Source organism: Lasioglossum baleicum, chromosome 12 (genome assembly GCF_051020765.1).
Source record: "Lasioglossum baleicum chromosome 12, iyLasBale1, whole genome shotgun sequence".
Classification (NCBI taxonomy): domain Eukaryota; kingdom Metazoa; phylum Arthropoda; class Insecta; order Hymenoptera; family Halictidae; genus Lasioglossum; species Lasioglossum baleicum.
This window is the reverse complement of record NC_134940.1, coordinates 9,147,514-10,238,228: the sequence shown is the minus strand read 5'-3', so window position 1 is coordinate 10,238,228 and position 1,090,715 is coordinate 9,147,514. Positions and strand designations below refer to the sequence as shown.

The 1,090,715-nt window shown below is 43.1% G+C and overlaps 65 protein-coding genes, 2 long non-coding RNA genes and 2 other non-coding genes across 169 annotated transcripts; 34 read left to right on the top strand and 35 right to left on the bottom strand.

The window, feature by feature from the left end:
• Nucleotides 1-3,190: 3,190 nt before the first annotated feature.
• Nucleotides 3,191-15,022, top strand: Ms (neuropeptide receptor myosuppressin). The gene is made up of 3 exons (XM_076434143.1): nucleotides 3,191-3,644; nucleotides 13,867-14,090; nucleotides 14,161-15,022. Exons 1-3 carry the CDS (start codon nucleotides 3,391-3,393, stop codon nucleotides 14,247-14,249), a joined length of 567 nt encoding a protein of 188 aa, XP_076290258.1. The 5' UTR covers nucleotides 3,191-3,390; the 3' UTR covers nucleotides 14,250-15,022.
• Nucleotides 15,023-15,056: 34 nt separating this feature from the next.
• Nucleotides 15,057-24,824, bottom strand: LOC143213850 (C2 domain-containing protein 5). Of its 2 annotated transcripts, XM_076434133.1 has the most exons (16): nucleotides 24,598-24,824; nucleotides 24,198-24,510; nucleotides 23,643-24,039; nucleotides 23,412-23,552; nucleotides 23,125-23,341; nucleotides 22,777-22,896; nucleotides 19,801-22,298; nucleotides 19,092-19,241; nucleotides 18,804-18,972; nucleotides 17,935-18,721; nucleotides 17,531-17,848; nucleotides 17,264-17,462; nucleotides 17,021-17,193; nucleotides 16,834-16,959; nucleotides 16,586-16,732; nucleotides 15,057-16,510 (listed from the first exon to the last, which is right to left on the bottom strand). In XM_076434133.1, exons 3-16 carry the CDS (start codon nucleotides 24,010-24,012, stop codon nucleotides 16,424-16,426), a joined length of 5,502 nt encoding a protein of 1,833 aa, XP_076290248.1. In that variant the 5' UTR covers nucleotides 24,013-24,039; nucleotides 24,198-24,510; nucleotides 24,598-24,824; the 3' UTR covers nucleotides 15,057-16,423. The 2 variants fall into 2 exon arrangements, with proteins under 2 accessions (XP_076290248.1, XP_076290249.1); XM_076434134.1 differs by lacking the exons at nucleotides 23,125-23,341; nucleotides 23,412-23,552; nucleotides 23,643-24,039; nucleotides 24,198-24,510; nucleotides 24,598-24,824 and adding an exon at nucleotides 22,413-22,552.
• A 373-nt stretch (nucleotides 24,825-25,197) lies between these two features.
• On the top strand, nucleotides 25,198-30,041 carry LOC143213852 (NCK-interacting protein with SH3 domain). Of its 4 annotated transcripts, none has more exons than XM_076434142.1 (10): nucleotides 25,198-25,360; nucleotides 25,902-26,279; nucleotides 26,379-26,563; nucleotides 26,687-27,511; nucleotides 27,589-27,791; nucleotides 27,864-27,967; nucleotides 28,075-28,293; nucleotides 28,350-28,522; nucleotides 28,760-28,857; nucleotides 28,943-30,041. In XM_076434142.1, the coding sequence occupies exons 2-10, from the start codon at nucleotides 26,255-26,257 to the stop codon at nucleotides 29,031-29,033; spliced, it is 1,923 nt and encodes a 640-aa protein (XP_076290257.1). In that variant the 5' UTR covers nucleotides 25,198-25,360; nucleotides 25,902-26,254; the 3' UTR covers nucleotides 29,034-30,041. The 4 variants fall into 4 exon arrangements, with proteins under 4 accessions (XP_076290257.1, XP_076290255.1, XP_076290254.1 ...); XM_076434140.1 differs by having other exon boundaries at nucleotides 25,345-25,818; XM_076434139.1 differs by having other exon boundaries at nucleotides 25,345-25,822.
• Nucleotides 30,042-30,114: 73 nt separating this feature from the next.
• On the bottom strand, nucleotides 30,115-37,748 carry Tpnci (troponin C type I). 2 transcript variants are annotated; one of them, XM_076434145.1, is made up of 6 exons: nucleotides 37,407-37,748; nucleotides 36,109-36,139; nucleotides 32,934-33,077; nucleotides 32,604-32,723; nucleotides 31,891-32,022; nucleotides 30,115-30,576 (listed from the first exon to the last, which is right to left on the bottom strand). In XM_076434145.1, the coding sequence occupies exons 1-6, from the start codon at nucleotides 37,428-37,430 to the stop codon at nucleotides 30,548-30,550; spliced, it is 480 nt and encodes a 159-aa protein (XP_076290260.1). In that variant the 5' UTR covers nucleotides 37,431-37,748; the 3' UTR covers nucleotides 30,115-30,547. The 2 variants fall into 2 exon arrangements, with proteins under 2 accessions (XP_076290260.1, XP_076290261.1); XM_076434146.1 differs by having other exon boundaries at nucleotides 37,428-37,742.
• A 4,833-nt stretch (nucleotides 37,749-42,581) lies between these two features.
• On the bottom strand, nucleotides 42,582-43,582 carry LOC143213854 (translocon-associated protein subunit gamma). Its single transcript, XM_076434144.1, has 4 exons — nucleotides 43,448-43,582; nucleotides 43,156-43,283; nucleotides 42,992-43,083; nucleotides 42,582-42,907 (listed from the first exon to the last, which is right to left on the bottom strand). Exons 1-4 carry the CDS (start codon nucleotides 43,575-43,577, stop codon nucleotides 42,709-42,711), a joined length of 549 nt encoding a protein of 182 aa, XP_076290259.1. The 5' UTR covers nucleotides 43,578-43,582; the 3' UTR covers nucleotides 42,582-42,708.
• A 162-nt stretch (nucleotides 43,583-43,744) lies between these two features.
• LOC143213851 (uncharacterized) lies at nucleotides 43,745-48,518 on the top strand. 3 transcript variants are annotated; one of them, XM_076434137.1, is made up of 6 exons: nucleotides 43,745-45,664; nucleotides 45,731-46,003; nucleotides 46,599-46,751; nucleotides 46,819-46,983; nucleotides 47,053-47,475; nucleotides 48,019-48,518. In XM_076434137.1, the coding sequence occupies exons 1-6, from the start codon at nucleotides 44,996-44,998 to the stop codon at nucleotides 48,391-48,393; spliced, it is 2,058 nt and encodes a 685-aa protein (XP_076290252.1). In that variant the 5' UTR covers nucleotides 43,745-44,995; the 3' UTR covers nucleotides 48,394-48,518. The 3 variants fall into 3 exon arrangements, with proteins under 3 accessions (XP_076290252.1, XP_076290251.1, XP_076290250.1); XM_076434136.1 differs by having other exon boundaries at nucleotides 43,745-46,003; nucleotides 47,053-47,442; XM_076434135.1 differs by having other exon boundaries at nucleotides 43,745-46,003.
• Nucleotides 48,519-49,420: 902 nt separating this feature from the next.
• Nucleotides 49,421-50,186, top strand: Pdf (Pigment-dispersing factor). 2 transcript variants are annotated; one of them, XM_076434349.1, is made up of 3 exons: nucleotides 49,421-49,579; nucleotides 49,692-49,846; nucleotides 49,918-50,186. In XM_076434349.1, the coding sequence occupies exons 2-3, from the start codon at nucleotides 49,715-49,717 to the stop codon at nucleotides 50,038-50,040; spliced, it is 255 nt and encodes an 84-aa protein (XP_076290464.1). In that variant the 5' UTR covers nucleotides 49,421-49,579; nucleotides 49,692-49,714; the 3' UTR covers nucleotides 50,041-50,186. The 2 variants fall into 2 exon arrangements, with proteins under 2 accessions (XP_076290464.1, XP_076290462.1); XM_076434347.1 differs by having other exon boundaries at nucleotides 49,431-49,579; nucleotides 49,686-49,846.
• Nucleotides 50,140-54,534, bottom strand: Pitslre (cyclin dependent kinase 11B pitslre). Of its 2 annotated transcripts, none has more exons than XM_076434346.1 (8): nucleotides 54,402-54,534; nucleotides 54,051-54,314; nucleotides 53,399-53,762; nucleotides 52,228-52,914; nucleotides 51,479-52,122; nucleotides 51,131-51,395; nucleotides 50,830-51,060; nucleotides 50,140-50,748 (listed from the first exon to the last, which is right to left on the bottom strand). In XM_076434346.1, exons 2-8 carry the CDS (start codon nucleotides 54,058-54,060, stop codon nucleotides 50,454-50,456), a joined length of 2,496 nt encoding a protein of 831 aa, XP_076290461.1. In that variant the 5' UTR covers nucleotides 54,061-54,314; nucleotides 54,402-54,534; the 3' UTR covers nucleotides 50,140-50,453. The 2 variants fall into 2 exon arrangements, with proteins under 2 accessions (XP_076290461.1, XP_076290460.1); XM_076434345.1 differs by having other exon boundaries at nucleotides 50,172-50,748; nucleotides 53,399-53,770.
• Nucleotides 54,535-55,105: 571 nt separating this feature from the next.
• On the bottom strand, nucleotides 55,106-117,630 carry Lapsyn (Leucine-rich repeat activity-regulated protein at synapses). Of its 2 annotated transcripts, XM_076435912.1 has the most exons (5): nucleotides 117,488-117,627; nucleotides 61,521-61,707; nucleotides 58,159-58,373; nucleotides 57,204-58,081; nucleotides 55,106-56,879 (listed from the first exon to the last, which is right to left on the bottom strand). In XM_076435912.1, exons 3-4 carry the CDS (start codon nucleotides 58,369-58,371, stop codon nucleotides 57,242-57,244), a joined length of 1,053 nt encoding a protein of 350 aa, XP_076292027.1. In that variant the 5' UTR covers nucleotides 58,372-58,373; nucleotides 61,521-61,707; nucleotides 117,488-117,627; the 3' UTR covers nucleotides 55,106-56,879; nucleotides 57,204-57,241. The 2 variants fall into 2 exon arrangements, with proteins under 2 accessions (XP_076292027.1, XP_076292026.1); XM_076435911.1 differs by lacking the exon at nucleotides 61,521-61,707 and having other exon boundaries at nucleotides 117,488-117,630.
• Nucleotides 117,631-118,389: 759 nt separating this feature from the next.
• Nucleotides 118,390-124,836, top strand: LOC143214632 (short-chain dehydrogenase/reductase family 16C member 6). Of its 3 annotated transcripts, XM_076435914.1 has the most exons (8): nucleotides 122,083-122,348; nucleotides 122,435-122,709; nucleotides 122,878-123,054; nucleotides 123,121-123,297; nucleotides 123,370-123,519; nucleotides 123,586-123,836; nucleotides 123,900-124,025; nucleotides 124,088-124,836. In XM_076435914.1, the coding sequence occupies exons 2-8, from the start codon at nucleotides 122,707-122,709 to the stop codon at nucleotides 124,152-124,154; spliced, it is 951 nt and encodes a 316-aa protein (XP_076292029.1). In that variant the 5' UTR covers nucleotides 122,083-122,348; nucleotides 122,435-122,706; the 3' UTR covers nucleotides 124,155-124,836. The 3 variants fall into 3 exon arrangements, with proteins under 3 accessions (XP_076292030.1, XP_076292029.1, XP_076292028.1); XM_076435915.1 differs by lacking the exons at nucleotides 122,083-122,348; nucleotides 122,435-122,709 and adding an exon at nucleotides 118,390-118,589 and having other exon boundaries at nucleotides 124,088-124,835; XM_076435913.1 differs by having other exon boundaries at nucleotides 122,083-122,709.
• LOC143214633 (NADH dehydrogenase [ubiquinone] 1 alpha subcomplex subunit 1-like) lies at nucleotides 121,487-122,099 on the bottom strand. Its single transcript, XM_076435917.1, has 3 exons — nucleotides 121,957-122,099; nucleotides 121,714-121,800; nucleotides 121,487-121,594 (listed from the first exon to the last, which is right to left on the bottom strand). The coding sequence occupies exons 1-3, from the start codon at nucleotides 122,056-122,058 to the stop codon at nucleotides 121,568-121,570; spliced, it is 216 nt and encodes a 71-aa protein (XP_076292032.1). The 5' UTR covers nucleotides 122,059-122,099; the 3' UTR covers nucleotides 121,487-121,567.
• A 143-nt stretch (nucleotides 124,837-124,979) lies between the features above and the next one.
• Nucleotides 124,980-130,200, bottom strand: Sym (symplekin scaffold protein). Of its 2 annotated transcripts, none has more exons than XM_076435905.1 (16): nucleotides 129,816-130,200; nucleotides 129,409-129,605; nucleotides 129,105-129,338; nucleotides 128,746-129,032; nucleotides 128,447-128,676; nucleotides 128,190-128,375; nucleotides 127,677-128,119; nucleotides 127,341-127,613; nucleotides 127,084-127,267; nucleotides 126,776-127,017; nucleotides 126,530-126,708; nucleotides 126,300-126,460; nucleotides 126,081-126,216; nucleotides 125,638-126,002; nucleotides 125,473-125,550; nucleotides 124,980-125,368 (listed from the first exon to the last, which is right to left on the bottom strand). In XM_076435905.1, the coding sequence occupies exons 1-16, from the start codon at nucleotides 129,867-129,869 to the stop codon at nucleotides 125,282-125,284; spliced, it is 3,336 nt and encodes a 1,111-aa protein (XP_076292020.1). In that variant the 5' UTR covers nucleotides 129,870-130,200; the 3' UTR covers nucleotides 124,980-125,281. The 2 variants fall into 2 exon arrangements, 1 of the variants encoding a protein (XP_076292020.1); XR_013010186.1 differs by lacking the exon at nucleotides 124,980-125,368 and having other exon boundaries at nucleotides 125,638-125,730; nucleotides 125,855-126,002.
• Nucleotides 130,201-130,881: 681 nt separating this feature from the next.
• Nucleotides 130,882-135,680, top strand: LOC143214629 (ketohexokinase). The gene is made up of 3 exons (XM_076435906.1): nucleotides 130,882-131,376; nucleotides 132,094-132,690; nucleotides 132,766-135,680. The coding sequence occupies exons 1-3, from the start codon at nucleotides 131,234-131,236 to the stop codon at nucleotides 133,190-133,192; spliced, it is 1,167 nt and encodes a 388-aa protein (XP_076292021.1). The 5' UTR covers nucleotides 130,882-131,233; the 3' UTR covers nucleotides 133,193-135,680.
• On the bottom strand, nucleotides 133,444-139,438 carry LOC143214630 (short-chain dehydrogenase/reductase family 16C member 6-like). 4 transcript variants are annotated; one of them, XM_076435907.1, is made up of 8 exons: nucleotides 139,282-139,438; nucleotides 136,093-136,252; nucleotides 135,525-135,679; nucleotides 135,116-135,293; nucleotides 134,921-135,050; nucleotides 134,723-134,849; nucleotides 133,993-134,118; nucleotides 133,444-133,927 (listed from the first exon to the last, which is right to left on the bottom strand). In XM_076435907.1, the coding sequence occupies exons 1-8, from the start codon at nucleotides 139,284-139,286 to the stop codon at nucleotides 133,858-133,860; spliced, it is 951 nt and encodes a 316-aa protein (XP_076292022.1). In that variant the 5' UTR covers nucleotides 139,287-139,438; the 3' UTR covers nucleotides 133,444-133,857. The 4 variants fall into 4 exon arrangements, with proteins under 4 accessions (XP_076292022.1, XP_076292024.1, XP_076292023.1 ...); XM_076435909.1 differs by lacking the exon at nucleotides 139,282-139,438 and adding an exon at nucleotides 138,918-139,075; XM_076435908.1 differs by lacking the exon at nucleotides 139,282-139,438 and adding an exon at nucleotides 137,547-137,849.
• A 6,451-nt stretch (nucleotides 139,439-145,889) lies between these two features.
• Trnai-aau (transfer RNA isoleucine (anticodon AAU)) lies at nucleotides 145,890-145,963 on the top strand. The gene has a single exon. It is a non-coding gene; the product is annotated as a tRNA-Ile (tRNA).
• Nucleotides 145,964-149,700: 3,737 nt separating this feature from the next.
• Nucleotides 149,701-153,866, top strand: LOC143214280 (uncharacterized). 2 transcript variants are annotated; one of them, XM_076435102.1, is made up of 6 exons: nucleotides 149,701-149,853; nucleotides 151,237-151,435; nucleotides 151,537-151,782; nucleotides 151,862-151,993; nucleotides 152,472-152,623; nucleotides 152,760-153,866. In XM_076435102.1, exons 2-6 carry the CDS (start codon nucleotides 151,238-151,240, stop codon nucleotides 152,884-152,886), a joined length of 855 nt encoding a protein of 284 aa, XP_076291217.1. In that variant the 5' UTR covers nucleotides 149,701-149,853; nucleotide 151,237; the 3' UTR covers nucleotides 152,887-153,866. The 2 variants fall into 2 exon arrangements, with proteins under 2 accessions (XP_076291217.1, XP_076291218.1); XM_076435103.1 differs by having other exon boundaries at nucleotides 149,714-149,857.
• Nucleotides 153,867-154,227: 361 nt separating this feature from the next.
• On the top strand, nucleotides 154,228-162,149 carry LOC143214276 (uncharacterized). 5 transcript variants are annotated; one of them, XM_076435091.1, is made up of 7 exons: nucleotides 154,228-154,386; nucleotides 156,784-156,988; nucleotides 158,033-158,272; nucleotides 159,432-159,518; nucleotides 160,005-160,136; nucleotides 160,388-160,539; nucleotides 160,611-162,149. In XM_076435091.1, the coding sequence occupies exons 2-7, from the start codon at nucleotides 156,785-156,787 to the stop codon at nucleotides 160,735-160,737; spliced, it is 942 nt and encodes a 313-aa protein (XP_076291206.1). In that variant the 5' UTR covers nucleotides 154,228-154,386; nucleotide 156,784; the 3' UTR covers nucleotides 160,738-162,149. The 5 variants fall into 5 exon arrangements, with proteins under 5 accessions (XP_076291206.1, XP_076291211.1, XP_076291209.1 ...); XM_076435094.1 differs by having other exon boundaries at nucleotides 154,331-154,479; XM_076435095.1 differs by lacking the exon at nucleotides 154,228-154,386 and adding an exon at nucleotides 154,535-154,682.
• A 111-nt stretch (nucleotides 162,150-162,260) lies between these two features.
• LOC143214283 (uncharacterized) lies at nucleotides 162,261-165,454 on the top strand. Its single transcript, XM_076435107.1, has 3 exons — nucleotides 162,261-163,224; nucleotides 163,536-163,620; nucleotides 163,774-165,454. The coding sequence occupies exons 1-3, from the start codon at nucleotides 163,097-163,099 to the stop codon at nucleotides 163,957-163,959; spliced, it is 399 nt and encodes a 132-aa protein (XP_076291222.1). The 5' UTR covers nucleotides 162,261-163,096; the 3' UTR covers nucleotides 163,960-165,454.
• On the bottom strand, nucleotides 163,928-203,169 carry LOC143214261 (uncharacterized). 6 transcript variants are annotated; one of them, XM_076435056.1, is made up of 10 exons: nucleotides 202,671-203,169; nucleotides 178,972-179,090; nucleotides 178,437-178,611; nucleotides 173,713-174,040; nucleotides 173,261-173,564; nucleotides 172,759-173,046; nucleotides 171,029-172,290; nucleotides 170,083-170,481; nucleotides 169,528-169,683; nucleotides 163,928-169,425 (listed from the first exon to the last, which is right to left on the bottom strand). In XM_076435056.1, the coding sequence occupies exons 2-10, from the start codon at nucleotides 179,059-179,061 to the stop codon at nucleotides 169,266-169,268; spliced, it is 3,162 nt and encodes a 1,053-aa protein (XP_076291171.1). In that variant the 5' UTR covers nucleotides 179,062-179,090; nucleotides 202,671-203,169; the 3' UTR covers nucleotides 163,928-169,265. The 6 variants fall into 6 exon arrangements, with proteins under 6 accessions (XP_076291171.1, XP_076291167.1, XP_076291168.1 ...); XM_076435052.1 differs by lacking the exon at nucleotides 202,671-203,169 and adding an exon at nucleotides 193,878-202,664; XM_076435053.1 differs by lacking the exon at nucleotides 202,671-203,169 and adding an exon at nucleotides 179,481-184,399.
• Nucleotides 203,170-206,839: 3,670 nt separating this feature from the next.
• Mlt (tubulin folding cofactor E like protein mlt) lies at nucleotides 206,840-228,227 on the bottom strand. Of its 3 annotated transcripts, none has more exons than XM_076435074.1 (7): nucleotides 225,628-228,227; nucleotides 225,112-225,274; nucleotides 211,597-212,619; nucleotides 211,347-211,516; nucleotides 210,562-210,670; nucleotides 210,196-210,300; nucleotides 206,840-209,717 (listed from the first exon to the last, which is right to left on the bottom strand). In XM_076435074.1, the coding sequence occupies exons 3-7, from the start codon at nucleotides 212,605-212,607 to the stop codon at nucleotides 209,565-209,567; spliced, it is 1,548 nt and encodes a 515-aa protein (XP_076291189.1). In that variant the 5' UTR covers nucleotides 212,608-212,619; nucleotides 225,112-225,274; nucleotides 225,628-228,227; the 3' UTR covers nucleotides 206,840-209,564. The 3 variants fall into 3 exon arrangements, with proteins under 3 accessions (XP_076291189.1, XP_076291190.1, XP_076291188.1); XM_076435075.1 differs by lacking the exons at nucleotides 225,112-225,274; nucleotides 225,628-228,227 and adding exons at nucleotides 214,958-215,193; nucleotides 224,287-224,392; XM_076435073.1 differs by lacking the exons at nucleotides 225,112-225,274; nucleotides 225,628-228,227 and adding an exon at nucleotides 224,287-224,422.
• Nucleotides 215,200-224,280, bottom strand: LOC143214286 (uncharacterized). The gene is made up of 2 exons (XR_013010123.1): nucleotides 216,204-224,280; nucleotides 215,200-216,115 (listed from the first exon to the last, which is right to left on the bottom strand). It is a non-coding gene; the product is annotated as an uncharacterized LOC143214286 (long non-coding RNA).
• Nucleotides 228,228-230,514: 2,287 nt separating the features above from the next.
• On the bottom strand, nucleotides 230,515-248,403 carry LOC143214562 (uncharacterized). The gene is made up of 13 exons (XM_076435776.1): nucleotides 247,941-248,403; nucleotides 237,426-240,167; nucleotides 236,787-237,326; nucleotides 235,706-236,696; nucleotides 235,399-235,567; nucleotides 235,106-235,307; nucleotides 234,465-234,959; nucleotides 234,074-234,308; nucleotides 233,792-233,960; nucleotides 233,215-233,329; nucleotides 232,719-233,037; nucleotides 232,402-232,612; nucleotides 230,515-231,558 (listed from the first exon to the last, which is right to left on the bottom strand). The coding sequence occupies exons 2-13, from the start codon at nucleotides 240,132-240,134 to the stop codon at nucleotides 231,411-231,413; spliced, it is 6,303 nt and encodes a 2,100-aa protein (XP_076291891.1). The 5' UTR covers nucleotides 240,135-240,167; nucleotides 247,941-248,403; the 3' UTR covers nucleotides 230,515-231,410.
• Nucleotides 248,404-255,469: 7,066 nt separating this feature from the next.
• On the bottom strand, nucleotides 255,470-347,823 carry LOC143214257 (uncharacterized). 5 transcript variants are annotated; one of them, XM_076435036.1, is made up of 18 exons: nucleotides 346,008-347,823; nucleotides 344,254-344,363; nucleotides 343,565-343,622; nucleotides 320,238-320,295; nucleotides 319,235-319,316; nucleotides 317,775-317,860; nucleotides 316,045-316,177; nucleotides 314,491-314,681; nucleotides 270,590-272,414; nucleotides 268,135-268,308; nucleotides 262,055-262,274; nucleotides 260,756-260,991; nucleotides 260,227-260,560; nucleotides 259,795-260,009; nucleotides 259,476-259,678; nucleotides 259,224-259,396; nucleotides 258,972-259,136; nucleotides 255,470-258,792 (listed from the first exon to the last, which is right to left on the bottom strand). In XM_076435036.1, exons 1-18 carry the CDS (start codon nucleotides 346,069-346,071, stop codon nucleotides 258,302-258,304), a joined length of 4,818 nt encoding a protein of 1,605 aa, XP_076291151.1. In that variant the 5' UTR covers nucleotides 346,072-347,823; the 3' UTR covers nucleotides 255,470-258,301. The 5 variants fall into 5 exon arrangements, with proteins under 5 accessions (XP_076291151.1, XP_076291152.1, XP_076291150.1 ...); XM_076435037.1 differs by lacking the exons at nucleotides 343,565-343,622; nucleotides 344,254-344,363; nucleotides 346,008-347,823 and adding an exon at nucleotides 341,986-342,186; XM_076435035.1 differs by lacking the exons at nucleotides 343,565-343,622; nucleotides 344,254-344,363; nucleotides 346,008-347,823 and adding an exon at nucleotides 321,011-324,502.
• A 277-nt stretch (nucleotides 347,824-348,100) lies between these two features.
• Nucleotides 348,101-351,467, bottom strand: LOC143214282 (uncharacterized). Of its 3 annotated transcripts, none has more exons than XM_076435106.1 (3): nucleotides 350,923-351,467; nucleotides 348,330-348,390; nucleotides 348,101-348,239 (listed from the first exon to the last, which is right to left on the bottom strand). In XM_076435106.1, exons 1-3 carry the CDS (start codon nucleotides 351,465-351,467, stop codon nucleotides 348,186-348,188), a joined length of 660 nt encoding a protein of 219 aa, XP_076291221.1. In that variant the 3' UTR covers nucleotides 348,101-348,185. The 3 variants fall into 3 exon arrangements, 1 of the variants encoding a protein (XP_076291221.1); XR_013010121.1 differs by having other exon boundaries at nucleotides 348,178-348,239; nucleotides 350,798-351,467; XR_013010120.1 differs by having other exon boundaries at nucleotides 348,208-348,239; nucleotides 348,583-351,467.
• LOC143214272 (acid phosphatase type 7) lies at nucleotides 351,105-353,663 on the top strand. The gene is made up of 7 exons (XM_076435081.1): nucleotides 351,105-351,672; nucleotides 351,938-352,132; nucleotides 352,205-352,532; nucleotides 352,589-352,771; nucleotides 352,833-353,052; nucleotides 353,143-353,337; nucleotides 353,419-353,663. The coding sequence occupies exons 1-7, from the start codon at nucleotides 351,570-351,572 to the stop codon at nucleotides 353,518-353,520; spliced, it is 1,326 nt and encodes a 441-aa protein (XP_076291196.1). The 5' UTR covers nucleotides 351,105-351,569; the 3' UTR covers nucleotides 353,521-353,663.
• A 1,171-nt stretch (nucleotides 353,664-354,834) lies between these two features.
• On the bottom strand, nucleotides 354,835-358,487 carry Akt (AKT serine/threonine protein kinase). 3 transcript variants are annotated; one of them, XM_076435070.1, is made up of 8 exons: nucleotides 357,896-358,487; nucleotides 357,677-357,818; nucleotides 356,929-357,196; nucleotides 356,611-356,848; nucleotides 356,332-356,529; nucleotides 355,883-356,153; nucleotides 355,562-355,798; nucleotides 354,835-355,283 (listed from the first exon to the last, which is right to left on the bottom strand). In XM_076435070.1, the coding sequence occupies exons 2-8, from the start codon at nucleotides 357,756-357,758 to the stop codon at nucleotides 354,943-354,945; spliced, it is 1,635 nt and encodes a 544-aa protein (XP_076291185.1). In that variant the 5' UTR covers nucleotides 357,759-357,818; nucleotides 357,896-358,487; the 3' UTR covers nucleotides 354,835-354,942. The 3 variants fall into 3 exon arrangements, with proteins under 3 accessions (XP_076291185.1, XP_076291184.1, XP_076291183.1); XM_076435069.1 differs by having other exon boundaries at nucleotides 357,677-358,232; nucleotides 358,302-358,487; XM_076435068.1 differs by having other exon boundaries at nucleotides 357,677-358,487.
• Nucleotides 358,488-365,769: 7,282 nt separating this feature from the next.
• Nucleotides 365,770-367,414, top strand: LOC143214281 (uncharacterized). The gene is made up of 2 exons (XM_076435104.1): nucleotides 365,770-366,378; nucleotides 366,449-367,414. The coding sequence occupies exons 1-2, from the start codon at nucleotides 365,770-365,772 to the stop codon at nucleotides 366,539-366,541; spliced, it is 702 nt and encodes a 233-aa protein (XP_076291219.1). The 3' UTR covers nucleotides 366,542-367,414.
• On the top strand, nucleotides 366,786-369,069 carry LOC143214271 (uncharacterized). 3 transcript variants are annotated; one of them, XM_076435080.1, is made up of 3 exons: nucleotides 366,786-367,997; nucleotides 368,106-368,189; nucleotides 368,296-369,069. In XM_076435080.1, the coding sequence occupies exons 1-2, from the start codon at nucleotides 366,786-366,788 to the stop codon at nucleotides 368,172-368,174; spliced, it is 1,281 nt and encodes a 426-aa protein (XP_076291195.1). In that variant the 3' UTR covers nucleotides 368,175-368,189; nucleotides 368,296-369,069. The 3 variants fall into 3 exon arrangements, with proteins under 3 accessions (XP_076291195.1, XP_076291193.1, XP_076291194.1); XM_076435078.1 differs by lacking the exon at nucleotides 368,106-368,189 and having other exon boundaries at nucleotides 368,199-369,069; XM_076435079.1 differs by having other exon boundaries at nucleotides 368,106-369,069.
• Nucleotides 368,655-373,212, top strand: Sec5 (exocyst complex component secretory 5). Its single transcript, XM_076435062.1, has 11 exons — nucleotides 368,655-369,409; nucleotides 369,493-369,793; nucleotides 369,851-370,046; nucleotides 370,103-370,604; nucleotides 370,669-370,958; nucleotides 371,034-371,218; nucleotides 371,288-371,402; nucleotides 371,476-371,754; nucleotides 371,811-372,137; nucleotides 372,575-372,759; nucleotides 372,828-373,212. Exons 1-11 carry the CDS (start codon nucleotides 369,301-369,303, stop codon nucleotides 373,012-373,014), a joined length of 2,676 nt encoding a protein of 891 aa, XP_076291177.1. The 5' UTR covers nucleotides 368,655-369,300; the 3' UTR covers nucleotides 373,015-373,212.
• Nucleotides 372,830-379,721, bottom strand: LOC143214259 (rifampicin phosphotransferase-like). 4 transcript variants are annotated; one of them, XM_076435047.1, is made up of 20 exons: nucleotides 379,328-379,721; nucleotides 379,031-379,245; nucleotides 378,831-378,955; nucleotides 378,616-378,754; nucleotides 378,364-378,544; nucleotides 378,176-378,286; nucleotides 377,881-378,105; nucleotides 377,693-377,820; nucleotides 377,494-377,616; nucleotides 377,229-377,431; nucleotides 377,027-377,172; nucleotides 376,689-376,955; nucleotides 376,359-376,509; nucleotides 375,708-376,247; nucleotides 374,861-375,163; nucleotides 374,411-374,800; nucleotides 374,018-374,343; nucleotides 373,854-373,938; nucleotides 373,466-373,775; nucleotides 372,830-373,321 (listed from the first exon to the last, which is right to left on the bottom strand). In XM_076435047.1, exons 2-20 carry the CDS (start codon nucleotides 379,173-379,175, stop codon nucleotides 373,233-373,235), a joined length of 3,987 nt encoding a protein of 1,328 aa, XP_076291162.1. In that variant the 5' UTR covers nucleotides 379,176-379,245; nucleotides 379,328-379,721; the 3' UTR covers nucleotides 372,830-373,232. The 4 variants fall into 4 exon arrangements, with proteins under 4 accessions (XP_076291162.1, XP_076291163.1, XP_076291161.1 ...); XM_076435048.1 differs by having other exon boundaries at nucleotides 379,481-379,721; XM_076435046.1 differs by having other exon boundaries at nucleotides 379,031-379,721.
• A 146-nt stretch (nucleotides 379,722-379,867) lies between these two features.
• On the bottom strand, nucleotides 379,868-383,052 carry LOC143214268 (lipid scramblase CLPTM1L). Its single transcript, XM_076435071.1, has 8 exons — nucleotides 381,984-383,052; nucleotides 381,640-381,760; nucleotides 381,336-381,556; nucleotides 380,973-381,258; nucleotides 380,670-380,858; nucleotides 380,437-380,609; nucleotides 380,104-380,355; nucleotides 379,868-380,031 (listed from the first exon to the last, which is right to left on the bottom strand). The coding sequence occupies exons 1-8, from the start codon at nucleotides 382,235-382,237 to the stop codon at nucleotides 379,941-379,943; spliced, it is 1,587 nt and encodes a 528-aa protein (XP_076291186.1). The 5' UTR covers nucleotides 382,238-383,052; the 3' UTR covers nucleotides 379,868-379,940.
• Nucleotides 383,053-383,194: 142 nt separating this feature from the next.
• LOC143214273 (uncharacterized) lies at nucleotides 383,195-417,700 on the bottom strand. 3 transcript variants are annotated; one of them, XM_076435083.1, is made up of 6 exons: nucleotides 417,391-417,700; nucleotides 387,257-387,326; nucleotides 386,053-386,742; nucleotides 385,526-385,754; nucleotides 385,372-385,462; nucleotides 383,195-385,283 (listed from the first exon to the last, which is right to left on the bottom strand). In XM_076435083.1, exons 1-6 carry the CDS (start codon nucleotides 417,409-417,411, stop codon nucleotides 385,173-385,175), a joined length of 1,212 nt encoding a protein of 403 aa, XP_076291198.1. In that variant the 5' UTR covers nucleotides 417,412-417,700; the 3' UTR covers nucleotides 383,195-385,172. The 3 variants fall into 3 exon arrangements, with proteins under 3 accessions (XP_076291198.1, XP_076291199.1, XP_076291200.1); XM_076435084.1 differs by lacking the exon at nucleotides 417,391-417,700 and adding an exon at nucleotides 409,533-409,667; XM_076435085.1 differs by lacking the exons at nucleotides 387,257-387,326; nucleotides 417,391-417,700 and adding an exon at nucleotides 409,533-409,647.
• Nucleotides 407,215-407,287, bottom strand: Trnar-acg (transfer RNA arginine (anticodon ACG)). The gene has a single exon. It is a non-coding gene; the product is annotated as a tRNA-Arg (tRNA).
• Mus81 (mus81 structure-specific endonuclease subunit) lies at nucleotides 410,753-413,613 on the top strand. 5 transcript variants are annotated; one of them, XR_013010119.1, is made up of 8 exons: nucleotides 410,753-411,487; nucleotides 411,590-411,695; nucleotides 411,769-411,889; nucleotides 411,968-412,465; nucleotides 412,533-412,746; nucleotides 412,825-412,964; nucleotides 413,128-413,241; nucleotides 413,315-413,456. XR_013010119.1 is itself a non-coding variant. In XM_076435065.1 (8 exons), the coding sequence occupies exons 1-8, from the start codon at nucleotides 411,122-411,124 to the stop codon at nucleotides 413,558-413,560; spliced, it is 1,800 nt and encodes a 599-aa protein (XP_076291180.1). In that variant the 5' UTR covers nucleotides 410,753-411,121; the 3' UTR covers nucleotides 413,561-413,613. The 5 variants fall into 5 exon arrangements, 4 of the variants coding, with proteins under 4 accessions (XP_076291180.1, XP_076291179.1, XP_076291181.1 ...); XM_076435065.1 differs by having other exon boundaries at nucleotides 412,825-412,959; nucleotides 413,315-413,613; XM_076435064.1 differs by having other exon boundaries at nucleotides 412,825-413,037; nucleotides 413,315-413,613.
• Tfiis (RNA polymerase II elongation factor) lies at nucleotides 413,959-417,088 on the top strand. Of its 3 annotated transcripts, none has more exons than XM_076435097.1 (4): nucleotides 413,959-414,835; nucleotides 415,525-415,702; nucleotides 415,776-416,128; nucleotides 416,205-417,087. In XM_076435097.1, exons 1-4 carry the CDS (start codon nucleotides 414,767-414,769, stop codon nucleotides 416,538-416,540), a joined length of 936 nt encoding a protein of 311 aa, XP_076291212.1. In that variant the 5' UTR covers nucleotides 413,959-414,766; the 3' UTR covers nucleotides 416,541-417,087. The 3 variants fall into 3 exon arrangements, with proteins under 3 accessions (XP_076291212.1, XP_076291213.1, XP_076291214.1); XM_076435098.1 differs by having other exon boundaries at nucleotides 414,689-414,843; nucleotides 416,205-417,088; XM_076435099.1 differs by lacking the exon at nucleotides 413,959-414,835 and adding an exon at nucleotides 414,904-415,012 and having other exon boundaries at nucleotides 416,205-417,088.
• Nucleotides 417,701-418,412: 712 nt separating the features above from the next.
• Nucleotides 418,413-420,661, top strand: LOC143214278 (endoribonuclease LACTB2). Of its 2 annotated transcripts, none has more exons than XM_076435101.1 (4): nucleotides 418,413-418,880; nucleotides 419,332-419,478; nucleotides 419,560-420,199; nucleotides 420,430-420,661. In XM_076435101.1, exons 2-4 carry the CDS (start codon nucleotides 419,351-419,353, stop codon nucleotides 420,538-420,540), a joined length of 879 nt encoding a protein of 292 aa, XP_076291216.1. In that variant the 5' UTR covers nucleotides 418,413-418,880; nucleotides 419,332-419,350; the 3' UTR covers nucleotides 420,541-420,661. The 2 variants fall into 2 exon arrangements, with proteins under 2 accessions (XP_076291216.1, XP_076291215.1); XM_076435100.1 differs by lacking the exon at nucleotides 418,413-418,880 and adding an exon at nucleotides 418,903-419,202.
• Nucleotides 420,662-421,032: 371 nt separating this feature from the next.
• Nfat (nuclear factor of activated T cells 3) lies at nucleotides 421,033-476,228 on the bottom strand. Of its 5 annotated transcripts, XM_076435045.1 has the most exons (7): nucleotides 446,028-446,644; nucleotides 431,744-432,021; nucleotides 429,178-429,475; nucleotides 426,889-427,407; nucleotides 425,859-426,323; nucleotides 424,858-425,418; nucleotides 421,033-424,779 (listed from the first exon to the last, which is right to left on the bottom strand). In XM_076435045.1, the coding sequence occupies exons 1-7, from the start codon at nucleotides 446,167-446,169 to the stop codon at nucleotides 423,116-423,118; spliced, it is 3,927 nt and encodes a 1,308-aa protein (XP_076291160.1). In that variant the 5' UTR covers nucleotides 446,170-446,644; the 3' UTR covers nucleotides 421,033-423,115. The 5 variants fall into 5 exon arrangements, with proteins under 5 accessions (XP_076291160.1, XP_076291158.1, XP_076291159.1 ...); XM_076435043.1 differs by lacking the exon at nucleotides 446,028-446,644 and adding an exon at nucleotides 475,660-476,228 and having other exon boundaries at nucleotides 421,033-425,418; XM_076435044.1 differs by lacking the exon at nucleotides 446,028-446,644 and adding an exon at nucleotides 453,751-457,100 and having other exon boundaries at nucleotides 421,033-425,418.
• Nucleotides 457,158-478,278, top strand: LOC143214285 (uncharacterized). 2 transcript variants are annotated; one of them, XM_076435111.1, is made up of 3 exons: nucleotides 457,158-464,451; nucleotides 464,541-464,693; nucleotides 466,005-478,278. In XM_076435111.1, exons 1-3 carry the CDS (start codon nucleotides 464,369-464,371, stop codon nucleotides 466,039-466,041), a joined length of 273 nt encoding a protein of 90 aa, XP_076291226.1. In that variant the 5' UTR covers nucleotides 457,158-464,368; the 3' UTR covers nucleotides 466,042-478,278. The 2 variants fall into 2 exon arrangements, 1 of the variants encoding a protein (XP_076291226.1); XR_013010122.1 differs by having other exon boundaries at nucleotides 464,541-476,889.
• Nucleotides 476,367-492,075, bottom strand: Stai (stathmin). Of its 4 annotated transcripts, none has more exons than XM_076435088.1 (7): nucleotides 491,914-492,075; nucleotides 491,017-491,077; nucleotides 480,726-481,081; nucleotides 480,500-480,640; nucleotides 480,284-480,424; nucleotides 479,821-479,976; nucleotides 476,367-479,160 (listed from the first exon to the last, which is right to left on the bottom strand). In XM_076435088.1, exons 2-7 carry the CDS (start codon nucleotides 491,051-491,053, stop codon nucleotides 479,068-479,070), a joined length of 924 nt encoding a protein of 307 aa, XP_076291203.1. In that variant the 5' UTR covers nucleotides 491,054-491,077; nucleotides 491,914-492,075; the 3' UTR covers nucleotides 476,367-479,067. The 4 variants fall into 4 exon arrangements, with proteins under 4 accessions (XP_076291203.1, XP_076291202.1, XP_076291201.1 ...); XM_076435087.1 differs by having other exon boundaries at nucleotides 491,017-491,063; XM_076435086.1 differs by lacking the exons at nucleotides 491,017-491,077; nucleotides 491,914-492,075 and adding exons at nucleotides 482,406-482,495; nucleotides 483,530-483,871.
• Nucleotides 492,076-492,568: 493 nt separating this feature from the next.
• Nucleotides 492,569-500,143, bottom strand: LOC143214256 (transcription elongation factor SPT6). Of its 2 annotated transcripts, XR_013010118.1 has the most exons (10): nucleotides 499,782-500,143; nucleotides 499,616-499,706; nucleotides 499,090-499,265; nucleotides 498,894-499,016; nucleotides 495,393-498,829; nucleotides 494,800-495,316; nucleotides 494,455-494,689; nucleotides 493,991-494,384; nucleotides 493,633-493,899; nucleotides 492,569-493,519 (listed from the first exon to the last, which is right to left on the bottom strand). XR_013010118.1 is itself a non-coding variant. In XM_076435034.1 (9 exons), exons 1-9 carry the CDS (start codon nucleotides 499,818-499,820, stop codon nucleotides 493,695-493,697), a joined length of 5,217 nt encoding a protein of 1,738 aa, XP_076291149.1. In that variant the 5' UTR covers nucleotides 499,821-500,143; the 3' UTR covers nucleotides 492,569-493,694. The 2 variants fall into 2 exon arrangements, 1 of the variants encoding a protein (XP_076291149.1); XM_076435034.1 differs by having other exon boundaries at nucleotides 492,569-493,899.
• LOC143214260 (endothelin-converting enzyme 1) lies at nucleotides 499,843-509,375 on the bottom strand. The gene is made up of 15 exons (XM_076435051.1): nucleotides 509,190-509,375; nucleotides 507,680-509,030; nucleotides 507,372-507,479; nucleotides 507,171-507,279; nucleotides 506,902-507,100; nucleotides 505,824-505,985; nucleotides 505,650-505,742; nucleotides 504,910-505,095; nucleotides 504,719-504,850; nucleotides 504,412-504,591; nucleotides 504,112-504,212; nucleotides 503,848-504,035; nucleotides 503,557-503,714; nucleotides 503,304-503,456; nucleotides 499,843-503,199 (listed from the first exon to the last, which is right to left on the bottom strand). Exons 1-15 carry the CDS (start codon nucleotides 509,373-509,375, stop codon nucleotides 502,978-502,980), a joined length of 3,528 nt encoding a protein of 1,175 aa, XP_076291166.1. The 3' UTR covers nucleotides 499,843-502,977.
• L(3)77cdf (phosphatidylserine synthase 1 homolog l(3)77CDf) lies at nucleotides 500,233-502,972 on the top strand. Its single transcript, XM_076435076.1, has 5 exons — nucleotides 500,233-500,701; nucleotides 500,776-501,600; nucleotides 501,721-501,943; nucleotides 502,065-502,140; nucleotides 502,624-502,972. The coding sequence occupies exons 1-5, from the start codon at nucleotides 500,445-500,447 to the stop codon at nucleotides 502,677-502,679; spliced, it is 1,437 nt and encodes a 478-aa protein (XP_076291191.1). The 5' UTR covers nucleotides 500,233-500,444; the 3' UTR covers nucleotides 502,680-502,972.
• Nucleotides 509,376-509,713: 338 nt separating the features above from the next.
• LOC143214264 (uncharacterized) lies at nucleotides 509,714-513,014 on the bottom strand. Its single transcript, XM_076435063.1, has 9 exons — nucleotides 512,752-513,014; nucleotides 512,552-512,626; nucleotides 512,168-512,441; nucleotides 511,814-512,090; nucleotides 511,536-511,730; nucleotides 510,884-511,447; nucleotides 510,526-510,795; nucleotides 510,240-510,452; nucleotides 509,714-510,158 (listed from the first exon to the last, which is right to left on the bottom strand). The coding sequence occupies exons 1-9, from the start codon at nucleotides 512,780-512,782 to the stop codon at nucleotides 509,976-509,978; spliced, it is 2,082 nt and encodes a 693-aa protein (XP_076291178.1). The 5' UTR covers nucleotides 512,783-513,014; the 3' UTR covers nucleotides 509,714-509,975.
• Fs(2)ltopp43 (female sterile (2) ltoPP43) lies at nucleotides 512,650-514,589 on the top strand. The gene is made up of 3 exons (XM_076435090.1): nucleotides 512,650-513,506; nucleotides 513,573-513,836; nucleotides 513,904-514,589. The coding sequence occupies exons 1-3, from the start codon at nucleotides 513,339-513,341 to the stop codon at nucleotides 514,414-514,416; spliced, it is 945 nt and encodes a 314-aa protein (XP_076291205.1). The 5' UTR covers nucleotides 512,650-513,338; the 3' UTR covers nucleotides 514,417-514,589.
• A 41-nt stretch (nucleotides 514,590-514,630) lies between these two features.
• Ush (Zinc finger protein ush) lies at nucleotides 514,631-733,408 on the bottom strand. 3 transcript variants are annotated; one of them, XM_076435059.1, is made up of 8 exons: nucleotides 732,755-733,408; nucleotides 519,809-520,062; nucleotides 519,329-519,722; nucleotides 518,351-519,067; nucleotides 517,586-517,991; nucleotides 517,248-517,506; nucleotides 516,927-517,160; nucleotides 514,631-516,727 (listed from the first exon to the last, which is right to left on the bottom strand). In XM_076435059.1, the coding sequence occupies exons 1-8, from the start codon at nucleotides 732,792-732,794 to the stop codon at nucleotides 516,299-516,301; spliced, it is 2,733 nt and encodes a 910-aa protein (XP_076291174.1). In that variant the 5' UTR covers nucleotides 732,795-733,408; the 3' UTR covers nucleotides 514,631-516,298. The 3 variants fall into 3 exon arrangements, with proteins under 3 accessions (XP_076291174.1, XP_076291173.1, XP_076291176.1); XM_076435058.1 differs by lacking the exon at nucleotides 732,755-733,408 and adding an exon at nucleotides 577,594-578,099; XM_076435061.1 differs by lacking the exon at nucleotides 732,755-733,408 and adding an exon at nucleotides 520,187-520,419.
• Nucleotides 616,387-654,599, top strand: LOC143214284 (uncharacterized). 3 transcript variants are annotated; one of them, XM_076435110.1, is made up of 3 exons: nucleotides 616,387-616,544; nucleotides 650,297-650,474; nucleotides 652,949-654,599. In XM_076435110.1, the coding sequence occupies exons 1-3, from the start codon at nucleotides 616,529-616,531 to the stop codon at nucleotides 652,995-652,997; spliced, it is 243 nt and encodes an 80-aa protein (XP_076291225.1). In that variant the 5' UTR covers nucleotides 616,387-616,528; the 3' UTR covers nucleotides 652,998-654,599. The 3 variants fall into 3 exon arrangements, with proteins under 3 accessions (XP_076291225.1, XP_076291223.1, XP_076291224.1); XM_076435108.1 differs by lacking the exon at nucleotides 652,949-654,599 and having other exon boundaries at nucleotides 650,297-650,672; XM_076435109.1 differs by lacking the exon at nucleotides 616,387-616,544 and having other exon boundaries at nucleotides 650,242-650,474.
• A 1,968-nt stretch (nucleotides 733,409-735,376) lies between the features above and the next one.
• Nucleotides 735,377-739,223, bottom strand: LOC143213879 (uncharacterized). The gene is made up of 2 exons (XR_013010054.1): nucleotides 736,373-739,223; nucleotides 735,377-735,848 (listed from the first exon to the last, which is right to left on the bottom strand). It is a non-coding gene; the product is annotated as an uncharacterized LOC143213879 (long non-coding RNA).
• Nucleotides 739,224-739,360: 137 nt separating this feature from the next.
• LOC143213878 (uncharacterized) lies at nucleotides 739,361-743,169 on the top strand. The gene is made up of 3 exons (XM_076434181.1): nucleotides 739,361-740,590; nucleotides 740,918-741,124; nucleotides 741,614-743,169. Exons 1-3 carry the CDS (start codon nucleotides 740,537-740,539, stop codon nucleotides 742,469-742,471), a joined length of 1,119 nt encoding a protein of 372 aa, XP_076290296.1. The 5' UTR covers nucleotides 739,361-740,536; the 3' UTR covers nucleotides 742,472-743,169.
• Nucleotides 743,170-745,848: 2,679 nt separating this feature from the next.
• On the bottom strand, nucleotides 745,849-749,951 carry Mtpalpha (monolysocardiolipin acyltransferase Mtpalpha). Its single transcript, XM_076434178.1, has 11 exons — nucleotides 749,754-749,951; nucleotides 749,350-749,459; nucleotides 749,002-749,274; nucleotides 748,665-748,915; nucleotides 748,200-748,583; nucleotides 747,956-748,126; nucleotides 747,518-747,740; nucleotides 747,150-747,359; nucleotides 746,849-747,044; nucleotides 746,546-746,748; nucleotides 745,849-746,462 (listed from the first exon to the last, which is right to left on the bottom strand). The coding sequence occupies exons 1-11, from the start codon at nucleotides 749,824-749,826 to the stop codon at nucleotides 746,259-746,261; spliced, it is 2,298 nt and encodes a 765-aa protein (XP_076290293.1). The 5' UTR covers nucleotides 749,827-749,951; the 3' UTR covers nucleotides 745,849-746,258.
• Nucleotides 749,952-750,435: 484 nt separating this feature from the next.
• Nucleotides 750,436-753,157, top strand: Pgap5 (Per1-like protein PGAP5). The gene is made up of 9 exons (XM_076434180.1): nucleotides 750,436-750,704; nucleotides 750,784-750,929; nucleotides 750,994-751,064; nucleotides 751,317-751,457; nucleotides 751,547-751,714; nucleotides 751,865-751,950; nucleotides 752,015-752,137; nucleotides 752,209-752,349; nucleotides 752,431-753,157. The coding sequence occupies exons 1-9, from the start codon at nucleotides 750,591-750,593 to the stop codon at nucleotides 752,590-752,592; spliced, it is 1,152 nt and encodes a 383-aa protein (XP_076290295.1). The 5' UTR covers nucleotides 750,436-750,590; the 3' UTR covers nucleotides 752,593-753,157.
• On the bottom strand, nucleotides 752,181-756,783 carry Tm9sf4 (transmembrane 9 superfamily protein member 4). Its single transcript, XM_076434179.1, has 10 exons — nucleotides 756,633-756,783; nucleotides 755,987-756,231; nucleotides 755,783-755,929; nucleotides 755,555-755,710; nucleotides 755,209-755,483; nucleotides 754,910-755,128; nucleotides 754,677-754,834; nucleotides 754,349-754,608; nucleotides 754,092-754,275; nucleotides 752,181-754,013 (listed from the first exon to the last, which is right to left on the bottom strand). The coding sequence occupies exons 1-10, from the start codon at nucleotides 756,633-756,635 to the stop codon at nucleotides 753,774-753,776; spliced, it is 1,887 nt and encodes a 628-aa protein (XP_076290294.1). The 5' UTR covers nucleotides 756,636-756,783; the 3' UTR covers nucleotides 752,181-753,773.
• A 1,104-nt stretch (nucleotides 756,784-757,887) lies between these two features.
• On the top strand, nucleotides 757,888-762,661 carry LOC143214545 (neuroguidin). Of its 2 annotated transcripts, none has more exons than XM_076435749.1 (4): nucleotides 757,888-758,028; nucleotides 758,655-759,192; nucleotides 759,254-759,604; nucleotides 759,695-762,661. In XM_076435749.1, exons 1-4 carry the CDS (start codon nucleotides 758,020-758,022, stop codon nucleotides 759,718-759,720), a joined length of 924 nt encoding a protein of 307 aa, XP_076291864.1. In that variant the 5' UTR covers nucleotides 757,888-758,019; the 3' UTR covers nucleotides 759,721-762,661. The 2 variants fall into 2 exon arrangements, with proteins under 2 accessions (XP_076291864.1, XP_076291865.1); XM_076435750.1 differs by lacking the exon at nucleotides 757,888-758,028 and adding an exon at nucleotides 758,068-758,556.
• A 691-nt stretch (nucleotides 762,662-763,352) lies between these two features.
• Mxt (Eukaryotic translation initiation factor mextil) lies at nucleotides 763,353-781,290 on the top strand. Of its 6 annotated transcripts, XM_076435746.1 has the most exons (12): nucleotides 763,353-763,507; nucleotides 764,745-764,854; nucleotides 764,928-765,068; nucleotides 765,431-765,600; nucleotides 765,673-765,865; nucleotides 766,118-766,189; nucleotides 766,982-767,042; nucleotides 767,442-767,724; nucleotides 767,843-768,095; nucleotides 768,166-768,287; nucleotides 770,239-770,264; nucleotides 770,342-781,290. In XM_076435746.1, the coding sequence occupies exons 2-12, from the start codon at nucleotides 764,755-764,757 to the stop codon at nucleotides 770,385-770,387; spliced, it is 1,467 nt and encodes a 488-aa protein (XP_076291861.1). In that variant the 5' UTR covers nucleotides 763,353-763,507; nucleotides 764,745-764,754; the 3' UTR covers nucleotides 770,388-781,290. The 6 variants fall into 6 exon arrangements, with proteins under 6 accessions (XP_076291861.1, XP_076291857.1, XP_076291862.1 ...); XM_076435742.1 differs by lacking the exon at nucleotides 770,239-770,264; XM_076435745.1 differs by lacking the exons at nucleotides 763,353-763,507; nucleotides 770,239-770,264 and adding an exon at nucleotides 763,538-763,743.
• Top1 (DNA topoisomerase 1) lies at nucleotides 772,319-779,938 on the bottom strand. 2 transcript variants are annotated; one of them, XM_076435729.1, is made up of 12 exons: nucleotides 779,798-779,938; nucleotides 779,480-779,525; nucleotides 778,525-778,918; nucleotides 778,093-778,424; nucleotides 777,863-778,020; nucleotides 777,586-777,792; nucleotides 777,346-777,510; nucleotides 777,186-777,277; nucleotides 775,777-776,750; nucleotides 775,238-775,688; nucleotides 775,010-775,159; nucleotides 772,319-774,930 (listed from the first exon to the last, which is right to left on the bottom strand). In XM_076435729.1, the coding sequence occupies exons 1-12, from the start codon at nucleotides 779,837-779,839 to the stop codon at nucleotides 774,828-774,830; spliced, it is 3,114 nt and encodes a 1,037-aa protein (XP_076291844.1). In that variant the 5' UTR covers nucleotides 779,840-779,938; the 3' UTR covers nucleotides 772,319-774,827. The 2 variants fall into 2 exon arrangements, with proteins under 2 accessions (XP_076291844.1, XP_076291845.1); XM_076435730.1 differs by lacking the exons at nucleotides 777,186-777,277; nucleotides 777,346-777,510; nucleotides 777,586-777,792; ... (3 more) ...; nucleotides 779,480-779,525; nucleotides 779,798-779,938 and adding an exon at nucleotides 776,851-777,098.
• Rnmt (RNA guanine-7 methyltransferase) lies at nucleotides 780,969-783,594 on the bottom strand. Its single transcript, XM_076435748.1, has 7 exons — nucleotides 783,229-783,594; nucleotides 782,535-782,700; nucleotides 782,205-782,455; nucleotides 781,941-782,122; nucleotides 781,651-781,860; nucleotides 781,375-781,580; nucleotides 780,969-781,290 (listed from the first exon to the last, which is right to left on the bottom strand). Exons 1-7 carry the CDS (start codon nucleotides 783,373-783,375, stop codon nucleotides 781,211-781,213), a joined length of 1,242 nt encoding a protein of 413 aa, XP_076291863.1. The 5' UTR covers nucleotides 783,376-783,594; the 3' UTR covers nucleotides 780,969-781,210.
• Nucleotides 783,595-783,731: 137 nt separating this feature from the next.
• LOC143214548 (uncharacterized) lies at nucleotides 783,732-786,156 on the top strand. Its single transcript, XM_076435753.1, has 5 exons — nucleotides 783,732-784,262; nucleotides 784,350-784,542; nucleotides 784,726-785,236; nucleotides 785,313-785,453; nucleotides 785,524-786,156. The coding sequence occupies exons 3-5, from the start codon at nucleotides 784,829-784,831 to the stop codon at nucleotides 785,812-785,814; spliced, it is 840 nt and encodes a 279-aa protein (XP_076291868.1). The 5' UTR covers nucleotides 783,732-784,262; nucleotides 784,350-784,542; nucleotides 784,726-784,828; the 3' UTR covers nucleotides 785,815-786,156.
• LOC143214542 (uncharacterized) lies at nucleotides 785,902-789,755 on the bottom strand. 3 transcript variants are annotated; one of them, XM_076435740.1, is made up of 6 exons: nucleotides 789,332-789,754; nucleotides 788,796-789,253; nucleotides 788,403-788,605; nucleotides 788,176-788,315; nucleotides 787,678-788,081; nucleotides 785,902-787,160 (listed from the first exon to the last, which is right to left on the bottom strand). In XM_076435740.1, the coding sequence occupies exons 2-6, from the start codon at nucleotides 789,158-789,160 to the stop codon at nucleotides 787,076-787,078; spliced, it is 1,197 nt and encodes a 398-aa protein (XP_076291855.1). In that variant the 5' UTR covers nucleotides 789,161-789,253; nucleotides 789,332-789,754; the 3' UTR covers nucleotides 785,902-787,075. The 3 variants fall into 3 exon arrangements, with proteins under 3 accessions (XP_076291855.1, XP_076291853.1, XP_076291854.1); XM_076435738.1 differs by having other exon boundaries at nucleotides 785,902-788,081; nucleotides 789,332-789,755; XM_076435739.1 differs by having other exon boundaries at nucleotides 785,902-788,081; nucleotides 789,337-789,755.
• Nucleotides 789,756-790,037: 282 nt separating this feature from the next.
• Nucleotides 790,038-792,148, bottom strand: Rsfs312 (ribosomal silencing factor RsfS-like protein, 312). Of its 2 annotated transcripts, none has more exons than XM_076435756.1 (5): nucleotides 792,007-792,148; nucleotides 791,596-791,681; nucleotides 790,695-791,427; nucleotides 790,368-790,628; nucleotides 790,038-790,287 (listed from the first exon to the last, which is right to left on the bottom strand). In XM_076435756.1, the coding sequence occupies exons 3-5, from the start codon at nucleotides 791,023-791,025 to the stop codon at nucleotides 790,091-790,093; spliced, it is 789 nt and encodes a 262-aa protein (XP_076291871.1). In that variant the 5' UTR covers nucleotides 791,026-791,427; nucleotides 791,596-791,681; nucleotides 792,007-792,148; the 3' UTR covers nucleotides 790,038-790,090. The 2 variants fall into 2 exon arrangements, with proteins under 2 accessions (XP_076291871.1, XP_076291872.1); XM_076435757.1 differs by having other exon boundaries at nucleotides 790,038-790,259.
• Cdc6 (Cell division cycle 6) lies at nucleotides 792,148-795,325 on the top strand. Its single transcript, XM_076435737.1, has 4 exons — nucleotides 792,148-793,020; nucleotides 793,128-794,066; nucleotides 794,139-794,350; nucleotides 794,432-795,325. Exons 1-4 carry the CDS (start codon nucleotides 792,738-792,740, stop codon nucleotides 794,663-794,665), a joined length of 1,668 nt encoding a protein of 555 aa, XP_076291852.1. The 5' UTR covers nucleotides 792,148-792,737; the 3' UTR covers nucleotides 794,666-795,325.
• Nucleotides 795,167-796,616, top strand: Prosbeta2 (Proteasome beta2 subunit). Its single transcript, XM_076435755.1, has 4 exons — nucleotides 795,167-795,325; nucleotides 795,566-795,745; nucleotides 795,811-796,126; nucleotides 796,208-796,616. Exons 1-4 carry the CDS (start codon nucleotides 795,264-795,266, stop codon nucleotides 796,481-796,483), a joined length of 834 nt encoding a protein of 277 aa, XP_076291870.1. The 5' UTR covers nucleotides 795,167-795,263; the 3' UTR covers nucleotides 796,484-796,616.
• Qua (villin like protein quail) lies at nucleotides 796,537-809,747 on the bottom strand. 6 transcript variants are annotated; one of them, XM_076435736.1, is made up of 9 exons: nucleotides 809,368-809,747; nucleotides 800,483-800,575; nucleotides 799,930-800,046; nucleotides 799,021-799,361; nucleotides 798,059-798,827; nucleotides 797,808-797,994; nucleotides 797,482-797,730; nucleotides 797,111-797,407; nucleotides 796,537-797,040 (listed from the first exon to the last, which is right to left on the bottom strand). In XM_076435736.1, the coding sequence occupies exons 3-9, from the start codon at nucleotides 800,011-800,013 to the stop codon at nucleotides 796,691-796,693; spliced, it is 2,277 nt and encodes a 758-aa protein (XP_076291851.1). In that variant the 5' UTR covers nucleotides 800,014-800,046; nucleotides 800,483-800,575; nucleotides 809,368-809,747; the 3' UTR covers nucleotides 796,537-796,690. The 6 variants fall into 6 exon arrangements, with proteins under 6 accessions (XP_076291851.1, XP_076291850.1, XP_076291847.1 ...); XM_076435735.1 differs by lacking the exon at nucleotides 809,368-809,747 and adding an exon at nucleotides 805,660-805,821; XM_076435732.1 differs by lacking the exon at nucleotides 809,368-809,747 and adding an exon at nucleotides 801,125-804,095.
• On the top strand, nucleotides 803,044-810,887 carry LOC143214551 (uncharacterized). 2 transcript variants are annotated; one of them, XM_076435759.1, is made up of 5 exons: nucleotides 803,044-804,939; nucleotides 805,027-807,326; nucleotides 807,407-807,510; nucleotides 809,389-809,613; nucleotides 809,670-810,887. In XM_076435759.1, exons 2-5 carry the CDS (start codon nucleotides 807,290-807,292, stop codon nucleotides 809,820-809,822), a joined length of 519 nt encoding a protein of 172 aa, XP_076291874.1. In that variant the 5' UTR covers nucleotides 803,044-804,939; nucleotides 805,027-807,289; the 3' UTR covers nucleotides 809,823-810,887. The 2 variants fall into 2 exon arrangements, with proteins under 2 accessions (XP_076291874.1, XP_076291873.1); XM_076435758.1 differs by having other exon boundaries at nucleotides 803,044-807,326.
• On the bottom strand, nucleotides 809,987-811,960 carry Mefts (elongation factor Ts, mitochondrial). 2 transcript variants are annotated; one of them, XM_076435752.1, is made up of 4 exons: nucleotides 811,708-811,960; nucleotides 811,125-811,280; nucleotides 810,526-811,054; nucleotides 809,987-810,454 (listed from the first exon to the last, which is right to left on the bottom strand). In XM_076435752.1, exons 2-4 carry the CDS (start codon nucleotides 811,278-811,280, stop codon nucleotides 810,222-810,224), a joined length of 918 nt encoding a protein of 305 aa, XP_076291867.1. In that variant the 5' UTR covers nucleotides 811,708-811,960; the 3' UTR covers nucleotides 809,987-810,221. The 2 variants fall into 2 exon arrangements, with proteins under 2 accessions (XP_076291867.1, XP_076291866.1); XM_076435751.1 differs by having other exon boundaries at nucleotides 811,659-811,959.
• LOC143214537 (dynein axonemal heavy chain 7-like) lies at nucleotides 811,400-830,151 on the top strand. The gene is made up of 38 exons (XM_076435728.1): nucleotides 811,400-811,792; nucleotides 811,931-812,204; nucleotides 812,442-812,745; nucleotides 812,861-812,991; nucleotides 813,051-813,204; nucleotides 813,273-813,422; nucleotides 813,487-813,675; nucleotides 813,751-813,854; nucleotides 813,950-814,219; nucleotides 814,303-814,607; nucleotides 814,754-815,108; nucleotides 815,189-815,662; nucleotides 815,864-816,244; nucleotides 816,476-816,915; nucleotides 817,136-817,251; nucleotides 817,330-818,715; nucleotides 818,910-819,107; nucleotides 819,181-819,312; nucleotides 819,425-820,480; nucleotides 820,692-820,865; nucleotides 820,973-821,145; nucleotides 821,383-822,388; nucleotides 822,801-822,989; nucleotides 823,064-824,142; nucleotides 824,276-824,467; nucleotides 824,530-824,756; nucleotides 825,172-825,542; nucleotides 825,721-825,901; nucleotides 826,061-826,359; nucleotides 826,539-826,703; nucleotides 826,771-827,011; nucleotides 827,458-827,747; nucleotides 827,816-827,833; nucleotides 827,904-827,930; nucleotides 828,635-828,872; nucleotides 828,950-829,101; nucleotides 829,360-829,641; nucleotides 829,932-830,151. The coding sequence occupies exons 2-38, from the start codon at nucleotides 811,939-811,941 to the stop codon at nucleotides 830,136-830,138; spliced, it is 11,922 nt and encodes a 3,973-aa protein (XP_076291843.1). The 5' UTR covers nucleotides 811,400-811,792; nucleotides 811,931-811,938; the 3' UTR covers nucleotides 830,139-830,151.
• Nucleotides 830,152-871,411: 41,260 nt separating this feature from the next.
• Nucleotides 871,412-875,299, top strand: Oli (basic helix-loop-helix family member olig). Its single transcript, XM_076434510.1, has 5 exons — nucleotides 871,412-871,948; nucleotides 872,045-872,292; nucleotides 872,751-872,989; nucleotides 873,097-873,320; nucleotides 873,707-875,299. Exons 2-5 carry the CDS (start codon nucleotides 872,155-872,157, stop codon nucleotides 873,934-873,936), a joined length of 831 nt encoding a protein of 276 aa, XP_076290625.1. The 5' UTR covers nucleotides 871,412-871,948; nucleotides 872,045-872,154; the 3' UTR covers nucleotides 873,937-875,299.
• Nucleotides 875,300-876,624: 1,325 nt separating this feature from the next.
• Nucleotides 876,625-910,639, top strand: Axud1 (AXIN1 up-regulated 1). 4 transcript variants are annotated; one of them, XM_076434486.1, is made up of 6 exons: nucleotides 876,628-876,766; nucleotides 877,796-877,892; nucleotides 904,529-906,472; nucleotides 906,931-907,181; nucleotides 907,355-907,771; nucleotides 908,039-910,639. In XM_076434486.1, the coding sequence occupies exons 3-6, from the start codon at nucleotides 904,543-904,545 to the stop codon at nucleotides 909,029-909,031; spliced, it is 3,591 nt and encodes a 1,196-aa protein (XP_076290601.1). In that variant the 5' UTR covers nucleotides 876,628-876,766; nucleotides 877,796-877,892; nucleotides 904,529-904,542; the 3' UTR covers nucleotides 909,032-910,639. The 4 variants fall into 4 exon arrangements, with proteins under 4 accessions (XP_076290599.1, XP_076290601.1, XP_076290600.1 ...); XM_076434484.1 differs by lacking the exon at nucleotides 877,796-877,892 and having other exon boundaries at nucleotides 876,625-876,766; XM_076434485.1 differs by lacking the exons at nucleotides 876,628-876,766; nucleotides 877,796-877,892 and adding an exon at nucleotides 901,488-903,927.
• A 397-nt stretch (nucleotides 910,640-911,036) lies between these two features.
• On the top strand, nucleotides 911,037-958,068 carry Rgl (Ral guanine nucleotide dissociation stimulator-like). 10 transcript variants are annotated; one of them, XM_076434505.1, is made up of 7 exons: nucleotides 911,037-913,648; nucleotides 937,781-937,997; nucleotides 952,049-952,153; nucleotides 953,398-953,827; nucleotides 954,160-954,782; nucleotides 955,303-955,617; nucleotides 955,735-958,068. In XM_076434505.1, the coding sequence occupies exons 1-7, from the start codon at nucleotides 913,632-913,634 to the stop codon at nucleotides 956,380-956,382; spliced, it is 2,355 nt and encodes a 784-aa protein (XP_076290620.1). In that variant the 5' UTR covers nucleotides 911,037-913,631; the 3' UTR covers nucleotides 956,383-958,068. The 10 variants fall into 10 exon arrangements, with proteins under 10 accessions (XP_076290620.1, XP_076290618.1, XP_076290624.1 ...); XM_076434503.1 differs by having other exon boundaries at nucleotides 937,733-937,997; XM_076434506.1 differs by lacking the exon at nucleotides 911,037-913,648 and adding an exon at nucleotides 929,454-929,587.
• Nucleotides 958,069-958,218: 150 nt separating this feature from the next.
• On the top strand, nucleotides 958,219-1,090,457 carry Dysc (whirlin protein dyschronic). Of its 9 annotated transcripts, none has more exons than XM_076434494.1 (16): nucleotides 958,219-959,025; nucleotides 998,233-998,580; nucleotides 999,422-999,774; nucleotides 1,005,634-1,005,645; nucleotides 1,012,471-1,012,601; nucleotides 1,033,809-1,034,132; nucleotides 1,035,217-1,035,449; nucleotides 1,035,759-1,036,053; nucleotides 1,036,706-1,036,765; nucleotides 1,041,445-1,041,599; nucleotides 1,049,273-1,049,354; nucleotides 1,049,576-1,049,686; nucleotides 1,075,383-1,075,607; nucleotides 1,081,920-1,082,225; nucleotides 1,082,380-1,082,458; nucleotides 1,082,903-1,090,457. In XM_076434494.1, the coding sequence occupies exons 2-16, from the start codon at nucleotides 998,258-998,260 to the stop codon at nucleotides 1,083,043-1,083,045; spliced, it is 2,832 nt and encodes a 943-aa protein (XP_076290609.1). In that variant the 5' UTR covers nucleotides 958,219-959,025; nucleotides 998,233-998,257; the 3' UTR covers nucleotides 1,083,046-1,090,457. The 9 variants fall into 9 exon arrangements, with proteins under 9 accessions (XP_076290609.1, XP_076290608.1, XP_076290606.1 ...); XM_076434493.1 differs by lacking the exon at nucleotides 958,219-959,025 and adding an exon at nucleotides 959,051-961,026; XM_076434491.1 differs by lacking the exon at nucleotides 958,219-959,025 and adding an exon at nucleotides 988,746-988,976 and having other exon boundaries at nucleotides 999,422-999,714.
• Nucleotides 1,048,934-1,065,489, bottom strand: LOC143214019 (uncharacterized). The gene is made up of 2 exons (XM_076434512.1): nucleotides 1,065,331-1,065,489; nucleotides 1,048,934-1,052,937 (listed from the first exon to the last, which is right to left on the bottom strand). The coding sequence occupies exon 2, from the start codon at nucleotides 1,052,915-1,052,917 to the stop codon at nucleotides 1,052,732-1,052,734; it is 186 nt and encodes a 61-aa protein (XP_076290627.1). The 5' UTR covers nucleotides 1,052,918-1,052,937; nucleotides 1,065,331-1,065,489; the 3' UTR covers nucleotides 1,048,934-1,052,731.
• Nucleotides 1,090,458-1,090,715: the final 258 nt, after the last annotated feature.

Sequence of the window (1,090,715 nt, the reverse complement as noted above, 5' to 3'; positions counted from 1 at the left end):
ACCATCGTATACTAATAAGACAGGACGATCAGTGCCAATTGTTGTCAAGAAACTTTTTTCAAAATAATTTTCAAATACTTCTGCCTCCATCCAACCATTTGTAGTTGCCGCATATGTGGTTCCAGGGTAACCAGTGTGCTCTGGAGCATGCCATTGATCCCAGATATTTTCGCCTTTAAAAATTATCAGTGGAGGAACCTTATCTCCAGAAGCAGAAGCAGCCATTAACACTGTTATGTTTGCCCTAACAGGAGCACTGACAATGCGAGTGCATGGCAAGTTTTTACCGCCAACTACTTTTGTCTTAGAAGGATCTCTACAGAAACTAGTTTCATCCAGGTTCCAAATTCTTGTTGGTTTATTTTCCAATTCCAGATCATAAATGGTATTGTACAACAATGAGAAATATTCCTCAATTTTAAAAGAATTGCAACTATTTTTACGAGCAACCTCTACACTTTGTGGTTTCTTTAAAGACAAGCTATTCCTCTTTGAAAATCCAAGAAACCAATCTTCACCGGGAACACCGTCTTTGAATGGAGTTTTAATTTTCTCATTCTTTACGAACTGTCCAACTAGCTCTAACACCTCCTTTCTGGATAAACCAAATCCGTACTTCTCCATTTTCAATAAAGCATCAGCAATCCGTTTTTCATATTGAACTGGAATAACAGTGCTTCTACCCAATGATTTAGATTTTGCCCCATGTATTCCCCTTAAATGATCCTTTATTGTGCTTAGTGGTATACCGTATCTTATGCTAGCATTGTTAGTCTTTATGAGTCCTGCTTTAATCTCTTTAATAGCTTCTTCAAGTGTATGTTTTGAATAATTGCCTTTGGCAGATTTTCTTACGTAGTTGCGGACCATGTTATGGCTAAAAAAAAGTAATAAGGAAACAAATTATCTACTTACCTTTCATTAAGAATTATAGTACTTACTTACAAAAAATAAACCGTAATAGTGAACATGAACTGCCTATATAGTACAGGTTATCCTGGGTTCGTCGACAACTCATTTCACGGACACTCTGTTTTCATTAATACCATTTGACCGACATTAACTTTTGTTGACACCATGTTTTCATTGACACGATCAAATCGTCAACAAATGTCTTCATTGACATGATTTGACCGACACTATGTTTTCATCGACATGATTTGACCGACACTATGTTTTCATCGACATGATTTGACCAATACTATGTTTTCATCGACACAGTCAAATCGTCGACAAATGTCTTCATTGACATGATTTGACCGACACTATGTTTTCATCGACACATTATTACATCATTATTACCCATTATTACATTACATCGAAACACTATAATTTTTGTTCATTTGTGTGCACCTATTGATAAAGTATATCTATTTGAAGAAATTCTGAGTAATAAAGTAGCAATAAAAAATTTGATCTAAATAACAATGTGCTTTGTAATTCTCTTTATTATTTATTATACAAGCAACTAAATAAATGTGTCGAGAACATATATTTAAGTGGAAACCAGTGGAAACGAATGAACTCAAACCTGTCGCTAAACACATGTGTCGATGAAAACATAGTGGCGGTCAAATCATGTCGATGAAAACATGGTGTCGACGAAAGTTAATTAATTAAATCGTGTCGATGAAAACGGTATCGGTGAAATGAGTTGTCGACGAACCCAGGTTAACCTATACAGTACGGACTTACCCCACCGTGATAGTACGGACTTGCCCTGTGTTTTAGTAATATTTACGGGGCAAGTACATCTTAGTGTTTTCTCAATAAATTTAAAAAATACAATAAAAACGGTTTATTTAATGAAAACCTACATCAATATTTGTTGTACTTACCTAAAATGACAACACAGAATATATTAATAGCTATTTAGTATACTATTGCACATTCAAGTGATTCAAGGTAACCTCGAAGTTGTATTTAAATACGTGTAAATTGTAAATACCTCGCACACGTGACCGCCAGGCAGTGGTTGACACGAGGGAAACACCATTATTCTTGGGCGACACTATACAATTTGAACTTTTTTGAGAAGCTACAGCAATTAGTTTAATCCAGGATGTGAAAAGAAATTTTTTCGAAAATTGCAATTGGTCGGAATTGTAGAGAAAATACTAAAAGTTGCATTTTACAATTTTTTTATGTGGGCCTATATTGAAAATTTTAAAAATACGTTTTGTATATCTGTGTCAATTATATGCATTGTGCAATTTTTATCGAAATCGGTTCATGTAGAAAAACGACAGACATTGAAAGATGTAAGAATTCGTCAATTTACTGCCGTTGTATAGGCCGAAAATCGTGAAAATCTGCAATTTTTACCATCTTTAAACGTTTGTAGCTCATTGCAACGTCGACCGATTTTGACGAAATTTTCAGGATATGTTTAATTGACACAGATCTACAAAACGTATTTTTTAAATTTTCAATATAAGCCCACATAAAAAAGTTGTAAAATGCAATTCCGACCAATTGCAATTTTCGAAAAAATGTCTTTTCACATCCTGTAGTAAACTAATTGCTCTAGCTCCCTAAAAAAGTTTGAATCGTATAGTCCAATATTTAAAAAGTTATCGCTTTTTTTAGAGCGTCCGAATATTAATGGGAGTCATTGCATGTAGAAAAGTTAATTCGTACTAACTTATACCACATTAATATTAATAAATGCAAGCTAGAGGAAATTGTTCATATTATAATAATAATAACCAATAAACGGACTTGCCCCATAGACGGATTTAGATTATTTTACAACTCCATTAATGGTATAACATCATTGGACATTGGTATAATATCAATAGGAGTTTTTTTTACATGAGAACGGATTAATCATTTTTACATTACTTCTTATAGGAAAGGTTGATTTGGTATACGTCCTATTCGGTATAAGTCCAGACATCAGGAACGGATTAAGGTCGTATACCGAGGTACAGCTTGTCAAATCTAGCTGTGCGGCTGAATGTCCCCCGCAAGGGGAAATCTTTGTATTTGTTTGCTCATTCCTATGTTTTGGTCAGCCGCACAGCTAGATTTGACAAGCTGTACCACTGTATCATTTTATCGAAATGTTAACACGTTTCAGAAACGTTAAAAAACCGAGGAAAAATTGCGAAGAGATGGGGTTTCGCTAAGTAGCAGTTAAAAATCAGATTGGTGGGCGTCGCGACGCGTCGAGGAGAGAAGCGTCGTGGTTTGCGAGGCCAAGGGGGGTTGCGCAACGGTCCACGGTGCCCCATGAAATTTTCATCGTATGTGTCACGATGAAATTGAAAACGTGCGTCAACCGGGTTCGCGACGAGGGTGTGATATGCGTGCGATTTCGCCTGGCCGGCCGGGCCGGCGAAACGCGCATGGCCGGCCCGCGAACCGCTCGTATTTAAGGGCTGAACGATGGCGAATCTCGCCACTATCAGCCGTACCCTTGGATCTTATCGACGCCCCCGCAAACCAAAGCCAACACTGTCAACGCACGCTCCCTTTGTCAACGCAACACAACACAAAACGCGTTTCGAATCGAGTGTGCAACGCGCGGTGACGAAAAAGTCGAACATTGGAGACAAACGCCGGAGGACCACCGCCGACGTTACCAACGCTATTCAAGGACACCTCCTTTCAAGGCCACTGCGTCCAGGATCGGGCAACAGGTTAGCGGTATCTCTCGTTATTTCCGACGCACAACGACGCGCTCAACGAGGGGGTTGGAAATCGCAATCGCACGGCTGTGAATTATTTAGGGGACCGTTTGTCCCGGCGATGGAATTTTCGAGTAGATCATTTTTGCTGTTTGGAAACGTCCACAGAGAGGGATGTTTGTTGAAATTTTTCAAATATGGGATGTTTTTTGCTGTTGGGCTGTGGGTGGTACATGGCGACATTTGTTAGAATCTTGAAGTAAAGGATGATTTTTATTGATAGAGGAGTATTCAAGATTCTGGGGGACATTATAGTGTGACTAGGGTGACAGATGTGTGCTGTAGTTTCATTCAATTTTTAAATATCCTAGGTTCCAAGTCGTGTGACGTATCAGCCTGGTCATAGTTAGCAATTTGTGATTCAAAGAAAAATGTATTATTATTAGATGAGATGTTTTGATTCAAGCATCAATTACGTGCACATTGAAAGAAAAAATGTGGCCAAGTACGTAAGATGGACAAGTTTTAATATTTCCTAAGAAAATTCTTAAAGAAAATTGTACTGTCTATTTCCATAACCGAAATTGATTATTGAGATTGTTCGAAGAAGTTCTAATTCTTTAAACTTGTTTCCAGTGTTTACATTTTTGCATTTGTAAGAAATGGTCCAGTTTCGTATTAAATTTCGCTTACGAATTCTGCGAAGGGTAGTCCGCGATCAAGCCGCCGTTGAAGTCCCCCGATTATTCTTTAATCAAAGTTTTAAATCACCCTGTTATTAGTATTCATTTAATTACTTTGAACAAGTTTTCCACCCAACTTTTTTTATCAGCTCTTTATGTAGCATCGCAAAGTTTTGTACTACGTACTTTCTTATTCAATCTTCTTTTTATGGGGGTTCAAGCGCACTTATTATGTACCTGTTGCCGAGAAAATGTAGCAACAACTGTTTAACATTAATAACGCCAACAGGTGCGCGAGATAATTAGTCATTCTAACTAATGTTCGCGCGGCAGTAAACGCAGTTAGAAAAATCAATTAATCTTAACACGCAGAGCGTGTAACAAACTTTCTCCGCCATCTTGCATGTCAATTCATTTTATCACGGGAACATTAGTTTCATTAGAGTTTTATTGACGAATCAACGCTAAATAATCCACGTTTTCCACAGAAAACGCGTTACATTGAATAATTGAGTTATAGCAAATGCGTCAAGATGGCTGATTTGAATCCACTTTCTTCCAACTCCTTCTGAAAAAATCTTTTTCTCTTAATCTCTCTTCTAAACCTTTTTGTAACCTTCCAAGTAAAAAAATCCACTCAACTAACTTCTTAATGGTACGTTACTCTTATTTATATACTTTCTTTTGAACGAGACTTCGCGAGTCAGAGATTTAAATAATAATTCCTCGGAAAGCGTTACGTGAGAAACCTCCCACAGTGATTAAAAAACACATCAACACGGTCTGTGCCAGCGTTATGCATGTATAAAGGCCGTGATTTTTCGTTTCATATAAAGGGAATCAAATTAACAGGTATATAATGGGTGCCGAGTTACAGACGAATTCTCGTTTCTTCGCAACTTTCCTTCGAATCCATTAAAATTCATTAAAAAATTTTTTAAAAAGTTCATAACATCTCCGTGGCAATTCTCAATGATTCATAATATTATTATATATTTTAACTATGTAGGCTGTTGCCGAAACAAATTCTTGTAGCCTTGGAAAAAATCCTGCAGGTACCATTTTGCTCTTAGAGATGAAAATATTGCAACAGATAGCAAGAACAAAGTGGAAAGGTGAAAAGTGGGCGAGATAAAATCTCGAGAAGCTGCTCGGCCAAAACAAATGATCTCGTTGACACCTGGACAACCGGTAGCGGTCGTAAATTCCCATTATCTTCGTATGAAGTAGCGAGCGGCCGAAACGGAGGCGCTCGCGGAAATTGTGAAATGCGAGCTCGCGAATGCAAAAGATTGGCGGAGGATGCGTGCAAGATGTCGCCGCACGACGGGAGACATTAATTCTGTCGGGGACACCTGCGGAATGTCTCGTTCTCCGGGGAAAACCTCTGGGACGATTCCGGGACGCGCGTTGTCTCCGAGACGGTTTCCCGGTTGCGAACCAAATTCCAATATATCTCGGCGACGTATCCTGACATCCCAGATCGGGATAACAGTGTCCCTGGACGAGGATTCGTGACAGGACACGTATTTAATCAAAAGTTTTTAAACCACCGCTCTTCTCGGAGAGAGAGGGATAGAGAGAACTCGACTCTTCGATGGCTATAAAATGCCAGCCTCGCATTCTTTTTATAGTCGTAAATAATTACGCGGGATTCTTTGTTTTATTATGTGGGCGAGAAGCTGGTTCGATGACGGTTCTTCATTTGCTTAATTAACTTCCATTCCCGCGAGCCGCGAATTTATTCAAGTTTACCGCGACTCTATGATTAAATTTTCCGAGAAATCTTTTTGTGAGGATGCACGAAGATCCACCCGCATGGGACAAGCATGCGACGAGCATGTAGGCGGATCTTTTAGAATTCGAAGGATTCAAGATAGTAACATACAAATTTCTTTATTTAGTTGAGTTTGAACAATACATATTCACGTTTTGCCAATATAGGCCACAATTTAATCCGATTTTCGCCTTTGTTAATCCTGGGTGACCTAAAATATTGAATGACTCAATTACAATGAACTGTAATTAAGAATCGCAGATAGTAATTTGTAAACGTGTACCGAACAGCTGCATTTCAATCGTCGTTATTAATGTTTAATCAACACAAATTTATCCGGCTCTGAATTTTATCAATGCAGAACGATAATCTATAAACGAAATATGCAGTGGACCAGTCGATCAACGAAGCATTCATGTGCACTCCTTCCTAAAAACAATTTCACTTTCGGTAATCATATTTTTTAATCCTTTGTCTCCAAATACTTTCACATCCTTTATTTGAATCCTCACACGTTCCACACGTTTTCTTTTAGCCATTGCAAAATTCGTTATTCTATATTGTCGTGTTGCAGTTTCTTGTATTTGTTTAAAACATGATTAACAAATACACGCAGCAGAATAATGCAAAACAAGCTTCAAAAGTATTGTCTTTCTCTCTTTATCTCGATATATTATACCACAACATTTACAGTATTCAACTGCAAGAACAGAGTTGTTTCAGAAAGTATAATTAATTTCCAAGATGGGAACATGCAAACGGATGTCGTCATAGCAGACAACCATCTCGGCGAGTTCCCAGATTCCATCATGCAGTATTCCAGCATAATATTCCTCGCACCAGTCGCTTTTCTTTTTCGCGAGCAAGAATGAAATCGACGCGTGATGTTACCGGAATACAATCGTGCGTCGCATTCGCTTGGAATAAATCCCGGCCGACATTCCATTGCACTCGCATTATCTACGGCTCACACTTCTCATCCTTCTCACCCTTTTGCAACCCAGAAAGGGTTGAAACACCCCTTTTCCACGCTTTACACCTTTTTGGAATCCACTCGATCGCGATCCTATGAATTCTCGCATTGCCGAGCTCAGGAATTATTAACAGCCCCATGACGTGTCTAATTGTAAGTATTCTGGTTTTCGAGGTCGTTCTTACAATTTTCTCAGAAAAACTATTGAACCCTTTGCATTGGTATTTTGCACACATATTTACTGGCACTTGAAGTATATGTGCGTTTTTTATTAAATGAAAATAATCAAAATTACATGACTTGTATATTTCTTTTACACACTATGTTCTGTGAGTATCTACTTGTGCTCAAAGAAAATGCTCAATAATCGATTTTTTGAAAATGAGGAATCAGAACACTTCCGCGAGAGCGTGACCGGAAGCCGCACAAGAAGCATACTTTCTCGTTGAAGTAATCTCGTTACGATTGAGTGGAGACTCTTGTTCTCTAATTGATCGAGTACGAATTTCTAGATAATGGAGACGCGATACTGATCATTCGCGCTGGGTTCTGCAGGGTTAGAAAATATTGCTTCTTCATTTTATCGGATTTTCATGCGTTGAGGATTTAGAAAGTCAGTGCTTCGAAACTTTCTGGATAGTTGAAGATTTATTACGGAGGTCTTACAATGCTTTGAAACTTCGTTCTAATTTATTGTTATTTCTCGAAGTCGAGATCATTCTGGACAGTTGAAGATTTTTATGAAACACATTCTCTACTCGTGCATGCAATTGTTTAGACACTCATGAAACAGTTACATAATTTCTGAATTATATGAAAATGTATTTTGAAATCGATTAATTTGAAACAGCTGAGAATTTTTCAGACAACGTTCATCCGTAAATGCTCGAATATTCAAAGATCGATTGTTTAGGTACCTAGAAAGTTGCTCGACCGTTTTCCTCAGGCACTCGTTGCGCATTAGTTGTTCAAACATTGAATCGTTCCTCTAAGTATTCAAGCACAGAAATTCTGAACTACTTGAATTTCAGTTTCGAAAATATTTATACTGCGGTCTGTAATGATTCAACCACTTGTTCGAGTGCCTTGGGACACACGCTGGAGCTCGCAAGTACTTGGACGCTTATGGCCTCTCCGAAGAACATACAATACCTCCCCATTCCAATGAGAACTTGCTGATGTTCAAAGAAAGAACTTTTTGTTAATATTATTCTACCAAATTATTCTAGGAAGAACCTTGTGTTGTACTGTGCTTAAAAATACCATTTCAATCGACTCATAAAAACAATTATTTTGCAAATCATTCATTCCTTTTAAAACTGATCGAAGTATTCCATTAAAAGCTACTTCCTTCTGTTGAATTCTTTCAGCAATTGAAAGACCGCTTGTTCGCAAGAGATCTTTTTTTAAGCGTCTCGAATAAAACAATACAAGAACAATTTTATGGATGCCACAGGTGTGCCAGAGTTAATTAAATCAAATCATTAAATACTCGAACATTTTGCCAAGAAAACAGCCGGGCTACGAGTTGCTAAGTACACGAAGAGTTGCAAGTTCTTAAGTACACGAAACACTCGAGCACACAATTATGAAGATCGTGATATCGTGACCTATATTCGCGGTTTGTCGTCGTCACGCGAGCCTAAGCTATCTTCATGGGTTTCCCGCGAACTGTTTGGGTGGACAGTTCCCAAGAAGAGTGTTACTTTTGTATCAAGACACCCCCGCGATCGTTCCACCGCCTCCGACCATGTTCAACAATAGCAAGACCGTAAATTCATCGGCCGGTAGTTCAGGCACGCAAACTCGATTAAGAACTGACATTCATTTCCGGCGACAATCCCGCGAGCGATATCTTTATTGGCCTCTTGATCGATTCGTCGACCGTCTCTCTCTCTCTCTCTCTGCTCTCTGATCCACTCGTCAAGTGCCCTGAATTGTCGAGATTTGCGTGGAGACCTTCGGACGAAGGACTGTGTACGTAACCGGAGGAATTTTCGCAACTCCGCCCTCAGGAATTTAATCGTTGCCGGCTACAAACTGTTTGACGGACAAACACCCGTTGTTTTCCTCCATTCATTGAAATTTAAAACTTCCCGGAACGAGCGGAAACGGGAACCCGCGTTTCAGCGGCTCTAATCCGCCACCTACTCCCACGACCGGCGAATAACTCTCGAGACACTGTTATCCCAATCTGAAAATTTTTGTTTTCCAATTCGAGTCTGTTTCTCGGAAATCTTCTACTCGTTCATTCTGTTTCTCCTAGTAAGATTTGCAATCGTGATCCACTTAAAATTTTATTGTGCATTTATAGATTCTCTGTACACTTAACGATTATCTGACGCGTATAACAATTTATTTCGAACATTCTTCCACATTCGCTAAATTTTGATTAAAAATTTATTTGCACATAGTTTGGAACACTCGAAGACCTTTTGTACATTTTTTGTTCACATTCAGAGCCTCTACCGCTGCATTTTTCTCCACATTTAAAGCCTTTGTATATGTTCAATGCTTCTTTTATACAGTTTCTTCCACTCTTATATTTTTAAAGTGCTCTGTATGCTCTTTGTACATTTCTGGCACATTAAAAACTCCTTTCGCACAATTTTTTCATCCATCCAAGGTATCCCTTGCTGTATGTTTCACGCATTTAACGCGTTTGTATGTTCTTCAATCTCCTCGGTACATTTGCACATTTTATTAAAAATCGTTCTTCCAATTCCAAACCACTTGTCCGTTTTACCTTCAGCATAAACAATCCAAGACATCAGAAACCATTAAAGAACATTCTCAAAACGAAAGTAAATTTTCTTCAAAACATTAAAACTTTTCCCTGTTACAAACTCTAATCATTTTCCAATTGGTTATGCAAACTCGCTCCTGCAATTTACGTTCATTACAAAACCACCCAAACAAATACAAGGCGACACGAGAGAAAATGACTTCAGAACGAACCAATCTCCTCCTGTTATACCCAGAAACCCGCAATCATGTTTGTAGAAGCTAGCAAAACGGATTACACTAGCAAACAGACGACGTTATAATATAGTTGTAACAGCGTACTCCTAATAAATTCGTTCTCAGAACTTCTTAAACCGACTTGTGAAACCATTACTCGGCTGGTGAGACACGGAGGTATTAAGATGTTCGATAGTAGCAATAAATAATCGTACGTCCTCGCTAAATCAAATTTGTCGAGGCAAACATCGTTCGGGTGATCATGCGTCGGGTGCTTCCACTGCGCCAGTGATATAAGAGTGGAAGAGGTCAGCCCGAGGTATTCTTCTTCGTCGGGTCGTAACTTAAAAAGCAAACTCGAGGTGTTTCCAGGTCGGAGACGGTCTTGCTCCTGATGCTCCACAGATTGGTCACCGGTGCTATTAAACAAGATTAGTGTACCTGGAAACAAACGAGGGCTATTATTTGTCGAAAGAATTTCGCTTCTGCTCGCGAACTGCACTGTTCTCTGGCGTTCGTCTCGTGATCCGGGAATTAAATTACAGAGTGCAGTTTCTAACGTGACAGTGGACTTAACACAGATCTAATCCAGAACTATAACAGAAAAATGCCGCGATGTAATTACTTTTTTACTTATGTGAAACGAATTAAAGTTGTTCGCGCTGGTAGTTTATGGGACAGAATCGCTCCACGTTAATTGAAACTTGTAAAAACCACGGGTCTGATACACGGGGTCTCCATCAGGGAATTACGATTAGGCCACCTGCAGTGTCGACCCACGTTTGCGGGAATTGCTGTCGTTGTGCAATTGCGTTTGTCATAATTATTCACTGAACGTTCGCGGTGCTACCTGTTGTTTGTGAACGGGACTTCGATTGCTGCTCTGTTAGGCCAACTTGCCGACGCTGATTCAAAGAAGTCTATAACTAATCATATTTATCCTTGCCTTAATTAACCCCTTGCCGTACCTTTTTCTTTACAGTTACAGTGATTAAAACGTCTTTATGCATAAAAATGTCGTAGAAGGGAAAAGAAAATGTATATTTTTTGAATGGTTACATTTAGTTTAATGCTTAAATATTCATTACAAACTAATCAAATTTTATTTCATCTAAATTATTTGTTAGACTTTGTTAAAAACCTTAATCGCGAGTCTGGCTGGTCAAAATACGGCAAGGGGTTAATTAACAGCGAAATATATTGATGATTTACAATGAAGAAGAGTATATTGCGACGATCGGTGAATTGGGTGAAAGCTTCTACGTTTATCGCCATAATCTTTTTTTATGCGATTGATTTATGACCCATCAATCGCCGAAATTAATGGTCAGAACAGCCCAAAACAAACCACTTAACCATTAACACCGCAGGGTCTTAATTAAGAGTCGGGAAACAAGGAAAAATTCCAAGTATCGCAGCGGGGAGTCGGAGAACACACCCAGCAGTTAAATATTGATACATTGCCGAATTATTTACGCGCTGCGTCATTCCTTTATTACGAAAGGTTACTTAAGCTCGAAATTGTTGCTTCCGACCTTCCATTCTTCATGTCATCATCCTTTATTGCCGCGTTACATAACCGGATAGATCGGAACAGCATTAAGTTACAGCTTACAGCAATCCTACGATTCGCAGCTTATTAAAATTATGAAAACAAGAGAGACATTTCTATTTTGCTCCTGGCTCTTGTAATGGAAAAAGGAAGTTTTATATTATATTTAGACTGCGGACTTTGTACATTTACGACAATAATTACTTTCTCATCCTGATTTGTATAAAGCTATCCATAAAAGATGGAATTTGCATAAAGATCCGCACAGTCTACTAATTATATTAAATTATTCTAGGAAGAACCTTGTTACGCTGTACTTGAAATGACCATTTTAACCGAATCGTAAAATCATTCACATGCAATTCATGCATTTAAAAATGATCAAGGTGTTTCATTAAAAGTTACTTACTCTTCTTGAATTCTTTTTAGCACAAATTCTTTTTAGAAACCTATGCGAAAATGTGAGAAGCAGGTCATTTTTATTTTGCACAAAAATCCGCAGTTTATGACAGTTTCCATGAACATAACATAAACCGGTGTACGACACGGCGATTTCTTCAGGATTCTAATTGATGAGAGTAATAAGGGTAGGATGTAGCAGCCGGACGTGCCAAAAATACGGATTTCAACGTTGTTTACCCTAGCGCTTGTAGTCGAGTCGGATTTATTGGTTATTTAATATAATTCCAGGTCCGTCCGTCCGTTTCTCTTTTTTTTTTGTCTTGAGACAAAGAATCGGACTCCCGCGACGTCCGATATACAGGAGCACAGCGAGAACTATTAAAGAGTCCGAGCACGTAAGGTCGGTAATGTGATTTCCCCGACTTTGAGCTCACTTGTGAGATCACATTCGGATCAACGAGACTTATTTACTCGATATTCCGTGACCGTCTTGTGTAACACAATACCCTCTTTCGTTTTCCGTAGCATCGACAAACAGTGGACCCTGTTTCGTAACTGATCGCACCCCCTGCGTTCTTTCTGCCGATGGCATTTCCTCGATCAACACCTGACACCTGTTTCTTCCTGCAGTTCGAACTTCGAGAACATCGCACAGTGATCCTTTTCATTGATTTAGCTGGCCAAAATTATGTATAATATTTAATGGGGTCTCGGAACGTTTTCAAATCGCATATAATATCAGTTTTTATTTGTTTAAGTATTAAATATTGTAATTTGTGCGCGCCGTGCACGGTAAAGAAAATGTTGCGAAAAGAAAGTGGGCAAATTCGTGCAGCTAATTTCTGTTTTATTGTAAGCACAAACCTTTGCCAATTACAACAATGCTTAAAAAAATGTCCGTACTCACCCGGAAGGACAACAGAATTATTCATAAAGTGTTACAATCGTTACAAACATTATTTATATACTAATTGTGTTGAAATGCAAATAATTACCGAAAGATATATGATAAAAAGATACAAAATTGTTGAAAGTATAGTCCGTACTTACTTAAAAAACTTTCATATTGGAAAGAAATGTGTACGACTTAATTGAAACATAAACAAGTTATTCGACTAACTGGTATATTGTTGGATAATTGTGCTCGATGTTAGTGCATTAGTGGAGCTAATCTTCAATTTTTCTTCATTGGTTTGTTAATATGAGAGACTGAAACTGTACAGCTTGATAACGAAGAGAAAATCGTTGTTTCAGCCACCTCTAGTAAAATGAGGGCGCAATAATGTCGGATAAATAAAAATGTGGACCGAATATCTTAAATTCTTCCGCATTGTCCTGTCAATATAAAAGACTCCTTGAAATTCTCCTATGCATCCGTGGACACAGCTATAAATGTTAATGCTTTTTATGATAATACCAGAATCCTGGTAGGCAACCCGCGGCGCGCGATTTAATGGAAAACCTGTTGCTGGGAAATTGATTTCCCTTCGGACTCCCGCGTATCCATACGCAACGAGCTAATGTTTTTGTCGTCAGGAGATCGTAGTTTTTATTTTTAATCGGTCGCACTCTCTGTGTACTTCTAGCCTGATGCTTGATTAACTTGTAAATTGTTGAGCAGTTATGGCTGTGTACCCATATTGTTACCGAGGGAATGAAATTACTGTAGAGGAAGCTGAAGGAACTCGGAACAACTAAAAAATGACACAAACTCGAAATCGTTTAACAAAAATTTAGATGAGAAATCCCAAAAGAAATTGCTATTCGACTATATGCTACTCGAAAGATCTTGTTGATTTATAATTGCTCTTGATTGTGAATCGTTTTAGAAGGATTTCTGAGAAATTTCCCAGTGAGAATTAGTTTGGGATTCGGTGTTTTTCCAGAAGGAGGAGAATGATGGGCTCAACGGTGGTAATCCTCGTTTCGATGACGACCATGGTGATTCTCTGCAACAATGTCTCAGCAGCTTTGCCGTCCCAGTGTAATCCTGGATTCCGGGACGATCTTCCCCCAAGGATCCGCAAAGTCTGCGCTGCCCTTTCCAGGATATACGAGCTGGGCTCAGAGATGGAGAACTACATCGACGAGAAAGAAAGTCATATAACAGGTAACGAATGATTTCGAGGGACAAAGGATGAAAACCGGATGTACAATGCTTCATTTTCGACTATTTTCAGGTTTCCACGAAACCATCCCGTTATTGGACAGCGGCGTGAAAAGACAGGACGTCGATCACGTTTTCCTCCGTTTCGGAAGGCGTCGTTAGACCGACTCGAATTATGCTTTACACTAAGAAGACACTGAACAATTTACCTCTCATCAATTGATCGTCTCATCGTCCAGCTGCGGAAACGATATTTTCTGACTTATTTTCGACTTAAGCGAGCGAAACTATTTAACGAGAATGACTCGCTGTTTCTGTATCGAGCGTGCTACATTTGGCCGAGCCACGAAGGGGTTCGTCTCTTCTTGCAAATAAATTCTTTAGCCAAAGCAGAAGCAACTTGGAACCGACGTCGACTAATTCATTTAGCTGGAACTCGATTATACTTCGCAAGATAAACAACGGGGCTGATGCATAGTTATCTCTGATAATATTTTCTCTGATCGGGGACCCTCTCGTTCCAATGTAACTTCGAATATCCGGAAGACCTTATCTTTCCTATAATATATTAACGCGAGGATGGTTTGCATTAGAATAAATATTAATAGAAGGAAACCTTATTAAAATATTATATAATTGTTATTTATTTTCAATGTTTAAACGGGACAAAGTAGCTTTCTTCCGAGGAAGATCTAGTGCTTCTCGAGTCCAGCACGGCGGCCATTTAAGAAGTTGATATGTAATTTATGCAAGAAAATTTATCTTTGCTATAATATTAACGCGAGAATGATTTAAAGTAAAAAAGAATAAATATTAATGGAAAGAAACATTAAAATATATAAAATATTGTTGTTCCTTTCCGATGTTCTACAACAATGACGCTCCTTATGACTCCTTAGATTCAACACAGTAACCATTCAACAGGCTTAAATAATTAAAAAGAAAAGAAGAGAACACACAAACAAATAGTTCACTTCGACGACAATTTTATTTGATTGCGTTGCAACAGAGACAGAGTAATTAACGACTGTGTAAAAATAAAACGCAAAACTTTGTTTCACAATGCACGTCCACAGGGTGACAGCTATGTTTTGTTAACGACAAACAACAACCGAGTGTAAAAGGTTCAAGACACATGCATAACAATCCAATGTACAAGGTATATTTCGTAACCCTATATCCGATAATCTAATTTGCCACGATTCGTACAGCTTCAATAAAACACACTCAAGACTCTTTTGTTCCCTCCATCGAAGGTGGAAAATAGTTTCACGGATTTTTATCGTTCTACTATCTACAAAATTCTGACTTTGTACAGGCCATTCGCATTTCTCAAACACGTCAATGAGAACTGACGTCCCTCGCGCCGATCACGATCGTTAACAATTCAAAATATTGCAAGTAATCGAGTATAATAAACGTATACTCCTACGCCATTTTCGTTTTTACACTTGGAACACATTCTATGGCAATCAAAGAAACAAATTCGTCAATTTAACCGATTTCTAAGATTGTAGAGGGCCAAGCTGGCCGTCGCCAGCCACTAAAATTTTTCTTGTTAACAATGTTAATTAACATCTATCAGAGAACATTTATAAATAAGTATAATGTATCTTGGCTTCGTCTCGTGAAATCAAACTTATTTTACCAATACTATAGCTTTTGATACTCTTACAATTTTAAAAACTGAAGTTGATCATGCTTCGATAAAATTGTACTACCTCCTAGGCACCACGCAACTGTTATTTAAAATGGTTTATTTTTTAGTCGATCAATTTGGAAACCCGTCCCAAGATTTGGATAAAATGAAAATTGTAGTTTCAATGGAAGAAATGCCGGCCCTCTAAAGATTAAAAGATAATCGGATCATATCCTACAGTAACCTGCGAAAACGGGAAAAATTGAGCTCCTCTCAGATGCCCGAATCATACAGTTTGCCTGTAAAGGTCACTACAACAATGTTGGGGTGGCGAGAACGATCCCCCGCAAACTTTTATGTACAATTCTGAAGGCACCTAATGATCATCAAAGCTTTACGTATGTCTAGAATCGCAGGGTCGCGCGTGTGCGTCGTCAGATTGCTTGGTATTTACGCTAGAATCGCTGGACTCGGCTAAAAATTACACGTGTGAGCATTATCTACCGTCGACCCGATTGCCGCGACTCGAGGAGTTACGTGCTTATGCTACAATCTCGAATATTTACAAGCCCTATCCTATCACAGGATAATGAGTCGCGGCGTGTCCCGGTCGACCAACATCGTTCGCCGAAAAATCGAACTTCCGGCGTTGGTTCTCGTAGTGCAGCTATGGTGGCGCCGAATGGGGAGGTTGGGGTCAGCAGTTTGAAGTTCCACAGTGCTTATCATTCGCGAAGTACGACACCGATACCACGTCCCCACCAACATTTATTAGGCACTGCCCCTAAAACGCATAAAAAGCAGGTTAAAAGGATCCAGACCCATTCAGAGTCGCATACTCCATTATTATTGATCCTACTTGATTCTTATGGGGACTGTGGAGGAGCACACATTTGGTCATAAAAAACGCTACCATGGCATTGCCTCCCAAGGCCGTTATATGTGCTCGAACGATCGCCAGTACCTCCATTATGAAACTGTGCGTGAATCCGCTCAAACCACCGTTCTAAAACAGTTATTATGAAACATATTTTATATAACCCTTAACACTTTTTAACAGAAGAATAAGAGATTAAGCCTCAACATAATCCTCAGGATTGAACGAACCTCTCTAATTGACGTGCTCTCACGGATAAAGAAAAAGTTCAGATTCCCTAGATACCTCTCTATCCGACCACCGGGTAGATACGAAAGGGGGGTTATATCTACACCATACCTCCCTTTTAAAGGCACCTGAAAATTTATTATTAATTGTCATATTTTCGTACATTTCCCCCGAAAGACGGACACTCACATGTTTATGTTTATGCGTTGTGTGTAGCTTTGTTCGCAATGGTGAACGGGTCCTGGACTTGAACCCTAAAGCGTTGACTAGGTGGGAAGAGTTTACTGTGACAATGCTGGACGCATTGTCGGATGAAATTTCGGCGTGGTCCACGTCCAAATTGAATATCATGTCAGTGTCATCTAAAAGAACAAAATAGTTCAATAAATATTCAGATCCTAATAGCAAAACTAGCATTATTAAATCACTTACCAGATTTTTTAACCTGATCCTTGCTAACAGAATGAGTCATCAGCTTCTTTTTGCACTTGCTCATTTTAACTGGATCGCCTAAACCAAGAGCCATGCCTATGACCGTGAACTGTATCTCGTCTGGTTCAGGGAGGGCCAACTTAAACTGCATGTCGCAAAGGGCACACGGGATCATTTTCCTCAGCTTGAAGTACACAGACTGCAAAAATAAATTATTGTAATAATACTATTTTAAAACAGAGTATCTTCAGTTGCAAAAAAAAGTACCTGTAGCAATTTAGCGAAACATTTCGATGGCATGGACGCGAACTGTCCCGCCGGAATCTTCGTCCTAGAGATCTGAGTGAACATCTGCAAGTTTCTAACGATCTCCAACTCATCGAGACCCGGGATCGTTTGAGTATTTACTACATGGAAGTCTTCGGGAGGTCTATCATCCATTAACAACGATATCCTATCCATATCCTCTATATCGTCGACTTCTAGCACACAAGTATCCCTGGTGCCAACGCTGAAGTCTATATCAGGCAGTTCTTCGTCGGACTCGTCGGTGTCCGAAGTTGGAACCCGACCATTTTCAACATCCTGTAACGAATAAATTATTAACTCTTTCCTGTCGAAGTCCGGAAAATCAACATTTCTCAATCTTTTTACCATGCATGGACACCTACCGCAACAGGTTTGAGTCGATAGAACTCTCTATTTTTCTTGACAGTCTCCAACAAAGTTTTTTGGATTTCCGCTAGCTGTTCCTCCTTGTGCCAAGAGTTTCCAGAAGCAATTTGCGGCACCGACGGAGTCGGCAAAGCACCCAAAAAGACAGCGCTTCCTACAGCCATGCCAATGATCAGCCTCTCTCCGACAGAGACTTGCAGTTTCAAGCCAAAAATGGCGTTCATACCCTTCACCTTTAATTTATTTAGAAGCAAACTATGTAGCTCGTATTCTAGAAATGGCAAGCAGTCTGATATCTCCTTTGCGTTCAGCTCGGCCCTGAGATCTTTCTTCGTTTTGCACACGGTGGCTTGTATTATACATCCCCTCCCCGTCATCGCCAGATTCTCCGGAAGTTCTATGGTGGTGAACATCACGTCCGGTACTCTCGCACGCTTGCATATTGCACATTTGGACACGCTCACGCGGAAAGGCACGCTAGCCTCATTGTAGGGCAAGTGACAGAGGCTACATTTACTTTGAAATTGAGCGTCGTGGTCTTTGCTCTCTGACGTATGCCTTACTTTACCACTTGGATGAACAGAAGTCGTCACTGACGAATCTGTCTCGCTTTTCTCCGCTTTTACAGGCACTGGTTTCTGTTGGGACTTTTCTACTTCTGTGGGGTTTATCACCGAGCCTGATTGTACTTTGCTAACAAATACGTTGTCGACGTCCTGAGTCGAGCTGTGCAGATTGATGACGGCTGCGGTACCATAAGCGTTCAACACGCAGACATCGTCACTGTAAAACAAATCATGGTTCCGTATTCAAAAAACTTTTTGGTGTATATAGTCGTTTAAGGTTGATTGATAGAATTACTTACCAAATGCTAGTCTCTTCCCTGTAACCAATAACAACGTTGCACGCCAATGCTCTCGCATGAGAGCGAACCTCCATTCGAACTTCTTTCCACCAGCTATCGCGACTCTCAGGCTCCTCTAAGTTACTGATCCTCTCCAGTAGCTTGACTGACCTTGAGCTTACAAGACCACCTATCTCAATATACATACAATATTAGTAAATATAGTAACAGAAGGATGTAACATCTTCAGGGAAAAATCAACCTCCACCCTGTACTCTAAGAAATTTAGTTCAGACGATCAAATCTTACCGATATGAAGAATAAATCCAGGCGGGTATTGCTGCATAGTGATAAATGGGTACTCTAACATTTCAAAAGCATCCTGGTTCATGGTTCTTATCACAGCCGTGGGTGTCTTCAGGAACCCAGTCATGGATCTATCAGTCCCAAGAGAATTGCCTACAACACACGATACAATTTGTTATTAATTAAACAATCGACTTTCTGCTTGATCTTGTGTACGTAATTATGTCTCTTTGCGAAAGGAATGTCTCATAAAGTGATGGGATTACTTATTGATAGTACATCGGTACCGTTACCCTAAGCAAACTATAGGCAAAGAAGTAAGTATGTAATGTAAAAAAATGATTACCTATAACCGTGTGGGTTCATCGTGATTAATGAGAGTTTTTGGTACAGGAATGTTCTTCTTTGCCGGGTATAACTCACTTTATGAGGCAACCTGTGATTCGAATCTGGGCCCGCAATGAACTACCTGAGGGGCAATGCATCGATGAATATAGTGATTCGAGATTCGAGAACAGATCGAACAACAACGCTGCTAATAAGGAGACCGCACGGTTCCGATCTCCGGAATTCATATGGTCTCGTCCAAAAAGCGATTTCCAGAACAGTGCAGTCTCCTTATAAGATGCATAATCAGCGAGACGCAGACTTTACGCAAGACCTGACAAGGTAAACATAATTTCGTGATTATTCTGACATGGTCGAGACTCACCTTTCGGGGTGATGCTCAGGTCAGAGTCACTGGATCTTCGGTGCAATGACACTGCGGGCTGTGCCTTGGTCGTTGGCACCTGACAAACTTTTGAGACCATGGAGGGAACAGCCGGAAGTGGACAAGGTGGACTTACAGATGCCTCGTCCTGTTGCCTGTGATCGGGAGAAGGACGGGACACACACGAGTTGTCAGTGATATTAGCAGTGTTAGTAATATTAGTGAATTCGTCGTTGTCCGATACTTCGCTTATATTACAAATGCTATTACTGTTGTGTACCGCGCGATCAATGGATGGAAGTGAAGACGACTGTTTGTTAGTATCAATCGGTTTTAATTCCTTTAATTCTATGGCGCCGCTACTATACCTAAGCGAGTCGCTGCTCTGCGTATCTACGATGAACTCTTTGACAGCGAGTTCGTGCGATCGCGGATCGATCACGGATCTTTCTGCGGTGAAACTTTGTCTCGAGCTGAACGACTCAGTTCTATGTGAGTGCGACTTCGTTACAGTGTCGCTAATGATTATGCTCTCGAGAGAGGAGTTGTAGGAGGAGGAGTCGGGCGTGAGTGGTGGTAGGATGGATTCATTCAGAGGATATATGATGTCTGAGGACTTGTAGACCTGGAGACGTCTCTTCAGACACTTGTTGTGCAAACTTTTCCGGAGATTCGTCAGATGGATGTTTCTGTACAGTCTGTCTCTCTTCTTTCTCTTCAATTTATAATGATCGTTATTGTTGTAGCCGTCGGGATGATCCATCATCTTTGTGTCAATTATTTTAATTAGGTCCAGCATCCTGCGTTGCCTGTTTTTATACTCTGTGTTATGCATATCGTTGCAGGAAGAATGTATCAGACTTTCAATGCTGGACGAGGTCTTCGAAACAGAGTCTACGGTCGCTTTGCTAGCCATGTTTTCTCTGATTTGAGACTCTGCGATGGTAGGAGTCTGGAACTGATGCAGCGACGGTAGCGACTGCGACAGCGTCGAAAACTTCAGCACATTATGCTCCTCCATCTTATCAAAGCGTTCCATGTCTTTGAACGAACCTCTGCGGGGACCATTGTCAATTTCCTCGATCTGTAACCTTTCTTCTTGATTCACTTGACCGAACTCTACTTTGTCTTTTCTTTCCGTATCGCTATTTTGCAGCAAAGAGTATGCAGACGCGGATAGCTCAGAGTCGTCGGCGTACGATAGTTCATCGTTCGTGTTGTCAGTCTCTACGGGAGTGGGCTGGCGAATGATAATTGTCGGTTCTGCGATAATTAATGTAGGTCTTTCGCTCTGAGTTTCCGGGAAGAACGGGGGTCGAATTTCTACGGGTGTGCTGGTCGCTAGAGGGCAACATGAGTCTTGCGAATCTGCTTTTTGCTGATGCTGCATATCATCCCCAACATTCTGACTCGATTCTGCATTACCATTTCCATCGGTATCATCAATCTGTAGTTTTGCCGAGAGCAAATTAAGCGGTATTTGATTCGTAGATATGCACTTGACCAAAACCAATGCATCGTCCTCGTGAAGAGGACAAGTTTCACTATCTGCTCTCTGTAATCTGATTTTCGACGATCTCGATCGCAACGGAGGGAAAGTATCGGACCTGGTGAGTGCTCTGATAAATTTGTAACCTGGCCCTCGTTCTTCGACAGTCGACATCTTAGAGTCTTGTAAAATATCATAATTAGCGCTGTCCAGCGAAGACTCGTCCGAGAAATCGTTGGAGCTAGGTGTATTCTCTTCGAACGACGAATCGAATTGCATCTTCTCCTGCGCTTTCAACAACAGACCGTCAACTTTCTCTCTGTAATCTTCCATTTCTCTCTCTTCCTGTTCGCGTTTCTCAGCTGCGTTTCGTTGCTGTAAATATTTAGCCTCTTCTTGGATATTATTCGATAGTGTCAGTGGCGATTCATGGCCTTCGTTGACATCTTCCAGAGGCACGCTGTGTATAGATTTGATCAGAAGAGAAGCGATGCCTTCCTTGCTCTTGTTGTCTTTGAATAGTTTGTGTCTTCTCGGATTGTGTATACTCGCTAGCGAAGATCTAGCCGAGCTAGTTACGCGCGGGTTCGTTTTACCGTCCCCGTCGCTTGAGCCAAACAATTTCTTTAAGTTCTTCATACGCACATCCAAGATACTTTTGTTGCCCTCACCTCTTTCGTCCTCCTGAGCTAACATGATTCTTATGGAAGCGTCCTGGACCACGGATTCGCTTAGACTCGAATAAGAGACTGCGGATTTCTTCATACCGCTTATTCTTTGTGGCCTCTCGTACGATCTCGTATCTTCCAACTCATCACACGGGTACTCCAACGGTTTCACTGTTCGTCTCGATCCCCTGAACGTCTTTGCATGGTGCGAGAAGTTATCCTTTATACGCATGTTTGCAATACAGGGATCAGGGACACATGTAGGGGTGGCGGGATATAGCGGCATACTCTCATCGAGTCCTGTATGTTCCTTTTGTGCTTTGTGTTGTGAAAAGAATGCCCTATATGAACACATGCAAGTGAATTAAAAAGAAAAAATACCTATTAGTTTATACATTCATATTTTCGTAGTCAAAAGTATAAAGCATAATTGTTCTAACAACTAGAAGGTTTACCGATATAATCGCATCTAATTCTATCATTTTTGTTTTCTTCTACAGCTGGTTTCATTATTTTTCGCTAAGAAACATGGTTCCATTTAGAAAAAACTCTTCCATGCATTTAGTTAGTAGTAAGCAGTGTCACAGATTCATTTCTACAAAGAAATTTCATATTTGATTAACTAGTCATTAATATTTAATCGACTAATCAGCATACCACTCACAACACAGAACACTGTAAGGCAATATCGGCATTAGACGTTCCGCTAAGTGGAAGGCAGATCAACGGTTATTGGGATTATAGAGCATAATTAAACAACCACTTGTTCGCGAGACATTAGATTGAACACGAGTAGTCGAAAGCATTGAGGACACTTACTCTTCGATATTGTCGGCTGGCAAGTTCAAGGTATCCTGCAGCTTCACAAGAGTAACAGCAGTACCTATGCCTCTGGCCACAATGCCAGATTCACCTTCCAGATCAAAATTTTGTAAATATCTGTGTATAAATAAATGATTATGTATTGCGTGAATTTTTTCGTGTGTGGGATGTCCCAATGGAAACATCTCAAATATATCTTGTGAAGAAATGAACTGTATTCGTGTTTATTTTTGTTACTCAAGGTCACCGAAAGGTCATGATATCGTAATTAATATTCTTTTTCCAATTCCTTTTCAAATTAGTTGAGACACCCTGTATAATAATCATTCAAAAATACAAGCGTACCCAATGACAGCATTTCCACCAAGGTCCAAAGCCTTCAGTCCAATTTTTCTCTGCACTTCTCCACTAAGTTTAAAAAATAATGTTTGGCGTGCTTCATTGGAGGCTCTAGGTGTTCTTATCTTGTCAATCCACTTGTATTCTGGGTCATCGCTAACAACTAACTCCTCTACAAAGCCATGAATGCTCTGTGTATGGTATCCGTGTGGTATATTTGGTGCTGAAATAATATTCAATATGTTTATCATGGAATATTATCTTTGTGGAGCAAGAATCTTTTGAGTATTTACAATAAAAAAATTGTACACCGCAGGAGGATTGTCTGAACTTGTTAAAATCAGAGAATAGTTCTACTTTGACTATGATGTTGACTTCTCCACGAATACCATGCATTGTGTCATATACAGGGATCCATCCAGTCATCACTGAACCTAGAATAAGTAATCGTTATCGTTAACTTACAAAACAGAATATAGTAGCAGTAATCTAGTAGCAAGAATCTACAGTAATCAAGTGCTCACCACTCTGAGAGCCGGTGTTAGTATTCATCGCAGCCTCCAGTGTCCAAATATTCTTAACGGTTGGAGGAACTCCAGGCAATAATAATGGATTTAGATTTACATAAACTTTGCCTATAGCGTCGTTCGCGGAATATGTGTCGTGGTCCATTAATCTAATCTGCAAGGGTTCGTCTTGCAGTTCGGAATCGTCAACCTCGAATCTATACCACTCAGAGTTCCACTGAGGATTCAAAGACTTTCTGCACACATCTGTCTTGTATGTTATATTGCCAAATTTCAATTCTACATAAGCGTCTGTCGTGTCTCCTGACCGATCCATCACTGGCAAGTTACGGCCTGCCAGTACTTTGACTTTTATTTTGCCTGGCATCTTGGCAGCTAAGGCTCTACCGAAAGTCTGTAACAATGTAAATAGATCGTGATTGTTATGACTAGATTGACTAGAACGAAGAAGGTTATGTTTAAATACAAATCGCCTGTCAATGAGATGCTGTACCTTTTATGATATAAAACATAGGATTAGGTGAAATTCTAATCGTGTGTAGAGATACTCACTTTCAGAACACTCAGAACGCTGTAAACGTTAGCAATCGTTTGCGATTCATTTGACGAACCAGTGGATTATTTATTGCACTAGCACGCGAAACCTTTATCTCGGTGAGCATCTATGAAAACATCGTGGGCTAATCATTTTAGCGGATGGTGCGATTAAAATTTCGTTTGGCGTTAAGCTGATATTTGTTTATAGTCACATTGTCAAAGTAACGCATCGTGTCCTTTCTCACAGACGATCCCACGGGATTGAATTCGTTTTTTTCACGTTGCACGCGAAACGATCACCGCGAGAAACGTTTTTGCGACGGACCAGCTAAAAACGTAACGTAAATCTCTGAACAACGATGCTCGCTGCTAATTTTATCGATTACTTTATTGCTGTCAGTATCCTTTCGCTTACCACTAACGTTTCACCAACAACGTACGAAATCCGTATATTCGGTGCATTATAATTGGAATTGGAGTGTGCCCAGATTATTGCTCTTTAGGGAATTTCTACGTTTTATTTATTGGTTCAAACACGGAGCATCGTGGTGATTTTGATATGTCCTCTATATTACATACTTCTATTTTAGGTTACAGCAGGTTACAGGACCGAGAAGTGTGCTCGATTTGAAAATTTATAAACTTATTACCGACCGAGGCATAGTTATCGATTGCAACGTGTATGTAGTTCAAGGAAAAACAAACAGGCGGTGATTTGTAGCTAAAAAACTTTTTTTTTATTATTATCATTATTATAGAGAAGCTTTACATAAGATTTGATTTTCCTTCCTCTAATTCTTATCCGAGAACAATCGTTCCTTGCTATCACAGTTTTCGCAGTCGAGGCTTGTCAGCTAAAAACCTATATATATGATCACAATGCATACAATTGTTACATGGGGTACTTTTAATTTGATAAGGAATGCTACGTATGTATTTGCATTTTGCAAAATCAGGGCACACGATTAAAGAAGTAAGCTGTTACGGTAAGAGAATTGCTGCATTTTTGACCTTGCTCCAGCGACCTTCGCCGTGATAGCGACTGCAAACTGCAGTATGCAACGAGTCCGCATGCGTTCGATTGAAATTATACATATAGCTAGAGTGGGAAGATGCCTTTGTATTTATACGGGAAGCAGAGGGTTTCCGTAGCATTCTGCTTTGCGCAACCGTACGAGGTGAGATGATATTGTCTTTTGCGTTTATAGCCAATCTTCCTCATTTTACCACCTTTATTTACATGCGTTACCATTACCCCTTTAAGCGACCGTAAATGTTCTATTTTCGCTCCCACTTTGTTCTAATTCTTTTGTGATGCGATCACCCCGTTGACTATCATTGACATCCAGTTCATGAACTATACTAGAAGGAATTGAATTCGAATAAAATATGGTATCCGGGTGTTTATGCGATGCAATGCATGTGTATATGATTCGTGCTGATAAGTTATTATGCTAAATTGTGGTTTATTGTGGGCATTATATATATAATAGCCATAGTTCCTCTGTCCTCTGTAACGATAAAATAATCTCGAAACTTATAGAAGACAAGAAAGCTGAAATTTAGTACAGACAGCCGAAAAGGATGCACGAATCTGTTTTTATCGCGGACGTCCTTCAGGATTAACGGGAATTATGCTAGTATAATATAATTTCAAACTGCGTTATTCGAGATCGAATATAAACATGAAAACTCTATTGCTCTATCGTTCGTGTGCAGGTGAGGGTCGAATGCGTTATGCGTGAGCGACTATAGATTATAGATGCGACCGTAATCTGCCCATGCGTTGGGTATTGTATCCGCTGATGCAGTTGCAGTATTGCAACCAATTGCAACTGCAAACTGCAATCCGGTGTCATTTGGCCTACGCCAATCTTGCGTTATAGAGGGCCTCTCGAATCTATATACATATATAGTCGGCGGGCAAAAAAGGACACCGTGGAAAAAGTAATGTCGAGCACGAATGAAAGTGAAATTAGTGAGCGGCGGTAGGCAGTCCACTTCCCGTTTACTTTTCATCTGGGCGTTGTCCCTTCGTGAACGGAAATCGCTCTCCGTTTCGATCCGCGACCATGGGTGACAATACCGTGAGGTTAGGTGAGTCGGTAAATCAATCAATGATCACCTGTCATATTCTGCCGATGCGTCCTAACAATAATTTTAAATTTGTCTAACGTCGTTGTTTCACGCACCCAGAGAATTATGAAATGCTTAAGGCTCTCTACGATTTCAAGGCCACATTCGCAAAGACCCTCACGTTCCAGGAGGGCGATTATTTCATTCTATACCAGACCAACACCAAGCAGAGAAATTGGTGGCAGGTGGTCAACAGAAACGGGCTTATCGGATACATACCGTCGAACTACGTCTCTACCATCAAGGTATGATTGCGAAATCATTGTAACATGTGTTAGCTCTACGTTTTATAAACTTCAAAAACCTTCCAGGCAGAAAAAGACAAAAATTCATCACTAGAATAACGAATAACGAATCTCTGCTTTCAGGTTCCTGCTCAAACGTTGCTAGAATTTTTGGAGGATTGCATTGAAAATGTGAAAACAGAGACCAAGCAGCAAACTGGATCCTTGTATGTGGAGAAGCAGGATCTTCTCTTAAAGTTGATAGAGAAGAAGAGACAGGCAGAGTCTAATAAGAAGACTAAGAAGCAAGCTCCGATGCCTCCTGATTTTGGGAATGGCACGCCTAGCAAAGAAATATGTTCGCCTCTTTATAATACCAAAGAGGGTGACGTTAACACGGCTCCTAGCAATACTTCTTACGCAACAGCACAAACTACATTGCACACTAATGCTAGCGAAGACAAAGAGGAGGAAGCACCTGTTGTACCGCAGTGTCAGCAGAGGAGACAGTCCTTGCCAAGGCAGTCTTCTTCGGAGACTCAGAAGATTCAGTCTGAGATACGGAAGAGTCCATCGCATGGCAGCAACAGGCAGACTCCCACTAGTTCGCCTATGAAAACTAAATGTGATATTAATTCTCATACAGCTTACCAATTACTCGACCAAGTTCGTAGGAATACTCAGTTAAGCTACGAGATGTCCAAGGTGGCAGTCACTGTGGTGGTTACTGGTCTCCAACAATTGTTGCCCAAGAATGTAGGCCACTACTTTGATGCGCTAGTGCATCAATTGGAGACACCGTTTACCGTGTCGCAATTGAGCATGGAGGAGACCTACGACGCCAATAGATTGAAAGTAATATTTACAGAGCTTACTTCCTGCAAGGAAGATTCGCAACAGAGAAACTGGATGCTATACGAAGATGAATGTGTTATTGTTGATTATATCAAAGAACTTACCTCAATATTGGTACATTGAAATACATTAGAAAGTCGAATTATATAGTGTTTAAGCAGATTACATGTATACATGATTCAATTTTGCAGACAAACGCAGATGCGAACGTGTCTAGATATATTTTGCAGCAGGATCAGTATAATGGAGTTACCGTACTGATACAGTATTATCAGATGGAACCCAGATGGACTATTAGGCAATTGTTGTTACAGTCGTTTGGAGTAATGTGTAGTTTGGATTCTGTGATCTTAACTATAATGTTGAATAGCGTGCTGCCTATGGAACTGGCAAGGTACCGTTTATTGTATTCTAAATAATTTTATGTAATAGTTCCACTAACAATTTAAAATGTATCTCTGAACAGGGACATGCAGAGTAATCCTAGAAACGTAACAAAGTTAAATTATTCTTCGTTATTGCTTACTATGATTTTCTCAATGGGTGAACCCATGCCAGTTACACACTTGGGTGAGTAAAGTAGGTAGTGTTACATTAGATTTAGATGAATTGTATGTGTGTAATGGTAGTATACCCTTATCCTAATTAAAAATCTCTAATGATAAATTCTATTGCAGAGCAATTGGGTCCAGATTTCATATCCTTTGTTCTGGATTTAATTGAAAATCCCCCAGACATGGACCTGGAAGACCAGATCTCGGATTTATTTGTGAATTTGATATTGTCCTACAATTTACAATTCACAAATTCGGAGAACATAGTCTTGAGCACGTTGAAGGAACGAACAATAGCAAAAATTTTCACCGAGAAAATTTTGCTCCTGTTTAATAGAGAAGGTATGTTAAAATAATGTAAAAATTTGAACTAGATTTTAAGAAAACATCGATTTCAGAGGATCCAGTGCGAATATTTGACCACGAACCGCCCCCACCTCATTCTATACTCAAATTATTTATTGATCTCTTCAATAACGATATTACTGCGGGACTTTTTTACACCAATGATGTAAAGGTTCTAATTGATATTATTCTGCGGCAGCTGTACGATATGTTTCCCGGGGATAAGGTACTAAATCTAATCAAAAATATTTTCGTCTTTCAATTCTGTAAAAAGAGTCGTGTGAAAGCGCTCTCTGTAATTAATTGCGGTGGTATTTGAAACTTTTAGTTATAATTTTTTTCGTTTCTAAATAGAAGGTGGCGCCACGATATCGTGAATATTTGTGGAAGACGAAAATTTCGCAATTTACATGATAATTTCTCACGAAAAGTAAAAAATGCAATTTAATAATTATTTTTACAGCGTAGACAGTATTTAGAATTATGCAGACGAGTACTACGGACCTCCAGCTACAACGAGCATAAATATCGCTCTGAAGACCTACTGAAATGCTTCACAAGGTTCGCATATAGTCCTTTATGTAAAATAAAAATTATCTGTAAAAAATTGTACAAAACCATTCTTTGAGATAAAATTGTTCTACAGAATATTCTGCGAGGAAACCGGAGAGAGCCAAGAGGATCAACAGTCGGTACGCGAAATCAGCAATGAATTTCCGCATTTATTCAAGATGTGACATTTATTTGAATCCTCCGACAAGACCGACTTGGACGAGGATGATTTGCAAACTCTAGTATAAATGTGACTCTGGTATGTATCGAATACATCGGAGCAGAAAACGGAGTACGAATCAACAGGTTACCGATCAGAAATGTTCTTTATTTTTCTAACTTCGATTTTTGCATATATTTTGCTCAGCCGATTGTAATTATTACTGAGTACGCACACTGTTCGCAGAACCTTCGATCGCATGAAGATGATATTTTTTTCCAATTTTAATCTTTGTAGTAAACTACAAAATCTAGATGACAAAAAAAAAGACAGAAGTTAGATCAGCATTTAGTGAAGAAATCGTTGTATATATTATAAGCGAGAAACTTTTTCTCATTCTAAGCATGAGGACCATCGAAGTACGGTAGAATTATTTGAATTCTCCTGATAAACGAGCTGAAATTAGTCATGTAATGAGATAAAGTAGACTGCACGAATAAAAATCACAGATTAAAATATTATTCTATTATGCTATTAACAAATTTTGAATCTGTAAAAGTTCTATATTGCGAGAGAAAACGGAAAAGCAAGATGTTCATTGGAACAAAAACAAGGAATTTAATCTCGAACAAACAACAGTTGTGGTCTCTTGTTCCCTGTAAACGATAGTCTAGTCCGTGTATGGGCGTGTCCGTATAGTGTTCTAAGTCATTCGCTATTTACTAATTTATGCTCGACACACTTTCTTCTAAACAATATATATATATATATACATATATATTTAGCGTATCTATGATTCAGAGTATTGCAAACGATACGTTCCGCGATTGTTCGCGTCGAAAATTTTAAAGTTGATTAGTGCCACTATTATGATATAGTTATCGAACTTTCTAGTCTATTGCTAGTGACTCTATTTTTTTAAAAGTATTGTACCACGTTACGTTTGCGACTATTGTCATGTCAATTACAAAGAAGTCTCGAATTATTGTGATTATAAATCAAATGTTAATGAAATAAAAGGGAGTCTAGGCGATTCAGGGGTTTTAATTACCTGTAGCTGTATATGTTTTAGGTGTAATTACGTTTAGAAAGGAACAACGGCGAAGTCGTTTTTAATGGTATTTTATTAACAACAATAAATACTGTCCATGAAAAAACTTAGCAGGCTTGATGCAAGTGTATGAGACCTGTGATTTCGTTACGTTATAATTAATTATCATTTGCGTACGAAACGGTTAATTATGCGGCACTCGTTAAACAGAAGGAGAATAGGCGTGAGACCGCCATTTCTTGATAAAAATTAAGTCTCGAGATCCGACGAACTTGCCCCTGTAGAACCGGAGACGCGTCATGACGTTAGGAGGAGACCTTTTGTACGATTTTTTACATTTTGTTCAGACATTGTTCTCGTGCAATGCATTATTTTTTTGTTTTCCTTTTTTAGAAACACGCAGATATAATTAGTTTTTGAAGTAACGCGAACGTCGCACATTTATCGTCTTCGAGTTGGATTGTGCTTCTCCATCAGTCAGAGTCCGTTTATTCTCCGGTCATCATCTCCATGAATTCTGGAACAGCAACCATAAATAATAGAGATTAGCGGAAGGAATTCAATTCTATTTTGAATATAGATAAAAGGATGCATTTGTTGACAGTCAATGCAACAATCTAATAAAAGGAATCATTAGGTTTACATTACTTGAGTGTAACTTGTTAAAATTGCTATTAAGGAGTCCACAGCTATAAATAATTCCCGGCAAACAATGTGTAAACAAATAAATTCTAGGTCGGCGGCAAATGTATATTTGAATAAGATATAATTATTGTTTGTTCTATAAATAAATAGGAACGTCCAAAGAATAAACAAGAACGGTTGCCTACAAAAGGGGCAATCATGAAATTCTGTAGAAGTTGAATGTCAAATTCCATTGGAAATTTATACGAAAGCACATTGTAAAACGTTTGGCCCTGGAGTCGGGCGATAAATCACAAGGACTTAGAAGACAATCCGCCTAAAATACGACGCGTTGAGGAAGTATTAACAAGTAGCTGTCACAACTGTCCAAGACAAACAAAAGGGAACAGTCGTATCGATGGCACGGCGAGACGCGGCTAACTTACTATTTACCGGGGCCGTCTATCCCGCTGGTATTGGCAACACTACGTGCCGGATAAATTATTGCTAATATGCGAAGCAGTTTGCAGGTTGTTCGAAAAGGAGAAATGCCAAGTGTCGTGTATCGTAGTCAGTAGTTGGACCGAGCCACCGGTGTCATCTTGCATAACTCAGAATCGTCGGCGAGCTGGACAGTACCCGCGGACACAGGAAACTTGGATTCCAACGTGATGTAATACCGAGGCGATCTTGAAAATAATCGCTACCCTGTTGCTACTTCATAAATTGGAAACAATGATCGCGACGATCCCTGTAAACTCTCGCGTTAACAGACGGTGACATGGCTACTCTATTTTTATCCAGCGAGATAAGTTTTTCATTTTACAAAATACTTTCTGAATTTATGAATTCCGCAGTCTAATTATAAGTATTAATATAATCCTGTTTATAAAATCATTCTAAACCATCGAAAAACGTTAGTCTTGGAGTCAGCGTGCGTAACTAGCAGGAAGCCACGAAAAGGCGGTCCCGATTCATCGATAACGTATAAATAAACCGAATGTATGCCGAAGGAGCACGTGCTGGCTCTCAAAAGCGATAACAAATGCTGGCGTTATTTATTACGCGACCAATGCACGAACATTGTAGTAAGAGGAGCAGCACTACTAACACATTCAAAGCCTCTCAGTGTAAATCTAGAAATTCTGCTGTTTGGGAAGATTGTTGTTTAGAGAACGCTAGCATGCAGATCAAAGGAAAAATTTACCATCAAAATCTACGGTGCCGGATCCATCGGAGTCGATCTCCTCGATCATGATGTCGAGTTCCTCGTCCGTGAGCTGGTCATCGAGTTCTCTCAGGATCTCACGCAAACACGTAGTCGGGATGTAGCCGTTTCCTGTGGAGAAAATCCGGTCGCCGTCTTGCATTATCTCGGCCCATAAATTCAATCAAAATTTCATACTAAAACTATCTAGCGCTATTTTAATATCTGTTTTTAATTGGACGTGGTGGTTCTGACGACTGAAAGTATTGTGAAAAAATCGCGTTATTCGTGGGACGCGCGTGGATGATCAATTAGCGTTCGATCGCACAACAGGATTTATAGATCCAGGAAGATTTCTGAGCGAGCGGAACCGCCGGCATTAATTCACGTCCGAAACTCTTTGGCTTAATCGTAATTCATAGAGGATTCGTGACGAAACGCGGCCGATTTTTGGCCGGCGGCCCGTCAGCCTGCTCGAATTCGGTCAGCTTTCATTCCCATGCGAGACGAGACGTCAACAACGTTTTTACTACGTGTTCCGAGAACAGTGGGCTATTTCGGTGGACCAGATATATATCATTCTCCATTCTTCTTTCGCTTTGATCTCGTCTCCCGTTCTCCAGTTGCGCGACAATAACCGTGGGACGTTTGCACGTCCCACGTAACCATTTATATAAATTCTGCTAACTTCACCGAGCCTTAGATGAGCCTACCTTCTTTGTCATAGAGCCTGAAGGCTTCCCGAAGTTCTTTCTCGAGGGCTTCAGCATCCTCCTCAACAATGAACTTTGCGGCTAGCGTAACGAATTCTTCGAATTCGAGGCGTCCCGATTCTGTAAATTACCAACAATTCTATAATCTCGGTTCACTCTACTGCAAGTTACAGGCGGGATTAATCTTTAATTTGCTTTTCTCTGGGGCTGATCGGTAGACCGTGGATTTTTATGTAAAATAAATATTGTGTAAATTGTATAACCGCCGGAAGACAATGTGTTAGAAGCGTTTCTGCGGCGTCTGACCAATGGCCGACACATACTACTTACTGTCAGCGTCGACTTCCTCGATCAGCTCGTCGAGGGTCTTCTTGTTGAAGGGCTGGCCCATCAATCTGAGGATGTCGGCGACCATGTCGGTGGGTATGCTCCCGCTCTTTTCCCTGTCGAAGCTGTCAAAAGCTTTGCGCAGAACTGCGGGGGGAAAAAATCGGATACGGTTCTGCCCGTGAAAGAATGCACGCGGATTTATAATTAGACGATCGCATCGAACCGGTCGCAGCCGAGGATTAAATATCGCGCCGGAAGGATTTTAGGCCTCACTTTCGTCGGTGCGTCGGGTTAAGAGCACTCGACGATACGGTTCAGATTTAGAATCCGATGTTAATGCCCTTCCGTACCCCCGCGATTCTGGCTCGATGCTTATTTGGCCTGGTGCACCATCGTTCATACTAGTTAGAACGTTTATTTATCGATGTCGACTGGCGGCGATCCGTGCCGTGAAATTTTACGGCAATTTACAGGCGAACAAATTCGTTATCATGCCGAAAAACAACGAACAAGGGCCAGCTGAGTTAGGGGCAAGGAGCCTAACCTTTTTCAGCAAGTGTATTACGGTTTCTCCAATCACTTTCTAGTTTAAAAACGGTTTATTGTACGACAGAGGAGTAGGATTGCTTTGAAAGCAAAGATAACAAACTGTGAATCGTGTAATTATTTAATTTGCACTATTCTGATGCTTTTATTGGGTAGACTGATGGTTGAAGAATTGAATCGAATGGTAACGTGAAAAGAAAATGAGGAGAAATGTAAGGATGATAACTATTATCAACGATCATGTAACTCTTCGTAGTTGGAAAAGAATATGTGGCTCATGTAATGTTTTCATTATAATTATTGTACAAAATACGGAAAATACTCTAGAACTACATCGAATTCTACGAAAGCTTCAGATCGGTGACGGAAGAGTTTATCAATTATTCGTTAAATAATTGCTTGAATGTGTGGTAAATGTCAGAGGTTGGTCGAGAATTTTTTTGTAAAGATGAAAGGAGGTTGCCAGAAGGATCATCCGGGATCCTCGGGTCGGAACGAAAGTCGGTGATTTTTCGGAGGCGGATTTCTATTTTTCGATGGCCGGAGAACGCTTCCCTCTGGAGAAACCTTCCTCTATTTTTACCGATCCGATTCCCGCGATCGAATCGTCACGCGATATGCGCTAACTCGGTTCCGCAGCTATACATAGGCACCCGCTGGCTGCCCTCGATCGAATCGAAGCACAAATAAACTCTGGGAACGCGGCTTGTAGAAGCGGAGATAACTTATCCGGCCCGCTCGTTCTTCGCTCTATTTTCAATTTTTTTTTTAAGCTGGGCTTTCCTCGTTCCATCCTCGAAAGAAGATCGGCTGGCTGTTGCTGAAGCCGCAACGCTTCCGGTCGCGAACTTCCAGGTCCAATCATCAATTTTCATAATAGTCGAGGGGTTTAAACAGAAATTAAACATCGAATTCTCCGATCGTTCCTGTTAAACAAATTTAATGCCATGGTAGAGCGACACATCAAGATTGAAGGAACAGAATCAACCTTTCATGTCTTTTCCGTAAACCTATCAGAACGATAGACAAATTAGAGAAGGGAAATTCGAGGAATCAGGAAAATGAAGGATGAGCTTTGATTGAAGATGTAACATCAACCCTCTGTATGCGGGAAGTTTGAACCGCTCTCATGGAACTATCAGAACTATAGAATAAAAGAAAATCTGACTATGAAGAAATTGTAAAAGCGAAGAAAAAAATGAAGAATAGAGAGAAGTGAAGGAGAGTAGCAAGATTAAAGAAGTAGAATCAACCCCTGCGTCCATATGTAACAAGCGAAGATTGAACTCCCCTTGGTAGACTATCAAAAACCAGGAGAATCCCGGAAGAAATGAAACAGAGGAGCCGAAGGGAGTCAACATAAAGTGGACGAAAGATTGGCAAGAATCTTCAGCGACCACTGGCCGAAAATCGCAGAAAATTGTTCGAGGGTCGAAACCGAAGACGGAGCACCTGGCGTAGCGAGCTTTCAGCAGGAAGCATAAATCAGCGGCGCGAGTCAACAAATAAATGTAAAACAAGCTGCATTGTTTTCGCAAAGCCGCTGCCGGGCGGCTGACAGCGTGCGTATCGCGAAAACAGCGTTTTCGAGTCGGGCCAGAGCGTGTTCCCCGCTTGCGTAAACCGGGCCGCGCGGGTTTTGAAACCGACGACAGGCTTTCTTTGTCCCGGGGATCGTGGCCTGGCACCCGAACAGAGAGCAACCCTATTCTTTTGGTCCGCGGGTTTCAGAGAGACGACGCGACGAAGGGACTAAAGATAGTCGGACGCGGCCGCGAGATCTTCCGGAACGATTGAACGGGGCTTAGCGCTGACGAAAGGGTCAGGGAGCCGTAAGGGAAACGTTCTCGTCGACGAACGCCCGACAGAAACAGAGAAAGAGAGAGAGATGATGGCTAAATTTAGTTTGCGTCCAGTAAACACGATACCGTTTCGCTTTCGACGAGTGTCGGGAGGATTGAAATACCGGAAAGCCAAGAATGGCGCGACATGTTCGACGAACATTCAATTTACGGGAGACCCGCAACTCCTTTGAATCTTTCAGTCGTTCATCTAGCTGAACATCCGCAGGGGAGCTCATGACATTCTTAAGATGGTGTTCAGTTGTCTAGATTTGTTGTAAATCGAATTTTAATGGCGCTGTTTGAGTAGTTTGTCTTGGAGACAACCCCTTGAATAGATATATATTCAATTTTTTAATACTAGTTTTTATACTGTTAACGATAAGGAACGTCGTAATGGTAGCTGTTTCGAATCTAATGTCAAATTACTTATTAGATTATTTACTCCAATAGGAAAAAAGTTTCTCATTATATTTGTTTCAGCATATCACAGCTTTTAATTATTAAAATTAATTTTTAGCCCAATCGAGGAACGTATTTTTAATTAGTATAAGAATGCAGTCACTTGAGAGAGAGAGAGAGAACCACATTTCCGTGGTCCCTCTTAATTAACCGTTAACGCTAATTTCGTTGCAATATCTAAATATAGTCGCGATCGGTAAATACGATACTTCCTTCTTCGACATCCGATCTTGTCGACCAGCGTTCTTATTTAACCTCTCGCGATGAACCGATTCGATCGACAATCGATATTAACGTCGATAATTAATGAACTGATTGTTACATACCAGCAATTTGTTCGGGGGGAAGTTCATCGGCCTGTGAACACAAAAATAATGAAACTGGAGACGTCTGTTCCGCACTCGGTGTCACTGACGGAGATACTCGTTGCAAAGATTAATTCATTAATTATTCCCATGTGAATAGAGACGTTCGAGAATATTATTTCAGAGAAGTGAGAGACTTTGTTATTCTAATTGCACAGAGTCTGCGAGCTGTTACGAATAGAGCGTCATGTCGAATTAATTTGGAGGAAATTTCGAAATGTTCGTGCAATGTTAACATCGATCCGATGGAACTCGTGCAGATTCAATTAATTAATGTTCACTGTTCGATGGCTTGCAAGTTTTATTATACGGAAAGAACACCGGAGATCGTCGATTATAGTTTTTAAAAAATAGGACTGATTCTTGCGGCGCTCGCTACTCGTTTAAGTAGAAAGAGCCGCAAGTGGTCGGACACACAGTCGCAGTCTTTCTTCCATACATTCTCTAACATTTGTAAACGAAATTTATCAACTAATCAATTGGATAATTTTTTAATGTTATATGTAAGATATATTTAGTGAAATTTCATGTCTTTTTTAATCAGGCAGGAAGGAAGACGTCTCGACAACAGAAATTCGCCATGTAAGAAACAATCACGTTTCCAGGACTTCGGCCTCTGGGACAACAGTAACCACGATTAATTTCGACCGTCGTGCACTACGTAAATAAGAAAGTGAAACAAAAAGATCACAGGCCAGAGACTAGTATGAAAAATAGTAAAATAAATGTGTGAGAGACAGAGAGTGCAGTGGATGCAGGCATTCCGTGTCAGGCAGTGTAAACGATCGCTTCTACCGTCTGGAACTAACAGTTCTCGTGCGTTAACTGTTGTCGTTATCACTGGTTCGTCCACTGTCGAGTACAGTTTGTTGAAACATACACAAAACATTGTTAAACTAAAACCGAAAGCATTCGAGTAGAACTATCAACTCAAACAAAACTTCGAACCGAAAACCAAAGTTCCTTCACTCAAAAATTTGATTACACTCCGGAGAACATGAAAACCTTTTTCTTTAGAGACATAGTCTCGAAAAATCGTAAAAATCAGAAACGAAGGGAACTCCTTTAGAAAAATTGGTCTTTAAACAGTTCAAGAAACAGTCGTTCACACTGACGCCGGAAGGATCGAATAGACAGATAGTAGAGAGACAGGCGATAAGAGAGGCGCGGTCATCAACAACGTGTATTAAGTAGAAAAAAAATACGATAAATAAATAAACAGTAGGAAAACGTGTATGTTTACCAGGGCGACGACTTACGATATCATCAATAGAACATACCATGGTGGCGCGGTCTTTTTTTCTTACTTAAAACGTTTAGAGGTTTAAAACACTGGTTATACTACTGTGCAACTGGCCTCAGGCCGGTGGGCGTTTTAGGTTTATTTCGCGAGTTACGGGTCTTTGCTTTTTAACTCGGACAGAGGATCGGTGGTTGTATATGGTTGTGGTGTTGCTGACTGTCGAGTACTGTCACGAAGAACGGCCACCGTCGCGGTAATATTTGAATTGGAGGATATAGCGGTTGCGTGGCAGACCCGGACCGCACCCCGCCCTACCTCCAGCTACCAATCCTTAGCTCTCTTCTCCTCTCTCTCCTCTCCTCACTCGGTTTCGTCCGGTCTTGTTCTAGCCGCCTCGGTTCGCTTCTCGTAGCGGGCCTTAAAGCTTTTGGAAAGGCGCTTGCGCTATTTCTGGGATGCAGACGGTGCCGCGAGAGGCTCGAAATCAGGGCCGTCTTCGAGGCTTTCAGCCTCCAGGCCATTTCCTCGTCCTCACTCTTTCACCAGGGACACGCATTCTTCGGGCGAACCCCATTGTTCATCCTCCGGAACACCCTCGGTCTCCTGAAACGATGGTAACAGGTTTTCGGCAACCGATTTGCCCACCACGACTCGATTCGAACTCCCTCTTTCACTACGATCACATTCTTCCGGCAATGTCGCAATTGTTTATGCGTTGTAACACTCCCATTCTTCTGTAACAAGAATAAAGAAAAACACGAACGTAGGCCTGTGATTCTATGATAGAAAACCGATTTTGGTCAACACGTTGACTACCGAACAATCATCCCCCAAAAAATCAAAATTGCAGAGCTTATCGAAGGGCAGAATCGACAAGATTTTCCAGTAATTTGCAAATACTTAATTTTAACAACTAACCACCTGTTTGCTTGCTGCTAAAATCCCCTGGGGATCTCACGGAAATTTACTAAACGCTCCGGATATTAAACGATCGAGAGATAATTGCTGGTCTGACGGTATCAAGTTGATGCACCCTACATCTTCACTGGGATCCAAAGTAAGAATTTTAATGGCTTCTAAGAAACCACTGCCGTCGGTAGCAGGCTGTAAAGAAGCTGGAGATATTTTTGTGAAACCAGTGGGCACCGGACGTTTGGAGAAGACAGTGCAGTTCCTTGAGCCTACGGGAAACGTTTCATCATCCACAGACTACTTTGTACTCGAACCCCAAACGAACAGGATAATGAGAACCATTGAGGACCATTAAAAAGTTGCATTGATCGCGAGAATAATGCGGAGAAAACAGATTTCGCAATTCTTGAATTAGAACAGCGAGAGAAACAAAACGAGGTAGCATAACGACTGCCGCAAGAAGTAAATATCTCCGGGCGAAAGTGTTTCTTTTTAATTTTAGATGTCCGCGGCGCGGCGGGGCTGTCCCGTTGACTCGCGGATTTCTTGAATCGTTCATTGAATCAGCGGTGTCGCGTACGTCTTCTCGGGAACGATATCCCCCGAGACGGTTACGAAAATAGAGAATGAAAATTGTACAATCCGCGTAAGCGACAGTAAAGCGGAGAAACGATCGGGACTGTAGCTGGGGCAAGAGGTGGCGGTGCCAGGAACAAAAGAAACAATTTATGTCTATGCGCCGACTGGTCACTGGCCAGTGCCAGTAATTTAGGCGCACGCCTGATCTAGAACAGAATAAGTGGGTCTATAGCGGATCCTCGAGGGACGACCTCTTACGTCGATGATGATTAAATTCTAAGCTGTTCCAGCGCGTTCTCACTCTTCAAGAGACATTTTCTCATTTTACTTGAATTGTTCCTCATTGTCCCTCGGTGGCAAATTGGGATAGTGCTAAAAGATCGATGAAATAATAAGGAAAACAGTTATTTTTGATGTTTTTTTTTATTCAAATTGATGAGTTAACAATTTACATCTTACGTTTTTCAGTTATGTGTTTCGCATTAACGAAAAAAAGATCACAAAGTTTCGGACAATTCGACCTACAAACAGCAGAACAGTATAACTTATTTCGGGAAAACTGTCACATTGACACGAGGGACGGGGATTAAATTTATTCTTTAGAGGTGTAGTCTCTTTTTGTGGCGAGGCATTGAATTTCTTCGGAGGTACTGCAATTTATATAGGGTCTCAGCGCTGACTCCAAAGTACCATGTATTGGGTAAAGCCACACAGTCTTCTTTAAATTCTTTTTGTTCTTTAAATTGACCCTGATGAGACGTTGAAAAATCTTAGCCACTCTTTTCAGGGGCGCAACCCTTTTTTCAGAGGTTCTAAGATTTTTATAGGGAATGAGCACCGAGTCCAAGGTACCATTTATTGCATCAGACATTCCTGTTTTTAGTTTGTTCCTTAAATTAATACTGACGATGCACTAAACTGTCCTATCTTCACAAGGATTTCAACCCTCTCTTCGAAGATCCTGCAATTTTTGTAGACTCCGGACAGCGAGCGCAAACTGTCATCTATTGCATAAAACATGTTTGTTTAGATTGCTCCACAGATCAAGCCTGACGGATTAGATCTAAATGGTTGTTTCACATTTCAAACCCGAGAACCCCTAATTTCGAGTAGTTTACAAGATCACTTTCAAACTCCCCAATTGATGACAGGGATCAGACAGTCTGAGGGACCGAGTAATATTACTCAACCTACTTCATCAGCACTAATGTGTGACGTTCCTTTCAACGGTAGTCAAAACAGGTGAAAAGAATAATGGGGAATATGGATCTGCATCGATGGGCCCCGCCCGTCCTTTTCAATGTTCCTATCAGAAAACTCGTCAACACAGACAAATTGCCAAGATGACGAATCCTAACAAAGAATTGTAGGTGTCGGAGTGGATTGGTGCCAAAGTGTCAATAGTGTCTTTTCCGCAGTGAATAGTCGTCGTCTCGAACAACAGTAAACAAACATTTGCGATCACACCAATTATTCTCGCTTTTCATTGCCTACCGCAACCGAGGATTCCAAAAGTGAAATCGTTATTTATAAGATAATGGTCTAATTTAAGCATGCACATTTTCGGATTCTCATAGACGCATTTTATTTGCTATATCCTCTGGCTAAATTTGTTATGCTTGAAATGTTATGGGTAATATTATTTCACGGGTTGTTTCGCGAATATTAAAACGAGGGAATAATAAATTCTGCGAACTGGAACATTTCTTACAATAAAAATAGAAGAAGCAATCTTCATTTTTCTTGATGTACAGGATTACTTGTATTTTATATGTTCACTGACCTCGCAGATGCATAAAGATCTGTCTAGATCATCGGTATAAGATCAGAAATAGGGGATCGTATAATTGTTACGACTGTATAAATCGATGCTGAACCAACGGGAGACGAGAAACAGAGGGGCCAGATCACACGTTCGTGATATGTGATCCAGGATTACCGATGGTGCGAGTAACACGGTTATTATTGATGGAACACTGCCGGATAATAAAGTGGGTCGGCAACGCGAGAATCATCGTAGCTGTTCCGTCTGGAGAATGCGGATTAACACTTTTGGAGAAGTTCCAAAACGCACCGAGCCTAAGTGCCACGGTGTACGTCGAACGTTGTAAATTATTATTTATCGGCCATCTCGATCGTCCAGCCGGACATAAGATCCTCCGAACAGTTCTAAGAGATCGCCGGCCTCCAATTCGGAATCGGCTGAATATCTGCGTAATAATCGAAGAAATTCGTCAACATCACGAGGGCTAGATAAATCAAACCAGGAAGCTGATACGCCTCTGCCAAATGCACACTTATGATTGTGCCAATGCAAATTCCTTATAATATGGAAACTCGCGACACGGTTTTCCCTAACGCAGCTGTCCCGCCCCTTTCGTTGGTGATACTTGCAAAACTCGGCGACATCGCACGCGATCAAAATACAAGAGCGAATACCGAAATGATCGAATTTAATTGCATTTGAATCGGCGCAACACGTTTCCAGAAGATAGAGAATCTTTATACCAACATTTTCTTATAAACTTCAACATTTTGCGGATATAGTTTCGCATCTAATTTCTAAACTTGCAAGTATATGATTTAGTTATTCAACACTAGGTTTGCGAGACAGTGGTCTAACATTTTTAATTTACGATTATTGAGACTGATGAATTATTCAACAAAATTTGCTCGAGCATATATTATTCATCTTCTACTCCCGTTATAAACCCGGCGCTAAATAAGTCAGTAGTAAACAAAAAGTTACTATATATATATATATGTATATGTTCCTTCTTCGCCGAAACGAGGAATTTCATAAGGAATGAAGTTACTTTCGCCGAGGTATTTCGAACACAGTAAACAAGTTAGAGTGATTAATTATTGTTTATTGTAGTCCAAATGTAATCTAATTATATGTAGTTGCGATTCAACTAACATTTGTGATACAGACTATAATGCCCGAACATCGTATAAGTAAATGTTTGTAGTTTCACTGCCGCACAGGAATAGAATATACGATTTGGCGAGGGATTTTCCTTCGGCGGGCTATATGCTGGCAGGCCTCCAATTCAAACAAACAAATAAAGCATTAGAATGACCCACGTTGCGACGCTTATAATGGATTACAATCTATGATCCGTTATAACCCGTCATCCGCGGCAGGATCGCGCCTAATTGATTCATAGTAGAATCATCGGCTGCCCGATAAAGCGTAACTCACTGACGAAAACGGATGCAGGATGTCGCTAATGCAGCCGGTCGCCGATTGCCAGGAACATGGGTTTTCTGAACGCGGAATATTTGATAATAAGCGCGGCCCGTTAATTTCCCGCCGGATCTCGCTGGGCACCGTGACAGAACCGGTAAGTGTAACACGATTAATCATTTGTCGCTCGTTTATACAGAAAACAAGCACAATCGTGACTCAAATACAACACAAATTTCTTTTCCGACTCCTATTCAACTCTAAAACCACTGATCACCAAAACTGACCAATCTACGTTGCTATACAAAGACAAAATCCGGTAGTCCTAGTGTAACAGCGTTTCAAATACAACAAGGAATCGGGACCTAATGCATTCTTCAGGACAGGGTGACTAACTAGAAAGAAGCCAGAAACGATCTGCATTGCCGTTTAAGAATCTGGGACACGTATGTAAACGTTTGAATAAAAGTGCGAGTCCAAATTTTTGAGCGGCAACGATGTCGACCGAGATTACTATAAATAGAGAAAATTTTATTACTTGTAGGCATTCATTCATATCAAAAGATCAATTACAGAATCTCGCAAAACCACCTTACACAACAAATGATTGCAGTCACATATTCTCATATCGCGTGCATTACTGGGTACCAGTCGATAATAGCGCGAGCAACGCGCTCGTCGCGCCAACGGAGAATATGTAATTAACAGCTGGAGTGAATGTCTTCAGAACGTAAAATGAGGACACGATTACTAGGGCCAGGAACAGGGCATTATTGTAGAAGATTGAGAAAGTGGTTGCCTCGTAATCTGCCACTTCGTTCTTCTTCCACAGAATTCTGCAAAAATTGTTACTTGTTAGTATTCACTGAGAATACATAGTTCAAAAGTAATTTATACAGTTACTTAGAGAAACTGTGTACCTCTCATCCTTTTCTTTCTTGCTCATCTTCTTGTCTTCAGCCAATTTCCTGCTCATCTCCTTGGTCACGGCATCTTGTCTCTTCACTGCAATCTGTGAATCAAAGGCAATTCATTTCATGAATGATCGAAACCTGGTGCTAAAATCTAACCCCAATAATCTTACCTTATGTTTAAGAATGAATTTTGTATTTTTGTATGCAAGTGCGAGTGCATATGTGCTCGTTAACGTGACTAAAACGAAGGAAATTAGATTTGCGTAAATATCAATCAAATGGATCCTCCAGAACAGCCCTGAAACAAACAGAGAGGTTATCTTCAAAGAAACTGAATTCTTCTTGCAATAATTTGCTCGTCCGTCAAGTCATGATATAAACATGGACTGAATTTCATTGAAGATTTCGTTCAAATTATTTGAGCAACGGCAAATGTATATGTGTAAAGTTTTGTGTACTCACAGATGGGTATTGCGGAAACGATGAGTGCGTTGCCATAGAAAAGCGCCGACGATTTAGTGGAAACATTGCGAGAGAAGTCTTGAAGAAGCAGCTCCTCTTCTTTGGTAAATGCTTTCGATTTTCCCGACATTGTCCGCGCCGTTTTCACAGATATTTCGAGTCCTCTCTAAACAACAAGTTGTCACAAATCGTCCACGCGAATTGTAAACCTCGCTACTGATTTAGTACGCATGCGCAGCGATGGATAGTGTGGAGGCGCGTGTGGCGACGTGTCCGTAGAAACGTCACTTCGACGGTGTGTCGCCGTGTCGCCACAGATCAGGAAATCGCAGCGACGTCTATGTACTTGAAATACAACCAAGTCGCTACGTTTTCACTAATTTATTAATAAAATAATAACATTTCTATCAAACTTGTTCAATAATTATTATACCCCCAATTTATCATGCCACGAAAGTCTCTTTTCTCATGAAACAATTACAATATTCGTATTGAGAAGCTGCTAAGGATAGCGCAAATGGTTCTTGACGCTATGCCCATAAGAAATAATGCAAATAGCGGCAAGAATCATTTGCTCCTTCCAAACTCATCAATAGAACAGAAGATTCATGCCGCTTTTGCAATGAGATGTAATGCAAATTCCGGTATGAATCATTTGCTCCTTTCAAACGTCCGTACAGCGCCATTTCCCGTAGCGGTGAAACGCTCAAACTGTTAGCCAAATGTTAGCGACAGAGCTGTCAACGTGGTACCGCCACAGATAAGGCATGTTGATAGACTAATCACTAATCACTCGATGTATTTTTCTATCGCATTCGACGTTGTGTCACAAATATATTGCTAAAATTTCATTAAAAATAAGTAAAAAATAAAGATGTTTCATTATTGCACTGGTATTGTCTCACCGATACGCTATTTTTTGTCGCGCCTTCGGCCGCGTGATCCGTGTTTACATGCTGTCTTTTTCTACGTCGGGCGCGGTCGATGCGGCCACAAAAAATAGTATCCCTTCACTATAATAAATAATAATCCCTTATAAATAATCCCTTCACTATGGTTCATGGCTAAATACTTCTTAATGGAACCTTCAACAGAAGAAAATTTCTATGTTTTCTTTCGGTACAGCACAATTACTGAAAATCCTATTAATAGGCTTTCGGTAGGTAAAGTGTTAATATTCGAGACCCTTGCAATTCTCGTATACGTTGTACACACCGACATAGCGACGTTGCGTGTGCCACACATTCTCACTCGAGCGGAGTCTACTCCTTTCAACTGAAACAAGTCTGTCGGTGTCAAAACAAACACCTAAACGTTCGAACGATAGTTCTTCCGTGCAATGTCAACTGTATGTACATGTATATAGGAACGACAACCGTTCCTCACGGTAGTTTAAACGAGGAGTAACGGCAGTGGCGTGCGTTCTTCAGACTAAAGCGATTCGTTTATTTAAGAAGTGTTGCTCCGGAAAATGCTTTGCTCTTAAGTTGTGTTAACCGGCACTATGTTGTCAACTGCAGGCGCAATGTATACGAAAACCGAATTCGCATGGTAGCGTCGTGCTTCAAGAAAATCATGCCGAAACGGAAAAGTTATGGAAAATCTGGCCGGAGGCAAGGCCACCACAAAACACCACAGGAGACGTTGCTGCAGAGATCGTGTCCAACCGATGCGATCGATAGTAATGAAAATAACAGCACCCTGTTAACAAAGAGTGGGTCGCTCGAGCAATTTTTGGAGCAACGTTCCCCGGAATCGGTGCTCTTCGAATCTCAGGAGCTGGAACTGTTGTGCTACGATCAGCTGAGCACGGAGGTTACACCTAAGCGACGGCGGAAGACATCAGAATCATCGGACGAGGATGACGACCACCGTGACGATTCATCGAAGAAAAAAGTTGTCATACCCACGGAGACTAGCGACTGTCCATTGGACAGAACTTTGTCGTTGAACCAGGAGATAAAACTGGAGATGAACAAATGCGAGTCCTTGCAGGATGGTAAGTCCTTTCCGAACTTCTTTCTTGCGAATCAATTCGAAAACGAAACGAAGAGCGCCGAACACTTTGAAAAGTGGAGCAGTCAAGGGAGCTATAGCGCAAAGTACGAGATAGTAGACGAGAAGACTTCGCAGGATTCTAGCGGCAGTTTTTTCGTTGGCAATTGGAGCGAGTGCACCAGGATTCTTTCCAAGCTGAGAAAATTCAACAGCTTCAAGGTATGGACAAGCCAGGAATACATTGCAAGCTTTTTGACAGGACACACGCATATTTTAACATCACAGAGGAACTCTGAACGCACCAATAAGCGTCCTTTCGAAGATGTTGGCAAGGTAGATGACAAGGCGGCTGGAGTTAGGCTTCCTTCTCCTACGCCGTGCAATGTTTCGCCGCCTCCTGCCAAAAGATGTAGGACTATTTTACAGTTTGACAACGAGGATGAAGCTGAAGAAGAACAGAAAACGGTTGCCACTAGCACACCCGAATCCCTCGCGGCTTCTATCGTAGATTTACCTGTTGTGTCGGACTGCGGTAGCTGTAGTAGAAGTCTGCGCGATGTAAGTCCTTACACTTACACCGTGCGGGATGCGTCTTCTCCTATTCGATAGTCAAAAGCGCTAGATAAAACATCAATCTAGGCCGTAATCGCCTTGAAAAGTCCTATTTTCACGTTTACGAGGCGTAATTTGCATTATTCGGAAGCATAAAGCTGCGACAACTACTATCGCGAGATTACAAGAAGATTCCCGGGGCAAGACTTCTGTCCCCACTACGACTTCTTCCCCTTCTACGACGCTATGCCCCACGTTTCCGCCGCGGCCGGTCACGTGATGCGCTTCGTCTCTGTCTTTCATGTGTCGATACAGACGTAGAGAGGGTACTTTCCCCTCAATTCGTGCTCCCTCCCCTTATCAAGCACTGCTGCCAGTTTGCATTGACTAATGCAAATTACGCGTCGTCAACGTAAAAATAAGACTTCTGAAAGCGACTGCGGCCTAGTTTGATCTTTTCTGAAAAACCCCATCTTTGCATTATCGAGAAATGAGAAGACGAATCCCGCGTCTTTGCAACCCTGGAGACGAGACTACCCCCTTAAACTGGCGTGCTCTTTAATTGATAGATTTTTATTGAACAAACACGTTCCGCTTTCAGGCTGAAGCGGGCCTCGGGTACTGTCAGAAATGTACTCGTTCTAGCTGGAAAGAGAGTCGTCATCAATCGTTTATGTTCTCCAGTAACATTCTAGATAAGATTATAACCTTCTGCAACTGGTTGATGAAGACGCTAGCGAATGCTTTACAAAAAGTGAGTAACCTTGCTTAGGTTTCCTACATAGCTCAGCGCAATGGTAACTATCGGATAATCGTTCTAGAACTACGTTCGGTTCAAGCAAACGATCCTAAGGTCGTCTGTAAAGGAGAACGCGAAGGAACTCAAAGAGCTCGGTGAAGCTGTTGCTAATCTGCGCTCCGAGAACGGTCGAATAATTGATAAATTCTTGGAGAAGGTGCAGTACTTGACCGAAGAAATTAATCGCGTGAGTAAATAGTTTTATACGTGTGTATGTCAAAGATCTTCCAGGACGATTAAGGTAATCCGATTGCAGATGCGCGCGGCCAACGATGCTGCGTCCGCTGCCATGACTAAAGAGATTCGAAGAATCTTGGCTGATAACAACGAGACAATGATGCAGGAGCTGAAGACACTGCATGATACATTAGAGGATAAGAAGACACATTCTCCAAAAATGTCACCACCACTGGCATCGATTCTGATTCCATCTATGTCGTGTCCTCCTCCTCCACCGCCACCGCCTCCGCCTCCTCCACCACCTCCTCCTCCACCTCCGCCTCCTCCTCCAGTTCCATTATTCCAATCGTCGATATTACCGATCACACCGACCACTCCGATGAGAAGCATCAGTAGTACACCCTCGAGAAAGTGCTCGACGCCGTTGCGTAATAGGCCAGCTATAACCGTCGAGGATTTGCTGAAGGTGACCCTGAAAAAAGCACCGCAGAATATTAAGGTAAACCGCGAGGATCGGACCCACAGTACATAATTGGTCAATAAACTCAGCGTTTTCTCTTCAAGCTTCTGGGTCTCTTCTATCGCGATAGGGTACTTATACACTCCCGTCCATAAATCACCGGACACTTACTTATCTTCAACACAATGGTAATTAGAGAATACAAGCTTCCAGCATAATTTTATTGTTTTATAAACTAAATTTGAATGCAAAATTAAATCTTATACTATTTGGGATGATTATGCGGGATGATTATGGACACCTCCAGAAGCCAAATTGGAAAACAATGACCCCACTTGAATTTTAAAATTTAGAAAATATAGGATATTTTGGTAAGATTTTTGATTTACATGTTCTGTACATTAGAAACAATTAGTAAGCACCATTTGTACTTCATAATATAGGTTCTTTAATAACAAAAAACGTCTGCATCCAAATTTCAATAAGTGTCCCGTATGACTAATGGATGGGAGGTCTTCTAGCGTGTTGTTTCAACCTGTAACTATGTTGAAGAATGAGTAAAGGGAGACGTCTGTATTTCAGGAGAATAGAAAGAATACTGTAGCTGGACCAAGGGGACCAGTGATCTCGCTAGACATGTTACGAAGCGTTAAATTAAAATCTGCCAGGCGCAGAACAACCGAAATAACAAGATCCCCAAAAAGCCCTCGCATGAAGAGGACACGCACAGCATCAAGCTTGACCTTATCTCCAATCATGGCTGAAGCGGACCACAAACTGCATCGAATCCTGAAACAGGTGGATCTTAATAGACGGCCAAGGCGTTTGATGGGCACGGCAAATTTTCGCGAGACCAGTATCAGGAGGGAGAATTATTCGCTGAATTCGGACGCGAGAGATAACAGCTCTCAGGCTTTAACTTTGGATGATTTACTCTACACACAGCACAGTACGTGATACAAAGAAAACGCTTTGATCACGCGCAACTGTCTTTTTTACAGTCTGATTAATATTATTTTAGGATATAATGTATATGATATGTACTGATTATTGGAGACAATACAATAAAGATTTTAATAAAGTGACGTATAAAGAAAGAAAATAAGTCTTGAATCTAGTTGTTGATTTCATTGTAAACCTTGTATTACTTTATTTTAAATAAATGATTCAATTAAAAATAGTAATCGCTGCACGCATTATTAGAACAGATGATTCGTGCCGCTTTTGCCGTAAGATACAATGCAAATTCCGGCAAGAATCATTTGCTCCTTTCAAACGTCCGTACAGCGCCATTTCACATAGCGGCAAAACGCTCAAACTGGTAGCCAAACGTTATCAACAGAGCGGTGAATATCTTCAACAGTCGGTAACGTACCTATCGATAACATTTTGAACGTTTTGCCGCTACGTGAAATGGCGTTGTACGGACGTTTGAAATGAGCAAATGATTCTTGCCGGAATTTACATTGTGTCTTATAGGAAAAGCGGTAAAGATCATTCACAATGAAGGAATGTGATAAATAAACAACTAGAAATGTGAAACAATTAAGTTTATTCATTAACCGACTATTTGATTCAATGGTTTATTAAAAAATTGGTTTTTCCTGTCTACTTTAGAATGATTTCACTTCCTATCAAGATAAAAAACATTGTACAAATACTTTTTTCTACTGTCTACAGTCTCCTGTAATATATCAATAATAATGATATAATTTATGTTTAGCTACAGTAAATATACTGTTCTAATAATATTTTTTCATACAGTATATTATGAATACCATAATATGAATCTAATTCAAGGAATTCCTAAATGACTGAAGGTACTGAAGACGAAGATGTCTAACGAATGTCATATGAAAAAAGAATAAGGAAAAGTTACAAAGAAATCATGGGGAGTCTGTCATTCGCACAACGTGCATTTACGTAATTTAAGAAACAAGAAGGATCTAAGAGATGATTTTCTCCGAATTTTCCCGAAGGGAGAACTAAATCTGTCGCAAACAGATACATCTGTCACCGACAGATTTCATCCCCCACGGGCTCGGCTGCATATAAAAGTATCGCGTCTTGGATGCAGTTAGCACACAGTGAGTTAAGCGTCCAACAGAAGCATTCGCAGTAGTTCTTTGGCTGAGAACAACAGGTAATTACATTACTTTTTGTCTGTAAACGGCTGCAAAACTTCAAACATTTTATTGTCCACGATTATAACTTGAAACGATTCAATTATTCATCGTTACGATTAAAAGTTGTAGGCACGGTGTATTAAGATACCACAATGGCTTCAATGAAAGGCATAATCATCCTGTTCGTTATGTTGGGAGTGTTACACGAGACGATGGGGATTGGATCACTCGAGGACACGGAGAAAAATTTTTTCGGGCTGAATTATCCATACGGCGGAGGACTGGTAAAAATGAATATAAAATGGTATAACATATCCGTAAAATGAAACAACTTTCTGTACAATGATATTCGCAGGACGATTTTCAACTCATGAGGCTTCAACTGGTTCCCCAACGTTTCTTTCACCCTAAACGCAACTCCGAACTGATTAACTCATTGCTGGCTCTACCGAAAAATGTGAACAACGCTGGAAAATGAGATACCGCGGAACCATCCCGGAAATCGTATTACGATCGCTTAGTATTATGTTGTACCAACCCATAGTTCATGAAACTTTATCTTGTACATTCTAAAGAAATTTCTGAACCTGCTAATGTATTAGACTTAATAAATGTAAAAATATACATGGCTGTTTATTTCTCCTCGATCTTCCTATATACCGATCACGACACTCAAACAAAAGGAAACATTTTTCAATAGTGATATCTGGTGATGCTTGGAAGAATTTCAACACACAATTTTAGCGTATGTTCTTTAATACTTTGTATGTACCTATTTTCGTTCAATATTTATAGCTAGTATGTGAAACTGCACGTTTCCATTTTAGTATACAATACTTAATTTATAGTAAAAAAGTTTCTTGGAGTTTCCCTCGCAGAAATTGTGGAGAATTAAAACTTTAAATGGAAACCGCCGCCGACGGGCGGTTGTCGTCCACCTTCTGTCAAACCCATGTGGAAACCGGAATTACTTAGATCAGCTTCATCGCCGTCGCCTAGTTGTTTATACTCTTTACCACCGCTTGGTGGTTTGGGGGAGGCATTCGCTGTCCTGATACCAAGTTCTGACTTGGCTGGCCACGTGGGGAACATTTGTGGGTCAATTGGTAGAGGAGCTTCTGTAAAATAGCCATGTTTCAACGCGTCCTCCGCTGTTATTCGTTGCTGAGGATCGTACGTCAAAAACCTGAAAATATATTTTCAATTTGTAAGTATTGCGGAACGGATATATTCAAACTTAAACCATAAATGATTTAAAAAGACTCACTTATTTAAGAGCTCGATACCCAAATCCGACAAAGACAAACTAAAACGCTGTCTCAAATTGTTTACAGGATAATGAGCGAATGGAATCTTCTGCACCATTGGCAGTTTACTGTATCCTGGCCATATTCGATCATTCGGCGTGCCTAGCTCCTTAAATATCCTATTTAACTGATCGACCTCCGATTTGCCTGGAAATAGTGCTTCCATTCTTAGTAATTCCGCAAAGATGCAACTGGAAAGAAAATATTATTTTTTATCGATACGATATAAAAATTCATACTGGTCGGTTTCTGTATACTTACCCCACAGACCACATATCCACAGGTGTACTATACTCTTTCCCGCTCAATAGTAGCTCAGGAGCTCTATACCAAAGCGTTACAACAATCGGAGTGTATTGTCTCAATGGTGAACCGTATTCTCGGGCTAAGCCAAAATCGCCAACCTTCAAGATACCTCGATGACTCAATAATAAATTCGACGTCTTCAGATCTCTGTGGAGGATCCAATTGTCGTGCAAGTGCGCGACTGCTCTTAGTAATTGTTGCATAAGGCACTTGACTTCACCTAGAAATAATGGAAAATATTTTCAATGTTCTATTCCCAACGTAAAATGTTTTAATACTAATACATTATTAAATCAGACAAACCTGGTATGAACACCTGTTTCTTCTGCTTCATCGTTTCCATCAGCGATTTGAGATCATGCTCCACATAATCCATTACTATAAAGATTTTATCCATGTTGCTGCCGACGACTATTTCCCGAACAGTTACTATATTCGGATGCTGCGCTTTCAACAGAGTATTAATCTCCCTAAGACTTGTGATTGGGAAACCTTCCTTCTCTTTCTCCATCTTCAATCGCTTCAGAGCAACGATTTCATCTGTACGCTTGTCACGAGCTCTGTAAACCACACCATAGGTGCCTTCTTCGATACGATTTAGACATTGGAACTCTTCTACGCTTCTGCAACCTTGAATCGCTGGCAAGTATGGAGGCAACTCGGGTTCCTCTTCTTTCTTTTCCTCTTCCTCCACGTTCTTGGGTGCACCGTTTGAATCGACATGTCCTGGCGATTCTCCATCGGAATGATCAGACTTGGCTAATCGATCTACGGACAACGGACTCGGATTATTGTAGTCAGAACCATCATTCGAGTCCGCGTTCGAGCCCTTATTCGAATCGTTGGATTCATCGTCGTCCTCGCTGCTAGACTCGGATGAATCGGATGAATGTCTATCCGATGACCTCTCACGTATACTCCTTTGACCGTCGGACGAATGTCTGGATCTGCAATAGAAATATCTCAATTAGATGCTACGTTTGGCGTAATTAAAAAAACAAAAACCGCCTGGGTCGCGGATGAAGGATTAATTTACGAAATAAATAACTTACTCCACCGACTTAGAACGAACTTCGTCGGAATGAATGGGACTAGCGCTCTCGTCAGACAATTCAACGATGGAGGGATCCTGATTGTTGTCGGGACTCAGAGGTCGTTTCTCTCCTCTCTTCATTCGTCGCGCTTCCAGCTCCATCCTAGAGACCTCCTTTCTCCTAGCCATTTCCCTATCGGCTTCCAAGAGTCTCTCCTTTCTGAGCTCTTGCTCGGTCATCTCCTTAGGATCTTTAGGCGGTATTGGCATCTCGTTCATCTCCATCTCGTCGGGCTCCTCGGAAACGATCTCCATCGCCTCGCGCAGCTGTTTCTCTCTGTGCTCTTTCTCCCGTTCCGCTTTCTCTCTGTCTCTGTCTCGAAGACGGTCGTGTTTGTGGGACCTCTTGTGACGTTTCTCACTTCTCTCCGCCCGCTCGATCAGCTCCGTTTCCGAATATTGTTCTTCCATCACTCTCATATGTCTGTGGTCCTCCATGCGGATTTCACGACGCTCCCTAACATCGTCCGTGATAGAACGAATGTCGCGACGTGTATCTCTTATGTCTTCTATTCGTATCTCCCTTCGTTCGCGAGAATCACGCAATTCGCGGGAGTCGTCTATGCGAATTTCGCGGCGAGTGTCTCCTTTGTAGTCACGAATGTCTCTGGAATCCTCTCGCCTCTCTCTTCTTTTGTCCAGCAATCTGTAAATTGTGTTGATAAATATGTAGGGTCTAGTCGAGGAAATTCGAAATCCTTACAAGGTAACTAAGCGTGCAAACGACTTGACATGATTTATGGTGTACGTGACTAGAGAAAGCTATTTTTCAGAGAATTGTTTAGTTTTGGGGTCTGGCATGATTTTAGTTTTCGTTAGTCACAGTCTCTGGTAAGTAAGGTCTAGAGGAAACCAGCGTTATTTGGTAGGAATTTTCCCTTACATTAAAAAGGACAAGGACAAAGTAGAGGAAAACGATGACGGGTCAGTTCAGAGTTAGTCGAGTCCAAGTTCAGTACGCATAGTCCGTAGTCCATAGTCTGGTATGCTAGTTAAGGTCGGTTGAAAATAAAGTCCTTACACAACCAAATACTTATGTGGTTTGTGAAAAGGCTTATGATGTTTCAGTTAAGTTTAAATTCATCGACTCAAGATTATTTCCAAGATAAAGAAAGGAAGAAAGTTTATACCTTTCTCGTAAATCCTCTAACACACGATCGCCTGTGCTCCTCTCTTTCCTGTCGTGTCTTGATTCCCTTTCCCTATGACTCTCTAATCTCTCGAGCCTATCTATACGTTCCCTGTCTCTCTTGGAACCATCAGAGCGATCCGATCTCTCTAACAGGTCTACACCGTGCCTACGATGTCTATGTTTGTCTCTATGTCTATCTTCCCCACGATCATGGTGTCTAGATTTTCGTTCTTTCTCTTCTCTACGATCCCTTCTATCCCCGTGTTTGTCTCTCCTCCTGGAGGAGTTAGATTTGTGATGCCGGACAATAGCCTGCGGCGGTTTTATATCCAAAGAATCTGCTGTGTCCCCACCATCCTCCTCTGAAAAACTTCAAGTATACTTTTCTCAAAATCACAGAGATCACACGCACAATAGAAATAACATAGTTACAAGCGAAAATAAACGTAAACAATTCACAACACAGCTGGTGCCAAACAAAGATGTAATAAAAACATTACGATCATAACATTGCAGAAATGATATAAGGGTATATACAATAAGATCACGAACGGTAATATATACTAAAAGCTTCGTTAGAGTTAGAAATCGTATGACAGTTTGTTAATTCAACATCAAGATGCAGATTAGGTGAGAAAATCGAGCATTACCTAAAGTCATCCATGTCTTTCGAAGGACTTTTCTTTATCTCTCCATCTTCACTTTGGTTATCCAGATCCATGTTGAGGAGCTGAGCAGACTTGACCTTGACGGAGTTGATCGTCACGTTGTAGTTGTGCGAACGGTCAGTAGACGAAGCTGATTAGTAAGATTTTCGACAGATAGGTGGTGTGGACCTAATTTTTTTGTGACGAGTTATCTTCTTACATCCTCGAAAATAAATTACACATTTGTAATCCGATCGAATTCGATCACTGTAATCGTAAGAGTGTTATCATTAATAAACGTTTTCGCTAAGATTATATCTATATTTTTAATCGTTAATCTACGAGATAACAAACCAAAAAAATTAATTCAAAGCATCACGTTTCACTCATTCTTCAATAACTTTTCCTTTCGCAGACTGAGAACAGCCATTGGTAAACTCAGTTGTCCAATCATCACTATCTAGTTACTATCTCGATCAATCTGGAGAGTTGCGATCTCAATTTATCACTCTAAATATATTCTAAATATATTTAGGAATACATTCTAAAATTGGCTCAAATTTGTATCCCCAAAATTATAGAAATATTCAAATATCACTCTTTATTCTTGCGCAAATAATCCTTGCCGTTTTTGCCATAAGGTACAATGCTAATTCCGGCAAGAATTATTTGCTCTTTGCAAACGTCTGTACAGCGCCACTTCACGTAGCGGCAAACCGCGCAATCTGGTAGTCAAATGTTACCGACAGATAACAATTACCGACTCCTGAATAGAACTTCGAGATTTTGCCACATGAGGCGCCACTGTCATACCATGTTGATTGCTCTGTCGGTAACGTTTGGTTAACAGTTTGAGCGTTTTGCCGCTACATGAAATGGCGCTGTACGGACGTTTAAAAGGAGAAAATAATTCTTGCCGGAATTAGCATTGTATCTTACACCAAAAGCGGCACGAATCATCTGTTCTAGTAATGCGTGTGCAGCGATTACTATTTTTAATTTAATTATCTATTTAAAATAAAGTAGTACAAGGTTTTCAATGAAATCAACAACTACTAGATTTAAGATTTATTTCATGGAATCCATCAAACTTTCGGTAACATCTTTTGTACAATGCATATAGGTCCGTTTCGTAAACCCTACGAGAGGAAAATTAATTAAATACGTGCTACAACACAGCTTTAAGTACAATCGCGGGCACTTGCATACGAAGAAACTTTATTCGAACGTTTATTCTATTCAATACCACGTACATATATTCTTGCTCCTGCCTCATGCGACGAACCTGCTTACTTATTAATTTTAAAAATGGTAACGATGGAATGTTCGTGTATAAGTCGCTACGTTAAATTACAATGAAATGCGATAGTATTAAAAACTATTGTCTGGATGGTTATCTTTATAAATTTTAAGTTCCATCGAGACATTAAAGTGTTTCAAAAGACGACAGCGATTGGCAGTACTGGAGGAGAATCGAAGGCGCAGGGAGCATTCGATTATACCTGGTTTCAAATGTAGATTTCTTCGTACGGTGCGCGCACTTAACAAAAATTCACAGAACCTCACTGCAAAATATGATGTAAGCGAGTAGCTCGGTTTAGAACGATACAAATAATTTACCTCAAACACAAAGAATATACATATATTCATTTTTTGTTTCGTTGAAAAATACATGGTAGAAATGAATATAATCGTTCATGTAGGGCCTCAATTTTATTCATTAGCCCTCAATTTTTACCAAGAACAAACAAACAATTAGTGTCGTTTAGCTATTGCTTAGCTAATAATTTTGTCTCTTGACGCGAAATAAAAATGGATCTACGAAGTTGCTATACCGAGCTGCCCCCTCAAACAAAATTAATCTTATTTGGCACCTTAGTAGAGAAAAGTAGACCGTAGAACCCCGGCCTTGTAAAAACATCTCGATAAATTCGGTTCGGACAAAGGTGTCGCGTAAAAAACGAACCAAGAGTTACAACAATGCAGAGCTCTCCGACGTTCAATATAAATAAATAGTATATAATAATACATACATATAGATATATACGTATACATTCATACACATATAAGAGTATATATCTACAACACGGTTCCGTTACGGTAAAAAGAGTGGAATATGAAACCCGTTTCGCTCGCGATGAAAATTAGATTGGATCGAAATTCGCGGGGACTCGGCGGCTGCTCGATCGAATGTCATTTATCGTTTCCGGTTTCGCAGATTCGCGCGCAAAAAAAAATACGCGCTCGCCGAGTGAACGTGCGAAACGCGACGCTAATACTCGCCGATCTGACGACTCTAATTGCAATTAAACGCGGCCGCGTTACAATTTCCCAGCGGTAAACTCGCGTGTAATTGCAATTGCAGGGCCCGACTGACTCCGTCGAACGAGATTTTTTCTATGACACGAGGAAAAAATGGTGATTTTTTATATTTTTTGTTCGCGTTCACCCTGTGAGGATACGTCGAGCGTGTCGAGGCACGTAGAAACGGCGATCGAATCGATATTAAACGGTACAATTTTCGAGTAACCATTCAAAAGAATCTGAGGACCACGACCGACGATGTCCGAGCGAGTATCGACCACCGGAAAGAGCTGCTTACGGCCAGGACCAACGATTGAGTCCACGAAATCGCCGCTTAAGCTGCCCCGCAATCGCAATCCACGGGCACGATAGTCATTTTCAATTTATCTCAAAGCTTAACCGCATCTCTATTTTCTTCATTTCGCCCCTCCACTGCCATCCACCCTCTTCTTTCTCGTAAATGCATTCGGATGTCTTCAGGAAACTCCCTGGAAACAAACTCGCTGGAAAAGGGCCCTCTCTTTGCACCTGCAATAAAAGAAATACCAGATCTTATACCATAGGTTCTTAAACTGTGATCCGCGGAACCCTGGAGATCTGCGTAGCCTTTACCGGGGGTCCGCGAAACAATTTTGACATTAACAATATTTATTATAACGTAGTGCCTATGAGGTTATTGGGCCAGAAATTAAGTCTCAAGAACGACGTAAAATGCCTAGGGTTGGGATGGGGTCCGCAAAAAAATGTTGTTCAAGAGGTGGGCCTCGGACTACATAAGTTTAAGAACCCCTGTCTTATTGTTAGACCTTTGCAATTTCTGTAGTTTCGATATAACAGGACGAAGGCTGGTACCTGACGATTCTCAGTGGCTCGCTGGATCCTGTCGCCGCTCAGGTGTTCTCCGGCTGGTTCAGGTTGCTGTTCAATAGCTCGGTGTTCGCGTTGTTCGCGTTCAGTCTCTGTTGCTCCTTCAGCTTCTTCTTCCTGCGCTTGTTCCGCTTGTGGACGCACGTGAGCCCGACGAAGAGGCTAAGAAGAAAGCCTCCGATGCAACAGGCGACGAGGATCCAAATATTCCTGACCTTCTCCGTTTGGATTCGGAGCCGCTCGATCTCCGTGCACCGATCGTACAGCTCGATGGTCCTGTTGCTGAAGACTGGGTCAGGAGGGCAGTCTCGTTTCAGCTCTTCGGAGCAGTTGAAAGCCGGTTTCACGTAGATGTTGCGCGCTTTGAACCAGTGGTTCAGCGTCTGGCATTGGCAAGCTGTCGCGTTGAACTTGATCGGGTTCTTGGTTAAATCGAGGGTCTTCAGGAAGCAAAACGGAGCCAGGTCTTCGGGCGTGACCGATTGGATCGAGTTGGAAGAGACGTTCAGTGTGTCCAAGGTAGGCACCAGGCCCAGCTGCGGAATCCTCGTCAGTCTGTTGACCGACAGCTGCAGATAGCTCAACGGGGATATCACCTTTATGTGTGTGAACTTGTCGTCCTGCAGGTCGTTCTTGCCCAAGTACATCCTCCGCAGGTAGGGGAGCTGGAACATGTTGCGCGGCAGGTTGTCACAGCCGTTCTGAGTCAGATCCAGCACCTCCAGGTAGTGCAGGTTGTTGAACGCGTCCTCGTGAATGGACCGGATGAAGTTGTCGCCTAGGTAGACGAACACTAGGTTCTTGTACGGGGCCAGGCTGTCGTTCGTCAGTTCTCGGATCCTGTTCCCCGATATGTCCAGTATCTAGAATTTAGAAATTTTTTAGAAAAAAGGGGCGCTTATCGAGGGCTGGCTTTAGAAGGCTAGTTTTAGCAGCGTACCTGAATGTCAGTCTTCAAGTTCCCAGGCACATGCGGCAAGCTGAGGTTGGCGCATCGCGCCTGGAACATTGTGTAGGTCCTGCCGTATCTGCAGGTCTTGGAGGGTATGTCCTGCTGCAGGACAAGGGTGGAAGCGGCTGAGCCCAGCAGGAAGGTGCCGAGCATGGTGGTGACCACGAATCCCATGAACGCGTTGACCAATCCCAGACCCATGTCTGTAACAGAGATGAGCAGATTTCCAGTTGAAATCGACGGTCAGGACGCGTTTCGGGCGGTTTACGATGGCATCTCGGGAATCGGCGAGTTCTCGAAGCCCACGGGCAACGTCACGGCGATCTATCGATCGTTGAGGAGCTGTCGGAAGCTTCCGTTCGGAACCGAAACGCGAACATTCTCTCGTGAGAGTTTTCATGATCGTTCACTGTTACACGATCTTCGGGGTGAGAAAAAGAGAGGGGGAGAGAGAGCGGATTGTTCGTAAAAGAAATCGTGAAAGTTGAAGATGGCCAGCGGGTCTTCGATGCATTATTTCGCGTTAGCCCCGGTTCCCGACCTTGTTCCGAACGGGAACAATGACGGGAGAATTTCTGAGAGGCATTCTCGATGCAGTCTCCGAGGGAGGAACGCGAGCGGATACCTCGCGTGAATTTTTTAACGGCTTGGAATACCTATCGCTCGTCCATGGGACTTGGGTTACCGCTATTCCCGGCGAAACTGCGATCCTATAACACCGGCGCCGATGAAATATTAGGAAGTTTGTTTTAATACGGAACGAGCACGCCCCCCCCCCGCCTTCCACCTCGATCGCTTCTCGTTCGAATCTCACGTTCGCACAATTTTATCTTGCCAACAAATTTGATTATCAGGCGCCCGCGGGAAAAATTTCCAATGAAAATCGTTAGCGTAACCGCCCGGGGAAATATTTGCGCCGATATTAAAAACGGAACATGTCGTTGAACGTGCGGGAACCAGATGGAATGGAATAGCTGACTGCATCTGAAAGGAGAATTAATAAAATCGAAAATTCTTCTTCATTTACGAGGTATCTGAATTCTATCGTGTTGTTGGTGCAGTTCAACGCTTTGATTTAATTTAGGCCCTCGGGAGCTTGAAAATTCCTGCTGGAACAGAATCTAATATCGGTGCCAATAATATCGAACAGGTTAACAATAACCCGATAACATTGGGTTCAGCTACCTTTAGGATTTGCCGTTTTTTCCTTCAAACGCAAATACATTTATCATAAAGCACGATCTTCCACCTTCAATTTGAGCCATGAAAGATCGTAGAAGAAAACATTGAATTCCTACAAAAATTCGAGAAATCGGAACAGTTTGTGACGTATTCAAAAAATATATACTGACGTTTCAGCGAGAATGTGGAGATAATGTAGCCACAGTCTAAGCTCCGCTCGCGGTTCAGGCAATAATTGGGTTCGGTTGGCGTTTGTTTGATCAACACTTCAATCCGCGCAGACTGGCGTGTTCCAGCTTGGTCCACGAAGTATTCGTTCGCGCGAAGAAATTAGTTTACCAGACACCGGTGGGACCACGGCGAGACCACGGTGTTCCTCGAGTCAGCAAGTTTCGAAAGAAGACACCAAGACCCCGGTGTTTATTGTGCCAAGCCTCTGATGAACTGCAGAGGCAGCGGCGCAGAATTTCGAGCTAACTTTATTCCCACGACCAGGCTCGGTTCGATAAATTTTCGTTCGGACACTGTGTTTTCCCAATTAACTCGGTTCCTGCGAGCCTCCGCTGATAAATAATACCGTTAAAATAATAACACAGGTTCGATAACATTTGCTTCCGACCGATTTGCTCAGCATGCAAGTTCCACAGGCACGCTGCTCTTTTGACCAGGACCTTTGTAACAGGGTTCAACGTTCGAGGAAAAAATCAAACGGAACCGAGCTCAGGGAATACAGTTGCGAAGAGATCTCTCGTCAAGTTAGTTATTAAAAGGACTGCACTGTTGCTGCAGGATTTCATCCCCTTCGGCGACGCACCGGGTTGATTCGGGCCGGGTTGAGTCCGCCGAACTTTTCCAATGAGGAAAATATTCGAAAATTGATACTGTTACTAAAATCTATATAAAATACTCGCTATTTATACGAAATATCCCTGCGTATATAGTTTTGCAGACTGGTCTACCGTGCACGTTAACCCCCAGCACTGGTCATCTAAATTTTAATCCGCGCGCTCGTCCACCAAAAATAGTTGTTCGTGACGTGGCAATCAACGTGTTACTAAAACGTTTAAAAAACCAGCCAGAATTTCTACGGTTGCCAAACTGCGAACTTTTAATAGACCGAAGGAACCTCTCGCGTTTCCAATTTCCACAAACCGTCCTATAAAAATGTTAAAGTCGCCGGTGCTCGATAAAATAAATACAAACACGAACACAACAACGGGCACGAGCAACGAAAAAATTCCAGCGAATTTGATGCGGGTGAATGGCATACAATTAGCGTACCATTCACCGCGGAAATTGTGCCACCTCTCCCGTTATGTCGCGCGCCCGTATCGAGAGCAGGGACACCGTCTCCTTGCATTTTTAATGGTAACAGGTGCCGTTTCCGAAAAGGTGCGTCCGGGATCGAACGAAAGCGATCGATTCGTCAGCTCCTGGAGCTGGCCAGGGTCCGCTTTCACGCTCGTCACGTTTTTCGGTTTCAATTTGCAGGGAGCGCACGCGCGCGTACGCGCGATCCCGTTTTATGGGAACGGTCAGCCGCAATCATTCGTAATTGTTGCCCGGAAAAAAATAACCACCGCGACACCAACCAATTCGAGGCTATTCGAGGCTACAATTGGAAATCTCTAATCTACAGTTCTCGGATCTTAGCTCTTCGGTGACGACGTACCGCGGCCCTGAATCGCATGAAGGTAGACGAAATTGGATTTTCGCGATACAGTAGCTTTTTACTATTACACTGCAAATTTATTCTATCAAATTTAGTTGCTTATTTTTAACGGTCGCATCGATATCAAAGCGACGAATGGAAATGTAATTAAATCGCCAGCGGAATTCTGAAACGAGTTCAAACATCCCGCCTTTCCGCAGATGTGTCCCGGTTTGTAGACGGCTCTATGGGGTTCGCAAAGGGTTGTAACGCCGTCCTCGAGCGGTTTTTTCCTCTCGCCGACGATGGTCTCGAAAGCACATTTAACCGGATCGTTTACCAGCCGCGTAAATATTTTCCCCGGATTCAGATGTTTTTGCTTCCCGGTTTCTCGCGACGAGTAACTCGTTAAACCTGCGTAAGAAACGGTGCGGGCGCTTCATCTCGCGCTGAAGGGGATCTAAATTGCATTCACCCCCCTGGGGAAAAAAGATTTTTGTAGCAATTATTTATACACCTCGATTACTCTCGCTCCGAGATTGAGTCCGGCGTCTTCTTGTGTTGCTCCTTTTCGAAACCGTATGCTCGGGATCTAAGCTTGCCGAAATAAATGGTTCTTGAGATGAATTTATCGTCCTCGCTTTCTTTTTTAAACCGATGGAATTAATTAAGGGATAGCTGAACGCAAGCTCTCGGCTTTAAGCCTGCAACAGAACATGCAGCCTATCATTAGGTACAGTGGTAAATGGTTCTTCGAATGAATTTATTGTCTTCACTAAATTTTTTTTTTTTTTCTTTCCAGAGTGCTGGGATTAATTAAAGGATAGGTGAACGGAATTTCTCTCGCGGCTTTGAGAGTCTGGAATAGCTTATCATCTGATAACGCTGCGTGAAACCGATAACGCATCAATTATGAGTAATACCGAATGTTTCATGAAATAGAGGATGTTCTGTCTAATCGAGGTAACCCGTGAACTTAGAACATTAATAATAGAACTGGAATTAAGTGGTTTCCAATGGTGCACTGCGCACTGCGTTCCCGTGCAGCGAAAATTGAGGTGGTTCGACGATTTTGGCCCATCCCCGACGTTTTAATTGAAAATACATACTTTAAACGTGGTTCTAGATTTATTATAGAAAAATATTTCTATCAAAAATTGATTGTTCGACGATTTGAGACTATCGGATCATCAACACTGGGAACACCGATCAAAGTGGTTTAATTTTCTAAAAATACACATTTTACTGAAAGATTGAATTACGATGATTTATAAAACCACGTGACGCAAAAATCTGTTCCCTAACAGCAGGTTTACGGAGCACTAAAACGACTATTCTAGATTGCTTTATGAAAATAACGAGAACGGGTCTATCCAAATTTTTAAACATTTTATAAACTAACCCTTCGCAGTCGGAGCTATTTTAACTCGAAAATTAAACTAATCTAACATAGACTATAGACAATAAGGCATTTGATGTGGCATGGTATATGGATGGATGGATAGAGGGATGAGTGACTTAGAGAACTGTAATCCAAGACCAATTTCTTGGCCGCGAGGCCGAAATAAATACATACTACTACTACTACTTAAACTAATCTCCCGACCTAGAATAACTCATACAATATTTAAAGGGTCATCTCTCTGACAGATGTAAATCCAAAGAAATAAGTTTGCGAAATAATTTCTCGTTGATGCATCTACAGTCCGAATAATCGTAAAATAACCGTAAACTTATGCACATAGTATTAAAAATAGAATAGCGGACATCTGAGGACCATGCACTTAAAGATTGCACATCGGCGAGTGCAGGATGAAAAAACAATGACGCTGCACTACACGATGCGCGCGATACAACGATCGTTATCTCGTTATGACAACAAGAGAGTCGAAGTCGAACGGGAGACACTGTGTTTCCTGAGTAGTCGACAAGATTACGCAGCTTTTGTGACGCGCGGTTTATCGCGTCAACGGCTCGATTCTTTCCTCGGGGAAACGCGTTATCGACTGTTTGCCCCCGGCTTCGAAACAATCCTGGCATGCTGTAAACAGTCCTGCTATCTCGACGTTTTACATTCTAGTTGATTCGTCACGGTTCACCATCCACCAAAAGACGCGAACCGATATAATACCGCACGCAATCTGTTCACCCTCGCTCGCGCCAAAGGTCGACAGACGGGGACGTTAGACTCGCGTAATATCGATGTTTGCCCGGGATCTACGTTGACTGTCGTCGCGGAAATCAAGTTTGCTACCGCGAGCAATCAATCGATCTAGTTTCACCAAGTTCGATCTCTGTTCCTGTTCCCCGGATGGAACTTTCAACGTCGGGGAGAACGTCGTTAGACCGGGAACGGAACGGGTAACGCTCGTCTTCGCGATCTCAGACCATCGTTCACATCGTTTGTTTGCAGTAGGAACGTGTATTGCACATAATTATCAGCATGACAAGACTTATGTGATTATCGCGTCGTAGTTTATCGGGAACTGTTCTTTCCGGATGGTCGCCGATCGATTATCGTCTGGTATCGCTTCTCTTCTCTTACAGCGAATTTCTTTTAGCTTCAAGTTTCGGGGAATGTTCTTTTTTTCATTACTTTAATCTGCAGAATTCAAGTATCATTCTAGCTAGACTGCGAATTTTTGTGCAAATTCGAGAGCTATAACATTTCTCATTTCCTTAATGATTTAATTTGTTAAACGTTTTTAATTCATCGTTTAGTTCATTCTTTTCATAAGCTTCCGCGCGTTACGGGGTGAAATTAAAAAAGTTTTTAAAAAGTGCCTTTTTTATTTTATCATGTAGTTCCGACCACTTGGAATTTTTTTCGAAATCTTCTTTGCACATTATTTAGTAATCGTATGCTTCTAATGAATAAAAAGAAGTTCTTACTGAATTTTGCACTTTGCTGAAAACAATCAAATTCATAAGAGGTTCAAGATACTTTGATTCTCGATGAGGTTCAGCAATAACAGAGCAATTTCAAGGATCACACACATTCTCGTGGATTTCAATTCCAATTCCCAATACCGTTCTACTCGGATGTCTCCGCTAAAAACAATAAAATTCATAATCGTCTTAAGATCCCTCGATTCCTAACGTTAAAAAGACCCTTTCAGTTGATAGCCGATTCGTATGCGGGAGATTCAGCAATAACCGAGCTACCACAAAGTTCCCATATTCTTCCGGATTTGAATTTCAACTCGCCCATATCGTCTCACTCAAATCCACCCGCTTTAAACAATCTTAATAGACTTGAGAGACTTCGATTCTTAACGTTGGTAATCTAGAAATTCGCGTTCGATTTGCGTCGGTTGACCAAATATTCGAGAACTTCGCTAATAAGGGAGCAACCCGAAAGTTCTCGTACTGTTCTAGATTCAAATACCAACTTCGGTTCAATTTCGTCGGGAAAAATAAATATGGAAAAGGAAGAAATTCGCGCATTTCATTTACACCGTTCGAAACCATGATCTCCAGCTAATGGCGATGAATGTTTCCCAATTGGCCAGCGATTAGCCGAATATTCTGCAAATCCTGGAAAAGGAGAGGCACCATGAAGCGAGTAATTCCTCGCAGAGCCGCAATCGGAATGATTTTAATCTAGAGATATTAAAAGTTCGCGCTGCGAAGCCCTTAATTCTCTGCTTATTTTTCTGGAGGAGAGTTAGCGCCATTTCCGCCGGCAGAAAAGTACAAATTAATACAAATAATAATCCCCGGGTCCGTCGAGTCCCAGTCGATATTAATTCCGAGCTTATCAAAGGCCTCGATACCTGTCCGGGTCCGCTTGAAAGGCGGAAGACTTCCGGTTATTACGGATTACCGAACGGTATATAATCGAGCGAAGTATTACGCCGCGGTGCCTGGGGCTGCGCGAAATCAAATGCACGAAGGTTCGTTATCGATCATGGGACCTGGTCTGGGTATCGAGTCTTCACAGGTACAATGAAATAATAACGATAACCCGATAGTTGCGAAACTGGAACCCTTTTCGATAAGAGAGAGGGAGCGAGATGGAGAAGGGAGAGCGTGCTCCGGCGTCTTCCGCGATCCGACAATGATCGAGCCTCGGCGAGAGGATTTCCTGGGACCAGGGTCCTCCTCATCGATCCTGTAAGCCTGAATCATTGCTGTTCCACGACAGACGGGACCCGAGATATATCCCAGTTATCCCGCATTATTGATTCGCGACGCGGAACATGCGAAAATACCGCGGCTGATAAACATTATTGCGAATCGTCGCTGCAGGCACCGTAAACAGAATTAATCCCCGACGATGGATCCAATACGGAAATGGGCGGATTGCTAGAGGACACGATCCATTATCCAGATAACTGATGGGTCGTAACCCCCACGCACGATACCTGGCAAATAATCACAAACAAATGACTAGATGAAGCTCCACGATGATTGCTGCTCGAGCTTTCACCATTCGGTATGTAGATTTTCTCTCGATGCTTTTTGTCCGGAAAAATATTTTGGTTAAAATGTATAAATTGTCAAAGCTGTTGAGGAATTTTAAGGCAGCGAACGTGGAGGTAAACGATATATTTGTTCGTAGGGTTTCAGGATGCTTTGATAGTGATCTTCGTGGATGATACGGATAGATGTTTCTATGTGCCACTATGTGTAGTTGTGCAGAGCGTTCGATTATGTGCAGTAAACGCTTCAGGGGAGGATTGTACAGGTTGGTGTTACATTAAATTCACAGCGAAATTGCAGAGTAGAGCTCGTTTTTTTCCCCACGGTTTTATTAGCTCGCTTTCTTGTCTGTCTGTTTGTCTGTTCGGTACAAATTTTGCAATTGATTTTAAACTAACTTCCCAATGAGCTAGAGACTTGGAATTTTAAACATAGCTCAGAACTGGATGACAAGGCAATATTTTAAAAAAATTTTAAAAAAGCCTATGCGTTTAGGAGATATAAACTATTAAATTTAAACGTTACACCTCCCCGCGCTTTAAATCTTATTTACAAGTATTTTCATAGCTATTCAAAATTCACAACCACAAATTTTCAGGACTGTCTGTATGGGGTTAGTAAAAAATTTATTTTTATTTAAATTATTTTATACTTTTTAGTCTGTTTTAAAAACGGGGTATTTAAAAAAAATTAATTTTTTTAATTATGAAAGAGTGAATGTCTTTCCGGGAAACCGATACATAATACCGAATGGATTTAGATTCATAAAATTAATCCCTTTTCCGGACCGTTCTAAGATGATTAAGACCGGAGAATTCTCGTGGCCCATCGATAGCAAGTTCGTTTTTAGTCATTCTCAGCCACTGATAGTTTTGAGATGATTAAGAATGAAAAATTCACTTATCCAACGCTATCGAGAGTTCACTTTTAGTTATAGTTATGAATTCGTTATTTGAATCCAGTCAATCCACTTAAATGTATCAAATTCATCTCTACCTCATGAACATTTGAAGATGGTTAAGAAGGTAACGACGAGTGTGTCAATTTAATTTAGTGTCATCAACCCTTATCCGCTAATCGTTTTAAGATGATCAAGAATTAATAATTTTCCTGAAGCATCGCTAGTGACGAATTATTGCTACTAATTCTACCATGTAGATTTTGTCAATTAATCTTGGTTTACCGAATTAACCCTTAAAATATTTGCCACGCACAGTCGAACACCCCCGCGCGCCTACAGTTTCTGCGCCGAGATAATCTAGGGCAAAAGTTATTTGCATTCCGCGTTGGCTTTAATTAATTAAACGTTGTAGTTATGTAGTCGCATGGAACTATACAGGGGAACGTAAAATAATATTTCTCCGGCGAGTCTGTCTCTCGGAGAGGGGCGCAATTTAAACTGATTACACATCGACGATGACTAGTCCGCGAATCCTTCTGCAAACTCGGAATTTTCCGAAGCAATTTAAAAAAGCAGAATTTAAACCGCAGCTTCTTCTGAAGTTTTTCACAGACTCTCCATCCCACGCGTTTTCTCCGCAAATTAATATTTCTCCAACTCACTTCCGTAACGACATACACTATACACGATGTTTTCATTATTCCTCCATTTCGAAAGAAATTGCAGACATATTACGAATTCAATTAAACGTCCAACACGGGGTTTGTCTTTCAAATGCACGAAATCCACTCTATCCGGAGAGTTACATTAAGTAATTAACAGTTAGTGTAAGTAACTTGCAACAGAAATAACAATTAAATTGCAATTATCATTTAACGTGCGACCAAATTACCTACCCGGCCAAATTCGCCATTCCTTGCTGTCCGTTCGATCCAACGGTGTGATTAACAATTAAATTCCGAATATTTATCCGTTCATAATATTCGCGAAATTTTTTGATCCTGGTGTTTATGAACAAAGGAATTCGCATTGAAAGGCGTCAATAAAATTGCCAATGGAAAACAAAGTTATCGGAACACGAAGGCCCGAATACAATGGAATTAATTAACACTAAAAACGTACATAATAATTCGAATGCTTTAAATGTTTATCGCAGGTTCGACTGCAGTTGTTTCAATATTCTTTTCACCCGTGCAGCTTTATTCGGCTTTTCAGAAAGGCTCTGAGCGCTGCGTCGAATTTTCCAGAAATGATATTGCATTAAAGGGCGGTTGATTCATTATGCAAATCACGGTGCCTCTATCCGACAGTGAAAACAAACTACCTTGAAAATCTCTTGCACCAGAGACGACGCGAGGAAGTAATGCGGTACGTTGCAAACACGCCAGAGCAGTGTTGTGCGAATTTCACGGGCGGAGTCTCGCGGAAATTGCGGGGACGACAACAGTAACATTTGCGGATCATTCGAATACACAGTGACCGTACCGTATCTCGTGCCGTTTGTTTAATAATCGGATGAAAACCCCATTGCGCCGGTCAACAACGCGTTGCGATGCTAAAACTGTTCATTTTGCTAAAAAATCAATTGATTCACATCGATATTTACCGAATTTCTACTGCTTTCGCAATACCCGTCAGTTCAAACACGATAAAAATAATCAAAATCAGGTGAAACATTTCCGAACGAACATGTCGACACCACTTTTCAAACATACAAATTCTTGTAAAATTAAAAAAAGTAATATTTGGCCAAGGGTTGTTTTGGCAGTGAAGGTATCAGAGAGTTTAAGGATACTGTCACGTTATTTTGAATTTATTAAAAGAAGAAATATATTTTTATTGTGCCTAGAGATACTTTAATTAAATGAATTAATAATCACCGTTCGGAAAATAGTAAATTTTCATATTTCATCAATTGGTTCATTAATTGGTTATTTTTATTATAATGTGAATGAAATTTCTCTAGCTTCTATTTATTAATGTAGTTAATATGAACTATTCGACATAGATGTTGTCCAAGAATAAAGGTGTTTTCCTCGCTTAAATCAACCAATGCCAAACAGTCACGCGCGCGGTACATGTACAACTTTGAGGTTACCCTGAACGTGCAATAGGTTACAAGTTATTAATATATTCAGTGTTTTCGCACAAAAAAATCGCATAAAAAAAGACCTCACAAAAACAGGTTTGATTGTAGTTCAAGAATCACGCATTTTCGATGCTCGATCAACTATAAAACAATAGAGAACTCGCTGGTTAAAGAGGCCACGGATATTTAATCAATCGTGAAATAATGGAATTCATTACCCGACACGGACCTCGCTGTTTGTAGACAAGCTTGAAAAGCAAGGTTTTAGTTCCAGATCACTGTGCAGCGGTTTCGTTCGGCGAACAGAGATCCGACAAATGTCGCGCTTTTTCCCGGGAGCATCCTCGGGTAAAACGCTCGCGAGAGTTTATTAACGATAGCCACGGACACCTGTTCATCGCGTGTGTCATCGATACCTCGTTTCCCGACCGATCGACCATTCAATCACCCGTGAAATTTACTTAAACGCTCGTTGATTCGTTCAATTCGCCCCGCGGTCGCGCTTAATCAACTTTACGCTCTCGCGCTTTTTGCCTCGGACCCGAAATGGAACCTCGTTCTCTGCATTTTGAATCATTTCTATGTTATTTCTGCTTGAAATTTCATTACACCGACGTTCATTTTGTTGTAACTCGGTGAGAAGTTAATTGTGTGCCTCCGAGAATTGTTTCGTATAACGTCGCTGATGTTCTTTCTGCTTTTTAAGTTTGACTTTTATTATTCCGGTAGAGCCATTAAATTTAAGAATTCTCTGAAAATGTTAATTATCTAGTAGGAATGTCTAGAAGTATAAAAGAAGACACGAAGAGTGTTCCTCGCATAAATACAAAAGTCTGTAGAACTCGATAATAAAATCCACCCAGAGAGAGAGACAGAAAGTAACAGAGTCCGTAAAAGTTCGAAATCATCCATCCGGAAAGGTCGTCAAAGAATCCGAAAAATTAGTTGGCAGCGGTAAAAGCGGGCCAGAAAGCGAAAGAAATTAATCTCTGGCATCCAGGAGAGTTCGAACACCTAGAAAAGGAATAAAAGTTCGGACAGTTCGTGCGGAAAATTGCGAAAGACCCCGAAAAGTTCGGGGCGATAAAAGCGGCCAGGGAAACGAAGAAAGATGGCGGACACCGGAGGACCGTTCGTGCCGCGGGAAAATTCGAATCGTTCTCCGGTAGCGGAAAAGTTTGTTCCCGGTTCTCTATCTCTGGTGGCTCGTGGCGCAGGCATCGGGAACAGATATTTTCCGAGCAAACAGCCGTAGTTCTCGCGGCGACCATTAACGGTCGGGCTCTTCACCGTGGCAGCAGTTTAAAGAGAAAATAAATTAAACGAGTGCCGGCGTGTTGGCTGTCGCGCGACGTTGACATTCGCCGTAGGAGAGCCGATCCTCTCTGGCTCTCCCGAAAGTTTTCTCGCCGGGTTCTCTTCCCTGAAATGCGAGCGATCCTATCCTCGGCCCACGTAACTCGCATATTTCCGTCGTGTCCCGGCGTTTCACCGTTTCCCTGCTCGTTTATTGCGCGCCGCGAGCGTCCCATCGCAATCCGTGGCTCCTCGTCACCCGTTCATCCCGTGGAAAACCCGGGGAATGCTCCCGGCAGACCTTTTTTACAAGCTCGGCCATCGATTTCCGTTAACGAACGGTCACTTTCTTGTCCGAGAAGCCTCCGAGACGGCCGCCTGTCCAGAAACGCGACGATCCGGACCGATCGCGCGCCTATAACGAGCGGCAGTCGCGATTCCATCGGTGACGTACACGCTGCGACACGCGGTCCCCAGATTTTCGACCTCGGAGAACACCCAACTATTATTGGCTTTCCAACTGGAAACTCTGGAATTGTATTAACGATAATTACATATCTTTGATCCCTGATCTTTGGGAAGTGTCCTGTGTGCATAGACCAAATGCGACTACGTGAATGAGGAGGAATATTCTAGTCACGGAACCCAATTTCTTGGTTATTCTTCCAAATTCAACAATTGTTTCTAATTACGTTGACCGCTTGTGGCGTGAAACGCGTAAAATTCTCGAGGCGTTCAATGTTCTAAAAACTTTTCAATCCCCTTGGACAAAACCGCGAAGAGAATTTTATTCTGAACACTCCTCGCTAAAAAGGTAGAACGTGTCACGTGTTTTTTGCCGGCCTATACAAGTGCAAAGTTTCATCAAGATTGATTGACATTCGATCGTTCTCGACGAATGTTCTACATTGGTAACAAAGACGTTCACCGCCCCGGTAAACAGCCTTTACGATCATTTTGTGGAGCAGAATCGCGACACGTGAACTTTTCCAGGAGCCAATTAGGCGTCGCTGATCACATTATCGGGATCTTCAACACCGTCGACGAAAATAAACCGAGTTTATAGATTGAACTTTCGCAATGGCCTGATCTCGCGGGAACACCGGCCGCGCCGATGAAGAATTAAAGTTTAAACGCGATGCCGCGGATAGTAACTAGAGAGCCAGCCACTAACCGAGCAGATTGAACCTCGTTCTCAATGGGCCAAAACTTTCTCGGCGAATCAGCTTCCGAAAGAGACGCTCCTCTTATTTTGTAACCTCGTGAAAGAATCATTAATCGCCGAACTGGGAGCCTTCGACCATTCTGGATCCCCTAAATGGCGCTGTTAGGTGTTCAGCCGAAAAATTGGCCGCGATAATTCGTTGATAATCTGCCCGAGTGTGATTAGACATTGGTTAGAGAAGAAGTACGCTTTCAGTTAGAAAACGTGTATTTTGTATAAAGGTCCATTGATGGGATAATCAATCAGGGATGATCAGAGTGAAGTGAACAGCTACTGCGAGCATCGGAGGATCACGGATGGTTTTTGAAAGAGTAAATTATTAACGATGCATTCGAGGACGCTGCAGACGATGCACTCTTATGTCCGAAGCCTCCTGATTGGGCGAAAGCGCTGCGAACGGATGAGGGTAGCAAGTTCTAACAAGCTGCAGCGGTGGGGCTAAACGAACTGCTAAATTTAGCTGACTTGAGAGAAGGAATCGGAAGTTCCGTCTGGCGTTCGTCGATCGATCCGTTTTGAAAATCCCGGCGAAGAAAGAGTGGCGCGCGAGACAAACTCGCAGGCATTCCGAGTTTGTGTGTGTGTGTGTGTACCGAACACGTTAACACGGTGCGCGGATCAACGGCGCGAGGCGTCGAAAAAGCCCGCTGGAGGCGAAAATGAGATCTAACCAGACGGGGACGTGATTAACACCCGAGGCAATGGCATTAGCCGGCTTTTCTAACTAGCTCTGTTGCGTATCCTCGTTTACGAGAACTCCGCGACTCTCTGCCGTCTGACGCGGATAATTTAATTTGACCGAGGTGAATAGGTCGAGCGGAACAATACGCGCCGCGAACCTTCAAATCCCTCGGCGCGTCGCGACGCTTTTCCATCACTTTGTCCGCGGAGTCTCGTCGAGAGGAGGAGCATCGACAAAAAGAAACTCGCAGACGAACCAGTCGTCGCTTCTCGACTTCCTGGGTGGTCCTCGTTCATCACCGGACATCGGGACACGTCCGGATCCACAGTCCCGGAAACACACACCTTCTGCCCAGCACGTTCTCGAGCGGACCCGACATGATGAACAACCAGAAAACGTCCTCTAATAAGATGTATGTACGCGCCGACTGTCACCGACCGATTTAACGCCCTCGCACGGATAGTTTTTACCGGAACTCCATTCGAGTAGGCGAAAGACCAGAGACACCAGAATCCGAAAAACACTACCTCTGTTCCTTGTTCTTCTGCGTTGCTTGATGAAAAATTCTGAAGTCGTGTTTCAAGGAATAAGAAGAAACATAGGGCAAAAAAGATGACGGAGGTGTAAGGCGCAACCCTGCGGGAAATTTGAGCCGGAAGCCCTCAGAAGTTCATCCCCTATCTCCGTTCTATCTCAGAAACGATGGGCGACACGGAACACAGTTCTTCCACCCTAATTTGCATTTCCGACATAATCGCAAATATCTAACGTGTCTACAAGAAATAGAAACGGTGAGTCACGAGCAGACACGTCAGCCTTGTTCATTAGCACTCGTGTTGAATAAATCTTCCAGTTCGATTATTTCGCGAACAAAGCACCGAGCGAACTATTCCACGTCCTTCGCTTATTTTTCACACTGAAGCACCGCCGTGCAACATTTTGTCGCTTCTTGTTGTCGCCTTCTTTCATTACAGAATTTAAAAAAGGAGACAACAAGAGGCGACAAAAAGTTGCTCGGTGTTGCTGCGGTGTGGACATAGCTTAACTCACCGCGCGGAATTTAACGATCTGAATACTTGATGGCCGACAAATTCGGTGATTATAAAGCTGAAAAATGTTGAAAGTTCGAAAGTTCGCGGGATTGGCGACTTAAAAAAAACCGAATTTGAATATTTGAACGCCCGGCAGCCGTCGAGTTTGAGGAATTGAAATTTGAATATTTAAACGTTCGAGCGCCGGAGAGAGAACGCGCAGAATTGAAACTTGAATGTTTAAACATTCGAAAGTTTGCTAGCTTGCAGATTCGCGGCTGCTCTAAACTTCACCGGCACCTGAAATCCTGAACTTTTTTCATTCGGATCAATTGCTCCCGAAAACTTTCCAACAGCCGATCTCGCGTAGATCGAAAATTTGCGAAATTACCAATCAATGTACGTTTTATTCGTCGTTTGAACGAAATTCCATCTCCGACCGACCAATTCCGCGATGGAAGATGAGGACGGCCGAGATCGATCCATCAAATTTCCTCTTTCGTGTGGCCGTTTCAGAAACTTTAATTACCCGGAAGTCGCCGGCGATCAAGAGGAAGTCGGTATCGATCTTCGGGAAGTTCTACAGCGATCGCACAATGGACAACAATTGTTCTGTTCTAATAGAAGCGATTTTCACAGGCTGCGACCGAGTCGGACGCATCAGAGGCAATCCGGGCAATCTCAGCGTTTTCAACGTTGGTCGCATCTTGTATAAAAATGTCTGAGAGAGTTTACATTTACCTCTGAAGCAGGACGGAAATTTAAGAGAAAATTTATAAAATTTCCACGTGTCAACTTTCGCACAGATTTTTCACTCGGACTGTTCTTTCTCTCCCGAAAACCGCTAAAAATATATCCTCGTCTTTCTCTTCGTTTGACAGTGGCGAAAGTGGGGTTCATTTTAAAAAGCGATTCGACCGGTTTTTTTTGCACGCGGGCTCTCCTTTTGTTTATTTTTCTTTCGAAGAACGGACTCGCGCGAAAACGCTCGAGGTCGGATCAGTGAAATCGTGAGCAGATTAACGCGGCCGCAGCCTCGAGAAGAGGCTCGTCAGCTCTCGTCCCGGTTTGCGATCTATCGCGCGTCGATCGCGATTGCGCGATCCCGTGAATATTTATGAGCAGCGATCGCCTTGTCCGCGTATCGCACTGCCCACGCGGCTTCCACGCGCCTCGACGTTTTTTCCTGTCCGGTGATGATCTCGGTGCTCGATTGTCTCCCGCGCATCACCGACTCGGATGCAAAAATGGAGAACGTCCGCAGAGGAGGCGAAACTTTCCAGACACCTGGGACCGAGGCTCCGTACTTCGCTCTCGGCTCTGTGTCGACGCTGCACAAAGTGTTCCCCGTTATTAATCTTCCGTAGGAATTTTCGTGTTCCGAACATCCGACGTGTTTTCCCGTTTGACGTAACTGAATTATCGATGGCGAATTAGTTAACGAGACAATTTACGTCGCGCTGTATCGCTGTCGGAAGCCAGAAATGTTTTATAGTCGATCGATCGATTTTGGAATTACTGTAATCTCTGAATGGGCGTGTGAACGCGTGTGGATTACCGTATGACGCGTAATGGACATATCGGCGAGATACTAATTCAGTGACAAAAAATTTTTCATTTTTTTGGTGATATTTTCGTAAATGTATTTGTGGAATTTGTCTGATTAAAATGAGCCCAAACACGATGTAATTTCAATGATATTTAGTAATTTAGAACTAATCAGTGAACCGTTCAACTAATCGAAATTCAGTGTAACGTGGATTAAACAAGTAAATATAATTCGAACTGTGTCGTGTTTGGTATCATTTGAATCAGAAAAATACCGACAATGCGTTCGTAAAGGTACCATGATTAAAAAATTTAAAAAAAATTTCTGTGCTGTAAAATAATTTATTTTATATTATTATTAAAATAATAAAACTACACTCGATTGACTTAACACTGAATTTTCAACTCCTGAATCACCGTCACAATCGAAGTGGGACTTACCAACATTTCAAGAATGTCTATTGAGAAATTGCATTTTGCTTTCCCAGAGATTGTTTCGTTCGTCTCGCGCGCCAATAGATTTGCTGTTTTTCCGTGATGCGGCGCGTTAAGGACACAGCTTTGTGTCTGGCTGCATGAAAGGAAAGCTTTAAACTTCGGTGAAGTTTGACCCAAAACAGGACAAATATTGGAATGAGAAAGTCTGTTCGATGTTGTAGTACAGGCTAGTGGTTCCGGGAAGTTTCCGAAGAATATGCAGATCCTGTCGGGGCAGAATATTTTCTGGAAAAAATTAACAACTTCGTTCTACCGCTATCGCGTAGTCAATTTACGAATCCATTTTCGAGAAGATCCTGGTATGTACTTAGTAAATTTGTAAATAACCTATTTTCATGAAATTCCCCGTGAATCTCGGGAAAATGTTCATCGAAACATCACCGGATTGTTTGATTTGAGAGTAGTAATTGTTAATGCACCGTTTCATTACAGAATATTGTACCGCTGTTGCGGTGTTTGATGGATGAGCCAATTAACGGATCAATACACAACCGTAAATCATAATTGCAGCGCTGGGAGAGACTCGATTGAATTAAATAAGTCTCTGTCATGTTCGATACCGAGCAGCGATGTAACGCGAGTCGTGGTTAGCGGCAATATCAAAGGGGGCAGAGGAATTCTATCCAAAATTTCGATTCGGTAATTCCTGGACGTTCTCTGACGAGCACAATCGCATAAAGACCCGCGCGACCGCTGTCGAAACGAGCCCTTTGCGCCGGCTATTTAATAAATATTTAATACGGATGCGCCTCTGCGAGAGCCGAGGCAGGAGTCGTGCTCATTATTTTCTATTTTTCTCGGTGTTGCAATTTTCATGGTATGCGGCGTGTATTCCGGGGAGGGGAGGGAGCTCGTAAAGAACAGTCGGGAAAAATCGATCGGGCTGGATGTAGCCATCGACGATCGAGTTATTAGAGTTAAAAATCAGATGAAAAGAGAGAAAAGGCGGGCGGGGCTCGCGCAGGGCTTCGCAATCGAGTTGCCTCGCAGGAGTTTCGGTAATTTCCTCTCGCCGAGGGAAAGTGAGCAAGAGAAAGAGAGGATGAACCCTCGACGTCACGCCGCGCGTTCAGACGACTCGAATCAAATAAATAAAATCGCTCGGAGAGCGCGCGAGTCGGTGCCGCAAGAGCCCGGCTCCCGGAGAAGTGGTTGTTATTTTTAGTAAGATACACGGCTGGTACACGTTCCACGAGCGTGCGTGGTTATTCCTTTTTTCCTGGGGCCGAGGGGCGGATTGTTGCGCGGATAAGTGCAACGTCGAGAAAAGTGGCCGAGGAGCGAACGCCCGTCGACGAGGCCGACGGAATGAAAGCTACTTCCGCCGGAGGACGATCGGGCTTCCCTTTCGTCGACCGAGTTCGATTTCCTACCGCAGAAAATCGGCGGACGTTGCGATGAGCTACAAACGTTTTAAGATCACGAAAATTGCAGGTTTTCGATGGCTGTCGTTTTTTTTCCAATGAAATTCTAAAAATCTACTTTAAGTATTTTCTCTGAGATTCCGACCGATCAGTCATGTGGTAATATTGAAAAAGTTGTCTTTTTAAGAGTGCCCGAATATCAATGCGAGTGACTGTACCTCCAGGAAAATCGAGGGCTAACGTTAGGTTAAAGAAGGCTGCTAAGGGCTCATAAATACAGAGCGACCAAAAAGAGGACTCCAGGGACCGCGATCAAGACGGCCGAATGGAGTTTCAGCGAAATGGCGGGAAGAAGCTACACGGTCATCGGTGCAGTCTCCGGGGGAGTAGAAAGTTAATTTTCATCGGGAATCGAGAGCGCAGGACACGGCCATTATCGGGGACGACTCAAGATGTTACGCTGATGGTCCGAACGACTCGCAGGGGAAGCAATTTCAAACCCGTTCAGCCCTGGTCCCCGTTATTCCCGGAAGTTACGCCGACTAATAACCGTTGTTCGCTCTGGCGCGCTCGCTAGTTCACTCGCTCGCACGCGGATTTCATATTGTAGATCGGCGAAACACATTCTTCCGTTAGCAATTTTTCGCGCGGCTCGCTGAGTATTTAATATCGCGAGCACGACCGGCGAATAAATCATGCTCGATTCACCGGAAGTGGGCGACACGGGGGTTGGCGAGCGCGGAGGGGGGTTGAAAACCGGGCCGCTTCGCGCGGAGGGAAGCGTTTATCGAAGCAATTGCACGCGACAGGATTTCGAGGCGGCGCATAATGGCCTCGCGACGACAAAAGCAAAGGGCCAGCCAGCACTTTTCTTTTTCCAACCGGTGGAAAACTGCTAGAAAACCACCGGCTGCTGCCGGCGACGCGACGGTCACACGGTCGCCAGTCGACGTTGCAGACGCGCGACGCGAGGGGCTTGAAAACGCCGGCCGCTCCTTGCGCAGCCGGGGCAAACGAGTTAATGGCTAGTTATGAACTTTCTTCATCTAAGTTTCGAGCACTTTTTTGCGTATAAATTGAAATTTTTATCGGACATTCCGCACCCGTAACGAGCGCGCGCGGGCGCGCGAACCCGCCCGACGTTCTCCGCGCGGGAGTTCGGGGGATACATACGTGCGCACACACGATCGGCCAAACCCCCTTCGCAGAACCGGAAATTTTACGTCGCGACGACGGGGCCTTCGCAAATCGTCGCGGCCGTTCCGTTCGGGGAATAAAAACGTCCGCAGCTTACGCCAGCGGGATTTCGATCGTTCCGCAGCTTTACTGTCACCCACACCCCTGCTCTCGCCCCTTGCAAATTTTAGGAACTCTAAATGGTTAACCGTGACCGCAGTGCTTCGCGTTCATAATTTAATGGCTTCGTACGTCATCTTGTTAACCTGTGTGCGCGACGAGTGCACTCGTCACGAAGGAATGGCAGCTCTGGGAAAATGCTGTTTGCATTTCTATTACTGTTTTTGCGAGGGCATACCCCACAAGTTTATTTACACGAGATTTTAGGGTACATATTTCGGGATGAGAAGCACGAACGAGATATGAATATATTTATTTCGAGAAGACAGAACTCTGTTGTAGAGGAGCACGCATAAATCGTGATTTTAGATTTCTCATCCGGTATAATTTTTCAGATTTAAGATCCGCGACCGACCACACAACCTTATTTCCCGCATATACCGTAAAGGACACAACACACCGTAAAAAAGTCAATACCATCAATACTTGTACACAACTCGATATTTCAATTTCTCAGTTTATGGAACGTGGGTCGCAGACGTAAACAGGATAGAACGAAGATGGCGACGCGATCAGGGGATCGATAAGCCTCGCGTAGAAAGAGCGTGCTGTGTTTTATTAGGAGCAACGTGGTCCCTATTCCATTCGCTTTGGTTCTCGGTGACTTTTTCACCTATATGTTATTCGCGTTGCCTAAATTGTCGGCGACCGGAAGAGCTCGCATACCTTGTCGTCCTGCGGCCGGACAAAGGCCGGACCCTCCGGGCGAAACCGCGTGAAAACGAAACAACGTAAAAACCCGAGCGGTTTGGAGCGGTTTGGAGCGGTTTGGAGCGGTCGGATCCGAAGGACACCGGGGCCCGGCAAGAATTACGCGCGATTAATCACGCCCTGCGAAACAGATGGACGCGCGCGAGTCCCGAGCGAAAAAATCCATCCGTGCGAAAAAAGAGGATTCGCGAGCGGAAAAAGGAGGTTCGCGTACCGGGGGAAAAAAAAAACGCTGGCGGCCGTCCTCCGCGATTTTACCAGAAGCTGCAGCCTCGACCTGTCCGGGAATCGTTAGGCAAAATTTATGGACCACCTAGTCCCCGGAACCGGGTAACAACGAGGCGCGAAAATAGCGTGGCGAGAACCAGCCGGCTCGAACAGTGTGTCTTCTTTCTCCTTCTCCTTTTTCCGGTATCGTCCCGGTAATTTCGTAAGACGGAAATCTCACCGCTTCGTATTTATTACAGCCGCCCAGGAGACGGTATTTCAAGAATGGGTCAAGTTTACCGGTTCGCACGCTGCCCGACTACATAAATCCAATGTGTCCTCCCGCTGCCGTCGTGATGACAGCCGGTTCAGGGATTAAGAACTTCAGGGTTGAGAGCGCGGCCCTCGATCTTCGCAATTAGCGCCACGGAGACGCTTATGCTTTGCCACGATCTGCTCGGTTACCCGCTAAGCTGCGATACCTTCGTTGGGAATCTAGTTGGATTTTGTTTTGGAGGGCTTCGGATTTCGGGTGGTGATTGCGGTGGAGAGGGTTCAAGAAATTGGAAACGGTGTGAGTGCTAGTTGACGCACTCAACTGTTGGAGTTTTGGAAATTTCACTAGTGGAACACTCGATCGATGCACGATTCTCATCACACAGGATTCGCCTTCAAAGAATTGAAAACGTATCGATCGGGCACCAAATACGAACGAAGAAATGTTGCACATGAGAGAACGAAAGAGTCGCTTGCGTGGATATTCTAGCACCGAGCGGACACCCTATACCTACGCTGCAGAGCTAGATCCTAGGGATAAGTCTCGGATATCTTTTCGTAAACCAATAAGCATTAGTTTCTCGTAATCCTCGTCGTGCAGGACGCGTGAAGAATAAGCAATGCAATCCTGCATCGAGGAGCAGGTGTGCGCAACCAAAAATAAATGGTAGAAAAGAGAGCTGGCTCTCGACCTCTTTCCCAAGAAAACCGTTTTCGAAAACGTGGTGTACAGATCCCGCGAGGCAAAAAGTGAACTGGACTTTCGAATAAAGTATAGAGAATAAAGGTTCATTCCTACTCTACTCGTCTACAGTCTGTTTCTCATGAACTTTTCTAGTTCCACTCATTTAATTGGTTCCTCTTTCTACTGATCTATTTTTCGTATTTAACTCATCCACACTGTTCCTCTTTCTACTGGACCGACGATGTCCGATCAAATTTAGGGGATCAGGGTTTATTGCATCTGTTGATTACATTGAACGCGTTCAGTGGCCGAGATGAGGTCCGTGTGTAATCGACGTTTCGACGGAGGCACGGAAAAAGAAACAATCGGTGGAAAATACATATATACCCGAGGCCGAAATCTTCCGTTGGCTGGAGGCTGGCCACCGTTGGATCGACCCACGCCTAATCCAGATTTAGGCCGGTAGGACACTGTCCGACGTCATCGGTTCGATCAGGGACAGAAGTCGCGCGCTCGGATTACGCGCTTTCCAGCGGCCGTCATCCGGGGAGGCGTAATCCGGAGAGAAAAATCGCGTATACCCGCGGTTCAAAGGTTCGTTCACGGTAGATAGAAGGTTCGCCGAGGCAAGGACTCTAAGTACGGATTGGTTGAAAGGTAGCGCACGCTCCTCTACCCTCCGGGATCGATGCGATACGAAGAGAGAGAGAGAGAGAGAGAGAGAGAGAGACCCGCCGGTAAGGATTTAATTCTGTCGACGAGCCGGTGATTCCACCGGCTACGGAATCCTTTGCATTCGAAAAGCGTCCGCGCGCTACCTGGCTGCCGCGTGCGACCAAGATTTACGCTGCTCAAAGACGGCCAGGTGAGCTGAACGAGGACGAAGGACGCTCTCGCTAGCTGCCTTCCTTTGCCGTGGGTCCTTTACTTCCGGCTTGGATTGTTACCGGCGATTTATACACGGTGACGCACAAAAGATTCTGCCCTGCTCTGGGCAGATTAGCCGAACGCGTTGGTTAATCGTTTCCTGTATTCTCTTACGATTAATCATTCAGCGACTGTTTGAATCACGACACGTATTGGTATATGCGAAAGAGGGTGCAAGATACCTGCTCATCATCTCAATGCATCGAAAAAACGGTGTGTACGTGCTGAATATACATAATTAGTAGAAACGGTAAGTAACGATCAGATGCATCCCTGAAGCCTCGTTTACCAAACACTCGAACGTGCAGCAGCATTTATAAAGATATCGTGCACGTTCGTTCGATCACCATAAAAAGAAATGCTACAATTTCGTTCCTCTTGTTTTTTTATATATATAAATTTACCGTACATTGTTCAAGATTATTCATTCGTGCAGCTCGTTGTGGAGCGCGACGCACAGGTCGATGAAGTTCGATACGCATTCCATATCGAGTGTACAAACTGCAATTAACGGAATAAATCGAAAAGTAAAAATCAGTCGAATAAACGAGACCATTCGGCGGATTGTTTCGCACGGTTGTTTGTTTAATAGACAGATACGCGTTGAATTTATTGAAAGTTCGCGTGATATTACATGCAGTATTTTCCGGGATAACAAACCGTTTCTGAATGAGAAAAGAATGTTATCCCTGGTTGCGCAACAAATTCGAGCGTCGCGGACAGGTTGCGAAATGTACCGAACGCGCGATGCATGAATGCATAATACATGGTGAACACGGCCGATGCAACTATGTTCGAAATATTGTATCCGTGCGGTGGTAAGCGGGGGCAAACGATCGAAAGAATCGCGAAAATTGCGGGAATCGTCCTCGACCTATTTTTCGTCCTTCGCCCACATTTTCCGGCCGATACATTCTTCTTCTTCGTTCCACGCGTCCACGTTCTCCATTCGTCCTGAATTACTCGCCGGGTAAATCACTCTTCTATTTGTCTATGGCCTCCTTATTTCTACCGATCTATTTTTACTGGTTCTACTTGGCTAGACTACTCCATTAATCTATTTTTCTACTTCCACTCATTTACAAATCCCCACTCCCCTCTTCATGCTGATCTACTACTCTTGTTCTACTCATCTATATTTTCGCACTTTCTACCGACCTACTTTTCTTCTTCTGTTCATCTACATTTTCGCAGTTTCTGCTAATCTATTTTTCTACTTCCGCTCAATTACACTCCCCCAGCTTCCCTTTCCCTCTGCTAATTTAGTTTTCTTCTTCTACTCATCTATAATACATTTTCCCTATTTCTACAAATCTATTTTTCTCCTTCTATTCGTATACACTCTACATCTATCTGCTGCTCTGCTTTCCTTCCTCTGCACACCTACTCTCCTCTGTCTCCAGCTGCATGCTTTCCCCCTTCCTAAATTTTTCAACCACCGCTTACGATTTATTTTTCTTCCACCACTCCTCCACTCTCCCATCTCTACTAATCCACTCCTCTATCCACTAGTATATTTTTATCACACTCTTAATCTACCTTCCCATCTTCTACACCCACGCAGCAATTCTACCTCGCCAACCCCTATTCCCGGTAACATCATTGCTAGGTCTTCCCACCCGTATTCGACCCTTCCATCCCCATCTACCCAACGCCAGACAACGTCGCAATGTACACAATCACCGTAGATCCAGCGGATTTCCGGTGACCCAGTATCTGCAGGGGGTTGGACGAAGAACAACATCCTCCGGCAGATCGCCTAGAACTCGTCCCAACCTGACGCGAGCAAAGAAACACCGTCTCGAAAAGCTCAAGAATTTCCCAATCCAATACCCGGGTCCGCGTAATATACAATACACGTACGTACACACCGCCATAGCGGAGACGCGCATTGTGCGTGTGCGTCGCACGCAATATTCGCAAATCGGATCGAATTTCGGGATACACAGCTCGGCGTGGCGTGGCGACTAGATCTCGCGCGCTATCGGCCCCGGAATTCGCGTGTTCGTATCGCGCCCTCGGAATTCGAGTGTGCGTATTCACGCGGAATGCGAAACGGAATCCCCTAATAGCAGTTGTCCTCTGTGTTCCGCCAACGACGAGAGCCGCTGCTCGCAATTTTTCGACGCGAGCGCCGACAAGCTGCTCCTGGTTTCGCGACCGGCGATGCGCGTCCAAGACGACGCCGTTTCTCGCTCCAATTATGGAGAACTTAGGGCGCCTTTTATCGGCGAGCACGAGCTGCTTCCACGTCTTTCGCGAACCACGAGATTCCACCCAGCTCGGCCAGTCGCGACGCTGAACGAATTTTCTACGCTCCCGACAAGATGCTCGCGACACGACGAGGATTTTGCTTCACATTATTTGTCATTTTGCAGAGGATAGCCGTGTAACGATAAGCCTAGGTTCGTTTTAAAGCTCGGAGCCTCCATTTTCACATTTATTAGGTGCGCAAATAAGTTCCTTCCCCCTTTTTTCTACGATCATAACTTCTGACTGAATTCGAATTACTTCCAGATTTTCGCTCCAAGAGTTTCCAGCCCTGTGCAACAATTTCAAGCAATATGGCGTGCGAGAAGCATCATTTGCGTCACTGCTTACTCTTTGCATTCCAGCTCAGGAAATCAGCTGTTGAAGCTACTAAAATGGTTTGTGCGGCACTGGGAGAGAACGTTGTATGTTACAGAACATGCAAAAAGTGGTACCAAAGTTTTAAAACCGGACATTTTAAGACAGATTTAAGCCAGAAAAGAGACGATCGTTTAGGTGCCCCGAGAAAGTTTGATGACGATCTGTTAGAGGAATTGCTCAACGAAAATCCGACCCAGACGCAAGAAGAAATTGGCAGAAAGATTGAGAGTCACCAGACAAGATTTTATTACATTTTACGTAGATAAAATGTAAAAAAATCTTGAATTTGGAAAAACAGGGAAAGACCTTATTTGCACACCTAATATTTGCAAGTGGACAGGGTTCGTCGAGGTGGCACGTGATTGTTGACTTTTACTTGTATGAAAGCTTTCATTAATATAAATTTTCTTCTTCTTCTATAAAATTAAGAAGGTAAATCACGTAACCGTAGAATAAATCATAGTGCGAGGGGCTATAGAGACAAATGTAATTTTCGATGTCCACCAATAGGATCATGTTTGCTGAATCTGTCTAATAGGGAGAGACGTGACTATATTAGAAAATGGACGAGGGTTTTGATAATGACAAGTGTTCGCGGGCGAAGACTTTCCCCGCGCGCGTCATCGGAACGTTGTTTATGTGGCGGGCGTAGTATTACGTGCCTCACAAATACTCATTAACAGGTAGCGGGAGATATAGTGTACAGGTGTGTTCGAGTAACGACGAAGACGCGTACAAACTACGATCGCCGATGGCAATAAATCAATGGAAAGCATCGTCGTCCGCGACGCTCTTCCCCGGAGCACAGAGCACTCGTGAGTGAATAAAGTGCACGGTGTCGAGTCGACGTTGATCCTTGCCCCGGCGATTTATCGCAACGATAGCGAGAGATCGTCGATCCGACGAGCCTCCTCCGGGGTATTGTTCCGTTAAGGGAGGAGGGCTGAGAACTCGCGCCCCTGTTGCAAACCGGTAACAGGCATCGTTATCCGGGAACGATGGAGCCGACCCCGACATGTAATCCATCGACGGCGGGAAAAAATCGTTAACCCGAGGCCTAGCTCTCTAGCTCCTAGTTCAATCGGTGGATTTCATACAAATCGATTAGTGTATCGATGTCTCCGAGAGTCCAAGGAAGAATCATTTGTCCCATTTTGTGTTCATAAAACCCTTCTTGCTTTCTAAAAACGATGGGTTCGAAGTAAACTGATAAGTGCATCAGTGTCTCCAAGTATCTGAACGACCCTTTAAAAAATTATTTGTACTATTTTAGTCACAGTCCTGAACGAATTAAAAAAATTCGATTTTTAAATTTGGAATACATCTTTCTGCACTGACAAAACAAAAATACCGCTGAAAATTGTACTTCCAGTGGTAAAATAGGGAAACTAAAAACACCGTTGCGCGGTCTGTACGCATTTGATGGAAAGTTGGACGGATGTTGAAGATTTAAGTCAAGTAATAGTTGGCTAAATTTAAATTACGTTACGGATTACAGGAATTAAATATTTGCGGAGATGAACTTTTGCACAGACACAGCAGAGCTGCAGAATCCTTCGGCGAAAGTTTTGATAAATTTTTAATTGAACATCTGGATGTGCCATCTATCTATCAAATGTATTATAACATTCGCTATAAAGAGAATCTACGATCAGAGTGTTAAAAAATAAAACACATTGCTTTCTGACATCTTCGAAAAACATTTTAGACAAAATCCTCAGGAGTTTATGAACGTGTCAAACCGCCCTGACGACTTTTTCCCTTAAACCCCACAAAAGTTTCCGCTCGCGGACGACCTGCGAAAAGAACGAGCATCGAAATAAATTACAAACTTTCTGATATCTCAATACATAAAGCGTTAATACCTTTAAATGAACCTGCTATCCGTCCAGTGGCGAAACTTTCCGAGAAACTATTGGCCGTGAGCGTCGAAACGATCGTCAAACGCGACGGTACTGGCCGGTCTCGATCGCGGACGTCCAACGAGGACGTTCGCCCCGCCCACTCGCCTCTTGACCCCGCCCTAGAGCCCCGAGTCCGTTCGATAAAAGCTACATCATGGAAAACGTGGTTTGGACGTGAGTCGATGGAAATTCCAGGGAAATTCTCTGGGAAGGGTTCGATTTCGGAGAGAATATCAAGGATCGAGGATCGTTTCGAAGGGAACCGCACCCAGAGACAACGTGCTCGTTTATCCAGACGAGCGATGGAGATCGAGAGAGGCGATCGACGGCTCCGCACGGGGAAAACAGATCGGGCTATTTACTCTGCTGGCGAGTTATTGCGCGATCGGTATCTCGATTCTCGATGCATCGACCGGGAAACGTTATCCTTGGTACGAGGAAGTAGGCAATCCGTAACAAGATCGTTCGCGAGCCTCGAGGCCTCTGCGGTCGGAAGGGCGTGTAACGTTACTGTGACACTGACTTTCATATCGGTTACGTAACAATTAGTTCGCGATTCCGGGGAAACTAGTTTCCTGGCCCAGAAACGGGTACGGGACGTCCTCGAGCAAGAAATCTAAGACGTTCGATAACATCGTAGCCGCAACCGCGTCCGTGGCCCCACCCCGCACCGCACCGCCCCGCCCACACTTCGCTAACCGCCCGACTTCATCGAATCCGCGCTCCATTCGAACGAGGGCTTAACATCGGCTTAATCAAAATTATATTAACCGTAGAACTTTGAAAGGGGCTCTCGCGAACCCGAAGGCGCGCAACTTCGAGGTGTTTGTGTAATCGCGGAACCGAACCCGCGACGAAAACGAACTGCACACCACCGAGAACGAAAGCGAGAAACGAGCTTATTGTTAACTTTGTTCGATAAATAGATTTTCAATCGTTTGGAAGACAGAGAAAGTGGAGGACTGGCTTCTTTTTCACGAAGCGAAATTAATTGTTCAATCCCCTTGGAATAATTCATCGATATATATGTATGAAGCACTTCGTTTCAGCGGATTTCATTTCAATGGCAGCGCAGACAGTGACAAAAGAGTTATTGCAGATATAAGCGGCTTAAATTCGGAATAAATTCTATAAAAAATTTTAAAACGACATTGATTGTACTACTCGCTGTTAAATGAAGTTTTACGGTAAATCAACTGCTCCATTCATAAACGCTTCTGTTTCTTTTTAAGCTGGAATTTACGATCCTCCGCTTAATTTTAGATGGCAAAGGCCTGGTAGAACAACTTTCTGCATAACTTGGCTCAATTAATACTTTGTTTGATGTTAACATATTGCAGGGGTCTACACGAGCGATGTAGTTAAATATAGTAGGCGATTTCTAGGTGAATTCACACCCGCGAAAAGCATGTTCAGACGATCGTTAATTTTCAGAAAATCTACTATATTTTTATAATATTCTGCAGTGCTACGCTACCGGAAAAAAACTGTATTCGACGCTGTTTTCGCGTCGAGTTATCTTCAGAATTGCTGAAGAAGGGATACGTTGGATCCCGAAGTCAGTGAATTTTAAATAAAGGTTGTTGTTCTTGTAAAAATTGTTGACGGTTCCACGTATCCCCAAACGCGATGTATAAACTAAAATACATAATTGTAGTCCTCTGTAGCCAAGCTTACTTAGTCGAGTGCCATTTACTGTCGAGCAGACAAGCGTTCTCTCACAAGTATTAACTCTGGAACTCCTAAAGCAGAGCTCGTCGAACTTCAAAGTCAGTGAACTTTAACCCTTTCACCCCTCTAATGGAACATATGTGTCCCGCGCAAATTCTAAAAAAAAATATAGAAAATCGTTCTGAGAATAAAATCTCGTAAAAGACAGTCTTGCGGTTCGTGTTGCAAAGAAAATTCATGCGTATCGAATAAAATGGTGGTATCTTCGGTGATTTAAATGGGGGCTCAATTAAAAATGCTTTTGCTCACAACTCAAGGGTAGAACAAGAGGTTCTTCCATGGGCGAACTTTTTTACTATCGCGACTATCTTTGAGCGGTGGTGTGCCGGCCGAGTGATTAGCATGAGAATCGAAAACTTTGTCTCGGTCGTATCGAGTAGAATCCGTCGCCATGGATAAATCGTATTGGACGGCGAACAGAAGAAACGGTCTCGCGATCAAGTCCCCGGGGGTTTTCCTTCGGTCGTTCCCGATTCCACCGTCGACGTTCGGATCGGGGTTCATTTCCGGCGATTTTCCAGCCAGTTTTCACCGGTCGGAACACCTTCGACAGCCGTTCGCTCCCGTGAGATTCCCCTTATCGCGGCCGGGATAGCGAAATCCCATTATCAAAAAGAGTTTCTCGTGACGAAAGTGAGTGAAGGGAAAAGAGGAAAGAGAGAGAGAAGGAAACGCGTGTGGCGGGATCGGAGCGCAATATCCCGAGCTACTTCGACGGAAATAATGTGGAAACGGCAAATATTATTTTAACCGTCGATTTATAGAGTGGGCCCGTCACTCTGACGAGAACCAAGCATTGTTGTTGCCGGGTGTTTCACGCGCTCCGACCGCACACAAGCCTCCTCCTCTACTCTTCTCTCCTTCTATGCTCCCTCCACGTTCCCTTTTCGAAGCCGCTAATTATAAACGGCCCCGCGATTCTGCTTTCCCTTGCAGCTACGTTTCCTTACCGGGGATCTCTGTTCGCCGATTGACCGACTCCTTCTCTCTCGAAACAAGACGAAAAAGGGCGCAAAATCAGACCAAATGTTTCCAGAGCCCGCACGTCAAGACGCGTCTTCACTGGAACGATATTCGCTGTATACTCATTTAGTACAGTATTAAACATAATAGCCAGTAGAAAATTTTATTGAAATTCAGCGGAAGATGATTTGTGGAGTGAAATCCAGGCTGAATTTCGGGGCTGGAGCACTTTTATAAGTGAATATTGCCAGTAATATTAACATTATGGAATAATTCACAATTACCGCTCGTTTGTTGCAGCCGCTTTAATCCCTTCGCACGGAAACTGCCGGTCACTAATGACCCCCATGGCGCCACTGGCAGGCCGAGTGCCGGTCATTGATCACCCCCGACCTGCTAACAGGTTAACCCACAAACGACCGGGTGCTCTGCAGATTTTCTGCTTCGCCCTCAGCATTTTATAAATACAGACACTCGTCACTAAACCCTTGTCTCCGACCAAAAAACGAGTACACTCTGTCCGTCTAAAAATTGTTCAGCTTTCCTCGCGTCTTCAAATAAAACAACATCCTACACGATTATTACCGTAATGGTGAAATGCTTCTGAAAATCGTTTCCTGAGTGGCGTAGGGAGAATAAAAATATTGGCTGAAGAGAGTGCAGACGAAGACCTTAGTGTTTGGTCACCGATCTTCGACTTCCATTTTGCCGAAGAAAGCGTCCGGTTCGAATTGACGAAGGTTGGAATGGAAACAGTGCATCGGCCGGTGGATGCACTTAATAATTCAATGAGATAGAGAGAGAGCAGAATGGACGCCGAGCTCTCGTACAAAATTCCACCGAAATCGAATCGAAGATTAAAGCCGACTCCGACGAAGATCGGACTGGTTATCAGAGGTTCGCCGCCGTGGCCAAAATTTATGTAAAAGAATGAATTATTCGTTGTCCATGCTCGCGCGATGAATTACACCCGGCTACAAATTGCTCGCGTTTCATGCAGATTTTATGCAGGCCATTTCGTTAAAGGTTTTCGGACCGGGAGAGAGGGAGCAGCCCGGGCCGCATTATTTTTATGCGCGATAAAATTTTCTTCCCTTTCCTGCGCGCTCTCGTTGGGTTGTCGTCCACCCCTTGAAAAATAACAACCGTGTTTCTTGCTCGCGGAGCCGAAATTGTCGATGCTGCGGCTTGAGAGACCGCGGGACGCGTTTTAATGCCGCGTTCACACTGTGCCGACACCAATCCACGACTTATCAGTCGAAAATTCCGCGGAACAATCATTACGGATGCCCTACATCCGATGTACGTGAAGTATAAATCATTAGATTTTAATGCAAGTAGCTTACAAACTACCGGTACCTACGGCCAGAATATTGGCGAACAGAGATTAACATGAACTTTTAAACGTGTGAATTATTTAAGCGCCCACGAGATTTAAATAGATGAATTATTCCATGTAATGCTACCAAAATAGACACGTATTCCTAAGAGAATTGAATAATAAATGTCATTAAATAATGTTCATTTATATCATGAATTCAAGAAAAACTGTTCCAACAAAGCTGGCCTTAAAATCACATCTACCACAGAAAGTGAAAAATCAAATCATAACAGTGTTCAATAATTTAGCGGAGTTTATTAATTTAGATTCGACGTTGTGCAACTAATGCATGCAATTCCCATTTCGCATAAAAATCCGCTAACGACCAGCATTCGCCGTAGAACATTATTTCTAACATTATCCCCGCATCGAAAATCGATTTACGAGAGGTTCCGACGTATTCGTACCGATTATTGCCTTCCACAGGAACAAATACGGGATCAGACGAAGCTAATGGGTTAAAGCGCAGTCGACACGCGATATTATTTCCGTTTCCGGTTGCAGGGGGTGAGGGGGCTCGGCGTGTAAACAGGAATGCAAATGAGACGGAACCAAGGTAGGTTCCGCGGGACTCCGATATAAATCGTATTGAATTCGAGTGAGGGCGGATTTCCAATGAGGCGGAGCCGCTGCTTCTCAACGCCGGAATCCGACCGAGAAACTTGTACGATTTGGAATTTCATTGATACGGTATACCGTATATTCTCGCTCTCTACAGCCAGCACCGCAGATGGATCTCCTCACCTCGACATCTGAACCGCTACTCTGATCTTTATACGGGACCGGTCGACGCCATCTTGATACGATCATCCGAGAGAGCATGACATCCAACCACCGGTCCCCTTTCTGATCCGGCCAAATCGACGTATTCCATTTTTCTGATTGCCTGGCCATTATCGTCCCGTTCAATCCTTTTAGTCTTTGCTTTCTGTCAGATTGAATTAGCAAAGTAAATTAGCTCGAATCGTTTGCAGAATTAACTTCCGCGACAGACACTGTGAACTTCGCTCTTATGGAATCAAGTCTCCCGGACCATGAATTTCATTCTGGCCCTGTTCGTAATTCTTTCTTTGGTGCTCTTACGCTGCTGGTGGAATTGGCTTTAGTTAAATAAACGCTGTTTGCTGTTGCTGTTACAATTGTATTATTGTAGCTACGATTATTGCAAACCTACGAAGAGCAATGCTTGTTGGTTCAGTTCTCAATTTCGTAAAGAGCAGCTGTGTATCGAGCGCTGAAGTTTCTTTCGAACCAACAATAATTCTTTGCAGCTATCACGGGATTGGCAAACAACAAACAATAACTGCGAAGAAACAACTATTTCTCCGGCGATTCCATTTCGGCTTTTCAGCACAAGTTGGTCCAGTTATTAAGAGGGCAGGGGGCTGGAAGAGCCCGGGTAAACATACGAATGGCGCAAAATGGATCTCGGCAGTCTTCGATTACAAGAAAGTCCGAACGAAACTGTTCCTCCGGATGCTTCAGCAAAAAGAGGATCGCGGGTGGCGGGAATTAATAAGAATCACCGGGGCTGAATGGCGCTACAAAGTTCGATCCTCGAAAGTTTAAAAGCCACGCTGAAGAAGAAGAAGAAGAAGCGGGTCGAAGTAGCACGAGGGTAGGGGGTGCAAACTTGTTCAGGCCGAGTCCATGCGGCTCTGGTGGGAGTATATCGAGGGAAACACATCGAATCATCGTCCCGGGCTAATAAGCCGGCCGAGTGAAAGGGAATAACGAGCAATTAGACCGTATCCGCGTGCCTGTTGTTCGACAAATCGTCCGTGGAACGAAGAATCCAAGAAACTGGCCAATTATTCCCTCGATCGCGACGGGAGCCTTTTAACTATGCATTAGGAACGCATTACGCTAACAACTCTCCAAACGAGCGATAAGATTCAGCTTGGCTCCGCCCACTGGAGTGGTTAGCGCCAGAGAACACGCGTCATTGGTCACTCGACAGCGCTCGAGCCCCGTGATCGAGCGTTTATCGAGAAACCACTATTTATCGGTTGTTAAGGAACGCTGAGCGTTGACGCAAAGAGGAATTCTCGTGGTAGTAAGTTCGCAGGTCTGGCAGGCTCCGTATTAACGTCTCGAGACACGCAGTACAAAATTTGAACGCAGTTATGGGAAATATCAAAAAGTCAGTTGTCCTCGGAAGGTGTAGCTAACAACTCTTTAAACGGGCGCTTAGCTCCGCCCACTAAACCACCAAGGACCGGAGAACGCGCGTGATTAGTCGCTCGATAGTCCCAAAATCGAGAGCATATCGAGAAACCATTATTTGTCGGTTGTTGCCGAGCGTTGAGCGTTGACGCGAAGAGAAATTCGCGTGATACTAAGTTTCTCGGACTAGCAGGCTCCATTTGAACGTTTCTCGAGGCGCGCGGCCCGTCGAGTGTCTAATAACGCCTACTTTACTGCTTTCATTTCAGTTCGCTGGAAATTGCCCGGCGCGACGTTGTCCGACACGAACGATTTGATTTTTCTTACACGTTCTCCGACGCCCCCGCGGGAAAAACTGCGACACGCTCTCCCTGCCGGTAATAATTGCGATATTACGGCGACGGAGATGAACGATCGCGAGGAGAAACCTTTCTCTCGAGGATCTCGTAATCTGTGATCGACGAGGTGAACGTCTTGTCGCGCGCGCGGGCCGGGATCCGATCGATCCCGTCCTTCTCCACCCTGTTTAGGGATAGTAAAAGTTTTATTCCTCCACCTTGGCGAAAAAGCGTACGAGCTGTTACTGCGGGCGTATTTCGTCGCTTTAATGAACAATGAAATCGCGCGCGGTGACTTATTGCGGTTATAAGGCTGACCCGCTATTATCCACCATTCGCTATTCTTTTCTGTTTTTCGTGGTCTGCTGATACATATAGTAGTTTTGTGGAACTGGAGATCAAGCCTGGTATAGCTATCTCGTTAGACTCCGGCTAGTGTATCTGTCATTTGTGGAGGGCGGATTTTATGTATTCATCAAAAAATAGGTCGCCGCAATTTCAAACAGTAGAGAGACTAAACAAATGTACGAATATCGACAGCCTTTTTACAACTGAATGCAACTGCAAAAAAGAGACATAAACTTCTATATGGCTCCTGTGTCCTACAATTTATGCAGACCATTGTTATTTTTCATAGAGATTTTAAAAAATTATTAAAACTAATTTTGAAACATTATTAGAAGAAGTTCTTAAGAGTATCGCATCTTCCTTGAACGGAACATTCGGACGTTGATTAAACGCGAATGGTAATTGTTTGTTTGTATCGATGTCTGGTATTTATAATACGGTCGATATCGGTGGTAACGGACACCGGAAGCGAGACCGCGGACTACTCAATGGAATCCGATGAGATTCCTCGAGGTACGAGTGCATTGTACGTGTTCGTGTACTGTGCAAAGGGACTCGGCCGTCGAAACGACGGAGCTGAGGACGCATTCTTCGACGGGCTCCTTTTTGCGTTCGTTACCGCGATCCTCTCGGGCTGTAACTGCGCTTTCTTATGAATATTAAGGCGGGGCCCAGTCTCTGTTATCGTTACCATCGTTATTAACGTTAGCCGATCGAAGACTCGATTATACTGCCATTCCCGTTCGGCACCAAGGCCCTCGGGTTAATCGATATTCCTCCCTGCATATTGGAAAGAATGCTCTAGCGGGCCGATCTTCTTGCATCTTTAATTAGAACGATTATTCCCGTGGATCGTGTGTACCGTTTTCTCTCCTACCTTCTTCTTCTTCCTCCGTGAGAGCGGCAGGAAATTCCTGTTTCTCTCGACGTTCACGGCTAACAGCCACGGTGGGAGCCGGCGATAGCTTATCTATAATTTAACGTAATTAGAAGCAGACACTCTAAATCTCCGGCCGTCACTGCCAATCCCACGGTCCCATCTTCGCGGATCCATTTTCGCGCGTTTACTCTTTCACGGGCCAACGGCTCCTCCGAGCGGGCACTTCCGGTACCCTCTCATCACATGAATCTGGCGAAACTATACTTGCTCGCGAGATTGTTGGGATAGTCAGGCAGTTTCACTTTTCGACGGTGTAATTGTTCATCGCGATCAACGTTTTTCTCTCGTGAAGCTGCGTTAAAAAAATGATTGTTGATTGATTCTCTGCGATGCGTTTGCTGTCTCCATCGTTTTATTCGTAAACCGTCGGAGCAGATTGAGGAATATTATCTGTTAATTTCTTTCGACATTATAAATTATGCAGGAAAAATATTAAACAAAGTTTCGCTAGAAGTGAATATTAAACGGATTGTTGGAATATCTGGAAAACTAAGTCGAGTGTTGAAGGATACTAATTGTAAGAATGTCCCGGAATATTTTAACGGTCCTCGGGTCTTTGTCATTGACTTCGGTCAGAAGTGGAAGGCCTGCAACCTTCAAATACAAAGAGGCCCTGAGTAATAAATTAAGGGACCTCCCACATCTGTTTTTCCCGAGTGGACCCAACAGGGGTTTTCCTTTCCCTTAAAACTTTCTCTGTAGCTTCACTTCAGTTTCGGCTCGCTAACGATACAGACTTCTTCTGACCAGTTCTTCTTCGGTTAAATAAAGAACAGACAGTTTGAATTCTTGTGCGTTATTTCTGTATTATAAATACCCATTTCCATTACGGATCCTCTCGCAATTAGGCAAAAAGTTAGGTGTAGTCGATCCAAATATTTTTGAAAGTAACCATGGTTGCTAACCGAACCGGCTACTTCAAATTCCTGATTGCTGAATCGTCGACTGTGAGATACGTAAGGATTCCGCCTTCCACCTTTCAACCGGAAGCGAAGCCTTGGAACTGTTGGCTTCATTGTTACCGGAAGAGTTCACTGCGGACGCTGATAATTAGCAAATGAAAGCGTTCGCTCGCTTTTCCGACGAATAATCTCAATTTAATTGTGTGCCAACAATTATGCTGCCCTTGCGAATAACAAAACTATGTCCCATCTTTTTTCCATTTGCGTCGGATGTAAAGCAGCAGTTGCATCGTTAGTGAACTGACGCTATGAAGATTTCAGTAAAATAACAGTGTCTCACGTCGACTGCGACGAAACGAGACATTAATAGAACTTACTTTAAACCTTCCATTTCTTTCTGTATATTGTCTTGTGGAGGACAGAATAAATGAAAAAAATTTTACGATTCCTTAAGGTTAAAATAAAATAAAAATTTCTGCGAGCTGCAAATACAGAAAAATCCGCAGCCTGCTGTAGAATCACCAGGTACAGCAACGTTTAAACGTCATTAAAAAAACAAACGAGATAGAAGCGAGCATTTACACATTCGGTGGTGAAAAGTACCGAGTACATTTTTATTTCGAAGTCAATTTTTTGTTTCGTTCTTTTTCGAGCGTTTCGAGGATTTGTCGGGTCGGGATCAACAATGGCGACCAGGTGCACGTGATCCAGCTCATTCGTCCAGAGGCCACCAGATCCCACCGCAGATTTCAACAAGGTAGAAAGAGAAGGAGAGCGGAAAAAGGAAGAGGGGAAAAAACTAACGCAACAGTTGCGAGTCTGTGGAGGCAGGCGGTTTTAAAATATTCACGCTTTCGAAATCTCGACTGAATCTCGAAAAGGTAGTGCGCCTCGCATAGGTCTATCCGTTTCTATCCGCTGGTGGATGCGTACGAGGTTGTTGCAATTCCGCGGGTTCATTTGTCCAAGTCGGACGAGCCCCTGGTAATGGATACGTCGCGCGCAATATCCACCGAGCTCGCGAATATTTATGAAGCATCGTCGAAGATGAACGAGAAACCGCTCGCGGAAACCTTTGTGATCTCGTCTGTGGAGCCAACAGCGCAGCCGGGGCTCTGCTCATCGGGGACGCGTCAAACTCGGGGACGTTGTTTCGTCAGGTCGCGATGATGTATCTTGCCAGCGGCGACGTCCTCCGTGACGTCGGGTCCAACAGGATCCCGACCAAACCCACGGCCAAAAGAAAAACTGAAATCCCTGGATTGGGTTGCGGGATCTCGGGAAATTAGATACCTTGCCAAATTCGACGTGGAAGCCTGAAAGAATCTGTTGCTTCGTCTTTGTTTTAGTCGAATCGAGGCACTGGACCCAAATTGAAGAGAATGCTGAAGCAGGGACTTTTAGAAATAGACTGCAAAGTATACTGGTTTTTACGAAAATGTGAGAGATGGGTCTTATAAAAATATCCCTTATCGACCACCGTCTACGTTGAAGGGGTAAAAACTACCCTTTAAATTGACCGCTAAAAATACATTTGATCCACTTCAGTTGTTTCATCCTGTGAGGACATTACGAAAGTAGGGGTCCGGCGAGTTTAGAGAATGAACCAAAACTCCACGGATTTCATTTTATTGATTGTAAAGTTTTCATTGCCCCAAAGTGGAAGATAATCGAATAGAAGAACAGTGCCAGTTTGATAGCTAGCTCGAAGTCCATCTCTAATTCGATTAAAAACATCCTGGCTGCTAACTTCGAATCTTTATGCAATCATAATAAAAATAAATTAATGTAAAAGAAAATTGTGCAGACATTAGAAGAACTTGAGAATATTGTTGCCTTCTTCCCAACTTACCATAATCACTAAAAGAAGAAATACATTTGCGTTCGTCTTCCATTTCTTACGATCCACTTGGAAAATATTTACTTTGCATAAAGACTCGCAGTCCATTACGTCCTCATTAGAAGACAACTACGTAGCAGACCAAAGACAGCGCAGAGGAACAAAAGGATCAAATCGGAAGAAGAAGAGAGGGCAACGGTTGATCCCCATCAAAGTCTGCGACCCAACATCACGAGGGTCACTCGTGGCGTCCAAATTGTCAGCGAACATGGGGTCCCCAGGTGGGAAGAAGGAGCAATCTCCCCAAAAAATGTCACGGGGCCCCATAACTTTCTCATCTGGCCGTTGATGTCGGATCAGCCGACCTCGATAGACTCGTCAGCGTCGAGCCAGCAATTCCGAACTTCGAGGGAAGTTCGGAACAAGTTGGAAGCATAGCCAGGCGAGACTCGTTCCTGGCGGACAGGAAGAAACGCCACGCGATGAGAACGTCCCGTGGCGAGACGTGCCTCTGGATTATGGTTTGACGTCTCTATTTATGTACTCTGCCCGAGCCTGCCCTCGGAACCGGAGAGAGCTGTTAAGGGTCCGCCAGGATAACAGATACCGGGCCACTGTCTTACACCGTCTGAACTCGTTCGAACTGTCTCATCGTTGGCCTGGCTAAGCAAACAGGAAGAACCTCTCTCTCTCTCTCTCTCGATATGCTGCCAGCCTACGGCTTGAGGTAGTCTTCTGGTTAAAACCTTGGAAAAAATCGAATTCTCTCTTTTTTTCCATTTTCTTAACCCTTCAGTAAATAACCAAATTTTCTACGATATTCAATGATGATGCACTAAGTCTACAATAATGTTACGTAATTCCGCCAATAAGGCAGAGCCGATAAGGAACTATGACTTCTACAATGTTAAGTATTTTCGACTTCAGAAAATTACATTGTTCAGTCCGAACGATAGAATATATGTATGAAAGGCTCGATATAAACTGGCAGTCTCATTTCTCTACGAAAATATCGAAACAAGGCCTAAGAAATGACGCTCTAGACCAGGAGGCCCCCTTAAGCCGGATGATCTTCGAGCAGCCACTCAGCTCTCGGCGAAGTTTCGCTGTGCCGCCCCCCGGGGGACACTTTAAAAATTAATTCCAAGTTCGAGCCAAGGTATCTAATGATAAGGGGCCGAGCCTCGTCGCGTCTCGCCCCCGTTTCTTCGAACTTTCGCCCTTCTTATTCGATACCCTATTTTAATTTCGAGCGAATGCCGAGCCATCGCGGTTAATTAAAGTTTCGCCCTGGTGCCCCTCCACCTTTCCTTCATGTACCCCATCGAGCAAAAGTTTTCCGGTTCGCATCGTTCCGGAGACCTCTTCCGAGAGATCCTCACGCAACGAGACGGCGACGACGAAGCAGCACGTTTCGACGTTCAAGACGAGAAAAAGCCGCGATATCCAACGCGCGCGGGAACGGTCCGCAACGCGTTTCTGCCTAGGTAGCGACGAGCAGAAACAGCGGAAGAGATAAATAGCCTCCCGGTTACGAACTTCTTTAAGATACATGGCGGTGTCGGCGCAACTTCGCAACTTGGACCGCACGCGGAGCTATTTGTAATAGTGTTCCTTCCGTCATCGTTTTTTTAACCCTGTTTGCCTCGTCGCTGCTGTAAAAGTAAGTTACGCCACTCGAAAAGACGCGACAGTTTTCGTCGCTAATGAAATTCGCAGCTTCCAGGGAGATTGACGAACTTTTAGATAATAAATGAACTTACTGTCTCGGCATCTGCAATAACTCAACCCGGGAATATCTACTTTAAGACCTGTCCATCTCTGTATTAATTTAAACAAGTACAGCAAATGGAAATGGAAGGGAGGAGCTTATTGGCGCCGCCCACTGGTCACGTGACCTGTAATTAAATACAATCTAAACAGTGTCGTGTTTGCTATCAAATGAATCGGAAAAGTATCGCGTTTCGTAAATAAATATTCAAAAACAAAGAAGTTGTAACACTATTTATGTACGTTCAACTCTGGCGTCGAGGGGTCGAGAAACGTTTGTACGCGATGCAAGTAACATTTCGAATATTTCACATAAATGAAGACCTTACTGTATATCGATTCTGAATAGGTAAATCTTGATTTGAGGCCACTGTGTACAGCGTAAAGCGACGAAACGAGGGGAAACTTGGCCGATGCTCGTTTCGGTCCGAGATGATTGCCGGAGGATCGTGTACCTGGCTTCAGTGAGCCTCCTTGTGTCGACTTTGTTAATGCCCGGCCGCAAATTTTGGAAGCCAGGGGATCAGGTATCGGGACTTTAGGTGCGCCCGGATGGGCGACGGAACGGAAACTGGCTCGAGCGTGCACTTCGGCAATATTGCGCGCTTTCGGCTATGCGCTCCGGGGTCTCCATCGTATTGGAAATTAATTTTCCTCCGGGAATGCATTCGATAGCTACCGGTGCTGCATGTTGTTCTAAAATATCTTTCCATCGGGCGCGTCCATATCCCTCTCTGTTTGGCCGCGGACGATACTCGAACCCATTTCATGGCTGGTGGAGCTTCCATTAGCGGCACAGTTTCCGATAGAAATCTTATTATTAATATTTCACGTGTCACGGTGACCTACCTCATCCCCACACACCCTCTGGCCACCGAAAAACAGACTTTAAACGTCCCTCTCGATGGATTTTCCGCTTTCCTAAATCGCAATCAACTTGACCGTGCAGCCGCCAACCTTTCTCGCGCCGAAAGTCGATTTTATTTAAATCGCGCACAAAAGCCGGGAAAACGGTCGACGATAATTTCGTTTATATAATGACTCTGCTTTCTTGATTAAGGAAAATTGGAAACACTATGTCGCTTCCGGCCCGAAGAATTAGTTCCATGTGCAGAATGCGCTTCGTTTCGTTCTCTCGCGATTTTTCGACGACCCGAGATAACCGAGCTATCTGCGGACGTCGTTACCAAACAGTCGCGAAAATTACGCGAATTGGAAACACGAGTTCGATCGAATTTATTTTCGAACAACAGTAGACCAACAATATTTATAGTAATATAATATGGCCGAGTTGAAAATAAAATTCAATGGTTAGATTTTAAAGATTTGGTTAACGATTGGTTAAATTTTCTACAATTGGAAAAGAATGGTGGCTATATGTATAATTGATTAATAAAGTTGTATTCTCTAAACTTTAACCATTGAATTTTATTTTCAAATCGGGCACAAACTTACACAATCATCTAATATCTAAATATTTTAAATATTTTCAGCTCGTACATATCGTTTACCAAAGAACAAGCATTTATGTTTCTTGAAGAGATTAGATGACCGTTGCTTGAAACAGGAAGATTGAGAGAATTTCAAGGGACAAGGTGTTTCCGGTATCTCGTAGTACGCATGAGACGTCCTCGTGTCCTAGAATAAGAAAAATCGTCGAGGAGATCGCGAACCCGTCGACCTTCCATTCGCGCGTTCCGAGAGATACTCGACACCGCGGAGCTTCTGTTGCACCGACATCCGATATTAATAATGTATTTCATATTGGATTGGTAATCAATCGGATCAGGTGGACCGCGATAGAATGCGAGGCGTTCCTGCGCTGTGCCGAGCGACACGTCGAACAAAACGTGCCATCGATCCCCCAACGAAGTTGCGTGACCCTGATCTGTCGTCCCGCATCCTTGCAATAGTAATGACGACGCGTCTCCGCGGACCGATCAGTTAGAAAATTAAGGGAACGAATGACGAAGCTCCGTCACGCCAAACCGCGAATAAATAATAACCGGTGCTTCGCGATTCTATACATTTTGATTGCGCGCTGATGATTCGCGGCGTTATCGGCGAACGTCCCTCCACTACATCAGACCTACCTACATTTTATACAATGGTACTCTGTAAACAAGTAATCTCTGAATTAGAAAAATTGATTATAGATTATTGTTCCCTCGTCAACGTATCTAGTGCTATATACCACGTTTCTGGGCTTCTGAGGTCCTCGAGAAGTGAACTCCGCGGTATTGAGGATGAGTTTGAGCAAAGTCGATGACCTGAGAAAAGTTTCCAACTGCGAAGAATTAATGGATATTCGTACTTCGTCGAGCAAGTTCGAATGCATTTATAGAGTCGCGTTTTATCGGCGGACAAGTTGATTTCCTGGCATTTGTGGATCGATTGTCGTGCCTCGGGGCCCATTAATAATCGCTTTCCTGTCCGAGATTTGAGCGAGGGATAGGAAATCCCGGTTTTGGGTCAAGAAGAACGAATTAAATTGAAGGACGCGCCAGCTGGCTAAATTTAGGCAAGCCCGAGGAACAGATCGAGCCGGCCCAGGCTTGTAACTTCCGCTTACACGACTAGCCCGAGCCTCGCAAAGCCTGGATTCCTTTCGATTTGATTTACAACCGATCCCGAACGTTACGAGCGGTCTCCAGGGGGCTGCAGGACACTTCCGCCGGAAGAAACCATCGTTGCGTACACGCTAAGCTGTTTGTACGGTTCAGTCGAAGGACTCTGGTAAGCCTGGGCCTCGGTGACAGCCTTCAGTTTATGGATTCTTACTCGAAACCGAAATTTTTATTTCGCCGTCAAGCAAGAATTGTAGAAGATCAGAGATAAAATCACGCAGTTGTGTCATAACAAAAATTAATTTTGAAAGCAGAAATTGTGTATTATACGAGAAAAACGTTTTTCCTCGTCGCTTTTTCCGCTTGAATAATCATAATTATATGTGGTAATCACTATTATTAATTATTATTATTGTTATTATAATGGATGTTTGAGTATGTGTACGCAGAGTTATTCAGATAAAATGTAATATATGAGCGTGATTCGTATGCGGAAAAACGTGCCAAAACTACAGTGGTCTGTTTTTTGTGTTCCGTGAGCGACGAGGAGATTGATTTTACAATGCAAATATTTGCCCGCACACAGACACATATACAGTACAAAAGCATGCATGGCTACTACAATGTTTATATCATAAAATTACTGCCACGCATTACGAAACGGGACGTGCCTGCCGAAGAATTAAACCAAAATTGATGAATTTTTATCGAAAATTCGAACACAAGAGGAGCAATCTACCAAAATCGTTATCAACAATCCTATAAACAATAGAGCATCAGTTAAACATTTTCTCCCAATAATTCGGAGCAAAACACAGAATAATCGCAGGCAGTAAAAGAACCTCCCAGGGAAGCTGTGCATATGAAACTTTATATCGAATCGGTTTCCGGGAGTGTATTTCGATTCGCGAATGGACAAACATCGAGTCAAACAAATGGCTAAAAATGCCTCTAAAAATATTTCTTGTCCATTCCATTTCACTCGCATTATTCGCGTAAAATCCATTCCCGGGGAAGTTTAATTGCCGGAGCGACTAGCGCCTGGCGATATTCGAGTCGAGTAAAGACGCGGGTGCGCAGCTGTTTATTTACTGGGGAAAATCAAACGAAAGCTTGGTGTAACAAACGCGTTCGGGCGAGACTCTCGGGCCGGGGTCGGGCCGACAGGGTTCGCGTAACCTGGCTTCTTTCTTTCGATTTGATTTACGCTCGCGATCCGCCTGTTCTGAGTTCTGAAACCCCCCGGGACACTTCCGGCACGAGTAACCCCCTGGCTACACCCTGGCGCCGCCATTCAAATTCGAAAGTTAATCCCGAACAGCGTAACAGAACGATCTCTACCTCGCGGAACAGGCCCGCCGCTAGTAAGATTACTTGCGCCGTTGTTACTCGATATACAAAAGCCCCATCGTCTGCGTGTATTCTGAAGTTTGCATTATTACTCTCCCGGAATCGCGAAGTTCACATTCGACGGGCGCACGCACCTGCCGCGGCGGATTTCGTTGCTATTCTTCTGTTGCAATTTTTTTCATAAAGTTATCTTTCTCTAAGAAATCAATATGTCTTATTGCATGGTGTTTGAGTAATATTTGCTGAAACATTCGGCTAAATATCTCGAACAGGAAGAACATGATTTTTATCCAATGCAAAAATTGATGTTTTAATTTTAGACTACGTTAGTCAGAAAACCAGCTAGACCTCGCCATAATCTGCATAATTCTCTGCTATTCCGCATCGAAGATTGCACCCGCCGCAGCAAATAATTTTTCTCCGCCGGTTCCGTGAAACATTGCGCGTCCGTATCGCGCAAGAATCTATTGAGAATCGCGCGGTGTAAAGTTTCATAGAATTTGATACCGCCCTCGCGAGGAAAACGTTCGCTCGGATCACGGTTTCTTTATATCTACCTAGGAAAATGTTTCTCCGCGAACCTTCGCGGGTGTGCATCGAACACGCTTTAAAAATTTCCGAGGCGCGTGCCCCTCGATTTCATGTTGTTCTCGTCTTCAATGAATAATTACTGCGACGGCTCCCATAAATGCGTGTTTCTTCAAGCTGCAGAGCTATACAAAATTTTGTTCCCGTTTAATAGTTTCGTTCGAAGGATAACTGCGCGAAACTTGAATGTCGCATGTTCTTAACGGAGCAATTACATACATATATATTTGCGATCTCGCGTCGACACATTTCCTCGTTTCTTGGAGGAAACATAATCTTTATCCTCATCGTCGAAGTCGACGATCAAGTCAGGTTAAGGCGGATTTTTATTCTATTTCGACTACAGCGTATCTTGAAAACATAGTTGATGTTGCCATTAAGACTTTGAGCGGAGCACCTGCCAGGAATTGAAGGCGGAATTAATTATTCTCGTTTACATAAATTATTGAATGAATTTTCCACGAGAATATATTCACTATCGGGTTCAACTGGAGTCTGCAAAATGCAAGAGAGTTGGAGAGCATTTTAATCCAATAAATAAATTACATACTTCGATCGCAAGGGGTGTTTAAAGATGCTTGGTTTACACACAGGATGTTTCGTTAACAAGTAATTGCTCCTTAAAAATATGAAAATAGTGGAAATACTGATACTATCTGAATATATCGTACTATGGATTAGAATATTACAGAAGTACATACATGCATAAAATTCATTACATATTCATTACAGTAAAATACAAAACGGTGTCAGTCAGACACGTGTGCACATGGTTCAAGAAGAGATTTCTCGATTCTGCCCACAAGAGGTACAACTAAAAATACGATCATCCATAATTCTTAAGATAGAAAGGACCTCTGAACCAGAGACAGACCAGAATCGATTCGAATTATCCCGGAGCGGTGTCAACAGCCGTTTCAGTGAAGTGTCCTCGTCTTAATCGAACCCGTCCTCGAATCGATAAAAATATCGTCGGATTGAATCACGAGGGTCTTCTTAGGATCGCTAATTACACAGCTGGAGGCAAGGTGTCTAGCAGGTGTGTTCGTCGTCGTCTAATAACGATCGATCAATCGACCAGAGCACTGCCTGTGGATATACAATCTGGATCGCGATTCATTCGAAATGTGCACCAAGCTTGAAACCGGCGATTGCGCGTTCATCCGACTATCGCAAACAGATTCCCCCTCTACGGTAGCGCCGTTTGCATATCTCTTTATAAGCGCGTCGTCATCCCCGCGTAATCTTTTTTGGAACGAATCAAGATGTCTCTCTCTCTCTATTTCGAATCAAGGAAATCTCCCTTCGTGTTCTAAGCCAGTCTCTGATTGGTAATCGCATTTCTGTTGGTACCCAAGGTACGTTTACTCGACGAAAACCGAGGAAAAATCTGTTTCCTTTGGATCCGAGCTGAAATAATATCACTCGCCGGCCCGAGACTCGTGCCCCGCATCCGTGAAGCCCAGCCACTCAGCCTTTCTTTGTAGAGAAACTCGAAGACCGGATTGATTAGAGGTTCTTCCAGCAACACTGAAATTGTATCACCCGTAATTTAACCCTTTGCGAGCTGGCGTTCCCAGAAACGATGGACGTTTGCGTCGCGATCTAAATATTCCTAACAAGTTCACGAAGTAATTGCTTCGAAGAATCTCTGAAATAATTGCGGGTGTGGAGAATTTTCTTGTATTCCGTTAATAAGTATTTTTTGTTAGTAAGATACACAACGGAACTTAATCGAGTACACGTTGACAATAATATTGTAAGACGGTCGAACGAAATGAGTATGTACTTCGGAGAACAGAGAATCTGCCCTGTTGAGGGAAAACGGGGAATTCTAACTAGAATGGTGGGGGTTAAGGAATTGTAAGGACTAGAATGGTAAGGTCAGAGTTTGGAAAATGACGTGGCCAGGCAAAGGTTCGAATATGATGCGGCAAGGACAGAGGACTAGGATGCGACAGGGTTTGAGGATGAGTCAAGAATGAAATCATGAGTTGGTATAGTATTTTGGGTAAAAAACAATAAGCCGGATATCGATGTACAAGGAAATGACGTTGGTACACAACTATTTTTTTACTGCAATATATTGTAGTTTCCTCGACTTCAATTCAAGTTGTATATTGCCGAGTATACCCTGTTAAAAACAATGCGACGACATTTAATGGAAAATAATTCTTCATTCAAAACAACATCGCTGAATCGCTCTCTAATTTCGTTGGGGGTCTCCACAAATTAATTTTCCGCTGGCAGCAGTTTTTTGCAACGACGAACCCCATCCACAATAAGCGGAAACAAGATACATAGTACAGCGATGCTAAAAATTACATCGATGCAGATCAAATAACATTCGGGAAGACGATGCTATGTGGAACGAGATACAATTTCGTTGTCCAACAGGAAAAAGCAGAATTTATAAACGGATTCAATTCTAAATAGAATCGCAGCCCGTCCTAAATGGAGTTCAATAAAACAGGGTTTTCTTTTGTTGCCTCCCGCGAATTTATATTTCCCGAGCGTTTCCGTGAAACATTTTCGGATTTGTTCTCTGTATTGCTGGGAACGGGGACCGAAGTTTTCGGGATGCTTTCCCAAAAGGACAATTTCCTGGGATGGGAGTAATCGAGAGATTATTCGATTCTATCTGCCGATGCAAGACAGAATAAGGCTGCGGTCTCGCTGGATTCAGTGGGTTTGTAATACATTTGAATCGTTCGTGCAACAATGAATGAGGTCGCACGGTTGGATCGCATTCGGACGAATGAAATGAACGCGTTGTCGCGCGAAAATACCCAAATGAATTGAAAGAACTGCGCGTGCGAACGAAAACGGACGATACATATCTCATTTTTCTGAATGCGGTAGAGCCATTTGGCTGAATGCGTTTTCGCGAGGACGGTCCGAACGTATTAAAAACGCGAAAAACACTGCGAATTGTTGTTGAGCTATGTCCGCTGTGTTCCATCGAATAGTTCGGATAATCGAGGTTCCATTCTATCGTGGATTACACAAGTAAACACGATGCAAACTGTATCGTGTTTGGTATCGTTTCAATCAGAAAAGTGCCACGAATGTGCTGCTAAAAGTTTCATAGAAAAGTAATTAAAAAGAAAACAATTGTAATGTAAAAATTGCCTCAATTCTTCACAGATCTCGAGGCGTCACTGTAACAATACTACAGTTTTAAAAAAATGGAATGTAGTTGATCGCTCTCGCTGATAAACGAGCCATAAGACCTACGGTACGAGGTCAAAGGTGGCCCGCGCGTCGAGAGGTTTAATCAAACATCGCTACATTTCGCGCGGCGTTTCCCAAACGCATTATTCGAGCTGGTAAAAGGGCGAGCACACGGGTTTTGCTCGATCGAATCGCGACCAGCCGGAGAGTATCGCGTATTGCGATCCCAGTACACACTCGGCCCGGATCGGCCCGGCCCGGCCCGCTTCGGCTCGGTTCGAACCGATAAAACCTGTTCCCAGTTCGACACGAATTTCGAGTGGCACGATATTTCCAGCGCTCGTGAGAGCGCATCTGGGGAACATATCGTCGAGGCTCTTCTGTACGACCGGGTGTCCCGTTCCCTCGATACGGGAATAAAAATCGCAATTCCGCGGGAACGGTGCCGATGGAAGGAAATCGGTAACGATTCGCGAGGGCCATCCCACTTTTCCCCGGGAGCAAACTCGATACACACACAACTCGTTATCTACCCCGGATCGCGAATTCTACTTCCGCGATGAAATTCACCGCTAATTTCAGAAAGAAGCCCGATGTCCTCGAAAATTGCGGTTTGAATTGAATCCTGAATAATGGTAAGAGGTACTTACATGAATAACACAACCCCTAAATAGTAATTAGTCCAGTGCAAATTCTAATATGATAGAATAATCTGACAAATATTAATTACAGCAAAAGGCGACAGAAATTTATCTCGAACTTCTTCCTACAACAAATTACAAAAACAATCCACTCCCGGTACCTAAGGTGAAGACATTGCAGACGTGCAAATAATATATTAATTTCAATTTCCCGAGCGAATATTTAACAACTAAGTACTTCGTTGAGGAATTATAAATATTTATAAACGAGACCGAGATGAAATGGCAGTTCCAACGAGTAAGGTATGTAGAGCACGGTCGCAGCGGTTGGAAAATACGAAACGCATTTTTATTTGCGGTAAAAATTGGAACATTGAGAGGCGAAAAAGTTAGCAGACCTCGGTTTCTTGAATGTTATAACGATCGCTCGTAAACATTAGCACCGTAAACCGGGCAAGAACTTATATACACGACTCATCCTCGGCAGGTTTCCTCCCTTTTCGCCGTTTTCGCTCCTCCCTTTCACCGTCACTCTTTCATTAACGCTCGTTAACGTGTCGTGCACGCAGCTTTAACTAGACCATCGATTTGCGAGAACCCGCGGTTTCGAGACAGCTCTGTACCTAGAAATTTCCGAACGAAATAACGAATTTCGTTCCGTCGAAGGGCGGACCTTTTCGAGGACCCTTCATCCGTGAGCTCGACTATCCTCGACTCTTGGTGTCGGGGCTCGCGGTAACATACAATGGAGAGCACTCGGCGAAAAACTTTTCTGATTGTACTTCTTTTTTTCGACGAGTTAAAAAAATATCCCGAATAGGTTTTACAACAGCAGCCCGCACTCTCGTTCGCCTCGACTCTCGCTCTCGCAATTATTTTGCTTCTACTGTCGGTCCCCGATTTCCTGTTATCTCGCATATTATTCTGATTTTTTAGAACCTCTTATTTTCGACGTGCTGTTCCTTTTGTTTCTGTTTGTTAATAGACACCGTCAATCAGGTGATTCTAGAACTTCAGATCTTGAGGAATGGTAATTTATAATTTTACATTATTATTAGACTGCGGATCTTTATGCAAATTATGGCTTTTGAAAATTCTCAATAAATGCTAGGATATAATATATGACAGAATTTAGTACGATTTTAACTTATTTCAGATCTAAACAGATTACTACCACGGAAAATGAGATTCTATTTTATTCCACTTTCTTAAAATCCGTCTACAAAAATTGAAAATTTCATAAACATCCGCAGTCGGATTATTACATTTATTTTGACGAACTGTTTTACTTGAAAGTACCAATTTTATTAGAATTTATTCATTAAGCCAAACTGTTCTGATTTTGTCTGAAAGAAGCAAGTTCCTATACCACATCTAATAAATGACAAGAGATTCATTGAGCAGCGCTGGTCGCAAACTTCGATGAACTTTTCCACAAAAATGGACTACCGAAAGCCATTACACCGGTGCACTTTTTATCACTTGAGGTTAACGTAGTAGCGACGAAAACAGGCTTCGAAAGTTAGTGGTGTAAAGCCTGTATTCTCGAATGGCTGGGAAATGATTAATCGTGGTGAAACGAAATACTGAAGACAATGTTGAGCGAGGGGGTGAGATTCAGGGAACGAGCTCTGTGATCACACTTTGCTAAGGTGTTACCAAAGAGGACGACGACGGGAGTAGCGAAAGAAAGGAAAAAGTGTAATAGTTTATCTCAACTATCCTGACTTTGGTTGTAACCAGGGCGCCGGAGAATATTCGAGGGTGGTTCGTGGATTGCAAAGTTATAGAATTCTATCTCTCGTTAAAAATAATAAATTATATGAAAATATTACTAATTTTAGATTTTCCACTTTATCCATGAAATAAATCTACCAGTACATACCTTCAACATTACCTGCAATAAATAGCGAGCAACCTTCTCGCTGCAGGATTTATTTTACATAAATCCACCTAATATCGGCTTCAAACGAACGTAGAGATCGAACCATAACTGACGATAGAGATTGAATTAAACGTTAAATGGCAGCGCGACATTTCCGCTTTCAAACGTTATATTGACAATAAATTAAAAAATATCTGGCGTACCAACGGTCGCGTACAATAAATTACAAAACTGCAATTTATTTTAACATGAGTGTGTTACGGATGTAGCCGGTTTCGAAACTAGCCCTGCAGCGCGCGGATTGGGTCTTTGAGGTCCACGAATTCAATTAATAGATGCTGTGACAATGTTCTCTAAATTAGACTGACATTCGTCAACGAATTCTTGCTTAACTAGGAGTGACATCAGACAATATAACAACAATAGCATTATGCAGGGTATTTCACCTAACTTTACCACTGTGAATATCTTTGTTGTTTTTAAAGTTACGTCAAATGTCTGAAGGACAAAGTTGAATGGTAAAATGGAGCTCATACAATACCAAAAAATTACATAAAAACAAAAATTTTTGGTATAGTATGAGCCCTATTTTACCATTCAACTTTGTCCTTCAGACATTTGACGTAACTTTAAAAACAACAAAGATATTCAAAGTGGTAAAGTTAGGTGAAATACCCTGTATAAGAACTTAAATTGATAGTGTTGACCCGTGCACTGGAGGGTTAACTAACCCATATAAAATGCGATGTTTTTGATGGAAAATGTTTTTGGCGAACGCAAAGGTACCAAGAGACGCCGCGCGGGACGTCAAAGAGAAATGTTTTGGTTAAGACGGGAAAATGCGGCGGATGGAATCAGTGGTTCGAAACTGGAAAACTGTGTCATCGCGGGGCCGGTAAAGGGTTGTGAGGGATTTCTGGCAGCCGCGAAAGGCTCTTGGCAACGATAAACGCGGTGCATCTGTGCAACAAGCCAGCAACAGCTTAATTCTCGCCGGTTCGGGCCATTCGGGTTGCAAGTGAATTTACGGCTCATCGAAAATCCTCGCGCGCAACCCTCATTACAGGGTTCCCCGGTTTAACGACATGGTCCCCCGGTTATAATGGCGGTGGACTCGTTTATCGGCCGAATATATACGAACCTACACCAGACCAGCTCCCACGGAATTAACGTCGGCGGCTAACGTTCTGGCAATAAGTGGATCTCTCGCCGTTTTCACCGCTGTCGATCGCGCCCTGAGAAACCGGCCGCGCACGATTATAAAATAATAACGCGGAACGATTTCAATTCCAGGCACCCCGGTAATAACCGTGATTAATCAAGCGGCCGCGACCGTACCGCTGCGAAATTAATATCCAGTAATTAACAAACGAATGGATCCATCCCCGCCCAACGCACCCGCGGCTCGAGTGACACCGAAATCGGTTGAAATCTGCTCGACCGTGGACAAATCCGTGGTTCAAAACGATTTATGGGCCGCCCACGCGGTTCCTGCTTTATTCCAATCCGTGCTGGGTCTGTGCCGACCCGGGATATGATGGCAATTTAATTTGGTTGTGATTAGATTAAGGAGTTTCAGGCGAAGTTCGAATTTGATACATTGGGTGAGTGAAACTAGGATTCATTCGATACTTGCTTCATCCCTTAGTATTTTACAGCCGACATTTTTTTCTGCTCTTTATTTTATTGTTTAATTACGGCTCCCTCTTTCGTTAATATTCGTACTTAAACTTCAGTCTGTAGTGTATGCTACTTGAAATTACGAAATGCTTAATACTGTAATTAAAAGGTACAATAGAAACATACGGATTTGCCCCAGTCGTTAGCAGGACCGTCACTATTACGACTGTAAAATGCGTAAAATGAGAGAGTAAATAACTCATTTATTTTCCCCGAGTCTTGAGAAAGTTCGTCCGGAATGATTACGCTAAGTAGCTGCAAATAATTGCACTCGTTACCGGAAGTTAAGAGCTAAGAGGTTCGGTGATAGGCGTTAACCCTCAACCAGCGAGATAGGTAGTCCCGAGGCTCCATAGAACTTTTTAAATGAATGGTATACGGCTTCGTTTGTTACAAATGAAATTTTAACGGCGTTGCTTGTTTCGTTGCATAAAATCAACGAAAAATATCGCGCCGCAAACATAACGAACGAAAGAAACTCGTTATATTGTTCAGAACTACTTACTGTACATTGTTAAACTGATTACGTGTTGTTTATTGTGTACGCTGGTTATGTTTCACTTTATGGCTTTGGTAGAGGATTAAAAAATATTTGCTGTAATTAGAACGTGCACTTTTATTTAAACTTTTATAATTCCCACCGCGAACCACTCTCAGTTTAATACCGTACTATGTATAAAAAAATATTCTTTTGTAAGTTACTGTCTGTGTTAATTTTATTATGAGTTTATTTTCGGATCGTCTTACTTAATCGTAATTGTATTTGCAATGACAATACTTTCTTGATATATTAAGAAAGAAATGTGATTTGTAGATATGTATTCGTTTCTGGAAAAAGTAATGGCGTGTTGATCAGTGTAAAATCGTCTTTGCGTTGAACGAGTGACATTTAGTCAAAAATAAGTTCTTTTAAAAGTTCATTGACAGAATCTTCGTGACCTTTTTACTACAGTTAATCCAGCCCCGAGAACTCATGCTCGGAGTGCAACGTCTTTAGGAAAACAGCTTCCAAGAGTAGCTGTTTTTAAGATGCTTATAATTTAAGCGTTTTTAAATACAACTAATGTACCTTCAAAGATATTTTATTTAAAAGGAAGTCCATTCAATTTCCCAGAAAAATTCCTAAAAATTTCTTTCAGGCAGGTTGCTTTCAGCGTTCGGCTCTGTTCCACTACGTCACTTTCTAAGACATATACTTACCTTATCGCCTAAGCAGAAAATCACGACTAGCAGAAAAACCAGGCGAAAGTTAGAGCTGGAAAGCGTCGTCTCCGGAATCGGAACTTAATTACGGTCACATTATCGGCTTAGCCGGGGAACTAAGTTGAACTAATAAATCATGGATCCGTAAATAGACTTTGAAACGGGGACAGAAAAGTTTCCGTAGTTGCGCGTTATCCAGGAAGGGTTCACGTTCGAAAATTAGCGGAAGTGGATCGGTCCTGTTTGACGAGCCGGAAGCGATCCAATTTCGGGTTGGAATGAAATCTTTCCGGGCCGTTGATCGAATTTTAATGGAACGAACATATTGTTGATAATTAAACGGCATATTTCAAAACCCCTGCCGTCGGCTGGAGGATGCGGCGACGCGCGAATATATGTACCTATGTATATGGGGTGGTCCACCGTAAACCTCCGATTGTTCGTAATTCGCTTTCTTCCCGCAACGATTTTTCCGCGCGCGCAGCGATGCTCCACTGGAAATTTCGCCTCCGCAACCGAAAATGACGGAGGGAAGCCCGTCATTCAACATGGAGAACCGATGACGCGCGATCGTTATGAATTATTGAAAAATCGAGCGCGTAACCATTAATTGGCACGCAGTTTGCAATACGTGTGGTGAACGAAATATTCTTTCATATTGTTTATATTGAATATCTTCAAAGGATCTCATAAAATCAGGAATCACCTATTTTAACCGCAGAGAAGCGAGATTTTACGCACAGCCATAATCGCTGGCAAATAAATCGCAGCGCGAGGGGTCAGGCGAAAAACGGTGGCCGTTGGAGAGTCGAAAAAGAGATTCGAACCGGTGGAAACGCTCGCCGGTATTTGAACGAGGGCCGTTCACGGCGTTCGCCCATTGCTCCCATTCAATATTTAAATGTTAAATATCCCGGATAAGAGGAGCACGGGCGCAGTGCGATTAAAGACAGCTTTTTATGGGGTATCAATTACCGTGGAACGCAGGGGAAACTGCGCTTCGGTTCTGTATCGATTGTCCGATTGCCGAGCGCGCAAAACGACGGGAGCCCGTCGACGACGACAACGACAACGACAACGACAACGGCAATGGCGCCGAGGCGAATGCACCGGGGCCACACCGATATGCAATTATCAAAAATATCGCTAACAACCGTGAAACGGAGCGAACGGAGCTACCGGCCGGAATTCCATTTCCGCGCTACGGGGGAAAGTTTCCTCCACCCCCGTTATGTTCGCCCAGTTTCGATACAGAATTTAACGACACGCCACGCCGCGCCGCCGGCACACCGCCGAGGACAACTTGCCTGCACGCGACACAAAAGGATTCATTTATCGTTACGCTCGCCGTGACACGCCCTCTCGTTAGAAGGGATGCGATCTATTCTTTCCTCGAACGGGGTGCTGCACGCCGCTATCCAAAGACGCGGTTAACGGAGACATGAAAAGTCCCATCTTCACCCTCGGGGCAATGATTCATCGCTTGCTGCCCTGTAGAAGCGCGCCTCGGGTTGATGCGTTCGATGGCTGAAACGATCAACCCCGGCTTGGGTACATTCTCGATGGACGTTCCGTTGAAATTCTAATTTTCTAATGGCCAGCTCGAATCCTCAGCTGTCTGTATTAGATCCACTAAGATCGACGCTGACCACTAGACTGCGGATTCTATGCATTTGCGGATCAAATGAGTAGGTGAAATTGAACCCCTTGCTAACTGGAGAGAATTGGAAGACACAGATTTTCTTCAAGAAACATATATACATATGTACAGGGTGACTCACCTAACGTTGCCACCTCAAATATCTTTGTTGTTTTGAAAGCCTAAGTATGAAGTCTACAGATAAGGGGCTTCGAAAATTAGTGAGTGATTAACGAGTAGACTGCGAATATTTTTGTCAATACAAAATAATAATTTTCTGTGTCTGTTATATGGACTAGGAGCTACTTAGAAAGTTTATACGTGCATGGGTAATTATAGTCACTGAATTTCTAATGAAAGGGACTATCATTGTAGGTGTTTAAAAAAGGGTGCTTCCACTTAAAGAAATGAAGGTGACCTTGATATCTCTAAAAAAAATCACATAAAAACAAAAATATTTTTTGTATCGTGTGAGCCCCACTGAACCATTCAACTTTGTCTTTCAGACATTTGACGTATCTTTAAAAACAACAAAGATATTTGAGGTGGCAACGTTAGGTGACTCACCCTGTATGTATATGAATATTTATCCCCTTCGATCAAGGAGAAGAGAAGGATTAGGACAGACACAAAAAAGACCTAATTCTAAATTGGTAGCATTGTAACGATCAATTTCTCCGACTTCCAACTCCTCTATTTTACGAACATCCCAACAGCCACCGAGAAATGTAGCACACATTTTCACAGTCTCCGGAGTCCTTGCCGTTGCAGAAGCACGGTGACCTAAAATTTCCGTTCTTTTGTCACCGTCTGCCTGAGCACGTGTACACCAGATCCCTGTTTGGTCCGTGCAATTATTGAATTCATTCATAAATCGTGTCTCCCCGGAACAATCCTCGATAACGAATATAAAACTCCCTTTTCGTTCTCCCATTGCCGGAGACCGTGCTAAATTCTTGCTCCAGATCTCCCGTCATCGCCAACATCCATATCCATCCTCTCTCTAAGATTACGTAGAAGTGGAAAAGAGCATAATTGTATCTGGAAGAAAATCGTGGAGGAAAAAGTATCTTTGGTGCTACAGCCCTTTGGGCCACAGGAGCTTTTGAAGCTCCTTAGCTTCGAAAATCGAGTCTCGAGGTTCGCGTGGCCCATTGGCCGGAATCAGATTTTAATAAAAATGTCTTGCGTCTTGTCCTTTTATCAGCGCTGTGTTCGCTCGCAACCCGATTCGTCATTGAAATTTCCATAAGACGAAACACGCTGCACACGTCACAGAGCTTTTCCTCGGTGAAAGGGCTTCCGCGGCTCGTCAAAGGACGTAATAATACGTCGAGCTTCACGGTTCGGCTCGAACCCGGAGAGTCGAACGCGGCTCCCGGCTGGAAATAAGGAACGGCCTCGAAGAAAAGCACGGCTTCCGGTGGTGACAGCGACGAAACAAAGATGACAGTCGCGAGAGAAAGATGACAACGGTGGAACGAGAAAGATGGATAGCAACAAAACAAAGATGTCTCCAGCTACAAGCTGAAACGCGTGCCGACGCTCACGCGTTACACAATGAAGCAAAAGCAATTATTCTCTTGTACTGTCCCTACCCCGCGAATGGGGACGCGGCGAATGCACAAGGATTATTGCAATTTACCCATGATGCAACTCGGTTTAATTATGCGTTTAAATACGCGGACAAGCGGTGCGTGCCTATATACGCGCCGTCCCTTTTCCGTTCTCGCGAACCCTCGCGCGGCGAACGCTGGGTCCGCACGGACCCGTGTCGTACTACGAAACAACGGATGCTTATAAATCATGCGTTTTGGCCCGAGGAGTGTGCAGGGTGATTTTAGCAACTGGCCCGGGCTATAACTCTGTTTTTATTGCAGATAGGAGAAGAATTGCCGAGCACATTTTGCGTTGTTTATCAAACTCTATCGTCGAACTGTTCGATTTTTTTGCTGAAGCAGTATTGTGGTAGTGGTACAGCGAACTCTGCGTAGCAGGTATGGAATTGTGTATTCATTTGTCAATGCGCGAGCAAGATTTTGAAATCTAAATTTTTCGAAAATGCAGCTTCTCTTGCCTTGAAACAACATTCTATCTAAAAGATCAGTTTCAATAATATGGATTGCAACTTGTCCATGTTGGGTCACAATGGACCCAGCAACCACCGGGGAGAGTTTGAGAGTTAATCAAAGGGGCACCGACCACGTGGATTCGACAGATAAGCAAAACAAACTGGCGTCGAGGATGATGTCCGCGCCACAATGGTTTCAACTTTATATCGGTTTATTTTGCCGTTTCACTGCGAAATATCGACGAGCATATCGTCTAACGCTCGAGTCTAACTATACTTGAAATAAATCGATGGCACGTGATTGGTTTATCGAATTTCGTTTGGACACGGCGCGCCCACTGCGGAGAAAGGTGTCCAGCTAAAAGTAACGGTCGTGATTCGTTAAAAAAAAAGACTGAAAACGAAGACGAAGAATGAAGGAAACCAAAAAATATGTATACAGTATACATATCGGGAATAAAATCCTCCAAACCCCGCTCGAAGTACATAATATTTACAGGAAATTCATGAATATATTCCGGCCAACGAAACCGAAAACCGAGCGCGGCAGAAAGGAAGAACGCGGAAAAATTCCGTGCGCGGGTTCTCGTTTTTCAACAGCGGAATAGCGAGGCAGAGAGATGGCGGATAAAAGTTAACGAATCCCTCCTGCGCCCGCGAATGCGTGCCGGGACTATAATATTTAATACGCGAAAAGGGGCGAGCCGTTCGGACTGAATTCAAAGCGATGGAAATTTTAATTACGCGCGCGAATATTCGGCCCCGTGGAGCCGCGCCGCGCGAACCGACCGAAAGAACGCATCGCTCGCGATTTTCGCAGCGAAGTATTATTTTAATTAAACGCTGCTTTGCTCGCATTCTTTCCGGGTCTTCGCACGGCGAAAGCTGCCGCCCCGATTTCCCGAAGTGCCGATTACTCAAGGCGGTCGCGGCCGACAAGCCCTGCGAAGCCTTGCGATGCTCCGGGAATGCCCCCGATTGCCCCTCGGAGCCACGCCCGGGCCAACTCAGAAAAGAATCTCCTTCGTACCACTACCAATCAAATAAACATAAACTTTCAAGAAAAAATTCAATATGCTTGGTTAAAATTTTGTACGTTTCAGTAGATTAAAAATGAAACCTATGGATAGTGGGCGTGGTTTTGGTGCTCCCGATTTGAACATACTCATCCTAGTGCTCCACGGAGCAATCTGCATATGGCCTACGCTCCACACTCCCCAAAAATCCACAGGCTCTAAAGATTATAATTACTCCCCGTTCTAAATTCTCTGCTCATTATAAAAGAGAAAGAGTCGGTGTCTCGGATGACGAGACCACTATAATAACAGCCAGCGACGAGCCTTCAAGATGTATCGCTTTCAAGATGGCTGACGACAATTTTTATCGTGGCAGTATTTGTGTCTGTCCACGAAATAACCGTGTGTTTACATAACAAACGGCTCCGTTCCCGAAGACAACCGTTGTCTCGTCTGGGTCGTACACGTACGGAAAAACTGTCGTCGGAGAACGATTTATCAACGTGCTCGAAAGAAGATTAGCTCTCCCGAGACGATAAGGACGCCCGTTTGTCCCTCGCTCAAGGAAATGTAATTCTACTCGCTCTTAATACGATCTTCTCTGTTCCGTTCACACAAAAATCCCCTAAGGGACCGCCATTTTCCTGGCCCTGGATGACGCAACCCGAAGGGTTAGAGCAATGATGGCGAATACATTGCAGAAACGAGCAAACACTGATGCTCTCCTGGCAACGGACCTCTCCGAACAAACAAGTCCTGGTCGCAACAATTATTCAAGTGAAAGTCTCTACGGTTTCATTGACTATTTAGTTGTTCCATTATTTGACCATTTAAGGCCAGTAGTCCGCCATCTTAAACGATGTTACATATTATGAATATGCTCTTTTCTAAATATTTTATAATATACATAGTTCGTTATTCTTAAGGATTTCGTTTTCAGAAAGATTGACTACTGGATTGGTGCTGAAATAAAGCACGTTCTCCCTATGTCTCAAAAATGAACTTTAGCAGCCAGGACGACGCGAGACATAAATATTTAAACACACTGTCAGTCTTCATGACGTAGTCCGTTAGACTACACTAAACGTCATTCCGTTCCGTCCCGAAAATGTCATTCTTTCAATTTCACTCGTCTTGTTAAAATGTTTTATATATTCTCTTGTAAAACACGGTACAAAAGTTCTTCGAAATGACGAATAAATCCAAGATGTCGGCCACCGTGTCGAAACGTGATGAATCGACGGACTCGACTGTTTCAAAATTATTCAGGTCGCGACATTCGAGATATGAAATTGAAACGAGACGTTACGCGAAAATTCTTATTCATAGGTGACACTTGTTTTTTCCCGGTACAACGAACAGTATATTGAATGGCGATGTTTACAACGTTCGATCGCATGACTCACTCGGTTAGAATCGATATTGTAACGCGTCGAGCGTCTAAGCATAATACATACATACAATGATCGTAGAATCCTTTCACGATCAAGCTTTCTAGAAGGAATCGATATTTCCCAGGACGAAAGGAGAGTCTAGCGGTACGGGTAATCGGTAATTGCGCGTCGATGCAAGGGGAAAACCGCCGAGCCGAATCGTTTAAGAACCAGGTGTCCTTGGACCGAAAATATCGGCCGAAATCCGCCGGGCTGGGTCCCTACTAAGCGGATTTGCAAGAACAAAATCGCTAAGATAAACGAGCGTTGCTGAGAGAGAAAACGACCGTGAACGATTACGAAACGCGACGCGCGATCAATTTTTCAGGAAACGAAGTCGCAATTCCGTTCGCGTCGAAACTCGTTCGTTTGAAACGTCACGGGACGTCATGGATCTCGTTCGTGTAATACCGAAATATTCGGGGAATAACGCGGAGACACACGGATCTCCATAGAAATAGAACGTGTCGATGGGGATTTCGAATAGTTGAAATCCAATTATCGAAACATTATTTCACGCCACTGTCGAGGTAATGAAACGGACATAAACATTGGGGACAATAGAGTGGGTCAGAAAAGAATTTGCACGTCTATGGATTTGTATGCGAGATGAAAATTGTCGGAATCGGTTACAAGAAATTTCTCTCTTTATTGATTTTAATAAGCTGAAACGAATATATACATTGGTTTCTTTTCATCGACAAATTAATTTTATACACTTCGTCGTTCTAAGTCATATTATTCGGAGAATTCATAATTCCCTTTTACTAAATTGTTTTATTTCGCAAAGGTGGTGTGTACATGTCTTTTAAAAAACATTTTAATCTATATCTACTCATTAAAAGAAGCAGTTTTGAATACCTCATCGAACACAGAATTATGACACGCAAATACTTCTCTGGACTATGTACTATACAGTAGACACCGATGGATGTGGCAGTAAGTGTACCACAAATGTATGAAAAAAAAATGTACGGCTTTGAAATAAGTTTTCGATCGCGGGAGTCTATTTTGCCTGGCTAGAATGGCTAGATCAATGGGGCGATATCGATTACCTCTTCGAGCGAATAATAATCTGTAACGATTCTGGCAACAGACTTACCCATCTTCTTAGCGCGCGGTCCCGGCGAAAAACACCGCATGATCCGGCTTGGTGGTGGATTCCCGTGTCTCGAATTAGGCGAATTCCTATCTTGCGAAGTCCCCAGAGAAAAGTTTCACAGTGTATCGTTCGTAGAGTCGTTCGAGCGACGCGTTTTCGAGCACAGTGTGGTCATGTTGCACCGTTCGCGGAACCAAGCAGTAAACATCGCACAAACCACAACATAGGAAAGAGAGAGCCCAAGGGACGAGACAGGCCCGTCAGAGCATCGTGCGTTATATCCTTGCCCGGAACGAGGAGCAGGTTCCACACTATATCATGATTATACCATTCCCGAGAAAACTGCTCTTCCAGAGTTCCTGAGCACGAGTGGTTTTTACCGTTCCCACATGACTAACAGGTTGACCGTGAACGCCGAGAGACCGAAACTTTCGTCGATACACTATACAACAACACTGCGAAACGCTTGTGAACGCTCGCTCAGCTATAACGGAACAGCTAATTGCACCGTGAAAGGGTAACGCGGGTGAAACAATGGCTAAGTGTCCGAGGACTTGTTGCGGAATGCGTCCGGTTTGAGGATTCGAAGAAATCCTGCGTTGCACGCCGTTCCTTGTATCTCGGAGAGCCTGCTCTGACAAACGTGCCCGCCGGTCCTTTGGAGAAGGAACAAATGCTGGACAGATGCGCGCTTGCAACGCTTGCAACGCTACCCCGGTTTATGGCCAATTCCCGCGCAAATTCGGCTCGACGGGTTTTCGCACGAGTTTCCCCTCGTCCAACGAGAAGCGGCCCCTTGTGCGTGGTTTTTCGGAAACGCTTCGAACGTGCGATCGATCGGAACGAATCGGGAGATCGTAGAAGATCGTGACGTGTCGGACACGATGCTACTTCCGCGACGTCTCGCGCTAGACTGCAGCCCGCTCGCCGAGTCCCAAGTCCCAAGACCGATTTAAAGCACCGCCATAGGCTGCTGAGCGTATCTCGAGCAACGGTGATTTTCCTGCCACTTTTCACTGTGATTGGACCTCAAATCGAACCACGCTATCTGATATTGAGTGATACACGATGACGAACATTATTGTCCACGTTTTTTCACAATGTAAGTTACCACGTTACTGTTTTAATGGTCCTTGTTAATTCGAACATTCAGCGTCTCTTGAGAAATTGACAATAGCAATTTCATTCATTACTGATTCATTACGATCTTTATAACCTATGAAATTTTTGTAAGGTTATTATCTATGTAAAGACAGTTGTCAAGCTTCCTTTCATTCGGGAAGTTGTCGGGCTTCTTTTCATTAAAAAATTTATTGATACTGATTAGACTCCGAATTATTAATGAAAAATATATTTAGCTCTTGTGTCTTGCAATTGATGCACAAAATTTTTATTTTGCATGAAGATCCGGAATCTATTAATGACTAACGACCTGCTTGATAATTTATGTACACGTGTACTTATTAGTGATTTCGCATTATAACACAGCTACTGATTTGCGTAGTAACTGCACATCAAATTGTAGCGCGAAAATTTTTTCAATTAAATGGGGTCAAAATTAACATCTTATTCAGATGAATATTTGATTACATTTTCAATGCCAACTGTCTGCTAGATGTTAAATGGAAGTCGCTTGCCTTATCTGGAGATTATTTCAGCGGAAGCTTGAATTAATTAACGATAAAGTTGTGAAATATTAATGTCTTTGGTTATACTTTATTTATAAGTACCTCTTTTGAGACAAAAGACTTGATAGTGAAATCTTCTTTTAATGCTCGAATTAATTATCTACGAAGTTGCGAAATATTAATGTCTTCATTAATGTTTTATTGTGGGTGAAGTTTTATTTGTTTTCTTCACCCTTAGGGGTTTGAGTCAATTTTGATGATTAAATTAAGCGAGCTGCTATTAAATTAGGAACAACTAAAAGATTAACGCGTCTACAACAAAAAATTGATAAATCAAGCAGTGAATAGTTCTAAACACCCAAAATTATATAGTTGCTAGAATTGTCCGCCGTCTGTGGGTTAAAAGGGGGAACAAGGGTAACGGGAAATGATTTTGTCCACCATATTCTCATAGGCCCCGCGTGGCGGTTAAATTTTGAAAACCTCGAACGTCACGATTGGACGAAAGGGGTCTCGGGTATCGCTGAGCAGAGATGAATAGCAGAATCGATAAATTCTGCTCTCGTTCGACCGAATCTGGCATACCGGCTCAGGAAACGTTTTAAGTTCCGTTAAATCGCTGGAAGTATCTTGGCCACTAAGTGCTTTTATCTGAGAAACAGAGATTATATCCTGCAACGAACAGTAATCGATGAATCAGTATTTAGAGTGATATCTTCTTTATTTTATATCTCGCAAGATCATACGACCTTCGAGTAGAACCATATGTTTCCTATCGAACGTGCAATAATGCACTGACACATATTTCTTGCGGAATATTGCCAATCATTTTATCTAAGAAGTACGATTACTTACAATACACTATCTAGCTCTTTAAAAATTAGTTCCAACACGCAAGAATTAATTGCAACACGTCGATTAGTGCCTTTTTTAAAACAAAGCCTTACATAAACGATATCTCGTATCAGTGGATCATGCTATTATAGTGATGTCATATGATATAATATGTACAGACTATTAACCTGAACAGGAAATTTTCGAGTCGTCATTAGCTACATACAATTTTTTAGAGAGCTATTGAAAATATAAACAAAATCCTTCACATGTGACCTGGTAGAACCTCCTTTGTAGAACGTAATTAAAACCGAAAAAATTGTTTGAGGCTCGTCAGCGAAATTTGGTCACGCGCCTGTTGAATTAACATTGTTTTCTATTCAAACGTCCCAGTGTTCCACTTGAGGCCACGTATTCCGGACGAATAGAGACGAAACAAATTTTTTTGCAATTTTCACATGGCGGTTTAATTAGTCCCGTGATAATCGCTATTAACTCCGCCTGCTTCTCTATTTTCTTCTTTTTTTTATCATCGTTCCCAGTGAAAAATGCACGTACATGTATACCTGTAACGCCCTTTGTATTCCCAGTTCAAAGGCCCGTCCCCTCGGCTGCCTATTGTTCGTTATCTCTGTCTGCTACGCATAGGGGGCGATCTTATATATTTTCGAGGGGTTCAGAACTATAATGGCGTGAAAACAAAGGACATCGACGTCCGGAACACCTGGAGCCTTTTTTCCCTTTAAAAGACTTTCGCGTGCCGCTTCCGAGTTTACCTGAGATGGTGAGAATTTTGGTGCTGCGTGGGTGTGCGGCGCGCGCGTTATATTGGAAAACGGGGCTGAGGAAAATGATTAACGGAAATATCCTTTCCTTTTCTCTCTCTCTCTCTCTTTCTTGCACGGAAATACGAATTCCCGCGAATATTTCTTTTCTTCCCGTACCGTGCCCATGCCCCGTCTGACAACGTGCCGGACGCTCGCTTTGTCCGGCTACCGACACGAAATAACATTCCTTCTGACAGAACTACTTTGCAGTTATTAATTTTTCATTCACAGAGGAGTTCTGTTCCCAATATCCGCGACCGGAACTGCGCGAACCCGCTCCTTGCTTAGACGCAACCCTCAAAGGACAATCTCATCGCAATAAGAGATTATGAGATACACGAAACACCCTTTGAAACGTCTGCGTTACTGTTCTGGCCAATTTATTTCTCCTAACAGGAAAATGTAACGTTGGTGTTTACTCGGACAGGAAATGGTATTCATAGAACGTGGATGGATTTTTCTGAGACTACCTTATATTACTTGGGAATCGCGTTTTTAAATATTCAAGAATTCATGAGGCACATCTTTTTCAGCCAATGTAATTTATATATTACAAATGATTATAAGTATAGATATAATCATTTAGAATGAGATAATGTATCTACACAATTTTGTTACAAAATAATAAAAAAGATACAGAATAAACCTTAGAAAATGTATACATATAACATAATATACAACAGGGTAGACTGAAAGATCGTAACCAGGAGAACATTTTATAAATATGTATTTTATAAATTATTTACATTCGTTATAATAATAATGCTAATACATCATTCGCTGAATTATGTCTATTTATCTGGGATTGTTTCCAGGCCCTGCAAAATACCAATGAATGCATTAGACAAACTCTTTCGATAAAGACTAATCAACAATTTAATGTCATGAGAGCTCAAACAAATTTATCGTTACTGAATGCTGTACTAAAATCACTTACTGATCTTATCCAAGAAGCCCCATTTATATTACCATCTCTCTCATTCATGTTGATATCCCATTCGGTTTCCATATATCTACGCATTGGCTGCAATGCAAAAATAAAGTTTAACTATTACGTGAAATACGAGAAAAAACAATTTATCAGTTAGAGGAGAAACATAAATGAAACATTTTGAGGATTATTTGTTACGTGAAATGTTAGGAGGTTATGTTGCGCACAGTTCGTGTATTTAGTACTCACGTTCCCAAATTGCCATTTTGATATGTAATAAGCAGCTTGTTGTGGAACTGACAATGCAACTCCTATTATAGCTACACTTGGAAGTATTTCGAGCCACCACATTTTAAAGAACTATTTTTTAACTTAAACCTGTCGATTGCAGCTCCAAAATGTCCTCTGTCCGAGTGTACTGTGGGTACACTAAAAGCGTAAACGCGCGCTTGCGTTTACCATCTTTTAAATTACAATGTATTTCTTTTAGCAATTTTGAAATTGAACGATAACGCTGGGATTACAGCATACAAATTTACGATGTAATAAAACGATGGCACGTTGGTTTCAAATGTGTACATGTATACAACTGAAATTAAACAATTTGTAATGCCATTTATTCGTCAGCTGCGAATTAAACGGTACCCTCTTTTCGAAATTTCAATCTTCCGTTTCAATGACCTTCAACTTAACCGGATTTATAACGAATGTTTGTGTCCCATAACAGACATTCAGTTAAAGGTTTGCGAACGGTACGCGTGACAGCGCGCATGGTTTTAGATTTTTGTGAAATCCTCATTTATACATTTCGATTCTCGTTATGAAACATTGGACTGACAATTTGATGAAAATCTTGGATAAATTATCCTCATAACGACACGATACATTATCTTAAAGCTCAAGACGATAATTAATGCAAGATATACATAGACTCCCTTCTTCCGATTGATTAATTCAAATTATTTCCTGATACATTTGAGCTTGCATATTTTCAAGAAAATGGTATGTATATCGCGACAAGTGTTTGTATTCCATAGAAAAAGCGGCATTCAGTGATTATGAATGCTTGAAGTTAATGTGTTATCAGATCCACATCATAATATCAGAAATCAGAGAGAGATCTCATCTAGATTATTATATTTTTTAATGAAATGTACATTCATTTTTCAGGAGGGTCTATGGGAAAGTTTTAGACTACCAAACATACTACTCAGAACATATTCTCTCTCTATCCTTATGATGGATATAATAGAATTTTTTTTTAAGATCTATTTTGAAATTTTAATGTCAATATACAGAACATTCAATCCTGCACCACTGAAAAGTCTACATGGAGAAGTTGCAATGGTAATAGACCCATTCAAACTATTTGAAAATTATATGCATGTATTTTAAATCATTTATTTATCCTAGGTTGTTGGTGCTGGACGTGGGGTAGGCAAAGAACTGGCGATTCATTTATCTAAATTGGGTGCTAGCGTTGCTTGTGTAGACATTGATATAATAAATTGTAATCTCACAGCACAACATGCTTACAGAGCATCAGGTGTAGCAAAACCATATTGTTGTAATATCACTGACAAGGAAGATGCAAGTTCATTATAAATAACATTGTAATATGAGGTAAATTATTATAATAATGAAATTACAAATCAATTACAGGTGGCTCGCATTGCACTTGATATTCAAGACGAATTAGGTAGTGTTACAATGCTCTTTCATTGTTGTGGTGTACCAAGTCCTAGATTGTTGCTTGATGACCAACCTGACCCAGAGGAGATAATTAAAGTGACAGTTCTCAGCCACTTTTGGGTAACTATATCTTACTGTACAATGAACATGTAATAATTTGTAAATTTAAACCATGCATATTTGTAGTTATCGGAATATATTTTACCTCAAATGAAACAAGCCGGCAAGGGTCACATAGTACTTCTGTCTTCTGTGGCTGGTTTATCGGTTGCTGCTACTGGAGTTCCAACATCTACTGCACAGTTTGCTGTTCAAGGATTCGCTGAATCACTTCGTACTAAATTAAGATATACTCAAAGCAACAACATTGCAGTTACCTTAGTCCATATTTACCCATTTATTATAGGTGTAGAAGCAGCTAGCGATATTCGTTTTAGGTATGACTTTGTATTGATAAAAACAGCGATCAAAACAATAATACCTTTTTACTTTTCGTATAGAATACCGAGCTTTTTCGGCACGATACCTGCCGTGGAAGCAGCTAAGAAAATTGTGGACGGAGTTCGTCGAAATTATATGGAGTTCAGCATACCTGCGTATTTGCTGTTTATGGGACACGTCTTGAGGTAAGAATACACTTGATATATAATCAATTATCTTGCATGCATCTAACATTTCTTATTTTCAGAATTCTTCCGAAAAAGGCATCGTTCATGTTGCGTGAATTACTAGATACTGGAGTTGATTTTGTATAATGTTTTATCGATTTTGCATTGTAAGGAAATGTAGGCAAGAAATTTCAGATTTGTATAACAAAGAAAATTTTATTTGTTTTTTTTTACATCGTTCGATTTCTGAAGTGCCTTCCAGTAATGTAATGTTTAAAAATTTCTGTTTCGTAATTCAGTATCGTATACGAGAGTATTTACAGAAGACACACATGTGGAGTAATTACGAGTCGATAGAATAGCTCACTAATTAATGCAGGAACAAACAAACACACACACACACAATGTATAAAACATGATAAACGCATTGATGGCACTTCATATTTTGGTATAAATCAGAAACTAAAAGATAGTCGTCATACTTACTGTTTGAGACTGACATCTGTAAAATCGAATGTAGCTCTAAGTTAATAGTAAGCAATTTGGGTATGTACACAACGTAAATCACATATATTTTGTGCAATAGATAGAAAATTTTATCACACTTTGTATCGAAAGAATGGTCTATGTACATGATATTACGACAATTCAACGTGACAAAATATTTATTGTTTTTTGTTCGATATATAGTGTACGATACTTTTAACTGTGTATCCAGTGCTGTGTACAAAATATGTACAAATTTGTAATTTCTTAATAACATCTGCATTTGTTCTAACAATATTTATATATATTTCATGAAAGTATTAATAAATATATTTTTACAAATATAAATTTTCGATTATTAGCAATCCTGTATGATCCCTGTTGAAATGAAAAAAAAACAAATTATGTTTGTACAAATATTGATTGTGGCGCTCGCAAAGCCAAAAAATGATCTTCGATACAATTACTTTTTATATGTAATGAAGAATGTACTATACCGTGAGATTATAATTATAATTATAGGTGTGTTATAACACACCTATATATGAACATTGACTCATGATGATCTATTTACAAAACCAACTTAAATCAACTCGATTCTCAAGAAAAGAACTGTAAATCCGAGAGTTATGTACATTCTGCGAGCGAGCCCAAGAATACGTGAATCTAATGTTTTAGATATACCACGGTCTATAAACAAAAATATTTATGATTTACAGTGTGAATTCGTTAAAGTTGGGGCAATCTGTCGATGATGATTCAGATCCCAACACTGGAATAAGTTTATGCTAATCTAAACCAGGTGGTGCTGGTTCTGAAACATCAGTTTCCATCGATTCTGGTTTTTGTTCGATCGGATAATCACCGGGTGGTGCCTGCAAGAAATTCGAGGAAAGCTGTTTGGATCAGTTCATATATTTATTTTGTTTTTACGATAATATAAAGATTTAATTCTTTATATACAAGCATTTTTACTCACAATATCAAATTCATCATGCATGTCGCAAGGCGATTTACCCTGAATAACGTCCATAATCGATTGTGGAATGTGCGCTTTCTATAAAACAATTCAATTTTTTTTACATATATACACAGGTCAACTTTCATGATTGATAAAATATTGAAAACGTAAAAATAAAATTACCTGATTCTCGGCAAAGGCTTCAACGTGCGCTAACAACGGAGCGCGCAAATTACTGGCCATCTTTAACGCTTCAGCCAACTGCGTTGGAGGAAGCTGTAAAATGACAGCGAAACTTTGTGGTTGCGTTCGTTCACAGCACTTGACAAAACCTTCCCAAACTTTTGGCTGCTTCCAAACTTGTTTGAGAATCAATCGCTGAAGTATGTTCATAACGAACCCGCTTAATCTTGGGTACAATGCTAAACTTTGTATCACTGTGCGCATTAACAATGTTGGTAGCGGTGTCATCTCCATCAAATGTTGCATGACAACGGCCACTGTTTCTTGCGTGTACACTTGCTTCTCTGCGAAGCAGAGCGATGTTGCTGGAAAACAATATCGTCAAAAAAATGTTGCACCGAAAACCGTTGTTTTCTAGCAATCAACAGTGAACATTATCACACCTTTTATAATTGTTTTTAATTCTGCTTTACTTGAATCTATATTATGCAGGGCAATTAATAATTCAGCGGGTGTAATGGGGGACGTATGAGGTACACCACTGTCATTATTATGCGTTCCCAGTAACCTGTTGAACACCTGTGAAAGGATCACCAAACCATTAGCATTCGATCTTGAGTTAAATTTGCATATGCAAGTTCCACCATGAACGAAACGGTTACCTCTTTCACAACAATGGGATTTAATTTTATTAGTTTTGGGAGGGCGGCTATAACTTCTTTCTTTGTCAAACCGTTTAAGACCGGTATCAGGAATCGAACATCGGACACCCTGGTCTGATAAAGCTCTCGCACCCTTGCGACCAACTCTGCGCTTGGTGCAGCTAAATGTAAAATAATACGGTAAAATATCGCAAGACTGACGCATTACGTGAAATTATAAAGTTACATACACTTCTCTGTAAGTATATGGATAATCCTCGTAACCAGCGTCTCTGCTCCTTTCGGACAATTCTCAACTAACGCCAGTAACTGTGGACTGCCCATTCCTAGAGACCTCACTGGTCCTTCGACTAATCGCAGAACTATGCGCTTCACATCTGCGCTCATCGACGTGTAAACTCTCGCCAACCTAAAAGGGTTAAAAGAGTTGTTAACAAAAATTCACTGTTATGTTCAATATATTATTTACCACTCACTCATGGATCAAATCTTGATGTTCGCTCAGTAATGCGAGATACAATCCCAGACAAGCTCTTGTAGTCGACTCTGTCCACAGTGTTTCTACTTGCGGTCTACCTCGATCCTGCCCAAACACTATTTCCGGTGGGGTGTGAAGTCGTAAGAAACCCAAATACAGAACTGCATACTCCTCTATAAGTTTGCTCAACTCAGGACGGCTGTATAGCTCGCAAACTAATTGTATTGCAGCTTCCCTTATCTAAATGTAAACAGAAGATTAAGAGCTGGAAACTGTTTCAAACAGTGTTCTCTAAAGATTGCTTACAGTGTTGTTTTCGTGTCCAGTATGGCACAATAGGACATTCAAGAAGACTAATTGCTTCGTAGGTCTACGAATAACCATTTCCTTCAGCAACTGCAACGGCGCCAGTCCTCTGGTCTCATCGGAAGACACCATTTTTAAGGCCTCTACGGCGTCTTCCGTAATTAGGGGAGCTTCCAGATATAGCCTACTCTCAAACACGCAAACAATCAATATTTACTGATAAATATATACCAAATAATGATCAATGCATCTGTTACCTGTTTAACAACGTATCCCGATCTTTCCCTTGAACCAAATCAATCGCCGACACCAAAGTGCACAACAGGAAGTTGTACGCTTGATGCGGCGCTTCTTGAGGCTTCGTGCATAGTGTGGTCCTTCTCTGGAAACCTTGAAGTAACGCATACTCTTCGTACAACCAGCCTAAAGCTAAATCTAAACGATTTCTCATGTCGTCGGTGATGTATCGTAGCACAGCCTCCTTAATATAGGGGTTAAACGTTGCGGCTAAAGTTGTTAAAATCTTGGACCTATCACGAAATAATAGTAATTAAATTCCAGTTTATAAATATTTTTTAACAAAATTGATTTACCGTATGGCTGCGACACCACCAAATACAGCTGTTTTCTCGGACGAGAGGATTCTGTTAACCGCCATTAGTAACATTTTCTCTTTCACTTCTTTCGACAATGGTTTCGTAATTTCGGATAACTTCAAAGCTTTTAGACGGTTTCTCGCTTTAGCCAGCGACTTTTCGTGAGCCTCCAGAGAAGCTTTTGCTTCTTTCTCTTTCTCCCTGTCTTTCTCGCGCTTTCTTTCACGCTTCGCCTCTGCTACGCTGATAGTAGGATTCTTTATCAAATCCTCCATAACCGCATCTTCGTCCTTAGCTTCTTTCTTCTTTTTCGCTTTCGCTTGCTTGATCTGTGCGGATAACAATTTAGCGATTGTTTGCCGCTGAATGCTGATGTCGGTTGTCGAGGTCGGTTGATATTCTCTTTGGAAGATCGTTGTCATCGAGTCTGGCACCCAGGCCTGCAAATAAAATATATTTTAACAGGAACGACTCTAAGCTAATGATCTTCGTAAGAGAAACGTTCTTTACCATGCTATCCATTACTAAATCTGTAGCGATCTCTACACTTAATCTGTCAGAAATAAAACTCTCTGATAGTTCTAACAACTCCGGTAATTTCGGGGGTGGTACAGGGGTGGGAACAACTTCCGGTTCATCCGGTATTAAGGGAGCTTCAACTTTAAGGCGTTTCGCAGCAGAAGCAGCAGCCGCTTCCTAAAAATGATATGCGTTACTACCGAAGATTCTTGATTGTCACTCCTGATTCGTGTTAATAACGAATTTACTTGTTGCCGCTTTTTCATGCGCCGGATGTCCTCCGGTTTCGGATAGGACTTGATTATCTCTTGTTCTTTCGCTCCCAGTTGAGTCAATTGTTTAGCTATAGTAGACGCGAATTCTATACTAGCGGGGTGCTTCATTAGACCTAATAAAGTTAATTTTAGTTGCTTCTGTACACTAGTTACTTGAGAGTCGGACAACGTCGGAGGTAAGTCATTTTGCAGTCTTTGCAGAGCTGTAAATTGAACGTGTGAGTCACCAGATCTATACAAGAAAATAACTATTGCCTATGTCGTATAGGTACCTTGTATTACTCCCGGCATAAATTGGGGCCTTGTTTTAGCAATGAATGCCAGGGAGCCCATACATGTCATTAAATTAACGCTGCTAACGTGAGGAGATCCGTGAAATTTAATTAACAAATCCATCACGTCGTTAGCTTCCTCTTCTAGCTTTCGTCTACGGGCTATCTTTAAAGTTAATGGAATATCTTCTAAAGAAAAATCGTCTGGCTTCTTCTGCGAATCTGGATCCGGGTATGTTTGTATTAAAACAACACCCTCGAGAAACTTGACAGCTTGCGTCCTAATACTGAAATATAAAACAAGTTAATAATTGAAACTGACAGAGTCGATCGAAATAACAATAAGAAAATCGTTTTACCCATCATTGTCACTATCTATCATATTTATAATTTGTATTTTGAGTGCACTGAGTTGACCCCAAGCTACTTCCATTTCTGGAGTAACTGTAGTGGCAACAGATATCCATTTCAACGCCGATCTCAGTATTCTACCACTGGCTCTCAGAGCTCGTTTAGCCACAGCCGACGAATCGTCAGAAACTAGTCTTAAAAGTATTTGAACTACACGCGGAATTATTTCTGGTTGTTTTACTCTGCAAATTAAACAATCACACAGTCAATAAATCCCACATGTTATAATGATTACATTTAATAAAAAATTACCCTGCTTCTTCTATGAAGCCTGTCACTGTTTTTCTAACTTCCGCATTTCTATCTAAGGAGAATTGCAAGGCCTCGTCCAAGTATAAAGGAAGTAACTGCGGTTCCTTGTTTATTAAGATCTCTTGGACTTTACATAAATTTGAGACTTTCACGTCCTCCGCTGGACTCAAGGAAGCCTCGTTTAACCATTCGACTATCTGCAATTGTTAATGCAAAATAAAATAAACAATTTTGATATTTCAGAGTAACTGTTCGTAAACAGCTTGTCGTGTAGAGGAACTCAAAGATTCTTTCCAATAAGTAAGTCGAACATTTTGAAGGCGATCGTTACAAATGCATAAAATATATGAATTGATTGTTTGTGTATTCATAAGAAAAAAACATCTCTTAGAGGTTATGACACTAACCAAATCACCCGGTCCCTTTTCCGACTCTGATCTTCTATGTAATCGAGGATCCATATTATATTTCTATATGAACACGTCAAAATGAAACGTGTACAAAGATTATCGTAAAAAAAAGCTGTCAGGCGATTCGTGTGCCGCAGCTCCGGTACGCTATGGCTATATGGCTTACGCGTATGTATCGCATATGTTAGGCCTATTTCGGAGACTAAGAATTTTCCCTATAATGAAACAAAAGCCTGCGTTGTCTTTACGAGAGTTTTACCGATATCCTGTTCGGAATTCTAAGTCAACAAACTATAAAAGTTGTCTCGACATCCGACAAAATCGTTTCCGTTGCCGTCTTGACATTTTTAGTTTTTACCATAGAGTATAGCTGAGTATAGCAGAGTAAATATATAGTTTGGTTTTAGTAGTCTAATAATAGTCTACACTGTAGGCTCTACAGTTTATCGGCGAGCGCTACAGAGTGGCTCAAAAATGTTGTACTTCTTTGAAAGGGATGATTCCTGAGATCATTTGTATATAAATATTAATTTTTTCCTTTACGAAAATGTTTTCCGCGGTTTTTGAGGGTCCTGTTGAGCGTTGCGTTGCCATTGGCTGGGCCAGAATCTGCCCGCTGCAGCCACGCTCTGATTGGTCCGTGTTTTTCTTAAATAACCCTGAATAACCCCTACAATATATAACTTCAGGAATCAGTCCTTCCAAAGTAGTACGACATTTCTAAGACACCCTGTATAATCTTTTTGCGTCTGAGAAGTGGGAAATTGAATTTCGTATTGCTAATTTCGAGTCCCTTCAATGACTTCAGAAATTAGCACCTCCAAAGCAGTATGACATTTTTGGGACGCCCTGTATAATCTTTTCGCGTCCGAGAAGCGGGAAATTGAATTTCGTATCGTCAATTTCGAGTTTTAGATCGTAAAAACACGAAATAACTTCGTCGCAAACGGTTTTACGTAACGCTGCTTTTGCAATAATGGCAGATAAAAACTTGTACTGGAATCAAGAATTTTTATTTATCGTATAATTTGAGTTTGTTGATGTCGCACAAGGTACACTATATTGTTTAAGCTATAAAGTAGTGGTGTTGATGCTTCGCGATGTCACCTGTATGTCAGCTGTCATCCTATTTTTAATGAGATTCATTATCGTTATTTTTGGCATAAAAGCTGCATCGAGTTAAGAAGTTATCGATGTTGCTCTATGCGATGTGTTAAAGGTCGAGTGGATCCAATCATCTCTTACGCGTAATCTGACCGATAACGGGGGAATGTTGTATAAACGAAACGAAAGTACAGGGTACGCATTATCAGTACATAAAATTTTGTTTTGTGTGTGTACGGTGATTAGTCAGGATCCGTCGCCTGCCTGGCAGAAATTTGATGCGATTTTAGTGCTTTTGGACAGCAGTTGACATGATTTCAAGTTTCTATCAGAAAATTGTTGCAATGTCCTCTGCTGCGGTGCCGAGCCAACAAAAGATTGTCTGCATCGGGTTAACTTGTTTAGACATCGTCCAAACCTGCAAGCACTACCCCGCGGAGGATTCTGATCAAAGGTGAGATTTTTCTTTCGCGTGCGATTGCGCAATGTCATCTTTCGCCTCTCATTTCCGTTCATCAGCTGATATTTGAAGATAACATTTCGGATGATCTGAATTCATGAATGTGTTAGAAAATCATGGTTGACTGATAGTCGTGACAAATTTAGAGAGAATTACCGTTCCAATAAATACAATTTAACAACTGAAATTTAACAACTCTCCTTTCTGAGCCAAAATAGAACAAAAATTGTAAGTATACCCATTAACCCCTTGCCACACAATATGGAGTCAGACTCGTGCAATTCTATGTCTTTGTTATCAATATTTAATCATTGACACGTTCGCTACCATCATTTTATCGTTACCTACCTCCACTATGAAAATGTTTTATTGAATATAGTGCATCTATATAGTCATAAAGTCTTTGTATGTAAATAGCAATGTGTATAAAATTAATCTAATCGAAATTATGAGAGGAGTAGAGAATGTGTTAATGTAGACATACATTGTATACAAATGTTCTGTTTCTTCTAGAGGATTAATAGAGACAAATATGACCTAATTGTTGTAGCCGTGAACAAAATCATACAGCAAGGGGTTAAAGAGATTTAGAGTACATTTTACTGTAATCGTTACCATCATGCATAATGTATGTAGAATAATAGTCAAGAATACTGTACCATTGGAGAACTTTCTAGTTTTATCTTATTGTTCTTATTTCCCATGTTTCAGATCTGTGGAATACAGATGGCAAAGAGGAGGCAACGCGTCCAACACCTGCACAGTCCTTTCTTTGTTGGGAACCTCGTGCGAGTTCTTTGGTACTTTGAGCATGGATGAGCACATCAATTTCCTACAGAACGATATGAAAAAGTACAACATTGACTTCTCTCACTGTCCCATGGTACAAGGAATAGGCTGTCCAACGTCTACGGTTATTCTGAGCCAGAGTACCGGTTCACGCACAATATTACATCACAATCCCTGCATGCCTGAATTGACGCTGAAGAATTTCGAGCAACTGCATCTGCAAGACTACAGTTGGATTCATTTCGAAGGCAGAAACTTGGCTGAAGTATTGTCCATGTTGCAGTGTATAGAAAATTATAATGATATGTTGAGTTGCTTTCAAGATTCCACAGATAAGGAAAAGGATTGGAACCTAGTGCCGATCACAGTTAGCGTGGAGCTAGAACGTCCCAGGCAGGAATTGTTAGATTTACTACCGTACGTCGACGTGGCATTTATATCTAAGGATTTTGCTCAAAGTAGGGGCTACGATAATATGAGTGAAACGCTGAAGAACATTAGCGACGATGCTAAGTCTGGGTAAGTGGTAAAGATCAAGGGTTCTTATAAATTATATACAATGTAGAAATATTTGATTGATTTTATATTTTCCAGGGCAACTTTGATCTGTGCTTGGGGAGATCGAGGTGCTATGGCAAGAACTCCTGATAACATCACAGTACAATCTCCTGCTTTCTCGCCACACAAAGTTGTGGACACTTTGGGTGCCGGCGATACGTTCAATGCAGCTGTGCTGCACTATTTAAACAAAGCGAAATTAAATTATGTTAAAAAGAGAATGTCCGAGTCGATTGAATCGAATAACGAGGACTACCAACGGAACATCAAAAGGAATTATAACATAGAAAGCACAGAATGGAGCCATACCGAATTTATTACGCAAAGTGTTTTACAAGCAGCTGTGAGCTTCGGTTGTCGAGTGGCCGGCGCTAAGGTTGGCTTGAAGGGTTATAGCAAACTGGAAGAGATGTTGAAAAACACGTTGGACAGTAGTCAGAACAATATACCGAGTGATATGTAAATATTTTAAGACTCAATTTGTATCTATTTTAACGGCATTTTATACAATTGTTACCTGTTTTCCAATGTTTATCGACCTTATCTAAAAATATGCTTCGATAATCTTTGATATTTATCTTAGGAAGAAAAATCCGCTGTGTGTCTCGATTAGATTAAGATAAAATAAATTATATTGATGTTATTACACATGTTTGCACGTTAATCGATCGTTCGGAGGATACGGATTACAATCAAAAGAAAAACAGAGACAGGTATCAGGCAACATTCATTTAATATGAATCGTTAGAAAATGATAAAAGAAAAGAACTTCAGTAAATACAAGTTTCTTTCTTGCACATCAAGGAATACTTTCTTCAGTTTTACACACATTATGCATAACTCCTTATGAAATACCGACAACAAGTAAGAGAGAAAATTAGAAATGTGTTCGAAGATAATGGTGAATGGTGAACGGAATATTCCAAGGAGTTCCATTCCCTAATCGATAACTTATCCGCAAGTTTATGAACAGAATTATTGTGCACACAATAATACTAGAAAACCGCTCAGATATGTAAATAGCCCGCTTTTTTCGTTTTGTGTTTAATAGTTCATAAGCGTTGGCGTGGATCGTCGACAAGACTTCTTCTTTGTCGTTTGTTAGGATAGGTGTCCCAGGAACATTAGTTAACTGTCCGCCTCGACGCCCGAAGCGAGGAAGTCTATCACGCCAACCAAGCCCGTTTCAGGGAGGCATCTGGAAGAAACAGACCGTGTCGATTCATCGAAGATCACTATCGAACTGCCGCCGTCGACGCTTACCTTAAGAAAGAGTTGACATAGATCCAGATCGCGGGAATGGACAATTCTCGGATGTTCCGCCTCTGCGCCTTAACTATTTCAACAACTGCCTCTTTCGGTGAAACCAGTGCCATGATGCTCGGGAACCTGAATAAAAAACAAAATCATGTGTGTTAAATGGAAATCATTTCACGCAAATTCTATCCGGACCAGAACTCTAATTCGAACTCAGATACTCAATTTCAGTATACTTGGTGAACATTTACACAGAAACTTCATCTTTCAGTAATCGCGAAAGGAAGCTCTGGTAACGAGTCGAATATGCGAGTAGCAAGAGCTCTAATTGGGACGGCATACAGGCCACTCGATTCCCAAAATTATAATCATTATCTCGTTGCGCAATGTTCTTCATTTTAATCGCGTCGTTTTTTAAAATACAAAATCAATGTTATTCCTGATCTCGAGACTGATTTATTGACTTTTTAGGACCTTTTGGTTGCTTTATCGCGTCCGTACGCTAGCTTTACTTTTTCACACAATTTCATTTTGTACGCTGTTTGGGAATAGAGCAGCTTGTAGCCTCGCTACATTTAATAGTTGATTGGTTCGTTTTAAAAAGTGTGCCCACCTCTGGTCCAATAATCGAGCCTGCATGCGAACACACGTTATGCGATTAACTTTAAGCAATTGTTTGAACATTAGGCACAGTTACGTGAGATCAAAGAAACTAAACCAGCTCAGAGAGTCCTACCTGATCTTTGGGTTCTTGCAGAGTCCTGTGTCCACCATGTACGGATAGATGGTGGTGAATTTGATTTGGGAAGGGTTGTCCTTAGGGCTCGCGGTTCGAAGCTCCTCCTGCAGACTCTCCATCAACCCTGCGTTTATTAGAAGAAACAGACTCGGATGATGAAAGATATTCGGTGGAAGATAAACGAAAATTTCTCACCTCTCACAGCGAATTTCGAGGCACAGTATGGCACCAGGTTCGCCAGACCGACGATTCCGGCCATCGACGACAGGGCAACGACGTGCCCATGGTTCTTCTGGATCATGGAAGGCAGGAAAGCTTGCAGAGTCTGTGGAGAATTAAGGAGATACGAACAAATTTACCCAGAGGTGTACTATTGTTTTACAAGTTTACCCAGAGGTGTGCTAACACGTTGATGTTGAATATTCGCTCGATTTCTTCCTGCGAGTGGTCCATGAACGTACGGCAAGGCATGATGCCGGCGTTATTGACTAGGATCGTGACATCGCCAACTTCCTCCTTGACCTTCTGCGCCACTTTGAACACCTCATCTCTTTTCGATACGTCGCATCTGACACAGAAAAATATTTGTACATTAGGTTTGTAACACACGCAAGCTCGCCGAAAAGTATAAACACATGTTATTCGAACATTTAAATTATAGCTCATTACAGATTAACAGAATGTCATGGTAAAATCGGTGCATATGAAATGTCATGTATGGGATTAGTACTACACGTGTTATTAGCTTTTTTAGACTTAGTTTTAGAATTAATTTACATATGTCGATTCGAATACGAACTTGTAGCCGTAGGCCTTAACCCCGCCCAGTTGCTTAATTTCCTCTACAGTCTCATCGTTTCCTTGTTGATTCAGATCCCAGCAAACAACTGTTGCTCCCAGCGATGCGTATTTCAGCGCTAATTCCTTGCCAATTCCGTGTCCTGCGCCCGTCACCTATGCAGTGGGCATACAGACATTTGATTAGCATGTGGTCGCATCAGTCAATCTCAGGACCGCTTATGTAAATGAGGTAAGCAAAAAGTATTACAAGAAATATAGGATACTTCATTAGAATGAATATGCAGTTACTTTGCTGGATGATTCAACAGCATTTAAAAACTGGCTATCTACATGTGGCGTGGAAACAAAGAAATTTATATGCAATTTCGATAGACGAATACGCACATTTAAAATTCTGCAAAATGTAAATGAAAAAATTCGATCTTCTGGACGTAGATTTAACGTTAAAAGATGCAAAATACGTTGTGTATTATTATAATTAGACTGCGGATCTTTATGCAAAATAAAAACGGGCTGCATCATTTTTAAGAAACAGGTGCCACACGAAAATGTCATGGCTAAAATACCAAAACAGTCTCTCCAGCGACGCTCTTCTCCTCAACAGGCACGAATAGCCTGTAGATCCCTTCTCCGATGTAGTAGAAGATCTTCAGGAGTATCATAAAGATGTCGACGGCGATTAACGCCCCTCCGTACGCCTTCACCATGTTTTCTCGGAGCGTTCCCCTGTAAAACGAAAATCCCAGGCTCGCTGATGAAAAGGACCAGTCACTCTGTCTCGTTCACCAATTAACTCGGTTTGTCAAAGCAAAGTACGAACTTCATGACTCGCGGCTACCCGAATTGGTTCCCCTCGGAATCTTCCGGTGTATTGGAGTTGGCAAACACGGCACACCAGTCGAACGCGATTATGTAAAATCCCCAGTGCACCGAGCCAACCTTCAATTTCACCGTTTGCGAAATGCGTCGCACGGGGATGGACGTGGAAGCACACAGCTATGTAATTCTGCCTTTTGGAGGCGCGTTTACGTCGTATTCGCGGCAAACCGGTATTTCAAAGACGATCGAACGGATCCCAAACACACCGTATCGTTTATACAAGAAATAACGCTATTAACGATTTATCGTTTGCCGAGATTGCAATCTAAAAATAAATTTCGCTAATAAAAGTCTCGTTTACGGTCTTGTTTACCATCCTTTATGTAAGACGAGATAAGACAATGCGTTTGCGAAATTGAAACGAGCTTCGACAAACGATTATTTTTATTCTATCTTGATCGGGCGGGAGTTCAAACGAGAACGATATAACTAATCGCGATTGTTGATACAGGTCTCGAAGAATGAGGCACTTCGGGAGTTTCGGAGAATCTGGAGCGACTGGTGCTGCAGCGATTGACACAACAACGATTCGATTGATCCCTGGCTGCGTCATCGACTAAAATTTGCGAGCGATCCTTTTGTTTGCGTGATGAGTCGAAAACGATGTCAAGCCGGCAAACACACAGCTCTCCCGGCGTTACATAAAAATAGCTTTCGAACACCCCCTCGGTCAGAAGTTGTCGTCATCGAAGAAAGCGTCAACTTGTCGCGCGCATTAACGAGCCTAATTACAAACATTTACTGCCAATTCGGCCGATGCGTGAAAAGCACTCGAGCTAAATCAGCTTCAAGGCGATGCCAATTAAGAACTGTCACGGGGAATGCCGAAGAAGAAATCGGGATCACGGTGCATGGAAATCGCCTGCCGCAAAAACTGACTGCGAGGAAGCAAAAAGACGATTAAAATCTAATTGGAGAGCATTGTGCAAAAGTTTTTGCTAGTTAAGTCAGGAAACATCTGCAGGGTATTCTCGCGGTTCGCAAATAGACTATGCACTGTGCTCGATGATTAACGGCCACATGTATCAAACAACATATACGTAATTGTGTCATACGCCGCAGATGAACGTTTTCCTAAGGAGAACGTTGAAAGGCACTAAATCCTGTCGAGGATGACGGCGATACTGAAAGGAAGCCTCACCGAGTCAGCGTGGATCGATCAGGTACAAAATCGGCGAGAACTGACGAACCGGTTCCGTTCGTCTTCGACTCGCGACTGAACCGAGCGCTTGTAATGCCACTCTGACCAGCACGGACGGGAATGTTCATGCCACTAGACTATAGGATGATTCAGAATATCGGCTGGAATAGTAACAGGGTGGGTGGTAGTTGCTGCGTGTCGATTTTGCCGGGAAATTGTCGCTGGGGTGCAGGCCACCGTTGAGAAAATTGTATACTTTGCCGGCATTGGTTCAGTGGCCGAAGACACTAGAAACCAGACTTCAAAACACGCTTCAGAACTGGTTCAGGTATTCGCACTGCAGTAAACACCGTCTAAGCTAACCAACATGGTTCCAAACAACCAGATCGCCATAGGTATTTATCTTGGTAAATATATAAATAGGTAAATCTATACTGATTTACATATTGTAATTGGACATTACTTGATACTGTCACTTTGATGTAAGTCTTAAAACATCAGGATTTAGATAGTACGTTCCTAACTCTGAGTGGAAATGGACCCAAGTCAACATCTCCGCATTCGTCCGCAAAGGGTTAGACTCGTCACGCAAATAGAACGGAGTACTCCTTCAAGACCGATCCGGACGATCTGAATTTTCTCTAGTACCTAAATGGATTAGATCACTATACGATGCGTAAGCGATAGTTTTTACAATTATAAAAAAAACACGATTTGTATGCACGTACATATACTACGTCGATCCTGCTTCTAAGAAAAGCTAACTCCGTTCTGTTCAATTTCAAAGCAAACCGAAAGCATGTTATTTATCTCCCCTCTTCGTCACCGACAACACGCAATATCAAATGGAAACATCGTAACATCATTATCATCCAAACGATGGGATAGGACGAGTCATTCTCGACCTCCAGCACATCTCAGTCACGAAATCATGGTTTCCTCGAATAATTCGAGCAGATCTGGTCACGGATTCACTCGGAGTTTATCAGCGTGTGTATTCAGTTATCACGAGAAAGGCTTGGAGAGCGCGCGACGCAGTTTTGTTGTCTCGAGAATATTCGACGAACCAATTTCTACCTGCGATCGTGCTGATTTCGCGATCATTTCGAGGAAGTTAAGAGAGAGAGAGAGAGAGAGAGAGAGAGAGAGAGAGAGAGAGAGAGAGAGAGAGAGAGAGAGAGAGAGAGAGAGAGAGAGAGAGAGAGAAAGACTTTTGTCCCCGACCTTCGTGTTTCTTCCTACAGCTACGAATGTTCTATAGGAAGAAAATACCGCTAACCACCGGATGAGGAGAGAGAGAGAGAGAGATAACGTTACGACTGTGTAGAAAGAGTAAGAACTTTTCGTTTCGAGAATATATGAGGCACGCACGCTCTCTTCACTTTCGCTGTTCGCTGTCCTGGCAACAGCATCTCTCGCGCGAAACTGCGGGCACTTCTGCCTTTATTGCACGAACGAACTTCTCGCGACGATATATTCCGGCTTTTATACGTGGCTTACACAATCACTTTCGTTTCACGATACACGTCTCGTACACGGCCCGGCCGAGTTTTACCCGTAAAACGGGTCCACGGCCGGTTCTCCTTCGAATATGGGTCATCCGCGGTCGTAAACTCTCGATATTGCGACATTTTCTCGGACCCCCTTTCCCAAAAATTGGTAAAATTTCATCGGTATTCGCTTCGATAACTGTCGCTAATTTCGCAGAAACAGTCTCCCCTCACATTGTACTTACGCCATTTTTACCGCGATATCGTTACTCGGTATCAGCTGCGAAGTCGTGTCGGGCCGCCGCAGTGAGACGATCACGACTAAGCCATCATGTGCCCGGCGATAATATAAATATGCTCGTAGAGGGAGAGCATACCGGTGATAAAAAGTACGTGGAAACCGAGGCGACTCGAATGGGATTTTCGTTGGACACATGACCGCGACCCGATCTCTTTCGATCGGATTCGATCCAAACAATCAATCACTCGTGTTAATCCGACGCGGCCAGCAACATCTGTAGATCTCAAGCGTGCGAGAGGATCGTTTTCGATTTTTCACGATGAAAATGGAGTTCGCGCGACTATAGCCGCCCATGGGTCAATGCACCAATTCATCGATCCCCCCATACGTACGCCTTCGGGTGAAATTTTAATTTCACGTAGCTACGATCGTTGTGTGAGAGACACGGGTGCAATCCGCGTTGGAGAACCTCTGGAGCGTATTTTAAGAAACACAACACACGCGCGCGCGTACACTACGCGAACTGAAAAGTCGCCGTTCTTGGGAAGCGTTAAAGGTCGATTTATACTATCCGCACAGTTTCGTTTCCGTATCGTCACCCTTCCGACACAGACAGACAGACAGTAGTATTCGTCAAATGGTCCGCATCCGATCGGTCAGGTTAAGACCAATTATGCCTTTCGAAAATTTTCAAAAATGTTAGGATATAAAATACAACAGAACTTAGTATGATTTTAATTGATTTCAGATCTAAAACGGCTACTACCACGGACAATAAGATTTTATTTTATTCCACTTTCTTAAAGTTCGTCTACAAAAATTGCAAACTGCATAAACATCCGCATTCTAATTATTAGATATTAATATTTGTCTGGTCGGAAACGTTCCGTGTCTGTGCGGATAGTGTAAATCGACCTCAACGCGTTTTGCTTTATAGTCTTCGCTACCGTTCTCTTGTACAAGTTGGACCGATTAGAACCTCTTTCGCGAGTAATTGGTCCGTGGAATGGAGACACGGTTCCTTTGTGATCCACGACGATTCGCGGTGACGTTAATTGCAACCTCGGTGGACGACTTAGAGCGACAAATGTGCACAGAAATCGAAAGAATCGCGGTTTCACCCTTGCAAGGAGGACGCTGCTGACGATTGAAATCCTTATGCACTCATTTTCGTGTCTAATTCTTTGAGATCAACATTAATTTATTATTAAATTAATTTATTATTAAATTAATTTATTTATTACAAAATACAATTTGTACGCATCAAAATTGGAAGCTAAGAAAAAATTGATTTCCCTAATTAATAATTTTATCGTGTCGACGATAGTATATCGATTTTCTTAAATTCTTGTTATCTCTTTGCTATCCTAGATTGCGCCTATTCATGTTTGTTATGAATGCATGATATCCGCAGTGTAGTAATCAGTCCAACTGGGAGAATCTAGGTCTGGGTTATGTTTGAATGATCTTGTAACCTCGGAGTGATTATATTTGAATATATAGCATTATATAAAATCATTCAGTTGGAGATCAGCTATGAACGTAATCCGCGGACATTCTATAGACATAAGAACCTACTATAAGTATACCAGTTTGAGTTTTATTAGCATGGTTGAGGTCCATAGAAGGTTTACGAAAGACCTTTCGATTCGGAGTCAATGTACATCTTACGAGTCACATGGTACTGATCGATGTGTGTTCACTTTCCTCGCGTTTAGACTTTAAAAGAACGGTTCAAAATGTCGTGACATATTGTTCCATTGTTGTAATATTCTTTTTGTTCTGCTACGAGCAGCAACAATAGAAGTTGTTGGCGTCAAATAGCACCGGAAACGCAGGGCGTAGAAAAATCATATGTCGTGGCTTCAGGGGGCGAAGCTACCTCGTTGAATCGTTAGACATTCGTAGAAAGAACTGTCCCGAAGACCCGTTTATAATAACGAATATTTCTAATAAATTTTTGCACCGCAGTATTAAAAGTAATTAATTTTATATGCAAGAATCAGCCCCATGGCTGAGGTATCAACGATATAATGATGTGGTTCGAGACCATTGGCAGTTGAAAGGACAAAAGACATTGTATTTTTATAACGTTCCTTGTACTTTTTTTATTTTATGCAATTTCTATGTGTATAATTATATTTTGGCAACGAACAACATTTTACTATATATAAAGATATTAAAATTCTGTCATTTTTCACAGTTTCTAAATATAGTTGATCAAGGTTCTATCATATCTTTCGAACGTGCAATTGTTCTCTGCAATTCCTCCGATAAACAATTTTTATGTATTTTCTTGCACAGAGCCTGTGCAAATCGTCGAACTCATTATTCCGCGATGACCGTGAACGGCAACTTAAATGAATGAGCAAAAAGTTGATGCCGGAAGAACTTCCGCGTCGGTTGAACTTTTTCCTCGATGCATTCTTCATCGTTCGAATCGTTCCGCGCTCTAAAGGAGGTTCGTGAACCCAAGATATCGATCTCACTATTCCTAGAGACGACGAGGAACGGTCAATGGACTGTCTTTTGCATGCAACAGTCGGTCTAACAATAGTTCGTGGCTCGAAACGTTCTTGCTGGCAGCCTGGCATCTCGGAAGCATTTCGCAGACTTCCGTTCTTCAGTTCCACGTCCGCGGTACATTGCCTGCAATCGTGATTTCCTAATCGGGAAAACGTGCTAATCGTTGCGTATACTGCTCGCACGTCACCCGTTTGTGTAAACCCCGACAACTTTGAATAAATCCTCGGTGAGCTTTACTGCGAGCCTGGAATGCAAAGGGCTTTGATTATCACGAGAAACTCGTTCGACCCCTTTAATGCAACGCGGAACAATTTCGCGTGAACGTAGGGCAATTAACGCTCCGTTCGCTGACATTTTGCGCGCTTCGATTACGCGATTAGGCGCGAGGATGTTGCCCGAGGAGCTAAACGCTTCAACCGTTGTAGATCATGCGAGCGATCCGCGTGGGTGGCAATAAACGCTCCCGGTCGCTCCAAATACAACACAGACTCACTCGCGAATTATTACGCGTCTGTTTACGGATCTATTGCGCAGCTTCGCGAACTGCACATACTGGTTGGCCTTAGTTGGTTAGTCATAGCAAAATAGTCATTAGTCAAAACTTTTTGATTAATTAGTGAAAACTAATTAATAATATTAATGTACATGTGTTAATCGCACAATAGTGACTGATGACTAAAGAATGATGACTGATCATCTACTACTAATTCACTAATAAGCAATAGCTAACGATTACATAGAGCTGTGACTACCTATTGGCCATTTAGTTATCACTAACTCATCAAAAAGTTTTGACTAATGACTATTTTGCTATGATCAACATTCAAGAAGACTATTACATAGTCATTTTTAAATATTAGTTGATTATTGCCCTACTCTGATTTCAGCCCACTCTTGACATAGCCGAAAACCAGATGTCCTCGCCAGTGACCATCGTTTCATTACCAACTTTCACTTTCCCTCCCCAACAATTCCCCTACTCCAGGCCTGGGCGACGTTGGCTCAAAGAACACATGTTGCTGCTACTCCTCTGTCGGAGTGGACGTGATGGGGACTGTCTTACCGAGTAAGAAAATGAGAGCTTACCGAGCAAGAGAAGGAGAGATGCAGCAACATGTGTTTTTCGAGCCAGCGTCGTCCATGCCTGCCCTACCAGTCCCTTCCAATTTTCCTGATCATCCTAGCACCATTCCTCTGGTACAAAATAAAGACTTTCCACCAAATTTCCGGGATTACGACTGTTTAGATATGTATATTGTATAAGCGTTCGGTTAGAACAAGGAACCCCTGTTTGGTCGTGTCTGGATTTTCCAGATTTCGGCCAGGCGCCGAAATTCTACCCGTAGTCAGTGTTGGGCAATAAATAAATAAAGTTATTTGTGTGGTGTATGTATGATTGAGTGAGTGAGTGAGAAAGGAAGTTGAGTGAGGAAAGACGAGAGAATGTGTGAGAGAATGAGAGAGAGAGAGTTCGCGAAGCGAATTCGGCGACAGCCGCGTCGAGACAGATTCAGGCAGATTGGGAACAACAGTCAAAGTAGGCAGATGTACTATTGGTTGTGTGGCAAATCGTGAGGATTGTTTAAATGTATCGAGCTGTTCAATAAAAGTTACAAGATTTGTTATTTGGATATTCAAATAAAAAGTAAAAATAATTATTTATTATTTGAGCAAGTCTAAATAGAATTAAAATAGAACTAAATAAAATTATTCCTTTCAAATAATATTAATCCTATATAAATTTACTTAAATTTTATTAGTAATATTATTCCTCTCAAATAATATTAATCCTATATAAATTTACTTAAATTTTATTAGTAATATTATTCCTCTCAAATAATATTTAATTATTTATTATTTACAATAAAATTTGCTCAACACTGCCCGTAGTTTATTCCCTGGGACACCACGTGCTACATATCCTCGACTGTATATGTCATGTCTTCGAGTGTCGTCTTGTCGTCGCCCCAGCGCCGAAATTCGAACCCTATTTATTTTCTGGGGTCCACTCGTTGGCCAGTTACTCGAAGATATTTTTGTGGTTGTCAGGAAGAACGCCGCATGTCACACACTTTCACTTTCGAGATATAGCCGTTTAAAGTTTCGATCACTAATGCTTCGACATAGGACATCGGTTAAATTGTATTATTTTATCGAGCCTTTCGAATTTGTTTTCATGACTTTTTTCTGGTAAATACGTCAATTCTATACTACGAAGCTCAATGAATGCATAAACTCAATTTTTTTTAAATTGGGACATGCGGCGTTTTTTCTTGCAACCACAGATTCATCTTGCGACTCGCCCCTCTTCTCCATCGATACCCCCACGCGTTGAAAATTGTAAAGGAGAGGGAAGGATTATGTTTTCCTTATCCTGGTCCTGTGTGCCCCACATCAGATTCTTTCCGACTGTCGGCTTAGTAACTTCAAAACCTAGACATCTTGTACCGACAGTCGAGTCTCTCGTAGACATTAGTTTTGAATAAAGTATTGTTTGAAAATCTTGCAATGTTGTTCTTCTCATTGAGGGAAGTGGTCCTTCGAGAACTTAGTCACAGACATGTTAGCGTCAACGTGTTTTAAGATTGCAAGGATTATGTGTACCTGGGTGTACGTGACATCCTGAATAGTGATGCATGAGATAAACAGAACCGTCGTCGGACGATGGCGAGTGGGCACTGGGCCATTCAGCTATCGTTCAGGAAGGTCATGTTTATGAGGATGTGACAAGTGAAACTTGCCGAGGGTATGCAACCCAAGGCCACACTGCCCTAAAGAATTGGGACTTTGTTCCAAGAGGATCTGACCACGGAGTGGCGAAGGGAAGAGTGCCTTTTGGTGAGAGGACTGTGTCACGGCACTTACTGGCACTTACCCCAGAACCTTCGAAGGGCAGACATATAGTTAGTCGGCACACCACGTGCAAGTTTACGAGTAGTGCGAACAATTATATTATTGGTCCAACCAAGAAACTACTCAACAACGACACTTGGTTCCAAAGGAAATTTTTGCAAAGAAAAGAACATTGGTAAGTGCGTAAGAATCCATCCGGCAGTCAAGACAGCATGAATGTGGATAATGTCCACATAGCATCGGTATATACATAGATAACTTCAGAGTTATCACTGCAGCAAATAGACTACAGATTTGATGCATCTATAGCAGACATGGATGAGTGCGAAACGAAAGTGTAGAGACATTATTGTTTCGGTAGTCATTAAGGGTTGAAATGTCACGTGACGCTACGGTGGGGTCAACGGATATTCGACCGTTAATATCAATGCTCTGACGAGGCAGTTTACATGCAGATGATACGCTTGTTTGTGCGGAGTTAAAAATAATTTATGATAATCCTTGACTTCTGGCACTTATATAAGTTTATTTGGTCATTAACTATGCTAACAACCTCAGCCAAATGAAGTTTTTCTGTTACCAGTCGCAGACTTTTGTGTTCATTACGCTTCGCTGTCGATATTAACTCAATTACAGTAAAATATATTTCAATACGCTTAAAGTTTACAGTATTCTATTAGGTCGGAAAGAAACTTCTTGCGGTTTTTATTATAGAATCAAAATAACAAAAACCGTAAGAACTTTCTTTCCGACCTAATGTTTGCATTTCAAGAGTTGCTTACGAATAAAGCATGTGTTCGAAGAAACATTCGGTAGCAGTTTTGTTTTTTGACGATTAACAATCGTTGGAGTTGATCAATCCGATTGATTGTGCCTGCTTTTGACGGATAAAGAGATCTTTATCGTCGATAAAGATCGAAAACAAACCTGAAATAATATCTTTTTAATTATCTGTGGTCGACACCCTGCATAAAAAACTGACAATGCATTATCATACTCATTATCAAGAGTCGTTCTTAATAATGAAAAATACTTTGAACTTTGACAATACTCACCAACGAAACAAAAACGATTCAGTCATGTTAGTCATAAGTTAATGAGCATGGACGTCGTAAACTGTAAACGTCTTACTTAACGATACATATTTTAAAAGATAATGAAGGTCAGATAAAATACGACTTTGATTTCGAAAAAGAATTGACAACAACAGTATAATAAACCTACAAGTAACAAGGCCCATTAGCTCAGTTGGTTAGAGCGTCGTGCTAATAACGCGAAGGTCGTGGGTTCGATCCCCCCATGGGCCAAATTTTTTCTTTTTAATCATCATACATCCATTTTTTAAATAAAACATCAGCACCATCCTTTCCAATTATTTTTGCAGCATCGCTTATAGCATAAGCATAAAACTGTCATTAAAATGGATTGAGTTGACTTCAGTTGTGTAATAATCCGTAATAGTTGTGCATAATGTACGATTATGTATTACGGAGGCATCTGATGGATATCGAACCACGTCTGTATGTCAGACGAATCAAGCCAGGTTCGCGTGCTTTAGTATATGCAGGAAGTAGAATTGGTTGATCGTGATCAGACGTGGTCAGACGATCCCTATGCAATAGCACGTGTATTCGTTGCATTTCCAAACTCGATTTTCTCGAAAATGAAGATCCGGATAAAAAAATGTTACTTGTACCGAATTTTCTTCTTACTTTTTTATATAGAATCACCCCCTGCCCGACTGTACTACGATTTCCGGCCCTCCCTGTATTTTATAAGATTCTACGATTGCAATCAATTATTGCAACGGGGGTACCACCGTTGGTAATCGAGATCTCGTCGGTGCCTCGTCTCTGCTGGTACTGCTGACAGACAAATGTTACCGACAGATAGGTTACAGAAATAGTTAGTGGCGCCATCGTGTAGCGAATCACTTTTACCACCTGTCGGTAATTGTGTCTACCAGTTTCGTCGTTTTACTGCTACGTGAAGTGGCCCTAAATTTTGCTTTTCGGAGCAGATGATTCATGTCGCTGTCAGCTTTGCTCCTTATGGGCAGAGTGGTAAGAATCGTCTGTTCCTATAAATAGTGTTCATCAGTGACTAAAGATTATGATTTTCGGGATCGGAAATGTACCTACTCGCATTTCTATAGAAGTTAAACTATTCCTCCCAATTTTTAAGTGTATTGAGGGCTTCGGGAACTCTAGAAAAATTGATCTAGAGATCCTTGAAATCTTCAGAATACCTTAGAAGGACTTTCATTATTAGAAAACTTCCAGCATCTGAGGAAATCCAATATTGAAAGATCTGTACGAGTCCTTCCCATCTTGTAAATAAAAACAATTGTTCGCTACTTCATTGAGGCATGTTCTTTAAGAGAAAGAAAACAGCCTGTTCGTTTCATTTCCTGTTGGACGTACCTGTCCGCGGGATAATATGCGTGGATCACGCGAGAACAGGGCGGCTGCATACAAATCATCAAACGCGAGTGCAGCGCGTTCGGATGTTCCGCTATGTTAACGCTTTGTGTGTCAAGTAGCTGTAATGGATATTCTAATCAAGAAGGTTACACGGTTAGAAGATTCTTCGACAGGTCATAATCGAAATTTATTAGTAAAGGGCTGCCTCAAGTCTAGACAACTGACACATGCATCCTATCTCTCGAAGTTCACAAACAAATCGTTACATAAATGTTCGTTTTCATGAATGTATTATTTTCTATACATTCATTTAATTTTTTGCTAACATTTATTTAATGTTTAACTACACATCTACGTGAAAATTTAGCTGAACTTTCATTATTTTACTGTTTCAGATGCGATCATGTGGAATTTATTGCCACTTCTGTCTTCCAGAGTCTTGTAGTCAGCATCCAACGGTGCTTATGGTTTTCTTCGTAGTTTATCCTGCATTATCATCGTTGACTCACCCAACCAGGGCTGTAGTAAGATAAAAGATAACAATCTCCGGTCAGAAATAAGTAGAAGGAGCGGCACAGAACAGAAAATGACGGGTTCACGCTCGTTGGTATGTCGATGCATTTCTGTGTCAGTGGTAAAGGTCTAATAGCGGTCCCGATGCTATCTATTCCTTTCGGCTTTATTATAGACGGAAGAGCATTGATTATTTCTTCGGGATCGGTCGCAAGGAACGAGTCTGGCGTTCCTCGGCGTTCTTCCTAAGTTCATAGAACAGTGCTTAACCTAGAAACTCGTCAAACGGAGGGACCTCCTTCTATGGTAGCCGAGTTGCTAGACCCATTTCGTTGCCGTAAAATATTCGACAATTTCGTCCATACATTCTTCTTCATCTGCAGCCCTGTCCGCTCTGGATGACATTGATGAAAACGCTTTTCTTACGACTTTCTGTTCGACGTTGGAGAACTATCCTAATTAGAGGATCAGGCAGAGGATCAAAGATGATACATTTTGAAGATTCATATCTTGAATCGTGAAATATACGCTTACCATTCGATGAGCAATGTAAATTATGTGTTCAGAACGTCACATACTTTTAACATCTAATGCTTCCAGCCTCGTGTCAATGATCGGATAACAACCTACTCACTTCGAACCGGCATTCAAGTATTCGTGCCTGTAAGAAAATCCTCGTTTTAGAAGAGAATTACACCGTTCCCCATTCGTAGAGTAAGAGTACGTTCTAGTAGATCTGCATAGGAGACTTCGAACCCGTTCAGTACCGTAACTAACTTTCATTATTGACATAACGGTGATCCTCGGACTTCGCAGACTCACGGGACATTTCGACAAGTCTATCTGTACCGATTGCAAAAATGCAAGCGGCTCGTTCCGGCATGCTTACGTGAGCCGATCGTTCTTCACCCGTTAGTTTTCGACGCCGGCTGTACTTTTATTTTCGATGACCCGAAATTTTCGAGGATGCTCTCGGAACCGTCGTAAACCGAGGAAATGCACCATGTAGGGCGCACTCCTTTAATTATAAGCAACCGGTCTCCAACGTTACGACGGGCTAACGCGGCAATTCGACTCCGCAAGTGTGTCAAGCTTGGTCAACGGCATTCGTGCCTTCCTTTTTGATTTTTTCTTCCACCGTGGTCACCGTCGTTCCCGATCGATCCTTTATTTTTCGACAGGATGCTTCTGACTGACGCGGAAAGGAGAATTAGATCGGCAAATACGTTGAACGGAGGTTCGGCCGACGATCTCCTGGGATCCCAGGTCGTTTCAGGCACGCGGCGATTAGCGAGATCCTCCTAATAAGAAGACACACCACACCAGCGTCCCGCTACTGAAACAGTTATGATGGATCGTGATCGCCTGGACTGCATCGATCGGCTGAACCTTCAAGAAGAAAAGGAAAGCCTCGATAGATCCCCCGATCGAACCTTCGCGATCTCTGCTGATCGAGCTCGCTGTTTTGCCAAATTTTTCCTTCAAGGTGAAGGGGATAGTCTGGCGCTAGTGTTGCAGAAAATCGTTTTTATCAGCTATTGGCAGATTGCAGATTTTATACATTTATGGGAAGATGAGTAGGAAGAAATTTAAAACGGTAGAAAGATTAAAAAACTGTTAAACAACATTTTATGCATTTTACGCATTTATGACAGACATGAGTAGATCAAATTCAGAACAGTGAATATATCCCAAGGATTTAGAAATATTTATTATTGTTGACTTATCAAAACGGTTAGGAAATAAATGCATATTTTGTAGACGATTTGTAGACTAGCTCCATCCTCTGGGAGCCTTCCGGGTCAAAATACTCAAAGTTTGTTGATTCTCAAAATTATTTGTCTCACCTCTATGTACCTTAAACCCATTTCTAATGGAGAGCGGCCATCATTTTTTGAGTAGAGGATCAAAAGCACGTACGTAGATGACTTGCTCGAAGCCTCGAGAGTTTTGTACCCAGAAAACGAACGAGAAACGTGACTTTTTGCGAAAGACTTTTGGCACAAGAATTCGGTCGCAACTCGACCGCGAGAACGGGGGACATAAAGAAACTCTGTTTCAAAACTGGATCTTCGGGGTCCGTGGCGGCCAGTGGCGGAAGATTGGTCAGTGCCATTGAAAATAGTGCCAAAGGCGTGTGGTCATTGGCCGCGCGGTCTGCCCCCCACGTAAGTGCGCAAGCTATATAGAAGGCCTCGCGAGGAATTTCATCTTCAGAGTCGAGAGTCAGTGTCAAGGAAGTCCAGCTGAAAGTAACCGAAGTGAGTAAGTCCACAAGGTGTTAGCCGCAAGAGCCTCTAGACTATCCTCGCAAACCAATCTCACCCTCGCTGTGTTTCCTCTTGTAGATATACGATCTACACCGAGCTACTGATCTACTCTTCTTCGGGAACCTTTCACGAAGATCCTCGATCTTCTCCCGATTTCATTCTCTTCGTTTGACCTTGTATTCACTTGAAGCAGTTCTCTTCACAGACGATTTAATAAATACTGGGATTAGACTTTATAATATTGACGGGCTAGAAACGTTGATGACACCGATCTCTTCGACGTCCAGAACCTTTCACGAAGAAACTCTTCGTCCCCTTCACGTCTTTCTGCCTTCTATTTGTTTCCATTGAAACAGTCTTTTGTACAGAGCATTTAATAAATGCTGGGATTAGACTTTGTAATATTGGCGGGCTAGAAACGTTGATGACACCGATCACTTCGATGTCGAGAGCTTTTCGAGAATTGCTTCATGAATACTAGGATTAGGGTTTATAAAATTGGCGGGCTGGAAACATTACTAATATTGTTCAACACTGCATCCATTTCTAAAGAAACAATGTATTCTGTGTCGAATCCCAGGACATTGTCCTAACCTTTTCTGTTCTGTCGATTGTTTGACATTATCAGTGAATTCTCAGCAAGTTCGTTGTAGAATTGAGAGAATTTTCGAAGCTTACAAGAGGCAGAATTGATTTACTGTGATCGAAGGTGTATCCACGTGCTATGAACTGGTCGCCACTACCATTTTTCCTCAGTTGATCGGTCCGAGCAAGGGCGACAGTACATCGCGGCCGCGTTTCCCTGTAACGGTACCGTTCGAGTTCAACAAACTGGCAGCATCTACCAAGAAGTGGGCTAGCTGGTGCTGCCAAGGCGACCTTAGCCGTTCTGACACACTTTTCGCCAGCTGCGCGAGTCGCGTCCACTGTTTACCGTTCTCGGTTTTACTTTTTCTCGGTTTTCGTATGGGGGTCAAGGTCCAGCCGCAGGAAACCCCTAGAGACCGGACGAATCGGAAGAGCCATCATCTTCCGACGTTTGCGGTCTCGTTGTTACGTAGATCTTGATGCCTTATCACAGAACACGGTGCAAACAATATCATAACAATAACAGCCGATGCCAACGAAATAACAAATGAGACACTTCATCTCATCTTAACTTCTTCAGCTTCCTACAAAAATTCTCCTGAAATTCTGTTACCATTACGCAGCTCGTTATGAGCATGATAAACTGTAAATTCTATTTCAATTTTATATTTTTATTTTGCATATAAAGACCCGTAGTCCACTAATAACATTTGACTCCAACTCCTAAAACCTTCAGAGTAAAATAAATTTGTTTGGAAGACTGATCTTGCTGATCTATTCTTGCAGAATGTATTCCAAACAGTACGTGGCGTTGTGCATGGTGGCTCTGGTGCTGGGACAGGTGGCAGCGCTGCCACAGAGTCCTCAGTACCCTCAGCAGAGCCAGCAACGGGTCAGGGACGACCGGAAGTTCGCGGAGAAACCGAACGCCATGAAGAAGGTCGGCATCGACGACTTGAACGAAGTGAACACCAATCAGATTCAGGTGAGAGGAAAGGAACAATGTACACTCAGCTACAATTAGTTGAATAATTAGCTTGATTTTATTCTAAAGAATGAGACACTCAATTGTTTAATTCATTTCAGGAGACTACCAGCAACACCAGCTTCTCCTGGTCGAACATGCTGGGAGTGCTGATGAGACTATTGTTGGGGCGCGTAGCCGGTGATAACGAGGCCAGTAAAAATGAAATTGAAGATGGCGCACCTGCTAGTCCCTGGGCAAATGCAGTCGCAGTGGGTCTGAGAGTGATCACTGCTTTCCTTGGTGGTCCTCAGCATGGCGACATCGAGGGCGTTGACAAGGTCAACAACGACGGAAGTCCTATGCAGGTAACTTACACGATCCAAATGTTCAACAATGTATATTGTCATGTATAATGTACAAAAGTGACTCAATTCATTCGAGCAGTTCATCAACATCGTGGTGAACCTACTGGACGCCTTGAAGACCTCTTTCTCCCATCGATCGTTCACTGCTAGGTCCGCAGGAAGACGAGACACTATTTCGGAGGCGGCTGTCGCGTCCATCACTATGTTGAAGGTACAATTTACAAAATACAAAGTATACAGTATTCCAGTATTTACAATTCTAATTAGCTGGAAACAACATAACAGTACATACTGCTAAGTAATACTTCCGACGTTCTCGTCGTGTTATACTTTATCCACTCAAGTTGGTTTCAAAAGCGTATACATAAGAAATATCCTCGGTAATTGCAGCTCACTTCGCTAATTGAGCTAATTTCTCAAACATTCGAACATCACTGCTGCTTCAACAAACACATTTAATTTCGAAAATAACACCACGAGTTACACTAAATTTTCACGCACCGCGAGTTCCACACGGCTTTCGCAAAAAGAGCAACACCTGTTCGCAAACTAACGCTTCACGCTTCCGTGACTCCGGCCGATAACTGCCGGCAGAACGAGGTTACGCACGCGTGATACCGGCCGTTAGGAATGAACGCGCGAACACAGCTGTTCGCTATTATTTTTCGTAATTAAATATTCGGTTACAGGGCTACATGAGGTCCTTGAAGAGCTTCAATCATGTTGGCCGAGCGGAGGACGAGGGCCAGCAAGGTTGTGCTGAGAGAGCTCTTTGCGAGGCTAGCGCTGAGTGTGTCGCGGATGCTCAGGGGACTTCGTCCATCTTCTGTCAACTTGGATCGTAAGTGTCTAGATTATTACTACCCAATTTAATTGAGAACCTCCTTTACTTTTTCTCAAATGGACAACGTGATAATTTCTACTGCTAAGCCAATTCTTATGGGCCATTCGTTTAATTGATCGCCATCTTCTTCAAGGTACACGACCAGCTACATCCTCCAAAGGCAAAGCGGAGTCGGTCTCGAGGCTCTTTACGAAGCAGGACGACGAGGACGCGCTGGACAGGACTGCAGGACCCTCTTCATGGACTGCAACGCAGTCTGAAAGGTCCCAGTTCGATGATCGATGGATTCACAGACTGACTCGGTCGCCTAAAACAAACGAAGACCCTAGGAAAGAATCGGGTTCACGCCAACTAGTTACAGTTTTCCCTTTTTAGCACGGTTTGGAGGGTACAGCGAGCCTCTATCGAATAGAGGACGCTGTTTCCTATTGGCTGGCTTGTTCGGTTAGGCCTCCCGCCCGAAATAATTTTGTAGGAGTGGGGATAAAAGCGAGACGCTAACGAGGGAAAGCTGCAACTGCGGCTCGCTGCGATTATTGGTTGACGATAAGTTAGGTAACCAAGAAAGATCATCTTCTAAATCAGCGGAAACGAATGGTCTCGTCGGTTTTGAAATTGTCAATTTTGTGAATGACCATTTAGTTAATTAAGTTAGTCAAGTTCCCCGTCAAATAAGCTTTCACTCAACATACTTGACATCGTACTGTGTTCACGCTGACACACTTCAAATTAACAATTTACGCAGGTTCAGACTTTACACAGTGTGATCACAGCAAAGTATAGAAGTACGAACTTTCTTGGTTACCGGTGAAAATCGCTGAAGTTTAGAAGACCTCTCGGTGTCCACGGGACCTGCAAGATGTCCCGTGGACACTGACAGTCATCGAACAAGTGGCAAACACTTGTCCAAGTAGACTGAAGAAGATTCGAGGCCCGAACGAACGGCGCCTCGGGGATCGTCACGATACTATATCTATCTTTGTTAACTATATCGACGGTAGAGTTAGTGCGGACTTCGTTAGCAATGTCCGTTGCATTGTACCCTCGCGCTTTTTATTATATCGCAGTTTTATTCAGACAGATCGGTGCAAGTAGCGTATCGAGCGGGAGAACAGTAGGCGAAAATGGAAAAATTAGCAGCAGTCGCCGTTATGTGCATTCGAGAACGCTTGGTGGTTGTTGCTATTTATGACTGTAAATAATGACTGTATGCGTTTGTAAATAAATGTAAATGAAACTAGCCCTGGGAGAAATGGTACTGTTCACCTTCCAGCCCTTCCTTCTGTGAAAAGAACTATGAAACGTTGATTGCCCTCGAGTTCTTCTTCACTTGAGCAGTATTAATTAATGAGCAGAAGATTATATTTTTGTTGCTGGCTCGCAATCAGAAGAAAGTCTTCAGTCTCTATCGAAATAGAAGTGACGCTGCAAGATCGACAGCGGGTCGAATATGAACAGGATCTTCAGCACTCTCGTCAGCTTTCTAAGCAGCCACAGAAGTATGATCTAGACGGAGAAAAATACGTCGCAACCATCAGGGACCGTAAAGCTCCCGATGAAAAGTGTTTTAAAAGTAGACCTTCAACCGATCGGTGACACAGGATTGGTCAGTTCCATTGAAAATAGTGCCAAAGCCGCGTAGTCATTGGCTGCGAGGCCTACCCCCACGTGGCACCGCAAGCTATATAGCAGGCCCCGCGAGGAATTTCATCTTCAGAGCTGAGAGTCAGTGTCAAGGAAGTCTACCTGGAAGTGAGCAAGTGAGTACTCCGCCAGGCGAACCGGAAGTCCTCGTTTTCATTCAGAACTGTCGTGACACCCCTTCCCTAATTTCTTCCCTTGGATTTGGGCACGTAAGTAGAGCGAAAGTCAACGAAAACTTTTCCTTTCCAGTGGCTCTAGCTTCGGTAGAGCATTTTGCTTTCGTACTTCATTCGATTAGCCTCTTCGCAAGAGGAACGTGTGCGGAAAACGCAAATTTTACGTGAACTGTAGAAAATTTTAACGATTCGGTCCTGAAACGACGAGGACATTTTATTTGGATAGTTTAGAAGAGGTAATGATACCTTGTTAATTAATTGTTTGCAAGTGTTTTATAGTGAGTAGCACACTCTGGTGATAATTTCAGAGTGCAAAGATTTGAAAGTTTTAGTCGTTTGCTTTTAAAGTTTTGGTGGTACGAGGGAAGTGTGTAGAATTACTGTTGTTAGAGAACGTGCGATCTTCCCAGCTCGCCAATTGCGTCGAGAGCAACGTTCACAAAAGGCCAAGCCGGGGAACGAGCCCGGAACAGCTAGAAAATACCTTTCGCAGGTGTCAGGGTACAGTTAGAAATCGTTCGTGATTTTTCCGGCACGCGTGTACCGTTTTCGAGAGGCGCGTCGCTCTTTGAGCTACGCCTCCAGTCTTCTAATACGGTTCTAATAACGTTCCATTACAGTCGCAGGCAAAAACTTCAAAGCGATATTAACTGTTTCACTTTTGAACACCTCAGTCTATCCATAAAAATTATTTCGTGGCCGTATCACCATTATTAAGTCATCAGGGGCTCGCCGAACTCCAAATTTTCTATTATTCGTAGAAAAATTACACTGAAATTGGTTCATCAATATTTGTTGGCTATAGGTACTTCAAAATTCAATTTCCCTTCGAATCTTTTTGCTCTTGCAAATTTTAATAGCTATGTATAGCAATTTCGAAATAAAATACTTCAATCTCGAGTCTTTCTACAAAAATGATTCTAGAATTGTGTGTTACCATTAATAATTCACTACCAGCAATCTTGAAAGGATTAGACTGAAACACTTCAATTTCTAACGTTTTGATCTCTTGGCAAAAATTTTTAAAAAATTCTGTCGCCATTGTCAACTCATTACAGGCTCGTCAAATTAATTGGGCTCGTTCCGGGAAATCTGGGCGATTACCAAAGCCGAATACTTAGTCCTCAAAGCGGAACGTTTTCGCCGACTAACAATGCAGCAATTCCATTATCTTCGAAGCGTGAAGCCTTTTTCATCCGTTTTCCCGGAACAGTCTTCTTCCAGTGAGTGGACTTTTTCGGTCCGAAATCGTTTCCTCACGAGGTTCCATCGAAGTCTGGAAGATTTCCAGAATCTTCGTTGGTTCTCGATGCTTTCTTTCCCCGCCGGTCGTCCATCGTCGTCTCTCAGCGATCGCAGACGAAGAAGACGCTGACGACAGTAGGTCGCGACCGCGTTTTCAGGTAACGGTACCTGTCGGGTTCAACAAACCGGTAGCTACGACCGAGAAGTGGGCTACCTGGTGCTGGCAGGGTGACCTTAACCGCTCTGACACACTTTCCAGCCTTTCCAGCCGTTCCTCCGGTTCAAGCGACTCATTCGTTCGGCTTTATTCGTTCCGTGCTAGGTCGCTCGCATTTTCCGGACTGCCAAGGCCAGGCTCTACGACGATCAAGGTCAGAAATTACCAAGTCCTTCCTCTTCCACGAAATTAGTACCTCTGGTACATTTATCTGGCTCCAGGAAGCCGCTCGAAGTCAAGATCGCGACATTCAAATGTCAAATCTAACACTTCTTCGCTCTAATCTCACACTAAGACTGACAGGACCATTTTTGACATTGGGTCTGTGTCTTCAACGATCAAGATCAGATTGTAAATTCATTGTAAAATCAAACACCCGACGTCATTATCGTTATAATCGTTATAAAACAAGGTTCAGTTTTCCTTAAAAAATGATTATACAATCGTGTTACCATTATTCGCTCTTTACGAGCTCGTCGTGTTCGATAAGATTTGAACATTTTAAGACAACAAACATCAAAATACTTCAATCTTCGAAAGATTTTTTGATAATGCTAGTGAGAAAATGTCGTCGAGTGTGCTCCTAGTAGAAAGGATTGCTCATAAATGCGTGGTTTAGTATAGTCGACATCGAATCGCATGAATTCCGCGCGTGACACATTCGAGACCAGATTTTCTCCCGGACAAGTCCTCGATCCTCCACTCTTGTTTTCTCTTTTGACTCATTGTCGTCGCGAGGGGAGAGAAAGATAGAGAGAGCAACCATAAAGCTTGCTTTTCACGCGTCCACGGTTGAGATAGCATCCGAGGCGCGGACACCTTCTCTTTTCGCGAATCTTCCTCGGTTTCCGGCAGCTTGCGATTTTTGTTTTCAGGATGTTGAAGTATAATCAATACGTGTCGCTGTTCTTCGTGGCGCTTGTTCTTGGACAAGCTGCCGCCTTGCCACAGCATCCGGTGTACTCGCAGCAGGTCCAGCCTCAGCAGGTCAGGGAGGACAGGAAGTTCGCTGAGAAACCGAACGCTATGAAGAAGGTCGCTCTGGATGACTTGGATGACGTCAGTACCAACCAGATTCAAGTGAGTCGAGCAACAAGATTTGTATTGGCTTGTAACTAGGTTTTTATGCAAAATAATCTTGAAAATAATACATTGGTTTTCTTCCATCATTTTAATCAGGGATCACAAATAACAGTTATTCTAAAATTTTCTACGATAAAAATCATTAATAAAAAGTTGATTATTATTGAAATTTAAGATAATGTACGCAAAATATAAAGAAAAAAATTCGAAGAACAAAATCGTCAAAAAATATCGATTTTTATATTTTTGGTTACAAATAACAGTTATTATACCATAAGAACAACACAAAATCTGTTTGTTTGTCACATTAAATTGATTTTCTACCATTTGAAAGTTGACTATTACAAATTTCCTTCATCAATAACTGTAATGAGCGATCGAAATCAACTTCTCTAATTGATAACTGATATAAGTGATCGAAATGAATTTCTCTCAACGATAACATTTACTAACAAGAGAAACAATTTTCGGTTACTTATAATTCTTATTTGTAACCAATACGATTTTAGTCGATGAAATGATTATGATTCTATGACTTTTTTTTTGGTTATAACGGTTATGGTCTCTGATTTTAATCTTTCATGTAATCATTTAACCACTTGCCGTGAAATTTTCTTTACGGTTACGGTGAGTTAAAACGTCTTTGTCCCCAAAAATGTCGTAGAAGAGAAAATACAATTTATATTTAATGCTTAAAAAGAAAAGCATAACATTCATATTTGTTAGACTTTGTTGAAAACTTCATCTCGAGTCTGAGTCTACATAACTGGTTACTCAGACATTTGGGGGTATATTCTAAGTAACTTGCAGTCGAATTTTATTTAGAACGAGACTCTGAATTCAGATTAGTCGAAACAGTAACAACTTTCAGGGACATCTTGCTACCTTGATGTTCTGGCATGTTTCTATGGCACATTTTTTAGTCAAACTCATTAGACAGCACAGCTCCTCAATTTTTTCGGAAATTCAAAATAGCAAAATACACTTTTAGAAAAATGTCAAAAGTTTTGTTTCGAGCCGTGGATCGTTTTGTTCCGTCAGGAAGGTAGCAGTAGCGGTTTCTCCTGGTCGAACATGTTGAGCATGGTGATGCAAATGTTGTTGGGTCAAACTGGTGGCATAGCTGGGCCCAGTAAAAATGATATCGATGATGGAGCACCTGCCAGTCCATGGGCCAACCTGTTATCTGTGGGTTTGAGACTGCTCACCGCTTTGCTCGGTGGACCTCAACAACCCGTCGACGGCATCGACAAGGTTGACAATCAGAGCAGCACGATGCAGGTAGGTCAACGCGCGACTTGATCATACGATCCACTCGATTGACATTGTCTCAGATGTCAGAATCCGGAGAAATCCATGATTCCAACGGAATCGTTCCATAGCAAATTCACTGACATTTTCTGATGTTTGTCTTCATCAAACGAAATCGTCCTCATCAAATATTTGTATTCAGCAAACGAATACTATGGAATTGTTCTGCAAACTGCTTAGAGTACACAAGACACGCTGTACAGATTGTCCCCGTTTAATTGACACCAACTGTATTAACAGTGAATGAGCGTGTCAATTAAACGGGGACTGCTGCAATTAATAGATTGCGGATTCATTAAGGTCTTCAAGAATTGCTGAGAATTGCTTTGTCAAGAATTTGGGAATTGTACATTTCGATAAATTAATTCACGATTGTGAGAAAATTGTAAATTGGTCATTTTACGAAGAAGTTGAACATGAAGTTGAAGAAGCGGTTTGAAAACTGCAAGAAATTGTTCGGCAACGGAAATTCCCTGAAACTGCAGATCCGCATTTTATTAATTTCGATCGGTAGCACTCGCAGTAGATTGTACATGGCTGAGCATGAAGTAGTCAGTTCAAGGATCACTTCTCGTCGGTTGTCTCGTTGCCGATTGTATTCGCGTATACGAGAGAAGATGTAAAAATGTAATGACGTCGTTAAAGAAGTCACAACGGTGTACGAAATCGGTTCTCGTCGCGAACGGTTGCCCACCTTAACGACGACGTCGCGCGAGCAATTACGGTGGCCATCATTATTCTCGCACGGGGCGTGGTTACGTTAACGATCGTCACGTTTTCTAAACGATATAATTCGTCGCTGCGAGATTCGATCTGTCATTTGAAAGTCGAGAAGCGTTGTATAATTAGAGAATCGAAAGTGCATCGTTGTGGCTGCTCGTTTCGCGACACAGGCATGCAAACTTTGCTCTGCGCGGTGTGGAATTGGGGGCCAATAGGCCACGCCTGCTCATGCCCACTCGGAGCCACGCCTACTCAGAGCACTCAAGAGCAAGCTCAGTGGCTGTCAGGGTAAATTCGATCATGCCTATGTCGTAGACTTTCTTTGCTTGGGATTCGAGCTCCACCTCCCTTGTAAATAATCGTAAGAACTTTAACTTAGAGCACACGGCTGGTGTCGGTTGTTTAGGATATTTTGGCTGCGATGCTGGGCGCGTTTCTAGGACAAGGCAGAGATCCTAGTCAGATAAATTCCATGGCTAAGAACGCTTCCGAGGTTAGTACGCAAACGAACCAAATTGTAAAAAGACAAATCCAGACTGGCTCTGGACGCTTTGCTGGGCGGACTGTATGCTCGAAAAAACAAATGAAAAAAATAATTTTTTTGTTCACCGAACAAAATTTTACACGGTGATTGCAGTATGATTATTATTATCATTATTGATAAATGACTGTAAAGATCGCGCGGAGATGATTTTTTCCGAGAAAGCAGGCTACAGCGGCCGCAGCGTCGACCATCTTGTCGACCCGGATAATTCGATCTGTTCCAAAGTAACCCAGTAAAGCGTCCAGGACCATAGTAATAGAAACTTACGCTTTCCTCGTGTAGAATGCTTTTACTGTGTTGACACTGCACTCTTAGCTCTCGGGGCGAGGACCCTTTCATCTCGAATTAAAACAATTGTACAGAGTGTTCGGCGATCAAAGGGTCCATGGGCGGAGGTCCTCAGATCCTCGTACTAATTCGATTCCTCTTAAATAGTTCATTAACATAGTGGTGAACCTTCTGGATGCCTTGAAGACTTCGTTCTCTCACCGTTCGCTCACCGCCAGATCCATGGGGAAACGTGACACCATTTCCGAAGCTGCGGTCACCACTCTCACCATGCTCAAGGTAAACGTTAAAACGTGTGCATAATTTCTTTACTCGTTCAGTTTTATCACAAATTGCTTGGAACAATTCTCCACATGGTACGTTATTAGATCCATAGACAGTTTTTACTAATTTTATGAAACAGAAGACATATTCCCTTCGATAGTCGAATGATCGTAATAAATTGAAAATAATATTTGTTTGAATTTCTTCATACTTTTACGTCGCACCAATTCTCGTTTTAAATCAATGCATAAAAATCTTGTCGCCAGGGCTACGTAAGATCTCTGAAGTCCTTCAACAACGTGGGTCGCTCCGAGGACGAAGGACACCGAGGCTGCGCAGAGCGAGCACTCTGCGAGGCAAGCGCCGAGTGTGTCGCAAAATCCCAGGGCACCTCTTCCGTCTTCTGTCAATTCGGATCGTAAGTGACCTGCCAATTAGTCTAATTAGAAGACTCCAAAAACCGCGAGCTAATGTTCTTTATTCTTGAAGGTACGCGACGAGCTATCTTCTGCAGAGGCAGAGCGGCGTGGCGTTCGATGCACTTTACGAGGCGAGTCGACGTGGTCGCAGCGGCGAGGACTGCAGGACCGTTTTCCTGAACTGCAACGCCGTCTGAGGGGTCCTAATCCCAATTCGCTGAGTACGATTTAGGCTGTGAGGGACCTGAACAGCTCCGGGACTCGATCGCTCGGACCCTCGAACGAATCCAACAAAAAATCACCCGTCTCGACGCTTCGCTACCCTTTGACAAGTTCGAAACCCTTCGTGACCGGGTTCTTCAGGGTCCCGAAGCTTAGATCGCACTCAGAACGGCGAAGTAGCTTTATACGCGACGTGGAACATGCGGAAAATCGTGTAGAAATCGCCGGACTCGGCTGATTCCCTCGACTGATTTGATAATTACTTTGGCGATCTAATTTATCTGAAATTGTTCAACGGGTTCGTCCCGGCCGGGAAAAATAATGCTCACGCGAATAGGCTGAGTTCCGAGTCTCGGCATAGCGAGTCCTTGTTTTTCTTCGTTCATTTTGGAGAAAACCGGAGAGGACGTTCAGAGAACACGCCGAAGACCTGAACGAACACGAGGAACGTTCGCACGGGTCTATCACCCACGATATTTATTTCTATTTATTGATTCTAACTAAACATAGAGGTAGACACCACTCGAAACTCGACCGGCTACGATGCGAGATGGGAGACGGAGCTCTTGTGCGCTTGGAAGGGTTATGGTTGTCGACGATGAAGATTGAGCGTCGATCTGTACAGCTAATTTGTTTGCTGATGGCTGGTGAAACTGTTGGCTTGAATTTTGTTAATGTACGCATTGTAACGCAGAGATTATGATCACAATTCTTGGCTCTTATTTCTTACAATAATGACTGATCACTCGACTCTTAGAAAAGAATTGGAAACGATTATTTAAAAATTAATATCTTAACTAAGACACTCTCTTCTCATTCGAGTTTTGTAAAAGGGCCTACAAAAATGCATTAAAAAATCCCAATTGTGCCTTAGGAATTATCTCGAGACAAGCATGATCGCAGTCTCCCTGAATCGACGAAAGCGTCGCGTCGCGACAGCTCGAGTTATCCTTTCGTATTTAATCTTTAGTTAGTTCGCGGTTTGCGAGAGAGAAATTCACTTTCGGGGAGGAAGACGAGCTTAGGGCAGCTGGATAATTGAGGATCGGTATTGTTAGTGCGCTCGGTGGATCTCTGGTTCGATTCTTTTCGACTTCCTCTGAGTGGGAAGATGTTGAAGAGGTTGATCGAAACGAGATTCGTCGTTTGAATGACCCTCCCTCGGATTCGAACGAGTTAGCGTCTCAGGATACTATATTCGTTTCCCGCCACCCGTTGTGAAACGATCGATTGTATATAGGCAATTATATACGCAGAGACGGGTGGACCCTTATCGCAATAGCCCACGTTCTATTTAGCTCAGTTAGCGTTATCATTTAGATCGTAAGCTGTATTTATGCGCGGATTGTACTTCAATCAAGCTAATAAAAACGGTCTCGTTCGCAGACGATGTTGATCCTCTTCTCTGATCCTCTTTCCTGAAATTATTTAACCAATTATGGGTGGAGCACACTTTAATTTTCCACCAATGGATTAGCTTTTAAGCACCTGTGGTCTTATGGGAGTTTTTAGTAAAACGTGCATATTGACGATAATTATTCGCGTTATTATTCTGGAATTATCACTAGCAATTTTCTGACTGGTGTAATACATTTTCTCCTTTTTTAAGGATGGAATTATTGTATACAAATCAAAAAAGATTAGTATGAATGTAAATAAAAACAGAGCAGAAAAATAAATACAGGACCGACGTATTGTTAAGATAAAATATAATGTTCATTATCATTAAATAATCGAATTGGTAACACGTTCACTAAGAAATCTTCGCCTTCAAAATCACGATTATAATTCTCTCATTAAGACGAAAATTATGAACAACAATTTACCACATTTTCTAACCCTTTCGAAACACAGTTTATTTAAAATTGTTCTGTAGAAAGCCATTTTTAGCCGCACGCAAGAGTCTCGACATCCTCTCGTGCAATAAACCAGCAGTTTCGTTTGCTCTGAGGCTTCAGCTAATGTCTGTAACTGTCGCACACAATTAAAAACAGATTAGTTTAGCCGGACACCTGGGGAAACAATGGAACAACCACCATTGACCAAAATTCGCGGCGACCTCGTTGATCGTCAGCATTAAGTAAGCCAACGAGGACAACGAGTGTTTAAACGGTGCAAACAGCGTAAAGGTGAACAAAGTGGCAGTAGGAAACGACAAGGGAGCTACGGGCTGTAACAGAGAGCAGAAGGAACTGGCAGTTTGTTGAGAACAGTCCAGGAAAACGCGTTCCGAGGACGGGTGTCGAAAAGTTTGCGAAATAGTTTGTATTTATCGCGGCCGAGGCGAGACAACGACCGTGACCCTTTTGTATCAAGCAAAGTTTCGTTATCGAGATGACGTTCAAGTCCTTGATGAATTTTGGGAACTTGGCTAAGGATTACTATACTCCAGTCGATCGGTACCACAGTGCTTCCAGGGGATATCATCATAGTGGATCGGGAGGGTGGCATGGCTCCCGAGGGTAATTATGGCTGCAGTTCTCTGCTGTAATTTCTAATGCTTCTTAATCCTTCATTTTATGCATCCTGTCTTGTATTTGTTGGTAATGAATAGACAGCGGATTTTGTCGCTAATTTAAAACAATAGAGACATTAGAAGAATTTAAAGAGACTGTTATATTATTTTCAACCAATTCAACATATTAAGAAAGAAAATGAATTTCTATTTCCCTCCAGTTTGTTGCAATGTAGGCAGAAAATTTTTATTTTGACAAATAATAAAATAGTAGATTTCTTAGTGAGAAAACTAATAAAATCAACAAAATTTTTACAGAAGTTCCAAGGGTAAAGATGGAACCGGAGCTGCACTGAGCGCGTTGACCTTGCTTGCTTTTTTATTCCTGATAAACGTCATGCAGGTAACTCCAACAATCAACTAACATCAATAAATTCAACAGTGTAATTATCTCAAATTGCGATATATTGATTTTTAGTGGTCCCTTGAGGGGTTGAAAATTGCACAGAAAGAAAAATCGCGCAAGCAAACGATACTTACGCATAATTTTTTTCAGCAATCACTGCAAGATACTAACTCAACGATGCCAACGTCGCCAACAACAGTGTTTCTTCGCGACGGTGAACTTCCGGTGGTGCTCGACACGAAAGAAGAAAAGGAGGTGAAGAAGCAGGACGAGGCTAGGCAGAGGACGCCAGCGAAATCCAAGATTCAAAGGCTTAACAATCAGTATATTAAATAAAACGAATCGGTACATAATGATTGATACACGATAGTAGTCGAAAAAGGATGGAGAAAATCAACACGGATCGATCGGATTGGAAGCTGCTTCGCGCTCGTTAACAATCCATCCTTGACGCCGCCCTTTTACATCTGTACTTCTTAAGATAATATTTATTTGAATCATTCTGTAACAATTCCTTAAACGAATGTGCTTTCTCGAAATACCGTATAGAATTACCGTACCGCTTTTTTATTCTTTCATAATGCACTCTCTCTTTCTCTCTCTCTCTTTCTGTGTACTCGCCTCTTCGCCATTTATTCGTCCACTTTTCTATGCTTTTTGCCCTTCGTCAACGGTGAATTCGTAGTCTCTATATTTATATATACATATATAATTTGTATTTTTGTTCTGTTCTCAATGGAATCAATATAATTAGCCGTATTATTTCTTTTAAGAATAAACAGACATATATACAGCGAAAAATCTTGATCTCTCTCTCTTCGTTCACTCGTTCATTTTCATCATCTTTCATTGTTTGTTCACGATTTTTTTTTTGTTTCACAGCGCGCTCGAACCTCGGGCGCGTGATCGAACGGACACTTCCGGTGGTCGACGCGGGAACTCAGTCGAAAGATTATTTATAAGAATAGACTCTATAGGAATAATTAATGCTGTTCCTCAGAAAATAACAGGCTATTAGAGCCGTCCACGACGAAGCTTCTCGCTTTGTTTCTACGCGACGCACTTCTTTTAAACCGCCTCGCTCTCTTTCTTTTTTACTTTTGTCTCCCGTATCTTCTTTTTACCTTTTTTGTGGTGTTTCTCGTTTCGCCCCGGTCGGTTGCAGTGTTTTAATTAATAATACACCGCGACCTCGTGTTTTTCCCGTAAATCCTCCGACCGTAAACATGGCGCCGCTCGTAGCGACGAACAACAAAATGGCGTGCGAGACTTCCGGCTCTGACGAGGACTCGATCGAACCTCGTGTCGAGAACTTCTCCATAACAATCTTCCCCTTTTATATTCCCGTACGATTTGGAAATCTTCTTTATCTATTGTGGATTTTTGAGAGACGAAAGATACAATTGTCGCCATCGGAGTTCTCGACCCGTGGCCGATCACCAGCCTCGAATTTGTACGTAACGTTACCAGCTAAGCTTCTGCGCTAATTAATTAGCTCTTTACAATTTTTCCGAAGGCGAGAGAGCATTCTAGAGTCTAGAGGAACGCGATTTGAAATGATTGAGCCACCCGTCGGTATACGCAAACATTTATTCTCTTTCTCTGGTTGTTTTGTTTCTCGCTCTTTCTCTCCGACTCTCTCATTCACACATACTCATTCTTTCTTGTTCTTCCGTTCTTTCCCTCCCTCTCACACCTCGTCTCACACCGTTCTCACGATATGCGCTCTCCGATGCTTTATTTACACAACGGTAGAAACATTTAAACACTCTTTTAGACATCGTCGAGTAGTCGAGTCCCTTAAAAGTAATCGTGAATGCTAAGGGGAGGGCTGGATCGTGTTTACGAGGGTGAATCCCCCAACAAGGTACTCCTCGTTCTCCCCTTTCTTTCCTAAACGAAGGCCGGAAAGGGGTCATCTCCTGTTACCTGTGCGACACGGGGTCGTGGAGTGACGAGAACTCGAAGATAAAACGCGGTGGAACAACGATGTGATGATTCTTGCGTGGAAGATTCTAAGTGGCTTAGATGCCCCCAAGGGCAATCCGAGCCCCTCATGAAAATTGCAGGAATTGTTTAGTTGACCCAATCGCTGGTTGCACAGTGTTCACCTTCGATCGAGAAAGATCTTGGAGAATAATAAGGGTTCGTCTGCCAAACAGACGATCTCCAGAAGACTTGTCGAGTTCATCATTCCAAGCCGCGCGTCGCAAAGATGGCGGCGATGAGTGTGGTTCCCGGATGAACAATCGACAAAGAGATGAAGCTACGCACACCGATATTCAAGGAAAAAACACTACTAATTACGCGCGGCTAACGATCGAAGGTCCCTCGGTCCACCACCCGTTTCTAGCTATTATTCTCTTTGTCCGAGGGCCAAGATAAAAAGTAGAACAATTACTCAATTCCTAGCACGCGGGAGAGCTCGAGAGGAATCCTGTGAATTTTGAAGAAGACTGCAACAGAAACAGCCTTGAGGAAGATCTGATTAAGCTCCGTCTGCAATGACTTTGTTAAATAGCATCCTCAGATCTTGAATACAATAACGAAAAGAAGATTTTGAACGTCACAAACCCGAGAAGATAAGTGAACAATATCGATTAAATCCACGAAATTCGAGTGGAGATTCCTCGAGAGATTCCCGACAAAATGGAGCCGTTTCCGGCGTCGACGTGCGCCGACTTCCGGTGCGTCAGGACGACACGCGTTTCCCCTGCGGTTTAATTCCATTTTGAACACAGTATTTTTGTTGTACACAGAGCTAACGTAGTCGAAGAAACGCAATTGTTGAGCAGAAATTGTTAAACACGACGGTCCTCGTTACTTTCTCGCGATCGAGCGGGGCGCGCAGATCCCTTCATCGAGGAGAGTTCGCCTAAACGCGAGAAGGACACCCTCTAGGGTAGCCCCGCCGACTTTCGACCTCTACTGGATCCTCCTACTGCGATCGGCAAACGGAAAAAGCACGGAACAGCGATCCGCCGGAAACATTCACCGTTTTACGATGATCATCATTTCTCGCGATGATCGCTGATTCTTTTCGCTCCTGGGACGCCGCGAGATTCGCATTTATCCTCGTCGCCTAATTTACCCTAAACCGTACAGCGGATACACCGTAGCTCGCTCGCGCAGCTAAATTAACAAGATCCCTATCGACCATACGATCTCCATTAAACTTTACAATTACCGCTACTACCTTGTACTCTTTAGGTCAACTTCCACCGAGCGGAGTCGATCTCTCCCGAAAGAACACGACCGACACTGTCAACCTGTTAACAAGTGATTCCTTGAAAACAAAACTTTCACAGGAAAATGTAACAGTTTCATGTCAACAGACATTTAATGTCCAGACCCGAGGTGTAATTTATAGTTAACGAATACCACGGTTAATACTAAAATTGCTTGTCTTTTCAAGATCTTTGGCTAGGTTCGAACTATTTCATAGTTCTCATTTCATACAAATAACACTAAAAATGTTTGTCGTTTGCAAGATTTTTGGCTGGCTTTGGCCTGGTCCATCACACAGGTATGACGTCCACGATTTGGCAGTTTACGTAAAGTTAATCGATCAAGTAAAATTAATTTTGTTGCTTAAAGACACCGTACACACAGCATAGCGTTCAAGAAATCCACTATGTTGCTAAATTATTCTAGTAAATAGTCAAAGAGGTACATTTCAACAGCGAAGACATCAAGAGATAGGGCAAAATAAATGGTTCGATGTAAAAGCTGATTTAAGTTCGACAATCTTTTTCAACTTTCTTAATTAATCAAGATTCTTTCATGAGAAGGATTAACAGAATCAAATGCCAGTTTGCTCCTTCTTCTGGAAGCAGGATCGATCGACTCCGACCGTTCGTGGTTGTTTGATTCTGTCTTGCGCCTAAGCTCGCTAACTAATCGCTGCCTTCGAGTTCCGTTCTCGTGGCAAACCGTTCCTGATCGCTCGCTATCGGCGAACGGTGGCTCGCGACCGACAAAATGGCGATACCTAGAGAAAAAACACTCGAATTCGAAGGATATGACGTGCACACGATTCCTCGGTCACCCGCGATACTCTTAAGTAATACTGGTAGAACGAGCTATCGATCGCGCGCGACCATCGACTGCGGAACGCGTGCGGAATTCCTCGACCTCCGCAAGCCTGACACATTTTGCAAAAATCAGCAATTTTCCTCGTACCTTTCCTTTAATTCTGAATTTTCAAACAAAATTTTAGTGTGTGGTAAAATGACATGTTTCAAATGTTTGATATTGTTGTGGTATGTTCGAGATAAAGTATTAAATAAAGTTCAGAAAGTTAGTGAAATTAAGGACGAATTACTTTTACAGCAGGATATTTCCAGAGTCGAATGTTGCAATGAACCACCGGCGGCAATATTGGAAAGTCGTCGAAAAGCGACCAAGTTGAGAATTCAATTGCTTCTCGAAGATCAATGAATTATTCACGGTGATCTTTAGGAAATTAATTTCGAAGGAACTTGTATGATTTAGTAAACGCTGGAGTACGTTCCGAATTTTTAAGACCGGAAGTCGAGTTTGGCTGGAAGTCGCTGGAACGATTCCAAGCGACATGGCGCCGATAACGATCGTATATATACATACTTTCAACATTCGATAAATTTTACAGCTCGACGGAAAAAACACTTACAGAGCTAAGTTCTACCTACATGATATGAAGCTGGTCGATGATAGAGAGTCGATCCATCGCGAGCCACCGTACGCTGCCATTTGCGGATGTCGCTTGTGTACACTGCCTTTTCTACCGTAAGGAAGCATTTTTGGTCATCACGCGCGCGCGCGCGCTCATACACACACACACGAGCAAGCATGCTTCTGTCCGTAAAAGGTAACGTGGAATCTAGATAACGAGGAAACGAACGAGTTCTCGTGGAAGGTACGCTCTTAGACTAAAAATGTCGCGAGTATGGCCACGTTCTGCTATTACAACGTATTTACAACTGTTCAATCGCGCGAGAGATAGCAAAAGAGACGTCGGAACGAACAGTCCGGCAGGAATTCCCTTGAAATCGACTGATTGCACACGTTGTTAAAGTTTTTAAACGTGGGCGTCGGTCGTTTGCAAGGAAACAGACAGGATCGTTGATCGTTGCGGTCAACGATGTAAGAAATCGGAGAGAAGTGATAACACCGCCTCGAGACGTCGAACGACTCTGTACTGTGTTTGATTGGATACGCCAGGCATGGACAGGAAACGTAATATTAAGTTGTTCTATCTCTGGAGCTAATGTAAAACGAGCAGGAGCGTCAGACTCGAGTCAGAGTCACTCAGACTCGAGCGTCGCGACCCCACCACTGTACCCTCGCGATGCCACGCCTATAACCCCGCCCTAAAAGACTTTAAGTGACGAAGAGAAGTTAACCCTCCTATGTCGATCTGCTTCTGCGACAAAGTTTCCGACCATGCCTGAAGTATACTGATCAAAGGGCAGCCGGAATGGTTCGGTCCAGGTGACCAGAACGCCGCCGAAACGGAAATCGAATGATGGGGAGAGCGAGACAGGGAGAGGAGTGCGAAGAGCTTGACGAGAACTCGGCCGAAGGAGTCTCAACGAGGAGGAGAGAAAAATCTGTTGAACAGGGGAAAGAAGTAAGGCGTGGGAGGCGTGCCGTGAAATGAATTATTGGTGCTGGATCTCGTCAGTCTCGTCCTGGGACACGATGCTGGACCTATTCGACCGTACGTCGAGGTCCATGCCGAAAGGTCTCGACGAGGAGTCCGCCGCGAGAAGGGTTTGCGTGCCCTCCTCGATGCTCAGGCTACACTCCAGCGAGCTGTCACTGAAAGTACAGAAACAGACTTCTACTCATCACTAGCGTCTTCGACGTGTGTCCTACGGAACGGTGCCGTTGTGATCGACGATCGTACCCGGGCGCGTTTACCTGACGATGCTGGCACGATCCACCGATCCGGACGCCGGCATCGTGCAGTTGTCGCCGTTGCACGATCGTTCGCCGTTGCTGCTGCACGAGGACGATGTCCTGGTCGGCGCGGCTTCCCTCAGCGACGCTCGACGAGATTCTTTGTGACACTCGCACCTGCCGATCGATTTTGCACCTGGTCAGTTAGCTGTTCACATGACACGGTCGGTGAGAATCATTAGGCTCTTGCATACATGAAATGTTACAGTACTCTCTCCGTAACTGTCGAGAAGATCTCTACCGTAACTGTTACAATTTCATCCCCACCAGTAGTGGAGCCAAGTGGTACACTGTCTCCAGTGGTGGAGATAACATTTTCACAGTTGCGGTGGAAAACTCCGCGACAGTTACAGAGAGAGTACTGCAATTATAAGAATAGTCCGCTGTCCGAGGGTTGAGGACCGAAAAGTTTCGTGATGGAAGTACTAGAATCAAGATTTGGTAGACTCGACATGAGTAAATGGAAGTAGCGTCATGAGTCCATTCGGACAGCTAATGAATTCGTATAAATCGTACCTGCACTCTTCTGGCTGCACGTAGCTGTACCCGCCGGATTTCGGCTCGTCCTCAGTCCGCGGGACCGTTTGGATCCTCTTCGGCGCTTTCCTCTTCTCCGGTATCTCCTCGAAGTTGATCCAATTGCTTGGTCTAGCTGGTGCTCTCGGTGGCAGTGGCGGTGGACTCGGTGACTTGCCCGCAGCCTTCCGACTCGCGTCGGTCACTTTACCCGCGAACTCAGAAAAAGTATTCGCGGCATGCTTCCGCGGGCTCTTCAACTTGCGACTGTCCTCCCGCGGAAGCGAGATCTTCATCTTCTCGATGCGGCGCTCGTCGAGCGACGTCTGCATCACGAACTCGTCGAGCAGCGTCGGGTTTATGGGCGTCGTGGATCGCGGCCTCTCGATTGGTATCGTTCTAAACATCGTTCACAAACCATTGTTGCTATCATGATTACCGCATAATGGCTAGACTGCGGATCTTTATGCAAAATAAAAATGGTGAAATGAAAATGTGTCTTCGCTTTTCTTAATCTTAATGCCACATGTTTATCGTTGACGCATAAAATCCGCAGACTAGTAATGGCTACTGCCACAAGTTACTTTCTATTGCACGAACTGGGCAGTTACACTGTCTAACATCAATTTTGGGGTTGTTAGACAGTGAAATAAAAGTGAAGTGAACATTTTTTGAAATATGTTCTCAAGGTCAAAGTTATGCTACTATTCAGTCTGAACGACGTAGGAGGGTTAAGTGTACCGACTGTGCAGAAGTTGAGTCACCTAACATTTTGTCACTCCACGGTCTCGTTTCAAAAAGATCACGACCCTAGGAAAGTTAGGCGACTCATTCGCACCAGTCGGACTCAAGTCAATAAACCCAAATAAAACAGTTAGTGAAACTCCGAAAAAAACTCCGAATCCCCACCGTCCAGTGGTCGACGTTCTTCGTCATTGGGACCTACCTAATTTCTTGAAGTCGTTGTTTGACAGGCAGGATCGGCACAGCCACGCTTTTCTCTAAAGGTAGGGTGGTCGGTACGTAGGGTAGATCCTCCTCGAAGCTCTCCTCGTAAAACAATCCTTTCCTCTCGTCGGGCAGCTCCTGCACGATCTTCTCGGCTTTGTTCCTGATGAACTCGATCTCGGAGTCCCGTTCCGATTCGGAGCTGTTGTGATCGAGATCGGAGATAACGCTGGGCGCTTTCACGAGGCCATCTTCAGGTTTGAGTCCGTCGTCTAGGGTCTCTGTCCTCTTGGTCTCCTTGGCCTGCTCCTTGGGCTGTTCCTTCGCACGTTCCTTGGAGGGTTCTTTAGGATATTCCTTGGGGAGTTCTTTGGGATGTTCTTTGGGGTGTTCTTTGGGGTGTTCCTTGGGCTGTTGCTTCTGTCGGGGCACGTTCTCGTCGATCCTCTCCGGTGGCTCTATCGGATGGACCTCTTTGCTCTTTCTCTTCGGTTTGGTGATCTCCTTCTTCCCAACAGAGTCTCTGGATGAGCTGCTGGACACTCTGTGCTCCGAGGGAGGCCTGCTATCCGACGATTTAACCTCCACAATCTTGCTCTGGGAGCTAAGCTTGGAGTCCTTCGAAGAGCTCCTCGAGATCTCCGAGTCCTTCGAGACGCTTTTAGGCAGCTGCACGCTGTCCCGCGAGTACCTCGAGGTGGTCTCGATTTGGGCCTCTGTCTTGATCTTCATAGGCACAGGATGATGCTCGATGGACACCTGGGTCACTATGCTACCCGTTCGAGGCTCAGATTCATACTCGTCCAACAACTTCGTCGGCGTTTCCAGAGGAATCGAGACGCTTTCCGACGGCAATGCTTCCTCGTAGTTCCTGTCGTCCGCGTGCAGGCTAATGAAGATCGAGTCGTCCTTTCTGCTCTCTCTTTCCGTGTTGAACCGGAACTCTAAGTTCCCTATGCTCTCCAACGAAGGATGACCACCGCTGTCGTCCAATTCCGTTCCGCAGGCGGCTGCAATCGCCTCGTCGTAACTCTTCTTCCTCTCGCGTTTCTTGAACAGGCTCAACGTCGACGAGAACACGCCCTTGTTCTTCGAGTCTTTCTTCAGGCTCGAGCCTTTCTCCGCCGACACGCGCTCGCGCGATTTCGATCTGCTGCGCAGACTCTCCGTGGTGTCCTTTATCTTCGAGGTCAGACTACGTCGCGGTTTCGTGCTCGGCGATGGTGAATCTGGGCTCAACACACTGCTGTCTGTTCGGCCCTTAAAAGTTGAACACGCGGATCGTCAAGAACATGCAGTGTTATGCGACACACTCTTCTCGAAAAAGCTAGCGGGTCTTCTACAAAGACAAAGCAAGGAATCCATGTGCGGGTGAATCAAGCGGGCCAAGCGTCAAGCGGGACGCAGTGCGAGCCTCCTTCGAGCTGATCCATCGATCGCGATCAATGCAATAAGTAGCCTAGGAGGACTGAGGATCGATAGCATTAAACTACACATAATGTTCGAGCGCTATCTGATAATTAATCAACGCTCTATTCGACGATGGTGAAAAAACCACAAAATGGAAATAAAATCCTCCAACAAAACATTCTAACTTTGATGGACCATCAATCCTCCTAGCATTAAGATCCAGCGAACGATAAATGTCTACGATGACGTTGGAAAAGCGACCTAGAGGCTCGCGAACCTGCGCCGAACACTACAGCAGTCGCGGACGACGAACAGTACCTTGAAGAGGGAGGCGAAGCTGCTTTTCCTGGATACGGATGAGGGGCTTGGTGTCCGGGAGCCCTCGAGCTCCCGAACTTTCTGATGCCTCGGCAATTTCGGGCTGCCGGTTACGCTACTCGTTGTTGGAGTCGTTTGCACGATTTCCTTGAAGTTCTGCGATTTCTTCCTCTTGTCGTTGAAGTCGAGGCTAACCGGTTTCTGGAGCTCTGAAGGCAGACTCCGGCTAGAAGATTGCTGCGGTGTCGTTGTACTCTGCGGGTCCGCTGGCTTCTTCACGATCGGCACCTGAAGAGTTAAACTGATGAAGAGGATGCCGAAGAAAGTCTTCTTATTGTGTACATTGAGGTGTTTTTACGAAAATGACTAGCTTTCCTATGATAATAGTTTCGTTTGTATAGTCGTGCATACGTGACGATAATAATTCCACAATTTACGTGATCACGTGAATCCAAACACAGTGAAAATTAACCTCGGTTAAACATGTACTGTAATCACGAACCTCTATGTTGACCCTCTCCAGATATCTCTTGGTGATTTCCACTTCCCTCTTGAAGATCTCCTTCCGCTCCTCGCGTCCTCTTCTTCGCGGCTTGTCGAGAGGATCCGGCTTCAGGTTCCCATCGATCATGGACACCTTTATGCTCTCCGGTATCAACGCTTTCGTGGTGTCCGCTTCACGTTTCAACAGGATCTTCTCCAAGTCGTCGGTCTCTGGCTTCGACGGTTCTATCAGGTTGTCAGCCAGCGTCGGCTTGCTTCCGCAGAACGAGGTCTCCAGCAGGCATTTGTGCGGACTCGGTGACCTAACAGGGAGCCCGATTCATCGTCAAATTAACTCTTCATCCATTATTCAAGTGGTTGCCGCGATTAACTCGAATTTGTAACATTCACAACAGGCCTCTGAAATTTAAATCTGAATCGTTCCCTGCGTAATTCAAGATAGAATCCTACCTCGACGAAGTGGCCGAGACGACAGACAGCTTGCCAGAGGCTCCTGACCCCTGGCTGCCAACCGACGACAGCCTGGACGTCCTGCCACTGATGTTCAACAGCACGATCTCGGAGCAGTTGCTGTCCTTGCGTTCCCTCTCGAGCTTGCTGCTGTAATCGGATAACGAGCCATCTTCTTTCTTCCTTTTGGCTAACTTCTTCGACTCTCTTCTCAGATCCTGCTCGTGTATAGGATCCTGCAGGTCCAGCTCCTCCGTGGACGATCTCAAGTCTTGAGCGTCCTCTTTGTAACCCAGCGTCAGCTTGCATCCAGGTGGAGGCTCTCCACCTGAAACGTTCACCGGAAACACACCTGAACCCGATCGAGAAGACGATGAAAACTTGTCTGATCTACAGGTAACAAGTGTCTAGACGCAACTGCGGCTACTTTCTGTGTTCCCGGTTCTCCAACCTACTTCTACGGCCGACTATTATAGTCTACAATCGATACAAAACACTCTTTGATACACCGTGCTTGGATGGAACCTTAGGCATCATGCACCGCGCACTCTCGTCGCTTCATAAGAAAAGAGATACACCTCGCAGGTATAGATCGCGACCTCAAACGAGCGAATCAATTCCCCGCTAATGATTACCGCGTTTACCCTTCGCGTTCGTCGCAGCACACAAAGTGGGGAAATTTGTCGACTAGCTACGCCTAATGACTCTGGTAAACAACTTCTTTTTAGATAGTTTGCCGAGGTGTCACGTGAACAATGTTGCTCCTCGTTGAGTAGCAAATGCTGTTAACCCCTTGCCGTATTTTAACGAGTCACACTCGTCATGAAGAATTTGAACAAAGTGTAAGAAATATGAATGTTACGCGTTTCTTTTTAGATGAATTAAAATTTGACTCGCTTGTAATCAATATTTAAGTATTAAAATAAATGTAGCCATACAAAAAATATAAATTTTCTATTCCCTTCTAATCACTGTGAAGAAAATGGTACGGCAAGGGGTTAAAGAGAATAATCGAATGTTTTCGCCCGTGAAGTTTAAATAGAAAAAATACTCTTCTATTTAAGGGGGTAACCTTGTGTAAATGGCCTGTTTTCAAGAATTTTTTTTGAAAAATGTAATGCGTAGTTTGATTTAAAATTTGAGGTATCATTTATTGATGTTATAATGTAACAAAAAATATTTTTTATAAATTTTAATTGGTCAGTATCAATGGTGCAATGGCGGCTTAAAAATGGCATTCTGTAAATGCGCCGTGCAGCGCATAATGCACAAAAATGATAAGAAACAAAAAAATCGAAATGGAATTGTTAGTTTATGCGAAAACGCTCAGCATGACGTAACAACGCTTAGAAAGAAATCGGATGCTGAGGCCAATTATTTATAGAATATTGTATATACCAAGTTTCATGTAGATCGAGTAATCAGTTTTTGAGCTACGTTGCACAGCATGCGAAATGTGTTGCATTTCGAGAAAAATGCGTTTAAAGTTCGAGCATCCGACAAGCGTCCAACTTAAACCGCTCCGCTCAATACAACCGTTTACTTTATTTTGAACATAACGTACAAGAACGCCTCTGATCACTTTCTCACTTTTTTTATCGATTTAAGCAAAAAAAGATGCTCAAAAATTTCATTTTACACAAGGTCCCCCCTTTAAATCGACAGAGTATGGTTGCAACATTGTTCATGCAACCACCCGAAAAGAGTATACTTGCACCACAGTTACAGAATAGGATTACAGAGTAGAATTACAGAGTAGCTAAGCCTAAGATTCAACAGACAGCGATCTACGGAAGTCGAACGAGGACCTGATCTACTTCCCTCGTGATCAACTGACAGATTGTCAGCACCTGACGTCACAATGTGAACATCAGGAAAATTGTCCACTGTTAAACAAGGGCCAGTTGACACGAGTGACAGAGGAACGTGTTGCTTCTTCCTGCAGGACCGTGTTTGTGTGTCAGCGCGTGACAATGGCGAATATAGGACGGAACTTCCGTTAAACTCGCTTCGCGACCTGTATTAATTCGTGGTCGAGTATGCAGAAACGGGAATCGAGGCTCGCGTTATCTCCGGAGACCATTTAAACGGCACCGTCTCGATCGATTCTAGTCCGCTCGTTCTTCGACGCGAACTCGCGGTTTGTGCACGAGGCGATATGGAAGCGAGATCAACGGGAAAAATACTAGGGTTTGCTGGAGGGTTGTTTTGTCCGGATTGTGGTTGTTATACCTGTAGAACGGTGACGCGGAATACAGCAGATTCTGCGTGACAAGGTCGAAGCGAAGTGGGAAATGCAATTTTTTAAATAAGATTTCTGTTTCCGGAGAATTGAATCGGAGAATTTTGCATAGGGGAGATAGACAATGGCCATTTCTCAACTTTTCCGCAGTGTTTTCATCTGTATTGTCCATTTCGTTCAATTTGTCTATACAAAGTGGAGGATTTCAAAGATTTTTTTTCGTAAAAATTAACAGCCTTAAATGTATTTATTCAGAATTTCATGCAAAAACTTTCAAAATTCTGTAATTGTTAATGGCATAAAGACTAGAGTGCTTCACTGTCAACGAAACGATCAGTGGTTCGAATCCAGGTGAGGGGTGCTTTCATATAAAATCATTTTTCATCAATTTCTTCATTGCTATTCGAAAGTGTCCAGTCTGCCCACTAACTCTATCCAGGATCACGAAGCTCAAGTATCCCCCCAAGGGTTCGTAAAAATGCAAATGATCAATTTTCCCTAGGGGTGTCAGCCAAAGGGTTAAAAAATTTCAAGGGCCCACGTGTCAGTATTCCCAAAGGGCAATTCATTAGAATGTAAAAGGTGCTTTGGTATTCCTAAAGGGTTCTCTTAGGAATGTAAGGGCCAGTATTCCTAAGGTTCTTAGGAATGTCAAGACCTAGCAGCGCCCGCTCTAGCGGTTACGTCGCCCCGGACAAAAAGACAAATTGCCGCCCCTTAAGAATATATATATATATATTTTTCAAATAAAGGTACATATTTTTTATTTTTATTTTATTTATAAAAGCATTTATTTTAATAAAAGCAAATTTTCTATTAATTTGGTATTTAACACATCAATATTTTTCTCACACTTACAGCCAAAATGGCGCCCCGGACAAATGTCCGGGTTGCCCGCCCCTACAGCGGGCCCTGGGCCCAGTATTTTACCTACAACTTCTGCGAATTGAAAGAACATCAGTTCAAAGGGTCGCGAAGATGAAACGTGCTGCCTGATAAAAAATGAAAAAGTAAACCATCAAAAATATTGATCCAAATGATTTAATACGTCGGGATAGAAAAAACCAGTACGAGCCCATTGTTGTCGCAACGCTTGTTAAAAGTAACAAGCGGCTCTTTAGAAGTAAAAAAGCATTGTGTTACATATATCGAATGCATAGCTGCTACGCCGCTGTACGGATTAAACTACGTATTGTGTATCTCGTGACATTCAAACAACATTGTAAAATGTACAAGTGCATTCAATTCTTTATACATGATGCACGACGTTCGGGGTGGTTTGAGGTCGACGAGGCAGCAAGAAGGTATAATAAACCCAATGGGACCATAAACAGGAGCATAACTCTCCCGTCGGACATATTTCGAAAAATTTCTAGAACTGGTCTGCGAAGCGGAGAATAATTTCGCTTTGCATCTTCCGCTGTCTGCCGCGGTTGAACCTCTTTTTACAGCTTCGCGTTTACTATCTCCACTGTGCAGTTACCTCTCAGTTTTCCTCGTTTTACAATCCTATCGCGGTAAACTTTCCCGTCACTTTTTCTACAATGGACAGTCGACATTATTGAAAGTGACCAAGGTAGGCTTACCCCGACAATCACGCCGATATATAGTCATTTTCTGCTACGAGCAAAATGGGAAATGGGAGAAACCCGGGAAGTGGATCGTTATTTTCGAAATTGGAAAAGGCAACGCGAGCAACGGATATTTTTCAAGAAACCCTCGGGGAGACCGAGCCACGGAAACAAAGGCTCGCAGCTTCTAGCATCAAGCTGTCGTTGTTTGATTGCCACGTCCGACTCGGAAATTTCCAGACGACTTGGGCAAACCGCCGAGAGACGGACGTGAACCGTCTAGCGCGCTATAATTGAATTTTGTCACACGCCCGACGCGTCGGCAATTCAATTTTCTCGCGGGAACGGCGCTATCTACGTGAAAACCTCTCCGGCGGGCCGGCAACTTGCTTCTTTCCAACCTGTACAAATATATTAGACGCCGGAGTGGCGTTCTACGCGGATACACTGGCCATCGAGACGGGAACTCTTGGCGAGTTGATTCGAAACAACAGCTTAGGAGGTTTTGGAAAGGTTTTGGATGAGTTGTAAAAATTTGTGCTGCTACTTCTACGATATTGTAGATTGCAGGGTTGAATTATTTTCTTGAAGTAAACTGAATATTGTTAGACTAGTCTCGCAGAACTTCCCAATACCTCCTCTAGCTAGCTGTTCATGTCGATACGGAATGATCTGGATACAAAGCTTCAGTAGATCCTCTAGGAAAGACGGGAGTACAGACGTCCCCGTAGGGTTGGCTCTGTGGGATTCGGGAGCAGTTGTCCACGTCTGTTGTTCGCTTAGAGGAAAAGACAGACGGTCTATCTTTTTTTTCCCGTGGAGTTGGAGATCCTCGGGGGGCAATGCAGGACCAGATTGCCGGACAGGCTAGTCGGGAAAGGTAAAGGTGTTCCATGGTTGAGAGATGTTACCTGCGAGAAGCTCCCTCTCGGGCGTCGAGTCCCTGGAGTTACTGTCCTCATGGTGGGAGGAACTGCTAGCCCTGCTGATGTCAATTCGCGGTGTGCTGGGTGTCTTTAGCGAACTGCCAGGCGTAGCCGGCGTGGTGACCTCGACGATGCCTGGCATTCGCGCAGCCGGTTCCCCCTGCATTCAAATTCGTAACGCTGGTTTTTCGCTTCGGGTCACAGTCACTGAGGGTGTGGTTGTGGTGGTGGTTGGTGGTTGGTGGTTGGTGGTTGGTGGTGGTGGTGGTGGTGGTGGTTGGTTGGTGGTTGGTTGGTTGATTGGTTGGTTGGTGGACGCAGGTCAGCCTGCTCCGGGGACGCGGAGAGCTTCGAGACTTTTTCGATAGACGGGGGAAGCGAGCGGTCCGCACGCATATATGTGTACGCACGCACGTAACGCACGGCAACAGAGATCGCAGAAATCGCCGAGATCCTCGACGAAGGACGAGGCGGCCGATTTTTAGAGAGGAACTCAGGGAGGACACAGGGAAGGACTCACGTTTTCCACCTCGTCGGACAGGTCTTCGAAGGATGCTATCGGCGCTGGTCCAAGCTTCCTCTGATGGGCGCCCGGTATCCCTGACGCCATATTTTCCGATAGCTCAGCCCTCGATGATGCTGCAAAACACCCTTCATTTTAATCATTTGAACGACATCGTGGCTACTGGTGCTGGCACCTCACGACGTGCAACTGGAAATTAACTCCAGACAATAGTCAACTATTCCGTCGCATTGTTCTACAGAATTTATTGGGCGAGCTCCACCTGCCAAACATTGTTCGTATCAGAGTTTACGACCTGGGATTTATGTTAGTGTGGAGTTACGGTGCTAGAATTTAGTTCAGACGTTGGTTAATTATTTGTCCGGGCTGCTTAATAGAATTTATCGGACGAACTCTAGCTGCATAAAATTGTTTGAATCAAACTTTACGACCTGCTGCAGGGTTCATGTTGCGGTGCATAAACATTGTGCAAGCATCGAACTTGTTCCGAACGTTCGTTAACTCACCCTGTCTAGTCGAATTTATTAATCGACCTCCACCCATGGATAATTATATGAATTACGCTCTTACAATCCTATCGTCGACTTTGTTAGTGGGCGTCCATCTACGAGCGATTATTTAAATCAGCGTTTTAAACGAAGGTTTTAAGGTCAACGAGGATCGAGTCAATGTCACTCACGTTTAGCTCACGAGTTTCACGAAATTGCAACGTGGTATCAAGTCAGAGAACGTATGTGATCACCATTGTCACTGCTTTTTAGTATGCGAAGGCTACTTCTGCTGGGTAACTAGTGCCATCCGCGATCGAGGACCGGTCACCGGAGCAAAGAAGCTAATCAGAGCCGAAGTTAGAACATTTAACCGAAGGACGAACTGATTAACTCGCGCCACGTCGCGTCGCTCAGAATGAGGGATATTGAGAGCCTCTCGTCATCCGTCGCTGCTGATCGAGCACCTCACCTCCAATTTACCGACAAACCATCTCTGAATACCGGGTGACCGAAATCTTCGGACCTGTCGCGTCCTAATTCGACCGAGATCTGAAAAATCATATCTAGACCATCAATTCTATGCATTTATAGCGACACGATTTTTACAAGGACTTTCACAAGGAACCGCAGTGGATTGATCGTGTTTTTAAACGTTCGCGAAGTATGAAGAGCCAGTATTAAATTTCCTGAAGGTAGTTTCGATATTTCCGAGCGGTCTTTTTACAGAATCTTCAACCAGGGTCCTTGAACTCGGCTCGAGGAAACTTCTGGATGGGAACGTTCGGGATTTCCGCGGAGCTCGGGCCGAGGATTTTTAACGAAGACCGTTGCGGAAAGCCCGCAACTTTTCCCACCGCTGGCGACGCACAGCCGTTCCATTTCTCGAAAGTCTGGCGAAATTTTGTAATTTCAGAGCTGCAAAATTAAGAATAGAAGAAGCTATTTTCTGTCAGAATGTAGGGCTTAATATGTATACATATACTCATCGTGAAATATTACATGGTATGGAATGACAAAACATTCTTGTTTCTAATTAGTTTTTTTGTGAAACTTCTACCAACATTTTGAAATGAGTCCTGACACGACACAGATTGGATTATTTCGATATGTTTAATCCACGACTAAGTGGATTATTTTAATCAGCACTCATTTTAATCAGTAAAATATGAGGAATATGTTGGTCAGAGTTTCATAGAAAAATAATTAAAAACAATATGCTGCAGTCGATGTTGTTCCCGACGCCACTGGTAAGAGATGAGGAAATACTGTCTGTATAAATTACATTAGACAGAATATCAAGGCATTACAGTATACAAAAAGTCTACTATGGTAAACCTACTCTATTTTTCAATAAATGGCACCTCCGTGCGACGTTGACTCTCGTCGAGCAGCCGACGCCGCGGCTGAAACCGTAGGAAACCGTGGCTCTCCTGTGAGCTAAAGCAAACATTCCGACAAGTTGACGGTGCAAACAAGCCTGGCCTGGCAAGATTTATGCATTATAATTGGACGCAACAGCGGCCGAGTGAACTACGCTTCAGGATTTTCTTGTTGTTCTTGTACGCCTCGATAACGGGGATCGAAACACACTGTTGTTTCTAATTTTTAAATAAGTTCACTTCCCAGAATTGTGTTACCTTTGTTCCTATTCGAACTTATAAACTGAAGACGTATTCCAAAAAATTCTGCAGTCTACGTCTGATATAGAACCCATCAGAATGTTCTCCTACTTTTCAATTCCTGGAGAAAAATGCAAGTCAGGAACGTCTTCGATCGTGCTTCCGAGTAGAATCGTAGCCATTCCATTCGATGAGACCGAAGCTCGACCCTGTTTCAAGTTAGGGATTCGTATTGTGTTACCAACGCGCGGCTCGAGGAAGTTGACAATATTCGAAGTTTACGGAGACGATGGCAAGGACGACGCTGGGAAAACGCGAACGGCGATCGTTTTCGGGTCGCCATGCAATTCCTTTCCCGTTGTTCCGTTTGAAAATGGAATGCGCGGACAATCGGACGACCGGCTTTCCCGTCGCCGCGCCGGCCCTGGGAATGCAGTTTGCTCGAGAAAGCTAAAAAAGTATATCTGGAGCAGAAAAGAGGAGAAAATATTGCGCGAGTAGAAAACGCGCCGCACGGTTCTCCGATTAATGAGAGCCGGCGCTGGATCTTGCGGAACTTTTACTGTCGATGGCTCTCGAAACCTTCGATCGGTCGCTATTGACCAACTGTAGTTGCTTTTCACTGAATTTAGACGAACATGTCAGCCAAACATCTTCTCAGACATGTGAGTCAAACATGTTCTTGGATATGTAAGTCCAATATGTTCTGAAGAACGTGAGTCAAACATGTTTTCTAATATGTCAGTAAAACATGTTCTCAAGCATGTGTGTCAAATATGCTCTAAAGCATATGAGTTAAACATGTTCTCAAACATGTGAGTTACACATGTGAGCCAAACATGTTCTTTAAAGTTTGAGTCAACCATGTTCTTGGACATGTGAGTCCAACTTGTTCTCAAGCCTGTGAGACAAACATGTTCTCTAATATGTCAGTCAAACATGTTTTCAAGCATGTGCATCAAACATGCTCTAAAGCATATGAGTTACACATGCTAGTCAAACATGTTCTCAAACATGTCCCCAAACATGTGAGACTGGTTTCCGAGAAGCCAAACAATGGTATAATAAAACCATTTTATAACAATACGATATATGACCAGGCATACCATCTCTGTCAAAAAATGAGAGAGGAATTTCTGCCGGACCATATGCTGTTTTTCACTGAATTCCATCAAACAATTTAATAAAAATACTATATACGACCTCGTCAAAATTATTTTAAATTGGATACTGCGCTTAATCTGTACCAAAAAACGTGACAGCAATTTCTAATGGACCACGGTTGTTTTCCAATGAATTTAGTTAATCCATTCCATAAAAATACCACGCCTGTAGCATTGTTAAAATTGTTTCAAAGTGGACCATGCATTTAATCTCTGCCAACAAGAATTTCTGATGAGTACAATTGGACCACTGTCCAAAACCAACAAGTTTAACTTCGTTGAATTAGCAGTGTCAGAATGAATGATAATTTTGGAGACATAAGTGAAATACGAGAGCGTGACGAGTACGTTGGAGCAGAAATAGTAGTAACGTCTAAATGGGTACCGTGGCTTATGGGTTAATTATAAAGACGAGCAGAGGGAACGGCGATTTCGCGGAGCGCGGTCGCGTTAAGAAGAAGCTTCGCATGGAAAAAGGAAACTCCCGATGTAAGAAAGGTCGTTGATACGCTGAGTCAATTAGCAACGAAGTCTCGAGGGGCTCAGACGGAATCTCGTGCTTCAACGTGTTAAACACACCGTGCCTCAGCCAGTCGCTTCTTCGACGAAAGAACGGCGACGCCTCTTGCTGCGAGGCAACGACCGATCGAACTTGATAGAGAGCGGCTATCGGGACAGGAAGACAGAGATAAACGACAATATTCCTTGCACAACATTTTAACCGAACACATGAGACCGTCAGTCAAAAGACTAGGCCTTCACGTCGACTGTAATCGATGAATCAATATGAATAATAATCCATTTTCGACATCATCAAAATAGTCTTCAAGTATACAATGCTTTAAACTTTGAAACATATCATAGATAGCATTCCTAGATGGTCTTTGGAAATTTTCTAGGTATTATTTTAGGAGTTTTTATTATATTATATTTATTATAATATATTATTAATTTAGATATTTATTACATTATATTATTATATTAGCCTGCGGTGAATTTATACTGTGTACACAGAGAGTAGGTTAACACTAAACCTACCGTGCACTAAAAGCGATTAACGTGTTTTAGTTTGCAAAAATGACAAGGCTCTATCTATTTAGATTTTCTGCAAATTTTACAAGAATATGTGCTTGGACACAGAATCTTGTCGAATCAATTTCCACGTAAGCAACTCCATAATTTTGATAATTATGAAATTAAATTTATAAAGTCGGTCATTTGACCGGCAGTGGTAGCGGTTTAGTGTTAAATGATCTTCGGAGAATCGTGTGGGTATAGTCTACTGAAGATTCACCGAAAGCTTTCCAGATAGAAGATTATTTTCAAAACTTCCCAGAACTTCATTTAAAACAGCCAGAGAGATTTCCTCGCTCTCCATTCTCCTATTTTAAGCGAGCACATCGCCTAACAAAAGCAGCATACGCAAGAAGAACACGCTGTCTGTCAAGCATCCGATCGATCCCAAATAAACCGGCCCGGTAGAATTGCTATTCCACGCTCGGTAAAACACTAAATACCATCAGGCTTCAATTTCTGTTCATTGGTAGATGATCGAGCATTTCCGCGCAGCAGTGCATCAACTTCGGACATCAAATAGAAACGCGGTGTTGAAACGAACGTGAAGAATGTCTTCTTTCCCCGACACAGAAAATCGTAGTTTCCTCTCTACAGAATCCTGCAGTTCAATTCTTTGGAAATGTCTCTGTAAAATTTTAAGTCGGAACTCCCATTTCCGGAATTGTGGATCGCTGAGTTGCACGTGGCTCGGTATTTCGAGCTTCAACTTCAAACTTTAGACGCCATTGGACGTGATTAAGAAGAAACTGGCTCAGCAATCGACTTAGAATTTTAACTGCAACTCAGGAAAGAGCTGCGCTATTATTTAATGAACTATTAAAGCGTGATGTAGATTTTTTTACATTATAACATGGACAATTTTTGTTATCATTTTACCACGCTTATATTAACTTGCCGTGTTGTTGTTGTATGCGTTACATCTTGTAATCGAATTTTAAACCTCTTCTCATAGTTCAATCTTGCTGAAATTTTGTATTCAGACTTGCTTCCGATGACAATAAAAGTAGAAAATATAATATGTAAAAAATTTTTTTGAAAACCACGCCTATATTAAAATGCACTAGAAAGGAGAAAATAATATTTTTCCCCAAAATTTTAAGCAATTAGTTCAAATAGATAGAAAAATTTAATATAAATTTAAATAAAATCATGACATTAGTGATTATAAAAAATGTGTATAATAAAAGTGCTCCACGCTTTTATTTTTATAATCACTAATGTCATGATTTTATTTAAATTTATATTAAATTTTTCTATCTATTCCGACACTGATTTTATAACAGAAGAAATTTTGAACTAATTGCTTAAAATTTTGGGGAAAAATATTATTAATCATTTAACTGGATTCGGTATTTCATGGAGAACCAGAAAAAAAATTATTTTCTCTTTTTTAGTGCATTTTAATATAAAGGTGGTTTTTGAACAGTATTTTAAATATATTTTTAGGTGGAATTGAACAGGTTGCAAATACGAGTATGGTTCCAGGCCAACATTTTAGTTGAGAGTAGTAGGTCAGACGATAATTGTAATTGTACAAAAGTTAACATAATTGAAATTGTTGTACATTACAAATTGTAGACGACTGTATTTATGAACAAAGCGACCCAGAAAAAATTGTACAACTCAACGAATGTAACAAGAACGTATGCAGAGTTTCGGATGAGTTGTATCTGAGAGTTTTGAAAAAAAGAATGCAGATATCGGTATTTTTCGCCGGGAAAAAAGTAATTTCGTTCGAGTAGACAAACAAGCACGAAGGCCGACCGAAACTTTGCGAAAGGTGATCCATCCATCGGGCTGGTAATATCCTTAAAGTTGGAGAATTTGGCTGAAAGCCGAGCGAGACTAGTATAGATTTAGAATAGATTCGCTGGAAAGTGGCACCGTCCTCGAAGTTTCTATCCGATTCGGCTAGCAACTCGCGAATGATTTACGTTCCACGGCCTCGGGCTCTCTCGGATAGCGATCATTGACTCGATTAACCGATCCGGCGAATGAATCATTAATTAACTGCGATCACCGGGATCGTTATAAACGATGAAAACTGCTCGTGGAAAACCGCTCCAGACTCGTTAACGCGTTTTTCTGACCAGAAAACGATGCGTCCGATTAAAACGCTCGTCCAAATGCTTTTCTCTTTTTTTTTTTTTTGTTTTATCTGCCTAAAAGCAATTGGCGGAAAGCTCGCGGATTTATTTAATAATTAACAACGGGATTCTCCAGCAATCCCTCTCTATTGGTTTTTCAGTTATTAGAGATTTTATTTGGGAATTTGTAATAACGGAACGTAATAAAGGGTGGGAACGATGTTTGTCGGCGGTATACATGCATTGTTTTCCTTTTAATCGATGGGGAAAAATTTACTCTGCAGCTTAATTTCCGGGATGGGCTCGAGACCGTTCGACGTTTACCGATAACAGGCTCGCGGAATGATAAAATTCATGTTTGCGCGGAATCGGGTCGATGTTAACTGAATTAATGAAGTGTGATCGGCCGTACGTGAAATGTGGAGGATTCGTAACGAAGTATTCAATCGAAAAATTGAGTGACGTTCGCGTCCGATGAAAGAGGCAACAAAAAATTGCACTTGTTGTCAAGAGGAAGCTTCAAATCCGTGGTAGATTCGATCTCAAAGAAATTTCCGAACGGTTCTACAAACGTGTGAATTAATACGTTCTCGAAGCAGAACATAAAATATTGGGTTAGCAAGAAAGTAATTTCAGTATTTTGTGCTGAAATTTTTAAAAACCACGCTTATATTAAAATGCACTGAAAAGGAGGAAAAATAATTTTTTCAGACATTAGTGACTATAAAAATAAATGCGTGGAGCACCTACGAAGATTACGTCAATATAGTTCAGCGCTCCACGCTTTCAAATATAGTCACTAATGTCTAAAAAAATTATTTTCTCCTTTTTAGTGCATTTCAATATAAGCGTGGTTTTTAAAAAGTTTTTTTTATATATTGTTTTTACAGGTTAAAGTTCATTGCTTGAATAAAAACATTGGCTTTCACTTCACCTTAAAATACCAAAATTACTTTCGTGCCAACTCAATATTAATCAACTGAGGAACGATCACATAATTTTCCACGGGAAGTTCCAGCTAAATTTTTGAAAGAGCACCGACGTCATCGTGAGAACGTGGTAAACGATTCGGAACTCACGTGTGTCGCTCGATAAATTCGCGTCTTCCGGCGGGGTCGCCTAGCCACCGACGGACTTATACTACTTGACCGGTTCTTGGCGAAGGGGATCGGTCCTTTGGCCGCTGGGAACGCAATTTCGTGGTCCGTTTGACTCGTCGACGAGCGTTTGCACATCGTGCGACGCAGGATCGGCTCTTCGGCCGTTGAAAAATGCTGGAAACCCGGGGCCCCGGGTGTTTGCGGACTCCGTTCTTCCGGCCGACAGGCTCAAAGAGATTAGCTCACGGTCTGCGGCCCCTGTTTTCGGTTACATTTGTCTAGACCCGTTAAAACGGTCTTTGTATCGCTCCCACCGGCTTTGTACAGCTGACAGCCCCGTGCCCGCCACCTGGCTCAACCCTTTCTGCACCCTTTTCCTTGTTTTCGATAAAACGCGCGACGGCGCGAGTCCATCCGGTTCCCATCCGCCCCCTCGCCGCTTTATGGTTTCTAAAGTGATCCTGATCTCTCACCGGAACCTGCATTAACATCGTTTTGACGCACATGCACTTTAATCTGCTCCCCTTTGTCGAATATCTTGCTCAGGGGCGATCGAATGTTAGTTAACGCTGGAACTATCGAGCATTAAATGCTCAGATTGATTATAATGATTTGTAATCAATTCTTATCGTTTACATTGGAATGTGAAAAAGTTTTGGAAAAATTTCTCATGAAGATATTTTTAATAATAAATAAATGGGGAGGAAGAAACCAGAAGAATATCATTTCGATCCGTAGAGTAGTTCTAGTTTTAAATGTTTCCATCTAAAAGGAAAAAATCGATTTCCTTTATTGGATGTTCTTAAAGAGTAATGCTTCAAGAACGTGCTCCTTCAATTTTATGCTTCGGTTCAGAGAAATGGCGAAGTTACACTGATTTTATCAATGCCATGCACTCTTGGAAATGTTATAGATCCTGAAAGTTTTACGGCGCTTTTCTTGAGAGTGTAGCTTGACAATTTAAAGCAGCTTTAAACGAAAATTTTACGCATGAGATGTATGTACATGAACCTAACAATGTTTTAGAAATCATCGCGCGACAATGCCCCCAAAGCACAAGCTGGTTAATTAAATATCTTGTGGTCAGCGTAAATGGAATACCTTGTGAATGAAGAATAAAATTGATTTTCTTTGAGGTGCGTGGGGGCGTTCAAGAAACGCTGTTTATAAAATAACAGGTAAAATATAAATATATAAATATTTCCATGAATATTTATAGCCTCCGTGCCAGACTCCTTTGAAACTCGTTCGACCAGTGTTGCGTTGACGAAGACACTTCAGTCTCTTCTTCGCGGGTGAAAAATTCGCGAAACTATCTGAAAAGCCTGGGAGGGTTCTAGAATCGTTAGCAACAGTGGCGGAGTAGTTAACAAACCGCTGAAGTTCGCCGGGAATTTACATTTTTCTAATGAAATTCGGGGAGTCGGATGCAAAGTAGAATTCTACGATCCGCAATGGAAGTTTTAATGGACTGGAAGTGGAAGACAGGCGTATGGAAACACCTAAATGTGACATTTTTCAAGACTTGAAGCGCACCCTTTAAGAACGAGCGTTCATTTTGTTATAGCATTCATCATGTTCCTAAAGTTATACGTTCAATAAGAAAATTAACGTCAGTTTCAATTCAAGAAGTGAGTTGAAAAATATTTAAACTGAAATTGTGCGAGCTGTTAAAGAATTGATCCTATTGTTCGACAAATTGACTAGAAAATTGATGATTCTTCCGAGATCGGTCGTTCGTATCGACAAGAAATCCTCGATTTTTCAATCGACAACGTGATTTAACGACTCCTGCGGGCGAGATAGACAGTGGTTAATGCATGGGAGTGGCTGCAGGAGCATGGAATCCTGCCAATATCTGCGAAATGTCTATTCCGGGAGGGTTGTACGAGGTGCACGCAGGAAAGAGAGTAAGAAAGCGAGGTAAAAATATAACACGATAGAAAATATGGTCGTCGAGACAGAATTTACATTTTTCTAATCAAATTCAGAGTGCCTGGCGCAAAATAAAATTCCGGAACACCCATTATCAATTTTAATGAACCTAAATGAAAAGAGAAGCAGACAGATACTTGAATTCGACATTTTCGGGAAATTGAACGATTAACATCCTCGAAGAACAATCATTTCAAGAGGACTATCAACTTTCTTGTTATTTGAGGAACGTACCAGAAAGACAAGAAGAAGGAGAAGTGGATAGAATTTACATTTCTGTAATAAAAATTCCGGAACCTCCATTACCAATTTTAATGAACCTACAAGAAAAGAGAAGCAGACAGATGCTTGAATTCGACATTTTTCAGGATTCGAGTCGACATGTTCGGGAAAGGAAGCTCGAAGAAGAAGATTCGATTATGGTTGCAGGAACGTGCCTGAAGGTTCGTTGCTGATTCTGCGGGGATTGCTCGCGCGTTTCGAAAAGCTGCCGGGCATCGATTAAGAAATCCTTGATTTTTCACTCGGCGGGGAGGTTTAACGACTCCTGCAGGCAGGGTAGACGGTGGTTAATGCGTGGAAGTGGCTGCAGGAGCATGGAATCCTGCCAATATCTGCGAAGTGTCTATTCCCGAAGGATTGTACGTGGCACACGCAGAGAGGAGAACGAGCGAGACAGAGGGATGAGAAAGGAAAACAGGAAGAGAAATAGGGTCGTTGAGATAGAGGAGAGCAGCCAAGAGAAACTAATAGTGCCCCGGAAAAGCTTCTAGACGGCCGCGATTCACGCTGCGTTCCCTGATAACGGCGAAACGGCACAATCACTCGCGCGCGGCTTATCGGCCGGATCTGCTCTTAACGCGGCCTCCAATTTCACCGGGAAGACAATCGATGATGGGACACCGAGTGCACTTTCCCTCTTTCGTGGGGAGAGACTGGTCAATCTGGAGAATCTCCAGTTTTACAATTCACCGGTTTGTTAACCCTCGAACGTTCAGACACTTTCTTTCTTCGGATACTGTGAGATATTCGATCTTGACCTGTTTGTGCGTAAGAATATGTTTTTATTGGCCCTTTATTGTTGAAATTATGTGAACAACAACTGAATCAAGTTCCTTATTGGAACATATTGTAACAATCTGTTTGTATTGTACAAACAAATCAATTTTTTGTTACTATAAATCAAATTAAAAAGAAACTGTACATCGAGTTGGATTTGATTTTGCCATTTCTACAAGCTAACAACAATGTCCCTCACCCTTCAGCGAAAACATGTGCCACCGTTAGATGCACGAACAAGACAGATGTAAAGAATTCGACTTTGCCATTTCCACAAGCCAACAACAATGTCACTTTTGTGATCCTTAAAAAGAATGACCCACCGTTAGATGCACGAACAAGACAGATGTAAAGAATTCAACGTTTCAACGAGTGTTGGAGAAGAACGCGTGACGAGGGTGAGATCGTTGTCGGTGTCGTGATCGATGAAAAATGTAAACGGGACCCGTGGGTCAGCGAGGGGATGAAAGTTGAGCAGGTTAACGGGCTTATAAATCGCGGCGAGGCGCGGGGCCGGTGTCGTTTAATTATCCGCCACGCTCGCGGCTGTTTATTTGCTCGTGGAAAACGATTATCGGCCGGCCAGAGCTCCTTCTCCGGTTAAAAAAAGATGGGAATTGTGTGTCCGCCTTGTCTACCCGCGTCTACCGCGTCTACCGTCGCTGTACCTACGTGCGAGAGCTCGACGTCTAACCGCTAACAAGGCTCCTCTATTTATAGCACGCAGCGTTGTATCGTACAACGCTTCGAGAACAAGCTCGCTCCGAAGCCTCGGCAATTTTCCCATTTTGATTAAAAACTATCGAAATTACATGGGTTACATATTTTCCCGGTTTGGAAATCGTGGGTTGCGTCTTTCACTGGTCCGGAACAAAAAATTATTTATTATATTAACACTGCTACCGAGCTCTAAAAATGGCTCTCATGTGTTGCATGCCATTGTGTATAATCATTTCCAGTATAGGACATGCATAGCATAGCTACATGCTGCCGAATAATGCAAAATAGGACTTTTGAGGGCGATAGCGCCCCAGATCGATCTTTTATCTAGTGTTTTTGACTACTGAAAACCGCCATTTTTGTATTATCGAGAAATGAGAAGGCGAATCCCGCACCCTTGCAATCCTGAAAACGAGTCTCCCGTGTTGACCCCTTGCGATTGTGATTTCAATCAGAATTTAAATAAAATAATCACTCCGTAAATCTTCCTTTGTCTTCTTCTAAAGAATTATGAACGTTAAAGAAGTTCTAATCACTGCAACCATAAAGCCAATCGTAGGGCCAGGGGTTAATCAGTATGAATGCACTTTTATGTGGATCAAACGGTCCTCGGTGTTTTAGTAGACGTCAGTTGCCGTTTGGCAGCTCATCGTTGTGTCTCAACACTCTCAACAGGTCACCGCACACGTTCGTCGCACAGGTATACATAGTTTGTTCCGATCATCGAACATCTTCACAGTTGAGTCACAGCACATGTGTAGTTATAGTATTAGCAACGGCTGCGGATCATCTCGATGGACGTGTTTGCGTCAGTGTTCGCGGGAGCCAGAACCATTTTCGAAGCGTGACTGACACACTTATGCACTCGACGCCACTGGAAATATTCGTTGCGTCACCCTCGAATTTACGCGCGAGATCATTGATAAAATAAAATCATGCGATTCGGTTACGACGCCAAGTATGACCACTGAATTCTTCGCATACAGTCACGCGATATTTTCCTTAGATCTGTCAACGTGCGCGATTATGGCTTATCCGGGGAACCCGCGGCACGCTGAAGAAAACTGACCTTGGCATTCACTGTCATTCAATTTCAAGATGGTTTCTGGGAGTTTCAAATCGTTACGTGCACGAGATAATGTGATTGTCAGTATACGAATTAATTCCAAGAAAAAATTCTTATGTATTTTATATACACCCTCTGTCTCGTAATAATAGTAGCGGTTGATGAATTTAATTTGTCTCAAAATAGTAGTAGCAAAAGAAAATAAATATAGAACGCAACATTTATTATCAAAAAACTAGATTACATTAAACAATAAATTAAAAATATTACTCCTAATTTTTATTTTGAGTGTTCAGATAGTTTCTGAATTTTTCAATAATTTCGTTACTGCATTTTAAACTTGTAGGTAGGATCCCTTATCTGCGAAGCTTTGCTTTCCCGATTCCCTATTCCCTATACCAGCTTAAAATTATTGGAGCCATCGTTCTTCATTGCTTTCAGCATAACTTATTTTTTTTTCATCTTACTTTTACAATGGGTTGATATCGGACTGAAATAAAACAGTTGATTTCGATCAGCGGATGAAATTAGAAGACTAGTTATAATTTGTAATAATTAGGTTAACCTAAAAATTGAGAGATGTGTTAAAACAAATGACAGATGTCATGAAACATTGATTTTGACTGAAGGCTTCGCAATTTTGCGCTACAACATAACTTGCAGCTGCATTCGCCAATAATTCCCGTTTAAATATTCACTTGGTACTATTATTATGGGACAGAGTGAGTATATTTAATTAAAAATATATAATATTCCTGTTACATTTCAATTTTATTAAAAATTGTTGTGCATAAAAATCGGGCACGAACTTTTGCACTGATTTTTGAACTTTGGCTAGTATTCTCAATGTTCATTAACGTGCAAATTGTTTGTACACAAATTGCTTAAGCACAATTAATTGTTCACATATGAGTACAACATATTGTAAACACTTGAATAATTGCTCGAAGCGAAGGATTTGGTGTCGAATCAATAATTAAACAAATAGCACAGCCAGACAAATTATGTTACAATTATTAGCGTTCATTTACAACATGCGCCCGGGTATTCGATAACGGAACGAACGCGTTCAATGTAAATTAGCCTATAATTATTGTATTTGATGAATGAGGGATGCACTGCGCTCTTTACCGTGTCCAAATGAATTATTTTGTTGTGCTTCGACCGAATGAATAACTTTGCTTTACCGGGTCGTGATTATTGGATTTTATACGTTTATGACAATTTCAGTGGATATTGTTTAAAACAAAAGAAAGATTAACCCTTAAGTGAACTGTTAAGGCTGATGAAATTAATGAAATTCTGTCTGAAACATTCTCTATCATTTTTTGAAAATTTTCGGAAACCATAAACGCGTAAAGATCCGCAGCATAGTGATCATCGTGGGTTAGCGGAGGCCAACAATTCCTGCGGACTGTTTCGAGTTTAATTAGACCAGAGAGAAAATTTCTTTGCTAATTCCAGCTGCTCTGAAGCGGTAAGCTTCGGTGTTTGGAATTTGAATGTTTCAGCGAACAAATATTCCCAGTACCGTACATAGCGACGATTTCGTGAAACTTACGGATCGATGGGTCCCGTGGAATCCGACGAGGATGTCGTTCCCACAGGGGAGGCACGTCGAGAGAGAAAATTCAAGTTTTTCTCCGGGATATTAGAGCACGCAGCGACGATTTAGCTATCCAGAACGTCCCGTGTATTTATAAACGTCCTTTTCATCGGACGACTTTCCGAAATTCCGATCCCGTCTGGATATTTGCTATCGCGACCGCGAAAATCAATATTGGCCGCCGGCTTTCCTAAAACTTCGTCGAAACATCTATCGCATTTTCCTTTTAAGCGTATTTCAAACACACGACTGCAAACGGACACACGTGTAAAATTAAAGGGCACTCAATTTTCGGTGAAAGTTGCCATAGCTGCGTAACGAATGGTCATACTGCAATCATTCTTGGCTCGTTCTGAGGCCTGAAGCCTCTGCTTTCGAATCACTCAGTCAGTTTTTCAAAAATGTTTCTATATTCCATGAAATAATGGAAAAACAAGTTTTGTCACTTCAAAATTCAATAAAACGGAATCAAAAAATCGTACAATAATTTTTCTCAGCTCCATTTATGTCCTGAAGTACAATGATAAAAAAGCGGAGGTACCCTCCCCGTCCGAACAATGCTTGCCACCAGCAGATTATTCAATAAAACGGAAACAAAAAATCGTACAATAATTTTTTCTAGCTCCATTTATGTTCTGAAGTACAATGATAATAAAGCGGAGGTACCGTCTCCGTCCGAACAATGTCTGCCACGTTTGATTATTCAGTAAAACGGAAACAAAAACTGACACATCAAAATTTTAAGGATTGTTGCAAAGAGGAGACTCTAATGTTTAAAGTCGCGGTGGTTTTAGTCCCCAAGAAAATTTTTTAATGCCGCTAGACTCCTTCGAACTTTATAATTGCCGAGCATTAAGTCCTAGAAGAAGCGAACTCCGAGAGTAAACAAAGCGTGGAGGCGTGCAATTGTTTGTAACACGATTCGCAAGTTCTCGGAGTCCAATTAAATCTTTAGGTAATTAAGCGGACCGGTAACGAACCAGTGCGACGTCGGGAGACGAGGCGGAACAGCAGGAACGACGCAGGAGACTGAAAAGATGGATACCCGGCTCGAGGACACGCTGTTCGCGAGGATGATAGATGGCGATCGATTGTTTGCAAATTCCCGTGGCTTCCCATCAGACGCGATCACGAGGAAACGCGGCTTTCGACTGGTTACCTCGAGATGCTAGCGAATCGTCGAAGCGACGGAACGTCGACGACTTACAAATGAGTCATGGCAGCGCGGAAAATTTTGAAATTCCGCAGGCACTTGCAATTTTCTCGTGGTTCTTATATTGGAGGTCTCATTATAATTCCGAGGTCATTCTAATTGTCAGTTCCTGCTTTAAAAAGATGTCATGTCAATTCTGATATATTTTTTTTGCTGTGTAAACAGCGAATTTTCTGTGAAGTTATGAGAATTGTTATAAACTTTACGAGCACAATATGTTACGTAACTTGATAAAGGCTGGTTTTTATTTTCTTCTCTTCTTTCATTCCATACTTCTGGAAAATGTTACGTATTTTTGAACATCATACGCGAAAACCTTGTTGTTATTGTATAAAAAAACGCTAGAAAAATATCAAAACATGAGAATGACGTCAGTGTTCTCCCTCTTTTTATTTTCGTTTTCAGACGTTGTAAGTTGTTTTTGTTAACCGACTTCGAAAAAGGAGGAGGTTACTGAATTCGATCTGAATGTGCCTTTTTTTCGCTTTTTCTTCTATGTATGTTCACCGATTACGCCGAGATGGATGGACCAATCAGGACGAAACCTTCAGCATTTTGTAGGGTATGTCTCCCGATTGGTCCCTTGAATACAATTTTTGCATTTTTTCATTCTTTGCGGTTTTTATTGAAAATAACCAATAAGACCGAAAAACTATCCTACGGTGTTCTACAACTTCTGCTCGTTCCACTAAAAAGATTTCATAAAAAAAAATTAAACCAACCGAAAAAAAGGCACTAAAGAAATGCACTAAAAAGTATGAAATAATTTTCATTTAATTTATGTGAATACACACGAACTTGAATACAATAGAATCTTTTCGGAGGCGGCGCAAAATTGAAAATTGTCAAATGTGAAAAATGTGCAAAATTGAATATGGTGGACTTGGAAATCAGTAGATGGGAAGAGAAGATTATTAATATGTGAAAGCATGTAGAAGAATTTAAGGATTTTCGTAATTTCCAGTGTCGAAAAATTTTCAGTTTTGCGCCGCCTCCGAAAAGATTGTATTGTATTTAAGTTCGTGTGTATTCACATAAATTAAATGGAAATTATTTCATACTTTTTAGTGCATTTTTTCGAAGTCGGTTTAATTATTTTTTATATTTTCGCGTGGCATAAACTTTCGCGAGAAATGGTAAAATAGATGAATGTGGGGGTTGAACGTATCAGTTTCTCGGATCCAAGTCTGGATGCCAGATTTCTTGCTGATACCCCCCTTTTGAGATGCTTAATTAATAAGGTCTGAGATAGCTAATGGATCGAGAGCTGTGTCCTCAGGTAAGCCTTTGAGTGGCTTCCGTTCGGAACTTCGGCAAACAATAGGTACAATCTACTGTCTCCTAACCTCTTGCGTACATACACACTGTTCTCCTCTGTTGACACAAGCCCTCTAACACAATCTACACGGCGAAATAACGAGACGAAAATTACAAGGAGAGTTTTGTATAACGATGCTTTGAACGTTCAAATATCGAATTACAAGTGGTTCGAGGGATTTTTATCCCGCTGCTAAAATCACAAAACGAACTCCGCCAGAACTTGCAAAGTTATAACGAGAGCTCCTTCGCCAATTATAAAGCTGACCTCACTCCGTTCATCGAGCAAACAGTCCAATCGGTTACACACCCCTCGGGGAAATCGATATTCCAAATTTACAAAGATTCTCGAACACCCCGTCGAAATTGCAACAAAATGAGCAGCATCGATTCCAGAGATAAATGCATTATAGGAAAATTATTTCCATTAGGAGATCTTAAAATACTCTACCGTAAATCGATAATCCAAATCCACGAAGGTGAAAACTGGTTCAGCTGAAATAGCATCCCCCAAACATTGTAACGAGAGACTAAAGCGATCAAAGAAATTAAACGTTTCTTTGATTATTAAAAGGCATCTAGAAAAAAAGGCAAACTAGAAAAATTCCACCAAGTCCTAAAAGAACTTCTACCAAATCAATCTTCTAACTTCGCAAAAATTGTCAAGTTCATTTTTAAATCATCCCTCAGGAATCGCATCGAAACAAATTCGATTACACTCGAGCGAAACCGAATGACCCACAAATCCTTTGATTAGAAATTCAGAAACACCCCTTAAATCAATATTTCAAATACTCGAGCGATTCTCAATGCGCTATTTAAAACCAACCCTTAAAACCGCAATAAAACTACCGATATCATTCGCACGTGCAAAATGATAAATCCTTTGATTACAGGTCGGAAAGAAATATCCAGTGAACCGTTCACGAACAAAAATCGTGGTCGACCATCGACTCCGCGCCCCTTCGGGTAAAAATCCGCGGGGTTGCTGAAGTATTTCAATTTCAACCCTGAGGGAGTGCATTTCGTGTCGCGGAATTCCCCCCGGAAAGCGAAAGTATTCGTGGAAAGACAGGGGGTTGGATTCTTTCAGTGGTTCGCAGCTTAATCGATCCACACCCTTTAAAAGATCTCTCGGTATCGTGCTTTAAACCACCCCCGCGCCCCTTTACGCTCCTGCAACCAGCCCCTTTCGCCCCTACAACCGCTTTTCTCCCACTATGCACCGCGTGCACCGAAACCCATGCACTCTCGATCCATATTCAGCTGTGTCCACATGTTTCGTTCTATCGTCACGGCCTGGTCCGGAAGAGCAGGGGATTGGAGGGGGTCCGAGGGGGTGGAGCAGCGAAAATAGGAGGAGAAAGCTGCCGGTGGTGGGGGAAAAAGAGAGTAACAGACCTGGAGAGAAAGAGACCAGATTCGCCGGCCCGTTCCGCGCAATTGATCGGGTATATTTATCGCACGGTGGGAAAATTAGCTTTGTTATTTTTACGAGAGCGGAGCCCTAATTTCCCGTCACCCCCGCCACGTTTACCACCCTCGCGCTCCACCCAGTCCCGTCATCCTGAAAATGAACGCGGTTAGCCGGCGCTAATTAATCGAGTTCAAGGCAGCGATACGACCTGGAGTTACCGTAACCGCGCCTAGTTCCAGAAAACCGGACTGTTCATTCTTTAAATGGATTTCATTATGCTCAGGGAGATCGATGCCGATGGGGCGCTACCACTTTCGGCAGTGATATCGATTCCATTTTCTCTGGAACTGCGATTGGTTCGCGGATTTTGTTATTCCCTTGACACTTGCTCGCCGGAGCCGGTCGCGTGACTATAGCGAGCCGGGGGGCCGCGATTTTCAGGTTGATCACTGGCTCGTGCTTCTATTTGCCATGCATCTGTTGGCGATCGTATTTTTGATTTTATGAGGACGATCGCCAAGGATTTTATGGATTTTTAATAAAAACGGGCTGGCGCGATTTAATTGGATTTTTGATTAAAGTGTGTTGATTAAAGTGGTTGAATTAAAAATTTTGTCTTTGTTTTAGTGAAATTCTTCAGACGAAATGTAGACTTCTATTTAATTCCTGGTTCTATTTTAACAACCGAAAACAGTAAATTAAGATGTTCATTGGGTACATCGCCTGACATTTGGTCTTTCTCGTCGTCGAGTCCTTTGGGTTTCGGTGTGTACACAGCTCAGCGATTTAGTTGATTATCCCTATTTCTCGCCAGCGATACCGAACACTCTAACACCAACACTCTCGAAACTGGTCCCTAAACTGAGCTCAAACTTTCTGCGCCCGGAAGTCATAGTGTACACAGATAGATTTGGGATCCTTAACCCCTTCTGACACGTTTGCAGGATCGTTCCTCTAGTGGGAACGTTCTGTCTCCCGATCGATCCGGATGATCCGAGCGTTAAGTGGGTCAAAGTACGTCGGGCGATAGGTATTCTTACAAATACTGGCTGGCTTTAAGTTTGTGCTTCACCCATTGACGCATTTGGACCAAAGGACACTGACCCAGACCGAAAACTGTTTATTTAAAAGCCTGGACATATATAACAGAGTTGGGCATTAATCGATTAATATTTTAATCAAGATTGATTGATTAATGTGTACGATTAAAAAAGGTAATCATTGAAAAATCGACGATTGATTCAATCGATTGATGATGATAATCGTCTCAACTCAGTTTACATTTTTTTCAGCATTCATATAGTTTTGATTTCGTATTTCATTTCGAAATTTCAACAGTTAATCATTAATCAATTATCCGATTGACGATCACAATTGAAAGGAGTGTAATCGTTAATCGCAATTAACGACTAAACTAGGAGATTAATTGTTAACTACGATTAACGATTGAAGTAGATATTTATTCGTCAATCGATGATTAAATTTTTGCCCAATTCTGATGTATAATACAATATTGGGTTGGAACGAAAGTTCGTAGCGTTTGTAAAATAAAATTGAAAGCTAACATTCAGATATTTATTCATAGATTTATTCAATAACATGTTTTCCATTTTATTCTATTACTTTTTGCCATTTTCGAGGTACCTTCTCGTGTTATTGCATAAACTTATGAATAAATACCTTACATTATCTTCGATTCTTAATTTGAAAACGCTACGAACTTTCTTTCCAACCCAATACATATTCAGATTAAACGAATTTCAGAATATTGTCACGCAATGGCCCAATTCAAATTCCCGAAGGAAGACATTTTTATTTTGCATAAAGATCTGCATTCTTTTTATGACAAGAAACATCAAAGGCAATTTAATTCTGTATCCCCAGTCAACAGATAAAATGCTTATTCCAATTTCAATTTTTATGTCCTATTTTTATCGCTCTCAAAACTGATGGACGTTTATACATATAAATTGAATAAATATTTTTCCTTCTCGATTTTCCAGCAAACGACCAGCTAAATCCCAGTGCCAGCTCAAGCCCATCAACCCTCTCGGTCGATTCCGTGCGCTTTCGACATAGAGAAAAGTCTTCAGACAAGTCAAGAGACTCGTTTCGTTTTTCCACCCGAATCTGGAACGACGTCGACAGCATTGAGCAGCGCAGATATGAGGAACACCGGACAGTTAACGAGAAAGCTTTCCTCATGACACTGTTCCCTAAAATAGAGGACGCGCAAAATCGCGAGTGTAGATTATTCCCCCTTTTCCTGTCGATGTGTCTCAGCTCTAAATCGGTCGGAAAATATTTTTCTTCGATCCTCCGACACCCTATGACCTCTCACCTATAACGATCAAGTTAAATTGACCTCCATTTTGTTCAGGAAACAACACTCTGCGGATACCGGAGAACAATGATGTTTTACACTTCCCAGAAATATTACGTTGCTGCCAAAATAAATTGCACATGCTTAACGAACATTAAAAAATTATTTTAACAATCGCATACTTAACCCCTTGCCTTACAATATCGTGTCCGACTCGTGATGAAGATTCTGAACAGAGTCTAATAAATATATGTATGTTATTAATTCCCTTTAAACCGAGATGAAATTCTATTTTGGTTTCGTTAATGTATAGTTATCGGAGAACATATGTAAACGTACAATAGATATAAATTTTCTCCTTTTTTAGAAAATTACTATGGGCTTGAAGTACGGATGATGTATGTATGTGTGTGTGTGTGTGTGTGTATTAACAGGCAACCCTATATATAACTAAATTCATAAAAACAGAGAATCATAAATAATAGAAAAATTGTAAAATTACGATCGCCAACGAATTACAAAAAGAAGAGAGATAGAAACGGGCGCGCCCGCGACAAACACGTCTGTCGTTAACATTTGGTTATCCGTGTGCCCGAATACATTAATAACCCCGCTTTTCCTTACATTACGAATTACAAAGAAAGTTGTAATCACTGAAACTTATCTTAATCGTTAAAATTAAACTCGCCTGCTATAACATTACTGTGAACAATCCCAAGCGTAATCAACAATTCTAAAAGAAGCTCGAGGGTCGAAGAATATCTTGCAGATCCCAGACTCAAACATCGAAGAACAGCAGAAGCTAAAAAAATCGCCAGGCCAGTTGCTATCTACGACCATTACGAGCATTAGACTCGACTCTGTGTGCTACAAAAAGTTCCATAAACCGGGGACGATTATTTATGCAGGCCAGATAAGAAAGAGCGTGCAACTTCTGAAACGAGTTGGTATCTTTCTGGCGGCGAGCAGGGTTGTAGGTTGCAATCGACGTTCCCCGTCGCTTTTGGAGCTACCCCCGGGGTCGCCGGTGACCCCGAAACGCAACGTCTCAGTCAACTTTCTTCGGAGAGACGGTTCGCAGAGACGATCGGAGACCGTTCACCGCAGACGTTCTTTGGTTGGAAGCATTCCAACGTTAATAGAGTCGCACCTTCCTACCCCGGAGCGCGAAAAAGTTGTTAGGAGCCATTTACCTGAGGGCTCTAACCGACCCCTACAGTTTTCGAGCTCGTGGAAAGCTTGAACACGGACGCCGAGCCGCTTTCTGACGTTCGCCGAGGCCTACGTGTTCTCGTTTAGACCCTCGTGCTGTCTAATTCGCCCATAGGGCCCCGGATAAAGAATCGTTAAAACGGAGAGGCCTTCACTCCTCGGATCATTTTGGGGCCACTCGCTTTTAATGGCGACGTTAGTATGTTGCAGATTTTATGCGTAAATGACGAAAATGACTTGGTGCAATTCAATGCCCAAAATGGAGACAACAATCCTGTACGCGAAAAATGTCAACGACCAGAAATTCAATTTTTACCGTAATACAACGTTGATTACAATGGCGCTTACTTTAGTCGATACCTAATAGACGCAACAGAGAGTCGACGATGTGAGCACGATAATCGTAATAAAATATTAAACAGATAATTATACACCCTAGTTCGTAACTCGTTTTTAAAATGACAGCGAAGGGAAACGACTATCTACGAACGCACGAGATTCGCATAAATTTTGTCCTGAACGCTATTAAGTTTTAATATAGAAGCAACATTTATTCAAGCACCACGCTAATAACGATATTGTGATCGTTCGATAATAACGATATTATCATTGGATCGCGAGAGTCTCTTCAATCGAATTTAAAATAGCTTCTATCAAACATGTTCCTTACTTCGAATATTCGAAGAAGGTAAAGTGGAAGAAGCACTTCTTTTACGGAGAAACAATAAATTTTACAGAGAAATAGCAACTTTTGCACAGTGTGTAAAGCAGAGCATGGGTGTAGTCGAGCTCGCGGAACTTGCGGGAGTTAAATCTTTTGAAAGAGAGAAGACACCGCGAAAGGGTGAACGATAACAGTTTCCCGTGGAAATAGTGGACGCGCGACGCTTGAAAAATCCACCCCCTGATTTCCCAGTGTTTCCTCATTCAATAAGCGTCCTGATAACGATGCACGGAAGCTCCCCGTTTATCTCGTTCGCGGTTCTCCGCGATTTACATTTAGATTTTCCGTGGAGCGAGCGACGCGACGTTCTCTTCACGGGGAGACTCTATGGAGGTGGGTTTCGCGACGAGACGGCCAACCCCCTCCGTGGTAGCTTCTTCAACGGGGTTCGCTGCACAACCACTCTGCCATGAATAGTTCACTTCAAACAATTTCCATATCTGATTAAAAATTCATCCCGCGTATTGGTAATCCAAAGGGGAACCCCCCATTCGAGTCCCGTTTCGCACTGAGTTTACACTGGGAATTTTGAAAAAGAAAAATTGTTACAAAATATTGTACTTGTATAATAATCAAACTACCCTTGGTTCAACTCGCTGTATATATATATATATATATATATATATATATATATATATATATATAAGCAGGGAAAATAGAAGAAAATTATTTTCGATGAAGGGTTGACTATTTCCAAATAATACACTAACCCAGAAAATAAGAAAAAATCATTTTCATACCTAAAAAAGCAGCATGACTCAACACGGTATCGCATTTACTGACAACATCTCTGCACCCCCTTCGTTTTTCCGTAACAACTTTCCCATTACTACCCGCAAATCGAAACCTCTGTGACTAAATAATCTTCTGTAGAAAATTCTAAACTACAAACTTCTGTACTGACCCTAACAATTTTCACGTGATCCTACTTGAAAGTCGAACGATTTCACTTTCCACCCCAACACCAAGCAGTTCGCACCAGCTTCTATCAATAGCTCCTAGCACGACTGTTAAGATTGTTCACAGATAACCCTCACCGAGAGCCCTCGCGACACGCGAAACCACCTCTAACAATCGTTCGTCTGAATGGATTCCAGGTGAGCGTGTTCGGTTAAGAGAAAAGCCATCGAAGCATTAAGCAAGCGGCGAATACAACGGGGTTCGAACAAAGGGTCGAACAAGACAATGGGGGTCAGTGGCGTGGGCACGGGGGTTGCTGAATCTCTCGCACAGCGACTCCACTCTCTTTCCAGGTTCGTAGAGATCCGCGGAAACGAGGCCACAGGGGCATATCTCCATCGGTGATTGGGGGTGAGAGTGATTTCGCACGCGGAATCACATCGACTGGAATAAGGGACGCATGGGCTTTCGCAACTGGCCGACGATCGATACGTTATCGATTGAGAAACACTTCCCGCTTTATCCGCCACATTCGTCACGGAGTGGATAGATCACGCGGATCAGGTAGATCGGACAGATATCGGACAGATAGATCGACCCTCGAATCCTAGTTACGGAACGCACCCCTTTAAAGCGGACCATGGCAGGCCCCCGGTGTCTCACTTACCCCAGTGCCGTGTCCTCCATGCCAACTATCGGGAAGCAATCGATCCCCCAGGTTCCCGCTACACCATCCTCCCTGATCGGCCCAGTTTGATCGCCCCTAGTCGTCACCACTTTCCCCTTGAAGCGAGCTCCACTCCTTCTTCTTCTTCCTCTTCAGCTTCTTCTTCAGCTTCTTCTTCGTCGTCTGCTTCTCCTTCTAGGTCGCCCAGGTACCTATTACTCCGTTCTTGTTCGTTCTTCTTTCTATTTTCTGGGCTCTTCCTGCTTTCTGAACTCTTTCTTCTCGTTCTGCTCTCTTGCTCTCTCTCTCTCTCCCTCTCTCGTGCACGTTCTCTCGGCCTGGGCCAGCGGCTACCGTGGACACGTCTCTCTGCCGACAGCTTACATCTTGACGGTCCGTGCCAGCTGTGTTCCGCAGGAGACACGCTCTCTCGGCCCTCTGCACCGACGCACGGCGACCCACGTCCTACTCATGCTCGCTGTCTCTCGAACGCGCACTCGCCACCCTTACCAACGAACCAATGAACACCAGGGGTGCACGATCGCGTCCGAGGGCCACGGGACTACCCTTGCCCGCCATCTTTCAAATTGGTTCAACCAATGCGACGGCGAAGTTTCAGGTTTGAATCGACCCACAGTGGAGATTAAACGCAATATTTCTGAAATTTTTATTGCATATCATCTAAGAAAGAGTAATCCATCCAGTTTGGCAGAATAATTGAAATTTTTTGGCTCATTCGTTAAAAAGTTATTGCGATTTTAAGCGCGTGCCATCAATTATAAGACTAACAGTATATCTGGATTGCACCAAATTTAATTTTTTGTATTATTTGTGATTTGGAGACTGAGGGATAATTACTAGAATTGGGTTATAGGTTTTTCGAGGGAGAAAGTTCTGGGGTGTGGAGAGGTTGTAGGTGAGTGGGCTGAAATTTGATTTGGCGAATTTGAGGGAGGTTGGGAAAGTTTTGGTGGGTTTGTAATTGTATTTGTGAAGGAAATGGTTAAATTGATTTGTGTGCTTGCGGGGATGTTGGGATCGGAGGATTTTTTGTGATATCGAAAGGGTTGCTTTTGGTCGTAATTGTTGAGTTAGTATTTCTGAAGAAAATTATTGAATAAATTAGCGCGTTCTCGAGCAAATTTTTATTCATTGTTATTCATAATTGTGAAAATTATTAAATGCATTCAAGCATTCATGGATTCATCAGCATTGAAAAATGGGATTATAATTTAAACCATTAATCCTCATTTCGCTGCACACTCTTTGTCTTTATAAATATATTCCTGTGGGAAATTATTAAGTAAATTGATGCATTGGTGAATATATTAAAATTGTAGTGAATTAAGGTTTTGATAAATGCGGTATGCAATTTTATCTGTCTAATTGGATCAAAGCCATTCAGAATTTTGATTTAAAAATTGCTGGGAATTGGAAGGTGACTTTGTAGAAGGTATTAATGCTCTCCAGCGATTTAATAAACATTCAGACTGCCGGAGGCACATGTTGCTGAACAACGTGAGCATTTTATAATTATTGAGAATGTCAAAGTTCTGGGGCAAATACATAAATCCATGCATTTACGATTATATTTAATTCGAAGAATCTTAAATTGTGACGTAAATTCGCGTATTAATAAATCCATTGAAATTGAAGGACCTTATTAAAAGTATAAAAAATCACTAATTTTCTTTAAATTGTATAAATGATTTTGTTATAAAATAATGACGATGCTACACGAAAACGATATCGCATAAAATTGTTAAATAAAATAAGTTACTGTTGTCAAAATGAACGAAACCTCGATAAGCACGCTGCATCAATATCTCAAGGATTAAAACTGTCAGAAAGATAACAAATGTCCACTTCTTTAGACAAATTGTCAATCAATATCTCGATAAATGCACTGGTAATTTGTTGTTCTAAAAAAGTTTCTGTTGCAGAATTATTCAGCACATGTTGATGCTACAGCGTAAAATTATTAAACATATCGATTGATTCGTGCGTGTGCAGCAGTGAGAATCAATCGAAGCCTCAATAAATGCACTTTAAAAATTTGCATAAAGAAATTGCTGCATACGATTACTTGAACCGCTCTGTTCGAGCATTCACGATATTCAAAAGAATTTCTAAGTACTACATATTTTAATAACACGCTTGCACAAACTTAATGAAAAGATTTAAATCTCTCGAGGGCATTGTTATTAAATCATTATTCCCTGTTCATAAGCTGTAATACTAAACAGTATGTCTTCCGCTTAATGAAAACGGTATTGTCGCCTTAATCATGCTGGGTTCGCACGTTCGGTAAACTGTACTAAGGTGAATGACCCTGTTACCGACGACACGAGAACGCTATTGTTTCATAATGCATACTTTTCGAGTCAAGATTAAACCGCGTTGGCTATATATAATATTTTGCCGTGAAAGCCTGGATTGTTTATTTTCTTAATTGCGTTCTGAGTATGACACGGTATTTTTATTAGAAGTTTATAACGAAGAACACATTCGATCCAATGTCCCCTTTATTGACCCACTTGTGCCTGCCACGAGAATTTCCAAGCAAATGAATGCAAAATACTGTCCCCTTTCTATTCAACTGCTAATCGAATCTTTCTCGCTAATCGTTGCATAATCCTCCAGGTATGGAAAACCCCTTCCACGAAGTTTGCTACCCTTACGGAAACAACTATATTCACTTCCTTCTCTTGGTTGATGCAATTTTTATAGCCAATCAAATATTAAATTCTCTTTTTATTGAACACTGTTCTACCTTTCTACCATTCATTCACTTACAGTTGCTCATCATCTTTCCAGTCCAAAATCTTCATTTCTCCTTAAAAATATGTCCAGGACCATTTCATACAAATACCAAGAAGCCTTAACAATTAGACTTACCACATCTAGTCTAGAATACATGGTTAACAAATAGGGGTTGTTTATTTCTTAGAAAATCGCTTCCAATTGGCCGCTAAAACTCTCACCATTATTCCAAAATGTCTGCTTGTCCGGTCAAATATCTCTGAATGCTTGTCAATGGTAAATGCATGAATGAAATGAAGTAACGCCAAGGAAAATTCGCAAACGGCTTAAGACACGGGGTTCCCCGACCACAGTGTTCGCCTCTGCGGACTTAGCGTGGTAGTAGGGGCGCACGCTCCCCCAGGGTGGGATTAGTCACGATCCCACTCGGTCGTAAAGTTTCAAAGGTAAAAGGAAAAAGGTGGCGGCCCGTAACGAGCTGTCACCTCGCGCCGCTCTATTATTCCGGGTCGGATGATGTGCCATGTAATTGAACAGAATTTCGCGGCACTTGTTAATTGTTTACCCGGACGACGACGTGGACGTGGCGTCACGCCGATCGATCCCTCGTTGCTGCTACCACTGAAAAAAAAAAAAATGAAAACAGAGAACGGACATTGACGATGAGGATCCAGGGGGTAGGTCGGGGATGGGTTTGCAATTAGAAAGATTGACTGTTGGTGACTTGCAGTGCGGAGGTTCGAGATCGATTCGAATGGGATTGGAGGCCTGTTTGCTCTTTGATTTGCGAGAGAGCCTAACGAACCTACACGAACTATACATAGATATTCTTCGGGGTCGGGAGAAAGAACAGTCTTCCTCATTGAAGAGATCTTCTGTGATCGTTTTCCCTACTTTGCGCTTTGGGCTGCAAAAGAAAATCGTGTTGTAAGCAAATGTGTAATAGGGGGAGCCTTGATGCACGGGGCGATGGGCGTCAGGTGTTCGCCTCTGTTTCAGGGGTGGAGCTAGTTCTCCGAGCACCCTGTGCTATTTTAGAGACACGAATCGGGGAATAAAAACGCGGCTGTCGTTTGTAGGAAATTTAAATTTGCTTGTTCCTTTACGGTCTACGGTAGATTCATGATTTAGCTCGGAGATTTCGTTGTCGACCTGAATAATAAAAAGCCCACGGCCTCGGCCAATCAGAGAGACGACTCCCTTAGGGCCGTCGCGACGCTAGTCGTCGCGATCGATGCTCGCTCGGTCATTCTCGCGGAAAAGCCAGCCCCATTCAACCAGTTGCGAAATAATATGCATCCAACAAAGGGCGACTAATCGCTTGACCTTTATTATTTAAGCTTGGTCGACGTTGATTCGTTTTGGTGTACCGGAGGGAGCTTGCAACACACGCACACACGCACAAGCAGTGTCATATAAAGATTTTATTTCGTTAGTACGTACACGTTTGCGCCAGCACAAAAAAGGATCGTTATTATATAAAATCAGAATGATGCAGAGGTCCTTTTCCGAGACTAGACACATATAGACACCGGTCGAGGGATCTCACGGTTGTTTAGGGGATGCATCGATCAAACAGACCTTGAGATCCGACGCCAACAACGGTCGCGATGCAGCGTGCGATTTTTTTGAGGAACACGTCTCGGCCGACTCTTCCAACCCTTGAACAACCAATCGTTTTATTCTGGAATCTTGTGATGGAATATTCGAAATTTTAGGCTGCTTTATTCTCGTATGTTCCTCGGAGTACAAATTTATTCTTGTTTTTTGTTTTGATACTGCGACACATTGGTCTCTTTGTTTGTTTTGGAGGGTGTATTTTTTAACCCTCGTTCAGGGATGTTTCTTACGATTTTTTAATGACCTACATACATTAAGATTCTGACGATTGAATCTGTAGGTTAAAAAATATTTAAAGAATACTTCTTTGAGATCAAAGTTGATTTTGTCATTCTGACAGTCGTAGCAATATATTAAAGAAAGAATGTATACGTAGCCCCTGCATCTTGCAATCAATACAGACAATTTTTAGTTTGCACAAAAACTCACAGTCTGGGTAGAACATTTAACCAGAAGCAATGTATTCTCTTGTAGAACATAAAGAACAATATATTCACTGAAAACATACAAATTCTCTGCCTAGCATGTTACCCTTTTCAATTTTAAATAACGACGTACGTAATAACAATTTCATTTTCTTTATATGAAGTATCAAGTCTGAGGATCGTACGAGAACAAATATTTCCACAAATCGTAACAATTATTTGAGATCCATGATCAATGAATATTCCAAGGTCAGATCCGACGCACTTGAAGAGTCGACAAAGCTGCGTCGCATTACGGAACCTTTCGGTTCCGTGTCAATGGTATTTACAAGGGCAGTGTTAGAAGTATCCGAGTTTATGCTAGTAAAAGGCAGGCACTAAGTGACTCTTCAAGGTCCCCCGTTTGTTTGTCGTCTCGCGGAACACGCGACAACACGTTGCCGTTCTTCGTCCCTAGTGTCTTCGCTAACGACCGGCCATGGCATCGTCGAGAAACTGATTCTGCACACTCTCCGAATCCCAAAGAAAAACAACATATACACCACGAAGTGAAAGACGGCTGTAAATTATTGGCTAAAAGTATAGAAAGTTGGCGGTACACCGTGTCGTCGGCAACCGATTCATCGTCACCGATTGTCTCGGAGCTTAAGTACACACCGAAAATGCATGAGACTGCGACCGAAACTGTTTGATGGTACCGGGACTCGTCTCACGCTGGGTATCAATGTTTAAAAAAATTCTATCATTCTCGCTTGTTCAGCAATTTCACCCAGCGCGAGAGCAGTCCTCGGAGATAAACGAAAGATTCGGTGTATTCGCGTGTGAACGATACAAAGCGGTATACCGTGTACACTTTTTATCAACGCCCAGCCATAGTTTTCGGGAAACTGTCCCGAACGACGGCTGCGGTCTACAAAAATAGTTCACTCTCTCTCTCTCTCTCTTCTCTTTTGCTTTCTCTTTTTCTTAAAAATCCGCAACTCGCTCGCATTTCGACCAAGTCCTCTTAATCGTTACAGAACATCAACAAACTGGAGTCAACATCTCACTACTCAACATCCACCACGTAACACTAGAAGTCCGCCCACATGTCGGTGATTCGATGGTCTAATTTTTGACCAACTCGCACACTCACTGTTCATTCGTCTCTAGGTCGACAAGGTCTACGATGATTTTTGATATCTCTCTTCCATCGAGACGCTTATCAACGGCTAAGGTTCCTTGCTTCACTGTATAGTAGCAAAGTATTAACTGTGGCGGCCCAGAGGGTGCCGGCTAACCCGGTGGACGCTCGATAAGCACGCGAGCTGGCGCTGCGTCGAGACAGCCACGTTTGTTAATGTTTTAAAACAGAATAGTTTTATTAAACTAGAACAAGATGGTTTGAAGATTTGATCTTCAACCTTGACCTTCAAATCTCTGAAGATCCTCTTCCAACAATAAAATAATCACTGTGAAATCGTCCTCTAGATAACATAAGACCCTTCTCTTCACCCAGATATTTTCATCAAAAAATTATAAGCAATGTTTCAGCGTTTCAGCAGAAAATCACGTGACACCAACGCAGTGGGCGTTCCCAACGGCTACTTATCGAGTTTCCACGGCACTCGGAAAGGAAACCGCGAGCGGAGTACTACTTCAACTAAGTACTTTACTGATTTTTTTTCTCTCATAGGCTGCTGTAATCTACTCTAACGATTATTGCGAAGCTTCGCGGCAGGGTCGCTGATCCGTCAGCAAGTCTCGTGTAAAAATGAAAATTTTCTTAGCGCCCCCCGCGAAAGATCTACATCAAGTATCAAACGTGGGTCAAACGATCTACCTAAGTTCAATCGATCGGTTCCTTTCGACCTCTCCAAATTCTGAAGAATCGACGATGAATACACAAGTGTCGCTAGAAAAACAACTTTACTCGGAGAATGTATATATAAAAAGGATCGTCGCCGATCGAGGCGGCTTCTCTCTCTCTTCGGTTTCTTTCTCTTCTACTCTCTTTCTTCGGGTCGTCAGCTCTTTACTGGAGATCAGACCCTGACGATCGTCAGGTGAGTTTAGCGTCGTCCGACGACTCGCTGGTGAACCTTCTTCAGGAACGTATCGTCGGAGTGCCTGAAGATGCCGAAACGCAGCGGTTCAGCTTGCTGTCGATGATGATCTCGTCACCGTTCCGGATGTTGTATCGGTACAGCTGCTTGTTTGGGTAGAGCATCTCTTCAGGGCCGTACTGCGCCTTCATCACCTAGACGCAGCGATCAGAGTCGTTAAAAAAGCAATGAAGATGCCTATAATCGCAGGGTATCCGGCGTGAGTGCACACTATTCGAGAGATACAAGAAAGATTTTTTTCTGGGGCTCTCTGACAACTTAATTTTTCACCTGCATTCTTGTATCTCGAACAATTTCAAAGACTGCGTACACATACACGGGACACCCCGTGCACACGCACACACGCACAAAAGAGAAGAGGAAAAAAGAATTTGTTACGCCAGCCGAAGCGTCGCAGAAACTTCATTGTATAATTTACCTCGTGGCTCTCGTGTTCGCTAATCGTGCAAAATTTTCGCCGAGATTCGTGAGAATGCGATGGGAGGGGTGTGTGTGTGGTCGGGTTTTTTCTATATCGTGATTTCGTGCTTTTTAAGGGGACTCTCGAGGAACCAAACGTTCTGTAAAACAGAAGAAACAAAAGATAAAGTAACGTCGCACGGGGTCGCTCACCTGGTCCACGTAGAATAGACGCATCCGGTTCGCTGGAATTTTCACCATCGTCTCCAGCTTGGTTTTCAGCTCGAAAACCGTCCTGTACACGTCCACGGACCGTACCTACAATTTCCCATCGATATTTAACATGTATGTACTAGCATGTCGGGCCTATGGGGAGCCGTGAATCTCCTACGAGCTTTTTTGCGGTAGCAATGGTTTGGGTCAGCTAGGGCGTCAAAGTTAAATTTAACATGTTCATTGCTATTTTGGATTTTACGCAGTTATGACAAAAATGGGCAGCTGTTTGAGACAGTAGGAAGTTCGACAATGAACGTGTCAGCTACGGTGGACTATTGTCGGTTTCGGAGAAGATGGAATTACCTCGACTAGATCGCCGTATGTGAACGTGACCTTGACCCTCTTCTCTGGCGTCAGGTCAACGTGTACCAGCGGATCCAGCTTGCCATGAATAGCCACCAGCTCCGAGTACCTGAAAACGGAAAAACAGGGTCAAGTTAGGGTTCGGACGTAGCGGCGACAACGCCGCCCGTGAAACTAGAATAGCTTTATGGTTTCTGGTTCGACTAGAATAGAAACGATGAATGCGGAGACCAAGAGGAACACGGTAGTTAATTCCCGACCAAATTAGCCTCTGTACTTTGGCCAAATTCGACGTGCACAAACGCGCCATTCAAGGATTTCAACTCGCACACGCCGGAACAATGGCAACCGTTTCTACCTAGGTGCCAGTAACTCTAGACAGGTGAATGAGTATAATATGCTAGAAGCCTGCAATTGTTAGAGATATTGTTCTGGGCAGTTGCTAAGATTAATCTTTCTGTAACGAACACTGGTCCTGGGCTTGGAAAAATATCTTCTATTTTTTAAAAATTGCTAGTTGAGAAATTTGTTGTTCATTTTTGAAACATTGAGCAATATATTTGCGGCATTCCTAATACATCCAAGAATCCTTGAAGAGCGTACACGTGGCGGCCGATCCTCGAGATGGCTTGCGAAAGATGCTGATACGATCAAGAACAGAGCTACTACGAATTAGTAGGCCAGCGTGTTGATTAAAAACGGAGAGACAGGAACCAGACGCGAACGGATCTAAATCGAGGGACGAACGATTGAAAAGCGAGCTGCGAAACCGAGTTTTGCCGCACCTTTCAGGCCTGTCCGCTTCCGGTTTGTCCATGTAGTAGCGGATGAAGGCCCTCTCGGCGTCCTCGCGTTCCTGAGACGATATTACACCGCCGCCGTTCAATGTCTCGACGTTCGGCAGTCTCGCAATCAGCAGCTGCCGCCTCTCGTGCTCCGTGTACTCTCGAGGACTCTGAAAAATCAATCGTTAACTTCTTATTGTTCTTACATTCACCTTCGACCTGTAGGTCTTCAAAGGGAGAACTGTTTCACCTCGAATAGCGGGCATCCCTGGATCCTCAGCGACTTTAGGACAGGGAATCTGGCGAGCCTCTCGACGTCATCCCAGGTGGACAGCAAGGTACCATTCACATTTAAGAATCGTAGCTTCCTGAAGGGATCGTGGGAGGATTTGATGGTAGTCCCGCTGGATTCCGACTCAGACTCGGACCTGTCATAATTCGCCTTGCCCTCCGCGTATATTCTGTTCCCTTTTCCATCAACAGACCCATTCTCATCCACCTCCAGATTGTTCATATTCTCGTTATCCTGGCAGAGACTCTCCTGCTCCTTTTTCTGGCAATTAGTGGTCTCCTCATCGTTCGAGTTCCTATTGTCAGTCAAAGCTAGCGATCTGAGAGGACACTCTGCAAGGACCAAGCTCTCCAAATTGGGGAAGATGTGTCCCAGCTTGGAAATCTCGTTCCAGACCTCTATGGGGTTCCCGGTGAAGTGTAGCTTCTTCACCGAAGCATTCCCGTTTTCCGGCTTCTGGTACTCGATGTCCACGGTCTTGTACTCGTTCAGGGAGAGGTGCAGCTCCTCCAGGTTCCGTAGGAGACGTATGAGACCTTGAACCGTGGACCAGGACACCCTGGTGCCATTGAGGACCAGGTTCTTCAGCAGGTCGTAGCTGCCGTGCTTGACTTCGAGCACCTCTGCTAGACAGTTGAAGCTCAGATTGACGAACTTGATCTTAGGCATGTGCTGCAGGATCCCGAACACCTCCGTCCATTGCGAGAGCTTGTTCTGCGCCAGGTCGAGCTCCTCGACATTCTTGCACTTGCTGCGCAGCTTCTCGTCGTCGTTACCGGCCGATTCGATGTCGCAGTCCTGAAGGACCAACAACGCGGGTACCGTGTGCCGCGGAGACTTCTTCGGGATGAAGATGCTGACAGAGAGGGCGGCCTTCGGGGAGCTGGACTCTGTCTCCTCGTCGGTCAGCGAACAGTCGGTCGTTGAACTACCGTACTTCAGCTCCAGCGCTTCCAGCAACGACGGCATGATTACTGCATTCTGAAAGGAGACAGAGGACGCCATTGTAGTCGCTTGGTGATTCGCGCTCGAAAAATGGATTTCTACGGGGATAATGCAAAAAATTACGTTTAACACGTTCGCTATCAGCACTTGCTTCGCTGCTTTTCTTTGTTAAAATTTTGCATTAAATGCTACGCTACTACATTGTGAAATATTAGGACATTTTAGCAGAAGAAAGGCGTGGATTATTAATTTTTGGCATAAAAGCATAAGACACGCTAGTGGTAAGAAAAGCAGGGTAGAAACGTCTCGGAAGAAGCTCGCAAGGTAGGCCAGAGCACATGTTTCAGAATGAGAGACAAAGGGCTGAAGAACACGGCGCAAAGTGGCTTTCGACGCCGGAAAAAGAAAGACAGGGGCATCATCGAGGAAAGAGCCGCGTGACCGGGCATCCTCGAGGAATACCTGGTCTGACCATATCCGCTAAGGTCGCAGCATTGTCTTTTTGCGCGACGGAAAACCGGTACCGGTTCTCTTCTCGTCGCTGGAAAACGATTCCTACGATCGAGCAAGTATTCGCCCACGCAATTCAACTACTTCGCGTTACCAACGCGATATCTTCTTACATTTCACTCTCTGCGTATACGCAAAAGACTACGACACATCGTTATCTTCAATGACTTTTTCATGAAACCTTTAGCAACGTGTTCCTGACATTTTTCTTATTATACTGAGTCCAAATATGGCACAATTCGGGGCAGATTTGAATGTGTGCAGATTAAAATGTGAGTATGCTTGGATTAAACGAGCAAATACGATCAGTATCGTTCTCGGACTCGTTTTAATCAGAAAAATGTTTCAAGTCTGTTGGCAAAAGTTCTATAAATAAATAATTATAAGAGTTAAATTTCTGATCCCTTCAAGAGGTACGCATATACTCTTTCCCGTGTATCGAGACGCTACTGCAGCAACTAGAGCACTATCAAAGGAAGGGTTAGACAGTATGTACGAGAATATAGTGGAGCGCCGAGGTGAGCGTAGCGTAGAGGAGAGCGGTAGTTTTTGTTTCTACGTGCACCGCTATTCTCTCGTCACCGCTGCATTTAATTACATTGATTTGATTTTGCCGTGATGTTCACTATATGTACCCTTAGAATGGGCAGTCGCGCGTTTCTCGAGGACATCGCTAGTCGCCTAACGCTCGAGCGTGCCGCTCGCTTCTAGCAGGCTTCTCGTTGCCAGACCCGCACCGGAGAAAGTTAATTTCGCATGGCCGTTGAACCGATATCGCGATTACGTAGGGGAAGCCAGGGAATAATGCAATGACTATTATGCCGGCCCCGTCCACTCCTCTCGCCGTGTCGTCCGGAGCGTGTCGCCCGTTTTTTCTCGGGCCCGTGCACAATTTCCCCGTACGTACGGTCAGGGGGATGAAAACACCCTTCATGCGAAGATCGGCAGCCTTTTTCTCTTTTTATTTCCGCCCGGCGGCACGGTCTCTCCGTTTTCTTCTATCGTCGTATACATATAACCCGAACGATACCGAGACAGAGAGACCACCGCGGTAACCGAATTAGAAAGCGGGAGACGGAAAGGAGGAGCGGTGTCGCGTCAAAGTTTCGCGTAAATGGAAACGACACAGTTTGGACGGTTTCCAAGGCTTGCGGCCGCGTTCCTACGCCACCTCGGGATCTTCGCCAAATTGACGTAACGCTCCTCCGCCGCATAGTGCGACGAGTAATCGGCAAATGTCAGAAAACGAAAGTCTAAAGTTGCCTGTTTAACCCCTTTCCACCGCGAGGAAAATTAAAGACCTCTTTATAAATCGTCGTTTTGCAATGGCTCACCCTCGTTCCACCCACTTGATTCAAGCCTCAAGGTCACATTGACTTCGTGATAAATAAACGCGATCGACAGATAAATAAATTGACTCTGTAAATTCATTCATCGGCCGAGCAGTCAGGACTGTTCCGTAACAGCGTTCACCGCGATTTTCATTTTCAGTCGAATTCTGTTCGAACGCGAAATTTCCGATCGGATTTGCTGCCGCATTCCATTCGTCGGCCTGCTCGAGACTCGAACACCGAGCGCCAGCCTAATCGGTTTAGGATGATACGGTAGAGAGCACCGATCGCCGAGAAACGGCCGAACTGTGCTATCTTGGACCGAATCTTAACATTTTTCTGCACGGAAGGAAAACGTTTCAACACTCTGCCGGAGGAGTCAGGGAAGAATTTGCTACATTGCTGCGAGAACACGAAAAACATTCGAAATGGAAGCATCGATTTTTGGTAGAGAAATGCAGCGAAACTCTCGGAAGGTGGTCGATCAAAATGGTTGTTGAAGGTCTGAACTGGGACTGAGAAGGAAGAGTAACTGTTTTGGTAGATCTTGAAGCGTCCAATGGTCTGCGATCATGAATCAGGTTCTGGAAAGCTTGATTCTTGTATAGGAGGCCATCTCAGGCGGGTGTTCGCGACAACAGGTCGTCGGGGTATTAGTCACGGAATACACTGGGTGGCATGGAAACACGGAAGGTCCTTTCGATTCCTTTCCGGTCGAGGACGGAGATGGGAAGGTATTCCAGGGACAAAGAGAACTGTCGCCTGAAAACTGGAAAAATCGATCGGTTAAACAATGAAAGAGCGCCGCGGAATCGTAAAACTCGCTTCTGTGACGCGGTCCGCGATGATAATGAGCATGCAAAACGATCCTAATGAAATTACACAACGTGTGGAGTTGCATCACGCGATGTTTGCTGCTCGATCCAATGCTGGACAACGGTGCAACCGGCAAGCCGAGTTAGACTGCCACGCTACTTTCTCCTCGGGCAATGATTTTCCGCGCGCACAATGCTCGCGGCCGTAAATCAAACCGAGCAAATTGGAATGGCGATCGAGGCGGAAACCGGCACGCCGAGGAAACGATTAATAGGAGCAACGGATGCCTTCAACTCCGTGCGTTGCGTTCAACGGACGGCTATTCATGCTACCGTCGCATGAGAACTTCATTCGAGCTGCGCTAATGTCCCGATGTATGAGAAAGAGATGTCCATGAACAATTTATCCTCGTCAACTTAGATGATCGATCGCCGAGAAGGGTAACATCATAGGAGAAATAATTGTTATCATTGGAAACACTCGAATGGACTTCGTTGCTCCACCGATAGGATTTCCATTAAGGTAATAACGCAACGTCTTCGCACTGGATGATTCAGATCACTGTGGATCGTTTCTATCCGCTCTCTTTAACATATTCTCACAGTTCTGTTAATAAACTTTGCGGTTGGGTGAAAGTTTTATCAAACTGTCTATGACTGCGACTGCACTGTTAATCGCGTGCGTGCTCGTTTCAGATGTTCTAAACGTTCCAAGATTTATGCTAATCGTTGCTTTCCTTCTGTTTATAGGATTGTAACGTTAGATCTAGAAATAAACTTCGAATGACCCATTTCAGGATTCTTAGCCCATATGTTCCTCAAGATTAACATTCACGCATCCTCTACTTTGCTGCTCTTCATTCCTTTCTCTTGATGCTGCAAGATGTGCTCGATTAAAATGTGAAACTGCAGATAAAATATTGTGTTGAATTATTTTTGAGGAACATATGCTAGTTCGAAATACCTGTGAAAATTCTGCGAGGATCCATTCAGTAGATTCAGTCATCCATACGAAGACCACCATAAAAATACAATTTCTACAATAAAATGGAGACAGTTTGACTGTAGTCATGGAGGTTGGAATATTTACGAAGACGCAGCAAGTAGCCATAGAACAGCTGACTACCAGCCAGGCTACGAATTCGTCGTTAGGGTGCTTTTGCAACACGCTCCCGAGCCTCGAAATTCGTCGGGGACTGTGTTTCCTCAAGGAAATAAGTAAAAGCGTTCCCGTTTTGATGCGGCTATACAGATAGGGCTTTCCGATGAATAGCCCGGTCCTCTGAATGTCTAATAATTCTGAAAGAGCGCCGCGGTGGCGCGGTGCAAAATCACCATAAAAGCTCGCTTTTGTTCGAATCGTAGCGTCGCTCCCGCGAGCAACAGCGCGGAGCTAAATATAAGTCGTCGGTGGCTGTTACGAAATGTCAAGCCGAAGCTGCCGAGTACTGGGTCAGTCGGAGACGACTGCTCTAGAGATAGTGCTGATTCTGATCGGACCTCGCGGAAACATCCTGTTAAAACCGCTACACTAGGTCCGGGGCTAAAGGATGATCAGTTCGATCTTCGAGATATTGGAAACGCTGGGAAGTTATGCAATGACTGCAATGTGGATCATCATGTACAAAACTATCCCCGAAATCTTTTCAAACATTGAACACTAGCATTCGTGTTAAAGCTTTTCAAAGGAAGCATCCTGTACACAACCAAAGTGAAATTCGACGATAACATATTATGCCTTTGAAGAATTGCAAAAGTTAGATGTTTATAGTTCTCCAGCAAGTGAACCGTGCCGGCCAAAGGAGTCTTAGGATCCTCCAGGTACCAGGACACGATCGCATTGCGGAGCCCAAGGCCTTAGAAAGCTGCAGAAAAGAGCGCGGACCGTTCCCCCGTAGCGGAGCTACCATTTTCTACTATAATTTTCCCGTAATGCTTTTGGTCCAGGTCCGCGGAGAGCAACAAAAACTGATAGACGATACTTTCTAACCGTCGACTCGATGGAGCAGCGAGGCTGCACAATTTCCTTTGCGATGCACAGGACTATCTGAATCCACAAAGCAGTACAAAATACTTTCCGACTGAATACATGCATTCATACATACATATGTTCGTCATGTTTTCATTGGGAGATACATTTATTATATTCCCTTTATCTCTTCATCTACATACACAATATCACGTTCTGTACGATCAAATTCTGAATTTTTTAACATTTCAATGGTAAAAATTCTTAACAATTGCCTTTAGAAGGTTCTTCCTTGTTATATCTAAGAAAGGCGCTTCTCAAGAAATGCACTTCTTCTGTTTCACTTTTTTTTTTATTTAAGTGAATTATACCAGTAAAACGTTAATAATTCAGAGGCACGCATAGAGCAAGGTTTGCACATCATAAAATTGCTATAGTTGGAAGAGAGGACTATCTCCAGAAACGATTCGAATACGTTCGCTTCCAGCGTCATACACGTGTGGCGACCACAATCTTCTATATCGCGTAAAGAACATACAGTTAGGAGCATAACTCATCACACACACTTTAAATCAGAATACTTTCTTATAAATCTACCGAACGACTTCAATTTCACTGTACGGCTAGAACAATTAGTTTAGTAAATGACGTCTAAAAGATATGTTGAAAAAATGCATTTGGTCGGAATTGTGAAAAACAATAATAAAAATGGATTTTTACAACTTTTTTACCTGGGCCAATAACAAAAATTTAAGAGATGTGTGTGGTCAACTCGTATAAACTATATATGTACGTTCTGAAAAATTCATTGAAATTGGTTAACTGGTTTACGAGTTATAAACGATGAAACGTGGTAAAAACGCCGAAAATCATGAAAAACTGCAATTTTTACCACTTTCGATCGTTTATAACTCGTAAATCAATTAACTAATTCCAATGAAATTTTCAGAACGTATACAATTTATACGAGTCGACCAAACACATCGGTTAAATTTTCTTTATTGGCCCAGGTAAAAAAGTTGTAAAAATTGTGTTTCACAATTCCGACCAAATGCATTTTTTCAACATTTTTGTTTTACACGTCATTTACTAAATTAATTGTCGTTTGGTCCAGTCATGTAAAAGTTATTCTGATTTAAACTATGCTCCTAAGTGTACATTAGGAGAACTTCTCTACAACAATATTTTCGTTTGTATTTCACAAGAGGCTATTGCATTTGATAGAATATTGTAACAACTAAATTCTAGCCCTTAAAATGGAACAAATACAATGGAATTATTCTAGGTCGGAAGAGATGTTTAATTATCCAAGTTAGAATAGCTTCGACTGTAAAGGGTTAATATTGAACATGTTAATCCAGAGAGCTCGTCAAATGTTTCGTACGGCGTTCTGCGGGTACGAGGAGCGAGGAATTGTTCGGAGGTTTCGAGAGAAAAATTTAAGGGGGAAAAAATTGTTTTGATGGCAACGGCACGGTCGATGCGAGAAGGAACTATCGACGAAGGTCCGGCTGCTCGTGGTGTGCTGCGCAAATGCTCTCCCGTCTCGGAATATTACTCGGTTAGCCAAGGTTGCCGTTCGCTGAGCTCACGACCCGAGCATTATACACGTGTGCAGATATATCTGCCACGCAGTTACAAAGAGACACACACCTCTACAGGGACACCTATTTACGATACACGCGAGGATCCGCGCCTCTAACAGCCGCGCGCACAGCTCTCTCGCTCGCGAGCCGTGTGTCGAACGCGACGGGGATCAGCGTCTCCCAGCCTTTTGTCTCTATTCTTAAACCGATTACCGGCGAATACGCGTCCTTCCTCGTTTCGTTAGGCTAATCGCGAACACCCTCCGCCACCCCTTTCAGCGTAATGCATCGGATGATTTCGCGCGGTTCAAGGTCGATCCACCGCGCCCCCATTTTCCGCCGGTAATTTCGGATCCGGCGCGAGGAACGAGCCTGGGAGATTCAATTTACTGTTGCGATTGCACATGATCGTTTCCAATGATAGCTAACACAACGTTGTACTACAATCCTGAAAAATCTCGCGAGATCCAACTAATTCAGCCAATTCCTTGACGAACGAATTTATTCACGACTGCAACCATCGCAATTCATCGCCATCACCGGTCAAATGAACGGTTTGAAATAATAGAAATGATTTCATAAGAAATGATTGTATAGATATCTTTAGTAGAGCGCGTATCACCGTAGGAACCGCACAAAGTCTAAATAAAATCAATCTTGTCGTTTTCATAAGGGAACATGTACCAGTTACTTTTAATGGTCGATAGGTTTAGTATTAAGTAATAACTATTGGGTTGGTAAGAAAGTAATTTCGATATTTTAAGGTGAAGTAAAACCTAATTTTTTTATTTATTTTATTTAAGCGATGAACAATAGTGTAATGTAATGATGTAATCAATAAAATATTTTCTTATTTATTCTTTTTGACAAACGATCATCGATCAAAATGGAAAATATCTTATTTATTAAAGTTCATTGCTTGAATAAAAAAATTAGGCTTTATTTCTCCTTATAATCCGAAATTACTTTCTTGCCAACCCAATTAAATAACAAAATCTAAATATAAATTGACTCTTATTTCAATTCTCATAATGCAGTACGTGACCGTCGCTTTTAGTGTTCGGTAGGATTAATATATTACCTATTCATTACAAAAGAGAAGAAATATATAATATTCGAATTTAGTAGAGAGAGTGAGAGCCTGCTTGAAAGACGAAGAATTGTGTCACTCACGTATCGACGTGGCAGTCAACGTGTTAAAGAAGATTATGATGAGAGAAGATAGCTATGTATCCTCCGAGTGCATCGGAAATTGCGTGGGACTCTTGGAATATTTAATGTAATGAGTCTCTTGTACTGAAAGATCAATGGTAATCGATTATGTTAATTGTTTGCTTCATGGAAAGCAACAATTAGGGACTTCGACTGATTCGATGGGCCTGATATGAAAAACAAAGCTGGAGTTCAGATCTTGATGCTATATCAACCCTCTAGCACCCTGAAAGTCCTGATAAAATTCTATACTATTGGGTTGGCAAAAAAGTAATTTCGGTATTTTAAGGTGAAACAGAGCCTAATTTTTTTTATTCAAGCAATGAACTTTAATGAACAAGATATTTTCTCTTTTGTTCGATGATCTTTTCCCAAGAAGAATAAATAAGAAAATATTTTATTGATTAAAGTTCATCGCTTGAATAAAGAAATTCGGTTTAATATCACCTTGAAATACCGAAATTACTTTCTTGCCAACCCGATATACAATTCTACACTACAGCACTGTTTTATTTCCGAGCCGAATAAACAGCAATTTCGATCGCAAAGTCGTTCGCCAACGACCGGAGCGACGGAAAAGTCGAGGGAAGGCGTTCTCGCGGCAAAAATACCAGAAGTGCAACGGGTTCAAATGACTCGCGGAGCATTGCGGTATCGATAGTGGATCGGTTGAATGATTTTCGCGAGCCTCGGACAGAATAGAAACCGCGCCGACCGATCGAAAGTAAAGGACAAGAGATTGGGAAACGCTGTGTGCGCGCCACTGCGCGCTTCTACACGTACATACATGTACGCTTTGTTCGTTTCTCGGCTTTTAAGAGCGTGTCTCGCATCGGTGCACGGCAATTATATCGACGTGTGTGTGAAAGCCGACAAGAGAGATACATCGGGCACCGTTCGCTGTGCATGTCTCCCGATTGGTACCGAGCCTGTAGCCTGGCTTACAAAGGTTTCCTAGTGTGTCGCGCGAGGCGAGACGAAATTTTCTTTTGAGAAAACTGAGACACGCAGACCGAAACTGAGAAACAGAGACAAGAACCGAGACACACAGACGAAGATTTCTGTGGGAAGATTGACCACTTTGGCTGTTTAACGTTCCTGCATTCTGCCAAGGACAAAAGCATTCTTCTAGTTTTTGCGAGGAGTCTGGAGTCGACAATATGTGGATCAGTAGAATTGGTGGTGTCATGATCAGACTGTGAGCTAGAAGCTGAGGCGTTGTTAGTGAGAAATATGAAAAACTCTGTATATTTTTAAATATTAGAAACAGATTCGTTCAGTCGCAGAAAATCCCCAAGTTCTTAATCCTCAATGGAACAAAGCAGGAAGTAATTAACAAGGTCCGAGAGCCACGTTAACGTAAACGTTACGGACAGTTTGATCGTCACTTCTTATCGACGGATCTTCTGAAGCAACCGACAACTTCCTGCGATCATCTCCGATCTTTCTCTCTCTTATTCTCTCGAGTCGCGAGGAAAGTAGTTTCTTGGAACGAGGCTCTCCTCTCGCGTGATCTATGAGGTTCGTCGCGGTAATCGAGAGAAACCGTTCTCCTCGTACAGATCTATGGATCACGGATTCTAGAGTCGGTCCGATTGATGTTCTCCGGTCGTTCGATTCTCCTGTTAGTGAAATTGTGGAATGAAAGAGATAAAACGAGAATGTTGGTGCTCGGAGCGGATTTTGGAACGTACTCTGTGGGGCAATGTGTTCGCCCCAGTCGAGAACGCATTCACTGCTAGATTGAAGGTAGCAATGGCAATTGATTTTTCTTTTGAACGAAAACTGAGGCTTTGTTCTGTCCAACAAGACCGAAACGAACCCGGAATCCCACCGTGCAACTGTTAAAATAAACAAGCTGTAATTCCAAAAATATCAGAGGCACTAAAACGGAGTTACTAAAATCAATGTATGGTAACCTACAATCGTGATTGTACACGTGTCCAGATTCTGTTATCGGCTTGAACTTATCTGTTCGATACATTTTGCTCGGTGGAAAATGAAGGTGGCTAAAAAGTTGCTCGTCGTTGCTCCAGTGTGGACGTAGCTTTACGCGCAACTACAGAGAAAGTCTGGAATGTTGGAATTTTGAGAATTTGTGTGAACTCTCCGACGACGATCAACCGCAACGTGCAAAGTAGGAATTTGCGAGATAAAAATTTGCAGATGGTTAAAGATATCGGCCGAATTGATTGACGCGATTCGAGTCAGCGGAATCGTGATTACAGCCAGCGTCCGATTCCGCATAAATTTCGCGCTTCCTTATGTCCGAGCGAACGTGTCGGAGTACAGTTTCTCTTCTGAATTGCATCGGCCTTGAGGTAGACAAGGAACGGCGCAGTTCTCACGAACCGGAGGCTCTTTGTTCGAGCCTCCTTCATCGACCATTATCGTCGCAAAACGAAGACGGTTCAACTTTTCGTCGTACGAAATGCAACAATGACTCCGATTAACCTCTCGACTCTTTACTATGCTGTTTTGATGCGTAACGCCGCGTCTTATCAGGTGATGATGAATGAATCGCTATGTTTACAGTCGAGAGTTTTATCAAAATAATTGACGCCGTAAACGATTAGTCGACTTTTCCGCCTGTGACAAACTCTCTTTGTATGAACCTTTGAATACCATCAACTTCGCTTTAGACTTTAGTGTTCGGCATAATTTTATTATCTATATACTTGCAGATTCCTGCTTCGAATGGTATCTTAATGTCTGCAAAGTAAACTGTAATTATATTTGTCGTGCGACAAAAGTTAATTATACCTTTTACCGTAGGATATACCTAATTATACCTCATTAGACTCCTGACAACATGGATTTATCAAGTGAAAGAAACTTGGAGAATATAAACTCTACTACAACCTGTTATACTAATTTTCAGATAAGTTAAAATATAATGGCTAATTAAAATTTGTGTATACGATAATTCTACCAACCGATCTGAAAATAATAAATCGACATTATCAGTCTCCATATGGGTGTCAACGATGTAGAAATTTCTCGATTAATAGATTAAAGCCACTGATTCGAACAGACGTTCATTAAACATCGAGATCGTGTGGGATAATTGACTCGTCAGTTCGAATCACCGAGCCCAGCTCGTTATTTTGGCCAAATGGCTGAACCGCGACATCAATCATCGATTCTCTTTAATTACCCGCCGATAGATCCTCGTTTTAAATGACCTAAGTCGGTGAGTCGCTAGCCGCAATCCAGTTAAAACGAGATTTCTCAATGAAATTCACGATCGCGATAAGAGGCACGATTGCAACAGAGGATACTGGTTCGAGGAAACGACGTCGCGATGAAAATACGACGCAGAGCAGCTGTCAAAGCGTGCCTGCCGCCTAAGCGCGCACAGCTGATTGCGATTACGTAAGTCCTCGAACGCTTAGCTCAACGCACTGCGTCGCAGACCGTCGATAATGGACAACCGGACACCTGAACAACGTCCGTTCGTGAAAACATCGAAAATACTCTACCCTACAACGCATTAAAACCTGTCTCAGAACAGCTTCTAGCAATTTTACAGTTAGCATCATGCTTTCAGCATCGACTCTCAGAGATCAAAGCTCAGAGCCATTGCTATTCAATCTACAGTCATGGTACGAGCAAACGATGATTTTACATGTAAAAGTAAGAGGACTTTTATGCAAATTAAAAACTCAACTCATCAAATTAAAAACATTTTCCAAAATAAGATAAACAGTCTCCCACTCCTCTCCATCAAACCAGACTTAAACAACACAGTGAACAGAGTCCTAACCCGCTCCAAATACAACCCCATCTACAACCCCTGCTAGATTCAAGTAGCCGCAACACCCACCCACCGAATGAGCCAGACCCATCTCATGATTTACTCTAGCAAGATGTTAGCAGCATCAGCAGGGTCGGGAGGCTGTATTCGGGAAGGAGTCGAAGTTGGCCTGGCGAGCGGTGGGCCGATTCCAAAACAAACAGACGGCAGCGAGGTGGCTAGCGGCAATCTGCGCAAGCTGAGGGGTCAGAGAAGTAGAAACACGACTCTGTTCCGCGTTCAGGTTCGCTAGACCGTGCTGGAGCATCGCGTAGCATAGCATCGCAAGGATAGAAGGGAAAACGCGACTACGTTCTGGCCGGTGGATCGATCGAGCACGGAAAGCCGTCTCGGAAAGAACGGATTGAACGGGAACAGACTTAAGACGGGTACAAGAATATCGCTGGGGTAATCGGGTCAAGGATTCGCGTTGGACCACAGAGAGCAGACAGACGGTGTATATCGGGGTGGAGATGTTACTCACTGTTTTCCTCGTCCTATATACCCGTTCCCCGAGATCTCTGCAGACCGGATCTATCCCTGGATACGGCCGATCGACCTGGCTGCTCTCGCAGACCACACACCGATTGCTATCTCTCCGTCCTCTAGCCTCTCCCTCTTTCTCTCTCGAGTCGCACACTCGCGCGATTTCTATCCGCGCGATATCATCAAGCCAGATGGGACCGACTCGGACTCGACTCGGGGTTAGAGTGTGTAAAAAAAAAAGGAACCAGTGGTGTGCCACGCGCACCCGACACACAAACGTGCCGCCTCGCCGTCCACCGTTGAACTGATTTCTGGCTCCTTTGTTTAGTAAACAGAAACAGCTGAGCCGCGCTACTGGTTACGCTGCTCGCGGAGGTGGCGGGAGCCAGGGCCTCTCTTCGACCACTGCACCGCGCAAGCACGCCTCTTGACAGATCACGTGGCCTACGAACACCAGCCAATCGGATCTGATCAAGCCCCAGGAACGTATCTTCCAGCGCCCCGCGATTGTTCGATCGGAGAAGCGAAAGCGTCTCGAGCCCTGCAACTTTTCATTCAACGATTGTGCTGCACCTTGCGGTTCGCGATTGACAATATCATGCTGTTTTCCTTTTTTCCTCCAATGGATGTACCAATCGGATTCTTTCGCATGTTGTGGAGAATGTTTTCTCTTTAGTGTGAAATAGAACCTACTGGCTTGAGCGATTGTAACTCCAATTATAAAATGAGGCGAGTATGAAAAAGAGAAATGTATGATTTAGCTTCGTATAATTTGGCGAAAGGAAAGAATTAATATCGAGAATAAAGCAAATAGTATACTCACATCAGCCTGGGTTCTTGTCCATGCTAACGAGATATAAGTTGAGCTCTCGTCCGTTCGATGCAGCACTGTTGTTTAAACAAAAGTTGTGGTCACAGGAACCCCAAGGTGCCGACATTTTTATTTTCTCCCTGACTTAATTTTTTTCGCGGAACCAAAGAACTTTCTATTTGAAATAAAATAACAGATGATTAGCCAGTTGTGTATACCTCGCTCAGAGGTTTGAGTAAACTTAAACAAAAATAATGGGTTAGAATCATGAATTGTTTCAATTTATGATTTTTATTTAATATTCAGAATCCTTTTGAAACGCTGTCCTGTTCGATGCTAAACATTAAACATTTTATACCTAACAAGAATTTCTTGAATGCTTCCTCTTTCAACAGTTCCTTGTACTAATTTTTTGGTATTACATATTGTTATCTAACAGAAGAGTTTGAAGATTTTCATTGATACAAGACAGTCACTCAGAAGCCTGTTATTACCTTCCGGCAATTAAAATGATATTAAAGTTGTTACCTTGCATTTTACAAGTCTGCACACGCCATGCCTGCATAAAGATTCGCAATCTACTGATAAGGATGACCGTTCACTAACCTATGCACTCCTCAGTTCCTCGTTGCCTAGATTGAGAGTCCCTGCCACTTTAATGACTCCTGGAGATGACGACATTCTACGAAATTGCATGATCTAGCCCGACAGATAACAAACTAGACTTTAGAATGAACCTTTCATCAACATTGTCTCTGACTAGCCAAGATAAACAAGCTAGAAAATTCGATTCCTGCTTTGATGTCCTATCAACTAGTCCAGTGGTTCTCCAGGGCGTTCCACGCATTTCTGATCGAGTGATGGAATTAGAACGCAGCAGGAATTTCAGTGTCACGGAGAAAGAAGTCGCAGATTTCATGAATACGATTGCAAAACCGCGAATCTGTAATTCATCGATGGCGCATAACAGAAATTATGTAACCTGACCAAGGAATGCCGTTAGACACGGTGTTAGGCGCGAAAACGCTCGATGACGCTGCATTGCTGCAACCTGTTTTACCGTTACGAAACTTACCGAATCGTCAAATGACTTCCACGGTCCGCTAGCGTGTTTTCATTTTCACAGGAATTACGGATGATTTCTGGTGGATGGCATACCTGATGCTTCGATATTTCGTGAGCCTAAAAACATCGACGTGGTCAACCCGATTTCGTCCCTTAAACAATGTTATATTATTTATTGATACATAGAATTGATCAATAATACCATTCGCTAACAGTATTACACTTGTTCCTGTCTCGTTCCCCGAAGGTTCTCGTTTTTCTCGTTTGCGAAATTATAATACATATACATGTGTCGGGTGGCTCGCCCCCTCAATCTACGCTCCTTTCTCTCTTGCTTTCTTTCTCACTCTCTCGCTCTCTGTTTCATCGTTCCTTGTATACATCGCGCTGATTACTATTAGATCACAATTACAGACCATACATACATGTATAATTACACAATACGACGTTACATACACGTGTTGATGTATATGTATATATATATTTTTATATGTATTAGGTAAATGGAAAAAGTTCGTGCCCGATTTCGTATTAAAATTCAACAAGAAATCGGGCACGAACTTTTACACAGACCTAATACATATATAGATTTATGTTCTTGTATTTATATATTTATATATTTATAAATTACAGATCGGAGATTACAGGTGCTCTATCTCGATTCTCCGGGGAATGTATCCTTTATTTCGGTCATCCTCTTCCTCGCCACAGCTTCGAGGCTCGATGCCGTCCGAAAACGGTGAAATCATCGTCCAATAATTGTTGTCAATAAAAACGATTTCAACTATCTCCTAATTATACGCGCAACCGAGTAAAACCGATTCAGAAAGGAATTCGCGGCACAGGAAACCAAAGCCTATACTTTCGCTAGCCCCTAACGGTGTTCCTCGAACCACCTACTTAGTTCGTTGATAAGTCAGGCAATCTGCTTTGCCAGCAGACACTAGAATTTCGCACGGTTTGGTCGGCTAACGGTCGTTAGAAGTAATATTTGTTAAAGGAACGTTTGTTTTCCACTTTGTCAATCAGCTCGAGAACCATTTATCTTTTTCCCCCGTGTAGAAAATTCACATTTGTTTGTCGATAAAAAGCTGCCGGACGAAATTATCGGCTGATCTGCGACTGCGCGCGAGAAGCTCGCGCGGGAAAGACAATGAAGGCGCGTTCTTTTCAAAGGGGTTCTCGATCTTTCATTGCTCGATTCGTGCTCGGACACGCTCTAAATCTCTTAATATTCACCTGTACAGAATCCTAATCGCTCTTTCTCTCCCTCTCATACACTCCCTCCCACGCATCCCTTTCTTTTTTTTCCTTTTTGCTTTTAGCGTTAATGATACAACAACGACACTACTAGTTTTTTTTTCTTTCACAATTAATCGTTTACAGCGACTCGAGATAACAGGGTTTAGAACTATTAGCCTACGCAGTTTAATATTTAGACGCACGTGAACGGATAGTTTGTTTGGAGATGGGCTGACGGATCTAGGAGCGGCAACAAACGGAGGTCGTAATGATTCATGATGATACTGTCTCAGCAGTACAGCGTCCTGATAGTAATTGTAAGCGTTTAGGTCAAGGTAGTAAGAAGTCCAGTTGGATCGGCTTAAAGACAATATCCACTTTCTTGTGTTTTCTTTTTGTCCCACCGAGATCAAACTGATCGAGTCCATCTACTTTTTAATTGAATTCATTGCACGCACGCTCGTCTACTTTTGGCTAAAATGGCGGCAGTCTACGAGGAACACACCAATGCTTCTCCTGCTAATCCTTGCGATCTTTCAGACACTCTAAACATTCTACAATCTAACCACTCGTTAATAAATATTGTTCTAACCCCCAAACAATCGATGCATTTCAACCCCTTGCACTCCTGCAGCTTTCGATGCCACAAGCTTAAACGTTAAAGCGAAGCTGTCTAAAAAATTTGATTCTCACAACATAATGTATTTCTTCCATCGGTTTTCTTTATCCTAATGCAAATAAACATTGTCTGCAGCTGCGGATTATATTTGCCTCTTCAACGGAGTACAAAGAGTTAATCTCTAGACAACAATAGCCACGAAGTTTGACTTTATGCTTCGTTTTACAGAAACTCGACCGGTTGAGGGTTAAAGACCAAGGTCGGCGCCAGCGATTCACCGCGAAAATTAGGACTCTATTGGAAGATACAAAGGCGAATGCGTTCGAAATCTAGACGTTAGGCATTTGCGAGAAACGGACTCGATCAGCTTGCTTTCCAGGAGAGACGGATCATTTACAAATTCGGAATGAACTCAGGCAGAACCTTTAACCCGCGACGATCGCAACTCTTCGAGATGATCGGTCATTGATTCTTTGATTATTGTTCGACGGATTAGGATTAAGCTCTGCGCGATTGTGCGGCTGATCGCGCGACGCGATCTCCAATAAATTGAATCGTCAGAAGAAAATCAATCGTAGATTACGACCTCCTCGCATGGACAACAGATTTTCACGTTCTCCTTTCGCGTTCATACGTTCCTCGATTATTCTCGCGCACGCAGATAGACACACTCGTACAACACACATCGGAGAAACACGATCCGTAGGCATGACGGTATATCACACATAAATCGCTACATTTGAGTACCATTCCTAAAGATATTTATCTATATACGCATCGTGTGTTTAATCGGATTTCTCTCTCTCTCTCTCTCTCTCTCTCTCTCTCTCGCCCCCTTTTAGATACACAAACGCCGTTCGGGATCCATCGCACGACGCGGTGCGATATTACGCTTAGGTGAGATCACGAGCTGGAAACGTTTTGTCCCGAGTGGAGACACTCCCTGGAAAAGGGCGTGCACCCTCAGGATCCGTTTAATGTATCGAACGCAAACAGACCGGCACGACGACGCGGACGGAAAAGCTTTGGCGCTGCTTCTCAAAGAACGGAATCCAATTTTACCTAAGATCCACCCTAACCCCGCCAAGAACCGTTGACTTTCGACCATAAGCCCCCGAAACCCTCCACGATCCTTGTAATCCTCTCCAACAGTTGATCCTCGTTCATTCATCTAATCCTCTAGGGTTGAGATGGAGTCTACGCTACAGAATTTTTTAAGATAGCATCTCAACAGCTGAATAGACTTGGTTTCTTTAATTTCTTTAGCCTCGAAGAGCAAAACGAAGTCTGGGACATCTCATGGAATCTTTTAAAGAGTATTCAGATAGCGTTTATCGAGAATGAAATGTTTGTGGTGGCACTTTCTCTAAAGACAGCTGAAAGAATTTGGTTTTGAAAGTGGTGGAGCCGTGTGAGGACTTATGGCGACCATCTTGGTTCCTCGACAAAGTCAACGAGGACATAGTGACTAGCAAACCGCGATTCGATGCATGTTCTCGCGCTGACACGGATCAGAGCGACAATCTATAACCGACACGACCGCTTGATTAACTCTAAAGTACGACTAATTTCAGTTGGCATATCGGCCGACATCCCTAAACGTCGTTGGATCGATATAATTACAGCCATAACCGCGACGGAAACCGCGTGACTAGCGCCGTCTTAGGCGTCTGACGTGTCACGACGATCATACTTACGAGCTAAGGACTAGAATAGACTCTTCCGATTCACCTTTGCAGGATGAAAAAACGTTGAACGAAAAACTTGAAAATCCCTGAACTGAAACTTACGTGTCTAGGTCTTCGTTCTCCGATATTAATCGCTACACCCTTCGACTCCCTTACCCTAATGGATATATGTGTGCTTCGCCCTTTTATACACGGAATTCTTCTCATCGGAGATCCATCGATCTCGCCCGGCGATCGACGAAACGAAAGTCGGAAACGGAAACTTACGTATAATTCTTACGGATTAATTTGCGAAGCTTTCGAACCTTTCAGCAACGAAACCACGCTACGAGGACTAGATCTCGATCGATCATTCACGCTTTTCTTCATTCGCTCGATCCTCTTTCGCTCCGACTCATTCTCCCACGCGAAATTATAGACATTTCTTCTCATTGACCGCGATAATTTCTTATTTGTCTAGTAACCGACTCGGTTAGTCTCGATAAACTACGCTCTACGACTGGATAACATTCGATATAGATCATCTGCAAGCTCAAACGAATAAGATATGCGCGCACGATCCTCCGAATTGCAACGATTTACTCTTAATTAACAACTATTGTCCTCTGATCGACGTGCTCGTGTGTTTATGTATTCGTGTACGTGTGTATAGTTGCCTCGATCGGCTGGGAGCAACGTGTTCCGCGTTCTGTCCGAAGACGAAAGAACCGAGAAAAATAGAAAGAAACTCCTGAACGACTAGTTAACAGGTGGCGATCGATTCACGATCGATTCACGTCTCTAGATCTCTCTCTCTCTCTCTCTCTTTCTCTCTCTCGATTCGCTCTTTGACGAACAGCGTCGGCAAAGCCTTTTTCGCCGCGAGTCCGTGATTACTACTTAGCAAGCTAAACTGAACGTAAAATCGGTATTGTCCTCCCTTACAAATTACATTGTTTCGTACGTACATTTTTTCGTTAACTGCTACGCATTCAGCCGGGTCCACACTGCGATCAAAACATCGGATCGGTGTCGATCCCGTTCCTTCGACAATTTTATTCGGCCTCAGTCAACATCCGTCGCTATACACGATAATTATTGTATGATTAAAGGTCCGCCTGTTCATTAGCATAATCATAGGTGCTCCGCCGCATCTTCGATATTTAACCGGAAATGGATTCTTGGATGAAGCGGTCGTTCGTTGTGGCTGGTTTGTTAACTGTTATCAGACTGCGGATTCGATCGATGAACGCGAATATTTATTTCTGCAGCCATTCTGCGGACAAACTGCAGTGGATGTTGCAGCGATTTTATGCACGGCGGAGCACGGTTTCTAATTTGAGCAGATGTAATATTGTCGTTCGATAAATGATTCCTAACGATTCTTACACTACGCAGACCCGCCCTGGACCGATCTCAGAACATCAGAACCGGTTTCGATCGAGTGGGAACGCGGCTTAATCGGAAACACGCGGCGAGGTGAGTTCCACGTGGTTCGAGACGATCGAGACGCCGTAATTGGATAATACTGATGCGCGTTCGATGCTCGACGATCGTTTTCACTGGTTCCGTGTCCGAAACTTTTTTGGATTTGCGCCACGGGAGAACCGCTCGCCGCGCGTCGAGTCACAGGCATCGTTTTCTCTATGTTCGTCCCCGTTTCAACGCCGAATTAATTGGTTCGTCACATCTGGAATGTTACCTGGCACGAATCACGTTTACTCCGAGTCGGAATCGAAATCGGAATCCTGCGGAGCTTCCGGTACTTCGCTTGGGACTTCCGGCGTTGTCTCCGGTATCTTCTTCGCGATCGTTGCCGACACGTACGCGCCTGGCCCTTCGCCTTGCGTGTGCTCGATCTCGACCCTAAACAAAATTATCCAAATGTTGCGATCATTAACAATGAATAAAAAAGAACTTTTTAAAAACCACGCTTATATTAAAATGCACTGAAAAGGAGAAAATAATTTTTTTAGGCATTAGTGACTATAAATAAAAGCGTGGAGCGCTAAATTATATTGACGTAATCTTCGTGGGCGCTCCACGCTTTTATTTATAGTCACTAATGCCTAAAAAAATTATTTTCTCCTTTTTAGCACATTTTAATATAAGCGTGGTTTTTAAAAAGTTTTCTTTATATATTTTTTTATTTTCTACTTTTTAGTCTTTTTCCATGGAACGCAAGAAATACGCGAGATAGAATGGGGGGATGACTCCGAGAGGCGACGTCTCTTGGAGTCCGAAATTGTCCAAAATGGAACTGAATGAACGGAACACCACACTGACTGAGCTCCTTCGTTGCGAAGTGGGTCAGTGGAGTGGAGATGAGTCGGAGTGGAGTAGGGAACGCTGGCGCGTGGAGTGGGGTTCGCTGAACGTAATGACGTACTACCGAGCGTCGCGCAGCGCGTGTGATGGTTAATATTTAATCCGTAATCTGTGTGGTAATTAAAATCTGTTTTTAACATTGCATCGTCATCCAGTTCTGAGCTATGTTTAAAGTTTCAAGTCTCTAGCTCTTCGGGAAGTGATTTAAAAGTCGATTACAAGATTTGACGCATACAACGACAACTCGGCAAGCTAATATAAGCGTGGTAATAAAAAATTAACTGTTAAACTAATCCTTCTAATATCTCAAAAAGAAACTCAAGCTGTTGGGTACAATGTTGTAAAAGTTCTCTCTTGAGGATTGTAATCTTCCTGTCTCACCTGTATTCGTGTCGCGACAGGTTCCTAACACATTTCTCAGGTGGGGCGTCGCTGTCGCTGTTCTGAAAGCTGACGCTCCTCGCTGTCGTGTGGGACACCTGTGTAGCCGGCATAGTGAACTCCACGTAACAGTACTCGGAGAGATTCTCTGGTATCTGGTCGTAGGAAGTCAGAGCCATTCGACAGACCAGTTGATGTGTCGTGTACGCCCCTGAAGAACACATTAAATGCACAAGGGTTGAAGTAACAAATTCTATTTTGTGGCAGTTCTAAATGTCGTTGCGGACAATGCATAGGCGGTTGAAGCAAGAAGTTACCTTGGCCCTCCTTCGGCAACCTAGGCATCCTCCAAACGATAGCGCGATGCTGATGCTCGTATTTTGCCTGGCCCGAGGTGACCTCCATCAATTGTGGCTCCAGAGTGTCCACAGCACCAAGGAATCGTTCTATACCCTTGATCTTGCCGGTTCTTCTATGGGCAGACTTCACCGAGCCGTACCTGAAGTGTTTCTCCACCCTGAAGAGATAGATCCAGCACTCGGGAATGGGGAACCGGACCATCACGTCCTCGCAGGGCACTTGGCCCAGCTTCCTGGAGGCGAATCCTGGGACCAGGATGTCGGCCCTCAGCTCCACCTGATAATCGCATGGCTTCAATTATCTGTCATCGATTAGAACCCCTGGGTTCGTTAGTTGAATCATGCGTCGAAAGCTGAAGGCTCCAAGATTAATACGAATTCTGGATAAACTTCCGGATTCTGGATAAACTTGGTTTTTCAACTAGGTTTCGTGCAATGTTAATTGGACCATTACCTTGTTACCGGTAACGCACATTACGGCTTTAAGTTGAAGGGGAAGCTCTCTGTTCTTAGGCGGTCTCACGCGGAATCGCATGAGCTCGATATAGCATGCATCGGGTGGCTTGAACCTTCAAACGGGTTAGTCAATGTTAATGATCGACACATTCACTCACTGCAGGCTCCACGGAAAACTTAAGCGTCCTTTTACAATATAAATTAACTCCCCTCTCAGAGATTAGACAGATTGAATCAATAAATTCAAATCCGAGAAAAGAAGACGGTACTTTCCGCGAAACCTAACATTTAACATGTTCGCTACCACCGTCACAAATATGTGACATCCATAATCTGACAGTTCACTTAAAAACAGTCAAATTAATTTTATGCACTTCGTTGTTTAAAGTCATAGCAGAATGCATAATTTTCAGAGAATCTGTGACTTTCTTTTGCGAACCTGTTTTCATAATTGGGTACGTTGCATTTAATAAAACTTTCGAACAAGGAAGGTAAGCAACGAAACAAATGCTGGTGGCGAACGTGTTAAGGTAACTGTTAGTTAAAAGAGTTCCTGGGCGGCTCAAAAAACATACTTTATGATTCTAGATCTCTCGTACTCGTCCTGCTGTACACAGGCGTGGAACTCCACGTTCTCCAATCGAATCCATTCTTCTGTCACCACTGGAATGATGTCGTGTCTGCCCACAACTTCCTTTCCTTGCCTCCACATGTCGTTTATTCCCAGTTCAACGTCAGGCATCCCTGCAATAATAATAACAATATTTTTCAACACTGTAATTTCTAGAAAAACTCGCATCTTGTATCTGATCATTTTTAAATCAAGTGTTAATAGAGTTTTCGATGGAGCCCCTCACCGGAAAGGAAACCCAAGAAGAACAGTCGAACACGTGCGATCTGCTTGTCCACGTGACCCTCAGCGCTCTGCTCAACGTAGACCTCATCAACCACAGTGATCTGCACCTCCTCCATTTTGTAAGTTAGCGCACGATCTCTGTGAGCAGACAGTCTGAACAGAGCCTCGTCGATCGCGACGGAGAATAGCTTCATGTCCTCATAATTCTGGGAACCGAGCTTGAAGAGCTGGGAGATCTGCAACGTTACAATCCCCTCTTAGTTAACTGGTATTTCCAAATCAACAGCAATCTTCAATAAATCCACAACCTCCCAATAAATTAATTAAAAATCACAAAACGTTCCAACTCTTTTCTTCACTTACTTCAACTATTTAAAATAAATGAAAAGTACCTGAGGCGCATGTTCAACAGGAAGTCCCAACTTCTTCAAATCACTGCCGAACTCCTTCACCCCTTGATAGTCGCCCTGAATAGCATAAGCAGCAAACTGGCTGAGCTTGTTCGTCAATCTCTCAGCTTTCGTCACCTGGCCAGGCCTAACTCCAGGTCGCTCCTTGTAGAAGATGTACTGCAGCTTCACCGTGAAGATCTTACCATACTGATCAAACTGCTGCGCTCCGATATCAGAGACCGAATAACAAGGTAGCAGCGGCAGCTCCTGGAAGGGGTCTTTCTCGTCCTTGTTGTTGAACAATTGGAGAACCGGATTGTCGGCTTGGTAGACGAGTTTCAAGAAGATCTTCTTCCAGAAACGCTGCCCGGTGATCTTCTTCTTGTTCGGTTGTCTCAGCTGCATCTCCCAACCGTCCCCAGTATATGTTACCCTGGGGAAGTCCTCCAAGGGTTGACTGACGTCTTCGTCGAACAAGGGCGTGGGTGGAGTTTCCTGAAAGTTTACTTTTCAGTATGGGGCTTCGCTATGGAGAGTTGAGAGAAGACGGTCAAACGTGGAATAACGTTTTGTCTACCCAAATGTTGTTCTTACGAAATGGTTGGATGAAAACAGTATTTATTTGCAATAATTATGTGTACCTGGGAGTCACTCCTGGTCATTTCAGCTGTGGGTACAGCTTCCGGAGGAATGACAGCCTCCTGACCGAAGCCAGACTTGTCGAAGGGGTTGAATCTAGGCGAAGAATCAGCATAGGCAGAGTTCTGAGGACTCTTAGGGGGTGGAGCTAACACTGGGACAGCTCCGCCCTCGCCTTCGACGACATCGTCTCCCTTTTTAGGTCTGTATAAACACAATAATCATCCTCGTGATATTCTGCGTTGTTTAAATCACCTGCTAGAAGCTGTTAAAATTTGAAATCGTGGATATTCACTTGATGAAGACGCTGAAATCCGGCCCCTCGTCAGACTCCGCAGACTCGGACCTCTTCATCTTCGCTTCTTGAGGTGGCGCAGTCATGCTGAGGAACGAATCGAACCCTGCAGGCTCCCCGAAACCGGACACTGCTGTTTCTGATCCGGTTGCTGAAGAGTCGCCCCATACTAAAGCAAAAATGTACATTCTTCATAAAACGCCAATAAAGGACATAAACCAATTAAAAATATGAAAAAATGCTACAAAAATTCGAAACATTGCTTGTAAATTTTTGGAAAATAATTTATAATGGAAAACCAGCTCACCATCGCTGGAGGTGTCCATAGCAGTCGGTCCCCCGCCAAAAGCGTCCATGAACGGATCAGCATTGGAATCAGGCTCGGCAGCCTTATCAAACTTAGATGCAAAGATGTCAAACGCGTCGCCAGTGCTATCGAGAGCCTTGGTGGTTGCAGCGAAGGAATCCAGTTGCTCTTCGGGTCTGTAAGGCTCGCTTGCGGGGAACTCTGAAGCCGGAAGTGGACTGGCAACAGCTGCGGGAGTGGCATCTTTGCTGGGTTCGCCAAAATCGCCAAGGAGATCCGAAGCGAAGGGTCCTGAGGGTGCGGTGGTCTCAGCGAAAAGAGGTTGCGTCGGCGAAGGCATGGGCGCAGAGGTAGCAAAAGGTGAGCTGCAGGTGCTGTCAGCCATGCCGAACGGCGCTGTGGTGGTAGTGTCAGTGACAGAGAAGAACGTAGACTCTGCCGTGGCTGTTGCCAGCTGATCGGTAACTGTCGAAAACAGTTCAGCAGCCGAGATGGTCGGCTGAGGTTCTGGGACAGCTGGAGAGTCTGCTGAGAAGTCCAAACTTATGCCACCCCTGTCCTCAACATCGCTGCCAACCACGCCAGTCGTGGAAACGATAGACGGCCTCTTCTCGCTGGTGATAGACGCTGTTTCAGCGTAGTCCCCTGCGAAAGCGTCCTCCGCAGGAGCTGTGGACCCTTCCTGATCCGCCATGTTGGCGAACGGGTTGTCCTGAGCCGTGGTCGTGATCATGGCTACTCCGGAGACCACTCCGGTTGTGTCTCCTGCGGTCATCGGAGTCGAGAAGATCGTGGTGGTCGTGGTATCCGTGTTAGGAGCTTCGAACAGGTCTAAGATGTCCTGGTTCTGAGGCGCCTCCATGGTTGTGGGCTTGCCATCGTCAGACATCAAGTCTGGGACATTCGAGTCCACGTCCAGAAGATCGGCAAAGCTGTGTTCTGGTGTTGGGGATGGAGAGTGCATCAAGGTTGGACTTGGTGTTCTTGTTGCCTGAAGAAGAATGATAAAATTATTGATGTGCAATCGTAAAAAAGGTAAAGTAAATCAATGACGCCCTCAAAGAAGAATATTCAATCTAACCTGTAACCGATCCAACAGATGGTTCGATGTGGCATCCATAGCTCCCGTGACAGATAAGATAAGGTCCTTGGTGTGCTTCGGCGGCGCCGGAGGCACCGGCCTTGGCGGTGGTGGCCTTGAAGGCGCTGGTCTGCCATTTTTAGGCTGAGCAGGCGGCTGCGGGGCCACGGGTTGTTCGAAGATCTCCTTGGAGGGTGGTGCTGCGTCGAAGAGGTTCTCGGGCGACTCGGTCGCCTCGAAAATATTACTAGGTTGGCTAGTGAATATATTGGTTGCTGGTGTATTATCGGTGGTGGTCGGCGCGGTCGTATCCACGCCGAAAGAAGCAAACGGGTTCGTCGAGTCAACGGTGACAGCTGGCTCGTAGGCAGGCTGCTCTGCGCCGAAATTCAGAAAAGGATTCTCTCCAGCCCCGCTGCTTCCCGTGTCTCCAAAATCCTGAAGAAACGGGTTCGAAGCCTGGGCTCTGCTATCCTCCTCCGCCCCGTAATCGTCCATCAAGAACGGGTTGCTCCCTTTGGAATCCATGATGATGATCGATCAACTACTACTTTCAAGAAATCACCCAAAACGCGTGGGTAGCAAAGTGTTCGCTTGAGAAAGGTTAGCGAAGAGGCTGTAGCTGAGGCAACAGACTTATTTGTCCATCAGCTCGGATTCTAGCAGCTTCAGTTCGGTCTTGCCATGTCCAATGTTCGCGAAACTGGTGTCGAATGGGTCCACGTCCTCGGCGAATGCTTGGTTATCTGTCTGCAAAGGAGTCAGGACCTTAGCACCTGTATCTTGATCGTCGATACACAGGAAGTCCTGTGCCTCCTTCTTCTCCTCTGCTCGCGGATCAAAATCGTCGATCTCCGGGACCGTGGTGGCGATGATCGCGGTCAGGCTAACAGTGGTTGGTCTCACCGGGAGCTCCTCTTTGATCTGCTGCAGCTCGCTCTCTAGGACCTTCAGCTCAGCCTTACCGGGCAGAATATTAGTAGCGATGGATGTGTCGAACGGATCCTCGTACGAGATCTCCTCCTCCTCGATCTTGGATTCAATAGTAGGCGTTAGAGCCTTCGCATCCACATCCACGTCAGCGTCCAACAAGCTCTCCTGTCTCTTGGGCAGATGCTTCACCCGTGGTTCGTCGAACTTCTTCAGCACAGACTCCTGCGCCTCCTGGAACTTAAGGTGTTCAGGCCTGATAGAGGCGGCCGTGAAGTCGCTCTGCCTCCTGCTGGTCTCGGTGTGCGCCTTTTGGCTGAAGTCGTGGTCGCTGATGCTGTGCGGCAACTTGGACTCCTGCTTCAACAGTTCGGACTCGATCAGCTTCAGTTCCGTCTTCCCGGGAGCGACCTTGGCGACGAAGCTGGTGTCGAACGGGTCGACATCGACCTCCTCCTCCTCGATCGGTAACGACTCCTCGATCGACTTCTGCGAATAATACGGCGTAAGCGGCTTCGAGGGGAGAGCCTTCTCTTCTTCAGTGGATGCTAGAAGATCTGGTCTCTTAGACGGGGTCGGCAACTCGAATGCTACCGCTTTCGCGGGCGCTAATTCGAGGACTTCCGGTCTAGAAGTTCTTCGTCCACTAAACTGAACCCCGGTAGACTCCTCCTTCGGATCCTCTTCAAACTCAACTTTAAAAACCGGTTGAACAGGTGCAACAGGGATCGGTGGTCTAGGCGGAGCCTTCGAAATCACAGCCGGCTGTTCCTCTTTCCTAGGATCAAAGTCGTCGTCGTCGTCGTCGTCGTCCTCTAAAACACTCGGCGGTTTCGCCTGTTCTCCCAGCAACTCCTTCTCGAGGAACTTCAGCTCAGTCTGGCCCGGCGGTAGTTCCTGGACAGATGAAGTGTCGAACGGGTCCACGTAGGAGATCTCCTCAACGGGAGCAATCGGTTGATCGACTAGCTGAGTTAAATCGGTGGTAGATCCTCCTAGCAGATCCCTCTTCGCCAGGAGATTCTTCGCGGCATGATCGTCAGATAACAGTCCAGTCTCGTAGTCCCTGTTCAAGCCAGCAGGATCGGTCAAGGATATCGTCACCTCCGCGACTGGTAGTTCTTCTAGTTCTTTTTCGATGAACTTCAGCTCAGTTTTACCCGGCAGGATATTTTCAGCGAAGGTGGTGTCAAATGGATCCTCTTCGTCGACGAAGGTGGCAGCCTCGAAGCTGGCCTCTACGATCTCGGTCTGGAAGACTAGGCTCTCCGGTTCCTTGGTTCCGAAGGGATCGTCCGCTTCCTCGAGCTTCGCCGGCTCTTCCGGCGCGGTTGTAAGGTCGAATTCAGCGTCGTCTAGGTCGGGTATCTCTTCTAGGATGTTCTTCTCTTTGAGGAGCTCGAACTCTGAGATGTCAAGAGGCTCGTTGGCCGGTTTTACGTCTGGTACACTTTCTTGAGTAACTGACGGGCTGGCCGGTCTAGGTAGAACTGGAGGAAGCTTGGTTAGATCGACCGGGATGTCAGGAAGATCGCTATCATCGTCCAGTAAGGTCTTCGCTGTAGCTACTGGCTCTGCGGCTACGTTCTCTGTGGGCAGTTCAGCTTCGTCAAAGTCGTCTAACAGAAGATCCTGTTGAAGCCTGGGCCGCCTGCCCCTCGAGATCTTGCAGGAGCTGACGTAATCGACTCGGCCAGAGAGAACCTCGACCGCGTTCCCTAGGCTGACTAGCTTGTTACCTTTTTTGTCAACTGTTTTGAGAACCTTGTCAGCGCTGGTAGTGTCGAAAGGATCGTCGCCAGTCTCCTCCTCGGTAGGACTGTCCGGGATGTAGGCTAATTTTACGTCGATGTTCTGGAGAACGTCCACATAAGTGGTATCGAAGATGTCCTCGTCGACGGAGTCCTCCTGCTCATCGTTGTCCTCCGGGATTTCGACGAACCCGTCCTCGCTCACCAGAGGCTTCTCCTCTTTACCCTTGAGCTTGCCCTCGAAATCTGGTGGTTCACCTTCGATAGGGTTCCCTTCCTCGTCGAAACCAACCCACCGTTTCGAACCCTTCTTGCTCGACTCTTCTTGACTGTCTTCGTCTTCCTCTCCTTCTTTTTTCTTCTTCCTCTTGTCGTCCTCTAGCGGCGGCTTCCGCTGGAAGAACGAGGTGGACTTGATGCGGTCGAGATCGCCCTGGGTCTTTTTGAGGATCGAATCGACCCCGGCGGTTAATGCCTGGAATTTTTTCCACTCGTCGGAGCCGGCGTTGCTGGCCTGCTCGCCGGATTCCTCGGCCTTCTGCTGGGCCTCCGCCCGCTCGCGTCTATAACGCTCGAGCTCCTCCGGGTCGAACTCTTCTTCCTCGGCGCCCTTCTTGCCCTTCTTCTGCTTTTTCTTCTTCTTCAGGCCCTTGGCTAGCTTGTGCATCCTCTAACAGCTACAGTGGGTCGCACGAGGCCTCTGCGAACAACGAATCACAAAAGTTAGCAACATCCTCGAGAAGAGAACGTACTCGATACGTGTGCAAACTTCGGGACATGACACAACTTGTGACTAGAATAATTAATAAATAGACGAGACTGATTTTGTTAACAAAAGTCGACTGTTCAACCTGAACAATCTTTTGGATTTCAACTGGGAAAACCATATTTTATCTAACAGTCGAATTCTACAGTACGATTTTCAAAGTTAGTTAGACGTATAAACTATTAACTACCATACTTGATCCACTCGTGCTGATTCTGTGTGGGTGCTCATGATACCTACTAGGTTCTATTAGTCGTGTTCAAAGCTGGTCGACAGTTCAGTTACTCGTGTTTCATGAATACGCATATTTCTACAAGAAGATGGCGCGTACGCCATCTTGACGCTCCCGCTAACCAATTTCGCACATACCGAAACTCTCGACCAGCTCGACGCGACACTACACGATGTCTAGATACCACAGCCCAGGGGACACAATCGTGGGATTTCTACGTGATTAGGGTGATTAGACAGGCAGGTTCCGCTTGGACCCGGTGCGTGCGAAACGTGCGGCTCGCTGAAGGCCAACTCCCACGCCGAGAATCCTCGAATACTTGTTGCACACTGCCGATCTTTATTTAGAGCCGGTTACACTTCGGCGTGCTATAATTGGGCCGGTGTTTTTTCGACGCGTGCACGCCGAGATGCGAGCGAGCGAGACGAGTCTTCACGTTTCCAGACTCGAGACCTCAGCCAACGTCGACGAAACGTTCAATCGATCCGAACAAGGAGCTACAGAACTAGAAGCTGAAGGAGCCACAGCTCTCCGAAGAAGCGTTCTTCCAGCCTGGCGCAACGAACTGCTCGTTGTCCAAGATTTCCGTGTTGTACCGATACAAATCCTCGCCACGAATTTGTTCTCGGGATCGCTGCCAGAACAGCCCGATCGATCCCAGTGCTGTATCCTGTTTTTCACCCGCCCTCTCCTTTTTCCAAGACAATCGAGCCTCCCGGACATCGTTGGCGAACAAGATGCAACTGAGAAACGTTCAGCTCGATGTATCGTCGGTCTCGGTCCCCTCCATCCGCGTGATAAGGAGCTTAAAGGCTTACGCCATGCGATATTTAACGTATCAGCCCGACTAATCTCCATCCGATGGGGAATTTAATTAACACTATCCTGTCGGATGACGTCGCTCGATATCCTGCGAGACTATTCTCGGATCGTCGAGACCGGGAATTGTTCAACTGCTGCGCAGATGCTTGGTGGACGCGTTTTCAGCGAACAAGTTTTTACCTGAGAAATAGGTTTTCATGTTCTAGGTGAATTTTTCAGTTCGTACATATTGACGAGGTTACGTTGAAACGATCAATTTTTCAGCGGAAGACTCGCTACATTGAGTTATTGTTAATTTTTAATGGAGTATCGACGTCTCGAAGTTGCAAATGTGGATTTGGGTAGACTGTAGGAGTGTGCGGCGTATAGATAAAAAGTATGTTCTTCGTGTCTATATTACTGTGATTGATTTCAGTAATTGGTTTGCGTGCATTTTTTGTGCAATTGCAGCGATCATCATCGGGAGTCTACAAAGTATAGAGTTTAATTAATAGACTGCGGATCTTTATAAAAAATTCGCGAGGTACTAGAAACAGATAAAAATTTGTTTCTTCGTTTTAATGAGATACAACAAATTACGATTCTGAATTTTTCATAGGCGACTTTAAAATGTTGTGTCATCTCGAAGAGCTGACTCGAATCTCCTTTTCATAGAAACTGCTGACATCTGAATACGCATTGCTGTATTTAAACAATTATCCACAAGCTGATAACTAGACTGCGGATTTTATGCATTTATGACAAAAATCGGTGGATGCAATTTAAAACAGTAAAAACAATAAAACGATTTAAAGACGCCCATACGTGGTTCTCCATTTATTAAAATTGTTGAAAATAGAAAGAAAGTTTTATATGACTTCTGTGTCTTGCAATTGATGAAGACAATTTCTAGTTTGCATAAAGATCCGCAGTCTACTGATAACAGTCTAATAAGAAAGTCGATCAAGAGAGCAGGGGAACATATAAATTTTTCGTGGCCGCTGTAAGATATCGCGAGCCCTTTCGTGACCAGTAGCCCTTTCCATAGAACCAGCCAGCCCTTTTTATCAAAACCATCAGCTACCGGATCGAACAGACAGTCTACGGGGTCTGAGATTGACCAGCGGCATCGTCGGTCGACCAGAGCAACGTGTACGAAACAGAATTCCGTCGATAATTGGAGGGGTGCACGTGCTCCAGATTGCTGGTCAGGGTGGCCGTCGCGTTAACAAACTCACACCGACTATCACAGCCCACCCTTGGCTCTACTAAAACCGATATAAACGACTACACCTGCACGTAGAGCACACACCGGGAACAACCCGGTGTTCGGATCGATAACGGAACAGGAATCCTCGAAGCGTTCCCGTTCCCTCTTTCCCAGAACTCCGGAAACGCGATCGACAACCGATCCTTTGGCTCGCGCGATCAAGCACAAGATGTCCGACCACTGATACAACGTAATGTTGTCTGAGCAACTCAGAGATTCGCGTCGCTCCTGCTTCGATGCACTTCCCCATTGTTTGCTTCGGTAGAACAATCGGCAAAGATGTATCAATATACAGCTGAAGCGGAAGGTTACTCGATTGCATGACATGGAAACCATTTTTGCAGAGCTTCAGGATGATCGTACGACATTTAAACTGCGGATGTTTATGGAATTTCTAGTTTTTACAGGCAAATTTCAAGAACATGGGAACAAATAAAATCTTGCTTTCAGTGGTAGTAGCCTTTATATAAATCTGAAATAAATAAAAATCGTACACAATTCTGTGGAATTTTATATTCTAGCATATTTTGAAAATTTTTAGAACCCATAGATGCATAAAGATCCGCAGTCTATTGATAAAGAACATAGAATTATGTATAACAAATCAGCGAAGATGAAGCGGGAGGTTACTCGATTGCGTGACATGGAAACCATTTTTACACAGCTTTAGGATGATCGTACGTCGTCTGGAATAGTTGATAAAGAAAATGGAATTACGTTTAACCAATCGGCAAAGATGTTCCAATTTGCAGCTGAAGCGGAAGGTAACTCGATTGCATGACATGGAAACCGTTTTTAAAAAGCTTTAGGATGATCGACCGTCGTTTGGAATATCTAATAAAGAACGTAGAATAATGTTTAACAAATATTTAAACGTGTAAATGATTTTATTTATTCGATTGTGGAATTCGTTTTATTTATTCATTTATAGAATTTATATTAAATTTTTAGTAGAATTTGGTTCATGTTTCTATTGGAGCGTGTCTGTACGCTCGATCTGAATTCTCCACCGACCCATAAAAATCAATAAAAAAATAATGGACGCATCCGAACGTACCACCGACCGATCCTAGCGAATCTTTTGATAACAACAATTTAGAAATTCAGGCTACACCTCGAACAAAATGAGAAGGCAAAATAGGGCGTTATAAGGGCAAAGTTTATAGAGTATCGAGCGCCATAGCTCAAGCTATCCCTTATCTGCGTCTTCCTAACCTCCCCGCAGCTAAAAATGGCGGAGAAGTTGAAGAAAACCGAAGAATGTTATTAGACCAGTCACCTGCTCTTCCAGGAGAATAAATATTGAGCTAGTCGAAGATCGATGGCTGACATATTGACACGACAAACCTGGCTCTAGATAAACTCATTGAATCGTCGATTGATCGACGGATGAATGAATCCTTGAGCTCCCAGAAGGTTCTCCTGATTCCAAGAAACTTGTTAAAACAAATTCGCGAAATTTGTAAACGGGTTAACGAGTTGCGAAGTAACAATTCCCTGAACAAGCTTCTACGTCTTGGATACTGAAATAACGCTTGTGTAACACTAAATCTGCTAAAATGAATTTATGTTGACATTATTAAAGTTATAAATAGCGGATTTGACACATTTACAAATACAATAAGAAAGATTCAACGAATTTAGGAATTTTCATCGTGTTAAAATTATTGAAAAAAGAGTGACGACTTTATTTGCTTTCTGTTTCTCACAATCGATGTAGACAATGTTTATTTTACTTAAAAATCCACAGTCTAGCTGTAAAAATCTTTCTATAGGAATGATAAAAATCTAAATAAATTTGCCCTTGTCATTTTTATAAGGCCTGACAACTTGAAATCAATAACTCGCTAAAATGATTATTTAGGAGAGCCTTGGCGGCCGGTTGTAAAAATCTTTAAGTCTAGTTGTAAAAATCTTTCCACAGGAACGATAAAAATCCAAATAAATTTGCCCTTGTCATTTTTATAAGGCCTGACAACTTGAAATCAATAACTCGCTAAAATGATTATTTAGGAAAGGCTTGGCGCTCGGTTGGTGGGAACAGTCGAACAAGAAGTGACGTTTAGATATCGATAAGGGGGTACGATGCGATAAGGTGTATTCTTATCTCCGGCAGCCAGATAATTAAATTTGGCTCGTGCCGCGTCACCGAGTTGAATAGAGATTATCGACCGGCACGGTTCGAGACCCTGCGGACCGAGAATCGAGACCGACACTTGTTACGAGTTAATTATCAGCGCCCGGTGAACGTTAATTCATCGAGGAACTGAAGCAGACGAGCCTCGGACGTCCGTTTTGGGACCTAATCCCCGCCGCCATCTTTGTATCCCACATCTGGACGTACATTTCCTAAGAACGATTTCTAGAGACTCACTTATAAAAAATTAACTCCTATATAATTCAAACAATGTTTTATTAAAACATGCGATTGTTAATTCAGTACTGATGATCGCGAAATCTACAGGACACATTAGAAAAGCAATTGCAATTAGAAAGTTCCCGGTACTACGTTCACAAAGCTCCGTCAAACGTAATCGTGACGCGTAATTGCTCCGTGTAAAGAATCTAGAGTGCGCTAACCCGCACACGCTTCGAATTCCCAGCAACCATAACGCACAACCGTGGACAGTGACACACTATCCCACTTCTGCCGACAATGACACAAACTATCGACTGCCACTGGCCGCGGTGAAGTGAAATTTAGAAGCTCGACGAAAGAATCGTTGTCGTTAGACGGTGTTCGAAAAGTTCAAGGAGAGGTCGTAACCAGGTCGCGGAACCGAAGGAGGGTAAAAATGGAGTTGGCACGGGCTTATATTTAGTTCACCCAAGCCCCCATACAGAGTCTACATCACTCGAAAGTCCCCATAAGCTTGAGACTCCTCTAAAATTACTGATAAAGCCAGGGGAAACACGAATCTCACGAATGAACCGTTTTATCCATCAGAAATGAAAACCCCCATACAGAGTCGAATCCATTCTAAAGTCACCACAAGCTTGTGGCTCCTAAAATTATTTTAAACGCTCAGAATTTGAAGAAAATTAAAAAAAGAAGTCGTGGATTCAATGAAGGGTAAAAACGGGGGTAGCGCATACAGAGACCCCATAAACCTGTGGCTCCTCTAGATCAACTGGTAGAGCCAGACGAAGCAAGAAATCACAAACGAATTTTTGAAATCAGTCAGACCGCGAAAAAAAAAATTAGAAAAAAACACCAGTAAACGAAAAGATTAAGGAGAGGATGAAAATGGGTTAGCGGGGCTTATATTTAGAAAGCCCCAGGTCCCATGCAGAGTCTACACCATTTCCGAATGTCCAAAAGCTTGTGATTCCTCTAGAACAACGGACGAAGGCAGACGAAGCACAGAAATCACAAACGAATTTTAGAAATCAATCAGAACCCGAAAAAAAAAATTGGGAAAAATCACCAGTACCCGAAAAGTTCAAGGAGAGGTTGAAAATGGGTTAGCGGGGCTTATATTTAGAAAGCCCCAGGCCCCGTGCAGAGTCTACACCATTTCCGAATGTCCAAAAGCTTGTGATTCCTCTAGAACAACGGACAAAGCCAGACGAAGCACAAAGATCACAAACAATTTTTTCAGCTTGTAAAAAATTGTAAAAACCACCTGTACCCGAGGCACCGGGTCGCCATCGCGATTCCTGTAGGACGACAAGTCATCGACGATCGGTCTCGAGGAGGAAAGCTTCGCAAAGCACGGGATCTCGGGCCGGACTGGAATATCTGATGTAATTGAGAGAAACTTTCCAGGAGAATATCGGTCTCTGATATCTGGTACAGTTGTTCCAGCGGACTTCCGGCGAAGGCGCACGCGTAATACCGGTGCTCCGGTGATGCTCGAGCTGAAGCTTCTCACCTGTCACAACCTTTGCGATTGAAGACCCGTCCAGCAGCGTCGCGATTCCGCTCTAGTTACCGCGAGAAATTCCCTGGTCGCGACCTGAAACCGTGAGTCCCTTTGAAAATCGACGCGGAAAGAGACGATGATGATAGGAAAGACGAGAGAACCAGCTACGCGTTGGCGACCAAGAGCAAAAAAGAAAACGGACAGTATCGACCAAGCTCAGTCTAGTCCTCAATGGGCAGCTTCATTATCGTCTTAGCAACGATCATCGCTGCGTCAGCTATGTTCACGAAGCCGCAGTCGGACTAACTTACAGTTTTTCTCGGTAGCCTATTTGTCAACGCGGTTCAGGAGAGATTGCATGAGATTTCGCCATTATTAATGGGACCTCGTGATTGCAACACTGTTGGAGAACATTTAGGTCCTGCGACGTCGGGGTTCAAAGGCATCTAGTTCCGAGAAAAGGGGATGGCAATTTTTGTCAGGGAACGTTTAGATCCTAGAGGATTCAAAGTATCTGGGCTCTAAAAGAAGTCAGCAATGATTTTCTGGTCACAGAAGATTGGGACTCTAGAAATTGGGGAGGTCTCCTAGTCCTGATTACCCTTTTTTAAATTGTGAACACATCTTCAAATCATTTAAAGAACCCCTAGGCTCTATAAACTGGAGGTTCAACGTCTCCTAGTCGGGGAAAGCTGAGAAAAGGAACTAGCAAGAATTTTCAAAAAGAGTTGCTCGAAGTCTACAATCTCCTAGAAAACAGACTATGAATCTTTATCTTATCCTTTCCTCAAATATAGAGCATCCTCCAAGAGACAAAGACCAGTGTGATTTCCTCCTTGAAAAACTAGGTTAAGATAACAAATTTCATCATTTGGATGAACTAGAACATTTAACCTCGTACCTATAACCTCGAAAACTAGTAATAATTTCTTCATCCACTTCCAAACATGAACAACCATCTTCAATAAAACCAGACCACCATAGACTGTTTAGCTCGCTCTAAGACCTCTTACAAAGCCTCTCGAAGAGCCCAGCAACAGAATTCCTTCACCCCAATCCCCAAGGATCTCCTCAAAGAGACTAAAACCCTGAAGACTAGGTCGAGAGATGTTACACAATCCAACGTAGCGAGGGTCTGTACCCATGACTGGGTCGGCGAAGACCCCGAGAGTCGGCTAGGGTCAGATCAACCCTCCGGGGTAGCAATCGACCAGGAAAATCGCGGAAGACCGACCGTGAACCGAATCACCCTCGAATTCGGCGATTCTCTCTCGAGAAAGTTAGGCAACCGGAATCATGTTCTGGAGTCGGATCGAAGCGTGCGGAATTAGGGTGGCGGATCGACACGCGGCCGAGTCGACTCTCCTGTATCTGGAGCGGATCAATCGCTGGTGGTAGAAGCGTAGGTGTCGTAGGCCTCTAGGCTAGACCGTGGTTCGCCGTTGCATTCCGGGAAAGAAGCCCGTGCGACTTGCACAAACGGGGGTTGATATCTTTGTAACAGGCTCGCGTAATCGTCGTCGGATAACTGTACTTACGATTCCAGCCTCGTCAGCCACATCGGTACGACGCACATTTTTTTCGAGTCATCCCGATCGAGACTCCACTCTGTTGAGACTCTCTCTCTCTTCAGCGAGGCCCAAGGACGATGATGGCACACACTTTTTTGGGGAGTTGCGGGGAAGGGTCACACCGAAAAGAAGAACAAGTAGAAGAATGGTAGAGACCGAGGGACGACAGTGACTCTCTTCTTCTTCTCTCTCTCTCTCTCTCCCACTCACTCGTTCTGAAGCTCGTTCGTTCGTTCGTTCGTTCGTTCGTTCTCTCTCACTCTCAAGAGGATTCTAGGGGTTAGGGAAAACCGACGCGACCGGAATCGAACTTCCGGAAGTCGGGCAGAGTTTGGTCCCCAGGTGAGAGAGGACCGTTCTCTCCTGGCCTGGAAAACACGGAAACTACCGGGCGTAGAGAGCCGCGAAGGCCCTGCCGAAAGCGAAGCCGACTCACCTCGTACTCTCCTGCGGCTCGAGCTATTTCCAGCATCGATCCATCCGCCTCGCGGAGAAGAAACATGCGCGTACAACTTGGACGCCCACCGACGTCCCCGACGCCCCTGCCTCGAACCCCCCACCATCGAGCACTCACCCTCCAGCTAGCGACGGCCTGAAAACGCGACGATACGCGCGCGCCTACATTTCGGGATCGATTTCTTCCTACGAAATTACCGAGCCCTTTGTCGAACTATCATCGGGAATTTTTCGTGGTCTTCTACGTCTACTTCAACATTTTAAACCGTGTCCGATATCCGTAGCTTCTGGTGGCTGTAGCAATTTGTATGTAGCGGAGGATTGAGGCGATGTGTTGGTTCGCTAGGTACTCTCCTGCTAGACTGCTTGGCCTTCATTGAATTTTTAGTCTATGATTCTGCAGCTCTATGGCAAGCTGGCATTGCACATTTTCTTTGATCTTCCTCGTCTACTTCAACATTTTAAACCGTGTCCAATATCCGAAGCTTCTAGGATTCGGCCGACGTGTTATTTCGGTAGGTACTTCCTGCTAGATTGCTCTGGCCTTCGTTGAATGTTTAGTACATGAATCTGCTGCACTATGGCGAGCTAGTATTCGACATTTTCTGTGGTCTTCTACGTCTACTTTAACGTTTGAAACCGTGTGCAATATCTAAAGCTTCTAGGAGTCGTAGGAATTCGAATGTAGTGGATGATTGAGGCGTCGTGTTGGTTCGGTAGGTACTCTCCTGCTAGATTGCTCTGGCCTTCGTTGAATGTTCAGTACATGAATCTGCAGCACTATGGCGAGCTAGTATTCGACATTTTCTGTGGTCTTTTTCGTCTACTTCAATATTTGAAATTGTCTTGGTAGAGGAATTCGTGGTAGAGGAATGAGTTCTCGTGTTCTTCTATTATGTACCCTGTTGTTAGACTGCTGTAGGCTTCCAATTTGCAGACGTCGAATTTGTATTTAAACATTTCTGAAACCATTCGTTAAATTACTATTTGTTTTCTATGGTTATCTTTGTCTGCTTGACGCTTTTAATTAGCGTGCGATGGCTGAGGCTTGTGGAATTACTCTTCATGTTGTTTTTAGTACGTACTCTTCTGCTAGACTGCCTTACACTCAAGCTATTATTGGAAATTTCTGTTGTCATGTTTATAGGAAGTGGTGCAGTCTGCAGGAATGAGTCATCGTGTCGTTTTACTATGTACTCTTCTTGTGCTGCACTACTTTATGCCCCCCTACACAATTTTAGACCTCTTTGAAAGAGAAAGAGTAATTGACAATCTTAGTAGCTATGTAGTCTATTCTGTATTAAAGTTTTTAAACATAATTTTGGGTCTACGAATTACCATTTGTTACCTAATTTTGTGAAAGGGTGGCTTTTGATGTCACTCAACCGCCCCCTGCCTTACGATCCATCTACGTCGCAATTCTTTCTACAAAATTGTAAAGCCCTTTATGAAACAGTAATTGGAAATTTCAGTGCTCATATTTTTATACAGGTTCAAGAAAATTTTTTGAAAGCATCTGCTTTCTTCTACTTTATCAGCTACCTTCACAGAAAAGTGTCTTTTTTAAAATTCTGGAGTCTATTACGAAACAGTAATTGAAAATTTCAGAGCTCATCTTTTTGTAAGGATTAAAGAAGATTTTTGAAAAGAATTTACTTTCCATGCTGGAGAGGTGAGACAGTAATTGGCAATTAAGTGTCCATTTTCCTCCCACAGAGTGAAAGCTTTGAAAATAATCTGCCTCTATCTTTCTAAATAAATTTTCCTAAGGGGATCTCATAAATAAAATTCTGAAGCCCCAATGTGAAACAGTAATAGATAATTGAAATGTCTATTTTCCCCCATAGAGTGAAAGCTTCGAAAATAATCTATCTCCATTTTTTTTAAATTGTGTAGGGTCTTCCACATTGGGAGATTCAATGTTTTTCCTGAGAGGGGACCATAAATAAAATTCTGGAGCCCCGCGCGAAGCAATGATTCATAATTTGAGTGTCTCTCCCGCAGAGTAAAAGTTTTCCAGCCAGCTCTGTGCTTTTAAAATATCTAGGGTCTCGCAGAGATAGGGAGTTTTAAAGTTTTTCCCCGCGAGGCGAGGGTGACTTCCGCTGTTATTTAAGCGCATCGTTTTGTCCCGGAATGACTCGGAGGGTTGATGGGTCGCAGTCTTTGTTAAGGGTTCAAGATTTCCGAGGTTTGCTTCGAAAGGATTTTCCGGATCGTTGAACGCTTTCATGCGCGTTCGTGCCGTCTTATATCCATCGCTAGCCGGCGTTTCCGCTGCGCGTCGCCGCGTTGCCCTTTCGACAATGCCACTTCGTCGGGGTGATTCTCCTTCGGCGAACGTTTCGGGGGCGAATCGAGTACATGGAAGAGCGTATACTCGTGGTAATAAATAACTGTGAATGAAACCGTCGGGGTTGCCTGCGGCAAGTGTTTCGACACCGCAATGCAATTAGGAGTTCACCGACAAACAATTTAACGACGAACATTCTGCTAAGAGTCTCCCCGAAGCTCCTCAAAATTTTCAAAAGTTCAAACCCAACTTACAACAACGATACAACAATCAGTTCATAACTGATTAGTAGAATGCGGATCTTTATGCAAAATAAAAAATGTTCGTATCGATTGCAGGACACAGGAGCCAAATAAAAATTGTATTCTTCTTTTCATTAGCCTATTAAGCTGAAACTAATATGTTCATTGAAGTTCTTAAATATTTTTAACATGTCCACTGCTTGAAACTATACGTGCCCATTTTTGTTATAAATGCATAAAATCCGCAGTCTACTGATTAGTTACAATTTTACCAGAAATATTAGCTGTATAATTCCTTTACAAACAGCTGAAATTCATAAAAGATATAATTGGAGAGCGGATCTTTATGCAAATTAAAAATGTTCAACTTGAATTGCAATAATCTGGCGTGCAATAGAAATTTATCTTCTTTCTTAATCTGTTTAATAGGTGGAAAATAATACAACAGTATTATTAAGTTCTTCTAATGTTTTCACTGTTTTAAATTACACCTACTCATTTTTGTCATAAATGCATAAAATCCGCTGTGTAAAATTTAAGGTTGTTCTCCACATGTGTCGCAATTTCTATTGCAGCGATATAAAACACAAGAAAATGACTGAAAAATGTGAGCAAAGATTCAAGTAAAAACTAAAATAAAAATCAAAGTAAAATAAATATTTGAAGATTTTGTAAATATCTCAAAAAGTCTCACATGTGTATTATAAGAAACGGATACAATATTCTAGGATGACCGAGGAGAAAGAACGACAGACTTGCTCGAGATTTTTATGTTAACAGAAGGGTAGGAGGGTGACGTAATCGAGATAGGAGGGTGCTATGACAAAGAATACATACTATACTGGAGGGGCATCGCACATTTTTACAGGGGCATCGTATCTCGCCAGAGGGAAATGGATAGGTCGTACGATTTCGTTCATTGCTGCCATCGAATTCATTTCGTAAGGGGTTGCAACGTTCCCGATATAGATACAGGGTGTCCAACTTACACCTAGCAAGCCTGCAAAACTCTTACATCAAAAATCACAATTGTCAATAAAATTATGTCATAAGTATCATTGTTGTAATTGATTTCGAGAAAGGGAGTTTCGAAGGAACAAATGTCATTTCACATTTGTTCCACCCCTTTTCCGGTTGTCCTGCGTTCCTCGCGCACTGCATATCTCTATGTACATCTCCCCTTGCGTCAGGAATGACGAATAACAGGCAATTAATTACCTGCAGTAAATGCAGCAAGTTGCAACCCATTGTACATAAAATCGCAATTTGCCTGGTGGATTGTATTCTGAATTATTCGATTCTGCATGAAGAATCTTGAACAATGAGATTGTTAGCTTAAAACCTATTGTGCATCAAGTCGCGACTCGCAAAAAATAAATTCTTTGGCGAATTACCTGATGCTGTACGACGAAATACTCTTCAATGCTGGAAAAATGATTTTTAAGTACTATTAAGAATTTACAACCCTTACTTAATCGAGTTACCTAATTCTTTAGACTCTTGCACTGGATAAAAAGGATTGTTGAGGGGGGAATAGGGTTTCTGAATCTTCTACTAAATCTCATTATCCAACGATCTGTAAAAAAATAAAATTTTAACTATAAACTCCTACTATTCCCAACTCGATGATCGATTCCCGAATAGATTGATTTCGGGCCGTGACGTGAAGTGGGGAAGCGACCTTAGAAATATTACAGTAACTTTTATTTAACGAAATATATAACAGAATATGGATGAAACTGGAGGGAGTGGAACGGCGACGCTCACGCGAGATCGGGATATCTCGCTGGCCCTCGGGATCGAAGTCTCGCGCTCATATACATACATATGTATACATATTCATGTGTCCGCGTGTCAGTGTCTCAGTGTACAGTGTACATGTATATACGTTACGAATCTTCGTCTCCTATTTACAGCGCCCACTCTCCCCGTGTCGGAACAACGATCGAAACGTCCGAGTTCGATCCCGAGGGAGATCTTTCGCTTCGAAAAAACGAATCTTCTTCCCGTCTTCCATCTTCTTTCTTTCGAACGCCGCATAGCTGCCTCCCGGAAAAAGAAGGAGAAAATCACCCATGTTCCCGCGAGCATCACGCGAGCCGATGATCGAGGCGATCGATGATCCTCCAATGCGGATCGCCGACGATCGGAAGTGGCCATCGACGATCCTAATGGCGGAGGAACAATCGATTTTTTCGCTTTTTAGAATGTTTCGCCGCGCGGTCGTGCGCTCTACCCTCGCGTTATTGCTAATTATACTGCTCGTCGAACGGTCATGCTGCCGGAAACCACCGCCGCGCCGGAGGTGCACCTCGAAGTCAACGTTCACTGGATGATCTATTAACACTAAACCTACCAAACGCCGGTCAAAATCACCGGTTACAGGTTTTTTATTTTACAATTAGAAAAATAATAAAACTGATTTCATAAGAAACAATTGTATACAGTGGGTGTACAAAGTATTTCGTACACCTTTTAAAAACTAATAACTTTATTATAATTGTACCAAACGACCTGATTTTTTACAATCAATTAGAAGCATTGGTTTACGAAATGATATGCAAAAAAGATTTCTCAGAAATTATAATTTACAAGGTTACATGCAAACATAAAAACGGCATTTTTTAAAACTTTTTTATTTGGGCCCTCAATGAAAAATTAAAATATGTTTTGTAGATCTAGGTTAGTTATACACATGCTGAAAATTTCATCGAAATCGGTTGACGCAGGAAATAACAACACGCATCGAAAGATGTATGATTCTGTGGATTTGTAAAACTACGATTTCTACCATTTTTAACCGCTTGTAGCTCGTGTATGTATGTTAATCGATTTCGATGAAATTTTCAGCATGTGGATAACTAACATAGATCTATAAAACATATATTTTAAATTTTCATTGAGGTCCCAAATAAAAAGGTTTTAAAAAATGCCTTTTTTATTTTTGTATGTAACCTTGTAAATTATAATTTTTGGAAAATCTGTTTTGCATATCATTTCGTAAGTCAATGCTTCTAATTGATTATAAAAAGGTCAGGTAGTTTGGTACAATTATAAAAAAGTTATTAGTTTTTAAAAGGTGTACGAATACTTTGTACACCCACTGTAGATATCTTTAGTAGTGCACGTGTTACAATAGGAGCCGCACAAAGTCTAAATAAAATCAACCCTTTTAAGGGAAGGTGTGTACCAGTTACTTTTAAGGCTCGGTAGGTTTAGTGTTAACCTGTGGTCGATATTTTTTATTACGAGGGCGGGGAGAAAAAAGTTTGCTTCAACTTTGTCGCTTTATAATGTAAAATCTTTTGTGCTGCAGGGTTGTGGAAAAGACATTGTTATTCTTAGACTTGAAGTTTGAATTCCTTGGAAGTTGTTAATGAATGTTTACTTCTATTTTTACTTCTAGTTTGCTTGAATCGATTCTCCGCGCGGCGAAATACTACTTTTCTTCTAAACAAAGATAACAAGTGCCAGACCACTGCCCTCTGTTCTCCAATTTTCAATCTCAAACTTTTCAGTGCACTCCCAGAGGCCCCTTTGGCATCGCAATTCCTCTTCCCTTGTCTAAGGACACGGCAGAACGATTCGTAACTCGTATGACCTTGAAAAATAGGGATTGCCCCGCGGGCTGTCTGGCTGCGACGCCCTCGGGAGCTTCTAAACACGTATAGGATTGAAAATGAGGAACCACGAAGCCAATTTTGGATTTTCAATTCGACGCGTGACGATCGACGAGCGTTCGTTTGGTTTTTAACCTTTCAACCGAGTGTCTCTTCAATTATACTCATTCGGGAAGACTGTAAACCAATATACATAAAATGGACATGTCAACAATTTCGCATGAAGATCCGTAGTCTAAATATAATGGAAGAATTGATATAATTCAGTTAAGGAGAAAGTTATTAATTTTTGGAAGGTGATGGCTGACAAGAACGTCGACTAAACTCGTCATCCCCGGTTGAAAGGTTAAAAGGAAGCGGAAACCGAAACCTTTTTTTACTGTTGTTGTTTTAAACACTAACACACCACCGATTTTCTAAGACGACCTTACACGACTCTCTACCGCATCTTATTGAATACAGTCGAACGAGGACATCCGTGGTTTCCGCGGTTTGTCTGGGGGATGGTTCAACCCCCATGAAGATGGTTGACCCCTTGCTCTGTAACATCCGATTTCAAACCGAGGGTTCAAACTACTCAAATGTTCACTTTCTCGCAAGAAAAGCGACAGGAATTTAAATTAAATTTAAAAAAGGGTTTTATAATAATTAACCCTTTCCCTGCAACCTAATTTTGCAGGTCCCGAAAGAGATCACAGGGCAAGGGGTTGAACAGGGAAAATTTGGGGATGGTGGTGAAACAATGACGTCGATGGACGAACACGAAAGAAGAGCTGGAAAAAACGAGCATCGCGAAATCATCCTGGCCTGGACGGATGGGGGCTTGGGGGAGAGGCTGACAGGGGAGGATTCAACAACGAGAGTCGATCTTAACAAAATACACGCTGAATTTTGATATTCCTGTATCGTATCTTTCTCGCTTTCGCAGTATACACGTGTGTACTTGTGTCTGTGTACGCGAGTGTCTGTATGCAGGTGTATCTTCTTGTGTCTATGTTCACGTGTGTGTTTTCGTGTGCGTATATACCGTACGTATATACAAAACGTATATGCACCTATACATAGATAACGTCTCTCTTTCCAAGTTGTACGTTTATTTTACACATAAAGTCGGCTGTTCGTCGGATTAACGGAATCATGCTGCTTTTCATTCAATGTACAGAGAATGCCGACGGGCGCCGGTCAACGTTACACTCGTTCGTGGTGTCTTCATCATCTGGCTGTAGATTGTAGATCTTTATGCGAATTTATCAGTTTTGTTAAGTTATTCTATAAAAGTTAGGACGAGAGAAAGATTCGCCTCGGTGGCTGCGGAAATTCGGTATTTCCGTTACTGTACGCGTTCAATTGTGTTTTAGATAATTATTGTGATTGCAAATGTATGCAAATTTCCATCGCAATAGAAAAATTTTAAAAAACCGAGCTGAAACAAAAATTGGAGAAATGGAGAAGTGGAGAAATGTTAAAAACATTCCTAGAGACGCATAAAGTTCCACAGCCTAATCACAATAAAGAGCATGCCCTTCAAAGGACTCTGTGAACCGGAAGTAGTCCTCCGACGCCCGGCGGCCGCGCTCGAGGAAAAGAGTACGGGTCGCAGTTAGCGAATAGAATAATCAGAATAACCAGAATAATAATAATAATAATTAGAATAATGAATAATAATAATACTAAGGACAATAATAACGATAAAACCTCTTATTCGTGATCTCTGTTTCTATACAAGTGCACAAATATTTACAGAAACAATGTTAACGACGGACACGAAGGGAGTTGGGTGTCGTTGAGCGTGTTCCGTAGACTTCCACACACACACACATACACCACGTTTACTTTTTTTATCTAGCCAAATCCCGTTCTCGTTTTCGTCTCACAACGAATCGGAGAGCTCGGCCGGTCTCTTCTGGACAAGAGGACACGCCCGGGACGCTATTTTGGCACATCGTTACCATGTTCAATTGGCACAACGTCCCGGGGCGTCGTCAAACGACCAATCTCGAGACGAGAGGAGCTTCTTCTTTTCTGTTCAACTGGACTCTGAGCGACACCGAGATCAAGCTGCGCGACACTTTTCATTTTACATCGCGTCGCCGGACTGTCTTCTCGCATTTTCGCGCCGGGAACATCTGATACTGACACTGATCCAATCGAAGTTTAAGTAAACAAGGAAAAGAACGGTCCTCCAAGTACGTTGCTGCTCGCGACAATGTTCAGGCGTTGTAATAATGTATTGAATAAACTATAACAAAATAAAAATATGATAATTGTAGACAGAATTCATTGAAGAAAGAATTTTGTGTTTGGAATTTCTATTTCGCATGAAGACTTACGGTCTAGTATTGAATAATGGAAAAAAGGACATTTTCACGAGCAACAGCGATCGAGAAGGACCTGACGAAGATCGGAAAGTCCTCCCGGAGTAGGTCAGCAATTCCTGGAGCCACGAAACCGCGTCTCGCAGCGGAGTTCGATCCGCTAAACACCGTTGATTATTGCTAGTCGTAAACAAGTGGAAAAAGGAACGGACAGGATCGTCCGTTCCGGGTTTTGGCCGAGGAAGTGTACACCGGGTTCGGCCGGTTCTTCTTCGCCGTTTTTTTCTCTCGGAAGATCGGTTCTCACGCAGATTCGCACACGAGCCTAAGTCTATCGTATTTAACGAGGTCTACGAGGGGAGGTTAGAGGGTACGACTCACTTGTCTAAACAAATACGATAGAGAAAGAGACAGAGATAGAGAGGGTAGATAGAGAGAGAGAGAGGAGGAGGAGGAGGAGGAGGAGGAGGAGTCTACGACGAACGATGATGGAGGTTTCAATGTGGATTCCATGTTCACGAGGACCGCGGAATCATCGGGAACGCGGTTCACGTTCTTTGTCATTTGTGAACGTGCACGCCGAGTTTCCGCGAGACAATTCCGGCTTGAAACGCGACAACAGGAGCTTGTACCGTGTCCCCGGGTTCCTAGACGACCGAGGACGCTCCTGGTTACCCTAGGTGGCTCGTGGTTTCAGTATCGTTCGCGGCTGTGTCCAGCAGGAAGTCGGTGAGCGGCTGAAAGAAGGCCGATCTCTTTCAGGCTTCATCTTTGGGAAACGTGTGTTTTTTGTTCGCATCGTACGCGGAGTTGCGGCGGTTTTCCCCTTGGGATCGGATATCGTCCGCGAGTTAAAACTACGGTGCCGAGCCAGCCTCAACCAGGAAGATCTGGACGATCAGGGTCCTGAAGATTGAGGATGACTCGCGGGAGGGAAATCCTGAAGGTCGCGAATAGCGCAGCAATCGTCCTCAGGATTCGTCTCCAAGGTTGACGCTCGTGTTTTCCGAGGCCCAGTCGAGGAACACGAAGTGTCGCGACACGACGGGACGACAAGTTTGTTCTACTCGTGGACGCTGAAACGCCGGGGCGACGATCCTCGAAGAACATCTGATGGCACCGACGAATGCAACACGGAAGACTACGCCAAAACCAGCGGTACTTGGAGTACGATAGTCTGGCAAGAAGTTTGATACGCGCGCGAGTACGAAACGTAATATTGTATAACAGGCACCAGATAGAAGAACGAGTCCTTTGGGGAGCCTCGGGTCAGACTTTGGAGCTTGCTCTTTCCTATTTCGCTGTGCTACTGGCCCTCGCAGCTATTCCGGATCCGTTCGGTTCGGACCCGGTTCGACAGGATCATTCGATCATTTTCATTCCGGTTCTCTTCGCTTTTTGTTTATTGTATCCAGGACGCCGGGACCCATTGCGGTTCCCTTTCCAGGGAGTTGATCTCCGTCAGGAGATCGTTGTACGCTCGATCTGTGTCGGTATTTATGATGATCATGTCGAACAGGTGGCCGTACTTGTCCTCCATCTCCCGCGCTTTCTCAATTATGTCCTTCAGTTCTTCCTCTTTAAAACTCTCGTTGTTCTTGATCCTCTTCTGTCGCAGCTTCTCCAAGCTGGGCGGCGCGACGAACACCACGTAAGGTTTCAGGTCCGAGTTACGCAGGATCTTCAGGCTCTGAGGGTGCAGGTTCAGTACACAGATTTTCCCAGAGTTCACCACGGTCCGTATCGCCTCCACAGACGTGCCGTAGTACGCCTTCTCGTATTCACCGTGCTCCACAAACTTACGACCGAGGATGTCCGACTCGAACTGAGAGCGAGAGATGAAGTGGTAATCCTGTCCATCTACTTCGGAGTCCTTCCGGGGACGACTCGTGTCTGGAAGGAACAATTTTTGATAGTTGATCAGGGTTCGAGAGGGACACTGGCGAAAATTGATTAACTTTTGTACCACTATACACAGTCTCGTAACATGGCGACTTCAAATATTCAACTATATAATTCAACCAAATCGCAAGTAAACCTTCCAAATCAATTAAAGGATTTGATCATCTTACGAGGAATTGCCGCTGCAAAACGCTCGCTGTCCTGCATCAGTCTCTGCCTCAGCTCGTGTCTGCCGATGTTCGGTGGCCCGATTAGAACGATGGGTCTCTTGTGATTCGCTCTAGGATAGTACAACGCGACTTCCTCGTACGTTAGCACCTCCTCGCTGTCGTAATCTACGAGTAACACATAGACGAACCATTAGTAAACGGAAACATTAGTCACCCGGCTAGCTAGCTTATGTTATCGTTCCCGATATCTACCGTCGATGGCAGTCGTTGCGTAATGCGGATAACCGTCGTCGTTGTAATTCGCTCCGAACTTGTTTCGCTTCTTCTTCTTCGGGTTCTTACGGGTGCAGAGCAGCGTGCTGGACTTCTTCGAGCTGCGCACGGTCGATTTATCGCCGGCGATCGTCTGCTTCATCGACTCCCGTCTGAGGAAATGAGTTAAGGTTCAATCGAAAGGTCGAGGACAGCTAAAATAGAATAACGCGCGAGGATCGATTGTCTTACTGATTCTGGAAGGCTTTGCTGGGGATCAGACCAGCCAGGGTTTGGTCCTCCTCGCCTTCTCGGTAAGCTTGCCACCAGTTCGGATCCTCCTGAGAAATCACGTGTAGAACATCGCCCTTCTGAAAGCTGACACCCAGCTCTCGACAGGGAATATAAGGGTCCTCTTCGGGGTCGTAGTCGAAGTGTGCTCGTATGTGCTGTATCTGGTGATAAGACAGTCACGGTTAGCTAAAGGTCGTCTACACGAATGATTAACAGCAGTGGTCTTCAAAGAAAATTAATGTTGAAGACTGATTTAGGTATGAGGACTCTTTGCTACCTGGTTGGTGTCGTCTCTTCGATTCGACAAGTTGTTCCAGTGACTCGTGGGTGCTGGCAACACCAGGAAAGTCAGACTGCCCTGCATGCCAGCTAGTATGTCGCAGACCTCGTTCACACTCTTCCCACGCATTTCGACGCCGTTCACTTCAAGGACCTCGTCGCCCTCGTGCAGCAGGCCTGACTTGTCTGCTGCGCCGCCACGTACCACGCGACCTTTAATGTCATTTAATTGGAAGCTTAATTAGAGCTTGGGCAAGATCATAAGCACTGTCTTTTAAATAAGATTCCTGCAGTTTAAGGAGGAATAACAAGTGACGGTAGCCCAGAACTAATTTTTAATACACATGGAGTTCCATTCACTGTGAATGTTCCAGCCTTGGATCAAAAGTGTAAAGATGAAGTTAGAGTAGAAAGTAAGCACGCGACGTACCTATAATGACGGCGTCGCCCTCGTTCCTCACGGTAGCACCCAAGGGTTCGTTCGTCTTCTCGATCCTGATGATCTTAATGTTGTCCACCGCCCGGGATCCTCCTCTCCAACTGGACGTCGGGCTAGGAGGTCCGCTAGGTGAAGAGGACGACGGACTCTGTTTCCTCTGTTGTCCGTCCACATACGAAACGATCGAATCGTGCGCCAGAAGCAGAGCCTCCATGTCGTAGCCCGTCAGGAGACCGTTCAGCTCCTCGACGGCTGTTATCGTTTCCGCTCCGCCGACACCTGTTGCCGTCGACGACGATTGCCACTTCTCCAGAATCTCCACGCACTAAAACAACAATTCACCGTAACGACCTCGTTACTTTAAGACCGCGGTCTAGCTAGAGGAGGAACGAATGGCCGCGAGGAAACACGCTTCCCCGCAGTCGTATCAAACTCGGGAGTAATTGTTCTGCGGCTTTTAAGAGGATCGCGGAACAGCCGTACGTCTTCCATCGCGGTTGGGATAATGGGCTTTACGTACATCCCGGGCCAGCGTGCATGCGTCCTCCGTGTGATGCTTCAGAACTTTGTTCGATCTCAGCTTGCTCTTCAGGGCGTGATGGGTGGCCAGGGCGGAGGCAAAACGGTTCTGGACCAGCAACGTCCTGACCGCTTCGAGTTCCGCTTCTACACCGGGTCCAGAGATGCCGAGGGCACCGGAAATGCTGCGCAGCTGGAGCTGTAGCCTCTCCAGGGTCGCCACCACCTCTCCGTACGCTGGAACGAGTGAAAAATGGTTATATCATTTTTTTGGATGTTGTTCAACACCTGACAGAGAGTACAATCTTGTTTCTAGTCGATAGAACCCCTAACAGACTGTATTTGCATCTTCTCTAGAGGATCGTGCCTGGGAAACCTAATTAACTGAAAGTGACGGCTCAAGCACGTGTATTCCATGAGCTAATTCAACAAATTTACATTATTAACGATATTATCTGCCCCCGCCATAACGCATATTTATTATTCATGTTTATTTATGATCATTTATGTGCATTTGTTATTTCATAGCATCTTTCATAGTAATTTATTGATTGCCCGGTAAAATTGGATAAGATTTCGGAGTCGCTAGCGGCCGAGCAAGATGGCGTCTTATTAGGCTCCCAGCGCAACGATCCCATGCATCTCAAGTGTAAGACGTGAAAAAAGGCCGACAATCGAGTTATGGAGATACAAGCAGGGTCTTATAGTTGCCCTAATAGGGCAACGAGTGTCGTTAGCCCGCCATCGAGTCAAGAGGCTCCGTCGACGAGGGTGGCGTACACACTGTCTCAGAAAAGGATGACCTTCTTGAGAGACGCGCGGTGGACGAGATAAAATTCAGTGAAAAATGTCCCAGAAACAGCCGCACTCGAACAGACAGACATTTCATCGTTCGTATTCCAACGGAACCCTACTTCCTATCTTCAGAGAGCAACGGAGCGACATAGCCGCTCCTAGAGCCGCAAAGATGGCGGCCGTCTTGAGATTGTGGCGCCCTTTAATACCTTCTGGGACAATTTCACTAATTTGCTATTGTGGATTTCTAAGCTATTTTACTCCGGAATATAATTGAATGATATGATGTTAAAACAAGTTCTTAAATAAAAGAGCTAAGTGAGACCAAGCTCAGACACATCTCACGGGCTCACGGGTCCTGCAACAATTTTTGAGATGGATAAGAGCATCGTCAGTGCTAACTTCGTAAGGTATCTTTGATGTCCTTCAACTTCTCCGCTAACTAAGTAAGAAAGGTGAAGTTTGTCAAATGTTTGGCTAAGTTTGAGTGATAATGATGACTTACTGAGGGGCCTGGGAGGCTCCTCGACGTCCTGCACCGTGTTCGCGAAGACATGGCTGGGTCTAGCAACGATCGTCACCTCGTCCTGAGCGTAGGCAGGATTTTCTTGTCCTGCGAGGCTGGTCGCGTGGCTCTCCAACGCCTGGAGCTTCGTTGATCCTCGCAGCGATCGATTAAGTATCTCCTGCCTTTCCTCCTCATCCTTCCGTTTCCGCAGCTGCTCCTATAATCAGATAATCGATTTACGGTCTTCTGGCGACCTCGGGCCAGATCCGACAATTTCCTGGGACAGCGGACTTCTTAATTCGATCTTCCTCGGGCTGCGACGCGGAACCTCGTCGCTGTTCCAATCCTCGATCAGAAACGAGTGATACAGAGACAGACACAGAAAAGTAACGAGGATAGAGACACCGGTGGGGAACATTTAATTACCTTACCTCGTAACCAACGATTTACGTAATTTCACGGAGATAATCGTGGCGGACATCGATCGGACATAAACAATGAACACGTTCACGCGGAAACTGAGATCGGCCGTGGGTGAATATGTTTATTTCGGGAATGACGAGGTTGGGGAACCCGGAAAATTATGAAACTTTCTATCCCAGTAGTCGTCTGGAATGCGATGCTATTTTTAGATTAGTCTGTTCTGCGGTTTTAGGGGATGAGAGACCACCACCCTTTGAAGAGGTCGCAGAATTTTTCCCCCTCACGCGGTTGTTCTTCCGTGGGTTAAAAAGGTGGTGTGAAAATAATTGTCGGGGAACGTGCACTTTTTAAATTAATCCCGCCTCTAGGCGTCTTCTCTTGCGTGTAAATAATTCACGTGTTGCGTTGTTTTCTTTTAGACATAAATTCGAGCTTTATTGTAGAACTTGTACAGCAATGTTTCCTTTATTTCAGTTCTCGTGAAATGAAGTACGAAAATAAAAGGAAAGAGCAAGTGAAGTACATTTCCCGGGGAAAAAATTCTGCATTTTCATCAAGGGGAAATTGTATACAGCCTAAGATAATCCAACAAAATAACAGAACGCTCGATGTGCATTCCCAGAAAGAAAATTCTGCATTTTTTCCAAAAGTCGAACAATTCTCGGTGTTTCCGGGTTCCCGAGCCTTGCGAGATCGCTATCGCGGATCGGATCGATCTGGATCCGCTGAACAATTCGGCAGTTTTCAGCTCGGTTTGCCTCGCACAACGAAAAGCCATGAGAAACGAGCGTAGCCGATCGCGTCCTTGGACCTTGGCGCGTTTACCTACCTCCTTTCCCACGCATCTCGTGGCCTCAAGAAACGCTGGGCAAGCAGGCAGAGAGAACAAGGCAGAGAACAGACACACCGGCAACAACGTCGAGGAACCGTAAAGAGCATAAACAAAATGGGGGGAATCGGCGGTGAACATCTATGGCAGAGCCGTGACGCTATCTAACATCAAGCAAGCAAACAATCGCGCAATGAACGATCGGCCGGAACAGAATTCGTCGGCGATCGGCAGCGAAGCGGAATGTGTGCGTTACTAAAATTAAATCGATCCTCCTATCGCTCCATTCGCAGTAAATTCACCGGGGAATCGGCGCGATATCGGCTCTCGTTCTCGACAAGCACGAGAGGCTCGAGATCGACGCCCACCAGGCGGCCGATAAAAGCAAGCGGAAAAATGCTATGCGAAACGTCGGCCTCGCCGATTTATGTAACACGCCCGGGCTGAAATACTTCGACGAAGCCCCGGTCACTCTCGCTACAGACCTGGTACGGCTTCCACAAGCGTCACCTCATACCGATTCGATGGATTTCCTTGCGACTACGGCTGTGAGAGCTGCCGCGTCGCCCGAAATCACGGGTTTCTGCTCGATTCCCATGTCTCCGGGAACTCGAACAGAACGGAGGACGAAAGACTGGTCAGAGACCTTGCGTGACACCCTACCTAGACGAGTAATTAAGTGTCCTCACCCGCCGGCTTCGATGTTCTTAATGACAATCGAGGGACCGAACCACTGCCGGTCACGTACTTTGGAATTTTTTTTGGAGGACCTGCACGAGGGATCTTTATGAAACTTGGTGGACTTATTTAGATATATCTAGAGCATGTCCACGAATTTCTGTAAGTTTCTACGATTGAATTTGTGCAAGTTATTTATCGAAGATAGGAGAGGAACTTCGGTAGTAACTTTAGATCTGCTTCCAAGTCGAATAGTTACTGGAGTTCTTGGGATAACGATGTATAAAAATTCGTGAATGTAGGTCAGACATGTAGAAACCCACCTGGGAAGTTTCATTAAGATACGACGTTTGCTTCGCCCAAGAAAAATTCCCGAACTTCACCCTTCCTGGTAAAGCGAATATGAGAACAGCTGTTGAGCTGTTTGAACAGCATACTGCAAACACTGAATGAAAGTATACGAACAGGTAGAACATCTAATATGCAGAACAGAGCACTTCGTGATACTTCAAGACACTTCAAGACACATCAAGAATACTGGAAACAACAATCAGAATGAGGATGGAGGATTCAACGAAGCCTGTTGGCGATAAAACCCTCAAACTTCGATCTCTTGGCGCAAGAAAATCTTGCATTCGATCATTCCTGCTATTCTACCTAGAAAGAAACACTGCTGTCCACAAACCATCAACTACCCTGTAAAACGAACTATCCGGAATCGTAAGAAATTGTTTGAATATGCCATCTGCAGCAATGCCTCGAGTACTTCCTCGTTCCCGAGGACTCAGCAGAAGAAAATCTGTTTACAAAGAGGGAGAGCTCGAAGAAGCGCGTTCATCGTTCAGAGAATCGTCGGGACACCCTGTAGAGCAAGGTGGCAAGAAGAGAGGCTCTGTCGACGTTAACAGAACAGTCCGAGACATTAACAGGTTGCGTTCCACGCCAGTGATGTGAGCAATATCACCGGAACGACGGGAAGATGACTCGTTATCGTTCACGGGAGATGATTCCGGGCTTGTCGAGTGGCCGGGTCTGGTTATGGGGCCCACGAAAAAAAATGCGGTTTCCCGGTAAAGGGGGCAGGGAAAAGCGAGGTCATGGTTGTGGGGGTCGGTAAGGGGGGGGAAGAACCAGACCTGCCTGAGTCAGACTACGTTCCACACCTATCGAAAAACATCCGTAACGCTACACTCGAGCCTTGTAATCTTAGACCATTGTGCACGGGGGGTTCTTACATTCCAGACCACACTTGACTTAAGGTGGCTGGCGCGAAGGATTTTCTGAGATGGCTGTGTGCGCGCGGGTTCCTCAGCTTCTGGCATTTCTCACGGGACCCCTTCCTACGAGGCCACTTTTCGACGCGATAGCATGATGCCCCATGAAATTTACCATTAGAGGAGAAACGGCTGGTCCTACGGGGGTGGGTCCCCTAATTGTCTCTTTGCAGGTTCTGCGGAATTTCCTTCTTCCATAGAAGTGTAATTTTTCAACTTTTATTACATTGAATCAATTAACTTTATTCAGCTTGTATTAGAGTAATTAAAATGAAATTATATTTGCCGAGTTCTTTCAGTCAAATACTGGTATAGAGGTAGAAGTGAATTAATCTGGTTGGCTCGCGCTGTATTAGGTTAATCGGGTTCTGCACCTTTGTGAGACCGGCTTTGTTAGCTTAAATTATTTAGGAACTCTTTGTTACGTGCGAGAACGAAGTACCGAAAAAGCAAAATGATACTTTTACGAGATGTTTTGTCGCGAAGGTCCATTTTTCTTGAAAAATTCTCTAACGAATGCTCCGCGACGTGCACGAATACGTCTAGGAAAAAACTGGTCGTGCACAAAGGGGTTGGAGAGCGCGTCGCCATCATTATTCCCCTCGGGACGGCATAAAAAATTCATTTTCCGCGTGTTACTCTCGCGCGGTTGGTTCTCCGGGTCGAGATTTCCCTACGAAACGATTTTCCAAGCTGCGAACGAAGTCGGCCGGCGATTAGAAAATTGCCTAACGATCCGCGGTTGCATACCACCGAGTCCGTGAGAGAGCTGCATCCCACGGTTGTCCTACGCTTGCATCGCTCGGTGCATCGTTTGCATACGCCTTTACACGCGCGCGTGCAACAGCTGCGCCGCCGGGTTGGTTGTCGCCAGCCATCGGCGATTAATTTCCCGGCACCGCCGCCGCTCCGCGCCGTTCAAATAGGAAATTCGAAATCTATAGAAACGGCCGCGCCGACACCGATACGGTCCTTCGGCATACGGACCATTGTACGAACCGGGACCCGTAATTTCCTGTTCGAACGCGCGGGGACACCCCGTCCGTGTCCCTTTAAACAACAGACCCGTCGATTCCGCCGCCTTTACAACCTTACGCAACGCTAAATTATTCATGCGGAATGCCAGAGCCGTGTTCCGCGTTGCATACTTCTCGCGATCCTGTCCCGAAATGCTCGACAACAGCCTGACCATTATTCCGAGGACGGGCGACGGTCCAACCCCGCGACCGAGGACGATCCTCATCAAGGACATGCGGAAATCACTATACCGCAACTAGTGTTCCTGATTTCTCAACATTTCTCATTTCTCGAGAAATGAGAAATAAGACTATATTTCTCGAGAATTCTCTAGAATTTTTGGTAATTATACAGACAAGTACTGCCCACTCCGATTTTGATAAAATTTAAATATGTTATAGATATTGACATTTTGAACAACTTTTCCCTTTTCCAATATAGGGGGGTCGCTTTTAGTTTTCGAGATATTTGCAAAAAACTATCGCGAATACTGTATTGAATTTTTCGTATTCCTGCACGCTCCGCTGCAACGTAAACCAGTTTCGGTGCGGCGTTTGTTTACATTTTGACTCTGTAGAGATGAGGTAGAAAACGGGAGGGCGGAAAGGGCCGGCCTGACACCACACACACCCACCCAGTGCTTAACACGCACCCAGTGTTTTTCATTTTCAGCATGACCTCTTAGATCGCGTCGGAGAAAAAAGTGTCAAATATGAAAGTTGTAGAGAATTAAATTTCCAATCGCCAAAGTGATCTAAGATTTTTCGTGAAACCTACCGTTGAAAAGCTACAGCTGTTTAAAAAGTCAGTAAACCAAAAAGTTTAAGAAAAACGCACACTTTCGGTGTTACAACTCCTAAACTATGCAACCTATAGAATCGGATCAGTGGCCATTTGAAAGAACTCGGCGAGCTGAATCCAATGAGTACCTCAAATTGAATAGTGGTGCTACTGGTCAAAAGTTATAAGCAAAAACGTGCCCAAAAGAGGGCGAAAAAGTCGTCTCTGGTCACTAATGACGTCACAACTTCTGAGCGAATGGACTTCTTCGAATGCGGATTGTCCTAGAACCTTGCCGAAGAAATGCTGCGTCTAATGGCTAAACCCCCAGCTTTCTACGCGTTCAGCCGTTTCGGAGATCTTAGATTATGAACAAACAAACATTTACATTTTTACAATTTATACAGATTTTCTCATGGTAGGATATTCTGGACAATTTCTCCCACAAAATATACGTAGATTTTTGATCGACAGGTTCAACGACCGGGGTTCTCGAGCTAGAAAATCGACGAGCCAGAAGCCAGAGGCAAAAACGCAGTTAACGATTCCCGGTCTGGAATTACGTAGTGCACACGTCGTTCCTTATCTTTGCCAGAACTGGCAACGACGTGGCATGCAAGTGTTATTTCACTTAGCAACAGATCAGTTAACAATCGACATCACCGTGCTCGGCTGGAATGTGAACGCGAACATGGCTGGCTAGCAGCGCGTCTTCGCAGCGAAATCGTATATTATTATCTTTCTACATAATCGCCGGCGGTGGTTGACTCTTTTGTTGAAGGTTTGCGTTTTGCTTACGCGAAAATTGTACAAACAATTGTTATGCGCGCAGATTGCGCTGGTAACCGATTGCGCAACCGACTATGATCCTACCTCTGAAAAGACGAGAATTTCGAAATGATACCTGCCCTCGGAGAACCTGATGAGGGAGTAATTAACGAGTTAAATAACCGGTAAATATCTTGTTGACTGTGGTATCAAATATTTAAGAGACGGGTGCGGAAAAATTTGCGAAGACGATCGTTCCCAGCGAATTTCGTGGATGCTGGCGAACCGGAAGTGATCGGTAGGCGTACCTGGTATTTTCTGATGGAGTGCAGCTGCTGCTGGGTGGGCTCGGCATTGGCGTAATCGGTGGTCTCCACATTATTGTTCTGCGTGGACAGACGCAGGTTATCTTTCGGTGGTCTGGCTGGCGCCCTCTTTTGATCTCTCGGCGGTATGGCAGGTTTCAGCCCGTTCAGACCGGCCTAAAAATCCGTTCCGAAAAGAAACAGGCTCGCATTAATCCAGCCGTGGTCAGGTGGCCGCCGCGCGATCGCGACTACACAATCGTCTTTTAACTAAAAAAAACACTTCTCGAGGAACATCTTTCGTTCTTCTGCGAGAAATCGTTCGTGGTTCTCTTCCGACGACGACGAAGACGACGAAGACTCTCGTGTGGATGTCCTCCGACGCGTCCGCTTCCGGTCTCGACCAAACGGAAGCGAACGACATGGGAGAAAAAATAGTGAAAAGAGCAGAGATGAAGAAGAAGAAGATAGTGGGATGCGAAAGAGGAGCCTGGCGTTTTGCGCTACAAGAGAGAGAAACAGTTTTTCTACGAATACGCAGACAGTGTTCGCAATGGGCTCTGTGACTACTTTACCATGCTTTCCAAGTCTACTAGTGTGTCCGTTCCGCATGCGTTCTCTATCGCACCGTATACCCCGTGAGAAACCGAGCCCGAGTTCTTGCTCTCAGACTCGCAGACCATCGGAGAATCAACTCACGGCAACTTTGCACAACAGGCTGACGAAGCTCCGCCGAATTCGCAACTTTCTAGACTAATTCCGTTTGTACGTTGTGCTTGTACTAATTGCTGCGTTTACTGTAATGTTTTGTTACGCGCGCGAACTTCCAGTCCGAAAAGTTACATACATCTAACCTGCGTATCTTCGTGCAAGATGAATTACGTTCGAATTGCAATGGACTGGAGGAAACTAAAATTTATTTTCGTTCTTAATATGTTTGATAGAATGAGTGCATCAAATCTGCAGTCAGTTCAGATAGACTATGGTTAATCATCGACAAACTTTGTTAATTCTAATGATTTTTCTTGTGAAACGTTGACTAACATTTTCGTGACACTTTTCTGGTTAAAATGATTCCAAACACCATGCTATTTGCTCGCTTAATCCACGATACAGTTGAGCAGTGTTTCTCAACCTTTTTTGCTTGACGACACACTAAAGATATCTGGAATTATTTGCAGCTCACCTGAATATATTTGAAATGTAAAAGTTGTATGATAACAAAATAACAAAAACTATTTATTTAGAAAATTTATTCGATGAGAGGTCTGAGCCTGTTCTTTTTTAACAAATTGAATCAAAACGTGGTTGCTAAGTTGAGGTAATTACAAATACGATTTCAAAGTTACAAGACTCCTGCAAGTTTAATTGTTTGTCAAAAACCCTTGCGGCATATTTGACAATCTCTCGTGGCACACAAGTTGAGGAACACTGCAGTAGAGCCTCGATTATCTTTCAATCAAGATTTTCAATTTCTTTTCACAGTTCTACTCTATCGTGGATTGAACAAGCACGATCCAGATTCTGTCATGTTCGTACTCATTTTACTCCGAAAAGTGTCTCGAGCACGCGGATGAGCCTGTCGGATCGTCTCCGAGCATCTGTTCGAGTCGCAAGAACCGATCAGCTCGTTTCCCTAGACGCACCGAGCGCAGAAAGTCGAAGCAAAGTTTACCTGTAGTGTTTCGAGTTGATCTAGACCCTGGTACGAAGCGTACATACGTGTCCTGGCAGAGTCATCGAGGATTGTGGTGTCCAGAAAGCGTCGGCTCAAACCGCTGGCAGATGTTCGCCAGGTGGGCGTGGCGACCCGATTGAGATTTGAATCCGAGAGGCAGGATTGGTGCGTTCCGGAGCGGGAGTGCACAAGGCGGGAACAGGAGAGCTTTGGTTCGCTCCGGGACACCTCCCGGCTTGCCATTAGTGGCCCGCCGGGGCATCTCGAGAGCATATCACGTTTATACTCGAGAGACAGCCTCGAATTTTTCTGATTCTGCGTGTTCGGCGACTCGTCGAGACCATTCTGCGTGTTCCATGGTTCCGCGAATTTAACGCTCGCCATCTCTCTCAACGAATTCCGTGAATTTTGATTGGTCTCTTGGACGAACGACAACCGTTTATGTTTCTCCCCGACGAAAGAGGAATCACAGGGTGGGCTGTCTCTCATCTGGAAGACGACGCTGCAGGAACTGTCCAATTGATCGGAGGACAGGCCTCGCGAGAATCGGACTTGCAGGTGTTTGTGAGGAGGATTCGATCCGTCGTCCACGGACAGATCGTGGATGCTCGGTTCGAGCCGGGGGCTGGAGCGTGTATAGATCAGCGAGTTGATAGAGGACGAGCGGTGCGTGCTCGCGGAAGAAGCGTGTCGGGGCGAAAGCGATTTGCGGTGGCGAGGCTCGTAGTGCACGAAAGATAGGAAGCTGTCGAGAAGCAAACTCTTGACTTTGGACCTTACCTTCTTCGAGGAGGAGTCGCGCTTTCTGTCGAGCGTGCGCGCCGCTACGGGGTGCGGCTCGCTAGTGGCGCGCTGCTCGTCACTGTTACTAGCCAGCTGCGCGAGCTCGTTCGGGGGGAGACGTGACGTCGGTGACGACGACGACGACGGTACAGAGGTAACTACCGGCAAGGTGGCCGCGATTGTACACGGTGTCGTACATGTTGTCCCGTCATCCCCCGTTAACGGACCGCTGTCCCGACCAGCGATCGTCCCGTTACGCTCCCGTTTCGGCTCGAGCGTGTTCTGCTTGCTGTTCCCGGGGGTCTTGTTCGGCGGGGGATAGACGGGATGGCACTTGGTGACCGGCACGAAGTCCGGCGGACAGTCGACGGCCACCTCGCGAAACGGTCTCGACCCGACCACGAGGAAACTACGCTCTACGTGCTCGTGGTCGGTGGACGCGTCGCTCCTCAGTGTCGAATAGCCGCTGGAGATTTGTTGGTGACGTTTCTTCTTCGGCCGCTGCCTCGAGGACGAGGATAGACTGCTACCCGACTCGATGCCCACTAGATCCTCGCTGGACCCCGACCTGATCAACTCCTCCACGTCCAGACTCCTCGTCTTAGCCTTGATCTTGCTACGATCTTCGGTCTGCCTTCTGTTCTTAATACTCTTCGCAGTCTTGACGGGGCTTGACTCGGTCTGCAGCTCTCGGGGTTCCTTGTTGCGAGCTGGAGATGATCTGTCCTGGTCCCTAGGTAGTCTAGGAACGGTACATTGCTCGTCGATGAGTCGAGTTAAATCGGACACCTCGTCGGATCTCATCAAGAGACCCTGGAGGTCCTGTAGATCGGCTAGACCGTAAGCTGGGTTGTCGAAAGACGTCGCGTCCCTGGTTCTTCCGAATCTTGGGGCTACCTTGATCTCAGGGACGACCGGTCTGCAAGGAGATCCTAGATCTATCCTCCTAGCATCGTAGGTAGGAGAATCTTTGCCTCTGTTCTTGGCGTGTCGCAGCACCAAGCTACTGTCCAGGGGAGCGGTGCTGTCCGACCTGCCCGAGGAGCTTCTTGGACTGGCGGAGTCGTCGCTGCAGGTCTTCAGCATGGTCGGGTAATCCTCTTTGGCGAACGGGTAGTCTTCTTCAACGTCCACGTCGACGCTGGATTCTTTCTGGCCGTTCGTGTCCTCGTTGACTCCTTCGTCCTCCTCGTCGTCGAAGTCCTTGAAAGGATTCTTCAAGTCTGGTGAACCCAGAGTCGAAGGACTACGACGGTACTTGTCGGTGTCGGTGTCGGTCTCTTTCGCGTCTTTTCTTGACCTGTCGCACTCGTCCTCGTCCTCGAGGTTCTCCGATTCGATCTTCAGCTCGATCTTGAGCATATGCGGCTGATGATGACCGTTCCTGGTGGCGCAGGATCGCACGCTGGCGTCCGTCTCGTCCGTTTTCTCTAGGCTAGTCAGTGTTTTACCGTCCGCGTTGCTTATGCGAGGCGGTGGAGGCGGCGGAGGAGCAGGCGGCGACTTAAGGGTCTCGTTTTTAAGGTTTAGGGAGAGGTCACTAGCTAGCTCGCTACGGGGGCCACGAAGCTCGTTCCTATAGTCGGAAGAGCAGTTCTTTACCTTGTTGGGGTAGGCCTTCTGGAGAAGGGCGTCGGGCACGTCGACTGGTAGCTCCCGGTGAGGCCCTAGGCCGCCAGGGGCCCACATCTCATCGGGACCCAGTCCCTCCTGCGGCTTCTTCGCGTTGTTGTTCTCCTGCAGCTGTTGCTGCTGCTGTTGCTGCTGCTGCTGTTGCTGCGAGTGTATGTCCGTCACGCCACTGCCGGTACGAATTCGGGACCTGTCGGACAAAACGGAGAAGGTGACCGTTTTAACGATTTTCGATGCGTCCAGTGCTACCTACATCCTGCATCCCCCACACATACATACATGCCCTAACCCTCTCTTCACTCACTCTCTCACTCCCTCTCTCTCTCGCTCTGTCTTTCGTTCGCATTCTCGATTACTCTCTCTTTCTCTCTCTCTAGCATTGGCTCTCTCGCGCGTCCCATCTCTTTTCTTTACAGAGATCTCCGGCCACGCGGCTCACCTCTATTCAACGACGACCCACTCACGCTATTTACAGAACGAAGTGGCCGCGCGACCCGATGCTGCCTCGAAACTCGCCTCGAACGCGGATTTTTTTCGAACCGTTCTCATGTGATAGCTGGTTCTCGCGATTTCAACGATCGAGGAGATCCACATTCATATTTATACACTCTTATAGTGGAATAACATTTTTAACCCCTTGTAGTGCAAAGGTCGAACGAGCGGAGCATTTTTAATCTGCTAAGTGGGGATGATGAGCCCACTCGTCGTTCGTTGTTGCCATTCAGAAGCCATTCTCTGTCGTCGTTCGACTGGTAAAGTATAAAAAAAAGAAGATGATGAAAAATCCGATGATTCGAGGCAGAGTTTCGAAGCATTCCAGCTCACAATGATCAACAAATGAGGACAAACGCAAGACATTATACAGGCGGAAGATAAAAAGTGCTGCAATGGGGGTAATTACCACAATTTCGTTACCAAAAGTATCAACAGAAGGACATACCATGGTGTCGTTACCAAAAGCGCTGCAAAAGGAGTGGATACAACGGTTTCGTTATCGAACGTGACACAAAGGGGGTAAACATCATAGTTTCATTACCAAACATATCGTAAACGGGGTAAACACCACAGTTTCATTACCAAATGTGCCGCAAAGGGGGTAAATACGGCGGGTCCGTTTTCAAAAATGGCGCAAGGGGAGAGATACCACAAAAGAAACAATGACGGAGGATACAAGGTAGTTGCTCTGTGTACCAGGTTATCAAAAGTTGGATTGCTTGAACAAACTATGCTCCGCACACACAAACGAAAAAGCAGTGCAACGTTGTATACTGAGCTCAACAAGAACGCATCGACACACACGGGGAGAGTAGTGCACAGTGTGTACGCTAACTACAGTGGAGCGGAATTAACCAGGGGGAAGTTAACGAGTTTTCTAAACGCGTTTCTTACGCGCAATCGAGGCCAATCTAGGTTACAGCCACTTACCGACGTCAAATCATAGTTTGAAACTGCGAGTCGCGGTTGGGGCTGACTTCGCTCGCAAAATTTCCTTCGGGTGAAGTTATTTTTTACGGGAATCACACGAGAATTGGGTCTCGAGCAGCGACATTAATCTACGTCAACGATTCTTTGGCTGGATCAATTCTTACCGAGAAGAACAAGTTTGAAACAAACTTGGTACATCTTGTTTAAATTGTTACCAGTTTCGTTCAATCCTATTTGGAACATTTAAAGTTTATTTAACTAGGATAATCGCTCCACTTACACTTGTTTCACATTTTCAGTTAATAAATTGTACATCATTTGTACAAAATGTTTTGCAGTTTCTAAGAAAATGAGTGACTTTTCTCCTTTTCATTTTAAATGAATGAAGTTAATAAATTATACATCGTTTGTGTCAAATGCTTTGCAGTTTCTAAGAAAATGAGTGAATTTTCTCCTCGGGGATGAGAGTGTACCAGAACAATACTTCATTAAGTTTTGCTTTTCATTTTAAATGGATTAGTTGTGCGTTTTCCGAAAGCATTTATTGCGGAAAGTCGAAATCCGTTAAGTGCTCAGGGCCTTTAAAGGTCTTAATCCGGCGCTGGTTCTAGCAGGAGAATTTTCCCGTTGAAGTTTTATACAATCGACGCGTGAATGAGCTATTATCGGAAAGCCGGTGACCTTAAAAGTCGAGCAAGGGACGCATGAACCTCCGACCGAGAAAGGATCCTGCGTAAAAGTGGATTTATACGCGACGCTGAGTATCGGTGGTAAGCTACGCGCGTGTCCGCCCTTTCCGCTGTGTCATCCTCCGCGACGACCCACGTGCGACATAATAATTACAACATCTCCGGAGAGGAAGATAATAAACCGGCCCGTGGAAGCTAGATTTCCCTGGCTGCTCCAGAAAAAGAGGGACTTCTCCGCGAATTTCCAGCGAGTCCTTTATCGAGGTTCCGACTGTTAAGAAGAGACCCGAGAGCTTCGGTTAGGCCACTGACAAGCTGGGACGTGAGATGATTCCTGGAGATTATGCGAAAGAGGATTTATCAAATCCGCGGAGAAGCGACAAAAAATTGATGGATCGGTTAAGTCGGAATTAAAATGACTGTGTGATGTATTAGGTCAAAGACATAATTTAGTTTGGTTGTACGAAACACTTTTATTTATTTGTTGAAGAAAATATTCTTCAATGCATGCCTTTTTGATTTTCGTTTTTATGGTTGATATGAGGATAAAGTAAATTGTTAGAATTACCAACCATTGTGTAATATAAAAGCTTTTTTTATTATTAATGCAATTAGAATCTTAAGGATGAGATTATTTTGACGCAGACATTTTGATAAGTAGACTGCGGATTTTATGCATTTATGACAAAAGTGAGTAGATGTAATTGAAAACAGGGAAAAGATTAAAAGTGTTTAACAATGCCGATATACTATTTTTAACATATAAAAATCATTAATCAGGAAAATAAATTTTTACTTGGCTCCTATGTAGCTTGAAATCGATGTATATAAATTTTATTTTGCATCAAGATCCGCGGTCTATTGATGAGCAACAGTAATGCATTGGAGGATCGTCCGATGGTCAGAAAATTCTTTAACGATGTTGTCGATCCGAAAGGGCGTCGGTCCATTGCATCATTGATCGGTACTAAGAGATTAATGAAGGAAATTGCGCAGCGTTGCACCGAAAGGGCGAGGAGAAAGAGCCGAGGTGAATAACGCGATAGAAATTTCAATCGAAAGTCACGCGGCTGTTCGATCTGCGGGGCCTGGATTGTCCGGCAGCCGCGATCACAAGGGAATTTTATCGATTCGACAATTAGCACGTGCCTGGTAGCCCAACGGGGGCTGCCATACCATACACACACATAATATATGTATATATGTATACAGGGTGTCTCAGCTGAAGGAGGCCACCTAAATATCTCCTTTATTTTAATGGCACAAAAAATATTTATGTCATCATTTTAATGGTATCGAAGGAGGAATGTCATAGAAGAACAATTTCTTTTGTCCGGTTATTTTTTCAAAGTTCTTTCAAGGACATCGTTATTTTTTCATCGGGAAAACTTTTTTTTATTCCATCCTATAGCGGCTGAAAAAATACATTTGAATATGCTTAATAAGATGGAATAAAAAAAAAGTTTTCTCGATAAAAAAATAACGATGTCCTTGAAAAAACTATGAAAAAATAACCGAACAAAAGAAATTGTTCTTCTATGATATTCCTCCTTCGATACCGTTTAAATTGTGCCATAAATATTTTTTTGTGGCATTAAAAATAAAGGAGAAATTTAGGTGGCCTCCTCCAGCTGAAACACCCTGTATATATGTATATATACACATATATGTATACGTATATGTACACATATATGTATAATACATACAACACAGCCGGTTTTTCTTTTCTCTTTGTTTCACGGTCCGGGGACGGAGCGAAACCGATGAAATTCCGCGTCGCTCGAAGAACTTCGCTCGTTAATACGAGCGTTCAAGAAAAATGAGAAGCCCACGGACGGTTTCCCGAGCCAAGGACGTCTACAGAAATTGGAAAAGTCGTATCGGCTGTGATAGATTATTAACGACATCCATCCAAATATCCGATTTTGTTCGTTCAACACTACAACTAGCGAGCGAACCTATGGATTTCAGATTTTTCTCTTTTACAATTGCTGAAGTTACAGAAATATTTTCTTGAAAAATTTTTTACTACACTCTCTGTGGCTGAATGAGTTGAAACGAGTTAAACGGTTGCTTATCTTTCTTCTTTACGTTAATTATGGAGGCAAATACTAATGAACGATTTTCGACACAAAGTCATCACGAACAGAATTTTTCCAGTCGTTTGCCTTCCGTTGTATAGTCACCGAAATGTGCTCGTTAACTTATCTATGTTTCGGAACAGTTCGTAGTATCTTTTAAATGAGTCTGCATGGACGTAAAATATTGTGAAACCTGCTGTCCGCTCGAATTATCCTCTAATTGCAAGACAGTCTACTGGTTTAATTAATTATTCAGGTATCTGTGTCACGAACCGATCAAGACCGACTACATGTTGCTGCAGAAAGTCTCACAACCGTAGAAAGTTATCTAAAAATGTTTGCTCTAATTACTCTGTGAAAATCTCAAAACCGCTCACGATAAAATTTCTAAAATATTGTTTAGCTCCTTCATCTTTCCACTTATCCTTCAAAAAATCATTATCAGGATAATCTAGACGCCCAGACATTTTTGCGGAGATAATAACAGAGAAGAATTCAGCAATCCGATCAAAAAATTGACGAGAACAGTGACAATTATGAAAACAGTGCCAATTTACCGTGTCCTCTATCTCTCGCTCCAGTTCGTTGCCCCTTTCGAATAATCGCGGCTGGATCTTCGGTGGATCCCATAGGAGGACAATAGATCGTCCGTGGATCGTTCACCGTGACCGAAAACCCGAGCAGAGAACCGCAGACGAATTCTCCGAACGCGATTGGGCGAGTGGTGGGGGGTATCCCGGGGTTTGAACGCGATTTTTCCCGTGGATCCAGTTACAAGGGCAACAACGGATAAAAGGGGGAGAGGAAGAACAAGAGAGCCCACGACGGCATTACGGTTGTGGGTAAGTGGCCACGTGAATTCACCGGCCGGAGGAACAGGAGGAAAGAGAGAGAGAGAGAGAAAGCGGGAGGGAGAGAGTGAGTGAGAGAGGAAAGGCAGAGAGAGAGAGAGAGGGAGAAAGAAAAAGGAAAGGACAGAGACAATACCGCATACCGGCTGGCCGGACAAAAGCGACAGAAAACGCGCGCGGGACGCAATGGCGCGCGATGCAACGTAAACGAGTTCACGTGCGTTCGTCGTGGATCTTTTCAAAGGATCGTTTCCAAGGAACACGCCCGCACGTTCTTCTTTCACGATTTTTTTTTCCATTTGTTTCGCGCTTTTATACCGACGTACTCGTCTACGAATCGAACAGAACCAAGGAGATCCGAAAGATTTGCTTGTGGCGCCCAATATGGCCGACACGTTAGGCGATCACTCTGTCTTTCGAGTTTCCTGTGGGAGACTCCCTGCTTCCTGCCGATTATTCTTCAGGGATATTATATACATATATTGGATTATAATATTCATCCTTTTCAGACGAAGAATCGCGTATGTCCTGTTTCTAAATTAGGTTGCGGCGACCAATATGGCTGACATTCCATTGACGTCATTTCACCTACGCCGATTCTATCTTTATTATTATCCGTTCCTAATGTGACGTACGATTCAACGAATGAATAAATTAGCTGAAAAATAACCAGCAGGTTTAAAGAGCAATGTGCATAATGTTCGTCCTTTAATATACGAGGCTTATTGTTATACCAACGTTCACAGTCTCCTCAGGCGAAAATTCAACCTCATTTCTATCTGTAGACACCGTAAAACATTCTGATTACGAGTGATTATGAGTAAACATCAAATTACATATAAAAAATATATAGAGTTCAGCAGCCACCAACGCGAAAATGATCAAAATAAAGAAGAATCAACATACGCTAACGATCCAGCACCGCCCCGCTAATTATCAGGCGAATAATCACCGGTTACATTAGCCGGGTCTCTGAAATAGTCCGCAGCGGACAATCCTCGGTCGTAAATCCCGCAATCGCATAAACGCGAGAGGCCACAGTCCCCGGTAATAATTCTCGCGCTCGATTCTCACGCGAAAGAACGCGCGGAATGAATCCGGTCTTGGGCGGGATTTTCGCAACGGAAATCTGCGAACCGGCAAGGATCGAGGCTCGTCGGAGTCAACGTTTCGACGAGTTGACTAGCAAAGAGTTCCGATAATTGTCGATCGCGATTCATCGGTGCCGCTATCGGCAATCGTGTTGTCAACGATCAAGGCCGTCCTGAGTAGTGACTGTCGACGGAAGGCTGCATTCGTACGTGCTCCAGCAGGGAGATAAAGCGGATAGGGTGACACATCGTTGCGGAGTGCATCCAACTGCTACGTGGATACTGCTACATACTGCGATACAGGGAAACTTTAAACCGGATCGTTCTCTCTTTCTCGCTTTGTCCAGCAGAGAACTGGACAGGGAACACCGGTGGCCTGGCTAGACGTTCGCCACGGACTTAACACGTTGCCTACTGGCGGCTATTTCACCAGTAGTGGCTAGCATGTGACTGTCGATTTTATTTTATAAAATTTCATAAAGACACAATTCAAATTGATAAAGATTTAGTCACTGAATTAGCATCGCCTCGCTAATGCATGTTATAAATTAATTCCAAAAGGGATTTGAGAGCCTTAAGTTTTTAAATGGTTAAATATCATTGGATTTTGGAAGGTGTCCAACAGTCAGTCAGTTAGTTATGCTAACCAATAGTGTCTAGCATGACTGTCGATTTTATTTTATAAAATTTCATAAACACATACTTAAAATGGATAAAGATTTAGTCACTGAATTAGCTAATGCATGTTATAAATTAATTCCAAAAGGGATTTGGAAGCCTTAAATTTGTAAAATGGTTGAATATCATTGGATTTTTTAAGGGGTCCGGCAGTCAACGTGTTCACAAGGGTTACTGTTGGAGGGAGCAGGGCAACAAGGCTCGATTTCGACGGGGCACTTCGAGAAAAGCGGTCGAGAGGCCAACCTCAGGCTTCCCCGACTTTTCCACGGTATTTTCTTCGTCTTTCTTTCTTCCTCCACGTGTGTCGGTACCGTTTGCCTAACCGAGGCTCATGGTAAAACATCTGTGGCTCCCGGGGCTAGACCACCGTCCATGTTATTTGGACGCTTGCCGGAAGCGCCGGGGTCAAGTGCTCTCTGTCTTCGTTCTAACGCGAACGCATTAAAGATACATTATCTGTCGTGCTTTCGACCCCTATTCGCTATCCCTGGAACCATTTTCGCTTGTATTCAATCCGTGTTTTGCTCGTAATTCTCATAGTTTGAACGAATCTGCAAAGTTATGGGGCGATTAGGGGAAAATTTAGAGGACCGGAGCGGACGCTGTAATGGCCCCGGGGCAAGTAACTATTTAATGAGTATATGGGCTTTTGGAAATTTTATGCATTGTGGCCTGGAATTGGGCACAGTACATTATAGAAGCCTCATAAGTATTGACGAGTCGTGTGTTGTAAATTAAACTGGGGCAAATTGAAAAATGTTATGTCTCAACTGCCACAAACATGAGCAGGGTAGAAGTTGATTTCTTCTGTTATAACAAGGACTTTTTGTTCGAAGAAAGCACAGGGATCAACAACATGAGTCATAGCGAAGCGTGTCCCTATAATTCAAGAGACATTCAACTACGATAGCAATACTCACAGCGATTGTCTGCAAAACGACAGCAACAATGGGAAGGCAATAAATACCGAGAAAAACGCTACAGTGTCCGAAACACTTGCTCTAAATATTTCAAATATGAAATGTGAACTATGTAATTGCTTCTTTCCCACTATCAAACCATTTATTTACTATGTCGTGACGAGCAGGATGAAATATCGTTATATATCTTTTAAAATATTATTTCTCACAGTTGAGTCACCAATCGTTGAGCATTTTTGGCATTTTTAATCAGAATTTTTTTAGGGGAGTTTCGCAATGCTCGAGGATTTAGTGACGGGAAAACACGGGATATTGAAAGGACGGGTAGCCTTTCACGATCAGAGGGCCCGTTGATCCGACGATTCTGGAAAGGTCCGTTTCTGTTTTACAGAACAAGCCTGCCCTTTCGGGGCGAGAGGATCTGGTTTTTGTCTAGAACCGTTCCACGAAGTACCCCGTCGCTGTAACCGGGCTCGAAGCTCGACAGACCTAATGGCATTGCGCCTCTTCAGCACCCGAACCCTCTTCGGCGGTCCTCTTCTTGCAAGGAATCCGCTAAAACCAGCCCATGCTCCTTCGCGACGACGCTGCGGCTGCTCGGTGGCGCCCACCGGAGCGTTTCGCGACAATTCGCTGGGAAAACACCATTCAGTATCACGATAACCTCCGACAAACCTAATTGGAGTCGTACCGAACGGAGATGGGCAAAACTGTCAGCAACATCTCGAAACAGATTCTTATTCGTCGATGTAATCGATATTCGTTTCATGAGTTTGATGGTACGTCTACAAAACACGTATTGCCTCGTAAACACGACAATGAATTTCTCTAGATTCTACGCGATTTACGATGCTCACAATGTGAACGCCTTTATGACCCCAATAATTGTGAAACAGAACATAAAATCAGTCGACTGATGAACGATGGTATTGTTGAAACGTCCCGAATCGTGCACTGCTCAGAAAATGCTAGTAACGTCTCGGTACATTGAATAGAAATGTTTATCGTGCCAGAAGATTTTGATGAAAGCAGCACCCCGCAAAATTTGGCTCGTGCCGGCCATTTTGCCGGGACAGAATCGTAAATCCCTTATGTCTCTGGCCGGCAGCGCACAGTCAACAGGTTCATCGTTATCAGAACAGTGTATTTGCCCATCTCCGGATCAATGCGAGGGAGCAACGGTATTTAACGATGGATCCAAGGTCCTAGCGATTCTCCGGACAATCTGCTGTGAAATCTTCTGGCGTTCGCGTAACGCGATACGCTATCATTTTCGCAGCGGTGTCTTCTCGTACGCATTCGAATCCGTTCTCACGGGGGTGATTCGTCGAATGGGCCGAGGTGTTCTCGAAACAGTCCCGAACAGTCCCGAAGACCGCGTCTAAACGGTTTCGGTCGGTGGTCTTTGTGCAAGAGAAAAATGCGAAGAAACGAGTCGACGAAGCCATTCACCGCGCAAAGGTTTCCGGAAAGAGGAAAATTTCCGTGGAAAATATACAAACAGCGGTTAGGGATGGGTGAAACGCGGCCCCGGCATGATACCTGCGCAGGTAAGCAGGACTGCAGAAACGGAAACACGAGATCCCCCTGTTCCCCCTGGCGCACAATGTGAGAACAAGTGTCTAATGGCTTTCCTGGGCGAGCCGCGATTATGTAAGCCACGGATCTCGGAACGAATCATTCTCGACGAGCGTGCCGTGACAACGACTGTGCTGGAAAAAATCGCGGACTGTTATTTTCTCGATTAGAGGTCGATCTGACCTCGTGACCGTCCGCTAATGCACGGGGCTGCCTGTTTCAATCGTTGCGAATCTTTTTTTTCCCCGAGGGCCAAATGCAGCGGAAATTTTTAATTGCGGCAGCGATTACCAGACTACCAATTGTATTCGTACAAATTTTCCGGGAATTATTTTTGAAATAGATGAAGCAGAATTGATTTCGACGTAGGAATCGTTATTCTAGATTCGACGATATTTGTTTGCGTATGTTTTCATGTAAATGTTTCCTCAGTTTACGAATCTACGAGTATTTGGAATTTGTACAGATCAGCAGCGATTACTACGACATTTTACTCCGAACGGTCAGCTAATGAATGCAATTAGTGGACTTTTGGTGATGTTACTCTGTTTGTCTGACTCATTCGGTATGAACGGTTACGTCGAACTGGGTGAATAATCTCCTGCAGCCACTGCATATTTTCTGACAGGATTATCGAGTTCAAACAACGCTAACGAACGTACGAATCTGTGCGACAAACATTTGTGCATGTCTGGCTCGAGTTCGTAAACGTACTCTTCCGCGCTATTACTAAATTCAGCAAAGTCTGATTTGGTCGTTAGGGTATTTCTTATCAACGTTGGAATGTGGCCAACCTGACACAATGCTCGTAATAATTCAATTTTGAAAATTCGGGGAAGTCTTCTACGCCCCCAGCTCGACCTCCGGTGGCACGCCAGCCACTAACTAAGATAGGACAACCAGACGTTCCAATTTCTCGGGACGTCAAGAAGTCGATTTCCATTTTCATCTGCTCAGTCACAACTTGCGTCCGGAGTTTAAATTGAATGCATCAGGTAATTCTACGAGGGAACGAGACTCTAACCGAGAAAATCCTGGGTAAAACGTCGAGGAAGGTGTCGAAATCAAACGGAACCTGGAGGTTCGAAGTCCTGGCGAGCAGAAAGTTCGACGCGAGGCTTTTAGAGTACCGTTGCCTGCCCATTCATGCTCGTTAGCCGAGTGCCTGGCAAATACTTGGTGCACGTACGATTAAATACCTGTACCTTGCGCAGGCTGGCAGGCGTGTCAGGTCGGTGTACGTCCGGAGGAATGCACATTTGATCGATCAACGAGTCAGCAAACGTTTTAAGTTTCGCGGGGACGCGACAATCTACCATCAGTCGACTGTGTGCCCCGCCTAACAGTCAAGGTTCCAAGATTTTGCGCCGCGACGCTTCCTAGGGGAACGACCTGACGTTCCTCGCAAACATCCCGCTAAACCATTCTTATCTATATTCTGGGCTTTTTCTTTCTCTAGAGAAGCAAGTCTAGGAAGTGCAATCCTACTCTATACACTCTTAATTATACAAGAACACTCTTACTTCTCAGCTTCCCCTCCTTCCGAAGAAGCAAATCTACTCTCAGAAGCGACCAGTCGTGCTCTATATTCTCACAACAATCCTACTCCAATTCGCTAGCTGGTCATCTCAACTTTATAATTCTCATCAAGTTCTCTTAGCTTCCTCTATCTCCAAAGAAGCCTACTCTCCGAACTGACCAGTCATCCTCCGTACTCGTATAGCGAACCTACTCCAATTTCACGACCTACTCATCAAAACTCTGAATTTTCCTCGAGATCTCTTCGTCGCCAGGTTCCTCTCCCTCTCTATTTCGGAAGTGGCAAGCCTGAAGCGACCAGGGCCGGAATTCTCGGGCGATCGCGCGTTCCCCGAATCGATTTCCATACAAAGAACAACCCCGGATTAGCGAGCAACAAAACCGGAAGAGAGCGACGCGACGCGTTGCGGACCGGGCTCGTAGCGTCGTCAACGGTTGGGACCTACCAGTGGAGCGTTTTGAGGATTCTCATGGCGTGGCTTCTCTCAACAATTCGTCCTTCGTTCAAACCTCATGGACGGACCCTCTCTCGCGTGCAGCGCGGCCGACCAGCGAACGGTCGAGGAATCTCAATCGGCCGGCTATCTCGAGACACCTTCCATCATACCCTCAGACTCTTCTTCTCCTCTTCTCTCCGAGTTCTTCGTAGTCCTCCTCTCTCTTCTCATCCGTCGCCCTTTCCTCTCCCGCAGAAACCCCTCTCCTCAAATCCACCGAATCCTCCTTCTTCGTCGACGTTCTTCCAGAATTCCACAAGCTGTTCCACAAGATGTTCTTCCGGCTCCCTCGACGCACTATCACGTTTTATTCAAGGATTCGTACACCAACACACCAATCGACACGTATAAATCTCTACGATACAGGTGTATTCGAAGAGTAACCGATCACATGGCAAACACCGTGAATCACTCCGCGGTAAGATAGCACTGTTGGGGGTAAACCGTCGATCAGGACCGGAACTAGTTCGGGCCTGGTGTATAGTTCCTCGGGCCCGACGTGGAGCTCGCGAACGAAAGAGAGACGCGGTGAGGCGCGCTGGCGCGCAGCACTAAGAAACGCAGACTCGCTGGCAAAGCGAAGGTGTATGCACCTTTTGAAGGCTGCATGCGGCACACACCAGAAGAAGGAGAAGAAGGAGGAGGAGGAGTAGAACGAAGGAGGAGGAAGAAGAAGAGGAACGCGCGCCAGCCAGCCAGCCAGCAAGCGCGTTCTCGCTATATCGCGTGGAGAACGCTCGTACCGGTTTTGGCCCGCCGCCGGACAGGTATTCCCGACTCCGTTAACCGCCTTAATTGCGCCCGGCTCATATCACCCGAGGGGGGAAACCGCTTTTCGCCACCCTATCTTCGCCAGCCACCCTTCAACGAAGCCTATCGGCGAACACTATCACCAGACACACTGCGTAATCGCTCTCTAACGGAGTATCTCGACGATGCCACGAGTTTCGCGTGAATCTCTAGATCCTCCGAGTCCGGATTCAACGGGGACGCGCAGTTTGAATTCGCGGGGAACGGTTAGGTTCACCGACACCGCGGGTTTCACTTTCAAGGTCGCCACCGGTGTCCACGGTATTCGGCTCTGTGCGTGGATCGTGTCGCGGGTAGATCGAGGAACGCACGAGGATCGCTGGCATCCCTCCAGCTTCGAACTGACGTGAGTTTGTTGGCTTCGGTTCGAGGCGAGCCGGTGTCCCCTTCTCTACCTCTCTTCGTCGCTCTCCAGCGACTCTGTCCTCTTCCAGCTCGTTCCTTTCCCTCCGCATACCTTGCCCCTTCCATCCGGACACAAGTCCTCCTCCACCTTTCAGCTGCGCGTTCCTTCCTAACCTCCCCTCTACCGAGCTCTCTGTGCCCCTCCAACGCTGCGGCGACGACTCGCCGGCGACGTCCCTGTTCTCTTACCTTTGCTACCTCTACCTCTACCTCTTTTTCTGTCTCGCTCTTTCTCTCCCTCCATATGCTGCTCTCTCTCTCTCTCTCTCTCTCCCTCTTTCTCACCTGTTCGCTCTTTACACAGAGAGTCCTCTCTCGGTGCGCACACACCTCTTTCCATCCGATTCCTCCAGCCTCGCCGGTCTCACCGTCTTCTTCTTCTTCTACTTCTTCTGTTGCTGCTGCTGCTGCTTCTGGTTCCTCGTCTCTTTCCCGTGCAGATGCGTCGCCTTCTTTGTTCGTCGCGAGAGATTCCGGCCGGCTTTTGTTTTTCAACGACCACCTTTTCACTACGAGGAAAGACCGACTCCGGGGAACCCGGTTTCGAGCACCCTCCGACACACGAAATCGCCGATGACGGCTTGGAAAACCAGTAGCCGCTGCGAGGAGGTCTTGTTTGGCAGTTTTGCCCAGTCCCCCCTTAGCGTCGCGTGCGCCGGAGATGGTCGAGAGACGATGGCGTGTGCTGCACGGTGTCGCTTGGGTTAGATTGTATTGATGGTAGCGATTGAAAGGGTACCACTATTTGCACCAATTTGGGGACGCCGTGGAGTAGGGAAAGCTATTTTGTATTCGTCGATAATTTATCAAATATTCCTCGTTTCACAATTCTCGAAGTGGTGACATTAATTACTCTATACACACGACAGAAAGGAGTGTAAGAATTATTCCCCCGTAGAGGAGCATCATTTGGGAACCACTGTAGAATAATGATCTGTTTCTACAGACTCGAGCATTACGGTTTTGTTGGAGATTTCCTGCTCTCTCGACTGGCAATAGTTAAATTTAAAATGTAATAACAGACCAGATGTTATTTATTGGTTTTACCAAGATTCTCATTTCCTACGTTTGACGTATACTGCTCGTAAAGTAGAATGCCGTGTTTGCCTAATACGGGAGAGCATATTACATTTATGTATATCGAATATACTCTTTCGGAGAGAAGAAACTGTAGACCGACGAGCCTGACACGTTCCAGGAAATGAAATCAATGATTCATACATCATGTTATTTCATTTCCAGTCCGCACTGGCCGCTACGGAAGCCCTCACGCCACAATTTCTGTTGCCAAATCGATTAACTTCGCTCTGTAGAAAAGCTAAAAAAAATCTAGCCATTTCTCATCCGTATTAACATTTAGAATCCTTCGAATCGTGCAGAATCTACATTCTCACGCCGAAAGTACTACTGCTGAATTTTCTGTGGTTGTAACTCGGCGGTCAACGCGTTAACGCCGATCAAACCGCGAAGATAAATAAAAGATAAGTTTCATAACATGTCAGGAATGTCTCCGTCATAATCGGAAGCTCGCATTCACCAGGATCCTTTTTACCATACACTCTATTTCTTTCCGGAGTTCCCTTTTTCCTGGCAATCCTGCTTGTTATCAGTTTTTGCCTCCTCTCAACGTTTCAAACGAGCCTCTCTCGTTCGTCGACTCGCGGATGGCTTTCTCTTCTCTCTCGTTCTCTCCGCCGACAGTCTAGCTTCTCTCTTTCTCTCTCTCTCTCTCTCTGTGTCTCTCTTTCTTGTTCAGAGAGTGTCGTCGCTCCTGCGTTCCGGGGATCACGTAGCCAGGCATTGAAGTCTCTCGGCCACGCACGGCCTGCAGGAACGCGCCCGAGAGAAGCTGATTCCGCCTCGCCTCAACGTTTCGCTCTCTTCTCTCCCTTCTCCCTCTTCTTTCGTCTCTCAGCTGATTCCCCGCGTTTCCACAGAGATTCCTACTCGTCCTTTTCCTACCGACGAACGGGGATCGACGTGGAACGCGATCGAGCCTTGAGGTTAGATCGAAAACAGCTCCTAGCTGTACTTTGCCTTTCTGTGGCTGTGCAGTTACTCTGCTTTTCTTCCTGCTTTATTTCACTGCATTCACGTGGCCAACAGTCCATTTAAATCATTTATTGCACTCTCTGTTTCAATGGGAACGCCGAATACATAGTTAATCGTTGCTCGATTATTTAATATTCGAGATGTTCGTGTACAAACTAATTCATGGCCGTCACTCAGTGACTTTCCTTTACATCCGAATATTCGTAGGTATTTATAGAATTTTTATAGAATTGTTTAGAGAGTGAAGTAAGTACACAAACATATCGACGAAGATGAAATGCTCATCTTTGTAACGAATTAATTTGTGCACCTAATTAAAACAGCTAATGACGTTCACATTTACCGAAGTTTGCCTCAAATCTTCATCGCGAAGTTCTCACACGATGTCATACCTAGATGCTAACAAGAGACTGCACTACAAGAGGAAACAACAAAACCACGAACAAAATGAAATCGATGAAATCGATATTTGTAGAATTTTTATAGAATTGTTTAGGGAATGAAGTAAGTACACGAACATATATATATATATGATCACCTAATAAAAACAGCTAATGATGTTCACATTTACCGAAGGTTGTCTCAAATCTTCATCGCAAAGTTCTCACACGATATCATACCTAGATGCTAACAAGAGACTGCACTACAAGAGGAAACAACAAAACCACGAACAAAATGAAATCGATGAAATCCATATTTGTAGAATTTTTATAGAATTGTTTAGGGAATGAAGTAAGTACACGAACATATATATATGATCACCTAATAAAAACAGCTAATGATGTTCACATTTACCGAAGGTTGTCTCAAATCTTCATCGCGAAGTTCTCACACGATATCATACCTAGATGCTAACAAGAGACTGCACTACAAGAGGAAACAACAAAACCACGAACAAAATGAAATTGATGAAATCGCAAACTGACGAGAAATCGCTCAGAGATTTTCCTTAGATTTCCGTCGATCGTATAAGGTCTTCGCGCGTCGGACGTTAGAAAACATGGAAAGGAGGCTCTCTCGTTTTCGGTATCGATCTAGTTTTTCAGCAGCCAGCAGCTTTCTATCATTCTATCAGAGACCGGTCCGAGGCGTGTCCGCGCCGACAGCCCGAGCGGAAACCGCGTTAAGCGAGGCGGAAGAGGAAAGAAGTCAAGTTTTCCCGGAACGTCGCAGTCCTCGAGGGTCTAATATCGCGACCTACTGTCCTACTCTTTAAACGAGGATCGACTGCTCCGGATCGTCGTTTCTCCTCTCTATCATTCAACATTGTCGATCCCGAGCGGAACGCATAACGTACGCACCGTACCCGTAAACCTCCCGGAAATTGCACGCGACTTACGGGAAAATTGCAGCAGGTGTCTCGCTTGAACCACTTCGGACGACCATCTTTGTCTTTTGCTCGTTGACAGTCACTCGAAAAAATTTCGACCCGGTAATAAAATGTTCAAGTCGCTCTTCCGGTCGGAATACCAGCCGGAAGTGGACGTAACTGCAGTCTTGTGTGTACGAACGCGTGAAACTCGGTGAAATTGGGTCTCGGAGTTTGAATTTATTCGGTATTTACTTCGTTCGCAGACTTCTGGACTTCTGGAACGTAGATTATTTCGTAAAATATCGTTGACCAAGTGCGAAAATATGACTTCGTAATAAAATACGACTCATTTTATACATTAATCGAAGAGGAAACAGTGTTTTTCCTTCTTTTATAAAATATTGTAGAAAGGGTAGGAGCTCGTTTTAACATCTGAATTTATTTACATGGTCTTTTGAAAAAAGGAAATAGTTGGACGTAGACATTTTTATTAATTTTATTACGAATTCATCGATATACGGACGTTCGTCGGAATTTATAAAACACGAGGTTTAAAAAACTTTATTGTACGGGACGTGCGCGTTCGACACAGTGATTTACGAATCGGAGGAACACGCGATACGCTCGCAGAAAACGAGGAAGTGGTCTTCGGACACGATTTTAATTGCGCTCGTGCCGCGATTATGCAACGTTCGCGACGATCTTTCGTCGTTCATGTAATGCGCGTGTTATCGAGCGAACACGTTGATTTTCGCGTTCCTCTCCTGTCGTTTCGCGGATTTTCGACGATCCCGGGTCTCGCCGGCCGCGGCGAAATTTCCCTCGGCGCCGAGTGTATTCGACCGCGACATTACGAAACGACCGCAGAACAATAATGAAAAGAGGGACGGGGGGAAGAAAAGCGAGACTGAATTCGGCTGCGGACGAAACGCCGGTAATTATTTGCGGGAATTAATGCGAAATTTCTGGCCGATCGACACCGTCGTCACGCCTCGGGAAGTCGATGGCTCACGATTAAAACCGAGCACGGCCGCACGCGTTGAAAACTATGTGAACCGTTTGACCAATTTTTTTCGTTCCGTTTTCTCTGTCGAGGATGGTTTTTTTAACTGTTCAGCGAATTTTGACGCAGGAAATAATTAAATGATTCGTGTAGATTTTCAGAGGTTTTCCTTGGTAAAGATTCATTGTTAATCCATTAATTGTTTAGAAGTCAAAATGGAAAGAATTATTCCGCAGGTTTTTACCTCCATTTTTGTGAACCGTTCGGAAACGCGAATGGCGAAGATAATGGTGTTGCTGATTGAAAACGTTAAGCTATGAATTTTTATATAAGATCACGATTTTTCCAGTTTACTTGGAAATCAGACAGAATGTGGTAGAAACTTATTCCGGCCGATGAAAATAGAGCGGAAACCTCATTAACGTTCGTTAACGTAGACGTTTTCTTGCGTTTTGCGAATGCGCAAATGCGATAAATGCGCGGCGAGTCCATGAATTACGACGGAAGGCGGCGCAAAATTATTCGCGAGATTAAATCGCGGATTAGTCGAAGACATTATTATCTTAGAAAACGAAATATTCAGCTTTTCCTTTCCATCCTATTCCTCGTTTCATCTACTGAATAATTCATGAGCAATCGCAACTTGTAAAATGGAAAGGACGAGGGTAACCCATTCTTTTTTCTCTCTCTCTCTCCTCTATCGTATTTCTGTATTTTTATTTTATGATATCATGTATGAGCTGTGTAATACGCGGCAGAAAATTTCAAAGATAATTAACGAAGTCCCTGTCACGTTCGCGAACACTTCCGAGAGCAGATGATCCCGTTCGGAAACCAGTGGTCGTGCGATTCGGTGAACTTTCTCATTATTCTCCGTGTGTACTTATGAAAGATCGATACTTTTAATCTATCTTTCACCAACCGACCCTCACACCCTCTCTCTCTCCCTCTCCGGGAAAGCAAACTAAATTAATTACAGTTTACAGCGTTTGCCGACGTGTTCTGCACTGGATTCACCGTTCCTTTCCATTAAAAAATGCAATCTCGTGTTTTTCACTTATCTCGATTGTCGTTTGACATTCTACTTCTGCTTTTGACCTCATATTTACTTTACAGGGCAATTACAGTCAAACCTGTTTTTGTGCGGCCTCTTTTTACGCGATTTGTTTTGTGCGATTTTTTTTTGTTTTTTTTTTTTTATTCGGTATATGAATATCAAGATTCTGTTCGCCATATGTAAGTACGCCGCGAGGTTAGGTCAATCTCAACGGTGTTGGCATCACTTATTTTCTATCAGTGTGTATGTACCACGGACCTAAGGACTTATATTAAGAATTATTAAGAACTATTACTTAATAGTTAATATCATTTAATATTATCTGGTCGGTGGTTGAAGCTAGTTCTGATCCATGCCATAGATTTAATGACAGTAAAATGGGTTCTGTTTCTCAACTCTAATATCTTCAAGTGACGATAGCGATTTCGAAACAGTTCGTCACAAGAATATGCGCGTTTTGAACTACGACGAGTAGTATTGAATTATGTACATTTTGAAAATTTCTCTATGCTGAAAATGAGAAATTAAAATTTTTTTAAATGTTTCCATGTGTAATTTAATTTTTATTATTTGGAAAGCACATTCTCGCTATTTCGTCTAGCTTTGACATATTTTCTAAGTGAGAGTTTTTATGCGCTCCCTCTCCACCGCATAAAAAAAATTTCTTTAATACGTTGTGAAAGATTATTTGTTATAGCTATTTATGAAGTTTGTGAATATTTTTTTTGTGCGGTTTCTTTTCTGCGGTACCTAGCTACCGCACAAAAACAGGTTTGACTGTATTCTATTCGACATTGTTCGAAGAACTACAGAAAATTTATACGTTGTACTTATATGTATAGTTACTGTACGTGGGAACGCGGGCTTTAAAATTTCATTACTAAAAACACTTAAACGATTAAAATATTTTAGCTTACAAAAATGATAAGGCTCTATTTATTTATTTTTTGTGTAATTATTGTTACAATATGTGCTTGGATAAAGAAATTTAGCGAATCAATTTCCATGTACGCTACTTCATGATTTCGATCATTGTAAAATGAGAAATATAAAACCGGTCTTATTTAATCTTATCACTTAACTCAAAATTTCTCAGAACACAGAGCTATTACGAAAAACGTTCGCAAGCAGGAAGCATCATGAAGAACCATGAAGAAGGGCTGTTTCCAAGGCCAACAAAAGAAAGTACCCTGTCCAGCGGAAACGTCGAGGGTTCCCCGATGAAAACAGGAAGTGTCGTAGGGTAAAACGACTGTCGCGGAACTAATAGAAACGGTCCGCGCGACAAATCGCCGGCCCCCAACAGAGAGATCCTCGAATTTTCGTGTCGCGACGACACGTGTACCCGAGCACCATGAGGACCATCGGGCGCGCCCTGGAGAGGAGAGATCCAGCATGGTATTTTATGGAGAACCGCTCGGAGAGAACAATGCCTCTCCCTCTGCGTCCCACGAAGAAGTCTCGAGAGAAACCAGATTCGCGGCGCGGAAATTGCCGAGCAAAAGTCTCCGAAGGGCCACGGAATTCTGCCTTATTTTCTCGTTCTCGAGTGGGCCCCGGGCCCCGGACAGGACGCGACTGTCTGTCGCCACTGGTCGCCACGCTTGGCCCGAATCAGTATTAAATCCTGAGACCCATCATGCGGCAGTTTTATGCATGTTTCATGCAATGACGTTTTATGCCCTCTTTTGAAGGCGATAATTTTTCAAAAATTATTTTAATCATTAACCCCTTGCCGTATTTTAACGAGTCAGACTCTTGATGAAGATTTTCACAGAGTCTAACAAATATGAATGTTACGCGTTTCTTTCTGGATGAAATAAATTTTGATTCGTTTGTAATCGATATTTAAGCATTAAAATAAATGTAAATGTAAATTCTACAACATTTCTGGGAATAAAAACGTTTTAATCACTGTAACTGTAAAGAAAATGTTGCGGCAAGGGGTTAAAAGCGAATGACTTGGACTGTTCTTGAAACGTTAGCTGCATTAACCGTCAGCAGCCACTAATAATAATTTCTGTACCATTATTCACAATATTAGCTCCGACAGCAAAGGATTAAATTTATTGGGAACGTTGTGTACCTGCAAAACAGAGTTGAGAGCCTGAACCTGTTCAGGACGCAAAGCCAGCAGGCCCTGCAGGGCCCGCAAGCAACCGAATCCACGTCGATCATGCTGGTTCGGAGGACATCACCGGGAGAGCATGGAGAAGGGATCTGCACCCCTGATAAGAGGATCGCAGGTGAACGAACCACGAACGAAAACACACACACGGGGTGTAGAGAGACCAGACGGTACGAAAACTGTTGACACGGTCCGCGCGCACCATGAGAACTGGGGCCTGGAATGTAGTTTATCGGTCTCGGCACCTGATATCGAAAGCTTATCTCCCGCGTCTCGTTTCTCCTGTGTGCACACGCCTATCTTTCCCAAAGCTGGCGTGCGTGTGTACACGAGCCACTTTGGAATCGTCTCCGAGTGGAATTGATTTCCACTCGCGATCGAGAGTGCGCTCGAGAACCGCGGATTTAGGTCCTGGAGATAGTTTCGAGCGAAATTTCGTGTAGGAAACGATGTCGTGGTCCTGTGATTAATTTCTGGAGGCAAGAGCCTTGGGTACCACAACCATTTTCTTCTCAATCGAACAGATAATTCCCCCACTTTATTATATCAAGATATCTATATCAGTATAATCTACGTCATGTTTACTTCATTTTATTGAAGTAGAAAAATGAAGAATATTAGGATAAAAATTATATAAAATCTGGATAAATGCATCTGGAAGGAAACGTTTGCGCAATTGAGTTCTGTGAATGCGTTGTATTGGAGTGTATGACAGATAACGAGTGGCGTTTGTGTGCGACTACAGATAAAATTTGTTATCGTCGGAGGTTCATGTACGTAGGTGCATTTTGGGTGCGTGAAATATTACTTCTGAATTGAATAACCTGATTAAATTAGACGCACCTTTTTTAGACTTATTTAGATTTGAGATTTTTAATAATGATTTTAGTGGCAATTGAGATCGTAAATGTTTATTTTGCATAAAAATCCGGAGTGAAACGAAGGAGAATTTTATATGGGAAGACTGCGAATGCAGTGCTAAAAATATGGTAAAACATTCACCGATCGTGTTACATTTCAAAGCGCAGTCCACAAAAAACAGTGTACATGAATCCGGCAAATTCCCATCGTCATACATCATCCATTCAACCCGAAGAAAAATTGCACCTACAAAACCAAGAGCTTCGCAACAGGGAAAAACAAACTAAACCCTCACAGATCGCCGACGCTAATACCGGAGTTCCCTCCACTTTACACGTCCGCACACACAACAAGTACACAAAGATCCACGTGCGATCAATGCGATTATTCTGCTCCGCTGGAAAAAGAGGCCGCGCCTCGGGCGCAGACTCTTCGCCAAAGGAATTTCTTTCTGCTCGCAGTAATAATACATACAAATTAACAGATGAGCCATCCGGCTAATTAATCCATGAATTCGGCTCGTGCGAGATCTCGCGCGTATCTGACAAATGGATCGTGCGATCTCGTTACGACTCGCAGTTTGCTAGTTGCGAACTGACTAGATGCACGCTGGGAACTTGTGGTTTCGAACGAAAAGATAAAAGTGAAGATTGAGAGTAAACGGGTTTCACGACTGGTTTGACGATAAGGAGATCCATCGATTTGCCGGCGCCATGCTCCACGCTCACGCACGTGGCCGATCGAATTCTCCGGTGTTTGCAGGGAACACACGGTGTGCGTGTGCACCGAGTGCACACAATGCACACCTGACGGGGGCAAACAGCGTGCCCGATCGGTCGTGCACGCGATAGACGCAACCCCATCGATGAGTCAGCCGGTCTGACCAATAAAACGAACCATCATCGTCATGGCATCATGGAAACCGTCCGGCCTTCGCGCGATCGCCGCTGGAAACGGAGCATCGCGAAACGGGAACGCGCCATGCTGCCATTTCTTGAAGAGTCGCCATGCAATTCTGTGGTATTCGATCATTCGATGTTCTTTTGCTTTCAGGATTCGTCGATCATCTCATGGATAGGGAGAACGTGAACTTTTCTGCGCGATAAAAATTGTCTGTATCGCAAAGATACTTGAAATTTTTTATCAAATGTTTCTACGTCCTCAAGTTAATTTTTGCAAAACTTGATTACATTCTAATAGTGGTGTAAAAAATATTAAGAATTTTCACTGACACATTAAAAATGTACTAGTTCTCAAGGCATAGAAGAGCATGAAACATAATCAACTTTTTGATGGGCTATGCCCCGCTGGTTCATCAATATTAATTCAACAAATTCGAACTGCATCGAACGCACGTCTGTAACAATGCACGCATACGATAATATTTATACAATAAACATGTGTAGACATGTATGCCCAACTTGCTGTGCTAACAAAAACAGTTACACGTTCCGAAAATTGAATTTTGACCAGCTTTTCGCGAAATGGCACCGCTGCGAGACGGCTGCTCGTGCTGTTACGCGAATTCTCGCAACCATGACGTCAACAATCTCTCTCTCTCTCTCTTTTTCTCTCTCTCTACTAGTCGTCACGTGACCCAGAATCTAATGAAGTTTTCGTGTTCCCGGAGCGATCGGCGTGTTTACCTTTGCGCAGGCTGGTTGTCAATTAAAAAGGCTCTATCAAGGTGTAACCCAGAAAAGGTTACGCAGTCGAGATTACGCGTTTACGGTGTTTAGGTAATCATGGCGGATCACTAGACCCGTACAAAAAAACTCTTAATTGACGATGCTCTCGTTACGTTCGTTTAATTGTGAAATATTGTTGGAGGTGGTTTCTGGCTGCGGATTTTTATAGAAAAAGGAAACTTTTCAAGTCAATCATGAAAAACAGAAATTGAATAAAAATGAATTTATGTTATAGAATCCAATATTTGCCAACAATATAGCAGTGAAACAATTTTTATTTTCTAGATCAAAATTAACTGCCTCCACCACCCTCATTTAAGATAAAGGGCGAATCAAATTCGTGACTCGACAATCCACGAAAACTCGAGCGTCCCTCATTGTCAGCGAAGCATAATCGAATGGATAAGCCTAAGAATGTTGACTTGGGAAAGTCCCGTTTCACTTTCGTCGGAGGATCGCGTCTGAATTCCGAGTTCGGTTTTAGGGTCTTCCAGGCTTCCGGGCGTCAGGTGCTCGCCCCTGCGATTCGGTGGGCAGGAAACGCAGGTGTACAGCCGGTGGACTCACCTACCTGGAGGTCGGGACTGAAGCCCGAAGCCTGTGACCGATTGCTAAAGCGTGATCCACACTTGACACACCTAATAGCGCACGGCGTCGGAACGATAAAGGTGTCCTTTCTCAAGCCTGGCGACTCCAGGTGTATAATAGGACAGGTATGTGCCAGGAAAAATACAAATTGACGCTGAAAAGTATCAGGGAATGGTAGAATCGATGGGTTTCGGGCTAGTTGGCGCTTGGTATTGGTGTGGAGGGGGCTTAATCGTGGCCCCTGGGTCACGAGACGACAGCCTGGTTGAGGGGGACGGGGCACCGCGATCACAATGGCGTCAGGTACGAGTAAACAGTCACAGGTAAGCCCCGGACGACGGCTTTTCCCGTAACGATTCCATTGAAATGGCCCTGGCACCATGGATGGTAATGGGCTCGGCGCGGCGGACGCTTTGAATCACTCGAATATACCGGGTGGTTCACAAATCACCGCAGAAACGAGCATAGGGCGATTCTACCAGGAAAATTCTTTGAGAAAGAAGAATACGATTTTTTCATTCGACGCTTCGTTTCTGCGAGAATTGACTCTGAAGTGAACACTGCTTGCCTTTTGAACATTTATAAAGTAACAACATTTCGTCAGTTGAAGTATAATTGAGTTGAGTTTAACAAAGCTGTAACAAGCCGAGAACGAAGAGAAAATATGAGCGGGATTTCGTGGTGTCTCGAGGTGCGATCGCGCGTAATGGAAATCGCACAATTGCCAAAAGTTGCACGTGAAACAATTTCACCTTGGCGGTTCGACGACGTCTCGTGTTCAAGGAGTTCGAACGCTCCAAGGCCCTCGAGACCCTCGAAACGACCGAGAGTCCTTCCAGAGACCGATCAAGAATTTTCGAGATGGCGGGGCGCGGCACGCCTTTCAAGAATTTTTGAGCGATTCGAATCGTCGCGTGACCGAACTGCTTGAAAACTTGCGCGGAGACACTGGGAGAACGGTCTTCTCGTAGCCGCAAGCATTTTCGAGAAACGCCACCCTCCCCGACCGTATTCGACGACCCTTAATCCCAATCTTTGACAAAGAATTTGTTCATTAACAAGTCTGTCCGCGTGTTTCAAGTCTCGGCAGTCAACGTGTTCAAAATGAATGCATTCGAATCATTTATCGACAGAATTAAAATATTAGGTGCACGTACACACGGTAAAATCCCGAACAAAAGGACCTTCCCCAGCTCGAATACGCTCCACACGAAAAGTCCTCGCATGATTTCTCTTTGTGTCCCGAAAGAATCAAGCCTATTTCGATTATGACACTTGTCGGCGGCACGCGATTGGTTGGCGCGCTGATCCTTTTGTTCAAGGAAAACTGTGGTCATTGTCCTAGCTCGGAAGCGAGACAGACAGGAGATAGTTCTCTACCTGAGTGAAAAGTTAAAGGAAGAAAGCGAGCAGACGACGACGTCGAATATTACCGATTTGTACAGCCTACGGGGCCCTGGTCAGTCCATGTTACGTCAGCCATAATGAACTTTCAATTAGCGTGGTCGGTTGGGCCTTGACAATGGGTCAGTGGCTCTCATGGGGAGGGACAGGTATCCAATCATCCCTCGATATTCATTTCAATACTTTATCACTTCTACTATGGGTTGTACCTACAGTTACTGGAATTAATATATTCGGATGCTCTAAAACAGACGATAACTATTTTAATATTGTACTATACTATTTGAACTTTCTTGGGAAGCTAGAGCAATTAGTTTACTACAGGATGTGAAAAAAATTTGTTTCAAAAATAGCAGTTGATCGGAATTGTAGAAAAAATGAGTACTAAAAGTTGCATTTTACAACTTTTTTATTATATGCATATTTATTATATGCACTGTGAAAGTTTCATCAAATTCGTTTGATGCGGGAGAAAACGACAGGCATTGAAAGATGTAAGAATTCTTAGATGTAGTCCAAAAATCGTGAAAATCTGCAATTTTTACCATCTTTAAACGTTTGTAGCTTATTGCAACGTCGACCGATTTTGACGAAATTTTTAGTATATGTTTAATTGACACAAAAGGTATTTTTTAAATTTTCAATATAGGCCCACATAAAAAAGTTGTAAAATGCAAGTTTTCGTATTTTTTATAGAATTCCGATCAATTGCAATTTTTGAAAAAATTTCTTTTCACATTTTGTAGTAAACTAATTGCTCTAGCTTTTCAAAAAACTTCTAATCGTATAATACAGTATTGATAAAGTTATCGTCTGTTTTACAGCGTCCGAATATTAATTCGAGTAACTGTAATAATTAATAATAAACCTCTTTCGTATTTAATTATTTTTTTTATCCTTTTACCATCACATTTGTCACATTTTTCTGATTAAAATGAGTCCAAGCAAGGTATAGTTTGGGTTGTAATTAGTTGTTTAATCCACGATTTAGTGGAATCTCGATTATCCGAATCATATCTAAATCTTTAAATAGTTGTTCCCACAAAGAGACTCGTATAGTAAAGATTTAATCTAGTAATGTGGGTAACTAATTGCTGTACTATTGAAACACTCGTGACTCACTTATTAATCGGATAATAGAGGTTCTATTATATTGTGGATTAGACGGGTAAGCACAGTCCAAGTTGTATTGTGTTTGGGCTCATTTTAATCAGAGAAGCGTCGCTAATATGTTGATAAACGTTCAATAAAAATATGATTGAAAACAAATTTTTATCTTTTTCTACGTCTGACATCATGGTGAGAGACTGGTGTAAGTGACATTTCGGTTCCGAAATTTTCATCGAGACATTATTGTAGACCGCTCATGAATTACGCCCGCTGTCGCACGAATTCGATGGGAGAGGAGAGCCTCGCAGACCGCTCGACCTATTTCCACCGGTAAGATTTCGTTCGAGGGGGTTGATGGAACGATTCAGTGGATGGAATTGAAATCGATGGGCCTCGAGGTGGAATTCGAATCGATTCCGCCCTTTTCTTTCGACTAATCCTGGGTGTCGCGAGCCTCGTTAACTCTCGTACATTGTTCGGCTTGATTTGACCCGAAACTAAAGCGCCGTCCCCTCACCCCTCAAGTCTGTCGTAGAATATCTTAGGCTTGCAAATTTATTTCAACAGGGGCATTTGTTGCTAGACGCTGAATATTCGCCTCGAGGAAGAAAGTTAAATGTTTGTTTCGTTTGGGACGGGAGAAACAACCTGTTTTAAATTAAAATGGCGTCGTGGAGTTTAGCTTTCCTCTGTGACGTCGCCATTGATCCCAACCTATGCAAATAAAGGTAGGGAATAAATTTATTTAGTGAAAGAAAATGGAGAATTTGTGAAGTGTCTGAAACAATAAACTGAAACTACTTGAACAAGTAAAATAAAGTGGTAATAGTAGCTTATCCGAAGTAGAACAAATAACAACTCCAGGCTAAAAATCGAACTAGAAATATATAGGAATAAGAACTATGAAAATTAGATGATCGGTAGGATGTTTGCAATCGTATCCACAGCTCTCTCGTCACGCAAAGTCCCACCCTTATCCCCGCATCAATGGAACAAGTTCCTTCTAACGACTCCGAGTATCAAAGCTACCAATCAGTCTCCTTTTCTCGAGAAACCCGAAGACCGTAGAGTGATCGAGAAAAATAGATTCCGCCGGGAGCGATCACTCGAGAGCGATTGTCCTCGAAATGAATAATTACCGAGCCTATTCGCCTCTTTTCCGCCGCGCGTATTAATACGAACACGGTCATCGGTACGTTAATAGAACTCCGATCGACTTTCCACGGAAACAGAATTGCTTCTTTTTCAATCGATACGCACCAACCTTGAGCGGACTTGATCGTCTACGACGGCTCCAAGGAGAGGAATAGAGAGCACGGACGCGCAACCGGAGGGGAAAAACAGGTGGGAAACGCCGATAAAATGCTCCATTTCCCAGGTGCGCGCTCATTATGGCGCCGACATGACATAGCGATTCGAAAGTGTTGCGCGCTGGCCGTTTAAACACGCTGCGAACAGGATGTCTCGTCACACTGTTCGATTAATCGCGGCAATTAACACCTTCGCTACCCTGTCATAAACACCACAACAACGCAATTATTCGCACAGATTGGACAATTTTCACACGATATTGTCAATCTTCGACATCGTTGAAGTCCTGTAACTTTTTATTAAAAAAAATCTTACGACGTTGTATCTTTGCTCGTTTGAAAGAGCGAAGTCACTACTTTCACGATGATTTTTTCAATTGTCAAATGGAGCGGGACGCTTCTGTTGTATTACGTCATACGAAATTTTGCAACTTCCAACGAATCTGGGTCGAATGAAATATTTTTGTTCATATTCACATCAATTGGATCTTGTAAAAAAAACACTAAAAAGGAGAAAATAATGTTTTAGGCATTAGTGACTGTAAATAAAAGCGTGGAGCGCTAAACTATATTGACGTAATCTTCGTTGGTGCTCCACGCTTTTATTTATAGTCATTACTGTCTAAAAATTATTTTCTCCTTTTTAGTGCATTTTAATATAAGCGTGGTTTTTAAAGTGTTTTTTAATATATTTTTTCATTTTCTACTTTTTAGTCTTTTTTAAATGGAACGCAAGATATAGTAATACAGGTATGAAAGAAGTCTCCTCTTTCGAACAAGCTTTTAAAAATTCATCTAGTATTTTTTCCCACGGTTTTATTGCATTTCGAACGCAGAATGTGAGACGTCGATATTCGCGTCACCCTCTAATCTCGAATAAAAGATTCTTCCTCGTTGTCTTCGGCTTTAGATATGCAGCGGGACTTCCCGATGCATCGGACAATTAACGATTCGCCAGCATGGAACTCGAGGAATGCCCATCCAGTCAGCGACCCGGTGCACCGGGTGGATGCATCGCGTGCCTCGATCACTCGAATGCAAGTCGGTGAACTTCGGCTGGCCGGAATCGACCAAGTTTCGACGTTCTTGGGGCATATTGCTCTCCGTTATACAGTAGTGGCCCGCTTAATCACCCTCGGCGCAATGACGCACTGTGTGCACCAATTGTTGACTGTCCTCAATGCTGACGGACCTCCGGTTCGATCTTCGATTAGTATGAGAGGGACTTTGCTACGAGATTGCAATAACCTCGGATTTCGGATAGCGAAATGGTAACCTGTCGAGCTGCGGACAAGCCTGTCCCTTTGATCGAAGTGGCAATAACCTTCAACCCTTCAACCGAGCCCTTTGGTTCAGAACTTGATTGTTATGGAACGAGCATGTTCACTAAATTAATATTTTTGTGGGTTCCCACTGTATTTTATCTAATGAATCTTGCCTACGACGTCACATATTTATAAGGACCATAACCTACTATGTTTGTAAAGAAAATAATACAGTGAGTGTAAAAAGTATTCGCACGCCCTTTAAAATAGGATAACTTTTTTATAATTGTACCAAACGACCTGATTTTTTATAATCAATTAGAAGCATTGGTTTACGAAATCATATGCGAAAAGGATTTTCTAAAAATTATAATTTACAAGGTTACATGCAAAAGTAAAAAAGGGATTTTTTAAAACTCTTTTATTTGGGTTCCTTAATGAAAATTTAAAATATTTGTTTTGTAGATCTATGTTAGTTATACACATGGCGATAATTTCATCGTAATCGATTAAAAAAATGGTGGAAATCGTAGTTTTACACGACTTTTGATCAGTTTCTGCTTAAAATCCACAGAATCGTACATCTTTCTATGCGTGTCGGTTTTTCGTGCGTCAACCGAATTCGACGAAATTTCCAGTATGTGTATAACTAACATAGATCTACAAAACATATTTTAAATTTTCATTAAGGGCCCAAATAAAAAAGTTTTAAAAAATACCTTTTTTTACTTTTGCATGTAACCTTGTAAATTATAATTTTCGGAAAATCATTTTTGCATATCATTTCGTAATCTAATGCTTCCTATTGATCATAAAAAATCAGGTCTTTTGGTACAATTATAACAAAGTTATTCCGTTTTAAAGGGCGTTTTAAAGGTATATAAATGCGTGAAGGAAATACACATGAAAGATCGCCGGAATTTCTCTGGCATATTTTTCAACGTTTCTCGAATAAAATATCCTAACGTGTCACCTAACTCGTCGAACGTCAGCATTTCGAACTGCTGAGCACGATTTCCGGCCGAAAGTCGGATCGAAGCAGCGGATGGATACCGCGAATTTCTAATCGACCATCGACGTGCAGAGAGCGAAGGAGAGATCGACGAGAGGTGAAACATCGAGAGAGGAGAACCGGTGCTCTCCTCGCGAGCGCGATTAACTTTTCGCGGAAGAAACACGGGGGCCGCAAAACCACTCGATTTCGTAGTTTCAAAGCCCGTTGCGAACGAAAGCGCCGCTTTAACGGTTCCGAACCACTTTACTGGAGGCCGCGAGTGCTCGGTGAACGAGCACTCGAGCCCCGCGGTGCACTCTCGAGTGCATTCTGCCGGTGCACTCTCGATGCACTAGCGCGTATCGGCTCGCGTGCGCATCAAAACACAAGGAGAACCACCGACGAGATCGCTGTGCTTCGAATATTCCGCGTTCGCCGATACACCGTCTCGAATTTCACGATAGTTTCGAGTTGCCGGACTAATGGGGGATGGGGGGCAGCTCGATCGCACGAGTTCGATTATGATATGCTCGACGGGGATGCTACCCCACGCTAACATGATCGCGTGGGATCGATATTCGGCGCCTGTGCTGGATTCTTTCGAAAATATCCGATGAAATTGTTCGGTCTTCGGCTGAATTTTCGTGGTCTGTTTATAGTATCATAGATGGATAGAGTGGCTCTAATAACGTTGATAGGTTCATTTCGGGATAGATGCACCACTGGGCGAGATGCCCCAGTGGGCAAGATACACCAGTTTTTATTGTGGCAATACGGGACGATTTTAAACTGTTTATCGCGTGTCATTTACATCGTTTTCACCTATGCAAATAACCTCGTTTCGAAGAACACGTGTATCACATCATTTACGTGTAACAGAAGCATAAATACTTCTTACAAGGGAAGGACCCCAAGTGTCCGACTTCGATTTTGATAATTTTTTATGAGACGATGATATATGGATCCCTAATGATGTCTGCAAAATATTAGGTGTAGTTACTCAATAGTTTTAAAGATATGAACAATGAAACTTTCATATCTTGTTGATATACCATGATTTGCAGCTCAAGTTTTCGAAGTTGCATTAGCCGTGTAAGCAGGTTGCGTGGAAGTTCAGTTGTTTATATCTTTAAAACTATTGAGTAACTACACCTAATATTTTGCAGACATCATTAGGGATCCATATACCATCGTTTCACAAAAGATTATCAAAATCGAAGACGGACACTTGGGGTCCTTCCCTTGTTAGTGCTCCAAACTCCTGACGAAATATTTTTGTAAGTGGTAAGTACAAATGTTTTGACAAATTTTTTTGTACTGGTTCTTGTTTTTGTATAGGTGCGTCTCTTCCTCAAGTTAGGGATAGACACCAGTAATTTATGTAAGTATACTCTAGGCAAACGTTTTTGTCAGGAGCATTCCTTTTTCAATTAATCACAAAGCGCTAAATTAAAACTGAGATCATAAACAGTCCTGAAGATTCTGATAATCATTGCATCGAATGTTTAGAAGCTTATTATTCAACCACATTATTCCGAATGCCTCAAATGGCTCCATGAAACATGTAAAATTAATACTAATTTATGTAACATGTGTGGTAGAGAAAAAAAAGAATAGAAGTAGGGAGAAGAGGCTATAAATAAAGGAGTGCGTCTATCCCCAATTAGGTGTGCATCTAACCCCAGGCCCTAGGAAGAGATGCACTTTCTCGACCTTTTTTACACAGTATATTAATATAATATTAATATAAAAATTGTACTCATTTAACGTTACATTTTATTAAAGATATTTAAATAAACAAATCAACTATAGCTGTCTACACTGTCTACACGTACGCGCTGCAATTCATGATTTTATGAATGGTTTTAGAAGTTTGGCTAAGAGAAGTGAGAAACTGAAATTGTTTACGGAGTAGCTGGGTGTTAACGCCCTCTTTGGAGGATGTTATGGTATGTACAACCATAATAGTTTCATACATTCCCGTGGGAAACTAAACTTAGCTTTGTGTGCGTCGTTATTCAAAGCCACGACGCGAATACCTTGATAATTAGGAAAATAATGACAATGACTTGATCGTCATGAACACTACACAGGTATGTAGTTAATAGAGAGTCTATCGATTGGATCGATCTGTCTTTTTCATGTTTCTTGAATATTTCAACAAAAAATTGCTTGACTACGATACACAAAAGTGAATCAGTTAGGTAGTCAGGGGTTGAGATCGACGATTAGAGATGGATTCCCTGCTAAAGGCAGAGATTCCTGACACAAGGAAGATAATAGAACGTTAATTATACTTCCTTGAATGCACTCCTTGCATCATTAAGGCCGCAATAAGCAGCCCCTAGACTACGATACACTATTATACTTCTGAGGAACCCTAGTTTCTATCAAAAGCCACAAAATACCCTTGCGAATAGATCATTTCCATCACGTTTGTTCTTCAACATTTCGCCAAGTCTATCTCGACTACAAAAACAACGAAGATGTCGAAGAACAACGGAGAGCAGAAGGCTAATTATCGCTTCTTGAACGCATTGCTTAGCTCATTGAGGTCAGAATAAGTCGCTTCGAGGCTGTGGTACACTCATATACATCTGAGGAATCTGGGTTTCCATTGAATATTCGAAAAAATTCTCTACACATCATTTTCATCATATTCCTCAAATATTTCGCTAAAATTATCTCGAACACAAAAATAAAATACCAGGGGAGGATTGCCCAGAAAAAACATAAATTGAACAATGATCGTAGAGAACCATATGAAACGTGACCAGCCTGACGCTGATCGAGAGCGTGTTATCATTTTCGAACATTATTCTCGTCGCATATCGGTGTCAATGGCGTATAAATCGGCTCTCGTTCGACGCCTTTAAATGTTGTAGTCGTCGCGAGAGTACGGTGAGTCAACTATATGTATACTATATGTATATACAGTGTGTGTATATAGATGTTTCTTTATTTCGACGTGTACGCGATAACACGCCTTATCGTCGTTACGTAAATAATGCCAGAGCTTGTTCACGGAACGGAACGCAGCTCGTCAGCCGAGTCAATCGTTCGATTACTCTGAAAATACGAGCGGAACACACCGCCCCTGGGAGTTCCTCCGTTTTCTGTTCGCAAGCACAGACGGACCAGTATGTTCGACGATCTTCCTTTGTGGAAAACCCTTTGATCGCGGAGCAGGTCGCTGGGGAAATTATGTATTGTCGAACGTGGTTGTGTATTGTTGGGATGGAACGACGTGAGCACTTTTCACTCGCGTTATGCGTTATGCGACCGCCTCGTGCGACGACACTCCCACTTTCGAATACGGTCAGCCTTTCATTTGTTTCCAATTTTAAGAAACATTCACCAGTTCATTGGATCTTCTTATTATTTTACATTTTCTCAGCGCAACGATTTTTAAAAATATTTGCCGAACAATGTACCTTCAATTTTTAAACAAATTTGCCTCCAGTACGTCGACAATTTTCTAAGATATTTGGCATTCCTGTACCATCTTCAATTTTTTGAAACATATTCTAAGACATACATAGATAGCGGGATCCATAAGAGCTCATGAAAACGAAAAAATATTGGAGCCAATGAATCAAGCCTAAAATTCAATCGAACAGAAAGTCGATCACAAGACTTGGCTAGAATCGATGAAGATAGATAAAGATGCCTAAAAACATTTTCGTTAGTTGCTTTGAGAATATGAATTGATCCCATTTCACCAAGTCTGAGAAAATTGACTGAGTCGATCATGAAAAGAGGAACGAGCCGATTACGATCGAACGCCTCGAATCGCGAGCAGATTTCGCTGAACACCGAATAAAAGGCATCGAATGACGCGCATAATGCAACCGGTCGAACAATAGGCGAGACGTGCATGCATTGGCGTCGAATCGACGATGCCGTCATCCTCGTTACTTGCCCTTCCCCTCTCTTTCAATGTTTCGCTCCGTCTCTCTCTTTCTTTCTCCCTGCTCGTTCGTTCTCTTGTCTTCGCCTTCTACGTGTTTTTTATTTTGAAAGCGGGATACGTGGTCGGAACAGGAAACGCCATGGGAAAGTGAGCAATCGGTATTCCATGGCTGTGTCGCGGAGAACTTCCATGGGACGCCATAGCGCGCGAGGAACAGGGCCTAAAAGTGCATTCATGCATACATTGTACAGCGAGTGCAACTTCCATTGATTTTTCCCCTGATTTAATCCCTTTGGACCAATCAATTTGAAGGTGTAGACTCCTTTTTCCAGGATTGCAAGGGTGCGGGATTCGCCTTCCCATTTCTCGATAATACAAAAATGGGGGTTTTCAGTAGTAAAAACGCTAGGTGAAAGATCGATCTAGGACGATCTAGCTATTTTCATAAAGCTGTGACTGCGAATAATGCAAATTGCATCACGTAAACGTAAAAATAGGACTTCCGAGAGAGGCAGCGCCCTAGATCGATCTTTTATCTAGCGTTTTTGACTGCTGAAAACCACCGTGATCGTATTATCAAGAAATGAGAAGGCGAATCCCGCACCCTTGCAATCCTGGAAACGAGTCTACCGCCTTAAAAAATATTTAACTTTAGCGTTCTTCTAATGCAAAAGAGTAGAATAAAAATTTCAAATGGCGAAACGAAAGTGTATCTCAACGAAGTGTAACAGGCTTGGCTCTACTAATTAAGCTCCAATCTTAGAAAATGATCTAAAATTGAAACTCGTGGTTACAGAGGAGACTTTGAAGATGGAAAAACTTTTTTGGTTGTTTTTTTTCAAATGCGTTTAAAAAACCGTACAAAATCTGAAATTCACGAGTAGGAAGAAACATGGTCCAGAGGAACGTATCCGACATTGACAAACGCGTTCCTCACTCTTGGAACGATTCGCTTCGCGGCCGGACTTCCGTCGAAGGCGAGCTCATGCGAGCGAGTAGGATGATCGATCTATTTCGTGGGGAGGCGCGAGGACAAGAATATTGATGGCTCTCCGTCTCGAAGGCTTTTTAAGGCGACGCGGGACACGCGAATAGTCCTCGAGCTGGTTGGTTCGGCCCGATGCAAATCCGCTCGCAGGCCGCTACGTGAAAAAATGTCTGTTCCCTCTGTACAAGCGCACGGGAGCAGCCGGAGCGTGAACGTGGACGGATCGCGCGCGCGGATATCGATTTCGTGAGTGCAAATCGATATCCGTGGCTCGGATAACGGACACCAGAACCGCGAATCTCACTGACTCGGTCACGGTGCGCTCGCGCCTCGCCGTGAAAGTCTTTCTTTTCACGATCCGGATAAAATTGCGGCCCGTCCCCCCCCCCCCCTTTGCGTTCTCACCCGGCCGCTCGAGACGCGCGTTATCGATCAACCTTTCGTAATTCGTTTCTCAGGCGCAATATCCCAGGAATTGCGCAATTTGCTGTGTATCGATCGATCACGGATTTATCGATTTGCTACGCGAAAGACAAGTTGTTCTGACCTCTATACGGTTCTCGAGGATCTGTACGCAACGTAAGTGACATTCAGCGAATTCTGCAACAATTGTCAACCACCCATGTAAGTTTATTGGTGAAATTAAACATTTCTTTTCAGTAATTTTTAAACAAAGCGAAGATATCTTTTTAGGGGATGTATTTAGCAGCATCTCGATTTTACTTGCATCTGTTTTTTTGATAAACGAGCACATTTAAAAATCGCGTAGTTTTCTGAAAATTGCTCGGTCAGAGTTTCGAAGAGATAGGTAAGTCAGGATTTTCTTAACTCTGAAAAATATATTGGGTTATCCGGAAAGTTCGTGCCGATTTTCGGTAGGTGGAATAAGGGCAGGTCTGAATATATCAGAATGATTGAAAACAAATGACATGCGTACATATTCTGAAAGACGTTACTTCAGGCATATTTGTCAGTTTGATACGCCTTTGAATATGGAAGCAAACAAAGTGCATTATAGGAATTTAATGCTTTTCTTTTACCGGAAAGGCAAAAATGCCGCACGAGCGCCACACAAGATATGCGCTGTTTATGGCGAAGGTGCTGCAGCTGAAAGAACTGTGCGGAAGTCGTTTGCTGGGTTTAAAGCTAGTGATTTCAACCTCGAAGATCAAGAGCGCCCGGGTAGGCCTTCCATCACAGATGAAGAAGGATTAAAACCCGTCAAGACCCGTGAATTAGTAGAAATGGTAAGAATATCGAAGTCCACCATCCACGAGCATTTTGTGAAGCTTGGCTACACAACCTTTAATTTTACCAATAACTATACACGATGGTGTACCCTATTCCGAGATTTCGTAGCGTGGACGTAGGAGGATTCTATCGGAGACACGGGATCCCCAGGGTGAAGGAAATTACCTTCAAGTTATTCATGGCAGGGGAGGTGTTCAGGTGCGAATGAATGCGCCCATTGACACCGGGCCACTTTCGCACGCGGGGACTACACCGGTGAATGCATCGGGAAAGTGCTTTCCCGGGTGAAACGTGGTTGTAGAACGGCTGTTTCGGGATCGTTCCCTGTCTCCGAAACTAGGCTACCGCGCCGGGATCCCGGTATGGATCGGGATCGAGACCGGCTCTGCCCCAGTTCTTTTCGCGTTTCGCAGTTCAAGCCCGGAACGCGTTTTCTCGGTTAAACCCCCGTGAAAGCCCTCCAGATTGCGGACCTCGTTTCCGCGAAACGAATTTCCTGTTTCGAGAGTCCCCGTTTAACCGCCGCGCCGGGCGGATGTTGACGCCTCGATGATCGAACAAGCGCTGTTTTCCCTCCCAACGACAATCACCGAGACCGAGCCGCGCTTCCGTGTCTTCGTTTTCAATAGGAAATTAACAGGGAAACGGTAAACACCGGCCCGAAATTGTTTATTCCACTTCGAGCCAGCTGAGGACTTATGGGACGTCGAGCTTCGCCACCGGAGACGTTTGTTATGCTTTTGTCCGCCATTCTGTGAATCCGTGATCTAGATTCCACAAACATTGCTGCAAATTCATCACATTTTTATGGGACATTTTATAGAAATGAGTAGAGGAATTTCAGGAGGTTAGCAGAAAGAAATTATTCAACAGGTATGAATCTGTTGTTTAAAGGATGTCTGACATTCTGATGGCGTTCGAAATAGAAAATTGTTTTTTGTTAGACAGTTTATTTACCTCTAAGTGTAGCAAAAATGTTCATTGCTTCTCCAGGTTCATGTTAATTAATGTTTATTTCGTAAACCTGTAATGTACAGGTAAATGAATCTCTCACACGAGATTCAGAATGCATAATAATCATTAAATTATCTGTAGACAGTTTATTAAACTTTAGACAATCTCCATCTATCTTGTGGTCAAATAAAATTCTCAACGTCAGCCCGACGTTCTAACATTGAAATACGGACTATAAAAATTTCAATCGCACAAAGTTCTGCAGACAGACTATTAAAAAGCAGTAAATTCTGTTGGACGTAATCCTGGTTTTCGAAAGCGCTTCTATGATGGCGGATAGCTGCAATGGAATCGCAGCGGTTCATGAAAAATGAATTCACCGTTGGTCTTCGGTGACCAGTTTCGCCGGTGAAGAATCTAATAAAACCGGGATCGGCGAGTACGTGGCAATTTACCGAGGCGAGGAGGCGTTTCGTTAAAAATTGAAGATCCCGGGGTCCTCCGGCTAACAGAAAACAGTACACTTTTCTCGGCGTGCTCGCGAGAGAAGTGGCTCCTCGTCTGCTCGTGTTCGCGCGAGCCTCGCCTCGGCTTGCCTCGCCATTCGTCTCTGTCGTTTATTCGCTGTGTAGAAGACAGCCAAAGGGAACAGAAGGCGAGAGAACGGACCTGAAGAGAGCGAAAGCAGCGAGAAAAGGAACGCTGAAGGGAGGAATCCGAAGCCGACGCGACAGCGTTTCCCAATCCCGCATGTTTCGACACCCACACCTCGCGAATATCATCCTACCTTCTCGCTTTCAGAGGGACATGAATGAACTCTCGTGAATAACGACACGTTCGCTCGAATCTTGACCCTTTCAAACGTCTCCGCTCCCTTCTGGACAATACTGCTTTTATTTTAATCAGCTTTGCTTCTATTTTTACGCTGGAGGTGCCGAACTGCCATTTATTCTCATCTTTCATGCAAAATAAAAATTGTCTGTATTTATTCCAAGCTACATAAACATGTATTTCTTTTCTTAATAATTTTGCCGAAAAAACAATACAACGGCGTTCTTAAATTCTTCAAACTGCTTTACATTTTACATTAATGTTTGTCATAAATGCATAAAGTACACAGCCATACATAATTCATTTTTTTTTTTTGCAAGGGAGTCAGAAAACAGAAAGAGTGCGAACAACCAGAATTATGAAATGATAATTGTCACGCGCACGTGATCGCAGTCGACAACGTGAAATCGCATTGGAATGCACTCCGCGATCGCGTTCAAGGAATGGACTTTCTAGGAGATGCACAGAAACTGCACAGCACGGTCGAGTAGCTGAAAAATGAATTTCAAACCGAGATCTGTAAAACTCCTTTCGAAACTTCGGTGCAGACTAGCACCGATCTTACCGTCGTGTTTAATGAGAACTTTCACTCTGAAGCTGAAAAATGGAACCTCGGATAGCGTGCGGACTTTTACCATTTTCTGTAGAACGAATAATAGAAGTTTCACTAAATCGTGTATTAAACAAGTGAACAGAATCTGAATCGTATCGAGTTTGGACTCAATTTAATCAGAGTAATGCCCCAAACGTGCTTGTAAAAGTTTCATGAAAAAACAATTAAAAACATAAAAGTTCTATCAACAAAACGAAAAACTGCGATCCATATCTCAAACAGCACCTGTCGGAACTTCTTGGATTTTGATGATATCAGGTGTTCGAACGCTAATTTACGACTCGCATGACTACGCGTGTACATAGCTGACTAGCTATGCACATCCGGGAGAAAGAGACGGAAGCTGCGGCGGTTCCCACGCGAATTAGAGCAGGCGTCGATGATAATCTAGTCGCAAATTAATCCCGAAATATTTATCGTGTTGCATCACGGATCGGTCCGGCAGGAGCCGTAAATTCCCAGGCGTTCCAAAATACCGGGTAAATTAGCCCGCGAACGAGTGTTTTAATCTCGTTGAAACTTTAATGGATATCGACCTGGTCCGCCTCGCGAGTTACAATGGCGACGACTGGTCCGTGCCGAATAAATTCTCCGCGAGAAGAGAACGATGGGAAACGCCAGAGGGGGGCAGCGCGCGAGGCGGTGCATCGCCACGTCTGGAAAACGCATTGTTTAGGCTGCACTTATACACATAGGCTGTACTTAACGCGGGCCTGGTGGGTGTGTCACGAGCGTGAAATACCGGCGAACCCACAGCAGAGGATGCACTCCGTCGCCATTCCTCGGAAAGTCCGACGAAATTCAATCTTTCAAGTATCCAGCTTTTTGCTGCTATTACAGGTTTCTTTTAGAAGTATCTGTGCATCGAATGCTGCTGGAATTGTTAGGGTGCATGCGTCCCTTGCTGCGATATAGTTTGACGAAGTTCATTAGGTTTCGTGCTTCTTGATGGCTTGGAGATTAAAGTGTGTTTGACAGGGAAAGATATACTAGAATCGTTTGTCATTAAATTGTAGATGTCGTAGACATCATTTTTCCATGTAAAACAAAAAAGAATATCCACCAATTTATCTTTGTAATTAAATTTTTGATCAGAAATGAGTACTTAAGAAAGAATTTACGAATCTGAATGAAAGAATGCATAACAATATGATATTATAACATAGAACATAATAAACTCTGTTTGACAGGGAAAGATATACTAGAATCGTTTGTCATTAAAGTAGATGTCGTGGACATCATTTTGCCACTAAAACAAGAAAAAAATATCCACCAATTTATCTTTGTAATTTTGTTGATCTGTCGTGCATAGACTCAGGATTGCATTTATGACAAAAGTGAGTATTTAAGAAAGAATTTACGAATCTGAATGAAAGAATGCATAACAATCCGAGAAACATAAGAACATATTCATAAAGCTTGTACGAAACGATGAGTTTTGGCCACCGACCGAAGAAACGGCGCCACACAGACGATTCCAGTGAACGTTATGGGTCTCCGTAGCTATAGTGCTCGGCCCCAAGACCTCTCCCCCGAGAAATTAATTATCGGACCCGGCGAGTAAACCGAGCCCTGGCGACACGCCTTTAATTAAAAGTTCAAAGCTAGTTTTCGGAAAAGAACCGGCGCGAGACCGCCTCCAGACGCCGCGCCGTTGGTCGCCATATTCTTCCTCTGGCTAGCCTCCTTGGATAATAATCGTAAAGACAATGCCGGTACCACTGGGAAAGTTCGTAGTGTTCCTTCGGCGCTGCGAAACGAGGACTTTCGAATTCGTAACCCGTTATTTCTCGGTTTTATCTTCAGGGGTGGTTGCGACAGGTTAAAGATATTTAATAACGAGAGCAAAGCTATGCTCGGAGACATGAAGAATTCCCGATGGTATTTTGCGGAAGGAAGATGTTTATCAATACTCGATATCGAATTCTTAGGGGGCCTATGACTAAATTCTTTCGTTTACCAATCTGTTAGAAAAGAATTATTAGAGCAAGCTGAAGGAACCAGATTTGTCCAAAAACAAAGCGACACTGTTGCCTGGCCAGGCATCCCAGAAATGAAAAGCCGAATCGGTAGCGTTTCGAATCGGCCAATCAATAGCACGGTGACGCGAAGAATCAAACATTAAACCGCATCGCCTTGCGAAAGCAGCTCTCAAGGAAACTTTCAAGGGCGGAACTGCGAAAGTGGAGGAGACGGGGTTAGCAAAGTGCCCGATACAATGCTAGAACAAGTCACCGGAGATTGATCAGCGGAGCTCGAGGAAGCTCTCGAAAATCTGGTGAAACTCGAAGGGACCATCCCCCTCGATCCGAAATAAAAGCTTCGGGATCCTCGAATAAAAGGGAACAACCACCGCCGCCGTGCTTTTGATCCGGGTTCGGCTCGATGAACGCGCACTTTGCGGAGAGCCGGTCGGCCGCGATTGCATTACGCTATTCCATTAGCACTATTATCCTTATTGCGTTATAATTGCGGAGCCGGCGACGTCGCCGCAGATTAATCCGCGACGGATTCGTCTCGGGGATGGCTCAGAAATTCCATTAAAGCGGTCCAGGAAACCAAGGTTCCGTGGACTTGCTCTGTATCGGGGCTGCTTCCACGGTAACGGAGGGTTCCGGTGCATGCAGGCGAACAACACGGTCACCGCGACATCTAACAGTCACCTGCAGAGGCCCCTATGCACCGACCGGCCAAGAAGTGCATAGGCGCGGCCCGGTTGCAGCGCGCAGGCAACTGAGAGATCTGCAGTTAGCTTACCTGAACGCTGCGAGTGCACTTCCTGATGCAGTCGCGGGTGCCTTGTTGCAGTTTTTGATGCACCCCAGTTTTTATTTTTCATTTAGAATTGAAGTTGGTGTCGTGTATATTAGATCGCGATTTTATGAGTGTTCTTAAATTAATCAGACAATTTTTACTGACCTAATGAAGTGTATGATTGCATTTGCGTTTAAATGCGATCTCCTACACGGGCAGTTTTTGATGTACCACGTCTGGTTCTTTAATTACTACGATTTTTGTATTTTCTTTTTCTAGGTCGATTTCCGACTCTTTCAAAATTGATATATTGGAGAAATATCGGCCACTGATCAGTGTGCAGCGTCGTAAATTAACGTAATGCCATCAGAGTTCGTAATAAATGTTCCACGGGCTATCGCGGAAACCTACCCCCGCGTCGATGATCGATTGCCATTAAAGATAATAGCGGATGCGGTAGAAAATAGTGGATTATTAATCGGTAAACCAGGCAACAGGCTCTTCGGGAGCGACGGATAATACTTGGGACTCGATTGCTAAATTATTCAGGCACGCCTAGCGAACTACAAACGTGTATCAATTACGCTGGCCGAGTATCGTAACCTAATAATTTTTGTTCAACCCTCAACTCGTAAAACATACCCGGTAAAACTGGGTCAAACTCTGTTGTTGCTTGAACGAGACATAGTAAACATTTTCATCTAAATATTGTATCTTCTCTATCATTCATAAACTTTATATTTTCATTCAAACTTTCCTCGAGCTTCCCTCTCGGCTCGAGATATCAAAGAACGTTTAAATGAATAATCACCGCGCGTTTAAAAAATGGATAAGAACGTGCATGGAAAATTCTCTGGTCTCCGCGAGCATGTTCCGTCCAACATTTCCGAGTACCAGCGCTAAATCATTCACACTTGCAACGTCGGCTAAAAAATCAACAGAAAGACAAAGCGGAAGAGCCACGTTAAGTGACAACGAGTAGATAAACGATGCAACAACGTGATTCTCGAGCGGGTTAAAGTCTACCTGCGGGTCAAAGGTGCATGCAGAATCTACTGGAGAAGAGTAGAGGAACATGAAAAACGAGACATACGGTCAACCCCCGTGCACTGTTCAGAAAAATGGAAGAATTATATTTGGAGTATAATTCAACTTGCTAGATTCCAAGAAGGTTTACAATGCGGTATCACTAAATTTTTTACAGTGTCTCTTGGATAACTTTGAACGACCTCGAACACCTTCACAATATAGGTCACCATATTTTTCTCAAAACGTCGGATCAGAATATAAATGAAAAAATCCTTCAATTCAATTAAGAGCGCAAGGGTGACCTTGCTATCTCCTCTGCATCGCCGACCATGAAAGGATTCAAGAGACCCGCTTATAGACAGCTGGAATCAAGCAAGTTCTATCGAATGCACTTTGTTCCATTATCAATGGCAAGAGAGATATACAGTTGACCTGTTTTAAACGCTTCACGCGCCGTACGTTCGAGCAAGAAGAACGACAATTGAAAGGAAAGGGGCTTTGGTATCGGGGGGTGAAATCGAGCCGAACACTGTGCACGAGGGTCGAAGAAGACAGTAAACGAGGATCGATCGCCGGTGAAATTCGGGTACTCGCCTGCGAATGGGTTTCTGGTCGTCACGTTCGTCCGGTTGGTTCGGGAAATTGGCGTCGTTCACCGCCGAAGACGTGGATCCTCGCGGCGACCTTGGCCCGCCTTCTGGCTCCCCGATCAGCACCTCCGTCTGGCCATTTTGGAAGGGGCTGCTCGATCTTCGTTCCGCGGCCCTTCCGCCTGGCGCCGGTGTCTGCAACGAATCACGGGTTTCTCGATCATAAGCTAAATCGATTGTCAAACGTACCTCCCGCACACACAGCTACATACAGTGGGTGTACAAAGTATTCGTACACCTTTTAAAACTAATAGCTTTTTTATAATTGTACCAGACGACCTGATTTTTTATAATCAATTAGAAGCATTGGTTTACGAAATGATATGCAAAAAAAGATTGTCCAAAAATTATAATTTACAAGGTTACATGCAACAATAAAAAAGGCATTTTTTAAAACTCTTTTATTTGGGTCCTTAATGAAAATTTAAAATATATGTTTCGTAGATCTATGTTAGTTATACACATGGTGAAACTTTCATCGTAATCGATTAACATACAGCCGTGCTACAAGAGGTTAAAAATGGTAGAAATCGTAGTTTTACAAATCCACAGAATCGTACATCTTTCGTCAATCGATTTCGATGAAATTTTCAACATGTGTATAAATCACATAGATCTACAAAACATATATTTTAAATTTTCATTAACGACCCAAAAAAAGTTTTAGAAAATGCCTTTTTTATTTTTGCATGTAATCTTGCAAATTATAATTTTTGGAAAATCTTTCTTGCATATCATTTCGTAAGCCAATACTTCTAATTGATTATAAAAAAAAATCAGGTCGCTTGGTACAATTATAAAAAAGTTATTAGCTTTTAAAAGGTGTACGAATACTTTGCACACCCACTGTAAACTATCTCCCAAACGAACGTTTTTTCGGTATGAATAGGTTAATCATTTTTTATATGGAACGACGAACTGCTTTGATCAATGCATTAAAAAATATATGGTTCTATTTAAAAACCTACAAGACCTACAAGAAAACTATTGTTTGAAACATTTTCCAGTATCATAACTAATTTCAGAGATATTCGAGAGAATCGATTTAAATGGGACATCCGGTATAATTGCAAACCTTGCACTTTGTACGATTTACACGTGGACCGAGCAAGGTATGTTTGCAAACTAATCAAACACCTTAACACGTTGGTTTCATGCGTTCATTTGGTTTATTTCATTGATTTCAGTGCTGCAGTTTTTTCTCGTTCGATCTTTCGCATTTTTATTCTAATAATGTTCTTCGGCGCGCAGCCTCGCGGATTTAATTATGCGGGAATGAAGCACGGACAACGAATCGCGGTTCCGGGAAATGCTTGCTTTACGCTCGACCAATCGCGCGCCGCCACGGTGAGTCCGCGTTTACATAAGCGACGCGAAGGAGAAATCATTTTTACGCGGAAGGTGTAAAGACACGGGAGGCGGCCAGTCGCTTTCAAGGATATTAAAAACCACATGGACGTTCCCCGGAGGAAGATTGTCTGACGGATTTGACACTGACCAAAAGTTTCGTCTCCTCGGGGTGGCTCTGCTGCTTCTCGAGCGCGTCCTTCACCTCGCTCGAGTCCTTCCCAGGCCCCTTCGGGATCGTACCGTTGCTCAGCTTCAGGGCAAAGATGGTCGAGCTTGATTCCCTATGACAGAATTCATAGTTGACTAAGAATGTCTTCGTGACCAGAGGGCAAGTCGAATCGTGGTGCAATTGGGCGCAGCAATTGGTCTCTTGGAAAGGAGGTTTGCGTTTTAATGTTAGGGTAGTTGAAGAGGTTCTGCAGTTAGAAATTAGACTTTTCGGCATGAATCTAAAGTTGTGACGTTAACAATTTATTTCTTGGAAAAGAAGAGTGCTATTTGGGGTGGTTGAAGAATCTTCTCACTGTCTCTAAAAATTAATTCTTCTGAGTATCATATAGTTGGCTATATTTTTTAGAAATTAGACTCTTCAGCACGTATTTCAATTTGTGACGTTAACAATTCATCTCTCGGGAAAGCAGAGTTAACACGAGTTTAATATTTTTATTTATTTTCAAGATGAAAAATGAAGGGAATTGATGACAGGTTATTGGAGAGCTGGTAATGCGTCAATGAAAAAATTGATTGCGGGTACATGTGTCCCGAATTATCGACTGTTCGGAATGCATGGATGTCCGATGATGTCAGCTGTCAATGGAGGGACGAAAATAGCGGAGATGAATGATTGGCGAACTCTGTATAAGACACGCGGCGTCAAATCGCTAGGAACACCGTGAACCGGTATTGACTTCTGACACGGTGATGCTACCACCGGAACAAAAACAACAACGGTATGCGCGGTTGCGCCGGGATGGGGTATCAATCACGCCAATCGCAATTCCTCGCATCCGGTCTGTAATTGCACTTCCCATCGGTTACGCGGCGAGTTTTCACGTTTCGCAGTGCGCTGCGCTCGGCGCACACTATGCCGGTTCCTGGCACCGTTAAGATCTCCTCGCAAAACACGTAATAAAAACGACCAGCACAACCACCTGAACAATAAGACTGAATCTATAAATTAGCACACTTCCACAATTTTTCCACAATCGTTTTGCGATCAGGAAATTCATTCAACGAGCCCTGGGATTTCAGAATTCATAAAATTTTAGAGGTCATTCGGGTTATGTCAGTATGAGACATTAACCAAAGCTTACTCAGCAGACGTAAAAACTGAAACGGAATGTTAACACTGATCGCTTCCGATTATGCAGCGTTTTATGGGTTCATAAGGTGCAGAGCTGTACAAAAAAGCACAGAATTCGATACAGTCTCATTGGACTTTACTCGAACCATCAATGCAGAAAGTATCCAATCCAATTCCAATTTCCTCGAACAGTATCGTGTGCAGCATCGCACAAACGCCACCGAAATTCCCCAGACCGGAAATACCGATATAAAGATCAATTTTCAAAATGATCCGAACAATCGCCGCGCTTAGGTGTCACAGAGAACGTTGGTCCAGGCAGTCTAGAACATAACGGGCCGTGGACGCTCCACAAGTGTGTCCTATAAAATTTAACAGTCTGTCAATACCGGTTTACGAGCGGGGCGCAATCTCCCAGCGGAGCGAGCGGCGAAAAACCAACAAAGCTTGAAATAAAACAAGAGAGGAAGAGGTGGGAGGGGAAGGAGATGGAGAAGAGGGGGGAAACGAGCGTGTCGCGCGTAGGGGGAAGGGCGCCAAAAGCAAAGAACCGTCAAGAATGAAATGGCACTTACTTCTCGGCAACCGTCACGGTAATTTGGTTGCCCGTCACATTTTTGCTCGCGCTGTCCTCGCTGGTGGACGCGGCCGACTCGTTGAACTGCACAGAACCGAGCATAAACGATCAGAAAGGGAGAGAGAGAAAGAGAGTTGTGTGTGTGTGTTAGTTGGCAAACAGTTGTGCTTTGACAAAGAGAAAGAACGAGAGAGAGAGAGAGACAAAGGGATCCAGTAGCCGGGAAAAGCTTTCCCGATCGATGCTCTTTCGCGGCGCGACAAGCAATGCGAAAAGAAATGCGAGAAGGCTGGCAAAGTCAGAGAGAAAAGCCCGGCAAAACGTTTTTCGAGGCGCAACCTGTGGAATACGCCGGCGGAGCTGCGCTTCGACCAAGGCCGCGCATGATCGGCCCGGCTACCACTCACTCACTCGGGCCTCATTTACTTTGCATTCCGCGTGTCATAAGCAGCCTCCGTAACCGATTCCGATTCCACTCGCTGTCGCTGATCCGCCGAGGCTTCTGATCAGAATGTCCGATAGATCCCTTGTCGACGCGCGCCCATGGAATAGAAACTAATTGTATTGAATACAATGCCGCGATGATCGCGGCCTACCTCGCGCGCTCTTCTGCGTATTGTGCTGCGATCGATCGCTTACGGTGTTCACTACAACCATTTGCGAGAAGACTTTGATTGCGGGTGGACGAGCTGAAGGCTCTGGGAAAATGTCCTGTGGTCGAAATCGTCAGGAACGAGGAATATGATGTCGAAAAGAATGAATCATTCTTAAATAGGAACGTGAAGCATGTCTCTAAATGTACAGCTTCTGTGAAACTCGATACTTGTCTCCGAGTGGAAACACAGTGGTTACAAAAGTGTAGCTAAACCACGAAACTTACAAGAATGTACATGGGAGCCCGTCTCTATACAGAAGTACAGAATAAACCTCGAAACTTGTCTCTAAGTATACAGCTGAAGCATCTAAACTTGCTCAGAAGCGATCATGTGAACACCGAAGCTTACACTCCAGAAGAGAATACACCGCAGAAACTCACTCCCAAATGGGACCACAGTAAAGACCTCGATACTTGTCTTTGTGCAAAGACACATCTTGAATCCATTTTGTTACAAGGAGACGTGGCATGGACCTCGAAATTTGCCTCCCACGGAATGCACACTATAATCTGGCCCCCAACTGGGACCACAGTACAGACCTCGAAATTCGTCCCTAAGTGAAGACGTAGCAGAAGAACACGCATATTGACAAATATCCGACGGACTCCTCCCCGGCACGATCATCTCCGCCGGCGACTGGTTTCACTATACTATTCGCGTATTTCTACGGGATTACGTAACGCGTTGTTGATCCTAGTCGGTGAAAGGCCAGCGAGATCTTCTTCCCGCGAGCCGATCGAGAGACGACCTGGCCCGACACTGGAAAAGTGTTCCCGCGATTGCTCGTTACACCGGCGCTTACCTCTCGCTGTAGGACCGCTTCAATATCGCAGATCTGAATCTTCCAATGGGACGCTAGCCTCTTTAATCTTTCCTCTGCGCGCCTGTAACACAGAAACACCGTCTGATCTTACCAAGACACCTCTAACTCAACACTTCAGTCGACAGTATTTAACAGGCTTTCTAAATCCAAAGATTTACAGCTAGGAACTGATTAGCTTTTCGATCTTGATCGCGATTTACAATGGGAACCTAGTAAAACCAGCTGGCGAGCCTAATTAATTCTTTTCTTCTGGTACTCGCCGATCAGCTCGGTCATTAAAAAGCCTGTTATTTCTCTCCGGCTACCAATTTATTCACTTTCTTCTGCCGATCCAAGGCGATCCTCTATTTCCGCGTTCGAACGAACCGGCATCGATCTGACGCGTGATAAGATTGATCCCGCTTGTCAGATTTTTGTCGACGCTGTACCGTTAGCTCATTGTGAAGCTAATGAATGACTCTATGTATTTATTAATCGATTACTTGTTATTTCAGTGTGACGTGACATTCGGTGAATTCAATCTTGCATTCGTCTTGTCAATCCCGGGTATGAAATTAAGTACGAACGTGGCAAGAAAATTATGTAACAATGTAACAGTAGAATAGTCGTGGTGCTATTTGTGTGAGATTCATTAAGAGCTAGAATTTAACACCTAGTCACGTGCTGCGTGCAAGGCCATTTCATTTGCAAGTTTTGTAGTGATTTAACAAGTTTTCAATAACGAACATTCTTTTTTTTACACGTTCCTAATAGAGTACAAAATTTTTTGGAGATGCACTTAATTAATGTTGAAACCGGCACTTGAAAATGCCAAAAATACACGGGATTCAATTCTACACTTAATAATCGAGTGTAGAACTGCAAACACAATGTCCTCGGTGTCCGGAAACAAATGAAACCCGTATTTCACTGATCGCTGCACCAAAAAACCGACAGAGCCTCCGCTCGGCTGCAACGCTTGAACCCCGAGTGCATTCATTACCTTTCGACGGCGATGACCCAAGCCTTCCGCAACCGGGCAGGGTTGAAGCCGTCCAACTCTGCACAAAAACAATATCAATCGGATTAATCGCACAGAATCACGGTTAAGTGCAGACACGTATACTCTCGCGATTCTCTGTAATATCGTGTCGGATATTACGGAGGTCTCGAGAGCAGGATTTATTGAAATGAATCAAACGCTCAAAGTATCTGGTAAATGATCATAAACAAAGACTCTCCGCGGTTTTTTATACGAGATAAAAATGGTGTGGATTAATTGCAAGACGCCGGAGCTACACAGACATTTGAAGCGGTGGATGGATAAAGGTGTCAAGCAACAAATTGTTTGTTATCTGTAAAAGAGTTTTTAGCGAAGTATGTTGTCCTGTTTTTATGAATGAAGATAATAACAAAAATCAATTACAAATATATGTATTTATATTGTTATGGTTAACCTCTAATACAAAAAAAAAGATAATAATTATCTTCATTCATCAAAAATGGACAACATATTTTGTTAAAAACTCTTTCACAGAAAACAAACTTGACACCTTTATCCATCCACCCCTTCATTTACTTCTCGTCTTAAAAATTGTTGAAAAAAATATTGCTTTGAAATTCTCTAAATGGTCAGGCTGTCTCGCATTTGATGAACTCGTTTCTGTCTAAAATTCACATTTCCTCAAGAGATCAGGGGTTCGAACAAAGCCATCGAACGTAAGAGAAAGAGAGGGAGCAGACGATAGCACACGGATCGATCTGTATGTGTCGGACCTCCTCCGATCGAGCTTCCACCAGCGTCCTCATCCGGCTCCTCGTCGTCTATGAACCTAATGGCGGACAGATCGAAGTGTTTCGCAAAATTCTCGCCGCTCCTCTCCACGGGTGGAAATTCACTGGACTTGGACGCGTCGTCATCGACGGACTCGTCAACAACAAAGGTCCTGGAGTCCATTCCCGGTCCGCGGGGCGAGCACCCGCAAAGAAGCATCTTGCGGAAGAACCTCGACATCCTCCTCTCGTCTGATCCACCTTATCCGCGAGTCTACCTATCGTTTTATCGAGCCAGGGAAACCGTCGAGTCAGTGTTTTGCCGAGGACCGGTTGTTTTCCTCGATCGTTCTCATGTTCCGCGACCAAGTTTCGCGTCGTTCGCGGACACGTCTTTTTGTCGGACCACACACTCTCGCGAGAGGACAACAACGACGAAAACGCGAGGCGACGGCACAACCTTCGAAGATCGCAAAAACGGGACACCCGGGGTCGAGAAGTTCGTCGGAATTTCGAAAAGTTCTCTCTCGAACCGAGAGAAGAGGAGACGATGCGGCGACGATGCTCGCGCGCGCACGTGTCGCCGGACCATAGAAAATAAACTCTCGAACGGGGCCGGGAATGGATGGCACGGCAAGCACCGACCAAGGGGTTTATATTTGGAACCGCTCGACGCCATCGCACAGAAAAATTCGGCAGGAGAAACCGAGAGCGCCGACGTTTACACAGAAGAGGATCGCGAACGCGAATCTCCCATCCGGAAAACCGTCTGCGCCGGAAGTCTGGCTAAAGTTGGCCTAAACCACTGTCTTGCCCAAATTGCGAGAACAGTACTGCTAATCTGGAATGATAATTACCTGCTGCGAGACCTGACTAATTAGTTGTAAATTGATTTTTAGGAGGCTGTGCTGTTTTAAGGAATTGAATGTCTGCTGTGAATGTCTTCGATTTCGTTTTGAATATACAAATGTCCCGAACAGCGTGCAAAATTAGAGGAAGCTTTAAAACCGCAACGACTCGACCCATTTAGTTTTAATGATGGTTCTGTCTCTCGGAGTTGGTAGAAATACATTAATTTCACTTTGAGGTATATGTAGGGAGGTAATAGATTGAGTCTTAAGGATCAAAAGGGTGCATCAGTCATTGCGGATCCACAGACAGCCACGCTTAAGTCGCGTAAAACGAGGTGTCATTTGTTCCTTTCAGACAACTCGAGCGGATGGAATCGCTGCGCTAGAGGACATTAATTGTTAATAACTTCCACAATTTTTAATGGAATATCTTAGGCAAAATTTGGTATAAAACAGTGGTAGAATATTAAAAGAATTTGAATCTACGAATGAATTTAAAGTGATTACATGAAGAAATTAATATTTATTCTACTATCTTTCAACTGATGCAATAAATTTGTATTTTGCTCGACAAGTATTGCAAAAGAATACTGAACGGGACTAGTGGGAAACAAGCCAATAGACATGACACAACAGTTTTTTCGCCAAATTGTTGTTTAGAAAGCATGTTCAACTGCGAAAGCTATTGCAACGAATTTCAACGAAACAGTGTGGATACAATTACAAAAGAAACCTCAAACTTCCCCACAATTTATCCAGCAAGATGAGTTATAATTTACCGTGTACACACATACATACATACTCGTTTTCACGCACCATAAATCCTCCAAAAATTTAAGCATTCCGTGAACAACATCCATAGTCAGGAAACAGTATAAACAACAGACGCAGCGTATCCACGGCGAATCTAAGGAACTTATGTTCCACTTTCTAACTGCGAGTGATTTATTATTTAGGGGAACGCGAGAAATGCGATGAACGAAAGACTCGAGCACGGAGTCGAGCATAATGAACGCTCGATGCAGGCGAAATTACTGATCTATAGAGATGGTTCAATTTCGCACAAACATACGCGCGGCGAGTCGGTCCACGAATTCGCTAAGACCTAAATTCCCTGTTTACCGTATTAACAATTTCACAGTAAGCTCATATCGGTCGTGTACATTCGGAAAATTTCATCGAAATGGATCGATGCATCATAACATGAATTATAAGTAGACTGCGGATTTAATGCATTTATAACAAAAATCGATAAGTCCAATTTGAAAAAGATTAGAGGCGAACATAATTTAGAAAAACCAATGTATTATTTTCGGCTCATATTATTAAATAGGCAAAGGACTTTTTTTCCTTGGCCTATGTTTATTAAAATTGATGCAGAAAATGTTTATTCTGGATAAAGATCCGCAGTCTAATTATAAGTATAGATAAATTATAAATAAGTTATAATTGTAATTAAACGAAATTATATTGCGATCCATCAGAAATTACGATTACGACAAGACCAATTTTTCATCAAAATAATAGTCGATGTTATAATACTAAAAAATTGACCAACGTCTTCCAGAAGACACACGACCAATTAAGGGTTCAATTAAATGAAGTTACACTGTGAGGACAAAAGAGGGACTAGTATTAATGTGGTACAGTTAAATAAAATGTACGGTTTTTATATTGAGGACAAAAGGGGAACTAATAGATTCGCACGAAGAAGTTTCGAAACTGCATTTGAAAAATTGCTAAATGAATCCGGAAGCTGCTCTAACCATTTCGAGTTGTACAGTTGTGGAAAAAGGCTCGGCGGACGAGGGTTAATAATTAGAGTGGCGTAACTTCGGCAAAAGTCCCGGGAGTGGTTTCCGCGACTTGGAAAATAGTCCAGCAACGGGTACGAACGTCACGGTCTCGCGCTTGGCAATAATCTTATCGTGCCAGAGACACTCGAGTTTCTGGAAAACAGCCACTGACCCGGAAGCGGCAACGAGTCAGCAGGATTTTCATTATTTTTCAGCCGAGACGGGTCGGGCCGGGCCGGGCTGATCGCGGGAGCCAGCGAACCGGTCCTCGAATAATAGGATCCAGTATTAAATTCGGGACGCGGGACTGCCGCGTAAATTGCACGCGATTTTATCTCCGAAATAATCGAGTAAACAGTCGACGGGTCGCCGTACCCGCCCACACGAGGCTCGATGCCAGCCCGCCCGACCCGCTGTTTCAGTTTCTCTCCTCGTCAACTGAGATTTTTATTGTCTTCGATGAATCTCTCGTTCTACTCTCTCTCCCTCCTTCTTTTTTCTCACCGAGGATCGAATGGACTTTTGCTTTCGATGAAATCGACGGAACACGACCGGTAATGGCTTCCTGGATCGATAAGACGATGATGCGATCGAGAGTAATCGACGGGCTCCGAGGGTACAACAAATTGGAGCGATGGTGCGAAATGTTTCTATCGAGATGAAGGTGTCAAGAATTTTTGTTTGGTCGTGGAAGTCTATTCATAACTATCACAACCGGAAGTACTATATTGTCAATAGTGTTTTATATGAAAATAATTTTTACATTGTCTGGAAAGAGACCAGGGGTACGTATAGTTTGTGTGATGACTGGGTAGCAATGAATATTGTGGGTTTCACTTTTATGCGTTTATTATTGTTCTCATTATATGTATGTGCCCTTCAGTGGCCCAACCATAACTAACTTCCCTTTCCTTCCATTCCCTACATCCTCACCCGGGAAGGTTCGTTAGACCCCTCTGCTGTCGGTCTCCAGAGTTTGTTATCAAATTTGCGTACTAAATTGGAAAAAATGAAGCCTATTTGTTGCCACAGGCTTTATAAATTATACGAGGAAGATTTTCTTCCATATAGGCACCCTCTCAGTCCATTTATATACTACCACTAAAACGTTCTGCCCACGAGTTTCTGCGACACAGGTAATCCATTTATTGCTACCACCAATAGTTGATAAAAGCTCGGAAATTTCGCGTAATAGTGCGCAGCATCGTAAAACACTCTGCATATGATTTCCTGCGACCGTATCGCGTTAAAAGGGAAGAAATCAAGTTTCTCTCTAATGTTGTTCCAAACAGGCATCTTTAATCCATTTATTGCTACCACTAAAGATGACTAAAAGCTCGAAAACTGTCTAATACTGTCCAAATGTATATCGTGTAAAAAAGTGTATCGCGTTAAAAGGGAAAAAATCAAGTTTCCCTTTAATTTTCTTTCTCATGGAGTTCCTCGGCTGATTCGCTGCCGTCGCTACGGCGCGGCGTACTAAAAGCTCTAAAAAATTCAGCCGCAGCGTGCGCAACAACCTAAAACGTTATCGTGTCGGCGGACAGCGTCGAAAGGGAGAAGAGGTTTCGTTCTAAGCTGACATTAGCGCATCAATGGCGACGTGGGCGTCAGGTCTCGCCCTTGAAAAATTGTCTTGGCAAGCGGAGAGGCGCTTTCTCCGAATCGTCGGGCGATATTTGAACACGTTCTGGCCCCGAGCCAAGTTTTCCCTCCGAAACGGAGCAGATCGCGTTCCATTGTTACGGATTTTCTTTTTCGGGCTTGTCTCGCCGCTTCCGAAAGCGAGAAGAACCGATCCTGAGCGGGAGAACAACGGCCTAGGTAAATTTGCGCGTTAACAGGGACTTGATCCGAGCCTCCGGTTGAACGATGTTTGCGCAAATCGGGTTACGTGCTCGAAATAATGGCTGGAGAAACCGCGGAGGCCTTATTCACCTTCCTCCCGTCGTCGCGAGCTATGCCGTTAAACGCGTCGAACAATGATCATCAGTCGATCCTCAAAGGCTTTCATCCCTCCCGGGAAAAAGGGGGGAACTTCGTGCGCCATTATCGAGTCGCGGATGTGTTTATGTAGATCCACGGTTTTATGGGCTATTTAACATGTTCCCCCGACGAACCCATAAAAATTCCACGAGACGACGCGTTTATACGCGCGTCTTCATACATAGATATTTTATGCTTATACCCCCTCTGTACCACAGCCCAGGGTAATTCATACTTTGACAGCGGGAACTGATAGAGACGTATACGTCCTCATACTGCTGTTACCGGACTGCGAATTTATGCGAAATCCAAATTTCCTAGCAGAATTGCCAGAAACGGGTAAGTGGAAATGTGGGTTCTTTTTTTAATGATTTTTGTAGATCAAAGAGAATGAGGCGAAGCTTTCGAGCTTCTTTACCTTTTAACGGTAGGAATAAATAGACCGAAGATGTCTACATGAAAGAAAATCTTCCTTGTGTAATTTACAAATGTAAATTGCCCGTACAAATTAAATGAACTCGCAGGAACTTCTGGATTTACTTAAATAGAATAAGAAAATATTAATGGAAATGGTACTGAAATATTGTTACACGGGTGCGGAAACGATCGGAGTAACGAAGATGGAAAAACCCGTCGAGTAAACACGTGACGTACGGATTTCGAAGCGAACACCGGGAAAATTAATCGAACTGCCAAGCCCATCCACTGCCTGTCCGAATTGATTTTAAACAATCTTCAACTAATTTCATTGTCAAACAAATAGTGCCTCGTAAACAATACGATGTGCACGGTTTCATTCGACGCACGCGAACAATGACTCCCGATGATCGAACCGGTTTCGAAAAAGTTCCATCGGGGACTGTTCTATACTTATTCGCGAAATCGGTTTCTTCGGAACCATTCGACCCAGAGACAATTAAACGATGAATCATCGAAACACTGGGACGCACACACCACGGTAATGTAGATTAACGCTCATTAAAATTTCATTAACAATGGCTTAATCAGACAATGGATATCAACCGACAATATTGGTCCTGCTGCATGGATTTGTTGGTCGCTGGATTAACGACCTGAGTTTCGGTAAAATCAAAATTTTATAATGTGCGATTCCAAGAAACCTTAAAAATTCAATGAAATCGGGATAATGTATTTAACGAAGTAGAAATTGCAAAAATTAGTTTCCAATACTGAAAATTGACTAAAAATCTCTCATACCGACAATTTTCCAAAAATCGGAAATTCAGTGCCCAAACACATTCAGAATCCACTGTAAATTGAAGCTTCTGAAAGCAACAGCGATCCATTCATCGACGTGTCTAATAACAATGACAGTATTCAGAGAAGAGCGGACAAAGTTCAAACTTTGCACTAATTCGTTTCGGTGCAGCTAGGGAGGCAGGAAGGAAGGAAGGAAAAAAGAGGCGCAGGGGTGGCCATTTATTCCGTGACGTTTAAGAAGCCGCGGTCGTAATCAAAAATTTCGCGGGATCTGGGTCAAACAACTCGTAACCTTCGCGTCGCGCTTTCCCGCTTGACAAAGCTCGGTCGAGGGAAAACTGTGCGCGCCCTGATGGAAACCAGACGAGCAGCAAATTCCACGAGAAATTGCTTACGAAAAAAAAAATAGGGGAAGGGAATCGTGAGACAAGGGGCTCGGCGATTGCGTTCGGACATTCTGAAAGCCGAGTCGACGCGCTCAACATTTTTGCGGAGCTGTCAATCGCGCTCAAAATTTTGAACGTGCCGATTCTGTACGCTCTGAATTTGTCCGAATATTTCGCGCAATCAAATTTTACGCGCTCAAATTCCACGTGAACATGGGCTGAGGCGTCTCTAAATTTTCACGAGCCAAATCGTCACGTCCCCCACTTCTACACGGGCCAAATTAGTGTTGTATAAAGCTCGAGTCTTCGTAGCTCCAGAGCTAAGTCTTAAAGACTAGATTTCTAAGGCCACAATTATATAAAGCTTAAGCTTTCAAAGCTTTAAGACTCAAAGCTTCAACGCTCAGCTCTCAGCTGTTATGTTATGATATTTGTCACAGTGGGCACAGCCGCATCTAGGCTGTGTATACATATTATATTACGTCGGAATATTCAAACACATCCAGGCAATACAGAAGACTCGAGTCTTTGAGTTTCAAGCTCAAGCGTTGAGGACTCCAGTTCTCACAGCTCAAGGTTCAAACCTGGAAGGCTCCAGCGTTTACGACTGAAGTCGCGACTCGAGCCTTCACAGCTCAGGAACTAACAACACTAGGCCAAATAGTCACACCCCCACATCTTGCACGAGTCAAATAGTCACGCCCCAAATTTTGTACGACCCGAATGAATACGTTCCCTTTGTTCACGCCGAGCAATCGCGTTTGAATATTGCGCGGGCCGATTCGACGCGCCCAAATATTTGCGGGCCGAGCAATCAATCGCGTTCGAAATTTTTGCGGGCCATGCAGAATTGCACCTGAGGCCTCTAATGAACGGGCACCGATTAGCATTTTCTCCGGCGAGGGACGTGGCACTCTCTAAACTAAATCTCGCGTAAAATTGCGACCGGTCACGGTCGAACGTGCCGCGAGCTCGCGTAGATTCGACGAATTCGGGTCGAGGGAAACGGTGCCGTGACGACGACGTTCCAGGGAATCCTTTCTCGGTCGGAACACATTGTTATACAGCCGGCCGACGAGATATAACAGCCGGAATTCTTCAGACGACCTCGGCAGACTTTCTCGCACCCCGCGATTATGCATTTTTCTTCTGGAGACCGATTTTTGTCTGCCAACCCTCCGTTCGTGCCTCGAACTTGGTTTTGTTTAATGTATGAGCCTTGCAAAAACATATGTCTTTGATTTTGAATGGATCTAATGCATTCATGGAATTGTCAATGATTTTTACTGACGCGCTGAATAAATTCTCTTTCTATGAACCAAGGTGTAGACAATCGAAATGTAGACAAAAGATTGAGAGAGAAGTCTTTTATTTCCCTTTGTGTATCATATTTAAAGAAATATTTCTTCGTGTTTTCGGCTCAGTAAAGTCTTTTGGGTGAATGAAAATGTGGAGAGAAATAATAAAGCTGATAGCGAAAAGGTAGTTAAAAGATTTGATGTTAGACAAATGTTAATAATTCTGCGATTGAAACGCGTAAATCCGCCCAACCGTTTCCCCGAACAATTCCCGCATTTATAGTTTATATTGCCGCCAATAAAGCTTCTCGGATTTCGCGATAAACTTCCAGCACGCCATTGCGGGGAGCGAAGTTGTCAAACTTTTCAAATAATCGTGTTACAGCCCGCGAGAACAAAATTTTTAGGTGCTTCCAGCAAATCTCAAACGCGCGAGTGACCTAACACCGCCAAAGTCCAGGAACTCTTCGAGTTTATCGTCACGTATCTTCTGAACTATTAATCGTTCTCTCGTCAATATTAGCGTCATTAGCCTGAGAAACCAGGGTAACACCTTTGGAACTGTGAACGAGCTCGAGGCTTGCTTAGCTTTTGCAGTATTCATAAACGTCTCGGTCCTCGGGAGAACAATTTTACGAGTTTGCTCGGTCCTGTCTAGGGACCATAATACAATAATTCCGCGCTTGGTAATGTCTTGTTCGGCAAGTATGCGAGCAAGACAGGATCTGCTAGAGCAGGGATCTTGCGAAAACTAACGAGCACGACCGAGAGTCGACGCGCTCTTAACGAGTCACGTTTCGAACTCCTGGAGTTCGCTCGAAAAACGCCCCAATTTTTGGGGGTAAATGGTCCTTCGGGATCAAACTATGCTGCTGCGGAGCCACTTCTAACGACGGAATCGTGTAATCATTACGAACCGAAATTTCGAAGCTGCAGATCAACTATCGTCTGAAAATAAAGGTATCCATTTTTTAATGTTTTCTTTCTGATGTGTTTGTACTAACTTTTAAATGTTAAGACACGACACGTGTATATTACTGTTCAAAGATGTACATTCTTTTCGTTCTTGTATCTGTTAGATTTTCAATGTAGAGAAGCAAAATTAATCTTCATTTGCCAATCCAATACAACGAATATTAAATAGACTGATTCAGTTGTTGCATTTTTGAAGCTCACTTAGGGGTTGAATGATGTATAGAAATTGATTTTCACTGGTACAGTTTGATACAATTAATTATCGAAGGAAACGATGGAGAATTACCGAGGTACAAAAATGGCCATCTGTAGAAAATAAGATAAAATAAGAATACATTTTTGCGAGGATCTTTTATTAGTCTTGCATCATCCAGCACTTTATTGGACTTCGTATCGTGTGAAAAATTGAGTACAATTATCAGTGTCTCTCTTTCCAAAATATGGTACCATTTTTCATCCCCCAACTGTTTTTATATGAGCTCATACTATTAACTTGCAAGCTAAAAATTGTAGAAAAATTCTCTATCATTATCACAAGCCTCTTTCGAAGAGTGCCATTTTCAACCCTCAACCATCAGTGCTTCAAAAAATTATCCAAATTCTGGCAGCGTAAGAAAAATCGAAGAGAAAAAGATTCTGTGCTATTATCCGCTAAAAGGTGCAATTTTCATCCCCTAAAATAATTAACATCTAAATTAAATTCCCCAAAAGTCCCATATAATTTATATCCAGCTAAAAACCGACTGTTCTCCGTGCGATCTCTTTGCAGCAACCGTCGACCAAAAAACCGAAGAAAAAGGCAACAACATAATAGCACCTCGAGTGCAGAGGATGCTGAGGCTCTCTCGTACGGTACACTCGAGCGGGAATACTCGGAACCATAGCTTCGGGTATACAGCTTGACGCGCGACCAGGCGAAAACCAGTTTCCTAACTGTATAGGCGGATCTCCGGTGTACGTTTTACAACCATGCGGTGGAAGAAGTCAGTCATCGGCGGTGCGCGTAAAAATGAAAGTCGGTTCCCGACAACAACCGAGTCACTAATAAATTCGAAACGGGCGTCGCGCGGCACGGCACGGCACGGTGGTCCCGAAAGTTCTTCTAGTTCCCCAGGGTGTGACGAGGAGGATTCGTCGCATGCAAATTTGCGGCTAGGCAGCCCGCAACCAGCCTCGGGAACTCCGTGAACGCGTTATCCACTGTCTTCGCGGCGCAAATTGCGCGGAATACTCGGGGCTATTTAGCAATCTAAATGCCGGTACGTCTGGAACGCGAGGAACAATCGCGGCTCCGCGCAGCTCTGCTCCCTGAATCGGGATTTAACCGTTCAGAGCCAGACTAAGTAGCTTCTTTGAAAGTTTAACCCCTTAGCTGGCTACGGAGTGCGCACTTATCGCGAGCAATATGAAAATTTCCGGCGGGGTGTTGTCGCATCATCCTGGAAATTCGCGAATACAAAACACAAGCGATATACGGGGTGTTCCCGAAATCGCGGTACGAGCTGACAGATGGTGATTCTGCAGAAACTATTAGGAATCGTCTGATGCGTCTGATCATGACCAACCAATTCTACTTTCTGCACATAATACTGAAGCACGCGAACACAACAAATCTTTAAAAAAATGTTTAATCACCCTGTATGAAGACTGAGAATTACACAGCGGATCCTTACGAAAAATGAAAATATTCTACTTCAATCGCAACCAACTATAGTGATATAGAAATTGATTTTCATTTGAAGTTATTAAGATTATTAACTAGTTGCTAAATATTCGAATTTACGCGGGGTGTGTTCGTAACATTGGATTGAAAGCGGACTATCAAATTTCTCACGAATATGGGGCACATCTTTTTACATTCATCGGGACACTACTGTACTCGGCGTGCACGCGCGCGAAAGTTCACATACGTACGTGTAGGTGTAGGTTACGAGGCGTGAAAACGAAGGGTGAAAGGGAAGAGAAAAATAGATTGTTGGAAAATATTTATACACGGGACTGGTCGGTGAGCTACGCCTGTCCCGATTATCGGCTCTGCTCTGCTCTGCTCCAGGAGCGAATTGAACAAGCCGCAATAAGGATATCAGCTCAGTTTTCGGGTAATTTTAGAAAATCGGTGAGAAGTAGACCACCTTTTTCCGCTCAAAGCTGCTCTAACTTGAAAACATAAAAGTTTCTAGAAGCTAGAAGCTTACGTTCGTTTTAACCCTGTAACGGTTAAGGAAATTCGATAATTTCCATCGATTTGCTTGTTTAAATGGGAAAAGTTAAACATGAACCAAGTGCTCAGCTAGTAAACTGTAAGAAAACTCTGTAGGTAGTTAATTCAGCCTGTGGACGGTTCATGTACCAGAAAAAAACACGTAAACCTCGGAGCTACCAAAAAAATTGCTGCAGCCCCTTCAATTCTTTCCTCCCATATTTTTAAAAAACCTCCCCTGTTTTTCACTGCGTATTTTTCCAACGATCGCAACAGAATGAAACAAAACGAGAAGGGTAGTTACTAGTTAATTTAGCCTTTGCCTTTCTCGTACACAACAAAAACCGTGTAGAAATCAGAGCTGCCTTTGTACTGCCAATCCTTCAATTTTCCCCTCTTGCATTTTCAAAATATCTCCACTGCTCTTCATCGGGCATTTTATAACGTGTAGGACACAGTAAAGCCCTCGACCATCTCATACAACAAACAATCTGCAAAATCCAGAGCTGTCTCCTTATTCTAGCAAGCCCTTCAACTCTTTTCTCTTATATTTAATTTTAGAAAACCTCACTTACTTTTCATCAGGCATTTTATAACGTGTGGGCCGCGGTGAAATGCAAGAAAATTACAACAACAATTAATTAAATTAGCCGTCAACCATCTCGTACAACAAAGAATCCGTAAAAATCAGAGCTGCCTCCTTATTCTAGCAAGCCCTCCAATTCCTCTCTTTCTCATAACTTTAGAAAACCTCTCCTATTTTTCACCAGGTATTTTACAACGTGTGGGCTACGGTGAAATTCAAGAAAATTCGGAGAACAATTAATTAAAATAGCCCTCGATCATCTCGTACAACAATCCGTAAAAATCAGAGCTGCCTCCTTAACGCAGCAGAACTTGATCGATTCCCTTCCACATTTTCAAAAAAGAGAGAGAGAATCACTCGCGTTCCCTGTCGTTGACTCGAGAATCGATCTCGACAGGCGCTCGGCTCGTCGAGATCGTTTTTCAGCAGGTATTTTCCAACGGGTAGATCGAGGGCTGGCGAGATTCATGGTATGGTTTGGACGTGGATTGCCCGTCGTGTTCCCGTCGAGCCCGAACGATCCGTCCCGTCCCGTTTCGACGTGTCCTCCCCTCTCTGTCTCTCTTTCTCTCTGCCTGTGTGCCGAGTGCTCTAGATTACGCGGCAGCCAATTTAGACAACGCGTTTCACGCTGCTAATGGTTCGATCTTATCGCGGCGTCAATCGAATTTACCCCCGCAGAGAGTGGAAAGTGGCCGGTGCTAATCGAATTTACTTTCCCGCCGGGGGTTCATGCGGAACGATGGGGCTGTGACGCGGGGGTGTGCGAAAAGACAGCACTCTCTCTCTCTCTCTCTTCGCACTCTCAAAACGCGAAACCATCCCCGGAATTTTACGGGAAACGCCCCGGGAATTTCATGATGGCGCGATCGTCGAACCAGCTTTTTAAACGGAATACCGATCTCGCGCGATAAAACCCCGATAGATTGCGTTCTTGTTAGCGGACCCGGCAATTGGCACGTTCCACAGTGGCCAATTTTATAAATCTTCTGGACAAAATCAAGAAATTTCGGGAACCACCCCAAATCTTTAACATTTTTAAAATGGGCACATATTTTACAGAAGGAACTCCATTAAAATTGTATGTATAAATGATATGTAAATTTATGTGGCGATACGCTGTTCCGGTAGTATGCTATTATAGTGTTAATCAAATATTAACCCTTTGCAGTCGGAAATATGTTAACATGAAAATTAAACATTTCTTCCGACCTAGACTAATTCCATTGTACATGATTTTTTCATTTTGTGGGTATGAAATTGATGTAATAATTGATATAATATTTGTATCTTGCGATAACTACGAATTTCATACATATTTAACAAAAATAGGTGCAATTAATGCAACAAAGAGATCAAAAGAATTTATGAATAATGTACCATTTTCAAGACAAGGTCCAAGTAATAAAGGGTTATCCAAAATGGACTATAGGAAGTTTTTCTTAAATAAAAAACATACTATTTTTAATTTTATTGGTTTTTTTATTTAATTATCAGGTATCATCTATGACAATTATGTGTGAAAGACGATATCTGTCAAATAACCACCACGACCACGTTTACAGACATCAACTCGAAAAAATGCTCAACTCTTGAGAACGACGTGGAATTTATGTTGATGAATCATTAGCAACACTTTCACGAACAGCAGCAATGTTTTCATTCGAACGAGCTGTCTTTGGTCTGCCAGACTTTGGTTTAGCACGGACCGATTCAGTTTCATCAAAGTTAACCAAATTTCGAGTTGTTTGCTCTGATGGACGAGTATGTAGGCCAAAAAATTTTATTTGCAAAATAAATGTTAATAACTTTAACACGCTCTTCAATCGTATACGACTGCAATTGTTAAAATTGTCTATCATTGTAGGTTAGAAATACATGAAAGTGACAAGAAACAAACATGGCGTTTGACAGATATTCTCATTCAACATCCTATAGGTACTGTTGGTTAACCCTATATGTATATTCGAGATTTTCACATGTATCGAGGTACTACTGTATCCTCCTCTCGACCGGTACACATCGGTGCCACTCTTTTTTCCCATACTTCCTTCTCCACCTCCTGTTCATCCTTCCTCCACGCTTTCCTCCCCCGCGTGTTCGAAACGCTCACAACGGCATCCAGTAATTGTCCCGTGCTCGCGGTGCGTGCAACTCGCTTCCCTATTTTCCGCGCGGAACCGCTCGCTCGAGACTGAACCGTAGCAAATGATAGCCTCGAATTCGCAATCGGGACTCTCGATTAACCGTTCGACGACCGTTTCTTTCCGCCATCGGCTGGACTAATGAGAAAACGAGGAAATCGAAGGAAATGGTGCTCGCTGTCGAGGGTTGATGCGGATACTTAAGTACGATTGGAATGATGTTGGAGCTTTGAGAAGCTTGTTTAGAGTTTAAAGAGTTGTAGGACTCGATGGCTGTGGTGCTTGAAGCGTGGGAAATGAATCGGAGGTCGCTGGTTCGTGCTTAGCTCCACCCCATTACCATTTTTCAGGAGAAATGACTGATTTATGAGCACTCATTGCGTTTGGATAAAATTAAAAGATTGAAAACGGGATTTATAAAAAATTGAATTTAACCCTGTAAAAAACCCACGAGACAAAACAGCCATTGGTTGAAAGAAGTGGAAAACGTACAGTAAAAATATGTAGGTTGATAAAATGAGATTAGTAATTAGAAATAAAAAATAAAATTGAATGACATGTAGACGTCATCTGTCCATAAAATGGGACAGTCAATCCGGTATCAATGATAATATAAAAACTATGGATTAACTACGAAAGGCACGTGACAGGATGACACCCTGAGGGAAAGCGTATATTGCAACGTCATCAATTGATAAGATCATCGGGAAACGAAAAAATCTGCCACTCGCAGAGCATAAAGTTGTTGACAAGAAAATGGCATGGTCGGTGAAGAGTAGAAGGGGTGCAAGCGCCCCCAGAGTAATACCAGCGTTATCGTTTAATAAAATGGAGAATTAAAAAGGAAAGCGGGAAAGAAAAACAATGGCTGCTCGTTGCAAGGGGGGTTAACGGGACGGGACACGGTTGGTTGAGAAAGGGTTGCGTTGTATGCTGCACCCCAGGTGCAGTCTATGGAGGTCATCGGTTGATAAAACGAAAAAAAGAAGTAAGGAAAATAGAAAAGAAAAATGTTACCCATTGTAAGGGGATAAAAAGGGGTTAGAACATATACGAACTCGGTCGAGAGGAGGAATTGTGCATGCAGCCCCCTGATGCAACGCGAACGTCATCAGTTGATGAAACGAAAAGCAGAAGAAAAATGCAAGGAAAAAATTGCGTTCGCTCCAAAGAATCAGGAGGGAGATGTGATAAATGGTTATATGCAGGAGTATCAATGCCTAGTACAGAGTTGGCAAGATTCAGATTATGAAGAAGGAAGGGAAAAAATTGCTCTCGTTACATAAAAAGTCAGGAGAGAACATAGTTGGTAAAGAAGGTTTGTATGTACTTGTAGCTTGGCCATCAGTGCCATTAGAGTTGATAAAATGCAGATAGAGAAGAGGGAAAAAGTTGCACTCGTTGCACATGGCCAATAGGACGGAACATAGTTGGTATAGAAGGTTTGTACGCATTTCTAGTACGATTATGAGTGCCATTAGAGAGCTGATAAGATGAAGGTACAAAAGAAAGGGAAAAAATTGCTCTCGTTGCGCGGGGTCAATAGCGTTCGGGAGCGGTTAAGTAGATAAAATGGAATAAAGGCGAAAGAAAAATGGAATGAAGGGTAGATAGGAGAGAGGAGAGAGGAGACAGGGTCGTATGCAGCGGTAGCATGCATCAGGAGCACCTGGAGTAACAATTTCGCAGGATCGAAGGGCTGGGTGAGTCGCATCGATCTCTGACGCCACAAAGGGTGCTCCGGATCACTGGTCTTTCGCGATGCCGAGGTCAAACTGCACAGTCTATAAACACCGCAGCGGACTATGTGTTCTTGGCCATTTTTACACCAGGAAAGGTGGGCTCCTCGGTCCCTGGCGACGTTGATCGCGCTATATTGGGCGACGGACCAAGATTCTTTGGAGAATGTGGATTCGAAATTGATATCGCTTCCCCGTGATCGAACTCTCGTACACCTCCGGGACGCAGCTCCACGGTGCGCCGCGCGCCGGCTTGTAGTTGTACAACTACACTTGACAAACTATCGCTGAAACCACGGTCCAGACAATCACGGAATCTTGCGATCATCGCATTCCAACGATTGTTCCGAGAAAAACCGTATACAAGCCAGCAATTCTATTAGAATGGCGATAACGATTCGTATATTTCGGAATAATCCTCTCGGACTCGCAAACAATCTTTGAATAAATGATTAACCCCGCCCCTGCCGTCTCCTTCGATCCATTCGTGTTTCCTTTTGTCTGACACAGTTACACAGTTACGATTGTGTAATATTTTTCGACCCAGTTGCGACATCGTGTTTTCAAAGATGGATTCATGTCTGCTCCTCCTCTGTTGCTATTATTTCAACTGTACAGCTGCACCGGGTACTGCGACGAGGTTATAGGAAAATATGAAAATTCATTACCAGAGGATCTTTACGCAAAACAAGAATGTTCTCCGTCCATCGCTCGGCTTAGGAATTGCATAAAAGTAACGCGATCGTATTCTTATATCCTTCTGGTGTTTGACTGGTTTGTGTTTCGCGTACTCATGTTTCACGTACACGCGTAAAATCTTCAGTCTACTCATCACTTTATACAAGGCTTTATACGATCTAAAAATAATTCAAATAATGCCAACGATAATCACCAGCATGATTAAACAGGTTTCCCGGGTTTTTCAAATATTTCTTCGATTGGCTAAGATGTACATTGAGAAAATAAACGCGATGAGGCCTGCGATAATTTTGAGCATGATCTAACCGATGGTTGGAAACAGCCACGTCCCACGATATCGACTTTCCTAGCTTAGAAGAGACGGAGAGCAGCCTCGTGGCGCAATTAATGGGCGTGGAAACGAACAATTTCGAAATCCCGTGCGACTCGGCGATTTCCTATGCAGCCGATCCATCGATCCGTCGCACGTCGGAACCGTAACTCGTTAGCGGTTGCATCGCGAAAGTGTCTCCGGAAGAAAGCGGATTCGTGGAAACCGCGAGCGGCGCGCGCGTTGCGCAGCGGTTCGGAAACAACGTCGAAGCGTGCACGCACGTCGATACGCGTTGTGCACCGACCGATTGTTGCCCCTTCGTCGGCAAAACATTCGCACACGTTGCATCCCGCGCACGATACGCAAATACTAGCACGCACGCACACGTTTATCGGGCCGGCGGCCTGCGACCGTAGTTACCGGTGCGCGAATCGCGATTTCCACCGTGAAACCTGCTCTAAATCAGTCATAGTTGCGGGAATATGTTCCGCCATAGGGCAATGGTTCGGCTTCTATTCGAAGAGCTGAGAAGCCACGCCCACTCGGAACAATCTGAGTGGAAAGAGCACGTTTTTAGGGAGTATAAATAATATGTGGTGAGAATAAATTTAGATTGCCTTTCTGTTAAAATCGGGAGAGCAAGGAGGCCTCGCCCACTCAGAAGAATGTACTTACAAGAAGATAGAAGAACAAAGCTATAATCTTCAGAGCTGTTAACATTAAGAGCAACGAAACCACGCCCACTCGGAACATTCCACAGAGAAGAAGATCAAAGTAGCTAGTCCACTATCTTTTCAATCTAACATTTGCCTAGTATTTGTCTGATTTGTCTATGCGCGTATTGCCCCGTGGGGCACTGTCCCGGTTTCCCCAGAGCGTTGAGCATCGAGACCACGCCCACTCGATCCGTTCTTCGCTCGTTTCTGTCCCGAAACGAGCTCGTCGGAGTCGAATGGGAGCGACTATTTAAAATAGTCTCATTCAAGTTCGAAGGGCCGGGGCAATTGAAACGATCTATCGGCTCCCGATGATCCCGGCGCTAATGGCGCGTCTCTGGCAGAGCTCTTTGTGAAGGCAGCCGATCGTTAAAGGTAACTCGCCCGCGGAAAAGGTACCCGGTTAATTATCGAGTCCATCGAAAAAGCAATCGCCATTTGTCGCTCGTAAACCTAATTACGCGATAATGTCTGTCGACGCTAGCAATTATGAACGCATTATGCACTCGCTAATGCTCCGAAGGCCCGAGACTGGCTCGAGCAAGTCGCGATACCGTCCCCCTGAGACGATCTATCTATTTTCCCCAGGAGCGCGATCGCGAAATTATTAATATCGAATGTCGGTAAGTAACTAGAACGGGGCCCTCCGGTGCGACTAGACTAATAAACGCGAACAACAATTACCGTGTCCGATGATACATGCGCGCGACTCGGGCGACGATAGAACGCGTGTCGATGAAAGAGAACCGTTCCGCGCAGCTTCTTCTCAAACAAATCCGTTTCGACTGTCACCGGACAAGAAATACAAGCGGAAAACAAGGAGCGCCGAGCGATTCCTCATCGGACGTGACACGGGTCGCCGTTCGATATTCGGCTAGCTCCGAAATTTCGCCGTTTACGATCTCCCATTATTCCGTTTGTTCCCGTTCATACCATTTATTCCGTTTATTCCATTTATTCCATTTTCGAGGGAAATTCAATCAACGACTCGACCGGCCCGGCCGCCCGCCGCGACTGAAACCCCGTCTGCGAAAAACGGAATTTGCATAATCGTCAACAGTCTCTGTTTATACACTGGTTGATAGCTACGGGTCACTTTGCGAGCCGGAATCGCGATAACGCGTTAACAGCGACATGACACTCCCCGCTCGAGAACATGAAAAATTACTCGGCCCGTCAATTAATTAATCTACCGCTTGTTGCGACGCGGATCGACTTCTGACTTTTGCGAAAATGTTTCGCCGGATAGATTTAAAAGTTTACTGGCTTTCCGCGGTCGCCTCGTTAAGTCAGTAATGTGTGAAACATGATGGGATTTCCGGTCCCGAATAATCTGCATATGCTTCTGTGTTAGATCACTTATTATTCAACGGATTTATGCGGCTCTAAAAATGAGCACGCGAAACGGAATAGTAGAAATGTTAGAGGCACTGTCTGAAAGAAACGTTAATAGATTCATTTTTAAAAATCATATTCTTTTCAGATTGTTGGCTAAGTAAGTTGAATCTCTCGGTAAAAGAATAGAGCATCACTTGCTAAAATTATTAAACAGAGAAAGTGGCTCCTACTTGCAAAGAGAGGCAGACAATTTTTATCTTTCATAAATTCGCAGTGCAATAACCATAAACAGCTGCGTTTAGCTTGAAAGGTGAAATGTGAAAGTTTCAGCGGCTGTGCTCCTAATAAATTGTTCCAGGCCTAAAGAAAATTGATTGTAATTTGACTGGAGATCGTTAAACTATTGGAAACTGCAGGAGTACGAATGTGCTTCGTAATTTTCGCTCGGGAATTTCTATATCAAACGTGTCAAAGAAGAATCTAAAAATCCTTTTCTCGAAAATCATCTCTAAAGAAATGATTGAACTATCTTTCTGAAAGTGGCTTATTCGATTTACTGAAACGACTCTACTTCTATTTAAACACCGGTTTAACATTGCAGTTTCAGTCAGTCTTCCACCGAGTTAAACAATTTTTTGCGAAGTTCTGGGCAGCGAATCGTAACGTTTCGAATGCAATAAACAGCAGGCAGTAAGTAACGCGTCAAGGGGGCGAATGTGATTCGATTAAATCGAGATTTGCATTGGAAGCCCACTCGATCTGGCAGCAATAGTGCAACCGCATCGTCGTGCACCCACGCATCGGCTCTCTAACCCAGAAACTGCAACCATGACGGATTCCTTGTCTCCGTTTTCGCCTATTAACGTGTCGCGTAAAACGATGACACATTGCTCGGTCGTGCTTTGCGGATCCTTGTCGTTCGTCGGCGACGTGCGCTCACGAAAACTCATTTTCTGTGGCAGTGGTCGTCCGAGATACGGCCCGTATAATCTACTGTAGTAGAACGCGGCGATTGCGTGTGTGCACGAACGACCAAACGGGGCCTTAAAACGTGCCCTTAAAAACGTGAAAGCTGCCTCTCGGAAAAACCAATCGCGCATCACCGACACGTAAAATCCTTCGATTAAATCCGACACTCTCGCCTGACGATAACGAACGTTAAGCAACGTCCTCCAATTTTTATGGAACCCACACGTAGAACGGAAAGATCGACACGTCTCGTTTCTGTGGAAAATCGCCCCTTTCAAATACAATTAGTTCAAGAGTCAGTTAAATGAATATACAAGTCTCATAAAAATACATAGAGGGAACATACTAGGACAACAGCTCTAATGATCAACAATTCGAACAATCGAGCACGTTCCAGAATCGAGGACATAAACGTCTTGGTTCCCGTCGACAGCAGGAAAGACATGGTCATTGAATGAGTACACAAATTCCATCAAAATTGGAGGAACGTACTAGGACAACAGACTTGACGATCAACGATTTGTCAAACGATCGAGCACGTTCCGGAATCGAGGACATAATCATCGCTTACGCGGTGCTTGTTATTCGCAGTCCTAAACGTCGTGGTTCCTGTAGACAGTCAAGCTATTTGCTCATAATTCAACAGGAAAGACATGGTCATTGAGCGAATGCACAAATTCCATAAAAATTGCAGGAATGTACTCGTACGACAGCCTTAATGATCGACGATTTGTCAAACGATCGAGCACGTTCAAACGATTAAAAATGATGTGACCAAAGAATGACTATGCTAGGAAGAACATACTAGGACAATAGCCGTGTTGATCTAACAATTCGCAGTTAGTTTCTTGTAATTTATAAACGATCCGACTCCTGTAGACAATCAGCTAATATTTCGCTAAGAATTCAACAAGATAGTCGTGGTCATAGAATAATGAATATGCAAGAAAGAACATAGTAGGACAACATCGTCAATGAACAAACGGTTCGTCGAACAATCGTACGCATTCTGTAATCGCGGAGGAAAAATCAGTCGCGCGCCTGCAGTTGCGTACAATTTATAAACGAGTTGGCAGGCAATCGTCATATAATTTGCTTGTAATTCGCTAAAAAAAGAGCTGTGGTCACAGAGTGAATACGCGACAAAGAGTATACTAGGACACCGGTGGAAACGGTTCGCCAGACAATCGCCGCCGTGTGTCCCAGTAATGGAGTAAAGAAAGATCGGTCACCTTTCGCCGGTGATCCAACGAGCGTCGATCGGCGATTAACGGTAACGCCGGTCAGAAATCGTGGAAAGATTCCGTGGCTGGTCTGTGGTCTGTCCACGGTCTCCTGGAACGCTCGTCCACGTATCCAGCTGCCATCTGGCTCTTTGTCCCGGTTTCCCTCGACCGGTAAGGTGACCGGCGAGCGAACGGCGAGGAACACAGAGCGAAGACACACGGTTCACGGAATACACGCGCACAGAACAGCGAGGGAACACGGTATAACCTCGTGGAAAACCAACGTAGAACCAGGGAAAAATCGAAATTGACTGGAACCAAACAGAAGAGAGCCCGAGGAAACCTGGGGGACCACGGGAGGGCCTCTGTCGAAGCACCAGCACAGCACTGTCGGAGCACGAACGTGTCCGCTTCCTTCCTTCCTTCCTGGTTCCACGCGAGCGGAAAACAACTCTCTCTCTCTCTCTCTTTCTTTCTCTACCTCTCTCTTTCTATGGGTACAGCAGCCTGGTAGCAGGCCGCGAGCGAAACGTACCCGCTCGGCTACCCGACCTCCGGTACACACGAGAAACTGCCAGGAAGACGATGGAGCCGCGCAGAATTGCCGCGGAACCGCTGGCACGTATGGACGGTTCCGTACTAGCGGGGACCGAGCGTGACAGCGGATACATTCGAAGGTTAGATCCACTCGGTTCCTCCGCGGACCTCTCTCTCTCTACACGTTCTCTACGCTGAAACACTCAGGGCCCCTCTTCCCCCCTCCCACTCTCCCTCCGCCGGTCTAACCCCCTCTATTCAACGGGCCCCGTCTCTCTGACCCCCTCTCGTCCTTCTCCTCTGCTACCGACGTTCCCGCGCGTCACGATCACGAGCCGCGACCTGAACGTTTACCTGGCGAACGCCGGAATCGCACGAGGAGACACGAAATCGGCCGACGATTTACCTGAGCTGCGCCGGTAACGGAGGACACGGTGACACACGATGTACCCGGTACACGGACTTCGAAGATTGATGGGTGTACTTTGAAAATTTGTAAATTTTTAACGTTTTCCCTATCACCGTCGAACCCCAAATTTTTATGGTAACATGTAATTGAATAAAGTATGATTAAAAAATTTCTATAACTTTCTAGTTCTAGTGTATAATATTTGCAAATTTCTGCGACACGAAATGCACACCGTGCAAATCAGACTGCACAGTGGTTAAGCATTCTTTTGTCCCAATGCGTTCGACGCTGGTTTAATGGTTTTGCCGGAACAATTTTTTGAATTGTTTGTTTGTTTGTTGAACGGTGAAGGGCGTTCGGGTCAATGGTTTTTATAAGGATCGTTTGATGTTGTCGGGGGATAATCGGATTGTTGACGCCATTTTCGGAACGGGGCAAGGTTTTCGGTTTTAGTTGTTGATTCGGTTCATGCGAGACCGAGCATTACGAAACGGCGATTTTTAACCTTTTTCTTGTGTAACACGACACGGTAAAGCTGTTAAGCCGAGTCATGAATAATTTCTGTTTCCGCGAATAAATTACGATGTTGCATTTATTAACAACTCGTCGAACTTGAGCTATCTGATGAATGATAGAAAGTCGTTGCAAGTAATGGTGAATTGATTAAGATGCAGTTTCTGTTTATTCTTCGCTCAAAATGACACAAGAACGTGTTTCGAATTCGCCCTGCACTGAAATTCGCAATTGCTGCATAATGTCGAGGGTCACGAGAATTTCCATTTAGCGAAAGTGTTAGGCTAATGGATACCGCGCGATTAAAGATGGAGGCACGCGATCCCACCGAGTAGTCTTCAGCAAAATGATGGCAGCGTCCGTATGTTTAATCGTACCCTGTCGCGTTGTATTAACGGAACTATCGGTTGCAGCCGCGATCGAGCTAGCTAGTGAAAATCGATATACACCTCTCGGTACTTCTAATCGTTCTACGTGACACGTTTATCCTCTTTAACGGTCCATTTTGCACATCGATTTTTCCCTCGTTTCGCGCCGCTCCTAATGAGAAGTCATTCGAGACGTTTGCTCGGCTAACTACATACTGCGATACTATTCCTGTGTCTTGCCGCCGTGGAATTATGCTAATGAAAATGCTTTCGGAATGGACACTCACCCCTGTTGCTTCCGCTTTTTCTTCGTACCCGCAGACATACTGTTCGGGATTTGATGCACTGCGAATAGAAAACGATTCTGTTAATCGACATGATTAATATTCGACCCCTGGCAAATATTCGATCGTGGGAATTAAGCTTTAATCGCTATAACTATCATGATTATCGTACCATTATCGTCACGATTATTAATTCCTATAATTCGTGTACTTGACCTTGGAAATATATCAGTCGACGATAAAAATATTTGTTGGAAACATTTTTTGGCGATATTATACAATAAATCATCATATAGTAAACATTTCTATGATACTGTTTTAGAATAAAGGGTGGAGATATTTTTTAAAAATGTACGAAATGTAAAAGAACAATAGTATTGAAATTTTTTTGTCTGAACAACGATCAACTTTTCTGTCATATTTGTTTAACGAAGAGGCAATTTTTCTTTTTTAATGCTTGTGCAAATAACTCTCTTGGCTCTTGGATTTTGATCGAATATTTGCTGGCAGGATGAGCAATTGAGACGGAAAAAAAGTAAATCGTCTCTAACCAGAGCGAGGAGGCGTCGACGACTCTTTCTCTCGAAAATGGAAACTTTTTGGCACTTTAGCGCCGGTTTTCGCGCTTTAATAGACTCGCACGGGGGACGAGGCGTGAACTGGAATTTCGGTAATAAATAAACGTTAAGTACCTCGCATATATATTGAATCACTTCGTGCTGGCTGACGTTCTCCAACTTGCTGCCATTAATTTCCAAAATTTCATCTGCCACCTCCAGCGCGTCCACGTAGCCCGGCGAACCTGCGATCCGTTCGAAAATTGTTTCAATTACTAACAAGTTTCGATTCAACACACCGCGAACATGTGGGGAAAGGAATTGTCTGTAGATCCGTTCAAATCTTCAATTACCATTTTACATATTTTTTAATCTACTTCTTTGAGATCAACGATCATCTTACTGAACTGCACATTTTATGCTAATGAGAAACATGAATATAAACATTTCTGCTTTCAATGATTTTAGCACGTAAAAGATAACGTAACACCGTTTCTACATTCGTCGAACAATTTAACCATTTTGTATTTCATCTGTTCATTTTTTAAATAAACGCATGAAATAGTCTGTCAAATGGTTAAAATCATTAGAAGAAGAAACACGATTGTATGCGATTCTAGTAGCTCGTAATTGTTGCACAAAGATCCGCAGTCTACAAACAGCTAACGCTACGAATTGTCTACTAAGTAATTAGAAATGAGGTGCAACGTTTGCAAATCTCGGTCTGAATGGTCTATTCGAAGTTCATTCGCGACAAGGGAAGATTCTAGCGTAACAGTGGTACGAGCAATCTCCACTGAGACAGTAGAAAAGGACGGTGTCCGGTCAGACAAGCAATCCGATTATTTTCAGCAGGACGACGAATTTTCCACGAGATTCGTGGCTTTAATGAAAGAAGCTTCAAAGCGAAGGTGTAGCTAAACCCCTGCGTGCTTGGCGACCACCTTCGCGGCTACTCATTAAACGGCAAACACCGCTGCTAATTAAAGACGGGAAAGAAGCTTCTTTCGTGGCGGCCAACGAAAATTTTTTTTCTTTTTAGGTGACTGACACGTCGCGCACGTATGGCGGCACGTGTGCTAGGTCAATTTCAAATTTAAACGTAAATTTGACCTGTATTCGTGGAACAAGTCACTAATTAGAGAGGACAGCATGTTTTCCCGGGTGATAATTTTTGAAAGTTCGCTCGACCTCGATCGAGGGGAAATAGAATAGGAAGCGAAAACTCGGATAGAAAATAAATCGTTCCTTCCTGTGTTTTAACCTTTTGCACTCGGAACTATTTAAAAAATATTTCCATTCTATATGATTCTTTAAACAAATTTAATAAGGTAGAAGATATCTGTAATAATAACAGTAATTTTAATGGAGAGTCGCTACTCGAGTGCTCAGGGTTAATGAAGAACATGAATTATTTCTTGAAATATAGAGTCATTATTTAGACGTCGTCCCCGAAGGATTAATCTCGTCTGATCTCGTATCACATTACTCTTTCACAAACAATTAGTGACATCACAGTACATGAATTATTTTCTACAGTTCAACACGTTGAACGCCATGCTGCTCAGCGGTGTGGAATTACTTGTACATTATCACTAGATATCGGTTTATGAATGTATAAATTAACTAGATGATGACTAACAATATTTATCGATAGCGCTGATCGCTTCTACGATCGAAATAGGCGAAACTTGTGCAAAGCATATATAATTCGCGTGGCAGTCAACGTGTTAAATAAAGGATTCGGGATGTAGAGGGTTAAAGACACCGAGTAACGTGGCACGGCCAAGTCGGATGCAGCGTACCCGAATCCCAACGGGTCGGGTACTCGTGCACCCGCCTCGGCCTTGTGTCTATAGCGGGCAAGTGGAGGGGCAATCGATGCTCACCGTACAGTTTGATCTTGTCATTCTGGTTGATCAGTATGATAATGTATCCCCCGAGATCGACCATTTTCGCTGTGTTCGAGCGGGTAGACGGTCGGTCTACTCGGTCAGAGATGCGTAGAGCGGTAGGTGGTGTTCGGCAGGAGAAAGAGAGAGAGAGAGCGTTGACACCGGGCGAGCACACGGTATCACAGGCCCGTCATCGTCGAGAAAACGAATCGCTGATGTTAACGTCGTCGTAGCCGCGTGCGATTCCTTCCGTTTCCTCTCGCATCTTCGCTTAACGTTCGATGGTACTATCGACCTCGCGCGACCTACTTTTCACCGACAATATCTACGCTTCCTATAAACGTAAACGCACATCTTCTCCTCGGCCCCGTGCACTGCTCTGTCCGTGTCTCGTGTGCCGCACACAGTTTTCCTCCGATCGGTAAAACCACGAGGGGTAAAGCGAGCCGCGGGTGTATCCCCCACCGACAAAAAAAATGCCCCGACTCCGCCGGCAACTCCTTCGAAACAGGTTCGAAGAAGAGTGTAAGACAGACAAGGGGACAGGCGATCTATTCGTTCTAGGACACGGTCGCCGTACACCAATATACTACAAGACTAAACAAACACGAACAGACAGATCTACACACGACGAGTACCTATCTTTTTCCCTTATCCCGTTCTAAGATACGCGACTCTGGCCCGACGCTCATCCCCAAAGGCGGATAGCATTCGCAACCGTAAGGAACTTCTTCCTGGTACCCACGGACTCTTCGAACTTGAAGCGGAGGAGTGTAGAATGTATCTCGGTGGAACAGCGGACAAGTCCACCTGTCGAGATCACCGTGTGTCCCGCGAGAAACTGTCCCGAGGAAACCCTCGTCGGGGCCCCGATCGTGGGCCCCCCCTACATCCTCGCAACGGTCTCCTCTTCCTTGAACGATCCACCGAGAACTCTCAGAACTCCCGATGTCCTGGCTTATTGATCAGAGGCCTCGCCGGACTCGGCTCCTCGCACGCTTCCAGCATCCTGTCCCGTTGCATCCTCGAGCAGCGTCGCGCGGCTCTCAGCCCTCCTGTCGTCCCGTGGCATTCGCGAGGATAGGAACCAGCTTAGACAACACCGGACCGCCGACAGCAATCCTCATGCTATCTCTCTGCTAGACTCGTGCTAGACTCCAGCTTCCACTTAGCCAAGCATCCCGAGCGACTCCTCATAACATGGGGCAAGCAAGTTCTCTCTCTCTCTCTCTCTCTCTCTCCCTCTTATGCAATTCCTCGACTCCTCTTTGCCTTCGGGTGTCCTTCTCGCGCCCTCCCTCGAAGGACACTCTCGATGTCCTGGTTAACACTGGATGACGACGTCTGCCACTCACATCTCCGTGTCAAAGGATATCGTGTCCTCTCCTGCACGCAGGCTACCCCAAAGCGAGACAACGGTTACGCAAAAGGATCCTGCGGACATCCCTCGCGATCAGCCGACGAGGACTCTTTCTCTGTCTCTCTCTCTCTCTCCCTCTCTCTCTCTCTCTTTCTCTCGCTCTTTCCCTCTCTCCCTCTCTCTCTTTCTCAATCCGCCCCCGGTGCGAGGATTTTACTTTCGCTACCCTAGAATCACAATCATTTCTCCCACTAGGAGACGTCCACGACCCGATCACCACGATTCACCGACACTGACCGACTCGTTTTCTGATCGACGATCGAGGACAGACCGAACCGAACGGCCACCGCGACGTCGCTACGGCTCTGCCGAAGTTTCGAAGGCGAGGATGGGTGTGAACCTGTGCGTGTTAACCGACGGCGGCTGCAGCCCTGACATCGCTCGTCGCCCGCTGATCTTCAACCCTCGACAGCGGCGGCCGCGCCGCGGCGCCCTCGTCGATTTAGCGCGCCCCCACTCGCGCAGAACAGAGAAGAGAATAGAGTCGCACGCAACCCCTACGTGTGTGCCAAACCTTCCGGATACGGACTTGGTTTCATCCCCCTCTCGATACCTTCCACCCCGTTTCTTTTTTTTCTTTCGGGGATATTTTGTAATCGGTATGGATAGCCGAAGATAGGCGAGTCTAGGTTGATACGGTGCAACATCCTCTGTTTCCGATGACTTGGTCTGTTCACCCCGAGGTGGAGTCCCGGATGTTTCTCAGATCAATGAGGGATTTCGTACGTTCTGCCGCGGGATTTTACGTCCAATTATGTCCAATTATGTCCTAGAACGCATCGGTGTCCTGCTGGATCAACCCCTGGCTGACAAGGAGCAATTTCATGGATTAATTACAGATTTTGTAGGCTTTTGATGAGGGATTTTAATGTGCTAGATTTGGTGGTCAATTATACCTGATGATACGGAGCCTGTTTAAATAACTTGATAAATTCTTCCCCGAACGACGAGGAGTTTCTGAAATTAATGATAAAATTCATTACTTTTTAATGGGGGAGTTTTGCGTACAACATCACGAATTATTCACAATATCACGAAGCAACCCCTATAGAGATATTCTGCTATATTAACCCCCGCCTGCAAAAGTGGAGCTCCTTAAATCAATGATAAATTTCGTAGGTTCTTAATGGGGGATTTTGGCGTACTAACCTCGATGCTCAATTATGCCTGATGATAGCATGAAGCATCCCCCATGCGAATAACTTGGCATATTCACCCCTGATCGACGGAGTGGAGTCTCAGAGAGAGACTTCTCAGGTCAATGATAGATTTCGTAGATTTTCACTGTAAGATTTTAATCTACTTCGACTAAATAATTTATTATTGTTCATACTGACGAACATCCCCTATTTGGCTGACTTAACACGATCATCCCTGATCAACAAGATGGATAGTTGGAGTGCATCTTAAATCAATGATAAACTTCGTGGGTTTTTAATGAGGGCTTTTGGCGTACTAGATTGGATGCTCAATTATGCTTGATAATGTCATGGAGCATTCTCTATTTAGCTACCCTGCTATATTAATCCTCGGCTGCCAAGGTAGCTTCTTAGATCAATGATAAATTTCGTGGGCTTTTAATGAGGGATTTTAACGTACCAGATTGGATGCTCAATTATGCTTGATGATACGGTGTAGCATCCCCTATTCGAACAACTTGATATGTTTACCCCTGATCGCCGAGGCGAAGTCTAACCGTGGAGTTTCCTGGATCAGTGATAAACGAATGTTTAACTAACTTAATCTCACATCTTCTCACATTTAATTCGTAAATGAGAAGATGTCCCGTAGATTTTCTTTCGTGTTGGATGAAACAAACGGTACCCGTCAACCGAACGTGTCTTCTCAATGGCCCGTTTTATCGATCTATCCCCGTAATAACGTATTATAAATAAAAACGGTTTTTTTAACCTTGTTTTGAACGATTTTACTCTCGACAGAATGTATATTTACGGGACTCTCGCCGGTATTAATAATCGTAGTAGTAATCGGGCCGTAGTCAAAACAAAATGGTAGTATTACCGATGGTACACGCTCAGAGCCACTGGAATCGTTCCAAAGCAAACACACGATACTCTCGCGGTCCTTGGCCTTGATCGAAATACGGATGCGATACTACGAAAGTAATTGTTATCATCTCTTGCTCTCGATTATCGGGTCGATCCCTTGATATGCAATAAACGAAAGGAAAAGTTCATTCAATTTACGCGGTGGTGTGCTATTGAACCTGAGTATATTCCAGTCTCATTTTACACTGGATATTTTTACTAATTTCTTTTAGACTTCCCGGGGTGCGTAACCAGTAACCACACCCCTAGAATCATTCCTGAAGCATGGACCAATGTGGCGACGTTCAACGAAGTTCAAGGCCCATCGAATCATCCAAGAAATGAATTTGGAAATGATTGGATGGCCGGTGAAGAAGTCAGGCGGTAGCGAACGTGTTAAGGAGAAAGAATTGAGTGTGCCAACCATGTTGTGTATACTGAGCGACAAAAGGAGGCTCGGATAATGGGCGACTGTGAACAGTCCCCCGAAAAGAGAGCATCCTAACATTAGAACTAGGAAGATGGAAGAAGAATGAAGGGGCAAGCCCGTTGGTGGTGTCACGGGTGACGGTGTGCGTTCACATTCGTCGGGATGCATCCTGTGTGTAAATACATGTTCGCGCACGTGCGCCGTAAAAGCGGAACGGCAATCGCTGCGACAAAGAGGGAGGAAGAACTGGCAGAGCGCGTGATCAATATAGGGCATAGGGGATGATGCTAGCTCTGCAATTGCCTGCTTAGTTCTCCGCTCGCGCTATATTCCGACCCAGCATCCCAACTTATTACAAATAACATCCTCGGATCCCACTCGGCAATCCCCTCGATCGATATCCCAGGCCGCTGCGAACAAAATCGAACGAAAAATTCCTGTTCCGAACCTGTTCGCATCGTTCACGAGCACGGAGTAGCTCTGATATCATCCTATAAACGGCCAAGTGGTCCTATCGCTTTATGTACCGGAAGTCTATTAACAGGATTTTATCCTGCAATTGTTAGATTATATTGCTGTTGGAAGATCTATTAAAAAATTGAGAAGATTAAAAATAGACTTTCAAACATTGTGGAATGATTAACTAAAAGAAATTCATTTGAAAAAACTTTATACAATAAATGCAAGTAAATATACAAAACTTTGTTTATATGTACTGCCACAGAAAATGCATGTATAAAGTTGCTTTTTAAATTAACTTCTTTCAATTAATTACTTCGCAATGTACAATGTGCAATATATGCGTATTACAATGTACAACGCATATATAATATGTATTTGTTCAGACTTTTAGCGACTATCATTATAAACGAAAAGAAAATCATACGGTAAGGGGTTAAGGGCTCGGACCTCCGGCATTTTGTTTCCAAGAGTTAAAACTAGCGTTTCAGACGAATTCTTCGATTTTTCGAAATCAACAGTGCTTTAACCCTTTGAACACTGAAATCTCACTCGACAGTACGTAGCAGTCCAACAGAATATCCAGCTTGATCCAGCTGCATCTGTTTCTTCTTGTGCATCATGCCAGAAGGACACTCGAAGTGACTCGAAGTGCGTTTGTGCATCAGACCAATTGACCAATCAGACTGCGAACAGTGCGAACTGCAATCAATTACGGTCAAGATGGCGCTATTATGTGATCGCAGAAGTACAAGCACGAAGCAATGCTTTATTCGAGTGAGTTTCAACGTTTCAACTTTGATCTCGGCCAGAATGACAATGGCAGTGCTCGGGTCCAAGATCATGTAAAGTATTGTAAAGTAAATTGTAGTGAGTGGAAACGATAGATGCTGTGTCTGCAAACAGTCTAATAAATAACTGCCATGCACGTACGGTGTTAAACAGCTGATAGGAGCTGTTCCTGCGAAAACATCTGACTCATTGTTTTTGACATGCGATTTTAAGCAATACCGATATCTATGCATTACGCACAGCTCCAGTACCGTCCAGTACTCTTTGTGCATCCGAGCGCAGCGATGCATCGACTCTTTCCGCATTTTTGCGTCGAGGTCAACGATATCTGAAAATTCGTAAATTTGTTTACCACTATTTAGTGCATTTTTTGCCTATTTACGTCGCTGTGATTTATAAAAATCGCGATGGCTGCACTCATCTTCGCACTTGCAATTTTGTCAACGACTTCTAGTGTATTCTGTAATGTTATTTATTATCAACCGGAAGCTGTGCATATCGCTTATGGAGGTAAGAATATTTATTTTTTATAATATATACATAAATTTGTTGAATGATACGTCATGGATGCATCTTTTCAATCTCGATAATTGCAAATTAAAAATAATATAACTCATTTCGACAAGACCCGTAAGTCTCAAATTAAATTGCATTATAATGTCTGGCTCAATTTTTTTTATTTCGGTGCAGTATAAAATAAATTCAAGTTTCAATTCCTCACCTGATGTTAATGTAAATCACAGTAGCAATTGTTTTACCTTGGTACGGTTTGCAGATAACATTCATGACATTGTTGTCACATGGAGCACTAAAAGCGACACGGGAGAATCTATAGTGGAGTACGGAATAGGTGGATATATTCTGACTGCCAGTGGAAATGCTACACTGTTCATAGATGGTGGGAAACAAAAACAGAAGCAATATATCCATAGAGTATGGCTGAAGAATTTGACACCGAATAGCAAATACAGTAAGTTGAATAATTAAAAAGAATAATGTCTATTTTCCATGGAGATCGTATCGAAAAAATATTTTTCCACAGTGTACCACTGCGGCAGCAAGTATGGGTGGTCGAATGCTTTCTACATGAGAACCGCTCCAGAGGATTCTGCAGAGTGGTCACCACAGATTGTTATTTTCGGTGATATGGGTAACGAGAATGCTCAAAGCTTAGGAAGGCTACAGGAAGAAGCACAACGTGGGCTATACGATACAGCAATTCATGTTGGAGATTTTGCGTATGATATGGACACTGAAAATGCACGTGTTGGCGATGAATTTATGAAACAAATAGAAGGGGTTGCTGCTTATTTACCTTATATGACAGTAGCTGGAAATCATGAAGAGAAATATAATTTTAGCAATTACAGGTCAGTTACTAATTACCCTGTTCATGTTTCATTGTTACTAATACAAATTCTTCTAGGTCCCGTTTTTCAATGCCAGGAGACAGCCAAGGTTTATGGTATAGTTTCAATGTAGGACCTGTTCATTTCATTGCCATTGAGACAGAAGCATATTACTTTCTGAATTATGGCTTGAAACAACTGGTTAAACAGTATCAATGGCTAGAAAAGGATTTAGAAGAAGCCAACAAACCTATTAATAGGTGAAAGAAAATGTTCGCTTATTCCAATTCAGAGAAATAATTAAACAAATGTATTTTTCAGAGTAAAGCGACCATGGATAGTAACGTATGGTCACAGGCCAATGTATTGCAGTAATGCGAACGCAGATGATTGTACGAATCATCAAAGTCTAGTTAGGGTCGGATTGCCATTTTTTAATTGGTTCGCACTCGAGGATCTGTTTTATAAGCACAGAGTAGATTTAGAACTGTGGGCTCATGAGCACAGCTACGAGCGTACGTGGCCCATGTACAATTTCAAGGTATATTTTATTGTTTCATAAACTGAAGATTATTTCGAGTATGTTTTTTTTCAAATAGATTTAATCAATAATAAAAAGAACTAATCGTAGGTACAAAATGGTAGTTACGAAGAACCGTATAAGAATTACAAGGCACCTGTACACATAGTAACTGGATCGGCCGGATGCAAAGAAGGTAGAGAAAAGTTCGTCCCGCATAAACCAGAATGGTCTGCATATCGTAGCTCAGATTATGGTTACACAAGGATGAAGGCATATAATCGGACTCATCTATATCTTGAACAGGTACTGGATTATAGTTCGGAATAACAGGCACAAGGAATGTTCGTTATTATTCATTTTACAATGTGTTTCTGACGACAACAGGTGTCTGATGATAAGGATGGTGCCGTATTGGATCAAGTTTGGCTCATAAAGGACGAGATTTTCCCGGCGTACAATATAGATCACCTTGCAAACAAACTATAGTAGACCACATTTCAGGAGAAAAAGTAATTGGAAATAATTACATACACGTATCTTTTTAGTTATCATTGTTTCTCGTTCGACAAAATGTACCATGTTGTTTTATGGTAAATAGCAAAAATTCTAAAGCTATAAACTTCAAACAATCGACTCTTTTTTTTAAATTCTATCTTTAAACATTCTCCCTGTTCCCTTTCTCGCAGTTGAAACGAATAAACTACAAGTATTTGCTAATTACAAATGAGATGGAAATTAATAATGCATACGTACAATATAATAATCCTTTAATTGTTAAAATATAAATATATGTGTGTGTGTGTATATATATATGTATGTATATATATACACACATGTATATACATGTATATGTATATATATATATATATAATCATTGTAGCATATAATATTAATAATATAATATTAGAGTAGCATTTTATATTTCCATCTGATTCTCACAGTAAATTATTAATTATATCAATGATACATAATGAAAGCGCGGACCGTAGTAAAGGAAAACAAAAATTTCCTAGTTCTTCAATAGTACTAGTCATTTATCAAAGGAAACGCTCCTTTTTTTTAGTGCTAAAAATCTTGATCTCAAAATTTACACGGTAGTTCAATTAAAGCTGTAAATGTTTCTCTATGCTCCTACTTTTAAAATGGATAAACACCACTCGCCCCGGGGCTGGCTCATTGCCAAATGTAATTTGCTATTTTGGCTTCTGCTATAACAATTGACTAATGAATTTCAAAAAATAACCAGGAACTGCCCTTCCATAAATTATTATAATAAAGTTGACGATGAAGCTAAAAAGTGTTGAATCACCACTTTCGTCGAACAAAGGACTGTAACTACGATTATCAAATATCGTTCTTCCACATGGAAGAAGCGTGCCATACTTTACAACGTAACACAGCATCGGGGATGAAGTTTTACCTTTAGCGTTAATTCTCTCTTTTTTCTCTTTCTCTCTCTCTCGCTCTCTTCTGCTTCGTTCTTTTCTTTTAAGACAAAAATTTATCCCCATCATCATGTTATTGTAGACCTACTCAGCAGGTATAAATAGTTATTAGCTCAATCGGATAGTATAGTACACAATCGTTTTTCATGTACAATTTCAACGGATGTGCGTGTAGTTGCACACATGCAGCGCACACGTGCATACAGACACACACACACGCACGCACGAACATGATCTGCCATTGGAGATATGTGTTAAAATTTATTCGAAGATGCGTAAAAAAAGCATCATAAATTAGCAAAAAACGTTACTCGAATGAATCTGCTTTAAAAAAAGACGTTTTTCCAAATCGACCGACAATACTTCTTATTGTATTCAAGTCATTTCAAGTGTCTTTGTTTGACCGTGCCCATGCATTTCGCCACATATCTCAGTATACAAACAACGGAAACTCTTGATACTGTCAGTGATTAATAGAAACGATGGAAGAGGTTGCTGCTGAATGACTCTCTTGATACGAGAACTGGGGAAAATGTTCTTGTTCTTCAGCTATCGAGTTCAAACCACCCCCGCTACCTAAAAAGCTTTGATCGGGAGGAGTAAGCTCGACACTTTCACCCGTGAATTCGCTATCAAAGTATCGGGTGTCCGTGTCGGAAGTTACTTGAGGTTTAAAAGGAGGAGGAATCTTCTTTAGCACCAAATCCGCCCAATCGATCGATGAAAAGAATGCATGATCCATGATCTCCTTCGCGTCGTTAATTCCGCCTCCCAATCTTTTGCCAGGATCTTTTATAAGTAATCCTGCAAAGAGAAGTTGAACGATATAAGCTTGTCATTTTGATAAACAAATCACTTGCAAATCATCGGTGAACCTGCAGAACAGAGTTGTGCACGGGACCTTTAAGTTCGCTGTATATTTGTGTCTGAAATGTCACAGACGTACAAGTATAGTCAGAATTCACTGTAGTGGTACCGATCGTTCCTCGCGAATACCTCGAATACTAAGAGACACTACTGCTCATGTACAAGCAAAAAGTTGTAGGTAGCTGTTGTATAGGTTCACCAAAACTTTTACTGACCACCAAGCATGTCTTTCGCCTCGTTGCCGAGCGTCCTAGGAAATTTGACTTCCTCCATCACGATAAGTGTGAAAAGTTTCTCGTGGTCCTTGTTATAAAAAGGTAGTCGACCACAGATCATTTCATACATAACAACGCCAACTCCCCACCAGTCCACCGCTCGACCATAGTCGTTATCTTCGAGCACTTCTGGTGCCAGATACTCGGGAGTCCCGCAGAATGTTTTCGTTGTTCTTCCTACACGATTGAAACGTAACCAGTATTTGTCGGTACTTGGAAAAATTGAAGAACGCGTTGTTGATTCTGCGCGCTACACCTTACCATACGTTATGTCTTCCTTACATAACCCGAAATCAGCGATTTTAATGTGTCCGTCTTTGTCTAAGAGAAGATTCTCTAGTTTGAGATCGCGGTAAATGATACCCTGCGAATGCAGGTAGCCTAAAGCCGAGATAATCTCAGCCCCGTAAAATCGTGTACGGTCCTCGGTGAATCTGCGGGAGCGTCTTAAATGAAAGAATAACTCCCCGCCGTTTACGTACTCCATTACAAAACACAGTCTGTCCGCCGTTTGAAAACTATACTTTAAAGACTGGAAAATTAAAACGTTAATTAGAGTCACAAGCATTTAGCTGTAAAACGGAGTAATGGCTAGGGGTGTGTGGGTACCCGCAAAATTTATATTGTTCGAAAACCCGAATGTCATAGATTTTCGGGTTCCTGAAATTTCCGGGTACCCGCCCACCCCTAGTAATGTCTACGGAACATACAATTAGGAACGGATGATGGGTAGTTCGCAATACTCTATTCTCTGTAAGTGCATGCGCGACCTCATGTTTACGAATGATCACCTCCTTTCGTAAAATTTTTATAGCATACAAGTGCCCTGTCGCCTTCTCTCTGCAAAGGATCACCTTCCCAAACGTACCCTTTCCCAGAACTTTTAAAAATTCGAAATTCTCGAGGGTCTGGAATGCAAAAATCAGAGTTAAAAACTGTGACTATGCTAGTGGGGAAAAAACTAATGCATTAGCATCGTAAGTACATACTACTTTTTTCTTCCCTGTACTTTTACTACTCGAAGTTCCTTGTACACTAAATTTTGCAGACAATTCGTCGATACTACCACCGTCTATGTCTGTAGAGGACACTCCGACAGATCCACTCGAGTCCGACCTACCACCTCCAGAAGATTCCATTTCAACATCTTCCGACGAGGACGAGTGTTGAATTGCAGGCGGTTGGTTCTGTTGGACCTTTTCGGTTTCTAATCGTTCAGCTACGTAGCTGTTTACAAAAAAAGAGAAACAATATTTTAAGAACTTTCTATAAGGAACACGCATAACAGATAAGAAAACAAAGCGAACCTGATTGCTGCCACCCAATCTTCTCTCTCTTGCTCTGTTTCTACATGAAAAGTCCTTTCTATTACAGCTGCCCATTGCAAACCTCTTATAACAAAAGTATAAGGCTTAGGTCTATCCACAGACATAATCTGGCATCCTCGAACCGTAAAATTATTTAAAGGCTGTGCGGCTGCTGCCATTTGTTGATCGGGTTTCGCTTTGAAGCCTACCAGTGTACCGTCGTCCCGGAGTACAAAATACCTTGACCTCCAGTTTTTAATGTGCTCCCCTACGTACAAACAATAAACCTTCAAATAATGTCACCGGGTCATTAACGGAGGTAGCTAGCATAATTCTGCGAGAGTTTCATAGTTCGATAGGTCCTGCGACTGATTGCGTTACTCGGGTATTCCGATAATTTTTTCAAATTTTTTCAGCCAGCAAAAACGTACGAACAATCTCGAGACGGAAGCAGTCCCGATAGTTTGGCTCGGTGCTATCGGACGATTTATCAAAGGGAAAAAATCGGAGAGGCGGCGGAGACACGGACCTCTCACGTGAAATAAGCTGGGACTTTCTAAAAATTTTCACGGGAAGACACGTCGGTCAACGTATTCTTGACATTTTGCCGAACAGACATCAGCGGAGATTCGAGGGGATACACAGCGAGAACGGGGAGTAGCAAGTTTGAAACTCATGTCGCAGCATTCGCTCGGAGCGAGACGAACGGGTAAACAAAAATATTATGAAACTGTTCTATGGTGTGTACCGCGTTTTTGGAGCCATCCTTCTTTAACGACACGCTGTCCGCCGCCACCGGACGCTGCGACGTTCATCGCTGCGTCCTCCATAACTCCTTCCTCGGTCTGAACTCGTATACAGTCTCCTGATACTTCTTATTTCCGTTCGGGCTGAATATTCCAGGGAAATTAGTAAAACACAACAGCGAGAATGGCACGAGTATACAAACTTGAGCAATCATAGATACACGTTTGGCAGGTAAACTCGAGTATACTCTGATCGACGGACGCACTAATGCGCACTAACTAGCATTGCCTGCTTGTATTCCGGAGATGGCGCGTCGATCAATCATGATTAAGGAAGAATTCTCATGGAACAACGTCCTTCTGCTCCCGGCCACCGTCGCACGACCGGCACACACGTTTCTTTTCCTCAGTCCCCTCTAGATAGCCCACTTTTTCAGAGCAACCGTACGCATCATCTTTTGTCACAATTACTCTGTGCTTTTGTTTATATGGTTTATTGTTGCATGTAATTGCGCACCGATCGGATAGCTTCGATTCAAAGACGATGGCACTCGATTGCTAGCGAAGGCAAATCTTATTACTTACTGTTTACGTTTGGTAAAAGTGGCTAGAAGATAATTTACTAACAAATTAGAGTCCAGAGTCTGATGGTTACTTATTATGGGGTTTTCTGTTTATAGTTGAGAGATTCTCAGGAACACTGTCGGATTTTAATGTCACATTTGATGCTACCCGGTTGTCTATAACTTCACGTTTTTACGAGGAACAAAATGTCTTGTGTACTTCGTTTATACTACGGGCATAAACGAACCGTGAGAATAGACTTTCAACTTCGTGTATTTTCATGGTCCGAAGTTCACTGCTTTACCGATGTAGAAATTGGAGGTTGATCGGTGCGACCTCTTCTCATAGCATATATAGACATGATAGACAGAAATCGTGAAATTCATATCTCACTGCTCACACGTACGTACACACACTACACACTATAATAAATCCACATCCCATCGTTTACCCTAAACTACACTTTCTATATCCGTACTCTTTCCTTCCTTCGCTTTGAAATTAATATTATTACTGTTACAATAAAATCAATTACTATTAAATGTGACTGAATATAATTGAAATCAGAAATAAACATTATTCATTCCTCCGTCGGTAACGTTGCGGATAATTCGAAATTTTCAATCCTCACACACGTTCCACAAATCAATCGCATTTTAAATCAACAAATTACATATGTTCTGTTTATAATGCTATATTTCAAAGAAATACATCGTACAATACAAACAGAAAAACCAACCGTTTTACACAATCTAAAAAGAGATAAACCTGGATAAACGGTAAATGATCGCCCTGGGCCCTGAGCGCTGAGAAACCATGAGAAACGCATGAAGATCAATGAAGCACTAATGGTCCAAAAATTGAGCTATAAAAATGCATTGAATGTTAGCTGTATTATTCTTAATATTTATCTCGAAACAATGAAAAACCTGGTTTGAGTTCGTTGCAAGTTGCAACTATTTATTTATAATCCGCGACGTCAATGGCCGCTACTGTCATTGGCTTTGGGTAATGGGTTGTCAGCAGTGATGCCAGAATCGGGGACGCGAGGACGCTTCCCCTCCAGCACAGGTTCCCCCTCTCTGACGGATCGTCCTCGCCGTAGCTTCTGCTGCGCACGCGCTACACACGAACGTACTTCTACTCTGCCCGTGTGAGTGCATGCTCGATTGCACGCGCGCTACACAAACAAGCGTACCTCTACCATGTCCGTGTGACTACCTGCTCGACCGAACGCGTCGGCGACGCGTTCCTTCGATTTTCACCAATTTTCATGTTGCCGAAGTTTCGGAAGCACGAGTCGGAAAGTCGGGATCTGGAGACGGCGCGCATTTGAATCCCGGGACGGCGCGGCGCGGCGCGGTGCACATTTTGCTATAACTTTTGATCTAAAAAAGATATCGAAGCGAAATTTGGACTAAATTTTTTTTTTAAAAACCGGGTTTAATGGTTCATCCTAAAATATGTTTTGTATTTCTTAAAAAATTTTTCTCGTTGATTTTTAAAGTTAAGGTAGTCCAGAAGGCCCCCAACACAAATTGATTTTTAGTCGAACCATGCTCAATAAACAATTACGAAAAAATTTATAAATATTCCACTTAATAGCACACATGATTGAGATTTTTTTCAGATTTTTCAGATTATGCAGACATGTTTAAAAAAATTGAAAATCTCGAAACATTCGAAGAAAATGCATATTTCGTATTGAACTTTTCGAGATACCAGTTTTATAAAAATTCATTAGTCCGATATTATTGAAACAATTGTCCTTAATTTTTCTCAGAATTTTTTATAAATTGTATCGTTGTTAAAAAATCAAAATCAATTTTTTCGATACTTCTTTGTTGATGTATTATGTAATACTGAATATTTTTATAATCAGAAAAATAATGTACAGACTTGATAATGCAATATAAAATATTTTATTTACGTTATATTTCAATATACATATGTGCATCACTCCTAACAATTTTGGTAATCACATAATTATTGTAACGACATTTTACATATATCAGGTCGTTAAGTATGAAACTAGACAAATAAAACACAAATTTCAAACACATTTGTCAAGTTTCATACATCTCCGGTTACGAAAATCGATTTTAAATGGTCCCTGCCTTTCTACAACATAAAAAAACACATAGTCAAAGGTATAATTACAAAGTACTTACAGAATGAAATATTAATGTAACGATACACTTCTCTTTTCTTTGAAGTCATTCTTGAATCTGCTAATATTGATTTTACGTTACCGCGATTTTAAATGGTCCTTCGTCTTTCTACAACATAAAAAAAACACATAGTTAAAGTTATAAGTACAAAGTACTTACAGAATGAAATATTAATGTAACGATACACTTCGCTTTTCTTTGAAGTCATTCTTGAATCTGCTATTTCATTACCGCTGACACCCAAGCGTTGCTATATTCAAAGAAAAAGTAGACATAATTAAAATCGTAATTCTAATTGCAATCTTGTAGGACTCAATATAAATAGTAACGTATACTTATCCTTTTTTATCGATGAATATGGTCACTCACTAAAATAAATTCCTAATAAGATAAAAAAATGTTAAAAACCCATTAAAAAGTATTAAAAACGCGACAAAGAAACTGTAGGCTGTTTACTATAATAATAATAATAATAATAATAGTATTTTATTTCCCATTTCGGGGTACAAACGCGGACCTCCGCTCCGCTTACAAACTTCACCTTCCTTATCTCTTCATTCTTAACTTAAATTTACACTTAAACACGAGAGAGAGAGAGAGAGAGAGCACACCGTTCACTCATTCCTCACACATTCTTCTTCACTCATTCACACACTCTGGACCCCCGGTTCCGCTGCTCATCCTTTCTCTCATCTCTTCCACTCTCTTCATCCATACTGTTGGCTGTTTACTATATGAACTAAACTATCGAACGATTAACGAAGAAAACACGACCTCATTAGTTCGAAAACGAGTGCAAAGTTAATTGATTATAACTTTGCGAGGGCGATGAATTTTCATATAAATGCTTTCCCGACATAAGGGATAAATGTCTGTCATCGACAGACATGGTGCGACTAGACTCCTGTCTAGCTTTCAAGGATGTGCGCACCACACACATGGAATTTAATAGGCCAGCGCCTATTTTATTCCTTCTTCGAGATTTTATGTCGGGAAGCAAAGAGAAAATTCGCTCGGCCTCGGCATTCGAGTGCGGAAGACATCTGACCGTGTTTATTAGAGAAGTTAAAAGGGGGAAACGAAGAACATGATTCGGGTCTGTTTGGTTACAGATGTCTATCCACATATCGTCAAAAGACAGATTCGACCATTGGTCCCTCTGCGACCGGGAAGTGCCGTAGTACAAGAAGTCCCACTTTTTTTGTAGATCTACGGCACTCCAATTCCCTAATTTATTAGCGACAGCTACGAGATTTTGAAAAGTTAAATCTCTGTCGCTGTTAAATAGGGAATCGGGCGATTTGAAGACCGTCAATTGTCTGAGGAAAATATCGTCATGAGGAAGACGATTTCTCAATTCATTGCATAAGGTCACATAAAACCTTAAGCAATTTTTCTTTAAGGTGAACACCTCAACTTCCGCCATTCCATCCCTAACTGCCTCTTCCAAATAATCGTGGCATCTGGAACCAAGCTCCACTTGATCTAGTGGAACTTGATTTGATTCCAACGAGAAATCTATCGCCCTCACCTCGCTAAGCCAATCCAAAAGCGCTGGTTTTAAAATCAATATTAGCAGATTCAAGAGAATGACTTCAAAGAAAAGATAAGTATAAACTATACTATAAAGTTATACATTAATATTTTATTCTATACTTTGCAATCATGACTTTAACTAATTTCTTTTTTTGTTATGTTGTAGAAAGGCAGGGACCATTTAAAATCGATTTTCGTAACCGGAGATGTATGAAACTTGACAAATGTGTTTGAAATTTGTGTTTTATTTGTCTAGTTTCATACTTAACGACCTGATATATGTAAAATGTCGTTACAATAATTATGTGATTACCAAAATTGTTAGGAGTGATGCACATATGTATATTGAAATATAACGTAAATAAAATATTTTATATTGCATTATCAAGTCTGTACATTATTTTTCTGATTATAAAAATATTCAGTATTACATAATACATCAACAAAGAAGTATCGAAAAAATTGATTTTGATTTTTTAACAACGATACAATTTATAAAAAATTCTGAGAAAAATTAAGGACAATTGTTTCAATAATATCGGACTAATGAATTTTTATAAAACTGGTATCTCGAAAAGTTCAATACGAAATATGCATTTTCTTCGAATGTTTCGAGATTTTCAATTTTTTTAAACATGTCTGCATAATCTGAAAAATCTGAAAAAAATCTCAATCATGTGTGCTATTAAGTGGAATATTTATAAATTTTTTCGTAATTGTTTATTGAGCATGGTTCGACTAAAAATCAATTTGTGTTGGGGGCCTTCTGGACTACCTTAACTTTAAAAATCAACGAGAAAAATTTTTTAAGAAATACAAAACATATTTTAGGATGAACCATTAAACCCGGTTTTTAAAAAAAAAATTTAGTCCAAATTTCGCTTCGATATCTTTTTTAGATCAAAAGTTATAGCAAAATGTGCACCGCGCCGCGCCGCGCCGTCCCGGGATTCAAATGCGCGCCGTCTCCAGATCCCGACTTTCCGACTCGTGCTTCCGAAACTTCGGCAACATGAAAATTGGTGAAAATCGAAGGAACGCGTCGCCGACGCGTTCGGTCGAGCAGGTAGTCACACGGACATGGTAGAGGTACGCTTGTTTGTGTAGCGCGCGTGCAATCGAGCATGCACTCACACGGGCAGAGTAGAAGTACGTTCGTGTGTAGCGCGTGCGCAGCAGAAGCTACGGCGAGGACGGTCCGTCAGAGAGGGGGAACCTGTGCTGGAGGGGAAGCGTCCTCGCGTCCCCGATTCTGGCATCACTGGGTGCAGCCCTGGTTGTCTGGGACTATTTCCAAGTTCTAACTTTATTTCAGGTAACTTTTGTTGCACAAGTTCTGGATTTTGATTTGCAAGAGTAACAAGCAACTCCTTCCTTTCTTTTAGCGGAATAGAGAATCTATTAATTAGTAATTTAATATAACCTACAGATTCAGGTATGGTAACTTTTGCTTCATCTCTTGTGTAATCATATTGTAGTGGTGCTCTAGACATTTCTTTAATATATTCACCTTCTTGATCTTTGTCTAAGTATTCTTGCTTCAACACCCTATCGACTTTGGTTGAGACTATTTCAATAAATTCTTTATCACCTGGTACAACTCCGCCTTCAGGTAATGTCTTCTTCATTACACTTCCTTTTTCATCTTCGGTAAGACTGAGTAACCTTACTTTCATCTGGTTGTCTTGATATTGTTTAAGCAGTTTAGGTATATTTTCCATATAAGAAGTTGCTGCTTGTTTTAACTCATCCTTATTAGCTTTTACATCTTCTACTAGTTTATTAGTAATAAAATTTGTTTGATTCACTGCTACTTTTTCATGGGTAGATTGCTTACCATTAACAACTTTTTGTAATGCATTATCTTGCTCTTCTTGTTCTTTCTCAGGAATTAAGCCATGCTTAAATAAAAATTCTTGCATTTCAGGAGAGTGGTAGAAATGAGATAACCCGTACCCTTCTTCATCTTTTTGTAAGTTAATTAAAAAAGGGTATTTGTCGGATTGTTCTAGTATATGTTTAACTAAAATTCCATTATTGTCTATTGTTCTTACATCAAAGATTATCTTTTTTACACTGTCTTCATCTAGGTTAATAGATTGATTTTTGAAATATGCTTCTATTAATTGGTCATACAACTTGTCGCATATATCGTTTATAGCGAAATTACGTTCAGGTTTTCCTACTTGCAGAGTTTGACACCTTGAATATTGAGATTGAGCAAGAACCTCCACATCTTTACTATTAATACTGTCAGTACTCAAATTAATGTATGCTTTTTGGAGAGTTGGAGACTCAATCAGAGCCTTTATACCCTCAAAACCAATATTGTTACCACTCAAGTCAAGCAATTCAAGTTTTTGTGGAATTTGAGATTGAGCCAAAGCTCTTGCACCATTACAGCCAATATCGTTACCATTTAAATAAAGAACTTCAATATTCTCTAAAAAAAGGACTAGAGCTTCTATACTTTGGTCATTAATTTTTTTAAATGACCAATCAAGGTTTGTAATACTTGGGTCATTTTGTAAAGAGCCTACTAATTCTTCTATATTGACATTAACTGAGCTAAACATTGTTACACCACATTACATAACATATTTAAGTATATAGCTTATTTCATAATTGTCAACCTCACCACTCAACAATAAAAACTTTACAGGGCTCAAACAATAAGGTTTGTTTCTTCTTCAGTAGTTCTTGTCCATTTTTAACTAAGTTTTATAATGCATGTATTACTTTGTAAGAAGTGTACTAATTTGTTTGTATTTATTGTGGTAATACGGAAGATAAAACGTGACCATCTCTGACATATTCCTCAAAACCCATCTTTTTTGCCTTCTAAGTATTAACCTGTATTTCAGCATCGTTGATTGCTAATAAATTATGTAAAAACCTATAGAGAATATTAGATTCCTTAGCGTCATAAAAATTTTAATCATTTACTTTCTTCAAAAACAGTACGTATATTTGCGAGAACTTTTTACATAAAAACGGCGTTGTGAAAATAAAAACATAAAATTGTTGCAACGAAGCTAAGCAAGCTAGTTCATATGTAAATTTGGTAAAAATAGGCTAATATAGCTGATTTTGTGATATAGTAGAATTATTATATAGAAAAGTTCGCACAGAACAAGCGGTAGACCAACGCATTCCAAAAAAACTTCTTCTCAAGGTCCTTGATTTTGACCACTCGAAATAGTTATTTTACTTAAGTTGTTAATAATTAATATTTAAAGAGTGAACATTAGTTTATTTAAAAATAATAGGAAAACTTATTGAAGTTCTGTGTTTAAAAAGATTCAACCACTATGGATTGAAATCCATAGATTGAGAGAGAGCATGGAACGCTAATTTTCGACGTGAAAGTCACCAAATTTGTCTTCTCTTTTAGAGTGATTCTCAATGTAGTCCTTTATCATTTGATCAGTCACATTTCCGGTAGTCCTGACAAAATAGCCAACTGCCCACAAATGATTCCCCCAATATTTTTTCTTCAATTCTGGAAAACTCTGCTGTATTTTCCTCGAGCACCTTCCTTTTATCAGTTGTACTAATTTGCTGATACTCAAATATGGTGGTACTGAAACATATATGTGGACATGGCTTGATGCTACTTTACCTCTGATAATTTCTACTTGGTTATCTCTACATACTGCTTGAATTATCTCTCTTGCTTTTAGCCCTATGTCTCCAACAAGAACTGGGTATCTGTATTTAGTAATCCATACTATATGATAAGTGCAATCGTATACCGAATGACTACTCTTTCTATAATATTTCACATTCCTCTAAATTTTTCACCTTTCAAATTATGTTCTTGAATGGATGGATGGACTTCAAGTCCAGGGTTTTTCTCCCAAATTTGGGACAATAAAACTAATGTAGATCAATTTGCAGCCAAAGAGATTGTCGAAGCTAAGGTTAGCTCTGAAAAATTAGCTGAATATTTGTTTAACGCAAGTGGTTTAGGTGATAGTATAGATGTGTCAAGGACGGTAGTCAATAACATAACTCAGCACATTTTGAATACTAAGATAGATGAAATAGGGAGAGCGGTTGTGAAAGATAATGAAAATAGAGAAATCTTAGCAAGTAGTAGTGCTTTGCAGGAAGGAGTGGCAGAAAAATTAAGAGAGAACCCAGGAAATACAAAGGGACCAAAAGGAGATCCTGGTCAAAGGGAAGAAGTAGGTCAAGACGGGAAAGGACCAGCACCTGATGTAGTAGCTCAAGAATTAATTAGTAGCAACGTAACTAAATTGGGGCAAGCTATTCTGAATGTGAAAAACAAATTTGGTAATGATGAAAAACCTGCCCTGGAAACTCATCTTGCGAATAACAGCAGCTTTCAGGAATCTGTAGCAGGGAATCAAGATTTAAGAACCGCAGTAACAACTAATCTGAGCAGTGATAGGGATTTTTACAATATTGTAAGAAGAGGTCTTAGTAAAGATGGAGAAAGTCTGTTAATTGATGATGAGAGTTTTTTTGAAATTCCAGATGATCCTAATGGTCCACTTTCTTGGGATTGGTAGATTAATCTATTATGAGACAGGTGCTTCTCACGACCTTTTTTTTGGGAGCTGGAAATAGTTATTTTATTTAAGTTATTAGAGAAATATATTGCTAGATTAATATAGATTAATCTAAAAATAATTTAGGTAAATTTATAATGAAAAGAGATCTTAATTTAACAAAAGATCACAAAATGAGCCTGTCAAGAGGCTTTTCTTAAAAGTTATTTTAGGTTAGAAAATTTTTTTAAAACAGTAATTGACAAAGTTTTAAAAGTAGAGCAGCATGTCTAAAATATATTAAATCTTGTTAGGGGGTAAGTATGGATTACGAAGATGTACAAAAGATATTACTAACGTCTATTAAAGAAGATGATCCTCATAAAGGGTTTAAAGAGTTGGCGATTAAGAGATATTGTATTGCATATCAGGCACTATTTAATAGATGGAATAGCGTAATACTACCGCCTTTTTTAAAGAAAATTCTAGAAGGAGGAAACTGTTGGGAAATTGGTGATAGCTCAGATCATGCTAAGCTTAATAGATATTCACTAGGGAAAAAATTATTAACCTTAAAAACCGAAGATGGAAAGAGATCTCTTCTTGATTCCTTTGATCGCTACAGGATTGCATGCTGGTGTTGTTTCGAGGACGAAATAAGAACTATTTTTGAGAAATTTAAATCAGATCATGATGATGAACCAATAGAGAAAGTGGTTAAAAGGCTTAATAGTGGAGCTTTAATGATTTATTGGTCACACGCTATGAGTAATCAGGAACATCGATTAAAGTTAAATGATGAGCATCCATACATTTATGCCTTTAAATGTGCAATGCTAGAAAAGCATGTTGAAGCTTTAGAATTCTTTTGGAGTAAGTTACAGTCGATTGATTGTGTATCTCCAAAAAGGAAAGAAGATTTATTAATGGAAGTAGCCTATAATAAAGGACGTTTTTCTACTGATGATGTTGGTATGGTTGATTTTTGCCTACGTCATCTTGATCCTAACAGATATCATGAATTATTAAAAAGAGATTTTAAACAAAATAAGTATCATTATACGTTAAGTACGCTCACAGGAAGTTACTCCTTTGAAAGTGCCAAAAGCTTGTTTGAGCATTTGGAGCCAGAATGTTTATCTCCTGAAAAATATTCTGTACTAATTTTTACAGTGTTAGATTCAATTACCTCTGCACCAGGTGATAGTTTTATCAAATCTGGTAGTGATATGCTTACCTCTATGTGGAATCGTCCTGGCTTTGAGTCTCATAAACAACACTATTTAAATAAGCTAAGCGAACAACTCTCATCAACCAGAGATTTGGTTGCTTCTCTTATTAAGGAAAATAAAGCTGTTAAAATATTATCTGAAATTGTTAACTCCCTTAGCCAAGAGCAAATGTACTCTATTATGGAAGAAGATAAATCAGAATATGAGCTGTTTATGAGAGTTAGAAACACGCAATTGCATCGTGGGGCAGGTGATAGTCAGTTGCCAACTTCATCATTAGATGTAGAAACTATACAGCAAAAGGTGACTGATGTTAGAAGCAAAGTATAGTGTTTCTGTTTTTGGAAATTCAATTACTTAGACTTAAACGAAAGCATGCAAAGAGTTTAATAAGAGTAAAAATTGTAAAAGGTTAAAATCAGGAGGAGGTTATGGTTGATAACAATCAACAACAAGAAAGACCACAAGATTTTGAGCTAATGGAGTTACTTTTTGGTAAGGTAGATTCTTCAACTTCTGATTCAGTGGATCTACTCGATAAATCTTTTGAAGCAAGATATCAGTCATTGGTTGATCAAATACAATCTTATTTGCATTCCAGTGAAAAGCCTGGTTTTTTTCCTCATAGGTTTTTAGGTTGGTTTTTCAGTGTGTTAGATACTAAGCTTAACGATAAGCTAAGCATAAGGAAGTTATATTTTCGTTTTGAAGGGGCAAGAACTTTAAAGGTTGTAGCAGAAACAGAATCCAAAACGCATGTTTTTATTTTTACTGAAGATATAGAAGCTCAATGTTCTAATTCTCCACAAACACGTACTAAGAATTTTGAATTCACCACAGGTGAGTGGAAGAATGTGATGGGTAGAGATTACACTCCATTAGACGAACGTAAGCTTCAAATTGATGTGATAAAAATTTTGAAAGATAAGTATGAGTTAGTAAAAAGCAAGCCAAAGTCAGACAAGGAATATATATATATTATTTATATCTGAAGAACAACGTATTGGAGTGTAAAGCTAAGGATATATTTAGAATTAGTGTTCAAATAAATTGTAATAGAACTTTATTATTATAATAACAGATGTTGACAAGATTAAAGTCAGTAATTGAATGAATAAATGAACGGAAAAACATACAATATTATAAATAAAAGAACATTAATACCTAGCAACATAAAATCAATAAAAAAGAAAGATATAAACAACAAAGATCAAAGTTAATAAATTCAAAATATCGGTCGTGGACAAAGAATTTGTTTCCTCCTTCTCGAAGCGCCGGAAGCGCCCAGGCGGTGCGCGGGAGAAACATCATGTCGCTGAGACGCCAGTTGTCAGCAGTTGTCAGCCGTCATTATTTTGACAGAAGTCCAAGTTACCTTCTAACCTGTACCTCGATGTCTAGATCTTGCAATCGATATTGACATTTTCGATTCATGCTGCGTCCTAGAAAGCTCTCGCATGAAATATGTACTTGAGGCATCTTTAAAGTAAATAGAATCGCAGACTTGATCATAAAAGAGCGATGATCGAGGTTAGAATTATGAGTAGCCGATACCCGTTCGCACAGAAGTAGGAAGAATTTTGTATTGAATTGAAATCGAGAAAAAATGGGTCCTCCACCGGTGGTAACGGGGATATCGCCCAAGGAAGGACCGCCAGGAACCCGCGTGATCGTTCGGGGCGAATTCCTGGGAAACAAAGTTCAAGATCTTGTAGGTTAGTATCCACAGATGAAACCACTTAAATCCCTCTTTCTAACAAAAATGATGTAGTACTCTAACAATATCCAATGTTCGTAGGCTTAACAATATGCGGGTGCGATTGCCTTTTGTCTGCCGAATGGAAATCCAGTAACAAGATTATAGCTCGGTCGGGACCTTGCAAAGGTCGTGGGGACATCATAGTTACGACTAGAGCCGGTGGGCAAGGGACATCGACAGTACAATTTCGTGGTTACCACGAAACCATAGGACCTATGAAAGAGTCAGCAGTGTGGGTGGAAGAAGCTCCGTTGCAAAGTTTTGTCTGGGGGAGGAGAACTCTCTCCCCCACAAACTATCAGCAAGAAGACCCTCTAGGTCTGAGCGTAGAGGGCAATGAGTATGTTCGCTTAACAACTATTAATCGACGCAAATGTTTTAACGTGTTCCCTTGCAGCAAAAAGTTTCCTGAAGACGAGCTCATAGAACTTTTCGGTGAAGGTAGCGGCGATCTTACCAATGAGAAGTTCCATCCTGGTTGGTTTCTATTGCAACACCATCATGCTACCACTTTTGAAGATTTAAAAGCTGGTTTAGCATATCTTAAACGAAAAGTCAATTCCCAGAAGGAGGGTCAATTATCATTTTTGAAGGTGATCGAATTGTAATTTTCGTCTTTGCTTGCTTATTGTGGTTTGTTATATTTCAGGCTAATGTAGGATCTGTAATGGAACAGTTAGACACGATAATGTTGTTGAAAGAACAATTCGAAACAGATATAAAAACTTATGGTAACGACCCCACCGAGAAATTAGAAAAAGCTATTCAACAATCTATGTCCGAAGCTAACAAACTATTCGACGATGTGTTGGCAAGAAGAGATAGAGCAGACGCAACACGAAATGCTCTGGCCGTAATGCAACGATATAAGTTCCTTTTTTGTATGCCAATTAATATAGAGAAGAATATTAAACGAGGGAATTACGATCTCGTAATTAACGATTACGCTAGAGTAAAGAATTTATTCAAGACCACGGAAGTGGAGGTTTTTAAACAAGTGTTACAAGAAATTGATAATAGAATCGAAAATCTCAAGGTATTTCTAAGAAACAAGTTGGAGGAGATGCCATTGAGTTTGGAGGAACATAAAAAGATAATTAGAAATCTTGTTAATTTGGAGGCTGATGGAGATCCAGCTTGGGATGCAATAGGTATTTACATCGTATCCAATGATAACGTCCTAGTAAATAAAAATATTAATCATTAATTTTTCAGTTTCACACGCAAATTACTTGAAGAAAAGTATTACGGGCTATGTACAGGAAAATTTAGAATCAGAGAATTCGAATGGGGAAGATTCGAATAAATCAAAATCTGCACAGAACAACAAACAATTAAGATCGAATAAATATGAGGACAATAATATGTTTCCGCAAATAATGTGCATCGAAGCGATTTGCGATATCATAGTTGAACAGTTACCAGATCTTTGGAGATTAGGTCAGAGTTATTTTACTGGGCAGCTGCATGTCGCGGTGGACGTAGAGAAACAAACACCTTTCAAAGTAAATTAGTGTTGATACATTAACATTACCGAATGTTGCAACATTTATCTGATTCAATGAACTGTCTTGACACAGAATCTCGTGCTGTCTAGCATGCAACACGCGATGGAAGCTCTGAGAAACATGTGCAGCAACGAACAGGATGCAGTTTGGCTTTTGCATACCTTGCGCAGGATTCGACAAATGTATGCTTCATTGATTCACTTGGATTTGCCAAGCGACGCTCTGGATATTTTTGGGAAACTCATACTGGATCTGAGGTACAAAATACTCATTAAAAATATATTCTGCTATTTTGTTGTATTATAAATTGAATATTTTTTTCACAGATTACAGTGCTTTGCTAGTCTTTTCAAACAAACCGCAGAAAAGATTGGAGCTTTGAACAAAAAAGAAACTTGGCAGATTGAATACGTGAACGAAGACGGCGGTGTCACAAGATTGGTGATTACATTTGTACATCGAAACTTTGTATTTCTTTCTTGATTGAATATGCATTTTTTTTAACTTTGAACAGCCGTATCTATTCGAGGAAATGGTCCTGGATGTCTCGAAACGGGCGCGAGACACCGTTGTCGCTTGTGGTCCTCGCGAAGGTGCATTGTTCGCTAATTCGGCACATCAACAATTGTATTATAACTCTATCAAAGCGTTGTTCACGTCGTTCGCACGATGTTCACAACAGTTAGCGTTCAGTTTTTGCGATGACGCTTTAGAAGATGACGAATCTTCCGTTTCTCAATTAGTTGGCTCTCCTTCCGGCTATAAGAGCAAGGGCAACAAACATCAAGGTCCGGTAAGTCCTTTGATGTCAGTGTTATATGTTTGCCACTACTTCTAGCTTTTCTTCAGACATGGGAACAATGCCTTTTGATTTCGTTGAGTAACATTCGTTACACGTTGAACACGATTCTACCGAAAATTGGAGATGCATTGAAGGAAATGGATTACCCGAGCTTATCGAACGCGGTTGGATGGAACTCTGATTGGACGCAACTGGAGACGTTGGACACCGCCGTTTTGGACGCGTATTTGGAACGCCGTTGTGACCCATTGGTGGGTACAATTGAGCCCAGCATGTATCTGGGTGGCCTGGAATGGGACTTCGAAACTGAACCGACTCACGTGAGGCCGTACGCTCAAGAGATCCTGGCGAATTTAATTGCAGTACACGCAGAAGTATTTGTCGTTTAATCATTCATTTGCTGAACCTGCAGAACAGCTACCTACTCTCCGATTTCGATGACTTTTGGATATATTATAGAAATCGATATTTTGAACAACCTTTCTCTTTCCACAACTACTCACACGCAGAATTCATTGTAGTGGTACCCATCGCTATTATGCAAAATAAAAAATTGTTCCAAAATGTTAAGATTCATAATTAGACTGCGGATCTTTATGCATTTATAGCAAAATTGAGTAGACGAAATTCAAAATTGTTGAAAAATTTTCAAAATTGAAGCTGTCAATATATTATTTCTCCTCTCTTAAAATCATTAAGGGAATAAATAACAATCAATTTAGTTTCTATTCCTTTTGCATAAAGATTCGCAGTCTATTCATAATATATACAAAAATTTGTTTCCGTTATTATTCATTGCATTTTTTCGCAGGTGCGTCGTGTCGCGCCAGTTTTGTTACAACGAGTGTTGTCTCACATTGTCGAGACTGTGGCAGAGGAACTGGCAAGACTGATGTCGTGTGTTACTCAATTTCGACCTGCAGGTATTGTTCAAGCACGAACCGACATCATACTTCTGCGGAATGCCTTGCAATGTTACAGTACAACCAGAGCAAAGTTTGTATCGCTTGTTCGAAATGATGTGTAGCGGTCGAAGTATTTTTTAATGCAACGTTCATTGACAGAAACTTCTTCGAGGAGGCCCTAGACGCTATACCCCAACCGGCCAGCAAAGACGACAGCATGCGCATCGACATGCTGCTGTTGAAAGTGACAACCTCCATGCAACTGCAGTTATCGTGTCTTGCCAGTAATACCACAAATAATAATTCGCAACTGGTAGCCGATCCTAATCGCATTACCACTGTATAGTTACACTAGATACCTTAAGGACCTAATTTATTACACTCGTTATATTTTTATACCGTTACAACGGGACTCTATATACATTATAGTATCTATACTCACTGCTATTGTCATGGATGAACGAGAAATATCACCAGATGTAAAACTGTATAGAACAATACGCGCGATTCTTGCGAAAAAAATAAAACTTGTTTATTACAGAAATTACAAAAATTACAGAAATGTTACTTTGCCGTCTCCGTTTCTTCCTTTTCTTCGGGTCTTTCCACTAATTGTAATACTCCTGTGTCTGCGACTAGCAACACTTTGTCACCTAAAATCCGTAAAAGTTCCAATATATTATTTAGCTTCAAAGGGCTACACACAACTTGATGGGACAAAAACATTAATATTTCGTGCTTCAAGGTGCGTATGCAGCCCCTTAAATAAATTTTCTAGACCCGGACGTTGTATTAACCTGTTTTGAACAGATGTGTGGCATGAGTGGCCGCGATTATACAAGGCAAACCATATTCTCTAGCTATAACAGCTCCATGGCTTATGATCCCACCCAACTCCGTGACTACCCCGCTCAATAGGGTAAAGAATGGACTCCAAGCGATATCGGTGGTGCGTGTGATTAAAATGTCACCGTTTTGTATTTTGTGCGTATCCGAAAAATTTGTTATAACACATGCTCTGTTAAGTACAGAGCCGCCACATACCGGTGTTCCTTGGATCTTTATGGAACCATCGGTAGCTAGCAACCTCTCAATTTGTGAGTCATCCTGTAACATGGCATTGTTAGAGTCTCTGTTGTTAATTAAAACAAAATTGATTCTTTTCACTAAAATAAATGTGACTACCTTTATTGGAATCGGCATACCGGTGTTGAGTTCCGAATACCGAAGTTCTTCCAGGTAGGGATACAGTCTGCGTCTTCGGATGGCTCTAACAAAATGTACAAATGTTTACAAATAAATCACGGAATGACCGTATTTTATAGAATTAGGAGCAGTTTGTCAATTACTTCTGAACAAGCGATGTGTTACGATGGTTTAGTATCTCTCCTATTTCCTCGTTCGTGAAAAAGAAAATTAGGTTCTCGCTGGGTAGGTACTCTTCCAGGATCATCAGTTTCTCCAATCTCCTGTAAGCTAATCTAATCTTATGGACAATGTACACAAATGCCGCTTTTGTCAGCTCTCTGCGTACAACAGCGTTTCTACAAAGGGGCACGATTTTGTTTAAAATCGACCTAATAATCCACGATTTTGGTGTCTTAAGCAAGGCTATCGTTTCCTTCGTGGTCAGCTGTTGTTTCATCTTGTCCAATTCATCCGCTGACGTCATAGTCTGGCGATGATATTGTCATTTAGCGATCTACTAGAAATGATTTACTGTTTCAAGCTCGTCGTTTTACCTGCAGCGTTACGATAAGATCCTCTGGTCGAAGAGACCAAGGCTCCGTCATAAAATCCAATTCTTGAATGCTTCTGTATCCATGCTCTCTAAGAACATTCTCGAATTCCTTTGCAGCTGGCGGACAGTTAATTTTCAACCAATCGATAGCTTTCGTAGGGTTTAGTTTCTGAAATTCCTCGTGAACCTCACACTTCTTAAGGTACTTCACTATTTTCTGAAGTCGTTTTACTACCTGACCACTGATCACATCATTAGCAGAGCCCAGCAAGAGAGCGATATCCGAGAAATGATCAGGCACGAAATCAACGTAGCCACTGGTTAAGAACGACATCGCGAGAATTTGATAAGTGACGCAGGCTCTCGACGATGTTAAGTGATGCAAAAGTATCTAAAAATTATATGTGTTTTAATGCCCACTTACAATGCCCAGCAACAGCTGACAACTTACATCGTAGTATTCGGAAAAATGTTTACTAATTTCATTATATAAACTGTAGGCGGTGTCAAAGTCCTCAGGGTTTAAAACAATACTTTCGCGGATTCGTATGGCAGCCTTTGCTGAAGCATCACTCTTGAGAGCTTCTATAAACATATCGTAGAGTTTACGAAATCGTAAGTAAGTAGAGATATCACCGTTTCTTTCAAGTCCGATTTTATGTATTTCCGGCGTTATCACTAAGTGTCCAGACACAGCCATGTCGGCTACTTTAGATATAAGTGAAATGTTCTTGCCGACTTTTTGTACGAACATCTGCAATGATAAGCAACTATTGTTTCTCTATCTTAAGGGGGTAGACTCGTTTCTCCAAGGTTGCAAGGGTGCGGGGTGCGCCTTCTCATTTCTCGATAATGCAAAGGTGGGGGTTTTTCAGTAGTCAAAAGAACTAGATAAAAGATCAATTGAGGCTGCGTTCGCTCTCAAACGTTCTATTTTTACGTTTACTAGCCATAATTTGCATTAATCGGCAGCATGTAAATAGCTGTCGCAGCTTTATGAAAATAGCTAACAATTAGATAATGCAAATTACGCCTCGTAAACGTAAAAATAGGACTTTTGAGAGCGATCGCGACCTAGATGGATCTTTTATCTAGCACTTTTGACTACTGAAAAACCCCATCTTTGCATTATTGAGAAATGAGAAGGCGCATCACGCAACCTTGCAATCGCTCCGTCTGGTCGTCCCTTTTGCACACACATTACGACTCATTACTGGATAAGCAAACGGGACAACAGGACGGAGCGTGGTCGGCGGCCTTCATGAAAATATTGTGAGCTGCTCCGTAGAATAACTTACATTGTAATAGTTTAACATGCATCTAGATGTTACGATGGTTATCATGTTTCGGTCAAAAACTCCACAGGCAAGATTGCATACATCATTGAAACGAGATGTGTATAAAGACATTGACAATGGCGACAGTGGATACGGTAGTACCTCGCTTATATTTGCAGTTGTTAGTATATCGATATCGCTGGGCACTTCTGTGTCTAATTCGTGAATCAACTCGAAATCTGTCCAGGTGTACAAAGTAGTGATCGGTCTTGCTTGGAGTAAATAAATCTGCTCGCCAACTACTGCCCATTCTATGTCTCGAGCGCTACCAAACAGATTTTCTAAGTAGACTCCAATAGCTGCCAGTCGCAAGGAAATTTCTTTGGAGATGCAGACTTCTTTGCTTTCCTGCTCGGTCAAATCAACTGTAATCAAGCCGTCGTCGCTCGTCACCATCTTCTGCTGTTTATTTCCTGGCGTCGAACTCTCTACAGTCAGTTTATCATCCAAACTCTTGCGAACTATTATCGTATCTGGTTCAACTGCGGCTGACACCACCGTCTAGACAAAGACAGCTCAGTATTGACTAATATTATACTGTCAAGGTCATCGTTTAGGTTGGTCAATACATTAGGTTGGCATATACAACAACCTAATACATTATTACTGTACCTCTCCTAAACCATAATTGGCAGTGATAACAATATTTGAAGGATCTCCGGTTGTCGGATGTCTGGTGAACATCACACCAGCAGCTTCGGCCTCAACCATCTGCTGCACGCAGACTCCCATGGATGATTTAATAAACATGCTATGCTGTTTTCTGGTTCATGTGTTATTCCAAATTAGATTTTAGCGTTTTATATGCAAATAGATAGTCTACAGAGGTGTGCGAGAATTCGAAAATGTCGGATACCCGATGCTCGAGCACAATCCCAAAAATTCTCGACGCGACATTTTCGGGTTCTCGCACACCTCTATTAATTACCGCTAAAATCCCACCTGTATTTGACGCTTTGATAAGAGAATAAGCTTGCCCAACATTTAGCTACGCTTTGAACTATGTTATCAACACCTTGAACACCCAAGTATGTTGAATTCTGGCCAGCTGCTGAAGTTTCATCGTTATCTTCGCCGATAGCGCTTGACCTTATCGCGTATTTATGTGGCTTATTACTACCCTCTTCTGCTTCCAAATTGTGTATTGCTTTCAGAATGGATTCCCTTACTTCACCCACCACGGGAGTCGATTGGATAATTTGGACAGCTCTGTAAAAGGCATACAGTGGACATTGTGTATATGTGCATCCATTGAACGTCGAAGTAAAGAACTAATTTACCTATCGCAGCATTCTTGCAAATCACCATCCTTTCTGCCAACGCTAACATGTTCAATATCTTCGATCGCCTTTTGCAATGATTTATGTGCACGCAGTTGTAATTCCAATCCGAAGACAGTGATGCAAAATCCTTTTGCCACTACAAACTGTAAACCATCCATGTGATTCGCGATTTTTGAAATCAACATAAGACACTACTTACGTCTGCGTCTTTAATCGAAGTTGAGATCGCGAGCGAGAAGGCCTTCCCGCCGACGATGTTTTCTCTTTGGCATTTTTCGTCGTCGAAGCGCAACACATAATCACTCATTACCACGTGAACGGAGAGCTGTTTTAAATACTGCAACTTTCTAGGTGGCTGACTCGGCCCATTGTACGAATTACATAGCTGCAGCAGTCCAAAGCCTATTACGAAATGTTACATTACAATCTTAATTTGTAACCACACATGCTTTCGGTAAAAATACCTGGTCTTCCGTTGAGTTCCAATTTCACAGAAATAATCTTGTTTTCCCAGTCCCATGGCTGACCATAGTAAAACATCACCGACTCGTTAAACTTCATAAGAAGATTATAATCTTTACCACGAGCTGGAGAGAAAATTTATAAATTAAATTTTACAATTTAAGTATGCAAACTTTCATACTGAATTAAAACGTGACCAACCTGTGAACCAAATTCTATGCTCAGAAGGGCTCATCAACTCCTTTTGCGCGAAGTCAGACAAATTGAATTCCATTTTGTCTATCTCGAGAGTCTCTTCGTTGTTATCTCGAAATTGGCCACATTGTATTCTGTAATTATATAAAGAAACATCAACAGTTTGGTCGGAAATTATGCATTGTTCAACTTACGTCGGGAAACAGTGTTTTGTGCTGCTCGTATCCAGATAAAACAAGGCGCCATACATCATAGAGCCAAACAAGGTAGCAGATTTGTTGAACTCATAAGATTCATGGTTTCCCCAACGATGCTGATGGAGCCCTCGCAAAAATAATGTAGAATTGGTTCCGTCGTTGTACCCTACCTCGCCTATCATAGAACCAATGTAATCGGTACCTGTGTAATCCAGTTGTTTTCTGAAAAGGTTGAATAATCAGCTATAGAATAGTCAGGTGACTACGGAATAATTTATAGAAATAGAGGTACATCTTGTTCATCCACTCGGGACTTCTCCATGGTTCACGAGCTAGCACATTCGCGTGTAGTTTCGGACTCCAGTCTTCTGGCCATCTCTGTGGTATGGCATGTACAATAAATCTAAATGAAAAATAGAATATTTAATATTTCGATATTAAATAGACATATAGAGATCTATAATAGATCTACATATTTACAGGCAGTTCAAGCGAACGTGTTGAACATTTTCATTGTTGCATTCGTCGCCTTGATTCAGATTCCTCAGCATGCCATTGTAAACTATTCTCCAACGTTGATGCGCTTGCAGCAATTCAATTTTAAGACCCGCTGTCGCCCATTCCTGATTGAAACTGCTGACCATCGTAGTGTCAGGGTTGCCTGAAAAATGTTTAAAATTATTTGGTATTTTATGTTTAGCATTAGGGGAGTTATTGTCTATATTATCGCACCGGGTAGCACGTAGAGACGACCATCGCTTGTTGCAAGATGCAACGTCACTTCCACAGTCTTGAATCCTCTATGGGCAAATTTAATTAATAACGAGTTCCCTTTCTGATCGGCACCGTAGAAAAGCATGCTGTTGCTGCTCTAGAAAATAATAAAAATGACTGTCAAACGAATTAAAAAATTACAAATACGAATAATACAAACTATTCTTGCTTACATTTTTGTTCTTTATTCTTGGAGTCTCTAGTTTGTTGTTTCTACAATTGGTCGACGTCACTACCTTCTTTTTTCTCATTCTGAGGAAAAATTCAGCTAGCCAGCGTTTTAGTAAAAAGTGTATACCTAAAATTATTTTCAATTGTTTCAGTCTCCTGCTATTCGAAAGTCTGTTTTGTTATTACAGGATAATGTACTTACTTGGAAGTTCGTGCATTGAACTCGAACATGACGCCTTCCTTCGCACAGTTTTGTTCAACCAAAGGTACAACAATAATGGAGTGGCGACGGAAAGTGCAATTTTAATAATAAACCAAACGTTGTCCATGTTAATTTTGTATTTCATTCAAAAATAATCACGTATCAAATATCAGTAACGATTGAATTAGCGTCCTATGAAAACGAAGCACGTCCCACTGTGTATAAGACCAAAATGAGTTAATTCTACCTTAGCAATTATATACTGACCCCTGTCAAATAAATACTGTGTTACTTAACTATTGCGTTACAACAGAATAGATAAAAATAATTAATTATCAATACTAATTCTTTATGAATATGCATGGAACACCGAAATGTATGATTTCAAATGCCGGTTAAGCAAATCGGCTTGTAGAATGTCCAACGGTATACTTGCGACGTATGTTGTACCTGCAATTCTCGTTGAAGATTATGTAACAAACTCGTGTACACTTGAGCGATTGACGATCGAGCGTCAAGCAGAAATTTTTATATTTCACAACGCCAATATTCACGAGATTAAATGAAGTTATATACAATTCTATACAATGTCTTATCTTATAAAAGTGTTATCTCAGAATCCGTAATTCGTTATCTTAAGTCATCTAATAAAACACCAATTTGCAAGCCACGCAACGATATGGTTAGTTTCAATTATCGCGTACGGATTCTGTGCGAAGAAACAGTGATGACTGTGCGGATCTTTCCGTGTCGAGTGTTCCTTTTTTTAATTAATGGAGTAAGCCTCGTTGAGATACGCTTGCTTTGTTGGATTCAGGCATCTATAACTCGTTGGTATCTCACTATATCACAAACAGTGGAAAATATATTTTTATTTCTATAGAACAGTTTTATCTTTATCCCGCGTCTCTCAATTTGTCTTTTTATCCGAGTTTCCGAAGTTCACCGATTCCTCGCCAATTGTGTCAGCGTCTGGACGAGATTTATCCACGGGGTACAGCCTGTAGAGTGATATACAATATGAAACTGTAACTCTCTACCTCCCCGCGCAATTAATTAAAAAGATGACTCACCATCTTTGATACAGATAAACGAGGAACACTGCGTCGTCACGGAAGCAAGCGATTCTGTGCGCGGTTGGTGTAACAATAATAAATGCGAACACGTCATCGATGAACGTGTTAACTGCTTTATACATAAAAGCCCTCCATGGTAAATGCGACACAGATTTCAGTTTGTAATTTACGAACAGCTGCGGCAACATGAATAAAAATCCGAACACATAAACACCGTTCACCAATGAGTTTATGCTCCAGGAGTACCAGCTGAAATGACCAATGCTTATGGTATATATCTATGTGCATTCATTAAATATTTACGTCACAATCAGCGTACGTGTCGGTTACCTTCTATGTGGTTGATAAAGCAAAGAATATACTGCTCCGCTGATAACGAGCGGATACAATAAGTAACTTAAATATCGCATGCTTTCCGCGTCAAACTCTCTTGTCTTTATCTCGGCCGCGTTTTTGCTGCTTGTGCTCTGCCTGAGTTTGAATACCTTCTTCAGCTTCCACATCTGTTGAGAAAATATACAAGTGTGCATGTCGTACGCTAGAAAACGCGTTTGATTCGTTACCTCGATGATGGATGCTATTCCTGCAGGAATAAGAACAAGCGAGGAGGAACCCTGATCCAGTAAATAGAGAAATATGACAGTCTGGCTAAATCCTCTCCAAATAACAGTCCACTTGCTAAGGCCAATCAAATCATTCCTCTGTCTCCAGTAACTGACGTCGTTTTTAAACGCGAGGAAGTCGAACAGCAACTGCAAACGATGTAGAAAAGTAATGTAAAACAGTCAGTTTTAGCGCTCGGTAAACCTAGCATTATGTAGATTCAAATTTTATGTGATTTGTTATTAGCATAAGTGACTACATACGTGAATAGCTGCAATGAAGAACGTCCCTCCCAGAATATATATATTAGTATCAGCAAAAATTTCTTTCACCGAATCTATATCCTTTTCTGAGAATCCGAGATTCTTCATAGCATGCATTGTGGGCTCAATTTGCAACAGTAGCCTCAACTTTCCAAGAGACATCGGCGAATATTGCAATGTAATATTAACCATGTCATTCTGGGGTGTAATTCTCACTAAATCTTTGTGTCTGCTTTGCAGAAAGTCATTGTTAATGATCGGCAAGAATGTCCTGCCATGTACAATCCTGAAAAAGCAGAAGATCGTGAAGGATTTGTCTGGAAACAGCTGCTAAGCCGAACGATATAATTATTAATTGTATACTTTAAATGATTCACCAGCTCCATGGGTAGACCTTGTACAGGAAGCTTCACGTCGTCAGTCATTATTGTAAACATTACCCGGCTCTTTATATGGGTCACCGGGCGTATAAATTCTTTCTTTTTCTGCAAGTTCGAGTCTTTCTCCCCTAATAAATTAAAAGCCTTTGCTTCGGGAACTGTGTACTGTGTCATCTTAATAATAGTGAACGATGTATATGGATCCTAAAACATGTCGTATGTTTCATCATTTAGATGAATTACATGAAATGTACTTGCTAGTATGATTTACATTTAATAACACTTACCTTTCGCATATCATTAATAGCAATGTTCTTGCTGTATTTCCTAGAGCTAGGTGCAACGACAACGTAGAAGTATAACGTGCCATTATTCCTTGTTCTGCGTGGCACATTTAATGTCAATGGGCTGGAAGGAACGTTCATAAATTTTACTGAAAGATTAAACTATAGAATTTCAAGGAAATTCACTATTTTATAAATCCAACGAAATCGAGATGGATTGAAATTTTATTTTCTTCTTCGCGAAGTGCTTCAGGGAAAATCGGAAATGAAATAAGGCAGTGTTCAAGTTTACGAAATTTTTCATTGTACAATTTCTCAATATCAAGAAAACATTTGCGTGCACTCACAAATTATTTGGATGCGTGTAATTAAAATCCTCTATGCCATAAACAAACTCGTGGAGACTGTTATTCGGGTATTTGTCGACGGAACTGTAAACCTGCAACTGCAAACGTGGCTTATTGCTCAAGTAGGTTGTCAAACACGGTTTCCCCTCTTCGCAAATCGGTGCCACAAATAACAGCGATAAACTATAAATTATGTAGGCGATGTAAGCTAAAAATATCTCCGTCAAGATCAGGTTCAGCGACGGCCACTGCATTTTTCTTGTTTTCTCTTCTAATGCTTACAACATGGTACGTCACCGTTTACAGTTAAATAACATATAAATATATTTAGTAGCTCGGTTGCTAGACGCACAATTGTGAAAGCGCGATTCCGTTCAAGCGACGCGCAATGTCTTACGCGAACGACTTCATTGACATTTGACCCACGCAACCACGTGCAAATTGTTCACAGAATTTTGCCGGTCGAGAAACATAACCGATAAGGCAATTCGCAATTCGCAATCGTGGCACGACCACTGACATATGACAATGTGATGACAATATGACATATGACCACTTATGACGTCGACACCATCGCGACGCTCGCGGAATGCGACTGAACTATAAGGACAATATGAAAATCAAGCAGAAAAAATTCGAAATTAGTACACGATTAATTAATCGGATTAATTTCAAGCGAATTTATTGTATTAACACTGTACGTTTCCTTGTATTTCTAAGCTTCGATAAAGCGAGCTTGAAAAAAAGTTCTCTGGCGATTGAGGACGTAAATCTTGAAAGCTTTAGTATTTACGATTTTTTTCATGAATTTTCATTGTGAAATTGTAAATTATAACATCTGAAGAACGAATGTTCAATAATACATTCAATGTTCGGTTTACTTTTAAGAATACGCAGAATTATTAAAGGAAGTATAATGAATGCGCGCCTGTATACCGGGTTGCCTATTCAACGGCTGCACTTGAGTCTTACAATTTTTTTTCTTATCAAATAATAAAGTTCAAGGAAACTTTGAAAGCGATTATATTTTTTTATAGAAATATTGCTTAAGATTTCTATAAGAAATATTGTAAAATATTATTATGAATTTAACAGTAACCCATTGACTCGTTTATTTTAGAGCTTTATATATTTATATTTGTAAAGTCTATTAATGAAGCAATGAATTTCGCAAATGGGGAGCAGATGGAAGGGGGTTGACAGCCGATCGATTAATAATAATACGAGTGGTTTATTCACAACCGTTACCATAAGATGAATCAGTGATAATTTTACATTTATTAAACGCTACGATCTATCACAATAAACTCTGTTTTTCCTCGATAGCGCGAGGCTCGGTATAGAAATATATTTGAAACAACACGCGCTAACCTTCTACTAGAACGTAAATCGTGTTTTCGAGGACGACGGTTCGAGCGCCGCCGCAGAAATTTGCACACCTAGTAGATACATTCGTAATTATTGTACACACGTACATACATACATATATACAAGCTAGAAGTCGTTAGTGGAAAAAGACGAATCGAATATCTCCGCCTCGCGAACGGTTTTGCTGGATATGTTGTAAAGGCATGAAGCTACGAACTACGTAATGTATTTGGTCCGATCCTTTCGTTAGCCCGGTTTCGTTTGTTCTCTCTTTTTGTTTCTCGAAAATAGTCTGTGTTCATTGAAGCCGACAGAAACGTGTGCAAGCGAGTTACAATATTCTGTTTCTTCCGTTATCCTATTAGAACCGTATGTATAACTCTCTTTCAGGTTCGAAGACCGTAAGAAACGTTTTTGAAGCTTGATCACAAAATTAAGAGGAGATACCTAAACGTGGTCGTATAAATGGAAATTCATAATACATATATACAGGATGTCCTTTTTTACTTTACCGCGTAGAAATATTTCTTTCGCTCGGAGTTCTCTTACAGGTAACAACGGTTCAACCTGTCTCTTTTGCATCATAAAATAGAAAGCCACTACGTACGTTGCAGCCTTTAACGATAGTTCAGTGCCTTATGGCACAGGGTCACGAAAGGCCACCGAAGATCGCCGTCTAAATCATAAAACAATACAGACATAGGTCTATTCAAACACTATAAGCAAAAGAAACTCACAAGGAGCGTCACCCGAATGAAACTTTGTACACACCGACATGAAAAAATATTCGACGCACACTGTTTTAGCGGGCATTACTAGATCGCGGGAAAATTGATAAACTTTTATCGAACTCCAGCCGCTTGGAATTGACAATTCTCATGTTGCACAAAAGGTCCGCAGTCTAGTCATTATTTACATTCAAGGAGTGAAAACAGTCCTCGAGATCGGGGCTATGTATAATACATTTTTGAAGAGTTAGTCGGACATTTAAACTTCTCGGAGTCTAATCTAATCGACCGAATATGGCTTTCAACCCTGACTGGGGCTATTCCCGTCTCTTGAATGCTAACGCGAGTTTAGTTGAGTCGTTCGGATAACGCCGCTTGTTCGGTTCAATGATAAAGTTTGGTGGCTACCCTCGTAGTTTTGGAAGTATTCTCTGACGACTTTAGTATTCTCGTAGGAGTTCGTTCATATCAAATCACCGCTCGCTCCCTCTCATCCCTATTTATATATCTAGCTAGAAATTAACGGTTTTATTTGTACTTAATGTTCTAATGATTTATCGTTAACCGCGCATCGATAAAGTACATCCTATTGCACCAACCGATTTCACTGCAGCCCGAGGCGACGATGCTCGCCGCTGCGAAATAGTAACGGTAGAAAAATATATATACGGAACGGTGCTAGTGACGAAATCAAAATCCAGGCGTGTGTAAGAATATCCCCGATCGTGTGTCTGAACGATACGGGAATATAGGAATGCGTGCGCGTCCTGTAATTTTGATGAGTCGTCAACGATTCTCTCCCCCTATCGAGTAGGCTAGAGTTCAACTATCGAGTCCTGCGGGAACGGATAAAAACGCTTTGTTCGCTTCAGCGAGAGAGGAGGGACGTAAAAAGTACAGAAGAAAGTAAACGCTATCGGTATTCACTTCCGTCCATCCGTTAAAAAGTGAAAACAAGAAAAAAGAAAATGAAAACGCACGGCACGCGTCGCGTTAAGTACTATTGCTCCAACAATGAAATTTGTTCGTGAGCTTCACCGTCGGAAATACTGAACGTTTCCATCCTCTTCCCCGGCTGGATTATCTTCTTTTGTCATAGCTTCGTGTGCTTCACGCTGTCCGTCCAGTAGTTCTGTATTGTCATCGCCTCCAACGAGTTTAGGAACGAGTCGTTGTCCAGGCTGTACATCTCCTCCGAGTTATCCTGCAGGAAAAGGAAGAAATCAGTCAAGGACCAAGACATTCCTGCCGCTACTGTACGTTTTCGTAGAATCCACGTTGCTAATACTCACACGAATAGTGGAATCGTCGATGTAACCGGAACTATCGGGATTACTGCACTTATCGCTATTCAAGGTCTGCGGCGGATTCAGGTACCTACGCCTGCAACGCAAACTCGTTAGAACCTCTTCCGAGCGGCTTGGCTCTCTGCACCGAGATAATTACCTGTACATAATGAATCCGAGGCTACCCATTGTGCTGAGTATGACAACAGTCGCGAGACAGCTTCCGGTGATGGCGGCGATGTCTACTGTGGACCTCGAGGAGTTTTCTTGCTGCGAGTTCTCGCCATCGATGTAGTCAGGCAGATGGTTCGCTTGGACCTGATCCCTTTGGAAATCTTTGGGAAACGCGCTCCTGGCTCGGCTCAGACGTGTTGACTCGCTCACGCCAACTGAAATGTCCAGCACAATTATTGAAAATCCTATTACAATAGGCTTCTTAATTTTTGTTAATGGAAAAAATGATTTTTCATTTAGTTGACTGCCACGTTACTAAATCAGAAAAATATAAAAATGGGAGTTGAGATTGATGTCGCCTAGGGTCTACATAATTAGACACAAGGTCAAGGAAGAAGGTTCTAAATAAAAATGCGGGTTGGAGGGACGGCGAAGGCTCTATGGATCGATGGCACGGAGAAGGCTCCGAGGATTGGCGACACTGAGGTGCAAGACGAGGATTTGCTAGATCACCTTCGAGGATCGACGCAGCGGTGGCAAATAGCTGCGGCTTGACTAGCTCCTCATCGATTTCAAAATCATCATCGGACCGATTGAACGTTCTAATGCCCGATGCACCAGCCGACGAAGCCAGGGACGAAGAGGATGCAGACAACAGCGTCGAGGATTTGGTCTTGTTCAGTACCAGCCTGATTCTAGACACCTCTTCCTGAAGAGGCAACACCGTGAGGTCCTCGACGAAGTCCACGCTGCTGTTCCGGTTCCCATTCTCCTCCAACCTCTCTTCTTGTTCATACTTCGACCTAGCCGTCTTGTTCGATGTTAGGATCCAAGTAATCTTGCTATCCTTCTTCGTCAGAGGTCCCCGAACCCTTTCCGAATTACTGGGCCGACCAACCGGCTCGAGATTCGTTCCGTTTCCAAAACTTCGCCGGAAGTCCTCCGCAACGGGGTCCAATGACGTTACTACGACGTTTCCTCTGGCCTCTACGGGGATTGAAACCGTTGTGGACGGCAGCCTGTCCAGGACCATGGCTGTGTTCGTTCCTGGATTGAAGCCGATCGCCTTTGCTACTCGGAAACCCGGTCGAGCCTCTACCATTTCCGCGTCTACTGATGACACTTCCGGTGTTGGCTCTGAGCTGGGACGACTCTGCACGCGAGGTTCTGCCGTGCTGGACGGCACTGGGTTCCCTAGAATCACTGAACGTGAAATTTGTTTGTTAGAAACTTGGTTTGAATCCGGTTTTGCTGATACAGGCGGTCCTCGAATTTTTATCGAGCTGATTTGATTAGATTGTTTGGTAGATTTGTTAAAATCGTTAGGTGTGTACACTTTTTTAACAATTTCGAGGTCCAAGCTTTTGTGTTGCGTAACTAGATCGAGCGGATTGCGAAAAGATTTTTCGGCACAAGCTAATAAATCGCAAACTTTCGACTGACGAGAGCGTTCGCGGGGGGTGTACAGGAGCCGTTGGGGGTTGAAGCTCGGCCATTGCGCAGGAATCAAGGTCTCCAGCTGCGGATCTAGGGAAACCGTGTCGAGGATCGCGGATCCTCGCCGCAGAGACCTTGATCCCTGGCTCGCGGAGACGCCCGGTCTGCGAATTCGCGAACGTTTCGAATTGCATCTGGACCGTGAACAATGCACGCTGTTCGCGAACGGCGAATAAAATCAAGTCGTCCTTGATTCCCCCGAGGATCGTTTCGAACGCACCGAGAAATTGAGCGGTAACCCAGAACCAGTGCATCCACCAGTGCAGCGTCATCGCGTCATCTGCGTGTACCTGAAACAGAAACGAGCGCTGTTAGCCGACGTCGTTGAATGATCGATTGCGCAACGGCCCTCGAGGCATCTGAATGATCGCGAACGTGCTACGCGTGATCCGATGATTCACGGCGGACGTATACAGGGTGTCGCACCTGAACACGTACACCCGAGTTTCTACGTCTTCGACCAGACAGGAAATTATGTCGCGACGTAATTGGACCGCGGAAGTTCGCGCGGTTGCCTTTAGATGAATTTTTACGCGGTCGCTGGGACTTCGGCTTTCTAACGTCTTTCTTTCTGTGGGGCGTAGCTCAACACATTATTTATTTACTTTATTTTTAACCTCGGAGCTATTTGAACTTGGAAACATTTCTACCGACCAAAAATTTTTTCACTTTTATTCAAACGAACTGCACTCCATTTTTGTAACTCCTTATTTTCCTACGTCAGTGTACAATGATTTGGAATCAAGTTCATAGTTGTACATAGCAGGAGGATCGATAGGGAGTTGGTTCTGGATTTGAGGTCAGTTCCGCGATCCGGTTAGGTGTACCGAAATTTTAAACTGTAACTTATATTCAGCACGGCCTTTAACAGAAAAAGACCGAAGGAGACCACAGTGACACACAGGTGGTGCAGTCACCAGTACGGTTTTAGACGATACGTGTTCAAGATATCCCGTTACGCGGACTCTTTTCCACGCGAGTTCGCTCCGAAACGAATAGCGAAACCGAGATGGAAATCGTGGGAGAGCAACACGCGAGCATCTTGATCAACGTACAAATTATAAAATCAAAATATCGGGGAGCATCGCTTTAACGCAAGAAATACGTTAATCGTCCATCGTCGCGCTAAAAATGTTAGCAGAACAATAGACACTTATTTATTCTTTCCGTCGAAGATTTCTCTTTGGTGAAATTCAGGTCAGTCATAAAATATTTTTTATATTAGCCTCCGGAATTTTCACTTTGGAAAAGCTGTTTTCGCAACACGAACCCCTCGCGAGATCGAAACGGGCTGATAGCTGTTTCAAATTAAATGTAACGATCGTAAATGTCGTTGACTTGATTGTTCCGAGCTGTCGGAAAATTCCAGAAAGCTGTTAACAATAGGAATAGCTCTAACGATCGCAGTTGCGAAAGAAGTTGTTACTAGGGATGTGATCAAGTACCTCGCAAACAGGTTCGAACTTTGGTTGATTGAATTCGGACTCTCTATAAGTACTTAGAAAAACAGAAATAATACTCGTAAGTATACTCGAACCTATGCCAGACAGTTTCGAACCTTTTACAAGTATGTACTTTGATAAACGGAAATAATACTTGCAAGTATATTCGAATCTTGGTCGAACAGATTAATGAATATCGTACCGGAAATTTCTCTGATTTTTTCTAATCATTATTTTTTCATCGTTCGCTGTGTTAGAAGTGGAAAATTATCTAAAGTCACAATATTTAAAACGCAAAGAATGTATAATGAATTTGTATAATGGCCACTTCTGTATCTTCAGAAATAGTGTTTTCAAAAGCAGGAAATATCATGGATAAAAAAAGAAATAGGATAAAACCAAGTACTGTAAATAAAATATTATTCTTAAATAGGTACGAATTTGTGCTTAAAACCTATTATGCGGTACTGATTTCCAAGATTCGAGTACTATTTGTGAAAGATTCGATACCTTTCAGCATCGAAGTACTTATAGGTAAACTTGTAAGTACTCATTACGAGGTTCGATGTTAGTTTATATAAAATGAATACTTCTCAAATATAATCATTGGAACATTATTGCTTTTAAGTAGTAATCGAAACCCATGAAATGAAACTTGGTTATTGAAATTGACTCGGATTCGTGAGTACATATTGAACTTGATCCCATCCCTAGTTGTTACCCAACTTCTGTGAATTACAATTTTTACAATGAAGATATATGTAAATTTTTAATGATTCGGAATAGCTTATGATCCTCTTGTGTGAGAGAAGATATTTTTCCCACAGACTACATATACCCTTTACCCTGAATTTCCAGCAAACGTCTCCGCTGACGGGGAATCGTTTCAATGGAGTCTCCCGACCTTTCACCTTCGGTAAGAATAGAAATTTCTGGGTCGAAGGGATCGAGATATCGCGCGTTCCCTTGGTCCACGGATCGCGGCCCAGAATCTGATATCGGCGGCCTTCGAGGGCCGCGATGTCGAGGTCGAATTTCAGCCGGTCGAGTAAAGTCCAGTCGAAGGTCAGCCTTCCAAGAGGATTAATATGGAAAGTGAATGATGCACGAGCGAAGGAAACAAGTCGCCGAGATGCGCTTACGCAACGGCCCCCGCGTGACCGTCTCGACTGCCTCGTGCCTTTCAGGGAACAAGTTTTCCTTCTCCTCTCGGCTCCCGGGCTTTATGGGACATCACCGATTCCTTCTCGTTCTTCTACATATAGCCGCTTTGGGATACCCTCCGACCCTCTAGCCAACTCGTTGCACCTTAATAAAAGGGATCACTGTCGCAACTGTCCCTTCTCCCCATCTGGAACCTAACTTCTAGGTCTTCTAGAACTGTTGCCACTGTTTCTTGCTATGGAATGGTGTTGAGGGACAGAATGAATGAACTTTGACCGTGAACTTCGTTGTACAAGCTTTTAAAAATATTTGTGGATTTTTGGTTCTTTTTTTAGGGTATGGTGGGACTGGGAACTTCTTAATATATTGTCTACTTTCATAATTTTCTAAGATTAGTGGTCCTTGGACTTTTTAATACATCACAGATCATACATAATATTGTAAATTTTTTGTGGGACTATAGTCGATGTCTGCTCGAAGAGTGTTGTAGAAGAAAAATACGTAAATACTCTTTAACACCTACGCAATATACATATATCATATCCCAAATCTTCCTTTAATTTCACTCTCCCATAGGAAAAAAATACGGAAGATGAATTTAAGAGACCCTGAAGTGGCCTAATCCCTTGTGCACCATAAACTGGGTTCCGGCTCAAAGTGGAACGAATCGTCTTCGAGTTCGGAGGAACAATCGGGCGAGCGAATGAGACTAGAACGGTATCCGGACCAGCTTTTTGGTCTGAAAACGATGTGGCACGAGAAAAGAACGAGCCGGACACTGTGCAGGATGCTAACCCGCGAATTATCCTTGATGACGACGTCGTCGAAGCTCTCCCAGCTCTCGCACTCTTTTTATTGTCCCCGTGATTCATCGAGCTGTTTTATGTAACTCGCTCGGGATCGATAAGGAAAATGGGAACGACGAGCACAACAGATAAAATAATCTCGTGGACGGATTATGGGTTGTGGTACAACGATAACGCTTGCATTTTAATGCTGCTTTATCGATCCTGCGGGCTGGGAATAATTAATTACTCAATTATCGTTATTGGCGAAATTAATGGCCCCTATAAATATCATTCGGGAAAGAACCTCTGAATGAAACAAACGCACGCTGAGTTTTCGTTTTCGTTTCATTCACCTACGTTCTGCAACTATAGTGCAAGCAATTTTTACTTCGTATGAGATACGTAGTCTAATTATTATTGCTGTTGATAAATACTCCTTATAAATTTGATTCGCCGATGAAGTGAAATACATTATTCTTTAGTATTCCAGATGTTATTTGAGATTTTTCATCGTTTCAGTAAGATGTTGCATCGTTTGATGCGCCCGGGAAAATCCTCATGAATTTTCATAGACGGGTCCGAGGCTTAGGCTTTGCTAGATAGAATTCGTCCTCGATCAACGTGTATCGCGGACACGACAAGAGCGGAGAACGAAGCGTTTACCAAGCGGAAAGGGAGCGGCGCGACGCTGTTCCGGCATCTCCGTCGAGGCCGGACCAACATCAACAGCGCTGGGAAAATTGCGAAATCGCGTCCCGTCGCGTCGCACACCGTCCAGGTGCGCAGTTGGTCACAGTCAAGGGAGCATGACCGACCCGCGAATAACTGTAACAGATTTTTTCGCGTCCCTGGCTCTGCCGCTTCTTTTCTTTCCTTCGGTGACTTTTCATTCGAAGACGACACGCTCTCCACACTGCGTTCTTCACACGCTCCGTCATTTTGTCGCCTAGACGCCATTTTGTCGCTATTCGATATTAGCTAGAGCCCGTTGGACACTTGTCCTGAACGAATTTGTCACTGCGTATTGTTAGATGGAAGTCGCTGACGAGATGCGTAGAACGTTGCCTTCTTAATAACGAATTACTGTTTATCTATAAATGTTTTTAGAAGAAGAAATGCCTTTTTATCTTACTATTAATGCAAAGAATTTTTTAGCAGGCGGAACAACGTTTTCTCTTGTAACGAGTTTTGGAGAATATTCCGTGAAAATGCGGAAATTGCACTGCAATATTCACTTATTGGTGGAAGTAATGTGTGATATGTAGACAATCGAAGTTAAAGCGATTAATAATTGCCATCAGGTGCTCCATGGAACAGAGGCCGTAGCTCGGAGAGAGAGGTTCCGTTCCAAAAATTCCTTCTCGCGATGAGTCACGTTGAAACCACGATTGAGCAACCGATTACTCACTTAAATATCCGATTTTCTGGATGACGAACGAGCCGTGGTTGTTCAATCGAGAATAGCTATGTTTCTAAATACAGATATCGAAGCAGATAAACATCGAGGACGATAGGACTTGATAACGTTGTTACAACTAACGTCAATACACTTTTATCTAAATTATTTACAGTATTTATGTTTTTGATAACGTTGTTACAACTAACGTCTATAGTTAACTCTATTTACATATGTATCGACGTTAGTTGTAAATGAATACAGTATTTACGTTTTTAGAATATTTTGAAAATGTTTGCAAGAAGATACATTTCAATCAGCCGCTTTATTCGAAAATTATACCGAGAACATTTCAATTTTAAAACACTGTCAAATATGTATGGCTACAACAATGCTGGACGCTAATGATTTTCGCCACGAATATTTCACTTTCGACAGGAACATTACGCAAATAACAAGCAACGTAACTAACTAGTCGGCGGATGTTTACGCAAATTCAACTTTCCAAACGACGCTTTATGAAAGCATGCATCCAATAGAAATTTCTTCCTGAAGCAATTCCGACCAATAAAGAATAACACAAGCACGTCGAGGTGAACGTCAACTCTCCTTTCTACTCGTAAAAACCTGCACGTCATTCCGCATGCTCTAAATGTGTATTATACAAATAATTTACGTAAAACAATGACAATTTTAACCTTCGCATTTCGCATTACAATAATTAAAACCACATAGCCTTCAGGACTCTCGTCGTTGATATCGATATGCGGTTTTATCAGACCATTACGATGGTATTTTACATCACATTTTACTGTATCAGCTTTTCATGCTTAAATTCAGATATCCTTATCTCGAGTGTATAAAATTTGCAAGCGAAAAAAAGTAGCAGCGTGGTTGAATAAATTATTTCCTAGTTTGTATTCCAGAGGAGCGTTTAGAGGAAAATGTTTTCAGTCGTTGGATGACTTCGATCGCGTGTCAGTCGGCGAAGAATTGGCCGGAATTTTCCGGGGCCGAGTAGAAAAGCTTCATTGTGGTCGGGAAAGCAGACGGGTTTCGTTCTGGTCCCAGGTTTGAATCGATCTGGCCAGTCTCGAGCACTCTGTCGACGTCCAGTGCCGATATTCCTGCGTGTCCACGTGACTAATGGACCATTGTCCTGGCACGGACACCGAGAGGCCGGAGAGACGACATCCACAAGGATCGGTCACTTGCAGAATTTCATGCGAGTTCCTGCTTTTTTCCCTATTTTCTGCGATTTTTCTGGGGTCAAAGAACCAGCCACTTTCCTCTTGGAAGCTCAGTAATTATTTAAAAAAGAATTTTACTGTACTCTCTATCGTCTAAAATGCATCAAACAGCGTACTCATCTGTTTCGTAGAATATTATTATAGTTAAAGACGCAGATTTGGATTCTAGCATCAACAACCAAAATATTCAGCAACGCTGCACATTGATTTGATGACAAAGTGTAACTCGATTCACGACAGGCAACCTTTACCACGCTGTTCGGCGAGGTTAAAATCGAATTTATGAAGGTAAATTTGTTAATTTAACTTCGTGAAAGCTGCTGGGATGGTTTACTCTATCCCCGATTGTTCGAACTCGTACGAAAGTAATTAAAACGCTGTGAAGAAGTTGATGGGAAGGAGGCAATGGAAGAGAGAAGGGAACGTAACGAAATAAGTCAAGAAAGATCAAAGAATTGGAGCAGAAATGCTGCGTCTGGAAAACTAGTCTACTAATTAACAACACCAAGAAGATAATAAACACAAAGAAAGATAATGAAAGAGAGAATATATAACGCAAGAAATAGACCTGCAGAAGTTGGAGAACTGGAGCAGTCAATGAAAGCGCAATCACCGAAGCTCGCGACGCCCAGTCTAGAGAACTGGACTAGCAATCGACGATACTAAGAACACGATGGACAGATTGATGGTTGCGGCAAGGATGGAGGGATAGAATCAGAAAATGGTCATATTAGTCAACCGTGACAATTCCACGAAGCAAGGAAACGCTTCTCTCGCGGTTCGGCCGATCGACCGGGCAACTTTCCTCAAGCGGTTTCCGGCACGAGTTTCGCGATTAGCTCGAGCCACGAGCAAACGGAACTGCCTCTTGCGAAGCGATTCTGACCTAGATCCACGTAGAAGCGGTTCCACTGTGATCCAGATGATCGCGAGCGTGTTAACGATCACTTGTTGCGAGACATGGTCTCCTCTTTCTCCGGAAGCGGAAGCAAGGAACCGGAGATAACCGATCGGTGCTGTACGGGCGACGATAATGCCATCCCACGATTCGATCGAGAGGAATGCGTGAAAACGACTTCGCCATTGTTCCTCCTACGGGCTTTGTCTTCGCCGTTTCCAGCCGGAAGAGCGGCTTCGTAGAAATATGTACATGTCCCGCGACCTTATAGAATTTTTATGCGAAGGAATGTTGCGCTTAGCCGAAAGCGTTCTTTAACACCGAACCTACCATCGCCGGTCAAATAACCGGTTTTAGATCTTTTTTTCTTACAATTATTGAAGTTCTAAAAGTGGTTGAAAATATAAGTAAATTTAATCTTATTATCTTTATATAGTAAATTCTCTATAAACGCAAAAAGACCGTACACGATAAACGCAAAAAATATCCCCTCCACTGTAGTAATCTAATCTCGGCTCGAATATATCGGTGTCGGCACAGTTCAGTTGTGCGTCCTCAGATACCGATATAAAATCTTTTTTATTATTACTTATTTTTTTATGAAACTTTCATCAATATATTTGTGCCATTTTTCTGATTAAAATAAGACCAAACACGATATAATTTCAATTGTATTTAGTGGTTTCATTGACGACGAACGTTTCGAGCGCAAGGAAGGACAACGTATGGGAAAGAAAGAGACGCGAAGAGTCGCAGTCGCTTCGGCCGTGCGCGGTCTCTTTCTACACGCGCTGTCCTTCTTTACGTTCAGCTCGGTCTTTGAAGCTCAAAAGAATAGTGTCCGTCTACGGAAAATGCAAACGAACCTCCCCGAGGCTTTTGCGTTTACAGAGGATTTACTGTAATACAATACGCATCAGTCGCTTTTGATGGTGGGTAGGTTCAAAATAATACAACAGTATTTGGTCTACTCCTTTTTATCATAATTGCATCGACGAGCAATCGGTTGTAAATTGTATACACCGCATCACAAATAAGCGACATTTTCGTGACATCAGTTGAATCATGTCGATGTAACTTCTAAACCGACAAAGTCACGAATTTGCTAGTCTAATGGAGGCTTTGATTGGAAAGTCTCGAGTTAGCAGAGGTTGCAGCCTCCGGACGAGGCAAGGGCAGAGGTTCAGAGGAAGGTTGAACGAGGGCAGCTGCCTGATTGGGAAACGTGATTAACGAGCAATTAGAGGCCGTGGTGTCAATCGCTAAAATTAACCTATGCCTCGCGCGGACCGGATTGCCTGTTCACAAACGGCAGAAAGAGGCTCGGGGGCTAATCGGTTCATGGCCGTTTGCCTCTTGGAGGCGGCTGAGACGGAATACAAGCCTGCTCGAAAGCGCACCGTTCCTCTTCCATGGGAAATAGAGATTTTCCACGATTTTACATCGGTCTCACATTCCCCAAAATTATTTTACACTTTGGATGTGTGAGGTCTGGACTGAATACGACTGAGGAGGGAAAAACGTAAAATATTTTGATTTTCGAATGGAATTTCGAAGCAGATCCGACATTTTCCAGGACTCGCAGGATCAAGATGCAAGAACGGGATCAATTTCTAGGAACGAGCGAATCGAATCGAACAAACGTAATTCTGTTTGAAAATCCGAGTTCTTATCAACATCCCCGAGTATCGGCTCATCTTCTCCTAGGGAGAGTTCAACGACCGTGTTCCCGTTGAAATCGTGCTCCGTTCGACACCGTCGTCTTCTCTTATCTTCCTCCATGGGACCTCGATTATTTTCCGAGCAGCACACGGTGAGAAAAGTGACGACCGCCACTTGTTTTCGATTACTCGATTGCATAATACTGCACAACCTTGCTATAGACAGCTCGTCGATCGAGCAGAACTGGTTTCGCGTCATCGAGCCCCTCGATCAATTCGAGTGTGTTAGGCCGCGAGAAAAACACGCCCGGTTTTCAGCGAGCATTGTTGCGGAGGTTTTATTTGCGTTATTTCACCGTGAAAAAGAAATTCGACGGCGCGTAGTAGCTCGAACATCATCCTGTAACGAGCGAACGATAAGCATCTTGCAGCTAGAACTGGAAGAACCGTGAGAATCTCGGTCACGGAAGCTTCGAAACTGGGTGAATCGTGATGGGAGGCTTCGGGGCACCCGTGGATTTTCGTCCCGCAATTATTTAATCGTTCGGTAACTCGTTTTTGCATCGTGGGGACGAGAAAAAATCAAATAAAATTATATTAACACTGGTTTTAGGCAACACTAAAAGTGACTACATTACTTTTTAAAAGGAAAAGAAAATGTTTTGGAAGACATTATCGCAATAAATCGCAAATTAGAAATATTGAAACTCATTTTGACAAGACCCATAAGCCACGAGTTAAATTACATTCTAATATCTGGCTCGATTTTTTCGATTTCGCCGCAGTGTAAAGTAAATTCAATTTTCACAATTCCTCCCTAGAAAATTCATTTCACTTTCGCGGCGTTTAAAAATCGTCCTGGTTCACTAACTGACCGATTTCTTTCCTGGATCCGCGCTTCATGCTTTCACTCGGGAAGCGATCGCATTTTTTATTTCTTCCTTTCCCCGAGACGACCCAAGCAAATTTCGGACTTTTTTTTTCCAAACAACTTGTTCTCGTCGATGTATTATATTATACAGATTCGAAAAATCGCATCAGTGCCAAAACCAAAAGATACCTTATCTCGATTCCTATCAAAAACGTTAAACCTAAGTACTTAAACAATTCCAAAAACTCGCGAAATTCGCGGAACTGTTTCGTTACAAATCGTCACGATGAAACAGGTGTTTTATCACTCAGCAGATAAAACTGAACACGTGTGTGTCGTCAATAGATAATGAAAAACAGGAAGCTCAAGTCGAATTCAATGTACCCGGGCCAGAGACAAAGACCGGGCATCGATCGCGTCGATTGAAAGTCTTCATCGGAGAGCGATCGGGCCATCTGCGCGCTGCTAACTCGATCAATCGTAATTCCGAATTGGAGCGGCGTTCCCGAATTAATCTAATTTCCCTGGTACCGTCTGTAACGAGATTCGTGCCGCCGACAGAGACGCGATCAACGCGAAACTCGCGATCGTTCGCACGGAATCCAGCGAATCGAGGTCCGAAATCGCGTGAAAATTCATACCGCCGCGCCGTGCTCTCCAAAACTCGGTTCAACGACCTCCGCAAATTAAAAAAACAGTGTGCCGCATTTTATTTATCGAGGTGCTCGCGGCTCGTATACGTTCTGGCATTTTTTCAATCTTCATCAATTCTTTCTTATATTATTTTATAATTTATCATTTCGTTCTTCTGTTCCTTCTTACATTTTCTATTACATTATCATTTCATCTGTCTGTTTTTTCTAACATTTTCATTATGATTTCAGCTTCCTGTTCTTGCTTATGCTTCCGAGCAAATTATGATTTTAGCTTCCGTTAATGTTTACGGAGTATTTTATTGGAACGTAGCACAGATACCTCTGGTTATCCGTATCAATATCTTTTTTCCCTTCACTATAGATAAGTACAGATTTATAAAACCATTGACCACGAGTGGTTTCTATTTGATCACCATTAAATGCACATATTTGCAAAAATAATGATTATGTGAAATAAAGCCTCTAGCACCGAGTCAAAACAAAATGATTAAAATTTGAGTCACGGAAGCCAAATACCAATAATTTCGTTTCTTTGCTTTAATCAAGCAGAACAAAATATATTTAAATCCTTAAACTGGATTATTCTCTCGACTGTTTTAAATTGCACCTACCAATTTGTTCCATAAATGCATAAAATCCGAAAGTACCTATTTCTGTTACAACCTAATATTTTGCGGAAGATCTTCGGAAAGATCATTTTAATTGTCCGAGCTATCGATATTTTGTTCGCGGAATGAGCAAGTGAAATCCAGCGTAGAGAATTGCCAGGAAACAGCAATCCTGCAATAACTCGTCAACACCGACGTAACATCGACGCTGTAATTAGAATCGCCGTTAACAATTACGCCGCAACAGAGGTCCGTGGCAAGCGTTCCGCTCGGCCCCAGAGGAGCAGATTCGCAGATTTCGGTGCGCAGATTATCCAACAGACACTCATTTGCGCTCCGAAGCCAGACGGCATGTTGCAGACACTACAGTCGAAAAGTTCCCGGACTGAAACACAGCCAGCCGCGATACACTCGAGGCTTCCACGTAAATCAAATTTGATCATTCTGCGCTCGGCGTGCAATTCTCTCTCTCGTGGATCTCTCGGTGCACTCGTAGATACACTTGTGCAGTCTTCGGAACACGCGCAAATACTCTTTCGTGGAATTACTCTTGTTTAACGCGTTAAGTGGCGAGAACGAAACCCAGCATATTCCCATAAGATCGGAGCGTTAATTGCATTAACCTCTTGCCGCGCAATGACGAGGCGGATTCGAGAAGCAAATTTCGAACGGAATTCGTTCTCCTGAAATCGAAATTAAATTTTTATGCAAAATGAGAATTGTCTACATTCATTGCAAGACGTTGAGACTACATAGACATTTATTTCTTCTCTTAATAATTATATGAAGATAACACAAGAGCATTTTTAAATTCATTAAATGTTAAATTTTTATGCAAAATGAGAATTGTCTACATTCATTGCAAGACGTTGAGAGGCTATATAGACATTTATTTCTTTCCTTAGTAATTAAAAGATGATCACAGAAGAGCATTTTTAAATTCATTAAATTGTACCCGATGTGAACAAAGCTTTACAATGGCGACCTAAATGAACTTACGGAAATCGATACAATTAATGTGGAGAGTGCGAATAGCCGCCCTCCAACTGTTTAAAATGACGATGCTGGCGAAGATCGCGGAGCTGCGCCAGGAAAAAATCGATTTCGGGCTTTTAGAATGCAGTGGGTGGATTGACAGTGAGCCCAGTCGGGCTCGAAGAGCGAAGCTCGGCTCGTTGAAAGTCAGCCAACGATCGAAGGGTGGATAACAGCGTTTCGTCGGCGGTGTACGCGCGATGGGCAACAAACAGCGCAAAAAGCCACGGACAACGGACGCGCCGAGGAAACAATTAACGCTGCGCGAGTCTCGTTAGCGAGCGGCCAGACGATTCGTTATTACGGCGACCAATTATCACCGGCGCGGCCAGGAGCGTCCTCGACGTCACCTCGCGTCCACTTCAATGGGCAAAAGTTACGTTTGCTTTTTAATTGCGGCGCGTTATCGCCAGATTTTCGATTATTTTCGCCGCCGCGCAATTTCCGCAAAACGCGCGGGGCGTTCCTCGAGCGGAAACGCAAATTAAGGGATGCAATTCGGTGGAGAGGACTGTACGCTATTAACGGAACTCCAAATCGTTCGAAATATGTACAGAGAACAGTTTCGATATATGTGTTAGAGATGTGCAGGGATGATGCAGAATTAGTAGTATCAGTGAAACTATTGTAATTAATTGACAAAGTTTTCTTGTTCTTCATTACTTCTTTATAAAACTTTTACCAGTATGTTCGTGACATTTTCCTGATTAAAATGAGCACCAACATGATATACTTCAGAGCTTATTTGCTCGTTTAATTCACAATTTAGTAGAATTTCGATTATGCGAATCGTGCTCGATGATGTATCTGAATCCTTCATTATTCTGAATGAAGGATAATTATTCTTTACTCTAGATATTCTAAGAATAAATCTTCGAATTTAGCAAAGATTTATTCTTATTACATTCCATTCGCATAATCGAGGTTCTATAATATCGTGGATTAAACAACCAAATATGCTCCGAAGTGTGTCGTGTTTGGGCTCATTTTAATCAGCAAAATGTCAGAAATACGCGTCATGATATGATTATTTATTTCACTACTGCCACACTTCTGGACTCGAATTTTTCAAAGTCTATTCATGATGCTTTTTTCCCGAAGCTCCGCCCGCGAAAGACAAGGCAAACGCGTGATAGGAATTTCGATCGAAATTTAATCCTGTAATTGTTGACCCAAATTGCTCTCGGCCGACTCTGATTTCATTTGTTCCTACTTTTGAGATTAGGAGCACCGAAGCTGCTACGTAACTCGATTTTAATACCTCGCAAAGACTACGAGACCGTATTCATTGTAGCCCGCGAAACACTATTATACCCTGAATGCTTCTCGAATGAACAATCAAAAAAGAAACATCGTTTTACATTAGGCATTATTTCATCCACGCCTCGTAGTTTGATTATTCAGTAACAAAATCGATGAGACGGCAGGAATAATACTGATAATGAATTTTCACGGCTGGCCGATATCTGAAAGCAGATAATTAATGCTCGTTTTGGAAATTAGTAACGATAGATTAAGTTTAACGAAGAAAACGAGTAATCGAGAAAAGAAATCGAAAGAAGATCGAGTCTGTTCTTTGATTCCGCTCGCAATAAATACAACGATACCGCAGCGTTCAACGGTTTTCACTAATTATTTATTTGAAGATCTACGCAATCCGCTTATTAAATTCTATATGTCCGAGACTGTTTAATTTATTTCAACGGCCGATATCGATCTGCGCGATCGCGATACGGGGCGTTCCGCCGGAGTTAATGAAAAACCGCGATGATCAGATTTCACTTTCGAAGAAAAATATGTATACAGGGAGATCACGAGAACGGCCGGCAACGGTGCATCGTGGGAGAAAACGCAAATGGCGCATCCGTAATTCATCGCGGGACAACGCGGAGCTACGTTGTGGCGGTCCGCGACCGGCTAATAAGTTACAGCGTGTGTGTTTCTGAAAGCGAAAGCTTCTAACGCAACTAGTAGTCACGCTCGCGATCATGCAAAACCAGCGAGAAAGCAGTCGCGTCGCTTTCCTTGCCGATTAGCAAAGTCTCGCCATGCTCGATAAACCCGTCATTTTTGCAAGTTCGCCGCGCGATTAACCATTCGAGCTTAGTCAGCCATGGATTCTAGCCTTTAGCACGTGAACAACCCCTCTGATAAAAATTGTGCAAGTACTCGAAATCACGGGGACACCTGTTCGAGACTGGGAGTGATCGATTTAGTTCGAATCTGTTTCCAGTTTAAAAATGATCATTTCGGGTCGAACAAGATTGGTTCGAGTCTAAAAATGATCATTTCGAGTCGAACAGGATTGATTCCAGTCTAAAAATAATCGCTTTGAATTGAGTCGGGTTGGTCCGAGTCTAAAATTAGCAGGGTTGGATGAATCGAACTGGTTCAACACTATAAATGATCAATTAAAGTCGCAGCATGTTGGTTCGGGTCCAAAAATGATCCATTCAGGTCTAATCGTATTGGTCCAACTCTAAAACGATCAATTGAAGTCGCAGCATGTTGGTTAGGGTCCAAAAATGATCCATTCAGGTCTAATCGAATTGGTCCAACTCTACAAACGATCAATTGAAGTCGCAGCGTATTGGTTCGGGTCCAAAAATGATCCATTCAGGTCTAATCGTATTGGTCCAACTCTACAAAAGATCAATTGAAGTCGCAGCGTATTGGTTCGGGTCCAAAAATGATCCATTCAGGTCTAATCGTATTGATCCAACTCTACAAACGATGAATTGAAGTCGCAGCGTATTGGTTTGGGTCCAAAAATGATCCATTCAGGTCTAATCGTATTGGTCCAACTCTACAAACGATCAATTGAAGTCGCAGCGTATTGGTTCGGGTCCAAAAATGATCCATTCAGGTCTAATCGTATTGATCCAACTCTACAAACGATCGATTGAGAAGTCACAGCGTATTGATTCGGGACCAAAACTGTTCCATTCAGGTCGAAACTTCTCAATTCAGGCCTAATCTTGCTGCTTCTTCTTAAAGAATTGGATCTAATGCTTACGGACGAGGGTGTATTGTCGATCATTTCAGGTATTCCAAGATTTTCCAAGTGATCGATTGGACTCGTGTCAGGTCAGTTCGACCGGAGAGAGTGGTTCGATTTGATCACGGGTACAGTGATTGCGTGCAGCAATCGGATCAGGTACGTGCCAAAAAAACCTCGAGAAGATTGCGGAGCGACTTCCGGTGGAAGACACGCGACTCGACCCACCTGCGGCCTCTCTCGCTAACCAATTAGCGTTCTTCAGTCGTGTACAGTCGACACGTCACGCTTCTGAAAAGAAGCAGACCGGTTGGCAGCGTATTTTTAGCAGTGCGCGTTTTTACAGTTCACAGAAATTCTAGATCGGAACCGTCGACCGCACACCGGAAAAATCCGGAACGAGCGCGCTTAATTCGCATCCGCGGGATCGACGTAGCGATCAAGGACTCTCCCAGCTGGTAATCACCATTATCCTGTTTTCACCGACTGTGTTTTCTGTACCCACCCAGCAATTCCATCCGGCCATCCTTCGTTTTGTTTTCCGTTGGATTGGTGCCATTCGCCGCGGTTAATCGTCGGGCTAATCATCTGCTCGATATTAAACGATGCGCTCGCTGCGCTTGCATCACTAACGACTGCTGATACAATCGTTGTTAGACTGCGGATTTTTTACGCGCTTATGACGGAAATGAGTGGTCGAAATTTAGAACAGCAGAAAGATTTCCATTCGACAAGTAAAGAAAGTGAACAGTTTTAAATAAAAAGATTTTGAGAACATCGATATTCCATTTTGATCGCATCGGCATGTGATTAAAGAAAGAAAGGGAATTGGCTCTTGTTCCTTGCAATTGATGCAGCGAATTTTACAATTTTACAATTTCGCACTCGACGGGTAAAGAACACGACTGTAAATGGTCATAAGCATCGTCAATATTATAACTGCGAGAAAGGTCCGCCGTTCGAGGATAAGAAGAATTTAAGAACATCGATATTCCATTTTGATCGCAGTGATTAAAGACAGAAAGGGAATTGGCTCTTTTACATAAAGATCCGTAGTCAAATCATTGCAGACGTGAACTCGGATACGTGAACTGGGACAACCCATTTCCAAAGAAAGCGCAATTAAATGAACCGTGGTCTATTGCAAATTCGTTCGATTGATCGCTGTCGTCCTCTTTCCGCCGATACAAAAGAAATCAATTTTTCCAATCGGCTGGTTTATCAATCATTCTTCGGTATGACAGCCATTATATGGAACAGTGTAAAAGTCAACTCGACGATCAACGAAGGATTGCCTCAGCTCTCGGACTCGGTGGAACACTGCAGGGTTAATCGAATGTCCGCATGCGAATTTCCACGGGGAATCAGTGAGAGAAAGAGAAAGAGAGGAATATAGGCCGGTTCGTTAAAACTCGTCGGAGGACCCGGCGAAACGAAATTAAAAATGGGAATTGGAAAGAATAACTGGATGGAGCCTAAAAAACTGGGATCGGGGATAATCTGGTCGAAGTGGAGTGGAAGAAGCAAAAACTGTGGAAAGGCGAAACAGCGTGGAAGACGATGGGAAAAACGATGTTTGCGGTCCGAGGAGAGCTCACTGGCGAGAAGTCAAGATACACGCTTTGCTTTCACTTGCTGAGCGAATAACGAAGATAGATTCACCGTAGAGAACAAGGAATTGGAGGCCGCGGTGTTAAAACCTGGCTAGATCTGTTGGAATTCTACATATTTTTCTATATTGGTGATTATTTGGAGCAAGCTAATCCTGATTGGTTAGCGATTCGATACTAGGCACGGCTACGGACTAGACCGCCCTTAGTGGGCGTGGCTTCGTTGCTCTCGGGTCGGATGGAGCCAGAACAGTGACCAGGGAGCAATTGTTCTTCTCTACATGAAAACGATATCTAATCTACGCTGCAGGGACCGTGATTTCATGCCCCGTCCTTTAAAAATCTAGTTTCGACGGCGCCAAACTTGCCTGAAAAGTGAAAATTGAAGGCAAAGAGAAGCAGCACGGGGCCAGGTGCCGTGATACAGGTGAGAGATAGTTCCTACCAGGTAATCATCGGTTGATAAATCGGGACACCATGGAAACGAAAAGGAGGAGGAAGAAGAACCGTGAAAAATAGTTTCACGATGTTCGCCATTGTCTATTGTCCGCGTGCAGCGCGAGATAGCCAAGGCAAAGTTCCCTTTCACTTGCACGCTCGCGTCCTGGATAAGGATTTCGAGGACCGAGAACAATGGAGAAGAGGCTTCTCCGCGTGCTGGGAGAGCACAGCGTCTGTGCCGAGAGCGTTAGGAAACGTTTGAAAACGGCGCGAGAGAAATAGCGGGACGCCAAGCCGCGGCGCGGCGCGTATTCGTCGATTTTCTCCGGTCCGTGGACTTTCCTCCTCGTATCTAACGGGTTACGAAAACGAAACCGCACTGCCAGATAACTGTGCCGGTGTAATTTATACGCGAGTGTCGAATTACCGAAAGCAACGAGGGGAAAAGTGAACGCGCACCGAGAAAACGGTGTTGCGCTCGAGAGCGCCGCTGCGGAGGATCCTCGGTGATCCTTGAAGATCCGCTCCGGATGAAGTTCTCTCGCAACATGAATCTTCTTCGAAATTTCAGCGATTGCGGTAACTTTTTATCTGGCCGTTGCAAGCTGACATTTCATGTCACGTTGATTGCATCATGTACAATTGACATTGCCAGATTTCGAAGGTTCATCGGTGATCCTTGAAGATTCTCTCGGGATCAAGCTCTCTCGCAGCATGATTCTTTTTTTAAATTTCAATGATCGTGGTATGTAACAAGTATTTCATTGATCTGTGGGTACCATTTGTGGCACGTTGTTCCTTTCACACGCAATTGCAATTGCACTAATCGTCAAAACGAATGCAAACGAATAACAATCGCGAAACGAATGAACGATTGGATGCACGCGTACCAAACAAATCTCCACGAACGATCGTATCACGAACAAAAGATCGTTGGTTCATGTGTTCCATTGATTTCGCACACGGGATTTAACTCGCGCTGGTTCGAGCGTTTATGAATTTTGAAAACGTATTCGATCGTGCGGGATATTTTATTAAAGAGTGGAAGGAGAGAAAAGAGGATTGCTACAGCCACTTGTATGAAACGTAAAGCTTTTGTTTTTGCGAAGTGATCAACTAGAAATGTTGAAATAAAAATGATGCAGAGTTGTACGAATGTATGTTCTAAAATATTCGGGAGGATTTTAATGTTGGATGGATGCAGTTGGGTTACTGTCGGCAGGCGACATTTTCGACTGTCAACAATGACAAGTGAGTAGCTGCGCGGAGTAAACCATTTTCGACGTGTTGAGCGTTGTCGGATTGAATGCATCCTGTGGAAATTCGCGTCCCCGACCGGAAGTCGAGGGAGACCACATCGAGATACCAGGTCCCGGCAACTGTTCCGATTACCCGGCATGCCCACGACCTACCGAATCACTTGGCAGAGGAAAACACCAAGAAAAATGTCATCCATGATAACGAATCAACGGGGTTTCTAGCACAAATCAGCAATCAATTTTTACCTCTTTGGTAGCCCCTAGACGACATCAGTTTCAAATTTCATTACTGTTTCAAAAAATCCCGCATACTGTAGTAAACTAATTGCTCTACTTCCCAAAAAAGTTCAAGTCGTATAGTACAATATTAAAAAAGTTATCGTTTTTATTAGAGTATACATATATGTAGAAGAAATACATATATGTAGAAGTATGTATATAAAAAGTAGAAGAAGAGGAAGACGAAGAAGATAGAAAATAGAAGATAGGAAATAGAAGATAGGAAATAGAAGATAGAAGATAGATAGATAGGGTAAATTACTTAAACAGGGGAACCATCGTTTTAATCGTATCAAAATTCGCAAGGTCGTCCGATTATTCGCGGGAAGCACGAACGAGCCGAAAAATAAAACAACAAGCTCATTAAACTCTCGCAAACTCGTTCTCCCGCAGAGCTCCAGCGAAAATGCCTGCGAAGCCTGCACAACCCGATGATCATTGTCATCGCGTGGGCTTAAGCAGATAGAAGAAATCACGTCCGTGTATAATTTATTGCTGCAGAGCTGGCGAGGCAGTCGCCGATAAGCTCGTTCCAATTCTCCTCTAATTAAATCGAACGACGCTTAAACGTGTTGATTAGTGACCGTTGGAATTAATTCCATGAGAAATGCTGTGCTGGCATCAGGAAATAACTAGGTTTCTGCTGATGCCGAGGTTGGATGGCGAAAGCCCTACAATGGCGAGTGAACAAATCTGAAGATAGTTTTCGTTTTATTTGTTTTTAATTCAATGGATTGTTCGAGCAGATTAAATGACAACCTGTAGAGGATCTGAGCCTATTGTGCTCGCTTCTATTAGAAAAGTTGGATGGTGAAAGCCCTATCAAAGGTGAGCAATCTAAATGGGACTGAAGAAGATTTACTCTTGGTTATCTGTTAATCAAACGAATTGCTCGACGTCTGAGCACTTAAAATTAATGTTATTTTATTACGACGTGCTCGTTGAGCGAAACTGTAAATCAAATTTAAACCGATTCGCAACAATACTTTATCCCATGCCTCGTGTCACCGCGAGCCGAATTCACCTGGCGGTCCCGTCTCGAGTTCACGATGGAATGGCTGCGAATCCCGATGGGGTATTCAGCGGAGGAACCCCTGGCCCTCTGTTTATCTTCCGGGTGAAGTTTCTGCGTCGTCGAAGAACGCAAAATGAGAAACAAAACTGGCGAAGGGGCATCGTCTCCCGTCCCGACCGGAATGCGCACTATTCCTGGAGATTCTTCGGCGGCACGTTGCCTCGTTGCTCGCGCTTGCGAAAAAGTTCTTCCTGGTCGCGCTCCGTTTACACGAGCATTCCCGTACACACCTGCCGAGTTAGAAAGTATCGACCCCCGCGATCGATTTGCAATTTTATGTATAATTCATTACTGCGGCCGTTGCCTTAGCTGGCGGTTCGATAGGAATTATCTTCGATCATTTCGTGGCGAAAAATCGCTGATACTCAAGAGATTAACACTCTACGCTGAGGAGAACCAGTTTTTCTTATCTTCGAACAAGTGTAGACTAAATGAAGCTAAATTTTGCAGAAAACGACCCTTATCTTCACGTGTAATCGTTGAAACTATCGAGAGTTGATTGAACTGTGAGCTGTTTGAATATTTAACACGTTTAATGTAGCTGCACGTATAGATTTAATATAGTTTGTATCTTTTTTCCGAGTGAACAGTGATGCCGAGTGAATGAACAATCGTTTGCCGAAGAGCTTTCAAGCGAATTAATTCGATACGACTGAAGACCATTTTGTAAAAAGATTTGTTTAAGCGGTTAAGATGAATGGAGTGGGATTGTGAGCATAGGTTGTTTAAAATGTGAAAAAAATAATCCGATCCTGCCAGGATTCGAACCTGGAATCTTCTGATCCGTAGTCAGACGCGTTATCCGTTGCGCCACAGGACCGCCCTGCTACAACCCCTCTAATTTTAGCATGAATTCCAACACCTAAATCCACGTCATAATACCTCGAACTCGATGAACGATATTTATTTGTCGATCGATTAACGCCTACGGCACGAGTAAATTCGTTCCTCTCGCACCTGACGTATTCGATATGACATTTAGAACTTTCCTGGCCTTTTTATCGAACTGCCCCTGGCGGCGGATCAGAAAAGAGTTCATGTGTCCCATTTAACTTCGTACTCTAGATATCGCCGTAATCGCAGCTCGGTAATTGTTTGTACATTCGCGGAGAAAAGTTCTAAGCGAAAGTATTTATTAATTCCTAGATCGGGGACACCCGGTATATTTAGAAAAGAATAAACCCAGTAAACCCAGACTGTATATCTGCTAAGAGTGCGATGTAAACAATTTTTTCTCTCGATAGAGAATATATTTAAGAGGGCGGAATCAACCCCTAAGGTTTTAGTAATTTTTATTAATCCCGGAATAACGTATAACTATAAATTAATAAATTTACCGTAAAAGGTATCTCACCCCTCGGTATTTCAAGACAGTGTAACTTCGTTTTATAATTATCGGTGTTGACATTGCATAGTAAATGATATATGCAAGTAATCATTGTGTAATGACGGATTTTTAAGGTGCCAATTAATTTTAAAATATCAAATTGTTATATATAATCACAGGAACGGAAGAACGAACAAATTTTACCGAGCAACCAATTGAATTCCGGTTAATTACTCGGGTATAAGAAGCCCAGGCGACGCTGGCTAGTTTAAGCTAGTTTCCAATAAAGGTAATCAGTTGCACACAGCGAGAGTACAAAGATGGATGCAACTCGGGAACAAGGTCGCGCAGGGCACATTTTTATAGCGACTTTTTTTGTCATATGGTGCCCCACGTTCACCGTTGAACTGGGTCCCCCAACAGTTTAAACGGAACTATCTGACGCGCCGGATGTCTAGTAGACATTTATATGCGAGTCTATTGTCTGCATCGGTAACAAATGCTATAGTTGAACAGTGCAAGTAGAATGTACTGTTTTTACACAGACAAGGTCCTCGACACTTAACTGAATCTTTGCCGCATCAAATACAGAGTGGCCCAAAAATCTTTAAACTATTTCCAAATATAACCCTTAATTATTTAAATATTCACATTTATTTCTCTATAAATAAATTCGAATTTTAAATGTTCCGATGACTTTTGAGTCACCCTGTATGTATGGAAACTAAATGACCCTGAACTCCCCTCCCCCACATATTCTTGGTTATATTAATCCCTGCAGACCAATTTTTCCCCCCATTCGACATTATGGAGTGAATTTATTTTACCCCCTCATTGTTATATTTAAACCCTCTTTTTCCATTCTATACTATAATATTAATTTAACCCTAAAACATAGTACAAAGACGACAAGACTTAATTCCAACATTATTAAATTATATTTAACCTTCATCCCTATATTTACACCCCTTTCCTCATTCAACACTGTCCACTTAATCCCTCATCCCTATATTCAAACCCTTTTCCCATTCAACGTAATTAGCCAAGGGTGGAATAGATTAAAAACCACCTTGTATCTCTAAACAGACGGTTAATAAAATAACCACAAGGGCCCATTCATGCCGCTATTTTTACAACGTTGTAACGATCCTACGTCACTGGCACCCCATGTGTACCAATGAACCATAAGGGGTTGAAACGAGGTGGATCAATTCGCGGACTAATAAAAATACATCCATTGAATTCTCAGCAGCCCACGTCATTTTTAGCGTAAATATACGCGACACGGTTAACCTATTCCGCGCATAATCGTTCTTTGTATACGAATGTGTCTTACAAAGTAACAAAAGCTATTGTTAACGCTCGAACTACCGAACGAGCCAAGACAACAAATCCTTATTCTTATTCAAATTATGAAAATGTATTCACAAGATATTGTTGAGTAAATTGCTACGTCCAAACCCATTATACATAGAACGATACATATTGTTTTACTGTATTGACAACAACATAACATTACGATTTATAGTACATTCGTCAATAACGCTACAATTACATGACATGCAAGAACGGTGGTATTTCTCAGCTGTTCTACATAGGCTCTACATGTGGGAATATAATTGAATTGCGTAGAAGCGAGTGAAATGAAAGAGAGAAAAAATACTTCGGACGGCAGAGTAAAAAGAAAAGTAGGTTCCACGCGTTGATCGTCACCCCGATAAAACAACGGAGAACTTACCGTGGTCGATGGAACTGCGGCCGCGGAACGATGAATCAGAAAAATCACGCAATATCGCAACGCGCGACAGTCCCAGCTATCGAGAACTAGGAGCGTAATCGGTGCACGTTCGAACGCGCACACGATCGCACACGGGCCCCGATACTTTCGAAACAATACGCGCACACCTCGTGACACTTCCGCGAAACAACAATAATCGAGAACACTTATCGAACGATCTCTCTTTCTATCGTCGACGACACACACCCACGGGAGCCGATGGTCCCAGCGTTGTTTACACGGGAAGGAAGACGCGTGAAATGCTCAGGTGTGTTTCCGCGTAACGGACACGGGGCACTTTAAATCGACGAGGAACGTCAATGTCACCCCGTCACTGTGTATCGGGAACATGAAGGGTGCCGATCCGATGTGCACAGGGATGATTACTGATCGGCAGTGCTTGCCACCGATCAATTGATGATATCCATTCACCGTTCGCACTCGGATCGGTCACGTGTGCCACATAGTACCGCGCGACCCGTTCAGGAAACCGTCGACACGAGCGAACAGCGGCGAGAGCTGTCACGAACCGTCCTCACACTCGCCATTTTGGTTTACACTGACACTCGGGGAACGGGCAGCGAGGTGTTCCGAACTCATGCGCATGCGCGCGACAGGTGGCTGCCCGGGAGTTAAACCGCCATCCGCAATGCCGAAATTTTGAATTTCGTGAAACTCGCAACATTCCCGCTTTCAATTTGCAACCCTTCCATTCTGAACTCCTTCCAAAACTCTACGATGTTCGATTCTCGATAAATAATTTTTAAACGAATTCAACCCCCCGCCGCTACTTTACTGACTGTCGAACAGTTACCAGTCGACCTGTTACCACACGAGTTTAGCAATAAACTTACCAACACCGGTTACATAGAAAGTTTCAGATTTATTATACTATAATTATTGTAATAATAAAGATTCTTTCATATGAAGTTATTCGACAGATTTCATAATTCATATATACATGTGTGGTGAATACCGCAGAACTTCTAATTTGACTAAACCTCATCCACAGTTCAGATTTATTATTCCGTAATTATTGAAATTATAAAGATTCTTTCATGTGAAGTTATTCAATAGATTTCATAATTGAGAGATATACATGTTATACTAAATATTTATTGTAAATACATAACAACAATAACCCAGTTTTGAACTTTCTTTTGCATCATGGCGCATGAGTTATTGAGTTGATGGCGCCAGCAGGCGCCAGCGAGGTGCAGCGAGGCAAGTCTCTCGTGCACACGATTATTTATGTATAATTATAAATAAAGTTCTTAAATAGTAGTACCCGGTAGTACATACAGTTTGTAAGTGAAATATTTATAATGCACTACAAAGATTTTTACAAGTGAGGGGAACAAAGTTGTTTCAAAATATGTGCTGCGCAATGACACCGTGGTGTTTACCGGTCCCTCAAACGAATAGCATAATTCAATCATGTGAAACGTCAGTTCTGAAAAATGCAGTACCATTCGTATGATGATTAATTTACAAGAAAGTGCATGAAGAAGTTATTGTATAAAGCTAATATAAATAAAGAGGAATGAAAGATGAAACGAGTGAAGATGAAAGTGAAGAGGCCGAATCCACTGTTTGAACTTTGGTTAGAAGAATGGCGGCAAAAAGCTTCGTCCCAAAATTCGGATATGCAATACCATTTTTCCAAAGCGCTTGCCTCATTGAAGAAATATCCGTTACCATTAAAGTCTGGGAAAGATTGCTTGATTCTACAACATTTTGGTACAAAATTATGCTCGTTGCTAGATAAGAAGCTTGAAAAATATAAAGCCGAGAATGGAGGTTTGATAAGTACCGATGATATTATTTGCATACATTGTAATAACATTAAAGAGCCTAAAAGAAAACACAAATCGCAACCAGTTTCAATAACTGCAGAAAATCCAACACCCAAAAAGGTAAGGATATATAAACTCTACCACAAAACAATTTTTAAGAAATTGATCAATTTGAAGGAAAAAGTATACAATAAACAAAATTTCAATTTTTTTCATTTCAAGACAGAACTTGCAGAACTCAGCAAATGTAATTTACCATCGTGGAACTTGGAAAATTATGCAGTTTTAATGATTTTATACAAGAAAACACAAGAAATTTATTCTTCAGGTATTCTTTATTTCATTTTGTATGTTATTCTGTTCTATGTTGTTAAATTATTGTGTGATTATTATTGTCTTAGGGTTTGTTGTTGAGGAGGATTTATTGCTCGAAGTAAAAAATTTATGTGGTAATGCGTCGAAGAATTCGATTATGAGTTTCTTTGATAATGGCTTGGTATTTAGGCTAAGCACACCAATAAGGTAATGAATGAATTTATGTTATTTTACTACAGTATTGTACTACAGTTACAGTATTAATATCATAATAATTTCTGGTAGGTATACTCTTACCGAAGCAGGTATAAATATTTCAAAGAAAATCTGTGAAATCACTGCCACAGATGCAAACCTAGTTATCTCTTCTGATGTTCTAAACAACATTCAAGCACGTCTAGTGGCATTGTTTCCACAAAAATCAGAAAAAGCAGATGCGAAAAGCTGTGATAATTCAGGCTTAAATACGCAACCATCCGGAGAACATCGGAAGAATATTCCAAATAGTTTAACTAAATCTTCTCAAGTTGAGAATTGTCGATCGCCAGAGAAACTTACTAGAAACAAAAGAAATGTGCAACAATCTAGTCAGTGTTCTACGCAGAAGAAATCCAAGGGAAATGATGTTATAGAAATTCCTGACAGGTTAAATGATGTAAACTCAGATGCATCTAATAAAGAAAATGGTAGAATTCTTTCCGTTGATCATGTGCAAAAAAGAATATATTTAAAATCTAGCAAATTCGATATAATATTATTAGTGGATACACAAGAAACTTGTGGGTATGTGTCATCTTACTTATTATTTCTGTTGGTATATGAAAAATATTTTTTAAATATTTCCTTTCAGTGGAAAAACAAAACCTCAACATGACGTTACACTGTCAGAGTTATCACAATTTGGTGTATTATTTGAAGTGCGTCATTTAAAAGTTGGGGACTTTGCATGGATTGCCAGGTGTAGGAATACAAGCAACGAATTGATCCTGCCATATATAGTAGAAAGGAAAAGAATAGATGATTTAAGTGCTAGTATTACAGATGGAAGATTCCACGAACAAAAGGTGATAGAATACTAAAATTTTAAAATCGTTCTATCAATTTGTTTCTAATTAATTTTAAAACAATCCTGTTTTACGTAGTTCCGATTGAAACAATGCGGAATTGAAAATCTCATGTACATAATTGAAGAATACGATAAGGGCAACAGATTGGCAATACCACGATCATCGCTAATGCAAGCTTCTATAAATACTTTGATACAAGACGGATTTTCAGTAAAGTATACTAAGAACCATAAAGACTCAATGTTTTATTTGTCGTCGTTAACAAAAATTTTAAACAACGTTTTTAGTGTGTGTAATTTTCTTTTTTAAATTGTTACTTGTACGAATCAATAATTAGATTTAAGAACATTATTTACTTATTGTGTATACTTATTACAGAAAAAGAATTTGGTAGGATGCAAAAAGGAAACTCTTCCACAAGCAGATATTTTAGTCGATACCGTTAATCTAATGGAATTCGAAGAATTTAATAAAGCAGCATCAAAGCAAAAAGTATAAAAATTATATTACTTTAACAAACGTAAATGTATTTATATTTAACAACATTTTTTACATGATATTTTAGGTATTCAAAGTAACTCAAATGTTCGTTCGTCAATTACTACAGTTAAAAGGTGTATCTGTAGAGAAAGCGTTTGCGATTGTGGAACGTTATCCAACACCGAAAGTACTGGTTAATGCTTTTCAACAATCTGATTGCAATGGAGAGTTATTGTTATCTAATGTACAAGCTGAAAATAAGAAGCAGGTTCTTGGTCCAGTAATTAGTAAAACGATTTGTCAGTTATACACGAACAAAACGCTGAGTTAATAAACTAAATTTTACATATGTACATATAAAATGAATAAATTTTATTACAATAACGTTTAATACTTTAATCATTATATGTATTCACCTTTACATTATTATATATTTATGTCTAGTTTAATATATTATAAGCTAATAATAAATCAACATACTTTGTTGCACATGCATGATGAACCATACAGTAAATCTAAAACTCTGGTGATTTAAAGCGTACATAGAGTTTCTTATCAAATACATTGTGACATTGTAATCTATATTATTCTATATATATATACTAAACTCCATATAAGAATAGTCTTACTAGCGGGACTCTACTGCACATCTCTCTAATGGACTCTAATAGAACTCGTTCATTGGCTAATCCCCTACCCGTACTCCGCCGTCCACGTGACCATTGAGACAATACCGAGTGTTCGTAGTATTTATATAGAGAAATATTGAGAGATTAATACTATTGTTTATATTGTGCAATATAGTTTAATTAAAAGAAAGCGGAAAGATACAAGAGTAGGTATATTTTTATACGTCGAACCGCCACAGGTAATGAGGTTACGTTGACGTATAAACGCCAACCGGTTTGAGAGGTTAAGACGATACAATTACAAATTTTTTGTCACCTGGTATATGAATATTCATGACATAAATAGTGGGTGATCTATATCTATATAGAGACTTTACAACAAGGCTGACGCGCAACGACATGCGCGAAACAGGACCGTTCTTATATGGAGTTTAGTATATATAGTTGCAGTATTTTATATGTAATTTAAAAAAATGAGTAGGTGTAATTTGAAACAGTGAAAGCATTAGAAGAATTTAAAAACACTGTTATATTATTTTCAACCTATTAAACATATTAAGTAAAAAAACAATTTCCTATTTCACTCGGGTTTGTTGAAAATCAAGTAGAATATTTTTATTTTGCATAAAGACCTGCTGTCTAGTAATTACTAATTTTATATCACTAAAGAATTTGCGAAAAGTATTCTAGATTTCTCACCCTCTTGCGGCAAATATAGAAAGCATTGCGACATGAGAATGAGACTAGCAAAACTTGAACGCGCTACGAGTTGCCAATCCAGTATCGAGCTCCGCATCGTATCGTAAGTCACGGTTACAAACGTATCTCGGGAAGTTTGTTGTTCGCTTCCTTAGTGTATTGTATGTATTTATATTGGTTTTTTGTGTAAAACCTGCCGAATTTTTACAATGAGCGCCGAGGAGGAAGTTCTACGGATTCAAAAGAAATTGAACAAGATGTCGAGCGGTGACGGGACGGTGAGTAAGTGAGTAAAATAAAGATAGTTGTGTTTCGCTTTGCAGATTCAGCCTCGCTCACCGAGAATCAAGTTATAGTTTTCAAACTAAAATACGATTACCAAGATATCATTCGATCGTGCAACGTGTACGAACCTATTACCCTTGGAAATAATACTTCGGAATGATAATATTCATGTACGCGCTAATTTCAGTGAACTCTGAATGTTTGTATTACCTAAGGCGGTCAACGTATTGTGGTGCTTGAATATCTAGTATTCTAATTTTAACATAATAAAGCGTTGGTAAAGGTTAAATCGTGTTCTAGGTGTAAAATTGATTAGAGTACGCGTACGTTCTGTTACATAGTTTCATGTTAAGTTCATTGTGGAAATAATGATTGTGCAGATCTAGTACTTGGCAGTGTCTAAAGTGTGTACAACTATTAGTTGTGTTATGTGTTATCTAACAAAAACTTACTGTCATCAATTTAAATTATATTATTGAGCTATACGAGTTTAAGCTATAAACATTTATGTGGACAGTGTATCGAAATAAATAATGATAAAATAATATTTTTAAGTTTAAACTAATCGATCAGTTAACTATTAATATTATATTGTACCAAGCGTGCTATGAAATACCGATGTTTTACATATATTTGCAATTGATATCTTTGTACACCAAAAAAGTAATAACTCTTGTTTCAGGGTCAAGAACAAGCTTTGGACTTACTTAAAGTATTGCAGAAACTACCAGTTGATTTAGAACTTTTGACCAAAACTCGCATCGGAATGACAGTGAACGCATTGAGAAAATCGAGTAGAGATGAAGAAGTAATATCACTGTCGAAGACTTTGATAAAGAATTGGAAAAAATTCTTATCTGGTAAGAGATTACATTTTATTGAAATGAATATTGCAAGAGAATTAGCAGATTTAAATTATATATTAATATTTAGGATCGAATAAAGAAAAGGATTCTACGTCTTCGAGCAGTTCAAAGAAGAGAGATGATAAATCAGAGAAAAATAAAGATGACGGAGATCAGAAAAAAGATAAAGACAACACTGATGGTGATGTCAAAATGAAAGAAGAGAAACATCATAAAGATATGCAAAGGAAACAGTCAACATTTCCTGCTCCTACCACAACAGATGCTGTTAGGCTTAAATGTAGAGAACTACTGGCAGCAGCTTTGCGAGTAGATGGAAAAGCGATCGAGGGCTGTGCTTCGCCAGAAGAACTGGCAGAGGAACTGGAGGAAGCAATTTATGCTGAATTCAAAAATACTGACAACAGATATAAGAATAGGGTTCGTTTAAATCTTCAACGTTTACATATTTGTATCTCTATATTAGCCAGTCTGAAACGTATAATTGATTTTTCAGGTGCGAAGCAGAGTTGCAAATTTACGTGATGCAAAGAATCCTAATCTTCGAACCAATTTCATCGCCGGTGCTATAACGCCTGCTCGACTTGCTGTCATGACTGCCGAAGAAATGGCAAGCGATGAAATAAAGCAATTGCGAGAACAGTTCAAGAAGGAAGCAATCAACGACGCGCAACTTGCCACTGTACAAGGCACGAAAACCGATTTACTGAAGTGCGGTAAATGCAAGAAGCGCAACTGTACATACAACCAAGTACAAACACGTTCAGCCGACGAACCTATGACTACTTTTGTACTATGCAACGAATGCGGTAATCGATGGAAGTTCTGTTAAATAGCCCTGGCTCTTCAAGATTCTATCCGGGAAGGAAATGTATTTCGTTCAAGACCTGCCTATTAACACTTGCCAGAGTTAACAAGACCTCATTGAAGATATACTGCATAAAATTTACGAGACACGGACTGTACAGTGACAAATTTTTAATCCCTTCACAAGTTTCAAACTACACAACTTGTTGTATATATTGAAATTATAATCTGATAGGCCTCAACTTGAAGACGTCGCATCAAACTTGAAGAGAAATTAAATCTTGAATCATTGCTCGAAACTTCGGAAGACGCGCGCGCGAATTATATTAAGGTGAAAGTAAAACTATTCATTTCACATCGTACACGTTCTCACAATGTTTTATCTATGAAAAAGTTCTGAATTGTGAATACAGTTCTGAAATACATGTATGTGACACTATAATACAGTATATTTGCAACTCTACCTATGGTACTAAGGAAAACTCCGGTATTAGTACAAAAATCGAGTGAACCAGCTTGAATAATATATTTTGTTCCGAGGGAAGGTGACGGATAGATGGATATATCAATTTAAAAGATCTTTATTGAAAATCTTTTAACACATTTGTTCTTACATCTAGCAAATCTACAAAATGTACAATACAATGCTATCGCAAATTATAAATGTACAGCTATTAGCTTGATATTATCCTCTATTCGTAAGATGCTAGAAGTTCTTACAAATAGAGGATAATACCTCTGCACAAACCCGGAAGGGGAGCCAGGATGCTATGTCGAATAATTATTGAGGAGCAAAAGGCGTGAATCGGAGAGGAAGACTGCCGTTGGCCCACCTCGTGCTACAAAGCAGATTATCCTTTAAAAAAATGATCTACCTTAAGATAGTAGACCAGCATTGACGGACCCTTGGTCAACCATCAGGTGAGTCCCTGGTCAGCCTCTGGACCTTTTGGCACTTGGCGGCCCCGCATATAGCATCACTGCTTGGCGCCAGATCCGACCACTCTTGCCTCTTGCTCCTGCCGCCTCCTCGCTCCTCCCTCGGTCCGAGTCGGGTCGCCCGACACTGACTCTACTGATTACTGAGCGCTCCATGGCTCCTCCGCACTCCACTCCTCCATCAACCATCCACCGCACCAGCCACTCTTTCGTACAGCGCGCACCGGCGCACGCGCACCTTTGCTGCGTAGCGGGTGCTTCGAAGTCCGGAGTTGCTCGTATTTATATAGTTGGTTTGTTGGTTATCATAGTTACCATTGATTACGAAGGGACGTATTTACGAGGGGGAAACGAAAACACGAGCAGGCACGAGGCACGAAGTACTCTGCTACAGAGTTGTTACAAAGTAACGATATCTGATACAGAGTCTGTTACTGGCAGTACAGTAACTTACTGTACTGCTGACAGAAATCGTGGCAGAAAACTCCCCGAACGTGAGCTCGTGAGCTCTCACTCTCATGTCCTCTCTACATTCAAATCGAAATTTTGCAATTTTTGAAGACTCAAATTTGAGTCGATTTTAGAATGCATTCCTGTAGAAAATCTCAGTCATTTGAGAGCTGAAGTTAACGACCCAGACAGCACAGTCTGCCGCCGGACCCAACTAGCCGAGCCCCAGCCCGACACGTTACGGGCTAACGCATGCCTCAGCGTTGAGACCAAATCAGGACGATTTAGCCTGGCCCCTGTGCACAAAAGGGCGCGATTTTCACCTGCCGGGGGCTCGAGCCCAGAGCCTGACGGCCGGGCTGGGATTCAGCCTGTTTTTGAGAGGGCAGCACGGTATCACACTAATGTGGCCAATCAGTGCTTCGATTGGGCCCAACTTTTCTCGCGCATGCGCGACACAGGGCGGGTCGCATCAATATGACAGTACTTTGCAAATGCGTAGCAGTCTCCCTTGTTACCGACAAAAGTATAATAAGTTAATAAATAAGACCTTTGAGGGCGATTGCTGCCTAGATTGACCTTTATGTGGCGTTTTTGATTACTGAAAAAACCCGTGTTTGTATTATCACACAATGAGAACGCGAATCCCGCACCCTTGCAATCTTGCAAATCGGCTGAATCCTAGCCCGGCCGGCAGGCCCTGGGCTCGGAGCTGCTCGGAGCCCTCGGCAGGTGAAAATCGCGCCCTTTTGTGCACAGGTGCCAGGCTGAAACCGAGCCGGTGTGCCGTCGGGGGAAATAAGATATCTCGAAAAATTGAGGAAACCCGTCCGTCTTGAGCAAAATTGATTGGATTTTGCAGGGATTCTCCGAGTCAATTTTAAAATGTATAAAATTGTGCTCCCATTTGTTTAATGAAATAAAGTTTAAACTGATCCCTTTTACCCACTGTTTAGCACCTGTTGAATACTCCAAGGTAACCTAAAAATACAGGTGTAACCTGTGAATATTCGATATAAATACATACAATATGTATATCTGTAGAAGTGAGGCACGGATAGATCAAACATTTATATATGCTGCAATTTGCAGTATTCATGATGCAATACAATTCATTATTCAGTATGTCAATCATTTCCTTTAGCAGTTCCTCTAATTGGGAGCTGTAAACTGTAAACGTATAAATAAACTGCCAACGCATAACTATCATGAAATCATGACGCGTTGTCAAGTGTTACCACCTAAATGGGTTTCAATGTTCAATGTTCAATTGTACATAGAAGTTGTAGATAAACATTGTAAGACACATATCTTCCGCTAATTTTAAAAAGTCATGTTACACTTGTAGACCAACTCACGCGTCATTGCGCGTCATTGTGCACGTGTGTATCGAGTAAATATATATAAAGCATCACAATCTCTTCCAGTTTCGATCAAATTGTCACGATGAAACCACTCGTTAATTTGCCCGTAATCGCAAGATTATCGAAGAAAGTGATACGAATTTTAGGATGTAATCCGGGATCGATGACGTTACAAGGTACGAACACGTACCTTGTGGGCACTGGATCCAAGTGAGTACCTATTTAAAATGCATCTCTTAGTGTAATGAATTAAATATTTATAGTATGACGCAATAACACGTTTTCTCGTAGACGTATATTAATTGACACAGGAGAAACAAAAACTGCTGGTGAATACATAAAAGTATTATCTCAGGTTTTGAAAGATGAACAAGCTATAATAGAACATGTAATAATAACGCACTGGCATCACGATCATATTGGTGGAGCGAATGCAGTACAGGACATGCTGAACGCTATAAATCCTCCAGTACACAGTATTATATGGAAATTACCCAGGTCTTCCGAAGATACAGAAGAGCCAAGCAAAATGGAAAAAGCAACTAATTGGCAACCATTAAAGGATAAACAAATAGTGGAAGTAGAAGGCGCCAAGCTTTCGATTGAACATACTCCTGGACACACTACAGACCACGCTTCCCTATTCCTCCAGGATGACGGAGTATTGTTCAGTGGAGATTGCATTCTTGGGGAGAGAACAGCTATTTTTGAGGATCTATATACTTACTTACAATCGTTGAAGAAGTTGTTGACATTGAAACCTCAACAGATTTACCCTGGGCATGGGTCGGTCATAACAGACGCCGAAGCCACTATTAAGTTTTATATTCAACATAGAGAGAAAAGGGAAGCAGAGATTTTAGGTGTTTTAGAGAAGAATTCCAAGACCAGTACTTTGTCAGAGATGGACATTGTAAAGCATATATACGCGGTAATAACTATTACAGTATTTCTAATCTTCATTGGATATCTTGGAAGCTTATCCTTAGATAAAGCCAATCCTCCAATTCTTCGCCAGTTTTGTAACAAAACTACAAGAGTATATATTCCCACTAAATAGTTTCAGCGTTGATGTCTCAATACCTTGAACAGATCTTTTTTAATGAAATATTGAATTATCTACTTCTTTTACTAGTATATTAAATATTTGAATGTTTCCAGGATACCTCGCAGATCATGTGGGAAGCAGCAGCTTACAATGTGTTCCACCATTTGAATAAATTGCTGAAAGAAGGAAAAGTGAAGGGTGAGAAAGGAAAGTGGCAATGTTAACGATGTCACGAACTTAGGCAAATAATTATATCTAATTAAAAATTAAAAATTTCGTTAACAATTATAGTGACTATTATAAAATTTTATTTATTAACGTGAAATAAATGGAATCGGTAATTTATTCTTTCATAGCTTTATTAAGCCTATACTAATTCCATACCCAAGTAGACTGAAGAAAATTATTGGAAAAGCAATGCTGTGAAACATTTATTCAACTTACAGGAGAATAAAATGATAGTTATACATGCTTGTAATTTTTCGTTCTCGATGTAATAAGCTGACGACGCTACAAATGTGCGTACGGTACAGTGTATAGTAAATGTTTATAATTTCACGAAAGTACATACCACATAGTACAATGATCGGTTTGTTTAAATGCATGCTCAGTGTTCATGCTCTTGTTTTGTCTTTAAAATGACCCTCTAAAACACGTGACACGCAAATAGATGATCGATGTAAAATTATATATGTACATATATATGCATATATATACGTTTCATATATATATATTTTTTTTCTTTGCTACAAAGACATATCACAACAATAAATGTTTCAATATCTTTCATTATAAAATCTGTCTCTTACTAGATTAATGTTGGCGAGTATTCGTACACACGGTACATATATATAGCACCCCTCTTCTTGAACAAAAGGGAGAAACCCTCGCGTAACTTGATGTTACAATATATAATATATAATATTCTCATTATATTCTTAATAAGCTCACTTTGTCCGATTACCTGCTTCTTTCTTTGGGTAAACGTAAAATATATATATATATAATTTATATATATAATTTACATATCTCAATGATATAGAAGTTAATCGTTTATTTGGATTTAGCCTTTATAAGTTCATAGAACGTTACAGCTTGGACAAACTGCACGATTTCATCTGCCAGCCTGTCTACGAGCTTATTGGTTCCAAGCCTGGATCACAGGTTTCACACCTGACGACCTTCATCACCAAGCACACAGGGCTTGACCTCAATTGTCAAAATCTCCAAATAGGATTCAAGAGGCACTGTGTTGACTACGTTCATGAATTGACCCTTCGCAAAAGATCATTTAGCTCTGGAACTTGCTTCCAAGATAGTCTATAATGTAGAATCCGATTTTAGGAAAGTAAAGAGAGGTACGGGGGAGTTAAGGTATGCAAATTTCCATTTCCATTAATGAACACTAAACACACTGTATTCGTGGCATCGTTCATCTAGGAAAGTGCTGAGTTTAAGCAAGGTAATAAAGATAAGTCTATGACGTCAACTGTAAAATAGGCAGCTCTAAGATTGAATGGTGTCGAACCAGAACTAAACATGAGAGACAGACTTTTAGTTACTATTGATAAAAACGTTCAAGGTGAACGAAGACTTTGGATAACACGTTTTGTTAACGTGGTAAAGCAGCTCACGATTGTATACTCGATAGAACAGGGATTGTTGTGAAATATACAACTGGAGGCGTGCCTAGTGAGTATGCATGAGTAGAAGAAACATAGTGACTTTGAAATTAGCCAATGCTATCGGAGAATAGGTAGTACTCTCAGAAATGAGAAGATGAGCCTAGGTTTGAAAAACACCTAACACAGTACTGACCAGCACTTCCACCAGTTTTTAAAACTGCCCTTCTTGATAATCAATGATATATATTTCTATATTAATTATTCCTCGTGTACTGACATATAATATAATCTCTCTCTCTCTCTCTCTCTCTCTCTGTCATTTTGATATACACCTATTTAGTATATCGATAACCATCAACGCAATCACATGATATTGTATTATTGGTATTAATTATCAACAAAAATATTCAATTATTAAACAACATACGAAATATATGTATATATATATATATATTATTACTTAAAAATATAATAGAAACGACGTCAAACAACAAGATGATCCATTCTTTCGTAATGAAATCAAGTCAAGACAATTGGAGAGGAGAAGAATGCATTTATGAATTCTATGACTCAAGTATAACCGTTTCAGGGTACAGGGAAACTTAAGTTTTTCTTGAACGCTACACTCAATTCCGTAGCTCCACTTAGAGTTGCGTGGGGTCAGTACGTTGTCGATTACTAAGCACGGTAACGCAACTCATTTTCTGTAAGAAAATAAAAGGGAAGTACCAATTCTGAGTTATACATTTATAATGGGGTATGGGGAAGAAAGGCACCTGGATTCGCAAGAGGCGTCGATAAAGATAAATAAAATGAATTATCACGTCGGACAACTCGTAGAAAAAAGGAAGAATAAAGGAGGAGAAACCCTAATTGTCGCGCTCTCGTGCGCCCGTCTTACTTAACAATGATAATAGTTTCGTCGATTCGATTACAAAGGTGGTGGCAAACTTCGTCCATTCTTTCATAGTACAAAAGCGGATTTGTTTTGTTTTTTGTTTTTATCACATACAAAGTCTGAAACGACAATGTGGCACAGATATATAGAGCTTGTACCGAGCCGAATGGATAACTACGTTATCCGATTGGCTGGGATTAGTCACTCGTTACGTATTCGAAGGACCTCGAATACCGTATATAAAATTCCATGTTCAAAGAAAAGAATACAACAACACTACATAAGAAAACCGTTCTGCGGGTCAAAACAGCTTGGGTTGATGTAGCTCAGAAGATCGTGATCCGACATCGACGTCAGTTCTTGCGGTAGCATGCCGTCCTCCTGTTTTCTGATAGTGGTCCCGGCTGCGTTTCCAGCGGCGTTCGTTATAGGCGGGTTCACATTTTGTCTGCTGGGCGTGACAGGCATGGCGACCGGTGGCGACTTACTTGTAACTTGTTCGACGATGTTGTTTTGGCTGGAAGGGGATTTCGGCAGAATCCCTTCCATGGCACAGTTCATCAGTTGGGCACTTTGAGTGGCAACGCTATTCAGGATATTCTTGGTCGCAATGATGGCGTGCGCGGTGGTCGTGGTAATGGGTATAGATCTATCGTTAACGATGGTGTTGATGATGTCCTGAGTAGCGTTAGTGATTACGTTATTAATCGCCTGTTCAGCAGCGGTGGTCAGTCTCTGTTGAGACGGCTCCTGAGCTGCCCCACTGGCGAGAGCGGAGCTAGCTTCAGCGACAAAGCCAGCTGGTTGGTTCAGCATGGAACCGATGTCCTGTTGAACTGCCTGCTGCATTGCTTGGGCAGCCTGTGCCTGTTGCACCGCCTGTTGAACAGCTTGAACCTGTTGTACCACTTCCTGCGTCGCCTGCTGAACCGCTTGCTGAACCACTTCCTGAGTAGCCTGCTGTACAGCCTGCTGTACCGCCGGCACAGCCTGAACCTGCTGAACAGCTTGCACTTGTTGCACAGCCTGCTGGACAACTTGTGCGTGTTGCACCACGTGCTGAACGACCTGCTGTTGCGCTTGCTGCACCGCCTGCACCGCTTGCTGCTGCGCCTGGGCGACTACTTGCTCGACCTGTTGCTGCGCCTGTGCCACAACTTGCTCCACCTGTTGCACTTGCTGCATCGCTACAACATCCGGCTGAATCAAACCTTGCATCTGGGGTATGTGATCAGCCGCTGCCGACATAGTCTCGTTTGTGACTTGCAATTGATTGTGGGGTGGTACGCTAGCGGAGGATGTACCGTTGGCTGACACTGGCTGCTCTTGCATCGACGGTAGCAACGCAGCGTTGATGCTGGTCAATAAACTATCCCCGTTAGTCTGTTCTTGCACTGCTGGAGGTGAACCTGACGGAGCACCGTTTGCTAGGGGTTGAACAGTCTGCGGTGGCATGAGCGCTTCCAAGAGTACCGGCATCGGCGGGCTGGTTCTGGTCTGTTGGGGGCTCGGTATCGTTTCATGGTCGTTCACAGCGACATGGCTCATCAGAGTGTTGCTGCTGGGGTTGACAGTTCGTAGCGGCGATACCAGCTGATGCGCCTCCGCGGTGGTGTTCACCAGATTGTCCAACTTGACGCCTTGATTGGAGGAGGCTAGCATGTTGGAAGTTTGAGCCTGTTGCGGTTGTCGACCAGAGGCGATTATGGAAGCACGTTGCTGCATGTTAGCTACGTAGTCGTTCTCCTGACTCTCAGCCTCCTTCGCGTTCGATTCGATGTGGTTCAGATACTTCTCCACGCTGTGGCCACTCTGCGCAGGTAGTGGCTGCCCGTTAGAAGTGACGGTGAAATTCGAGAGGGCTGTGAACTCCGACTGGTGGTGTTTCATTCGAAGGTCTACGACTCCTCCTCCCTGGAGGGTTCCGTTGGGACTGCCGTCTGTCGTCAACATTGTATTAGTATCTTTGTTGATATGATTGGGACTTAGGACTTTGACTTGAGACGATTCGTGCATACCTCCGTAGTTGTTCTGGTGGGACGTCACCATCGACAGTGAGTGCTGGTTCCGCATCAAATCGACTACGCCCAGGATATTCACTGCTTCTTGCACCGGCGAGCTGTTCGACGCGACAGGCACCGATCTGATCATGTTGGTCTGCGACGTTTCTATGGAGTTCTCGTTGACGAGCTGCTGCAGAGGGCTGGTCCCCGACGAGCCATTCGCCGTCGGTGTACTTTGCATGCTGTTCTCGCTGATCATACTGTTCTCGCTGTTCTCGTCCAGCACCTCCGTCTTCAAGTTATCTGGCAGGATCAACTGAAGGTTCGAGGACGATCGACGGTTTAGAAGCGTGTTCGCGACCATAGCCGGGGGTGGCATCATCACGTCCGGCGGTGAATTCTGGCAACTGGTACTCTGCGTCGCCCACATCATCACCGGCGTCACCTGCGAAGAGGCTGTGACCGGCGGCGGACTCGGGTCGCTCTTCAAAGATTCGCTCGACTGAGACGACGGCTGCTGCGGCTGCATCGTGGACAAGAAGTTCGGCGTTCCTGCGGTTGCTTGGCTGATCAGAGCTGGAACATCGAAATCTTATTTAGAGGAAGTTGGGGGGACAAGGTGAGATTATCTCGAAACAGAGTTCAGGATTCAAGATTAACCCTTATGTAGTCAACCGAAATGTATAGAATATTTAAAACCTTTCTGTATTTAACATGTTTGCAGAAATTCTCATGATAAGACTATAAATTAATATATTATTAATTAATTAATTTTACTTTAGTTAAGACTTAGGTTAAGATTTTATGTCAAGATTTTTGTCATATCAGTTATACTGTCAAAACTGTACACATCTGTATAAAAGGACCTCGGTCCGTATATAATATAATAATAATAATAATAATAATAATAATAATATACTTTTAGAATAATACTTTTTAGAGGAACATTAACAAATTATTGAAAGAAATACAGTAAATGGGTACCCGGTTGACACACGAGTGAAAAATCTACTCACTGTTAGCTGCTACACCTGTTGTGAGGGGCACTGTCGTGGGGGATGTCGCGAGGTTGCTGTCTCCGTTCGCTGTAGACAGAGGCGGCGTTAGGGGTTCGACTTTGCCCACCGATGGCTCCGGTGGCGTGGACGTGGCGGTGTAGAGGAAAGTATGGGGTTCGCTGGTCTTTCCAGAAGACACCGCGTACAGTTTCACACTGACCGTTTCCGACGGCGCTAGATCCTGACGTCTGTAGGCAGGAACGACGCAAACAAGGTGCGTCTGTTGCAGGAACTCCTTATCAGGTAGGACCGCGCACTCCCAGTGCTGCTCCATGCTACTCGATAGATCGTCGTTGTCTAGTTGGAACACCACACGAGTGTCCTTCAGGAAGTTCTTCCCTAAGATAAAGAGCTCCAGCCCGCCGGTGCAGGGACAGGAGGTGAGGGACTTCTTGCAGATCTCTGGGATGCCGGGAGGTTGAGCTGAAAGGGACCAGATAGATTGAAGATACTCGATAGAACCCCGCGCAAAATATCTACTAAATTGCTCATACACTTCCCCGACATACAATCAATCTAATAATATTGATGGCACACACATTAAATCAGAATAACTCTTTACCCTTTAAATCAGCAACTTCCAGTCTGGGAGGCGTCAAGATTTTTTAACAAAACTTTCGTTTTCTTTTTGTAATAATCTATGAAAAATCATCTATGAAATATAAGCATCTATGAAAAAAATGAAAGGTGAGGCGTAGCAGCATTAAGGTTGGAAACCGCTGCTTTAAATCAATGAGCAACAATCGAAAAGACGTTAGATTCCCTAATGACTAGACTGCGGATCATTATGCCAAATAGAAATGTTCTGCATTGATCGTAGAAAGCAAGAGTAACTACTTTATTATATTAAAAATAATAATATAATGTTCTTAAATTTTTCTACTCTTTTACTGTTGCATATTTCACCCAAGCAATTTCTTCATAAATGCATAAAGATCCGCAGTCTACTAATGACCATTGGCATTCGCATGAGTTTCGCGATACGTACTGCAGACTATCGGCTGCGAGCAGACTTGCAACGTCTCCGAGGTGCCGTCGGGGTGTGTGATCGTCGTGCGGAAGACCATGCGACAGCGGGTCGACTTCTTCTTGCTGCGACCTTGACGGATGCTGGCCTCCTGGGGGAATCTGTGCTCCACGTCAACGTTTCGCTCCTTCAGAATCCCGACGCAGTCGCAGGTGACCATCATGTCCTTCGTGGGATCCATGTCAACCTCGATCACTATCGTTCCATCGATTTTACGCTCGACGCAGGGCGTCGAATTCTTGCCACTGACGCGGCAGGCTTGGTAGAACATGTGCGGCGCGACTCTACCGAGATCCGTGCCGATGAACACTTGAAGAATCGCCGGTTTGTCGTAACCGACTAGACGCACGATTGGAAATCCGTTTCCGGTGCGGTCCTTCACCGCTCCTCTCGAACCCTCCGTTTGGTAGCGAGCCCGGTGCTGTTGCTCCGGCTGGCAGATGATCTGCAGTTGCACTTTTCCATCTGAGGAAGCGCTGCCTGCACATTGCAGAAAATCAATTTGATTAAAATGCTGCACTTTCGCATCGAAACTTTTTAGTGGCTCATGAGATCGGCTCTACAACGACTGTACAAAAATGCAGAACATCTAATCTTAAGATGGGCTTTTTTAGTAGTCAAAAGCGCTAGATGAAAGATCAATCTAGGCCGCAGTCGCCCTCAAAAATCCTATTTTTACGTTTACGAGGCGTAATTTGCATTATTCGGAAGTATGTAGCTGTCGCAGCTTTACGAGTAACGCAATTATTAATGCAAAGTCCTAAAAATAGGACTTTTGCGGGCGACTGCGGCCTAGATTGATCTTTCATCTAGCGCTTTTGACTGCTGAAAAACCTCATCTTTGCATTATCGAGAAATGAGAATCCTTGCAATGCTGGAAACGAGTCTACCCCTTAACATATGGTGAGATACCTTCCCAGTCGCTCGTGAGTTGGGTCCTATGCTGAACATTTAGAGAAGCGAAACACCTAATTGTAACGTCTCGTGAGACAAAAGAAGTCTTACATGTCGGACTGATTTTACGAAATTCAAGAACTGTTGGAGTATAATTTGTCAACTGAGCGATCCTCCGACATCAATATCCATTTAAATGCAATTGACGATGACCTAGTTTATGCTACCAGAGCTATCGCGATAGCATTCGATTAAAGAGAGAAATAAGTTCGAGAAACGAAGGGAATATCGACGCTCTTCAAGTTAGATACTGTTCGTTGTTGAATTGGACCAATTAAATGTTCTTTGACCTACATTCGATATCGCGTTCGATATCATGGGAACGATATCGACGAAGTAGGATAGTCTTCGAGGGACCGCGATAACGTATTTTCATGGTAAAAGCGACGAGGTGAATAATTTCGCCGGAAACGGATTTATCTCTCGGCTGGCGTTACGATTCATGTGAAAATGTGAGCGCGGAGAAGTCGCGTGAGCCGAAGGTTATCAGTTCGCATGATCCTAAGAGCAGTCAGTGAAAATCTGTAGCCCCGATCCGGATGCAAACAAGCGAATCTCCATGTAAATTCCCCGGTGCCGCTATATCTAACGACGCAATAAGCACCTCTTTACGGGAAAATGTGCAATGTTCCAAAGAAACGACTTACTGAGTTTCACATAAGATTGGTTTTGAACACTTTAACCCCAAAATATTGTACAGATTATTAAATATGTTGGTGTTGGTATCTAATCGATTACTAAACATTTAAGTATTGCACGAGATGTTACATCAATTTCATATCCATAAAATGAGAAAAATTATATAGAATGGAAATATTCTAGGTAGGACGAAATGTTTAATGTTCGAGTTAAAATAGCTCCGACTGCAAAGGGTTAACAGTGACGTTCAACAAGCATGACTTTTTCTTTAAAACCAAGAATTCGAGCCAACATGTATTGGGTTGGCAAATAAGTTCGTTCGGTTTTTTTTTACATTGGAATAAATCACAAAAACCGAACGAACTTAGTTGCCAACCCAATACATTATATGTATATGGAAGCATCAGCAAAAATGATTAGGAAATATATTCATAGTACATACATAGCACACGTATACAACTGACAGGCGAGAGTGAGTAGATGATAGTAAGCAGGGGGTTAATAAACAACAGTGTGACAGATATTACAGAAGCTAGGGTACCAGAACAACACCTTCATTCATGCTAGGATCAATATGATCAAATCCTTTTTGCGAGGAAGATACATTGAAGCATCAACGAAGGTGGTTAGCAAACATATTCATAGTACCACACGTACACAACTGAGAAGTGAGGGAGAGTGGACCTTGGTGAGCAGGGGGTGTCCTCTTGGCGAGTACTCCTATGGCGGGTCTGGTCCTGGGTACGTCGACGACTCGTCCGGACCCGGTCCCGTTTCTGTTGGTGGAGATGGTGGCCAATCCTATGCTCCCGTTCGCGGTGGTCCTGTTCCCAGTCTTGGCCTCAGGGCTGGTGGCGTGTGCCACCTCGGGGAACGCGAAATTCGCGTCCTCGGACTCGAGCTTGATGTCCATCTTCCTCCTCTTCGAGTCCTCCTCGCCGACGCCGTTCCAAGCCTGTTAAGCAACACCAGAGGAGATTGATAGCGTGTAGAGTTTGTGCGCGCGCGTGCATGCCCGTTGGTGGTTGCCGGCTTAATTTAACGAATCAGAACACCCGTCGTCGTCGGCCGGGTTCAACTACCGTTAGAGACCGGTCGTCGGTGTCGTCGACGTCGACGTCGACGACGCCGGCAAATCAACAACGGGCACGACAAGTGATCGCATTAGAATACACACTTGCACATGCACGCACGCCGCAATGGCGTAACCTAACCGGGGATGGAAGCTTCTGGGGCTTCGGGAAGGCTCTCTTGGGAAACATTTTCGGGGATGGAGGCTCGACCCCGTTTGCTACGCGACCATTCGAGAAAATCGAGACTCCGATGGACTTTTTCGGGGTTCGTCTGTAAAGGGAACCGCGAGATCGTGAGTTAGGGTGATGGTATCGGGGAACATTGGCATTGTGTGCACGCCCTTCTTCGTGATGCACATCCCCAGTTCGACACTTTTTTCTCTGATTCTAGATAATATGTTCGCCGAGGGAAGTGAATGATCATTAGACAGCGGATTTTATGCATTTATTACAAAAATGAGTAGGCGTAATTTAAAACAGTGAAAACATCAGATGCATTTAAAAATACTGTGTTACATTATTTTCAACGTATTAAACATGTTCAGACTCGAAATAAATCTCCATTTCATTCCAGTATGTTGCAATTCAGGTCGACAATTTTTATTTTGCATAAAGATCCGCTGTCTGATGATCATCTTAGTCTTTCATTTTCAAAGAAGAAATTTACAGAGTGTTCTACTTTATCCATCGTATTGATTTTTCACCACTGTGTCAATTTAGTATCGAGGGGAGGTAAATCCAATTGGGAAAATGGGGGTTGAATGCGAGCTAATTATGCTTTTATGTTATCGAGTGGGTCAACCGAGCGAGGGTTTTTCTTTAGGGGTTGGTTAATTATACATAATTCCGGAGAAAAGCGCGAGGATACATTCCCGAAGAGCGAACTCGAAAATCGCGATCGATGTATTGAAAGTTTGCCACTGTTAACGAGACTATTTGTCGCAGAGCTCGAGCCAACGAACAGCGGACAGAAGACACGAGAATACTTTGGGCCAATACCAAGTATTTAAATAGCTCCCGAATTATCGTCAATATATCGCGGATACAGCGAATATCGATTGTTAAAATGCAATCCAGGCTGCGTAACACGTAGTCGTCCAGCCAGTGAGTTATCCAGTTAGCCAGTGAATTATCGCATCGACATCGATCGAAGCCACGATAAAAAGCGTTTCCAATAGTTTCGATGCTCTTTTGGCGGGTAGTTGACTTGCCAACAGGAATTTCGAATGTTAAAAAATGATACGGAGATGGATAGAACGGAGTGACGATTTATTCTTCATTGTGCATGGGGTTGTTGAGATTGCTGACGTTGTAAAAATACAGGTAGATTCACCAGGAGTGTCAATGGCGCCAGATAACGCGAAGAATGCAATGCAGTTTCACAACGATAGAGGTTGATAATACTCTTGGCGCATCTGCAGTGACGATCACTGATGTTTATACATAAATAATGACGGAATAGTCATTGCATCGATTTATTTCGAGCTTTTTATTTCCTCAGTCGAGGGAAGACGGATGAAAAGAAGGTTAAAGAGAACTTAACTAACTTACCTACTTCTTGGTAGGTAGGAGGTTGAATTATCTAATTTTTAAGGGGACAAAATTGATAATATTTGGAGGTTTCAACCTTTCTAACCCCTTGCCGTAACATTTTCTTTACAGTTACAATGATTAAAACGTCTTTATTCCCAAAAATGTCGTAGAATAGAAAAGAAGATTTATATTTTTTGCATTTTAAATATTGATCACCGGACTGCGGATCTTTATGCAAATTGAAAATTGTCTGCATCGATTGCACGAAATAGAAACCAAATTGCATGTTATTTCTTGCCTCAATAATTTCAATAGAGGAGAAATCATATATGGACATCTTGAATTTTAAAAAATTTCCAACAACTTTGAATTTCATCTACTCAATTTTGCTATAAATGCATAAAGATCTATTGATTACAAACGAATCAAAAATTTTATTCATCGTAGACTTTGTTAAACTTTGTAAAAATCGTTATGACGAGTCTGATGACTAGTTAAAATACAGCAAGGGGTTCAAGGATCGCAATCGATGCACCGACCAAGTGGTGGAGTGTAATCTATACAGTGTAGACAAGATAGTGAGACGAGAGGTCTGGGATCGATTAAAAGTTACGAACGTTTGCAGTGGTGAGATGTTGCTGACGTTCCTCGAAGCCAAGCCCGGAATCGTTCGAGTTATCGCAAACGTCCTGTGCCGAGCTGGCTCTTGGCACGTGGTCATCCGAGTTTCGTAAGGATCCCAAGGGTATTCTGGCCGGCTGCTGCTGTTGCTGTTGCTGCTGACGTTGCTGATGGGTGATCCTTCGGCTGGCGGAGTGCGCGCGGTTGCTCGACGTGACGGTGCTCCTTTGAACCGATCCTGTCACCGATGATGATCTACCGCCTGCATTGTTACCTGAAACAACAAATTTCATCTACAATCAGTCTATCGTTCTGCACTTATGGCAGCCAAATTTAAACAGAAATTGCTTTTCTTAGACCAAGAATACATTCTTTGGTCTTTCGCGTAAAAGAAATTCAAGGAGGTTCTTCACCGAGTCAATTGGCGAATAGAAATATTCATCTTCCTATAGATCCGGAATGATTCAAGCTGTTACATACTCCATCGCGATGATCACATAATCTCCCCCTGAAATCTCGTTGAAGTAGGCTGCGTTAATGGCCCTAACAAGGGGGCGCCCAATACAAATCGGTGGACCACCAGGACCATTCATGGGTCAAGTGATCTCAACAACAATAGTTCAGAACGCGGTTCGATATTATTTGCAACGGAGAACAACGGGGCATGAAGAAGTTAATTGGGACAATGGCTGATCCCTTGCCGAAGTTCAAGGCTAATGGGAAGAAAGAATCGCACATTGGTCTGCGAACACTGCAAGGTACATCAAGGTTAATCATTTTATAGTTTACATACCAAATGTAAAGGGGATTGAGAATAACACCATTTCAAATTGAACAATGCCTCGTTAGTTACTCTTGATTCGGGGCTTATAGTGAACATCAAGAGAAGCAGTGCATTAATATTAAATTTAATTCGTGATCACTAGATTGTGGATCTTTATGCACTTATAGCAAAATTGAGGAGATAAAATACAAAATTGTTGAAAAATTTTTTAAATTGAAGATGTCAAAGTATGTTCTCTCCTATATTAAAATCATTAAGGGAAGGAACAACATTCTATTTAGTTTCTATTTCGTGCAATCGATGCAGACAATTTTTATTTTGCATAAAATATAAAATTAATTAATTATTAAGAATTATTGATCAAAGATTGGTACTAACAACACGTTTACCAGAAAACTGCATTCACGATCACGGTCGAACAAATAACAATACGGAGAATGGCGCGTCTCGAGTCGCAGTTCAAAGCCGAAGCGGGACCCGAAACATTTCGCATAACCGCGAGCCGGGTCGTGGTTCATCGGTGGAGAACTAGTATACATATACCATTACCACGCCTATATTAACTTGCCGTGTTGTTGTTGTATGCCTCAAATCTTGTAATCGAATTTTAAACCTCTTCCCATAGTCCAATCTTGCTGAAATTTTGTATACATACACACTTGCTTCCGATAAAAAATAAAAGTAGAAAATAAAATATATAAAAAAAACTTTTTAAAAACCACGCTTATATTAAAATGCACTAAAAAGGAGAAAATAATTTTTTCCTGGTTCTCCATAAAATACCGAGTACAGTTGAATGATTAATAATATGTTTCCCCAAAATTTTAAGCAATTAGTTCAAAATTTCTCCTGTTATAAAATTAGTGTCGGAATAGATAGAAAAATTTAATATAAATTTAAATGAAATCATGACATTAGTGACTATAAAATTAAAAGCGTGGAGCGCTAAACTTTGACGTTGTCTTTTTTTTTTTAAATGATTGACGTAATCTTCGTGGACGCTCCACGCTTTTACTTATAGTCACTAATGTCACGATTTTATTTAAATTTGTACTAAATTTTTCTACCTATTCCGACACTAATTTTATAACAGAAGAAATTTTGAACTAATTGCTTAAAATTTTGGGGACAAATATTATTAATCATTCAACTGGACTCGATATTTTATGGAGAACCTGGAAAAAAATTATTTTCTCCCTTTTAGTGCATTTTAATATAAGCGAGATTTTTAAAAACTTCTTTTATATATTTTATTATAAAATAATGTAAAAATGAAGGTGGTTCGGACCCCACCGCGATAAACAGTAGGTCCCGCTGAAATTAGTCATTAGTAAGAGTGGAAGAGGGGGAGAGTTGGTAAATGGATTTTTGAAACCCTGAGGGGACCAAATATCATGATTAAATAAAAATGTCAAAATGGTGGTCGATTGTCACCGTTCGTTCGAGATCCTCCGATTTCGCGGCGAGGAAAACCTATTTAAGTAACCGGAGCTCGGCGTCGCTGGTGATTTTTAGTCGGCCGCTCGTGATTTTCGTTTTTCCGCCGGGTATATCGAGCGGTCGAGACATCGAACCCGTACAAAGTCCGATCGACGATCGACGGTCGCTACGCAGCCGGAATAAAAAGCGGCCGGTTTATCTCGCGGCGATTAATGAGGCGCCAAATGGACAAATGGAGCGGACAGTTAAGACCTCCTCGTTTCCACAGTTTTTCGCTGCAGTAATGCCTAAATCTCAATTATATCGTACATATACAAACGCTACTCATCTTGATGCAAAGTAAAGATATACGTTCGTTTCTCTTGCAGATCGGTGAGACTGATGTACGAAAAATCGAAAGGATTTTCAGCGAATTTTCTGCGGTAATTTTGCAAGAAGAATCATGTTTGTAAACGTTCGGTGCGTTTATTGACTCTTTCTGAAATTCTCGGTAGAGCTGCGCACGTGAACATTTTAGAAGTCGATGGTTAAACTGATTTCTCAATACGCGGCCTTCCCTGGAACGCTTTGAGGTGTGCCTTGCGAATTAGTGTTGCACGTTGCATCGAATGCATTTCGGTACTTCGACTGGTGGGAAACTCGGCCGGAACAACCTGCGAATTAACAGGCTGCCGATAACCGTAATCTTCGAGTTCGTATATCGATTACGTAATCCGACATTGCCGGCCTTTGTCTTCGAGAGACACGTCTCTGAAAAGGGTTGAATAGAAACAACACCGTCGGAATGTCGCACCTGGCGACGTTAAAAAAATTCATCCGCCACGGGGTAATTAAATTCTGCGTCAACGATCGAGGACAGAAAGAAGCGGGATAACGAGACGAGGTAACCACGAGGTGACGACAGACGAGGTCGGAAACGATGAAGATCGTCGCAAACATGGGTCGTTGACATCGTCCCGTGATTTTCCTCGACGATCACATAGATGCACCCTGCACGTGTGTGCACCAGCCCATTACGTCGGCCTGCCCAACCCCCTATTGCTCGCGCAGCGAGGGGCGAAGGGGCTGAATTCCCCCGCCCACCTCCCACGCACCACCAGTTGCATTCGCGATTGCAACTTCAACCCCACGCAATTATCCCATCCAGTAGTCGAGCTTCTATAGATAGATCGATATTGCTCTCTCTCTCTCTCTCTCTTTCGTCTCCCTCCCCGCTCTCTTTCTCACTTTCATCCCCTCCTCCACGGTTGTTCTTCCATCGTGCACCACGATCATTTCGCGTCACTATATTCTAGCTTCTGCATTTTGCATTGCGCGCCACGAATTCCTCCGCAACAACCTTCTGCTTATTTTTCAACCCTCTGCGGACGAACACTTTGAAATTGGTAAAAATATCTCCCTCGGAAAACGGAATACACAATCGTTCGCTGTTTCGATCAATTATTTGTTCGACGCGTTGACTTTCATCCACGTGTCTACAACGTCGAATCAGTGATTAATTGGTTTACGATCACAGTCTGACAACTATCTTTATCAAATGTGAAAGGAAACAGGTAATTTGAGACAACGGAATCGTTATTTTTAACACGCCAAAAATATAAATCGAGATTGGGATTGCTACCCTTCTGCGACGAGATAGTAAACGAAGAATCCTTAACAATATCAGACTTGTTTCTAGGGATGCACAGGGAAATTAGACGAGAGACATGGTTCATATCGTTTGCAAGAATAACAACCCTTAGCGAGAATACTGCGTACAAAAGGAGACGAGACGGACACGTTGGAAACCAGCCCCAAGGGGATCGAGAGAACGCGATGCCAGACGGTGAGGTACGAAACGTCGCCGACAATAAAGATAATGAGCACGAGATAATGATCGGCTCGGAAAATCGCGACGGCGCGGCGCTTCTGTCGAAATAAATTTCGCTGGAGTCGCTGCTAGCCGGGTTTATAATTTTATAGCAGGAAAAATCACACCATCGAAAATTTCCGTCCGATTGCATATCGCAAGAGTAGTACGTAGTGAACGTAAATCAATTCTAAATGGATCAAAAGAATTTCCGAAAATAATATTTTTTGTAATATTTTGAAATAGTATTATTTTCGAAAGAGTTCGAGGCATCGGAGGGTTAAATTGTACTAGCCAGAGGGATTCGAAGGGCGAGACATTTTGAAAACTTCGATGACTTCGTGTGAAGCGAAAAAACTTTTGTGACGGACTGTAAAACAGCTCTTCGTCCTTTCTTCTGAAATTAGGGCCTCCCTCGGTCTCTCCTACGCTGTGTATTTACGTCTCCTCGGTTCGTCCTCGAACTGGTGGAGGCTCCGTGCATTTGCGAGTGTACTCCCGATAACAGGATCGATAAACATCGTTACTATTACACTGTAAACAGAGCGTCGGGCCGCGCGCTAACTACGACGCCTCTCGAGTCTCAAGGATATTGTTACCTGCGCCGGCGATCGATTCTCTCGATCCTTATCGTGTACGATCGGCGCCGGAAGTAAGGCACACTGCCAGGCTTCCTCTCTTTTTGCTATCACCAAGAAATTGTCAGTGCCACTGTTCATTCAATGCAAAACTAATCCAAAACGCAATGGAACAAGGGTTGAATGTTTAAGGGTGGAAATTTTCAATCGTCATATTCTGCCTACCTTCTACTCAAAAAGTTAATAATTTATGGAAAACAGCAATATTAACTAACCCAAACACACAAGAAAACGATTTATCATCCAGAAAATGTTGAAATAAGTGTTGCAACCAGGGGATGGAATCTTTCAATCGTCATATTCCGCCTACCTTCTACTCGAAAAGTTAATAATTTATGAAAAACACCAATATTAATTAACCCAAAACACAAGGAAACGGTTTATCATCCAGAGAATGTAAAAATAGGGGTTGCAACCAGGGGATGGAAATTTTCAATTGCGATATTTTCTCTAGCTTGTACCTGCCGTTAGAATATTATGCATACGTACACGGTGTCCATCATTACTGAACCTACATAATTACCAGAAAAGAACAACTTTCAGCTGATAATACATCGTTTTCTATCTACTCGTGATACCTAACGAAAGATTTATAGGCTTGAGTGGTCTCTGAACTGACCAAATCTTATCTGGTTCGGTTTCGACGATCATCGGAGATCAGCTGCTATTAATCTGACCGAATACTCAGCACTTTCTGTTGCTTCACTGACTGAATTCGAAGGGCCGAGTATCCTATGGAGCCACAAGACTCCGGAGAAGTCGAAAACGAATGCTTATCAAGCCTTTGCTGATTAGGTGGCAACAGAACCTTTGACCCAGCAGAGACCTCTATGTTCTATTATCTGAATCAAAATTTAAATGCTAGACGCTCTTCGAGGTCGAGGAGGTTCTGAATAAGTACCGAATCAAAAACATTTAATTCTTGATCCGGCTGGATTTCACCAAATTTCCTGAAACAGGACCTAAAATAGAAGTAAAGCTCCTACACTAGGAAATATAAAATTGTCTGGTACACTCTGGACTCCTATGGCATCTTCTATCTATGCAAAAATGTAAATAGCAATCGGTTTAGACGAATACTCGATGAACCATAGGCCACATCGAGTTTATTTGAACTGCACTAGATGCGCTAACACAAAAGTACAAAACTGATCATAGCTTGTACGCCGGAAGGCAGTGATGTTGTTTCTGGACTCAGCTTAGATAGTCGACCTAATTCCAAGTTAAATAACTTACCATTAGGGTATTGCTTCAGGCCCATCCGATAGAAAGATAACAGTAGGAACCTCGTTAGTTTCCGTAGGTGTCCAAAATTCGGTATCTCCGTGGCGATAGACAGGTCCGGTAGCATAGTCAGTTAATCTATCGTCTAGGCGAAAACGTCCTAACTCCTTACCATTACTATACAGTAGTTTCTTATCGTCGGTATTCCCCTACTTTCACTGGAGTCTTCGAAAACTCGATTTTACCGTGGCCAGTCGTTCCCTTCTCTGTCGTTACCACTGCCATCTAGACGCTGTCATTTCCCTTCGGGCGGCGAGCAACACTGACAAAAACAGCTTCTCGAGAAATTTTTGGTCATCGTCTCGCGGGACGAGAAACGACACGTGGACACTCCGCCAACTTAATGGCGATAGCCTTCTCCGGAGGCCGTGATAAGACCGTGAAATCCGCGGGATACGTTTCCAGACAGCAAGGGTACAGGAAAGAAAAACGCGACTAGAAAGCGCGGACAGATAAACGTTGGTATCGCCGACACTCGAGGCATCGATAAGGGGTGGAGAAGTGATTTCGATAACGCGGAGGACGCTTCTTCGGATCCAAATTTTAATACCGCGACAATCCGTGCCTCGAATTGTACCATACTGCCACGAAAATGGAGATACTAGAACGATTTTTGGACAGGAAAGCCTCTAACAGTTGTAGAACACGATGTTTCTATCCTCCATTTTGTTCCTTCGACATTGTTTGAATTTTTTAAATCCGGTTCTAACAGAATGTGTTTGTAGTCTAAGATTTAATTCGGTAAAAGCCAAGCTTCTTGAACCGGCTGCTGCGATGAAGATGAATTTTCACATCACGTTGTAAAAATATTGAACCCCGTTCATTGCGTTTGATTAACGAGGAATGATAGTGTCGGATGTAGCCTTTTAAAAATTAATATTCACATGTCCACGTTTAATCATTGTTGCATGGCAACTACATTACCATTCAGGCTGTGTCGGTCTTGAACGTTTTAACACTCTTCAATCACTTATCAGTTAATCGCTTGACGTGTGATATTGAGTCAGACTCGAAGATTTCAAACAGAATCTACATAAAATATGAATGTTATTCGCTTCTTCTGAACCGAAAAAAAATTCTATTTTCTGCTATGAATACTTAGTTACTATAATAAATGTATGTACACAATAAAGATTAATTCCTTGTGTCGCACGGAGGATGACTAATGATTTAGAAATTCTAATTCTCAAAGGTGTAAAAGAAATCGTGCATCATGAAGTTCCGAGAAAGCACCACTTTTACAGAATCCTGGCAAAGTAGAGAATGTGGGCAATCAATCTCTGTCCCTCATGGCTAACGAAAAAGAAAAATTCTAGTTATTATAATTGCGAAAGAAAGCGTATATGAAATAATTAAGAAAAAGGCCTTCTTTTCACAAAATTCCTCTGCTTCAAACAAAAACAGAATCTACCCCAACAAAATAGGGGATGCAATTATACAATGAATGTAAATTTCTCCCATATCTTAAAGAAATTCTAGTTACCGAAGTTGCAAGAAGGCCTCATTTTTACAAAATTCCTCTGTCTCAAACAAAAACAGATTCTACCCTAGGGGTAGAATAAACTTAAAGAAATATTTAATTACCAAAGCTGCAACGCTTTATTTTTACAAAATTCCTCTGTCTCAACCAAAAACAGATTCTTCCTATCAAAATTGCAAAAAAATGGTACCTAAAAGAATGAAGGAAAAATGCCTATTTTCACAAACTCCAACAAAATAGGGGACGCAATCATACAATGACTGTAAATTTCTCTCACCTCTTAAAGAAATACGTGAAAGCAATTCTAGTTACCGAAGGTTGCAAGAGAAATGTGTACCATTTCGGAGTAATCAAGAAAAGCGCTGCTTTCTCGCAGAATCCGGCGAAACGGAGCACGATCATCGCCACCAAAGCTGTAACCCAGTAACAGTGTAGAGGCCAGAGGAAAAAAGGAAGCTGCACGACCTCGTTGAGCGGCTGTAGAAGAGATCTAGGCGACAGAAGGCGTTCAGACGGATAAAAACCGACGTCCAGTCCAGTTCCTCTCCGAGTTACGAAACCGTTGCGCCGTTTTTCCCGAGTTTTTGCTGAGATCCCAGGCCCGAGATAGATTTCGCGTCGATTCAGGTATCGATATCGTTGTGTACACAGTGACGGATAATATTAACGGTGAGATAAACGATCGATAATGATAACCTCCGACCTTGGTAACCGTGGATCACGGACATTGGGAGAGAAAAGAAACGAACATTTCGGTAAATAAATATTAACTCTTTATCAGAAGAACTCGCTGTTATCAGGGCTGATTCTGATTCTACAACAGGCGGTTGTAGAATCTAACGTACGGTAGCGGTTCTACCAATTATTATCGGCGGTCTACGCACAGAATGAGTCAACTCTCGGTTTTTAATCAGATCCATTACGCTCATCGCCGAGTGTAGAATGCTCGTCGACGAGTCGATTGTTGTTTACGTAATCGCAGTAGAAACAAACTGGCTGTGCCTCGTTATCGGCGATTCCGATTCGTTCGTTGTCGGGAAGACTCGTTACGAAAACGAGTCTGATAAACCAGCACAGAATTTCGTAGAGACGTGAAATTTTTATAAAACTCGTCGCTCGGGCTCGGAACAACCTTTTCTTCAAATTTTGAAAGGGACCTTGGGAATTTTCATACAGTGGGTGTACAAAGTATTCCCGCGTCAACCGCGATTTCGATGAAATTTTCACCGTGTGTGCAACTGCTATAGATCTACAAAATATATATTTTAAATTTTCTATGGGCCCAAATAAAATAGTTTTAAAAAATGCCTTTTTATTTTTGCATGTAACCTAGTAAATTATAACTTTTGGAAAATCTTTTTCGCATATCATTTCGTAAACTTGTAATTGATTATAAAAAACAGGTCGTTTGGTACAATTCTATAAAGTGATTAGTTTTTAAAAGGTGTACGAATACTTTGTACACCCACTGTATCTTCCATCTGCACCATCCCTTATCAATATTTAATCGTGGAGTATACAGTGAATACAGAATTGCTGGGAAATTGGGAACTTCAATACGAATCCCAGAATGTTTGTTTAGACTGTTTTAAAACCTAGAACAGTAAAAATATTAATTGCAAATGCAGTAACAAAAGCACTAAAATCGATGAAAATGTTTTACCTTACAAAAATGACAAGACTGTATGTACTTGGATCGTGTACAATTTTTATTTCCCATGGAAACATTTCCCATAGAAGTAGCTGTATAATTTTAATAGTTGTAAAATAAGAAGTATGAGACCGGTCATTCGATCAGTAGTGGTAGGTTAATCCACCTGGTAAATTAATGTGACAAAGTTTCAGAGTCCATGAAGAATTTCGCAAATTTTCGGAGAACCGTTTGGAACGATTAGATCGTGGAATCTCGGGTTCCATTCAGGCACATCCGACTGTTTGCAAATGGAGAAATGTGTTGCCGCTATCTGGAGGATCTTTCGGCAGTGTCTTTCATAAGTTAAGCAGAGCTGATTCGATAGAATCTCGCGGCACGGTAGTGAACGCGCGCGCACGTGTTCGAACATGTGCTCCCGGCGCGCTCGCGCGAACTCGACGCGTGAACCGGCGCTCATTAAGAATGCACATGTACACATAGTTGAGTAATATACGGCTCGCTAGTACGCTCGGCTAACAGTACAGTTGATTCAACTGGCGACGCGACCGGAATCCGATTAGAGTAGAGAGCTGGCTTGAACGAGCGGCGATACTCACGGGAAGAGGGGACACACGTTGAAACTGTACGCCATCTTTGTCCCATTCATATGAAACCACGGTGATCTTGTTTTCCTGGGACGTTTGCAGAAGCCAGGAACAATTAGACAATGAAAACATAGAGTGCTAACATGGAGACATTAATTAGAAGCTGGGGAAAGATCTGCTCGGGAGAGAGGACGCTGGACGCCATTTTGGTTCCTCTCGTGAAGAATGGTATGAGATGATGCTTCCCAAGATGTTTGAAGGGATCAAGAAAAATTACTGGACTGGCAAGAAAGTAATTTCGGTATTTCAAGGTGAAATAAAACCGAATTTCTTTATTCAAGCGATGAACCTTAATCAATAAAATATTTTCTTATTTATTCTTTTTGGCAAAAGATCATCGAACAAAAGGGAAAATATTTTATTCATTAAAGTTCATTGCTTGGATAAAAAATTCGGATCTGTTTCACCTTAAAATACCGAAATTACTTTCTTGCCAACACAATAAATAATTTTATATAAAAATGTTATCGAAGGGAATAATATTAAAATTATGAAAATTAATTTTACAGAGAATTTAATATTATTTAAAAATAACATTAATATTGAAAATTAATTTTATAGAACAGAAGTATAGAAATATTAACAGAGAGGAATCGACGCGTGGTTCACACCGAAGCAGAGACTTCAATGCCTCCTGAGGAGATTGAGGTCATTTGGGTTAACTGAAGTGGTCGTGGAGTTTGCAATAGAAATTGATTTAAAAGTTTGCTTGCAGTGGGACATGACGCTTACAACGAATACATGAATAAATGAATTGTAAACTGTGTGATAGAAAGTTAACAATCTACTTCTTCGAAAGCGAAAGAGTAAACCTAACTTCTGAACCCTCCACTAATAAAATTTTTTTAACAAAGATGAATGTACCCAAGAATTGATGAACATTATTTTCGGAATGGAGCACAGGGGCCCAGTAAATTTTTGCAACAATGTTTATTACATACCATGTAAAGTCTCTGTTTTAAAGTACGCTTCGGCGACTTGATCGCAAGCGAAGCCTGCACAAAGTGTCTTTGTGGAAGACGGTCACGATTCTAGGCAATCTCGCGAGGAATGCAAGCAATGCGTGAGAAGCCCATCTGCGACGCTTCATCATGCTCAGTTTCCCCAGCAAAACAGTAGCTCACCTACATTCCCGGAAGCGTTTAACCGTCGAAGAAGATCACGGAAACGTGGAAACTCGAGCGATCGTGTTTTCCATATCAGCTCTCGCTCAAATGCATCGAACTGCTGTTTTCATGGTCTGCATTGTTCCGCTTAGGCACGTGAAAAAAATTACTAATTTTCAAATGCTTCTAGGAACGACTTCACGGCTGCATAATTGCACTCTTGATATCGATCAGGCGGTTAATTCTGCCCGTTTTAGCTCATTTGAGGAGTGACAGCCTGTTTCCTACACGAACATCTTTTCCACAATATGCAATATTCTTCGAACAACCTTCGTTTCGTTCTCGATAAATATTTATTATGAAAATTTAAGCTTAGAAATATTTTTGAAGCAATTTCTTAGTCTAAGTACTTGAAAAATTTCTTTGCTAACTGGTTGTAGAAAAATAGAATTATTTACTTGGTTTTTTGGAGTTTATGAGCTAATATACTGTTCTATTTTAGTAGTAAATGATAAAAATAGTTACAAATGGTCGGGCTTGGTAGAAGGATCGATGAAACGGTTTCCGACCTGCACAACACTTTCTGGAGCGTCCTCAGGGCCTCCGGGACCGTAAATGACGAACTGTCGGCGCCGATGGGTGTTAATTTGTGACAATTTGCCGTCGAATCGATTCACAACAACGAAAAGGACCGAAGGTTCTATGGTCGAGATAATAATTGAGAAACGGGGAGCGTTATCAATCTAAAGGTCAGCCTCTCGAATCATTGTTCCACGGCGTATGTAAATGAACCGACAACACAAAGATCGGTCTAAAGAGAAAGAAACACTGGTCGACGAAAAAAGAAGTTTCACAAGCGAAGCGCGTTTTATTTTAACAGAGGAGTGTTAATAGTCTGAGAACGGCGGAGAGAACCCTGCAATTTAACAGAGAAAATATGAGGACTCTGATTGTTTCCGTTGGAGATGTACGATTGTAAAAAAACTTCGATGGTGGCGTCACTGCTAGCATAATCGTCGAGGAATTGAATTCTAAAAGCTGCATCAGCTGTCTAGAATTTAAAAGACGCGATAAATAACGATGCTACCAGTAAATAACAAATAAAGAAATGTTGAGTAAAGGTTTTAAGTAAATTGACCTGGATAAAGATCCACCAAAAAATTGCAACAAAAATGACTCTTGCGCAACGTCTTCCCGCCAAAACGTCTCGAAACCAGCATAAACTCGATGTTGCGCAATCGAACATGGCGGCGCGTTCGCGCAGTCGCGTGAACTTCGAGCACATGTCTAGGAAGAACTTTCTCTATAAAATTCGAGCTGAATTAGGCCACAAAGCTGAAAAATGGCCAACCTCCTTTTTCAGTCGTAAAAAATTCATTTTATTATCGTGTTCTATTCAAGTATGCAAAACGAACGGCGGCTATCGGGAATGGGCTTCGCGATTACTCCGTTGTCGAGCATCGATATCTCTACTATTTTCACAGTGTTACCTTTATTTTGACTGTGACAAAGCAGATATGAATATTCAATAAAAGATAATAATTGGTTTCCAGTTTTTAATCGATCTGAGGTACTATAATTCATAGACTGAGCAACTGATGTGAAATTCTTCTAATCTGACTAACATAATTCCTTTTAAATATAACGTGGCCATTAAAAACCTATTAGGAGACCTCTGATCATTAACTTTCTGACTGTTCGAACGTTTTGAATAAATCCAAGAGGTTCCTTCTAAGAAGACTGTTCTATTTTAACGATGAACGTCACTCGGTCAGTAATAGATCTTGTGTAACTCATTAAAACCATTGTCAGGGAAGGGTCTGGCATTCGAAGCCGAGGTAAGATGGCTCCTGGCCCTCAGTGGCCAACAACTAGGGCACCGGTGTTGATTTTTCGTCCCGAAGGTCTCGTAACGAGGAATAAACGGGAGAATGCAGAAAAATGCACACGTCCAGGGGTGAACCGTGATTTATTGTGACGTCGGGGTGAGAGGGGTTGGAACAGGGAGTGTGACGTGTCCCCGAAGGTTATCGCGAAATGAGTGCATCAATTTCCCCGAGCGTTGGACGTCGGCAACACGCGAGGATATTTCTAACAATAATATCGAACCGGGGAAATAACGTGAAAATGAATTGACCGCGTTCAGGATCTTCGGGGGGGGGGGGGGGGGAATGATGATCGATCGATATCACATATGACAGAAACTTCCGAGCCGTGAAAGAAGAGATAACATTGTGCACCGATGGAAAGAACTGTGGCGACACCTCCACGTCGATGTTGGCCACCTTACGTCTGATGATTAATGAAGACAAATTGCGTTTCGGGGGTCGGAACGCGTGGAGTAAAGGGCTAGTAAAAATCTCTTCGTGGTGGACGTACTTTTTTATTCTTGGCGTTTGCTCTCTGAATAAACTATTCATTGACAACAGCACTGGAAGCGGTGTACTTCAAAGGTTCCTATTATTAACACTTTATCTACCGGAAGCCTATCAACCCTGCATTGCGAGAACTATTTATGATAGTTCCTAAGATCCTTGAAATTTCCAAATTTGATAATCAGATTAATAATGCAGGTTTGATAGGATTTTCAATAATTGTGCTGTACCAAAAGGAAGCTTAAAAATCGTCTTTTGTATAATAATTCCGAATGCGATTATTGGATTACGTTGCTAGAGATGTGTTGACGGTTCACGATTCGAACGATCCTTCGCCATAAATCGCAGACTTTCGAAAATGACGAAATGATCGCCGGTATATGTATAGCGTGCTAAAATAGCTAGAGAATTTATCAGCAGGTTTTTTTCGGGCGGGTCGTTTTATATTTGCACTGTTAGAAGTGGGAGATGTAATCTAATACTTTCAAATCGGAGAACTTTGAATACCGATGTAAGATACTCCCCGAATAGCTAATCGCAGCTCACCACAGAATATCATTCATCTAATCAACTAATTTCTAAATCAAACACCGCCTCGCTTTCTATCGAGATCCTTATCTTAATTCGACCAATCGCAGGTCCTCGACAACCGCTTCGCACAGGTTTATCAATCATCTCCGCGATAGGCAGAGTGTGCTGTTGGTAGCATTACATAATAATATTGGAAAACGTACACGTATAAAAACCAGTATAAATAAGATCGAATAAAACCAAAACAGGATGGAGTCCCCGTTCGCTGGATCAATTCGCAGAGACTGCTGAATCGACTAAAAATGTGTTTACAATATTATCTTATCGACCGTGTTCCGAATGAAAAACATTGTCGAACATCGTGAAACTGTGCATGATGGAGTCTCATACGCGGAGTCCAGCGAGAGGAATGAATATTACTGAAATCACCAGTCACTAAATCTTCATTGAAGAGGAACAAAATCGGTAACATCGAATCGGTTGGTGCAAGATTACCGTGTCGATAGGGCTCGCTCAATGCGTGTCCATTGCACCGGAGCTGCAGCAGCATGTGAAAGTGATCATGCCCGGAGTGGTCCAAGGTGCCGCTGCTGGTCCTCCTGAGTTCCTGCCGCTTCTTTTCAAGGTCGGGTGCCATTAGGTCTCCGAGGACCAATGGGCCCGGCGCGTTCGCTCGGTGTGCCTCGTGTTCCGGAACTATCAGAAGTTGTAGTCGCGAGGCGGGCTTTCACTTTGTCCCTTACTTTGACGGAGTCCACCGAAAGATAATCCCATGTCAGTCCCCGATGGTCCACGTGTTCACCACGAACGTGTCACATCGGCCAACCTAAATCGGTTAAGGCCTATTCCCCCACCGAAGAACACACGAGGTCCTCAAACTTTAGGAACCTTGTCTAGGAAGAGTCAAGGTGGAAAATGGTACCCGGATCACTGGAAACGGTCCACGATAGACACAATCGAGTCTCCGGCGCAACACTGACCACTGATCAGCACCGGCAGCACCAGATCTCCTTGTTTGAAGATTCCCGCGATGATGAACCAAGCTGACACACCGTCGGGATACCACGTCACGCGATCTCAGCGAGTGTCAGCCGCGGACTGCCGTTCCTCGATCCGTCGTCGATCGGCCAACCCGGCATTGCTCTGAACACCGAGTAAATAAGCCCCCACCACGAAGCCACGCGACACGTTTATACGCTACTTCATCCCCGACCGGCTCGGTTATGTCGAGGAAGAAGGTGACCAATCAGCTGCCGCTAATTACCGACCAGCTATCTGCCCTATCTACTCTGCTACTGTTCCCGTCGACGGACCGCGGCATGGATCCACTGATCGTCGACACATGCTTTCCGGGGGAATTTCAAGCGCCTCGATCGTCAGACCACAACCTCTGATTTTTCATTTTTACTTGTGCATGGTTACCAGAGTCCATTTCATTTGACGATAATTGCCTCCAACCCTTGCGTTAGCAACCGGTACACATTTACTAACAACTGTTAGAGTAGAAAACAATTTTCATAATGTCGCGGAGTTTAGAACAACTCTTCTGTACCGTTAATATGTATTTCACTTATCGCCGATGAGTACTAATCAGTGTTAACTCGATTCCTCGTTAATTGTTCGCATTAACAGATTCTCTGATTGTTGTAGCCACCGAAAGATCGCTGATAGTATCAGCCTGATACACGTGATATAACAGTAATATTCATAACACTGAGAAAAAAAAGTAGTTACTTCAATAACACGCGTGTTATTGTAATTTTTTTACTTCGATGAATATCTGTATTCTTTTCAATAGTATGAAATTTAGAAGCAAATCGTGATGTATTTGAATTGTCTATCATGAAATGATTGAAAATATTATTCGATTCAATACCGTACATTATTATTCGTAATGTTTCTCTTTTTCCTTCAATCAGATATGTTGTTAAAAAAATTTGAGAAATGTATTGATTTATACTGGAATTGGTTTGAGGCCATATCTTATTTTTTTTGAAAACATTGATGTCAAGCTATTCGCTTATATGATTGGCGGAAATGAGTTTTGCTATTGAAATTCAATAGTATTAAATGTTAAAATAAGTTCATATGATTTTGGCACTATTCAATAGTACATCTTATTGAATCAACATATATTTTTTTTGTTTCGGCAGGATTTTTTTCTCAGTGTAGAGTCGATTAATCGTTAGCCCGACTCTCAACCGACAATATGTTCAGTAGAAAACAATCTGTTCGTATCTCAACAATTATAACCTATAAAAAGAAATTATTTTAGCACAGCAGATTAAACCTAAGTAAATCGGTTGTATTTTTACTCTTCGACGCAGTGTATCACGAAACGACGAAGTCACTATAGTGCGTCACGTGATGAACGCGATAATTCTAAGTATTAATAAAATTGTAACGTTGTATTATTATTGGACTCCGGATTTGATGCAGTTATGACGCGCCAGTTTATAAATCGCAGAAAAGAAATGAACAATTTTAATTTGATCTTTTTGCAAATTCTCTCAATTCGATCTCTCGAAAATCACCTATGAAAATCGCATAAATTTTTCAAGTCTAAAGTATAGACTTATAGTAATACATTTCCATAATTTGTATTTTAATTGTTGACATTCCTATGTAATCTGTATATTGAATAAACAGCGTTCAAGTTATTTTAATTCAATTTATCTTACAGGAGTGTGCCGCAGGACAAAGTTTCTTCTCGCAGTAATTATTCATTAAAAAGATCTTTAAAGCGGTAAGTTTCCGAAGCAAGTCAGAACAAGAAAAATTCCCTAACGCTCGCTTACGATAATTTCCTGAAAACCGAAAACCCCTCAGGGAAATAATTTTTCTGTTTCCGATGAAGGCGTTCCGCTTCATTTACGAGCAAGGCCGAACGCACTGCCATTCAGAGCCCAATTCCAGCGTTATTAACCGGGGGGTGATCTCCATTTTGCACCGTTCATTCAGAAATAACGATCACCCACACCCAGAGCTCTCGAAAAAAGGGAGAAGTGCTGGAATATCCGAAGGAACTAGATTTACTGGTGGCTTCGGGGTCCCGTGTAGACGATAAAGCAGTGCGTTGACGTTGTTTCCACGTTCGCTACACGTAGAATGGCTTCGTTGTTCTTTTTCGCAACGTTATACCGTTCGTATCGACCTTTCTCGAATCACGGACAGACGATTCGCGAGACATTGGCACTCACGATGCGAACGCACCGATCCGAGCCGCTGTTATCCGATTCGAGGCTTTGTTAAATGGGACAAGAGTGATTCGTCGATTTCATCATCACCATCGACTAAATCGGTGTTACCGAATTGATAGGCCAGGAGGCATTCCAGCAATTAGAATTCCACTTTTGATCGTTTATCGCCAGCTACGTCGAACATAAGGAAAACACGTCGCGGACAGTCTTCGTCATTAGATCGTTAATGACTCGGTCCCTCGTTACCGACTGACGTCAAGCGGACTAGAAAGCTCGAGATCGCGATGATAGCGGCGAGTGCATCGCTTCTTCGTATTCCGACGTAAACGGCGGACATTACGCGAGGTCAGGACCGACCGGTCTTATCTATTTGCTTAATTGCAAATGCGATTTGGTTTTGCAGATTAAATAAAATTAAAACCGGAGTGCATGAGCTCTTACGCAACCGCGATAAGCGAAACGGTCGAGGAGAAACCGAGAGAGACCGGGAGAGAGAGAGAGGCAGGTGTCTCGAACGAGAAGGGATCGATGAAAAATCGATCTCGCTCCTGATCGAGCGTTTCGCGATATCGCGAACGATCGGGGGAATGTCATGCTGGTGACGAAGTCGAGCGATTAACAACGATCTTCGACTTTATCGCACTCGTTATACATCGATAGTTACGATAATGTCGCGAATTTAAAGACCAGCAGCTCTTCGATTTGTTCTCGATTAATTAGCGTCGAAGGCTAACACTTGCGCACACCTCTTACATAAATTAACAATCGCGTACTTTCGGATATTTACATTCCGTGTTCCCACGGCCGTGATTGCTCCCGTTGGAAAACAAAATTGGATTGCGGGTAATTCGATGACGATAAAGGCCAAGAACAGGAGTGGCGCTAGCCCGAACTATAGCATGATTTTAGTAATGCAAAAAACGGGTCCCTAAATTATGCTCTCTCGGGCACGATAGGACAGAGAGGAAAGTGCCAAGGTCCTAGACGCGGGGTTTTTTTAGTGGGTATTTGGAACACCGATCACCTGTGTCCCCCGAGTCCCACACTACCCCTTCTGGGTGTACTTAAATGTATTTTACCCACGTCCTAAAAGAAAAAAAAAGGTAATTCGATGACGATGTAACTCGCGGCGAGAATGCAAATACACCGCATTATTTTTTTATTTCTGTAATTGTTCTGTTCCTTTATAGCCTGCGATACCCTGGAAAGTATAAGTGATTGATAAAAATGAACGTAATTCAGTCGGAGCGTAAACGACCTTTTGTTCTTCGCATTTGTTCCCAAGAGCATATTCTATTTAAATATTTTCCATAAAAACGAAGACCGTCTTTTTTTAGACAGCGGTGAGTCAGAGTAACTGCAATAGTTTCGTTTACTTGGGATATTGTATAAGCTGATTAGTTCGAGTATACGTAGCAGTATCTTTGGCAGAACTTACAATTTTCTGCAATTGGAGCTACGGAATAATAGGTTGAAAATTTTAGGTTTGCAGCTATTGATTGCAACGAGGTAAGACGATGCTCATCGGGGTAAAAATAGAAAAAATTGTTGGCCGACGATATTTGCTACTTCCCGCGCTATATTTCCACTTAATTTGACACGTTAACGACGGCCATGATAACTGTAATACAGGGTGGATCGATCGGGCATCGTGGAACCCTTTCAGCGACACCCCGGTAATTGCTACATGTTTGTAGACATGGTCACTGACCCCCCGGGGCCAATCATAGTGGCTTCTATGACTAATGATCCCCTATCAACTGGTTATCCAAATTTCCGAGCGATTTATAATCGCTCCATTCTATTTTTGATTAAAGAATTTCACATTTTCCATTCTCAATGGTAGTTTTAATCGCTCTGTTCCATTTATGTATTACTAGACTGCGGATCTTTACGCATTTATAGCAAAATTGAGTAGATGAAATACAAAGTTGTTAAAAAATTTTGTTAATTGAACATGTCAATATTAGGGGTGTGCGAATACCCGAAATTTCGGGTTCGGATTGGGTCGGGATCCCGAAAGTTTGCAATATCCGGGTAGTCGAAGTTAAAGTTGGGGCAAGTCTGTGATTAAAGCAGCGATAAATAACTCTGTGCATATTGACTCTTTGCACTCCGTTTTCGCCGATAATGTGATATTTGAAATATGAACTTTAAAACCACAGTCGCTGCTACGGCGACACGACTGTTTTGCTTACTAATATCTGTATTACCGGTCGCAAGGAAAAACGCCGCATGTCTCAGTTTCAAAAAATTCGAGTTTACGCATTAATTCTGTGGTTGCAAGGAAAAACGCCGCATGTCACAATTTAACAAATTCGAGTTTACGCATTAATTCTGTGGTTGCAAGGAAAAAAGCCGCATGTCACAATTTCAAAAAATTCGAGTTTACGCATTAATTCTGTGGTTGCAAAGAAAAATGCCGCATGTCACAATTTAAAAAATTTGAATTTATGCATTCATTGAGCTTCGTAGTATAGGATTGACGTATTTACCAGAAAAAAGTCATGAAAACAAATTCGGAAGGTTCGAAAAAATAATACAATTTAACCGATGTTCTATGTCGAAGCATTAGTGATGATAACTTTAAACGGCATTTCGATATGTAGTAAACACAGTTTACTAAACGCTGATGTGACCGCAGACTTGCCCCAACTTCAACTTCGGGTACCCGAATATTGCAAACTTTCGGGACCCGACCAGACTGCCATTTCGGGATCCCGACTCGACCTGATCCGATCATTGGCCGACTCGACCCGAGGCTCAATACCCGAAATTTCGGGTACCCGCACACTCCTAGTCAATGTACGATTTTTCCTCTATGAAAATCATTAAGGGAAGAAATAACATTCAATTTAGTTGACTCAACAATTTCTTTCAATCTTATAAAATAGGAGAAGTGAAATTGTAGAGTACTGCTTAACCGATCGAAAATGAAACTCTCCGCCTATGCAGAAAGCCACGTGACTGAATCAACAGTCCAATAAACTGCGTTCTCCAGACACTATTGTTGACCATTGGCTTTTCTAAAAATAATTTCCAAAAAATTAACAACCATATATATTTCTATAGAAAAACAAGTGTGTGACTAAATTGTTGCGATATTCCTATCTGCTACTCCATTATCTGAAAGGAGGGGGTACAATTTCGGGATTAATGATATACGCTCATGTGTCGACGTGTTTAAGATCCGACGTGTAAGATCCAAAGTATCTGAAGCTCATCTTCAGAAGCTTTATCTTCGGAGATCGCGAAGGGCGAGGCGCCGGGGCTCGCGCACGCAATAGACGTCGGCGGTTGCATCAGAATCTCGCCGAATTCAGATTATTGATGAAAAATTCGAAAATATATCATCCGCGGTTGGAGGGAGACCGCGTCGATAGGACCCGTTCGGCATGGGACACGATTGTTAGCGTGGTCTGGTAAACAAATCTAAAGGCGATGCCGATCGGGAGAGGCAGAGCGAGCGGCAACGCTCCCGAGCTCGTGACCCTCGACACTAAGGTCGACCTAATCGAGTGAGCACACACTACACACAATCCGCTCGCGCCAGCCGATTCGCGCATATCGCGCACGTGTAGGTATGTAGGATTTTTTCTTTTCAAACAACCGCCAATCGTCGCGCGCGTGTACTTCCGACGAACCCGACAGAGCCGGTTTCGTTATCAGCGCCGCGCCGGTCCGGCTAAAGGCGGATACACAAGCAATTCGCGCGCCGAAACTAAACGAACGAGCCCTCTCGTCGCAGTGCTGCCAGATCGGGGAAATCGAGGGGAATACATTTTACCCCCTGTCTGATGGCCATACTAATACGCGACCAGTCTACGGTCTTAGTGTGGGATGTTGGAGTATTGCTCATGGTGCTAGAATGGGATAGTGGAAGGGGAAAAGCAGGAGAGGAAATATAGACCAGTTTCGGTCGATTCTGGCGGCACTCTCGCGTCGCGACTATTGCTGAAACACTTGATGAACCGAACCCTGTGACTCAGCTCACGTGCGCTCGAAACGTGTCACGAGCATAAGCCTCGAACGAAATGGGACACGGACGAGTGTGGACGGAGCCGGTAAATTGTGCTCCACTGGCTCTCGGCGATCGCGCATGTTTAACTCCGGGGACTCGGGATCTTCGACTACTTGAAATCATGCTGGTCGAATATGGTTTTCTGTTTTAAATATATTGAGAATCCTTCTTTTTTGGTACTCTGTCGAGAAACAGGTTATCCTTTGTTTTAGTAAAATGGGATTCGGATTTGTTGAATATCTCCATTTTATGTTATAATTACACTGAGGATCTTTATGCAAAATAAAAAATGTTTGCATTGATTGCAGGACACAGGAGCCAAATAAAAATTTGTATTTTTGTTTTAATTATTCTATGAAGCTGAAATTATATTGATGTCCTTATTAAATGCGTAAAATCCGCAGTCTGGTTATAATAATAAATGTTTTTCAATGAATTTTTGAAATGAAATGAATTTTTAGTGTGAACGATGTCTTTCATTCTTTGGTATTCTTGGAACAATTACATTTCATCCAGTGTTGGGCAATAAATAAATTTATTTAAATAAAGAATTATTTAAATAAAAATTTAAATAACAAATTATTTGTTATTTGGATATTCAAATAAAAGTAAAAATAATTATTTATTATTTGAGAAAACTATTTATTTGATTTCCACCTCAATCCACAAATAATAAATTATCTTTTATTTGCAACTAAAAAATAATAAATAGATCACTTTTGGAATTATTTAAATTACTTTTATTTAAATAAAAAGTTTAGTTATTATTTGTAATTAAAATCACACGTTTATTTATTATTTAAAATAAAATTTGCCCAACACTGATTTCATCCACGTAATGACCTTCTCCATGAAGGTCGTAATGAGTTAAATATTTTTTATTCAAGCATTAAGTGCAAGATAATCGAAATGGCCACGCGGAGACTGTGAATATCAATGCTGGTAAGTATGTCCACCAGTCTTTTTATATTTCTTTGTATGCGTACTGTCTATTTACCTGTCATCTGCGAACAACGCTCGCGTTTGAAGCGCAAAGCCGGAATAAAATCGTATCGTAGTCCTTCTGCCATCGCCGAGCACTGTTCTTTTTTTTCGCCCGCGTGTATACACGATCGAACGCGTACAATACGTGTATCTGTTCCTTTTAATCGAGCACAATCCCGATTCAGTTTCGATGCATTTGCGGCACGGCGAATGAATTGATTTGCATTAATCCCGGACGACGGCGTCGACACTCTCCGGAATTAATCGTAACTCCGTGCGTAAAAATTATAAATCGCGGACAGAAAACTAGAGAGAACGAGACAGACTGTGTCACGCTGTATGAGAGAAAGAGGGGGAGAGAAGTGGGGGTGGATGAGAGAGAGAGAGGGAGAGAGAACGTTATTGCGGTATCTGGTCGTCGTCACGGTCACTCGATTATTACAGATCACACGATAGATCCCCGTTCTGCGCGAACAACAACGAGAGCAAATTAATTCGGAGAAGATAAAGACCGCGACACGTGTGATAGAGCGATTTCGGGCGGCAAGCTTCGAGTGTTAACGAGCGCGAAGGCTACTCACGAAATATTATTTCGCTCGGCGCCGCATTAATATGAATAAAACAATTCGTTGTCGGCGCGCAACTCCCGCGACAATGACGAAAATAGAAAAGGATATATTTATCCCAATTTTGCTAGTAAAATTGCAACTTCAATTGCAGACTCTCCGGGAATAATATATTTACCGCCGCAGAGCAACAATCGCAAGAACGATCGGAATAAGAACAGCTCTTAAAGAAAATCGTGCAAATTCAGACTAATACTGCTAATCAGATTGTAATTAAAATCGTAGACTGGCTGAGAAAATAATTTGCTACCGGGAAGCAGTAATCGCGATAAGGATCGGTATAAGAACAGGAATGAAAATCGTGTTACCGCCTTCTTGCAGAAGGAAATCATGCAAATTCAGGCTAATTTTGCCACTGAAATTGTAGCTAAAATGGTAGACTGAGAATAAAATAAATAAACGATCCTTATTAAGATGAAATTGAGGTATCGAGCAAGAGAGCATCACGGAGAGCAAAAGTTCACATGAGACTACAAAGTCGCTAAGATTAAAATGATTACAGATATACTAAAAAAAGATTACGTGAACTCCGAGGAACTCTCAAATTACGGCGGCAGCCATAAGGTCGCGAGGAATAAAGTAATTGGTTATCGGGGTGCCATAATCGCGATAACGACGAGGATAAGAGGGAGAAATAAGATATTGCGAAACCAGAATAATTTGACAGCTAAAATTATAGCCGATGATACGGTGTAACTAAGAATAAAATAATTTGTTATCGGTACGCAATAATCGTGATCAACACAAAAAATACGACCACGAAAGAACACGTCGCCCGGACGGTATACACGAAAAAAAAGAAAGGAAATCGTGTAAATTCAGACTAATTTTATCGCGGAGATTGCAGCGGAGACTACAGAGAAACTGTGTACGAATGTGTATCGGCTTGTTAACACGGGTTCCGTTCGCAAACGCAGAGATGAACGTATTGAGAATGAGTAAACACTGCTCGACGCAAAATTTATGCCGCAAAAAAGCATTAACGAGGCACATTATGAAGTAGAAAAAATGTTACGATGCGGTACTGATCGCCGGAAACCTTAGGCGGGCAATTAAAAACGCAGTAAAAGTTATCGGATAGATACAGTTGCACGCAAATCGACGTGTTATCTAGGCTTTTCTTGCTCGCCTGGCGAACATGAAAGTAACAGTGCACATTTAATAGGCTAAAAACAGCACGTGTTGATCCTGACAGAGCTGCAGGAAATGAATTTCCGCGAACGAAATGCGTTCGAAGTATCGGTCCTCTCGATCACGCTCGCAGATTACCGAAATGCTGTAACCGTTCACCTTTGGAACAGTGTCTGAGATACACTAGATTATCAGAACACTTCAAAGTGAACATCTCGAACCAGTCCGATCGCCACTTAAACTTGCAATCTCGTAATCAGAGAACTAAATATGATATAAAATTTGTATAAAATTACTAACAGGTTTTAATGCGCGCAAACTAAACGTCAAAATTGTGCAGGTAAATATTGAATAATTCAAGTTAATCCCGTATCTAGAAATACAATTTTTTAGAAAATTCTGTTTAAAGCCACGTATTACCCTACGGATATTATAGCATATTAAATATGTACACGGCTTTTGATTTGTATCTGGCGTATGTTTGAAGCAAACATGGTATATCATTAGCAGCTTATTAGGCAGCTGCTCATTTGTAGAGATCGGTAACCTGCTAATCGGCTTTTCTTACTTAGTCGAAATAGCAATTGGGAACATCATGCAGCGCAGGGCAATTGGAAAACGCTATTCGACGGGTATGAATTAAAATATAAATTGACAACTGTTTAGGGCTATTGTTTCTGTGGTTATGGATCTTCAAGATCCAACTCTTTGAATTTTCAAAATTATTTAATAGTTACTTTTCCTAGACATGAACAAAATAATTTCTTTACTCACTAAACATCATTCCGAGATTCATTACAAACAAACCCTCGTTTTTTAATTGAATGGTGATTGGATAATGAACAGTACACCTATGATTCCAAGATGGCGCAAGACGCTAGAGCAAGAAGAGGATCGTCTAATTTAAGGAAGCACGGCCATTAAATAATCGCGACTGTCACGACCAATTAGCGCGCAGACATAAACCAAGCGTAATTTCTGTCATCGATCGCTAGTTTATTAATGACGGTGAACGCACGGGATCGCGGACATAATCGGTTTATTAACTTGTCTGAAGAAAACTCCGAGGGATCAAGAGTTCAATTTTAATAGCGCTGATACCGTGTTTGTCGAGGGAATAGTTGCAATTATTCTGTAGTCGAGCGTTCAAAGGCGTCGCTAAAATACTAAACGAAAAAGAATGGTTTGTTCAAGATTTTCAGCACATTTAAATATACAGGGTGTCCATTTTATCTGAGGTCATTGAAATATCTCGAGAACTATGCATCGGATCAAAGCAAGTGGGTAATGAAAGTTGTTCGTTGCGAAGGGGGACATCCAATGATACCAATTCCCCCACCCCCAGGGGGTGGGGGTGGGGGAAGATAAAAAACTTAAATGGGAACCCCCATTTTTCATTGCAGATTTGGATTCTCCAGAAAAAAATTCACAAATTTGATCTAGGAGTTTTTGCATTTTGGTTCACAGATGGCGCTGTAATGGACAAAAATCAAAATGGAAAAAGTCGTTGAAAATTGGGCATATCTCGAGAAATACACATCAGATCAGAAAAGTAAAAGTAGACGTATTTGATATTTTTAAGAATGCTATTCAATAACACCATAATTGACCCCCCCCCCACCCCCACCTAGTTCTCGAGATATTTCAATGTCCTCAGATAAAATGGACACCCTGTATATAATTTAAATCGTATCTTTAAAATCAAATTAGAAACACCAGTAATTTTTGTAGTAATAACATTTTAAATTGGAAATGAAATCGGCTGCAATTATTCCGAAGTTGAGAATGTAAACATGAATATAACAGCTTTTTCACACACGTTTCCCTAAGTATCCAATTCCGAAGCTTCGGTAACGTCAATGGCAGGGAAGATGGCGGACCGGTTCTTGAAAATTAATCGTAATTTCATTCGCAATGCAGAACGATCTCCAATCCGAGGAATCTGCTATATTTCGTTTGACGTTCACGTCGGACACACCCACCGATTTACAATTGAAATCGGTGTCGAAGCGAACGCGCAGCGGCGCGGCGAAGAGTATGGTTGTTTTGATCGCCGATATCAGTTCACGTGAATCGAAGATCACGTACGCAAGACCCGGAAGGCTTCCGAACCGCGTCAAAAATCTGCAAAATAGTCAATATTTACCCGGCGGACTATTTTCGACGATCGTCGCGGCGTTATTCCGCGAACGCAACATCGCTGCGAGCGATACCGTCGCAATTACGCTGAAATCCACTGATTAATCTCATAATCCGATCGTTACGACCGATTAGACCGGCTATACTAAAACGCAGCGAGCCCCAGACCACTCGTAAACCGTCTCGTTTTTCACCGGCGCTTATATTTGCCTTTTGCGAAACCACGGTCCGCGAATTCCTACAATTTTTGCCCAGTCACCTTTCGGTTGCAACTTGTTGCGCGAAATAGATTAATCCGACACGCTCAATAATTGAAGTGATACAGATCGCGTGACATCCCACGCCGTTGGGGAGGATGATTCAACGAGACAATTCCGAGGAAACGTTACGTTCCCCTGTTTCCCGGACCGAGGAAAAACGTCCAGCCGGGAACCGTGTATGCACAAAATATTCGTGCCGCAATGATGTTTGCGAAAGTAATTCGGAATTATGGTAAACTAACCGTTTGCGAAGAATTGATTCTATATTTGTATTTGTTCTAGTCATTCCGCCAGCGAAGATTAAACAGTTGAACGGGGACAAATACTGCAGCGCGAAACAATTTCAGAGCGTTTTTATTCGGGATTTAATTTCGCAGACGTCGTCGGAGCAACGTATTGTCTTTGTTCTAAATTTGGGTGTGATTGTTGGGTTATTATTGACGTGTTTCTCGTTTCAACCCAAATATTATGTTACTTTATCTTCGTCGTTCCCTCGTTCAATGATAATTTCTGTAGTCCCAAAGTTTTAAAGGCCACAGCAGACTTTTTCAGACACGTGAATCATCCTCTACGACACGACAAACTTCCTCCATATTTTATACATTTTTCAAAACATATTTATACATAGGAAAAGTGCAATGTTTGACGGTACAATGTTGGATCGCCGTTTGACGCTAAACGTGATTGAAGATCGCTCGCGGCGTTCCCTGTAACCAGATGCACAGAAAAAATGTATTAATGTTGGCTCGCTGGGTATCGTAGCAGTGCAACTATTAACATAAAGCGTGAGTCAGCGATGCAATAAAGTCCAACGTGCACGGGACGACGACTACGACAACGACGACGACGAAGATGCCGACGTTGCAACGTGTTTGCTGGACGACGACGCGTACGCGCGATCGTTCGTGCCTCCGTCGATAATCGTAAATAATTGTTCTCAGATAGGACGGTATTTGCGGCGCAACACTCGCGCCTCGGCGAAACCGCAATTGCCCCCACTGAACTGCAATTAAACCATAGAGACGAGGACGTCAGTCGCGAGCGGCATCGCTATGCCTTTAGTTCTTCGCTCTGCCGATCGTTGGACTATTCAACCCCTCTTCCTAGCACAATATTTTATCATCGGTTCATCCCTTATACAGCTGCAGTAATTAGAAAGCTTATTAGAAACCAACCTTATGGGGAAAGGTTGGTTTGGTATGCGTTCTATTCGGTATAAGTTCAAACTTCAAACATCAGGAACGTATTAAGGTTACGTATACCGAGGTACCGCTGTATATCAATCACATATCCACCAAACTTAAAATCTCATAAAAAATGGAAATATTTTAGGTCGGAAGAAATGTTTAATCTTCGAGTTAAAATAGCTCCGAGTGCGAAGGGTTAATAATCAACAAATTGTAATTGAAGGGGTGGATGGATAAGTAACAATTATAAAAATAAGTAACAGTTGGTGTCAAGTAACAAATTGTTTGTTTTCTGTAAAAGATTTCTTAGCGAGATGTGTTGTCCTTTTTTGATGAATGAAGATAATAATCGACTCCTTCTCAATTGTCTTTTATACACACTCCTTCGAAATATTACAAAATTGTGTACAAGTGTTCGCTCCGGCTTCATTTTCCAGATACCACCCTCCCGGGACGAAAATAAGGACGCCACCCCTTCGGATCCACCCGCGAGACAGAGATCATCCCCCCGACACCCCCGAAACGTTGGAGCGTGTACACACGCGCCCAACAGTCGCATGCAAATCCCGTATAAAAGTCGCGTGCACTCGTGTAAAAGCGTGACGCAAGCACGTAATGGTGTCGAAAGTAATCGCCAGATGCACTGTCTTGTAACAAAATGGCGGGGCTGGTGTATAAAAGGTTCGTGCCACTGGCTGCTGCCCGCGGCACGTGCGGATTACACGTTCCGCATATCGAAATGAAGATTAACAATCGATGGCCGACGAAGAAAAGCTGTCTCCGATCTGGGGACGAAGATTAAGGATTAAAGAAGACGAAACCAGACATAACAGCATATTTCTTTAAAATTAATTCTGAGATCACCAGCAGACTTATTGTTAGAAGCATAACTTTGAAAAAGTTGAAAATGGAAAACATTGTGGAAGAATAATATATTTAAGGAGTACACGTAAAAATTGCGTATTATATCAACTTGATGCTCGAGGATTCGTCTTCTATCAGGAACAAGTGTAGGAAGACGAAGGCAGCGAGACCACGCCTCTTCAGTCCACAGGGGGCGTGGTCTCCTTATACAAGCAGTACAATATATGTATAAGATGGATAGTCCGCTATCTTTATTCTTTGACGTTAAAAACCCGTTGTGTCTTGCCTGAATGAGTATTCATCTTGTATCAAGGCAGATATTGTGGAGCAACGAGACCACGCCTACTCAGGTTATTATGGGCGTGGTTTTCTATTATACAAGAAGAAGTTTTTGTTAGAAAGCGTTGCGCGTTCCTGAAGAAACTAGAGTCTAACGAATAGGGGAGAACAACCTGAACTCGGAAACTGATTGCAATCCATTAGGAGCCTCAGAAGTATAAATCTGGTCCGCAACGAAGATAACCAATGCCGACGGGAGCAATTTCGCAATCCGGTGTCAACGAAACGCAGCAGCGAGAGATGAAACGTCCAGATAGACCGAGTAGCTACCGGGTGTATCGCCGCGTTATACGCCGCAAAAAAAATAAGTCCAATCTATAATGGCACGGGGGATGCGAAAGGGGTTGTTGCGTCGACGCCAGGAACACGCTCACATCGGCGCGAGATTTCGCGCGTGAGTGTGCCCGAAGAGGAACGATCGGCAGTCTCGTTCGGCTCGTTGAACATAAATCTCGTCTCCCGGCTGGACGATGACCCGTCGCGCTTATTTATCATCGCTGTCTCCTCTGTGTTACGGTTTAACTGTTACATTCAATGCACCATCGACACGATGATGATCGCGCCGTAACCCAATAGACAATCGAGTCATCTTCGAGACCAGCAGCAGAATCTTATCTCCCAGCAATCTCCTTTCAATCTTATCCCTCACCGATAGCGTGAATCTTATCTCGGGCCAGGATAAATTGTGTCCGATTAGTCGAATTCGTCATACACTCCTCTACGTCATTCCTAGAGACTGGATTCGCGATAGGGTAGCACACGATGGTTCGAACGACGAACTATCGTTATCGACGGGCTCAACTGGGAATTGTTTTTAACGATATCAGAGACGCAGTCTTTTGAAATATTATAATCGCTGTCCATACAATTCAGATGATTATACCGGGACTGCGGATTTGATGCATTTATCACAAACGTGGCTGTCCCGAATACAAAATTGAAGAAAATTTGGTGAAACTTCAGTTCCTCGCATTGCACAATTTTTATTTTGCATAAAGATCAGCAGTCTAAATGTTATGCATATATGACAAACATGACTAGCCAGCATACAAAATGGATGAAAATTTTGTAAAACTTCATTGCACAATTTTTATTTTGCATAAAGGTCAGTAGTCTAAATGTTATGCATGTATGACAAACATTACTAGCCGGAATACAAAATGGACGAAAATTTCGCGAAACTTCAGTTGCTTGCAATTGGACAATTTTTATTTTGCATGAAAATCCGCAGCGTGAATTCTTGATCGGAAAAACAGATCCAACATTGCTGTACGGTTCAAAATTTCAAAAATACAATAGCGAAGGAACTTTTTCCGTAAAAGTATCGAAACATTCCCAGCGCAATGATTAAAATACCCGATGATCCCCATTGTGCTCCGGAGATATTTAGTCAATGCAACTATCCGTAAAATGACGTTTCGGGGGATTGGGCCGAGCGTGACACACGCTCGGGGCGCGGATCATTGTCGAAAATCTGTGACCCACCCCCGGGTTTTGTGGAACCCTGGGAGAGCTGTTCCGGCGCTCATTGTTCGCCGAATATTGTCCCTGAACGAATCGACCGGAGTCGCGTGGAGTCAGTCAGCCCGTTATCTCTCGCAAACAACAATAGCGATTACCTGAGCTTATGAATCGAGCAACGATGACTTCGGACATACGACGGATGACAAATCCCAGAGGTGCTCGATCGGACTTGAGACCTGGGAGTACCCAAACAGATCACATAGCTCGGTTTTCGTTGTGTGCGGTATACACGCTGTTAGCCACCGTGAATCACACGATAAACATTGCTGCGCTAATTCTCCGGGCAAAGAGATAGACGATGATTTCGCCGGGCGACTTCTTTCGGAATTAATGTTCTCTAATTTAATTGAGACAGTTACGCAGACTAATATGGCAAACGGCGGACAATTAATCATCGAGATTGGGATGCCGGCCGATTGAGCATCGTCTAATATTCTAATCTCTGGTAAATATGTCAGTCTCTCGAACTGATTACGCTCGCTGCGTTAGAGATGTTTGGGAACGCTGATTAGTTGTTTACTGGGGCCGTAGCGTTCGTTGTTTAACTATGACTCGAGGAAACTGGAATGTTCTAGAGGAAAATCGCAGTTTCTGGTTTTATACACGAAGAGGTTGGTTTAGAGCGATTTTTTTGGTTGTCTAACGTTTGTTCAGATTTAGCATGCTCTGCGGATGAATCAAGTTAGCTTGTATACAAATATTTCGACCGTCGTTTTTACGGATGTGGTAGTGTTAGTTATCCATTGTTGAACCACAGTTTTTCCTGGTAGGCTACGTGTGATTCACAGGATATTGCGATACACAATCAAGTAGTAGACGGTATCGTCTATTGGCCAACGACTCGATAACGTCTCGTGGCGAGAGACAAAGAGGAGTGCGTAAAACTGGGACTTTTCTAATGTATGTATTGTAATTGAAACTCCGATTGAAAAACTGATTAAACGTCTGAGGACTTTGGTGCACGCTGACGAGAGATCGAAAAGAATCGGATCGAAGGCACCAGCGAGTGATCGAACTCGATCGCGCATGCACCGTGCGCGGGAACAATAATCGAGGCAGAATTATTACGGGTCATTCGCACAGCCTTCGACGATTGGGGTAAACATAGTCGCGGTTTTCTCGGGCCGGGTCTGGGCCGATTATCAATAGGTGGACGGCCTGTTATCAGACGGCGGTTCTCATTGTCCCGCGCTGGCCGCAACGCAGATAAACCGGGAACAATGCGGGCCCCATGAAACGGAGAACCTTCGAATCGTTTGTCACTCCCGGTCGTATCGGATTCTTCGCGAGTTCTAAAATTACGCGCTGCTCGAATCGAAGTGACCCGAAAGGTCGATCGGCCGCTCTGGTCGCGCGCCTTTTCTTTCATTCCCCCCCTGTACGGACCCCCCTTTAGTCTCACGCGGCCGTCGCGTCGCCACGCTTTTCCCTCGTTCCTTTTTCCATCGAGACAACGATGGCCATGCGGTGAGCGAATGATCGAGGAATATGGAACGAGCGCCGGTTAACGGGCCTCGATCATCAACATGTTGACCACATCTGATCGCGAATTATGCTGCGGTTGCTCCGATGCATTTGTTTTTGTCAGAATCAGAATTTTTCGAATTCTGGAACGAATAATCCGCCAGACTGTTTGTTGCCAAAAAAAAACGCTGTTTGTTTTTAAGAAGTTAATATTTTGTTGTTCGAGGAAAACGCCGAGATGACCGGAGAGCCGCTAAGTAATATTTTCCTCATGCTGTTTATTCCGGCGGTTCATCGGATTCCCGTGTTTCTTTGCGAACCCACCGACCAAAGGCTGCACGCTCGGGTTTGCGATTCGTCGTGTGAAACGAACTCGACGCGTTTGCATAACTTATCGGCGAAACGAGACGGTGTAAATAGGGATTAACGGTCGCGAACAGAAGTCACGTGTGACGCTAGAAAAGCAACAGTATCATCGTTAGTAGTAGTCATTATCTGGCGACCTTCTTTCGGTACAGTGTTCCGCAGCGGCGTTCGATACTCGCTTGATTCGATTCGAGTCTGCACGAATTCGAAATGTACATACATAATCGTGTTTGTTACAATGAACGACACGAATTAAAGACAATGTGGTGCTATGTAAACAAAAGAAGCAAAGTCTACTTGGCTCGCCAGAGGCGTTATGAAATCTAAATCGTTAAGAGGCTTATCAGTTTTCTAATACTCTGATGTTTCTCGAGTAGGATTTTACAGAGTTATGTAACAAAAGGTATATAAAAGTTACGTAAGGTATACGAAAGATTTATATACCGTTTCTGTTAATTTTATCCTCATTGTTGCATATTTCTTTTGCTGTTTGAGTACGTCAGGAAACTATTCTTCGCAATGGTACCGTCTTCTACTAAAAATACAAGAATTCAGGGGACCCAGAAATAAATGAAAGGAAATTATAATATTAGTAAATTCAGGATATTAGAGCCCGTCATTTTGACGTAAATCTTCAGGAGGAGAAATGGCTTGATTCGTAGTGATTCCTTTTGGCACCGCAATTACTACACACAGCAGTCGTGTAACCACCACCGACTTAATACTGATTTATGCACTGGCACGAAAACAGCAAGTCGGAAGCGCTAACGAATGCTAAGAGAAATCAAAGGCGAGAAGCAAATATCGATGAACCGTAAGAACGCTAGAAATTCAATTCAACCTAGAATTAAAACGAGCACACCGAATGTAAATCGGCTAATGTATCTACAATCTACGTTGCAGGTCGATTCAATGCCCGAAGAATTCGGTTAGCCCCGTCCCGCCATTAAACGCACGGACACCGTTTCGAAAAACACGACGGTCGAACATAGTGTATCACGTCGTGTCCTGGTGGACGACACGGTGTCTCGTCGTCTCTCTCGATCATTCGAACAGGTAAAAAGTCGTCTAGTAAAATCTGGAGTTAAATGAACTTGTTAGCACCGTTCAATCAAGCATGCTTGCAAGGAGCACAGTTTCGTGAATGAAAAGATACGTCGGGCAAAACCAAGCGTGAATCATGAGGAACTTAATGGCTACTCTTGGGACCATTAATGCTGGGTTTATGGTTGCGCGTCGAATTTCCGCAACTCTATTAGCACGCGACCGTTCATTCGATTCATTAAACTTTTCTTTCAATTCTGCAACAAAAGGCTGTCAAATTTGGATATTCTCTTGCGAACTCCTTGACGCAGGAATTTGATGAATGCCGTAATTGACCCTCTGCACTCTGGCGTAACAACAATCATTTTCTCCGAATCTCTTGAGTCATCCTTGACGTATTCGACCGTCTGCTACGGAATTAAAGTAAGAATAGATGAAAATTATCCGAGAGAGTAGTTTGAGGAATAATTTCAATATGGAAGATTAATGCTCGCACGTGGCGAGCATTTATTAAAGCCTCTGGCATTTTGAATTTCTGGAAGCATGATTTGCTGCTTTTGGGACGACGCTAGGATATTCTTTTTTTTCTTCGGAGCGTAGGGGACAGCTTTGAAAACCTGATATCAATGTCGAAACACCCCTCGGACCGTGAATTAAGACACACGCACGAGACGGCCACACATTCGAGTGCGTTTCGTAATGCTACTCGGCCGGCTACAGACTCATCGTATCGGTCTGTTACGACACGCTTAACGGACACAATGTTATGTAAAATGTTAATTAATACACGTGGTTCACGAGCGGACACGACGGCGGTCGCACGTGTTTCCGATTCGGTCTTGAAATTCGAACGGGTGAGTGATATACACTTCCTCGATCCCCCAACATGTTGGATCCTCGAAGATGCATCATGTTCTCCGTGGCGAACGCGATTCTAATCGACGGAACCGGACCCTTGATTGCCAGAGACGAGTTATCTCGTCCTTCGCAGCGTCGCAAATATTTGCAGAGCAAACCGAGCAACTTTACGCCGAAAGCGTGCCGTGCGTAATGCGACGCCCACTTTCCAATTTTTCGCGCGCGCGAAGCTCAAGGCTCTGATAATAATTGGATCCGAGATGAGATTGAGCGTGTGCGAGGGCAAGGCATGATTCAGATCTAATGAATAGACAGATTCTCTAAATTTCATCACATCTTTTAGTGGGAGTTAGTTAAGATACCTTTCAAGCTTGAGCATTTCGTAAATTCATTCACTCGCCTCAGGTAACCAAGAACATTCGTGTGGCATTGTTTCCCCGGAAAAGTGAATTTTCAAATGCACAGGGACCTTCTATCGGAGAGATATCGCCAGCGTCCTTGAGACCGATGTGCTCGCACGGTTTACTGCTTGTTTCGACGTCAGCCGTGCATAGGAGTGTCGGTGACCCGGGTCTATCGGAGTCGACGGTAAGCGTCGTCTCGTCAGCCGCCTTATCGCACCTGGTAGATGATTGCTTCGCCTGTGTGGCAAGGACACGTCAACGACCCTGACGATCAATTAGGAACGAATTTCTATTAACGGGGAACGTAGTTCGTTCCCGTTATCGCCGTTTACCGACTGGCCGCCATCGCCTACCTCGCTGGGCCAGTCGAGTGCACGCAAACAAGCTATAATCGGTAAAAAATTTAATAATCAGTTGAGTAATAATCAGTCTGCTACTGTGTGTGTGCAGAAAGTGCAGTAAAATATTTATAAAATACAATGCAAAGTTGTGTCGTGTGTTTAAGGTTTGCCATTCGATAACTCTTCCGGTTGGGGCTGCAGGTACAGACTGCGGTCCCTTTATTGGCTATCAGATCGCTCCTCCCAGATTAACGGCAGCCAATGAATAATCCTGTGCCACGCCCACCATTCTCCGCCTCCAGCTAGCTTCTCAGACTTAAACCGTAGCAAAGATGAGTAATAGTCTAATTTTGTAATCCATGAAGATTTGCCGTGTCCTAGAATAGAAGTTATTCTCTCCTATTATAGCGTGAATCTTTTTCTCCGTTTTATTGCCAAGTCCAGTTAGAAAATATTATTGTGTGTGCGCTATCAGCGACTATAGTTGAAGCTATTTCCTTGTCTTGGTTTCTTGAGGTATTCTGCGTCGCGGCGGCAATAACGATAATGTTAATGAGGTTGCGTGGCGCGCGAGGGTGGAGTAGGGGGGATCCCGCAGAGGAAAAAAAAGGATAACGAGCTATCCACGATTTCCTTCGTCTCCTCGCATGTCACCCTTTTTGCAGCCCGTAAACAGAGAAATCGTTCCAAAGTTCACCGTTTGCGGCTGCCCGTCGATCCGTCGAATTAATTAAAGCTTCGCAAACTATCACGTCAATTAGCGATGCAATGCCCCCGAAGAAATTTTCCGCTTTCCCGTCGTGTTCTAGCTTCTTTGTTACGATCCACCAGCTCTCGATGATGAGTCTGTCTGGCTGCTCTTCATTCTTTTCCCTTTTTCCTTGCGTTTTTCCATCGCAGGAGCCAACAACGACCGGCGTTGTCTTTCGCGCGTGAAACGGTACGAGACCGATTTTCATGTAATTCAATGTAATTCTTTACTATCGTCCCGGATTACGTGCGTTTCCAATCTCTGCTCACGTTTTTTTTACGATAAGTCGATGGTCTCCGCGCTTCTCCGCTTCCTATTTTTATTTAATCTTCGGCTAAAATAGCCCTGGCCGCACTTATTTTTGTAACGACGTGCTATTACGTCGACGTAATCGAACCCCCGGCTTCTCTACTGCGCTTTAATTTCTTAATTTCACTCGAGATTCCGACCGTGCGGCGCGTCTTGAACGTTAAAGTCGAATTTGTTGATTCACTGAGGCTATCACACCTGCTTTAGAGGGTAGCGAACGATCGTTCCACTTTCTCGAGACATGCTATCATCCTAAAAATTCATACCACATAGATTTAGAAACGGTAAACTGAACTTCAATTACTACATCTCTTACTTCAAATATCAATAGAATAATTGAAAATTAATAATGACTGCAGACGTCCAAATAAGAAAACAGAATAATTTAGCCGACGACCAGCAACCCTCTCGCATTCTAATGAAACCGACCTAATATTCGTCAATGAGAATTACTGTCGGACATTGTACACGATGAAGCGCGATCAAGAGGAGCCGACAAGTGCGAGAAGAGAACCAACGGAGAGATTATGGCGGAATGAATGCGTGCAATTAATGAAATCTATGCTTCAACTTCAATTATCGCAGATTAATTTCGACGGTACTTCAAATATCAATCCGCGATTATCGGGCGCAACCGGCGACCGTCTAATTAGCATCAAAGGGGCGCCGACCACCGCCGAATAACGAGCGTATTCTCTTTCGTTAAACAGACGGAACGCCTGACCGTACCAACGACTGCAATTGGCCTTATTAAACCGAGTCAAGCACAGTTCGGTCAACGAGGCGTTATCGAGGCTCGGCCTCCAGACGAAAACACCCAGCTATCTTCGCGCGACAGCTGGTGCAGATCAAATTTTCATACAGAAAAAATCCCGTGTTGAAAAATTCATTCTCAAAACATTGAAATTTAGCTGAATAGAAGGGTTGAGATTCATTAAAATATAGGACTCTAGTTCTACTGCAAGCGAGAGCTATTAAGCCACACCCTTCAGCCCGAAGTACCGCCCCCGAGCATTGGAATTCAACAATATATTGGGTTGTCGAGAAAGTCATGACGTATTTTTGGGTAATTTTCAATCAATAATGTATTGGCCAATCCGTCATGACTTTTCCGACGACCCAATAGAAGGTTCAAAGTTTACTAAAATGCATCCAATACACAGATTGCTCCATAGAGCAATAGCTCTGATTCCGCAGGAAGGAAGAGCCAGTAAGCCACGCCCTCTCCGCCCGAAGCACCGCCCTATAGAGCAATCTACAGAGAGTCCCCAAACCCTATTTTAACCTAAGTTATCAATATCAATGGATAAATTCGTTACAAAAAAACTTCCCGAATGCATATGCAGCTTCTTCCACGGATCTCGCAAGAATCAAGCCTATCAGGTGCTGCGAACAGACTGGCCCACGCAGGGTAACCAAAAATAGGTTCGGAAGCCCCTGATACGCAAAGCTATCTAAATACGGTGGACGAAGGCCTTCTCCGCTAAGATTTCATTCGTAGAAAAGAGAAAGAGACCGGGTCGCTTTTCGGGACAACAGAAGAAGTTATGATCGGTCATAATTTTTTTCTTCGCTCAGAGCATGAATCCTAAAGAAGCAGCGACAAGGCCAATCGAATAATGCTGAGGGAATACGAAAGAGGGCGGAGCCTGCGTAGAAAACAGTAATGTGGAACTGGTTTGAGTGAATAAATTTATCTAACACTTTTCTAACAAAAGAAGCACTTTAACGATTCCAATAATTGTGAAATCGAAAAGCGGAAGTGTTTCGCTAGTTCGTAACGTTAAGGTATCGGAAACCGCATCAAACGCGATTCTATTTCCAGTCGCAAGTATAATAACTACACGACGCTAGTTAGACAGAGATTAATTTTGCATTCGACGTCGGTGTGAGAAAAAAAACAGTAATCTATCTACGAACGCGTCATGTAAACAATCGCAAAAACCGCTCCGCTTTGAGAGACGAGAACTCCCGAGCGCCGGTCGTGACGCAAATCTATCCCAGCGGGGACCATGCGACGATTTCATGCGCATTTGCGATTCATTTCGCGATGCATTTGCATCGGTTGAATCGGTCACCGGAGACGGTGGCCCACGCTCGCATAATCGCGCACACTTTCCTCGGGCAACGTACGGGAAAAACGAAAGTGTTCGGGGCCAGGGCCGATATAATCGGTTCAATGCACTCTCTAACGTGCTGAAAAATTCGAGTTGCATAAACGTGGCGATTACTCCATTGTGCACGGACGATGTAAACAAAGACAATTTTAACGCAGTCGTTCGCTGTGAGCGCCACTTCACCGAATTTATCAACAGTCAACATTTTTCTTGCTTGAGCTAATTTACATCTAATTATTTTCGGAGAATGTTTTCCTTTATTACGAGATACAATTGTGACACTAGACGATTTACTAGGTACAATTGAGAATATTTTACCGCTTACATCTGCATGAATCATAGTGAACAAGTTATGAAAAAGACACGTTTATTGTTTCGATCAACCACGATGACGATCCTCGCCTGGAAAGTTATTAAAGCAAAATGTGTTGTGTCCGTAGATAAGGAATTACGGATCGGCAAACGAAAGGTCAGCAAAAAATAGGTAGTCTATACGAGCCTCGTTTGAAGATTATTCTAATTTCGTCGTCGAAGTGCCGGAAGCAAACGAACGATGAATAAACAGATTTCATTTAGCGAATGTTCCAGGACCGGTTTATGGTTGAATACAAACGGTCTTGTTCGCTGAAGGAACAACTGGATTGTCTTAATAAACTGTACAGAGGCGCTTCAAATGTATCGCCATTAACAACCGCATTTCTGACAGTGATAACATAACACTGGTTACGTAACACTCTGCAATGTTTGCGAATCATTCGCGGGAAGTCGCGTTTTAAATAGACTCGCGCGACTCCGCCGCGCTTAGAAATTATTAAGTAACGGACAACGTTTTTTTCAAAAGTTCCCGTAAGTTATTGGTGACCATCGAATGACTTGACACCATAGCCATTAGCTCCGCGAATAAACGGTGAATTTCAAAAATTGGAACCCGTCATTGTGACGGAGCTCTAGCCGTTAATGACACGCGAAATGTTCCGTTACCGTTTCGCGAGCCGAGCGGACGGATAAAATTCACGATTAATCGACGCGTCGAATGTTTCTGTCAACTGCAATAAACCACTGCCGGGGGCGATAGGATCTAAAGAGACGGTGTCGGGCGCCGCGGCGCCAGTCGTCTCTCCTGTGGTCACGCAGAAATTGTAGACCGAGAGAAATGCAGTGGACAGCCGTTGGGAGAAAAAGGGAGTGTGCCGGCGTCCTTTCGCGCAAAAACGAACCGTTTCAGTGTTTGATTAAAATCGCACGGCCATTTCGTACTTCGGCACGTATGCTGGACTACTTTCCCTATGTTGCTTCAGATTAGCCATTTTCAGACTGCAATCTCCAGCCGTTTCCAATGCTACAAAATAAAATTGGCTTTCATTTATCAATCCGCTAAAAATAAACATCAAACACATTGATTAAATGTTGCAGTTTCGGAATCCATTTTGAAAGACCACTTAAAAGTTGGAAAATACGGACAGGTCCCCAGTTGGAAAAATGTTGAATTTTTTAGTTAAAATTCTAGCAGTATCTTTTTTACCGTTGCAATAAAACGCCGACATCACCTCGTCCCCGAAGGGTTGCGATTCCCGACTCTTATCGATCAGCCAGACTAAACGAACCGCAGAGAGGAAGTAGATGACGAAGAAAAGGAAGAGTAGAAGAAGAAAAAGCCATGGGGAGGACCATGGTTCGGATCAAGGATGGCAAAAGCTGCATCTCGTCGTGGGAAGGTGGCTCGCCACAAATTGTTAAGATCAGAGTAGATTGACGGTGATTGAGACTATATTGCAAAGGCCTTGGGTCGCTCGACACCCGTCGCCGGAATCATCGACCGTCATTCCTTCGTGAAATTCTTCGGGCCGACCGAAAAACCATAGCATGAACGCGACAGGACACGACGGGTCCTTGACAACTTTTCGCCGGTTGTAATTTACATGCGCGTGCATCTCGCATCTAAATAACCCGCATTAAGCTGCTGCGCATCCGTCGGAAATATGGAAATCTCGCACAACGATAAAGTAGTTCGCCGCAGGGGCGTATACATTTTCGAAAAACATATTTTGTAACCTGTGCAAGTATAAATTACGGAGCTCTCGATAGTATAAGCGTGTTTCTATGCGTGTACGCGTGTGTCCGTGAACGGCTGATGGCTATGTGGAAAGTATGCGAGTCGCAGGCGTCAATATAAATCGATAAAACGATTATTATTCAAATGGCTCTGCATTGATATTAAAACGCTCGTTTGGATTCTCTGCCATGGCATTCCCGGTTCGTTACCATCAATTAACCGTGCGCGCTAAACTAATGCATTCGCGGAACCTTGAGCAATTTTTCTCTGTCGGCGATTGATTTCCGAATGACTCGAATCGTTTATCTTGTCCAGTCTGTGATCGCTACAAATTCGTTTTTTTTTTCCTTAAGAAAACAGTATATGTATACAGTCTGCAAATGTATTCGGAGGGGTTAAAAGTGAAGTCAACGCTTCGCTGTGTTCTACATATACAATGTAGTTGCATTCCTCACATACTGGCCGTAGTCTAATGAGTTCTGAATCGAATGAAAGTGCTCGAATGCTTTATGAATAAATTGTTGAATAACAGTGCGTTTACCCGGACGCGAACTGTTTGTCTGTCTAAACCCGTCCGCACCCCCTAACGCAACTCACGGATGAATGGTGCAAAACATCCTCGTTTGGGTCATCAACCCACCTCTCTATCTTCAGTGAAACATAGTTCTATGCAAGATGAATTATGTATTGTATATTAGTTGAAACGTCGTCTTCTATCTTTTTATCCTGCAGTTACCCTCCACCATTTCTTCTAGCTCCGTTCTAAATTTTTAAATATATCTTAGAAATGATTGAACAAATATCTTCATGAAAATGCTGCTAAGCGGTATGATCAGATCTTTGTCTGCAAAGTACGATTGCCAAGTAGATTGCAGATCTTTTGACCTCTCTAATCTCCTGCAAAAATTTAAATTCTACTAAAGATCACTGTCTTCAAAGTCGAGGACAACGGCAATTATCACAGCATGAGCGCGTGTAGCAATCGTTAATTTCAATAAATCTGTACGCTCGGAGACACGTAAGAATTAATATTTAATAGAATCGGAACCGACGCTCATTAACGTAGCCGGATCGTATTTATTGGTAAACATGAGATCAGAGATTCTCGCTGCCACGGGGAACTAGTTCCACTTAATTTGAGCATTCGGGTACCGTTATCCGATGCGAGGATACCGGTCTGTTACGTGGGCAAGTTTGGTGGCTTTGGTTTATTCGGTTGCGCGACGCGTAGACTTTACGCAGAACAAAGTTTATATAACTCCGCGTCGTCGCGAGAGATATCGGCGTCTACGCTATCGTATCGGGACAAGGAAAAAGTCCCACAACTAGACCATGAATATGGTCACTGACCAACCGATCCGGACGAATAAGTCATCGACGCCGGCAAACATTATCTTGAGAATTGATGCTTTCAAGGACAAGATTATCTTGGCGCAATGTGTCTTAGGATCCCGAGGACGGTCGTCGGAAGGTCAACTTCAATCGATAATTACTATCAACTCTAACAATTTATTTATTAAAGTTTATATTATAATTAAAATGCAACCTCGTTGTTTTTATAATGTAATAGATACTGCTCACCTTCAGCACCCAGTAGTTCTGGTGTGAATTATGAATAAAAATTTCTCGCTTCCCATTTTCATGTAAAATTAAATATGTGAAAAATGTCCTGATTATAAAAATCTAAGAAACATCTTGTTACTATCTTATTATTCCATTTTAAAATAATTTTGAAAATACGAGTTGTCTCCGTACCATTTCAAATTTCAATATGGCCGATGCTCAAGATCGATCGCGATCTCATGACTTCGAGAATTTCAAGCGGTCGTAATCCATCGTTACGACCGCTTTTATTATAAAAGCCTGATGCCGTGAGTCCGATCGATCAAGATGCAAGCATATGGCACGGTAAGGAACGGAAAAGCGCAATACGAAGACAGAAATATCGCAAGGTATCGAACACGAAATCAACGCGATGCATTCCGCCGGGTTAAAAACATCGATCGGCGTCTTTATCGTCATGGTAACGTGTGCACTTGTACAACTACGGATGTGTGCGTCGCATCGACGTATTTCTCTGTACGAGACACAAACACACAGACGTACATCATCGGTATGCGCGCCTCCTTAACGCGCGTATACTCACACCCAGAACCTCTCTTCGACGTCGATTACGTATGTACATATGTACCAGTGCATATCTCCTCTTTATTTGTTATCTTACTCTATCTTCTTCGCTCTATTCTTATCGCAGCACGCTAAGAATGCATTTTCACGGTTTCACCAACACGCACTTTCCGTGTGACGCGCAAGGCGGAACAGAACTGTCGAAAATAGTTTTTCCTCTAGCCACTCGATTAATTTCCGGTCCGGAATCGATCGATTGCGCGTCCGAGAAATCATCGATCGCTCCTAGTACCGCTTGACGTACGAAATTTTCAAATATCCCTATTATATACACGTAGTTTATAATGTTACTAGCAATTTTGAAAGAATAAACTTATTGGTCAAATTATAGATAACGTAATGTATTTTTCGGGATATTCGAATTTACAGTATAAAAATGCAGAAAGGAAATGTTAAATTTAGCGAAGCACGGTACAAAGATAGAAACCCATTTGATACTAGACAAAGGAAATTATGCAGAATCATCAGACAAAAATGCAGACACGTGTTTTGAGGTTGTTTCTGACTTAGCAAAGTGGATAAATATAAGTTACTTCGTGTGATATTACGTAACACTTCGATCATTATAGATACAAAATATACAATTTTGTACACGTGTGTTGTAGTTGTATTTTTTGTACCCACGAACGTAGAACGACTACAGGCCGAGCAACGTGAACTGCACTTGGGAAAACTCGTTCGCGCGTTTCGACCAAAAGTGAAAGCAATGTCGTATAAAGGTGAGCAAAAACGATGTAATTAATGTTAAGAATGCGATAAATGTTTCATACTTGTCGCGCGGTACACATCGATGCGGCATTGTGTGCGTGCGCTAGTAGTTCGATCGGCTAACGTTGCGTTTCTATAGAATAGTTGGTTTATGCTCGAAGCCTTCCCGAAGAATCATGTAATGATGACGGAACAGTAATAAACAGATCACAGAATGCAATACATTTATATGGTACAAAAACTTGGCACGATTCTGGAATCGATAAGATTATCCGAGGGAAGAAATCGATTCGAATGTAAAATTGGCGGAACGGAATCTACGCAGTTGATGTGCGAAGACTAACGCCTGACAACCAGCGCGATAACGTCGCGCAAAGGGTTTCTGTTTTCCTCAAGCGCGTAGTAAATAAAAACAATAATTTTAACATCAACAATAACATCTGTCAAAGGGCGGGACATAGTTCAGATTCATTGATAATAGCTGGGCACGGTTCATACGCGAGTATGTTGGCTGGCATATTACGGCTTCGACGGAAATTTAAACTAGACTCGTTATCGCGTTCATTTAATTGATACGGGTCAGGTAACTGGGAAGCAACTGGTATCTATGAGGCGCCAGAAAAAAATTATGAATCATGTGTACCGAGCCATGTGCATGAAATGCACTTGTGTATGCGAGCCCATACGGCGTCCATATTGAAAACAGCATAACCTCAATATTTGCATGTTTGCAGCGCGTTACGTTCGCGGCAATAATACGCGAAATGCGATGACACAATTCTACCAATGACCATAAAAAACTGGCGGTCGTGTTTCATCGATAAATCCTAAGAGAAAGTTTAAAAGAGGGTGCACGCTGTCGCGCATAACCTTGATACGTAACGTCACCGTAATCGCGCATTCTTACGAGCGAATTCTAAAAACAAAGCGCGACTTCGATTGCTCTCACATCGAAACCGCGTTTATCTTGTCGCTCGTCTGTTTTGATAACGTTCGACGAAGCTTCTCGTCGATCGTAAAGGCTGCAACGGAACAACGTTGCGACTCGCGTATACACTTTTTATTTTGGTCTAGTGTTTACGATGGCTAATTGTGTGGTAATTAATTTGAGTACACAGGTCCCGGTCGCCGAATGTATCGATACCATGGAAAACCTTTAGGGGGGACACCGTGAACGCAGCAGGGCTCTCCCGTCGACTGGCAGGCGAACCATTTCGTAAATTTCCTGGCGTACCAATCTATCCACTTACCGGCCGTGGCTTTGGTGTTTTTCCCATGATGCCTCCTGTTCTTCTTCTCCAGTAATCGGCCCTTCAGTAACATCGTACACGCACTTTATCACGATTTTCCTCACTCGTACCGCACTGGCTACGCATTATTATTCGGCCGCACGGTAGCCATTTGCCCTCTACCTACTCGGCTATAAAGCCAATCTCGTCGTTTCGTTTAGCCTTTGGCTTTCGGCCATTCAACAGCCTTTGACGTCACCGTTGATCCCGGTGCCGTATCTAGACTGTTTCACAGCTTGTACCGGTCCGTTTCAAAATGACGACCACGTAACCTATATATCGCCGACCAGTTTCTCCCCGCAACCCCTTACAATAGCATAATACACGTTCAACCTACCCTTCCTAAGCGGCGATACGTCGAGCGTTTATTATACATATTTATACGGTCCCTCGTAATGGACAGGGTTCTGCGGTTTATAAAAAAACCGAGGGCACTGGTAGATCTCGAAACAATCTGTTTTACCGACGCACGATCACCGCTGTCGGTCGAGAATTGTAAATATTTAGTACAATAGTAGCGCCAAATTCGTGGCCATAAAATTCCGAATTGATAAACATCGTACGAGTGGTTGGAGCCGAATTTTGTACGGTATTCGCGAACTATGGTTTCTAGGACAGATGAAAAAGGAATAAAGAGAGAGAAAAGAGAGAAAAAGAACAGCTGTAGATGCGTGTAGGTACGGCCTTTTACTTCACACAATCATGTTCTCGGTCGAACACACAATATTCCAACCGAAAAGATGTAAACAAAGAATATCGAAGGCAGCCAATGTATCGTTGAGAATGTCGGTTTCTCGCGATTCTCTCCATCGTACGAATACATTTTGCGATAAGTTCCCTTGCGTGTCGATTTTGCTTCCGTCGCTTTTTACGATAAGACAATACCAAAGCTCACAAGAAACCATACGTACATTGTAATAACCATATCATATCTATATATATGTATATATATATACCATCGCGTATAAATCTATATATATATATTTATATATATATAAATATATAATAACGTAGGTCGAAAAGGACAATCGTATCAACATACATACGTCGGGCATCTATATAGTAATCGTGCGAGTTACATTTTGCAAAAAGATCACAACAATTATGCAAAAATAGACGTTACTTCGCCGCCTGTCGTAATCGCGCGCGTTGGAAAAAAAGAAACTGAATTCTTCTTTCCTTTTTTTTTTTCTATCTCGACATTGCGACAGGTGACGAATTAACCGCAACACTCGGCAATATAGGTTACAGTTGCATACTCGTCGACGTAAGTGTTCTAATGTTCTCCACGTTCGATCTCCTTTTCGATTAATTAATTTGTTACATTTCTTTTTCCCCCGTCGTTGATTTCTCTTCGTCTTTCTTTTTTTTTCTTTTTAAATCTCGCGTTAGCACTTCTGCGAATAGCCCTTTGTAAAAATTGTTCTTTGTATAGTTTATTCGATATCTAGATCGTAGTGTATCGGTTGCAATATCACTGCGGCAAGTTGTTCTCCCTATGCGCCATTATTTATTTTTCGTTTTCGTGACGATACCGTGACTAGAGCGAAAATTTTCCTCCGAGTTAATGGTATCCCCTCGATATACATATTGTACATATACGATGCATATATACGCGTACATATATTTACGAAATACATATCTATGAAGGCCGAGGAATCATCAGCTGCCTATATATATATATATATATATCGTTATAAAAAGGGGAATCTGATGAAAACTTTGCTCCAGTACGGCGCGCGATTCAACTACTTCGCTTCATTCGTCCATTTTTCTCGTTTCTCTTCCCTCCCTATCCTTTTACTTTTCAATATATGTACTTCCAGCGATGATATATAGTACGAATGTAATTAAGGCCCCTAGCCACGGTATCCATACGTGCGTAGAGGAATCATATGTCTCTCTTTCTCTCTCTCACACTCTCACTTAAACACTACACATTTTGACAAATAATTAAGTCATCACAGAAGCATCATATTATCATATTCAATTAGACTACATATTCTTGTGAATGTTCTTGTTTCAGTTAGCGCAGTAATATTACAATGATCGAGTACAAAATGGTTTTAAAGTTTTCAAGCCTAGTATAAAGCACTATCATATATATTATAGAGTGTGCTTACATGTCGGGCACATACCACACACACACACACACACATACGTACGCTGTTTCTTTTCTTTCTTTTATTTACGCATGGTATGTGTACACACATATGGTCGCAATTACCACTTAAGATCTAATTGTAGCGGTAGTATTCTATTTTATTACTCTATGAATGAAAGCAAATAACGTTTCAACGAACGGAAACATCGACAAAGCTTGATTTCGAAAACGAACGTCGAAAGTCGAAGTGAAAAACGCGGATGTATGGTAAAAAAAAAGAGAAAAATATAGAAAACGGATAATACAAAACGTTGTAAAAGGCTTTAACACGTTCTCCGACCCCGATTGATCTCCATGATCCATTTAACGATTCCGTCGCGACCGGGTTGCTTAAAAGTCAACAACAACCACCATAGCCATCGTAAAAAAATGATTTATATATATATATATATATATCCATATATATTTATGTATATTGAAACAAGCGAATTATAAAAATGAAGAGATCTTAAAATATCAGTGACTCCAACGGTACACAATCAATCACAAAACACAGAGAAATTATATCCGTTTCATAATAATGCCATCTCGTAGAGGATCTACAATCATGTAAATGGTAGGCACGTTAGAACTGAAAAATGAATATTTTACACGTCGTATCCAAAACTTCCGGTTAGTACGTGTACAATATATCTGTGTACTCCCTATCTCCCTCCCTCCCCACCCAATTAAAAACAAACGAGTTTTCTCTTTCAGACGAAGGCAGTAATTTTCTTTGCACGAGTATAAAACAGGAGACAGTTGAGAAAATGAAAGAAGAGGAACTGTGTTCCCTGTTATCTAATCGAACCGTTTTTAGTCTCCCGATCGTCGTGATTAAATAATGGTCTTTAAAATTGCAAATCCTTTCGGCTACAACATAACTGCTTGCTTGCGAGTTTCCTTCAAAATGTGATCTCGTTTCTTTTCTCCCTCCTTTTAGTTTGTTTGTTCTTTAGTTTGTTTCATCCAGCGAACGAAAATGGCACAAAGCGTAACGGAGGCCTCGCCAAGCGCACAACGAGCAAACTGCTCCTTAGGTTTTATTCCGAATTTGAAACACGTAATTCCGATGACCTATTCAGAGAGTTGACGCTGCAAGCGCGCCCCTGTTAGTCGAATCTCTCGTTCTTTTTCCCCTCTTCTTATCCTTCCCTTTCCTCGATTTGTTTGCCACGATGAAAAAAGTACTTTAACGAGGACTGTGATCGCAAACGGTCTCCAGTTTATCCAGAGCTGGCGGTCTCGTTCTCAGCGGGCAGGTTGGTCTGCTCGGACAGAGCGGCTTTGTTCTGTCTCACCAACTCGGCGCGCCTTTCCTTTGGAACAACAGAAACGAACGGTACTTTAAACTGCCAACCACCGGACGGTTTAAAACTATTCTATGGAAACGGGAGGAAAAACAGTCCCATGCCAACTGATATTAAGCTAACATACATCTAGGGTACACCGTAAATGCAGGGTCATGCTGAAAAGAACATGAAGGGGTACAGGGTGTAAATCATTTAATGGATTCTACGTTCTGAAATGATTAAAAAATCAGAAGGGACGATGTGTCGCAAACGAATCGTTCTCTGGCAAAAGGACTTTGAAGTTGCGTCCAATGGCGTAGTGCCACACCGCCCCTCTGCGTCGCGAGTGGGGGTAAGCGCGGCGGCACGCGATTGGTCGAACTTTAATCGGGTTTTGCGAGAAGACGGTTTCTTTGAGGCACATGGTTCTTTTTGCGTTTTCATCGGCAAGATGAATGGAATAGGTTGCAGTCAAATTTGCATCCTATACGTAACGCGTAACTCAATTCAACCTAGATCCTCTGCAAATCAATGGGGGGAAGCACGGCAACATTCGATAATCACGTGACTCCTACGGAAACGACTGAGCGAAACAGATACCATAAGAAGCGAGCTACCACGAGGGCAAAAATGGGACGGTAATAAAACAACCAGAATATCGAGTCAACAGAAAGAGAGCGGAATTACATGCTGGCGAATAGTCTGCACACGGCGTTGAATCTCTCGGATCCGGTTCTTCTCCGCCGTATAAATCCTACTGGTATAAATGCACCTCAGCTTCTCATTCTCTGTGATGTAGCTGTCTTCCGCCATCTCGCGTACTTTCGCTATCTTCACGGTGTTCTAAACGACCATTTCAAAGTCCCTTATTGGGGGGTGAATTCATATTGTGCGCGAGGGAAGAAAGGATTTCCACTGAAACAACTGAACCTCGCAAAAAGAGACACCGTATACCGTCGAACGCAACGCTCTCTATAGACATGACCAAAGGGATAACCAAGTGAGTGTATGTGTGTGACCAAAACGAGCTACAATAAGCGAGAAATCCTTCCTGGATACTGCCCCAAAGAAACCAAACCAGTGGAACCAAACCATAAAACTAGTTTCGAACGAATGTAGGCGTTATGTAGGGCAATCCTGTGGGACTTACGTAGTTGCGCAGCTTCTCCTTCTGTTCACGTTCGAGGTTTTCGCGACGTTCACGGGCCTGGTCCAGTTTTCCCTGGATCTGAGTCTCCAGCTGCTGAACGCGTTCGGATATTGCTTGGCGAACGCGAGCTGCTTGTTCCTCCTGTACATTTGTTAAAACGATCTCTAATTTTCTATCGAGCAGAGGAGACAATTACACTTTGTTGATTCTACTAACGTGTTCCTTGAAGCGTTCCAGCATCCTCTTGATGTTCTCATCGCGCTGAGCAGCGGCGGTCTTCAGCTTCTCTTCGACGGCGAGGCGGACCTCCTCGGTTTGCTGTTCGAGGCTCAAACGGCTCTTCTCGACACTCTCAAACTGAAAACGAAACAGAGATAAGTTCTAATGATCCTGTCGGATGTTGGAGTAGTTTGAGAGGTATCTAGCTTGCTGGCTAACTAACGTGTTCTTTCAGCTTGTTCTTCAGCTCGGCGATGTGCGCCTCTCGTTTTTCCACTGTGTGGTTCATCTTGGCGTCCAGCGACTCGCGGGTCGCGGCGATGAAAGCCGCGCTAAGTTCATCTTTCTTGCGAGCTGCCTCCTCAATTTTGCTGAGCTTAGCGGCAAGGGCGGCGAGCTTATGAGCTTCCAGCGAGAGTCTTCTCTCCTCCGCCGCTCGAAGCTTGTCCTCAATGGCGACTTGTTGAGTCGGACTCGTCTGTGGCGGCGACGGGGCTCGCTTCGGCACCGTTGGCTCTGCCAAGATCACCTCGTAGCGTAGCCCACCCTTCGACTTCTCTTGGCATCGGATCTCGGTCGCTATGGAACACCGACGTCAAATCAATCGAATTCTAACGACACCCCTACTCGATGTCTAATTAAATCAACCTGCTAATCCCTACGACACCACTGATAACTTAATTTATTCCCCGGATCGATTTCTCCGACGTTCTATTTCTCGGGATTTAAAATCAAATTGCTACTACTTCTTGAAGAATTGATTTCTCAGTTGCGAAAGGAAATGTGCTTTCCGCTTGGACTATATTGGGTAAGTGTTTCAGTAGTCAGCCATGTTCTGACCGAATATAATAATTTGTTAGAAGATATTTATTGTTAAACAATTTGGATAAGTGGACTGCGAATTTTATGCATTTGCGGCAAGAATAAAAGAATTTAAATATTGCATCTAAATTTCAATTCCTTAGTCGACAAAGCATGAACGGATCTAAAATCGTTAATAGTGTCCACACTCGAAAGGTTAAACTATGAATACCAAGTCCCTCTGTCTCCATTATCTTTCAATTAACGCTGAGAATTCGTATTTAGCGTAAAGGTCCGCAGTCCAGACAATAATTAATTTCTCGGAGATGGAACGTCGCTCGAGCGAGCAACGGCTATTACCGAGGCGCCGAGACAGAGTCTCCCCGATAAATCAGCGGGGCAATTACAGGCGGTGATTAAAAAGCATCATCGGGACAATCTATTTCCTTGATCCCCGTTTTATCCCGGCGAGTCTAGCCGAGTCGGTTACGGAAGTATGACTCAGAGAGACGCGAGAAGGAAGGATCGATCAGCCCTCGGGACGATTGTCTCTAGGCGCCACGACGTCTAGCGTCTGCACACGCACCTTTCAGCTCGGCCACCCCACACGAGCAACGCCGTGGCGAGAGAGAAGGAGCATGTTCTCCGACATATTCGCGCGGTGTCTGTCGATTTATAATTCACCCGGCGACATATTGGCGACTGTTCGCGCGGCGGCCAGAGTTCGTTGCACCTTGCGGGCCACGAGCGTACGCTCGATTCTCGGAAAATCGAGGGTCGATTCGATCGGTCGGCAACCCCCCGATTGCGCCCGTTTCTCCCGTCGTCGATCGATTTTTCCGAAAAAGGCAGACGGCGAGGCTACCTGTTCCAGCGGCGCCGTTTACCTTGACTTTGCCCGATCCGGCGGCTTTCGGATCATCAACTTTAACATCATTGACGGGGAGAAAAGGCTCGTAGCGACGAGGCGTATAAACTCTCGAGGGCGATTAAGCGCGCGCGGCTCGATCACGGCCGCGTAATGAGAACGCAAGTGCAGGGGCTCGTTAATTACAAGGGCGGATGGAAAAATAGCGGCGGGGCGCTCCGTGTGTGTACTCACTGATGAACTTCACTTTCTTCGGCTGCTTGGTCCGCGGTTTTCCTTTGCCGCTCGGCTTCTTGAAGGGCGCGTTGCCCCTTCTATCACCCGCTTCAGAAAAATTTAGAATCGATCAGAGAGAAAGAGAGAAAAAGAGGGGAGGGGTTCGTGTATTACCGTTGGGGCCACAGGGAATACAAGGATCGTGCTTTAATTATCGGGAAATCGATGCAACCGTCTACTCGCTATCGGCCGGCTACGGTGGCCATCTTGGAGGCCGCACCCTGATCGTTTTGCGGAGGTTTTCCGTGGATCACGTGCGTGACAACCACCCTCGCGATCCTCGCAGTCGACCAGATTTAAAGAGATTCATGAATCAGAAGCCCCGGGAATTATGTTACCGTTTCTAGTTTCTTTGATCTCGTTGGCTCTTAAGTTTTACGATCGAGTGGAAATAAGACATTCGTCCGTGCCTGCCGGCTCGGCGAACGATCCGCACACATGGCGGTGGCACCGCGGAGGCACAAGTGCACCATGAGTACCGATTGGTGGACGGCCGAGAAATTGATCGAACTGCAGGTGTCTAGGATAATACGATACCAGCGTGGTATCGACCACCGTCGACTGCGGTGAAAATACGGCTGCCATCAAGTTCGGGGAGCGTAATGCATAGGCTGCATGGCCTTAGAACGAACATAAAACACTAAGAAATAATCCTCTCATCAATACAAAAATTACTTGAATCATATCATTCAAAATCTACGAATTCTCTCTTTTCGAGGAGAACTTAACTAGATAGAATTACGACTCTTTCATGCACGAAAATTAAATCAACCGCGGTGCCGGTATTCATTAACAGACTAAGTAATTCAAGACCAACCTGGGTACTTTAAAAATCGCAACCACCGATCGCAGCCAAAACTGAGCAGTAACCGAAATTAGAACTCAAGTTCTATTGTATAAGGAGCCCATACCGACCGAAGCCGTCTCAAAAGTTGATCTAGCAGGATCACCTGGAGTGATTTACTGCGGCTCCTCCCTTTGGAACCACGTACTCGGTTTTGCCTGGATCGTGTTGAAGGCCGATCGCGGAGAACGGTTGCATCTCGTGTAGGATGGTGGAAACGTCGTGTTGGAGGACTCACCTACGAGGCCCAAGGGTGCCTTGCAGCTGTGACAGAAGCACTGCAGCACTGAGTCGCGCACGAGACCGATCAGCATGTTTCTGGCGTGTTGGGTCGGACCGTTTTCTCTCCGTTGGCCGAAACCGAAAAACCGAAAACGAAAGGAGCTCCGCGCGAAGAAGCGGCCGGGGCGCGACTACGACGGGGGGAGGAAAGGAACGAAAAGGAAAAAGCGGTGAGATGTCGGGCGAGAGGACACGTCCGACTGGCGATCAGGAGGGCCGGAAGTGGCTGAACTCGTATCTGGGGCGGTGGCTGGAGGGCGACTGATCCGCACAGTGCGCCACGACGCCCGGCGTCGCTCAATATCCACCCACCGGCGCCTCTTGCGCCCCGTAGCCGCGGCGGACACCACCCCTTCACCGTTTCGAGCAGCCTACCCGACGACAAGCCACCCTTCCACCTTCCTCTGCTAACCTCCAACCTCCAACCTCCACCTCGGAGCAGGCTTAACATGCCTATATCGTGGACCCGGCTGCCGGTCTCTAGGCACGTGTGGAAGCCTACGCGGAGGCGTAAAATACCATCTGTCCCACCCCGAACACCCCGCCGAGCCTCTTACACTTTCGGCTCCTTTCTCTACCTACCCCCCCACAGCAATCCTCTGGCCCCCTGATCAATGGACGCCCCGCTTCTTCGGCGGAAGCCTCGCGAAGTACCGCAGCACCAAGACGTTCCGGCGCCGCACACTGGGGCATTTCGCCCGAAGAAACTTAATTTTATAAACTTTACATAAGGCGAATCATAGCGGCCCGCTTCTATGAAATGTTTGGCCTTTTGGAAAATAATGGCTCTCTAACGCGATTGTTTGCCACGGGATGAAGCATCGCCTGGTCTGCAATTACGCCGTAAATGGCTCCAACTTTGCTTTGTGGCAGCGAATTGAAATGAATAATTTACCCGGGTGTCGGGTACTTAAGAACCGCCCAGGGGGTTCAAGTATCTGCTCAATCTGAACCACCCTTTGGTCTATTATATTCGAATTTCTGTTTTTAACGGGGCGAATGTAATTGTGTGCACGTTTGAGCAGTCGCTCCAGTGAAAAGGGGCCAATTTAAAACACGAAAATAGAGGTATCGTTGATACATCCTGCCCTAGAGGGGCGCGCGAACACTCGTATCTGCTCGATCAGAACTACCCTTGAGTCCACTACACCCCCGCTGAATAATTGATGATATCACCGGTCGAAGATCCACGCGAGAAACTTTTGCCTTTTCTTTTTGGATGCTTGTGGAATCTGTAACGCCACGTGTGCCGATTATACTCCAATTCCGCGTGAAACTATCATCTGTTCGAGGGCGACTGCGCTCGGTTGTATAAGAGACCAGGTTCTCGGCCAAGTGGCTGATGAATGAGCTCCTTTACGAATTTCACAGTTTAACGAACATATTTACATATGTTAAGTCAGCCGGCCGAATGGAGATGTAATGGGAAATTATTTATTGTTGCCGATTCAGGTGGTCTCCCAAGAAGCTGTGAAACACTAAACTGTGAAAACAGCGGAATTGAAGATTTTTAAATACTTAGAAGAAGAAATACCTTGCGTCTCAACTTCCGTGTCTTAGAATCGACTTAGAAAATTGGTGTTCCGGGTAAAGATCCGCAGTCTATTAGGTTTCCGGTGAGCGTGAAGTAGCGCGGATAGATTTCAATGGAAGTTCACGGAAAGGAGACGTTAAAGCGGATGAGTCAAGCAAGGATCGTAATATTTTATATAGAGCAATCGGGGCCTAATTATACGTTGGCAGTTCGGAAGCTACGGATGCCATCTGTCCGACCCCTGCCACCATGGAACCACTTATACTTTTGGCTCGGCTACCCTAGCCAGATCAATGGACGATATCTTCTTAGAGCGATTTTCCGTGGAATTCCGCAGTTCGGAGACGTTCGCAGTTCGCTGAGTCACGCGAAAGAATGGCAGCGAAATCGGGGATCATCGATCGCCATTCTACACACGGAATTGAAATCGTACCTCGTGTCTCGACAACGTTTTAACTATTTGAAAAATACGTCTTTCGGGGGTGCTATTTACCGAAAACTATCGTCCAATTCCGACTGCTCCGATTCGGGCTGGCAGCCAACTTTCTGATCAATGGACGCCTATCTCTGCGGAACTCCGTCGAGTTTAGCGCGACTCGCTTTTGTTCGACGTTCTTAGACGCTACTAGAAATAAGAAAGTATAATGGAAGATTATAGTATCAGTGTGTAGCCTAGTCCGAGTCCTAATAGCACGTTCCAACTACTCGATGGACGATTGTTGCTGTCGGCTTATTGATTTTCGAGTTTGCGAAGATTTTACGTAACCGTGGCCTATTTTGCGAGGCACGTTTTCTGCAAATCCAACCCTTCTTCTCAATCCCGAATCTTCTACTCCGTCTGCTTACGTCACCCAAAGACGCAATGTACGAAATGTCAACTTCGCAGTTGACATGCCGGAGGCCTACCGAAATCCTCGAAGCATTGCATCCGCTGTGCCAATATCTGCGCTAAGCACGTGCACATGGACCTAGTGGCGATAACCGGGTCCAGCTTGCCTTCTTTAGCAACCCTCTAATCTTTCTCTCAAGGACAGATACCTTCACCTACCTACCAGACGCCAGATGTTGAACCTTTAACCGGGTACGACCGGTTAATTAGTTCGTGTCCGGAGTCCTTCCATTTCCTTCTTGATCCAATAAATAATTCTTTAGGCTCATTTCATTTTAAATACAACGCAACATCAAAACAATATTGATGTTCGTCTCCTAATTGAAAAGTAACCCGGTTAAAAGGATAAACGATCATGTCTTTTGCGTGTTTCTGGCCAATTTCGGAAATGCTCCCGAGGCGAAAGCGCGTTCATATTTCCCCGAGCAGAAACGATTGCCAAATTGGTACCAAGGTCCGAAGTCCAGACTGCATTATCGAAAATGCAGAAGAGTGAATTACCAACAAATTTCCGGACGCCAGAATCACCCTGCATTGTCCGTGAGCGTGTTCCTCTAATTGTTTCGCGGCTCGAGCCACCCTCCGGAGGTCGGACCGGGCACAATTCAGCCATTGTCGCTCCCCGATTTCCTCCGAAATGGTTCATCAATATTTTTTCTTCCTGCCCTCCGCGTCTATATTTGCTCTAGATTGCTCTCCGCCGGAAAACTCCCGTGCTCTCTCCGGCACGGGGTTCATCCCCCTTGTCCTCGGATCTCTGACCTCCCCCATTTGTTTCCTTCGTCCTTTTTGGGGCGAATATTTGTACTCGCGGGGTTTTAATATATCGCGACATAGGGTCTGGATATGGGCAATCGCACCATCTCTGGTGGTTTTGTTTGGTTTGCTTGTAACAGTGTTTCGAGAAGTTTCGAATCTCTTTGCCGTTCCGTAAGAGATATGTAGGGGTGAAAGGCCCTAACTTCGTGAGTGCTCTTCTCGATTGCTGCTCATTAACCTTTATACATTTATACCAAAAATTTAAGAATAAACATAATGTTGTCCACTTATTCAAATCATTACGAGTCGAAATCAATTTTTATTTAACTCCTGTTCGTTGAAATCGACGAACATAATCGTTGTTATGTGACAATAAGAGATCACCGTCAATATTGACAGTGAAACGAGTGTCGAGGGAAACATTGTCGGTGATTTGAAAGTTTCGGCGACAAAACCGGTGTCGCGGAAGGGGTGTCGATGTAAACATTGTCGGTGATCACACACCAACGAGCCTGACTCGGTACGACAAGGGCTCGAAGATAAATAATTGAGGATCCTTTAATACAAGCGGTAATGTAGTGAGCCAATAAACGTCCCTCTAAATCTTCGAATAGTTACATCAAAGCGCATTAAATAATAATCAGTATAAATTTAAGTAGGGTCGCGACAGCCCCATTAGTTCAATTAACGATTAATATACAGAGTGCGACAGGATAGGGGTAGTACACAGCTAAGAACTGAAGGACACTCTTTATACAAAAGCGAAAGACATAATTTCCATTCGAGGCTTCCGTTAATCCTAAAATTTCCGATACGCTCGAAGGACTTCTAAACACCACCCTCCAAGAAACAATTCTATTCCACCCGTAATAAACGGCCCTATGGTTCAGAGAACTATAGGAACTACGCCTCAATTTTTCGAATATCTTACTCGGTAGTCGAGGGGAGCCACTTATGAAATTAGGGGTATCTACCCCGGTGGCGGGCTTGTAACTGTGCGCATGACGGTCTGAAAGTTCCGAAAATGGTATTTCAGGCTCCATAAATATGATCGCTAAAAATAGTTGCCGAGGCCGATTGCCCTTATCCGGTGGAACCCTTTCGACCCTGTTATTAAACGTCGACCGCTAGACGTTCACGGAAATGTCGAACGCCGCGAATACGCGAGAGAGAAAGAGAGCTTGCGATAGGGAGGGTGAGGTGTAGTGGAGAGAGAGCCGAGGGAATTCCGTCCTGTGTTTTCCGTTCCCGCGGATCGAAGAATCGCAGTGCCGGTACCGGCGTGACGCATTACGGGCGAAGGATACGTCCGCAAAGTGAATGAATCTTCCAACCTTCGGATCGATATCCGTGGAATATTTTCAGAAGCCGGCACACCGACCGGGGGAAACAGGAGGCGACGTTAATAATGCATTCGCCCCCTTTTTCCACTGGTCACGAACCGCGGCAAATTGCGCAGAAATCGGAACCACGGCGCCCGTTATGGTACCCGTCGCTCGAAACCCGACCGCATTGTTTGGCAACGGTTCCGGAGAACTTTTTCGGTAGCCCTATCACCTAGCCGTGCGCGAGGACAGTTTCCCTACCGGACAGGATCGTCCACTGAACTTATGGGAATCGGCTCGAAACCTAAGCTAGAACGCTCGAACACTCGACATTTGAGCCGGCTGCCGCCCAATCAAGCACGCTGAACGACAAACTAGGAGATCGATGATATTACGGACGTCGCGCTACTTTATATTTAACTGGGAACACAACGGTAAATGTTGCGTAGTGAATTATTTAAGACGTATGCGAAATTGCCAGCACCGTGCACAGAAGGGTTCGTTAGAATTTCAACTGTGAGAACAGTACAGCTGGTTGATCATCCTCTGAATTTGCGAGTAGCCCCATGACAAGGGTCAGAGTTTAAGGCGAGCTGATCCTAATTTGATCCCTGATCAGTATACCGTTGGTAGGCGACAAGCTGTCTGCTAGTCACAATTGGAGATTGGGAGATAATGGAAACTAGTCGTTCGTGAGCCGCTAGCTAACACAAATCTTCGTTATTCAAATATTATCAAGTCCGTTTTTTGTAATCTAACAAAAAGTAAAGGAAGTCAGCGGAAGAAAAGAAATCAGCCGGTCGGAAGGAAAAATATTTGCGGAACTCGATCCGGCAAGACGTTTAATGAGCTTCGCCAGCTCGTTAGATCTAATTGGATCTAAAGAAGCGTCAACGAAAAAAAAGAAAATAGAAAAGCCGTTGAGAGAGGTGGTCTCGTTCGACCAGGTAAAAATGCATCGTTTGAAAACGTGCTTTATCGATGTATACCCTTTAAGGCGGGAAGAAGAAGTTCAACCGAACGAGGGGAGAGGAGTGAAAGAGAGAGAGATTGAGTTTCTCTCTCTATGGAAAAACGGTGGCAGCGGCTCGATGGTATATCTTGCAGGCCGCTGGACAATCGGATTAACCTACGCACTTCAATGTCAACGTGCACAGAGGCCGTGTGCTGTTTGTTGGCAAACGGATAGGCGGTTTTTAGCGTTCTGTACACACGGTCGATTCTCGAACGACCGGTCCGTCGGGCTGAAAGGCCGACGCATAATGGACCGAGTAAGAAAAATGGACGTGACAATTCTGTACATTGTTTTCAATTTTATGAGAAGATTGTTTGGTTGCTTTAGCGCAAAATTAAAGCATTTTTTGTCAACATTTATGGTATTAATTAAAAATAGACGAAAAATTGTGTCACCCACATATGACCAACATTATTTTCTATGAGATTTTAAGGTGGTTCGTATGTATGTTAAATGAAATATCTGATTGTTCGAGAAAATAGGCGTTTCGTGGCAGTATGCGACGAGGCTTTAGTCGCGTGCTAGTGGTCGGCGCCGCGTTGAATTGTGAAATAGCATTATTTATCGATACGCGACACCCATGCGGGGCCCCGTTAGACCGGCCGCCGGCCACGGTAATGGGAGATCGATACAATTGTTTCGCATTGCGAAATTCCCGATCGCCGCGAAACCGTGCCCGATCGACGCGAGCTTCGATCAATCAAGACAGATCAATCGCTCGGATCTGTCCACTTTCTCGACCTTGGACAAAGGGTTTATCGTGTTACAGTCGGTATACTACCAGTCATTACTTCACGGTCTTTGTAAGTTTGTTATACATGTGGAGCGACAATTCGCCCTCTGTAATGTAATATAATAATTTCTTCTGGAGTTTTTATATGGAAAACGATTTTCAATTATCTTTTTTATTGGTATATAGTGTTAAAATACGGGAGAATATTTAAAAAGATTTTTATATTCACATCTCTACTGTCATGAACCACTTGGAGTGGCAGTACTCTCAAAAATTAAATTTTATTATTGCAATTGTTTGTTAAAAATCAATATCAACAGAATGGCTTATCGATTTCTCCAATCAAATGTAAAAATGACATTTTTTGAAATTGGGTCATTCCGCGAAAAGTTAGAAAACTTTTGAAATACAAATCTAAATATATTGTAGCCTTTACTAATATATCAGCATATCTCAAAGTATTTTTCTGAATTTAAAAACTGTTGATTATGAAATTAATTATGAAATTATAATTGTTTGATCAACAAGCCGATGAAACAAGCGTTCAAATGGTCGCAGTAGAAGCAGAAAAGTATGTAATCAAAATTATTTTAATTGTGATTAGATGGAACTGCGACTTATTTCCGGGGGTTGAGAACCACTGAAAGGCGTTCAAGCACTGCAGTCAAGTCAGGCTGCAGTTGCCACGGCGAAGTGCAGGCTGCACTTCTCCGAGGACGCCAATGGAGGGCTCTGACCTCTTCTCAGCAACTACTTTCTGCAGCCTTAGGGTGTGTTCCTACTGTCACCTAAATTGCCTTACTAATTAAGGATCCTTTGTCGCGGTGACTGCGCATCGGGATTGCCCAAAATCGCAATACGCGCGATCCTGCTCGCAATTCCTTTGTCCGATGCTATTTCGATACATTACTGATGACGACTTGGTATCCTGTCGCGAACAGCGAATCAATTCTTCAAGAAAGTGAACCGTTACGAACACGGCAATGGAAAATATCGTAGTATATACAAATAAATCAATCTATATATATGGTGGGGATAAATTAAATCAGACGAACCGAAAATTTGATAACTAATTTAAGATTAACGGAACCATCATTCACGTAACATCGGTAGCTTTTATTCATCAGAGCATATAGATATAGTATATGTATAGTTGTTTTATCCGTGTACATAAATGTCATCACTTACGTTCATTGCTGACAGGCGATTCCGTTGCAGTAGCCATTGCAGGGTCACTGGAAAAGAATACCTTTATCTCATGAAAGCCATACACGGACCGATCAGACGATTTTCATAAATTCTCGTTATCTTAAGTCTTATTTTCTACTCTATCTACTTGAAAATTTTTGTCTCGATACGTGAGTCCGCGACATTTGCGTTCTTCGAACAAAGAAGCCGGACAAAGAAACAATATTTACCTAGCTGTGTGGTTTCTCGAAAATCTTAACAATCTAATCAGCTAGTTATTGGAACACCTCGTTGCTCGTGCGAGAACGTACAAATGCGTTTTTTCTATTGTTTTTATCTTATCTCTAGGTAGCTGGAAGGTGAATAACGAATTACAATTAAATATGGCGCGCGGTTGTTGTTCTTATGTAAGGGGAGTGCAGCTGCAAGGAAGGAAAAAGGGACACGAAACTGACGCGAACGCTAGTTCGATGTGTAATGACACAGAGCCACGAAGGACACTGCACTGTTTGTAAGAACGGTCGTTTACCCGGCGAACGGGAATTCACGATGGTTTTTTCTATAGTTAACAAAACAGCGTTCAAGAAACTCGTTTGAACCGTGCTCTGGGAAAGCCAATGGCTGCGATTGACTTCTACGCATGATCACGTTCAAGAAAACATACCGCAGTCACGCCGTAAATCGAATTGCGGAAAACGCTGCGCGTTGATGCTAAAAGAAAAGGGGGAAATTGAGACACCGTTCTTTGTCTCGAGTGTCAACCGTAGAGATTAAGAATTTCGATACGAGACAGATGCATAAACGAGCAACCGGCACGGCGTCTCTTTGTTCGAATCGGTAGCGTCCCTATGTGCGATGCATGTCACCACCGAGTCCGGAGTAAATGCTCCGACTTACCTGTTTTTTCACCTCGGAAGAACAAAGAAACGATGCGTTCGGGATTACACGGTGCGTGTAGAAATGCTGCGGCAGGATGGATCACGTATACACTCGACAATAATGCAAGGAGATCTGAACGGTTGCTGGACTCGCTAGCTGCTTTTATTGCGACATACAAGTATCCCTGTGTATTCCAGCGATTCACACCAGTTACCGTTTGGCTACACGCATGACGCACACAAACACATTGAAACGACAGGGACCACCGCGCCTTTCGATTGGCCGACACCGACGAGCGGCGCGCTCCGATTCGTCCGTTTGAATTCGGAACGTTGTGTTGAACCGTAACAGGACGTGTCACGCGGATCCTTCACCACGCACTCGCAGTACCGTTTCATTGTTTAAAAGTATGGTGATTGTAAATAGGACAGGTTTGGAGAAGGTAGCCGTAGCTTTTTGCGTTTGCTTTGTTTATCGCGCGATTATATCTATTCGATCTGCGTCGTAGAAGATCGAGGGACGGACCGACGGCTACAAAGCCGTTTGTTATTATTCGAGATGAAATTTAAAAATTGGTACACACGAGATAATAAATTCCTTAATTTTGAATGCAAAGCAGACCGTTTGGATCGTTAATGTTTCATTAGTTTCGGTTCAGTTTGACTCATGGGTTATTAATAAGTACGATTTATTTATTGAATATAATTTTGTTTATTTATTTACTGTTTACCGTCTATTATGGAGGCGACAACGGTTCGTGCATATGTATACACATATGCGCGTCTACATTTTCGAGCGCGAGACGGTCGCACCGTTTAAAAAAGATTCATTCTGGATGAATCATATGTCTCTACATCTCCAGCAACGTGCGACCAATATGTGTGGGAAGCTGTGACCGTTGTGCGACCATACGAACGTAAAAATCCGTTCCAAATATGGTCGAGTCGTTATAACTGGTTCTGATGATTTTACGAGAAGACGCCATACATTCGTTAAGGTTTTAGCTAAACCTTTCGAGTTTCACTTTCAATAATTCAACTTAGAATTACCTTTTCGCTAATAATGACTCGTTCCAATCAGCAGGTTTCAGTTTTAATTAGATCCTAACTTAATGAAAGATTTATAAATAAAACGAGGTATGTTCCAATCAAGGATATATATCTATATATATATATATTTTTTTTTTCAAATTACTTGTCTTCTCCATAGTAAAATATATATGTTAAGGTTGCATATGGTAATACATTTGTATCAAACTGTTTCTTATACAAATAAAAACTTATGCTTATTTCTTGGTTGCGGCAGTATCTTTGTAATTAAATATCATGATTTACGAAATGATCTGTTAAATAAATCTTGAGCAAACGTGTGGCAGGCGTATTGTTCACAGTTGTTTAAGAATGTAATTACACTGAGGTAGAACACGTTAATTATTACAAAGATACGGAACACAGAATAATTCATACTTGACGTCACAAGAGGGGCTGTTACATTTAACTGAGATAGATGTTCTATTATATAAAAAGGATTGTCGCTTGACTTCACTTACGTTAGTTAGCGCAACTAAAATATCTTTTTATGCTGACATCGTTGAATATTTGCAATACAAAGTCTGGCAAAAGTTCTAGAAAAAGAATGTATAATTTGTACTCGCAATAAATACTTCCCAGCAGAAAAAAATCTGATCCATGCCACTGGGACGAAGACAAAGATCATTCATCTTATAGTTTAACTTACTCATTCTTTTGTTCATAACACAGTGTATAGTTTCGCGTTGTCAATTGTCCTAGCTATCCTAGTTACCAATTTTCGTCATACAAGGGGGTACCATCTCCGCTGAGGGACATACTCTGGGGGCTAGAGTTCGTAAATGGAGTTCCTCTGGGAGATTTGTATGACGGTGTGCGACCAGACGGTGTTCTGTTCCGTGGAGTTGATCTATCATTTTGGAATTCTTGGTTTCGCGGTGTCTTTCTGCTGTCGTCGTATCTTGGAGTAATATTTCTAAAACAAAAATACAATGGTAGATATAATCATTTCTGATGATCATAATTAGACTCCAGGCTGTAATCATAATAGTTCATGTTTCACTTACGATTCTTTGGAAGTGGTTTGCTTCGCACGCGCCCAAGCTTCGGCGGCTTTCGACCAATTAGTTGTATCAAACGCATCGGAGCTGGCTCTCTGAGATTTCACAGGTCTATGAGAATTAGTGTTTATTGCAGGAGGAATCGGTTGCAAAAATGGCCCTTTAGCATTGCTAGGCGTCTGAGGATAGTGAGGCGTGTGATGCGGAGTATGATATGGAGTCATGAATGGCGTCTGGCCCGAAGGAGTGTATGGCGTGAACATTCCATAGTTATTGACGCTCGCGGCTCCTGGAGTATGCGGCGGATAATGCGGGGTTTGACTTGCGACCTTAGAGAGGTTGTGCAGCATGTGATGCGGCATACTCTGAGCTACTCTCTGTACAGCATCCGGATTCACTCCTGGAAAAAATGATTTTATTAGAGCATGAAAATGATACGATGTTTTAGTAGAATAAAAATCAAAATTTACCGCTAATTGCTGGTGTACTAGTGTACGGTGTTCTAGAAGCCATAGCATGGGGTGTACCAGGTGTAACCTGACCTGGTATGGGATCTCTGAAGTGTTCCTTAAACCAGCGGAACAAATCACTCACTCTGCTGAACATATGTCCTCTGAATTTAAATCCATCAGGTGATACAGACACATATTCATGACGGCAACGGGATCGTGGAAGATATGAGAGCAGGAACTTTCCAGGGTAGCTCTGAAATGAAAGATCAATTATCGATTTTTAGAAAATTCCAGAAACTTAAAATTCCTGATTTTTTGTTGAATCGGGGTCTAGCCAACTATACCCTTTGGACCAAATTTTACCTTTGCTGCGGAAATAATGTACGGTATTCCACCAGGATTCTGTTTCTTCTGCTCCTTTATAATTTCCTCTGCCTTATCTTTGATGCCTTCTAGTGTTGGTTTGAAGTACTTGAAGTCCAAGAGTTCAGAGGCATATGCCGCCATCGGATTAACGTGTCTTGCAATAATTTCATCGAGATCTTCAAACTCCTCATTACCAATCCACAGACTGCGACCCAAAGAGAATGTATTCTCTTTGCCCTCTTCCCTCACATCTATGTGCTGATAAATCTTTTCTGTGACTTTCCACGTCACAGTCAAATGATCCGATCCTTTGCTACTTGGCCGTATTATGGCTTCTCCTTGTTTCATTGCTTGCATCAATCTTTCGGCTTCCGCAAAGCTTACATTATGGAAGCTGGGGTGAATTATAACGCGTTTCACGTAAGTTTGCCTCTGTTGTACTTTCTTAGCATCCTCCTCAGTCTTCTTGTCTTTTTCTTCTGCATCCGCGTCGTAGTAAACGTCTTTCTGAGGTCTAAAAACAATATACATAGTTTATTATTTAGATTAATGATCGAATTTCAAAAGAAAAGTGTTATTTGATACATTACCTCCACTCGCGATTTTGATCTATAAGGTCGCTAGTTTTACTTGTACATTCTACGCTGAATCGTTCCACCTCAATTTTTATTATGCGACAATGGATCACTTGGCCCACATGTACCCTTTCTTCTGGATTGCCAACGTGCTTGTCAGACAAATTCTTTATATGAATGTAACCGGATATATCATTATCGAGCTTCAAACGCACTCCAGTTGCTTTTCCAGGACAAGCGCCTGCATCAAAGTGATTCCATACTTCAGAAAGTTCTGGGAAATCATTTTTTAAACAGAACGGACACTGCCACAGGCCGGTCTCGTCGTTTCTAACCGGATTCGCCTGGTCTAGTTGTTCTCCTTGCGGTTTTCTATGACTGATTCCAATTACCTTCGCCAGAACTAATTTACCAACGAAAAATGTTTCAGGGGTTTCTTTGGTTAAGATATCAAACAAGTTCTCTGTGTTCGGAGACTGATAGGGTACGCGGAGGTCTTTGTACCTAGAATTCAGTTCAGCCCTTATGTCGTAAAGAGTTATGCATTTATTCCCAAAGCCCTGTCTTTCCAATTCCTCTGCGAATGCGTCTAAGTCTAGATCCTTCAATCTTTCTGGCGATTCAAGAATTTCCTCCAAGGCACCGGCAGGATTCGCGTCCTCGTCGTCGTACTCTAAAGCATCTACCGCCATTTTTCTAGCCCACTCATACGTCTCTGGGTGCACACGTGAACCATCCAAGACTTCCACATACGCCTCGGTGCTGTCACCCAAGCTGTTCGTGTCTATCTTAATGAACCCAGCGCAATTAACGAATACCTTGGGACCCATGTGACAGGCTGTTATAAGCTGCGTTCTGTTCTCTAATCTCTGATTGGTCTGTTTCAGGATCTTCATCAGAGACTGTGCCTTTCTAGGCCCTAAGCCACATACAAATTGTACTAAGTTCGAGGTGTAAGGCTCCTGAACAGCTCTGTTCAAATCTACTCCCACTTCGTTCACGCAGTTTATAAACTCTAAATATAAATTCTCGATAAGATCCTCTTTAGGCAATTGATCTTGCAAAGGATGGTACTTAAGGCACAGAATTTCTTCGTCTATGGTACACAATTGCGAGAACTCCAACAGCGGATCTTGTAGTCTTCTAGCCAAGGATATAGCTTCTCTCAACAGATCTGGATAGTCTCTGAATTCTGCAACGCCTCGATTGCTGTTCGAATAAACTTTACTCAATTCATTGTCGCATATCTCCACTTGGATCTGAGGGAATTGTTCTTCCTCCATTAGAGTAGTGATACATTCTTTTATGTCTGCCACTATCATTAATGCATCTCTGGATTCACCGCCTACGACCACAACGTGTGGTTTTTTCGTGGCAATGAAATTCTTAACTGCTAATAAATCAGCCTCCTTCAATACCTTGTCGTTCTCTCTAAAACCGTTCTTCCGTTTCATCAAATGCGGTAACCTCAAGTAGTCGGTGCATTCTCCGTCTGGAGCGATCAAGCAGGTGAACGCGGATTGAGATTGATCAGGTACATACGCCACACCCATTACACGGATTCCTTTGCTTGTATCCCAATCGTCATCCTCTTCATCAAGGAATTGGCAAGAGTACGGAGCGATTTTTATCCAGTTGTACATTTTACGGCAACAGGCTTTCATGACGCAATCTTTTGCTTCTGTTAAGAGATTGGACCGCAGCTCCTTTTTCAATTGCGGTATTATAATTCGGTTCAAAGCCATCTCGACGCTTCCGGTTCGCAGAGCATTCCAGTCCTGTACGCTTTTACTAAATTCATCCCTGTAGTACAGCTGCTTCACTTCGTCAACATAATTACTACTAGTGTTTCCATCTATCACGTCGCTAAACGACACCGTGACAAGCTTATCCTCATGTCCCATCATTAATTTCAGGAACTGATCTCCGACGAGGTCTGGTACAGGCTTATCTTTAACGTACTTCAGCGTGTAAAGTGGATGATTTTCATCGATCTCCTTCATTCCCTTTTTGGTAGGTTTCACGGATATCTTTGCTCTCTCCATGTACATCTCTCTAACACATTTACGGACTAATGGTTCGTGCGCTAATTGGATCGCAACCATTAATTCCACACCCTTGAGAACTTCGTCGGTCGTTTTAAAAACAGCTGAGCAGAATTCCTCAGCCACTACAGCAGGCTCTGAAGGTTCCTGCTCCACTTCGTGACGTTGATAATTATCTCTGAGATTCTCGGCGAAATGCTCAGGAGGGAGACCAAATTTTTTAGCAAGACCGTCTAAACCAGCCTTTCTGCAAATAGCATACGGGCCCTTTCGAACAGGTTGCTTCAACGTGTCCTCAGCTTCTTCTTCTATTTCTTCTATTTCCGGTAATTCTTCTGGAGGATCTTCTCCGTTTTCTTCGGCTTGTGCAATTTCCTGCCTCCTCTTCTCGATTCTAGATTTCCTGCGTGCTTCCTTCTCCTTTCTGCGCAAGTCCTCCTGCATAGCAGGAAGATCTTGACTATAGTAAAGCATGAAATGCCGATAAATATCATTAAATTCTTCAGAGGTCTGGGCACTTTTGAGTCGCTCGATGTCATCATCTTTAATTATTCGTATATTATCTGGCAGTGGAGCATCAGGATTTTTCATGATCTCATCCAATTGGTAGTTTCTCATTTTATCGAACAACTTCAACAAGTTCTCCTTTCTTTGTTTCAATTGACACCATTTCCCGTCATATTTATATATCTTCCATAAATCATTGATATTTAGTTCCGGCAGGACATATTCTTTTCTATAAAATGAAATGAAAGGAACCTCGAAGTTCTGATTACGCATAAAATCGATAGCCTTCTTGATCTTGGCAATCGTCTGCGGACCCTTCTTTGCTCTTTCCTTGGCCTCTTCGTTCAGGTGAGCATCTTGCACCGAAATTGTCGGTTGACAGAACGCTTGCTTATAGATCCAATCTGCTTCGAGATCTAATTCATCCGAACCTTCTGCTGTCGGTGTAAGTGGAATAGTTCGTAATTGCATACGTTCGGGAATGTCTGTAGTTCGAATCTCGTTATCCACATCGGTAAAATGACCGCGTATAAGTTCGCTGGGTTCATAGATTTCAAAGATACTTTTCTTTGTACTTTTCTTCTTTAAATGCTTCTTCGACCGTCTCGGACGATCTCCTTCCTCTTGAAGATACTCATCTTCTTCGTCTTCCTCTTCCTCTTCAAATCCATCCTCTCCATATTTTCCAAACTCGTCGTAATCGAAATCAATGCCAAAAATATCTTGAGCCTCTTGCAAAGCAGCATCAGAGAAAATAGGTCTCCTCTTCTTCTTCTTCTCGGTTATTGGCACTCCATCACCATCCACAATAAAATCATCTTCATCTTCACTCTCTTCTTCATCGAAGGCATCCACATCTGCCCTCTGGCTGTGACTAATTTCACTTCTTTCTTCATCCTCCTAGAAAGAAAAATACATACATAAAGGATAAATTTTTACTTTAAAAGGCTTATTAAATACTTACATCTCCAGAGCCTCCTTGGAATAATTCATTAGCAATTGCATCTCTTTCGTCGTCTCCTTCTCCCTCTTGTTCACCTTCAGATTCTTCATCTTGTATTCTACGAAGGCGTTTAAACCGATGTTTCTACAAAAATAAATAATGTAAGAGGCTTCTATGATCGTAATTTAAATTGTTCTTTTAATTATTCTTTATATACCCTTTCAACTTTAACTCCTAAATTTTCTTCTAATAGGTCATAGTCTTCATCTTCTAAACGGTCATCAAACTCTTCGTCGTCACTCTTTTTACGTTTTCTAGAATCATCCGATGCATCACTGTCCTCACCATCATTTTCTTCGATCGGATTGTCATCGATGAGCCCATCAATTTGCCCTGCAAAGAATACGCAAAAATTTAATGATAAAATCTCGGTGAAAAGAAAGTAGCATATTTTAACCATTGTGTAATCAACCGGGTACCCATTTACTGTATTTCTTTCAACAATTTGTTAATGTTCCTTTAGAAAATATTATAAAATTTCTCAGAATGTCCATTCTTTACTGGCTAATATATTAATCTATAGTCTTATAATGAGAATTTGTGCAGACATGTTAAATACAGAAAGGTTTTAAATAATTTATACATTTTGGTTGACTACATAAGGGTTACGTAAAAAAAGGAGTAAATTTCGAAAAATATTAATAAAAATTTTCGAAGAAATAATATGTAAAGTTTGTTCGTGCCTTCATCATCATCGTCTTCATCGTCGCTATCTTGCATAGCCTTCAGCCTCTTTAGCTTCTTTCTTTCATTTACATTAAGCTCTTCCTCCTCCTACAACACCAGAGGATTCTAGGTTATCTGAGTTCATCCAATTAGTATTCTCGTATTAAACGTTTCAATGCCTACCTCACTTTCCTCAGCCTCGGCGTCCAAGTAATCAGCCATTATTCTGTAATGAATATACGCTGCCTGCGGTAGAAATATACACAAAGAACAATAACAAAGCGAACAAGCTAATTCGAACGATAACTATTTCGGGAGAGGAAGTAACCGTGACATCTGCACAGCTGTTTAATATATATAAAGGCTTGCTTGCAAAAGAATATATCTAATCAGCTGACAAGGTTGGTAGCCGATTGGGCGGGTCTTTTGTCGCTTTTCTTTTTAATAATAAAAAATATGTATAAAATTGTATCAACTAAGACGCTTGTGTAATTAAATACGAAGCTACATTTACAAGATGGATTTATGTACGCGTCGAGTGCAAAGTTCTGAAGCCGTATTCGTAATGAACTTACTTACAGACGCGTGCGTAATGACACAGTGGCACAGCTGGGCACAGCGCTGTGGTACTCAGTGGTACTGGAAATTAGTTCTTGAAGACACCGCAGAGTTTAGACTCTGATGTGTTCTATGATCAAGTGGCCAACTAAATTCCTCGATAGCGTGGTAGCATAAAGTACATAAATATCGCGGGGTGGAAACGTGGTGAGATAACGCGTGAAATGATCAGGATACAAATTTAAAATCTGCCAGCTATTGAAACTGTTAGTTGACTATTTCGCGAACATGTTAACTAAACAGGAGTCTGGTAGTGATAGCCTGTTGGAGAAGCTTGTCAAGAGTGATGGAGACAAGGTTAAGAATTGCCGGAGAATTAGCGCGGACAATATCGAAGGGCATAAATTGCGACATGGCACGGACAGTTTTCCAAACATCAATGAGAGACCGGTTGAAGACATTTCGATCGAATTCTTTTACAAACCACACAGCATTACGTTGCTTCTGATCGCAATTGGCGCTGTAATATACTCAGCATTCACTAGGTAATTGAATACTTAATTTCTCTCGTGTGAATTATGCAAATGAAAATTTCAATATCGATCGTTATTTAACACAGGGACACAAAAAATGTCGAGGATAACATTTGGGCTGGCGTACTTTGCATCATATTCTTTTTTCTCATTATATCTATACTTACATTTCCAAATGGACCATTTACAAGGCCTCATCCAGTTGTTTGGAAACTTGTATTTGGTTGTAGCGTGCTGTATCTGATGGGACTGCTGTTTCTGTTGTTCCAAGACTACGATACAGTTAGAAAAATTTTTGTATGGATAGATCCTGCCTTGGCGTCGTTTCATATCGACATGGACAAGGAATACGGTGTTAATTGTTCAGACATTACATTAGAGAAGATATGGAACCATCTAGACATATTTGCAGTAGCCCATTTCCTGGGTTGGACGTTCAAAGCTATCTTAATTAGGCACCTTGGTATTTTATGGGCCATCAGTGTTATGTGGGAAGTAACGGAAATAGCATTTGCCCACTTGTTACCAAACTTTGTGGAATGTTGGTGGGATGCTTTTATACTTGACGTTCTAGTCTGTAACGGTTTGGGTATATGGGTGGGGTTAAAGATATGCTCCCTCTTGGAAATGCGTGAGTACAAGTGGGTAAGCATCAGAGACATCGAGAGCACCACTGGAAAGTTGAAGAGAGCCATGTTACAGTTCACTCCTGGCAGCTGGACTGCTGTTAGATGGCTAGATCCAACTTGTACATATATGCGATTTGTTGCTCTCTGTCAGTTGGTTATTTTTTGGCAGGTGTCGGAGCTCAATACGTTCTTTTTGAAGCACGTATATGAGTTCCCACCCTCTCATCCATTCGTTGTGGTGAGATTGGTACTAGTTGGAGTAATAGTTGCACCGTCAGTTAGGTAGGCAAGAGTCATTACACAGAGTTAGTATCAAGTATGCAAATACTAGTAAAATGGCCATTAAAAGAATTTTTCTTATCAAGCTGTGCATTATTTTGAATGTTATTATGTAAATTGTAGGCAATACTACATGTATGTAACAGATCCAACGTGCAGTAGAGTAGGCACGCAGTGTTGGGTGTATGGTGCAATTATGGTTACAGAAGCATTACTGTGTATAAGGCATGGTGCCTCGTTATTCGAGCGCACGCAAGCACTAAACATACTGTTATGGCTACTTTGCCAATCTCTAGTCTCTGTTCTCTGTGTCTATGGCTGTGTTCTTTGGCATCAATACTTTGAGGTATGTGTTTCTGCTTCCCTTGGTTCTTTTTTAGAGTGGGAGCACCAGCAGTTTACGTTGTAACTAACTGTATGATTTATTTGCGTTTTTTATGCCTTTTGCATGGCTCTCGTCTTTCCAGACTGAAAAGAAAGCTACTACAAAACAGTCAGTTACCCAGCTAGGCAACAACCATGTGGACGTAATTCATAGCACTGGTATGTGTTGATGTCTATCACAGTCTTTTGAAGTGTGCATAACATTTCATGCTAAGCCGATAGTGTACTGAGCTATTGATTTATAATTAACAACTACTAAATATAAAACAAGAGTGCCACCCAAACATTCTAAAGTCTATTACATAATCGGCGTGAACGGTATCAAAGCAGAAGGAATTGTGTCATGGATGTATTTGTTTCATGTACTCAACATTGAAAAAATTTGACAAATTTTCTTAATACGTGTCCGCATAGCGTTCTATTCGCAACGTTCGAAAAGAACATATTAGTAAGTGTAACAATAAAATATCCGTACAAATGCAAGTGCATGCACAAAGATATATTTGAGCTCAATGTTCGTACGTGTATCGCTGACCAAAAAAATATATATATAAATAATATACAGTCACAGCTCAGTTCATCATTGGTCTAACAAACTCCAATTACAACGTTCAATCTCAGCAACCGTGATCTGTGTTTTAGGGTGTATGGTTCTTTCTGCAGAGCCTGTGGATGTACTGGAAAAGAAGCAATTGTGAACAAGTTCACAGCAAGAAACGAACGACTTAGAGTGAAGTGGTGACACTCACGAACATTCTAGTCGCATTATAAGGAAAGAACGCATGACAAAAGAATATTATAAAGTCTCGCTAGGTTACTGCTGTATGTATGATCGGGTATTCGCATATTGCGTTTTGTTTGCCTGTGTGAATGTTGACGAAAACGAAAAAAAGAAAAAAACAAATGTTGTTACCACTTAATATATCAGGCTTCCTTATATACATAAAGTGAAAGAAAGAAAAGATAAAAAGAACAAAAAAAGTATGTAAACAGTCGCTATGACATTGGCACACTATCCGGGTTCTCTTCGGTGTGAAGATACGGGAATACGTCGCAGCTATAGCTTGGAATTAGCCCCGAGCCGTATGGACATTCCCAAGCCTCGCCTAGGAGTTTATTGTTTGACGCGGTCGCAAAGATGCGTATGCGACTCGGTAAATGCTCGTCCTCGTGCAATGACACATACGACGACGTAAGTGGTAGCTTCGTACAGTGCATCTGAAACAGATCGGGAAGAAATCGAGAAACAATTCTGTCTAATGGTAATCGTCTTAATAATTGTAGATATAAACCGTAAATGCCATCGCTTGTAATAAGAGTACCTGAGCATATGTGAGATAGAATAACTGATTCGAGTCAAGGTCAAGCCACGGAAGATGAACTTCCTTACGAGATCTCAATCGATCCAAAGTGTCATAGGCTAATCTGAGTCCCATCGTCTCGGATAACCGTTCGTTCAGCGTCAATTGCGAAATCTGAAAGGGTATACCGAGAGGAATACGTTTCGTTAGTCTCGAAAGGATAATTTTTTTCAATAGCGAGAAAGAGAGAGGCAGACAGGCATGTGGTCCTCACCCTGTAAGACACGGTCTGCCCTGTAGACGGCAACGTCATTATCAAAGGGTCATCGTAAACAGTTTGCTGGCAGTGTGTGTAACTCACGAAAGTCGAGTTCGCAACGTTGCCGTCGAATATCACAGTGTGGTGTCGCGATCCAGACCGGTAGAATATACCTGGTGTGCAGAGAACAGTTATTTGGACAATTAGACGACGCCATCCTTTACAATTTACAAGTTCCTCGACGAAATCCACCGTTATGGATTTAGGATATTTTAGCGGCGTTATATTGTTACGTATTATAATTACCGTTTGCGTCGAAGTGATGAGCTATCTGGTGCGCTATCGTGCTGCCGATCGTCGCCAATGTGATGTAATCGAACGACGAATTGTCATACTTAATGGACCAGTCGATCGCGCCGAATGGTATCACGACGAGACTCAATTCGTAAACCACAAGCCCCTTAGATTCAAACGGCGTCGTGTAGTATGTCCAACTGTGCAATGATAGAACCGCAGGATAAAGAATAACTCTAGGACGTTTTGTACGCGTCTGTGAAACGAGCACCTTACATTTGTTCAGGATCGCCTGGGTGGTAACGAAATTGCATGTACATCCGCTTCCGGTACCTCTTCATCAAAGTGATAGAGTTGTTGAAATAATTGTCCGTTAACTGCAATCGAATCAAATTAGGAGCCAGGCATGGGCACAGATTGCCTTGCGGGGCCACAGAGCTCTGTCGAAACCAAGAGCAACGAATTCACGCCCACTCAGGGTCTGCTACACAGCCTGCCGCCACCATTTGCCCCGAAGAGTTGCCCCCAGGGGCAAACCAGGGCATAAGCGTCGCCCATGCCTGTTTTTCCACGTACCTTGTCAGTTTTCATCGAACCGTAAACCGATTCATTGTGACCGAAATAAGATATATCGGGTGTGACGACTTTCAGATTATCTATCTTAGCGACCAGCCTTCCGCGGTCTTCTTTAGTCCATTCTGACTCTTCTACTTTTAATTTCAGCGTTTTCTTTAGTTCCTTGAACAACCTGTGTATCTGATATTTTTTTTTACGGTATTGAATACTCTATGAATATCGAATCTAATAGAGATGTTCATCTGTATAGTTTCAGGTTGAATATCTCTGATTTAAATGATACTGGCGCACGTAGGCGAATTCTTACGGTTTTATTCATGTACACAAGCTCATCCTTCGAGAAAGTGGAGATGTATAAATTCGATGCTTCGGGGGTCAGCAGTTTGGTAGCTACGCGAAGACAGTAGTCTTTCGGATCCACGTGTTTCGGTAGAATCAACTGCAAGAAAGCGATCGCTCAAAAATACAAAATTAATTGCAGAAGAACGCGTGACGTACCTGCTGATAAAGTGTTTGCGCGTACAGTCCGAGCAAGGCGTTGTTTAACTCCTTCGGTCTTTTGGACCCGAACTCCTCGAGGTTTTTCAAACCTTTGTTCAGAGCTTTGTGAAAGTAAACCTGTACGGACACTTCTGGTGCAATGTCGGCACCCGTTAGCAATTTGATCAGTTGCAGCCAGTTTATCTATAAATGATGTCTGTACATAATGAATAATGTTTGCCGAGAGGCTTGTAGCCCGACTAAATTTAATTGACCGCTCAAAACACACCGCCGTCTTTCTCGAAGCGGAGACCGATTTGAGCGGTCAATTAACACTAGAACTACCGAGCAATAAGAGTTTTATGGAAATCGTGAGATTCCGGAAATTGAGGCTTTAGTTGACTATTGTTATAATCTTTATAGTTTCAATAATTGTAAATTTGAAAACGGGTCATTCCGACTTCTCTGGTAGCTCTAGTGTTAATTTCGATCCGTCTAGAATTAACATTTTGCCTGCCGGGAAAATTCTGTTGATAAGATTCTCAGTGATTATGCTATATCAAAAAGAAGCTTAAAAATCTATATTTAAATAATAATCCCAAAAGATTTTATTAGATTACGTTACTAGGCATTTGCTACTGCTGTTAAAGAATTTTATATATAAAGTCCGCGTCTATAAAATATATAGCAGTTTTATGAATTATGGAATAGTGGCCGGCAGGCAATGTGCTAATTACAGCCGTTGAGCTTTGTCTTACGATTTTCCAGTTCGTTTGCAGTTCGGTGATCGAAACGTTGGTATAATCTTTCATTAGATACGCCTTGCGAATTTGGTCCTTGGACGGAAAATTCTGGAATGCGAGAATCTCGTGTTTACCTTGTTATTAAGCCGTTTTTTGAGATTAGTTAAGAGAATTATCGTCTCGACTCACCGCGAAGAACTTCTGCACGATTTCGATATCGATGTTGATGACCGTGGTTTCCACGTACTGGGAGATGTTGGACAGGGACGTGTTTTGCAACCCGTCGAACACATCGAGTACCGAGAAGGCTTCCCTGATGGAACTTAGCAACTCTTTTGTATTGTTCTGTCGCTAATAAGAAAGAGAGAGAACGCGTTGACGGACAATGTTAAGTGCTCCAAAAATCGCGATTATAGTACGACTTAACATTGTCCCTTCTTGATTAGCAGACTTTTTTAGCGATAGCGATTGCGAGAACTTCGAGAAAAAAAAATCAAACCTGTACTATCGAGTACACTCAAAGCCTGATAGAGTATATTCGAACCTTGTACAAGTACTTCGCTGTTTTTTGTATATATACACGTGCATATAATGTATAGACACTATATTTACGTTCGTACCTGTACGTCCGCGCAGGGCCGAGCCGAAAAAATCTGTGGCCTAAAAAGGACCACACTATTAGGAAACTTCTATTGTATAGTACTAAAACTCAAGATATTTCGAGGCTTTTTTCATTTCGGTGCCTTTCGAATCTATCACTCTGGAGCGACGTTTTTCTCGGCTTTACATATCTGCCGGCCCTGCCCGTGTATAAAATAGCGTTCGAATAAACTCGGAGAGTATATCCGATATACTTGTCGAGTTATGTAGATTATAGTACTTATAAGCAGAGATGGGCGGATCGTTGGATTAACCCTTAGAAGACGATTTCGTGGTAGCCATGTCTGATTCGTTCAAATCCTACGTATAGTTAACTTTTTAGAAAATATTTTTAAGCATTTTCTTCCGTGATCTACATGAATCTTATTAGACCTAACAAAGCAGATTTTAAACTGGACCAAAGTCCCGTCATCCGAGGGTTAAGCAAAACTCGATCGATCGGTTCGTTTCGTTCGTTGTTCGATATGCTGCGTGTCTGGGTGATGAATATGGTCGATTCTGCTTATAAGTGTCGAGTTGTCGAACCCAATAAAACGACAGATACTTAAATTCGTGAGCACATATTGGACTTGGTCCCATGGCTACCGATCCGTATACATATCCGTACTTTGCACGATTTGTATTCTTTGTACAGTTTCTCTAGATCCACCGTCTTTTGGTCCCTCTCGAACTGACTCGCGTAACAAGGATCATCCTCGGTCCCATCGACCTCGAAGGGACTCTTGTACCTCGTAGGGCCTATCTTCAGGGTGAATATTCTCGGGTCAGTCTCGTTAAGCTCCGGGGATACGTCGAACAATAACGCGCTGAAGAAAAGAAAAGAATAGGCGAACGTGCGATATTTTTGTACAGTCGTTGCTGTCCGAAATCTCATACCTGTTATGTAACAATAGCTGACCAACCAGGGTGGTGAAGTTCCCGTAATCCTTATCGGATAAGTCGTCGGTAGTGCGAAACTTTCCAACATTGTTCAACGCTTGTTTCGCTGTAAAAAGGAAAAAAATATGTTGTATTATTCATTATTATACAAGTAAATCTATATTCAAGTTAGAGAGTGGTCGGATACCCTTCACGTACCCGCACGTATCTTGTCCTTCAGGTTCAGTGTCTCGTAATGCATGCAACTGTTGTAATATTTGGCGAACAGGGACGAACTGCTCTCGCGAATCTCCTCTCGCAATTGCCCTAATGAGAACACAAAGCTTGTGCATGAGTAGTCCACAGAAACCATATTCACTTTTCATTTTAAAGAATCACGCACGCTGAATTCCGTCTCTCCAAACTCGAAGCGCTTATTTCTTACAATTGAAAATATTTGAGTTTTACGTTCACTTCGAGTTTAAAAATCAATTTTCGCTTTTTATTAACCCGAGAAAAATACATACTCATTATGCGATTGTAGGCTACGCTCTCGGAATCCACTTCTCCAATTCGAGGATCTGCTTCGAAACCACCGCAAGCGTATTCGTAGAAGTCATCGCACGGATCGACCGAGTGGTTCATGTAAAACAACATTTTGCTAGCCAGGTTTTTGCATTCGCCTAGTGTACACACTGTTGTTTTCTGTTCATTACCGGATGTAGTAGTTAAAATTTCACTTTGCACTGTACTTTGAGGACTGTCGGTCGTACTTAAAACAGTCGTTTCTTCCTCACTTCCGGATGTGGAAAGAATCGTTTCTGTGGAAAACTCCGCATCCGTCGTACTCGAAAACATTGAGGTAGAAGTTTCTACTTCTGTAACATCTTCGGATTTTTCTGTAGTCACGGTTGAAATTTCTGTGGCACTTTCTGTAGACGTAGTCGAAGCCTCGACAGTTGACTCCTCGTCACTATCAGTCGTTAATTCGGTAGTAATTGTTGAGGATGTTGACGTTTCTTCATCTTTAGTGACTGATTCCGTAGTTATTGGGGATGTTAACATTTCTTCTTCCTCAGTTACGAACTCAGTAGTAGTAGATATTGACGTTTCTTCAACATCAGTGACTGATTCTGTAGTTATTGGGGATGTTAATATTTCTTTTTCTTCAGTTACGAATTCGGTAGTAATAGATGTTGACATTTCTTCAACATCAGTGACTAATTCCATAGTTATTGGGGATGTTAATATTTCTTCTTCCTCAGTTACGAATTCGGTAGTAGTAGATGTTATCGTTTCTTCATCTTCAGTGACTGATTCTGTAGTTACTGGGGATGTTAATATTTCTTCTTCCTCAGTTACGAATTCAGTAGTAGTAGATGTTATCGTTTCTTCATCTTCAGTGACTGATTCCGTAGTTATTGGGGATGTTAATATTTCTTCTGTCTGAGTTACGAACTCCGTAGTAGTAGATGTTCTCGTTTCTTCAACATCAGTGACTGATTCAGTTATTGGAGATGTATCATCTTCGAATTCAGTAGTAGTAGATGTTGATGTTTCTTCAACATCATTGACTGATTCAGTAGATATTGGGGATGTATTTTCTGCAGTTACGAGTTTAGTAGTAGTTGTCGAGAACGGTGATGTTTTAGTAGCTACCGAAAATGATGTTTCTGTTTCTGCAGTGGTTGTTGCATTTTCAAGTCTTTCGAAAATGTGCGACGTATTAGTCCAGCTTGTAATAACATCTATTGTAGTCGTAGTTGTTTTTAAAGTTGCCTGTATTTCGTTCGTTCCATTCGAAACAGTAGAATATCGTAATGATTCCGTTGTGCTTGTCGTTCCCTTTGTGCGATCTTCGTGATGATTATGATAGCCCTATGCATTTATACATTTAATTATATTAGATCATCTTATCAAGTAGAATTGAAATCTTTTATTTAATTTTGATTTTCGTTAGTTTGGTAAATGAAAATTAAATTTGTGTTTTTACCAATCCAACGATTAAGAACGAGTTAATTATAAAAGAGAGCTTACCTCTACAGATCTCAAGTCTTCGTCTTCGTTGTAACTCTTTCTTGATAGTAGACCAACGACAATGAGTGCGATGCACAGAAACAAGAATATTATTAACGTTAGGACGCAGCTTCTGTAAGACTGATCTCGTTGAATTACTTTGCCCTCCTCTATGTTAGCGACTTGATAGATTCCCCGCGATGGCATTTTTTAGATTATATTTTTCACGTTTTTTTTGTATTTTACATTAATCGAATTTTTGTTTTCATGGGAACTATAAAAGCGCAACTGGTAAGTCCGAGTGAACAGGGCTACCGTACATTTTCGACTATAATAGAGAATAAAATAAGTTACAAAGGAGGTGGTGATAGCAGTTCAACTAACCACTTCCTTCTCAGCTATCTTATAATTAGGATACCACACCTTTTAAATACGATATTCGTATCGTACTAGGAAGTGAGTCGGGTAGAAATATTACGGATGTCGCGCGGGTTCTAGGAATTGGTATGTAAATTAAAAATTCAATGCTTATATTGATACAAACACCATTTCTTTTATATACAACCATAAATTCCAAACGACCTAAGGAAGGCGACATTAAAAATACTTAAGATAGATATAAGTTACTTATATTAATATATTTTATAATACAATTATCACAGATATGTAAACTACAAAATATTATATGCTATTATAAAATGCAACTTGCAGTTTGCCAATGATCCCATTGCACGTACTATGACAACTTACCTACAATCTAGACTATTGTTATAATTTAAATACAATTAAAAAATATATTTAAAAACTCTATTCGCCTATCTGTTGTACCGAATATGTATCAATGTTGCATTTGATTTCATTGTCCCCTGCATCAGATCTCATGAATGCCTCGATCGCCGAACCGATATCTCTCGATACAGAATTACTCTCTACATTTTTGGTACATGCTTCGTCTTTGTAGTCTTCAGACTTTATCGTTTCGGAGGTAAACTAAACATACAGAGAAAAAATTAATTAAATAAGACTTATCGAAGACCATTTAATCAATGAGCGCAAGTTTCGAGCCATTACTTTTCTTTGTATATCGTCAGCCTTAAATTTCTCGAATTTCTCTTTGTCAGCGAGTCCAATTGCAGTCTTTGATGATGTTTGTCTCTTTGGAGTAGGTTTCCTTGGTTTGAATGATCCAGAAGCTTTTTTAGGTAACTGTGAACTCGTGTGCTTCTTGGATTCACTCGATTGATCGCAATTGTGTGTCAGTAACTGCTCTTTAGTTTTAAATGCCTGCAAAATCAAATTATAGTTTAACAAACTTTTCTATCGTTATATTAGCTGCTCTTCCAACAAGGATACTCACGTGCGAACAAGCTTCGCATTTCAAACCATGCTTATTCATCTCGTGATGCTTGAGAGCTTGTGCCCGATGGAAATTGCGACTGCAGTGACTACAACTAAATCTTTTGATATTGCTATGCGTCAACAAGTGGCGCTTCAATTTGTCAGGTCGCGAGAACTCGCTCATACAACCTAAGTATCCTCTGAACGGGCATTTTAACCTCTTGGTGAGATCATGGATCAGCATGTGACGACCTAGACGATCCTTTCGTTTGAATCTGGCTGGACAATGCTAATTAGAAAAATAAGAAATTATTCATCTGTAGTCTAATCATTAAAGTAGTTTCCACTGAGAAAGTCATGACTGTATGGGGACTTACTGGACACAAAAACGGTGTCTCCTCGCTATGTATTAACTTATGATTGGCTAAGTATTGCTCAGTTTTGAAGGCCTTTCCGCAATCCTCGCAGGCGAACCGTGCGGACGAGGCGTGCGTTTTCAGGTGACGCCGCAGAAATCGTTCGATCAAGAAACTTTTACCGCAGTGTAGACAAGCATAATTGTGCGTTGTTGTTTCCGTGTGATGCTGCAGAGCCTCCAGATTCGAGAATGAGGACTTGCAGACAGAGCAGCAGTAATACTTCTCTGTCGTCTTCTGCTTTCGGACGGAGTGGACATACTGATGGAGTCCAAGATCAGAGAGAGTATTGAAAACCTCGCCGCAGACGTGACAACGGTATTCTGATCTCTTATGACTACGCGTATGCTCCAGGAAATCTTCCAATTCGGAGAACATCATGCAACAACTACTCTGCACGCATTTGTACACTTTCAGTGTTAAATGAGAGACAATAAGGTGGCCCTTTAGAGCTTTGTACGAGTCGAATATTTCTTTACAAAACTGACAGTGATAGGTACGATCTATGCTTCCATCTGGTGGTGCCTAACAATAGTTATAGACTAATATAAGAAAGAAAAAAAGATACGTGTAACTTGTAGATTGTTAAATTCGGCTACCGTGTTGACAATACCTCGGGGGGTAGGGAGTGTATAGCAGTGCCAGGCCACACTTTGTGGGATGACATGTGCTTCTTCACGTTGGATTTTTGTGCGAACGCACGTCCGCATACAACGCATTGATATGGTTTCTCCCCCGTGTGAGACCGCTCATGTTGCTGCCAATAAAATTTTTTTGCAAACTGCTTGTTACAGTAACTACACTTGTACTGCAACAAAACGTTTATAATGAAAAGAAAATAAACGGCTGTACATTCTCAACGACATCTTATAAATTTGCTGAAGAACATACTTTCAAATTTTGTGTTAGATTATTAGAGGTATCTAATTCCGATGATGGAGTATCACTAGCTACCGATATATCGACTGTCTCTAAAGAATCATTAGCCGGATCCTGAGAGATATCACTTGGTAAAACTTGAGGTACTTCGTTTGAATCATCTTTCATAGGCTCATTGTCTGTTGGAATAGTCGAGTTTGCAAAAGTATCCAAACTTTCCGAACTCAATATAATTGGAACACTAAACGTGGAATCTGTTGTAAAGTAACTAGCACCCTCTTGCTCCATGCTGGAAATCATAGAATATATATTGTACATTTGTATAATTACTGTTCTAGATTAACCGACGAATCATTCGTAGCTAACCTAAAAAGCATGTCCGATTCTTCGAGTATGATTGGCTCGCTAAGTTGATCATTTTGAACAAATGTTTCTTGCGGATTATATTGTGATGCGTCTTGGTCATTGTTTTCCGGATGTACAGTCTGATTTTCATCGTTTACCAAAAACTGGCTTAAATCTATAGTTTCCTCTTGCGATTTCTGATGAGTCCTTTTGTGCAATACGAACATGTGCAGGGATGTGAACTGACTTTTGCATTTTCCACACTGAAAGATATCTTCTTCGTCCTGATCGATCGCTGTAGAAAAAGTGCAATGAGATCACGTTACGAGTATATTGTTGAGAAAACTACGATGAGGTAATAAATCCTCCATTAATAGGTTATCAAAACTGCTCGAAAAAATCTACCTGACTGTTCCATTTCAGTTATTAGAGTCTGCGACTCCAATAATGATTGTACAGAAGGACTGTCCAGCGACACGCCTGTGGAATACGAAAATCAACAAAGTTAAGCGGTTCGGGTGCTATCTTCATTTTCACTCAGAAAGAAAGATAAATAGGATACTTGTTGGTTAACCCCACCTATTTCTACGACAGACGAGTATTACCTGTTAGAGCGTCGAAAATCGATTGCGCCATGGTATTCGATGATTTTAACGACTCATTTTAAACGAAATCAACGATCAGGCCTCTCACGAGTTGTTCAACGGGAAGAAAACGAGGAAATACCAAGTCGAAAACATACCGAGAATTTCTACGCCCTGGCAGCGTTGTTGCTGACCAGACCAGCGAATGATAATCGATATGTCGACTGCTGAGAACGATTCTAACCTAAGATTGGCACCAGTTCCACCGCAGCGCCATCACAGAACAAGTCGGTCAAATAGGTTATGTTAAAATACCCTACGTGCTTCACAACAGGTCCCCTGTCAAAGTGCGGTTGTGAGCCATCCGATTGGTTCAATCCCCACGCATTATCGGTTCTAGCCGATTATTGGCTAAAGTGTATGACGTCAAAGCCTAACCATTGGCTGCGAGCGAGGACTCCCTTTGCCTCTGTGCTGTCACGCGAGCGCACGCGAGACTTCTTGCCAGGTCAGGCCGTCAGGCACGAGAGTATTTACTGGTATTTACGTTTCGTGTGTCGAATTGTGCGTATATTTCAAAGTGTTTTCTTGGTAAAAAAATTGAAAAAATGGCAGCGGTGTTACGTGTGAAACGCAGACACGATGCCGAACCGTTAAATGCACTGTTAATTGCGTGCAAACGCACTAAAACTTCAGAAAATGAGGAAACCGAAGATCCAACGACCAACGATCCCCTAACCACAGTTTTTAAGTTCGCGGGAACTGTTAACAATCAGGTAATTCTTCAAAATAATTCATCAATACTTTATTTATAATTATCTGAAAACAATTTGTTTATACAGGAAAAGACTGCTGTCGAGAATTTAATTCGAACTTTGAGTAAAGACGAGTTAAAAGCAACTTTCAAGCAACGTCCAGTGGATATTTTGCAGAAAGTGCGAGAGAAGACGAAACAAGCGTCGGCGGAGAGTCGTTATAAAGTAATTAATTGTTTTCGGTCTTTGGACAGTGATGTACTAAAAGACAATGAAAACAAGGTAATGACTGTGATAGACGTAGAGGATTCAATTTCGTGTGCCAATGAAAAGCAGCAAGCTATAGAGAAGGTAAGCATTAGATAATTAATTTCATTATTGTAATTGATTCTTATCTGATATTAATAATGTGCCACAGGATGATAAATATGTATATGATTTATACTATGGGCAAACTGAGGATCAAGTATTTACAGACGACAAGGTATCCATACATCCATTTGATCAGGAACTGGTATTTGATAATTATAGGGATAATTATCCCGAGGCTGAATGCGAATCAGATGATTCTAACTCCGAGTCAAACTGGAGGAATGATTATCCTGATTCTGATCACTCTGAAAGATCGATCGATGATGATGATATGAGGGAGGCTGTTAGTAATATGATGTTGGAGGACGGTTCTGATTTGTCTACCGAAGATGATTTTGTCTATGCTGTCAATGAGGCTGATGTAGAAATTCATGGTTACAAATATGCAAAGTATAAAGCAAAAGTAAAGGAAGAATTAGATGAGGATGATTCTAATTCTAGCAATAGCAGTGGACAGTCTGAATTTTCTAAACCATCTGAATATTTTGTACTGACCCGGATGAAACATGGTAAACTAGATTATACATCTGATGATACATCCGATTCTGATAGGGACTAATGATTAATTAGGGATTAATGAAATTCAAATTAGGAAGATACAAGGCATAGATCTACTTCATCAGCATGAGCAGCGGAGCTCTCATTTCAGTGTAATTATACCTTATAGTTATTTTTGTAAATTTCACATAATTTAAGACTTGTTTTGTAATTAAAGTAGGTCTCGAAATAGAATCCGTTGAATTTAAAATTATTTCCCCATCGCGTAGAAATAAGTGTCACAAAGGTCTCAGAATTTTATTTAGATCTATATATTTCTTACATATTGTAGGTATATCTGGCGTGTAAAATTCGTCTATCAAAATAAAAATAATAAAAGTAATTAGTCAGAGTTAGACAAAGAAGAGTGTGTATAGGTGTTTAGAAAAAGAGAGAAATCGTGGGTTTCTTTCATCGACGATATATCTATGGCATATAATAATACACCAAGAATTTATAATGTGTAACAAATCGATTGGAAATATCGGATAGAGATTTACACGACTGTTCGGCTGAATGAAAGGATAGGTTCTTCGTGATGCGTTATCAAATCATTTGTATTTATTTTTAAATGGAATATCGTGAGTCCCGCGTTTCTGGAGACAGAACGATCGGCGAGAATACAGGGGACCGGTGAATAACATAACAGTTATTTTTATAAAAGTATCCGCGAACGGTATACGCGTTTTATCTGGCTACGCTAGTCGTCGAAATACGAGAAACAATTTTACATGTAACTGAGATTTTTGGAGATGTCGTCGTGGCTCGAGAACGACGACGACGACGCTCGCATCAAAGTCTTCTTCTTTTTTCTTGATCATTTTTGTTTGCATTTTTCGATCATCGTCGTGTGATCTCGCGCGAGGAAGAAACATCGATGCCATCAACGAACTCGTTTATATATGATATGAATAGTACGCTGCGTATACGTGTAACACTGGCCTTAATTCTAATTTTTACATTTTCGCGCTCGGCAACGAGTCGTGTCCGCTTGTTCACCACAAGTAAGTGCACGCGATGCATCGTTTTTTTGATTGTGTTTGCAGAAAAGTAAATGCGTTGGCAGAAGAAATCCAATTGTACAGCAAGAATCCCGAATCTTTCGCGGGTAGATAGTTTTCATTCTTCGAAACGATTATGGCAGTCTATGGATACATTTGTCAACGTACTTACTCCCCTCGGGTGTGTGTGTGTGTGTGTGTGTGAGCGCGATTCACAGACATTTAAGTCGCTTTTATCCGTATTTATAGATTTATATATATAATATATATCTATATATATTAAATGTCATATTGCAACTTAGCGTTTTCACAAGCTTGAGATTGGTATCATTCGGGATAATTACTATCGTTCCGGTAATACTCTACTCATCTACTGTACAACATTTTACACTCATCTTTATTATCCGTAATTCCCTAGGTATGTCGGTTAATTAGTTACAGCTACGAGATTATTGAAGAGTCATGAGATTGCACACCTTTTGTAACAGCCGGCCGTGGTGTTCGAGGCCGATTACATCCACGCAGAATCGCACACAGGTCGTATCTAATTCTCGGCAGTCTCACTTTTTGGTATACTTCGAATTACCCCTCGTTCCCGATTCTTGCTCTCGTTCCCAGTCGTGTCCCAAATCGTACTACCAAAACAACAAAATCCACGACCACGACCGGCTGACTGAAGCTGCCAAGGATCCCGCTGATCCTTATGCAGCCTCGTGTCCACGCACGCGTATGTACACGTCGGATGAATCAACTTATAAGTACAAACAATTCCCTGGATCAACAGAAATCACACAACGGTAGTCAACTAAAACGGATAGTCGATAATTCTATTATATATATGAACTGGCAACAATTAACAGTCCCGACAGGCGGTCCCACGGACGCCTTGGATCACGAGAGTCCTTAAAGTACAGATGCTTCAGTCCTGCCACTTGGGGGTGGCGTGGCGTGGCTGTTCGAGTTGTTGTTGTTATTGTTGTTGTTGTTGTTGTTGCTCGCCTCGCCGGCATGACTCGAGCAGTAGAACTTCTTGTGCGCTATGAACGTGCTCAGATAGTTGAAGCTGATGTCGCACGACCGACAGTAACGGGGCCCGCTCTTGTTGGGGTCCAGACTTTCCTCTGGAGGCGGCGTGTCCTCCCGTTCTTGCTTCACTTTGTTCGTCACCGTCGGAGGTGGCGGGGGCGGCGGAGGCTGAGGACTCTTCCGGACCTCCGTCTTGCCGTTCACCTGCACCTCCGCAGGAATTTCTTTAGGGGTTGTGGCTGGAGCCGGCTCTGGATTTGGAAGGACCGTGTCATCGTCCAGCACACACGTTATGTAGTTTTCCTCCTGATAAGACAACTTTACATTAGATAAACGTCTATAGTTTCATCTTGATGGATTTACAAGAGAGGATCCTTAATATGGAGCTTACTTAATAATCAGAAGGCGGATGGTTCTAGCCTAACTAATTTTTAAACATCAATTTTGAAATATGGTTGAGGATCTTCCCGTGTCAGTTTAGTATTCAAGGTGGTTGCTGTCTTACTTGTAGGTCGGTTCCCCGCTTTTCAAAGTGCATTTTGATATGCGTCCTCATGCCGCGCAACGTGTTACCCTTGTAGTGACAAATCGTACATCTAAAAGCCTTGACACCCTGATGAGCGTCCATGTGACGTTGCGCAGCCCCTGCCGTGGGACTCACAGCACCGCAAACAGGACATCTCCAACCTCCAGTCGTCCCACTGGTACACGTGTGGGTGGAGCCAGGCTCAATTATGGCCTACACAAAGATAAATTTTAATAGAACCGCGGTTTAGGACTCGGTAGTTCTAGTCTTAAAGGCTGAATAGAATATCAAGCTATTAACCTTGCACTTGGTGCATCTCGAGTGATGTTCCTGCGGCTCCGGCCTCTTGGGACAGTAGAACGCCTGATGGGCCACCAAATTGTCCATGGATGCGAACTTGATACCGCACGCAGCGCATATCAACTGCACCAACGGCGGCGATGGTGTGCCCGGTGGGGGTGGACTGTTGCTAACGCTGGTTTCCCTTGCTTGGCAATAATGTTTCTTATGCGCAACGAAGTTCTCGTGGCGGCAGAAGACGATATTGCACTCTTTGCACCTGGAGATTCAAGTTTTACCAGTTAGAGTAACAGTTCGCCTTTCTATCGTCGCGTTTCGAGACCATTGTATGCACTCGCCTCGAGACACCTTGTTTGACAAGGACCCCAGGAACAGGGGGTGGAGGTAGCTCTGCTAGTCTCAGAGCAAGCTCTGTTGGTGGGGGTGGTGGAACAGTACCAACTGTTGTTGGAGCTGAAGCAATCGACCTGGCTCTAGGACTGCCACTTCCTCTGGATCTCGGGCTGCCAGGTGGTGGAGGCAGAGAAGAGGGTGCAGGCGATACCCTGTTCTCTTTCTCGTCTTGATGCGCCGGCGACTTCCGGACACTTAGATCCAGTGGAACGGAGCCAGGTGGCGACGTGGACGACGCCACAACCGATGCTGGGGTTGTTGGCTTGTTTGCTGCTCGTAGGACAGGCGGAGGTTCGACCACGGTGTTTGGAGCTGAAGTGGCGAGACCTCTCGTCATTGGCTGGAGGTGACCTGTAGACAGGAGAAGAGTTTAGTCATTATTCGTTCAGAAAGAACCCAGGAATCAGACGTCATCCTTTAACCCTTGTGTAGTGAATCAAGTACGCGGGTACCCATTTACTGTATTTCTTTCAGCAATTTGTTAATGTTCTCCTAAAAAATATTACAAAATTTCTCTGAATCTCCATTCTGTACTCGCTAATATATTAGTTTATAATCTTATAATGAGAATTTGTTGTAAACACGTTAAATACAGAACGGTTTTAAATAATCTATACATTTAGGTTGATTACATAAGGGTTAAGGGTGACTTCTCGATTGGAATATGGAAACCGGGTTTCCTCTTAGTATACAGCGAGAATGCAACAAACCATTTGGCAGGAGGAAACACGCAGTGTCGGGAGCAGGCAGAGTCGGCGCTGCCAGCACACTAGCTCCCCGGAAAAGCGAGTAGGGTACGATGAGAATGGGGTTGGTGGGTAGTGCGAGACAGGGTTGCGGTGGCGGAGAGTCCCCAGGACTCGCGCTCGTCGGCGGCGACGCTTTCACCGATGAGGACGCAGCGCTGGCTGGCGGCGTATCCTTCACCACGTGCCTGGTACTGCAATAGTGAGTTTTGTGCGCTCTGTAGGTCTTCAGCGAGCTGAACTTGATGTCGCAATTTCTACAATATCTCTCCGCCTCTTCGTTCAACGACCCGTTCGAAGGTGTCGCGGCGCTGCCGGTCGCTGGCGTTGCAGGGACAGCTGGAGCTGGTGGTATCGTGGGTGGCGCCGGGGATGCAGCATGCATTCTCATGTGTCTGTTCAGGGACACCTTCTTGTCCGCGCTGTACGAGCAATGCGGGCACGCGTACGCTTTCCTGACCTCGAATTTGTTTGACTTCTCCTCGTCCTCGTCGTTCGTGGTCTCCTCTTCTAGCCGAGGACGATGCGCGCAGTAGAACGTGCGGTGGGCCTCGAGGGTGCTCGCTGAGCTGAAACGGATGCCGCAAGGCGGACAGATCAGGAGCGTGGGCCTTGCTGGCTCCACCGTGATCGTCTCCTTGCCGTCCGTTGGCAGCACAAACAGCCGGCCTGATGCGATTGCTGAAATAGATGTTAGGCGATGTTGAAAGTCTGGCACGTTCGACTTTTCTATGGAATGGAGCCTATTTTAAATAGTTCAGATAGGTTACAGTTAGTCTAGATAGCCCCGAAAAAATGAGCAGTCTAGTTAGAATCACCCTCGTATCGAGGATCTAAAAAATACGACTGGACATTGGCTGACTCTGCAGCGAGTTCGTGATGGTTATCGCGCTAACTAAGATAAGCCTATCAGGCTATCAAGAGGGGTCGATGTACAATTACCATTTTTCAAGCCAGCAGGCAAAGGCGGAACAGGGTTTGGCGGCGAGGTATTTTCCGGTTTGACGGTGAGCGCGGCCACGGTGGCGGGTCGAAGGGCTGGATCCGTCGCCAGACTAGCGTTGAGTCTCAGTCTTGGTGCTGCTTCGTCATCGAGCTTCAGTTTCTTCTCTGAAGGTGGATCGTCGGCGTTCGACCGCCTCGAGGAGTCCTCGGAGTCTCTCCTGCAGACGGAATCTCGCCTTCGGATCGAGGAGGACGAAGATGACGAGGACCTCGGCTGGCAGTCCTCCTCTTTGACAACGGGCATCGCATCCTCGTCCGTGTCTTTGGGACTCGACTCTCGGGTCTGATTGGGCTTCGAGGTAGCATGTCGGTCTCTCAGGCTCCTGGTAACCTGAAAACAATGGAAAATTAATATTTTCGTAACCTGGGAAACTGAGTCCTGGAGCTGTTCCGTGGTAGTTTGTGATCGTCGTTCACCTCGATATCTTCGGTAAGACTAGCCAGCCGTTTTCGAGCGTCTTCAGAGAGCACGCTGAACTTCAATCTGATATCGTCCACGGTCGAATTCGCGATCGAGACCGAGGAAGGGGGATTCAGTCTGGGCGGTGGAGGAAGGCTCGATTCCTCCTCGACGACCGGCGCGACCGGGCTGGAAACCGCAGATCCACCGCCGTCCACGCCACTGCTCACCGATGGTGTCTTCTCCGAGTCGCTCCATTCCTCATCCTCCCCTGAAAAGAGCAAACAGAATTAGTGTACCGGGCAACGAACCTCATTCGCAAGATCCTGAACCGAGCCGATCAACAATTCCCGAAAGAATAAAATTACAGTAGCCGTTTTTAATGTTCCCCGTACATTTCTTTACTGATCCCCAACGATGATCCAGGGACTCTCGCGAAACGACCATGCCGGATCCACGTGGGGCTCGGCTCGGCTTTACGAAGCCGGAAGTCGAGGCGGGCGCGGAAGAAAGTACAAGAAAAAAGCTGGCACGCACGATCAACGATGCGTCCCTATGGCCGTTCGGCTCCCTAATGGTCGCTCGCCACGCCAGCCTTTGCGTACCCTCTGTTCCCTTCTCTTTGCCCTTCCTTCCCACCTATCTCTCTCTATTCATCTATCTATCCCCCTACCATACCACCCCACTCGCTGCTGCACCCTTCGCACGCCTCTCTCGGGGTCCCCACCATTCGGCCGAGAGCGTCGCGTCGCTTTTGCGTCGCGCGGTGTCCGCTCGACGCCGAAGGGGCTGCTCTTGCGTCGAAATCTCGGCTAAGCCGGTAGGGTTGTTTGGGTTATTGGCCGGTGTCCCGTGAAACGGAATCGTCTTTCTCAGAACCTGGCCTGAACACGTCCGACAATCTCTGTTTCATCTCCAGGATAGATCCTGCCGACAGATAGCCCCGCAAGATCTTCCATCTCCATCCCCTATCTTCGTTCATCTACTCTCGGCTCCGAGGCGCTAACGATCGAGACGATGGGGATTTTAAAGCACCTATAACGTAGTTGAGGTTTCAAGGTGGCGGTTATTCCGATGTTAGCAACTAAATTCGCAACATTCTTTTTTTATTTATTATTTGTTTTACGTCGCATCAACTGCTTATGGTCATTAGCGGCGGGACCTACAGCTTATTAAGGTGGGTTCCGAACCACCATTCGCGACATTCTGTTTGTGCGTTTGGTGGTGTAATTCACTGGGAGCTTTTATTTATCGTGGTGGTAATCACTAATTACGGATCCCCCAGCAAGGGAAAACCGTGGTAGCACGAGCGTCTTCAGGCTAAAGCAAGGTACCGTGGGCATCGAGTATCGCACGGAGCCACTAGACCATCGTCTCCGAGTGGTTCTCGAGGCGGGCGCTATCGTCGGATCTCTCGGTTCGAAAATATCCTGTTGCCAGGAGGTGTAACACCATCCCGACACCTCCTTGAGCAGCATCGAATCCTCTCCCCGCCGATCCCGGAGGATATATCCAAGAGCGGCGGGATACAGCGAGAGACAGCCATCCAGGTGGGTTGCCCTCGAAATCGAGACGACACGCGTATCGTCCGTCGAATTACCCGGATGCTTTAATTGCCTCCTTGGGCGAGGCTCGAAGAGGTAGACAGAGTCTATCCGATCGGGAACCAACGGGTGGACACAGCAACGAGGAGGGAGGGAGAGGCGAAAGATGCCGAAGGAGATTGGGCAAAGGGTTGCAGCGCACTTCTGGGCTATCCGGAGCTCGCATCTACAGCTCAGTCGTGTTCCTTCTGCCTCTCTGTAAATAAGCGGTCATCGATGGATCGGCACCGGGCCTCGGCCAGCCACCGCATGGTTTTCTCTTCCTCTTGTCTCCATCCTCCAGCTCGTTCTTTCCTTCTTTCTTTCTTTCATTTTTATTTCGACTTCCACGACGTTCTCGCTTTTCTAATGCTATCGCGCGCTCGCCGTCTATTTCTTCGTTTGCTTGTTGCTCCCTAGGTACGAACCCTCCGAGCATTCTTAATTGCACGCGCGTACAAGCTACCTGGGATACGTCCGATCCAAGACTCGTCCTCCTAAGTGGCGATAATGGGGATCGAAGTGGCTAGACAATTGGGCCGGTGCTCTGGGATCGTGGCTGGAAGGCTTCATCGATTTTCAACCCTTATCTCCAGGTTTTCGTGAGTCTATTAGCACTAGCTCTTAAGCCTCATAAATAGACTGCGAATTTTATGCATTTATGATAAAAATGGATCGCCACCTCCGCTCTCAATAATCGCAACATCTAGTCTGAACAGAGACAATCTGGCAGACACATTGTTCCGGATAAGATGGTCACCCGAGAGCTCGCGGTTCAAACAGGTTACCCAGTGGAACGAGAGCGTTTTTATTTTTATTACAAAGCGACCCGAGAATTTGGCCGGGAAACAACCGGAACAAGCTCGGCGACAAAGCGAAACAAAGCCGTAAGTGGCGAAAGAGCGACGCTTCCGAAGCCCGTTTCTCACGTGGTCGCGGCTGTTCGTTTCTCGCATAAAGCGGGGCCGAAGGTGTACACGGGCGCGGTATCGGTTCTGAGAAAGGCTTATCAGCCGGTGGATATGTTAATGGCGGCCGTGTTTCCCCCTGCCCCCTCTTCTTTTCGAGATATATTACACCCTCAGCACCCGGAGGTGGTTGGTGGCAGTTGTAGGTGGTTGTAGGCGAGTAAGGTGCAGCCCTCTCTCGATCGGGAACGCTTGCATGCACGCGCAATTAAGAACGCTCCGACGCTGCTGGCGACAATAAAAGGCTGCGAGTCCGAACGACCGGCTAACTTTGTTACCATAATCGTTGGACATTTTTCGGAGAATCCACGGGGACAAGACGGACGATGTCTCTTTGGACACGAAGCAAAGATACTTTATCTGATAAAGAAACAGGATACACGAAAAGAACAAGCAATGCTCGGTACCGAATATATTAATTGAAACATTTGATGCACGATCATCAGATATCACGACGATCATCATCTTGACAGAAGGTTAATTACCCGGGGTAAAAAAGGAAATTCATCTTGTAGATCTGGAGATTGACAATCCCCTAAAGTGCACATCTATCAAATTTTATTGTGCCCGGACCAGGATGCTAAGAGGTCAAAGTCCTCCAAAGACGAAACTTCATCTCGACCACCGAGTCGACGGATAATCCACCAACTGGAGAGTATCAGGGTACTGTCTTTGCAAATGAATTCTGCAGCCTATGCTCTCAGGACGTACCGGCGGAGCATTAACGCTCCCGCTGATGGCGGAGTGTCTATCTAGATCGATCGCAGCATTCCAGGAGTGGGTATATTCTCCATTTTCACCTTGCCGGATCTATCGGGGCCCATCAGTGTCAAGCCACTGTCCAAACAAGTCTCTGGCGGGGTTCATCGTTCGAAGCTGGTCGGTTGGAGAGGCGGGGGTGTACCGTCAACGTTGCTGGAAGATTCCAGGGCGCGTTCGAGTGGCGGAACACCGGCCGAGAGCCGAGATCACTGAGCACGAGGAAGCCGAGGAGGCTCGCGCGCGCGGCGTAGGAGCCGATGAGAAGGTTGCGACTTGAGCTCTCACTTAGCAGCCGCAGTGTCACGATCGGGACGGCTGCATTAGCATATCTCCACGATGCAGCGTGTAGAGCAGAGGGAAAAAGACCGGGGGCTGCCGGTGGAAGAGCGACGAGGAGAGAGGACGGAGGCGTGGCGAGACAAAGAGGAGCGGTGAGGACAGAAAGAGAAAAGCAAAGTGTTCATGGATGCATCGGTACGAGTGGCATGCATCTCTGGCATGGGTCGTGGCCCCGTGAAAAGAGGGCGCACACTACCATAATACGACTCCGCTCCGAAGAACAAGACGACGGAGAAGAAGAAGAAGAAGAAGAGGAGAGGACTCACTCAGGCCTCCTCACCAGCCCTGCTTGCTTGCTTGCTTGCTTGCTTGCCTGCCTGACTGCCTGACTGCCTGCTTGCCTGCTTGCCTGCCTGTTACCTGTACGTCGCGTGTTTGCCTACCCGCGTCACGATCAGGATCCTATTTGCATAGCGCCGATGAAGCTGCTACCGTTGCGCTCGTTTTCCTGCCACCGGTGTACACTCGACTTCTGATCGCTACGCGCCCGGATGATGGCCGCAGGAAGCAGCTGAGCTCTTGCCACTGGCGCAGAACCGTCCCGGAGGCCGAAGGATTTCTGCGGGCTCCGGGATCGATGCTGATCTTTGTTGGAAACACAAGGTGGCTTGCAGCACGGGTGCTGTTGGGTGTTCTTTGTTGGCGAGCTGGATCGATCTTTGTTTCAAGTCGTTCGGCATTTTATTTCGATAGTTTGACTCGATGTTATAGGATTTAACGATGAACACGTATCGAGATCTGTGAAGATACAGATCCCGTAAGTTAGAGTCCCTAAAAATCAAACGAATTGTCAACTACGATGCAGTAGAAGGACTTGAATTTCCTTCGGTTCAGAGCGTTTCGCTCGATAGCACTAGTTCCCCGGGGGAGCGCTGTGGGACAATGGAGTTGACGGACGTGGATCGCGCGATGTAGTACACATTGCCCACAATTTACCTAACGTCGCTCGTCCATGTCCCGATTCAATTAAACGTCGATGCAATCGATCAATTCAATTCGTCCCGTTACACTTAACTCTTCAAGATTCAGCGGGCATCGCGCAAGCACACCTCATTAAAACGCAAATCTACCCGATCGATACGATATCTGCGATCTGCCTTTATTCCGGACCTGCTCTCCGCGTCGTTTTCTTCGTTGTATCGGGCGGGGGCGAAGAGAGGGAGGAGATGAAGAGGAGGTAGAGGAGGAGGAGCAGGAGGAGGCGAAGGGAGAATCTTGTACAGACCGTCCACGTTCGTCCATCCCTTCCAAGAAGTTCAGATCACGTCGTGGAGCACATTATTCATGCAAAGCTCTTACTACGTCCACCTTCGTCTCTATCTGCGTATCAACACGCATGCCGGCTATACGTGGCCGTCATACGTGTAGTGACGCCGCCACGGACGATTCGTGTCGCCTCCGATCTATGGCCAGGAATCCGCTGTTCAACGTCATTCACATGGCAGGGCCATTCATGCTGGTTTTCGGGAACGGCCGCGTAGGTTCCTTCGTCGGCTACCTTCGGCCTTTTGGGACAGATCAGATAGATTTTTGGCGATTAGGATGAGTCTCCTGATGACCAGGAATGGAGCTAATTGCTTCTTCATGTTCGATTACTATTGAGTGTTCTATTGAATGGCGATGACAATGAAGAAGGTAAAACATTGTGGAGAAGGTAAGGAAGTCAATGATCATCGTGATTAGTTGATCTTCAGAATGGAGGTTATTGTTTCTTTGTAAAGTAGAAGATAAAGAAGTTACCGATCATCGTGATCAGATAGATCCTGAAGGATTAAAAGCCTAGAAAATGGAGCTAATTGTTTGTTCATGTTCAAATATGGAATGTCGTTGAATATTCAGTTACGCGATGAAGATGCTGAAGAAGACCATGAAGAATAATGAATGAGTTGCTGAGAAGTCACCAATCTTCATGGCGAAAGGGATGATGAAGGAGTACGAAGAAGATGAAGTCGCAGATCTTCACGACGAAGAAGATGATGAAGAAGGTGATGAAGAATTACAAAGAAGATGAAGAATTCACGGATCAGTCCACCGTACAGATGAACTGCGGATTACTTTTACACTTCTTGAGGGATTTAGCGGATGGTAATAATCCTGCCACGAGATTTCTGCGTCTTCTGCAATTAATGGTGTTCGAATCACGTCGCCAACGCGGGAAATTATAAATAGCAGCGTGACTCACTGGTGACCCACGCCGGATTGAACGTGTCACGCGGGTTACATCATGGTTGCTAGTGAACTGATCGATCTGTAGATTAAATTGATCCACAAAGCAGGCCGAGCATCGATCAGATCGCCTAACAAAGTCATAGTAGCGTCAGAGAATTATATCTCGAAATTAAATGACAGCACTAACGAATTAATCTTATCAGTACAAAGCCATTTCTATGTATTTTCTTCCACTTCGTGTGTTGTTCGTCTGAAAATAACTTTTTAACAGCTGCTTCAGTGATAATTGTGCAATTGAAATTCGATGCTGCTGAAGGTTAATAAATTCTCTAAATGTCGAACGTAGCGACTGGTTGGATCGTGCATAATTGGCTGGGAAATTTAATTACACTGGTTGGCGGTTCGATCGAAGATCGGCCGATGACCGTGGTTTTCGTTGAACGCGTCCAAAGGATCGGCAAGCATCGTTGTGTCGCGTGTTGGCGCGTTCATGCGAGAGCATTTACGGTCGACGTGCGCGTGCACACACGTACCCCAATAATGATAGTAATTATGCTAAAGGGCGACGATAAATCCTAGCGGCGATATCGTGACGAGATACCGAAACATTTCGACTTTCAGCCATTACCACTTAATTACTCGATCGGCCGCGACTAGATCCGCACGAAATACATGCCAATTACTTACTAGGAATATTAAGAGCGCGTTGTCTATACAAATACTCGTACCTCATTAATTTCTCTGCAAACCACAGCCTCCATCTTTAACAATGGCCCCGAAGAGACCAAGAATCAAACTACCAAAAACAACAAAACCAAACACGCGACTAAGTTTTTAATAATAAATATATTGAAATAAGCAGTTGTTATGCAATTAAAGCAGAGTGCTCTTTTAAATCATTGATCACCGGATGAAACAAAGAAATTGTTTTAAAAAAGAGAAAGTGAGTGCAGAATTATTCGAGATGATTAATGCAAGGTTTTTCGTTGGATCGCGATATCATGATCGGAGTTTATCGAGGCCGTCGATGCATCGTCATTAAAACGATTTCGCTGGTAGCGAACCAGTGTCTCGGTCATTGTCTATTACGGCCGCGAATAAATAGATAAACAAATGATCCCCATAAATTTCCATACGATTGTCCTACGTCGAAAGCATTCTGGTACGGGGAACGATCTCCGATCAGCGCCGGGACGCAGCTGTTTCTTCTTTTATCGGGCGACAGGAACAGGATCCGTGCAGGTCGTTTCGCTTGCTAGCAGGACCTTCGAGAGACGTTATCAGTACTCGCCATCTGTCACCGACTTGGTTTTCACTGCTTTTGCTGGCGATTTTGTTTCTGTTGCCCGGCGAAAACCAGAAACCCGAACCCTGCTGGAAACATCACTGCGCTCACGATTTTTGGTCGGTCAAGAATCTTGGAGAACAATTATCTAATCTTTCGACGACAATCTTCACACGTCCAGCTACGACGTTCAGCCAGACACTGGATGTGTTTTTATGATAGAAAATGATCTACTAAAATTTCTTAATTTACAACACGATCAAAAAAAAAAAAAAATTGCCTTGTTCAAAGTTCTTCATCATTTCCAACACAAGAAGGTGAACCAAAGCAAGGAAACAATTTTTCCCAAGTTCGTTCGAAGCTCCTTAAAGTACTTGTAGTTTTATTCATAGTTTTTATTCACAATTATCTAATCTTTCTACGACAATCTTCAGAAGTCCAGCTGCGACACTCAGCCAGACACTGGATGTGTTTTTATGATAGAAAATGATCTTCTAAAATTTCTTAATTTACAATACGATCAAAACTGCGCTGATTGAGTTATTTTAAAATCGCCTTGTTCGAAGTTCCCCATCGTTCCCAACGCAAGAAGGTGAACCAAAGCACGGAAACAATTTTTCCCAAGTTCGTTTGAGACTCCTTAAAAGGAAGGACTACGGTGTGGCAAGGAGGACGTTTTATTCGTCGCTGAATACGTGAATTCGGAATTTTAATCGAAGGAGGAGGCGGCCCGGAGATAATTTTGAACGCGTGTACGCAGCACGAGCCCGTGTACCACGCGCATTGAATATGCAGGGGACAGGATATGGTTTATACGTGTCGACGATTAAGCCTTAAAAGATGGGGCAGTCATTAAGAGATACCAGCCGTTGACACCGCGGAGACACTCGCGCCGATAAACCTTCTCCTTTTTCGTTCGCGCTCACGCCTCCCGGCGTGCTTTGGCCTTTGGGCTTCAACCCTTTGCGGCTCCGCCGATTTTTTCGCCTATTTGCCATCGGGTAATTTAAATCGGCGATGGGAGCGCTCGGACGTTGTACGGGTAATTATGGCGAATCACGGATCGGAGTCGGAACGCCAGACGGAAGTCAGCGGCACGGCTTTACGGAGAACGTCGAATTAACCACATTTTTGGTACTTAGTGATTCAATAATCGGACGCTTAAGAATGTCATATTAAATGCTTAACAGTCGTCTTTTTATCCATTCATATACTAGAAATATTTTTTATGTTATTATGGTAGAGAACATTGTGGTGTGCTTAAGGAGAAGCAACATTAATTCTCAACGTTGTTCCGTTGAGAGATGCCTGCATAAATTCTGTTATCCAAGCGCGCATTACAATAAAAATGTGCGCGAGGTCTAAACGAATACAATCTAGCCATTTTCACAAGGCAACACGTCCTAATCATTCCGAGCGGTCGGTTCAGCGTTAAACAATTCAGAAAATCCTCTTAAACCCTGCCGCGGCGTTAATTCCTCAACCGCAGAAGACAAACGAGTCTAGAACAAATAGCTCGCAGTAAATTATTCATAATTTTCTCGCGAGAGAACAGCGGGTGCGGAGCCGATACGATCAGCGTTCCGGTGATTTCAATGCCCGGCGAGCGCTGTCGAGCGGTCCGGAGATTCAGCGGCGCCGAAACTGTCCGTTTCCTTTAGTTTTTAATTAGGCGACGGCTAACCGTAGGATGAAACCGCATAGATGGCCGAGAAGATCGCCGCGTAAGGAAGCGACCGGCACGGTCCGGCGAACAAGTTATTGTTAAACAAACAAACGGTGTCCGCGTATCAAGTCCGCGGTTTCTCCGTCCGCTTTTTTGCCGCTGGGCACCGAGGCGAGATAAACCTATTCAGCGGAGAGCAACAAAGGCGAGGGCGTCCCGGTGGATCCTGACGACGAACGAAATAAAACAAATCCAGGCAATTATATTCACAAAATATTCCGGGGCGAGCGGTGGCGATACCATCGAACGGTCTTTCTTCATTCTTTCGATACAATCAACGAAAATGGATCTGGATCGAGTCTCATTGTGGCAGGAGAGGATACTGCGACGTGTAGCCCCGAAAGATCTCCGGTGGACCGGAGAGCAGAGGGAACCGAGAGAAAAAAAAAACGAAGCCGGTGGAACAGAGAAAAAGAGAGGGATCGGAGGGAGACAGCCCGGGAGAGAAACAAGAGAGAGGAGAGACGAGAGAAGATGGCCAGAACCGCTTCTCGTCTAGCTGTAGATCTAATCTCTCGTTCCCGCGCTGCGTGCCTAATTAAAGATCGATATCTCTCGATATTATTGCACCCCCTCCCGCCGCCACCTTCCAGCCACCCCATCGCTTTGCCAACCACCCTACCATACCCTCCCATGCTTCCCCTAACCCCTCCCGACGCCGCCACGTAGCAGGTTATTAAATTCTCCTATCTCGAGGATCTGGACTGGCCGGTCCTACCCGACCGTATCTGATCCGGTCAATCTTTAGTCTCGTTACCTTTCGGCCCTCCGTTCGGCCAGGATCCAGTCGATTCGACTCTTTACAAATTTCCTCGGGGACCACGCCATGAGAAACGGCCCGCGTATGGACGCCATCCTCGGTACCGACGCTGAGGAATCGTTGCTCATGCTGTTAGCGCCCCATCAAATTTTCTTTCTGTTAATATATCATCTACGATTATTTCATAATTTTTGATGATACATGATCCATGGCTAAGGACTTTTTAATAGCACCTTATATTTCCCTTTTGTGCAACAAAATTATTTAAATCCTTCTAATCTCACAACACAAATAGACATTCTACACTGTTTAGGAATAGACGAGGGGTGAAACAAGGGCTATGCGTTGAATTGTGTTTTGTTGTGATCATTATTTCACTTCGGAACCAGGCAATTAATGTTACAGCAGAAGCTTTAGGCTATTGGCATGTTTGCGATGGACGATAAGATGATTGGCTCCTGAATAGAACCCATCATTCACCAGCTTAGAAGAACAACTGTTCCCATACGCGTGCTAATTATCATCCCCGGATCTTTTCCAATCTTCTTTGTCTAGATCGCTTGGGTCGCCTTCATTTTTCTTTGTATCCAATGAAATGAAACAATTTCAAGTCACCAATCTTCTTGGATCAAAGCACACGAGAAGAAAAATTAGAAAGTGATCCAACTCGAACAATTTAATACAATAACTGTGTAATCAACATGAAATTTCATTGAAAAACGGAAAGAATCAGGCAAATGAAGTGAGTGAAACAATTTAACATACTTATTGAGCTTATCAGTCTCCAATTAGACAATCTACACGCAATCAAGTGCTCCTGCGAGTCTCAACAGAAAATCTCCATAGCCCTGCTATCCGTACCAGTTTACACAGGCCCGCTAGAAACACTAAAAGAGTCAGTCGAATGAAGTGAATGAAATAATTTAATACGCTAATTGAGCTTATCAGCCTCCAATTAGAAAATCGCTTGAAATTCTCGCCCAGTGACACAAAAGATCTCTTAATACGTCGCAGTGGATGGGACGCTGCCGAGTCGGACGTCGATGAAGAAACATCTTCGCGTCGATCAGCGATCGGTAGCGCTGTGAATGGGGCTTAAACATTGAGACGTGACCAATGCTCGTTGCCACGAAGGCAATGCCACATCGGGCAATTATCGCTCGGCAGGACCTCGCCGTGCATATATTAAGTCCGACTCTGTTTCTCTCTTTCTTCTTCGTCTTCTTCTTCGAACTTTTCTGTCGTACACGTGCGAGGGATCGACGAGGACGACCAGGACGACGACGACGACGATGAGGAGGACGATGAGGAGGACAACGAAGACGACGACGACCACGTTGAACCGACACACCAAGATTTCGTATCTGACCAGGACACTTCTCGCCTACCTTCTGGACAACGTTTTAAGATCGATATCGAACCGCTCTGGAAGTCGACCGAATGAATAATTATCAATGGGAGGACCCGCTATATCTCGCCACCTTGCCCCTCCCCCTTTCCCTCCTCTCTCCCCCTCCATGGGACCTATAAAGTCCTCTTTTTCGATTTTACTTTCTCATCGACGAGGAACTCGACTCGTGTCGCGATCGTCTAGCCCCGTGAAAACGGATTCCAGAGCGAAACTGGGATCCTGCTGGATCCTTGATGATCCTGATAGTGTCTTCCGATGGTCCGCTAAATATTTGGGACACTCAAGAAATTGTACAGCTTCGTCGACTCACTGGAAGTGAATTTTTAATGGTCGGGACAGGAATATTTCGATGAAGAGGTTCAAGAAGTTGTAGACGCTGTTTTAGGTTTGGTTCGATTAATGATAGGGGTGAGTGTTGCTTCAGTGAAGTTCCTTACAGAACCCAACTATAGTTTGACAACTTGTTTATGAGAGCCTGTAGAATAACTAAGTGAATTTTCGAGTAATAGGTGGTTGCGACGAAACGGTTGCAAAATATCGTTTTACAAAGCGGTACTGGAAAATACAGCGGAATGTCGTCGTAAGGGGTTGTTTACGACCACGTCCAAGAACAATCCCCCGTGTCTCGAACTCTCACGTACCAGTATACGTGCTCTGAAATAAGCGCCCCGTTATATCTCGGTATAACCAGTCTGTACATCTAGTAGTTCCCGGTAAAATGTATTAACAGCGTTGTACACAGACCATAAACATCGGGAAAGCGAAAGAAAGAGATGGAGACACATAAACGCCCATGAAAGTACAGTATAAAGACTCTCCAGAGAGAAATGAAATCTCCGAGACCCCTTGGAAATATCAAAAATTGGATTCTCACCTCGAAAGGAAGGCGATGAAAATACCTATGCCTATTGAAAATACTTCGACCCCCTTTCAAAATTCTGGTGGAGGAAGAAAAATTATAAATTGTCCCTTGAACTACTTTTTCAGATTCCTAAAAGCGGTGAAAAGATAGGGGGTGAAAATTGCTATAATTATTAAAAGATCTTTCAACCACCTTCCACAAAATTCTAGTGGAGAAAGAAATATATTAAATTCTTCCTACTACTTTTACAGATTCTTTAAAACGGTGAAAGATAGGGGATGAAAATTGTTATGAACACCCATAACAATCTTCATTCCCCTTTGCATCTCGTTAACACTTCCCCCACTCTAAACAAACTCTCCCCGCGACCTAATCACTCGGTTCCGAGAGCACCGGGCGTAAATTCACGAACGGAGCATCGGCTCTGGAGGCGTTTACGAGGGGTCGTCGGGTGCGTGGCTCGTTAAAATTATATTCCTGTTGCAGGTCGCATTATGCATGCAGATGCACCGTCCCGGGAACCGGCACGTACGTTCGTTTGCCACCAGGGGTGCAAACTAGCGAAGACGGACGGGGCTGGAAGTTGCCACTTCGCTGTTTAGGGGGTGGGCCGCCGGTGGTGGAATCGCTCAATTCCGATAATATTGGGACGGGGGTGTGCTGCCTCTCGCGCAGTTCAGAAAAGGGGGCGAGAAAGCCGTAAATCGCTACGCGCGGAGAGAGATACGTGAAAATGGATTTTTATCGGCCGACTGAGGAAGTCGGCGCCGGGGGGTGGCGAGAGTGGAAGTTAATTTTGCGCCCGTTTATCGGTTTCCCTCAGACTCCGCCGTATTTCATTTTATTTTCGCGATTTTCCCCATATATTTGCACAATCAACCAGCCAGCTTCAGGTCGGAAAAGATCCAAACGCAACCTTACAAAACTGTACAACAATTTTAGTAGCACTATTTTAGTTGCTTCAACACATTGGTATTCGAGCAATTAACGCGTTCAAACCTAGAGAATTCATTTGTTGGGTTAATAGACTTCGATCTGGACACTATCAACTGAGGGCTTCCCTTTTTAAGATTAAACTTGCTGATGACACAAGTTGTCCATGTGGTTGTCTGGTACAGGATCATAATCATGTGTTATGGCAATGCCTGATCTATGATAATAATAGAGATGCTCTGATTCGCAAACTTTGCAACAAGGGTTTCTTTCCACCCTATACAATAAATTCCTTTTTGTGCGGACCCTCTCTTTGTCCTATATTTTATATTCATTCATTTCTTAAGTCTCACTGTTTATATCTTTAATGTTAGTGCTGTATTCGAAAATGTTCATTGTATTATCTCAATCTAGTTTATAAGTTATCTATGTAATGTTAGCATGCACAGCCATGTGTATGTTGCTAATAATCCCATGTGGGGTTTTATAGTTTAATAAAAATAAAAAAAAACGCGTTCAAACCTGAAGCAAAAAATTCGCAGACTTATCCAGCAGTATCGAGGAGTTAAGAGGAAAGGTTTGAAGGCTGTAAAAAAATGTTTTCCGAGCCTTGGACCTCGGAATTTTTCGAGTGGTGCACCTTTCGCGACTCGCCCCGCCGGCGCACAATAAAACCCCCGTGCCCCCCTTCAGCCACCTACCTATCCGCAGCTTCTTTCTTTCTCGCGATCTCCGTCTATCCGGGTCGGTTCAGAGTTTCGCGATAAAATCCGCGATAGCACGTCAGGGGGCGATAGATGAGCAAAAGGGGGAGATAGCCTTTGGTGCACCGGCGAGGCGGCCCCGAGAGAAAGAACAAGAGAGGGAAAGAGTGCGAGAGTGAGAGAGAGAGAAGGGGAGACAGCCAGAAACAGAGGGTGAGGTACACCGAGAGGGGTGGGACGGGGAACAGAGATAAGCTCGATTATGATCCCCGGTGGTTAAAGTCGAAGTTTTTACGGTAGATAAGGTCGCCGGAATGGGTTGCACAAAGATAACGCCGTGTCCGCTCTCTGTTTTCTCCCGGCCCCGGTGTTGCTTCTTCTCGGAGCCACGCCGTTTTTCTTAATAAGGCCCTGCGCAACCCCTTCTGCACCCTGCTACCCTCGCCATCCCCTATCCGAACGTGACGTGGACGCTTAACCCGATTTTCCCGACGCGCTGATAAAGCCCTCGGGCATAGTTACGTGAAAAAGATGGGGCTCGCATAATTTGTCGATGAGGGACACTGTGGATCACGAAACAGCTACACCTTTATTTTCTTGCGCATATTTTTATTTTATTGTCGAATCAAAACGAATAAAAATTTTTTAAATGCAAGGAGTTGTCAAGGTATTATTCGCGACTGCGGATTTTATGTATTTATTGTTATGTGTTCTCGAATTTTTTAAGGTCATTAAACATTTTAGATTGAGTTCCGGAGAGGATCCTTTTTGGAGAACGTTATTCCAGGGGTGTGTATATCTTCATCCCCCGTTTGTCAGGGGTCTCAGGCATAGTTAACGATTGAGAAACACAGCTATAAATTTGTAACGCGATAAAATTGGTGCGCGATGTGGATTTACACGCGTTCCACCGTTGCCTGCTTACTTTTCGAGGCGTTGGGACGATAAAATAGTTATGTATCTGTCGGTCGCATCGGACCCGTGATATATTGCAGGATTGTGGGCTGACCCCTTTATCTGGCGGGTTCTTTTTTAATTGTTCGACGATTTGCGAAACTCGCAATCGGCCGATGCTGCAATCGGATGCGTTTTTTCTCGTCGATCGTACAGCGTGTTTTTGTCCCCCCGACACGGTGTTTATGCGCCGGTATTAATGGCGGGCGCCCGTTGTTTAGTATTACTGCTTTCAGATTTTAGTTACCGACTTCGAAGGTATCAACTTCGTCTATTTTACGAGGCGGCTACTTCATTTTATTTCATGAAGTTGCACATTTCATTTAAATATGTTTAATGTAGAAAAACCACCTCTGTTCACTCTTTTTAGTATACTGAATAAATTAAATTTCATATTCTCTGCGAAATGTAAATATATTATTTGCATTTACAAAAATTATAATATCACTTCTTTATAAAGACGGTGTAAATTAATTTTAATGGAGCGAAAAATAGATAAAACTTGCTTTTCTTAAAATACTAATATTTTTATTTCACTACCTTTCTGTGCATAAATTCATTCAAAACGAATTTGCAGGTGTCCACTGCAGTTCAGAGGAAGAAACAGGCACCGATGGAAAATTTGTCGAGCACGCGACATCGTATCTGGAAACGCCCGCACCTCGTGGGAAAATTGCGGCCACCCTGGGGTGAGTCGACAGACGGAGAGGAAAGTCGTAAACGTAATCGTGCTTTTTCAGGCGCCGCCACTAAACCACCCCCGGCCGGTGCACCTGTGCACCGTGCCTTCGGGAGCCGCTTAAAATATTTTTACACCATACAACCACTACGATGTCGCGATATTTCGCGCTTACGTGCAGATGATAGCGCGCCGTCTCTCTATCCTTATCATAATCCATTCCTCTATCAGGCGGGAGGGACAACTGCGCTTCGCGAGCTCTAAAATTGTCCCCTAAACCCACCAAGCAGACCTCATAACAAAACTCACCGTAATCTGTTAATTCCAAACGTTTTTGTTTGACAATCTGTAATGTTTTAGAGTTTGCTAAAATTCGCCTTCTGGTTTCAAAAATCTTTTTAATTGGCAGAAACAATGTTCCTTAAAAATCTCGAAGAAACTCCTTTGTGATTTAAAATCTCCAATATTAATCAGGGAGAAATCATTTCCTGTGGAAGTACATATGGTGCACGAATCTACATTGAAGACAGAATCCAAGATTAATTTTCCCTCTCCAAAAATCGTCCCTCGACAATCTCCGAGCCTCGAGGCAGCGATACTCGCGAGTAAACCACGGTCGAACAATTAACGAGAGGCGGTGGAGTGAAGTCACCCCCATCGACTCTCCATTAAACTGACGGATGGCCTCCGATTAGGCTTCCCCGGATAAACGGAGGAGGCACGGCGAAAAAGGAAACGCAAAAGAGCGATCCCGACTACGAAACCGAGACAACCCGACACGGTGGACAAGAAGAAGAAAAGAAGAGGAAGAACGGTGAACAGGGTAGAGACCTTAAAGAAGGAGAAGGGAAGAAAAGAGGCGAACTCTCTCGATGAACTCCGAGGAAGGACCATCGAAGAGGGACGAAGAGGGATGGCGCATAAAGCATAAGCAATAACGAGGGCCGGGGTACTATCGTCGACCTATCGGAAATAATTATTTTCGTTCTATCGAGTGAGCTCGATGGCGAAGTATACAAGGAGGAAGGAAGGGTGTCGAAGGGGGATGACGATGGTTGGTAGAGGGTAAGGAGTAGGGGAGCAGAAAGTGGGGAGTATAAGTAAGTATAAGTGACTTTGCCACACGGTCCTCAGATAATGCCAAGGGCCACCTTCCAGGAATTAGTATTTATTGTGACGCGATTCAGATAGCGGTCACGGTACGCCCCTGCCTCGACTGGCTGCGGCCGCTGCGTACCTGGGGCCCCCAGTCCCACGAATTATGGTTTTCAATATGATGACGGTTTCGTATCTGCCGACCTCGCTCGCTCCGGCTCTCTCTTCGTCTTCGTCTTCGTCGCCTCTTCCCGCCGTAAGTCCGCCTTTCTCTTCGGCAGCCTTCGAGATATGCCCTCGTCCGCGGGCTCGTAAACCGTCTAAAAGGCTTCGACGATTTTTACCTCAGCACGCCTCGCGTGCAACAGAGATTGCCGCTTTCTTTCCTCCTCCTCGAAACCCCCTTCCATCTTTTTTCCACCCTGTTTCTCCGATTCAGCCAGATTTTAACCTGACTCCCCGACGCACTTAAGGGATGCTGTGTGACTTCGACGGATTCACTGTTTAATACCTTTTCGCATCACTAAAATAGGGGTTGTTTGTTTGAAATTCATCCTAGTAAAATATTAAAAAATGCAGAGGGTCTATTTTTGACTTATTTCGCTTTATTCGATTAATTCACGGTAAATATTCTGCTTCCAGGGAACGTCTCTATCTTCATTCAGTGGCTCGACTGGGAGCGTATCCCTCAACAAAATGGAGGTTCTAGGGATCAAGATAAAATTCTTTTCCTCGAAGCTCCGATGGCCGAGCGCTCCGACATTTCTCGGTCTTATCCGACGACGATGCAAGAGACAAAAAAGACCAGGGAAGACGAGGAGGATAGAACGAGAACGGAAGAAAAAGAGAAGAAGAAGGATGACCGTCGCAAACAGAAATCGGGATTCGTCGGGCCGCGCGTCCCGCGATAAACTTTTATCAATCTGATGGAAAACGAGAGTGTGCGAGACGAGGCGAGAGAGGTCGCATGCGTCCAACAAAGAAAATCGGCTACGGTTTCGTGGAATTCCGTGGGATACCATGAAGTATCCGCGGCGGAGGTAGCAATTGCCGGCCGATTACGGTATCTCCGAGCGAGGGAAATAAAATTTCATTCCCCCGACGGGATGCATTATCGTCGGGGAACTGATGGAAGGAACTTCTCTCCCCGGCGAGAATGATTCATCGGCCGACTATTTCTTCGGGTCTTCTAGCAAACGGTCCGACGTGACCTGCGCGCACACGATATTTCAGATGTTCGCGCGCGAAAAACGATTATGTGTGCGACTGCCCCCGCATTTTTCTCTTTCGCCCGCCGAGAGACGAGAATATCCTGTTTGGCGAGCGAGCCACGCGCAAGCAAAAGCCGGCCAAGATATCGCGCCGATTTATCGCTCTATTTTTGCTAGACCGACCTTCGATCATCGGTATGTTCCGTATTGCGATCCCCGCTGCACTTCGAGGCGCAATCTACCGACTTTGATAGTCGAGACTATCGGGCGATCCGAGGTCGACCCGTCTAGAGAATCTGCTGGAATCTGAATTTTAATTCGATTGTTCTCTGTGGGAGTCTGCTTTGCAAACGATATCCATCTTCATTGGAATATTTGGAACATGTTGCCGAAGACTGCATTTTATGCAAAAATTTCTCATCTCGTTTCCGTTGCTTGCAGAAGATATTTTCAGCGATTGGATTCGTAAGGCATTTGTTTTAAATGATTGGTTTAAAATTTGTTGGGGAATTAATTTAATCAGTGCGTCAAGTCGTTGAGAAGGATTCGATAAAAATGAGGATTGGCGGTCGTCGAAGATATTAAGAATTATAAATGAATTCCTTTTGGATTAAATTATTTCTAGAATTAAATTAAAGTTGCAGCTATTTAGCATAGTCGCTTCATCTGACACGGTTACGTAACCCAAGATGACACAACAACATAATCTTCATTATAAACTAATCTGACGAATCCCGTTCCGATATTAAACCCAAAGATACGCGATTAACTTAACATAAACAATCTACAACCAGCTGATAAAATTATTTACCAATCTGCTGGTGTTTCTCATCTGGTCTTATATTTTATTATTGATTAAATTACGCTGAGTAACCAAAACAAAAAAATTGTTTGTCTCCGCTTGGCGGGTGATTACGTTATTGTGTATTTTATCATTTACTGAATTTCGTGAAGTAAATGATAGAACAACAAACAGTCTCGCAATTCGCTATTTGTTCCGTTTCGTTAAGGAAACGGCAGAAAAAGATTGCGCGGTGCGAATTTCGCAGAAAGCCCTGTGATCACGTGAGACGGTTTTTGTCGCGGCGGGAAAAGGTGAAAGGAGCAAGGAACGAGCAAATAATAAGATAAAGCGTTAATACTTTCGAGGGGAACGGTTACAACTTCCGCGTACAGTGGTATTAACTCCGACATCCGGCGTCCCGTCGCCGAGAGTGGGAGACCACCGGCCGAAATAATCCGCGAGAAGCCGGCGAGTCACGCGAAATTCTTATCCGTCGATTAGAAAACTTTTTCCGCCGCGTCTAATCGCCGACTTTATCTTCCGCCGCGGCGAGACTGCTTCCTCGGCCAGAATAAAAAGAGAGAAAGAGAGAGAGAGAGAGAGAGGACGTAGTCGACGAATCGAGGAAAGACGAGCGTCTGGACGCTCGCCGTCGACGACGATAAGAAAACGCGTTGATATCCGGGCACAATGGTGCCGTTGTGCGAAATTTTGAATAAACTCGCAAATGATCTCTAACGATCTAGAAAAAGACCAGACATTCCGAGAAATCGTTCCGCCGGCTGGAAATCTTTGTTGAGATCCGCATACAATGTGTTTTACTCCGGTTTACCAAATGCATTTAATACTTTTTATTAGTAATAGTTGTACTATTGCTGAGGGGTCGTTTGCTTTGAAGAAATCGATTGAGTAAGCACCCTTAGGGGTAACGCGTTATAAACCGGCAACCAATAACTGCAATTCTTCGCAACCCTGAAGATTTCGTCCTGGAGCGTTCAACTTCGAGGAACAACTCCATCGAAGTCCCGTGACGGGTACACCCATTGGCCGAGATGGAAGAATCTCTTGGTGAAGGCGATCCTCCTCGCGGAAGTTTCGCAAGAGAGGAGCCGAAGAAGAAGCCGTGAGAGGCTCGCAGGGAATTCGCGACGTCGTAGAAACACAGCGAGCTGGTACGGGGTAGGTTGGGGGTAGCGTCTTGAGGGGGTTGGAGTGTACGTAGGACGAGAGCCTGGCCGGCTCGTTATCAGTCCGGGAGGTGTTATCAGCTGGATGCAGCTCCCTTCCAGGCCCCCAACCCCTTTGGCAACTCGGCGGAAGGAGGAGAGGGTGCAAAAGGGAGGGTGTGAAGGAGCGACGAAGACAGGGGGCGAGGGGCGGGAACGCGAGGGGGTGGTTGGCGGGACGGCGTTCGAAGGTGCACGCTATCTTCCACCCCTGGAGAGATGGCTATAGAGTGCATCTAGCGATAACGAGGCAAGTTAAACAATATCGAGCTATATGAGGGCCACGACTCCCGACCGAAGATTAACCGCGTCTCTGGCAAGAAGATACTTTGGTATCTGCGAAGAATCGGCTCTCCCCTAGGTCTTGGACGTATTCCGAGGAAGCTGCCGGTTGGTTGGCCGTCGGCGAGCCAGTCGGCAAGGGAAACGCGCCACCGTGATTAAGGAGTATCGGTACTTCGGGGAGAAACTTGATGAAACTTGCTCTCTGTCCGCTGCGTTCCTTCTTTTTTCTTTTCTCCGGGACATTCCAACCTCTGGCTGACCTGCTCCTGATCAATTGATGACCCAGATCCACTTTCGAATCAATCGAGGATTTTTCGTCGCTTTTTCGTCACCAAATTTCGTGGAACTTTTAATCCGTGATGATCGACCGAGATTATTTCAAGTACCTCGAGCTATTCTGGTTCGATCAATTGGCTTTTTATTGTACATAGTTTTACGAGGTTCCAGGGTTGTTCTAATACCTCCCCGTTGCAAGGGGATATTCAGGGTAGCTTCTGTTCGGTTCAGAACAAATGACAATGGCGTGGTGGTGGAGGGATCGACGGGGTCGATCTCAGACGAAGACGAATTTCGTCGCGGTCCTGGGACCTGGAGCTACCAAAGCGGTACGAGCCGCCTCGGTTCTCCTCTCACGTCGATATCTCGATCGATCTCTCGTCGGAGAGGGGTGTAGGGAAGGAAGCAAGACGTCGGAATGGTCCGTCGATCGAATCTGGGGCTGGGGAAGGGACAGGTCCCGCGATCCACGGTCCAAATATTGGGACACCGGATCTCTTTTCGTAGGGATCCAACCTCCGCGAACATAAGGAGGGAGAACAGAGGTGGAGGACGATGTGGAGGGGCGAGGTGGGACAGGCGAGATCGAACCGGGGCGAAACAAGAAGAAGAGGAGAAGGAGGCGGACGAGGAAAGCCGGACAAAGAGGAGCGGAGAAAAAGAGGACGTTCGAAGATCGAGAAAGAGAAAGAGGGTTTACACTTTGGTGTACGTTGGCCGGCTTACATACGAAACAGACGTCCTCCTTCCTCCCTCCCTCCCTCCCTTCTCTCTCCTCTCCTCTCATCTCCACTCTCTCCACTCTGTTCTTCCTCCCTCTCTTTTTCTACCGTAGCCGGTGAGATAGCTCTCGAACCAGGGTACCCAGGTTGCGCCGATATGGGGGCCGAGACTTTACGAGACGGTGGTCGTGGACGAGTGATTGATGAGCGGCCAAGCTAATGAGGAGCTGAGCTGCAGGACGGGGATCACGATAAAGAGGTCCCACCACCGTATAGACCTTCTCGCGAGGCATACGTAGCTGCAACACCTCCTTCTTTCTCCTCCTCCTTCGCCTCTCTTCCTCCTCTTCGTCTTACACTACTACTATTTCACTTCTGCCGTATCTCTTTTCTTCCACTTTTCTCTTCGCCTTTTAGCGGACGACCTTTCTCGCTCTCCTTCTCTCTCTCTTTCCATCTCTTATTCCTTCGGATGTTCCTTGCTCTTCGCTGTTCTTACAAATCTTCGGTCTTCCCTGTGTCTTCTGTCTTCTGCTCTTCGCGCTGCGCTGATACGCTAGCTGCTTCTCCGAGCTTCTTCGGGTTTCTTCGCTGATAAGCGCGAGTTCGTTCTTTTACTGATTGTTCATTATTTTGACGTGTGTTTACGGATAGTTCGAGTTATAGAAAGTTGAACAGACAGAACAGATTCTAAATCGTCGATGAAAACACTAGGAAGCTAGAAACTCGATCAAAGACCAAAGATGAAGGAGCATAGACAATCAAGAACTAATCGACGAGCAGAAATGGAAAGGGAGAATCGTTTTGGAGCGAGCTGGCGAGTGCTCGTGCTCGAAAAAGGCTCCGGGGTAAAATTCCCTGACATCATCATCGTTTCCGTCGTCGTGGCCGATTTAAGCGGTCGTTAAAAGCATTTGCCTACCTTATCTTGTTTTCTATTTACAGGATTATGCTCGTAATTCGAGGCGGAAGCGAGCCGGTGCGGCAGGAGGCGCAGCGGGGTGAGCAGCCGCCGCCGCCGCGCGGTTGAAGAAGGAGGAAAAGGGGGTTGCCGGAGCCGGTGAAGGAGGAGGTTTATAATAAAGCCTGCAGGGTCCAAGATACGTGGCTGGCAGCCGTTATCAAACGGGTCCAGCGTTCGAGTCTCTCCGCAAAAGCCCTCTCTCCCCGGAATCTCGTGGTAACCTGGCCTCTGGTGTGCTCGTTCAGAGGCGCGAGAGGATTCCTCGCGCGACGCGAGAATCACCGTTTCGCGGCATTTCGTTCTCGGAGATCGGGAATACCCTTCGTTCTCAGATTCTCCTTAGAATCTGCTCCTGTTCCAACCCTTATCTGGGGGCGCAAAGCGAATCGATGCACTTCTTGTTCGCTTACCCTTGAAGCAGGGGAAACCGGAGTCAAACAATTCGACTTTGGGCTACGATCACGCAGAAACATTTACAACAAAAATTTGTACGCCATTGTGTACGAAAGGAACGATGTATTTCTTTATGTGCGAGCATTCTGAATGACCACAGATCAATTACTCGGCGACTATAATGACGTCGAACAATGCTCGGAGCAAAAGGGGGCAACGGATCTCAGGCTGCGGGCTGAACAAGACCAATCGGGACACGATAAAACAGGCAAAAAGAGGGGCCCGGCCGGGTATACGAGGTTCCTAGATGACCTCGGCGCGGATCGAGCTCGATCTCCGAAAGATCTCTCTCTCTCTCTCATCTCTTTCTTTCTCTCTTTCTCTCCCGGCCGCGGTTCTCCGCGACTAACGAGACGTTTTCCCTGCGGTGGATTTATCGCCGAGTTCGTCGAGACATCGGTCGAGGAGGCGCACCACCACGTGAGGCCGATTCGCACGTCGCGGACCCGTTTCTCGCGCTAATCGTTGCCTGGTCGACACCGATCCCGCGATCGGCATCCACACATTCCCTTCAAAGGGTTGCTGTACCCTTGACGTGGCCACGTCACGTCCGACCGGACGTCAGCACGCGGACGGAATCTCTCTCCCTGGTCCGTCTTCTCCGAGAGTTCTTCTCTCCGCTAACCGCCTGCTAACTGGAGAGCTTTTTAATCCGCCTCGGGTTAGGCTACAGGCCTGTTTATTCGAGAGGGCTTATCGGCCACTCGGATTTTACTCCGCTAGAATGCTCTAATGATTCTTTGCTGGACCGACCGAACGAGCTGCTTCGTCCTCTTGGATTCCGGGTTCAAGTTGTCGAACACAAGTTAATATATAATAATTGCGGTTTATTCGAGATCGACTTTCTCCGTTTCACAATTTAGTTTGAATGTCAATTCAAATCATTTCAATCGTCATTGAAATGGTAGCAACGCTTCTCCAAATAGCATCGAATCGAATCACTGATGCTTCAGAAAATTGATAAAACATCGGTCCTGAATATGTAACAGTTCAGCGACAATTTATCAAATTCGTCTTGCCGTTCGTGAGTAAAATTCGTGCATTTAATCGCGCGATGATACATCTGGTTATCAGCCGCGACACGACATGGTGCTATCAATCGCGAAACCTGCGGCGGATCACATTCCTCGATCCTGGATCGCCGTGATTCTACCGTGTTGCCGAAGCAGTCATAAATCTCGTTAAATTAAACCAGATTTCCGTGATCGGGTGGAAGAAAACAGTGGTCGATGAACGGCCAAAATGGTCCGTAGATTTCATCGGTAATTAATATTCACCGACTCGTAGGAAAAACAGCCTTGCCGGCCGCCCTTTTATTCTCTACCGGTGCATGGGCCTTCGAGTCACGGCATCCATCGGAGAAGAAACAAACGCGCATACTTTCTAATCACCCTATAGAACTCACCCCATTCATCCCTACCGCGAAAGCTATCAGCAGCAGCAGCACCACCACCACCACCAACAACAACAGCACCAGCAGCAGCAGCAGCAGCAGTAACAGCAACAACGGAAGCCTGCGAGCCTGCTCTGGGTGCTGTGCATTATAATGTAGAGTGTGAGTTATCAGACATCGGACCGTTATCGGGGTCTGGGATCGCCTGGTCCGCTGCTAAGCTCCCGACCGCCCCCTATTCAACCCCCGATAACGAAAGGGTTATCACGCCACGCTCCCCAACTGCCATTCCTCGCCTCTAGAAAACCCAGCCGGCTCGGCTCGGCTCGGAAGGTCCGCCTTTCCAACGGGAGATTATTATTCTTTTTACTTGCAGCCGCTTTTTCGCGCCGGCCGATTACGATCCCTTTGACTCGGCCACTTTACTGCTCGCCCACCACCTTCAACCACCGACCCGTGCATTCCCCGGGCACAAAGCGAGCATTGTTTCGCCGCGATCCGCATTCGTCTTCGTTTTTCTGCGACGGCCACCGGGAATTTTCATGCGGACCCCGCCGTACACAAGGAATCGGCCGCGATCACCGGGAACGACTATCGCAGATACTCCGGTTATCCGCGACTATCCGATGAAACGGCCGATTTAGAATGCTTCGCAGTCTGTATGTAACAAACTAATTTCGGATGCACTTCCCCAACTGCAAATTAGGGTAATAGTTACACCTAGATACTATACACCGAAGGATGCGAAAGTAGATTACAGAAAGGATTTTAGAAAATTATCGTGAACGTATGTATTAAGAAATGCGGAGCACGTGTGTGGAGTATGGAGATTTTGATGGTTTCTTTGTAGATCATGAGACAAATTATTTAAATTACAAAAATGGTTAATATACCACGTTTTTAAGACGGACTAAAAAGTATAAAATAATTTTTCCTAGCCCCATACAGATGGTCCTGAAAATTTGTGATTGTGAATTTTGAATACCTATGAAAATACTTGTTCGGATCATAAATTTGAAGTTGCAAAATATGAAAGAATACCTTATATCGATTGTTATAAGAATATTAATCCTGTATTATAAAATGTTACCTCACCTCACCTCCTCCAGCGGTGTAGGCGATATACATATAGGGTTATCCAAAAGTACCTTTAGAATGTTGAATGAGAATATCTGTCAAACGCCATATTTGTTTCTTGTTACTTTCTTGTATTTCTAACCTACAATGATAGACAATTTTAATAATGGAGTCGTATACGATTGAAGAGCGTGATAAAGTTATTAAAATTTATTTTGCAACTCAGTGTTCAACGTAAATTACGTGATTTTTTCAAACAATTCGAAATTTGGTTAAAAAATTTGATGAAACTGTATCTGTTCATGATAAACCAAAGTCTGGCAGACCAAAAACAGTTCGTTCGAATGAAAACATTGTTCGTGAAAGTGTTGCTAATGATTCATCAACATCAATTCCACGTCGTTCTGAAGAATTGAGCATTCCTTCGAATTGATGTCTGTAAACGTGGTCGTGGTGGTCATTTGATAGATATCGTCTTTCACACATAATTGTCATAGATGATACCTGATAATTAATAGAGGAGAAGTCATATATTGACATCTTCAAATTTAAAATTTTTCAACAATTTTGAATTTCAGCTACTCAATTTTGTTATAAATGCATGATGTATGATCAATGGAAAATGGTGAAAGAGGTATGCGTAATTTTATTGTCATAGTACGAACGAAATGATTTCAATATTAAGAATAACACATAAAATACTGTATTCCTCAAAAACCCGTAAGAAATCCAAATTGAACACATCCGCGGGTATGCACATCGACATTCCTCAATCACAGGCTCAGAAAGACTAGCTCCCAGCACGTTGCAGTTCCCGAACAATCAAAGGGCCATTTCCAGATGATTTCTTTCGCGCTCCGTGCGACCGATGGTCAATTTCGCGAGGAATCGTCGAAATGATAGTCGCGCGAGTAGATTATACGCTGTGCTGGCCGCAGAACAAACAGACTAGGGGGCCTTAATTTCGAAGGGGCACGGCGAAGACACGCGATGCATGGAACAGACGAGCCGCTAATTTAATATCTCCCTCGTCCTTTATTTTCGCGCGGCTAATGGCAGCAAATTTACTCGTCGACTCGTTATCGAGGCTCGGCCCGCGAACGGAGGGGGAGAAGAACGGTGAAAAGGGCCTCCTGTTGCCGTGAGCCCAGAACGAACTCGGGGACCGAAGAAAAGGTCCTCCGGGTTTGACGTGGGTGAAGGGAACCCGCGACACGCGGAACACTACACGGCATCCGCCACTCCTTCTCTCGATGCCGAAGACTCCTACGTTGCTGAAGAAGCGTGTGAAAGCGGCTGACTTGAGCCATTGTTACGCTAGAGGAACGTTCGAATAAATTCAATTAGCGAAATCGCCGGTTTAATTCTGTATCGAGCCGTGTGCTCGAGATCGCAAAATCTATCGACTCTTAATTGATTTTCGTTTAATGCGCATCGCATGGTATTTACTGGCTAAAAGTTTCTACGTGGAAATTATGCAACGTTTAGTTAGGTAAGATTCTAATTGACAAATCGATTCGGAATTATACCTAGTGCTCTAACAGCGATTGTTGGGTGAATGTACTTTATTGTTTTGTGTGAAATTGTTTCTTTGAGTTTGCTCGGAGATTAATTTGCGATGCTATGTTTTGCTGGATTTCCCGGCGATAATGAATCAAAAGACGGCCATCTTCGTCGAGCCTGGTTCCCCACGGCCACCCCCTCGTTCGCATGATGCAGCTCTTCTCCCTCGAAGATGATGCGAGAGAGTCCCTCGGCCGGCTTCGCGTGAGCATTGTTTGGAAATACGCGGCTGATCAGCGGCGATATACGAGCGGTTTCGCCAAACCTCCCCCCGGCCCCGATTTTTGCTCGTTCGTCGTCCCTTTTACGTTTGCGTGCCTCGATCTCCGGCCGGATCGTATCCGTAACGCGTGCACACGCCTCGTCTTGTACGCAATTTGTTCCCTTCGACGGTGAAACGCCGCGTTCCACGCCGGGCGGTGGATTTCGTTTTTCTTCGTCTTTTTTTTGCGTGGTCTTGGGAATCGCGATGGAATCGCCGGCGTAACACAAATACCCAGGCCGCTCGGAAATTTCTTCGGGTGCTTTATCCCCCGTTCGCCTCGATAGCCGATCCGAGCCTTGGTCCGCCGTGTAACGATGCCCGATCGACGGGGTGCACTCTCCTCCGAACAGCAAGCCCATAATTTTTCGAAGTTCTCGTGAAGTACGCTCTCTTGCAACGCTGCCGCGCAAAAATTGCGACCGCAACAGCGGTTACCGATAATGAATTCTCGCTCTCGGTTCTTCGTGATAATGCTGGTCGCAAAAGGTATCATATTGACGCAGTTTAATTTTTCTGATCCCTTAAGTAGACTGCCGAAACATAATCAGAAAAAATCGAACAACAGCCGAATTCTCAGGGGTCAATTTCACTCCCTCTGCACTATGAATACCTACGTACCACCAAAATTTTATAAGTTTTTGGATTTCCAGATTCAGGATTATTCGTTAGACTTGATGTCAGACGGTGGAACCCTGAAATCTGTGAAGATGCGTGAAGTATTGCAGGATGTTACGTCCAACTATGTCCGCGACAGGGCATGGGGGTTAATAAAATGGCCGAGGACGTCGGCAATTTCTCACGGTGTGCCGGCCACCCCGTAACTCGTCGGCGATCGCGGATGATAGCGATCTACGGCGATGCTGCGGCGACGTTTCTCTATTTCGATCGCGTGGAGAGATCCCTGGGGATGCAAAGCGCGTGCTCGCGTCGGGTAATAACTCGTCGATAACTAATGGCCGGGGAATCCGAGGAAAGAAAGAGGCCCCGAGGAAAGAAACCGTCGCGTACGAGGGGACGAGGGAAAACGGGGGAGTCGCCGATGGGGGGCTCTCCTCCGCCAAACATGGCAAGTTGCTCCATCCTGATCTCCGGGGCCTCGCGAGCAAGGCGAAACTGTCCCGGGACTCTTCCTTTCGCCGCGGGAAGCGCGACAGATGCAGGAACTCTGATATACAAGCGCGACGCACCGCTTCGTTCAGCTCGGCACAGCTTAGCTCCGCTCGTAGTTACGAATTGGCATGAGAAAAATATATATCAGAGCTCTATTTATCTGTTGATACTAAACCTACCACCACCAGTCAAAATGACCGGTGCCACATTTATTATTTAACAATTATTGAAATAATAAAATTGATTTTATAAGAATTAATAAAATAATAAGCACAAAGTCTAAATAAATTCAATCTTGTCATTTTTATAAGGAAACATGTTGTATATCAACGATAAGACTTTTTCTAGCATTAGTAATCACTAGGCTGCGGATTTTATGCATTTATAACGAATATGAATAGGTGTAATTTAAAGTAGAAAAAATATTAGAAAAATTTAAACATACTCAACTTACTAATCATAATAGGAAAGAAAATAAATTTCTATTTCTCTCCAGTTTGTTGCAATCCAGGTAAGAAATTTTTATTTTGCATATGGATCCACATTCTAGTAATCACTCGTGTAATCTACATAAGCGTTTCAGTTCGTGTTTCTATCTTCAGTTCGTCATTGTATCTACTATTACTGATCCTTGGAACTTCATTCCTCCATTCCCTTACTGATCCTGAGACCTAAGCAACCCCCACCTTACAGGACTAGAAAACCTATATCTTCTGCTGAATTCGGTTCCTCGCGAGCATTCTTATTCTCATTCTCATTCGCTTCTCACGGAGTGTTGTCTATAATCTATACGACTAACATCTTTCGTATTTCGTCTGTAGTTTGTATTTCATTCAGAAATTGTACCTAATAAAATATATTAAGTATCTGGAATACAACAATACATATACCAGTTACTTTTAAGGCTCGGTAGAGTCTGAAAGCAGATGAAAGAGAGATATCTGCAGAAATTCTTGAAGAAACATCTCCCAGCATAAATATTTCTACACACATAAATCATAAAAATAAAACAATTCACTTCCTCGACCATCAGCCAGAGTTGGGCAAAAATTTAATCAACGGTTGGCGAATAAATTTCTACTTCAATCGTTAATCGCAATTAACAATTAATCTCATAGTTTAGTCGTTAATGGCGATTAACGATTACATATTTATCAATCGTTAATTGGGAATAACAGTTAAATTTCTATTTTAGTCGTTAATTGCGATTAACGATTACAATTCTTTCAATCGTAATCGTCAATCGGATAATTGATTAATGATTAACTGCTGAAATTTCGAAATGAAATACGGAATCAAAACTATATGAATACTGAAAAAAATGTAAACTGAGTTTAGGTGTACATATTGTCATTTGGTCTACATATAATACAAACACTGTTTACGTGCTTTTATGTTTTGTTTCCGATGATTTCTTTTTTTAATCAACGATTGACGATTAACTTCATCAATCGTTTGAATCAATCGTCGATTTTTCAATGATTACCCTTTTTAATCGTACACATTAATTAATCAATCAATCCTGATTAAAATTTTAATCGATTAATGCCCAACTCTGCATTCAGCTGTCGAAACAAGCATTTCGTACGTAATCTATTAGCGTAAGTTGAAACATCATGAACGGTGGGTGTCGCGAAAAAAAAGGCGTAGGGTTAAGTGAAAGAGGGCCGGGATTAGGGTCTGGTCGCTCGAGGACACGTTCCTCCAGGTGGTGCATGGATAATTGGCGGATCGCTGGCCGAGTCTGGTTGTGTCCGCCATGCACGGTGTACCTCGGTGGACGAGGAAGGAGAAAGGCGAGAAGCGCAGGTCGAAGGAGAAGAGAGAACAGGATCGACAAGGATCTTCCGATCCTGGCGACCGTTCGAAGGCCTCCTCTTGGCCAGGCTGATCTATGAATGGGACCAGGCATCGGAGGAGGTCGACGGTGCCGATTGGTCGGGACCGGTACCACTCTGGTACCACATCGACCAATCGTTCGTTGGTCTCTCTCCTCTCCCTGGGCTCCCTTCGTATCAAGATACAGCCGGGCCACCTCCTCTTCTTCTTCCGTCTCCTTTTTCTTCGTTGCCCTTCCCTCCCCCGTGTTTCGCCTTTTCTTTCCTCGCCCTTTCCTCCTCGTTTTTATCCTGATGTGCCCTCCTCTCTTCTTCGTATACTCTCCCCTCCGCCTTTCCCCGGTGATGATTGTTGATGGAACGATTAGGGGTTGAAGAAGAGTATGAGTGTACTTTGCGGTTAAATAAATTGGGGACGGACTGCGGTCGGATCGTTTCATCTGATCCTGACGGTCTGACCCGCTGATACTTCCTCGTCCTTACTGGAACCAGCGGAATTATAATTACTACGGAATGATGCTCCTGCCTTCTCGATGACTCTCGCTCCGTAACAGTTTCCCTATCTGCTCCGGAATCTCTAATTGTTCTCGCGAGATCTCGGAAAGTTTCGATCTTGCGCTGGGCTTTGAGATGAAGGTGAATTGTAAGGCATTGTTTCTTGCTTTTGAGGATGTTAATGGATTTTATTATACATTTATGGGCGTAGTAACGTTTCGTGTGAAACATGTCTGGAGACTAAAAAATCAGACTCACTCGTTCCGTAATTACTAATCGTTTGCTGCATGCAAAGTGCTCCCAATTAGTAGCATTATGCACACCTGCTCGAAGGCGGTAATTTTACGGGTGCAAACAGTACTTTCTCGTGGGGAAAATTACACATAGAAACACTGTCCATAATAATTCACCCTGAACAAGACCGTAATCAGTAGTGTCTTTCTCGTCAAGAATTAATTATCAATAGCCGATGCCACAAGACGGCAATTTCGAAGCCTGGAAAATAATTCTCTACAGTACGGAATAGTGTGAGTCATTCTGGACACTTTGTAGGGTATCAATTACAAGCGACTATCTCGTCCAGCGATTCCAATTATCAGTCTACTCTGCATAACGAGCGAACAGCAAGAATTCCAAATACTTCGAGACATTCTGTATAATGTTCTGTATGCCACCAGACCTAATCACCAGTGTCTGTCTCGTCATCCACGATCAAAATTACTATAGGAAATAATTCTTTTAATGATACCGTAAGCGAGCAAAAGGTGGCTCTCTCGTGGAGAAAATTCCACGTACGTTACGATACTTTGTATAATGCTTCACACGGTTCAGAGACTCAATTACAAGTGTCCACTTCGTCCACCGCCATCTCAATTATCGTTTTACTCAATTCTTGTAATATCAGGAGATAGTATTTAATTTCGAGATCGCAAAAAGTCGCTCTCTCGTCGAGGAAATTCCGCGTACTTTAATCCTTATACGGATCCTCAGGGTGAAAATTCACCCATTTACTATTTTCACATACTGTACAATCATTGATCACTTTATGTCTATGTCGTGAGACTCAATTAAAAGTGTCCACCTCGTCCACCGCCATCTCAATTATCATTTTACTCAATACTTGTAATATCCAGAGACAGCAATTTCGAGATCGCAAAAAGTCGCTCTCTCGCGAAGGAAATTCCGCATACTTTAAGTCACTTTGTATAATGCTTCACACGGTTCAGAGACTCAATTACAAGTGTCCACCTCGTCCACCGCCATCTCATCCTTGCACTATCACGATCAATTTGAGTTCGCAAAAAGTCGCTTTCTCGTGGAGAAAATGCCAAGTACAAGCCGGATGCTCTAGACCACCCTATATCATTCTCCGGACGACGAACCTCAATTAAAATCGTCAGTCCCGTTCGCCGAGCTCTCAATTACTATCGCAGAATGCTAATTCTCGCAAACCCCAAAAAATTTCCCATGAAACCTCCTGCAGACCACCTCTCAGGCTTCGGTACATCGATTACAAATCTCCGTGGGCCGCGATCTCAATTACTCGCGGCGGTAATTGTAATATCGGAGGACAGCAATTTCTCGGTGGTAAAAAAAGCGGCTTTCGGTCGGAGGAAAGTGTTGAGTCGACACGGTAAAACAGGAAAGTGCGTCTGGCTGTGGCGAGGCTTGAACAGGCTCTGCAGGTGCAGTTAGAGTAGTCGGTCCACCATAAATCTCGACGGTGGCCTCACTACCGTATTACTCTCGGTCCCGGGTTCCCTGAATGCTCTTCTAATAACACACCGGTGGGTTGGCAGCTCTTCGCTCCGGGGGGTGGCCAGCCTGTCGGAGGAAGCATAGCCAGCCACGGTTGAGGCGAGGCGGTGCGAGCCGCTTGATTACAGGATATGCCACAGATGACGTGATATTAACGTAATGAATACCGATCGGTGTGCTCGTCGCGCGCGAGCTCGGCCACGCACGCGATGAAACTGGACGCTGCCTGCCCGGACCTGGTCTTTAGCCATCACCTCGGCCCGAGCACGAATTTATTAGCGGCGGATTGTCACGCCTGATCGGTGATTACGCAATCGCTCCGCTAACCGTAACGACGCGAAAGAAAAGGGCGCTGGTCCCGGCAGAAGCGATCGTAATGGGAGCTAATTGAACGTATCGCGCGAAAGCCGACGGAATTTCGTTCGAATTAATTGTGCACGACCACTGAAACTGCGCTAATATCATAGCGCGCTTTATTTATGGCGTCGAGATGCTACGTTCCTACCGGAATTCCTCGAAGCCGAGCTGATTTTAAACAGCAGCTCCAGAAACGCGTAAAGAACCCCAAGACTCCCGTCATCTGCTCCTGTGGTTAGGATACGATCTTCTAGGAGACTCGCTGATAAGATCAGTGTATAGTAATTATTAACCTCTTGCCGTATTTTAACGAGTCAGACTCCGTCATGAAGATTTCAACGAAGTCTAACAAATATGAATGTCATGCGTTTCTTTCGAGATGAAATAATATTTGATTCTCGTTCATAATGAATATTTAAGTATAGTTATGAATTTTCTTTCACCTTCTACGACATTTTTGCGGATAAAGACGTTTTAATCACTGTAACTGTAAAGAAAATGGCACGGCAATGGGTTAGGACTGCGGATCTTTATGTAAAATAAAAATTGTCTAGATCAATTGCAAAAGGCTGGAGCCTGAAAGACATTTCATTCTTACTTTAATCTGTTTAACGAGCTGAAAATAATAGATTGGTATTCTTAAATCATTTCGACCTTACCGCTGTTTAGAATTGCATACGCTCATTTTCCCCGTAAACGCATAAAATCGGCAGTCTAGTCATGATAAATGTATGTTCCAGATGCTGGATTCTCGTGGGAGATTTTCGAACGCCTCAGGAGCGTGTAAAGAACGAGGGCCGAGCGTGCACGGATCGTAATTTTTGCGCGTTGCATGCCGCGCGATCTCGCCCCGATAAGTTCGATAAACTAGGCGGATTTTAATGCGGCTGATTGCGGCCGCAATCAGTGCGTAGTCGTGGAGCACGGTTCAAACGAGCCGATCACGTGCCGCCGCAGAAAAGGGCTATTTGCAGTCACTCGAGTCACCTCGATCCGCGAGATATTTCCCTTTATTGTTTGGTCTAGATTCTTGCGGATTCTAATTTAGACTGCTCGCTTTTTGGAGTTCGTTTCGGTTCTGGTTAACCCCTTACGGGAGACCGACAACCCTTTCCGAGAAGATTGGGAGGGACATGATGAGGGTGTTATCGGACCGAAATCTACAGAAAGAATTGCCTTAAAAGGTTCATGATAATCCAGTTTCGAACGTATTCCGGGAAACAATTTCGTGATCCCGCGAGGTGCAAAGAATTTCGGGAAAATCGCGATCGTGCGATATCCGAGGATCTTCGCACCCGGTGATCTCAGAGCTGGCGGTTCCGGGATTGTCGCAACCGTGTATTAACCGGAACCAACTCGCCCGAGTAAATGAACACCTTGCCGAAACCGCCGGTCACCTGTGTTTGAAGCGAAGCGACGCTTCCGGGCCGGATCGGGCCGGGCGAAAAGTGGCGTTTAACTGGCGCGACCCGCCCCGGCTTCGATATTCAATTACGGATTTGCATACGAGCATGCATCTCCATTAAACCGGGGGCCCATCGCGCTAAACGTCGTCCGCTCGCCGAAACTCAGCTCTGTAAATTTGCTCGGCCAATAAACCTAACCGGCGATCGCCGCGGAACGAAATATTTAAGAGAGGGAGCGGACGGAGAACGGAACGCGAGAAGCGGCAGGCGCACGAAACGATTAAGTCGCGAATAAATTATCCCCGGGATCGAACGAATTAATAATCACCCGGGGAAAATAGGTTCCTGGAAGATGCCCGCCGTGCGCGTGGAATATGTGTCCGTCGGCGGACTTTCGCGAAAGAACGTTTTTCTTTTCTTTCTTTTTTTCCTTTCTCTCACGGATGATTACAACCCAGTGAAACTCGCGGGCCGAGGATGAGAGGCCTGTCATCGACACGTTCGGCTCGTGGAAGCACAGGCATTAATTGCATGCCCGGAGAGGATCGTGCACGGAATTCGCGTGAAAACGTGATGGATCGTCGTCCTGCTGGAAGTCGTCGCGACGTCGTGACCGAGACACGAGCCGTCCCTGGAATATAATGAGCCGGACGGCGTCGGCGATCCCTATCTGATCCTGCTTCCTTCTACTTTGACCGCTGGATAGATCTAACGATCGCTTTTTAGATTAGACCACTGGTTTTTCTAACAAACACAAGCGGAACCCCTTCAATTTCAACGAACAGCTGTGTCCGACGATGGAACTCGCAAAAATATATGCACAAAAAATTCTAGCGGTCACTTATCCGGAATAGAAATAATTCGCAAAGTTACAGCTGCGAAGAAAATGTTCATGAACGTTCGTTTCATTTTACAGCATCAAAAAACGTTATGACGATAAGAACACTAGATTTTCATTCATTGACTTGTTACATTTTTTAAGACCGTTTTCAAGTTCAGGAGATCAAAAAGCCTGCTCTGCTCTTCGCTTCGATTCAGCCGAGTCTGCCTCGATTAAGCCGGAAGATTGTCCGAATTAGATATAGGTTAATCAGTGTTAAATTTACTTAGAATGTGGGTCAAACGTAAGCTAGAATTATACTTGGCTTACGTCGGGCTATATCATAGAGATAAAGCGGTAGGGGCTCCTTATTCGATATTTAACGATGCAAATGTTAGAATTGCTAGGTATCTCTTAGGCTGCCAATCTACGATTCAGTGAATTGTGTCCACCTTTAACGTAGAAAAAAAGGAGCCCGATAATATCCTTTTATAAATTTATTGAATTTTGAATGAAATTTATTGAGAAATTCTCTGTTGATCTTTAGTTTTAAAAGGATTATTAGGACATTCCTGACAAGATACTCACAGCCATAAGCAGGCATAATTTAACAGACGCCACTTCAGCAGTCCGATTCGAAAAGATACAAATTTTCCTTATACGTCTGGCGACAATGTCGCCAACTGACATAATAAAAACCGCCGCGAACTGGTTCTGAAAGTGCAGAGCGCGACACGAGGGCACACGAGAAAAAGGGCCAGCAGCACGGTGGATCGCGATGAAACAAGTCCCATTGGTGGAACCCTTCAAAATGATTCCTCTGACGGCGTACAAAGTGGTCATTCGGCTGAAGCTAAGTAGTCGGCTGAACCCCGGGGGATTCCACCCTCGAGCCTCGACAAATTGCCGCCAATTAAAATTCTCTTCTTCCGAGCCGCATGCCCGGGGATCGTTCGTTCCTTTCGCCCACCGTTGGGACCAGTTTCTGCGTCCAATTAAGTTGTACCTGGCCCGCGTTGGAACCGGACAGGCCCTCGGTCCTCCAGTCCCAAATTAATTTAAACCTCGTCCCCCGGTACGTTCCAATGAAACTCTTTGTCACGAGATTACGGCGATCCCCGATTGCGATAACAATTGCCCACACTCTTCCACGTTTCAGCCTTGCTAGTTCTCCTTTTCCTACCCACCACCTTTGCTTTTGACAGTCAACATTGAAATTGTATAACAAGGATGCTTCCGTAACGTTCAGCACAAGCTTTCGTCTCTGAGCATTAGAATGAAATATCTAATTATCGCGATGGGTTCATTAAAAGAAGATCTGACACGTGCTGCGACCCAGTTCGCAGGTAGGGTCCGCTTTAAATTGTCGTCGGATGTTGATTCTTCGCGGAAGTCGGCTCTGGGAAGGGTGTCGGGGGTTCTGGTGCAGCGCGGGGGGTGCAAGTAACCGTAGGGGCGGCTCGACAGCCGAAGCTATGCGGATCGGGCTTATCTCGAACTCGCAGACGCGTCGCAATCGATATATCTCGCGGAGGCTCTCCTCGATAGGTGACTACCATCCCCGGGGGTGTCGCACGTAGAACGCCCACGGTTTCTCGCTCTTTGCTCTTTGCGGGTGCGAGCGAGAACGTCTTCCGGTGATGTGTGCGCGGACGCAGACACGGTCGTCCTACTCGCTGCAGAAAAGATCAATTTTAGATTCGCAGCGATTTATAACTTCCTCTAATATGGCACCGATATGATCTCTCTTCCTAGCTTCCCCCTCCCTCTCTCTCTCTCTTTCGCTCTGTATATATATCAGTCCCTCTCTCCCCTTCCTCCTCGTCTCTCTCTTTCTCTCCGATACGCAAACCCAGCAGCTCGTGGATCTTCGAGGACCGCTTTCCGCGCGAGCGGATCCCCTCCGTTGGATTATTTGTTTCCATATTCCGGAGGCGTTAGGCTGAACGCCGGCGGATTCACCAGCTGAAAATGGCTTTCATTCGCCGGATGAACCCAACCCCCACCGTCCGATTCCTTCGACCGGAATCCTTGGACCAGCTGACTGCGGAAATAGATCCCGGAATCGAATATACTCTCTGGAACCGGGGGATGAAGGCGCCATCCAGAACGCGGATTTAGATCTTAACCCCTCCCGCGCGACTGTTCGCACCCTCTTTGAACCGCGCAGAGGCCTCCCTTTCCCGAAAATTGATTGCGGAGGTGCCTCGAGTCATTTCCCATGATTGTCAAATGCTCGTCTTAATACCAATTCATTAATCATTCAATAACTAGATTATACATAGTGTGTAAATACAAGTAGCTAACAATTGTTGTCAATAACGCTGATCGTTTCTACGAACACAACACTCGTTAACCCCTTGCCATATTTTAACGAGTCAGACTCGTGATGAAGACTTTAACAAGGTATAAAATAAAATTTGATTTGATTCGTTTGTTATCAATATTTCTGTGGTTTGTCAGGAAAAACGCCGCATGTCACAATTCCAAAAAAATTGGAGATCGTGCATTAATTAAGGTTTATAGTATAGGATTTACGTATTTACCAGGAAAAAGTCATGAAAATAAATTCGGAAGGCTCAGAAAAATAATGCAATTTAACCGACGTTCTATGTCAACCCATTAGTGATCAAAACTTCAAACGGCGATATCTCGAAAGCGAAAGTATGTGACATGCGACGTTCTTCCAGACAACCACATTTAAGATTTAAGCATTAAAATGAATATTTGCGAATAAAGACGTTTTAAGCACTGTAACTGTAAAGAAAATTTTACGACAAGAGGATAAGGGTGAACACCCTCTACCTAATCTCAAAAAACGCGGAACCTTTTGGATCTCCGGCCGACCCTGAGTCGGACCCGCAAAAATCCTCATCGCCAATTTCAGAAGCTCGAGGACAGTATCGGAATCCTCTCGGCCGTAACTCCCGAAGTTGCGTATCGCGGCCTAATTGGCGAATCGGCGTGTGTATAGGCGTGTGCACGCGGTTGTTCGCGTCCGCGAGTTGCGCTCGCGCCGAAAGGCCTCTCCCGAGTGCTCGGAGACAGTGGCATTAGCATAAGGGAGGCTGATTTATAATTATAGTCGTGGAACTTCGGGATGCCGGGCACGCAACTATCGTCCACTCCTTTGGATCGCTTTGCACCACCGTTGGCTGATTAACATATCTACGGCCGGACACCGAGCGCCGGATAAGTTCAACACGTTCGAGCCACGGACTTTATTCCCGTGGCTGGTGCGCGACGTTTTGCTGCACGTGGGTGTGCACGGAGGCTTAATCCGGCCCGGAGAGAGAAAGACGGAGACACGGAGATGAAGAGAAAGAGAGAGAGAGAGACATAGAGATGAAGAGAAGAGAGAGAGTCCTTTGTCGAGGACTCTCGATCCTGCGCGTCCGGTTTGCACGTGACTCGTGACTCGGATAGTTGTTGGTAACTGGATCGCGGGTGGACGATCGCTATTGGTAATCAGAGACGCCTGCAACCTCTCCCCGACCGATAACACCGCGATTTCTTCGCACCACCACAGATAAGCGACACCAAAATGGCGGGAAAGTCGAGCATCCAGCCAACCCCGCCGCAGACTCACGATCGTTATCGCGCGAGAAGGTTGCTCGCGATCCTCGGATCGGTATCGTCGGATGCAGCCTCGCCAGAGATTCCAGATTACTATCTGAACGCGGTCGGAGACGGGGTTAATGAATTTTTAAGCGCTCGTAAACGAGTGAGCCTCCGCGCGCGTTCAGCCCCGCGCGTTCGTCGCGATCGCGCTAAGTGCAGGATAATGGGAACGGCCCCGCGATAAACGTGCGATCTTGTTTCGAAGTTAATGATCCTTTTAATAGAGCCCGTAAATTATTCTTTGATTTTTGGCTTTGCGTAATGACCCGCGGGAATGGAATTCCGGTTCGGTGTTGAGAATCTCCCGGCTTTATCCGCCGCGATGGAAATTGGCAATGTTGCGTCTCGGGACAGGTGGGGGCACTTGCGCGAATGGCAGCAGAGAACATGGTAAGCAGGAGCAGAGATATCATTTAATATATAATGTTCATCATGTTAGAATGGTGTGAGACGGGGTTGATGCCTGCATTCCATTTTGTTCGTCAAATGGTTCATTATTATGTTGTGTATTATGACTGTGGATTTTTATGCTGAATACATGGTAGACTGAAGTAAATCTGGGTGGAATCTTGTGTTCCACTTTGTTCGTTAAACAATTCTTTACGCAATCTTGTCTTTCATTCCGTTCATTATTATGTTGTGTATTACGACTGTGGATTTTTATGCAAAATATGTTAGAATCAAGTAAGACTGGGTGGAATATTGTGTTCCACTTTGTTCGTTAAACAATTCTTTATGCAATCTTGTCTTTCATTCCGTTCATTATTATGTTGTGTATTACGACTGTGGATTTTTATGCAAAATATGTTAGAATCAAGTACGAGTGGGTGGAATATTGTGTTCCACTTTGTTCGTTAAACAATTCTTTATGCAATCTTGTCTTTCATTCCGTTCATTATTATGTTGTATACCATGACTGTGGATTCTTATGCAAAATAAAAATTGTCTGCGTCCTGGCGTTGCTAATTGGGTTAGAGCGAGCTGATAATCGAGGCGGAAAAAACGGGAACGATCGATCGAAAATCGCTGCCAAGAGGCGTTTCGAACACGGCTTGTTAGCTCTCACCCCTTAGAGACGTCGGCGGGGAGATTCGGACGCGCGGGGGTGGTATTTAGATATTCTAATGGCCGCCTGATAACAAGACGCCACGGCGCGCGAGATAAAGACGACGCTCCCGTCGAGGACGCGACGCTGCGCGTCGCTGATAACGCGCCACCCCCCGCACCCGTTGTTTACGTATACGACGGTACATGCACGTTTAGCTGCTATAGTGTGTATCCAGATGCGAGACGGTGTGCGCGTCGCACACACGTGTACTCAGCCGAACCGCAGAGCTCCGCACCACGCGGCCACGATTATTGGTGCAGCGAATATTAATGAAATGATTATGGCGAGAGGCCACCCCCGCCGAAAAAGCCGTCGCGAGACGCTTAATCGACTTCCGGTGGCGTCTTTATCTTGGCAATGGCTGCCACAGCCAACCAATCTGCACGGGAATTGTGGAAAGATCACGTTTTAATCCCCACGGTGAATTACCGGGCGCGAACCAATAAGCTCGAAACAAATCTCGCTTTTTTATCTGGAAAAATATTTGTTTGCTACCTATCGATGGGATGCTTACTTATTTATCGGAGAAGACTTGGTTAGTGACTTAATCGCTCGTGATTGGCGTGTTAATAGCGGTGACAGCTTCATGAGACTGTTAACTTGTTCGCTGCGAACGTTGCACAGCTTGTTTGTTGCATAAAGAAGGCCAAATGCATTTTTATGCACGTTACTTTGCTCCGATTATATCTGGAAAAATATTTGCTTGCTTCCTAAGGGTGGAGCACGCAAATTCAGGTATCGGAAAAATTCTTAGATAATGTCTTATTAAACACATAATTTGTGATGTTAATAGAAGCAATAGCTTCATGAGACTATCAACTTATGTGAAAGTATTATGTACGATTATTTTCAAGACTGGATAAAATCTGTAAAAAAAATCTTGGATACTTCTTTCTGTCTATTCTACTAATTGAAAATGGAGAAAGTTCACCCCCATCGTACAGTCCGCTTACCCTCTTCGAAACTTTCTCCAACAACTCCCGTTTCCTCCTCACGGTTTCCGTTAAAGGACAAGAATTGTGCTCCCGATGAAAAAAGCGGCGCACTGCATTGTCGCAGATAACTGTTGCATTTCGTGGCTGACTTTCCTTTGCGCAAGGGGTGGGTAAGATCCGAGAGATCCTTCCACCCCATTTTCATATTCATATTCGCCGACGTTCGCTTATCCTGCTGCTTATCGGACCGAGGCAGCTCCTTGTCACCGCGGCTCCTTTTCAATCATGCACGCACCGCCCCCGTTCCCAGGATGCGAGAGAAATATGTTTGCCCGATCAGGGTGGCATCGCACCGCGCACCGAACTCTATTCCCGATGCTTATCAAGCGTCCTCTCTCGCGCTCGATATCTTGCTCCGGGAAATATATATTCATTTTTCGGTGGAGCGGCTCCTCTCCACCTATCCATGAATAAATCAAATTATGTTTGCGCACGGCATTCCCCTCGTGGGAATATTTCTGTCGCGCGAGCGTGCGCGGCTGTTTCTTAAATTGGGGCGCGGGATGTCGTTGGAAACATAGAAAGTCTCTTCGGAATAATTAAAACGGATTATGACATTTTCCATTCGAGAGAGAAAGGAGTCAATGAAATATCTTGCACTATTTTAATCAAATATTTTTTAGACTTCCAAATTTTCTCCAGGATCTTGCTGAAAGGTAGAACGGTTGGCAAATTTTCTTGCAATTCTTTTTCCCGAATCAATTTCTTCCAACGTAGAACCCAAATTTACTGGGAGTGCTGAACGGGAGCCTGGAGGATCTCTGAGAATCTTTAAGGAACGAGAAAAATCGACGGATTGAAATATTTTCTTAGAATTTTCCCCAAAACCTCTTTAACTTGGAATCGTAATCTTCGGGAAGAAGCAATTTTTTTCTCAATTAATTTCTTTTATAACAAAATACAATCTTACGGGAAAGGACCATTAGGAGTTTGTCAAAATTTCCAGGACCTGTCAGAATTGATGAAAATGGACAAAGTGCAATTTTTGAAACATTTTACTGAATCTGCCGGAACTAAGAGCTTCGCGAAATTATAACATCATCTTGGGATCTCCTGGTCCGAATCAATTTCGCCCGGAGAACCGAAATTTGCCGACGACAGTTACAGGAGATCCTCCGAAAATGGAGAACGGTCGAAAGAGTGTAACGTGCCCGAGAGGGTGCAGACGGGGGTGGATTCCCGGGCAGGAAAGAGCGGTAAAGCGGACGACGGGGGTTGCAAAGGTAATCTCTGCACCGTGTTGCCTTGGAAGGGTTAAGTTGTAGAACCACGGCTGGTCGCCGATGATAAGGACAGCCCGAATCGCTCTCGCAGAGCCGCAGAATCCGCAGGACTTCTCAGCCTGCCGTACCGATTACCCTCGAGGATCGTCGCGACGTCGACGCGACGCCTCGCGTCGGTCACCCCCCGCTCTGTGCATGCTTCGAAAAATCTCTGATAAAATCCAGCGAAATTGCCTGGCAATATAGCACCGGCGACTATTCGCTCGAGTATATCGGATACACCCGAATCTACGATACTTTCCGATCTCTCGGACATTTAGATACACGGGAAATTGTTGATCTGGATGAGCCGCTTACGATTACGGCGAGGATATTCTCGATGGCTGCAAACTTACCTGCAACAGAAACAGAAATTTATAGAATTAATATTTACGAGAATTAAGCTCATCTTATCATTTAATAAGAACACTTATATAATAAGTTTACATAAACCTAACCAATACAACTCTATCTTAACCTATTCATCCATTATCTAAGTATGTATACAGTTAGGAGCAAAACTGATCACACACACTTTAAATCAGAATAACTTTTTTATGAATGGACCAAACGACTTGAATTTCTCTGTAAGGCTAGATGAATTAGTTTAGTAAATGACGTCCCAGACATATGTTGAAAAATTGCATTTGGTCGGCATTGTGAAAAACAATAGTAAAAATTGATTTTTACGACTTTTTTAGCTGGGCCAATAACGAAAATTTAAAACATGTGTTTGGTCAACTTGTATGAATTACATACGCTCCGATAATTTCAGTGAAATTGGTTAGTTGGTTTACGAGTTATAATCGATCAAAAGTGGTAAAAATTGCAATTTTTCCAGATTTTTAGCCTTTAACCATTTTCGATCGATTATAACTCGTAAACCAATTAACCAATTTCAATAAAATTATCGGAGCGTATATAATTTATACAAGTTGACCAAACACATGTTTTAAATTTTCGTTATTGGCCCAGCTAATTCGTCAAAATCAATTTTTTAAAAATTTATATTTAGTCATTTACTAAACTAATTCATCTAGCTTTACAGATAAATTGAAATCGTTTGGTCCATTCATAAAAAAGTTATTCTGATTAAAGTGTGTGTGATCAGTTTTGCTGCTAATTGTATGTACTAAGTATCTGCATAACTACTTATTGCACCTCTTTATTCTTTGGTTTTCCTATTCCCCTGTCCCTTCATTGCGACACCCTTTCCTCCTTTTTATTTCTTCTTTCCCTATCCAGATTCCTTAACAAGCTCATCTTATTTAAAATTGAGCTAACAATAATTTATTTGTCACGTACTACAATTATCAGTAAGAAATTACACTGATAACATACTATCCCAGCATTCTAACCAAGAATCAGCATTATAATCATTCCTTTTGGGATTATTATTTAGAAGAACATTTTGTAGTTCCTTCTTGAAGAAACACAACTGGCCAGTAGCTGAATCAGGCAAAGCGTTAAGTCCATTACTTTATAAATCCGCGATAATAACACGGAAAGACCTACTTAAGTTTGACATTGCTGGAAACTATTTTTGTTTTAATAAAACATCGCAGAAAAGCTCTCTTGCGAGTGCAATCCTCCGGTATTCAGCTCGGAGGATCCCGCCCGACGACCTCGCCGCGTCCGCCGATAATCGACGCCGAAGTCGATATTAGATTTGCTTTGAATCGCATTCAGGCCCACCCCCGCAGTCAGCCGCCTCCTATCGGCTGGCATAAATCAGCCTCGCGATCTTAATAAATGCGCGAGGACGACGTAGCCGACGGTGAGCGTCGGTTGGGGGGGTTCGCGGAAGCTCGAGGGGGTATGAAGAGCAAGAGAGGAGACGAAGGGGATGAAGGAGGGATGGGGGGTTGAAACGCGGCGCGAAAGGGGGAGGACGGATCGTATGAAACGTCGGGGCGGTTGGTAGGCAGCTAATATCCTCCTGGCCGCGCTATCCCTAGGCTCATCTCAATAAATTCAATATACTTGTGTAAATCGGAACCCGCGAACGTCCCCCGTCGAACAGGAGAGAACCCACCCCCTACGTCCCCCGGCGTTCGGAGATGAGCTGCTCTCGCCATCCCTTCACAGATGGCTCCCAACCGACTTCTACGTCGATAATGTATCGGTTATTGATTACCCGTAATGAGCCGCTCGCTTCAATTTTTCCGATGGGGTTGCTCCCGTCGTCTGACTTCGAGGGGTTGGGAAACACCAGGGCCCGATGAGGGGCGAGTTATGTTACTAGAGGGTGGTTTCGGATGTCCTGAGTGCGTTGATGGTTTGCGATCTTTGATGGGGTTCGAGGGACACGGGGGTTAATGGGGCAGAGGTCGCGGAAGGGTGGTTTTCGTAACAGAAATAAGATAGAAATCCTAACAAAAATCTGTTCTTCAAAAATGTCTTGCTTTAAGCTACACTTATTAATCGCCAATTAATTTTCTAACCCCCATCGCCCGCGAATCACATTTTCTCGCCCGATGACGTTTTCAGTGTAGATCACTTGCAGAATCATTTTCATAAAACAGCAAGCCAGTGTGGGCATTCGATAAGATTACCGGAGCCCCAATTCTCCCGAAATCAGTACTCCAACCCTTAAATCACCGGATTTCCTCGATTTACTCCGCGAAAAATCGCGGCGGGGAGATTCGCTGGCGAACGCGACGACGCGGGGGGTGGGTCGTACGTTTCGGGGGTAATTTCTTAGCAATCAAGGGAAGAATTTAGCGGCTGCCACGCGTACCCGGGCTAATATCTATCTGAGTCGCTATCGTTCGGTAGCTGGTCGGCAACGAGGTTTTCATCGAGTCGTTAGTTAGCGACTTCTTCCACCGGCGGTTATCGAGGACTTATCGGCGGGCAACGGGGCCCGTGGATCGTATTTAACCGGCGATATTAATCGATTATTGATACCGTAGCCACATAATTCCACGGATCTGGCCGGTTATCCGGAATCGTTCCACTTAACTCGCAGGGCTCGGCGATTTTAATAAATGAGGCTTAACAAAGGGTATTTCGCGGTAAATCGGCGTTATCGTATATTTGAACCGGCGTTGGCGGTTTCTTCCTGCGACGGGCACACGCTCCGGAAATCCTCGAGGACGACGAGCTTTTCATCGAGCCGTTAGTTAGCGGGCAACTGCAACCACGTCTGAAGATAACCGAGCTACCTAAACCCTGCCTACCCTCTCGCCGTCGAATCGACGACCGTCGACGACGACTTATCGGCCAGTTTCGCACGCCATCGTACGTTTTACTCCGTCAGGGGCTAATGCGACGCGCGATCGCGTTAAAACCACCCCCGCGCAAGGCGACACACACGATCACCACCGATTACAGCTTCCGCGAATCGCCCCGTATTTCCTGCCGACTACTAACACCCCTACACCCCGTGGTTCTTTCTTCGTTAACCGGTTGGAAACCTACCGAGCCTAATTGCTTCCTTCGCGACCACTGCAAGTGGGAACTTTGTCGGGCTGCGATAAGCTTTCCCGACGATTGAAACACCTTATTTAGGCGTTTAGCGACTGTTGGTCTGTTCAATCTTTAAGTAAGTATTCATTCCTTTCAATAGGTGATCGATTTTTGTATTTACTCTCTGTGAAAATGTTACGAGAATTTCCTCGACGGTCTCATTAGAAGATTTCGATTCAAATCCTGTTCGTGAAAGATGTTATAAAAATGTGTGGTTCTATTTTTAAACTCGGCTAAAAGGAATACAAATTCCTCGACCGCTTTCGAATTTCATTGAACGCAATGATTCTCCCCCCGATCAGGACATCTTCATGCGATCCCAACCTCACCCCCTGACACCTCCTTCGTGGTAGCCCAGGCGAGGAACCGAGACGAGATAAAAATAATAAATCAAGCTGTGTACGAGAAGCGAGACGCACATGCATTGCCGATTTCTCCGGTATCGCGACTCGATACGGAAATGGCGGTGCTAGGGGTTGGAGGGTGGCAGAACGACAGAAAGAAAGCGGAGAGTCGGAAAATGCGGAAAGAAAACTTAATTTTAGTTTTCGTAAACAGACCCGCTTGATCTCTATGCAAATCGAAAAAACATTTCTGAATATTTTACAGAAATCGAAATATTTCCAATCTAGAGAAGAGCATTGCCATTAAAAATCCTGCTAAAACTTACTCTGGCCAAAAATGTCCAGTACTTTCCACGCTTCGAAGTCGAATTTCTTCTTCAGCAATCCAGAGCCACCCCCCCAAAGAAAAATTGCTGTTTCCATCCCCGAAAAAATGTTTCCTCATCAGCAAACAAGGTCTGCCGCATGTTCGGTGCACACGGACGAACAGGAAACACTGACTAGTGGAAATTGCACGGGGTTCGACGGAGGCAGGACGGACCAATGAGGGGTGCGGGGGTGGCGGTAGGGAACGGTATCTCGAACAGCGCGCGCCGATTAATAACGAGCAGTCGTTACGGGAGATAAGGAAGCGCTGCGTCTCCCCCTCTCTTATTTCTCCGGTTTCGCGAGAGGGAGAGAGAGAGAGAGAGGGAGCCGGGAAAGAACCGGGTCGCGAGAGAAGAGATACGCTGTGTGCCGATACCCGGCGATTCCGCGCGGCTCCAACACAGAAGCGGGGCCAGGCTCTCGTGCCCGTACGGGCGAAAGCGTAGATCGACGATAAGACCGCGTAAATTTTGACGTTCGTTAAGTAGGGAAAGTATCCTGTTCCCCCTCCGGAGCCAATTTATTTTTTTAGATCGCGCCGCGAAGAACGTCGCGCGGTTGTATTCGCAGATTTATTGCGGCTCGTCGAGATCATGCTGCATCTCGTACTTTCCTTTTTGTTTGTTAGCATTATACATCCGCAAAGTCGACGACAAGATTTCCTAAAGTTATGGGTTGCTTCGATATTCTAAGGCTGATATTTTCAATAATGAAAGGGACCTTATTACACGACAGCCAATAGTCGCAACCCCTATCGAGTCGACAGCGATGCTCGGTTCCCACCCGCAAAGAAATTCATCGCAATCAGAAAAGCTGGTTCTGTTAAACGACGGTGTACATCCCACCCCTTCCTGGCCCCCATTGGAGAGTGTCGGGGCTCGGAGGCACCCTTTCTCACCCCCTCGAATTCCTCGGAATTCCGCGGCTGGTGACTGGCGGTGGCGACCGCGTGCGCTTCGCGATAAGCTCCTCCAGCCGGCACCAACAGCCCCTCCCGTTGCCCCAAACCACCCCTAAAACCACCACCAGGCCGACAGCAGGCATCACAAGCTCTCTCTTCCTCTCCCTCTCTCTCTCTACCACCAGCCACACACAAATACCAGCGCGAACCACCTTGATCACGAACCATCCACTTGCTCACCGTCATCCTGGAAACACTCTCTCTCGCCTCGCGAAAGTTTTCGGGGGTGTGCATCGGTTAGGCTCGGCACCCAGGGCCGATCGATCTCTGCGCATCGCGGATCCACCCGTTATCTTTATCCCGGGCCTCGCGTCGCGATATATCTGATCGGAGTTCTCCTTCTGCTTTTAGGCTAACTGCCGGGGTAATTTTAAAACGATCCGGAGGATTTCGGTGCGGGCTTATTTATGGTCCCTGCCGACGAGGGTGGCCCCCCTCTCCCGGCCCTGTGGCCTGTGTCTTATCTCAAACATAGCCCCACCCCCCTCCCTCCATCCCTCCTTCCATCGCAGACCCCCACCGATAATTGCCCGGTTTTTGCGGAACAGGAAACGTCAGGCTCGGTTTCGTGCGCGAACGAGTTCGAACCGCACACGGCCACAGCGTAACCGTTTTCAAAACGCACGGGACCCGACGCCACGGCACGCCGAGTTTTATCGTTCGCCGATAATTGCTCCGTTTTTGGCCGACGGAGAACTTTACGCTCGTTCAAACAATCCCTCTACAACGCCATACCGATCTGCAACCTGTGCATCGAACGCGTTCTGCTTTCGATGAACGGGCGAGACGATCAAGTTGCGGTCGAGAGGTCGAGTGGATTTTCGAGGGGCTTTTGGTTGATGGAGCTGCCGAAATCGGTATGTATTTTTATAGAATTTACTCTTCGCAGAACTAATTTTGCCACGGAGTTTATAATGTATAATTTTTTAAATAATTTTTATCACGTTCAGTTTTAGTGCCAGGTTCGGCCTGATTCTTTTAATCAGTTTGAATGAAAGACTCAATGTCAGTGTCACGCTCAGCCTGATTCTTTTAATCAATTTTAATGGAAGACTCAATTGTAGTGTCAGGTCTAGCCTGATTTTTTAAATCCATTTTAATAGAAGACTCAATGTTAGTATCAGGTTCAGCCTACTTTTTCTAATCAATTTTTAATGGAAGAATCAATTTCAGTGTCAGGCTCAGCCTGATTTTTTAAATCCATCTTAATGGAAGAATCAATTTCAGTGTCTGGCTCAGCCTGATTCACTTTCTAATTTATTGCACAATAATTGTGGAAACAGAATGTTCAAAAATATTAGACAGGGTCGGACGTTCGAGTACAGTGTACGAGTACACCACAGTGAATTTTCACGAAGGACTCGTGGGATGAAGCGATTTTTAAAAATGTTCGAAGCTGATTAAAAGTGGAAACTCACGAAAGTTTCAATGGGAAAAACAAAATCGAGGAGGATATCGGCAAGCACACGAGACCTGGCCCCGAGTTTATCTCCGCGCTCGGCTCATCGGCTGCTCTGCTTCATGCATCGATGTCCTTTATCGACTGTTCGCCATGTCCCGGGAGCATTACCGGGGCCCCGGTTGATTGATATACAAAGTTGACAAAGTGCGCGACGTCGGTTGTCTACGTCGTGTTCCTCGTCGCTCGGCGTCGGGGTAATGACGCGGCAACCGTATCTCACTATTGTACCCCCGATGTGTACCTCTCTGTTCCGTATCTTTTCTGGAAGACGATTCCAGTGGCTCAGCCTCCACCGAAACGAGTCTCGTGATTTATCGTGAACTATGGCGGCTTCAAGTTCGATGGCAAAGAAACGCGCGAAACGATTTTAAACGCGACCACAAACGGAAAATGTATAAGTCGCAAGAACACCTGAAGACGAGGGCATAATGTTGCTCTAATTCTTTAAAATTGCATTTCCTTGTATTTGTATAGCATTGAACACAAAATTATGAAAATTATTTAGACATCTCTACAAACAGAAAATGTATAAATTGCACGGGGGCACAAAAGCTGCTCAAATTCTTTAAAATTTGTATTTGTACAAATTCTTTAAAATTTGTATTTGTACAAATTCTTTAAAATTTGTATTTGTACAGACGTAATATGATGTACAAAAAATGGAAAATTATGAAAATTATTTACACATCTGTACAAACGGAGACTGTATAAATTGTACGAGGACTTAAAAACGCGAGCATAAAGTTGTTAGAATTCCTTAAAAGTGTATACAAGTAATGTGATGTGCAAAAATATTTAAAATTATGTAGACACCTCTACTGATAGTTTTGTTAATCTGTTTGAGATTGTGAATTGATTTTGGACTGCGAAATCCTGATTCGGGACCACCGTGCGACGCTCGATGGCGTCTCGGCGCCGCGTTGCAGCCGGCGGCTCTCGCGAGAGTGCATCAGGCTGCAGCGGGCTGCATCAGGCTTTTCATAATGCACCGGGGTTTCGTGGCGGCATGCAGGCCGCTTATCGCCGGTGGATCAGGACCCGGAGATCGATCCTCGAACGGTTCACAGTGGATTTTCAGGGCGTTTCGAGTCCGCTCGCCACACGGGATCGACGCTTACGAGGGTAGCGGTGGTTATGGGCGATTCTGAAGATGAACGGACCATAGGGAGGGGGGTACAGGGGGAGTCGGGCCCCGGGGGGCGGAATCGAGATCGAGACGATGCGCACCAGGTGCATCGAGACTGGACCACGAACACCGTGCAACCTCGATGCAATGCAGATACCGGCGGATGCATCCCTCTCTGCCCTCCCTTCCTATCCTTCTCTCGTTCTATCGTTTTCTTCTTCTCTCTTCGACGAGGATCGTGTTCCTCGCCCGGAACTTCATGGCGGAATTTTATGGGATTCGTTTTTTTCAACGGTTCATCATCGTATTATGGAAATCTAGATTTTTACACAGCCGATTTATTTTAATTATGAAGGAATTTGTGCACAGTGTTGCTACTTGGTGTTTTGGTCAATTTGTTCTAACGTAGAGCAAAATATAATAGTGGTGATATTATGATGTGTATAACTTGTCAAACACATTTTAATTATTTTTATTATTATATTATACCTTTTGTACGTATCAAAAAATGAGACACCTAATTAGCTGAACAGAACAAGTTAATTGCGAAATGAGGAAATAAGAATTCGTGCGTCTGCGAATGAGAACCATAGCGGTCGGAGCCATTTGGAAAATAAAAGGAAAAAAGGAAGTGGAAGGCAGATACCGTCGAAAACATTCGGAAACACTGTTCAGACGTTCGAAATCGAAGCAAGAGGGGGTTAGGGGAGACGATCGGGAGGGTCGGTGTGTATTCCAATTTACCGTCGCGATACCAGCCCACGAAGGAGAAGAAGCGCACGCGGAACGATCGATAAATCGGTTTCCACGGCGCGTATCCGATATCCTGCTCGCGATGCGGGGGGGGGGGGGGAGGCTCGTACGCGGCGCGGCCAGGGTGCGGGCCCGATTAACACGTTGTTTGTATAGGGGAATGTATAATAACAGGTTGCGCCGTTGGCATAGGTACCCATTTGTATCTGTAGGAGGGCATCTCGGGTTCTCGTCCCGCGGAAGGATAAGAGGTGGACCGAACATGGAGAACACGCCGCAACAGAGAAAAACAGAGAGCGCAAGAGGGGACGAGAGAGGGAGAGAGAGGATCGAGCAAGGTGGAATTCGGTGAGGAAAGACGATACGTTCCGCGAATAAAAACGGATTGACCAGAAACCAAAAAATGTACATGTAGATATACAATCAATTCAAATTTTCTTCTTCCTCTATAAAATTATTAAAAACGTATTAATCGTTTTAGCCATAAAGAAAATCGTGTACCAAAGGCTTACTAGAATAGAATATTTTTTGAAATTGCAATTTGCAATTATTGTAGATAAATTTTAAGACAGTGGAATAATAAAAATAAAATTGTAATAAATTTTGTCGAATTTTATATTCTACCGTTTTTGGAACATTTTCAGAAGCCGTAAATGCATAAAGATCCGCAGTGCATTTATGAAGAAATCGGTTAGGTGAAATATAAAACAGTAAAAGATTTAAGAAATTCAAAAATGTTGTAATGTTGCTTTTCATGTAACAAACTCTTTAAGTAGTGAAATCTATTTTTATGTTATTCCTGCTTCCCACAATTAATGCAAAACATTTTTATTTTGCATGAAGATCCGCAGTCTACGAATTACATATAACATAATAAATAGTATCGTATTTTCATTCTACGTTCGCTGGATTGCTCTACAAGAAGGCAAATTTATACAAAATTTAATGTTCATTAATCAAGAAATAAAAGAAGCAGCGATTTTTAGACGGCATTACATCTATTCTTTGTGTATCGATCTCTTTGGGAAACAGTGAAATAGATCGTTATTTTTCCAACGCATTCAGACCACGCCAAGCACGATCAACATGCAACAGTCGCCGCAGCCATAAATTCTTTGGTACACGTTGCTTCGCTACGATCGCTCACGCAAAAGCGTATGGCGATCAGGTCGGAACAGGGGGAACAGGTTCGCAGGAGAAGGAGATCGTTCGCGAGAATATGCCTTCCACGTCGGCCGTTTATGATTTGTTTACTCGGATCGCCCTCGATGCGATGCAAACCCGCCCATCGTGGCAGCCACAAGCACCGAGCTACGAACTCTGACCCCCCGGCTAATTGTTGTTGGCTCTAGATCCGCGATACAGTGGTTTACGGGACTTTGATGGGGCTAGCGACAATTGCTGTTTCATCGGCTCTTCGAATTTTCCCGCGCATCGTCCCGTGATCAATACAAAATCAGACACACATCATACACTTACACAATCCTCCTTTTGGAGTCCCTTAAACAATCTCTTTCGTTTTTTAGTGAGGTTCGAGTCACGTTCATCTTTTATGATTTTTAATGTCGCGGATAAAAATATCTCTTTTCTATGATGTTTATATAAATTCTAGAATACAATCATTTTCTACGATCTTCACATGACATCAAGAATTAATACGTCGTTTCTGATTCGATTTTGGTTTAAGAATGAATTTTTTTAACGCTCCATTACAAACAATACTCACCCTGCTAAGTTCATTCCCAGAAGATCATGATTTTAATGTCGCGCATAAAACCATCTCTATTTTATGATTTTTGTATAAATTCTGGAATACAATCATTCTCTACGATCTTCACATGACATCGAGAATGAATACGTCGTTCCTGATTCGATTTTGATTCAAGAATGAATTTTTTTAACGCTCCATCACAAACAATGTTCATCCTCTAACTTCATCTCCAGAAGATCATGATTTTTAATGTCGTGGATAAAACCATCTCTATTTTATGATTTTTATATAAATCACAGAATACAATAATTTTCTACGATCTTTGCATAACATCAAGAATGAAAACGTCGTTCCTGATTCGATTTTGGTTAAAGAATGAATTTTTTAACGCTCCATCACAAACAATGTTCATCCTCTAACTTCATCTCCAGAAGATCATGATTTTTAATGTCGTGGATAAAACCATCTCTATTTTATGATTTTTATATAAATCACAGAATACAATAATTTTCTACGATCTTTGCATAACATCAAGAATGAAAACGTCGTTCCTGATTCGATTTTGGTTAAAGAATTAATTTTTTTAACGCTCCATCACAAACAATGTTCATCCTCTAACTTCATCTCCAGAAGATCATGATTTTTAATGTCGTGGATAAAACCATCTCTATTTTATGATTTTTGTATAAATTCTAGAATACAATAATTTTCTACGATCTTCACATGACATCGAGAATGAATACGTCGTTCCCGATTCGATTTTGGTTAAAGAATAAATTTTTTTAACGCTCCATCCCAAACAATGTTCACTCTGCTAACTTCATCCCCAGAAGATCCCCATCGGTAAACCCCAGAGTCCGGGATCTCGACGATCAGCGTTCCGACCGAAACAGGAAAAATGATCGTGACGTAGCAGGCCGTCAGCATGATCAAGCCCGTTGATCCCCGAGATCGTGATCTCGCGAGAAAAACCGGGGACCCAGCAGTGGAAGTCAGGGCGAAGGCAACCGATAGATGGTCGAGGGAAAAATGGATGGAAAAGAGATAGACACCGTCCATGGATCCGACCCGCTATCGCTGGCTCTCCGACCGAGAGAGAGACTTATCTGCGAGCCTCTCTTCTCCGCCACCCCATCTGGCCGTTTCCGATATTAAAAATATCAGCCGGCAGATAGGCGGTCGGCTATCGGCACTCGAGCACTCGAAGGAACTTCCATTAAAAATAGCTATCTCTATCTGAAGCCGGTACTACAGCAACACCGTGGGCCCATGCCAGACGTAGTTCCCTACTTCTACTCTCTCACTCTCTCTGGTTTTCTCTCTTTCTCTCGTTGGTAAATCGTTAAGGTGGTCTCTCTCGCACACCGTCGCGTCGGTGGTAGGTGCTTTCGCGGAGAAACGGACACGGAGAACGTGCTCGGGCATAAAAACCCTGCTTTCTCAGGAGATACGGGATCTTATCGCGAGGCAAATGTTTGGTGCGACGATATCGGGTCGGTTTATCGGACTTCTTTCGCGGCCCTAGACTCTTCTGGCTGTCCTTCCCTCCTTTCGTTATTAATTATTGATCGAACTTTGGCGAGCATTTCGTTGAATTCATTTTACCGTTTACTGTGCAGAGATTTTATACGGAAAACGTTCCCCGAAAGGAGAATGAAGGGAGTCTCCACGTAAAGGAATGGTACAGGCAATCATCCGCAAAAGCTACGGAGATAATTGTGTGTGTGTGTTATAGCGACGTATTCATACGGTCGTATTCATAGTTTTACATTAAATGGCGTTTTAAGCGTTATTACCGAACGCGCTAGCGAATAGCCGATCTATGTAAAAGCGGTACGACACCGGGATTCCAGAGAGATCGCTCTTTTATTGTACGGATCTTTGACACAAACTGTGAACTGCGTAGTTAAACCAATGTGACGAACATTCATATGTTAAATATATCCGTCTCTTATAAAACATACAAGTGTCTTATTCATACACAACAGTATGAACTATTGTTCTGTATTATTTTTTACTGTCGTTCGTTCAACGATCACGGAGTGAATTCACCCCGGTGCCCCGATCCCCTAGAAAAATGAAAAAAACGAAAGTCCATTGAACGGGGCACAGTGACCCGGGTCGAATCAGTCTACGAAAACAAAAGTGGACTCCGAGGATCCCGCCGGTGTTCATCAGCGTCGACGAGGCTCATTATCCATCGGGAACTTCGTCGCTCTGCCCCCTCCGTCACCGGTATAATTAATTTCATAGCCCGAACGAGAGCACTACAGTCTAAGAAAGAGAATAAGAGAGAGAGAGAAGGACAAAGTGGTGCGCACGTCGGCCGTACCACCGGCCAGGATTTCATAAATAAAGATACGAACAGCCGGATCGCAAATAAACTTACAAAGTATTGGAAGCCCGTGGCTGTCGGTGCTCACCTATAATCTCAATGGCAACGAGGTGCACGAAGGACGGTGGAGCGGGTAAAGAGGGGTCTCCTGCGAGTGTGCGGGGATCGATAGATCGATCCATCGATGGGTCCATCCATCGGTAACACGCCTCTCTCTCCCGATCGTCTCGTGGATGGCGAACCTCATGCGAGGAGATGAACGAAGAGCAGCGAATCGTCCTGGAACGATCGGACGTGCAAAGGAGAGGGTGGACGTTGTGTGTATGTATGTACGAGAGAGAGAGAGAGAGATAGAGGTTGCGAGAGAGAAAGGAGAAAGCCCCCAGGGGCCCCTCGTTGCACAATTATCTCATTTGCCGATCGGACCCTCCCACGTGTTAATTTGCTTGTTGGTTAACCCGGCGTCCCTCTTATCGTTTATTTCGTTCTTGCCTTTCGTGGAACCATCCGCGCCACCTCCTCCTTCTTCGTCTCCTTCTCGTTCTTCCCTCCTTCTGACCTCATTCTTCCTTCCTCGGCCTTCTCTTCCCTTGTCCTCGAAATCGCAGCAACCATCGGCTTCGAGTACCACGGCTCGAACCGGGACCATCGGCCATGGAACTCGCGAGCCCGACCGCCATTGCTCGATTTTTAACGGGGTAGACTCTCGTTTTCAGGATTGCAAGGGTGCGAGATGCGCTTTCTCATTTCTCGATAATACAAAGATTGGGTTTTTCAGTAATCGAAAGGGCTAGATAAAAGATCAATCTAGGCCACAATCGCCCCCAAAGTTGTTATTTTTACGTTTACGTGGCGTAATTTGGAACGCATAAATTATTCGGAAGCATAAAGCTGCGCATGCAGCTATTTTCATACAGCTGCGACTGTTACATGCTGTTGAATAATGCAAATTACGCCTCGTAAACGTAAAAATAGGGATTTTTGAGGGCGATTGCGGCCTAGATTGATCTTTCATCTAGCGCTTTTCCGCACCCTTGCAATCCTACAAATGAGACAACCCCCTTAACCTTCTGTTTGTGTATGGGGTGCGAATTCACCCCAGAAAATTTCTATTAATTATCTAGGAATGCTATTTGTGATGTGTTTCAAATTTTTTAAGTATCGTCTACTTATCTTTTAAAAATCAGACGAATTTTTTCTTTCATTTTGCTCCAAGAATGTACTGGGTCCAATTACCCCTCTGTACACGGTCAACATTAGAATAGCAGTGCACAGGGAGAAGGTTCATCTCTTTCGGGACTCTGATCTTTGGTTCAACTACGTTTCGAAAATTCTGTGACTGCAAGGCCGTTCGAAAAATGTTCTCTGCTTCTCTGGCAGTTCACTATCAAACCACGTTTTCTCTCCGCATCGAGTGTTTGTATTTTTTAATTCTTTCGTAATCTACAGACGATAAAAGCACAGCACTTTCAACCCTTATGTTTTGCCGAACACTTTGATTTAAGCACCGCGGATTTATCTTCTCGCAATCACTCGAGTATTGTAGATATAAAACAGAGACGCCAAGCCTCGATACGAGTCTTACAACGTTTTTTTTTTTACAATCATTGAGCCTGTTATCGCGATGCCATCAGAAAAAAGAATGATCTCTCGAAGAACGATAAAGCTCGATAAGTCGCGCGTACACCGCCGATTAGATGTACGAGTAGGTTAGATGTCATCGATCTGGTCATTGATCGATATCGTGGCCTCATCGCGGGTTATCATCTTTTGGACTTTGCCTCGTCTTCTGTTTATTCGTCTCGTCGATCTTTGATTTCGAATGATCTCTATTTCGTCTCAACAGAAATTCGAATATTCTATTCCCTTCGCGACGATGCAATCATACATACATTTTACAGTACGGTCAGCCTTTTGTTAATATTTTATTGGAGACTCGTACAATATTGTTCATTCTTCCCAATATTTAAGATTTAAGATAACATGCAGTAAAAAATCCAGCAGAGGTTTCACCGCGCCATTTTCTCGAGGAACAATTTCCAATTCATCGCGTCTCATAATTGAAAGCAAAAACAACCTTTCGAGGCAACCTAACAATTTCTTTTTTGATAAATTAGAATCTAAAATAATTTTCTCTGTCGACGTTAATTGCAAGACTGGGTGCCACGCTTTCGATCAGCTTGCGAGACAATTTCTTTCGGAGGATCGGCGATGATCTACGAACAACGGCGAGCAAATAGCGATAGGAATAGTGCAAGCACGAATTCGAGGAACAAAAGAGGCGGGCAGAAAGCTGGAAGCACGGACGGAAAGAGGCAACGCACGACGACGCCGGCGACACAGGGAGGAAGTGACGTCACGGCAAAGTAACGAGGCTCGCTTAGCCGCGATAAGCCGGTAATCGCGCGATCTTAATGAACTCCTCCCATTAACGCTCCGAGGCCGCGACCGGCTAACGTTCGACGAAACCCGCTCTTTTTCTCTCTGTTTGCCTGCTTTCGATCACCCTCGTCGAATCGGGGAACGAGCGTAGCAAAATCTCGCTAGCGGCGATCGATCACGCGAGAATGATCCGAACTGGATCCTCTCTTCACCGATTCCCAGCTACACAGTCCCTTTACTGTGCCCTTTGCCCTCGATCTTCGCGTTTCTTTCATTATTCACGCAATGAATAATTTAAAACGAGAAAAGCTTTCAATCATTTAAATACTTGGTTCGCGTTTATTATTTGCACAGAGTGTTTGTGATCTAGAGAAAGAGAATGAATACTTTAAAAAAACATGATTAATCATTTAGATTGTCTACGAAAAATATACTTTATTTCGTGAATAGTTTGAAATAATTTCGAGAAGATTTTAATCATTTCTACACCAAAGATTGGATACGCGTAATGTTTAATTTCGGACAGGTGTGAAGCAAGTCGAAGCAGCTGTGTCTTCCCTTCCTCCGTTGTTGTTGTATGCGTTAAATCTTGTAATCGAATTTTAAACCACTTCCCGATGAGCTAGAGACTTGAAACTTTAAACATTGCTCAGAACTGGATGACAATGCAATATTAAAAAAACGAATTTAAAAAAAAACTGTGCGTTCAGGAGAAACAAAAATTTTAATATTAACCGTCACACCTCGGTAGTACGTAATCGCGTTCAGCGATCCCCACTCCGCGCGCCAGCGCTCCCTACTCCACTACGCGTTCCCACTCCACTGACCCACTTCGCACCGAAGGAGCTCAGTATGGTTTTCCGTTTATTCAATTCCATTTCGGACAATTTCGGACTCCATCAAGAGACGTCGTCTCTCGAAGTCATCCCCTCATTCTTTCTCGCATGTTTCCATATCTTGCATTTCTATATCTTACTATTTCATACCATCATTACTATATCTTGCGTTCCATGTAAAAAAAGATTAAAAAGTAGGAAATAAAAGAATATATTAATAAAAACTTTTTAAAAACCACGCTTATATTAAAATGCATTGAAAAGGAGAAAATAATTTTGTTAGACATTAGTGACAATAAATAAAAGCGTGGAGAGCCCACGAAGATCACGTCAATATAGTTTAGCGCTCCACGCTTTTATTTGTAGTCACTGATGCCTGAAAAAATTATTTTCTCCTTTTTAGTGCATTTGAACATAAGCGTGATTTTTCAAAAGTTTTCTTTTATATATATTTTTTCACACTCTTAATTTTTGATTACGTACTATCGTACGCAAGTGGGAAATTTCGAAGTTTACACGAGATAGTGGCATGGACGATACGGCGATAATCAATCGACAACGCAATCGAAAGGAACTTCTTGTTTTGAACTGGCAATTTGTTTGTCGATTGACGTAAACTAAACACGTAGGCGTTTATGAATAACACAGACCAGTGTTTACTACGATGCAATATAAATGTACACTTATATTTTTGCACCCTATGAAACACGTATCACTTGCCCCTTAAAAAATTCAACACTCTCCGCAAACGTATTTTTGCCCGAAATACAAGCAAAATTAATTTAGAAATTTTTTATCAATTTCAAAAATGTCTCCGAACGAAATGCACTTACTTGTCAGTGCGAGGGTGGTTTCCGCCCTGAGCTGGCTGGCTCTGCGCTGCCTCCATAGCAGTATGCTCATCGCTGGTGATTACTATTCGCAATTCCAACTCAGTCGGCGGATCCGGTGGCTTCCGCGAATGGCTCGGCTCGCATGAATTCGCAACACGCGACAAGCAACATCGTATTTTCTTCTTGACTGTCCACCGTGCTCTGTCCCGTTTTAATTTACCGGCGTGCGTCCGCGGGTACGCACGCGATTTCGGGTGAGTCAATCTCGACACGCTCTCGGTTCTCAAGGTGGCCCGATCCGACGTCGATCAGATTGATCACGTTCCAGCCGCATTAGCCTTGTCACGTTATCGTCACGAGCTCGTCGCAGGCTGTATCGTCGATCGCGATCGCGGGCCCCGATTGCGATCCTGGATCGTTGCACTGCCGTAGCATCGATCTTCCAACCGATCGATCCCGATTCCACAGGTTTCCTGGATATATCCCGAGACTCGTCTCCGATTCGTCTGCGAACGATCGATAACGATCTCGATTAATCAGCCGATCTTCCTCAATCGAACCGCCGCTGTAATCAGCCGCTTCTTTTGTCCCGATCGATCAAAGATACCCCGCGATTTTCTTATCTCCCTATCTTTTCAGCTTTGTTCCCTTTACTCCGATCGGCTCCTATGTTTCCATGCTCATTAGGATCCGACAAATTACGCGTTACTCCCGTGGATTTCCATCACGCGTTATCCTTATCTCGATCGGATCGATCAATATTCATTAAGTATCGCTACGTGACGTGATCTATCGCGAGCCAATTCTAATTGGTGGAAGCACGACCGGCTGGAATGCAATTTCTTCTTACCGTTGTTGCGCGAGTGTAACGTGTTAAAACGATAGTGGTCTATCTTCGGATCGATTGCGTCAGTGCTGATCGATTTTTCGGATGACGGCGGATCTTGATACCGATTTGTTTTCTATGATTTCTTATTTTGTAGATCAAAAAATAAGTCTGATCCATTCATGAATCACCTTCGATCTTAATTCAAAAGGCATAATCCATTCTCCAATTTCTACAATATTCCCTTCAGTTCGTCGGACACCAGTGGTAAAGAAATTCAACCCTCTTTTACCTTCCACAAGGTTAAAAAACTAAACGCGAGTTCCACATATGCAAATAAATTGCTTCCTACGTTTCTGGATCTATAAATTCAAGCATTCGCGTTTTCAAGGTTTCTTCAAGGCATCGTCACAGCATCACTGAATCAAGGGGTGAGTTTCACACACAAATAAAATGTCTTCGACAAACTAAATTAGTAAGATCCTTGCACTCTTCAGCACCTTTATAGTTTAAGGGATGAATTCAGCACTCATAAGCCAATTGTCTTCGGGATCCTCAAACCGAAGGTCCAAGAAGTTGCTAATGTTCTGCAATCGATGCTGTCCACCCGCTTCTTGCAGCTCCGAAGGGTGTGTCTACCAGCTCCGACTAAAATCCAGAGTACTCCGACACTATCTGGACCGGTGAAGCCCCCGGTCCTGGTGGTGGGGATCAGAGCAACGATCCTAATTTCGACCGGGAAGCAGCTACTAGGGGCGACGAAGCGGCTCGATAGGCCGATTGTCGTCGTTGCAACGGCGAACGCGGGAATAAACGAGCCGTGCGGATAATCCGCGTATCGCGGCCGACCCGCGCTCGCTCCGACAGCTCCGGGGTCCGACTCTTATCGGCCGCTTGCCCGATAAGCCGGCACGATCGGCATCTTATCGATCGTGCACACGCGCGACGCCCGGAAAACCCGCGTCTAATTGCGAGACCGCTATTAGCAGCTACGAGACCGCTAATTTTTCTCGCCACCCCAGGACACAATTGAGATCTCCTCAGAAAGCTCTTCCGAATGATCTTCTACCCCTTATGCATCGGCTGATGAGGGCTTACTGCAACTACCTTCACTTTAGAGGGTGGCCTTGCTGGCAAGTCTGAACCTTGAGTTGTTGATTAGACAGTCGAGCGTGGAGGAAGAAGTGATGAAGTGAGATCTTCTCTAAAAACCTGAAGATCCTTCTGATCCTGAATGATGTCCCGTCTTTTATGCAACAGCTGATCAGAATTCATTATAATATTGAGGGTGAAGGAAGAAGTGGTTTTTGAAGAGATTTTTTTGTACTGGTATTCTTGGAGCCTGAAGGTCGCCGGCGCAGATTTTCCAGTGAAAGTTTAATAAAGTCCCCTGTGACCATAACGTGTATATAAAAATGTTCGTACAAGATAAGGAACACACGCTGACTTCAACGCCCAGAATAGGCGAAACCTTGGTTCTCAGCGGCCCGCAAACCATAACAGAGAAGCCGTCCGTGCTCTATCGTCCGCTGCCAATGTAAATCGCGCTCCATTTCAGAAAATAACAGAGAGCGATCATGCTTTTCTTTCGTGCTATGAATATTGCAATGAATTCACTGGAATAAGTTCGTGTGTACCCGAACCGTAGGCCGTCTTACTTTACCATCGGCGTGATCTCCATTCCGCGGGGCGAACTTTCTTTATTTTACAAAATAAAACGATCCCCGCCGCTGTCTTCCGTGATACGACCGTACAACTTTCCGACGAGACGAATCGCCTCTGTTCTATCGCACACGGTGGTGCACCTTGCTGCACCGTTCACCTAATACACACACTATACACTTTCAACCACTGTTACTTGTGATATAAAAAATTCAGCTGAATATAAATTCATTCGGCAACTACTATTCAATTGTAAGCTCCTGACGCCTAGATCCACTGTGACCAACGCTTGGCAGAGTCCGATTGAAAGTCCCACGAGTTCTACTTAACGTTTCTCACCTGTATTTATATTTCGCGACTTTCTTCAAACACCTGTGTTTGATTTCATTAGAATTTGATATAGATATCGAGCTTATCAGTTCCAGGACCTTCGTAGATCCTCTATCTACCTAGCAGTCGTAGTTCACACTTCAATGCTGAATACTGCAGACTATCCTACACACAGGTTTCGTTGTAATTCAAGATCAAATTCGTCATTCCCAGGTTTTCAATAGCTCCTCAACCACTTGGACCAAGAGACGCAAGAGTCCCTAGACAACTGTCTAGTCTGCAAATGAGCATCTACATCCTGAATCAGAATTGCTAGGTTACAACGAAGTCCTCAAATCATTTTTAAACGTACGATCCGCGTTCATCCAAGAATTATCACCTTGGAGTTCTTCGCGGAAGTCCGAGTGGCGCTGTGATCCAGCTAGATCCCCGGCCGTCCTTTTAGATCCCAGTTGGCAATTCGCGTAGGCCGGTGCACGGTCGTCGAGTCGGAAAGCGCCTTCCGACAGACTGTTTAAGAGCCGAGGGTAAGACGAAACCGCAGCGAGATGCTCGCTCCTGCGGGGAAGCGCTATCACTGGTTTCCAAGCGGCACGGAGACCCATAGCAATGGCTACCTGTTATCACTCTCCTCTCTCGCTCTCTCTTTCTCTCTTCTCTGCCGGTTCCCGTCCCGGAGCCCCGCTTTTCTGATCCTCTCGTTCTCTCTTTCTCCGCTCTTCATGTTCTGCTACCTCACGATAATGCCGGGCAAACATTCCGCTTTTCCCTTTCGCGTCTAATTGTAAGCGGCCAGCCCGACTCGGCCCGAGCGGATTCGACCCGGACAGATGCCGTATTTCGGGACAGAATGCGAACCGACCATTCACTCCTGACAACTATCGTGGTTTAGCGCGTTCATCCGCCCCTCCTTTTATTCTAGGATACCGTCCGTTTTTCGGACTTTGTTTCGCTGGCCTGCAATCCACTTCCTTCGCGGTGCAACCATCATTTGCAGTTTTTAAGTACAGTGGTACCTCGGTATACGTCTGCTTTGGAGTGCGTCCAATTCGGAATACGTTTTGTTTGGACGTGACAAATTTTGCGTTATACTCAATTAACATCATTAAGGGAAGAAATGACATTCAATTTGGTTTCTACTTCTTGCAATCGACGCAGACAATTTTTATTTTGCATAAAGATCCGCAGTCTACTGATAATACAAGTAAGGACAGTCAAACCAGCTGAGCCTAGTGAAAAGCGACAGAAGACGAAAAAGGAAAAGTACACCAGAATGTCAGGTTTTATTGCAAGGGGACTTTTCTTCCACAGAATAGAATATCGTTTGTTTCTTTTTGTATTTTAGCAGTAAGCAGAGTTTCTAAAAATCTGTAATAGAATATCATTTTTTATTTATGTTTAAACAGTGTTTAAATTATTTTATAACCCCATTAATGTAAGTATAATATTAATAGGAGTTTTTTTTTTACATCAGAACGGATTAATCAATTTTACATTACTTTTTATGGGAAAAGTTGGTTTGGTATACGTCCCATTCGTTATAAGTCCATACATCAGGAACGGATTACGAGATACCACTGTATTGCCATGATTTATGATTTGCTCTGACTTTTATTTTGTTGTTGTTGATCTAGCGCGATGTAGAACGTCATGAAGTCCCGAGTCAACTGTAAGGCATCTTAGAGATTACCATTTGCAATACTCCGCAATGAAATTGAACGAGCTCAAACATGAAATATTAGACTACCGTAAAAATCGCAAAGCTTGTTGATGTCAATTAAGACTACATTGGCAATACAACTTTCGAACGGTATTTTTAATGCGCCGCAACTCTTTAGTCGCACTTTTATCTCTTTAGCTCTTTTATCGCTTTACAACACCAGCTGACCATGTTACACCGTAAATTATTTACAGAAAGCACTAACGACCGCATTAGGAATGTATCGGCGTTATTATATTCACAGATACCAGCCTATGGACGCACTCGCGATAATTAATTCACTACCGGCTGTTCGTTAGGACGCACAACAGTGAAAGCAAAAAACACGTAACAATGATTTGAAAGACTTTCAATCAATTTTCAACAAGATCTACTTGCAACGGTGTTTGCAGTACGTAGAAATAAAAAGTTGCAGGATCTTCCATTAAGAAATGTCATTTTAAACTGTCAGAAAACAACGTACAATTTTACAATTTAAACCATTTCACTAATCAAATAGAAAATATTGTAGGAAGACTCTTTATAAAACTACACACTCCGGTTACGATGTATTCGTTTAAAGTCGTCTGTGCGTTGATGGTAAAATATAATTAGAGTTTGATAGCAGCAGCGGATAAGATTTGTTTCGAATTAATTGTATTTTATTATAGCAAAACAGATGGTCCAACGTTCTTTCAATTAAAAAAATTTTTAAACAATTTCACTAACCAAATAGAAAATATTGTAGGAAGACTCTTTATAAAACTACACACTCCGGTTACGATATATTCGTTTAAAGTCGTCTGTGCGTTGATGGTAAAATATAATTAGAGTTTGGTAGCACCAGCGGATAAGTTTTGTTTCGAATTAATTGTATTTTATTTTAGCAAAACAGATGGTCCAACGTTCTTTCAATTAAAAAAATTTTTAAACAATTTCACTAACCAAATAGAAAATATTGTCGGAAGGCTCTTTATAAAACTACACACTCCGGTTACGATGTATTCGTTTAAAGTTGTCTGTGCGTTGATGGTAAAATATAATTAGAGTTTGGTAGCACCAGCGGATAAGTTTTGTTTCGAATTAATTGTATTTTATTTTAGCAAAACAGATGGTCCAACGTTCTTTCAATTAAAAAAATTTTTAAACAATTTCACTAACCAAATAGAAAATATTGTCGGAAGGCTCTTTATAAAACTACACACTCCGGTTACGATGTATTCGTTGAAAGTCGTCTGTGCGTTGATGGTAAAATATAATTAGAGTTTGGTAGCAGCAGCGGATAAGTTTTGTTTCGAATTAATTGTATTTTATTATAGCAAAACAGATGGTCCAACGTTCTTTCAATTAAAAAAATTTTTAAACAATTTCACTAACCAAATAGAAAATATTGTAGGAAGACTCTTTATAAAACTACACACTCCGGTTACGATGTATTCGTTTAAAGTTGTCTGTGCGTTGATGGTAAAATATAATTGGAGTTTGGTAGCAGCAGCGGATAAGTTTTGTTTCGAATTAATTGTACTTTATTATAGCAAAACAGATGGTCCAACGTTCTTTCAATTAAAAAAATTTTTAAACAATTTCACTAACCAAATAGAAAATATTGTAGGAAGACTCTTTATAAAACTACACACTCCGGTTACGATATATTCGTTGAAAGTCGTCTGTGCGTTGATGGTAAAATATAATTAGAGTTTGGTAGCACCAGCGGATAAGTTTTGTTTCGAATTAATTGTATTTTATTTTAGCAAAACAGATGGTCCAACGTTCTTTCAATTAAAAAAATTTTTAAACAATTTCACTAACCAAATAGAAAATATTGTCGGAAGGCTCTTTATAAAACTACACACTCCGGTTACGATGTATTCGTTGAAAGTCGTCTGTGCGTTGATGGTAAAATATAATTAGAGTTTGGTAGCAGCAGCGGATAAGTTTTGTTTCGAATTAATTGTATTTTATTATAGCAAAACAGATGGTCCAACGTTCTTTCAATTAAAAAAATTTTTAAACAATTTCACTAACCAAATAGAAAATATTGTAGGAAGACTCTTTATAAAACTACACACTCCGGTTACGATGTATTCGTTTAAAGTTGTCTGTGCGTTGATGGTAAAATATAATTAGAGTTTGGTAGCACCAGCGGATAAGTTTTGTTTCGAATTAATTGTATTTTATTTTAGCAAAATAGATGGTCCAACGTTCTTTCAATTAAAAAAATTTTTAAACAATTTCACTAACCAAATAGAAAATATTGTCGGAAGGCTCTTTATAAAACTACACACTCCGGTTACGATATATTCGTTTAAAGTCGTCTGTGCGTTGATGGTAAAATATAATTAGAGTTTGGTAGCAGCAGCGGATAAGTTTTGTTTCGAATTAATTGTATTTTATTTTAGCAAAACAGATGGTCCAACGTTCTTTCAATTAAAAAAATTTTTAAACAATTTCACTAACCGAATAGAAAATATTGTAGGAAGACTCTTTATAAAACTACACACTCCGGTTACGATGTATTCGTTTAAAGTTGTCTGTGCGTTGATGGTAAAATATAATTGGAGTTTGGTAGCAGCAGCGGATAAGTTTTGTTTCGAATTAATTGTACTTTATTATAGCAAAACAGATGGTCCAACGTTCTTTCAATTAAAAAAATTTTTAAACAATTTCACTAACCAAATAGAAAATATTGTAGGAAGACTCTTTATAAAACTACACACTCCGGTTACGATATATTCGTTGAAAGTCGTCTGTGCGTTGATGGTAAAATATAATTAGAGTTTGGTAGCACCAGCGGATAAGTTTTGTTTCGAATTAATTGTATTTTATTTTAGCAAAACAGATGGTCCAATGTTCTTTCAATTAAAAAAATTTTTAAACAATTTCACTAACCAAATAGAAAATATTGTCGGAAGGCTCTTTATAAAACTACACACTCCGGTTACGATGTATTCGTTGAAAGTCGTCTGTGCGTTGATGGTAAAATATAATTAGAGTTTGGTAGCAGCAGCGGATAAGTTTTGTTTCGAATTAATTGTATTTTATTTTAGCAAAACAGATGGTCCAACGTTCTTTCAATTAAAAAAATTTTTAAACAATTTCACTAACCAAATAGAAAATATTGTCGGAAGGCTCTTTATAAAACTACACACTCCGGTTACGATGTATTCGTTGAAAGTCGTCTGTGCGTTGATGGTAAAATATAATTAGAGTTTGGTAGCAGCAGCGGATAAGTTTTGTTTCGAATTAATTGTATTTTATTTTAGCAAAACAGATGGTCCAACGTTCTTTCAATTAAAAAAATTTTTAAACAATTTCACTAACCAAATAGAAAATATTGTCGGAAGGCTCTTTATAAAACTACACACTCCGGTTACGATATATTCGTTTAAAGTCGTCTGTGCGTTGATGGTAAAATATAATTATAGTTTGGTAGCAGCAGCGGATAAGTTTTGAGTTGGAAACAGGTCTGAGCTGACGGTGCGAGTCAGAGCGGATTGGCAAAGCTGCAGCACGTCGCGTCGGGAATATTGTAAAATCTAATCGGCGAGAGCGGCGAAACGGGCCGTCGGCGATAGCCGAATCGCGAGACAAAGAGTACGGTTATTAGATACACGGCCGTTCCCTACGTGTCTTACGATCGTCCTTATCGTTATCGCCATTAGTCACGGAGCCCGTTGTGCCGCGTTACGAGTATCGCCCCGGCCACCCCGTTATCGTTATCCGTTATCGCGGCGCGCTATCGGCGAAGTTCAAGCTTCGTGACGGCAGTGACAGGAGGTGGCTTTGGTGCCCCGAAGTCTGCCAATGACGCCGATATACGTGTTCATAGTGCCTCGCCTCTTCTTATACATATATACTGTATATATTTTTCCTTCTTTCTTCTTCTTCTTTTGCTTCTTCTTCTTCTTCGTCTACTTGTTCCTTCGTTCTTCTTCTTCGTCGTGTTCTTTTCCCTTCTTTCGTGGACGACGTGTAATTCGTGCAATCGAGAAGCCGGATACGCTGATAGCAGAGCAACGCGAGCACAATGGGAACGTTGTTTACCGGCGTGACTCGCCGATGGACTGTTTCAATTGCCGGCTGTCCGACCGACGCGACGCGCTCTTTTCGACGCTGATCGCACGATTGTTCGACAATTTTATCGACGGAGACGAGACCCAGCCCACACTTTTTCCCCAACGGCTCTTTATCGCCGGGAAACGGAAATCGGCCCTTCGATGGCGGTTTGTTTCCTGACGATTCTATCGTCTGCTCCCGCTGCTGCGCGAATTTTAACGACCAAGATGAACTCCGACTTTCTTCTAGCTTTATTTCTCTTTCAGATCATGCCAGTTACTCAGACGGGGCCAGATTTTTCTTCTACTGTGCGTTTATAATGCGTTTGGATCTTAGCTACATTCAATTCTTCTTTATTTGTCTTTGGTAAAACACTGGTAATAATTGGTTCGAATTAATGATTGTATTTTAACGGTGGAGATGGTTCCAATTACTTTCAATTTTTTGAATTCATCTTCATTAAAATGCTACTTCTAAGACGTGAGAAAAGATTTGTTCTACTCTCTAGTCTGTAATAGTTGTTTCGAATTAACTGTATTTTAGCAATGGAGATGGTTCAACGTTCGTTTATGTTTTTGAATTCATCTTCATGAAAATGCTAGTTCGAAGACGTGATAAAAGATTTGTTCTACTCTACTCTGTAATAATTGGTTCTCATTAATGCTTGTACTTTAGCAACATAGATGGTTCAACGTTCTTTCAATTATTTAAATTCACCTTCATTAAAATGCTGCTTCTAAGACGTGATAAAAGATTTGTTCTAATCTCTCTAGTCTGTAATATATAGTTGTTTCGAATTAACTGTATTTTAGCAATGGAGATGGTTCAACGTTCGTTTAATTTTTTGAATTCATCTTCATGAAAATGCTAGTTCTAAGACGTGATAAAAGATTTGTTCTAATCTCTCCAGTCTGTAATATATAGTTGTTTCGAATTAACTGTATTTTAGCAATGGAGATGGTTCAACGTTCGTTTAATTTTTTCAATTCATCTTCATTAAAATGCTAGTTCTAAGACGTGATAAAAGATTTGTTCTACCTACTCTGTAATAATTGGTTCGCATTATTGCTTGTATTTTAGCAACATAGATGGTTGAACGTTCTTTCCAATTTTTTAAATTCATCTTCATGAATTCATCCGGTGCAGGGATTGATTTATTCAACGGGAGACGAATCGGAACTAGCCGCGCCGGGAATTATAATTTCAATTGCGCGCGGTGATTGACAGAGACGTTTAATTGCATTCCCATTTGTTCCTCCTGCAGGCTGGCCAATAGGCGTATCTCTCGGCACTTTCTCCCACCGACGCAATTTTCTGTATCGGCCGTCGGGCATTTATCATTTCGATTTTCGCATGGATCGACTGGCATAGAGTTACGTAACGTCGCCGCGAGCACGGCCGATTATTATTCCGGGACGATTGCGAAAGCGGACAATTATCGTTCGCGCGATCGCTAATTACCTGCCAATAAATTATCGGCGACAGCCACCTCGCGCAGGTTCGTCGCGGAGAACCAGTCGAACTTGCGCCTGTTGAACTCCTTTTTAATTAGACCGGCCACGAATGATTTATGATCGCGCGGACTGCCGCGGTCACTTCGGACTACCGGTTAATTAGTTTCTTACTGATTCTGATAATATACGGCGCGCCGAACTTGTACAGTGTAATTGTCGTCGAGTCTCCGAGTCTCTGTGATTTTACCGATTTAACCGGCATGTTTCAGTAATAAATCATTTTTTGAGGGATCTACTTTGTCAATCAAATCATTAATGAACTGCTGATCTTTATGGAAAATAAACACTGTCTGTACAAGTTACAAGGAGTTACATAAAAATTGATTTTTTCTCTTAATAATTTTAATAGGCCGTAAGTAATGTACCAATAATATTATATTTATGTAAGATCTACAATTGTTTAACGTCAATAGACGAACCAAGAGAATGAATAATGAACTTATCTTTGGCTATCATAATTTCTGTGATCTAGGAGCCGGTGTCTACGAGAGTTTAGTCTGAGATGAAGTTTGGTGCCGAGAGTTTAGTCTAATCTAGATCTGGGATCTAGAGTCAGTAGAGTGTGGGTCTGAAGTCTAGAGAACGAGTGTACAGCCTGAAATCTAGAGCTGATGAAAATCCAATCTAAATTCTGGAACTTAGAGTTTCAAGAGTTTAGAAGAATTTAGTCTAACCTAAAGTCTGGAGCCTAGAGTTCAGAAGAGGTCAATAGTCTAGGCTGTTTTCTGTCTCTAGAGCCTAGAGACTGGTCCTAAAGTCCAGTTGTAGCGAGGCGTCTTCCTCAAGAAAGTACGCTGCCAATTACCCGCACCGAGTCCAGAAGCAGCTGTCACCAGGCCGTTTCAGCCCGAAGGGGCAGCAATGATTTGCAAGCGGTGGCAGTCTGACAACCCTCAGCCACCCACTTAGTCGCCAGCAATTAATACATCATAAAGATCAAGCTGTTCTCGATAACGCGGTAGTCCGTCGACGAGTCACGGTGGACGGGTCCACGGCGCAGTGTGGTGAAGTCAGCATCGCTGAACACGGTTGTTCAACGTCGACCAGTTCAGGGCTGGAAGCGTGAAGAAGAAGAAGAAGTAGAAGAAGAAGAAGCGTTGAGGGGACAAGAGATTCCGCGTAATCGCGGCAAGAGAGACGTCTGAACAGGCCCAGGATGGATCATCGACGCGGTGTCGGTGACCGTTTCTTCTTCGAGTACCTCGAACACCCGAGTCCGAACGAGAGCAGTGCTGAAGAAGTGAGCAACGCTGAAAGCAAAGGAATGGAAGAGAGAGAGAGAGAGGAATCGGGGATAGCTCCCTGGCGCCGTGTTATCTTATTCGTTAAGATCCTCCGGGCTAACTGGTGGGGAGAAACAGATCCAACAGTGGTCTCACTGTCTCGCAAGATTCTCTCTTGTTCCTCTGCTCCCCTCTTCGGCAAGGGTCCCGGGGGAGCAAATCCAGGAACGGCTCTTCGAGTCTAGACGACGCGAGAGATAGCTCTCCCTAGCTCTCTCTTTCTTCGAGTACTGCCTGCTCTCTCTCTCTCCTTCTCTGTCTCCCTTGGTTCTACACTTCTCGTATTCTCCTTTTATCTTGCTGCTGCTCTCATCTGTCCGAAGAGATGGACGGGGATATCGTGGCTGACCGCTCGTGTCCGAGTCACGGCCACTGATTCGTGAAAATGTAGATGATTCCAGCCCGAACACGAACCTGGTCTCCATCTTTTCGGGGAGGCTGCGTTGTGCATCTCCGAGGTTATGATCCGGACAGATCCTCCGGAGATCCGGAAGTGCGATATTGTTTTGCTCTTAGAACGTTGAATTACTTTCAATAAAATTTAGCGATTTTTAATAGGCGCAGCTAGAAAGAGTGCTGCATCGTCGTGCATAGATTTCATCTATGATTTAATAATACAACAGCGTTGAACATCAGGTGGCTGTTCTGGGTGACTTCGAGCGGAGGTGTCCAAGCCAGAAGTTTCAACGTGGCGTTTCCATAAAATCGTGACGTCAGGAGTCGGAGCTTAAATCCTCTAAGATAAGGCGCGGGGGAGTACGGGCGGCATCGGCGCGGCATAATTCTTCTTCATCGGGGTCATAACGCGGTCGGACACCGCCGCAGCGGCAGCGGTAACATCGGTATCAAAATGTCCCCAGACGTTGCGTGGCGTCCAGGTGCGCGAGCCGCTTCTTTCCGCATTAAAAACGCCGCAGCCTCCGCTGGCTGCGATAGTCGTCCCGGTGCGCACATCCCCCGCTCGCAGATGTCGCAAAACCCGGCTAGCAGCCGGCACCGAAGTTCTCCGATAGCCTGATGGTCATTTCTCATTTGTGTAATCTCCACGCTCGCTACCCTCCTCGTCGTGCTCCAGATAGAACGGAGAAAAGGAGGGGAGAGCCCGAGAGAAAGAGAGACAAAGGGAGAACACATACATACTCAGAGAGAAAGAGAGAGGGGGAGAGAGAGAGAGAGAGAGTGAGAGGAAGGGGCAGCTCTTCCGCGAGCTGCTCACCACTCGGGGGATGGCGTAAAGCGACCATTTGTTCCGCGGGGCGGTTTTGACGAGGCGAACTCTGCCCTAATCGGCGTCGCGACGCGTCTCCCGCCGCGCGTGGTAGCTAATCATAATTGCGAGCCACGATAAAAAGTGTCCGGCTCTTTTTCACCGCACCCGGCTCCGGGCTACGGCCCGACGATGACGAAGTGCACGCTGCAACCCTGGCTCTCTACCTTGTCCTACGCGACTGATGCGCTCCTCGACTAATCGACCTCGAAACGCTGTTACAGTAGCCGAAGGGAGTCGAGCGGAAAGAGATCGGTCTTGGAGATTTTTAATACGTGCTTGCATGGTGAAGCTCTGACACTCGGAAATGTCGATTTGTATTGAGAAGATTGAGAGAATTGCATTCCACCCATTTCAATTCACTGTGACGAACCAGAAGCCTGACTACACATCTATGCAGAGAGTGTGAGTCCATTGTTGTAAATTAAGTTTAGTGTGTAGAAAATAATTTTCCAGTTCACTGGGTACGTTTCCTCGAACAGGACCATCAATGAATAATATTTAGGAATGGGAATGGTAGCCACGTAGAAAAAATATACAAGGATAGATGCACAAAAAGATCGATCGGATAGGAGGATCGATTTTTTGCAGGCCCCATTGAAGGCAGGAGCCGAGGCGAGCTTTTTGCGGTGCAGCGTTAAATATCGAGCCCAAGGAGAGGCATTGTCGTCCAGGCTGTCTTCTCCGTACGTCACGCGGAAAGACTTTGACAAATCGTCGATCAACCCCTAAGAATCGCTTCCTATCTCGAGGACTCTTCAGTCCTGCTGAACTGGCCAGTGATCGGGATCTGGCAATCCATCCTCTCTTGACTTCTGCTTCTTGCTGGCTACCGAAGAATGTGACCTCCAGCGAAAATTCGAAACGAACAATTGTATTCCACCGTTTTAGACTCTATAATATTCGTGCGAAACATTCCAGAAAATATCTTGTAGCCTACGTTTAAAAAATTATTAACACTACGATTTTTACTTTGTCTTTTTCGTGCCGATACTGTACATATTCGTCTTAAGAGGATATTCCAATTTTAAGGACCTGTTTTCAACGTCCTCTTCGTAACTTCCGGTCTCTAGTAAATTCCACCGATAATATTCTAAAGTCTATACTATTCGCAAAGTTTGCTCGCATATCTAAATAGAAAACGGTTCAATCGAATTTTCTAAGTGGTAGGGGCAAGTTTTCACCGTTTGTCCGCGACTTCCGATTGTAGGGTTCCCATAGTCGACCATTTTCGCCACGCATTCTGTGGTTAATGGCTTAATGGCGAGTCGATGTTCAAGCGACGGGAGCAACATTTCACGCCACTACACAGAACAATTACACGGTCTTCGGAGCTCCTTCTGCAATCGGTTCCGCGGTAAGCGCGACCGGTATCGCGAAACAACCGCTGATAACGGGCCCTGTTTATCTTATCACGACGGGGACCCTCGTTCCGTTGTCGCGTCGCGTAGCGTCGCCTCGCGTTAGTTTCTTCTTCGACCGACCTCTTTCGTCAAGTCCTTCCACACCGCGTGGCGGACAGTGGATCCATTTATTCGCAAATGCCAAGGCCGAGGGAAAGATCGACGATCGGCCGGCCGGAGGTCGCCGGGATCTAACGACCGCCTGGATCTCGTATAAACGCGATTTCGGACCGAATTGCTGCGATACGAAACCATCAAAATTTTCCATTATTCTTCCTTCACAAATTATACGAAATTATTTATTTGTTCTCCCTTTCTTGAAAGATCATTCTAGATTTTATATTCGTTTTATGTATCTGTAATGTACGGATGGGATCAAGTTCAATATGTACTCACGAATCCGAGTCAATTTCAATAACCAAGTTTCATTTCATGGGTTTCGATTACTACTCAAAAGCAATAATGTTTCAATGACTATATTTGAAAAGTATTCATTTTATACACACTGATATCGAACCTCGGAATGAGTACTCACAAGTTTCGAAAAGATACTTATAAGTACTTCGAGGTTGATAGGAATCGAATCTTTCACAAGTAGTACACAATTCTTGGAAATCAAAACTGCATAGTAGGTTTTATAAGCACTTTCTTTATTAAATTCGTAACTATTTAAGAATAATTCTTTTTTATCCATGATATTTCCTGCTTTTGAAGACACTCTTTCTGAAGATACGGAAGTGGCCATTATACAATCACGTGCAATGTTTGATAAAATGGGGTTTCATGCCAAAATAATAACGGGTCTTCTTTGCGTTCTAAATATTGTGATTTTGGATAATTTTCCACTTCTAACACAGCAGACGATGAAAATATAATGATTAGAAAAATCAGAGAATTTTCGGTACGATATTCTCATAAAAGTTTCGAATCCGTTCGACCAAGATCCGAATATACTTGCAAGTATTATTTCCGTTTACCAAAGTACTTGTAAAAGGTTCGAAACTGTCTGGCATAGGTTCGAGTATATTTACGAGTACTATGTTTTTCGAAGTACTTATAGAGAGTTCGAATTCAATCACTCAAAGTTCGAACCTGTTTGCGAGGTACTTGATCCCATCCCTACTCTAATGCAATGTCTTTATACCGAATAATCATTTTCGGAAATTCATTAATAAAAATGTTAAAATATGTAATGCTGCTTTTGTTTGGAGTACAACATTGAGTATATTAGTAAAAATTTGATAAAATAAATGGTTAACTGGTCCGTAAATATGTATTTAGTCCAGTGCCACGTAAAGCACAGATGTTCATCAAAATACGACAGGGTGCATTATTTCGCAGAGCTGATACTGTCACGGCGGAAGATTTTTCTGGATTTTCCACGCAGAAGAGCTACGCGTCGCTCGCAAAACAACCGGAAATCCCGTCAGGAGTGATCTAACACCCCCGATGGATCGTGTCAGGAGGTCGACGAGGCGCGGTTCATCCCTCACGCCTGTTAATACCACAGTTTTCGACCCCCGGACACATGTCCACCCTTTTGTGACGACAGGTGGGCATCGATCCTCTCCAAAATCGATTCGCGTGCACGAAACGCTTTTGTGTCGATTATAAACATCTTACCGGATGATTAACCCCAAAACGTAACACATAGATAAAATAGTCCCCTCAAATCAACTTGAAAATTATAATTTTCGTATAATAACACAGTATGGTAACCATGAATTTTCGCTTGCACGATCCGTCAATTAAAAAATCAAGGGTTAAACTAATCAGATACCCAGATGATTGTATAATTAGATGTACATACTGTCTCATGAAAACGCAATGTAAACGCGAAGAGCTTTAATCATTTGACTCGGATGGCCCCGCGTCACATAATTAATAAAGATAATTGCAGGAGTTTTTCCTTCGGAGAGGAAACGTTAATGGTTACGTGGTAGCAATTACATCGAACGAACCGCGAAATTTCCCACCCTGTCACGGCGACCACGTGGCGAACCGACAGTAACCCTAACCCAACAGTCAGGTGAGAATCGTGGCCTCTTACGCAACGAGCGGTTAAGTGCCATACGCGAAGAATCCATTAAGTCTGCACGTGCTGCTTCCGGTTCTCGATCGCGAGTCGTTCCTGTTTCCTTAAGCGGCCCCGGAAAGGATATATGCTACCTCCTCGAACACGTGGCAGGACGTCTTCACTTTGAACGAGCACACGGCCACTCTCGGGGATACCTTTTCCTTCGCGGAGATAACGCTTCCCGGCAGAGATATATGAATACGCCTATCGATACGTTCGTTCGAGACGAGACAAGATAAATCAACTCTCGGCGATCAGCTTTTGCGGCCCCGCCGATCCTGGAAATCCTTTTGCAACTTCGTGCGAGATTAATATTGCCGCCTGTACGTTTAACGGGTTATTTCACTGCAATTAATTCTCCAACTTTCAGATGCCTTTTTGCACACCAACCGATTTCTCCAGATTTCTTTCTAACGTTTTTATAACATTATGGCGTGGGTAATTATTTAGATTTTTGTTTCAGTTCATTTCAGTGATATCATTTCTTCGGGGGTTACGTGTTTGAGAAGGTAGAGCGATTGGAATATTTATTTCAATATTTCGCGTGACACTGTGCTATTTCTTCCAGCATTGCGTCTTTGGAAACTGTACACTAGCTAATTGTTTATTACGACACTCTATAATTTCTTCAAGCATCACAACTTTGCAAATGTCACGAGATCCTAATTTTAATATTTCACGTGATACTGTACGCTGTAATTTCACCCAGCATTACGGCTTCGGAAATTCCACAGCACTTAAATATTTATTACGACACTGTACAATTTCTTCAAGAAATACGTTCTTAGAAAAGAGATTATAAAAAAATTCAAGAGACACTGTACGGTATCCGCAAACTGACTCGCAGGGGACGACTCACTTAAAAATTCTCCAGTCTGTTTTAGACATCTCTTCCGAGTAAAATCTCCTGGAGATTCATCGGCAACTTGAAGACGTATCACGTCAGAGACTAATCATCGCTTCACCGTCGAAATCCAGCAATCACGGATCGAAAGGAGTTCACACGGTGGCCCGTCATCGAAATCCGCAGGATTTCCCTGACGGACGTAATAATTTCGTGTCCCTCAACCGTTCCTTCATCCCTCGGAGGAGAAGTTTCGCATTAGCGGATGGGATTGTCCTTCTCCGGATGGACAAGAGAGGATCGAGAGCCGAGGATCTCTCTCTCCTCCTTCGAACAAACTGTCGAACTCGTGCCTGGCTGCAGCCCCTAGCTTTAGGGGGTGTGCGCGGGGGTTTAATCGCAAATTGACTCGTCGTCGCCAATAAAAATTCAATAACCGCCTGCCCGCCGCCGGTTATTGTCGAAAAGTTCGGACCAGGCCTTTTAGTGTCCTCCACCCACGCCCCCTCTATTCACTCCACCCTCTTCCCGCCCCTTCCCCTCTCTCTCTCTCTCTCTCTTCTTCCTTTTTTCCGTTTGTTTTTCGTTAACATTCGCTCGAAAAATATTCGATGTTATCTGCCACCGTGAATTGGCTGCTGACGCTCGTACCGAGACTCTGTTTCGTTTCCACTCGACGTTCCCCAACCCCCGTGCCACTCCCATAACACACCCCCGCCTCGACAACCCCATCCCCTGTCTCTCCTCTCGCTTGGACATTGCTCCCACACCCTCTGGCAAAACGGATGCACCGTGTAAGCCAGCACGCGTGAACGGATAACATGATTTTTTTTATGAGCCGATATTAGCTGCCGCCAAACGGGGGTGGGCCCCCGGTCGATCTCGATTAGTGTTGTTCGACAACACGCAGCGATAATTAGGGGTATCGGGGGAGAAGTCGCGTGGACGTTAGAAATGAACTTTCGGAGTTAATGTACCCAGCAGTGTTGTGCAAATTTTATTTTAAATAATAAATAAACGTGTGATTTAAAATTGCAAATAATAACTATACTTTTTATTTAAATAAAAGTAATTTAAATAATTCCAAAAGTGATCTATTTATTAATTTTTATTTGCAAATAAAAGATCATTTATTATTTGGATTGAGGTGGAAATCAAATAAATAGTTTTCGGTCTCCTCTTATGTCTTGTATTTTGTTATTTGTCAATACAAATAATAATTGAAATTGTATTTGTAAATAACAATTAACTTTATTATTTTAAATCATTCTATTTAGACACGTCCTCTCAAATAATAAATAATTATTTTTGCTTTGTATTTAAATATCCAAATAACAAATAACTTGTTATTTAAATTTTTATTTAAATAATTGTTTATTGAAATAGATTTATTTATTGCCCAACACTGGTACCCAGTTCTGGGATTGTAGATGGTATAATTGAGCAACCTAGCATTCTTTAAGTCCTAAAATAACATCTTTTCATAACTTCAACGTTTTTTGTACAATAGTGCAATCATACTTGGAAAGTTCATTCCGTACTTGTGTGATACTTCTAAAATAATCACAGGTGCAACCGTTTTAATTCAACCGCTAATTGTACGATTAACACTGCAGCAGTGTAAAAAAAGATTATGAAAAGATTCTCTGTCTGTCTTTTTTACCATCCAATAATATTCGCAAAGTACTCTACACATGATCTAGTATATCAGCCTATAAAAATATGCATAAAACTCTTTTAGTAATTCCTGTTTGCATAGAGTTTATAACGATGGAAGCAGCTAACGAATCAGAGTAGAACGAATGGAGGCGAACGTGATTTCGTCGCATATTGGAAAGGGCGACCCGACGATCGGCCATTTCAGTAAAAAAAAAAGGAAGAAGTGTAATTTCGCAAGCGCATGTGTGCTCCCTCGGGTCGATCCTAATTGCAAGCGCGATAGGCGTGCGATCGCGCGCGTGCACGCGGCGCTATTTATCGGCGAAAAGTGCAGGACCGTAAATCGGAGGTTAACGTTTGTCTCGACGTTAACCTTTTCCGCGTGAGGCGTCGACACCTGAGATAAGGAACGTCTGTTAAGGTACATGGATCCGAGTCTAATAAGCTTCTCCTCGGTTTCTACGAGATAAATATCGGCGAGCAAGCCGGTATGTATCCCGTGCAACCGCGCGCCGGGTGATTTACAAGTCTTCTGCATCGGCAGATCGTTGGGAAAATTATCCCCCGTAAAAATCGCAAGCCGGCAGAAACTGTTCGGGATCGATCGCGGATAACCTTCTCCTGAAAACGGCGGAAATTTGCGAAACAACGCCGGGAAGTTCTTAAAAACTGTTCTCAACGCAGACCATATTTATCATGCTTTTTAACGAGCGATTTTCTTTCTTCTCTGCAATCAATTTTTATTTTATTTTCATACCGTACTTCTCTTGGTTGAGCTAAGCAGTTTTCTCACATTTTTTTGGAAATGCAAAATAATATTAATGGACACTATTGATATTTGAAAAAGTATTCTTAAAATATTTAAAAATTTTCACTGTTGCTAGTCATCAAATATGTCACGATTAGACTGAGGAGTTTTACTAGTTGTAAGACGCAGAAGTTAATTGAAAATGTACGTCCTCTCTTAATTAAATTCTTTTACTTTGTAGAATTTTGTTTTGTTTTACGGAAGATTTTTAGAGAGTATCGTATTTGATTATCGTACCACACTTCTTGGTTGAGCTAAGCAGTTTTCTCACATATTTTTGAAACGCAAAATAATATTAATGGACACTATTGATATTTGAAAAAGTATTCTTAAAATATTTAAAAATTTTCACTGTTGCTAGTCATAAAATATGTCACGATTAGACTGAGGATATTTACTAGTTGTAACACGCAGAAGTTAATTGAAAATGTACGTCCTCTCTTAATTAAATTCTTTTATTTCTACAATTTTGTTTTGTTTTACGGAAGATTTTTAGAGAGTATCGTTCGTTCGAACATTTTTTCGTTCGGCGAAGCGGGGGATTAAAGCCGACTAGTTTCGCGTGCACGTGAAACGCGAAAAGAATTGTTTACCGGAAAATTGATCGACGCGGTCCGCCGACGATTGATTGGGAAATACAAAGTACAAAGATATCGAACGTTCCGCGATAATGCCCGGTCCCGAAGTTTGTAATGCTATAAAACATAGTGCAGACAGCGGGAGTGGATAACGATTCGCTGAAAGCGTCGTTAATTTCTGTGCACGTTATGCGGAACGATTTACAGGCCGGCCGGCGAACGCGGACATCTTGCCGCGACGTGATATTTCCAACATTTCGACTACGTAACAGCCACCAATAATTAGACCGATGGTATTTACGCAAATCCGTGATTCCCCCGGTGCCGTAGAAAAAGAAACAGAAACTCGATGAAGTTGCATGCTGCACGCTTCTTACTCGGGGACTGATTAAACCACACGGTATTCAAATGTCGTTGATCTTTTCGTTTACGTTGCATTTCAGCCGATTCATACAGAATTGCAGAAAAGAATTTTTCCAGCAATTACACAAAGCTAAAGCTAGAATAGACTGCAATATTATCAGTAAACTGCGGATCTTTATACAAAATAAAAATTGTCTGCATCGATTGCAAGAAATAAAAACTAAATTGAATGTTATAATGATTTTAATATTGATATCTCCCATTTTTTAATTTTTCAACAATTTTAAATTTCTTCTTATCAATTTTGCTGTAAATGCATAAAGATCCGCAGTCTACTTATTGGTGTCGTTTCTCCATGCAAATCCGATTCAGTTATTCGATTATAAATGCAACTTGTCATTGGTTTAATCGATCATGCAAATTTACGTGATAATGTGCATGTACATATTTGCGAAATGGGATCATATGGCAGGTGTAGCAATTAGACTGCAGATGTTAATGCAAATTCGAATTTTTACAGACTAGCTTCAAGGAAGTTCAATAGATTGATCTCTTTCAATTTTCTTTTTTTTTTAATTATTAGGGTCACAAATTAATTAATGTGATTACCATATTTTATCAATTTTCTGTACTTCTCAGAGGTTCGGGGACAAGATTCGAAATTTTTAAGCAATCTCAGCGGGCGCGCTAACACAGCTGATTCTCTCGCGAACCGTCCAAAAACGGTGCAGCTCTCTCGACCAGGAAGACCGCGGCTGGGATCCCGAAAGAAAAGAGACTGTCTAAAAATACACGGTCGACTCTAGGTGGGAATGATTCGGTATCTCGTAGGACGTCACGGGGGTCTGAAATATGAGAGATACGACGGACCTCGCCCCCGTACCATCCCATTCCCTCGATGGTGCATTAGCGCTAATCTCCGCTCTTTAGTCCTCTCTTTATCTTTTCTGGCCTCGTCCTCCTCCGCCTCCTCGTCCGCCTCTTTTCCGTCGGTCACCTCTCGGTGTGTGCCTCTCCTCCTCGTCCCTCGCTTTGCTCCCCCACCCTGTTATAGGGTTCCAGGGGAACGGGTTCGAGGAGAAACGACGACGAGGAGGAGGGGGGACGCAGGTTATACCTGTTCCCTGGGCAGGCCACCTCGGGACACCTTTATCAGCGCCATCTAATCGCCACGATCCGTTATTTGGTGGGCACATTGTACGTGTGCGCGAGCGGACCTGTGCTCCTCCGAAGAAAAGGGGGGCAGACGGGGGGCCCGCCGGAGTTTTGACACTCGGAATCTCATTAGCGATCGTGAAATCTTCAAGCTCCCCGACTCCCCCCTCTCTACTCTGCTTCCCGTCAGACAACCGAGGATTAAGGCCCCGGGGCACTGTGGCCGGAGCCTCGAAAGGTGGGGGCCCGCGGTGAAACCGGGGCCCCGTGAACGAATTCCTCCGGATTTCTCGACTCCCCTCCTCATACCCCTTTCCACCGGCTAATTATATAATACGACTCGATGGGACCTGACTGGGTGGGGCTCGCCAGCTCGTTCCAGGACCCCTCGCGGACCCTACGGTCTTTAATGAAGTGTTTGGGGGAGTTTATGTGCCCCCCTCGACTCCGCTTCCAATTTGTTTTCTTGTTTAACGCGGTGGGTCGGGGTCGTTTCGGAGACTTTGTTGCCGTTCCCGGGGATTGGTAGCGCTGATGGATACGCTTCTTTGCGAGCCTGGGATGGGGGACACGCTGTTATTAACTGGTCATGTGGCTAACGACCCGTTTATGGTCTAGGGAAATTTCGGCATTTAAATGGTTTCGCGAGTGTGTCGAGCGTCGTGTATCAACAACAATTTTATATGTTGTTTGGCATGGACGTTCCTATACGTTGCTTTCACTTTTTAAACAATGATAGTTTGTATTATTTGTTATAAATGAATTATCCTTTATCATTTCCACCATTTAAAAAGTTCAAGCCAACTTTTAACATTGAACCTACCACCGACGGTCAAAACAACCGATTCCAGAATTTTTATTTTACAATTATTGAAATAATAAAAATGATTTCATAAGGAATGGTTGTATAGATATCTTTAGTAGAGCACAAAGTCTAAATAAAATCAATCTTATCATTCTTATAAGAGAACATGTACCAGTTACTTTTAAGGCTCGCATGTTTACGATTAACCCCTTGCCGTATTTTAACGACTCACACTCGCGATGAAGATCTTAAACGAAGTCTAACAAATATGAATGTCACGCCTCTCTTTTTAAACGAAGTAAACTTCGATTCGTTTTTAATCAAAGTTTGAGCATTAAAATATAAATTTTCTTCTCTCTTCTACGACAATTTTGGGGATAAAAACATTTTAATCACTGTAACTGTAAAGAAAACGTTACGGCACGGGGTTAATTCACTCTTTCACAATAATGTAAGTTCTCCGAAAACGGTCGCAAACTGTCGAAGTCCAAATCGCTAATAAATTCCAACAAGAAATTTCGCCAGGAGCTCGTGTAAATAATTTGTGGCGCGTCATCAAAGAGGGTAACTTGGTATCGGGATCGAATCTCGGGCATCAGCCGCGGCGAATTACCCGCGGAGAAGCTATCGGTAACTAGCTGAAAGTAGAGTGTCGATATCACACGTCGTAGGACATCGGCAGTCTCATTCAAATGCTCAGATAACGGGGTCCGTAATGGCGGCAAGTTCTGTGTCTCCGGCACCCCATCCGCGCGACGCTCCCTGGAATCAATGAATCCGAACACGATAATGCGAACTTCTGCCAAGAACCGAGTCCCCAAGTCGTCGCCTAATCTGCCGATATATACCCCTTTCGAACGGGGGTGGTAGAAGATTCCGCTCCCCCCCCCCCCCCTCCCCGACCTATCCGCAAAGAACGCGTCATCCTCCTTTCGACTGTAAGGGTTGCCACCACCGTCACTATACACCGACGGCAGATCGGCGAACGATAACGGTTTCCTGTTTGCGCTCTGTTCGAGCCGAGCAGAATCTTTCGACCGGATTATGACGCCGGCAAGTGTTGGAGGAACGTCGAATGACTGATGGGCGAACCCTCTGAGCGATGGTTTTGACGACACCATTTCGGGGTCGCCTAAATGTTTCAGGGGTGGCTTGACACCGGGCTGTTACGGCTTTGTCGAGTGTTTTGGGGACTGCGAGAAAGACACCCTTCGAGCTTTGGGTTCAGATAAGGGTGGATTTCAGAGCGGTTTGAATATTTCGGATTAAGTGGTTTCCTTTTCTCTGGCTCTTCCGGGATTAACCTTGTTATGTTCCCTCCTGTCTCTGCTGGTTTTGGGATGTGGTTTCTTCCGTTTTTACTTACCTAGAAGTTTGAAACAACTTTTTGTGGTTAACTCGAGGGCCAGGGTCGGGGAAACCCAAAATTGGTGATGAGGGCTTTGAGACAAACCGCGAAAAAGCTTCGCGGCAGATAAGTGAAAGGAGCAGAGGAGAGAAGAGGGGGTCAGAGAAACGGCGTTTGGCTTCGACGTGCGCTAGATACGCGATACGTCATTACACCTAGGTCCGCAATACCCGCGAGAGAGAAGGAGGGAGAGAGCAAAAGAGAGAGGGAGGAGAATAGCGTTGGTGGCGCGGTGGTCGGAAGGCGTAAGAGAGACGAAGCGCGAAGGGGTGCCCGTTGGCACGAGGGAGAGGGAGAGTTTGACAGATCTTCATAAAGGCACACACAACTGTGCCGCGGCGATAAGGGAATCGGGAGCAGGCATCTCGTCTCCCCTTCACCCCCCTCGGTTCCCGTTCCCCCGCGTTTCTCCACCCACGCCAGCCCTGCAGTCCACCCTCAGCCACCCCCGTAGGGGCTTGGAAAGGGGTGTGGAGCAGGGGGTGGCAAGGGGGATAGAAGCACGGGCACTCAGTCAGTACGCTGCTATCATTTTTCCACACGAGTGGGCGGCGGCGTCGGTGGTTCCTGGGTGGTACTACGTTTCTACTCCTCTTTCGCCCATCGTTCCCTCTCTCTTCAACCCCCGGCCGCAGCCTGGCCGTCTCCCGACGATTCAGACGCCGCGCCGCGACGCTCTGCGGTCCTCCAGAGCATCCTCGAGGATCGACACTGATTTTCGGGTCCGTCACCAGGACCCTTCGGCTTTTGACCTGATAGGGTGGTGAGCGCGAGGGGCTGTTTGATGGGAAACGTCTGACAGCGCGGAATTCGTCGGCACACACACCGTGGACTTCTGGTGAAGTACGCTGGAATTTAGGGGCTGTTTTTCTAGGATTTTTGTTACTCAAGTTGGGGTTTTTTAATCTAAACTTTCGTCCACAATGAATTACACCGTAATTATAATATTTTTCTGCAAAAAAGGCGAATTGACCGAAAAGAGTGAAGTCAAAGAAGTCCCAGCGATTTTTCAGCATACTCGCGCTGTAAGTCGCGATCAGACGCGAAGACGAGAGATAGATCATCGGAATCAATTCCAGCGGGGTTCTTCATTTTTCTATTTTCCGTCACTTATATTTCGCTATTATTTTCACGACGCCGTGATAAATCGAGCATCGTCGCCTGTAACAAACCCCCAACGTCCACCCATGCGCGACCAAACCCCCCGTTACATTCTATGGCGTTACAAATCGCTCGAACTGTCTGGCCCGGTGTTCTCTCCAGGCGATGATCGAGCGCGGCTGCACCAGAAGGATTCCTGCTCTATGGTGATAAGGGACGGAACGATTTCTTAAGGCGGATTCCCCTGAAACCCGGTGAAGAACGAGCCGATGTCCTGTCCGATGCTTTTTCGATCCTGCCGGCCACTTTCTCATTTTCACCGGGCGATCCCTTTTGTTTTTTTTCTCTTAGCGCTGGGGTAGATCGTGACTTATCGGAAGCGATCGCGATTTATTCACTGACCCCTACAGCTAATTGTCAGATTTAGGGGAAAAGTCGTACTCACGCGGACCTCTCGAATCGATACCGAATCGTCGCAGAAAATGTGAGGGCTGATCATCGCAACTTACCTGAAACAAAAGGTAAGAAATCGTTAGTACTTTAAAACGTCTCTGAAAAATTATGGGAGGAACGGATGGCGGTTAAATGAGTCTAGCTGAAGGTAAGTTCACAGTTGCTGTTGGAAACTGCCCGTTATTTTTACACCGACCTAGCATATGAGATAGTAGAATGATCTAATATAAAGAAGGCCATAAAAGACAGCGAACGCCAGCAAATTTCCTAGCCAGGGATTCTCGGGGATGAAAGGGGTTAAATTCCGAAGAGAAATATTGAAATAAGAAGCAGTACATACTCGCGCGCGCGGCGGAAAAAGTCGAACCCGCAACAGCCCGGTGATCGATAAAACGTTTCCCCGGAGGAAGATTTACAGGAAGCGGTCTAGAGGGATGGAGCCCTCTTCGAGGTCCCGGAGAGGGTTCATTCAGTAAGCGCAAGACGGCCCGGCCCGAGAAAACCGATCTGGATCGTATAACCGGCGCGGAAGAGGTGTTCACGTCTCTCCGACCAAGTGGTCGTTCGCAACCCCGTAACTTCGGAGTCAGTTCAGGGGTGGCGTGCAGGGGGTTGGGAACCCGGGCTCGCTCGACTTGACGCGGCTCTAATTTCCGATAGGACACGTGACTGGGATCCACAATGCGAGACGCGCGCGCCCGGCCGCGTCTAGAGGACACTTTATTCTTATTCGAACCTCCTTATCCACGTCCGGGCTCGGGTGACGCGGTGATTTATCAAGGACGCCCGGTGGGTGGTCCCTAAAAATCCTTCTCGGATAATTAGCCCCGAGGATCCTTTCGCTCGCCCATTATTACCATCATTTCCTAATTAAAGCGGCTCCTCTTGTGTGGCCGGCGATTGGACCTCGTCTAATATTCCACATGCTGAAGAACTCTATACTTTGGCCTGCAAAAGTGCACACTTTGTCTTGAAACCTCCGATCATATTTCTATATTTCGAAAGTGACTATTTTACGTTATAAAAATAATTGTCAATCCGTTTAGTATTACGCTTATTGGATTTCCCATTCCGGACTCCCGTCTATGTTCGCACCCGATACTTCCATTAAATTCCCATAGAACACTCCCAAAACCACCTTCGTTCCGGGATCCCGAACACAATCGATGCAGAAAATTTTTATTTCGTATAAAGATTCGTAGTGTAATCACACAGCCATGTGTCTTTCTAGCCAGAGGATCAGGGGTAGCTGTCTTAGTTAAATAATTCAAACAACTGAACGAAGATGATCGCACTAGTTTCACCAAAACCAATCAATAAAGAATCCACTCTCTCCACCGAAGAAATCAGAAGCAGCCCCTACTAGCAAATCAGAGCGCGCGAAGTCGGTATGCGATAACTCGAAAAACGTCACCGCGTCGTCGTTGTGTTGGAAAAAGGAAGGAGGTAGAGCCGGTTGGGAGGGTGTCGGAGGGGTTGGTCGTTTGAAGGGGATGAAGATCAAGCCCGTCGGTCGGCTCCACGAGAGTGAAAAAGCTGCTGGCGTCGGCTGGATGGATTTCCAAGCGCGAATCGACAATAATTGTCTGAATCAGGCGTGCTCGTCGAGCCGGGCCCCCTTCTGTCCACCCGTCCGCCTCCTGGGGGTTGGCCGGAGCCCCCGCTTCAACCCCCTGCAACCCTCTCTGCCTACCACACCGGTGTAAACCGCGGCACCGACTTTGCCCAGGCGCCGCGGCGCGCTGCGATTCTAGTCAGCCAGCCTCTCAAAAGAGAGTCTCTACGGCTCTGTGCGCGCGCGAGAGAGGGTGGTTACCGGTTCGCTTCGAAACGAAACGAGCCGAAAGACAAAGGAGCATCCCGTTCGTCGAATCGCACGCCCCGGCGTCGTCGAGCATGGCGTATCTACATCCCCCCGGCACGCTCTCGTCTATTCACAAAGTCCCTTGTACGCTCTCGCTCTCTTGCCGTCGGCCACTTGAGAGAGAAAGAGAGCCAACGCGAGAGAGGCCCGGCCAACGATTATTGCCGATACATCCACTCTCGGCATGCCTACTACTCTCTCTCCTTTTCATTCCGTTACTTCAGCTCTGCTAGCTCCGGCCAGAGATTAGCTCCGCGCCAGTCGTGCAACCACCTCATCCTCCTCTTCATCGTTTCTCCTCATACCTGCCGCTACTCGTACTCTCCTACCGTACCACCCGCGCACACCCTAACCAACCATCCCTCCCGTTTCTCACACGAGCGACACCGCTAACCAAGAAGAGAACGTGTGCGCCGAGAAAAATGTACACGCCGGAAGATCGATCGGCTACGAGAAACCTGACGATTGTCTTCAGCCAACGGAGACAACCCCAACCTCATCCCCGACTGTTCGAAAGCGCGATGGATTGAATTACACCTTTTTTTAGCTGATGCGCTCGATGATGGGGCTGGCTTGATGAATTGGCACGTTCGCCGTGATGAGGATTCTGCTCGATTTCAGTGGCAAGTAGGCTTTGTAATTGTCAAGTCGTAAGGTAAATTGGGGAGGTGCGGTCCGCGCTTTTTTACTAGATAGATGAAAGTGAATTTGTTTGCGATAATAAATTAATACAAAGTACAATATATAATATCATGAAAATATCTTTTGCGATTACAGTAAATCCTCTATCGACGCAAATAGGTGCTACACGATGGACGCAAGAAAAATATCCCCTCCACTCTAGTAATCTGATCTCGGTTCGGATATATCGGTGTGAACCACTACTAATGCGACGCGGAGAGTTGCAGTTGTCGGCACAGTTGAAAGGCCCATGCGACTAATTGACGATGAACGTTTCGGGCGCATGGAAGGACAGCATATGGGAAAGAAAGAGACGCGGAGACGCGCTGTCCTTCTCTACGCTCGACCTTTGAGGCTCATAAAAATAGTGTCCCTCTACGATCGATGCAAACGAACCTCCCCGTGGCTTTTGCGTCGATGAAGGATTTACTGCGTTCACATTGTCGCACTCACAGGTACTCAATGACTCTGCACCAAGAGTTTATCATTTGGGTGTTTCATCAGAATCGACTTGAGCTCATGCCAATGAAACACGGTTGTTTGGACGCCCGTTAGAACGATCGCGGACGACGATGAGTTTCTTGCGCGTAGTGGTCGTGGAAAACGGAAAACAGTGAATAGAACGAGGAAGAATTTCCCGGCGGCGCGAGGGGAACCGGCCATTACCGCTGCCGCCGCGGAAACGAGATTTACGATTTCACCAGGAAGGCTTTCCCTACGGTGCACGCCACCTATCCGTTTTTGGTGGCACGTTGGATGCCCTTAAATGGTCTCACCCCGTCTCCCTATCTCTATCGTGATACGCGACGCGCACCCACGCACGCACGAGCGTGCGAGAGCGAGCGAATAAAGCGTGTGTATACATACAGAAGCGAGCAAAACGAGCGAGCGAATAAGCGGGTTTCTGCGGGCCGCGGATGTTGCACTCGGCCGGCCTTAATGTCTCACGATTGTATTCAGATCCCGGGTTCTTTTTTTCCACGGACTCTGTTCCAGAGCGGTGCGCCCGCTGGATACCTCTACCGTTTCCTTGTCCTCTTTCTTTTTTCTGTCTCTTTTCCCTGCCGCTGAACGTACGACGATGGAAATGACGCACGAGAGACGCACGATCATAGATTTTCCGCGATTCTACAGATTAAGAGGAACTGCGAGTTTCTTTTTACCTTTACCGGGAGGCTTTCTAGCTGATCCCTGTCTGAGACGCGTTCGGAAGATCGATATTGAAGATCGAACATTCCCCGTGTACATTTTACTCACTCTTCTTTTGGTATGTTTCAGTACCGATATTTTCATTATTTTAATTCATCTAGTAGTTCACGTGAAGGCCCACACGACTTTCCTTTATTAAATTCTTTTTATAATTTGGGGAACGTTGCTTCCGATGAAACATTTTAATGATGAGGAAAGCAGTGCAACAAATGGTGGCAATAATTAGGGTTGCCAGAAACGTTTTATCCAAATATAGAAGAAGTAGTGAAAACTGCAATTATGTATATATGAGATAGGCTCAAAATATAGGAGTTCAAGTAAAAGAGGTACACAGCACATTGTTTGAATAAAAAAGTTTAAAATGTGATTTTTGAAAATTCCTATAGGTACGTAAAGATCAAGTTCAAATATAGAAGATCTGGCAACCCTAGCAATAATGGTGCAATAAATGCTGCCATACAAAAAATATAAATCTTCTTTTCTCTTCTACGACATTTTTGGGAATAGAGACGTTTTAATCACTGCAAAATAATGTAAACAATATCATGAATAATGGTACAGCAATTTTTAGTGGTGACTTTTCTAAGCTATGGGATAATCATATCGGGTTGGCAAGAAAGTAATTTCGGTATTTTAAGGTGAAATGTAAGCCAATTTTTTTTATTCAAGCAATGAACTTTAATCAATAAAATATTTTCCATTTTGTTCGATGGTCTTTTGCCATCTTTCTGGTAGCTTCATAATTCCGCGCTCATAAAACTTCTGGTCCTTATCGGCAAGAAATTGATGCAAGTGCCATTCACAGGTCATCATCATTAGCGAATGTTTTACCATTCAAAGGCTTTTGTAAACTTCGGAATAAATGGTAATCTGGTGGTGCAATGTCCGGGTTATATGGTTGGTGTAGCATCACTTCCCAACCACAAGCTCCAATAATTTTTTACGTATTATCAAAGATGTGTGTGGCAAAACGCAATGGTAAAACATTCACGGATGACGACGACCTGAAATTGCACTTAGATCAGTTTTTCGCCGATAAGGACCAGAAGTTCTATGAGCGCGTAATTATGAAGCTACCAGAAAGGTGGCAAAAGATCATCGAACAAAATAGAAAACATTTTAGCGATTAAAGTTCATTGCTTGAGTAAAAAAATTCGCTTTCATTTCACTTTAAAAAATACCGAAATTACTTTCTTGCCAATCCAACACTACCCCTATTTATCTTGGTTAAAATTAAAGAAATGAACGAGTTTAAAAAAGTTCGAATTAAAATCTAAGAAAATGAACAACGAAGCTCAAACGTGACAATTCGTCAAATTGCGTGAAACCAAACGAACTGGCTACTTCACTGCGATTCACGGGCGGTGAAAAAAATAAAACAAAGGAACGAGTGGTTTGAGAGTTACGGGGCGTAGCAGGGGGTTGAAATAAATCTTGTAACGCCGGTTATTATCGTGGTGGTACACAGAGAGTAGGCAGTTTCGTAGTCGGGGCACCAGCAGCAGCAGCAGCAGCGGGTTCGCAGTGAAAGAGCCTTACGCTCGACCAGGAATGGAAATCGCCGAGAGATCGTCCTGTGGCGGGTCGTGTTGCTTTTTGTTCGAAAGATACGGCCGCTCGTTTGTCGGGGAATAAAATGCTAGATCCGTCGGTGTTAATCCCCTCCGTACACCGGCGCAAACCGGCCGACGTGCGTGATTGTTTCGTTTCGTTTCGTTTCGGCGGCTCGCGATCCCGGGTGCTGCCTATTGATTCATGAGCGATTAGTTGTGAATAATGGATTGAGTTTGGTTGAAAATGTTCCAGTTACGTTGGATCGCGATACGTTGCACCCGCTGAAGGCCGGAATGGATCGTGTAATTGAATATTTCCGGCGACCAGGAATTTATTAGGCCGGCTCGTATCGTCGTTTGTAGGGGCTATTTTCCTCGTGAATCATTATACCTCGCGGCCGAGATCGTTGTTCAATCGGTCCCGGTATATTAATATTAAATAATTGTCGAGTAACTGTCAAGGACTCAATCCTTCAGAAACGAACATTTTATCTTTCGACGTACGGAAGGATGTTTAGTAAATTGCCATGGCGAGATCGTACAATTTTATTTATGACTACAATAATTTACTTAATTCTTTTCCAATGTATTCTTTGATGAGAACAGAAAAAATTCACAAGAAAATATCTCTATGTCTAATTGCTTTTCACCGTAAAATAAAATTTGTTACCTGATAAAATGTGGAGCCTCCGTTTCCGGAGTCCATTTTCACCGGGAAAAATTGATTTCAGACGCATTTAATCTCCACAGGCAATTACCAGCAATTTCGCAGCACATTATTCTCAATATAGATATTTCTCCGAAGGCAAACGAACGTGTCGAGCAAGGCGTGTCCCAGCAATATTATAAACAACCGCCGACACACATAAATATCTATCGCGCCGTGAATCAGCTTTCCGTCGAACACCTCGGCCCTCGATTATTAAACTCGCCCGACGGCCGTCTCTAAATCATTTCCTCGCTGGTAACACGCCCGGAGACATCCTACACGGAGGATCGAGGGATCGATACTCTTCTCTGTTCATCGTCTCGGGACTTCTTCCACGCGGGATCCAATCGATTCATCTCGATAGAAACGGAATAGAGATCAAAAATCCTAGAACAAACGGTGAACGATCGAAACGCAGATCGTTTGCTGATTAAACTGTTCGCGTAGGAGTCGATATCGAAAGAGTACGCCGGTCCCGTGGAAAAGTGCTCGTTCGAAATTATCATTTACAGTTAACCGGGGCCTCGATCGGATCTTCGCGATGACTCGGATCTTCGGGAGAGAAGATCGGCGAATGGAGAAAGCCGCGATTCAGGGGGAGCGAGATGGATCGGCCCGATTTCGCGGATCACGATCCCGCGAACAATCATTTCGCGCGCCGCTGGCCCGTGAACGGCTAAATTCGAGTGACGCGACCCTCGCATATGGAACGGGCGATAGGTTTGCGGGTTTTTCGATTTACTCGAGACCCTTTTTTCATCCTTGAGGGTACTAGTCAGTTTGCTGCATACATCGCAGGACAAAAAGTAAAGTAAAAGTCGTATTGACACATCTTGGCAGCTAATTCTTTTTGTGCGTTGTGATCAGAAACCTTTACGGTTCTCAATGCCGCAAAGAAGAACATCGGTACTCACTCGTAAGCCTAGAAATTTCGTTCGTGGAAATTTTACAAGTGCGAAATATCGCAGTAAGTAATAGGTCATCTTCAAACTTGAATATTGCTGAAAACTGTAATGTATACCTGTGTAAAAAGTGTTTGTAAAGAAAAAATTGACACGACATCTTCGTCACGTATAAATAGGGTTGCCAGGTCTTCTATATTTGAACTTGATCTTTACGTACCTATAGGAATTTTCAAAAATCGTTGTTTGAATAAAAAAAGTGTAAAATGTGCTGTGTACCTCTTTTACTTGAACTCCTATATTTTACAAAATTATAATTACAAAATTCCTTCAACAGCCGGAAATGGGAGGTTCCTGAGATCATTTGAAGCAATATTTTCCTTTGCAAAAATGTTATACGCGGCTTTGTTTAGGAGTTATTAACGAAAAACACGGACCGATCAGAGCGCGACCTAGACCCGAGTTGGCACAGTAGTCATGGCGCGCCAACTGTCTATTGGCCGACTGTGCCAACTCGCGTCTAGGTCGCACTGTGATTGGTCCGTGTTTTTCGTTAATAACTCCTAAACAAAGCAACGGATAACATTTTTGCAAAGGAAAATATTACTTCAAATGATCTCAGGAACCTCCCGTTTCCGGCTGTTGAAGGAATTTTGGGACACCATGTATACATAATTGCAGTTTTCACTACTTCTTCTATATTTGGATAAAACATTTCTGGCAACCCTAAGTGTAAACGATCCTAATATGTAGCCGAGCGATATTTTAGAAACGGGCGAAGAGAAAAATGATACACGAGTACATAAATAAAAACAATAAAGCTGGTACACTGTCGTTCATATATGCCAATAGCTCAGACAACCAAAATGTTTCATGTGACGCAAGATTTGAAAAATCGTATTTTGGCCAACTTTTCGAGGCAAATACTCCACTGTGCTTCGTCCAGGATAAAAAGTTTCCACACAATGTACCGGGGCTTGTACGAAATTACAAATTGCTCTGTGACGGGCAACGATTTTCCACGGGCGGGCCACGAGCGACAGGGCGAGGGCAAGAAGAAGAACTTAAACGAGCGTTAAGAAGCGTGACAGCGTCACCGGTGACGGTCCACGAGAGAGGTTAGGGGAGCGGATAAGAAGGGCGGAGGGAGGTCAGAAAGGACCGGAGGACGATTAAACGGCAGGACGTGGCCCGGGGGCCTGGAGGCGAACTTTTTAAATACTTTCGAACTTCCTAAGGATGACAAATTGGCCGAAACTCCGTCGTGGTTCTAAAGGTATCGCGAAGAGTCTTCTTTCTCTGGCGACCGATTAATTCGAGTCTCTTCTCTTGTCTACATTAACCCTCCGATCCACCCCCGCAGCAACCACCCCATGGTTCTCTTCTTTGCTGCCTGCCATTTTGTCACGGGCCGCAATTTAGGTCACCGGGGACGATAAGAGGTTTAATTTCTTCGTTTGACACTTTTTCGGCCCAGGTGAGTCTGGGTGGTAACTGAGGATACGCATTGTCCTCTTTGTATTTTTAAATTATTTGTATTTTAAATTATTGTACCAAACAATCGGCAACAGATTTTACCCTCACACGTTCCTCAGGGTGAGAATTCACCCGTTTACTATTCTTATACATATACTGTAAAATAATTAATCCCTTTCTGTCGGTTGTTGGTTCAAAGTGATAAGCAAAAATGATTGAAAACAATGAAGGACCATTTTTATCAAGTATGTAAAGATTCACTGATTATTTCGAGATAATTTCCTCAATAAAAATTGAAGAGAATGATCGAGAACAATTTTTATTCTTTATTGAATAAAAAGTACCATTTTTATTCAAGACATGGAAAGATTCACCGTATTATTTCAAAATAATTTCGTCAATAAAATTCGAAGAAAATTAATGAGAAGAATGAAGTACCATTCTCGCAAAGAAAATGGAATCTGCAATAAATTCTGAAACTTCATCCAGAGTTTAACTATGGTGGTTTGAGGGGGTTTCCACGCGGACGGCGAAAACAGGTGTATTTCGTGGTTCAATTTCCGTCGGCCACGCTGTCGCGATCCGCCTTGAATTGAAAGAAGAGGGAAAAGAATCAGCTCGACGAAAACCTTAATCGAGAATCCGTATATGTAGTACGAGGCGAAGCCGGCAGGCAACGAGGCAGGCAGGCAGGCAGGCAGGCAGACGTTCATTTAATTATTATCGCCCCTAATGAATCTCTCGTTCTGCCCCACCCTTCCTCCATTTTCTCTTCGCCAGCTCATAATGGATTTCTGCGGCAAGTTCGGAGCCGCCTCTTCCCTCTGCCATGCGGAGGTTTGTCGTCTTCGGGAAACGTTTTCGCGATATGGGTCTATACTTTCCGTTGGCAGACGGTCGCGCGAGCGGAACCGAGCGAAATGGAGCGACGGGGAACTTCGTTCAACGCTCTCCAGATCTTGGATCCCTCTTAACGAAGAGCCGAATTCCACCGCGATTCTCAAACTTCAATTCGACTACTGTCTCTCCGAAAATTATTCCGAAAATAATTTTCAAGAAGGAGTCTTTGCCAATCCTGCATCAATCTTTCGAAGGATCATCCTTACTGTCTAATAGTCTGACGTAAAACACATCCTCGACGTCGAGAGGCTTCCAATCCTCAATAGTTAGCTGTCGCAATTTCACGAAAGAGTCCTCGGGAAAGAGGACACTTGCAACCAGGAGGCTCGGAATCTTCTTGGACAGAGTTTGGTTTCCTCTCCAATAATTCTGGCTCTTTGACCGATTCCGACGGCTACAGCCTCGTTCTGACAAGTCCCGAGAGCAGAGACAAAAATCCAGCTAGGTTCCCTCGCTCTGCTCCTCGCCGTCCTCTCGTTCTCCAGAGGTGCGCTATCTCCATGGAGATAGGGGAGGGAAAAACACTCATTTTTATACCGTCAAAATGTGTTATCTTGCCGGTGCGGCTCGTCTCCCACCCCTCGCGGCCGTCGCTCTGCCTTTTTACCTCTTTTTTTCCTCCTCCTTTCGGATCCGTGTCCTCTCCTCGACGTGCACACGCACGCACCCACACACGCGCAAACCCTGGGGGCGGAATTAACTCGCTAGCAGATATCCACCCTCGAAGCCAGCCACTCACCTCCGCCAGACCACCCCAGACCAGCCACCCCTTTTCTGCCTGTCCTCCACCCTCCCGACATTTATATTGTCTGCTGGTCGTCTGGAGGGGGCAGCAGGGGGACCACCCGTGGAAAAAAGTGGCCCGTCCTGCCTGGAACGGCCCGAGGATTCCTTTTTCCAGTTCGACACCTTTGCCAACCCTCAACCCACCCCTCCTTTAGCGACACACGCTCAATCCGAAGGGCGTCCGAGCAAATTCTCGGGCTAATGCACCCACGCCTACGGAACACCGTGATCCTGTCGCTTGATACACACCGGACTACTCGGAATTGAATCCTGAAGATGTAACAACCTACTAGGAGATCAAAACTTTCACCCTTCTGGCGCTAGAAACAATTCTAATCTATCTTTGTTGAACAATATATCACACCCCGCAAGAAAAGTGACACAACTCAAAAATGCAGCATTTGAGAAAAATCAACTCAAAGAATGCTATAAAACTTATACGTATTCTTCGATGACATAACCTCAAAATTGCCATTATTTGGCTTGTGTCACTTTTCTTGCGGGGGTGCGATATATGTATACATACTTTCACTTCCGAGATATTACCGTTTACAGTTTTTGTTGGATATGTCTTATAAAGTTAGTATTATAATGGTGTTTCTCTAAATAACGACACAGTGTTTCCACGTATCCTGTATTTAATCTTTATGTGAATACATAGTATGATATAAGTGAAAGCTCTGGGCTCTGGCTCCTTCTAAATACCAGACTGACTATGGTCTTGACTTTCTGCCCCCGCCGGGGCTATTCTGTCCTTGGGAAAAACCACCCCTTACGCCTAAACCCTTATACATACTTAAGTCGTTATGGTATCGTTGAATTCCAACAGTTTTGATCACTAATGCTTTCACATAGGACACCGGTTAAATTGCATGATTTTTTTCAGCCTTTCAAATTTATTTTCATGACTTTTTTTCTGGTAAATACGTAAATCCTATAATATGGAGCTCAATTAATGCATAAACTCAAATTTCTTGAAATTGTGACATGCGGCAATTTTATTTATTAAAATAAAATTAGTGTAATTGAAGCACGAAACAGAAATGCCAGAATCTTTTGTGTGTAATTATTTTTCAGGAGTACACGAGCGGTGCTAAGCGACGCAGCTAGTTTCACAGAACGGAATATTGTTATCCGCGGCTCGCGCCAGTGAAATTTGAAATGCTAAATTATCTAGAATTCAATCCCTGCGGTGTCGATCGACAGATCGCGGGAATACAAAGTGTAGCGTGAGGCGGGCCCGACGTTAAAAGCGTATGGAAATTTCAGCGCGTCGAGCGTTCTTAGAGCAGCAGCGACGTTCGTGAGGATAGAGCTCGGCCGTTCCACAGCCAGGATGTGTATCGACAGGAGTCGAGCCGATAGAAACAAACCGCAACGGCTGGCTGTCTCTTCTTCCGACGAATCGATGCCAGCTCGATACAGATGTCTGGCTATCGATCGCCGTTAGGTGCAGCCGCGATATCTCGATCCTTCAATCCCGCTGATAATTGCGCCCGGTTACCGGAATCCTTTCTACGCGATTTTACTCGCTTCCCCTCCTACCATCCTCGCCGGAAGCGTGGTACAATTTATGCTAATGCAACTTTGATGCTGGTCGAGTCGTTAACACTAGTCTTACTTTTATTTTATTTCTACTGGAATTTTAAATAATAAACGTGGGACAAACGGCATGATTATGATTAATTGCAAAAGTGCGTTTAGTATTGGTGACATTATATACATTGGCTTAGCGTAGACTTTACATTTTTAGACTGAATAATTTTTGCACCGGATTAAAAACTTCAACCTTTATAGTTTTTGCTAATACATTTATTTTTGTAATTTTATTAATAAAATGCATATGTACACTGGTGGACAAAACGATAAGGCACTGTTGCACACACACAAAATTTCATATACTATGTATATGTCGTGAAATCTCAGTGGAAACGAATGTATTCATGGATGAAAAGATACTTTGGATGGTCCAGATGGATACAAGTACTATTTCCATGATTTAAGAAAGGAACAAAGGGTTTTAAGCCGTCGACAATGTGGTGGCGGTACAGTAATGATATGAGGAAGAATCGGTTATAGAGGAAAAATAGAAATAAAATTTGTACAAGGCCGTATAAATAGTGCTGGCTACTTAAATTTAATTAAAGAGCATATTGGAACATATGCTCGCAGAATTGCTGATAGAAAATATATATTTCGGCAAGATAATGCAGCTGCGCATACTGCTCGCATAGTAAACAATTATGTTGAAGCGGAAAATATAAAGGTTTTGAATTGGCCTACACGGTCTGCTGACCTAAACATTATCGAGAACGTTTGGGGAAGACTGTCAAGAATATTATACGAAGGTGGAAAGCAGTACAGGACAGTATCCGAATTGAAATCAGCAACTATACATATATAAGTTTACCAAGAAGAATGATTGAAGTGGTGCCAACGTAAAGGGCAGTCCACGCTTTCATTATTATTACTTACTTATTATTACTTAACACTTTACCTACCGGAAGCCTGTTAATAGGATTTTCAATAATTGTGCTGTACCAAAAGAAAGCATAGAAATTTTCTTTTACATTGCAATGTTAAATAAAACTATTCGATGACGTTATTGAGGGTGACTTGTTAGTTCATAATGAAGATTACTGTTGCTATTGAAGGTTCCATTAAAAAGTGTTTAATAATGTAACATAGATTTTTCAAAATTATACAATAATCACCGGTCGGTAATGTGTTAAACTGCCAAAAATCGTGTAATTTCGTTGAAATTTGAATTCAATTATTACATTCAAAGTTGAATTACATCCAAAGTGCCTTATCATTTTGCCCACACTAAAAGTCAATTTTTGTAGAAATAATAAATGGTTTGAACGAGTTATTTAATTTTTAGTATACTATATAAAAGTTAGTACTTTATTTTGTTGTATATCCACTTTCTACGTGTATACATATATGTATGTACAGATGAATGTTCATTGTTAAAAACGTAGAGGTGTCTTATCATTTTGACCACCAGTGTATATGTAGATCCTGCACATTCGGATTAATTCAGACAATTTTTATGTTGCACAAAAATCCGAATTATAATTGTTTGAAAGCAAATCGATCGGTTTTCCAATTTTCCGTTCGATTGAAACGTTCACCGGCCGCTTTATGCAACTCCCGGGCAGAGAGACATTAACATTCTTACATCGTTAATCTATTAGATCGTTCCTACAAGAGGAAGGTGATACGGGGCACCGCGTGTTGTGTACACATACAAGCACATCGTGGGTGCATGCACGCGGCAGTCAAGGATTATCGGTCAGATATGTTAATTTCCACGGCGCCCAGGCGAGACTTGTTCTCTTTCTAACGCGCGGGAGTGCACTCTATTTAAATTAGATCGCCAGTCACCGGGGTCCAGTTTCTCGTTCTAATAGCTTCACTTCATCCGTGAGTTACGAGTCCGACATCGGCCTAACAAGGTGACCGGCAGCGCGATTTTTCCCGTGGCGATGGTGATCGATTATAGGAAATTTCTGGTGAAAGGGATCTGGTCGATTGCGATCTCGATCGACGCGATACAGGATGGAAATAATTAACGGTACGTAGATGGTTGGCCGTAATTCATTGCGAGGTAATTATAAAGCCTTTCGTACAAAGAGTCGACACTGAGAAGTCCGAAGAAATGCTGGTTCTTTTGTTCTGCGTCTGGAGTGTTCGATGTTTCTCTACTTAATGTTACGGGCGCCATTAAAATACGATTTTGAGGAATTGTTGAAGTTTTTGTGGAATTTTTTTGTTGAATTGTGATTATGAAAATCTGTTTTAGAATACACATTTTTCAGCGTCGACTGAATTTTTCATTGAAATACGGTTTTGAAAAATTGTTGAATTTTTTCGGGAATTTCGTTGTTGAATTGTGATTTGAAAAATGTGTTTTAGAATACACATTTTTTCAGCGTCGACTGAATTTATCATTAATCATATTGTACGAGGCAGATGAATTTAAACTAGAATGAAATTTGCGTATTTGACGATTAAACTGTGATGTGTACTTTATGTTTTTGGAAGTTCATCTACTAAAATAAGAATTTTGGTGACTCAGAGTCACAACTAGAAATTTTTGCACCATTATTTACAATATTGTTTACATTATTAAATAAGTAGGTGTGTAATCAATTACTATACATTTAAGTATTGTATGAGGTATTATATTAATTTCATCTCCCTAAAATGAGAGAAATCATATATAAAATAGTACCATTTTCGAATCAATGTTTCTTCGAACATATCCCAGAAAATGAATAAAAATTCGTAGTCTGTTAATTCCCCGCTTCAACGATACAAGATCTGCAGGAAAATTAAACGCGATCTTCAGACACAAAGATAAAGAAAGGAGAGTGTCGCGACACTTTCGAAAAGGTGTAAAAACGTGAAGGAAACGCGAGCGAATGGAAAGTCGAACGAACGGCGCGGCGCTATGGGATAATTATATCCCACACAAATTGCCAGCACTCTAATTACCAATTACTCGCCTCGAGCCGCGTCGTTTCCATCGGAGGCCCTCCCCGGCAAAATAAACAGGGCCGACAGCACTTTGAGCTCGCATTAAATCCGTCAATTAAACGGGGGCCCGACAAATGATCGTTCGGTCCGAAGAAGCGACGATACGAAACGTTTTCTGGACGCGTTCCCTCGAAATCGCAGCGCGGCTTCCTGCGTGTTCCGCGAAGCTAAAAGATGTCCGTGTATTAACCATAAAGGCTTCATTTTCCTATCGGGACATTCCCAGAATTCTCAGATCCGAGAGGGCGATACGAGGCCTCGGGATTAATGCGCGCGGCATCGAACCGCGCGGCAACGAAACCGTGAAAAAGAGCTCTCTTCGGATGGTTTCCGGCCGCGATGAGTGCAACAAAGATGGCGGATGGGACAGAGAGGAGAACGTTCCTGGGGAGGATGAACAGAGACAAGAAGACACACACGAAGAAGAAGAGAGACGCAACACGCCGTGACTAAGTCTTACGGAGCCGTGTCGTCCGCACCGCGTCGCTCGGCAGAAACTGCAGAAACGCATTTCGCGGGATAGCTTATCGCCGGCACGGTGTGCTAATAAAAGAAATGACACTATAAGATCAACCGTGCCGCGCGCCACGCAACCTGTAAAACCACCATCGCCCCTCGTAACACCGGGACCGACTACTCTCTCAGACCGACGACTATTAGCGGATGAAGACGTTGCCAGCCGACGCCGCGCGCCAGGTGTTCCTCGCGCAGCTTTACAGTCGTACCTGGATGCTAACTAGACGCGTCGTAAAAGGATCCCTCTCTTCCCGACCAATTGATAACTGGACGCCTCCTCCTTTTCGGAAACCGCTGGCTTCCAGGAACATCGTTTTTTACGCTCTCGAGCTGCACCGAAAGGTCTGAGTTAAGTCTGTGATCCTTTTGTTGACTTCACGACGTACAGAGTTGGGCAAAAATGTAATCAACGATTGGCGACTAAATTTCTACTTCAATCGGTTATCGCAATTAACCATTAATCTCATAGTTTAGTCGTTAATTGCGGTTGAAGATTATTAATCGTCAATCGAATAATTGATTAATGATTAACTGTTGAAATTACGAAATGAAATACGGGATCAAAACTGTATGAATACTGAAAAAAATGTAAACTGAGTGTATTGTCATTTGGTCTATATATGTATAATACAAACTCTGTTTACGTGCTTTTATTTATTTTTTTTAATCAACGATTAACCGACGATTAACTTCATCAATCGATTGAATCAATCGTCGATTTTTCGACGATCTCTTTTTTAATCTCAATTAATGTCCAACTCTAACGACGTACAGAAATGTACACTTTATATTTGTATATTGACAAGTGCAGAATTGTTCCTTATGGGAAACCATAAAGATCGGTATGAGGTTGAAATACAATAGAACTTCGATTAATTATCCGTGTTAATTAGTGGAACACGATTGTTCGGATAATACAACAATTACACAGTTTCAGTGCTCAACTGAATCCTTATTGAAATGTGCAGTAAATCGCGTAGCGTAGGGGTTGGTTTAACGCATAAGACAAGAACAGTGGTGGGAGAGATCCAAAGCTATGTGAACCAGTAGAAGATGGATTGGGTCTCAATTTTGAGTCTTGAACCGTCAGGTTTTTCTAGTGAGTATGGGCCCGGTATATTCGAGAGTACCGTGTCGAGCCGCACACTTTCCCCCGACCGTCATCTTTAGGGTGTGCGTAAATGCATGTTTCCCTAACAGTCCTTAAATTGTAAAAAAGAAAGAAAAAAAGAGGTTGGTTTAACGCAAAGTAATTCTTTGTGGAAAGTATTCAGACGATAAAGAATTCGAACATCAGAAGCCGATAAAGACTGACATAACAACTAATTAAATAAACGCTATATCTTGGTGGAGAATAAACTAATAGAAGATCGGAAACAGGCAATTACAGCTTGCTTATAAAATGCACCAACGCTGGTTTCTCCCATCTCTGCCAACAATGCCACTGCCAGTCCCACGATGTTCCCGCAAGTGACAATACGCGAACGGACCAACAAAGAAAATTTATATAAAGAGGGATGCCGTACTCGATATAAAAATCTAGACTCGCGTAAATTTAATGAGCGCTAGTTTCACCGCGGACAGGGAACGTCCCAGTACGTAGATCCTAGATCAAGGGTGTAGATAGTCCTGTAATTAGCACAACCGAAGAGTGCAAGTACGTACTCTCTTTTCCGCGGCGTTCGCACGGAATGGTGAGTTTGAAACCCGATTATATGAAATCGCGTAATGGTACGTTTTGTAATGTTCTGTCCGTTTGACGATCGCGATCGCTATCTAGAGAAGACAAGCATGCCGGGGCCCGGTCGATTTTATAATCGAGCCAACGCAGCGTGGCGACGCTGGGGATCGTTAACCTGACAAGTCCACTTTGGTCTTGCCTCGGGAGAAACGGGCCCGTGGCGGCCCGATCATTTCGAGTGGAACGGACACCGCATTGATAACGCTGAATTTCAGCCCTGAAATGAGTTCTGGGAAGATCCGACGGTTTTAATTGAGTAATAATTGCTGTTCAGATAGTTCCGTGCACTGTTTTGCATAAAATAGTCCAGCTGATTTCTATCAACCCCGCTAGCTGCTCCAGATGCTATCGGCGAGTTCTGTCAGAAATTCGAACCTCCGTTTTCTGGATAATGGGAGTTTGAAGTTCCAGGCCGAGGACTCGAAGAGTTTCTTAAAATACATACCAGACAAAGTTGTACGTACATGTCCTAATTTCCTCAATCCTTACACCTTTCTAATCTTTTAACTACAATAAATTCTCTTGTCAGAGACATTCTAAAAGACACATAAAACGAGGTTATAAAATATGATCCTTATCTAACAACTCAACCGTTCGACACCAGACACACATTAGACTCCAATCTCCGGGTAGCAAAAACCTGGAAAAAATTGCTCTTTCTGCTCCAGTTTCAGAAACCTCCCTAAAAGACAAATACGAGAAGATTACAAAATAGAATGCTCATCCAACAACTGGGCTATTCGACACTGGATACACGATACACTCAAATTCTTCTTTCAGCTGGAAAAAAGAGGATGAAACAAAATTCTCAAAATCCGATAGTCTTGTATTTGAAGTGGACCAAGGTCCTCAGGATCGAGGATTCTCAGGAGCCCCGCTTCGGTATCGATCGGATCCTCGAGGATCCAAGTGGTGGGAAACGGATAGCCGTCTCGCCGATAAAGACGTCGCGGATCGGGCGCCAGATTTTCGTGCGACGTCCCTGGTCTCGGTTGGCGGCCCTGCTGGGTGGGTACGCGAGATAGAATCAGTAGCTGGAGCTAGTTAGATGATAGCATCGCTGAGCCGCGAACCGAGGCTATACGAGGGGAGCGGGGGTGCGAGCGAGATAGATAGAGAAACAGAGAGAGAGGGGGCGAACAACGATGGGGCAGGGAGAGGGGGGTGGGTGGGAGAGGCAAACGGAGAGCGCGATCGCTGATAAAAGCCACCGCGCAGCCGATAACGCTCCCTTATCTCCATCCAGTGGCGCCGCAACTCTCAAGGCTTTCCAGCCTCGACACCACTCGTATATATTCGCCTCTCTTTCTATCCTACCCGCCTCTCTCTCTCTCTCCCTCTCGCGCCGGTCTCGTTTTCTGCGAAATGTTCCGCGATCTTTTTACCCCCTTCCCACCCCCACCAGGCATTCTATTTCCTTTCGAGGCCTGTGTTTTCGAGCGAAGTTCGCTCACGGACCCGGCCCCCTCGATTCGAATCGCGAGCGACTCGCATCGTGCATTGTAAGCGGATTCGATTTTCGAGGGAGAATTTTTTCGGCCTTTTTGCGAACCCCGTGCCGGCTGGTTCTGGTTCCGCGAAGCGGTCGGGCTGAAAATCGAAGATTTCTGTGACTCGGGTTATTTTCAAAGATGAGTCGCAGCCCTCCGTTAGTTTCGCTTTCAATCGGCAGGGCGGATTTCACCCTTTGCTGCTGTTTCTAAATGCTGAATTGAAATTCCACAATCGACGCAACCCTAACTCTTCAGAAGGATGCAGAGGGTGGACTGCACCCCTGCTGTTGTTTCTAAACGCACGATTCTCCTTGAACAAATCAGTGCCGAATTATTACCACACATTTTTTTACATTTAAACGAAAAATCTGATTCTATAACTGATGTAACCCGTCGCAAAGAGAGGCAGAGGGTAGAGGCAGCCCCATTTTCTTGATCGATCGAATCGAACGGAAGCATTTCCGGAGTGTGCTCGCGCGATCGGGGCTTTTACGAGCAGCCTGATTACAATAAAGATAAGCAGGCTTTAATCAGACGCGGCGAGACGCGCCGCGTGCCGACCTGGAAAATATGTTTCGTATCGACGTATGTATATCCAGCGGAGAGATCATCGATAGTTCCGTCCCGTTATCTGTGTCGAAAGATCACGAACGTTTCCTTATCTGCCTCGCGTCGCTGCCTCGGTGAATATTCAACTTGATGCCGATGCGGCGAGCGCGTTATTTCAAGCTGGCTTGTTTGTTCAACGTGTGCCCCGTCCGCCCACCCTTATTTGCCTTCGCGTTTTCCTTTAGCGTCCACGGGGGTGGGAGGGCTGGCTCAATAAATTACCGTTCATTCTCGCGTTCTAAATTTACAGTGACAGACTGTTGACTTCACCACGCCGATCGATATTGTCTTGTGCGACGATGAAGGAAAAATTGGGACGCCGTTGCTGTCAAGCCTTCCTTCGTCACATTCTTTATTAATTCCCTCGTACACGGCAGTTAAACACTTGTGTGCTTCGATTTTTTATGTAAACACCAGAGCAAGGAATGAGCAGGAGTGATATAAACCCTATTTATTCCGTAGAAAAGAATAATGTGTATAAATTATAAGAAATACAAACATATCTCTCGAAAAGAGAGTTTTCGACCATCCACCAACCTCAAAAAATTAACGATCGACCAACGCATACCCAGCAACCCCTATCAGAATCAGCCCCCGATCGACCCCCGAAGTCTGCAGCGCGTAATCGTGCGGATCTCCGATCCTATCGGTGGCCGGCGATCGCGGGATCTTCGTCGAGGATCGATAGCCGTGCACGAAACATTTTTATCTGTCAACAGTATCGGCTGGCGAGGGTGGTCGGGGGGCGGAGAGGACCATTCGAGAAATTGCGAGCGTCTGTGAGCCCGACGTTAGCACCGTAGACGACGGGGGAAAGAGGGGTGGAACGGAGAAGGGGGGGAGAAACGGGCGTTATCACAAGGATATCGAAGTGTGTATAAACTAGGACATAGTCAGCGCTGAGATACGTGGGGGTGACCGGGGGAGGAAGAAGAAGTGGGAGGCGGAGGAGGAGAGATTCCCTGAACGATACCGGTATAGGATGCCAGATTCCCGAGGGAGATTAGATCGCAACAGTGGATAGAGGCTACCTCGACTGCGTACAACTCCTCTATCTCTCTCTTCCTCTTTCATTCTCTATCTGTTTCGGTCGCGCCAGTTGGCTCGCTCTTTCTCTGTCCCTTTTATCATTCACTCCCGATGCTTTCTCTCTGTTTACCGTACCTCCTCCTCTGTCTAATCTCTCTTTCTCTCTTTCACTCTCGCTCTGCTTCTCTCTCTCGCTCTCTCGCTCTCTCTCTCTCTCTGTTGCGCGTCGGGTCGCCTTCTCTCTCCGCAACAAATTGCCGAACGTCTCGCGAGCTGCGTCATTGTTCTCTTCTTTTGAAGGCTGAAGAAGATAAATAGATAGATAGAATTATTGTGCGCTCGGGCTTAGCTACTCCCGACAGCAGCGACGTAAATGAGAGGCGAGGCAGACAAGCGATAGACCGGCCCGCCGCGCTGCTTCTATTCGTTTAACGCGTTTAGGCGGCGGTTTATTGAGAACTCGAAGAACACTGCCGCGGGAACGGGGGTGCGGGCCACTTCTACTGCAAACTTATCTCTGCGGGGATGAAACGATACTCTGACTCGGTTCGAGCATAACCACACACACCCCTGTTAATGTTCTAGAACTCGCGATGATCGGTATCTCCTGAGAACGCGATTCTGTCGACCGGACTTCTGTCGATTCTGATGCCAAGGGGCTGAAATAATTATATTCGAAATAGTGGTACCATAACCTTCATCCGTCCCTCGTGTCAATTTGACACAGTTTTCCCGAAATAAGTTACACTGTTCTGCTGTTTGTAGGTAAATTTTTTCGAAACTTCGTCTCTTTTATTTTAACGCGAAACACAACCGAATAACCTGAGATAAGTAAATGTTAACTCATCGATTTGAATAAAAGAACCTCGAAAAATAACTGTTTACCTTGTTATTTCATCGATCTTTTATCACTGTGTCAATTTGACACCGAAGGACAGATTCAGTTCGAGAAATGAGGGATGGATGCAGTGATATTGTTGAGATTCTTTAGAATAAAATGATTCCAGTACACGAGATACACCTGTCACCATGTTCTGGAGGTGGTCGAGGTTCTCAGAAAAAATAATACTCAAATAGTGGGACCTTCGATCAACGTTATTTTCTTGCAAAATAATATTCTACTTCATAAGAAATTGTCCAAACTTAGCCTATTAACCCTTATACGTTCCTCAGGATGAAAATTCACACATTTACTTATTTCACAAGTATGTATTCGCCATGTATTTCTTTAAAATGTGACGTTACAAATAAAACATAATTCGCCAATTTATCCTGTAAAAAAAATGGGTGAATTATTATCCGAATCTCTTTCATGCAACTATTTTTGAGGATTAAATCTGTGGTTCTAAGGAAGAAGCCCGCGTAAATACGTAAATCCTATGCGCTTTTTGTTTTACCTCACAACCACAGAAATAAGCGACAGCTACCGGATAGAAACAATTAAACAACATGGAGCCGAAATTGAAAAGTAACGATTTAGAACAGATGTATTTGGTCGTAGAACAAGTGTCCAATGAAAAGAGCGAAGGGGAGGGAGTCTCGCCTATGGCAACCGGTGAAAATTAAGAACAACAGAACGGCCGACGCTGGTAATCTCGTTAGCGATCTATCAGATGGTTGAATGACCAGGAGTATCGTAGCCCGCTGACGTGTATCGGGTATCAGGCTGGTTGATCGACCGGAGGGGGACACTTTCTTCTCATTACAATGTTGTCTTGCGAAAGAAGTCGGCATTTGCACCGGGGGCCACGGACTATAAAGAGATCCAAGATCGGTGGGGAACGAGTTTAGACAATGACCGGGCCCGGTATCTTGTTCGATCGACCACTTCTTCTTCGGTAAATAGTGGCAGATAACGGGCGGACAATACCGTCTAGGCAAACGCGAAGATAAAGCCCGAGGAGACCCGGGTGAGTCAGTCGTCCGCGAGATAAATGTCTGTGCGCGCCGGGGACGACTGGTTTCGCGAATTAACGTACTTTTTGGCAAAGAATCGGAATCTTGCTCACTCTCTCCCTCTCTCGCCTGGTTGTCCCGTTATCCGGACCTCGATACCGAGGTCCGATGTATCGCTTTCGCTTCTTTGGTTCTGATATCCTCGGGAAATCCTGCGCCGAGGCGTCTAGCAAAAACCTGGCCGGAAGAACGGGACACCGGTACCCGGAGCGTTGGTTAACGAGACGAAATGAAATAGATTAGGGTCTAACCAGCGATCGTGGTAGAGGATAGCGGCCGTAAAAAGCGGCCGGCCACGGAGGACGAACGAAAAAGGAACGACCACGGAGATGTTCTACGTTCATGCACCGCGTAACGACGACGACAAAACCGTCCTGCTGCTGTTACTCTACTGGGCGGTTCGCAAAAATCCGTCCGACACCGGCTGGGACCTTCTTCTTCCTTCATCGTGGCGAAAGAGGGACAACAAACCCTTAATCTCTGCCCTAAAACACGACTTTTTGCCCTCGACCGCAGTGTCGTTTCGAAATAATTCTTTCCATTTATTTTTTTTAATTAATTTTAAAGGCTTCTAATTTGTTTCTTCGATTGTTTTCATTTTGGAAGCTGACGGATGCTAATTCTGGTGTCCAATTAATAGTAATATGGATTTTTAGAGGTTTCTAATTTATTTCTTCGATTGTTTTTATTTTTTAAGCTGATGGATGCTAATTCTAGTGTCCAATTAATACTAATATGAACACCAAATATAAAAACACAAAAGAGGAATGCCGTATAAAAGAACAATGAAAAGAACATGTATTCATTTCTCATGGTTCCCGTTTTTGAAGCTGATGGATGCTAATTCTAGTGTCCAATCAATAGTAATAATTAGACTGCGGATCTTTATGCATTTATGGCAAAATTGAGTAGGTAAAATTCAAAATGGTTGGAAAATTTAAAAATTTTAAGATGTCAATGTATGATTTCTCCTCTATTAAAATCATTAAGGGAAGAAACAACATTCAATTTGGTTTCTATTTCTTGCAATCGATGCAGACAATTTTTATTTTGCATAAAGATACGCAGTCTAGTAATAATATTTCACTACAATAAAAGAACAATAAAAAGAACATGTGTTTATTTCTCATGGTTTTCATTTTTGAAGTTGATGGATACTTATCCTAGTGTCCAATCAATAGTAATAATATTTTAGTACAAGTCTGCATTAACACAAAATATAGAAACACACAAGAAGAATGCAGTATCAGAGAACATGTATTCCTTTTATTTGTTAAAAAATGCCACCGACTGTAATCGCTATAGTTATCCATCGACAGCGGATTTTATGCATTTATGGCAAAAATGGGTACATACAATTTAAAACAGTGAGGGTATTAAAAAGATTTAAGGCGCGCAGTGTATTAGTTTCACCTTAACAAGATAAATCGAAAGAAGAATTAAATTTTTATTTGGCTCCTGTGTCTTCAAATCAAACCAAACATGTTTTATTTTGTATAAAGATCCGCAGTCTAGTTATGTATCGACTGCTAAGCGTTGAATGTGCCTATCACCGAGCTATGAATTTTGAATTTCATGTAGCATAATCCGCCACGGATTATGGGTGGGATTAAGATAAACCCGAACAAGGATAAAAATGGAAAGACCTGAGTCGATTTTCATCGAGCCACACGGTATGTACAGAGAGTACGCGCAGAAACGCGCGAGCGTAATACACGCGAGAGCAGGAAGAGGAAAAAAGGGGGCACCCAAAGGAGGACAGGGGGGAGGAACGGTACACACGCGTGTCCCCCGTGAACCCACGCACACGCAAAACGCACACGGTGTGTACACGATCGAAACGGCGAGATAATCGTGTCGCGTACTTTGCCTATCGCGCACGTATGATTTTCGTACGGATAAACGACGGCGCACGTTCCTTCGAAGAAGCAAAAACATTCGGCGAGCGTGGTTTCCGGTGGAACGGGAAAGAATTTCGACCCTCATGGTCCTACCAATTAATTACACCTAAGGAGAGAATTGAATTGTACAGCCAAGAAAAATGCTGGCGAACAACGTAGTCGCTTTGTTGCAATTCCTGCTTTAATCAAGTGAACATAAATCCATGATTCTATTGTTCTCCGACAGAGGACGAATATCAAGTTGATGTTCAAAAGCGGCGATGATTCATCAATATTTTATTAACTGAATTGCATTTATCCTTTTCATTTATTGTAACATTTCAAAAGAATCTCGTACTCACGAATATCGATCAGGAATCGCTACCAGATATTTCATCAACTTACCTAAAACAGAAAAGAAACACTCGGTTAGTATCGTCAGGAATAATAAATACCTTCTCATTAGTAAATTTCATCATCGTTTATTGGAATAATCTAGACTCACGATCAAGACTAAATTCCGAATAAATGGAATCAGAAACCTATCGGGTCGGTTTCTAGACGTGACCACACACATTCCATCTGCCCCATTAATTTACAATTCAAAAGATAAAGAACCTGTTACCGATCTATCATTATCAATCTAATTGCGCGTTTCAACATTCAAAACATGTAAATACAGGCTATTAACCTCAATAAGCCACGTGACTGTCCAACCATGGACGACAAAAAATCGTTGACAAAAAAATTAATCTGTATTGACCAGATTGGTAATCGTTCAGACGACATTGTGGTCCTGGTGCGGAGAACAGTAATTCTTTATAATATTATTGACTCGGACGAAATTTCAATCTACATAATTTTGCATTATTCATTATGAATTTGCATTATTCACGGACGAAGAGTTCTCGAAACATTAAAATCGTGTTTCTTAAATAACTAGATCAAGTATCAAAGTCTTCCATACTAGCGCCTTATAAAGTAGGGAATAACACCTTGACGCCAGGGTGGCGTCATCGGTACTGAACGTGGCCGACACAGTGGCGTCGATGATGTTGATGACATTTCCTAATTCGTCAGGTGTTTTGCATGCTGGCTGCAAAGGCATTTGTGACTTTTACGTCCGCGCATTCGATGCAATGAATAATGCGTGAACAAATTTAAAAGGATTTATCGCATGAATAATTGCGGTCAGATATCGATCTTGCTGACGGTGTGAAGAAGTGTTGAATAAAAATCGATCATCTCGACGTGGCAGCGTCTCGCGCAGCGGAGCGCGATCGCGTCGGGGCGCGGGCGTCAAGCCCGGAAGCTCGGTAGCCGGAAGTGCGCTCTGGACTGGTATCTGTCGGAGGATCGGTAGATCGGTGGGATCGGTCGATTTTCGGGATCCGGTGGCGTAGAGGCTAGTCTAAGGGGGGAAAGAATGAGCGTCGATGTAGGACACGGAGCGGAGAGCGTGACAGCCGAGAGCGCGACGCGACGCGGCGCGATGCCTGACACAACGGGAATGACGCGCGGAGGATACGGATTCATGGACGTGGAGAGAGGGAGCGCTCCGGTGACTTTATCTGACGCACTGACGCATCGTGACGAGCCATCCGCCGTGCTCGATAGCGCGAGTCGACTCACAACTCGGCTCGACTCGGATCCGACGGAGATGAGCCCGGGTCGCGAGCGACGAGGACAGATCGTTAAGAGGAAGACAGAAAGAGAGACTCTGGTCTCTCTCTATCCCTTGCTATCTTGCTCTCCGTCTCTCCTGAGCTGTCTCTCTCTCTCTCTCTCTCTCTCGAATTCTCCCGGCTGGAGGAAGCTCGAGAGAGCCAAGAGAGCCGCGAGAGAAGGCGAGGAGCGAACCAGCGGGGCCACGGGGGACGGAGCGATCGTTATCGTCGCTTTCCTGTGTCCTGCCACGTTCTCAGAAGAGCATTCGAGCTGTATGAGGAAACGCCGTCCATGAATTATTCATAGCCGTCGTCAAACGACTGCCAGCGCATCGCTTTATACCTGCGCTACCTGGAGTTTCTCAGGCCGGCTGCCCCCACGCGGACTCCAGAAAATCGCGGATAACCAAGACCCCGTGGAAACCGAGCGACCCGATATCATCCCGCCACTGCTACCGTCACGACGGGAACGTCAACCTCCGCTTGGCAAATTGCGCACTACCACGGCGACGTAATCGATGACGATAACCGGGATCATTGTTCCGGACGGTGGCCGTCGTTCGCCGAGGTGAACGCTTGATGGTCCCTAAAGGCGGCCTTGCTGCTGCTCCCTCGTGGCGACGCTTGATACCGTCTGGGGCGCTTCTTCGAGCAAGAGATATAGAGCAAGATCGCTTATTTCGTAAAAGTTTAAAATCATCCCTGACTCTCCTCTAAACCCCACCTTGAAACCCCCGTGATCTTCTGATTTAAAGATGAGATCGCATTTCTTATAAAAAATTGAGTGAGAAGTATTTCGAACAACTATTCAAACGATTAGTTTGATCGGAGATCACTCAAGATCGAAGGTGCAGAGGTTGCTTTCAAGTCTCGGTAGCGGCGACAAATGGAAAACCGTGTCATCAGGTGCCAAGAATGTTAATTGATTGCGGTGACTCGATTTTGATTCCAAGGCCGCATAATCTCGTCGGAAAGATCGGGGATCGGCGATCGATGGTACAGGTAGCCGACTCTTTCCTCGCAAGGTAGACAAAGAAACTTGTTTGCGAGATCGAGCTGCCCTGTCGACAGACGATCCGAGAGTCATTGTGGCCGGTCTGAAAGACCCGAGTCCAACTGTTTTGACACTCGTCTGTCTTGAGCGCGGACCCCTTCTCTCTCCTCCACAGTCTTTCTTCTTCTTCTCTGGCCTCCGAATTCCATGCCGGGCTATATCAGAATATCTATGGACTCGTCTGGACCACTTTTCGCCTAATCGTCTCCTACTCCTCTGCCACTGAAGTCTAGCATATTCAAACGTATTCCAGTGAATTCAATTCTCTCTGCTCTTTCTCCCACAATTTTCCTCTTTCTAAATGTACTTCAAAAGGGCTGTTATGCTTTCCAACACGATTTTAATAAGTACGTTTCTTCAAGGTTGTTCAAGGTCAGCGATATAGAAGATTGTTAACGCCACTGCAGCTGTCATGCGAAGTACCTGAAGAATTTATAAATGTTATCACCCTCATCGACGGTACTATGTAATTCACGGTCAGTACCGTTGACGCCACCCTCACGTCAAATGTCGTTTCCCACGTATCGACACTTTAAAATTAGATTCACCGCTACATTCTTTCACATACTATTACAATTCTCTGTCCACTGGTTTTTTATAGTCTGCAGACGACGTTTAGCGGGCAGGAAAGGACGAAATCGCGCAACCTACATTCGGTCGAGTTTCGTCGGCTATAAATAGCGGAACTTCCGCGCGGCGAAATTATCAGCGGACGATAAAAACGTTCTGATTCGAGAGGTACGAAATTCTGCGGGGAAGTTCGAAAATCGGAGCACGTCGGAGCGAAGGCAGCAAGAAAATCGAGCCGCGGGTGTCGGAGCCGATAGAACGCGATCGAGGTTACCAAGATGACCCGAGGAGACGTCCACACGGAGGTCCGCGGAGGTGCAACGACGTGTACAGAGTCAAAGGCGCACAGTAGTCATTCCCGGTGACGGGTGCTCGCGGAGAGTCCTCAGACTGCTATCTTCTGACATTGAGGCGGCGGTATCTGTGCCACCAAGTCTCTCAGCGTACAACCTGCTGCGACCGAGATACGCCTCTCTCGGCCGGAACAACTTTGCGCCGTTTTGACGTGCGCCAGATAACCAACGTCCTCGTGCCTCTCCTTCTCGTGCCCGCCATCTTTGCCCCCCTTCCCTTTCTGACACCGTCGAAAGTGCAGACCGCGGAACTGCGTCCCTGTGTGTGTGTGTGTGTATCTTGAAACGGGAATCGCTCTGTTTCAAACTATCCCAGGGTGTCCTTGCCGGCCGAAGGAATTTTTCGCTCGACGTCGCGCCGTCCGCGTCCGCCCGGCAAGACACGCGCCATTCTAGGCCTAATTGTCTCTCGCAAATCGTCCCGTCAGTTCACTATGCGCCACGCAAACTTCCAGCAGCCTTTCCAGACCGTTCAGTTCATCATTAGACGCGCTCGTGGTTTTAGTAATTTTTCTCCTATTTGTTTTAAGGGTTGGAAGACTAAAAATGTTTTGCAGACTTTGATCTTGGCAGATGTTGGATTTTGGTAAGCAGAATGCTGTTCTAAAAGGGCGATTTGTAGTTTGACATTCGTACGTGTGTAACGCAATGACCTTGAAATGACCTTCATGCTTTGCGAAGACACATTTTTGTCCCGAATGATATCATTCTGCATTCTCTATGAATGTAAAAATTGTAAAGCATGAAGGGGGAAGTTATTAGGCCATTGTATCTTGTCCCTTCGACGACAACGATTGAAAATCATGCACTCTCAACGCCGAACGCGTAAACGCCAACTCTTCGACATCGCGACTATCGCTGAAATCGATCGTGTGTCGCCAGTTTTTCCCTAGATCCCGTTTCCCCGTGGCTTTATCTAATCCTTTAGGCGTCGATCTCGTTAATTAAATCGTCGCGGATCGTCCGGCTGGCCGTGAAATTTCGCGTGTTCATAGACGATGCGTCAACCGGGGACCCCGGCCGACGCGGCGGGAAGGGACGACGGCGAATTCCGTCGCGGCCGTTGCGATCCCGCCTTAATGTAATATTAAAAACGTTCCAGCGCCGGCGAGCCGGCGGCTTTATCAGTCATTTCCATTCCTTGATAACTGTTTCTGCTTATCGGGTCTCCGTGCGAGCACCGAGAACTCTTCCAACCGCCCGTCCACCCCATCTATCCGTCTCTATCAGTCCCGTAACTCGAACGCATCGTTTTTCTTTCTCTGTCACCGAGAGTTCTCCCCTCGTCTTCGTCCCACAATCGGTTTCTCTCTCTCTCTCTCTTTCCCCAGGGTTTCGTGATGGCTCGCTCTTCGTCCGTTCCACGTCCAACTGGTCGGTCTGTTTCTCTTTTTCGTCCGTTTCCGTCTTCGTCCCGGCCCGCTTCCTCTATCCGGTAATAACTTCAACTATCGCCTTCATTGATCTCCCTATCGCTGTTTTATCTCGCTGCAATGGCGTCGCCGCTCGTGGACTATCTCCCGCTTCGTTTCCTGTCGGCTTAGTAGCTCGTCGACACAGCAGAGAAAAAAATCGAGCCCACCCTCCCTCCCCCCTCTCTCTCACTCTGTCTCTCTCTCTCTCACTCTCTCTCTCTCTCTCGTACCTCCCTTGTTTTACTCTTCGTCCCCGGCCTTTCGCCCTACGCCTAGGGAAAATTATTCGCAATCGAGAGGGCCGCGTGTACTGCGCGTTATACTCGTCGCTAGCGAATCCATTCGTGTGCGTACATGTGCCTCTGCACACCTTTTTTATCGAGCCGAGCCATCTCCGGCCGCGGAGGAATTTATGATAGCTCGATCCTGCGATATCGCTTATTACGCCGATGCTAATTCCGCGCTCGCAATAAGAGACTCTCAAGTTTTTGCTCCTCGAAATCGGAGACGGGGTTGGAACGCGTTCCTTCGATTCAAGTCGCGCATCGAGCTGGCTGTATTTCGAGACGTTTTATTTAACAATGTCTGCTTAAAATATTTCTCCAGTCTCTCAAATGTGTAAACAAAATTTCTTGGTTTATCGAAGTCGTAGGAGCGAAAGATCGGTCTCCAGGACAAAGGAAATCCACGGGATCGGGAAACCGATGGAGAGCACGCTGTCCGCCGGATAAATCGTCGACGAGCTCTAGACCGATGGACGAATCGAACATAGAAGAAGAAGAGAGAGAGAGAGAATTTGCGGCGAACCAAGCGGCGATCCGATAAGTCGAACGGGGACGAGGATATATACCTAATCTTTCGGTGATCTTCCGCGAATGAGCCAAGTATCTGCGAGCTCCTCGGGCCCGGCCGCCACTCGTTCGAGGTTATGCTGATAAAGGTTGGCTACATTATTCAGGAGAAACGCACGCATATACGCAACGAAGCTACCCCGGCAGCCAGAGAGTCATGCGAAAGGCAATCTCGGAGACCGATTTACTCGTTCTTTCATCGCGATACGCTTTTTCTGTCCTTCCCTGCGAGCACCTGGTGCTGGGATGCGTCTTGCAAACAGAGGATACCTTCGCCGAAGTTTTTGGAATTGTAGCATAATGTCCCATCGGCCTTGAGAATCCTTTAGTTGGCGCCATTTTTGAAGGGTAGCTTTGGTGGAGATTGGGGAGAGACACATTATTCAGTGTTCAAGTTGCAAGGTGTGATACGATGTCATTTATCTTGCAAAATGGTGAACACTTAGACAATGTACACACACAAAACGATATAATTTTCTTTAGCATCGACTTCATCCACTCCATTTTTTGAATTGTAGCATAACCATCGACCTCCTATCGACCTTGAGAATCTTTTAGTTGGATCGAATTGTTCCGATTATGCGAGGAGCCATTTTAAGGGGTAGCTTTGGTGAAGATTGGGGAGAGACACGTTATTCAGTGTTCAAGTTGTAAGGTGTGATACGATGTCATTTATCTTGCAAAATGGTGAACACTTAGACAATGTACACACACAAAACAATATCATTTTCTTTAGCATCGACTTCATCCACTCCATTTTTTGAATTGTAGCATAACCATCGACCTCCTATCGACCTTGAGAATCTTTTAGTTGGATCGAATTGTTCCGATTATGCGAGGAGCCATTTTAAGGGGTAGCTTTGGTGAAGATTGGGGAGAGACACGTTATTCAGTGTTCAAGTTGCAAGGTGTGATACGATGTCATTTATCTTGCAAACTGGTGAACACTTAGACAATATGTATACCTACACAAAAGACTAGCATTTTCTGTTAACATCAATTTCATCAACTTCGTTTTTGAAATTGTAGCATAATGTCCCATCGACCTTGAGAATCTTTTAGTTGGATCGAATCGTTCCGATTATGCGAGGAGCCATTTTAAGGGGTAGCTTTGGTGAAGATTGGTGGGAGACACATTATTCAGTGTTCAAGTTGTAAGGTGTGATACAATGTCACTTATCTTGCAAAATGGTGAGCACTTAGATGCACATTATTGCACATACAGCATAAAACATCATTTTCTTTATCATCAACTTCGCCAACTTCGTTTCAAGCTAAGAATGATGTCTTAAATTCGAAAATAAAAGTCCACGATCTGTGGAAATGATTGACTTTCCTGTTCTGCATTTGACAATAAAAATTCCTCAATTAACAACACATGGGTGAGACAACCAAGGCCTGGAGAATCGATCGGAGAGCTATGAAGATCGGTAACCCTGTTGACCAGCGAATAAGAGACAACTGCACGGAGGCAATGGTGGCCATTGCACGTCCATCCGAGACGAAACGATACGTTAATTGAATAGTTACTCGACAAACAGCCCGGGGGTGAAAAAACCAGGTTCCCATCGATAACCGGAGTCATCGAGAGCCAACCACTCGCAGCCAATTACCAGTTAAATCACCTTACCCTCGGTATCAATTTATTAACTCCCCGGATCTTAACGTCCGAGCGACGACCTCGCCGCGTGAGATACGCTCCTCTGCGAAAACCTCGATGGAACGAATTGAATCAATTCGAATGAAGCCGCCAGGTTGGCTGTGTTTATTATTATCCAGGGGATTCCTGTTCGTTTCAGTAAAATCAATTTGTAAATGTGTTTTCTCTTTGAAACACGCAAGTCAGAAAAACCAGAACCGGAAGTCAGAGTAGGGCGATAGTCAACTAATATTTAAAAATTACTAATAGTCTTTCTGAATGTTAGTCATAGCAAAATAGTCATTAGTCAAAACTTTTTGATTAGTTAGTGATAACTAAATGGAAAATAGTTAGTCACAGCTCTCAGTAATCGTTAGCTATTGCTTATTAGTGAATTAGTAGTTGACGATCAGTCATCAATATTTAGTCATCAGTCACTATTGTGCGATTAACATACATTAATATTATTAATTAGTTATCACTAACTAATCAAGAAGTTTTGACTAATGACTATTTTGCTACGACTAACATTCAAAAAGACTATTAGTCATTTTTAAATATTAGTTGATTATTGCCCTACTCTGCCGGAAGTTTAAGTGGCCAGATAAAAAATATTGTATTTGAGAAAGAAACATAAGTGAATTTGGTTGAACGAAATAATGAAATAACTGTGCACGAGGGAGCGTTTTGTATGGAAAATTTGTCAGTCGTTGATTGAACATCGTTCGAGTTACACGTAAATATGTTTTGTTAAATATATCGTTAAATATGTTCGTTTATAAACATTGATAATTCCATCCACTGCTTGAACGGTATTTCGTTGTAAATGATTTCCAGAAATTATTGGACATGTCCAGGATTTATGACGGCAAGTACATACATCATCTTATGATTTCGTTTTATCGTTTTATGATTTTACACATTGTAAAACTGGATAAAATAATTTATAGTGATCAAAGACTTTGTACCAGAATTTTATCAAGCGAGAGATCCATAAAATATATCCTCCTGATCGCCCAAAAAGTGTACACCGTACCAAATCGAGGCACACAAAGCTCGAAAAATAAAGGAAAAAATCACAGGCCCTTCCCAGCTCTCGATTCAATTAACCATCTCTCGCGTGGCTACTTGAAACCGTCGGAACCTCTAATTTTCCGACATTTATCTCGCCACGAGCCGTAGAGGATTGAATTACGTTGTCCGGCGATCGAATCGGCCGGAATCGTTCGATCCGCTGCGAATTTGCATAACGATATTATTAGCGTGGTTAAATAAGCAGGGTGCAGGGTGGCAGCTGTGGTCGTCTTCGATCCCTCGGTCGTCCTGGATCATCCTGGATCGCGAAAATAGCCTTCGACACCGTACAAAGATACGATTCGGTCGCGCGAATGGCCGCCATATTCCGGACCCGTTTCCTCGTTATTATTAATATTTCACAATTATCGCGAGGCACCGCGATCAGCCGGCGAGATAAACGTGTCCCGGACTCTCGAAACGCTCCCGGGGATCGAGGGATCGAGAGCAGAGCTCGCCGGAATGGATGATCGGGGAGCGAGCGAAGCCTCGAGAACGACAGATACGAACGAGAGAAAAAAATGATCCAGAAGGAGGTGGAGGGTAATAAAACATTGGAGAGCAGGAAGAGGCATTAAGAGGAGATGCTCGTTAACGATAGACCCTGTATCGGCTGAAAAATCGCGAGATCCTTGCGCCTGGATCCGCGATCTTAGACCCGGCGCTGGTCGTCGATCTTCGAAGTTCATTATTCGACTGCGGATGTTTTATGCAAAATAAAAATCGTCTGAATTGATTGTGAGGATTACGTTGTTATAAAAAATGCATCAGATCTGCAAGTCTAATTATTAATGGCTCTGTGGATTTTCTTGGTCTACTTGGACGTGGTCGTGTTCAATTTATGATAAAATGTACACATTACAGGTAGATAAACTCTCTTACCAATTATTTCTTCCTCCAAACCGGAGTTGTGCTAATTCAATTACATTGCAATTCAATTACACAATTGAATTGCATTGTATTTCAATTATACGAGTACTAAGTATTTTAATCAGATGTGTAATTGAAATACAATACAGGGTGTCTCAGTTGAAGAAGGCCACCTAAATATCTCCTTTATTTTGACTGGCACACAAAGAATATTTATGGCATAATTTAAATGGTATCGGAGGAGGAATATCATAGAAAAACAATTTTTTGTCCACTTATTTTTTCATAGTTTTTTCAAGGTCGTCGTTATTTTTTATCGGGAGAACTTATTTTGTTTTATCCCATCTTGTTAATGACTTAAGCATATTCAATTGTATTTCTTGTGAGAAAAACTTGAAAAGACTATGAAAAAATAACCGGACGAAAGAAATTGTTTTTCTATGATATTCCTCCTTCGATACCATTTAAATTATGCCATAAATATCTTTTTTGGAATTAAAAACAAAGGAGAAATTTAGGTGGCCTCCTTCAGCTGAGACGCCCTTATAATTAAAATACAGCTCTCCAAATTATAGCCCAGAACTTTGAAAAAGTGCGGTATATTTTTATGTTTTTCTTTCATATATTATACTTGTTTGCTGTCTATGCGGCGTAGTTTCAATGTATGCATTTCACGTCCTCCTTCATAATACGTAACGCTATTTTATAATTGTACTCCAATTGCAATTACAAATTACATTGTAATTTAATTACAAAGTATTTTATAATTGTACTCCAATTGCAATTACAAATTACATTGTAATTTAATTACAAAGTATTTTATAATTGTACTCCAATTGTAATTACGAATTACATTGTAATTTAATTGAACGAAGATCTGAATTATAAATTACAATATGACTGAATTACAATGTAATTCAATTACTTTGTAATTATAATTCCTGAAGTAATACAATTGTAATTCTGCACAACTCTGCTCCGAACACAATTTCAAAACAGTTAAATACAACAGAGAGCAATGGAAGGCAGCGCGTAGATGATAAATAAAGTGTTCAATTACCACGCGATCGCCACACAATAAAAATCTCAGTTTATCCGCGATTACGAACAAATTAAAATATTTTTAGAGCCGTCGTCGATTATCCCAGCTGAGCAACGATTGCGCGCGTAGATACATTGTAGAATTATACGATTCAAGGAAAACCAATTTACGCGGCGCATCAGATCATGCGATTAAATAATCGAGCTCGATCTCGCAGGATCTTGTTCGATCGTCGACCCCTATCATTTGCTCGAATATTGTCTACCGAGGAAGGACGAAGAAGCCGGTCGAGCCGAGATCACGATGAACGCGCGCGCCGTCTCCTTGGAATAATTAACGACAAATTAAGATCGGTTTCGGGATGGAGGGAGACGAAAGAGGATCTCGGATCGATCGTTCTCGTTTTGTTCGTAGAAAAACCGTCGCGAGAGCTGGCTGCGTCGTAATTACGTTGATGCTCGGTCGCGATAGCGATCGTTCGATTTAAAATCGCGTATTACGGAGCGGTTTCCAGCGCTAATCGGGAGTAACTCGGCCGACGCGACGAACAAGTTGCGCAACGCATCGTCGCAATTTTTCAACGATGACCTGCACGGGAAGTCGGGTCACGTCGTTTCGTTACGGATAGCGTAGATCCGCGGAAAATGCCGGGCCGATTTCCAGAATCGATATCGATTTCTCGCGACTCAACGCTCGCGAAACGTCCGAACGGGCGGTCGCGCAATTATTTTCGATTTTTCCTAGCGATTCTTTGGCCCGTGATTTACGAGATCGACGCGGCTCGTATCAGATCGGTAGGAACGCGCGGACGTAACGCCGCGGTGGTTACAAGCGCGATACGCCTCGATATCTCGCGCGATACACGCGCCGCCGCAGTTTGTAACGCGATATTACGAGCGGCGATTTCATTTGCTTTTTCGAAACGGTCGTTTCAAGAAAGCGCTTCGAGGCTGCTGATCGCCGCAGCTGACAGCAAGGCGGAGAGAGAGCTGCCCCGATACCGATCCTAAACGTGTGCCACAAGTATTTGCGAAGATCGCGATCGAATGCACATCCTGAAGGCAGGCTACAACTGACACCTACTTTTAGAACTGTTCCTTTATTTTTAACAAAACAAACGATCGAAGGTGAAACTTTTTAGTTGGATCTGTTGCGCCGATCTCGAGGAGTATGAAATTATTTTTCTCGTCTTTTCCCTTCACAAAATGGCGATGCAATAGCCGATTTGACAGATAGATCAGTGCAGTGCGTTCTATAGATCGTAGCGTATGAAAACATTTTTAGAAAATTTTTTCTTTGTAAAATGACGGCGTTGCGTTTGTCGCTTCGACAGATGTCTTCAAAATGGCCGGCTGAAGACGCGTCTGTACACCACCATTTTGTAAAAAACATTTTAGCGTTCATTAATGTCCGTATACTAAATCCTACTAAAAAGAAAAGGTCTCTATGAAGAATGTACCGACTTGTTTTTCAATCGCTTCGTGAAAATACAACTACGGCGCAGAATAAGATATGTTTGAAATATTACGGCGATTGGCTGGCGAAATGCGAATTGAATTTGCATAAACATGCTTGCGCGATGAGACTTAATGAAACGATAATCGACCAAGATACGGCGAATGAAGTAACCCGGTAACGCTCTAGTATATATGTATATGTATACATATAATATGTTGTAAAAGTAGAATGCAATCGGCGGGTTGATCGAATGCATGCGAGACAACCGGGAAGATCGATTAATTATCGTACGGACAAGTGCTTTGATCGCGCGAACGAAAAGTGTTTCTCGATCGTATTTTGTTTCCGGTCGTCGGACGATAGAGCCGCGCTGGTTTGATACCATCGATAGAAGATATATCGGGGACGCCTCTGCAACGTCAATCGAGATCTGGAAGATAACAGGCCGTTCGATATCTACGGTCCGCCGGCATTAACCGGCATAAAATTAACTGGTACAATTAAAAACATGATGCAGGCAGAGATGGAGGTCGTCGCAACGCGCTCTGGCCTGCATAGATATTCCATCGTTCCGAACGATTCTGAATACATTAAATCCAAACGTATATCTTAACTACCCTGAATTTAATCCTTGCCAAGCATTTCATTAAATTGGCAACGGCCTGGTCGAAGGAAACGAGATTATCCATTCTTCTTAGCCATTTTTACAGATTTTTTGCGGGAATCAGTAGTTAAATAAAACTTCATTTCATCCCTTAACCCTCATCCGTCACTCATTTCACGAACTGAAATTGACACAGCGGTAGAAGATCGATGAAATAACAAGGTGAACAGTTATTTTTCGGTTTTCTTATCCAAATCGATGAGCTAAATTTACCTACAAACAACAGAACAGTTTAACTTACTTCGAGAGGGTTAATAATCATTTTGAGTTGAAAACAGCAATATTCCTAGATTTTAAATATTTTTCTGTCTTATATTTCACCCAGTTAACTTCTTCGTAAATGCATGAAAATCCGCAGTCTATTAACCCCTTGCACTCGGACCTATTTTAACTTGAAAATTAATAATTTCTTCAACCTAAAATATTTCCATTCTCTATGATCGTTTAAATTCCATGGCTATGAAATTGATATAATAACTCATACAATACTTAAATGTTTAGTCATTGATTGGATACCGACATATCTGATAATGTAAACAATATGATAAATAATGGTACAGCAATTTTTAGTGGCGCCTCAGAGGCACCCCTCTAGTGCTAAGGGTTAATCACACTTGCAAAAATCGTTCTTTCCGGTTGTAGAGGAATAAAAATAATGAGAGTTAAGGGGAGGAGAAGAAGAAGAGGATGGAGGATCGATGGGGGCGGGCAGGAAAAGGATGGCCGTGTAGGTCCGAAAAATCGGCGGAACTCTCAGTAACAATGGTGGCCGGTTATCGAGAACAAACTGGTCTCGATCATTGGTCCGGCGGGTCTCACGCTTCCCGCATCATCGTCGTGGATCGAAGGCTTGGACGGGGCCTACGATTGGGTAGCCGGGCAGCAGCCGGGCCAGAGCTCCGCTTCGAACGGTAACGCTTCAGGCTGTGTGCGTTGCGATCCCGTATCTCTCGTTACACTTATGCAACCCGAGATTTATTGCCGATGATTATGCGCGGATGGAAGTACGCGGCGGAGGAGGTGGGGTCTCGCCCTCGGGTGCTCGCCCGGTTCGAGATATCGAACGGCCGCTATCGATTGACGTGGCCACGCCGTCCTCGATATATCCTCTATCGATGGCAAACGCCGGGGCTTTCTCTCTCCGCTTCGTACAGCCCCCTTCTCTCTCTCGCTTCCTCTCTCTCCCTCTCTCTCTCCAGTCACTTTATCTCTCTCTGTCGCGTCAGAGAGACAGAATATGATTTCATATCCATTTCTCCTAGCCCACCGACACGTTAATCAGATCTATTGGTCACGAGGACGATCGCTCGCTCCTCGATCCCGAGTTTTATTTAATTTTCACCCGGATGATCGTGATCGCCCCGCTGAACTGGGTGTTAGAGTCATTCGGCGCTGGTAGTTTGGAATTTCTACAGGGAGATTCATAATGTGCGGAATTAATTTCAGGAATCATAATAGAGGGATGAAAATTTTCATTTTGCATGAAGATCCGCAGTTATTCACTATGTACACTATTTAACCCTTCCTCTGTGTACTGCTATTCCAATATTAACCGTGCACAGGTATGTAATTGAACCACATACATTCCTAGAGCAATGTACAGAATAAAGTCTGCTAAGTATTTGTTAAATTCTATTGATTTTTAAAAGATAAGCGTAGAACACTTAAAAAATTTGAAACGTATCTCAGGCAGCACTCGTAGAAAATTTTTGGAGCTTTTCCATTTGTCAACTTTTTAATTCCGTTTTTATCAGACTGGGGTGCATTTGCACCTCGTACACAGGGAAATGCTTGAAATAGAAATAAAGGTAGCTCCTGCAGGATAAAGTATTGAACGCGAACGGAGTAGACGTTCGAAGGAGCGATGAAAGTCATGGGAACGAGAGAAAAGCGTTCCGCAGCATCAAGCGTGCGGGGATCGAATCGCGAGGGATCCGAGCGAGCGCATCGATAGCGGTGCAGCAAGCGGTGCAATTAGGAAAACGTTGCACCGAGGAAGAGTCAGGATACGCACCGTTAACGGGAACCTGAATAGAAACAATCGACCCGTCGTACAATGGAAGCGACAACGGACCCGCCACTTAGACGAGCGAACCGCGCTTGCATTTCAAGCGGCGGTTATCTACGAGATCGGACATATTGTGAAGCGCGAGCACACGAACGCGCGCGCGCGCACACACACAGACACACCATCCAGAAAGAGAGATAGATACACACGCGGAAACTGCCGATATCACAAAGTATATTATTATTACGTAATGTTGAATAAGAGTGTAAACGCAACGAGTATCTTGGTAAACGCGGCACGATAACGATTCCGACCGGTTCCGCAAGAGAATAAATATTATTCCCGGAACCGTTCGCAGTTCACGAATCGATTGTTAACTCATTTCGAGCGATTCTCAGATCGCGTTGCTCTTGTTCCCGATCTCTATCTGCGACGAGATAATGAGTGCCTCGCGTCCGGTGCTGACGGGATTGACTGAGTAAGTTAGAATAAAATAATTGGACACGTTAATAAACCAAGCTTCTACACGCTAGAGTTTATTTCCATTCTTATCGGATAATCGGACGGGAAGGCTTCTACGTAAGGTCCCACATTTATGAATTAAAATTTGCATAAAGGTCTTTTGATACGAGAAACGCGCATTCCTTTCTTCGATGAAGTTTATCGTTACCGAGAAGCGAAAGCATATCGATGACTCATTAAACATGCTTGTCGTTCACAGTTGGCGGTCAAAGATGTTCGTGATCGTTCATTTCTCAGGAATTGTTTGCAGAAACGACGCCTCGAGAACGTGAATGATAGAGTTCGTTGGTTCCGCCGCGCTCCTGAAGTTTCATTGAACTTCATTTTTATTTATTGTGGAAAGTGGAAAGAGTTACCATTCTATTATTACAGAATTATTAACTAGAAGTGGCAGTTAAGAAACGCTCAATTTTCACATTAATTTTCCAAGCTGTTATTATAGTCTAAGAGGGTAGTTTGCACCCGTAGGAGATCGATACGCTGAAAATCGCAAGTTTCTCGAACCAGAGCTAATAATGTTGGACACAGTTTCGAGATCGAGGATTAACGTGGCTGGATCGTCAAAATCCAGGACGCAGGATCTAGAAACAATGGCGGCCGCCCTTCGATCACAGACCGGACACTCGGTTCCGCGTGGCGGCGAATGTTTTATGCGCTTCGAATCGGGCCGATATCGCCGGGCAACATAAAGTTTATCGCGAGGCTAACGACAAATCGTAATCTGCGCTGCATACCGAGGACTCCGCGGCGATAGAAGCGGTTCGCGAGGCGTGGAAAGCCGGCTGTCTATACGTTGTCCGGACGTAAACGCATGTAGGTAGACGATAAACTTAGGCGTAGCGCATACGATACGGTGCGTGCACACCTTGGCGACGAGATATCGGGGCCTGGAAACGCGGCCGAAGGATACCGACGAAGCCCGTTGAAAAATCGACTGGGAGCCAGGCGCGCGATACGGCTCGATAATAAAGCGGATAAAATATGACGAAACGCTTTCCGAGAAACAGAAGACGCGACCGCGGCCGGCCTGCAAGATATCGATAACGGACCGTCGATTTCTCATATTAATGAGACATTAATTACGAGCCGCGAGATAATCGATAACAGCCAAGACGAGACTCGCCGACTCTCCCTCCTCCTCCCCTCTCCCGTTCGCTCTTTCTTTCGTTTATCGTGCAAGAACGATCCGCGATCAACGTGTTTTACATCGACTTGGCACTTTGAACGTCCGATCTCCTCTTAATCAATGTCAATCGACGCGACGGTGGATCGAAACGATCGACTTCCGCAGGAAATCGTGAAATGATCGGCGAAGGTAAACGAGCTCATTGTCTTGATGGCCCGAGCGCGTGCATGAATTATACATCACACCTCTGATTACGAAATACAATTTTACGTTTTAAATGTGGACGGTCGAGAAATTCTGATTCTCCACTGTCTTCGGAATCAAACTGCTAGGTTTATCAAAATGTTGTAATTAGACTGCGGATGTTTATGCAATTTCCAATTTTTGTAGACGAATTTGAATCGGGTGCAATGAAATAAAATCCTACTTTTTAATGGGGACACTCTTTGTAGATCGAAAAGAAATAATAATAGTACCAAATTCTATCGAATTTTATATTCTGGCATTTTTTGAAAATTTCCCTGAGCCATAAATGCACAAAGATCCGCAGTCTAGTTATAATATATTCTATTAAAAATCAAAAGCATAAACCCCAAAATGGATGAAGCATTACCCGAGGATCTTTCGTCTAACGATGTGTAGGAATCGTTAAAAGATCGAACGTCTTTACATTCCCGATCTCAACGTTGTCTAGAAAAATTCACAATAAACACTGTCAATCGAATCACGCAATACCGCGACAGCAATAAGCAATCTGCCATCGACACGAAGCGCGGATCGGGTCGGATCGATCGTAGGCTGTTTACGTTTCAGCGTAGTCGCGATCGAATCGGATAAGCTTTGGCCGAGGGAAATTTTGCCGTAGAAACTCGAAACTGGGACTCTTATCGCGGGGATTTCGTCGGCGACCCGGTTCTCGACGGAACGGGGTCGAATTTCGTTAACGAGCGATCCGCGAACATATTTATAACGGAGGCCGCGTGCGATTCATTACGCGCGACCGAGACCCACACCGAGATTCATCGCGCGTTTCATAAAACCATCAAGGCGGCGGTTGGCGCTATTAATTCTTGTGATGTGTTTATCATACCCTTATTGTATCATAATATATTGCACTATCATAAAATCCTATTAACCTCTTGCCGTATTTTGACGAGCCAGACTCGTGGTGAAAGTTCTTAACAAACTCTAACAAATATGGATGTTACGCCTTTCATTTTACATGAAATAAAATTTGATTCGTTTGTAATCAATAGAATTTAAAGCAGTGGACGAATTACGAAGATTTAAGGACATCAGTGTATTAATTTCAGTTTAATAGGACAATTGAAAGAAAAAAGAATTTTATGTTTGGCTCCTGTGTCTTGCAATCAATGCAAACACAGCTTTTTATTTTGCATAAAGATCCGCAGTCTAGTAATCAATATTTAACACTAAACCCACCACTGACGGTTAAATAACCTGTTTCATATTTTCCCTTTTACAATTTTTGAAATTATGAAGTTGTCCACATGGAAGTTGATTCCATAAATTTTGTTTATCCAACCACAAGTTGGGTTAAAAATTGCACGAAATCTAAATAAGTAGAATCTTGTCCTTCTTATAAGCTGAAATATTTTAATCGCTTTTAGTGCACGGTAGATTTAGTGTTAAGCATTGAAATAAATGTAGCCGTACAAAAAATATAAATTTTCTCTTCTCTTCTACGAGATTTTTCGGGATGAAGAAGTTCTAATCACTGTAACTGTAAAAGAAAAGGTACGGCAAGGGGTTAACATGACTTTATATTGTGGTGCAATTGATTTTACACGATATCCAATTATTTTGCTGTTACACTGGTTTACTATGATACTATCATATTATAATATCATTATACAGGATGACATGGCAAAGTGCGTGCATATTTTATACATTTTATGCATAATTTTATTTTATGCATTTATGACAAAAATGGTTACGTACAACTTAAAGCAGTGGACATGTTAAAAATATTTAAGGAGATCAATGTATCAGTTTCAGCTTAATAGGATAATTAAAAGAAGAATGCAATTTTTATTCGGCTCCTGTGTCCAGCAATCAATGCAAATATGTTTTATTTTGCATAAAGATCCGCACTCTAATTACGACGATATGATAATGCGATAGTATATGGTAGTACAACTGTATGATGGGCGGCAGCACGTTGATGTGACAGCATAAGAAGAAGCACAATGACGTTTCATAGTAACGTAAAATGATTGTGTGGCAATATAATGGATGATAGTAAAACTATGTAGTATGATAATGAAATAATGTGATAATTTGATGATGGTAAAGTAGTGTGAGACGAGATAGTGCCACGCTGGGCCGAGAAAGTACTACGATAACGTGGCGTTATGGCGATAGTAAAGTAGTATGATAATGAGATAGTGCAACGGTGCGATTAATTACGCGCGACCGAGGCCCGCGGGCCGAGATTCATTGCGCGTTTCATAAAACCATCAAGGCGGTGGCCGGCGCTATAAATTCCGGCGCCGCGGCGTTCTGAAGACTATCAGATACAACTGCGCCGCGCCGGTAACATATTTCCTCGAGCGGGTGTCCCGTGCGACGCTCTTTTTCGTTGTTCGGCTCCGGTTCGGATCGATCCGCCGATCTAAAGTCGGATTTTTTTCGCGGGCCCGGTCGTTAAATTCGATTTCGAGCGAAATGATCGAGGGATCACCGCTATAGAAAAAAGAACACAGTCGGCGGAGAGAAAGAGAGAGGGGAGGGGGGGGGGGGATTTGGAGTCAGTCGTTGCCGCGATTAATAAATCCCGCGAGCGGCCCGTAACTCTCTCGCCGAGCTATAACTCGAAATAGTTGCCGCGGCTTATCCAGCGTCGATCGGGCCCCCGTCACACGATGCGTCGGGACGCCGATTACACCGCTCGTCGGATAGACTCTCCTTCTCTTTCCCTCTGTCGGTGAAATTTTTTCGTGCTTTTTTTTTAACCCGCCGCGTATTTGCATCCGTTCCGCAGTCGGAGATAAAGGTCGTTCGAATTGAATCGACGCGCGCGACTGATGGATCCGAAAACGCTTCTCGTTTCGGAGGCTTTTCCGGATTTATGGCTGCGCACGCGAGATCCACCGACGTACCAAGCACGGCATCGGTTCGCACCGCGACCCGCGTTTCAAGACCGTTTTCCTTGAACGATCCACTGCACTGGATCGCGCGCGCGTGGGCTTTCGCCTCGGCTCTAGATCGCGGCGCGCGATCGTGTGGGACACTCCGCGAGCATAAAACGGGAGGATGATAAGAGCTATCGTTGTTAGAAGCATTATACAGTTGATCGTGATGCTATTCGCTGTTTAGGATACGCTTTGATGCTATCGTAAAATACATCCTCCGCGATAATAACGGCGCGCAGTATTCGTAGATTTAGAACCGGTGTGCGGTGATAAATTATCGGTCTGGTCATTGCTTTTTATAACGTTGATTTGGTCTGGCGTGATGGGATTATCATACCGTCATTGTGTCGTGTATCGTAGTGCACTGTTGTACTATGTATCCTGTTGTAATGATAACGTGTTTGCATGATAGTTAGGAAACATGAGAGTAACATAGAATGATACTATGTCACACATAGTGATGAATATAACATATTAGTGTTGTACATCAGCCGATTGATGATTATTTCTCAGCTTCAGAGGTATCATAAGAGGTCGAATGCTGCGAATTTTTATGATCAATGGAAAGTTACGAATCTCCGGTGTTCGGAAACGGAGAGTAAGGGGTCCGCGTCGTGTAACATCGGCGGTGCGACTCACACCTGTTGCCGCACGCCAACGCCACAGCAAAGCGGCACGGAGTTCGGTACGCGGCAATCGATTATTTAGCAACAAGCCGCAGAAATTGGAAGGTTAATTTCGCCCGCTTGTTTACGCTCGTCCGCAATTTGATTGCCCCCTTCTGCGCCCCCCGATGGTGTCTGCCTTTCTCCCTCTTTCCCTTTCTATTCGCACACGGCTCTTCCCATCGGGCCAGCAGGCTAACAGAGATCAGACAACACGTAACACCGTTCGCGATCTTTCGAACGCGAGGACTCTATCAGGCGCCGAGCGGTGGCTTCTTTCTCTCTTTTTCGTTCGCTCAACTTCGAGCTCAATCGCGGAGTTCCGAACAGAAATGCTCGTATTCAAGTTTGTTTCATAGGACTTGGAATTCTTCGAATCATTTCGGGAAATAATCTCACCGCGAAACCGGCTTTCAATCTTCTCATACGACTGCTTTATCGATTCTTTATCTCAACAATGAAAATTACACCTGCGGTAGTTTAATCGGTTGCGATATGAACGGAGATTGTAAACGCGAAAGTTGAAATGATCGCTCGATCAGTATCTTTTTTATACTTGTCTGAAATTATAATAAATATTCCATAAAGAATTTCTAGTGTATATATTCTCAAAATTTATATAGCCAATGATTTACTTCTACTGAGAAAAGTGGGTGATTATTATTTTCCAACCACGCAATATCGAACAAACTTTGTTTCGCTCACAGGCACGCGATTTATAGCGCCGACGAAAGACCCAGTTACCCAGTCGCCAATTCGTAAAAATCATTCCCCGAGCCTTGTAAAATTCGAGCGGACTGTCCTCGCATGATTACGGGTGGGCAATGTGGGTTTACAGGTTGTAGTCGTCGTCCTTCTCGCAGATTAACTCGCGTCCGGTAGACCGGTTGATCGATCATAAGCCGGTTAATCGATCCCGGACAGGTGCGGGTCCGCTAAACGGCCCAAATATTTGCACAGCTAACGACCAAATCGAATAGTTTTCTCTTGGATTCGAACCTCTACACTTTCTCTACACTTTTTCCTTTTTTCTCTCGTTTCAAGAAGATCGTGGCGACAGATACGTGGCACAATGCGATCTTACCGGCACCATAATTGAATAACGAGGAACAACGGGGCACAGTGAACGTTAATGAAGTTCGACACTCCGATTTAAATTGTCGACAGACAGCCGATTGATCGATTATGCGGTCGATGGAAACGAGCGGGTCAACGAACGCAAGCGCGCACAGTTTCCGGCCGCTTTTCACCGCGGAATGCGCCTGGGAAATCGAATAGTAATGGGACATCGAGTCGAGCGAGGAATCGAACGTATATTCCGCTCTGAGGTATCGCTTTTTGGGATTTTTCTAAAGAAATTGGAATTATATTATAATTGTGTGCAATGCACTTTTTCCAAATCGCAGATTTTTAGAGAAAGATTATCAATCAATTGATAAAAAAGCATGGTACACGGGTAAAATCGTTTGGAGTAACATTTAACATTATTCGAAGAGTGCAATATATTTTTCAAGTCACAGATCCCTAGAGAAAGATTATTATCAATTTATCGATAAAAAGACATGGTAGCGGGTAAGATTTTTTGGAATAACATTTAGCATTATTCGAAGAGTGCAATATATTCTTTTCAAGTCGCAGATCTCTGGATCAACAATTTATTAATAAAAAAGACATGGTACAGCGTAAAATTTTTTGGAATAACATTTAGTATTATTCGAAGAGTGCAATATACTTTTTCCAAATCGCAGATCTCTAAAGAAAGTTTACCAATTTATTGATAAAATAACATGATATGTACCAGGTAAAGCTTTTTGAAATAACATTTAGCATTATTCGAAGAGTGCAATGTATGTACTCGCAGATCTCTTGATTATCAATTTATTGATAAAAGAACGTGAAACCGGGAGAAAAAAGGTTGCGGTGATCCTAGCAGATCCTAAGATAACATTCTTCACGATGGGAACACCCTGTACAAGCAATGGAAAAAGAGAGATCGAAACGATGCTGGGGCAAGCAACACTTCTGGTGACGCAAGTGACGATGCCTTCGGAGATTAGCGTACCGTGCGCTATCGTACAAACTGCACTCGCAGTTAGAAGGTGGTACAACTCAATGCCTCGCTCTTCATTTGCACACAATAAATTGCACTCTTTGACATTTTGGTTCGAGAAGACGGTACGAGCGTCGACGGCCTCGGATGTGCCCCCGTGAAACTTTCATGGGGTCAAGATCCTTCAAGTTGGATCGATATAATCAACCATTCTTTAGCACAAAACAGTAAAAATATCAGACGATTATTATATTGCCTGTGACTTGACAGAATTATTATAAAATGTCGCTCCAGTTTCTTGCAACGAATACAGTCTACTAATGATCCTGGGAGGATCAAGCTCGCCACGTCGATTTTAAATAACCGAATATTAAATTGTGTGATTATTTAGCAGGGATTGCAATCCCGCGTCATTAGTCCAGTCAACGAAAAGTCGTAGAGGGAAATGGAAGGAACACAATTTTCAACTTTGGGACTTTGTTTGGACTAGTTAGGAGGTAAACATACTAAAAGTCTCCACTCCTAGAAGGTGAGCGGAGTGCAGGGGGCACGTAGAAGATCCCTTTTTCGATTTTCCGCTTATATCTCGGAAACTATGCGTCCTAGCGATAAGACCATTCCATACAAAATTAAAGCTGACAAAATGTGCCACAGGATTGATTGGATTCAGTTTTTCGCTATCTCGCATAGTTTCCGAGATATCCGCGCTCAAAGTTCACTTCACAAATAACATTTCTTTTTCACAATTAGTGAACTTTGAGCGCGGATATCTCGGAAACTATGCGAGATAGCGAAAAACTGAATCCAATCAATCCTGTGGCACATTTTGTCAGTTTTAATTTTGTATGCAATAGTCTTATCGCTAGGACGCATAGTTTCCGAGACATAAGCGGAAAACCGAAAAAGGGGATCTTCTACGTGCCCCCTGCACCCCGCTCACCTCCTAGGAGTGGGGACTTTTAGTATGTTTACCTCCTAACTAGTCCAAACAAAGTCTCAAAATTAAAAATTGTGTTCCTTCCATTTCCCTCTACGACTTTTCGTTGACTGGACTAATGACGCGGGATCCCGCATCGCGGGTATTATTATTTAGCAAGTTCTCGGCTCGCAGGTGTGAAAAAGCGGTCGCCGAGTCTCAGAAACGGTGCGATTAGTATCGCGCGTTCTGATCGGCAGGCCCGCGGGCGGGATTAGCCCGCGATCACGCCGCGGCCCGTTCGGTCCGGGTGTGTTTTTCGCTGTTCTTTTTCGGCTTGCTCTTTTTTCAATTAAGCACGTTCGACTTTCGAGAGGCGAGGAACGCGCACGATTCGCTTTCTCCTCTCTCGATCGATCGGCCCGGGTACACCGATCCCCGGCAGTATATTTCTCTTTTCTCAGGCCCCGGAGGAGCAACGCTTGGCCAGTCGCGGGGGCCCGAGCAGGCCCGACCAGGCCCGGGAGGATTCGAGGCGGATAAAAGGCGGATAAAGGCGGGCTTGGAGGAGGTGGGAGCCGGCGGAGATGGTGTTCGTCCAGGCCGGAGATCCTCGCGGATCCTCGCCCGTACCGAAAACTGGTTCGTGCGGCATCAGATTGCGAAGATAGCCGAGTTTTATGCGAGGCCCGCGATATCGGACGGTCCCATCGCGCCGGATGACTTTCCTGCGGATTCTTTCTTTCCCATGGCTTTCCGATACGAACGGGGCCCCGCCACGGGGGAATGCCAGGGCCGTAGTCATCCTTTTTCTACCGTTTCTGTCTGACGGGCGCTTTCGCCGCGGAAAAACAGCCGGACACGAGCCTCTTGTCCTCGAACGGCTACCGGGCCCGCAACATTTATCTCGGCAACCATTCATGCGATCTAACCACCGCCGCTTATGATAATCGGCGCCGGGATTCTTAATTTGGACACGACACTGTAATTGCTGTTTCGTTTTTTACGTACACGTTTGGTCCCCTCTTCGTCCGGTTTATTTATTCTGGTCGTTCTATGCGATTCGATCCTTTGTGATTCTCTGTGTTTGTTTGTTTGTTGCTTAGACGCACCGGGATTCTCTTCAGAATTTCTGTATATTTTCTCCACCACACAAATAATTGATGTATCGAAAATAACGCGTGTCTATATTTTAGTAATAAAAGATATAGCTTATTTTCCGCTTTACAAAAAATGTATATGTATAAGAAGACGACGCGTCAAGTCGTTTGCCTGATCAGAGCTCAAACTGAATATCGGTGGCGTCGCAAAACGAAACTGCGACGAAGAGGGCACAGCCGATTTTGCAAATCGATGGGCGCCTTCTCATTGGCCGTTGTCGTGGCATAGAGTATGAAAAAGCTTACATTACAACGTTATGAATCTCCAACACCGTGGTTGAAAGATTTTACTTGAAAATAAAGTTGCGATTGGATAACAACGAGAGCCACAAATTAATTTGTTCGTCTAGTATAAAGATGCTTTCGCTCGTTCATAGAAATGATTCGAACGCAGGATACGTGGAAGGGCGTCACAGTGGAAAAGCATAACCGCGTCCCCCACCCCGAAGGAAACAGGAAAACGGCTCGGTGGCTCCGTGTTCGGCAACTTTCCCCGGCGAAACAGTTTCGTTAATTTACAGCCGGCATTAATTGCAACCGGCGTTTATCTGGGCGGGCAGAAAGCTCTGGTAATCGTCAGCAGTTGCGGCGGCTACTTTAAAAAGATAAATCCCGCGGCGGGTGAATGTGTTCCTCGTTGCTTCGGTGTTCCCGGGCTCCCCGGGTAAACATCCGCACGCTCGTGCACGTTGCTCGTGCCTGTGCTCGCGTATACGCTCTCTCTCGCGTGCGAGAGCGCGAGCGCGCTTTCTCGATTTATTACTGGAAATATCGTAATGGAACTATTTATACCGAGGCGAGCCGCCGATAAAGCCGGTCCCGTATCGCGATCCTGTGATGTGGCTCGCGCAACGATTTCGAAGAATCGAGCCGGGAGATCGCGATGATGCAAATTTCGCTGAGATCGATGATGAAACCGATATTTATACCGTTATCGTATGCGAATTCGGAATAATACGGGCTCCGACTATTTTTCAAGAAAGATCAATGCTCCAAGGTCCTGCTTTAATCGTTCGTGTTAATCAATTTTGGTTCGCTGGTTTTTGGACCTGGCTCTTCGAGATCGACGTTCAGCTTCGTTCACAGACAAATACAAATACTTCCATCAACTCTAAGTCACCGTTCGTGCATATTATCATAAATTATTGGGATCGAAACTGTCTTCTTGATATTACAACACCGTAAACGGAGTGCCCGATAATTCTCCTGGTCCAATAATTTGTCGAACAAGCAATTAAAATTATATATAAAGCTGCGTCATTTCAATTTCGTCAGTATTGTACCGATTACTCTAAATATAATCGAAATATCAATCTTCATCACGAACATGGTGCGTGATGGACCACAGAAATTCTTATAGATGTACACTCTTTCATAATAACATCAGTATTGAATTGATTCACAAAATATTTGCAAGTGAACATTCTCTACAGTTCCGATGATTCTAAACGAACAAGAAGTTTAACGGAAAAACTAAAGTCATTTCGTTTTCGTAAGAGAAAATGAACCACTTAGAGTAGGTTTTGTGACACCCTGTTCCATGATCTTTTGCGATTTCTCAGGCAACTTAGAGATCCCATTTTGCATATTTGATGCGATGATAAAAAAATACTTGAAAGTTTAGAAAGATTTTGCGATTTGAAATAAGTTTAAGCAATAACTAGACTGCGGATTGTTATGCAATTACAGCTTCTGAAAATTTTCAAAAAATTCTGCAGTCTGAAAACGGTACCGGCACAGAAAATAAGATTTCATTTAATTCGACATTCTTAAAACTCGTCTACGAAAATTGCAAATTGCATAAACATCCGCAGTCTAGTAATAACAAATGGAAGCTATGCCATCTCTACACAAAAAACGAAATTATTTTCCGAGCGACCTAGTATTATTTTCACTCTTGTGGTTCACGTGGGAGCACAGTTGGCCCGGTTGAGTCACAAGTTTTCAACTTTCCAGGCACGTTTTTTGGCCGGCGCGGCAGTTCGGCGACAAACAGGAGCAATAAATGGGTGTATGGTTGCACGCCCCCGTGCAGGGTTCGGCACGATAATCGTTGCCAGAGGAACGTAGGAAAGAGGACCTGGTCTTTTTCCATCAGGCTCGCAGTCAGTGATGACCGATGGACGAGGCCGATGTCGATAACGTGGTTATCGAGTGATCTGGGGGCGTCCAAGTGTTATCACGCGGCGCGATAAGCTTCGGAAACGAACGATACACACGCGGGCGCAATCTCATCTGACCCAGGCCCTCGACCACATCTCCATCGTTTATCTGGCGACCGGGCCGGGGATGTGTCTTCGCCGATGCATTTTCTCGACTTATTTATATCGTCGCGAGAGCTTGTTTGCTCGCCGGCACGGACAATGCGTGTGATAAGATCGATTGTAATTAAGAGCGACCGGCTCTCGCTCGGTGCTCGGGAAACCTCGATGGATCGAACCGAGTCAGCCCCAGTCTTTCGAGATTACTGCGCCGCGAGAGATCGCTCGATCGGAAATATTCCGATCGCCAGAAAATTTCCGGCACCGCTGAACAGGCTTTTAATTTAAAGAAGTACATATTAACCTTGGAACTTTGTGCAAGATGTCCAATGTCCCCCTCGACCATTCTCCGAAACATTTTATACAGCAATATCAAATTTCTCTGTCGAACAATAAAATTTCCATTACTGAAGTTTCAAACTGGTACATCGGTTCAACTCCATTATTCTTTCTATTTTATTTAAATTTATCTTGCACCCATCAACCTGTGCCTTCACCGAGAGGATCTTCTCCTCTACTTCTGATCAAAGTGCAGTTTGTATTCCACGATTCAAACCACATCGAATTAATAATACATCCTCACCAAAAGTCATTTTATTAATCGATGTGAAATTTTTGTTTCGGAACACGTCTATTTAATATAGATCAATATTAACACTAGAAGAGTCATTTTATTAATCAATATATTGACAATTTCCACTTCAAACCACGACTACCTGGCACAGATGAAGAAATAAAAAGGTAAATAAATATGCAGAAAATTGAATTCATCTCGAACCTACATACCTTGAGCTGATTTAACAGGACACTCCTTAATCCTTCGCTATCCCGCATTACCTAATCAAGTTGCATCTATGAATATTTCCAATGAATATTCATAGAGTTCCTCTCGCAAGCGTCAAGGGATGTCACAATAAAAATGCCCAAGAGTAGAGTTGTAAAAGAAGAATGTCTATGTTGTGTGAGGAAAGAAAGGCTCGTAGTAATTTTATAGTAAAAAAAATATTTATGTGCCGGCAACGATCGGAACCAGAACGGAGTTCGCGGAAACGTCGTTAGTGTATCGCGGGCAAACGATTCCTTCCTGGGTGACACGGTGTAGGAAGCCGTCGCGGAAAAAATCGCTGCTGACGAAACAGCTCGTTTCCAAGCGCCGTTCGCGACGGTGCCGATAAGCTTTACGAGAGTGAGGCGCTCGTTCTCTCCTTCCTCTCTCTCCCGGCTCCCTCCGCTCGCTTTCCACGGCGATACATTTCTTCGGAAAACCGAAAAGACATACATTTTTTGCATTATCCACCGTTTTAAAAATCACTTTTGCGTTAATTAACAATGCTATTACCACTAAACCTAACACCGCCGGTCAAATGACCGGTTTCTGGTTTTTTATTTTGCAATTATTGAAATTATAATGATGCTTTATAATCTATCTAATTAATTCTATGTAATCTATCTAAATCTATATAAATTCTATACATGAGTGTAAAAAGTATTCATACGTCCTTTAAAAATAGTATAACTTTTTTATTGTTGTACCAAACGTCCTGATTTTTTATAATCAATTAGAAGCATTGGTTTACGAAACGATATGCAAAAAAGATTTTCCAAAAATTATAATTTACAAGGTTACATGCAAAAATAAGAAAGGCGTTTTTTCAAACCTTTTTTATTTGGGCCCTTAATGAAAATTTAAAATATATGTTTTGTAGATCTATGTTAGTTATACACATGCTGAAAATTTCATGCCTTTTTTTATTTTTGTATGTAACCTCGTAAATTATAACTTTTGGAAAATCTTTTTCCCATATCATTTCGTAAACCAATGCTTCTAATTGATTATAAAAAATCAGGTTGTTTGGTACAATTATAAAAAAGTTATTCTATTTTAAAGGGCGACTTTAAAAGCGAAAGAAATACTTTCTACACTCACTGTAGAGATTTAGGGCGTGTTTTCGTTTCCAAAAATCAATTTTATTTCATTAAGCGTTCTCAGCGAGGAGCAAAATGGAACCTATGAAATTACCTAACATTGGTAAATGTTTAAGGCGAGTGGAGTAGAAATTCGCAAGAAACGATACGGCGTTATACAATAAGAATTTCGAGGGACAAGAAAAATCCGGGAGGGGGGCTCGGAGGGGGCGGTGGATCGAGATTAAATCGGGATTTAAGCGGCGGCGGGGCGAGGCTGGGTCCCCGCGACGCGAAACTCGATAGGAATTGCAAAAAGGCCCCGATGCACGATCGGGATCGAATTTCTCATCGGACGAGGGAAAAAAAGTGTTTTTTATCGCGAGCCAGTTGCCCGGAATCCGGGGCCGCTCCGTTTCAATGAGCCCGGGACGGATCTTCCTCTCGATCTTTTCCCTTTTCGTTCTCGATCTCGCCGGATCTACGAGGGAGAGGCTTGCGTGCATTCATGCGTGCTTGTTGCACACGTCCGACTGACTTTTCGTCCGACCAACGATCTCTCTCTCTCTCTCTCTCTCTCTCTCTCTTTCTATCATTCTCCTTTTCTCTCTCTTCTTGAATACAACAGAGTTTGACAATGTGTCGTGTCGGAATGCAATTTCGTAAGCGCGAACACGCCCAAAGAATCGGCTGTTTATTTTCGACGCCGATAAGCCGACGGTATCGAGCTCACGAAAAGTATGTGCTACAACGATCGGAGATAAGATTCCCGGGAATTTAAATGAGCAAATTATCGTGGACGACGTCCACTGTCCGCTAGCGAAATTGCTATATGTACTCGGAGCCCGCTATGCTGCGATTCGCAGGTGGATCTTTACGGTTCGTAAAAGTGAGACCTGCAATCGCCAAAGATTGTGGAAATTATTTTTTTCTTCTACTATTTTTGCACGGGTAAAATGATTATTTGTCCTCGTGCACGATGAATGATTACGCGAACGCCTTTTTTACAAACTCTGCTGTACTTTATGCATTTATATTTATAACCACTTAGTTACATGAAAGATGAGTAGGTTCTGCTTGAAGCAGTGGATAGACTAAAAAAATTTAGAACCATCAGTGTTTCAGCCGATTGAAATGATTAACCCTCATGTCAATAACCGGGAAGGTACTTTCAATCTCTGTTTAAAATTTCTGTAATATTTTTTAGTAGGTATAATTTAAAACATTAAGAACATTAGACGAATTTAAAAATACTGTCGTATTATTTTCAACCCATTAAATAATAAATAAATAATAAATAAACGTGTGAGTTTAATAGCAAATAATAACTAAACTTTTTATTTAAATAAATTATTATTTCTTATTTGCAAATAAAAGATTATTTATTATTTGGATTGAGGTGGAAATCACATAAATAGTTTTTGGTCTTCTCTTATTTCTTGTATTTTGTATATACAATGAACACGTGCGCAATTAACTTTATTATTTTAAATAATTCATTTAGACTTGCTCAAATAATAAATAACTTGTTATTTAAATTTTTATTTAAATAATTATTTATTTATTACCCAACACTGGTTGCAAATCAGGTAGAAAATTTTGATTTTGCATAAAGATCCGCTATCTAATCACAGATTCATTTACGAGACTTCAAATTGCAACGTCAATGAATATCGTAGAAAATATTGGCGACCGACGTAAGAGGTAGAAAGGGGACGAAATTCGACTCCCGATTTGTGCGATTTGTGCCGACAATTTTTACATCGCATAAAGACAGCCGGTTTATTTATAAAAAACCGGAACGAGCGGGAACAGCAAGAATATCGAAGTGAAAATCAACCGGTCCCGGGGAAAAGCGTCGCTCCTGAAAGCGAGCGGCGTGTTTTCGGTGGGTTTTATCGTGCTGTTATCACTCCGTTCTCGGCGTAGTGAAAATATGTTTCGAAAATAGGAAAGAACGCGTCCGGGTCGGTGCGAGCGATTGATTCAGCGGGTCCATCGGGTAGAGGCGATCCCGGTGTCTGCGGTTCGGATCGGTCGCTCGCTCGCGCGCGCCGCGCCAGTTGTCTTCTTTTTCGTTTTGGGGCACAGCGTGGCGGCCGTATATTCGCGTTATTGCGGTAAACACGGTCGAGCTGGTTTTTAGACGTCAGAGCGTGGCGATCGGAGCGCGTTCGTTCCCAATTAATCGATTTGCTTCGATGGCCAGCGCTGTCGAGATCGTATCTCCGGCAACACAACCTACTGCCTACTGCCTACACCGCCAGCTGAAACTCCACGACCTGGAGATTCACGAGACAGTGAGAAAGAGTGAGAGAATCAAAGGGGAGAAAGAGAGACGTAAAGTTTAGAGATCCTCGAGAATCGTTTCCTCGTCGAGATGATGTTCATTAGCTTCCTCTGAATGCAGATGTGAAGAGTGTTATTCGAATGTAGATATATTTTGGGCACGTAATTCCCAGTGTTAATGGGAATATCAATGCTTGTAGCTGCAGCTACATTTCCATTTACTTCATTATTACTTCGTTAACACGTTGACTGTTCAGCTATCTTCTGAAAAAATCGCACAGAGTTGAAGTCATTTAATTAAATTGACGAGCTTTAAAAGTAGCCGGTACGTATTGCCTTATAAAGATGTCAAGACTAAATTGATTTCAGCTTTGTGCGGTTCGTATTATAATATCTGCGCTATTAAATATATTTATTTAATCATTTACCACCATCTTTAAAATTTCAATAATGATTGGGAAATAAAAAATCTGGAACCGGTCACTTGACCGGTGGTGGCAGGTTTAGTGTGAACACGTTCTTGAACCCTTCTTTATCGTTGGGGTTAATCGTTGCATCGTGAACTAGATATTATTTTCCCTGTCTCAAAAATTCGAAGTTGCACAGGTTTGCAGTCCACTTCGCCGCTTTACTTCGCAATCAACCGTATGCAAACGCACACCGAGCCAGCATCGACACGTAATACCGTGAACACCAGCGTCCAACTATTTCGTAACAGCGAGAGAAAGTAGCAGGATCTGTCAAACGAACGCCTCCGCACGCGAACTTTCCTCTCAGCGATCGCTCGAAAAATCCCTGCCGAGGATAAACCCGAGGAACACTAAGCCTCGGCATTAAGCAACGTAATCGTTTATCTCTGACGCTTTGCTCAGAAACAAATCCCTCACGAACGTAACAAAGCGACCCTTGAAATTGAATCTCGACGGCATGCACAGTAATAATCCTTTCCGTTCAATTATCCTAAGTAATCTACGACAAAAAGACTACTATATGTATATTAACACGTTAGCTACCAGCATTTGTTTCGTTACTTACCTTCGAAAGTTTTGTTAAATGCAACGTACCCAATTTTGAATTATCAAAACAGTTTAGCAGAAGAAAGTCACGGATTCTTTGAAAATTATGCATTCTACTATGACCTTAAACAACGAAGAGTGTACAAAATTAGTTTGACTGTTTTTAAGTGAACTGTCAGACTATGGAGGTCACATATTTGTGACGGTGGTAGCGAACATGTTAATGGCGGCAAGGCTGACACTTGGGCTAAGCAATTGACGTCTGTAAATGTATTCCACCTTCTTCTTGGAGATATACGTAATTCTGAATTTTAAATAAGACAATTAATTATTTGGCTAAAGTTGTCGATGCTGGAAACCACCCCATTCGTTTTAGTGACCTCTTTGTAGGATTGACCATCGTCTACGTGGAGTATTTGTGGTACCATGAATGTCTTTTCAACCTTCAGACATTTTTTGCATGAAAATTGATTTCTCCGTCTCTGTCGCTGTTCAAAATACAATATTAAAAATGTGTACAATTAAAGTACACACGATAAATGTCTGCGAGAGCATAAAGGCGTCACCAGAGAAATAAATTACAGGTCGTAAACCATCGTGCACTTAGGGGTAAACTCAGCTTTCGACCACCAGCTGCGAAAAAGGCCGTTTTCATTCGACTCGGCTCTGATCACGCATGATTAACGCGTGTATGACTGGAAATGGGTCGAACAGAAATGAATATTATCGCGTTGCATTTTTACACGCGCCGTTATTGCCTGACTTATATTAATATGTTAATGGGAGGCCCTCGTGCCACGATTATCATAATACAATTCATCGAGAGGAGGCCGGGGTGAGCGACTTTGCTTATCGCACGATGTATTCCTGCGAGATTATCGAGCGTGTTTCGCCCCTTATCTCGGCTAGGTGTTAATCGATCGGAGATCGATATCTCTCGACCTATCCAGTGAGATCTACCGATGATTATAGCCGCGAGATAGGATCGAGGAAACGACGCTACGGGGAACGGGACACGATCATCGTAAGTTTCCTTTCTACTCTTATTCCTTCTTCGGGGTTAATTACAGACTCGGGCGCAAATGTGCTGTAAGTGTATCCTGCGTGCTACGTGACCGGACTGCCGATGAATTTCTTCGCGATGAATGAATGGAACAGCATGGCCGCGAGCCGCTCCGGCTAAATTGGTGTTCCGTGTTCGGGGAATTGTTAATTGATACCGGCAGACACTCGTTGATTGAGCACCGGAGACGTCTGCCTTGTTGCTCGAGAAATTCGGTGGCTGCGAATTCGTTGCGAAGGAATCTTTGCACGCTGTTCCCGAATTGTTCGCTGGAAATCGGATAGGAATTCTTAACATTATAAATGAATTAACTAACGGACCAAATTCGTGTCTTTCTATCATGATTTTTTACTATATTTATTTATCATTACACTGTAGATTTCAAATTAAATTCTTGAAAGTATTTTGAACCTTATCAGTAGACTGCGAATCTTTATGCATTTATAGCTCGTGAAAATTTTCAAAAAGTGGTAGAACATAAAATTTGACCGAGTTTAGTACGATTTGTATTTCTTTCAAATCTACAAAGGCTACTAACATTGAAAACAAGATTTTATTTGATTTCACATCCTTCAAATTCGTCTACGAAAATTGCAAATTGCATGAACATCCGCAGTCTACTTATCAGTGAACAGCCATTCAAATTCTCTGCTCGAAAGAGCATAGACTCTACATCCTTACACAAATTCGTGTTCTCATCGACTGCTTCACAAAAATTAAAATCCAAGGAAAAATATTTATCGTCCATCAAAAGATCCCTACTATAAAGATCGAACTTAAACGCATGAAGATCCTGATTGCACTAATCACTGATTAGAGGTGGCTCGTTTAAAAACCCACCCCTCCAGAGATGCCTTTTATCGACCTCGCGCAACCTCCTGCACACCGACCAGTTAATCCTCGATTTTGGAAATCGAGCGGCCATAAATAACAAAGTAAAAAGAGGAGGAAAAGAGTGGATTGGCACGGTGCAAGGGTTGTTCGGTTTCGTGGCGGCATTCGCGCCGGTGATTTGGCGGGATCGCAGATCGCGATAGCTCGGCTAAGTAAGATCGAGGTGTCGGCGAAGGAGGGTAGACCGCCACGAGCATAAACTCACCCCTAACCTCGTCCCACCCCCCTCCCGTGGAAGTCACGTCGATCCACGGTTTAGGGGATGCGAGGCACGCGACTGCCGCCCCATTGCGCCGCGTTAGTTTTGCAACCCTCTGGTTTTTCGGGCCGCGGCCGAGTCCTTGGCTGCTCGCCATCCTGAACAAAGACGGATCCCTTTTCTGCCTACCCCTGGCTACCTTGGCGCATGACCTACCCCTTGCAAATCCGCCTTGAGCCCGCGGTCTCTCGCCCCGCTGATCGAATCGGACCGCGTTTCCGTTTCAGAAGTTTCCATCGGCACCGGTCGCCATAACTGCACCTGGCACACGCGTTGCTCCGTGTCGAAACTGCTACGAAGATGGATCGCGAATTTTACGGAAACAGATTTCGCTGTGAACATTCCTGCTGTGACTAAATTTTACTGTTTTTTACGGAATTCCGATCTTCGTTCCGTTTGTAAGGGATGATCCGAAGATGATTTAATCGTGGTTCAATTTACTACTCAAATGATAAATGTCTAAATTTCCTGAACAGCACACAAGGCTTTGTGACAATCGCTATATTTGTTCCTGTATTTCCTTCAATAAAGATGGAGTCTCGGAGTCTGGAATTTCCTAATTATATTCTTTACAATTATTTATTTCATTGCAGTCGGAGCTATTTTAACTTGAAAATTAAACATTTCCTCCGACCTAGAATAATTCTATTGTATATGATTTTGTTCATCTTGTGGATATGAAATTGCTGTTATACCTCGCACAATACTTAACCCTTATACGATCCTCAGGATGAAACTTCACCCATTTACTATTTCCACATACTGTAAAATCATTGATCCCTTTATGTCAATGCTGTGAGATGTATTTTTTAAAAATGTGACGTTACAAATTGAACATAATTTGTAGATTTCACGTGTAGAGCAAACATGGGTGAATTATTATCCTGGTCTCTTTTTTATGCAACAATTCTCGAGGTTCGTATGAGGGTTAAATGTCTAGTAATTGATTAGATACGAACATATTTAACGATGTAAGGGTTAATACATTGCCAGATATCCTCGATGATCGAGGCTAGCTTATAGCCTTGGTGTTGAATAATTTTGCAACAAGTTCGCAACGGCGTATCATAAAATCCATTACACTGAGTGTGTTAACATTACAAACGTTCCGTGGAGACCGCGAACCCCGACACGATAGAAACGGAAAGCGGCGCGCCGATATTTCGTATCTCCTTCGATCGTTTCGCAAAACAATCTAGCAGAGTGGGAATCCACAGTGCATCTGCCTAGCATCTGCAGTCTAATTACGCTCTCGTCGAAAGAGCATTAATAGCCGGGCCGGGTAAGTGCGGCCATAAAAAGCATTTAAAGAGCGCGGTAAAAGCGAGTCCGCTGGTTTCCGAAGGGGCGGTTTTCATTTTCATTCCGCTCGCGGGACGATGACAAATGTCGTTCGGCCCCGATACGAATCTCGCCGTTCGTTATCAATTCCGCGTGAAGTTTGCGCAATTTCTCCGGTCGCGAGAACGCCGCTTTTTCCAGGGCAATTCCATTCTAATTACGAGACGAGAGAGTCTCGGGAGCCGCGCGAGTCGCGTTTCATCGAACCAGATACGGTCGGTAGATAGGTATCGATCGTATTACAGATAGTTCTCTCTTATACATATATATGTGTGTATATATACTATTTTTTTTTTCTGTCGGTCGGCTGGAATAAGGATAAGCGATAACGAGTGGGCGACTTTCTTATCGTCGCGTCCATTCCAGCCCGCTCCACTTCGCCTGACCGACTCGTATTTTCGCGCCACTTCACGAGACGGTCAAACGATGCTTGTGCAATGAAAAACGAATAAAGAGGGGGGGGGTAGAACGAAGAAGAAGAGGAAGAAGAAGACGACGGAGGGAGGTACAGAGAAGCAAAAGAGAGAAAGATGTTGAGCACGGCGCGGCGTGGATCACGCTTCCCGATCGTAGGGATCGATGGAGTAAATTATGCGAGCATTTTTCCACGTACGGGCCTCCTGTTTTGCATAGCGATTAAGACGGTTCTTTATCGGTCCTCCTACTCGAAACGAACCCACGGCAAAGGTACACGGCAGGGCGGTCCGCTTGTAAAACGTATCGAGACAAATAATCTGCGGCCGATTAGAAATTTGTGAGATAATTATAATGACCCCGCTCCGGGACTCGAGTATTCGCGCGATTATTTCGCCGAGTTCGAAGCACGGACGGTTCCGTTTTAAATAATCGCTCACCGCAGTTGATAAACCGAGCCCTGCCTTTGTCGCAGTCAACGGAACTTTCAGATTGATAGCCAGTGCCGATTACGAATTATTGTAATTCTCAAGGTAATTGGATTATCGAGTTCGAATGTAACGCGGGGGAAGCATGGTCGCGGGTTCTTGGAATTTATAGACCGCGAGATTAGGGTTACGAGGATTTGAACTTCCCGCGGGTACTTGTAAATGGGAGAATGTTGCGGGGCGAATTTGCATCTTTATCCGGGAGTGTTGCATGAATGAAAGACGGGGTTGGGGGTTGTGGAGGGTGAATTTTCAATCCTTTCTGGGTCTATGAATTTTCAATCTCTGGGGTTCATGATCCCCGGATTTTACAGCTCCCGAGATTGGAATCTCAAATATTCGTTCTTCGAGGTTTCGAATCGGCTAATTTCGACCTTCACTCTACGTTCATATATTCTAATGTTAAGTAGGTATGAGAAGATTAAAAAATTTGATTGAATATATAAAGGTTCTCTATAGATAAAAATAATAATAATTCTCATTTCTTTAATCATGTGTGAAATATGTCACAGATACTGTCCTAAGAGAACTTTGGAAATTTTCCATGCTGCAACTTTTCATGTACGTTTTTATTAGTCTGGGGTGTGTTTACACCCCCTCCCCCCTATACGCAGAGTGAAGGTTAATCTTCTCATGGTCGAAATCTGCAAATTTTCAACCCTTTGAACTAGAATCCCTAGATCTCCAAATATTTATAATAATAATCTCATTTTTAATTTTCGCAATCAGAATTCACATACTTCCAATTTTCACGATCACGACACTCTGTTATGTACAGTTACTCGAATTAATATTCGGACGCTGTAAAAAAAGACGATAACTTTTTAAATATTGTACTATACGATTTGAACTTTTTTGGGAAGCTGGAGCAATTAGTTTACTACAGGATGTGAAAACTTCTACATTTCATACAACTGTATAAAATAAAAATTATGGACACTTCATCTTCATTTTCACTATACGGAGTCTCTCACTAGCGAACCAATTTTCCACCAAAATCCACTTAGTCACAACATATTCTGCAACGCACCATCGCATCGTGAACGTTTAACTACTATCACCTAAAACGTACACCCATTTCATCGACTGAATCCGCTGTAGCGATCGAACTCGTCGATCGCACTGTTCGAACAGCTCTGGATCTCCGAAGCTTTTGGATCTCCGAAGCGCGAAAAAAAATCGGTCAGTGCCGAAAATTCCGTTGTTCACGGCGAAGTCCGTGAAGTGGCGCGAAAATACGAGTCGTCCGGGGCGAAGTGGAGCGAGCTGGAATGGATGCGACGGAATATACGTACGGGGCGAAGCAAACCGGCGCGGCGATAAGAGCGGTGGCGAGCCGTTATCACGATCGCCGCGCGGCCACGTCGCGCGATAACGATAACAAACTCTCTCCCTCCCGTTCTCGCCGCCGGCCCCCTTTCTCTCTCTCTCTCCCTCTCTCTCTCTCTCTATCGCGGACCGGTTACACGTACGTAGAACAGCGTACGTGTATATTATGCGCTCGTCGAGGGCGAGAGGTGACTCGTCGTTACCCGCGTTCACTGCCTTCTCCCGGAGAACCCCACGTACGCGCCGGTGAAATTCGCGCGAAGACGAACGAACCGAACCGAATCGCGATTTGAATAACTTTCCGCGAGGGTGAACCGAGGGGGATGAAAGCGAGAGGGAGAGCATTACTGCGGAAGCCTGTCTGTGCTACACTGGGACTGGAATTATTTCGTTCGGGCTCTGACACCTGGGAATTTGCGAGGGTTGTTTTACCTGGATCCGATCCTGGTTCTGTCAGAATTTTACGGAATTTTTGGCAAAAATATTATTAAGCCTACCCGGGCAATCCAGAGCGAAATTTCACTCTTGAATTTTTCTCTGTCCGATATGTATTTTTCCCCATTAATACCTCAAACATTTGACGTTCCAACGATTATATGTTAAAATAGAGTATAAAATAGAATTCTTTTAGATTTTTTGCAAGTACCTGCGACGGTAAAGAGATTAGATATTATTGGTTCGCAACTTTAATAAAACTAGTTAACACATTCGGTAAACTTGTTTCGAAGACGCGAAAGCGACTCGCCGGTAGGAGTGACGGCGCGAATATTTTATTTACGAAAAAAGGTGAAAGAGGAGGAACAATTGAAACGCTTTCGACGAGCATCACCGACGTCCAAGGAGAGAGAGCTGGTCCGATAAGGGAGTGCGGGAGGGTGGGCGTTATCGTCGCTTGGGCAGCACCGCGACGCGAGATGAATATTCAGCCGATGGCGTCGGATCAGGGTGGTTGGTGTTCTGGTCGTCTTCTCGCCTATTTCCACGGTGTACAATGTAAAATACATCTAGTGGACGGGGGCGATCTTCTTCTTTTTCCCTCCTGCGGGAAAAGGTCTTTGGCGTGGTCGGAGAGGGCGAAGGAGAGCGAGAGGAGCTGCAAGGGAGTAGAAAGAGGGGGTGAGGGGGTGGGCAGAGGGGTGGTTGGCTATCGGAAACCCTCGGCCCGACCAATGCCACGCCGCCTTTATCGTTTTACAACAGAAAGGCGCACATCAGTCAACCGGTATCTCCTCACGGTTGATTTCCCGTGGCCGCGGCGGAACCAACCTAACTCTCTTTCCATCTCGCTCTCTCGCTCTCTCTCTCCCTCTCTCTCTCTCTCTCTTGCACACCTCGTTCTTCACCCCCTGCAACTCTCTCCGGTGGCTCCCTCAACCCTCTCTTTCCCTCGCTCTTTCTCTCTTCTATCTTCACGCCTTTTCCACCGGCGCTCTTTCATCCTCCCTCTTTTCTCCGCTTTTCACCCCCGGCGCGGCCACCCACCCCCATCGGTGAACGCGTCTCTCGCCCCATCCTCACCCCATCTCACCCCGTCGCGGAGGCGACTCCAGCGGCAGAGGAGGTGTAGGTTGGCTGTAGGTGGAAGCAGATAGCGGGACGGTAGCGGCCCGGCTGCGGTAGTTATGAAAACATATGAAATATATTCAATCTGGGCCGACGCGATAACACCGCCGCCGACCACCGACCAACCAACCCCCTCCTGCAACCCTCGTTGGACCCTTGCCGCCTCTCTCTCTCTCTCTCTCTCTCTCTCTCTCTCTCTCTCTCTCTCTCTCTCTCTCTCTCTCTCTCTCTCTCTCCCTCTCTCTATCTATCTACCTATGTACCTCGCAGACAGGTGTGCGAGTGTGCAACTCCCGATGTCTGTGCGTGTGTATGTTTGTGTACGTGTTTGTAGGTGTCTGCATAACCAGACGCATATAGGTCGGCTCTCTCACTGCCCGGCCTCCGGAGACCCTGCGCAACCCCCTTTACACCCCCGTTTTCGCTCTTCGAACCCGCTGGAAATTTCAATAGCGGAGATTGCCACCACCGACACGGCGAAATCGTTCGGGGGCTGGTTTCTTGCTATCGGATGGATTAGAACGACCCCGTGGACCCGAAACGGCCGAATGATAGCCAACCCTGGTTCCTCCACACCCTCCCGCCCGTGGGCCGAGTTCTTCCACCCCTGCGAATATGCCTGACGTCTTCCGGACGATTGCTGTTAATTAACCCCTCGAGGAGCACGCACGATGGGACTATTCAAACCGTATGATTATGCGGATCTTCGTGCGAAATAAAAATTGTCATTCTGTTTTTAATGACCTGAATCAGCTCTTAATTTTAATCTGTCTGCTTTAAATCGAACTTACTAATTTTTGTCGGGATGGATTTTTATGTTGTATGAAATCGGCGGACTCTCCTTTAAAAGCGTCATTTCGAATCGCGATTGCCGGGAACGTCTATCGAGAAGCAAGCGATAAGAGGTCGTGGAGGTCGAGATTCGATAAGGTTGCCCGCATTGTTCCTTTACCTCCCCTTTCTTCCCCAGCAGTCTTCCATAAAGAGCAATCAATCCGATGACTTAACTCGCATTATCGTTCGGCCGGCATAAAAATAACGCGGATGATCGAACGTGTCTCTACCACTTTTCGTTATCCGCTCCGACTATCTCGCGTGTAGGAAATAATACCAGGCTCGGTTACCACAGCGTACAGCAGTAGTTCCCCCGCGAACATCATCCGCCGAATTTATGGTCGAAGTTAGCCGCTGCCGAGGGAACCGCGAAAATTTGCGTCATTCGTTCATTCCGATTCATTTCGTTCGAACCGTGAAATTATCTTTCCGCAATTGAAAAATTGTTGCGAAGGTATCGCCTTCATTTGGCACATTCATTATCAATTTAACATGGCGAGTACATTACTTACAACCTATTCAAATTATTGGAAGAAACTAATTTTTATGCGGGTCCTCTTTCTTGTAATTGATATATTTTTAAGTTTGAATAGGCAGCTGTATTTTACAATTATTAAGGGAAGAAATTACTTGATACGGACAATTTTTATTTTGTATAGAGATCTGATAATTAGACAATATGTTCAATACGTCGAAAATAATGTAATCGTATTTTTAATTCTTCTAATGTCCTTACTGTTTTAAATGATATCTACTCATGTTTGTTTTGCCATAATTAGACTGCGGATTTTATGGATTTATGACAAAAATGGGCACGTTCAATTTAAAACATGGGACGTATTAAAAATATTTAAGGACATCAATGTATTAGTTTCAGCTGAATAGGATAATTAAAAGAAGAATACAATTTTTATTTGGCTCCTGTGTCCTGCAATCAATGCGAACATTTTTTATTTTGCATAATGATCCGCAGTCTAGTCATAATCTACGAACTTTTGAGAATTCTCGTTTGAACAAATCGAAGTACAACAAATTTTAAGTTTGAATGGACAGGTGTACATCAATTTAGACTCATTGTTTGCGGTACCATAAGGCTGACCACGAGTCGATCACCGATAGAGCCCGATAACGAGCGTTTGCTTCTTCTTGCTCAGCTCCCCGTCGGTTGTAAAAAATGCCGATGGAGAGCGTGTTCTAGCGCCAATTTCCCCCTTTATCCAATCGATGTTATCTGCTCCGTAAATATGTACGCTGACCGTCCGCAGCATCCCTTATAGAAAATCGCCGCTCCGTCTCCCGTAACCGGGTTGTTGTCGGACAAAAGCCGTGGCAAGAATGGCCGGCCTATGCTCACCTATTCTTGTTATCATCCTACGGAGCTATTGCTCCGATATCGAATGAATGGCCGGGTTTATGGCCCGATCTCGCAGCCGATACATTGGCCGCGTGCAACGCGACCGGATTGCCATGCGATGACTACCAATCGGTGTCCATCTACGGAATTTTCTACCCCGTGTAAAACCAAAAAATTCTCTGTGCTACAGAATCCCTAAACCACACACTCTAGCATGAACACAGTAAGCGTCAAATTTAACTCTGAAAATTGCAACGAAAGTTTGTATTTGTTGGGATAGAATATTAATTTTTACCGAATCGATTAACTTTTCTTATTAATGCAGATTTTATGAGATAAAAATGCCGGTTCTAATGAAAATAAAGTTCCATAATAAATTGCTCTAATTTCGTAGAGTTTCAATTTTCCGACCAGTGACTAACTTTCATTCGATTAAACGTTTCGTTATGGCACCGTGCGCTGGTCTTCGTTTATTCGTCTTCAGCGAACCGAGGATTATGCTCGATCACTCAACTCGTTCCACGCGGCTCGAAACTCCGCGGCTTGCCGGGAGCAATTTAAGAAGCAATTAAAAGTTGACTTGCAACGTTTGATTGTAGATACAGGATACATTGAAAAATGCCCGTCGTGGCGTGCTCGGTGGATTGGAATGAGAGTTTCCAAGAATTTCGAAGCTAAAAATTGAAACGGAGTTGAAAGTACCACTGGAGACTAGTAGCACCCCTGATAAGCAAAGTATCTCTTGTAGCCATCAAATCTTGTGTGAACCTCCTCTAAAATGATCCTACTCTTCAAACACAAAATATCTCTATCTCGGATTTCTGCGAGCATCTCCTTTTTAATTGAAGCTGCGGCATAAAAATCGTTATCTTCACTTATCCAGAAAGCCAAGAATGTTCCGAGGGCAACAGTACACCGTAGTTTTCCCCTAAATAAGATTAGGCGACTCGGAAAGAGGGTACGTAACGACACTAATAGCCGCATTTCTTCAGCGAACGTAACGACCAGGCGAGAGAGCAAGTTAACAAAACTTCCTCGAAGTTTCGCGTGTTCCCGTGAGAAGTACATAATGGTTGGTCGCCGTCTTTGGTGCAATTAATTAGCGTCATTAGTGCCATTGGCTGAGCGCCTGCCTCGTTAAACCCTCTCCCGCTCTTCACCTGCTTCTGCCGTCCTTGTCTTCCCTGTCTGTTAGGTGAACGACCGTTTTTGTGCGCGCCGGTTTCACAACTTTCGAACCCCCTTCTAGGTCGAAACCGTCGAAAGTGAAATGGCGAAAAACCTCGTTGTTTTCATCGCCACTGAGAAAGAATCGTCTCATTACCAGCCACCAAATTGCTCGCACAAAATGGCATAAAACGGCACAATGGCACAGTTGACGGTTCTTGGAAAAGGAAATTGCGAACACTTTCCTCCTTAGGAAATTAAAGACATTTCTCACTGGACAATCTACATGAAATTTAGAAACATTTTTCACCGAACAATCTCTCCTTTAGAAAACGGAGAGTGCGCGCGACAGTGAACGCTGGAATGTCTGGTATTTGCTAACCGTTTCTACTGGGAGCAGGAAGTTGTAAGTTTCTTGTACTGAGAATGTTTTTATCCATCATTTTTTTTTTTTTTTGGCGATGTGTTTGAAGAAGTATTTAGTTTACTTGGAACCTGAGAACCTAATTTGTTAACTATTTTGTCGTCTCCTTAACGTTGCCTGTATGAATTCGATCAAGATTGTGCGATATTGGATCAAGTTTGACGAAGTTTGGAAAAGTGTCCAGTTTATTTATTAGAATATAAGAGAACTATAAGAACAGTATACAACTTTCTATTTTGTTGTTTCCTTTTCTATAGGCATTCTAGAATTAATAGTTTGACGAAGTTTGAAGAAGTACCGAGTCCATTCGCAGCTAGAAAGAACCACGTGCAAAAAGTACACAACTTTCTATCAGGTTCTTTATTGCCTGCTTACATTTACCACAAAAATTCGACCAGAGGTAAACAATAAGAGCCCCTGTTGTGTTGAATGATGTTTGTCAAAGTTTGACGAGTTCCTAGTTTCATTTAAAGTCCAGAAATCCTATACCCGAGCAATACACAAATTTCCATCGACTAAAAATTGCCGTTTCCGCAAACATCTGTCATCTTCGATCCCAGGCCCGAAGGAATCGGTCGCGGCGCCGTAAAAGAATTCGACCCAGCGTCGGCCGGCGGAAAAGAGGTTCCCTGTTCGAAAACAAACTCGTTTTCTCCGTCAAGAATTCATTTGCTCGCGTTATCGCGGGATTCGTTCCCGTCCGTTCGAAAGTTCGACGAAACGGGACCGAAGAGGAATGTCTCGTTCCAGACACAAAGGTTTCCAGCGGTCAGCCGTTCCAGATACCGTGGAAGAAGGGGGGAGACCCTTTCAACGGTGGACAGAGAGATTAAGAAATCTAAGATTTACAGGTCAGATAATTATTTAAGCCCGGAGTGGACCGGGGCCGCATCTTCGCAGCCGGTGAAATATAAAATCCCGGGGCCCGGTTCCACCCGGGCGTATCACCGTTAAATACGGTTTGAAACGCATCTCGACAGAAGTTTATTTGGAGTAATCCCCCACGGGATCATCGTTCTTTTCGTTTTTCTCGCCGGCTCCTCTCCTCTCGTCTGTTTTTGTTTCGTACGTGGCCGCGGAGATAAAGCACCTGCATTCTCCCGGACCAGAAGACGGCACTCCGAAACCCACGCTTCGTCGATAAACCAACGGTTGCATTCCTACCCTATCGTCCTCGAACCACCTCCACGGTACAAAGATAACTAATGTAACTCTTACACGCCGGACACGCAGATGCCCCGACACGGTGTGCACGCATTCTCACGCGAGCGCACCGATCCGCCGCAGTTTCTGTATCGACGTTTTCACGGGTCCCCGTGGGTTCAAAGAATAGCCCTTATCACAGCCACACCCCCCACCTCGTTCGCAATGCTCGCTTTGGATAAGTGCACGACGCCGCCAGGAAATTGCCGAGCATTTCCTTTGAGGCGGAAAATTTTGCGGTCTCTTCATTCGACGTTTATGCAGTCGCTCCATTTTTAATAGCTCCGCGGAGGGATGGAAATGCGAACTTCCGTCAATCTTGGATTGACGAATTTTTTTTATGTTCTTCTGTTCTACAGAATTAATTCTTGTTATTCATCCCCTCGTAACATTGTTTCATTGATCAAAAGATTGCCTGTAAATTGCGTTCCTGTTACTCGTCCCTCACCTCGGTGTTCCGCTAATTTCTTTCTAAGAAAGAGTTTTTAAAAGCAGCGGGCTTCGTGCATCCGGAACGTTAGCGTAATATAATCTTTCAACTAATTGACGAATCGCTGCTGAGATTACAAAGTAGAGATTCGTAATTCGGCCTTTTAGATGCAACGTCTCCCGACCCAGAACTTTTTCCCCGGCGGGGAACGAGCCGTGTCAATTAACGGTGGCTGGATTTACATAATCGTACACATAAAAAATGGCTAATTAGAATGGGGACGGTTAATTACAGGCGGGCATAGCGCCTAAATACGCGCGACAGTCACGAGAGATCGTGAAGGAGAGCGTTACAGATTCGTCGGATCGACCGAGGATAGATCCGTCCGCGGATCGAGAGAGGGGTCAGGGTTCGATCAAACTTTCTCGAAGGTCACGACGAAGGGGGAGGTCGATTCCAGCCGGCCTTACCTTCCAGTCGGGCACCCAACAGGTAGGTTTCTGTATACAGGGTGTCCCAAAACGATCCTTGTTTCTCCAAAAATTCGGCAAAGATTTCAACCATCCACGATTAACAGGTTGCATTAATTATGGTTTTCAATTTTCTAAAACTTCGAGATGTCAGATTACGTAATTTGGAAGGTTATCAGCGTCTCAGATGCAGCGTGAAGCGTATCAATCATTGTTGCACGCCGTGATTTATCGAACACTCGGGAAACTGGACACGTTTCGTTGGCTAGCGTCCCCTGCAATTATTCTAAGCTGGCACGGATTATTAATCTGCGCGGAAATAAATAAAAATCTCTCACAAAATAATGGTCTACACACCGGCGGGGCTGATATATCACAGCACACGCCAATTCGGCCGCAACATTCGTCACGCGAGTCAAGTGCAGGCGTGACTCACCCCCCTTTCGAACTCGATTTTCTCCCCAAACAAAGACTAAAAAAGTTCCGCGTTTTCACTGTGTTTCCGCGATAAACATCGACCCGTGGAAACGTGCCGCATTTCCGAAGGTCTTCGGTTAACGGTAGAAGTACCTGACACAAAACAAGGCTCGCATTGTACTGTAGGAGTAACGAGACCGCATTCCCTCTGATTTTATACGATTTTTATTGTGCGTATCTGAGTAAATGAATTTATTCTATCATTTGCAAAAAAGAGTCATAGTTTCAATTAATTCGTGTTTAACCCTTACGACAATTATCAAAATTTTCTACAATATTTAATGATGTTGAACCTTATTGTTTCAATGCATATTTTTATGTAACTGTAACTGTATTGTAACCGTAACTGTATTCTCGCCAATGTAATTGCAGTTCTGGGATACTGCGTGAGATGTAACGCCACGATATCAGGACTGTCGGAGGGGATGAGGGCAGTTAGGGGTTGGGCAAGAGAATTCGAAGGGTAGGAGATCTTCGAGAGCATCCCCCTTGCTACCACCCCTCTCTTTAAATCGTTATCTTTACGAGAAACGTCGCGGTTTACGTCGAGGCTTTAACCTTCGCTCCGGTGCGTTCTGAATCTCCGAGTCTCACGTCTCGGAAAAGTATTTCTTTCAGCTCATCTTCAACCTCCATATTAAAAATTTTTATGAGCCAATTTTGTAACATTTTTACACATTGGATATCTGTCTACTCGTCTTTTGAAATTCTTCCACAGGAATGTAGAAGCATTTGTAATCATGCTTAACTCGATAAGATGAAAGGATAGACTTTCCTCGTGCATTTATAATGCATAAAAAGAATAGACATTTTAATAACGATTGGCTAATACAGGAAATTCGTAGTCTATTTTATCTGGAATTCCCGATTCCCGATTAATAAGACTGAAATTTGCATATCCGTAATCTAGTGATCGAACCCGCTACTTTTATTGAATTTAAGTTGAACCTGTTTCTGAGGAAATTAAACGTCTAGTGGAATGAATGTCTCTATTTGCGGCCAGACGAATTTCTTGTTTTCTATGTATATTACGGAGAACAGAAAATGAATATCGTGACGACGGATGTCTCGATGTTGCCTCGCGTCGAAGATTATCTTCCGTATCTCACTAAGCGGATATCGATGTACATATGTATAATGAAAATGGTACACTTTATCGGAAAGCATGAGGTCCATAAAATTATAAACTTTATTTAGCTCATATGAACTACTAAAAACAAAACTGTGGAGCTTTAGAAACGTCATCTCTCCACGAAGTCAAAATATTCAGAAGAACACACGGAAAGTTACAATGATCCCATAAGGATGATACGAAGATCAGTGTGCAGAAAATTGTATTGAGATCACGAGAGATCGTGGGTGGGTCTTCTGGAAGGAGAGGGATGATTTCAAATTTACAAATTAATTATTTGGCAAAATGGAACAGTGTCATTCGACCAGTGCATTGTATTTTCATAGAAATTGCATAAAAATCCGCAGTCCGGCGATCAATAATGAAACTTCACACTTACAATGATCCCATCAGGATGATACGAAGATCAGTGTACAGAAAATTGTATTGGGATCACGAGAGATCCCGGGTGGATCTCCTGGATGATTTCAAAAATACAAGTTCTACATTTATTGGCAAAAGTGAACAGTGTTATTCGGTCAGTGCGTTCATCACGAATTCATGGAATTCGCATAAAGCTCCGCAGTCCGGCGATCAATAGTGAAGAATTCGGACATCTTTAAAGCCGGATATCTTCGCGGACCAAGCCCGAATGCGAATCGAGCACCGAAATCCACGGTATCAGGTTTATATGCGCATTGGTCGGGTACGTACACAGGTAAACGCGTGTTGGCTTGTTACAGTGTTCGCAATGTACACGGGGATCTCTGTGCGGAACGCACACGAACACGATCGCTTGTACGCTGTTACACGTGGAGAGTGGGACGGGGCAATCGGTGGGAGCGCCGTGGTCGAATCTAATTAAATATAATTAGCTGCGATTTGCATAGATAGCCGATAGAGACCGGACGCGGTGATAACCGCGATAACGGGCGTGCACCGCCGATACGAGGGACGATTATTGTTGCCGGCCCTGGGTCTCGCTGCTGGAACAGACATCGCCACGATCATCGCGAATTCTCTCTGTCCTGCCCCCACCCCTCTTTTTCTATCCGACACCACCCTTCACCCCCTACACACCCCCTGATATCAGACATTTTTGCCTGTTCCTCTTCCGTCCGACTCGGTTCGATCAAGCACACGAGCTTGTCGAAGGGTGGTTCTCGTGTCGAACAGCATTTCATCATGAATACGGAGAGCGCACGACGGCGCTCACCTAATTGCTGCATTTATGTCTCGATACCGTATTCGACGCGAAATATCGTTAGAAAATTTATTAGTCTGGGAAAAAGGGTCGTACGAAATTTTACTCGGAATTCATTTTGCAGAAAAACCGGAAAATTAAACGTCCCCCGGGGTGTGTTCATTCACCGGAACATAATATTCATGTTGAACGTGTATATATTATAGATTGCGAATACTTGTAATTATTAGGCTGCATGCAAAATTTGAGCTTATCAGACTTATTCTAATTGTTAAGAATCGTGGTCAGCTGAAAATAAAATGCAGGTTTTGCAAACCAAATTCACCCTTTTTACCAAGCGCAAAACATATAAAAATGAAACGCTTTATAGAAGTGAGTAGATTTCAATGATTGTGAAATAGAAAACGGGTCATTTCAGCGTGGTAGATTAGCCTAGACTCCAGAAATGAAGGACGCAGTGCAGCCTCGCTACAAGTCCGCGCGCGGACCCAATTCGGTGTCGCGTAACGAGGTGCTTGTTAAGCGACTGCGTCACAGTTAGCCATCCAGTGGTGTTTTTACGACGCGGCCAGTGCGTGCGTGCGCGTGAAATCATGCGTGCAAAGCCTGTTAAAGCAGGAACAGGAGGCGGAGGCGGTTGGCGGAGGTGTAGACGGAGGTTGGTGGAGGGCCGAGGACACGATAGCGAGCAAGGGATCCGATATCTGTTCGCACGTCATTACCCCAGACTGCAGCAGCAGCAGGATCCAACGTAGGATCGTTCTGGAGGCACGGGGAAGCGCCTTCGTCGCCGCGCTCGATCTCCCATGATCTATGGATCATAGTCCGTTTAATTCCGGCCCCCGTCGCGAGAATCTATCGCCGCCCGAGCGATGGAAGACGCGTCGCGTATTAGATCAATGACGCGGCGTATCTGCGGTGATCTTCGCGTTATAGAAAATCGAATGCGCTTAAAAGTGATACATGGCCGACCAACCTGTCCAGATTTACCTACCGGGAGGCAGGATACCCTTCCATCGCTGAGACCGTGAATACGATTATTGTTGTAGTAGCAAAATGCAGAGTGTCTCTGAAATTATTTATGATACCACAAACGGGTTGATCGAATAAAAAAATGATCAACCTATTTATCCCAGTGTGGATATTTATTTAGACGATTAAATCGAAATATTTCCGATTCCGCTACATTTTTATCTCTCTCTCTCATTTACCTCCGCATCTAGTTCTGCTGATGATTAGTCGTTTCCGCGTAATTCGTTAGTCATCGAGCGTGTCAGATGTCAGATCCAGTCACTTTTAATCTCGCGTGTTTACCGAATGTGTTAGATCCAGAATCTCGGCGTGTCGGACAATGTGCTAAACAGCTTGATTACGATTTAATCTGAATCGGTTTGAAAACATTCCATTAACCGATGGAAAATGGGGAGATAGAATTGTACCAAAAAGTTTGTTCAGTCGGCAGCCCTGCTAATAATATCGCCGAGCGTTTTCGGCGAAAGCAACGAGGACACCCAGTAGAATCGCGCAAATCCGCGACAGTAGCTGGTCTGTATGTCTGCGGGACGATTATACCTCCGCCGACTGCTCCCATGGATGTCTCGATCGCGTCTGGTACTTGTACCACTCCCTGTAGGTACGTTGTAGTAGGCCTAGTAGGTAGTACCTACTTTAGTTGTAGGTCGTACACTCGGTATAGCCGTAGCCGGGCGAACGGCGTCGCTTGATATCTGCTACATATCTAGCAACGTGTGCCATGCCTTATCTCCGCTGCCGTTCGGAGCCGTATTCCCGTGTTTGTGTGCGTGTGCCTGCCCCTCTGCCACCTTTATCTGTGCGCGAGGACGTGTGCTAGCGAGAGCCAGTACCTGCGCACAAACACCACGAAAACCTCCCATCGGCGAATAAGAACCGAGACACACCGGTCCTCTCTCTCTCTCCCTCTCTCCCTCTGTGTGTGCTCGAACGCGGGACCCGTTCGTATTTCGCGGGCTTTCGCATTGTATGGATATCAAATGATTGTGCATGGCCCGTGCGAGCGAATGACGTTTACCTTCGTACAACCGAGATTCCCAACGCGGACAAGTGACTTACCCCCGTTTTACGAGCAGCTAACTCTCCTTCTCCAGCTCACACATGCTACGAGGATCGGAGCGAGGTTTCGGAGACACTCTCACGAGGCTCTTACGGTATGTTGCCTGTGAAGGTGTCTCCGGATACGTGCTTGTGGATATTCAATGAATCCTTGGATTCTTCTTCTACCATCTCCTCGCTGGCGCCTTGATCTTCTCGCTGATACTCGCTTTACAGCCGAGACCGATTTTCTTGCTGGATGTTTCGCTGGTTTTCACACGATACTGCTTTTCCAATGGATGGATCGCTGCTCTTTCGGAGATTTTTCTTTGAAATTTTCGTTTGCATGGTGTTTCCTTTCGTATCGTAAGACTTTCCTGTAGGCGAAAACTATTCTTTCGGATAGGATCGGAACGTGAACCTTTTCTTTTGCATAACAGTTTTCCGTTCAACTTGAGTATTCCTCACGAATCTAATCTCCCCTGCGTAATACTTTTATTCCAAATCCCATTCCTCAAGTACACCGATGTTATCGCACGAATGTGTCTCTTCGAACGCCAGGTTCCCGGCCATTTCCGTGGGCATAGGTTTCCCCGGTACATTTCTCCGAGCGTTTCTTTTCCTTTCGTAATTTCCCTGAACGTATCGGTGCCGCTCTTAAATATTAATTTGCTTCGCGTCCCAATTTCGTCATGCAAACCGAACAATTGCGACAGAGAACGATTTCACGGAACGCAACAACGGCAAAGAGGTTCAAGAACTCGGAGATTAACTATCGCGACGGAGCGTGCATAAATTGAAATCTATAGAGCCAGACGCTCGATATCAGGAACGAATAGGGGTGGGGTGGGGGAGGCGCTCGGAAAAAAAGAAGAAAAGAAAGAAATACAAGAGGAACACGCCAACGCTTCCCCCACCAGATTATTATTTTCCCATCGTCGTTATTGTGTTTGCGGTCAAGTACGCCAGGCAGCAGTGTTTAATTAATAGTCAGCGGCCACGTACTCATTATCGGGAAACGATTATTCTCGTATATTTTGAATGCGTATCGAGCATCGGTATCGCCGACTAAAGATACGGAAATGCGCCGAAAACAAATAAGTTTCCCCGCTCCTTCGTATCGGAGGATTGGCAACGAGCATTCCCCGAGAAATCGTATCGCGTGTGACCTTCTCTCGTCGAAACTCATTTGTAAAAATGATTTTCTTCAATGCTAATCTGTCTCGCGCCAACGCCGACCCGAAGATCCGCGTTCCATTGAAAAATTAATTTACACTCTCAGACTCGACATACTGCGAGGCCTAAAAATATATTTTTAGAGACGAGATAATTACTCTAAATTTTACATTCTCCCACACGTTATTTCAGCATCGTGTTCTCATCAATATTCATGAGTCATTTAAGATATACATATTCAAAAAAATAAGTATATGTATATTCAATGTTTCCAGAAGCATATTTAGCAACACATAGTGGTATCGAGATTCTGATAAGAAAATTGAGGGATAGCCACCTTTATTTTTGTATATGGTAATGCGCCACATGTTCTATTTTTATTGTACTCGTGTCACTCGCGTTAACTCAAAAAATAGCAATAAAAATGATTTTCTCTCGACATTAATATTTCACAAGAACGCAACGGTCGGGATAGTGATCTCTTTTGTACAGAGTGAAATGCAGTACACATTTTTTCATTCGCACAGTTCGCATGTCATTTGCACTCCATTACAAAAAAAAAAAGAACTGCATTCGACGTACGAAGAAGGTAAGGCTACAACGACCGAGCCCAGCGATAAAAATAATTTTCCTTCGGCATCAAGATTTCATAAGAAAAAGGAAGGGCGAGATATGGATCTTGAATTTTTTACAGAGCCATGCACCGCACAAGCTTTCCACTCCCACAGCTCGCGTGTCACAGTTGTAATCCATTAAAAATTGAATATGCAATCGGGGATTCGAGAAAGGTAGATTAGAACGACCGAAAAAGGTAGCTCTGCCTCCCGATACGGAGACTTTACGAGGAAATTAATGGGTGAGATGTCGACCTTAGAGTTTTTCCATACGGGCATACATACACGGGCTCGACTTTCCATTCTCACTTCGCTGTCAACGAGATCGCTGTGAAACCGCGCGTTTACCGTGCGTTCCCAGCATTTCCCATATTCCTCGCGTGGCCACGATACAAATCTAAAAAGGCGGCATTCTTCTCGTGTCCTGGCAAGCAACGGCGCGATGGCGGGAATACGAGATCGAGACAAAATCTAGGTCATAATTGCTTAGGACCGTCGCGACGTCATGAATTAAGATTTTTGCGTAAAGAGCCCGCATAGTTATACCTTGGCACACGGCCACCGGTAGATTATCGGCCGGCAGATCGGCTAATATCCATACAATGTCACGCACTCCCATACACGGGTCAGTATTAACATCGTTTTCCCTCCGAAATGTACAATATCCACCCAGACGACGACGACGACAAGCAACTTCGCCTAATGTCCGATTACAAAACCTGGCCGATTCGAAATCGTCGCATAGACGCGCCGTTTTCGCGTTCTAGAGATCTCACTCTCTCTCTCTCTCTATCTCTCCGAGAGAGCCGACGACCTCGACGAGACGGCCCGCGGTATCTCGTTAATCTTATTAGCAATTGAAACAAGCCCCCCGCGCGCGCTAACGCATTTCGACGTGCTCATTTCTTCTTTTTTTTTCTGTTTGTATACCAACAATATTTTCAGTTTCCAGCTATCCCGCGCGAAAACGCAACCGCCAGAGACCGGCGCTCGAGCCCGCGGCTCGATTTACATTTAATAATCGTTTGACCGCGCCAACATGGCGGAACTAAGCAACTAATTACTCGGCCTAAGCTGTTGTAACGCTCGTGTTAACGCCGCAATCCGATTAACTTCCTGACTAATTACTTCGTTTTCGTCGGATACCGAACCGCGATGCCGATTCGGCCATCGTTGAAAACGACGTCACTTCAGGGTTGAACGCTTCCCTGAGGCTGGTTGACTCGCAATAATGACTCCGTAAATTAATTACTGAGAAACCTGTTACAGATAGTTGAGCAGCTTTCGTGCTATTTTTTAACAAGGAGCTTTGAATTCTCGAGCAAACATTTTAGGCCCACGTGTTTCTTTCGCAGTGTGTTGATATTGTTAAATAACACGATCGTTGACGTTCTGTTGTATGTATAGAAAAAAAAGTTACTAAAGATGTCGAGATCTATAAGATTAAATTTAATCAAAATCTGGAGAAACGCGACCACTTCTACTTCAGTATTCAACGTCTGTTTAAAATTTCATTGCTTGCCGTAAAAAATTCTATAAAATCTCTAATAATCTCCATAATGGTCTGGTAAGAATTGTACTGACCATGTTCACACACAGACAATTAGACTCTCTAAGAGGCAAGAGATAAGCGAGTCCTCATCAGATGAATTACAACAAGCTTCCAACTTCAATTCTGATCTGGAGCTTCTTCGAGACCAACCTCGCGTCGAATCGCATTATCTCTAATTAATCCGCACAACGCAACCGGTTAATCAACAGAACGATCTCCGTCCGACTATCGTTTAAAATCAAAAAGAGCAAGGTACGTGTTCCACTATACAAACAAAAAAAAAGAAAGAAACATTCGAGATCTCGGGATCCGCGTGTCTCGAAAATCCGGGGCTCGCGCGATCGCTATAAATTTAATTAGATTCTCGACAAAGGAGGCGAAATATTAGATCCCGCGGGGTAGATTAGAGCACGTTGCTCGGAACACGTAGTATTTCACGGAAGGAAAGAAAAGAACAACGAGCTGCGGGGGTGGAGAGACGGGGTCGACGAATCGGAAAAAAGCGAATAATCGCGGCGAAGGTTTTCGTGCGAGCCTACCCAACATTCCTACCATCGGCTACGAATGTTGCGGGCTCGTACGAAAAAAAGGGTAGCAGATACGGACGGGACAATCTGATTAGCGCAATCTAATTAACGCTGCTTTTAATGGCGTTCATTAGCACATGCGTCCCCACCTCGCCCCCCTCGGCTCGTCCACCTACGGTCTCTAAGCCTCGATCTCCTCCCCATGTGTCCCCCCACCCCTACCCATGCCCCCTGCGGACCCCCTTTTCTGCCACATTGACACTACACCCTCTCCTCTTCCGCCATCTTTAAGTTTCCGCCTTTCCGTGCCAGAAAATTCCCCATGATTTCATCCCAATTATTCAAAACTCTGTACCCGACATTTTGTTACAATTTACCTGAACGAATGAAAAAAAAGAGTCATTACTAAACATTACACGCGCATTCCACTTGCATATTAAATATGCCTAGAAAAAGTCAAATATCATCCACATAAAATCTTTTTCTCGACCTCACAATTCCCAGTGGAATTAAAAACGAACTCACCCCCTATGGAAAAATAATTCGTGCCGCTTTCCCCAGCATTCTATGCGAGTCCAGCGGCACGATTAAATTGCTGCTGAAAAAGAATTCCTATAGCAGAATCGACGCGTGTCGCTCGTAATTTTAACCGGACGAAAATGAAAGGTCAGACGTCGGTGTTAGGGTGTGGATTGCCTTTGAAAATCGAAGGGGGTGTCGCGTGACTATCGATGGGGATAGGCCTGTGCCCCCGCGCGCGTTTTTCTTCGATTACACGGCTATTCGATAAATAGTGGTTTACCGGGCCGGCTGCATAAATCGACGACCGAATGGCGCTCTGGTTCGCGAATCCATATTCATCGCGCCCAAGTGCATAAAATTACGATATAGACAGAGCACACCGGTCCCGCGGCGCGTATGTACGCACCGTGTTGCGGTGCCGGCTTACGTTCACGTGTCAACGTGGACGGACTGAATTATGGGCTCCTCGATAAATCTGATAGCGATTAATACCTGCGCGAAGTGAACCGAAGGAGAAACCGAAATACACAGTCCCTGGAAAAAGACGATCTTGATCCCTTCGCCGCATCTCGCGGCAATTTAATACAATTTTCTATGAAAAGTAAGATAATTAAAAAATATATAAAAAAAGCTTTTTAAAAATTCAAAAGGAGAAAATAATTTTTTTAGACATTGGCGACTATAAATAGAAGCGTGGAGCGGTAAACTATATTGACGTAATCTTTGTGGGCGCTCCACGCTTCGATTACAAGATTTGACGCATACAACAACAACAACTCGGCAAGCTAATATAAACGTGGTGATAACAAGGCTGATTTTATTTAGACTTTATGCGGTTCCTATTGTAATAAGTGCTCTACTAAAAATATCTATACAACCATTTCTTACGAAATCTTTTTTATAATTTCAATAATTGTAAAATAAAAAATCTGGGACCGGTCACTGTGACCGGTGGTGGTAGGTTTAGTGTTAAAGGTAGTACCCAGTATTGTGTAACAGACTGTACACGGAAACGCGCACACTCGTATTTTAATTCGTCGCGTTTCGAAATTGCCGCTTCTCCGCACGAACAAAATCGATCGAGTTTCGATGTTAATGAATATAGGCTCTCTACCGACTATTTGAAATTATTCCAGCGCGGGAAACTGTCTGATCTACGAGGACTGTTTTAGATAATGCGTTCAAGTCTAGTCGGACTGTAATGAGTGCATGAGTGCCGCATAAATGGCCCCTTGTTTGGCCGATGCTAATGGTGTGGGAAGTATAATCGTTTGTGCAATCGTTTCGGTCACGATCGCTGATTTCAGAGTTTTAATGAAAGATATGCTTATCGCTCTGCATTTCATGCCGTTTTTCCCTCGTTCTTTCAGTATCGCGTTTCCTTGGTTTGGATTTCGCGAACTGTCGCTCCTTTCCTTGTATTTATTCCAACGTTCTCCATTTTCTTGTTATAATTCGACACCTGTATTCATTTCAATATTTATGATTCTAGTAGAAATTCTAGTACCAATTTATTGAACAACTTTATATCAATCTGGAAATTTTTATTATTCTTCTGTAATATTTCGACAAACGCACGGACGCACGATTAGTTGTTTATTAAAGTTTATTAAAGGAGTCACGTAGGCCGTTCGTCAAACATTTTCGGGGCCGGTTGGACCAATTTAAAGAATCATTTTCTATAAGTGCTATCAGGGTATCGCAAGCTCGTTCGAAGTAAAACAAGATAGCGAATCGGGCCGAAAGGGAAAGGGCTCCTCGCAGCATTGTCGGATGAGGTTTGGAAAAAAAATTCCGCGAAAAGTTTTTACGTCCGATCGCGCATCTACGGAATGCCGAGTCGATAAAGGCAGCGATTGCAACATTATCGTCGCGTACATTACAAAATTATTTACGATCAATAATTCCTTATCTTGTACTGCGGCGGCCATTAACGGGGCCCACTTACGACTTTACTGGCTGGCGCGGCGTATTACGGACTGCTCCCAAGTATAATAAGTGTTTCTGTAGGTACGAATACACGCGCAAGACATTCGGAGATCAGACCCGAGTGAGAGACAGAGAGAAACCGGCAAAAATGACAATCACCTGAAAAATCGCCAGCAGATCGAGCTCGATCGTTAAACGGAATTACCCCGCGTCCTCGAGACGTTCCGCGTACGTACGATCAATCTGTCTCGGAAGAAACTGCCGCAGATTCGAGTAGATTAAGCCGGCGATTATTTGCTCCTCTTTCTGTCGCTTTTATTAAATCGGAACGGCTGCTCGCCGAGGTTCATAACGCCGCAAACGGTTCCGGTTAAAGAAACCTACAGGACGTTCAACAAACCGCGCAACGAATTCTAGAATCTGCTACTTGAAAATATAACATCATTGCAAATTCCTTTTTTAACACACACGCTATAGAATATAAAATAAAATTATGTAACTGGAGTGTGTAGCAAGAGGAAATAATTGAAAGAGGGACGTTGTTTTCGAGGCTCGTCGCTTATGGTCGAAGGCGATTAGGCCGATCGAAGGCTGAAGAGTTACAGGTCTCTAACAGCGACTTTCGTTTTAGAACCGATTGCTAAAGACCAATCGGCACTGACTCACAAATTATTTATCGTTGACATAAACTAGCACTTATTCGTCGTCAATAATGAAACGAGTTCCACGCAGCGATATCATACACCAGAGGAGAGGATTTCAATCTGTCATAAAACTCAACTTTCCCCATCGGAATTCCTGAAAAGTATTGGAACGATCGGCCCATCTGCCCTTTAGGATTCTTTACGACGTTACACTTGTGATAATAAAACTGTTTACTTTGAACCGCCGACTGTGTCTTCGAAAGAAAATCTCAGACTGTTTGTCTATACCGGAGACACACTATTCTTGAATCGATGCCAACAAAAACTTAGAAGTACTTATAAAATTAATCTACAGCGAGTGTATACGGTATTCGTACGCCCTTTAAAACATACGTAACAACATTTTTATAATCGTACCAAACGACCTGATTTTGTATAGTCAATTAGAAGCATTGGTTTACGAAATGATATGCAAAAAAAATTTTCCAAAAATTATAATTTACAAGGATACATGCAAAAAAAAGAGGCATTTTTTAAAACTTTTTAATTTGGGCCTTTAAAGAAAATTTAAAATATATGTTTTGTAGATAAAATGTTTTAAAAAATGCCTTTGCTATTTTTGCATGTAACCTTGTAAATTATCATTTTTGGAACATCTTTTTTGCATATCATTTCGTAAAGCAATGCTTCTAATTGATTATACAAAATCAGGTCGTTCGGTACAATTGTAAAAAAAGTTATTCTATTTTAAAGGGCGTACGAATACTTTTTACACACACTGTATAATGTTCCTACTTTTTAAATGCTATATATATATTATACATTGTGTTTCTGAACATCACTCACACATCTTTCTATATTCTATAAAAATATTTGAAATTTATTTCCGACTGTTTCTGATGAAGAAGAGTTGTGCAACAGTTCCGAATAATTTTTTGGAGGATCGATGGCCGGCAGTTCCGAGGTCGAAAATTTTCGGATCGCTCCGGAAAGAACGTCATGACACTATCGAGACTGGAAGCCAGAAAATGGAGGCTCGGTGTGCGCGAGTCGTGTGCCACATAGAATGCCGCGTTATTGGCAAGAAGCATGCGATACCCGCAAAACATGCATAAATGCATAGCCGTCTCCCAGATGCGCGGGGATACCGACGAAGATCCCCCGGTCCGACAAGACCAGCCACCCCTTTTTGCTCCCTTTGCGCAATCCCTAGTCCATCCCGCACCCTTCTCCCACCCCCGAACCAACCGGTATTCCTAGGCGGTCTTGCTCTGCCACCCCCGCAGCCAAACCGATTGCTTCGCTCGCGGGAGAAAAGCTGTCTTTTCCAATATTCCTGGTCATCCTGCTGCTGCCAGTCCCTCAACCACGTCTTGCGACGTGTCAATATCGATCGAAGAGGGCCAGCAAAATTATTGCCCTCCGAGCTACTCGAATTTGCCATTTTTCTAACACACACTTTAAGCAGCGTCTTAAGACCTCTAAAAATCAATGTATACTATTTCATCAATTTTCTCTACATCTTCTGATTCAATTTCAGCTTCTGATCAATTCATTCTAATTCAAGTATATTGAATGAAACATCGTCTTAAGGCTTCTAAAAAATCAATGTATACTATTTCATGAAAAAAGGGTCTTCGCGAATTGTTTTGTTGATTATTGGTACCCGGAAAACATTTCGATTTTAAGAAGATTTCAAGCGAGGATTCGGAAATGATCGAGCGTCGCTCGTCATTCGGCAAATTCTACTGCTTGCACCGAACAAGCTTATCTGCACAGTATAGGCAGCATACTCAAGAGCAACAGCAACGATTCTACGCTCCGAATGCACACCACGTAGAAGGTTCACCGCAAACGCGATCAGAAACAACCGACAGTAACGCTAATCGTCGATTCCTCGCGGGTATCTGCTAAGCAATTCGCGCAACAATTATCCTTGCCGGCAAGGACCAATGAAATCCGTGTGGAATATCGTTAGATCATCCCCGCCGCCGCCGCTCCCGTGATTTGTAGTGATAATAAACATGAATTGTTCTGATAATCGTTCGATAAAATTGACACTGTTCTCGTTAATATATTAGATACACCGATAAATAATCCGGTCCCGGTTATATTAATCCTCGTTTTCGGATTTAGATTACCCAGAAATTCACTCAAAAATCTAGTTACCCTTTGATTTATAAAAATGGCGTTTAGCAGAGGAAAAATAGTGGGCCATTAAAATTAATTTTCAGAAGGTGCATCCAAAATATTGAATAAACCTTCCAGTTAACTATGTTAATAAATTCAATCGTCAAAATTAAATATAGTATACATTCTACCTCGTAACAAAATTAAAATAAAGAAAAGTCTTCCTACAGATCGGGAACAATTGTCCCAAAATCTTCAGCAACCAAGATAATAATCGTTAAAAGTGATTGACCCTTCAACGAACCTAATCTTAAGACACTTTCTCCATGTGAGATACCGTAACAGAGTGAAAAATCGTTCATCTACCTGCAGACTGTTATCAGAGAACGCAGTTAAACGAAACGGACGAGTTAACTCGTCGTTTCCAGTTAACAGTCACGCATAATCCTATCGGCGAAGGATTAATCGCTGTCTCTCCTCGAACCGACAGTGAACCGTTAGCTTCGAGCAGCAGGAAATCATTGTGCAGAATCCTTGAAGAACCCCGACATCGCGAAGGAGAGAACACCAAACCAGAAGGAGATGGAGAAAGACGAAGGCAATTAGCACACGCTTGCTATGCGAGCCGCGAACAGGTGGCTCGCGATCGCGAAATTCCTGACGCTTAGGCGCCTCCCTTGATTGGCAGTTGATGCTCCTACGGCTCGAGTTTTCTCAAGGCGGTGAGCATCAAACGATCCTCTGTAACGACCGCCACGTGAAGACACTGCCTAACATCGAAAGCTTTCGGTTGTGCCTGGCACTTTCCCACGCGCGAACCGCATTGCATTGCGGGGACAAGATCGATTCGTCGAATCGAATCGCCGATTCTTCAAATGCCTCTACCCTGGCGCCAGCGCTTTAATTATGGCGATTCTTCGTACGCAATTCGATTCTTTGAGCAATCTCTGCGAAACACGTGTCGTAGAGTTGCAATAATCATTTAAACGCAAAAACGATGGCCGATAATTATCATTCAACTAAAAAGGTCTTTCACTATTAAATAAAAGAGCGAATGGTTCGAAAAGAAGCACGTTTTAAAATCTAAATTTCTTAACTATCATGTATGTTCAATTTGCCGTTCTAATTTGTTATAGGTAGTGTTCGACGGTAATGATCCAATCCAATTATAATTCAACAGAAGAGGGTTTAAGGGGCCATACTCAATAAATTCCAGAGGGTGGTTACACCTCAATTTGATAGTCTCGAGAAGAGACGCTCTCAGAATTGATGTTACAAATTTTTAATGAATTCCGCCGGTCCATACTTGAGCGTTCGTAATTATGATGCTGCACATACATTCGCAGCAATTAGCCGGGGCGAGTTCAGGCTGTCGCTAATGAAACGTCGTTATAGTTGTCACGGGGACTGTGCGAAGACTAACAAGAGCCGCGCACGCTGGAAATGTTTATCTTGTCACAAATCGATTGGAGCGGTTCTCCGCGCGGCTTAATTAAATTTACCTCTTATCTCCGATCGAGACTATACTCCCGCTGCCGGTGTACGCAGCGTTGCGTACGTCTCGCGTAATATCGTTGGGCGAACACCCGCGACGTTCCTACCCGCGGCTCGTCAGACCTCATTAATTGAGAAATTAATCCTCGATAATTGTCCTTTTTGCGCCAACCCTTCCAATCGTTCTCGCTGTCCTCGGCTTGTTCCTCGTTCGCCCCTTATCCTCCGCGGATCTTCCTGCATATTTTTAAGTTTCTCGTCGGTGCTTCTTAACGCCTTCACTCGAGTACAAGCTCTGAGAGTCCTATCAGCAAATTGCAATTTTTCTGCACTTTGTAATATTATTTTTTACTTTTCTTATTTACAAATTCTGTAATTATTGCTCTCCACTTATTTCAGCGTTGTCCTATATTCGCCTTTCCGAATTTCAGCTCTTACTCTATTCTAATAAAATGCTTCTCTATTTCATCCCTGACTCGCTTTCACTAAAAATATTCTCGCTATTTCGTCCATTAGCTTTTTTCTAATAAAAATGCTTTTTGTATCTCCCATCCCTTACCCTTTTCCAATAAAAATAATTTTCTCTATTTCATCCGTCATTCTCTCCCCATGAATACCTTTTGTATTTTAGCCCTGACGCTGTTTTGACAAAGTATTTTCTTTATTTCATCCCTCAGTCTTTCCTAATGAAAATAATTCTTCTATTTCATCCCTCACCATCTTTCAACAAAAATGTTTTCTCTATTTCTTCCCTTGTCTTTTCTGATAAACATGCTTTTTCTATTTCATCCCTTGCTCGTTTCCAATAAAATATTGTCTCTAGTACACAATAGTTGTGAACAAGTGTAAAATCATTGCAATATTCTTGAAATTGAAAAATCAGCGAGGAAGCATGAAGACAATCGAGGAGCTTCGATACAAGCTATGAGTAAGGCCAGCGCAATGCGGTCCGACAGGAACGAGAGGAAGAAGGATTCCGTCGGTTCGGTTGATACTCGTTTTTCGCGCTTATCTTTCCCGCCGGCTCGAGTGCTATCGCGAGGTATCTGTCTTGCCATTCGATCACCGGCGAATACTTTCTCGCGAGCTCGCAATTTTCACGACGATTACGCGGCTCTCAGGCTCGGTGTATGTACCCGATTCGCAGAAACGAGGCTTCCCTTCGTCATTGTCAGATATAATAGAGGATTATTTCTCGATATTATTAATGGCGGAGCGGGCGACCAGCGGCCTCTGTTCGCGGCTAGATAGGCGTACAAGGCGTCGTGTATCGATATCACAGGCCGATAACTATTGCGACGAATGAGGGAGTACAGACACGGCTCGTCCATTACACCACTTAAGAAAGTCGCCGGATCGACGGGCTCGTGAAACAACTCATGGCGAACCATGAACGCGTTGACTCATCGTGTCATGTCGCTGCCGGATGCTACATGGAAAACCGGTATCCGCTTCGTTCTTTCTGCCGTTCCGATGTTTCGTGGAAATCCACCATTTCTGTCGATGTTCGTTCATTTCTCTTCCCCCACGACCACTTTATCGTAATCATCAATTAGCTGAAGCTAACGCATTGGTATTTCTACATACATTTAATCTGTGCGCTGCTTTTAATTGCACTTATCCATATTTCTCAAAAATACATAAAATCCACAGCCCAGTAATCATTAATATGCGCAAGTAATTCTGATTTTGTACGAAATCATGGCGGCCCCGGAGGATAAAAAAAAATCGCTCGCTCGATCATAGCAAGTCGAAGGGGATCGTTCCAGTAATAACAGCGGGGTTCTCTCGATCCTTTATTCCCCGGCGGCGCGCAGACCTACGCCAAACATTTGTACCGTCATTTGTGGTTAATGGCCGCTACTTTCGTCGGGTCAGGTGACGTCATTAATCATCGCGATCGTCGGCGTCATCGCGAGAAGGCGGACAGCTCGTATAAGGTGTTTCAAGTTAAGGAGTGCCTGTGGATCGCGTCCCGTACACGCGTCCGTTTGTGCGCGACCGGCCAGATATCGATCTCGATAATTGAATCGAGCGATCGGGGTGCCCCGCAGTGCACGATACGTCCCTGCACCCTCCTCACCTTCCCGTTTTTAATCGCGAACCCTGTGAGAACGCTGGAACGCCTTGCGATCGTGATCGAACTCATCCATTTCTACCCTTGTTAAGGTTCGAGTGAAAAACTTAGTTCGTGAAATTCTGCAAAAATCCTTCAAAGGATTTTATAACATTCTCCAAGCTTTTGATCTCTACAGCATTTTGTATAATTTGTACGTTTACCTGTCGAACAGCAATTGTAAAAAGCACCCCCAGAGACCCAAGAAATAACACGGTGGCGAGCCGTAAAACAATTGGCGCGATTTTGGTTCCGCGACTTCCGATACAGGCGATAAACTACAGAAGAAAGGGGGTGCACAGTGGGCATTGGGGTTGCCCACCCTGTTCTGATATTTACGGGCTACAGCCTGCCGTTCTCGCCACCCTTATCGGCCTCCGCTGGAATAGCTGTAGGTGCATCGTACACAACTGCACCCTTGCTGAACGGCCATCCGACTCGCCAGCATTCCTCTACATCCGCAGGACACGCTGATGCTTCTTGGACCTACGTGGAGGCTATCCCTCTTGGCAGACGATAAAAATGCATTCCTTATTCTACAAACTCGATATACATAGCCACTTATAATTAAACAGTAAATCATGTGGCTGCGCAGTTGTCGTAGATACTCTGTGTCCTAAATGTAAGGAGACAACAATAGAACAAGAATACAAAAAGGGATGAACATTTTTGTAAATTGTAGAGAAGCGATTCAATGCAGCAGAGTATATTAATAAAACGCGCGAACCGCGCGAGGAAGTTATAGAATGGGATAGATAATATACTAGGAACAATCGAAAGCAAAAGCCGGGGCCGGGCAAAGAGCGCGAGGATGAAAAAGAAAACAATTTTATTAGGACATTTACATCGCTCACGGCTAGACAGTTTGTACCAGACGGGGATAAAAATAAAAGAAGACCGAGCAGCAGTAGCATTGGTAGCGTTCGCCGTTTAATTGGGGAAAGGCGACGCTCCACCGGTCCCCGTTATCGCGTTATCAGTCCGCCCGGGGAAAAAAGCCTTCAATGTCTACGTCCGAACAATTCTTCTTCATATCGGGAACGTGTGGCCGGACGCGGGCCCCGTGCACGTACACGTTGCATACAAATGTGTCTATGTGCGCTCGCGCGCGATAGAAAGAGAGAAGAGAGAGAGAGAGAGGGAGAGAGCAACCCCCGCCTCGGCCATCGTCAATCCGATAAATTCGCCCTTTCTCCGCGACCGCCCTCGCAGTCGTTATCGTAGCGGCAATGCTTTTCCAGACACCGGAGAAATAGTTCTCCAGATAGTGGAGGAAAGTGCGCTTTTTTCTGCGGGCGCGCTGATATCGCCGACGATTCCGTATCGACCGAATGATTTCTGGCTCGAAACAAACGATGCTTTCGGGTGTAAATGAACGCACGATAACTTTCGCTATTTATCAAGACCCTCCTGCGCAAACCCACCACCAACTTCACCCCCCAACCCTCGAGAACCATCACGACCCGTTTGCTTGAGGATCCTGCTCATTGACGAGATTATCGCGTCACCGGATCCAGTCTGACTTTTGGATCCATCATGGAAAACCAAATTCGATTTTAAACATCATTTTCTTGTTGCCTCGATCCCTTCTTTCGTCTACTTCATCGACGATCTAACTATACTTTAAACAGCACTTTCCAACCCCCTCCGCTTCAAATCCCACAAACCGCATCAAATCGTAGGATCAGATTCCCAGTAAAAATTCCAGCGACTTATCAGTAGTAAAAAATTAGTTGTGAACCCCGAGCCTTTCCGGGGAGTTAATCACCAAGCCCTTCGCTCGACCCGCAGCAGATTAGGCGGGCCGGTAGCGGCGCGACGCCGAGGCGGGAAGCTTGAAATTTCAATTCTCCGGGCTCGATTAACATAATTTTCCCGTTAATGTCGAGTCAGGTTTTCCTTGTCGCGTGTGGCTCAATGCAGGTGCATCGTGTAGCGTCGCGGCGGCGATAAGAGGCGGCGGCGCTCGGTACGGTAACATTTAACAAAACGGTAAAAAGTGGTCGGCGGAACAACGATGCTCGCAGGAAACGCAGCCGACGGTGGCGGGGAGAAGAGAAAGGCCGTTTTGATTCGCAAATGAATATCGCGAAGGTAGCCACCGCCGGCGAACAAGGCAGCAGAGAAAACAGAGAAAGAGAGGAGGAGAGAAAGAGAGTGAAACAGAGGAGGACATCATCTCGAGAGAGAGCAGATAGAGGGAAGAGACCTGCTTCCGATCCCTTGGCGTTTTTCAATCGGCCTCGCTCAGCCGCTTTTATCCGAGCTATAGGCGCAAAAGTAGGAAGCTTGCCTGTCGTCCCTATTGTCCCGGCGAAACACCACCCCCCTGTTTCCCTCGATATACGCTCGCAAACCCTCCCACTCACCCCGTTCGACAGACGACAGACCGTTTTATCGGGGACGTTTCGCGTGGTCAGCGCGCGAACAAGCCTAACTAGGATGACGCCTCGGACGATCATGCTTGGAGACACGTTCTGTGCAATTCGGTTTAGCGATTGCTTAATAGAGCAAGGAAATGCAACCGAGCCGAAGGGGATGTTCGAGAGCGATGGGGTTGCTTGATCGATTGCCGGCAACCATTAAGTCCTGACATTCCGCTTGCTCCCCTGCTGCTGTCGGTGGTAGCGAGACGCTTCGGTGGACATAGCCAGTGACGCTGCCAGGGGTGGCAGCGGTTTTGAGATTCGGGAAGGGGTGGCTATGCTCGCGGCTTTTCTCGTGGGAAAAATTAAGAGTTCGTAAGGGGGCACATATATCATCACATAAGTTAAAACATTTTTTTTGTTCAGCGATTGTTGTACAAAATGAAAATATCTGTTTACGGGATGTTTAGCAACACTTTGACTTTAGTTTCATATTTTATCATTTAAAATTGAAAAATGACGAAGTTGTACAATATTGTCCATCATCCTGTTTGTTATTGGAATACACAAGGCAAACAATTTTGATGTTAGACAATATTGTGTTAAAAAATATATCTGAATACGGACCAACGAACTGTTTATTACTGAGTCTCGTGCTCGAGGGTTGAAACCACCCCCGTGAAAGCGGAGAGCCCACGGAGGAACCCTCGAATTTTTTCCTCGGCAGCCTCGCCGGTCAGATTGCGCAATCTTTTCGATGTATAATTGGATGAAACTGTCGCAAAATAAATTTTATCTCATTTACGGACGCGCGTGCATATCCTCGTGCCAGGGGTACGAGTTGCATCTCCCGTACGGCAACGAACGACAGTGTACGTGTGTGTGCGACACGACGTACGTGTAAACAGTGCATCCACCAATGCCGAGGAAGAAAGTTGGAATATGCAGGTGCCGGACAAAAACTAAAACAGCAGAGTGGCGTGATAAGGTGCGCGCCGCGCAAACCACCCCCGTTCCTCGCTCTCCTGGATCCAACCCCTATCAAACTCTATCCCGTACAACAACCCCCTAGGCCGAGCGTCCAGGGTCGGCCATTGCGAAATTCAGCCGGAAATTTTCATCGATGCGACCGTCTTGAAATTTGCATTATATTAACATACATACAATTACAGGTCGCGCCGCGCATAATTATGCGCTGATGAATACCGGCTGGATAAAGTCGTGCGTCCCGGGATGTTTTGAGACTGTGACGTTCTCCGCTGTCGTAAAAACGAGTTTCTACTAAAATTTTTACCGAATCTGTCCTGTTTGTTAGACGATTCTTGTTAATCTTTATCTAGTTCTTTTTTAACCCCTAATAAGCGTCCATATACAGGGTGTCTCAGCTGAAGGAGGCCACCTAAATATCTCCTTTATTTTTAATGGCACAAAAAGAATATTTATGGCATAATTTAAATGGTATCGAACGAGGAATATTATAGAAGAACAATTTCTTTCGTCCAGTTATATTTTCATAGTTTTTTCAAGGTCATCGTTATTTTTTTGTCGGGAAAACTTATTTTTTTTATTCTATTTTTTGTAGCGGCTGAAAAAATACATTTGAATATGCTTAAGTCATTAACGAGATGGAATAAAAAATGAAGTTTTCCCGATAAAAAAATAACGATGACCTTAAAAAAACTATGAAAAAATAACCGGACGAAAGAAATTGTTCTTCTATGATATTCCTTCTTCGATACGATTTAAGTTATGCCATAAATATTCCTTTTGCGCCATTAAAAATAAAGGAGATATTTAGGTGGCCTCCTTCAGCTGAGACACCCTGTATATCATTTCTTCCAGAAATAAGTAAGGTTGTGTCACGATTTATCATTATTAGGGTTTAATGTTTAAATTGGCTAGAATTTCTTACCGTTTCAGTTGAAACGTAGGCGGGCCAGACGAAATAGAGAAAGGGCAACAGGACGCAAGTTGCGTCCCTGACTTCGTTACCGTATAATCACGTCCGGATAGCGCAACTTTTTTCAAACTGGAGCAGTGCTACTTTTGAGGCTTTCATCTGATTAGCCCTCTCTCCATCGCATCGCGGCGAATGCAGAGAAGCACCCTCCTATGATAACGTTCTATCCCCTTCTCTTTTCAGGTCCCTCCTTCGTCTCCACCCCTACCGCAGTACCCTTTTTGGCATGGAACCAGTTAACGTTGGCAATTAGATGCTACAATTCCGAACAGGTAAAAATAAATCGTGCCTATTGGCACGTGGAATCGAGAAACACTGGAGCGATGGAATACCATCTAGAACGACAAAGAACATCGATAGTAATCCGCAATCATCTCCTAATGATCCCAGCGCATGCTCGTCTCGATTTCCATATGAAAAGCACGCGGGGACCGTTCTAATTTCGCCTGGGTTCCGATCGGATCTTCCGATCGCGATCTAGCCGGATCGTCCACGGATTCCGCTGTTGAATAATAGTCGAGCGGAACGATGTAAATTCCCGGGGTCGCGATGAATCATCGAAACGAGCGATGACGTGTATCGCTTTGGTCCGGCTGGCAGTCGGTGCCGATTCCGACGTCAAACACGTCGATGTTCGAGAGCGTGACGCGTTTTACGGCCGACAAACTGTCCTCCGCCGCGTAAATGGCGGCCCCATCGATCCCGAGCCACGGTTTCGTCGATTTCGCCGAATCTCCTCGACGAGGAACGACCCGCTCTCAGATCATTTATCTGGCGGGCAAGAAGGCGCGGAGCATTATCATCGACACGATACATCATCCGCGCGCAGGCAAACTTTTGCCAATCTCCTTCCTCTCTCTCGCTCTCTCTCTCTCTCTCTTTCTGGAGTAAGAGAACGACACCGTTGCCAAAAGGGAAGAAGTGAGAGAGAGAGAGGCAAAGGACGATCCGTAGTCGTCCTGCATGAAAGCGGGGCGCGACTACGTGCTCTGTGTCTCTGATTTCATAATTTCCGTAGGCGGGACGTGAGGCCGGCGCGGATCCGAGCTCTGGAGCACACCGGAATTTAATGCGGAGCATCGACGAGCTGCTGCTTCTGCTTCTGCCTTCCACTGAACGGGCTGGAACAGCTTGGATAAACGAGAACGCTCTCGGCTCAAGGAGATGGATGAACTTTCGACCGTTTCGGGAGAGCTGCCTCCTCGCTCCCACAGGATGCGCCAACAAATAAGCTCGGTCGTGCCATCCTTTTTATCCTGCCGCCGTGCTGCGGGGTTTTTGACGGACTGGAAGAGCTTTCGCCGGGGTCTACGGGGTGGTTCACAACTGGGGTGCTGAATTGGAGACGTTGCCCAAGCGAAGTTCTCTTGCTCGAACATTATAAGTGACATAGCAAAATAATTCAGATGAAAGTTGTAGAAGACTTCAACACTAAAAAATATTTTTTAAATCGGCATTCGACAGAATTTCTGGTATAAGTACTCTGTGCGACGATTTATCTGGCAACGATCGCCGCAACGATCATTCAACAACGCGATCTGTATCATTAATCACTGGAACCATCCTCGAATATCCAAGCGAAACGAGACCACCAGAAGCAGAGAGTGCTCGGGGGGTAGGTCCGGACGTGGAAGCGAATCAAGCGAACCAATCGCGGCGGGCGGCGTATAAAGGAGCGGCGCTAAGCGAAATTAATAAGAACATTCATAAGGAGCGCAATTCCATTGCGGATATAAGTTCCCCCGGCCCCTGAAGAGGGGAGGCAGGATAGGGAAATGCTCGAACCATGGAAACCGTAGTCGGCCATAGAGTCCGCCGCCGGATAAGAGGGTTCGGGGGTGCGACGTGGAGAGAGAGAGGACGGTCGGCCGCTTTTAGAGGCGCTTAAGTAATATAAATGCGAGTTAAGAGACGCAGCTCGACGAGCATAGGTAACGGATGACCGCTGTATCTCATTGTTTTCATTTCCTTCGGCGTGCCGGCTAGCTGTAAGACGCGGAAATGAAGTGCGCCGGCTTGCCATCTGGAAGGGAACAGGCGGCAACGGGGATGGTCGAGGGGGCGGACACCGTTCATCCCCCTTTGCATCCTGCATGACAACGAACCTGGTATCCTGCCTCTTCATCTCTTCCTCTCCCTCGCCTCTATCCCCTTTCCCCACACCCCTTCATCGCCCGCTCTCTCTCTCTCTCTCTCTCTCTCTCTTTGCTTCAGTTTTCGTGGACGGGTGCGTGCACGCGACTACTCCGCTCTGCTCTGCTCCGGTCGTTTCTGCTCGCCTCTACTCGCCTCTGCTCAGGGTGTTTATAACGCGGATATAACCACGCACGCGTGCCTCCTCGTGCCTCACACCCGTTCCGCTCCAGAGTAAATGGCTTCCACGAGGAGCCAACGTTGTTTTTAAAGAGGAAAACCTTCCGCGCAGAAAAGACTGCCGCGGATTCCGCTCGCCGCCTCGGCCCGAGGCAGCTCCAGATAAACGGGAAATGGCCACGCGGTTTCTCCCTTTCACACCACCCCGCCTACGCTAACTACTTCCTTAATCCGGCTCGTCCGCCTTTCAGCCGAGTGTCCTGCACGCCCCGCCGGAGGAATTACGGAGTGTTGACTCCGGGAATTCTATTTCGGTGATTTTTGGATACTTTTATATACAGGGTGTGGTCGGACGGGTGGTACAACCCAGCAGGGGGTGATACTACATGTAAAAATAATTCGAAAAAAAAAACTTTTTGAAAAAAAATTAAACCGACTTCGAAAAAACGCACTAAAAAGTATAAAATAATTTCCATTTAATATATGTGAATATACACATGAACTTAAATGCAATACAATCTTTTCGAAGGCGGCGCAAAATTGAAAATTTTCGACACTGGAAATTACGAAAATCCTTAAATTGTTCTAAATACTAATATATTTATATTTAAATAATAATATATTTGTGCGCCGCCTCCGAAAAGATTGTAATGTATTTAAGTTCGTGTGTATTCACATATATTAAATGGAAATTATTTTATACTTTTTAAGGCGTTTTTTCGAAGTCGGTTTAATTTTTTTTTTAAGTTTTTTTTTTATTTCACACTTTTTTTATCTCTGTTATTATCTCTGTCAGCCGTCACATTCCAAATCGTAATTCATAAATATTTGAAAGCGGCAATCGATAGCGGTAACAACGTCGCGTCGTTACTGTTCCTAATGTCTAACATTCAGCGGAGTTCACTACGGTATCACCACCCTACATTTTCGCAAATAAAATCGTAATTAATAAAGAAATGTAAAATTTTTTTGCACGCGGGACCATCCCGGGAACATACTCTACAAGATGCAAAAGGTTTCGTTCCGATTGGTCCATCCATCTCGACGTAATCGGTGAACATACATAGAAAAAAAAAGCGAAAAAAAAGGCACATACAGATCGAATTGAGTAACCTTCTCCTTTTTCGAAGTCGGTTAAAAAGGAATAACATTTCTTCGTTTGACGTTTCGTTTTCGAGAAAATCGAGTTTAAGGTTTCGCCAGGTTCGCGTGCTTTAATATATGCGCAAAGTAGAATTGGCTGGTCATGGTCAGACGCGTCAGACGATTCATTTTCAAACTCGATTTTCTCGAAAACGAAGCGTCAAACAAAAAAATGTTATTCCTCCTCTTCGACTTATTTTTACATCTATTGTGTTGACAAATAAGTTCGTTCGGTTTTTTACATTGGAATAAATTACAAAAACCGAACGAACTTAGTTGGCCAACCCAATAGATTCGTGGAAAATTCCAAGTTTCATTTCCTGTAGCAAAACCGATAATGACGACCAATGAGAAATTGGGGAATCGGTGGTGGAGGATGAGCATAATATTTAAAGGAGAATGACGAACAGAGTCGAGACGGCAGTGACAAACGGGGACCCGTGAAACTGGTCATTGGCCTTCGAGCTTTTCCAACTGACACGTCCCGTCTTATCCTAACTGTCGATCGGGCACGGGTATATAGCAGACACCGAGATCCCCCGGCACGTGACGACGATGCAAACGACTTATTACAGCCGGGCTCGAGGTGATAATATTATAATATTGAGGTCGAGTGTGCGGGTGTGGTGCAGCTTTATTCAGACGTCGATGTTAATTCCCGGCGTCGCAATCGTTTTATACGACCTCATGCTTTCACCTCGTTATCGTGCGTGACGTTACGTCACACATCGTATAACACCGAGCGACCGTCGTAATAAAATATGTGCGGCGATACCGATCTGCGAGGAGTCTTCATAAATTGTTAATCCCCGAATAATCGAACCGACTCGTACTTTGCCAAATCGTAGACCGCTATCGAGAATTGATGATTCTTGTAAAATTGCATATCCCGGAGTGAAATGGTCCCAAGATCATAAATAAACTGAAACGCGTTAGCTAAGTGACAGTAATCGGATCCGAGAGCCGATAGTCTGTCTGTACGGTCGTTTGGGACTATCAAAGAGCTTACAGCGAGCGGTGGTCGCGCTTTTTACGATTATTTTACTGGCTGATAGCTCTTTCTCGCGAGTGCGATGCAAAGTGACCAGGGAAATGCAGAGAATCGAATCAATTTTATGGAAAGATGTCCTCGGTACCATCTTACAACGGTCGTCGTCGCTGTTAACAAAAATTTCTTTTTCGATTTCTCTCTCGTCTTTTTCGTCCGCGTAAGACGCACCCGAACGAAACCGGCACGTTAATTATAAACATGGAAATGATTCATTGTAACCGATGAACGCAGCGACGAAGAAGAAGGCACCACCGGTGCACGTGTGTGCCCTCACAACCACGGGAAATTATCTGATATGGTCGTTAAGTTGGTACACTGGACAGACACACGAGATCGTCGCTGATTGCCCACCCCCGTTCCACGTGCAGGTATACCGGGTGACTTCGTTAGTAGAGGCCGATCGTATCGATGCATCCGGAGTGAAGCGCCGGGTCTAATCTTCGAAAGCGAGAGAGAGAGAGAGAGAGAGAGAGAGAGAGAGAGAGAGAGAGAGAAAGCTGGGAAGGGTCTCCTTCCGCTCCGAGGACTCTCTCGGAATGATTTCATTCCTGCCGATGTAATATTTGTCACGGGACACGGTACGACGACTTGATCACGAATCGTTGACCGTGCCTGCTGCCCCTTTTTCCACGAATATTCCTCGCACTCGTCCCTCCCACTCCAATGCGTTGCTTTTCAAAGGCACGCATGTACAATTGCAATTTTATTATTTTCTTACAATTTAAGAAACACACAAGCATCGTCCCTTAATACATTTTATTCTGATTATTTCGTCTCCATACAAAAATAAAAATCATCCCCTATCCCGTTTTATCTCTATTCTCTTCTGTTTATACTTTACTTTCTGTCTTCTCTCTCTAGAAAAATGTAGAAATCATCCCCTGCTTTATTTTATATTTATTGTTCTCCCACTGTTCCCATAAATCCAACGAGATCATGAAAAGATCATAGTCGCCATGGAACACGACGTAGAGCCCGAAGAACAGTGTCGTTTATTGTTCTAATCACAGTTGGGCAATTACTCTCGCGGGTTTTGCAGGCGCGCGAACGAAGAAATAAAAGTATGTATATCGAACGCGCGCGATGATGGCGCGATAATTAATACGAGATCGCGATTAAGCGACGCGTACAAGCGCGGCCCTATGCAAATCGTTGGAAATAATTAATTTACGCGGCCGGTTTGGTAACGAAGGCTACACGAATTCATTCAATTACGGGCGCAAGCCCGCGGAACTCCGTCGACGTATTCTTTCGACGATAATTAAGCAACGCATATATGAAATACTCCGAGGCCCAGCGCGGCGCGGCGCAGCGCGGCGTCTGCCGTAATAAATTGTTTCGACCCGTCGTATTTGGCGTAGGAGCATGGCGTGGAAATTTATTATAGCGTGAAGAGTAGATGGCCTTCCAGGCGTTCGCTCGTGATCCCGACAATTATCGCGGGAACAAACGGTGCGCTCGTACATGGAGAGAAATCGAGCGAAATACCAACGGGGCCTGTCTTTAATTGTTCGAGCAATCCTTCGGGTTCGTCGCCGTGCAGTTTCTTCTGGGCAAACGGAAATTTCTGGTATGCGAGTAAGTCGCTGGTTTGCGTGTTAATCGCCAGTAAACTTCAATACGAAGTCCGTGGATCGATGCCGGAGATCGGGCTTATCTTCGATGGATTATCGAACCACATATTTTGTAACGAAATTCTCGTTTTACTTAGAATCTTATTGCGGGTGAAGAGGAGGAACACTGTAATCGAATAAGCGAACGAGTAGGTTCTGCGGCGAGCGAAAGTTTCCGCGTAAAAATTGCCCACGAACAATTTTCTAGACAGCGTAACGTTTCCCCGCGATTAACCTGTTGAGCGTTACGAACGCGAGAGCTCAAGTCGCGGCGCAGAAATCGGTCTCGGTAATCTGACCGATCAACAGGTTACATTTTCCTCGGTCGTGGCCGATGATACGATCCCCGGTGTTTACGAATCGTCCCCATGGAAAATTATGTCGCGAACTACCGCGACAGTCGAGTGACGCTCTTCGAGCAATTGAATCATCCAAAATCATCGAAGAAATGATCAGAGAACCCTATACTTCAAGCTCATACTTGATGTTTTGGACACAATTGTATATCGCTGTTAATAATTGTGCATTTGTGTAAATAAGGTTCTGTAATAAAATATTCCGAACCACCCTCTGAAATTGCATTGATATGCAGGAAAGGAGATAAAAATCCTGCGAGGAGCATACACGAAAAAGTATCCAGGAACCAAACCCGTGGCCGCAGGTTGGTGAAGCCTCGAGACCGAAACACGTTAACGCGATCCGCAGAAAAATTCGCCACAGGCCCCGCCTCCTCAAAGATTCCTAGAAGCGGCGAGTCTGTCCGCGGGCCGGGTGGGTGAAACTAAAAATCGAGCAGCGAAAGGTCGTCCCATTCAAGCCCTCCGCCAAGTAGTAACGGCCACTTAACGACTTAACAAGTGGACGGGGCATGCGCGCGCGAAAAGGGCCGAGCAGAAAGAGGAAAAATAGTGCTGCGGCGAAGCGTGAACGCGCGGGAGAGACGATGGAAAGAGAGAGAGGGAAAGAGAGAAAGAAAATGATAGAGACAAAAAGAGAGAGAGAGAGAGAGAGAGAGAGAGAGGGCGAGAGTATCCTGGTGTAGTGAGCGCGCGTACGGCTCAGAGAGGCGCGCGTGTAAGAGAATCGCCGGGGTAACAAATCTCTTCGTCGCCTCTTCTTTTTCTCATCTTTCCTCCGGCCTTCTGCCGTGCCTTGGTTCGCGGCGAGAAGGCCTCCGGCTTGCATACGCACGCCGCCAATTATAAACTCCCTTTCCCCGCGCTTACCGATCCACCCCCACCCCTTTAACAGCGCCCACCCTCCCCCTGGAACGCGGCGGTGAAAGGGGAGAGAGGGGAGAAGCATCGCCACCGAGGGTGAGGGGAGTTGCCGGCGCTATCTGATGCCGCGGTAGAGGTGTTAATTCACGCTCTGCCTCTCCCCTCCCCGCTCGACATCCCCCACCCACTTCACCGGCTCGCCCTCCCCACCAACCTCCCCTTCGCTACGCTCGTCCCTCTCCCCTCTTCCGTACGGCAAGCTACACCCCACTCCAGGCCACAGACAACCTCCACCTATCTACAGAGACGCGAGAGAAACACTTCTTACCGCGAGAGTGTACACTAGTATGTACACGCACACGCGTAACCGGACCAGACTATACTCTCTCTCGCCCGCGACTTTCGCGGAAAGGCACCACCATCGCACGTGCACACGGCCACTTAAGGTGGGCGTGAAGCTGTAATTGAACCCCTCGCGCTCGGGTTTCGGCTACTCTGCAGCCCTCGAGGCGGATTGAGATGTTCCTGCGATGCAGAACAAGGGTTTCCTGAGATGGAGATGATTTCGGAATCGTTCAAGGGTGGTGGACTACATGCGAGGGTGGACCAACTGCTCCGGGGTTTGGTACGTGGAGACTGCGGATTTTATGCATTTGTGACGGAAATGAATAGGTGCAATTTAGACCTGATATTAATCCCTGTAAATGAGATCGGATATCGGAGTGGCAGCACAAATTCCAAAAATAACTACGAAGGTGGAAGAACGTGTGACAGACGTCGGGTAAAAAAGGCATCGAATATATCGGCCGCCATTTTTCCGGGGCGAGATTAGCAGCGTCGGAAGACGGATGCACCGGACGAAGACAAATTCGGGCTCGGTGGACGCGTAAGGGCGGACGCCTCGATCACGTCTCTTATCAAGCGCCGCCCAGGAAACTTCCAATTCCGATTCGGCGAATACAAGATAAGCGGCAGATAAATCCGCCCCGTAACTCTCGATAAGGCTCGGATCCTCGTGTAGCCACCCCCGCGACCAACTTTATCTCCTGGGCAGGTTCGACGGTGGTCATCGGTGCGAACGGAAACGGACGCGAAAGAAAAAGAGAGAAAGATGAGTGAACGAAAAAAAAAAACTGGAAAAACGTCGAAACACGGGAGGATGGGAGAAGTATCGCGATGGTAATTACAGGCGAAATATTCGTCGGCGAGACGAGGGAACCGTTTGCAGGTGCGGCCCGGTTTTAACGCACAGGCCGCTTGTTATCGGCCGCCGGTATCAGGAAGCGCGGAAACAGAAACGAGAAACTAGAAAGTCTTTGTCCCACGACGGTGATAGCAAGCAACGGTGACGTTAGAGCTGGGTATAGGTAAGTGGTGCTGGTAGCTGAAAATCCAATGGTACCGGCGTGTACGTGTACGGGACGGGGGCGCCGGGGGGGAGAGGGCCCAGGGAATAGGTAGGTACCTTTGATAAGGAGACATTAGCGACCCGTATGTGATACCGCGGTGTCTGATAAGCGACACACGACCGACAACGGTTCTGTGTCTTGCCCGGCGCGCTCCCAACGTTTTTGACGATCGCAACGGGACTGGCCTTACAACGTCTGTTATGTCTTCTTCAGGGCTCCTGAATTGAAAGAAATTACGCTGATCCGAACTGTCAAGGAATTTGGAGGAACTTCGCCGTCGTCTCTCTCTCTTTGCAGCAGAAAATTGTGAAACTCTTCTTTCTATTTTATCCACAGATTAGCGTAAAGCCATTTAATTCCAAGTAGAAACAGCCCTCCTAATCAGACACATGGTCTAATACCTAAGTGCGAATTTTTCGCAAATTAAACGTCGCATAAGAAACTTTGATCTGAAATGTTCGCCATAATTTGACTCGGAAAATCGCACATGCTGTTTGATTTTCGTCACGTGTTTCCTTGGAAGGAATAGGATATGCAAATAAAAATGGAAACCTGGCGGGTGCACCTCGGATACGTCTGATACGTCCTCTGCAGGACTCCTGCATTGAAAGAAAGTACGCTGATCCGAACTGTCAAGGAATTTGGAGGAACTTCACCGTCGTCTGTTTGCAGCAGAAAGTTCATCAGTTGCGGAACATTGCGAAACTCTTTTTTCTGTTTTATTTACAGATCAGCGTAAAACCATTTAATTCCAAGTAGAAACGACCCTCTTAATCAGACACATGGTCTAATGCCTAAGTACAAATTTTTCACAATTTAGACATCGCATAGAAATGTTCGTCATAATTTGACTCGGAGGATTGTTTGATTTTAGTCAAGGGGTTCTTTGGAAGGAAGAAAGAGGATATGCAAATAAAAATGGAAATCTGGCGGGTGTATCTCGGATACGTTGTCAACGCCAGGTTCGTAATTCGAATTCAATAAACCGTGGGGCCGCAACCCCTTCGTTACGTCCGCAACAAAGAAAAACTACGTGGGACGTAATCGCTTCTCGGTAAGCAGGTGTGAGAGCGTTCGCAATGGAAACATATATCGCCGTCCTCTAGACGCTATCGCCGGGTCTGACCACGACGGTAACGTTCTCCTATCGCACCCCTATGTCGTCGCGAGTTCTCACCGAGGGTGGTTGACGTCCGTCTTTCGCAGGCCGGTACACGCTCCGATAATTTCACTAATCTAGTCAAAGGGGAACAATTAAAGCTCTTACGGCGAACCGGGACGATCAACTCGTTCTCCTCGGAGGTTGTCGAGTTGACGACGCGGCGGAAAAGTGTACGGGGACGGCGAAAATCTGAACATTTTGATAATCATGCGGGGAGCAAGCACTAACTTCTCTACCTGTCCGCTTAATCTCCGCGATAACCCAATAGTCTCGTTTGTTCTCGGAATCTTGCAACTTTGTTTCGCACGTGGAACACAAATACTAATTTTCAGAACTTTTTTAATTCTTACCTGTCAAAGGGATTTCTGGACTGTTAATTTTGCGTTGATGGTAATTCAATTTAAAATTGTTCAGTGTAATTCTATTGGTTTAGAAATTGTTTCTGGAATCTCTTCACTTCATTTCGCATATGGGATATAATACAAAAATACGAATTCTGAGATTTCTGGTCCGTTAATTTTTGATAATGATAATTGAAGACAATTGAACAAATTCGATGAGATGAACGGGTAGTCGTATCGGTTCAGAAATATTGAGAGATCTAGTTCCGTACAGATTATAGGTATCGCTCTGCATTATCGATGTTCGCTATTGAACAATTCCGTGCATGTAAAAGAATCCCAATCGCGCACTAGTAACCATCGATGGTTTACCGCAACTAATTTCGAAACTCTAGACCTCGATATCCTCTAATCCAATCGATTTCCCGATATCGTAAGTAGCCAATAACAGGGGTGGGTGGCCACATTCCTGTCATATCTCCTTGTTTTATTATCCTAAGCGGGGGAACCACAAATCAGCCAACGTTGGAGGAACTACTAACCCCTAATAAACTGATGCTGGTGATCTTGAAATCCTAGACTAGGCGTCTTCGGTTCAATGAGTAGTTCGATAACATAAGTAGCTAGTGAGGAGCAGCGTATCCTCTAGGATCAACAAAGTCCTTCCTGAGTCTTGAACCAACAGACAATTCATAAAAAACAGAACATGAGAATGTAGGAGAAACAGCAGACTTCCATACAGATACTATAAAAAGGCTTCAAAAATGTTCCAACTTTTCAATTCAGATCAACGAAACTCTTGAAAATAATAAAACTATGAAGACTCGCTAGACTCACAGCAATATTTTTATAAGAATCACACTACAGGTCTTTTGAACTTATAAAGATCATTTAATCCTTTGCACTCCTTTGTGGAGGAGAGGAACATCAGAGAAAGAATTTGTCCTTTATTTATTTAATTGTCTTATTTTTTAGTTAAAAACAAATATATATTACAACAAAGGTTCTTTAAAATAAGTAGCAGTGAAAGGACTGTCCTTTCAGGTAAATTTCAAATAAAAATAAAATAAAATGAAAATAAAATTTTCTTGTTGACAAGAAAATTGAAAAATAATTCGGAGTGCAAAGGATTAAGGTGAATCGATGATCTAGAACAAATCTGACAAAACGCGTCCACGAAGCAGGTGTCGCATTCGAACAAATCAAAGTCCTTCTCGAGAGGACGTCACCTTGTCCGAGCGACAGGTGCGACGAAGGCAGAAAGCAACACCCACGCGTCGGGTTTGAAGCTGCGATACCCGCGCGTATCCGCGGGCCCATCGAGGCGTTCTCGCCTATAATGGCTAGGTGTCCGTTACATCTATCCGTCCGCGGCGAAATAATAAAACCGGCCACGGTTAAGAGAGTAGTCGAGCCTCCGGGATACGGATCGCGCGCCGCCGGCCTTGTGTAATTGAATCAATCGGCGATTTACTACCGACAAACCGCTGCCCCGAGTGACGATTAATCTCGCGGCTCGCGCCAGCCACCAGCGAGCCCCGGAATATGCTGTTATTTTCGCCTGCTCGTCGGTATTTACGAAGATACCGATCAACCATCGTAATTGCGCCAACAGGACATCGATATTAATATCCTAGTTTTCCGGTTTGTACTACCGGGACTAGTTTATGGTGTTCACCGTGACGATCTATATGAAATCGATACCGGCAGTTTCAATCGTCCGTTTTGGATAACTGTACTCCGTCAAAGAGTGGGTCCGGATGCGACCCTGATGAAATAAAAATAAATTGTGTGTGGTACACGACTGGCAATCTAGAACTTGATACTGAAACAAACTGAAATGTAAAAATGAAGAAGATATCGTACAAAGAAACTTTTGTAGTCTCTGTAAGGGATGCACTCACCCCTACACATCAAGTCGAAATAAATACAGCCTATAAAAAATACTTGCTTGTTGTAAAAATAAAAAATTAATGCCTGCAGATTGTGCATCTTGCGTAAGAATAAAAATGGAATACAATTTGTATGGAGCGAGTCTCATTCCCCTTCGCAAACATAAACGCGGCCGATTAAATGGCCGCCGAGCATCCGCGATATACTACAGCGGAACGACGATCGATATTTCGCGCAACAGGGAGGAAAAAAGTCGGACGCCGAAGAGAGAAAGAAGCGGAAAGGGGAGAGAACGCGAAAGATTCCCTCGGAAGCTTCGATGAGCGACGCGTTATCAATCCAGCCGGCTGATAACGCGCTCATCCTTAACAGACGTCGACACGGTTCGGAACGACGTTTCGTCATCCGTATCTCCTCCGCCCACCCCCTTTCTTCCCTTTAGAAGATCTCGACGAGACCGCGATAACGAAGATCGTCAACAAATTCACGGCTAGACGGGAAACGAGCTTTTAATCGACGATTTTGCACCCTCCTACTCCGATCTCCCCCACGCTTTACCCAGATTTTAATTTTAAACCGGATTGTGTGTACATACGTAATTGTTTGTTAATCGTGAATCTTGTTTGCGGTGCAATCGGTTACGATTAGTATTAAGTAAATATTAATTGGCGGGTTATTGAACTCCTGTTTATCAATTATATGCAGTTTTCTTCCACGATTAACTTCGGGGAATGTTGCTTGATTTTTGCTGCTCCACGGTTTGCTCGTATCTTTCATGCTCTGTATCATTTCTTCTTTAAATGTACCTCAAACTTTATATTGTACCCACTAATGAAAAATCTAGATTATCAATAGAAGGTATTATCGCTAAGAAATTATCCTAAAGTAAAATTTTGGAGAATCAGGGGTTGAAAGCGATCGAAGCGGGGAGGGGGACGAAGTTACTCTAGGACTTTCATTGGCCAAATTCATCCGGGACATTGAATGCAGAAGAAACTTTTGAGACTACGGGGCTTATCGAGTCGCAGGCGTTTCTCTCGGCCGGCAATCTGCGCGCGATAAATCGGTATCTTTTTCGGTAGCGAGCTCCTCGACGGCCTTTATACCGGAAGGTGGCCTTCGAGCGTAATTGCGGCCATTCTTTCGGTCGGAATCGACGCTCCCCGTATCTGGCTTTTATTTGCGTTCGGCGCAATTACACCCGTGCACCAAGAACTGCATGCGAGAGAGATATGCCGAAAAAGACGAAGCATCCGCGATAACGGTTATTTACTCGATTCCTGCGAAATCCAGATGACAATTATGGCTCCGCTGAAGCCACTCGCGTCGTTTAAATACGCCGATACCGTCGCTGCAACCTCCTCTTTGCCGATTTCGCAGCTTCTACTATTAACGTAACATCTAAACGCCACGGGATTCGCGAAAGAAGTTTCGTAATTACCATCTGGGAATTGAAGATCCTATTCCTCAGTATCTTCGAAGAAAATTAAGAAATATCCAGTTTTCTGTATCAGGAGAGAGATTATTTAATTTATATTTTTCGTAAAAATATTTTACAGCTCTTGCGGGGTTCGTGATACTGACTAATAACAGTTTTCTCGATGGCGTGCGATACCTGTGGTAAACGTTGCTGAGGGGCTGGTTCTTAACTCTGCCGTCCTCCTCAATTATGTTGCATCTTTGTTCCGCATCACTGTGGCGTGACGTGCGAAGATATGGAGTTTTAGCTTTCCAATGGAGTTTGTATTGTTAATATTCTGTACTCATATACCGTATAAGTATCAGATAATATTTCAATTAAAAACATTGAAACCCGTCGTTCAAACAAGCCTTCCGCAGACTCTTCAGGAACAGATGTCCTCTGCGAGACCTACAGCACTTCTTGTGCAAGTTTCGACCCCTCTACCGTCGCGTTGGCTGCGTAGAACGCAGCCGGTATCGCACGGGACGAGACGGGTGTCAACAGCCCCGGCGGAGAGAAGGTCGTGGCCGATCGAATCGACAGGCCAGGTTCGTTGGTTAGGTCGCATCCGCGTGCCCACCTGTTGACATCGTGGCCGAGGTGAATCGAGGGTGGCCGCAGGGACGGACGGGGACGAAGGGGGCGGTAGAGAAGTAACGGTTGTGTGTGGCAGCGGCCCACCGAGTGCCGAGGGAGAAAGACAGAGAGCCGGCGTTGGCGGCGCACAGGGGTGCTCGTTCATTATCTGCCGCGCTGCGAAAGCCACCGGGCTGAAAGCCCAAAAAGGCGCATCCCGCCATTGCAAAAAATACAGCTTCCTGCCGCCGATATTGGCGCCGGCGTCCAGGCGATCCTCCCCATACGAATTCGCGCGGATCGTCTTTGCGAATCGCTTTCGCACCCTTCACTTTCACTTTGCTCCCCTTTCACCCCCATTTAATTATTTTTGTTTTGTTTTGTTAAAATTATTTGGTCCCCTCAGGGTTTCAACCCTATGTATTTACCAACACACCTTGGGTCACCACAGTTTTTAAAAGGCACAAGGAATATTTCCAGAGGTGCCGGCATCGAGGATTGTACCTGCGACCACGGAGTCCGCAGGCGCGCGCTTCACCCACTGAGCCACTGCGAGCCCCCCTTTTAATTATTTACTGGTTGTCATTGCTCCAGGTACTGCAATTTAATGTGTTGCTACTTTAATGTCGTAGATATTGACTCTGTTATTAGATGTACATAAATTCTTGGATGATAATCATTGATTTTTATGCAGACGATAGGGCTGGACAGCCGTCAGAACATATACTAACGTCTACCATGTTTCTTATTGGCTCATTTGTTTCGATGCTTGTCGTCACTGTTATATGCCACAAAGTATTAAAACAAATATGAACAGGAAAGTGATAGACTGTCTAGACTTTAGATGATGTGTCCAGACGCATCATTCGCATACTTCATCCCCTACGGCGGAAGATTCCAACCAATAAATAACAATTCACAGTGATAAAGCTTCAACAAAGAGCTTCGATACCTTCCCCGACGATCTTTCCCTGCGAATCGAGGAAGGATCTATCGTTATCGCGAGGATCGAGCCGGATCGACGGGACTTATCGGTGGTGCGCAGACAGATGGGAGAGCCCGGTGTCTCCCGGGTATCGCGGATGAACGATAAGGTGTTTTTCAGAGCGAATCAGTGTTAATGGATGTTTTCACGCGGGTTCGCGCGACCGGCTGCATCGCAGCTACAGATAAGCTGCATCGCGGAATATTGACAGACATCGCATCTCTTCAATTTTTTAATCCCTCCCCCCTCGGGTACCCTATCGGTTAGACCGTTTGCGACGCCTCCTCCGCCTGCTTTCTCTGTCCGTGCTGGAAAGCTTTCACCCGCGGTTGGAGCGGGCTGTTCGTCTTCCTTCGACTTTCTGCCAACGATATCGGGGGAAGACCGATACCCTCGACGGTGATCTCTGGGACAAGACAACAATGCAATCTGCGCGCCGAACGGTCGTCCGATCAGTGGAAAACAGTCGTTATCGAATTGCGTTGTTGCGAGGGCAGACTCGAAAATCGACCGAAAAATCGCTATTTTGGGATCTGCGTCCGACCAAGTCGATGCGAGAACCTTGATCTGATCGATCGATCGAAAATATAGAGGGTGGATGCACCACATCTTTATGCGAAATAAAAATTGTCTGCATCGACTTGCAGGAAAGGGGAGTCACATATAAATGTATTACTTCCCTTAATAATTTCAATGGCTAACGTACCAAAAATATTAAATGCATCTGTGCTTTTGCCATAAATTGCGGATAATAATGGAATAATGTATAAAACACTTTACAAAATGGTCCAGCGATGAAGGATATCTGTATATGTACAACGAAAAATGAGTCGAGAATGAAGAGTCGCGGTTAAACACTAGAATGTTCACAAAAAAACTGGAATAAAATTATGTGATGATGGTGTTATCGCAGCCATAAGACCGATGACAGCCACATTTGTAGTCAGCCTAGAACGCGTCGATTTCCCGATTCAATTTCACGACTCGTAAGCGACGATAATACCAGAATCGTACAGACAACGATTTAATAACTTTCCCGGTATACTCTTCGTCTGCATAGAAAGTATACCGATCTTATCTGGGAACACGTGTTTCCTCGCACGGAGATCGTTTAGCCCCGACTAAGTAAGAAATCGCTGCCCCAGGGTTTTTACTGAACTGATAAGTAGCTGATCAATAGATGAGACTGCTGGGCAAGATCGTGCGTGTTATTCTGATTATGCAATGTACCGGATCTCGCATAATAAACAGTGTCAACAACTGGAGAGGATGTATACTATTTTCCTGGCTGCAAAATCCAGTTTGAACACTGCAAAGAATATTCATAGCGTCTACACTATTCAAATCCGGTATATCAATTTTTCTATCGGCACATAAACATTATACCTCACTGCTACATCTTCCCTGTTACACATCTCTGCAAATCCATGAACTATTAGTAGACAAAAAAATCAGCACTCATCAGTTAAAACAGCAAGAACAGTCCAGAAACGAGGCGTCGCGTCGGCGGTTGCAAAAACATTCGGAAAATATTCCCAAGGATTCCGGGAGACATCCGGTTCCCTATATTCCCGAAAATTCAAGGGATCGACGTGGTTTTGAAAAGTCGAGCCGCGAGGCCTCGTTTCGAGTGCACACGGCCGTGCGCCCGGTGATTTCGTAAAAAAAGCGAAGGAGAGAAAAAAAGAGACGGAGAAGAAGGAAAGAAAGAAAGACACGAATGGCCTACGAGTTGTTAGTCGTCGATAGGATATCAGTTGATGGTCAGCCGGACGGAGATAGCGGTAATGAGCGACGAGAGGAAAGTTTCCATCGGGCGAATAACCAGTAAAAGGAGTCGCGGCAGAGAAAGGGGACGGGGGAGAGAGACCGGATGATGGACTGATTACGCTCGACGGCCGAGATAGCAGTCTGATACCGGCAGAACTTCTACGAATTCCAAATTCACTTCCCGAACGTTCGTCGGCGACGCGACGCTGGTTCCGACCGAGCGATACGCCGAAAAAAACCGGGAAACCAGACGAGACGGATGGAATAATTACCGTATCTGCGTCTGGCTTCGCGTCGTGATGCTCTAGTATGCAACGTCTGCACTGTACTGTGGCATAGAAACGCTTTAGAGAGGCTGGACCCGATGTGGTTGCGACTTCAAGGTCGGTCGAGGTAGCGAAATTGTTTCGGAGCGATCCTCTGTTGATTTAGTGAGATTTTCTGACGTTCTTTGCAGAGAGAGAGAGAGAGAGAGTCTGGAGAATATAATCTACTGTAGAAATGATTTTAATGGAATAACCTTGATGGAGATTGAGTATCAAAGTTGAAGAAGGTATATACGTAATAGCTCAACTATTGGGGACTCAAATAAATGTTTTGTTGATGATTGGATGCGCATTGTGTGGCGTTGGATACAGGGATGTCTCTCCTTTTCTCCTTGAGGCTAGCGGTAAGCTAGAGTTTCTGGAAGGAACAAGATTGGTCTTGTTTGGGCTAGCGAGAAGTATCGCCAGATCGAGATTACGTCTACCGGAGCAAAGTTCGTAGATAGAACCCATCAAAGGAGAATTGTCTTCGGGAAGAAACGTTCTTTCAAAAAAGCTCGCTGGATATTAGAGAGTATCAGCTTCCTCTAATCTGCGGAGGATATCTACAGCAATGCGTTTAATCTTGAGGTCTTGAGTATTCCGAGTTGAGTGTATCGGCCGGATGGTTTCAGATCTCTGCGAGATCACGGCTCGGGGTCATTGGGAGGAATGTGGTAACGATGAAGACGCTTAGGTGACGATGATTGAAACGTTGGTTTGGATCGTTGAAGACGTACTTCTGGCTATGGTGTTTTACTGGCTACCTAGAAACTGATCAAATACCAAGTACTTGAAACCAGAATAAAGAAAAAAACAACAACGAGACACACAGTTAATTAATACGTGAACCTTGCAAATGGTCCTAAAGCTTCATTCGGGGGGTTAACAGTCTCCATGGCTAACCCACCCACCAGGTTCGTCCCGATAGAGCCCGAAGAATCGTCGGGACCGCTTATCGTGACGAAAAAGCGTGGTTTGAAAAACAAGTTACCAAAAATGGGCCGAATCGCTGCGTAACCAATAATCATTTCCATCCCACGGTATCGCGTGCAACATCGTGCGTCGGAGAGAGAGCACACCCTCCGATATCCTGAATCCGATTATGCTGCGACACCGTACGCTCCGAGTATCGTTACTTTGTTGCGCGCAAAGAAAGAGAAAGAGAAGGAGAGGGCGGGTTATATCGAGCCTCGTCATTCCCCCTTCGTTTAATCGAAGCTTTGCCGAATGTTGCACCGAAACGAGGGACGTGTACACGACAGCAGGTCCTTTAAGAGGCTCGGCCATGAAGCGACGCGGAACAAGCCGAGGGAGGAGTGAACGAGCTACAACTTCGATATGCACGGATAGATGGAAGAACGAACGAACGAACGAACGTTCGGTCGGCCGGTCCTCTCTCGGTGCACCGATGCAATATGCACGCGATCCGGGTTTTGATAATAAAGGGAGCCTTATGCAGGCGCGGCAAGTGTGTGTTTATGCGGACCAGGGTGAGGGGCGATAGGCAAAGAGCCGAAGAGTCCGGGGGAGGGATCGAGAGAGAGAGAGGGGGGGAGAGACGAACGAACACGCGGGAACACCGCGTGCACGCGTTACAGAGAGAGATAGTGAATATAGAAAGAGAGACCGTTATCGGTAAGCACAGACTCGAACGAAGAACAAGGAGCAAAAGAAACGAGGAGACCACGGAAAGACCACGACGACCGACGACGACGACGACGACGAAGAAGAAGAAGAAGAGTGGCCGCAAGAAGAATGCTCACAATGCTGTAATTTCAGTGTTTGATCTTCCCATCTCTCTATGGGGGTATTATATGGGTTCTGCACAGGTTACACGTACGGAGAACGGTTGACGCGTGTTCGACCCTGTGCGTAAGCGTGTCTGAGTGTTCGAGGGGGAGGCCGGTTTTATTTTACCCGCATTATTATTCCGTTGGAGATCGCGCGCTGATCCGTGGCCCGTTCCACGGCTCGCCAAGGCAAACCCCGTAGAGAGCCGCGCTTATTTATGGATGGATTCCCTTTTAACTTTCGGCAGGATCTCTCTCTCTCTCTCTCTTTTCCTCTCTTGATCTGTCTACCTATGCTCCATCCTCCTTTATCTTCCTCTACGCGGCGAGACCTTTTGTCGTAGCCTAAGCTGCAAGTCTGTCCACGCGAACAACCCTAAACGGGACACCCCCGCAACCCTTCAGTTTGATACGGTTTCGAGTCTTTGCGAGAGCTAGAAGCGATACGAGCATCGCTACCTGCCACGCTAATAATATGCATCCACCCCTGGACCAGGACTCAGGACGCCTTTGAAGTCTTTGTTCCGTGAGCCGAGATCCTCGCGAGATTTCGAAAGATTGCTCGCGTTATTGAGTATTTATTAGACTTGAGGTCCCGGGGCTGGAACTGGAGGTTAACGGAGGGTCAGTTTAGATTTCGATGGTCTCGAGTATGTACTGTGGTTTCAACCCCTTGTTCTGTGATCCGTTTAACTGCTACGGTGATTAGAACTGCAAGAACGAGAGCCAAATTGCAATATGTTCCTTCTTCAACAATTTACTTGTGAAAATATTAATTAATATTTCACCTACTCATTGCTGTCGCGAATGCATAAAATCCGCAATCTCCAGACTAACCAAAATTCATTTTATTCGTATTTGGGTCACCCCGTGATACACAGAATCCCACTCCCATGGTACGCGGAAGCGGAGAATAAATTCTGAGTCTGGTAAAAAAAAAGTTGCACACCTGGAAGAAAGGCGCAGAAATAATCAGTGCGCGAGGGAAAGATCAAACGGCCGGTTAATTTCCAAACACAGCGAGGGGAACAAGCCTGTCGATGGCCCGAGGCATTCCTTGCCTTATCCTGACGCGAGCGTTTCTTTCCAGGCCGATCACTTATGGCAATTTAACGGATTTAACGACCACACCTGTACCACGGTCTGTCCCGGTCCCCTTTTCCGTGTAGCGACGCCGGTTCGATAAGAATCGGGCCGAACTGTGAGAATCGACGACGACGAGGAACAACGCTCGGCAGATCGATCGGTCCTCGTCCTCGTCGTGGTCGTTGTCGTCGTTGTGGTCTTCGTGGTCGTCGCCACACTGCCGACGACGACGACGAAGACGAACACACGGGGAGGAAGACGAAGGCGCGCGTTTCCATCTCGCGGAATGCATTAAGCCGGACGTCGTCCTCGCGAATGGAACCAAGTGAGCGGCACGCAGACGATTTTTAACCAGATAGGATTCTGCCTCCACCTCCTCATCTCTTTCTCTCCTCTCTTCCTCCTTTGCCTCTCTTCTGTCCTCCTTCTTCCTCCTGTAACGCGCTCCTTCTCGGACCACCGAGACTCCCGCACATGCGAACCGGACACGTAAAAGCGAATGCATACGGTCGAACGTCCGCAGAAAGAATAAACCGTCCGGCCCAGGGTCGGATCCAACGAAAAAAATTGCTACTCCATTTTTTCCAACATCTCCAAATCTTCCGAAACATCATCGACGTACTCTACGGCGTATTTACCGTCTGCAACGACCTGTACTAGGAACGAGGATTTTTTCAAATGATTAATTTCAAGATCAGAAATATACACAAATTTTTGGACAAAATTACATACAATTTAATCACCTGTTTGCAACATTAAGAGATACGCGAACCTGCAATTTAAAATTCTACGTACCTGAGAAGCAACCCTGAAGACATTATTAAAAAACATTTTACAGGATGATTTAACATTCTTTTTAAAAGTCTCATTCAAGATGTCAGTGGACTGAAATTTTTGAACGGCCCTGTAGAAGGCCGGGAAAACAATAAGAGCGGGGTCAGTCCCCAAAGGGCTCGGTAACCCATAATCCCCTTTGTCACAGCGAATTAGTTGTGGCGCGAGCCCTAACGAAACCAGAAAGGCGTCCGACTAATATCACCTGTTCGATATGGCAGCCGGAGTCACTCCCGATTAATCCACCCCTGGTTGACAAACGTCCCCGGGACGTATAACAGGGATATCCCGTAGCCGCGTCGGAAAAGAACATGTGGACCGAGTTTGCCTCGAGGGGGCTGAGAGAGCACAAGGGGATTGGCCCGTCGAAGAGGAAGGAACGAAAGAAAGAGAGAGAGCAGGCAACCCCAGACGATGCGGAGACTGATAAAACTACGAATGATAACGCTGTCCCCCGGCCACCCCCGCGACTGCCACCCCCTTGCGCCGGTTTGCGCCCACAGTCCGTCTGTTTCTGACTATCCGCGATAATCTCGTGCTTCCGCATGCGGCGGAACGAACAGTTTTGCCCCCGGAGCTCTGATCCTCTCGCGGAAACCGCTTCTGACTGCCGGTGTTTGCGCTCGGCCGCGATAACAATCGAATTCGAATTCTTCCTGAACACCCTGGGCGATCGCGCGAACCCCTTCCAAAGATTCCTGATACCGAAATATCGATCTGGGAATATTTCGCATGGAAAAGATAGAAGACCTGTGTCAGTTCACTTTTCAGATACCACTATCTCCATCTGCTCTGTCTATTGTCTTTGCGCGGAGCGCTTAAAGGTTGGTGGAACGGAATGAGGATCCCCAAGGAAAGAAAATAGTGATCTGAAGTGAAGGATCTCCTAGAGTTTAAGTTAAGCAGCGGAGGCGCAAGAAAAGAGTACAGTGATGTAAACCGTAGGATCTCTTAGAGTTTAAGCTTCAGGTTAGGTCCCCGCGAGAGGATAGCTTTCAAAACTCATTGCCAGACTAGGTATCAGCCATCGTCGAATGTACTTAACATTAAAGCCCACGCGACTCGTATAAGAGTCATTAATAAGAGTAGATCCTAGCAGCCATAGCTGGCTAAAAGCTTGCTCCTGCTCTCGGCAGCGTTAGAATCTACCAACTACCGTAAGACCAGCTGCGGCGCAATTAGGCCAACGTCCACTAAAAAGTTTTCGTTCAAGCAAGTCACCCTCTAAGTAGACCGGGCGAGCAACCGCGCCTAATTGGCCACGACTCGCTCGGTTCCCCGGGTTAACAATTACCCGGGACTCCCACGCTGTCGCCGATCAACACCATAACCGTCAACACCAATAAACTCTCATCGGCATCACGAAGAGAGGACGCAGAAAGAGAGAGAGAGAGAGGTAGTCCATCAATATCCATCCGGGAGCGGCGAACGATTTCCCCGGAACCAACGCTCGAAACCAGCCGAGGTAAGACGAAGAAGATGGTTATCGATCCGCAGGCGAGATCGTAGTCTCGGAATCAAAGCGGTTAGCAGTGGGTACAAGTACGTACGGCAGGGAGCAGCGTGTAAAGGTGAGCGGTTGCACACGGGGACGTGCATCTTCTTATGGCCGACGAGAAGACAGTAGTCCTTTCTCGTGAGAGATTCGCGGCCGATAACCACCATCCCCGTACCGTATATCGGCGACCACGCTCAAAACCCTTTGGCTACCTGGTGCCCGATCTTCTGCGACTCGGGGACATTGGTCGGGAACAGAGGAAACCATCAGCAAACTGCCAAATATCCTCGGAGGATTCGGCGATGTTAACTTTCTCTCTCTGTGTGTGGGGTGAAAATGCACCCCAGGCTGACAAAAACGGAGATAAAAAGTTGACGAATGAAAAATTTCTAAAAATTTTCTAGGAATGCTCTCTATCTGCGATATATTTCAAATTCTTTTTAAATATCGTATACCTATCTTTCAAAAAATCAATAAAATGTCAGCAAATACTTATGCAGACAAATTATTTCTTTCATTTTGCTCCAAACATTTATGGCGTCCAACTTACCCCCTGCACACGGTTAACATTGGAATAGCAGTACACAGAGAGAAGATGAATAATTTTGATCAATACTGAAGAGCAGAGCCTTGTGTCCAAGCAGCTAGGTATCCAATCATTCCATCATCAAAACATTCCACGGCGACCTAAACGAGCAGCGATTATAAATGCGCAGGCACGTTGGCCTAAACACCTCATTTATCTGTCGGGTAGAAAAAACTATAGTCATCGTCGCATTAACATATAGAATTCCCTGCAGCCCCTCCGGGGTTTCGCAAGCAAACGGTGTTAACGGGGCAGAGTGTCTAATCGATCTATCCCCGATAGGGAGAGTTAATGGTACGTGTCAGTGTCGATCGGCAAGACCGATCGCCGTGTTATTTTGACAACGGCGTTGCACGCGGTTACGGCGTTAATTAGGTGGAACGTTGCCGCTTGTACCGAGGTGTCAGCGTCCTCGTCGTCCTCGCCGTCGTCGCGTTCGTCCTGGATCGCGCGACCGTGTTACCTGGTCCCGGGATCGCAACCGTGCGACGCCGCCGCCAACAGCTTAGCTCTGCAACAGCCGAGCTGCATCCAGCAGCCGCGAGCGTATCCGAGCTTCTTTCGCCGGCATCGACATGCAGGCTCGATCTTATCGACGATATTAGCGAGCGTGTCGAGAGCGTAGGTAACACCGTTCCTCGCGCGGTATTCTCGTATTGCTCGACGTTTCTCTGCGATCTCTTTCTTCCCTTTTCCGTACCGGCCCCCGTTTCTGCCGCCTACCACTCGCAACACGCTTTGTGCGATCACCGAACGGTAGCCCCGACGAACCCGAGAAGTCTTTTAGCGAAAAACGATGGAAATCATTATCGTCCCTTCCTAGAACAGCCGCTTTTTACGGCCTGTCGACTATAAGATCATTAGCGATGGAAGAACTGGCGTGCTGCACTTTAGGGTGCACGCAGTCGAGTCGGAGAACGAGTTAACGATTGGTGAACCAAATAAAAAGATGTGTTGAATTGACCTTGCTCATTTTTGCGTCATACGCGTAAAATCTAACGATAAGGTATCCATCGGATCCGAAACGCAGCTGGATCGAGAAATCCAGGAACTCGGAGACGAGACCCGTCGAATTTCCATCTCGAAGGGGGCGCCGATATCAATTTCTCAGCGGGCTGACTGATTACGTGTAACCCACGCGATCTGTTCCTCGTTCCCGACGCGACACGTCATTCCTCTCGTCGAGGAGAACGGCGTTTAAAGTGCGAGCACGTGGGTGGCTCGGAATAGAAGGGGACAAAAGACGTCGGCTCCAGGAGCAAGGGGGACTATAAGGGGAACCACGAGGGAACCACGAGGGGAACCAGAAGGGGGCTCAAGAAGGGAACTCTCTCTCTCTCTCTCTCTCTTTCTCTGATCGGCGGTAAAGACGAACAGAGAAGGAGGACATTTAAGAAAGACTGAGGAGCGGCATCACCTCATTCCGCTCTCTTATCTATGCATCTCTCGGCAGGAGTGCACGTGTGCGCGCGCGATCACGTCTCCAAGAGCAAATACAAAAGCAAGAGACGCGTCGGTGTCCCGGGCTGATAGAATACATCCTCACGAAAAACGAAGGAAACAGGGCCCCGACGTTTCGTGACGCCCTTATGCGTCCGACATAAGGCGAACGAGCAGACGATTTCACGGCCGATATCGAGCCCGAGCCCGGATACCGCGAGCATTTTTCGGCACGATCACCTGTTCCACGGAGTTTTTCGCCTCGGCAATTTGCTGCTCGGAATTAGCCTCTTCCCGAGAACCCTAACACCCCATTCGATCGCCCGAAACTTTTTCTGAAACAATTTTCTACGTCGCTCCTGGGGTAGCAACCCCCTACGTTGGCGACATTCGGATTGTGATCCTCAAGCTGGCGCATTAAAACAACATTGTTAGATCATCAGTTGCCTCGCTATGAATAGTCAGCGGATTTTATGCATTTATAACAAAAATGAGCAAGTCCAATTTAAAACGGTAAAAACATTAGAAGGATTTAAAAATGATGTTATATTATTTTCAACCTATTAAACATATTAAGAAACAAGATACTTTTCCAAACATATTCATAACATTGTTAATTCCGCATCAAGAACACTCGGGTTTATACTACGTTTTTCTACTGATTTTCACTCAATACGCACAATTAAATTGCTATATATTGCCCTTGTCCGTCCCCGGTTGGAATATGCTTCAGTTATATGGTCTCCGAATAGCTTAAATTATGAAATCATGCTAGAGAGAGTGCAGCATAAATTTCTCAGATTTTATTCTCATAAGATTAATAATCCTATGTCAATCTTTGATCACGATTACTCCACAATATTAACCATAGTCAACCTGGAAACATTGTCTGCTCGCCGAAGAGTATCCGACCAGAGCTTTATTTTTAATTTAATTAATAACCATATAGATTGTACCTCTCCCCTTATGCAAATCAATTTTTACGCACCTGAACGTGCTTTGAGATCTCGAGCAGGTTTTCAAACACGTAAATGCAAATCCACATATGGATTAACAAATCCTATAAATCGAATTATTGCGAATTCCAACACTCTATACAATAGTATTGACTATTTTAATGGGTCGTTACAAACTTTCAAAAAAAAATTACGCAGGATTAACTCATAATATCAGTACCTTTTTATACCAATAGTTTTTTTTTTTCTTTTATGTATGTCGTTTCTTAGTAATTTATGTTAAGTCTTTATTCTATTGTAAGTCTTTATTCTATTGTAAATGGACCTCGGTCCGTGCATAATAAATAATAATAATAAAATAAATTTCTATTTCACTCCAGTTTGTTGCAAATCAGGTAAAAAATGTTTACTGTGGGTGATGGACTTTGGTAAGACAACATCAAAAATTGTGTTATCTAATTTCAATGAAGAACTTCCCAAGAAGGTATCGACACGTCGTCTAACGAGATCGCAGGTCTGCAAGCGTGCAACAGCTGATAAAGTTCATCGAATGACCTAACGAGCTTCTTCCGAAATTGAAAGCCTGGGTCGGAGGCGAAAGGGCCGCACGGTAAAGGCTTTACGGTGAAGGATATTGTTCGGAACCTGGCGAAATTCCCGTTAGGTCGTCGCCCCATAAATACTTTATCGCGAAACCGCACGGAGTTTCGCGCCGCGCGCGCGGTTCATAGCGCTTTTGCCCGCCGCGTAAACTTTACGAGCATCGTGACCACCGTAACACGGCCGGGTCTGGTTATTTGTTTCTCGAAGCGATACAGAAAGCCGGTGAGAACGAGATCCGTGGCTCGTGTCTCGTCTCGAGTGCACGCCGCTCCGTAATAATATCTTGTTTAGCCGGACAAACAACGGCACGCGCGCCGCCGTGTCTGAACAGACCTAATTGCCCGGCTCGTATTTGCTCGGCAAACACCTACAAGCGCTCCGTACAAACCGTCTTCTTCCTTGTCTCGCACCTAGACAGGCGAGAGGTGAGTCACTATTGTCGCCTAACCGCTACCTCGACACCGTGATTCGATGATTAAGCTTATCGCCACTGTCAATTCGTTCTCGATCCTCTCTTTTACCGACGCCAGTGTTTGCTCCGTGGCGCGATACGAGAATACGTTCGACTGACTATGGTTGTTATGTAAACAAATTTTTAAAAAAACTTTAAAAAAAAAAATTAAACCGACTTCGAAAAAACGCACTAAAGTCGGTTAAAAAATCATATCCTATGCGTTTAAGAACCTGTGAAAAATATTTCATGAGACACAGTCTCGTCAAATTGGAATCTTTTTCTGACATTCTTTCGAAAATATCCAATTGAAAATTCAAATGAAAAAGGCTCTGGTTCGCGCAGCCGGATCAGCTGGCGACAGATGTGTTGAAAACTTTTCTCCCGAATTCTGAGGACAGCGAGTTATGCGAGAAAAGGCTCTCGCGGCGCATTGTATCCGAGCCGCGTCCGTGGAACGTGTTTATTCGTCCGGACAGCCTTCGGTCGTGGTTTAATTGCCATCGAAAGGTCGTCCTTAATTTTACGTTATCTCGATCGGGAGAATTTCGAGGCCGGTACTGCCACAAAATGACCGAGGCGCCACTCTTATCTCAAGAGGCACGGATAAGCCCGATGATTGAGGAGAAAAGGAGCACTCGAGATACCTCGGCGTCGGGCCCGAGGTTTCCAACGGAGTCGAGCAGCGGGAGAGGGACGAGCCAGAAATTGTTCAGAAATGACACACGCACCGATACGTAAGCGTACACACGTTTCCACGTTGGCGAATCTGATGCACTTTAATCGATGATTTCCCATCGGTTTGATTTGCCAATCAACGTGTTCGTCACTGCGACTGCGAGTCACCCGACCGATTACAATATTGAATTCAGCATGCTAATGTAACGCATTTGCATCATAGATGTTGTGTTTCTTTACCTCGGCCAAATTAAGTGGCAATTTAATGATTAATTAGCCGACAAGTCGTAACACCGGTTGCAGTCTACGTGTAGGTACCGCCGAAGTCTTCGAGGACGGCGTGAACGTGTTAACGGCCGTCAAGTGGGATCGTTGACGAAGAGATCAATAAAATTTATAGGTAAAAAAATTTAAATCGCAGTCAATCACGTGAAATAGTATCTTAAATGGAAATTAAAATGTCGACTACTTCTTTTTTTTATTTGATCCTTGTGTTTTAAATATGAATTTTAAATTCTTGAAGAGAATTTAGAATTGAAATTATTTAAAATCCTAACAACTCTCCAATGGAGAAGAAACTAGGAGAGCGTTACTAAAACTGGCGATAATGTCCGGATAAACGCGACCACGTTCGCTGATCACAGTCCGATGTCATCGGTGCACTTTTGTCATCGATGTGCGTGGTTTTCGTGCATACCGTGCGTTTGACTCCGTCCGATTTCACTTCGAAACTCGTTTGGAAACGAGACCCTTTGACACGTTCCCTCTGCTCACTCTGCTCCTCGTCCCGCGCGTATCTCATCTCGTGGATCGGCCGTGGAATAAAAGGAGCTGAATGCCACCTATCGTTAAGAATCGTTCGCGGAATACTCCACTTGCGAAAGCGAGACAATTATCTGATTCGGCCGCGGAACGAAACAACGGCCAAATCGTTCTGACCGAGATCAGATGCGATCTACACAGACCTCCACCTCATCCTCCTCCTCTTCTCGTGGCCCTCCCCCACGACACGAGAAGAAGAAACTCCCGTTGTTCCGATCAGTTAACGCTAATGAGCGATATATTTGGAAGACTCGCAAAACTGGCCGCAGCCGTTGCAGTTCTTTCATATGTGTGCAATAGTCCGCTCTGACGCGTCGCCGATTAGCATCTGCGATTCTGCAACGCCTCTCCGTTGCAACATGCCCTCCCTGAATTACTGATAAATTAGCTGGATCGATCGTATCAAGAGAAATTGCTGGGACATCTTGGCTACGGCGAATCGATAGGATTTTTAACTAATTTGAATATTAAACATTTCTTCCGACCCACAAAATAATTCCATTGTATATGATTTTTTTCTCTTTATGGATATGAAATCGAGATATAATACCTCGTACAACACTTAAATTTGTAGTAATTGATCAGTATACAGCGGATTTTATACGTTTATGACTGAAAAACAATTATTTATGAACAAGATTAATTTCTATTTGTCTCCGGATTGTTGCAATTCAGGTAGAAAATCTTTATTATGCTTAAAGATCCGCTGTCTATTGATTAGATACCAATATTTAATAATGTAAACAATATTGTAAATTATGGTACAGCAATTTTTAGTGGTAGCTCTGAGTCACCCCTCGACTGCTGTGGTAAATGGAGCGAAGGTGCATTTGTTAATTGTTCATTTGACACTCTACAGAGTGTCCAAAAAATGTTTTACGTAATAATGTTGAAAGCTTAGAAGTGACAACGTAGATCCTCAGTTCACAATCTGTGTATTTCTACGTTGCTACGTTGGACGAGAGGGACGGTGGTTTTTCAGCACGTAGAATTCCGATCGACACGCAAATACAGCGAAGCGTTGCCCGCATTAGTTCACATACGTCAATATATCGAGAACGGAGTCGATATCGCGATCCTACTGGACGAACCGAGCAACCACCCTTGCTGTCCGGCTTATCTCGAGACTTGAGAAAACGCAGACGCTATACGCGTCCTGGGCTAATCTGGCTGGTATCTGGGCCCTAAAAACCACCAGAGCCCAGAGACAACGGTATAATAGGATAGAGAAGCGAGAAAGAGAGACTGTTCTCCACCTACGGAATAGCAAACGCGAACTTCGTACGCACTATCGGCGCGTCCTTGCCTCCCGCAAATCGCGATCGGATCGAATGACTTAGCACGCCGAGGAACGCTGAGCCAACAAATTCTGCAACGCGCGTGAGGCAATGAATATTAAATGATGGCGATACCGATTGACGACTCTGACGCTACCTTAGGATCTGACAGACTGCTGGCAACGCTGGGAATCGCGAAATTGGCGAATCTGACGAAAATGTAGTTGCTCTGCTGCGCATGGAAATAATTGGTGAGAGTATTATCAAATTTCTAGTATTTATTATTGGACTGTAGATTTTATATCTTGGGCAAGGTCCGTGAAAATTGCTGGAAATGGCGAATTCGGTGAAAATGTAACTAGACTGTTACAAATGGATACATCAGGTGACAATCTGGACTGTGGATTTCATATCTTCGACAATGTGCGTCAAAAAATATTTGTTACTGAATTGTGGATTTTATTCGTTCGTAGATGTTGCTTCAGACCGATCGCATAGCAGCAGCGTTCTACCAAGAGATCATTCCAATGACTCGCGAACGTTGTGCGTCATCGACGACTCGTCGAGCTCGGTGAATTTTAACGAGTCCCCTAAACTCACGAAATTCTGTCTGGGACAGGGCGAGCCAGTAATTAGAGCACGGTACGTAGACCATCAGATTCGGTGAAACTACGAGGATCACGACAAAAGAACCCGGTTCGATAAGGGGAGCGGCGCAAACGCAGATACGGCGTATTGTTTCGAGAGCGCTATGGCTCGCGGTGGCAGGGCCGAGATTATTCATATCCACGTGCGTCCGTCGCGCTGTATTGTCGATTAGTCGTCGCGATGCTTTTGATCGGCGGATCGTACGAACGTGACGGTCGGCAGGTTAAAATCTGCTATCGGTGGGTATCAGCTCATTACGCTAATATTCACTCGGAATGCCGGCCCGATACGGTATCTCGATCGTGCCTCTCGCGTTTCGCGAATGCCTTTTTGCGCTCTGTGTGTCTCCGCCGCGATCTCCAGCGCTCGCGCGCGCGCACACGTGCAGAGGTCGCGCCATTTTTGGAGCTGCAAACCTTGCCACTGTGTGTATGTGTATGTGTGTGTGTTTCGCCCATTCCCAATAACCGCGCTACCGCGAAATCGTATCCGCGATTCCGATCGGGCTCCGTTTGTCCCCGTTGATTTTATGCAGCAGCTGCGTAACACACGGCTCGTTTCATTCGTTTCGCGAGAGAGATCCATGCTGCACCGTGGACACTGTCGACATTACATTCGACCGGCAGCACGCCGCGTGTCCTGTCAATTGACCTGATGCGTCTGTTTATCTACAGTCTTATCAGTCACGTGATCTGGTCGATGGTCCAGGCTAAAACAAAGGCTTCGTAGATGCACCCTAGTAACAGCTGTGGACAGTAACTACACATTTAAGTCTAGAATCTGAGGTTTGACTTCCTTAAATTTGTAAATATTGATCAATTTAGCTGATCGTCGTGACTGCAGAGATTGTGGTTTGCTTAATTTCGCAAATAGTATATTGACCAATTAAAGTTTGCGGCTGGTGACTGATCCGGAACGCAAGGGACACTGTGAAAGTGTCAATATGACAAATGCAACAGTGTCACTCGATATCCTAGTAGAGGTAGCTGCAATGTTGGCAGAAAGGTTGAGATTATTGCGAAATCCAAAGGTCTGTGATCGACTGGAATAGAGTTCCTTATAGGATCGAAAGAGGTCAAGTATCATGGGGCGAGCGATTATATTTCTTAGCACACTTTGGACCTGGTGTTGAATACATGTACTTGACTACCAAAGCTATTCAACTGTCATAGGTATCAAACTCCTGACACTCGGAGCTAGTTCCTCAAAAATCAATGTTGCAAAGCAACGGGTGTATGCAATAAAGTAGGAGACACTAAGCTTCGAAGCGATACTAATCGTTGCGTTACGAACTGTGGGGATCAGTTACAGAACTAGTACAGTGATAATGCCTAAGCTAGCTACGACATTATTGGAGTTTAGTGACTCTACCTAAAGAGTGGATAGTTTCCAACCCTTGAGTCGCAGATAGCCAGCTGATCCGAAGAACCACAGAGACCTAGCCGAGAAGGGGCACATCAAAGATCCCCAAAACACCGACCCCAATCCCGGAGGTCTAAGTGCACTTCACCACAGCATTCCTCATTTAACGATCCCCAAAATCCACGGGAAGACCCTGGAGTCCCTAGATACGCATGGAACAGATGTCCACTCGGATGATCCGCTAATCTATTAACAGTGTAATCGCCGTGGGCCTATCAACAAAATTCCGGGAACAAATGTGGTCGGCGGGCCCCGGCGCTAGAAGAGGAGGAGGAAGAATAAAAGGGTAGATAGAGTGAGAATGAAATGGAAGAGGATCGTCGAGGCGGGCCGGCAGAAAGGAACGGTTCCAGTTGTGTCCAGCATCGTGGGTACATCGCGGTTATCGGCGTAAAGCCGCGTTTACACGCGTGTAAAGCTGGTACGAGGTCTGGTTGACACCGCGGCGCGGCTATGGAGCGCGCGAGAGAGCGGAGCGGAAGAGAAGTCCATGGGGACACGTAGGACGACGATGGTTTAGGCGGGGAGCGAGGGGGTCGAACGCACACCATGGCTAGTAGGAAGAAGAAGGAGAAGAACTCCGCGGACACCATTCCAGCGATGCCAGGGCCGTGTCGTAACAGGCTGGAGTGACACCACAATGCGGTGTAGCAATTTGTAGGCTCGCCCTTCGTCCTTCCTCCCCGCGTGTGTCTCCCTCTCGGGAGAGAGCCAGCCAGCCTCCAGCAGCAGCCGCCGCCTCCTCTTCCTCCGCTTGTATTTATGAGCCGAGTCCGGAGAACGCCTGTATCGGTTCCTCCTCGCGCTGGCTAAAGGCAGGAAGGACGCGTTCGCTCGCCTGCCCGTGCTCGCTCGTACTCCGTCCCGTGCGAGCAAGAGCGAGCAAGAGCGAGCGAGCACGAAAACGAGTACGAGGCGGTGTGCGCTCCTCACCGAACAACGCCGATCGACGACGAACAAGAAGAAGAGGAGGCACACACGGAGGAGGACGGAAAGGAATCGGTGGGTAGCTGGAAGAGGAACGGAGAAAAGGCACCAAGGGGGCTAACTAGACGAGATCAACGCCGCGATAGTTGTCTCTCCTGCGTTTCTTCGCCGAAGAAGACGCAAGACGAAGAAAGAGAGAAAGAAAGATTCGGAGAAGGTGGAACAAGGTGGATAGACGTGCCTCTCTCGAAGGGGAGAGGGGAACAAGAGGGATAGAGAACATCGGGGGAGAGACATCTGCGGCGGTTGGATTCATGCGTTTGCGCGGAATAAGGGACCCGGCCGAGGAAGATAAGGGACGCTGATGGACCTTCCTTCCACGTTTCTTCTTCTTTCTTCCTCCTCTTCTTCTTCGTGATTCTTTCCTTCTCTTTCTCCCTTCGCCCTGTCCTTTCCTCGCTTTCGTCTTCTTCTTCTTCTTATTCTTGCCTACCCTCTTCCCTCCCTGCTCGTCCCTTTCACGTCACCCGCTCATTGCACACACCGCCGGCCGATCGACACTGATAGCCGCAACGACTCTTCGCGGGTAACCGGCCACGACGGAATTTGCGACTTCGCTTTTGTGCCTTTCGCTCTGGGGAACCACAGAGGGGGCCATCGGAGGAAGCGTGCCCCTTTGTACCCGATAGATTCGAGAGGCAGATTTCGGGAATCTACACCCCGACGAATCGAATTCCACAGGGTAGAACCGATACTCCAGGAACGTAATTAGACGGCGGCGGGACGAGCGACTTCGCGGGTACGTCGGGTACAATATAGAGAAATTGTACCAAATAGGGAAAAGAATTTTTATCAGTCGTATGTCGTATGTTGCTTCTTTTTACGTCTGTCCAGCGATTAATCGAAACGCAACCTCTTGCAACTTGTAGAGGACGCTTCCCCGGTGGTCCTACCAGGGCTTCGGAGTCGGAGTCGGAGTTTGGGAGTAATTGCTGGAGTCGGAGCCGGAGTAAGAAAAAGCTATATATCGACACCCGGAGTCGGAGTCAGAGTCGGAAAAAATATATCGTCTCCGACTCCAACTCTGGCTCTTTTGTTTATAAATCATGAATAGATTTATGTATACATAAATAACTTGCTAATATTCGATCTACAGTATAGACGTATTGTATATGTATATACCTCGGCACTATGTAGAGGAGAAACAGTTAAAGTTATGGTAGTAGTATTTTTTTTCTAACTATTTCCTGAAAGTGAGAAAGTAACAGTCGTGTTGTGTTGTATCAGAGTTGTCTGTTCCATATTCTTAGACTTTAATACAATATTTCAACTATTTATTCAGTTTTATTAAAACTCTTAATTATTTTGAGTACATATTTTTTCAATTTGGAGAGTCGTAGTCGGATTCGGAGTCGGAGGTAAAAAAAAAGAGGAGTTGGAGTCGGAGTTGGAGTTAAGAATTTTGTCTACCGACTCCGAAGCCCTCGGTCCTACCATGCACGCTATAAAAATCATCAGAAGCACTAAAACAACGTCACAAGCGAGTAAAGACAATTTTCACACGATCATTTCCGAGAAAGCGCTCCACCCACCACCAACAAGAAAACATCGAGGTTGTGTAGTATTTGGTGGAAAGAATGTCGCTGTCAGGACAACCGATCAGGAAAAAAAAGGATAAAGTGCTGAACGAACCGGATAAAGGATAGGCGAGGTTTAAGGCGTCGCTATTAGCGCGTCGGCGAACGATTACAACGGGAACGGGCCGCGAAACGATCCTCCCCCGGGTTTCGTTCTCTCACCATCTCGCCGAAACAAGCCGATGGCGCGCGGAGATATTATTTACGGTGGAACACGATTCAATAAAACATTCTATAAAGTCATTGGTTATTAATTTGACGGGTGAACGCGGCGGGGGGTGATTGCTGCCTCTCCGCGGGATACCTTTTATCCCTGGCATCGACGATTACCGGCACGATACAAGGGAACCCAGCACTCCACCTCCTCGTCCTCCTTCTTCTTGTACGCGGATCCACGACCCTAGTCCCGAGACTCGAGGAACGGCCAGTTTTCAACGGAAAATAATCAAGATCGAGGGGGTGTTTCTCGTTATTGACGCGACCCTCGATCGTGCGTTTCGAAGGGATCACGCCGAGAGGACGAATTGTACTTCGAATTGGCAGTAACAACTTGGTACAGGCCTCGTACTCTTCAATTTGTTTCGGGAAGCGGAGAAAAATGCTTGGATCTAATCTAATCAATTAAGGGTCTGCACCACGAGTCGGTGCTCGAGACAAAATTGTCAGAATCCTTTAAGGTATACAAAAATAATTTCGGGACTACACAAGGTAGCCAGGTGTACATACACCATTACAGAAATTGTTCCGCTGCATTCTCAAAGATCAACGTTGCTGCGCGAATAAGTTAAAACAGCGAATCCCTTATCAGCAGATCGATCGCGTAAAGAATTCGTTATCGATCCAAGCTCCAATGAACCAGTCTTGCGGATCAGAAAAGTGCATGCGATCACGAAGCATCCCGCGGTCAACTCCATTCAATTCAAATTCCAGCGCGGGTATCTTTTTCATAACCCCATTACGAATTCTCGCCAACCGCGTGGCCAGAATCGTCCCGCGAAACTCGAACCAGCTTTCGATAAACCCGGTTGCGATTCGAGTTCCGTCAAGCTTCCCCGGTTCTTCCATGTCGGTATCAGTAGGCGAGGAACCGGAGGGGGGAAAAAAGAACCAGAAGAGGAATTAATGGTACCCTAAGCCTTGAGAAGATCGACACACTCCGCGTATCGGTGTCCGCCGAATGGAAACGGACGCAATAAGGAACTAGCCGGTAATAAGGAGGACTCGCCGATCACGGGGACCGATATCCAAAATGGTAAAACAGTTTTCGCCGCGAAGACCACGGAGATGCGATAAACGCGACCCGCCTCGGACTCGCCGCTTCGCCGGCCGCTCGGATGAAAAATTACCGGTTTTTATTGTCGCACATCTGATAGCATACGCTTTTAATAACCTGGTCAATTCTGAATACTATAAATTTTGATTTCCACTGTTCAGTGTCGCTCTCATACATGAAGAACCGCTTCTGTGAATAAAGTACGCGTAGAAATACACGGAAGAGGTTTGAAAAATTTTTAGATGGTTCTCATTCTAATATTAAATGATATGTGATTAAGACTTTTAATTTGTTTCTGAATGCATCACAATTCCAGAGAATCCAAGGCAAGCAAAGTGTAATAAAAGAATTTTGGGAGACCGTCGAACGACGATCCAAATAATTTTATTTCTGACGGTTCCACCGTGTAGTAACCCGAAAATGCAACTGCGTCTCGTTTGGAGTTCGAAACGCGACAGATGGAGAGAGAAAGAGGGGACGCCACTGACGTAAATTATTTTTAATCGGTACAGCGCGAGCGCTTATCGCGAATTCTTCGAGAGGACCGTGCCTCTTCCGCGGAGGACGTATCTGCGAGCGTGAAACGTAATCGCGAAGCCGAGGAAACGTCCTTTGCCCGAAATCGTCCAAAACTTTTGTTGCACAACCGTTCGCTCGGTTGCTCACTCGTTCGTTCGCGCGCTTTAGAATCCTACACGGCGATAACGCGGAGATAGCGTAATCTTTAAGGCGATCGCGTTATTCCGTCGCGGATTTCAGGCACGTATCGCCGTCGGGGCGTAAATTTTAACGATTTCTTTCGAGTTACGATCCTCGTTGTATAGCTTTCCACGGGGATTCTGACGCGCTCGCCGAATGGAAATAATCGGACAATTCCTGGTAGCTCGATAATCGGAAGGTGTTTCTTTTGGCGACGTTCATTATTTCGCTGCAACCTGTGGACTTTGGTTGTAGCGGAGCTGCGTTTACTGAAGTCAATGCGAACGGTCTGAAAAAGTACAAGATTCGAACGAAAACTAGATTGTTGAAAGAGAATTTTCATTCATAAATCTAATATATTAATTTCTCTTCTCTTACATTTCTCCATTCTTTTCTTTGAAATTCTTATTTCCTTTCTTGCAGAAGTCACAAATTACCCGACTTTGTGCCACCAGATCTCATCCAAGGAAACCACTGAAAAATTACAACTAGATTCGTGGATATTGTAAGAAGAACTGCAAGTATTAGGAACACGTCCGAAGCATCTGACTGAGAGCACATCGCTTCATTCCAGCGGAACAATTATGTATTTGAAACGGCGATTTTCGCGTTTGTTCTTATCCTGTAGCCGTCCCACGAGACTCCTTTCCCGAGATAACGAATTTACCTGTATCTGGTCGGAACGGTAAAGAACCGGACGTTTACGACTCGACGAAAGAACTGCTCGTATATTTTCGAGGCTCCGATTCTAACATAAATCCTTGAGCAGTGTCGAGCGACACGCGTTATCGTGGCCGCCAATTAAAGCCATTGACTTCCACGACTCGGATCGATACGATCGCGGCGGTGCACGTTGAACGGAGGGGGAGGAGGAATCGTTGCACAAATTCGTATCAGCCTGTCTTTTTTTCGCCGATCTCAGCGTAAAACGATCGAGGCCAGACGAGATCGCGGGTGCCGATTTCGCGGGATCGTTCGTCCCTCGCCGCCCTTCTGTCGCGGCCCGGGATCGCGTGGCCCGCGATCACGAAAGTCGCTGGCTACTTTCACGTACCCGGCCACCCGACGAACCGGGTGTCTCTCCTTTCTTCCATCGCGACGTTTCTTATTCGGCTTCTTTCCTTCTGCTACCTCCGCCGAAATTTGCTCTCCGATTTTCTACGGTCGAATTAACGCGGGCACTTCAACAGTTAGTTCGTGGACCCGCAAAGCAACGACGAAATGTATTGTCCTATTTTCAACACCTATGTATGCCAGGACTCTAAAGCCTATCAACACTAAACTTTTCTTTTATTTTACAATTATTGAAATAATAAAAATAATTTCGTAAGAAATGATTGTATAGATTTCTTTAGTAGAGCGCGTTAGAATAGGAACCGCACAAAGTCTAAATAAAATCAATCTTGTCTGTTACTTTCAAGGTTCGGTAGGTTTAATATTAAAGTCAGTGTTGAAACGCTCGAGAGAACATGTTACGAATATGTCGGTAGAAAATTCATAAAAGAATCATCAAGAATAAAAAAGTTTTGCCATGGGATAATTATAAATTCTCCAAAAATAAAATAGTAAAAGCCTAAAGTATAGTGATAAAGTAGGGGTCTACTTTGTTGAACAGAACTTTCCGAGAGACATGGTATTTCATGGCTTCGTCCCTCCCTTTCCGTTCTACTTAGAAGCGATTTTTTGGTAAACTTGTTTCCCTCCCGTCAGTCCACCCTGTTACCGGTACGTTAATGTCTCCGGTAATTATTGGGAACGACGGGACGAGCGCGTTGCCGCTAATTGGGAGCACCTGTAATTGAGTTAATAACGAGCAAAAGCAAAGAGAGCCGGGTCTACCGGCTTTCGTTTATGTCGCTCGCCTCTTACTCAACACTCGGAAGACCAAACGGACATCTTCGGAAGATTCTAATTAGCGGCGATATCCTGTTGCACGCGATTGGATAATATCAACGAGTCTCATATTCGACCACCGTTAAGGACATTTCAGTTCAATCTTTCTTCGATTTAATTTGAACGCAACGAACGGTAATTAGAATTCATGGAAATATTTTGGAACCACACACAGGACTCGTCACGACAATAAAAAACAACTTTTTTTGAGAAAATAATCACTTTAGTAATCAGCGATAATGCTTCAGTAACCTTATGGCATTACTATTATTTATTAAACACATTTTCTCCAGACATCATTAATTAATAAACTAGTATGTTAAAAAATGAAATCGTCAGATTCATACCGATATAAGATACATGAATTACTTAAGCGTAATATATTACTTCATGACAGTTGCTACTCGATAACAAAGATAAGAAAATTAAATATCCATTATTAACGAACTCCTACCAAGAAATCACAGCCTGATAAAAAGTAAACAGTCTAAATACACATATTGGCACATGTTTACAAAGAATCAGACACGCTCCCAGTCAATCAATGACGGGATGAGCCAGAAATTATCTAGAGGATTAATTTGCCACTCTCGAGATTTAAATATTCGCGCCTGAAACGCGAAGCAATTTCAGTCAGCCCAGTAACATAATCTCCGCGATCCATTAAGAGATGAAAAAATTGGGTGTTCCGATAAGGAGTGGAAAAAAGCATCAAGGACGCGATTAATTATAATAATCTCCGTCCGACAGATTCGATCTCGATCGGGTAGGAACGCGACTGTTTCGGTATCAGCAGCGTGTACACGCGGTCAAGCGGTGCATGCGTGGTCGACCACGTGACCCGCGAGGAACTGTGATAGGTCAGCTGACAAGTTGGTACCTGTCGCGTGTCAACGTTCCTGTCTATCGCAGGGAACCTTGCACGTTACACGTTACACGAAAATCACGGCTACATATACGGATCACAACAGTCGGTAGAATTAAAAAAATCATCGACCTCCGTTTGTGTCGAAGAGGTGAGTAAAAATTCCCGCCAAATCGGGTACAAACACTGTTGACTAGGGGCGACGATTGGCAAACACGTTCGGGAGGATAAAACCGAGCAGATAAGAATGGTACGCGTTGGTAGAAAATCACGGGCGACGCGAATTGCTCGAGACAGTACGCATGGCAGGCGAGCGGTAAGTGGAAACGCGGCCTGACAGCGAACGACGCCCAATCACCTGTCAAGCAACGTGGCGACCGGCTAAAAGCACGCCCGCGAGAAACCCGTTTTCCCGGCGCACGACAAACACGATTCAACACGCGGCACACAGTTCGATCTCCGTGCCGGCCGATACACATACGATACGGGAGAAGCAACGTATAGGAGACAAAAATCACATTGGGCTACGACTCACGTTTCAGCGGTTTCGGGTTGCTCTGCTTGCGGCGTGACATCCTCTGCGTTCGGCCATCACCAAATCAGCAGCATCGACATGCTTGACGTCGCTCGAGGCATGGGACCAGAGAAGACGAAGATCGGCCGTCCCAGATCGGCGTGACTTCGTCGACATATAACAAACGAGACACAGCACACGGGAACGAAAAGAGCGTTTAGACGAAACAATGGTTGTATAGGACGACAATGCGGGCAGGGATCAAAAGCTGGCGAAAAACAGCGACGGAAAAAACACTTCGAGGCACAAAATAACGTTTCCCGAATTCACCCGGACGAACAACGATTCTCTCTTTCTCTCTCTCTCTCTCTCTCCGTTCGTTGCACGGTTTTTCAGACCGTTCTCAACGTTCGCCTTCTTTCCGTTTCGTGTCTTGTCCGCGGTTTACGGCCGGTTATCGCGTTTTTCACGCACAAGTGCCGACGGAGAACGCATACACACACCACGACAGCTCGTACCGCGGCCGCTGTCAGCGAGCAACTAAACAAACGCGATACCAAACAACCCCCACTCCCGCGTACGCGGCGTGACTACGAGGATACAGTGGGGAGGACAGAGTGGGGTCTGGCTCCGCCTACTACGCGCGTTCCCTTTCCCGGAGCGGGAAATTTTAAATGACTCACTTACCGGCCGAGAGCTGCGTCGGGACTCCAGATGGCGACAGCGAACCTGGATAGAAATTGTTTGAAATGTGAAAGGGAAAACGCGATTTCAAATAACGCAATACATATTGCGAATGACCCTTCACAACCGAACATGTTCCAATGAACTAATAACTTTTTCCTCAGAGAATGATATCGTGGAATAAAGTCTTAAATATTGGGAAAAGAAAAACATGGACTGATTTTTTCAATTATTTGTTTACAGCTTCACAAATTAGGTGGATAGCCATTGGCGACATTCGTTTTACGTATATTTAATTACGTATAATAATTATTGAAACAGTGCTAGGTTATTTTATATTATGACTTTTATAGGCACAATTGTGTAAAGAGTCATTTAATTCGTTCATTCATGTTCTTTAAATAGCATTTGCAATACTTGTAGACAACATACGTACGTAGAATATACTGAGTTCATTGATTTTTAACGCCATAATGATGTATTACTTGATATTCACTAATTTGTTACACATAATGATTCACAGTAGACACTCGCTTTGCACCGTTCCGGCATCTTTAAAAGTAGACGATCCTGGCGCCCTCTACAAAACAAAAGAAGTTGTAAGGTACGCTAATCTTTTCCTGTTTTTCCCGGATTTTCACAGAAACGAATCCTTAAAAAACCACTTGTATTCAGCTTAATACCTCTGTATGTTTGCAGATACGCATTCGAAAGTTAATGACAGACTTCTAATTTATTTTAATCACGTTCGAAGTGGAGTGATCACAGTCATTCTCAACAATTTTGACCGTTATCTAGCGACATCTGTACTGCAAGACATAATTTCTAATACTCATGAGAAAACAAAGATGGCAGTTTATAGAAATTAGCAGCAGTAGATACGGATGGCATCGGTCAGACCGACCATAAACGAGGTCCTTCTCTCCGGTACCAACGAATGTTCATTTCACCAAAAATATCTTAATGTAAATTAGTCTTAATTTTACAGTAATATAACAGTAACACTGTTATTACGTAATCGTACATAAAAATAAAACCACATTAGAATTGAATGTTCATAATAGTTCATTCGTCGCCACCAAAGTCCAGAAACATAAACCCTATGAGCTTTAATAACCATTTAAATTGCTAATGACTTATTAATTGTCAGCGATATAAACATGTTAGTCTAAGAATTCTTTATTTCGTCGTCAACGGACAGACTTCTCCAACGCGTAGTTGCCCAGCCTCGACGACGCATTCTTTCGTATTTATTTTGACGAAACTTATAGTAACTGTATTTCTCAGTTGATTTTAGAGCACTCGTAAAAGAAGACAACAATGGTCCGCGTTCTTTGGATGCAATTTTCAGTGTCATTGTTTCTCGGAATGTAAACACGTCGGAATGTAATTATTCTTGCGCTGCAACTATCGAGACGTTCTATTTCCGTGCGAGACGCACAATGAAGTTCGGACGGACCGTCGCAAGGAACAACAAACGTTTCGACAAGTGTCGAATCTCATCCATTGCACGTATTTTTAACCGCAAGATGCCGTGCTTACGTGATACTTTCCGTGAAGGGCTCTGACCCGTTTAACTGATCAGACACGCCCCACGCTTTCAGAACAACGAGTACCGTGCCACGCGGCTGCCACAACAGTCCGAGGTACACATGTTCCAATGATTCTTGTCACTTAGTACTTGACGGCTTATGCATACAACGCATTTACATTTTCCTCGACTAGAAAACTCGGCTCGCGCCTCAGGGTAATCCTCTCTCGAGAATCCGAGACAAAACACCTCAAACTAGTCGTGAAATGCGGAAAGGCATGATACGTATAACATTCAAACTTGGATTTTCTTCAATCTGCAACTAAATTTTTCTTCGAGATACTGGTCAAAACATATTTTCCCACGATAACATACGATTTTATGCATTTATAACAAAAACGAGTAGGTGTAATTTAAAACAGCAAAAACATTAGAAGAATTTAATATTACTGATATATTATTTTCAACCTGTTAAACATATTAAAAATGAAAATCAATTTCTATTTCACTCCAGTTTGTCGCAATTCAGGTTGAAAATTTTTATCTTGCATCAAGATCTGCTGTAACTTCATTATACAATTATTAGTAAAATCAATCGACGTTATACATAACAAGCAGAAAGACCAATTCGTTTGGAATTTTGCCTTACACCACTTTTATAATCACCGACACAAATATGTAATATATTTCGGAAAAATACTGCGTTAATAATAATCAGAGCACCTAGAATTCTACACCAAGCCTAAGCTGCAGCTGGATTCTGGAGCTAGGTCGTATCTCGCCTCCTCACCGACGCCGCGCCGGTCCTCAGGGGGCTAATTTTACGAGATCTCTGTTTTCCAAGTGTAAACAGGAATCATTGCACATCCAATGTTTTCGCGATTCTCGCGCCTGCAGCATCTGCGAACAACACATCACAGTTTATATCCATCATGAATCACAAGTTCGCACCGACACGACGCGACGCCAGTTTCGAGTCAAACGCTCGAATGACGCGTGAAGGCGAAGGCCGCTCTGAAAGTGGCAAAGCCAAAAATGATGCGATAAAATTGTTAATGATAGTCCTTGCACGAAAACAATCTACAACGACGCTTTGCATACGGCGCTAGAGACGATTTGTCATTCAGTCGCGCGTTTCTTCGAAGGCCGCCAGCAGGAGGACGATCTTAAAAAAAATTGGAAATCAAGACGGCGGGAGGAAGGATGAGGAATTATTTATGACGGCGTAACGCGACAGAAATGCGTCAAATCTAATCGTATTCGAGCGTAGACGGTTTTTTTATTTTCAAGTAATTTCGCGGTGAACAGTTGCGTGCACAAGAAATAACCGATGACGTAGTTTGTCCGGGCTTTTAAAGTCGATCGAATGCACGTGTCCCTGCCTGCGAGCCTACCCGATGACGCTAACCGAGGTGGAAACTCACCTGTGGACTTCTATACGAGGAGTTCCGCATGTGGGTGAATCCTCGATATTTCTCGATACAGTACGTACAGATAGACATCGGCTCTTCGAAAACATCGGATAGCGTATCACCGACGCAACGCTATAAATAACCGAATAATAGAGACACGTCTATTTCCAAGTTCATGAAACGGTGGGTACGCGTGGCCGTGGCTCGCAATCACATCGCGTCCACGTGAAACTCCGATGCGTGTGCAGCAAACAGTGGTCCAGCCAATCTATGAACTCGTTACGGATGCAGAAGAGGCTGAAACGGGAACGATAACGCCGCCTATTTTAATACGAAAGTATTTTAAAAACCGTATCTAATGCGTTTTATTGAAGCCTGAAACTGGACGGCGAACACGAAATCTCGGTGTTGATTAAACACTTTACGATCCGTTCCTTCGCATTAATTATATTAACAGGCGACGGTCATGTCTCGATCGTGCCTCTTCGGCATGTTTTCCGTTTCTGTTCCTACGGAGACAGTTTGATAATGCGCCTCGCGTTCAGCGATCATATTATTAATTCGGATTGCAGAATGCCGGCACGGAGGCACGTTCCGTGGATCGGGGAAGGTCGGCCGATCAACCTTGAGGTCCGCCACGGAAAAAGGAAAGATGGCGATTATATTCGTGCGGATGTTTTGCACGAGTGGTACGATACACTTTCCTCCGTCTGGCAGCGATTTCGAGGAATTTTTTGGTAATCGTGTGCTCGTTCGTCGTACGCCCGACGAGACGCGTTCGCAAGATATACTCTCGGCCTGTTAAAAACAAAGTCAGCGACATTTTCGCGGTGTTAACTCGTGGCCGGGCGATTGTGCGTGAACGGCGTAGCGGCGCGCACACACCACCGTACCGCGTTCGCTGATCACGAGTCCATCGAATGATTCCCTTGTTGTCTATCGTGCGCATTGGTAGCCGTTGAATTCGTGAAATCGTCAGACGCGTGCTGCTCACGGGAATCAATACGGACTAATTAAAGACTGCGAGGAATTAGAAGACTCCCCTCGATAAACGAACATGATGAAACTGTGGACAGATCAGTTTACCCTGATTTCGACGAATAGCGAAACTCCGAATTGTCACGTCTCGCGTCGCGTCGGTTCGAACGGGTTATGTATACGCATTGCAACCGGGAGCGATAGTGCAACGGGAACGGAAGATACTGTGCGATAACATCGGAGCAGCTAGAAACGCGAAAGCATCGGAGGAAAAGAATTTACATAGGAGTAATATTCCATGAGATTGCTTGCCGCGTGATAACAGGCACGTTCGAAAAAGAGACCGACGATAAAAACGCTCCGCGGATACGTGTGGATAGGCGCATGGATGTCGGATGTAGCGATTCGCCGATCTCTCTTCGCGCGTCCACCTGCGAAACACGAAACCGTGCCTCGACGATATTTTATCGCGTCGGCGTTGTTTATGTTCGTGCCACGTCGCGGGAACCGGTCGCTTCTGAATGAATCGTCGCGAAACCGTTCCGGTCACACCGATAAGACGGTGCAATTATAAATTGCCCTGCACCGAACGTGATTAGGTAACCGCGTGCAGCCGAGATGCTCCATTTTCAAAGCCGATTATGACGCGGAACGTTGATTTTTTTCTTTCCCCTCCGAAAGGTTTCGAGAGTTCGGCCCGCGGGAAAATCCTTGGATCCTGGTCCGAGGCGTCGTTAAGAAGAAAAGCTTCTTAAGATGCTACGCTTCGACGTGTCTGCCGTCTCTTTCGTTCGTCCGGTGCAGACAAACAAAGTCGACGAGGAAATCCCCGTGGCCCGCGCGTATCGAGTTTATCGAGCATTCGAACTTAGGGTTTTCCGCCGCGAGCGTGGATGCGGCACGGCCGAACGGCATTATCTTGGTGGACCGGACACAGTCGCAATTGGAGAAAATTGATAATTACATTCTGAAGCTGTGCGACACGCGTTCGGTAACCGGGTCACGTCATCGTACGAGCCGTGTTAACGACGAAAATCAATGGACATTTCACGCGCCCCTAATGTCGTTAGGACTAAGGTTGGGGCAGACGGTGGACGGCGACGCGAAACACTCGTGGAAAGAGCATCGTCGCTCAAGGCGGTCGGAATAGAAAATAGCGATTCTCGGGATGGGTGCGTCTTCAAGGTAAACACTAGACCGAAGACAATATACAACAGGTGATTAGATTAACGAGAAGCAATAAACATCAGTTGCCGAGGCCGTCTACCACATGCCGACTATTGGTTTATCGCTCCGCGGCTCCATCTTATTTTAGCGGCCTGGCACGAGATGTGGAGCATTCGAGGGAATTCCCTGATCTCTATTGCGAATTCTATTCTAAGTTCAACACGGCGGAATCTCCATTAACCAAACCAATATTTTCTTGCACTTTGCCCTTCGTTCTCGACACCATTCTCGCGGAGAACATTTCCGAATTTAATGTTCGGAGATCTGGCGATCAGCAATGGCGCCCGACGCGGTCGGCATCAATCGTGCATACATGCACAGCGTATCGGCTGTCAAGCATACATTAACGAGACAGAAAGGAAATTATGGTATTCATGTAGCTCCGGTTAATCTTTGAACTCCCCGTCATCTTTTCGGGTGATCGCGCTTTAAATAAACGGAGCGTCGAGGTTCCGATGCAGACGTTCGATCGGCAACCAATTTGTTCGAACGGAGAGGGCACCGCTGAAAAATCCAAGAGACAACGGAACGACCGAGGAGGAGGAGGAGAAGATAGGAGGGGCGAAGACGAGTCAAAGACCAGCACCGTCCGAGCTGGATTCGAATTAACCAGTCACAAAGTGGGCGGCCGGTATATTTAACGGCAGACTGCGCCAGAATGCTTCCTCATTGAAACCCGACCTCCCGGCGACCTCGGTTCCCCAGATTTTTCAGTTGCCTGTGCGCGATACCCTCCGTCGCGCTACTCGGCACGTGTTCGACGGGGGAAGCCTCGCCGAGGGCCAGGATGCGATAAACTGACAAATATCAGATCGGTTTAACACGCACAACCGCCAAGCACGAGGAGACGTATCGTAATCAAACAGCGGATGTCTAACTTCTGAGTATTGTCAGCAAATCTGACAGGTACATAGACGGCTGAACACAGACAGCAGAAAGTGGCACCTTTCGCAGTGCTCCGCGGAGAAATCCACTCTTAAATTAACACCCGTAGATCTAGATCAGCTCTACAAATGTTCGAGACATCGAAGACGATCCGTAAATCCAGAACACTAGCTGGACCAAGAGAAGTGCATAACACAACACGCATAACTTCAACTCATAAAAGAAAAAAAATAGATTTTACGAGGAGAATAGTCGTTGTTTCATCGGCTCAGATTTCGACAGGGCAATTAGTAGGGCAATTTCATTCCTGAAGACATGGATAAGTAGTTGAAAAGAGACGAAGTTTCTAACGGCGTGGAATGAGCAGTCGAGTGAAATCGCGATGCCGGCGAGTAACGAGCGTTTCTACGAGGAACTTACGAAACACGTGTTCCGCGCATGGAACGATACAAAGAGGGGAAAGAAAGGTGATCATGGCGAAAGGACAATTCGGGGGCTCGCCGTGGTCTCCCGGAACATCGTATTCCGTTCTTCTACGGTCGCTGGACCGTAATACGAGGGAACACAGTGTTTCTGTTCGGTACGAGCGAAGGCGGAGAAACGGAGACATCGAATCGGATAGGTTCGGATGTGTAAAGTGTAGGAGGGTTGGTTGTGGCTGGTTGCATGACGCTTGGAAGCGCGGCGATACCATGACGTATCGACCGAGCGCGCCACGCGGACTGACGTCACGATCACGGCCTCAGTCAGACCGCGAGCACGTGAACAGCACGCCGGTGATCACGCGGTCGTCGGCTGATTGCGCGGCTCCCATTGGTCGGGCACGGCGAGCCCCTCAACGGGATTGGCCGCGGCGGTGCGCGCCGCATGATCACGCACACAACGGGCACAGCGTGTCGGGCCAGCCGACCTGAGAAAGCTTCATTGCGTTACCAGACGTTCAACGGTTACCTCCCTTGCGGGTTTTTTCGCGAGACCAGTAATACCGTACACACGAGAGACTGAGTTTAACCCGTCGCTTGGGCCGTGCCTCTTTGAACGCGATTCCCTCGCAATACGCCACGCTTCTTTCTCATTGAAAAAAAAATGGATACGAATCAAACACCTCTATCGCCACCGGCCTCACCCCAATTCAAACATGTAAGTGAATTAAAAGTACCGCCAGCGTAGAGCGGCTGGCTGCCCGCGAAATACAAACGCAGCTGGCCCGACGACCCAACTACGCCTTGTTCCTCGACACGATTATCCTGTTGTCTTCAAATTGTTGAGCCGTGCTCGTTCGGTTTTCATTGTTTTTGTTCTAGTTTCTCTTTTTCTGTTCGCGCTCTCGCGTTTCGTACGGTTTGTTTTGGTGAAACTTTCGTCGGTACGATCGGCATCTAGCTTTCCAGTGATCGTTCTGTTGATTTTGTGATCCTGTTGACGAAAAATTCGGTGGTTTTACGGAGAAATTTGTTTGTGTTACAGGTTGAACCTTTGCAATCGTCGTTCAGCGTCGCGGCGCTCCTGGGGGACAAGGTTTTGACGAAAACGAAGACCACCGGGATAAATGCAAAGAAAGACGACGATGCTGGTTCGCGACCTGGTTTGCCACCAACACCCCAGCCGTCGGATTCCGAGGAGGACGAGCCTCTGCGAAAACGACGGTGCACGGAGCAATGCGAATTGGTGAAGGTAAATACCGTCTTATCTGAAAACCGTTTTCTGCGCATCTTAAATACGGCCGAGTCTATCTCTTTTTCATTTTTTTCTCCGCGCGCAATCGGTGCGCCGCTCCAATATACGTTCACGCATGCGCGCGCGTCTGCACAGTTGTTTTGCAAGATGACCCCGTTTGCAGCGTGCATTCACTCTTACACCATTTTTGTCGCTTATCCTTCGAGCGGTCACTTTGTACCTTCTGACGGTATCAGTACGTGGAACGCTTGACGGGTAGCTTTTTCTTTAAATAGATGTCTCTTCAATTATTTTTCGATTATCAATCAAGTAGTGCCTCGATGTGCCCGGGAATTGTGAATATTCTCGGGAAAGTTCTGGGGTCTCGGAATTGTCGGGAGTCCGTCCGACTCCGCCCCGATCCCGAATGAAATTCTTGTCCCTGGCACAACTCTGGCAAATAGATGTTAAAAATGAAGCTCAAAGGCATCGTTTCTCTTGTGTTAGCTGTTGCTGGACGGTACACCGCCTCCGAGTCCCGAGCCTGCCCGAGTGTCGGTCATAATGCGTGCGAATCGGGACGGCACCTACAGTCCAGCCAACTTGACGCCGAAAACGACTGTGCCGACTCCGCAACTGATTCCACGTGAGGCGCAGACCAGTCCACAGTCGGAACCAATCGCTCGCCAGAGCACCGTGGAGCCGGAGAATGTTTTGAAGAGCCTCAAGTTCAAAATGAGCTTGCGGAAGGAGGAGATCATTGTGAACAACAAAAACACGGACCGAGAGATCACCCAGCCAAAATTACACCTTTTGGCACCAAAACCAGCACCGATCATGGTAACCGGGCTCCTGGGATCCCCCTTGGTACTACCCCGAGCACCGCTACTATTAGTTACCGCTTCTCCAACCGCCGCTGCAAATATCTCAACTCCGGAATCAACTGCGAGACGCCGTGTTTACGAATGCGAGCATCCGGGCTGTCGCAAGAATTATTTCAAATCATCCCATTTGAAGGCTCACACAAGGACTCACACAGGAGAACGGCCGTTTTCCTGCCCCTATGAAGACTGCAACCGTCGGTTCTCCAGAAGCGACGAACTGTCGAGACACAAGCGGACCCACACCGGCGAGAAGAAGTTCGCCTGTACAGTTTGCCAGAGAAGATTCATGAGGAGCGATCATCTGGCGAAACACGTGAAAAGACACGCCAGGGACAGGTCGTCGTCGGTGGGATCGAACGGTGTTCAAACATCAATCGCGCAAGTGACGTCCGCGCCGTTGCGGGTCAGCCTGTTGCCCGTTTTGGCGCCGCGACTGACGCAACCCGCTCAACAAATCATACCGCCGCAATTGGCTGCTTAAAAACCATGAGTTACGGTGACGTGAAGTCACCGGGGGTTTGCTTGAACTGCGTCGAAAACTGCGGATGGAGCTTTAACTATCGCATTATCGAGAACCATTCCAAAGTCGTCGTAATTGGAGGATGAATTTGGCTGAATGGCGACAGATGTTCTCCGTAAACGGGGCAATCACCGTAAGATCTCGAACTCGTCGGGATAAAGTCGGAGGATTGATGCTCGCTTCGAGATACCAAGGATTCAACAACTTGCCTCTGTAACACATGTGTAATCGTGATGATTCGCTGGGAAAAAATGTTAACATGAGGCGTACTTACGAGAATGAGACCTAATGGCACGAGGAGCGGTGATAAAGTCATGAAAACGAGGCTTCTTTGCCGTCCGTGAACCAAGTACCTAAGCGTGTCTGTGATCTGTGATGCATAAGCGCGTTGACCGAGAAAAAGAGTATTTATTTAAGAATTCAAAGACAGTCTTTATGAATTATGTACGTAACGGCTATGCTAAAGAAACACGCTGGAATCGGTGCTGTTTTGATTATTGCCGACTAGTTCTACATGTTAATTATGAATCACATAAATGTATATAATGTCCGCACGAGGAAGTTCTTCCGGACAGCATAAGACTTACTGTAAGGATAAGATTTAATGATTTTTCTACAAGAACAAAGATTGATTAAATGACTTCTATACTTTCGTAAAATTATTGTAGCTGTTTATCACACACCCTGACCAGTTTCGCAATGTCCTTCCTATATACGCGTTCCTAAACGGTCGACCTTCTAAATACTTTTAACGACTCGGTTGCAATGGACTGTTTAATTACACCCCATATACGACACGCGCGTTCTGCAATTGCAGCGGTTAGTATCATAATGTTTCAAAAACTGTGATTAGATTAGTTTTGTTTGCATATATATACCACTCAGTGAAGGAAAATTGTTGCACTTTGTATTATTTTATTCGTTGCAGTTGCGTAAGCATGACGAGAAGCAAAATCGGAATAAACATCGTCAGATGTCAGGTTTTTCTCGCGTGCGGTAAATAGTTTAAGACTAATACGGAAGGTCATACATCGAGATGACCGAAGACGAGGAAAAAGACTATAGTTCCATTTACGTAGAACTGATGGATGCGTGCTACGATTGAACGATAGCGAACCGTTTGTACGTGACGTAGCGTCTGCAGCGGTTTAGATAAATACGGTAAAAGATAATTAAACAGTAAATAAGCGTGAAACGCTGTATTACATTTTTATTATTTTGAATTTTAAAATCCACTATATTCCTCGGGAACGATTAACCAAAGCAAGATATATCCCAGTACGAATATTTCGCAATTGAACGTATATCTTCGTCGGAACAACGGTGTAATGAGTATACACTTCACTTATCTGTCCACGAGGGTTTCGATCAGTTTCGATCGAACCGAGCAAAACAATATCCACACGTGTTCACAAACTTCGTAGAACAATTTATACCTAGTCACTCGTTCAAGGAAGTAAACAATTTTGAAACAGATTTAATTATTAAGTCGTTAGCGTAGGATTCTCTTCGAATGCGAGCACAGGAACAAGCAATGTAAGCAAATATTCTATCGCAGCAAAAAGTTTCCATCACGCATCGTGTGAGAAGAGCTGCGGCGAGCCGCGTGGATATAATCTTTTCCTCTTGATTAAGATCCACAATGATACTTTCTATTGAAGATGGCCGATTCTTTTTCTTCGAAGCGGTTTCCCTTATCTTTCAAATATCTGTGATAAAAATTGTAAATCGTGTCACATATTTTTATATGTACAATGGCGTCTTACATAACACTCGTGTTTGGACAATATTTCGTTTGAAAACTTCCTGATAATCTTGTTTGGAAACATTTTCTTCCGATGCATGATTTTCTATCTGCTTCATCTCTGTGATTACTGCAAGTGCTTGGAATTAGTTTAGAAGCACACAGAAGAACATGATTATATTATAGTTGATAGTACGAGGACACTATTAGGATATATAGGGGTGCAAATATAATATTCCGTTGCAGACTATCGCGTGGTTTGTGGTGCGAAAAAAAGGATTATGTTAACGTCGCATACAATTCGCGAGGTCGTAGATTAAGATAAGTTTTTTTTTATCGATCGTTTACATCCGCACGAGGAGTCAGATGCCCAAAAGTATGCGATTTTGCTTGCGAGAACGAATGCTTTAATGTATATATTTTCGTACTCGGCAATCTCTTCAAACAAAAGTTCCTGATAAGTACATAGTATACTGACATGAGTTTGGTTTCTCCAGTATGTATCGTAGAGACAATAATCAATGGAAGTTTTTGTCCCTTTGGCCTTTTGTGTGAAACTCTTCTGTCTTTTTACTCGAGGTGAAAATAAAACCTAAATTTTCGTCATTGTTTCGAGTAGCAGCTACCCATTATAATGATTGTTTTGATTGCTAGGCCAATGAGCTTCGCGTTGAGAAAACGTTCGATTGTTTATTTGCAAGATCAAAAAGTTCGTCTTTTATGTTTTTTCAGTCGTTGTCTGTATTTTTTAACGTTTTTGCAACGTACTGGACAACTTAAAATTATGATCCTCGGCAATGGTCTCTCACGAAATGCCGTAAGTTTCTTGCATCAGCCAAGGACTCGGCTCTTTTAATATTGTAAATGTCACAAACAGGTGTGGGACCGGTAGATGACGCAAAATGTCCTCTTGATTACCCTCATTTGCTTTGATTAAAATTTGTGTTTTCTGTGGAAAGCGTGGCAAATAATAAATTATTGTCTTTGCATTTCACGGATAGATCAACATTAATTCACGGAACAAAAGAAACTCGCAATAAGTCTATAGGCAATATTGAATTCGCAATATTTTTTGTATTAAAGTGTGCGTTTCATTTTTTTTTAATTTTTCCTTAATTTCTTAATTATTACTTATCGTAGTCCTCTGACAACTTTATTTAAATAAACCGCCGGAGAAGTATTTTCAGATGCTAATACATAAATTTTAATCATTATGATTATAAATATTTCAAAGCACCTCTTTCTTCGAGATTCCGTAATCCGGAAAATTTCCCTTACTCGTGAATGTTGCTAGACAGGCAGTGATTTCCTCGCTCATAAATAAGCATGCACCTGAAAGTGCAATACCTCTTGGACATTGCATCAAGTACAAGAATTCCACACCTATGTCTTTCATAATTCAACACAGGGAAAAAAATTTAATTAAGCGACAAGCGTATTCGTCTATACATATCAGTCATGATTCAGTACTAACTATTTCCGAACATCTTGATGATGTGTTTCAAACATATATGCTCATACACCTTTTCTGCCGTTATTCTTGCAGAAAAGGAAGCTTACGTCGTTTGCTTACATAAAAGAAAGTAGGACGCCATTTAAAAAAGAAATGCCATTTATTTCATTCAGCAACAATGAAACGTATACATATTTACGTATACATATATCTGTAAAACAACGTACATACATATGTACATAAGTCTTCGTATTACTTTGAAGAAATAGACCCTAATACTATAGCATTGACGACGTAGAAATAGTTGCGATATCTTGCGATATAAATCTTATAAAAATGTTCTAATAAATATAGAGTACATTTGCATTGATAATTGTGAAAGTACAAACCACCGTTTGAACAATCTCGGTATATATATATATATTTATCAAAAAATATAGTAGTTTTAACATTAGGGCAACATTCTTATCTTCATTAGAAACGTATAAAAATTAAAAATCTAGTTATAGTTTTTAACTGATTTCCGACCTTTGGACATTATATTCTATTTCTCATTGTTTATGGAACTTCTTGTTTGAGTCGGACGCCATATCGTACAGAGTCTGGGCTGGTTTGAAAGCATCGCCGTAATGACTCCGGAATTCTTCCATTTTTCTCACTAAATTACCGGCTCCGTAGTAGTCTACCCAGCGGAAAGGTCCACCGGTGAATGGAGGGAAGCCTAATCCAAACACTGCTCCTACATCACCCTCCAACTATAAAAATAATCATTTGAATTTTGATAAAAAGAATATTAAGCAGTATGTGTTAAACGGAATATATTTCGAATTTTACTTACCGGATTGGCCAATATGTTTTCTTCTAAACAAAGTACCGCCTCATTGACAAACCGAGATACCATTCGCATTTGACGATCTTCGTCGGTTGTGCTTCCTTTTGGTTCAAGCTTGTATTTCTTCAATATATCCACCGCTTTTAAGTTAAGAGGTCTGTCCTTAACATTGGCTTCGTACACATATATACCTTTACCAGATTTTCGGCCTAAAAAGTATTCACACAAATGCGATTACACTTACATGCAAAATGAAAATTGTCTGTTGATACTCGTCTAAGTGCGATAATAGAGAAATTAAATAAATACCAAGGAAACCAGCTTTGACCATATCACCAAGTATGTTTTCGTCTCCCCCTTTGAAACGTTCACCTAAAGCCTTTACTAGATACGGACTTATATGAGATCCAACGTCAAGACCAACTTCGTCCGATAATGTCGCTGCCCCGACAGGAAATCCGAATTTCTTAGTCAACCTGTCCAAAGCCATCGGATCCACACCTTCCTATTTTCGAAACACATAACATTCTCGTTATTTTTATAAAGTAATGTAAAATAGTCACTTTCAGTGCTCCGTAAACCTAGTGTTGATAATCACTGCGAATATTACCTGCATTAATCTCATGGATTCGGATAACATGGCTGATAAAATTCTCGTGGTATAAAATCCAGGGCCATCGCCCACAGTAATCACTGTTTTACCCTGTTTCAAACCTACATCGACCGCAGTCTGAATAGTTTCAGTCGACGTTCCCTTGTGCGTTATTATTTCTAACAATTGCATTTTGTCTACCGGAGAGAAGTAGTGCATTCCAATCACCTGTGAAATCGATACCTTGTCAAATCAAGTATTCGCATATAACTAGACTGTGGATTTTATCCATTTATGGAATAATAAGTACTGTGACTTAGAATTGACGAGGTAGATTTTTATTTTGCATAAAGATCCACAGTCTACATAGATCAATCTATACTTGCCTTATCCGGGCGTTTACTTCCAGCTGCAATATCAGTGATATTAATGGCAGATGTATTTGTTGCGATTATGCAGTGCGGCGATGTACACGATTCAATTTCTTTGATGACTTTGTGCTTGATCGCAAGGTCTTCGAATACAGCTTCAATCACAATGTCCGCGTTCTTGAATGAGTTATAGTCTAAAGTGGCATCCAGCTTGGAAAGGTATTTGTCTTTTTGAACACTGAAAATATACCCAATAAATGATTTTGCAATGCAAAATAATTTCAAAATTTCTTAGCCCTTTACACTCGGAGCTATTTTAACTCGAAAATTGAACATTTCTTCCGACCTAGAATATTTTTCCATTATTAAATAATGGTACAGCAATTTTTAGTGGCGTCTCAGAGTCACCACCCGAGTGCTAAGGGTTAATAGTCACACGTATTTGTGACTCACCTAGAGAATCTTTTTCTTTTCACAGCATTATCCAAACCTTTTTGTATTTGGCCAACACCTCTATATAGACCTGCTTCATTCGTGTCTTTCATGACTACATCGAAGCTTTTGTCTATGGTCACTTGGACAATTCCTGCTCCCATTAGACCAGCTCCGACAACTGCAACTTTTCTAAAATTGAATATAAAATTAATTCTTTTGTCATTCAATCACTTTTATCATAGCATGTTATACATCTACTTACTTCACAGCATTCTTCGGCGCGCCAAAACGATTCTTTTTGCATGCATTCTGTCCAAAGAATAAACTTACAAGTCCCCTGGACTGAGGTGTAACTGCTAGCTCACCGAAAGCTTTGGCTTCTGCCTCGTAACCAGCAGCTGATCCCTTATCCAAACCAGTGCGTACTACCTCCAGAATCTTAAGCGGAGCAGGGTACAAGCCACCAGACATTTTCATCACTTGACCTTTTGCTTTATTAAACACTTGGTCTTTAACGAAATTATATGATAAAGCATAATTCATAAGTTTGTGGACCAGAGATTTAGGACTACGATCAATCTTCAATGTTCCATTTGCAATATCTTTCGCAGCTTGGACAGCTGTTTCTTCTAAGTATCTCATAGTGCTGTGAATATTATAAACGTATATTTATTAATTCTATATATTACCCAAGTATCAATATAAAATTAATTGTCGCATCCCTTACTTCTCTTCCGCTGGTGCAATTCCAGGGCCAAGACGATTCACTAACATGTCTACAATTCCAAACTTTTTAGCTTTATCCGCCTTAACATTTTTTCCAGTCAGTGCCATGTCTAATGCATTGGGAAGCGCAGTTAATTTTGGTAATCTTTGTGTACCACCTGCACCAGGTAATAATCCTAACATTACTTCCGGTAAGCCTAAAGTTGTTTTTGGATCGTTCACAGCCAATCGATAATGACAAGCCAGTGCAACCTGCAGCAATTAAATCAGTCTTTAAACAGTTTGTAAGGGGAAAACGTGGGCATCGATACACATTAGGAATTCTTTAATTTATGCACCTCGAGGCCTCCTCCCAAACAGCTTCCCTGAATCGCAGCCACAACTGGTTTTGTACTCTTCTCTATGTTGTTCAAAATTTGTTGACCTTGGGTAGATACTTTATAACCATCGTCCGAAGTCTTAAATCCCTGTATCATAGTAATATCTGCACCAGCAATAAAACAGCCAGGCTTCCCACTTATTAAGACTACAGAATTCACGGAAGAATCTTGTTCCACATTTCTTAATGCTGTTACCATTTCATTCATTACTTCGTCATTCAAGCTATTCACCTATGTACAAGTGAATATATAAGTATATATTAATATAATGAAATTGTTCAAACAATATACATATATAACACCTACCTTGACTCCCGGTGAGTCTAAAGTCACTACGGCTACATTATCTACAACTTTGTATTTTAAATGTTTCATATTTGTTGCACTTGCAAATGTCCTCATTGTTTGACATAATGCTGAAAGAAACATTGATAATATGATATGGAATAATGTAGTATGTGTTCATAATGGATAGTGCTATTCATTTGTAAAAACAACTGTCGAAATAATATGGAATTGTAGACTTTTATAAAAGTTGCGACTATACAGCATACGATGCTCAGTTGATTTATATTTTCATTATTGTTTCATATACAAACTTGCGAGAAATTCGCCCATTCGGTATGTGGGAGCAAGGTTCAAGACACGTACTTAAGTTATTTACATATGTAGATATTGTTATTAGAGTGTAGTTTTCTGATTGTAATTACCTGTTCGTGTGACATAATTTTTATTTATAGCAGATAAACGTGCAACGGCACCTAACAATCTGTATTGCGACATTTTTAATGCATTACCCGTAAACGCCCGACAAGACAATATTAAATCGTACACATGGAATCAGCAGCACACAAACTGGAATTGGAATCACGATCACGGTCGAATACGCATGCGTGGATGAAAACCTAAAGAGACCCAACCAACAGAATTGGCCATACTCCTCAAGGACTTTGACCTCAAATCGATGCAGTTACTGTGTTCGAAAATAATTTTAGTACATATTTCGCACAATCAGTGCCTGATAATAAATGATAGCAGCGTGTGGAAATTTTTTCACATGAAGAAACCTTGAGTCCCCAATACAGAGTAAATAATCAGCCTTAAAAAATAATAAAAATTTAACGAAGCACATGTAAATACATGAATGATAGATTATTGCAATGTGCAAGTGCAGAAGGGACATAAAGATAATCTAGAAATATAGATCCAAACTTGATTGATCTAAAGATCTAAATCAGAGGTCGGCAAGAAGTGCTCAAAGTGCTCATTTCGGCCGATCCTCCACGATCCTCTCCTTCTCTGCCCTTTCCCCTCCTTTTCTTCCCCTCTTTCTCATCTTTATCAACAAACGGTTACACACGGACTCCTAGCTTACCGACGCGTATCTGAGCTTGCGAATATTTACAGGTGTCGCTAATGCTACTAAGTTCTGAATGTTGTCATGAAACATTATTCAAACATGTTGTGCATTTATCTATAAAAAATATTTATCTATGATAGATTATTGTATACATAATCTATGAAACACTATTTAAACATTACGTAAAATGTTGGACGGTAAAATGGTTTCATATAAAAAATTATTCGCCGAAGTTGCAATAGCTCTGTTATGTTTATTTTTTTTCTGTGAATATATACTTTATTACGTCGTACTTATTCAGGTAAGTTATTAATATTATTTGTGTAAACGTCGTAAATGTATAAGCATATGTTATGTGTATTATATGTTCTTGTTATTAGTGTTCGTGGCCTGTTTTGGATCCACACAAGCTTGATGTGACAATACCTAAACCGAGTGCAACAGAACTACCTGTGCATGCAATGTTCATAGCAGACACTCATCTGTTAGGTTCCAAAAAGGGACACTGGTTTGACAAATTAAAAAGGTTCATAGTATACCTCTTTCCAATACTATCTTACAAATTTGTATTAATTCAATTTCTTGTTTAGGGAATGGCAAATGTATAGAGCATTTCAGACTATGGTCGCACTTCATAAACCGGACATAATCTTTGTGCTAGGTAAATGATTACTAGACTACGGATCTTTATACATTTGTAGGAAAATTGAATAGATAAAATTCAAAATTGTTGGAAAATTTTTAAAATTCAAGATGTTATTAAGAAAGAAGTAACATTCGATTTAGTTTCTATTTCTTGCAATCGATGCAGACAATTTTTATTTTATATAGAGACCTGCAGTCTAATGATTACATACCACAGAGAAATACCCAAAAATAATTCATCATACTAATATAGTACATTTGTCAACAGGTGATTTATTCGATGAAGGTCAATGGAGTAGCTCTTCTGAGTTTGAGCAATATATTCAAAGATTTCACTCATTGTTTTCTGTACCTAAAAACACTCATCTTTATGTTGTTGCTGGAAATCATGACATCGGATTTCATTATGGTACTATAAAATATTTTTAATTCTTATTTGGAAATCTGCAATCCACTTGTAACTATTCAGTATTGTTAATACAACAAATTCTTGTTCAGTTATTACGCCGTTCTTAAATCAACGATTCATGAATGGTCTGAAGGCACCAAGCGTGAAGAGAGTTACAATAAGGGGAAATCATTTTATTTTAATCAATAGCATGGCTCTAGAAGGAGATGGTTGCTTTTTATGCCGACCAACAGAGATAGCATTAAATAAAATTGCAAGTATGTCCATTTCTTTACTTCATTTTAATTCGATAATTTATTTTTTTTTTTTATTGGCAAAATCTTCAAAGCATGATGGATCTTCCCTGTAATCCAAAAGATAACTGTCTATCAAGAATAAAATTTGCAATCAGAGGGATTTTATTACAGCACATTTAAATTGTGCAAAAGGTACAGGAAATCACTGTGACAAAACTAATGCTATTTCAAAATACAGCAGACCGATCATTTTACAGGTCAGTAAATGATTTCATTCGAAAAACTAAGAATTCTTATGTAATCTTTCAATTTTTATCATAGCATTTTCCACTGTATCGCGAATCCGATGAAATTTGCAATGAACTTGATCAAGCACCAGATGATATAAAAGATATAAAGTTTAGAGAAAGATGGGAATGTTTATCGAAGGAAGCATCCGAACAGGTGTACAGAATAATTCATATCAATTGTTATAATCGATAGTATAAACATTTATAAAAATTATTTATTTACAGCTTTTAGATATCTTGAAACCAAGATTGATCGTTAACGGCCATACTCATCACGGTTGTAGAAGAATACACAGAAAAGATATATGGGAATTTACAATACCATCATTCAGTTGGCGCAACAAAGATAATCCTTCACTCTTACTGGTAAATTGAAAACGTGAAAACACTATCGATTTCGAAAATTTCATTGTATATTACTTTCTTAAAATAACACTTGTATTTCAGGGGGTATTTACTTCAAATAATTATTCTGTATCAAAATGTTACATGCCTGTGGAGTCTACAGAGATCAAAATTTATGTTATTAGTATAATTGTCATTTTTATATACTTCATCGTAAAGTGCAGACTAAAACAACATCGCTACTATCTCTTGAAGTTTCATTGAAATTTATTTCTACAACAGCTCTCTATGTTGAAAAAAATTGAATCTTATAAGAATCTTTAAATGTAAATTAACATATGATCTGTATATATTTACAGTATTCAGGGTACAAAATATTTATATACCCATTATGTATTACGATCAGATCTATTTTCCACTTTTCTCAAATTTTGAAAATGTGAAAAATCTTTTTTTTTTTTTGTAAGACATGTACATATATTCGAAATTATGAAAATATAGAAATATCGCAAATTTAATGACATACATTTCCGTGGTAACATGTATAAAAGTTGCTTATTTATTGTACATTTTATTTAATGCTGACGGATCAATAAGCCATACATATGCCAAAATATAATTTATGCATAACGAATAAGTTGTATGACCCAAGTATTGAGGAATTAAGTTCACACACAACACGTACAAAGTAAATACATAAATTTTATATTATTAATCTTACAATGTAATGCATTTAATGCATGTATGTGTATTAACAACTTTTTGCACATACGTCTTGTAAAATCTTGTCATTTTATTGTAATAAAACAAGAACTAATAATAACTAATATTGTAAGCTATAATACTGACATTGACTATAATTAATATTACATTTATTAATATCTTTACATATTTCTTTATACTGTCTGAAACGGTAATATTAATATAGTCGATGCAGCTCATATCTTTTTATATGTGTGTATATGGATTCGCATGTGTGTGTGTGTGTATATATACATTCTTAATACATAGGCTTTTACTGAATTGTGTGAGTAGTAGAACTCCATTCCATGAATTTATGAATTATAAGTACTTTTTATAACAGCGAAATATTTTTTAAAAATCTAGTATTCAATCGGAAATAGAAACAGTATTTGAATAAGACATTATTGTACATTTTTTATTTAAAATTATAATTTACCCCTACTCATTCCTTAATACAGGATTTTTTAATATACGAGATTTGTACAGCCGAAAATAACTTTACAATATTCGAGAATTACTGTTTGGTAGATGTACTACTCGTAAGTAAACAAAAAAAAAATAGATCGGCTAATAGAAACTGAAGAAAATTATTTTACAGGTTTGGTATTATATATTTAATTGAAAAATAATTAAATATTCTTTGTAAATTGAAAATATTATACTCCTCTTATATCATTGACATTATCAACGATATTTTTTGACTAGTCTATTTTTACAGCGGCATATATTTTACGAATGAACGCGTAAGCCGCGAAGAAACCTATTGTACCTGTTAATAACCAGAATGTTAGCACCATTAATGTTGTGTAGCCAAAATATAAAAGTATTGGAACCAATTCTGTTATTTCTAATTTTGTCATAAAATAGAAGACTGAATAAGCTAACACATATACAGCTGATCCTCCACTAACAATGAAGCTCCTCCACCACCATCTATAATCCTGATAACGGAAAAATAACAATGTATACACATATTGGAAAAATACTTTCAAATGCAGCTACTTCAATTGATTTCTTACCTCTCCGCATAACTGGAAATACACCATAACTATAGATATCTGGGAGCACGAAATGACAAGAATGCAGAACACAAGGAACAGAAATCCAAAAAGATAGTAGAACTGATTCTCCCATAGCGCAGTCAGAATGAAAAATAATTCTATAAAAACTGCTCCAAATGGAAGAATTCCTGCCATCAATGTACTGTAAAATTGTTAATGTATTTTTATTCCAATCCAGAGTTGGGACTTTAGGTCTATGAACTTTATAAACTTACCATAATACTGGATTCATGTACCACAATTGATCGGGAACTTGTCTAGCAATTTGATTTGTTCTAACGGGATGTGTGAAGGGCTGTTTACGGTATCCGAAATAGTATCCAAGATATACCAGAGGAAGTGATATGCCAAACCACAGACACAACAATGCTAACATTGTTGTGAATGGTACCGCGCCGGAACTGTGTTTTCCCCATATGAAGAAATTCAAAAAGAAACATGTGGTGAATACAATTCCGGGGTACAGAGTTGCTGTCTGTAAAAGTAAAATCATGATTTAATAGTGTTCCATTTCAATAGTAGTTAACCATGTTTTATTCTCACCAATAATGCTGTCCTCCTCCATTTCCTCCCACGCATCGTTTTATAAAGTCGCGCAGAGAAATATCCAGCAATTAAACCGGAACATACATATAAAAATATCGCGTTAGTTCCAAGTGCGCCCCTACTAGCCGGCGATAGCATACCCAACATAGCAAAGACTAAAAATCACGCATAAATAAAATATAAAATATCGAAAATGTGAGCTACATCTCATGTAGAAATATAAATCTTACATATTGTTATCAAAGCCATAAAAAATATTTGAATTCCACTGCCTATCACAGCAGCAAATAATCGAGGATACGGTGGAGGTCGAAATACATCTCCGTGGACTAGTTTCCAGCCAGTTTCTTCGATTGTCTCATCCAAACCTGCCAAGCTATCGCTTTCACCGGCATTATAACGCGCAATATCCCTTCTCAGAGTTCGAACTATGATCATTGTTAAAATTCCTGCAGAATTTTATCAAAAAATGTTTGTATGAATTCATAAAAAGAATAGGAATTAAATATGAACAATTTAATATATTTACCAGAAAGGAAAAGTACTACAATAAGAGAATTGATGATCGAAAACCAATGAATCTCAACGTCACTCATTCCTAGGTATACATCCCACCTACTAGCCCAACTTACAGCAGATTGCTTCCACTTAACAGAATATAAGAACCACAGTTTGGTTCCTTTAGGATTCACAAATTGATGACTGTCACCCGGAGGCAATATACAAGTATTTCCATTGAACGTCAATTGACTCGCATCAATACTCTGAGCTTTCACATCAAACCCGACTACCCTATACGCATTTCTACAACACAAAAATAAATTTGAATAATCCAATACATTCTCCGCTTCCGCAATAACGTGATCAATACTAACTTTCCATATTCGTGATAGCTTAATTCTAGCTTTAGATAATTGTTGATATAGATCTGATTGTTCACTACACCACCCAAACGGTACCCTTGATATACGATCACATTGTTTGTGTTTTTATCAGTCATTTTCGTAGCTGCTGGTAAATTATCTATTAATCTGATAAAAGTAATGAAATTAGTTTTTTAGCAATTCGTTTTTGAAGGAGAATGTAGCTTCATGTTTTCTTACAAATGCACTGTGTAGTCGTGTTGAATACGCTCTATTACTTGCTGCGATTCCTCCTCAGTCCATGTCATACTGCTGTTTGGTTCATGACATAACAATTTGCAGTTTACGTCTTCCGCCATGGTAACCTCGTACGGAGTATTTACAATTCTGTGTATATATAAAACAACTTAGATTCTATAAAAAGGGATAATCTGTGCATCTTACCTATCACCACGTAATACTTCTCCTAAATTCTCCGATTTATAAACAAAAACACTTTTTGGTCTGCATAATGGAATAGAATAATATTCGTATGGCAACTGTGTATGGGTGCTAGTCATTTTAACCGCTTTGACATCAATCTTTTGCCCCTTTGTAAACTCCACGGGTGCAACACCAGGCACATAGAAGCCATTTGTTTCGATTAACAAGGATATTATTACAAATATAGCGCTACACCTTAACCTTCCCTGTTAACAGAAAGAAAACGGTTCTCGTAATCAAATTAAATAACACTTTCCGTCACGTCAACCGGTATACATTAAAAAATTATTCATAAACACGTAAAAGTACACACACAACAATGCGATACAGACACGGAAGCTGTACGATTATATAAAATATAAGGATATTTCATAAGTTTCGATCAGTTAAAGAGCGTAACGTTGCCCATATTCAGAGAAATTTCACGGTTACCGCGATAAACAATGTTATTACATTCTGTCAAGAGCTAATGAAGTTGTACTTTACGAAAACTGCCGATGTGGACTTAGAAAATATGAAACGCCACGTCGATTCATTGATAGTTTTAATAATATGTTACTCTATTTTCAATAGTTTTTTGAAACGTACGACTTACAATAATACGTACCATTCTATAATATTATTTTCGTCAAAGGCGCGCCACGCCGTGCTGAAATCTTTCAGATTACAATTCACAGAGTTCCCACTCTGTTCACGTCAAAAATGAAATTTACTTCAACACGAAGTTCGCTTAGAAACATTTGCCAGTCAGGAAACATTTTCTCATGAAATTCCCTAGAATGTTTATTCATTCTCGGAACGTTATGCCGGGTTCATACTGGCTAAAGTTATTCGCATTCGCATTCGCTGTCGCCAACGTCGCCAACTGTTCAAAGTGTTGGATACTCACATTTCGCAAACAGTTACAGAATAAAACATTTCATTAAATCGGGATATCGAATCTTCATTAAACAATTTTACATTAAAGAGCTCGCGAAAGTGTCCACATTGCTAGCGAATGTGATTCGCGAACTGTTTGCAAACGGCAATGTGAATCCAGCATAACTTCGCGATGTTTGCGGAACTCTAATTTATAAATAATTTAATATTTGCAGGATACGTATAATCAGATAATACAATATTAGAATACTACACGCAAATTAAGTTTATGTTTATACGTTTAAGCTTTGTTCGAATAGTAATGTAGGAGTACATAACTTGATCTGTTCAATCATCTAATTCAAAATTGAATGCATTTGCTAAATGTATTAGAATAATCTTAAAACATATTTGAAATGAAGTCCTTTAAATTTACCCTTTCATCGAAGGTTTTATCGTTAGCTAAAACTTTATATAACTGTCCAGAAATTGCATAAGGTAGATTAAGACAATTTTAAGTTTATATAAACTGAATCATGCGCTGCATACAATGTTATGTATTATTATGTTGAGAACAAGTGCAAAGACAAATATATAATATGAAACACATTTTTAAATGTGAATTATTATATTCATTTAGGTTTTATTAGATAGTTACTACATTTCTATCACTTTTGAACTATTATTTATGCGCCGACTGTAAACTATAATTGTTTGAATTATAATGGAATGAAATACTAATTAATTAATATCTTGTTCGAGACATTAATCAACAAATAAAAAATACTCGCCATTACTTTTATTCTTAAAATTCCCGCAATTTTTTATTCCGTAAATGAAAAGGAAGTGGGACTTTTATAATAGCGGATTGTTATTAAATTGTCAGTTTATCCGCTTGAAAAGTGCTTTAGAAATTCGTAATGTATTAAAACGTTTGTTATTAACGATTCGCGAACGTTTTCGTTATAGAAAATAGTAACATTTTTGCCGCATAATAGTCGGTGTTTTGATCAGGCTTTTCCGAGCGAAAAAATATACCCCCGAAAAGGAAAATATCGTCCCACGTGGGGACTCGTTTAATTACAAGTTACGTTATTTAGATATGCATCTGTTCCGTTAATTTTTATTTCAGAACAATGGTGCAGGTGAGTAGAAACTTTTGAGCATATTATATATACGGATTTCCGTGGGAATCAGCGAAATCAGTGCATTTTTCTATCGGGTCTATTGGGAATTTTTGATTGTTTTTTTTCCGCTGTCATCCATTAGTAAATAGGAAAGATGGCAGCAGATTATTGCGCTTTTTTCCAGTGCATTCGCGGATCCGACATTTTTCTTAAAATTAAGCCTTTCCGTGAATTTTCATACGAAACTAGTACGAAAACATTGGTTACGATCCAGTTTTACGAACGGAATTCAACGCGTGCTTCATTTTTCTCAATGAAACGCAGTTAAGGCCGACATAAATAAAATATCAAAGAATTTTTATGTGCCGGACTTGTGTCAAATACGGTGTACGAGTGCACGGAAATATCGAGTGACTTTTGTTAAACGTTACTCCCGGTCCCACGCGATGCGAAAGTTTTTAATGTTTTGTGAATAAAGAGTCGACCGCGAACACATTATTTTTAAATGTTTCATTGTGTTTAATTGAAGTATGACAAAAGATGAGGGTATAAAATATTTTTTCATTATTATAAATATACATTGTTGCGAACGTTGTAGAATGACGTTAAATATATTTTCATACGAAAATAACGAATGTTTACAGGCAATTGATGAGATGGAACAAAGGGATCTCCCACAGGCATTCCGCCTACTCGGAGAAATGAATGCCAATGTACTACAAGTGAACCAACTTGTAGATAATATGCTGGTTCGTGTGAAAAACGGAGAGATTTCCACAGACAAGGGTCTTAGTTTCTTAGAAATGAAATATCACATGTTACTTTCCTATTTGATTAATTTGACTTACATAGTTTTAAGAAAATGTTCAGGGGAACGTATAGAAGGAGATCCATCGATCGATCGTTTAATTGAAATCAGAACTGTCCTAGAGAAAATCCGACCAATAGATCACAAACTTAAATATCAAATAGATAAGCTTGTTAAGACTGCTGTAACCGGTACTACTAACAGTGATGACCCAAGTAATTTTAAAGCAAATCCTGATGCACTTATCGGCACGATTGAGAGCAACGATGAAGAATCTGATAGCGATCAGGATGGAGAAATGGATGGTTTTAAATCAACACAGTCAAGGAAGTCTAATATTTATGTACCGCCGAAACTTGCTGCAGTACACTATGGTTAGTATCTGTGTTTCTTATTCAATGTACTCTGACAAGCTAAAGAAAAATATTATTGTAGATGGAGATGAGACAGTTGCAGAGAAAATGCGTAAAGCAGGTGAAAGAGCTCGCAGACGTGCAGTCTCAGGTGCTGTTTTGAGAGAATTGAAAGAGGAATATTTAGATGCACCTATCGAAGATTCTCATGGTCTGAGCGAGAAACAAATCAGTTTGGGTCGTGAGAATAAGCGGAAGGTAGAATACGAAGAAACATACATGACACGTTTGCCAGTTACTAAACAAGAAAAACACAGGCGTCGCATGATGACTACAGTTGGAACACTTGGAGAAGAAATTACATCTTTCGGAGAGCCATCTGCTGTGTCTGCTAAGAAGAGGAAAACTCAGAAAAAGGGTAAAGCTAAAAGAAGTAAGTTTTATTCTATTGAAAAATTCAATCGATTATATAAGTTTTCAAAATATAGTATATTTATATAACATAATCAAAACTACTGTTTAGGTTTCAAGAAAAAACGGCATCACTAAATATCAGCTTTATAACAGTTCGAAAAGCTGAATTTCGTACAGCATTAATAATTAAGGTAAAATGCAAAAAAAAATTTACTTCGATTCTTCTTGACAAAAGCAGATGCCATTAATACTCGTTAATAAGTTAAGCTAAATAACTCATAACATCTAGTAACTAAAAATAAAAAGCAACCGTCGACGGTGAAGTAAAATAGCACGATGGTAATTTATTACTGCATAAGACATACTAATGGTCGTGTAATTGATAATTATAGTTAATAATGATTTTAACCTTTAATTGTTGTCTGAAAATCAATTTTTATCTATGGAGTTGAAATATTCCATGAATCGCAAGAAAAAATATTCCAATATATGAGAAAATAATGTCAAGGTACATACGAGCTTAACTTATAAAAAAAAAAAGAAAATTACGTGTAACCGTGACACAATTAATCAAATAATGGATTTCGGCTCCAAGATTTAAAATTGTAAGTTAAACGTAAAAGTTGAAGGCAGAAGATTTTTCTGCTTTATTTTGAGATATTCTCCAGCTATAGAAGAGAGAAAAAAAAGAACCGGTAACATAGCAGGAGGGATGATATTGAATTAATTGTTACAGAAGCGTAAAAATCACAAGACATTCAGTGCAAGCATTAGAAAAATTCAAACTTTAATAAGGGACAAGTGGCTCTAGAAATTGCAAAGCGTTCTGCAACTTCTAAGAATAATGTTCATCGTGCGATATCGCATGTCTTAGGATTTTCTCGCTATTTTAGAGTAGTGAAGTAGTTAATAGTTTTACTATTATATGTATATTTCGTTTGTGTTTTCCCCTGGTGAACTGTTGAGGCTATTATATCTCGATGTGAGTCATATTTTATGTTAAGTTTCACTTTTTTTTACGAGGAGAAGGAACAATGTGTTCGTGCATTGCATTTGTTGTTTTCACTTTGAGAATTAATTTCACCTAAGTCGTTAACTTATATTAAAGGTAATATAAGGATAACACGAATGTGTCAAAATTCAAAATTGATGTCGTCAATTTCTCGAATACTATTTTTATGTTTACTGCGTTTAGTTTCTTAGGGAGGGGGTATGTGTGATATTGTAAGAAAAACTAATATACGAAGACTAGAGCGATCATCACTTCTGCAATAGCATTAAAGGTGTTTGTACAATCAAATTGCAGGAAGGTATCCGTCTCTTGCGCTTAAATAGGTTCCATTTTTTAAATGTTAGATATAAAGATTGGGTACCCGTTTACTTGGATACCCAAAGAAGCAATGTTTCCTTTTAAAGTGAAGGGAAGGGTAATGTTAAATGCACTTTAAACACAGATCGTATATGGATATTTATATCCGTTGCTGGTTCCTGCAGAAGTGATCCGCATTACCTTTAAAAAAAAGTACTAATTCGCTATATGCTAACCAAGGGCTCAACCATCCATAGATGTTATATTTTTTACAAAAGTGTTCATAGATTGAGCCAACTTGGTAATGCATGATGTTACATGTGCCCTCTCTTTTTCAATCTGTGAAGATGATTAAAATGTGATAAATTATTCATGAAATAATAGTTAATGAAACTAACAAAATAGCACAATTGCTGGGCATTATTTACAAGTGCTAGCAAGCCTAATGTCAGCAGCCTTGTCGTATTTGGTAAATGAAGTTGGAATACTGAATAGCGGGAAGATTTTGACACGATTAATGTCAAGGTAACTCTTTTTTAAATGGATGCTTCATGCACGTTTAACATATACGGCATGCTCCGAGAAAGAAAAGTAATAATTACAGAGGTATCAGAAAACAAAGCAGGTTTCAAAATTTGCCCGACATTTGGTTTTCTCATACTTTATAAATAGATGATAATTTTTGAAAACACACTTACAACTGGTGTAACTGTAAGTCCAAAATACTGATCTACGTGTGTGTATATTTATATATATATACATATATACATAGACACGTATTTCTTCGTTTGTATACATTACGAACTGTTTATAAATAGCGATGAGACGAGGATATCATGTTGTTTGCAACAAAATAGAATTATTACAAAGACTAACGAACAGGAAGAATTATGGTTGTATATGTTTATTGAGTACAAAGTTTCCTAACACACACATGTATATATACATGTATATAACGTGTATACATGTATATATATGCTTTACATATTTTGGACTTGTAGTGAAAGTGTATGGGTGTGATAATATTCATACGAGACACATATCCGCACACAACATATAGCAGCAAAGTAATAGGATTACATTGAAAACACTACCTCAAATCAATAGAAATATGGATTTACAATAATAGAACTGCATCAGTTACGTTTACAATGTTGGTGTTGACGTTTATTTATACATTTCACTGAACAACAGCCTTTCTGTTGCGAGATATAATATCGGACATATATATTATGCCTTATGGAGAGACGCGTCTAGGATTTGTTATCTCTGAACCTGCTTAGCAGGAGTGAATCTTTTAATAATGTACAAAGAAAAGCACAAAGCATGTAAACGTCACTGTGGGCAGTGAAGTTTTAAAGTAGTCCTTCAAATCCAACAACGCTGCCGAATACAAAAAAAAACTAAAAAGAAGTAACAAGATATCTTTGCAGCAAGAATAAATAAAAAGAACGAGATAAGGATGGTTTATTGACTACATTCATAGTCTGAAGAATGTAATATTTCATTTATATCGGTAAATTTTCTATAATTTGTGTACTATGACAATTCAATGTGTGTGAACGAGCGAGAGAGACAGAGCGAAAATGAGAAAAAAAGAGAGAATTTACCTGTATATTACAAATGGTTATTATAAACGAATTATTATTATTATTATTATTATTAATTATTATTATGATTATTATTACATTATCATTATGATCATCATCATCATCATCATCATCATGTAGAATGCTTCTTACTGACTGAATAAAATGTTTTCAATGTCGATTATTGATTTACTCTTGGGGTTCTTCTGGTGCGAACTTAAAAAAACAATAAAACCTTTAAAATACCAATACATATCTGAAAATACGAGTCTTAATAAATTCTAAAATTGAGAAGTTTTAAATTTCTCATAATCATCAAGTAACAATTTATTAAAATATAATAAAAATAATTTTTCTGATTTCCCATAAAACTCCTACCCTCCATTTTAATAAGGGTGGACCCGGTCGGTGTACCATTGCTTTGAGACAGTGCAGCATTTTTGTGCCAAAGAAGTGAAACGCTTTTTAATGAGTCTTCTCGATTAGAAGTCTTTCTTAAATAAATATATTATAATAATTTATTCTCGACATTCGTTCGAGAAATACAGGTAAAATTTTAAAATACAGCTTTCATATGAAAACTGTCTATACAATATAAGCGTATACATTTTTTATGAAGATTGGGTTTTCAGCTTCGCCTTGTTAGGTACTTCAATTTCTACGGTTTGAGAGTAATTTTTTTGATAACTGCTTTAATTAGTGTCTAAATATAAACATAGTTTGAAAAAATTTCCGTGTAAAGCAAAATAGATTTTTTTCACCTCTTGTAAAATTTACTTTTTTGGACTTAGGCAATTTTCATACGAGGTCGACGATATTTCAATTCGCGGTTCTTTTTTTAATTTCGATCGCTAGCAATCGCTAGCAATCGCTAGTAATTTTTAAAGACCACATTGGCAGTGATTGGCAGCACCGTTCGAGTATACCTTCGCAACGTATGTCAACGACCAACGACACATCTCATACCGATTTCTTTCGGACGGTCTGCCTGTTGTTGATCCGTGGTGGCACGGCCGACGTGCTGGTAAGTTATTTTCCAACGATAAAAATCAGAGTGTCAACAATCGACGTCGTGTAAGGTTAATATGTGAAATACCAGGTGTCAAGTGTTTGATTGGCATGACATATATCGTTTAGCTCCCACGATCTGGATTTTATGTTAATGCTAGACGTGCTAATTGTTTAAACTCGCTCAATTCACGCTTACGACAGTTCGTCTGTGTCATTATCCTAATGACCTGTAAATCATCCAAGTTCGAGGTATTCGTCGTCGTAATTACATTCTTTTCGTTCACACTTTTCGGTCTTCCGCCCTTCTTCCCCCTCCCCCCACTCCAGTTTTCTCCTTTCTTTTGCTTGTTACCTGTCTTTGTCCCTCGCGAGTTTTCCCTCCTCTTCTAACGTTCCGTACAAGATGTCGAAAGTGCCAGGGGCGCTCACATGGGTACCGTATAAATTATTTTTATCACTTTGGGACTACGGTAAAATGATCTGTCATTGTTAAGACATTAATGTTCGCACAATCACAGTCAGATATACCGAACATTGTTCGAATTATACAGTTTTACACGAAATTCTTGGGTATTACCGTCTTTGTTGGTCGTGGGTTATTATTTCCTTCGCAAACCACCCTCTTTTCTGTAGTTATTTTTAAATCACCCGCGGCGCAGAACTATATATCGAAACTTTCGGAGATTGCTCTTTTCAAAGTGATCGAAGCATTTTTAAATTGAATAGGAAGAAATTACTTTGATTAAGCAAACGAACCTGCGGATTATTCTAATTTCAATCTACACCGGTAAAACAAATTTGTGTAACAACAAAACCGCGCATTCTTGAAATATCTATATCGATGGCGAACATATCGTATATTGTTTCAATATTTTTGAAAAACTCTAGTGAACGAAAACGTTCTTCGGAAGAATATTAATTACGGAATTACTGAAAGTTATCGAGAATGTAAACAATGTCTCTGTAAATATTAGCTCAGCAAACAGCAACACGTCTGCTTCATTGTTGAATATCTTTAGTAAAAAGTTTTCGTAACGTTCAAAGAGAAATCGGTTATAAAAACGCTTATTTATCATTTTATTGCTCGTAATGCATCCGCAAACGGCACGTTTAGAGCGTGGACTTTCTAACCGCGTGAAAGTAGATTCATTTTAAATTTACGATTCTCAAATGTAGTACAAACTTTGATAGTGTCGCGTTCAATTTTTATGGAGTTAATAACGATAATTTATGAATGTTTTTTTTTCAAGATTATACACAATGGCCAATACTCAGGTAAACAGGGCGCGAACCATAAAAAAAATCGAAAAACCTCGACCGCTTAAGCTCAATCAACGCCACTCGACCGTCTGTCTGAATAGTAAGTTTTACTTCATATTTCTAATGTATATTTATATAGTGATTCTATTAAATTGAACAATTCTATTTAACAGTGGAGGACATAGTGTCCTTAATCGACAACGTAGCAATGCGACTAACCAATGTCTTCCATGACCAAACGCTGCAAATGAGTGTGGTTAGAATGTGTAATCACCTGAAACTTTATGCCCATCAATTAGAAGCTATTTACAAAGGTATTAACTTTATAATAGAAGTGCAAGTGCAAGTTAACACGTTGACTGTCGATACCAAAAATAAAAATATTAACATGTTCGTATGTACACTTATCAGTAGACTGCCGGTATATAACACCGGTATGTTTATTTTACCGGTATTAGTCTCTGGTTCTAATATATTAATTGTAGTTACAAAATTATGAACTTTCTTGTTTTCGAAATTTATTGAGCTCGGTTGAGCCGGTCAGTAGTGACTGCTATGGGAGTCAATGTGTTAATCGAATTATGGATACTTTAGAAAATCTATGATGTTCGGATCTCCGAATTTCCGGGCACCTGCCCACCCCTATTTTTTCTAACAATACCGAGTTGATACACAGATCAGCTGGACAGAGCTTTTGTGGCAATTAGAAATGGAAGTCAGGACGAAAAATTAGATCTGACGACTAGGGTTCACCTGCTGGAACTTATAGAATTAAGAGCTAAGCAGTGGCGTCACACTGATTCTATGGATGAGTATTATACTCAGAAACTATCACATCTGGATAATGTATGTTTCTTACTTTTCTTTTTTGAAATATAAGATAACTGTGTCTTAAAAGTATTCGTTTAATGTTAACAGGCAGAAACAATTCCCGACACACCTACAAACGTGCTATCATCACCTCTGGCAATGTCTTCACCCACTGCAGCACCTATCTTGGGTCCTGGTGAAGTTATAAAGAATAGTGGGAAATTTGTTAAACCGACACGTATTCCTGGGAAAAACTACTGCAAAGATGAAGTTGTTATACGTAACAGTGATTCCGGCAAAGGTAAAGAAAATTTAATGTTTCCGCGATTGGATACGAATATTCCTATTAATGTAGTAGAAAGTACATATAAATATTTGTAAATTGTAGTACGTAGCATATTTTCTTGGTGTTTTAAAAATTTAATTTAATTTCAAGTTATCACGCACTATATCGTTAGCGCCAATATTTCTATGTTTCACGTTTTTTCGTATCTATTATAAGTATATAGTAAGTATTATTTTCCACTTCTAAATTATTTGCACAAAAATATAGTGATGGGAATAAAAGGGCGGCGAGTTCACATGATCGAAGAGCTCAGCCAGACAATCATCTCCTTCCAGCGAGGTAAACAAATAATTTGCAGATGGCTTGATAGCATTATGCTCATGCATTTCGGAAATAACTAATTGTTTACTTTTTTAATGTCTGTTACATATCCTAATATTCTCATTACAACCAAAAATTACATTTTACAAATAATAAAATACAAAATTGTTTGTTTCTATAGTTGAATCACATATAGAATTCAATAAACAAAGTGAAGATGTACTTCGTTGAACAGTACACACATATAATATTTATATTTAATTTGTGTTTTAACATGTATTTTTACTTTTATCTGCATGAAACATATGTTCTTTATTAATTTGTAAAGAAAATTCATATACAAAAGTGATTGGAAACTGTCCTGCTTGAGCTTCGGAAGTTTAATCGCTCACATCATATTTTTATTGTGCAATTTTTAATTATTATCATGTGATTATCATCGAATATATCATGCATTGTGTTCGCAGCTTATTAAAAAAAGACGAATAAAATACAAATAAATTGTTATGAGCAGCATTTTACATTTTTAATACAAATAATGTTATTGCTTACAATCGCTTATGGTTCCCAATGCACATGAATATTAAATTGTTCTTCTTTCACAGAATATCTCGTCTACAATTAATACCGATCTTATTAATGTTTTAATCCACCAATAATTTGTCTTGACATGTTTGGAAAGTGTCTATATTTATACATGATACATTAACCATAATACAGATCGCTTTTACGAAACGAACTTTGGTAATAACAAAGTTTCACGTGCAATATGAAAACAAACATCGGTCTAATATTTTCCTTTTCTTGTAGTAAACCCTGGAGCCAAAGAACGACTTGTCCAAATCACGGGTACTTCCGAGGACAAGATACAGTAAGTTTAATTGTTTTTAATGTTGATATTCAACACTAAACCTACCGAGCCTCAAAAGTAACTGGAACATGCTCCCTTATAAAATGGCAAGATTAATTTGATTTAGATTTCGTGCGGCTCCTATTGTTATACGTGCTCTGTTAAAGACATCTATACAATAATTTCTTATTAAATAAAAAATTGTTATTACCGTAGAACCTCGATTATCCGGGCCTCTGATCAAGGGCCTTAATAAGGATTAAGTTCAGTATTGAAACTATGTAATTGTTAGGATAATCGAAGTTCTACTGTATTTCAATAAGTGTAAAATAAAAGATCTGGAACCGGTCATTTTGACCGGTGGTGGTAGGTTTAGTGTTAAACTATGCAATGTTCATACCTGTTATATTATTGCAACAGTTACGCGAAGGACTTGATAAAAGATACGATTCAACGAAATGCATCACCGGTGAGATTGGAGCAAGGTGGAGGAGAAAAAGGAGCAATGGGAGGTTCTAGTTCTTCGTTAAATAGCAGTGCATCGGATGAAAGCAACCGATTGCAACAGCAACAAAACTCCCGCGCACGTTCGCTCCTCCATAGCTTCTCCACCAACGACGCCAGTATAGGCGAATACAAATACACGGTTACGGTTGGTAACCAATCCTTGAAGATCACAGGATGCAATCTGGATCTTGTTAGGGTAATCATATTTTTCAATTGTTTATTTCTACGTACAAGTCTACGATCGACACATTTTATTTCACTGAATAACGGCATTATGGAATATATTTTAATGGAAATTACTGGGTATGTATCAGACTGCGAAGCTGGTTTTGGATGAATATTTCTTAGGAGATTCGGAAAACTTTACGAGCGGTATAGAATACTTTAATTTCGAGGAAGAGTCCGCTTATTCTCTATCGTCTTCCAACTCGCAAAAAACACCGTTGACATCGAGTACTACCAATGAGATGAGCCGAGAATTGATTGTGGACAGTTCAGCCACATCGGAAAGCGAAGAAACATATAAACCACATATCATTTCTGAAGCAAATCCTTCGACTCATAAAGGTAAACGAGTACAATCGAATGTCTGACTTACTTTCTACGAGACCTGATATTTAATCGAACATTTATTCAGTTCCAGAAATCAGGGAACTCACGTACGAGTTTTTGTTACTGTGTTCAACAGGTCCTTATGCTAAACAACCGCCTGTGGACTGGGCTCGAATTCAAAAGGAGTGTCCCAACATTGTTCGCAAGGTATATCGACGTGATACGAATGCTAAACAACTGATGTGCAACAGTATAACTTACTAATATTTTTTTTACGTTGATACTCTTTAAGGAGAAAGCTTTGTGTAACATACTGAAAAAATTAAGCGATCTTTCGAAATTTTTGACAAACAAAATATTCAGTTCCTAAAGAAAAATAATATTTGCTGGACATTGTTAGCGTGCTAACGGATATTATTTCTTTTTATATATACGTATATATATATATATATATATTATGTTTCATTCTATACTTCATTATACAATTGAAATCGCGTGATTAAATAGCGTTACCAAAAAGATTCAATTTATAAGAAAAGTATTTACGCGTTTCAAATTTTAAAAGCTGATATAAGTACTGCGGGTATCGGTGTTTATTGGAAGCGTGTAGTCAATTTTATAAATATCCAAATGAAATTTTCAGGGTATGTAGTTTAAAGATAATATTATCGAACTAAAGTATTTTCGATTTGTTACACAGGGTTATTCTCTAAATGGCTAGAAATTAATAATACTCGTCCAAAAGTTAACTATGTTTTCAAGTTATAATTTGTTCTTGACACTGAAATGTGCTAATTCCAAAGAGACTGTCATATTTATATTATGGCCGTTTAAATACTCTCATTGCAATATTTACGTCTATTGAAGACAAAGTATAAGACGATGATATAAGATTTGGCAGAAACGAATCTCTTACGTTAATATGGGAAGGTTGTGATAAAGATATGGAAATGAGCTATATTATCTTTCTCAATTAACATCGAGCTACAAAGTCGACTTTTTTAAATGACAAATTCATAAAAGCATACGCTAATGGATTTGTGCCAAGTCATATATGTACTTAAACCAAAGATTACATGTTACTACCATAGTTTACTTTATATACTTACACTTACCAAAAAAGTCTTTGTGTTATCAGTATTACACGATGAATCTGTTATATATTTATAAGATATACACCTCTGATTACGTTATTTAATAATTTTATATTCTAAAGTAAAATACCTTGGACTCGTACTAATACATGTCAATATTTATATTAATATAAGATGTATATTAATATATATCAGTACATTGTATTAGTATAATCCGTTCGTTTTTCTGTAGCTACGCCGTAATATCGTATTGCATACCATGATTTCATTCACATACGAAAAGCTATCTTTGAGTACATATTTCCATTTTATATCGTTAAAATAGTAAAGATCTCAACTTTTCCTTTTTTTAACTAAATAGAAATATGGCTAATTTTATAGACTGAAAAAATTAAAGTGGATAAGAAGTATTACGCTACGAGACTGTTCGACTCTTTAAGGTCTTTGCCCACTAGACTCCTCTTCTGCCTATCTGCGCCATCGCTCCGTCCCCGTTTTGGGTTTCTTCTGTGTATTTCAATGGGACTGCGCCTACTATACCTGCAATGGTGCCATATACCTGCAGGCGCAGGTATAGCAGGCGCAGTCCCATTGAAATACACAGAAGAAACCCAAAACGGGGAAAGAGCGATGGCGCAGGTAGGCAGAGGAGGCGTCTAGTGGGCAAAGACCCTTATGTTCTTAGATTATATACTTCGTCTTTTTTTTATTGTTCGTATGTATTATTAATTGTTTTAATCGTTATAGTTTATTATTACATGAAGTTAAACAAGGTATTCCTATTCTTATGTTTTTTGTTTTTACTTCTTAAGTATTACAAGAAAAGTATTAAATTTTGTACACGATGTAACGAAAATATTGTAAAACATCTTGAGATTTCAAAGATAATAAAGCGTTTTAATTTGTTGTATTTTGAAATATATCGTGTAGCACCAGTGTTTAAACGAAACCGCGGCGAATTCCTCTCTTAAAACGAACCGATGTATATAAAGCTTTATGACAGTATGTTAAGAAGGCATGCACGTTACTGTAAATCATTTAACACTTGCTTTATAAATCAAAAGCATGCTGCTTGTAACATCACGTCAAGGTAAAGTAAATCTATTGATACGTTTTTTTGATATTGTTGTCAATTATTGTACAAATATATATAATTTTATTTGACAGACACCGATTCGCTGGTTCGAACCGGAAGCATACAAAGCTAAGGTAGCAGCTGCTGGTCTTGTTACGGTATTGCCAATTGGAGAAGGGGAAACAGATCCGGAATGAGATTGAAAAAGTTACACTTGTCCACTTCATGAAATCGTATGTATTAATAATATTCTTTACATCGATTTTTCTGTCGATGTATTGTGATAAATTGAAAAAAAGAAGTTCAGTATAATATTTGTTTGTCGGTAAACAAATATGCAAACGCTAACAAACATTCATAATGAATATGAGCGAGACAATCGGTATTGCTCCATTCAAGTAGAGCAATATAAAATAACTAGCAGATATATATTGCTATAGATGTTTGTAAATCTATGCGTGTTTTTATCTAAATTTTCTTTTAACGATGATCACACTTTCTAAGCATTTATGCTTTTGTATTATACATTTGTACGCTTTCAAATTCAGAATATTTCATTGTTAATTTATTTGTATTGAACACGTGAGCTGCAGTAATTATTTTTACCGTATAACTCGGTATCCGGCATACCAAATATACGTATCGCTTTGCGTCTCGTTAACAACATTGCTACTCAGATATTTCAAAGAATTATTGAAATACTTATGAAAGACAATAAGCACTTTGTACGATGTTAGCATAATAGATCAAATCAATGGATTCATAAAACCTGTGAAAACGAAATACGTTTAGAATATGTTCAGAAATATTGTAACAGCATTTTTATTGACAAATATTATTGTTAATTAAATGTGTTAGATATAAATTCTGAATAAGAGAAGAAAAATGAAAGGAAGAAAAGATAACAAGAATTACACTAACAAAAAAAAATGGACACTGGTCCTCTAGTAGAATTAAAGTTGACCATGTTAGAATGTAATTTACATAAACATTCAACAAAAATTTTTCTGTGTAACACTCTCTTGTTACACTGTAACAAAAATAACAAATACTGAAACAAACAGTGATTTAGCCTAATCTAGTCTACCTATTTAAAAGTAGGAACTACCAAATTTGGTAATTATATTCTGCTGTGACGTAACAACCAAAAAAAAAGATTTTATTCAATCTCAAGATTTTATATTTTATATACTAAAACGGTAATGCTATGTGCAGTATGATGCATTAATGCTGCGAAAAGATGAAAACAATAATATTTTCCATCTTTAGACATTTCTATTTCGCAATTGTGTGGATTACGTGTTTTTACTGTGCTGATTTTTTTTTAAGAAATTGATTTATATAGCACTGCAATTGATCCACCGTTGTGACTTTACCGCCCTTTTAGCAAGCATAAAATGTTATTTCTATATTGTATATTATAATGTACTGCGATGACCCCTCTTTTTTAATTAAGCTTGTAATATTTATTGAAAATGTTTCATTAGCCAGAACACAGTAACTTAAAAATGTATTTCTACATTTTTGATATTGTTCTACAATGATATCATTCTTCTCGCCCTATTTAAATCACTTATTTATTGTTTGTACTTTTTAAACGACTTTTTGTTGTTTTCTCTGCGTTTCACATGAACATTTAGTGGGTTTTCTGGCTTGAAATATCAATAAGAGGGAAAATTTTCATCTATTTATTTAATATGAAATGGAATCGTACTGCACGCACATGGGACGTTATGTTTGTAAGTTTTTACATCGTTTAATATTTATTACAAATTTTCACGATTATTTGAATTAAATTATTAGTAATTTATTTCTATTACCACTAACTACAGTAATAAATTATATTATTGTACTTTGCTCTTTAGTAATAAATCAATAAAAATCAGAATGTCTTTTTGATTATGTTTCTTGCACCTTAAGGTACTACAAACATTAAGTTTATTTTCAATTCCGTACACAATATGATATGAAATATATATATATGTATATATATATTATATACTGATAACTCAGAGTTCGGTCGTAGTTAGTAAGAGAACGTGTAACATATTTAAAAAAAAACGAACCAATCTGTCGACATCATAAGTTTTATTATTCTAGCATCGTATAGAAATGGTAATGTCCGAAATATACATATACGTTCAATTTGTGCACAGATCACATTGTACTAGATATATCGATTGCGTTTCCTTGCCATTCACAGTTTGTAAAAGTTAAAAATGTTATATCATCTGACGTTACGTGCATAAAACATTCGATATCAAAGGCCTACTCTCTGATTGCATGTTTCGTTTTAATAATCTATAAGATTAAGTAATTGCTAACCCCTATATTGCAAATAATTTCAATATGTAAGTTAAGAATGCGATATACATATGCATATATGTGTATCTTAAATTCAGTCTACTTATGTCATTATATAAATTAACATTCAGTCTATCACACAGTACCAGTTTTGCCCACAAAAAGTTTTTCTTTGCTGTTAATAAAAAAAAAAGAAATATAAAGTTAGAGATAGTATATTAAACATATGAATTAACACAGATTAATTAAATATCTTCAAATTTCGAAGCAGTATAGTATATGGTGTATTTCATATAAATGAAATTTCTTTAGCTGCTATGAATTTTAGCTGGAACTTTCAAAGGTAGTACAAAACTTATATCTAATCTGAGAAACTGGTTCTGTAACATGTCAGACTATTAAATTATACAATTAATAGTACAATGATTGGCAGTTTCGTGAGAATAGTGGTCTTTAGTAATATTGGTGAAAGTGATAATCGTAATGATTGATGACGATGATGATTATAATAATAATAGTGAAATGCGTAAATTCATGCCAAATTCTCTCAAGTAAGTCAACTTTCAATCAACACAGGGATTTTGAAAAAACCACCATTCTGATTATACATCCGTATAATTTTGTTATTGTAATTTTCTTAAATATACTTATATATATGTATATATATTCATATATATATATACCTATATATAATTATGGATGTAAATAATCGAGTATATTTATATGTATACAACATAGTCATAGGAATAGTTTTATCAGTGACGAGCAATCGATAAATACGAACAAATACGATACATGAGAAATCTAAGTGAATATCTATTATCGATATTTACGATATATTTAAACTTAGTAGTATTTTAAGTTACTTTAATTGAAAAAATTACTCGTCCCTGTTTCACATTCCAAGATAAATATATAGACAATAGCACGATTTATTCTAAGTATGATTTACTTATGCTTGTAACAAATTAATGTGAAATACTTCATATTCTTAAACATTCATATGTAACTTGAGTCTCATTAGTTACATAAACAAAGATATTCTTTTTTCTCCCTTAGAAGTAAGAATTACGGAAACTATTGCAACTGATTTACATATTTTGTTACTAAAAACGTATCAGTGTCTACCAAAAGTCGCATCGATCGATCGTCGAATACAATTTTCAAACAAAACTAATTTCGCATGAGGATGTCTTATTGCTAAGTGAGCGTGATAAGTGAGGTTTTAAATTATTTAAAACCAACAGCTTTCTTTCAAGAAGCTTATCATGGCGATTACAAGGTTCGTATGTGTACAAATATTAAAAAAAAGTTACAGATACACTGTGTTCACATTTATTATAATCTAAACATTGTTTTATAAAACATAAATCGCTAGAAGCGATGATCTACTTTTTAAATACATTACTATATCATAATTATTTCCTGGGACATTATATATTCCAATTCAGTTTACTAACTAAAATTTCGTTTTCAATAAACTTGATACTAAAAAAATTCACGTAGAGCACATGTCTCTAATAATCTAAACATTCGAGACTTTCTAGAATGTTGTAATGCACGGTGTAAATGACTTTCCACTGATGATATTATACATTTACGAGAAAAGTCAGATTAAACGAATGTAAAATTATCTACTCGTTTGGCAGACGCGTTAAGGTATTTTTTATCGATCTAATACACGTACACAATTCTTCTCTCCTTCGTGGGCTGGCAAAGTTTTCACGAATAAATTCTATTTACAATGCAACAGCCCATGCACTTGGGTACCCTTCTTAAATTTAGAGGTCATGAAATTCTTGTACTATTGAAATAATCCATACATATATATGTCTTCTAAACTTAGACCACTTGCATGAAATCTTGTTTTCATATGTCCCTTTGTTTAGAATTCACACACACCAGAAATTTCTATCTAATGGATTTAAAGTAGTGTTAAACTATTGAATTTCCGTGTTCGATAGTTGTAAGTTGAATTGAAACAACGCCTACATCCGAATGCGACCGCTAAAAAATTTTTTTAACGCAATCACTGCTAAACAATTCATTCTAGAGCTACGAGTATGTGTCGTTATTACACACCGATTATATCTTCATCGAAATTTTTAACGCAGTGTCCTATATAAAATATGTCCCTCACTTTTGTTTTTTTTTATCATTTTGTAAATATAGAAAATTATATAATTGTTTTTCTCCTGATTATTAGAACAAAAAATTCACTAAATACAATCAGTGGGAATTAGTTTCTTGTGAAATAACCGATTCTTCACAGGGTTAAAAGACATAATCCGGTCCTGCCATGTCTATTGCCCATCTGAATTTATCCCTTTGTGTTTTGTTGTAAATTTTCTCGATCGGGACCTTATTTTTCTTGCACCTAGAAATATTAAAAATCACATGTTTTACTACGAAAAAAACGCATACTCTGTAAAAACAGTGTAAGTTAAAAAATTCACCATGCAACGGTAATTCTAGGATCAAGATAATTCAGCTTGGAGGTGCCCAATGCAATTTCTTTATTTTCCTCTTTGTCCGTTGCCTGTACCTCCAATTTCGTCAATTGTTCTTTTAATCTATCCAGAGTTTTCTTCTTCTTCTCATATACACTGTAACATAATACACAGAAAATATTATAGTTCTCATTATCAAATATCAAATGAATAAAATAACTACGCGTATCTTACACTTTTTCTTTAACAGATCCGTGCTTAGCATCGCGTTTAGCATCCTTCACTGCAAGTTCTGCGTCAGCTATAGCTTCCTTCTTGGCTTCTATCTTTGCTTTAAGATTTTCCATAGATTTCGCATGTGTCTTCGGCACTGAACGCTGATGGTTACATAGGATTGCAACTGCTCTATTTGCTCTATTATATGACAAAATCTTTTCCGCTTCGGTGTCTTCAGGATTTGTCAATTTATCTAATTGTTGCTGTAGCGTCCATGACGCGTTGTATGTTCTGAATACTTTAGCAGTAAGACCTTCCATCAGTTCGTTCAAGTGCTTATTCATGACAGTTGTATTGAGACGATCGAATAAATCATCGGCGGGTGATTTGTTCTCCATAAACAGTTGTAAATTCTTGAATACCCGTTTTTCTACTGGCACTTCATTGTAGTACCTTATTGAATCCTTACCTACAAACATATCAATGTAAGAATGTACACACATATTAAACCGAACGAATGTATCTATATAATTTTACTAAAGAGGAAATGAACGTACCTAAGAAATCAAATACAACTACATATTCCTTTCCATCCTTTTGTTCATGTAATGAAATGTGTTCTACTCGCAAAGAACAACAACCTACAGTATCCGCCTGATCCTCATCCTTTTCGTTACCAGCTCTCAAAGCTAATTTATCTATAAAGTACAAGGCAACGGCTCTCTGCCTTATACGCATTTCTTTACTCTTCCAGTCTTCCTTATATTCGGCACGAATTTTATCTATAGATTGTGCCAATTTCCTAGCAGTCTCATACTTCTGCCAATCCTTTTCACCCTTCAGTTTACTCGATGGATTAAGCATGACATATTTCACTTGCCCTTGAATATTTTCAGTCCAAGAAGCAAGCCATGTGACGTTAGGATCATGTCGAACTTCTTTCCATTTGTGGCCTGGCGGTGGCTTTGGTACGTTGGAGTCTTTGGAACAGTTGATAAGAATATCTTCAGGCATGACCCTCTTTTTCAGTTTACCCATTTTTGGATGTTCGCCACGGCCTCTGAACAAGCCAGGAGGTTCGATCTTGAAATTACCTATCTTTTCTTTATGTCCATCAATAGTACAAAAACCATATTCTTTCTGAGTCTTTTCGTTGTCCTCCTTTATTTTCAACTTTTCTTCTTTTGTCATTGCTTTTCGTTCTTCGCTTTTCTGAAGGAAATACGCATGCATCTGCTTGAAATCACACTTACTTAAGTCAACTATTTTAGCTTTCTCAGAGTCTGTCATCACTTCTCTCCAATCATGGAAGAAATTAGTATTGAACGCAGGCTTTGTAGTGTAATCATGATCCAACATGCGTGCATAGAAAGTGGCAACTTCCTCTGTATCTTGACTCAATTTCATCTCTTTACCATTGTAATAAAACTTAACGTCCGGAGGAAGAGGATCATATGCAGGTGCGAATACTGGCCCTTTGTGCTCCAAAAAGGTCCATTTCGTTCCATCGTTTTTCTTTTCTTCTTCCCACCTAGAAAAATTATTTTCTTGTTTAATTTACACGAACTGTTTCAACATTTATTGTGGCGACATTAATACAGCCAAAGGAAAAGAAAAAAAATCATAAAGACCTTAGAACACTTAACCTTAAAGGTCGTGTACGTTCATGAATTGCACTGCAAATGTTTGGTTTCTGACAAAAATTACGAATCAAGGTTCCAGAAACGAATATCGTCAATTTGGAAATAATATTAAACATTGCTGAACTTATCCTACATTAATATGAGAATTACTCATTTTCTAATTGTCTTACTATCTTACTATACATAGAATAGAGGTTATAGAGGCAACTGCTCCTAACGTTGCATATATATATATATACAACGAAACGAGGTTAGGTAACACTGGTAACATAACCTCGTTCGCCACATGGACGCGGGATTTTTAAACGATAATTATAATTTACCATTTCCAAACTTCCAGTTCCTCTTCTTGTTTTTTCTTCCGCGGACTTGGATTTTCTCCTTTCGATGCTCTTGCACCTTTCTTTTTTGGCTTCTAACGGAAAAAACATTCATTGAATATATTAAAATTATTTCATTGAAATACACAAATGAATATGTTACCTGTTCAACTTCGTCTTCATCGTCTTCGTGCTTTCGTTTCTTCTTTTTCGTTTTCGTTTCACTTTTCTTAGGCTTCTTGCGCGCAGAAAGAGGAAGGTCATCCTCCTCCTCATCGGATTCGAAACTTCTTTTAATACTTGCGGGGGTCACAGCAGATCTTGCACTCTATATAATTTTTGATCATATTATCAAATTGTTGCACAAAGTATTTTCGTCAGTCGATGCATACATTTTACCTACCAAAGGCACATCTTCATCCGAATCGTCTTCAGTTTTAAGAGTCGTGTTATGGAGGTCAGAGAGTCTTGTATCATTTCCATCGGTTGAATCCATACTACCTTCCTGCTCGTTAACAGGCTCATCTTCATCGTCTTCTTCTTTAATGTACAATGGTTGTTCTCCACCACTGTCATCGTCATCTTCTGGTTCAATTTGAGAAACTGGTTCCTATGACATATTATTTAGTTCAAAATTTGTTACAATTATTTAAAACGAAACCTGCAGCTACAAGTTATACCTCTTTCATTATATCTTGTTTCAGAATTGAGCCTACATTCACATATTTGAACTCTCCACCCATTTGTATATGATTAGGTTTCTCTTCTATTGGCTCTTCTTTTACTTTAATATCCTCCTTCTCTTTCTCCTTTCTATCCTTCTCCTCCTTATGCTTAGCTGCAAATCAGGAAATATTAATATACAATAACAGTTGAACATAGCTACTAACTTCATAATGCTATAACTTACATTTCTCTTTGTCGTGTCGATGACGGTCTTTGTCTTTGTCATGACGATGTTTATCTTTACTCGATAGACTATATTTGTCTTTATCTTTCTCAGCAGAACGATGCTTGTCCTTGTCATTTGTATGAGACGTTGAATGTCTATCTTTATCTCTATCCGATGAATGTTTCTTTTCCTTTTCCTTGTCCTTGTCTTTGGATATGCTTTTATCTTTATCCTTATCCCGCGAACTAGAACTTACACTATGCTTATCCTTGTGTTTATCCTTGTCCCGATCTTTGCTCTTGTCTTTGTCTTTGCTGGAACTGTCCTTATCTTTGGAACTACTGTGATGCCTGCAATTATGTTAACATTTTTCTTGGTAAAAATGAAACAACAAAAAATAATCAAAGGAATTGTTTCTTGTTGAAGAACAAATCGGTAAAGTTCGTTTACCTGTCTTTATCCTTGGAACTGGAGCCAGAACTAGATTTGTGATGATGTTCCTTGTCTTTGCTCTTATCCTTCTCCTTGTCCCTACTTGAAGAGCTACTGTTCTTATGTTCTTTATCTTTGCTTGAGGATGAGCTACTCTTTCTATCCTTATCCTTGTCTTTGCTACTGTTACTACCATCGTGTTTATCCTTGTCCTTAACGGAACTGGAACTATGTTTGTGCTTGTCCTTGTCTTTATCTCTGTGCTCACTTTTATGACTTTTATCCTTATCCTTACTCCTCTCTTTGTCTCTGTGATCCGACTTATGAGATCGTTCTCTGTCTTTGTCCTTATGCTCCGATTTATGTTCCCTTTTCTTATCAAATCCATTAGACATGCCATTTATATGAGTATCTAGACATTTGTATAAAATATAATATTTCAATCATTAAAATGATTATATACAAGTTAATTACAAATTTATAATATTAATAAAAATATTAAGTACAAATTAGTTGTTTTAATAAATATACAAAATATACGAAATTCTTCAATTTTTCATTTAATATATTTTTTTCGTAAGTAATTAAACTTATAAATTTGTTTATTACAATTATTATATAAACAAGTTTTTCAAATTCATTTTCATATATTTTTTCGAAAATCTCGATTCCAATTAATTAATAAAAAAATGTCATGCAATTCCAGCATGTGGGAAAAATCTTGAACAAATTTTCAAAGTACAGAATGCAAACAAGTGTCAATTTAAAAAACCAATAATAATAAAATTCAAGTCGCAGGAAGCCATAAATTGTTCGGTCTCTACGGCCGAATCTAAACACGTGTCAGACCGGTCCGGTTGTTGGCAGTCCGAGTTCTTTGATCGTCGTGTCGAACTTAGCTTTTATGCAGCAAAGTTCCAATCTCATCTATATCAGAACACGTATGTTAAACCGCACGTATAAAACGGCTTACCGCTGTGATTTCCAGTCGCATTGTTGATTTCCTTGGTTTTTCTATCCTGAAAACAATTAAATTCGCATCAGAATGCTATCTTAATGAAAGCGACGCATCGTGCATAAAGGCTCGTGGTGCTATCGGACTTAACGTTTGGCGATGCGAAGCGAGCCAGGTAGGACTTAGTCGCAGACGCCATTTTGGGACTTAGAAAAATTTCGCGTCCACGGCTATGCCTTGCGCCCAAGAGGAAAGCGGTGTTGCAAAGCGAAATATCGAAAAACTATGCACGTGGGTGAACGCATCGAAACGAATAGACACGGAATCGTTACTTACTGGCTCGGAATTCGGCTGCGTTGTTGGCTGCTCGAGCTCCATTTCTCGTGCAAACGCGACTGATAGACTCTGGTAACGCGAGGTCTAACAGAAGCGAGGGAAGTAAAGAGAACTGGGAACACACACAACAGTCTGTCGCTACTCGACTATACACTCCGCGAGACTGCAGACGGAGCACGGAGCCAACGCTTAGAGCGTATAGGAGACCCAGGTCTAAGTATCGAAAATGTCTAACTGCGCATGCGTCACATTGGCTCCGCCTCTTCGATTCCCGATATAACCCTCCGCCCCGCAAATTCTAACTGTTTATTCGTTCATATTCCGTCTCAGCAACGTTGGATATGAATGTAATACGTACAATTTCGATAGTAAACTTTCCGAATGAATATTTATCGAGATACGGACCGAGCGTGTCCCAACATTGGTTAAATATCGTATTAATTTTGTAAAAATAGAGCAGAAATTTTGTTCGTGCGTCACAAGCTTCGATTGCTGCCAGACGACACAGCCATAACTTGAAATCGAACAGTATCGAAGCTCGTCGTATGTAATGTACCTACACGGCTAAGATGTTTGTACCAGTACGGTAAATGAAATATTAATTCTGCGATGGCGCAATAACGATGGTCTATTTGTTATCATTAGACTGCGGATCTTTATGCATTTATGGCTTCTGAAAATTTTCAAAAAAGGGCAGAGTATAAAATTCGACAGAGTTTTGTACAATCTTTATTTATTTCAGATCTGGAAAGGTTACTATATGTACTACTGGAAACAAGATTCTATTTTATATTCCATATTCTTAAAATTCGTCTACAATTATTGAAAATTGCATAAACATCCGAAGTTTAACTATCATAATGTATATTTCCTTCGAATTTTATTGCGCCTAAGAAAGCTTTCTGATACAGTAGGATCAGATACATTTTTTTTGTTCTTGATAGAAAATTAAATACAGAAGAACTGTAACATTTATTTCTTATAAATTTAATGGTTATTAACCTTAGCTGCTAAATGAGATTCTGTAGGTCTCTCTCTCTCTCTCTCTCTCTCTCTCTTACATGGATATATTTCAAAATTATTTCGTAGATATTAATGTATGATAAATACTTTATACAATCGTGTTGTTATGTAAGTAAATTCATAAATTGATTTAATTTCACCATTATATAAACAGTTTGTATAAATTATATTGTATACAGTTATACAGGTGAAAATTTACATATTATACGTCCGATCGAAATTCATTAAAAATTATCATATAAAATATTTCACTAACTGTATACTATAGTTACACAAGTGCATGTAACTCTATAGCAACAGACTAGTTTGTACAATACAAAATCAATTATAATACGTTGTTTATTTTCAAACTATCCCTAGTACTTTTAGTTCCTAATTAGTTCTTAATTTTTATGTTTTTGCGCATTCTAGTTTTCCCTCGCTATTCATTACCATTTTCGTCTTTTTAAAAGCAAAAACGGCATACAGTGCTGAAAATAATACAATTTACATTAGAACAGCGTTAACTATATTAATTTTCGTATGTTGAAAAAAATTATTTCTTGTATACTAACAAATAACCTCCCACTCTGGTTTTGACAAAGTGCCGATTTTACGATGACCTGGCAAATTTTGCATGTACTGCACTGCATGCTGATAGTCCTGTGTAGGCTGACCAAGAAGTGGCACACCATGATATGGTGGATACGTTTCTAAAGCGTGCATTAAACCAAGCAGTGATCTACCTTCGACTTTCATACGTTCATAATAGCTATCAAATCTGTAAATTAATATTTGGCGTTTAGTTCGTGTAATCTGAAATGCTTTGTCACGTTAGTGTCTACGTTTACCTTTCAAATTTCACTAATTCTAAACCAAACTTTGCAGCTAATTTGCGAAGTAGAGGCATATAAACAAGAAACTCTGGACAATTGACAACACCTTCCAACTGAAAGTTGTATTTAGCCCCAAACAATGGTGGCTTTTCTTTATCACAGAAAAATTCTATGCTATAAACCTCATTTCCAAATGTATTACCATCAGTTTTCTGCCACCTGGAACTGATAAAGGAAAGAGAATAATGATTATACTTGCTTAGTATTACTATGCAACTGTTAGTACGTATAGAAGATAAACATACACTAGATCATATGTATCTGGAATAGTTCCAATGAAATAGCCTCCTGTTTTGAGACATTCGCTAACATTTCTCAGCATACATTCCGCTTGTTGCAAAGACTCGAAACTGTAGTGTAATGCAAACTGGCAGCTGACCAAATCGAACTGTATACTAGGATCCTTATATTTTTCCCTTAAACGAACCTGAAACTCTTCTTTATAAGAGAACTTCCATAGGTAAGATGTAAAAAGAAAAATGTACATTTTTCTACGTAAGAAGATATACCTTCGTGCAGTCAGCTGCTATAAACTCAGCAGTAAATATAGGATCGAATCCTCTGTCGTTTGAACTTCTGTTCAATATTTCATTATATCGATGTTGGCATTGCTCGATAGAAGTTTCAGCTAAATCTGCGCAAATCACATGCCTTACGTTTGCTTTCATCCATTTCATTAAATCTCCTCCCTTCCCGCAACATATGTCTAATACTCTCAAAGAAGATCCGTGCACTTTATCCTGCTTGTTAAAATATTCAGCTGCAATTTAAATTACTTTTATTATAGATTGAGAAGAACAAAGTTCTTCCTTCTAAACACATAAGAATCAGAATCTTACATATAAGCATGCCCTTAATCCAATTGTTAAAATTCCTCATGTATAAGATGCGACTCTGATTCCTGGAAGACAGGCCCTTATCTTCTATAGAGTTATAATGCTTCGCAACTAATTTCGCATGATCTCTACTGCTGCCACTTGACAAGTCTGAAGGAGTATTGCTTTGCTATAATTTAAAAGTTGTGTTTCGTGAAATGGTAACTGTTTAGCGCATAAATAAAATGCTACCCAAACAGGGCAGGGTATTAGACTGTAGATGAGAGAAAATTTAAAGAGATGATTACCTCTTTTATTATTAGTAAACTACAGATTTTATGCATTTATGACAAAAATGGATATGTGCAATATAAAGCAGTGGACATATAAAAAAAGATTTAAGGAGTGTATTAATTAGTGTATTAATTTCAGCTTAATAAGATAATTAAAAAACGTCAGAAGTTTCTATTTAGCTGCTATGTCTTGCATATATGCAAACAATTTTTATTTTGCATAAAGATCCTCAGTCTAATTATTAGCAATTAAAAATATCGTTTTTGTACATTTTGATTTCGTTGAAAATAGTATTACTCTTCTTCTTTTATTTGCGTCTAACATTACGAGAAATCGTCTCTCAAATTTTTTACCACCTGTTGCCAAAATTTTGTATATTTTTACATTTTTATCTAGTATTTCATCCATGGTCACACTTTATTACCTTATTTGATTCTGTTTCTAGTTTCCTTTTCAAACAAGACGATTGTGAACTAGGTTCGATCGATGGCTTTGCAGATTCTTGCTCTGTTGATACATCATCTTGTTTTTCTTTGGCCTCCTTTGTTGTTTCAGTACAAGAGGCAAACATTTTAGTGTAGAAAACAATCCCGGGTCAATTTTACAGTAGAATTTTTAAATTATCTTAATGAAAGCTCATATACGCTGAAAGATGTTGTACTGTAAACACTCTCTTGCATGGAACATTACAATATTCTAAGTTTAAACAAAAACAAATGATGTTTGTAATAATACGCTCGGAACACGTTGTAACACGATGATTGCAGCGCCTACACTAAATAAGCTTCAACCTCAACCTCAACCTCAACTCAGTGTTCCCAGACGGGTCACCTTTTCTCGCGCATGCGCGTCCAAAACAGTAACGTATCTATTTATAATGAGGCGATAATGTAGCAGAGCCCTGAGGCAGCTATGTATATCGGCGGGAATGTACCGAAACAATCTGTTCCGGACAAGAAGACTCCAGGACGTGTCCTACGAGTTACAAAATATACAGAAGTACACTTGTCATACATTCATTTTGTCATAACCAAATCATATTAATTTCGTAAAATTCTGCGGGGTGCTCAAGGTGCCACATTTTCTCGAGAATCGTACTTTACTGAGGGTGAAAACGCCGCGCATGAGCGAAAAAAGGTGACCCGTCTGGGAACACTGCCTCAATTTCGCTTTATTTCTAATGCAACGGACCGGTAACATCAATGCTGGCAACTGCTGGCAACGTAAACGTAATGTATGTTTTATAAAATTATCCGAAATATTCTCATAATACATCGAGCTTCTTTAATTTACGTAGAAAATATATCCGAAATATTCGTGTGGAATTTTGTTGTACGTGAAATTATCGTTGTGATACAGAAATTATGGAAAGAGTGAGGCACAAGTGTGTTTAAACGTGTACAGACATTATACGTTTATTATAGAAATTCTTCCGAGAAAAAGCGTACACTTTACAAGGTGATCATTTTAATGAAACAAGTTTTTTTAGCGACATATAAAAATGTGTTCGAATAATAATTTATTTTATATGTTTATTTACTTCAGTGTTACCAAGTATTTGGTTTTACGCACACGTATCTCACGGTATCTTTTATATACACCGTGCTTTTCAGTCTTCAATGGTGAATCCACGATATTAGAAGAGATGCACCGAAAATTTGATCATTGCGAGAATATAGTACGCTGTGCAACAGAAAATTGATATGTTACGTTGATTTAGCCTATTTTTACGAAGTTGGTATGTAAACACGACAATTTCTTTTACTTCCACTGCACAGTCTCATCTATTATCTGATCTAGATTTGTTATGTATATGACATCCTTATCTAACAGCTTATCTAAAATTCAATAAGAAGCCAAGATAAATAATAGTATTTTACTTTGTTGTCGGGAAAAATTATGGTTGATCATTTTTTTACAGAAATTTGAAGGGTTATATGCGTAAAATTTATTTATCGAGCTATTAAAACTCCTCGCAGAATTTGCTCGCTTGATACAGTCAATTTTACATCTATCATACGATCATGGATACATTCCCTGCGCAAAGGTACGAGACTAAGATCGAAACTTTCGAAACATGCATGATCGATACTACGAATCAACAGCAAGAGATATCGCAAACAAGTGAACAAGGTTCATCTCAGAGTATCGAGGTAGAGAATCAAGAGAATCATGATACATCTACTTTGCATCAACAACAACAAGGTTCACCGCAACAACATCAAGATCAAACCAATCAGATTTCACAGATTCATTCGAATGCTCAACAAAATATGACTCTTACTCCGATTCGATTGCCAGCTATTCTTGACGGAGAATTCTTTACTGTAATTAGAGTAGAAGATACCAATGTTACGGTGCGATGTTTACAGTGCCAGAAGCACTTGAATGGCAATTTAAAGTCCACAGGAAATTTTTTAAGTCACATTAAAGTATGACATTTTAATATTTAGAATGTTCGAGTTTCGATTTAGTGATTTTATGTTCATTAATTTAAGTGTTCTACAGAGGGTACATCCATTTATGGTTGATAAAATCAAATGTAAATCGAATCAAAGGAAACCTGCGATGATATACATTGACCTGTCGGGTGACAAGTGTCCTGAATTGGTTCGAACGAAACGAGGATACAGAAAATGTTATAAATCCGTAAGTTAATTATTTGTGAAACTGTTTTAACCTAGGAATTGAATAAAATTAAAGACTGTATTTATTTTAGGACTATCAACCAGCAAACGAAGAAACATATGATCAGTCCAATGAATGGAGTGAATCTCCATTAATTCGTAGACAAAAGTCGGATGAAGCTGAATCTACTGATCTCTTGAAAATATCGCATAACAATTCATTTGTAGTGGAAGATGAGTTTGATGCGATTGGACGAAATGTAGCAGCAAAACTTAGGAATATGAGATTAGACCAAAGAATTATAGCTGAGAAATTATTAAATGATATTCTGTTCGAAGCACAATTGGGAAATCTTCACAGAGATTCGAATATACATGTATGAGATATATAATTCTCCTGTCCAAAGAATACTTATGTGTAAATGAATTATGTGAACTAGATTGAATAGGGAAACCTAAGGAAACATATATTTTATATCAAATCAGATTTATTAATACTTCTTTATTAATTGTATCGTTATACCTCTTTAATGATAATAATTTTAAAGTTATTTTCCTGCCAAGATTGAGCAGCGAGATATAAACGATGTGACGTACTTATTCTTTAGTTTGCTTCACAAGTATAGTGCTTCAGTCGAACAATAAGTATTTCAATTGAATGTCTATAAAGTCTTCAAAACTAAAAACACAAATTGAAAGACATATAAATACATATATAACAAATATTCTTTATATTTTAATACTTATAAGTATTCGTATAGGTATCTAGAATTATCTTTGTATATATAAATGCATAGCAGATTAGATCAAATGCTGCCGAATATACTATTTGTAAAACATTTTTAAAAGAATCACTTTTCTATAAATATTAAATATAGATATAGCTACCTGTAATTTATAATAATGTATGATAAACACATTTTCACATATTATGTATAGTAGTTATCAGTCCTTAATGTATCTAATTTTACGTTACAAAAACTCTTTAGTAATTGTAATTACATTAACTATTTTACGATCACGTTTTACGATTCTTTGCATCAAAAATGAAACTGTGAGCCTCACGTAAATACAAAAGTCGATAATGTTAATGCAATGGAAGAAGAGATTAAAGCATTCTTAAAATCACATTTTAATGAAATTTCTACTCTTGCACCAAACCCTAGCTGAGGTGTGTCGGCGTCTTATTTGTCGTGTCTACCACGGAAGGAATCAGGACTGTATCCGCAACAATTTTAATTTAAAATCAATTATACAGAATATTTATACAAAGTTATCCGCGGGGGTTTTGATGCCTTACAGGTTCGGACGCGAGATTCTCGGCGAGTTTAACAGAAAACTAGTTTTTATCCACTCTTCGGATTCTAAAGGTGTCTCACGCGAATTTGCAAGCATATCAATTTATAGATCCGTGGGCTGTTGGTTCGGAATGAGAACAGAGTGGGGAATTCGAAATTCTAGTTTGGATTTACCGGTGATGCTGTTGTGGAAAGAAAAGTCGGGAACGGCAACTCGGGTGATGCATGTTTCGTACTCACGCGGTTGGCGCGACGTATACATTTACAGGTGCGTTTCACCTGTATTCGACGTCGAGGCCGTACAGCTGATCATCGAAAAACTCCGAACACCTGAGCGTTCTTATGCTCAGATTTTCGCCGTCGAATATACAGCTGAGCAAGTCACCTTTTTTTCCGCGGTCTCGAATTCGGAACCGTTACGTGTAAAACATCTACCAAGAAATAATATTAATTGTTTGTCAACTGGTATATATTCTACGTTTCTTTGGCTTAAGTAAAACGCAATAAATCACCGTCGATGAAATACAGAGCGCCATACTTGCAAATATTACATGAAACACATATGAATACCAAAATCCATCATAGTCTGCATAAAAGTACCACGCTAATGTTATAAGTGTATTTTGTACTATTACAAAGACATAGTACGGTAATAGCCACTTGTCTGCGTATTTAAATTTGATTCTATACTCGATCAAACAGACTATATAAATTAATCCCAGCCATAAGTTAACAAAAAAAGTGATGGCATCGTAATATTTTGTATAATAGAAAAGGTACAACAACATAATACCATAGTGTATACTAATTACAATAGCTAAATAAACTGGATAAAATTCGTAGAACACGGTAATAGCAAGTATACGTGCTAGTATAAAACAAAACCACCATAAGAAACATAAAAATTTCCCTATAGGGTCATCCTCTTCTAAACCTTTCTTTGTATACCTTCGTTGCGGAACGTTTAAACTGTGCAATGTTTCCGATCCTTTGTTTGTTTCTCCATCAGATTTCGTAAGTACATTTTCAGGCTCTGTTTCTGTTATTGTGCAAATTGAATCTGGTCTTGGTGGAGCTGGTACATCAGGCACAGGTAAAGGTGTGACTGTGGTAATACCCCGTAACGGCGTAGGAGGTGGTTTACTCTGCACGTTTTTTGGCGGTAACGGTGGTGTTAAAGATATTTGACGGTCCAAAGTGATGTGAGAATCAATTGGTTTCTTATCCTCATCTTCTTTCGTAGATTCGTTACATTCCTTTGATTCCTCCGTCACATTATTCACATGGACATTGTCTTCCTCTTTTACATCAGATAATTTTAAGGGAGTCTTTTCTTCAAGATCACAGAGTTCCTAATTATACAAACAAGGTATGTATTTTCAGAAAATAATTCAATCTGTTGAGTCTAGATGTAGAAGTTCTAGTATTTAGAATATATTAATATACCTGAACACGATATTTTTTCAACCACATTGCCCATGGTAATTTTCTACCATTAACACGTTGGCTTTCGAACCTTTGAAAGGAGGTAGTTTGAATAGCTACTATCACAATGGACATAAGAATGGAAAGCACTTTAATAACAACTGTAAAAAGAGAAGTATTTATTACTCTGACATTTGTAAAATAATTGTTGTTATATGTACTATACACAAGAAAATAAATGAAAATACCAGATTGATGACTCTGATGATACAATGATTCACGAAAGAGTAAATGTGTTTGGAAGATAGCTTGAGGAGCCGCCTGAAACCAAGCTTGTAAAAAAAGGTATAGTTCTATAGCTGCTGGTGCAGCTGCTATATCTAGAGTCTTAGTTCTCTCCTTGCCAGATAATATAATAGCATCCACAGATAGCACAATGAGGCTTGCATACCTGGACAAACAGAGTCATTAATTACTTTAAGAAAAATTATTAACACGTTGACTGCTGTGGTGGTCGAAATGATTGTCATAAAATTAGTGGCACTGAATATCAATTCATTCGTTCGCAAGACTTTTGCAAAATACACAAAATTCACATGGCAGTCAACGTAAAAGCTGAATAGATTAGAAAACAGTAATACCTATATAGTGAAAAAAAGACAAATCCAATCAACTGACACAGTTGAAGACAGAACCAAAGAAAGACACCTTTTGCCAGTTTATCGTCATCCGTCATCCACCAATCTGGCCTCGAAACAGTAAGCATAAAGTACGTGACTGCTGGTGCATACATGAACCCGATAGTACAATATCCCCATACTGGATTATCTTCTCTAAAATGTTGCACTGCGACTACCAAGTCGGCAGAGAAATGGATTATATATACAAAACAAGCGATCAACGTTGGGATCAAGAAGACAAGATAGATCTGTTCTGTCGATTTTAAAGGGACTTGGAAAAAACGAGTAGACTTTTTTTTACAAACTGATTTTGTAGTGTTTGCCATTTTTTAAGATCGGGTGAATTATTTTCACCATTTCATTCCTTGTTGTCTCTAGATATTCTTTGCAGTATGTATTTTTAACAATCATGGAATGCGCTAAAATAAAAGATAACGAAATATAGCAAAATGTCGCATTTTCATCTAAAAAGCAAGCGCTTTGAAAAAACAACATACATTACCCAACAATGTTGAAAATCAATTCATTGTTTATTCACAAGGGAAGACAACGTTGTTTTTATAACATCAATTACATAGATGTATTAGTGAAAGTATATATTTTATTATAAGTTTATTAGTACGAGATGTATTTGTTATCTTACAAGTTTTAAGTAAACTTCAGATGTGTTGTTGCAGTTCTCGAAAAGTGGTACAGTATTAAGATTACTATAACCACGTTCGGATTGACACACAGAAATGAAGGTAAAGATTGCAACACGTATCGAATGTAATGGATGATTAGTCAGCGTGTGAAACGGAGTAGATAGTTCGATAAGATTTCATTTTTTCGATGCGTGATAAAGCGTCTTCAGATATGGACGCTCCCTGAGCGAATTATTGAAAGGACAATCATTAAACTAGTGTGAGGAGAGGAGTGGGAGGACCCCTTCCCTTTATGGGAGTATATATATATATACATATATATATACGTATATATATACGTGTGCGTGTACGGGAAACCTCGATCCTCATTCATTTTGTAAACAACAAATGTACACATACATGTCCAAAATACAATTTAAAATTAAAAGTCCTTTTTAATTAAAATGTCCTACAATTGTCCTCAATTTTTCTTCTTATAGGTAATTCATAGTGTAAGCAGGTACAATACAGTTCCGAATAGATTGTGTATACTAGACAATAGAAATAAAAATTCATCAAATTATTTTGCATACTAATGTATTTAAAATGACACAATGAAGTATTAACATAATTCTATTTCTTCTTATTCTTTATGGTATCATCTTCATCAATGGGATCCATATCAGCCAAAAATTTATTAAATTGTTCCATAATATCATCGTTACCAGTTTCTCTACTCTTGTTATCATATTCACGACCAACAGCCCATAATGTTTCCAAGTCATATAATGCTCTTGCCGACCTGGAGAAAATGTGTAATGCAATATTGCCTGTAAGATAAGCAATGTAAATATTACTTTTTAAATTACTTCATAGATGTATAAGATATTACAAGAAAATATATATATACCTAGATCTAGAGCTATCCAATCCTTCGACTTTTCTCCTTCAATCTTCGGTATTGCATCTGTTTCGTACCTTTTTAATTTATACACTTTACGTACAAAAGTAGCCAGGGCTATCATATGTTTGTACGATTTCCCTGTGACTATGACCATGTAATTAACATACGACAATTCAGGAGGAACCACTGTCACAAAGATATTTTTTGCATTTTCCCTTTGTAACAAAGATACTAAATCTTCTATTTCAAATACTCCAGTGACTCCACCTAAGAAATATTTTATTTATGCTTTTCATTCAAATCTTTTATTCTTTACACTCTATTTTAACTTACGTTCCAAGTTGATTCCCACGTAAGGGTCATGAAATTCTTCTTCAGCTTGTAAATCTTCCAATTGAATAGTTTCCTCTTTCTCGCTGACATCGAATATAATTTCTGCATCTTTGTCATCGAAAACTTTGTAAGTGCTACTGAATGAGCCGGATAGGTTACCTGAATTACTTTCCACATTTTCAATGTTTTTCAATTCTTTGTCACTTTTTACTGAAAACTGTCGAACCTGTTTCAACTGAGAATATGTAATTACATTATTTACACGAGGTTTAAAATATTCATAAAACAATTTTCTTGTTTGTAATAGACTCGACTGTAACCGTCCCCGCATCTTGCACACGTTATAAACAAGGTTATGTTTACAATCACGTGTATTTATTTAGATTTTAGATCTTCACTAACGCTGTATGTATACTATTTATATTTTAGTAATTGTTATACGCACGTAAATATGAACTACAAGTAACTCGAATAACATCTATGAAACGTGTACGGAATCTTGAGAGTTCCTCTCAATTAATTGTTAGCATTAAATTCTAGCGAATGATAGGGTATTTAGTAAGAGGAGAGTTTTTATGTATTTTAAGAAGTTTATTTAGCCGTACAAGACGCGTACATAATAAAACAGAACTCTCTGTGTTGGTACAATAAAAGTGTGTGTCAAACTGCTGCTGTATCCCCATTCAGGTTGATCAAACTTGGTTGTGTCGGAACTGGTGTTGGAATTGTACAGCTGAAATGAATAATCGGTAAACTTAATAACTAATAGCCATACAGAAATTTTGTGTCTAATGCAAAATATCTTTGAGGTACATTGCCACATTCATTTTGAATTAGCCAAACTGTAGAAGGATTAGCATCGTACATGATTAAATCTGTGAAAAATGTAATGTATACTTACAGAGAACGTGTGTACAAAATTTACTTGGACCTCGCACGCATCTTCCTCCTTTTACGCTTTAGCCTGCGCATCCTCTTCTTACGCCACTAAAAATTAACAAGAAATTTTACTTAACCTCACTTCGTCAAGAGACACCATTCGCGATATCGAAGTACTTTTTGTAGTAAAAGATGAAGCAAAAGAATTGTATAATACATGGATAGCACACGAATTAAACGCTTTAAAAAGTCTTAATAATGCTACTAAAATAAGATCGTTACAACAGGAAACATTGCGGCTACAACATTGTGTCAAGCAACCACGCATATCGTAGCCGAAAACAACATAAGTTCAATTTCCCGAAAAACAGATAATTACTGATTTACTGCGAAAAATATTAGAATAAACAAGAAAATATTAATATAATCTTACCTTCGCTCTCATTCTAAATTTACGAGATTTCTAGATCACTCTAGATTATCTCGATTTTTGCGGACTTCGATTCCGCCGTCTCCTTCGGCTTCTAATACCAATATGGAAGAGGAACGCTGGTTTCGTTGCAACTCCGGAAACGTCGTTCACTATAGTTTATATGTTCGCTTTCAGGGGGCGCCAGGAGTTTTGCGCACAGGCTTGAACTTTATATATTAATTTAATAAATTTTAGGTATTTACAGCGAAGTAATTACAACGTTCAATCATTCTCCTTATAACAGTGGATAATACTTATACATTACTTCTTTCATTGCAGTCACTTTTATATAAACCTTGAAATTTTTGAAATACGACGTTTTACGCGCGAAAGTAAATGCTTGCTGATTCGTGTTCACGTATTTTCGATTTCCCGCGTTTAAAGCACCTTCCCGCGAAAACTATCATCACACTAAATATTTACATTTGTTACGCGTGTAAATACAAACGTATTTTCTCAGCAGTATTCAACACGTAAGCTGCAATATTTACAGCTCAATTTGAAGAAGTAACATTGATAACTGTGATATCGTAGGTGTATTCGAATGTAATTATTAAATCGTTAAATTTTAAGCAAAACTCGTCGTTGTATTAACCTCGGGCATCGGACTACTGTGAAAGAGATGTCAAAGGGTTTGTGTTAAAAGACAGGGAAATAAGAATTTGATTGGCTCGAAGATAAATCTCGTTATAATGAAAAGTATCCAGACAACGATTCCGTTCAGTATACGGAAGAAGTGTTCGTTTTATGGGACTAAAAATGACGCGGTAAAACAAGATTTTACCAACGCGACTGCTAGAGAAACTTCGTATAAATACACGCCAACAGTGAAAAAGGTGATTACCTTCAGCAGCAGTGAATCGGATTCGGATTCAGACCTGGAGAATTTGTTGGTGAAAAATAACGTGAAAGTCGGTGGGAAATGCACAGCCGTCAGTACTCCCCGACGTGTCCGAAAATCCAGCGAGTCTGACAGTATGTAACTCGGATTTATTATTAATACACGACGTAAAATAAATAAAAAAGAAATACGAATTTTCTATTAATACAATATGTGACAAAAATTTTCTTTCTTATTTCAGAAGATCATGGCTCCTCGCCCCCGAAACAAAAAAGGGTAGAGAAAACAGAACAAGTTACGTGTCCCTCAACACCCTCTACACCTTCTACACTTTTAGATAAATTGCATTTAATTTCCTCACCGGATAAAGAGGACAAGTTAATTCCTAAAAAATTATTCGGTTCAGAAAAGTATCGCAGTGCTCGTAAAGCTTTGCATAGCTCAGTACCTGAAACATTACCTGGCAGAGAATCTCAATTGACTCAGTTGCAAGAACTTATGGAGGAGCATTTAAAAAATGAAATGTCTACGTCGTTGTACATCTCAGGGCCTCCGGGAACTGGAAAGACTGCGTGTCTATCGAAACTTATGCTGAGGCCTGAGTTTAAATCGAACTTTAAAGTGGTTTATGTGAATTGTACAACCATGAAGTCTGCTGTGACAATTTATGGAAAAATTGTACAGGAGTTGGGCCTACCTGTTGGAAAGACTGGGAAAAGTAGTAAAGCAGCTATTGAGAAATATTTAATTTCCAAGCATAAAATGTTGCTGTTGATCTTGGACGAATTGGACCAGCTAGAGAGCAAGAATCAATCTGTTTTATATTCTATTTTCGAATGGCCATTGATCAAGAATTCAAAGTTACTTCTTGTCGGCATTGCTAATGCTTTGGACTTGACGGATAGGATATTGCCGAGATTACAGGCTAGATGCGAGCTAAAACCTAAGTTAATGCATTTTCCACCGTACACCAAACAACAAATATCTAACATAATAACTGAGAGGTTAAACGAAGCCAAAGTATCGGATCTCTTTACTGGAAATGCAGTGCAAATGTTAGCTGGAAAAGTTGCTGCCGTTTCTGGAGACATTAGGAGAGCTTTAGATATAAGTAGAAGAGTAATAGAGCTTGCGGAATCGCAGAAATTAGTACAAGTTTTACAACCCACGAACAACAATGGTATGTTGTTCTGATTATTCTAAAAAGGAATTGTATTAGAATAGCGACTAAAACGATATATTTTTGTTACAGAAATAAATACAGGCAGCCCCAAAAAACAGCAGCCTGCTGCAGACAAACCAGTCGACTTGAGGGAAGTTGTTACAGTCTTAAATGGAGTTTATGGAGGATCTCAAAATATAGAGAAGGAAGAAAGCACGTTTCCCTTGCAACAAAAGTTGCTATTGTGTTCTCTTCTGCTTATTTTAAATAAGGGGCGGAATAAGGATGTAACCGTAGGACGGGTATGTTGTAATAATGCGAAAATTAACGGATTTCTGACCAAATATTGTATTATAACTTACATAATTGCAATTTTGTTGTAGTTGCATGAAGTTTACAAAAAGGTCTGCAAAAAACGAAATATTCACGCTGTCGACAGTTCCGAATTTGTAAGTTTGTGTTCGTTGATAGAAACGAGAGGCATCTTGAAATTGACGACGAAAAAGGAACCCCGTTTATCGAAAGTCAATTTGGAATGGGACCAAGAAGAATTGGACGCAGCTTTGCAAGACAAAAATATGATGGCAGAGATCATTAGCGATGTCTCTTGTTTATAAATGTGTTCATATGAAATTCATATATGTCATTTGTTAGGCTGACTGTTAATGTTTTTAAACTTTATCGAGCGTCAGAAGGCGCTACATATTTTTTTAGCTAAACGATACACCCACTTTTATAATAATGTACATATACATAGAGACCGGCATGTTATAATACTTCCTCTAAATTTATTGTTTGCAACAGTTTGTGTAATATGAAAGCACTATTCAAGGTTTTGTCGCACCGTTTTAATTTGTATATCATTTTTGTATTGAAACGAAGCACGCTATCTTTTAATATACTATTATTTAATATACTATACTAGTATCCATTCCAAAGTAGTGTTAAATGCAACATATAATTCATTTTAAACTTTTCAGGGTACTACTAATAGAAAATAAGTTATTTTAGATAATTGTCATATATAGAAGATTGAAAATATAAGACTGAATATTACAGTATTCTGCGTACAACATTGAATCACCCTGTATAATAGGTAACACTGCCATCTTCTGGCGAGCGTTAACATTTAAGAAACCGTTTCTCATGACGGTGCTCTTCTCTTGTTGATTGTGTCTATTTAGCTAGAGTGTAAAGTTGTGTAAAGATTCAACAATGTCTTCGTTACTTGCTCCAGAAATTCCTGCACCAGGATTTTCATTTGAACTTGGTCAAAGGTAATTTATCGTTGCACAGTCTATCCTAAAATAAAAAATTATATTAATAATGCGTATCATCATAAAGATGGAAGGTAATATTCCGGTATACATAACCTATCATAGGTTAATAGTGCTGTGTCATTTTTTAAATAATAATTACTTTTCCAAATAAACTACAGTAGCAAATTCGATGAGAAAATTATAATACTATGAAAATTACAAGAATTACATGTTTAATCTAGTTTCATATTATTACAGAAATAATTTTCTGATCAAGAAAGGATTCAAACCACCTAAGGCTGTTAAAACAGGAACAACAATTGCAGGGGTGGTTTACAAGGATGGAGTGGTCCTTGGTGGTGATACGAGAGCAACAGATGACACCATAGTAGCTGATAAAAATTGCTCCAAGATTCATTATCTTGCCGAAAATATATAGTAAGTTTCACATGAAACGGTTAAAATTTTATACAATAACTGATTCATTAATTCTTCCTTCGTAGTTGCTGTGGTGCAGGAACCGCTGCAGACACTGAGATGACAACTCAGATGATATCCAGCCAGTTGGAATTGCATCGTTTGAATACAGGTCGCATGGTACCTGTTTGCACTGCTAATGTGTTGATCAAACAATTACTGTTTCGTTATCAAGGCCACATTGGAGCAGCTTTAGTATTAGGAGGTTGCGACTTAGATGGTCCACACTTATACTGCATTTATCCTCATGGGTCAACGGACACGCATATGTATACCACTATGGGTAGTGGGTCATTAGCTGCGATGTCTGTATTTGAAAGTCGATGGAAACCTAATATGGAAGTAAGGACAACAAATTTTCTCACGTGACTACACTTATATCTGATTATTAAATAATGTATTCGCATTGAATGTTGATTTTAGGAAGAGGAGGCTAAAGAACTTGTAGCAGATGCAATTCGTGCTGGTGTGTTCAACGATTTGGCTTCTGGTTCCAATGTCGATCTGTGTGTCATACGGAAAGGTTCCGTTGATTATTTGCGGCCCTATGATGTCGCCAATGTAAAGGGAGAACGTTCAATATCCTATCGATACAAACGGGGCACCACTGCTATACTCAACAAAACAATACATCCTATAATTATCGAGGAAGAAATTATTCGTAGACTTCCCGAGGAAACAATGGATACTTCATCTTGAAATGTGCATTAGGTACTTCTAAGTATAAGCTGAGATGATATGCAAATTTTTTAAACAGCAAAAACCTTTGGTCTTATATTCTTTTCATTAATAAATTTAGTTTCCAAACAATAAAATACAAGGTGTATACATATTTTTATATTTTGATTATTTTATAATGACTATCGTACAAACTTTATTATAATAACGGCGGCAGAGATCTACGAGTTAAAAGAGGCCTGCGGATTGCTTCAGTCTTTGCCTCTTCCAGGGTGGTAGTTTTACGAACTCGTTCGGTTCCATTTTGAAAACGGCGATAAAATTATCGAAAGTAAGATGCATCTCTTTGCGAGCTACGTCAACGCCGGATGGTAAATTTTCTGGATCACTTTTCAAAACAGAAAACGGATATTTCACGTAATTATCGAACTCGCTCGATGATTTCGAAGACGTCTGTATCTTCGTCAATGGTTCTTTATCTTGCGAAAGCGTATAGAACGTTTCAAATGATTTGTAGTCCCGTAATAAATTGTAATTCCAATTGTCAAACAGTCCAATGAACGTTGAAGGCTCCGCACCTGAAACAAACAGGACGAACAGTTAATAGAAATTCACGAATATTCTTCGTGAAAGAGCGAGTTATCGTACCTTGCTTGATCACAGAAATTGTAGTATTTCTATCTCGACTAGTTGGATGAGTGTATAAAAACACCATAGCATCGTGCACACATTCTCTTAACGACTTAGGCGTCGAATACTTTCCAATGCAGATCCATATTACATTTCCAGCGTCCAGCAGCCAAATCGCTTCCGGAAGCAGGCAGCTTTGTCCAAATCCAAGAACCTCTTCACCGACGAATGTGTCTCCTTCCGTCACGCACTGATATAAGTGTTTCTCAAGTTCCTCTCTGACGTCGACGGTCTCTGTGCCATAAGTACCTTTTCCTGAAAGGTATCATTGTATTTCAACATTCGCGCATACAAAGATGATTATCCCATAATTCTAGTTATCGTTTTACCTCCGAGTTCTTCCCAGAAATCATTGTCTTCTTTATTTTCAATCATCAGGAGCGCATTTCTGGGCGCTAGGCGTCGGGACGCTTGTCGAGCGTCGCCTGTACTCTTGCCACCGCACCACACTACAGGCATATCCGAGAACAGGATAAAAACTCCGCTAGAATCGAGGCTGCTAGATCTCAAAGGACGTTCAACCGCTTTCGACGAATAAGGTGTAGACCCGAATACTCTGACAAGGTATTTCTCCGGCGCTGCAAGCAAAATAATTAAATAGCAAGGTTGTAGTGGCGAAACAGGAGAGTAGCAAAAGTTCAGAAATGTTACTAACGAGAATCCCGGTGTCTTCCAGCTAGTATCTTTAATTTTCCATCGTATATCTGAAGGAGATGAGGTGGCTCTCTACCCTGACAGGCTTTCACCAGCTGTGCAGAGTTATCCTCTGATAGACGACAAGCGGCTTCTAAAGCAGCTTCTCGGTCTACCTTTACAGAATGAACTCCTTCCCAGCAGTAAACCTACAACGTTGCCAGTTAAATTCTGGTATTATAAAATTAAATGATGTAAACATCGATTACGTACTATACATTTGCTCCTGCGGCCCTGCCCATACTTGTAGCACATCACATAGCAGGCTTCTGCATAGTAAATGCCTTTGTCCTCGATCAGGACCGTTCCTTCTTTTTGAGTCACTCTCCAAAGAGTCTTTTCACCAGATCCATCGTCAACCAATTGGCATTCGGCAGCCATTCTGGGTCTTTCGTTCATGTAGTCAGGTTCAAAGCTGGGCGGTAGGGAAAGTGGTCTAGCCTTCGAAGGTCCCCAGCCTCTGACAAGAGTCTTCATCTCTGTCGGCTCGTAAGTTTCAATTGTTCTCCCAACGGACACGCCGTTGCTGTAGTTCTTCTTCTTGACAAATCCACGCGCGTTGCGGACAGCTTCTAGTTTTTCCCTAGCGTTGACGTTGTGTCCGACCCATGCCCACACACCGGCCTCGCCACGATCAATCAGGTAAACCGATTCAGACGTTAGATCAGACCGCAGAATGGGTCCAGACTTCAGCTCCGCTACTTTGTATTTGCCAGACTGTTCGCTGCACCTGTACAGCTTGACTGGAGCTGGGGTGTTCACTCTGTGAGGACGATCTGGACGAACCACCCTGGTAGACGGGTCCAAAATGCTCGCAAACAGGTGTCTGTCATCGTCGACCAGAGTTTGCTCGTAACCATCTTCAACGATGACGACTCTGCCGTTGTTGTTTTCCTTCTTCGTCTCCAGGATGGTCACCGCGTGTCGTTTGTGCAAGGGATCGGCTAAGGATCCTAGCCAGAGGAAGATGACGCCCCTGATTCTAAAAAGATATCATATTAATACTATTTAGATTATTTTATAAAAATAACGAGAATTTGTCTATCCAAGTTTTTAGTCATTTTTTAATGTGCTAAAGGAAGATGTTTATGTCGCATGAAGATTCGCAGTCTAGTATCACTCGTTGAAGAGTGATTATTGGATGGAAAGTTCCTTCAAATTTATTTGGAACGTACTTGAATAGAACGTCCACCAGAATCACGTCGCGCGAGCTGAACTGGTCCCAGTGGACCTTTTCGAGCTCCGTTAAAAGAGGATTTGCTACTCCGGTGACTCTGTGCAGACTGCAAGATGGTGTCTCGAAATGGAACTTCTCGACGACAAGACTCTGCCGGAAGTACGCTAAAAACCTCGGACTTTCACGGCCTTGCGCCTCTCTCAGAAGAATCGTGGCGGATATCTGAGAGTCGAGTTCTGCAGCTCGGAGGGCGGCTGCACCGGAAATCGTCGAGTCGCACGCGGATCCAATCCAGAAATGAATGACACGGACTACCGGGCCCGATTTCAGGTCCTTAACCTGTTTGAATAATTTTCACGATGAGGATTGACTCGTTCGAATACTGTACCCGGTGTTCTAAAGTACGGTAGCAAGTATAGCAAAAAGTGAGAGAATGTAGGACACTGTTACTTGTCAATCTTTTTACATACACCTGCTAAGGTAATAAGTAGATTTTATGCATTTATGACAAAATGAATAGGTGCAATTTAAGACCGCAAAAATATTAGAAGAATTTAAAGATACATACTATTATATCATTTTCAACCTACTAGACATGTTAAGGAAGAAAATGAATTTCTATGTCACTCCAGTTTGCTGCAATTCAGGTAGAAAATTTTTATTTTGCGTAAAGATCCTTTTTCTAGTAATAAGAGAAAGTCTTATATTACTTAATAAAGTATTAGGCCAAAAGACGGAAGTAAATGGCGGATAAATTAGTTCATAATGAGTGAAAAAAATGCGTAACATCCTTTTTTGTATTGCGAAGAATTCACAGGTTTCTTTCACTTTTTTCAAGAATGGCAGAGTAGATTGTGAAATAAAGGAAGCGGTAACAATAGAAGCATCGATAATAAAGACTAATTACCGGCATGCCAGGATAAGGGAGCGGACCGTCCTTCGGCGACACCGCATAGATAATGTATGCCAGCTCCGAGAGGAAATATCCCATATTACTTCCGGTGACGGCTGCGACCCGTAATCCCTGTTGCACCGGCATTAAAATGTAATTTCGTATTTCACACTTTCACTCGTTGTGTTTCTTAATCCCTCGAACAGCCGATGCAGTGTATTAAACTCACGCGATTCCCGTATACAGGGTGGTTCGTTATTCTTGGAACGACCGACGAGGGGATGAGGATGAGACAACGTTCCTTTTTTTTAATGAAGAAACAAGGTGAACAATTCCCTGAGAAAATTACTGTAAAAAGTCTCACAGTTTCACTTTATAATTCGACTAGGAACGGTCATGCCATTAATAACGAATCGTCCTGCACAATATTTTAAACTCTGCTGTTCTCCTCGAGTCTATGTAAGTTTTTATTATAATACGTTCTCGCGCGGTGAAAATGTTCGTTCTTCCTACTGTTTCAAATTGAAGATCGAGGAGAACAGCAAAGTAGAAAAGTAGAGAAGATTACCTCGATTTTCCAAACTCGGAACGTGGTGCTGTTCTTCGGAACGTTCTTGAAGATATCGCCATTGGAGTCGTCGGAACGGCAGCTCCTGTCGTCCTGTGTGAAATCAAGAGAATCCTCTAAGAAAATCATCGAGATCCTTGATGCTTGTTGTTCACTCGCGAGCGACGACGCCGCGTTGAGTGCTTTCCTTATTTCAATTAAGCTTCCCGCGAACTTCCGCGGGCTTTATATACCACTCTCCTCCCTTTATGCACTCGTAAAAGCCGAACCGTATCGTTATTATCAAGAACTTTAATTCCGGGGCTTTAATACGTAGACCAATTTGCCAGTTTCCGGCGTAAAACTCCAATTAAGAGGCGCGATATCGGGCAAAAATCCAGAACAATCGGCGGGCGGGGGGGGGGGGGGGGGGGAAGATCAATTAACGAAATTACATGGCCGATTATTCTCGGCGTGGAACGGTACATTTCAGTCGACGCGACGCTAGCGAGAGAAGGACCGGCAAAAGAACGGTTCTCCTCGATTTTCAAAAGAGTCGAGTGCGATTGCCGTTGCCAGGATCACCGGAAATCGCCCTTCTTCTCACGCTTTCCCTCTTGCGTTTATCTGTTTTCTCCCCACAGTTTGTCAGAAATTACGCACCGACTCCTCGATCCTCGACGATAATTCCGACATTTGTCGTCCGGAGCTGACGGTCCTCTCGATCCTCGCCTTTATCACGGATGATTTCCGGTGGGAACACTGTAGCTAGCGGGTCTCGATCGATTTTACGTTTTAAATTGAACGAACACCGGTTCGATCCTTTCTGATCGTGCCTAGCCTCGCGGCACGATCGCGCGCGCATGAATTTCGCAACGGAGAAACGCGATCAGTGCTCGCACACCGCGCTCGCTCGCAGAAAACTAGGGTATGGGAACTCGCGAGAGCGAGGTCCTCCGGAGGACTTAGTGATCCACGATCCTATGATTCAGAGCTCTCGCCGGGGTTCGTCTGGGTCCGTCCCTTCACGACACTCGACTAATTGTTTAACGCCTATGCAAATTTTTATTTCTAGTTAGAGACTGTTAACGATAGTTGCTGAATCATCACGTTTTGAAATTAAATTTCCATATGAAGAATATTTTAGATATAACACTACGTGGCAATTGGTTCGCCACTTTGAAACTGAATAAAACATTGCTTTCGCATAGATTTCATTCAGGGGCAATCGACTGTAACTTGTAATATTGAATTGTGCTATTCTATCCACTAAAGAGAACGCGGAAGTGGATCACATTTTCTTTCGTTACGTTCAAGAATATGTATGATCATATTCAATGTCGTCAGAAAGTCTTTTTATTGTGCTGAACGAAATGCAAACACATAAGAATGTCATTTTTCCGAAACAGATCATTTTTTATTGTGAAATCAGACGATATAAAAGCGAGATAAGCTTTTGTACAGTGCGTGCGACATACTACAATTTCGCTGGAAAAGTCCCATTGTTCTGTGCGTATCACACTCTAAAACACACCCACATGGCATGTACCTACATTCCTTTCTAACTGAGCCACGATCGTACGTGTGAGAACACAATTCTGGAAAGAATCACCGTCTTATCAGAAATTAATTGCCGTGTTAGCTTCACGGCTGACGATGTTTCCTTGTAACAGGATGTCGGAGTAAGTGTTACGGAGAAACGAGCATATATTGTTTTCGTATCCGTAAAAATGTGCAACCGTGTACGCGCGTCGGCACGGTGGCACGGTTTAAATGAATTCGCGCTCGAGTTTCTGCATGTATATGTAATTGGGTTCGACAAAGGATCTCCGAAATGCTCTCATTAACGACACATTGAATTACAAATTCCCGGATGCCAAATCTTTCGGCCCGGAAATGTCTTATAGTATCCTGTAACATTTTTAATTGGGCTGAATCATCATCCTTTTTGAATTTGTTCATGTCTGTCGGAGAAGTTATTCGCGACACGATGCAATAATTCTTTGAATAATGTTCTGACCATTTCAGTTCAGAAATCTGATTTAGCACTCCTACTTTTACCGCTAGAAAAAAAACCGATCGATTGGGGCCATATGCTGTGCAAGGTCTCCGTAACGACGCTATAAAATGGTCGCGTTAGCTGCGACGCTGTAAGCGAATATGTAAGAATTTGTTCATACATCGTGGAAGTTCTTTATAACTGATATTAACTTCTGCACTAATAGTTGCTTATTTTACTGCTTTACATTACGTCAATCAGTAATGCTGCAATTTCACGGTACGTAACAACAATTGTAGCATTTCTCAGTTGTTCTACATAGGCTAGTAAAGCTACATATGGGAATATAATTGAATTATTTATAAGGAAAAGCCGTAAGGAAAAGCGGGTTTATTAACGTATGGATAATCAAATGTTAACGACAGACGTGTTTGTCGTCGGCGCTCGTTTCGATCTGCCTTCTTTTTGTAATTCGTTGGCGATCGTAATTTTACAATTCTTCTGTTATTTATGATTCTCTGTTTTTATGAATTTAGTTATACAGGGTGTTCGGTAACTGGTGGTACAAGCGAAAAGAGGGTGATTCTGCATGAAAAAATAGGTCGAAAGTATAGAATAAAATTTTTTCATGTGAGGCTTTGTTTTCGAGAAAATCGACTGTGAATGTCGCCTGCATTTGATCATGTCTCGTTATAACGGATCGCATTATAGTGTTTAGCGGTAAAGGTAAGATAGTTCGATGATAGATAAAATAAACATTTCCGTGACACTAGAAGTGTTTATCAACATAAATTTCAATCGAGACAATGATCTACAGTGAGATCCGTTGTAACGAGACGTGATCACTCTAATATGAAAAAATTTTATTCTATACTTTCGACTTATTTTTTCATGTAGAATCACCCTATTTTCGCTTGTACCACTAGTTACCGAACACTCTGTACATAGGGTTGCCTGTTAGTACACACACATACATACATTATCCGCACTTCAACCCTATATGTATAATGCAACTAGTTCTGAAATAAAAAAGACGAAACACTTCGCATCGAGAAGGGTGAAAATCTTCATTTTTATTGATCGGTAAAGATCGGAAAAATCGATCGGTGTGTTGGACTGCGAGACGCTTGCAACGATGCTACAAAATGGCATTAGCATTCTCCGCGAGTGTCTCGACTCGTTTCTTCCCTACTTTTTCTGCTCGCGTGACTGTCTCGTTCCGACCTGAGGTTTCCACTTGACGAATGACTCGCTAATTGCTCCACGCTTTCCCAGTTTGCCGGTTGCTCCGTTGCCCGTTGTCTCGTGTAGAAATATTTCAGCGTCGGTGACGCAACAGGGTATTAACTTCGGCTTGGTCGCGGGCCGTGTGGGTGCAGCAAAGTGCAGTAAAGCGCGGCGGGCTCGCGATCCTCATTGTTTTCGCGGACGCGTATCACACGCGCCCATTCATGCCCACGCCCAGCGTTCGAACACGCTCTCGTGAAATTGTATGCGTGTCGCGAACGATACGCGTGCACACGTGCTGCTCGAGCGTGGTTCGCGACGATCATTTGCGGCAGGAAGCGGTGACTGCACTTGCTGCACGCCCACTTGCTCGTCCACGCCGATCTTCCGCGAACCGTTTCGCGGGGAGGTGAAAATTTGCGACCGTTCGACCTCGGGGAGTTCTACACGCGATACGTTCCCCGTCTGGTCCCGAGCATTTACCCCGGGTTGCAGATTTACATTCGTTTGTCCAAACATCTGAGGGGTCTTTGAAAATTATAAAGAAGCTTTTATATACTGCCTGAAAATATGAATGTTACCGCCAGACTGGGGATCTTTATGCATTTATAGGAAAATTGAAAATGTTGAAAAAATTGAAGACGTTAATATATGATTTCTCCTCTATTAGAATCGTTAAGGGATGAAACAACGTTCAATTTAGTTTCTATTTCTTGCAATCGATGCAGACAATTTTTATTTTTCATAAAGATCCGCAGTCTAGTTATCACTAAACCTACCAGCACCGGTCAAATGTCCGGTTCCAGATTTTTTATTTCACAATTATTGGAATACAGAGATGTTTTGTAGAGTAGATATATTATATTATGAACCGCGCAAATTAAAGCTCGGTAGATTTAGTGTTGATCAGTATTGATTACACGAAAATGTGGTCGAATCGGGGGAACCCCTAAGACGAAGACAATCGGACGAGCCGCGCGTCGCGTCGATTTGCTAACTTTAGAAAGTCTGGTTGTAATATTCAATAATTTCGTCTGTTGTCAAGGGGGTCACTGGTTAAGAATACTGCATCGACGGTATTGAGAAATGTAAAATGAACGAACTTCACGGTAGCGGAATCATTGAATACCGTACGCTGAATAATATCACACGCTTTATAGCTTTCCTGTTACCAGACGGTGGATTTTATGCATTTAGTGTAGAAGTGTAGATGCCAGCCTTCGTCCTATTCCGCGTTTGATAGACCGGCATAGTAAGTCGAGGTGAATTGCAGACGCGTATGCGTTTCGGTGTCTCTTTATCATGGAAAAACGGATAACATCTAATTATTCGTTTCCAGAGAGTGACTTTGTAGGCACGATGAATCACAAGAAGGAGAGACATGGCGTTGCAAGACTCTCCGACAGAACGATGACCACGTAAATGGAAATCAATATCATACCCTCGAAGACAGAAACGAAATCTCGACGACGGGGGTGGACAAGGTCTCAAAAGTGCTGCGTAACGAAACTTAATATAATTGGCAACTCTGTCGACCACTTAACAAGCGTTTCCGACTGATAAAAATACCTCGACACGATTGAATCCGACAACTTGGCGACGAACAAAAACTGAGGAACCGGTGGAAGACATAACACAGCTCATAGAAATCTACAGGAGAAACTTAGAACATCTACAACGACGAAAGTACCGAGTACCCTTGACACGAATTGCATACATGCTCTTGATGAAAGAACAACGAAGGATACAGAATATTGGACCGACAACGGATCGATGGATCGTTTCCTCGTCTCTGGACCTTTACCACAGGTCTGCTTAATTGCACACATACAGAATAAAATAATATGTAAAGCTCTTTCATTGCTCGATGAAAGAGCAACGAAGAGTTCAGGACATCAGGACGACAATCGAATTGATGGATCTCGTAGCGACTCCTGGACGTTTCCCAGGGGTTCCTCGCAGTGGAACTCACCCGTCTCGAGAAATCCATGGTGTTTATCCCCCGTTGATCCCTTCACGTCATTTAGAAGCGGCGCGGGAACGATTCCGTGGGCGATATGCGCGAAGGAGCAGGAGAAGGCGTTCGGCACGAAGCAACACCGTCTAACTGTACGCGAACACAACTGATACGATGCGTTCCTGACTAAAAAGAAACCGTACCGGTGCGGACTCGTCCGGAAGTGGGCCCGGAACCCGGGCCGGCCACCCGTGACCAACGGGTACCTCGTGAATACGAGCGGCGAGAGCCATGCGGGCATCGGTTCTATGGTGTTGTACACGCATCTCGCTCGAGCGCACCTGTTCTGTTCTGTTCCTGTACCTTTCTAACATTATCCAACGACGCTTCCCTATCCACTCCATGCTCCTGTTCCTTTTTCCCCCCTTTTTACTCTCCTCTTCCTCCTTCTTTCCAGCTGTTCCTCGTCGTCGCCGTCGGTTGTCTTCGCTCGAATAACGGATGCCGATGTAACGATCGAGATTACGGTCTCCTAGGCACCGCGCAAGGAAGATTAAGTGCGTTGCCTTCGGAGAGACTCGCTTCTGGCGCCTTTCGGCGTGTAATATGCGAGCACGAGGTATTTCGCGAATCAACTACTCTTCCTGATCCCTGAGGAAAACAATTCGTCCCGGTTTCGAGCACTAAACGTCTGACGACGCGGTCGGTTTTACCGCCGCGTCGCGTCGTTACGGTTTTATTTGATTCATTGGCCAAGTCTGTGACTACCAGGCTGAACTACTGCGAGCTTCTGTCGGCTGGAATTCTTTTTTTCTGAGTTACGCTCACTTGGAGCACTCTGAGGTACATGATTTGCCGGCGATCATTTCATAATTTCAAATCAAAGAGATTAGAGTCCGAGAAGAATTGTTTAAACCAAAAAGATTTCAGATATTGCGATCTTCAGAGCCAGATTTTTCGAGTCCAAGCGTGAACACTGATTGCCCTGTGGGGCATTATCTTTGCTCCGAACAGAACAACATGCATTCTCAGGGTAATTTACAGTGAGACAGTAAGATAAATAGTCTTCTGCCACCTGAAGATTGAAAGTTTTTCTCTCCTTAATGTTATTTGCCCCGAGGAGTGCAGGGCATACAGCCGTAATACACATTCGTGCTTATGCCTGTTCTGCAACATAGCAGGATATTTAAATTCTATTCTAAGACCTAAATGCTTTGCTGCTTCCTGTGATAGTTAATTAGCTGGGCTCTGCCAAATTAATACAGTTGTTAGTCCTGCACCAGGGAACACCGCGAATTGGAGCAGATAACAAGTGATTGAGCATTTCCACTCTACAACGAAACGTTTTAACTTATGTTAGTTCTAACATACTTCCGAAGAGTATCCAAAGAAAAAAAGACTCAAAAATTCTATAATAATCGTCGGTAGATAATGTGTTGGTAAATTAAGGCGCATGTTTCGATGCCACCTGGTATATGAAGATACGTGAACAGTTCCACGAAAGCCGTTCATTTATTCGAACATAGCTCGAGGACGTTGTTTCTCCGCACGAAGAGGAACAGGATCAGTGTCTGTCAGCTGACTCTGACAGATACAAGAAACTTTTATTTTTTATGGTAGTTTTACATGGTCCAGGGAAAAGCCGATGGACTGGAGAAACGATGAATCCGATAATTCGAGTGGTTAGTAGCTGTTTCCCGTGTACTAACAATCATTATCGTATCAATCGACGATGAAGTTACATGTTTTGTTTCACGAATAGTTGAAAATTTTACGTGGGACGAGAAAAATGTTTTGTCCAAGAACAAGAGCGACATGAGCCTGTCCGGCGCTATAGGATGCAACGTGTGTTCCCAAGGAGTGCAGGTTTCAATCATTTTTAACCTCAACTTAATCCTCCCACGAATTTATATAAATTAATAAATGTACCAGATTATTAAGGGGGTAGACTCGTTTCCAGGATTGCAAGGGTGCGGAATGCGCCTTCTCATTTTTTAACCATAACTTAATCCTCCTACGAATTTATATAAATTAATAATATACTAGATTATCAAAGGGGTAGACTTGTTTCCAGGATTGCAAGGGTGCGGGATGCGCCTTCTCATTTCTCGATAATGGGGTTTTTCAGTAGTAGTCAAACGCGCTGGATAAAAGATCAATCTAGGCCGCAATCGCCCTAAAAAATCCTATTTTTACATTTACGAAGCGTAGTTTGCATTATTCGGTAAAATAAGACTTTTGTGGGCAACTGCGACCTAAATTAATCTTTTATCTAGCGCTTTTGATTATTGGAAAACCCCATCGCATGCATTATCGAGAAATGAGAAGGCGCGTCCCGCACCCTTGCCATCCTGGAAACGAGACTATTAAAGCGAGTCACCTAATTCAGCCTCCATAAATTGTTTACAAAAAAATAACTAATTATTTCTATATTATTTGATCTCCGGCAAAATCAAACGTTGCATGTTCTGTTTATAAAATTTTTTACCGAATACTTTTGAGGGCCACCCTTTCGGTGCCATGGACGCGTATACACGTCTCAGAAATTGGTTCCTGCGAGCGCTGCGGACGTGTTTACAGTTTACACGTATTTGAAAATATTCAATGTCAAGATCTGCTATAAACAGTACACAACAGTACATTATACAGCGCACGCGTGATCCGTTAGTGAAAAGTATGCAACACCGAAAGGTACCGAAGATGCGACAAATTTTAAAAGCTCCAGTTGCTATTCTCATGCCGGCATTATGTACGGAATCCAGGTTTTTTAAAAGGATAAATTTGATTTCTGCGACGTGAATAATTGAGCCATAGTCGCACGTGGATCACGCGATGGATTATCAGCGGATAATTAATACGGTTCTATCTGGTCCCCAATTACTAGTTAATAGCATTTCGAAGTTATGTAGACGAGTGTTGAGATTATTTTTAAGGCTTGCAACGTGGATGTGTCCATTTAATTTTTTGCCGACTGTTGCAACTAAATATTCTCTTGAGGATACAATTCCTGATTCTCAGTTTCCGAGTTTTAGTTGGGATGACGATGAGGTGTGTATTCAAGAGAAGTGTATTTCATTTTTCTTTCGGAGAATTTAATGTTATTTTTTAGTTGACCATTTGTTATATGTCGAGTGCGCGTTCGAGTGTATGTTGTGAAAGTTTTGGTATCTCTATAGAATGGTTAAGTCGTCTGTGAACAGGTAGGTTCTGATTGGTAAGGGTATTTCATATAGAATATTGTTAACTGCCTCGAGGAACCCCATTATGTGTATGGTATAGAGAGTCCATGGTAGTATTTTATAAATCTACTTTGCAGTAGGTATATTATGTTATTGTCCTTTAATGTTCATTGGAGTCCAAGGTTGCCATTTTTTCCAGTATGTTGCATATATTATTGGTAAGTGAAATGGGCAGATATCTTTCAGATGTTGTAGGATTCTATTATCTGGTCTGGGACAGGTTTTTTTTCATTACCATAATTAATCTGGTTTCATTCGTAAGTGAGGTGTTCAGTCATAGCTTGAATTGAGTTTTTGGCAAATCTTTCTGGTAACAGGTTTGCCATTTCTTGTTGTTTGTAACATTTGTTAATAACAGACAGTTTACAAGTAACTCAAGGTGATACAGTTAGTTTAAATATTATCATATGTACCAGAGAAAAGTCGGGCGACCTCTATATATTTTAATGAAAATAATGGAAGGTGGCAGAGTTAGGTGACTCACCCTGAATTATTCTGCAAACAGGCGAATCTCGGCAAATGTAAGGAATCAAAGAGCTTCACATCGGTCCTGGATCGTTTGGAAATAGACGTAGAAATCGAAGCCAGGAATGAGATACCGCTTAGGCGATCGAGCGATGCTCAGACGGACCCTTCTGACGACACTGAACAAGAATTGTGCAGCATGAATGCCAGAGACGGGCTTTGCTGTCGACAAGTTCTTCATCCTCCTGATATATTATACTTCCAAGTACGATATCCAACTATTCAGATGCGCATTGCGCTAAGTTGTTGTTAAATTTTCAGGGCGTTAGGTATTCACCAGAGGATATCGCTACTTACTGGAAAAAGGATTCGCGAATGTGGCTTTGGAAATCGGTCAGACTCATGCGAAAAAGAAACGAGCTTATAGCTGCTACCACGTGCGGAACGAGCAACAATACTGAAGAGAAAGAATAATCTGACCGATCCTAGAATTTTGGATGCAAGGTTGTTTGCATTTAGACCGTTGTATTTATTGCTCTCACATTGTTATTTTAAATCGAATCTATTTTTATACGTATGTACCCTGCATTAGATGATAAGTAAAAGTCCATTATTGACATATATATATATTAGATCCCTTTTCTTTCTATCACTTTCTCAATTTATTATTTCGTGTTAAGGCTAATAACGAATCGCAACAGTTATAGAATTTTATCTGTAACAAAAATAAACAATGAAATATTAACGTGCTTGCATGTTTTACTTTTATCTGGACAAAGTAACGATACGTTTTTGTCAAAGTACGAAGAAAGTTGATACAATAATGAAGTTTATAATCGGTCTTTTCCTATCGGTTCGGAATTGTTCTCTGTTTCAACCACATGTTTCTAGGGAGTCCAACGGTTGTTTCTGTGTTTCTGATTCGACCTCTTCACCCACTTCGAATCGTGAGAAGTCTACAATCTCTGCCTCTTTATTTTGCAATAGCTGTTGCACAGACATAGCGGAGTCGAGCAGAAATTCTTGGTACAGCATGACTGATTCTTCTTCCACATCGCAGTGTGGTTCATCGACGTGTGGGTCTCCAATTTTGGTTGGGTTCATTCCTAATATTGAGGAATATATTATAGAAAACATATGAAATAGTTTTATATAAATTCAGAGCAAGTATAATTACCAATAATATGCTGACAAAGCTGCAAGCCCAGAGTGGCACATTTTTGTTTGGATTTTAAAGCCACTAGGGCACCGTATCGTCCAAACGATGTTGGCACTGGATTGATGGGTGTGGGGTGAGTGCAGCCATAGAGATGTACATCTGGTTGGACATTTATGCATAATGCCCTTCTTATATTAATGTTTTCTCCAACGCTTCCAATGGTTAGAGCAGAATGATCGCCAAGGTTCTTGCCATCGCCAACTGGCAAAGAATTAATACAATCTGTGAAGAGCACAGTTTTCGATACAGGCAAAGGCGATTCGATTGTCATTCCATGCTTTAATACAGTAGACAGCGTGATCTCTGCTAGCTCAAGGAATTTTTTATTCCTCGCAACAAAGTCCGTCTCGCAGTTGATCTCGACGAGTGCTCCATAATTATTGTTGGTAACCACTGCTATTAATCCTTGAGTAGTTGCTCTAGATTGTAATTTGACTGCTTGAGACCAACCTTGCGTCTGCGCTTGTTCCTTCAGCCATTCCTCAGCCTATAACATTTAATAATTGTTAACATATTATGCAAATAATCATTAATAGCATTAAATTGAAGCTTCTTACTTTTTCCAAGTCATTATCATGTAGTTCTAACGCTTTCTTACAGTTTACAAACGTGTAGCCAGTTTTCTTACGCAACTTTGATAATAAAGTTTTCTTGGAAGAATAGCAGAGCAGATAATTTGCGTGTATCGAACGAAACAGCTGACGTGGAATCATCTGAAACATGCCACAGGTTCTGTCATTTTATATAGAAATAAATACTGACTGTTTTGTTCAAATACCGTGGGGAGACCTAACCTAAAAATGTTCGACCACCACTTTGAACAGTATCTTAAATCTAACTGATAGTAAAATGTCAGTTCCACGGAAAGAGCATTAGATTAAGAAATACCACACATTTTCTGCGAATCGATTAATTTCGTTGCCTAGAAACTGCAGACAATTGTGGCTAGTGTCAATGTATTTGCGATTTAACGATGGCAAACGCATGTGGCTAAGATTCTTCTGTTGACGGCTAACAAACATACTGCACAATCGTTTTTCACTCGAAACTTTGATTACACCGAAGAAACGATTCTTTATCTCTATACTTACCGTGAAAACAGTTTAAAACCAATCCTTGTAACAATTGATAAACCAATACCTATTCCGAAAGTGGCGCCTTCTGTGACGGTAGAAAATTCGACCGCAAAGTAGTAGAGGAGGTGGATAACTTTCGATTGAAACTCGTAAGTTGTTTAGTCATTGATTCATGACTTGTAATCGATTTTAAGTTGAACATTTCAAGGAAATTTTCATCTGTCAACATACGTTCACATCGCTTGTGGATCTTCTTTTAGATGTAACAGAAATTTCATTTTTACTAGGGCCTTCCATGGATCTCGGATTCAACATGGAATGCGATTGCGAGGAAGTCACATCTTGCGAAGGGCTTCCGGGCCGGTCGATTAAAAGAAAGCGCGCGAAAACTAGCGCGAAAATAAGCAAATTGGTCGATTCGAAGATTGAACCATTGTATTCTCTGCCCGAGGAATTTTTTAAAAATTGCCGTAGATGCAGAAGGAAGGAGGATGCACGAAAACTATTGAGATCGCAGGAGACTTACGCCGATAATCGATTAAAAACTGTGAACTTCCGCAGGTCAACAATCATTAATTTCTCATACAGCGTGATGCACTTGAGAACCTTTATTTTTTATCGACACAATTTACATCGTTCTACATTGCAAATATATTACAAACAGAATTTTGTTATCGATGGTCAGTCTTTTAAAAAATTCTGCATAAATTGCAAGACTATAAATTTTATCTTGAAAAAATTGCACACCGATTACACGATTACTTGGCTCAGTTTAATTAAAGAGAAATTTCCTTGTAGATTCGTGGTGGGTTTGGTGGTGAAACCTGAATTATCGAAGTTGGACATAGACTTAAGCTCGGATGCGGACATAAATCGGTATTATAATTATATTGCCAACGGGGTGGACACATTTCATACGGCCCAAATACACAATGACGTTCTTGAGAACATATTACATTTGGTTCCGTTCGGTTTGCGCGATCAATTCTACCATTGTACCGAGGATCTACTGTTCGAGATCAGAGACACATACACTACGAATATTAAGAAAGCGATATTGGAGTTTGCGCTGCGGGATCCTCTTCAGGAACAGTTGCAGGAGGTGGATGCATGATCAATACTCTATATAGAACGTTTTTCTCAAGTACATTTTGAGCGATGAATACAATAAAATTAATTGATTTCGGAATATGAGTTTACAATAGCAATTTCGATAGGAACAAGATGTTCATCTGCTGTCCAGTTTGGTGGGTCAGGTTCGCGAGCGAGTTGCAGTCCTGCAGGACACGCTGTACCTGATAAATCCATGCATGAAGATGACTCTGGATCAATGGATACAAAAATTTCGGTACGGAACTGTTCATTTCCAGCGCGGCACTCGTGTTCGATAGATCAACTACATTCCAGAGACTTCCGGCTCGTCGATATCGGAAAAATCGTGGAACACGAGGGCAGCTGGGACCTGGGGGAGTTTGAAACCGTACTTTCTCGTCAAATCGAAAAGGGGAGGATCGTGTTGAAGAGCTCTTGGTTCAGTGGAATTCAGGATATATTCCTCGCGGTACGCAGTATCTACATTGTTTCAATAAAATTAAAATTACGTTTTAATTTATAATCCATTTTTTTCAGAGGAACAGAAAAGGTTTAGTACCAAGTCCCTTACAGACGAAAAAGTTCAAACGATTCTTCGGCTGCGTAGCTAAGATAATGGAGGCTCAGCTTCTTTCCCTGTGTCAAAATAGTCTGAATGATTTCATGAATTTGATCGTCCGGGGCCAGGTGAATCAGTTCAGTTCTGTAAATATCATTTCGGAAGAAATGAATAATTGTTTATTACTTTTAGCCTAGTAAATGCGAATTTCACGTGGATATAGTTGTCACATCGGAGTCACTGAGCTTCCATCCGTCGTTTGATGCATTTAAAAACGGACTTTGTGGCATTTTGGATCACATATGCGTGGCCGTTAAGAAATTCAACACGTTGGAGACGCAGCTTTATCTGGATTGGTCGGGCACCTTACATGTCCTAGAAGTAAATCGAAAATAATAATTATTACGTGTTCTTTATGAATGGGTAATAATTAGTTTGAAAATCCTCCTGCTACAGGCAAAGATAAATTATTCAATCGTAGAGGCACAGAAGCAGGAGATAATCGATCTGATCGATCGCGAGAAGATCATTCCGCAGAAAATACTGGCCGCGTTGGAAGTGTAATTATCAATCAATTATCAATCAATTATCAATCAATCGTTCGCTCCACTCATTTATTTACGACGATCGGCGGAATCGTGTTTGTTCGTTACAGGTACGAACATTTGTACAATAACGACGAGTACATAATGGTGAAGAGGTTCGTGAACGACGAGTACAAAACGCTGGAGGAATACGAGGAGATGATGAAGCGTTACCGCTCGCTTATGGCGAATATTCCGGTAACAGTCAAGGGGACAGCGTTCGCCGGCCTCTTCAAAGTGTCCCGAAAAATTTTTGTCGAGACAATCGTGGATAAAATCAGTCAGATACAGAATCTTCTTATCGCTACCCTCGTCGACAAGTATCAGTTCACTGCGGTCAGGCGAGTATTCTATTTCTCTTAATTCTTCGAGAACGCTAAAATAATTAAGGTTAGACAAAAGGAAAGAGTAATTGTTGGTGTAGAGTCGCGCAGGAATACGAAGCTATAGCAGAACGGGCTTTGAGCACGCCTGCGGACACGGCAGCCCTGATGGACCTCATCGCGTTCATTAGAAGATCCGTGGACGGATCTCTGAAGCAGTTGGAGGCTGACCTCCACGATATAATTCAGCACATTCTCCTTCTGTCGGATTATCATGCCCTCACGGCCATCGAGATCCACTCCAACAACGCGGCGTTTCAATGGTACCACAAGATACCTGATATCCTGGCTGAGAACGAGATTATGGTGGCTATGAAGACAGTGGAGTTCCAAGAGGCTCTGAGAAGTATTATTGATTATTTATTTTATTATTATTATTTACCACCTTGTTTCTCTTTTATACTTTTCTTAAAAATTCCTTCATCTATCATTGGAGAATTTACATGCACACCGAAATGATTCTATCGATTGACTACGTTTCTCGTCCAACAGTCAGGTACATCAAATTCGAGGAGGAATTGGACTCCTACGCCAAACAAGTGGACGACATTCAATACTGGGGCGACATAGCGGACGTCTACAAGTACCAGAGGAGAACCGAGACCTTGGAAAACAGGCTGATAGCTGCTATGGAGAAGATCGACAAGTTTAATGAAGAGGAAGCGTCGTTCGGTTGGGAGGTGACGCAATATCCGCGTAGGAAACAGATCGCGGACCAGTTGAAGCCGTTCAAGCAGCTGTTCGATGCTATCTGCGACTTCATGACCAAGCACGAGTTATGGTTGAACTCGATGATCGGCAGCTACAGCCCCGAGGATATCGACAATGACGTCGGATACGCGTACAGGTTAATATCTGCAGGGGTTGGACAAAATAATAAACTAATGGACTAATTGACTAATGATCTAAACGTATTGAATGGATTAGAACGATCTACAAATTGGAGAAGACCTTCCAAGAACCGCACCTGAGGGATCTGGCAGGCACCGTCCGTGAGAATATCGAGGATTTCAGGGCACGCATGCCGATCATCTTCACGTTGGGCAATCCAGGGTTGAAGGATCGCCACTGGGAGCAGATATCGGAGATTATTGGCGTTCCCATCAAGGTGGACGCTGACCTGACGTTGGCTAAGGTCTTGGAGATGGGCTTGGACTCGATGGCCAGCATGTTCGAGGCGATTTCGGACAATGCTTCAAAAGAGGCTACCTTGGAGAAGGCTATGGACAAGATGGAGAAGGACTGGACTGATCTGGCGTTCACTGTGAATCCTTTCAAGGAGACTGGGACCTATGTTATCGCTGGCGTCGACGATATTCAGCTGCTGCTGGATGATCATATCATCAGGACGGTCACGATAAAGAACTCGCCGAATATCAAGCCGTTCGAGAGTAGAATTCTGTTAGCAAATTATTCAAACTGTAGGAGCTACTCTCCGCGCCTCACAAGAAGTCCCTCGCTCGCAGCTAATGGTTAGAACCGAAAGTGCCAGTGGAATTCCTTTCGATTTCCTGCCAGGAGGTGTTCAAGTTCTTATGAGGCATGGAGAGTACGTGAAACAGACTCGGAATAGTCTGATGATGAACTTTCATGACAAAATAGGTCGTGGGAGCGCAAGATGTACCTGCTGCAAGACATCCTGGACCAGTGGCTCCGTGTCCAGTCAATTTGGATGTACCTGGAACCGATATTCACGTCTCCAGATATTCAACAACAAATGCCAGATGAAGGACGCAAGTTCTCTGCCGTAGACAAGACCTGGCGCGACATCATGAAGGCCGTCCAAGCGAATCCTCGGGTTCTCTCTGTGATCGAGATCGATAAGATGCTCGAGAAGCTGAAGAAGAGTTTCGGCTTGCTGGAGGACATTCAGAAGGGGCTGAATGATTACCTCGAGAAGAAGCGGCTCTTCTTCCCACGGTTCTTCTTCCTCTCTAACGACGAGCTGCTGGAAATTTTGTCGGAGACCAAGGATCCAACTCGGTAACGCAACCACCGATTCTTTATTAAGTATATAATATATCTTCCGTGAAAATGTCTAGTCGCAAGATCGCATTTAGATAAAACGACCAGATCTGTCGTGCTGTTTAATGAAGCAGGATTTTATCAGGCTAATTACCAAAATCGTTAAAATTACATTACCTCATCAACGTTCCCACTGTCTAAATTTAAATAATGAACGAAGCTTCGGTACAGGAGATTGTGTTTCTTCAGTGTCCAGCCGCACCTGAAGAAGTGTTTCGAGGGTATCCACAGGCTAAAGTTCAACGAGGATCAGGACGTGCTGGCGATGAGGTCGACGGAGGACGAAGTGGTGGACCTGGTGGATATAATATCCACTTCTGCAGCCAGAGGACAAGTGGAGAAGTGGCTTGTCGAACTGGAAATGATTATGAGACGGAGCATTCGGCATGTGGTGGAGCAGGCAATACAGGCGTATCCTCGGAAGCCGAGGAGGGACTGGGTGCTCGATTGGCCGGGTCAAACGATTCTTTGCGTTGGCAAGATGTATTGGACTTTGCGTATCGAGGAGTCTATGTTGCAGTACGGCGCTGCGGGTTTGAATAGGTACTTCGATCAGTGCCAGACGGAGCTGAACGAGGTGATTTTGCTGATCAGGGGGAAATTGTCAAAGCAGAACCGTATTACCTTAGGTGATTACCCTGGTCATTCTTAGCCTTCGATGCTGGGCAATAAATATAATTAGAAGAATGCGGATCTTTATGCAAAATAAAAACTGCAACAGACGAGATTCAACCAAAAACAGCTTTCTTTCTTTAATGAGTCTAAACTTTTTTGTTATAAATGCATAAGATCCGGTCTAACAATTAGAAATTAGACAGATCATTCTGAAAACTAAGTTAATCATTTTAGAAGCTCTTGTCACTCTCGATGTCCACGGGAAAGACGTGTTGGCGGGTCTCTGCAAGGAAGAAGTGACCAAGAACACCGATTTCAGATGGCTTTGCCAGCTACGCTATTACTGGCTGGTTCGAATAATTTTCAGAATTCTATAATTGAAGGTTTAGATATTCGAGATCTACTATTTCAAATATTGTCTTTTGTAGGAAGACAACATGTGGTCCTACATGATCAACTCGCGCCTGAGATACGGATACGAGTACCTCGGCAACTCCTCCAGGCTAGTGATCACACCTCTCACAGATCGATGTTACCGTACTCTATTCGGAGCCCTAAGTCTTCACTTAGGTGGTGCACCGGAAGGTCCAGCGGGAACTGGCAAAACAGAGACGACGAAGGATCTTGCGAAAGCTGTGGCGAAACAGTGCGTCGTTTTCAATTGCTCCGAAGGGCTGGACTACCTCGCCCTAGGGAAATTCTTCAAGGGCTTAGCCTCTTGTGGGGCCTGGTCCTGCTTTGACGAGTTCAATCGAATCGATCTGGAAGTGCTATCGGTAGTGGCGCAACAGATCTTGACGATCCAACGTGCGATCAACAGCGGCGCGGAGAGGATGGTGTTCGAGGGAACGGACATCTTTCTGGATCCATCTTGCGCGATTTTCATCACGATGAACCCCGGCTATGCTGGTAGATCGGAGTTACCGGACAATCTGAAGGCTCTATTCCGGCCGGTAGCCATGATGGTACCGGATTACGCGTTGATTGCTGAGAATACTCTGTACTCTTACGGTTTCTATAATGGCAGGCCGCTGGCAGTGAAGATCGTCACTGCCTACAAGCTCTGCTCGGAACAACTGAGCAGTCAGAGTCACTATGATTATGGTATGAGGGCGGTGAAGTCCGTCTTGGTTGCTGCTGGTAATCTGAAGCTCAGGTACCCGGACGAGTCCGAGGACATCCTCATGCTAAGGAGCATCCTCGATGTCAACCTACCCAAGTTCCTCGTTCACGATCTCCCTCTCTTCGAAGGAATCGCTTCAGACTTGTTCCCTGGCGTCGTCCTTCCAACTCCAGATTATACTCATCTAAATGCCTGCACTATGGAAGCCTGCGTCGACGGGAACATCCAGTGCACGGACTTCTTTCTCGAGAAGATCCAACAGATCTACGAGATGATGATCGTCAGGCACGGGTTCATGATTGTCGGGCTACCGTTCGGTGGGAAAACATCTGCGTATAGGATGCTGGCGAAGTGCTTGGCCCTGCTGGAGGAGCGGCAATTGATGGACGAACACCAGGTGGAGATAACGGTTATTAATCCGAAGGCGATCACGATGGGCCAACTGTACGGCCAGTTCGACCCGGCCTCACACGAGTGGAGCGACGGTGTCCTAGCTGTCAGCTACAGAGCGTTCGCGAGCTCCACCAACGAGAATAGGAAATGGCTGGTGTTCGATGGACCCGTCGATGCCCTCTGGATCGAGAACATGAACACCGTCCTCGACGACAATAAAAAGCTGTGCTTGACCTCCGGCGAAATCATCCAGCTCGCGCCCACTACCAACTTGATCTTCGAGCCCATGGATTTGGAGGTGAGGGTGCTTCAGGACAGCCTGACAGGCTCATCTCTTCCTGTTTTACATGTCGATCATATGCGGATGACAGAATTGTTGAAAACAATACAGCAGTACTTTGAAATCTTCTAAATATCTTCATGTTTCGCATTTGATCGACTCATTTCTTTCATAAACTTGTCTAATCATAATTATTATTAAATGAATGTCAGGTGGCCTCGCCCGCCACGGTGTCCAGATGCGGCATGATCTACATGGAGCCGGTCAGCCTCGGCTGGGAGCCGCTTTTGATCTCCTGGTTGAACACGCTGCCATCAACGCTCACGGAATTCCTTAAGAATCATTTGAGCGACATGTACATGCGATTCTGCCCGCCCCTCCTTCATCTGATGCGCAGAGGCGGAGTCAAGGTTCGAACGATTTCGACCGATCGATTTAGATAAAACGACTGTCACTCGAGCGTTTTCATCGTTCTTCCCGTAGGAGTTGATTACAATGCCTGATGCGAATCTAATAAGATCGGTGACGTATCTATTCGACTGTTTCCTCGACGACTTCTACGACGAGAAGTATCTTCAGACGTTATCCGATCTAGATGTACGAGCGCAAGTGGAGGTAATCGTTTCTTTCCGTTTCGAGGGTTCTCGAGAATATTCGGCATTCCCAACCACATTCGGGTTCTCGAAAATTTTCGGGATTGTTCTTAGAAATCCCGTTTCTATCGCAGGGCTGCTTCTTCTTCGCTTGCATTTGGGCAATGGGAGGCACCCTGGACGCGGATTCACGAGAGTTGTTCAGCGATCTCTTCCGAGCTTTGACACAGAGAGAATTTCCCGAGGACATCAGGGAACGTTTTAGCTTCTCCGAGGACACCAAAGACCCGGCAAAGCCTTACGTGGTGAATATACCCTCGACTGGTCTGGTTTTCGATTACAAGTTCATCAAGGAAGGCAAAGGGAAGTGGAGACCCTGGCTGGAGGATCTGCAAGACGTTCCACCTATTCCGAAAGACATGCCAGTCAATCAGGTGATCGTTCCAACGATCGAGACTGTTCGTTATATTCACCTGTTCAAGCTCCTCATTTGCCACCACAAACCTATCCTCCTGGTTGGTCCAACTGGGACTGGCAAGTCCGTGTACATCATGGATTTTCTCTTGAAGAAGAACGACCCGGAGACGTATAAGCCTCTGTTCGTGATATTCTCTGCACAAACTACTGCTAATCAGGCACAGGAGATCATCATGAACAAGCTAGATAGGAGGAGGAAGGGTCTCTATGGGGCACCACCTGGGAAACATTGGGTAGTGTTTGTAGATGATTTGTCCATGCCTCAGAAAGAAACGTACGGAGCTCAGCCGCCTATAGAACTGTTGAGACAGTGGCTAGATCATCGGACTTGGTATGATCTGAAGGAAGTGGCTCCCATAGAACTTGTAGACGTGCAGTTGGTGTGCGCCATGGGTCCTCCATCCGGTGGTTTGGATGTCACACCGAGGTTCAAAAGACATTTCTTCACTCTGGGCATTTCGGAGTTCTCTGACAATGTTCTGACCACTATATTTAGCACCATAATGACGTGGCACTTGAACAGAAGAGAGTTCCCAACCTTTTTCCAAACCTGTGTCGATTACGTTGTCGATGGGACGTTGGACATTTATAAGCAAACTAGAAAGTATCTTTTGCCGACTCCGGCTAAGTGTCATTACCTGTTTAACTTGAGAGATTTCTCGAGGGTGATACAGGGAGTGCTGCTGTCTACGCCTGAGACTATTACCGAACCTGTAAGTTGACAATCTATGTAATTATGTCTTTGGCATAACACGTGTGAACCCCTATAGAGGCACGCCTCTGGTCTCCATATTGAATACTGTTCACATCGTATTTTTAAAACATTATTTCTTTAATAATAGATCGATAATTTTAGCTTCGATGATTGAATATTGTTTTCCTCATTGGAGTTTGATTCATCGAGGGTTCCTTTACCTTTTTAAGGTCGGCATGAAGAGGCTATGGGTTCACGAAGTTCTCCGCGTTTATGGGGATCGATTGGTAGACGACACGGACGTTAAATGGCTCGTCGAGCAAATACGAGACACCGTGTCTGCTTATTTAGACGACGACCTGAATCATTTGTTTCAGAACTTACTTGGCGATGCAGAGGTGGAGGTAAGTTTTCATCAGTTTCGCAGAGCAAAGTGTCTTTAACCCCTTGTGATGAATGATATTATCAATTCCCTTAAGATTTAACTCACGCTATTTTCATTGATCCGTAGGTAACAGAAACAGAACTTCGAAACCTAATCTACTGTGACTATCAAGACCCTATCGCTGATAAGAAATTGTACGTAGAAGTCGCTAATTTGGACACCCTTACCGAGGTAGTCGAAGAGTATCTGGAAGAATACAATTCCATTTCGAGGACACCGATGAATCTCGTTCTCTTCAGGTTCACCTCTTACATCTCTCATCGCTTATTTTCTCATACAAATCAGCTCATCCTTAAGTTTACTATAATCTTAAAGTAATAAATATAAATTGGAGGCCCATACCAATTAAGCTAGGACGTTAAATAATCCTCAGCTGTCAGTTGTAGATGAAAAAAATGATTAATTAATCTCTGCTAGGTAAAGTGTTAAAGTCTTTCCAGAGTCAAAGAACCAGAATGATTTTGTGCATCAAACAGATTCGCCGTGGAGCATCTATCGAAGATCTGTCGAGTGATGATGCAGCCTCGCAGCCACGCCCTATTAATCGGCGTGGGTGGTTCGGGTCGTCAGTCCTTGACAAAGCTGGCGGCGCATATCTCTGACTACGAGCTGTTCAGCGTAGAAATGACTCAACTGTACGGGATGCACGAATGGCACGAGGACTTAAAGGACATTCTGAGGAAGAGCGCGGCCAGCGACTTGCACACGGTGTTCCTGTTCATGGATACGCAGGTGAGAGAGGAATCGTTTCTCGAGGACATTAGCAATCTGCTGAACTCGGGGGAGGTGCCGAACATATTTGCATCGGACGAGATGACGGACATCTGCGAGAAGATGAGAGTGATCGACCGTCAGAGGGACAGGTCGGTGCAGACTGATGGGAGCCCGGTGGCGTTGTTCACCTTCTTCGTGCAGACAGTTCGGGAGCATCTGCACGTGGTTGTCACTATGTCTCCAATCGGTGACAATTTCCGGGTCAGAATCAGGAAGTTCCCGGCCCTGGTGAATTGCTGCACCATAGACTGGCTGCAACCCTGGCCCGAGGACGCTCTGCTAGCCGTAGCTACGAAATTTCTTGGAGAGATCAAACTCACTGTGAAGGAACGCGATGCTTGCATCGAGATGTGCCAGTTCTTCCACACGTCCACGCAGAGTCTGACGCAAGAATTCATGAGGAAAGCCAAACGCCACAACTACGTTACTCCGACCTCCTACCTGGAGCTCATCAAGACCTTCAAGGAACTTCTCGCGAAGAAAAGGAAGGAGGCGATCCAAGGAAAGAAGCGGTACGAAGCCGGCTTGGAAAGGTTGGACAGCACTTACAAACAGGTGGAGAAGATGCAAGATATCCTATTCGCGCTACAGCCGAAGCTACTCGTCGCCGCCAAAGACGTCGAGGCCATGTTCCTCGACGTTCAAAGACAGAACGACGAGGCCGTCGCCATCGAGCAAGTCGTCAAGCAGGATGAGGAGGCTGCTCTGGTACGAGTTTCGAGATCAAAGTCGATTTTATTTCACAGCCCGGCTTCTTTGTGACTCGATGGTTTCTCGTCATCCGCAGGCCTCTCTTCGACGTTGTTCGCTTACGCTTTGCGGCATGTTAACGTTAACGAGATTTAGCGGGGCCTGGCACCGAAACTTCATTAACCCACGTTATTTCAGGCATTTGCAGAAACCACTCTGAGGATATTTACTTCGCGGTTTGCACCCCCTCGACTTCTACTTTGAAGTACCGACTCGTTGCGTTTGATAAGACGATAAGTTCATTTTTCAGAACAGTCCTCTCATCGTTTGTTCGTCGCTGTTGCCCTTTGTTCTCTCGTTCTTCTTAAATTTTCCACAGGCGCTTTGAAAGAGTTCTTGTAAATCTGCAATGAGAATCTTACATTTCAAGGTCGTTGCAAGCGAGGCGGACGCCATACGAGAGGAAAGCGACGCCGACTTGCAGGAAGTGATGCCGATCCTGAACGCAGCGAACGCAGCCTTGAACACACTAACCCCGCAGGACATCCAGATAGTCAGATCCATGAAGCGCCCTCCAGCAGGTGTTCGACTAGTCATGGAAGCAGTTTGCATTCTCAAAGTACACTTCACCTTTCCATCAATCCTGAAAACTAGAGAATTATCAAAGCTAACTAAAGAATTGAACTTCATCAGGACGTGAAGCCGGACAAGGTCCAAACTCCAGAAGGAACAGTGGAGGACTACTGGAAGGCTTCTCTGCGAATTCTGAGCGACATGAAGTTTCTGGAGAACTTGTTGTTGTTTGATAAAGACAACATCCCGGAGAGGATCATGACGAAAATTCGCACGACGATTTTAACGAACCCGAACTTCGACCCGGAGAGGATCAGGCAGGTGTCGACAGCCTGCGAGGGTCTTTGTCGTTGGGTGTTCGCTTTGTCCGAGTACGACAAGGTGGCGAAAATCGTGGCACCGAAGAAGCAAGCTTTGGCCGCTGCGGAAGCTGTTTATGCCGCGGCGATGACACAGCTGGAACTGAAGAGGAACCAGCTAAAAGAGGTCCGGAAGAGGCTGGAGGAGCTGGAGGCGCTTCTCTCGCAGAGGAAAGAGGACTACCAGGCAATGATGGATGAGGTGACCGAGTGCGAGGAGAAATTAAGGAGAGCCAAGGAGCTGATCGGCGGATTGGGCGGGGAATACACCAGGTGGTCGGAAACGGCTGAAGCACTCGGCCAACGTTATTACAAGCTGACAGGCGACATACTGATCGGGTCTGGCATCGTGGCTTACCTAGGGGTCTTCACCACTCAGTACAGACAGCGGCAGATTGAAAATTGGATTAAGATCTGCACCGATTTGGACGTCTATTGTACGCCCGACTTCCAGCTCACACAGATCCTCGGTGATCCTGTGTTGATCCGATCCTGGAACATCTTCGGTCTGCCCAGCGATCTCTTTTCCGTCGATAACGCGATCATCGTCGCGAACTCTCGACGGTGGCCGTTGATGATCGATCCCCAGGGCCAGGCCAACAAATGGGTGAAGAACATGGAGAAGGAGGCGAATATTAATGTGATCAGGTTAAACCAGAGTGATTACATGAGGGTCCTGGAGAACGCTGTCCAGTTCGGTCAGCCGGTTTTATTGGAAAACGTTGGCGAAGAGCTGGACGCCGCTCTGGAACCGCTGCTGATGAAACAGACCTTCAGGTCTGGCGGCACTATATGCATCAAGATCGGAGATTCGATTATCGAGTACTCGGATGACTTCCGGTTAGGGTCCATCGTCCTTCTTTGCTATTAACCCTCTGCCCTAGAAGCTATTTTGCCTCCAGAAAGTTGGACATGTAGCAATATAGAAATTGTTTTTCATTATTCCTCTGATAGCTTTGTTTCTAATTGCCAGATTCTACGTCACGACCAAGTTAAGGAATCCTCATTATCTGCCGGAAGTGGTGGTCAAGGTGACCCTGATGAATTTCATGATCACTCCAACTGGGTTAGAGGATCAGCTTCTCGGTATCGTGGTAGCAAAAGAAAGGCCGGATCTGGAGGCCGAGAAGAATCAGCTGATCGTCCAAGGAGCTGCTAACAAGAAGTATATTGAGGATGTTAATTGTTTCTGAGAAGGATTTGTTTATTCTGCTTTTTTTTTCGCAGAATGCTCAAGGAAATCGAGGACAAGATTTTGGAGGTGCTCTCGACGTCCGAGGCGAACATTCTCGAGGACGAGAGAGCGATCAGTATCCTGAGCTCCTCGAAACAACTCTCGAACGACATAGTCACGAAGCAAGAGGCGGCGGAGATAACCGAGAAGTCCATCGACGAGGCGAGATTAGAGTACACGCCGATAGCTGTTTACAGCACCGTCCTTTTCTTCACGATAGGTAGTTCGTCTTTATCAACGAATCGATCGTGGCATTACAAAACCCTTGCGAACATTCTCGCCCCTTCAGTTAGATTCGTTCTTCCAGTTAACTCTTATCTCTTATTTAACGCTAAACCTGCCGAGCCGAGTTAAAACTACCCAGAATTTATATAGAGAAGCATCTCTTTTTGTAATGTCAAGAATGGTAAAAAATTTCCAGAAAATGTCGGTAGCCAAGTAATTTGTTTCACGACGAGGTTGAAAACTTCTAATTGCTAAAATTTTCCAATTGTATGAAATCTGCCGGATTCGTTTTTGTGCAGTTGTCGTCCCCCTAGTTCGGCTATTTTCGTCCGTTTTAAAATGTGCAGTGGAACAACGGAAACAGCGTATCTTAAATATTGATGTGTAAATAGAATATTCATGTTCCGCAGCGGTTCTGGCGAACATCGATCCGATGTATCAGTACTCGTTAGTCTGGTTCGTGAATCTCTTCAAGAACACGATCGACAACACGGACTCGGTCGAGGACATACAGCAGCGGCTACAGGATCTGACGAGGGAGTTCACCTACTCGTTGTACGTGAACATATGTCGTTCGTTGTTCGAGAAGGACAAGCTTCTGTTCTCGCTGCTGCTCTCGGTGAATCTGCTGAACAAGCGGGGAGAGATCTCGATACCTCAATGGATGTTTCTGTTGACTGGCGGCGTAGGCCTCGATAATCCTTTCGCGAGTCCCGCGCCATGGCTGCCGTCAAAATCCTGGGACGAGCTGTGTCGATTGGACAATGTTCCCGGATTCCAAGTAATAAATCCCCCAACTCACGTTGTCCGTAGATAAACAAAATTGTTCGAATTTTCGGCGCGCGTCAAAAGGTTTTCATTCTACTTCCTCAAGGGGAAGACCTTCCCCTTCTAGGGTTCATCACTAGAGATCTCGTAGCCGCCCCGTGTACAAGGTTTGCCGGTGTTTTTGTGTTTAGGGCTTCAAAGATTCCTTCACGAGGAACCTGAACGCTTGGAAGGTCGTCTTTGATCACATGGAGCCTCACACTTTACATTTCCCCGAGCCTTACAACCAGCTCAACCCTTTCCAGAGAATGCTGGTGCTAAGATGTATCCGTTCTGACAAACTCGTGTCCGCCGTGCAGAGATTCGTCGAAGGTAGGCGAAAAATACTTTAATCCCATCTGCCCAAAGTACACACATTGTAAGAGTAAAAAGCTGAAATCGATCTTTCGACGAGGGCATCGATTTGTGCGTTAAAAATAATTCATGAAAATGAATTTATCGTGAAAATCCTTTGTTCCTCGGTCCTGATAGAACAACTGGGACGCCAGTACATCGAGCCACCGCCCTTCGACCTGCTGTCATCGTTCGCGGACTCGTATTCCTGCATCCCCCTGATATTCGTGCTGACACCTGGCGCGGACCCTATGGCGGTTCTGTTAAAATTCGCGGACGACCAAGGCTTCGGCACTAGCCGGCTGTTCTCGCTGTCTTTGGGTCAAGGGCAGGGCGTGATCGCCACCCAACTGATCGACGACGGGTTGAAGAACGGCACCTGGGTGGTCCTGCAGAATTGTCATCTTGCCAAGAGCTTCATGCCCCAATTGGAGAAGGTAGGAAAATGAATTTTTAACTGTCTCATTTCCGACGCCTTCGTAATGGAATCCGAGCCGCCCCATCGCCGAGAAAAAGGAAAGGAATTAAACTGGAACGACGGAGAGTAACTTACTTTCAAGATTCTCTCAAAGTATCCTTGGTCAGGAGCGTTCAGTTTCTTTCACTGTCGGCGCAGATTTGCGAGAGCTTCACCCCCGAAACCGTGCATCCCGACTTCCGGCTATGGCTGACCAGTTATCCGGTCGACCACTTTCCCGTCAGCATTCTGCAGAACGGCGTCAAGATGACGAACGAGCCGCCCAAGGGACTCCGAGCGAACATAAACAGATCCTTCCTCCAGGTGATAACAAGAAAAATACGATTATTGTTATCCTGCGACGGTGTTCGGTAACAAGACGGTTACGTAGGATCCAATATCCGACGACGACTTCTTCGAGACGTGCAAGCAGAAAAGAATCTTTAAGGAGCTGCTCTTCTCTCTGTGCTTCTTCCATGCGATCGTCCAAGAACGCAGAAAGTTCGGCCCGATTGGCTGGAATAATCAGTACGAGTTTAATGAGACTGATCTCAGGATCAGCGCGTTGCAGCTGAAGATCTTCCTGGATCAGTACGACGACGTGCAGTTCACTGCTCTCAAGTATTTAACGGGTACTCTCAAGTATTACACTGTTGTTCAATGTTTTAGCTGGTTTTCAGATTTGCAAAATAGCACGGTGCAATCCTGGCCTAACGCGAAAATGTAAAAAAAAGGAAATTATACAGTTACCATTTTTTTCTAATTGTAGAAATGAATGGTGACTATATAATTGATTAATGAAGTATTCTTGAAAATTTAACCATTGAATTTTATTTTCGAATTTAATCAATAGTATGCTGGATGAAAAATTCAGAGCATGGATCGTCACCTTCTCGAGGACATTTAATTGAATATTAATATCGGCCAGGATTTCAGCGGTTTCCGGCACCGTGTTCCGGTTAGTTACTCCGCACTTCGAGGTCCAGTAATGTACCGATTCGGTGCAACGCCCCGAGCGATCGCGGAAGGAAGTTTTGGGCCACTCGATGATCCAATTCGTATTGAATTTGTCTCCCAGGCGAATGCAATTACGGCGGACGCGTGACAGACGAATGGGACCGACGAACTTTGAACACCATCCTCGCGAAATTCTATTCCTCGGAGCTGCTCGCCAACGAGAAATACCTGTTCGATCCGAGCGGCTTGTATTACGTGCCCCGGGTCGACGGTCGCGAGGATTTCCTCGAGTACGTTAAATCGTTCCCGATGACCACCGCGCCGAGCGTCTTCGGGATGAACGAAAACGCTGACATCATCAAGGATCAGCAGGAAACCACGCTGATGCTGTCCTCCGTTCTGGCGACTCAGGTAAAAATTCGCGGAAGAAAAAAATGGTACAGTTGTACAATTCATTTGATCCTGCTCTCGTTGCGCAGACGGTCCAGGGACTTAACGTAAGTCTTTTCAAACTGTAATTCACGTGCAACAAGTAGCACTTCGTGTTTCATGCTTGTGTGTTTTTAGCTTAATCTGGAAGCGTCGTTTAAACAGGTAATGGAGATATTTTTCACACCGTGTTTCCTTTTTTTGTATTGTCGAAGCTGTTTCTATCGTAATTTATGGCGGTCGTTATACATTAAGGAGCAGCCTATTCCCCTTGTCTGACCATGGACAAAGGCCCATTCCACTTGTCCGACTGTACACTCCTCCCCGTTCCTCTTGTCATGTCATAAACAGTTACAATTTCTGATTGTGTCACCATTTAAAGGGACACATCCCATTTGCCCGATGCAACGCAGTACCTACAGCATTTGTCCGACCACAGTCACTGCCCATTCCACGTACACAGCCACAGAGCGATTATTCTCGTTGGACATTTCCTTAAGATACCAATCCCTGAATATTCAGCACATTAACTGGTTAACCACGGATCAGCATTGTTCTTCTTCGTGGCCGGCATCGATCCGAAAATCACGCGGTTAACAGGTTGACGAGGGGCCAATCTCGGCGAAGATATCGTTAGAATCTGTTCAACGCGAATTCCCGCGGCGGTGGCTCCCGCGCGTTGCCATTATCTTCCGTTCATTAATTCCGTGACAATTAAGGCGGGCGAGCGAGCGCGCGCGTCGCCGAGCGCACGAGCCGGGCGGCCCCGTGTTTCACAAATATAATAGCGTTCCTTAAATGTATTCCGCGTGACGAATCGCGCGGACTACTAACGAGGCACCGTGTTGCTTCGGCCGTCCTCCAATTAGGACACCGGGGAAACGGAAACAGACACAGGGATGTCGCCCGACGAGACCGTCTACGGGGTGGCGTCTGATATTCTGTCAAAGTTGCCGGCGAACTTCGATCTCGTCACCGCGCTCGACAAGTATCCGACGTTATATAATCAAAGCATGAACACGGTGCTGGTACAGGAAATGGGAAGATTCAACAAGCTTCTGCAAACGATCAGGAATAGCCTCATAAATGTTCAGAAAGCGATCAAAGGTAAACGACTAAGCGACCGAGTGCCGAGGGCCGCGCGCGCGATCAATCTTCTCACAGACCTGTGAACATGATCTAAGGTATGGTGATCATGAGCCCGGACCTAGAGGAGGTCTACTCGTCGGTAATCACTGGTAAGATTCCGGCCATGTGGATGAAGAACTCCTATCCGTCCCTGAAACCGTTGGGCAGCTACGTCCAGGACTTTTTGAAGAGGCTCGGCTTTCTTGAGGTACTTCCGGCATTCTTAACCCCTTGCCGTATTTTAACGAGTCAGGCGATGAAGATTTTGACAAAGTCTAACGAGCATGAATGTTATGCCTGTCTTTTTCGATAAATTCGAATCTGACTCGTTTGGAATCAATATTTAAGCATACAAATAAATGCAGCCAACAATGAATAGAAATTTTCGGGTTAATATAGAGGAATTCATAACTAAAATTATTATTTTTACAGTAGTTTTATTTAGATTTTTATGATCTTTTTCAAGTCATGGTATGACGACGGCATACCAATGACCTTCTGGCTCTCCGGCTTCTATTTCACCCAGGCGTTCCTCACCGGCGCCCGTCAGAATTACGCAAGGAAGTACTCGATACCCATAGATCTTCTGATCTACGATTTTATCCCGTTGAAAGCGACTACTTTCGATAAACCACCGCCCGACGGTATTTACGTTTATGGCCTGTTCCTCGACGGAGCCCGGTTCAACATGGAGATGATGAAACTCGACGAATCGTTGCCGAAGATTTTGTACGACACTGTACCCTACGTGAGTGTTTCACAGGTTCCATCAAACTAATTCAACACTCCCGAAACAATTAAATTTAGCAACTTAACATGTTAATATCTGTCCACATCAAAAATCCTTTTACCCATGGAACAGCATATTTCGACGGACAGCAACCTAAAATATTTCATTGTTCTACGTCTGACAATTTAATATAGTATCCCAGTTTCCGTAAAATCTTTTGTGTTTCGGTATCGCGACGACTTTCATCTGGCGCAGTCCCGAATTCCTCGTGCAATTTGCTCGCGCTGAACGGTCGCTTTTGTATCTAGATCTGGATGGTACCGGCGAAAAAGGATGACGTACCGGAGAGGCACACGTACACCTGTCCCGTGTACAAAACTACCGAGAGGAAGGGCGTTCTGTCGACGACCGGCCACTCGACGAACTTCGTAATCGCCATGTGGCTCCCGACGGAGCTTCCGCCTGAACACTGGATTCTACGAGGCGTAGCCATGCTCTGCCAATTGTCCGATTAAACCAATTACTACCGATCCCACGATTTACATTTATTTCAATCTCGGCCCCCTGCACCGTGTCCTCGCGATTTGTCCCGTCACCGTCGAAAAGATTCATTTCTACCCTTAAACGTTATTGTCCAGCTATTTCCAGAACGATTAAACTGGCACGACTGTCCCGACGAAAAGATATTTTTGGTATCATGTGAGCCCCACTGAACCATTCAACTTTGTCCTTCAGACATTTGACGTATCTCTAAAAACAACAAAGATATTTGACGTGGCAACGTTAGGTGACTCGCCCTGTATAAAAGAAAGTTTTTATCATGAAAAATTAGCGAAAGATTGCTACGAATCTAACGCACTCGAGGTAGCCTGAGACCCGTTCAATCTAAAAGTCTAATTCTGCAGGTGAAGCAACCTTTTTACCGACCTTCGACCATTAAAATACCCATCGATTTGTTCATTTGCGAATGAGCTCGTCAAACTTCCATCGAAAATCGCCCCACAAGGCCGATTCAGTTTTAATCTTGGACTCGCAGGGACATTCAATTAACCCCAGGATATAAAACGGCGGTTCGTTCCATCAGACACCGTCCTCGAAATCGTTCGACACCGCGCCCGAGGCCTGAGCCCCATCCTTGAACTTTCATTTTCCAGAACGATTTTCTAATCTCGTCCCTTTAGATTCTGAAATCTGCCGCAGCCTCCACTGAACTTCGCCAATCTTTCAAAGCAACATCAGAGGTGTCTACAGCCCTCCCTACAACAGGTGGCGGCCGATCGGGGTCAGAGGTCTCCGAAAATCAATCGAGCATGCAACACGCTCTAAAAATTTCCAAACGATCATAGCCGAGAGCGTGATCGACCGGTCAGGTTACCTAAGAAAATCCCCTGGAGCGTGGTTCCTAGAATACATACACCAACTTCCCTTGGAACCATTAAAACTGCATCGAATTCTTCAAAGGACTGAAACGCGTCTTTGTCGGGAGCTAACTACTGCTCAGAGAACGGCATTTAAATTCAAATTCGAGGCGGAGACATCAAAGAACTGCCTTCCACAATTTAATAGCAATTCAACGGAGTCCCGAGTTTTAAGGCTCGGATACAATTAAGAGCAAGATCCACGCGAAAAAAAAGTGGTCTACAAGCCGAAGCTTAATCATCGATAACTGTTCTAAACTTAGCTCTCGTCTCAACATCATCTCGATGCTGACCTCAAAAGCGTCGCTGAATACAGCCACCCCCAAAGGTCTCTGTCTTCGTGATCAGCGCGTTCTCGAGACTATTTAAAACCGGGGCTGTTGACAAGTAGACATCTTCGAAATCGCGAATTTCATGTCAATAGCTATCATAAATATTGCAAGTAGCATCAATCAAAGGCATTCCTGATTGCAGACATTCGAAAGACCTCGATCGGTTTGTTCCCGCGACTATTTAAAACCTGGATGCGAGGATAGATCGCGAATCGAGATTCCCACGTCAACGATTATTATAAATATTGTAAGAAGTATCAAGGAAAATCAGTGTTACCTACAGATACCCGAAAGGTGTCGATCGGCTTGTTCTCGCGACCATTTAAAACTAAATTAAAACCGCGACGCGAGTATCTGCCGATTTCCGGTAGGCGACGCCCGAGTATCCGCCGCAGAATGGAGATTCCTATGTAAACGGTTATCGTAAATATTGCAAGCAGTATCAAGAGCTCGGCAGGCCAGGTGCAGGAGAGATTTCGAAGGCAGCGTGCGTCCGCAGGAGATAGCGCGATAGGCCAGTGAGAGGACCGGTTCGCTGACGGTGGAACGGGGGATGATGGGGGTCTCGGCGTTGGAAGAGGGTGCGAGGGGGTGGCGGAACAGGGTGAAACAGCGGGATGAAAAACAGTAGGATGAGGAGAGAGAGAGGAACGGTAGGAGAGGTGAGCCTCGGTATATTCAGAGGCAGGTCGGTTCGGGGGGTGGTTGGTGGGTGGCTTCAGGGGTTGGTGGCGGCACCCTGTCTACCCGGACCGAGATCGCCGGAGGCTCGTTGCCTAGCGACCTCGTATTGATCTCTCCCCGTATCTCGGCTTTTCCCCCTTCTCCCACGTGATTCTCAACCCCCTGTTGCCCCCCTCTAACCCTCATCCCCTTGCCCCCTCTATCCCCTTCATCCCATTCCCCGTCTTCGTTCAGTTCCTCTCTCGCCCCGCTTTTTTCGTCTTTCGTTCTCGTTCGGACCCGTTCCGACGCTTCTCCCGCAGGCCTCCAGGTTCCTTCTTCTATTAGGTTTCTTTCTGTTTGCGCGTTTCGAGTGCTCTCCGCTCGAGAGAGAAAAATGGTGTCGTTTCGTGGGGGCAAGGTGACGGGATTAGGATCAGATGATTTTCCTTTTTTCTCCCTCCTCCTCCTCCTCCTCCTCTTTTTCCTCTTCTCGATGGAAATCCTCGGCCGTTCCTTCGATCGAGGTGGATCCTCTTTCCTCCGAGAAGTTGAATACCTTTCGTTGTCGAACGGTGTTCCGATCAACCTCTCTCCGGGAAACCGAATATTTTTCGTTGTCCGACGGTGATCCTGTTTACCGGGCTCGCGAGGTCACTTCGATTTTTGAGCGTCGAAGGGAAAATAAAACCGCCGCGACGGAATAATCCGCTGAATTATAGAGGACGGGTTCGGTTTATGGTTCCGTGCGCCGACGCCGACGCTGCACGCGCGTCTCTCCACGACCGGAAGAGACTGAAATAGTCGGCCGCAAGGCGGGGAAACGCGGTTACGCCGATAATTTGCGTAATTCGCGGTACCGTGGAAAGGACGCGATCGAAGAAAGTTGAAGGACCCGGGAGGAGGTTGGTAAACACCGGTCTCTCGAGCTACGAGACCCAGAACCCAGAGCCCAGAGCCCCATCGAGCCCAAGCCCGCGCGCCGGATGATGGGGCGGTATTAGATTTCGAATGTGTTTAAGGGAAGCGGATGATAAATATTCATTTATCCCGATGGCAAGCGCGCGCGCGCGGCTGATGTTACCTTGGAGAGCCTCGAAAGGATGTAATTAAAGCCTGCACACCCAGGCCTCGATACACCGGGATATTGAAGTCACCGCCGCGACCCCCTTTAAACTAACGTTTCGTATAATCCGATACTTCCACTTTCGTTCAATTTCCCGCCGACGGCATTCCAAATGAACAGGACACTTTGCGAGCACTGTATCGCTCAGACGTCCTTCCTCACCACCTCGTTCTGTCTCTGTTTCTCCAGATTTTTCAGTGGAAATATCTTTAGCGCTGAAATACTGTTCGCCAATTTCTTAGAATAGATTTTTAATGGTGCTTTATCCAGGTTTATTGCTCGTCTTATTGCACACAACTATTTCTCATCGAAAGTAATCACTAGGAACTGAACAGCTAAATGATGACTTTATTATGCTGGGTAAAATCATCCATGTGTTAAGGAAATATTCAGTACGGTTTGGTGTCCATCCTGTGTTGGGAGATGATGGATTTACTTTTAAACAGCTTATTCTACTGTAAATTGTAGGAAGTCCTTGCAATGTATTACCGTCTTTAATCATTCATGACTATTAAATTTTTATTCAGCGACAGGAAGCAAGAACAGAAACTGCTGATAAAAGTTACAAATTCGTTTGTACTATAATGGAACGATCATTAATGGACGTCAGACCTGTTTGAATAATCATAATCTATTGAATAATTTGAAACTACATGAAATGTTGAAATGATGTATCGACTAGTTATTATGTTGGAGAACATTTGATTGAATTTATGAATGTATATGTTTAATATTATATTCAATGATATAATTTCCATTATTTGCAATAACTTGTTACCATCTTTCAGATAACCTGTCGATACTTGTTTCCCAATGACTCATTAGTAACACCTGTTTCTGATTTACATGCAAACCTAATATAATTTGGCACTCCTTGATCCAAACGGTGCATTTTAGAAATTTAATATTTTGCATGTTGAATAATTCGAAACTGGCCATGATAATGAATATGATATATTCATATAGAATAATCATATAACGAATAATTTAATATTGGCCATTCCCGAGCCATAAGATTTATTTCGGTACGGATACAAATTGAGTCACAGGTGTACGATTGTGTTAAAGAGATATTCGAGGGGGTGAGAACTCTTTCCTCAGGTGTGGCGTTTCGTGAAAAAGTGTCTCGGAGTCGGACAATTTCGAAGCAACGCGTCGTTTGCTGCCGCGTGCGAGCCCCGTGAAATTCCCCGAGTAACGTTGCTGAGGAGGAGCAAACGCGGTAGTTGCATCCGTATCTCTTCCGCTACGTTGCCTCGATCGAACATCTTTGCACTCCTCGGCTCGATGTCCGTGCCACTGGCTGGATCGCATTACCTGCATTTGTATTCTTCTACGTCGCTTGAAATGTTTCTCGGAGTCCACAAAAAGAGTCGGACATCGAAAACCAGTCCGAAATGAAGTCCGAAGTGTATGCTGTTCAGATTTCATATCAGTCCTTTTTTAAAAAAATTATAAAATAAATACAATTTATTTAGTCCATCTCTTATACAATGCAATATTATCTTATAAAATATGCATCAGTCGAGGGAAGCTGAAGAAAACAACCCCTAACAGCGTCACATACTGCTCCAATAAAAATCATCAAATTTTACATATGTTCCTCAGTGTCCACAAAAAGACTCGGACATACAAAACCAGTCCAAAAGGAAATCCGAAGTGTATGTTGTCCAGACTTCATATCAGTCCTTTTTTAAAAAAATTATAAAATAAATACAATTTATTTAGTCCATCTCTTCTACAATGCAATATTATCTTATAAAATATGCATCAGTCGAGGGAAGCTGAAGAAAACAACCCCTAACAGCGTCACATACTGCTCCAATAAAAATCATCAAATTTTACATATGTTCCTCAGTGTCCACAAAAAGACTCGGACATACAAAACCAGTCTAAAAGGAAATCCGAAGTGTATGTTGTCCAGATTTCATATTAGTCCTTTTTTTTAAAAATTATAAAATAAATAGAATTTATTTAGTCCATCTTTTTTGTACGATGCAATATTAGAGGTGTAGCAAATATAGCATAATAAAATATGCATCAGTCGAGAGAAGCTGAAGAAAGCAACTCCTAAATTGTACATATGTATCTCTATGTATAATACAATTTTTAAAAACTATTCTAGTAGGTTGTAATTCAAAAATGGAAAGAATACAGACATCGTACTCGAGTTAAAATTTGAGCAAAACAAATTGCTGTTTTGCTAGCAAGAGCTAAAAGCTACGTCCCCAGCAAATAAACAAATAAATTCGTGAGCGCGATACGTGCAGATGCGACATTGAACCAGAACGCAGTCCAATGGACTCTCCATCGTGAATGCGACTAATTTACAGTGGGCGCGTAGCAACGAATCACCGGAATGAAATTTATTCCTCGGCCCGGAGGGATGAGAACCCCTTTTTCCTTGTTTCAATGTCCTCTTTCGCCCGTTTCTCCCCCGTTTCGCCGTGCGTGGCTCTTCCTATTGGTAAAGTGACCTTCATCTGAATTTCTTTGTCGGGCGGTGGGCCGGTGAGAATTTTCGGGGGTGGGCCGAGGGAGGCGTTCGAAAACGGAGTGCTATGCGCTTTTACCTTGTCTCTGGTTGTCGACGACGCGCGACGGTTGTGTATACGTTACCATGGGGTGCTTTCACGGTCGACTAGACGCGATGATGGTGCCGGTGGCTTCCGCGCGAGATAATGACCACGATTTCACGAGATAATGACCTCGAGAGGGCGAGCATTCGACGTGATTTGATCGATAGGGGGAACGACGAGCTTTTGTGTGCCCGGCTAATCCGGAATTCGGAACTTCGGATCTCGTTAAGACTCGCTGAACTCTGAACTATATTTCTATGGGAATTATAATAAAGTTCGTCGTGTCCGATTTCGTCTCACGGTCCGCTGGCCTCGTTTATTATAAGCTGGTTGCTGGGTGATTTATGTAATGCGCGACGAGATATATCACCGTGATCGATTGCCCAGTTGAGGGTGAAATTAGCGCTCGTCGATTCACGCGAGTTCGTTTTAGCACGCGCGTTGTCGTTCAGCGGCCTTGAAATAGTTCTCTCGTCGGGATTTACATAAGTTTGCTACGGTCAGATTTAATTCGAACTTTCACATCGATCAGCACCGTTCCTTTATTTCAATGAAAAATTGAAGTTGATCGAATGCCTTTGTTCCTCCGTTTAAATTAGAAATTGAATGATTGAAGAAGTTAAATTCGATACTGAGGTTTCGCGGTGGGATAATCGGTCGAGAAAACTTTTAAATGATCAGGTGGGAGAAGGCTCGATCGGAAGTGTACTCGAAGAAGCAAAAAGTCTTTGGGGAAGGGATGGGCTTAGCAAGAGTTCGCTCAGGATTATCTTTTATTGCGCGATCAATCCGTGGACCGTTTAATACGATCGGAGAGAACGTAGACAGGGAGAAAAGGCGGAGAGGGATGAAATCGAGGGAATCGTTACTGAACTAATCGCGCCGTGACACTGGAGGATGATTCTATTTAACAGCGGAGAGAAAAACAGCTGCGCAATCAGGGGAGAAGGTTCGATCGCTTCCGGTGCGCCTCCGAATCACAGAAAAACGCAATGCATTGTTACGAACGCTCTTTTATTCATATAATAGTTACATCACGCTGTGTTGAACATTATCTGTTTCGTTTTCTCTTTCACGCTGCTTACGAAGATGTTGTACACTATACGACTGATACGTATGACGACATTCGTCTTTAAAGCATTAAAGTTTACAGACGAAACGTTTCTAACCCTGGGTCAAAATGGACTTAATCTTGCTTCTAACAATAAAGAACATTGAAAAAAGATCGACACATCGCATTACTCGAACGGCCATTTGTTTTTCGATCCAACATTTATAACGTGTATGTAGACCGATCTATTTGTACGAGGACTACTTCTGTATGCATCTACGTTTATTTAAAGTAGTATCGATTCATCGGAGAGCGTGGAGACGTCGTGATTTTTCGAGTTATTAACGGGACGTCGAACGATCCAGAGTGTGCGGCAAGAAAAAGATTCTTTATGCTGCTCTGACACAGACTATACAAAATTTTAACTCGACGAAAGATATAATATGGTAACTACAAAATTTTGTATATCTTGTTCGAATATATCTTGGTAACTCTAACGTGTCGCTGTCCTCGACATAACAGTTCTGAATCTACATCTTCTAGGTGAACGCTCGCCAAAGATGGCGTCGGTGCCGCGTTCCTCGGATATTCCAGCGAGTCTACTAACTCTTTCATCGTCGCACGTTCTATTCCCGACCGAGAGCAATGCAAAGTTCCCGGCAGAATCGGTCCCTCGCTCTCGGAACCGTCCGTGTAGACAATTCCGGCCGCGTTCTCCACGGCGATCGTCAATAATCTACGATCCCCGGCAACCGTCTAATTCGCGTTCTCAGACTTCCATTATCCCGAGAGTTCTCTCCGCAGCCCCGTCTCCGCGCCGATGAAAGCTGGAAAGAAAAAACGCGTACCCCAGAGGCCAAGAGATGGAAGCGGGCGAAAAGGGACAGTGGTTGAGCATCGGTCCTGAATAATGGAGGAAGCTGCGTGGAGTGTTGGACGCTCTGGAAAGAGGCAGCTAGAGAAAGATCGAGCAACAGAGGAGAAAGAGAGAGAGAGAGAGAGAGGGAGAGGGAGAGAGACAGGGACGAACGAGAGAAAGAGAAACTACACGTTTCCGAGATTGGGGTAGAACGGGGTAGAACATGAGGCCCGCCGGGTGCAGGGGGTAGAAGAGGAGGCAGAGTAAGCGGAGGTGGTGTTGGTAACGCGTCGTCGTAGTCGTCGGTGGATGCGAGTGGTCCAGGGGGATGCTGCGAGTAGGGATGGGTTGCCAGGCAACGTACGTCCACCCTTAAACCCCCAACCACCCCCTACCAACCGCCCCTCCATCATCTGAACCCCGTGTTTGCCCGTTCCGCGGATGAGGACTCGGTCGATACAACCAGCCGTTTTCGTCGTACGCCCGGGAATTCCCCAATTTCCATTACGGGGGTTCCGACTTTAAGCAGTCACCCCCAAAGAGGCCCACCCGTCCCTCTGCTGCTCGCGGTGCCACGCTGGGACACTTAAAACGATTGCTAGCCCTACCGCCCGTTTCGCAGATCGTCACTTCGACCGGCCGTCTTGGAAAACGAGAGCTCGAGGGGATGATCTTCGCGCGAGAGGAAATAGAGGATGATTTTCTTGATCGGAAGAATGATACGGAGGTTGATGGGTTTGATGGATCTTTGGTTCGAGAGAAGTTAATATTTTCCTAGCCTGTCAGGAGTTTAGGGGATGGTCCGTGTGCCGGGTCCTTACCTGATGGAACAGTGGTTGGAGGGATGATTGATAAACGCAGGCACAATGTACGGGGGCTAACGATCACTTTATTAAAAAAAATATGTATGTACACAGTGTTCGAAGGGGCTGTTGCTATACATGGTCCTCGACTAGAGTCGGCTACGGGAGGGGACGTCGAACACTATAATTGTTTTACAATGTTCACACACAAGATACAATAGTTTCTATGGTCAAGTTACTACGGAGACTATATGGACAAGGTACTAGTTGCAACGATTCAAAACGAACTACTGTTCTCGAGGGGGTACGAAGGGGATACTCCAGAAATGAAATTCGAACTAACCTGTCGTCGTGGTAACGAGAGGATCGTGCGTAACGTCGACTCGGTTCTCGCGATGTCCAAAATATCGCGATGGGAAACGTTGACTTTGGTCCGCTCTTGGCATTCACCGCGTGCCTTATGAATTTTGAAAAGTTGGTACATGTAAGCCAGCAGTGAACGCAAGGAGCACAGACTCACGCATCTTCGTTCTTCACGTCGCACTTCCGGTCTCCTCGTAATCCACGGAAAATCGGTACACTGTCATGCCCGAGATGGTTCTCTCGGTAATTCTTCGTTATAATCCGAACGAGTCCTCACGAAATCCTGCGTCGAACGTTCACAATCCATCGGGTGCCGACGGTTCGGTTCGCAACAAAAAAGAAAAAAAAAAGAAACAAATAAAAGAACGGAAATAATTCGATAAATTCGGAACGCTCGAGGTTGCGTCACAGCTTCCGGTACACGACCGACAAAAAGATGAAATTCCAGAGACAGGAGTCCAGAATCCCGAACAACGTGTGGTATCACCGCGCGATGCGATCCGATTGCATTCGAGACACGTCTCGTTCGGTTACGATCCACCCGGTCGGTTCAACGTTCGATAATCGAGGGAGAGAGAGGGTGAGGAAGGGGGAGAGAGAGAGAGAGAGAGAAATATGGGTAGAGGGCGGGGGGTGAAAAAGAGCGCGAGGACACGCCGCGATGCACGTCGCAATGCGAACTGAGCTTGATGAGCGTCGAAACTGTACTATGGAACGATACCACTCGTCCTATGGACCCATGATCAGGGGTGGCCAGGGGTGTGAGGCGTCTTGGTAAGGGGTCTGCGGGGAGAGAGAGAGAGCGAGCGAGAGAGAGAGAGAGAGCGAGAGAGAGAGAGAGCGAGAGAAGGGGGAGGGGTAGCTGATGCTCGTCAGTCCCACCATAACTTATTGCTTATTTCGCGGAGGGTGTACGACCCCGTGATATCCAGGGCCGGGGAGCAGCTGACGTTGGGGTTCCATTGTCTGTAGATATTCGCATAATCAAGAAAGCCACCCCATTCCGTAGTTTTCGTGGCGTGGAAAGGGACATATGGGATGCCCTGACTAATATCGACGTCGATCTTGATGGATGCTCGACGGTGTGGCTCACGGGGCCGGCGCGCGCGTGTGTCTTAAGCCCCCGTTTCGAATTCGATCGAGGTTTTGCGGTTCATGGTCCGTGGAATTTACCTTTTTCTACGCCCAGATGAGTAATGTGACGACGGATAGATCGTCGAGTGAGAGAAAGAGAGGAAGAGAGAGATGTGTGTTGGGCTCTTTCAGCGGCTCGGGCAATCGATTTTCGGGGTTCATTGAGGTCGCGCGGGCTCCGGGGAAACGGTTTTCCGATTTTCAAGGTACAGACTGATTGGAACGAGCAACAATGCAGTTCGACGATCTGCCGGCCCCGTGTTTGGCAGTTTCGGATGGATTTTTCGCCTACCGCGTGTGGAGAGACACAGTTTTTTTTGTATGGGACTTTTTCACCCTCTATCGGGCTCGAACATGGTTGTCGGACAGATTTTTTAGCCGTTTTCATCCGTTTTCTCTGATTGTACATTTTTCCTCGACGAACTCGTGATTCGAGTAACTTTCATTCATGGTCTCGTACTTTCAGCATACTATATACGTCGAATTATGACGCGATTCTAGAGGAATGAGCGGTTCTACAGTATCTTTGACAGAAAGCGGGTGAATTTTCACACGAGGACCGTATGAAGAGTAACACTTTGAGAATGAAGTAGGAATTTTGGCATTATTACGGGATGCAAGATGGACGAGGGTACCTTCAGTGTCACACATCTGAATTTTCTAATTTTTACTCCGTCAAATCAATTACTTTAATTTTATGGATTTTTTTGCGCTAAGCAAAAGGAACTGCGATTTTACTTACTTTTCATTTTTATAATAGCCAAACAGTCTAGAGCTATTTGAATCAATTCAACTAGATACTGATCTCAGAAAGAGTTGCAAGAAGAAAACGTTCGAAGTGATCGAACAGGAGGTTCTAGCTCCAAGACAGAGGAAACACGTCACAGGACGAGCGAAAGCGTCTCGTTAAGAGCGCGAATCAGATTATCGAGCGATAGAAGCCGAGGATAATGGAGGAGCGTGCGTCGGTCGTGCCGGAAGCCCATAATTTTCGTCGGAGGTGACTGGCCGAGCGTGTCTTTGGCCGAGTGTCCCAGAAAAGGGCGGCGAAGGGGTCCATCCGGACAAGGCCGAAAACCTCGGCGAAAAGGGTGTTACTCGTTTTAAAGGGCGCGTGTCTCGCGGAAGGGCGCTACGGGGGAGGGGAAGAGGGAGGAGGGTCCAGGGAGCGCGTGCTCGAAAGCTACAATCGCCCTAAAGGCCAATTCACATCCGGCGAGCGAGGAAGAGCGCCGAGGGTTTCGATGGCACAATGGGGCATTCCCTCGAAGGGTTAGGACCTCGTCTGCCAGAACTGTGGGTCAGGGTTACCCCCGAGAGGGGGTCTCATCCATCGATTTAAACCCTGCTTCGCTCGCTGCAGCCCAGCCTCTCCCGATCTCAGCGTATTAACCCCCCCGGCTAAGGACACCCTTCGAGACCAGGAATTTAATACGGTGTCATTTAAACGGTGACGAAGCGATCGACGTCCTGTCGTTAATTTTCCGTCGAAACCGAGCAAAGTACAATGACCTCGGTTGAGTTGGACTCCAAGGTCTTCGGTAAGTCGAAGAGATCGAGAGTTCAGATGAATCTTTGGGTGAAGAGATTGGAATCGCTAGAAGTTGGAATAGGGGATGAGAAATTGTGCATTTTCGTGGACGCGCGAGGAGTGTGAATGTAGCGATTCAGCAAGAAGGTCACCGGAGTGCGAAGAACAGGGGTGTGCAATCGGGTGTGGCGGCTCGAGATTAATTATACGACTAGTAAAATCTCAAGGACACCGGCGCGGTATTTATAGCGTTTCGAGAATGAGAACTCGAGGGCGTTAGATCCCCTGAAATCGATTCTCTCGTCGGTGAGCGAATCTGTCTACGAAGATACGTTCTATTACTACTTCGTCCACAAACAAAACACCACGAGAAACAGTCTACAAAATTATACTGACAATGTGTAACAAACACGCACGCACACACACAGAGACACACGCGCGCACACGGGAAAGATGAAAGAAAAGGACCACGAGTTTGAAAGAAGTCGATCCACTTTAGCAACTACAAGTTTGCGGGGCGCGCGAGGACAGAAAATGGAACGAGCAACTCTTACCACGTTGACTCGGCCGTTCACGGTCACAGGACGACCCGGAGGATCGTAGGCCCAGGATCACTGAATGGCTCTACTCTAACCGGTCCGGGTGTCCTCGTGACGTAATCGAGCACGTGCACTCCGGTTTGCGGCCTTCTCAGGTGGGGTGGAAAACGTCACGGATACCAATCCTCTCCCCTGAAGGCACGCCCTCTTCATCGATCCTGGCGAACCCTCCTCCATTCATGAGAGAGGCCTGGTACCGGGCCGACGAACCGCATGGTTCTACCTGGTATCTGGAACAAATGAACAGTTTTCATGAGCGGAACAGGGCCGTCCCGAGGTGGAGGGAGGTCATGGGGAAGTTAGGGAGGATGATGAGGAAGCGTTCGCGACAGGGGGCGAAGAGAGGTGTCTCGGCCCTAAGCAGCTGTGTGGTCGTAGGTCAGCAACAGCTTTTCATCGCGCCCTCGAACTCAAACTCTCCTAACTCCAGCCGAAGCGGTCAGACCGCGAAATTACTGCGGCGAAACAATTTTCAGAATGCTGGAGGAGTTTCCGGGTTTCCCCGGGCTTAATGCGATGTTGAAGAACGACCGATAACATTGATGAGATTGCACACAGTGTTGGAGGATAGGCTCGAGCAGCTTGTAAAATTAGTAATCGAGTTTTTCTAGCGGGATCGAACCGACCAGAGCCACACTCGACCGGTCACCGGTTATAAATAGAAGGCCGCTGTGGAACTCCGAGCAGGGTTCGTCAGCTGATCACATATTGACAGTTCGATAAGTTGTCCCGACAGCGTCGTTCAAACCTCGAAACTGCCACTCGGCCAATTAGTCGGATGACCGCGAGATTGTTAGCGGTGTGTATCGATACGAACTTTCTCAGGCGGTGAGTTTATCTGGAATGATCGATTACGTCTATGCGGATCACATCGAAATAACTTCACGACAATATCGTGAAGACGTTGAACACGAATAGCAGAGATTGTTGTATCAGAACAATTTGATTTGAAATTACGAGAAGAAATGATTGATTATAACGATCTATTGAAGATTGAGGCGAAATATCAATTTTATACTTCGACTCGAAGCAAATTTAATGGACCTATGATATATAGATCGATAGATCGAAGATGATCATCGACCGGTAGCGGTCAGGACCCGAAGGAGTCTGTCTTTTCCGGATACCGATTCACGGACTTCCGGCGCGATCGAAGGCCTTCGGATGGCGGCTGGAAGTCAGTTTCGTGACAGAAAATTACGAAAATGGTAATTAGGCAGCTAGCGGCGACGTACCGGCAACGGCTTATTCATACTTCGTAGCCATGGCGATCCTCCACTACTGATAAAACAACAGTACACACCATAATGTACTTACGCGGAATAGGGGAACACCTTGTCTACCGGGTGTCATGGAAATCGGACTGTTTCGCGATCGAGGAATGTTAATGGGACTCTTAAGAACTTCGTTAACTGCTCTCCGTCTGTGTGAACTCTTCTATCGGGATTTATTAGCAACAATTTCAATTTTTACGTTAACACTATCTCTGGTTAAGTTAATTCTCTCTCGAGTTCCGTTTAAAAAATTGTAAAAAGTTACTGGAGAAATTTATTTTTGATTATTCAAAACTGACTTGTATTAATGGATTAATTTATATCAAAATCTATACTGCGTAGAGATTGGATGCATAATTTTTACATAAATTTCTGCGATACAATGAGCGGTTAACGATGCTCGAAGTCAAGGTAGCATCGGACTGTGACAATTGAATGCGAAGGGTACTATAACAGAGCGATAGATTCTTTGGAGAGGGACGATTTTTTCGAGCAATTTCATGCTGTCAGAAAGCATTAGAGACATATGGTAGCATATGGTCGCCCTATATAACGTGGACCTTTTCTCTCGTCGAAATTTACAGTTGACCATATGCTATTGTATTGGTCGCCCCGGATGATGTAACTCAGCGCAAGATGATGATCGTGGGGCGATCGTTAGAGAGCCCGACAGAGTCCACAAACTTCCGAGTCATTCTCACAACGATCGAGTCAATCAATTTTAACACTGAAACCGTAAACGCGCGATCGTTCAAACAACAAACTCGACATTTCCAGTCGGAACAAAAATAGTCTAGAACAATTAACTGTCACGAACCAGGGATCAACGTCTCAACTTGAACTCTAAAAACCCGATCGATCGACAGATTCACGGCGAGGAGCAATCTACGTACTCAACGATCTCGAAAAACCGCGGCGCATCATCCTTGACCCTGAAACAGCGTAAACGTCACTCCCCGGTTAACCTTGAACTAGCGTGCACCCCGAGAACCGAAAAGAAAAAAGAACTTCGAGACCTGACCGATCTGTCGACTGATCCCGAACTCCAGTCACTCGAAATCTTCTCGCTCGCGGGCTAGACAGTGCAAAAAGTCTGACCTTGAAACCGTCGACTAGAAATATCTTGAAGGATGTATATTACCTGAGTGAATGAACCCGTTGGAAACGGAGGATCCACCGTCGGTGATATGTATTTCTCACGACCTCTCTCTCTATCTCTCTCTCTCTCTCTTTCTCTTTCTCTCTCTCTCTTTCTCTCTCTCTTTCTCTCCATTCTCACCCGCGGTCACCGGTTCGGGGCACCCGTTTCTCCCGTTCTCCCGGGACTTGACGAGATCTGACGGATACCCGTGGCAAACCTGAGGAATCACATCGGCGGGTAACGTGTATGTACCGGGGTTTTCGGTCCCGGCAGAAGAAAGACGTGAAGGAGACGTGCGTGGCCGTGGTTGGACGGCGGCGTCGCGGCCGACTACGGCGTCGCCAGGACGTGTCGACGAAGAAGAAGAAGCAGAAGCGAGCGAGCGGGCGGCAGAGAAGAAGAAGAAGGGGGCGCAGCAGGATGCGCCGTTTTGTGTCGGGACGGTGTTGTTGGTTTGATGGTCGCGGGACCACTGCGCCCTCTCCGTTTTCGCCCACCTAGCCCTGCCCCTCGATATCAACCCCCAATCCCCCTGGTAGTGCCCCAGGGATCGACTGTTCGCCCTCCCACCAAGCTGCCTCTCGTTTTAGCCCTCTCCGGATCCCCCACCAACGGGGTTCTGGGGCTGGTGTGTGCCGGCGGTTTCCACCCTAGGAACGAGGATGCCGGCTCTGGAGCCTCCCCCCCCCTCCTCCACCCCATCGAGTCAACCCCCTCCAGAGGCATTCTGGGGCTCGCCGCGAACAGGCTGCCGTGTCTCTTGCCGAAAACCGGCAGGGTTGTTCTGTACACCCTCGTAGTCGGCTCTTTTCTACCCCTGCCGCGCATTTTCCGCGACCAGTCGGCTCTCGGGATGGAAAGAGACGGAAAAAATGGAGAACAGAGACGGGACGTATGCGAGAAGGAGAGATCGGGTGTAGAGGAACACAGAGTGAGAGACAGAGACGGAGAGGAGAGCGAGCGAGCGAGGGAGAGACGCGGGGTTAGCGATGCTCGTGATCGCACTGATGGTGGTGCCGTTTCTCTGCCGGTGGTTTCGTTGCCCACCACCCTCGCCGGAGGTGGTGGTCGACGTCGTCGTCGTCGTCGTCCACGATGCTGCTGGTGGTGGTTGGCTGATAGCGCGAGCGCCGTTCAGCTGACATCGCGCAAGCGTCACCCAGAAAATCGAGCCTTGTACACCTACCTACAGGAACGTTTCTTCTTTCTCCAGCCGTCTTTCTCCCTCTCTCTCTCTCTCTCTCTCGCTCCCTCTGTCTCTCTCCTGAAGCCTCGCGCTCTCGAAGCTAGCCTACCCGGCGAGTAGATGCGTCCGTTCCTCTCTCCTCGCTCGAAAGGGATGCAAGTCGCACACGGTCCTGTTGCCCGTCTTCGTTCAAGGGCGTGAAACCTCTTTCTAACCGGGAGAGAGGCAACCTTCGGGGAGAGAGACCCCGACTATCTTTTTCCCCGTACGGCTCTCGTCCCGTGCTCCGCTTTTCTTTCCTTTACCTCTGCCCTCCCCCCGGATTCTTTGTCTCTCTTTGACACCCTTAACCACCCTCCTCCTCCCCGACCTCATCCTCTCTATCCAGACCATCCCCCGACCCCGAAACCACCCGGGCAGGCATCCGCCGGCTCCGTAATGTGTTTCTGTTCCTGCGTTTCCGCGCGTCCCTCTCGCTTTGTCTCGCGATTCCGCCCGTCATTCTTCTTTCAGCCACGAGTCACCCAGAAAACGAGATCCTACGGCCGGTGTTTTCCTGGGCCCCCCCTTCGCGGACTTCGGATTCTGGCCGCGTAAGGGGTGAATTTCGGGTGCAAGGTCTCCTCTTCTTCTTCTACTTCTGCTTCTTCACCATCGCGCTATTGCTCGTCCTTTTCGCATGCCTGCCTGCCTGCCTGCCTGCCTGCTTACCCTATGCCTCGCGAGGATACTCTCCTTGGGGAAGGATCTCAGTCCTGTTGTGCGACGCTGTAAACATACAGGTTGACGCGAATGGCTTTCCCCGGCGAACGAACGATTGATCGCTGCTTTCATTTTTCTCGCACGCCCCACGACTCACTTCAAAATTTCACGGCCTCTGTGCAAGGTGCAACCCTCTGATTTTTCGGTAACTGTTCTTGTTTGTCGTCACGAATTGTTATAATATCTTGTTATATATCTTTCACTGAATACTTTTTCATTGAGATACGCAGCATTGAATTTATCACTGGAGATCAGAGTAGGGGAATAATCAACTAATATTTAAGAATGACTAATAGTCTTTTTGAATGTTAGTCATAGCAATATAGTCATTGGTCAAAACTTTTTGATTAGTCAGTGATAACTAAATGGCAAATAGTTAGTCACAGCTCTAAGTAATCGTTAGCTATTGCTTATTAGTGAATTAGTAGTTGATGATCAGTCATCAATCTTTAGTCATCAGTCACTATTGTGCGATTAACATACATTAATATTATTAATTAGTTATCACTAACTAATCAAAAAGTTTTGATTAATCATTATTTTTCTATGACTAACATTCAAAAAGACTATTGGTCATTTTGAAATATTAGTTGATTATTGCCCTACTCTGCTGGAGATATTCTTTTTATTAAATATTTTATTTGTGGACTTGTAGCACACACACACATACATTCAAGCGACGGTTTATTTGTTTGGTAATTATTGAAATACAATACACAAAGAGGTTGTAGTGTAACATTAGTAAAATTTCCCGTTCGAACAAATTTGATAGCAACGCACGGAAGGGTCTTGTCCCTTCTGTCAATCCCAATGGAAAGTCGCTCCCGAAGAAAAGGCCTTTGTCCAAAGTTTTTGCTTAACGCAGCTAGGCTCCGCGCGCGTCTCAGAGTCTTTTCCGGAAAAGTATCAGAGGAGAGGAGGCCTTTTACCGGATTATTTCTCCATTGGGCTGCGGGCGTAGAAAAAAAGGAAGAAAGAATTAACTTTGATCTCCTTCTGCGTCGCTTTTGCCCATGGAAAAGCGAAACGACTCGTTTACGTCGTGCCATTTCCGTTTCTTGCTCTCAGCGTTCTCGCGCGGGCGCATTATTAGCGGTCTCGCGGCGAGTCTCTATCCTCTCTTTCTCTCTCTCCTTCTTTTTTTTTTTGTTCGCCGTGAAACTCGAGCGTGGAACGAACGGAAACGAGGGAAAATTAAAATCCGTTTCTTTACCTGTTACGCTTGAATGGAGTGTAATCATTGGTTAGAAATCAGTTTTCTTTTTGCGACAAAAGGACGCGCTCGATGCTCGTTAACGCTTGGATTAGACGAATCAGTCGGCGAAATTAAAATTACTTAGCAATTACTTAACTATTTAATCTTCTGAGCCGGAAGCGCTTTTAGGAGTTCAGAAAATTTACCATCGCATTCTCTCAAAGATTTGAAAGTTCCCAAATTCGAGGGATTCAATTTTCCCAAATTCGCGAAATTTATAAGGTGTCTCTCTCGTCAAAATTCCAAACTCAAAGGTTTCATATTTTCCGAAATTTGACCCGAAGAGCTACCAATTCTTTCGCTAGAGGCCTCAAAGATTATTATATAAATATAAATGGATTAAATAATATGAAAATTATAAATTGGATCACATTCAAGCCACAAAAATTTGCATGGAAATTGCAGAATACAATGTTACATCGCAGAAAATTTTAGCCACCGACATAAGAGTTAAACGCTTCCTTTACAGTGAATCCAGCCAGATTTCTCCGGGAGTATCCGTCGAATCCTAATTTCGGGGGACGGCCGTGAAACAATGCGTTTAATTACACGCAAAGTAGACCGTCGAGTAGTCTGGGGACTCGGTTGTCGATCCGCAAAAGAATCGAGTTTAAAATTCGATCGCGTCGTGTCGCGGGGTGCGGTCTGGCTCCAGAAAATTCACCAAATAGAATGGGAGCACGAGATTCGGAAGCAATTAGGGAACCATGGGCGGCATTCATCGAAAACAAAACGGGAAAGAGCGAGCAAGAGAGAGAGAGAGAGAGAGAGAGAGGTGGTTGGCCGGCAGAAGTTTACCATCCACTACATTTTTAACGGGGCCGTTCCGCCCTACTTCCTCTTTCCCGGCTTCCTAATATCAATTAAGCTCGCGCACGTCGACGGAAAATCTAAGTTTCATCCGCGTCGGTCGGCTCCGCTTCCACCTTCGGACGGTATCGTCGATTACTCCTCCTCTAATAATCATCTCTCCAACCTCCCCAGTCCCTTCACCCGCCATCTTTCGAGTTCGAAAAGTTCTTTTCCTGTTGGAGATGAAGTTGTCGGGGGTGGGCGACTCGTTTCCACCCTCTAGCCCATCCCCAGCTGCTGCTGCGACTGCCTTCTTCTTCTTCTTCTTCGTTCTCCGATCGTTCCCAACCCCCGCGTAAGCACGCGAACTTTTGTTTCACCGTGATACCGTCTGTCGCGTTTGCCTCTCTCCTCGGGCTTCTTTCTCTGCGCAGCCCGCGCGCGAAAACGCCGCGGAAATTGGAGAATTGATCGGCAATTAGCGGAACGACGCGATTGCCTGCGGGACCCGACCGTTCGAACACGGTGTAATGAAATTAATTCTGCGCCACCCGTGTCTGTCGCGAGTTTCGCTGATTACCGACGACGTGCGACGAACAGAGACCCCAATGAATGGGGACAAGGAACCGGGGCTCTGCTGTTTTCGCGAATTCTCCGGCGTGCGATTCTACCCGCTCGCCGTTACGATTTCGATAAATTAATCCACTGCCGGAGAAATGCGCTTTTTACTTAAACTTAAAGAAAGCTTTTTCTTAGTCTCTTGCTTCTTCACATCTCTTTATTTTTTAGCGTTTTGTTCACGATTCTACCTAGGCATTCTTTTATGTTTTAATTGTGATACAGAGTTATTCTCATGGTTCTTCACATCTTTTTATTTGTTTAACATTGTCTTCTATGGTTGGCGTTTTGTTCACAGCTTTACATCTGCATCCTTTTACTTCTTAATTGCGGTAGAGAGTTATTCTCTTGCTTCTTCACATCTTTTTATTTTTTTAATGCTAGAAAAGAGTTTATGCTTGTTTGATATGGTTTAAGATTGTCTTCTCTGGTTGGCGTTTTGTTCACAAATTTACATCTGCATCATTTTACTTTTTAATTGCGGTAGAGAGTTATTCTCTTGCATCTTCACATCTTTTTATTTTTTTAATGCTGGAAAAGAGTTTATGCTTGTTTGATATGGTTTAAGATTGTCTTCTCTGGTTGGCGTTTTGTTCACAACTTTACATCTGCATCATTTTACTTCTTAATTGCGGTAGAGAGAGTTATTCTCTTGCTTCTTCACATCTTTTCATTTTTTTAATACTAGAAAAGAGTTTATGCATGCTTAATATGGTTTAACATTGTCTTCTCTGGTTGGCGTTTTGTTCACAACTTCACATCTGCAACCTTTTATTTCTTAATTGTGATATAGAGTTTGCGCATGTGCGATTATTTTGAAATGATTGTTTTAAAAATGATGTAACGGAGTCTAATGATTTTGAGTGATGCCAGTTGATTTCAAGGGTGCACCAACCGAATTTCGGGCTTTGTTAGCAATGACAGCGTATGACGGGAATGTAAATACATATATTTTTTGGTAAACACCGCGCTCGGAGCCCCTAATGATTGGTTAATCATCGACGCGTAGAAAACTGCATTCGGCACACACGCACGCTTAGAAACACACAATTATGCCATCTATGTATATCGGCGTCCGGGTTCACGAATACCTGGGCATATTGGTCGAGCACTACAGTGCACAGCTAACACGCAGTTGACATGGCCACTGAGTAAACCAGAGGCACGTGTACATTTCGACACGTGCGTAAATTTTGAGACCTAAGATATCGCGTTCCGATAACGTGATTCTCCGATCCGTTGCACATCGGCGAAAATTTCGTCGGCGTTAACTAAACCGTTTATAATAATCCGGAGTGTATACGCTCGACGATATTTCAGCGAATTATTTTATATTAACGTAATAAAGTCGCAGAAAGGTCGAACGTCAGTATCATTAATTACTTTTAATGAAATCGTTGAATCGGTACATTCGCGGGGTGAACGAATGGAACAGCATCGAAAGTGAATATTAATCCCCACACGCTTTCGTTAAAAGTGTTACAACCACCCTTCCGGTTTCGCAATGTTGCGTAAATTCACGCGATTTTGTTTTGTCTACGCGATATCGGCGACGGATATTCGACCATTTTGTAATTGCATCTGCAATAGAGCATCTCTAATATTGTTCTGTATTTTTAGAAAGAAAATTGCATTTTCCATTTAGGAAGTAATTGTCTTTGTTGAATGAAGAGATGAATAGAGATTGAAACTACAGTAAATTTTGACGCGTTGGTCGCTTTGTCGGAGTTAATAATTTCCGTCGATCTTTATTGAGTTGTCTGGAATTTATTCGTAATTTGCAATTTATAGTACGTGCGCAATTACCAGAGGCCAACAATTGCGACGAGTAGTATTAGACACTTGTTGGTCAGACACACAGGTGAATGAATACAATTGAGCGTTCGCCTGCTTTGTTGTCCGACAATTTCCCCATTCATTTTCATATCCATTCTTCCAACCATTGAATAACTCTTTGTGCATTATTGGTAACGAAGAAAATCATTATATTAATGCGCTGTTATTTCTAATTTCACGCGAATTATTCCCGTTCCGAATAATGCAGAGCCGGTCCCATTACATGTTATAATTAACTGAACGGGTAGACATCAATTAAAATGTGAATCGAATAATGCGGAGCATCGTATCGACACAAAATAATCGTCTGAATAATTTTATACTGTACATCATTTAAATCAATAAACTCATTACTAGACTGCGGATCTTTGTGCAAAATAAAAATTCCTTACCTGAATTTCAACAAACTTGAGTGAAACAGTATTGTTATAATAGTGGCAGTATGAGGAAGGAATTCTTAAACTTGCACGTGGCAATACAATATTGTATAACGTTGAGGTTATTAACAGACACGTTGTCGCTCAGTAGCAGGCTACACACTGAGAGCTCGATAGTAATGACGCGATCGCGGAACTACGAGATGTCTTTATGACTCGTGTAGTACACATTATAATGTGTTTACAAAAGACAGGAGCGCGAAATATGAATTGCTTATTTCAACAAATAGAAATTGATTTTCTTCCCTATTATATTCAGTTGGTTGAAAATAATATAATAGTATGTTTAAATTTCTCAAATATTTTGGCTATTTTAAATTACACCTACTCAGTTTTGTCATAAATGCATAAAATCCGCAGTCTACTCATTACACATTTTACCAAAGATTGTTATAAACTGTATGCTCTATCATCATGCCAGGAACACTGTCTTGAATTTATAGAAAAATTTTAAAAATAAATGGTATTTCTGATTCCATCTAGTTAAATTTGTACGTCAAGGGGTTCGGAGATGAAATAAACTTTGATCGAACATTTTTATCATAAAGATTCACAGTCTACGGATGGAGGTCGAATCGCGATCTAATAAACAACTCACTTAAACCCTGCGCCGGGTCACGATCGTCGAGATTGTCTCAATCTCGCTCGATTGGAGGCGCCGATCGGAGAAAATCGAATCGTGGAAAAGGAGGACCCAGGGGACCATAAAATTGCCAGCAAAGGTCACCGTTGGACGAGTGGTGTAGGTGGAGCTGGTGTCTAATAGCCGCCTGCTGTTAAAAGTGCGGTATCCCTGCGACTCCTGCGGAGAGCCGAAGGGATTCTTGTGTCCCCAGGTTGACGGACGCGTTAGGGATGGGTCAACAAACGTCAACCTCTCTGAATTCATGTGAAAGGTCAACGATTAGGTCCGGGATACTCTTGTTACCATCCTGAATCCATCCGTTAAAATCTCAACACACCGTGCCACAACATATGTAGTCAGTTCTTTAAATTTTCCTTGTGATCAGTACCTTTGCTATCCACGATTTAAACATTATATATATAATAGAATAGTTTTAGCATGATTGAAGTATAAGAGTAATTCTTTATTTCTACTAATAAGAGAAATAAGAGGCATTAACTCGGACTTAAACATTATAAATTGCAATCGAATAGTTTCAGCACGATTGAAGTATAAGATCCATTCTTCATTTCTGCGAAGAGAAATAAGAGGCATTAACTCGGACCATGAACGAGCATTGTCAAAATGGTGGACCCGACAAACTGTCAGAGCGGAGAGTAAAAAACGTGGCGGTGCCGATTGAAAATCACGGAAACCGCTAAAGCGGATTCAATCCATATAATATCATCGGCGCGAGCGTAATTTTATTCAACCGTGCATACCTGATGTACGGGCCCTTTTAATAATGAATTGCGACATCCAATATTAGCCGGTAATAGCCGTTTCATCGAGCGGTAATTCCAGAGCGTTGCGTCTCTATTCGAGACGCGAGAACATCGGGAACTCTCCCGGGCAAATTGACGTGTCTGCGTGTACATATATGTATATACATATATACGTGAATATAAAAAATGAAATAGAAGATAAAGGGAGCGTGTAGTGGGGGTGAGGAGGGGATAGAGTAGCAAACAAAACACCGGCCCGCCAGAAGCCCATCGAACTTCGAAATTGGCCCGAAACGTCGGCCAATTCCCTTTTTAGAATGGCAATCATCACCTCTGCCAACGTCGATAACGCTCGTCGCTTCGGGCAATTTAATTCAAACATAAAAAATAATCCCTTTGATGATAGGCGGAGGCCGGCTGGACCGTAGCCAGCGGTCACGGAGTGAGCCCAGGTCGGTGACCAATCTCCGTTTGCTAAAAACCTCCGCAAAAATTTGTTTCCCCGATCGGCCGAGCACGATCAGCTCCATCGTGACAAAAACACAAGCTCCAATGGGACTCGTACACATATTCCAATGGAATCTATCGATAATTCAGAGCCATCTTGCCCGGCTCGGATTGGCCGGATTCCTCCAGGGAAACGGCGACTCTATGGCGAATTTTTTGCACCACTTACGCGAAACCGTTTCGTCGACGAATCGGCAGATGATCAAGCGAGCTCGCTAGGATTTAATAATAGTAATAGTAGACTGCAAGGCGTCGAGATTTCTTGACCACCCTCGTTCGGAACACCCGGAAGATTTACCACGGGTAAACTCGGAAATCATCGCGCCCCCAAAGTAACATTTCAGAAGCGCAAACTTCGGAGTCATCCTCTCGAACTCGAGCGTGGTCCCCTCGTTAAACGAGCAGACCCGCGGTAGACGAGCATATCCATTAGCGAGCTCGATAATGATTACCAAAACTTTTAATTGCAGAGAATATATGTGGCGCGATACAAGGTTTTAACAAAGCCGGTTTTCCAACAATTCGAAAGTTTCGTCGGTAGCGCGCGGCGCGGCGCAAGTTCGCTCGGCGCTCACTCGGGGAGATTAAAGATCCCCGGGCAAATTACCATGAATTATCACCGGCGGAATCAATAGTTCAGCGAGGAAAAGCACAGGCGAACGATAAATATCGGCGGATCCGAGAGGTATCGCGTCACTCGATTCTTCGGGGCCATTAACCATGCCCGCGAGAGAGCCCGAGAGAGATTCTCTCGCGTTCTCATGGTGGATCGTTGGGAGACCGGTCGCGCCGCCGAGGATTTTCCTCGAGAAGAGAACTTTATCGATTCCCCCACTGTGAAAAAGGACGGAGGGCCCGAATGCAGCCTTGACAGTCGGTATCGGTTGTCCACGCTCGCGGGGGGGAAATAGGTGCATGGGAACCACCAAAATTGGAAAGGCAATAAGGGTGTACCGAGGGTGCACCTCGAGCGGCTCATGGGGGTTGCCTAGCGACCCCAGCATCCCGGTCTCTTTCTTCTGTTCGGGAGCCCGTGGCTCTCTTTCCCTACCAATCCCCCTATTTACTGGCTCGTGCTGCCCACCCCCTCAGCAGCCACCCCTCTCTCTCTCTCTCCCTCTTCCACCCTCACAACTCCGGGACATCCTTCTCTCACCAAATGCAGGAGAGATCCCGGTCGGGATCCTTCATCCGTCTTCTTTCCCCTGGCTCCTTCTCGTTCGCGTGTCCGTCTCTCGAAATACCGATGCCCTTCTCCTTCTTCTTCCTGGAGTCGCCTCCTCTACCCTGTTTACCACCCACTACTACCACCGTTACCGCGTATACCCCTTTTCTCCTTTCTTTCTCTCTCCCTCTCTCTCTCTCTCTTTTCGTTGTTTCTTTTTCTCCGTGATCTCTTTTCCATTCGACTCTCCGTAGTACTCTTCCGTAGGCTCGTCGTCCTTCTCTGTTTCCTTCACTGGCCGAGGATCGTCCACCACCACCCCTTTCCTCGATCCACAACCCCCGAGACCATTTTCCTTTCTTTTTTCCTTTTTCTGCCTCGTTCCCCTTCCTTCCGACGAGTGCCAGCTTCCTCGTCGGTTTTCCGTGTCTTTTTACTCCGCGGTGGAACCGGGAATAGACTCTCTGTCCTCTCCTAGCTCCTGTCAACATCTTGCTCACTCCTCAAACCGTTTTGCGCGCGCGCGAACTCTCTCCCTGTCTCTCTCCAGCTTCTTACTCGGTTCCACGGGGTACGATGCGTGGGAGAGGGATTCCCCTGAAATCCCTCGCCCAGAGGAAACTAGCCCTGCTGCTCTAGCAAGGAGGCCGTGGCCCGAATTCTATCGACCCACGGTGTGTACCTACTATCAACAGCCTTCAGCTTCATTCACCCGCCCAAAAGATCCGGTTAAGAGATTGCGTACGCACACAGAAGACCGGCACGTGTTTTTGTTTTTGCCGCCCCGTGCTGAGCCGTCCGATGCGCGCTGACGCCGCTGCCCGATCATGCTCCCGTGAATAGTACTCTCTCTCGCGCCTCTCTCTATACTCTATACTATACTACGGCTAGCCGTCAGCCTCTCCTCCTCTTCACCGGCGATTTTTACGATCGAACGCAGCTGGGAGAAGCGCGAACACCTACACGCTTCGATGAGGACCGCGATTGTCCTACGCCGGGCCGATAACAAATTCGTCCCGGTGAACCGACGCTTCCGTTTTCCCGCTGATAGTGCACTGCGATCCGTAATCTCGATACGTTGTTCTTGCAACGGTGTCCTCTCCCGTGGAAGGTCGATGCACTTGATGCGTTTGTTCGCGAATTTGTTGATGCATCTCGTTATCATAATTATTACGAAAATAAATGATTGTGCAAGCTTCTGCGACTTGCAACCAACATAGACAATAATTATTCTCTACAAAAATGCAGTTCAGGACAAAGAAGTGCAAGTCATTGTAGCCTTGTAAAATTTGTTGATGCATCTCGTTATCATAATTATTATTAAAGAAATGATTGTGCAAGCTTCTGCGACTTGCAACCAACATAAACATTAATTATTCTGATAAAAATGCAGTTCAGGACAAAGAAGTGCAAGTCATTGTAGCCTTGTAAAATTTGTTGATGCATCTCGTTATCATAATTATTATTAAAGAAATGATTGTTCAAGCTCCTGCGTCTTGTAACCAATGCAGGCAATGTTTGTTCTGCATAAAAATGCAGTTCAGGACAAAGAAGTGCCAGTCATTGTAGTCCTGTAAAAAATGATAAGACACGGGATTAAATGGCTGACTACTGGAACGATTACCCTATATCACAGAAAAATTGCAGCGTCGGATATCGTCGCGGTAATTGTAATCAGTTCGGTTTCCAGCCGAGATTGTTGGTTCCCTTTAATCGCTTTAAACATTCTTCGGATCTTTATTCGTCGTTTGCGCCGCTTATGGCCCGTTAATCGAATCCTCGGTTAAGCGCGCAATTTATATGGACCGCGCTCGGCGTTCCTTCCTTTCCGCCATTCCATTTTTTCCTCGCCTCTCCTCTTATGTCGTTCTCCTAAGGGACCCGATGGCGAAACACGCAATAAATATCTCTGCCACCGCCCCTTCCTGGCAATTTTTTTTCTACTTTGCAAGAAGATACTATTTACATCGTACAACCAACCCCCTGCCCCCGTCCATCGTGCTCCGCGTCGGGGTTATTATCGCGGGGCGGATAAAAAGTCGTTCATTTGTCTTCTTTCATGAAGAGACGCTCGTGCTCGAATAAATGTCTCGGGAGGTCCCCGCGTAATTACATTGGCAACTGATAATATTGAATTTTATTCGTCGCGGATCGTTACGGGATCCTGAAACCATTAAACTGTGGCACAGAAACATCAACGAAATTGTCTCCTTTGATACAGCGTCGTTGAACTATCGTGACGAGCTCATATCTATAATTTTCCTTTCAGTTCGAGGAAGATGGAAAGTAGAGGCTAATTATCGGAGTTCGTTGGCTCGACAGTCGCCATTGTGGCGATCACTATTTTTATCCCGACTATTTCCGTTCAGAATGGAATCATTCTATTAAAACGCTGTTACACCTACGGCGACGTAGCGATCGAGCCTTCAAATTCAATGGAATTGCTTATTATTCATAATCATCAGGTGTTACTTCATCTTTTAATTTACGTCCAGACAGAATAAATGGTTTGCAGAAATCCACGCCTATGGTGAGACTGTTTCTTTGATCCAGCACGAATGTTTACCCATTTGAGTTTTGGCAAGAAGCTCTTGTCGATAGAAGAATATACTTTCCTTCAAAAAACTTATGACTAGACTGCGGAACTTGATGCATTTATAGGAAAATTGAGTAGATGAAGTTCAAAATTGTAGGAAAACTTAATAAAAAATTGAAAATGCCAATATATGATTTCTCCTCTATTAAAATCGCTAAGGGATGAAATAACATTCAATTTGGTTTCTATTTCCTGTAATCATTGTCTACTTGTGACAATGCAAAAGTTTTGCTCAATGCGATCGTAAAATAAATCGTAGCGAAAAGGGTTAATGAAACACCTGAACAAGATAATTCTAGTAACGTTTGAAAAGCGGCAAGAAAAATTATGAAAGGCAAAGCGAAAGGGGCGATTGTTTCGTTGGCAGCTAACGATTCGGTGGACTATTTTTGCTAACTGGTGTCCGAGAACGGCGGGCCGAGAGCCAGCCTCTGGGAAACAGGGATAAAAAGGGGTTCCAGTGACCGGGCTCTGTGTACACCTGTCCCGGGAAAAAATCGAAAGGGAAGAGTTTGCTGAGCGGACGCTGGGGACGCCGTCTCTGGCGACGTTTACGCGCGTCCAGGGAGAAAAGGAAACACCACGAAACGTCATTTTCTCGAGTGTTTTCCTTTACCACACAGACCGCAACGATACGCGGGGACGGTTCCTGGTCCGATCCTGCGAGGGGCCAAAGCCAAAGGACCTACAGCTGATCCCAAATTTTATCACCCCCCGTGACCAATCAGGAGGTCGGTGTCCCGCACACGATCGAGCTAGACAGTGTGACGCCAGCAGTCCCGACGGATTTTCACCCTCGGAACGAACTCGACTGCGCGGAACCCTCTTCCCTCTCTTTCTCTCTCTCCCTCGCGCTTTCTCCTTCCTTTTCTTACTCTCTTCTCTAGCTGTTTCTCTCTCAGTTCGTCTCCCTTCACGTTCTTCTTCCACGGGCTCTCTGTGCTCGGCCACCCTCTGCTCTCTTCGCTACCGCGGCTCGCGACTACCGACTGTGACCGAGAAGACCGTACAGAATGATCGGAACCGTTTTTCGATTTGTCGATCGTTCTTCGAGAGCTAATTTTACTTTTTATTACTCGTGCCAGAAAAGTTTCCACTCGGTTCACTGAACCGTCTTCTTCCCTCTCGACCATTTGCGATTTTTTAAATTGAATTTTATCCCCTGTGCGAAGATCTACCCCTTTTATAAACGCTTAATGTCAATCATGTAATGTTTGGTCTATTCGCTCACTTATTCGCGACGGATAGAGTAATTCTAAATGTTTAATCTCTTCATTTCATCTGCTAGAAAAAACATCTACTCTCGGCAAAGAGATTGTGAATTACTCTGTGCCGGTACATAATACTGAATGCCAGTTTTTATTATTCGAGTGGTCCGACGTTCCGTAATTTAATTCGCTCCTAGAAAACATCCTCCAAGTGTTCCGCGGGTCCTCTTTTACGCGAGCACCGCTAGTCGGCGTCTAAAGGCGAGCACCCCACCTACAGCCACCATGTTGGTCCGGTCTCTTTTCACTGCGAAAGTCAGATTTAATTAAACGCCCAGAATCCGAAAACGCGAATAAAAGGAACAATGCTAGTAAAGGAGAGCCGGGACATCTATCGGGTTTAGAGGAAAAACTCTTTTGTCCCTCTTGATCATTGTTCGCGGTGTTGTTGGGGCGGGGTGGAGAATGACCGGGATTGTTTATGCTGCCGTAGAATCCACTTGAACATTCCTTACCGACCATTTGTGTGCCTCTTCAAATAGTATACAATTATTTCTTAGAAAAGTTGTTCGTTGTTGTGTTTCAAAAACTCATTTATAATCTTGCAGGTTGAAGAAATACATTTTTGAAACACGAATGGGATGAAACAGAACATTTTACATACCGTAAGAAAATGCTAATATATGCAAATTTCTAACAGCAAACCAGGAGAGTTCATTTCACGTTGTAGACTTGTGTATCAGCACAAACAATGGTTAATTAAACTCGTCACACTGTTTCCTAGCGCACAAGCGAGCATTCGCGGACGGCAGTCCATAAAATCAAGCAGAAACGCTTTACAATCACGCGAAACGTACTCCATCTTGCGTCACGATCCGGCCGGACCAATAAAGCGGAAGAATAATCGAAAAGAAAGCAGTAAAGTCGCGGCAGCGTTTCCCGATACAGCCCCCGCAAGAATAATGACTCGTCGGGGATTTCTTTCGCCGTTGCAAAAAAAAAAGTTACACCGTCCCGTAATTCGACCGGTCTACGCAAGAAAGGAGCCGGGTACCAATCAGGCCGGGGCCGTTCATCGCAATTAAACATCGCGCGGGTAAAAGCGACAGAGCTTTCGCCGGATAAAAGAAACGGGAAGTTGAAGACGAGGGAAAAGACGAAGAAGAACAGTATACGAAGCAGGGAGAAGGAAGGCGGAAGAAGACGGAGAAAAAGAGGAGGAATCATCGATGATATAAAGCGGAGAAAAAGAGGAAGTGAAAAGGCGAGGGGTCCATAGAGGGGGGGATGTCGAAGCCCTTTGCCCCTTTCGCGCCCATCCATCGATCGATAATGCGATCCGGCGAAGGGTGCACCGGACGAATCGCAGAAATAAGGGCTGCTGGTGCTGCTGCCTTCCTCTCTGTCTCACCCTCTCCGGTGCTGTTTTCATCTCTGTCGCTCACTATGGTCTCGGGTACAGCGTTCATCTTCGCGACTCCGCCCTCACCTGCTCGCCGGAACGAAGGTAGACGAAAGGTGTACACCAGCCACCCGGCAAGGTTACTCACTTTCCCCATGCGTACTACAGTGGCTGGCTGCGTGAGTATCCGCTTGCCAGGCATGTCCGTGTGGCTGTGCGTAGCCACCCCTCATCCACGTGCGGCCACGAGAGCCAAAGGGGGGTTTGTGGATGTAACGAGGTGCACACGGACGTCGAGGTGCACAGAGCCAGATCCGCCGGCGTTTTCCTCTGTGTTGGTGATGGTATCGGGGATGATGGTGGTTGTGTGTGCGTCCCGGTGCTGCTGCTGCTGCTAGTGCCGATGGTAGTAGTGGTGGTGGTAGGTAGCGACTACACAGTGGTGGCGATAACCATAGAGGGGTTGCAGATCGATGGAGCAGTGACGTCACGGGGAGCGGGAAGCTGCGTCTCCATGGTGACCGCCAACGGACCCGGCAGCTCTCTGTGTACGGTCCGACCAGCGGGCTTGAAATTTTATTAAATTTCATTTGTGCCTCCACCCCTCTCTCTCTCTCTCTCTCTCTCTCTCTCTTTGGTTAGCTTGTTCTCGACCCTTCTCTCTTGCTTCCTCTCTCGCGTCTTCTTGTCCCTTTCCGACGGCCGCTTTTGTCTCCGTTCCATCCTCGAACGGCCAACACCAGCCAGCCCTTCGCTGCTTCACCTCTCTCTCCGTTTTATTTTCGACACTTCTCGCCGCTTTTACGCGGTCCGAGGAAAAACGACGCTCGGCTTGTAAAAACCGCGAGCAGAAACGCCGCGACGGACCAGAGACGACCGACGGGACACCAAGCAGGAATTCGGAGCTTGATTCTGAGAGCCGACGGGCTTGAACCATCCTGGATAGTTGGGTGCCAGTCTTATTCTGCGAGGTCCCTGTTTTCCCACGTATTTCTTTGTGAATATCATTTAGAATGCAAACTGTATTTAATATCATTCGTTCGAGTAGGAGCTTACTTCGATACAGAATATTTTTAATCACGCGAGCATGTGTGTGCAGGGACCAACTTCGTTCAATCTAAAGATTGAAGGATACTCAGCCTTTGATGTCCAACCATCGACAAGGGTTAGGCTTTGTAGAATTAAAATGAATTGGAGGGGACAGAGCATTTTGATGCACGCGCTTTAATTATGAAGGGTTGTAATACTCCACGGTTACGTGTGGTACGCTGTCTACACTAAAATTCTCATAACAATTTGTTCTGCAGACTCTACGAAGATTAAGGTATTAGGAGATTCAAGGGGCTGGAAACGATATTTGAGAATTATCTTGAAAACTGTGAGGTCTTAATCAAAAATTACTTTTGTATTAGAAGTGGTTTATTTTCGAGAGTGCATCATCATTTTTGTGAAACGTGTGCGAACGAGGAAAGAGGGGAAAACGTTCGTAGATCGAGGCGCAATTACGAGGCCGGGGTTCTTTCTCGCAATTGGTTTGTGCTTCCTTCGAACCGCATGCTCTTCGCGTGCTTCTCTCGCGAAGGTTCGGAACGATACAAGGGATTCCGATTAGCTTTTGATCCGGTCGCTCTTGGCCGCCATTATTTCTCCCGATGACACGCTCCTCGACGCTCGCAGCGCGACGTAAGAAAAGGACGCAAAGGAGGAAAAGCTCGGAGAAAGCGTCAGTTAATCTTCCTCCTCTTCGTTAATCTTCGAGCCGAGCGAGAGAAGTTTTTTTTTGGCACCGGGAGCCGAGTCCTCTTTCACCCCTTATACCGTTGAATTTACGAGCGAAATGATGGAGAGGGTGTCTCCTTGTGTTTTCCATAGCAAACTGGCGGAGAAGTTCCGTCGGTTGCCTCGCCGCTGGCAAGTTTATCCTTTTCCATCCCTCCGGGTCTGTGTCCTTCGCTCGTTGATCATAATCAACCGAACTACACCGGTTTTCGTCCCGATCGACTATTAAACTTTTTGTACCTGAACTTCGAAACAATCGCGGCCTCCTGTATTTACTAGAACGATCCTCTTCGTGTCTTGTAAACAAGCTACTTTTATCAACAGAATCGTCTAGATTATGTCAAATATTCTCCACATCATCTGTATCCAATAAAGGTTTAATCCTTTGCACTGGAGCTGTTTTAACTCGAAAATGAAACATTTCTTCCGACCTAGAATATTTCCTTTCCCAATGATCTTTGAAATTTGGTGGATACTAATAATTAGACTGCGGATCTTTATGCAAAATAAAAAATGTTTGCATTTATTGCAAGACACAGGAGCCAAATAATAAATTCATTCTTCTCTTAATTATCTTATTAAGGTGAAAGTAATACACTGGTGGCATTAAAATCTTTTTAATACCTCAAAATGCATAAAAACCGCAGTCTACCAATAATGTAAACAATATTTTAAATAATGGTGCAGCAATTTCTAGTGGCGGCTCTCAGAGTTACCACTCGAGTGCTACGGGTTAAGGGTGTGTTCTCGTTTCCAGCGATCCAAAAATCAATTTTATTTCATTCTCTTCAAGTGTGAGTGTTCACAGGCTCAATTCTGCTCCTCGCTGAGAATACTTACAATTGACGAGAATGAAGTAAAATTGATATTTGGATCGTTGGAAACGAGAACACCCCCTTAATGTTATTGCCGAGTTAACCTGTTGAGAAATCTAGTAAGAAGCACTTACAGGTAAAATTGTGGAAGAATGTCCGATTTAGACAATTGTTTTCCTTCGTATTTTTCTCGAGAAAAATTGACCAGCGCGCATCGTGAGTTTATCTTCTGGGACACTGAACCTTTTATAACATTAGGGGTTGACGTATTTGACCAGCCGAATGAAAATTCGCAGCAAAGGTTGATCGTCGCGTGTTATGCTAACGATTACGCACTCCGGCCTACGGGCCGCAACTTGTTCTTTGTGATCGCATAATTAACGAGGGTTGTTTAAAGTGAATGGAGCCGGAAAACAGGGTGGAATTAATTATTTCATAGGACTTCATCGAGTGTGTTCGATCACTGGGGACTCTAATCGAATCACTTAGTCGTTTCGACGATTTCCAGGGGAACGAACTCTTTGAAAATCGATCTCAAGTTTCCAAGAGTCCTATACGAATGACAGAATCGAATTCCTTCCTGAATAATAAAATTTTCGAATAATGAAATTTGGTAATTTCAACAATTGCGAATTAAAAAATCGACCATTTGATCACGGTAGATTCGGCGTTAACCCCCTTGCCTTACAATATCGAGTCAGACTCGCGATGAAGATTCTGAATAGAGTCTAATAAATCTGTATGCTATTAATTCCCTTTAAATCCAAATAAAATTCTATTTTGGTTTTGTTAATGTACAGCTATTTTAGGAAATTAAGAAATACACAAGTAAAGTTTTAATCACTGAAATCGTAAAATAAATCGTAGGGTAAGGGGTTAAATCGTCGGGGGTCATCCATATTTTTATTACAACCGCAACCACATTGCGGAAACTTCGGAATGCGCGTAGCAGCAATAAAGCGTCATTAAACGTTCCGGCAACGTTGCGATGGTTGCTTTATAATTAACCGTTTTCGACGTTAAATTGCACGGCTCTCGAATACTTTGGCGAACTATTCGGCCGGCTACGATTGTGTGGGACGAAATTTGATGTCCAATTTGCCACTGCGTGCCTGACGTTCAACTTCCCGATAATGCATGCATGAAGTCCCCGGGAGCCAGAGTAAATGTAATTCCGTCGGCAAATTGGTCCCCGTCAAAATACAAATTAATCTAAGTTCCGTGTATTCTAAGTTTTCGGGCGTCGGCGGAGCTTAGCGGTCCGATTTCACGGAGTTATGATCTCGTCTAAGTTTCCGTGGGAAACCTGGGGGCTGCGCATCGGCGTGGGTGAGGGCCAGTCTCCGGCAAGAATCATCAATTAAGCCGCTTGACGTTCGCGATGATCTTTTCTCCTTGGCAAGCGATGCCCGTCACCCTGCTCCTCCTTTTTTCCCCGACCATTTCCACGTGTTAATTACTCTACACGTTCAATCGTCTATCATGAAATTTACTGATCGGGAACGATCCACGCGTTAGGCTAGGTCCACACTAAAGATTTCACCCCTTTATTGTTTACGTATCGGAACATGAAGATAATTACTTACGTCAATCGTGCAGAGTGAAATCGACTGGCACCGTCCCTGAAGGGTTGATCAATAAGTTGGGCAGCTGGGCGGATTTGAGAAACCGGTTGAAACGCGGCTATCATCGGTGAAAATTATGCTAGGAAGAAAGTGAAAATCGACCCTCTTCCGGCTGTCTGAGCCTGTCTCATTACCGCCCCTCCAGCTCCTTGTTTTCACTCCGCGTGATGTCACTTTAATTAAGTTCGAAACTCCGCGAGCTCGATTCCGTCAGCCACTGGCCCTAGGAAAATAAAAGAAAAGGAAAAGTGGAAGATAATAAAAATCTCGAGGAAGTCACCCTACCCTCCCCGGCTTGTTCCTTTTTAATTCGTTGGCTCGCGACAAGGTGGTACGCGGTGAGTCAGAGAAAAATTGAGAAAATTGGAGCGCGCGTAACGTCTGTGCTTCCCGAGTGATTTACATCCCCTCCCTTCTCCCGGCGATGTTCACCGAATAAAATCGAAATGATCAGTCCGATTGAATTTGTTCATCCGATGGCCGATGTCCTCGACCCTCCCGCGACATTCGAGAATCGCATTACAAAGCGGCGAGACGAAAACGGACAGCGAGCTGCGACTCATGCGGCTCGACGTACCCAGAACACCGAACGAATACGATTTTTCGGGACGGGGGAGGGACTCATCGAGACAAATTTCAATAAACCACTAGACCTAAGTACGCCTCCGAAACGGTTACCGTCCTCGGATATCCTCCATCGATCTGCAGACTTGCAAATATTAATTGCGCCGCCCCCGATGCACGCCACACGGACGATTCTTGCGACGACACAATTCAGAAATCGATTCTTACTCTTTCTGTCCAGTTCAACCCTTAAGTGAACATAAAAGTTCTCCAAATTGAACATTAAAGGGGTAACAACTTTGTTAATTCATTTAATGTTCGCGTCGATCATTAATTCTACACGTACAAGATTATTGGGGTCTTTTCTGTTTTACAAAACATATTATTTACGTTGTTTTTTAGTTCATGTTGGAACAGCTACGCACGCAACAAAATTGTATTAAAAATCGTTCTGCCGCTCAGATTTTTTTCCGACAAAAAAACAAATCGGTGACACAGCAGCGTTTCAGCTAGAAAGGTTTGCGAAAATGAAAACGGCGAGCGCGTAGTTCCGCGAGAAATGAAATTGTTCAAGGTATGACTCGTTTCGAGAACGCGTGGCGTAGGATTGATCTCTGTAAATTGGTTAATTTAGCCGGGTGCCTATTGTAACAGCGATTTACATGTGTCGGTGTTCCGCGCTCATCGGGGAAAATATTCCCGGAGACGATTGGAAAAACTGTCGACGACCGTAGTGGGATGGATGACCGTTGGTTGTCGATGGTATCTGTCGAAATTCGGCTGGAGTTCCCGGTGTAACCGCATCGACCCGCCCCGTGCCAGCTGCGAGAGAAGAATACTGGGCACGCTGTACTAATATTCTACAAATTCTGTAAATGGAAGCTGCGGGTAGCGTTCACGCACTCGGCTGCAACGGGAAAAATCGATTTCCGTCTACGACGAACTGGCGAGCGAAATATACGCGGTATCCGAGAGGAAAGTGTAACAAACAAGTAAGGTCAAGGCGTTTAAAAACTTAAAAAAAGTCTGTCGGAGGACAGCGAAGGGGCTGACAATCTCCGGCATCTACTTGAAACGTGTATAATACGGAGTTTGCTATTACAAAGCAACCTGGGGGTTGAAGGGAGTTGGCTCTCTCTCCCTCTCTCTCTCTCTCAGTTTTTTTTACTCTCTCATTAAAACCCTAATTAACCGCGTCTGGTCGAGTCCGCGATTGTTTTCGGGGATGACCCACCGAAAACGGCGCGATAATTTTTGCGATCACTGTACCAGGAGCCCGCGCCGGACAGAGGCCGGTTGGTCGGAGGAGGACGGAGCGAGAAAGGGCGAGTCACAACCCCTGAAGGGAGAAGCGCGCATACATTCAGCAAATAAGGGAGCGAGAGAGAGAGAGAGGGGGCATGAACTAGAAAGCGAGGTGGATAGCCAAGGGAAAGAGAGAGAGAGACAGAGTTGATGGGATGAAGAGAGCGTAGACGGCGAAACAAAGAGGAAAAGAGCCGGAGGGTAATCGAGAAACGAGGCGAGAGAGAAAGAGAAGAATGGTCCGGGTGAAGGGAGGTGAGAGAGCAACTGGAGAGAAAGAGAGGGACAATGCAAGCCGGGGAAAGGGGTTGCCGGTGGGGGTGGCCGGGTGTCGAGGGGGTGTGTTTGGTCCGGGAACTCACGGTGATGCTGTATTGATCCGAGTGCACGAGCGGAGCTAAAGTAAGCCGAGGCTGGCAGAGCGTTGCCTTGGCAACCTCCTCCCTCATCCCTCAGGACTTTCCACCGGTCGGACCAACCCCTCGCACACCGAAAACCACCCCCGAACGAGAGAACCGTTTCTGCGCCTCTTGCTCGCGCTCCCTATATTTTTCTCTATCGTCCCTTGAACTACCACCACCACCGCCGCCACCATCACCACCACCACCACCGTCAGAGTCACTACCACGTCGACATCGGCCCTCCTCACTCCCCCTCCCGGTCCTCTCTCTTCTAGTCCCCTCTCTTCTGATTCTCTCTCTTCTGGTCCTCTCTCTTCTGATTCTCTCTCTTCTGGCCCTCTGTCCTCACCAGGTCGATCTATAGGTGTTAAACGAACGCCCGGTTTCTCTCTCCCTCTCTCCCTCACTCCTCTCTCTCTTTCTCTCGTGGCGAGTCCTCTCGTGCACACGCTGGATTTTCGATGTGGGTGGAGAGAGGAGCGGCTCCTCTCGCGTATACGTTCTACGTGGGCGTACGCGAAAGATCCTTTTTCCAGTCGCGCGCACGTAGAATCGCTCCTTCCGGGGGCTACGACACGCGGTTTTTCCTTTTCAGCCTCGGCGAATAATCTCGTCTGCCGATCCTGCTCGCGCCACGGGATACTACGAGCTCTACGCTCTCTGTGTTGCTCCCACGAGCCGCTCTCTCTGTGGAACCCGATCCAGGCTGCAATGCCGGGATCGTTATGTTACGTTCAGAATCGGTTGTTGGCCGTATACGTGATTGGCGTACGATTTCGGGAAATTCAACCCGCGGCTATCGTGTTCGACGCGTTTGAGTCTCCCATTTCATCCCAAAGAGATCAAACTAATTGCTTACTTACAGAAACTTCATTGTTTCTCGCTAATCTTTCTGCTATTGTATAAATGTATGTACCGTCTACAATGATGATAGAACTTCCAGTTTAATATTTCTTAGGAGACAAAATTTATGTTGATTGTATTCCTGCTTAGTAGATAATAGAACTTGTACTCCTTTTCACAGAACGCACAAGCCTGTCCAGAACTCGTACGAAGAAAAATAGCACACCTAACGATGTTATATTGAACACGTTCGCTCCTTACCCTCGCGATTCCGGGTTCAATTTACGCTGATAAAGAGAATTCTGTAACTGTACATCGAAACAGTCTTTTTAATAAGGAATTAGCACACACACGCTAGTCAATAGAACAAACGTACGGAGAACCTGTTCAGCAGGATGAAGAATTTTCACGAGTAATCAGGGGTGGAATTCTTTTTCATAATGTATTAGTTTGCGCACACGCTAATCAATAGAGCAAATGTACAGAGGGTTCGGAAGGGGTCACAACGGACTTGTATGAATCAATTTGTTGCGATCGACAAAGGGGGGAGCGTTTTACCACGTGAAAATGCAATTCGATTGGAAGTCATGGCAAGATAAATGTCGGCTGCCACTTTCTGACTGCCCGAAATTCGAGAGAGAGACTCCGGCATCGAACGAGTCGTTGACGACGGAGGGTTCTCGACCCAGAAAGATTCTGTATTTATTTTGCCGCAAATAGAATGCCCGGCGCATTAAGTTTATCGGGTGAAATCGATCAAATGTACAGTCATTCCACTTATCGTTTCTTTTCGCCGTAGAACCGTGCTCTTGATAATATTGTTTATTTAATAGGCAGAGGTAAAGAGGACAGGGGTTATTTATGATCCGACCGTGTCGGGCTAAGGAACAATGAAATTCTTAAAGTAATTCGATTGCGGGCGCAGACCCGCCTCAAACGATCCCAGACTCCCTCTCCCTCTCTCTCTTCCTCCTGTGTGTTACAGCCCTTATTTCTGTGCCAAAGATTTGGCCACCTCGAGAGCAGCGGGAGACGAGGGACTGCAACATTATGCCGGATTGCGTATAGTAAACACTTCGGGACTGAAATAAAACTAACCCCTCTTCTGGAGCTGCTATTTCTATTAGGAGGGATGGATGCGCCGTATGATTCAGACGTATCACATCGGAACAGCTCGATACTCGATAAACGAATTCTACTTCGGGAACCGAGCAGATAATTTCATTAGACAGCTCTCTACAACAATTTTTCATTTTCTTCTGAAAATACCACGTACCGTTATGAGATATTCTTTTGATACTATCGTATCGATTTATTATTATTATTATTTATTATTTATTATGAACGGACCGAGGTCCATTTACACAAATGGTTAGAATAGAACAAAGACTTAACATAAATTACTAAGAAAGGACATGCACATAAAAAAACTGTTGGTATAAAGGTACTGATACTATAAGTTAAACCTGCGTAATTTTTTTTTGAAAGTGTGTAACGACCCATTAAAATAATCAATACTATTATATAGAGTGTTGGAGTTCGCGCAATAATTCGATTTATAGGATTTATTAATCCATATGTGGATTTGCATTTAAGTGTTTGAAAACCTGCTCGAGATCTCGAAGCACGTTCAGGTGCGTAAAAATTGATTTGCATAAGGAGAGAGGGACAATCTCTATATGGTTATTAATTAAATTAAAAATAAAGCTCTGGTCGGATACTTTTCTGCGGATACCTTTTATATTATGAAAATAAAAATTTGTTCAGAAAAGAAAGAGTAAGTGCCTCTAAAATATTACACGATTTAAGTTAAGGGTAGTTCGATAATTGAACTGTCTTTTTTGTTGGATGAGTTAAAGAGAAATTAAAATTGATGTTGCTGTCGTGTATTTGAGGAGAAGTTGAAGATTAAATAATAATAAAATGTATACTAAGTTTAGTTTCAAAGTTGGCAGTTCCAAATATCGTCGCAGGGGTAGCAAAACAGATGAGGGTACACTCGATGAAATACGGCAACAAATTCCCAGTTACACTGCATTTGTAGAATTATGCGGGTTTCATTCACGCAAAAAGTTTCCGCGGCTTCACGGATCTGCTTTACATATGGTCGGGAGCCAAGTGTGACGTCGTCGAATTGTCTCGACGGTTTTCTATTCTGAATGCGTTCCTCCGCTGTTCTCCTTCGCGGTAACAAGGACGCACATATTTTTCTCCCGCATTACCTAACAACCTCCGACGCGTAAACCAATTTTAATTTTCGAAAAAGGAACGCCGAGGGAGACAAACACAGGAACAGCCAAAACACCTTTCGCAAATGAAGTAAACCGAACGAACGAGTCGCATTTTCCTATACATTTTAAATGTGGCCGAACACGGCTCGCAATTAGCACATAATCTAACGCGCTCCGCCGAACATTATTAAACCGAACGAAATTATAGTCTTCAATATCCACGGCCGGAAATTATTTGTGCCCCGGGGGCAGTCCGAATGTTCAAACTAAATAATCGATCGGCCGGTTCGTTCGACGCGTTAACGACACCGATAAAAATTATTCGCGCGCGCGGACATATTCCTCGCGAACAGATATCAGCATTTTTTTTTCTTCGGGCACAAAAGAGACAAAAGGAAGCGCGGAAGATACTCGTGTCCATCGATTTCCGATGTTATACCCGACGCGAAAGTTCAACATGCGTAACACGGGGAGAGAGACTCGTCGAAAATCTGGGGCCGCGAGCGCGGGCGGGTCGGCCGCGGGCTCGTTTCCCGGGGCATTAATTAATCTCGAAAAACGCCGGCGAACAACAAAAAAAATACGCCGGGGGAAAAATATTTTCGTTACGGGGGGGAGGTGGGGGAGAGAGTAACGAGAAAAACAACAAAAACGAAAAAATCGGCCCACCTCCCCCATTGTCGTCGCGCCTCTCCCCCACCCCACCAAAAGGCGGCACCGGGAACAGAGCGGACGATACAGAGTCTTCGTTTGAACGTGTTCGTTGCGAATGACAACCCCCTGTGTCGTGCACACGACAGATGCAGCGAACAATATGGCTCGATGTGTGCGCTGAGTCGGTTTTGATTTTGGCATTATTATGCCCACGGTCAGGTATAACGTACCGAGGAACGTGTCAGCCGTCGATCCGTCGTTATTTCGTACTCCATTGCCGGGCGTGTTGTGCTCGCCGTTTGCAAAATTGATCCGCAATGTTACACGCGACCGATGACTCGACGACGCGCCACGCGTTTCCGCCGCTTCGCATTTTCAATTTCGCTCGTCCAATTTTCTGCGCCCCCTTTTGTCCCCGTGTTCGTCGTTCCCCGCGCCGTTCTTCTTCATTCTCTCTCTATTTTTTCTCCATCCATCCGATACAACGTCCGAATTTCTCTGGCCAACAAGAGAGAGAGAGAGAGAGAGAGAGAGAGAGAGAGAGAGAGAGATAACTCACACGAGGAAATCGCGAGACGCGTTTCCGGGTTTCTGGGCTCGGAGGGGCTGCATTGTTGAAGAGGAACGCTTGTTAGCGGATGATGCCTGCGAAGAATTCGCGGAGGTCCTTGAAGTGGTAAATTGAGTATAATGGCCCTGCCGTGTCCCCGTGTCCGTGAATTGGTTGTTCCGGATTTCGTTAAAAGCGGGCCTCCTCTGAATGGCGATACGCTGTCGGGTATGGAGTAATTGGGAGATGACTGAGATTGTGCCGGATGATGGCTCCGGGGGTGACTTTGCACTGAAAGATGCACGTTAGGGGACAGACCTTTCATATTTCGGGAACGTACTCGAACTATTTTAGCACATTATTCACCGGTGATTATTTCATCATTTCTGAAAGTCCATTGCTAAGGATTTTTTAAGAGATTCCAATTTAAATCGGGAACCAACAATTCTACTCCAGTAACGTAATCTAATAATTTCATTTGGGATAGTCACATAGAAAATTATTTTTAATCTATTCTGCAATCTAATCTTCATACTTATTCTCTAAATCTTATTCTCTAATCATTAGAGGAAGAATCATATTTCTATTTGGCTCCGATTTTGTACAAGTCACGAAGACAATTTTCATTTTCCATAAAGACCCGCAGTTGCGATTAAGTTTATAGATGCAACCCGATCCACCACGAAGTAATTGACTAACCTCATCGCCAAGTTAGTGAACCGGTTGCAACAAAGAAAGATGCATCGGGGGCTTTAGAATGAAAGTGCTGGGAAAAAAAGAGTGAACAGGAGCCACGAGGGTGCAGGAGCTCTGTTGCACCCCCTGAAGGCCTTGTTCTTCTCCGTTCAGGTGGCATCGACCTATCCAGATGGTAAGAACCGATCGTACCATCTCGTGGAACTTGTTTCTCCGATCACCAGGGTTCGCCAGTCGTTGGTCCAGTCCAGCATCCCCTAATCGACGGTGCCTCGTCCTGTCGGCGGATGCTGGAACTACATTGGGGGTTGGAGGCGGTGCACCCTCTGCGCAGGGCATCTGCAAACAATAGACGCGTGCGTGTTCCGCGCGATGGTGTCCTGTCCGTGGGTGCTAATTTCATTAAGTACAAATGCATCGGCGCAAGTGATAAACAAAAAGTGAGAGACAAATAAACAAGAACAAAAAATAACCACATCAACATAAATCAAGCTACCAGGAGGATCGAATAGCAGACCATCAACCAGCATCAACCAATCAGGAGCACATGAAACCCTTGTCAAATCGCTAGGATGTAACATGGCTGTGATCAGCGTCGCTCGTAAACAGTGATTTATTTATGAGGATCAGTGTAAGAGGGCGATCGTTTAAAGAAATAAGTATAGTATCTGAACTGGATGTTGCTGATCCGGTTCCCAGGAGGTTGCAAAGGGTAGTAATGATTCTATTGGAGGGATGACCTGTTACGCGGTGGTGCGCAAAAAATATTGCTGATCCTGGCTGCGTTCGGGGGGATCCTGCGCCGTGCATGACCGGCGGCGGAAAGAAATTCGTCGGTAAGTGTTGCGGTTACTATTGATTATGTTATGCTTGTCGATGATACCGTTCGGCGGGTACGCGTTACTCACGCTTCGACGATGATCATCGAATAGGCGGCGTTTTCATGCAAACGGGAGCTGTCGCGCGTCCGAAGGGGTTGGCTGGTAGAACTCGAGGAGAAGGGAATTAAGGTCGGAACCGACACACGTGAATCCCTGACGACATGAGGTCGTATGACGGGGAGAGCAGCTCGACGGAGGACGACGACAGGAGGGAGGGTCTTCCCGAGGCGCACTTGCAGCAAGGATCCTGGCAGAGGTCGGCTTCTCATCCCACATGGGCTTGGGAGCACCGTAGCACTGTGGGTATCAATATTTTTATTAGCACTCAAAATTACTAGACTATTATTCAAAACAATTCCTGCATTCCCGAACGTCTTTGCATTTAATAGAGAACAAATGAACTTCTATGCATCTCTCTTTAATTGATATAGATATCTTTTATTTTGCATAGAGATCCGCAGTCTAGTTATGATAGTTTCGACTGCAGAGTTAATAATTATGATGTAGCAAGAGAATCCGCGAACGCGTCAGAACTGGAACGGAACGCAGAAAAAGTAAACTGACAATAATAACAGCTGACAGACGTTCGAGGGCTCTCCCGAGTACGTTGACCCCGCGAGAATGAGTGTGTGCGCGCGTGAGCGACAATAATACGGCAATTTAGTGTGTGTCACCTTACGTTAGTATTTCATGGAGTATAGATATCAATTTAACACATTCTAATCCAAATTTGCTAATTGAATGCGAACCTTTGCAGCATCCGCTACCGCCACAATCCACAGCGGCACTAGAATCCATGTACTCGGTGCCAGGAGCGTCTCATCCAAGTGTATCCGCCCCTCCAGCTGGCTACTCATCGGAACACCCTCAAAGTGCACCTGGAAGGAGGACTCCCCTGGGTGCCGTCGGCCTCGGTGGCTTCTATTTTCAGCAGCAACCGCAACCACATGCTTCTTCCAGCGCTCTGTCTGATGAAAACAGGCCTGACCACGAGAGGTACTCGATCCTCTAACGAGGACCCTATTTCAACAATTGCCTTTCGCAATTACTCGCTACAATACTATAATATTACCGGCTCACTTTTCAAATACTACTTCCCGCAGACCCGGCGCGTCCAGATTAAACTGCCCGCCGAAATCGAAGACCACCAGACAGGGGAAAAGCATGCGTTTGAATATTAATGCGAGGGAGCGCAAGAGGATGCACGATCTGAATGATGCGCTTGATGAGCTGCGATCTGTTATCCCGTACGCTCATAGTCCGTCCGTGAGAAAGCTATCGAAAATTGCCACCCTCCTCCTGGCGAAAAACTACATCCTCATGCAAGGTAAAACGAGCATCAACATTTTATCTTGGTTTCTTGGATACCCTAGTCCCTTCAGTCGTAGCACCATTGTGGACTGTTGTTCAAAAGAAGGGACTTTAAAGTCACCGATCGTCACAATAGCTGTTCGCCCCACCCCAGTTTCACAATTTATGGTTGCCGGGAATGGGGTGAACAGCCGTTATGCCGCTGTTTAGGGTCGTTTCTGAAAAACAGGATGAGCTAGGAATTATCTCACATCTCTCCAGCATATGTGCAATAATAATTCTTCTAAAAATCATCGTCAGGAACTTGATCTCGAATATTTTCTGTCAGAAGAAGTTTGATTAAGTTCAATCTGAACATTTTTTGCCAGAGGGCTGATGTCTCACAGATTGGATTCTCTGCAGGTAACGCTCTGGAGGAACTGAGGAGAGTGATAGCTGTCTTGCAATCGCCGCACGCTCACACAACCGCGCTGCCACCCACACCTGTCTCCTACGACCTCTTGCATGGCTTCCCGGGCAAGCTGTTCCAAGGTGTGCAGGACATGCCGGGACTTCCTACGAGCGATCCTCAAAGCGTCACAGCCGGCGGACCTCCGACCGACGGGGCTGTGACCAGCGGAGAATCAAACTAGGGATTCGGGCCTTCCTTTTCTTCGTTTAGTTGTAAGGGATGAGACCTGGTGGCGGTAGCTAGATGGAACGTAATGGATGCTCAAGACCACTTCCTCCCATTATGTCTGCCTATTTTAGCGGAGCGATAGAGAGGGGCTAGATTCTCCTGTCTATACAAAATACCTAGAACGAACGATCTTTGAAGTAATCAAAACTATTTGTATAACGAGAACAGTTTTGTCTTTTTGTACACTCTTACGTCGAAGACATGTAGCAGGGACAGTGACCTTGAGCGGCCAATTTTCGTGCTGACTATAGCGTCAAGAGTATCCAAAGATTTCATACTATAATACTGTAATAGAGTAACGAGAAATGGTAGAATGTTTCGAGAGTATTCGGGTATAGCGCAGAATGTTCGATCCTCCGGGATCCGACGATCGAGTTTAAGGATCTAGTCTAGAATGTTAGCTTTGTAAGAATCCTGACGCGGGACTTGAAAGTATTAGAGGGGAATTATTTCGACGTCGGCGTCCCCGGACGCCGTTCGTTCCGAGTTCGATAAACATGAAGTCAATACTAGATACTAAGGCAAAAAATTTCGATGAAAGTATTAGCGGTTAAGTAATTAGCGGCCAAGACAGTAACGAACGGTCTACCATTACTAAAACAGCAATAAGCGACAGCATATTTCTGTCTCTGGTAAAACGGGACGTGATTCCTATCGAAATCCACCAAGTGATCGAGTTTCGTACGATTGTTTCCCTTTTTATCAAGCAAACGCGAACTGCCAGAGAGAGAAATGATGTGAAAAGGATTAGGAATACAATTTCCGAATCCCGTCCGAGCAACGCGATAGTAAATATAGCATGTGATATATGTCGAGATATTATATATATATATATATGATATATTCTAATCATACAGATCTTAAATATTCATATACATAATATATATATAGATATATATATATATATATATATATTTAATAATTCGAATTGAGCTATCGATTGTATAACTTATTTATATACATAATACGTTTATTAAGAGTTTACTACGACGTGCCGAGGATTTAATCGTTTCCTTTGATCGCGAGGATCTATGGAGTTTAGAGAAAAGGACGAGTGTCGGTATAATTTATTGATCTTTGACTGTAGGATCGTCAGTCCTTCGAGAGGGCCCGACACGAGTAATGAGAAATTACGTAACGAAAGCCGTTGAATGGCAAGCAATAATTACTACCATTATTTGTATGGTGATTTCTAATGACGACGCACCAATAACAATAAACGCGTGCGGATATTACTAACGAAGAGAACAGACGAACATGTTTGTTGTAGAGTGTAGACATCACTGTTTAGTGCTCGAATAAAATCTATTTAAGAAGGTTACTGATCAAGCGAGTGCTCTGGAAGAATAATTACACACAAACAAAAATGTTATCTCATAATTCAACTATTCAACGAAAGATGAAGTGACTCGAGAAACATTGAATTCTTTCAAAGCACTCGTTCTATACAAGCTTTATTTCTTAAAAGCATTAACACGTTCATTGTCCCATGCGTCATATGTGATTGACAGTCACTGCCAGTACTGAATAACGTTTATTTGAAACACATGAAAAGTAGAGCTGATATAACAGAAACGTGTTGGTCGATGAAAACAGGAACAATAGAAAAATGATAGCTAGACTGCGAATCTGTTAATCGTTCGCACTATTTTCAATGTCATCAACTCCATTTTTTAACAATGCACAAAATCAGTGATAAATAATTAAGAACAGGGAAAGTAAACATTTACACCACGCGTACTGATGTCAGGATGCTGAATACATGGACAGTGAACGTATTAAAACTAGAGAAACCGGAAAACTTTCTTAAAAAATCTTACAACAACTCGTATATTTAAATATCGTTGCTCTCCTTACGCAAAATTTCCGCTCCTCCCCGAAAGATTAACACGCCGTTTATTTTAAAACGAGTTCATCGCTAAATCCGCGACTCTTCGTTTAATCTTCAATGAAGTTATCAGGAAGTTAATGATTCGTTGGTTGTGATTTCTGTATTAACTTTTTCAACGCCGAATGCAACGAACTTTGTATTGCCGCCATGATTGGTGAAGGGGGCGATCGAAAAAAAATGCGGTTACTCTGTTTAAACGAAACTGAGCGAATTCTGTAGCAATACCGACAGCGATCCTTCACGAGTGATTAAATCAAAGAGAACATTTATTTGCAGTGATGGGAGATCAAGTGCAAATTAAAAAAAAAGATAATGTTATCTAAATCACAGTCTACGCGACCATCGGGTGGCGCCATCTTAGCTACGGCGCGAGGAACTGGCAATTCGACTGTCCTCGCGCTTTCGTTGTCGAAAAAATTCAATTGCTTCGTGTATTAGAAATTGTACGCTACGTGGTTGTGTACAATAGACGAGGAAATACGTGGACACGTGCTTTGCTAAGCTGATATTAATTTGCTGCTGGTGATTTCTTGGAGAAAATAAAGTTTGGTTCGTCTATGATCATCTACGATCGACGGGTGGCGCCATCATGGCTGCTGATTTGCGAAGCATTCACTCGATCGTCTTCCGTCCTTCTGGGAGGACCTTATGCCGTGCGTGCTCGCTTCGACGGGGTTTATTGTGTGCGTGCCTTGTCGGTGGCTCAAAGCTGGCCTGTAAGCTGCTGTTGCTGGTGCTGCTGCGCGCCATGGTGTGATCGTTTGATGGCTCGGTGCTTGTGTCCCACGGTAACCGTTTCGTGAAAGAGTTGGTCAGTGCCAGGACCACGACGTGCCCCGACCGGCTGGCAACCCGTTGGCAACTTGGAAATGTGACGATCGACAGTGAACCGGTAAGCAGCCACGAACCTCATCTCCACAGACAGCTGAACCCGCCGGTCGCGTTTCCAACTGACGACGACCGTTTCTGTCCGGGTGACGTAGTCGTTTCTCTTCGGATGATCGGTCACGAATCGACAAAATTCTACAAAGCAGAGATTAGAGAAATAATCGTTGGTGACAGAGACAGCCATTCCACGTACCGACGTTTCTTTTCTCCTTGGAGAGAGAGAGACCTTACCGTTCACCCACGATTGTTTTTCACGACGTTGATAGGTTATGATGTCATAATCGTCCCCAAACGAGTCTCTTTGTCCTCGCCACCGTGCTACTCCGTTTTACCTCTCAGAGTTCCCCGTGTTCTGGAAATCAAGTTGAAATATTCTACGAGGGGATAGTACAAGGGAAACATTGCATTCCTTGGTGCAGCGTGGCAAGAGAGTTCTAGCGAGACTTCGGTGCAGTTTAGTTTCGAGTACGCACCGAGTTCGTAGCGTAATACATTTTCTGTCGCGAGTGGGAGAACTAACCTTACCTTCCCGATTGGGCGAAAGACACGACGGGGTCGCTATTGGTAGTCCTTTCTACGTACCTGTGTGGCACGCGAAAGATACCTGCATTCTTTGTGGGGCCGTGCCTCCAAGAAAATATTCCATTTTCCTTTATATTTTTCTCGCTGCATTCTCCAGGAATCTGTTCGCGGAGTTTTGAACTTGATGCGCGAAAAGGCATGCGCCCACGCTGTAACCGCTCGTCGCCGAAAATATCGATGCGGTGACTGCCGGGAAGGACGATTTTCGCGACCGATGAAAACCTAAGCGAAATGACGATTCTCTCTCTCTCGATGTCGACTCGAATCGTTTCCTGTTACCCGTCGCACGATATATCGCTGCGATCAGATGAGCATACGCTGTCACGTGCGAACAGTGCAAATATCGCCAGTCGATGCTAGCGCGACACACCATTGGCCAGCCTGCGCGATCATTTTCACTACGGTTTCGTACAAGAAAACACCTTGAGACAACGTTTGATTCATTGTCCAGTGATGCACTCTCCACGCCGAAGGATTCACTGCGGCCAGTATATAGGACACGCGTACTAACTGCATAGGAAACGGTATCGTGCTTCTGACCCGGCAAGGTAAATAACAACAAACTCTTTCACCGTATCTGTGCATGCACACGAACCTGGCGTCGTGACATACTATCTTCCGAGCCTGACTTCCGGTTTACTAGGTTCGCGCGCTATTTTTCATATTGCCGATCAAATATTCGTTCTCAACGTCTTTACAGAGTAACATTGGACGTAAATACACACACTGGCTAAATTCACTTTTTAGTGAAATTGTGCTTAGTGAGGTTGTATGGGGTAATTGTGGATGTTGATATGAATACTTAGAAACAAACTATTATACATTTCAAGGATCTATTTATTGTTCGTTTGCAATGTGTAGCTTCATGTTCCCATTTGCAACGTTTAGGAGATAGTATATAAATAATAACAGCTCTCAAGATGGCAGACTACTGATCTTAAATGGCTGACTACGTGACTACTAGCATGATTACCCTACATGTTTATACATATATCGTCGATTGTTTAAAGCAAAGATCAGACAACTTTCAAAATCCCAACTTATCTAGTTTGAGTGCGTATTTGTACAATTACGAATAACGCAGGAAAGGTTATCATCCCTATTAATGAAATAGTACTTTGTCTCATTCTGATTTTGGAGAAATAATATTTAAGTTTAAGATCCAAAAGGACAGTTTAACATTAATAATTGTACCCTCCATAGTGCGAGTATGCACACAGAATAATCGAATCCGCTAACGAAGCTCCACGTCCAATAAGCAGTTTGCGATTACAGCAACTTCATTCATCAAAGGGTAATGGCAGTGCTGAACACGATCAGGTGTTGTCACAGCAATTCAAAAACCCATGTTTCATAGGAATGAATGTAGGTTCGATAACCCAGGAAAAGAATTATCATATCTGCTGGGTTTGGAGTATAGTTCGTGAAAAATAACCCGCGGATGACGCGTTTCCGGTTATCTTATCACAGGTGTCCAAAGGACGTACGATTCGTGTGACGTACATCGAATGATGAAAATTATTTCACTTGCGATTGCGTGCACTAATGAATATTGAAATAACCGCAAGGAGGCACGTAATCATTGTTTTTTTTGACGTAGGTAACGTCCGTCTCGAGGAATTATGTTATAATCAAGACATTTCTCCGAGCAATAAAATTCGCGCCTGATAGCGATGATCTTAACGAATAATTTCCGGAAATTGATTATGTCACTTTTCCGAGTAACTCTCTTGACTGAAACGAACATGGCGGACGGAAGAAACTTCTGTACAGAATCTTCAGAGCTTTTCGATCTGGAAATAAATCCGAACTGTGTGATTCATAAAATCACTGGTCAACTCTCTACATTGTGATTGCGATAAAAATACGTGTAACCCATGTCCTTACATGGGTCGCAACAATGTTGGCTTATCAACCACGCAACCAAAATTAATGTCTGCCCGATGACGAGTCACGCCGTTATCGATATCGCGGCGACACACGGCACTGTTTGCGCACGTGACTCTCGCCAGCCTCCATATTCATATTCTGTCTGTCAGTACATGACCTTCAATAAAAAAAAAAATAGTTCTCGGTCAGATTTTGAATAATTTTGTTTCGCTCCAAATGAAAATACAAACTTTACACACTCTACACCAGTAGCGAAGAAAATACGTCCGGGAATCTCGTTGTGTACGAATCGAGGGGCTGTAATCGGGTAATGTCAATACGATATCCAAAAAATATTACACACAGAATATACAGAAAGGTCTGTTTGTTAGATTCGGAGTAAGATTGATGCAGGAATGCGCGTTTCCGCGAGGATTCGAGTGGATACAGATTTTACATCCCGTTACGAGATGGGATAAGAAGAAGAAAGAACAGAAGGAGGGTGAGCGATACTCAACATTAGCCGACAGATATTTTCTTATCATATGCAGATATCGCATGCGAACATTCTTTCGCTACATAACGGCAAATACGGCCGCCCCATGGAAAACTTTCTAATACCCACGTTTTCAGTTGAACCATACAACGCTGGAAACCATCTCACCTCAGAATATAACTCTTGGGAATTGAAAAATATTAATAACTATTTTGTAATAATGCGCAATGCAAGGTGAATCACGCAGCACCTTGAGCACAACACGCTATTCGTCATCTGGAAATATAAATTAGACTAAGAATGGAATCGAAAGACCGATTGAGGTCAGCTTCATTGGGTAGTGGGACAGTTGGGTAGAAGATAACAGCAAAGTGTAATGCTGTTAAACCCGGGGATCTACCCGACAAGAGAATTGCACGGAAAAATTGATGACCCCTACGGTCATCTTTTGTGCGGCTTAATTGGGAGCATCAGATTTCCCTCTTCTTTAAATTGAATTCCTGTCTGGCAGTTAGATAGGGATTGATCGCGCGCCGGCACTCCAATATTTTTTTTTCGCCGTGGAGAAGATGATATTGGATCGTAAACATAGGGTAAACTGGAATTCGTTGGTTTAGCAACGCCGTTTCGAGCTGTTTCTCTCGATAGTTTTGGATTTATTATTTTTCATTAACGAACTACGCGGGGCGGGCGGGCGAGAGTGTGCGTCGAGTGAAAAATGGTGAAATGAAAGAGAAGGAGGGAGGGGGAGAGCGACCGTCGGAGAACGGGATAGGAAATGAAGAAGAGAGGAGCAAGAGAGGGAGAGAGAGGAAAACAAAGCGGTCACAGCCGCCGGGACAACAATGGCGCATCGACCCGCCAAAACTCGCGCCGATGCGCAGAAACCGGAGCTTACAGTCTCCTCTGCTCTCGAGAAATATTTCAACCATTTCCGCCCGCTGCCAGCTCGACGGTTATTTTATCAACGTAAATGATTCCCCGCTAAAGAAGTTAGATCCAGATAGATCGACTTCATTCCTGGAATACTCTTCGCTCTAGAGTCGATTGAAAAGGAAAAAATGGCGTCTACTCGCTTCATGCGCAAAGGCATGCGCAATGCAGCCTCTGGGAACGACCGAGTCTTGACTAACGTGGTAGCTTTTTTCCAGTTTTGCTACTTTCAAACAAAAAAAACTAGATAATTGATTCCGATCATTGGAATTGAAAATCTACAATTATAATTGATCTGCGATTTTTGGCTGTTGAATCAAACCACCGATGGAAAGTATGTCCACCATTTGACGTGGAGTTGTAACAGTATCCTATAACGATCCTCCTGTTAGCAGGATTACTAGATCGAAGTAGAAAGCAGAGTAAAGACTTCCAGGAAATCAGCCAGGTTGCAAATGCACACTTAAAAATGCGAGTTTTTACCACGGAAAGAGGAAAGAAAGTAGCATCGTGCTCCCTCCAGGGCAGTTATTTCGACGAAGCTGTGGCGAGGCCTGCGGAGTATGACGCGCTATCATGACTAATGCAGCGCGCAAGAAGTCAAAGCGTAGTCTGTCGTCTCGCGATTTTATGATTTGCTTTTATTGCGATCCACCCACGCGGAGGACTTTTTCGGCCGGTGTAATCGAGGGTAAAAATAATCCGACTATCATCGGCCTGCGAGAAGTCCTGCAACATCGAGCCAAATCGGGAGGAGAAAGGAACCGAGCGACTCTGCGGAGCCGAAGGAATCGATTGATTCACGGTGCATCCTCCGCACGGGATCAACTTCTATCAGGTGTTTGCTTTGTCCAGGAACAGCCTTCGCAGGATAATGGAGTATTTTTTTTCCCTGGCCTTCAGGATCGTTGGACAGAGAGGATCGGATCGAGGACGATCGACGCCGTTCCCGGGCCGATTTCGCGATTGCTTGCGATTCAATGCGCGGCAGGTTGTTTCCTGGAGGACTCCTTGTCCCGTTTCGTTGCCGTGCACGAGGCAGGACTGAGAAGTATGGTCCAGGATGGATGAAGATCAGGTGCCGTGGTTGCCAGGGCAACCGGCATTGATCCCTCCCCTCTTGTTCTACCGTCCTTTGCGTCTCTCCTCCACCACACATTATTGGTATCTCTCTCTCTCCCTCTCTCTCGCTCTCTCTCTGTTTCTGTCAGCGAGAGCACACAGCTGCGAATGCGAACATGGATACAGCGGCAGATAAGCAAGATGCACCAATAGACTGTAACAATGTTTCCTCGGTGTTCTTGTGTATCCTCTCCTGAACCTCTTTTTCACACGTTTTCGGAGACTCGCGTTCCGATAGATCGAACCTAGTGTTAGAGACTTGTGATCCGATTCCGAGTCACGATGAAAGGATTCGGGGGATGCAATGTCGTGGGATGGCCGAGAGGGACGGAGAAAGCACGCGAAGGTCTTAGAAAGAGGCTGTGGCATTTAGAGGAAGGTGGTGTTGCCGAGGGACACACCGTGAAATCGAAGACGGGAAAGCGGGTCTCAAGTGAACGCTTGCAACAATTCGGGGGAGGTGGGATAACTTATGGCTAGACTGCGGACCTTCATGCAAGATTAAAATGGTTGGCAACGATTGCGAGAAACAGTGACAGAGTATAGATCTTTGTTTTCTTCTTTAACAATCTCTGAATGTGGCCATATATCCAGACATCACTGTATAGCATTTCGTCTTGACAACGCTTCGACTGTTGACTATGATACCACTGCAACGACTATAGCGAAGTTCCGCGAACGGGCCGGTAAATGGAATAGAAAGTGCAATCGAATAGAAAGAAAATGGATCGCGCGATGCATCTCGGCAGGTCATTGGAAAATAAAGTACCGTTTTACGAGCCAACCTTGAACCGAGCAGAGCGACGATTAAAGGCAGCCCGCGTGCGCAATAAAACTGAACCCGTCGTTTCGCAAATCCGCGCCCTCCCATCCCGCGAACAACCTACCCGGAATCGCAGATGGACCGGGAGGAGGACTCGTGTGCCGCCCTTCTTGCCCATGGTAATCCCGTGGTCCATGACCCTAACCTATCCTAATCTTCCGCAACCGCGAGGAGGTTAACCCCTGACCGCGGGGTCAGCACTGGTCGTCGACCGTTTACACCCCGAAGGGAACCTGTGAACAAACGACGACAAACAAACCCGTTTCACTGCTCCGTGGGCCACTCGTTAGCGGGAAAATTGAAAGACCTCTGTAGGGACTAAAATTCACTTGTGGCAATGAAGAAGATCTACTTTTTACCACGTTTTTATTATTATATATATATATATATTTTCATCCCATCAATTTCTCAACTAGGATTGTTAAAATAAATCTGAAAAATTCGGCCAATTATCCGAGTCGGTGGGCCAGTTCCGTGCTTTGATCATTGATTTTCCCGAAATCTCAAATCACTTTCCACGGTTCAGCAATAAAATTCGCAGTTCAATGCAGAGTTATGAATTTTGCTGCACCCTCTGTATCGCGTCTCACCCCGTCCGACGCAATTAAATTTATGACCGGTGGAGTAACGGAGGATAAAGTGAACGGAAAGTCGAGAATTCCGAGTCACCGTTCGCTCTTTTTTCCTCCTGTGCGCGCGCGTGCGTCCGGTGGAGTTTAAATTGAACGGTCATTAGCGCATTCCACAAGTGGAGATCAATCGTTTGTTCTTTAAATCGATCGGATTTAACAGCACTCGTAGGTCTTTCAAGTGGAGCGTGGAAATCGGAGGAGGGGGAGAAGCGAAGTCTCGGCGGAGATTAACCGCGATCCACGGTAAAAGTTGGGAATTAGGAATGGTCAGGTACATGGGGAGAATCCACCCACACCCTCGCACTTTCCGAGGCTGCTGGTACTGCGCACGTGGCGACCGTCTACTCTATGTACATAGTAAGTTGTCGAGGATCTACAAATTGAACAGGGGCGAGAGGATTAGGCAGCTGGATCTATCTAATCTTCTCTAGGGTGCTCCATCCACTAGATTATTTATAACATTCCGATTCCTCTATTATCGTAACCACCCCGACGTGTTCGGATAAACGAGGTTACACTGTGACATAGTTTGCAGGTGTTCGACAAGTTACTGTCCCTGCACTATGTCATCGGGACGTCTATTGACTCGGTGAGCACTCGGCCCCAACCTGGTCTGTCTTGTCTTCCTGGCACCCTTCCACCGGAGGCTCGATCATCGGTTTTCAGTTACTCTGATATAAACACTGGTTAAAGGAGCTGATAAGCCCTCAATCTTTCCGAGTGAAAGGGACACGATTAAAGTTGTTTTCTTCGGCGCGATACCATCTCGAGTGTAGTCACTTTCAGCGAATTTGATGGTACTCTTCCGGAGAACGGCACTGGCCATTCTCGGGACCTTTTAAATGCCATTCCGCGTGTTACCGAACCTTTCGCCTGTAATTTCTCCTTTTACTTCGTTCCTTCTCGATTTACAGTACAATAACAGACAATGAATCATCCCTTAATTAAATTGCGAACTTCGACATCTTTCTGCGATTTTGATACTTGAATGTTTATGACGCATCATTTGGGATTAGTTAAAGAACATACGTATATACGTCATAAATAACGCAAGCAACAAGTCCGCCGATCCAATGAAACAATGGAAATCTTCGATCGTCAGTTCTGTCAATTAAATTAATCGATCATGATCGATCCGACAATCTAGTATTCACTAGTTCGCGAATACTTCACAACCCATTCGGCCGTGCATGACTCAGTATTCGCTATCTTATCGACGAGATTACGTTCCCAGAATGCCGTGCACGTCCCGCCTAAGTACACATTAAGGAACTCGTGTACGGAAAAGTCTTCGCGAATTCGACCGGGTGGAGCGAGGATAGAAATGTTCGGAGGGGTACAATGAAGTACAGTCGCTCGTAAGCAGAAACAAGAGCCAAAACAAACGACGTTGCAGGAGGCGGACTTAAATCGAAGACGTCCCTGCCCGTTTTCCTCCTCCACTTCTCGTTGCTACGCTGGTAAGTGTCCTCCGCGTTAAATTCATTGCGTCTCATAACATTCGAATTCATGAAGTGAAACGCGATAACGGATTTCCATATAGACTGGCGTCGAGTGCGAGCATTGTGCCGCGCGAAGGACGCCGGCGAAGCGAAGGGTGGATAGCGGGGATGAATCTATGCGTCTGCTTCGACGGAATGTGGCTCGAAAATTATAAGGCTCCCGCGAAAACTGGTCTTCGCTTCTGGGATACTCGCATTGTTCTCTAATTTACCGTGGCCAGATACTTAACCCTTTACCTTACAATTTCATTCCAACGCTTCGGACTTAAACGTACTTCATTCAACACTCTAAATATCCATCGATCCGAAAATATTTTGCATCGCTTTAAAATCAGTGTAAACTGATTTGCTGCAACATGAAAATCAATACGATTCCCAATTCCCCAGAGTGAACACTTCTCGAGCAGTAGAACGCATCCGGGGGTTTCTCGAAATCATTGCAGGACGCATCGAAAATCGATGCGACGAGCTCGCCACGTTCACTAGGAGGAACATTCTTCCATTTCGTCCCCGTCGCCTCTAAAATTGATGCGGTTTCGACACCGTTCCATCTAACAATGGCCGTTGTGAAACGCTCGCAATGCTCGGCCAGTCAGCTAGCCAGCCAGAGCCAGCCAGCCGGTCGGCTCGAGCAATCTCAGGATGGTTTTGCAACCGTGGCTTGTGCGTTCGTTCTACTTGCACTCTACCTTACCGGTCTAGTCGCCCCGGTAGACTCTCACGTTCGGATTGGTCTCTGATAAAACTCCCAGTTCTTTTTCACGCGGAGGACCCTCCGCATCATCCCTTAGCAGGACCTCGGAAAGATATCCACACGATTCAATAACTCTTTTCATCCGGCGGGTGTCGTCGTTAATTGAAGATTATTAATCTTCCTCGCACCTGTGAGTCACGTTTAGCCGTCTCTGTCGACTCGTGGAAACAAGACCTTGCCCGTTTTTGCGAGGGAATGCAGAAGAAGGTGGTCCCGGGTGGGGGGAGAGGAGCATGGGAAAGTGGAGGGACTTAAGTTCGCGGGAGACGCGTGAAGGACAAGTTATTGCAAGTTCTTTCGCGCGGGGCTAACCTCAACCGCCGAAAGTGGGTCACAGAGGCCTGTTCTCTCTTTGATCGGCGAGCCTCCACTGTTCGACGTTTTCCTCCTTTTTCCCCCTTCTTCTTCTTGCTCTTCTTCTTTCTCTTTTATCCACCCCGGTCCAATCGATGACAACGCGACACGCAACGCGGCACCGAGAAGTTTAATTGGGTTTTTCTTTCGACACGAATCGTCCATCGGCCAGATGTTGTCTCGCCGAGACGGCGAACTTACCGGTGAATCCACTTGTAGCGTTTTATTGCAAGGAAATTTCTTTCCTAACTCTATCTGCAGTAAATTCGCCGCCATCCCAGACGTCCCGGCGCTGAACTTGTCGAGGGGAAATCGCGTTTCATGGGACCTCGCCGCTGGGAAACCGAATTCCAAGTCTGTAGTCATTCGATTCGATGACTCGCGGAACTGGGATTACCCTGCCTCGATTCCTCGGAACAAGAGAACCGTGCACCAACGCCCACGATAGTTGCACAGCACTATGGGCCGCAAGTGTTCACTGTAAACCGTAGAGGTTTATGCGAATTCCGGATCTCGTAAACACAGATTTCGCAAGGTCGACTTCAGATGGACACGCGTTCCGAGTGGATTTCCTGAAATGCAGAAAATTCAAGTTTAGACGGCTTGTAATCCTGGGTCAGAAATGATGTACTAAGTATTTGAACGACGTACAAAATGGTAGATAAAAGCAAGAAAACCTGTCTGATGGAAAATTAGAATATACATGAGGTTGTATCTCAGAAGTGTACAAAATGGCGATCGAAAGCAAGCAACACAAGAGATGTCCGACGCAGATACTCGGTCACCCAGAAGCTCGCGGCCCGTGGAATCCGCTTTATCCGATACATTAGATATGTAATAGAGCGTGTTAAAGAATCGCAGTTGGTTCGGTTCCAATCCGAGTAGCGTGTAGAGAAGACGATATCCCCCGGAAACCTGTGGCTCGTCCGGTCGGTATCTTCCATTCCCGCTCCAAGAATACACGCGGGCGGATTAACTGGTGTGACGGGAACAATGCACCGGTTAACCGCGCGACGCTTCCTCCCGTTTGTTTTGGCGGCGGGAGTCCGCGGGGTTTTTGCCCGAAAACGCGTGTGCCCCGCTCGAGAATTACGTCATTCCGACGAAACGTGACGAGTGGGTGAACACAACCCCCGCCTCGGATCCTTGACGCATCCTGGCACGTACGTTTTATGGTTTCAACACGCTCGCGCAAATTGTGGGTGGACGGGTGCGTGTATATGCGCAGTAGTGGCTGCTCGCGTGTCGTACGAGAAAAGTTGCACATGCAACCCGCGCGTAAAGCGAGCTCTGACGAGCCACCACGGTATTTTCGCTGGTCGTCATCCGTACGCCGTGATCCTACGTCCGAGTGACGTCAGACGAGACGCTATTTCGGTCCACCAGAGAACGATTCTACCGGGCTGGCGCTGTTCGCTGTTCGGCTATCCGCGGCTTCCATCGTATCCACGAGAATCGTCGCGATCGCTCGACGAACCCGAATCGATCGATCCGATACCTTCAGCTGGCTCTAGACGGAATCCGAGCCGCGCTATATTTTTGGCCGGAATCTATCGGGTGACCCGCAAAATGATCCTCTAGCCAGGCTACTGTATCGCGGCTGCCACGAAAAACAAGCAGCCCGGCCAAAGTAATTTGTCTCTTTCTTCATTCACTCAAATAACTTGACGAACTTATCTGATAACAACGCGTTTGCTGTTATTGAAAACAAGAATGGCGGATGAAAATCCTTGCAGCGAAGGAGATATGGTAACAAGTCGGTCGTCGAGGGCCGTGAGCGTGGGTCTAGGATATTTACCGCGTCTCGCAAGAATTTCATAACATTCCGGGATTATTGTGTCGTTATCCATGAATAAGAGAAGTCAAGAATGCGGGGTAACGAGGAAAGAATTGCCGAGTCCCTTTTGCTGGGGTATCGTCGGCGGCCAGGTCAGTAATAGCCTGATTTAAATAACAATCTAATATCAGAGGAGGGGACTCCGTGTTTTTATTGAATAATAAAACCTGGCTCTCTCGGGTTTCGTGCAGTTCTCTCTCTCTCTCTCTCTCTCTCTCTCTCTCTCGCTTTTGTTCGATTTAACGTAAGCCTGACAGACATCGGGAATCTCGCGAGCGGCTTCAACCCCGAAGAAGACCCTCGAGGGACGATCGACGTAGACAAACTCGGTGACGATCGAGCGGACTCGCAAGATGGTTACTCGTTCCGGCAAGAAACGGAACGGTGCATCGCGTGTTCCCGTCGAAATGGCAATACTTCCGCGACGAAACGCCTCGATTCCGCTTCGTTCCGGCGCGTGCTCGCAGAACGAATAAATCGCGGAAGAGCAACTTGTCGCCCGGAATATTAGACCCCGGCTGCTGGAATTCGTAGACCCGGATGAAATATTCAGTCCCCGCATAAATTCGCTTTCACGTCAATTCGTTCCCGAGTGCACGGCAAACACAAATGTTACCGATTTTTCGTGGAGCAGCGAGGTCCCATTGCAATATCGTTAATCAGTGGTCGACCTCAATATATTGACGTAAGAATTCATTTACAAATCTGATCAAATAATGTCGTCTTCCGTTTTTGCTAGACGTGGCTCTCGAAGTGTTATCTAGCAAAGTGTAGACAATTCGTTTGACTATCTTTAAGTAACTTGTCAGGTTCTGAACGTGTCACATACGTGTGACAATGGTACGTGATCATTTTGGATTCTCCATGTTTCTATACAATTGTCCACGGCGTTCGCAAGATGATCGGCAACGTTTGAATGCTGCATCGAGCATTCTGAATAACTCACGGCGAACACGGTGCAACGAGCAAGTACGAGGTGCAGACTCTGTTTGCGAAGAAAAAGAGGAAGGCGAGGGACGCCAGCAATCGAGGAGGCAAAGAGATGCGCCTGACCTCGCCGGTACAGTCCCGTTAACCAGGAGTTCATTTCCTGGCGTGGCTCTACTCGCGAGGGATGTTGTTCCGTCTTTTTTCCAGGCCTTGTTCCTTCTAAACTTACGAAATAAATTGCGTTGTTATTCATCTGTCTTAAATTGCAATTAAATTGGAATCGTCTGTTATCAATACTTCTTCCATTGGTCTGTGTCATTTACATTGACGTGAATGTAGACATACGATAAGTATCGATTTTCTTTTTCTACTGGAAAACTTCTAAGGACAAAGAGGTTCTAACTCTTTATACTCGAATGGCGACTCTCTAGCCGGCCACTAAAAATTGCCACGCTATTATTTAAAACAATTTTTACTTTTAATTTGAAATTGACAAAAATCTTTCTCGATATAGTTGAAACAAAATGATATAAAATTCGCGATCAAGTGAACGAAATGGTTCGGAAGTTTTTCGTGTTGCCCCTTAATCCGCTCGTTCTCGGGGCGAATAATAATCGGAGGGTTCCCTCGCGGGACCGCGATACAGTCTAATAATTAATTTAAATTCATTCAATGTAACAGGTAGATCGGACTCACCTCGACCAACAGGTTATGAATAAATACGCGTAAAGTCTTTTCTACCGCTTCTTCCGGTTGCTCGTGGCATCTCCAGCCCTTGGCCCGTACACCCACAATCGTCCTGCACGCGCGTGCACTCACGCGTGTAGGACTGTACTCGCCCACTCTCTCTTTCTCTCTCTCTCTCTCTCTCTCTCTCTCTCTCTCTCTCTCTCTCTCTCTCTCGCCGAGTTCGCACCCACGCACGAGCTGATAGGGTGCATCGTTGGTGGGTCGATGGGTGATTTAGTCAGCTCGCTGTAGCCGCTTTTGGTTTGAGCTTTTTGTTATTTCGATTGGTTTATTATTGCGTCTGCTATCGGAACTTCGAATTGTCCGTGGCTTTTGAATATATGGCTTTCATATTTTACATGCTTCCAATAACGAAATATTCCATAGACAGTAGGATTAAATCCTCTGCAATTAAATGTATCACGGAATTTGCAAACGTTCCAGCATTTATATTCTAATAATTTTTAGCGGACCAGGGAAGTGTTTTTATTTTTGGGTACCAAGGGATGTGGATCACAGGTCTGGATTAGAAAATTGAAATCATATGTAAATGAGAATGAGAGGAGGTCCCATGCAACGCGCAATACTCCGAAACGCTCTCGCAGAGGACTGACGCGGCGTGCGCTCTCGCACGCAGTGCTGCCTCGAGAAACCTATAGTCTCTCTCGTCTATTGAACCGAGTACAATGAGCGACGACTATGGTCGCTATACCAGGCCAGCAGCGTCGTCGTGCGAGCTTCGTATTTATGCCCGTGTTAACGTTCCACATAATCCGTAGGAGCGTGGCTTTACAGGGAAATATGGACGCGGGTGAATAATTAGAAAACACTTTCGCCCGGGAACTCGACTCGCGACTGGCCATTAACTTGTTATTTACGCTACTCTCAGATAACACGGTCTTGTAACACTAGTCTTTCGACGTGGTGATTGATTGTGGCATGCACTTTGTCTATTGAAACCGGTGGCGTCTATATTTCACACAAAACCAAAGGTGGAAAATTGTTTGCATTCATTACGAGGCATATGCTATATGCCCTAGGGCGCCCAGCCTGGTCTCTGGGGCCAATGATGTCAGAGAAGGAGGAGCTTGTTGCTCCCGACGAGAAGACAAATTTCGCTTTTCGTATAGAAGATCCCGAGTAGACGTGGCTTCTCGGCTGGGGCCAGAACAGCTCCACGGGGCAACCAGTGCCCCGTTCGGAGCTCTCTCTCTCTCTCTCGTCGTTTTCCATTTTTAATTTCTTCAAGTCACCAGCTCGGCAAATTGTGGGCCACGAGGCGGTTCTGTAGCGGAATGCGTGCGCCGATTGTGTGTGTACCAAGACGCACGTAATAATGCACGGTGCCCGTTATCTGCCCACACCTCTCCTCACCCCCGTAGCTCCATCACCATCAGTCTCGTTCGATTCGCAGAGAGCGGACGATATAGCTGTGCTGCTCTGTGACTGCAGCCATCACATCGGTTCAGCGCGAGAGTTGTACGTAGATACTACGAATTGAATGAACGCGTCAGTAATCCTCGTACAGGATATCCAATCAGCGCACGAGGATACGGCACGAACGGCGTTACGTGTATCGATTTGTAATAACATCTTTTCGCTTTCTGGCTACCGATTTTACCCGAAGTTCCCGGCAATCTGGCGACCCGTTTTAACCCCTCTAGAAGCTGTAAAGATTGAAAACGTACACGGGTTACGACCAGGTTGGGATTATTGCACCGATTTCGCTCCGATTTCCGACCGGCTTTATCCTGTTTGTCGCTTAGTCCTCCCCGCCCCTTTAGAGTCCATAAAGTATCGCAGTAAGAGCGCAACACTTAGGGGTTGAACGGTTTGTCGTTCTTGTTCCGCGATTATGAAAATTGCGGATGCATTGATGCAGTGGAAAAAGAATACAGTAGTGATGCGTTGCATTTATATTGGTTCGGGAACCAGTGATTAAATTCTTGCGGACAGAAGCTGTAATTTATTGATTTCACGTCGTGCGAATGCAAGTGAGAATTTGGAGGTTTACAGAAATGAGATTTACGGAAGAGATTTAACCGAGCACTGAAGAGTCTGGAGACGCGGTTGGCAACAGGAAGTTTCGGCTCGGTGGCCTACAATTTTCGAATCCCTCCGAGGGAAACAATAATTCCGCGGTGACGAGGGGTGCGAACCACTTAGCAGGGTTGGTTCTAGAACGATTCTAGACTGGGGAGGCTCTCTACGAATAATATAGACACCCTCTGACACCGAGCGGATTCACCATCAACTTCTATTCACGCCTGCTCGCCCCACATCGCGAGACAAGCGGCCGATTCGAGCTCGCAAAAGTTCGCGGACGAGTGTCAACGCATTAATCACGATCATTAAAAAATTTCATTCAGAATCCGGAACCGACGTCGGCGCTCGCTCGGGCTCCAGCGCAGCTGCGCTGGTCTGTTACGGTGTAGTGCCATGGATGTAGAGAGCGCGAGAGGAAATACGAAAGAGTGAGAGAGAGAGGGGGGGGAGAGGAAAGTCCATGGTATGTATGCACATGGACTGCTATAGTGCTACACTGCGGTGGGATCGATTCGACCGGAGGTGGAACAGCCCCCACCCCCATTTACAAGCCCCAATATACACCCCCGCAGCTCGGCCTCCGTCTCTTTCGCACCCCCGCAAAATATCCGTGGGTTCGTTCCGTCTACCCGATTCCCAGCTTCCTCCTCTTTTTCTCCCCTTGTCCTTTAGCATCCTCGTGGTCGTGTTGCTTCTTGTTAAATTTTCTACCTACCTGTTCTCCCAGCCACCCTCCGCCCCTGCAACGAGAAATTTTTCAGGAACGCGGGAGACGAATGCTCCGCGTGGCAACGATGACGTGACGCATTGGTTTCATTATCGGGAATATTTTCCGGCTGTGTATTTCCAACGGATTTGCCTCGCGTGTCTCTCCAATCGCAGGTTAGCGTGCTATTTCATTAACCATTCGATGGGTCCAAATTCAAACGGTTTCAAGTGCAGTTTCTTAGCATCACCGTTACTCGTTCGCTGCGTCCTCAATCTCGTAGTTGACAACACAATATGTTTGTTTCCGTTTTGTGCGAAAGGGCTCACCTTCGGGGACTGGTAAATATTGTATCGGAATGGGAAAATGGTTCCGGAGGGCTGCCGAAGTCCTGCGGTGGATGTAGACGCCGCACGATGATTATAGTGACGGCGGACGGGCGCCGAGTTCTTTTGTCGTTCGCCATCCTATGTACTCTCTGCCGCGGATGTATTACTTGTTCCTTAGGTATGGCGACGATCGATACGCTTTGCCGATGAAAATTATGTATAACAAGAGAGCTGAGACGGAGAACGCGTTTGCCTCTCCTCTGTTGCCATTCCCGTAAACTTGCTTAAGTCACCGCGGAAGTAATGCTGCTCTCGCGAAAATCTTTCTACAAAATATTGAACCATTAGTTTTCTCAAATATAGCCTGAAATATCTGCTTAGTATAAAATTGTCAATAACACATGCGCGGAACACAGAAATATTGAAATACACATAATCTTCGATCAAAAACCTTAATCAATTTCAAATCAAGAGAATGTCACTCGAGGATTGGAGTCTATTTACACCGTAACGACACGATGCGCATGAGCCAGCGGTCACGTGATCGATCGGGGCGGATCATCCTTCCCTCCGTGCTACCAATCGTGGGCGTCAATCCCACTGACTCCACCCACCAGCTACGATTGCGGTCAATCAGACCGTTAATACACCACAGAAAATTGTTGTTACCGCTCCGGTACGAACTCCAGCTCATTTTGAATCGAAATAAAAATTGTATTCCTTCTGGACCTTCGTAGAATGATGCATTTGATACGTGAAAGGATCGCGTCGGAATTCGCAACCGTAGTCAGTTTGACGCGCAGGGACAGGTCGCGGCGACAATGCTGAACGAAACCAGTTTACACAAGCCCCGGGTACAGTGAACGGTGTGTCCGGCATTGTGGACGCTAAATTAGAATTCTACTACACGCTGTATTATTATACAAAGCGGCTAATGAATGGCCCGGTCCTGTCGCGCGACACGCGTTCGCCATTGGTTAGCTGCTCGCGCGAGTAATTGGCGGAATTGGCATCGAACCGGGGTGTCGATAGAGTCGAACAGAGAAATTAGAAAATCGATCGGCTGATTCAGTTACCTGGCGCGCGGCTTAATCACGACAGATCGCCGCGTTGATTGATATGCTTGGTTTTCAGCCGATTGTACTCGGTACACCAATATTCATAAGGGAAATCTAGAATCTGTCCTGCCTGCGTACATCCTACGTCCATTTAAACCTGCAAAATCGAAGCACTCTTTTACCTGGTGTAGGTACTTTCTGTATGATTGTAATTTAAGCAATTAATAACGAGGGTGGGGACCGTGTGGAGCACGCCCCCAGTGAGTCACGTGACGTAGTGGGTCACGGCGCTGCGCTATTCGTCGCAGTATTTTTTCTCGCACAGCTAGCAGACCCAAGAATAAATATTTTTTTAGTTCCTTAACAACAACCTAATAACCTAACAGCTTTCCGCCGTCGATTCAAAGGGGGCTTGGGAATATTTTAACACAATTTATCAACCGCCTGCTGGCACAACTTTTCGATGCCGTTTCAATGGGGAATTCAGACACCGTTGGAACCTCGCGCACGTTCTTCGGCGTGCAGTGTCTGCAGCGAAGCGTACGCGTTTCTTTGTGCCGTTTGAAGATCTACAGTACGTTTCGCGGTTAACTGGAACGAACGAACCGTAACAGCGAAAGAAGCGTGGCCTCAGGATCATTAAAAATAGCGGGTCTGAAAATAATTGTTACGAGGTGTCGAGCTATTCCGTTCCGTAATGGCCTATAAAAATCCGGTTAATTTCGCCGGTGTATGAATGCGGGCCGCGCCGCGCCGCACCGATTCGAGATTTTTTTCGTATTAATGGCTCCGGGGAAGTGTTTACGACGACCAACGCCGCGCGCGCGCGACTCTGTATAGGACGGGAGGATGTGGGTGGTACATTCCACAGCTTCCAGGGAGGCCACTGAGCGCAGGAGGCTGCATTATATTCCGCTCCCTCGGTCTTATTATGCCGGAGCGACCTACACCACCGTCCTCGAAGTGTGTTGGGACCCGCACACAGGGTAGCAACCCTGTTCACGCACGAGAACCGCACGCGACACGACACTGCGGCCCTGCGTCCCTGTGAACACGCGTTTACTTGTACGGATACGCTTTGCTATACTCTGCTTCGCGATATACAGGGTGTCCCAAAAACCTGCTGACGTTGCCATTGAATCCAGAGAACGTTTTTCATTTCAACCCCTAAGAGTCGCTCCATACACGTTCCCTCGGATTTTCAACTCTCGGGAATTAATTCTGAGGAAACTAATCAAACTAGGAAGCTGAAATTTTTTACATATATCTATGCATGTTTGAATCAACAGCACAAATTTTTGTGAAACATTTTGTTAGAAATTGTGGGAGATATTCATTATTTATTAGCAAGTATGCCGATCGTGTCGTTAGAGTAAAATTTTATACATTGTAAATGGAAGTAGTTGTTCTTTATCAAGAATAGAATTCTCTTGGTAACTTGGAAGGCTTGAAGAAATTTATTTCTTCTGTCCGTACTTTCATGGTTCGCTACTTATTGTTGGAAAAAGAGACCTGAGGTACAGTGGTGGTTACAATAACTGTCCGCATCACTCTCGTTACTTACGTGTTATAAGCCTGGAGTTACTGGGGGGGGAGGGGGGCAGACAACTTTTATAGCGGACGATGCGCGGTAGACCTCTTTTTTAAAAAAATGGGCTACAATCCAGTAATATTGTAGTAGATAAAACACTGTGTTTAATTCACACCATATACATAACATCATTTCAAAAAGTTCAAAATACAAACTCCAGAGCAACAAGCCAAGGCTCGAGGCATCAAAACATCCTGGCAGCAGGCTCAACATAGTCGACCTCGTAACTTACCAAATAACCTCGAACAATTTCGATCAATCACTCGTCCCACACATTCTCCAGATCAGTAGGACACATAAAAAAATACAAGAAATCAATTGCCTGTCCTCGAAAACGGTAATAAACCCTTAAGACGTACCCATACTAGAGCACTCACCATCGCAACAGGAAAGCTTCCGCGCCATATATTGGGTCGTTGCGAGTAGTAGGGGGAAACGAGTACTCGAGGCGTCCTAGAAATAAGCAAGCAGTCTTTCCGATACCACTAATCTCTGAAACCCAAAGAATCCGCTCAAAATCGGTCCACGCACTCTGTTTCCCGTCATTTCCAAGTAAGTAGTATAACCGTTCAAAGTCAGACCTCGGGTTCGCGAATCTCTTCGTAGGTTCAGGAGGTTCGGAAACACGGTCAACGGGTCTGATTGGTAACGAGCGGGCAGCAATTAGCGATTGGTCGTCGGGCAGGAAGGCCAAACGTTCATGGTGCGTGTCGCTTGTCGCGTTTCAGTAGTACAACACGATAAATAGGATGGCGCGTGTAGGCTTTCTCCAATATTGATCCCGCGAAAAATCTGGCGTGATCGAAGCCCATGGACGAATAGGCGAGCGATAATATTTGGACGGATTTGGCGGGCGATTTCCACGAGAAATCGGCGAGCGTTCGGTGTTGTACAGAGATCAAGAAGTTGCTGAGGATTTGCAACTGAACAGGGGCGAGGGAATCAGCAGCCATCCGATAGATTATTTATACGAGGTGTGTCTTTCGTATCATTTTTGGGTACAATTCAAATTTTTTTCTAGCTGTATTTTCTTCTCGATTCTTAATAGACATTTCACTTCAAATTGTAGGACATAAGGTTACTTGAAGGAATGGCAGAAAAATTTTTTCAAAGGAGCCATATTTCGGGAATCATACGTTACCGCAGTGTCGAGTGAACTAAGCAGTCTTAGCTCTACCTCCATTTATTAGATCGTTTATAATAATACGGTGTAAACCACCATCTAGGAGATCGTTTACAATAATAGATTAACGCAGTTTGTACATGATCGGAAACTTACGATCACGGTAGCCGCGCATCCTCCATTCTCGGCCTTGTCCTGGCGTCGCAGTAGACCACTATAGCCCGGGTCTAGTCGCGCTATAGTGGGCCGCGCTCACTATAGTGATGCGCCATGGTGGGCTGCGCAGAGAGGATATGAGAAAGCGGTGCCAGGAAAGCTGTGTGTGGACGGGGAGAGAAGTCGGTGTGGATAGAGCGAACTGTAGAGCGAAGAGTAGGATAGAAACAGGGAGACGAGCGTGGGTGGAAGGGAGACGGCGAGACGGCACTAACTGGAAGATTGAGTGAGAGACACGGGGTAGGAGGATTTGTGTAAGTAGTGGGCGAGAGAGGCGCATGTACAGAACACGGGGGGACCGGTCCGACAGAGAGGGAACGAGAAATACTTCTGATGAGAATGGGCTAGCTCGGCGCAGAGAGAGAGAGAGACGCAGGATAGGGCACGACGCGCGCCGGACGGAGAGGGCGTGTACTCGTGCAACGTTCAAAGTTACCGTCTGGTTGTGTGGGTGAAAGAGCTAGAAGAGAAAACGAGGGAGAGAGAGAGAGAGAGAGAGAGCACATCGGACCTTTCCCAGAAAGCAGAAAGCACGACGGAGCAATATCGCAGCGTCTGCCGGTGTTGTAAAACTGCTTTGATCTCGTCACTCGCTCGCTCTTGCGACCCCTCCATAGCGTCCTCTCGCTCGCACCAACTCGGCCGAGAGTTTAGAAAAGCCTGTACCCGGGGCCAAGCCGCGCGTTCCGCTTCTTTTCCATGAAAATTCGTATCAAGGCCCGATCAAACTGTCTATTTTGAGTATCTTCGCTCGAATCGCCCGCCCCGGCGATTTTACGCGAACGACGTCGGACGCGCGGCGCGCATCGTCGAATCTGTTTTTCTTTTTCGAGGAAAATTAAAACTGTCGACGGCAATCCCGGAATTTGTGTTTCCCCGTTGGCAAACGCGATTCGCGGTCTCCCTTTTTCGAGAAAATCGAACGAGAGAGCTCCGAGCTAAACGCGTCTGCTTCGGAAACGTGGCTGACTCGCGCGTCTGTGCATGACTGGCTGTTTCTACTTGCAAGGAGCATTCGTAACAACGCGCTGTCGCACACTTCCCTCATCGATTTCACTCTTATCTCAGCGAAAACAAACAATGGCACAATACCGTAGACTCTCGCAATCGTCATTACTGGATCACGGGATTTAATTCGTTTATTGCAAGCGTGCACGACGAGTGTGTTTGCAATGATTAAGTGGACTTTCGTTCTGTTTTTAAGAGGAAACTTCCAATTGACAAAAGATGTTAAAATCTAGTCTCTCTTCAGGAGGTTCTAATTACTTCACCACAAATTTACAAATGTTGTAGCGTCGACATGCATAAAACGCAACTGGTTTTTCGTTTTCATAGCTAGTGGCGTCGAGTCACAAATAACCCATAAAAATGCAGATGCGCGGTACGATTCGAAGTTAATTTAAATTATTACAGTAGATTCGGCCAGCAGTGGACAGACCCGCGAGATAAACTCTTCCATTTTTTTCCAAAAAATGTTATTCGACACTGTCGATCTGTTTCCGTACGAGAAACACGTTACCACCGTTACGTACGATATAGCGGGTGTTTAATAATCACTAACAATGCATATTTTTCCTTTGGCGGACAGATCGAAGACGATTGACAGATTCTGAAGTCGTTGGAAGTTCGCTGGAATTTCGAGCTTCGGTGCTCGCGAAAGTTAACGGTGTACGTGGAATTATTTAATCGTCGGAGAGTAAATTGCAACGAAGCCGACGCGTGACGGTACGGGGGGCAAATGTAAATTGGGTCTTCGCTGGAAAGCGGTACAATCACCGTCGTCGCGTTCTCCTGCGCTCTAGCGTGCAGACACACCTGTTCGTACAAGAGCTACGGCTGGTTACGAGTAGTGACGCGTGCTTCTACGTACGAGCCGGGTAAACATCGCAAAATTTCACGATGTAGCTCAAGAACGCGACCTTGATACCCGATCGAAACGTCGACACGCGGGAAGAAATCGAACGTGGGCCAACTTCGACACGACGACGACGACGACGCCCGATTATGCATGTGCAATTACGCAACCGAGTTTTCGACTTCTTACCTGGAATACATTTCAATATTTTAAACCCGATCGGAGCAAAACGCCGGTATCTCGCGCGTGCTCCTTCTCGGATCGATGTCTGCGAGCGTGCAGCATCGAGCATCGCCTACGATGTTGCTTCAATCCATTCTATTCGCGTCAACCAAGCGAAAAGACTTGATTTTTATTCGATAAAGACATACGTAGATTTGGTTTTGGATAAATTGAAAGATTAATTCATGAGCATCATTCCTGTTCCATAAAGAGGAGCTCCTGACGCTGTATAGTTTGTTCGAGGAACGAATGGAGGACATGGCTAGTGAAGAGGGCTTTGCAGATTGAATCTCTCCTCCATCCCCTCCCGTTGCTCCCGCTATTCCAAATATCCGCCTCGCAGCGGAGAAACATTGTACAATGTTCTCCAATTAAATACTAAATTGATGGCCAATCGATATTCTACAAATTTACATACTCGTCCCGGATTGTTTGTATCTCGCCTCTAATATTCTTGCTATTATTAATGATCATTGTCTCGCGACTCGAGGCAGGAAAATATTTTCCTTCCGGTCGGAGAGTGGGAATGTCGAACGAATGCTCCCCGCTTCAACGTCACCTTTTAACTATTAATCAGAAGAGACTTCCATTCCTTACAATTGACTAACACAATTTTTTTTCTTTATAAAATGAACATAGATATCACTGAGATCATGACGGACCATTAAAATCCAGCCAGAAATGTAGAAGAGAGCATGATACCATCGAAAGCAGATGATTCTACCCGAAAAGTCCGTAAAAAATGTAGAACAAAATTTTCTCATCCAGGATACCGCGGGAATCCAATTAAAAAGTGTCAAGTACACTTGCACTCGGAGAAATCCCGACGGAGCTCGTTCGAGCCGGACTTTTTCGTGAATCGGCCTCCAGACAACAAAGTTTCACGGTTATTTTCGCGCGCTGCAACGTCGATGATACCACCTGTGTTTAATCAGGAGTTAGCCGGGCGCACGTGCGCTCGATAAACATTTTCGACTCTGATTTCCTCGGAAGCGAGACGTCGCGCGGAAGAACTCTATTTTACGTGTTCTGTTCGTAAGAAATAATTACTTTCCGAACAACTTAATATAATTAACAGAGACATGAGTTTCGCCGAGCTTTTTGCGATCTCTGGCCCACTGTGCGGCGTTTTGATACGCTGTCGCGAACGGTGGCATTGCTTTCGCGGAATGAAACGCGGAAAAAAGCGAGGGAAGGAAGGAAGAAAAGAAAAGACCGTGGAACGGCGAAGGAAGACGAGCAGGGATGCCGGTGTGCTCTCTGTACGCCTTCTACTTTCGCAGCGTAGCGACAATTACGGCGGTCGCGCAGCCCGGCGCAAGCGCCGCGCTCTCTCGTTCGTTGAACCGTTCGTGAGAGAGACGCGTGTGTGTGTGTGTGTGTGACAAAGAGAAAGAAAAATATAAATAGGAGAAACGAGGAGAGAAAAAAGAGAGACTGGCGGGAGAGGAGAATCGTAGACAATACCGCGCCAATTCTACGAGCGCCGCCACCGATGCGGGACTTTCCAATTTTCGAATGTATTACGTCCGACTAAGAACACGGAAAATCTCATTTGAAAAACTTCTCGATCGTAATTCTACGACTACTCCATGATTAATTAACTCTAACAGTCGGGGAAGCAGTTCGGGAACTTGGATTCTACTTTGTACCGCTCGAACGAGTAGAATGAAGACAAACGCTGTTTGAAGACTGGCTTTAGCTACTATAGTTTCGGAATTATGGAAGATTGAAAGCAACATGGCCGACTCGGTCTTCTGCGCTAAATCCATTCGATTTTTATGTCCGGACCGATTAGAATCTGCTGCGCGCGTTACATGAAATGACGAAGGTGTCCATGGAAAAATAGGTTGGACATGATTCGAACGACCTGTTTTCCTAGATCGCCGCCATGTTGGATCGAGCCGCCGAGCGGCACTTTCTTCGATTCTTTTCTGCGTAGAAGCTATCGTGTTCGCCGCTCACGTTCGTGTACAATGCTTCGCATTTGTTTGCGCGTTAAAAATTCATCTTCACTCCCGTAGTGTTATCGGGGCGACCTCGTAAGGGATGTTTATTCGTACTACGTAAGCTGTTAAATAAATTCCCAAGACACAAGCAAGTTTATACACTGCACTGCAAACTCTCCGATCATTTTACTTTTTTCCGCCTGAAATTGCGTGCTTAAAATCTCAGTAAATTTTTACGGTATTTTAGCATGACACCACCGGTTGATTGAGATCTGCGAGGGGTTGAAAGAGTGATCGTTACGCGGTATCGTAATTTTCCGGTGTTTCGGATAAATAGCAACCGCATTCAAATACTAAATTACCCGTTTAAAAAATTGGTTACGGCAAATGAGAAGAAATTGGGAGCATCGCGATCGCCGATGCAAATCCGCCGCGAAAGTCGCATGCAAGGATAATGATAAGAGTGATACAGTCGATCGGTGCGTAGTCGCTTACATAACGACGGAAACCTGTTTGTAACACACCGCGAACGTATCGTCGGTATCGCAGTGGTGGTCACGAGCCATTCGGGACCGGCGTCATTGTTTATTCCCATATTTTCCGAGCGTCGGAGACGTCGTTGTTATCGTGGCCGCGTTATTATCGTGGAGCACGTCGGTCGAGTTTATCGTCTTCCTCCTCCAGAGGCCGGTCAATCGCTTGGATCGATAATGTACACGATTCTCCGCGTTTACCAACGATCTCCCGTTTCCGGTCTGGATGTAAGGAGCTTCGGAGGCTTTGCACCAGGCCCAGGATCCTCGAAATTCAACGCGACGCTGTTACAACGATCGCTGACACTCGCCTGTCGACCGATGTTGCTCCGATAATCGTCCACAAGTGTAACGAGGTTAATTTAAATAATCGAACGGCTGGCCGAGTCGAGTCGCAAGCGCGTTTCTAATCACTGAACAGCGAATCGTGAGTTTGCAGTAAATTCTACAGACTAGACTGCAAGATAAGCTTCTACTTCGTTTGTGTTTGCATCAGTTAATCCTCGAAACCGTGAGTTTGCGATCCACAAGTCCGTTAATCAAACTGCTTCGCACTTAAGATGCTCTCTATTTGGAATGAAGGGGATTATTGTGTTTTGGGGTTCGATGTTTCGCCAGAAGTATTATTTTGATTGTGGTAATCAAAGTTGCCGCCGTATCGCGACGGAAATACTTAGCGACCCCGAGGAGCTCGAAGATTTTGGGCGACTTTGTACGGGATCGATATTAATTATGCTACGAGAAGAACGGATATCGTGTGTCTGGGCTGCTCGAGCCTCTCCGCGTTGCAACAGGGAGTTTCTCTTTTTATCTTCAGTCAATGTTGCGGCATACGAACAGCGACGGGTTTGAGTCGCGTCCGATCGTGCGGCGGGAGTATTGATTTGTTTCGGATACTCTTTACGGTTTCCCTTGTTTCGAATTACCGTGTTGCACAAACAGGCATAAGTCTACGAAACGCTGTGTGCCTTGAAAAGCCATTTGAATATTCCGGTCATATTTTAGCCATCACCACTTGCGACTCCATTTTTCTGTACTTTTTCACAAAGACCGTTATCGGTTTGCCAGCTAGAGATTTTGGAGGATGGGGTGGTGAAGAGAGTCGAGGAAGTGGAGAAAGTTTTACGGCTTCGAGGACCTCCGAGGGTCACCGAGCTGATCCCCAGAAAACGTGAAAGAAAGCTATCCATAATCAGCTTAGACATTTCCATACTCGGACTTAGACAGCAGATTCTGATTAACCCTTCCCAGATGAACACTCTGAAAATTTCGATCGTTCCTCTGGATCGACTTGCTGCCTACACTTGCTCGGCGCTCATCCAGTGGAGTATCGATAAAAATCGCGTCCTGCTGGAAAGTTAACAACACCTTTCGTTAATTCTCCACTCTCCCGATTGCGTAGGCGTGCCTGGTGGCCGATGGATTGGCAAGTAGCTCCGTTGTGTGCGGGTGAAATAGAATTACCGTGGAAAGGCCGCAGAATTTCACCGGACGCGTAATCGATGTTCCAACCGGCGGTTGCCGGTCTGCTCCGATCGGTTGGCTCTTTGTGCCTCGCTAAATGCTCGCGGATCGTCGCTCGCGCTCGGTCGCGGGACGGCCGTTTCCGAAAAAGCTCGAAAACATGGTTCGGGATCGATCGCCGCGGCGCGGCGTCGTCGTCGTCGTTGTCGTCGTCGGCGTCATCGTCGAAGCTCGGTTTCGATCGGCCAGATGAGAACCACGGTGTGTGCCTACGTTTCGTAGCCCCCCGTACACTGTATTACACATTCACGAGCGTCCCGTTGGTGGGGGGAACGACGCACACTGGCGCGTCGTAGAAGTGCGCCGGTATAGAGAGTATAGATAGAGGGTACAGTGTACCCTTCACTAGCGCGGAGGAGAGCGAGCCGAGGGTAGCCGAGGCGGACCGAGCAGAATCGTCATCGACGCGGCGTACAAGCAGCACCGCTCACTCTGCTCCGAGCTGTCGAACGCGACGAACGCGCCACTCCGGATTCGATCCGATTCGATTCGCTTCTCCTTATCTCAGCGAGTATTGTACGCTGCTGCTCTCTCCGCTCGGAAGAGAGCTTCTATCGTTCATCAACTTCTTCTTTTTCTGAACCCTCGTTTTCTCGTCGTCGAACGGGTCTCGGATCGCCGGGCTGTTCAGTTCACCTCGCGTACGTCCACGCAAAGCTTGCCCCGAAGCGACGACACGCCGTTCTCTCTTCACACTAGTTCGCTTCTGGCTTCTTCCGCTTCTACACGCTCTCTAAGCCGTGCTTTCCTCGTTGCCGCGTTCCGCACTTAATCGCTCCTCTACTGTGCCGAGGAGCAGCAGTTCCAGCGATCGCTCTTCTTCTTCTTGTTCTTCAGCTACCTCGTACGATAGCTACTGTAGCACCCTCTTCTTGAAAGGGGCAACGAGACTATCTTCCTCGGCTGCGTCGTGACCGCTCTCCGCTCGAGCGACCACCACCGCTACTACCGACCACCACCTCGAATCTTCTCGTTCTCGCCGATCCGTTTCGGGATACATCGGTTCCGCGAACCGGGCCCCATCTGGCCCCGGGCATTGTTGCATGCTGTGCGACGTGGGGCCCGTTCGCTCGCGACCGATGGAGGCCGACGATCGACGCGGCTCTCTCAGGGACGGACGCGTCCGCGGCCAGAATGGAGGCAGCTGGAGTTGCGAGACGACCTAAACGGTTCGAGGATATCGGGAGACCCTGGTCGAGGTCGGGCCACCTCGTGTTCGTGGGAGTAGTGGTGCGGCAAGGGGGGAGAAATCGTGGGGGCACACGCTACTCGAATGCTGGAAAGAAACTCGGACGGAAAGTAGGAGGAATCGCAGTGGGAGAGACGCGCGTTAGAGTAGAGCGCGAGATAGGGCACGGAAGGTATAGGGGACACGGAGGAGATATGAAGACGCGAACCCTTTTACACCTGGCTTGTCGCCGAGTTCTCTGGGGTATATAAAGGGTACAAGGTGCGCATGGTAACCGAAGGCAGACAGAAACCTCTCTCTCTCTCCCCCCTCCTCTTCCACCCCCGCTGCTTGTACCCTCTCCCCCGCACACCCTCCTCGCCTCTCCGCCAGCTTTGAATCAATAATCTCCGGCCAGGATTATATGCGGACCCCTTTTTATTTCGGTCGACGCGATAGGAAAGATAGCAAACGATATACAAGTCGAGAAAGCAACCGATTCATACGTTTCTAGCCACCTGATCACGGACCAGAGTCGAGAGACCAGAGACCCTCTCTTGGGAACACAAACCGATCCCCGAGTTGACGGCGTTCGACGGTGTCTCTCGCCGCTCGTCGGCGCGCGGTATCAGCGCGCGGATTATTGATCCCTCCATCCTTTTCACCGTTCTTTGGTTATGATATTTCGAGAAAACGAGACGATGCGGGCCACGCGATCACCACGAGACATAGAGGTGAAAAAGAGATACGGTATTATCCCGGGGACACGCGCGTTTTTGCCGCGAAACTTTGCTATTCCTCGATCCCCATATCCCCTGGACGCGATCCCAAGGTCTACCGGTCGATCGGTGTCTAACGGACATTCTCTGTTGTGTGATCGCAGATTAGGTCGTCTAGATGGAATCGCCTTCGGTCCAGGAGCGTTCTGTCGAGGCTCAAGAGGATTCCAGCCCGATAAGGTCACCGGGACCGGTCGCCGAGTCCACGGAACCCGTCGATGACGCCGGCCCGACGACCGATCCCAAAGACCATCCTCGAGGATCGTCCAGCGGCGACGATGATGTCGACAGTGCTGTGCTATGTCCCGCGTCCGAGAACGTTACTCCGAACGTCAAGGTGAACTCTGAGACCATGGGTCTGAAGTTGGGCAAGTGCGACTCGATGGCAAAGGTCGCGGACAATGAGGTCGAAACAACGACGATGAACGAGACAATCGAACTGCGGAATTGTGTCGACGCGGACACGCCGTTGAAGTGCCCGGACCAAGAAGAGGATCGCGTGATCAGAAGTGGGGGTGGCGTGCTGATAGGCTCGCCAGTGTCCAGAAAGAGGCCGGCCAGCGATTTCCTGCCGATCAACGCCGAGATCAAGCGGATTGGCGTGGAAATCCCGGAGAACGAGGGGAACAACCAAGTGAGGAGCGACGTGAGAAGGATCTCGCCGGTGCTGGTGAGTCTGCGGGAGCGCACCCTGGGCGAGATATCTCTCTCTTCGGACTCCTGTCTGTTCGACGACGACGTGAACGCTCGGTGTCTGTCGCGGAACGGCAGGTTGCTAGACAATTCGCTGTCCACCAGTTGTAGATTGAGTTTGAACAATTCCGTTGAACACGAGGCCGGGATCATCGGTTCGGAGCCTAGGCCGTACGAAGTGTCCACGTCGATTGCGGAACGCGTGAACGGCGAGGACGAGGTGGACTGTTGCCGAAAACTAGAGTTCTCCGACGCGTTCATCGACGAGGACTCTTGTTGCTCGCTGCCCAGCGAGAATCCCGAGAGGGATTACCGCCCGTGCCAGGAGAAACAGTGTGAGGAGCCGATCGAGACGTGTCCTTGCAAGACCAACGGTGCCGAAGATGTTCCAAGTAGCGCGAATCAGACGGAGGAGCACCCCTATATGGTGGTTATGTTGGAGCGGGTCGACCGTTCGAATGTCATGACGCCGGACAAGTCCGACAAGAAGGAGATGAACAAGAAGAAGAAGGAGACGAGTGACGAAGACGCTGTGCAGGACGCGGAAACGGAATCGGAAGACGCGTCGCAGAAGTCGAGTTACGTCCAGAGGTGCACCCCCGAGAAGAAGATCGTCCAGAAGACTAAGCAGGAGTCGGCGAATAAACAGCCAGGATCGCCCATGATGACCAGGTCGAAAACGCCGCCCGTTGACCCGCCAACGCCGACTTCAATCGACATCAAGCTGTGCACAGTGCTTTTGGAGAGGATGGGCTCGTCGCCCAAGGTGCCAATGCAGGAAAAGTCGACCAATGGTGAACCGACACCCGGATGCGCGAAGAAGAACGTGGACCAGGCCGAGGAAGTCGCGTCACCCGCGTTGATAACCTCCGCGGAGAGTCTCCAAGCGTTGAGCAAACGAAATTCGTCCGAGGTGAGACCCAACTCGCCTGAAGAACCTCTGGAAGCCTCAACCGATGCAGCGGAAGCTGTCGATACCGAGACAGAGACTGAAACCGGCTCCGACAGCTCTGAAATGCCCTCCATGACGAATGTGCGTCTTCGTGCATGCGACGACGACGCCGTTTCCGACCAAGTGTCTTGCCCCGAGAGCGAGTCCATGTGCTGCGTCGATATCAACCCTGAAATCATCACCAGGCTCGAGGCGGAGAGACCAGAGGCTTTCACCGAGGACTCCGCTGAGAGTCTGGCGCTTGCTACAGGTACTAGGGACGAAGTTAGGTCCGATGGCAGCGATTCCGGACTGGGGAGCGAGATTCCTGGGGATCCTGGACCTGCTCCGGCACCTGAAAGCGATTCCGAGACCTCGTTCTTGGATAGGATACCTGACGATATCCTGTCCGATAAGGAGAAGGGTGAGCATACTTATCAAATTGATAGTTTCCGTATTAGTAGATGTTCAAGAGATCCTGATAACCAGACTGTGTAGTTTTCGCATTTATGATTAAAATGAGTAAGTGCAATTTGGCAGTGGTTAAATTAAAAGAATTTAAAGATGTCAATCGTTTGGTCTGATTAAAATCATTCGAGAAAGTAAACCTTATCGATCAAGGTAAACGCCATTATATTTAACATATTCCGTCAATGAATTACAAATGAAAATTGAAGTTGCATTATGGTGTAATTTTAGTTGGGACGGGTAGTTTAAAAATACTAGTGGTATCGGATCTCCGGCGATTGATACCGCCGGCAGAATGTCAAGTTCAATATTGTATTTCTTCGTTCGGGCTGAATAATTTTCAGTGCGCTGAGCGTACGCACGAACGAAAGGTATTGTTAGAATATGATAGTCACAACAGGTATTATCTTTCAGCCGTGAATCAACTGGACGCTTTCGTCCCCAACGTAGTCGTGCCAGGGACGCCGCAGGCGCCGTTGACGACGTTCCCCAGTCCACCGAAGAGTAACCTAAAAAGAAGATTGACGGACTGCATGGAAGGAGCACCCAACCCCAAGAGGAGCAACACCGATGAGTCCATGAAAAAGAAACGCAATATTCAGTTCGACGCGGTGACCGTCTACTACTTTCCCAGGGCACAGGGATTCACCTGCGTGCCTTCTCAGGTGAGACAAACCCCTAAATTCTTATTCGAAAGCACCAACTCTTTCTCAATTCCAGCATTGCGCGTAGAATCCCCAAACAGCGCGTCCCAGGCAAATGATAACAGACGTAGGAGGCCGTAACGATAATAACACGCGAAAGTACGTATTAATAGAAATTGGTGCATTACCCACAGGGCGGCAGCACACTTGGTATGAGCGCGACGCACACTCACGCTGAGAGGTTCTCGTTGTCCGAGCACGCTGCTGAGCAGAGGCGGATTCATCGTGCTAGGTTGGCCCAGCTGCGTTCCGAGCGAGCTGCGAATTGCGTTGCTGAAGCGGCATCCAGCTCCGAGGACCCCAGCGACGACACCGACGAAGAGCAGAGCGACAACGAGGAGCTCGATATTGACAGCTACTACTTCCTGCAACCGGTCCCCACGTGGCAAAGACGAGCTCTGCTCAGGGCTGCCGGGGTGCGAAGAATAGACGGCATCGAGAAAGACGAGTGTCGAGACATCAGAGCCAGTAGAGAACACTGCGGCTGTGGGTGCAAAGGGTACTGCGACCCTGAGAGCTGTCCTTGCAGTCGTGCGAACGTAAAGTGCCAGGTCAGTAGGCTGGGACCCAACCCGTTTAACCCAATGAACGTTTCTGATAAACAACGAGTTATCACAACTAGCTAGTAAGCTCTATTTGATGATCAAATAATATCAGCGATCGGCCTATAATCGAGCTCTTTTGAGGACTCGCTGGCGATTCCGTTGAACCAACTGTTCTTAAAATTTTGTTGCATTTAGATATTTAGACAATATTTGTTTATTACGACACGACGGATAATGAGAATTAACATGATGGTTTCTGGTGGGATTGTATAGGTTGATCGAGCCGGGTTCCCGTGCGGGTGCACTCGCGATGGTTGCGCGAACAGCTCGGGCCGGATCGAATTTAATCCAGTACGCGTGCGGACGCATTTCATTCACACGCTGATGCGGCTAGAGCTGGAGAAGAAGCAGCGGGAGGAAGAGGACGGTACGGATCATGATGCTTCCGACAATCAGAATGGTAGAAGTCCCTTGAGGGAGATTAATTTGGGGTCCGTGATGGAGAATAGAAATACGGAGTCTTGTTTGAACGGCGGCGGTTTCACAACGTTGCATTACGAGAACCACGATGCCGGAGACGGTGGGCCAAATTGTCAGCCAGACGTACCTGGCGCCAGAGAGGATAGTCTTGATCTGTATGCGATTAGAGATGATTGTTATCCTAGCGAGGACACTGTCGATGGAACGCAGGGGCCTCAAAGGAAACTACATCCTGAGTTTAGTCAAGCATTTCAAACGTTCTCGGGGCAAACCGGCCCCGGTGTCAACTTCCAGCAGCCCGCTTATCAGGACTACCAACCTTACGCTAACCTTCCTTCTACATCTAGGGTGCAATTCCAGCCGCAGTTTCAAGCGGTACCAGGAACACCCGGGTTCTCGCATTACGCGTCCTACGGACAGGACGCGGCAGCCACGCTACAAGGGAATTGTCAAGTCCATCCAGGCCAGCATGCCGCCGCTTACGAGACCACATTCGCCCAGGACGAGACTACCGGATCACAGTACACAAACCTGAACTCGGTCCAGCCGCACGCAGCTGTACAACAAATAGGCAAACTGGAACCGTTCTCCGAGCTGTTGTCCGGCAGATACTCGTACTATGGTGAAATGGACCCGCAGGCGCACGGTACTTACCACGGAAACGGAACGAAGGTTGAGGTAGAGAAGGGTCAAGGTAACGAGCAACAGTCCGAGGGCACGGAGGAGTGCGACGAGAACTTCGGGGAAATTATCAAAAAGTCGATGGTTGAGACCGTGTCCGCTTAAAGAATGGTTCAACTGTGGATACGAACCCACGATTGTCGGTGTTGCATATTGAAAAACATGTTGCTCAGCGATGACTTGTATGACAAGGATGTAGAGGATGTAGAGGAACAAACGTCGGCGAGTTTGAATTTCGTTGAAACGTCTAGCGGATGCGTTCGGGGATGAGAGGATAATCAGAAAATGGCAGGAGCGAGATACCAAGGTCCCGGACATTCCGGTGCAATCGATTATGTCGTTCCGCGCGTTAGATAAATCCGAGTATAAAATTGTTTACGGTGGTTGGCGGAGTAGAATCGAAGAAAACGGTTCTCTTCGGGAACCACCGCCGCGATTGATCGCACGACAAGTTCTTGTCGTTAGAGAAATTACAAAATGCGGCTACGTGTGCGTCCGCCCGGGATGGAAATATATGTATAGTTGAGGCTCCGTATGGTGTCCTTGTCCCGTTCTAGAGAAATTACCGATTGGTTGAACCGACCCCGTGTTTTCACGGACAAGGCGGCGATCGGGCCCGATTTACAAAAATGTAAGAAAACTGCGAAAGAGAATCCAGGGCCGCGAGCACTCTCGCCGAAGGATTTTCGGGGGAAAAGGTCTTCGTCGAAAATCTCCGTTCGATACAGTCTCCTTGACGGAAACCGGCAAGGACCCTGTCGCGACACCGGTGTTTACAGACGCGAATTCAACGAGGTTGTGACCAAGAAACAACATGGGATCAGCTTAGATTGCAGTTTATAAGAAACCTTAACTTTAATACTTTAATAGTAGGATCGCGGGTCACGCGCGCGCGCGCTCACCATTTTTAACAACGGGACATTTCACAAAATACGTGGGAAAAATAACGCCGAGGAAAACGCGAAACAGGTTTCAACATGGCGGGAACGCGTATCCGATAGCGTGTTCGCTTTGCTGATGCGCACGAGAGGAGAGTGGTACACGATCATGTACACACGGAAACACATTTGTAACACGAGATATCTGTGAGCGATTGTGATACTTGTGCATATGAAACGAAAAAAAAATAAGTGTTAAACAAAATGCAATTTTGCCAGACGAAAAAATAGGTTAAGGAAATAAGTTATGGGACTTTTTTATGCCAGTGTGTAGGGATTCGAGTTCGAGTGATTTTTCAATCGACGGCTGATGGCGGACGATAGAGAATAGATTTTTCCTCGTGTTGTAATTAAGGACACACTGAATGCACGTTACCGATACACGAATACGTACAACGTACACAAACATACATACAGACATTCATACACACACACACACACACCCCTTTGCAATATTAGAGGATGGTTGTGTAGCATAAGCAAGCGCACGCTGTCTACAAAACACATAAAGTTCGAGTCTTTAATTTGTTTTCTCGGTGCTCCTTCACTGCACGTTTTAATTTCTTGACGTCCGAAGATTGTTGAGGTATTCTTTTTTCATGATTTTACACAACCATATTTGGGTTTCTATATTTTTACGAATTATTGTTCTTTTTAGCGAACGATTTTGTTTATCGTTTATTTATTTTGTCGTCACGGTTCTGTGTACCACGGTTCTTGTTCTTGTCTTAATCGTCGCTTTCCGTTCTTTTTACGACACATGTTTTTTTTTTAATCGAACCATCGATATATCGGGCGCTCACGAACACAATCTCGTCACCGAATTATAATTTCGTCCAGCCCTGTAACACCAACTCCGCGTGTCGGCGATCCCCCGCGAACAATTTTGCAGTTCAATTGTATAAACTATTTATTGTTTTCAATTGTATACACTTTTATACAGAGAATATATAAGTAGAACTAATTGATACGTTCACCTGTGGACATGTCAAGGGTCGCAAACTCTATTAAACAAAACCGAAGTCAGCTGTTTTTGACCACGGGGCGTCGATCTGTTTTCGCTCCCGGAAATGGGAACGCGTGCGACGTATCAAATCGTTGATACCTCGCTCGTGGAACGAACTAATTATACAATGTATTTAAACCGAGAAGCGGAATAACAAAAGAAAAAAAGAAGAGAGGAGAGAAACCCGCGCGAGACTTTTTTTATTTCGGGAGAGACTTAGATGAACCGACGAAACGAAGTCTGAGGAAGGCACTGAAGTTGCCTTAACGCGGACGTTCTTTTTGCACCAACACCCCCCTCCCCCCATTTGTTATCCACCCTCGTAGATTTTCAGACACAGACCTGTTTAGCATCCCGGGACGTTGATCGCTAAATACCCACGATTAATTGAAATATTACACGTTAAGGGAAAAAAATACAATGATAAACGACGATAGTATTAAATGAATCAACAAAAAAAAGAAGAAAACTTTATACATAATTTACTGGACGTGTCAGCTCCCGAGCACCTTTGTCGCTCTTCTATTTCCGTGGTTCTACACTGTGTTCATCGTCGCTGATTGGTGCCTAAATCGTTACGTTTGTTGTCAGTGTACAATGCTAACGAGACTATCTCACGTTCGAAAATAGAAGAATCGAAGGGGGTAAAGGAGGAACATGCGTACATATTATAATTAAAATTCAACGGATGATCCCCGTTGATCGCGTTGCGAGGGATGTGACACATCCGTAACCGACATTAAAAGTATACATATAAACCTACACCGTATGTAAGTAACTTTTAGAGTATTTGAGTAAAAAAAAGGCATACATAGTTGATAGCGTTTTATTAAATGTTGTGAAAAAGTCTCTTTGTCTGTCGTGTAACGTGTTGTCTCATTGTGTGTGCGTCTCTCGTTCACGTTTTATTATTTCAACCCTCTTCTTCCACTCACACTATGCTGATCCTCTGTATCCGCCATTTTCCCATTGCGCCTAAAACAATTTATAGAATTATGAATCGTGTTGAATGTTCTACGACCAGGTCATTCTGAAAGTAAGTTATCAAACCAGGGGAAGGATGTAAACGTAATTGGAAGATGGGAAAAAAGCAGCGTAAACCCATCAATCTTCTTGAAATGAATCTCGAACGACAATAGTAAGGAAAATGACCTGGTAGTATTCCGAAACCCGTAATACGATCCTATCGTCGTTAATCGTCTCGTATGTGGCTGCTTGTGCGTCCCCTACCGGAAGCGACTTCCGCAGAAATGTATCCCTCGCGCCAATTACTGCAGCGCTCGTCATTATTCAAAGTCCCTTGTAATCAGAGTACCGTGCAATTACTCCGCGTTAATATTCCTGATCTCTGTACTACCGACGACAAAACGGAGTAAGTCCTCTACCGACCATAAATATCCGCGTAAATTCATGTCGACGCGTTTGACGAGCAACGTACAACTTCGTACTTTACGAGGGTAGACCTTGACTATCTAAAAATGTTCTATTTTCGGGAATTTTTTTCAAGGATAATTAATAAGTGAAAAACTCCGGGTTTTTACAGTGGGGGCCTTAACATAACTCTTAACTCTATTCTCCATTTTTCGCAAAACAAAATATTCAGAAATGGCAGAGTTATTCGCTGTTTCCGAAACGGCCTTTTGTTTATGCTGGCAAAACTTGAAACGTTCGAAATGAACAATTTTTCAAAACTAGAAGGTATTATCAAAAATGTAGCGTAGAATTTGTGTGAGAAAATTATTCATTTGTACTCGGCTGATGCTCGAAGAAAATGCAAGAGAAAAAAAGAATCATCTTTCGGAAGACGGAAAACCGGAGTACCCCTTTGAAGCCAGTCGAATCGGTCGCGCTCCGATGGAGATGCGCGCGCACCTGGCAGCGTCAAGATGGCGGCCGTAGCGGGAACGCGGTACGCGTAACAACGGAGCGGATATTTCCTTATTTCCCGGTGTTCTTGTGATGGTACTCGAACGTGAGTCGATCGGAGGAGCAGCCTTCGAAACGTGGTAGCCGATAACGCTGTCGGCATTGCGTACGAGTAAGATAATTCGTGCGTAAACATATCGGTTGTCGTCACCGTTCGTCCGTTGGTTGGACGGAGTGGGGGTCGAACGAACGGGTGGAAGGAAGGGAACGGCATTAGCGAGCCGTCGAGTGGCGCGTCGCTGGAAGTTAGCGGCTGTCCGTGAGCCCGTGCGGAGGTTAGTTTTGTTTGTCAGACGAATTTATGATCGTCCCGTGCTCGTCCGATCGGCCAGTGAGAGAAAAAGAGCAAGGTAACGGGCTCGAGTGACGTGCACAGTGGAGGGCGCGTGTCCACGGCGTGATTCAAAACGTCTGCACCCGTAGAGTTTCGTGAGAACGGTGCACGACGGCGTGCCAGTGTCGTTGACGTTTCGTGTGTCAGTGTCCTGTCCTCTCTGTCCGTTCCTGGAGCCCTTGCCTCTTTCTCTCTCGCTCTATCTTTCTCGTCCTTTCTAGCGGTGACTCTATCCTTGTCCACTCCTGTTCACGTTCGATGCTCGCGTTGCAATACCCACCGAGCCGCGTCGTCGCTGCAATGCCAGATGACAGGTGCGAAGCGGTGCCACCGGTGTCTGTTAATGAGTCCTTCGAGTGCCCTGCGGATTTAGGATACGCCGCAGAATGATGAGACCAAGGTCCCACTACCGGAAGGGCGGCCAAGAGGACCGAGGACGACGACCACCGCGACGACGATCTCGAATTCCCTCGCGCTAGCGGTGGGCTATGAGCGCTGACAATGGGGACGACTCCTTGGTAATTATCATACCTTTCTCTTTTTTATTGCTCTCTCTTCTTTCGTTACTCTTGGTCTCTCACTCTGTGTCTCTCTTCCTCTCTCCCGCTCGTTCTCTTTCTATTTCTGCAGCACACACATACAGAACCGCGTCTGTTGTGTATTACGGGCAACGAGACTCTCGCAGGTTGACAGCGCGCCGTGCGGAAATTATCGTGGATTTGAAAGCTCTTTCTCTGATGCAACGCCGTCACGCAGGAATTAATACCCCTGGAAGGAATTCGGGTTAGCTCCGTCGAGTAGATTTTGTTTGTCGACTGCGGGTCTTTACGGAAACTTACGCTTTTGTAGAATGTTTAAACAACAGGATAAAGGAGAGATCTATAGAATCGTTATGGTGAATAGAAAGTGGAGGCGACCGACATGTATGAATGAGTCTGAGGCTCTAGTAATTATGCTGGTTTATACGACTTTAAATGTTGAACAGTAGAATGTTTACGTTCTATTTTATTGATCTATAAAAGCATAGGGATTCTCGCAGTCTCCCTTCTCAGTTCTTTGCTTTCTCATATCAGTTTTATTTTTTACTCCAATCTTTTTCTTATAGTTTATTCAGTTGTATTGATTTTTATTCAGTTTTTCTGAGTCGTTACTTTAACACAAGGATATAATGAAAATTTCTAATACCGTTACAATTACTACATTTCATGGTATAATCTCGTGATTAGTACCACCAGCATGAGGAACTAATCATTCTGATTCAGATTAGTGCATTGAATAGAAACATGTAATCTTTCAGTGGTTAGTGCCACCGGTATGAAAAAGTAATCAAACTCTGATTCAGATTAGAATCTCCAACTGGTTTTTCCTACCAATATGAAACAAGTAATTATTCTGCATCAGATTAGACTCAATAGAAAATGAGATAACGATTGCATAAGAAGACAAAAACATTTTGCAGTCAATGTTCGTACTTCTTCTAATAATTTAGCTGCAATTTGAAATAAAATAGAGGCGGAGATAGTTGAAATCTCACATCCTAAACGTTTCTGGTCACTTTGTGCAACTCCGGTGTCGCATGTTACGTGCTCTAAGACCGGTTTTCATTTATTCATAAGGTACACCGTTTTCCTCCTAATTTCAAATGTCGTCGTTTTTTGTTATATTATTGGCAATGTGTCACCGTTCAACAGTTACGAACAAGTCCTGAATATTATATACGGCGAAACATTTATTTTCGTTTCAATGGTTAGAACGTACAAAGGAAACGAAATAGGCAAATTTGTGAACGGGTCTCATTGTCGAAGTATCGGAATAAATCGATTTCGATTCACCTTGTACACAACAAGCCACGACCGTTTGACAATCGCTAACAACGATGACTAATCGGTCCGTGTGGCATTCCGAGCACGAATGTTGTGCTTAAATTCGCTGCTTTTAACCAGTCGGTAAATCTTGATTTTTCAACAGGTGTAAATTTGCAGATAGTTCAATTTACTCTGAATAATTTTACAATTGTTGATCGAATGAAGACTGAACGCACGGAACTGTTTAGAAAATTCTGGCTTACCGTTATTGAAGTTAATTCAGCGTTCTGTGTAGCACCGTTAATTCTATTGATAAAAAGCAGTTCGTAGAAGCGTTCTCCACAGTGGCTGCTTATTTTCCAAGGGTGTATTTATTGATCACGATCTGCGGGTGTTAATTGGCATCTTGGGCCCGGTCACGTGGTCAACGTGACCCCTGCACCTACTCATCTGCACGGAGTAAAAGTAATTTCTCGGTCTGATGATATTTCTTGCTCGATTGCTGCGGTTGTGAAACTCCGTTTCGCAAGAGAACCGCGGGTTCGAGGCAGGACGAAATAAGACGAGAGTGGAATATACAATTTTCGGCTAGAACGACCGCGAAGTGACCTACGTGCTTGAAATTGCTCTGAACTTTCGAGACAATGTACCTGATGCTCCAGTAATTCCTTGCCGCTTTTACTATAATACTGTATGCATAGAATCTAACAGTAAAAATCATTTGGGTATCGCGTACACGAAGATCTTAGGTGCGAAAGCTACGAAAGGAAATAATGTTTCTTGAAAATAACGATTTGCTGTTCGAAGCACGTCTTGACCTTTCTTGCGAGGCTGCAGAACCAATGGCATTGCAGCAGGTTAGCCCAGTAGTTCGATGGAACACGTTCAATAAGTCGTGAGTCAATGAAACTCGCGCACGCGAAGGTATGCCACTATTAGGGGACTCTGTTTGTATCTGCGATCAATCGTTCGAGCAAATCATTTTCGTAGGTCACACTCATTAGCGAATATCACGAACAGTCTATCTAGGAACATACAGAATTAACACTGTTCCGCTGGTCCTTGTGGGTATGCTTATTGTTAGCCCAAAGTGAAAGCGTTCAGGGACGTCTGAAGGTCACTCGAAAGTTCTTTGAACGGTGTCTATATTTATCCTTGCAGAGTGGAAAATCGAGATTTACTTATACACATTCAGCAAGTAAAAACAATAAAACTACTAATCACGCATGCTCGTCGTATCCGTCCGCCATTTTGAACAGACTGTAACTAGGTCTAAGTCCAAAGTATACCTATTGGAAAAGATAATTCCCACCGCATTGGTAATTGAATCTTTTTAATTTTCCCGCCGGAAGGGATCGTATGGTATCGATTGCGATTATGGTCGGTGAAAGATCACGTCTAGGCCACATTACGGCAGCGTTATTTTCGCGGAACGCCCCGAGGCGACTCGTTCGTAGTTTATCTTTCTCTTTGGTTTCCTCTTGGCCGCGCACGTTCTCGCTCTGTCTGGAAAGTTTTTTCCTCGATTGGAAACTCCTCGATCGCGTTGACCGTACCAAGATCCCGATTCCACGGCGATATCTCGCGCGTTAGCAGCGTTACGAGAAAGGCAAGACGCCGGCGTATAACGCTTATGAGAATGCAAAGTAATACGTGTCAAGTCTAACGAGGCGCGTCGCGGAATGCAGGAGGCTATAAAGAAGTGCGAGCATCGTGAACGCGAGCGTAGGAACGAGCGGGTCTCCTTTCTAGAGCCCCGAAATTGGAACAGTTCGGACACCCTAAAAACCCAGAATGTATTCCAACTGGTTCAATCTACTAGGCCTGAACCATTAAAGCTCATCTGAATCACAATATGTATCATGTATCCTAACTTTTGCCAGGTTTAAATCCCAATGATTTTTGAATTGTTGCATATTCAAAAGTTTCCAGGTGCACTTCAAGGTATCTGAAGTTCCTAATCCATCCCAGACTCGCCCTCAAAATTGACCGTACGCAGACGCTGCGCCAAACTGCTAGGAACGAAACTGATCCATAGCAATTTCCTTTTTCGAGACTCTCTGCCTCGGTTCCCAACTACCTGGACAAAGAAAACGCATTCCGCTAGCGTCTCTCGAAAAGTTCAGCCGCCCGAGAGAACAAAGAAGGACTTGCCGCAAGAAACTCGAACGATAAACGAGTCGATCCGCTGCATTCGATAGATGCTAGCCGTGCCAATGCCACGGGTACTGTTACTTCTAGTTACGCGACCCAAGGTGAAGAAAATCTAGCTTACGTCGTGGAAGCTACCGGAAGTTTCAATTTTGTTTGGGAATTCTCGAAGGACCTTTCACTTCGAGTTTCGAAGTTTCACGTTGACCAATTCTCCCCAATAAAATCTAACTGGAATGTTCAGTTTCAATAGACAATCGCATTAGGTTGGTCAGAGGGTCTTCTAAAATTGGATCAAATCATTTTTATTAATGTTCAGTTGTGTAACGAATCGTCTGGTTACGCTACTTGACAACTTTCAGCAATGTTTTTTTGCATTCCTGTGTTTTGCAAGTCGTGTCCGAAGTCTGGAAAAATAATAGAGATAAAATAGACCAAAATCCGGCAACTAGAAAATATGAAACGAGGAATGTCCATATTACTTTCTCGCCTCGCGTCGTAACGAGTAGAGCCGCGGGAAACAGAAATGAAGAAAAAGAGAGGGGGAGGAGAGAAAGAGAGATTCCTCTCGTTTCGTACTGCGTTCTGAATGGACATCCGCCTTTCTCACGATCGAACCGACTCGTGAGAAGTTCGATTCGTGCGAAGCGCGAGGTGTAACTGGAGCAACGCGTCTTTTTCTTCCTTTGCCGGCGTTCGTTGACAATGTCAATATTGAAAGAGACTGTAGAAACGTTTGGTCACAGCGGAAGAACGTGTGCCTGCGAATCAGACGTCGGTATAATGGCGGTAAAGGCACTTTCGCTTGCGGGACAAACACATTACGAATTATAAACACGCGTACTGTTTGCGTACTTGAGTCGCCCTTTCAGTTGGTCGTAGAATATCGTCGGCTATGCGACTTCGATTTATCGGTTCTCGATCTGATCTTGATTTGTGAACTTTATGGAGGTAGGACAGCGTCAAAAATTCGACTTAATTTATACTTATATGAATTTATTGTGGACGCGAAAGACATGTTTATCGCGCTATACGTTAATTGCCCGCTCGGTGACTTCAACGCCTGGGAGGAAGAGGTGCGCGCATCAACCTGCGATTGGGTTTAGTGAAACGGGCTTTTACTTGAGAAAGTCATTCCTATGAAATTGTAACCCATAAGGTCAACTTATTCTACACTATATTTTGTTTCGCTTCTTTCGCTATTAAATCGGGAACTCGGGGGAAAGTTGAGCGGAGTCTTCGATAGTAGGACGGAATTGCAAATATTTAATGCTTTAAATTGACGTCCCTGCTGGGTACACAATTTTGCAATTTCCACAGAATTATTTTAAACATGAATATACGGAACTCAAAGAATATATACGCTAAATTAGATTAAATTGCAGATTTTAAATCGGTTAAATCAGTAAGATCATGGCGTACAATCCTCTTCTCGATGGGAAACGATGAGCATTCATTTAATGGGAATGCTTGACAATTGTTTTATAATCGCGTGTCTAGAGGAGGATTTCAGTTCGCGGCCGGGATTGAGATATTAGATCCACTTAAAGCGTTTAACGCGATTTTCAGTCCCGCCGAAGGACATTCGAGTTTGTCGACGCGACGAAGGTTACAGTATTTAAGCCGCGCATTATACATCTGGTCGTTGAATCGAATGGTAGACGACCATAGAACTCCTACGAGGAACGTTGAACAGGATGATTAATAAAATTGCGAAATTGAAACGAGGTAATTAATAATCTCCTGTATATCTAATATTTTTCGAATCGTTATCGTATAATAAATAACGCATATTAAAGCTACAAGGAAAAATAAAACGTTTACCCGGCGCACATTGAAAGCATTCGGTAAGAATACAGATGGATATCTGCAGGCGTTCATTATCGTGGAATAATCCGCTGCGTACCGCAAACATTTATACAAATGGCGCGACATGATTGCATTCGTTAAAAAAGAACGTGTCCACGGTTCTCAGTGTCAATGAGTATTTCCCATCTTGAATCAATACTAAGTTGCCATTTAAGTAGAACAAAGCAATTACGATCGAGTGCGACGACAAGTGAAGCTATTACAGCACCGTTGCCCATTAATGTTCTTTCGCGCAATTATCTGGATTCGGAGTACACAGTTTTTCGGTTCGAGCAATTAACAGGTTGAGTCACGAGCGGCGAGCAATTTTTTCCTTATCAACCACGTTTGAGAAATGAACATTATTTATGAGCCAGCTAAGAATTAAGTCAATGCCGTGGTGCTTTTGTGGAAGAAAATATTTGTTTATCGGAGGAGTGAACGGTCTCATCAAAATTTGTAGCACAGTGTCTCTCCTCAACTGCGAATCGGTATCCGACTTTACCGCCTGAGACTTGACCGACTTGAACCGGCCTAACTGTTTCGACTGATTCGGCCTTGATTGCAATATCGCTTCCGCGAGGATCTGGCTACCACACTGCTTTTTACGATCGTCGTAAAAATCATCCTTCATTTTCTTCTCCTCCCTTGTTCGTTCGGAGTCACGAAACACCTGGCCCAGGCGGACGGGAATAGTACGCAGGTAGACCAATTATCCCGGGGGAAACGTTTTCGAAGGCACGTCAATCAATTATACAAATAGTACCTTGGTTAATACGTCAGCGCTTGGTCGTGATATTTCTGAGATTTTTCAAGCGTTCGGTTAAACATTCCACTAATTGGATTTTTAATTTAATACCGAGCTTGCCGGTGAATCACAGGTTGGAATTTTTTTATTTTACTGTTAGCGGTATTGTAAAGACGCCATCATAAAAGTCAGCATAATTTGCAATTGGTAAGATTTACTGCTTCACCAGTATTTTTAACATCTTTTACTCGCTTCACTTAAACCCTAATTTTATATACACTCTGTCGGCGTTTCACTGAATTTAACAAATTGAGTGCATCACCACTTGTTTCAGTCGAGTCATTTCGACTTGCATATTTTTTGCGCAACCTCACAGACATTAAACATTAATCTCTGATGTTTTAGGCGTTTGTCGAAGCTTACCAAATCGGTTATATCATTACATCTCGCGATCGGGTTATTTCGAGTAAAATCGTTTTTCGTATCACGCGAAAATGGCGGGTTCTGGGTCACGAGTGGGACCCACACGAGTCTCTATGACTCACGACACCCACGCGACGCCAGAAACTCGTCAAGGTTCCCGTATGCTGCAATTCCTCGCCCAGACAAATTCGCGTGTTCCGCGAACGAAAGTGAGAATCGACTACGTTCTGCCAAACCTAGAACTGTAAAGTTCACTGCTCACGTAATCAAAAGAATAATAGAAGAATAATAACTGCGCGCGGTGTATAGTTCATCGCGGATAATTTGATCGGAGTGAAACAGCCTTCTTTAATTGGACTCCTAATTGCTGACTGCGCAAAGAAATGTTTCCGTCTCGGGTAAACCCACTGGGAACGATGACGTTGACTACCACTGGCCGAACACGTGTCTCGTAGACGCTCGTTCTCGTGTGAAAGTGGAGAAAACCTTTCGCGACTGACGACACAGCCGACAAGGATCTAATCGCGTCTGGATACTGGCTGCGGTTATGGCTGTCCCTTTTTACCGGATGCTCTGATCTTCTGGATCACTTTGCTGAGCCCCTTCCGTCGGCCCTTGCCATTCTATTTTACTCCAATTAATTAATTCGGTCAAATTTTTTCTTTGTCCATTTTGCCCGTTTATTTTAGTCGCAGCTGCGTCGCATTAAATGGTAACATTGAAATTGGACAAAATTTTTTAAATCGAAAATTGAAATTGAAAAAAGCTTCTTTCTAATAAAGTACAGTCTCCGTAAATTAAAAAAAAATTGAAACTAAAGATACGCGCGAACCGAAATTCACTGTATTACCAGCAGTCCCTAAAAATGTGGGATTATAATATAATACAATTTCATCGCAGTATTCTCCGTGGTTCTTTCAACGTATTCGTAATTGCGAGCGGCGTTGTGCTTCTGGGTCCGAAAAAAATTTGCCAGGCCGTCGATTATAATATCCGGGGCTCGAGATAAAATGAGAGCATGGTTCAAAAAGTGCTCCACGATTACGGAAGAGCCGGGAGGTTCTCTCGCGAGTGTATTAATCCGCGAGCTTTTGAGAATCGCCGGTTCGGAAGGAAATCGGTATGCGCGGATAAATCCGCGTGCGACGACCCGAGGGGTTAATGAACACCGTCGTCTCGCCTAGGGCTAAAATTTTATCGCAGCCACACGGCTGTTCGGCTTTCTAGCCCGCGTCTCATACATACACATATCTCTATCACACATTTGTAACACGTACACGTACTTACACGCATGCGTGCTGGCCAGCTACCACGAAAGTAAACGACCTTAGAACTGACAAGCACAAGCTGGATCGTAATTACTCCCGACAGTCTCCAGGCCCAAAAGCCCCGGCTATGAATAACCAGGTTGTTGGTCCAATCCCGACCTCGATGACACACGTGCCCCTCCCCCCGTTTATAGATCTACGAAGCTAGAATATACGCAGGAATCGAACAATTTCTCAATTCTTCGATTTCGAATCTATGGTTCCTTTTATACGAGCAGATTCGTGTATGTACGAGGAACATGGCTTTATCAAAGGTCCGAGGAAGCAACAGTGCCACCATTATACTTGTCTCTATTGATGGAAAGTTTTTAAGCCTCGAAAGGCGGACCCGCACAATGCTCACAGCCAATAAAAGGTCAGTTTTCACCCGTTCCGACAAAAAGTATTCTTTTCAGTTGGCTGTTTGAAAGGGAACAGACGGGAAATCGTTTCCTGTTGTGATTGCTATTGACAGAAGTAAAATGAATCCTTTGGCAACGAGGCAGGCATCGTCGGATTGTTGATACTAAACGAAGCTGGAATGTCGCTATAAGCTAAATAAGATCTGGGTCGAACGATTTTCGATTTCTGAGTGGTTCTGCAGAAACAACGATTGTTATGGAAAAGTCGCTGCAGGCGATAAAAATGTTCGCAGAGAACCAGAAAGGAAAAAGAATAGAGAAATTGCTATCCCAAGATGGAGACCGAGATAAACACTATGGGAATCGAAGTAGCCGTGTGCAGTATGGCAGTCATTACTGTTCTCCGGCTCTCTCGATCAATCTTTACTATCTTCGTGGCTGTTTGTAAAACGATTTATAAGAATGATAACCAACGGGAAGGTTGCACGTAAAATGAGCAATAAAATGTATCGGTATTCCGGTGAAAGCTGCACGCGAAGGCCGACAGAGCAAACGTAAAACGATCCATTATAAGTACAGTAATAGTTGTATACACGGTGTTTCATAATACTTGTGTGCAACTGTATTAATTAATCGGGCACGCCGAGGAACAATTTGTTCATTTTGGCTTCGATTCTATGTCTGAATTAATTAATAATTATATTTTTTTCTATCTAGTTCTGTGTACGATTTTAGTTATTTACGTGTGAGAATAATGCATAAAGGGGGAACGAACTTCAACACTACACAAATGCTTAGAGATTACAGGAAAATAATGAGCCGTCTTGTTCCTACTCGAGTGCCGGCGTTTCCACGGCAATAAAAAATATTTTCCTCGTTTTCCTTTGTTGTTTAGGGTGTCTGGAACTCGCCAGACGAAATATAGGTTTCTCGAATGCTGGCTTGCTCCTCGACATGGTTGTTTTGCGTACTCGGCGACGTGTTAGCAAGCCGCTCGATCCTTGTACGTGACTTTATGCATCGCGCAACGGCACGTTTCGTTTCCGTTTCTCGCCGCACAATTCACCGAACAGTAAATCTTGTTAGCCCGTGCACTGCTCTGCTCGGCTCCATTCCGCTCCAGTCCGCTTGGTTCTGCTCCGCTCTGCTCCGCTTTGCTCACTGGACCATACGTGTATCACTTAAAGATGCGCGAGAGTCCCTAAGTGTCGGGTACACTGTAGTATCGGGTCGGGTTCTCGAAATAGTGGGGACCTAAAAAATTTGGGGATTCTCGAAAATTAGGAGTCCTCGAAAATTTGTGAATTTTAGAAAACTGAGGGTTCTGGAAAATTTGGAGTTCTCGAGAATTTGGGGATTCTCGCAACATTTGGGCTTTCCGAAAATTAAGGGTTCTAGAAAATATGATTCCCAAAAAATTTCGAATCGTACCGACCATCGGGTACTCGACATTTTCGGGTTCTCGCACACTCCTAGTCCATGTACACAAGAGCACGCTGCCCGACGTAAAATCGATACGCGCTACCCCATCCTCCGGGATTCGCTAAAAACGAGCTCTCAGTCGCCGAAACGGGCCTGAAAATATCGCCGGTGAATTCGGGTTCAAACACCTTCCTCACCCTCTTCTACTTTGCTCGAAAACGACGTCAAATTCAGTTGGAAAGCTCTCGGAGCATTGTGTACTGAGTACTGTATTAACCAGTGGTGTATCGATCGGTCTCGCTTCTCGAGTATCTGCCAGATACATACATGGATGTAGATTACTCGGATATCCGGATGTCCGTGAGATACTCTAGCAAATGACAAGACTATCGAGATTCTGGGCTCCGCTCGGAATTCTCTCGATGTTTCTCCGCTTGTTTTAACACTTCGCCTAACACCTCCGCAGGCTCTTCAGAATGAATTGTATGAAAAATTCTAAGACAGTATTTCACCTACTTTTATTTCATGTTTGAAATTAACTAATTATACTTCATTTCGAATGCCCCACTTCCTTTGTAGCGAGGTACGTTTGAGATCCTGACCTGATCCCATTTTTCCGTGGGAATCTCTGAGGCACCCTTGACCATTGAGGGTGTGGCAGTGTGGGATTTTGGCCCAGAAAAGGCTCCATGATGGTTCCATCTCGTGTAAAGGGGACCTGACCTCGATTATTTTCTATCTCGGGATATATATCGGGCTCTTTGCTGGCCTCTATTGGCTATCGGATCGAGATTCTTGACTTTCTTATCGCTACGACTATGTTAGCGATACTACAGCAATTTTGTCTTATACATGATCTTCTTTATGAACAATTTCTTTATCTCCGGAGCAACGTATGAAATCGCCGGAGGTTTCATTGTGCTCCGTGGAATCTATCTTATAAATTCACGAACATGTGTTAGTCATCAAAGTTAAATGGATATTGGAGGAAGTTCTGCGGGAATACGGTTCTCCATTTAAGAAGAGTACTTAAAACTTTCCGAGTTAGACAAATCTGCAATTACTTTGGCGTCCATGGTGAAATTTCAGCGATTTAGGAGGTGGATTGTGTCTAGAAACTTATGGTTTGTTTAATCACTGTGATGTGAACTATTTACTGTACAGTTTCCTACTTCATCAACTCATTTTTCTCACAAACGTGCACGATCTGTACGGCCACGCAGCCTAATCACGCTCGAGTTACAATGTTCATTAAAGTGCGAAGGGAATTTACTCTAGGATAAGATAAGTCCGAGTTCTTGAATCAAAAGTCTCAGGTTTATCTTCATTCATGTATTCCCCGTCCCATGAATCAATCGACAATGCTCGGTCGGTAGTGCAGCGAACGCGCTCGTAGTTTCACAGATACAATCGAGTTGCGGCACGATGACGTAGCCGGCCGATGCGTCACATTCGCGACGTCACGGTCGCGTTTATCACGTCGACCGGCGTGATTCCGGTAACCGAGGCTTGATAACGAGTGAAATATAGCTGGCCGAGTACGAGTAGCGGTCGCAATTGTTTATCGATCCGCGTCCTAGTAGGTTCGTGCTACGAATTTCGAAATGCTCGGGAAATATCGTTGATATTCCAGCCAATATTCGAGCCATTCTTCTCTTTCACACCTCGAAATATTCATCACAGAGAGCAATCCGAAAATGCCAGTCGTTCTTTAAAAATACATTGCATCAAACTACAATCGATAAAAGAGTCCGGGTAGAAAAGACTTCTTGTAAGAGGGTTGATGAAATCTGAAATAAAACGTGGTTGATATTTCAGCTAATATTCAAGTCATTTTTCTCTCTTGCATTAAAATGTTCAGCAATTAAAAAAAAATGCAAATTCATTGTAATTCATCTTCATAATTGAATGTCTCGTTAAATCAAGATCGTCTTGTGGACAAACGCAATGATCTCAGAAGCCGATCCTCCATGGGACTGAGCCAATTCATCGTCTAGCCTACATCATACACAGCAGAAGTGATATCGGAAAATGTATTTGCTTGATACGATGGTGTCCGTGGTAATATGCCCTTGTAAAAATCTCCGTGGACGTGATTTCACGGTCTGGTCTCTCACGAGTAGAAGCGGAATGTTGTACTCGAGCCACCCTACCGCGGGACTGTCACCCTCGAGCACGGTGTGCAGGGTGAATTTGATGACTCAGGACGCTTTATGGGGAATGAAATTACTCCCCATCTCTCCACCGGGACCATTGTACAGAGGAGACGGGCAAACATCTTCACGATGTAGTGGCGAGGCTCGCTAAAGGGGAGCTTCCGTAAAATAGACGCGTTTTCAACATAGTTCTCCCTCGGGTTCGCCGCCGTTCTTCGCTTTTTAATGTCTGTCGTCTGCGATACTAATTGCTCCAGTCTCGAGAAGCGTGCATTAACGAAGCTTCGTTATTTTGCGCGAATCAATAGCTTTCTGCTGTGGTCTTTTTCTTAAGCTTCCTTTCAAGTTCAGGGAAAAGTCAAATGTATTCATGTTGTTTTAATATTTGAATAGGTGCATATTTTGCACTGGTTGTTGAGTTAATAGCAATTTTATTTCCAGAACGGGTGCGCTAATTTTTAGTTGTTATTTCCGAGGGACTCTTTTCAACCCTGTTAAGACTCTTCAATTTGCCTCGACCTAATTGTTATCTCATTTCCGTAATAACACGAGTTCAGGCTCGAGGTACATGTAGAATATTCTGCTGCTAATTCGCGTGTTTCTCTCACATCAGGACTGTGTTTGAAGCATGGTTGCAGAGGGATTGTAACAGGGTTGCTTTAGTGTAGATGCTATCTCGACTCTGATGAAAACGCTCACTGGGTGCGCTGCTATTCAATCGATAATTTCGCGAAATGTGCGCGAGCGTTTCAAATAATGTTCAATGTATCTGTCATAAAATATATGGATAATTTTTTTGGTTTTATTATCTTGTCGACATAAAACGGATAATTTTCTGGGAAAATGAATGAGTCCAAATTGAACTTCTCAATGTTGCAACGGCCTACGGAAACGAACAACTATAACAATGCACAGCCATAGTAATTCCGCGCATTTTTGACCGTATCTGGATAATATCCCGATTACGTGTAATCGTGGGAGACAGGGTTTCCAGGATTCGTGTAGAAAGCGTGACCGAAACGAAATCCAGCGATTCAATGGCGACCGCGCGCATCGTGCTCCACAGTGTACAAGACTCGCATAACTTCTGCGCTCACGGCAATGATCACGATGATTATGGCATTATCGGCACGCGATTCGAGGAACGAATTTTGATCAAATTCCTTGGACAATTGGAAAAATTGCGAACCCAGAATAAAACCTTTAAAAACGTGGAAAGTTACTGGGCATTGTGCATTGTTCGCGAACGGTAAAAGTGTAAGACTCTCGAAGATTTATAAAATCTTGATCGAGAACAAAACTGCGTGCAATAAATTTCTATCAGACTCTTGATATCGTAAATTAGCGAACGTGTGAATTATGCAAGTGTATTCGCTAGCTGGTTATGATAATTTCCATCTTGATGACGGTACTTGTTCCTCGATCCTCTAAGCTATTAATTTACTGATGAGACTTCGAGTTAGATAAATTGTTCGAAAATTGCACAGTATGTAGCTGCAATAGCGATTCATTAAAAATTCTAGAATTTTAAAGTAATTTTAAAAATGGAGGAATCCAAGTATAATTAAATACATTTTAGTAATTGCAGTAATCGTTGCGTAAATATACAGACACACCATCTGTTTCCCATAGAAGCAGTGAGAGGACTCAATCAAAATATGAAAAGACTCCGAAATTTCATTTGACTCGAAAATAACCGCGCTTCTGGTTCATCTCGTTCCATTTCTGTGCGTAACAAGATTTACTCTGTTTTAAACATTGACGCACACAGGTTCCAATAGCTGTTACATGAAACCGTCTACGTCATACATACGATCGTATCGTCGTCATTGACGCGTTCCACCGTGAATTTTTCCCGTTGAATATGGACCTGGTGAATAAACATTTCGCGTGCATGCGTGCACTAGCACGTGTCGTTCGTGTGTACTCGAAATAGAATGCGAATTGTACCTCTTGATCGATAGTCTGGAATGGCCGATTCCTCGCGCGTTTCAATTAAGGCAATAATCAGAGTAGATCTCTCTGGGAAAACTCGCGGCTACGTCGGAGATTGAAGTAAACGAAACGAAGATACGAGTAATCGAGTTACGTCCGCGAGAACTCGTGAATTATGGAACCCGCCGCTCTCCGAGAGAGAAATCGAGTTTATCGATCGCGTAAGTCCGCTTCTCCTTCCGATGGTAATGTCATGAATTGACTTTATCCGTCGTGTGTGACAGAAGTCGGCCGCTGGTCCATGAGAGAACGGGACAATTTCAAAAATTTTCGAATTTATAGATTCTTTAATATAGAAATTGATTGTAACTCACTTAAGGTAGCCTGAGATCTGAAAAAATAATTTTGAAAATTGTCTATGCCGTAGTTCGCGATTTATAAAAATTTATAAACAACATTCGAGTTTAAAGTTCACAAAGATCACCAGCTGCATATGTAAAATGTATTCTTCACCCTACCAACGTTGAGTTTTGTGTTTATTGAAAACGCAATATGAATTTCATTATTTCCAACTCCATTATCAGGTTTTCCATTGAATTTCTACATTGTTGTAATTCTTAACAGTATGCTGTGCAACGTGTACGTTGTACTGCGATGCACAATAGAATGTATGATACAATAGAATTATATCAAAATCATTTTCTATTCTGCGTTGATCCTTGAAAATTCGTTTAAAAGGAGGAAACCCGATGAAAATGAGATGAAGGTAGAATATTTCAAAGCACGAGACGGGTTTATAATCATTCAAAGAGCGTGCATTTTAATATGGCATTTCTGTTCATTAAATGAGTTTCATAAATTGTATCGTGACCTATAACATTTTGATTACCAAACTAGCGACCATTCATGGCAGAGTACCTGGCGAATTAGTACAGAAAATATAATTTATCATTAGAATGTTTAATATCACTCTATTATTATTATAATAAGCATATCTCAGGATGTAATAAAAGGTGCACTTCTGCTTAACACCATATATCGCAAGATTGATATAAAAGAAAATCGGAAAAACTAGAAATTCGCCAACCCTTTGCATTCGGAGCTATTTTAACTCGAAAATTAAACATTTCTTTCGACCTAGAATAATTCCTTATATGAAGTTTTGCTTTTCATTGATATGAGATGGATATAATACCTCATACAATACTGAAATGTTTAGTATTTGATTCGTACAGCAATTTTTAGTGGTGACTCTGAGGCACCACAAGTGCTAAGGGTTGACGGGGTAGGCTCCTTTTTCCAGGATTGCAAGGGTGCGGGATTCGCTTTCTCATTTCCCGATAATACATGGGGTTTTTCAGTAATCAAAAACGCTAGAGAGAGATAAAAGATCGATCTACGACGCTGTCGCAGCATAATTTGCATTATTCGAAAGCATACAATTGCGCATGTAGTTAATTTCATAGCCACTTGCTGCCGAATAATGTAAATTGCGCCTCGTAAACGAAAAAATAGGACTTTTGAGGAAGTTAGCGCCCTAGATCGACCTAGCGTTTTTGACTACTGAAAAACCCCGTATTTGTATTATCGAGAAATGAGAAGGCCATCCCGTACCCTTGCAATCCTGGAAATGATTCTACCGCCTTAAATCAGATCAAACAGTAAAAAGTAGAATCAAATCCGAAAATTTTACTAAAAGATTCGTGGCGCTGGAGACATGGGTTGGAAAGGTGCAAGACGGCAGCTCGATCATGCTGGAAAAAAAGCGAAATAAAATCCCGGCGTGTTCTCCCATGGGTAAGGAACAGCTGAGCACCCGGTGCCGGGTGGTTGGCGTACGGGAACGTGGATTTACGTCAGTGTGTGGCTGATAATGGAGACGAGTGGAGACGGTCGGACGTAAGAGCGTGGTCAGTTCGATTGCATTCAGCCGGCTCGGCGGAATTGCGTGTTCGCCGCTGAGCCAGTCGTTGTCGAGACGGCGAGCCGCGCGGTTCGGTGACACAGTGAGCAGTTTTCGCTCAGGACTCGCGTGTGTCTCTCCTCTTCTCCTCTCTCTTTCTTATCCTTTCTCCTGTCTCCGGTTCCACGAGGCTCCACGAGGCTCCTCGCACACCTGTACCTGTCGCGATCCTCTGGACCTGTGCTACGAGTCTTCGGACGACATTGTTTACCGCCGCGTGTGCGTCGACCAGCGTGATTAAACGAACTCGAAGAGCAGGTGTTGATGCTCCAGACCTGGCTAGGATCGTAACGCTCCTCCAGGACCTCTTAAGAAACAAGCTCCGTTTTCCCCGAAGGTTTTTAGCTTATTCGATCTCGTTTTTTGATAGCGTAGAGGCTCTGGACCGTGGATCTTTGTGCAAATTTCCCGGTTTGATAGAAAATTATTTTTGTGGTTTATTGTAATCACTTGTATATGCCATGTTTGGTTATTGGTGGAGAAAATTTCGAGCTTACGTTGCTGTGATTTTACAGGCACGTGATGTTAAAGCGAACGTGGTTTGGGAAACTAGGATGTTTGATCGCTCGAGCAAGTTTTTCACTGAGAAACTATTCAAAAAATTGAGGTATTCATTTTAAGCTTTTCAGCATTATTTTTGTTGACTGTTGTGTCACTCGTATTTGGCTGACGGAATTATTCGCGACGGTCCTTGAAAATGAACTTTTGTGCTGACGGAATCACTACACCGAAATTGCTTACCACCTACAATACATATACAAGAAGATCGATAGATCAATCTTTTTTAATGGCCTCTACGATCTCTCGAATGACAGTCAAAAATACAGTGCAGTAAGAAAACAAAGATTGTTTACAACTGATGTTTCTAAAATTGTTTACTTAAGGAGTGGCCAAATATCTGTACGTCATTATACAATGTATTACCGTCTCGCTGATAAAATCACGAGTCATTGATCACTACAGCTCTCCCAAAAATTATACAAAAGCTTACAATTTTCCTACCAGTGTTTGTATCGGGTGTGCAAAATAATTCGCAGCTCATTCCTCTTGAACTTGTTGACGATTACAATTTGGTGAATAAAAGATTTGGATATCTTGACTATTGATCGTGAATTAATTTGTACGCCTGGTATTTTATTGGAATTTCATATAACTGCATCAAATCCGAGGTTCAGTGGCCAGAGATTTACATCGAGCTGCTCCGTTTTGTACCCTATCTACATAAATTACTTGAATGGGCTTAATCTCTCGGGTGTAACGATCAAATGAGTGACGAAGCGTTTGATAGTTTCTGCTGACTGCCAGCCGATTGTTCGACAGTCTTGACACAGATTTTCTTAGTCACGGTGGAAGAATGTGGATAGAATAGTTGGTTTTCGCGCGTTCGGCATGGATGCAGCTTTGTACAGTTGTGATTCCTGCGGCAATTCTTGGTACAAAAGGTGGGTGTTTGAGTCAGGTTTAATTTTGATCGAAACTGTGCATGTGCTCGATGCTTTTGTTACGGATCCCCGGCGATAGTTCGCTCCGTCAGTGGCGCACGGTTTATCTGGGAAGTGTTTATCAAGATAGATCAGTTAATTCGACCCGCTCAATTGAAAGGTTGAATGTATTCCCACGCGAATTGTCGTTTTGCAATTATCTTCCGCATCGTTTTCATTCAGTTCGATCTATTTTCGCTGTCGGAGTGTTTGATGGGGATCAAAACAGGGCAACACACACACACAAACACACCCTGCGAAGCAGACAATCAATTGATCGACGATGGAAACTTTTCTGCATCGAGATCAATATGTATTCCAATTCAATATTCGAGAGACGGACTTATGAATGCAAAATCAATTTGTCTGGAAGCACATTGTTTTTAGCATAACTAATTGGCAGATAATGTTTCGAACAAATGTGTTCCGACATTCCCCGCCTCGTGACGTGCTTGTGACGTCCGTTTCATTGAAATGACACCGGCAAATGTTTTGGAGTACTGTTTATCCAATTCTTTATTGATCGAACTCGAATCGAGGTATTTTCACGTCACACTTTATTTTTATTATACTTCAAAGAGTGTAACAGCAACGTGGCACATCCCACAGAACACATGCTGGCTCGAAATTGAGCGAAAGTAAATATTGCCACGTGCGTACTAGTTTTCTACTTAGCAATCATTATCACCGAGTGTCGTTCCACAGGATCACGGTTCGTATCAGAGAAACGGGATACGGTGCGTAAGGACGCACGTGCCTATCTAGCAACCGGGTTCCTAGAATAGCACAGAGAACAGTCTATCAGTTCGTCACACATGCCGTGTGCACCTTGGTAGCACTTTGCACGTGCACGAACGTGCACCTATGCATTAGCGTGCTATGACTAACCGTGTGTCATGCCTTCTTCTCCTATAATCCGCCGGCGCTCATTCCTCTTCTGTTAATTGGCCCTGTGATCGTCTCATCAAAAATCGATCGTTGACCGCTCTACCCGTCAGCTGGACACGCGCCGGTCAAACGATGAATTAATGATCGCGGGGATGAAACGTGAAATTGATTACTCCAGGAAGAAATTTTTGTACGCCTATGTAGGCTAACGATGAAATAATAACGAGTAATTTATCTTCGTCGCGCGAGTCTGGCTGCAATAACAATTCCTTGGATGTACCTTCGAATGTAACTGTGGTAGTTCGATATATAATTGGCGTTTCACTTGTCTGCTTGGCATTGAACCTTCTGAACTATTGTCAGGAGCAATAAGCTGACACCTTGACCCCGTTTTTGATGCGTGATGATGAGAAATCTATTGTCTTTTTAACACGTTCATATTTTCTTTGTAATTGAATAAGATTAAGCAGCTCTTAAGTATTATCGTAGTCGAACGAATCGATTGAAAGGGGTTGATGTAATTGAATCAGGCGATAAGATTAGAGATGTTTCACCCCTAGCATATAGATAAAGGTTCAGGCGTAGGACTCGGGTACATCGTGGTACAGTTCGAAGAGAGCGACAGTTCCATAGATCAATAATTAACATAAACATCCGCTGGGACTATTTGTAACATGTACACCAGGGATTTCTATTGAAATTTCTTTGTAATACACTGTCTTATATAAAAATGTTACGATCGAAATAAATCAGAGATCCCATAGAAATTCATCGAGATAAACGTTCTGTTACATCCAAAAAGTTTAGAACAGAGAAAAAAAGCAAAACTAACGAAGTCATTCATTAAAACACGCGTTCGCAAGGGATCGCAAACGAGGCTCAGCTGCAATCGAACGCGTTCAAACAATTCGCTGGCGATTCGATCGGTGGAAATTGTGTCGGCGATTCGACTGGGCGCCGGAAAATGCACGACGGGAATAGTTTCCCTTGGCCGAATCGACGAGATAAAATAAATTGGAACAAATAGGCGGGCTGGTTGAACGCGAGTCTCGGTCGCGCTCGAGCGGACTCCATATCGGCCGGTGCTCGTTGCAGTTTGCTGCACGTGCGAGTGCTAGTGTTCTGGCGCGTTGACCAACGGTTGCACCGGTGCAATTTTCCTCGGGTTCTCTCGTCGGGTTGGCACACGAATATCTGGGCCCACTTTTTCGATTCCGGGATTAAAGTTGCCGGTCGTGTCGCGTTCGGGCCACGGTCCAAATCGCGGATAATCGCTGGATTCCCTCCTCGTCCCTCTCCGTAGTCCCTCCGTCGACGGTATTTTACGTTTTCGACGGGAAAGGAGCAACGACGGGCCAAGGTTGCCGTATTTTCGAGACCAGATCGAGTATGCAAATCGTTTACCGTCACGCTCCCCTTCCCGACCACCTCCCTCACCCCTTTGTCATCCATGGATTTATTTATACGCCCGAGTTTCGTGGCATTTACCTGGCCATTACGAAAATAGCAAATTTTATGAAAATTCAGCAAAGAATCTTTACCCTCGCCTTATTATATTGTTGCTCAATCCAATGAACAGACTTGAATCTCGAAGAGCAACATCTCGAACGGATGAAACCGTTCGAATAATTATTGATACTTAACCCTCATCTGCGAGGTGGTCTCGCGGACTCCATGGAATTTCTCGAGTCAAGGTTAATTGGACTGTATCTATCACAAATCAAATTCAACTGTTTTCTTCGATGTAAAATCTAAATTGGCTCGAATTCTTGCTTCGAAACGAAAAATAATCATTTTCTGGAATTTTCCTGAAGAAAGTCGGCAGTTTATGGGTCAAGCTGTATTCCCAAGTCGCGTTTACCTCCTAACTGGAGAAGGTAGAATCGTGATTGCGGTTGATTTCGACGTTGCGACGGAGGTTAACCGAGCATTTCAATGGATAATGAGAATCAGGATTCGATCATTGGATATCTCGAGGATGGGAAATGATTTTCTAGATGACCAGACCGGTCGGTTAGATCCGCGAACCTGTTGCCTTTCGTGTGTGCCAGTCGATGCTGTGTACAAACAGTCCTGTTAATGCCCACGTCCTGTGGTGAATAACGTGACGTATTAACACCGTGACCTCATATTACGCATTTATCCGTGTCTGGCTGCTGCCACTCTTCGTAGGGAGTCGCCGATGAGCGCAGTTGCACTGTCGAGAGTTATTTCTTCCAGATAGCGAGCGCAATTGTTCGAGAATTTTTGTCGAGACAGGGGCTCAATTTTCGAACACCTCAGACGTGTTTTCATTCTCTTCTTAATCCCACCAACGTATTTTCCGTTTCACTGTAACGATACGTTCCCAATTATTATTGCCAGCGGAATTAATTTGCTACTGAAATCAGAATTCGATTGCTACAATTTGGGTTCGCATTTGACATTTAAACTATGCATCCGGGGAAGTTAAAATTTGAATGTTCACCTTTGGACTTTAATTCGCGAGGTAATTATCAATTAAAATTAGAAATTCTCTGTTCCGCATTGAAATTCAGTGGAATGCGAGTTCGTGATTTTTGTGTTCGATGTTGAATATCGAAATATCTCGCATGAAACGTGTTCAGACACTGCGGTAACGACAGAACGGAACTTTATCAAGGTTCTCGCGGTTCGCAAGGCATGCACCGGCAACGCGTTAAATAAGAAAATAACGTAACAGCCGAGTCATTTGAGCCTCGAAATGATTCATGCTCGCTTGAAACGCGCAGCCAGCTTAAACCATACTTCCTGCTACAGTCTGGTCCACTAGATCCCTTTATGGACAATCGCTACGTTGCATAATGCATTCGGTTTGCCCGCCAGGTCCCGAGCAGATATCACGCCGAGATCTGAGATCCCATTGTATTTGCGATTTACAGACAATCGAACAGACTCTCTGCTAATTAACAAGCGAACCCGCTTCGAATCCACCGTCGTTGTGCACACTTTCTTTCGATCATGCTCGTCATACCTCCAGAACTCCATCCTCCAAAATTCAAGTCACAAGTAGTAGACGGTTATCTCCATTTGTTGGGTAATAATTCTTTAAAAATTCATACAAATATATATAATAAAATTTTATTTGGACGAAAATATGACAACCTAGCATGACAATGTTATATGACAATTACGTGGCAATTGAATTGGTTCATTATACAATAAATGATTCGTTCCTAGATTAATCCGGATTAAAAGCTAAACCCGTTAATTGGTCTATTATACAATGATTCATGCATAATCATGCTAGGTCGAAATTTTCCTCGAAATAAAATTTCAGGTAACAGAAGTGGATTTTGGATAGAAATGATACCGTGTGTTTTCGATGCGATATTTGCCTCGGGTAGATTTTTGTAAATTGAGGTACGTGTTCCGTCGCGTAGTAGACAGATAAAAAGTCAGTTTTGATGTGTACTATGGTATCACGGTCGCAATGTGGTAGAATCGTAGTATCGGGAAGGGTTAAGGTTGTGACATACGACCGTGCGATCTTCGTGGCAAGCGGTGACGGGGCGTTTGTTTTATCGAAACGAGGCGTCGACGGGCATCGACACTTTTATCGAGTCGTGGGGATTTCGTTCAGCTGTTTCCACGTTTCAGGATTCCTCGTCTCGCACATACACTCGAGGAAAACTACTCGGAATGTTTCTGCATTCTCTGATCACGTTTGGCAACGTCAGAACACGTAGAAAGTCAGACCAAGTCAAAAAGGTATCCTATCATCTTGATACAAAAATTCCATTGAAAATATAGTACAGAAATTTCTTACAATTTAACCATTTCAAATAAGCAATATTAAAATCTGTTATAAAAATAATCATTTCAAAATTTACAATCACTTACAATATTGTGAGACATCAAATGTCTGAAGGTTCTTTAATTCATTGAAATGTTTTATCAGAATCATTATATCCACGTATTGTGGGCAATTAGTTTTTTAATGTTCTGTTTATTTATTCATTTATTCGGTTACTGTAATTTTTGGTTTAATGGTTTTGCTGTTAGGTGGAATTACACGGTTGATTGGTCAAAACGTTAAAAGTCACAAGTCCACCTGACATTTCGATGAAACGTGCATTTTGAGCGTGGATGTCTAATCATCGGAAGTGCAATTCCGCCTACAGACCTGTCGCATCCTCTTTAGCGAAACCGTTTTCCGGCGTTTGTTCCTTCGACCTTTCGAGCGTTCCACGTCTGACCTATGGGAGAATCGATCGTGTCTACGAACCCGCGTTCGTCTTCTTTTGATCCTTTCGTTGCTATCTGTGTGGGGACGTGTGGGCTGAATGATTGTTTCTGCGATCGTGGAATGACTGTGTTAATGACGTCGCCGGCGCCATGATATGCACGCATATCGCGCTCCAAGTGGAGTTTATCGGAGTAGATTTTAATTGGAGTGTCGCTCTCTAGACACTCTAGACGATACGTTTTAAAACGAAATATTGGAGTTTTAACGAAACTGGAATTCGTATTCTGGTCGCTATTGCTTTTTGAATTGGCCCGTTAATGTCGGGATCTGAACTTTATCGCTGAAGTTTGAATATTAATTTGTCCGTAAATGTCTGAACTCGAATTTAATCGTCGAACTTTAAATTTAAATTCTATCGCTAAAGCTTGAATTCGAATTTGAATTTAATTCCTAAGGTTTGAATTCGAATATTCCCATTCGCGCGTAGTCTTAACTAGACCATTAACATTGGAATGTCACTTCATCCGCCAACATTTGAATGTAAGCTCGCCTGTGATAATTTAAATTTAAACTCGGTCACCAATATTTGAATTTTAAAGCGTACTCGAGCGCAATGAATGTGATTCAAAGCGTGACTCATAGATTACCATACATACTTTCAGTCGGTAATATTCGCTGACAATTTTAGTTCGGTGTAATCACCCGATCGTGCCGATTACACAATATTTCAATACAAATTACACAACTGAACATCGCCGGAGATACACACAGTCATTGCGAAAACGGGGCAGCTTGTTGAAAACGAGTCGCACGAACACGAAGTAAAAAGGTGCAGAAAGTTATCATCAGAAATGTTATTTAGCTTCAGGATTTCAAGACGCACTTTTCTAGATACCATTTCCAGATATCGGTACACTCGCCGACAGCTGGCAATCGAACGTTTCAGCTTCGAATGTCGACGATAACTCAGTTCCTCGTCGGCAATGGAAGAATCGCGATCCAACTCGATCCACGATTATCGATCAGTTTTCAAGTGACAGCGCGATAAACAGACCGAGAAACGTAAACGCGGAATATACTGCCGTTCGATCGTCGTTTGTGAACAGTGCTGGAACTTTTGTTACTTTTCTTTTATAGTCGCATCGGTTATGTTCGTCGTCGAGTCCTTGAACACGTGGGAGCGTTGAGGAAACAATAGAAAAGAGGAGAAACGATTTGCGTCAATCGAAGTTTGAAGGATGACGATGAATCTACGATTTTTGTACCATTGTTGGCTGTCGCGGCTCTTGTCAGTAAATTTTTTTATTTTCATGATGCCTTTAAGAAGTATTCTTGTAGTACTGGTCACAAAAAATATATTTCACAAAACTTTTACGATTTTTATTCGCATGATGCTTACTTGAGTATTAATCAAAAAGAATTCTAACACAAATGCAGTCCCTTAAGACAAAAATACAACTTCCCTATCTACTATTAAAAATTAACAAGATACTACTGATACTCACTTGAACACTGATAAAAATAAATTTCAGAAACGCAGTCCCTTATCGTGTTAAAGAACCTTATCTTTCCTATCATCGAAAAAATGCTATAAGTATACAGTGTGTCTCAGTATTGATGGTACATCAATGCTGGAACATCCTGTATGTATGAACCGTACAGAAAGAAAATTGCGTCTTGTACGTCGAATCATTCCCAAGAAATAGTTGCAGTTATCACTGTTGAGGTTTTCGGGTGTAAGCCGTGCCCTAATGGAATTATTTCCCCAAAGTTTCGCAACATTGCCAGCTGCGTCAGGTGATTGGACGTTGGGAAAATAATTCCGCTAGAACAGGGCATACACTTGAGGTACCTATGTAGATGGGTAGATGCGGATCGCTTGATCCAGGAGCTCTCTATCCGGTAGGTTAGAGATTGTGTCGTCGGGCGAAAAATCACGAGATCGATTGCACAGGGCGAATCGAAGTGACGGACGAAGGGGAAGTTCCGCGGACATTCAGACGTGGATGCTGTGGCCCGTGTTGGGGGATGACGGGCTGAGCCCAGCGTCGCCCCCGGCGTCGGCCAGCGTCAAGGGGGTTAACAAACTGGCGCCCCTGCTTCTCTGCGGCCCCTGCAAGCCCACCAGCCAAAGGAAGAACCAGAATTCCACGCAGTGGTACGTGCAGCAGGTAAACAACAGTTTCTCGAAAGAGATTCATCATCATCCAGTTTTGTTGCCACGTTGGAGTGCTCTTCTATACGTTTGTTTTCGCCTTTTTCCTCGTTCTCACCGTTTTTCGTTTCGGCTGACGGATGCTACGAATTTTTATCCAGGACTCGACCCTCTGTTTCGACGGATCGATCGCGACTCGACTGGATGGACCGCGATTCTGAGACGCCGAATTCCGTTCAATTTGAAGTTGCTCTTGCATTGTTTTCGATTCACGTGTTCATGTTTGAATTTGATCCACGTAATTTCGAATTCAATTTTAAAATGCTGTCGTGATTCGAGTATTTAAGATTTCAGTATTCGAAACGTGTTTGGCTCTCGGAAATCGGGTTCAGTCATTCGAGTTCATATTCCACTTTGCACGTTTATTCTTCTTTTACTTTGTTCGGTTTTCGCCGTTCGTCTCTTTGTGTTATTTGCCTGCTGTGGTGCTTTGTTTTTCGCATTGCACTCGGATGTACGAGTATGTAGTAGCCTTAGCGAATATTGTGATCTGTATTGGTTCGACATTGGTGTTTGACACGTTGCATGAAATCTTGTGTTTTCAGTGATCCGCAGCCAATCTCACGCCACTCGTTTAATACCCGTGTCTCAAAAGCGATCCGCTTAATCTGTTCCTGCGGTCTGATAGAGTTCGATGAAACCGAATCAGACACCAGAAACCTGGAGCACTATCGCGTCGAATCCCTAACTGGAAACCCGATTCCGTTTGGTTAGAAAGTGTCGAAACTGTGCAGCCTGTCCGTGCTCCTCGGTAATTGTTTCGGCGCGGTTTCGATTCCGCACGATAAATCCCCGCGAAACTTTCCTTTAAAAGAGTTGGGGAATCTTTCAGGCTCCATTCCGAGGCCTCGGAATCCTGTTCGGAGCGGGCCTTCACATGCCTTAACTTCAACTTCGTACATTTCGCCAAGACTCCAACAATCTGCCATCGCCTCTCAATCATTCACGGACTTTGTAATTTATTTGGGACATTTATGCAGTGTTCTAGAAATTATGGGGCGGCAACAATTTTGTTTTATAGTCTCACGGTAATGATCTTCCAGATGAGGTTCCAGATTTTTTATTTTGCAATTATTGGAATAATAAAAATGATTGTATAGACATGTTTAAATAAAATCAATCTTGTCATTTTTATAAGGGAAGTTTAGTGTTAATAAAATAAACTGTTGAAAGGGGTAGCAGCAAATAAATTCAACAAAATGTCTAAATTGCTTCCGAAGAATGACAAATTCAACTAAAATCCGAGTGTTGCCGCAAAAAGGGTCTATATTATGTAAGGAATTCTCGAAGATAAGACCCCAGCTCTCGAGGACAGACTCGTTATTATCCGCGATCCGTGAATGACGGCACACATGACGAGCCCGTTCGATAAATGTGTCGATGAAACGAGATTACGATGCCTCGATAAGCTATCAGTCGCAAGGCGAGCCGCTTTCGCACGCAGAATTTGTTTTAGTCGCTTCTACGAACGGTAAGTGTGTCACTCCCGTCTCTGTGCATGCTTCGGCGATCGTAATACTTTCGCACTGCATGAGAGGAAAGTGTCGCTGGTGTTTCGGCGTGACGAGCAGATCCGTCGATCCCGTGTTTACCGGCGCGACACGGTAGATCGGAGATATTATTTCCGCTTTTGAACGGCACGGTTCGATTTTTCATCGAGCCAATATTCCGACGCTTCCTATTGCGCCGATGTTCCTTCCGGTCGATTGGAGCTCGGTCAGTTGATGCTCGCTGGACATTCGTTTTTTATAGTTAATCTCGATATTTAAAAAAAAAAATGTACCTTTGGGATACGCGGGTGGTAATAATAAAAATGAATTCAATCATAGAAATTATGTCATGTGGATTATACAGACCTTCATCTAAAAAATAAGAAGAAAATTCGTCGTTGTAACTCGGATCTTTCTTGCAAGAATCAGGAAAGACATTTTTTATTATTACATAATAAAATTTCGGGTTTAAAAATATTTTATTTATGGTCTTCATGATGTTCGAACATCCGTTTGCTTCGGACGATAAAAGACTCGACGACGTTCCCATCCCACAACGCGATCTCCCTCGGTTAAATCAATATTTTCTATTAGCTTGTTATTTTTCCAACGACGTCAACTATCAGCCGCTCACCTCTGCACTGTTTCACTACATTGTTTACGCTTTTTCTGTGCTATTCCAACGTTAGGTTAAATCGAAGGAGAATTAAATTTCCGAAGGCCTTCAGAGTCACAACAAACACGTAAAAAATAGCTCGAGCCTCTGGGGAATCCAATTTTTGCGGAGTGACTCACTTTTTCGCGACGATGCGATGTAACCATGTCGAGGCACGGTTGCGATCGTGGTCGGCCACGTGGAAGTCGTTTAATCGGGTAATCAGGGTCAGAGTGTCATCGGGGCTGTGTCTTTGTCATTAAAGCCCCGGGAATGGGTAAATGAAAAATTGAAATATGGTTACGGTGACCTAATTGGTTACATCTTGTTGTAATTGTTCATTGAGTTACAGTGTTCTGCAATTGGAGTGTTCTCGTTAAATATAAAGGGATTCTCTGATTGAGGATGATGTTGAATTCTTTGTGATAGTGTGTTGTCGTTGTGATAGTAATTTGAGAAGAAAGAAGTGTTTGCCGGTGCATTCAACTCTGACAGGTCAAAAGAAACGTTCCATTGAACCACGATTGACAAAATGATTATCTCTGTTGAAACACGGGTTTATAATACTCGAGTATTTAAATTAGGTAACTACCTGATTTGATCCGTAACAGGCTGTATTAGATTAACCCATCAACTCCTATGCTCCTCGTTTGACCGACCATTTTTCCGTTCTTATGCTATTCATTAACTTGAACTGTTTTACAAAACATGTTTGCGGCGAACTGTCCCGATTCACACGAAACCATACTAATTTCCATACCTCTGGCTTACCGATAAAAAATGGCATATTTTTTAAATTGGTATATTTTATTTTCTAAAGAAAACAATGAAAGGTCAAACTCAATTTACCAACTTTTATCTTTTATCCTCGCAGATTTTCATGCTTGAGAATTACCGGGGAAAACAATTTCAAAAGCTGACCTTTCGACGCGAGCATGCCCTTTTGAAAACGCAATATTATACAATACCATTAAAAAGTTCAATCAATTTTTCCAAAATGGTACAATTACTTTTATATTCTGCTTCGATTCCGCTTCTAGCCGTGAAAGGATTAATCGACCTGAATGTTTTATTACTACGGTCTTCGACGAGCTGGCAATTTCCTGGGGAAGAGCAAAAGGTCAAACCTCGCCATTCAATTAACCAAAAAGCCCAGCTACAATTATAGTACCTTCAATTTTTAATGGCTCATTTTCCCTGGGGGTGAGCCGTCGTGATAGCCAATTGAACAGGTAGCTAATTGCTTTCGAATCCCATGCGATTCTCGTTGTCTGAAATAAATCGAGTGCTATACTTACACTAACTGCTGTACTGAGAAACCGGTCGTTTTTTCCCGGGCAATTAAAAGCGTCAGGGTGGATTCGCGGGTGGGCGAATGTGCATTCGACACCTTGTTTACCGGCACATGAGTCAGAATAGCAACCGGTGGTAGCAGTTCGTTTAATTGCTTATCTTGTAGATCGTACTTTGCGTACTCGGCTTACGGGCCCGTGTAATTATGCGTTGCCTGACCGGAAGCCGCGTCTAATAGGCTGCCTGCATAGGTCGTGCAGCCGAAGAAAATTCCTTTGTTCTCGGCAGTCGGACAAGCCGACCGCGAGACACATATACCCGACCAGCGTTGTTTACAAAACAACTTGTAAATCGTTTATCGAAAGTTTCCTCGGACAAGATTCGTTTCGCAACTGCCGGGAGGATCGCGCGGGCGCATGCATCCGTGCAATTTGAGTTTCAGCGCGCGGCAATTAATTTATTCGTAATTACAGGAACTTTTCTACCAGCTCCTTCTTACCTCGGTGATCGCAATTATCTCTTAAGACTGTGATGAGACCCGCTGATGAGACGTTCGGGATTACCGAAACATCTTAGCTGCCTAAGTTCTGGTTGTTAGCTTTAATGACACTCCATCAGGACTCAGCCGCAGGAAAATGGCCTAACCGGCGTTAGGCGAGTGTGCTCTTGCGTATCAAGCGTCCAGTATATTTTTTTATAACGTCCAATGATTTATTCTGAAAAGATTGTATTAGGAGGACCGGAAAGTAATGTCGTTTTTGCGCAAGTCAACATTTCACTGATAATAACAGCTAACTTTGTACACCTACGTTGTTCAGTACATGGCTGCAGGTTGAGGAGTATAGTTAGTACTGTTTTGTACAAAAGTATTGTCTTTTTAGAGGTTATATGCGAAATAACCGATTCAAATCCAGAAGAGTTGCACATTCGGCATTGTATGCTATTTGCAAAAACGACTGAAACAAGATCAAAGAGTTAGGTTGGGAAGTGTTACCACACCCACCTTACTCACCCGATGTTGCACCTTCTGATTATCATTTTTTCAAGTCAATGCAGCATTTTTTAAGTGGAAAAAATTCCGAAATGTAAAAGAGCTAAAAACCGGACTTTCTAAATTTTTTGATCAAACACCATCTATATTCTGCCGATCAGGGGAGGGGGGGAATTGAAAAGTTACTTACTAGATAGCAGAAAGTCATTGATAAGGATGGTGACTATTTCACTGATTTACTACTTTAATTTTACGAAAAAAATACGACACTACTTTCCGGTCCCCCTAATATTTGGGAGTGTTCATGTTTGTCTTCATATTAAAATTCACGGGGGATTTGAGACCCCTATGAAAGTTAATAATTATTCTTGCCAGTCGGGCGACTTACAAAGCGTTCTCTGGGCTCGCTGAGAGAATAGGTTGAAGGCTCTGAATCGTTGACCCTGACTTGGCTTCGGAGAGTTTCGGCAGCGTTAACACGTTTGGAGTATTGTGCCCTTCTCCTTTCGGCGTGTCTGTGAGCGGTTCGGGTCTCCACGTGAGTGGCTTTTGTCCTCGGCATCAACAAAGCTCCGTTTTGTCACCCTTCGTTCTTTGAACTTCCGGCGTGTCTCTCTCTCTCTTTCGCCGTCTCTCGGTGACCACGCGACTCTTTCACGCTTGTCACAGCCTCCGACCCCCACCTTCCAGACTCGATTCAATCCGATTCGATGATTGCTGGTACGTATTACACCGAGACCGAAAGTTCCTTTGAACCTCTCCTTGCGGTCGAGTGTGAATCACTTGTCTTCGAGTAGCTTGTTCTGTCGTTGAATGGGAGAACAGCCACAGCATATCAACGTAGACGCTCTCTATTCATGGTTCGTCCAATGACGATTGCTATACAGGCGGTTTCAAACACAGATATATGAGCCGTTTATTTTGAAAGTGACCGAAGTCCATTTTCGAGAAAAATCAAGTCAGCAATTTTAATATTTACATTTCTACGTTATCTTTTCACTCTGAAGCAAATTGTAACTGATATATTTAAAATCACAAAGATTTTGTAGAAAGGAAATTAGGTGGTTAATAGAATGATAAAAATTTTTATTTTGAAAGTGGCCTAAGTCCATTTGTCAGTGAAAAGCATATTATAGGTTACAGTGGCATGTGTGCAGGACAGAATAGAAATATTAAAGTAGCTTTAACGTGGCTAAAAATTGTCCAAACTGTTGAACATAATGTGGAAATCATTGACCATAAATTCTTAGTATCAGGACATTCCTTTTTACCGAATGACAGAGATTATGGCGCCGTAGAAATGTCACTAGAGAAAAATACTTTACTGTTTGTCCCCCAAGATTATTATAATGTTATCAAGAAGTGCCGGAAAGGTAATAACTTTATTTTAAATGAAATGAGACAAGAGGATTTCATATCCATAAGATTTTTGGAGGATGCAATTTTTAAAAGGGTAAAGAATTCTAACGGAGAAACAATAAATTGGTTAAAAATATGCTGGATGCGTGGTTTGGGAAACGAACCATACAAAATTTTCTATTAGATACCAATGAATGAGAGTGCAGAGTTTAAAATACTGAATTTAAAACCACGTAAGGGTAGACCAAGAAAATTCGAAAATATTCTATTAAAACTACTTTATAAAAATATAAGACAAATTACAACAGCGAAATACAAGGATATGATGGACTCACTACGATTGTATACGGAGCACCATGACTTCTTCAAATCCCTCCCGCATACATAAAATGTAAATAAGGAGTAAATTGTTATGTAATTTATATAGTTAGAAGATTTCCTGAATTGCATAAATGGTGGTTTTCAAGTTTTGTAATGAAATATAAAATAAATGGAATATTGTTTGATTATTGATTATTGTTGAAGCATTTTAAATTTTTATCGAATGGGCTTGGGCTGTTTCAAATTTTATGACAAATCTAGTTGTTAATTTTGAATGTGGCTTAAGTCCATTCTTGGTAAGAAGCCCCAAATTATTCACTTAATAATTGCTATTATTTTAATAGGAATTGCAAATTTACATAACTTTCTTAGATACACTTAAGGAGTGTGATACATTGGTATCATACGCGTGTATTTTTAATTTCATTGAAACGTAAACTCTTAAACATCTCAATTTAAACCTAAATTGACTTAGGCCACTTTCAAAATATACGGCTCATATACTGTTCCTAAAATTTTTTATTAGCACATGTTTGATGATTAAATTTGATGTACAGGTCGATTATACACTGTTCTTCAATTTTAATGTTCCTTAATGTACAAGTCGATTATCAATTATATTTCTATTTTCCAGAATGAAATATCTCGTAAACACAGGATAATCAAACGGGAACAAGAACGCTGCACGAACAGCAACCTTGTAGCTCTAAATAAACAGTAGCAGCATACATAACTTTAATACACTGCGTCCACAGCAATTATAAAATAACGACTTCGAAGAAATCGCATCACGCGCTACACACTCGGATAAACATCAGTGCAGATTCCAACAACAACATCAAAGAGTACATTCAATGTGCATACATATAGATTAACATCCGCGTTAAAAGTTGCATTATCCGCAATACTCCATCGAAACCGTCTCGAGGCCACAAAAATATTTTCTGGGACGCATAAAGGACCGAGATACACAAACGACAGAAACGAACGGTTCCCAGATGAAAAATGTAATTTCGTAGCCCTCGGGTTGTACCCTATAATGCTATCTAAACTGTACGGTCAAGAAAGTGCTGACGATTAGATCACCGCGCGATTTATCTAACAAGCTTCGGAAAATTGTTGCCCCGAGCGTTGCGAAACTGTGTAGCAGTTTAGCGGAATGGCTGCTATCTGGTCGTCGACGAAGCTCTCTATCGTTTCTCTTTGCTGCACGCAGGTTTTCCGATACCTCCAGCCAATAATTACAGATCTGATTTTCATAGTAAACGTTGCTCCTCGAGGCTGATCGTGATTCACTTCCTATACCTCGCGTTTCTGCAGAATCGTCTGTAAACATTTCGATCGAGGAACGAGGAAGTGTGTAGACACATTTTTAGACTTTTTATGTGTTGCTTCGTGCGCTCAGAATTTTACGTGTTGTGCATTTAATGTGAATTATTCAATGAAATTGAATTATTCGATGTATGAACTCAACCCTAACGCTAAATTGTTAAACGAGCGAGAATGAGCTGTCGGTGACGATATTTGAACATAGCCGCGCGACTAAAATAAATTGATTGTGCGGAAGAGCCGGCAGAAAATCGGACTTTCTTTCGTTTGCAATTGGAGGAAAGAACCCGGGACCGGCATACAAATTTCAGCCGCAATCAGAGTCACGATTGCTAGCGGAACCATGTTCCCGGAATCTAATTCGAGAAATCGATGGTCGACGTCGCGATGCACAGCCAGTTTCGCCGTGTGTCTGGGTTCACGGTTGGAATATTCCAACGCGGGTTTCTCCCGGATCGAATGGCGGTTCGAGAGTGAGGTTCACGACGTTCACGAACAAGTGCACCGGTCGTTGGTTGATAGTCGGATGTATTTCCATGTCTATCGATCGACCGAGGCTCCCCTGTAATCCGGTGTTAAGCTTTTTATAGGCTGACGCGGAGTGATAGAGGCGATGTCAGTTTGTACACACGTCGGTTTCGGTACCCTTCTTAGTATCGACGGATCACTACGCCTTCGCGACGAGGCTAAACGGGGCTAAACGAGGATTTCCTCGGATAGGTTTCGTGAAATCGAAGGATAGTCGCTGGATCAACAAACGTAATACACGGTCGACGCAACGGTAACCTAATAAACCCGTGGCTCTGCGAGCTTGCAAGCCTTGCATCGCATTTTCCAACCCACCTACGATCCTCAGATGTACAGTCGGTCTCATAATTGATGGATAGCACACGCCCATTAACCCTCCGTGGACAACCAGGGTCGTGTATGTCCGGAGCGAAATTTTACTCCAGAACTTATTTTCTCCCCATTGATCATTTAAACATTTGACGCGTGAGTATGACTTTAAATAGGGAAGCATATCGAATGAATTTATCACATGTGGCAGCGAATGTGCTAATTCGAAATTAAAGATTTTATAGTATGTCAAATGGAAAACGTATGAATATTCACCCGAGGAGTGTGTTACGAGTTAATGATTGCATTGGAGAAATATAAAACATAAAGTGAATTGCCACTATCTGTAGGTCGGTGAGTCATAGTTTCAAAGTTGAGAGTCGTGATTCGTTCCCAGAACAGTATTTTTTTCATAAAGAAGATCGATATGAGGAAAATATGACACATACGATCTAACTTGCAACAGGATTAAATATTTCGATAGAGATCTATCAGCAGCTTTGTAGGTCACAGTTTCATGTGAAATCTTGATCTGCGTTTATAATTGACGTTTTCTAATCAAGAAATCTAAATGGACTTGAATTGAGCGGATCTCATAATTCTGTCCAATTTACGGAATCAGTTAGGGTGAGCTGGGGCGAGCCAGTTATGCGAGCCACTATAGAAGCAAGTTAGCAAAGCTGTTCCGAAGTTAGACCAAAGTTTGCTAATACACTCCTGCGGAAATACAAGGAAAACATGCACATAAAGTCGTTGGTTATTTTTGTGTGTAATTGATTCATATTTGCGTTTCCAATTGCAGAGAAATTGTGAAACTACATTCTCAGATATTTTTACAACATAGAAGTGTCGAAGAATAGGATTATCCTTGTTTTTCTTTCTCTTTGTAAATGGATTTGTGCTTATTTAGCCGGGATAAATAAATTGGCTTCACTGCGGATTAGCACAGCTATTTTTTTCCCGGATTGGTGTTAATCGAATTGTTTCTTTTTCTGCTTTCTTAATCAAACGGCCGCTTATTCGATCTTTTCATCTTCAACCGTATTATTCCTCTCTGTACTTAAAATTAGATCCAGAAGAATAATAAATAGTCCATTCTCTGTGCGCATTCGTTCTCTGCTGGATATGCATGATCACTGGTTGTTTGCCGGGGAGTTATAGTTACCATTGACCTTCTTTACGCAAATGGGTTTCCTTGAAGCGTTTCTTGCATCGCATATAAAAGAAAATTACAATTATTGTAACATTACGTTTGTCGTACATGTTCACATTGCATCGTGTTTAATACCCTTGAGCTCCGTAAGGGTAGTTATAAACTTCTGGCATTATCGAACTTTATTACCGAGCAACCATTGTCATATTCACGTAGCGGACAGCTTAGGAAGTTCACAAGTCACCAGTGACATTACCGAGTATCGCAAAGCGTTGGTCACTTTACATACAAATTATGTGATTTTCACATTAAAAATTGGAAAAAATTAAAACAAGATCTCCATCTATCCGATGGACCGCTTACAATAGTTACAATGCTAAATAATTCGTTAAATCGTTTCCTAAATCAACCAACAGGTCTTCGCTGACCGATTCTGCGCAACCGCCCAAAATCGCTGATTTAATCCTGATTTACGGAATCGCGCCGGTGAATGGAAAGTTAGCAAGTGTCGAGGGATTCGCTGGATTTTTATTCACCCAGAGAGGCCTCCGGGGAACAATGGCGAGTTGACGTGCTCCTCGGAGCCGTCTCCAAGGACGAGGGAGTACGAGGACCTTAGGTCACGCTCGGGTTCTCTCTGCGAGCCTCTAATTGCCGGTTCGTTCCGGAGCGTAAGCCGCCTTTTTTCACAGAGTGCGGAGTTTACCCACTTGTACAGTCTCTCGAGCCTCCATCCGCGAGCCGTGCGGCCCCGCGATCGTTGAAAAACGCGGCTAGTTTTCCGCGGCGAATGTTGTTTCAGGTTTCTGTTACGATCCTTATAAACATCCGTAACGACCGTGCATTCTGCCCGTCGAATTGCACCTGGCTCTCGCGCCGCGGATACCTTCTCTCGCCGCTATCCGAACGCCTGCGCTCCGAAAAAACGAAAGAGAGAGTGCCGTAGGATGTTACAGGCTTGGCCAGTGCCGGACCGTGGCCCCTAGAGACCCTGGACACTTCGAAGATTTCGGGGTTCCATCGCTTCGGCGCAATGTCTCATTTCTAGCGGATTTTATGCGGTTAGAATTTCTGTACACTTCCGCTACTGTATTGTACGATAATTGCAAATAACAGTTTTCTTTAACTCGATTAGAACACTTGGATTACCTAGTCTCAAATAGTGTACTTAATGGTATTCTAGAAAAGTTATACAGAATTTTAGAAATATCCTAGTGCGATGACTAGATTGCGGATCTTTATGCAACATAAAAAATATTCGCATTGATTGCAGAACACTGGAGCCGAATAAAAATTGTATTCTTCTTTAAATTTTCCTATTAAGCTGAAACTAATACCTGGATGTCTTCAAATATTTTTAACGTGTCCACTGCTTTAAATTGTACGCGCCCATTTTTTTTGCCATAAACGCGTAAAATCCGCAGTCTAATGATGACTTTTGAGACCATTGAAATATTTGGAAGAGGGAGTGGAAATCTGCTGCGTGCAGCATCGCTATCATCGCAGATCGGGCCGGGCCATTTACCAGGACAGGACATTTATCGGGCAGCTCGGAGTATCGCGGCGAGATTAGCTAACTATCATCGTCTCAGCGAGCATATAGACCGCGACGAGTCTGGGGTAAAATTAGAAACGCTGGCAGCGCCGATTATGTCCTCAAAAATCGGTCCATGGGAATAAATTCGAGGGGCCTGCCCGAGGGAACGGGGTACCGCTAAAAATAGTGTTACCACTTGGACACACTTCTCTCTGCTTTTATTTCGACCGCTAAAAACGCCGTCGCAGACTTATCTCCGGATAAGTTACCTGCGCTGTTAAGCTACGTCCACACTGAAGACCTCTTGTTGCCTTCTTTCAAGATACACCTCAACTAAAACTTGCTCGACGCTGTCACGGTGTGGAGGTAGCTGCAGCAACGCTGCCGACGAGGATCATAATGTCCCCCTGAGTACCATCGTCGGATTCCAGGCGACCCGGTCCCGTTCTAAAATCGACGCGGCGGAGAGAAAGAAAAGACGGTGCGAGAGCGAAGAAACGCCTCGCGTAATTGTCGACGGCTATTGTCTCCGGCATGCAACATTTGCCAGAGTGCAACGACAGTGCAACAGCTGCGCACAATGCACCAAGCTCCTATCCGCGATCGATGGGACCGCGAGAGACCGAGGGCTTTTGTGCGAGGATAATCATCATCGCCGCGAACCACCAATCCGCCCCGCGAATTTACATTGTACGCGCGCGCGGCAACAATGTTGCGAACCCGCGATATCAGCCGACAATTCGCGTGCTGGCAACCGGACGGTAAACTTGTTAGACGCGGAGTTCTCGGCGACGAATTAACCCCTTTACCTTCATTTTCGTGCACTGGGTCGAGTTCACACAAATGTAGCTCGACCCTCTGCTATTGTGATTTTCCTTGTTGGGACGTTAATAAAGTAAATGTTCATTTCTTCATTTCGTCTATGCGTGAATTGAATGTAATGAATGTTTCTTCTACGTTAGATCAATAAGACGAATTTCTTCCATGTTACAAAAAATGCAATTCATTAAAATTCTCAAAACAAGATGAAAGTAGATAATTTACGAACGTCATTGTATGAGTAGCAGTTCACACTCTCGTTTCCATACGCTCGGAAACAACACACAGTTAATTGTAAGAAAATAGTTTTTGCAGACAAGTCTGCATTCGCTCATTAAGTTGCTTGCGCACATGTTATTAGACATTTGTGCGTTCTCTTGTTGCAAGTATGGTATCTGGAGCGTGGATCATTAGCGATTCCCTCTGTTGCTTCTGAATATTTAATTGTCGATGGAGGAATCGGAGAAACCCATTTAAACACAAAGATCCTCTCGTCAATCTAAAATTAAACAGCTCTAACCGAGACCTCACAGCCCACTTAAGGGTTAGACTCACGACTATCATAACTCAGAAACTTCCTCAAGGAAGTCTGCAGTAAAAACATGAATTGCATCGTATTAAAATTATATTCCCTGCGCAACCATAAAACAAACTAACCACACAGTAAACAGAAATAAAATACAATTAAAATCTGTACTCGCCCTCGAAGACTTTCCAGCGCCATAAAAACACAAGGATCGCCTATGAAAGGGTTTCTAGACATGAGAAAATATTATTTCATGCACTGCTGCACCGTTTTACACACCCTCATACTTTGCGAGGCTTCTCGCAAAAGGAAGTTTAGCGAATCGCGAGCGGTCACGGGTTCGTAATTAAAGCAGCTCGATCGTCAATTAAAGATCTAAGATCAGGCACGGGTATCTGGTTCGCATACGGGGATAAGGATCTATCCTCCCCGTTGCTCCCGCAAGAGTGTTTATCGTTCCAGAGTGATATTACCGGGCGCCGGAAACGAGCCGTGCAAGCCGGCCGTGTTTATTTGTCGTGAAATCTATTCGCGTGCGCGCGAACCAGAGCTTCTAGACGCTTTTGTGCATCTCCTTTTGTACCCTCTCCGTACTCTCTCGCCCCCTTTTCTCCGTGCCCGTGGAAACGAGGATCGGCGCCGAGTTTTCTCGTTTTCGCGGAGCGTTGAAAAGGGAGACGTCGAACGCGCGCGCTTAGAAACGCTTGAAAATGCTCGAGGAAGCCACGCGCGCCCTGCTTGAAACTGTGAGTGCACTTTCCGAAACAGTTCGAGTGTCGTATAGTTACGGGAAGCTTTATCCGACGACATGACAGCGTGCACATCGCGCGCCGCAATCCTTGGGATTTTCTGGATTTGCAGAGACACGCACACGTTCTTTGTTACGTACAGTAATGCCTCGATATATGTGAACACTTCGGGACAGAAATGTCGCTTGTGTACAGATACTGTTTCTATATGTATTGCTAGAAGGTAGAACACGATAGGGAGTAAACGAAACATCGGTGAGATGATACAAAACGAAAAAGTCTTCTCTTTCTTGATTTTTATGAAACGTTCACCGAGATATTCGTGATATTTTTCTGATTATCGGAATCAGTGGAACATGTTGAATTTTTGTTGCACGACTATTTACTGATTTGTCCAAAGTATCTCCTGTAGATTTGATTAGGAACCACAACAGGTGCCTCAGAGTATTTTTAGACTTTTCAAAGCAGTATGAAATTGATTAGTGAGAAAATGATATTGCCGAAGGATGAGCACCTCGCGTCGATGATCGAGCGTGCAACGTGGCGAATGAGAAAGAGACACCGAACGATGAGAGAACGATCGGGACGATAGCTCGAGCGAAGTTTCTAGGAGGCCTATGCGGGAAGATAAAGCGTTCCATCCGGCTAATCGCGATTCAAGCCGTGAAATGGACGGCCGAGGTCAATTCCGAGCCGGGAGTCAATTATTTCAATAAATCTGCCGAGTGCACGGCGTCCATTGATTAGCTCGTCCCCTATTAAAGAGACGGCTGCTCGTGATAGGGGATAGCCCGTGAAATTAGCAACGTAAATCATCCCCCAGCGTTCGCGATGTTTTCGTCGGTCATTAAGCGTCAGTAATCGTCGTCGACGCCCACCGATCCACTCGGAAGACCTTTCGCTGTCTTGCTCGATGGTAACATTGTCGTTTCTTTTTCTAATTTGCAGCCCACGTGGCGCTTATGGGGCGAAGAAAGGGGCGATGGCGTCATATACACGGTGTACCTGAAGAAGGTCCGGTACCACAGGCCGACCAGGAGCCTCTCTGCATCGGTGAGTCCAATCTTATTAAATCACGTTCATCGTAAACTAGTTTTTCGAATGAAGAGACCGCGAATGATGCGGTCGTAATAGCTAATCTAAATCATGCCAGGCTAACAACTGGATTATGCAGATTTATGCAAACTTGCACTCGCAGAAGAAACTGAAATTGGAGGAAGTTTTGTCCTCGGCAAATTAGATGAAGCTCCGTGAATTTTTGCTGAGTTTTTCATTTTTCTGCTCAGGATGTTAATTGTTGAACTTTCTACGCTGTACAGGGTGATCCACAGTGTCATTAATATTTAAGAATTAAATAAACTTCACTTTTATTAAATTTTTTACACATATAGGTCGATTAAAGACTTGCACTTTTAGAGAGATTTATTTGTGTGATCCATAAATGTCAATGATACTACAAACCATTCAATTTGTTGGTATAAGTAACGTTTCTTGCGTACGTTCGTTTGAGTCGTTCGCGTAAGGACAGTCCGAACTAAAGAGACATCAACCCGACCCTATCTAATCTAACCAAGAGGTTCGCTTCGTGTCGAACTATTTGCGTAGACGCTAATTCAAACCTAACCCAGTTAAATAAAGGAAACCGATATCTTGTTGTACAAAGTGAACGCCTTACTTGTGCTAGCTAGCCTTGGCGCATTCGAAAGCTTGTGTGAAATAAACATATGTATGTACCTCTAGTTAAAAACTCTTAAAAGCCAGCTCTATAAACACCGGAGAAAGTTATTAATCCCAGCCATTCTCTTTTCCCATTTTCACCTGATTCAAGCCAAACAAAATATTTACTGGAATAAATTTCATGAAATGTAAACTCCATAAATTCTGAAAGACGAGCGCAAGTGCCAATACCTAAAAATGCATAGACAGTAGAATGTGTATTGTAAATTATTTTTATCCACGAAGAAGTTAACTTAACCTCGTTCTTAGTTCTAGAATGAGGCACAATGTGTGTGATGAGCTAAAATTTTCTATTTTACCAAGACTAAAATCAGAAGAATTCATGCTCGCTTATTAAAATCATAAAAATTCTTCCATGTTAATTAGAATCGTAAAGATGTTTCTGCGATAAGCTTCTAAATTTTCCAATTTCGTCGTTAACGAAACCATAAAGGTGCTTTCACAAAAATAATTAAATGAATTTCTTCGATCATTTAAATTCGTAACTTTCGTAAGAAGGTATAAGGATAGCCTGCGATTGTTGAGCGTTTCTAATGTTAATTTCTGGGATCTTGTCGCAGGACTCGGACGACGAGATTTCGCACCTAGAATGGGAGACGGTGAGGGTCCGTTTCCTGAAAGCTGGCACCGTGCAGCGTCTGGTCGAGAGTTTGGCGAACGACGACGGGGAACTCGAGTCGACGTACATCAATGTCTTCTTGGCGACGTATCGCGCGTTTACAACGCCCCGAGAAGTTCTCGAGCTATTGTTAGCGAGGTACGACGCCCTCGACGAGGGATCCGGCGCCCTGACAGGTGAACAGCACCGAAAGACCCTCGTGCAGGCACTTCACGTTTGGTTGGACGCGTATCCTGGTGACTGGAAATCGCCGCCGAATCATCCTCTGCTCACCAGACTCTTGGAGTTCACGCATCAACGGCTTCCTGGCTCTGAGCTCGAGCTCAAGGCAAGGCATCGGCTGCACAGGTTCCAGCGAGAGGATCAAATAGGTAAGCGGGTCAATATCCTTCGAGCATCATTCTCTAGATTCGTGAAAACCAGCCTGAATCCCTCTCCAATTTACCTGACGTTCCTTGCTATCCTATTTCGTGAGGTTGAAGCGGAATCCTTGAGCTCAGGGAACCAATTATTATTTATCAATAGGCTGCGATCCTCTAAAGTTTAATATATCAATCTTAGGAAATGCAGTAGTACTTGTCACTCCAGCGCAATTTCCGCGGATGTTTACCAAGCCGTTATCACAATTTCGTGTTCCTCGCGATGACCCTTCGCTCTGATTCACGCATCGATGACTCGTTTGCTGATTATACCTTTTCCGTAGATTCTTGCATGGTGTACGACAATGGTCGCCTTCCACGAGGATCTCCAGAGCCGATAGTGGACCACTGGACAAGCTACAGCTTTCCCGAAGTGCCTCACCGGCATTTCGCCGAGCAGCTGACCCGGATGGACGCGGAAGTGTTCAAGAAACTAGTTGCCCATCAGTGTCTCGGTGCTGTCTGGTCCAGACGAGATCGTTCAAGGAGCCACGATGCTGCCACTGTTCTAGCAACTGTGAACCAGTTCAACGCTGTCTCGCTGAGAGTCATCTCGACGATCCTGATGGAGCCGGCGATGAAGTCTCAGGAGCGAGCCAGGATCCTCGAGACGTGGATCGATATTGCTCAAGAGCTGCGAGTGTTGAAGAACTTTAGCAGTCTGAAAGCTATAGTGTCCGGCCTGCAGAGTAATCCTGTCTATAGGCTGGAGAAATGCTGGCAGTGCATGCCCAGGGAGAAACATGAATTGTTCAGGGAGCTGGAGAGGATTTTCTCGGAGGAGAACAACGCGTGGACGCAGAGGGAGCTGCTGATCAAAGAGGGCACCGCTAAATTTGCCGATACCGCTGGAAGGAGCGACAGACACCTGCAGAAGCTCTTCCAGAAGCAGAACACCCACGCCGGCGTGAGTGGACGCTTTTAATAGTCTTCTAGAACTTCATGTTACGTTATTAAATCCTCTGTAAGATCAGGTCAATTTGATGGTCAACGAGTTCAGTCAATATTTGCAAGCAATTGTAGTTGGTCGTCACTTGAATAGGACAGAGTTGGCATCATATGTTTCAGAGAAAAGTGTAACAGTTAATGAAAGAAGCTTAAGGATTCTTCGTTTATTTATACTGACCTGTCTCGTTGAAAATAGAATAGCTCTCCTGTAGTAGCTTATTTCTATCCTGTAAACTTCGCACCATTCTGCTCATACTTTAGCTTCCCGACTATTTTATGCTCTTGGAAAACGAGTAGCAGCAGCAGCAGCAGCTAGCTACAATGTTGGCGAGGCGTCAAAGTCGTACATTACCCAGACACAACTGGTAGCAACCCATTAAAATTCCTTGTAGCTCGTTTCCCCATCTCGCGAGAGCTTCCTCTTCTAATTTCGTAACAAACTGGAATTTACCTAACCAACGAAACTTTCTGCTGTTTAGAACATCAGCTACGGCACGATACCGTATCTGGGAACCTTCCTGACGGATCTCACGATGATTGACACTGCGATATCGGATACGATAGCCGACGGTCTGATCAACTTCGACAAGAGACGGAAAGAGTTCGAAGTGCTCGCTAGGATAAGATTGCTCCAGGGTGCGGCGAACGCGTACAACTTCAGCACGGATACTTTCTTTGATCGCTGGTTCCATTCTGTAGTGGTGCTGGACGATCGGGAAGCCTACAAGCTCAGCTGCCAGATAGAACCGCCTCCTCCGGGCAATACTTTGAGCAACCGTGGCAAGAAGAAGCAGGTCAGTCAGGTGTCTTCCAGGCTTATTTCATTTGGAAGAAAACGGAAAATGATATCCCACCAGTCCCACTAGTCCCACTCGTTTGGACTCGTTTTCTAACCCGTATCTCTCTTGCAGGCCCATCAGGGACACCGTAAAAACGACTCGATCGCTTCAACATCCAGCTCGAGCAGCTCCCAGTTCTACTGCGATCTGGATTCTCTACCCAGCTCGCCGCACAACTCTCTCGACCGTCGCACGTCGCCGTCCCAGATGTCCAGCTCGTCTTCGAGCTCGTCATTGCCCTCTTTGGACGTGTCTCTGAGCTCTGGGGGTGGTAACGGTGCCGTGGGCAACCAGCATAATCGCCTAGCCCCGGTGATCACTGCGAACGGGAACACACCTAACTTAGTTGGTCTGTCCAGCCCAAGCCACTCGCATAAGAGCTCGCCGGACTTCTACATCATCAAGGTGACGATGGAGAGCGACAACGTGGAGACGGACGGTGTGGTACTGTACAAGTCCATCATGTTGTCTAACAACGAGAGGACGCCTCAAGTGATCCGTAACGCGATGCTCAAGTTGGGGATCGAGGGCAGCCCGGACCAGTACACCCTCGCCCAGGTGCTGCCGGATAGGGAGATGGTCTTGCCTAACTCCGCGAACGTTTACTATGCCGTGAACACCGCGCACAACTTGAATTTCATTTTGAGACCTAGAAGAGAGCCTAATGACATCGCCACGGACAGCCCCAAGAGCAAGACCAGCCACAGTCACAAGCGGTAGTGCTAGTCCAGCGCTTCAGGGTCTTAACCCTGAATGGACAGAGAATCTCGCGCGTCACAGGGTGGTGCGTCTCACCATATGGCGTGTTCTTTTTCATAACCATGACAGTACGGACGTCTCGTTCTTTTCTTTTCGTTGTTTCTCTAGCGTTAAACACGTCGGCGTATATCGACTCTTTTCAGACTCATCGAGGAGGATCGTCGATCGATGTATTAGGGCTTTTACTATCTGGATATCTAGATACCCCACTTCTCAATCCGGGTGTCGAGATATACTGAGTAAACTGCGGATTTATGCAAAATAAAAACTTCCCAAGTCAATTGTATGGAACAGAAGTTAATTGAAGATGTACTACTTCTATCGATAATTTCAATGAGTCGAGACTAATGTAATGACATGCTTACACAAGTTTACTGACATCACAGTTTTGTATTTTTCGCATTCATTTCATAAATGCATAAGATCCTCAGTCGCATAAGTAAGAGCCCTAAATCTATACATCTTCTGTCTGTTCTTTTCCTCGTTCTTTTTCTACTCACCGGTTGCACACGCTCGCGTCTACGCAACGTTACCCGCCCACACACGGTACTACTCGATATTCGACATGTTTATTATTACGATTGCCGCGGGCTAATTTAGCGAACTTAGATACATATGTGTTAGCGTGAGTCATAGGTCCGTCGTCGACGCGCGAAACGAACAAAGATAAGCGACGATAAGGTAGCTGTTTAGCTTTAGTTCCGTGTGTAGTCACGTTACATTTATATATATGTATACATATGTACTGTGGAGATCGTGGCCCGCGGACCCGACGAGAGAGGTTCGAAGGGACACGAAGAAACTGGCTGCGGTCCGCGGGCGCCAGAGTCTATTGTGATTTTTGTACATAAGTTTAGTTCCGTAGCGCGGCTTCGAAGACGCGACCGTTCGATCGATCGGCCGGACCACAAGTGGACCCGAACGAAAATTGTCAATTATTCAAGTTTATCTGACGTCGCGGAAAAAAATACAAGTGCGAGGAAAGCAAACACGGAAAACCGGTCGGGGGAAAGAATCGTTCAAAGCGACTGTGCACACATATTCGTCCATTCCGTGATTCATTTTTCTAGCCGCGCGACCAGAGACGCGCGCGGCGCGGAGAAATTCCGTTCTGTGATATAATATTGGACATACTTCTCATTTCGGCTTTGGCATAATATAACCGGAAAAAAACCGAAATCGAGCACTCGTTTCCGGCTGAAATAAGAAAACAAGGATGGATGAGTGACGAAAGAAAAAGATGAAAAAAAGAAAGAAAACATATATGGAATCTCGAATACTCGTTCTAATATCGAAGCTGGCACGCTTTAGAGCGCGTACGAACGTGCGATGATATATTTTTACAAAGGACCCGCATGCATTCGTGAAGTAGGAGAAAAAAAGGGAAGCACACAGGATTCGATTGCGGCAGGATCCAAACCCGAGGTAACCGGTTCCCTTTTCGCATCGCAGGGTTTGGATGCCTCGATGCATTAGCTTAGGCAATTTTGTACTTACCTCTACCTACCGATTTCCCCGATTTCCTCTATTCCCAATCGTCGAAGTAGCTGTATCTGTTCGTGTACACGTCAATTCCTTACCGAAGTTCGTGCAAAGTTGTGTGTAATACGAGTCGATCAAGGTGACAATAGATGGCCTACAATTTTACACGGAGTTTTCCTGGGAATGATCCTTCCTGTAATTTATTTCGAAAGATGCGTGAAAAGTGAAAACGGCCGTATACCTTCGATACCCTTAACGTTTAAGGTTAGCGACGACGTATTTATGAACTTTTTTGTTCTTGCATCTTTGTTAACCTTTTATATTTTCGGAAAATAACAGTAACTATTTAAGTGTCGGAACAATTTTGTGTTCTGATTGCGTACGCACGTAGAATTGCTTTGCATTCCAGCCTGATCCTTCATCCTCAACAACATTGCAGCGATTATTCTTTGTGTAAGGATCATCCTCTGACTCGGAATTGTCGAATAGCACCCGTCAACATATAATCGTTCCCAAGAATCAGTTGAACATATTGTCATAAGCAGACAGCGGATTATTATGCATTTATGACAAAAGTGAGTAGGTGTAATTTAAAACAGTAAAAACACTAGAAGAATTTAATGATACTGTTATATTATTTTCCACCTATCAAACATATTGAGGAAGAAGATAAATTTTTATTTTGCATAAAGATCCGCTGACTAGTCACCAGCAAACAACCATTCGTAAGTCTCAGAAATCTAGACCCCATACTTTCACTGGAGAAGGAATACTTTCACACAAGACGACCGTATGAAAGAAGAGTTTAGAATCATCCCCTAACTTTTCACTGCTATACAGCCCCATAAAATCGTTCTAAAATTCTTTCCTCCTATAAGCCCCACTCCTAGCCTATCAACTAACACCGCTAATCCCGTCTATCACAGCTAACCTTGCCGGCCGCGTTATCTCGAGCGAAGGGGATGATCAGATCGTTCTCGCGCGAGGTGGAAACCGCCGCCGCGTGGCCCCCGTTGATGACTTCCGGTATGCCAGCAGATCCGGCACGCGAACCTGTTGATCCAGTTCAAAGAGGGTGCAAACACCCCCGGAGAGAGTGCAGAGCGACGGTCAGCCAGCCAGGTAAGTGTAGCAGACCTTCTCGGTTTCTGATGACCGAGGGCTTGGGTCAGTTTCCACCGGTTATCATTCAGTTGGAGGGAGAGAGAGAGACAGTGCTCTAACATTCCTCCAGTTGACGATCATTCAGTTGGAGAGAGAGAGCCAACTTCTTCGGCTGACGATCGATCACGCGATTAGGGTGAAGCTTCCTTGAGGGTAACCGCGGGGGCTAGCCACGCCAGCCTGGTATCCTGTTAAACTGGCTCAAGGTCGTCCGTTTACGTCAGAAACGGCGAACTCGAGGAATTTGTACGTGCATGCCTGTAGAGGCTTAATTGAACCTGAGTAGCGATTCCTGGCCACCGTCATCCGAGACCCGGCGATCCCGAATATCTCTGGAATGATGCGACGTAGGTCGCGGGTGCTTGATTTATCCTCGGCCTGGAGCAGTTGGGGCGGAACGAGTGCACCCTCGAAATCCACCCTCCTAACCGCGACATACTGTGCTAAGGTGTTTTCGTTAGGGATGCTTTGAATTATCTTCGGATTCGCGTATTTCCAGAAGACCGACTCGAATTCCCGAAGACGAGCTCGAGGAGACTCGAGTTCACCCTTGCGTGAGCGACGTGGTACTCTTCTCATTTTGTTCGACAATTTTTTAGATTTCTGACTGTATCATACTTTTCTAATAGTTTTTTGAAGACCAAAGATTAGATACTTTGACAATACTCATCTCCAGAAGAATATCTATCGTCTCAAACCAGAGTTACGATCACGAAGATATGCGCAGACATGACCTCACGACTGTTGGTCGCGCATCAGCTATCGCGTCACGGTTTTAATTTGGAGATGTAACGCCATCGCGTGCCCGACCGTGATCGACAGTTCCTACTGCGACGCAGAATTAAACGTCACTGCAGGTACATGGATACGGTTGCCGCATCATGAAGTCTATAAGGCAAACATATTCTTCCGTGTTCGTCGCACTGGTTTTCTTACATTTTTGCAAATAGACGTCAATATTTTACTGCCAGCGTAAAAAATATCCAAAAGCCAGAGATTGTAGTGTATTATAGTATTCTAAATACAATGTTATCCTCGATACATCGTCTCTTCCTACAAGAATCCTCACATCATCGTCAACTCTCAGCCAACCCCCGAAGGACTAAATACCCAAGGCGCCCCATTACAGTGATCAAAGCAGGAACAATAATCTGTAAAGAAAAAGCTCACATCATAGTCTAGATCTTACGCGACTGGTCAACCCAAACAACCCTTGTTGAGTCATACGAAGACAATGATACTGCACCCTCAAGACAAAATATTAAACAACGATACAAAATTATACAAAACCGTTCTACATTCGAATTTGAACTCCACAAAAACCCACCCCCATCGAGCCTCAACCCCAAGAAGACTAACTACCCTCAGCAGTCGATTCCAGTGATCAGAGCAGGAAACAAAAATCAGCAAAGGGAAACAGAACCGAAAACTCGCTCCAAGCTCACTCTCACCCTCGCAGAAATCCGCGAGCTTGCGCCCTCGCTGGCTCTGCTCACTCTCTTATTCCTCGGTAGACAGCGCTGTGGTAGCTTCGGCAGCGCATCCCCCTCCCGAGTCGAGCCGCCCCTAGCCACCGATTGAACCGGTGAACTCTCGTCGAAGCAACCCCCAGCTAGGGCCTCGGTCTAGAAGAGAGAGGCAGTCGTGAGCTTGGTGCCGAGCTGGGGCGATGCTCGTGGCTCGCGTGTGCTTCGCGATCGCGCCGAGTGCTCGCCATTCCGTGTTGTTTCGCGTGTCGTTGTTCTACCCTTTCAGAGGAGAGCATCACGTTCGATCGCCTCCCCGTTTGTGGCCGCGTTCATTCCTTTTGGTCGCACCCTCGTCTTCGTCGTCGTGGTCGTGTTTGTGGTCGTCGTCGACGCACCGGACGCTGGCAGAACGGGCTCCGTCGGTGCAACGACCGTGCGACGATCGGACGGCCGCACGTGAGCACCTGCGATCCGCTGTGAGATGAGAAACGTGAGTCCATCTCGCACCCTCACCTCTGAGAGTTCGCGAGAGCCTGCGAGGACCGAGTCTGTCTGGCAAGGACGCTCGCACCGAGCGAAAGAGGCCGCGCGCGGATTCGCGGGTGGCGCGAGATGGCAGACGTTCGCCAACCCTCGCAAAATTCGAAACGAAACCAGCAGAGACTCCGCGAACAAGCCCCTCTCGACCCGGCTGAGGTTTCTAGGCTTTCGACGTGGCGAGGCCGCGTTGTCGGGTTTCGGTTTGCCGGCGGATCAAGGACTACCCGACTGCGGTCGACTCGTTCCTCTTCACCCTCCCCGGATTCCCTATCTTTCTCTCTCCCCCGTTCTTATTCTCCGTCTCTCTCTTGCCCTCTCTCTTGAGCTCTTTCTCTGGAGGCCTTGATCCCTGCCAAACTGAATCCTTCCTGTTCCCCTCGGTGCACACTCCTTCAAGGATTGTTGATGCAAAGTTTCCGGGAATCGCCAAACGGGACGACTCCTCTGTCCTTGATCGATGCTGTTGATGATGTAAAGTCCCGAGTCCTTGGAGGAGCACGGATCGTTCAGTGCACGGGTTCCTGGGGTTGCGGCCTTGATCGCTGAGGGCTTATCGATGACCCGAGTTTTCGGTGGCTTGTGCATGAGATTTAAGTTCGTTGGAATTTGTTCAGGATTGTTTGAGATCGTTTGGAGATACATGATTTTTATTCTTGAAGGTGAACTGCTTTCTTTGTAACGATCTTCAACTATTCAGCTATCAATCAAGTGTTCCGTGAGTGAACTAGATCTGAGCCATGTATTTTATTGCAATCTAAGGACCTGAACGATTTTGAAAGTGGTTATTGCCTCAATTTCTCTGCCTCCTATCATCAAACCGTTTAACGATCCTGTGAAGCACTTTTCTGTGCTTCCAATTCTCTCTGGGTCTACGAAATCGCAAGTGTTTCTCAGGCTTTCATTTCACTCTAATGAAATAGATAATCATCGGTAATCTAGTACCGACTCTAAAGTGTTAAGACTCACCAGTGTCTGTTAAGTAAGGTGTTACGTTTTCCTTGAAATAATTGGGAACTAGTTTACCAGGAGACCGTTGCGAAGAATGGTAGCCTTGACAGTGAAAAAGTTACCTATAGTGATCTTCAACTACCCTCCACATTCAAAATTAGACTTTGACCTTTTATTTAGACTTGATCTTTGCCTTGAAAGTGAAGATCCTGCTTAGAGTGATCTTCAACTACCCCCTACCTTGAAAATTAGTCTTTTACTTTTTTCTCAGAGTTACTCTTGACTTGAGAGCGAAGATCTTGCTTATCTTCAGCTATCCCCTCACTTGAAAACCAGCTCTTGATTTTTTACTGAAAATTAAAACTTTCACTTGAGAACCACCACCCTGATTATAACGATCTTTAACTACCCCCACCTCGAAAATTAGTTCTTGATTTTTCACTTGGACTTCGACTTTCAACTTTTAATTTAGATTTGGATCTCTGACTTAGCCTTACACTTTGACCGATTTCCGAACCTGTTTCACGCATTTCGTCGTAATCGAGAGTCTTCCACCGCTTCAGGAATGATTATTGTATCGCTTTGTCCGCGTCCTTTCATCAAGAATCGTTCAGCGCTCCTTTGAAGCGCTCCTCCACGCTTCCATCATTCCTTTGAACCCCTGTCCACGAAATTGCAAGTGTTTTCCAGGGTTCAGCTTCGCTCTAATTAACTAGATACTCGTCAGAGTTTCAGCAACGTCTCGAGTGTTAAGACTCGGCCAGTGTTTGTTGATTCGTTCGGACGATAAGTTGAGTCAAACTGTTGGACGCAAGTGCCATTGAATTCCGCGCCGTTCGCTCTCGAAACCGCTACTTCATCTCCTCGGGACCTTTGCCGAATGATTGCAACGGGTATCTGTTTCGTCGACGTAGTTGCAAAACGAACATGTCGAACCATTGTCCGCTGATTATATGAAAAATTGCACACTGTCGTCGTCGCTGTGAAATCAATAACCTCGTGAATGGTTTAAAAATATTTATGAAAGAGTCGCTGCTTCCAGAAGAGTGCATGCTACAAGTGTCCTGTAAACGTTACAGCAGTACACGGTGACTTACAAATCTCGCAATCTGTTGGAATTGTTGTTCGAGAGAATCTTTGATCCATCATTGCAAGTTTTATTTGTTTGCGAGGCTGCATGTGTAGTTTACAAGACGTGTGCAGAATATTGCAATGATCTTAACGTCGAAATATTTGCTCGTTATTCCGCTTAGATATATTCATATATATATTTGTTTTTATAGAAAATGTGGCCACGATGGACACTTATTCCACAAGATTTTTATCGTTCCATCACAGGACATCCTCGATCAATTGAACTTCGAGAAATTCGCTGAACAATATCCACTCCCGACCTTCAGCAATTTCATAGCATTTCTTCAGGATCACTGCCCATTCGATACGTGGCCCAGTACCATTACAGTGACCTGACATCGAAAACCTTTCACTTAAACATTCACCCCCTAACCCAATTGTTTCGAGTCTGAGGAAAACGTGAGAAGTGGTTAGAGAAGTATATACGACTTTATTAGCGTTTAAATAAGTAGTGTTGATGAGCTATTTGAGAGTAGCGCTTCTCTGTATCGACGTCCCAAAAAACCGGTTAATTATTCCAACCTATTAAATTTTAATCCCACTGGTTACACTTTTAATCGGAGTAAAACCGGTGGGAATGATCGGGTGGGTTCGATTATCACAGCTTCCGATGTGCCGTCTGCTTAATTCTATACCGTTGCAAGTTCCTTCCAGTTCCTAGAGAAAACCACCCCCTCGTCGCGTTCTCACCCCCGTCGGGCTGCTTCCTCGGAATTTTCTCGTTCGTTTCCATCCCCGGTCTTTGTCTTCGTCTAGGCCACTTGCCTGGCCACGAGTTACTCAGCCCAAAGTCAAGTGGATATCAACCTTCACCCCTCGCGTTCCACCCCCGGCCGGTTTTTTATATTCCGCGCGTTCATCACGTACCAGCCTCACCACGTACCCACATGTGCTTTTTATCCGGTCTTCTTCTCTCTTTCTCCTTTTCAACCCTCTCTTTCACCATTCCTCGTAATCCGCCTCCATTTTATAATTCACCTCCTCATTTCCATCCACTTCTTAATTAACTCGAAGACAATATATAATCTCGTTCTTGTACAGACTGTCTCCGGCTGAAATGTTATCAATGCCAGTAGTCTTGAAAAAGTTCTCATTGTTTTAATCGTCATTGTCCCCTGCAAATATTTTTCTGAGGCATAAATGTATGTAATAAAGAGGGTGAAAATGAATAAATCGTTCTCAGTAGGCAAGATAGAACCAGCAAGTTCGGCCATTTTTTCATCCAGTACTCCGCTAATTTCTTGTTTGTCTCGATTTCCCTTGCCTTTGGCACGGTCTGTTGCACTTCGACCGTACTTCGTCGGAGAGCTGCGTTTTCTTTTGTCCCGTTCTTTGACATTTTCTAGGATCCGTTTTCTACGTCGAGAAGTTTCAACTTTATTTTCTTATATTCCGTTACCATCCATTTGTACCCATCATTTTGCCTTCCCTCGCGTTTTGTCCATCCTTCTTTCGAGTGTCCCCGGGCTCTTTTGTCTCGGTGGATTCTTTTTTTCCACTCCTTCGTCTCCCTGCTCGGACTCGGTTTCATTTTTATTTGTACATATTGTTTCTACTTGCATAGCTCGCGCTCCTTTTTCTACCCCCGAGGACCATGCTCTCTCGTCCCTCTCACTCTCATTCTCTCGCCCCCCATTATTTTCTCTTAATGTTACGCCCACACTCCACTCCACTTTCCTACCGACTTTTTATTCGTTTTACTTTGGCACTTTTCCTACATCTTTTCACCCCTTCCCCCTCCGCGCCGCCGCTATTTTTTTTTCACCTCGATCGAGCCTCGAGCTTGTTTCATTTTTACGTGAGGCTCGCCCATTGTTTCCGCTATCCCTTTCATTCGTCCATTTAGCTTACCCACTTTTTCCCGTAGCCGTCTCTCGCCGGATACTCCGACGGCGTTTTCCTGTTCATTTTCTTGCAAAGCTGTTTCTTATTGTGATTGATCAACCCTTCCTGATTGTACACTTCGTTCAACCGATCGCGATCGCGGATCTATTATTCATTTCCTCCCACGATTTTCTTCTCGTCCGGATCTTTTCTTCTGAATCAGTTTCAATTGTTTCAACCACTATTCGCTGCAGACTCGACAATACAGATTCAATAGTGAAAGCAAACCGACTCGTCGCACGAATTCGTCTCACCATCAGCTATAACATTACGAAATCAGAAATGCATTTTAATATTTAGAAGATCACAATGATTTCCAGTTTTTGCCGAAAATAATTTATTTTCGAAATTTTATATATAGACGTTTGTAGATGTTTAAATACTGTTCAACTTTTGTTCGAAACATGTCAAATTTACACAAGGGATGGTAGAGGTTAAGAACGCAAAGCGTGCTGTAAAATCTCTTGACTTTCGATGAAGTAGAGGGGTGTATGAATAAAAAGAAAAAAATACTAAAGCCTTATTCTTCAGATTTACACGAAATCTTTAAATCGACTTTTATCCGACTTTTCGGGCCAAATACCCCACCGTGCGCCGTATGGAGGTATACAATTTGATTGAAAAATCATATACTTTTCCATTTTTAACAATTCGTCCTCGAAGAGGTTCAATAATGGTTCACAAAAACCGTGCGGGGTGAATAAGGGTTGCGACTCGGCCAGTTTGTTCCCATCAATTTGTAGATCCGGGTACCGTTTTTATCGGTGTTCGTCACCTTGTTTCCCCTGCGTCGATCATTTTGTCCCCGTCCTGCTGACAGCGCTGGTTTTCCCGGGTGTACAGGAAATATTCCTTCGCTTTTATTATTAGCCTCCACCCCCAAGCCACCCGTTTCACACAACGCCCTTCTGACCACGTACCCGCATCCCGTATCGCGTATTCCCTCTCGATACGGTGCAGCACTCGATCGATCTATCGAGTCGACCTTACAGGACGACGAGACTACGCTCGGTCCAACGAATTCCATTTTAATGAATTTTCCACCAGCGATTTTCTGGGCGAAGCTGGCTCGTCCGCCTGCTAATTATTGGCTGACAGTGTCGTGTGCGAAGACGGGCACCGCGGCTGGCAGATACGTCACTGGATGTGAAGAGCTTGGACAAGCTTGTTTCAGGCTGGAACCGAAATTTGACACGTTGTTAAATATTCTTGGCGGAATTTCTTGAGAGCGGGGCGACGGTTCGGAGTATGCCAAACGACGCATTTTAGGGGTGGTTTAGAATCATGAAATTGGCAATAATTATTACCAAGATATTTCATTCATAAGAAATGTGACACAACGCAAAATATATTTTTAAAACAAGTATAATCATAAATATAGGTAATTGCGGTGTGCTTTATAACTATACACGGATCTTTATGCATTTATGGCACATGAACATTTTCTAAAAATGCTAGAATATAATAGTCGATAGAATTCAGTACAATTTTTATTTATTTCGGATCTACAAAGGCTGTTCCCACTAAAGATAGGATTTCATTTGATTCCACCTTCTTAAAAGTTGGTTATAAAAATTGAAAATTGCATAAACTAAACTAGTGTATATGACAATTCAGCCAGTATCTGAGAAACAACAAAATATTTTACATTCCTAAGTTGGTTATATACAACTAAAAAAGTTGGCAATTTTAGGTTTTCTAAATCTTCGATTCATTTTAAATCAACAGTGAGCTCTGATAAAATGATTGATAGATTTCGATGCACAGTAAGAATTGTCTAAGCCAAGTGCAAATAAAATTCGCAATCCAATTATTAAATAACAAAAATCTTATCAGGAGCACATTAGGGCTGTCTCAATAAGAGGGTGCTGAAAGCTACTAAAAAATGTGTTTATTTATAAGGGCCGCCTCATTGAATAGAAATCTAGGCGATATCGAGATCTACATTGTAGCCAGCGCAATCCTTATTATAATTATGCAGCATTTAATGGTCGCATGACGTGTTTTGCAATAAAGTTCCACTTACCACTGAAAGTTCCAACGCGCGCCAGTAATGCATGCGGTTTTACAATACGATACCACCGTAGTTTCAAGTTAGTTGGTCACCACTCATTCGCAGTTGTTTGTTGAGAGTTACCATAATGGAGGGTCAGCCAGGTCGTAGGACTAATAGTGTTGTATTATCGTTAATATTAATTCAACACATGTTCCATGCCGCTAGTGCACTTAAACCTCGTTTCGTGCGACGAATCAGTCAAACATTGCTTATGGATGTAGCATACCGTAAAATATGGAATACAATCCGACTGGTCAAAATTGTTACACCCTCCTCCACTTTATTCCTTGAAATGAATTTTGCAGTTGCACTGTATCATCGTGCGCCAAACATTGCGTTTTTTATTTCAATGTCATTATTCCTGAAAGTTTGAACAATGTTTACTACTCGGTATATAATCGTTCACGTTTCATCAAAATGTAAGAGAGATTTTATGCTACGGCTGAAATTGGAATTGTTGAAGTATGCTTTAAATTTCAAAATTGCTTCACCCACCGCCTCTTCGTTCTCGAAATGAATTTTGCACTGAATCAACGTATGCGAAACGTTGAATTTTTGATTCCAATTCAATCCTATTGTGAAAGTTAACACAAATGTAAGATTGATTTTATAATATGGCTAAAATTGGAATTGTTCAAATCTGCTTTAAATTTCAAAATTGTATTCAGAGCCGTAAAAACTCTTTTTTGAATTGCAACGACGGCTGACTCGGTTTACGCCACAAAACATTATGCACACCAACGGAAGACATAAAACGAATGCAGCGCAAGATGACGGCCAAATTCCTGCCAGTTATCTGTTTTAATTAATCTCAAGCAATCGCGGAGCAATTTCACTGTTGAAACAAGCAAACAGCTGCTAAAAGCAACCGGTCCGGTTTTAGTGTAACACAAAAATAGTGATCGCTTTTAATCTGCAAATCCGCGGGTACATGTTCAAGCATACCGACCCGCGAAATCGCTGTCCGCAACAATAAAAAAATTGGATATAATCCGCGACAAACACGATGCAAACACGGAGCTGGTCATTTATATTTCATTGGCCAAAGAAATATCGCGGTAACTCTTTTAAGTAACAGTTCCTTATGCTGATTCTGAACTGCTAAATCCCGATTTGTCAAGGATCCTTTTTCTGGTTAGAATGTGAAGGTAATTTCAGATTATTCTGCCTGATGAACATATAAACGAGACGACTACGGGGGCAATTTAAATTGCAAACCAGCTTAGGCGGTCAAAGCGGATTTTCGGACTTTGTTTGGGATCGCGGCGGCGCGGCAGCTATGAATCCCCAAACCCCGGAGACACAACGTTCTCTACCTCGTCCTGCTGTCTCGATCCCTCACAGACGCGGCCTAATAAAAGTTACCTGAAATTGCTTTCGACGTTGATCGCGTCGTTATTACGTATTCATGATCCCCGGCATAAAATATTACGGATTTCGTCGTCGCGGACGCCTACGGATCCGCGAATCAGTACTTTCCTGTCGTAAATCCGCTGTGATCGCCGCCAATGTATTAATAACGCATTTTTATAATGTCACCGGCTTGTAATAAGACGCCAGATAAGACGTCTTCGGGACGAGATCATGGCAATTTACGGTTTTGTTCGGCGATATCGCGTTCTGACGCCAATTTCTCCGGAGGCCATCTTGTTTCGCCGCGTTACCTCAGCGTTTGTCCATCCTCACAACTGGCCTAGGATCGGTGTATTTTAATTCTGCAATTTGACTGTACGATGAATTGGAGAAATCAATATTGCCAGTCGTGCAAATTTTATAAATGTCACTATTTATTTAATTATTGTAATTAGACTGCGGAGGAGGTTCATGTAATTTTCCATTTTTGTAGACAAATTTTAAGACAGTGGTACCAAATAAAATTCTACTTTAATTGCTAATAACATTTGCAGGTACGAAATAAATAAAAATCATACTAAATTCTAGTCGAATTTGTTGCTCCAGCATATTTGGAAAATTTTTATAATATATTATTTAATACTGAACCTCTTATTTTACAATTACTGGAATTACAGTCGGTGTACAAAGTATTCGTACACATTAAAAAAGCGAATCGCTTTTTCAAAATTGGACCCAGCAGCTTGAGTTTCTTCTCAGACGTTAGAAGGATTAGTTTACTAGTTAATGTGTAAATAATTTTTTTTTTTAATTGTTATTGGTCGCAATTGCGAAGGAAATAGTAAAGGTTATGATTTTAAAATTTTTTATCTGTACCTCTAATGAAAATATAGAAGGCGCCGTGTTGGTAGGTCTAAGTAAGTTATATACTTGTACAAAGTTTCATCGAAATCGATCAACGATGTTACGAAATATATAATTGATTGAAAATAGCAAAAATCGTAAGAATCTGCTATTTAAATTAATCGCAAACCGTAAATTCAAAGATTTTTACGTCTTACAATGCCCATAGCTTTTTTATCCGTCAACCAATTTCAATGAAACTTTGTTCATATATATATATATATATATATATGTATAACTTACTTAGATTTACAAAATACACGTTTTAAATTTTCATTACGGTTACAGATAAAAAATTTAAAAATCGTGGTCTTCATTGTTCCCTTCGTAATTGCGACCAATAACAATTACAAAAAAAATTATTTACGCATTAGCTAGTAAACTAAACCTTCTAACGTTTCAAAAATACTCAAGCTGCTGAGTCCAATTTTGACAAATTTATTAACGAATAAAAGGTGTACGAATACTTTGTACACCGACTGTATAATGATGCCTTCACTGGAAATGATTCTACAAATTTTTGTATTGACACCGCCTCATCCCCTATTCCAGGATCAATTTGATCGACGATTCTGCAATAAGACGTATCGCGTGACAGGCGCTATAGTCATCGTGCAGCGAAGCTGCAGTCTCTTTTAAATCGCTTGCAGAGCAATGGCTCGGCTCATTTCCCGGTTCCGTCATTTCGATCACGTCCAAAAATCGTCCTGTCAGAAAGGGCTCCATTCTTCGACAAATCGGGCCGCTTTAACTCGATCAGAATGCGATCGAGGGGGGCAGGGAGACAGGCAACATTGTTGCGAGGTCCGCAATTGGTAGCGGAGGGGTGGCAGCCAATCCAGAGGTGTTTTTATTCAGAAAAACGGGGAGAAAGACGGGACAAAAGTGCCGATTGGCTGGATCTGCTTGTCGGAAGCGCTGAACCATTCGACATTCGGGGATTTTCAGGTGGCTTTGTTCCCTCAGTTCGTTCGCGTTCGTCCTCGGGAAAAGGTGGCGCCGATTTTTTTTTTTCGAAAATTCTTTCCCTCGTACCGATTGCTAGAAAGTTTCTCTCCTCTCGCTCGCGTTCCCGCCGCCAGGTTCGTTGATTAGTTTGTGTGCCGGCTCCATCCCCCGGGATCTGTGCGCCATTGTTCTCGTTTTGTTTCTGATGGTGGTCGAGGTCAGCGAAGTTCTCCGAAAAAAAGTTTATTCTATCCGGAGAGTCGTCGACAGAGATTTTTACCAACACTTCCCGTTTTTTGTTCCGGGAAATATTTTTTAAAACGTGCTTCCCCCGGACCGTCGAGAAAGTTTGGAATAATAGCGCGCGCTTTCCACGCAGAACGAGGTGTTGGTAAATGTACTCGTTGATTTTGTTGAAATACATAACTGCTGCTGGCTCGCTCGGCAGACCGATAATTGCCTTCGGAGCACGGTGTTGAATTAGTTTAACTGTAACACTGTGGATGGTAGACGGGAACCGTCTTACGGGTCGGTCTCGTGTTTTGGAAATGGGTTAATGCCGGCAAATGAACATCATAGTTGTTGATCGTAACATCTGTACGGACTTAATAAAACTCGCAGTCTAATCACCACGATCTTAATAACTGTATAATGAAAAATCTGCGATCAGTTTGATGAGTGCGGTAATGATACTGTTAAAATGGAAGTATAACGAGGCAAAGCCTTGACGATATTTTATAAATATTCTTCTCGATAAGCTGAAAAAATTCTCCGTAGAGACACTAATGACCAGTTAATACCTGTTATTGGAAAAGGGAACAAACTTTAAATTAAAACGATCTGCGGACCGATAAGGATGTTAGTACACAGCTGGAAGTTTATGGGGGAGCATGGTTAGAAAGAAACAGTGAAATAATGCGTTCGGTTGAGATTAATTAGAAAAATTGGCACGTTGGCAGCCCGTTAACTGAAAAACATTGCTCAGAAATTAAGAGGTCCCTCGATCCGAAACGTTATCGCTTACGAAATCTTTGTGCCGGGTAAATTGGGTTAAATGTGTTTGCATGCTCGTGTAACCGCGTGTGCACAATAATTCAAGGCTTAATTGGTGTCACGGTAGGCGAGTGGCCACCGCCGCTGAAATCGTTCGGTTTTCTTTAGCAGAGGACAACTTGTCTTTTCGATTGTGCCGCCGTGAACACATTTTCCATATATCAAAATTAACAATGAAAAATAATCACTACTATTTACCTTCTGTATCTTGCAATTGCTGCACGAATTTTCATATTGAATAATGATCCTTAGTCCAGCTATAAATTCTCCGAATATTTGTTTACTTTATCCGGATATCATTTAACGATAAGCAGAAAATTGATTTTCTTAAAATCGTGATCGTAGCTCGCCGATGAGGAACGCGTTAAGCTGAAATTGTGCATGCTAACCAGTGTGGATTTTTCATTTTACAATTATTGACATATTAAAAATGATTAAGAAACGATTGTACAGATATCTTTAGTACAGCACGCATTACAATGGGAGACGCGCAAAGTCTAAATAAAATCGATCTTGTAATTTTTACAAGAGAACATGTACCAGTTACTTTTAAGGTTCGGTAGGTTTAGCGTTAATAAATAAACATTGCAGCAGCTGGGCTGTCCATGCTAGAATTTGCACGCGCGATTTCTCGAATCGAGTGTTTTTTTCAGTTCTCCAACTACGGGCGAAATTGCAACGCATTTTCGTAATTCGCGATCGTTAAAGATGGCCGATCGGTGTCACGGCTCGCGAGTTGCCCGCTATGGAAGATTCTCCTTTTCTCTGTGTGCTGTAGCTGTTCTCGGCTGACTGCTTGATTATTCGAGGCTTTGAGAATGGTTGGAAAACGCCAGGTAAACACTATCGCCGGAGACGTTTCAGAGGAGAGTCCAGCGTGGTTTTCTTCAGCGGGGTTCTCTTTGATGGTTGTCGCCAGGAAACGTTCATCATTACGCTCCCGCGTTGTCTAATTGAACCTATTCCGCTCTTTTTTCCCCTCCGCGTGCTATCTCGAATTAGCTAAGTGTACACCGTGGCCAGGACAAGGATTTAATCCTTTAACGTTGATTTGCTGTTAGCGGCGGACTAATTACGACCGGGAAACTGGTTCGTCGGCCAGGGAATCGTAACCATCCTCTTTAAAATTAATTCGATCCTGCCTGCCTGTTTTAATTGCTAATGACAGGCATCCAGACGGCGTTGAATTTCGCGAGCGTGGCTTCGACAGCTATCTTTGTTCGGGTTATCGTGTTTTTGCGATGGGAACATGTGCCGACTCGGACAAAGTAGCCGTAATCATGCGCTTTCGTCGTTAGGGTATATGTGGCTCGATGGGCTTGCTTTCTTCTGGGACGAACTGGTTAGATATGGCTTAATAAAACTGGACTTGGAACTATCGTGCAGTAGACGTAAACAGATTGCGTATTTTATTCGAATTTGAAATTATCACGTAGAGAAAACTTGATTTTATTTATTGAACTATTCTTTGTGGGAGTGTACATGTTTACGAGTTAGTTTATCAAAATTGAAATAGGAAAAGGCTTCTTGCCCCTATTAGAAGTTCTAGCAGTAGAAGTGCATTTCATTCGAAGTTTTATAAAAACCGTCACGCAGAGAATTCTTAATTTTATTCATTGAAAAATTCTTCGTGGCAGTGTAGATTTTCATGAATTAATTTCTCAAAATTGTGAAATGCGGAAAAGCTTTCCTGCTTTATTAAAAGTTCTATAATGTTGTAAAGAAGGTAAATAGAGACCAAATGTCTGCAGCTTAGTGATTAAACATAAACATTGTACACGTCAGAATGGCATAATAACTTCGAGCGCATTACCTATGCAACAATCATTTGCAATTCATTGGAAAATATTTTACTACCACCATGACTGACCCGCAAAGTGTATACTCACCCGAGAATTAATTGCTAAATAGTTTAACACAATGGAGATTCTAATCAACGCGATGTTATGGAAAATATTTCCATGAAACTCGCGGTACATTGCGTGTAGAAAAAACCAAATTCCGACCTAGCCGCATTTACATAGTTTTACATATTTATAAACGAAATCAGGCCAGAAATATAACAAACTGGCGATCGATGATGCCATAAAGCTGCGTACAAAATAAAAATTGTATTCATAATTATTAGCCAGTGTAATCAATTTTGCAGTTAACATGGAAGATCCAAGAGCAAAATCCACCATCTTCTATTTCGTTCGAAACAATTAATCCGCGTACAAAACAAAAATTGTATTCATAATTATTAGCCAGTGTAATCAATTTTGCAGTTAACCTAGAAGATTCAAGAGCAAAATTCCCTATTTTTTATTTCACTTGAAATAACGCGAGCCGTGGATCGCATGGTGATCGATAACGCCATTAATCTGCGTACAAAATAAAAATTGTATTCATAATTATTAGCCAGTGTAATCAATTTTGCAGTTAACATGGAAGATTCAAGAGCAAAATCCACCGTCTTCTATTTCGTTCGAGACAACGCGTGCCGTGGAATCGAAAACTCGATGCTCGATTTGGGCCTCGTTAGCCCCCAATTTCGGTGCTGAAACAATGGCAGCCCGGAACCGTGTCTCTGCTGGTGTTCTAATCGGTGTCCCGGTGACATTTTCACCCCCTCGTTCCGAAAGATGCTTGTAGGGCTGAATTTCTCTAAGAAACCCCCTCTTGAAGTTGTAGGGAGGGGAGAGGGCTAATAAGCGACGCGGAAAGCCGTGCCTCTGGCGTTGAATCGGCTCGTTTCCTCCGGTAGGCAGAATACTAGGCTGCTTCTCTCTCTCTCTTTCTCTCTCTCTCTCTCCTTTCTCCTCTCGTAACACTTTCCAGCCCTCGACCTCGTGGCCGAGGATCGATCCCTGTGACGTAGTGCGTGAGCATGCCTTCGTGGAAAAAACGAAGTGGGGTTGGTTCTCGCGGTGCAAACGGGCGAGGAGGGGGGCAGGGTAGCGAACACGTTAATAACTAATAGAAATGCTCGTCTGTCCCATGTGTACAGGTCGCGGCAAGTGTTACGGTCGAAACGTTAACCCCTTACTCGCTACGATCCTCGCAGAACGACTTTCCGTCGGGCTTGCTAGAGTGCAGGCGATACTTTCCGTCGGTTTACACCTGCAAAATTGCGTTCCGTTGGCGCAAAGTGCCTTGTCTCCTGCGGGGACACACATTATTGCACATACAGGTTTTTATTTTATTTTATCGGAGGAGGGCAGTGAATGGGTTCGTAACGGAAATAGTGTGCGTGGATTTGGAATTAAATGTCGGGTTGATTTTTAAATAATTTCTGTTTGTTTTATTTATGGGGATGAATTAAATGTTGGGTTGATTTTTTAGTCACTTCTAATTAGGTTTTATTTGTGGATGTAGAATTAAATGTTGGATTGATTCTTAAATAATTTCAGTTTGAGTTTTATTTATGGGAATTAATTAAATGTTGGGTTGATTTTTTCGTCACTTCTGTGTTAGTTTCATTTGTGGATGTAGAATTAAATGTCGGGTTGATTTTTTAAAATAATTTCTGTTTCACTTCTATTTGCCAATAATGTAAACAATTTTTTGAGACCCTTGAGTACAAGAATGTTCGAGTACAAGAGTCTTGAATGTGCAAGTTTACAAGTACAATTTTGTGTTAATCCTCATTAACCTCTGGAAACAAACTCATTACATTAAAATAGCGAATTTAATCGTTATTTTTAAACTGGCTCGTAGAAATTGTTTCAGAATATCCGACACGCACAGTCGAACACCCTACACATTCGCCGTTATTTGGCATGACCTCTTGACATTTGTCAGACAGCTCGAGTAAGCAATTAGCATGATAAATGGTATCGTTACGGAAGCAAATTATTTTTGACTCGATCTGACATCATATTGAATCAAATGAATGAATAATTACAGGACTTCTGGCAAATATTTGTCAACCAACACAGAAGTACGAAAAATGATTTTCCCTGATATCCAATAGATTTTCTGGAGCTACTTTCGACAGAGGAATTATTTAAATTGATTTACAGAATGCGACGTGCAGCTGCATAAAAACCGACACGATGACGTGGATTCCTGAGAGGTGGATTTAAAGTAAATTTACTTCAGATGTCAGAACATGAGATTTTGCCAGAGAGTACATTGTGAACATGTGGTATACATATATGCATACAGTAGGGCTCCATTTTTATGAACCCCAGGGACGAGAGCAGTTCGTGTAACTGACAGCAGCAGACTGAAAAGTAGTTCACATAGCGTGTGAGTCGTTCATAGAATTTCACCTAATTCTCGTCGGTAGCTGTGACTTTTCATTCAAATAATTCTGATAAGTGAATTTCGTGAAACATTTCATGTTGGAGTTTAGTTAATTTAACTGTGACACCTCAAAGGCTTATCTTTTCGAATATTGTTCTACTGTAGTTCTACTGTGACTATTAGGTTCAAAGGAACGTTCTGTCGTGTTCGAAATGAGCAGGTCATTTTGCTAGTAAATCAAAAATACACGTTGCTAGTGAGTCATTGGGAAACAGGAATTGGAAATAATGGAAATGATATCATTGAATAATATTAAACATACATTCTTATGAATTCATTCAAATGTTTTCTTTAAAACACGACAGAACTTTCTCACCAACCCAATATTTGCATTGTCGTAGAATTTATTTAGTCAAGGGGTGTCTTCTCATGTAAGGACTAGGTCCCTCAAAGAACGATAGCCCTAGGTCATCCCCAAATCGTGAACTTATGAAACCCAAGAGCGCTTCTGTTTGACTGTTTGTGGGGGAGGCGCCATATTTGTTTCATCGGCAGTATGTTCGGGGCCAAATCTATAGCAAGGTAAACACAGTTGGAATATAACCAGGAGCCATTTACAAGCCTTGATAAAAGGGAAAAGAAATCTAGCCACCCCTAAATGAAATTCAATTTTCTTTAAATTGTACCTAGTATATGCAGTAACGTTAAAGGAGGGCGGTATGAATGAGTTCAATTTGAAAGAGGAGTGCTCCGTAAATGCTATAACTCTCCAACAAATCGTAGTACAGCTGAACCATTCGTATTTGGCGTCCGTCTGTCGCGAAACCACCCCCATCGACCTCTTATCGTTCCCCTGATTTATGGCTGGAACAGTCGAAGACGACGTTCCATGAAATTACCAGGCGATTCTTAAAACGTGCACCCCCTTTGCCGAAGATGAAGTCTGTCCTCCCCCTTTCTGGGGCTGGCTTTGAGAGATAAGGGTTGCTTCCGGGGGGGGGGGGGTTGAAGACTGACAATGAGATTGGGGGGCGTAGAGCCGCGTAGAGGTTGTTTGAAGGTTATCAGCCCTCCCTTAATGGATTTATTGGTTTCGTGGCGGTCATGATGGATGTTCCACCCTCTTTCCACCCGAATTGGGGTTGGTTTTTTTAGATGTCTCCGCGTGTCCCATCTGAATTGGTTTATCCATTATTTTCTTACATTCGTAATTTAATATGATCCAAGAGTAAAGCAAATAATGAAAACTGTAGACGGAAATTTATATTCGATCTATTTTAAAAATAATTGTTGTACATATACAAAAAGATTGTGTATCTTTAGGTTCAACGATTTCTCACACATTCCCCAGTGTCAGCGAGCTGAAGTTCGAGTTTCCCCCTAACAAAAGTTGTTTCGTTATAACGTGGCTTACGTGGCTCACATTCTGAGGCTAACTGTGCGCGATAAGCAACGTTTTCCCGGTGTTCGTCGGTGAATTTAGTGCTTGCACGATGAGAAGTAATGCGACCGAAGCGAGCTTCCGGGACAGTTACTCGAACTTTATGATAGTGTGAGATCACTGCCACTCGCGCCACCCTTATAGATGCTTGTGGTACCTCGCCTTGCCTCGCGGTATCATGAATCTTCACCTTTAGCCTGCTGTCTTCATTCTTCAGAATTTTATCGAGTTTATCTGTCCTGTTACAGAAATGTAACTTTATTGCTGCATTAGGTTTATCGCGGACATCGAAGCGCCATTACGGATTTTACGCGCTCTCGGTTTTCCCTGATAAATAAGTACATGGCGCCAGAACAGTTATTTTTGCCGTTTGAGATTGTATTAAATTTATGTTTCATGTAAAAGTTAAAGCGCTAATCAAAATTTGTTTCATTCGAAGTTGTCCATATCACAACAATTTTGTGAATATTCTTTTACGTTATCTGAAAATAATTTACATCGAGATGATTTTTATTAGCTGTGCAAGTTTATTGCAAACGTGTCGAAGTATCGTAGAATGCACGAATGAATGCAGAACGTATATAGTTGCATAAATGATGATTGAAAAATTAGTCGGTAGTTGTGTAAGCTAATGATAATTAATAATTACGATGTTTACGGTGGTTTAGGTTGGGCAGGTTCGAGTGCATAATGAAATCGGTGTGCATCGCCGTTGATTAACCCTGTAGCGGGTTCACTCGCACGTGCAGGTGCATTGCAGCTATAGAAACGCACTCGGGCGTTCGTTACTCGGTTTTCTGGCTGCAATATGACGAGCTGTTTGTGTCGTACACGTGTCACGTGAATAACAACCGATTCTGCGAGACTTGGCAAGCGAACCGCGACGAAACTATTGTTCGCATCGACTGTTTTTAATGCGTTATGAACGTCGTTGTTGCGCTTTTCCCTCGAAAACCGCTTTCCCTGGAAACACGTTGATCCCCGACCTTGTCCCACCGGGAGCTGCACAAGTTTCATAGTTTAATAATGCACCCCTCGAGCTCCTCTCCTTACCCGTCTTAATAGCTTACCGCTTAAGATAAAAATTTATGCTGTATTCTTTCTGGAACCACGGAAAACTTTTCTGGCTATTTATGCTTCCATCCAGGCCGCTCGAAGATTAATCTAAATATTCACTGACAATCTCTCAACCTAAATCTTGGATCGGCTGCTCAATGTTTCCACTAAATCTGTCAATCTCCAAGCGAAAGGTTACCGGAAGTCGGTCGGAAAGTGGGAAAAGCTCCACCAGTATTTTTACACCTCACGGAATGGTGTCTTTCGCGCGGCTGCGGGCGAGCTTCGCGTGATAAGGGTCCATAGCGAATTTACATCATGCTTCTGCAATAGCGATACCGGAATGTCTGTGTTCCATCGAAGGAATTTGCGGGAGACGATCAAATGAAATTGTACAGAATTTTATAAAAGGGCACAATGGTTAAAAAGCAACCACGAAGCCTCAAGACAGTAAACAATTCTAGTCTTTCAGAACTAATCATTGAATTCATCGAAGAAAATTCAGGTCTAGAAAAATAATTTATGCTCACATCGACTGATTAAATCGCTCCTGTGTTCCTAGCATTACGACAAGGGTTAAATTAAAAAAATGGCACGAAGGCCACGAAACACTATAGAGGATCAATATCTGCAACATTCTACTTCTTTGCAATTCAACATTGAATTAATCGAAAGATTGATTTGATGTGATTGATATACTTTCTATGGAAAGATGGATACGAATGAAAACACAGATTCAAAACATGGCACAATGTTTGAAAAGCAACCACAAGGGAAGAGAGAAGTTCAGGTCTTGAAAAATAATTTATGCTCGCATCGAGTGATTACATCGCTCCTGTGTTTCCAGTATTACGAAAGGGTCGAATTAAAAAATGGCACGAAGGTCTACATTTCTGCAATTCGACATTGAGTGAAAATAGATCATATCCAGACTTGATTGATCACTTCCTGTGGAAAGGTGGATACGAATCCAAACACGGATTCAGAAAATGGCACAAGGCTCAAAGAATAAGAACAACACATTGTTCGTTTCCAACTTCTCGCTCTCAGAACAGGAAAAGCAACATAGTCCGATCCTTAGGGTTCTCCAGTCATGTTCAGGAGACCTGGTGGGCCAGAGTGCACGAAAGGAGGTTAGCCGTCGAACGCAAAATTAGCCCTATCTGGCATCAGCGTCCGTGCAACAGGCGGCGAACAACGCGCCCGTCGATATCGCAACGAGCGAATTGTTTACCTGGAAAAAGAGTGCTTGTGTGCAGAAAAAAAATGACCAAGGTCCTTTTCGCAACGCGATTAGCCTTAATATACGATAATGTCGCGTGATTTCCTACGACCGTCCTATCGGTCTCTTCGATCAGCAGTCCACGGAGCATGTAGCAGTAGCTCGCGCTTTTACCATTCTCCGGCCTGTTTCCCTTCAATATTTCACTGGGCGGCCGGTAATCTAGCTTCACTTAGACTCTTTCTTAACGTTTCTTAATTCGATATCTCGACGGTGCCGGCGCTATGTTTGTTCACGGATATCGCCGGGGCGAGAGAGGGGTAAACGCTACTGGGACAGATCGGAACTGTCCCATTGATCCGCGCACACGCTAACCCCCTGAATACACGTGATTCTGTCACGCTAACCGGCACGGGAAATTGGATTCGATCCTTCTGTTCCGTTTAAACCTCCCTCTCGACGCTCGACGTCGCCTGGATCCGACAGGATTTTTTCCCCTCGTTCCTCTAACTCTGCGCCGGACACTGCTTGGAACAGATCTTTTTTCCGAGGGTCGCAGGCGTTTGCGACAACTGTTATTATCGGATTTGGGGATGGGAGAAGTGTAACGATTTTCAGAGACACTCGGTACATTTTCAACCGCCGTAGGTAACCTGGGTCTGACGTCCGGATCGAAATTTTACTCTTGAATTTCTTTCTAATCGATATTTATATTTTTGTATATTATAAAATGTAGACTTCAATACGTACTCCAGTATTCTTTAAAAGTTTTGCAAGCCTATTCATAAAGGTTAAGGATGAAAATCATTGGAATAATAAAAGTAGAAAATTGGGAGAAGTATAACGATTTTTAGAAACACCCGGTATATTTTCACCCCCTGTAGGCAACCTGGCTCGAATTGCTTTTCAATATTTATTTTTTGAATATTTTTAGATCTGCAAACCTATTCATGAAGCTTAAGGACGTTTGAAAATCATCAGAGAAACACAAATAGAAAATTTAATAAACCGTGCCACAGCGTTAGACCCAAATTACTGAAATCCATCGCCTCGATCTCGCTTCTAAAATCGTATCATTAAATCTTAATCGTCTCTCTGTGCCTCCACAAATTCTAAAACCCTTATAAAAATTTAGGTCACCGTCAGTCTGCAGCGAAGAGTCACGACCTTGGAGCACTCACCTCAAGCCCTCGGTCTCAATATTCGTACCCCTAAATCATCCCCTGAATTCTCCATCGTTTCCACGTGCGCCAAGCAATCAGCGCGCCACCATGATTTGTGTACGCCTGTACACATTCTGCGCATTATGCGCGCGCGAATAGGCCTGTCCCCGGGAGTATAGTCGGTGCGGTGGTTCACGCGTTCGCTGCACGTGGTGTAGTTTCCCGGGTGCATATGTAACGTTGCGACGTTGCTTGCCACGCAATGCAGTGGCGACTGGTTGCTGGTCACGTCAGCGTGATCCCTAAATGGCGGCCGTGCACGAATTCTCTCGAGCGGGGTGGAGAAAAGAAACACCGAAGGAGAAAAAATTCCGATGGTAAAAGGAAAGAAAAACCGTCGTTGGCGAAGGGTGGAGAGGGGGTTGAAGAGCCGAAGTAAAAGTCGACGCAGGGAAAAAGGCCAAGGAAAACGGGCCGCAGTGAATTTTACTAGCTGGGGCCATGGTTCCTCCCGCTCTTGAGGCGTTCTCGGAGCCGAGTTTCAGTTGCAGCCGCGCGCAGCTTTCTCGCGTGGAATTAATTCCGACGAGCGAGCCCAACTCGGCGAAAATTACTCCTTAATGCGACGGAAACGTTCGCGAGCGCCCGCTTGAAATATTCAGAAGCGTTCGGGGCCGACTTCCAGACTCTGCTGATCTGTGGACGCCATTTTTACGGGACGTACCTCGCACTCGTGCTCCTGCCACGTTTCTTGGTCCACTCGACTGGAAACACTCCGATAAGCTAATCGCTGATAAACCAGCCACCGTTATTATTTTCTGCGTCATTGTCTCGCGTCGATGCCGGGGATGTTTTATGGAAATTATACTCCGCTTGCTTGCCTTCAACTTACCTGTGTCTTCAGGGTCTTAGCAGCCTTTGGGAAGCTGTGGCTCGCGTAGCTTGTTTGTTTGTTCTTGTGCTCTGGTATTGTTTCAGGGTTTTAGGGTCTGGGTTGCTGACCTTTGCTTTTCATCTACCTGGTGAACTTACTGGATGTCGATTATTCTAACAATTTTTATATTCTCCAAACGATCAGTTATTTTAATTTTATTATTAATGTATTTTGTTGCTGTTTTAAAATTATACTGTGTTGGAATAGATTCTGTGTAACAGTGGACTAGACCAGACCTTTGGTTTTCATCCCCTTGACGAACTTGCTTGAAGTGATCGGTTCTTTTAATTTTTTTATTGTTATACTGGTACTTTGTATTTATAGCTTGTTGCTCTTTTAAAATGATACTGTGTTGAAACATATTTAACAGTGAACAATCACAGAATTTTTAAAAGTTCGCAACTTCGATGTTCCTCTATTTTAAAATTGTTTAATCCAGGCTCCGTCGAGTATGTTTGTTGCATGCATTTACTGGCTTGTGACAGCTGACGGGGATTTCCTTCGTCCGGGAAATGTTTTCCAGCGTTTTCTGAATATGGATGCACCGCGTTAACGGAAGTTCCGCCATTAACGCGGGGCCCTCGATAGCGTTAAATTATTCCAATTTGATGCAGTACTTAATTAATAAAAGCAGACGTTTCCTCGCAAACATTTTACAACGGAAACCGTGTCTACAGATAACATCAGAGGAACGGTGCGCAACGAGAAGTAAGCGTTACGAGCGCGCACCCAGAGGTTCCTTATCAAATTAAGCCCCTCCATTAAATCAGCAAACGTGATTCCGGGAATTGGTGTTTAATTGACAGAGCGACTGTACTGAAAAGTTAGGGACCCGCTCGGCCAGAACTAACCTAATATGTTATGTCATAACAAGCCGTGTCACGAACGATCTTCGCAGCGCGAGATATTGATAACGAAATTACATAGACATGTATGCCGTATGAAAAACTTCCTTTCCCCTGTTTCGTGTTCAGTCGTTATTTTGCTTTGATTTACGAACTGAAATATCCTCGAGAACTGAATGAACAGAATGAATGAAGTTAATAAGATCAGAGAACGGAACTAATTATTCCCAGTTAGGGAGAAGAGGGAGGGTGAAAGTCTAATAAAAAAGAACTTACCGCTGTCATGTGAATTATTTTGATTCATGCCAACTGATTTCACTAGTCATTTTCGTGTTATACCTTTTGCCTCTTCACGAATTAATTTCTATCGATATTCCAGCATAATTTGTTGCGTGGGAAGCTGCATAATAATGAATGAAATCAACCGTCCCACCTTCATTTGCATGGTCGGATTGGGAAAACAATGGCAAACAGAAAATTATCTAAAATTGCCAATTTTTTAAATTGCATATTACCAACTTAGAAATGTCAAATAATTTGTTAATTGTCATGTACATTACTTATGAAGTGCGCCACAATTTATGTATTTATTGGTATACTTTTTTTAGAAATATATTTTGAAGTGTGTCACTTTTCTTATGGTTGAACGATACGCGTTTATGCGAAAACATGATCGTCGATCGAGCGGTGGGCGGTCTCAATTTCGCGTGGATCTGCTAAGTTCACGTTTCCTCTCCGGCGTATTAATTTAGCGTTGCTTTTACAGGGAAAGTTTCGCCGGAGCGAAATGAATTTTCCCGCGGCCGGGGTTATGAATATTTTCCGCGGACGCACAGTTCTATCGGGTCAAGCTCGGGCCTTCTCCGTTATCCATTCCATTCCGTCAATAAACCAAACGGGAGCGTCGAAAACGGTGCTCGTAGCGACGGGGGAGAAAACCCCTATGCAAAAAATTTCCACCGGTTCTGCTCTCTCGGCAGTTTTGCGTGCCGTTTTCGCCGGGAGCCTCGGCGCGACGTGCATCTAGGCCGACTTCGCCTCCGGGCAAAACGCGCGCGCTCGTCCTACCGCGTTTCCGGTTACGCTTTTCCCGATTTAAAAGGTGTGCGAGATTATGTTTGGAGAACGTTGGAGCGAGAGCGCGGCCGCTGTTTCTCCGCCTGGCGGAAATTCGCGACGCCTTCTTTCGCGTGAGGATTGTAACTATCTCGGAAAAGTGGGATCTTTAGAATTCTGTCTGGGAAGCGCAATAGACTTGTCCTTTTAGATGAGCAAGTTATTTGAAAGCACATGTGCCGGACTGGTTGCAATAATCTTTTTGTTGCGGAATTTTAAAAAATGACTGACCTTCTTCCGGAAGCTGTGAGATTGTTCAGTCTAAAAAAGTCACTCCGCAATGTTCATGAATTCTGCATTTAGAAAATGCTATACGAAGAGAATAGAAAGATTCGAAAGTAATGTAAAATTGTTTCGCTGAATAATTACAAATGGCTGAGTGACAAACTTTCTTCCGGAAGCTTGGAGATTTCTCAGTTTAGAAAGGTTACTCCGCCAAGTTCAAAGATTCTGCTTCAGGAACAATGCTATACAAAAAGAATGAAAAGGTTCGAGAGTAATGTTAAATAGTCTCTTTTAGTGCCCCGTGAAACTGGTGTTGTGAAATCGTAGATCGTTTCTCCGTAGGGAATAAATTCTTTCCCCGTGATAAAACAAAGACCCGGTGACACGATCTCCCGCGGAGTCTCTGGAACGCCAACAAACGTGGCGATCAGGCTTCGGAATGGCGTAAACGAATGAAACGCAGTTAGTCGTCGCCGGGTCGGTGCTAATAAAAGCAGTCCGATCTAAATTACGGTAATTTCCTGGGCGATAAAAATCCGCGGCTTAATAAAGAGAGAATCGGTGGAGCCAGGCGGCAGGCTAGCCAACTGCGCGAAGAAAAAACAAGAAAGCATGCAAGTAACCGCGATCGAAAAAAGAATGCATAGTCGGATAGAGAGGGAAAGGGGGGGGGATCAAAGAGAAAGAGAGAGAGAGAGAGTGGTGAGAAAAGAGGTAGGAAGGGGTCCGATCGAAAGGGCACGCAGTAAAGCGCATAAATAGGCTCGTAAAACGTGGAAAGCATTCGGGCCGATGGTCAAGCATCCAGCCCGCGCGATAGCTATACACGGGTTTTCCTTGGTGTTGGACCGGGGACAGGGGTCTGAGAGGCGAGCAGCCCTTCGAACACACAACACTGCGGCGACTGCAGTAACAATATTTCACGGGCTCCACGGAAAGGGGCATGCCTGACCTCTGTGCACCCTGGTGCAGCCAGGTGCACCGACTGGAGCATACGCGGAGGCGTACGTGGCTCAGGTGTCTCGTAAGCCTCCCGTTCCGAGACGTATGAAGCCGGCGTTTGTAAATATTGAACGTGCCAGACCTATACACACCGAACACCCGCCACCACGCTCTCACGGCGTACATCGTGAGAGATGCAACACCCACGAGATAGGGTCCCCGGGATCCCGTGGAACTTTTTAATCCCACCAATGAAATCATTTTTGCGAACCGCGCGATGGATTTATGCTCTCGCGCCGAGCACTCGCACCTGCGTCGAGTCTTGGGAAATTCAGTGGGCCACTTTTCGTTGGACCTGGTTGCCGGCAAACTCCGGATACCTGAACAAGTTTATTTCATATTCAACACTAACACTTTTACGGGAAAATTGTTGGGTTTTAGTAGTTTTAAGGGGGTAGACTCCTTTTTCCAGGAGTGCAAGGGTGCGGTATTCGTGGTCTCATTTCTCGATAATACAAACACGGGGTTTTGTAGTAGTCGGAAACGCTAAATTAAGATCGATCTAGGGCGCTATCTCCCTCGAAAGTCCAATTTTTTCGTTTACGAGGCGTAATTTGCATTATTCGAAAGCATACAACTGCGCATGTATCTATTTTCATAGCTACGTGCTGCCAAATAATGCAAATTACGCCTCGCAAACGAAAAAATTGGACTTTTGAGGGAGATAGCGCCCAAGATCGATCTTTTATTTAGCGTTTCTAGCAGTGTTGGGCAATAAATAAATTTATTTAAATAAAAATTTAAATAACAAGTTATTTATTCTTTAAGCAGTTCTAAATGAATTATTTAAAATAATAAAGTTAATTGTTATTTACAAATACAATTTCAATTATTATTTGTATAGACAAATAATAAATTAAATTGTAATTTTTTTATTGGCAGCTGGGCCCTTCGGACGGGCCCGACCACTGGCGGTATACCTGAAAAGGTTGCTATAACAGACAAAAAACGCGCACGTGTGTTCATTGTATATAGGAAATACAAGAAATAAGAGAAGACCAAAAACTATTTATTTGATTTCCACCTCAGTCCAAATAATAATCTTTTATTTGCAAATCAGAAATAATAATTTATCTAAATAAAAAGTTTAGTTATTATTTGCAATTAAAATCACACGTTTATTTATTATTTAATTATTTATTATTTAAAATAAAATTTGCCCAACACTGAAAACTGTGAAAAGCCCCGTGTTTGTATTATCGAGAAATGAGAACTCTTGCACTCTGAGCACTCTTGCAATCCTGGAAACGAGTCTACCGCCTTAAAACTAAACCTACCATCACCGGTCGAAACGATCAACTCCACATTTTTTATTGTACAACTAGTGAAATAATAACAATAATTTCATAAGTCTAAATGAAATCAATTTTGTAATTTTTTTAAGGGAACATGTATCAGTTGCTTGGTAGGTTTAGTGTTAATTTACGATCACTGAGACTGTAAAGATGTATCCATGAGGAAGTACTCAACAAATTTATTTGTTTGGGTATATGCTATTTAAAAAATAGCCAGACATTTTTATAGTCACTCAAAAGTTAGTATTTTTAAGGGAGCGGATTTTTTGTCGTCGCATTGATGAACAAGGACAAGTCGTGTAAACTGCTGCAACTGCAGTGCTGTCTTTTAAGCATTGTCACGATTGTTTACTTCGCTCGGAAGTAACAAAGGAGATTTGATCAACGTTCCTGTCGGATGCGTTCGGTAAACACGTAAGAAATAAGTTAATACCTTCAATCCCATAAACACACGAATATTTCTACAGATTCTACTGTGCGTGGGTGTGCTTCATTTGTCACGAATGTACACGGGAATGTACATACATATGTATACTACATATACATAGTATATGAGTCGTTACGATATACAAGCGTCGCGTCGTTTGTTGAATCGGAGCCTTTGTTTTCGACACGTGCATATACACAAGATGTCCGCCAACTGGCAAGTTCGATCGATATAATGGAGACTTTTGCTATCGTTGAATCTGCATTTTTCTCGGATGCACACATTCCACTGTCTCGTAGAATTCTATAAATACTAAATGCACTATTCAATTGTTGGATCGTTTTACCTGTTTAACATTGAGCTGAAATGAGAAAAGAATGAAAACGATTTCAGATAATCCCTATAATACATAAATATGATTGAATCTGGTACAATTATTAGAAACAAATTTAGATAAAATAAACAAGAAAATGATATCTTACAAGATAATGCAATTGAACACGACATGTCGAAACTTTTGCAGTCAGGAATTATAGTTGACTGAATATAATTCTATACTTTATGCATTAATAATATTTGTGAAATTAAATGAAATCGGATGAATACCGAATTAAAAATTGAAAAACGGTATTGACCATGTCGACAAGAATAATTTCCTTTTTGCGGGAAAATATTACCGACCCCCCCCCCCCAGCGGTGGCACGGGATAAAATAACAACGCTCATTCATTAACGCAGCTCGTTAATAAGCAACCCTTGTTTGTAACCGGTGGAGGCCGCGAGAAGATGACCGCAGCTCTATCCGGCTCTCTCTTTCTTTTTCTCTTCCTCTCTCTATCCGTCGAACTCGTGCCTGTGAACCGAGGATTATATTTAGAACGGCAGTCCGCGTTCAATAGAGTCACCATGCCGACAGAGTAATCGTTAATTGACGTGAAAAATTCACCGACGCCGACACACTCGTTCAATCTTCCCCGTGAAATTGTACGATTGGCCTTTTCGATTTCCAAAGCTCGGTTTCATAATCGACGTGTGGCATGCCGCTTAATCCCCTAAGATCATTTACGCTTGCCTCGAAAGTTTTCACTTCTCTCCTCTGGTGTCGCAATCACCTGCGTCAGCGTGGAAAGTTCGCGAAGATTTTCTAATTTCTTCGTTTTTAAAAACTTTGACAATTGCAGTCTCTCAGATTGATTGCCAATTATTATTTTAATTATTCGATCATTAGTCGATTATCATTATTCGAGAATTTCTTAAAATTTAACAAGGTTCAATATTGTTATATTTATAAGGCAACGTTTACCACAGTTACTTTTCAAAAAGTAATTGGCAATTTTCTAATATCAAAATCGATAATTATTCTATTATTAGTATACGACAATTTCTACGAATGTTTATAAGTAGACTGCGAATCTTTATGCTTTTACGAAGAAATCGGTTGGTGAAATATAAAACAGTAAAAGATTTTAAAAATTCAAGAATGTTGTAATGTTGCTTTTAATGTAACAAAATCGTTAAGGGATGAAATAAATTTTTATGTTACTCCTGCTACCCGCAATCAATGCAAAACACTTTTATTTTACATAAAGATCCGCAGTCTATTTATAAGGCAACGTTTACCGGTTACTATTGAAAAAGTAGTTCCAATTTGAACGATGTTTGGACAACCTCACGATTCGCCATGGATCGCAGCAATTTTCCATCAATTTTCCCGGTTGATTTTTCATTCCGCGCCACGCTGTAATGACTGTCGGCAACCATCGTAAAATCATCCGGTCCCTGTGGAAACCGACAATCGTTGACTACCGTTTGCGACGAACCGCAACACCGTTCGTTGGGTAGCAACGGGAGGCCGAATTTACGGGGTTGCGCACCTGTGTCACCTACCGAGGCCGCAGAGCGTTTCCCCTTGCGCCCTTTGCACCCTCCCTGTTCACCGGAAACCGAGCAATTTCCTAAATAGTTGTCGACGGTTGGTTATTCGTGCCGAGACAGCAATCAAACCGGTTTCCTCATCCGCGGGACAGGGCTTGACCCAACCTTGACACTGAGGGGGTAAAGGGGTGGCTTGTTTGCCGTGCGGTGTTGGGCGGGGAGCATGCGAGGGGGGGTGGTTGGCCGACGTGGAAGTTGGACGTACCCAGGGTCTGCAGGTGGCCGGAGAAAGAGGGCAAGAAACAGAAAGGGAGAATAGTTCTAACAACCCCTTTTTTTCTAGGACTGGGAGCCCTTTTCTTGTTTTCTAATGTCCTTGAGGACAGTCAGGGCCCCGCTATTTGCATTTCTCCTGACCGCCTCTTTTCCCGGACTCCCTTCCACTCCTGTTCTTTCCTAAAAGAGGTCTAACAAACCCTGCTAACTACTGAACAATTCATTAACCACATCTGGTACAGTAGTGATCGGATATTGTTTAAACAAATGAATTCTTATGATTTGGCTATATTAAAAAACATTTGAGTATCCTACTCCTTTTGGTTTACGAGATGTTTAAAGAAATGCGGAGAAACGTACCTAAACAGAGAAAGAGAGGAAGCGGCGATTAGGATAACGAAGGGTATTCGAGGGAGGGGTGGCTCGCAGGACAGAATGAAGAAGAAGAGGAAGAATGAAGGTGTCGGTAGGAGGAGCAAAGGGGTTGAAGAGGAAGGGATGATGATGGAAAGCAGGTAACGGACGAAGTGGGAAAGCGTGTATCGTGGACACAGAACGCGCTAGAGCGAAGGAGATGAAGAAGGGTTGAGAGTGGTTCAGAAAGAGATGAAGTTTACCTTGTAGGGGTGATGTCGAGGAGCGAGAGGGGGACATGATGAGGGATAGAGAGGGTAGGAGAGAGTTAGAGGGTGGGTGGAGAAGGAAAGGAAGGCATGCTGTGTGTCCCGTGAGAGGGTGGGGCGATCAATACTGCAGGAAACACCCCCTGAAGCCGGCTTCATTCAGCAGCTCCCTTTCCACCGGTTCCTCGTGCCGCCGACCACTCTAACGGCGCTACTATAGCCGACTATAGTGCCACGCTAAGAGCGCAAGGGGCAACCGCCACGATTGTTTCGAGATAATCGCGCTTTTCGATTTAATCGTGTTAAAAGGATGAAAGGATTCACCGGGGGTAAACGCTTCGCTTTGATTCACCGACGCGGTCTGACCGGGATTCCTTGTTTCTGCTGATCGTGACCTTGACGCGTCGCCTCGAATGTAACGTGAAAGCTTAAATTTATTATAATTATCAGGGTGACAAGATTTTCGTCTAGGCAATTTCATCTTTATTTGAATTCAATATTTTCTACATTAACTGTAAAAAACAGAAGTTAAATGATTAAGTAATTTCTCCTCTCAATCCTTAGCACTCGAATGGCGACTACTAAAAATTACCATACTATTATTTATAACAATTATTACATTACTATACATAGGTACACTTGTTCTCAAAGGGTTGAATGAAATGTTTGACAACGAAGCGGACGGCTCTTCCGGTTTCGGGGGATGGTGTCCCGCTAAACGGGGATGACACTAATCCGAGTTTAATCGCGTTCGGCCGCGTTTCCATCGGAGTATCGTTGATTTCCTAATATCTGAGCCGGCCGTTGTTCACCGGACGATTGTTGCCTGCCGCGTGAATAAATTAACATCGGCCGCCGCGCATCAGGCACGGATGTTCGCGCCGCGGTAACAGCTCGACAAACCGAAAGAACAATGCCGAATAATCTGAAACATCTGGGGATAGTGTGGGAACAATATGCGAATTACAGGGCGCGGTGTGTACGATTCCCGGCCAATTTTTCTGCTTCATCGACGATCGCCATTTTGCTTTGTTCGACAGGGGTGGTTTCTCCTGCTCTATTTGCCGTTGCGCGTCCTCCGTATTTCTCACGCGACTCGGTAATCGTGATATGAATCCGGGGATTGTCAGGGAAAAATGAGAGGCGCAGGAGCAATATCGAAGCCGTGGAAAGAATACAGAAATCTAGAAAGCCGTGTGGGAACTGTGTTAGAGCGATGAAGGAGTTTCAAAATTTTTTAGTGGATGTTCATGTAATATAAAAAAAGTAACACGAGCATTATGGGAAGAATAAAGAACGTAACGAAAGCAGCATAAAGCCAAAGAAAGCAACATGAGTCACAAGAGTAGGCTAAAAAGGTCCATATGGAGCAGCACAGGTCAGACGAGCATTAGTGTGGATTTATAGTGGAGCTGCGAGCATCGATGATAGCGGCGCGGTGAAAAGAGACCAGCATTCGTGACAACATTTCGACACATACTAATGAAAAAGTACATATGTATTTTCTTTGTTTTTCTTTTTTTTTCTTTTTTTTTTCACCGCACAGCTCACCTCGCTGCTCCACTATAAATCCACCCTAATGGAAGTGACTTGAGCAGTATGGGAATCATTCAGACGAGCACTATAGGAGTAACACGAGCACTATGGGAACCACTGAGAAGGTCACGTAAGCTTCGTAAAGATCGAAACCAGCACGAGTCGCAAGAGCGCCACGAAAACTCGATCGGAACCCCTCAGGTCAGGCGAGCACTATGCGAATACGAACGCTATCAGAACAATTTCTCGAACACCGGGGGAATGATTCCCGTAGCGTGGCATTCCGAGCGTGTAAACCCACTTTACCGGGACCGTTTCGTCCCGGAAAACGCACGGTTTCTCTCATAGACCAATTTCCTGTGTCCCGACGGGCGACGACGGAGGCAAGGCGTCGTTTTATTCGAGGAGCACACCCGACTCGCAACCGTCGATCGTTACTTTTCGTATGAATTAAATAGAGAGACTAAGAGAGAGAGAATACAAGGAGCCGCGGTCGATTCGGCGGTCCGGTCAGCGATCGATGGAAACGGAATGAAGCACCGCGTTCGGCTTTGCATACTGTGCATTTACCGCGAACCGGATGACTCCGAAATTTCTTCCGGCGGTAACAGGAGGCTTCCTAACGCTATTAGAACCTGACCGTGCCGGTAATGCTGGGCTTGTTCTAGAAAATCGAGTCGCAGCCGTCGCGACGCGTCCAATCTCTCCACTCGACGCGTCCCGAAGATTAATATTCCGCCCGTGACAGGCTCCGCGAGCGCTCTATGCTCGATTCCGCTCGATTTCGCTCGATTCCACTCGATTCTTTTCGATTTCGAACGACGCATACTGTGGCACTCACTGTAGCCGAAAGCTACCTTTTCAACTTTAATATTTGGTTGTTCCGTATGAAATGTCCGATTTTAGAAGGCAAAATGTGACGAGAAATGTGAAGACAAACTCGTAAAACTACAGGTGGAATCATTTTCATACAAAATTGTAGAAATCCACGCGAAAAATCAGTTTCAGACAAGATTGTAGAAGTCCACGTGAAAAATTATAGAGAAAATTGTGAAAATCCAAGGGAAATAAAATACAACAAAAATTAGTACGATTTTGTTTACAGAATATGTGTGCAGTACATGACTGGAGAATTATATTTTGAAGCTTTGAAGCGCTCCAAAAGAGTGCAACATTGTTGAAAAAGGCAGTTTCAGGAATATTCAGGTTGGAAAATTAACTTGCAGCCGCAGAAAGTCGATTTTCGAGATTACCATGCGAACATCAGCCCGCTATTTACAAGTCGATGCGATAAAATTCGCTCGACGATCGCGTTTTCCACTACGCGGACCGTCATCCTCTCGCGCGTTTAATAATAGAAGTATTTAATATCGGAGCCGCGGTAATGGAAATTGTTGCGAAAAACGGAATTGTACTGCTTGCCTCGGCCGCTTTTCGGTGAAATAGTTTCGGATAACGAACCCGTAACTGTTTAACGGAAATTAGGTTTGTTAGCAGCCAGTTCCCAGTGACTGTTTACACGCGTACGTAGGGTCGTAAAGATTTTTAACAGTGATTCGCACAGTCTGTTCTCTTACGTTTGAGAACTCTAATTGCGCACTTCGAAGTTCCGCAATTTGAGAATCGAGAATGGAAAAAGTAATTGTCTACCTTTCACATTAGGTATGGATTTTGAAGTTGAGCGAATGTTCGCGTGCATTTTACCATATGCCTACGGTGTCCTGTAAATTGTCATACAGTTTGAAGTACGTGTAGTTTCGTACAAGTCGAAAGTTTTTTCATTATGCGCTTCGTTGTTCGTAAAGTTGAATTCGAACATCGATCAGGTGCAGCTGCACTCCAGTGCCGTAAAAGCTTTTCGTATCGTCGTTTTAGTGCGCGTGCACTCGACCGACAGTGGGGCGAAATTTTCTGGAAAATGCTCCCCTTATTTTATTCTGGAAAAAATTTGTCCGTGTTCCAACTACCTTCGCAGATCATTCTACAGAGACTAGTCCAACCAAAAATCCATTAACTACTCTTCAAAAATTTGAATTCACATATAAGTAAAAAAAAAAAACAATTTATTAAAACACATCGAAATAAATTACTTCATTTTTTTAAAATTATTAATTGGGGTAGGGCGGTCAGGATTTTTAGGAAACTTGGAAGAGAATATAAGACAATTTTTTAATGAATGAAATTGATAGTTTTCATCATGGATCAGCCTGGAAACTGAACCCTTGGGGATCCGTGCCAGGGTCCGAGTTGACCCACTTTTACGGAAACATCCTTTAATATTTCAACGTATGGCAGACATTTTAACATGGAAGCATCTTGAGTACGTACCTCGCGAAATGTATCGACGGAATTTCTTAAGTAGCATTTCTGTTTTCAAATTTACCGAATCGCTATTCCTATTTTGCATTCAGCTACACAGCCTAGTGAAATAAATGTGAACCAAACTGCTCGGAAAGAAATAAAAAACTTTTCTGTTCTCACATGTTCACGTTTTAGCGTTTCAAGGTAGAATCGGGTTTCGTCCGTCGCTTTTCCTGCGAGGAAAGGTTCGCGTTGCATTTTACAGTTTGAGCGTCGGCCCCGTGGCTCAGTTTCCGCGGAATCGACCAGAACCGTTGCTCTTGAATACTGAAACGCTCCTATACTCGACGAACAACATTGTACTAGGGCCGTGTTAATAATTCACGGTGGCATTTCGAGGGGGGCTCGCACACATACACACACACACACAGAAACGGTCGCACAGGGTTCTTACACCGCGTGCAAGTTGTTAACACCGTAAACTTATTTGGTTTGACCTCTTAAGAAGCGAACGCGGTCTCACCTCGTACCTTTTCCCCTAGCTCATCTTCATTGGCAGGGACAAGCTAAGCTCCTCTCAACCTTATTCGTTTCGTAACGGACACCAGTCATAATAGACAACACTAACACGTTATTAAGCCGTTTACTCGTGAACTACGGCTCCTTGGTCGCTCGGCTATTATTTAGTCAGCCTAATGTGATTCCGATACCCATCTGCTCTTGTTCTTACGTAAATCGCTCCTAAATAATTGAACAACCTGCTCCCTGCGCGAAACTCGATACTGAAACTCAATTTTGCTTACAGCTCCAGATCGTCCAATCTTACCTCGACAACAAAACCACGTTTTCATTATGTTTCAACGGAATTGTTGAAGTGAAAACTGCTTTATGCGCACCGCGTACACAATGCTGGGCAGCGAATGAGGGAATGTGATTTTTTTTATCTGGTGCATCCATGTTCTACGTAATAATGTGCTGATAGTACGAATGCTATACGTGACGTAATGATCTCACGACGTCCGAGATATTATTCTGTTTCCTCCATAACGATTTCCGTCATGAAACATGAAATGCGATGGAAATACGACGGTATTTCATAATCTATGAAGCCATACCGGCCGGAGAATATTGAAATACCGAAATCAATTTCACGGGACGACGTGCATTAGTTAACATCAGATAAGCATCAGAATGATGCTTGTTGTCGCGTTAACATTCTCGGCTTGCTAAATACGCGGTACACGTGATCTGGGATATAATCGCGAACTCTCGTAAAACCGACGAAAACATGGGTAATTTATGCGGTAATAGTTTTCTCGCTAGTAACAAGCTATTGTACATTCAGCGTGGACATGAAAGTGGCAGTTACAATCTGTATTGGGGAATAAAGACCTCTGGCGCGTCTCTTGTGAAAAAGAAATCCTTGCAGAGCTATTCACATTTTTTCACCCTTCTTGTAATATTAGATGATTGCGTAAGTTCGTGCCCGATTTGAAAATACAATTCAATGGTTACATTTTAAAGAATACAACTTTATTAATCAATTAATTAATTTTCTAATTGTAGAAAATTTAACCATTTTTTAATTTTAATTTAACCCTTCTTTAACCAAACCTTTAACCAATCTTTAAAATTTAACCATTGAATTTTATTTTCAAATCGGTCACGAACTTATGCAATCATCTAATATTTAGACACCCAATTCAACAAATTAAATTTATTTTTCTTGGGTTTTTCTTGGGAAATTTAGAACCCGATTATTATCTCCATTTTTTCAATTTTTCATTTATGTATATCTGTGGTGCAATGATACACCGAAAGTGTTAGCAATAATTTACTGGGTTAAAGGAATATGCTACTCCTACTATAAATATACATAGTTATATTAAAATGATATCATTCCTTCCCCTGTTGGGAGATTACTATTAAAACAAACTCTTGCCAGCTTGGTCACGAAATAAATCACGAGGCAAGATTAATTTTGTGCACGCTACGAAATTGCGCACATAAATATTTTTCAACAAACAGCACTGACGCAGATAAAAATATATACTTTGCGAATGTTGAATTATCGTGTTAGAAGGCAGACCAAAAGTATACAATTTTAAAAAATTTTAATGCTATCCTTCGCATCAATAATATGTGAAATCATAAACGAAATACAATTTTGTGAACAAATATGTTTTATAAAGCAAACTGAAACAAGCCAAACATTTTATAAGATAAACAGAAGGCAATATCACGTTTCACAAAACGCAGAAAAAGAAGTCAAATATTGTACAGTGTATAGAAAGGGAAAATTGATGAATTTTCATTGATGAGGAAGTACGGCGATCTCTGGACAATCGATCTAGAGATCCTCACAGTTTTTCCACAGGATAGGGCCAAGGGACGTCGATGGGCCAGGGCGCGTGCCGTTTATCTAAATCGATTCGCAATAACGCGCGTGAACGGCGGAATAATGAAATTCGTCGAGCGGGAAATTTTCTTATCGCGGGCACGGTCGGGCTGTCCCTGATAAGATCTTCACGTGATACCCCGCGCGCCGGTGTAGAACGATTTTCCCTAGCTCTGGCGTGGTGTGGCGTGGCGATGTCATAATCCCAGCCGGAAACCGGCCATTATCGCCGGAAGAAATTTGAAAGTTCCCTTGCTCCCGTGGTATCGGGCCGCATGCAAACCCGCCCACCACGGGCCGCCGATTTACTCGGCCTCCGGGGGCGGAATTCTCCTCCTACCACGTCAGTGATCCTTCTTGGCGACGTTTACACGCCGAGGGCTGCGGGATCGGGGATTTCGAGACGATAACGTCGACTTTGATCCCACCGAGAGATCATACGCGTCAACATGCTTCGTCAACGCTTCGAATTCCGATCAGAGAATCCCACAAAATCAAATTATTAGACGGTAGACCATCTTGATTATGTTTTCGGGAATTTTCTTCAAGGATAATTGATAAGTGAAAAATTTTGTTTACACCCAATTTTTGTCAGAAATTTTTCTTATTCTTAAACTATTAGGTTGTTGCAATTGAAACGACCGATTTTCACATTTGAAACTTCCCGCCTTTGTAGTTTAGTTTTTCCACGACAGATGGGGTTGAAGTTGTACAATTTGAAAAGTACATATCTCTAACATGAATTTGCGTGTATAAGAATAATCTTATATATATATTGTATAGTATACATGATTCACAAAATCGATTTTCGTTTACCATGGAAAAAAAGGAAATTCGTATAATTTACTTGTACGAGTTCAAACTTGGACATACTGCGACTGAAGCAGCGAAATATAGCAAGTATAGCAAGTGATCGGACCATAAGGCGTTGGTTTGAAAAATTTCTTTCCGGAGATACAAATCTGGAAAATGAGCCTCGTGGTCATAAGCCAGCAGCTATTAAAGATATAGATTTAAAACAGATAGTTGAAAGGGATTCACGTGAAACCATAATTGCTGATAAATACCGTCAGGAAATTGATATAATGGACGAAAAACACACACTGCGTGTTCAACAGCCGGCATTAGTCAATAGACGTGGTGTAATATTGCTTCACGATAATGCTCGGCCACATATTGCGAAAGAAACAGTAAAAGAATTAGCAGAGTTGAAGTGTGAAGTTCTTCCTCACCCTCATTATTCGCCTGACCCGTCACCTACCGGTTACCATTTTTTCAAGCACCTAGATGGCTTTTTGAATGGAAAAATATTCAAAGAAGAACGTGCTGTAAAAACTGCATTTGATGAATTGATTGGAATTGAAGGCATTGAGGCACTTGTATCACGATGGAAGAAGTGCATTGATGTAGATGGAAATTATTTCAATTAATGGAAAATGACTAAAGCTTGTAAAATAAAAGTTTATGGTAAAGATTCAAAACGGCCATTTCATTTGCAACAACCTAATAGAAGGTATTATCTAAAGCGTAGAATAGAATCTTCAAGAAAAATCAACTTAATCCGGGCTAATAATAAAAACGTTGGAGTCCCAGAATTTTTTCCATCAAATCAATGCTGCAATTTCACCGGGAACGTTTTATTCGATCATCTTAAAAATTGAAGTGGAGCAAACATTTTTCGATTTTCCTCGTAGCTACAGCAATGAAAATTGAATTCGAGGAACGGCGACGGCCGACAGCGATTCGTCCCATTAGGAAAACATGGTCGAACTTCAGGATTTCGATTGGAGTGTGCGCAATCCCGGTACGCGTGCAACTAATCCGATACTTTGCGCAGATTGATCAATTCAGAAGGGGTCCGGGGACATTTGAATGTCACACGGGGTGAATATCAGATGCGTGTAACGTCGGCAGAGGCTCTCCGTGATTTCCTGAGAGCCCCTGGCGGACGACTAATTTATGAGATCCTAGATCGATGGTGTCGCTGTCTCGAAAATCCAGGTCGTGTCCTCTGCGGGGCGCCTCTTCATCTTCCGTCGCGCCGGGACGCTTTGATTATTAGCCATTCATCCCCGACGCCGACGCCCCGTTAATTGTATTTTCATAATCTCGAGTGCTGCTCTCTTTGACGGGGTCGCTAACGAACCGTAGCGTCGCCGTCGACGGCAAACTTTCTGCGTACGGAATCTTAAACTGCATGCATTTTTTCAGTGACAAAGGAATCGCTTCTCTGATCCTTCGGTCTCATCAGGCGTCTCTTCCGATCATACTCTTTCTCTCTGAAAAATAATATTCTTCTACGTAATCCTACTAGAATTCCTGATTCTAGCAGAATAAATAGTGTCACATTTTGTGGACATTTCCATAGTGTATCGAACTATTACAAGATCAATAGACAAGCGTTTGTTCAATGAATATTTCACTAGCGTTCGAAGATTAATATTTGTTTCAGGAAATCAGGAATACAGGCATATGTCGGTTTAATAATATTTGCTATCGGTCTCGAATATCGCACGGCATTTTTATCGATCGGCCGAGAGGAACGGCGTACTAAATTTAAACTAGTATGTATGTCAATACATAGTCTACGATTTTATATTGAATTCAATATTTATTTTAAAGGAAACCGGACGACCGTGTTGCCTCGATGACACTCGTCCCCTTGTTTCTCAACACCTTTCGCTGTTCTGTTGAAATTGAGAGCCTAGATACCAATTAGATATATTCGAAATAAAAATGGTGGATAGCATTCCAACCTCGTCCCTAAAATTCCAGTGTAGAAATATTTTGAAACGCTGTGGAACGTCTTTTATCCACGGATGAAGACGTCCCGCACGGTTGACGTTTATTCGAGGCCATCTCGGGCCCCGAAGACGGCATTCCTCGTAACAATCCGGCTCGTTCGTTTCGCAGGTCTGACAAAACGGATCCCAGAGGTATGGCCAGCAGCACGGAGGATTACGGCTCGGAATTGCAGGAGCTGCAGTGGGGCGGCGGGACCGGGTCTCACTTCCTGCGCAGCGGTTCCCACTTCCTGAGGAGCGGCACCGGCGTTTGCTACGAGGCCGAGGATTTAGAGCCGACCAGCAGGCACCATGGCGGTCAGCACAGGGGATATTACAGTCCCCCGGGTACGAGTTACACGATCGTCGAGAGACCGCCGAGCGCCCAGCATTACCATTCGTCGCACACCACACCGTACAGGCACAGAGGACACACTACCGGGGGCACCGGGGCCATTTCTCCGGAACAGGTGCTTAGGTACGTTCACCTAACCCTCCATCCACTCGCACCGACACCCCGTCACTTCTCGCGAAATTGCTTCTGCGAGAATCATACCTTTCAAAGAGGCCAGACGCGTTTGGAAAGCGCGCGCTTCGACAACGCTTTAACCCCTTGCCGTATCGTTTTCTTTACAGTTCCAGTGATTAAAACGTCTTTATTCGCAAAAATGTCGTAGAAGAGGAAAGAAAATTCATATTTCTTGTATGGCTACTATTACTGGACTGTGGATCTTTATGTAAAATAAAAATTGTCTGCCTCGATCGCGAGAAATAGAAATCAAATTGAATTTTATTTCTTCCCTTAGTGATTTTAATAGAGGAGAACTCATATATTGGTTCAGTTTTCAAAATTTTCCAACAATCTCGAATTTCAGCTACTCAATTTTGCTATAAATGCATTAGCATCCGCACTCTATTGATTACAAACGAATCAAATTTTATTTCATTTAGTAAGAAAGGCGTAACATTCGTATTCGTTACACTCCGTTTAAAATCATCATCACGAGTGTGACTCGTAAAAATACGAGAAGGGGTTCAAGCAGTAGTGTGGTTTAAAGTAATTCATGGTTATTTTATAAAAACCAGGAACAAGTTCAATTTTTCAACCAGAAAATTCTATATAAGAATTATTCCCATAAGCTTCACTTTAAAATATCCTGAAACTCTTCTAAAAAATTAGGGATGACTAAAAGAAAGACATTTTTCATACCTGTATTCAGAAAGCGCATAAGCGTCAGCATAAATGTTTTTCATAGCAAAATCCACATTGACAATGCGTTGCTTACGATTAACATCATTTTTATGGAACATTGTTGCAGACTCTTCGGCAACGGCGTCTCGGAGCGTCGCCAGGGCGATAGGAGGACACCGGCATCATCTCCAGCAAGCGTCGCGGCGGTCAGGACTTCGTCATCCTCGTCGTCCCAGCAGCAGCAACAACAGCAACAACAGTCGCAGCAATCGCAGTCGAATGCCGCGAATCCTCCAACGTCACCGAGCTCCCAGCCGCTCAGCCTTCAGGAGCTCACCGTAAGGACAGTGACCATGACGAGAGATCCACCGGACTCTCACCATGGCTTTGGGATCTGCGTGAAGGGTGGCAAGGACGCAGGTGAGATCCGAAGTACCTTCAGGCTTCCTCCGTCGCCGTACTTCGCGCCTCAAGAACGAGGTATCTTCCGACAGCTGTGACTTTCATTGCCGTTTCTCGCCGTTCACCTGTCGCCGTGCTTCTCGACTGTCGATTGCGATCGTTAGGCAACGATTTTGTAGCAAGATTACCATCTTTCTTTCATAATTTTCATTCGAATCTTCCGTCCCGAACCAAGCTGGTTCCGGGATCTTCTTCGAATAGTAGAAGTTCTGCAATTGAAGTTGCGAGTAATGATAAAATTTATTTTATTTTTCGTCTGTTGGTGGTTAACACATTAATCCTGTATCATATCGTGTAACTATTGAGTCTTGTGTTTTTTTATTGTATATGTATTTTATTTCTTGCATTCTTCGAGCTTGATTTCGTTCCTTCGGTAGAATTTAGCATAATGTGTTAATGTTCCAGCCTCGTCTTTTAATTAGTGAATTTACTTATTGTTGATGTTTTTAAGTTGTATAATTTTTATTCAAACATGAAGTAATTGCGACGAACAATGAAGTAATATACAAATTTTGAAGTCATTCGTCTTGTAACATTAAAATCAAATAGATTGCATGCTTCGCAAGTAATAAAATCAGAGTAGAACATTTGGTCGAAGTTTTTAGGCAAATTAATTCCTGTAGACTTTTGATAAATATTTTACGGTTGAAGGCAATTCAGCGAATATTTTGTTAAGATGTCTTGAAACCTTGCTTAGGCCATTGACATAATTATTGTAGTGAGAAATTGAGTGGTGAGTCTCCAGACTTATTTCAACCATTCCGTTGAAGTTCTCGCTTTGTAGATTTTTGGTAATGATTTAATTATATTGAACGTTTTGCTGATTCTAACAAACGCAATCGACAGCGCAGCACCGCGACGTCCGCTGCGATCTTTTCTCTGGTAGTTCTATCGGGCTCACTTTTTTTCGTTGGCAAAAATCGTGTCACCGACACCCTGTGCTTTCTGTGCTTCAGCACAGCTGCCACGTGTCCCTGATTTTCCGGTATTCTCGTTCTTGCAACGAAATTTTCTCCCGGCAAATACAAATTTTTCAATTTACTTGAATTTAGTCTGAATTAATTAAAAAATCTCTCTGATCCTACAAGAAACACAGTTCAAAACCCATCCCACTAAAAATCTCCAATTCAGTTTTACTCAACAGAGATCAGAGATAATTCTAACGGAAGATCGCAATTTTTTGAAATTTTCTTTTTATATTTTCTTCAGTATCGAACAAACAATTACAGTGGTTTATCAAAGAAATGTGATTGGACAGGAAAAGCCTCGAATTGAATGAGAATCGATGAGGACGAGACCGGGAACTCAGGGGAAGGCGGGAGAAAAACATGTCTATTTTGAATCATTAAGCATCATTTCCATTCCAGCTATACGATATCGCCCCGACCGGAAGAATGATTCGAACATTCCGATCGTGTTTCGGCTCGAATTTCTCCCCTCTTGTTGTGTTCTCTGCGCGAAAGGAATTCACAGTTTGTTTCGCGTTCATCTATGGCCGGAACGATGATGAAAGGGAAATAATTAAAACCCGCGAGATTCCTTTGCTCGGCACTTTTTTTCTCTTGTCGACGTTGATTGGACCGCGTTGAATTTCTCTGGGAAAACGTGGATTCCGCGAACAAGAGTATAACTTAACAGCAAGAACTATGACCATCTAACAAAATATTGTGAGTTCGTTTCGAACGAGAAATTTCTGTTTCAATAGTGCTTGAAACGTCTGAGAAATTATGTTTAAACCATAGACATATAGAGATAGACTGCGCCGTCTTATGGGCGAGTTGAAGCCCACAATGGCGGCGCGCGGTACAAAGAGTGAGAGAGAGAGCATTAGCCGGGGTCCATAGCGCTCTCTTTCTATATGATGTGTCGACACATCAATTAGAAAGAGAGCGCTATGGACCCCGGCTAATGCTCTCTCTCTCTCGCACGCCGCCATTGTGAGCTTCAGCGCTTCGTTCAGGCCGCGCAGTCTATCTCTATATGTCTATGGTTTAAACTGAATTAAAAGCCTCCACTAATTGCGGCAGTTTCACGCTGATAAAAACAGTATTAAATTGTGATTTAACAAAAGAAGTTAAACGATGAGCCATTTTCTACATTAAATTCACACGATTTAAAAAAGAATTTAAATGGCTCGCACCATTTTCTGCATTCAACTATAATTCTTAATGCGATCATTTAAATATTCTGTTATTGATCCCGGTTGAAATATTGTACTGAATAAGTAACTCTCCAGGGGTTTATAAATCTACAATCATTTTCAGAATTGATGTGCACATCAATTCTGGTTATGTTATTATTCATGCAACATGTCGTTGAAAGTATAAAATGTTATCAAAAAGCAAGGAATATTCTGAATGCAGAAACACACTCGATATTTTAATGGGCGTAAGCTTTATAAATAGTTATTTTATGTTCTGGAAAACAAGATTCAGAATCTAAACGCACAGTAAATTATTAGCATTAATCACAGCGAACTGCAAAAATGAAATTCACTTTACAAACCGTACATCAGATACTTGTACTGTAAATAATATTTTCTACAAGCTGCTAAAATAAAGTCGGTTCATAAATAAATATTTAACAGCCAAGAAAAAATATGGAATTAAACATGCACCGTGAGCTAATGCTGAAAAATAAGATCTGTTTGATAGATATTTTAAATTCACTCAACGTACAGTGAGTGTACAAAGTATTCGTACACCTTTTAAAAACTGACAACTTTTTTATAATTGTACCAATCGACCTGATGTTTTATAATCAATTAGAAGCATTGGTTCAAGAAATGATATGCAGAAAAGATTTTACAGAAATTATAATTTATAAGGTTGCATACAAAAATAAAAATAGCATTTTTTTAAACTTTTTTATTTGGGCCCTTAATGAAAATTTAAAATATATGGTTTGTAGATCTATGGTAGTTGTACAGATACTGAAAATTTCATCGAAATCGATTAACATACACACGAGCTACAAGCGGTTAAAAATGGTGAAAATCGTAGTTTTACACGACTTTTGATCAGTTTCTGCTTAAAATCCACAGAATCGCACATCTTCCGATGCGTGTCGTTTGTCCCGCGTCAACCGATTTCGATGAAATTTGTATAACTAACATAAATCTACAAAACATATATTTTAAAATGTTCATTAACGGATCAAATAGAAAAGTTTTAAAAAATGTCTTTTTTATTTTCGCAAATCAGGTCGTTTGGTACAATAATAAAAAAAGTTATTAGTTTTTCAAAGGTGTATGTATACTTCGTACACTGACCGTATTAATAAAAGCGAACTGTAAAAACGTGATTCGCTTCATAAACAATCTGTCAGGAAAAAATACATTCTGATTCGAGAAATACACCGAACACATTAAAATGAAATATGCAGACTACGAGTTTTTATCGAAAAAACAAAATTGTTTTCATAAATAAAAATGTTTTTAAAAGGTGTACGAGTACTTCATACACCCACCGTGTGTATAAAACAGCAAAGATAAATCGTACGAAAGATAGGAACAAGTAAACGGTTAACGCCATAATCACACAACAAGCCAGAGTATTAGCCAATCGACGTGACACTGAAGAGCGGTGATCGGGTACGCGGGAATCATTTAAATCCTTCAGCAAGGGTCATCCAGCTGCCGCGTGCAAAAACACAGTGACCAATCGGCGGGATTAGGGCGAGCCAATTGCGAGCCGCAAATTGCACCGAATCACTGGCAAATTGTATTTCAAGGGTCACAATTAAATCCCGGCTGGGCCGAGGGGGACCGATTCTGTAGCTGATTAGCAAAAAGCGTGTTCCAGTTGAGGCTGGTGGGGATGTAGAAGCATTCGAACCCGTTCGCCCCCGTGTATTTACAATGAAGAGTTGGGGGAGGGAGGCGTTTGCGCAGGTAATTAGCGATACCGGCTAATTGACCGGCGATAGGACGCCGTGCGCGCGCGTTTAATGACGCGCTTCTAATTGCCTGCAGCCGTCGCGCGCGTATTTTTATTCCGCGGCCGGCGAAACGGATTAAGCGGACACGTAATGGCGCCGTGTGTCTTGCGCCCAGGTGTAATCTGTTCCGAGAATCGTATCGTTTCGTTCCAGAGGGTTGCATCTCGCTGGAAAAAATCATTCCAATCGCGATCTTCTCCGTGGGAAAGCCGCGAGGTCGGTTCGAGATAAATATGACCCACTGATGACCCATTTGCTTTGCATCCCTCATTTATGCGCACGAGAACTGTTATTTTCATGTTATTTTCTGGTTCGTACAAAATTTATTTAGGAATACATCGAAATTATTTTGTTTCAAATCACAAATATAAAAGTAACATATTTTAATACCTCTTTTATTCACTCATTTTTATAAAGATATTTTTATACGAGAGTGTTTACGACTGTCTGAATGATCATTTTAATGGAAACTGTTCTCTAAAGTAGGTTCAGGACATAAAGAGTTAAAAGGACGTTGTTAAGCTCCATTTTGATATGACGTAGTCATTCAGAAGTCTATTAATGAGCCATTATGGTTGGTGAAGTATCAAGAACTGCACCGTTTCGATCCACTAGCTGCAAAATGGCTGCTGGGTTATAACTTATGTATGCTTTATCACCATTTAATTAAAATGATCGTAGTTCACACATGAGGTTTGACGAACGTATCAAAATGGTAACTATTCAACTATTTGATATATTCAAAGTATCCTAACAAATTAGTTGCACCAAACTAAGAGGGACATTAAAAACTTTTCTATCAACATAAACACATCTGAAACATAAAACCACGACGAAATAAAACGTAAAACCAAAATGGTCCATAAAGGATCGTATATAAAATTCATTAAAAGAGATACTGACGTCCATAAATTGTATTCTCCAATGAGAGAGAATGTATTCCCGTATAATACATTTCTCGGAAGAAGGAATTTCCAATTTGAGTGCAACAAAGCGTACGTAAGCGCACATAAGATGGGTTCGCAAAGTTTGACCCGTTCCCCAGAGAAGTTCTGCGCGTGGTTTCAAAGATAGATAGAAATGTCTCCGTCCAGGATCCACGTTCCACGGATGCCAGGAGAGCATCCCTAACACCATGTGCTACGTACTCGAGGTCCGGTTTCACGGTTTCGAGCCTCGTAAACTTCACGCTTGATCACGGCGTTCTAGCATCACACGCACGGTAACGATCTCTCTCGCAATCATGCTTCGTCCTCGTCGAGATCTCGAGCGTGAAACCTGCGGCCCTAAGGACATGGGAACACGTCCAGAACTGTTGTACTCCTGATGTCCCCGTGGATCCTGCGCGGCGGATCCATTCACCTAACCGGAAGTCTGCGTGAAACGACGTCCCCCAAGCTGTTGTTTGCTCGAAGACACCGTATCTTCAAAATAACAATAAAATTAAATGCAGAAACTAATATGATCGCCGTGCAAGATGTCACTCAATTTCGAAATATAATCAATTTAGAAATATAATTCTTTAAATGAATTTTAAACTTTCAATTAATTCTAATGTGCTCGTTTGGAGTACCGGCCTTTAGAGTATGTTTGGACTAATTATAATAAATTGATTTTCTAATAATAAGTGGGTGTATTTATAAGTTTGTAAAATTGAGAGGAAGACTGGTGGAAGAATATTTAAAGGCAATAGAGGTCTCGGGGGCTGTAGAGAGTCGCGGAACAAAGCGTGTAGTCGATAGAGGGACGCGTTTTCGTTCGAAGAGGCGTTCGAACGTGTTCCGGAAGTAGGACGAGCGATCGTCACGCACGGATGATCGATCGGTTGTCTTCGAGGAAACGTTTCCCGAAAGCTTGGCGTCGTTTCGGACAGCAGGCCGATGTCGAAATAAGTCAACTGGCGGTGTGTCTTTCTTGTTTTCTGTTTCGCTGTACCAGAAGCACAGTCAGGTAACTCATCAACCGTACGAACAGAAAGGCAGAGAGAATGTAAGATACATAACGTGAGAGAGCGTGAGAGAGAGAAAGAGAGAAAGCGTGTGGGAGAGAGGGGAGAGAAGAATCAGCACACAGTACAGAACAAACGACGGATTTCTTGGACGACCCGAAATTTTGGACAAAACATATTCTTCCTCTTCTATACGTGACTGCATAAGAAAATCGAAATTATTCAAGCTCTTGTAAACATTAAAATTATACTATGTAAATATTATAGAATCTTCTGTGGTCATATACTGGTAGACAGAATTTTTTAAACCGGCTAGGAAAATCTAGAACGACTTTAATTATTTAAATTCAATTATCAAAAGGCTTAAATCAGTAAATATTTCGTGATTTAGGAAGCCTGTAGTTACGCTCATACACAGAACACTAAAGAATAATGTACTGCTTCGGTGTGTAATGATTGGAAAGGTTGAAAGCCCTCATTATAATTTCAATGAAGCTCGGAACTCGGTACGAAATAGAGCGCGATCGACTGAACTTATGGCATAACTCTTTCACCGCAGTCACGGTAAACATACCTTGATCGATTGATCCCGGAAAATGGGGAAAATGCGATCATCAGTCACGATGAACGCGATTAATGTAACTGATTCAACTAGTTAGCCAAAAGATTCTTTTCAGGAGGGAAACATTTTTTTCATAAAGAAATTCAGTTTATCTTTGGGCCCTATAGATTGTAAAGAAATACAGCAACAATGTCTACATATTTGGTCACGAGACTACTGTCCGGGCCACAGAAGATTCAAGATGGAGATCGAGGAGATAAATTGGCCGATTTTACGAGGACCGTTCTAGCTGCAGTTTTCCATACCGTTTGAATTTCCTGGTCGTTCCAATCTCGCCGTGGTTTTCGAATATTCTCATATACATACATACACGCGTACACGTGCATACACACACGCACACTGAGTAACGATCGATGTCGCATGAAAGTGTTATGCGCAGATCGGCCGGGCTTGGGACTAGAGGGCGGCGAAGAGCTCGAGAGAAAGGAAATAAGTGTCGAATCTGGGCAAATTTTTCTGTCACTGTAAACCGTTGCAATTTCATCTCTTTCCAATAACCGAAATCAGAAAACATTTTTTTTTCCAATTTTCATGAAGCAGGAAAATCATTTTCCTCGAAAATAGCGTTCAAAGGAAATTCACTTCAGTACCTTCTACATCAACTTAAGACGTAATGTTGCAATTCTCTCAGTATCTCAAGATCATTTTCGTCAGAGAAATAATTGCGCAAATCTTCAGAGTCTCTCGTCTCAAAGGAAATTCGTTTTATTTCGTTCCGACTTCACTGAAGTCACTGCAATTTTCATTTAAGGTCTTCGAAGAAAATTAACTTCGGTGGTTTCTCTGTTGATGTGACTCGCAAGATTACAATATTCAAAGACTCTGTAAATGATTTTGGCTTACCTCACAATATTGCAATTTCCAAGAAGTCTAAAACTGATCGCATGAAAGCATGAAAATCAGTAAAAGTGAACTGCGACGGGAATGCATTGGTTCGCGGAGTCTCCCGTTCGGAACAAAAGTTACTTCGGCTTCATTTGTTCCCATTTAAGTTGCAATATCGCAGTAGCCGACGTAGTCTGGAGTATTCACGGAGTTTGAAAAATATTTCCATCGATCGGCGAGCAACATTCTCGCGCACGAGTTTTTCCCGAGTTTTTAAACATTTTTCCGTGGTAGTCAGCGAGAAGGGGGGAGGGGGATAATCGGAAAATTCTTTTTTCCCGACGGCGTTTTCCGGGGAACGATAAATCGAGTCGCCTGGAACTGCATTCGACTGCTCGTTAAAAGTAGGAACAGGTGGCCGGGCTGACCTCGCGGCTGATTCCCCTCGGAGATCAGAATGCTGGCTCGATTGTCGTCCCGGTTTCGATACGTTCAATCCGCTCGTTCCCTGCGAAACGAGTCGACGATTTCTCCGGCGAACGAAACCAGCCGCGTTCGTGTTTCTCTGCTCTTTTTTGGTATCGCCGGGTTCTTTTGCCCGGGACGAGTGCGCGTGATAAGGACAGATTAGCCTCGAAACGTCGCCGGAATTCCCTCCGACTCGATGCTCTCCGCGGCCATCGAAGCCGCTTGATCTTCAGATACGGGACAATCGTCTCGCAATTTACCCAGAATGCAAATTTCATCGAACACCGAGCCGGGAAAAATGAAACTGCCTCGAGAAAATTGAAGAGATGAAGATTGTCCAATTATTTATCTGTTCGTTGACGAGAGATAAAATGTCCATAAATTCGTATAAAATCACCATTCTTAATTGTTAAGTCTCGGATCATGTCCAGTAATTATACATGAACGGGGAAGATAACATGAGGGAAATGTACATACAGAGGAATCCATTAGGAAATAAAAATTGCAACATTCGCTCTCGACTTCGCGTGATTGGAAAGGTTAACAAAAGTTTCCTCCGGCAATTATTTTCCTTCCGCTACGACCAGTGTAAATATTATCTTTTGATTAAATGATGGCCCGTCTATTACTCTGCAATATTACCGTGGTTATTTTGAAAAAATAACAGCTCCAACAGAATGTCTCCTTTTTAATTTTCGTTCCGATCCATTACTGTACCAGATTGTAAGGATTCTAATATCCCCCGAAAAGGATTACATGGTACATCCTTCCGTCGAAGGTTTCCTTTTCTAATATTGGTTTTGTTTCAAAGGGTCTCCGCGATGGCAATATCTCCTCGGGGATGCCTTTGAAAATGGAAAAATCGCGGGGATTTCACGGGAATGTTAATACAAAATTAAAAAAAAAAAGAATCCTTTCTCTGGGAGTTTCGCTCTGCCGACGATTTATCGTCAGGATCTCGCAATTATGGAACCGAGAATTCCTCTAGGCTTAGCACGCCGGCATTTCGTTGCATGACAATGTATGATGCATATGCGCATAGTTTATGAATTTATAGAAGAATTACACACACGAACACAACGCCTCTCCACGTATGTGTACACGTAATTTGCATTACATCGCGAGCTGGAGGCAGGTCGTGAAGTATAAACGCGTTCAACCGAGCCCGTTTAAGGCGGCCATATTGAAATCGATCGAAAAATCTATCGGCGCGGGACACCCGAAATTAAAAAGTTTCAATCACGCAGAAGATATTGCAGCGATGCATATCCGCAGGATTCATATTGCAACATTTTTGGAATGTCTTCAACGAACACTTGAATTGTGCATTAGCATCAGACAAAAATAATAAACAAGATATTGAGGGTGTAACAAGAGCATAGAAAAAAGAAAAAAGGTTTAAAAGAAGCCTGTAACGAGAAAGAAAGGAACGATTAATGGGAAGACAATCCGAATTGATTAGTCGCACGTGAGGAGGCCGGGAGATCGAAAATCGAGGGATAAAATCGTGGAGGGAATCCAGTTCGCCCCTCTCCCCCCCCCAGGGGGTGGAAATCAGTTCTTAAATGGGCTCGGCGCACGGAGGACTTTTATTAACCCCGTGGCGATGACACAAGTTCGAAGACAAGACTCCGCGTAACGAGCCGATTGTTCACCTTATCTCCTTTATCAGCCGGATTAATCCGTGCTTCGCAATCGGGACTGTCGCCGGGGGAGGGAGATCAATTACAGGACTCCCGGGGGTCGAACAGACGATCCCCCTCCCTCCCGTTCGCTCCGTTCGTTCCTCCTCGTCCACCTTGTCCGAGCGTGAAATTCTTTCTGTTCTTGTTGCGCCCGAACAGTTTATTGATTGCATCCGGCGCGCGGCTCGTGTAAATGCGCCTGTACGCGGCATTCCGTGCCGGGGACAAATATCTGCCGGATTAAGTATTCATGGTGGCCCGTGCTTTGCAAGTATAATACCCCGTGTTCTTTTCCCCCCTGTCTCTCGCGATATTTTATCCTTCGGGAGTCGCTTTCGGGGGTGGCTTCGGCGGCGGATGCGATTTGGTCAGTCCGCGATGAGCAACCACGCGAATCGAGAAAAATCTCTCCTCCTTTTGTCTCGAGATTTCGCTATTGTATACTCGATCGCATTTTTATTTGGGAAGATAAAATCGGTAGCTGGAAAACCAGGGGTGCACTTGTTTCGAGAAGATTTTCGTACGAATTCAAGTTCCTACAATTATTGCGCTTCGATGTTGAGTCGCCATCCGCCGTCTCCCCGCCTCTCTACTATTACGACGTGTCCTTCCTTCCCGCCGCGTAAATTCAGTCTTCACAACGTCAAATTGGCAAAATTTTATTACGGACGATCTTATGGCGTGTATTTTTGCCAGCGGCGAATAATTTGCATATCCCAGCACGAGACGCGAAGCATAAATCGGATCACGAACGATTGATGGCGCATAATACGCGTGGGAATTCGGCGGCTATTGAAAACGGGATCCACGTATATGGAATCCGTATTTCCGATTTATTTCGAGCAATTCCAATATTATATATCCGAAATTGAGCGTATCGAAGGATTTTTAAACGTCGTTGAAACCTGAATAGTAAATATCCCGGTAAATAGAAACGATATTTAACGTTCGTTTAAAAAAGGTAACATGACTATTTTTATACTTTTCCGGGATTGGACGTCAAAAATACGAGTCTCCAAGGGACAAAGGAAATGATCCGCGACGGGGCAATTTATCACGTCCGCGAATGAATTATCCGAAACGCTCGGACCAGGTGGACGCCCGCGGTTCTTCGCACTCGGAACGAGATCCGCAAAAGTTTCGATTTAATTGTTCCCACCTGGAAATTAATTCGACTCGGTATTCGCGGATGTTCGCTCGTAGACAAACCTATTCATCGACGCGCGATAAACGTCAAACACTGCGGCGAACATTCTGCTGCAGTCTGCAGCCTTTTTTCTGCGGAAATTGTTAATCCAAATTCTCGTATTTTGTATAAACACTATTTTGTAACCATAAAAAGCATTGAACAACTGTGTGATCAATTAAGTATCGAATACATTCAAATTTATATTAAAAATATGTATGATTGTTGGAAATTATAGTGGACGTAACAGTAAGGAGATCGATATGACAAAGAAGCCGAAAGTAATTTTTTCCATAATTATTTTTAGAAGTCCGAAACTGCTGACACCATCGCGGCCGATGACGCAGCGGTGGCGTCACACGGAAGTCGATCGATAATTGCCAGTAATTCATGCGTTATTTTTAAACAATTTTTTCTGACATTCAAAGCTGACAATTTCACTCCAATTTATTGCTAAAAATTTAATTTATAAATCCTTGACCATAACGTCAATAAAGAAAAAAACAAAATTTGTACACAAGCCGTACTGCTCTGTTTCTGCGAGCCGAATTTCTGATGTATATTGAAATTTATTGTGAACGCCTGTACATGAGTTTAGGTCTTCAAAAACTCGCAGAAGCGGAAAATTGTGTATCCGGTGAAAAAATGCCGATTTTCCGAGCGATTTGAAGGAAATCGAGCGTGTTCGAACGATAAAAAAGTTCAAGCTCCAAGTTCGCGGGTTTTCCCCGGGCCGATTAAGCTGTGACCGGGTCACTCGCGAGCGCGATGCAAATTGAGCAATTTTATCGGCTATGTTTCCGCAGGAAAAAAAATAGAAAGAATGAGAGCGAGAGAGAGAGAGAGTGTGTGTGTGTGTGTGTGTGTGTGTGTGAGAGAGAGTGAGAGTGGTAGAAAGAAAGTCAGAGGTCCGTTTGCATGCATCCCGCGAGACACACGAAAAACACGCACCGGCACGGGATCCCAATCTCTGTTCGAACAATATTTTCACTTGTATGCATCCGCATTCTTTTTTCTATGCGTTCTTCTTCTTCGTTACTTTTTTCTGTTCACGATTTTCTCTCTCGTTTTCTTTTTATTTGTCTCTTTTCGTTCGTTCTCCTATTAATATTTGTTTTCTTCGTTTCGGAACACACGATGATTTTCTGTCCATGGCGCCCGACATGTCGAACGATGACGCCCGAGTGGCGCCCGATGAAAATGGGAGCTTCGTCGTTGTCACGTTTCACGACCGAGCCACCTTCGTGCATTCCAATGGCCGTCGAGCTCAGATTTATGGAATCCCGAAGGCGCCTCGTGTCGTGAATTTGACTTCTTGAATCACTGCTGCGAAACCACTGGAAAATAATTACCAAACTGTTATTATATATTACTAGAAACAGTCTTCGATATAATTGATTCATATTTTACTTTGTCATTTTATTCAGACAGAGCTTTGAAATCTTGCGATACTGATCTCTGATACTATTATCTTTTCAGTTGCAAACCGGTTTAAGCTCCTATGAACGCGTTTTTAATTCCATAAACTGTAAAATAAAAAATTCAACCAACGGTGGTGGATTTAGAGTTACGTTCGTCAGTTTCAAATGTCTCGATTAAAATTTGACTTTGATTTATGAGAGTTAAAGCAGGAGGTTCGACGGATTAAGGGATTATGCTCAGTCAGAAGGCTGAGAAAGTGTTTTCCCGGAATATTTTTCTATAAGCAAGATAGCATAAATGAGAAAGATAGCATTGGATGTCTTTCTAAATAAAAAAGAAGAATCACTTCGAGTAAAAAGTTTCCGATAAATTACTTTATTTTGGACTTTTGATTGAGCAGAATTGTCTTAAGAGAGGTCCCGATTTGAAAGTCCCGCGCTCGGGTGCTCGCGTAAGCGGAAGCAATGGAAGAAATTGGAAAGGCATTTAAAAAACAGGCTATCAGTGACAGACACACCGAGGAGTGGGCGCCCTGGATAGAAGGTTTTAGTCAGCACTGGTCGCGGACCAGTCACCAGGCAGCTTCCGGCCTGATGGAAAGTCTGTGAATTGTTCTCAGGGGTGGGTGTCTACATTTCGAGGGTGGAGGAGGGTTCGGTGGCCGAGCGGGCTGGACTCAGGCCAGGAGACACCATCCTGGAGGTGAACGGCACACCCTTCCGGTCGGTAACCCACGAGGAGGCCCTCACAGTGAGTTTTAACTTTCATTTTCCGAAGAACAACCTGCAGACACAGTTCGCAAGCCGTATACCATCCTCCCGTTCCCGTTCATATTTCTGGCAACCGCACCCGCGAAGATCGACGATAATGCCCAAAAATTCCGCCACTCTGTTTACTTATTTCTCTCTTACTTGGACCGACGTCAAACTACCACTATGTCTTCCTGTCTGCTGCGTCATCCTGACTATAAATTCGCGGGTGTTCCTCGTAAAAATAATTCATCTTTCACGACGTCTGCTAATAATCGGACAATGCACTCCTTTGGAGGACATGTTTGTAGTTTGGTCTGAATTAAAAAATTTTTTTTTTAATTATTTCAGCTACAGAAACATCTGGTATATTATTTATAGAGACATTCTGGATCGATTTTCATTTTGCACAATTTTTATACCCGTGACCTTGAGTGACCTTGAACAATCACTTCGAATAACTATCATCAATGGAGTAGATCAAAAGGCCTACAATCTTCAGTTGTTCAGAAAAACACACATCTTTGAAATGATCGAAATTGACCTTGAAATGTAAGCATATCGGTACTCTAAGAAAAGTGTTGGTTACCACAATAAGCCTTAATATTTGATCAATCGAGAGTAGTGCAGTACTAAAAGTAACGTATAGCACCGGCTAGTATTGTCGGTGCATCGTAGATCTTCGGGAGGCTAGCAATTTTCGCGGCCGAGTTGGGAGGGCCAATGGCAGTGACCTTGAACCAGAAGTCGACTTGGAGGATTCTCTTCTAGTTGGAGTAGTTAATATTGAGTCACGTAACTCAAGGTCGTTGCTATAAACTCCTGCAATCTCAAGATCACAGATAATCGACCCTGCTCATCTCGGGTTCGTCCCTACACTCTTCCAACAACCACTTGAACCTCCAACATGTAAAAACAATCGCATGAAGTGGAGAGTTTGCCTAAAAATAACCATACTGACGCTGGTGAACACTAACAAGCCTCCATTCACATTTGTTGTCGATTCAGCGTACTTCATATTGAGATGCACAAATAAAATTTATATACCCCCTCTGTCCCATAATAATAGTAGCAGTTGATGAATTTAATTTGTCCCATAATAATATAATAGTAGCAAAAGAAAATAAATATAGAACGCAACATTTATTCTCTAAGAACTAGATTACATTAAACAATAAATTAAAGATATTACTTCTAATTTTTATTTTGAGTGTTCAGATAGTTTTTCTGGATTTTTCAATAATTTCTTTACTGCATTTTGAACTTGTAGGTATGATCCCTTGGTTGCGAAGCATTGCTTTCCCTATATGCGTGAGCTTAAAATTATCGGAGCCATCGTTCTTCATTGCTTCCAGCATAACTTGTTTTTTTTTTACCACGCTTATATTAGCTTGCCGAGTCGTCGTTGTTGTTGTATACGTCAAATCTTGTAATCGAATTTTAAACCACTTCCCGATGAGCTAGAGCCTTGAAACTTTAAACATAGCTCAGAACTGGATGACAATGCAATATTAGAAAACAAATTTAAAAATGAAACTGTGCGTTCAGGAGAAAAGAATTTTAATATTAACCGTCACACCTCGTCGCGCGACATTCGGTAGTACGTCATCGCGTTCAGTGATCCCCACTCCGTGTGCCAGCGCTCCCTACTCCACTACGCGTTCCCATTCTGACACATCCCTACTCCACTGGTCCATTTCGCACCGAAGGAGCTCAGTGTGATTGTGGTGTTCCGTTCATTCAGTTGCATTTCGGACAATTTCGGACTCCATCAAGAGACGTCGTCTCTCGGAGTCATCCCCTCATTCTATCTCGCGTATCTCCATATCTTGCGTTTCTATATATATATCTTACTATTTCATACCAGTATTACTATATCTTGCGTTCCATTTAAAAAAGACTAAAAAGTAGAAAATAAAAACATATATAAGAAAAAACTTTTTAAAAACCACGGTTATATTAAAATGCACGAAAAAGGAGAAAATAATTTTTGTAGACATTAGTGACTATAAAGAAAAGCGTGGAGCGCCCACGAAGATCCACGTCAATATAGTTTAGCGCTCCACGCTTGTATTTATAGTCACTAATGTCTAAAAAAATTATTTTCTCCTTTTTTATGCATTTTAAAAAGTTCTTTTTTGTATATTTTTTTCATTTTACTTTTACAATGGGTTGACATTCAACTGAAATAAAACAATTGATTTCGATCAGCGGATGAAATTAGAAAAATAGTTATAATCCGTGATAATTACGTTAACCTAAAAATTGAAAGATGTGTCAAAACAAATGACAGATGTCATGAAACATTGATTTTGATTGAAGGCTTTGCAATTTTGCGGTACAACATAACGTACAGCTGCATTCGCCAAAAATTCCCGTTTAAATATTCGCTTGCTACCATTATTATATATGGGACAGAGGGAGTACATTATATAATATAGTATAACAATACGATCGAAGGAGTCGGACAAAGTATTCGGGCGTGTCTCTAACTAGTCTAACAGAAGGGTAAGCAGAGGTTATTAATCAGTGGGACGAAGGTACCCAAGCATTCCTTGTATCGCATTCGTCATGTCGAAACTCGGCCCCTACCGCGTCCTATCGAGCCGTTCGATTTTGGAACGTTTCCCCAAACACGGGATCCTGGCTACGTGCCTAATCGCAATTAAAAATCGCCGTTTAAATTATCCTGGTCGGGATGGCAATTGCCGTCCAATCGATCCGAGTCGTCCCGTATTTATGAGTGACCTTAGAAGTTAGAGAAACCCCATCGATTGCGGATGCCGACTCGGCCGAGGCTCTCAAGTAAATTACAGGGGGTGGGGTACACGATTCCCCTCGATTCCCGTTATCTGGCGAGCGTATCGGGTCACTCACTGAGTCAAGTGGTTGCTCCTTGCCTTTCGCTCCTATCCTTACTATCAAAAATAATATTTTCTATTCCTCAAGTAGCTCTCAAGTAAGCTTAACCCTCAAACATGGACAAATCTTGAAGACTTTTCATATTTTCCTATTCTTTAATTCTGACAACACACGATCATCTTCTAACCTTTATTCAGTGGTTATAATGTACGCAATAGTGCAATAAATATGAACTGTCTGGCAGACTTTCTATAGTCGCTGCAAGAAGTTTCAATGACGGTAGGGGTTGGTGCTCCCCTTTCTTGACCTTCTTTCGGGGTGCACTTTGAGAATTTTTTCTGGACTAACTAAATAACGCAGCATCGCGAAACTTTGCAGGGTTCTTGGTATATATTTGATCTATATTCATGAATTTTTACAGCCCGCTATCGGTAATATTGTAGTAGTTCTTCACCGAAAAAAGTATTAAGGAGGTTCAGTTCTCTAACTCGTCAGAAAATCAATATTAAAAATTTTCAAAAAGAATTTCCTCGTAAAACATTTTATTTCGACTTGAAAAAAATAGATGGAATTTATTATTTAGTACAGATTCCGTTTGTAGAATCTTCGTTACAGGGTTGATGAAGATTAAGGAGTTTTCATGCTTTGACTGAATAGTTGTTGACATTTTTCATTTTCCAGCTGTCTTTAATTAAAGGAGCCGAACAAGAGCTATATATTTCTGGATGGTTAGTGAAAGATAAAAATGGCGCTTTGAGGCTCTGTGGCAGTTTACGTCGTTTAAAATCGATTTCCATTGATGTCACAGGACGCTTTCCGCGACCCTTTGATCTCTTTTCAGAATTATTCGGTAGACACTCTGTCGCCCGTCCTTCGGATTCATTTCTGTGTCACTAGCCTATTTTTTAAACGTACTGAAATGTGAAATTTGCAACTGCAGTCCGAACTACAAATAAAAAATTCGTGATTTAGTAGGGTCGAGGATTAAAACGGCATCAAGGAAGAAAATGATTGGAGGATTTCAAATGGTATCAAGACACAGAACGAATCCCGTATTTTCCGGTATATTAATTCCCTGGATGTGAATTCCTTCCCCTCACATCGGGGGCTTGTGTATATCTCCGTTTTCGCTGAGATCATCTGTTTGTCGAGATCCCAGCTGAGGAAGCATTTGGCAGGATTCGCCCTCGTATTTAATTTAACTTCTAAGCAGCTCATAGAGATTATGGAAAATTGGAGTGTACAAAACTCGCTTATAGTGAAAGTTTCAACGACGTTATCGTTGTTCGCGGGGGCAGTTTGTCTCGCCAATTTTCTTGGAATCTCTGTTGGAGACACGTAGTCCTCTTGGGGGAAACAAACGTCTGAGGAAACGGAGAAAACTCGACGACAGCAATTGTGCTGGATGTTTCGCTCCACAGAAATTGATGCGAATAAACCTTGCCATTTTTCCGGACAATAAAGTTATACATTGAGCTCTTTCTAACAAAAACTTTGCGATTCTTTTACGCTCTCTTTTGAAATCCTAATAATTTCCAAGCATTCATTTCCTATGAAGAAATGAATTTTTTTCGAGGGGTTACAAACTCACAACGTCTGGAATCCATTTTTCACACTTCTTCAGTAACTTTTTCCGACACCATCGACAGTCGACAATTCTTGCCTCTAACTTTCGAATTTCTACGCGAGCCCAACAATTTTCTCTCGCCTCAAACATTCCGTAAAGTCCAAAAATTGACAACTTCTTCCATATTTCGCGCATCAACCCTCCGGGGGTTGGAACGCTGAAATTCCCGTTCCCAATATCGAGTTTGTCGAGAGTAAAAGTTTCATGCAAAATTGCCTCGGCTCGGCTAAGAAAACGTGGCGGAGCTGTTGGTCCGAGTTGATGGAGGGTTGCGAAATTTCGCGATGTCGGGCAAGGGAGAAAGATATGCGAGAGGGAAATTTTTTGGGGAACAGCTGGAAGGGACTATTGACTGGCCGGGATGGAAAGGAGCGTCGCTCGGAGCCACGCCACAAGTAATCTCTGGTGTAAACGCTTCTGATGGGTATCTCTGGATCCGGTGGCTCGTCATACTCTCACAGTAGCTCGGCAGCTTCTAGACAAAAGCCCGTCGACAATGGGCCATCAGAGTATCGGGCTGTCCCGGTGAAGAGGCACCTAGCTGCGCGAAAACTACCTCGGAAACTTCGCATGTTCCGACGGCTTTTTTTATTGGTGGGACCCACTTCGGCGACGGTTTCGGCACTTTCAACGAATTAAAAATATTTTACCGTGCAATTCTGGAATATTGGAGATGGTTCCATGGTGAACGTTCGAGAACGCTTCTTCGTTGCTTCCGATTCTGTCCGGATAGGCTGTTCGATTTTTTTGAAGTGAAAACTTTTGCTGGGCAGTGAACAAGTCTGATCCGTCACGCTCCGAGGTGAAACGTTATGCGCACAGTATTGATCTGCTTTCTTAACTTCATTTTTCGAGAATGTATTAGCTGTTGGAACAAGTTTCGAACATTTTTAATTTATCGTGAGCTTCATTCTGTATCCCAGAAACGTAGTGAGCGACATTAGCAGTTAAATATTATATGCCATCGAGTTCCTCGGAAGGTCTAACGCGATAAGAGCGCGGAGTGCCGTTGAAATCGTGAAGCATCGTTGGCGCAATATCTCTAGAAGCAAGTCGAGCCCGATGTTTGTTGTGCCTCCGATTGATATTGCTCCCAGTTGTCTGTGGGAATTCACTCGAACACATCGGCCGTCCCTTTTCCCGCCGTCCCGGAAGTTACCGTATCTCTGGGAAACTCGGAGAAATTCAATCTCGAGAGATTGCGTTCGAAGAATCCTCACGGCCTTGAAAGTTGTTCCACGTTTCGCCGAAGTGGACACGTAAGGGAGCCAGTCGAGCAGGATAAACAAGATTGGCGACGCGGAAAAATGAAAAAGTGAAACCTTCAAGTGCTTCGTCTCTCTAGGATCCTCGGACAAAGAAAAATGGCACCTTTTGCTACCGTTTTAGCCGCGTCGCGTCGCTGTCCATCCTTACGTGCATTTCTCACGTAAATTCTTAGGTCATTTCAGAGATACTTCGCTGGTAAATCAGTAGAATATTTTTTTATACATTGTAGTATAAAAATGTAGTACAAAGTGTAAATCAATGTGAAATACTATAAACAAGGCCATGTTGGGGTTTATCCCTTTATAAATAAGGTGGAGTGGGGTAAGTCCGTCTACGGGGCAAGTCCGTTAATTGGTTATTTTTATTATAATATGAACGAAATTTTTCTCTAGATTGTATTTATTAATGTAGTATAAGTTAGTATGAGCTATTCTATATAGATGTTGCCCAAGAATAAAGGTGTTTTTCTCGATTAAATCAACCAATGCCAAACAGTCACGTGCGAGGTAAGACGCGTACAACTTTGAGGTTACCCTGAACGTGCAATATAGTTTACAAGTTATTAATATATTATGTGTTGTTATTTTAGGTAAGTACGACAAATGTGGATGTGGGTTTACATTAAATAAACCCGCTTTTATTGTATTTTTTTAAATTTATTGAGAAAAACACTAAGATGATCTTGCCCCGTTAATATTATTACACGGGGCAAGTCCGTAGTATCACGGCGGAGTAAGTGCGTACTGTATGGATAACTATAAAACTAAACAATATATTTAATGCAATAAAAAGCATTTTGTAGCAGGCTTGGTAATAATTGTTTTCTTGCCCTGTAGCACTCTTGAAACAAGGTTCGAAAGCATTTTTAACTCTCAGAGACGGACTTGCCCCATTTTCGGAGAAAGTGCGTCCTAGTTGACATTTTGTACAATGTCCTACCAAAATGATAATTATCAAGCAAAATTAGAATCCTACATAATACTAATTCATCAGTAATAACTGTGGCAAGAGTTTGATACCAAGAACATACAAGTTTTTACATACCAGACTGAAAATACATCAGTTTAAAGTCCAACTTTGCAAAAACTAGGGTGGCCTTACCCCACTCCACCTTAATTTGTGTTAATTTATAGATAGCATTTTTTTCTATTTTTCTACTAGTGTGATGGTCCAGTGGTGAGGTGTATACAGATTGTTGGTTACTCACCATTGAAGTAACCTATTGTATTGTTTACGCAATTGTTCCAAGAACAAGTAAATGCTTTTATAATAATACAATAGAATTTTCAGTAGAGTATTATACATTTCAATCATCCTAGTGCAGAATTGCACGTTCCGATGACGACCTGCCTCCCAACACGGCTACGATCTGAATGGAACTCGGCTGTTGGAAAACTCTGAAGACTCGCGAATTATTGTACACGGATGTCGCGTAGAACCGGTTGAATCGTTACCACTGATTCAATTCGTCATTAAGAATTATTGGAGTATAAAATGGCCGCGCGATTCAGACCGTCCCGATTCTGAAGCCGCGGAGATTAAAAGTGTCTTTCCTTTTTGTTTTTGTTTTTTATTATCGGCGCAATCGATACGGAAAATCGCGATGAAAGGAGAAATATGAAGAGAAATGTACAACCAGCGGAGATTTGTTAATTAACGAGTGGATCAGCCTTGACCCGAATGTCCCCCGGAAATTGGAGGAGCCGCGGCGTTTCGTTCTTTGACGATCGCGATGAGTCAAATGGTTGACCCAGTTCGACGATCCATGGATTAAGTTTCCGGTTCTGCCCCGGCTGTGCTACAGGATAACACTGTCACCTACTCGTTACCATGATCGAAACGAAGTTCTGTTGACTCTCGAGGTCTTTTTATTAGGTTCCAGTTTTCCGCCGGGCGCTGAGTCGCCCAACTTCTACGCCGCCGCGAATTCCGCCGAGGCGAACAAACACGACGCGCGTGAAAATTTGTCCGATTCGACGAAGTACAGCGAAACTGAATTAGCCGGAATTTGAATATGAATCTGCCTGTTTGAACTCTGCAACCTCGGCGACCAAAATTTATTTCGCGCCCAAGCTGAGCTCGATTGGTTAAATTGCAGACTGGGATCGAAATTTAAGAGCGCTGAATGTTTAAACAAGATCGAATTTACGAGTTTGATCGGTTAATCGAAATCTCAATTTAAATTCGATGTTGTCGGACTTAAATTTCCGTCACTTTTTTAATTCAATTTCGAATGCGAGTTAATTTTTACGTTTCAAACGGATTTTCAGTACACGAAGATGGGAACGTTTAAGGGCGTTTACATGAAACTCTTTCTCTGTTAAATTCCAGTGCAATAAAACTCGGAAATAAACGTTTGCACTTGCATTTCGTTCTGTTTAACGCGTTGATTATACACGGGCGACGCAAATGAATTTTTGTGTCGACGTATTGAGTGTACAGAGCTTTGGATTTTAATTCCGTGGAAATGGACGATTTAAAGGGGAATTAAAATCAACACGAATTGTGCGAGGTTTTATTTTTTTTAATTAAATCAACCAACTAGTTTTCCAGGACAGAGTAACCAACCGTGACGAACGACACACGAAAAAGTTAGTGTAGATCGTCGCGTTCCTTAAATTTACCATTGCGCTAATGAATTCAGTAGAACAACGTGCCATAAATCAGGCAAACTTTTCGCGCGACCCTCCCGATCCGTATTTCTACGTGTGTGCGCGTATGTTCGTTTGCTGCGAAAGTGTGTGTGTGTTTGGTTTGCACACAGGGGCTCTTGCTTGCACGTCTACGAGCCATTACGAAATAACGAGCTGCCGGCACCGTTACACTTTACGACAGCCGTGCAATTTAATCTGCCAGTTCGTCCAAACGTTTATGCCCGATCGATGTCAGACGAGACGCAGACTCGTGCCGGATGTCGGTCTCTGGGAAACCGCGTTTTAGTATGGGAAGAAAGAAGAGGAAGAAGAGGAAGAAGACTCGGTATGCCACCGATGCGCTCACGTTCAGATAACCCGCGACTTTTCTCGAGAATTTCTTAAGCGTCCGTTATCGAACGCTGCACTGTTCAAATAAATACAATTGGCTCGGCACGTTTCCACCCCTCGAGCCATAAAGTAGCACGAACCTACATCCACGACGATGCACGTGAATTTTAGGACCGCGAGTTGGACCACAGAAAAGTTCTACGAAATTCCATTAACTCCGAGAGAAACATTGAGAAGCTACGATAATTAGAAGAATTATTAGACCAGGTGTGAAGGCTTGAATTTCAGTATTTCATTATTCAATATGCTGATAAAGTAGCTCGAGACGCAGTAGAAAAATCGACCACTGATCAGACACTTGTATTTACAAGACCCTCAGAAATGAAATATTTTAACATGTACTCCGCCATCTAATCACTGCAACAACTCATTTTCCACAGAAAACAAGGCACTTAATTTTCCGCCAGACAGAGAAATCAGCAGATTTCTCACGGAACAGATAAATAGCCTCCATTCTCCAGGCATTTGCGAATTTCCATTTGTATAGGGGCGAATCTCGAATTTCAGCACCCCCATCTGAAATACTATTCCAGGCACCCACGCACCCCCATAATTCCTTTCACCGGGGATACGACGCTCGTTCCATTCGAGCGTCACGCGATAGTGAAACAAGAATGCGAACGACAACTGGGTACGCTCGGAAGCTGAACAAAGTTTTCGTGTTCCCCGCACGTCGCCATTAGCCCCTCGTCCTCCCACCGTTCGATTTTTTTCCTCCCTCGGGCGCGGGCGTCTCTGTTTCGCCTCGGCGTCGCGGCGCCAGGCATCCCGGCGTCCTCGGACCAGTCCCCCGTCATTTATTTTCTCTACATAATGCACGAAGCCGCCGCGGATGCTGCTTCACAGTCCCGGAAACGCGCTTTGCGAAGCTGTGAGAATTCAAACTCTTTTTTGCTGTCACTGCATGCATTCGGACTTGTTGTTCCATGCGAACGTTGCACCAACTGAACAGTAACAACATTAAATCGAGCGCGACTTAATTAATTGCGAGCCACATGGATTTTTAGAGGTAGCTTTCTATTATATCGGACGAAAAATTAACCATCTTTATTTCATCATCGTCTGAATCGTTAGATATTCTTGTAGTGTGTTTAGGCTTGATTCAATAGCGTGGACAAATTTTTGTTGCATTATTAGACTGCGGATTTTATCCACCTATGTCATAAATCAGTGGGTGAAATATAATAAAAATTGTAGAGGCCTCGGAAGAATTTTTAAAAACATTATATTATTATTAACTGATTAGCTTGTTCGAAGCGTTCGGAGGCACAGGAGAAACATCAACCATTAGTCAGACACTGGGAAAAGTTTCTCCAAAATTCAATGTTTTAACTTGTACTACTTTGTCACATAATGATGATGTTTAAGCACGATTCAATATTACGAACAAATTTTTGCTGCATCCAGCGTTTAATGGTGCTCCATTACCATTTAATGATATCCGTAAGGAAGCTAAAAAAAATTTGGTAAAATCTAAAAGAAATCGTAAACTCCTTATTTACTGGAAATCTTTTAATACGTTCTTCAACGACCGTGCTGCATTTTAAAGAAGCTGAGAATTTTCTTTCAAGAAACAAACTCAAAAGAGATGATTAGACTGCGTTACTTGAGATACCTACGTACGCGAACAAAATGGTAATTACGTATAATGAGCAGTAAAAATGCAGAAAATTCGAATAAAAAGTCCAAGCGTAAATCACAGGTCAGAAATCAATGGCTGATGCATGCATTTCAAAGTTTCAGCTGTTCGAACTCCAAACAGTTCTATCAGTCCGAACTGTTTCATTAGTTCGAACTATTTCATTAGTTCTCACTAGCGAGAATGTTCGAACTAGTGGGAGAACTCGAACTGTTCGAACTTCGAACCATTTCGAACTTCAGTTAGAGCACTATTACGAACACTAGCAAGCTGTACCGAGTGCGCACCCGTACGTGAAAATACACACACGTAGGGGACGATAGATCGATTCGAAATTGCTTTCCTTGCATCCCGTCTGCCTTGTTTCGAGAAAAAGACTGTTTGCCTTCGTTACTGCATCGGCGAATTCTTCTATTTTCCCTGCTAACCGGTTTCTTCTTGGATCCGTTGATCTCTTGGTCGATCATTCTACTTTTGTTGAATGTTCGTGGAGATTCTCAACCCCTCGGATCCTTCAGCAAAGTCTCTTCTTCTTACATCTTTCAATAAAAATTGAAAAGCTGACTTTCAATTCTGAGTACACAATTTCTTACGGTGGAAATTATTTTGAGGAGAGTACGAACGTGTAATTAAAATTAATTTGGTGCAGATTTTTAGGATTCCGTAGGTACTGGATTTGAAGGGAAAAATCACGGAAATCATGCTTCATATAATTGACAGGGACGACGTGATCATATTCGTGGCTCGTGAACTCGAATCCTGTCAATCGCTCTGAATACTTTTCACTCTTAGGCTCGCCGTAATTAGGGCAGGCCGTCAATCAACGAAATGATTGACAGCCCTCCATGTGGAATCGCGTTCTGCCGAAAATGAGGTCTCTGATCAATGCACTGCGGACTATTCAGTCATAACAATCGTCGTGTTAAAACATGGTCGAATATCACTTTTCCAAAACTTTCGAAAAAATTATGGAACAGCAAAAGCAATGAACACGTTTGAATAAACAAGAAAATTTTGATATTTCAATTTGCACGAAAATCCTGAGCAAACCCTCAAACGTTTCAACTTATAAATTAAATATCAAATATAACTATCATTTAAAGCAGGCATGTCAAACTCTTTTACCACCAAGAGCCTCATTAAGTATTATAAATTAATTCGGGAGCCGCAATAGAAAAAAGCAGACTCGAAATAACAAGGAAACACATTTTTTTAATTAACACATACATTGCTGTTACACATACAAAATAACATACGTCAAAAAGTTGTTTTTCTTTCAAGTTTACTTCTTTCGAAGAAACTTGGCAATGTTTTCCAGTAATCAAATTCTCAAAAAATTTGGGTGAATTTGTTGAACTGTAATTATTTTTGAAATTGATTGTACACGCGCGCTGGTCTGTTCATCTTGACCTTTCCGCATTTTTATTATTTTTTAACGTTGCACATAGCTTTGAACATAGTTGAAATACTAATTCCACATACCGTACAGGGAAATCAGTTGATTCGTAGAAATGTGGAATCACAACATCCATATATTTTTGTTTCACACTGCATTTCGATCAAATTCAGTTTTGTAGGTTTTGCACTCCAAATTCACTCTTCTGAAAGTCAATTTCACCTTTCTGTAAATCAATTTCACCGTTTTACAAATCAGTTTCACCCCTCTGCAAATTAATTTCACTCTTTTGCAAATCAAGTTTAACCTTTTACAAATAAAGTATTTTTATAAGTAAGGTTTAAATAAAATACTTATTTGAAAGTAATTACCAATTCATTAACTTTGTAATGTGCGAAATCTGTGTGTAGATATACATATTCATTTTCTGATCAATAAATTTTAGAAATGAAAGTACATATTTATTGAAGCGTATTGAGTAATGTATAATTAATAAAAGATAATATAAATATATTATACATATATATGTATATACAGGGTGTGACCGGACGGGTGGTACAACCGAGCAGGGGAGGGGGTGATACTACATGTAAAAATAAGCCGAAAACAGGAATAACTTTCTTTCGTTTGACGCTTCGTTTTCGAGAAAATCGAGTTTGAAAATGCAGCGAATACGTGCTATTGCATAGGAATCGTTGGACGCGTCTGACCATGATCAACCAATTCTACTTTGTGCATATACGAAAGTACGCGAACCTGGTGGAATGTTATTCCTTTTTTTCGACTTATTTTTACATGTAGTATCACACCCAGCTCGGTTGTACCACCCGTCCGGCCACACGCTGTATATATAATTAATATATAATTTAATCGAAATAAATAAATAATTAATTTTAAATATTCTTAACGAGTGAAATTGATTTACAGAAAGGTGAAATTGACTTGCAAAAGGGTGAATTTGGGTTTCAAAGTTTTTGGTCGGGCCGCAAACTACTTGTCGACGGGCCGCGTGTTTGACATGCCTGATTTAAAGCATTCTGTTTCTTTATGAAGTATTTTTACAAAATTATGTATCTCGTTCATGAACTATACCTGACGATAGCTCAGTTAATTCGGCAGTTGGCTCTAAAACCGAATATATGCAGAAATAACAGCGACCCGTGCATAATGCAACAAATGCATTATATCCAGCTGTCTGGCCCGCGGCTATGTTCCCTCGGATCCCTTAATAACGATAATTCCTCGTTACCCTTGTACTCCCGACAGAGCTACTCTAGCCCCGGGAATGGCATTGGGAATCATAACTAATTGTAAGACACGAGGGGTTGTGTGTTTCTAGCCTCGCAACATGGCGGCTACGAAATCTCGCGCCGCTGTACAGGCCCCCGGAACTAGCTTTAATAGCCATGAAGTTATGAGTAACTCGACTGGTAGACTGTCCCCTTAAATAAAGTCCCCCGAAACGATTCAACGGACCAGAATTTTCTCCGAGGGTGGCGGAAGCGCTTCACGGCCATAAATTCCCGCCGTTCATCCCCTGTTGCAGGGAATGCTTGACCCAGAAAAGTCGCCGCGAGAATTCGCGAATGTGATCGAACCCTTATCCGCGAACTAAATACCGATTGTCATGGAAATGCGTTCACCCCTTCGCCCCGACCCCTGGGACGTTTGCGAACTATACGGGGTGTGCTGCAAGTGCAAAACCATCCCAAACTTGCCAATGCAAATTGAACCGTCCTTTATCGTTTTATACCTTGATGCTAAAGTGAGATGATTCAATTTTAGAGCAGAAATAGAAATCGTCGTTCTATGAAACCACAGTTTTTGAAAAAATTTTTATTAAAGGATAGTAATAGAATAAAATGTTTTACTTGTGATTTGGTGGTTACACAAATTTGGAACGTCCTGTACGAAGGGATGGACATTATTACGCTTCGATTTCCAGTACCAACCCTTTCTCTGTTGCCCTTCTCCTCTCATCGATTGGCATTCGCGGAACACTCGTGAACAGAAGAAACGTATTGCTGCTTTTTATTATCTCCGATGTTTAGGGGATACTTAACCCAGAAACACGACACGAAATCGCGAAATGGCCGCGTCCAGATATCGGTTACGATCACGAAATATCCCCATATCTACACGGGGTGGCTTCAGTATCTGGGCCAAGCCATGGTTTCCCAACCCTTCGGTACATTAAGCCATTTGGCAACGTAACTCTTCTTTCTAATGCAGCAGGGAGTATGAGACAAAGATAAAGTATTTTAGAATTTTTTTAAAAGAGTCTGAAGAAGTAGTATGGGTCTCTATTAGTATTTTTTGACATGTAATCGAAACATTAATTTTGTAGAATTTAAAAATTTTGTTGTACTATTTTCAGCCTGTTAAAGATAGTAAAAAGATTTCATTCGTCTAATCAATTACTGAAATTAGATCTCCGAGATACGTATTGTAATCAAAATTGCCTAGAGTGTGAAAGTAAATTTCTGTTTGACGTTTCGACAAGGTTAGATATTTTTTAGCGCGTCGTGGATTTAGTAATATGTATAGAAGCCCCACGAGGGAGTGCAACAAAAGTTAGTTGTCGCAGTGTTTTTCAAGAGAAGCGGGACATTTTGGTCCCGTCGCGATGGTCCGTAAAATCAAGCGACCTTAATCAACAAAACCATGTTACTGCTCGTTAACCGGTGTCATGGACAACGTGCGTCGGTGAAAAGCTCTTGATCACTGCGCCTTTTCCCCTGGCAACGTCGAAATTTTCACCATCGTGTACTCCACAAAGTGAATCTGCCTCGGTCTACAAATTGCGAATTCATAAAATGGTTGAAGCTTGTTTCGATACGAAAAATTGTGTTTTAAACGAAGAACAATATTCACACTTTTAGATCTGCACCTAATGATATTTGCAATTAGTCTCCAATATACATCGATTCTAATTAATTGATCACTGTCTCAGATTTTGCATTGAAACGATTAATGTTCAAATGAAAGACATAACTAAAAATTATGAAAATTTGCAACAAACAATTAATTTTTAAATGAAAGACATAACTAAAAATTATGAAAATTTGCAACAATTAATTTTTAAATGAAAGACATAACTAAAAATTATGAAAATTTGCAACAAACAACATTTTTACGAGGGTGAATGCGTTCACTCCAGGTTTTGTTTCACACTTGGTCCCGGCTGTTTGCACGCAGTTTCATCGAATCCTGAGGGACAGGCTTTTCTCACGGGCGTGTATCCCGTTCATATATTCATTCGTCGGGATTCCTGACCCGCGAATGAAAAGAGCTCCCCGATCCGTGAGCTTTAATGGAGCGATAAAGTAACACTTTCCGATCCCAATGGCGCGGCTAACTCGATTCCATCAGAACACGGACTTACGAGCTTCCGGGGGTGATGTGAAAAAGTCAATTTCATCGCCAAACTCACTTTTCTATGAACCAGCCGGGAAATTCATGCCGGTATCCCGATTGCACGTCCGATCTTCTTTATACATCCTCCGTTTGCTTGTGCTTCGAATTTTCCAAAAATAGTACTCCACGATACTGGAAATATTTGTTGCGTCGCGCAAATCCGTTTCCCGATAGCGTACACTATTTTTCTGAACCGTTGGAATAAACATCGGAATCAATATTTTATTTGTAAATAATACTTTTTTGAAATTTCGTGGCGATTTACTCGATTTTTGCATGGTTCGTAAAAATATCGGAATTTATGTATATGTCAAGTTACTGATTAATAAGTAATATATATTAATTGAATCCAACTACTAATAATATTAAGCAATGTACGTCATTCTTAGCTTTTCTAGTATTAATTAGGGACGGTATCGTGGCGAATCACGGGAAGACTAATAGTCTCCGGTTATCTGCTCGTGTCCAGAACGTGTACCGTGTTCGCGAGTGGTTCTCGAGGAATCGAATCGAATCGAAGCTGTCCTCGGGACTGGTCCGAAAATACGTGCACGATAGGACAGCCCCGTGGGAGCGGCGTGTGACGTCGCCGAACGGAAATAGTCCTGGCCAGGACACGATAACGAGTTTCGACCGAGTTGGCTCGCGGCTTCACGCGCCCTTCGACCTCATGAATTATTTATTTAATTGGCCCCCAACCGGAAGACAAACGGCGAACAAGAATTCGCCGAGCATACGACACATAGGACGTAGAAAGTCGACCGTTTCTCAATGGTCTCCAGCGTATCGTAATTTACATTGCTGCTTTGGGGTAGGTCCGTGTCCTCCACCCTGCAACCCTTACTGCGACCTTGAACACTCCGGTGAAGAGGGAATGGTCTCAATGGGTGATGTATTTGCAGGGTGTGTCTTCGAGAGAGTTTGATTTGTCTGGTGGACTTTCGAGGAATTGTTTCAATTGTGCTAGTGGAAACATTGTGGACTCTTGTGTGAATCTCCATTTTTAATAAAAATGTTTCTATCAATAGCAAGATGCAGCAGCTACGTAGACATTTATTTCTTTTAATAATCGTTTTATCGAGGAATCTTTTACAGAGGAAAATATAAAGAAATAATTTACTTGTGCAGCTCGCCAGAAGATTGTTCTTGTGGTAAAAATGAAGTAAATGTACCACGAGTGGTCGTTAATATTACATATGTCGTCTTCAATTTTATAACGTTGTGCATGTCATAAAATTGATGGCACAAACGCATAAAGATGATTCTATAAATTGCAGAAAATGAGTGAAATTATTTTTCTTTTATACCTGATCTTCAGAAATGTAGACGGGAGTTCGTATTGAGGAAGATCGGAGGGATTTCTTTCGTTGATCGGATAGTTGCCAGCGCATAAAGTAGAAACGCTATTACTCTTTGTTAATGTACGTTTCTTCTATCGATCATTTAGAATCTTGAAGTGTTACAAGTGTTAAGACACCATGTACGCGGCATAAAGAATTTACTACTAGCTTGAAAGAGTTTTATAGACCGCTTTAATACCACCATAAAGTTTTCAGGTACCTCACCTTTTCACTTCATCTTCAGTTATATTAAGTGGACTACGGATACCTGTGTATTTATGGCAAATTGAAGCGCTCTAAAAACTTTCAAGAATTCGAATACTCTGCTGCATTGTTTCCAGCTTGTAACAATTATTAAGAAAAGAAATAGAAGTCCCATGTAGCTCCCGTAGCTTCAAGATAATGCAGACAATTTTTAAAATCTGTTCAAACAAAAAGTGATTGTTTCCAATAGGAATACAATTATTAAGAAAATAAATAATTGTCCATGTAGCTCCCGTAGCTTCAAAATAATGCAAACAATTTTTATTTTGCATAAAGTTACGCAGTTTAATAATAAAAATACCAAATTTTGTTCCCATAAAAAGAATAGAATATAATTTTTTTAAAATAATAACTACTTTGTAAATGCAATTTAGAAGATTCCGACTTCAAGTCTGAACTGTAATAAACAGATCCGGTGAAGTGTGTGTTTCCAGCAGAAAGTGGGCTCTCCGCAACAGTTTAAACGAAGCTATAATTGCATAACGGAGAAGAGTACCTATGTTGAAAAATTCTCCGATTCAGCGGGGAATGCTGACTTGTTAATTTTCCGCCGACAAGAGACTTCGAACGGTGGAAGCGATTGTCAAGGGAGAGAGACAGTTATGAATCCAGCGGCGTTGGAAGGATGCTGCTTTATTCTGCAGTTTCGACCGTAATCCGTGACAGATTTCCATCTGCGGAAAGGGGGAGCACAAACGATTGCTTAACTACGGGAACAGGGGGAGCGGGAGAGAGAGAGGAGAGAATCTGTTTCACAAGGAATATTGTCCAGGACATCTCGCGCAGGACCGCGTTATTACCGCGGTCGTTCTCCTTGTGCAGCGATGCGGATGCAAAACGGGAGCGTCTCGCGTGCTCGCCGACGATTAAAAAGTCGCCCAGATGCTTATCCGTAATAAACCCGGCGCAAGTTCATCCGAAACCGTACGTTTCCCAGCCAATTACCTTCCTGCGAAGTGTACACTGTTCCCAGGCGATCCGGCGATTTCTCTTCATCCCTTCGATTGCAATTTTGCGGATTTTCAGGTAAAACAAAAATAGCCTGGCAGTTACCAGAAAAATAAGGTACACAAAAATTGATTTACAACCTTAAAACACAAGAATGGTTGACCCAAAACGTGAAGAAAAATTAAAATCATATAACAGACCTTGGAAAATATTCCTAAAATAATCCAAAGAGCCATTCAGAGATTAGCTCAACTCTCTCCAACGCACAGTGGGGTATTTGGCCAATTTAGCGCGCCAAAACTATTGCAACGTTATTAATAGTGTGAAGATCATAATATCGTTATACATATATCGTTGAATTCGTCTTAACACCAGCTACAACATTATCAAATCAAAAATACAATTCAATGCGAGTTCATTTTGAGTTATCTACTTCGTATTAAAGAAGAAATCAAGTAGAATTTAATATAAAAACTTGGTATAACCTATCAAAGTAATCTACGACATCTAGTGAGCAGTATTCAAGGTAGATAAAAAATAAATACAGATTTCTATTTATATTATAAATGGGCAATTCGACTTTAAAAAAATTTTTTTTAATCAAAATGATGTTTTTTCATGTATTGTTCCACGTAAAATAAAGAAATATAAGCAGATATTGGCATTATGTTTAAAATAACGGTCTCCCCTACCATATAATCTTAAAACCTTAAAATACTGTTTCATCAATTTCTCTAAAATAAGGAATTGTAACCTAGTTATTACATTCAGCCGACGATATTCACGTACATGAGAAAAAAGTTTGACATTTTGAACAAACTAAAAATGTTGACTTTTGGCGCGCTAAACTGGCCAAATACCCCACTGTGCGACGCCGGATCCAATTATCCCCGTCAAGCCACGAGTTAATTCCAGTCGATTAGAAATTTTTTAACAGCCCTCCAGGGGCAAGATTCAATTTATTAATCGCGATTCTCCGAGTGCTCGCATACTCGTTTCGAGTGCACTCCGGGAGCAGAAGATTGACTCGATCCTCTTCCGCGAGGTCGCCGGAGTGGCCAGGTTCCTAGACACAATGAATTCCCGCAGTTTCATCTGGTAAAGAATTCCTGCTGGATCCTGAAGGATCTCCTCTCACTGACGTAGGGAGACGCCGGTGCATAGTTCGCATAGATATGACAAAAATTGCATCTTCGTCCGGCCAGAACCGTAGCATCCTAAGGACGTGGATCCGGGCTGGGTCAAGGATAGGCAGGATGTGACGTCACGGCTCGCCAGGAGATCGATATCCTAGCTACCGTGTCGGCGTCACCGCAAAACGCACTGTCTGCTCCTTGTTGACTTTGCACGTGCCAATTTTCGTCGAGCGTGCGCTGCTACAGTTTATACACGCCCGGCAATCTATTCCTTGGCTAGGGAACAGGTGTTCTACGATCTACATGTTGATCTTTCGACGTACCGTGTTGTCGCAATTAGATCTCGCGCCTTCGCGCCGCTGCTCTTGTTGACATTTTTTGATCGCCAAGTCCAAATAGAGATTTATGCTCTGCTAGTAATGCTCGAGTTGAAACGAATACTCTGCTAACCATGAGCAAATTGAATTAAATTGAGTCTGCTGTTTGTATTTTATTTGTGGATTTTATACATTCATGCCAGAAATGAGTACATCGAAGAATGAATTTAGAAAGACTGTTGCATTATTTCGAACAAGTCTCAATTATTAATGTGACCCTTTGACCTCGCCTATCTCCTCCGAGGCACCACTAATTTGGCCACTCATGCATCGTGAAATTAATGCAGACAATTGCAGGTCTGGGTTAGATGACTGAATTTTCTGTTTGTATTTTATTTGTGGATTTTATACATTCATAGCAGAAATGAGTACATCGAAGAATGAATTTATACAAAGACAGACAGACGATTGCAGCTCCTCTGCTAATATCATCGATGTGCTACGAGTGGTTGTAATAGTTAAATGTAGTGGTAGTTAGTCTTGAGATTTTGGCTAATTTCTTGAACAATCATCCTTCGATTTGGCCTGGTGGTTTCAGCCCCTTTGGATTTGCCAATATCGTCGAGCTATTACGAATGGTTCTAATAGTTAAATTTAGTGGTGGTTAGTGTAGATATTTCGGCTAATTTCGTGAAGGATAATCCAGCGGCGTGTTCGCTGGCTCGTTCGAGGAATAATACAGAGAAATCGTTTTGTTCCTCGTTGACCTGACACGCGCCGATTGTCCCCTGTGTCACTTGCCAAGGCTGCCTCGGAGGAAACCCTTCACGGACAATGATTTCTTTCAGTTTGCTGAGGCACGACATGTATAAGCGATCTATTCTGAGGTCGACCACGAGAAATCGTCCCCCCAGTGATACATATCATGGATTCTTTTGCATAAGAGGACCGTTCTAAATCTTGAATGACGTACAAAGAGACAGCCTTATCGACTTGACACTCTGATAATACGCTTTTTCCCCGTTTTGCGTTGGCACGGTTGAACGTTCGGCTGCATCCACACGATATCTTCGATGGACAACTTGATTCCCGTCTTAATTCGACTGATTTTGGCAAGCGTAACATCCAATCCACGCTCGTAAATGTTTTCTCGTTTTTTCTTCAATCTCTTGATCGTATTATATTGAATTAATAACACGCAATAAACTGATGTACTGAAATATGATAGAAAATTACTAAACACAATCCACGACATTTAATTTATATAATAAATTACGATCTCCTTTTAATTTCTGCTTAACGTGTGAATTTGTTCAATTGTTAACACTCCCTTGAATTAACAGTCACGTGTAACGTTCAACAACAATATCTCAGTGTATAACAAATAGACCCTGTACACACGTTGGCATTGTCTACCTGTCCGCATCCATTTGAACTACAAAGTCCATTGGATACATACAAACAGCATCCGCTAATGAATCAGAGATTCAGTGGAATACAACGGGGTTAATTATTCATAGTTTCATTACAGTAATCCAGGGAATTAGGAATCTGAAAGCCTTTGCTCAGAACACAGAAACATTCTTTCAATGATACATTAAATTCACAGGACTGAAATATTAATAAATAAAATTCCACTATTTTCTTCTCTATGCAACATTAATTCTGAACAGTAGAGTTCCCCTATGATTCTGTCTTGCCCAAAGGTGTCGAAGCCGTACAACACCGAAGGCATTAACAGGCCCACAAACCTTGTCCTATATTCAAATGATGATACGATCCTCTTAAAACGACGTCATTAATTAATTGTGCACATGTATTCCCTTTAACCCTTACTCTGGCCATCCTTATGTTATCAATCCCAAATGAAGTATTTAATTTATTCAATTTTTAATCTTGTGAAATCGATGAGCAGAAGTTTTTACTACCATCTCTGATCCTTTTCTCAGATGCTGAAGTCCTGCAGGACTCTCAGCATGACAGTTCGAGGCCCAGCGTTGGATCCCCGTTGCAGAGTCGGTCATCCGGTGTGGTCCACTTCCGGTCGCCAACAATCATGCAGCTGGATGGACCGTCAAGGTCGTCCTGCATCACCACCACCCGTGTACCCGCCCAGGGACTCAAGGTATTGTCCAAGGACAAGGAAGGTCGAGCTCTGCATCGAACCCGGCCAATCACTCGGCTTGATGATCAGAGGTGGCCTTGAGTACGGCCTTGGAATTTACGTCACCGGGGTCGATAAGGACAGCGTGGCTGACCGAGCTGGTCTCTTGGTGAGAATCGGCCAAAATTATTTTCTCCAGCCAGACCAATCAATTTTTTAACAGACCTGCAGAAACATCAGAAGAATCGATTTATTCAAATTATTTCGGGAGAAAAAATACACTTTCACGTAACTGCTGTTTCTTACAATTGACTTGGACAATTTTTATCGAATATGAGTCATATTTAGACAGCGGATCTTTATGCATTTATAGCAAAATTCAGAAGATTAAATTCAAAATTGTTGAAGAATTTAAAAATTTGAAGATGTTAATATACGATTTCTCCTCTATTGAAATCATTAAAGGAAGAAATAACATTCAAATTGGTTTCTATCTGTTGCAATCGAAGCAGACAATTTTTATTTTCCATAAAGATCCGCTGTCTAGTCATATTATTACGCACATGTCCGTACCATCGTTCTCATTCTGGAGATAAGCGAGCATCGTTTTTGTCCGAATCTACGCGAACGACAAAAGCGAATGGAGTGTCAAAAAACTGATTACCAGAGGCTCCACAGATTCGCTCAATCACTGCGGAGGCAGTCTAATGAGAACGAAAGCCGCAGGCGAATCTACAGTAAGTGCTTGTCTATCAAATCTTCGCGATCGTTAGCGTCGGAGCAATCAAGTGCCATTTCGATCCACTTTCGTAGACAAAGTACGTGCGCCCGGTCGATCGTCGTAGACTAATTAATTCTTCCCGACATTGGGTTATCCAATTAATTAATTCACTCCTTATTCATGAACTTAATATTACGGACATCATTCCATCCGCCCTCTAGACTCTAGTATTATAGAGTCTATTCTCTACAATATCTCAATTCTCCTTCCCATTCAGTTATTTTTCGTAAATATGGAATGATAATAATAACAGTACTTTTCGTTGAATAAAATTGATGAATTTCATGTTTTACTAATGAGAACCCAGACTGAAAATGAACATGAAACATGAGAAGAGCAATTTACTCGGACTGTGGCTCTTTTCATACAGCCTTATTAATTTCGTTTTCTGTGAACGAAATTTTCGGAAGAGAATTGGTTTTTGTTGATGGTAGATTGTTTTTGAAATTGTTTGCAAATTTTTCGTTTACAGGTAGGCGACCAGATCATCGAGGTGAACAATCAGAGCTTCGAGGAGGCGACCCACGACGAGGCGGTGCAGATCCTGAAGACGAACAAGAGGATGACCCTGCTGATCCGTGACGTCGGGAAAGTGCCCCATTCGTGCACCACCAGCCAGCCGATCGTGATGCCAACGTCCAGGTATTCGGACCACGATCCCTTGCTGCTGGAGAGTCCTGCGAACCATCGTCCGCCGAGTCCCTCGTAAGAAACAGTTCTTTTTACAAGCCCCGTGGGCGTAACTAGCATCCGAGCGATTAAACAGAAGTTAGGGAAGTTTATCGCCTTAATATTCAACCGGAACCAAGAGCAGATGTTACTCGCACGTGTGCCCGGAATGTACAATGCTAATAAGAAGCAATCGCTTCGCACGTTTCTTACAAGCTCGCTAGACCAACCACGATTAAGAAAAATTAGATTGAATTCTCAGACCCCTCGCAAGTTCGGTCTAAATTCAATTAATCGCTCCGGTTATAATTAGCTCAAAAGCGCACTCAGATATTTTCTGCACAGCATCGCAAGCGACTGGAGACATCGAGGTGGAGTGCACACGGTGTCCGCTGCAACCGCAGCCATGGTGGAGGAAAAGGCGAGGGTGGTTCTCGCGAGAAGCGAAAGGGCGGCTCTTTCGCAGCTTCTCGCCGATTACAGAAACCGCCGTTTGACAATCGAGGAGCTGGTCGCCAGCTTGGCCGACCTGTTAAACACTCACGAGAAGCTCACTTTGCTGACGGAGCTCAGAGAACTAGTCGACAGCAAAGACAGGCCCGCTTTCGACGATCTCGTTTATAGGCCTCGCGCGTCCAGGGTATGCTTCCCGCATCATTTCAATAATTTCAGAACTACTCTTTTACGTCTTTGGCCCGCCCACTGGGCGTAATTCACGAAAACGGACGTGGCTTTTACTTGCGAAGCGTCCTACTTATAATAAGGACTTCTTTTTCTCAGTATCAAGTTCGAAATTCTATAGTTCATAGACATTTCCAGCTCCGCCAGCTCTTTGTCTTGCTCTGTGGGCGTGGCTTACAATGAAATAGGCGTACCTCTCCGCCCAGTAATCATAATTAAGACCTGTATTGTATGATTTATAGTAGGAGACGCCATCGTCCTTCCCTAAACTTGTTCAACCGATAATTGACAAGAACAACGATCTCGTCAAATAGTTTGCCCTGTGGGCGTGGTTTCGAACACTACCCTATCCTCTTCGTTCAAAGCATGTATATTATATCCTAATTGAATTTCTTTCAGAGACTTCAATATTCAAGGTTCACGTATGCTTTTCCTAATTAATGAAACGATTACTCCACCTTCAAGGCGTGATTCACGTTGGAGGCGTGGCTTTGAAAAATCGCCCCGCCCAGTGGGCGTTGTTTACGGCCCCGAAAATTAATTTCTAGCATGAACTACAGTACCAGTCGCGTTCTAAATCGAAATACGAATCATTTGCATGTCTGTTCCAGAGAAAAGGTGACCGTGCTCACTCCGATCTGATAGTGACGCCCTCCCTCCACGATCTTCCGGTAAGTGAGCCATTTCTACCGTACACATCGAACATGATATATATATATATATATATATATATATATATATATATATACCACACCGAACACAGAATCTATATACACACAAGAGATCTATATACGATTGACAGTCACACAAAGTCTCACTTGCCACCACGGTATTCTCTCTCTATTCATCTATCCATTTTCTCCGGGACATGTATAGAAAACTCTGTCTTTGTCTTTTCTCACTCTCTGTTCTGCGTTGTCCACTGTAACTGTTAGTTGATACGTATAACTGTTTTCTCTACCTTTTCTATCGCCGGGCGTCGCGAGCAACCGTGCAGAGGAGATCCGTCCCCGTTTCTTGGAAAAAAGAAACGAACAAAAAAGAATGAAAGAACAAACACAAAAGAAACGCTTGGCTGTTCGGACGGGTGCCTCCGCCCGGGTTCCTCGTGGCTGAACGGACAATTCTGGTATGCTCGTAACCCCTCTCACTTGAATGTATCCAATTAGAAACGCAAAAACGATATTCTTACGATAGCGGCCGAGAGAGAACGTATACATATATGTATATCTACGTACATATAAATCGCTATCGCGGGGCGTCGTCGATCGGTTCGACCAGACGGACAAAAACCGATAGAACAAGAAACGGAAAGAGGGACACAACGAACAATTGATACAGAGAGAGGGAGAAAGAGAGAGAGAGAGAACAGACGTTGTGAGAAGAATGGAAAAGGAACACTCGTCTCGTCGGTTGGAGAGGTGCGAGGAGGTATATCGACGAAGACAGATGACGAAGAGAAACGAAGAGAATCGGACAGTGAGGTGGAGAACATCCAAGGGAATCATCGAATTACCAGACACGTCTCGCGTCTATTAAGGGGAAACGTCGATCCGAGAGATGAACTTTTGTTTTTGCTTAATTGTTCTCGGCTATCTCGCGGTGACCCGTGACGCATGACTCGGATATCTTCCTGCAACCCCTTCGTCTTCTATCTTTTCTGTCTCTCGTAGAAGCATCTCCGTGATCTATCGCTTCTTCTTCTACTACTACTTCTTCTTCTTCTACTACTTCTTCTTCTTGACTAATAATTATTCTATCTCTTTCTCTCTTTCTCTGTCTCTGTTTGTGTTCCACGTATGATTTCGCTTGGTATTAGTACGCTTTCAGGCAGCCGTTGTCGCATCGTCTACCAGTATCGGTGTGCTCGATTCGAGTAGCGTTTCGATCGGAACATGCGTAGCGCTTGGCTCACTCTGCTGATCGAGGATGTTCGAAGCCTGTTCCAAACCGTTTGTATGATGATGTAAGAATCGATTCGGAGATTATTTCTCCTGGCTTCGAGCATTCATAATACTCATGTCTATCTGGATGCGATAGGAGTTTAGTTGCTTGCGATTAGGAAGCACAGAATGCCGCTGTTAGAGCTGTCTCTCTGCCTTCTCGGTTTCCTTTCACGCTGACTACAGCGGGGGTGACGGTACATAATGCGACCTTCTCGAACGAGTTCGCCTGAGCTTTGCTGGATTTCTGTTTCGTTCTTACGTCGGCCGAGTGCTTGATCATATAGGTCAGTCGAATCTTGAAGAAAGAACTCGGTACACAACAGTCACACTCTGCACCTACGAAAAATATGTCACACCATTCTTAGCTTCCTTCTTCGAAAAGCTGCACCACTATTTATGGAATCTCATTTCTCTTTTACTTAATTAAGATCGAATTTATCCGGAGGTTTCGTCGTTTTTATTATAATTAGACTGCTGCTATTTCTGCATAATGAAACTTGTCTGCATCATTTACCAGAGACAGGAGCCAGTCAGAGTTGAAAATAGTATATCGACATTTTTTAATTGTTCATATTGTTCTGCTATTTTGCAGACTAATTATAGTATATGGTTGAATTAACAAACGTATTGGTGCATTAAAATAAAATATCCTTTTACCTGCCAATTATGGTACGTTCATTGTTACAGTTATTAAGTTCCATTTTTAACAAAACACCCGAAACGTTAAGTCGTTTTTCGGAACGAAATTGAAAGAAAAATTGAGAAAGTGTTAAAACAGTTGAGCAAGATTTCCCTCTCGAATTGTAACAATTCGTAAGCTTCTTTCTCCAAGCATGATCACGCACTCGATCGCAGGATGCTGAGAGTAGTTCACCGAAGATCGGCTTGATCGCATCTCGCGCGTCTCGATCCCATGGGGCTGGGATCGAACTTTCTATGGGAGTTTTATCAGGCTCTCGGCAGCCGGGGTTTTCGTCGAAACGGGATCGACGAGTGAACAGAAATAAATCTCGATCCAGATGGATCCGGCCCGCCTTATCCAAAGCTCGGGCAAGCTCAGCGACGGCCGGTTTCGTGGCCAACGAGTTGAAACGAGTCGAAACGAGCCTCAACGTTCGATCTATCCCCCGCAAAAATCATTTTGCAAACAGAGAATTGTTCAAGAAATCCGCGCAACGGTGGTTGTGTCCCCCTTGTATAAACGAAAACAACCGTTCTCCATTCCTTCTTGGGCTCCGTCCGCTGTCTTCTTTGTCTATCCTCTGGTTCTTTTCTTCTTTTTTTTTCGTTGTTGTTGTTGTCGTTGTCAGCCTCGACGGTGTTTGTACATTCGTTGCCGCGAAGATCCGTGTTTCCTGTGATAGGGAACGCGACGGGAAGTTGTTTGAAGACCAACAGACCCGATTGATCTCGTCCAGGAACCAGGGAAATAGGATCGCAAATATTTAACCCTTGCGGGACTGCTCGGATTCGGCTGGAAACGAGACGCGTTGCGATAGTTCTTAGCCTGACTGTTTGGTTAATGCATTGGCTAAGGATAATCCGTACACTCTGGTGCCTAATTCCGTGCTGATTTAAGTCACTGCTCTATTTTTGCGGGAGGAGCCGGTGCATGTTTGCTGGTGTATGTCTGAAGGCGTTTCAAGACATTCAAATACATTTAACACGTTCGCTACCAGCATTTGTTTCGTTGTATACCTTCCTTGTTCGAAAGTTTTATTAAATGCAACGTACCCAATTTTCAATTATTAAAACAGTTTAGCAGAAGAATGTCACAGATTCTCTGAAAATTGTGCATTCTACTATGACTTTAAACAACGAAGTGAATAAAATTAATTTTACTGTATTTAAGTGAACTGTGTGTCAGCTTATGGAGGTCATAATTGTGACGGTGGTAGCGAACAGATTAAAGACGTTTAAAAAAGTTTGAGAACATGTCCTGACACTTACAAGGGAAGGACTCCAAGTGTCCGACTTCGATTTTGATAATTTCTTGTGAGACGATGGTATATGGATCCCCAATGATGTCTGCAAAATATTAGGTGTAGTTACTCAGTAGTTTTAAAAATATAAACAATTAAACTTTCATACCTTGTTGATATACCATGATCTGCAGCTCAAGTTTTCGAAGTTCCATTAGCCGTGTAAGCAGGTTACGTGAAAGTTCAATTGTTTATATCTTTAAAACTATAGAGCAACTACACCTAATATTTTGCAGACATCATTAGGAATCCATACACCATCGTTTCACAAAAGATTATCAAAGTCGAAGTCGGACACTTGGGGTCCTTCCCTTGTTAGAGATTTCTATTAAGTCCAGACATTTGGATGTTCATATTTGAATACCCATATTTGGATGTTCAACAAATGTGAGCCGAGGTAAAATTGGCACGATAATGCGAAAATTACGGACCACCGAAGCTGCATTAATCAATCGGCGGCGGAGTAGGAATCAATGAGCTTCAAGCTGCGGAAAGTTTTTGGCCTGGAATCGTTCGAAATTACGATTCGATGACGCCTGATTGATGACTGCCGGCTATCTGGCCGCGCTTTCACGGTTCACGGTCCCGCGACGTCGGCTTTCGTGATCTTTGAACGGAAGAGCGTCGCCGGAAGTCATCGTAAATCAAGTGTCATCGTCGCGAGCGCGGCGATGAACGTCGCCGCTGCGACGTGATCGATGATAGATCGCTGCTAAATTGGCATATTGATCGGTGCCTTCGTGGCTAATTAGTCGGGGAGAGTTCAATCAATAAGGGAACGATGAATTGGCACGCGTCGAACGATCCACGGATCGTTCCGTGAAATCTGTCTCGACGAAAGAATTATCGTAGTGTTCTTTCGATTTGATTCGGCATCTTTGGAATTGTCAGGTTTCTCATTATTGTCTCATTGTCATTGTTTCGTGTTCTTGTTAAACTTCGATGTAACGAATTGGTGGATTATTCTGTGATCGAGACGCAGTTTCTTCGGGTCTTCTGCTGTATGATCTGTGTTTCGTATATATAAACTGTCTTCAGGAATTGTTGGAAATTCACCTGTCTTTTAGTTACACGATTCTCTGCCTTTCAATGATACCTCTACACATAAGTCTGTAAATGTGTTATTGTTTTAAATTTTATTGATCGTTTGGGAAAGATACCGATTCCCCAACTTCTGAGACACCCTGTACATAGTCTATCATCCCCATAGTCCTCATACCACCTGTCAAAACTCGTCACCCTCCGAGCAATCGAGAAATCGCTGGAGAAGAACGCTTCGAGGCCCCCCAGAAAGCAAATTATCGATCGAATAAACCAAAAAAAAAAAAAAGAAAAAGAAGTGCTCGTTGGCCGTCGAAACCGGGTGCAAAAATGGCAATGGATGTGGCACAAGGCATGACGGGATCTGGTGATTTCTCGCAGAGGGGTGTGCACGGTGGTTGTTGCCGTCCAGGACGACTGGTGGACGTCGAGGGAGATCCTCTAGGAGTGACAGGACCCCTCCTTCCCAGGGAGAACCAGGAATATAGATCGCCCAGCGAGGACAGCGGTCTCGGGGCCGACATGCCCAGGACCAGGTCGAGAAGATTACGATCGATGGATCTCGATCGCCCTTTGCCGATTCTCCGCGACACCCTCGACGCTTCCTTTGCTCTTCTAATCCGTCGCGAACGTTCAAATTTCCTCCTGGCTCACTAATTCTAACAACAAAATCTTCTAGACACAAATTACAATATTCATGGTAAAAGTGCACAACAGTAGTCCTTTACAAAAAAAATAATTCCGAAGTCTGCAATAGAATATTTATGGATTGCATCTTATTCCAGACTCAAATTATTTTTTCGTGAAATACTACCATATCCTTGTACCATTAATAATTGATCAGCGTCCTCTACACACTGTGTTGATCAAAATTATAATTTATTCCTATGTTTTTTGACATTCATTTTTACTCGCAATTGAAAGCAGTAGTCTTATTTGATTCTATAATAAAAGAATTATTATGTTTAATCGATGACAACAGCGAAATGTGAAACATTGTATGAGCCAGTAGTTCTCGAACATTTTGTTGTTATATCGATAACGTGAAGGAGTGAAGTGTTCCCTGACCTCGGTTAATTGGTGTTATCCCATTGGCCAACACGAGAATCGAACCCCAAGAAAATCCGAAGTCGATCATTTCTCCCCGAAGTAACTTGATTTCGCCGAGCGAATACGCAAACAACGACTGGTTAAAGTTGTTTAAAATAACGGTCGAAACTAGTCGCATCGATTTCTCGAATGTGAGACACCGCTTATCTTTTTTCTATCCGAATGCTTTCGTAGGTCTGCCACCCATGTTAATTTCTATCAATTGTTAGATTAATTTAGTCTATGATAATTACTAGAATATCAGTCTACCTACACGATGTTAATATTAGTCTACATTAGATGCACTGTCACTTGAGACACTCTCGATTTCCATCATCTGCGTACACTACAGGTTAATTCTCTTAGTGTGTTAGTCACTTTTTAGTAAATTCTATGTTAGACATTGTTAGACAGAAAGTTAAAATTAATATTGGACTACTGCGTGCCTAAAATATTCATAATTGTCAACAGGAATTCTGTAAGACATTATATTTAATTGTCAATTTTTTATATATAATTTTAGGTAGGCTATCAAAAGTACACAAAATTCGACACACACTTACACCGAGTGTAAAAAGTTTTCGTACGCCCTTTAAAATAGGATAACTTTTTTATATAATTGTACCAAACGACCTGATTTTTTATAATCAATTAGAAGCCGCTTGTAGCTCGCGTGTATGTTAACCGATTTCGATGAAATTTTCAGCATGTGTATAACTAACATAGATCTACAAAACATATATTTTTTTAAATTTTCATTCAGGGCGCAAATAAGAAGTTTTAAAAAATGCCTTTTTTATTTTTGCATATAACTTTGTGAATTATAATTTTTAGAAAACCTCTTTTGCATATCATTTCGTAAACCATTGCTTCTAATTGGTTATAAAAAATCAGGTCGTTTGGTACAATTATAAAAAAGTTGTTCTATATTAAAGGGGGTACGAATAATTTGTACACTCACTGTATTTACTAATAGAAATACACCAAAAACCAACACCCAAGAACAGAACATCACAAAATCACAGTGCACAAAACGAATTAACAATTTATCACGAGAAAGATTCTCTGCAAATTATCACACCACTGGATGACACGTCGAGCACATATTGCAACATTACGAGAGCACAGAACAAAGCACAGAAATTCAGTTCGATAAACATTGGTCACAAAATACCTTGCACAATGATCAATTTACAAAGGCAACAAAAGCAGGAGCGTTTCAGAAACACGACACTCCACTCGAAAAACCGGCACGACACAAACATCACCCACGGTGCATTCCATTATTATCATACAACGCCCTCGCGCTGTCAAAACACTGGCGACAGCCCATCGAGCGACCCCCAAGCAAACCGACCCCATGTTCGCGGCTGCTGCCATACAACGCTGCCATAATAGAGGGCATCGTCGACTAGGTAATCCATTTCCGATCCCCGAATTCCTCGATTTCCGCAGTAAGCTGTTGTTTCGTCCTTAATTGATCGGCCGAATTCAAGACGAGACGAGAGAGTTAATGGGAGGGGTTTGAAATACAAAGAAAGAAAAGAGAGGAAATAAGAGGGGGTTGGAAAAAGAGTGAAGATAAAGGAACGCGCGATTCGAAGGTAGCCGGGGATCAGCGTAATGGCGTTTCTGTGTCGGATATACCCGGGTACATCGATATTTCATTTCCTGGCAGGCCAGATCTGGCTTTAGTATCTATCCCCGCATTCACCGAGCCAACCCCCTTCGAACACCCTCTGCTGGTAGCAGGTATGTACACACACAACCAGATACCCGTTCAGGATACCTATGGGGGTTAAGGAGGGGGTAGAGCAAAGGGGGGCCAGCAAGGTAAATAGAGGCTCGTGCGTGTAAAACACGTGTGCCCTTGTATCGCGGCCGCGTGTGGGCGGAGGTCGATCCGCGTGTGGGCGTGTTCCGGGTGTATCGGTGGTCAGTTCTCATGGACCCGTCGATTAATTTGCGAGACACGGGGATTTTCTTGTTGCTTCGTTCGCACGGCGTCCGAGATCTCTACCAGCGTGATCAGAATTAAACGGATACCGACACTGATATCAGAGATTTTACTTAGAATTAGATTTCATCTCCTTCTTACTTTAGCTTGCAGATATGGTTGGGGATTCTCCTCAGAGATTTTAGAGGGCTTTGCTTCTTTCCTGAGCGAGGTTCCAGATTTTATTTTGAGATGTTGGGTCTGCGATTTTAATTAGAGATTTTATTGTGGTTACTGTTTTCTACTGTTAGGGAGAGCTGATTTTATTTAGACATTTTACTAGTCGATATTTGTGGTTGACAGGCACTGTTGATTTTAATTACACATTTTTCGGTTGTTAGAGGTCAATGTATTTTATTTAGTCAATATTTTATTCGATCAAAATGATTGGCTGTTAGCGACCATTCATTTTATTTAGGTAATATTGTTTAACCCTTGTGAATAATACGGTTTAGACAAGGATTTCTTGTCAAAACATTATTACAATTTCAATAATTCCGAAACAGCAAATGAAAGCCATTGGCGGGTGGAAGGGGACGGGGTGTATTATGCCTGGAACAATGAAAGCGAAGGGGAAAAGAGATCGGATTGTAAATTGATAATTGTCAGGTTATTCAAATCCGGTGGGGGAACAGTTCTGCAGGAGCGACAACGTTCATTACCGCCTAATCCCTCGCTCAATAATCGGGCAACCGGCAGCGGCCAATAATCGTCCGGCGGGATCAGCGAATTCCATTTTGCGCGAGTGTTTTCGATTCGCGTGGGCACGGAACGGTTTCTACATTTTCCACGCCGCACTTCGTCTCGTCTCGCCTCTCGTCGTCAGGATATCGATTCGATTCGTCGGAATTTACTTACGGCCGGTCTCCGCCGACAGACACGTACTACACACATGGAACATCCAGAACCCGTCCATCACTCTTCGACCAATTATATACAAGTCCGGGCTTGTACTACACGTTGGATCCATCGACACGTGTCACGATTTTGGAATATTGCACGGGCAACTAATATGGACACGACGATCATAACTCCTCGAACACCCCTGGCCATGACCCTTATCACCCTGCTGCAGATTTTGAACGGCTACAACCATCATGAGAGTAACTGCAGTTGCCTGCAATAATATCTGAACATCCCTTAAGCACTAATAACATTTTTATAATGTACTATGCACGTTATGGTTTATATTAAAAATTAATTTATTCTGTCTCTTGTATTGTTCTGATGATCTCGAAACGTTCTCAATCATATTTGTAATGAAAAAATTGTAACATAAAATTCGAATTCAATTACTTGCAATAATATCGGAACACCACTTCAGCACTAATAACATTTTTATAATGTACTATGCACACGTTATGGTTTATATTAAAAATTTATTTATTCTGTCTCTTGTATTGTTCTGATGATTTCGAAACGTTCTCAATCATATTTTAAAATATGTATACAGTGTGGTCCGTCTAAATAAGGCCACCGAAATATCTCTTCAAGTTATTGTGATGCAAAAAATATTTGTTACGTAATGCCAATGGACCAAATATCTGGCAAGAATATTTTTTCCTAAAGTAATTTTTTTCGTAGTTATCAAGGTCATTGATGTTTTCTTTATACATAAATACATTTTTTTTAATTGCATCGTGTAACCGATCGAAAAATACATTCAGATATTTATAATAACATGACCTTGAAATGACCTTGATCTTCGAAAATAAAAGTTTGCTTTCAGATCAAGGTCAATGTCATGTTATTATACGTATCTGAATGTATTTTTCGATCAGTTACACGATGCAATAAAAAAAATGTAGTTATATATCAAGAAACTTCGATGCCCTTGATAACTCCGAAAAAGATGACTTTCGGAAAAAATATTCTTGCCAGATATTTGGTCCATTGACATTACGTAACAAATATTTTTTGCATCACAATAAGCTGCAGAGATATTTCGGTGGCCTTACTTAAACGGACCACCCTGTATGATGTAAAATTCGGATTAAATTAGTGTCAGGTTTAAATGAGTCAGATTGGACCGAGCGACTCGAATTAATTTTTTTAAACAAAGCGTCTTCGTATTTGGGTTATTTGATCGAGATAAAGCAGACCAGAAATCACGAGGGGTGCAAATGCTACTGCAGTCTGCTCGCAGGTTTTATGCGGCAGTTCGCGAACCTATAGGAATCAGCCCTTGAAAATTTCGTACTATCCTCCGTGGAAGTTCTAACACCGGGTCGTATCCCGGGTAACAGAATGAAACAAATGAGCTTCGAGAGAGCTAGCAGTGCGGTAATCGTTCCGCGGTCGGAACGTTCGCCGTAAAAATCGTCCGGTGTGTTCCTGGCGAATGCGGAACTTCCGGTGCAGCGGACATCTTCGATCTTTAAGTAAAATATTACTGACACGTTCGCAAATTTCCTTGCTGATTACGAACAGGTATGGGGCACTGTTTTCGATTGCACATTTTTGACATTTTTTTTCACAATGTTTTTAACTTGTTAATTTTGAATGCTTTTTAATCGTGCTGTGTTAAACAGAAGTTCCTCTGTGGATTTGCAATTTTTTTTACGAGAACTCCGATTTCTCTTGTTTTAAAGAAATAATTAGAATAACAGAACAGTTTGTTTTGTCAACAAGCAGGTTCTTCGGGATAATATCAGTGAGCTCCGAGGCTATCCAAGCTCGAAACGGTCACTACTGAACGTACACAGCACAGTTGCAACGTTGTTTGTCTCTGCAAATTCCATAATGCACCGCTAGCTACGTTGTTACAGGGCCACCGCCATTTTCCTCACAACAATGAGACATTCCGTGGTTGTCGAAACAGCGATCCCACGTTGTTGTTCCCATGACACCAGAAATCACTGTACAATATCTACGAAATTAAACCGGTTTATGGGCGAAATTAACTGCCCTATTAAGTGCAGCTCACATTTGTTTATTTTCATGATAATCATCCATTTTTTCCGGTTAAGATACAGATGATATGTAATGATTAGACAGCGGATCTTTATGCATCTATAGCAAAAATTTGTAGGTGTAATTTCACAAACAGTGAAAACATTACAAGAATTTAAAAATTCTGTTATATTATTTTCAACCTTTTATCCATGTTGACAGAGAAAATAAATTTCTATTTCACTCCAGTTTGTTATAATTCATATAAAACATTTTTATTTTGCATGAAGATCCTTAATGACAGCACTGACTTCATTTCGCTCCACCTCTTTTACAATCACGCAGGATATTTGCGAACGCCTGCATTTACTTCACAATGAGATCCAATCAAAGTGGTCGATCGTTGTATAGAAAGGAAGGGAAAATATCAAAGCGTCGAACGAAGTGAAAGATCGAAGATCGACGCTCTCGAACAGTTTAAGGAAGTTCAAAATTGGAATTTCATTTGGAGGAAAATTGCCAGAAGTCGTTCAAAGGTTCGATTTGTCGTCGATCCTTCGTGGAATCGAGCGTCGTCGACGGGTTTCGGAAAAGTTTCCTCCCGGTCGCGAGAGCGTGTTCGGTTTTTACGTGTCCTGGCGGAGTCGATATATCGATCGATCGATGCTGTTCCGCGACTCTTAAACTTCGACGAAGGACGAACGAGCGAACGGAAATAGATTCGGCTCGCGCGACTTATGAGCATCTGCAACGGTGCAAGCTTATCGATGCCTGACGTATGCTGCGCTCATTAAATAATCGATGTGAAACATATAAATAACCGCGTCGGTGTCCATTTACCGTGACCCGGGCTCGCACATGTGCTCCATACTTCTTTCCAACTTCGCCGGGTAAGGCTGGAAACTGCCCGTCCGTCGGTTTCCTCATTATCGATTGATCAACCTCGGTCCTGTCTAATAGAATTTTTATAAGCACCGATTTCTGTGTTTTAGAACCGGCAACCGAGACCCACTTCGGTCTCTTGTGCTTTTAAACTGAAACGCAATCGATTCTCTTTCATATTTGATGGCTCGCGGTACTCTACGGGTCGCGCGAATTTGCATTTTTCCAGAGAAGCTTATAAAGGAGACAGGATTAAAAGAAATTTTTCTTTTTTGGACAATATTTTTTTCATTAAATCAAAATGAAAGAGACTAATTCAAGTCTAGCAAGGTACCAGCAACATACACAGTCGAACACGATCAGACACAGCACAATTCTCGAACAACTCTCAATCAAAGAAATTTTCTTCTTCGGACAATATTTTTGATCAAATAAAAATGAAAGAGAATAATTCAAGTCTAGCAAAGTACCAACAACATACACTGTCGAACACGATCAGACACAGCACAATTCTCGAACAACTCTCAATCAAACTTTCCAAAATCCACCTAATAAAAAACAAGCAGAAAATATCAGCAGTCCCGAAAACTTCCAACCCAATAATTCAATTTCGAAGTTCGAATAAATCGCGCAATGCTGCCGTCGAAATAATCTTTCACGGTCGAGGAGACCAGACGCGGCTGTGCAGCATCCCATCCTAAAAATGACGCGCTGAAACATTCAACGGGTTGTCCCTCCGCTTTTCCCTCCCCGGGTCTCACATTCGAGAAGCCATTCTATTTCGGCGGTCTGGCGGGATCGATCTGCCGGCTAAAATATTCAGGTAACGAGCAATTAGCCGGCGGCGCACAAGTCGAGACACAGGTGGTCGAATCCTCGACTCGATTCGATTCGATTCCTAGCTCTAGAAATTCGAGAGATCCCAGTGCACCGGAAGCATTTGCTGGACGATCTCGAACGGTTCAGAGGTGTCAATTGCAAGATAGATTCGACTGAGTGAATTCGATTCGATATGACTGGACGCGACTCGGTTCGACGTTCTGAAAATTCGGGAGCTAAAGTGTCCAAACTCGGGAGACCCCAGTGCACCGGAAGCATTCGCTAAACGATCTCTACCAGTAATCTACCGTTTTATCAGAGAGCGCAAGGAAGGATCGACTCGACATAAACTTGTAAAAATTCTCGCGAAAGTTCCGCAATTGCGAAACGATCTCGTCCAATAATTTGCCGGTTTATCAGAGAGCGCAAGGGAGGATCGTGCGGGGGAGGGTCCGCCGCGCTAGCAAAAAGAGAGAGAGAGAGATAAAGGGGGTGGTGGGTGGTCTCAAATCGCAATTTTGGCAATTCCAGAGCGGGCTGCAGGAGGGCACAGCAGCACCAAGTGACGACCTCCGACCTCGCCCTCTCCAACGACGACGAGTGCGACAACCAGGTACAGAGAAATCGTTCGAGCCCGCGAAAGTGCCGATTGGCGACCGACGTGTTTCGCCGCTTTTCAGGCGAACAGACCTACTCGCCCCGGGATTCTCTCTCCTCGGGAGAGAGAGAGAGAGAGAGGGAGAGACAGGGACAGAATGAGAGAACAGAGACGGTTGTCCCCGGGAAACAACGGTGGAACACCGTCAAAGCGGTCTTTATCAATTTCTTTTGCAGGACTACGAAGACGACCTGGAGAACGGCCGCGGGCGCAGGCACAGCTCGCCGAGCGGGTCCCGTGGCAACCCCCGGGATTACGGACATCATCGGCTACACCCGGACAATCTGGTGAGTCCGATCATCATCTTTTTATACCTTTCGCTCACCCCGGGGGACACTGCGTCACGATAATTGCCTGTTTCTTTTGCGATCCCCGCTACGCGACCGGATTGCTTTAACCTGTTACTCATAGGGTGAAGATTAGGGGTGGGAATCGGAGTGGGGGCTTCAAAGGTGAACTATATTGTCAACAAATATCAGGGTTGTTTATAAAATTTTTTGATAGAGGGAACAGTATCGGGATCGTTGTTTACGCCTATGAATTAAATATGGGAGGACTAATTTCTTGAATTTTACATTTTTCTTAATTTTTCCGCTGCTCGGCAAAATATGTGAACCATTATTTGCGACTTTTCAAAAAGAGAGGAATTTTTGAGTTTACGGAGAGGAAATTCTTCGAAGCGTTTCGAACGAGCGCGGCCTACCCGTCGTTTTTATTCAGATAATGTATCGCAGTACAATAAATAAGCGCGCAACGCGAGATGCGCTTCTGGAAAGCTGTTTAATTACGTAGCGTCGCGCGGAAAGCGCCAATTAATGCATTTCGAGCAACGGCGCGGCGCGGCGGGGCGCAACGACGAGACAAAGGGAAAACAGGGAAAACGAAAAAAAAAAAAAGTAAAATTGCATGATTACGTGATCGTATGGGAACGCTTGCAAGTATTTCAGGATGCTCTGATATATTGTCTACGACAGATATATAATTAAAAAGATAACTTCCTTATCCTACGGCGCGGCGCAGGAACTGTGTCTATCACTTTCTCTTTTGTTGCAACTCTGGCGCCTTGTATCGCTGCAACACACATGTAGAAACAAGTGCAATTTCAATTAATTTAGACCGTTGCTAGAGTACACGAAGAAAACTTTGGAAAGTGCTGACATGCAGTCAATACTTGAGAAACATGCCGTAATTCTTGTGTGAGTCACACTGTTCGATACATTCAACTGTTATTTTACAATTCTTTATTGTTGCTTTCATACGTTTCACTTCTGTATATTAATAGTATAGTTACGTTATTACACTCTTCATAATCGTAGCGCCATTATTCATGTACGATCGTTGCAGTTGTTAGTCAACGAAACAATCGCAGAAACAGTTGTAGATAGAGGACCACATTAATTAATATGAAGCTCGAGCTTGTTATCTAAAAGGATAGGAAGGGTTCTTCTTCGATTACCTCTTTCTTGAAATAAATCTTTAAAATAAATAGCGAAGCAGCTAGTAATTAGAATTGATCAGCAAATGGGGGTAGTCAAATGATGATTTTGCTAACCAGGATTGAACACAGGAAATTGGTCAGTGAATTGGAAAAAACAGGTACACGATCCTCGGATCTATGTTTCCAAAGAAAACCGTAGGAGAGCTACTTGTTCGACTGGACCCCGGCTTAACGAGGTCTCGTTGGAACTCGTTCCCATTCGGCCGATGATCCAGACCGATCGGCTCGGATCTTCTCACGGGTCCATCTCGAACGGCCTCGATTTATGGAGGCTGATCACGCCAGGTCGATCTCTGGACCGACGCGTATATCACTTGTACACGCGCGCCTGTATCCTGGAACCAGCTGAAGAAGGTGTTCCAGGGGCCTGAATTAATTATCGCGACACGATCGATCATGGTGGACGGGTGGATCGAGCCGCGAAATGTCTCTATCCGGCACCGGCACCGGTGGTTAGTTGGTTAGAGGCGTTCGACGGACTTCTCTCCAGTTTGCCTTCTCTGTCCTTGGGGATGTGTGGAGATCGTCGACCGTGCGCGAACTCCTCTTCTTGATATCCTTGAGGAGGAACCCGAGATTGAGGGAAGCTGACCCTTTATTCTCCTTTTTCCCGCGGATAACAGACGCACGAACGCTTAAGGATCTCGCGATGATTCGCCCGGAGGTAACGATCATGCGAGAGAAGCTTTTTCAAATGGTATCCCTCGCAACGTGCGGTTCGCCGATTTTTCTTCCGGCCGGGAAACGAGATTTTTCTGGCCACGATTGCTATTCTCTGCTTCGTAATCTTCATTACAGTCAAAAAAGGCAATTTAGTTTTTTTTTCAGCTAGGAGATAACTGTGGCTTCTGAATTATTCGTGGTTATTGTCTGGGACATGCTAGTTGCGTTCAACTAGTCTGACTCGAAATACATTTGTAGGCTTAATATTCGGTACTTATTAATTTGCATTATATATCTAATGAATGAAGGTGTATAGTACAAAGAAAAGTAATACAAGGGAATTCCTTTCGGAATATTTTTTTGTCACACAGAAAGTGTAAACATCGTTTGTAATAATTGTAGTGTATTTATGAACGAATATACTCTATAATTACAATTACAATCTTTAATTACAAAACTCTTAATGCATAGATAGACATAGCCATAATAATCTGTACAAATGCGTGTGTTGAGCAATTTTGCCAGATAGAATCTGCAACTGCTAATACTGACTAATAAAACGAGAACAGAGTGCAGATAGTTTTGAGTACAGTAGAACTCTCATTATCGAAATGCATTACATAGTAAAACATAAGCAAATTCATAATTGTTTGTCAATTATTAATCCTCTCAAAAATGAGGGAAAAATTGTTTCTGGAAACCTCTGATACATTCTTCTTAATTGAATTGCATTTAGGATTTTAGAATTTCGTTTCTCCAACGTTTAACAATAAAAATTCTACTGTACACGACAAAAAACTCGCTCAATGATGCCAATCGAGGTTCAACCAATCCCATCCGCCATCTTCTCGTCGCACGAAAACTTCATCGCTCAAAAACCCCCTTGTCGATTCTCAAAAACGAAGTCTATCCAACTGATAGGCTTCTCAAAGTCCACGTCCACTGATAAGCTTCTCAAAATCCATCCAGCAACTAGTTAGGATACGTTCATAGAGCCTCATAACAGCCAAAATGTCCTGTAGCCGAGGGTCAGTAGGTAGCTCGCGAAGAAGACCAGGGTTAATGACGATGTTGATGGCGAGAACGATGACGTGGATCCCAGGACTCGGATCCTCGAGGAATGATTGCTCGGTTCGATGAATTACGGGGCCCCCTGGCTCTGATCTGCCGGTCAGAGCTTGTCCTGAAGGGCTTGACGAAGCTCCTCCGTGGCTTTGACCACGTCCTGGCTCTGTCGCAGGTGGATCTCTGATCTGGCGTGCTGCACCGTCGAGTTCGATCGTCTGATGGAGTTTCCGCTGCCGAATTTCGGCCGTGGAATTCTCACGCGTTGCACGTCGCTCAGCCAGGACTCCATGTTGCTCGTTTTTCGACGCGCTGAAACAGAAACCGGACCGGCGATCCTTCTTAATCAACCTCCGTTAGGACGTGACCGCGAACCGGCCATGGGGCGGGACCGTTTTCTCGGTTTTATGGGGGATTATCGATATCTCAGACTCGCGTCTTTTATCAACATTTTACGGCTGCAAAATTTTGATCACATAATTCTAACAAACCTTGAATGGTTCAGTGCAGAGTTGGGCAAAAATTTAATCAACGATTGACGACTAAATTTCTACTGCAATCGTTAATCGCAATTAACAATTAATCTCCTCGTTTGGTCGTTAAAATTGCGGTTAACGATTAAATACTTATTAATCGTTAATTGGGAATAACGGTTAAATTTCTACTTTAGTCGTTAATTGCGATTAACGATTACATTTCTTTCAATTGTAATCGTCAATTGAATAATTGATTAATGATTAACTGCTGAAATTCCGAAATGATTTCACCTAAATATCTCCTTTATTTTTAATGGCACAAAAGAAATATTTTTGGTATAATTTATGGTATCGAAGGAGGAATATCGTAGAAGAATTTCTTTTGTCCGGTTATTTTTTCAGTTTTTTCAAGGTCATCGTTATTTTTTATCGCGAAAACTTATTTTTTTTATTCTATTTTGTTAATGACTTAAGCATATTCAAATGTATTTTTTCAATCGCTATAAGATGGAGATATTTAGGTGGCCTCATTCAGCTGAGACACCCTGTATATGAATACTGAAAAAATGTAAACTGAGTTTAGGTGTATTGTCATTTGGTCTATAATACAAACTCTGTTTACGTGCTTTTATGTTTTTTTCAATCAACGATTTACGATTAACTACATCAATCGATTGAATCAGTCTCCGATTTTTCAATGATTTCTTTTTTTAATCAACGATTGACGATTAACTTCATCAATCGATTGAATCAATCGTCGATTTTTCAACGATTTCTTTTTTAATCATACACATTAATCGATCAATCTTAATTAAAATTTTAATCGATTAATGCCCAACTCTGGTTCAGTGTGTCAGCTTGAAGATTAATTTTCAGATCTTGAATCGTGTGAATAATCTGCTTCTATAAACATGATAGGTCTGCAGTCCATTAAGGACACGTTCGATTCCAGAATAAAATAGCGGAGATTGTTAAAGGATCTCTGAAGAATTGTGTAAATCGGTCCGCTTGATTGAAATTGATTACTGCGATTTAATTGGTGCTTCATAAAGTGGAGGCTGGAGGTTCAGAGGAATAAAAATGATAGGTACATTTTGATTGATTGGTTAACCTAGTTCTCCTCGACTCATTGCACTTATTCAATTAAAATATAGAAAATGGGAAAGATGTGTCTTCTAATTGCAGCACCACAGTTTCATTGTTTAAAATATTTATACCTCTCGCAGAATATTTAAATAAACAAAATTTAATATACGAAGGACTTTTATTTCTAAAATTCGCAATTCTGTATTTTCTCATTTGCACTGCGCAATATTTCATCGTCACGAGACCCGTATATCAAATTTTGTTGAAAATAAATACTTTTCTTCGAACGAAACAGAGTAGCACGCCGACTGCTTGGTATTATACGCCCGTAACTCACTACCGAGTAAAGAGAAAGTTTTAAAATCCATTTTCTGGCCGATCTATACGCCAAGCTTATCGATAAAGACACCTGGCCAATGAATCGATGTGATACGAAGAAGTATTAATATTTATCTTAGGACTTCTTCGGTGAAAGTGTCGCGTAAATTACAGTTTCTTTTTCTCCGAGTATATTTATCCTGATTAATTTTCGCGCACTCCAGAAAATCAACTTTCCGTTCGACAAAAAGCCTCTCGACAATATTGCTACGCGGAGAAATTTTCTAAACACGCACTAAGTGGAACGATCTAATCACTTTCGCATTACCATTCTTCACACTTTGTTGCTCGTGGGTTCTAAATGATAATCTTTACTTATTAATATTGAGTGGTGAGCTAATCTGTTCGTATACTGCTGTTTATTAGCATAACTTCTCGCTTTTTTTCTAAAGGTTTCACACAGTTAATTGCTGCACAGTATCGCCGTTAGCGCAACTTAAATTGAATCACATTTAATTCTGTACGGGCTACATGGAGCTCATATTAATTTTTATGGCGTCAGGTGAACCGTTGAGTAACTGTTAAATATTTATTTTTAGGTTCCGTACATAGAGCACAATTATCATAAAAAATTAAGGAGTTAGATAGATTCGATTTAAACACAACCAGTGGAAGGATAATTATTTAAAAAGTACAGTGACGTGCCTCGACCTCTTCTCAAGTGAGGAAAAATATATTTTGTGCAAAAAAATGACGAATTACTTTTTCATTCGAGTCGGGACTTGTCGGTGTGTGAATTTTTCACGATCGCGAAGAGTGACGCGTCACGTCTCTGCCATACGAGTTTCGTACAGCACGAAGAAGAACAAACGGGAACGAGCGGTGGTCATTGCCAGTCGAGGGCAATGGGTCATGCAAGATACGTGACAAAAAAAAGCCGGAGAATGTCACTGGGCCAAGCCGGCTGGACATTCCAGCTCGCATGATCCGAATCTTAATCAGCCTCGGAAAATCAGACACTGTGCGTTACACCTGAACCTTCACTGGGTCAATTTCGTTACCTTTCCCTATACACTTCAGAATTCCGCAAAGCGTTCGACGTCCAACGAGAACACGATCCAAGAAGCGAGTCGAAATTGTCTTCACGAAATTCCGAGTCGCGCGCGGTTCGATTGTTACCCATTTCAACGTCTCGAATGTCGTTAGGCACTTCTTCATCGACCACGAGACTGGCTGGCGAATCTTTACGAATTCTTTGCCGGTCAGCGAAATCTACAACGTCGGGGAACTCCGAGAGCTTAAGCGAGATTAAAGTGCCCGAGTTTCTATCCCGCTTTATCTTTGCGGATCGTCCTAGTCGTGGAAGATTAAACGCGAGGAATGTGAAAACGCAATTTTTAGAATGGCTCTTTATGCCCGGGGTTTTTCAAAGATTTAGAACTTCTCTAGAGTGGTTTGCTTAATGGCGACATTCTCCTCCTTCAAAGTCTTTTTTTATAAAAATGAATATAAAAGAATGTGTATATTGGCATCAATTTATAGGCCTGTTTCATTTAAAAATCATATTGTTATTTAGCTACCCAGAATCGATGCAGAACATTCTCATTTTATCATTTTTATTCTATCAACAAAAATTTGTGCTCAAATCGCAAGAAACCGGAGTAAAATGAAAATTAATTTTCATTCGTAATATGTTTAACATAAATGATATAACAGTACTTTTGAATTCAGCTAATATTTTTACTGTTTCGAATTGCACTTCTCATTTTTGTCACGAATGCATTAAGATCCGCATTACAATTGTATTAAAATCGCGAGAGCGGAAACGACAGCGACACCTGGCCGCAATTAAACGGTCTTCGAGGATCGAGAGGAGTCGTATTCGGGTTCCAGGAATGACTCGATCTGCCCGGAGGGTTTTACGATCTTGTTTACGTCCAGCGTTCCCAGGGACCGCAGCCGCGACGGTAAGAAAACGCGAAATGACACGGCGATGGTGGTATCTTGCGTTGCCGGGCTCAGGAAAGCTCTGGATTTCTGGATCCGGATCTGCTCCGACGGAAATGATGCCACTCTCGCAACCGGCGCGTTATATTATTCTCCTTGAATCACGCTCCCTTCGCGCGGCGCTGGAAAATCGGGGTAAACGGACAACGTGATGCAGACTTAACGATAGTCAAACACGAAATGCTATTTAAACAGTATCTACGGTTCGAAGGCGAGAAGGGTAGACTTAATTTTCCTCTTTCGGAGGAGTGATCGACGTCTAAGCAAAGTCGCTGCATAATTCACTAAGACTCCTTACAAGTTTAACTAATCTCCATAAAACAATGAATGAAAACAGTATATTCAAATGCAAGCTCGTCGCTAACAAAAAGCAGCACAGCACAAGATAATAAATAAGCAGCGCATCTTCATGCAAAATAAGATGTTTATACCTGATCTGCATGGAAATGAAGCTGAATGAAGATGTATTTCTTGTGTAAATAATTTTAATTGATTGAAACCTAGCATAACCGTTCAAATAACTAATTCTAGATTTTTACGATAGGTTTAGTGTTAAATTTTGTTACTGTTTCCAGTTTCACCTATTGATGTTTGTCATAAGCGCATAAGATCCGCTGTCTAATGATGGAATACCATAAACAGCATTTCAATGTTTCCCATAGCAGTATCTGTCTGGCAATTTGCATAACATCGAACGGTAGCTGTCAAGAATGATTGAAGCAACGATGAATTTCGATGTTAGCGCAGCATTAGCATAACGAATAAAGGTAATTACCGCAGACGGTTCGCAACGCGTGAAAACATCTCGCGGAACTTGGCCGCTACCGCCGCAATTAAAATGGTTTCGCGTTGTCCGAGTCTGGAATCGCGGATCAAAACACAGAGCGTGGTTTCGCGAAGCCTGCACGCAATGTTCGCAGTTTCAATGCGATATCGATACGACCGCCTCGAATTTCACGGTGGCAGTTTGGTTAAACGGTGAAAGGAGCAGTTCGCGGGACGATAAGAAACGATCGAACCGGTTAAAAATATGGATTCCCACACTCGGCGCTCGGATACCGTACAGAATAAACAGTTAGACGTTAGTCGACGGGGCCGGCCACACGGTAGAACCGTCCAGAAACGTTGCCAACGAGCACGCAACTTTTTCGATAATTGCCCGATTATCCTGGCTTGTCCAATTAGTCCATTACTCCTCCTTCAATTTTCGCGAATCCCGACCCAGGTAACAAGCTACTGCTCACTTGTTAGTGAACACTGTCGAACAAATATTTTCCCATGTGGTCAGTGGTTTGCAAATTTTTTTATTTTATTGTGGTCAGAGTTATTCGTTTAACACTAATCCCATCGAGCACTGAAAGTGATTAAAATGTTTCACCTCGCAAAAATGACAAGACTCTATTTATTTCGATTATTTAAACAACTTCGTAATGTCAATAATTGTAAGATAAAAAGATACAAACCCGGTCATTTGACCGGCAGTGGTAGGTTTAGCGTTAAAATAACGTTTAAACAACGCTTTATTGATAGTATGAAAAAGCAATTCATGCATTTTCAATATCACTGTAATTTTTTACGAAACAATTTACAAAAAAGAAAATTTTTCCTAATTTCTTGTTTCACCTAAAAGTGTTTTTTCGAACACAAAATCGGGACAAATCACTGTTAGACAGCGAAATGAATCATTCGCATTTAATGCTGAGCGGTTCCAGAGCCGCAGGACTGTGAAATTAGTAAAACTGTACCCCTCGCGATTTACGCGAACAATTAACAGAATTACTCGGCATGAAAAAGCAATATATTATATAAACATCAGCTGAAATAATATAACGTTAAAATCGAATGAAAAGCCGGAAATGCCTTTCAGCTACGAGCCCAGCTGAGAATCTACAGTTAACTGGTCGATGATAGGGTAATTGATTATTCATGAAGGATAATTGATCCGTATGGTCGATCGTTGGCACAATTTGACACAGGTTTATTTAATATCGCCTTTGCCCAAGGTGACGCGAGAGCCGCGGGAGAAACGCGACAAGAAAAACGAGCCGTTGCGAAATCGGCGAGGCCGCGCGATTGCTATAGCAGCTGCTCGCTGAAACAATAACGAAACGCGCAGAAACCGCGACGAGGTGCCGCGATAACGTTGATTATCTGCGCCTTTGTCGATGGCTGAGATTAAACGGCTCGAGCGACGTCTCGATATCCGGCTCCCATTCCCCTTGTTCCTGGGAATGCTGAGATGTTGCATTTGGATCGGCCATTGCTGTCTCAGATCCTCGAAATTGGCACATCGTAATTAAAAACTCGAGGCACGGATAATCACGGCGGACTCTCAATGGAAATTCTTTTGTCGACTTCGCATCAAACTGTCGAAGGAACGTGTCTTTCTTAATCATATTTTATTTCAACAGCGATGTTGCATAAATTGTTACAACAATTTTAGAAATTATTTTATAAACGATAGAGAAAAGGAATATTTTTATTTCGCTGGTTAAACGATTCTTTATGACGAACATACGACTACAACATTGTCGGCTTGTGATGGATATTATTACGAGAGTACAGAATATTGTCAATTTTTGTTATTCCACGTCCTTGCTCGCATGTTATAAATGTGTACAAGCGGTCAATGAATAAATACGTGCGGTTTGTTTATGTAAAACTTCATCGCCCGCAAATCAAGGGAGCGTGTTCGCCGATGCATTAATTTATGAGTGAGCCAATTCAAATAGCGCGTAAATAAACAGCATTTATTTGCGAGAGTGTTATGATTAAATTGGACGAATTTTGGTTTGCTTTACAGGAAGTGCGAACAGAAAATTCTTTTTACAACCCTTAATTAGGTTCTAACCTCGACGGTTCTAATCGACGAGTTTTGTTACAAAAAGCATAAATTAAACATAGCTAATCCCTAAGAGATTAGGCTACGTAGCTACTGAACTTTACGACGATGTAAATCAACAAAGTTGATAAAATAAAGCAATGACTCGGCTGATTAAACGAAATATCGATTCTCTCGGGTAATTTTTTCCAACGGTAATGGATTAACTGACCCCAACCAGACTGGGAACACGCGAACAATTATCGAAACGCAGCTATCAGGGCTTCGACGCTCGCCCGCGGACACTTTTGAAGCTTCATGCGAACCCCTAACCGCTTCAACTTCGTCTGACCGTTTCTCCGACGACAAATCGGCTGGAAGACTGGAGGCGTGACTATCAATTATCGATAGACTGCGAATTCGATTTTACAAAACAGCGACCAGATAGAACACAAAGACAAAAATATCGGAACGGAAGAATAGGATCATGTAATTTTGAGATAACATAATTGAAGGGGTGGATGGATAAAGGTGTCAAATAACAAATTGTTTGTTTTCTGTAAAAGAGTTTGTAGCGAGGTATGTTGTTCTTTTTTGATGAATGAAGATAATAACACAAATCAATTACAAATATATATATTGTGACGTTGCAAGTCTGCAAGTTATGGTTAATCTCTAATACAAAAAAAAATTTAATAATTATCTTCATTCCTCAAAAAAGGACAACATATTTTGTTAAAAACTCTTTTACAGAAAACAACCTTGATATCTTTATCCATTCACCCCTTCAATTATTAAGAGGAAATAGAAATTTGTATCTAACGTGTTCGTAAAAAATTCGACGATTTCGGATCCCCCTTAAAAAATACAAATGGCAAGTTGTTGTCACTTCGACAAAAACAGAACCATGGCTGCAGGCATTAAAATGATGTTTTTCAATGGCCTCTAAATAACTTCTACGATTTCTACTGAATTTAAAAAAATTTTTTATAGCCTATTGTAAACAAATCGCAGGCAGCTCGTAAAAAAACAGCGTCGAAGCAGGAGAGAGCGTCGCGCGAACACTTTCATCTATCTCCATGGTTCCGGCGGAAGACTGGTCGCTTCCGGTCCGAAAGTTATACTTCATCGAATTATCGCGGGTCTGGTCGACTGCAGCTTTTTCCACTTTTTCTTCCACGAGAATAGAGAGAAAAAAAGGGGCGATATAGCAGCTCGTACAGAGCGGCGCTTCGATTAGGAAACGCCGTTGCCCGCCTGATGAAATCTCCCCGCAGCCGTGGAGAAATCATTAAGCCGCTTGCAACCGTTCCAGGTGCGTGCGCGTGGATGCACGTGCACCTGGGACCGTTCTCTCTACGTTTCCCTACTTGCGTTTCTCGTTGCGTTGGTCGGACCGATCTCTGCTGTGGAGGTGTGACAATGTTCGAACGTTATCGGCGTTTCGATGGTAAAGTTAACTATGAGCCTGCCAGTGCTGATCAAAAGGCGTTTCGTGGATTTTAATTATACCACTTTCATAATTCTGGGCACATATGCGCAGTTTTAAACAAAATTGAATTTACAGGTTGTAACATTGATCTCTTTAATAATCGCTCTAGGAACGATAAGATTATTTCTCGTTAAGCCTGAATTAAAAATCGGATTGCTTTCAGAACGATAAGATAGAGTCACAGGAAATTGTTGGCATCAAATAAATCAATTAATCCCAACTTTAAACAATTGTGTTGAATTGTAGCATGTTCGATAACGTTCACTCATTTTATCAAAAAATAACTCCTCCAATCATTATGGAGAATAATAAATACATTCGTAAAATTAAGACAAGCCTCTGTTTCAAACTAATCTTCTTCATCTTAGAACTAAATAATCAACCTAATTTTATTGAACAATCTCTAGACAGCTGATTCCACTGTAGATTATTGCAGAAGAGATCCATGCAGATATCATTTTTCTGCCACAGTTTATCAATATTAGATTCTTAATTAAACGATTATTTTCATCCGATAAACTGTAATTACGAATTGATTTACACGCCTGCAAGAGTGGAGTCACTTTCCCTGCAATTAAATCGGTTCATTGAATTCGACGTTTTTTCTCGAATTTTCATAAACCCGAAGATGCATAAATTTACAGGTTTAAACCGCGCTCGTAGAATCGCAGATCCGCCGAAGGATAATATTTTTCTAAAGCATGGAGCATCTACCCTACGAATTTTATTCCCTCCATTAAGAACTCTATTAAGTCAAATGTGAAATATAGGGTGCATTAAACTTTAAAATATAAATGCGTAAAACCTCGAGGTCTACCCGTAACGCCGACATTTCTGCGAATTTGCTCGTAAAATTTCGCTCAAGCATTTTTAAGACGGTAGTAAAACCTGAACAAATTCGGCTCTTGTCAGAATAGAACGAGTTTAATATATTCCGAGTAGTATCGCACTCTGTTCAAGCACACCAAACTATCGTCGTCTCGTCGAATTTTTGCGGACCGAATATCTTATTGCAATAAATACAGTCGAACACGAAATTGGATTTTCGAGCGTATCGAAGCTACCTTAGACCTTCGTGTTGATGAAGCGATAAGAATAAGTGTGAAGACCTATGTTCACCTTAGCAGATCGCTATTTTTTTACGATAATTACTGGACTGCGGATCTTTATACAAAATAAAAAATGTTTGTACTGATTGCAAGACACAGAAATGAAATGAAAATTTCTTTCTTCCTTTAACCCTTATGCGATCCTCAGGGTAAAAATTCACCCATTTACTATTTTCACATACTGTAAAATCATTGATCCCTTTATGTCTATGTTGTGAGATATGTTGCTTTAAAATGTGACGTTACAAATGGAACATAATTGGTTGATTTCACGTGTAGAGCAAACATGGATGAATTATTATCCTAGTCTCTTTTATGCAACTATTCTTGAGGAGCGTATGAGGGTTAATTATCTTATCAGGCTGAAACCAATGCACTGACGTCCTTAACTCTTTTTAATATGTTCACTGCTTCAAATTGTACGTACACATTTCTATCATAAACGCATTAAAATCAGCAGTTTAATAATTACACAAGAATACTTCCAAGATCTTACGAAATGATAAAAATTCGAGTATCCACATTGTCAGTAGATCACTATTTCCTGCAGTGCGAGTGTCAATAATAAATGGTAATGATCGACAGTGTTTTTCTCCAATTAACAAGAACAGGATGCCTTATTCGACGACTCAATATTACAATTACACAACTCAACTTGGCAGATTTTCAACAATTCGGAGAACGACGCATTGACATATGTAATCGTCGACTTTCAAAAGATTTTCCTCTGGCGAGTTCCGTGTTACATAAGTATACGAACCTAAAGGCAACAGTCCCATAAAATTCCAATTACACATTTCTGCCCCGGCTGGTCCCTCGGACACGTTTGCGACAAACAAATTCGTTCGGGTCTTTTTTAACCTCGCAACTTGCTACGTTGCAAGCACGGTTCGAGTTTCAGTTCGAATTGAAACGTATGGAATAGTTTTCACGGTAATGAGTCCGCAATTAACGCGGACAGCTTGCAGGAAAAACTGCGTCGCTGGCTGCGCAAGAATGATCGAGCGGAACCGTGCCGAACGGTGAAAGAAACACAGAATCGCGTTCACGTGGCGAGCAAAAAAAATTTCCGAAGCACACTGATCAGTACTCTCGGCTGCGAACCCGGTCGAATATCGCCGGGAATTCCATTCCGAGTCGATAATAATCGACCGGTGTTACGAAATCGATCGGGCCGAGCGACAAGCCACTGGGAAAACGAACGATAATCGCGAGACGCGTTATCTGCTCGCAGAACAGCGCAAACAAAACTGGTCTCGAGACTGACACAACGATCTAATCGATGTTCGCGGAATTACTTTCGTGCGTTTCATTCAGTAATATTTTATTCCGCGACGTTTGACGCGCGCGTATCTTCACGATCTATCTATTTTTTTAGCCTGTCAGTTGATAACAGTTTAATTGCGAAAGAATCAAAACTGGTCTCGGGACTGACGACATATTCGTTCAGGAATATTTTATTCTGCGATTCTTCATTTCTATCGCGACGATGCCTCAATCCATTTCTTGACGATTAATAACAGTGTACCAGTATTAGGAATAAAACAGGACTCGACACTGACACAACAAGTTAATCGAAGTTCGCTATTTATACTTTCATATATTTCATTCAGGAATATTTTATTCCGCGACGTATCTTCACGATCTATCTATTTTTTTAGCCTGTCAGTTGATAATAGTGTAATAGCGAAAGAAGCAAAACTGGTCTCGAGACTGACGACATATTCATTCAGGAATATTTTATTCTGCGATTCTTCATTTTTATCGCGACGATGCCTCAATCCATTTCTTGACGGTTAATAACAGTGTACCAATATTAGGAATAAAACAGGACTCGACACTGATACAACAAGTTAATCGAAGTTCGCTATTTATACTTTCATATATTTTATTCAGAAATATTTTATTCTGCGATGTTCAATTTTATCACAACGATTTCTCCACCTATTTCTTGTATCTTGATAATTAATGGTGGACTCCTGGCTGATGAAAGAAATATTTTATTCTGTGTTATTTAACTTGTATCTTGTCAGTTCCACGAGCTATGCAGTTGTGTTAGTCAATAACGATCATGAATGTATTATACAATCGAGAATTTGTTGGTTTCATTGCGAACCCCTCAAATGTCAATTTACGAATGTCATGCTTTTATAATCGAATGATCATTGTGTAATTTATAATATGTTTTTCAAAGTGTGTATTTGTATGTGGCTCTAATAGATCTATTTATTAACCTGTTGCCTGAGTGACTTTATACATCCTGAACACTATCAAAGGCATTATACCGGACAAACAGGATTGACGTAATAGTTGTTATATCGCAATTGACGCAAATATAATATAGCTGGTATCAACCTGTATGCTATGGAACGATCGAGCAAAAAATGTTTGGTTAAATAAAGAAGGAAAGGAGAAGCTGTTGATAGAGGCGATAACGAACACGTATGACGAGTCGACTCGTCTTTCCCTGTTGACAATTACGTTTCCAGTGATAGTATATTTCTCAGAGTATCCTTGAAACATCGGTGTTTAAAGAGTTTATGGATCAAGGATCAATAAGATTCGAAAGTTACAGGTTCGGGGAATGTTTAACAACAACCAGCACTGATGCAAGACAACAGTGTAAGATAAAAGAGAATATTCAAAAATACCTTCAATCTCTAACAAAGGTAGACAACTGTCCCCAATATTCGTCCATAAAAAACTCGTAACTTCGAGAGATTCTCAAGTAGAAGCGTCTACTACCTACTAACCTTGCTCCAGTTTCACTCGCGAAAAGATGTCAAAACCATGGAAAAATACGTTGCAAACAAAAACGTCTAATTCAATTCCTACAATGTGTACATCAACTTTGTCGAGACATTCTCCAGTAAAAAGATTCTCAGAGCTGTCAGTTTATACAATTTTCCTCTCCTGTTTTTCTATTCTCAGTGGTTCCACAACAATCTCTTATACAGCATACCTCCGAGCAGATTCTTCGACGATGGATCAACCTATCTTTGAAACTTCATCTACGAATTTTCAAATCAGAAACAGACTATTTTAAATTAGTGACAATCTTCGAAAATAATTTTGGGAGAAGGAAAATTCCTAATTCAGATTCCAACCAAATTCCAAATCACTGACAACCAGCCTACTATAACAAATGCACTCAACTGCACAACAAAGCCTAACTAACAGCAGACTCTATTAATCGCCAGCTCTCAAAAACACAAACCTGTCTCTGTAAAATGCTAGCTCACAAACACACAAGTCTATCCTCTATCAAGCAACAGCTCCCGAAACCACAAACCTAACATCAAAATCCCAAAGTCCCTCCGCAAAATCCCCAAACGCCTCGATAAATCCTCTACCCCCAAAAGGCTAACAAACGTCCCCTAAATCCCCGACACTCACCTGTTAGGTTGCCAAGGCGTCGAACAGCGTGTTCCCCGGGTCGATCTGGTTGATCCAGACGATAGCAATCCAGCGATCTATGGGATCGGTACCGTGGTATCGCGATCGAGCGTCGAAGTAAGAAGCGGCACGCAGCTCGACGGCGTCGCCTCGACTGATTCAAGAACCGAGCGTGAAGTGACGGTGCGGCCAGGTCTCCGGTTTACGTTTACCTGATCGTCTGCGTGCAACCGCGGCCAGGAGGACGAGCTGAAGGGAGATAGAAACGAGCATGCCGAAGCGAGAAAGAATAAGCTAGCGAGAGAGAGAAAGGTAGCAAGTTGTAGCTGGTGGGGCGGACAGGTAACAGGTGAGAGGGGCAGAAGGTGGAAGAATGGGTCTTACAACGTTGCCAGGTTGTCCAGTGATCTTCGGGTTGTGTATACGGGTTACGTGTACGGGTAGGTAAGCGAAACGACGAGTGGAAGCGTCGATCTCCGCGGGAGAACACCGAGAGAACGATGATAACAGGAGCGGCGCCGGACAAAGGGGATGATGAGGTGGCTGGCTGCCACCCGGGACGTCTGACGCGCTGTGTACACATTACGCTCTCTCCAGCCACACTCTCTGTCGATCCTATCGCCCGGTTCCTACGAGGACACCACTGTTACCTGCTACGGAGACCGATGGCCCTTAGACGAGCATGAAGAATCCGGTGATCAACGCTCGATGGATTTCGAAGACACTGATTGAGCTGGCGGAACCCCTGCGTGGATGCAAGCTGGAGATCACTTGGGTAGCGGGTTTTGACTTTGAAATCGGGATAGAGACTTTTCGATTGACCTGGACCTGCGGAGAGTGCATTTTCGAGACTTTGATCTGGCCGGTGGTTCGGATGTTTCGGTGTTGAGCTGTCTTCTTGCTGTTATCATTCTATACTATTCGTGGAAATGATGGAGCTCTTCTAGGAGCTTCTGGAAGTTCTTCTAGGAAACATGTAGAAGCTAGAGAGAGCTAGAGAGTGACCTAGGCACCCAGGTTTCGACCTGGACTTTTAAGATTGTAGAGGTGGAATCTTCTTAAATTAACCTGGTTCTATGGAGAGTGCATTTTCGAGACTTCGATCTGGCTGGTGTTTGGGATGTTTCGAAGTTGAGCTGTCTTCTTGCTGTTATCATTGTATACTATTCAAGGAGATGGTGGTGGAGCTCTTCTAGGAGCTTGTCGAAGCTCTTGCACGAAACATCTAGAAGCAGGTTTCAATCTGGACTTTTGAGATTGTTGAGGTGGAATCTTCCTAAATTAACCTGGATTTGTGTGTGAAGAGTGCTTTTTGAGACTTCGATCTGAAGGGTGGTTGGGATGTTTCGGAATTGAGCTGTCTTCTTGCTGTTATCATTGTATACTATTCATGGAGATGGTGGAGCTCTTCTAGGAGCTTCTGGAAGTTCTTCTAGAAAACACCTAGGAGCTAGAGAGTGACTTAGGTACCAGGTTTTGACCTGGACTTTTAAGATTGTTGAGGCGTCTCTTCTTCTTAAATTAACCTGGTTCTGTGGAAAGTGGTTTTTGAGACATGTGGAGTCATTGCACACTATTGATCGAGATGGTGAGACCTCTGAGCATCCAGGAGCTGAAATGTAACTTAGATATCAGGTTTAGAGTTTTGAGATTGTTGGGGTGGAACCGTTGTAAATTGACCTAATTCTGTAAAGAGTTGGTTTTGGACTGGAACTCGTAGACATTGGTTGAACTAATGAGACCCTACGGTATCTAGAAGCCTGGTTGTCCTGTAGCTATTCACTTGTATCATTGTATACTATTGTAAAATAAGGAACTATGGAGACATTTCTATCTTCTCTGAATAATATTATTGAGACCTAATACAAGTAGCCAATTTTCCAGAGAAATTTGCAAATTTTCCAAGGACCGATAAGGAACTTTGCATTTCCCTTGCGCGAACTACGCACAGTAGTGTTTTCGCAAGCAATGGGAGCTCTGTGGGCAGGATTCAGCTCGGAAGAACGGAATTGAATTGTCCCCGTGGAACGCGCGTCGAGCTGCTCGTTACTCGCGGATCGATCTGTTTGCGGAAAGCACGGGATCTTCAATCTGCGACTGTCGGCGTGTTGATTGATGGCGTCGTTAATACAGCCCGGTTATGAATGTTTAGCAGAATAAATATCCGCCAGGGGACGCCGCGCTACGTCGCGTCGCATCGGGGAGTCGTTATTCAAATCGGTGTTTACTGTTAAGACGACCGGCTGGCTTTTTTCCTTGTTGCAGTGCGCGCAAGGTACGTTAGGTAACCGGGGACATAAGTTACCTAACAGTAGGGGAGACTCGACTCGATGGTAGTCGGTTTCTCGCTCCGGCAACTTCGGCGCTACGGTTGTTTCGTTTTACAGCGTCTTTGGAGTTTGCTTTTAGCCCGCTCGAATTTCTTAAGTAGGTTAATTAGGGCTGGGAACTGTTCACGAAGACGTCGCCGAGTTATTGGGGCTGAATTATTACGTCCTCGTGATTTTATTATCATTGCTTGATGCTGATGGACTGCGATCCGCGCTGTGCAAGTTCCTTCAGGGTGTCGTCGAGCTCTGGGTCATCGGTAGACTGTAGCAGACGTCATACATGAGCTGATGAAGTATGAAACAGAGAACGTCTAGATTGTTACCATAAATGTTTTGTACTACTGTCCACTATTTTTCGACAAAAACATTTCGAAATAGTTTCCTGAAGAAAAAATTGCTCGTGATACATCTAAAATTTAAATGTCCTTATTACATAGCTTTAATGTGAAACATGTCACAGTGAATTCTGGAAAGTTGAAATTTGATTTTCGAGTGTGAGTCTTCTCGATTCGCCGCATTGTGCGTCGTCGCGAATGTTAATGAGCGAAACACGGAGACGTCGTGCCACCGCGATTCTCGCCGGGAGAAACTATGATTCTTTTTGTTTGCTGGTCGCTCTCCCCCAAGCGTGCTCGATGAGTCACGGAACGATTCCACAGAATCGACGACTTGCCGCTCGTTTTTCGGGGAACCGAGTCATTTTCCTACGTCCGCTGATCGACAGGATATTCCCGTTAATTGGCTGGTCGGTTCTCTTCTTTCTTTCTTTCTATCTCTCTCTCTCTCTGTCTCTGGTTCTTCTTCGAAATTTATTTTAATTCCCATCGAGAAGCAATTCGCATGGAAATTATCCGGGCGGTTTGGCAGAAAAAGAAATCGTTCTAGCAGCGATCCCGAGCGAGTTTATTCTGCTTGGGCGGAGACGTGTTTAGCGTTTGTAAATTATGGAACGATGCTCAGTGAATCAGTGGTAACGAGGATGATAATAACAGTAATGAGTCGTAAAGAAGAATTCCCGGGGTTGTTATCGGCAGGCCGCGATCTTCTTGTAAATACTAATTTTTATACCGCAATTTGCAGACGGTTGGAATCGAATTGAAGCTTCATGCTTCTATTAGGAGCTTTATAGAGCTGAAATAAATTGTGAATCTTCTTCAACTGACGTTTATTATCATTACTGACCTCCGAATTGGTATTTTTAGACGAATTAGATGTATTCCCTGTGTTTGTGATGGTTGAATGCCAAGTGTAGGAATTTCTGTGGAAACGTCCCGGACTCGTTTAGACCAAAGCAGTCCAAGGAATTTTGCGATCGCAACACAACAAGTACGCAACCACGGCGATGTTGAAAGAACGATAACGATATATTAGGAATCGATATCAACCTCGCCTAGATCAAGGTATCAATTCCATGAATGCGAGTCCACTCGAGGATTACGAGACATTTTGCACGTAGGTGTGTTGCGCGCGAACCTTGACGCAACAACACAACGGTTCAACGAACCCCGACGATTTTACGATCACTTTATAAGGACCACCCTGTATACAGAGATTCTAGCAACTGGGCTGATCTGTAGCTCCATTCCAAATGATTTCGGAAAAAAGGACGCTGGGAAACGAGCTCTACCGCTCCATAACACGATTGTTTTATCGGTCAGAGACTTCTCGCAATATGGTTGCAAGAATTCGCTCTAAATCAGGAATCGATCCTGCATAGTTGGAAGAGTCAGTGTAATGGAGACTTAACTGAGCGAATGACATAAGAATGAATTATAAGAATAATTTATAGGAATTCATTCTATGTGGTCGGAAAAATTCAATTAAGTGAAAGTACTCGATCTTCGTCGATCTGTATGATTGAGGGACATAATCCTGTATAATTGAAGAACATAATCCTGTATAATTAGAAGACTTAATCAAAGGGGTGAAAAAATTCCCTCAATTTCAGTAGAGAATTGTTCCAAAATATTAGAAAGAAGTCGCCTAAATTAAGAGAGAAAGAACTCTCTTGAATAGTTGGACGAATTCATCCTGGACAATTAGGAAAATGCACGATTAGAATAATTCTCGTCGATAAAATTAAAAGAATAAATTCTATCATACATATTTCGAAAAATTGACCAGGATATTTGCGAGTCGTGGCTCGATTTAAATAGGAGAGTTGCCTCTAACAATTTTAAATAATTATCCAGCGGGATTAATCTGAAGTTCCCCATAAATTTGAATTCGCCCTGTATAATCCGACGAATTTCCTTGGAGTAACGAGCAGAATTCCTGCGAGTATATTAACGAGATTTCGCGGATCGGATCCGATAGAATTCGCATTACGTGGCCCGGCCGAATTCGGCCGGAAGCGAAGCAGACTGGTGACCCTCGTGGCGATCATTTCCAGGCGTTGCAAAAAGAGCGAGCAGATTGCCCGCGTTAATTCCCTCGGGACGTGGGAACTTAGATCGACCCAGATCCGCGAAACATCGTGAGAAGATGGGCGTCGGCCAAAGCATCATCGGCGTCGGGTGCCACTTTTCGGCGCGCTTCTTCGTCTTCCTGGTATATAACGGAACAGACGGACAAGCCGAAAACTTTCTCCGGCGCCTGACCTATTATCGGCTCGTCATTATTATCGCTGTTTCGCGCAGTCGGTTAAGGTTAGTGGGTAACCGCCGCTCTGTGTATCGCCGCTGATGCCTCTACCATCTACCTCGGACTGCTGCTGAATTACGAGCCGGGCGAAGCGATGGCTCGAACGAGGGTCACGTTTTTCAGACTGGAACGACACTCTTTTGACGCAACCACGATGGAAACCGGTAATTTCCTCTGTAAACATCCTGAACTCGAATAATACTTTGATCTTCCCGCTAGAAAGTCTCGAGGCGCGCGTCTTGGTCGATGACGATGCGAAGACAGATTTGCTCGGGAGAAAATTTGCTCGAAATGATTCTATTCTAAATTAGATTTGTGCTAAGTTCATTAGGAGCCTGCTCTTCACCACAATTTTAACCCTTCGCAGTCGGAGCTATTTTAACTTGAAAATTGAACATTCCCTCTGACCTAGTAACTGATTAGTAGACTGCGGATCTTTATGCATCTATGCATTTATAGAAAAATTTATAGAACAATATGTGATTTCTCCTCTATTAAAATCGTTAAGGGAAGAAATAACGTCCAATTTGGTTTCTCTTTCTTTGCAATCGATGCAGGCAATTTTGATTTTGCATAAAGATCCGCAGTCTACTGATTAGATACGAGCATATTTAATAATGGTGCAAAATATTGTGAATAATGGTACAGCAATTTTTAGTAGCGACTCCGAGTCACCCGTCGACTGCTAAGTGTTAATGTATCATATAAAGAGATTGAAATATTTATTTTCGGAGCCGATACCCGGTGGATAATCGAACGCGTTTTTCCCATTCCGCGGATGCTCAATTAAACACGTCCAGCCGGAATAAATTCCGCGGCGGTTCTCTCGCGGTCGGGAGCGGCAACATCAAACCATAATCGGCTGACAAAGGTAACTGATTCTGCAATTAAATCGATTCACGGGGCGAGCTTTTAGCCGATGAGAGATTACCCGGTGAATTTTTTCTGTTCCGTCTCGCGTCGGGCTTGGACGCTGACCCCCGTAGTCCTTCGATATTAATTGCGGCTGTGCATACACAGTGAGTCATCTCGAAAGGGACGGCGGAATGAGAGAAGGAGAAGGTAGCCGAGAGGAGAGAACGTATAAAGGTACATAGGTATAGCTCTAAAGGTAGCCGCTAGATAGAAGGATGATCCGCGGATCGAACCGGTTCGGAGATAAGAGATAACCTGGCCGCCGTTCAAGAAATCGATCAACAGACTGAGAGGCTCGTTCCAATTTTCTTGCCGGCCGGGGTTCTGCGAGAAGCATTCTTTCTTTTGCCATACTCGCGCGGGCTTGATCGCCGACAATCACGGGCCGACGTAATAAATTCTCCGCCACTTAAGTCATAAACACGATGCGAGGATCTTCTTCTTCATCGTCGTCGTCGTTCTCTTCTGCCTGGCTCCCGTTGATTTCCACCATTTTGCTTCTGGTTCTCTCGTTTTCGAAACGCAACGCTCGTTCGGGGTGTTTCAGATTGTTCTCGAGTGATCCCAGCTGCATTTTCCATCCGCGTGAACCCCTCGAGGACGACGCCAGATTGGTTTCTGTATGATCCACGTTATACGATGTTACGGATCTTATCATAACTCGCTCGTGATTTGGAATTCATAGTTTCTTCGAGTAGCCTCTTTCTAATTCTGTGTAGTAATATTCCTACATATTTTTACCACAATTTCCAGTTCGTGTGCAAGTCACACAGCTCCTTTCCACTTCTGTGTATAAACAAACCGGTGACTCACGTTCGTACGCAAACGCCTGACTCACGAGGCGAACGTTGATTAACGCGCCTGCGCGCCATTACGCGGAACCGGGTCCGATATTTATTATCCGCGTTAATTAAGCCTATTGCGACGCGGGTTCTCTAACAGTATAGGCCACGAATTACGCTTCACGCGATCTCACACGACGGATTACGCTTCGCGCGTCCCGTTAGCTCAGTGATCGGTCGAACGGTCCCAGTCCGTTCCGCGTAACGATCCAGAGAAACGGTCACCGATCCACACCGGTTTCCCCCTCTTTCTCTCTTTTTCTCTATCTCTCTCTCTCTCTTTGTTAATTGCGATTAATCGCCGACCGCTAATTGCGGACACCTGTTACGATTCCGCGGGAGCACAGGCCCGCTAATTGGCCCCTCGATATCCATACTGCTCGAAAACCGAGCAAATTTTCAGCATTCTTGCTTATGGCAACTGGGGACACGTAATCTTCCTTTATTGTTAGTGGAAGAGATAATCTGCATAACGACTGTCATAGGGATTTTATTTTAATAATAATCTAATAGGCTGCTGGATTATAAGTAGAAATATGCCACATTAATTACGACAGCTAGGAGTTCAATAAAAAGATATTTTCTATTCCACTTTGCATAACGATCTGCAATCTAATCATTCATATTAATCAATATATTATTCGCAGACCACAAATGGCCAAATATTCGCAGTCCAATGGCTACCAGATCAGGTTTCGAATCGTTCAAGGCTAGACAGCCTCGGAATATTAATAGCCAGGTGTAAATATTCGAGGATCCTTTTGAAATGAGTTTTTTGTTCCGAACATTGTCTTTTTCGTCGAAACAAGTTCTCGGAAACATTCGTGTGTGACCAAGATAGAACGAAAGACGATACGGCCGAGCGTTCCTCCGTGGAGGATTGAAGAAGCAAATTCGAAATGCGATAGAAATCGAGCGCGAAGAGAGAAAACAAAGTATCGCAACGCGAACGGGCCTCGCAAAGTGAAACGCGCGTTTGGTTTTCCATTGACCGCGTGCAAAGCGTCCGTGGAGTGGTGTGGCTAGATCTCTCACAAGAGATCGTTCATTACCAACACGTGCCCCAATTACTCGAGACAATCGTGACCGAATAAAATCGCGTCCCGTTAGACGTTAGAGCAGCAATAGCTGGCTCGACGCCCGTCGACGACGACGACGACGACGTTCAATCGACAATACGAGTTTTCTCCTTGGATCGGTTAATTGACGATTGAAACGTACTCGAGGCGAAAAGAATCCGAATCAATCGAACTAAAGTGATTTTGTTCCGACAGCATCGCAATTAAACTTGTTTCAACGTTGCGGTAGTGTTTAATCAGTAGCTTTCAGAAAATTATTTTTCCTGCGGTAATTGTTTAACTTGAAAATTTGGAAGTTTTATGTGTGGGGAGTAAATATTATTTTTAGCTAGTGAAAAGGGGCCGCTTGGTGATCAACGCGTGGGTAAGAAGCGACGTCTTAAAGGACCTCAGAAAATTATTTCTCCTGCAAAATCCACTGAACTAAAATATCTGAAAATTTCATATCCTTCGGCTAACAAAAATGTAGATAATATCCCAGTAATTTTCAATTTGTCTAAATTTTATTTATATGAGATAAATATTAATTGGACCCGGTGAAAATGGATTTCACGGTGATTTGAACGCTTGGTCAAGCAGCATCGTCGGCCTGGAAGCTTCAAAATCGACGCTGAATCGAAGAGGGGATTGAATATTTTATTTTTTGTCATTTCATACAACCTGTGTGGCCCAATTTACCCATATAAATAATTACCAGACTCATCCCGTACGCTTACAGAGCACTGGCAATTGAAGTAACTTAAAACCGTTCAGCCTTGATACGATTCCGCAAGAAACGAGGAAAATTGACTACACAGAACGAGAACTCGCAAAGTACACAACCCAGGGGAAGTAACCAGGTACCTGGATGATGAATATCAATCAGGAATCATTTTCTCTGTCGACTGTGATCATCTCTCCCTTCAATTATCCTTGCAAACCGTTTCGAGGAAACCTCGAGGCCGCCGCGCCGCGGGCGCTTTTTACTCGAAGCTTCGATTTACGCTGACAATCGGTTCGGCGAGAAGAAATGGAAAGAAAGCACGGGAAAGAATCGACAATGCGTCGATTGTATGCAATCAACGGAGAACCGTCGATCGATTGAAAAATCATGCGGAATCATTTATGATTACGATCGCGCACGGATTTCCCTGTAATCTCGTTGATTCTTCGTGTTGTAACTGGATTTTTGCTTTGGTTTGTTTCGCGGACGTGGTGGTGGTTGTCCAGAGAAGGTATATCCGATGGGAAAGGCTTGTTCGAGTTACGCGATGGTGACGCGATAATGATGATTACCACGTCACGGTTGTCCCGGGACTACGAACACTTTTCTCGCCACCTCGTGAAACTCTATCCCGCCGCAATTACGATATAAATCAATCGTCCACGCTCGGGGAATTAATAGCGGCGAGTATACTCGGATAGCGGAGATGTGGGAAGATTGTACTTTCGCCAAAAATCGCGATTCCTGCGGATTTTTTTTCGGGCAGAATTGCCAGCTATAATCTGTTCCTCCTATCTCGGCTGTCCTGGGTCTGGGGAATTATTGTAGAGAGCTGCGTACGCTGTTTTGCGATTGTTTCAGTGGTTCGCATTTGTATATTATTATCCGGTGATGTTTTGTTGTAATCATACGCATATGTATATTTTAACCCTTCAGTTTCGGTCGTTTTTTGGTTTGGCTGCGAGATCCTCGAATTTCTATTGTATTAATTTCCTTTAAATTGTCTTAGAATTCTTCAATAAATTCCACAATCGTTCCACAAATGGCGGCACGATTATGAGGAGAACCTACTACACAATACAATTGAAATTGCAAAGAAAAGTACACAATTAAATCAAAATAATTATACAACGTAGAAATATATATAGGAAAACCAATAAGGAAGCCATAAATAAATGAATCTTGAAACACTCAAGCCCTCTGCAAAATTCAAATAATTCTCGCAAATAAGTGCAAGAGTACCAAACCCATCCATCACATTTTTTAACACTCAACATTCCTCCTATCATCCCTCCAACTCAGAAAATTCCTTAATTTTTAAAAAATATCCTCAAAAGCATCTCCAAAGCACCCATTGAAAGAAAAAGACCAAATCGTTGAACCTTGGGGGTTGAAAGAGCACCCTCGCGAGAAACCATTTTTTCCGTCGCAAAAAAGAAAAGAATTTGAATGGCGGGTGAAAGCGTAGCACATTGCACGAGAGCTTTAGTCGGCTAACACACGAGGCTTACGAATTTTTTCTCCCGGCGTCGCGACGCAGGAGAGCGACGGTGGTTGCGATGGTAGCGACGCCGAGATGATCGGTAACGGGAGACGCGGAGGCGGAACGGAAAGGGATCGCGATATGGAGGAGGATGAGGACGAAGGAAGGGAGGAAAGGAGCTCGGAAGGTGGAGGTGGTGGAGGTTTCGGTGGTTGGAGGTCCCATTTGCTCGGTGGACTGACGCAACGTGTCAAATCCTGGTACTGGGGCGCCAGGCCCCTCGTAAGTTTTCTAATCAAACGAACCACAACACACAGATCTACCACGCACAGATACTTCTTCTTCTTCTACTTCTTCTTCTTTTTCCGTTTTTTTTTCTTTCGTTCTTCTGTCACGACTTTCTCTCATCTTTTCTTTTGTCAAGCTGTTACACGTCGTTCCGGTACTCCCTTCACGGCGTCGCGACGCTTTCAACTGATTTCAGCGTGAACATCTGCTCGAGGATTCTTGGAAATTTATTTACTGATAGAAATTATTTTGGAGCTTGAGAATTTAATCAATTAGAATTTTTTTCGAATTTTTCAATTCGTCAATTTTATATAGTCTCTTGGTTCTTCTCATGGATAATGAAAAATTGCATACACTGATTCGGAACTTTGTTTTATGAGCTAGTTTACAGTATACATTTTGACAGGATGTGCAAATTATTTTCAGATTTCGGACGAACTGTGTGGAAGGTTCGTTATTTCGTTTTCAGGACTTTCAATCATTTTTTCCTTGATCCTCGAGTCTTTCTCACGATTCGAAGCTAACAATTGAAGCGTCGAGACCCTCGCAAGAGAGATAATTGACTGCCCATCACTGTTTTTTGGCTTGAGGATAGGGAGGGAAGAAGACAGCGAGGGTAGTTTTTGATGAGGACGTATCGCGCGGGGAAAGTTTTTAAATAATTTCTTTTTGCTTATACTTTATATATATCTTTTTTGTACATAAATTAGGGAGCTGTTTATTCTACTGTATTTCCTTGGTACAATAGAAAGAGTTGCATTAACTCTAATATTTTTTAAATATCCTCGCGAGCATTCTTGATCATTTTAAATCGTGACTAAATAATTTGATTAACCAGACTGGAATAAAGGGGTGTTCAAGGGGTGTCAACAGTCTAGAGTTACCTTTACTCATCGTTAGTCTCATCCCCTAGATCCAACGATAGCCTGATCAATAGTAAATAGCAAACTTAGATAGAACGACATCTAGAATCTAGACATTCCCTATCAGAAGGTTCGTTAAGTAGAGAGTAGTAAGTACAGATAGTTAGATGATAAATGTCTCTAATGATGATTTTAGTTTCTGGCAGATGAAAGGGACGCTTCCTGCAGGGTTGCGCGACTCAACAATCTCAATCTTCCTTGAATTCACGTTCAACCTGGCAAAACTAAAATTCTCCCGAAAGAAAGGAATATTCAAAATCTAGTAAATTTTCAGAGTCTGCAATTTGATCTTCATATCTTTTTGTACCTTCGATTAGCAATTTTCCCTTAATTTCTAATTGGATTTTTGCACAGTCTCGTTAAAAAAAATAAGCAAACTCCCTGCCAGAGTGCGTGATGGGTAACCAATAAACAGATCTTCAGGCCTGTTTGAAGGTCACCAATTATCAAACTATTATCCAGTCACGATTCAAGCCATCGGATAAGATCATCCCCTTCGGCATGAAGTTCTCCCAATTAGATCTCTGTCTTTCTTTTCCTCTCTTTCTCTCTCTCTCTCTCTCTCTCTATCTCTCTATCTCTCTCTATCTGTCTCCCTATCTCACTTTGTTCACTCACGTTTTCTCTGTCTATTTTATCTGTATCCACCAAGATCAATTTCCTTTTTGCTCTTAGAGCTAGCGAACTTAGTCGAAATAGCGATAGGTGTGTACGTGTTTTTTCTTAGATGTCTTGCACATGCTACTTTCGATTTGTCCTTATTATATTCAAGCACGACTACTGTACACGATATGTATAATTATAGCGGGACGCTTCGCAAGCTGCCGTATAATTATATGTACACACGTGTCCATATATCAAAGTATATTTACATAGATGTCTTGGCATGCACGATCACTTTACTCACATCGAAAATGAAGGGGAAATAGAATTGGGGGGAAAAAAGGAGTGTAGCGAGAAAGGATACAGGATCCGCGTAGATGCTGTCGAAAGTAATACTTCGCTCGCCTAAACGATTAGAGAGACATTAGGCCGGCATCACAGTTGACATAGTCGGTAGACGTAGCCTGTCAACGACGCCATGTTGGTCGCACGAACTTCCAAAACATTTAACAAACTCACTCAGGGGAAATTAATATTATATCTGATGACTTCCAGTTGCAAACAATATAATTTTTAGTATGTTTTATTTTAGGAAGGTGCTTTCAGTACACTCAACTAAAGTACAATTTCCATTCAACTTTTTTCCACAAATCAAGGTACAATTTTCATAGAACTTTTCTGGACACTCAATTAAAGTACAATGTTCATAGAACTTTTCTGGACACTCAATTAAAGTACAGTTTTCATAGAACTTCTCTGGACACTCAATTAAAGTACAATTTATAATCTCATCCAAGTGAAAGTGCTACATGAAGGGGTTGTCAATGCACAGACGGAAGTTCGTGTGTACCAGACCTTAGATCCACATTAGAGAAGCAAGAATCCGATCTTCCGAGTCCGTAGATCTTCCCGCATAGTGACCACTCGTAGTAGTATGCCCCGAAGAAGGAACAAGCGAAGAAAGTCGCTAGACTAATGGAATCGCGCTATCGATGACGGTAAATCAGCAGAGAAAGTCCGAGACACAGTGGTTTTCACCGAACAAGGAAACCCTGGCGGGAGGGGACACCCGGAAAATCTGTAAAGCAACGATTTCCTGATGGGCTTCGGTAATTGAGCGGCCCCGCGTTTTGCATCGAGGCGCAATTAATCGCCGCGATTCCGATCGATCATCGCGTCGCTCGAATTAATTTCTTTTTCCTTTACCGACACGACGCGCCCGGTTCCCTTTTGTTTCTCATCGCATTCGGGCTGAGCTGGGAATTCAAACTGTTCCCGTTCTTTTCTCTCTCTCTCTCTCTCTCTCTCTCTCTCTCTCTCTCTCTCTCTCTCTCTCTCTCTCTCTCTCTCTCTCTCTCTCTCTCTCTCTCTCTCTCTCTCTCTCTCTCTCTCTCTCTCTCTCTCTCTCTCTCTCTCTCTCTCTCTTTCTCTTTTCCTTTAGTGGCGATTGGGAAAGCTTGTTCGAACAGTTCGCAATGAATACAGCCGAGGATAATAATTTATTCGCTAACGGAGGAACCTGTTTTTTCGCGATATACACACTCTTTTGTGAAACGAAACGGAGAAATTATCCGGATTCAATCGGCCGGCGAGTACGCGAAAAATCTTTCCGATCCTTGTTCGCGAGAGTCTGTTTTGCACTGTTTGTTTCGGTCGAACTGCGAATCTAAAGTTCATTTGTTGTTTTTTTTTTAGAAAGAGACTTGATTACATTCGTTACTTAAAATCTCTGGAGATGAACCATTTTACTTTACGATAATTAAAACTTCGGCACTACTTTAATACAACATTTAATACAATTTGTTCAAGATAACAGTCTTTAATGTAGACATTTTATTGGCAACTCCCTTAAATTACGATTCTCTTTTTGAACACTTTAAATAGCATCATTATAAATTAATGAGTCTCGTCCAAAGAAGTAAAGTCTTCCTGTCAGGCTCAGAAATTAATTTCAGAAACATTTAAAGACTGATATTAGTAAATAATTTTGAGGATGAAGCAAAGAAATATTTCCATCTCTGTATCGATCATTTCGTCCGCCATTTGCGCGCTTGTTTTCGCGGATCGAGGCGATTCGGAAATGATTTCGGCGACTACAGGAAGGCAGAATTGTAGGAAGAGAAATTCTGCGTGGATTTGCGTGTCTCACGTACGCGAAACACTTTCTCCATTCGCGGTTCACGTTTCTCCGCGAGGAGCGACTCGATTTTCATGTTCGCCGACCGTGAACTATGATTCCGATAATCGAAACCAATTCGACGAGCATCTATTTAATGCTTTTACAACAGCGAGCGAATTTATTCCGAATTTTCGCGAGAACTAGTTCGAGGTTATTTAATATTCGGCGGAGATGTTCAACGAAGATCCGACTCAACTTCGAGAAATTTTGTTTTTATCGGAATTATTAAAATGAATTCTTGCACGGGGATGCAAGGGGAAGAGAAAAAGAAGAGACCGCTGGAAATTTGATATGCACAGAGGCGTTCGTTTTAACGAACTGCTTAAAGTTCTGGTAAAAGTTCGGCTGTTTTACTTGCGGAAGAAAATTAATGCTTGGTCTGTGCGTGGAGGAATTCGATTAAGAATTTTCTTTAACGAGCACCGCCGGCTTTCAGACGAGTTCCCCATTTTTAAATAAATTTTTAAGAGACCGAGTCGATAAATTTCTCGATAAATCGGAAATACGAACGTGTGCTAAATACTGTGTCACTTTGTTATTTATATTAGTCAAGTTTAAAGTGCATAACAATCCAAAGAGCTTCGAAGTAAAACTTGAGCAATTTTGTGAAAATAAATTCCAAATTTCCTTTTTTATAGACGAACGTTTTACATAATTTTTGGAGATTGTCTTCGTTCAACACTTTCTTCCCATCATCTCATGACTTTTTGTTCCACACACGATTGACATTTGCCACGCCGGTCGTCTATATGCATTGTTAAAATCAATCGTGCAGTTACAGGTCAGTTAAAAAGTTAGGCTAACCGAGAATAATTGCGCGACAAAAACACCACTACCACTGCCACTACCACCACCACCACCACCACCACCACCACCACTCTGTCCGAGCACCACCAACACCCAACTGCTACCAGCCTATCAGCAAGCATGACTTAATTTTTTAATCTTACTCTTGTGACCTATATCGATATGTATTGTCATGACTTACGTTTCAACACGATGTTATGTACGATTGCATATAGGTACCGGGTGATGTGCACCGTTGTGGAGAAGTGAAGCCGGTAGACGAACCAAGTTGGACATTGTTAATTTCTCCTATTAACCTTGTTAATTACTGGAATGAAGAAAAATTGTCATTGAGAATTCAATTTTCTGGTCAGAATTGCTCAGGATGATTCTACATTAATGCCACGTCATCGGTCAGTGCACTGCGCACTTTAAAATGAAATGGTCCAAGCTGCACATCGGAAACAATTAATTTAGAATCGTCCTACATTTTGTAAAATAATCTAATGCACTTATTTTTCCAATTGAGATATGCGAGAGCACTTTGATTGATTTGTTTTTCGGATAAATTGAAGGGACTGATATGCTCAGATGTTTTGATAATTTTAGGTAGTATTCTCTCGTTTATACTTTGACACAAGCTTGAAACTCATCTCGCAAGCAACTTTGCAGACTACCAGGACTCTCTTCGACTACAGCGTGCACACGAACTCGTCAGCATCAGCCTTTTTAGCTCTTGTGTGCTGCCATCGTTCGCGAGCGTGCCGGATGTGACTTTGACAGGCTGCGTGACAGCCATCGAGACTCCGAAATTACTTAAAATCTTTTCGAATACTTTAGAGATCTCAATTCCGTACCAGACAGAGGAATGTCACTTACGAAATCCTTCAGTCAGTCAGTGTTTCCATTTAACTGGAAGAACTACTGAAATAAAAATGATTTATAAAAAGTTTTTTCAATAGAATTCAATGCTTTTCTTTAAATTGAAGCATGTATCTTGTGTTATATCCAATTTTATTCTGTTCATGTCGTTACTGCACATCTTTGAAGTCTTGAGGAAGAAGATGAACTTGAAAATCTACAATGGCTCTGCATGAAGTTAACGATTGATTTTTATTTTCATCAGCAAAATAATTGCCACGATTCTTGAATACTTTTTAAAATCTATAAACGGTATAAAGAAGTCAGTAACTTCTGATTACGCGGAGACTTAAAATTAATTAAACAAACTCTAAAAGTTATGCATGTATTGAATGAATTTCTAATACTATTATCAAGCATTTCATTTACACTATTTAATTGATTGCATTAATATAATCTTTCTGAATTAACGAAAGCTAGAAGAAACGAGTAAGTTCTGTACAAGATCAAAAACTGATGCAACTATTCCTAAGAGTTATGCATGAAGTAAACAATGTTTTGCAATTTTTATCAGAAGAATAATGTGCATTATTCTGAAGCTGATGGCACTGCTGCATACTGTTTTTACCGCACATCTTTCGAAATCGCGAGAGGGGCTAGAAAATGTGACTTGATTTTCTCAGGACCAAACATTCATCTATCTGAAAGCTATGCACGAGCTTGAAAGTCTGCATTGTTCTAAAGTGATCGGCACTAGTGTACACTCTTCTGAAGTCGAAGAGGGATAGAAAAATTGGGTACCGAGCAAGAGAAATTTGCTGTTTGATGCTGTTGATGAGAAAGATGTTTACGGATGTTGAGAATGAAGTTGGCTGTCACGAGGCTGCAGGGTCGACCGGAAGCCGGACCAGGCGGTCAATTCTTGCCGGTGAATCGTAGCTTTGCCCGTTTCAGGAACTCGCGCACAAGCTCTCGCGGAGCTTCGACATGCAGGAAGCCCAGCTCCTCGAAGAAGGTGGCTCCGGTGGCGGGTCCGCCGGAGCCGGTGGTGCTGGTGGTCCACCAAGAAGACACCATAGCGCTCAAAGGTTGACCAGGAGCGAGATGTCCGAGAGAAGAGAGGAAGACGGCGCCCTGGTGGTGCCCGATCATCAAGGGAACCTGAGGATCACCGTCAAGAAGACCAAGTCCACTCTGGGCATTGCCATCGAGGGCGGTGCTAACACCAAGCATCCACTGCCCAGGATCATCAACATACATGTGAGTAAAGAACCAAAAAACCGGACATAGATTGCGCTCAAAAAAGTTCGATACATCTTCTTCGTGTTTACTAATATTAATAGGTGTAATACAAGCCATGTCGACGTGGCTGTGTTGATAGTCGCCGGGTGCTGATAAGTCGTTGTGTTCACAGGATAATGGAGCGGCTTACGAGGCTGGCGGGCTGGAAGTCGGTCAATTGATTCTAGAAGTTGACGGCCACAAAGTCGAAGGTAATTTCAGAACTAATATTGGAATTTTTATGCTGTTACTTCGGAACTGTGTCGTTAGAAGTTCGACGCTTGGAAAAGGAGAAAATGAATTTCGCCGTGTTATCGGCAATAATGAAGAACCACCGTCAATTTTATCGGCCTGTTTCCTCACCAATATCCCCGATAGACAACAACAAATAATTCAACGTTACTTATAAAGAATTCAAAGTCTAACTAGAAGCCATAATGAAGGCCCTCATTTTAAGGCGCACATGCCATAAATTCATAGAGATCTCCATTCAAACCGCAAGTCATACCAGGGACAATGGGCCATCACAGGCCCACGCAGCCTCGATGGAAAGTCACCGAGCCATAACCCAGTTGTCTTAGGCGTGCCAGCAGCTCGGGAGAGCCGCTGACGATGAAACAAAAATCGCAGAAGCCTTCATGAAGTATTTGTTTCAGGTTTGCATCATCAGGAGGTGGCGAGGTTGATCGCGGAGTCGTTCGCTCGTCGGGACCGCAACGAGATCGAGTTCCTGGTGGTGGAAGCGAAGAAGAGCAATCTTGAGCCGAAGCCGACGGCTCTGATCTTTTTGGAAGCGTAGCAGGAATCTCCCACCTCCGAGCCGGAGCCACCGTAGCCCAACGCCTCCAGAGTTCGAACGTTAACGCGTGCTGATCGTCCCAGACGTTGAAGCATCGCGATCAAGCTGGCGAAGCTGAAGAGACTCGGAAGAAACGCGGAGAGATCGCGACTAACGCGAGGACATCATCTTGAAAAACGTGAAGACACCGTCGTGAACAGGTCTCGGGCACGTCCGGGAACTTCAAGGAGCAAGAAAAGGAAAGAGGTTCGACGTGCCTGCTCTTCATCTTCTCCCCTTGTGCTGAAATTGACGTTCGAGCTCTCGGTTAGGTGCTAATCGAACCTGGCCCTGGATGGTGGGAACCATCGAACAAGAAGACGAGAAGTGGAGGACATTAGCGGTGATGGAGGCTGGTAGGACGATCACTGTAGGATCGTTGCTGTCCTCGTTTGCTAGAGAGTAGGCTAACGGTTCGAACAAGACTACCGTGCTAGCCGATCTCTGAGGACGCGACGAGGATGAGTTTCAGAGACGATGTAGAAACTAGGATGTTAGAGGGGATTGGTCTCCATGAGGGACTTAAGTTGACAGACACTTTAACGTGTGAGGAGCTTGACTCGCAGGCGGATGGAAGTTGACTGTGCCAAAATATTAGGGATTGTTTTCTGTATAGTAATTATGATATACTATTAATCGTAAGGGAGATCCTCGATCCAGGAAGGATTCTAGCAGTCCAGATAACCGATGTGAGACTCGTGAGATTTTATTCGGAGGATTGATAAGAGGCGTTTAAGATGCGACGAGTCCCACAGGACACTCTCAGCTCGAAGCTAACACGGACACGAACAGAAACGAACACCTAAGTTCAACGGCGGCTATATCGGCGTGATCGAGCGTCGATCATACCGAGGCTGCACGAGACACGGATAATTCACTGTTGACTAATGCGTTATCGAAGACACTGGCTGATGATGGTGGCACGGACTTTCGTCGATTGGTCGCTGGCGCATGTCGATGGCGTGATAGAGCGAGTCTCTGACTTTGGTTTGTTGGTTTGCGGGTTTGTGTGTTTATCGCGAAATGGGTAGATTGAATTTGAGGGAAAGCTTAGAAGTTGAAAATATTATGCTCGAGTTGTTAGAGTTTTTGAAGAAATTAAAGAGAAGAAGACGATATACTGTGTTCAATTTATCAGAATTATTAAAGTAATCGAATAAATATGTCAAATTTATTGACATTATTAAAGCAATTGCCATATAATGTATTAGAAAAATCGAGATATTACGATCGATTCATCGAAATTTTGTCTTTTCGTTATAAAAATATAAAAACAATGTGTTTTCCTTTAAATCAACTTTTTATTTAATTCAATACAAGTTCAATTTAATGTAGTAAGAGAGTTTGAATATTTTTCTATGTCATTCTTGAAGTTTGTAAAACGTTTCGACTATGAGTTTCACTATGAATAGTCCAAGAATGTCAGCACAATATCAAAAAGATCGACAGCGCGATCGACGAAAGTCCCGAGCCTGATCCGAGCCCGCGACTAATACAGACTTATTATGGGAATTGTTGAGGCTTAACAAAGTATATTATACATACATATATATTATATGATTATATTATTGACTATCGTAGTGGAATTGCAACTTGTACCTACCGGGTGGCGGTCGGGCACGCACTATTCCGGCGCTTCCGGTTCGCCGAGGAGGAGTTAGGCGAGTTCAACCGGTGCGTGGCCGACAGCCGGGCGAAAAGAAAAACGGAAAAAAAATTCTATAAATGTGCGAATATTTTCAAAATGTTACCTAAACATAGAGATCGCGTACTTAGTGTCGGGCCTGATCATTCGGTGTTCAAGCCTTCGAGGGATCGCGGACGATCGCGAGAGCGTGGGCGGTTGAAAAACGAGAGGATTCCGTGGGAACCGCTCGAGAAAGTGTGAAACCTTGTTCACGGTCTTGGATAATCGTTTGTTTGCAGAAAAGTGGATCAACCGTGAGTCGCGGCGATTCATTTTTTGAAGAGAGACGTCACGTGATCGTGATCCACGGAAGCGAAGCTCGAAACCTACGAAAATCAAAGAAGATTCTGTACAAGAAATATTTGTTAGAAATCTTCGTTTTTAAGGTGTTTTAAAAACGCGCGTGTGTTTCACGTACACGTATAATTTTAAAAGTGTCTCGATACACGTGTATTTTTTCGTCCGTATAATTTTTAGGTTTCATGGTTTCATTCGAGGTTGTTCGTACGAGAATAAATTAAAACATCGGTTACTATAATAAAATTTACTCGATGAATTGTCTGTTTTCATATAAGGGGACTACAATACTTACATTTTGAAGAAGTTGATTTTTACCACGCACAGTGAATGTATTAGTACTTTTGCATCAAAGCAGACAGTTTCTCGAATTAATTTTTATTATTAAAAATGATGTTTGAATTTATTCTTATACGTGCGCATACGTGAATTATAGATCTCTAATTAGCATGATTTCGGGCCTCGAATTTCGCGACCGTAGCATGATCGAACGACTCGGTTTAGAAGTTTTGAACGCGCACGATTTTGATTTCACGCGAGCCACGTTTCAGCTCTTAGGATAAGTTCTCATTGAGATCGAGAAGTTCAATGTGGTAGTGATCGAGTAAATTGCGTGGTTTCATTTGAACTTAGAGTTTCGCAGTCGCAGATTCGTTGTTATCTTTGTTTTAGAGCGTAGATAATCGTTTTCCTGAAGTGCCGGCTTGTTAGAAGACGTTCGTAAACGTAATCGTTCTCGCGGATAATTGTAATTTACACGAGTAGTAGTGGTTTATTGGTGAGTAAACGTAGAATCGTTGTTGTGATAGTCACGATTGACACACTTGTCTTGTTTAATGTATCTCTCTCTATCTATCTATCTACCTGTTATACCAGTTTCTATGTAAATTTTTCACGCGACCGAGTCCAACCAAAAAAATAACGCGATCCCCGCGCCATCTTTTCGAACACTGATCGTCCGCGATCGTCTCACCTTTTAAGAATATACGAAAAAAATTTTAAAAACATAAACAAACCGTGCAAAGCTTCAGTAGAATTGTCGCGTATGTGTAAAACGAAAAAATTGAAAAAACCAGCCGAATCGGATGATGGCGAGTCGATTGGAGGTAGGAAACAAGGAACGCGATCGGATGAGAGGCACCAGCGATTCAAAAATTCTAGCCATTGTCACCTTCGATCGATTCTATCTGCGATTTACTTGAGCTACGTCGGACGATAATTATACCGGATATTGTGCTTGCACAGTGGAAACCGAATTAACAACTGCAAACCAAAATAAACAACAAAAATCAAATTAGATAAAAGCTGATTTCTTCCGATAATCATTTTCTTGAGAAACTTAATTAGGGTGTGTACCAGTATAAAAAATATTTTTTGGAATCTAAAATTTTGTTCAAACAAGTTCCATATGAATTCAAAATTATATTTTCATGCTATTATAGAGGAAACAAAATAATGTGCATATGTGTAAATAAAAAGTCATGGACGAATCTTTGAAAAGAACTGTGAAAAAAGATAATTATTGAAAAATTCCTCTTTCAGTAGGATCACTGTCTGAAGCTACTTGTTTTAGGTGAAACATCCTGATTAAGAAATCGATATATCTTGTTAAAATTTTGTTTATTCAAAGATTGGCCCACATATTTACTGTAAATACTTGAAATTCCCAGTGTAGTGTAAGATTGATACTTTTAACAACGTCTGAGTAAATGGAGGAATCAATTCCTTTTCGCAGTATTAAATCGTTGGAGACGCGTTTCCAGCGCCCCCAGGAAGAATTAAATTTGAAAATTATCGGGAGTCGAATCTGTTGACTCGGTTTGCAATGCGACACACGAATCAATAGAGTAGCGAACGGTACTTAATCGAGCGAGGCAAAATCACGTCACTCGAGAAGAACGTGTTATTTTGTTAAGATTCCACTCACGTTAAATTTGTGATATATTCTCTACCGATATTAACATTTTACACTTCACAATCTAGACACATGATTCTCAATAAACGATCATCAATCGAGACTCGACGAGATAATTTTCCGTTCCATCAGCTTGCGGCAAGGACGACGGTATCAAAAAATCTTTGCAACTACCAGAACAATCTGTAAAATACACAAATAAAAATTTGCAGGTTTACTAAGAATCTCTGTTTCGAAATTTGAGTACGTTCTTCGTCGTCGTGCTTGTCGCAACTCAATCGAAAGCTCATCCCGGCAAGAACCGAATTTTCTGGTCGTTGGTGTGTGCCATCGCGAGAACACGTTCTGGTAAATGTGCCAAAAAACCGAGAACCAGCAGTGCAAACTAGAAGAAACGCAGTAGCCTGGCATTTCGACAAAACGAGGAGCGAGTCGCGAAAGCGGCGTGCAAATTCGAAGAGCAAACAGATTTCAACGCTCGAGGGGAAGAGAACGCGCCGAAGTGACCCGAAGAAGACGCAGAAACGAGAACCACAATCTATCCGGGAAGACATGAAAAGCGTTTCGATGCCGCGGTTGTTTTCTACGAAACAACGTCGCGGCACTCGAATAGGAAAGAAACAAAACGGATCGAAAAGCGAGCGAAGTCGAGCGAAGCGAAGAATCAACGTTTAGCTGCTTTCCGGCTGAAAAAATATACCTCGTGCTATAGTATTTCTTCCTGTTTTCGAAGCGAATTTTTCTAAAAAAAGAAAAACGAGAAATAATAAAACGAAGCATCCAGGACCGAGCTCGCAGCCCCGGAAACGAGCAACAAAGGAACGAGAGAGCTGCCGGGGCGCGAGAAAAGAAAAGCGAGATGATATTTTTGTAAAGCATTCGATGTACCGCAATCAATGGAGCGATTCGAAGATCTCAGCTGACATATCCGACAATGCCTTACCGCTTTCAACGAGAAATTAATCCTTGGAAAAGCGCCGCGATTGATCGAGGGTTCTGTAGGGGAATGGTTCATCCGAATTTCCGATCGGTCAGCGAACGTGGAACGCGAGACACGCTCTGAGGACGCAAATTTACTTGTTCTGTGAATCGAGTTGGTCAAACAATCCCGGACAAAATTAATTGTTCAGCCATTGGCAAAGTTCAAGGTCCATATTCGAATGATCTTAAATTCAGATAATTTCCTGTATCTTGATCCATTTATAACCGTGTGTGATTGAACTAAAGATCTTTATAAAGACATGAACATGAATTAATTTTCTAGTATCTGAAGTTAAAGAGAAGTTTATTGAGATGAACTAAACTTTCCAAAATTATTCAGAATACTGTAAAGATGTATACATAGTTACTATTAAATCAGCATCAAAGCATTCTACGAAATGATATATTATCATTCATACGCTATACACAGCGAGCCATTTGAAATTATAATTTCGGACGTGTAAGATATTGAATTATGAATAAAACACCGTTCGTTGATTTAAAGTGAAACCGAGTGAAACTTCGGCAGAAAGTCTGTTGTATAATAGTTTTAAAAGAGCGTACGAAGAGAGAATGAGAGATGAATACAGATCTATATGTTGTATAACAAATACATCAAATTCGAGGAACAATGAATTTTTGGGCTATTGTTGCACCGACTCGGTTCACAAAGAAGATATTAGACGGACTCGAAAAAACTGCCAAACATAAACCATTATACCCGGATATCAGAAAGGTTTCGTGGATAGTTCTCACGATCGCTGGCCCGAGCAATCCTATCGAGGATAAGGTGAATAGTAAAAAAATAGATAATTCGCCGGTAGATATTTTTCCACACAAAGTTAATCCCTGCCAAGCGGACGTTATCGACCAGAAGCGTAAAAGCGTTCGCTCTCGATCGGTCGCTTTCCAATTCTCTCTCTCTCCCTCTCTCTCTTTATCTCTATCTCTATCTCGAAAAATAAGAAAAAACTACAAACGATTGATACAGTGTGCACCAATTAGCAAAAACCTCCTTGAATTCCCCTGGCGCGAAAAGCGAAAATGATCCGCGGATAATAGGATTCGCCTCGGAAAGATGAAAGCGTCTCGCGTCCGTGCGCACATCGCGCAAATTAAACCGTTCCGAATAAAACACGGCGAACCAAGTGGAGAACGACGCCGATTTCTATGCGCGAATCATGTGTACGATCGGTCGCCACCTTTCTCCGACGAATGCGACGCGTTTGCCTTTTCCCGAGCACGCGGGGAAAATCGGTTTGCAGATTTTCCTCGAGCGCGACCGCGCGTGACCGAGCGTTCATGTCTCCGCGACGCGTGGTGGATGCGTTTCGGGACGAAATTGCGGAACTATTGACAGGATTAAGATAGAGCAGTGAATTTTGTTTCAAAATGAAGCTGAGATATTATATGATATGGGAAAAATAGGGAGAAACGAGTTCTGTGGCATGTGTCAGTTAAAGAAACATTCTTCACGGCTCGATCTTCGGTTTTATCAAATGTTCTGCCGTTTTGTCAGAAAAATAACTAAACGTTTCCGCTGTGCGCCGCTTCAGCGGCTTTTGCTGCTTCACCGATCTTGTAATCGTAGACCGCGAGATAGTGAAGCCGACGCTTCTTTTACCACGAATTCGATCATGCACTCTTCCATCCTAATCTGATTTTGCTCAGTCCTTGAAAAATGTTAGGACGAAAAGAGGTACACGTTCGATTGAATTTTTGATGCGACGATCACGTACGGAAATTGTTTTATCCCAAACTTAAGATCTCCAAATCTTACTTCGATAAGAGAAAATTTGTTGTCCCGTAATGATGTCTTGAAACATCATCGCCATACTTTACAGTTAGCCCAATTTGTTTCTCACGAAGAAAACTGTGTAATGTCGAGAACGATGGATCGAGGTCAGATTAGGGTGGACGGGAAGCATTTCATACTATATCGAGTTCGTAGGTGCAAACGTGACAGTCGATCAAGAAGAATTCTCGAGTAGTAGAGAACCAGCGATACTTCGACGAGGAAAACCAGCCGATTAACAGTCGCGATAGATCCGTAGGTGTTTCCGGTAGAGATTATTAGACGAGGCCGGCGAGTGTAACGCGAGAACCCGAGCAACGTAGTGCGGTGTCCATAGTTTAGCTACCGCAGATGACGACGAGAGAAAAGAACAATGTCTAAAGCCCCCTGTACACGTTGGAACACGTTCCAATGCATCGACACAGGAATCTGAATTCTTCATTAGGTCCAGCGTATACGAACCTAAACCGAATTTTTATCATGAGTGTAAAAAGGTTTATGTAACTTGAACAGAGAAAGTCTTTAGGTACAAATTAACATTGAATTCACCGTTTAAGAAAGAAATTGTAGACTGCGAATTTCATGTATTTATATAAAAATGAATAGCAGAGATTTGAAACAGTCGAAAGCTGAGAAAAACTGGTGGATATGTAATTTTCTTAAAACTGTTGGACAAAGAAGAAGATTTCTGATTGGGTCCTAATGTCTTGGAAATGATAGAGACAATTTTTATTTCGTATCATATAAATCCACAGACTATTATATTAGTATGTGACTTGCAGATACTGCTGATGTATGCACGGTGACGTGTTTGAATGTGTGCAAGTGGCTGAAAGGAGCAGCGCGCGCGAGAAAGAAAGTAAACGTAGCAAAGTGATTTATTTTTTCAAACGAGAGAAAGAGACAAAACCGAGACACAGACTCGTACGATAAACCAGTTCAGCTTTCGCACGTTC

Coding starts and splice junctions, on each gene's coding strand:
- LOC143214281 (XM_076435104.1), top strand. CDS start 365,770: ATGGATGGATGGACTTCAAGTCCAGGGTTTTTCTCCCAAATTTGGGAC. Junction 366,379..366,448: donor ATAGGGATTTTTACAATATT/GTAAGAAGAGGT, acceptor TTGAAATTCCAG/ATGATCCTAATGGTCCACTT.
- LOC143214545 (XM_076435749.1), top strand. Junction 759,193..759,253: donor ACTTGCTGCAGTACACTATG/GTTAGTATCTGT, acceptor ATATTATTGTAG/ATGGAGATGAGACAGTTGCA. Junction 759,605..759,694: donor AAAGGGTAAAGCTAAAAGAA/GTAAGTTTTATT, acceptor ACTACTGTTTAG/GTTTCAAGAAAAAACGGCAT.
- LOC143214548 (XM_076435753.1), top strand. CDS start 784,829: ATGGATACATTCCCTGCGCAAAGGTACGAGACTAAGATCGAAACTTTC. Junction 785,237..785,312: donor ATTTTTTAAGTCACATTAAA/GTATGACATTTT, acceptor AGTGTTCTACAG/AGGGTACATCCATTTATGGT. Junction 785,454..785,523: donor ACAGAAAATGTTATAAATCC/GTAAGTTAATTA, acceptor TATTTATTTTAG/GACTATCAACCAGCAAACGA.
- LOC143214280 (XM_076435102.1), top strand. CDS start 151,238: ATGTATTCCAAACAGTACGTGGCGTTGTGCATGGTGGCTCTGGTGCTG. Junction 151,783..151,861: donor ACGACGGAAGTCCTATGCAG/GTAACTTACACG, acceptor TCATTCGAGCAG/TTCATCAACATCGTGGTGAA. Junction 151,994..152,471: donor CGTCCATCACTATGTTGAAG/GTACAATTTACA, acceptor ATTCGGTTACAG/GGCTACATGAGGTCCTTGAA.
- LOC143214282 (XM_076435106.1), bottom strand. CDS start 351,467: ATGCGGAAAGAGTCGATGCATCGCTGCGCTCGGATGCACAAAGAGTAC. Junction 348,391..350,922: donor GGACTGCTACGTACTGTCGA/GTGAGATTTCAG, acceptor CATTAATTTCAG/AAACTCCTCGTCGTTCGGGG. Junction 348,240..348,329: donor AACAGGCTCCGTATCATCAG/GTATAATTGACC, acceptor GCTCCTTGTCAG/CCAGGGGTTGATCCAGCAGG.
- LOC143214285 (XM_076435111.1), top strand. CDS start 464,369: ATGCACTGGCACGAAAACAGCAAGTCGGAAGCGCTAACGAATGCTAAG. Junction 464,452..464,540: donor GAAGCAAATATCGATGAACC/GTAAGAACGCTA, acceptor TCTACGTTGCAG/GTCGATTCAATGCCCGAAGA. Junction 464,694..466,004: donor TCTCTCGATCATTCGAACAG/GTAAAAAGTCGT, acceptor TCAAATGCACAG/GGACCTTCTATCGGAGAGAT.
- Axud1 (XM_076434484.1), top strand. CDS start 904,543: ATGGAATCGCCTTCGGTCCAGGAGCGTTCTGTCGAGGCTCAAGAGGAT. Junction 906,473..906,930: donor CCTGTCCGATAAGGAGAAGG/GTGAGCATACTT, acceptor ATTATCTTTCAG/CCGTGAATCAACTGGACGCT. Junction 907,182..907,354: donor TCACCTGCGTGCCTTCTCAG/GTGAGACAAACC, acceptor CATTACCCACAG/GGCGGCAGCACACTTGGTAT.
- Nfat (XM_076435041.1), bottom strand. CDS start 446,169: ATGGCACCCGACCTTGAAAAGAAGCGGCAGGAACTCAGGAGGACCAGC. Junction 432,022..446,027: donor GAGCGAGCCCTATCGACACG/GTAATCTTGCAC, acceptor TTGTTGTTTCAG/GTAACAATGCAGGCGGTAGA. Junction 429,476..431,743: donor AACATCTCACCACTGCAAAC/GTTCGTAACTTT, acceptor GTTGCTTAACAG/GCTTGGAACGGCGTCGGCGA.
- Rnmt (XM_076435748.1), bottom strand. CDS start 783,375: ATGTTTGCCTCTTGTACTGAAACAACAAAGGAGGCCAAAGAAAAACAA. Junction 782,123..782,204: donor TAGCAGCTGACTGCACGAAG/GTATATCTTCTT, acceptor GAAGAGTTTCAG/GTTCGTTTAAGGGAAAAATA. Junction 781,581..781,650: donor GAATTAGTGAAATTTGAAAG/GTAAACGTAGAC, acceptor ATTAATTTACAG/ATTTGATAGCTATTATGAAC.
- Mus81 (XM_076435064.1), top strand. CDS start 411,122: ATGAAACGAGTGAAGATGAAAGTGAAGAGGCCGAATCCACTGTTTGAA. Junction 411,488..411,589: donor AAAATCCAACACCCAAAAAG/GTAAGGATATAT, acceptor TTTCATTTCAAG/ACAGAACTTGCAGAACTCAG. Junction 412,747..412,824: donor GAAGATTCCACGAACAAAAG/GTGATAGAATAC, acceptor TGTTTTACGTAG/TTCCGATTGAAACAATGCGG.
- LOC143214278 (XM_076435101.1), top strand. CDS start 419,351: ATGAAACCACTCGTTAATTTGCCCGTAATCGCAAGATTATCGAAGAAA. Junction 419,479..419,559: donor CTTGTGGGCACTGGATCCAA/GTGAGTACCTAT, acceptor GTTTTCTCGTAG/ACGTATATTAATTGACACAG. Junction 420,200..420,429: donor TTGTAAAGCATATATACGCG/GTAATAACTATT, acceptor GAATGTTTCCAG/GATACCTCGCAGATCATGTG.
- Stai (XM_076435086.1), bottom strand. CDS start 483,605: ATGCTGATCGGTCTCGTGCGCGACTCAGTGCTGCAGTGCTTCTGTCAC. Junction 479,977..480,283: donor AGGAGAAGCTGCGCAACTAC/GTAAGTCCCACA, acceptor ATGGTCGTTTAG/AACACCGTGAAGATAGCGAA. Junction 479,161..479,820: donor TGCAGACTATTCGCCAGCAT/GTAATTCCGCTC, acceptor GTTGTTCCAAAG/GAAAGGCGCGCCGAGTTGGT.
- LOC143213854 (XM_076434144.1), bottom strand. CDS start 43,577: ATGTCGGGAAAATCGAAAGCATTTACCAAAGAAGAGGAGCTGCTTCTT. Junction 43,084..43,155: donor AATTCATTCTTAAACATAAG/GTAAGATTATTG, acceptor TTTGATTCACAG/ATTGCAGTGAAGAGACAAGA. Junction 42,908..42,991: donor AAGAAAGAAAAGGATGAGAG/GTACACAGTTTC, acceptor CAATTTTTGCAG/AATTCTGTGGAAGAAGAACG.
- LOC143214261 (XM_076435052.1), bottom strand. CDS start 194,016: ATGGGAAGCCACGGGAATTTGCAAACAATCGATCGCCATCTATCATCC. Junction 174,041..178,436: donor CGAGAGGGAGCTTCTCGCAG/GTAACATCTCTC, acceptor TGAACGTTTCAG/GTGGAGAGCCTCCACCTGGA. Junction 172,291..172,758: donor GCTTCGCCTCCCTCTTCAAG/GTACTGTTCGTC, acceptor TCAACTTTTAAG/GGCCGAACAGACAGCAGTGT.
- LOC143214260 (XM_076435051.1), bottom strand. CDS start 509,375: ATGCCATCGCGGGGAATCTATCAAGTCGCTAACATAGAGGAGGGCAAA. Junction 504,213..504,411: donor GTTCGATGAAAACTGACAAG/GTACGTGGAAAA, acceptor ATTCGATTGCAG/TTAACGGACAATTATTTCAA. Junction 503,457..503,556: donor GGCAGACCGTGTCTTACAGG/GTGAGGACCACA, acceptor ATACCCTTTCAG/ATTTCGCAATTGACGCTGAA.
- LOC143213850 (XM_076434133.1), bottom strand. CDS start 24,012: ATGCCAGGCAAAATAAAAGTCAAAGTACTGGCAGGCCGTAACTTGCCA. Junction 19,242..19,800: donor CCTGAGCATCACCCCGAAAG/GTGAGTCTCGAC, acceptor CGTGTGTTGTAG/GCAATTCTCTTGGGACTGAT. Junction 17,463..17,530: donor GTTTCGCTAAATTGCTACAG/GTACTTTTTTTT, acceptor TTATTTTTGCAG/TCTGTGTACTTCAAGCTGAG.
- Tfiis (XM_076435097.1), top strand. CDS start 414,767: ATGAGCGCCGAGGAGGAAGTTCTACGGATTCAAAAGAAATTGAACAAG. Junction 415,703..415,775: donor TTGGAAAAAATTCTTATCTG/GTAAGAGATTAC, acceptor ATTAATATTTAG/GATCGAATAAAGAAAAGGAT. Junction 416,129..416,204: donor ACAACAGATATAAGAATAGG/GTTCGTTTAAAT, acceptor TTGATTTTTCAG/GTGCGAAGCAGAGTTGCAAA.
- LOC143214273 (XM_076435083.1), bottom strand. CDS start 417,411: ATGCTGGTCTACTATCTTAAG. Junction 386,743..387,256: donor GGTTACCGCTCAATTTCTCG/GTGCGTTCGAAA, acceptor TTTCACGTTCAG/TGATTCTAGGGAACCCAGTG. Junction 385,284..385,371: donor TCGACGATTCCACTATTCGT/GTGAGTATTAGC, acceptor CTTTTCCTGCAG/GATAACTCGGAGGAGATGTA.
- Tm9sf4 (XM_076434179.1), bottom strand. Junction 755,129..755,208: donor TGTAGTACTTTTCCTTTCTG/GTAAATATATTA, acceptor AAAATTCTGCAG/GAATTTTAACAATGATCATA. Junction 754,609..754,676: donor GGAGGAGGACAGCATTATTG/GTGAGAATAAAA, acceptor TTACTTTTACAG/ACAGCAACTCTGTACCCCGG.
- Mxt (XM_076435742.1), top strand. CDS start 764,755: ATGGCCAATACTCAGGTAAACAGGGCGCGAACCATAAAAAAAATCGAA. Junction 765,601..765,672: donor AACTATCACATCTGGATAAT/GTATGTTTCTTA, acceptor TAATGTTAACAG/GCAGAAACAATTCCCGACAC. Junction 767,043..767,441: donor ACTTCCGAGGACAAGATACA/GTAAGTTTAATT, acceptor TTATTGCAACAG/TTACGCGAAGGACTTGATAA.
- Pgap5 (XM_076434180.1), top strand. CDS start 750,591: ATGTTGGACGGTAAAATGGTTTCATATAAAAAATTATTCGCCGAAGTT. Junction 751,458..751,546: donor TGACATCGGATTTCATTATG/GTACTATAAAAT, acceptor ATTCTTGTTCAG/TTATTACGCCGTTCTTAAAT. Junction 752,350..752,430: donor ATAATCCTTCACTCTTACTG/GTAAATTGAAAA, acceptor CTTGTATTTCAG/GGGGTATTTACTTCAAATAA.
- Dysc (XM_076434488.1), top strand. CDS start 988,897: ATGAAGAAGAAGAGGAAGAATGAAGGTGTCGGTAGGAGGAGCAAAGGG. Junction 998,581..999,421: donor TCTCCGGAACAGGTGCTTAG/GTACGTTCACCT, acceptor ACATTGTTGCAG/ACTCTTCGGCAACGGCGTCT. Junction 1,049,355..1,049,575: donor ACGACGAGTGCGACAACCAG/GTACAGAGAAAT, acceptor TTTCTTTTGCAG/GACTACGAAGACGACCTGGA.
- LOC143214259 (XM_076435046.1), bottom strand. CDS start 379,175: ATGAAATACAAAATTAACATGGACAACGTTTGGTTTATTATTAAAATT. Junction 377,173..377,228: donor CTTCGATTAAAGACGCAGAC/GTAAGTAGTGTC, acceptor GATGGTTTACAG/TTTGTAGTGGCAAAAGGATT. Junction 376,510..376,688: donor TATCAAAGCGTCAAATACAG/GTGGGATTTTAG, acceptor CACATGAACCAG/AAAACAGCATAGCATGTTTA.
- LOC143214272 (XM_076435081.1), top strand. CDS start 351,570: ATGGCTGCACTCATCTTCGCACTTGCAATTTTGTCAACGACTTCTAGT. Junction 351,673..351,937: donor TGTGCATATCGCTTATGGAG/GTAAGAATATTT, acceptor TACGGTTTGCAG/ATAACATTCATGACATTGTT. Junction 353,338..353,418: donor CTCATCTATATCTTGAACAG/GTACTGGATTAT, acceptor TGACGACAACAG/GTGTCTGATGATAAGGATGG.
- LOC143214551 (XM_076435759.1), top strand. CDS start 807,290: ATGGACTGGAGAAACGATGAATCCGATAATTCGAGTG. Junction 807,327..807,406: donor TGAATCCGATAATTCGAGTG/GTTAGTAGCTGT, acceptor TTTCACGAATAG/TTGAAAATTTTACGTGGGAC. Junction 807,511..809,388: donor TGTGTTCCCAAGGAGTGCAG/GTTTCAATCATT, acceptor TTCTGCAAACAG/GCGAATCTCGGCAAATGTAA.
- LOC143214562 (XM_076435776.1), bottom strand. CDS start 240,134: ATGCACAAGCTAGCCAAGGGCCTGAAGAAGAAGAAAAAGCAGAAGAAG. Junction 235,308..235,398: donor GATTTCAGCGTCTTCATCAA/GTGAATATCCAC, acceptor GTGTTTATACAG/ACCTAAAAAGGGAGACGATG. Junction 232,613..232,718: donor GTTGCCGAAGGAGGGCCAAG/GTAACTTCTTGC, acceptor TGTGTTCTTCAG/GGGCGTACACGACACATCAA.
- Prosbeta2 (XM_076435755.1), top strand. CDS start 795,264: ATGTCTTCGTTACTTGCTCCAGAAATTCCTGCACCAGGATTTTCATTT. Junction 795,746..795,810: donor TATCTTGCCGAAAATATATA/GTAAGTTTCACA, acceptor CTTCCTTCGTAG/TTGCTGTGGTGCAGGAACCG. Junction 796,127..796,207: donor GATGGAAACCTAATATGGAA/GTAAGGACAACA, acceptor TGTTGATTTTAG/GAAGAGGAGGCTAAAGAACT.
- LOC143214283 (XM_076435107.1), top strand. CDS start 163,097: ATGACGTTCAAGTCCTTGATGAATTTTGGGAACTTGGCTAAGGATTAC. Junction 163,225..163,535: donor GGGTGGCATGGCTCCCGAGG/GTAATTATGGCT, acceptor AAATTTTTACAG/AAGTTCCAAGGGTAAAGATG. Junction 163,621..163,773: donor TCCTGATAAACGTCATGCAG/GTAACTCCAACA, acceptor AATTTTTTTCAG/CAATCACTGCAAGATACTAA.
- Rsfs312 (XM_076435756.1), bottom strand. CDS start 791,025: ATGCGGGGACGGTTACAGTCGAGTCTATTACAAACAAGAAAATTGTTT. Junction 790,629..790,694: donor CGTGGGAATCAACTTGGAAC/GTAAGTTAAAAT, acceptor AATATTTCTTAG/GTGGAGTCACTGGAGTATTT. Junction 790,288..790,367: donor TTGGATAGCTCTAGATCTAG/GTATATATATAT, acceptor CTTATCTTACAG/GCAATATTGCATTACACATT.
- LOC143214019 (XM_076434512.1), bottom strand. CDS start 1,052,917: ATGGAGTCCTGGCTGAGCGACGTGCAACGCGTGAGAATTCCACGGCCG.
- LOC143214264 (XM_076435063.1), bottom strand. CDS start 512,782: ATGGCGCAATCGATTTTCGACGCTCTAACAG. Junction 511,448..511,535: donor TACACTCCCTACCCCCCGAG/GTATTGTCAACA, acceptor AACTATTGTTAG/GCACCACCAGATGGAAGCAT. Junction 510,159..510,239: donor CTGACGATATACAAAGAAAA/GTAATGGCTCGA, acceptor CTGTATGTTTAG/TTTACCTCCGAAACGATAAA.
- Top1 (XM_076435729.1), bottom strand. CDS start 779,839: ATGGAGCTCGAGCAGCCAACAACGCAGCCGAATTCCGAGCCA. Junction 778,919..779,479: donor TGCGACTGGAAATCACAGCG/GTAAGCCGTTTT, acceptor ACAAATGTCTAG/ATACTCATATAAATGGCATG. Junction 777,793..777,862: donor AACAAGATATAATGAAAGAG/GTATAACTTGTA, acceptor AATATGTCATAG/GAACCAGTTTCTCAAATTGA.
- LOC143214630 (XM_076435908.1), bottom strand. CDS start 137,674: ATGAACATTCCCGTCCGTGCTGGTCAGAGTGGCATTACAAGCGCTCGG. Junction 135,051..135,115: donor ACGTGTTAGCACACCTCTGG/GTAAACTTGTAA, acceptor AATTCTCCACAG/ACTCTGCAAGCTTTCCTGCC. Junction 133,928..133,992: donor TATGTCAACTCTTTCTTAAG/GTAAGCGTCGAC, acceptor TGTTTCTTCCAG/ATGCCTCCCTGAAACGGGCT.
- Akt (XM_076435068.1), bottom strand. CDS start 357,758: ATGGAGGACGCAGCGATGAACGTCGCAGCGTCCGGTGGCGGCGGACAG. Junction 357,197..357,676: donor AGGATGGCTCCAAAAACGCG/GTACACACCATA, acceptor GTTTGTACGTAG/GGGAGCACATTAAAAACTGG. Junction 356,530..356,610: donor GTACAGGGAAGAAAAAAGTA/GTATGTACTTAC, acceptor TTTGCATTCCAG/ACCCTCGAGAATTTCGAATT.
- LOC143214256 (XM_076435034.1), bottom strand. CDS start 499,820: ATGGCTGATTACTTGGACGCCGAGGCTGAGGAAAGTGAG. Junction 494,385..494,454: donor TAGTACACCAGCAATTAGCG/GTAAATTTTGAT, acceptor CATTTTTTCCAG/GAGTGAATCCGGATGCTGTA. Junction 493,900..493,990: donor CAAACCACTTCCAAAGAATC/GTAAGTGAAACA, acceptor TTTTTGTTTTAG/AAATATTACTCCAAGATACG.
- Tpnci (XM_076434145.1), bottom strand. CDS start 37,430: ATGGTATGTTCTATTGATGATATC. Junction 32,724..32,933: donor CGAGGAAGTCGACGCTGACA/GTAAGTAGTATG, acceptor GGTAATTTACAG/AATCGGGACGCCTCGAATTC. Junction 32,023..32,603: donor CAGGCTCTATGACAAAGAAG/GTAGGCTCATCT, acceptor TTTTCTCCACAG/GAAACGGCTACATCCCGACT.
- Oli (XM_076434510.1), top strand. CDS start 872,155: ATGAGGTCGTATGACGGGGAGAGCAGCTCGACGGAGGACGACGACAGG. Junction 872,293..872,750: donor CTTGGGAGCACCGTAGCACT/GTGGGTATCAAT, acceptor GAACCTTTGCAG/CATCCGCTACCGCCACAATC. Junction 873,321..873,706: donor AAACTACATCCTCATGCAAG/GTAAAACGAGCA, acceptor GATTCTCTGCAG/GTAACGCTCTGGAGGAACTG.
- LOC143214629 (XM_076435906.1), top strand. CDS start 131,234: ATGATTTCAAGTTTCTATCAGAAAATTGTTGCAATGTCCTCTGCTGCG. Junction 131,377..132,093: donor GCGGAGGATTCTGATCAAAG/GTGAGATTTTTC, acceptor CCCATGTTTCAG/ATCTGTGGAATACAGATGGC. Junction 132,691..132,765: donor AGCGACGATGCTAAGTCTGG/GTAAGTGGTAAA, acceptor TATATTTTCCAG/GGCAACTTTGATCTGTGCTT.
- Mtpalpha (XM_076434178.1), bottom strand. CDS start 749,826: ATGTCGCAATACAGATTGTTAGGTGCCGTTGCACGTTTATCTGCTATA. Junction 748,584..748,664: donor ATTGCACCAGCGGAAGAGAA/GTAAGGGATGCG, acceptor TAATATTCACAG/CACTATGAGATACTTAGAAG. Junction 746,463..746,545: donor AAAACATATTGGCCAATCCG/GTAAGTAAAATT, acceptor TTATTTTTATAG/TTGGAGGGTGATGTAGGAGC.
- LOC143214276 (XM_076435091.1), top strand. CDS start 156,785: ATGTTGAAGTATAATCAATACGTGTCGCTGTTCTTCGTGGCGCTTGTT. Junction 158,273..159,431: donor ATCAGAGCAGCACGATGCAG/GTAGGTCAACGC, acceptor TCGGTTGTTTAG/GATATTTTGGCTGCGATGCT. Junction 159,519..160,004: donor TGGCTAAGAACGCTTCCGAG/GTTAGTACGCAA, acceptor CCTCTTAAATAG/TTCATTAACATAGTGGTGAA.
- Qua (XM_076435731.1), bottom strand. CDS start 800,611: ATGATTTTCTTAGAGGATTCTCTTGATTTCACACAGGACGACAGGAGC. Junction 799,362..799,929: donor TCCCTTATCCTGGCATGCCG/GTAATTAGTCTT, acceptor TTATTCAAACAG/GTTAAGGACCTGAAATCGGG. Junction 797,995..798,058: donor GCCGCAGGAGCAAATGTATA/GTACGTAATCGA, acceptor GCAACGTTGTAG/GTTTACTGCTGGGAAGGAGT.
- LOC143214268 (XM_076435071.1), bottom strand. CDS start 382,237: ATGCAGTGGCCGTCGCTGAACCTGATCTTGACGGAGATATTTTTAGCT. Junction 381,557..381,639: donor CTATTAATGATATGCGAAAG/GTAAGTGTTATT, acceptor GACATGTTTTAG/GATCCATATACATCGTTCAC. Junction 380,610..380,669: donor GAATAGCATCCATCATCGAG/GTAACGAATCAA, acceptor TTTTCTCAACAG/ATGTGGAAGCTGAAGAAGGT.
- Mefts (XM_076435752.1), bottom strand. CDS start 811,280: ATGATTCCACGTCAGCTGTTTCGTTCGATACACGCAAATTATCTGCTC. Junction 811,055..811,124: donor ATGATAATGACTTGGAAAAA/GTAAGAAGCTTC, acceptor TAAATGTTATAG/GCTGAGGAATGGCTGAAGGA. Junction 810,455..810,525: donor GCTTTGTCAGCATATTATTG/GTAATTATACTT, acceptor CCTCAATATTAG/GAATGAACCCAACCAAAATT.
- LOC143214633 (XM_076435917.1), bottom strand. CDS start 122,058: ATGTGGTGGCTCGAAATACTTCCAAGTGTAGCTATAATAGGAGTTGCA. Junction 121,801..121,956: donor CAAAATGGCAATTTGGGAAC/GTGAGTACTAAA, acceptor TTTGCATTGCAG/CCAATGCGTAGATATATGGA. Junction 121,595..121,713: donor GGGCTTCTTGGATAAGATCA/GTAAGTGATTTT, acceptor GGTATTTTGCAG/GGCCTGGAAACAATCCCAGA.
- LOC143214632 (XM_076435914.1), top strand. Junction 123,055..123,120: donor TACATGGAGAAGTTGCAATG/GTAATAGACCCA, acceptor TATTTATCCTAG/GTTGTTGGTGCTGGACGTGG. Junction 124,026..124,087: donor TTTATGGGACACGTCTTGAG/GTAAGAATACAC, acceptor TCTTATTTTCAG/AATTCTTCCGAAAAAGGCAT.
- Cdc6 (XM_076435737.1), top strand. CDS start 792,738: ATGAAAAGTATCCAGACAACGATTCCGTTCAGTATACGGAAGAAGTGT. Junction 793,021..793,127: donor AAAATCCAGCGAGTCTGACA/GTATGTAACTCG, acceptor TTCTTATTTCAG/AAGATCATGGCTCCTCGCCC. Junction 794,351..794,431: donor AGGATGTAACCGTAGGACGG/GTATGTTGTAAT, acceptor ATTTTGTTGTAG/TTGCATGAAGTTTACAAAAA.
- LOC143214257 (XM_076435035.1), bottom strand. CDS start 321,248: ATGTCGAGGTTCTTCCGCAAGATGCTTCTTTGCGGGTGCTCGCCCCGC. Junction 262,275..268,134: donor ACTCCATCAGAAAATACCAG/GTACGCCTACCG, acceptor ATCTGATTATAG/GAGCAGCTGCGGAAACGGAA. Junction 258,793..258,971: donor TTTTGCAGCGGCAATTCCTC/GTAAGATGATCA, acceptor TGTTCCTTCCAG/ACACGAGTCGTCCCCGGAAG.
- LOC143213878 (XM_076434181.1), top strand. CDS start 740,537: ATGGATACGAATCAAACACCTCTATCGCCACCGGCCTCACCCCAATTC. Junction 740,591..740,917: donor CCTCACCCCAATTCAAACAT/GTAAGTGAATTA, acceptor TTTGTGTTACAG/GTTGAACCTTTGCAATCGTC. Junction 741,125..741,613: donor AGCAATGCGAATTGGTGAAG/GTAAATACCGTC, acceptor CTCTTGTGTTAG/CTGTTGCTGGACGGTACACC.
- Rgl (XM_076434498.1), top strand. CDS start 929,712: ATGTTTGGTTATTGGTGGAGAAAATTTCGAGCTTACGTTGCTGTGATT. Junction 952,154..953,397: donor CCAGGAGCCTCTCTGCATCG/GTGAGTCCAATC, acceptor ATCTTGTCGCAG/GACTCGGACGACGAGATTTC. Junction 955,618..955,734: donor ACCGTGGCAAGAAGAAGCAG/GTCAGTCAGGTG, acceptor TCTCTCTTGCAG/GCCCATCAGGGACACCGTAA.
- LOC143214537 (XM_076435728.1), top strand. CDS start 811,939: ATGGATCTCGGATTCAACATGGAATGCGATTGCGAGGAAGTCACATCT. Junction 820,866..820,972: donor TTGGCGATGCAGAGGTGGAG/GTAAGTTTTCAT, acceptor ATTGATCCGTAG/GTAACAGAAACAGAACTTCG. Junction 824,757..825,171: donor CGTCCTTTTCTTCACGATAG/GTAGTTCGTCTT, acceptor CATGTTCCGCAG/CGGTTCTGGCGAACATCGAT.
- Ms (XM_076434143.1), top strand. CDS start 3,391: ATGGCGAATCTCGCCACTATCAGCCGTACCCTTGGATCTTATCGACGC. Junction 3,645..13,866: donor CGTCCAGGATCGGGCAACAG/GTTAGCGGTATC, acceptor GTGTTTTTCCAG/AAGGAGGAGAATGATGGGCT. Junction 14,091..14,160: donor GAAAGAAAGTCATATAACAG/GTAACGAATGAT, acceptor GACTATTTTCAG/GTTTCCACGAAACCATCCCG.
- LOC143214542 (XM_076435738.1), bottom strand. CDS start 789,160: ATGGCAAACACTACAAAATCAGTTTGTAAAAAAAAGTCTACTCGTTTT. Junction 788,316..788,402: donor TCATCAGAGTCATCAATCTG/GTATTTTCATTT, acceptor CTCTTTTTACAG/TTGTTATTAAAGTGCTTTCC. Junction 788,082..788,175: donor TGAAAAAATATCGTGTTCAG/GTATATTAATAT, acceptor TTGTATAATTAG/GAACTCTGTGATCTTGAAGA.
- LOC143213851 (XM_076434135.1), top strand. CDS start 44,996: ATGGTAGCGTCGTGCTTCAAGAAAATCATGCCGAAACGGAAAAGTTAT. Junction 46,004..46,598: donor GTAGTAGAAGTCTGCGCGAT/GTAAGTCCTTAC, acceptor TTCCGCTTTCAG/GCTGAAGCGGGCCTCGGGTA. Junction 46,984..47,052: donor TGACCGAAGAAATTAATCGC/GTGAGTAAATAG, acceptor ATCCGATTGCAG/ATGCGCGCGGCCAACGATGC.
- Sym (XM_076435905.1), bottom strand. CDS start 129,869: ATGGATCCTCGATTACATAGAAGATCAGAGTCGGAAAAGGGACCGGGT. Junction 128,376..128,446: donor GCATGAAAAAGCGGCAACAA/GTAAATTCGTTA, acceptor TATCATTTTTAG/GAAGCGGCTGCTGCTTCTGC. Junction 126,709..126,775: donor CATCAAGATTTGATCCATGA/GTGAGTGGTAAA, acceptor TAACCCTTTTAG/GTTGGCGAGAGTTTACACGT.
- LOC143214271 (XM_076435078.1), top strand. CDS start 366,786: ATGGATTACGAAGATGTACAAAAGATATTACTAACGTCTATTAAAGAA. Junction 367,998..368,198: donor TAGAAACTATACAGCAAAAG/GTGACTGATGTT, acceptor TTGGTAAGGTAG/ATTCTTCAACTTCTGATTCA.
- Mlt (XM_076435074.1), bottom strand. CDS start 212,607: ATGCCGTCGTTGCTGGAAGCGCTGGAGCTGAAGTACGGTAGTTCAACG. Junction 210,301..210,561: donor CATACGGCGATCTAGTCGAG/GTAATTCCATCT, acceptor GGGAAATTGTAG/GTACGGTCCGTGGACGTGTA. Junction 209,718..210,195: donor GTCTATTCTACGTGGACCAG/GTGAGCGACCCC, acceptor CGCTGCGTCTAG/GTGATGAAGGCGCAGTACGG.
- Sec5 (XM_076435062.1), top strand. CDS start 369,301: ATGGGTCCTCCACCGGTGGTAACGGGGATATCGCCCAAGGAAGGACCG. Junction 370,047..370,102: donor GTCAATTATCATTTTTGAAG/GTGATCGAATTG, acceptor GTTATATTTCAG/GCTAATGTAGGATCTGTAAT. Junction 371,403..371,475: donor ACGGCGGTGTCACAAGATTG/GTGATTACATTT, acceptor AACTTTGAACAG/CCGTATCTATTCGAGGAAAT.
- Pdf (XM_076434349.1), top strand. CDS start 49,715: ATGGCTTCAATGAAAGGCATAATCATCCTGTTCGTTATGTTGGGAGTG. Junction 49,847..49,917: donor ATCCATACGGCGGAGGACTG/GTAAAAATGAAT, acceptor TGATATTCGCAG/GACGATTTTCAACTCATGAG.
- Ush (XM_076435058.1), bottom strand. CDS start 577,663: ATGAGCATACTGCTATGGAGGCAGCGCAGAGCCAGCCAGCTCAGGGCG. Junction 519,068..519,328: donor GCCTGCTGGCTTGAAAAATG/GTAATTGTACAT, acceptor CATCTATTTCAG/CAATCGCATCAGGCCGGCTG. Junction 517,992..518,350: donor GTGTTTCCTCCTGCCAAATG/GTTTGTTGCATT, acceptor TCCTGTCTACAG/GTCACCTCCAGCCAATGACG.
- LOC143213852 (XM_076434142.1), top strand. CDS start 26,255: ATGGGTGACAATACCGTGAGGTTAG. Junction 27,512..27,588: donor AAGAACTTACCTCAATATTG/GTACATTGAAAT, acceptor TCAATTTTGCAG/ACAAACGCAGATGCGAACGT. Junction 28,294..28,349: donor GCTCCTGTTTAATAGAGAAG/GTATGTTAAAAT, acceptor CATCGATTTCAG/AGGATCCAGTGCGAATATTT.
- Pitslre (XM_076434345.1), bottom strand. CDS start 54,121: ATGGATCTGGATAACCAAAGTGAAGATGGAGAGATAAAGAAAAGTCCT. Junction 52,123..52,227: donor GTTCGTTCTAAGTCGGTGGA/GTAAGTTATTTA, acceptor TTTCTATTGCAG/ATCCAGACATTCGTCCGACG. Junction 50,749..50,829: donor GGTATCGAGCTCTTAAATAA/GTGAGTCTTTTT, acceptor ATATATTTTCAG/GTTTTTGACGTACGATCCTC.
- Lapsyn (XM_076435911.1), bottom strand. CDS start 117,527: ATGCGGTGTTTTTCGCCGGGACCGCGCGCTAAGAAGATGG. Junction 58,374..117,487: donor ACCGCGCGCTAAGAAGATGG/GTAAGTCTGTTG, acceptor TCTCTGTTACAG/ACATGGGTCTGGGATTGGTC. Junction 58,082..58,158: donor ACTTGAAGACTGACATTCAG/GTACGCTGCTAA, acceptor TCTAAATTCTAG/ATACTGGACATATCGGGGAA.